The sequence below is a fragment of the Aquarana catesbeiana genome, linkage group LG07 (genome assembly GCF_042186555.1).
Source record: "Aquarana catesbeiana isolate 2022-GZ linkage group LG07, ASM4218655v1, whole genome shotgun sequence".
NCBI lineage: Eukaryota > Metazoa > Chordata > Amphibia > Anura > Ranidae > Aquarana > Aquarana catesbeiana.
The window spans coordinates 68,636,664-69,790,096 of NC_133330.1; the positions used below are offsets into that span (position 1 = coordinate 68,636,664).

At 42.9% G+C, this 1,153,433-nt stretch overlaps 6 protein-coding genes and 1 non-coding gene across 23 annotated transcripts in view; 5 read left to right on the plus strand and 2 right to left on the minus strand.

Moving 5' to 3' along the window:
• The first annotated feature begins 138,333 nt into the window (after positions 1–138,333).
• Positions 138,334–186,945, plus strand: LOC141102428 (parapinopsin-like). The gene is made up of 4 exons (XM_073591381.1): positions 138,334–138,673; positions 162,325–162,653; positions 182,950–183,192; positions 186,811–186,945. Exons 1-4 carry the CDS (start codon positions 138,334–138,336, stop codon positions 186,943–186,945), a joined length of 1,047 nt encoding a protein of 348 aa, XP_073447482.1.
• A 76,827-nt stretch (positions 186,946–263,772) lies between these two features.
• Positions 263,773–282,052, minus strand: SELENOK (selenoprotein K). Its single transcript, XM_073592288.1, has 5 exons — positions 281,904–282,052; positions 273,504–273,594; positions 270,612–270,695; positions 267,240–267,329; positions 263,773–264,112 (listed from the first exon to the last, which is right to left on the minus strand). The coding sequence occupies exons 1-5, from the start codon at positions 281,920–281,922 to the stop codon at positions 264,109–264,111; spliced, it is 288 nt and encodes a 95-aa protein (XP_073448389.1). The 5' UTR covers positions 281,923–282,052; the 3' UTR covers positions 263,773–264,108.
• A 174-nt stretch (positions 282,053–282,226) lies between these two features.
• Positions 282,227–315,265, plus strand: ACTR8 (actin related protein 8). Its single transcript, XM_073592287.1, has 13 exons — positions 282,227–282,469; positions 284,772–284,942; positions 285,104–285,214; positions 287,133–287,237; positions 288,334–288,507; positions 292,287–292,380; positions 294,161–294,293; positions 302,872–303,025; positions 303,740–303,835; positions 307,178–307,318; positions 309,621–309,882; positions 313,529–313,692; positions 314,886–315,265. Exons 1-13 carry the CDS (start codon positions 282,332–282,334, stop codon positions 315,027–315,029), a joined length of 1,887 nt encoding a protein of 628 aa, XP_073448388.1. The 5' UTR covers positions 282,227–282,331; the 3' UTR covers positions 315,030–315,265.
• A 24,423-nt stretch (positions 315,266–339,688) lies between these two features.
• Positions 339,689–339,760, plus strand: TRNAE-UUC (transfer RNA glutamic acid (anticodon UUC)). The gene has a single exon. It is a non-coding gene; the product is annotated as a tRNA-Glu (tRNA).
• A 12,219-nt stretch (positions 339,761–351,979) lies between these two features.
• On the plus strand, positions 351,980–406,919 carry CHDH (choline dehydrogenase). Its single transcript, XM_073592289.1, has 8 exons — positions 351,980–352,117; positions 369,470–370,207; positions 370,304–370,455; positions 370,856–370,985; positions 375,286–375,420; positions 377,538–377,680; positions 398,580–398,682; positions 405,951–406,919. The coding sequence occupies exons 2-8, from the start codon at positions 369,487–369,489 to the stop codon at positions 406,367–406,369; spliced, it is 1,803 nt and encodes a 600-aa protein (XP_073448390.1). The 5' UTR covers positions 351,980–352,117; positions 369,470–369,486; the 3' UTR covers positions 406,370–406,919.
• A 15,517-nt stretch (positions 406,920–422,436) lies between these two features.
• CACNA1D (calcium voltage-gated channel subunit alpha1 D) lies at positions 422,437–946,838 on the minus strand. 17 transcript variants are annotated; one of them, XM_073592294.1, is made up of 49 exons: positions 946,531–946,832; positions 865,727–866,048; positions 863,724–863,829; positions 686,292–686,431; positions 682,778–682,929; positions 677,794–677,946; positions 676,065–676,261; positions 667,139–667,242; positions 648,234–648,403; positions 614,231–614,318; positions 610,751–610,777; positions 610,447–610,607; positions 607,313–607,538; positions 604,761–604,968; positions 599,341–599,461; positions 593,109–593,223; positions 583,634–583,703; positions 578,465–578,513; positions 576,486–576,618; positions 574,313–574,442; positions 561,726–561,785; positions 554,313–554,419; positions 553,069–553,156; positions 546,682–546,789; positions 543,255–543,307; positions 541,869–542,015; positions 538,105–538,306; positions 535,014–535,172; positions 532,738–532,848; positions 523,454–523,537; positions 506,773–506,805; positions 504,579–504,614; positions 503,899–504,027; positions 503,261–503,326; positions 498,901–498,992; positions 496,753–496,909; positions 494,861–494,988; positions 490,123–490,219; positions 487,595–487,697; positions 485,140–485,241; positions 476,217–476,347; positions 463,420–463,539; positions 459,817–460,184; positions 458,690–458,716; positions 442,420–442,563; positions 440,636–440,799; positions 436,504–436,625; positions 430,733–431,053; positions 422,437–428,189 (listed from the first exon to the last, which is right to left on the minus strand). In XM_073592294.1, the coding sequence occupies exons 1-49, from the start codon at positions 946,571–946,573 to the stop codon at positions 427,887–427,889; spliced, it is 6,477 nt and encodes a 2,158-aa protein (XP_073448395.1). In that variant the 5' UTR covers positions 946,574–946,832; the 3' UTR covers positions 422,437–427,886. The 17 variants fall into 17 exon arrangements, 16 of the variants coding, with proteins under 16 accessions (XP_073448395.1, XP_073448396.1, XP_073448391.1 ...); XM_073592295.1 differs by lacking the exon at positions 561,726–561,785 and adding an exon at positions 561,856–561,915; XM_073592290.1 differs by having other exon boundaries at positions 576,486–576,621.
• Positions 946,839–1,102,407: 155,569 nt separating this feature from the next.
• DCP1A (decapping mRNA 1A) overlaps positions 1,102,408–1,153,433 on the plus strand; it is a 147,768-nt gene continuing 96,742 nt past the window's right edge. Inside the window, exons 1-4 of the mRNA XM_073592308.1 lie at positions 1,102,408–1,103,527; positions 1,111,734–1,111,774; positions 1,113,860–1,113,987; positions 1,151,773–1,151,839. Of these exons, the coding sequence (XP_073448409.1) occupies positions 1,103,210–1,103,527; positions 1,111,734–1,111,774; positions 1,113,860–1,113,987; positions 1,151,773–1,151,839 (554 nt within the window). The 5' untranslated portion in view covers positions 1,102,408–1,103,209. The remainder of the gene's footprint in view (positions 1,103,528–1,111,733; positions 1,111,775–1,113,859; positions 1,113,988–1,151,772; positions 1,151,840–1,153,433) is intronic.

Consider the following 1,153,433-nt stretch of genomic DNA (forward strand, 5'->3'; position numbering starts at 1 on the left):
TATTTGTAAGTTTTCATTTGTCCATGGTCATAGACCTAAACGGCATTCTCCACTAAGTTCGGGTTTGCTGAACTTCCAACAGGATTTGCACTGCCCTTGGTGAATCAAACCCGGGCCATTTTTCCTTAAGCCAACTGGTAGTCTGCAATTTTTTCAAAAGACGCATTAGGGGTTATGGAGATTTATCCTCTAGTTTCACAATTCTGTTTTTTACTCCAGAGTGGAAAATGTAATGCCTTTCTAATATACTGTTGATCCAGAAAAAGCCAAAATAGAAGCTCAGTGGGTCAGATGCCAACTTTATTTCCTTCAACATCAATGGGAGTCAGATTAATTCCTGGAATGAACATTCCGCTAATTGGTTCCCCTAATTATTGCTTGTCAGATTTCAGCTTATTGAGGAAAGATTTCAGGTGTCTCTACTTTGCTTTATTAAATAAGCCAATGATGACTATAGTTTTCTTCTAAAATGTTAATGGATTCGATGACAAATACATCTTGAAATGTAACTGAAGGCAAAACTTTTATTTTTTTATTTTTTTATTTTTTTAAGTTTTTTGGATAGAGTGGAGAGGGATTAGGAATAGGGGAAAAAATTCCAATGGGAACATTAGTTGGATGACCCTGGCGATAAACAGGGATTCCCTCACTTTGAAAGGATTTACTCTCTCTTGTTTTGGCTATGGGACAGGAAGTGAAAGGAAACCTCCCCAATGGGACACAGATGGCAAAAAAATGACTAGGGTTAAGTCAGGCCTGGAGCAAGTTAGGATGAGGAGGAGTTGTAGGAGGGTCTGAAGGGGGGGGAAGTTTCAGCTTCATATGGAGGTAGCAACTTTGGAGCAGTGTTCCCACCCTCCTGTCTTTTTGGATTTCTTTTTGGGATACAATTTGTTGTAGCATCTGGAGTTAACATTCAGGGACTGGAGAGCCGTCTTAGGTATGGCATCGCTGTGGCAATGAGTCATGTGAAGATCCATTTGGTATCTGCAGTTGTGATAGTGTATGGCTGGAGCTTAGTATGCAGTTTTTTCAAAGACCTTGATACGAATTCCAGTTAATTTATGTTTATTGCTTATAATTGTGCTTTACAAGGATATTATTTGGCTTTGTAAATAATTAATGACTGTTGTGTCCATCAAATCCAGCCTTGGTGTGGTGTCAGTTCATTTAGCAGAGGTAGAGCTGGAGGTGGATTTTAGTTGGCCCAGGGGACCCTAGTAAATATACAATACCCTTGACAAGTCATCAAACACTTAAAGCACACCTAACAGATATATTTTAGTAAGTGCATGGATGCTGGGTAATGTGTAGAGGTAACACTTATGCCCTGTACACACGGTCGACGGAAAATGTGTTATAGGACCTTGTTGTCGGAAATTCCGACCGTGTGTGGGCTCCATCACACATTTTCCATCGGAATTTCCGACACACAAAGTTTGAGAGCTTGCTATAAAATTTTCCGACAACAAAATCCGTTGTCGGAAATTCCGATCGTGTGTACACAAATCCGACGAACAAAGTGCCACGCATGCTCAGAATAAATTAAGATATGAAAGCTATTGGCTACTGCCCCGTTTATAGTCCCGACGTACGTGTTTTACGTCACCGTGTCCAGAGCGATCGGATTTTCCAACAACTTTGTGTGACCGTGTGTATGCAAGACAAGTTTGAGCCAACATCCGTCGGAAAAAAATCCATGGATTTTGTTGTCGGAATGTCCGATCTATGTCCGACCGTGTGTACAAGGCATTATAGGTATTTTTTACCTCTCCAAGATCATCGAGTTGTCCCTAACAATCTGCTTTTCTTTACAGAAAACAGTGCCAGTGTGTTCAGGCACTGTTGCTGTATATTATGATTTTCAAGAATTCATTTATGCAGATGTAAAGACATTGAAGATATATACATATATATAGAGTATCTCACAAAAGTGAGTACACCCCTAACATTTTTGTAAATATTTTATTATATCTTTTCATGTGACAACACTGAGGAAATGATACTTTTCTACAATGTAATGTAGTGAGTGTACAGCTTGTATAACAGTGTAATTTTGCTGTCCCTTCAAAATAACTCAACACACAGCCATTAATGTATAAACCCCTGGCAACAAAAGTGAGTACACCCCTAAGTGAAAATGTCCACATTGGACCCAATTAGCCATTTTCCCTTCTCGGTGTCATGTGACTCATTAGTGTTACAAGGTCTCAGGTGTGAATGGGGAGCAGGTGTGTTAAATTTGGTGTTATCGCTCTCACTCTCTCATACTGGTCACTGGAAGTTCAACATGGCACCTCATGGCAAAGAACTCTCTGAGGATCTGAAAAAAATAATTGTTGCTCTACATAAAGATGGCCTAGGCTATAAGAAGTTTTGCAAGACCCTGAAACTGAGCTGCAGCACGGTGGCCAAGACCATACAGAGGTTTAACAGGACAGGTTACACTCAGCATAGGCCTTGCCATGGTCGACGGAAGTTTAGTGCACATGCTCAGCATCATATCCGGGGGTTGTCTTTGGGAAATAGATGTATGAGTGCTGCCAGCATTGCTGCAGAGGTTGAAGGTGTGGGGACATCCTGTCAGTGCTCAGACCATACGCCGCACAATGCATCAAATTGGTCTGCATGGCTGTTGTCCCAAAAGGAAGCCTCTTCTAAAGATGATGCGCAAGAAAGCCCACAAACAGTTTGCTAAAGACAAGCAGACTAAGGACATGGATTACTGGAACCATGTCCTGTGGTCTAATAAGACCAAGATAAACTTATTTGGTACAGATGGTGTCAAGCATGTTAGGCGGCAAATAGGTGAGGACTCGGAGTACAAAGACAGGTGTGTCTTGCCTACAGTCAAGCATGGTGGTGGGAGTGTTATGGTCTGGGGCTGCATCAGTGCTGCAGACACTGGGGAGTTACAGTTCATTGAGGGAACCATTAAAGCCAACATGTACTGTGACATACCGGAGCAGAGCATGATACCCTCCCTTTGGAGACTGGGCCGCAGGGTAGTATTCCAACATGATAACGACCCCAAACACACCTCCAAGACGACCACTGGACTGGCCAAGCATGTCACCAAATCTAAACCCTATTGAGCATCTGTGGAGCATCCTCAAACAGATGGTTGAGGAGCACAAGGTCTCTAACATCCACCAGCTCCATGATGCCATCATGGAGGAGTAGAAGAGGACTCCAGTGGCAACCTGTGAAGCTCTGGTGAACCCCATGCCCAAGAGGTTTAAGGCAGTGCTGGGAAATGATGGTGGCCACACAAAATATTGACACTTTTGGGCCCAATTTTGACATTTTCATCTAGGGGTGTACTCACTTTCGTTGCCAGGGGTATAGACATTAATGGCTGTGTGTTGAGTTATTTTGAAGGGACAGCAAATTTACACTGTTATACAAGCTGTACACTCACTACATTACATTGCAACAAAGTATAATTTCCTCGGTGTTGTCACAAAAATGTTAGGGGTGTACTCATTTTTGTGAGATACTGTGTATATATATATATATATATATATATATATATATATATATATATATATATATATATATACACACACAGAGTTGTGCTCATAAGTTTACTTACCCTGGCAAAATTTATGATTTCTTGGCCATTTTTCAGAGAATATGATAGCACTAAAACTTTTCTTTCACTCATGGTTAGTGTTTGACTGAAGCCATTTATTATCAATCAACTGTGTTTACTCTTTTTAAATCATAATCACAACAGAAACTACCCAAATGACCCTGATCAAAAGTTTACATACCCTGGTGATTTTGGCCTGATAACATGCACACAAGTTGACACAAAGGGGTTTGAATGGCTATTAAAGGTAACCATTCTCACCTGTGATCTGTTTGCTTGTAATTAGTGTGTGTGTGTGTGTGTGTGTGTGTGTGTGCATAAAAGGTCAATGAGTTTCTGGACTCCTGACAGACTCTTGCATCTTCCATCCAGTGCTGCACTGACGTTTCTGGATTCAGAGTCATGGGGAAAGCAAAAGAACTGTCAAAGGATCTGAGGGAAAAGGTAGTTGAACTGTATAAAACAGGAAAGGGATATAAAAAGATATCCAAGGAATTGAAAATGCCAATCATCAGTGTTCAAACTCTGATCAAGAAGTGGAAAATGAGGGGTTCTGTTGAAACCAAGCCACGGTCAGGTAGACCAACTAAAATTTCAGCCACAACTGCCAGGAAAATTGTTCAGGATGCAAAGAAAAACCCACAAATAACTTCAGATGAAATACAGGGCTCTCTGAAAACATGTGGTGTGGCTGTTTCAAGATGCATAATAAGGAGGCACTTGAAGAAAGATGGGCTGCATGGTCGAGTTGCCAGAAGAAAGCCATTACTATGCAAATGCCCTAAAGTATCCCACTTACAATACGCTAAACAGCACAGAGACAAGCCTCAAACCTTCTGCCACAAAGTCATTTGGAGTGATGGGACCAAAATGTAGCTTTTTGGCCGCAAGCATAAACACACCCTGTTTGGAGAGGAGTAAACAAGGCCTATGATGAAAGGTACACCATTCCTACTGTGAAACACAGAGGTGGATCGCTGATGTTTTGGGGATGTGTGATCTGCAAAGGCACAGGTAATTTGGTCAAAATTGATGGCAAGATGAATGCAGTATATTATCAAAAAATACTGGAGGAACATCTGTATTCATCAGCCAGGAAGCTGCGCATGGGACGTACTTGGACGTTCCAACATGACAATGATCCAAAACACAAAGCCAAGTCCACGTGTCATTGGTTACAGCAGAATAAAGTGAAGGTTCTGGAGTGACCATCTCAGTCTCCTGACCTCAATATCATTGAGCCACTCTGGGGAGATCTCAAACGTGCAGTTCATGCAAGATAGCCCAAGAATTTACAGGAACTGGAGGCCTCATCTACAAATACCACAAAAGACTTCAAGCTGTCATTGATGTTAAAAGGGCAATACACAGTATTAAGAACTGGAGTATGTAAACTTTTGATCAGGGTCATTTGGCTAGTTTCTGTTGTCATTATGATTTAAAAAGAGTAAACACAATTGATTGAAATAAATGGCTTCAGCCAAACACTAACCATGAGTGAAAGAAAAGTTTTTGTGTTATCATTCATATTCTCTGAAAAATGGTCAAGAAATCATAAATTCTGCCAGGGTATGTAAACGTATGAGCGCAACTGTGTATATATATATATATATATATATATACTGAGCAAAATTATAAACCCAAAACTTTTGTGTTTGCTCCTATTTATTATGACTTTTTCTATGTACACAAAAGGCTTATTTCTCTCAAATATTGTTCACAAATCTGTCTAAATCTGTGTTAGTGAGCACTTCTCCTTTGCCGAGATAATCCATCAACCTCACAGGTGTGGCATATCAAGATGCTGAGTAGGACATTCTGGTGGACATTCCTGCAGTCAGCATGCCAATTGCACGCTCCCTCAAAACTTGCGACATATGTGGCATTGTGCTGCGTAATAAAACTGCACATTTTAGAGTGGCCTTTATTGTGGCCAGCCCAAGGCACACCTATGCAATAATCATGCTGTCTAATCAGCATCTTGATATGCCCACCTGTGAGGTTGAGGGATTATCTCAGCAAAGGATAAGTGCTCACTAACAAAGATTTAGACATATTTGTGAACAATATTTGAGAGAAATAGGCATTTGGTGTACATAGAAAAAGTCACAGATCCTTCAGTTCAGCTCATAATAAATAGGGGCAAACACAAAAGTGTTGCGTTTATAATTTTGCTCAATATATATATATATATATATATATATATATATATGTACATATAGTATCTCACAAAAGTGAGTACACCCCTCACATTTTTGTAAATATTTTATTATATCTTTTCATGTGACAACACTGAAGAAATTACACTTTGCTACAATGTAGAGTAGTGAGTGTACAGCTTGTATAACAGTGTAAATTTGCTGTCCCCTCAAACTAACTCAACACACAGCCATTAATATCTAAACTGCTGGAAACAAAAGTGAGTACACCCCTAAGTGAAAATGTCAAAATTGGGCCCAAAGTGTCAATATTTTGTGTGGCCACCATTATTTTCCAGCACTGCCTTAACCCTCTTGGGCATGGAGTTCACCAGAGCTTCACAGGTTGCCACTGGAGTCCTCGTCCACTCCTCCGCACGGACATGGTGGAAGTTAGAGACCTTGCGCTCCTCCACCTTCCGTTTGAGGATGCTCCACAGATGCTCAATAGGGTTTAGGTCTGGAGACATGCTTGGCCAGTCGATCACCTTTACCCTCAGCTTCTTTTAGCAAGGCAGTGGTTGTCTTGGAGGTGTGTTTGGGGTCGTTATGTTGGAATACTGTCTCCAATGAACTGTAGCTCCCCAGTGCCGGCAGCACTCATGCAGACTCAGACCATGACACTCCCACCACCATCCTTGACTGTAGGCCAGACACATTTGTCTTTGTACTCCTCCCCTGGTTTCCACCACACACGCTTGACAACATCTGAACCAAATAAGTTTATCTTGGTCTCATCAGGCCAAAGGACATGGCTCCGGTAATCCATGTCCTTAGTCTGCTTGTCTTCAGCAAACTGTTTGCAGGCTTTCTTGTGCATCATCTTTAAAAGAGGCTTCCTTCTGGGATGACAGCCATGCAGACCAAATTGATGCAGTGTGCGGCATATGGTCTGAGCACTGACAGGCTGACCCCCCCACCCCTTCAACCTCTGCGGCAATGCTGGCAGCACCCATACGTCTATTTCCGAAAGACAACCTCTGGATATGAGGCTGAGCACATGCACTCAACTTCTTCGGTCGACCACGGTGAGGCCTGTTCTGAGTGTAACCTGTCCTGTTAAACCGCTGTATGGTCTTGGCCACAGTGCTGCAGCTCAGTTTTAGGGTCTTGGCAATCTTCTTATAGCCTAGGCCATTTTTCTGTAGACAATTCTGCAACAATTCTTTTTTTTCAACAATTTTTTAGACAATCCTGCAACAATTCTTTTTTCTTCAAATCCTCAGAGAGTTCTTTGCCATGAGATGTCATGCTGAACTTCCAGTGACCAGTATAAGAGAGTGAATGCGATAACACCAAATTTAACACACCTGCTCCCCATTCACACCTGAGACCTTGTAACGTTAACGAGTCACATGACACCGGGGAGGGAAAATTGCTAATTGGGCCCAATTTGGACATTTTCACTTAGGGGTGTACTCATTTTTGTTGCCAGCGGTTTAGACATTAATGGCTGTGCGTTGAGTTATTTTGAGGGGACAGCAAATTTACACTGTTATACCAGCTGTACACTCACTACTTTACATTGTAGCAAAGTGCCATTTCTTCAGAGTTGTCGCATTAAAAGATATAATAAAATATTTACAAAAATGTGAGGAGTGTACTAACTTTTGTGAGATACTGTATATATATATATATATATATATATATATATAGTTGCTTGAAAGACAACACAAGTCCATCCAGTTCAACCAACAGGGGAGAAAAAAAGAGAAAGAAAAAGAAAAGAAAGAAAACAACACACTCAAATAGAAAATCTTCATATACACTATCCAATACCCAAAGTCGATCCAGAAGAAGGCAAAAGAAAAAGAAAAAAAACAAAGCCTGACACAAAATGCTCCGGCAGGGGAAAAAAAATCCTTCTTGATCCCCCAAGAGGCAATCGGATATTCCTTGGATTAACGTTATCTATAAATATTAGTATCCAGTTATATTATGTACATTTAGAAAATAATTCAGGCCTTTATTAAAACAATCTACTGAGCTGGAACAGTCTGTTCCACATTTTTAAGGCTCTTACTATGAAGAATCCTTTCCGTATTTTGAAATTAAATCTCTTTTCCTTCAGGCGTAAAGAGTGCCCCCATGTCCTCTGTGATGACCTTAAAGTGAATAACTCAACACCAAGTTCACTATATGGACCACTTATTTATTTACACACATTGATCATATTCCCCCTTAATCTTCTCTTCTCAAGAGAGAATACATTCAGTTCCTCTAAGCTTTCCTCATAGCTGAGCTCCTCCATGCCTCTTATCAGTTTGGTTGCTCTTCTCTGCACTTTCTCCACTTCTCCCAATATCCTTTTTGTGAACTCGTGCCCAAAACTGAACTGCATATTCCAGGTGAGGAATTGTACAGGGGCAAAATGATCTCTCTCTCTCCTGTCCAAACCTCTTTTAATACAAGAAAGGATTTTGCTTGCTTTGGAAACAGCTGCTTGGCATTGCATACTATTATTAAACTTATGATCGACCAGAACACCCAGATCCTTCTCCACCACTGATCCCCCCCAGTTGTACTCCCTCTAGTTTGTATGATGTATGCATATTCTAATGCCCCGTACACACGGTCGGACTTTATTCGGACATTCCGACAACAAAATCCATGGATTTTTTCCGATGGATGTTGGCTCAAACTTGTCTTGCATACACACGGTCACACAAAGTTGTCGGAAAATCCGATCGTTCTGAACGCGGTGACGTAAAACACGTACGTCGGGACTATAAACGGGGCAATAGCCAATAGCTTTCATCTCTTTATTTATTCTGAGCATGCGTGGCACTTTGTCCGTTGGATTTGTGTACACACGATCGGAATTTCCGACAACGGATTTTGTTGTCGGAAAATTTTATCTCCTGCTCTCCAACTTTGTGTGTCGGAAAATCCCATAGAAAATGTCCGATGGAGCCCACACACGGTCGGAATTTCCGACAACACGCTCCGATCGGACATTTTCCATCGGAAAGTCCGACCGTGTGTACGGGGCATTAGCCCCCAAGTGAATACCTTTACATTTTTCAACATTAAACTTAATCTGGCACACATTTGCCCAAATAAACTGTGCACTGAGGTCGGCTTGGAAGTTGGAGACATCCTGTAAGGACATTATTCCACTGCATAGCTTGGAGTCATCTGCAAAGACTGAAATGTTACTTTTAATCACAGACCCTATATCATTTATAAATGTATTAAAAAGTAAGGGTCCCAACACTGAACCTTAGGGTACACCACTGATAACCTTAGACCATTCAGATAATGAATCATTAAGCACTATGCTCTAAATACTATCTTTTAGCCAGTTTCTATGTACCTAACCTTACAGTTTATTTGCACTTTAACGAAGTTACACTTTCATGTATTTTAGTGTGTAGGTAATGATAAGGATAAACACAATGAATCCAAAGCCATTTCCAGACAAAGACGCACAACATGCCTTGGGTTGGAATTTTGCAGATATTTTGATGTTTTGTGCTCCTGACTGGGAAACCAAGATTAACAACCTCCATTTGTTAGAATTCAAGTGGGTTATTTGTCATTACAAGTCTCTACTTCTAGACTTGTACAATGACAAAGCACCATATTTATCAAAAAGCAAATCATTTATAAACGCTAGTAAACCGAGGCCACACTGCAGAAAGCTGCTGTAGAAGTGGGCTGCGAGGTCAACTGATGCTTTATATTCTAAAAACAATTCAAAATGTACATTTTGTTTGTTTTATCTAGTAACAGAAACATAATTATTAGATAAATCTAGTACTGCTATAATGAAAAGTTAAAGGGAATGCCCCCCCCCCAACAGCCATACATAGCACAAATTTCTGCCTTTTCCTGCTGAATCCGCTGAAATTCAAGCTGTGGGTTGAGCTGTCTGAAAAGTCAATGTCACCATCTTTTCAGGAGAGAGAAAAGGATGACATTATCACAGAGGGATGGTAAAGAAATGGTGGTCTATGGGTGGCATCTCAGCACTAGATCAGCGATCCCCTGCACTGGAACTAGCAGCAGTGGAACTTAGCTGAGAATATCTGCCTTCACCTGGTAAGGAGGGGGAATATGAGGATGGGTTAGAGGGGATAGGAGAAGGGCAGGGGTATAATGATTTTTGCCCACTAAGTGCAGCTTTAAGATTTTTAATCGATAACTAGTGACTGGCTGCAACAAGATCCTTATTTCAAACAAGGAAGGGCATTGATTTTACAGCTGGAAATATCAGTAAATCCTCCTTCAGTGAAGGATTAGGTACAGAGATTAAAGCAATATATCTTTCAACATACACTATATTGTCAAAAGTATTGGAACGCCTGCCTTTACACGCACATGAACTTTAATGGCATTCCAGTCTTAGTCCGTAGGGTTCAATATTGAGTTGGCCCACCCTTTGCAGCTATAACAGCTTCAACTCTTCTGGGAAAGGTGTCCACAAGGTTTAGGAGTGTGTCTATGGGAATGTTTGACCATTCTTCCAGAAGAATGTTGGTTTTCAACATTTTTTACAAATAAATATGTGAAAAGTGTGGTGTGCATTTGTATTCAACCCCCCGGAGTCAATACTTTGTAGAACCACCTTTCGCTGCAATTACAGCTGCAAGTCTTTTTGGGGATGTCTCTACCAACTTTGCATATCTAGAGTGACAATTTTGCCCGTTCTTCTTTGCAAAATAGCTCAAGGTCTGTCAGATTGGATGAAGAGAGTTTATAAACAGCATTTGTCAAGTCTTGCCACAGATTCTCAATTGGATTAAGGTCTGGACTTTGACTGGGCCATTCTAACACATGAATATGCCTTGATCTAAACATTTCCATTGTAGCTCTGGCTGTATGTTTAGGGCCGTTGTCCTGCTGGAAGTTGAACTCCGCCCCAGTCTCAAGTCTTTTGCAGACTCTTAACAGGTTTTCTTCTAAGATTGCCCTGTATTTGGCTCCATCCATCTTCCTACCAACTGTGACCAGCTTCCCTGTCCCTGTTGAAGAAAAGCATCCCCACAACAGGAGGCTGCCACCACCATGTTTCACAGTGGGGTTGGTGTGTTCAGGGTGATGTGCAGTGTTAGTTTTCTGCCACAAATAGCGTTTTGCTTTTAGGCCAAAAAGTTCAATTTTGGTCTAATCTGACCAGAGCACCTTCTTCCACATGTTTGTTGTGTCCCCCACATGGCTTCTCGCAAACTGCAAATGGGACTTCTTATGGTTTTCTTTCAACAATTGCTTTTGTTCTTGCCACTCTTCCATAAAGGCCAGATTTGTGAAGTGTATGCCTAATAGTGAATGCTCTCCTTGCTCGGCCTGTCAGTTTAGGTGGACAGCCATGTCTTGGTAGGTTTGCAGTTGTGCCATACGCTTTCCATTTTCAGATGATGGATTGAACAGTGCTCTTTGAGATGTTCAAAGCTTGGAATATTTTTTCTTATAACCTAACCCTGCTTTAAACTTCTCCACAACTTTATCCCTGACCTGTCTGGGGTGTTCCTTGGCCTTCATGATGCTGTTTGTTCACTAAAGTTCTCTAACAAACCTCTGTGGTCTTGACAGAACATCTGTATTTATACTGAGAATAAATTACACACAGGTGGACACTATTTACTAATTAGGTGACTTCTTCTCACTTCTGGACCTATTGGTTCCACTAGATTTTACTTAGGGGTATCAGAGTAAAGGGGACTGAAAACAAATCCACGCCACACTTTTCACATATTTATTTGTAAAAAATGTTAAAAACCATTTATCATTTTCCTTCCACTTCACATTTATGTGCCACTTTGTGTTGGTCTATCACATAAAATCCCAGTAAAATACATTTATGTTTTTGGTTGTAACATGACAAAATGTGGAAAATTTCAAGGGGTATGAATATTTTTTCAAGGCACTGTAGATATTTGTCAAAGAATACCCCCACATTACAAGCAGCTGGAGAGATCATGGATGGCCCCTGAAGACATTTTTGTTTGTGACAAAACGTGGAGGAAGGCGCTTTGATTGCTGACATCATTGTGCCAGGTATTTGCAATTCAGTGGCCTTTTTTTGTATAACTTTAATGTTATTTTGTTTGGATGTTTTAAATAAATGGCATTTGGATTATCTGCACTCTTTCTGAGGCAATAAATTATTGAAGTGGTAACTTCTGGTGGTTTCCAGTTCCTTTTTGTCTTTTATGGGGATTATACAATACATAAGTGCATAGTGATCCTTAGCACTTAGAACTTAGGCTCTAGGACCAGCCTTCTGATAAGCCTCTTTGTCCATATTTAGTGTTGGTAGTGGAGAGTGGCACATCATTGAGGTGTCTCACTTATATTGCTGCATTACACATCCATTGTATTACCTATTGAAGTTGTTTTGACATTTCTTTGTCACACAGCTAGGGAAAAGTTGTATCATCAATTTCACAAAAAGTGCTGCAATTATTATATCATTTTGTTTTAAACCTCTTTTACTTCATGTTAAGAATCTGTAAATATTTCAGAATAGAAATATACAGAAGAAATGTAAAGCTGAACTAACACCATACACCCTCCCCAGCCCCCCCCCCCCCCCCGTCCCCACTGTACTTACATCTAGAAATGCTGAGCTGTTAGTGCCCACGTAGTCAGTCTAACGCTCCAGGGATTTTAAATGCCAACTCTTCTCCCTCTTCTCTGTGCAGTGCTTCTGATTTTCATTGGTCAGTGCCTGGACAGAGAACTTCTCTGCTGTGTCCTGGAAGTGCTGCACAGACAAGAGGGGGAAGAGCGGAAATTTCAAATCCCTGGACTGCTGGACTGGCTGCATAGGCACTGACAACTTGGCATCGCTTGAGGTAAGTACAGCAGTGACCAAGGGCAGGGGGGTGGGGAGGATGTATGGTGTTCATATTCATGTTACATTTTTCTGTAAAGGTGAACTAAAACTGTAATGTCCATATCCAGGGTCAGGGCTTTTTTTCAGGGGAAACTTGGTGGAACTCAGTTCCACCACCTCTGGCTCAGACCCTTTGGTGCCTGCTCACCACAATCACTTGTAAACACAGAAGTCTGGTTTCTGTGTTTACAAGTGACAGCTCTGCACTCTGTGTGTAACCCCCCCATGAACTCTGCACTCTGTATGTAATGCAATCCTGATATGTAATGCCCCTTTAAGACCCTTCTACTGTTTGTGAAATATGACCACACCCACTATTTGATGTGATTTAGAGTGTGTGTGGGGGGGGGGGATTTTGGGGGGTCATGGTTGAGTTCCAGCACCTACTGTTTGAGAAAAAAAGCCCTGTCCAGGGCACAGGTATAAGTGAAAGTAAAAACTTTTTGTTTTAAAATTTTAAAAAGAATATGAAAACATTAGAACTTCTGTCTACATATCCGAGAGATCCACCCTCAGCATTGGTCTTGGTGACCGAGATTTCCATCACAAGAATTATTGGAAATCAAGAAGCGTTGCGCTGTCACAGAAACATGAGGGGAAATCTTTCAATGGAGTAAACTGTTCTGGTTACAATTGCTTAACACTTTCCGGACCCCCCCCCCCACGCAGATATACTGCGGCAGGGCGGCCCTCCTGCACGAAATCACGTACCTGTACGTGATTTCGTGCACTGGGTCTAGGGCTCGCGCACGCACTGCCAGCAATTCGCTCCCGCTGTGATTGGACACAGCGGGAGCCAATCAGCGGGTCCAGCAGACTCAATGTTTGCCGTCACCCACCAATTGTTCTCAGAAGATGTAAACAAGGCAGACCGCCATTCTGTGAGAGGGGAGGATGAAGATCTTGTGTTCCCGCTAAGCAGGAACACAGATCTCTGTCTTCTCCCAGTCAAAGCACCCACCCCACACAGTTAGTAAGCACTCCCTAGGAGCACATTTTACCCTTTGATTGATTGCCCCTGTTAACCCCTTCCCTGCTAGTGTCATTAGTACTGTGACTGCATTTTTTTAGTACTGATCACTGTATTGGTGTCACTGGTCCCCAAAAAAGTGTCACTTAGTGTCTGATTTGTCCGCCGCAATGTTGCACTCCCACTAAAAATCACTGATCGCTGCCATTACTAGTGAAAAAATAAATAAATAAATAAAAATTCCATAAATCTATCCCATAGTTTGTAGACAATATAACTTTTGTGTAAACCAATCAATATACACTTATTGGCATTTTTTTTACCAAAAATATGTAGCAGAATAGATATTGGCTTGAATTGATGAATACATTGATGGATACATTTGATTTTAAATTTAAATTTTTATTGGATGTGTTTTATAGCAGAAAGTAAATTTTTTTTTTCTTTTTCTTCAAAATTATGTCATTTTTTGTTTATAGCGTAAAAAATAAAAACCTCAGAGGTCATCAAATACCACCAAAAGAAAGCTCTATTTGTGGGGAAAAAAATATTATTTGGGTACAGTGTCGCACGACCAAGCAATTGTCAGTTAAAGTATTGCAGTACCATATTGCAAAAAATTGCCTGGTCTTGAATGGGGTTAAACCTTCCGGGGCTGAAGAGGTTAAAATAGAAATCTTCGCACCAAAAATGCAGTTTTCACCAATGTTACAACATTACTTCCTGCTGTAGTCCCCATGATGGCAGGATGTGAAGAGAAATAATATATTCATGAAAAGTTCCCATCAGGCCTTCTCTATGGAGAAAAATGCCCTGGCATGAAAAATCTGTGGCAGTCATGGACCCATGCCTATCAAACTACACAGTGGTAGCGCAAGTACCTAGACCCTTTTGTATAGAGACGGAGCAATTCTTTAGTGCTGGCATCTTGGTTCTCGTTATTTCAAAGGCTCATTGTGACAGACCAAATCGGGACAGGGGCTTTTGGAGGGGGCTAGCCTCTTGCTAGCCTGCAGAGGGACACTTGGGGTGGTTTTGCTTCAGTATCAGTTCCATGTCTCCCCGAAGCACACAGACTCTGGGAACCGAGGACCTGGATACAGATTTGGGGCCTCTGTGTCCAAATCAGCAATGACTGCTTCACCCCCCCTCCTAGACTCAGAATAGATGTTAATATATTCAACTCAAAATAATATTCAGCTCAAAATAAGCTGATGCTGGGGGTCTCCTGCTATAATCTGTTTATTAAGGTGTCTTTATCTCAGGGTATTATTCCCCATTGTGTGCCTCCTAGGTGTGAAATCCCATTGTTAATTGAGTCACCCATTGTTTCTCTCTGTCTGCTGTTATTGTGTCCACTTCACCTCGTTACCAAACTATTATGGGATGTTATATGTTTATGTTAATTAAATTGCTGTTTGATTAGATCACTGTTTATGTTAGCTGTTCATTAGCTGTACTGCTATTACTGTTTACAGTTTGCATTGTTTAGGATAATGTGTACAAGCTCTTACCTGATTTTGTGTGGTATATATTCTGTGTGAGTTTACAATAAAGTCAGTTCCAGTTTATACCTAAGCTAGTGTCTTTTAGTTCTTAGCTCAGCTATAAAACCTGGTTCCTGGTTAAAGAGTGGAGGAAGCTGTATCTTGGCAGAAGCACTCAGCCGTGGTACCAGGCGATCCGTCACACTCATTATGAAATATCTTCCAGTCCATAAAAAGGGTGCGTGTAATATCTCTAGTACAGAAATAGATAGCAATCTGAGATCACGTTTCTTAAAAATACTTGTACCACATTTGTAACATATTTTTTAAAACAAAGTAATGGGCGTACACACGGTCGGACTTTTTGGCTACAAAAGTCCGACAGCCTGTCCAACAGACTTTCGACAGACTTTCGACTGACTTTTGGCGGACTTTAAGTGGACTTTCTAACGACCGGACTTGCCTACACACGATCACACCAAAGTCCGACGGATTCATACGTGATGACGTACACCGGACTAAAATAAGGAAGTTGATAGCCAGTAGCCAATAGCTGTCCTAGCGTCGGTTTTTGTCCATCGGACTAGCATACAGACGAGCGGATTTCTGAGTCCGGTGGAGTTACGATGTAAAGATTTGAAGCAAGTTCCAAATCTAAAGTCCGTCAGATTTGCGACTGGAAAAGTCAGCTGAAGGTCCAGGGAAGCCCACACACGATCGGATTGTCTGCCGGATTTGGTCCGTCGGCGTCCGTCAGACTTTTGTAGCCGAAAAGTCCAACCGTGTGTACGCCCCATTAGAGTTTATTGTTGAACTGGACTCCAGGCAGATCTAAAAATGCAGTTAAGTTTTCATTAATAAATGTATTTTTAAAATGTAGCTTTTGTAAAGACGTGAATTAGACTCGCTATTGCCCTCTTGAAATCACCTGTATTACAGCACTCTGAATGGGAGAGGGGCGGGGGTGCAATAATCAGACTCTTTGCTTCATTTGTCTAGGACAAAGAAATCAATACCTGATTGGTCACTATAGACCAACCATTTTTAACTACAGTTCCTTCAAAAGTTGCTAGAGGTTCCTTGAGCTGTGGCTAATTGACCTCGCATCCAATGGTGAATGTATACCCCATTTGGTAAAACCTGCAAGATCACATCAATTATCTTTTTATTTCTCTGAAGAATGGCATTTTTACCACCAATGTAAGACAGGTCCCTTACATTGGTGGTCAAAATGCCATTCAGAAGGACTGAATTTCTTCCCTGCAACCACTGGCTGCAGACAACCACAGACAGTGTTGACAGGGAAATCCCTCCCGCCAAGCTATTGTGTTCTCCCGGCAGGGGGGGGGGGGTAGAAGACAGTGATTATTGCAAGTAGATTGATTAATCAACTTGGGTACGTTCAGCTTGCCCATACATGGTTCGAATCTCGGCTGGTTCCTGCTGAACCGGCCAAGATTTAAAAAGTTTGTGGCTGGCTGGGACATTTTTCTCACTGATCCCCAATTATTGGTTTTACCAGGGGTTTCCCATGACCTGATATTTATTTATCCTCTTAGGCAAAAAGGTTGACAAAGCCTACTATAGTCAATAGATCCAGCATTACCCCAATTTTCTTTTATTTCCAGGGGAAGATTTTGGGTATCATGCAGAAAGTTATGTTCATCTACAAACAGATCTTGGCTGCATTTGTGTGGATTTGATAGGTGCTTAAAGGTAACCTTTTTGCTTTTACCTTCTGGGAGCTATCTGGTGAGGAATGGGCTCCTTAGGCTGGCACCTTAGACACTGACAGATGGGAGGGAAAAGTGGATAGTCAAATGACATCCTTGACTTTGTGCAGGGATATCTGAATGATGCCTGCAGCTACAGGCATCGTTCAGATATCATTGTTTCCAGCTGGCCATGGGGGGCCCAGAGAAAGAATCGGCCGGATGACGACAATAGAGATTTCCGGTGATCAGATGGTCACCAGTCATCTCTATGACTGCCGGAGGCCCGGGCGCGACTTTATGACCTCACTTCCCGGAAGTAAACAAAGCCGCGATCGCGGCTGTCAGCATGAGATCAGTTAATTTTTTTTTTCGATCTCATGCTTTCCAGCCTGGAGGAGAGATGTGGGGTCTTATTGACTCTGTATCTCTCCATAAAGAGGACCTGTCACAATAGATTCCTATTACAAGGGATGTTTACATTCCTCGTAATAGGAATAAAAGTGATCAAAAAAATGTAAAAAAAAAGTGTAAAAATATAAAAAATTAAGTAAAATAAAAATAATAATAAAAAAATTTAAAACGCCTTTGTCCCCGGTAGCTTGCGCTCAGAAGCGAACGCACACGCAAGTCCCGCCCACATATGTAAACTCCGTTCAAACCACACATGTGAGGTATCTCTGTGTGTGTTAGAGCATGTGAAACAATACTAGCACTAGACCTCCCATGTAACTCTAAACTGGTAACCTGTAAAAATTTTCAAAGTATCGCCTATGAAGATTTTTAAGTACCGAAGTTTGGGGCCATTCCATGAGTGTGCGCAATTTTAAAGCGTGACATGTTAGATATCTATTTACTCGGCGTAACATCATCTTTCACATTATATGAAAAAATTGGGCTAACTTTACTGTTTTGTTATTTTTTAATTTATGAAACCATTTTATTTTTTAAAAAAAGGAGTTTGAAAAATTATTGCGCAAATACCGTGCGAGATAAAAAGTTGCAATGACCGCCATTTTATTCCCTAGGGTGTCTGCTAAAAAACATACATAATGTTTGGGGGTTCTGAGTAATTTTCTAGCAAAAAAATGAATGATGATTTTTACATGTAGAGAGACGTGCCAGAATAGGCCCGGTATGCAAGTGGTTAAGTAGTGCAATTGCCTTGGATTCTACAAACTGATGTTATTACTAAAATAACACAGAAGGGTGAGGAATGTGTTTAGGCAGCTCACTAAGTTCAAGCGTGTGCCATGAGGAAGGTCAGAGATCACAGAGATATATATCTACAAGTCCATGATATGTGGGTCAGACTACGGCAAAAATACATACAGGACATTCTAATGGAACCTCAGACTACCCACACAAAAAAAAAAAAAAAACATATATATACTATGTAAGCAGTGCCAACCAGACAGACATATTGTGACATTACTGGGCACCGCAGGAAGGCCTCTCACCCAGCTCACGTTGTCTGTTTGAATCCCCGCTCCCGAAAAGGAGTTCGACAGCATACAATCTTAAAGGACCTACACCATCACATACCATCTTTGCCCCATATTCACATGGCAGAACCAGGTTCTTATTAGAATAGGCCATGAATTGAAGTGGACCTTCACTGCATCTGAGCACCACAAACCAACAACACTATTAAATTCATTTTTAATATTCAAAGCAAACTCCCCTATCCATCCATGTCTCTATGCTTTATTTTGTTGAGAAATCACTTTGAAAGCCCCCCCCCTTAGCATTTCTGGCCATGGCCATTTTTCGTAAGGGCAGATGATCAATGTAGCATTTACTTCCTGGAATCCATCTGCCCTTAGCTCAAGCTTGCATGCAGGGGAATGTGCTTAGCTGAGAAAACCCCTAGTTCTCTCCTCCCCTCCAGAAGACTCCTGGGATGTATGACATCATTTGCCTAGGCAAGAAACCAGGAAGTAACTGAAGAAATGTAAAAAAAAAAAGTTCAAATGAAGTAAACATGATATACTTTAATATACTTTAATATCTATTTACTAATACTAGCAGCATAAGGAATAATCAATGTTGATTGGGAGCGTGAAGTTCCACTTTAAGGAGATGCCAGTTCGATGCTCTTTCAATACTTTACTTAATAAAATGTGTTGAATACCACAACAGACAAAAGATATAATCAAACATATCAGGACAGAAATTAGATGGTTACATTATATAGCAAGCAAACATAGAGCAAAAAAAGTAAGATAAATAATAATAAAAGGGAGACATAAACAGTGGCGTTACACAGGTTTCAAGCATAACATTCCAGGTAACAAAAAGGAAGAAGGGAAGTTCAAAAATAGCTTTCCGAGATATCATAGGGGTCATATGATGCCTACAAACATAAGTGTCCATTTATAGAACCTTTCTTTTCTAAACAAAAGCATTTGTGGTAAAGAGTCTCCCTATTGGGGAGGATACAACATGAAAAAAGAGAGAAGAATAAAAAAAAATTATAGAAAACATAATATAATACTGGTGACCCTATAATAGGGATAAAACTTTTTTGCGGAAGGGAGTTTAACAAGACACATGGCCACTCATTAAAATTAGAAGAAAAGAGGTTTAACCTTAAACTATGTAGAGTGTTCTTTACTGTAAGAGCGGCAAGGATGTGGAATTCCCTTCCACAGGTGGTGGTCTCAGTGGGGAGCATCGATAGTTTCAAAAAACTATTAGATAAGCACCTCAACAACCACAACATACAGGGATATACAATGTAATACTGACATATAATCACACACATAGGTTGAACTTGGTGGACTTGTGTCTTTTTTCAACCTCACCTACTATGTAACTAAATAATATTATTAATATAACCATCTTGACCTGGGTAATACCTGGTAGCCTGATAAACATATACATTTGATGCATAAAGCATATGGAACAAAGGAGAAAAAGGAAAAAAAAAAGGAGAAGAGAAAGCCTGATGGGGGAAAAAATACCAAGGAGAAAGAAAAAGAAGAGAAAGAAGAGTCCACAGGGAGGGCGCCTCAGGAGCATTAAATCGAGAGAAGCGTACTATCAAATCGGGAGGGCTGAGAATAAGTAATCCATGGTTGCCAAACTCTAAGAAATTTGTCATGTGAATCCGAGAGAATGGCCATCAGCTTCTCATTCACCATGATATCGTTCATACGATCTTTGACAGCATCAAAACTAAGCGCCGGTGGCTTCCAAGCCCTCACAATGGTTAATCTAGTTGCAGTAAAGTGATGTAGAGCCAGTTGCCATTCCGGACATAACAATTCAACAATTGGTTTGCCAAGAAGGGCTTCATAGGGGTCCCGGTTGAGGTTAACATGAAATACAGTATCTCACAAAAGTGAGTACACTCCTCACATTTTATTCTATCTTTTCATGTGACAACACTGAAGAAATGACACTTTGCTACAATGTAAAGTAGTAAGTGTACAGCTTGTATAACCGTGTAAATTTACTGTCCCCTCAATATGCTGGCCACCATAATGCAACACACAGCCATTAATGTCTAAACCGCTGGCAACAAAAGTGAGTACACGAAAGACAAAAACAGAACATTCCATAGCTCAACTCACCAACCAATCTGCCAAAAGTGAGTACACCCCAAGTGAAAATGTCCAAATTGGGCCCAAAGTTTCAATGTTTTGTATGGCCACCATTATTTTCCAACACTGCCCTAACCCTCTTGGGCATGGAGTTCACCGGAGCTTCACAGGTTGCCACTGGAGTCCTCTTTCACTCATCAGACCACAGGACATGGTTCCAGTAATCCATGTCCTTAATCTGCTTGTCTTCAGCAAACTGTTTTGCGGGCTTTCTTGTGCATCATCTTTAGAAGAGGCTTCCTTCTGGCACGACAGCCATGCAGACCAATTTGATGCAGTGTGCTGACCCCCCCCCCCCTCAACCCATTCAACCTCTGCAGCAATGCTGGCAGCACTCATACGTCTATTTCCCAAAGACAACCTCTGGATATGATGCGGAGCACGTGCACTCAACTTCTTTGGTAGACCATGGCGAGGCCTGTTCTGAGTGGAACCTGTCCTGTTAAAACGCTGTATGGTCTTGGCCACCGTGCTGCAGCTAAGTTTCAGTGTCTTGGCAATCTTCTTGTAGCCTAGGACATCTTCATGTAGAGCAACAATTCTTTTTTTCAGATCCTCAGAGTTCTTTGCCATGAGGTGCCATGTTGAACTTCCAGTGACCAGTATGAGAGAATGAGAGCGATAACACCAAATTTAACACACCTGCTCCCAATTCACATCTGAGACTTTGTAACACTAACGAGTCACAATGGTCTGGGGAGGGAAAATGGCAAATTGGGCCCAATCTGGACATTTTCACTTAGGGTGTACTCACTTTTGTTGCCAGCGCTTTAGACATTAATGGCTGTGTGTTGAGTTATTTTCAGGGGACAGAAAATTTACACTGTTATACAACCTGTACACTCACTACTTTACATTGTAGCAAAGTGTCATTTCTTCAGCGTTGTCACATGAAAAGATGTAATAAAATATTTACAAAAATGTGAGGGGTGTACTCAGTTTTGTAAGATACTGTAAGTTACGGAGGAGTGTATAGACTCTGACCCCCCATACAGGTATCCCACAGCTGGGGAATACAATTAACCAGCACAGCTACATGTTTAAAGAATAGGCCCCAATCCATCCCATAGGGGCCTGCACAACCAGACGTTGTTCTCTTCTCTGACTATTTTGCCACTCTCTAAACCCTGATACTGCCCTTCATACCCAGCTAGGGGCACCATCTAATGGCTAAACAGGGAAGTACTCTACCACCCTTTTACAAAATATATTGCAGTCTGTTAAACTGCTTGAAACACATTTCTTGTTGACTGAAGTCAATAAAAAAAAAGTTTGTATGACCTTTATCATTTGCATTTGTCATTTGATGTCTTCTCCTTAACTTTCATTAAAGAGACCATTTCTGTCCAAAGATGACAGTAAGACTAAAGCAGGTGTTGCTCTCGGTGCCGAAAACAAAAAGCCCTCCATCGTCTTTCCTGTATCTCTTTTGTTTAATGATTAATGAAGGTGGATTATTTTTCATATCTACACAATAACCTTGACCAGGAAGAAAACATTGTGCTTGTTGCTACACTTTCCATCTGCACTGTAATGATATAAGCAATATTTCTGTCTAAAAGCATTTCAGCTGAAAAGTACAAAGTAAGCAGCAGGCTGTTCTCATCTGATCCCTGTCTCCATTCTCCACAATCATCTCCATCTGCCAGAGCAGCATAAACTCCATCTCTCGCCTCTATTGCACAGATCACTGTACACTGCAATGCCGGGGGCTGATCTATCTCACGTCAGGACAACACAAAGGGGCTGAGAATTATCACTCGCTACAATGCCCAAGCCTCCGTTTCTATTGCTGCGATTTCAATGCTATCTAATAACTGATGTAATATTTTTCTGCAGTTTCAGCAATGAAAAGCATGGGGAAATCGATGAAGAGAAATTAGTTGCAAGACAACCTGGCAATAAGGCACTTATTCAATATGATTCATGGGCCTGGCTTGGGGGAATGCTGATGTTTATCACTGCTTTCTTATCTTCTATTCTTGGGCATGCAAAGTTTTAAGCAGTAATACGTTTTTGTATAAGCACATAATTACAGATAGTGTGCTACATTCATTAACATAGTTCTTTGCTAATGAAGTATCATTCAGTTTTATTGGACAAATTTAGCTGAACTTTAGACAAAAATCTAAATACGTTGTTGAAGATGAGCTATGTTGTGTAGTCAGGTTGAACAAAAAAAAAAAAAAAAATACAAAAATTCCATATAGCTTAACCAATAGAAAAAAAAACAATAAATAGAAAACCTCCCATATATAATCCTATACCCAAAATTGATACACAGGAAGGCAAAAAAATCCTTTAAAGCATGGTCCAACTGATTTCCTAGGAGGGAATCAGAACTTTCCTGGATCAATAATCCCTTGTATTCTTATGAATGTTAGTATCCAGTGATATTTTGTGCATTTAGGAATGCATCCAGATCTTTTTTAAAACAATCAAGAGTTAGAACAGGATGGAACTTTAGAGGTGGCTGAAACAACTGCTTCACACACTAGATAAAATTCAGTAAAACATACATTTTATTACATACCAAGTTTAAAATATGATTTAAAAAAACATCACAAAGGATTATGTGGTTATAAAGAGCAGTGCAGTAGCTTCCGCTCTACATGTTTCACCGTATAGGCTTCCTCAGGAGTCTTATGAATGCTGCATATTGCTGATACAGAATGCTCAAGGAGAAGAAATGTGCTGAATCAATGGTGCGTCGGTGGTTCCCATGGATCAAGACCATGAGGTATTAGTGACCATAGGAGGGACATAAATTCAAGTGTGTGGCACTTGTAGTTCCCTGAGGGAATGTGTCCAATTCCAAGATGGGTGCCCAGATGAAAAAATCGGAAGAAGGGGAACAATCACAGTGAGGCGGGAGGGGGGCCCCAGCTAATCCAGGTGGGGGTCAATGTGTATCCTGTCCAGATAGGGCTGGAACTCCACAAGACACCCTCCAGCAATAGGACCAATAGCTGCTCCCTGACTCAATCTTTGATGACCCACAAGGTTAGGGACAGAGTCCCATCACACGTGCAGCCACACATCAAATTTTATTGTAAAGTCTGGTTCAGAGTGTAAAAATATAATTAATAGAAATGGTACATAGCCAGACTAAAGGGTGCATATTATATTGCATTGTTATTTGCTTTATTCCCAAAGCAGGGCCGCTGATAAGGGGGGGTACCTCCAAACCTCCTGTAGGGGGATTGGGCTCTTCACTTTGACAGGGGGGCCCAGACAGCCAGCAGCTTCAAGTTTCCCAATACAGTAATATACACAGGTGTTTTTCAGCCAGAACCTCTGGCGCTGGCCCCTTGCATTGCCACTCACTACTGTCACTTATAAACATGGAAGCTTGGCTTCTGTGTTTTATAAGTGACAGCTATCCTCCCCAGCAACACACTCAGAACCCTCCTTGCATTATACAACAGAGGAGGGGGCAGGGTGGGGCCAGATATGCACACGGCTCTAGCCTCGCACCTGCAGCACCTGCAGCACCTGCAGCAAGAAAATCCTTTAAAGCATGGAATTCGGAACTTTGTACGTAGTGCACTCCACAACCTTGTACATAGGACACACTGCTCAAACCCTGCACTCTGTGTGTAACGCACTTCTCATCTCTGCACTCTTTACACAGTGCAATCCTCAACCCTGCACTCTGTGTGTAACGCATTTCTGAACCCTGCACTCTGAATGTAACACACTCCTGAACCCTGCACTTTGTACATAGCGTACTCCTGAACCCTACACACTATATGTAGTGCATGCCTGAACCCTGCATCCTGTTTGTAGCAAATTCTTGAACCTTGCACACTGTACATAGCACACTCCTGAACCCTGCACTCTGTATGTAGGGCACTCCTGAACCCTGCACTCTGTAGGTAGGGCACTCCTGAACCCTGCACTCTGTACGTAGGGCACTCCTGAACCCTGCGCTCTGTACGTAGGGCACTCCTGAACCCTGCGCTCTGTACGTAGGGCACTCCTGAACCCTGCGCTCTGTACGTAGGGCACTCCTGAACCCTGCGCTCTGTATGTAGTGCACTCTTGAATCCTGCACACTGTACCTAGCGTACTCCTGAGCCCTGCACTCTGTACATAGCGCACTCCTGAACCCTGTGCTCTGTATGTAACGCACCCCAGAATTCTGCACTTTGTACGCAGTGCACTCCACAACCTTGTACGTAGCACGCACTGTTCAAACCCTGCACTCCGTGTGTAACGCACTTCTCAACTCTGCACTCTGTACACAGCGCATCCCTGAATTCTGCACTTTGTGCATAATACACTGCTGAACTCATTACTCTATATGTAGCGCACTCCTGAACTCTGCATTCTGTATGTAGCACACCGGGGGGGGGGGTGTTGTTGATGATGTTGATAGTGTGAGTGGTGTGATGGGGTGTGATAGAATTCCTGCACCTATTCTCTGATAAAAGTCCTGTAGACATATGCCTCATTTACATTTGTATTTGTAACTGCTCCCCTTTCTACTTCATGCACCTGAAATGAAAGCTGCATTTTGTTTCAAGGCAAGACCAGTAGAAGTACCAGGGGTGAGGCCAGGGTTGTGCTCTAGGTTGGGGCAAGGGGTGGGGTCGAAGGGGGCCCCTTCAGGTAGGCTGTACAGGGCCCCATGATTTTTAACAGCAGTCCTGCCCCCAAGTTACAATCTAGTCACACATAATCCAGACATAACTAGTGTGATAACAGCCTACCTTATGAAATGATCTAAATGTCATCCTGACTTTTCGCATTTGGGTACCTTGCTAGCTAAACCCCTAAAGTCACCAGCATTCTTATCTAAGGTCAGTGGGGTTAATTTACTAAAGGCAAAAAAGCTGTTCACTTTGCAAGGGAATGTGGTGAAATTTCACTTTGCAAAGAATACTCAATCGCTTGCAAGGAAAAGAAGAAAAGCAGCATTTCTTTACTTGCATGTGATTAGCTGATGAAGTCACATCATTTACTAAGCTCTGGGGAAACTTTGTATAAATTTGGGTGCCAATCAGGCTCCACGATGATCCCAATAAATCGCCAACTGCTAGGAGTGCTGGCTGGGACGGAGCTCGTCTCGGCTCCACACATCAGCATGTAGTGAAGGAAAGGTGCCTCAAGCCACACATCACTGCAAATCCACTAATGGAGAAGTATGTGGCAGTCTCAGCCTGGGCTCCGGGCAGGCCACATCCCCAAAATGTTTTCCTCCACCCCCCAGAGCATGGAGATCTGGGGAAACTTTCCTTGCACAGTAAACCGCTTAATTGTCGTTATTAAATTAACCTTAATGTTTTCTAAGATTCTAGGGCCACCACCTCTCCGAGATCACTGAATTCCAACCCACACACATGAGAATGAGAGGGAGGTTGCACAGAATAATGTCATTTGACAAAATGCTGCACTCCTGTCTTCGAAGCTTGCTTCAGCTGTCCATATCAGATTTTTAAACTAAAAAAAAATTTAATTGAGAGGGTTTAAAAACCATTAGATAATAATAGCACTATATAATAACGTAATTCTTTTTGCAGTAAGGCTGCTTTCACACTGGGGCGGCGGCGGCGGTGGCGCTTTACAAATCGGACACTTTTGACACATTTTTGGGACCAGTGACATTTATACAGCAATCAATGCTATAAAAATACACTAATTACTGTATAAATGACACTGGCAGGGAAGGGGTTAACACTGGGGGCTATCAAGGGGTTAACTGTGTTCCCTAGTGTGTGTTCTAAGGTTACTTTCACACTGGGGCATTGGGGGCACTTTACCATTGTTTTTACAGAGGTTTTTGGCCCCTAGCGGGGCGCTTTTAACCTGCAAATGACCCGCAAAGCGCCACTGCAGCGGCGCTTTGATGGCAGTTCGGTGGCGTTGCCCATTCATTTTAATGGGCAGGGGCGCTTTAGGTGTATACACCGCTCCTTCACCGATCCAAAGATGCTGCATGCAGGAGTTTTTTAACATCCTTCCAGTGCATCGCCTCAGTGTGAAAGCACTCCGGCTCTCACACTGAGACTGCAGGGGAGCCGTTTTTCAGGCGCTTTAGAGGCGCTATTTTTAGCCCAAAAGCGCCTGAAAAATGCCTCAGTGTGAAACAATTCACTGACTGACTTAACATATACCTTCTTTAACCATTTTCCTTGTTTAAACAGAACTAAATGACATTCCCAATGCACCTTTATTAAACATCATGCCCTTAAAACTCATTTTTCAAAAGGTCAAGATCTGGCTATTTCCCTGTTATTTCGTGCAGCTTGTATTAAACAAAAAAAGTTTAATATATTTCTACTTGACAGGCCTTAGATGTGGTAACTGCAATCTTTTTTTTTTTTTTTTACTTTGTTTTTACATGGTGGTCCTGCATACAAGACACACTTTTAATACTGTATCTATGGGGGAGCAGCTTTATCACCCTAGGTCAGGAAATGTGCTAGGAATAAAGAAAAAAATATATATATAATCAGCGCAATAAACGTAAACGTATAAATGTAATTGTGAAAAGAAAAAAAAAAATCAATCAATATAATAGCCTACTAATAGGCTTGACATGATTGCTGCCCCCACCACTTAGAGTGTATCCACTTGTGACTCTCAATAGGTAATAAACAAATTATGATAAATATATTGTAGCACAACCAAAAACTCATAAATCAAGTCCAAATATTGACAAAATTCCACCATAGTACAACTTTCAGTGACAGTTCATTGATATCCAGTGACTTCAGTGACCACCACCTCTAGCTGGAATGCCTGCTCACCTCCCAATGTTGACCCCACTACAGAGTCACACACGCCTGTAGTAATATCTCTCAGAATCCCTTGGGGAAACCCTTCCTTCTCCTGGTGTTCCTGGACAAGACAGACCTCCTCCCGGGGTCTCACGATGTGAACCCCACTACAGAGTCACACACACCTGGTGAAATATCTCTCAGGATACCTTGGGAACAAGAATCCTCATCACAGTGCACCTAGACAGCTCAGACCTCCTCCAGGGATCTCATTCAGTCATGTGTAGCCATATAAATCAAAGGCAAGCTATAGTGCTCTCTGCTAACAACATTTAATACAACTTAACTCAGGGATAAAGTACTCACATACAAATGTGAAAAACATGCATATAATCAATATTGATGAAAATGGAGAAAACACCCTGAATGGCGGCACCTCGCACCCGTACGTGTTACGCTCTCTAATGACCTTCTTCAGCAGGTGAGGAGCCGTCAGAAATTTTTTTCCCACAAACAGAGCTTTCTTTTGATGATATTTGATCATCTCTCCGGTTTTTATTTTTTGCGCTATAAACAAACAAATAGTGTCAATTTTGAAAAAAAAATTTTTTTTTAACTTTTTGCTATAATACATATCAGTTTAGGCAGATATATATTCTTCTACATATTTTTGGTAAAAAAAAAATCGCAATAGGTGTATATAGATTGGTTTGTGCAAAAGTTATCGTGTCTACAAAATAGGGGATAGATTTAGGGACTTTTATTTTTTTTTTAAATGTTTTTACTACTAATGGCGGTGATCTGCAATTTTTAGCGGGTCTGCGACATTGCGGCGGACAGATCTGACCCCAAATTACAATTTTTGGGGCCCAGTGACATTATTACATTGATCAGTGCTATAAAAATGCACTGATCAATGTAAAAATCACACTGGCAGGAAAGGGTTTAACACTGGGGGCGATCAAGGGGTTAACTGTGTTCTCTGGGTGTGTTCTAACTGTAGGGGGGTGGGCTACCAGTGGCATGACAGAGATCACTGTTCCCCATCACTGGGAACAATAGATCTCTGACATGTCACTAGGCAGAACAGGGAAATGCCTTGTTTATGCTGGCAGTTCCCCGTTCTGCCTGTGTACAAGGCAATCGCGGGTCGCTGGTCGAAATCAAGTCCGCCCGACCCACGGGCACGCTCCCACAGCGTGCAGCAGGAGCGAGCACATGCCACCGGCGGTGCATGCCTGCCCGCAACAGCGCCTATGAAAGCCGCCGTACAGCTACGGCGATTTGCGCAAGAGTGTTATACTGTGGCAGGCTGTCGGGAATAGGTTAATATCCATCTCCTACATATATATCTCTAAAGACCACTCCATATTAAAGTAATAGTAATTATTTTGTACTGATAAAACAATTCCGATCAAATTCTGTATTGATACCAAAAGAAGCTAAGACCTTAGTCCCGTAGATCCAGAATGATTCTCGTTGGTTCATCTGTCTAATATAGTTACCGCCTCACCAGAGTTTGGTGACCTTCTCGATCCCCCAAAATCTGACTCTCAATGGATCTTTCTGATGTGCTATCCTAAAGTGTTTCGGAACACTATGTTTTTTTTTTTGCCTCTGTTAATATTGGCCATATGTTTCCTCACTCTCACTTGCAACTTCCTGGAGGTATGTTCCACATATTACCACACGCATAAAAGCGTACCATCGATGGAAAAAGATTCATACCCTTATTGGGCTTAGGGGCATCTACTACTCCTGGAGCTAAAATGTTCTTCAGTGCAGGAGCTTTTTTATATACAAAAGGTGGTTGGGGTGGTAAGACTTGACTTAATATTCTATCTGTTTGTAAGATACCTCAATACCTTTTGATAATATTCTCCACTTTCTTAGTTTGAGCATTGTAATCTAAAATGATCCTAAATTGGTCCTCTGGCTTACTCACCACCCCTGTTTTATCTTTGTCTTTAATCAAGGTACTTCTGTCCATACTGTTGACTTTTTCAATTTTGTGCCTGATATCGGATTGATCATAACCTTTCTCCAGGAATCTTTTCTCTAAGATACTATATTGTCTCAAAAAATCCTCTGGATCTGTACAGTTCCTCCGAAGGTGAATGAACTGCCCTTACATTTGTACCACCCGGTTCAATGTCTACTACAGGCCTTAGAGCCTTTGCGGGTTTGTCATGCTATACAGTTTTCCATAAACCACTAGTTCGCATGTAATAACCAGGGGTCTGGGTGGGACTCTCCTAGACCCTCCGACACAGTTAGAACCCATTTGGGCTGTCAGGTGATGGAGGTTGTCTCCCCCGCTAAACTCCTGGTCTTATTTCTGATTATTTCTATCATGCATTCGATACATGATGTCTGGTAAGACTCTTCACTCTCCTATTGTACTTATATACGTACCTCCGCTACGTGATAACTGTTACGCTGTAAGTCATAATGCAACATTGTTGTTCTCTTCTTTTTTTTGTATATTCCATTAAAAAACTATTGAAACTAAAAAAAAAATATTGGCCACACTAGGGCCAAACAGAGCCCCCATAGCAACCCCCATAATCTGGTAATACTGTTTGGCATACCAAAAATAGTTATGCCCTAACCTGTATGCCAGACTATCCACTATGAATTTTTTATGTCTCCATGTAAGGTCAGAGGATCTCAGGGCCCACTTGTAATGGTATATAGCGAACCTATGTCCACTGTAACCAGGAAACACTGTCCAGTAATGAATACTTCATCTATATTCTGCAAATTTGTGCTTTGTATCCTTGAGATATGCTTTAGTAGAAACAGCAAGGGGTTGTAAATGTATGTCTATATATTGGCCTAACCGGGCTGACAATTAATCTACATCATTAACAGGCGGGTTTCCCCGAGGCATCCTGAGAGATATTACTACAAGCATGTGTGACTCTGTAGTAGGGTCAACACTGGGAGGTGAGCAGGCATTCCAGCTATAGGTTGTGGTCACCGAAGTCACCGAAGTCACTGGATATCAATGAACTGTCACTGAAAGTTGACTACGGTGGAATTTTGACAATTTTTGGACTTGATTTATGAGTTTTTGATTGCGCTACACTATATTTATCATAATTTGTTTACTACCTATTGAGAGTCACAAGTGGATACACTCTAATGCTGTGTACACACAAGCGGAATGTCCGACAGAAAAATTCCGACAGGAGCTTTTCATTGCATATTCCGATCGTGTATATGCCCCATCTGACTTTTTACGTCGAAAATTCTGACGGACCTAGAAAGAGAACATGTTCTAATTTTTTCAGACGGAACCAATTCCTATCGGGAAAACCGATCGTCTGTATGCTGTTCTGACATACCAAAAACGACACATGCTCTGAAGCAAGTACGAGATGGAAGCTATTGGCAACTGGCTATTGAACTTCCGTTTTCTAGTCCCTTCATACGTGTTGTACGTCACCGTGTTCTGGACGGTCGGAATTTGGTGTGACCGTGTGTAGGCAAGACAGCTTGAGTGGAATTCCGTCAGAACTCTGTCGGAAAAACCTTCAGAGTTTATTCCGACAGGAAAACCAGTCATGTGCACAGGGCATTAGTCGTGGGGGCAACAATCATGTCAAGCCTAGTGGGCTATTATATTGTTTATTTTATTTTTATTTTCACAATCACATTGTTTATTGTGCTGCTTATATATATATATGTAGCGCCCCTACCAAATTTGGTAGAGGATTAGTGGTGATTTGCTAGAATAGCAGGGGGTGTGGCCGCCTACACTTGGGCTCAGGAATACCTCCTCTGCTTGGGAGTGGATTCTGCTGACAAGAGAGGATGGGCTGAGACCTGAGTGGCAGGAAACCCCATGTGAGAGAAGTGACCAATGGATAATTTCTGTGGTCTTGAAGGCGGTCTCTCATAAAAAGGGGGGGATCACATGTCCTGGGGAGTAGAGGAGAGAGAAATCAGGAAAGCATGGAGTATGTCAGGGTACCATTGGCGCCGGACCTGGGCGTCGGCGTACGCCTATGCGCCGGCGCGCTCTGTTACGCCCTTTTCAGCAAGTCTCTGTTATTCCCGGGCGTCAGCGCGGGGCTAAGGCGCGCGCGGGTACGCGGCGCTTGTGCGCGCGCGCGTGTGCACGTGCGTGCGTACGGGCGTGCGCACGTTCGCAATAGCGCCGGTTTGGCGCCAAAGTGCACATAAAAGTTCCCCTGTGCCTCTGGCACATTGCTGCTTTGTCTCAGCTTCGTGATCCTTGTTATCTGAACTTGATTATTTGCTACTCATCTGACCCGGCTTGTCTGACCATCCGCCTTGCTCCAATCCGACCCGGCCTGTCTGACTACTCTCCTGTTGCCTGCCTGATACCGTTGCCGATCTGTGCCTGCCTACCGACTCTGCCTCTGTCTGCTGTTTTGCCTGTCTCACATCCCTGCTGACCCGGACCGTCTGACCCTGCTTGTGCCTGTTGTTGTCCTTGCTGTTGCACCTTCAGCTTTAGCTCCAGTGATCTCTGCATCTCCAAGTGTTCCAGCTTGCTGCCTCCAGTCTCACCTGATCTGCAGTCCAGCCATCCCTGTGGCATCTCTCATCACTTCAGCATCAGAGACTCTGTTCTTCAGGCACTCCTACCCACTGTGCTCAGGAGACCACTGTTCCCACTCCAGTGGCTCCTGAACCAGCGTTGTATGAGAGGTCTTCTCCTACAAGTCAGGCTCTACTACCAGGTACCTAACAGTACGAAGCAGCCATGTCTGAGCCTGCAGGAGATACCTCTCCAATGAAGGAGATATGCACACATCTGGCAGCTCTCACCCAAGCAGTGCAAGCCCTTCAGGATAATTATAACAGACTGGAGGGACAAGTTCAGAATCTTGCAGGGCCTAACCCTTCAGCCTCCTCTTCAGCTACTGCCCCAACACAGACTGTTCCAGGGCCTTCAGTTGTAATGCTTCCGCCTGAACCACGGGTCCCTATACCTGAAAGGTTCTCCGGAGACCGGGCTAAGTTTCGGGCCTTCCGCAATGCTTGTCAGCTCTTCTTTGCCCTACAGCCCAGAACCTTTTCACTGGAAGCCACTAAAGTTGGATTTGTAATTTCCCTCCTACAAGGGGAACCACAGACCTGGGCACATCGTTTACTTGAAGGGGACTCTGCTCTAACTCAATCCTTATCCGCTTTCTTCGAAGCCATGGCACAATTATATGAGGATCCTCAACAGACTGCCACAGCCGAATCTGCCCTGTTCGCGCTCCAACAAGGCCGCAGACCTGTGGAGGACTATGTTACTGAATTCAGACGTTGGAGCACGGACACACAGTGGAATGACGCGGCTCTGCGTCATCAGTTCCGTATTGGATTGTCTGACAGTTTAAAAGATGAACTTGCTCGAGTAGGTATTCCAAATACTTTGGAGGCCTTGATCACCCTAACCATTCAGATCGATCGTCGCCTCAGAGAACGCCGATCTGAACGATCAGTTCAACCAAACCGCCCGACCTGGATGACACCACGAGCTCCGACTCCTGCAGCACGCTACTTACCTGTGCCCAGTCCAAATTCAGTCAATACTACACCAGATACCTCCGAACCCATGCAGCTAGGTCTGATGCGACCTGCCCTGTCCTCTGAAGAACGTGCCCGACGTCGACAATTAAATCTGTGTCTTTATTGTGGAGGAACCGGGCATTATGTCCATAATTGCCCAGTCAGAATAAGTAAGTGTCCATCTCCTATACTTACCAGTCTCTCTGCTTTATCTACAAATTCTACCCATCTTGCCGTTCCTCTCTCGTTACAGCTTCAAGAAAGGACACTCCAAGTCAACGCAATTATTGATTCCAGGGCATGCAGCTGCTTTATAGACTTAAACTTTGCCAATCAGCACAACATCCCTTTACGAATTAAAGCCCATGGACTGTCTGTCTTTCTTGCCGATGGCTCCCGTATCAGATCCGGACAAGTGACACAAGAGACCTTGCCATTATCCACTACAATTTCTTTTCAACACAAGGAATGGCTGATCCTTGACGCCATCTCCTCCCCTATGTTTCCCATTATCCTGGGCATTCCCTGGCTACAGGCCCACAACCCACACATCCATTGGGCTTCTGGAGAAGTAAAATTTCTGTCATCTTACTGCCAGGAACACTGTTTGACGAAAGATTTGGATTCCCAAGCTACCCTGCTTTGCCTGGACTCCGACCAGAAAAATTGTCAGGTCATTCCCAAACAGTATCATGACTACATTGATGTCTTTAGCAAAAAGGGGGCAGATTCTCTTCCACCTCATAGTCCCTACGATTCTCCCATCGAATTGCTACCTGGATCCGAAATTCCCTTTGGACGCATCTTTCCCCTATCCGAGAAAGAACAAGAAGTGTTGAAGACATACATAGATGAAAACTTGGCCAAAGGATTCATTCGCCATTCTACTTCTCCAGCAGGTGCGGGAATATTCTTTGTTGCTAAGAAGGACAAATCTCTCCACCCGTGTATTGACTACCGAGAACTGAATAAAATCACGGTCAAAAATCGTTATCCCCTACCCTTGATACCCGAACTGTTCCAGAAATTAAGGACTGCCGTCATTTTTACTAAGCTCGATCTAAGAGGTGCCTATAATCTGATCCGCATTCGGGCTGGGCATGAGTGGAAGACAGCTTTTCGGACCCGATTCGGGCATTATGAATATTTAGTCATGCCTTTTGGACTCTGCAATGCCCCTGCGACTTTCCAACACCTAATTAATGATGTGCTTAGAGACTTCCTAGACCTGTTTGTGATCGCATATCTAGACGATATTTTGATCTTTTCAGAATCCCTGGATCTTCATCGAAAACATGTTTGCCAAGTGTTGGATCGTCTCCGCTTACACAGACTTTATGCAAAAGCGGAGAAATGCGAGTTTGAACAACAGAGCATTCAATTTTTGGGCTTGATTATCTCCTCAACTGGTATCAGGATGGATCCACAGAAAGTTTCTGCTGTTCTAGAATGGCCGGTACCCCTGGACAAGAAAGGGGTTCAACGATTCATCGGGTTCGCAAACTTCTACAGGAAGTTTATCAAGGGTTTTTCTGCAATAATCGCACCAATCACACAACTAACCAAACAGAACACCCGTTTTTCCTGGAATCATTTAGCCCAAGAGGCTTTTGAGAACCTCAAGAGACTTTTCACCTCAGCACCTATTCTCAGTCACCCTGAACCATCCTTGCCATTCATTTTAGAAGTGGACGCTTCAGAGATAGCGGTGGGTGCGATACTCTCGCAACGAAAGGGCAGTAGAAATGCTATGCATCCCGTGGGATTCTTCTCCCGAAAACTCTCCTCTGCGGAGAGAAACTATGATGTCGGTGATCGGGAGCTTCTTGCCATCAAGACTGCATTGGAGGAGTGGAGGTACCTGTTGGAGGGGGCTGTGCATCCAGTACTAATTTATACTGATAACAAAAATTTAGAGTATTTACGATCTGCTAAAAGACTAAAACCCCGTCAAGCCCGTTGGGCACTGTTTTTCTCACGCTTTTCCTTCCACATTACTTATCGGCCAGGTTCAAAAAATGTCAAACCAGACGCATTATCACGAATGCATGACAACCCAAGGGACTTATCTGCTCCTGACACCATTTTACCTGCAAACAATTTTTTGCTTATACAAACTGATCTTCTCTCTCAGATTAAGGAAGCATCCTCTGAATCAGCCAGACCCACAGGGTTTACCTTAAGTAACAAGGACGGACTATTCTGGAGAGGGAGTCAAATTTTTGTTCCTGAAGAAGTTCGGGTCAAGGTCTTGGCACTCCTTCACGATCACCCACTGGCAGGTCACTTTGGGGTTCGTAAAACCCTGGAATTGGTACAGCGTACCTTCTGGTGGCCCAATTTAAAGGACTTTTGCGAGAAGTATGTCAGATCTTGCCCTACCTGTACCCAGAATAAGACTTCCAGGAGTCGAGCTTGGGGCCTGTTAAAACCTTTACCTGTACCCGATAGGCCCTGGAAGATGATATCCATGGACTTCATTGTAGAGCTTCCATGTTCTGAGGGGTGTTCTGCTATCTTCGTGGTAGTAGACCGCTTTACCAAGATGGCCCACTTTCTTCCATTAAAAGGAACTCCGTCAGCTATTGAAACAGCTCACATCTTCATTAAGGAAATCATTAGACTTCACGGAATCCCTGTAAACATAACCTCTGACAGAGGGGTACAATTTACCTCACGTTTCTGGAGAGCCCTGTGTGAGACTTTAAAAATCAAACTGGCGCTGTCTTCGGCCTATCACCCTCAGACCAATGGTCAGACGGAAAGGACCAATCAGACTCTTGAGCAGTATATTAGATGTTTCACTTCTTTCTCACAAGATGACTGGGTATCCTTGCTGCCTTTGGCAGAATTTGCCTACAACAATGCAAAACATTCGGCCACCGGTCAATCCCCTTTTTTCGCTAATTATGGTTTTCATCTAACCTTTTTACCTGATTTCATTCCAGAGTCCTCAGTCCCGGCAGTACAGAGTACGGTAGACTTCATCAATCATAACAACCAGATGTTGCAGGAAACAGTATCCAAGGCTCAGGCGGACAGCAAGAGGATCTTTGACTGGAAGAGAAGAGGGGAATTGAAGCTTCAGCTTGGCGATCAGGTATGGCTTTCTACAAGTAATATCAAACTAGCATGTCCTTCTAAGAAGTTGGCACCTAGATTTATGGGACCGTTTCCAGTTAAAAGAAAGATCAATGAAGTTTCGTATGAACTGACTTTGCCTGACTCTCTTAAAATACACCCTGTGTTTCATGTGTCATTGCTCAAACCTGCTGTACCTGATCCCTTCCCCGGTAGAGGAACTAGACCTCCTGAACCTATTATGATTGATGGCAACGAGGAATTTGAAGTTGAGGCTATCCTGGATTGCAGGAAAAGACAAGGGCAGATCCAGTTCCTAATCAAGTGGAGGGGCTACGGGCCAGAAAGTTATTCGTGGGAACCAGATAGCAATGTACATGCCAGGCGTTTAGTGCCAGGCGTTTAGTGCAAGCCTATTTTTCTAACCATCCTGAAAAGAAAAAGCTTTTGGGCACCCGTACGCCTATGCACCGGCGCGCTCCGTTACGCCCTTTTCAGCAAGTCTCTGTTATTCCCGGGCGTCAGCGCGGCGCTAGGGCGCGCGCGGGCACGTGGCGCTTGTGCGCGCGCGCGTGTGCACATGCGCGCGTACGGGCGTCCGCGCGTTAGCAATAGCGCCGGTTTGGCGCCAAAGTGCACATAAAAGTTCCCCTGTGCCTCTGGCACATTGCTGCTTTGTCTCAGCTTCGTGATCCTTGTTATCTGAACTTGATTATTTGCTACTCATCTGACCAGGCTTGTCTGACCATCCGCCTTGCTCCAATCCGACCCGGCCTGTCTGACTACTCTCCTGTTGCCTGCCTGATACCGTTGCCGATCTGTGCCTGCCTACCGACTCTGCCTCTGTCTGCTGTTTTGCCTGTCTCACATCCCTGCTGACCCGGACCGTCTGACCCTGCTTGTGCCTGCTGTTGTCCTTGCTGTTGCACCTTCAGCTTCAGCTCCAGTGATCTCTGCATCTCCAAGTGTTCCAGCTTGCTGCCTCCAGTCTCACCTGATCTGCAGTCCAGCCATCCCTGTGGGATCTCTCATCACTTCAGCATCAGAGACTCTGTTCTTCAGGCACTCCTACCCACTGTGCTCAGGAGACCACTGTTCCCACTCCAGTGGCTCCTGAACCAGCGTTGTATGAGAGGTCTTCTCCTACAAGTCAGGCTCTACTACCAGGTACCTAACAGAGTAGCTGGTGTGCTAGGGCGTTCCCCTGCCGGGGAGGGGAACGTGCCATGCAGAGAGGAGGGATGGAGGAGCCATCAGGAGGAGGAAGTTCGGGAGGATTGAAGTGGCTGGAAAGTCCAGGAGTTCAGAGATCCAGGAGCTGGATAGCCGAAGGTGACTCTGGGGAAGCCAAGGTCGGGTTCCCTGGAGCAAAAGTCAACAAGTAACGCAGGAGGAAGTAGCAACTAAGCAGAAGAAGGAGACTGGGAAACATGGACTGTTGTTGGAAGAGTGCAAAGGGAGTGCAGACCCAGTGGAGCTATTCCAAAAAATCATTTGCTGTGTATCCAAGGACCACAGTGGGATACACTTCTTGGGGTTAGTGATGGAAGATGGACACTGCAAGTCACGGAAATAGGTGGTGAGGTCTATGACTTTGAGTTTCAACTTTCATGGCATTATTCAGAGTGATGCTTAGCTGCCCATATAGGAAGTGTACTTCCTATAACAGAAGGAGTTTAATCTACAAAGCTACGGCTATGGATTAATATCTCACACACATTAAGAATGGGATTTATCATTACATCTCATATTCTTCATTGACCTGTCCTACCAATCAGTTTACAAATAAAGCAACATAAAAATTCAGCATCTTGTCTGTTGTGAAATGGGAATTGCATGGGGAAGGTCGGAGGGAAGCGGGATGGCAAAAGGCAAATGAACAAATCAGCAGCTCCCAAGGGAGTAGTGCGCTACATATATATATATATATATATATATATATATATATATATTGGTATACAGTTCACAAATAATTTAGCAGCAATATGGATGTATTTTCTTTATTGAGCACAGAGATGTCAATTTAGAGGAAGTCTCTAGTGATAGTCATTTTAATCCAACCAGTGATCTCAACCACACCTACTTCATCAATATTGATGATATGCATGTTTTTCACATTTATTTGTGAGTATTTTATCCCTGAGGTAAGTTTTATTAAATGTTATTAGCAGAGAGCACTGTGGTTTTCCTTTGTTTTATAGGGCTACACATTACTGAATGAGATCCCTGGGGGGGGTCTGAGCTGTCTAGGTGTAGTGTGATGAGGATTCACGTTCCCAAGGTATCCTGAGAGATATTTCACCAGGCATGTGTGACTCTGTAGTGGGGTCCATATCATGAGAACCCGGGAGGAGGTCTGTCTTATCCAGGAACACCAGGAGGAGGTAGGGTTTCCCCGAGGCATCCTGAGAGATATTACTACAGGCATGTGTGACTCTGTAGTGGGGTCAATATTGGGAGGTGAGCAGGCATTCCAGCTAAAGGTGGTGGTCACTGAAGTCACTGGATATCAATGAACTGTCACTGAAAGTTGCACTACGGTGGAATTTTTTTCAATATTTGCAAAATAAAATAAAAGGTCTGCAGTCACCAGTGATGCACCTCCATCCCTATATACATATACAAAAAAAGAGAGAGTCGCCCTGGGACAAATGCATGCATCAGAAAACCCGACGCACTTTTCGCGAGATCATTGCTCGCTCATCAGGGGTGGATGCGGATGAGATGTATCTAAATAAACAAAAAGATGTGTCACAGTGGTAAATGTAAGAACAATGGCAGAATGGGCCAGAGCAAAACGGCCCAATACTTACCAATGAACAAAACCAGAGTTTCCATCACTGAACCCCCAAATAGACGGCAGCAGCCAGAGTATGGCACAGGAGCTGAGGGGGAGAAGACGGACACAGATACCCCAGGGTGGACGCCAGGAGGCACGTGCGTCGGGTTTTCTGATGCGTGCATTTGTATATACTGCATTTTATAACGTTTGTATCAACTTTATTCTCTTCATTATGTGCAAATCCATTGGCTGAGCTAATATGCTATATTATCCATGTATGTACATTAATTTTAATAAACATTTATACTGCTATTACTCTTGTTACTCAGTGGCTAACTGTGACCACCTCATTTAAAGTCCCAGGGTGACTCTCTCTTTTTTTGTTTTTGTCAATATTTGGACTTGATTTACAATTTTTTGATCTCGCTACACTATATTTATCATAATTAGGAATTGAGAACATTTCCCCTTCCCCAGAATGGTATATTGGTATACAGTTCACAAATAATTTAGCAGCAATATGGATGTATTTTCTTTATTGAGCACAGAGATGTCAATTTAGAGGAAGTCTCTAGTGATAGTCATTTTAATCCAACCAGTGATCTCAACCACACCTACTTCATCAATATTGATGATATGCATGTTTTTCACATTTATTTGTGAGTATTTTATCCCTGAGGTAAGTTTTATTAAATGTTATTAGCAGAGAGCACTGTGGTTTTCCTTTGTTTTATAGGGCTACACATTACTGAATGAGATCCCTGGGGGGGGTCTGAGCTGTCTAGGTGTAGTGTGATGAGGATTCACGTTCCCAAGGTATCCTGAGAGATATTTCACCAGGCATGTGTGACTCTGTAGTGGGGTCCATATCATGAGAACCCGGGAGGAGGTCTGTCTTATCCAGGAACACCAGGAGGAGGTAGGGTTTCCCCGAGGCATCCTGAGAGATATTACTACAGGCATGTGTGACTCTGTAGTGGGGTCAATATTGGGAGGTGAGCAGGCATTCCAGCTAAAGGTGGTGGTCACTGAAGTCACTGGATATCAATGAACTGTCACTGAAAGTTGCACTACGGTGGAATTTTTTTCAATATTTGCAAAATAAAATAAAAGGTCTGCAGTCACCAGTGATGCACCTCCATCCCTATATACATATACAAAAAAAGAGAGAGTCGCCCTGGGACAAATGCATGCATCAGAAAACCCGACGCACTTTTCGCGAGATCATTGCTCGCTCATCAGGGGTGGATGCGGATGAGATGTATCTAAATAAACAAAAAGATGTGTCACAGTGGTAAATGTAAGAACAATGGCAGAATGGGCCAGAGCAAAACGGCCCAATACTTACCAATGAACAAAACCAGAGTTTCCATCACTGAACCCCCAAATAGACGGCAGCAGCCAGAGTATGGCACAGGAGCTGAGGGGGAGAAGACGGACACAGATACCCCAGGGTGGACGCCAGGAGGCACGTGCGTCGGGTTTTCTGATGCGTGCATTTGTATATACTGCATTTTATAACGTTTGTATCAACTTTATTCTCTTCATTATGTGCAAATCCATTGGCTGAGCTAATATGCTATATTATCCATGTATGTACATTAATTTTAATAAACATTTATACTGCTATTACTCTTGTTACTCAGTGGCTAACTGTGACCACCTCATTTAAAGTCCCAGGGTGACTCTCTCTTTTTTTGTTTTTGTCAATATTTGGACTTGATTTACAATTTTTTGATCTCGCTACACTATATTTATCATAATTAGGAATTGAGAACATTTCCCCTTCCCCAGAATGTTAGAATCCAAAATAAGGTTTCATTACAAACATTATTAAGGTACAAGAACCAATGTGTTTTAGGGTCCACACATCGCCCCCTTCATTAGGGCTTATGCAAGTGATTTTTACTCTGAATGTGGTATGTTGTCTAAAAAGTTATTTGGTATCATCAGTCTGCACAAATATCACAGTTCCATAAGCCCTGGTGAAGAGGGTGATGCGTGGCCCCCTGAAATGCACTCATGTTTTCCTAATAATGTTTGGAATAAAACCTTACTTTAGACTCTAACATTCCAGTGTGGGGCTTTGATTTCAGATTTAATTATTGTTTTTATTGATTTAGGCAGCTCATTTAGACAGGACAAGAGATAATTGTGTCAGGTTTCAAATCTGCAGATAACAACAGATTTTGAACATCTCATTAAAACATAACTGAGGCCATCAAGAGATGACCAGGTCAGATTGCGGAGCTGAAGACAGCCTTAAATGGATGAATATGTTCTTGTTCTTTATTATAGCATCCTTTTTTACTTTACAACATGCTGGTTTCAATTAGACAATTCTGGCATGTTTTGCGTTGCTTTTAAACAAAGTTGTATAAGCTAAAATTTCCCTTTAAAAGAATAAGCTACCAGACAAAAAAAAACCTCACCAGAAGTAAATCCCTACAACAGACATATTGCATGTGCAAACATTAGAAAATTCACTTTCATAGCTGAGCAGTTTCTGTGTTAGCAAAATTTTCTTCAAAGGGCAATTTAAGAAGAACACTTTACTTGACAGCACTGAGAACTTAATGTCAGGCAAACAATTTCATGGTGAAAAATTAAACTGATTATCTTACATATATATAAAAAGCAGCGTAAGGAACATCTGCAAAAATTTACAACATTTGAATTGCGGTGATTGGAATAATTTGTTATCCCTGTCATGCTGATAAATATTAATTTGCATTATGAATATTTTGTTGTGTATAGATAATGAAGGCAGCACTCTTAAGATGCTTGTGATGACAGCCTATCCTAATTATGATCAGTGCATTCAAAGGCCCAGACAGCTCATACCAGGCTGCACCAGCCTTTTATTCAGCAGTTTAGGCTTAGTCTGGCTCTTAATTAATGAGAAATAATACTTATGTAGCAGTTACAGACAAACATGCTCTAAGCACATAAGAATTCCTTTTTCCCCAAGCATGGCTGTGTGACAAGTGAATCTCTAAATTAGTCTAAGCTATGCATTTAAAGGCAATACTTAGTCTTTTCATATTTTTCGATATGCATGTAAAAGAGCTTAGAATGATGTAATGTATCATATTGTGTATACAAATCATAATGTGTATAGATCTTTTAAAAACCTTATTTTTTGTATAATTCTAAAATAAATATGTAAATGGGCAGCTATATTTGCTGATTACCCACTGGTTCTGCTTCCTGCATTCATTCTGGGTGAATGGAGAAAAAAAAAAAGAATGTTATTTGGCTACTTCCTGTGCTAGTCTAATGTTCTTCATTGATTTAAAATGGAAAATAATTTATTTGGTCACTAGATGGTGGTAAGTATCATAGGACTTTACTTTGATACTCAGTTCCATCTAGTGGCTAAATGCAATATTTTCTACTTAAAATCAACAAAAAATTTTGCATTCATACAGAATGGACTTACATGCACTTTCCCTCAACCGACTGATATGTCAGCTGACTTACTAAAATCAGTGTAAAGTCTAAGTGGTTGATACCTACCTTGCAACGGTTAAGAAGATAATAAGTTATTGTAGTAATAAATCTACCCTACCTCTAGTGAAGTGACTAATGTACAAATCTTTACATGTATTCTAATAAAAAAATAAAGAACAGCAGCCACATCAAACACAAAAATCATATCAAAAATTACTTGTAGTGTATCTGTGAGCTTCTCACAGTGTACATTAGAAGCTTCAGCAAGTCAAATAGAGCCTACCTCATTTCTTGGCTGGGGGGTGGAGGGCATTATCTAGCCCTTTCCTCCCCACCCTGACTGTTGGTGAGGACTGATCAGACTGCAGTCCGGCGAGTCCGCCAAGGAACACAAACTACTCCAGAACAATCAACTATCAAGGCATTTTAATCACTTGAAAACCAGGTCTATTCTGGCACTTCTTTTCTACATGCAAAAATCTGTATTTTTTGCTAGAAACCCCCAAACATTATATATTTTTAAAACAGAGGCTCTAGAGGATAAAATGGTGGGTGTTGCAATTTTTTATGTCACATTATTCATGAATTATTCATGGCAGTATCCTAATCAGTGAGCACAATAGTAGCAATTTAATTTATATTATAATATCACAAAAAAACAGTGTGCGCAAGTATTAACACGCATACCAATACAGAAGAAGTAAAACAAAAACAGGGTTGGATATAAAAACACGCATTACCCTGGGGTCAAAATATTTTTATGACCAAGGAGCATTGCTTTTCCCAACCCTATAAACTCTGTTGTCAGGTGCTTATGGACAGAGCTGCAAAGGTGTTTTTTGATTAAAGGTAGTCATAGGCACCATTATGTCTTCAATCAAATGCTCAGTGCATAGAGCAACAGAGCTTATAGCCACAGAAAACCAAAAATGTGTCAGACAGCTTTTGCATCCCTATATTGCCGCGTATTCACAAGCGGAATTTCTGACAGAAAGAGTCCGATGAGAGCTTTTCATCGTATATTCCGACCGTGTGTATGCCCCATGTTCTATATTTTTCTGACGGAACAAATTACTATTGGAAAAAAAGCTCGTCTGTATGCTGTTCCGACACACCAAAAATGACGCATGCTCTGAAGCAAGTACAAGATGGAAGCAGTGGCGGAACTACCACCATAGCGACACATGCGGGTGCTATGGGGCCCACAGCCGAGTGGGGCCCGGTGAATGATGTTGCAAGGCGATGCGGGCCGCACTGGGTGACACCCGCGGCCTGCCAGAGGGGTGACAGTCACCCTTGGGTAGCGGCAGCCGCGCCGCTTGCTGCCCTGATTAGCTGTGCCTGGCGCTGCTGTGTCCCTCAGCGGAGCGGACCGAAGCCGCCTCCCCTCCTCTCTGTTTACATCCACAGAGGAGGAGGAGCCTGCACTCAAGGGACACACACTGCTGTGTGTATCTGGAGAGTGGAGACTGTCAGCGCAGTTGAGGTATGTAAGGGGGGGGTCTGCACTGAGGGGAAGTCTGTAATGCTGGGGGGTCTGCACTAGGGGGTGTCTGTACTAAGGGGGGTGTCTGCACTGCTGGGGGATGTCTGTACTGAGGGGGGTCTGCAATGCTGGGGGGGTCTGCACTGGGGGGGTGCCTGTACAAAGGGGGGTGTCTGCACTGCTGGGGGGTGTCTGTACTGAGGGGTGTTTGCACTGAGGGGGAGTCTGTAATGCTGGGGGGGTGTCTGTACTGAGGGGGGTGGTCTGCACTTGGGGGGTGTCTATACTGCTGGGGGGGTCCTGCACTGAAGGGAGTGTCTGCACTGAGGGGGTCTGTAATGCTGGGGGGTCTGCACTAGGGGGGTGTCTGTACTAAGGGGGGTGTCTGCACTGCTGGGGGGTGTCTGTACTGAGGGGGGTCTGCAGTGAGGGGGGTGTCTGCACTGAGGGGGGTCTGTAATGCTGGGGGGGTCTGCACTAGGGGGTGTCTGTACTAAGGGGGGTGTCTGCACTGCTGGGGTGTGTCTGTACTGAGGGGGGTCTGTACTACTGAGGGGGGTCTGCACTGAGGGGGGTGGTCTGCACTTGGGGGGTGTCTATACTGCTGGGGGGGTCCTGCACTGAAGGGGGTGTCTGCACTGAGGGGGGTCTCTAATGCTGGGGGTCTGCTCTAGGGGGGTGTCTGTACTAAGGGGGGTGTCTGCACTGCTGGGGTGTGTCTGTACTGAGGGGGGTCTGCAGTGAGGGGGGTGTCTGCACTGAGGGGGGTCTGTAATGCTGGGGGGGTCTGCACTGGGGGGTGTCTGTACTGAGGGGGTGTCTGCACTGGGGAGGTGTCTGTACTGCTGAGGGGAGTGTCTGAACTGAGGGGGGTCTGTAATGCTGGGGGGTCTGCACTAGGGGGGTGTCTGTACTAAGGGGGGTGTCTGCACTGCTGGGGTGTGTCTGTACTGAGGGGGTCTGTGCTACTGAGGGGGGTCTGCACTGAGGGGGGGTATGCAGTGAGGGGGTGTCTGCACTGAGGGGGGTGTCTGCACTGAGGGGGGTCTGTAATGCTGTGGTGTCTGCACTAGGGGGGATATCTGTACTAAGGGGGGTGTCTGTACTGAGGGGGTCTGCAGTGAGGGGGGTGTCTGCATTGAGGGGGGTCTGTAATGCTGGGGGGTCTGCACTGGGGGGGTGTCTGTACTGAGGGGGGTGGTCTGCACTGGGGGGGTGTCTGTACTGAGGAGGGTGTCTGCACTGAGGGGGGTCTGTAATGCTGGGGGGTCTGCACTTATTGCGACGGCAAATCCAGTCGTGTGTACAGGGCATAAGAGTCTACAGGAATGCCAAACCCATTTTAGGTAGGTCAAATGCAGGTAGAAATGTATCAACTGCAGGTCAAATGCACCTGTCAGTGAATTCTGAATAATCCCTGAAGCATCCCACTCCCAAACCATAAGACCTTACCATCAACATCTTTCCATAATATGCTCCACCATTTGCGCCAACCTTATCCCAGGATTCTAAGGTCAATAAGCAGGGAGGTATTTGCAGAGGTCTCAGAGTGGCCAAATAGTGGGCATGCAGTAATTTCTTCATCTAATGTTTATTGCCCAGATTGAGCAATATTCCTCACATGGAGGAGTTATTCAAAAAGACCTTCAGTCTTACAAGAATCCATTATTCTTAAAGCAGCTTCATAATTAATACAAAAAAAAATGATCACGCTAAAAAAGTTATACAACATGGAGGACATTCAGTGCCAGGGCAAGGTCACACAGCACAACGATCAAACTGTGCACTCCTTCCGCATGGTTTGTTACATGAATCAGTGTTCTTTCAAGACCCTTTTTCTTTCAGAAAATATATTTTACCCCCTTCTTAGAAATATAGAAAAAGATCTTAACCACTTGCTAACCATGCTATAGCCAAATGATGGCTACAGTGTGGCTGGCTAGTTCTGGGATGCTAGTTCATATGCACGCTCTGTGATAGTGTCCTCCAGACACTGCTGATCACAGATTGAGGTAAAGAGCCAATCAGCGGCTCTTTAACACGTGATCAGCTGTGTCCAATCACAGAAGCTGGTTATCGGCATTCCTTTCCTCATGTTTACAGCATGAGGAGAGGAGAAGAGAGTCAATAATCAGCTTCTGTAAAAGGGACATTTACACTGATATTTAGGACACTTATTATTAGTATCCTGATTATCAGTGCAGTCCCAACAGTGCTTACCATTGCTGCCAATCAGTGCCTATCAGTGCAGGGCCGTTCCTAGGGTCACAGGCGCTTGGGTGCAGAAATATTTCTGACACCCCCACATTGGCGTGGTCATCTTACTAACTCCTCCCCGCTTCAGGGGGGGCTGCCCATGGATTTCAATGGCAGGGGCACTCTAGGAGCGGTGTATACACCGCTCCTCAGTGGTGGTGCGTCCATTAAGGGCGCACGGCGCCGCCCCCTCTCTCCAGCCACCCCCTCTGTGTATAATGAATAGATTCATGCACTGCATGAATCTATCCATGGCCGCTGTAGCCAACCCCTATTCAGGCGTCCGGCCCCTTTTCGGACGCCGGACGCCTGAATTCCAGCGACAGGGGTGTTTTTGAAGCACCTAATTAGAGCCATAAAGGTGAACGGTTGAAAGGGGATGCTTTGTGCTTGCAGTTCACTCAGGTGTGTTAGAGAAGCAAATGAATATTTGCTTTCCTAACACTGAACCGCCTCTCAACCAATCGGCTGCGTGGGTCTGTTACAGTACCCATCACCTGATTGGCTGAAACAACAGGCGCTACGATTGGACGCCTATTGGGAGGAGGGGAGGAGATGCATGGAGGACACAGGAGCCGCTGTCTGACCTGCTGCAAGGTCCCACCGCTCGCTGCCCTCACCTGCCACCACTGAGACAGGGTAAGTGCCGGGCAGACAGCGAGCGGGCGGTGGGGGGTGGTCACAGTGGCACTATTTGATGAGCGCAGTGACAGCATTTGATGTGGCACTATTTGATGGGCACAGTGACAGCATTTAATGTGGCACTATTTGATTAGCACAGTGGCAGCATTTGATGGGCACAGTGGCAGCGTTTGATGGGGCACAGTGGCTGCGTTTGATGGGCACAGTGGCTGCGCATTGATGGCACAGTGGATGCGTTTGATGGGTACAGTGGCTGCGTTTGATGGGCACAGTGGCTGCGTTTGATGGCACAGTGGCTGCGTTTGATGGGCACAATGGCTGCGTTTGATGGGCACAGTGGCTGCGTTTGATGGGCACAGTGGCTGCATTTGATGGCACAACTTACTTACAAGGTGAGGCTGAGGGTGGACAGCTACTCAGCTCAGTCACTCACAGGCAGGCTCAGGTTCTTCAGATGTGCTCCGCTCCCCTCCCTCTGGCTCTGAGCCACGATGTCTGAAGAACATGGAAGAGGTGGAGCTAGTTTACTAGGTGCGGAGGCGGTGCGCTCTAAATGCTGGGGCGGCCGCGGCCTCTGACGTCACTGGTTGTTAGACGCCGGGCAACAGAGGTGGCCAGATAGGGCAGGCATTGGAGTGTCAGTGTGGACAGGACGACTGGGTCTCGGGGCGGCGCCACCGCCGCCGCTGCTAAGTCAAGTGAGTGCCACAGCTTTGGCGCCCCTCCTCTGCAGCACGCCGGGGAGTGGTGCACCCTGTGCACCCACCCAGGATCGGCCCTGTATCAGTGCCCATCAGTGCTGCCTTCTAGTGCCCATCAGTGCTGCCTATCAGAGCTCATCTGTGCCCATCAGTTCAGCCTAATCAGTATCAGTGCACATCAGTGAAGGAGAAAAATTACCTGTTTGCTAAATTTTATAACAAACTATGAAAAAAGTTTTTTGCCTTTTTCAAAATTGTTGGTCTTTCTTCGTTTATTTAGCAAAAAATAAAAAGCCCAGCGGTGATTAAATACCACCAAAAGAAATCTCTATTTGCATGAAAAAAAATGATAAAAATTTTGTTTGGGTACAGTGTTGCATGACCGCGCAATTGTCATTGGCCTTGGCAGGAAAGAGGTAAAAGTGCCCAGTAGGCAAATGGTTAAAAATTGAAATGCTAAAAATTTCTGCTGGTTTGGCAGAGCAGCCATTATAAAAATGGCAAATCTGCCTTCCAGACTACAACAAATACAAAGACAATTTGTTTAGGCCCATAAGAAACCACGCATCCACTTTTACTTGATCACGAGATCTAAAGATGCGTGTAGCATGGGCCTGTCCGATTTTAAACTATATTATTACGTCACACACCTAGCTAGAGTAGTGGACTGGCATTGCCACATGAGAAACAAAGATTGGATAACCTTAGAAGATTCATCAATTTCTCTCCTAATCAAATTCTTGCCTTGGATTGGCCAATCCTACTACCCCAAACAAGTTAAGCAACATCCAATAATCGGTACCACCTTAGAAGTATTTTATAGATTAGCAATCACATGGGGTTTGGCGACTGTACCTGGCCCACTGACACCGATAGCTGACAACCCACCTGGCCTACATACTAATTTAATACCACATACTGAAAAGGGACTTTATTTATTACTCACACACTGCATTACAATAAATGGGATGAAACCTCGAGAATTACTGAGGGACACCTGTGGTAGCACCATACTGCCTCAGTGGACCTACCTCCAGTTACATGATTACCTTTCTAACCATAAACAAAAGTTTTTTCTAATGCTCTAAGGCTCCATTCACATTAATTTGTTTTTTGATGCTTTTTGCATTTTGTAGACATGCAGGGAATTTTTTTAACATGGGTTCCTATGGAACACGTTCACATCAATGTATTTTTGTGCCTCTACGTTTTTGGAAAGGGTCAGGGACATTTTTTCCCGCAAAATGCAGCGTTTTGCATGTAATAAACTTCAATGGACCCACATCCAAAACGAAAGTACTGCGTTTTTACCACGATCTTACCGCGATTTTGCAGCGATTTGCGTTTTTTTTTACATTCACGGTATATAATTGGTTGCTAAGGAGCGGGTTGGGAAGCCGGATGCCGTGTCTTTAACAATGGATGAGTCTTCAGCTGTCAGCGGGCTTCCCAGATGACAGGTGAATGTAAAAAAAATAATAAAATTGCCGGCTAAAAAAATTCATGAAAATAAACAGTGTGGGGTCCTTCCCAGTCCATACCAGGCCCTTCGGTCTGGTGTAGATTTGGAGGGGACACCCCCACGCCAATATTTTTTTTAAAAATGGCGTGGGGTCCCCCCCCAAAAATCCATACCAGACCCTTATCCGAGCATGCAGCCTTGCAGGTCCGGAAAGGAAGGGGACGAGCAAGCTGCCCCCCTCGCTCCTTGTCCCCTTGTTGATGGGGACAAGAGCCTCTTCCTGACATATTGAAAAAAAAAAAACGGCATAGCCCCCCCCCCCCAAATCCATACCAGAGGTTTTAAGCGAAACTCCAAGCCAAGATTTTTAAAAATGTTGGATCCCCTCCAAAATCCATACCAGACTGGTATGCAGCTGATCTGACCATGCAGCCTGGCAGGCCAGGAAAGGGGCGGGGGGGGAAGCAAACACCCCCACCCTCCTGAACCATACCAAGCCAAATGCCCTCATGGTGGGTGGGGTGCTTTGAGGGGGAGCTCTGCTCCAAATAAAAGACTTGTCAAAACTGTCTCATGTTTTTATTACACTACACAGTTTTTTGGGGTAAATGGGTAGGAGTACTATGTACCCCATACTCATTCACATGGGGGGGCCGGGATCTGGGGGCCCCCTTGTTAAAGGGGGTTTCCAGATATCAATAAGCCCCCCACCCACAGACCCCCATAACCACAGCCCAGGGTTGTGGGGAAGAGGCCCTTGTCCCCATCAACATGGGGACAAGGTGTTTTGGGGTGGGGGGGCCCAAAGCACCCACCACCCTCATGTTGAGGGCATGTGGCCTGGCATGGTTCAGGGGGGGGCACTTGCTCGTTCCTACCCCTTTCCTGACCTGCCAGGCTGCAAGCACGGATAATGATCTGGTATAGATATTGGGGGGGAACCCACTTTTTTTTGGCATGTGGTCCCCCCCACAAAGGGCCTGGTATGGATTTAGGGTGGGAGGACTCCACGCAAGTGTTTATTTTTATTTTTTTTATTAATTTACCGTAAGGGTTTCATCTATTCCAGACCCAAAGGAATTGTTTTGATTGGTCAAAGGATAAGTCTCACTCATCTCAAAGTCGGATCCTGTTCATTAAAGTCACATGGAAGTCAGATCCGAAGTCGCAAGACAAAGTCAGATCCAAAGTGGTGCAACTTTCGTGTCAGGTCAGTGTGAACATGGACTTACTCAGCTAGAGACAATTTGCCTCAAAGGCTCTGAGACTAGGAAAACTACCGCCGTGGCTACAAATGATAATTTCTGAAACTTAAGGGAAAAATCCCTTGACATGAATTTTTCAGAAGAACAATGGCAAAATGCATACATATTGGCACATAAGTGTTCTCTTAGTACTAGGCTACGGGAGACGTCAATCAAATTACTCATGCATTGGTATTCTTCACCTGACAAATTACATAGATGGTTTCCCAAAACTTCAGATTTGTGCTGGATATGCCACCGTAACAAGGGCACTCTATTACATATTTGGTGCCAATGTCCTTTAATTTCTACCTATTGGGATCAGGTTTGTGCTCTGTGGAGAGGCGACCCCGTGTCACAATGTATATGAGCAGTGTACACCGGATTTTGGCAGGCATGCTAATTACACATCTGTGGGTTGGCTTCATAATCCTTCCAGGAATAGAGCTCAGGTCTCAGATTTGGAGACAGCTCCGCCCGGCAGATCAGAGGTCTGGCCTAGGAGGTCGGTAGGGTCCCAGTTGGTGACGGCTCCAGGAGAAAGAGACAGGAGGTCTCGGAGTCTAAGGCTGCAGGTGGCAGCCTGTGTGTGTATGTCTGTAGTAGGCAGATGTGGCCTGCGACCGAACAGCATGAAGTTGACAGTGAGTAAGCCAGGAGGCTGAAGTGTGTGTTTGTACAGTGATGGTGGAACCCCATGCAAGGGAAGATTACTGTTTTCTTTAACTTTTTTGTTTCCTTTAAATAAAAGTGAGCTTCCGTGCCCTTAAAAAAAAAACAGTCTGGAGTGGCACGTTTCTGAAAACCGCATGCACCACTTGATTCTAATCACCCCGAACGTTTGAATCCAAAATGACACTAGACGTTCATTGCACATCTCTCCATGCTCATTCAGCCTGGGTTCACACTAATGCGGTGAGGGACAAGGAGCATCTCAGCACATTCCTGTGTGAATTACATGCGATGTCTCTGGGGTGCTATTTGAGCCATGGATTTGTGTGGTTCAAATCGCACCGCATTCGCAGCAAACTTGTGCAGGACCCTTTTTTTGTCCGCACCAGAATCAGATCGCATGGGTGTTCACACCCATGGGATGCGATTCTGCAAATCACACTGCGTTTTGCAAACCGATTTCTGGGTGTCGTTAACTTAACATACACTCCGCAATTGATCCGCATGAATGTGAATGGGTTGAACTGTGAATGAATGACTGAATCTAGTGTGAACTGAGGCACAAAGGATATAAGAACTCCTTGATAAAACATCTGGTTAGCGCAGCCAAGTACCTTTATTCCTAAACTATGAAAAACAACTCAAATCCCCTCAATAAGGGATCGGTTGTGAGAAGTAGACAATATTCATCTAATGGAGGAAACTGTGGGCATGACACATGATCGCTTGACCAAATATCAAAAAAGTTGGAATGCCTGGTTTATTTTCATTTATTCTGATGAATTTAAATCGCTAATGGGTACTTGAATGATTTACGTAATGATAATAAAACTACCTATATTTCATTAATACTTTTCTGTTGAACCTTAAGGCCCCTTTCACACTGGGGCGGAAGGTGCGTCGGCGGTAAAGCGGCGCTATTATTAGCGGCGCTTTACTGTCGTTTTAGCGACGGTATTAGGCTGCTAGCGGGCCGGTTTTACCCCCGCTAGCGGCCGAGAAAGGGTTAAAATCTGCAGAGGCGCTTTGCCGGCGGTATTGCCACGCTGTCCCATTGATTTCAATGGGCAGGAGTGGTGAAGGAGCAGTGTATACACCACTCCTTCACCGCTCCGAAGATGCTGCTAGCAGGACTTTTTTTCCCGTCCTGCTAGCGCACCGCTCCAGTGTGAAAGCCCAGACACAGCAGCCGTTGTTTCGGGACGGTTTGCATGCGCTATTTTTAGCGCATTAGCGCCTGCAAACCGCCCCAGTATGAAAGGGGTCTAAAGCTTTTTTGGGCCCGTGGTGCCAACTTTTTGCTTTATATGAATATATCCTGAGACTTAATTTCATATTCATTTTTGTAATGTATGATGCTTTTTATACTTTTTCACTACTCTATGCTAATATAGCTCATAAAATACAATGGTTGATTTCTACTGTTCTCTCAAATGTATATCTTTTACATTAGTCTGATGCAAGACCTTGTTATGAACATTGTATTATCCTAACTAAGTGTATCACACTTTTTATATACAGAAATATTTTTATATGTATTGCTCCTACTCTTTTGGGTTTCTACTTTTGTTTCTTATTTCTGTTTCTTTTTGTATACTAGTAAAAGCTATAAAAATTTCGGAATAAAAAAAAAAATATAAATAATTTTTAAATAAGATAGGTTAATTAGGTCAAAACAAAATTCGTTCATAATTACCCATCCTTGTCCTCGGGCCTATTTAGTGATCAGTAGGAGGAAGAGTACTCTTGCATGAGTAGTCAATAAGAGGAAAATATTACCTGATGCTGGTGTTTCAAGTGGGCTAAGGGCTCTAGATGGGGCTGAGTACCACTATGGTTGGATCAGGGTTCTAGGGAGGGGGGTTTGGGGACTCTGAAGCAGACTTGGTAGCCCTGTAGGGGATGAGGGTTCTGGAGAGAGCTGGGAGCAACTGTTGGGGACAGGGCCTCTGGAGGGTGCTGGGGGCTTTGTGGAGGAACTGTGGGAGACTGGAGGGCATTGCAGGGGCACTGTATGAGGCTGGGGGCACTATGAGGCTCTACAGCAGGCCAAAGGGCACTGTTGGAGGATGAGGGCATACAGATAATGCTTGTCGCTTCTGACTTCATTCATCACAGAGGAGATTGGGGAACGGATGTTCCCTGAGCTATTCCCGATCTCCATCCTAAAGCAAATTACCATGGTTTTCGGCCATCCTAAAAGAACAGGAGAGCCCAGGAACCACTGCAGGTGGCACCCCATTCTGGGTAGCTAAAAACTGCCCAGATTGCTTTCACTGGAAATCTGAATGCTGGCTTTAAAAAATACTCCCATGCTTGCAACTGCAACTGGAAGCCCAGGCCATTCATATATGCCGTACGAACCGCAAGTAGATAAAGCATGTCTAAACCAGTGGCGGCTGGTGGGGATTTTTTTTTGGGGGGGTGGAAAACACCCCCTGTGGCACTAACACAGCCTACCACCCACTGTCCTTACCCTGGATGTGGACGGTGAGAGCGTGGCGGGCTCGGGGAGAGCTGCTCCGGTGTTCTCTCCTGGCACAGCTTCCACAGTGTCTCCTCTCTCCTCCTCCCGGTGCTAGGCATCTAAAAGGATTGCCTGATGTTTTGGCCAATCAGGAAACAGGTTTCATACCTGCTTCCTGATTGGCCGGGAGGATGATCAGTGTTGCAACAGGGAATTTTCATTTGCTGTTGCAACACACCTGGGTGGGCTCCAGACACAATGCTCTTCGTCCCGAGTCCACCCTTTTTTGAAGCCTATTAAAGCCTATGGCTCTAATCGGGTTCTTCAAAAAAAAAAAACTGGCTGCTCTAATTTTTATGCCCAATGACCCAAAAGGGGCCCGACACATGAATAGGAGGTGACCGTGGTGGCCGTGCTATGCATAAATCTATCCACTGCATATAGGGGGTGACGAGAATAGGGGGGGGCGCATGGGCGCCCCTAATGGATGGGCCACCTCTGGTCTAAACCCAAGAGCAAAAATGTAGTATATTGCAACTTTATTAGTCTTTTGTTTGGGCGGCATTCGTTTTAATTTTTTCTTACTTTTTTTATTCATTTTCATCTGTGGTCCTGCCAGTAACAAAATTCCTGCCTTAAGCCTGGTACACGCCACTATTTTTTTTCGTTCATGTCAGCCGGTTTCTATTGAATCAGCCGACATTCGACCCGTGTGTACTAGGCTTTAGAATTACAAGGTCTCTCACCATAAGGTATCTGCAGAAAAGGTATATTTATGGTCACCCTAGGACAGGGCAACAAAAACCTTCCCCTCTCCTTTATAATATGTTGTCATCAGCGATAGTGGGGAACAATGTAACTGATTAGACTACAGCACAGGGATTTATCAGCTGACAAGAATCAACAGGTATTTTTTGCAATTATTGAGCAGATATATCAAAATGATTTTAATGACATACAGTATTTGGCAGACTAAAAGCGAGAGAATAAAAAGAGGTTTATTGTCAGGGAGGGTTACATACCCTTTAAATGCTGCGATATAAAAAAGGGTCCTTGTTTAAAAAGGTAAACAGAAATATGCAAATTGCAGCAACTGAACTATAATTAAATTGCTAAAAGTTGATTGGTTTCTATTGCGCACTGCACATAGCTGTTTTATGCAAATTAGGGCCAAGGTGATTGGCAATAAAAGAGTTAATGATTGACAGTTTAAGTGCAAATTTCCATAATTATGTATTCATTATGTATTCATATATATATTTCCCATTAAAGTGTTTATTTTTCTAATTGAATACCTGTGTGCAATCATTTATTTTCTACTCCCGAGCAGATGAAAAAGTACATTATTAAAAGACCTGTATGCTACCGACGAGACGGTGAAAAAGTAAAAGCTTTTTGATAAACGTGAAACAAAGTTTTGTCCTCGAGGGGTTATGTCTGTAGCAGGGGGAAAGTTTCCCTGTGCTTTATATCTGCAGAACAGCAAGCACCAAGGTGATTTGTTATATTTAATCTGCATAACTAGTCACCATCTGTCTCATACAAAATTCCATTTATTTTAGATATGAATCAAAAGGCCTAACATATTACTTGCAGCTGACAGACCTGAAGGAGAAGAAATACAACTTTGTTATCTTATTTCCTAGAATGTGAAATAAGATATCCAGCCTATGTATATTAGCTAGTGATAAGTGAAGTAAGTGTGAACTGATCTGCAGATCGCTGTACCCTTTTTATTCCCTCTCCTATCCTACACAAATGAGCTCAAATAAGAGGTAAACTGTCTGTAGGTTGGGTCAGGAGTGGAGCTAATCTCCTCTGGGCCCTTATGCAAAGTAGGATCTGAGGCCCCATGATACCTCATTAACACCTATAATATCTGCAAATATTTCACAGAACATTAACGCGTGCAAGGAAAAGCCATTTTTTTTAGTAAAAAAAAAAATTTTAAAAAGTACTTCTAGACTGGACATGTTGGGGTCCTGAGTTCAGTCCTCATTAGGGATGCTGCTTGCTTACGTTTGCAAATTCTTTCTGTGTTTATGTAGATTGCATAAAGGCCCCCTTGGCTTTCTTTACCATTCCAATGCATAATGACAGGTGTGGGACCTAACCCTCACAGTGATTGGGAGTATTGTTCTCTCTAAGGTGGTTGCATCTGTAGCCTTTCTTCAAAACATTCCTCCATATATACTGTACACTACAGTATATGTATGCATTCAACCCACATCACTACTGCTGACATCTTGTGGTGAAAAAGGCATTACTGCAGGAAAGAGCTCTGGCCTGAGGGAGAGTTTTACAGCAAAGCTTTAGCTTGGCTGTTCTTTTTTTTTTTTTTTTTTTTTGGTATTTGTTTTGTTTTTTTCGTTTCCTAGAGTTTCAGTTTAAAGCCCAACTAAAGTCACAGAAATAGGTACCGGTATATAAGTATTCAATCAGACATTGTCATAGCTCCCACTTGTCCTTCATTTTGGATTGACTGTCCCTTTTTTTAAAAGCAAATCCTTCTGTCCTTTATATATACAACCCCTGGCAAAAATTATGGAATCACCAGTCCCTGAGGATGTTCCTTCAGTTGTTTATTGTTGTAGAAAAAAAGCAGATCACAGACATGGCCAAAAACTAAAGGCATTTCAAATGGCAACTTTCTGGCTTTAAGAAACACTAAAAGAAATCAAGAAAAATAATTGTGGTGGCCAGTAACAGTTAGATTTATAGAACAAGCACAGGGAATAAATTATGGAATCACTCAATTCTGAGGAAAAAATTATGGAATCATGAAAAACAAACAAAATAACACTCCAACACATCACTAGTACTTTGTTGCACCACCTCTGGCTTTTATAACTGCTTGCAGTCTCTGAGGCATTGACTTAATGAGTGATAAACAGTACTCTTCATCCATCTGGCTCCAGTCTTCTCTGATTGCTGTTGCCAAATCATCTTTGCAGGTTGGAGCCTTGTCATGGACCATTTTCTTTAACTTCCACCACAGATTTTCAATTGGATTAAGATCCGGACTGTTTGCAGGCCATGACATTGACCTAATGTGTCTTTCTTCAAGGAGTTTTTTCACAGTTTTTGCTCTATGGCAAGATGCATTATCATCTTGATAAATGGTTTCATCATCCCCAAACATCCTTTCAATAGATGGGATAAGAAAAGTGTCTAAAATCCCAATGTAAACCTGTGCATTTATTGAAGATTTAATGACAGCCATCTCCCCAGTGTCTTTACCTGACATGCAGCCCCATATCATAATTGACTGTGGAAATTTGCATGTTTTCTTCAGACAGTCGTCTGCATAAATCTCATTGGAACGGCACCAAACAAAAGTTCCAACATCATCACCTTGCCCAATGCAGATTCGAGATTCATCACTGAATATGACTTTCATCCAATCATCCACAGTCCACGATTGCCTTTCCTTAGCCCATTGTAACCTTGTTTTTTTTGTGTTTAGGTGTTAGAGATGGCTTTCTCTTAGCTTTTCTGTATGTAAATCCCATTTCCTTTAGGCGGTTTCTTACAGTTCGGTCACAGATGTTGACTCCAGTTTCCTCCCATTTGTTCCTCATTTGTTTTGTTGTACATTTTCTGTTTTCAAGGCATATTGCTTTAAGTTTTCTGTCTTGACGCTTTGATGTCTTCCTTGGTCTACCAGTATGCTTGCCTTTAACCACCTTCCCATGTTGTTTGTATTTGGTCCATGTTTTAGACACAGCCGACTGTGAACAACCAACATCTTGTGCAACACTGCGTGATGATTTACCCTCTTTACCTACAAACTAACAAGCAGATTTAATCTGATGCAGGTGTTAGTGTTTTTAATGAACATTTACAGGGTGATTCCATAATTTTTTCCTCAGAATTGAGTGATTCCATAATTTATTCCCTGTGCTTGTTCTATAAATCTAACTGTTACTGGCCACCACAATTATTTTTCTTGATTTCTTTTAGTGTTTCTTAAAGCCAGAAAGTTGCCATTTGAAATGCCTTTAGTTTTTGGCCATGTCTGTGATCTGCTTTTTTTCTACAACAATAAACAACTGAAGGAACATCCTCAGGGACTGGTGATTACATCATTTTTGCCAGGGGTTGTGTATATATATATATATATATATATATATATATATATATATAATCACACTTTCACTTTATATATATATATATATATATATATATATATATATATATATAAAGTGTGATTGCGCTGCTGCAAACTACAAATAATTAGGGCTGTGGAAATTAAGATTAATTCCTCGATTAATCGTTAATTTTTTTGATCGATCAAAATTCTTTTGATCGGTACTTACCTCTCTACCAACTTCCTGGTCTTCAGGGAGTTCCGTCGGAGATCTGGTGACGTCACGGACATCGACATCACCGGACTCCTCCCCCCTTCCCCAAGTGCCTCCGTCTGCTAACAAAGGGAAAGGGGGAGGAGTCCAGTGACGTCGATGTCCGTGACGTCCCCAGACAGCCTGGACAGTGATGGTAAATATGGATGTGGTTAACTGGGATCATTCAGTGAGCTAAGTGTAGGCAAATTTGATAACCAAATTTGACAGTCAATATACTAGATCAGAGATAGAGATCAGCTAAAAGTAGTTTGATCTGTATGTGCGTTATAATTAATCGAAATTAGTCGATTTAAAAAAAAATCGATTCATCGAAAATTTTAATCAGTAACAGCCCTACAAATAATAAATCGTTGAATAGAATATCAGTTTGCAATAAATACGCATGTGCTATATAAGTAGCTGAATCCAATAACAATGCAATATAAACGCATGTGCTATAAGGTTGCTGAATCCAATGACAATGTGCAATATAAATGCATGTGCTGAATAACATCCAATATAAAATAATAATATAAAAATGATGGAAATAATAATAATAAGTAATCTTCTTATATAAAGTGTGCTTACATTTTTCAATGTGAAGAAAACGGAAAATTGAATACTTACCTTTCCGTAATTTTCCTTTCCTGGTGCCTGCCCATGGCAGCATACCCATGGTTGGTTTCTCCGCCCTCTACCAACCCACAGGACCATTTTAACTCTATAAAAAAAGAGTTCCTCCCCTTAGTCAGTATTCTAGTAACTAGATCTCATAACGCTAAGGATCATTGAAGGGAGAGTGTATGCTGCCATGGGCAGGCACCAGGAAAGGAAAATTACGGAAAGGTAAGTATTCAATTTTCCGTTTTCCTGGTGCCTCCCATGTCAGCATACCCATGGTAAATAACTCGCTTACAGGGAGGGTACTGCAATAAAGCAATTTAATTAAACAAAAAAGCTACAGTACAGATGACTGCAAAGTCCTTTCCCCAAACTCTCGTGAAGTAAGGACTGCTGGGTCCACACTACAGTGGGACATGAACGTGCTGAAGGACGACCAGCTGGCCGCTCGACAAATTGTCTCAGGGGAGATCCGCGCCAAAGCTGCCCAGGAGGAGGCTATTCCACGCGTTGAGTGCGCATTGACCGCATCTGGAACTGGGAGACCATTAGCCCGATATGCTCTTTGGATTAACCTTGCAATCCAGCTTGCCAAGGTCGTCTTAGATGCTGCCATTCCCTTTCTGGCACCCTTGGGGATGACAAATAGCCATTGATCTTTCCTGAACTGCTGCGTCAAATTTAGGTAGTGACTTAGGGATCTGGCTATATCCAACTCATGCAGTTTTGAGGAGGCTGGATCCTCCCCGAATGCTGGAAGAACCCACTCTTGGTTCAGATGGAAGACTGAAGGTGCTTTAGGGATGAACTGATGAATAGGTTGCAACACCACCCTGTCTGGGAAGAAGGTAATGTAGGGTTCTTGTGACCCTAATGCTTGGATCTCTGATACCCTGCGACCCGAAGTGATGGCGACTAGAAAGACTGCCTTCAGAGAAATATCCTCCAAGGTGCTTTCTTCTGTGGGAGCAAACGGAGGTTTTGAAAGGATATTAAGCACGATAGTCAAATCCCATTTGGGGTATAGCGTCTTTCTAGGCGGTCTCAATCTTAGAACTGCTTTCACGAAACGTTCCACCAGAGGATCTAGCGCCCACCGGGTGTCTGTTAGAGCTGAAAGGGCTGAAACCTGGACCTTAAGCGTATTCAGGCCCAAACCTAAGTCCAATCCACTCTGTAAAAAGAGGAGTATGTTCTGGATTCCGGGGTTTAGAGGATCGAAATGGTTCGTTTCTGCCAATTCCGTGAACTTTCTCCAAACTCTATAGTATGTGGAATTCGTAGATGCTTTTCTGGCCTGTAGTAGTGTTTGAATGATATTATGCGAACATCCTAACTCGCCCAACCTTTTCCACTCAACTTCCAAACCCTCAAGTCTAGGATCTCCGGGTGCGGGTGACAGAACTTGCCTTGAGACAGAAGGTTGTCTATGCGTGGAAGGTGAAGCAGTTTGCACAAGGTCATCTTGATTAGCAACGTGAACCACGGTCTCTTGGGCCAGTATGGAATCACTGCTAAAACTGTGATCGCTTCTGTGGTTAGACGTTGGAGAAACCTCAGTATCAGTGGAGTTGGTGGGTATGCGTATGCCATCTGAAAGTTCCATGGCTGGGTTAGGGCATCCACCCCTGCTGATTTCGGAGATGGGAACCTTGAAAAGAAAAGCGGTGTCTTCGCATTGAGCGGGGAGGCAAATAGGTCTATTTGGGGAGTGCCCCATTGTTGGCATATCCAGGAGAAGACCCTCGGATTCAGAGACCACTCGTTGTTGTGGCTGAAAGATCTTGAAAGCTGATCGGCTAACTGGTTCTCTGGCCCTGGGATATATGAGGCTCGTAGGTTGACTAAATTCCTCTCGGCCCATGTCAGAATGGGTGTCACTTCGTTCAGAAGGGACCTGCTGTGCGTTCCTCCTTGATTCTGAACATAAGCTACTGCCGCTTTGTTGTCCATCTGGAGAAGGATGGATTTTTCCCTGAGGAAGGTGGCCAGAGACAGGATTGCTAACCAAGCCGCCCTTAGCTCCAAGGTGTTTGATACTACCTCTGTTGCATTGAATTGCCATCTGCCCTGTACCAACTGGTCTTGGTAATGTGCCCCCCATCCTAACTGACTTGCGTCTGTCGTCAGAACAGTCCATGGGATGGGGCCAAGGGGACAGTGAAGCAGAAGGTTGGATGGTCTTGTCCACCACCAAAGGCTGGATTTCATTGTAGGTGTAATCAATATCCTCTGCTCTAGGCGATCTTTCTTCCACTGTGATAAGAAGCCCACCTGGAAAGTCCGTAGATGCCATCTGGCCCATTTCACCATAGGTATGCATGAAGAGAGGGAACCTAGCAGGCTTAGACAGTCTGATGCTGCCATAGAATGGCTCGCTAGTGCCCTTTTCACTTTCCCTAACAATGAAGGGATTTTTTCTGCCGGGAGTGAAACTGCTCTTCCTGGAGTGTTGAAGAATGCCCCTAGGTAAATTATCTCCTGTGTGGGCGTAAGTTGACTTTTGGCGTAGTTGATTAGCCAACCAAACTTTATCAGTGTGTCTAGGACCAACTGTACATGTATCACCAAGGTCTGCCTGTGCTGAGAAAGAACTAGAATATCGTCCAAATAGTGTAGTACTCGAATCCCCTTCTCTCGAAGAGGAGCCAAGATCGCTACTAGCACTTTAGTGAAAGTTCTGGGCGCTGTTGAAATCCCGAAGGGAAGGCACTGGAATTGAAAATGTAAGTTGCCTATTCTGAACCGAAGAAAAGGTTGAAACTGAGGGCGGATAGGTATGTGCAGATAGGCATCCTGAAGGTCTATGGACGCCATCCAATCTCCTGGCTGAACAGATAGAATGACCGTGTTTAAGGACTCCATCTTGAAATGTTCCACTCGGATATACCTGTTCAGCCTCTTCAGGTCTAGCACCAGCCTCCAACCCCCAGATTTTTTGGGGACCAAGAAGACTGGGGGATAAAAGCCTAAGTTCTTCTCCAAGTCTGGAACTGGTAGTAATGCCTGCTGGAGAACAAGCATTTTGACATATTGAAGAAGGGCCTCCTTCTTCTCTCTGGAGGTTGGAATCTTGGTGGCCTGAAAGGAATAGAGGGGAGGCTGCCTTTTGAATCCCCAGAAATTACCTTGACAGACTGTGGACACTGCCCACTTATCTACGCAACCTTCCACCCAAACCCGGGCAAACGCCTTTAGACGGGCTCCTACCGGACTGGTTTGGGTGGAGAGGGCGTCAAAAGGACTTCTGGCCATCAACTGTGGATGTAGAGGCTTTTGGTTTAGCCGACCTAAGAAAGGTAGCTTGTGAACCTTTCCAGCCCCTTCTATACTCCCTTCCCGGACGGTAGGATCTGGAGTCCTTCCCTCTTAACTGGCCCACTAGGCGGTTTGCACACTTTTCCCCCCTGTGACTCTGGTAATTGCCGTATCCATTTTTTCGCCAAACAGGGCTTTCCCATCGTATGGAATACGACACCATGATTGCTTAGACGTTGGGTCGGCCGACCATGGTTTTAGCCACAACGCTCTTCTGGCCATTATGGAATACAGCATGGCCCTGGAAGAGCATTTTAGGACGTCAATAGCCGCTTCTGCTATGAAATCTGAGGCCAGCTTTAATTCATCCAGTGCCTTAATGATTTCTTCTGAACCTACCCCTTGTCTGAGGGCCGTTTCCACGTTGTCTGACCATACTCTGGTGGCCCTTGAGATCGAAGTCAGAGCTACCGCCGGCTTGCATGCTCCCCCAGCCGCCTAATATGTTTTTTTCAGGTCTAAGTCAATCCTTCAGTCAAGGACATCTTTAAAGGAGACTGCGTCTTCTAGTGGCAAGGTCGAGTTTCTAGCCAACCTCATAACTGAGGCATCCACAGTTGGTACTGCATCAAAAAGTTGCGCATCTGCTTCTGCCAGTGGATATAACTTAAGAAAATGATTATACGCCATAGGTCTTCTGTCTACCTTCTGCCATTCATCTGTTACCACCTCCTTGATTTCTTCCATCAAGGGAAAAGTTGATACCTTCTTTTTCAGATGTGGGAAATATTTCTTAGTTTTAGAAGGTGGCTCCGGATTTTCCTCCCACTGGATTGCATCCTTGACCGAGGTTATGAAAGGCTCAACTAGAGCGAAGTCAAAAGCTGAAATATTGCTATCCACCCCTTCCGCCTCGTCTTCAGAATCCACCTCTGCGTCCGAATGAGGAGTGGACGCGCTTACTGCTACTTCAGGTGAGGGTGGGTTAATTTGGTCTTGGGAGAGGGCCAACTCCCTGATTGAATCCTTGATCAAGCTCTTAATTGATTCCAGAGACTGCTGCTTATCTTTCTCTTTATCCCCTGTAGCCTCTAGTAGACACTTCTTGCATACCAATTTTTCCGACAGGTCTTCTCTTTTAGATACACCAGTCTGTGGGATTCGTGTCTGCTAGGGGTATGTCGGGGTGACCTCTGGCCACTGCGGGAGGCATGAGCTGAGGATGAGTGAGAGTGTCCTGAGCTCCAATGATCTTTGGATCTCCTATCTCAGGAGCTACGGTGAGATGATCTGCGGGATGATCCCCGGTGCGGGCTGTAGAAACAAAAAATATGTTCTAATTTGCCCGTAGTGCTCTTTTTTATTTTCCTTTAAAACTTACCTGATTGTTGCAGCCCTTACCTAGCGGTATGATGAGGATCTTTTTGTTGCGGTATCACATTACTAGGGGCAGCTGGGCAAGAGAAAAACAAAAAAGGATAGATTTCTTTCTGCTTTCCTTTTTAACCATATACATACATATATATATATATATATATATATATATATATATATATATATATATATATATATATATATATATATATATATATATATATATATATACACATACACACATATACATAGATACATAGATACACAATACATATACATAACATTAAACAAAAGTACCCATTTGCAAGCCCCTAAATACCTTGGCCAGGCTCCATTGCAAAAAATAGGGAAGACACTTAAGGGAGATGTCTTCACCTTGATAGCTGGCCCTGTAATGAATCCCAGGCTCTCCATTTATGCTGAGAGCACTTTGGGGGTACCAAGATGGCCACCGACAGCTTCAGTTTGCTACTGGGCATGCACTGTACTGTCACATGTGCAAGTAACAGCCTGCTCACATACGGATAGGAGACATACCATCAGGGAAGAGCATAGAGGAGAGGCTAAGCTCCTGTTAATCTTTCAATATGGCCCAAAAAAAGATCCACAGAAAAAAACGGCCTCCCATACTTATCTGGCGCCTTTAGCAGCCCAAGCGATGGGACTCCATACTGCAGGAGAGCATGAACCTGCAACGGTTACACCATAAAGTGGTGAGGTAAGGCTGATAATGATCCTGCAGGCATGAGGACAAAGTAAAGAATACTGACTAAGGGGAGGAACTGTTTTTTTATAGAGTTAAAATGGTCCTGTGGGTTGGTAGAGGGCGGAGCAACCAACCATGGGTATGCTGACATGGGAGGCACCAGGAAAAAGGGCTTCTCAACCGAGACAGTGCTCCCTTCACCAAGTGCAATGGCAGCTTACCTCCTTCCTAGACCCTGAATAGGGTCAAAAACGCTCAGAACTTATATTGATTCTCATCAGGAAATGGCTCCACATTTCTCAAATGGTCTCACATAGTCTCAAATGGTCCCCATAAAGCTCATGCAGGGATCAAACACGCTTTGCACCTCGTGTACTTCTTCTTTAATGGTTGCCGCCGAGGTAATCACCAACAACTCCAAACTGACATGTAAAGATAAAGTGCCTCCAATAGTGCAGTACCAGGTGTTAAGTGGAATGAAACCTGAACCTCACCATCCCAGCTTCATAAATTACTCTCAGATTTATTTAGATATAAAACAGCATATATCATGATAAAAATCCAACAGGTTTCACGTATATCACCGACCGTCTCTACCTCTAAGCTTTACCCTACCATCCTCGTGGCTTCATCTGGAGTGCAAACATCTTGGGCAAAATATCCCCTATTTTGTAGACGCTATAACTATATATACACTTATTGCGATTTTTTTTTTTTTTTACCAAAAATATCTAGAATGCATATTGGCCTAAACCGATGAAGAAATTTTGTTTTTACAATTTTTTTTTTTTTTTTTGGATACTTATTATAGTACTTATACTAATTATATTAAAAAGTAAAAAATGTTGTGGTTTTTTTTTCAAAACTTTAATGCCCTGTACACACGGTCGGATTTTCCGACGGAAAATGTGTGATAGGACCTTGTTGTCGGAAATTCCGACAGTGTGTAGGCTCCATCACATATATTCCATCGGATTTTCCGACACACAAAGTTTGAGAGCAGGCTATAAAATTTTCCGACAACAAAATCCGTTGTCGGAATTTCCAATCGTGTGTACACAAATCCGACGCACAAAGTGCCACGCATGCTCAGAATAAATAAAGAGATGAAAGCTATTGGCTACTGCCCCGTTTATAGTCCCGACGTACGTGTTTTACGGTGAAGACGTAAGTGTTTTACGTCACCGCGTTCAGAATGATCGGATTTTCCAAAAACTTTGTGTGATCGTGTGTATGCAAGACAAGTTTGAGCCAACATCCGTCGGAAAAAATCATAGGATTTTGTTGTCGGAATGTCCGATCAATGTCCAACCGTGTGTACGGGGCATTACTCTTTTTTTGTTTATAGCGCAAAAAATGAAAACCACAGAGGTGATCAAATACCACCAAAATAAATTTTGTTTGGGTACATCGTCGCACGCCTGCGCAATTGTCAGTTAAAGCAACGCAATCCTGTGTCCCCATTATTGGAGTAGGCCTATTTGAATTATAAATATGGTTATATATATATATATATATATATATATAATATATAAATATATAAATATATAAATAAATATATATATATATATATATATATATATATATATATATATATATATATGAAGACCAGTATGATGGCCTGAATTTATGGGAGGAGTCTGGAGGGTATTTAAGCAGCCCACTCATCTGTGGTCTTTGTCGGTTCAGATTCGTTACGTTATTAGGCCGACTCTTCCAACTTGTTCTTGAGTTGCGTGCCCGAACTTCCAGAGGCTTTTGGTTCTTCGTTCGTGGTTTCTTCGTAGATCAAGTCTTGCTAAACTGTCAAGGGTAGGATCCGTATATCATTTCTTTATTTCACGTACCGTTGATTCCCAGATACCCCGTATATCCGAAACCCCGCTACGGAACTTACGAGTCATTTGTTAAGTCTCCGTATGCAGCCTTATTTTAGCTTTGTGCAAAACTACAAATTCGTGGCTCAGTTTGTGAGCACAAACACCGAGCCGTTTCATCGGTTTTATTAGTACATTCTCGTACCTTGTTGTCATACGTTACATAGTCAGCCCATTTCACTTAAAAAACACTGTCGATCATTTCAGTTATTTTAGTTCGCATTACCCTACGCTCCGAATCCATTCGCCTCAGCAACTCACCGGTTCGTCCCAACTAGTTTTGTCATGTCATCTCATGCCATGCTCCATTTGCTGTCAGTCACAATCGCGGCACACCCATTCCAGTCTCTATCATGGCATCCATTGTTACTTTGCATACCTTCCACTCCGATTCTAATCCAGATGCATCTGTGACGCACTGATTCCTGACGGCTCGTTCTAGTTATTCCATCTCATTTCATTCCATGCTTCACAGTTCGGTTCGTTGTCAGTCGCAATTGCGACGCACTGATTCGTGCTTCTGTCATGGCAACCGTTCCATTCGTCTCATATACCCGTCACGCCGATCCGAATCCAGTCGCATCTGCGTCACAACAATTTCTGTCATTCTGTCTCATGCATTCCACACTCCCCAGTCCAGTTCGTAATCAGTCGCAAATTGCGGCACCGATTCGTGGCTCTGTCATGGCAAATCATTTCATTTATTACATTTCGCATACCCTTCACTCCGATTCAAATCCAGTCGCATCTGCAACGCACTGATTCGTGTCAGCTCGTTCTAGTCATTCCATCTCATTCCAGTCCGGTTTGTTGTCAGTCGCAATTGCAGCACACCAATTCGTGCCACTATCATGGCAAACATTTAATTCATTACATTTCGCATACCCTTCACTCCGATTTGATTCCAGTCGCATCTGCGACTCACTAATTCACATCGATTCGTGTTAGCCATTATTATTTCCTGTTCCATAGACAGGTTTGTTATCAGACGCTATCGCGACACACCGATTCGTGCCTCTATCATGGCAATCATTTCAGTCATTTCATTTCATATACCCCACACGCCGATCCAAGTCCAGTTGCTTTAGCAGCACTCCGATTGGTGTCGGCTTCATTTCGCTCATTTCATTTCACCCTCATTTCATCCCATATTCCACAGCTTGGTTCACTGTCAGTCACAGTTACGGCACCCCGATTTGTGTCACCATCACTTCAATCATTCAGTGGTATTATTTTGCATATTGTTTCTCATGTTCTCCTTAGGTTCAGCAGTCGCTTTGTGACGGGTCATTCCTGCATTTTACGCTTCTTTTATCCTGTCATACGCTGTACTGTTGTTCGATGTCGGTCACCTCAGCGACGGAACAGTTCACATTTAAATTCAGATCACTGTTTGATTTGTCACATCATTGACAGACGCCTCTCAGTACAGCTCACCCTACGGTCCAGTTCGAATCCAGTCACAATAAGGCACATCGGCCCACATAACTTCAGACCAACTGTTCTCAAAAGCGTTTTCCTTCAAATTCCATTCATGGTTTCAATTGTTGTTTAACCATCGTTCGCCTCCCAATAAGGTTCCCCTTGCAGTCGCTAGAAACGCATCTCAAAGTCACACGACCCAGCCACTCATTTACCTTCTAATGGCATGAAATTAAGCCATTCATCATGGTCCGTCTGTCATTTTTCCATCCCCTAGGTCAGTCGATTTCAGGTAGTTCCAACCTGCAACAGGTTGGACATTATTCCCCCGGGTAAGAAAAAAAAAAGTGTATACATAGACAAAAAAAAAAACCTGGACTTTCATGTCACCCCCATTGCAGGTTCTGGTCAATTGAGTTTTCAATCTCAAAGACCAGGACTTCGCAACTAGGGCACAAGTCAGCCAGAGCCATGTCACGGGCCGGCAGTGAAGACCTCACATCTGCCCCTCTGTCATCCTCTCCGGTTTCAGAGAGTGGCAGCGTGCAGTCCCTCAGGGGATGGACCATCCCCAAGTTAACAGTGGAGCTAAGGCGCAGGGGCGTACCCTTCCACGCTACAGCCAGGAAAGCCGAGCTCTTCAGGCTCCTCTTCCCACCGCCAGCGACAGATGGGCCCAGCAGGCGTCTCTTCAGTCCATATCTTTGGTCATCTCTCAGCTTCACACCCTGGTGTCATCATTGTCCATCAAAGTCACTGACGTGCAAGCCAGAGTGACAGTCTTGGAGGGACGCGCAGCCGCAGCCATCCCTGACTAGGCTGCAGTTCCGGTCCCAACACCCCCTCCTGCAGGTATGACAGGGAAGAGTTCTACTATCTTCCCAGCCCACCTGATCTCAGTCAGCATCAGGAAGGACATTTTGGACAGCAAGGATGTCAACCTTGCTTCCCTCCTCATTTCAGTTCACAACCTGGCAGATAATAAATCTTATACCTGGGGGGACGTATCAGTGGTCCTCAAGGCCAAAGACCCCAGGGTTAACTGCAAATTAACTATTGCAGAGTTTGCATTGACCTTTGGGATGACGAGGGATGTCCTGTGCTCGGCCAGCCCCAGCAGAAGGGAAGAGCTGGACTTATATCTCCACACCATGGTGGACCTGGGCTATAAATACGGGGGGTTTCCATTATATGATTACCACCGTTCATTCTCGGCCAAAGTGGCAGTCAGGCTCACACAGTTCTAAGCAGGCATGGATTGGAGCCTCATGGACACAGAATTGTTCTGCCGCCCCTTAGCCGGTTTCCGCTTACCCCTCTGCACTATCTGCCAGTCCTCCACCCACACCGCTACCTGGTGCGCCAACATAGCAGTTAAATGCCCCCTCTATCTTCCCTCCACCTCCAGTACAGCTCGGGGCTTGTCGGCCCCAGCTCAGACGCCCCAGGTGGAGTTCGGACGTCCCATTTTGTTAGTAGAGGGAGCATGGATCATGAATTTTGGATCATTCAAATACAGCCAATGGCGGCTGCTCCATATCTGTACCATATGTCAGAGCACATCCTAAAGCCCTATGCCAGATCAAGCAGCAGAAAACATCCTGACTAGCCCGAGTAGACGTCCTATGGCTGAGGTTTTACCTCACACCCTACTCCCTCACTAGCCACCTTTATTATCCAAGGATTTACAGCAGGATTCCATACTGGCCTCATCACACTGCCCTACACGACTCACAAGTACAGGAACCTCTACTCAGCGGCCACCGATGAAAAGGCCATAGACCAGTTGTTACAGGCCGAACTTGACTGAGGCTTCATCATTGGCCCCTTCGCTCAGCCCCCTTTCAACATCTGGAGAGTTAACCCTATCGGGCTTGTCAAGTGCAAGTTTTTGAATAAAATTTGTTTGGTGTACGACCTGTCTGCGCCTCATTCTTCCCACATCCCGAAATTGAACTCCTTAATTATTTCAGAGGAATTTTCCTTGAAATATGCTTTAGTCGACATGGAGATTCAGGCCATTATCAAAGTAGGCACAGGCGCCTGGCTCTCCAAAGCCAACATATAAGACATGTTTAAGCTTCTACTCATCCAACCGTCCCTCTGGTGTGGCATGGAATTAAATGTAAAGAGTCATATTACTTTGCTACCAAACTGACCTTCGGCTCTAAAATTAGCCTGTGGCTCTTTGACACCTTTGCACAGTCCCTCACCTGGATCCTGTTGCACCAAGCCCAGTGCCAGATGGTCATTCATTATCTGGATGACTTCCTGCTAATCGAACATCCCGGCGTGCCCCTGGTAGACCTAGATAGGTTAAGAGTGGTGTTTGGGAATCTCAATGTGCCCATAGTAGAACACAAAGTGGAAGGCCCAGCACACTCTATCACCTTCCTCGGGGTCAACCTGGACACTCGCTCCATGCAGGCCAGCCTGCCCCCAGACCTCATCAGGTCAGTTCTTCATGACTTTACCCATGCACAGGGGTGTACTAAGAAACAGCTTCAATCCCTTTTAGGGATGTTCAACTTTGCAATGAGAATCATTCCGCAGGGACGATCTTTTATTTTGAGCCTCTTGGTCTCCCTCTCTCAGACACAGGACCCCGATCAGATCCTTAGATTACACACATCAGCAGTAGCGGATTTGTCTATGTGGGATGCCGTCAGTATCGCCTCTATCACCGCAGGTAGCAACGGATGCCACAGCCTCCACAGACTTTGCTGCAATTTTTGGCCATCACTGGCAGGACCATGGCCTCCAGAGATACTCCTAAACCCCAGGTTCATCCAGTCTTCCTCATTGTTCGAACTGTATCAGATCGCGGCAGCCTCTCAGGTCTGGGGCCATACCTGGATCGGACAAACCGTGGACTTCACCACAACAACCAGGCCACAGCCGATATCATTAATAAGGGCAATTCCAAGTCGCTCCCTATTATGTCCTTCCTACACAGGCTGGTACAATTATCCTTGCAACATCAGTTCAATGTGCACTGCACATTCATTCCGGGCAAGTGCAACGTCGCAGCAGACGCACTGTCCCGCTTTAACTTCATTTCATTTTTCCAGCAGGAACTCGGAGCCGACCCAACATCATCTCTTATCTCACCCTGGTCTCAGCTGACATTGGATTAAAGCATCACCTTCACAGCATGACCCAGCTCATCAATTAATCCTTATCCCATAACACCCTCAAGGCCTACCACACAGCTTGGAATGCCTTCTGCAAGTTACTGGCATCCTGCTCCGTGGCAACGTCAACAGACACTAAGCACATACTAGCTTTCATTTCATATTGCCACACTCATTTGGCTCTGTTACACAACACCATCAGACTATACTTAGCCGGCATCCAACACTTCCTGCCCTTACAGGATCCCGCAAAGCCGTCCTTGTTCACAACCCATGCGATCCAAGCCATCCTGCACAGCATTCAGAAGCAACAACCCATAACCAACCTCGAACGCTTGCCCATCATGAGTACCATCTTCAGAGACATGTCGACCACCCTCTCTCATTCCCCGTTTGGCCTTCTTCCCAGCTTGGTCATTCAAGCTGCCATCTACCTGGCCTACTATGGTTTATTGTGGTCTAGCGAGTTTACCTGTAATAGCCCTGCTGGCCAGGTACTGTGTAGATGTCACCTGGCTCGCTTCAAAGATTCCATTCTCCACCTTACAATATCCAAAACCGAGCAATCTTTTCAGGACAAACAACGTCTGGTGCCCAGTAGCGATACTCGACCGCCTAATGTTGCTCCTGCCCAGCCAATCAAACTCTAGTCCCCTACTATCTTTCCCGACCAACCCCTTGAGTGGCTGCCAGTCTATCAAGCACGTCAGGATCCTCCTGCGCAACCTAGGCATCGACCCCAGTCGGTACGCTGGACAATCCTACCAAATTGGAGCAGCCTCTGCAGCATCCCAGCATGGGGTTCCAGACCATATCATCAAGAGATTAGGCAGGTGGAAATCTGCTTTGGTACATCCTGAATCCTCACATAGAAATGTTGCAAGCATTTACCAAACTTGCTCAATAAATAACAGTAAAAACCAATAAAGAGCGTTTACCCCTACCTGAATGTTTTTGCCCCCTTTTTTGGCATACCGGCCAGCAGACCAGGGCATTTCATGTTGTAAGTCTTATGACGTGTTTATGTGGTTCACATCCATCCTGGTTGAAGGGCTTCGACCATAAATAAGAAGGCCAGTATGGTGGCTTGAATTTATGGGAGGAGGAGTCCGGAGGGTATTTATGCAGCCCACTCATCTGTGGTCTTTGTCGGTTCCTGTGCACGATACCCTCCCTCCCATCCCCTTTTTCAGGGCTTTTCTCAAATCTCTCCACAAACATCTATTACTTATATTGGGTATACCGACCAGCAGACCAGGACACACTTCAGGTCCATTTCATATTGTAAGTCTTATGGCATGTTTATGTGGTTGAAGGGCTTCGGCCATAAATATATATATGTGTGTGTGTGTGTATATAAATATAAATATATATATATTTAACTCTATAACTCAACACACGGCCCTTAATGTCTACACCACTGGCAACAAAAGTGAGTACACCCCTAAGTGAAAATGTCCAAATCGGGTCCAATTAGCCATTTTCCCTCCCCGGTGTCATGTGACTCGTTAGTGTTACAAGGTCTCAGGTGTGAATGGGGAGCAGGTGGATAAATTTGGTGTTATCGCTCTCACTCTCTCATACAGGTCACTAGAAATTCAACATGGCACCTGATGGCAAATAACTCTCTGAGGATCTGAAAAAAAGAATTGCTGCTCTACATAAAGATGGCCTAGGCTAAAAGAAGATAGTCAAGACCCTGAAATTGAGCTGCAGCACGGTGGCCAAGACCATACAGCGGTTTAACAGGACAGGTTCCACTCAGAACAGGCCTCGCCATGGTCGACCAAAGAAGTTGAGTGCACGTGCTCAGCATCATATCCAGAGGCTGTCTTTGGGAAATAGACATATGGGTGCTGCCAGCATTGCTGCAGAGGTTGAAGGGGTGGGGGGCCAGCCTGTCAGTGCTCAGACCATCAAATTGATCTGCAAGGCTGCCATCCCAGATTAAGCCTCTTCTAAAGATGATGCACAAGAAGGCCGTGAACAGTTTGCTGAAGACAAGCAGATTAAGTACATGGATTACTGGAACCATGTCCTGTAGTCTGATGAGACCAAGATAAACTTATTTGGTTCAGATGGTGTGAAGCGTGTGTGGCAGCAACCTGGTGAGGAGTACAAATACAAGTGTTTCTTGCCTACAGTCAAGGATGGTGGTGGGAGTGTCATGGTCTGGGGCTGCATGAGTGCTGCCAGCAATGGGTTGGTACAGTTCATTGAGGGAAACATGAATGTCAACATGTACTGTGACATACTGTAGCAGAGCACGATCCTCTCCCTTCGGAGACTGGGCCGCATTGCAGTATTCCAATATGATAACGACCCCAAACACATCTCAAAGACGACCACGGCCTTGCTAAAGAGGCTGAGGGTAAAGGTGATGAACTGGCCAAGCATGTCTCCTAAACCCTAATGAGCATCTGTGGGTCATCCTCAACGGAAGGTGCAAGGCCTCTAACATCCATCTGCACCGTGATGTCATCATGGAGGAGTGGAAGAGAACTCCAGTGGCAACCTGATGAAGCTGATCAAGCTCTGATGAACTCCATGCCCAAGAGGGTTAAGGCAGTGCTGGAAAATAATGGTGGCCACAAAAAATATTGACACTTTGGGCCCAATTTGGACATTTTCACTTAGGGGTGTATTCACTTTTGTTGCCAGCGGTTTAGACATTAATGGCTATGTGTTGAGTTATTGTGCATTTGCAGATGTGCCCCACAAAGAACTTCTGCCCATGTGTGGGGTCCGTTCCCCATCTACACATGTGTGGGGTTTCCCATGTACATGCAAAGACTGCAACCAGGGGAACCTAAAAATGTCCCTGTCTTTGCGTGTGCACCATAAATCAACTGCGCTTGCACAAATATGCCAACGGGCTCTGCCAGGATACAAGGGCTGGGCAGAGTCTGCGGATACATCTGCTCATATGACAGCAAATTTACACTGTTATACAAGCTGTACACTCACTACTTTACATTGTAGCAAAGTGTAATTTCTTCAGTGTTGTCACATGAAAAGATATAATAAAATATTTACAAAAATGTGAGGGGTGTACTCACTTTTGTGAGATACTGTATCTTCATTTATTTTTGCATTGGTACATGTCTCCATGGCAGTTCCCAGCTTCGTATGTTTTTTTGACCGTAGATTGCTCATTGGTCCTAAAATGGTCAGAATTCACTTCAAGAGTCAGCCACCATGGATTCAACTGTATTCACCTCTAAGTTCAGGTTCACAAAATTTTGAACAAGATTCACTGAACCCGTTTGTGAATCAAATCCAGGTAGATCTTCTCATCACTAACTGTCTCCAATTCACCTTTCTGCAGGTGGTGGTTAGACCAACTGTCGTTTTGATGACCATTTCTTCATTCCAGTGAAGGCTACATGGTAGGGAGTTGGAACAAAATCAGTAGAAGGATTTGTGTGTTCTTTATCACAAACAGGTTATACCTTCTGTGTGTGATGCAGGATTTTTTTTTCTCAGATGGCAGAAACATGAGTGTCCCAAATACTTCCACTAAATTCCATCTTTTTTATGATGGCTTTCCTGTTGTCCAGTCAATGTTGCCATCACAGTCCATATGCTTTATCTTCAGTTTCTTGGGAAGAATGAAATAATTTTGATTTTAGGGTGTGCTTTCAGACACACATAGTTTATTTGATTTTATGTTTTGGAGCATATTTCATACTAGCCCTGAGACTAGGAATTTATGGTATTAGCAGAAAAATAAAAGAAGGTCTACACATGACAGACAGTGAGTTAAAGGAAAGTTCCCATAATTCTTATTCCTGGGAGCACGAGAAACAGCTGGATTTTGTTTCAGACATGTTTGTGGATATTAGAACAGGACCAAAAACTTCAAGAAATCCACAGACAGAATTCCACAGGTTCCAGTGGGGTAATCAGAGATTCCAAGCATCTGCCAGACAATACGTTTCTTTTTTATGAATCAATTTATTGTCTGTTTCTTTCAGAAAGATTCCTTCCCTAGATGTAAATCACCTGCTTTCATACTGACTATTCAATGAACTGTGCTCTCCTCTCCCACAGCAACCATATCCATCGCACAGCACATATGTTTCTCTATAAACCAGGGGTGTCCAACCTGCAGCCCAAGATGGCTATGAAGACGGCCAACACAAAATTGTAAACTTACTTAAAAATGTTGATTTTTATTGGGGGATTATTTTCTGTAAAAATGTGTTTACACTTAGCGAACACATGCAGCCGAAGAAAAATTTGACAGTGTCTCTTTATTGGACTTTTATAAATTTTTATCTTCCCAATGAAAAATCTCCCACTCGTCACAATCACACCTTATTAATGTCCTTTTCGACAGCATCTATATTTGTGAGCAACTATTTCCAAGGATAATACACAGGAAGGGTACAATTAGATACAAAATATCTTATGAGCACCTTGAGAATTCATTGAGAATTGCTACTACATCCATCCAAACAGATATTGATGCGTTAGTTTATTAAAAACCGTGTCAAATATGGCACTAGTTTTATGTTGCCCTCTTTTACTTTTATAATAAAAAAATATGTTTTATTACTCAGGTAGGTACATTATCTATATCGGTGATTGTTCGCTTGTGATCTACCAGACTTTTTATGCTAATCAGCTATCCTTATTGTTAGTATATTTTATGTGTGACCCAAGACAGTTCCTCGTCTTTTAATATGGCCCAGGAAGGTCAAAAGGTTGGACATCCTGCTATACACCAAAGAAGTGTTTTTTGCTAGACAGAACAGAATCTTTCATATTACATCTATGCAGCAGTGTACCTTCATATTGGACAGGGAACCAGTCTGGGCACTAGCTCTGGTGACAACCAGAGATTCTCTCACTTTGGAAGGATTTCCTCTCACTTCCTGTTTTGTGTATGTGACAGGAAGTGAAGGGAAATCTTCCCAATGGGACACAGATTGGCAAAAACTGACAGGAGTCACAACCCTCCATTTCTCTACCTAAAAAAAAGTTTTGCATTTAGTTCTAATGAAAAGTGTGCAATCAGATTCTTGGCCAGCTTTGCATTTATCTCTCCTCTTCTTCACCAATTAGCACTCATAGTAATTTATACAGGTAATCATGGCACTCATTTCTATGTCTCTGAACTCTGCCTCCAGTCAGTGCATCTGAATTTCATAGCATATAACTATGTGTTACATTGACAGTGTGTCACATCAGTACGTGTTCCTCTATCATCTTCCATTTACATTTTGGCAGGTGCAAATATTCATGAGTAATATATGGAAAATAGATTTAAATATCATGAATATTCATAGATTGGCACAGAACATACTCACTTCCCTACAAATCTTGTTTAGGGAAGATTTTCCAGCAAACACTATGAATGACTCTGGTCACAAACGTTAGTGTTGTAGCAAGTAAGGCTGCCATTCTAAGGTATTTGTCACAACCATGATCTCAGACCTCAAATGGCTAATCACAATACGCTTTTGGAAATCGCAGACTAAAAAAAATTATATCCATTTACTTGAATTGTTCTGGGAATCATTTCTTGAGCATCCTGTGGCACACTAATGGTCTGGGCTCTCATAGAGCAGTTCACTGACATTTGGGTTTTGCAAATCAGAACGTTGACTATATGTTGCAAGTTGTTTTATACTCAGACTGTAGTATTATGCAGATAACAATATATTTCTTTCTATATATAAAATATATGTGGAATAGTAATGCCGCGTACACACGGTCGGACTTTTCGGCTACAAAAGTCCGACAGCCCGTCCGACAGACTTTCGACGGACTTTTGGCGGACTTTTGTCGGACTTGTGGCGGACTTTCTAACGAACGGACTTGCCTACATACGATCACACAAAAGTAGGACGGATTCGTGACGTACACCGGACTAAAATAAGGAAGTTGATAGCCAGTAGCCAATAGCTGCACTAGCGTGGGTTTTAGTCCGTTGGACTAGCATACAGACGAGCAGATTTCTGGGTACGGCGGAGTTACGATGTAAAGATTTTAAACATTTTCCAAATGTAAAGTCCGTCAGATTTGTGGCTGGAAAAGTCCGCCGAAAGTCCGGGGAAGCCCACACACGATCGGATTGTCCGCCGGATTTGGTCCGTCGGCATCCGTCTGACTTTTGTAGACGAAAAGTCCGACCGTGTGTACGCGGCATAAGAATACAAAAGTAAACGCACCAAGCCCCCCCTAGTGCTTGTTGGGAAAAAAACATCCAATATTATAATATACTCTGGCAGCTACTATAATCACATTAAACATTAAACAAATATGCTAAAATAGAATCCAGCATTAGCAGCGCTCAAAATACATTTAATAAGAATCCATGATAGAAGCCGTCCAAATATTCAAAAGACATAATCATATGTGAAAAATAAATAAATCAATGAAAGTTCATCCATGTGCTTTCATGCGATCTGTATCTTATATTTTGACCGTCGCAACACCTCGTGAATTAACACCCCTATGGTCATGAACTCACCAGAATGGTGATAGTAAGCCCATATGATGATCCCTTCATGGAGCAGCAAACACCGGTCCTTCCATCTATGTGTCACTCATGACAAGAAAAGCACACATACATAGCGTAATTCCGTAAAACTCAAAATGTATTCAATCAATTACCCCCCTTACAAGTTCCACTTACAAGAAAAGTATTTCAAACAAGCGTTACAATGTAAGCAGTCCTGTCACATTTGTTTTTTTTTTGCTCTCACCGTCTAATAGATTCCTCTCACAGGGGTGTACCTGGGTTGACCTTGACCGTTGACAGACTGACTGGATAGCTGTGTAGTCATGCCCTAACGAACGTTTCATTATTCCTTCGTCAGGGGGCATCTGATGAAGGAATAACAAGCAAAGTATTTTTCCTAGCAAATTCATTTGAGACCATGTTGCAAAAATGAATACACCTCTATGAAAGTCTAATGCCGCGTACACACGGTCGGACTTTTCGTCTACAAAAGTCCGACAGAAGCCGATGGACTAAAGCTGGCTGACAATCTGATCGTGTGTGGGCTTCTCCGGACTTTCAGCGGACTTTCAGCGGACTTTTCCAGCCTCAAATCTGACGGACTTTAGATTTGAAACATGCTTCAAATCTTTACGTCGTAACTACGCCGGACCCAGAAATCCGCTCGTCTGTGTGCTAGTCCGACGGGCAAAAACCCACGCTAGGGCAGCTATTGGCTACTGGCTATCAACTTCCTTATTTTAGTCCGGTGTACGTCATCACGTACGAATCCGTTGGACTTTTGTGTGATCGTATGTAGGCAAGTCCGCTCGTAAGAAAGTCTGCCGCAAGTTCGCCAAAAGTCCGCCAAAAGTCTGTCGAAAGTCTGTCGGACAGGCTGTCGGACTTTTGTAGATGAAAAGTCCGACCGTGTGTACGCGGCATTAGACCCCATACACACTATACAACTTTTTTTGTCTGATTTCCTTTAGATTTGCCTAAACCATGTAGTGCAAGGGCCTGCCTGATTGCATACAAATTGAAGCTCTTAAGGTTTGACCTCATATTAAATGGTTTTGGTAAATCTCAAGGAAAAAAATCTACAGAAAATTGTATAGTATGTATCCAGCATTAGGAGCAAAGCTAAATTTTAGACAACAAAATCCTAAATAAACAAGAATTCACTTATTACTTATCAGTCGGAATACTGCAGCAAAACTGATACAAAAATTTAACAAAGACAGAACTGCAACGATCTTACAGAGACGACCAAGCCATCCACAGACATTAACACCTCGGGAGCATCTTCTGATGAGAAGGGTGGAAGAAAATCGCCATGCAAGTTCACTGCAGTTAGCTAAACAAGTAGAAAATCAAACTGGGGTGATTGTTTCCCGTGACAGAATACAGCGTACACTGCAGAGGAATGGCATGCATGAATGGCATGTATGAATGTGAATCACGAAGGAAGCCTCTCCTAAAGCCCATGCACAAAAAAGCCTGCCTAGAATTTGCCAGGGCAAATGCTGAAAAAGAAGAAAACTACTGGGACTCTGGAGTGTTGAGACCAAGATAAATGTTTTTGGAACTGATGGCGTGGCAAAGGTGAGGAGTACAAAGGAAAATGCATTGTGCTTACAGTGAAACATAGTGGTGGCAGTGTCCTTCTATGGGGCTGTATGAGTGCTGCTGTTGTCGGGGAGCTGCATTTCATTGATGGTATTATGAATTCACAGATGTACTGCTCTATATTGAAAGAGAAGATGCTGCCATTACTCCGTGACCTTGGTCATCGTGCACTTTTCCAACATGACAATGATCCAAAACAAACCTCTAAGGCCACTGTTGCATTTCTGAAGAAGAACAGGGTGAAAGTGATTCAGTGGCCAAGTACTGTATGTCTCCTGACCTAAACCCAATAAAACATCTATGGGGAATTCTTAAGAGAAAAGTTGAGTATCCAGCATCCAGGCTCTAATAGAGGTTGTTATTGAAGAATGGAAAAAGATAGATGTTGCAATATGTCGCCAACGTGTTCATTCCATGCCTAGAAGACCTGTGCAATTCACTCCAGAGCCGCTCCGGAGATGTGTGAACCGCCTTTAATGACATGGCTGTAGGATACCTTCAAGTTGTACATGGTGTTACAGAACAGTATAATTTTAAAGCCGAGTTCACTGCAGTACGGAGGGGTCCGGGGCATCCCTGTTCACCATTTCCGGTCCAATTTCGGTCCAAATTTTTGGCTGAATTCAGACCTGAAACGGACCAGAAGACGCAGGGCACTCCTGTGCAATTCGCTCCAGAGCCACTCCAGAGATGTGTCAACCGGCTTCATTGAGAGATAGTCACAATCTCCTGACATGTGAATTGGATGGGGAGAAACCCACATCCAATTCACAAAAGAGTAAATTCAGCCTTAAGGTCAGACTCAGCAAGAATGTATACTAGCATTATACATGTAAATTAACATACATACAACAGCAGCATCCCAATCTGATTGATTTCAGTTTGAAAAAAAATGTCAAACTATTCAGATATTCAGATATTGCTGTTATTATTACTATTGTTATCAATAAATTTATATTTCTATACCTATGTGCTTCATTTAAAGTCCTTTTCCCCATTCATTTAGACAGGGATGGAGGCACTGGACATTACCAGGTCACCACCTCATATAAAGTCCCAAACTGTTCTTGTTCCTTTTATATAATGATTAGGGATGGAAGCACATAGCTTTTATCTAGTTGGTCTGATGATTTCTTACCAATATTAGGTAATTTCTACTCCAATTTTTTGCCTCGACAATCCCCCACTCTCTATAGGGTTTTTACCCATGGGATGGGTTTATTATTCCCAATTCCTTACTATTTAGCTATCTTTAATATTTGATCAGTGTGACACACAATTTGTTATGGGAGCTTTTGCTCCCATCGCTTCTGGGAGCTTCGACACGGACCGAGGGATCTCCTCCTCCCCCTTCCTCGACCTCATGCCATCTGCGCCGGACATGCGATGACACGGTTCGTGTCACCGCTGCGCTAGCGATGTCCACCTGGCGGCTGATTGGAGGGATTTATTTGGCGCGAAGCTTGTCTGTCTAATTGTTGGTGCCTCCCTCCCCCAGCACACGCCTGTGTGACATTTGTGGGCGTGGGACGGCTGGGTCCATATAGGCTCCTTCATGGGAGGTTGATTCACCCTGGTGGTTTCACTCTACAGAGAGCAGGACATATTGCACTATATATATATATATATTTCATTGTATTACTCTCAAAGTAGTTCTTGTCTGGTTTCAGCATCTTGGTCACCCATGACCCATTTTTCACTTCTTGGAAATCTACCTCCCTGGATGTTGTCCTTACTAGGCAATGGGCCGTTCCACACCACCTCAGCTCCCTGTGGCGATGCCCCTAGTGGGTCCCCCACCTGTAGTGCCACACTTTCATCTTATAGCCACGACTGTAAGTATTTTAGACTGTCGGGGCCCTTATGGGTTTAATTTTTTATTCCTACCATTCATTACAATCCCTTTTCCTTGGCAGGTCAGACCATATAGATATTTCCTCTACTATCACATACTACATACTCCGAGTCACGTGCATGCTCCTGAAGATTGGATCAATCCATGAAACGCATAGAGCTGTCCAAAGCCATCTTTCTACTTGTCATACTCTTCATATATGCATCATGCGATATCACATCCCCCCACAATAAGGAGGACCTGTCACCACCCATCAAAGTACCTGTCACAGTCCATCTGAGTACCGAGTACCTGTCACAGTCCATCTGAGTACCCAAGTACCTGTCACAGTCCATCTGAGTACCCGAGTACCTGAGTACCTGTCACAGTTCATCTGAGTACCCGAGTACATGTCCAGTCCATATGAATACCAGAGTACCTGAATACCTGTCACAGTCCATATGAGTACCAGAGTACCTGAGTACCTGTCACAGTCCATCTGAGTACCTTTCACAGTTCATCTGAGTACCGAGTACCTGTCACAGTCCATCTGAGTACCAGTCATAGTCCATCTGAGTACCCGAGTACCTGTCACAGTTCATCTGAGTACCCGAGTACCTGTTACAGTCCATCTGAGTACCTGTCACAGTTCATATGAGTACCGAGTACCTGAGTACCTGTCACCACCCTTTAGAGTACCCAAATACCAGTCACCAGGCCATCAGAGTACCCAAGTACTTGTCACCAGGCCATCAGAGTACCCGAGTACCTGTCACCAGGCCATCAGAGTACCCGAGTACTTGTCACCAGGCCATCAGAGTACCTGAGTACCTATCTGCAACCCTCATAGAATATACGTTGGGGTGTTTGCTTTCCAAAATGGGGTAATTTTGTGGGTAAATCCACTGTCCTGGTGCTCAAAGACCTTCAAACGTGTGATAGGTAGGAATTAAATGAGATGTGTAATTTATGCTCCTAGAACGCCTGATGGTACTACTTCAATGTTGGGCCTCTGTATGTGGCCAGGCTGTGTAAAAGTCTCACACGTGTGGTATCGCCATATTCGGAAAGAGTAGCAGAATGTATTTTGGGGTGTAATTTTTGCTATATACATGCTATGTGTTTGAAAAATCTTATAAATTGACAACTTTGTGTAAAAAAATTGCGTTTTCATTTTTTTTCCACATTTTCCAAAACTTCTGGAAAAAAATGAACTGTTCAAAAGACTCACTATGCCTCATAGATTATACGTTGGGGTGTTTGCTTTCCAAAATGGGATCATTTTGTGGGCAATTCCACAAAACTACTTCAATGTTGGGCCTTTGTATGTGGCCAGGACGTGTAAAAGTATCACACATGTGGTATCATTATACTTGGGAAGAGTAGCAGAATGTATTTTGGGGTGTAATTTGCTGTATGCATATGCTGTGTTTGAGAAATAACCTGATAATATGACAAAAAAAAAAAAATCTTCATTTTGCAAAGAATTGTGGGAAAAAATACAACTTAAAAAAAACTCATCATGCTACTTAATTAATATCTTGGAATGTCTACTTTCTAAAAAGGGGTCATTTTGGGGGTATTTGTACTTTCCTGACTTGTTAGGCCCCTTCCACAAGAGGCAGATCCGCTCTGCGTGGTCCGCCAGCTCAGCGGGAGATCTCAGACAGATCTGTCTGCTCACAGAATGGGGAGGGGCCTGTCGAGCGCCGCTGAATCCTATGGAGAGATTGGACAAACAGACAGCATGTTCGTTTTCATCCGATCTCATCCGATCCGACCTGCCAAGACAGATGGCGAACGTATCGCCATACGTCTGATTTTAGCGGATCGGATGCCAGCAGACCTGGTCACTGCTGACATCTGTCGCTCCATAGACCTGCATGGAGCATCCGTTCAGGTCCACCTAAAAAACTGACAGGCGGACCTGAACGGTTCGCCCATGTGAAAGGGGCATTAGTGTCTTAAGAAATGAGATACACCTGATGTACAGGCCTGATCAGATGTGATCAATTTTCAGTGATTGGCACCATAGTTTGTAGACTCTATAACTTTCACAAAGACCAAACAATATACACTAATGTGGGTTATTTTTACCAAAGCTATGCAGCAGTATAATTTTTGGCCAAAATGTATGAAGAAAAATTACTAATTTGCAAAATTTTATGACAGAAACAAAGAAAAGGGCATGTTTTTCACATTTTACGGTCTTTTTTTATTTATAGCACAAAAAATAAAAAAAACCACTAGTGATTATATACCACCAAAAGAAAGCTCTATATGTGAAAAAAAACTTCATATGGGTACATATGTAATGTGAGCTCAGACATCAAGCTCTTTACTCTTTACTGCCACCTCTGGCTACTATGTATATGTGCCCCCCTCATGTGATTTGTACTGAGCTTCTCAGCAACATGTCAGCTTTGTGAAAACAGGTTGGGACTAGGTAGGAAGTCCTTCTTTACAAGTAGGGGCTGTGAGGGAAAGGGAGAGGGACTGTTTGTGTACAGGTTGGGGCCAGAGCTTTGTGTGTTTAAAGGTTTGTGTATGTGAGGGGATGGCATATATACAGGTGCATGTGGGGGGGGGGGGCTGGGATATATACAGGTGTGTGGGGGGGCGCTGACATATATACAGGTGTGTGGGGTGGGCTAACATATATACAAGTGTGTGGCGGGGTCTAACATATATACAGGTGTGTGGGGGGGCTGACATATATACAGGTGTGTGGGGGACTTGCCTACACACGATCACACCAAAGCCCGACGGATTTGTACGTGATGGCGTACACCGGACTAAAATAAGGAAGTTGATAGCCAGTAGCCAATAGCTGCCCTAGCGTCGGTTTTTGTCTGTCGGACTAGCATACAGACGAGAGGATTTCTGGTTTACGACGTAAAGATTTGAAGCCTGTTCCAAATCTAAAGTCCGTCAGATTTGCGACTGGAAAAGTCCGCTGATGGTCCAGTGAAGCCCACACACGATTGGATTGTCCGCCGGATTTGGTCTGTCGGCGTCCGTCAGACCAGTCCAGTCGAAAAGTCTGACCGTGTGTACGTCCCATTAGGGTTCCCTTCACTGGAACTAAGGGGCTAAGCCCAACCCCTGAAGAACAACCCCACACCATAATCCCCCCTCCACCAAATGATTTGGACCAGTGCACAAAGCTAGGTCCATAAAGACATAGATGAGTGAGTCTGAGGTGGAGAAAATTGACTGGCCTGCACAGAGTCCTGACCTCAACCCAACAGAACACCTTTTTGTTCAATTAGAGCAGAGACTGCAAGCCAGGCCTTCTTGTCAAACATCAGTGCCTGACTTCACAAATGCGCTTCTGGAAGAATGGTCAAACAATCCCATAGACACACTCCTAAACCTTGTGAACAGCCTTCCTAGAAGAGTTGAAGCTATTATAGCTGTAAAGGGTGGGCCAATTCAATATTGAAACTTACGGACTAAGACTGGAATGCCATTAAAGTTCATGTGCATGTAAAGGCAGGCGCCCCAATACTTTTAACAATATAGTGTATGTTAGGCTCCTCTGCTAGGCTTAGAAATATAACTGTAAAATGCTATTTGACGAAAACCAGCATATCTCAAAACCTAAAACAAGTCCTGTAACTGAAGTGGTTAAAGAAGAACCATAGCCAAAAATAAGAATAAATTGAAGAGCCTAATTTAAAAAAAAATAAAAAATAATAACACAACCCGCTTTGTTGTAATACTCCGCTTCAATCCAGAGGTTTTCCCTGAATTACTTTAATTGTTCCACTAGCTGTCCTGAATCTGTTGGCCAGCACCATTCATCCATCTTCTTCTGAGCCCCAGCATGTGACTGGACTGTGTAAGGAGAAGCAGCGCACTGATGGGATCATCTCTCTGTTGCTCTGTTTTATCTTCTTATCACCTCTTTGTCAGCACATGAACTGATTGACTTTCACACTCCAGCTCCGTTGTACAGGGACTACAAGAGGTTGATACCAGTTCGGATTCAGCTACTTACACTGCTTTTATTAAAAAAAATAAGCTGGATGCAAGGGCTTTACTGCACAAGCTGGGAAGTGAGAACGAGGCTTGGTCAGTCGTAATGGTTATATATTAGCAATGACGGGATGTGACACTCATGCCCTGGAAGAAGTCTTCTAGTGACGAAACTGGTTGGGCAGAGCTACAGATGCACGTCAACATGTTTACCCGGAAGAGCTAGCAATCGTCATTTTGCATAATGGATTTGATTCATGCTGAATTTAATCTTGGAATATGTAGAGTTATTTTGAGGGGACAACAAATTTACACTGTTATACAAGCTGTACACTCACTACTTTACATTGTAGCAAAGTGTCATTTCTTCAGTGTTGTCACATGAAAAGATATAATAAAATATTTACAAAAATGTGAGGGGTGTACTCACTTTTGTGAGATAATGAATATATACAGTATGAACACGTCACCATTTTTCTGGGTAAATATACCATGCATTCCATACATACACAGAAACCAAAACACATAAGTTAAGAAATTAAGATGTGTAATAAAATGGAATGACACAGGTAAAATGTATTGAACCCGCTAACTGAAATTTATGTAATGCTTGGTACAAAATTCTTTGTTGGTAATGACAGCTTCAAGACGCCTCCTGTATGGAGAAACTGGTCGCATGCATTGCTCAGGTGTGATTTTGGCTCATTCATCCACACAAACAGTCTTGAAATATTGAGGGTTCCGTGGGCCTCTTCTATGAACTCTGATCTTTAGTTCTTCCATAGATTTTTTTATTGGATTCAAGTCAGGTGATTGACTGGGCCATACGAGCAGCTTTATTTTCTTTCTTTGAAACCAATTGAGAGTTTCCTTGGCGTTGTGTTTGGGATCATTGTTTTGTCCTCCCTCGTTTCATCTTCATCATCCTGGTAGATGGCAGCGGATTTTTATCAAGAATGTCTTGGTACATTTTTCCATTCATCCTTCCTTCAATGATATGAATTTGCCAGTACCACATGCTGAAAAACAGCCCCACATCATGATGTTCCCACCTCCAAACTTCACTGTTGGTATGGGGGTGTTTTGGGGGTGATGTTCAGTGCCATTTGACCTCCAACATGGTGTGTATTTTGGCACCCAAATAGTTAAATTTTGTTCTCCTTTGACCAGACTATATTCTCCCAGGATTTCACAGGCTTGTCTAAATGTTGTGCAGTAAACTTTAAATGAGCGTCAACATGCTTTTTCTTCAGCAATGGAGTCTTGCGTGGTGAGCTTGCATACAGGCCATGGCGGTTGCGTGCATTACCTATTGTTTTCTTTGAAACAATTGTACCTGCTAATTCCAGGTCTTTCTGAAGCTCTCCACAAGTGATCCTTGGCTCGTGACAACTCTTTTGTTAATTATTTTCACTCTTCTGTCAGAAATTTTGTGAGGAGCACCTGGTCGAGGCCAGTTTACGGTGAAATTACGTTCTTTCCACTTTCGGATTATGGCCACAACAGTGCTCACTGGAACATTCAGACGTTTAGAAATCCTTCTGTAACCAATGCCATCAGTATGTTTTGCAACAATAAGGTTGCGAAGGTCCCGAGAGAGCTCTTTTCTTTTACCCATCATGAGATGTTTCTTGTGTGGCACCTTGGTAATGAGACACCTTTTTATAGGCCATCAGTTGAGACTGAACCAGCTGATATTATTTTGCACTGACAAGGGGCAGGATTGCTTTCTAATTACCTATAGATTTCAGCTGGTGTCGTGGCTTTGCCACTTTGCACCTCCCTTTCTTCATGCGTCCAATACTTTTTCCCTGTGCCATTCCATGTTATTATACATAACTTAATTTCTGAACCTTATTTGTTTTGGTTTCTTTGTATGTATGGATTGCATGGGTTGTTACCGACCAAAAATGTATATAGTGTGTGTGTGTGTATATATATGTATATATATATATATATATATATATATATATATATATATATATATATATTTATGGCTGGAGCCCTATGTCCGGTATGTACATGAATACCACTTACAGTAAAGATAGGACTTACCATCGGAAATGGACCTGAAAGTGTGGACTTAGCATATGAAATGGACCTGAAAGTGTGCCTTGGTCTAATGGCCGGTATGCCAAAATAAGGGGGCATACCCTGGTTTAAGAAATGATTTATTCTGTAAGAGAAATGAATGAAATGAAGTTTGAGAAATGCTGTGAAATGGGGATGGGAGGGTGGGTATCGCGCACAGGAAACCGACAAGCACCACAGGTGAGCGGGCTGCTTAAGTACCCCCCGGGCTCCTCCCATAAATTCAGGCCACCATACTGGCCTTCCTACTTATGGCTGGAGCCCTATGTCCGGTATGTACATGAATACCACTTACAGTAAAGATAGGACTTACCATCGGAAATGGACCTGAAAGTGTGGACTTAGCATATGAAATGGACCTGAAAGTGTGCCTTGGTCTAATGGCCGGTATGCCAAAATAAGGGGGCAAAAACATTCAGGTAGGGTTATGATTTTATTGATTTTCAATTATTTATTGAGCCAATTTGGAGAATGCCTGTGCCATCTCTGTTTGTGGGTTGGGGATATACCGGGCGAAGCAGGCTGACTTCCACCTGCCCAGTCTTTTGATGATGTGGTCCGGAACCCCGTGGCGGGATGCCGCGGAGGCTGCTCCGATGCGAAACGAGTGTCCGGAATACTGACTAGGGTTAAGATGAAGATTGCGGAGAAGTATTCTTATGTGTTCCACAAACTGAGAGGCGTTTAAGGGTTTAACTGGGAACGGTAGAAGGGGACTGCTGTCTGGCTGTTCAGGCAGGAGTGACAGGAGCCGGTTGAGTACGGCGACTGGACACCAGCTGTTGTCGGTTTTGTAGAGGTGAATGTTCGCTCCTGAGCCCGTTTGCTGGGTTTTAGAGACCTCGAGGTGCAGGATGAAGTGGTCTTGGTATCTAAGTAAGTGTCGTCTGCGTAGTACTCGGTCTGTGGGTTTGTTAGAGGTGAATTCGCCAGGGCGCATGAACCCATAATACGCTAGATATATCGCTGCTTGTAAGACCGTGCTGCGGAGCAGACCGAATGGCGAGGTAGCCAGAATAGTTGACATGTCCCTAAAGATGGGTCCCGTAATGGGCAAGCGCTTAGTGCTGATGACTGGTTGTTGTTTCTGGATTCCCCTTAAAACGGCTCGTATAGCGTGAGATGAGAATAGTGAAGATTTCGTGGGGTCTTCAAGCGCCATAAAATGTTGAATGCCGGCTAGGTATAGCCGGATGGTATTGTAGGATAAGGCCAACTGCGTGTGGCAGTGTGCAGTGAAGGCCAGTACCTGCTTGATATCTGTTGGTCCTTTACTGCAGGACGTGAGGAATTTGTTGAAGGCCTTCCAAGCTGTCTGGTAGGCTTTAAGTGTGTTGTAGGAGAGGGAATGATTTATGAGTTGTGTAGCTCCGTGTAAATGTTGATCTAGTCCAGGGTCAGTTGTGACCAGACAGGGATAGGGGCCGACATTGGATCGGCATCGGGAACCTGTTTGAAAAAGGAGGAATAATTGAAACGTGACAGTGCGTCAGCTGCTGAGTTGTATCTGCCGGGAATGAATGCACAGTGTATATTGAACTGATGTTGTAAAGACAGTTGTACCAACCTGCGCAGGAAGGACATGACTGCTAGGGACTTGGACCTGCCTTTGTTGATGATGTCTGCCGTGGCCTGGTTGTCGGTGCTAAAGACTACAGTTTGTCCTGTCCAGTGGTGGCCCCAGAGTTGTGCGGCTGCCACTATGGGGTAAAGCTCAAAGAGGGCAGATGTTTGGGAAAAGCCGGGTATCAATAGTATCTGTTGAGGCCAGGGTCCTGAAAACCAATAATGGCCAAAAATTGCCGCGAAACCTGTGGAGGCTGCGGCGTCCGTTACCACCTGGGGTGAATGGACCGAAACTATAGGTATGAATAGAGATATGCCATTCCAGGCGGACAAGAATTCCTCCCACATGGATAGGTCCGCTATGGCTGCGGAGTCTAAATTCAGAATCTGATCAGGGTCTTGAGTTTCCGACAGAAATCTGAGTAGGCGTGATACAAATGTGCGGCCTTGTGGAATAATTCGCATGGCGAAGTTGAGCATACCCAGGAGGGACTGCAACTGTTTTTTGGTACAGTCCTTGGTGTGTGTAAACTCGTGAAGGACTGCCCTAATGCGTGATAGTTTGTCGAGGGGGAGACTGGCTTGCATTGCGCAGGTATCCAAGCTGACCCCGAGAAAAGTGATGCTATTTGCTGGGCCATCGACTTTGTGCTCGGCAATAGGAACATTGAGGTTTCCAAAAATTACCCTAAGTTTGTCGAGATCTCCTGGGGGCTTGCTGGGTGGTTCTATCAGTAGGAAGTCATCTAGATAATGGATGACTTCATGGCATTGACCTTTGTGTAATAGTATCCAACCGAGGGACTGGGCGAACGTGTCGAAGAGCCACGGGCTACTCTTCGAACCGAAGGTGAGCTTTGTAGCAAAATAATATGCTTCCTTCCACTTGATGCCATGCCAGCACCAAAGGGATGGGTGGATGGGCAGGAGCTTGAAGGCATCCGAGATGTCGGCTTTGGAGAGCCAGGCGCCTGTGCCTGCTTTGATGATCGCTTGTATTGCCATGTCCACGGAAGAATATTTTAGGGAAAACTCCTCGGAGGGGATCAGGGAATTGAGACTGGGTATGTGGGAAGAATGAGGCGCAGACAAGTCGTACACCAAACGCAATTTATTTGAAAACTTGCCCTTGACAAGCCCAATAGGGCTGACTCTCCATGTGTTGAAAGGGGGGCAACTGAAAGGGCCTATCACGTAACCTCGATCCACCTCTGCCTGTAAGAGCTGATCTATGGCTTGTTCGTCAATGGCTGCCGAACGAAGATTGGCACATTCGTGGGTAGTGTGGGGTAGTGAAATGAGGCCGGTGTGAAAGCCTGCTGTGAAGCCTTGAATAAGGAAGGTGGCCAGGGAAGGGGTGGGATGTGAAGTGAGATACCATCCTAACCATAAGAGGTTGATCCGGCTTAGTCACGCCTTCCTGTGTTGCTTGACTTCACACAAAATCCTAGGGTGTGCTCTATGACATAAGGTGCAGAGGTGAAGTAGACGGCACTGGCTGAAGTTGCAGGACCCCTGATTAAAGTTATTACAGATGGCTGCCCCTCCCACGGTTCGGACTGGGCGTCCGAGTTTGTCCACCTGAGGCGTTGGTTCAGGGATCGGCTGACCCTGTACTGAACCTGAGGTAGAGGGAAACTCGAAAGGCCGTCTGGTTGCCGTATTGGCGCACCAGGTGGCAGTGTGGGTGGAAGACTGGCAAATCGCACACAGAGGTGAGCGTAAGCCGGCAAAGTGGCGGCAGAAGAGCTCTGTATCCATGAGACTCCAATCTGTCGTGATCTGGAACTGTATGAGTCTGGCCGCGGCCTTGGCTGAAAAGGAACGATGGTAGTCGTAAAAGGCAAAACCTCCGTACTTGTGGCCCAAGTCTACCACAGTATGGAGATACAAGTCCAGCTCTTCCCGCCTGCTAGGGGTGGCTGAGCACAGGACATCTCTGAGCATGCCAAAGGCCAGGGTAAACTCTGAGACTGTTAGCTTGCGGTTCAATCTGGGGTCTTTGGCTTTAAGGACCACTGATATGTCACCCCAGGAGTAGGCTTTGTTTTCTGCCAAATCATGCACGGAAATGAGGAGAGAGGCCAGGTTGACGTCCTTGCCGTCCAAGATGTCCTTCCTGATACTGGTTGGGACCAGGTGGGAGGGGTAGACAATGTGGCTCGAGCCTGAGGTACCTGCAGGAAGAGGTGTCAAGCTTTGAGTTGCAGTTGGGTCGGGGACAGCCGTGGCCGGTCGGGCCTCCAGAAGTGCAACCCTGGTTTGGACGTCTGCCACTGAGGTGGATAGAGATGACACCATCGTGTGTAATTGTGAAATGGCCGATGATATCGACTGAAGGGACGCCTGTTGGATACTGGGTCCTGCTGCTGGTGGGGGAAAGAGGAGTTTGAAAAGCTCGCCTTTCCTTGCTGTGGCGGGGAAGGGGACACCTCTGCGTCTGAGCTCTGCCGTCAGTTTGGGGATAGTCCATCCCCTAAGGGATTGCACGCTGCCGCTTTCTGAGACCGGAGAAGGTGACAGAGGGGCCGTGAGGTCTTCGCTGCCGGTCTGAGACATGGTTGCTCTGGTGAGGATTCTCTTGAGCTTTTATTTCCTGGTTGACTGTAACCTATTAGGGGTGAGATGAATTTCAAGTTTTTTCTTTGATCCGCTGAAACATACTTACCCGACTTATTCTCCCATTCCCCTTTTTTTTTTTTTTTTTTACCTGGGGGGATATCGTCCAACCTGGTGCAGGGTGGACCTACTGAACTTTGACTGACCTGAGAAAACGAAAAGGTGACAATTCGTGAAGGGATTGCTAACTGATTTTTTGAAGCAACGATTTGTACGACAATGAAACGATTCGAAATGTTTGCCTTGATTATGAATGGACTCCATGACAGAGGTCCGGCCTGGTCGTCATCATTGATTCGACCGAGAACCGGGCTCTGGAGCATGTATTGAAATGAGGCAAGTGAAAACATTGGTGCACCCGGGATGATCTGGTGCCTGTTTGATGCATCTGGATTCGAATCGGAGCACCGTATGAAATGAAATGAGAGAAATGATTATTAGACCGAGGCTTGAATTGGTTGTGCCGTGTTTGCGACTGGCAACCAACCGAGCTCTGGTATAGGTATGAAATGCTGTTTGGAACCAGCAAGGCATTCCGTAAAGAATCGGTGCATGTCAGATGCGACTGGTTCCGGAACGGTGATGCGTTGTGGGAGTGAAATGGTAGTAAGCTGCATGGCAGAGACATGGATCCATCTCCCGATGTCTGCGATTAGCTATGATCCGGACTTTGAAGCATGTATCAGAAATGAGGCCGAGCCCTGGGGTACGCCATAATGAATCGGTGCATTTCCATGCGACTGGATTCATGTGTGAACGTGATACGTGGAGATGAAATGATAACCATGACAGAAGGTACGAATTACTGATAAACGTAACTCTGGAGCATGTATAGAAATGAGGCCAGTCCTGGGGCACGCCGAGACGAATCGGTGCATTGCCATGCGACTGGATTCATGTCGGAACGTGATAGGTGGAAATGAAATGATAACCATGACAGAGGTATGAATGACTGAAAACGTAACTCTGGAGCATGTATAGAAATGAGGCCAATCCTGGGGCACGCCGAGACGAATCGGTGCATTGTCATGCGACTGGATTCATGTCGGAACGTGATAGGTGGAAATGAAATGATAACCATGACAGAAGGTACGAATTACTGATAAACGTAACTCTGGAGCATGTATAGAAATGAGGCCAGTCCTGGGGCACGCCGAGACGAATCGGTGCATTGCCATGCGACTGGATTCATGTCGGAACGTGATAGGTGGAATGAAATGATAACCATGACAGAGGTATGAATGACTGAAAACGTAACTCTGGAGCATGTATAGAAATGAGGCCAGTCCTGGGGCACGCCGAGACGAATCGGTGCATTGCCATGCGACTGGATTCATGTCGGAACGTGATAGGTGGAAATGAAATGATAACCATGACAGAGGTATGAATGACTGAAAACGTAACTCTGGAGCATGTATAGAAATGAGGCCAATCCTGGGGCACGCCGAGACGAATCGGTGCATTGCCATGCGACTGGATTCATGTCGGAACGTGATAGGTGGAAATGAAATGATAACCATGACAGAGGTATGAATGACTGAAAACGTAACTCTGGAGCATGTATAGAAATGAGGCCAATCCTGGGGCACGCCGAGACGAATCGGTGCATCTTTTCGATGCGACTGGATTCGAATCGGAGCGCGGTAGGTGACTGAAATGAGAAATGTTTTGAAATGATTTGAAATGTTAGAAATGAGTTCTAGAATGTTTCAGAAATGAGAAATGATTGGTATCGAACTGACTTGATCCGATAACTTGCAAGTTGCGACTTGCTATGGCTGTTTACTGATGCATATATTTAAACACCGACATGCTAGAAATGAAGCGACGTCTGCGTCGCGGTGCTGTCGAAATGGTAACATATCGAAAGTACGAGCGATATACATTACAATAGTGAAGTGCGAGTAACGAAATTGAAAGTACGGTTTAGTGACATGACATGAAACGAAAAATGCGATATGCATTGCAGTTTATGAAAAGCGAGTGAAACGAAAAATTTGAAATTACCGTTTAGTGACCTGATATGAAAACGAAAAGTCCGACGGGACCTTACCTGCGACAGCCAAGCCAGCCGCGTGGTACAAACTACGAACGAAAAACGCGGACTTCGAAAGTTTTGAGAACGGTATCGAATACGAAATTTTGCGAGGCAAGAACTTGCGGACGCTGGTATATCGAATAGTCGGCCTAGTGACGTATATCGCGCACAGGAAACCGACAAGCACCACAGGTGAGCGGGCTGCTTAAGTACCCCCCGGGCTCCTCCCATAAATTCAGGCCACCATACTGGCCTTCCTACATATATTTATATAATTTTTTTTTTCTTATAAGCCAGGTTAAATGCATTTGAAATGCAAGCAGTTTAAATACTTGAATTGGACTTGGTATCAGCCTCTTGGACTCTTGGAACCCATTGTACAGCACAGCTCAGACTGGGAGAAGGAGAATCAGCCCAAGGAGGCAATCGGCTGTGCTTCAGTACTCATGAACACTATGAACAAGGGGCATATGGATAGGAGAGGGCAGCAGAGTGACAGAAAGATCAGGTCTTCAGTCTGCTACTTCTCTTTTCACTGTTCAGTTATAGACTGGGGTAGGGAAAAAACATGTCAATGTAAAAATTAACCTGCAGCAGACAACATAGGGCTTGTAGTGCTGCTCCAAGCAGGAGGCTTCAGATTCTCCCCACCGGCACTCACAACACTGGAGCAGGAGCCACTCAAAACCAACCCAATATAATCACAGTGTGTGTATATGTGTGGCCTCAGCCAGTGCCACTTCAACCATGCCCCTCCGCTGGCTGAGACCACACATGTACCCACACCGTGATTATATCAGTTCACTTCTCTTCCTCGCTATGCAGCAGACAACAATCATGCCTTCTGTGTATGTGTATTGAAATATTTTTTGCCCATTTAGGAAGACATGGAGTAAAGGTAATCATAGCTACACAACCAAAAGAAATACTACTAATGAAAACTAAATTTAATGCACAAATTGCAATAAAAAAAAAGAAAACTTACAAATGAGCTGATACTGAGTAACCTCTGTCAACTAAATATAATATTAAGATGTACATATTTAGATGACACTGACATGCCGATCTTCTCAAGCATCACTTTTGAAGTCCAAACTTCCTCTGCAGCTATGATAAATAGGAGTCTGGATTATATCCTCTGCGGCAGAGACCACATGAGTGGGGTGTATAAGTGTAACAGGTAGTCTGGTGACATCTAGTGGTAGAAACATCTATTTGAACATTTTAGTAGCAATATCGTTTTTGACATTGTGGATTAAGAATATCATATCTTCTGAAATAACTATTGTAGTTACCGCAATGATAACTCATCATGAGATATGACGGCCATGAAATACTCCCTTTCACTTGTTTTGTGAAATTACATTATGTGACTTACCTCATGAACACCATAAAGTGAATATAATGCAGCGTACACACGATCGGAAATTCGGCCAGCAAAAGACCGATGAGAGCTTTTGGTCAGAAAATGTGACCGTGTGTATGCTCCATCGGACTTTTGCTGGCAGAATTCCCGCCAGCAAAAGATTGAGAGCAGGTTCTCAATTTTTCGGTTAGAAAAAGTTCCAATCTGAAAATTCGATCGTCTGTAGAAATTCCGCTGCGCAAAATTCCTACGGATGCTCAGAAACAATTCGACGCATGCTCGGAAGCATTGAGCTTCATTTTCTCGGCTCGTCGTAGTGTTGTACGTCACCGCGTTCTTGACAGTTGAAAGTTCAGAGAACTTTTGTGTGACCGTGTGTATGCAAGGCAAGCTTGAGCGGAATTCCGTCGGAAAAACCATCCAAGTTTTTTCCAATGGAAAATCCGCTCGTGTGTACGTGGCATAAGACCGGGTTTTTTCTGGCACTTTTTGTTTACAAGTTTAAATCAGTACTTTTTGCTAGAAAATTACTTATAACCCCCAAACATTATACAGTTTTTTTGCAGAGACCCTAGGGAATAAAATAGCGATCGTTGCGCAGCCATTTTGCAAACACAAATTTGGAAAAAAATACACTTTAATGAATTTTTAAAAAAAAGAAAACACAAAATATAGCTCTTTTTGTAAAAATGTGAAATATGATGTTATGCTGAATAAATAGATAGATTTATTATTTAGATAGACACTTTAAGATTGCGTCAAACTACGGTATTTAAAAATCTCCATAGGAGACGCTTTAAACGTCTTTACAGGTTACCTGTTTAGAGTTACAGAATTATTGCTCTCGCTCTAACGTTCGCAGTGATACCTCACATGTGTGGTGCGAATACCGTTTACATATGCATACTTACATATGCGTTCGCTTCTGCGTGAGAGCACAGAGAGATGGGGGTGCTTTAAAAAAAAAATCTTATTTATTTTACTTTTAATTTTTACATTGTCCCTATAATATTTGTTTTTTGATTACTTTTATTCCTATTATTTAAACATCCCTTGTAATAGAAATAAGGATGACAGATCCTCAAAAAGACCCCGAATCTCTTCTTTACATTTAAAAGCAAAAGATAAAAAAAAATAATAATGATAATATTTTTTTTTTTTGATCTTTTGCTTTAAAAAAATAGAAATTGTTTACTTCCAGCCTAGACTGGAAGTGACATCATGACGTCGCTCTGGTCCTCCACGGTCATAGAGGTGATCGAAGAGGATCTAGTCTTTGATCGCCTCTGGAACTAGCCGGCTGCACTGACGGATCATTTCTCGGGCGAACCGGCGGAAACGGTAAGCCCGAGAAACACCGGCGAGCAGCGGGCAGCGTCCCCTCCTGACAGCGTTCCAGCGGCTCATGAGCCATTCGGAACACTTTCATGAGAAAGCCACCTGAGAGTTGTAAAAAAACGATATGGCTGATTATCTTCACTTCACATAAACCACTTCAAAGCCACAGCATATACGTATTGCGGTCTTAAAGTGGTTAAAAGATAAGTTCACCTTTGTAAAAAAATAAAATAAATGCACATCTTTTTGCAGGTAAAAAATGTGCATTTATTAATTTTTTTTTATTAGAAGCCTGTAAAGCATTGCACCCACGATCAGCAGATCACGGTTGCAATCTCAGGCTCCTGCAGATTGTCAGTATAGCTTGTACCACCGACGGGCAGGCAATTACTGAATGACAGGAAGAAACAATGAACTACCTAAAGCACTCATCAGCACCCTGGTAGTTCATAGAGAAGTAAAAGCCATCAGCCATAATAGTTGACGGTAATTGTAGTTCACCATTGACAGAAATCAGTGAATGAATGATGCGGCTGGGTGGGCGGAGCACAACACAGCCACATTTTTTGTGACAGAGGGTGCGGGGAGAAGAACCCCGGGCTGCTGTCACAAGGGGAGCTGTGGGGGTGGTGGTGCTGTGGGGTTTCTGCACCAGTAACATGTTACACCCTGAATACGGGTATAACATGTAACATGTTAGCAAAGGTGAACTTATCCTTAAAAGTGTAAAATATAAACTTTCAAATCTTGAATAAGGATAGAGAGACCAGTATACAATGATCACACACTGACAATGGTCTGACCATTGTTCGGCCACATTTATAAATCATTACAGCAGGCTATCAGTTGACCAACAATGGTTTTCAATATGCAGAAGACAATGAGCTTAATCCAGCTTGGCTGCACCCCGTCCTGTTATTTGGCCCAACCCCTTTATATTGTGGCCACTCCCCCCACCCAGCAAGTGCAAGAATGAATAGAACTCCATGTGTGCTTACTTGAAAAGTGAAACATGGCGCAGTGTGCAGAAGCAGAATCACCAGACCTGCTTTGTAATGGTGTACGTAGCACATCTGACACACAAAGCTGGTCATTTGTTTATTACCACCACTACCCCCCCCCAAAAAAAAAAAACTGGACTGAAGAAGTAAAGCAGCTTGCATAGCACACTGTAGCAAACTGTAGGTGTGGTCAGATTGTGTTTAACCACTTACCCACTGGACACCTAACCCTCCTTCCTGCCCAGGCCAATTTTCAAATTTCAGTGCTGTCACATTTTGAATGACAATTATTCAGTGTCAGAAACCATGAAATCAGACCGAGACAGAAGTACAGTTAAATCACACTTGTTTAACAATAAAAGTAAATAGAACAAAACATAGTCAAAACGTAGCCAAAGTTCAGGAACCGTAACGGATAGTCAGACAAGCCAAACGTCAGGGAGCAGGAGATAAGCGTAATAAAGCAGGATCTGGAGCCAGAAGGGATGTCAGCCAAGCAAGTCTTTTAACAGGAATGCAGGAGAGCGTCTCTGTGATGTTGACTAGGGTGAAGGCAGAGATCCTCTGGACTGGATGGCTTAAGTAGGCAGGACTGACGAGCAGGATATCATCAACAGCTGAGTAACTGTGGAGAGATAGGAGCTGGCAATTAGCCGACAGCTGAGCGGCCAGCTCAGAGAAGGAAGGGCTGAGCCCAGCCCTGACATTCAGTCGTGCAACACTGTACCCATATGAAATTTTTGTCCTTTTTTTTACACAAATAGAGCTTTCTTTTGGTGGTATTTAATGACCTCTGGGTTTTTTGCGCTATAAATAAAAAAAGACCAAAAATTTTGTAAAAAATGCATTTTCTTAGTTTCTGTTATAAAATTTAGCAAGTTAGTAATTTTTCTTCATAAGTTTTGGCCAAAATTTATACTGCTACATATCTTTGGTAAAAGTAATTAAAATGAGTGTATATTGTTTGGTCTGTGTGAAGGTTATAGAGTCTACAAGCTATGGTGTCCAACACAGAAAATCTAATTTCTTGAGACACTAACAAGCCAGGAAAGTACAAATACCCCCCAAATTACCCCTTTTTGGAAAGTAGACATTCCAAGGTATTTAGTAAGAGGCATGGTGAGTTTTTTCACGTTGTAATTTTTTTCCCACAAATCTTTGCAAAATGAAGATTTTTATTTTTTTTTCACAAAATTGTCATATTAACAGGTTATTTCTCTCACATGGCATATGTGAGAGAAATACCACAAATTACACCCCAAAATACATTCTGCTACTCCTCTTGAGTATGGTGATACCACATGCGTGAGACTTTTACACAGGGTGGCCACATACAGAGGCCCACCATGGAGGGAGCACCATCAGGCGTTCTAGCGACATAAATTACACATATCTTTTCCTGACAACCTATCACACTTTTGAAGGCCCTGGAGCACCAGGATAATGGGAACTCCCACAAAATCACACAATTTTGGAAGGAAATCACCCCAACTTATATGCTAGGGAGGCATAATGAGTCTTTTGAACACGTCATTTTTTTTGGCACTGCTGGGCTCTGATGGGGCACTCCTTGGCACTGCTGGGCTCTGATGGGCAAAGCTGGGGCACTCCTGAGCACTGATGTGGCACTCATGGGCACTGCTCCGCACTCAAGCAGCCTCACGCTGCAGCTTCTCGATCGGTGTGAGAGAACTGGACATGACGCCGGTTTGTTGACAGTGATTGCTCTGTCCAATTGGATGGGGCGATCACATGGTAAAGGGTCATAGGTATTTCCGGGTGCACGATTCTGGGAGGACGTCATTGTACGCCCTCCCAGAGTTATCCGACCGCACTGTAGCCGTCATTGGACTATGGCCCAGTCGGCAAGTGGTTAAAAGAGGGGCTTAAAGGGGTATAGTTAAATTACACTTAAGCATACTATTCCTATACTCAGCACTCATATGCCCCTGTCTTTTTGCCCAAAAAATATGCTTAAATTACTGGGCCACAAGCAAGGGTGAAACCTACAGTACATATGCACCTCAACACACTGATTTTGATAAAAAAAAGAAACAGTTCCGTTACACAGCCGAATGACGGCTACATCGTGGACCTGCTTTGACGTCTATTTGACGTCTATTGACGTCCTCCCGTGCCCGAACAGTCTGCACACCTCTGCTGGGCGCACGCGGCATGCTTTGTGATCAGTGAGTCTATGAGACTCGCTGGATCACAGATCAGAGTAAGAGGTCGATCCCGACCCCTTACCACATGATCAGCTGTCAGCCAATGACACTGATCATGTGATGTCAACAGAGCCGGTAATCGGCCATTTTTTTCTCCTCGCGCTGACAGCGTGAGGAGAAAAAAAACAGTCGATCACCATTGGCTGTGAGAGGGACATCAGTCCTGATCACGGCGAGCTGCAGCCAGATCCTCAGTGCCCACCTGTGCCCCCTGCCAGTGCCACCTAGCAATAGGCAACAGTGCCGCCTACCAGTGCCCACCAGCGCCACCCATCAGTGCCCACAGTGCCACCCATCAGTGCCCACAGTGCCACCTATCAGTGGCCATCAGTGCCGCCTTATCTGTGCCCATCAGTACTGCCTTATCTGACCCCATCAGTGCCGCCTTATCTGTGCTTATCAGTGCCACCTTAACTGTGCCTATCAGTGCCCATCAGTGCAGCCTATCAGTGCCCACCAGTGCCGCCTCATCAGCGCATATCAATGAAGTAGAAAAATTACCTGTTTGCAAAATATCATAACAAACTATTAAACAAGATTTTTTTTGTATCATGTCTGAAGTCTCTGACCATCTCTTGTATTATGTCTGCAGTCTCTCACCATCTCCTGTATTATGTCTGCAGTCTCTGACCATCTCCTGTACTATGATTGCAGTCTCTGACCAACTCTTGTAATATGTCTGCAGTCTCTGACCATCTCCTGTACTATGATTGCAGTCTCTGACCATCTGTTGTATCATGTCTGCAGTCTCTGACCGTCTCCTGTACTATGTCTGCAGTCTCTGATCATCTCCTGTACCATGTCTGCAGTCTCTGACCGTCTCTTGTATCATAACTACAGTCTCTGACCATCTCTTGTATCATGTCTACAGTCTCTGACCATCTCCTGTACTATGTCTGCAGTCTCTGACCATCTCCTGTACTATGCCTGCAGTCTCTGACCATCTCCTGTACTATGCCTGCAGTCTCTGACCATCTCCTGTACTATGTCTGCAGTCTCTGACCATCTCCTGTACTATGTCTGCAGTCTCTGACCATCTCCTGTATTATATCTGCAGTCTCTGACCATCTCCTGTACCATGATTGCAGTCTCTGACCGTCTCTTGTATCATGTCTACAGTTTCTGACCATCTCCTGTACTATGTCTGCAGTCTCTGACCATCCCCTGTACTATGTCTGCAGTCTCTGACCATCTCCTGTAGTATGTCTGCAGTCTCACTGTCTCCTGTAGTATGTCTGCAGTCTCTGACTGTCTCCTATAGTATGTCTGCAGTCTCTGACTGTCTCCTGTACTATGTCTGCAGTCTCTGACCGTCTCTTGTATCATAACTGCAGTCTCTGACCATCTCTTGTATCATGTCTACAGTCTCTGACCATCTCCTGTACTATGTCTGCAGTCTCTGACCATCTCCTGTACTATGTCTGCAGTCTCTGACCATCTCCTGCACTATGTCTGCAGTCTCTGACCATCTCCTGTACTATGTCTGCAGTCTCTGACTGTCTCCTGTACCATGATTACAGTCTCTGACCGTCTCTTGTATCATAACTACAGTCTCTGACCATCTCTTGTATCATATCTACAGTCTCTGACCATCTCTTGTATCATGTCTGCAGTCTCTGACCATCTCTTGTATCATGTCTACAGTCTCTGACCATCTCTTGTACTATGTCTGGGGGCTCTTTCTAACAGACTCTCTAACAGAAGCCCTCTCTGTGTGTGGTAGTAAACCACGGCATTAAAATAAAAAAAAAATCCCCTGCTAGGCAATGGCATAGTGTGCTAGTATGCATCGCATACTAGAACATTATGAAATACTTACCTTAGAACGAGGCCCTCCAGCGGTCCCCTGTCATCTGGTCTTCCTTGCGGGTTCGGGGGCTCCAGCACCTTGAATGGCCAAACCACCATAACGTCACTCCCGCGCATACGCCCGGGAGTCATGGCCACGGCACAGCACTCTGAAGGAACGGCACCGCCTGATCCTTCAGAGCACATTGAATCGGTGACATCACCGGCTGCTAAAAGAGCAAATATCTCTTAAGAGGTGTATGTTTAGGAGATATTCATTTTATCTACAGGTAAGCTTTGTTATAAGGTTACCTGTAGGTAAAAAATATCACAAAGCGAACTTTACTACCGCTTTAGTAAAGGCTAGTTTGATTTTTCTGTACCCTATGATACCTTTCAATAGTTTGTTAGGAAAATGAAGAGCACCTTAGCATTTCAGTATATAGGCCTAAGATATAGAAGTTAGATGAACAATATTCTACATTATGGCGTGTAATTTTGTATAAAAGATACCTGTGTATACTGGAAGAGGGATCAGATCCTGGCCACCAGCATCCCAGACGGAGAAACATATGTTTGTATTTCTACTGTTCTACTGGTCTTTATCAAAACCAAGGCAGCTGTGTATTGCAAGCGATTCAGCAATGCCAAAGCTGACTGCACTCCTGCATATGCTTGGGATTAATGTCACCCTTACCTGGCCAATGAAAGTGGCTGGAGATCGAGACCCAGAAGCTGCCGCCTGAAGTAGTGAGGGGTTGGCGGGGAGCTCCGGGAAGCTGGATCCAAGGAGATTATAGTTCCGCTTTATGAACTAAGTGAAAAAAACATTAGGCCTCAAACCATCAAATGGCTGGAGTCATAACTGATCACATGTGCAGTCACATGGCAGTTGCAGATCAAATAGAGGCTAAGATGGCAGCTGCCATGGCTTAAAAAGGACAGGAGGGTTCAGTTTCACTTTAAGGCTGCATTCAAACCTGAGCGATTAAAAGTTGCGCAGTTTTACCGTGATTTTACCGTGATTTTGCTGCATTTTTACCATGTTTTTGCAGCAATTTTGCCATGATTTTTACAGGTCACCAATGTAAAACGCAGAAAAACTCCTGTAATCTGCCCCAAAGAAGCTCATGTTCTTTTTTGAGCTTAAAGTGGATGTAAACCCGAATGTTTTTTTTTTTTATGTCATAATGTAGATTATAATATTTCCTATCATTTGAGCCCAGTCTTGCCACACAGAGTTAATCCAGCTCTGAGCAATCCTCTTTTATTGTTCAGTGAGATAAAACTTGATAAAACAGAGAAAAACTTTGTCAAATCCTCCCCCTTGCTGTGAGTGACAGGTGATTTACATCTCGTGCACTAGCCTAAGACATGCATTATTTTTTAATTCCCACCCCCACTCCTTTCTTCAGCAGCTCTGCAAGGATTGGCTGTTCCACACCTCAGCATGATTGGGCATGCTGAAGTCATGTGGTTACTTTCCTGTCTTTTCACTGGATCTTAGAGATCATAGCAGAAGTTCAGTGTTAGAAATACACAGGAGAAAATGCATATTGACAAGGGGAGTGTAGAGGTGGGCGGGGAGTCTACTGACATCACGACTCCACCCACCGAGCTCCAGACAACAGACCCACCCACAGAATCTGCAGTTTTTCGGGTCTCATAACAGACAGAGGGGAGACATTTGACAGGTAAAGATACATGCAGGAGGCACGTATATCCTTATAGATAACCCCTATGGCAGTAGTTTAGAAAGGATGACATTGGGTTTACATCCACTTTAAGACATTTTTCAGGCGTTTTGACAAAACGCTCAGATGTGCACAGGTGCCATTGAAATGAATGGGATTTTGCTTGTTGGGCGTTTTTTAGGCATTTTTTCGGGCGTTTTACGAGCGTTTTATGAGCTGAAAACACTCAGGTGTGATTGCAGCCTTATGCCTCGTACACACAGATTATCGGATGATAAAAATCGCTTTCTGATAGATCCTTCGATAATCTGATCGTTAGTACACAGGGACAATGGAGGCATTTACACACCGAGGAAACAGAGTTGTCTCCTCATTAATGGAAGTGAAGAAGAGAGTTTTCAGCTGCGGGGGAAAAGGATATCAGGCTGGAGGCAATACACACTTCATTCCACCAAGTTACTCCTACCCTGGCTGATCTTGGGCCATGAAATCGAGGCTACTATCCATTTAATGGATTAAGGCATTTACTTATGCCCATGAGGTAAGAGTTCTGAGAGCTCATTGAGTGGGTGTTGTCATCATCTGAACTACAATCAACATGTTATGTGATCTTCTATTCTACTGTGAAGTTTTTTTGCACATTGGAAATTTTATTTAACTGATCTCTTGAACGATATATTTTTTTGCATTTTTAGCACATCGGAGTTACTTATAGAGTAGCTCATGAACTTTACACTGTATATATTCTGATTTTTCACTGTTTTTTTACCAGCTTGGTGATCCTAGCAGCACGTGGATTAGTTTGTTTACATTATCACTAGTGATATCATCATTGTATTTTGATCATTTAGATGGTTATCACTATTGTTTGATCACTATTATTATATTTTCATAGTCACCGAGGTCATGCGCAAGATCACATATAATTTTTATATCTACTTTATTGTCATATGGTGATTTGTGGTCACTATTGGATTTTGCAGCATTTCCACACTTATTTGTAGTTTTAGTTCACTTTAATAGCGCAGAGGTCCTTTCACAAATACATACGTTATTTATGGCATTTTTATTAATATATATTTTTTTTTTACTAGTAATGGCGGCGATCAGCAATTTTTATTGTAAATGCAACATTAAGGCAGACAGATCAGCGCTGTAGGGGTTAAGTGTCCTAGGGAGTGATTCTAACTGTGGGGGGGAGGGGCTATGTGTGACACGACACTGATCACCGCTTCCGATTACAGGGAGCGGTGATCAGTGTCAGTAGGCAGAACGGGGAAATGCTTGCTTACATCAGCATTTCCCTGTTCTTCCTCTCCATGAGACGATCGCGGGTATCCCCGCGGACATCGAGTCCACGGGACCCGCAATCACACTCACGGAGCTCGCGGCAGGATCGCGCGCGCCGGCAAGCCCCTACTTAAAGCGCAACGTACAGGTACGTTAATATGCCTGTGCGCGCCCTTCTGCCGACGTATGTCGGCGTGAGCCGGTCGGCAGGCGGTTAATATAAAACTACAGTTGCGTATAATTAAAGTCTTGTGACCAAGGAGGAATTTGACGTTAATGCTGCATGTATTGCCATTGGGCACTAGGATGCTGTGAGCCATAAACTGCATGTTGTGATTGTTGTGTTAATGACTGAGATGGAGATGAATCAGACTCCGTAAGAATCGTTTTTCTAGTTAATTCACCTCTAACCCCAATTTTTAGGATTTCACACAGGGCTCTCCAAAAACGTGAGGTGAACTGTACCCCTCTATCAGATACTGTATTTGCAGGGACTCCATGTAATCTGATGGTTTCCTTGATGAATATGCGGGCGGTTTCAATGGCAGATGAAGTTCCCTTAAGGGTAGGAAATGGGCCATTTTAGATAGGCGGTCCACAACCACAAAAATGGCTGAACACCCCTCAGAAAAAAGAAGCTCTACTATAAAATCCATGGAAATGGATTTTAACAGTCCCCAAGCTCGATTTCTTGACGTCTTGTTCTGGATACCAACGGCAGGAACTGAGGTATTTTTCACAAAAGTCTTTCAGGTTGGGCCCCCAGAATGTGCGTTGCACAAGTTCCAGGGTCTTGCGGACCCCAAAGTGACCTGCCAGCGGATGATCATCAAGTAATGTCAAAACTTTAACTCGAACATCCTCAGGAACGAAAATTTGGCTCCCCTTCCAAAACAAGCCATCCCTGATCGTCAGAGTGATCCCTGGAGGTTTTGATGAATCTGAGGATGCTTCCTTGATCTGAGAGAGAAGATCTGTCTGCAGAAGTAGGAAGTTGTTTGCGGGCAAGATGGTATTAGGAATGGATAAGTCCTTCGGGTTGTCGTGCATACGTGACAATGCATCCGGTTTAATATTTTTTGACCCTGGCCGGTAGGTTATATGAAAGCAAAAACGTGAAAAGAACAGGGCCAAGCGGGCTTGCCGAAGCTTCAGCCATTTAGCAGATCTTAAATACTCTAGGTTCTTGTGGTCAGTGTATATTAATACTTTATGAACAGCGCCCTCCAACAGGTACCTCCATTCCTCCAAAGCAGCTTTGATAGCGAGTAGCTCCCGGTCGCCGACATCAAAGTTCTTTTCTGCGGGACAAGAACCCCACAGGATGCATTAGATCTTTACTGCCTTGACGTTGTGAGAGGATTGCTCCCACAGCTACCTCAGAAGCGTCAACTTCCAAAATGAACGGTAACGATGGTTCAGGATGGCTGAGCATCGGAGCAGAGGTAAACAGTCTCTTGAGATTCTTGAAAGCATCTTGGGCTGACTGACTCCAGGAGAAACGTGCATTCTGCTTAGTCAATTGCGTGATGGGTGCAATTATGGCCGAGAATCCCTTGATGAACTTCCTATAAAAGTTCGCAAAGCCAATAAAACGCTGAATACCCTTCTTGTCTAGGGGTACTGGCCAGTCCAGAACAGCAGACACTTTTTGGGGATCCATTTTGATGCCAGTAGGAGAGATTATCAACCCCAGGAATTGGATGCTTTGTTGCTCGAACTCGCATTTCTCTGCCTTTGCATATAGTCTGTGCAAGCGAAGACGACCCAAGACCCTGCAGACATGTTCTCGATGTTGATCAAGTGATCCAGAGAAAATTAAGATGTCGTCCAGGTATGCAATCACAAACACATCTAAAAAGTCTCTGAATACATTGTTATTGAGATGTTGGAAGGTTGCAGGGGCGTTGTAGAGCCCGAAAGGCATGACCAGGTATTCATAATGCCCAAATCGGGTCCGAAAAGCTGTCTTCCATTCGTGCCCAGCTCGAATGCGGATCAGGTTGTAAGCCCCTCTTAAATCGAGTTTAGTAAAAATGACAGCAGATCTTAACTTTTGGAATAGTTCGGGTATCAAGGGTAAGGGATACCGATTCTTCACCGTAATTTTATTCAGTTCCCGGTAATCTATACATGGGCGGAGAGTCTTGTCTTTTTTTTATTGACAAAAAATATTCCGGCACCTGCTGGGGAAGTGGAGGGGTGGATAAACCCCTTGGCCAAGTTTTCATCAACATTAGTGCCTCTTGCTCTTTCTCCGATAAGGGGAATATATGCCCAAATGGAATTTTGGACCCAGGAAGCAATTCAATCGGGCAGTCATAGGGACGATGAGGCGGAAGGGAGTCTGCCCCCTTCTTGCTGAAAACATCGATGAACTCGTGGTATTGTTTGGGTATGGACTGGAGTAATTTCTGATCGGTGTCAAGACATAGCAGAGTAGCTGAGGAATTGGGGTTTTCCACCAAACAGTGTTCTTGGCAGTAGGAAGACAAAAACTTTACTTCTCCAGTGACCCAGTTGATGTGCGGGTTGTGGGCTTGGAGCCAGGGAATACCCAGGATAATTGGAAACAGTGGGGAAGTGATGGCATCAAGGGTCAGCAACTTTTTATGCTGGGAGGAAACAGTAGCAAGCAAAGGAAGAGTCTCTTGGGTTACTTGTCTGGATTTAATGCGGGAGCCACCAGCCAGAGAGTCCATGAGTTTTAGTCCGTAAAGGAATATCATGTTGGCTGGCAAAGGTCGAGTCGACAAAACAGCTGCATGCTCTGGAGTCAATGATAGCATTGACTGGAATTATCTTTCCCCGGAGCTGTAATGAGAGAGGAATGGCAAGGTGGGTAGAGTTGGCAGACAAAGCAGAGAGACTGATAGACACAGAAGATGAGCACTTACTTATCTTGATTGGACAATTATGGACATAGTGTCCTGTTCCACCACAATAGAGACACAGGTTCAGTTGACGACGACGTGCCTGTTCTTCAGGAGATAAGGCAGGACGCATCAGTCCTAGCTGCATGGGTTCGGAAGTGTCAGGCATCGAGTTGACTGGATTCACATTGGGTGGAGGTAGGTAGCGAGCCGCAGGAACCGGAGCCCTTGCAGTCATCCATACCGGGCGGGTTTGCTGAGCAGAACGTTCAGATCGACGTTCACGGAGGCGACGGTCGATCTGGATTGCCAAGGAGATTAAGGCCTCAAGAGAATCTGGTATGCCAACTCGAGCAAGTTCATCTTTCAGCCCTTCAGACAGGCCCATGCGGAACTGGTGACGTAGGGCCGCATCGTTCCACTGAGTGTCCGCGCTCCAGCGCCTAAAGTCAGTGACATAGTCCTCGGCCGGTCTGTGGCCTTGCTGGAGCGCGAACAGGGCTGACTCGGCTGTGGCAGTCCGCTGAGGGCCCTCATAGAGCTGAGCCATGGCTTCAAAAAAGGAGGGTAGGGATTGGGTTAGGACCGAGTCCCCCTTGAGTACTCGGTGGGCCCAAGTCTGAGGTTCTCCTTGTAGGAGGGAAATCACAAATCCCACTTTGGTAGCTTCCAGAGAGAAGGTTCGGGGTTGCAAGGCAAAATACAGCTGGCAGGCATTACGAAAGGCCCGAAACTTGGTTCGTCTCCGGAGAATTTTTCTGGGGTGGGGACCCTTGGTTCAGGTGGACGGAAGGAGAAGAAACAGGCTGTGCTGGAGCTGCGGCCGAAGAGGAAGCCATAGAACTAGGGCCAGCAAGATTCTGAACTTGTCCTTCAAATCTGGTATAATTATCCTGTAGGGATTGCACAGCTTAGGTGAGGGCCTCAAGATGCGTGCAGATCTCCTTCATCAGGGAGGTCTCTCCTGCAGGCTCAGTCATGGCTGTTTCGTACTGTTAGGTACCTGGTAGTAGAGCCTGACTTGTAGGAGAAGATCTCTCATACAACGCTGGTTCATGAGCCACTGGAGTGGGGACAGTGGTCTCGTGAGCACAGTGGGGTAGGAGTGCCTGGTGAGGAAGAAGTCTCTGGTGCTGGAACAGGGTAGAGATCCCTCCAGGGATGACTGGACTGCAGGTGAAGGTGGTCAGCGGAGAACAGCAGGCTGAAGGACTGGAAGATGCAGGTGCAGGGATCGCTGGAGCTGAAGGTGCAGCAGCGCACGGAGCTAATGGCAGGCACAAGCAGGGTCAGACAGTCCAGGTCGGCAGGCAATCAAGGCAGGTGATAACGGCAGGCAAAAGGCAGAGTCGGTAAGCAGGCAGAGGTCGGCAACAGGTACTGGCAGAGACAGCAGCAGGGTTAGGCAAGCCGGGTGGGATTGGAGAGAGAGGGATGGTCAGACAAGCCGGGTCAGTATGGTAGACAGATCAATCAGGTGCGGGTAACAAGTTCACAGAAGCTGAAGACGAAACAGCAGCGCGCCAGTGCAGCAGGAAGACCTTTATGCGCTCATTGGCGCCAAACAATGTTAACGCGCACGCACCTGCCGCGTGCCGCGCGCGCGCACACACCAGTCGTACACCCGCACGCACCCGAGGGACGTGCTGACGCACAGCAATAGCTGCGCTCCTTAAGTCCCTGGCTCCAAGAGTATGCATTTTTCCAGGCAGTCCAGTAAAAACTGTCTTTCCCCTCAGTGCCCTTTGGGAACTGTAGTGTAAAGAGTTCACCAGCCCATTGCATGGCTGCTGTCTCGAACTACAACTCCTATAATTCACCACTGTCTGCATAGATGTCTATAGGCTGGTTTGGCTTTGCTCTTTCCCTGCTGGTTGGAGGGAATAACTCTGCATAATATCAGCACTACAGTAAAGCGACAGAGGGCATTGTCTCTTTCTCCATGTGCGCCCAAGTATCAAATGACTTTTTGCTGGTCTCTTCTCTCTCATTTTTACCACAGAGGTGGACCATCAGAAAAACTGTATTTATTACAGCATTTTTTTGTATTTTCTTTTCAATAAATAAATATTTACATTGTTGAAACAGATCCTGCAGCATGAAGCGTCAAAGTTGGGTGGGCAGATCACCAGCCTCTCTGTGCTGCCTGTATGTGAGCGCATACGTTGTGGTGGCTACACTGGGGTTCTGTAGGGACTCAATCAATACAAAATCAGAAGTATGGGTAGTCAATAAAACAAATTGATCTGGTGATAAACATATGATAGTGGCAAAAAAACAAACAAAATGAGCATACAGGAATGCAAGGAAGTGTGGCCACATGAGAATACATTTGGGCATGTGGGTATTATAAGAAAACTGAGCCGTCTTTCTCATTATAGGAGCTGGACATGCTGGTGCTTGAGCCAGAAGGTGCCTTATGGGTCTGGGTGAAGATTTTTAGGTTTCAATTTGTGAAGATTCTGAAAGTCAGCACAACCTGTCAGTATAAAGAACAGTGCTGTTACCCATACCTCCCAACTTTTTGAGATGAGAACGAGGGACACCTATTAGCAAAAGTATGTAGGCATAGGACACACCCCCTTAAAGAAGAATTATGCACAAAAAATGATTATTTAAACCCACAAGTGCTTTTTTTTTACCACTACTATTCCTTTATACTGGCTTTCAAAACTTACAAATGCAGCAATTTAGAAATTGGATGAATAGTTTAGCACTGAGAAACACTTTTTGAAAGAGAAAAAGTGCATTTTAGATACATCTATATAGATCAGCCCATAATGAGGGACAAATGAGGAGGAAAGAGGGACAGAGGGACATTGTTCCAAATCAGGGACAGTCTCTCGAAATCTGGAACAGTTGGGAGCTATGCTGTTACCCCCCTTTTGTTTTGTTTTTTTGTTTTTTAGATACTTCTAATTTAATAAGCATTATATGCCTTATCTGCTGATGTATGCTTGATGATATGTATTTACTGATTTGTGCAATAAACCTACTTTTTCTGATTTAAAACAGTCCAAAAAAAGATGTACCAGCACCGCTTGTAGGTTTTACTCCACCTTTTGGACAGAGCACTGTGATGAATAAAACGCTGATGTAATCTTATAGTACTTGTTTTGCTCTGTATTTGTATGTATTGGCTTACTTGCAGTGATGTCTATGGAATCATTTACTGTATTGTGCATGAAAACCCTTAATAAAATCTTTGTGAAAAAAGATAAAAAGCACTTGTGGGTTTACATAATCATTTTTTGTATAGTTCTCCTTTAAGGGGCTGTGGCAGGGTGTGTGTCCTATGCCTACATACTTTTGCTAGTAGGTGTCCCTCGTTCCCATCTCAAAAGGTTGGGAGATATGTACTCGTGCATGCTCGCTCCCAAGCCTCGCTCTCTGTCCATAAGACACACAGAACGATCTCAGCCCTACCTCCTACTCCCTTCTCACTGGCTGTGATTGACAGCAGCAGGAGCCAATAGAGGCAGAGACCCGGGAGAGCAGCTGCTCTTATACACATCGCTGGATAGAGATCATGCTCGGGTAAGTATTAGAGGGGACTGCAGGGGGAGTTGCATACTAAAGGTTTTTTTATGCATGAAGGTAAAAATCTTCACCCTTTAGAACCACTTTAATGCATTCTCTGCATTAAGGTAAAAACATTTTAGGTATCAGTATCACCCCCTCACGCCTCTTAGGTCTCATGCACATTGCAGCTGTCAAACACCCATTTTACAAACGTTTGAGGGATTTTTTTCTGCCCCTAAACGTCCCTTTATATTAGCCTATGTGTCCATGCACACAAAGGCATTTAGAGGCAGGGGCTTTTAGGAGGAAGAAATCTGAACACACCAAAATCACGTTCAGGAGAACGTTTTTGATAAACTAATCCATCAATATCTGGATGGATGGATAAAATTGAGTACTGTCCGTGATACTTTTTTTATTTGCACTAACATACAATTTTTCAGGACAAGCTTTCGGGGTATGTCCCCTTCTTCAAGGTCCAAGCAGTACTGATTCACAAATTTTTAAGCAGCATGTTAAAAAAAAAAAAAAGGGGAAAACCAAACACATACAACACAGCTCTCTCCTCTGTCTTATCTCACTAACTCTGCTGCTATCTTTATTAACATTGATTTGTATGTGTTTGGTTTTCCCTTTTTTTTTTTTTTTTTTTTTTTTTTTCTTTAACATACTGCTTAAACATTTGTGAATCAGTACTGCTTGGACCTTGAAGAAGTGGACATACCCTGAAAGCTTGTCCTGAAAAATGGTATGTTAGTGCAAATAAAAAAAGTATCACGGACAGTACTCAATTTTCTCTGTCACAATTGCACTAATACGGCTACAATCAAATCAAGTATGGTTGGATGGATGTAATAGCATATCTCAATGAAGGTGCTCATCAGATATTTTGGCTCTAAATTTGCAGTTTTTGTGTGCTTCATCCTTGGAAATAGTGGCTCGCAAATACAGGTGCTGCTGAAAACTGATGACATGAATAAGGCGTAATTGTGAAGAGTTGGATGTTTTTCTTTGGAAGATAAAAGTCCAGTAGAGAGACACTGTCAAATTGTTCAAGTGTAAATGCATTTTTTAAAACATTTAAAAAAAAATTCAATGTTTTTACGTAAATTTACAATTTTGTGTTGGGCCACATACATAGCCTTCTTGGGCCACATGCACCCCATGGGCCACAGGTTGGACTCCCCTGTTCTATAGTCTACCAGTCTCTCCTTCTACGTCCTACTCCATAGCTCTACCCAGCCAGGTATGTTCCCTACAGTTACTTTCCCAATCCCAGGGTCATTAGTACTCACTCGGAGGGCTCAGACTTGCCCATTAGGCTTTGGGCATCCAGCTCACGACTCTCCTTTAGTGATCTCAGGGACAGGATTTCAGCAACCGCTCCTACTGCACTCTGTACACCTCTCCTGGGACTTCTGCCCTAAGCAGGGCCTTGGCTGTGCTGACTACATCTGCATAGGTGGGGAGTACTTGGCTCCCACGCCTCATCTGCCTAAGGCTCCTCCCCACCTGGCTTCTATATGGGCCCTGACTCACCCATGACATCACTATAGGAAGGACTTCTTTAAAAGGGAAGCTATCACATGCTTATAACTTTTCCTTGTACAGGCATAACCCACATTTATAAACACAATCGTGCCATACTATTTTAGGACAGAGACACCTAGTGGCAGACTAGCTAACTGCACCTGCTTGCAAGTGCATCACAAAGAGCCACGAATGGCTGCACCGTCGGAGTGGCTTTTTTTCCAACAGGTCCATTCAATAGAAGTCGATCGATCATCTGTTGAATGGCAGTGGCCACACATGGATCGAAACTCGTCCAGTCCCTGCTGAACCAACCACATTTAAAACCACTTATGGCCACATTAGGCCTAATGTAGTGTTGAGTGTAGGATTCAGGCAACAGGTCCATTGCAAAGATTTTTAGCCCCCATATTAGCAAGTTTTCAATAACATTCAGTAACCTAGAAAGCTGCTGCAGTGAGACACTCCCCACCTATCATTTCATACAGCAGTTCATAAAGCAGGTGCTTTGCAGGAAGCCATGAAGTACAATGACTGGGAAAGCTTTGATGAGGCATAAGTAGCAAAACATCAAACACCTTTCCCCCTCAGCTAACACATGAAAGTACAAAGCGTGCTGACACTGGGAAATTGCACCGTCGATATTAATGAACGGCTCTAGGATCCCTCACTGTTCTTCTGTTTGTAGCTGTAGGTCAGGAAATTATGAAGGTCACAAGATAAAGCATTCATCTTCATTTACAATGGAGCAGAAAAACAACAGCTTCGAACTCAAAGAATGGATTTCACACAGCATGGAGTCACAGGACCTTACTACAGTCACACATAGTCAGACTTATTTAACAGGCAAAGATCAATGTGACATTAATTTTGTAATAACCCATAGCAACCAATCAGCCTTTAGTTCAATATTTTTTTAATCTGAATTATATGTGATGGATCAGAACACAATAGTCTAAGTTGGTGAAGTAAAATTAGAAAAATATATACATAAGACTATTTTTCAGAAATAAAAAAACTGATAATTGGCATGTGCGTATGTATTCACCCCCATTGTTATGAAGCCCATAAAAGCTCTGGTGCAACCAATTACCTTCAGAAGTCACATAATTAGTGAAATGATGTCCACCTGTGTGCAATCTAAGTGTCACATGATCTGTCATTACATATACACACCTTTTTGAAAGGCTCCAGAGGCTGAAACACCTAAGCAAGAGGCACCACTAACCAAACACTGCCATGAAGACCAAGGAAAGGGACAATGTTGTTGAGAAGTACAAGCAGTGCTGTGTTTTGGCCCAGGTCGACAAGGCCTAGGCCTAGGGTGGCAAAAAAAGCCTTTCATTTAAAATTTTTTTTCAATTGTGATACCACGTATGTCATCTATGTCATTACTTGCAAATCATGCAATATCCAATATGTGGGATGCACCACTCGTAGACTATGCGTTCGCTTCCGTGAACACCTAAGCGACATTAGAACAGAAAAATCCGCTAATGTAGAGAGGCATTTTAACAACCACCACGGTGGTAATACTGGTCTGGTGCAAGTACAAATAGTAGAAAGGGTTAAACTCTCAGCCAGAGGGGGTGATTTATTTATACTTTTATGTAGGAGGGAAGTTTACTGGATTTTTTATTTGAGTATCCGTATTCCCTCTGGTTTAAACTATGAATGGAATGTTTCCCACTATTTTGAGTAATTCTAATGTGCAACATATATATATTTTTGTCCTTCTTATTAAACTCCTGCTCTCTGTCTTTTTTGATGTAAAAAAATAAATTTGAACAATTGCCTGGTTTTCTTGATTTTTCTTGGCTAGTATCTATCTTTATGGGCTCAGTTATATGCACACATATTTGTTTTACATGAAACATATATACTTTCTTTGTTTGAGGACTATTTCGTTCTCGTTTTTTATAAATGTGTGGGTGTTTTTGATTTTAATGGTTTCAGTATAGTAGTGGTTTCATGCAACCTTTTATTGACTTTTGTGCCTCCAATTACAAATGTAAATATAATTATATACATATGCTTACATGCATTTTCTTTTTGTATTTTTATATATACTGTATTAGGCTACTGGTAAATTCTGGTCCATGGGGGGGATTTTTCATGTATACATATGTTATATATCCTTACACATGAGTTCTATGTAAACAAGGCAGACCACCGTTCTGTGAGGGAGAAGGATGGGGATCTTGTGTTTCTGCTAAGCAGAAACATGAATCTCTGTTTTCCTCCAGTCACAATTTTTGTTTAAGGTTCCCATTTAATCTAACCCTTTAGCTGACTCTAACACTTAACTGATACTTCAAAATTAACACTTAATCTCTGCCTAACACCTTTTTTTTCTTAGCACTTAGCACTTCCTAGAACTGCTGATCTCCTTTCATCACTTGCTCCAGCTTCATCTGCATATCTTGCTCAGTACCAGCTTCCTGATAATAACAATGATGGACTATGCCTGCGCAATGTATTTTGAAATGGCCCCTTGTATTCTCCATCAAAGGCAAAGTGGCAATGCAAGAGCAGAGCTGGAAGACAGTTGTCACCTCAAAGCAGAAAGTGTCTGAAAGGACTTTCATGGCAGGATTGCCAGGTATTATTTTTATTAAAAGCTGTAGATTTAAAAAGACTGAAAACAGCTATTAATATACAATAAATCATTAAAGCTTATATGAAATATAGTAATTGAGGGCTACTTAACATTTTAGATTTCCCTAATACCTAACCTGACGATGACAGGTAACTCCATATAACCCAAATATAATTTTATCTATTAACCCCAATTGCTAACATTAATCTTTAATTGTTACTAAACACACACCTTTTTATTTTGTAATAATCATTCTCTTTCGGTATATGGATGATGGCACTGTAATTATTTTAATAATAATAAAAGAAAATCTAAGTACCTTTTTTCCTAATTGATATACAGCTGTCACATGACCCAGCTATTTCCCAGCCTGTCTGCAGGGAAACATAAACAGGAGGAGCTTCTAGTCCTCTTCTGCTGGTCACATAATTTAAAAAAAAAATACCTTTGAAATACAGAGTAAACATAAATAATTACTATTAACAAACTGGTTAAAAGTGGTCATGCAAATATATATTTGAAGTCAAATCTTTATTATTTTTGGCAATAACATGGTGTGGGCGGATTGCTGCCATTCATAGGCTGTGTCAAGCCCCAGCAGTCTGTGTCATAGAATAAAAGGGAGGTAATGCCTCCATCAATCTACATGTAATATCCCGCTCCCCTAGCTGGTTAGTGGGCATGGAGGAGGAGGGGGGGAGTGGGCTGTCATTTACCACTGTGTATACGCCCACATGTGTGACCCTATAGGAAGATGGCCTGCTCAGATGTGATAGGGAGGAAATGTTCAGCATAGAAACTCACTGACAACTGAGCATGTGCAGAGCTCCCAACACTGCTCTGCAAAATCCCTAGCTGCATTGGGGACATGGACAGTAGAAGGAGACAGAGAACAGCAGGATCAACCAGGTTTTTTGCAGAATACAGAAAATGAATCTCATAGTGCCTGAGTGAGTATGAACAGCATGTAATACAGCATTTATTGATAGTTTTTTATGATGTGAGCTTAGTGACACTTTAACCTAATTTAACTTTTCCAGATTCCCTGAATCAACAAATCTTACCAATCCTGCAAGAAAACCCAGTAACAAATCAAATTAGCTTGTAAACAATGTGCTTTAATGAAGAGCAAGGCGCCATTGCTCACCACTGAACCACTGTTTTGTCATAACAGCCAAAGTAACCTTGAGGTGTAGCTTGGCATCTGGTTCTTTACGTGGAGATACAAACTTCAGTCACTTGATATACATTAATTATGTAAAGTACAAATATATTATCCTACATACATCTTCTTAAAAAGGATTTTCATCACATTTCCAGTCTCTATGTACTCTGTAATATTGGTGCCACCTGTTCTTTGCAATATAATTCTAACACCTATATGTAATTGCATTTATTTAAAGATGATGCCTTTTAACCTAAATTAGCTCCATCATTATATAATGGTTTTACAGGTCACTGAGTTTTTGTGGCTCTGTAAAGTTTACTTATAAAACATATGTAGTTATTATTAACTAATCTGTTGATATCTTTGGGGGTAAATGATTAGTAAAGTCAGAATGAGCCAGGTTCTACTTGTGGGACTTGGCATTGTGCAGGAATGCTGTACACTTAAAGTGAAATATACTTACAACTTACAACAGCGAAACTATAGAGGAACAGCAATCCTGGTAACCTTTAACCACTTGCTTACTGGGCACTTAAACCCCCCTCCTGCCCGGACCAATTTTTAGCTTTCAGCGCTGTCGCACTTTGAATGACAATTGCGCGGTCATACAACACTGTACCCAAATGAAATTTTTATCATTTTTTTCCCACAAATAGAGCTTTTTTTTGGGGGTATTTAATCACAGCTGGGATTTTTATTTTTTGCTAAACAAACAAAAAAAGATGGAAAATTTAGAAAAAAAAATCATGTTTCATAGTTTAAAGAAAAAACAATGCAGCGCTATACATAAAAATCAACACAAATGTGACTATCAGCTGTGCAGCATGATAGTATATAACTAAATATAAAAAATGCAGGAAGCCAAATACAATATTGTATTATTATAGTGAGTCCATGATCATATTAACGACCAATAACGTGAACATTATGGTCATATAAATGTTCAACAAAGGTGAGCAGTATAAATGTAAGATGAGTGAGAGGTATCTCAAGGGTGCTACGTGGTTTCACAGAGGTGGTGTTCCAATGCTCAGTATCCACAGCAAAGAATGAATGGAGCAAATACGCTTACTGGAACAGGTGGACACGTTTGCCGTACGGCTAGGTGTCATACAGGCTTAAGGATCGATCGATCCAAATAGATGTTTGTTGTAGAGGCGTATACGGCAGGTTCCACTGGTTCCTTTCTAGCAATGGTAAAAGACCTAAAGACATCAGATGTTCCAGGTCTGGTTGTACGCACTTCTCCAACAGGTGTATATAGGAGGAATGCACTTTTCACAAAGCCATCATGGGGACATGGAAAAGGGAAAAAAAGGCTCCACATAGTGCTTAAATCCAAAGAAGCAGGTTTATTTTAAACCAAATAGGGTAAAAATCCAGATAACAGCAGCCAAGATAAAAGTGATCACAATAAAAAGTAGCGTGGTACCAGGAACAAAAAATCAATAGCAACCCCACATGTTTCGGACTAGAAGTCCTTCTACTGGGGCATATTGTCCTTTTTCTGGTATTACGCTTGTATATATAGACACATAATTGATTGAAAATCTGTTTCAGCTGTCAGACTATAATCAGCTGTGAGAGAACCTTGTGAAACCGACCTCACAGCCAATAAACAACCTAGCGGGGACTGAGGGTAATGAGAGAAGAGTAAAGCACTCGGGGTTAGCGAACCCCTCTCTCTTCAACCCCCCTAATAATATGGCTCCTGCCATAAAAGTCTTCTTTGATTTAGTATTGAAGGACCTAGACCAATTACCCATCAAGAGAGCATACGATCATCCTAAAATGAAGTCGGGTTTAAAATCTCTGTGCGAATACAAGGACATAGTAATTTGTCCCGCCGACAAGGGCGGGGGCCTTGTAATCTTAGCTAAGGAGGACTACCATCTTGAGATGTGTCGCATCCTTAGCGACGATAAGACCTACATAGCACTCAATAATGATCCCACTAAGACGTTCAAAAAGAAATTAATAGAAATTGTTGACCGGGGATACAGACAAGGCATTCTAAAGAAAAAAGAAAAAGAATACCTCGTTCCAGTGGGTCCTAGGATTCCGGTTATGTATTTTCTCCCGAAAATACACAAGAGTACCACTAGACCTCCTGGGAGACCGATCATAAGCGGAATAGATTCGATTTCTTCTAGAATCGGCCGCTACATCGATTTCTATTTGCAACCGCTGGTATGCCGAGCCTCCTCCTATTTGAAAGATACGGGTGATACCATTCGCCGTTTGGCGTCCATCGAGTACCAGGATAACCTGATCCTGGTCACGGCGGACGTCACGTCATTTTATACCTGCATTCCGCACAAACTGGGACTTGAAGCTGTAGAATATTATCTTGCCAAGTTCAATGGCATTCCATCGGTCCAACAAGGCTTTGTGATGGAGCTATTACAATTTGCTACACTCAGCAATTATTTCTGGTATAACAACCAGTTTTACTTGCAGAAGAAGGGCGTGACTATGGGGGCAAAATTTGCCCCCAGCCTCGCCAATCTTTTTATGGCGCTATGGGAGGAGGATGTGGTCTACCCGTCACAGCGGCCCGAGCTGTGTTTGTGGGCAAGATATATAGACGACATCCTCCTCCTATGGAAAGGGGATGAGGAAACTCTTCATGAGTTTATGGCCACTCTCAACAACAACGAGAGAGGCATAGTCCTCACCTATGAGACCAGTTCCACCTCCATACAGTTCCTTGACTTGGAGATATCCATAGCTGACCGTCGGATTGTGACTACCACCTACTTCAAGCCGACGGACAGAAATGGGTATATCTCTACAGATAGTTGCCATTACAGCCCTTGGTTGGAATCTGTCCCTCGGAGCCAACTGCTACGGATTCGCAGAAATTGTTCTACTTCTGAGGACTTTATAAAACAAGCTCATTTTCTGAAAGAGCGTTTTGTTGCAAAAGGGTACCAGCCTTCGCTTTTAGATCAGGAGATCTGTAGAATCTCCTGTATTGATCGAGACACCCTCATCACTGAACGTCCCAAACCCACCCCTGATGATAAATTCAAATGGTCAATGTTCACTCAGTTCTCCATTCAACATAGGCAAATTAAACACATTTTAAGCCAACATTGGAGAGTTCTGAAAAGTGACCCGGTTCTAGGTCCAGCGCTCCCTAATCATGCAGGGATTACCTTTAGAGGAACCCCTTCTCTTCGAGATCACATCTCACATAATGTCATAGAGGCACCCATTAGAACATCCCTTTTTCCATAAACCAAGGGATACCACCCCTGCAGACGTTGTAATGTTTGTATGCATAACGCATGTGGACGTAGGAAGTCTGAGACATTTCAGTCTTCAGCTACTTCTATTACATACCACATGAAACATTTCACCATGTGTGCTACACGCTTTATAGTGTACCTCATCACTTGCCCATGCAATAGACAATACGTGGGCCGCACGATAAGGGCGTTTAGCACTCGGGTGAACGAGCATATTATTGCTATTAAACTAGGCCGTACCAATCATAGTGTGAATCGGCATTTTCTGGAACATCATGACAGAGATCCGAGGGGCACTAAGTTTCAAATCATTGATAAATATATTCCGCATTGGAGGGGGGGCCCGCGCATTAGAGGGGTTTCTCAACTAGAAACTTTTTGGATATTCCAGCTAAAGAGTTATTTCCCCCATGGGTTGAACGTTGAATGGGACCTGAATGCTTTCATCAATAAATCATGATCTACTGTGGACTTGGCTCCATTTTTTACGGTACATCTGGGTTTGGTTGCATTCATCTTTGTTGTTCCACCTTTTACCCATCACTGTTTACCCCCCTTTTTATTCACCCATTTTTATTCAGCACAATTTAAATAAGTAAGGCATGATTCATATACTGATACCTCTTTTGGGATCACATATAGTTACCAGATACACTATTTTTATAAATTTTTTATATATTTATCATTTATTCAAGATGGATGTTGAGATAGATTGATTTTTGTTTTATAAGTCATATTTGTTCTATAGATACCGCTATGATGTGCATCAAATATGAGATAAAAGTTCCTCTTGTATATGTTTTTGAGTGTTACTAAGGAGTATATGAGTTCAGGAATTGATGTCCCCATGTTTTTAATATGTTTGCTATGCTTTTTCATTTTGATCTTTACAACAGTTTCGCCATGCTAGTACATCTGTGCTTAATTTAGGACATCCGGTGTCACATATAGCTGTCCAGTCACCTGCGCTCTATCCCTCTGTGCAAAGATGATAGAGCGCAATGGGTGGGCGGAGCTACGCCCCTCCACATTATACATCCACACTAGCCTCTTCCTTGTATGATATTGAGGCTTGAAACACAGAGAGCCAGAGCGTGGGGAAGACTTCCTGCAATGTGATGTCACGTGGTGGTTTTGGCAGCCCGTGATTGGGCTGCTATACCACCACAAGCCACTCCTATCCACCTAGATTGTGATTGGTTGTGAGGTCCGCCCTACAGCGATCTGTCACAGCTGATAGGACATGCTCAGCTTCTTGTGATTGGATAGCTGAATAAGTGTATGTTGTTCTTACTTACCTGGTTGTTTATTGGCTGTGAGGTCGGTTTCACAAGGTTCTCTCACAGCTGATTATAGTCTGACAGCTGAAACAGATTTTAAATCAATTATGTGTCTATATATACAAGCGTGATACCAGACAAAGGACAATATGCCCCAGTAGAAGGACCTCTAGTCTGAAACATGTCGGGTTGCGATTGATTTTTTGTTCCTGGTACCACGCTACTTTTTATTGTGATCACTTTTATCTTGGCTGCTGTTATCTGGATTTTTACCCTATTTGGTTTAAAATAAACCTGCTTCTTTGGATTTAAGCACTATGTGGAGCCTTTTTTTCCTTTTCCATGTCCCCATGATGGCTTTGTGAAAGGTGCATTCCTCCTATATACACCTGTCGGAAAAGTGCTTACAACCAGACCTGGAACATCTGATGTCTTTAGGTCTTTTACCATTGCTACAAAGGAACCAGTGGAACCTGCCGTATACGCCTCTACAACAAACATCTATTTGGATCGATCGATCCTTAAGCCTGTATGACACCTAGCCGTACGGCAAACGTGTCCACCTGTTCCGGTAAGCGTATTTGCTCCATTCATTCTTTGCTGTGGATACTGAGTATTGGAACACCACCTCTGTGAAACCACGTAGCACCCTTGAGATACCTCTCACTCATCTTACATTTATACTGCTCACCTTTGTTGAACATTTATATGACCATAATGTTCACGTTATTGGTCGTTAATATGATCATGGACTCACTATAATAATACAATATTGTATTTGGCTTCCTGCATTTTTTATATTTAGTTATATACTATCATGCTGCACAGCTGATAGTCACATTTGTGTTGATTTTTATGTATAGCGCTGCATTGTTTTTTCTTTTCACTGTTCATATTGTCACTACTTTGTTGATGCTGGCTGCTATACATCCTCTCTCTCTTTTTTTCAGTAGCGCAACCATATCGTTATTTTATAATGTTTCATAGTTTGTTATAAAATTTTGCAAACAGGTAATTTTTCTCCTTTATTGATAGGTGCTGATGAGGCGGCACTGGTGGGCACTGGTAGGCTGCACTGATGGGTACGGATAGGCACATTTAAGGCAGCACTGATAGGCACAGTTAAGGCGGCACTGTTAGGCACAGTTAAGGTGGCACTGATAGGCACAGATAAGGTGGCACTGATGGGGACAGATAAGGCGGCACTGATGGGGACAGTTAAGGTGGCACTGAAGGGCACAGATAAGGCAGCACTGATGGCCACTGATGGGTGGCACAGATGGGTGGCAAGGATGGGTGGCACTGATGGGCACTGATGGGCGGCACTGATGGGCGGCACTGATGGACACTGATGGGTGGCACTGATGGGCACTGGTAGTTGACACTAATGGGCACTGATAGGTGGCACTGATGTGCAGCACTGTTGTTGAGGCACTGATTGTGGGCACTAATGGGGGGCACTGTGGGCACTGATGGGTGGCGCTGGTGGGCACTGGTAGGCGGCACTGCTGCTGCCTATTGCTAGGTGGCACTGGCAGAGGGCATAGGTGGGCACTGAGGATCTGGTGGCGCTCGACTTGATCGGGTCTCACGGCCGCCGGTGATCGTCTTTTTTTCCTCCTCACGCTGTCAGCGCGAAGAGAAAAAATAGCTGATTACCGGCTCTGTTGATATCACATGATCAGCTGTCATTGACTCGCTGATCACAGAGCGCGCCGCGCACGCTCTGCAGGGGGCGCGCAGGCCGCTCATGCACGGGACGACGTCATTTGGCTATAGCGCGGATCTCTAGTGGTTAAAGCAAAATGATTATAAGAGAAAATAGAATATAGTGTACGGAATACAGAGGTACTAGAAAATTGGAAGAGGGCTTGGGAATGGGTGGGGGGGTTGGGTGTGGGGAGAGAGACAGGGGGAGGGATGAACGGGCACGGGAACCCCTAAACTCCTTTTGTTTGGGGGAGTAGCGGTTTCAGCGGCGACCACCCTGAGCTCAACCTCTAGGGGGTTAACTGTGGGACCCGGAGGGGACGAGGGGGCCACGGTTTGCAGGGCCACAGGGAGGCCTATCACCCCTATTTGGGAGGGGGAGGGGAGGGGGGAATGGGGGGAGGGGGATGGGGATGATGGTGGTAGGGGGGCAAGGGACGAAGATAAGAGAGGATACCTACCAGGGAAAAAAACGATAAGCAAATTATACAGACCCCTACTCATATGGAGGGCCTAGTACAGAGTAGTCAGGGAATTGAGAAATAATGTCTAGTTTAAATATAATCTCATATAAGGTACGAAGCCTACATTCTTACACAAAATGTGCCAACATAATGGGTGAACTAAAACATCTTAAAGCAAAGGTAGTACTGTTGCAGGAGACACATTTCTTTCAGGGTAAAAACCAAAAGATTTACTCAAAAGATTTTCCAATATGGTTCTATGGAGATTCTCCTGTAAGCCGCGCTAAAGGAGTTGCCATAGGGTTTGCCAGGGGAGTAAGGTTCGATTTAGAAGAGAGAAAGACTGACCCGGATGGGCGTTATATATTTTTGAGAGGGAAACTGAATGGAACTGAATGCTCACTGGCAAACATATATGGCCCAAACAAAAATCCAAATAGATACCTCCTGGGGATCTTGGCGAATTTTATGGAATTTAAGAAAGTGGGGGCCATAATGGCCGGTGACTTTAATTTTTGCTTGGAACCAGGAAAGGACAGTACGTCGCATGCACGGGAGACGGGAAAGGTATGGAGGAACAAAGTAAAACACAAACTGCAGCAATGTCAACTGGTAGACGTATGGAGGTCACAGCGCATTAACTCAAGGGACTACACGTTCCACTCCCCCGTGCATGGGACGTATTCCAGATTAGACTTCTTCCTGATTGAACACAGGTGGTTAGAGGCAGTGACTAGCACAAATATTGGAATTATGACCTCAGACCATGTGCCTGTGAGTTTATAACTGAATATTGGTGAGCCTCTAGCAAAGAGTAATATATGGAAGTTAAATGAAGACTTATTGCATGATAAAAAAATAGAAAACCAATTAAGGGAAAAACTTGAACTGTATTTCATGATGAATGAATCTGAGGAAATATCAGAGGCCATTGTCTGGGAGGCCCATAAAGTCTATATCAGGGGCATCTTTATTAAAGCTGGGTTGGAAAAAAAGAAAAAATGTAAGCAAGATAAAATAGCTTTAACAGAAGAAATACACGATCTCGAACAACAGCATAAGTTAACAGGGGAGGCGGAGGTGCTATTAAACCTTTATCGTAAAAGAGAGGCCATGAGGGACCTATTAGAACAAGAGGTACGAGCAGTATACAACTTAATTAAGAAAGAAAGGTACGTGGGCGGGAACAAACCTGGGAAATATCTGGCAAAGTTATTAACCTCCCTGGCGGTATGATTATTTCAGATTTTTGATGCTGAAAGCGGTACAATTATTTTGCACGGAAATTTGGCGTTTTATATTGTAGGCCTGTAATTCTTAGGAATAACTCACTTAAATCTGTCTAGTAGACATCCCGGGTATGATAAAGTTTGAAAAACGAAATAAAAAATTATAATATTATAAATAACTATAAATAATTATAACAAATAATAATATAATAATAATAAAAATTATTCAATAATGTAATCAAATCAAAAACACTGAAATTTTCTCAGTTGCAGAATTGTCGCTGTCATTACTTTCAGTGTTTGATGACGGATTTCCCCACAAATCACTATCGCTTAATTCTGCAAGTGATTCTAATTTATTATCGCTGTTTTCTAGCTGGTCTAAAACCACTTTTGACGTAAACGGACATTTTTTGGTTGCTATGGACAATCTCCAGTTTCCTGGCAGAAAGAACAGTATTTATAATATAAAACTGCATGCAGGACACTGGACAAACCACTAGGGACAAAGGGGATGTGTAATTATTTGATACAGTACTGTAATCTGTAAGATTACAGTAGACTGTATCTATACTGTGTTTTTTACTTTTTGAATTTGGCGCCGAACTCCGTCCCCGTGCGTCGCAACGCTTGCAGGGAACGGAGCTCGGCACTGTGAATCGAGTGAGACACGGCGGCACGCAGATCACAGCGGGGAGACATCGCAGGATCCAGGGTACAAGGTAAGTAATCTCTACATGGATCCTGCGATGCGATCCCGAGTCTAGCTCGGGGTTACCGCTTTTGGTATTGAAAATCCACCCCGAGCCACACTCGGGAATACCGCCAGGGAGGTTAAAAGAAAAGAAAACAACTAACTACATCGAGAAAATAAAGACAAAGATAGGTGAAATGAGATATAAAACAAGATAAATAGCCAAGATCTTTCAAGACTACTATGGGGAGTTATATTCAATCAACAAGAAGAATACAATAGAAGAGGATGAAAAAAAAAGGGGGAAAACAAAAGCCTACTTAAAAGACATAGGATTAACTAAAATAGCAGAAAACAAAAGTAGGGATCTAGAGGCCCCCATAACAGAAGAATAGGTAAAAAAAGCGTTAAAAGAAACAGTGGCCGGCAAAAGGCCTGGGCCCAATGGCTTGACTTTATTATACTATAAAAAATTCCAGGACTTATTAATCCCTAAATTGTGTTCCTACATGAACGGGATTGGGGTTAAATGGGAAATGAGGAGGGAGGCGTTGGAGGCCAATATCACCATTATCCCTAAAGAAGGTAAAGATAGCACACTCTGCTCGAGTTATAGACCTATATTGCTCCTAAATACAGATACGAAGTAAAAAGTACTAGCTGGGAGAATGAAAAACATAATGAACGACATGGTACACCCAGATCAAGTTGGGTTTATCCCAGGAAGAGAAGGGAGGGACAATGGTATCAGAATACTCCTGGCAGTGCAGAGGATTAAAGACAGTGGAGCCCCAGGACTACTCCTGTCAACAGATGCTGAAAAAGCATTTGACAGGGTGGACTGGGGCTTCTTGCAGAGCACGTTAGAAGAGATAGGTCTTGGGCCAAATATGTCCAGATGGATAAAGGCATTATATGTAAGACCTACTGCGAGGGTTAAGGTAAATGGAGCACTTTCGGAGCCATTTGAAATGTTCAACGGCACAAGACAAGGGTGTCCACTATCCCCTTTACTGTTTGTGTTAGCGCTAGAACCCCTTTTAACGAAGATAAGACAGAACCCGGATATCAGGGGAGTAGAAGTCGGGGAAGAGGTTCATAAATTGGCAGCCTTTGCTGACAACATTTTATTTTATATAACTTGCCCTAGGATCACCCTTCCAAATCTGATCTCCACATTAAAAGACTATGGAGAATTATCTAACCAAGATAAACCCGGCTAAATCAGAAACTCTAGAGATTAATAAAGGTAAAACAGGGGAATTCTCTTATCAAAAGAACTTCCCATTTGTGTGGGGGAAAAAAGAACTTAAGTACCTAGGAGTTAAGATAACCATATCAAGAGAGACACTATACCAGGCTAATTTTGTCCTCCTCCTCAATGAGATCAAAGAGGAGTTGAATAGAATTACAAGAGGACAGTTATCATGGGGAGGTAGAATTAATATACTCAAGATGGCAATCCTACCCAAAATTATGTATAAGATGCAAATGCTTCCAATCTCACTCCCACTGGCCTATCTTAAAACACTGCATACACTATTTTTAAAGTTTATTTGGAGAGGGAAAAAACACGTATAAGTTTTGCAAAATTGAAAAAAGATAAGGAGAGGGGGGTGGGGGCTCCGGACATTATAAGTTATTATGAGGCAATTGTATTATCATGAACAATAGAATGGGCAAAAAATAATAAAGAAAAACTTTGGGTTAAAATGGATAGCACGATTTCAAAAGTTATATTGGGAAAGATAATATGGATTACACCACAATATAGAAAACTTAGCACGGATACACACAAGATCACTAGATATGCACTAAAAGTTTGGGATAATCTGCACAAAAGGGAGAAATGGGAGTTCAACTCACCCTTAATCCCATTGAAGGATACAGAATACTTCACACCGGGGATTGGAGAATTGTTTGGGAAATGGATTCTACAAGACGAAGCCCAACTAAAAGATGTAATGGAACAGGGTAAAATTTGCACATACCAGGATTTTGAAAAAAAAGATGAACTTATGGCTATAGACCAATGGCGATATAGCCAATTAAACCACTAAATTGAAACCCTCCCACAACCCGTCAGATCAGACAAAAACTTACGTCCCCTGGAGAAACTGTGTGTCGATAAAGTAGGGAGGAGGGGGATTTCCAAGATTTACAGAGGGTTAATAGAATTTAAGGAATCCGAGATACCGCCATATATTAAGGGAGATGGAATTGGGTATACAGCTACCACTTACCGACCGGCCACTGTATATATACGTCATTATTTGAAGATGCCACAACCGAGGTATTCATCTTTAGGGCCGGCGGTTCTGTACACGATAATGGTGGTCTCTGCGGTGGGTTCGCCGCGAGATCACCATTATCGGCGGCGGGAGAGGTGCCCACCCCCTCCCGCCGCTCTTCCGTGCCCTCCGCCGCTTACCGGAGCCGTCGGTAGCGGCGGAGGCGATCGGGTCCTTTCACTTCCTAGATATGGAGACGAGTGAGGCTAAGATGGCCCCCACCCGTCTCCATACCATAGGACGACGGAAGTGACGTCATGACGTCAGCTCTGCCCATTTGTCTTAAAGGCACTTTTTTTTTTGTCATTTTTTTAAACAACTTTTTTTTTTTTTTGCGTTAAAGTCCAAATATGTGATCTGAGGACTTTTTGACCCCAGATCTTATATTTAAGAGGACCTGTCATGCTTTTTTCTATTACAAGGGATGTTTACATCCCTTGTAATAGGAATAAAAGTGATCCAAATTTTTTTTTTCAAAAAACAGTGAAAAAAGAAATAAAATAAGGTAAAATAAATAAATAAAATTTTTTAAAGCGCCCTGTCCCGACGAGCTCGCGCGCAGAAACGAACGCATACGTGAGTAGCGCCCACATATGAAAATGGTGGTCAAACCACACATGTGAGGTGTCGCCGCGATCGGTAGAGTGAGAGCAATAATTCTAGCCCTAGACCTCCTCTGGAACGTAAAACATGCAACCTGTAGAATTTTTTAAACGTCGCCTATGGAGATTTTTAAGGGTAAAAGTTTGACGCCATTCCACGAGCGGGCGCAATTTTGAAGCATGACATGTTGGGTATCAATTTACTTGGCATAACATTATATTTCACAATATCAAAAAAAATTGGGCTAACTTTACTGTTGTCTAATTTTTTTATTCAAAAAAGTGATTTTTTTCCAAAAAAAGTGCGCTTATAAGACTGCTGCGCAAATACGGTGCAAAAAAAAGTATTGCAATGACCGCCATTTTATTCTGTAGGGTGTTAGAAAAAAAAATATAATGTTTGGGGGTTCTAAGTAATTTTCTGACAAAAAAAACCTGTTTTAAACATGTAAACACCTAAAATCCAAAACGAGGCTGGTCCTTAAGTGGTTAAAGAACCTGAGATAGGGAAGGTACTGAGGCGGGCATAAGCCACATCAGTTAATTGTAAGACGCGAGAGTTAAACTACAAGTGCCTGGCGAGATGGTATATAACCCCTGATAGAGCACATAAGTTCCAGAGTGAAACATCGCAACATTGTTGGCGGGGTGTAAAGAGATTGGAACAATGGCGCATATTTGGTGGCACTGCCCGGAAATTAAAACATTTGGGGGGGAGATCAGGCAAATTATCAAAGAGATAACCAATATTGGAGTGTCGGATGACCCATGGGGATGTTTATTCCATGGGATTAAAATTCCAACTAGGAAGTGCTTGAGAACACTACTACCACAACTTTTGGACGCGGCTAAAAGCCTTATACCTAAATATTGGCAGGAAAAAAAGAGACCTAAGCTGCAGGATTGGTTTGATTAAAATCAACGAAACCCGAAATCTTAAATATCTAAGGTTTAGTGAGGGGATGAGAATGGAAGAATATGAAGAGAAATGGAGGGGATGGGTAGAGTATAAGTGCTCGATTAGGTGCGCCGAGGTGATGGGTCAATAAAGAAAAAATGAAGTGTGGCCCCACAGAAGATGGGTAATTTGTCGCAGTATAGGAGGTAGGGATAAGAAAATATTAGAACCCGTAGGAGTAAAGAGGAGTAGAGGGCAGGAAAGGGAGAGGGGAGTGTCTTGGGGGGGGGGGGGAGCGAGGGGTTGGGTATATTGGGGGTAACTATGTTTTTGTATGTGTATTAAGGGCTGGTGCCAGCCGAAGTGAGGTCCTATTTAACGTATTAAGATGTAAGAGATTTATTAAAATTCAACATGGATAGAAAGAAGGGAAGAAGGGGAAAGAAAAAAAAAAGAGAATTATAAAAATGCCACAATGATGTGAAAACGAGTAAGGACGAAGTTGAACTGTAAAGTTGAAAAAAGTCTCTCGGAAAAGGTTCACTGAAGGGGATAAAAAAAAAAAAAAGTAAAGTACAAATATATTATCCTACATACATCTTCTTAAAAAGGATTTTCATCACATTTCCAGTCTCTATGTACATTGTAATCTTGGTGCCACCTGTTCTTTACAATATAATTCTAACACCTATATGTAATTGCATTTATTTAAAGATGATGCCTTTAACCTAAATTAGCTCCATCATTATATAATGGTTTTACAGGTTTTTGCGTTATTGGGGCTCTGTAAAGTTTACTTATAAAACATATGTAGTTATTACTAACTAATCTGTTGATATCTTTGGGGGTAAATGATTAGTAAAGTCAGATTGAGCCAGGTTCTACTTGTGGGACTTGGCATTGTGCAGGAATGCTGTACACTTAAAGTGAAATATACTGGATCTGCTATGGGGGTCTGTGGGATAGTTCCAAGCTCCAAGACATTAGACTGGCCAGTAGCTTCCACCAGTTTTTCCACAGTACCATATCAGATCCTTCTGTGCATTATTTTTGGGCTTAGGATTCTTTTGGGAAAAGATAATACTTTAAATGCAATTGTGCAGAGCAGGCGATGTTATTTTCCCCACCATGGGCCTACATCTTGCAAAGTACTCTACAGACCCTGGATTTAAGCAGATCTAAACTGCATCTGAGCAACACAAATCGAAAACGCTATTTAATTCATATTTAATATTCAAACCAAACTCACCCATTCATCCATGTCTCCATGCTTTATTTTGTTGAAAAACCACTTTGAAAAACACAACTCTAGCATTTGAGGGCAGATGATCCATGTAGCATTTACTTAATGGAATCAATATGCCCTTAGCTTAGGCATGCAGGCAGAAGAGCATGCTTAGCTGAGAAAGCCCCCCCTCAAGATAAAAGAGAAAAAAATGCCCATGAAGACTCCTGGGGTGTATGACATCATTTTGGCCTAGGCCAGAAACCCACTGAAAAAATGTAAAAAAAAATTAAAAAATAAAAGTTTAAGACAAGTAAATATAATACCTTCCTATCTATCTACTAATGCTAACAGTATAAGGATTGAAAATAGTCAATGTTGATTGAAAGAGTTTAGTTCCTCTTACGCAGAGACTCTCAATTTCTCTCACTAAATGGCTTTAGGCACAATTTTGCCTTTAAGCTGTCATGCTGATATGATGAATATTTTTTAAACCTGAGCTACAGGCACAGAGTAGACTGCTTAAAAACCAATAGGGGTGGTTGTCAGAGATCAGTAACATTGGCAGAGTATATTACATCATCCAAGGTGCGTATGTCTCAGGTGCGTATGTCAGAAACATTGGCATTAGGGATAAGTGGAGTAGTATCTGTGAAACTGATTTTTGTATCGGTAAACTTTCGCAGAATCAGATACTCTCCGTTGCTAATTTAACTACTGCAGAAAAAAAGATTACTAGTTTAGTAAGAATGTGTGTGTTTGAGGGAAATTATTTCGGGTAGTTGAGTTTATATCATGGTGGGGGGGGGGGTTTGTATTTTTGAGGGTTTTTGTGTCATTTTTTGTGTGCTATTATTTAAATTTTAGTTTTAATTTTTTTTTTTGTGGCCTGTGTTTTAAATAAATAATTAAACAATAAATCGAAATAATTATAAGATAATGAAGCTAATAAAAGAACATTTATGGCACAAAAACAGGTCAAATGAGTTTCCATTAGTCTCAAACGTCACTTTAACCCTATTACACCCTTAAAAACAACTTAAATGCATTTCAATTAAAAAGTTAAATTTCCCCTAAATATGCCAATTTTTTGGTGGGAAAACTCAATTTCTTACATCCCTGTCACACACCCCTTTCCTGGACAACGAGGATGTTGAGAATTTGTAAGGTAAACTGTTGACCCCATAGTTACAGTCTCCATTTTTCTTATACTTTTGATTTCCATTGTTTTTTGCATTGAATAAAGAGAAAGGCGAAGAGGTGGGGTAGTGTTAATTCATTACAGTGTTTCTGACGTTTTTAAAATGTGTACCCTTTTATCAAAGTCAACACCATGCCATGTGAACATTCATTATTCCTGGTTGTATAGGTGCACACTTAGTTTAGGATGTGGCCACAATTTACTGTAGCACCCTCTAGTGTTCTAGAAGATTAGTGGTCAGCTTTTTGTTAGAGAAGGTACAGTTCCAGGCTTGGCTGGCAGCCAAGCCTGACTGTGTGTTTTGATCTGGGTTGGGAGTGACCCAGGGCAGAGCTGGGTGACTCACAGGCAGCAACACCAACACCTCCCACTTCTTTCCAGAATGTTCTGGTGTCTTCTGGAAAGGAAGGAGGAGAGGAAAGGTGGAGCTGCCTGGGGGTATTCTGAGGAGCCTGGATCAATCCCCAGGGTCATCCCAGCTGGGGAGGAGTTGGTTGATAGATATAGATATAGATAGATAGATAGATATATATATATATATATATATATATATATATATATATATATCTAATGTTTGGGGGTTCTCATTAATTTTCTAGCAAAAATACTGATTTTAACTTTGTAAGAAACAAGTGTCAGAAAAAGGTTTAGTCTTAAAAGTAGGGCTCTGATAATTATTTATATACTTGTATGATATTGCTTGGGTCCAATGAGCCTTTAGCCCTATGTTATTGTTGAATGTTACAAATTTGCAGAGAGGAACTTCTTCTACACTTGTTCATACTTTTGCACAGATTTTTGGATATGAAACAGTTTACTTTTTCTTGTCATTTCTATAAATATATAATAAAATACATGTGAAAGAAAAAAAGGCAGACTAAAGTGGAACTAAACCCTCCTATCGAGGGGGGGCGTGACCGGATGCGGGAGTGAGAGGAGGGGCGAGCGAACTTCCCCCAGCCCGATGCCTCCGTGCTCATCGGAAATTATTCCAGCGTCCTGACCCGGCTGTTTGAGCTCTCTCCCCCCACAGAATTTGGCGTCTGCCCAGCTGCTCGGCTCCCCTGTCCCTGCCTGTCCCGGAGCGCGACGCTGGAACACCAACCCAGCCGCTCGGGAGAAGCCGTATATCAGAGCCCTCGGAGTGGAGAGGAGGAGCTCGGGCTATCTGCTTGGAGCGGTTGCCTGGGCGACGGCTTCGGCACTAGCGGAGGGAGGCGGCGGGGACGGCGTGTGTTATCAGTGAAAGGAGCCACTATTAGGAGCGTCCCTGTGCTGCCCAGGTACCCGGCAGCGTTAAGGTACCAACTTTTGTGGCTATATCAGTGGCTGTTTCAGAAGCGGACTGTCTCTCCCCTCTCCCCAAGGATCAGTCTATTGTCACGGACGAAGGGGGGGCGGAGGCACAGGTGGGCCCAGGCAGCCCGATACATTGCTATCCTACGACCTGTCTTGAGCTCAGGCTGGCTTAAGCAGCCTGCTACACTATCACACAGCGATCTGTGGCTACTTGGGAAAAGATACTTCTTGATGGTTGGTGGAGGGCTGTATTAATTAGATAGATGCTAACCTTTCGCTACACTATATAATTCTAACAGTGTCGAAACACCTGCTATATCAGCCTGTACAAGTATCCTAGTGGCAGTTGCAAATTAGAAGGACACTACTGGGTCTGAGACAGCACTAAGTGAAGAGAAGAGGAGTAAGGGAAGAGAGAAGAGAGGGGGGGGGGAAGTACTAACCCCACGAGCGGCTAAACTCTTTTATACACCCCCCCGGCTTATATAATAAGCCATGACTAGGAAAAAGGGAGAGGAACTGCAACAACAGGATAACACTGGCTCCCAAATGACCCGTACTTCAAAAGAAAAGGTGAACCAGGCAGCAGTCGCAGCAGCGGCCAAACTGGAAAAATTCGCTCACCCCTCCACCTCATCACCATCTAAAAACACTCAGCAGCAGCAGGACAGATCGCAAGCGGGGGGGCTCAGGGGACAGGAAGAGCCTAGGAAAAGGGCCAGCGGCAACGCACACAATAAAGACGGCGACTAGTAAAGGCTCTGCAGGCGACCCCGCGGGATTAGCAACCAGCAACGCTGCTGCGCAAAACGCACCAGCAGAAGCTGAACCCACGCTGAAAGACGTTCTATGCGCTGTCAATTCCTGTAAGGCCTCCTTAAGCGACCTGAGTGACCAGCTGACGGGACTAAAGGAAGAGATAATTAGGGTAAGCCAAGAACTGCAAAGGACTATTACTAGAACAACTGAACTGGAGGAGAGAGTAAGCCAGGTTGAGGACGATTTAACCCCACTGAAGCAAGATCTCAAGTCATTAAAAACGCAGATGGGTCTATATAAAGCTAAAATGGAGGAAAACGAAAATAGGTCCCGTAGGAACAACGTGAGGGTGGTAGGCCTACCGGAGCGGTGTGAGGGTCCCCATCCCGAGGAGTTCTTGGAGAAGTGGCTTAGGGGTATATTCGGGACGGAAACCTTCTCTCACCTTTTTGCTATTGAGAGAGCCCACAGAGTGCCAACTAGGGCCCCACCATCAGGGGGGCATCCCAGGCCAATAATAATGAAGCTTTTCAACTACAGAGATAAGGTAACATTGATGCGTAGGGCCAGAGAGCTGGGGGATATTCTGCACAACGGAGCCAAGATCTTATTTTTTCCCGATTATTCCCCAGACCTCCAGAAACGAAGGGCTAAATTTAGGGACATTAAGCGTAACTTACGGACTCATAATATAGAATACGCCCTGTTGTATCCTGCACGGCTACGCATCATTGCCCTAGGGTCTACCCACTTCTTCGACACAATAGCAGGGGCAACAAAATGGCTGGAAGATAACAAAACGGGCCTACAGAGTTAAGGGTTAAATAAGGTTACCTAAACCTGGACAGGAAAGGAGGAAAATGCAACTTTTTCTTTTTTGATCTTTTTTATTTCTCTTTTTTTTTCCTTTTTCTCTTGATTTCCTCACAGTAATCAACAGATGACACGGGGGAGGGGGGTGGGGGGGGCACGAGAGATGGAAGCACGGATGAAGGATGTGATTCCACTAGTTATGCATGTTGTTTTGAGGGTTTGGAGGAGGGTCGTGGGTGGGGGGGAGGGGGGGATGAGTGCGGTAGCGAGTCACAATGTATCTCTTCAGTATATGTGTGGGGAGTCACTTTTTGTACGGCTGGGAGGGGGGAAAAAGGTCACAAGTGCAGCCCCCAGGGCTAGCCTAATTAGGCAGGGGGAGGGTTTACGAACAAGGGTGGGAAGAAGGGGGATGTATAAAGCTGAAGGCGGGGGGGGGGGAGGGGGGTTTATAGTGAATCATAGGGATAGGCAATGGGGCAAATGTAAGGCACACACAGTTACGAAGGATGGGTCCATAAAAATAAATGTAAAGCATATTAGCACAAGTGGTTTGTATTTGCAGTTAGGAATCGTAGGGGGGGGTCCCCTGGATGTGGGGGCCCCTTGCCCCCCCCACCTTATTTTTTCTTATTTTTTCTTTTACTCTTTCTTGGTTAACACAACCACAGAGTACACGATAAGCTTGGTATCCACAAATGCACAAATTAACTTTTGTTATTTTTTTTTTTTGTCGTTTTTTCTCGTTTCTCTATCTTAGATGCCTCTTAAAACGCTAAGGATAGGCTCCTGGAACATCAGGGGCATGGGTGATCCTGCCAAAAGGGCAGCAGTATTTTTGGCAATGGAAGCTCATGGTGTTGAACTGGCTTGTCTGCAGGAAACTCACCTCACTAATGATACTAAATTACATGTTCGGAATCACAAATTCCAAGAACAGTATCACTCAGTCTATACCTCATTCTCAAGAGGGGTGAGCATATTGGTGGGGAGAGGCATCTCGTTTTCCTGCAGGGAAGCCAGAATAGACGCGCTGGGACGTTATGTCTTCTTGAGCTGCGTTGTGGAAAATCAGCCTTTGGTGATAGCAAATATTTACATCCCTCCTCCGTTTAAAACAGAGACCATTTTGGACCTGCTGGAGTTTGTGGAAAGCAAGGTAGACGTACCGATTATATTAGTGGGGGATTTTAATACAGTTCTGGATAGTAAATTGGATCGGTTCCCGCCCATGAACCGGGCGGAAAGGCTATCAGAGGGCCGCTTAGGCCAACTTCTGGAGGAGGTTGGGTGGTGCGACCTATGGAGATCCCACAACCCAAACATCCGACAGTATTCCTGTTATTCAGGGACATACTCTACTCTCTCGCGCATAGACATGGCAGTAGGCAATAGTGATGCTATGCAATTGATAGGGAACATAGAGTATAAGCCGAGGGGTATCTCAGATCATTCTTCCTTGACCTTGACTCTGAACCTAAATGCTAGATCTAGCCGGAAAAGGTGGACAATAAAACCATTATGGTTGGACTTAATAAGCAGCTCAGTAGAAGTAACCTCTAAATTAAAAGAGTTTGTAACATTTAACTCAGGTACAGCCCCTGCGGGGGTGGTGTGGGATACTTTAAAAGCGTTCCTTAGGGGACTATTACACCAGCAGGTTGTCATAGCTAAGAAAACGTCAAGGGAATGGGAGGAGAGGGCTAGTAGGGAAGCTATGGAATCAGAAGCACAATACGTGGCGGACCCAACCCCGGGAAAAACAGGTGGTCTGGCTCAGCAGACAACAAGAGTATAGAGAAGTAATTAATAGAAGAGTAGAAAACAAAAGACTCTTCCAGAAACAAAATTATTTTGGCGAAGGGGAGAAAGTGGGCCGGATGCTGGCACTTATAACTAAGTCTAACCTATCCCCATCGGCCATTTTTTCAATTAAGACACCGGCTGGAGAAATTACTTCCGATCCCGCCGAGGTCCTAGAGACTTTCTCTGCGTTCTACAGGGATCTGTACAGGTCGCGCAGGGGGTCGGACCGGCGCGACATGAATGGGTTTCTAGAAGGGGTAGAGCTGCCTGTGCTCTCGGAAAGGGACAGGGGTGAGATGGAGTCTCCCCTGACCCTGGAGGAGTTGCAAAAGGCTGTCGCGGAGCTGTCGGGCCAGAAATCTCCAGGCCCGGATGGCTTGCCATTGGAGATCTACAGAAAGTACGGGGAGGTGCTACTTCCGGAGCTTTTAAAAGTACTGGAGCAGTCGATTAAGGACGGAAGGTTACCCCCGTCAATGTTGGAGGCCGACATAGTGGTGATACCAAAGGAGGGGAAAGACCAACTGGAAGTCACCTCATATAGACCGATATCATTACTGTGTTCGGACGCCAAGATTGTTGCAAGGGTGCTGGCATCCAGATTAAATAAATGTATTACAAAACTCGTGCATCCAGACCAATTGGGGTTTATCCCCGGTCGGTCTACCAGTACCAATATTAGAAGGGCCTACTTGAACCTTCAGGCACCAGCGGAGAATGCGGGGTCTAGAGCCATATTGTCTTTGGACACCGCCAAGGCTTTTGATAGCCTGGAGTGGGAATATCTTTGGTGGGTCCTAGAGAGGTTTGGATTTGGCCCCGTATTCATCAGCTGGTTAAAAATCCTATATAACCACCCAAAGGCAAGACTCAAGATAAACAATGATTATTCGGAAAGCTTCCCCCTCGAAAGAGGGACGAGGCAGGGCTGCCCCTTGTCCCCTTTGCTGTTTGTTTTGGCCATGGAGCCATTGGCGGGAGCGGTGAGATCATCGTCCGAACTGCAGGGTTTTCATAGAAAAGGTGAGGAAGAGAGAATAGCGCTTTTTGCGGACGATGTTCTATTTTTCCTTGGGGACACGACCTCCTCATTGGAGAAAGTAATCCATTTAGTGGAGGACTTTGGAAAATTCTCAGGTCTGACCATTAATTGGGAGAAATCATCGCTCCTGCCGGTCGATCCATCGGCCAACCCTACTTCAATGAGCTTACCCCAACTAAGAGTCACGGGGAAAATGAAGTACCTCGGTGTTGTGTTGTCCAAAGACCCTGATGCGTTTATTGAGGACAATCTGGTCCCTCTTTTATTGAAATTTTAAAAAAAATGCGACATCTGGAGTAGACTCCCTCTATCTACGGCGGGCCGGGCCAACCTGATCAAAATGGTATGGCTGCCTCAGTTGTTATACTTGCTCCACAACTCCCCAGTGTGGATTGGGAAGAAGTGGTTCCAAAGAATCCAATCCCTTTTTAGGGAATTAATTTGGAAAAAAGGGCAGGCCAGGATAGGCCTACAAAAACTGCAGTGCCCCGTTACGGAGGGGGGACTGGGGGTCCCCCACCCGTTTACCTATTTCCTGGCAGCCCAGCTACAACAACTTGGCGGATGCCCCACTGATGGAGGGGGAGGTAAGAGCGTCCAAATTATTCTACAGGGAAGCCCTCATAGTTCATTAGTTGAAGCACTGGAGGCAGATTCATTACAAGGAGAGATTCCGACACTTAAAATGATCACTAAGGTCTGGCAGACAGCCAAGCGAATAATGGGGTATAAGGGAATCTCAGAACACTCACCAATCTGGAACAACAGGTACCTGCAGGAATTACTATCTGTTGATAGGAATAAGTTGTGGGAAAGGAGTGGAATACGCCGGCTGACACAGTTATATGAGGGGGACACCCTGAAACCCTTTGAGGAACTGAGGCACGAGTACGGGTTGCCAAACCGCGTATTTTATAGCTACTTACAGATTAGACACGCCTTGAGCAAGCAGTTTGGAAGGCAACCCCCCACATGGTGTAAGATCCCATTATTACAAACAATAATAAAATCAGAGACCTCTAAGGGGTTAATCACAGTGATATATACCCAACTAATAAAGAAAATAAACACGCAGGTAGGCTTTCCCGGGGGCAGGGACAGGTGGGCGGCTGATGTGGGGGAAATTACGGACACACAGTGGAAAAGGATTCTGGAACTTGGACCAGAGGTGTCGGTCTCTCCCTCGCAAAAAGCCTCTCACCTGATGCTGCTGCACAGATCCTACTACACACCGAAAAAGCTTTTTATGTTCGGTCGTAGAACCAATGATGAGTGCCCCAGATGTAGAAGCACAGGCGATTTAATTCATATGTTCTGGAGGTGCCCAAAATTAGTCAGGTACTGGCCTGAGATTATAAAGAAAATAAACACCACGTTCAGAACTAACTTAGAGTTAGATCCCAAGACCTGTGTGCTGGGACATGTTACTAATGGACTGAGAGACAGAAGCACGGCGGTAGCGGCAGCAAGATGCTTGTTCCAAGCCAGGAAACTAATTGCACAGTCTTGGCAATCACGAACTCCCCCCACCCCGGAAGATTGGATTAGAACTGTCAACTCCACAGTGTGGAGTGAAAGAACATTCTACACTAGGTCAGGCAACTATAATAAGTTTGCGAGAATGTGGAACCCGTGGGTCCAAGCAATGCCTTGCCCGTCATCAGTGCTACTCTATTGTTGAGAATACTTGCCCCCCTACTAATGGGGCGAGGCTGAGTGAGTAGTAGCTTAGAGGTTTGAGCCGAGAGAGAATAATGTACTGAACCAATGCTGGCCACTGTACGTGCTTTGGAAATACGGGGGCTTAACAAGGGGGGGTCACAGGGGGGCGGGGGGATGGGTTTACTAGAGAGAAAAGTATCAATGCACAAATATGCACAATAGTAATATGAGGATATGTGGCCAACCGGCTTTGAGAGGCAGGATGTAGGTTATGCACTTTGTATCGCGGCACCACTGTAACTACCTATACACTGAAACGCATATGGTAATACAATACTTTACAAGAAAAAAGGAGAAAAAAAAAAATAAAAAACTTTGAAAGGCCACAATGATGTGACTGGATTAGAGACATATATGAATATCATTCTGAAGGCAGTCTCTGGATAAAGTTAACTGACGTGGCATAAAAAAAAAAAAAAAAACCCTCCTATCTTTTTCAGCCAAGGAAGCTGCAATCTTAGCCTCTTTTTGATCTGCAACAGCCATGATGCTGCACAAGTACTCAGTTATGACACCAACCATTTGATGGTTTGACAGTTTGGTTGAGGACACAAGCAAATGTGACAGGAATGTAACTGTTTTTTGAAACCGATATATCAATTTGTTTAGTTCTGCTTAAGGTTTTCACGATTTATAGTAACAGTATCACTAGATTTTTATTTTGTTTGCAGTTCTCCTTCAAAAGAACATCTGAACAGTGTCTGCGGTACTTTCACTACAGGGGTGAGCCCCTGCTGGGTGTCTCTATCCTACCCTCTCCTCAGCGTTAATAAACTTTGTCTTTCTGGTGTGGCTGATCTTGATGGGGTTTTTTTTGGCTGGCTCTCCCCCATTTCTGGGGACTCTCCTTGGGAAGAACGTCCAACTCTCACATCTTTCCTCCCATTTCTTCCCCCACCTCCCTTTTGTTCCCTCCCCCAATTGTTTTGGGCCCAACATATACTTTGATCATGCATCTATTGCTGTTTCTGCTTGTTTATAAAAAAATATATTTTAAAAACGGATCTTGAAGAAGACCTCAACTTGGGGGAAACGTGTCAATCTATATACTTCCTGGGATTCCCCAAATTAAATCAATGTACTGTATGTGAACATGTATCACATGATATGCTTTTCAGAGCTTTTGTACCTCTGTTGTTTTTAAAGTTTTGTATAAATAAAATGCATTGATTTTAGATGAATTTTTTGTTTGAATAATTATCATTATCTGGGCACTTTAAAAAAACCCATCTCACATGAACCCCCTTGATTTTAGGAAATTAATGGAAAACATTTCCCCTTCCAATAAACATCTGAACAGTTGCATTGAATTACTTTTAACTGTCATTTCAATATTACAACAAAATGGTGTGCAGCAGAATGCAGAGGCAGAGATAATCACAATAAATTACTGAATGCAGAAAATTATTATTTTTGTAAAAATCCATCAAGGTCTGACTAACAATTACCAAGATATGTTAACTCATAATCCACCTCACCTTTATTAGATACTCTTGTTTATGTTCATGTACACAGCTAATCCTGTAAGGACACCAGAAAGTCATTCATTCATACAACCAGGTACAAATCTTGAAAAGTGCAATGTATAATTAAAATTGTAATGAGAAAGCGGATTTATGTAAAATAAATCCGGATCTTGAGATTTAAATGCCCGGCATTATGGGCAGTGTGATTTGCTGATAATATCAGTTGGCTCTGCTCTTCTAACGGAAGCAGTGTGTCTTAAGGACAGCTGGGAGCACATAGAACTCTTTGAATCTATCTAGCCTATAGCTCAGGAAAAATGGTTCATGAAGACATCCTACTGCCAATGATGAACTTTAGCACTGGGACAATCCAGCCACCAAAGGTCCTAATGCCAAGAATTGGCTATACAATACTGGCAATTATAATGGCGATATTCTGTATGGCATCCCTCTTCCTGAATATTACAGTGATTTTGGTGACATTCAAGTTTCGTCAGCTAAGACATCCCATAAATTATTCTTTAGTCAACCTTGCAGTTGCTGACCTGGGAGTCACCATATTAGGAAGTCTCTTAACCGTTGAAACCAATGCCGTTGGCTACTTTAATCTCGGAAGAGTAGGATGCGTCATAGAAGGGTTTGCAGTGGCTTTTTTTGGTAAGTTTTTTTATTTAATTTTAACAGTATGTAATGTGTAAGGGCTAAATGCTTGGTAAAGGATACATCTTTGTGGGTTGAATTATTCACAGTTTTTAACCCCTTTCCTGGGGTGTCCAGCAGCAAAATTGCCCTACTGATGTTTTTGTCACTTCTTTGTTTCCTAGGCCATCAGAAAGCCAAGTATTGTAAGTTAAAATTTCTATAAATGTATATAGTCTATGTAAATAGTAGAATCTAGCACCTATAGTGAAACACTATCATGATGTACAGATGAAAAGAACTTTAGAACAGAGAGCTTTATACCAGTATTACAGAAATAAAATGTGAATATCTTAGATCTACTCTACTTGTCACATAAGAAAACTACAAAATAAATAGCAAATAGAAGAAGCCATGTGTAATCTCCAAGTCAAAACTTGTAGTTGATACAAAGCTCAAGGCACCCCTTAACGTATATGTAAACACTAACTTTGTAAAAGATCCCATTCAGTAAACAGTAAAATATACATGAAAGGCAAAACATTTATGTATAGATATAAAAAACATTAAAAAGTAATTTTCCTTTTTTTTTTATAAGTGATCACATACCCTCTGTCCTCAGTTGCATAAGGAGCTCAGAGCGCTTGGGGAGGGGAAACAGCAGCACACTGGACTTCCCAGTGAATGGCTATTCCGGAGAAGGGGGTATGGGGGGTGTCAGGACAAGTCTAATCATTGGAGGAGAACAGACTGAATTCCCAGCACAGCTAGAAAACTAACCTCTGTGGTCTAGTGTGGTCAGTTTTTGATGGGAAAGTTACTGACAGGAACACCATGGATTTCACACAAAGGAAGCATTACAAAGAGAACAGGATACTTATTCATACAAGTACATGCTATAGCAGGCACATATCAGGAATATGAAATGTTGAGTTTATATATTCTTTAATGCAATGCACAATGCAGAGCTCAATGTCAATGCATACAACAAGGGGGCAGGGGCATGTCTGCCCAACATTCATAAAACTTAATGCAAAATTTCCCAGGCACTTTGTTCTTTAGGTCTGCACAAAATACCTGATTAAACTATTTGCTATTAAGTAAAAACAGAGGTTTTCGTTGCAAGCATTTTTAAAGAAATGTGAAGCCACAATTCCGGATCAAGTCATCGCTGCAATGTGTGGTCCCTAACTCTAATTTGAGTTTCCAACTTGGGATCTATATATAGCGGGTAAAATAAGTATTGAACACATCACTATTTTTCAAAGTGAATATATTTCTAAAGGTGGTATTGACATCAAATTTTCACCACACGTCAGTAATAACCCATGCAATCCATTCATACATACTAAGAAACCTAAACAAAGAAGTTCAGAAATTAGGTTATGTGTAATAAAATGGAATTACACAGGGAAAAAATATTGAACACACGAAGAAAGGGAGGTGCAAAAAGGCATGGAAAGCCAAGGCACCAGCTGAAATCTATCATTAATTAGGAAGCAACCCTGCCCCTTATCAATGCAAATGAATATCAGTTGGTTTAGTGTCAACTTAAGGCCTATAAAAAGGTCTCTCATTACCAAGGTGTCACACAAGAAACATCCCATGATGGGTAAAAGCAAAGAACTCTTGCAAGATCTTCGCGACCTTCTTGTTGCAAAACATACTGATGGCATTGGTTTCAGAAGGCTTTCTAAACTTCTGAATGTTCCAGTGAGCACTGTTGGGGCCATAATCTGGAAGTGGAAAAAACATAATTTCACCATAAACCCTCCTTTTCTGACAGAGGAGTGAAAAGGATTATCAGAAGAGTTGTCCAAGAGCCAAGGACCACTTGGGGAGAGCTTCAGAAACACCTGGAATTAGCAGGTACAATTGTTTCAAAGCAAACAATAAGCAATGCACTCAACCCCCACGTCCTGTATGCACGCTCACCATGCAAGACTCCAGTGCTGAAGAAAAAGCATGTTGAAGCTTGTTTAAAATTTACTGCACAACATTCAGACAAGCCTGTGAAATCCTGGGAGAATATAGTCTGGTCAGAGGAGACCAAAATTGAACTCTTTGGATGCCATAATACACACCATGTTTGAAAGTCAAATGGCACTGCACATCATCCCAAAAAACACCCCCGTACCAACAGTGAAGTTTGAAGGTGGGAACATCATGATGTGGGGCTGTATTTTCAGCATTGGGTACTGGCAAACTTCATATCATTGATAGAAGGATGAATGGAAAAATGTACCAAGACATGCTTGATAAAAATCTACTGTCATCTACCAGGATGATGAAGATGAAATGAGGGTGGACATCTCAGCAAGACAATGATCCCAAACACAAAGCCAAGGAAACTCCCAATTGGTTTCAAATAAAGAAAATAAAGCTGCTAGAATGGCCCGGCCAATCACCTGACTTGAATCCAATAGAAAATCTATGGAAAGAACTAAAGATCAGAGTTCATAGAAGAGGCCCACGGAACCTTCAAGATTTGAAGACTTTGTATGGAAGAATGGGCCAAAATCACACCTGAGCAATGCATGCAACTAGTTTCTCTGTACAGGAGGCGTCTTGAAGCTGTCATTACCAACTTGCATGGGTTGTTACCAACATGTGGTGAAAATTTGTCAATAGCACCTTTTAGAAATATATTTACCTAAAAAAATGGAAAAGTGTTCAATACGACAATACAATGAATACAGGGCCGTCTTTAATATTGATTGGACCCTGGGCAAAAATGTTCTTGCCCCTCCCCCACATGCAATTTAACTCTCCACCTGCTCTGAGACATACAATAAATAGCAGCTAGATATAAAATCATTTTACTGTATCAGATCAGGCAGCAATTGCGATTGGTTGCCAGCGGTTACAGCATATCATTACCACCTACTGACTGGTTGCTAGAGGTTACAGCACAAATTACGGCTCACTGATTAGTTGCTAGAGATTACAGCAAATGATTTCTGCGTGTTAATTGGTTGCTAGAGATTATTGTACAGTATTACTGCTCACTGATTGGTTGCTAGAGGTTAAAGCACATCATCTCCTCACTGCAGGGGGGCATTTATTTACATATCAATGCCGCCAGCCGCAGCTATTTACTTATGAATGCCGCTGTTATTTACATATGAATGCCGGTTATTTACATGTAAACACAGGGTCTGCAGGTGAGTCATCCGTACACAACAATAAGCCAGAACTCAGCAGCATTAGTACCACTTCACACCGAGATATTGGGACACAGCACAGGACTAAAACTTCAAAGGACAATGGAATTTAAACTGGGATAGTTGGCAAGTATGAGGCAGCTGCTTTGGGCCCCACAACAATTACAGGGCCCAGGGCAGCTGCTCCTTTTGCCCTGACTTAAAGACGGCCCTGAATGAATGCATTGGGAACAGGTTAACCTGGAGGCAAGCAATCCAACCAATTTACCAGTCATCTGAGTTTTACGCATCCCCTTGCAGACAGATAAATCAAGATTTTCTCAGTTACTCGGTTGGACTGCGTTCTTATGACAAGATTATTTTTCTGGATAACCCTCCTATCTTGTTTTTTTTTGCATACCTATATGCAATCTGCACTGGACTTAGGGAAAGAGAACCTTGCTGGTGGGAAAGTGGGAAAGAGAACCTTGCTGGTGTCAACAAACAGCTCATTTATAGACATAGATTCAAGTACTGTGCAAATTAATAGCAACTATGTGAATAAAAGGATAGCCAGCTGTTCAAGATAAATGCCAGGATGAAAATTGCCAGTCAGAAGGTAGCCTGTGCTACAAGTCATTAAGTGGGGTTTACTACCACGCTAAGCCCTGGTTCATACTATGAATTGCCTATGAATTGCACATAAATGCGGAGCACATTTCCATGCATTACCATTCAGTGCAGAGCGATTTTAGACCATTTATTAATTTTGAATGGACTCAAATCACACTGCATTGCACCAAAAGTAGTGCATGCACTACTTTTGGAAATACACTGCAACCGGATCGCATAGTAGTTTTGTGCCATGTGATCCAGTGCAGGACAAACACTGTGTTTGCGATCTGCTTTTGGGGTGTCGCTATCATAAGCTGACACCCACTGCAGATTGCAAGGGCAGTGTGTTTCGAATGCGCATGAATCGCGGGTTTCCCACACCACGTTCTAGTGTGAACCAGGGCCTACACTGTAAAGATATTCTGGATACTTTTAGGGCCGGTTCACACTGGTGCGATGCCAGACATCCCATATGATTCACACCGCATTGCTGTGCAGATCACATGCGATGTCTGTGTAATACAAATTCAGCCATACATTTGGTGCAATTCAGCTATACAAACTGTATGGCTGAATTTGCATCGCATTTGGACCAAACTTGTGCAGGGCCCTTTTTTTTGTCAGCACCAGAATCGGATCGCATGGGTGTTCACACCTTCACCCATGTGATCCAATTCCTGTCCCAATTCACAGTTCACACTGCGATCTGCGAATCGATCTGGGGGTGTCATTAACTTTGTATTGACACCCGCAGCGGTTCGCAGAGGGCAGTGTGACCTGCCAGCGATTCAGTTGCGTTGCGCAAACCCGCACTGGATTTGCAGGGTTTCTTGCATCGCACCAGTGTGAACCCATCCTAAAACCATGTGTCCCCAACCCAGGGGGCAGTTCTGTGTGTTAAAGATGATCTCCAGCTTTTCCCTCACCAAACAACAGATGCATTGTAAATGTGAATGAATCCCAGCCACACTGTCAGTTTGTGTGTAACTTACCTCCTTTAGCCGTAAATAGCAGGTTTCAATGTCTGTGATGTCACTGCTCTTCCTGGCTGAATTTCAAAGTCATCTGACTTCTTGCTTCCTTCCTTTCTTTCATAATATCGAGTATGGGAGTCACTTTTACCAGCTTTGGGAATTGGTGTGGATGAGTCTTAAGCCTCGTACACACAATCGGATTTTCCACAAACAAAACCTCGGACTTTTGTCCGAAGGGCGTTGGCCCCAAACTTGTCTTGCATACAAACGCCACATAATTGTCAGCCAACAAATGCGAATGTAGTGATGTACTACGTGGTTTTTCAGCTCTTTAGCGCCACCCTTTCGGCTGCTTCTGCTAATTTCATGTTAGAAGAAGTTTGGTGAGTGTTGATTCACGCTTTTCATCTTGCGCTTTTCAGTTTGTTTCTGAACAGCCGTTCGTCATCCAGCCATGTTGCGGAATCGGATGAGATAACGTGTTATTTATTATTGGCCTTGGAATTAATGCTTTGACCCAAGTCCAGTCCAGGAACAGGAGGAGGAGGATTTCTTGGACCAAAAATTGGTTGCTTTATTAATCGTAAAAAAATTATGCCATATGCCTTAGCTGCAGGAGCTCCAGGAGAATAATCCAGATGTTTTTCGGAATTATCTTTGGGTGACAGACCCCTGCTTTCACCAACTCTTGGCATTGTTGACCCCCTATATTAAAAAGCAGGACACATGCATGTGGCTTTTATTAAATGTTTTGGTTGAATAATGATTTAATTTGGTATATTTTCTATATTTTTGGATGCATAGAATGCACTTTTTGGTTAAGTTCTATTGGCAGATAGCATGTCTAATTTTATTTGAGTCACGGTCACAGCACAGTGCTCTCAATGCACAGCATACTCCAGTGTGCCGTCAATTCAGAGTGCAGTGCGAATGCGCCAGTGACGTCAATGGCTGCTACAAACGTGAACATCTCCAAAACCGTGCATGTTTAGGGAATATACACTGTACCTACAGGTAGGCCTTATTATAGGATTACCTGTAGGTACAAGTCATAAAGCAGACTTTACTACTGCTTTAAAGCAGAACTAAAGCCTACTATCCTTTTCAGCTAAAGAAACTGTCATCTTAGCCTCTGTTTGATCTGTAACTGCTATGGTGATGCACATGTGATCAGTTATGACACCAATCATTTGATGGTTTGACAGTTTGATTGAGACCAAAGAATGTTTAAAAACAGGCAGGATCCCAATAACTAAAAATCTCACTGGTCCAAACAGGTAACAGAAGTACCGACTCACCTGATTTTGGGTGGAGTTCCCCTTTAGAACAAAACAAATAGCCAAAAATAGTGGGGTGGGAGAAAGGAAAGCCCAAAAGTTGTCCTCGACTCCAGAATAGGAAAGGGAACTAACTGTGGTATTCTCCTAATTAAATCTTTATTAAAAAATATGTAAATATAGAGAAAAGGCATAAACAATGGGTGATTGCCAAATACAAAATAAAAAATGACAACATTGTCAAATTAAAAACGCATGCCCGTGGACTCGCCACTCCACTTGCCATTCCAACTGCAGGTACCAATCAAATTAGGTCAGCCAGAAATATATAGGTGAACAATAAGATGTAGTGCTGGGACTGAGAGGGTGTCAGGGCTGGGCTCAGCCCTTCCTTCTCTGAGCTGGCCGCTCAACTGTCGGCTAATTGCCAGCTCCTATCTCTCCACAGTGACTCACCTGTTGATGATATCCTGCTCATCAGTTCTGCTTACCTAAGCCGTCCAGCCTAGATAATCTCTGCCTTCGCCTTGCTCAACATCACAGAGACTTTCTCATGCACTCCTGTTAAAGACTTGCTTAGCTAACATTCCTTCTGGCTCCAGATCCTGCTTGCTGTTCCACTACGCTGATTCATGGCTTCCTGACTTTCTGGCTTGTCTGACTATCCGTTCCAGTTACCGAACTTTGGGTATGTTTTGACTGCATTTGTTGTATTTACTTTTATTATTAAACAAGTGTGATTTAGCTGTACTTCTGTTTCAGTCTGATTCATGGTTTCTGACAGTAGGCGAAGGCCATGAATTCAGAAGATGCAGTCAATCCACTTGTTGGTAATATTTTTTTCAGATTGGATAAGCAGGATCACCACATGGATCAGTTTGCCATGGCGTTACAAACGCTCCTGAGTCACACGGCTCACTTGGAATCTCCCACTGTGGCTGCGCAACCTGTATTGTAGGCCGTCCCTGCTGCTGATCAAGTCTCTGTGCAGGCACCCGCCTCGAGTATTACCTGTGTAAGAGGTATGTCTAGTTCCGCTCCACTTCCCCACTGATTTGGGGGCAATCCAGTCCAATGCAGAGGGTTTCTCAACCAGGTTGAGATATGCTTTGAGATGCTGCGCAAGGCGTTTCCTACGGACAGAAGCAAAGTAGGTTTTGTGATATCTTTGCTTTCCAAGAGAGCTTTGGCCTTTGGCAAACCCTCTACACTGCAAAAACCTATTGTCCTGAGTTACCCAGAGTTTGTGGCTTCCTTTAAAAGGGTATTTGACGTTCCCGCACGCTCCGCTTCTGCTGCCAAGTGCCTAATGTCCATCAAACAGACTACGAGAACTGTTGCCGATTACACCATTGAATTCCGTACTCTGGCAGCAGAGGTTGTTTGGAAAAATGAGGCCCTCATGGCTGCTTTTTCTCATGGTCTCTCGGATACCATCAAGGATGAGATAGCAGCCCGAGATATACCCACTGAGCTGGAGAAGTTGATCACATTTGCCATCCTCATTGGCTCCAGACTCAGAGAAAGACTCTCTTTTAAGTAGCGCTTGCGGAAGCCTCCTGTACATTTGTCTCCGTGCTTTGCAATCCCACCCTTGCCTTCCTCACCTCCCATGCCTTCTGGTACCGAGTCGGTCAGTGAAGGTGAACCCATGCACTTGGGCTTCGCACATCTCTCTGCGGATGAGAGAGCCCTTAAGAGGAGGGAGAGATTGTGCCTTTATTGTGGTCAGGCAGGTCACCTTTTCAAGTCTTGCCCTACCCGTCCAGGGAACGCCTGAACCTTGAGGTCCTGTCACGGACAGACCTTAGGTGGCATTGTTTCATCCCCAGTTATCCAGAAGGATAAGCCCCTCTTTCCGGTTACCCTTTCTTGGGCTGAGTCGTCCGTCGAGATACAGGCTCTAATCGACTCTGGGGCTGCAGGCCTGTTCATTAAAGCTGCCTTTGTATCGAAGCACTCGATTACGCTGCAGCTGCGTGCCACTCTACTTGCCATTGAGGGTCTTGACGGGAGACCTCTACAGCCTGCCCATGTGACTCATGAGACTGTTCCGTTGTCCATGGCCGTAGGGGCTCTTCACCATGAGATAATTCCAAGTTATTTCCTCACCTAAGTTTCCGCTGGTTATTGGTTATCCTTAGTTACAGAGGCACAACCCCTCTTTTGATTGGCTCCATGCTGAGGTTCTTTCCTAGTCACCACAATGCAGTAAGACATGCTTCCAGAAGGTAGCCAATGTCCTGTGCACCCCTTCCCTCTCCTCCCTGCCGGAGGAGTACCGCAATTTTAGCGATGTCTTTGACAAAGTTTAAGCCGGTAGTTTGCCTCCACACTGGTCGTATGATTGTGCAATTGACCTTCAACCTAGTACCATACCCCTCGTGGCCCGGGTTTACCCTTTGTCAGTCTTGGAGGATAAGGCTATGGAGGAGTATGTTGCAGACGCACTTTCTCAAGGTTTCATCTGCAAATTCTTGTCTCCTGCTGGTGCTGGTTTCTTCTTTGTGAAGAAGAGGAGTGGTGAACTGAGACCTTGTATTGATTATAGGGGTCTCAATCGTTTTAGGATTAGGAATGCTTATCCGATTTAATTGATTACGGAGTTATTTGACCACCTCAAGGGAGCAACGGTTTTCACGAAGCTTGATTTGAGAGGGGCATACAATCTTGTGAGGATTAAGGAGGGCGACAAGTGGAAAACTGAATTTAATACCAGAACAGGCTATTATGAGTACCTCATAATGCCATTTGGCCTTTGTAACGCTCCGGCAGTTTTCCAGGAATTTATTAACGATGTTCTCAGAGATTTGCTGCGGTTATATGTGGTGGTTTATCTCGACGATATCCTCATATTTTCCAAGTCCCTGGAGAGCCACCACACAGATGTCTGTCGTGTGCTTCAGAAACTAAGAGAGAACAATTTCTATTGTAAATTGGAGAAGTGCGAATTCCATCGTGAACAGGTTAAATTCCTGGGTTATTTAATTTCCACTGCTGGTTTTTCAATGGACCCAGAGAAACTCTCAGCAGTCCTACAGTGGCCCTGACCCATGGGTTTATGTCCTCTGCAGCGTTTTCTTGGCTTTGCCAACTATTATCGGAAGTTTATTCGTAACGTCTCGTCTTTTGGTCAAGCCCCTGACTGATATGACCAGAAAGGACGGTAACCCACAGAGTTGGTCTCCAGAGTCCATTAAGGCCTTTGAGAGTCTCAAGGCTGTCTTTGTTTCTGCTCCTGTGTTGGCACATCCTGATCCTATGTTACCTTTTATCCTTGAGGTTGATGCTTCTGAGAGTGGAGTTGGCGCCCTTCTGTCTCAACGTCTTACCTCTGAGGGCACTATGCACCCTTGTGGCTACTTTTCCAAGAAATTGTTACCTGCGGAGGGCAATTACGATTGGGGACAGAGAGCTGTTAGTGATCATTTTAGCCCTGAAAGAATGGAGACATCTCCTCGAAGGTACCACTGTGCCTGTTCTCATTCTTACTGACCATAAGAATCTCACATTCTTGTCTGGGGCTAAATGCCTCTCTCCCAGAAGGGCGCGATGGGCTCTTTTCTTGTCAAGTTTCAATTACATTGTCTCATTCTTACCCAATACTAAGAATGTAAGTGCCGGTTCACACTACAACAACTTGGGATCCGACTTGTCAGACCTCAAGTTGCCCCAAGTCGCGGGACATAAGAAATTCCATTGAAGTGAATAAGAGCCGTCTTAATGTGCACTACTTAAGTTGCTCAGACTTCAGAAAAGGTTCCTGTACTACTTCAAGGTGACTTCTAGGCAACTTATACCCATAGATTTCAATTGAAGTTGCCTCCAAGTCGGATCTCCATCTATATTGAAGCAACTTTACAGGAAAAGAAATGAGTTTACCCAGGCAAACCCCCTCCCTCCCAGAGAGATGATTATTCTGTGATCGGCCACAGCCAAAGTCGCCTGTCCTGGAGGCAACTTTAAGTCGCGTTGTAAGTTGCTTAAAGTCACGCTGAATTCGCCTCCAAATCGCCTTGCAAAGTCGCGCTGTAAGTCGGGTTGCCCCTATGTGAACCGAGCCAAAGGGCTGACGCTTAGTCGCAACAATTTTCCTCCACTTCCAAGATGAAGTCGCTTCCGGTTCCTGTGATTCCCCTTGATCGTATTCTGGCTACGGTTCACACCAGCCTCACTTCTTCTTTAGGTGACAAAATTCTTGCCACTCCGGTCCATGCTCCTCCTGAGAAACCTTGTGCCCGCTGCTTTGTCCCAGAGAGTCTCCGTACTGACATGCTCCAGACTTACCATTCTCCCAAGGCTGCTGGCCACCCTGGGAAGAATCAACTCTTTTGGGCCAGAATCCCAACAATTCTGGTGGCCTAGTCTACTTGCTGACGTAACTGCCTTCGTAGCTGCCTGTTCCGTGTGTGCTCAGAGTAAGACTCCACGACACCTTCCAGTGGGCCTCCTCCACCCCATACCCAATGGAGAGAGGCCCTGGACCCACCTGTCTATGGATTTCATTGTGGAGCTACCCAACTCCCAGGGCAACACAGTTATCCTTATGGAGGTTGACCGGTTCTCGAAAATGTCTCATTGTATTCCACTTAAGTTGCCCACTTCTAAGGAACTGGCTTACATTTTTGCTCGGGAGATCTTTCGCTTACATGGGCAACCCAAGGTGATCATCTCGGCAGGGGTAGTCAGTTTGTGTCCCGGTTCTGGCGAGCCTTTTGTGCACAGTTGGGAATTCAGCTTGCTTTCTCCTCTGCGTATCACCCGCAGTCTAATGGGGCTGCAGAATGAGCCAATCAGTCCTTGGAGCAATTCCTACATTACTATATTTCTGACCATCATAACAACTAGTCAGACCTCTTACGGTGGGTGGAGTTTTCTCACAATAGTGTCTTGAATTCTGCTTCCCAATTGTCCCCATTTATGGCGAACTATGGTTTCTAATCATCCATGTTGCCTGACTCGTTTGTTCCGCAGAGTATTACTGCGTTAGAGGAGCATCTCCGTGGTCTTCGTTCCAATTGGACACAAGTCCAGGAGGCTTTGCGACATGCTAATGATAGGTACAGACACCATGCTGACTGCAGACGCCTACCTGCACCTTCCTACCAGGCTGGGGACAGGGTATGGCTGTCATCTCGTAACCTCCGACTTTTGTGTTCCCTCTCTGAAATTTGCACCTCAGTTTATTGGGCCTTTCTGTATTATCCACAGGATTAACCCAGTGACTTACGCATTATACCTTCCTTATAATATGCGTATCTCAAATGAATTTCATGTTTCCTTATTAAAACCTTTGGTCTGCAACCGCTTTACCACCTCGGTGCCACGTCCTCACCCCGTACAGGTTGAGAACCTTGAGTCCATTGTTAACTCCCGTAGGTTGCGTGGCGCATACAGTACCTGGTGCATTGGAAAGGGTACGATCCAGAGGAACACTCTTGGGTCTCATCCTCGGACGTACATACCCCTGTCCTCCCCCGTGATTTCCATAGACGTTTTCCCCTCAAGCCTGGTGGTCCTCCGAGGGGAAGGGGTCCTTGAGGAGGGGGTACTGTCAGGGCTGGGCTCAGTTTTACTTCTCTGAGCTAGCCGCTCAGCTGTCAGCTAATTGCCAGCTGATGTTTTGACTACGTTTGTTCTATTTACTTTTATTATTAAACAAGTGTGATTTAACTGTACTTCTGTCTCGGTCTGATTCATGGTTTCTGACAGAGGGTCCTGGGAAACCTCTATAGCATGCACTGGATATTGGTATTGTGCTTAACTGAGGACCTCCAGGCTCTCTATGTGTCCTTAACCACTTCCTGACCGTCTCACGTACATATACATCAGCAGGTTGGGTCTCCTGCACAAAACAACGTACCTGTACGTTGGCTCCTTTAAGAGCCTTAGCAGCACGTGCACCCGCTGCATGGCTGGGGACCCAATGCGTGTGGCCGGCGGTCGCGATGACCACCAACCACACGCAATCGCGGGCACAAGAGACAAAATGGGAATCTGTGTGTGTAAACACACAAATCTCAGTTTTGTCAGGAGAGGAAATACAGATCATGTGTTCCTATTAGTTAGGAACAGTAACTGGTCTCCTCCTCTAGTCAGTCCCATCCCCCACAGTTAGAACACACACTAAGGGAACACATTTAACCCCTTGATCACCCACTAGTGTAAACCCCTTCCCTGCCAGTGACATTTATACAGTAATCAGTGGCTATTTTTAGCTCTGATCGCTGCATAAATGTCAATTGTCCCAAAAAAGTGTCAAAAGTGTCCGATCTGTCCGCCGCAATGTCGCAGTTCCGATAAAAATCGTTTATCACCGCCATTACTAGTAAAAAAATAAATAATAATAAAAATGTCATAACTCTATCCCCGAATTTTGTAGACGTCATAACTTTTGCACAGACCAATCAATATACGCTTATTGCGATTTTTTTTTACCAAAAATATGTAGAAGAATATATATCGGCCTGAACTGATGACAAAATTTGTTTTTATACATTTTTTGGGGGAATATTTATTATAGCAAAAGTTAAAAAATATTGTTTTTTTTCAAAATTGTCGCTCTTTTTTTGTTTATAGCACAAAAAATAAAAACCGCAGAGGTGATCAAATACCACCAAAAGAAAGCTCTATTTGTGGGAAAAAAAGGACGTAAATTGTCAGTTAAAGCTTTGCAGTGCCGTATCGCAAAAAAATGCTCTGGTCATTAAGGTGGTAAAGCCTTCCGGGGCTGAAGTGGTTAAACAGAGTACATATTACTTACTCAGTGACAAGTGCATTTAGAGATAGTCTTGTGGTAATCAGACAGAATAATCTGCTTGGAAGTAAATAATTTCCAGTTGGATATTGGATAACACCAGCTATGAGAAAAGCACAGGCACTGCATTGGAAGTCACATGAATGATACACTGTACATGCCTATTGATCAAAGAATACAGTCAGGGTAGGCTACAGTACAGCAAAGTGGTATTATCCAAATTAAATACAAATTCAATGAACCATCTGTACTGTTTGCACGTTCAGTACGGATATAAAAGTATCAGTTCAACAGCAGTGAATAAGAATTCACTTTTTTACACAGTGTAGTGTGTAGTGTAGTGGTCAGTATAGTGTAGTGGACAGTATAGTGGTTAGTGTAGTGGTCAGTATAGTGTAGTGGACAGTATAGTGGTCAGTGTAGTATAGTGGTCAGTGTAGTGTAGTGGACAGTATAGTGGTCAGTGTGGTGTGGACAGTATAGTGGTCAGTGTAGTGGGCAGTATAGTGTAGTGGTCAGTGTAGTGGTCAGTGTAGTGGACAGTGTAGTGGTCAGTGTAGTGGACAGTGTAGTGTAGTGGACAGTATAGTGGACAGTGTAGTGGTCAGTGTAGTGTAGTGGACAGTATAGTGGACAGTGTAGTGTAGTGGTCAGTGTAGTGTAGTGGACAGTGTAGTGGTCAGTGTAGTGGACAGTAGAGTGGACAGTGTAGTGTAGTGGTCAGTGTAGTGTAGTGGACAGTATAGTGGCCAGTGTAGTGGACAGTATAGTGGACAGTGTAGTGTAGTGGACAGTGTAGTGGTCAGTGTAGTGTAGTGGACAGTATAGTGGACAGTGTAGTGTAGCGTAGTGGTCAGTGTAGTGTAGTGGACAGTGTAGTGGTCAGTGTAGTGGTCATTGTAGCGTAGTGGTCAGTGTAGTGTAGTGGACAGTGTAGTGGTCAGTGTAGTGGTCAGTGTAGCGTAGTGGTCAGTGTAGTGTAGTGGACAGTATAGTGGTCAGTGTAGTGGACAGTATAATGGTCAGTGTAGTGGACAGTATAGTGGTCAGTGTAGTAGACAGTATAGTGGACAGTGTAGTGGTCAGTGTAGTGTAGTTGTCAGTGTAGTGTAGTGGACAGTATAGTGGTCAGTGTAGTGGTCAGTGTAGTGTAGTTGTCAGTGTAGTGTAGTGGACAGTATAGTGGTCAGTGTAGTGGACAGTATAGTGGTCAGTGTAGTTCTCAGTGTAGTGGACAGTATAGTATAGTGGTCAGTGTAGTGTGTAATGGTCAGTAAAGGAATCAGGTTGGTCGGTGTTGAAATCAAGTAGGTTAGTGTAGTGGTCAGTATAGGAATCAGGTAGATCAATACTATTTGAAGGGACTCGGGGAGTGCTAAAAGTCCGCAGGTTTGGGGGCGCAAATTACTTGCCTTGCCCCGGGGGCTGACAACCCACGCTACGCCACTGGCCACGCATAACATACAGGATAGCTGATGAGCAGAAAAAGTCAGGCAGATCACAACTTAACAATCACTGATATAGATAACGTACCTGAGTAATAAAACTTTTTTTTTTTTTGTAATATTTTTAATTATAAAAGTAAAAGAGGGAAACTTAGTGTGATATTTGACACTGTTTTTGATAAACTAACGCATTAATATCTGGTTGGATGGGAGTAGTAGCAATTTTCACTGAATTCTCAAGGTGCTCATCGGATATTTTGGTTCTAATTTTGCCCTTTGTGTGGTGATGACATGAATACGGTGTGAATGTAACTTGTAAAGGTTCACTAATGCCCTGTACACACGATCGGACATTGATTGGACATTCAAAACAACAAAATCCATCGTTTTTTTCCAACGGATGTTGGCTCAAACTTGTCTTGCATACACACGGTCGCACAAAGTTGTCGTAAAATCCAAACGTTCAGAACGCGGTGACGTAAAACACGCACGTCGGGACTATAAACGGGGCAGTAGCCAATAGCTTTCGTCTCTTAATTTATTCTGAGCATGCTTGGCACTTTGTCAGTCGGATTTGTGTACACACGATCGGATTTTAGCCACTTCAATACCGGGCACTTATACGCCTTCCTGCCCAGACCAATTTTGAGCTTTCAGCGCTGTTGAATGAAAATTGCGCGGCCATCCAACACTGTATCCAAACTAAATTTTTATCATTTTGTTCCCACAAATAGAGCTTTCTTTTGGTGGTATTTGATCACCTCTGTGGTTTTTATTTTAACTAAACAAATAAAAAAAGACCGAAAATTTTGAAAAAAAGAAAAGTTTTGCTTTTGTTTCTGTTAAAAAATTTTGTAAATAAGTAAGTTTTCTCTTTCACTGATGGGCACTGATAAGGTGGCACCAATGAGCGGGCACTGACGGCACTGACGATGGGCACTGATATGCGGCACTGACGGGCACTGACGATGGGCACTGATATGGTGCACTGATGGGCACTGGTAGGTGGCACTGATGCGTGGCACTGATATGCAGCACTGATGGGCACTGATAAACGACACTGATGGGCACTGAAAGGCTGCAAAGATGGGTTCTTATGGGTGGCACTGATGGGCACTGATAGGCGTCACTGATGGGCACTGATAGGCGGCACTGCTAGGCACTGATGGGCACTGATACGTGGCACTGATGGGCACTGATACGCAGCACTGATAGGCATCCCTGGTGGCACTGGCAGTGGTAGGCATTGTGAGTGGGCACCGATTGGCAGCTGCCTGGGCATTGATTGGCAGCTGCCTGGGCACAGATTAGTATTTCCCTAGGGGTCATACCTGGTGGTCCAGTGTGGATGGCTTCCCTGGTGGTCCTGGGTGGGATCCGAGGGGGGGCTGTGCTGATAAACAATCAGCACAGACCCCCCCTGTCAGGAGAGCAGCCGTCTGTCAGACGCGAGTGAGGAAAAGCCGATCACCGGCTCTTCCTATTTACATCGTGATCAGCCGTGATTGGACACGGCTGATCACGTGGTAAAGAGTCTCCGTCAGAGACTCTTTACCTAGGTCGGTGTTGCGGGGTGTCAGACTGACACACCTCAACAACGATTGCCGCAATGCGCACCCCAGGGGGCGCGTAGCCGCTCAATATCCTGCGGACGTCATATGACGCCCAGTCAGGGTATTGAAACCACTTTGCCACCGTCATTCTGCTATATGGCGGGCGGCAAGTGGTTAAATGATCGGATTTTTTTGTCGGAAAATTTTATATCCTGCTCTCAAACTTTGAGTGTCCGAAATTCCGTCGAAAAAAATCCGATGGAGCCCACACATGATCGGATTTTCCGACAACACAATCCGATTGCACTTTTTCCATCGGAAAATCCGACTGTGTGTACAGGGCATCAAACTTTGTGTGTCGGAAATTCCGATGGAAAAAGTCCGATGGAGCCCACACATGATCGGATTTTCCGACAACACAATCCGATTGCACTTTTTCCATCGGAAAATCCGACCGTGTGTACAGGGCATCAAACTTTGTGTGTCGGAAATTCCGATGGAAAAAGTCCGATGGAGCCCACACACGGTCGGAATTTCCGACAACAAGCTCCGATCGCACATATTCCGTCGAAAAGTCCGACCGTGTGTACAGGGCATAAAAGTGAAATTTTAATTTGGCCGCATTGGTGTTCGCTAAGTGTAAATGCATTTTTACAAAAAAATTCCCCAAAAAATCAACATTTTTAGGAAAGTTTGCGATTTTGTGTTGGGTCATATTCATAGCCCTCTTGGGCCGCTGGTTGAATATCCCTGGTCTATAAGACAGGGCAGTAAATAAATGATATACTGATGTGACTAATTCAGCTATAAGAGAGGTGCACTGGAGCATTTGTTGCAGAGACGCTGTATATTTACCATAATGTATTCAGTACCTAGGGCAGCAGAAAATAAACTAATTCATTTTTACTAGGGATGAGCTTCGTTTTCGAGTCGAACCCATGTTCGACTCGAACATTGGCTGTTCGGTCGTGCGCCAAATTCGTGTGGCGCGTCATGGCCCATAATTCACTGCGGCATCGCAGTGCATTGCTGGCTGATGATTGGCCAAGCATGCACTATGACCCGCATGCTTGGCCAATCACAGCGCCGTCGGTAGAGAGAGCTGTAATTGGCCAAAGCCAGGGTGGCTTTGGCCAATTACGGCTCAGGGGGTTTAGAACACGCCCCACACTATATATAAGGCCACCTGCACGGCGGCCCTGTGTAGTGTGTGTTCCGGTGTTGAAAGAGAGATAGATAGACAGAGAGACAGTGTCATTTCATTTGAGTTAGATAGATTAGGCAGGACAATCAGTGAGTTAGCTGCACTTACAGTGTATTGTGTGTATATATATGCATCCCAGGTGTTGTGTGTATATATATATATATATATATATATATATATATATACACACACAGTGTTCAGCTAAACCTACAAGTTATTTTTTTGCGAGCTCTGCACAGTGTTCATCTAAAGCTATAAGTTAGTGTAGTGCGTCCTGCTCACAGTGTTCAGCTAAAACTACAAGTTAGTGTAGTGAGACCTCTGCACAGTGTTCATCTAAAGCTACAAGTTAGTGCAGTGCGTCCTGCTCACAGTGTTCAGCTAAAACTACAAGTTAGTGTGGTGCGTCCTCCTCACAGTGTTCAGCTAAACCTACAAGTTATTTTTTTGCAAGCTCTGCACAGTGTTCATCTAAAGCTACAAGTTAGTGCAGTGCGTCCTGCTCACAGTGTTCAGCTAAAACTACAAGTTAGTGTGGTGCGTCCTCCTCACAGTGTTCAGCTAAAACTACAAGTTAGTGTAGTGTGTCCTCACAGTGTTCAGCTAAAACTACAAGTTAGTGTAGTGAGACCTCTGCACAGTGTTCAGCTAAAACTACAAGTTAGTGTAGTGCATCCTGCTCACAGTGTTCAGCTAAAACTACACGTTAGTGTGGTGCGTCCTCCTCACAGTGTTCAGCTAAACCTACAAGTTATTTTTTTGCGAGCTCTGCACAGTGTTCATCTAAAGTTACAAGTTAGTGCAGTGCGTCCTGCTCACAGTGTTCAGCTAAAACTACAAGTTAGTGTGGTGCGTCCTCCTCACAGTGTTCAGCTAAAACTACAAGTTAGTGTAGTGCGTCCTCACAGTGTTCAGCTAAAACTACAGATTAGTGTAGTGAGACCTCTGCACAGTGTTCAGCTAAAACTACAAGTTAGTGTAGTGCATCCTGCTCACAGTGTTCAGCTAAAACTACAAGTTAGTGTGGTGCGTCCTCCTCACAGTGTTCAGCTAAACCTGCAAGTTATTTTTTTGCGAGCTCTGCACAGTGTTCATCTAAAGCTACAAGTTAGTGCAGTGCGTCCTGCTCACAGTGTTCAGCTAAAACTACAAGTTAGTGTGGTGCGTCCTCCTCACAGTGTTCAGCTAAAACTACAAGTTAGTGTAGTGCGTCCTCACAGTGTTCAGCTAAAACTACAAGTTAGTGTAGTGAGACCTCTGCACAGTGTTCAGCTAAAACTACAAGTTAGTGTAGTGCGTCCTGCTCACAGTGTTCAGCTAAAACTACACGTTAGTGTGGTGCGTCCTCCTCACAGTGTTCAGCTAAACCTACAAGTTATTTTTTTGCGAGCACTGCACAGTGTTCAGCTAAAGCTACCTGTAGAAGGTAGGTGGTGTTCTACATACTACAGGCAGGCAGTTGATTTTGCTAGCTGCAGTATCAGTATATATATATATATATATATATATATATATCCCAGCTTAGTGCAGCTACAGGCCATTAGTATGTCTGGAAGGCCAAGAAGGAGAGGCAGACAGTCACAAGCCAATAAGAGAGGGCAAGCAGGCTTTGTGTCTAGTGCTGGTCGTGGAGACGGTGCATCCTCATCAGCACATGGCCGTGGGACACGCTTGGCCTTTTTTTCGGCAGCTGGCCGTGTTGAGCCGCAACATGCCGAAGACTTGGTCGAGTGGATGACCAAGCCGTCCTCATCCTCCTCATCCTCTCTCACTCATGCTCAGGGTACTTTGTCTGGCAAAGCAGCGGCCTCTTCCCTCGGCTCAATGTCATCAGTGACTCCTTCCCTAGCCCCACCATGTCCTCCTGAGGAGTCCCTCGAACTGTTTGACCACAGTGTTGGGTACATGCTCCAGGAGGATGCCCAGCGTTTGGAAGGCTCTGATGATGATACTGAGCTTGATGAAGGCAGTAACATGAGCACGGACAGAGGGGGTGCCCAAGAAGGACAGCAATTTGGCAGTCATGCTCCCCCCGCTGCAGCATACTGCCAGGTTTGCTTCAGTGATGAGGAGGGAGGGGATGATGAGGTCACTGACTCAACGTGGGTGCCTGATAGGAGAGAGGAGGAGGAGGAGGAGGTGGCACATCACCAACGAGGCAGGATGCCCTCCAGGGGCCAGCCTAAGGGCAGCACATTGACTGCATCACACCCCAAAGCTCCACATGTGCAGGGCGCTGCAGTCTCTGCGCGTTATTCAAAAAGTTCTTTGGTGTGGGCCTTTTTTGAGACGAGTGCATCAGATCGCACCGCTGCTATTTGCAACATATGTGTCAAGCGTATTTCGCGTGGCCAAAACATCTCCCGCTTGGGTACCACATGCTTGACCAGACATATGTTGACCTGCCATGCAGTTCGTTGGCAAGCGTATCTAAAAGACCCACACCAAAGAACAAAGAGGACCTCTCCTTGCTCCTCATCAGCTGAGATCTCCAACCCCACTATACCTTCAGTCCTCTCTGAGACCTGCACTGAGAGGAATGAAGGTGTAGAATTAGGTGTGTCACAGCCAAGTACTTGTGGGCAATCTGCTTTTGGTACACCGACGTCAGATTGTACCAGGCAAATTTCCCTGCCCCAGCTGCTGCACCGTCGAAAGAAGTTTGCTCCCAGCCATCCACATGCCCAGCGGTTGAATGCTAGCTTGGCAAAATTGCTAGCACTTCAACTGCTGCCTTTTCAGTTGGTAGACTCTGCCCCCTTCCGTGAGTTTGTGGAATGTGCGGTTCCTCAGTGGTAGGTACCCAAACGCCACTTTTTCTCACGGAAGGCGATTCCGGCTCTCTACCGGCATGTGGAAGGCAATGTCCATGCCTCGCTGGACAGGGCAATCAGCGGTAAGGTGCATATTACCGCTGACTCATGGTCCAGCAGGCATGGACAGGGACGTTACCTAAGTTTCACGGCGCATTGGGTGACTCTGCTGGCAGCTGGGAAGGATGCAGGACAAGGTGCAGTAGTGTTGGAGGTTGTTCCGCCACCACGCCTCCAAAATGCCACTACTAATGATTGTGACACATCTCTCTCCTCCACCCCCTCCTCTTCTTCTTCCTCCATGGCCTCTTCCTGTGCTTTTGGAACCAGCGGTGCTCCGTAGCAGTTCAAGGGGCTACGCAAGTACACAGGCCAAAAGATGCCATGCGGTGCTTGAGCTGGTGTGCTTGGGGGACAGGAGCCACACTGGGGCAGAGGTTCTGTCAGCTCTGCAGGGGCAGGTTCAGAGGTGGTTGATGCCACGCCAACTTAAGGCAGGAATGGTGGTTTGCGACAATGGCACCAACCTCCTCTCTGCCCTCCGACAGGGACAAATGACCCATGTGCCCTGTTTGGCTCACGTCCTTAACTTGGTGGTGCAGCGGTTCTTGGGCAGGTACCCGGGCTTACAGGATGTCCTGAGGCAGGCCAGGAAAGTCTGTGTGCATTTCCGCCGGTCTTATAATGCCAGTGCTCGGCTGGCGGACCTCCAAAAGGAGTTTAACCTGCCCAAGAACCGCCTAATCTGTGACATGCCCACCAGGTGAAACTCAACATTGGCCATGCTGCAGCGGCTGCACACGCAGCAGAGGGCCATCAATGAGTACCTGTGCGACTATGGCACCAGGACAGGGTCAGGGGAGCTTGTTTTTTTTTCCCCACGCCAGTGGGCCATGATCAGGGATGCATGCACTGTCCTGTCACCATTTGAGGAGGCCACGAGGATGGTGAGCAGTGACAGTGCATGCATCAATGACACTGTCCCCCTTGTCCACCTGTTGGAGCACACGCTGCGTGGAATAATGGACAGGGCACTTGAGGCAGAACAGAGGCAGGAAGAGGAGGACTTCCTTAGCTCTCAAGGCCCACTTTATCCAAACAGTGTTCCTGCGTGCCCGCCGAGCACACAGGAAGAGGACGAGGAGGAGGAGGAGGAGGAAGAGGAAGATTGTGTCAGTATGGAGGTGGAGCCTGGCACTCAGCATCAGCAGCAGTCTTTAAGGGATCAGTCCCAAGAAACACATGGACTTGTACGTGGCTGAGAGGAGGTGGCTGCGGACCATGTCGTCCTTAGTGACCCAGAGGACTCCGGACCGAATGCCTCAGCAAACCTACGCTGCATGGCCTCCCTGATCCTGCAAAGCCTGCGTAAGGATTCTCCTATTCGTGGTATCAAGGAGAAGGACCAATACTGGCTGGCAACCCTCCTTGATCCACGTTACAAGGGTAAGGTTGCGGACCTTATCTTGCCATCGCAGAGGGAGCAGAGGATGAAACATCTTCGGGAGGCCTTGCAGAAAGGTCTGTGCAACGCGTTCCCAGAGACTGGGAGGTTACAAACTCCTGTTTCTGGACAACGTGTTGCTGAGGCTTCGGTCAGTCAAAGAAGGAGCGGTGGAGGAGGTGGCCGTCTGACCGATGCGTTCAGACAATTTTTTGGTCCGCAGCCCCAAGGTATGATCGGTTCCAGCAACCATCGCCAGCGTCTGTTTTACATGGTGCAGGAATACCTAGGGGCAAGATCTGACTTGGACACATTTCCCACCGAAAATCCTCTGGGTTACTGGGTCTTGAGGATGGATCACTGGCCAGAGCTTGCACAGTATGCAATTGAGCTACTGGCCTGTCCTGCATCCAGCGTTCTTTCGGAACGCACATTCAGTGCTGCTGGAGGCTTTGTAACCGATCACAGGGTGTGTCTGTCCACCGACTCGGTCGATCGACTGACCTTCATAAAAATGAATCAGTCTTGGATCCCCACCAGCTACCAAGCACCTGATGCTGATGTAACCGAATAATTGAATAATTTTTTTTGAAATCTCAGATCCCTTCAAAGACTGCCTATGCTGATGCTGAGTGACTATCCCTGAGTAATTATCCTCTTCCTCCTCAATGATCACGCTGATAGCTTGTAAGAACATTTTTGGTTCTGGGCGCCACCACCAGTGCCTAAGGCCCAATTTTTCAGCCCCTGTTTAAAAGGAGCGTGTAATTACAATTTTTGATGCAATACTTTGCAGCAGGGCTCGTTTCTGCGCTACAACTAGAGTATCTGTGAGGGGTTGCAGTGTTGTGGCACCAGCACCAGTGCCTAAGGCCCAATTTTTCAGCCCCTGTTTAAGAGGGGCGTGTAATTACAATTTTTGATGCAATACTTTGCAGCAGGGCTCGTTTCTGCGTTCCAACTAGAGTGTCTGTGAGGACTTACAGTGTTGTAGCACCAGCACCACCACCAAAGGCCCAATTTTTCTGCCCTTGTTCAACAGGGGCATGTAATTACAATTCTTGATCTAATATTTCACAGCAGGGCCCATTTCTGCGCACACCAAGAGCGAGTGAGGACTTACAGTGTTGTGGCACCAGCACCACCACCAGCACCACCACCAGCACCAAAGGCCCAATTTTTCTGCCCCTGGTCAACTGGGGCATGTAATTACAATTCTTGATCTAATATTTCACAGCAGGGCCCTGTGAGGGCTTACAGTGTTGTGGCCACAACAACACCTAAGGCCCAAATTTCTGCTGAGTATATAGGGCAGGCCCCTACTTTCAAACATCTAACTTACAAACGACTCCTACTTGCAAACAGAAGGAGACAACAGGAAGTGAGATGAAATCTAGCCCTGGGAAGGGAAATTCTCTCCTGTAAGAGTTAATATGGGAAAAACATTTCTCCTTTCCACTGATGCTTTCCAATCCTTGTTTCACAAAAAAACCCAAATTTTCAAAAAACATTTGTCATTGGGACAAAAAGTGAGGTGAAATCTTCTGAGGAGGAGGACAGACAGCAAAACAAATGTCACAGGGGTGATAACCCTTCCCTATGTTTTCCAAAAAGCTTAAAAAAGATTTTTTGGCTGGAGCTAAACACGTTAAAAATGTACCCGTTCAAAATTACAAACAGATTCTACTTAACAACAAACCTACAGTCCCTGTCTTGTTTGCACCGCCTGTATACTGTTGTTCAGAGTATATAGGGCCTGGTGGCCCCACACCTTTCCTTATTTTAATTTGGGTGCGGGGTTCCCCTTAATATCCATACAAGACCCAAAGGGCCTGGTAATGGACGGGGGGTACCCATGCCGTTTGTCTCACTGATTTTCATCCATATTGCCAGGACCCGACATTACATTAAACCCACAAGCAGTTTTAAATGAGATTTTTTCCTTTAAAAATGACATTTTGTGCAGGGACTGTTCTAAACACGGGAAACACGCGCCACTTTACAGGCATACTATAGACACCCCCAGGTACGATATTTAAAGGAATATTTCACTTTTTTTTTTACTTTAAGCATCATTAAAATCACTGCTCCCGAAAAAACTGACATTTTTAAACGTTTTTTTTGCATTGATACATGTCCCCTGGGTCAGGACCAGGGTCCCCAAACCCTTTTTAGGACAATACCATGCAAATTAGCCTTTAAAATGAGCACTTTTGATTTTGAACGTTCGAGTCCCATAGATGTCAATGGGGTTCTAACGTTCGTGCGAATTTTCGGTCCGTTCGCAGGTTCTGGTGTGAACCGAACCGGGGGGTGTTTGGCTCATCCCTAGTGTTTACCCTTACTTTGAGTCATTTTTATATATATTGTGTTTTTTCATTGTTCTTTAAAGTGCTGACCAGCAGTTGTCAGATATCATTAATACAACCTCTGTTTTGTTGTAGGAATTGCAGCACTCTGCACAATCGCTGTGATTGCAGTGGACCGCGTGTTTGTGGTGTGTAAGCCTATGGGTACCATGACCTTTACCCGCAAGCAGGCCCTGGCTGGAATTGCTGTTTCCTGGATCTGGTCTCTCATATGGAACACGCCACCTCTGTTTGGCTGGGGTAGTTATCAGCTGGAAGGGGTGGAGACCTCCTGTGCTCCAGACTGGTACAATCCTGACCCTGTCAATATGTCATACATCATATGCTTTTTCTCATTCTGCTTTGCAATCCCATTTCTCACCATCCTGGTCTCGTATGGATACCTCATGTGGACTCTTCGTCAGGTAATTAGTTTTCTTTTTTTTTTTTTTTTTTTTAATTTTAGTAGAGAGAATAAAAGGAAAAAGAGAGTCAATGACACTCATTTTCTATTCATTTATGATCAGCAGCTCCATCTAGTGGCCACAATTAGGTATTTTCCTGAAATACCACCACTAGGAAAATACAACATTATGGCCACTAGATGGAGCCAGCAATCATAGGAAATAAATACATAAATAACATGTACAGGAATTAATCGTGATGGCTGTGTTAATGCATAGACTTCCGCACTGTACATTTTTTTTTAAATAAATAGACCACTTAGTGAAGTAGTGTCACTTATAGAGATATATGCTGCAAGGTGTACATGTACAGACTCACCTGTATAGAATCCAGTCAAATTCAGTTGATGAGGGATTCTATCGAAGGGTACGGGTTCTATTGAAAAAAAAAAAAAGGGTGCTTGGATGTTTAGTACCAGCCCTGACCTCTGGAGGCATATGGGGTACCCCCAGAAACAGGGTGGGATAGCATTTTACCAGGGCTGAATTCATGGCTGAAAGATGGGTGATGTGTACAGTAACAATTGGGTATCAGTCACTTTAAGGACATTTTAAAATGTTCTATTCCTCTACGCAACACATGAGAGAGAAGGGCAGGGAATTCAGAACACTCTTATGCCCCGTACACACGGTCGGACTTTGTTCGGACATTCCGACAACGAAATCCTAGAATTTTTTCAGACGGATGTTGGCTCAAACTTGTCTTGCATACACACGGTCACACAAAGTTGTTGGAAAATCCGATCGTTCTAAACGCGGTGACGTAAAACACGTACGTCGGGACTATAAACGGGGCAGTAGCCAATAGCTTTCATCTCTTTATTTATTCTGAGCATGCGTGGCACTTTGTGCGTCGGATTTGTGTACACACGATCGGAATTTCCGACAATTCCGGATTTTGTTGTCGGAAAATTTTATATCCTGCTCTCAAACTTTGTGTGTCGGAAAATCCGATGGAAAATGTGTGATGGAGCCTACACACGGTCAGAATTTCCGACAACAAGGTCCTATCACACATTTTCCATCGGAAAATCCGACCGTGTGTACGGGGCATTAGTCTGTGTTCATATGAGCAGCCAGGGGCCAGTAAAACCAGGTGGTTTTATCATTGACATCCAGTCGCTCATAGCTTTTAACATGCCGTAGCCACAATGCCGTGCTTGCAGCTGTGACAAAAATGAATCAGCATGTTGCATTCCGCTTTTGTACTGCATTTTATTGTATATTATATATGTCTGAATAAAATTTCTTGGTAGATCGAGGTGTTATATCTTTTGTGGTGTTTTTGCTTGAATAGATAATACTAAATGTGCATACAGGAGGCCTTAATAATACCCCATCTTTACTTCCGTTTAATCCAACATGTATGATAGGATTGATGATAATAATGCCTCAGATTCTCTGATCTACTATCACACATGCTGGACCAAGCTAAGGCATACATGTCAACTGTTATTTAGGAAGCCACAAAAGGTAGAGTACATAGTACAATATTAAAACAATATATCCACTCTGCCTTGAAAGAAGGACCCAGTGTGGTCGCAAAATATACAGTATCTCACACACGTGAGTACATCCCTCACATTTTTGTATAAATTTTATTATATCAATTCATGTGACAACACTGAAGAAATGATACTTTGCTACAATGTAAAGTAGTGAGTGTACAGCTTGTATAACAGTGTAAATTTTCTGTCTCCTCAAAATAACTCAACACACAGCCATTAATATCTAAACCACAGGCAAAAGTGAGTACAATCCTAAGTGAAAATGTCCAAATTGGGACAAATTAGCCATTTTCCCTCCCTGGTGTCATGTGACTCATTAGTATTACAAGGTCTCAGGTGTCAATGGGGAGCAGGTATGTTAAATTTGGTGTTATTGCTCTCACTCTCGCATACTGGTCACTGGAAGTTCAACATGGCACCTCATGGCAAAAAGCTCTCTGAGGATCTGAAAAAAAGAATTGTTGCTCTACATAAAGATGGCCTAGGCGATAAGAAGATTGCCAAGACCCTGAAACTGAGGTGCAGCACGATGGCCAAGACCATACAGCAGTTTAACAGGACAGGTTCCACTCAAAACAGGCCTCGCCATGGTCGACCAAAGAAGTTGAGTACACGTGCTCAGTGTCATATCCAGAGGTTGTCTTTGGGAAATAGACATATGAGTGCTGCCAGCATTGCTGCAGAGGTTAAAGGTGTGGGGGTTCAGTCTGTCAATGCTTAGACCATATTCTGCACACTGCATCAAATTGGTCTGCATGGCTGTCGTCCCAGAAGGAAGCCTCTTCTAAAGATGATGCACAAGAAACAGTTTGCTGAAGACAAGCAGACTAAGGACATAGATTGCTGGAACCATGTCCTGTGGTCTGATGAGACCAAGATAAACTTATTTGGTTGAGATGGTGTCAAGCGTGTGTGGCGGCAACCAGTGAGGAGTACAAAGACATGGTGGTAGGAGTGTCATGGTCTGGGGCTGCATGAGTGCTGCTGGCACTGGGGAGCTACAGTTCATTGAGGGAACCATGAATGCCAACATGTACTGTGACATACTGAAGCAGAGCATGATCCCCTCTCTTCAGAGCTTGGGCTGCAGGGCAGTATTCCAACATGAGAAGGACCCCAAACACACCTATAAGACGACCACTGCCTTGCTAAAGAAGCTGAGGGTAAAGGTGATGGACTGGCCAAGCATGTCTCCAGACCTAAACCCTATTGAGCATTTGTGGGGCATCCTCAAACGGAAGGTGGAGGAGCGCAAAGTCTCTAACATCCACCAGCTCTGTGATGTCGTCATGGAGGAGTGGAAGAGGACTCCAATGGCAACCTGTGAAGCTCTGGTGAACTCCATGCCCAAGAGGGTTAAGGCAGTGCTGGAAAATAATGGTGGCCACACAAAATATTGACACTTTAGGCCCAAATTGGACATTTTCACTTAGGAGTGTACTCACTTTTGTTGCCAGCGGTTTAGACATTAATGGCTGTGTGTTGAGTTATTTTGAGGGGACCGAAAATTTACACTATTATACAAGCTGTACACTCACTACTTTACAGTGTAGCAAAGTGTCACTTTTTCAGAGTTGTCACATGAAAACATATAATAAAATATTTACAAAAATGTGAGGGGTGTACTCACTTGTGTGAGATACTGTATATATATAGATATATATATATCTATATATATAGATATATATAAGTATTCAGACTCCCTTAAAATTTTTCACTCTTTGTTATATTGCAGCCATTTGTTAAAATCATTTAAGTTCATTTTTTTCCTCATTAATATACACACAGCACCCCATATTGACAGAAAAACACAGAATTGTTGACATTTTTGCAGATTTATTAAAAAAGAAAAACTGAAAAATCACATGGTCCTAAGTATTCAGACCCTTTGCTCAGTATTTAGTAGAAGCAACCTTTTGATCTAATACAGCCATGAGTCTTTTTGTGATCTGAATACTTTTCGTCCCCACTGTATATAAATATATATATATATATATATATATATATATATATATATATATATAGTTTTTTTTTTCTTTGTGATGACTGAATAAAAATGTCCTTAATATATGGTAGTAAGCAAGAGATCACCCTATGGTATCAAAAACACCCATCAAGTGTTTGCTGAACATATCAAAAATGTGTTTCCACACTTAACTATGAAAAATGAACTATGATAAAACTATGTGACATTTAGTAAGCTACTAAACACCCATGAGAATTATCAGTAAGAAAGCTCCCCCAACTAACAGCCCTGTGCCTGGCAATTGGCAATTGGCTAGTAAAACTACCAGCACTGCATTATAAGTGGCAGGGAGGGTTAAAGCGGGGTTCCACTCAAATTTTTAACTTAATCTTACCCCCTTCAGTTAATTGCATAGATGTTCAAATGCCACACGAAAATTTTTTTATCGCTGTAATTACCTTTATATTGTACTTTATTGTGGCACTTCCTGTCTCTCCTCCCATGGGAGTAGGCGTGTTTATTGCCTTTCCCCGGCGCCGCACTGTCTCCTGGGAGCTTAGTGTCAGGCTACCCAAGATTCAGTGCGGAAACAATGATCATGCATGTGAACAAGCTGTGAATGAACAGCATTCACCGCATCCAGGAAATCAATGCTTGTGGGCTTCACATGCCCACAAGCAAGATGGAAAGAGCCAGCATCACATTTTTTAAGTTATTCTTCAGTACGAAAACAGACAGAGGCAGAAATATTACACCCAAACTGTGAGTATTATTTTGGGGTCAGCAGAGTGTCTCAATGACCTGAAAAAATTAAAAAAAGATTGGTCGCTAGACTCCCGCTTTAACATGTGCTAGCCAATACCCAGAAGCACTAAGTATTCATGTGTTCAAAGAAAAGAAGGGGGAGGGGGACGGCCGCAGTTAGCTGCTCCTGTCAGCCGATGTCTCCACCCCCCAACAGGGAAGAAAAAAAGGGGGGGACTATTACGGTACTCAATGTAAATATGTAATAGACATCAGAGGTAAAAAAGGGGAATAACAGATTTTCTAAAACTTCAATTTTAATATAAACAGTATTTTAAAAAAGTTGCAATATCGCATACAATTGCGATTTGAAGCAATAACAGTACATACAGCCATAGCAATAGTAGATATAAATATAGCTTAAATTCTCGACCGGTTTCGCGGTTCTCACCGCTTCTTCAGGAGAGCCAAATCTATGGTGAATATAAAATAGTTGTAACAAATACAGACATTATAACGAGTACAAATAAAGTAAATACCGCAGCAAAAATTATTCATAATACATAAAACTATTACATACAAATGATAAACATTAAGGACAAGCTCACCCATTCAGGCATTCTCTGCGGGTATGCAAGGCCCCATGTGATTCCCCCTGCGGCGGACACAGGGGATGAAGAAGTATTCATGTGGACTGTAGTGACTGATCCAACAATGGGGTCCCAGATAGCAAGCAATTGTGCTGCAAGTTTAAAAATTACTTGCCAGACTTCACAAGTTTGTTGCACAATTGCAGCAAGTCCGCATTGCATGATTCCAAATCAACTTTCCTTGCAAACATTCTGCAAGTCTGCTGCAAGTTCTGGTTCAGTTATGTTGTGCAATAGTCATCCCACCACAGGGGTCACTGTGACTGAATTTTCATGCTGTAGACTTGCAGGGCTCTTGCTGTAGACTCACCACTGCAACTTTGGTCTTGCTAGAGACTTTCCACGCAAATTTGCTACAAATTGAAAAAGTGTCAACTAGAACTTTGCTGGCAAGTGTAAAACTTGCCAGCAAAAATGTGCAGCAAGTTAATAGACTTACAATTCAACAGTGCCACAAATTTGTGGCAAGTTATCCTCGCTATCTGGGGTAAGAGCAACAGCTGACACTTTTTTTTCTCTTTATTGCCCCCTACAGGGAGAGTTTAATATGCTAAGGTTTAGAGAAAGTATGCTCATAAAGCAGAACTGCATTGATTTTATGAAACTTAGAGCAAAGAAAATTAGGAAATGACTTTAGAATATCTACTTTAGCAAATTACATTTAAACTTACAGCAGTAGGGACCAAACTGCAATGAAATGAAATGTCACGGCTTAACATTTAGCCATAAAATGAACATTAATCCATGTCTCTTTAAGAAATGTAAATTAATGGACTCTAGCATTATGAAAACACTTAGCCAGTGCCAGGGGCTTGCTACCAGGGTTGCACTTGTTCAAATGGATTCTTTTTAAATGTTCCCTGAGGTGACACAGAACTGTGCAATGCCTAAGAAGTTCTTCAAATCTAATCCAATCAGCCAGCTTTACCAGAGGAAACTCTCTTTGAATTAATGGCTACTAAGAACTGATAATTACTCAGAGACCATTAAAATGTAGCTAGAGCTGAAACTAGGTAAAATGTTCTATGGTGTGAAAAGCAATTAATTTATATTAATATTTATTTTTGCTTTAATTCTCTGGATCATTAAGTATTCCATGATGTAGTTATTTTTAGAGTTTTGAGTGTAACATTTGAAGGTGATTTTTATCATTCTAACTTTTACTATGATGCCTTTAAGAGTTCAGATGACCATACACTGATGCCCCGTACACATGGTCGGATTTTCCGATGGAAAATGTCCGATCAGAGCATTTTGTCGGAAATTCCGACCGTGTGTGGGCTCCATCGGACATTTTCCATCGGATTTTCCGACACACAAAGTTTGAGAGCAGGCTATAAAATTTTCCGACAACAAAATCCGATCGCATCAATTCCGACCGTGTATGGCCTGTTCCGACGCACAAAGTGCCACGCATGCTCAGAAGAAATTCCGACACGGGACAGCTCGGTCTGGTAAAATTAGCGTTCGCAATGGATACAGCACTTTCATCACGCTGCAATGTTAAAAATGGTTTAATACAGCGCACTCTCTTCTTCTTTATAATGTGAGAAGAATGAAGTAGTTTTGCTGCTCATATTCACACACACTTCTCACAAACTTCTTTCTTTATTTTTTATTGGGATTACCTGAATATATTTTTATTTGTCACATCTGACATAAATAATTTTTTTTTTATTTTTTTGTTTTGTTTTAAAGCCATTTTTATTTTAGATTTTATGTTTGTATTTTTTCAAAGGCTGATCTTTGTTTAATGTTATTTTTAGTTTTACTCCAGAATATTTTTGTGTGTGTTTTGTGTGTCAAGTTACCACAACACCATTGATATCTTTTATTATTGAAGCTCAAGGAGATTGTTTGTTGTTGGTGTCCCTTGTTAATTTCACATTGTATATTAGAAATGTACCTGAATCCTCACAAACAAACTGTCCTTTTTGAAGTAAAACACACATAGGCAAGTATAATTCAAACCAAAATTCCTTTATTAAGGGCTCAGAACCAAACAAAGAGGGAGGCAACGCTGGATAAACAGCAGAAATTAGCGAAGCCTTTGACCCCCAGGGCAGACATCAATTCTTGAACATCAAAATTGGTGGCCTGAGGAGTCCATATGTAAGGGAGTGCAGTCTGGTCCAGAAGTCCCAGAGATCCAGAAAGCAGCAGATGACATCTGTGTCCCCAGGCTGTGGTACCACAAGAGGCTGCATCTTTTGCCAGACCAGACTGGATCCAGGGTCATCACTCTCTGGTCTTCCTTCCACGCTTCCTTCCACGCTGTGGCTCTGCTGTTGGAGATGTGGCAGGAGGAGGAGTAGGACCTGGAGGAGGAGGAGGACTAGTAGGACCTGGCGGAGAAGGAGGAGGAGGACCTGGAGGAGGAGGACCATGTGTGAGGTCACAAAGGTGTGTATCAGATGTTATTTGGGCCCTCAACCCCTTATTGAGAGCTTCCAACATTAATTACTCACACATGAGTTGTTGTCCCTCCTCCATCCTCTGCATTTTACAGGCAATGATGGCAGCGAAGTCCTCCTCCGCGGTGTGTGGTGCTCCCAGGGCCTCTGTAGCCTTCCAAAAGAGGCCTATGGCAGCCTCCTCTAGGGCACTCCTCCTCCTGCCACTTTCTCTTTCCAGGTGTAGGGGAGGGACCTGCAGATCAGGCAGCCTGCTCGGCCCGGCCACCTCCTGGCTGAGACTTCCCTGTGTATGAAAAAGGGACGTGGTTTTAGTTTTTGCATCATCAATCACAATCATAAATTAGTACTCAAAACTAACATCTAGTTAACATCATTGATTGGACAAGCAGAAATATTTAGAGGAATGCTATACCTGGTTCAATCTGGGCTCCTCCACATGTTGCTGTCTGGAAGGCCCAGGTTGGGCGTCAGAAGCCTCAGCTGGAGGGGAAGGAAGCAGGGAAGGAAGACTGGAGAGTGATGACCCGGGTTCAGTCTGACCTGCCAGAAAATGCAGCCTGTCATAGTACCACATCCTGGGGACATAGATGTCATCTGCTGCTCCGGATCTCTGCGAATCCTGTACTTTCTGGCGCTCCCTTACATATGTGCTCCTCAGGCCACCAATTAGGATCTTCAAATATGTGATGTCTGCCGTGGGGATCACCTGCTTCACAATTTCCAACAATTGATCCAGCGCTGCCTTCCTCTTTGTTTGGTTCCTATAATGTGGGTGGTTGATCTCCCACAGACAAGGCAGCTCCCTGAACATGTCAATGAATATTGGCATGAAGTCTGTATCATTCAAGATATCCGTTTTCACTGCAAGACACAACACAAGACAAACCCTAATGTCATCCAAAACTCTCCTAATCTTGTTACAATATAGGCCTCAATCTAGAAGCAGTATAGGCCCAAGTTTTCTCTTACCTTCGTTATTACGATCGGCGCCTCCAATGCTCCTTCCTCCGCTCACAGATCGTACGTAATACGCACGCGTGTTATGCTTTATACACACTGCGCATGCGTGTAACTCCGCCCACCCCTGACGTTCTTTCTAGTCTATTCCCTGCCCCTTTTCCTTCGGCGCAGTGGGTGAAGAGCACATGGCGGAGTCAGAGCAGGTGCGTGCTAATTATAGCAACGAGGAGGAGGAAAGCCCGGATCCGGAAACGTCCCGATCCAGAAGGAGAAGATTTAAGGCCACAAATATGTCCTTTGGGGAGATGTTGGAGATGGTCAACATCATGAAGAGGGCTGACTATGATGGAAAGTATGGACCTTACCCCAACCCCAATATCAGAAAGGCCAAGATCATGGCGAAAGTGGTCAAGAGTCTGCACCGGAATTTCGGGGTACGTCGATCAAAAGATCAGCTCAGGAAGCGGTGGTCGGACCTGAAATTAAGAGAGCCCGAGCAGTACCGAAAGATCCGGAGAGTGCTGCAAAAAAGTAAGTAATTGTCCTGTGTTCCTATTCTTTTTGTCTTTCTTACGTTCGTGCTGCTCCATATGCTTTTCTTAATTGTTGTACAATTTAAAATGGCAACTTTAATGTTCATGGGCCCATTATTCGTTCGTATCAAACATTTTTCTTTCGGCCTCTAAAACACCATTGTTTAGGCCATATGCATTTTCCAACATTTTTTAGGGTCTACTTGTCTGAAAAATATTTGGTTGTGTAGATGGGTTTGTTACTAGAATGAAATGCAAACTAGATTCTGTGTAAGGAGAGGACACTCAGCAGCTGGTTTCACATCTGGACGCTGGAGCACTAGTGTGGGACACCAGAACACCCTTTTTATTAGGGGGCCCACACAGGTGCTCCAGTGTATACTATAGGGGGGTCTCCATCTGTGAAGCTTGTACAAGACAGGTAAAGTATTGAAGCTTGACAAAGGACAATAAAAATGCTACATCTTGGAACTCTGCCCTAATAGACAATTGTACCCCACTTCCAAGCAATGTTTCATCTTTATATTTCGGCCATCAAATATCTGTGTGCTAATTATACCATTTTTGTTTTACATAGGGGAGAAAAGACTCGGAGGACACCCCTCATCTGAGGAGACCACAGACCCCCCACCTCTGGAAGAAGGAGAAATACCCCCAACCCAAGCTAAGCAGGAGGAGGAAGAAGATGTGGTGGAAATTGACACCACAACAGGTGAGTGTCTGCGACCACAGGCTCAGGTAAGAGATGGATGGCGGCAGATTTTTGATACCTGTTTTTGTTTGGTTTCTCTCTTTTTAGGTGATCGTGATGTTGTGGATCGAGATCCTTTCACATCAGAAAGTGCCCAGATCCTGATCGGGGAGATCATGGGGTGTAATTTAGAATTGGAAAACCTCAAGAAAAAAATCAATGATGTTATTCAAAAAAATAATAACATCATTGATGTTTTGGGTCCAATTTAAAACCCCACAGAATCACTTTGTTTTTTTGTGTGCTACAATCTTAAAAATTTTTTAGCGATGTTTCGAAAAGCACACACAGTGTGCCAACATGTGCTATCTGCCATCACGGGAGATCAATGGACGCGTTTTGGGGGTGCAACCCCTTCCTCAATAATAAAGTAGCGGTGAGGAAGGGGTTGCTCCCCTAAAACACGTCCCTTGATCCCCCGTGATGGCAGCTAGCACATGTTGACATTCGTAAATTGGTGTGCATCTTCCAAATTTGGCTTTTCAAGGGGTGACTTCACCCCATCTGAACGCAATATCAAACACAGTTCCTAAATACTCATGTCTGATATTGCCTTCAAGTTTTACCATATGTGAACTTTGTAAGTTCAAGATTTTTGTCTTTCTTGTTGGTTTTACACAGGCCTGTTTTATCGTAAATGGACATTTCTATGTTTGATAATGCCACCCCAAAAATTGTTATACAACAAACATATTGGTTTGTTTTAAAAACCTTTTCTAAATTCACATGTGATTGTGCAGGTATTAAAAAGTTTGTTAATCAAGAATGTGTGGATTATTGTCTCAACGCTACAACACTTTTGTGGTGATGTAATTGCTGTTTTCGGTGAAAATGGGGGTTATTTCCTAGGGGCAAATCCTCTTTGCACTACAAGTGCAGTTTCAGTGCAGTTTCAAGTGCACTTGTAGTGCAAAGTGTCTTTGCCTTTAGTAAATAACACCCAACAGTGCTTTGTATAAAAGGTTACAGAATCACGCCATTTTCAGGACTCCCCACATTGCTTTCAGGGTCAGCTAAAACAAACACAAGCAGTAAATGTCACCAAAGATTAGCTTTTTTTTATTTGATAAATGCTTCACAAATTGTCTGGCATATTGATGGCCCCCCTACCCGCAAAGAACTCAAGGTATCTTAACCGGACATCACGGGCACTCAGGGAGGGCAAGCCAGGACGGCCACTTTCAAGCGCCGTCAGGGTTGTATCATGTAGAATTCCGGCCTCAGGCCCAACTGAGCCAGCATAGTTGGCAGAATGTTGGTGTAAAAAGTTATGTAGAACACAGCACGCCAGGATTATATGATTAAGTTTATACTCTGCCATATGGATGGGTGTCAGAAATAGGCGGAACCGGCTGGCCATGATTCTAAATGTGTTCTCCACCACTCTTCTGGCTTTGGCCAGCCGGTAATTAAAAACCCTCTGTTCCGGGGTGAGGGTCCTCATCGGGAATGGCCGCATAAGATGGTCCCCCAGCGCAAATGCTTCATCCGCAACTAAGACAAATGGGAGTCCTTCCACATTGTCCTCTGGAGGTGGCAAGTCCAAGCTGCCATTCTGGAGACGCCTGTAGAACTCCGTCTGGGCCATGACTCCACCATCGGACATCCGGCCATTCTTCCCCACCTCCACATACAAGAAGTCGTAATTAGCCAACACCACCGCCAACATCACAATACTATTGAACCCCTTATAGTTGAAATAGTACGACCCCGAGTTGGGAGGTGGGACGATGTGGACGTGTTTCCCATCAATTGCCCCTCCGCAGTTAGGAAAGTCCCACCGCTGGGCGAAGTAGGAGGCCACAGTCTGCCATTCCTGTGGCGTGGAAGGAAACTGTTGAGGAAAACAAAAAAAAATTTGTATTTTTGCACATAAACATGGCAAGCAGATTAGACATAAACATTCTTGCCAACCTCCAGATAGCATTTTTTTAAGGGGAATTTAACAACACCAAAGTATAAGGTACACCTATCATAATCCCCCTCCCCCCACTCTCATGGGCCATTTCTAACATTATGGGGGGGTGGAATCTTGGACAGGTAGCCCTCTCCACTTCATTGAGAGATTAATGCCTAAATACAGGGTATTACTTGGAACAGCCCCTCCTTAGTTACACTATTGGCAGCCCAATGGACAGGTAAGAAGTGTCATAATACAAAGATATAAATACACACTGTACACATTTGAGGACATTTGGACATTCTGCTATTACCTGTCAAGATAATAATAGGATACAAAAACTTTAAACAGTACCATTTGAAAGTATACCGGCAGGCCCTTGCACTACATGCTTTGGGTAGTTCATCCATACATCTGACCACAAAAGAGGTGGGTATAGTGTGTATGGGTTTGGCAAAGTTAGCAGATAGATGATTGAGGATAGATAGAGAATTGGGATCAGCTGACTTAGCAGTTGGGGGGAGGGAGGGTTACTAAAAATGATTTGGGGACACCACAAAAAAAAAGCCTCTGGCACTCTGCCTGAATTTAAAGCACAAATCACATTTAAAAACATTTTAGGGGGTGTTTGGGGTAAAGCACTACTATGGAGCTGACAAAATACATTGTTAAGTGACTACATGAGGTGAATATAGGGCAGGAGAGCATGCTGGGGAGGTTATTGAAGGCAAATATGTATGAAGGACTAAAAAAATAATTACAGAAAAATCCAGCATGCATGAGGACAAAGGGGACATTCACAACATATTACAATCTTGGTAATTAGGGAATGAGGAAAGAAATACAATATATTATCAAACATTCAATACAATAAAATGTGATATTAAAGGATAAAAATCTTACCTTCATATACTCCTTCTGCAGGACCTGGATGATGGCAGAACAGGTCTCTGGGATAATGATCCCCAGAGCCTGGGGGGAGATGCCTGTCGAGAACTTGAGGTCCTGCAGGCTTCTCCCTGTCGCCAAGTACTGCAGGGTAGCGACAAGCCTCTGCTCCGGAGTGATGGCTTGCCTCATGCAGGTATCCTGCCTGCTGATATAGGGGGTCAGCGAAGCCAACAAACGGTGAAATACGGGGTCCGTCATCCTGAGAAAGTTCCTGAAATCATCAGAATTATTCTCACGGATCTCACGGAGCAAAGGCATATGAGAGAACTGGTCACGCTGAAGCAACCAATTCTTGGTCCATGAACTCCTCCCCACCCTGTTCATGGACTGGACTTGTGTCAAGGTCAGGACCCCAACACCAAGCCCCCGCACAGCACGAACTCTACGAGGAGTACGTATACGCAACATGGCTAGAAAACGGTCGGCTGCTCAGAGCGAAGTAACAGAACGCACTGAAGAACAGCAAGGCCTGTGAAAAGCGACCTGAAAAACAGTAACGAACGAACAAGAACACAATGACTATAAGTCACGCAGAACTTGCTTGCACGCACTGAAGAGCAGATACAAACCCACAAGCAAAAACTGAACCGCAGAAAACGATCTGAAAGCCACGAGTCTGAAAAAGCGTGAATCGTCTCTCACCAAACTTTTACTAACACGAGATTAGCAAAAGGAGCCCAAAGGGTGCCGCGCTTGGTTCTGAACTGGCCTTTTCTAGTCTCGTCGTACGTGGTTGACGTCACCGCGTTGTTGGCGATCGGAAATTCTGACAACTTTGTGCGACCGTGTGTAAGTTTGAGCCAACATCCATCGGAAAAAATCCTAGGATTTTGTTGTCGGAATGTCCGAACAAAGTCCGACCGTGTGTACGGGGCATTAGCCTGCAGGCTGAATGAAAATACACAGTGTAGATGGCCAATTCTACCACTGTGCCTATTGTGTTTTGACAGCCCACCCCTCAAAATACCCGAACAGTGGCACCATCTGATTGGATACAGCCACATTTTGACCAACAATTTTCCCCCTGGATCCTTTGATTTTTAATTTGAGGAATGTTGGGCAGGAGCCAGCCCACAGAGCCACCCACTGAGCAAATTTTCTTCTTCTTATTATTATTATTATACAGGATTTATATTGCACCAACAGTTTGCACAGTGCTTTACAATATAGGAAGACAGTAGAGTTACAATACAATGCAAGAGGGTTAGGAGGTCCTTACAATTGAATAGGGAGGGGCTCAAGTGGTTCGAAAGGTAATAACTGTGCAGGATCAGAATTAAAAGATCATTTGTTTGGTAGAGGTAGGCATTCCTAAAGAGGTGAGTTTTCATGGATCGCCCAAGGGTGGACAGAGTAGGAAATAGCTAAACAGATTGGGGTAGGGAGTTCCAGAAGATATAAGAGGCTCTTGAGAAGTCCTGTAGGTGAGCATTGGAGGAGAAGACAAGGGAGATAGAAAGCAGGAAATCTTGGGAGGAGTGAAGAGGACGATTTGGGTGATATATTGAGACAAGAATGGTGATTTAGCTTGGGGAAGAGTTAGGATTGGCTTTGTAAGTTGTTGCTAGTATTTTGAGTTTTATTCAATGGGCAATTGGAAGCCAGTGGAGGAATTGGCAGAGAGGGTTAGCAGACCCTAAGTGGCTGAGTAAAGATGAGACTGGTAGCAGCATTTATGATGGACTGAATTGGGGGATAGCCTGTGTAGAGGTAGGCCTATGAGAAAGGAGCTGCAACAGTGAAGGCGAGAGATGTTACAGAGATGTTCGTATGTATGGCCAGCTTTAGTCCACTCTTTTATGTTATATGAGGAGCCTGGTCATCATTTGCCTCCTTTTATGTTTTTGATACTCCAGCAGTGAGATTTTCCTGCCATGATTCTCGACTAGGGATGAAATTTGGATTTGACACTACTCAAGGCAAATCCTGCACGTTCAAGGTTTGCAGACCAGGGAATTAATACAGGAATTCTGGATACTGAATTGTTTGCAACTATCATGCACTGCCTTTCCTTTAAACTTATGTCAGCTGGCTTAACAGGGCCAATAATGTCAGTTTTTATAATATAAAAGGATATCAGTGTGTGTTGTAGTAGTTTCTGTAGATCTGCTAATTTGTATGGAGAGTTAGCTGCTCTCAGTGGCAGCCCATCCATTAGGGGCGCCCGAGCGCCACCCCCTCTATCTGCGGCCGTCACTCCCTCCACCTTCTAGCAATGTGGTGATGCCATGCTCTATCCATCGCCGCCGCAACCCCCTATTCATGCATCCAGCCCCCAGCCCCTTTCAGGACGCTGGCCACCTGCATTACAGCGGCGGGGGTGTTTTTTTGAAGCACCTAATTAGAGCCAGAGGCTCTAATAGGCTTCAAAATAGGGTGGGCTTGTGGCACAGAGCATTGCCCACCCGTGTGTTACAACGGCGAATGAATAGTCACTGTTGCAACACTGATCCTCCTCCCAGTCCAATCAGGAAGTGGGTCTGATACCTGTCACCGGATTGGCTGAAATGACAGGCGATCCTATTGGACTCCTAGGGGGAGGGGAGGAGACGCACGGCAGAAGCAAGGAGGTGGGAGGAGGAGAAGACACAGGAACCGCCAGCCGATGGCCATCGCAGGCTGATGTCACCGATGCCCCAATCCCCGCCGCTCCTTAATGTACGCCCAATCCCCGCCTAGGTGGGGTAAGTGGACTGACCAACAGACAGCGAGCGGGGGGGGCTTTGAGGTGCCGCGGGGGGGGTGGTTGTTTGCCGCCCCCCCAAACTAAAAAACACAAGCTGCCACTGGCTGCTATACAAACTTTATGTGGTATATTGTGCATTCTAAGTTTCTGTGGATTGCAGTGTGGTGGGCTTGTGTACCACCCCCCCCAAACACAACAGACCGCACCCCACCCTGTGTAGTTTACACAGATCAGAGACCCAACAGTCGATTTTAGGACTACCTTTTTGGGTGTGTCAGCAAGAACTGTAGTTGCTGTTTAGCTGCTGGGCCCTACTTGCAGTTTTTTTTTTGTAGTTAGTAGTATTGGTCATTTTTTTTCCCTTTATTTCCATCATATCCATTTTTTTTTAATTTTCTGCTGCTGCGTTAAAACGGGTTGAGGTTTAATGTTTCAGAGTTTTCCTTTTTCAGGGGAGGTATATTTTATTTTGCTACAGCCTTTTTATTTTGGGGTCCACAGTGTACATTTTCTGAATTTCAGTGAGAGTGTGGTCAGCTTAAAGTGGAATTTTAGCCAGCTAGATCATTTCATTCTGGCCCCTTCTGCAGGTATAGCTATGTGAAACATTAAAAACAAGCACCTATACTGTTTAAAACCCAATAATACACTGTCTCACCCTGTTATGCACACGCTCAGTTGCTCTCTATTTTTAGACACTGTGCTGAAAATGTAGAGGCCAATCTGTTGACAGCCTAAAAATTTAGACCCATTTCACACTGAGGCATTTCAAAAATGCCCATAAAATGTTGGGCATTTTTGCGGTGCTTTTGCTGCGCTTTTGCGGCATTTTTTTAAGGTCATATGTCTCAAAAAAACCATTTTGTGGCGCTTTTAAAGCACTTTTTATGCACTTTTCAGGTGTTTTTGAAGCGTTTCCCATTCATTTCAATGGAGAGGGGCATTTTTGAGGCGCTTTTTTAAGCGCTCCAAACATGCTCCAAAGATGCTGCTTGCAGGACTTTTTTCACTGCCCCGCAGCGCACCGCCCCAGTGCGAAAGCATCCATTGAAATGAATGCGAAGCAGTTTTCAGGAGCTTTTCAGGCGCTATTTTTCAGCGCGAAGGTGCCTGAAAAGCGTCTCAGTGTGAAAGGGGTCTTACTGCTGTTCAGGGGCTTTGGCCTCCAGCAAAATGGCAGCCGCTGGCAAGAAGAAATGAACAATGCTGGAGGCAATTTACAGCAAACATTCATTTTGGTAGCATAATTATTAATAGGAAATGTATGTTTCTTGCTAAAGAACATTATTTTTATCAAATTGGTATGGGTAAAGTTCCACTTTAAGAGAGCCAGATGCTACCTATCAGCCTGTAACAACTGTAAAATGCCAGTCAACACTAAAGGCCACCATACATGACTCGATAAGTTCTTGTGAAGCTTGTGGGTTGAATGAGAGAAAATCACGTGGTTTCTACTGCCAGCTTTTTTTTGTATTTAGGCAGCTGCCACACCTGGAAAATTGTTAGTCGAACAGTGGTTGTATCCCATTAGATGCAGTCACTGTTTAGCAGATAATTTTCCACCCAGTTCAGCTGATTTTTTATTTTGTTGGTAAAGTGGGTGGTTATTGCAGGGCAACCCGCAGGTGAAATTTTGATTGATTCAGCAGGAATGGATGAAAATTTTAGCTTTTTATCACAGCCTTAAAGTGATTGTAAAGCTTTGTTTTGTTTTTTGTTATTTTTTTTTTTCTTTTTAAATAACAAACATGTTATACTTACCTGTCCTGTGCAGTGGTTTTGCACAGAGCAGCCCCAATCCTCCTCTTCTGGGGTCCCCCGCAGGTGCTCCAAGCTTCTCCCCCCTGCCAAGTGCCTACCATATAAAGCCGCTTCCTATGGGGGCACTTGTGAGGGCTTGCTCCTAAGCCAGGCTGTTTGCGTCTATTCAGACACGCAGTCCGGCACTGTTTTGACTGACAGCAGCAGGAGCCAATGGCCAAGCCTTTGAGAGCGGAGATAGGGGAAAATAGCTGCTGCAGACATGCACAGTTCAGGTTCAGGTGAGTATTTAGGGGTGGCCGGGGAGTGTGCTACCATTAAAAGGTTTTATACTTTAATGCCCGAATGCATTAGGGTAAAATAAACCATTTACCTTTCAAACCACTTTAAAGTGATTGTAAACTATATCCTTGTAAAACAACCCATTTGGTTTAAAATAGAAATGAAAGTCAAAACATTAGTGTATAGATATAAAAAAATATATACAGTAGTTTTAAATTCTTTTTATTCATTAAAAAAAAAAGTTTACAAACGCAATACATCACAATGAAGATCAAGACAACATTCATAAATAAAGTACAAAGCAAAAAAAAAAAAAGGAAAAACATTTAAATAACATATATAACACCACATGCAGAGGTGCATATTCTGTATCCTTATCATACAAACCATAGATATCATATTCGTTTTAATTCCCCAAAGAGGAGGGGAAGGTTATGAGAGGTGGAGGCTCCTCATATCTGAATACAAATAGTCTGGATGATCTTTATCCCAGACAGATCTAAGGATCACCAGGCCTCTCTACCTATTACTTATTTCTCACATCCTTATTCTCCCACCCCCACTTCTTCTCTTCCTTCCATCTCCCCCAACCACCCCATACTAAATGTGTTTACAATGTGACCAAAAAACATATCAAAAACAATCCTTATGTGATATTAGGGGGAAAAATAAAGGGAGAATACTCTCATCTTCCTCCAAAATTCTTCCCTTTCCTTCCCACACCAAGCTCCCTTTCTCTACCCCTTTATCCCTTCCTCCATCATTACCATTCAGGCCCATTGTGGGCATTTCAAACTACCGTGAGTATATGTCTTATGTTAATTAACGGAAATAATGAGGAGAGAGAGGGAAGAGAAAGAAAAAATAATGGAGAAAAAAAAGTGGGGGGAAGTGAGTACCCAGAGAGGCTTTGTTCCATTTCCCAACCTCTGTCTCCTTTACATATTATGGGGATTTCTCCATCGCTCCCTCTTTCCCCTCCACCATTATATTTTCATTAACTACATGTCTTGTATAGACCAAAGACTGTTTGAACTCAAACCAACTCCTCCAAATACGATAGAAGATTAAACAGGAATTATTTTGTAGATGTATCAACTCTTCCATTAATCTGTTTATATCTACCTCTCTAAACCATTCTGACATATGGTCAAGTGTTGAGTATGGCCTCACATATCATTCAATTTAATACAATAAAGGAGTACCATCATCCAGATTAATATATAATCGGGTAGGGTGGGGATGTGAGGGTAGTTGCCAAGGCTAACCCATACACATAGACACCCAAAGAGATTGAATGGACTTTCTCGGTACTGATATAACAACAAAATTAATTTAATAAAATACAAATTTTATCCTGTAACAATGTACAAACAATATATTAAAAGAAGGGGAATGTATACAAAACAAAATATATAATATAATATACACCACGGAAAAACTAACTAATAGCAGGTTTCCCCGGTACAGTTTCTGTTAAGGTGGAGTATAAGTATTCCTCTACCGGTTTCGCAGCATAACCGCTTCTTCGGGAGGATAGAAGGTCTATGGGAGAACAATATATTAAATGAAGAACAATGCATGGAAAAACAGTAATTACAAGGCATAACAATAGGTATGAGTGCAAGAAGATCTGCTCACCCAAATGGACCAGGACACGGCTAACGACAGAATGCCATGAATTCCCCCCACGTAGATGTATCAACTCTTTCATTAATCTGATTATATCTACCTCTCTAAACCATTCTGACATAGTAGGTATTTTTCTTTGATTTCCAATATTTCGGAATGAATACCTTGGCTGCATTCAACAAAAAAAACAATAGATGTTTTATATTTTTTCCTAGACTCACTAGCAGCATGGAATAAACATTGCCAGGAGTCTTGCCCAATTTAAAAATTGCTTATCAATACCTTATAAATACCTTTTTGCTCCTTTTTTATAAGGGTCACATTTCCTCTGCTCTCAGCTGAATAACAGCTGGGGGGAGGAGAAACAGCTGCACACTGATCTTCCCAGTGAAAGGCTGTGCAAGGGAGGTGTGTCAGGACAAGTCTGATCATTGGAGGAGAGCAGGCTGAGTTTCCAGCATAGCTAGAGAACTGACCACGTTGTGTTCTCATCCCTAGTATGGTTAGTTTTTAACAGGAAAGCAGAGGGACTGACAGAAACACCAGGGATTTAACACAAAGGAAACAATATAAAGAGAACAGGATACTTTTTTCATACAAGTACATGGTACAGCAGGTACATATCAGGAATATGAAAATCAAAAAATAGGGAGTGGCGCTGTGTTAAAACTCAGGGTGTGGCTGTAAATTAAACAAGTGCTCAAGTGTATAATATAATGACTTTTTAGAAGTGAAAATTTGTTACAGTACAAAACTCCCAAAAAAACACAATGTATCCCTAATTTAGTGAAAAATCCTTATTTGGTGATAAAAAGAATTTGCTACCTTAAGTCCAAAAAATGTTCATATCAATAGTATAATGTGATGATATGAACATTTTTTGCAACAAATAGTTCATGGGTATTTTCTTTGATACAGAGTTACGGTTTTGACACATTATTAATGATTTATTATTATGGTTCTTGCACATTAATGCACTATGGTTTGATAACCACATATTTGGGCACTTGTCACTTTATAATTATTAATTAGAAGATTTACATATGTTATATAATGGTGATGATTTAAAATTTGTGTTATTGTTTGGACTTAAGGTAGCAAATTCTTTTTATCACCAAATAAGGATTTTCCACTAAATTAGGGATACATTGTGTTTTTTTGGGAGTTTTGTACTGTAACAAATTTTCACTTCTAAAAAGTCATTATATTATACACTTGAGCACTTGTTTAATTTACAGCCACACCCTGAGTTTTAACACAGCGCCACTCCCTATTTTTTGATTTTCAGTTTTCTGGGGGATTACTTAGGTTTCCCCTTCCTATATAGGGGGGCTGCAGGTTTAAATCAGTCTATAAGCGCGGATCTGTCGATATATTTATAATTACATATCAGGAATCTGAAATGTTTGATTTACATACTCTTTAACATATCTTACAATGAAAACCATGTATTATATATTTTCTAAATATGACTTATTTCACAAAAAGAATGATCTTTCTCTTTGTCTCTTCCTAGGTAGCCAAACTTGGAGTGGCAGAAGGAGGAACCACCAGTAAAGCTGAGGTCCAGGTCTCCCGCATGGTCCTAGTAATGATATTGGCATTTCTCATTTGTTGGCTCCCTTATGCAGCTTTTGCAATGATGGTTGTGGCAAATCCTGGCATGTACATCGATCCAATTATAGCAACTGTGCCAATGTACCTGACAAAAACCAGCACTGTTTATAATCCTATTATCTACATATTTATGAACAGGCAGGTAAGACTATAAAGCATGAACAGGTTAAATGTTGGATTATATGGACAAACATTCAAAAGAAATTACTTTTGTCCTCAACAAAAATGTACTGATGCCATTATAGAGGTTATTAACAAAATTGTGAGTTGTAGGAGTCTAATTCAAGTCCTACCACAGCAGGACATCTTGTTAAAGTGGATCAAGACCCAGGCAAACATATTCTTCAATTGCTAAACAAACCAGATGTAAATAGTATAGCACTTACAGTAAGCACTTTTCCTAGCCACTTCTGCATCTAGTGCACCATTAGTGTAATCCAGTAATCAGAAGTACAGCATGACTATCAAGCTTTTGATAGGCTAAAGGAAGAGAGTGTTACTAGTCGCATGTGCGGAAGTGCTCTGTTGTTTCCAATTACCTGTAGTTAGCGTTTGCTAAAAGTACAATTTTTTATCTGGTTAGCTTTTTCACATTAAAATGGGTTAATGAATTCCTGTTAGATGGACAAACTTTTTTAGTGGCATATAATCCCAAATTCTACTTAGCAAGACATTTGGGGCTTGATTTACTAAAGCCAAATAGGTTGTTCACTTTGCAAGGGAAGTTGTACATTGCAAATTAATTTTACCAAGAACTGAAGTGAATGAGGCGAAGCTCTGCTGATTTCCATCATTCAATCACGTGCAAGCAAAAATGTTGCTTTTTTATTTTTCTTTTATGTGATTGGGTATTCCTTACAAAGTGACATTTCACCACATTGACTAAGCTCTGGGGCAAATTCCCTTGCAAATTGCAACTTCTCTTGAAATTTTACCATCCTATTTGACTTTTGTAAATCAACCCCTTGGCATCATGTCTCATTATATACAGATTTCTTCAGCCAATCATTTTTGTGTATCTTTTGTAAAGTTTCTTGCCTAGAAGCAGCGGCGGCCCATCCATTAGGGGCGCCCCCCATCCATGCATCCGGCCCCCTGATCTACATGCATGGCACCAGACCATGGATTCCAAAGGGGGGGGGTTGAAGTACGTGATCAGAGCCAGGGGCTTCAAAAAAGAGTGGGCTCAGGGCGCAGTGTACTGCGCTCCGAACCCACCCAGTTGTGTGACAATAGCAAATGAATATTCGCTATTGCCACACTGATCCTCCTCCCAGCCAATCAGGAAGTGGGTCTTGAGACCCATTACCCGATTGGCTAAAAGGACAGGTGATCCTATTGGAGGCCTAGGAGAAAGAGGGAGGAGACGCACAGCGCAAGCCGCTGTGATGCAGAAGAGGAGGAGAGGACACAGGAGCCACTGCCCACCACCCGTAGGTGCCTGCAACTGACCCACCACCCACTGCTCTTCCGCAACCTAGATGGGGTAAGTGCCAGACTTGATGACCGACCAGGGGGATGGGGGTGCGGGTGACCTGACCTCCGACCAACCTACCTACCTAGAGTGGGTGGGGGGGCTGGTGCCACCGGCCGACTGGGAGCGTGGTTGTTTGCCTGGAAGTTTCACCAATGGCAGCTCTTCCTGTTGCATGCAGAAAATGCTATGCCACTGCCTTGGAATTAAAAGCAGCATTGTCAGCCTGCCATGTCTGCTCCTTCAAATGGGTGTTGGGTTGCCTATCAGGTCTATCAGATCAGTGGGCTCACACAGCAGGCTGGCCGGTACCTGCTGAAAAACAAGATCTTGGTGGGAGAGCAACATGATCGTATTTTGGAGATATTTTTATTTTCAACTTCAGATCTGTATTAGATAAAAAACCTACAATGTCGATTCTGTTAAAACGAGCAGTTAATCACATTGTAACATTGCATAAGATAAAGTGTAGGTACCTTATAGAGTAGTGTTGAGCAAGTATAAATGACAGTTATAAATGGGTCATCTTCGATTTCTTAAAGAAGCAGAATTGTAGCCTCAGGGCATTATGGATTGAATGGTGTTAAAATTAAAATCAATAAGTCACAAATTTGACAGAACTTTTCTAAAGAGCAAAAAAGATCTAAAGATCCAAAATAAGGATTAGCTTCTCATTATTAATTTTAACATTGACCATGGTTGTAGCTTACATTAATTGCAGCTGTTTGACATGCATGTTCCATAAGTTGCTGATATTATGCATAAAATAATTTTCTGTGTCTTGAAAAGCTTAACGAGTATTGATTTTTTGTGGAAGAACTATTCAATCCATGTACATATGGACAGGCAGGCTCAGATGCTGCCAAACAAGCTTGTGGGAAACCAATGCGGTCAATGCATACAGAAATCTTTTAGTGAGAGAAAAACTTCAGATATTGACAGTTAACAAAGTTTTTATCCTGTCCTATAATTTTCTCAGTAAAGTTTGAAGAAAACTATGGGCCATGGAGATAAAATTGCACACCAGTACTGCTGTTGTTTTCCCATGTACAAGGTGTACAATAAACATGGGGAAATTATTTAACATGTGCAATAGAAATACACAGAAAAAATCCATGAAATTATCAAATGGAGGAAAACAGTCACTGCACAAAATAATGAAAGATGATGACCTCACTCTTTTTTTCCGATGAACCAAAGTACTGGTCCATGCTCACCCTCGGGTTTGCTTTAAACACTCCCCCCAACCCCAGCATATATTGACCACTTATTTTCCCTGCTGATGCACTCAGGGCCAAGCGCTAAAGGAAATAACCAGGGATTCCAGTCATGGAGGACCATGTGACTCACCTCATGACACAATGCTGGTCTTATCAGCTCATGGGAAATCCATAACTCCGTGCAAGCTACGACTCCACAGACTTATACTCTCCCATTGGCTGAACCAAGCAGTGGGGGGGGGGGGGGGGTAGTTTGAGAGTTTAAAAGAAAAGAAAATATATGCTGCAGGGGAGGACTAAATTAAAGTGAAAACTGGGCAAAGCAATGTGTCACGAACTTTGGGCTGTAGGAGAACCATTGCCTGGAGAACTCTGTGATTTAATGTGTTTATAAGTTATACAGACAGAGCTGGTCACTAATTGCTTTTGGCTTTTTATGCATAAATTAGTCCTTTGGGGGAGTCGGACTGTCTGGGGTGGTCATGATAATAGGATTAGCACTACTGTCTAAAGTGACCATTGTGTGAGATAATGGGAGTAGCCCTTATCTGACGGTTTTCTATATAAATTCAGTGTGTTTTTCTTAAATAAAGTAGTTCTTATTCTAGTTCACACCAAGATTGGTGTTGTCTGGTTCTTGGGGTTTCTATAGCCAGATCCATTGGTCTTGTGTTCCAGGACTTGGGAAGCAGCTTCTTGGTGGAAATACCCAACAGGGTAACTGGAGTCCGTCATATAATGGTTCACCTAAAAATAGGTTCTCCACTATACTTTAGGTCTATAGTAATGTTTGGAAATAAAAAATTGGTGAGTATTGAAGGCTCAGTAGGCACCGCAATGCAAGGCTTCTATTTATGTGTGTGTCTAGGTTGGGGAAATAAACGAAAGAACTAAATAAATGGTCTGGTCATTACTCCTAAATCAGGACCTGTGGAAAAATATATTTACTTACCTTACCTATCTAGACCCATGCCCAAAAGACAGTGAGGGGGAAGAAAGTGAGATTGGTACCTTCTTTTATGTGGGGTCTAAGATTTGATTTTCACTTCTTGTTATCTATTTGCAGTTCCAGGATTGTGTGATCCCTTTCCTGTGCTGTGGAAGGAACCCGTGGGCTGAAAAATCGGTGTCTTCAGCAGAGACAGTGACCACGAAATCAGTCAGCTCTTCTTCACGTAAAGACCAAGTGGCCCCTGCATGAGTTATTCTAACATGTATGCCCCTGTTCATCATCATCTATCTTCCTTCTAAATTTATTTCATATGGGCATGTATAGTGCAATAATGAATATGAATCCATAGTGTTTATTACTGTCCAAAACATGTGTGTATCTATAGCTTTTGCCAGGACAAGGTCCTCTGGCACCCAAGGTGAAGATGCCAAAATGTCGCCCCCTCCCCCCCACAAGCTTCTTAATTTGGCTCTTAAAAAAACTAACACAGATTTGAAATATTTACATACAAATAATAAAATAATATGGTTTAACTAAAATGTTAGCTACATATTCTAGGGTTAAAACGTGTTAGTAAAATGACAATGGACCCTAAGCTCCTAAATTTAATTCACCCCTTGTGTATGGTGTCAGGTCAGCTGCCCCTTTAAGTATAACCCTTACACCTATAAACGGTGTGAATCAAACGAAAAGTGGTGCTATACACACTAACAATTGCAATAATTTCATGTTTTGTATATTTGAGTATTTTTTGAGATTTTTGCACGTAGGGGTTATTGCAATTTATTAGTGCGTATAGCACCACTTTTCATTTGATTCACAACATTTAAAACCTAATATGATTAACTACAAATATTATTCTTTAAAAAGCCACAAGAATCATGTCATCATTTCTGATAAAAAAAGCATTTTTTTTAATTTGGAGATATAAACATGAACAAACACAAATTAAAATAGTTTACATACAAAAACCAGAACAAAAATACTTAGGCAAGAAGGGCATAAAGAAGCTAAAAAAAATGTAATTAGGTTCGCGAAGGGTTAATTAGGGCATCATTTTTTTTTTTTTATTTACACATACCAGCAATTTATGAATGGAATCTACAATAGTAGGTTTCATTCATAAATAAATGCAGAGCAGGAATCGAGCTGTCAAACTAATAGGTTAGTCCTGCAGATTGCACAGGGAGAACACAGTGCTTACTATATATTCTCTGTGACAGTCAGGTGTTGTAATTTGTTTATCAGGAGCGCACAGAGCTTCTCATACAAAACGGGTGACTGTCGCAATGAGTGTCACTGGTTACACAGGGAGTAGCCACAATCTCCCAGTGTAATCTGCAGGACACGGCTGTCAGTTTGACAGCTCAGCTTAGTGTAGGACGATGCCCTCTTTCATACCATTGTTACATTGTTTAATTTATTTAATAGAGGAAAAAAAAAAAACATTTTTACATTTTCTTTTTTCAGAGCTAGGCCACCCCATGCCTATGAGCTTAGTGGTGTTTGCTATCTCTGCGACATCTATAACTGCAAAGTTGAAGTATACCATATACTGCTGATTATATACTGCAAAGCCTTGCACCTACAGCACACTAAATTAGAGTTTTATGAGGATATATACGCCTGTGACAAATACTCACCCAAAAGTATTCTCATCCCATGACAATGCAATATTACACATTTTCATTCATTGATGGTTATATTTCTATATCTGTTTCAGGTGCCCAGATTGTCATGATTGTATTTACTTACTAGATCAGGGTTATACGTAAATTGTTTTTGTCTTCTAGACTACTGTATATTGATATATATGGGATTCAAAATATCTGTTCATTGCGGTTCACTGTTATACCTGTAACTCTTGCTTAGTTTCTATGTTATGGATGTAAGTATATGCTGTTATAAAATGTACCTAAAGCCAGAGCTTTATTCTTTAGTGTCGGACAGAGTAAATGAAATTGTTAAAATTGTTTATTTTTTGCTGTCTGGAGAGATTATTTAATTTCTTTCTTAATGGGAAGTAATAGCAAATCTTTCCAAAGTGTCTCTATCTTAGTTGTCACCAGAGCAGATGTCCCTTTTGGGAGATTTTTCCTTACTTCCTGTTCCAGTGACAACTGTAAAATGATGGATTTCTCATCACTTTCTGTCTCAGTGACAACAACCCCTGGGACCTGAGGGGTTCTAACTTCCAACCCTTAAAAGCTATATTCAAAACAATATAAAAAGTTTTGGCTTGAGATAATATTAGAATTTTTTTTAGAATTGAATTATAAAATGATGTACCAAAGCAGTTCATCTACTAATACTGAACTCTAGAAAAACTGTAAAATAAAAATAAATATTTTTGAAAGAAAATCATGTATTGGTTTGTGTATGTTTGAGTGTTTTTTGTCCTACAAATAAACATGGCTTTATGAAAACTAAACCTAAATCCTTGTCTCCATACACATGCACCAGGCCCAAGGCCCTGCAATGGGAATCCCGATCCTTTTCCCTAAAAGAGAATGTACAGTCAGATCTTCCTTTTCCAACAGTTGGAACTTAGACCTAGACTTAGTAATGACATAACCCATCCCAGTCTCAGGAAACATCTTCCAGTTGAAACGCATTCTACACAGAGGGACTGGCAGCTAGAATTCTGTTCTCAACTCCTACTTCTTACTTCTATATACCCTGAAGGGTGAATCGGACAGGACCTGCCAAAGTGAAAACTCTAAATGCCCCTCTATGACTACTTTTTCCTCAAGCACCTCCTACCTATTTTATTCTAACTGCCCATGGGAAAGGTTCCAACCCACACCCAAATAGGGAATAGCGTGGGGTCATCCTATAAAGGACATAACCCCTGCTTACATGTATACCCTAACTGCATGACTATAGTTTGTAAAAGCAATGTGACAATTACCATATTTTTTTTATGGTTTTATCTTTTTATCAACCTTTTTTGCTGCGTCTCAATTCTGCTGATCTCCTGCATTTTCTTTGAGCCACTTCCTGTCTACATGCATGCACACAGGTGCATCAACTGCATAGCATTGCTCGGTGTAGACTTTCTGATGGCGACAATGGGACATGCCTGTGTAATACCTGCTCATGGCTACTTATAGTTGTCAACAGAAATGTATGTGACAGGGTGACAATGCCTGAGAGAAATTGGAAAATAGAACAGAGAGTTGTCACCCTGAACAAGAACCTATATGGCAGCTTTTTGAGGCACAAGGTGTTTTTCCTTCCAATGATACATCTGAATCCTTTGTTTATCTGTGTATGCTGACTTTGAATAGCCATTCCTCACACTTTTGCACAGGTGTCAAACTGGCGGCCCTCCAGCTGTTGCGGAACTACAAGTCCCATGAGGCATTGCAAGGATGACAGTTACAAGCATGATTCCCACAGGTAGAGGCATGATGGGACTTGTAGTTCCACAACAGCTGGAGGGCTGTCAGTTTGACACCCCTACTTTAGAGGATGCCTGATCCACCAGAATCCACAGGATTGCTCATTCTCAAAATGAGGCATAATGGATGTATTCAGCACGTTAAAACCTTAAATATTATCACTACTAAGCAACCACTCTCCTAAAATGGTGCCCGTAAAAAAAAAGTGAATTCCTTACCAATGACCCCCTCCTCCACAGTTAAAAAATAATCTTAAAGGGATTGGTCAAATTTCTTAGATACTCTTTTAAGGTATTCAAACCCTAAATGGTGAGCATTTCCTGTCTCTATGCTTTCTAGAGAACACATCTAGACCATTTCCAGATGCACTCTTATCTTCACTGTGGTCGTCTTGGCCCTGAGATCTGAGATGCTGAAAAAAGACTGGTGTGCTATTGAGAACAGAGTGGTTAGCTGGAAAATAATGTTAAGAGTAAATTTCCATGTACTGATTGTTCTGTCTGAAGGAGCAGATAGCTAAACCTTCTTATCCCAATAACTGTAGATACCATATTTCTTTGATCTCAGTTTTATTAGAACAAGCCAGATGAAACTACAAAATAACAGAAATAGACCTCAATAAGTATAATATTGCATACAATACAGCATACGTTGCATAAACAACCTCTGCCGGGTTAGCCCCCCCATATCAAATTTTTTGAAAAAATCTTATGCAGTTTGTTAGATCTTTGTTAGATCAGGTTAGATCAACCGTTGTTTGCGTTAGATCTCACACAGAAGAAGCGATATTAACAGTTATTTGCTGGGGGGGCTAACCCGTCATCAGCCCCCCTTATCAAAAAATTGACCAAACAGTTAGCTATTTTGGAAGCAATTTGTTAGATCCGGTATGATCAAGTGTTTTTAACGTTAGATCTCACATAATTAGAGACTTATTAAGTGATTAATGAGGGGGGGCTGGCCCCCCCTTATCAAATTTTCGGGCCAAAAATCATTCAGGCTAATAGATATTCGTTAGATCCGGTAAGATCAAGTGGTTTTAACGTTAGATCTCACATCATTTCAGAGATATTCCACATCAAAATAGAGATATTAGGTGGTACATATGGACGGGTTAGCCCCCCCTTATCAAATTTTCGGGCCAAAAATCATTCAGGCTAATAGATATTCGTTAGATCCGGTAAGATCAAGTGGTTTTAACGTTAGATCTCACATCATTTCAGAGATATTCCACATCAAAATAGAGATATTAGGTGGTACATATGGACGGGTTAGCCCCTCTTATCAAATTTTCGGGCCAAAAATCATTCAGGCTAATAGATATTCGTTAGATCCGGTAAGATCAAGTGGTTTTAACGTTAGATCTCACATCATTTCAGAGATATTCCACATCAAAATAGAGATATTAGGTGGTACATATGGACGGGTTAGCCCCCCCCTTATCAGATTTTCGGGACAAAAATCATTCAGGCTAATAGATATTTGTTAGATCCGGTAAGATCAAGTGGTTTTAACGTTAGATCTCACATCATTTCAGAGATATTCCACATCAAAATAGAGATATTAGGTGGTACATATGGACGGGCTGGCCCCCCCTTATCAAATTTTCGGGCCAAAAATCATTCAGGCTAATAGATATTCGTTAGATCCGGTAAGATCAAGTGTTTTTAACGTTAGATCTCACATAATTAGAGACTTATTAAGTGATTAATGTGGGGGGGCTGGCCCCCCTTATCAAATTTTCGGGCCAAAAATCATTCAGGCTAATAGATATTCATTAGATCCGGTAAGATCAAGTGGTTTTAACGTTAGATCTCACATCATTTCAGAGATATTCCACATCAAAATAGAGATATTAGGTGGTACATATGGACGGGTTAGCCCCCCCTTATCAAATTTTGGGGCCAAAAATCATTCAGGCTAATAGATATTCGTTAGATCCAGTAAGATCAAGTGTTTTTAACGTTAGATCTCACATCATTTCAGAGATATTCCACATCAAAATAGAGATATTAGGTGGTACATATGGACGGGTTAGCCCCCCCTTATCAAATTTTGGGGCCAAAAATCATTCAGGCTAATAGATATTCGTTAGATCCAGTAAGATCAAGTGTTTTTAACGTTAGATCTCACATCATTTCAGAGATATTCCACATCAAAATAGAGATATTAGGTGGTACATATGGATGGGCTGGCCCCCCTTATCAAATTTTCTGGCCAAAAATCATTCAGGCTAATAGATATTCGTTAGATCCGGTAAGATCAAGTGGTTTTAACATTAGATCTCACATCATTTCAGAGATATTCCACATCAAAATAGAGATATTAGGTGGTACATATGGACAGGCTGGCCCCCCTTTCAAATTATTTGGTCAAAAATCATTCAGGCTAATAGATATTCGTTAGATCCGGTAAGATCAAGTTAGTAGATAATTGTTAGATGAAGTTATTATTGCATTAAACCTAGCATGCACATGGCAGAAATCAGTAATAATCCCAATGTAAGTAGGGATAAAAGCTTGTTGCAGTTTGATCAGTGAGATGTTTTATTTAATCTATGATAAATACATAACAGTTCGTTATTTTATATGAGAAGTTAGGCCCCTGTGGCAGTAGCTTAAAATTAATAAATTTTGGCATCGCTGCTCTAAATTGTGGGCACAACTGGAACAGGCCCAGACTGACATTCTGCTGCCAGGGGCTCTGTGGTGCTATGACCAACTACCGCCTGTGCTGAAGTCACACCCCATAATGGGTACGACACTCCGCATATGCTCCCAGGTCAGCACACAGAACCGGCTTTCTTCCCTGATTCCCCATTGCTCCCTGTCATAGAAAAACCGTGGTTCCTCCCTGGTCTGGAACCCCAAATGTTTCGGACCCTAAGCCAAACAGGTAGGGTCCAGGCATCCCACTTCCTAACGGGAGGCCAATGGCCTTCCACAGTAGTGCTAATGAGCCCTTCAAACGTTCCTTGTGGACAGCGCTACAATTACATCACTTTCTCAATACTTTGCCTAATCCACAGGGATTTAATCGTCCCCTGACGTCCTTTGAAGCATACTGTTCCAAAGAGGGTTCCCTTCCACAGGTTCTATCCAAAACATACGCCCTCTTGAACTGTCCGGCTGAACAACCACACTTACCGTTCTTGAACAAATGGGAAAGTAAGCTGGGGCGTACATTTACATCTGCTCAGATACAACATGTCCTCAGATTTTCGTTGAAATCATCGGTTTGTACGAAAATTAAAGAGACCAACTATAAACTGTTAACAAGGTGGTACCTCACCCTGCAACTACTGACCAATGTTGGAGATGCCAGGGGGATGGAGGAACACTACTTCACATATTTTGGTCGTGCCCTAAATTGATCCACTTCTGGGAGACAGATAAACCACGCAAAAATTTACGGAATACAAGGTTCCTGGTGATCCAGCTTTTTCCTGCTACATGTCTCCTCCATCTGAGCCAAACTCTATAAAAACTCCATTCCAAATGAGATGGAAGATCTAGTACTCACTGCACAACACCAACAGGAAAAATACTCTAAAACTTGGGGACTATGGAACCAGTTTGTCGTTTCCGCAGAGGGTACTGCCCTTCTTGGGACTTAATGTCACAGATAAGTCCCAGAGCCCGTTCACCATAGTTATCCTGAACCAATGCCATTTCACACCCCCCCCCCCCCCCCAGCCTTACCCCCCCTTCTCTCCTCTTACCTTTTCCATCCTTTTTTCCTTACCTTCTTTGATTATTGAAAATGAGAAAATAGTTTTGGGCGACAGCGGGTCTTGCTCCACAGCCCATTTTCCATCTTTAATAAAAACTGATAGGCCAGGAGGTAAGCAGCCTTTTGAGCAGTGTGCCGAAAAATGTTTTCAAAGAAATTGAGCGTGCTGATTTTATAACAAAAAAGTCAACTTCACAATCTCAATCACGAAAAGGATTTTTTATAAAGTAAATGCGGTAAACTACTTTAGTAGTGAGAAATTAACATCCTGCACTCTCACGCCTCAGATCAACCCCAATTTATACACCTTCACACCTCAGATCACTGTATCACCTGCAAATCTGCCCCACCACTGTACCCCCCTGCTCAACTGCCCCACCACTGTAACCCCCTGCACATCTGCCCCACCACCGTACCCCCATGCTCTTCTGTCTCATTGCTGAACCATCTTCTCATCTGTCCTAACACTGAACTTATCTGCTCATCTGTCCCACCTCTCTAACCCCCTTTCTCATCTGCCCCACCACTGTACCTCCCGCACATCTGTCCCACCTCTGTTCCCCCTGCTCATCTTCCCCACCTCTGTAACCCCCTTTCTCATCTGCCCCACCACTGTAACCCCCTTTCTCATCTGCCCCACCTCTGTAACCCCCTTTCTCATCTGCCCCACCACTGTAACCCCCTTTCTCTTCTGCCCCATCACTGTACCTCCTGCACATCTGTCTCACCTCTGTTCCCCCTGCTCTTCTGCCCCACCGCTGTAACCCCCTGCTCATCTGTACCACTAATGTACCTCCTTTCTCCTCTGCCCCGCCACTGTACCCCCCTGTACATCTGCCCCACCTCTGTTCCCCCTGCTCTTCTGCCCAACCACTGTAACCCCCTGCTCATCTGTCCACCAATGCACCTCCTTTCACATCTGCCCCACCGCTGTACCCCCCTGCTCTTCTGTCCCACCGCTAAACCCCCTTCTCATCTGCCCCAACACTGAAACCCTCCTGCTCATTTTCCCACCACTGTAACCCCCTTCTCATCTGGCCCAACACTAAACCCCCCCGCTCATCTGCCCCATCACTGTACCCCCCTGCTTTTCTGTCCCACTGCTGAACCCCCTTCGCATCCCTCCCACCACTGCACCTTCTGCACATCTGCACCACCACTGTACCCCCTTGCTCTTCTGCCCCACCACTGTAACCCCCCTGCTCATCTACCCCATCAATGTACCATTTTTCTCATCTGCCCCACCACTGTACCTCTCTGCACATTTGCTCCACCGCCATATTCCCATGCTCTTCTGTCTACTACTGAATCAACTTCTCATCTGCCCTACCACTGTAACCCGCTTTTTCATCTGCCTTACTAATGTACCTCCTGCACATCTGTTTCACCTCTGTACCTCCTGCTCTTCTGCCCCACCTATGTTCCCCCTGTTCTCCTGCCCCACCACTGTAACCTCCTGCTCATCTGTCCCACCAATACACCTCCTTTCACATTTGCCCCACTGTTCTACCCCCCCTGCTTTTCTGTCCCACCACTGAACCTCCTTCTCATCTGAACCAAAACTGAACCCCCCCTGCACATCTGCCCCACGGCTGTACCCTCCTGTTCTTCTGTCCCACATCTAAACCCCTCCTGCTCATTTTTCCCACCACTGTACCCTCCTCTCATCTATGATATGTGTGATATGCAGAGCGGTAAAAGGAAGCAGAGATGAGACACATCTACTTGTCCTGGAACACTCATTATGCTGATTCACCTCTCGCATCCAGCCCACGTGCTTGTATGTGATGTATGGGATGTATGTGATGTCACATACGAGCATCTGGAATGGATGTGCAATGATGAGCTCAGGTCAGGGGCATTTTCTGAAAGCAGTGGGCCTGTGTGCAGGATCATAAGTTGGGCCCCCGCAGCTGAGGAAAAGTTTTTGCGCCGCAGCAAAAGTTGGGTGTGATTTTCATTGCGCTGAATATAAGGGGGGGCCAGCCTGTCCATATGTACCACCTAATATCTCTATTTTGATGTGGAATATCTCTGAAATGATGTGAGATCTAACGTTAAAAACACTTGATCTTACCAGATCTAATGAATATCTATTAGCCTGAATGATTTTTGGGCCGAAAATTTGATAAGGGGGGGCCAGCCCCCCTCATTAATCACTTGATAAGTCTCTAATTATGTGAGATCTAACGTTAAAACCACTTAATCTTACTGGATCTAACGAATATCTATTAGCCTGAATGATTTTTGACCAGAAAATTTGATAGGGGGGGGCTAACCCGTCCATATGTACCACCTAATATCTCTATTTTGATGTGGAATATCTCTGAAATGATGTGAGATCTAACGTTAAAACCACTTGATCTTACCGGATCTAACGAATATCTATTAGCCTGAATGATTTTTGGGCCGAAAATTTGATAAGGGGGAGCTGCCCCTCATTAATCACTTAATAAGTCTCTAATTATGTGAGATCTAACGTTAAAACCACTTGATCTTACTAGATCTAATGAATATCTATTAGCCTGAATGATTTTTGGCCAGAAAATTTGATAAGGGGGGGCCAGCCCGTCCATATGTACCACCTAATATCTCTATTTTGATGTGGAATATCTCTGAAATGATGTGAGATCTAACGTTAAAACCACTTGATCTTACCGGATCTAACGAATATCTATTAGCCTGAATGATTTTTGGGCCGAAAATTTGATAAGGGGGGGCTAACCCGTCCATATGTACCACCTAATATCTCTATTTTGATGTGGAATATCTCTGAAATGATGTGAGATCTAACGTTAAAACCACTTGATCTTACCGGATCTAACGAATATCTATTAGCCTGAATGATTTTTGGCCAGAAAATTTGATAAGGGGGCCAGCCCGTCCATATGTACCACCTAATATCTCTATTTTGATGTGGAATATCTCTGAAATGATGTGAGATCTAACGTTAAAACCACTTGATCTTACTGGATCTAATGAATATCTATTAGCCTGAATGATTTTTGGGCCGAAAATTTGATAAGGGGGGGCCAGCCCCCCTCATTAATCACTTAATAAGTCTCTAATTATGTGAGATCTAACGTTAAAAACACTTGATCATACCGGATCTAACAAATTGCTTCCAAAATAGCTAACTGTTTGGTCAATTTTTTGATAAGGGGGGCTGATGACGGGTTAGCCCCCCCAGCAACTAACTGTTAATATCGCTTCTTCTGTGTGAGATCTAACGCAAACAACGGTTGATCTAACCTGATCTAACAAAGATCTAACAAACTGCATAAGATTTTTTCAAAAATTTTGATATGGGGGGGCTAACCCGGCAGAGGTCAAACCCCCCCCAAATGACCCCATTTTGGAAAGTAGACACCCCAAGCTATTTGCTGAGAGGCATGGTGAGTATTTTGCAGCTCTCATTTGTTTTTCAAAATGAAGAAAGACAAGAAAAAAAATCTTTTTTCAATTTTCAAAACTTTGTGACAAAAAGTGAGGTCTGCAAAATACTCACTATACCTCTCAGCAAATAGCTTGGGGTGTCTACTTTCCGAAATAGGGTCATTTGGGGGGGGGGGGTTTGTGCCACCTGGGCATTCCATGGCCTCCGAAACTGTGATAGGCAGTGAAGAGTGAAATCAAAAATTTACTCCCTTAGAAAGCCTAAAGGCGGTGATTGGTTTTCGGGGCCCCGTACACGGCTAGGCTCCCAAAAAGTCTCACACATGTGGTATCCCCATACTCAGGAGAAGCAACAGAATTTTTTTGGGGGTGTAATGTTTGAGCAATATATCATTTAGTGACAACTTTGTGCAAAAAAAAAAAAAAAAAAAAATTGTCTTTTTCCTGCAACTTGTGTCACAATATAAAATATTCCATGGACTCAACATGCCTCTCAGCAAATAGCTTGGGGTGTCTACTTTCCAAAATGGGGTCATTCGGGGGGGTTTTGAACTGTTCTGGCATTTTATGCACAACATTTAGAAGCTTATGTCACACATCACCCACTCTTCTAACCACTTGAAGACAAAGCCCTTTCTGACACTTTTTGTTTACATGAAAAAATTATTTTTTTTTTGCAAGAAAATTACTTTGAACCCCCAAACATTATATATTTTTTTTAAAGCAAATGCCCTACAGATTAAAATGGTGGGTGTTTCATTTTTTTTTCACACAGTATTTGCGCAGCGTTTTTTCAATTGCATTTTTTTGGAAAAAAACACACTTTTTAAAATTTTAATGCACTAAAACACACTATTATGCCCAAATGTTTGATGAAATAAAAAAGATCTTAGGCCGAGTATATGGATACCAAACATGATATGCTTTAAAATTGCACACAAACGTGCAGTGGCGACAAACTAAATACATTTTTAAAAGCCTTTAAAAGCCTTTACAGGGTACAACTTTAGATTTACAGAGGAGGCTACTGCTAAAATTACTGCCCTCGATCTGACCTTCGCGGTGATACCTCACATGCATGGTGCAAATGCTGTTTACATTTGACGCCAGACCGACGCTTGCTTTTGCCTTAGCGAGAGAGCAGGGGGGACAGGGGTGCTTTTTTTTTTCTTTATTATTTTTTTGCTTTTTTATCTTATTTTTAAACTGTTCCTTTCATTTTTTTTTTTTAATCATTTTTATTGTTATCTCAGGGAATGTAAATATCCCCTATGATATCAATAGGTAGTGACAGGTACTCTTTTTTTCAAAAAATTTGGGTCTATTAGACCCTAGATTTCTCCTCTGCCCTCAAAGCATCTGACCAAACCAAGATCGGTGTGATAAAATGCTTTCCTAATTTCCCAATGGCGCTGTTTACATCCGGCGAAATCTAAGTCATGAAATGCTCGTAGCTTCCGGTTTCTTAGGCCATAGAGATGTTTGGAGCCACTCTGGTCTCTGATCAGCTCTATGGTCAGCTGGCTGAATCACCGGCTGCATTCTCAGGTTTCCTGTTGAGACAGGAGAGCCAGAGAAAAACACGGAAGACGGTGGGGGGGGAGCATTCCCTCCCACTGCTTGTAAAAGCAGTCTAGAGGCTAATTAGCCGCTAGGATTGCTTCTACATGAAAGCCGACCGTTGGCTGAAAGGAATGATACCAAGATGATACCTAAACCTGCAGGCATTCTGGTATAACCACTCAAAGTCGTGAATGGCGTACCTGAAGACAAAAAAATGGTTAACAATAAAACACAGTAAATGGTAAAGTATAAAAAATTGCATACCTGAAAAGCAAACATGATAAAACATAATAACAATAAAACATTGCACAATAGAATACAGTAAAAAAGAGCAGAACAACAATAGAGAGAGAATAAATAGAGAGAGAGAGAACAATAAAACGACAACTATTTTTTTTTATTTTATATATTTTTTAGTGTTTTTTTTTTCTTTTTTTACACTTTTTTTTGTAACTGTAACTTTTATAACTGTAACCGGTTCCAGGTTCGGGTCTCTCAAAATGCGATGGCATCTTGGGAGACCCTGTGAAAGTGTGCCTAGTCTGTGCAATGCTGTACCCTACGCTAATACTCAACTAGTGTATGGTAGCGTTCAAAACATTCACCAATGCAAAGACCAGGATTATCAGGACAGGAGGGACAATAATAGCGGGTGTCACGCCTATATCCGCGTTTGCTGCAGACACGTCATCTTTTTTGGGGGGTTCATTGGGTAGGGGTACTCAGGAGGACATAAAGAAAATGCCTCTCATGCAGCCGACTGCATTTGGTTGGGGATGTGAATGGGGGAAGTACGGGCGCTGCAGAAGTGGTGGGTTCCCAATTATTAGGATTGGCAAATGCAGGAAGGGCACTATGGGCACGATGGGCCTATGTTTGTCTTCTTCTTGGTGGCAGCGGGACACTACTTGTGCTTGCCACCTCACCAGCTTGAACTGCACTTATGGGACTCGCCACGTCACCAAGTGTTACTGCAGTGCTGGTTTGACTACGACCGGGGTGTACTAGGCCACTGGTGCTTGCCAGTTCACCAATACGCCACCAAAAAAACTGTTAGCGTTCGCAGGGATCAGGCCTGACTCTGCGAACGCTGCAGTTACGTGTTTAGTGTTTTGTAAGTTACAGTGATCGATCAATGCTGCACTTGGGTGGGCTGGGCTGGGCTGGGCCGGGCGGGGGCGGAGGGGCAAAACGCAGGTGCTAGCAGCTATCTGGGCTGATCCCACTAACACTGAATTTTTGGGAATCCTAAACTGCTGGGGACGCTAGTATAGATCTGATCGGATCAGATATTGATCCGTTCAGATACTATACCACTAAGGGAGGTGTACAGTGCGTGCGTGGGTGTTAGCGGTACTGGCGCTAACCTGACGCTGCCTGGGGCTGGTGCTTGCCAGTTCACCAAAATGCTACCAAAAAAACTGTTAGCAATCACAGGGATCAGGCCCGACTCTGCAAACGCTGCAGTTATGTGTTTAGTGTTTTGTAAGTGACAGTGATCGATCGATACTGCACTTTCGTGGGCTGGGCTGGGCCGGGCGGAGGGGCAAAACGCAGGTGCTAGCAGGTATCTGGGCTGATCCCGCTAACACTGCGTTTTTGGGAACCCTAAACTGCTGGGGACGCTAGTATAGATCTGATCGGATCAGATATTGATCCGTTCAGATACTATACCACTAAGGGAGGTGTACGGTGCGTGCGTGGTTGTTAGCAGTAATGGCGCTAATCTGACGCTGCCTGGGGCTGGTGCTTGCCAGTTCACCAAAACGCTACCAAAAAAACTGTTAGCGATCGCAGGGATCAGGCCTGACTCTGCGAACGCTGCAGTTATGTGTGTTTAGTGTTTTGTAAGTGACAGTGATCAATTGATACTGCACTTGGGTGGGCTGGGCCGGGCGGAGGGGCAAAACGCAGGTGCTAGCAGGTATCTGGGCTGATCCCGCTAACACTGTGTTTTTGGGAACCCTAAACTGCTGGGGACGCTAGTATAGATCTGATCGTATCAGATATTGATCCATTCAGATACCATACCACTAAGGGAGGCGTATGCTGCGTGCGTGGGTGTTAGCGGTACTGGCGCTAAACTGATGCTGCCTGGGGCGACGCAGACCCTATCTGACCCTAAAACCTAAGTTATATCACCGCCGGGCGATCAGGGGGCTAAACCTTTATTCGGTAATAAACGGCGGGTGCCCTGACACTAGAGTTGCACGATTCTGGCTAAAATGAGAATCACAATATTTTTGCTTAGAGGATAGATCACGATTCTCTCACGATTCTCACGGCATAACATCATCTTTCACATTAAAGCAAAAAAAATTGCGCTAACTTTACTGTTTATTTTTTTGTTATTTATTGAAGTGTATTTTTTCACAAAAAATTGCATTTGAAAGACCGCTGGGCAAATACAGTGTGACATAAAATATTGCAGCAATTGCCATTTTATTCCCTAGGGTCTCTGCTAAAAAAAAAAAAAATATTATATTATATATTATTTTTATATATATATATGTATATATATATATATATATATATATATATGTATATATATATATATATATATATATATAAAAATCCAAACAAGGGATTGCTGCACAAACCGTATTTTATTTTGAAATCTTCAAAAGGACATCACCACGACATCCATAAAATCAGGCATCCATATTAAACGTTTTCGGGCTGTTGTAGATAACGCCCTTCATCAGAAGATCATGCCTATCTAGTAAATATACATATGGCAATATATATACTCAATGAACATTATTTTTTTCTTTTTCTGTTTTAATTTCAGGATTTCTGTGTCCATAGTCTATGAAGTGTGAAATCTTCTTTCTACCTGTGACCTTGATTCCGAAATGGTAAAAAATTGTATTCACATTTGATGATAATTGTATGTGTATGTGGTAACAGATTTGGTTAAACATAAATGATTATTTGATTGATTCCAGATGATTAGCTTGTTAATTGATTGTTCATTGAGTATATATATTGCCATATGTATATTCACTAGATAGGCATGATCTTCTGATGAAGGGCGTTATCTACAATAGCCCGAAAACGTTTAATATGGATGCCTGATTTTATGGATGTCGTGGTGATGTCCTTTTGAAGATTTCAAAATAAAATACGGTTTGTGCAGCAATCCCTTGTTTGGATTTTTTCTATGTCGAAGCCTGTGGGAGGGGCTTGATTGCTAAGCACGGCCATCTGAGACTGTAGTGCACCTCACCCTTCTGATTATATATATATATATATATATATATATATATATATATATATATATATATATATATATATATATATTCTCTAATGTTTGGGGGTTCCAAGTAATTTTTTTTAGCAAAAAATATTGATTTTAACTTAAGAAAGAAGTGTCAGAGAAAGATTTAGACTTTAAGTGGTTAAACTTCCTGCATTTACACGTTGTTTAAAGCTTGGCAGATTGCCCAGGTTATTTGTTTACACAGAGAAGTTTATCCCTTTGATCTAAGAAGTAAGTTAGATACAATGTTTCAAGTTCTAAACTTGGCAGACTGCCTGGATGTGTTCTTTGGACAGCTGAGTGAGCAGATAATCTCTCCACTTGTTTATATGAAAGAATCGTCAAACTCAGCAGGAGAGATCGTCAGGGGAGGTGAATCGAGATCACAATTTTTTTAACGATTAATTGTGCAGCTCTACCTGACACTATTAAAAATAAACTAACTAACCAATGTCACACATAACAGTTATACGGTGATCACTGGTGAAAGGGTTAACTAGGGGCAATCAAGGGGTTAAAACCTTTATTAGGTAGTATATAGGGGTCCCTGACGCTATAAAACGCTGACGGCGAACCTATATATTTACCTCCCTAACTAGCGTCACCAGTGACACTAATACAACGATCAGAAAAATTATCGCTTAGTGACACTGGCGACGGGGGGTGATCAAGGGGTTAAAACTTTATTAGGGGGGTTAGGGGGGTATCCTAGACCTAAAGGGGCTAACACTAACTGCCCTACCACACTGTCACAAACTGACACCAATGCAGTAATCAGAAAAAAAAAAACTGCTTGGTGTCAGTGTGACAGGGGGGGTGATTGGGGGTGATCAGGGGGTGATCGGGGGGGATCGGGGGGGGATCGGGGGTGTAATGTATGCCTGGCGTGTTCTACTGTGTGTGTAGTGTTTGTGCACTCACTCGGATGTCTTCTCTCCTTGGCGCCGGAACAGAAAATACCGATCCGAGGAGAGATTACATCATTTCCTCTGCTGCTGTTTACTATACAGCAGGAGAGGAAGAATCTGATTGGCTGGGAGCGATCCAGAGAGGGGGCCATGAATGGATGGTCTCCCCCTCACCTCTCATCACTCCCAGACAGAAGCCGACCTCCCCGGGCACCGGGGGGACACCCCACCCGCGGGAGGCAGATCACGTACCAGGTACGTGATTTTGCCTGCCCGTACCATTCTGCTGCAGTATATCTGCGTTAGGCGGTCGGCAAGTGGTTAAGGGTAATGCACTCGCCTGGTGCACCCTCTCTTTTACTTTATGGTGTCATTTATTTTTGCATCTGAGTCTGAAAAGCATTGTAACCACGATCAGTGGATGGCGGGTGCAATGCTCAGGCTCCTGCAGACTATTCCTCCAGCTGCAGATCTATACAGATTTATGTACATTAAATTACAGGGCTGGAGGAAGTGATCAATGGACTACGAGTGCAGTGATGTCCCACACTTGTGTTCCATTCAGGGGGGTGGGGCTTGGGTGTCCTATACCATCTTCAAAATTTGTTTAACCACTTCAGCCCTGGAAGGATTTACCCCCTTAATGACCAGGCCATTTTTTGTGATACGGCACTGCGTCGGTTTAACTGACAATTGCGTGGTCGTTTGACGTTGTACCCAAACAAAATCGGTGTCCTTTTTTTCCCACAAATAGAGCTTTCTTTTGGTGGTATTTGATCACCTCTGCGGTTTTTATTTTTTGCGCTTTAACCCCTTCCCGCCGACCGTACGCAGATGTGCGTAATCGGCTTTCGGGGGTTATACCGGGATGATGCCCGCAGCTGCAGGCATCATCCCAGTACCGTTGTTTCGAGCGGGCGATCGGCTATAGGTATATAACAACCGATGCGGCTGAAAGCCGCTCGGCTGTTATACCGGAGGAGCGGGAGGAGATGCCCCCCCCTCCCGCCGCTCTTACCGGGCCTCCCGATCGCACGGGAGGCCCGGTGTCCAATCGGCTGCCTCCGGTGGCTGTGGGCGGGCTGGAACGAAGCCATGAATGGCTTCGTTCCAGCCTTCTAATTGTAATTGCGGAAGCGACGTCATGACGTCACTTCCCGTTTACTCGGCTGCCAATGGCGCCAAATTTTAAAAAATACACAGTATTCAGAATCGCCGTTTTCGGCGATCTGAATACTTTGAAGTGCAGAGGAAGGATTGGGGGTCTTTCAGACCCCCGATCCCTCCATAAAGAGTACCTGTCACCACCTATTACTGTCACAAGGGATGTGTGCATTCCTTGTGACAGCAATAAAAGTTAAAAAAAACATTTTTTTTTAAACACAATTTATAAGTATAAAAATAAATAAAATAAATTTAAAAAAAAAAATTTAAAGCGCCCCCGTCCCCGCGAGCTTGCGCAGCGAAGAAAACGCATACGGAAGTCGCGCCCACATATGTAAACGGTGTTCAAATCACACATGTGAGGTATCGCCAAGATCGTCAGAGCGAGAGCAATAATTCTAGCCCTAGACCTCCTCTATAACCCTAACCTGGTAACCGTAAAAAAAATTTAAAGCGTCGCCTATGGAAATTCATAGCTACCATAGTTTGTCGCCATTCCACGAGTGCGTGCAATTATAAAGCGTGACATGTTTGGTATCTTTTTACTCGGCGTAACATCATTTTTTCACATTATACAAAAAAATTGGGGTAACTTTACTGTTTGGATTTTTTTAAATTCATGGAAGTGTCCCTTTTCCAAAAATTTGCGTTTAAAACACCGCTGCACAAATACCGTGTGATATAAAATATTGCAACAATCTCCATTTTATTCTCTAGATTCTCTGCTAAAAATATATATATATATATATATATATATATATATATATATATATATATATATAATGTTTGGGGGTTCTAAGTAATTTTCTAGCAAAAAATATGGATTTTAACTTGTAAACACCAAATTTCAAACATAGGCTTAGTCATGAAAGGGATAAACAAAAAAAGAGTAACAACTTTTGAAAAAATGCTATAATTAAAAAAAAAAATAAAAAAAAAAAATTTCCTTATCAGTTTAGGCCAATATGTAATTTTTGGTAAAAAAAATCACAATAAGCGTATATTGATTGGTTTGCGCAAAAGTTATAGCGTCTACAAAATATGAAGATAGATTTATGGAATTTTTATTATTATTATTTTTTTTACTAGTAATGGTGGTGATCAGCGATTTTTAGCGGGACTGCGACATTGTGGTGAACAGACCAGACACTTTTGACATTTTATGGGACCAGTGACATTTATACAGCGATCAGCAATCACTAGGAACAGACAATCACACTGTACTCCCCTGACAGAACAGGGATCTACCTTGTTTACGTTGACAGATCCCTGTTCTGCCTCCCTGTGGAGCGATCATGGGTGGCCGGCGGACATCACGGCCGCCGACCACGCGCATCGGCCCCGGCGCCACACGTGCTCGCTATATCTATTACTCGACACACCATACCGGTACGCCAATTTGCGCAATAGAGCCGACCTGCCACAGTATAACTGCAGCGGCTGGTCGGCAAGTGGTTAAAGTGATTGTAAAGTCTAGTTTTTTTTCTCGTAAAAATAATAAACATGTTATACTTTCGTGCTCTGTTGCAGTGGATTTGCACAGAGCAGAGGGCTGGAAAGGAATGGGAGAGAAGCGCCAAGCCGATCTTAGTGCAGCATCATTTTAATGAATGGTTAAAAAAAGATAACAGTCTGAAGTGGGGTATAAATTGCACTCACATAGTGCTCTGTAGGTGAAGGCTTGCTAGGTGCAGCGGTGGAAGAAGCCTCCGGTGGATCCTGTGTTGTTTAGCCACGAGCGTCGGGTGTCAGCTGTGTCTGCAGCCTCGAGAGGACTCGGGAAGACGCCGGCTTCAACTCGGCATGGAGGTTTTCCAGAGCTGTCAACCTTGGCGCCGCCCACTGCAGTCTTTGGCCAAACAACACATTTCAGAGGAAAGCCTTGCCTCCGAAACGAGTTCTGATTGGGGAAAGACTACAGTGGGCGGCGCCATGGTTGACAGCTTTGGAAACCCTCCATGCCGAGAGTTGAAGCCGGCGTCTTCCTGAGTCCACTCGAGGCTGCAGACACAGCTGACACCCGACGCTCGTGGCTAAACACAGGATCCACCGGTGGCTTCTTCCACCGCTGCACCTGGCAAGCCTTCACCTACAGAGCACTATGTGAGTGCAATTTATACCCCACTTCACACTGTTATCTTTTTTTTAACCATTCATTAAAATGATGCTAAACTAAGATTGGCTTGGTGCTTCTCTCCTATTCCTTTCCACCCCTCTTCTTTTCACAGTTACCGGGTCCCCAGCCCACACCTGAAGCAGCCTCGCCATTGCCAGCAGCCAACATTACACAAACTTTCTGAGCGTTACTCACTCTTTATAACTCATTTACCATTAGGCTACTCTCACACTGAGGCGCTTTGCAGGCGCTAAAGTGCTAAAAAAAAAGCACCCTGAAAGAGCCGCTCAATTCACTCCAATGTGAAAGCCCCGAGGGCTTTCACACTGGAGCGGTGCGCTTGCAGGACAAATAAAAAGCCCATTCATGGGCTTTATTATTCACCACTTTGCAGTTGTTGGGTTCTAGCACTGAGTTTCACGCTAGTCTTGTGTGTGTTTTTTACTTTGCACAGAGCAGCCCGGATCCCCCCTCTTCTCGGGTCCCTCCTTGTTGCTGCTCCTGGCACCTCCCTTCTGTGGAGCTGCTTGTTGTGGGGGCACCCGAGTTGAGTCACAGCTCCCCGTGTCCCTTCAGACAGAGCCCTGACCCGGCCCCATCCCCTCTCTTCCCTGATTGGCTAGCTGAGTTTGACTGACAGCAGCAGCAGCCAATGGCGCCACTGCTGTGTCTCAGACAATCAGGAGAGTGAGTCTCGGACACTGAACAGAGAAGGACCTCAGGTAAGTATTAGTGGGGCGGCTGCACACAGAAGGCTTTTATCTTAATGCATTAAGATAAAAAACCTTCTGCCTTCACAACCACTTTAAGCACCCCCATCCATTGGGCATCTGCCTGGTTTTCTTGCCCATGTTCAAGCGCAGAGGAGGTGCTACTGCAGCTGCTCCGCCTCCTTCTGCTTCCCGAGCTGTCACATTGGATAAAAAGTTAGCCTAGGAGAAAAGCCAAGAGACCCAGTTACCCACCACAGCTCTATATCCATATCATGTAGGAAGAGGAGAGCCTGACACCAGCAAAGGAATGTATCTATGACTAGTGCACAGGGATTTTGTCTTTGACCAGTTGGATGACCAGTTGGATCAGCGGGCCCCACCTCAGAAGTCATGGCATTAGAGGTTAGGTGTGGGCTCATCTTTCCATTCCTACCCCAGTCATAGTTTGTCTTCTTCTGGGGGCCTCCTCTCCCCTCCCCCCAATCTCTTCAGTTCTCTTCCCCCTCTGTTTATCACTTTCCACTCTTGTCCCCCCTCTGCTCTCTCTCCAATGATGGGACTTGTTTTATTCCCAGTGATACAACAATGGGACTTATCCCACTGACACCAATGGTGGGATTCATTTTTTTCAACTGACCCTAATGGTGGTATTTATAATTCTGCAATGATGGAATGTACTTTATCCCACTGACATCAATTATTGAATATATTTTAATATCACTGACACTAATGTCACCTATTTTATTCTCATTGACACCAATGATAGGACTTATTTTCTTATACTAACACCAGTGACAGGAGTTAGTTTATCCCACGGACACGAATAATGGGGTTTATTTTATTCTCACTGACACCAATGATGTACCCTCTTGACAGCACACTTCGCACACCTCATTTTTTTTCTCAAGCCCTTTGAGGTGTCCCTCTTAACCACTTCCTGCCCGCCATATAGCAATATGACGGCTGCAAAGTTGTTTCATTATCCTGACTGGACGTCATGAGACGTCCAGCAGGATAAGCCACTAGCGTGCGCCCACGAGGGTGGAAAAGTACCCGGGGGTCCTAGTAGATGATAGGCTCAGCAATGCCAAGCTGCTGCTAACAAAGCAAATAGAATATTGGCATGCATTAAGAAGGGGATAAACTCCAGGGATAAAGCGATAATTCTCCCACTCTACAAGAGTATGCTGTCCAGTTCTGGGCACCAGTCCTCGGGAAGGATGTACTGGGACTGGAGAATGTTCAGAGAAGGGCAACAAAATGAATAAAGGGACTGGAGGATATTAGTTATGAGGAAAAGAGACAGTAAAGTGATTTCGCGCACAATGAAGATAGAAATCCAAGTGATATTAAATTGTCAAAAAAATCATTAAATATATGAAGTGAGCAATGATAAACATCAAAAATATTAATAAATATCCAAAAAAGGTTGTAGTGAATCGCCAGGTACTAAATAAGGTCAATCAGTAACTTAGTCCAATAGCATAGGGCTGGATATTCATGAATCTTCTCAAAGAATACAGTAGGTGATGAAGACAGCAATAGGTGACGTCTGTGTGGTAATGTGCTCACAGTGCCCTTACCTCTATAGGCATAGGTAAATGCCTTATTGCTCCAACTGGTGGACGGTGATGGAGACCGATGAGTCCTCAGGTGAGTAGATGTCAATCATAAGGCTGGGTCAGGCTCATCTCCGGATCCAGATGAATATATGCAAAGAAAAGAAAAAGGCAGCCTCCAATGGTGTAGTAAAATAAATCCAGTTTTTAATAGTAAAACCGCTGTACAGGGCATGGGATGCAGACAGTACAGCACAAAGCGGCGTTCCGCCGCTACCTATTACAAAACTTCCAGTCCGCAACAACCGGGTCGGAGTAAGAACTTCCGGGTGCGTAAGCTAGCGTGGGTCCTATGCGTTACGTCACGACCGCTCGTGACTTCCTCAGGGAATCTCCCTGAGGAATACCCTGAGGAAGTCATGAGGGGTCGTGACGTAACGCGTAGGACCCACGCTAACTTACGCACCCGGAAGTTCTTACTCCGACCCGGTTGTTGTTGTTGCGAACCGGAAGTTTTGTAATAGATAGCGGCGGAGCGCTGCTTTGTGCTGTACTGTCTGCATCCCATGCCCTGTACAGCGGTTTTACTATTAAAAACAGGATTTATTTTACTACACCATTGGAGGCTGTCCAGAGGTAGATAGAGGTAAGGGCACTGTGAGCACATTACCACACAGATGTCACCTATTGCTGTATTCATCACCTACTGTATTCTTTGAGAAGATTCATGAATATCCAGCCCTAATGCTATTGGACTAAGTTACTGATTGACCTTATTTAGTACCTGGCGATTCACTACAACCTTTTTTGGATATTTATTAATATTTTTGATGTTTATCATTGCTCACTTCATATATTTAATGATCTTTTTGACAATTTAATATCACTTGGATTTCTATCTTCATTGTGCGCGAAATCACTTTACTGTCTCTTTTTCATTGGTTGATTTGTGTATACCACTAGATTTTGCAGCACTACACACAGCACACATTTTTTTAGTAGCGCAGAGGTTCACATATTTTGTTTTAGTTATGAGGAAAGATTATGAACACTGAACTTATTCTCTCTGGAGAAGAGACGTTTGAGAAGGGGATATGATTTTAATGTACAAATACCGCACTGGTGACCCCACAATAGGAATAAAACTTTTCAGCGCAACGGAACTTAAAATGACGTGCGGCCATTCACTAACATTAGAAGAAAAGAGGTTTAACCTTAAACTGCGTAGAGGGTTCTTTACTGTAAGAGTGGCCAGGATGTTGAATTCCCTTCCACAGGCGGTGGTTTCAGTGCGGGGCATCGATATTTAGAAAACTATTAGATAAGCACCTGAATGACCACAACATACAAGGATATACAATGTAATACTGACATATAATCATACACATAGGTTGGACTTGATGGACTTGTGTCTTTTTTCAACCTCACCTACTATGTAACTATGTAATAAAAAAGAAACAAAGAAAACATTTTTTTTTTCCGGTCTTTTTTTTATTTGTTTAGCAAAAAATAAACACCCCAGTGGTGATCAAATACCACCAAAAGAAAGCTCATTTATGGGGAAAAGATGATACCAATTTTCTTTTTTTTGGGTACAGTGTTGCATGACCACGCAATTGTCATTTAAAATGTAACAGGGCTGAAAGCTGAAAATTGGCCTGGGCAGGAAGGGGGGGGGTGAGTGCCCTGTATTGAAGTTGTTAATTATCTTCAATTGCTTGAGACTGTACTAAGCCCCTGTTCACACTGGGCTAATTTGACATATCAAATCGCATGCCAAATTGGAGCCTATTGCGACGCTGACTTTGCAGCGCCACACCGATTCCTAACAGTAGTTCCTGCACTACTTTTGTCAACTTCGGGGGCTGTTTCAATAGACATCCATGCATGAACCCCCAAAGATGTCTTTCAAATCGCCCCCGAACTCGAACTGAAATGCGGGTTTGAAATCGTGCAAGTTCAGCTGAACTCGCACAATATCTAACCCGCCCTCAGTGTGAACAGGGGCTAAAGGATATATCTTTAATGAGAGGCTCACATTAAATCTGAATAACATGGCATTGCTCCTAGTAAATAATGTGACCAATATAAATAAAGATCACCTTCTTCCCTCTTCTGCTTGATCCATCTTGTTCCAGAATTTTTTCCAAATCTGCACAACAGAATGTGCAGTGCACCAAAACAAGCAACTTTGCGTTGTGGTGCGCTGTGTTGGGAGAAAATCTATAAATCAGTGCTCTGCACATTGCTATACACCCTTTCCATTTCAAATAAATGTTGCATAAAAAGGGATTTTTGGTTCACATATATCGCAATACATGTTTAAGCTGGCCAACTGCGTCAAAGTAATCCCTCTCTGGCCAGTTTTTTTTTGTTTCCTATACACACAGAGCAAAGCTTAGCGGCAGAGGCGGTTCTCTAATTAGGCGAAATAGGCGGTAGCCTCAGGCCTCGCAGTCACAGGGGCCTCGCACAGCTGGCTAGTTTACCTAATTAGACAGCCGCCTCTTCCAAAAAAAACTCTTGTGCAGCATGGTGTAATTTGTTCCAATGGGGCAAACAAAATCCTTCCTGACCCCCAAATCGGTTTATTCTGTGGTGAGCTGTCAGTGGGCACATGGCCTGTGTAGCAGCTTTGAAATCCCCACTCTTCTACTCTCTACGGCACTTGCAGGATAGATCAATGACATTCTGACCGGTCATCGCCAGCACAGAACATCGAGTGCTGCAGATAGAAGACTGAGAAGAGCAAGGATTTCAAATCCCCGGACCACTACACAGGCTTCGTAGGCACTAACAGTTCATCACCCTGGGAGGTGAGTACAGCTGATGGTACAGTATGGAACTCACCTGTTGATGCAGAGGAAGGCGAAAAAAACCTTATGAAGCATGGTATAATTTGCTCCAACAGGGAAAAAAATTCCTTCCTGATCCCCAAAGGCGATCGGATTACTCCCTGGATCAACCATCTGTGGTGAGCTGTCAATGGGCACATGGCCTGTGTAGTAGCTTTGAAATCCCCACTCTTCTACTCTCTACGGCACTTGCAGGATAGATCAATGACATTCTGACTGGTCATCGCCAGCACAGAACATCGAGTGCTGCAGATAGACGGAGAAGAGCAATGATTTCAAATCCCCGGACCACTACACAGGCTTCGTGGGCACTAACAGTTCATCACCCTGGGAGGTGAGTACAGCTGATGGTACAGTATGGAACTCACCCGTTGATCCAGAGGAAGGCGAAAAAAACCTTATGAAGCATGGTATAATTTGCTCCAACAAGGAAAATAATTCCTTCCTGGCTCCCGAAGGCGATCGGATTGCTCCCTGGATCAAACATCTTTAGTGTAAACAATGGTGGTAAAAGGTCTGTGTGTCAGGTCACCTGAGACCAGGTGACAGATGCACTTCATAGGAGTCGGAAGTGCACCGCTAAGATAGTGGACCCTAGGACTGAGTGCTGCGGATAGTACCCAGGGAGGTTCAGGGAGCAGGTCTACTGGATCACTAACACAGATCCCAGTTGGAGCTAGAGCATAGATTCCCCAGGGCGCGGAGTCTAAGAGCCAGCAGGTGTTCACCAGAGCCTCTAGTGGTGAGGATGGACTGCACTGCAGTCTGGCTCCAGGTCGCGGCCCCTAGGGTCTCACAGCTCATGCTCACGGTAGACTACAGGAGAAGGAAGCAGCAGGCTAGAACTTGTCAAAAATGCGTAGAATTGTTTTTTCTGAATCTTCGCAGGATGATGTCATTGTCTAATGCAGATTTGCATGCGTGCCCACATGCTGTTGATGTATGTGAACTCGGGTAAGTATATCTCTTCTTCTGGATTCTTTGATGGTTTTGGCATTATAGCCGATGGAGAAAGTCGGTCGTCCGTTTTCATGTTCATGGGCTGTAAAAAGAAAACACAATGCGTCATATTCAATGTTTAATGATCTCTGGACTTATTGTTTAATAATTATCAGCTCTCCCAATACAGACTAGAGCAGATATCTTCTTCCTCAGTTCCATGTAGTGAGAGAACAGATAGGACATAAATCTAGAAGCAGACTATGGGGTTGATTTACTAAAATTAAGAGTGCAAAATCTGGTGCAGTTGTGCATGGTAGCCAATCAGCTACTAACTTTAGCTTGTTCAATTAAGCTTTGACAATAAAACCTGGAAGATGATTCGTTTTTATGCAGAGCTGCACCAGATTTTGCACTCCTCCAGTTTTAGTAAATTAACCCCTATGTGTCCATGGCCATCACTTCCTCCACATGGTGATGGGCGACGTCACATCTCATAGACCTCATAGAGATTGTATCATGTACCATTGTACCATCTCACTTCAACTCACTCCCAACTGTGCACCATTCTGTCTGGTGCATAGAAAGTTATGTTCTTATCTTCTCCTCTCATGGAAAAGGGAACAATTGACTGGTTAGTCTGTAAGGCTTTCCTGCAGGCTGGATTACGTTTGTGTTCCCTACATTATCTGTAAGGACACAGCATTGCTCCAATCTATCAGATATATAGTAATATCGTCCCATTAGGATTTGGGTACTTACCCATTCCACATTGAAAGGGGGTGATGCTTTCCCTTCCTCTAGTTCTTCCCAATCGATGGATTCCATGAAAATGTGGGATCGGATGTCTTCACTGATCCCCAGTCTCTCCTCTGGATATTTGCAGAGCAGCTATAAAATAATGAACAGTTATCAATGAGGACTTGTATACATGAGTAATAAAAGTTACATCACTTGGCTCTGTATAGATTAGAACTCTGACTACTGTGCGTCTCCTGCTGGGTGGTTATTTTCAACCCAATAGAGCATCTTAACGTGTGAAGACACACACATATAGGCTAGTGCAGGTGCTGGATGCAAAAATAAATGTGTTTCTGATTGGATAGAATTATGAAATGTGCATATCAGTGATTTACCTCATGTGGCATCTTCTGCCCCCTCAGTCCCATGATAAAGGGTTTACATGATTGTATAACTGAACCTTTACTGGGGGACAAAGAAGCCAAACTACCCAACAGTCAATGACCAGACTTGTCAGCAAACCTATATTATACTCCTAGAGCAGTAGCAGTAGTAGCCGGAATCCGTTTCTGTTGCTATTTAGAGTTAAAAAAGGTCTTCTCCTACTTACTCCTTCTATGAAGTCCGCCAGGTCCGGGTCCATGTCAGGGGGGTAATAGGGATGGCTGAAGTTCACCTCCCTCCTGTATTCATCAAAGGTCGTTCTCCTAAATGGCATATGGTTTGTGGCCAAGATGTAGGTAATAACTCCTAGTGAAAACCAGTCAGGTTCAAACTGGTAAAAGTCATTGTTGACAACCTGCCAATCCAAAGAAAGAACATCAATAAGTACATTGGACAGTACAGAAAACCAGAATATATCAAAGAAGCCCACAAAGCTGAGTTAATTTTTAAAGGGGCCGAATAGGCTGACCCCATTATCTTATAGGAAGCACAAGCCCCCTTCCCCAACTTAGTCTTTTATATATAATATCTTTTATAATGTATATTCATCAAACACCTATTCTAAGAGAGACGTATTTATAAAGTTGTTGTGTGTCCTTTAAATGGCCATACTGCTGCTTTACAAACATAAATCTTTATAAAGCAGCGTGGAGTGTGTTACAAAGGTATATGGCACTCCGCTGGCTTCTCAGGACTTTGAACAATAATAAAAGGAATGGTTGTAAAGAAATATCAGAGTGGTATTTGATGAATTCTGATATACTGAATAGATAAGTTATGAGTATGGAGAAATATACAAACCTCTGGAGCCATGAATCCTCTGGTTCCAGCCACACCGGTGGTTCTTTTATCGTCCCACAGACCGCCCACTGCCAGTCCGTAATCGGCAACGCGGACATGTCCTTCTTCATTCATTAGAATATTATCAGGCTTGAGGTCCCTGCAAAGAGAAAGACTGTAAGTGTCATTTTCTGGCACGGGTCATCTAAAACAGATTTGGAGGATCCCTTTACCGCCAACTGATATTTCAATTATAGGTGGCTGCTAGTGGCAGAAGTTTTCCATTAGCTTCTTATATCAGTTGGTTGGAAAAGTGGGAAGACATTAGGTACCCATGTATATATGTGCCTCTCCTCAATCTCACCTCTGCACACATTTAACACAGGTATATGGTTTACAATTGAATAGAATTAGTTACCTATGGAGGATGCCATTACTGTGAAGGAACTCCAGTCCACAAGCTATTTCCGCCACAATGAATCTGTAAAAGAGAAAAACAAAGTTAGATTGAAATAAAATTACATTTAAAAGAAATTCAATTCAGATAGAAGCAGAACCCATGGGCAGAGGGAGGCAGGGGCAGGAAGGGGCTGGTCCAGTGTGATTAACAGTGCCACCTGAGACAGGTGCAATTCCTGGTGCAGTTTTTACCAAGATCCCAAAAAAGCCTACTGGGCGATCCCACCTATAGGATCCAATCTGCCCCATTTTAAAGAATAGGCACCTCCAACACTGCCCCTATGCTTGTGTCTCAATGAACATGTACAATGCGACTTATTACTAGGCAACTATGTTCTGTCTCCATCTCTTTTCACATGTGCAATCATTGCCCGCTATAGGAAAAGCTGTGTGTGAGAGCAGTGGTCAGGCTTTCCAGGGTGCTGCCAGCATGAGGTATTTAAACCATTGCTGCAGCACTGAGAATGTAAAAATAAAATAGAAAGAAGAGCATATATATATATTACTCTATATACAACCTGACTGCATTACAGTAATAAATACAAAGGATTTAATTGGACTTAAATATCTTATAAGGCTTGCTTTCTTTTCTATTTTAAACTTAGTAATGAAACGTACTGGATGATGTCACTGTCGCCTGGGGAAAAGTTCCTGATGAAGTCACCTAAACTCCCTCCGCAGACATATTCCATCACAAAACAGGCGGTGAAGGGTGTTTGGAAGGCGGCATACAGCTGAATTAGAAAGGGGCACCCTTCTGACTTCTCCATGGCGAAGCGTCTCTACAACTGGAGTGTGGCTTGAGTAACTGTTGTGTGGTTGGAGTGGCTGGAGTAACTGTGAAAAGTGTTAAAAAGCTTAATATTTTAAAAAGTATAAATAGTAGTAAAACAGTTGAAGTCCCATCATTAGCTGAAAGAGCTGAACATTTTTTCCAAAAATGATTTTTTTTTTTCAAAAATTTTTTTTTTTTTTCAAAAATGATTTTTTTTTTTTTAGTAATTTTTTTTTCAAAAATATTTTTTTTTTTCAAGAATGATTTTTTTTTCAAAAGATTTTTTTTTTCAAAAATGATTTTTTTTTTCAAAAATTTTTTTTTTTCAAAAGTTATTTATTTATTTTTTTCAAAAATGATTTTTTTTTCCAAAAAAGATTTTTTTTTCAAAATTTTTTTTTTTTTCAAGTGTTAAAAAGCTTAATATTTTAAAAAGTAATAAATAGTAGTAAAACAGTTGAAGTCCCATCATTAGCTGAAAGAGCTGAACATTTTTTTCAAAAATGATTTTTTTTTTTCAAAAAATTTTTTTTTTTTTTCAAAAATGATTTTTTTTTTTTTTTAGTAATTTTTTTTTCAAAAATATTTTTTTTTTCAAGAATGATTTTTTTTTCAAAAGATTTTTTTTTCAAAAATGATTTTTTTTTTCAAAAATGATTTTTTTTTCAAAAATTATTTTTTTTTTTCAAAAATTATTTTTTTTTTTCAAAAATTATTTATTTTTTTTCAAAAATTATTTATTTATTTTCTTCAAAAATGATTTTTTTTTCCAAAAAAGATTTTTTTTTCAAATTTTTTTTTTTTCAAGTGTTAAAAAGCTTAATATTTTAAAAAGTAATAAATAGTAGTAAAACAGTTGAAGTCCCATCATTAGCTGAAAGAGCTGAACATTTTTTTCAAAAATGATTTTTTTTTTTCAAAAATTTTTTTTTATTTATTTCAAAAATGATTTTTTTTTTTTTTTTCAAAAATGATTTTTTTTTTTTTTTTCAAAAATGATTTTTTTTTCCAAAAATGATTTTTTTTCAAAAATGTTTTTTTTTCAAAAATAATTGTATTTTTTTTCAAAAATGATTTTATTTTTTCAAAAATTATTTATTTATTTATTTATTTTCAAAAATGATTTAAAAAATATATATATATATATATATATTTTTTTTTTTTCATGGGGTGGTCATAATGTTTTGGCTGATCATGGGGTGGTCATAATATTTTGGCAGCTTTTGTCACCTCCCACTCTAGTTTTGAACATTTTGCCATTCATTCCTATGGGACCAATTTCGCCACAAAAACGACGATATTTCGTGAACCATTCAGCGAAACTTTCCACAAAGTAATAGCACACCAATCGGGAACAATCCACAAGTTTCGGTATATTACTGTCTATATAGTGTAAAAGCTGTGGGAGGAGTTAGGGTGGTAAATATGGCTATAATAATAATAACTAGAAAAGGTACAATTTCTGGGGAAATTGTGAAAGTGTTCTTGCCTCTACAACTGGAGTGGGCGGAGTAACTGGGTGGGGTGGAGTGGCTTGAGTAACTGTGAAAAGTGTTAAAAAGCTTAATATTTTAAAAAGTATAAATAGTAGTAAAAAAGTTCCATCATTCGCTGAAAGAGCTGAACATTTTTTTCAAAAGTAATTTTTTTTTTCAAAAATGAATTTTTTTTAATCAAAAATGATTTTTTTTTCTTCAAAAATGATTTTTTTTTTCAAAAGTAATTTTTTTTTTCAAAGGTAATTTTTTTTTTTCAAAAATGAATTTTTTTATTTCAAAAATAATTTTTTTTTTCAAATATATTTTTTTTTCAAAAATAATTTTTTTTTAAAAGAAATTTTTTTTTCAAAAATATTTTTTTTTTTCAAAAATAATTTTTTTTTTTCAAAAATAATTTTTTTTTTTTCAAAAATAATTTTTTTTTTCTCAAAAATATTTTTTTTTTCAAAAATATTTTTTTTTTTTTTTCAAAAATGATTTTTTTTTTTTCAAAAATTATTTTTTTACTTTTTTCAAAAATTTTTTTTTTTTTTCAAAAATATTTTTTTTTTTTACATGGGGCGGTCATAATGTTTTGGCTGATCATGGGGTGGTCATAATGTTTTGGCTGATCATGGGGTTGTCAGCTTTTGTCACTTCCCACTCTAGTTTTGAACATTTCGCCATTCATTCCTATGGGACCAATTTCGCCGCAAAAACGTCATTTCGTGGACCATTCGGCAAAACATTCCACAAAGTAATAACACACCAATCGGGAACAATCCGCTCGTTTCGGTATATTACTTGTCTCTGTAGTGTGAAAACTGTGGGAGGAGTCTACAAGCATTATCAAGTCTAGCAGATGAAGTCACATGCATTTGGGGTGTCTCAGCATCTTGTGTTTACAACCACTGTTTCCTAGCAACGCTCATGCCCTGTTTATGCTTCCCAAATACTGCTTCATCAAAACTGCCCCATCAGAATTACCCCATCAAAACTGCCCCATCATATTCCTCTATTATAAATCAGTACATGGTGTGTCTGTCCCCTCCCCCGGGCTCTGTAATCAGCTGAGATGCTCCAGCCACCTCCCCCCCTGTGTATAACAGAAGCTTTGGTAACCATGGCAACAAAACAAACACTAACAGTACACTCTGATTAATGGCTAAAATTTCCTGAAATGACCTCTAAACAAATGGCCATATTTTAAAAACTATACATCCTACAGCGAAGATCTTTATATTGTGAGAATCACAAGACCCAGACCTAGATTTTGATACATAGTATGTCTCTGAAATATTAAAATTGAAGGCACGGTCGCAGTTTAGATATTGCCCTTCAAATTTGGAGGGGGCTAGAGTGTAGTTTCAATGAATGTCAATGGACGGCGTGAGTTGCAAACAAATGGTCATATTGTGAAAACTATCAGGACTATGGCTTAGCCGTGGACATGTTTAGTGGCAGCAGGGATAGCTGAACGTTTTGATATAAGATTTGTGTAGGTGGGCTTGAAAATGAGGGAGTGGCGGCAGTTTAGAAATCATGTTCTGATTTTCCAGCTTTTGTCATCTCCCACTCTAGTTTCCCCATTCATTCCTATGGGACCAATTTCGCCGCAAAAACGACGATATTTCGTGAACCATTCGGCGAAACGTTCCACAAAGTAATAGCACACCATTCGGGAACAATCCGCACGTTTCGGTATATTACTTGTCTATGTAGTGTAAAAACTGTGGGAGGAGTTAGGGTGGTAAATTTGGCTATAATAATAAGAATAATATATATGTGAGATAACAGTAAGTGGTCTTGCTATGCAAGAACACTTAATAATATACCGTATATACTCGTGTATAAGTCGAATTTTTCAGCCCCTTTTTTGGGGCTGAAAGTGCCCCCCTCAACTTATACACGAGTCACCGCCGTCTGCCTACATGATCAGCGTGTCATGCAGGCAGATGGCCCCCAGCGTGTGCTACATAGCATTTGGCAGCGGCTCTCACTGTTCAAAAGCCGCGCCTCCTCGTCTGTGATAGGCAGTCAGTGTACAGCCTATCACGGACATTCTCTCATCCTTGTCCGTGGTATGAGGATGAGAGAATGTCCATGATAGGCTGACCGTTGACTGCTGGGAAATGGAGTTTTCTGCCTATCATGGACGAGGAGGAGGCGCGGCTTTTGAACAGTGAATGGCCGCCGAATATTACACGCTGATCGGTGCAGAGCGCCGCACGGAGGCATGCACAGGATACAGGTAGGATGCACACACACACACACACACACATGCATTCAGACACACGCACACAGGTACATATACACATGACACATATACACAGGACACATGACACATACACAGGACACAGGGAGGTATACAGCTGCAGATGGGCATTGTTGACTCTCTTTTTCCACTTACAGTAGCTGCTGCATTTCTCACCCCCTTCTTATACTCGGGTCAATAAGTTTTTCCCATTTTTTTGTGGTAAATTAGGGCCTCCACTTATATTCGGAACGACTTATACTCGAGTATATACGGTATATATGAGATAACAGTAAGTAGTCTTGCTATGCAAGAACACTTAAAAAAAAAACCAAAAAAAAAAACCTTAAGACCTTATGATTTGAGCCTTGAAACCTTGCAATAACATTACAAAAATGTCAGTTTTTTTAGCCCCTCCATGACGGGGAGATTTTTCTTTTATATTGAGCACTGTGCTACTTTAAAAAATGTTTAAAGTCATATGACTAAAATAACATTTTTTTGTTTGTTTTGTTTTTTAGAGTTGACTTTTTTTAATTTGAAAAAAATAAATAAAATAAGAACCTTTTGTGATTTGAGCCTTGTAACATTATGTAATCTTTCTGTAATCACGGCACAGGCTGGAAGAGTTGGCTCTGTTGACTTGCACAGAACTTTCCTCTTAACACCGAATATTCTTACAGGAGGGGAAAACACAGGACTGACCAATCAGCAGGCTGGACGTGTGCCCTCCCCTGGCTGTGTCCTGTAACTGCCATGGACAATCGGGGAGCTGCTCGTGCCATCTATGGTGGTGTCTGGATCAGAAAACTGGCTGAACCGAATTCCCCATCCTTTGGCAGGCAAGATATTTCTGACACATATATTTCAATGGGCTCTTTATTTCTTTGGAGTTCTGCTTTATATATTTGGTGCTGGTGGGGGAGGGGCAGTATGGTGTCTGGGGAACTGCTTGTCTTGCTGGTTACATGGAATTACTTCAACCTCATCCCTCAATAAAGCTCTGTTCTGCTCTATAATTAATCTGATGTCAGTTCAGTACTTAATGGGCTTGTCACCTAATTTGTGTTAATGGCACAATTTTGTGTTTCCCATAGCAACCACTGAGCCTCCAGTTGTCTATTTTATAGCCAGGATTGAAAAGACATAAGGAAGCTGATTGGTTTCCATAGTCATCAGGGCTGTTGTATCATTATCAGACATTTCATATTATTAGACCCTATGGAGTAGATTTACTAAAGGCAAATCCACTTTGCACTACAAGTGTACTTGGAAGTGCAGTCACTGTAGATCTGAGGGGAAGATCTGAAATGAGGGGAAGCTCTGCTGATTTTATCATCCAATCATGTGCAAGCAAAAATGCTGTTTTTTATTTTCCTTGCTTGTCCCCCTCAGATCTAAGTGACTGCAGTTTCACTTGCAGTGCACTTGTAGTGCAAAGTGGATTTGCTTTTAGTAAATAAACCCCTATGTTTCCTTCCAAGTTTACCAACATGTCGCCAATAGCAACCAATCAGAGGGTAATTTTGCTAAAATAAAACGTGAAAATAATGGTGGTGTTTGGAGAGCTTTGAATTATTCGACTTTATAGGCTTGTTACATGAAGCGTGTTATTGGTAAAGGAAAAAGATTGGTAAAAATTGCTTGTTGCTCGTAGTGACCATAGCCCTATATATGAAATATCTGCTAAAGAGGTAAACAACCTGTTTGCCATAGCGACCAGTTTGTTTACAATCCTGAGCTGTAATATAGACAGCGGGGGGCTCTTTTTGTACAGCTCAGGTTTGTAAACAAGGAAACAAAATGGTTGCTATGGCAACAAGGTTGTTTACCTTTTTGGCAGATATCTCATGTATAGTTCCCTATGTTCTCTAGAACAAGTATACATACATGTTGCCAATAGCAACCAATCAGAGGTTCAGTTTTTTTCATGTGGAATGTGAAGAAATGACAGTGTTTGTTTTCTATGAGGGTAGTGGGGGCATCTTGTAACGTCCTGTGTAATTCATATGTGTTCGGGTTTACTCACATCCCGCCCGGCCCATAGCAGATGACGGCCAGCAGGATAACATGCCACCGCGCGCCCGCAGGGGCGCGCATCGCGGCGATCGGTGGATCGGTGTGTCAGTCTGACACACCGCTACACCGATCTTGGTAAAGAGCCTCTGGCGGAGGCTCTTTACCACGTGATCAGCCGTTTCCAATCACGGCTGATCACGATGTCAATAGGAAGAGCCGTTTATCGGCTTTTCCTCACTCGCGTCTGACAGACGCGAGTAGAGGAGAGCTGATCGGCGGCCCTCCTGACAGGGGGGGGGTCTGCGCTGATTGTTTATCAGCGCAGGCACCCCTCAGATCACCACACTGGACCACCAGGGATCGCCACTAGGACCACCAGGGAAGGGGGCAACATGTGGATGGCCAGGTACAGTATGTACCCCATGGCCATCCACATGTGCCCAATGTGCCCAGTCAGTGCCCAATCTGTGCCAATCAGTGCCCACAAATGGGCACTGATTGGCACCATTATATAGTACTGATGCCCAGCAATGCCAACCTTAGGAGCATCAGTGCCACCTGTCAGTGCCCATCCGTGCCCATCAGTGCCCACCTATCAGTGGCCATCAGTGCCCATCCGTGCCACCCATCAGTGCCACCAATAAGTACCCATCAGTGCCACCCATAAGTACCCATCAATGCCACCTACAAATGCCCATCAGTGCCGCCTATGAGTGCCCATCGGTGCCGCATACCAGTGCCACCTATCAGTGCTCATCAGTGCCGCCTATCAGTGCTCATCATCAGTGCCCGTCAGTGACAGCTCATCAGTGCCACCTCATCAGTGCCACCTCATTGGTGCCACCTCATCGGTGCCCATCAGTGCCGCCGTATCAGTGCCCGTCAGTGCAGCCATATCAGTGCCCCTCATTGAAGAAGAAAACATACTTATTTTCAAAAATTTTTAACAGAAACAAAGAAACTTTTTTTTTCAAAATTTTCGGTCTTTTTTTATTTGTTACGCAAAAAATAAAAAACGCAGAGGTGATCAAATACCACCAAAAGAAAGCTCTATTTGTGGGAACAAAATGATTAAAAAATTGTTTGGGTACAGTGTTGTATGACCGCGCAATTGTCATTCAAATTGCGACAGCGCTGAAAGCTGAAAATTGGCCTGGGCGGGAAGGTGTCTAAGTGCCTGGTATTGAAGTGGTTAAAGGGATGAGGTGGCAACCCTAACCGGATCACATGTATATATTGTCAGGATCTGAGGGGTTAACAGGCAGCTGGGAGACAGTTCAGTAAAAAACAGCTTTATTCAGCAAAAACAGACAAAATAATGACAGACTTTGTCTTCATGGGCAGCTCAACACAACACAAGGTGCTCTGCTCATCAGTATAACAATCTTTTAGAGCCCTTGCACACTGGGGCGGTTTGCAGGCGCTATTGCGCTAATAATAGCGCCTGCAAACTGCCCCGAAAGTGCCGCTGCTTTCATTCCAGTGTGCAAGCCCCGAGGGCTTGCACACTGGAGCGATGCGCTGGCAGGACGGTAAAAAAAGTCCTGCCAGCAGCATCTTCGGAGCGGTGAAGGAGCGGTGTGTATACCGCTCCTTTACCGCTCCTGCCCATTGAAATCAATGGGACGGCGCGGCTATACCGCCGGCAAAGCGCCTCTGCAGAGGCGCTTTGCGGTGGTATTTAACCCTTTCTCGGCCGCTAGCGGGGGGTAAAACCGCCCCGCTAGCGGCCGCATACCGACGGTAAAACGCCGCTAATAATAGCGGCGTTTTACCGCCGACGCCGCCCCCCGCCCCAGTGTGCAAGGGCTCTAATATCATGTTGGCATCCCAGCCAAACAAACATTGCAAAGTACAGTTACAGGCCAGCTCTCCCAGCAGGTTCAAGACTTCCATCTAGCATTTAAAGCGGTTGTATACCCGCTGAAATTTTTTTTTTTGCATGCGCGCGGGAGATTTCTTACCCGGCAAGGTCCAGCAGTTGCCGGGCCTTCAGCCGAGAATCCCCTGTGCGCATGCGCCGCTGCAGTCAGCGGCGCATAGCAAGGGGAATATCTCCTAAACCGTAAAGGTTTAGGGGATATTTTTTTTACCTACAGGTAAGCCTTATTATAGGCTTACCTGTAGGTAAAAGTAAAAAAAAACACTATACAACCACTTTAAGTCTTCTCAGAACTGATAGCAAAACAGCCATCTCCCCCCCCAGCCTCTCTGACCAGCTGCCTAATAAGCAGGCCTGAAAGGGAAATACTTGCCCTCTTCCATTAACCCTCTCTTTACCTAACCCAGGCAGACTCTTTACAATATATGTGATTCGGCTCTTCCGATTAGTGGGCCTGAATGCGCGTTGCTACTTGCTAGCGGCTTGCTCCCGCTGTAACTTGATGTTCGTCGGCACCCGCCGATCATTCGGTACAGAGACAGACTGGTGATCTGTCTATGTAAACAAGGAAGATCACCGTTTTGTCAGTAGGGAAGGCATGGATCATGTGTTCCTGCAAAGCAGTGACATGGATCCCATGCCTTAACCTAGTAAAAGCACCTCCCCCAAAGTGGGTATTAGGGGGATCTTGGGACTTTAACTGCTTCACATCCGCGATATAGCGAATGACGGCTACAGCGTGGATCTGCTTTGCCGGGAATATGTCTATTGACGTCCTCCCCTTTGCAGGCTCGCCACGCCCCCCTGAAGGGCGCGTGGCGCGCTCTGTGATCGGCCGAATCAATGAGACTTGGGTGATCACAGATCCGAGTAAGGGGCTGCTCCCGGCCCCTTACCACATGATCAGCTGTCAGCCAATGACAGCTGATCACGTGATGTAAACAGAGGATTGGTAATAGTTTTTTTTTCTCTTCTCATGCTGAGAGCGCGAGGAGAAAAAAAGCCGATCACCGGCTTCTGTTTGAAGGGACATCGGTCCCAAAGAGGAACAGCCTCTGTGCCCACCAGTACCGCCTGCCAGTGCCAGCAGTCAGTGCCCACAGTAAGTGCCAGCAATCAGTGCCACCTATCAGTGCCCACAAATGCCACCTATCAATGCCCACCAATGGTGCCAATCAGTGCCACCTAGCAGTGCTGCCTATCAGTGTCACCTGCCAGTGCCCATCACTGCCAGCTATCAGTGCCACCCATCAGTGCCACCTATTAGTGCCCACCAGTGCCGCCTATTAGTGCCCATCAGTGCAGCCTATCGGTGTCCATCAGTGCAGCCTCATCAGCGTACATCAATGAAGGAGAAAAAATACCTGTTTGCAAAATTTCTAACTAAATATAAAATGGTTTTGTATTGTATCTGTCTTTTTTAATTTTTTTTAACAAACAATAAAAAATGCAGAGGTGACCAAATACCACCAAAAGAAAGCTCTATTTGTGGGAAAAAAATTAGAAACATTTCATATGGGTACAGTGTTGTATGACCGCTCAATTGTCATTCAAAGAGTGACAGCGCTAAAAGCTGAAAATTGGTCTGGGCAGGAGGGGGGTTTTGGGACTTTAAATGAAGCACGTGACACATAGCTAGTAAAGTGGTCAAATGCAAGATAGCACATTTATTCTTTCTTATACATACAGATATCATGATGGTTTCTTATCATTATAATTCATATATATACACAGATGTCATGTATAACACATTGCAGTATAAAGTATAATTGTTGAGGGCTGGCTTGTAATCCATATCATAAAATAATATTAAAATCATTAATGATTGCAAAAAGTTCCTACTAATCTAAGCTGTAAATGTATGATTATAATGCATCTAAAAATGCTTGACACGTGCATTTTGTGGAATTCACTCCACTACTTCAGGAGCGGATGCAAGGTGTATATAAGTCCTCTTCAGATTCAGCATGCAGTGTTGCAAATTGAGGGCTGCCAGGGATGTGTCTGTCCCGGGAGCTGTGGCAGTGGCCCATGGAAAACCAAGGTACATACGTGCAAACCCCCCAATGGCGAATTCTGGTGATCCCACATGTTAGCAACATAATCCAGGTGTGGTGTGCAATGTCCTAAGAGAAAAGAGACCATACACAGAAACACAAGCTAGGCACACAGTTAACACCTATGATGTTAACCCATTTCCAGACATTAGTACAGTGACAGTGCATATTTTTAGCACTGATCACTGTATTAGTGCCACTGGTCCCCAAAAAGCGTCAGTGTCAGAATGTCCACCGCAATATTGCAGTCCCGCTATAAGTCACTGATCGACGCCATTACTAGTAAAAAAATTAATAAAAATTTTCTACAGTTTGTAGACGCTATAACTTTTGCGCAAACCAATCAATATACGCTTATTGGGATTTTATTTACCAAAAATATATTGCAGAATACATATTGGCCTAAATTGTATAACGAAATTAGATTTTTTTTTTTTAAATGTATTGCATTTGTTTTAGAGGAAAGTAAAAAATGTTTGTTTCTTTTTGAAAGTTGTCAGTCTTTTTTGTTTATGGCACAAAAAATAAAAGCCGCAGAGGTAATGAAATACCACCAAAAGAAAGCTCTATTTGTGGGGAAAAGGGACATAAATTTTATTTGGGTACATCCTTGCATGACCACGCAATTGTCAGTTAAAATAACGCAGTGCCGTATCGCAAAAAGCCTAAACTTTGCCCCATCCGTCAGATTCCTTTCACTTCCTGTCCTGTAGACACAATAGTGAGAGGAAATCTCTCCAGGGTGAGCAGAATCCCCTCCTTGGCAGTTGTCGACAGAGAAGGTGTCCCCATTGGAAGGTTTCTCCTTGGTTCCTGTTCTGGTGTCAATTAATAATTTTAGATTTCCATTTCAGTCGAGGTGACATTGGTCACTAGGACAAATAGTGAGGGTGAATCTACCCAGCAGGTTCACAGACAGCAATAAAAACCTGGAACAAAACCTTAATATTGAGAGAACACAAAATATCCAACGTGTTTTGGTGGCCTCAAAGATCTCCACCTTCTTTAGGGCAAGAAAACCGACACAAAAACAGCAGTTCGAGTCCTTTCACAATCTATTTAACCACTTGCCGACCGCCGCACGACTATATACGTCGGCAGAATGGCACGGGCAGGCAAAAGGACTTACATGTACGTCCTTGCCTGCCCGCGGGTGGGGGGTCCGATCGGACCCCCCCCCGGTGCCAGCGGCGGTCGGCAAATCTCCCCCGGCGATCGGAGGTGAGGGGGAGGCCATCCATTCGTGGCCCCCCCCTCGCGATCGCTCTCAGCCAATGGGATCATTTCCCTGCCTCTGTATTGTACACAGAGGCAGAGGAAATGATGTCATCTCTCCTCGGCTCGGTATTTTCCGTTCCGGGCCGAGGAGAGAAGACTGCAATGTGAGTGCACAACACACACACACACAGTAGAACATGCCAGGCACACAAAACACCCCGATCCCCCCCCCGATCGCCCCCCGATCCCCCCCCAATCACCCCCCCCCCTGTCACAAACTGACACCAGCAGGTTTTTTTTTTTTTTTTTTTTTTTTTTTCTGATTACTGTATTGGTGTCAGTTTGTGACATTTACAGTGTTAGGACAGTTAGTATTTCCCCCCTTTAGGTCTAGGGTACCCCCCTAACCCCCCCTAATAAAGTTTTAACCCCTTGATCACCCCCTGTCACCAGTGTCGCTAAGCGATCATTTTTCTGATCGCTGTATTAGTGTCGCTGGTGACGCTAGTTAGTGAGGTAAATATTTAGGTTCGCCGTCAGCGTTTTATAGAGACAGGGACCCCCATATACTACCTAATAAATGTTTTAACCCCTTGATTGCCCCCTAGTTAACCCTTTCACCACTGATCACTGTATAACCGTTACGGGTGACGCTGGTTAGTTTGTTTATTTTTTATAGTGTCAGGGCACCCGCCGAATAAAGATTTAGCCCCCTGATCGCCCGGCGGTGATATGCGTCGCCCCAGGCAGCGTCAGATTAGCGCCAGTAACGCTAACACCCACGCACGCAGCATACGCCTCCCTTAGTGGTATAGTATCTGATCGCATCAATATCTGATCTGATCAGATCTATACTAGCGTCCCCAGCAGTTTAGGGTTCCCAAAAACACAGTGTTAGCGGGATCAACCCAGATACCTGCTAGCACCTGCGTTTTGCCCCTCCGCCCGGCTCGGCCCAGCCCACCCAAGTGCAGTATCGATCGATCACGGTCACTTACAAAACACTAAACGCATAACTGCAGCGTTCGCAGAGTCAGGCCTGATCCCTGTGATCGCTAACAGTTTTTTTGGTAGCGTTTTGGTGAAATGGCAAGCACCAGCCCCAGGCAGCGTCAGGTTAGTGCCAGTAGCGCTAACACCCACGCACGCACCGTACACCTCCCTTAGTGGTATAGTATCTGAACGCATCAATATCTGATCCGATCAGATCTATACTAGCGTCCCCAACAGTTTAGGATTCCCAAAAACGCAGTGTTAGCGGGATCAGCCCAGATACCTGCTAGCACCTGCGTTTTGCCCCTCCGCCCGGCCCAGCCCAGCCCACCCAAGTGCAGTATCGATCGATCACTGTCACTTACAAAACACTAAACGCATAACTGCAGCGTTCGCAGAGTCAGGCCTGATCCCTGCGATCGCTAACAGTTTTTTTGGTAGCGTTTTGGTGAACTGGCAAGCACCAGCCCCAGGCAGCGTCAGGTTAGTGCCAGTAGCGCTAACACCCACGCACGCACCGTACACCTCCCTTAGTGGTATAGTATCTGATCGGATCAATATCTGATCCGATCAGATCTATACTGGCATCCCCAGCAGTTTAGGGTTCCCAAAAACGCAGTGTTAGCGGAATCAGCCCAGATACCTGCTAGCACCTGCGTTTTGCCCCTCCGCCCGGCCCAGCCCAGCCCACCCAAGTGCAGTATCGATCGATCACTGTCACTTACAAAACACTAAACGCATAACTGCAGCGTTCGCAGAGTCAGGCCTGATCCCTGCGATCGTTAACAGTTTTTTTGGTAGCGTTTTGGTGAACTGGCAAGCGCCAGCGGCCTAGTACACCCCGGTCATAGTCAAACCAGCACTGCAGTAACACTTGGTGACGTGGCGAGTCCCATAAGTGCAGTTCAAGCTGGTGAGGTGGCAAGCACAAGTAGTGTCCCGCTGCCACAAAGAAGACAAACACAGGCCCGTCGTGCCCATAATGCCCTTCCTGCTGCATTCGCCAATCCTAATTGGGAACCCACCGCTTCTGCAGCGCCCGTACTTCCCCCATTCACATCCCCAACCAAATGCAGTCGGCTGCATGAGAGGCATTTTCTTTATGTCCTCCCGAGTACCCCTACCCAACGAACCCCCCAAAAAAGATGTCGTGTCTGCAGTAAGCGCGGATATAGGCGTGACACCCGCTATTATTGTCCCTCCTGTCCTGACAATCCTGGTCTTTGCATTGGTGAATGTTTTGAATGCTACCATTCACTAGTTGAGTATTAGCGTAGGGTACAGCATTGCACAGACTAGGACACACTTTCACAGGGTCTCCCAAGATGCCATCGCATTTTGAGAGACCCGAACCTGGAACCGGTTACAGTTATAAAAGTTACAGTTACAAAAAAAGTGTAAAAAAAAAAAAAAAAAACACAAACAAAAATATAAAATAAAAAGTAATAGTTGTAGTTTTATTGTTCTCTCTCTATTCTCTCTCTCTCTATTCTCTCTATTGTTCTGCTCTTTTTTACTGTATTCTATTCTGCAATGTTTTATTGTTATTATGTTTTATCATGTTTGCTTTTCAGGTATGCAATTTTTTATACTTTACCATTTACTGTGCTTTATTGTTAGCCATATTTTTGTCTTCAGGTACAGCATTCACGACTTTGAGTGGTTATACCAAAATGATGCTTGCAGGTTTAGGTATCATCTTGGTATCATTCTTTTCAGCCAGCGGTCGGCTTTCATGTAAAAGCAATCCTAGCGGCTAATTAGCCTCTAGACTGCTTTTACAAGCAGTGGGAGAGAATGCCCCCCCCCCCCCCATCGTCTTCCGTGTTTTTCTCTGGCTCTCCTGTCTCAACAGGGAACCTGAGAATGCAGCCGGTGATTCAGCCAGCTGACCATAGAGCTGATCAGAGACCAGAGTGGCTCCAAACATCTCTATGGCCTAAGAAACCGGAAGCTACGAGCATTTTATGACTTAGATTTCGCCGGATGTAAATAGCGCCATTGGGAAATTGGGGAAGCATTTTATCACACCGATCTTGGTGTGGTCAGATGCTTTGAGGGCAGAGGAGAAATCTAGGGTCTAATAGACCCCAATTTTTTCAAAAAAGAGTACCTGTCACTACCTATTGCTATCATAGGGGATATTTACATTCCCTGAGATAACAGTAAAAATGATTAAAAAAAAAAAAAATGAAAGGAACAGTTTTAAAATAAGATAAAAAAGCAAAAAAATAATAAAGAAAAAAAAAAAAAAAAAAAAAAAAGCACCCCTGTCCCCCCTGCTCTCGCGCTAAGGCGAACGCAAGCGTCGGTCTGGCGTCAAATGTAAACAGCAATTGCACCATGCATGTGAGGTATCACCGCGACGGTTAGATCGAGGGCAGTAATTTTAGCAGTAGACCTCCTCTGTAAATCTAAAGTGGTAACCTGTAAAGGCTTTTAAAGGCTTTTAAAAATGTATTTATTTTGTTGCCACTGCACGTTTGTGCGCAATTGTAAAGCATGTCATGTTTGGTATCCATGTACTCGGCCTAAGATCATCTTTTTTATTTCATCAAACATTTGGGCAATATAGTGTGTTTTAGTGCATTAAAATGTAAAAAAGTGTGTTTTTTCCCCAAAAAATGCGTTTGAAAAATCGCTGCGCAAATACTGTGTGAAAAAAAAAAATGAAACACCCACCATTTTAATCTGTAGGGCATTTGCTTTAAAAAAATATATAATGTGTGGGGGTTCAAAGTAATTTTCTTGCAAAAAAAAATAATTTTTTCATGTAATCAAAAAGTGTCAGAAAGGGCATTGTCTTCAAGTGGTTAGAAGAGTGGGTGATGTGTGACATAAGCTTCTAAATGTTGTGCATAAAATGCCAGGACAGTTCAAACCCCCCCCCAAATGACCCCATTTTGGAAAGTAGACACCCCAAGCTATTTGCTGAGAGGCATGTCGAGTCCATGGAATATTTTATATTGTGACACAAGTTGCGGGAAAGAGACAAATTTTTTTTTTTTTTTTTTTTTTTTGCACAAAGTTGTCACTAAATTATATATTGCTCAAACATGCCATGGGAATATGTGAAATTACACCCCAAAATACATTCTGCTGCTTCTCCTGAGTACGGGGATACCACATGTGTGAGACTTTTTGGGAGCCTAGCCGCGTATGGGACCCCGAAAACCAAGCACCGCCTTCAGGCTTTCTAAGGGCGTAAATTTTTGATTTCACTCTTCACTGCCTATCACAGTCTCGGAGGCCATGGAATGCCCAGGTGGCACAAACCCCCCCCAAATGACCCCATTTTGGAAAGTAGACACCCAAAGCTATTTGCTGAGCGGTATAGTGAGTATTTTGCAGACCTCACTTTTTGTCACAAAGTTTTGAAAATTAAAAAAAGAAAAAAAAAATTTTTTTTTTTGTCTTTCTTCATTTTCAAAAACAAATGAGAGCTGCAAAATACTCACCATGCCTCTCAGCAAATAGCTTGGGGTGTCTACTTTCCAAAATGGGGTCATTTGGGGGGGGTTTGTGCCACCTGGGCATTCCATGACCTCCGAAACTGTGATAGGCAGTGAAGAGTGAAATCAAAAATGTACACCCTTAGAAATCCTGAAGGCGGTGATTGGTTTTCGGGGTCCCGTACGCGGCTAGACTCCTAAAAAGTCCCACACATGTGGTATCCCCATACTCAGGAGAAGCAGCAGAATGTATTTTGGGGTGCAATTCCACATATGCCCATGACCTGTGTGAGCAATATATCATTTAGTGACAACTTTGTGCAAAAAAAAAAAAAAAAAATAAATAAATTGTCACTTTCCCGCAACTTGTGTCAAAATATAAAATATTCCATGGACTCAACATGCCTCTCAGCAAATAGCTTGGGGTGTCTACTTTCCAAAATGGGGTCATTTGGGGGGGGTTTGTGCCATCTGGGCATTTTATGGCCTTCAAAACTGTGATAGGTAGTGAGGAGTAAAATCAAAAATGTACGCCCTTAGAAATCCTGAAGGCGGTGATTGGTTTTCGGGGCCCCGTATGCGGCTAGGCTCCCAAAAAGTCCCACACATGTGGTATCCCCATACTCAGGAGAAGCAGCTAAATGTATTTTGGGGTGCAATTCCACATATGCCCATGGCCTGTGTGAGCAATATATCATTTAGTGACAACTTTTTGTAATTTTTTTTTTTTTTTTTTTTTTTTGTCATTATTCAATCACTTGGGACAAAAAAAATGAATATTCAATGGGCTCAACATGCCTATCAGCAATTTCCTTGGGGTGTCTACTTTCCAAAATGGGGTCATTTGTGGGGGTTTTGTACTGCCCTGCCATTTTAGCACCTCAAGAAACGACATAGGCAGTCATAAATTAAAGGCTGTGTAAATTCCAGAAAATGTACCCTAGATTGTAGGCGCTATAACTTTTGCGCAAACCAATAAATATACACTTATTGACATTTTTTTTACCAAAGACATGTGGCCAAATACATTTTGGCCTAAATGTATGACTAAAATTGAGTTTATTGGATTTTTTTTAGAACAAAAAGTAGAAAATATCATTTTTTTTCAAAATTTTCGGTCTTTTTCCGTGTATAGCGCAAAAAATAAAAACGGCAGAGGTGATCAAATACCATCAAAAGAAAGCTCTATTTGTGGGAAGAAAAGGACGCAAATTTCGTTTGGTTACAGCATTGCATGACCGCGCAATTAGCAGTTAAAGCGACGCAGTGCCAATTTGTAAAAAGTGCTCTGGTCAGGAAGGGGGTAAATCCTTCCGGGGCTGAAGTGGTTAAAACTAAAAAGAAAGTTTTGGCCTTGGGTACACTTTAAAGGTAAATCTTGATGGGGTGCGTCAACCCCTGGATTCCTTGGCTACTCCCAAGAGAGAGAACATCTTGCAATAATTCAACAAGGGTTGTTCTTGCTACTATTTCCTCTGGTGGACCCCAGGTACCCCAGTCTGCACTGCTCCCTGACAACATTTCCTGCTGTGTTGCTGTTCAGCTGGGAGTTTTGTTTTTCTCATCCGTTCTTGTGTGCCTCATCTCCTCTGGAATTTTTTTTCACCAAGAACATGTAGCAGAATACATTTTGGCCTAAATTTACGAACAAATTAGATTTTTTACATTTTTATTGGATATGTTTTATGGCAGAAAGCTGAAAATATTGTTTTTTGTTTTTTTTTGTTCCAAAAATTCAGTCTTTTTTTGTTTAGAAAAAACCCAGTGGTGATCAAATACCACCAAAAGAAAGCTATATTTATGTGAAAAAAAATATATAAATTTCCTTTGGGTACAGTGTTGCATGACCACGCAGTTACATAGTTACATAGTAGGTGAGGTTGAAAAAAGACACAAGTCCATCAAGTCCAACCCATGTGTGTGATTATATGTCAGTATTACATTGTATATCCCTCTATGTTGCGGTAATTCAGGTGCTTATCTAATAGTTTTTTGAAATTATCGATGCTCCCCGCTGATACCACATCCTTACCGCTCTTACAGTAAAAAATCCTCTACGTAGTTTAACCACTTCAGCCCCGGACCATTTGGCTGGCCAAAGACCAGAGCATTTTTTGCGATTCGGCACTGCGGCACTTTAACTGACAATTGTGCTACAAACAAAAAAAGAGCGACAATTTTGAAAAAAACGCAATATATTTTACTTTTTGCTATAATAAATATCCCTCAGTTTAGGCCGATACGTATTCTTCTACATATTTTTGGTAAAAAAATCGCAATAAGCGTTTATTGATTGGTTTGCACAAAAGTTATAGCGTCTACAAAATAGGGGATAGTTTTATGGCATTTTTATTAATATTTTTTTTTACTAGTAATGGCGGTGATCTGCGATTTTTATCATGACTGCGACATTATGGTGGACAGATCGGACACTTTTGGCGCTATTTTGGGACCATTCACATTTATACAGCGATCAGTGCAATTAAAAATGCACTGATTACTGTGTAAATATGACTGGCAGTGAAGGGGTTAAACACTAGGGGGCGCTGCTGGGGTTACAGTGGTGGGGCAGATGAGCAGATAAGTTCAGTGTTAGGACAGATGAGAAGATGGTTCAGCAGTGAGACAGAAGAGCATGGGGGTACGATGGTGGGGCAGATGTGCAGGGGGTTACAGTGGTGGGGCAGATGTGCAGGGGGTTACGGTGGTGGGGCAGTTGAGCAGGGGGGTACAGTGGTGGGGCAGATTTGCAGGTGATACAGTGATCTGAGGTGTGAAGGTGTATAAATTGGGGTTGATCTGAGGCGTGAGAGTGCAGGATGTTAATTTCTCACTACTAAAGTAGTTTACAGCATTTACTTTATAAAAAAATCCTTTTCGTGATTGAGATTGTGAAGTTGACTTTTTTGTTATAAAATCGGCACGCTCAATTTCTTTGAAAACATTTTTCGGCACACTGCTCAAAAGGCTGCTTACCTCCTGGCCTATCAGTTTTTATTAAAGATGGAAAATGGGCTGTGGAGCAAGACCCGCTGTCGCCCAAAACTATTTTCTCATTTTCAATAATCAAAGAAGGTAAGGAAAAAAGGATGGAAAAGGTAAGAGGAGAGAAGGGGGGGGGGGGGGTAAGGCTGGGGGGGGGGGGTGAAATGGCGTTGGTTCAGGATAACTATGGTGAACGGGCTCCGGAACTTATCTGTGACATTAAGTCCCAAGAAGGGCAGTACCCTCTGCGGAAACGACAAACTGGTTCCATAGTCCCCAAGTTTTAGAGTATTTTTCCTGTTGGTGTTGTGCAGTGAGTACTAGATCTTCCATCTCATTTGGAATGGAGTTTTTATAGAGTTTGGCTCAGATGGAGGAGACATGTAGCAGGAAAAAGCTGGATCACCAGGAACCTTGTATTCCGTAAATTTTTGCGTGGTTTATCTGTCTCCCAGAAGTGGATCAATTTAGGGCACAACCAAAATATGTGAAGTAGTGTTCCTCCATCCCCCTGGCATCTCCAACATTGGTCAGTAGTTGCAGGGTGAGGTACCACCTTGTTAACAGTTTATAGTTGGTCTCTTTAATTTTCGTACAAACCGATGATTTCAACGAAAATCTGAGGACATGTTGTATCTGAGCAGATGTAAATGTACGCCCCAGCTTACTTTCCCATTTGTTCAAGAACGGTAAGTGTGGTTGTTCAGCCGGACAGTTCAAGAGGGCGTATGTTTTGGATAGAGCCTGTGGAAGGGAACCCTCTTTGGAACAGTATGCTTTAAAGGACGTCAGGAGACGATTAAATCCCTGTGGATTAGGCAAAGTATTAAGAAAGTGATGTAATTGTAGCGCTGTCCACAAGGAAAGTTTGAAGGGCTCATTAGCACTACTGTGGAAGGCCATTGGCCTCCCGTTAGGAAGTGGGATGCCTGGACCCTACCTGTTTGGCTTAGGGTCCGAAACATTTGGGGTTCCAGACCAGGGAGGAACCATGGTTTTTCTATGATAGGGAGCAATGAGGAATCAGGGAAGAAAGCCGGTTCTGTGTGCTGACCTGGGAGCATATGCGGAGTGTCGTACCCATTATGGGGTGTGACTTCAGCACAGGCGGTAGTTGGTCATAGCACCACAGAGCCCCTGGCAGCAGAATGTCAGTCTGGGCCTGTTCCAGTTGTGCCCACAATTTAGAGCAGCGATGCCAAAATTTATTAATTTTAAGCTACTGCCACAGGGGCCTAACTTCTCAGCATGCATTGTGCAACAGCGTCATCACAACATCTCTGCTCCCAGCATTCACCGCATCCAGGAAATACATGCTTGTGGGCTTCAAATGCCCACAATGAAGATGGAAACCGCCTTCAGTGAATTTTATAAGTTATTCTTTACAACGAAATCGGACACAGGCAGACTTATTACACAGAACATGTGAGTAGATAATCATGAGAAGAAAAGTTTGTGAATGAACTCCAAAAAAAAAAAATGATAGATAGGTGGACCCCCGCTTTAATACCTCTAGCAGAGTCAAGATAAGAAAGGCCAGGTAAGTCTCCTTCTGCTTTAGCAACTTGTAACTCCATACACAGGTCACTGAATTCTCTGAGTCTTTGGTAACCTCTGCTAGGTATTTTTGGGAAGTCTTCTATCCTTTTAAACAGTGTACTCTCTATAGCAGTGGTTCTCAACTCCTGTCCTCAGGACCCACCAACAGGCCAGATTTTAAGTATTACCTTGGAGAGATGCAGACTAGAATACTGCAATCACTGGGAAGCAAATGATATCACCTGTGATGTATTTCAGTTATCTTGCAAACCTGGCCTGTTAGTGGATCCTGAGGACAGGAGTTGAGAACCAATGCTCTATAGCCTCTGGTGAGCCATAACATCTATCCAGTCTGTTCCAGATGTTTGCAAGGCTTATCTCAGGGTGGTTTATGTTAATGTCTCTGATCCTTTTGGCATGTTCAGCAGAATCATTGCCAAGCCACTTTACGAGGAGTTCTATCTGTTCCCTGCAGGATAGATCTAGACCTTGAATGACACTCTGGAAAGCGGATCGACATGCCCTGTAGTGTTGAGGGCGATCACTAAATTTGACAAGTCTTTGGGTAACTAACTCTCTTTTGGCCAGGAACTTGGCAAAGTCTACAGTAGCCTGATTGGCATTGGGGTAGGCTGCTGGTGTATTGTGGTGCGGTGTAAAGGCATACCTGGTAAAAGTCTCTTCTTTAGGCGTGCTGGGTTCAAACTTGCTTAAGGTTGGCAGTTCATACCGGCTCATTGCATACACCTTTGGAGTGAAGACTGGTGTTTGATGCTTGTATGAAGGTTGGGTACCTTATGGAGTAGAAGGTTTGGTTGGAACTGGAAAGTCTGGAACTCTGTCAGATTTTTCTTGCTTGTAGCACTGGGGTCGCAGGTCGTCTTGTTGCTGCTTCATTTGCTGTGACTCACTGACGTCATGTTTAATTTCTTGTTGTGGGATGCTGCTTGGGTCACAGTGCTGGTAGACATAATTTGACGTGCGTTGCAAAGAATCTTGTTGGCCCTCCTCTAGACCCGGTATGATGCTGCCTACTCTTGGCTCATGGTAGATGGCTGCTTCTAAAGCTTCTGCTTCCGCAATGGTGGCGGCAGTGTCTCGGTCCACTGCCAGCTTCTCCATGTTAGCTTCTAAGATAGCTTGCTGCACTTTCAGAGATGCTTCCTGTCTCACCCTTTCTGCTTCAAGGTGGGCCTTTTCTTTTTTCATCTGCAGCTCTTGGTCTGCGAATGTAGCCCTGGCTCTTGCTGCTTCAGCTTTCGAACGCGCGATAGCTGTTGCATTTGACAGATGACCTAGATGAGCTTGCTCGTGATCGTGTTTTGTAAGAAGATGTCCCACTGTGAGACATGGCTGTGGGGAAGAAGCTGTCTTGCTGTATAGAGACTGTTCTAGTGTCATTGCTGCTTGACAGAGCACGTCTCTGTGTAGCGTGGCCGCTCGCTTTGCCTGCCGCAGGCCTGCATCTTTAAGGCTTCCGACTGTATGGATACTGCGTAGCCCCGAGCTGTACAGACTTCCGAAGTCGGCTTATCTTCCCTTCAGAGGTCAGCTTAAAAATTTCACTGTTCTGTCTCAAGGAGCAGATAGCTAAACCTTCTTATCCCAATAACTGTAGATACCATATTTCTTTGATCTCAGTTTTATTAGAACAAGCCAGGTGAAACTACAAAATAACAGAAATAGACCTCAATAAGTATAATATTGCATACAATACAGCATACATTGCATAAACAACGATATACAGTACAAGATGGGATAGTAAAAACTTACTTTTTAAGTTCTCTAAGGGCTGATGGCGATAGATTGAGAAATACATGTGTTGCTTCCTGCAATGTGTGGAAAAGAATGGTAGATGGTTCACTTCCTGCCAAGATTCTACCCATAATTCCCTGCTTGCTGACAACTTCCTTATTTACACATACAATAAACAATTAAGCAGAACTGCAGCAATACCAAAAAGGAACACTAGATGGAGCCTGCACACCACATATGATTGTCTTAAGTAAATTACACATTTGCATGTAAATTTAACAACACAGGTACAAATAACCAGTATAAAACATCTGGTGGACAGAACACTGATGCCCCCTCTTCCCTGACAACTTCTATCCACAGCACTGATCCCTAGTATTGTATTGGCCATGCTGACAGCTCTCTTGCTACCTGTCCTAGATTTAGACATATGTAATAAGATCAGTGACAGTAGGGAGGTCTCCGGGGGGGTCCCTTCAAAATTTTGCTATTAGGCCCCCTGATCTCTAACTATGCTCCTTCATAAATACTTTAATGTGAATGGTCTGGAAATATGTTCACTTTTAAAGCAACCAATCACATGCAATCCAGAATGTTCTAACTGTAGACAATTCAATAGGATTTACCATTAGCATACATGCCAACAGTCCAGATTTTCCCAGGACAATCCCGATAATTGGACCCTCGTCCCGATCAAAATCCCGGGATTTTGTATTTGTCCCGGGAATCAGAACTGTTTTTGGCATGAAAGCAGCTTCTGGCTATGAAAATATGGTTGCCGCCACAAGATCTCTTTGCGGCTAGCTGGTCTATTTCCCCGTGTGTTCAGTGGAGAGGGGAGGGGCCTCCAATCCGTGCAGCCATTCGGATTCTCTCTTCAGTGTACAAGTAGACAATTCTCTTGTACACTGAAGCTGGTTAGATGCATGGATCGGATGCTCCTCCCCTCTCTACTGAACACAGGGGAAAGTGACCTGCAAATGGAGCTGCCGCCAACCCTCTGCCAAGTGGCCTGCTACCTACGAGAGGCAGAGCCAAGGGACTCTACTGGGGGCAACTGATGTAAGGTGGGACTCCGCTGGGGGAAACTGATGTAATGAGGGACGCTACTGGGGACACCTGATGTAAGGAGGGACTCCGCTGGGGACACCTGATGTAAGGAGGGACTCCGCTGGGGGCAACTGATGTAAGGAGGGACTGCACTGGGGACACCTGATGTAAGGAGGGACTCCGCTGGGGACACCTGATGTAAGGAGGACTCTACTGGGGACACCTGATGTAAGAAGGGACTCCGCTGGGGGCACCTGATGTGAGGAGGGACTCTACTGCGGACACCTGATGTAAGGAGGGACTCCGCTGGGGGCACCTGATGTAAGGAGGGACTCCGCTGGGGGCACCTGATGTAAGGAGGGACTCCGCTGGGGGCACCTGATGTAAGGAGGGACTCTGCTGGGAATGCCTGATGTAAGGAGGGACTCTGCTGGGAATGCCTGGTATAAGGAGGGACTCCATTGGGGACACCTGATGTAAGGAGGGACTCCACTGGAGACACCTGATGTAAGGAGGGACTCCGTTGGGGACACCTGATGTAAGGTGGGACTCCGCTGGGGGCACCTGATGTAAGGAGAGCCTCTGCTGGGGACACCTGATGGCATCTGGTGGCAGGCGACGTGGCAAGTGACACACTCAGGGCTCCCACTGATTCTGCATTATGGTGAGTTTAACGATTTCATTATATATTACAATGTAATAATACAAATAATGCGCTTTATTCATCCTGGCACCATACCAACCATGGTGCCGGGATGATTGAAGCTACAACACTAGGTGTTTGGATTATCTTTATCTGCCAATTGTTAAATTTTGTGGAACACACATATTTCTGATGTGGTGTAGGATCTGACCCTGCTGTCCCTCCATCCCTCTTTCTTTCCTTCCTTCTCTCTCCTTCTCTCCCTTTTTCTTTATTTCTTTCTCCTCCATCCCTTGTTCATCTCAGACTCGATCCACACCCTTTGAGCTACACCCCCTTTAAGCCACGCCCACTATTACATTTAAGCCATGCCCATTTTTGCAGCGGCGCTAACAGGATGGAGTGCGGTGGTGGTACCAACAGTTTCCGTTGTACGTGAGAGTCCCCAAGCCCGCTCCACTCCCTCTGCTCTCTGGGTACTCACTGTGCCTCTTATAATACACAGAACCAGTGGGCTGGACCCAGGAATGCCAGAGAAGAAAAGAACTGGTTAACACCTTCCCAGGATGGAGTGCGGTGGTGGTACCAACAGTTTCTGTTGTGCGTGAGAGTCCCCAAGCCCCCTCCACTCCCTCTGCTCTCTGGGTACTCACTGTGCCTCTTATAATACACAGAACCAGTGGGTTGGACCCAGGAATGCCAGAGAAGTAAAGAACTGGTTAGCACCTTCCTAACTGGGGCAGCGTTAAACTGTACCTGCCTACAAGCTTATTTGAAGCAACAGATCAGCCAATTTGTAGTGCTGATATATAGCAATCTAGAAAATTTACAGTCTCAGTCTTCTCCCCTGACCCTGTCCCTGACCACTCGCCAGAAGTGCACCAAAATTATATGGGTTCCCTTATTTAAATGGTTATTTAATCCAAAATGGCCACCAAGTTCTGTGTCCAATCCGACTACTTTCCATTTTGAGAAACTGGATGGAATCACTAAGGGATCAATTCCCTTACTCCCCTTCCCATGCACCAATGGCACTAGGCTACCTACAGGTGGAAAGACGAATTGCACCCACCTACATATTGACAGCCAATTGTATTTATTTATTTTTAATCAGAAGATGTAAAGTCATCTCCCTTTTTAGGCAGTTATAATATGCTAAGCTGGGACCAGTAAAACAAAGAAATTCACAGTGCTAAAGAAAAAATCTTAGGGTAGCAAAGGTTGTGTCTCAAGACTCCAGTGATGGATATTCAGCCCTGGGGAATTCTAGCAAAACCTATATCTTCTCTAGATATATTTTCCCACAGCAAAATGCCTACATTTGCAAACTTCAGTGAACTCATAGAACATTACCTACAGCTTGAATGTATTTAACAAAAAATGACATTCAGTATATTCTTTTGATCTTTCACAAAAGCAATTAAAACAATCCTAACTATGTGGACTGGGAAAACACTATCCATATCTTGGTAATATTCTCATGTTAGAAAATAATAATCTCCTTATACAGCAAAAGAAAAAGTGCCTTTATCTTTCCTAGGAATACTTACAGCCAGAATTAATTGCATTACTTTCATGATTAAAATCATAGGAAGGATTACAGTAATCGTGTCAATTTAACACCAGATGACCTACATTCTAAAATATGGTACAAAGGTATGACTTAAAACCACAGCTAAAAATATACTCCTATGTATGTTGTATATGTGTTTTTAATAAGATTCCTTTTTTTTAACATGAGTTTCTATAAGGGGTCTACTTATAAAGGATGCTCTGTGTGATTCACATAGCAAATGCTTAATTGACATTTTGGTGTTGATTTACTAAAACTGGAGAGTGCAAAATCTGGTGGAGCTCTGCATAGAAACCAATCAGCTTCCAGGTTTTATTGTCAAAGCTTCATTGAACAAGCTGAAGTTAGAAGCTGATTTTGCACTCTCCAGTTTTAGTAAATTAACCCCTTTGTTTGCATTCACCATTTCTTTATAAGAGTTCCTCCAATGTGCTTATCATTTTCAGAAGATCTGCTTATCAGTAAACAACATTCCAATTACAGCAAGATTAACCCTGCGCATTTAAATTCAATCATGCCTCACCCATTAGCATCAGGATACAACATAATGGAGAGACTTCAATAACAAAAAGATTTGTCCATCACATTTAAAATTAAAATTCAACCATCACATTTGAAATCTAACAAGATTAGCCCATCTCCTGCTGCATTAGACATAACGTAACTCCTCTTTGATAATGATAAACAATGCTGTAAAATACCGACAGAGGAATGCCCAGCATAGATTCACTGTGTAAATCTTTCACAAATAAACTCCTAAGGGTCCTTTCAGATGGGAGCTCTTGGCTCCATTTAGCAGGGAATCCATGAACAGATCCGCTGCTGAATGAGCGCTGAGCAGGACAGATGTGAGTTTTGTGACATCCGTGCCCATTCAGTTTTGGTCTGAAAATCCATGTTGGCTCTATGGGGGGCCAGATGTAAATGCACTTGTGTCAAGTTATATTGGACTACCTCTGATCCATCACATTTAGGTGTGGAAATGTGATGGCCTTCAAAGACCCTGCCACCCACATGTTGGACTATGACTAAAAGGCAATAAAAAACTAACATGAACAGAAACAACACCAGACAACTTGTGAGCGGGAGTGCTTTGCTCCTCCCAGACACCTACTCCTAAGGATAAGCCTATGAATCCTGTAAGTACCTCCTGGTGAAACGCCACTCCAAAAATGTACCATCAACCATCTCAATGCCTATGCCTGTCACCCCTTTAACACATGCATGTCATGTAGGCTCTTTTCTTATGTCTCCCACTCCAGTTCCATGCCTATCTAAAAAAAACTACTTCAACCAGCTTGTCCATTATTACATTCAGCAAATGCTTATTTTACACTGCTTGCAAATGAAGACATAGGACCTATATGCAATCTCAAAGGTAATTTATGATATGATGGCTCATTACTTTGTAGTTTCTAGAACTGACAAAATGTAACTATAAAGCATAAATTGCCAACATATCAAGTGTTTATGTGCACAGGCATTGCTTTCCTGCTTTTGACATGTACATGAAATGCATGTCAAACACATGTTAGCAATTTCCTTATGACTTCATTATGACTCCCCCCCACTAAGACCAGAACCTGGTAAATCCATCCCAAGCATTCCATTCTCCAACAGTAACACAAATGCTGTAAGGCTCTTGATGGGGCTGGGTGTCACTAGGGGATGCAGGTTCTGGAGGGGGTGTAGCAGACTTGGTGGCCCTGTTGGGGGTGAGGTTTCTGGAGGGAGCTCCAGGTCTCTCCAAGAGGCTGGGGTCTTTGCAGTGCACTGTGGGAGGCTAATGGGACACTGTTGGAGATTGGGGGCACTCTGCAGAGTTGAAGGCTGTCATGGGGCCTGGGAGCAATATGGGGGGGGGGTTGAGGGGCACTGTGGACAATTATGACAGGTTGGAGGCACTATGGAAGCTGGTAGGCACTGTGTTAAGTTAGGAGATCTGCAGCTAGAAAGAGGTCCGTGAGGATTGAAGCCATGGCCTGGCAGTGGGCCACAGCTTGGTGGTTGAGAACCACTTCACATTTCAGAAGCTGATTTTGACCTGCTTTGAGTTTCTTCCAAGGCAGCATCCATTGAGGTGTGCTTGAACTGCAGAAAAAGCAGGTCAAACTCAACTTTTTCTTGTCGTACACTGTATTTACAAAGCAAATGTCTGTATTTGACAAGATCACTTGTCTATATGAGACCTTAAAGTGTATGTGTCAGCAAAGTTTTAATTGCTTTGCTTAGAGAAGAAATAAAACATTAAAATCTTTTACTGTTTTTTTTTTCCTATAAGATTTGTTCTCTATTTGCCAAAAACAAAGAGTGAAAATTCTATAATGCGGACACCAGTTCTGGTAACCATAATCCTAGTAGGGATGTCACGTACCTGGTGGGGGAGCCTAAAGAATTGAGGACAGCCTCTCTGACTTAGGGCCACTGGAGCAATGAGTGGCATGAGTGCCTCATAGTTCAGATGTTGGTACAGGAAGATACGCACATCTGGACCAGTCAGCGATGTGTAGCAGGGAAAAATCATGTAGGTACACCTCAGGACAGGTGGTAGACAGATGTATCAGCTGTGACCTCAAGAAGGTGTGCAAGCAGGAGCTTTGTCTAAGAGACTGCAGGCTGGTGGTAATCAGGACTCGTGCGAAGCCAGGCAAGCAGGGTCAGTAACTGGTGATCAGGTATAGCTGAATAGATGGCTAGGTGCTAAACTGCAGCACAATCATATAATTGTATATCCGCAACCAGGTGCAGGTGCAGAGCCAGGTGCATGGGTAATTACAGGCAGCCTCGGAAGTGACTACTGGCGTGGTAAGACAGGTGATTGCAAACACAATAAAGGTGCTCCAGAACACTCCCATGAGAATGTATGAATAACAATAAATGCTAGGCTTGACAGGCACCCATAAATGCAAATGACAGTCGTATGCCCCGTACACACGGTCGGACTTTGTTCGGACATTCCGACAACAAAATCCTAGGATTTTTTCCGACAGATGTTGGCTCAAACTTGTCTTGCATACACACACGGTCACACAAAGTTGTCGGAAAATCCGATCGTTCTAAACGCGGTGACGTAAAACATGTATGTTGGGACTATAAACGGGGCAGTGGCCAATAGCTTTCATCTCTTTATTTATTCTGAGCATGCGTGGCACTTTGTCCGTCGGATTTGTGTACACACGATCGGAATTTCCGACAACAGATTTTGTTGTCGGAAAATTTTATATCCTGCTCTCAAACTTTGTGTGTCGGAAAATCCGATGAAAAATGTGTGATGGAGCCTACACACGGTCGGAATTTCCGACAACAAGGTCCTATCACACATTTTCCGTCGGAAAATCCGACCGTGTGTACGGGGCATTAGACTCACAAATTCACACTGAATCACAATGTCCAAAGAAAAAGCCACAATTTTTTAATGACACAATAGAATAGTCTTACATGGTGCAGTGCTGGAATACTAGTGCAGGTGAATGGAAGCTGAGGGGGAGGCAAGTGCAATGTGCCGATTCCAGGTAAACACAGAGCCCATAGTGACAGATAGCCGCCTGCCGCGGCCGAGGAGCGGGGAGATATCATCACTAGAAGCCAAAAATCATCAGCTGCACAGCATGGGTTTGTTGAGACACAACAGAAGCTCTGTAAACAGAGCTGGGCCTGGTAACCATGTTTTGGGGCATGCCCCTTTCTCAAATTCTAGAGTGGAAACCAGCAATGAAGCTTTATAAACCATACCACAGGGAGTCGGCACACCACCTGACACAGCAGTGGAGCAGAAAATAATCATGTGCTAAGGGCTACAATAGGTCTAAACATTATGCTAAAATTACAAGTAAACATTAAAATGAAGTACAATATAAAAGTAAAAATAAACAACTGCTACAGTCACTCCGATTTGCATATAAAGCATAAATGTATGAGCAAAGCAAAAATGGTAATAAATATTAATATCACTAAAAATAAATAACATGGACACAAAAAAAGCATCAACATGAAACTGTATAAAAATGGAATCACTCATAATCATATAAAAAGTTTCAAGATTCATATATATATATATATATATATATATATATATATATATACACACATATACATATATATGATGATATGCTAACTACCTACCATTCCCTGCCTAGAAGAAGAGAAAAACCTGTAAAAGGAGGGAGGAGAGAGAGAAAAGCAGTGTTCATTAAACTACGAATGTAGGATCTCTATATTAAGCCTATTGGGGACACAGTATAGAGTTTGTGAATCCAAAAAGTCTTTATAGAGTATATTTTATATAATATATATATATATATTGTATTTCAATCTTGAGACTTTTTATATGATTATGAGGGAATCCATTGTAATACAATTTTCATGTTGATGCTTATTTATTGTGTCCATGCTTGATGAATTAATTAATTATTACTTTTAGTGATATTTATTATCATTTTTGCTTTGCTCATATAGTTATTCTTTATGTGCAAATAGGGAGTGACTGTAGCAGCTGTATATTTTTACTGTTATATTGTAATTTATGTAATGTTTAATTGTATTTTAGTATAATGTTTAGACCTATTGTAACCCTTAGCACATGACTATTTGCTTCTCCACTGCTGTGTCAAGTGGTGTGCCGACTCCCTGTGATAGGGTTTATAAAGCTCCATCACTGGTTTCTGCTCTAGGATTTGAGAAAGGGGTTGTTGTGTCTCAACAAACCTATGCTGTGCGGTTGATGATTTTTGACTTCTCGTGATGTTATTTTCAGTCACAGTTCTCCCCGAGCCTGTCTGCCATCCGGTGACTGGCAGCTATCTGTCACTCTGGGCTTTGTGTTCACATGGAATCGGCACATTACATCTGCCTCAACCAGCTTCCGTTCACCTGCTATGTGCAGTCGATCAATGTGAATAGACCATTAGGCGCTGAAATTAGCAATATGCGTGCATGCGCACTTGCACAGCTATTGTCAACCTGTGATGTGAGGCTAAAACAAGTAGAAAGGCGCAAAGCACAGTTACCTTAATAAGAAACCGATTAGTCCAAGAGCTAAAAATTAGTTAATAGAATGCATGTATAAGTTCATGCATGCATACTGGGAACATGTAGCAGAGGTCAGTCAGGGCATCCACCAAAGGAGCCAAAAGCAGGGTCCAGCGAGTTATAACAACAACAAGGAGAGGGGCGCCTCTGAGTATGTATCATAAAAACATTTTATTGAAACAGCAATATCCACTCACATTAAAGTTAGATGAGTTGCATTCCGGTCTGTTGGCTGGGCTGAAGAGATGCAGTGGAACTACAGGTCACAGCGGTTCCTGCAGGGCTGATTCCATGTCAAATCCAGAGGAGAAAGGTTGAGATGGTGCAGCAGGGTGCAGTCTCTTACAGCTGACAGTCAAATACAAATCCTGCTATACTGGGAGCCTGATGGTATCCAGAGTGCAGAGATAAGGGTTCCAAACGGGGGGAGATGGGACGCCAGAGCCGGCGGTCAGCCGCGCTGCTACTCTGCACTAGATGGTGAAGCCTCGGAGATAAAACACGGCCGGACGTGTAAAGGACCAAAACGAGGCTTGGGGAGCAAGAACAGCGTGGCGCCAGGTGATGACGTCACACGTATGCGATGTGTTTCAGAACAAGCTGGCCATTGGTGGACGAATGGCCGCATTCCTTTTTCAAGCATTGGGAGTGTTAAACACAGTAGGCTTTAAATAGTCTAATGGGGGGCGGGCATTTTGTTGACATCACCCTAGGTACCTTTACATCTACCCCAACAGATGCAACTCCCAGAGTGACTTGGCTCACTCGTAGACACCTGAATGCTTACTGCAAACAGATCCACGAATCTAAACAAATTCACAGGCCCCTGACTGGGTTTGAACAACTCTGCATTCTTTCGGAGACTTTCGGTCAGCGGAGGTTGGGATTGAAATAACCGAGGCAGATTGGAGTAAAGCCTTTCTTTTCACGAATAAGACCTCAATTTCAAGCTATATGCAGGAGAAAAATTATAAAATCCTATCAAGGTGGTATCGGGTCCCCACAACCCTCAGGGTCATGTTCCCTTCCAGTTCAGATATGTGCTGGAGATGCAACTCAATGAAAGGTACTTATATCTATATCTGGTGGGAATGTGATGTGCTTTTACCATTTTGGACACAGATCTTCCAGATCTATACAGATATCTATGACAAGCCTCTAATGCCTTCTCCTACCATTGCCCTCCTCTCCATTCTACCCGGGACCATAAAGTCGCAAAAAAATAGTTTATTGAAGTTTTTCATCAGCGCTGGGAGGCAACTCATACCCAGACACTGGAAAACCGCTGCGCCCCCGTCTCTAATAGAATGGGTCAGTGAAGTAAACAACATTATGCTAATGGAAGAAATGCAGGCCAATGTTCTGGACAAACAAGCTAAATTTTCATATGTCTGGAGTGTTTGGAGGCATTACTCCACTTCGGACAAACTCAAACAGAGACTTATTGGGACGAATTCCTGCTAAGCGTTACAAATGGCCTTTCCGTAAAACCACGGTCAGGCGCCATGGTTACACTTATAGACCGAGGTTCGCTGTCTCCCCTTCCCCTCCCCTTCCCTGTCCTACTACGATCTATTCTATTCTTTCTCACTGATTTCTTCTTTCCTAACATCTCTTTCTATGTCTCCTACGATCTCCCATCAATGCAATCTACCCTACAAGTTCGCCCTCCCTCCATGGGGGATTATCTTTGTCCTTTACCCTCTACACGTTAAAACTTATTGCACCTTATTTTAGATAATATATTTGACAGTTACTCGTCTCAGTTTTTCTATAGATTCTCCCTGTGTCCGAGGGTGCAAAAGGTTCCCAATGGGGCTCCTTGGACCGGGTTATATAACTCCTACGAGTCAACTGTCACACATGTACGGGTTTCATACAAAGTTTTATTTTAAGTGATCACAGGATGTCCCTGATGCAAACAAGGGATCAGTAATAAAGAGTAAGGGGGACAATAAAACGGACCTTAAAACGACATAATAGGGTAAAATACTTTTTCAGCAAAGCACAATCTGAGGCAAAATAAAATGTAAAACAGGGTAAATAGAATTTGTTAAAACAGAAATTATGAAGGAGCAGAAATAGTAAAAATACGGCCACAGTAGATTATTTATACATTAGGAATGGGAGGTGACTTAAAAGGATAAGGAAACCACGCCACTCGTCAGCAATAACATAAGGGTAGTGATAGAAAAATATATAATATATAATAAAATAAACAATACTAAATTTCATCCCTAAGGAAAGGCTATAATTAACAGAGAATATGGGAATGAATTATATGTGATGTAAGAAAGGAAATAATGAAAAAATGGGTGGATAAATGAAATAAATCATTGATAAAATACATCAGCAGTGGGATCATATATTGTCAAAAAATGTATATATATACATTTGGTTTGGAGGTAAAAATCGCCATTAGAGTGACCGACAATATATGTCAGAAGCTGAATGTTTCAAAAAACTATGCGCAAGAGAGACTTTCTGGATATATTGCATGGATGTACTCTCGCCTGGTGGCCTCAATGAAGGGATAGAGATATCCACTGTCTTATAATAACCCCCTTGAGACTATACCTTTACCATGTGAATTTACGTGTCCTACTTATGAGTCTATGCACATGTGTATGCGGCTGCCTATATGTATATGTATATGTGCACGCGTGTCCATATATGTATATGGTTATACTTATTTATTTATATAATCTATTTTTATATTTCTTCTGATACGGTTTTACTTCACTATACACATATATATAACTTCTGTCATTATTGTTTACTGCAGGTTCTTCATTTCTATGTCTCTTTTTTAAACATGGGCGTGGTGGGCTTGTTTGCTCATATAGTAAGTATTGGTAACCCTATAGAAAACATCTTAGCAGTCCCCCCCCCCCTTTTTTTTTCTCCTCCCCTCCCCCCTCCCCCCACCTCTTTTTCTCCCTCTGTCCATCTTCATCTTTTCCTTTTTTCTTTACCCTCTTTTCTCCCCCCCCCTTCTTTTTTTCTTTTTCTTTCCTTTTTTCTTTTTCTTTTTCTCCCCCCCCCCCCTCTTCCCATATTACCTTTCCCACACCCCCTTCTTAGATATGGCAGGATATTTTTTGTATATATACATAATTAAAATCAAATAACAATTTCTCTAATGTTTCTTATTTATGTTCTTATATATATGTATGTATGCATATACATATGCGCATATATATATATATATACATTTTTTGACAATATATGATCCCACTGCTGATGTATTTTATCAATGATTTATTTCATTTATCCACCCATTTTTACATTATTCCCTTTCTTACATCACATATACGGTAATTAATTCCCATATTCTCTGTTAATTATAGCCTTTCCTTAGGGATGAAATTTAGTATTGTTTATTTTATTATATATTATATATTTTTCTATCACTACCCTTATGTTATTGCTGACGAGTGGTGTGGTTTCCTTATCCTTTTACGTCACCTCCCATTCCTAATGTATAAATAATCTACTGTGGCCGTCTTTTTACTATTTCTGCTCCTTCATAATTTCTGTTTTAACAAATTCTGTTTACCCTGTTTTACATTTTATTTTGCCTCAGATTGTGCTTTGCTGAAAAAGTATTTTACCCTACTATGTCATTTTAAGGTCCGTTTTATTGTCCCCCTTGCTGTTTATTACTGATCCCTTGTTTGCATCACGGACATCCCGCCCCCCATCAGACTATTTAAAGCCTACTGTGTTTAACACTCCCAATGCTTGAAAAAGGAATGCAGCCATTCGTCCACCAATGGCCAACTTGTTCTGAAACGCATCGCATACGTGTGACGTCATCACCGGGCGCCACGCTGTGCTTGCTCCCCAAGCCTCGTTTTGGTCCTTTACACGGCCGGCCGTGTTTTATCTCCGAGGCTTCACCATCTAGTGCAGAGCAGCAGCGTGGCTGACCGGCGGCTCTGGCGTCCCATCTCCCCCGTTTGGAACCCTTATCTATGCATTCTGGATACCATCAGGCTCCCAGTATAGCAGGATTTGTATTTGACTGTCAGCTGTAAGAGACTGCACCCTGCTGCACCATCTCAACCTTTCTCCTCTGGATTTGACATGGAATCAGCCCTGCAGGAACCGCTGTGACCTGTAGTTCCACTGCATCTCTTCAGCCCAGCCAACAGACCGGAATGCAACTCATCTAACTTTAATGTGAGTGGATATTGCTGTTTCAATAAAATGTTTTTATGATACATACTCAGAGGCGCCCCTCTCCTTGTTGTTGTGATGTGAGGCTGAGAGCCAGCCTCCGATTGCACATGGATATTTGCACAGATGCACTATTCTGCATACTGACATTACCTTCTTAACAATAGATTTCCACTCACTTCGGAGAGAATTATTCTCATTTCCTGATTTACTCCTTTGATGGGAAGTAAAGGGTACATTTCCTTCATGGAAGCATAGACAATTAAAAAAAGTAGAGGTTTTAACTGCTCCTTATTCCATCCAGGACAAGAAGGTTTTGGCTAAAGACAGACTTTGAAAAAAAAAAAAGGATCTACACCTACAACAGAAATTTCTCATTACACACCTAAGTTCAAATTTCTGGGTTATCAGACAACAAATACAGAAAACAGAATGTGCCTGAGAAGATGAATTCACTTTTGCATCCAGGCTATTTCTGCTTCGTATAGGCACAACAAGAAAGGGAAGTATTAAAAAAAACCTGAGGCTGCATTTGCTGTTCTTTTGTAGCTTATTGGCTTGTAAACAGGATCACAATTCTTGTAACCAGCAGCTAACACAAACCGCTGCCTCTGCATTTTAGACATCTAAGGTAGCTCTCAGTCCAGAGGATTCATCCTCCTTATCTAGTTATGGGTTTAGTGGAATTCTTCTTGAATTAAATCGTTTGAGGATGCTGGGAAAGCCTTTACGATTAAAGTGAGGGAAAGCCTTTACGATTAAAGTGAGCATAGCACTTCATTTCACACTCTTGCCGAATGGGGCTGCATTGGAACACTGAGTGTGCCGGGAAGATAGGAAAATCCTCTATGTAGTTGGCAGAAAATAAACCCAGCCAATAGGCCTTGAAACATGAAACTGCATGAAGAACTAACAATGCTTAGAAATGTATTTTACGGTTTGCATTTGTCAAAGTTATGTGGAAACAGAGTAAAGAGAATAGGGCTTCAAAGAGAGCTGTAGTCTGAGACAAGTAAAAGTCATATGGGCCTGTTGACTGGAATTTTTTTTTGACAAATTCTCTGTAAGAAATCTAGGTTCATTTTTCTACAGCAAGTTAAACTTCAGGAACTAGTAGAACTGTACACTTATATGGTCGTTCAAACCAGACATGCACCTTGTGCAATCTCTATGGGTGTCTAAGGTGCTGGCTCAAAAAAGACCATCTCCACTTGCTGTTGAAAGATAAGATATAGAAGAATAGGAGCCACACACACAAAAATCTCTTCCTTCTGTTCTTTAGTGAACCATCCATAATATAGCTGCTTTCATGATGTCCCTGCCCAAGGATCAACTTGCCTTAACGTCTCAGGCAAGGTGATCTTGGGCAGGGACATTATGGCAGCAGCTTTAGTATGGATGGTTCTATAAAGAACATTAATGCCCTGTACACACGATATGATTTTCCAACAACAAAACCGTGGTTTTTTTTTCGAAGGATGTTGGCTCAACTTGTCTTCCATACACATGGTCACACAAATGTTGTCGGAAATTCCGAACGTCAAGAATGCGGTGACGTACAACATGTACGACGAGCCAAGAAAATGAAGTTCAAAAGCCAGTGCGGCTCTTCTGCTTGATTCCGAGCATGCGTGGAATTTTGTGCGTCGGAATTGTGTACACACGCTCAGAATTTCCGACAAGTTTTGTTGTCGGAAATTTGAGAACCTGCTCTCAAACATTTGTTGGCGGAAATTCCGACAACAAATGTTCTATGGAGCATACACACGGTCGGACTTTCCGAAAACAAGCTCACATCCAACATTTGTTGTCGGAAAATCCGACCGTGTGTACAAGGCATTAGAAGGAAGTAATCTTTGGTGTGCGGTTTCTATTCATCTATATCTTGCACACTTATATTGATCTAACTTGGCACAACCTGATGGGCCACTGGAAATCACTATAGCAGTCAATGTTACTTCCGAGTCCGCTTCCAGATCCTAGTCGAGTTCTGTTCCCACTAGACACTGACCACACAGTGCCACTTGATTGGCACCCCCATTTACAGAACGAGTTGTATTTTGTTCATTGAATACAAGGAATTCTCTGATTGTATGAGGTGGAGATCATGACTTCATCCACCCAGTCCAATCAGAAAAAAGCCTTGTATTCATTTAAAAAGATAGCAGAACCCAAGCAGGACCAGAAAGATTGCAGTTATCCCTGTAGTAGCGCTAATGACTCCAATGATTTCCATTTGCATACTTACATTGTGCCAAGCTTGACCAATGTAAATATGCAATACAACCAATTTCTGGAGTTTAGCTTAAAACTTGCTATGCATACTAGCTCATTATGCCCTTGTCTTGCAGGTGTTATTTTTTTTTTTGTTTGTTTGTTTTTTAAGTGGGTTTACACCCACTTTAAACACATTGCTTAGAAGCTATATCTTGACCACAATAGTATACAATTTGAAGCATAGATAAATAAAGTATGCTATATTACTTGCCAGTCGTACAACCTAGGCTATGTTTACTACACTCTCCTGTGGCGAATCATTGCAAATGAATTCGCAACTACACTATATTACCAAATGTATTGTACACCTGCCTTTACATGCACATAAACTTTAAAGGGGTTGTAAAGGTAATTATTTTTTTTAAAAAATAACAAACATGTTATACTTCCTTCACTGTGCAGCTCGTTCTGCGCAGAGTGGCCCCGAACCTGGTCTTCTGGGGTCCCTCGGCGGCTGTTTCAGCTCCTCCCCGCAAGCATTAACCACCTTAATGCGAGCTCCCGGTGGTGGTGAGTGCTTGCGGGCGCGCTCCCGTGATACAGCCGGCGGCTATAGCCGCTCGCTGTATCACTCGGCCCCGCCCCCCGGCGCGCCGCGTCATCGGATGTGATTGACAGCAGCGCGAGCCAATGGCTGCGCTGCTTTTAATCCATCCACTGCAGCCAATCAGCGACCAGGCTGAGCTGCAATGAAGATGACGAGAACGAGCAGCGAAGATTCGAGGCGTCAGGTAAGTAAAACGGGGGGCCTGGGGGCGGCGGTATTGTCAAAAGTTTTTTTCACCTTAATGCATAGAATGCATTAAGGTGAAAAAATGTTTACCTTTACAACCCTTTAATGGCACCCTAGTCCTAGTCCGTAGATTCAATATTGAGTTGACCCACCTTTTGCAGGTATAACACTCACTCATCCATGTCTTTATGGACCTTGCTTTGTGCACTGGTCCAAATCATTTGGAGGAAGGAGGATTGTGCTGTGGGGTTGTTCTTCAGGGGTTGGGGTTGGGCTTGGCCCCTTAGGTCCAGTGAAGGGAACTCTTAAGGCATCAGCATACCAAGACATTTGGACAATTTCATGCTCCCAACTTTTTGGGAACAGTTTCCAACATGACTGCACACCAGTGCCCAAAGCAAGGTCCATAAAGACATGCATGAGCGAGTTTGGGGTAGAGAAACTTGACTGGCCTTCCCATAGACACATTCCTAAACCTTGTGGACAGCCTTCCCAGAAGAGTTGAAGCTGTTATAGCTGCAAAGTGTGGGCCAACTCAATATTGAACCCTATGGACTGAGACTGGGATGACATTAAAGTTCATGTGCATGTAAAGGCGGGTGTCCCAATACGTTTGGTAATACAGTGTATAACTTCAAACCCATAGTTTATGAAATAGTGATTTATGGTGTATAGCACTGCCTGCAGTCCAGAGCAAGCCACTAGCCACCAGGGAGAACTCCAGGACATGAGCTGAAGGGGAATGGCAAACCTGCCAGGGACAGAGGATGGTGCTTTGGTACTGAACCAGTCCAGAGGACCCACAAGATACAAGTGCAGGTTGAGAGGGGAGGCATGTGACATGTGAGCAATGAGGAGGCATTTAGGAAGAAGCAGTCTGAGCAGCCTTTGTCTTCACCAATCTGTGGGGACAGTGTTCAGGAGACTGATTGCTGTCAGGACATCTATGCTGCATTAGAGTGGTGGCCTTCCTTATATGTATTGAATTTATTAGTTGTTACTGGAAATTTCTGCCTCCAGTAGTTCCCAAAAAAGGGAACTGCAGCATCCTTTTCACCCTTTGATGACAGTCTGGAACAATGTGGGGAGCTTCCTTGTTTGGAGGCTGAGTGCTCCAATGTGAATTTAAGGGCTCCACTGCTGGCAGACATGTTTTTTTATTCTAGTGGCTAGGCATGGCCCAAGCAAAGTAGATTGTTACCTGCACTATTTTATGTTACAAGAATTGTGTTAAAGTCATTGCCCTTCTGCTCACTTAGCATGTCCTGGCATGGCTGTTTCACAGGCAGCAAGATAAATGAATGGCATGTACTTTGTTGTTCTTATAATTGTTTAAGTATTTGACATTGGGTTGACCCTGTCATTGCTGAAACTGTTTAAACAGAACATCCCTTACAGGGTTTATTTCTACTCCACAAAATACGACTTTATCATTGGGGCGTTGTCAGTGAGTTGTCCGGTCCAGTTAGAATGGTCAACACTGGGGGGCCATAGAAGGACCCAACATTCCAACAGCTCCTTAGGGGGTTAGTGCGACCTTTATTTAGCCATCTTAGCCTCGGTTTGATCTGCAACTGTCCTGGTGCTGCACATGTAATCAGTTATGATTTGTTTGACAGTTTGGTTCAAAGCACAAGCAAATGTGACAGTTACCATGCCAAGAACGTAACAGTCTTTTTTTTTTTTATTAAACATTAAATTGATGGATTTAGTTCCATTTTAAATTGTAATTACGACTACAGTGTGTATGAGGCAATGAGTTATATGCTGTTGATATGTTTAATGACACTCCAGTGATATGTTGACTATTGTGAAGTCATTTGTTTAACTGACCAATTCTGTCCTAAAGTGATACTAAAGTCTTTTATTTTTTTGTTTAAAGTGGTTGTAAACCCTAAAAAAACAAACAAAAAAACTCAGCGGTCCTCGTTCACTGCTCTGACGGCTGACATCGCTCCCGGGTGTTAATTCTGGGTATCGCGGCTCCGGCGCTGTGATTGGCCGGAGCCGTGATGACGTCAGTAACAGCACAGTCTAACTGAAGCACCGGCACATTGCTGTTGCTTCAGTTTGCTTAAGTGCACATATGCCGATGACGTCAGGACATGCAAATACAGGGGATATCTCCTAAACCGTGCAGGTTTAGGAGATATCCAGTGTAGCTACAGGTAAGCCTAATTATAGGCTTGCCTGTAGTAAAAAGTGGTTGCAAAGGGTTTACAACCACTTTAAGGGCTCGTTCACACCATACATGCATTAAAACTGATGGGAACTGACGGGAAAACCTACATCAGTTTCCACCAGTTTTCATGCACGCTGACATCAGTTTTTATGCGCATCAGTTATACGCCCTACTCACAATAAATGCTGATGTCATGTCAGTTTTTTACTGTGCAGAAAAAATCAGCATATGATACCAGTGTTGTGGTGTGAACAGGGTACATAAGGAACAAAGGTACCTTTGCAGAACGCGTGCACAAAAACTGGCATCTCTGCACCATGGTGTGAGCGAGGCCTCAAAATAACAAACATATACTTATCTGCTCTGTGCAGTGGTTTTGCACAGAGCAGCCCAGATCCTCCTCTTATCGGGTCTCCTGGCCCCTCCTTTGAGTGCCCCCACAGCAGGCAGCTTGCTATGGGGACACCCGAGCCGAGCCGCTGCTCTGCGTGTCCATTCAGATACGGAGCCGTGGTTCATCCCCGTCCCCTCGCTGGCTCACTGACTTTGATTGACAGCAGCGGGAACAATGGCACCCGCTGTGTGTCTCAGCCAATCAGGAGGGAGAGTCGAAGCTCTCGTGCAATATCACTGGATCAAGACGGGGGTCAGGTAAGTATGAGGGGGGCTGCTGCACACAGAAGGTTTTTTTAATCTTAATGCATAGAATGCATTAAGATAAAAAAAAAAAACCTTCTGCATTTAGAACCACTTTAAGTGATATACCTGTGTAGCAGTTGTTTTTTGGCACCTAAAAAAATCCCTAATCCTTTTCAAAGATATAATTTATAGCATTTGGCTCAATCCCATATAGAACATGCAGGACAACACATTTAGAGATACCAATTTATAAAACATAGAAGTAAAATGTGTCATCTTAAAGTGGACCTTTTAGTAACGTTACAAGTCTGCATGAATAGATACCTTACATGTCAAAATTGTAGCAATGATATAACATTAAAAAAGGCTCTACCTTTAACCAAGAAAAAGTAGTTCTCAGGATCCTGTCAAGTGACTTTGCCTAGGCTGAGATGATGTAATCATGATGTAAAATGTCCAACTGGAAGATGCTTAAGGCCCCATTCACACCTGAGCATAGCGGGAATGCGCATTTTTTTTTTTTGCACGTGGCAAAATGTGCGTCTGCTAACTGCGCTTGAGGCATCATTAACGATTAATGGCACTGCAAGTGTGATGCACATGTGCAGCACATTTGCGTTGCGTTTCCAAAATGTGAGGTGAATTGTGCAATTCTGTGTATTTTGGCATGCATTTAGGAAATTTGAAGGTCTGAATGCAGCCATAGATAAAACCATAATTAGCCACAGAAGTTGCCAAAAATGTTGCAATCACTGGCCAGCAAATACGGTTTATCATGCAGATAAAAAAAAATCACTTCACGGGGTACCGTAGCCAGAAAAGAAAACTATAGGAAAATTGCAATGAATTTAAGGTGCCACATTAGTTGGTCTCGCCAAGGTTAATAGTAGAATTCAATAATATGTAAAGAGGTAGGGCAGCCATTCAAGAGTAGAAGTCCAGGACAGTTTACCAGTCATATCCACTGTTTACCAGGATCTGAAGATTACGTGCCCAAAATGATTAGTAACGGTAAATAACACAAATCTACATAAGGGCTCATACTACTACGGTGATAAAATGTCTATTAGCTTTTTGACAGGAAATAATAAACTCAGTGGAGCCATTTAAATTTGAGCCATTGAACTTGACTAGCAGAGTACCGCATAAGCCAAATCCCACCTGGTTGAAAAGTGTCATCCATACCAAGCCATCAATAATGCCAAACGTTATGGAAAGGTGAACATAGGTGGTGGTGTGGGGCAATTCATTGGACCTTTTCAATTTTTGTAATGTTTGGGTGCTCATTTGGGGCCGTTCACAACACATGCATTGGGCTGCACATCAATGTATACTGCATAGTAGGGATCAATCGATTATCGGGGCGGTCGATTATTGCGGGTTGATATCAGCATTTTCGGAAAAATCGGTATCGGTCACAAACTAGACCAATATTACCGATACTGGTCTCCGTGGGCCTGTGGACGTCTTTTTGGGGCCCAGAAGACAGCAGACCCAGTGTGCAGGGGCGCGTGGCACACAACATCATTATGCCTCCACGCACTGGGCCTAATGTTCTGAGTCTAACATGCCTCCTTTGCCTCAACACTCAGACGGACTCACCAGCCGGCCAGCCAGCAGCCAGCCACCCAACCACAGTAAGGTGCCAGGCCACTAAGGCCAGCCAGCAGCCACCCACCCACAGCAAGGTGCCAGGCCAGCCAGCAGCCACCCACCCACAGCAAGGTGCCAGGCCAGCCAGCAGCCACCCACCCACAGCAAGGTGCCAGGCCAGCCAGCAGCCACCCACCCACAGCAAGGTGCCAGACCATTGAGGCCAGCAGCCACCCACCGCAAGGTGCCAGGCCAGCCAGCAGCCACCCACCCCAAGGTGCCAGCCAGCAGCCATCCACCCACCCCAAGGTGCCAGCCAGCAGCCATCCACCCACCGCAAGGTGCCAGCCAGCAGCCATACACCCACCGCAAGGTGCCAGCCAGCAGACACCCACCCACAGTTTGTTCAGTTTATACCAGATTTGTGCATAACGTTTTTATTTTTGAAAAGTTTCAATGCACAAAATATCGGCACATAATATTGGCTATCGGCAGGAGAGGTGGCCGAATTTTCGGTATTGTATCAATACCGAAAAACGATATTGGTCGATCCCTACTGCATAGTATGGTTGTATACCATAAAAGGTGTTCTATATTACATTAAAGAAAGAAAAAAACAAAAAAAACAAAAAAGGTTGGACTTGTGGAGCATTGGCAGCCCACTCATAATGAATGGAATGCCGCAACACATATTAACACATGCTGTAACACTTAACAGCCTGCAACAGGATGCTTTGGTGTCAATCAGCCCTTAGGTCCCATTCATGCCAGAACATTAAAAAGTCTCTACCATTAATCAAGAAAAAGTAGTTCTCGGGCTCCTGTCAAGTGATTTTGCCTAGGCTGAGATGATGTAATCATGATGTAAAATGTCCAAATGGAAGATGCTTAAGGCCCCATTCACACCCGAGGATAACAGGAACGCACGGTTTTGTTTTTTTTTGCACATCTGTAGCGCGTTTTGTCACACGGCAAAATGTGGGTCTGCTAACTGCATTTGAGGTGGCATTAAAATAATTATGGCAGTGCAAGTCTGATGCACATGTGCAGAACATTTGCATCTCGTTTCCGAAATGTGCGGCAAATTGTGCATTTCTGTGTGTTTTGGCGCACATTTAGGAAACGCACAGGTCTCAATGCAGCCATAGATAAAATCATAACTAGCCACAGAAGTTTCCAATCACTAGTCAGCAAATATAGATTATCATGCAGATATAAAAATAACTTCATGGGGTACCATGACGATTTAGTGTCAATCAGCCCCATTCATACCATTGCAGTCTATTGGCATACACATTATTGTGTGTTGCATTCAGGTAGCCCATTCATTTGAATGGGCTGCTTAAAGCACTAAAACGCACAAAAAAGTTGCATTTTGGAAATGCACCACAGCACACGTTAGCGCTTTGCCACACATTGCGCTGCACTGCAAGTTCATCGACAAGGTGTGCCATCCAGAATTAGTGGAAAACACATCGTACAAACATATTATAGTGAGAATTCTTGGTGCAGGGTGGTTTTAAATGTATGCAACCAAACTTGTCTAACCCAAATGTTAGAAACATTTTATCATTCCGTATTTTGAACTGGCTACCTGGATCAAGTGCTTGGGATAGTCTATTACAGGAATACCAGGCCAACCACTAAGGCTGGTGTAGGCTTTAGCTCACCAAGCCAGCTGTTTAATAAACACTGCCATCTTGTGGCTATTTAAATAACTGCAACTAAGTGTTATTTTATAAAAGGACAGTTAGTAATAGTAGCATTCAGTTGGACTGTAATGTTGAAGACGCTTCATTGTTTTATAAGAACCTACTTCAATAAGTGAGGAAACGTCTTCAACATTTCAACCAGTCCAGTCAATTATAACTACTAATAGCTACAACATGATCTTTTTAAATGAGAACTTTCACAGACATATTTCTAAAGGACATAAACTTATGCTGTTCAGTCTTAGGTCAGGGGCTATTTGTACTTTAAAAATCTGCCTTATTTTACATAGTAAAATTGTTTATTTAAATCCCCTTTTAGTTCTGTAAAGCCCGTCCAAGGCTGGAAACAATCAAATGTGTATTTCTGTTATGCTTTAACATAGCAGTTAATCCCATCTAATCTCAAACCTGCACCTTCCCTCAGTCCTATAGTAATTAAAGAGGAACTGCAGTCTGCTCACATAATTTGTAAGAAAAACATTTTTGCCATTCTGAAGCTTCCCTCCAAATGCTTTGAATATTTTATATATACTGTGATTCTGTCCTTGCCAAATATGCTGCAGAAATCTCCCTCCACTGAGTCTGGCTGCAGCCATTATAACTGTGGGCAGCTGAAGCTGCTGCCTGTTCACTTCCTGGATTTACACAGAGGCACACCTCCAGCTCTGCAGCTCTCATTGGCCCTCTTATGAATCATCCCCCTTCCTTCCTGGCAGACTCTCATGAGAGTGAGAGAGAGAGCTGTGCATGATGTCATAAGCCCAGGCTTTTTACCAGACAAGAAACAGGAAGTGGGCTGTATAAGGTATTTACTGGCAGAACATGTTTTACTATCCAAAGTTAAAACAACAAGGGCAGAGGATTAATAGATGGAAAGATGAAAAAATTACTGAAGTTACCGCTTTAACCTGTAGAGCAAAGATGTGTATACATACCTATTCTCACGGCACTTGGGTTCAGTCACATGATTGGGTCCCAGAGCCGTCTTCAGTGAAGAGGGACTGCCAACAACAAATGGCCCATAGTAAGTCTATGGGTGACGTCACCGCCTATACATTGCAGCCATTGTTGCTGCTCTCCTCTCTACCCTGAAGCTGGTCACTGTGGAGATCATGTGACCAGATGCAGAGCCCTTAGAATAGGTAGTGACAGTATGGTAGTGGCAGGTACCTTAATAACTGTTCCATCCCAAAAGCTCCAGGTTTCCACCAGCCGAGGTAAGTATACATTGAAGCATTTGAACTACCCATTGCTGCTCCATATAAGTAGAGGCAGTTGAACTCACTAAACTTGAAACTGCTGTGCCTCATTGTGTGAATTTGCAATGTTATGTCACTAAAGCCCCTTGCTGTACCTAACATACTAGCGAGGCAGTCACTGACAACTTACCTCCTACAGTTTAGCATCATACATGAAAGGCACAAAAGTGTGACTTCAGATGTCCATTTTAAGCATTATAACCTAACAACTGTGTCCGCACTGCAAGGGGGTTAATCGCTTGTTTTGTCCAGGGATGAGGAGAAACAGTTTCACTTACCTAATCCTCTGCTTCCCAGGCAGATGGCATGCCACCATAATCTGTATGCATCCTCACATCCAGAGCCGGGCTATGGACCCTGCTCTGGTCTTGATAAGAGGACTCTAGACTGCGGGGTGCAGAAGCTGAAGGGACCAGTGGAGGATCGGGTAGGCATATCTTCTTTTTATTGCTCCCCTAGACCTAAATAAGCAATTAACCCTTGCAGCGTGGGCACAGCCCCAAAGCAAGAGGTAATCCCACCCCCCACCCGAGTTGGGCTTTAAAATCAGCTTATTACAAATAACACGATGGCCTGATTGACGCGGTGAAGCTCTGTCAAGGGGTTTATTTGGATTGTTTGTTTAGCTTTAACCACTCAATAAAGCATATTAAAAAAATTGTGGAAGCACATTACCATCATATGTTTGCTTGTCACAAATATTACTTTATTTACACGTTTAAAAACACATGAAATCAGAATCCAATCGCATATCAAGTTGAGTCCCCTATGGCAATTGTGTGGAGTTATCTCACCAACAAAATATGGATATTGTGCAGAAAGTATGACCCAAAACAACAAACCAGATTTTAATTTACTGAAGTCAGAACAGTAACAAATGATCTATGTGCTACTGTACTTTGATGTTTTCTGCCTTAGTGTACAAGTCTGTCTCTGGGTCCAAATGAAAATCTCTTTTGATGGGGAAAAAATATATATGTGCAAATACTAGAATATAGTTCCCTTGTAAAAGGCAGAAAGCAAAGGGGAAATTAAGGACTTCGTTTTTTTATCTATAGTACTTTTCTCCCTGGAGACTCAAAGTGCATTATCTGCTATTGAGGTAGCCATCCTGGGAGCCAATGGGGCCAATTTTAGACAGGAGCTAATTAACTTACTAGCATGTCTTTTGAGTGTGTGAAGAAACCCATAAAAGCACAGGGAGAACATGCAAACTCCATGCAAATGGTGTCCTCACCGGGACTTGACCGGAGGAGCCCATTGCTAAAAAGGCAGAAATGCTAACCATTAGGCCACTGTGCTGAAACAATCCTAAAATGAATACATACATAAATATGCTTTTACACTGAAATACATAGCAGTTACCTACCAAAACATGAAAAATCACTAACAATAAGGCAAGAACCACACAGGAATTTTTTGGAGGTTTATCATACTACTAAAATCACCAGCTAATCTCAAAAGCTTTGTTCACACTGGCTTTAGTTTGCATATAACCAGTGTATACATTGAGTTTTTACAGAGCATTTACCAAATCAGATTCAAGGATTTTAAAGAAACCTTTAGCTCCAGTTTGAAGATGTTAAAGATTTGCACAGAATGAAGGCTGCCAATCTTTTTGCTGCCAGGGTCATTGTTTAAACGCACATTTCAGGCTGAAAATGTGTTAAAGCGGAGCCCCTGTAGATTAAAATGGCAGTTGCAATATTTAATGTCATATGATTTTAGCAGAAAACTTATAGTTTTGGTAAAAAACCTCTCTTGGATTAGTTTTAGTGCACACAAGCACAATATTTTACCCCACTGTAGGTAATATATGAGGAGGTTGTGTCGCATAAATAGAAAACAAACATGTTTAGACTCAAAACGGTGAATCTGTGCATGGCCACGAAACGACAGAACCCCAAACTGTCCATAGGCTTTACAAGTCATCAGTGTAGCGTGAACCATGAATTGTAGTCTTAAAAATCACTCTGGTGTGCATGGGGAATGCTCAAGCATTGTTTTTGTATGTAGCTGCACCCAACAGGTACATATGGGCGTGTATAAGGAGGCAGGGTACTTTATACATTTTCTGCTGGCAGTTTTTTGTTTTCTTACCATCATTTTTTTTTTTTACTAAACCCAGGACCCTGCACTCACTATATCAGGTCTCCCACAGTACACAGAACATGGAAATGCAGAAGTTTGAGTAAATATAAACTGCTAAATACATATTTTCAATCAGCAAATAGAACAGTCTTGTGACTTCTATCAGTGTCTGGTTAAAGCTTGTGGGGGGGGGGGTTTACATTCTGCTCTGACTGTCCTATAAAGCTAAAGGACCCCTGACCCTCTGTTTGGAAAGTGCCGATTGGCCCTGTGCTGATCACATGTACCCTCCCAAGAAAAAAAAAAAAAAAACAACTTTCTAGCAATACACACCAAATTGAGCAGGTGCAGCTTGTACCCTAGCCTCCATACTATCAGGGGATGGTTTGGGGACAGTGAAAGAAGGGGAAGAACAGAAATGACAGGATCAAACAACCTTTTTACACAATGCAGAGGATTAACCCCTTAGGTTCCACAGTGAGTATAACAAGCATGTTTTGACTGACTGACTTTCCTGTTGTGGGTTTAGTAACACTTTAACTTTATTGCTATCACATAGGGTTCTTACAGCCCCACTATTTGATAGCATAATGGAAATGACAGGTTCTATCTACAGAATGTCACTTTTGGACACCACTGAAGCTGATCTAGCACAGATCGTGGTTGATCAGCTTCTTCTCCAGCCAGCCCTGCCAAGATATGACAGTGCTGAAACTGAAAGAGATTAATTGCTTGTAGGCTTCTCGTTGCATTTACCAGAGGTATGATCAGCGAAGAGACGTTTGCTGATCTCCCTTCCGCTCTACCCACTGTCCAAGGGACAGCAGAGCAATAGATACATGGTGGGGGTAGTGGGGTGAAAACAGGGGGTGCGGTATCTCCCAGGAATTGTGGAAGTGATTGGGTGGCCTCCCTGCAGTGAGCTTGGCAGTCAATTGCAGTGAAAGGGTTATACAGGCTGCTAGCAGGCTTCAGAACTACTTGAAATTTGGTTGAAGTCTGCTAGCAACTTGTTTAAAGTGTGGTCACACTTTAAACAAGTTGCTAGCAGACTTCAACCAAAGTTCAAGCAGTTCTGAAGCCTGCTAGCAGCTTGTATAGGCCTTTCACTGCAATTGACCTAAGGCTTATGTTGGCGGCAGTGCGGACACTTACCAAGCTCACTGCAGAGAGGCGACCCCATCACTTCCACAAATCCTGGGAGATACTGCACCCCCTGTTTTCGCCCCACTGCTCCCACCATGTATCCAATTTAGATCCTCCTGGAGATGAAGGTTGATTTAAAAGCTTTAACAAAGTTTGCTGTACATACTGCTCTTATAGAAGCTGAAGCTTGTGTGAACAAATTCAAGAGTCACGATAGACCATTAAAAACTTGAACAAATGGCTGCCTATATATAAAATGACATATGTAGCATGCAGTAGCAATTTGTCTCTCATGTTTACACAATGCTCTAATTGTCCATGATCAACTACTACTTTTTGAGACTAAATGCTACCTGTGTAGTTTACTCCATAGGAGCCATGTGTTCCATTTCTCAAATTTGAAGGCAGTTATAAATCAGTTTTGGTATATTCCGGCACTTATACTGCCTACAGTTATATTTTACTGTTTTTTTCCCCCATTACAAGTTTTCTGTAAAAATAATAAACACTTTGGGATCTCATAACATTCATAACTTCCAGCATCTTCTTTAATATTACAAAAAAAGAAAACACAGCTTAGATTTCAAGCCTGACATTTCCTTGCAAGATATTCTTCTCTAATAATCCAGTACAAAAGTAGGACTACAAGAAAAAGAAAAAAAACACATTTACAGTTTTACATATGCTTATTCAGTTGTACTGGATCCTGATGGAGGAATTCCCAGCACCACATCATAAATCTGCATTTCTGCAGAGTATTGCACACAAAGAGAAAAACATGACCAGTAAAAAGGGGCCCTTTTCTTGTCTCCATTGCCTGGTGCACGCTCTTCTCTAGATGCCTGCTTTTAGGAGCAGGCGTTTACCTGAAAGACAAACAGGCTGCATTAAATATATATACAGTACACACACACACACACACACACATTTTACAAATAAATATTACATTTACGACAAATTCCTAAAGCACTATGGGTTAGCTAAAAAGACAAATCAACATTGGATGCCTGTCGTATGGCTTCCTTTGTCTAACTGAACTCCACACAAACAAGAAATACACAAAAGAAATACATATACAACACAATTTACAGTATATTCTGTCTTTTCATTTCTGATATTTACAGAGTCCCACCTGCCAGCCTGGAGACCTGACCTTTATTGCAGTTATGTAATACAACTAGGTCTTGTCCCTTCCCCAGTCTAAGACAGTGGAGGAGAATCATCAGATTGATGAGCTGATCTCTCTGTCCCTTTCATTTCCCCTCCCATCAGCATGCTTCTCGTCATGGTTGATCGGTGTAAAACCTAACTTTATGACTACCCATCTAATATTGAGTAGGCCCCCCTTCTGCTGCTATAACAGCCCTGACCTATGCAATCATGAACTCCACTAGACCTCTGAAGGTATTCTGTGGTATCTGAGGTCAGTAGCAGATCCTTTAAGCTTCTATCAGCTTGCCTTCTTCCCATAGCGCATGCTGGTGCCATTTCTTCCCCAGGTAAGCGATGCACACGCACATGCGGTCCACAGGATGCAAACAGAAAATGTGATTCAACAAGGCAGGCCATCTCCTTCTATTGCTCTGTGGTCCAGATTTGATGCTCACATGCCCATTGTAGATGCTTTTGGCTGTGGAAACGGGTTAGCATGGGCACCCTGACCAGTCTGTGGCTTTACAGCCCCATACGCAAAAAAACTGCTATGCCTTGTGTGTTCTGACACCTTTCTATTGGAACCACATATAACTTTTTCAGCAATTTGAGCTACAGTCTCTCCCCACGGGCTTCAGCGAGGCTTGGGTGCAAATGACCCTGACAGGGGATTTTCTGGTATTTAGACCACTTTTGGTCAATCCTGACCACTGCAGACCAGAAACATCCTACAAGAGCTGCAGTTTTGAAGTTGCTCTCACCCAGTCCTCTAGCAATTTAAAATCTGGCCCTTATCAAAGTCGCCTTAAATCGTGAAGCTTGCCCATTTTTTTCTGCTTTCAACACATCAACTTCAGGGGCAAAAATGTTCACTTGCTGCCTAATATATCCCACCTCCTTTCAGATGCCATTGTAACAAAATAATCCATATTATTATTTACCAGTCAGTGGTCATAATATTATGGCCAATTGCTGTAATCACTACAGCATAGCAGATTGGCTCCTTTTGCTGCTACTCCCTCTCACAGTCTGAGCTTTGATGTATTGGCAACCAATACCAAAAGGCTGATACCAAGTCAAAACTAGGCACTTAAACTAGTTGCTCTTAAAATTCCATGACAGTTGTATAACCACTTGCCGACCGCTGCACGCCAATATACATAGGCACAATGGCAGCGGTGGGCAAATGGGCATACCTGTACGTCCCCTTTAAGAGCCAGGGATAACAGGCATGCGCGCTGCCGTGTGCAGCGTGACTGTGCCCATGGGACCGGTGGACTCAATGTCGGCCGGTCTCCTGGCGATCGTGTCACGGAGCCTCAGAACAGGGAAGTGCCTATGTAAAGAAGGTATTTCCCCGTTCTGCCTTGTGTCATGACAGAGATCACTGCTCCCCTGTCATCGGGAGCGGTGATCACTGTCATGTGACTTGAAGCCACCCCCCCCCCCACAGTTAGAATCACTCCCTAGGACACACTTAACCCCTTCATCGCCCCCTAGTGTTAACCCCTTCCCTGCCAGTGTCATTTACACAGTAATCAGTGCATTTTTATAGCACTGATCGCTGTATAAATGACAATGGTCCCAAAATAGTGTCAAAAGTGTCCGATGTGTCCGCCGCCATAATGTCGCAGTCCCGATAAAAATAGCAGATCGCCGCCATTACTAATTAAAAAAAATAATAAATAAATAAATAAATAAAAATGCCATAAAACTATCCCCTATTTTGTAAATGCTATAACTTTTGTGCAAACCAATCAAAATACTCTTATTGCGATTTTTTTACCAGAAATATGTAGAAGAATACATATCGACCTAAACTTAAGAAAAAATTTGTTTATATATTTTTTGGGGATATTTATTATTGCAAAAAGTAAAAAATAATGCGTTTTTTTTCAAAATTGGCGCTCTTTTTTTGTTTATAGCCCAAGAAATAAAAACCGCAGAGGTGATCAAATACCACCAAAAGAAAGCTCTATTTGTGGGGAAAAAAAAAGGACATCAATTTTGTTTGGGTGCAACGTCACACACAAGCGAAATTGTCAGTTAAAGCGACACAGAGCTGAATCACAAAAAGTGCTCTGGTCAGGAAGGGGGTAAAATCTCCCGGGGCTCAAGCGGTTAATAAAAACATTACTGTAAGACTGGTGTTTTTTTTTATGCCTAGATTTTGGCTTAAATCTTAAAGACCTCCAAAGAAGCAGAGCTCTAAATGTACACATCAGAGGAAGCAGCTTGTTGTGAAGCAAATTATCTCTTTGTTTAAAAAAAAAGTTACCTGATGCTATACATCAAGGTGTCGGGCCTACGTCTTTGAACAGATAGAAGGTAGAGAAGTCATTCACACAGGCATACCTAAGCATACACGTGTTTTGTCTGCATGGAATGCACAGGTGTTCCATGCATCCACATGCAGGCAGTCCCATTCATGTCAACTGGGAAGCAGGGGCTCCAATCATGTCAAAAACGAGAACAGTGGCTGTGTCCGTGCAGCCGCTGCATCCCAATTGACATGAATGGAACTTCCTGCATAGAGATACACCTGTGCATCCAAAACGTGGCCCTCACATCGCCCTCACATGGGTGCATGCAAAAGTAAGCCCATCTGGACGAGGCCACACATCGTACAGTGCCCACAGCAGATAATGACAGTATATAAATCAATAATGATAAAAGGCTTCTAATTGTAAGTGAATCAGACTTTACTGGGGCTACAAAAGCTGCAGAAATGGAAACAGCTGACAATATGCCTGATAATAATTGTTTTTATCATTGTCTCCAGTTTCATTTTAAGAACAAGTACATTCTTCATACGCCTCCCTCATTCAAGAAACATCATACCTTCCTCATCCACCTCCAGCCATTGGTGGGGGACTGGGTCCTGAACCGTGATTGATCCTTCCCATTCTCCGGCGTGGATTTCCTGGAGGACTGCAATGTAAAAAAAAAAAAAAAACACAACAACATCAGAAAAGGCAGAATCATTACCCAATAAGAAAAAAATGCTATGCTATTCCAAATAAACAGAATTGTTATAAGACATTGGGTAACTGAACCAGCGCCCATATATCTTTCACAATAATTTATCTGACCAAAAGGATTCAATTCACTGGGAACACTGGAAATTACTGCAGAAAGTAGGAGGTGTTCACCAATGTCCTGGGATGTAACAGACAAAGCTGCAATGAGTATCACTGTAACCTATGAAATCATTCAGAAAATATTTAAAGTGTCACTAAACCCACATCATAAAAAACTATCAATAAACTGTGTATTACATGCTGTTCACACTCACTAAGTCACTATGGGATTCATTTTCCGTTTTCTCCAAAAAACCTGGTTGATCCTTCTGCTCTTTATCTCCACCTCCTGTCCACAATGCAGCTAGGGATTTTGAAACTGTGGTGGCAACTCTGCACATGCTCAGTTTTCATTGAGTTTCTATGCTGAGCATTTCCTCCCTATGACATCTGAGCAGCCCATGTAACTATACAGTCACACATGTGGGTGTATACACAGTGGTAAATGATGGCGCACTCCCTCCTTCCCCCTCCATGTCCACTAACCAGCTAAACACAATAGGGGTGGGATATTACATGTATATTAAATGGAAGCTTCACCTCCCTGTTATTCTAAGACACAGGCTGGAGGGGCGTGACACAGCCTGTGACTGGCAGAAACCCGCCCACATGTTATTGGCAAAAAATTATAAAAGATTTCATTTCAAATATATATATATTTATGACAATTTATAAAAGTTTATTGATATTATTTAATTATTTTTACTTTGTATTCTAAAAGGCTGTTTTTTAAAATATGCGACAAGCAGCAGAGGACTAGAAGCTCCTCCTGCTTATGTTTCCCTGCAGACAGGCTGGGAAAGATCTGGATCATGCAACAGCTGTATATCGATTATAAGAAAAAAGGTACTTAGATGTATTTTTTTTTTTATTAAAATTACAGTGCCATCATTCACATGCAATAGAAGGAGCAATGTGAATTAAACAGTGTGTGTTTAGTATCACTTTAAGGGAACAAAAATATAAGAGCTGTCACTGCGGTCTTTAAGTACAGCTGTTACACCATCATAGGAAAAACATTACCTGCAGATGCATAGCAGGTGCCCTCTGGATGCTTTCTTACCTTTAGTGTTCCAGCTGTCCCCTAGTGCCCTACCATAGCCCCACGGATTATATGTAAATACAGATTTCCTAAAATGTGGGCATTTGCATTTTGCTAGGTGCATCCTACACATGACAGAGCTGGGTCCTAGGCAAAGGTTGCTCAGGCACCGGGAACTTATGGGATTGGGGAGTAAAAGTTTGCATTTGTCTTATTAACTGAACTAACAGATCAATTATGTCAGGAGGCTGCAGTGGCAACTGGAGTGCCAACACTACACCTACACAACCTTCTATAATGATTTCATTGTTACGATTGTTGTTCTTGTTTTTTTGTTTTTTTTTTTTTACTTATTGCGTAGGCTCTGAAGTCACCCTGACCTCGACTTTAAAGGAGATGTATCATACTTTTATAGTTCTGCCCCTATGGGACAAAGTACGTGTAGTACTTTTTCCCATGTTTCTAGGTGCTTTCTAGTCCTATTTATTAGGTCCCACCTGCAGCAGCTGATCTGACAACAGGTATGAAGGAGACAGATGATTCATAGCTGCAGCTTGTCTCAACTATGAGAACTTTTTCTAGACAAGAAACAGCAAGAGGAATGTGGGGGGGGGGGGGGGGGAACATGTCAGCTGCAGCATTTCTGTTGCCATTGCTTGTCTTGGGAAAGTGCTATTAGCCGAGACCAGCTGCACTTATCAGCTGTCCCCTTTATGGCTGTTGTCAGATCGGCTGCAGCGAAGAAGGAGGGTGGTGCAGAAGGAGGAGGACTCAATGTGCCTAGTAGAAATTTTGGGAATGCACGTGACAGGGGCACAATATAAAAAGGGATATTAAAGCCCAAGTTTAGCTTTTTCAGTAGAGAACTTCTCTGTCCTAGACTTCGGACACACTTTAAAGTGATATTAAAGGCTTTTTTTTTTTTTATAATAACAACAAGCATATTATACTTACCTGGTCTGTGTAAGCGCTTTGAACAGAGCAGCCCCGAGCAGCCACTTCTCGGGTCCCTTGCTGACGCTCTTGGCCTCTCCCTCCTGCCCCCAGAGCAAGCACATCGCTGGATCGAGATTGGAATCAGGTACAGTGGGGAAAATTATTTGATACCTTGCAGATTTTGTAAGTTTGCCCAATTTACAAAAAATGAAGGGTCTGTATTTTTTATCATATAGAAAATTTATGGAGAGAACTGAAACTTCCAGTTGCCAAGCGACAGCCAAGAAACCTTAAGGATTTAGAGAAGATCTGTAAAGAAGAGTGGACCAAAATCCCTCCTGAGATGTGTGCAAACTTGGTCACCAACAAGAAACATTTTACCTCTGTGCTTGCCAACAAGGGTTTCTCCACCAAGTAATTTTTTGATTGGGAATCAAATACTTATTTTACTCACTGAACTGCAACTTAATTTATAACATTTGTACCATGTGTTTTTTTTTCTGGATTTTTAGTTGATATTCTGTCTCTATCATTGAAAATACACCTATGATAAAAATTATAGACCCTTCATTTCTTTGTAAGTGGGCAAACTTACAAAATCTGTAGGGGAGCAAATAATTAATTTTCCCCACTGTAAGTATTAGGAGGGGCTGCTGCACAGAGGAGGTTTTTTACCTTCATGCATACAATGCATGAAGGTAAAAAAAAAGCCTTCAGCCTTTAGAACCACTTAAAGTGAATACAAATGTCTAATGTTTTGTTCTTTTTGTTGTAAAAAAAAGACTGGATATCTCTTCTGTAAAAAAACAAAAAAAACTTTTTCTATCTTTTATTTTTGTTTGCACGCTCCCTGCTGCACAAGCGCAATGCAGTGTACACTGATGCCAAGAGTGGAGCCAGATTGTGGGACGATGTACAGTAGCTCCGTGTTGGAGTTACATCAGAAGTGACTACCCAATGCCTGAAGAACAGTAGAAAATGGCTGCATGATAGCAGAGCGATGGCAAAGTGCTCTGACCTGTCAGGTCTAGGGAAGGACAAACGAAGCTGTAAGTATGCATAGCTTTTTTTTTTTTTGACAAGTACCCCCTAGTTTAGTTCTCCTTTACACCATCACGACCTGTAAATGTTAACAGAAAAGATGAAGAGTCATACCCTCTCCCATCATCAAACCGTGAGCTGGACACAGAGTTCGAATTGCCTCTTCTGGATATATCAGGTCTGACCATGCTTTGAAAACTGAAAAAACAAAACAAAAACATCTTATTAGTGTAATTAGCATTAAAGTATAATTGAAGGCAAAAGTTTTTTTGTTCGTTTTGGATAGAGTGGAGAGGGATTAGACCCCTCCTGTCAGTTTTTTATTGCTGTCTGTGCTCCCTTTAGAGAGAGATTTATCCTTTTTATTTGTCCTGTTTATCGTTATGGTGGAGAATTATATCAGGTAGAGTTTAATGTTGGAGGATCCCTGTACATAGCTGACTTAGCTCACCGGGCTTCAGCTACAATAAAATTGAGCTGTGGTGATAAAGATCATGATTTATAGTGAGGAACATTGCACTCTACATAAGGCAGTATTTTCAATCCTTTAGAGACCACCAACAGTGCATGTTTTCCACACTACTAGGGAGAGGCACAGAAATTTTAACAAAAGCTTTGAGCAGCTTAAAGCACCCTTCAGCTGCAGTATGGGAGTGCCAACTACCACAGTGTAGGTTGTAGCTTTAAAAAGACATTATCACTTTGCCCATGTAGGCAAATTAAAAAAAAATGTGCAGAATATATGGGGTGCCTGGATGGCATCACCCACAACTACACTACTGATGGACTCCGGTGTTCCACAGTAATGGTAACCGAATTTCTTTTCCCCTCATTCTTGTCACCCTTTGAATACAATATACATGGTCTACTGCAACCTCTCAAGCTTTACAAAATAGAAAAACACTTGAAATAACTGCCAAGTCTCTGGGAACCCCCTGCTAATAATTTTTATATCTACACCTCACAGGACATTGGTATGAGGGTCAGTGAGAAGATTGCACCTTACACTGGTGGTCAGTGGGAAGAATGTCCCTTACATTGGGGGCCAGTGAGAAGAATGTCCCTTACATTGGGGGCCAGTGGGAAGAATGTCCCTTACATTGGGGGCCAGTGGGAAGAATGTCCCTTACATTGGGGGCCAGTGGGAAGAATGTCCCTTACATTGGGGGCCAGTGGGAAGAATGTCCCTTACATTGGGGGCCAGTGGGAAGAATGTCCCTTACATTGGGGGCCAGTGGGAAGAATGTCCCTTACTTGGCAAAATTCTTTTTTTATATATATATATTTTTTTTATTTATTTATTATATCATTATTACACAAGTAGCAAAAAAATGTAGCCTCATAAAACATATGTGAAACTTTACAGTACAGAATGCAATTGTTTTACCTACCCACTCCCTCCCTCCCTCCCAACCCTCACCCACCCCCCTTCACCCACACCACCTAATCATAAGTTATACATGCATTCTGTTAATTGCAGGACCACAAATGGAGATATAGAAGCAACGCTCCAAAGGGATAGATACAGGAGCGGAGAACATCTAAGATCACCCGGGAAGGGGGGCTGGGAGCAGCAAAGGGTAAACAAGAGAAAAGACTTTATCCGCTCGCAACCCTCCCCCTATAGGGGACACCCCATCTTGTCCAGCCAGGGTCTCCACATTCTCATAAACTTTCTGTAGTTGCCTAGCCTAATATAAGACACTCTTCCAATACAAATTATTGAATTGATAGTCTCAACCCAATTCTCCATAGTCGGGGGGGAATGCGCCTGCCATTTCTGTGCAATTAGTTTTCTCGCCTGGAATAGGCATCTTAGGACTACTTTGGTGGTATCATTTGAGACTCTACCCTCCTCCATATCCCCTAGTAGGCATGTCTTGGCAGTTGGCTCTATTACAGTTTTGAAGGTTTTATTTATCCTGTCCACTATCTCCACCCAATATCTAAATAGCTTCGGGCATTTCCATACCATGTGGATAAAATCCCGTTGCCCTGCACCTGGGGCACTCGTCATTTTGTCTCCACCAGAGTTTAAACATTTTTTGAGGGGTATGGTAGACTCTATGTATTAGGAACAAGTGAGATACTTTCTGTGAAGGAGAAAAACCGAGACCAGTTCTCTTTGTTTCAAAATCCTATCCCATTCTTCCACAGTCATTAGCCCCACATCTTTCTCCCATCGTGCTCTACTCTCAGAAGGTCCTACTCTGTTTAATGTTTTAGCCTCCAATTTGGCTCCAAGGGCACCACGGCCCGCTAGATGTTGGAGCTGGGATGCCAGAAAGTATGACCTTGGGTGTGGAACTGCCATTCCCCCTTCTTTAATCGGAAGCTGCATAGTTTGCAAACTAATTCTAGATTGGCCCTTTTTCCAAATCAAGTCCCTGAAAAGGCATTCTATTCTTTTGAACCACTTTTGGCCTATCCAAATTGGGGAGTTATGAAAGAGATATAGTATCTGTGGTAGCCATATCATCTATTAGATTGCAGCGTCCTGCTACAGATAATGGGAGTCGGCTCCAGATATCTCCTTTTTGCTTTAATTTAAGTAATAATGGTGCTAAGTTGTCATTGAGATATTGTTTTATATTGCTTGTAATCCAAACACCCAGGTATTTCAATTTTACAGTAACTTTAAGGTGGGGAGTTCCAGACGGTATTTGGTTGCCAAGTGGGTCGACTGGTAATAAAGCCGATTTATCCCAGTTGACAACCAGACCAGAGAATCGTCCGAACTCTCCAACCATTTGTATCACTATTTTTAATGAAGTTTCAACATCCCCAAGAAAAAAAACAGGACGTGATCAGCAAACAGTGCTATCCTGTCCTCCCCCATCCACCTCCGAAATCCCTGTATATCCAGCATTGATCTAGTCATAATTGCTAATGGTTCCATCGCAAGAGCGAATAGTAGAGGGGACAAAGGACAGCCCTGTCTCGTCCCAAAATTCAATAAAAAAATAAATAAATAAATCACATTAAAATGGTCAGAAGAGTACTTACAATAGAACAACAAAGTCTGTAATTCCCCAGAACAGATCTGTAATAAAGGAGAGTCTCCATGGTGATCTGCTCTGACCATCTAACACTTGTCCTGAAAAATATAGTAAAACGAGAAGAATATAAAATAAAAATGATACAATACAAACTATGAGCATTGACAGGGTCACTTTAAATCTCTAAATATAACTGAATAAAAGGTTTTTATGTTAAAGTAAAAATGTGGGCTGCAATGTGGGCCCATGCGGTTGGTGTAGTGGTCTGTACACTGCAATACACAGCCCCGGAGAGAGTCAGTAACATGCAAAATCTGGAATGTTGCTGCACTCCTTGGTATATTTACTAAAGCATTAACATCATATCACATCACATCACATGTATGACAGGAACGTAAAGGGTAACAAGTCAGCGCTTACACAAACCTAATATACACATAACATATATTATATATACACACACAGTATCTCACAAAAGTGAGTACACCCCTCACATGTTTGTAAATATTTTATGATATCTTTTCATGTATATTTTAGCAGAGACCCTAGGGAATAAAATGTCAATTGCTGCAATATTTTATGTTGCACTGTATTTGCCCAGCAGTCTTTTAAACGCAATTTTTGGGGAAAAAATACACTTCAATGAATAAAAAAAAAAAAAACGAAACAGTAAAGTTAGCCCAATTTTCTTTTTTTTGTTTTAATGTGAAAGATGATGTTACGCCGCGAGAATTGAGAGAGAATCGTGATCTATCCTCTAAGCCAAAAAAATTGTGATTCTCATTTTAGCCAGAATCGTGTAGCTCTAGTACTGTGACATACTAAAGCAGAGCATTATCCCCTCCCTTCGGAGACTGGGCCGCAGGGCAGTATTCCAACATAACAACCCCAAACACACCTCCAAGATGACCACTGCCTTGCTAAAGAAGCTGAAGGTAAAGGTGATGGACTGGCCAAGCATGTCTCCAGACCTAAACCCTATTGAGGATCTGTGGGGCATCCTCAAATGGAAGATGGAGGAGCGCAAGGTCTGTAACATCCACCAGCTCTGTGATGTCATCATGGAGGAGTGGAAGAGGACTCCAGTGGCAACCTGTGAAGCTCTGATGAACTCCATGCCCAAGAGGGTTAAGGCAGTGCTGGAAAATAATGGTGGCCACACAATATATTGACACTTTGGGCCCAATTTGGACATTTTCACTTAGGGGTGTACTCACTTTTGTTGCCAGTGGTTATTTTGAGGGAAAAGCAAATTTACACTGTTATACAAGCTGTACACTCACTACTTTACATTGTAGCAAAGTGTCATTTCTTCAGTGTTGTCACATGAAAAGATAGAATAAAATATTTTTAAAAAATGTGAGGGGTGTACTATATAATTTATATATATATATATCAAGTGAGAATAGTTTGGCAATAAAGCAATTCAATTAACCAATAAATTAATTAGAAATACACTCCCACTTCACTGAGAGCCTATGCTCCTTGATTTCCTATACTAACATGTCATATAACTGCACATAAATCAAAAAACATAAATCTCCTCCAACCCGTCACCCACCAACATAGATCCAGCAGCCTGCTGTGGTCAGCCAACCAATGGGCAAGGAGAGCATTCATCAGAGAAGCAGCCAAGAGGCCCATGGTAACTCTGAAGATGCTGCAAAGATCCACAGCTCAGGTGAGGGAATCTGTCCACAGGACAACTATTAGTTGTGCACTCCACAAATCTGGTCTTTATGGAAGAGTGACAAGAAGAAAGCCATTGTTGAAAGAAAGCCATAAGAAGTCCTGTTTACAGTTAGCGAGAAGCCATGTGGAAGACACAGCAAACATGTGGAAGAAGGTGCTCTGGTCAGATGGGAGCAAAATTAAATGTTTTAGCCTAAAAGCAAAATGCTATGTGTGGTGGAAAACTAACACTGCACATCACCCTGAACACACCATCCCCACCGTGAAACATGGTGGTGGCAGCATCATGTTGTGGGGATGCTTTTCTTCAGCAGGGACAGGGAAGTTGGTCAGAGTTGATGTGAAGATGAATGGAGCCAAATACAGGGCAATCTTGGAGGAAAACCTGTTATGCCGCGTACACACGGTCGGACTTTGTTCGGACATTCCGACAACAAAATCCTAGGATTTTTTCCGATGGATGTTGGCTCAAACTTGACTTGCATACACACGGTCACACAAAGTTGTCGGAAAATCCGATCGTTCTGAACGCGGTGACGTAAAACACGTACGTCGGGACTATAAACGGGGCAGTGGCCAATAGCTTTCATCTCTTTATTTATTCTGAGCATGCATGGCACTTTGTCCGTCGGATTTGTGTACACACGATTGGAATTTCCGACAACGGATTTTGTTGTCGGAAAATTTTATATCCTGCTCTCAAACTTTGTGTGTAGGAAAATCCGATGGAAAATGTGTGATGGAGCCTACACACGGTCAGAATTTCCGACAACAAGGTCCTATCACACATTTTCCGTCGGAAAATCCGACCGTGTGTACAGGGCATTAGAGTCTGCAAAAGACTTGAGACTGGGGCGGAGGTTCAACTTCCAGCAGGATAATGACCCTAAACATACAGCCAGAGCTACAATGGAATGGTTTAGATCAAAGCAAATTCATGTGTTAGAATGGCCCAGTCAAAGTCCAGACCTAAATCCAATTGAGAATCTGTGGCAAGATTTAAAAATTGCTGTTCACAGATGCTCTCCATCCAATCTGACAGAGCTTGAGCTATTTTGCAAAGAAGAATGGGCAAAAGTTTCACTCTCTAGATGTGCAAAGCTGGTAGAGACATCCCCAAAAAGACTTGCAGCTGTAATTGCAGGGAAAGGTGGTTCTACAAAGTATTGACTCCGGGGGGCTGAATACAAATGCACGCCACACTTTTCACATATTTGTAAAAAATTTGGAAAACCATTTATTATTTTCCTTCCACTTCACAATTATGTGCCGCTTTGTGTTGGTCTATCACATAAAATCCCAATAAAATACATTTAAGGTTTTGGTTGTAACATGACAAAATGTTGAAAATTTCAAGGGGTATGAATACTTTTTCCAAGGCACTGTATGTATTTGTTAAACAAGAAAAAAAACATCTCGGGATCTCAAGGGAAGTATTTTTTTTACCAGTAAATGAGCGTAATTTCTCAGGGTACACGTGTGAGAAGAGGCGCGCCACTTCATGGGCTTCATCTACTGCATGTGGACTATGACAATACTGCAGAACTGACAATTCAGGTCTGAGAGTTCCTTGAGGGAAATGATGATGCAGCCTTCCCAGGTGATATCTGTGTGGGCGGGGCCATGTCACCACTGTCTTTAGGGAAACCAGGAAGTGGAAGCCAAAAAATGAGTGTAAAACAAAATATAGAAATTAAAAATTGCAAACAAGTGAGGTCCTTAGTGACAATGTCTCCTCCACAATATAATGTAGCGCTGATTAAGATAAGGATTCTTTAAATTACAAAAAATCAATATATCAAACAATTGTTCCTAACACCATATATTGCAAATGACATTGAAAAGGAATTCCAATAGGCATCTATTGCATATAAAATCTGAAGACAAATAAAAAAGTCCCACACAGATGGTGGTGTTATACACCACGTGGATAACAGACTGAAAAAAGTGATATGAAATAAATGGGTCCTCCGTATGGAAGCAATGCAGGCTTACCGGAACCGTTGGACTCAGAGAGACGTATGTCACCTGAGTCAATAATGCTTGCATTGCCACCAGGCAATGAAGCGGGGTTTCCCAGTGGAACGTTATGGAATCCAGATGTTGTTCTAGGACTCTCGGCAAACCTCTTCCATATGTAACCCGATCTCGTAGTGGCCCATTCTCCGTGTTAAAAAAGCGCTTGTAATAAAATTGTGGCAGGCAGTGGAGTCTGCCGACGCGTTTCGTCTACTCAGACTTCATCTGGGGTACCCTACCACTGCTGCCATACTCCCTTTTATAGGTACCAAGACCCCCCTTGATGAGAATCCGGCTTGTGCCCATTGTTTACATGCACTTCCGGGTATCGCCAAGATGGCGGCCCCGCGTGCGTTCCAGGCCTTTTTCTAATACCAAATGTGCGTTCCAGCATTTCTTTATAGGTGCTATAAAAAATAAATGAATAAATCAATTTGCCACAGAATTCCAAGATATTGTGAATAATAAGTATCAAAATCAATATATGTAGTTGAAAACCATGAACAAAGAATATAAGCTAAAGAGAGATCAGAGATCATCCGGATATCTCCCAGGGAGTGTATGGAGCCGGATGATCGCTCCTCGTGACGCAAATGGCGTCATCTTCCGCCTCGGTGGAGCGCAAGCTAGGCGGTCGTCTGCCACATGCGTGTCACGCCTCGATATAGTGGTAAACATGGCGCGATGTCGTCATAGGCGCTCCGGCCTGGCGACACGCCTACCGTTGTGAAGGTGACGCGCTCTTGTCTAACAACTGCTGTGTATTATGTGAATAGAGCAACTATGTGTATAAGAATACCTGAATATTATCTATGTATATTTTCAAACGAAATGGAGTCCTTAGTTGTGAAACTAATTGTAATGTGATTAGAAAATTAAAAAATAACAAATATATTATGTGCATAATAACAAATAATATTCTATGTGTTAATTATGAATGTATATGTTTCGCTAGACCAATGATTCTGGTGTATATATTTCCACCAGGATACATTTAATATAGCTGTCCATTCTATGTGCAATATAGTTGTGAACTAAAAAAGGAAAAGAAAAAGAAAAAAGACCGTGGCTATAAAACCGTGACTAAAGAATTCCATATAAATAATATATTCTATGCAAAAAATCTCCTATGATTCATGATTCTGGAGGATAAATAATGAATCCTCAATGATTTTTGGTCTTAGAGAATATAGGTCCAAGACGAATTCTCAATGGGTGATCAGTGTTATACAGAAGTACATATACCGTATAAAAAATGACAGAAATAAAAATCAGAATACACGTAAATCCCCATGGTCACCCCTCCTATCATTAGAGTTATGTGTATCTCTAAGAGGTGAATAGCGGTTGTGAGTGGGGAATGGAGAAGAAGGGTAACGATAATATGAGTTTTCTTCATAATAAGGATCTTGCCATGTCCCCTGTCCCCCCGAGGGGCGACGATAAGACTGATTTTCATAGTCTCGGTAAGGCAGATTCTCATAATCACGGTGGGGGCGGGTATCGGAGTAATCACATTACAATTAGTTTCACAACTAAGAACTCCATTTCGTTTGAAAATATACATAGATAATATTCAGGTATTCTTATACACATAGTTGCTCTATTCACATAATACACAGCAGTTGTTAGACAAGAGCGCGTCACCTTCACAACGGTAGGCGTGTCGCCAGGCCGGAGCGCCTATGACGACATCGCGCCATGTTTACCACTATATCGAGGCGTGACACGCATGCGGCAGACGACCGCCTAGCTTGCGCTCCACCGAGGCGGAAGATGATGCCATTTGCGTCACGAGGAGCGATCATCCGGCTCCATACACTCCCTGGGAGATATCCGGATGATCTCTGATCTCTCTTTAGCTTATATTCTTTGTTCATGGTTTTCAACTACATATATTAATTTTGATACTTATTATTCACAATATCTTGGAATTCTGTGGCAAATTGATTTATTCATTATAACACCTATAAAGAAATGCTGGAATGCACATTTGGTATTAGAAAGAGGTCTGGAACGCACGTGGGGCCGCCATCTTGGCGATATCCGGAAGTGCATGTAAACAATGGGCACAAGCCGGATTCTCATCAAGGGGGGTCTTGGTACCTATAAAAGGGAGTATGGCAGCAGTGGTAGGGTACCCCAGATGAAGTCTGAGTAGACGAAACGCGTCGGCAGACTCCACTGCCTGCCACAATTTTATTACAAGCGCTTTTTTAACACGGAGAATGGGCCACTACGAGATCGGGTTACATATGGAAGAGGTTTGCCGAGAGTCCTAGAACAACATCTGGATTCCATAACGTTCCACTGGGAAACCCCGCTTCATTGCCTGGTGGCAATGCAAGCATTATTGACTCAGGTGACATACGTCTCTCTGAGTCCAACGGTTCCGGTAAGCCTGCATTGCTTCCATACGGAGGACCCATTTATTTCATATCACTTTTTTCAGTCTGTTATCCACGTGGTGTATAACACCACCATCTGTGTGGGACTTTTTTATTTGTCTTCAGATTTTATATGCAATAGATGCCTATTGGAATTCCTTTTCAATGTCATTTGCAATATATGGTGTTAGGAACAATTGTTTGATATATTGATTTTTTGTAATTTAAAGAATCCTTATCTTAATCAGCGCTACACTATATACACCTGCATTATTTACAAATTTCCTTGTTTGTTGTGTGAGCTGCTACTGTACCGAGTAAGCGCAGTGTTTTTGGAGATTTTTTCCTCCACAATATAATACATGTACCTGGCCAATCACAGTCCTCTGTGGAACGTGCACTAAGCTGCACATACACTGATAAGTCTACTTTCCGGCACCCTGCCAGTATGTGTCCGGATGATTGCAGTCCTACACAAGTACACTATACTACCAAAAGTATTGGGACACCTGCCTTTACACTCACATGAACTTTAATACCATCCCAGTCTTAGTCCGTATGTTCAATATTGAGTTTCCCACCCTTTGCAGCTATAACAGCTTCAACTCTTCTGGGAATTCTGTCCACAAGGTTTAGGAGTGTGTCTATGGGAACGTTTCACCATTCTTCTAGAAGCGCATTTGTGAGGTCAGGCACTGATGTTGGACGAGAAGGCCTGGCTCACAATCTCCTCTCTAATTCATCCCAAAAGCATTTTATCAGGTTGAGGTCAGAACTCTTTGTAGGAAAGATACAGTTCCTCCACCCCAGACTCGCTCATCCATGTCTTTATGGACCTTGCTTTGTGCACTGGTGCCCAGTCATGTTGGAACAGGAAGGGGTCATCCCCAAACTGTTCCCACAAAGTTGGGAGCATGAAATTGTCCAAAATGTCTTGGTATGCTGATGCCTTAAGAGTTCCCTTCACTGGAACTAAGGGGCCAAGCCCAACCCCTGAAGAACAACCCCACACCATAATCCCCCCTCCACCAAATGATTTGGACCTATCCCCGCCCGTTTTCCCCTGGTGATCTGGTCAGTAACAAACTTCCTGTATTAGTGAGACAAAACCCTGGATGAAGGAGCACAGGAGGCACAGCACACAGCAGCACTGTCAGTCTGGGGGGGGGGGGGTGTTAGATGGACTAGCAGATTTAAATACACCAACACATTGAAGCCAAACTGCAGCCAATACTTTATAATCAGTTACAGCAAATCGTTTTTTCCTTTCGGGATAAAGGTTTTCCATAAATATCCAAAAGCTGATCATTGTCAGCACCCCTGTCAGTGGTAAATGTTTTGTCTCATCCCTGTAACTGGATACATCTGGAAAAGAGCTTTTGAAAAAAAACAACAGACTTACTGGCCAGATCACCAGGTGAAAAAAAAAAAAAGAAGGAAAGCCTAAAAAAGGAAATGAAGGCCACCGTCACATCTAAGAATTGGTCATCTGCAATATAATAAATTGCCCCCAAATGTCTGCACTGTGGATCGCTCTTCAGAGACCAACACCAGGGGAGGCCGGCCCTGACCCCGGAGACGGATGTCCTCTGCTGGGATTTGTGGTGATCATCGATCCCTGGAAATCTCCTGGAAGGATGGAGGAGATCTCACACCCAGCTGTGAGGTCATTATATCATTTATAAGATCCGACACCTTCCCCCTCCCCCCACACACATACATAGAGATCTGTACAGGCCATGTATGGGGGGGAGGTGATCTAAAAAACAGACACTGTTATTACAGCAATGACATACATAAAGCTGACCACACACAATACAATCTGATTGTACAACTTAATAAAAACTAAGGGTCACCATACAATCTGATTGTACAATCGACTTTAGATTTACCAACACTATATAGTATGAGGACATACCTAAACTATCCAATCAGTGTGCAGTGTGGCCCATCATGCAGGGACTCGCACTATATCATTGATGGTAGATCTATAGAAGATTGTACAGAGTGTAACATGTGCTGGCCATACACTATACAATCAGATTGTACAATCTTCTTTGGTTCTATCGACACAATACCATTTAATTTGTATCCAATCAGACATGTCCTTACACTACATCGCCGCTGACAGTTCTAAAGTAGATTGTACAATCAGATTGTATGGTGAATGGGCAGTAGACTGCATGGTATCTGTGCGATCTCCGCTCCATCTGCTAACAGCTGTGCAGTAGAAGGTCCGGCCTGATTGGACACAGATGGATCGCACAGACGGGTCCCCTCAGTAGATCGTCCGATGAGATTGTGCTCACCATTGGAGATGTACACCATGGTTCCTCCTCGGATGGTGACTCAGTCTCCGCTACAGCTGCGGAAATCCGGGAACAACAAACAGGAGGTGGAGAGCGCTGATTGGCCGCTGTGGGCGTGTCCCAGAAAACTTGGCAACGCGGTCTTAGTTACAGAGGCGGGGACAAAGATAACGCCTCCAATCCCAGAGAGCGATATCCACACAGAATACACAGGACGGGATTCTACTGGCTGACTGTTCCCGGGTTAGTAATGGTTGTCCATACTGGAGGGGATAGGTTATTTTTGTCCCTGATACTCGGTAGCACAGCTCTCCTTCACCAATGGGCTGTGGAGTTCTCAGGGATAGCGTATGGTTGTCCCCTCTATCATGTACTCGCAGCGGTGCATGTCCCAGGGTAAGCTCCTGGTCGGCCCTTGTTAGCAGCGCATGCGCGGTCAGAGCCCGGTGGCTGCGATGACCCAGGCGGAGAAGGGAGAGCCGGAGAACGGGAAGGAGAAAGAGAAGGAACAACGCGGGGTGAAGAGACCCATTGTCCCCGCCGCCATTCCCGAACCCCTGCAGGAGGTGACCGGGCAGAGGGTGTTATTGGATTCTGAAGATAAGGCTGGCCGTACATAACTAACCCTGGGCGACTGACCCCCAGTACAAGGGGGCCCCCCTTCTCCCCACTGACCCCCAGTACAAGGGGGCCCCCCTTCTCCCCACTGACCCCCAGTACAAGGGGGGCCCTTCTCCCCACTGACCCCCAGTACAAGGGGCCCCCCTTCTCCCCACTGACCCCCAGTACAAGGGGCCCCCCTTCTCCCCACTGACCCCCAGTACAAGGGGGGGCCCCTTCTCCCCACTGACCCCCAGTACAAGGGGGGGCCCCTTCTCCCCACTGACCCCCAGTACAAGGGGGGGCCCCTTCTCCCCACTGACCCCCAGTACAAGGGGCCCCCCTTCTCCCCACTGACCCCCAGTACAAGGGGGGGGCCCTTCTCCCCACTGACCCCCAGTACAAGGGGGGGCCCCTTCTCCCCACTGACCCCCAGTACAAGGGGGGGCCCCTTCTCCCCACTGACCCCCAGTACAAGGGGGGCCCTTCTCCCCACTGACCCCCAGTACAAGGGGGGCCCTTCTCCCCACTGACCCCCAGTACAAGGGGGGCCCTTCTCCCCACTGACCCCCAGTACAAGGGGGCCCCCCTTCTCCCCACTGACCCCCAGTACAAGGGGGGCCCTTCTCCCCACTGACCCCCAGTACAAGGGGGCCCCCCTTCTCCCCACTGACCCCCAGTACAAGGGGGGCCCTTCTCCCCACTGACCCCCAGTACAAGGGGGCCCCCCTTCTCCCCACTGACCCCCAGTACAAGGGGGCCCCCCTTCTCCCCACTGACCCCCAGTACAAGGGGGCCCCCCTTCTCCCCACTGACCCCCAGTACAAGGGGGCCCCCCTTCTCCCCACTGACCCCCAGTACAAGGGGGCCCCCCTTCTCCCCACTGACCCCCAGTACAAGGGGGCCCCCCTTCTCCCCACTGACCCCCAGTACAAGGGGGGCCCTTCTCCCCACTGACCCCCAGTACAAGGGGACCCCCCTTCTCCCCACTGACCCCCAGTACAAGGGGGCCCCCCTTCTCCCCACTGACCCCCAGTACAAGGGGGCCCCCCTTCTCCCCACTGACCCCCAGTACAAGGGGGGCCCCCCTTCTCCCCACTGACCCCCAGTACAAGGGGGCCCCCCTTCTCCCCACTGACCCCCAGTACAAGGGGGCCCCCCTTCTCCCCACTGACCCCCAGTACAAGGGGGCCCCCCTTCTCCCCACTGACCCCCCAGTACAAGGGGGCCCCCCTTCTCCCCACTGACCCCCCGTACAAGGGGGCCCCCCTTCTCCCCACTGACCCCCAGTACAAGGGGGCCCCCCTTCTCCCCACTGACCCCCAGTACAAGGGGGGCCCCCCTTCTCCCCACTGACCCCCAGTACAAGGGGCCCCCCTTCTCCCCACTGACCCCCAGTACAAGGGGCCCCCCTTCTCCCCACTGACCCCCAGTACGAGGGGGGGCCCCTTCTCCCCACTGACCCCCAGTACGAGGGGGGGCCCCTTCTCCCCACTGACCCCCAGTACGAGGGGGGGCCCCTTCTCCCCACTGACCCCCAGTACGAGGGGGGGCCCCTTCTCCCCACTGACCCCCAGTACGAGGGGGGGCCCCTTCTCCCCACTGACCCCCAGTACGAGGGGGGCCCCTTCTCCCCACTGACCCCCAGTACGAGGGGGGGCCCCTTCTCCCCACTGACCCCCAGTACGAGGGGGGGCCCCTTCTCCCCACTGACCCCCAGTACGAGGGGGGGCCCCTTCTCCCCACTGACCCCCAGTACGAGGGGGGGCCCCTTCTCCCCACTGACCCCCAGTACGAGGGGGGGCCCCTTCTCCCCACTGACCCCCAGTACGAGGGGGGGCCCCTTCTCCCCACTGACCCCCAGTACGAGGGGGGGCCCCTTCTCCCCACTGACCCCCAGTACGAGGGGGGGCCCCTTCTCCCCACTGACCCCCAGTACGAGGGGGGGCCCCTTCTCCCCACTGACCCCCAGTACGAGGGGGGGCCCCTTCTCCCCACTGACCCCCAGTACGAGGGGGGCCCCTTCTCCCCACTGACCCCCAGTACGGGGGTGCCCCTTCTCCCCACTGACCCCCAGTACGGGGGTGCCCCTTCTCCCCACTGACCCCCAGTACAGGGGGGGGGGGCTTTTCTAGTGACCTCCTGTACAAGGGGGCCCTTGTAGTACTGACATTGATATTAGTAGTATCATACAGATGACAGTGGGGGATAGTGTATCTCAGAGACCTCCTTCCTCTGTATAATTCTCCTTGTCTTTGTTTCATGCAGCACATTCAGAGTGACTATGTGGTGGTGATACACGCCGGCTCTAATATACTGCGCATTGGCAGAGCCACAGACACCCACCCTGCAGGTATACCTCATGTCATCGCCCGCAGGCACAAACAGCCAGGACAACCTACCCACTGTGACAAGTGGCTGCTCAGAGATGGCCTGAATGTAAGTCTTCTCATCTGTCATAGCGTACACCCCTACGACTCTGTATGGGATTTATTAGTACAGCACACTAACCTGTATGAGGAATGACATACTAAGATCATAGTTTGGTCCCCTTTGTTTAAATTAACTGATTTTCATGTCTTGTGTCTTTCTATCATTAGAAACCTGAAAGCAACGAGCAGAGACAAAATGGCCTCAAAATGGTGGATCAAGCCATCTGGTCCAAAAAGATGTCTAATGGGACGAGACGCATCCCCGTGGTGCCAGAGCAGGTGTGTACCAAACACAGAAGCCATGGTGGTCTGGCAATCACTGGTGTTTTGTAGGCGGCCCTTTATTATATATTAATAATCATACTTTATAAAACAAAAATGCTCTGTTTAGTTTGCTTAAAGGATAAGTTCACCTTTCTGAACGCGTTTCATGTTACATCCGTATTTAGAGAGTACCATATAACACGTACAGCATGCATCCCCTCCCCACGGGGAGGGGGATCCTGTCCCTGCATCCCTTGTCACAATTTGAAAAACGTCCACAGGGGCGAGTCATGCATTTGCAGCTTCCTGTGAATGAATATACTACAAGTACTGTCAGCCATTGCAGCTCACGGCTTGTAGTTCTCAACGAATGCAAAGGCAAGCTCTCTCGCAGTTCATTGATCTTCCTGCCTGTGTATATCAGAGCTCTGGGCAAACCGCTATCTTGAGAGTCTGCAGGAGCCTGACATTGCACCTGCCATCTGCTGATCATGGATGCAATGCTCTGCAGGCAATTTTATTTTTTTACCTGCAAAAAAAGTGCATTTATTATCAAAGGTGAACTTGGCCTTTTAAAGCTGCATTCACACTATAGCATTTCATGAACACTCACAAAATTATGCTTGTGCATCCATGTTTATATAACATATGGGGGAAAAAAATGCTTGTTGTGCTTACAGCACCATTCAGTGTTAATAGTACTCCAGATGCAGTAAGCTGACATGCAATAAACGTGCTATAATGCACAGTTAACACAAGCTCATAAAGGGGTATGAGTTGCTTTGTCACACATGAGGGCAGCCTATTGAAATGAATGGATTGCCCTGTGCACCTAGCATGACTACGCGCAACACCAGGTATCATGCGTCATAGTGTAAATGAGGCCTAGAGCTGAACTCCAGGGAAAACAAAGGTTTATGTCTCGGGTACCAGTAAAAAGGAGATTTACTTCCCTTGCCTATCTCTCGCTTCCCCCACAGCCAGCACTCAACCCTTCTCTCTTTTTTTTTTTACATTTTTTTTATTTAGCATATCCAAGATTAAACATACAAGACATCGGGTAGGTATTACATCATGTATAGGCAACAATGAATTCAGACAATAGTGTAACCATCGGCAGTTTATGACCACAATGTCCTAAATCTCCAACCCTACCACGTAACTCAGTATAGTTGCTTTTTATTTTCTTCTTTCCTCGGTTTTGTTTTTATGTTTTAACAGTAGAGAACACACAGTTCAATACCCCCCCCCCCAAAAAAAAAACTTGCCCTTTAGGAAAAGGAGGTATCCGATTTTGTCCATAAGATAAAAACTTGCATATTTTTGCATCTCAGTACTGCTGATCTCCTGCAGCCTTTTTCAGCCTGACTACATGCTGTCACTCCAGCATGAGTTGTAAGTAATTGCTGTGAACCAGCTTTCTGTGCGAAAAACTATTTACCAGGCATGCGTAATGTGGACAAGAGAATACCCAAGCTCAGCTGCTGAACATGAGAGGTGCTTGCTGAGGTCTGGTACACAAGCTGGGACATCCAACTAAATTTTTTGCTATGTAGCCAATAAAGAGTATTAACAGGAGTATACTGGGAAGCTGGCATGCCTGTGCAATGTGTGTCAGCTATGCTACTTGTTGCCACCACCAGGGGGTGCATGTGACAAAGTAGCAGCTCAATTGAGAGACTGTTACCCCAAACCAGGCATTGCCTCAACAAGTATGACAGGGTCACATCTATTTTTATGAAACCTGCAGATTTATAGATTTAAATAGATAAAAAAACCTTTTAAGATGGCATTGGCATGTTAAATGTGACATTTAAGTGATTGGTGGTACTCACCATGCAAAACCTCCTAGTTTCCAGTTAGAGCAAAAAAAAAAAAGACTGTGACGTACTGAATTCTCAGAATATTTATTAATGTGGTTTACGGTTTTCAGGCACGTGCTTACAATAAACAGATAAGACCGGCGATATTGGACCACAACTCTGATGTTGCGTGGACAAGCACATCACATAGACCTGAACATCTTGTGGGTGAAGAGGTATGTAGTTCTGGCTAAATACATCCTAGGAGACATGAAGCTAGTGTGCTCAAAACATCAACCTCTTGTGTTTTTTTTTCTAATGGAACTACATTTCTAAGTACTGCTATAGTCTACCATTTGTATCAAAGTTCAGATGACAGATCAAGAAGCCAAATCCAAGTAGCTGCTCTGACATTTTATAGTTATACCAACAAATTAGGGACTATCGAGCTAATATGTTAAGGGCCCATTCATACCTGTGCATTACAAATCATTTTATTTATTTAATACAGGTTTTTATATAGCACCAACAATTTACACAGCATGTCATGTACTATATATTCCCATTAGCCCCTGCCCTCATGGAGCTCACAATCTAAGGTTCCTATTTTGCATGCATGCACTCTTACTAGGGCCAAATTGGACAGGAGCCAGTTATTCTACCAGCATGTTTTTGGAGTGTGGGAGGCAACTAGAATACCCAAAAGAAACCCACACAAAAATTGGAAATATGCAAACCCCATGCAGGTATTGCCTTAATGGGGATTCAAACCTGGGACCCTAGTGCTGCAAGGTAGAGGTGTTAAGTAACACAGGGTACACAGTCTATTGCAGCTCCATTTAAAAAAAAAACCATGGCAACACACATACATTGTAGCACAGCATGACACAGCATTTTGTATATTGCAATATGAAAAAAATATTCTGTAGGTGAGTGGGCACCTCATTCAGAATGTGCATGCAGTAATGCACCATGGTGCACCTAAAACGTCTTTACATTTCTAAGATTGCAGGATTGTTTGGTGATAATCACTCCTAAATGTGCCACATCCCTAAATCTATAAAAAGAGAATGAACCCCTGGTCCCACCCCAGGGGTTCATTCTCTTTACTTTTACATTTCTAAGAAATCATTTCTTTGGGTGCAGAGTTCACCTCTGTACCAATATTCTCTGAGGCAGCAAACCGAATGTGCTCCTTGCAATTTTATATTGTTGGTATGTTATTCTATATTCAGGAAACTACATTATCTATTTTGTGACACTGACTACATTTATAAATTCTTAGTTTTGTTTTGTTTATTATATGTGACCCGCACTTTTCTGTCTTGTTAGGCATTATTTGTGAATCCAGCAGAAGGCTACAATATTCACTTTCCCATTCGAAGGGGCCAACTTAATGTTCACAGTGGACCAGGGGGCTCACTAACGGCTGTCCTGACAGATCTGGAAACCATCTGGTCGCACGTCCTGCAGAAACTCTTAGAGATTCAGTTAAAGGACCTAAAGGTATGAGGTGTTTTCTTTTTAGGGGTCAATATGCATACTGTATATTTTGGTTTATTAATCACTTAAAGACAATTTCACGCCTTTCCAGTCCAGGCACTTTTTTCACTTTTCAACTGTTATGAATGACAACCTTGTTTACTACTCAAACTGTGATTTTTGTTTATGGTCACAGCAATCACATGATACCAGGGCTTTTCACAGCAGCCTGGCACAACAATTTGTGGACGCAGTCACCCGCATCGGCGTTGCTCCTGTCCAGTTATATATGTTCGCAATTGTCATTCAGTGTGTGAGAGCGCTGAAAAGCTGAAAATTAGACTGGGCAGGAAGGGGGTGAAAGTGCCCTGTATTTAAGTGGTTAAGGAAGGAATGGCACAGTGGGTTTCCAGTGAGTGTATATATTTTAGCTATGAATACAGTGTTGAGATTAAAGTAACTTTTGGTATTACTTTTACATTTTCACAAACTTGCTCTCTTATATTTTTGTATAAAATAAAGACATTTCTAAATTGGTCATTTGGGGGAACCCTTGGCAGTTCAGTCCAATCACTGGCACCCAGTTCATTATTGCTAAGCTGGCCCAAATGAATCATTTTCATACCAGAACAGTCTTGGCGATGGGGCTGCTGTAATAGCATTAGCTACATACAGTAAGCAGTGCTTTGTTCCAACAGCAGTATGAGACACTTCCTATGCTGCCAGGTAAAGAGCGAGTCACTCTTAATGTGTCTCTGTCATTTAGGAGAAGCCTTTTATTGGTTGCTAAAATTACAAGGCTTCTCATGGATGACAGAGATATGCGAAGACTGACTTGATCTATACCCGGCAGCTCAGCGGAAGTGTCTCGTACTGCTGCTGGAATACAGTGCTGCTTACTGTATATAGCTAATGCTACTATGGTCTATTACAGCAGTCACAGAGGTAAGACTGTTCTGGTAGAAAATGATTTGTTTGGGCCAAGCTGACTAGATGTAAAATGATAGTAAATGTGAAGTTCTACTTTAAGAGAAGTAGCAGTAAAACAAGAAGCAGATACTTTTATTTATTGAGCAAATTCCATATGAAAAAATATCACCAATTACACAAAGAAATAGGGCTTTTAACCACTTCAATACCGGGCACTTATACACTTTCCTGCCCAGACCAATTTTCACCTTTCAGCGCTTTGAATGACAATTGCGCGGTCATCCAACACTGTACCCAAACTACATCTTTATATTTTTTTTTTCCCCCACAAATAGAGCTTTCTTTTGGTGGTATTTGATCACCTCTAGGATTTTTATTTTTTGTTAAACAAATTTAAAAAAAGACCGAAAAATTTTGAAAAAAAAAGGTGTGTGGGTTTTTTTGTTTTTTTTTGTGTGTTTCTGTTACAAAACTTTGTAAAAAAAAGTAAGTTTTCTCCTTCACTCATGGTGCGGCACTGATAAGGCGGCACTAATGGGCACTAATATGCGGCACTGATGAGCACTGATATGCAGCACTGATGGTACACATAGGTGGCACTGATAGGCGGCACGAATGGGCACTGATAGGTGGCACAGATGGGCATGGATGGGCACTGATAGAGACACTGATGTACACTTATTGATGGTACGGATGGATGCCAATCAGTGCCAAACAATAATGCCTGCCAGTCAGTGATGCCCATTGTGGGCACTGATTGGCATCCCTGGTGGTCTAGGGTGGCATACCTGGTGGTGGGCATCCCTGGTGGTCTGGTGGCATCCCTTGTGGTCCAGTGTGGGCATCCTCGGGGGGTAGGGGCTGATAATCGATCAGCACAGACCCCCCCCCCCCCGTCAGAGGAATAGCCGATCGGCTCTACTCTACTCACGTCTGACAGACGCGAGTGAGGAAAAGTCGATGATCACCGGCTCTTCCTGTTTACACTGTGATCAGCCGTAATTGGACACGGCTGATCACGCGGTAAAGAGTCTCCGTCAGAGACTCTTTACCTGGATCGGAGTTGCGGTGTGTCAGACTGATACACCGCAACAATGATCGCCCCGATGCGCGCCCCCAGGGGCGCGGAGTGGCTTGCTATCCTGCTGGACGTTATATGACCTCCCGGTCAGTATATTGAAACCACTTTTGCCGACGTCATATTGCTATATGGCGGGCGGCAAGTGATTAAAAATATAAAATCTTATTAATAGGAATGGAAAAGGAAGCATATATTTTATACTTGTTATAGGGATGAAACTTGTGCACTACTATGTGTGGTTTAAAGTGAAAATAGAACATCAAACTCCAATGAATATAGTGAAAAAGAAAATCGGAGTAAAACTCTTAGAACACTTAGTAGTGTACTCAAAATCACTGCATAAACAAATGAAAAAAGAAGGGGGGTGTGGTGCGCTTATTCAGTATAGTGTACTGTTGACATTAAACCCAAAAATAAAATAAACTAAAGTGCAAAAAAAGTCCAAATAAAAACAAATGGTAGTAAATCGGTTTATATAGAGATGGATGTCTCATAGAACAGTAACTTGATAGAAGAAAAACAAAGCATCAGTCCAACATTGATTGCAAAATTTATAGATTGGCCGCACACCTCCAACAATCGCCAAAATTTCAAACAAGGCTCATCAAATGGCGAATGTGGAAACCTGCTGTTGGATCTGCGGAGAAGATTCAGGTCCCAAGCAAAGACGAAATGCTGCATGGATGCATGGACTCCTAACACCAACACATCCTGCACTCATCACTGGGTAGTTCCATATATAGAGAAAAGCTTGCTCCAAAAAAAAAAAAAATACTTGTTGTGTAGGTGGCACTCAAAGAAAACAAAACAACCATAGTGCAATATTGCCAGATAAAGTAAAACTTGTTTAATAAAAAACTGCTTACATCAGGTAAGAACAAAATCTGCAATATAAAATGTAAGTAGTGACGCACTCGCCTCCTCACCACGCTCCAGTAAATGATGTCACAAGGCTCCACCCAATGCGTTGCGTCACTGGTCACGTGACTTCCTCAGGGATAAGAGCCATGTGCCGAGTATTTATACCCCATCTACACCAATGGGTTTGCCTTGGTATCAAGTGATTCATCAGTTCATCTGTCTCCAGTGTAGTTAATTGGCCAATAAGAAAAAACTACCAGTCATGCCAGAAAACTACCTATCAAGTTACTGTTCTATGAGACATCCATCTCTATATAAACTGATTCCTACCATTTTGTTTTTACTTGGACATTTTATTTTATTTTTGGGTTTAATGTTAACAGTATAACAGTACACTATATTGAATAAGCGCACCACTCCCCCCTTTTTTTTTATTTATTTATTTTCATTTTTCTGTACTAATTTTAAAATTCCTAATAGCCTTATAAACCCCTATTTCTTGACTCGTCCTTGTCGAAAGGGTGAGATTGCTCATAATTTTTTTTTTTTTTTTTTTTATGCAATTGATTTACGAGGGTACTCATTTCTTTCTGTACCTACCTGCCTCTTGAACCTCAATTAAATCTTTAGACAAGGTTGAGGTGAAGCCAGATGGATATGCCCCCACCCATTCACAGTTTGTTCCCATCAGGGGTGTTCAGGTGGACCAGAGGCACATTCTGCATTCCTTTATAGACTGTCAGTTTCTCTGTTCCAGCCTTTTTGTGGTCCAGTTATATTATAAAATAACCTTTTGCCTATGCTCCTGTTATAAGCGATGGAAAATATCCCATCTGAATGTTTTTGTACACTTTCTTTCTCATGAAAACCTCAATAAAAACATTGAACAGAGAAAAAAATCCTAATAGCGTGTTTGTTTTTGTTTTTACAGTATTACAGATGTATATTGCTTATTCCAGACATATATAACAGACAGCATGTGAAAGAGATGGTTAATCTGGTCCTCATAAAGATGGGGTTTTCAGGTAAGGGTGTGTCTTCTGTTGTGTACTGTTGTACCTTGGGCGATGGTAAAGCTTTAGGCTGGGTTCACACCGCAGCACAGAGTGGTTCACAGCAGGAATCCGGTGCGTTTCAGGTCTTTTTTTTTTTTTCAGCCTGAATTTTTGGCGGAATTCAGACCTGAAACGGACCAGAAGACGCACATGACTCCTGTGCAATTCGCACCGAGGCCGCTCTGGAGATGTGTAAACCGGCTCCATAGAGAGCCGGTCACAGTTTCCTGACATGCGAATCGAATGCGAAGAAACTCGCATCTAATTAGCAATAGTATAAATCAAGCCTTAATTTTACAAGTTTTTTTTCTTCTACGATTTTCCTTTTAGATTTACCAAAAACATTTAATATGAGGTCAAACCTGAACACCTTCAGTTTGTATGCAATCAGGCAGAACCTTGCACTACATAGTTAATTCTAAAGTAAATTAAATAGGCTGTCAACATTTTCAACCTTTTGGCGGTCAGTTGAACAGGACTGATGTGTTAATCAGATGGAAGCCTAACAGCCACAGTTGGGATCCCTACTACAATACGGTTGTACATGCCAGATTTTTTAATCTGTGCTGCCAGACTTGTGATACAGCTGCCTCTGCCAGACAACAAAGCCAGGTCTGGGACAGCCACTGCAACTACAGAAGGATCTGGACACACTCCTGGCCAATAATAATGCAGTAGCACAGTGATTAGATCATCCCTCCACCACTTATTTTGCTCAGTCCCCCTGTTAGCGTGTTCACTAGTGCTGGCTGTACATTTTCTTGGCTTTAGTACTGCTTTACATTTTTCGTTTTTACACTAGTTGCATTCAAGTATACATATATTTTTTTAATGTCTGTACATAAATTTGGATTTTTTTTTTTTTTTTATCTACTCGGAATTTAGATTATTTTTTGTTATTATTCAGACACTGACAGACATTTGTCTTTAGTATCCCAGAGACCAGGCGATTTTAGTAAACTGTCATACCCATGCTTTTAATTTGGACGTTGTGGCATCGCAAAAAGTGTGTGTATATATGTGTGTATATATATATATATATATATATATATATATATATATATATATATATAGTTAGTTAGTTTTTGCAATACATATACATTTCCCTTGCTTTATCCATGCAAATACTTTGCAAGTACAGAAAGATACCTGTTGATCTGCCCAAAATGTACTCAGATGTATTTGGTTCCATTTACATACGTTTGGCTCCTTTTTAAAATGGAATTAGACCCTAGGTGCACAGAATTATATATTTTTTTTTGTAAGTGCAGCTCCTGTACAATGAACTGATATATGGTTCAGGGTTACAACACTCTTTTTTTCATAGATACAGTGTAGTGAGTAAGCGTTCCCAGTAACAAAATAATGGCCACCGCCCACACCCATAACTGGCCTTCACAGTAAGGAGAACATGGAGGGCATATACATGTAAGAAAAAGACAATTCCATAGCTCAACTCAGCAACCAGTAAGCGTTCCCACCCTCAGACAGTGTTAACTGCAAGGTTGCTATTTATTATCTAGAATTAGACCTACTGGTAACTCTTTTTTTCCAGTAGTCTTCCAGGACAGCAGGGTGGGAGGAGCCTCCATCTCTCAAAAGCTGTCCCGGAAGATGGCAAAGGGGAAAAAAAAAAAAAAAAGAGGAAACAAGCATGTAAAAATGGAAACTTTTGCAGCCACCATGTTCAAGCTGGTTGTGTGTTTTGGATTTAGATACGCTTTAAATGTTAAAGTATTTTATGTTGCAGGTGTTATAGTTCTTCAGGAGTCTGTGTGTGCAGTGTATGGGAGTGGCCTGAGCAGCGCCTGTGTTGTTGATATTGGGGATCAGAAGACCAGTGTTTGCTGTGTGGAAGATGGAATATCGCATAGAAACACCAGGTAACTACTGGATGAATTTTTATAATCGCCATCCTTCTCTTAGTTAAAATATATCTGGATAAACATGGGTTCCTGACTTAGAGAAGCTCCAGTCTGGAAAAAAAAAAAACATTAAAATTCAGCAGCTACAAATACTGTAGCTACCGACTTTTAATATAAGGACACTTTCCTATCCAGGGATTGCGCAATATTGGCACACCAAGCCGATTCGTCAATCGGCTTCAGGTGCAGGCATTGACATTGTAAGTAAGAGAAACCAGCAGTGAAGCCTTAGGCTTCACAGCCAGTTTCCTACTGCGCGAGTCGCGCTACGCTTTCTGAATGTTCCCGCCTTCTTCTAGGACCTGTCTCTGTCCCAGAAGGCAGCAGATGGAAGGAGGGGCTGGAAATGCACGTAGATCGGCGATCTTACCTGGAAGTTGGGAGCGAGTACCTGTCAAAACCAGGTACCTGGTGGTCCCTGTCCCCCCAAAAAAAAGTGCCAAATGTGGCAGTGGAGGGGAGTAGGGTGGGAACAAGCGGAGCTTCCCCTTTTGGGTGGTGCTCCTCTTTTAAATATTGCAAAGGCAATATAATCCTAAAGTGTTGATAAAGAAAAATAAAGGGCCCAGTTGTGCAGCCTTTCACCTCCGGGGTAGGGGCAGTTAAATCCTGAAGAAAGGATAATTCTATGCAAACTCACTGGAAGTCTTGCGGTGTGAGCTGGAGCTTCTGTTCAGTTTTGGCAGACTAGGCGGGGACTGAGCACTGTCAGGTGCACCAGGAGGGGCAGTTGGGTGCCGTTCTGCAACTGCAGGCACTGTGAATAAATTCTCTTGGTGGAAATAGGTGCTGGGAGAGGGAGCGGTCGCCCTCTAGTAGTTGGAAGGTGGCAGTACAGATTGTGCTTGCTCAACTGCCGCCCGGCCCCCATCATGCTGGGGACCTCTGCTTTAGAGAACAATGTACTGAGAAAAATACCTAGGTTGACATAATGGACTTGCTCCTCAAGAAAAATTGCTGGTTGTCAGGCTGTATGGCATAAACATTTTCAGACACTGGAACAAAATACGCATGCAGATCAGAAAAGTCAAAAGTGAGGTGGATATTTGCTGCAAAGGGAAGCTGCAGGAATACAGGTTAGAAGTGTTGCAGTGGGTCAGTTAAACCGAAGCAGTGCCGAGGACGGGGAGAGGATGTGACGTGCCGAGGTCTGGGGGCGGGGTCTGATGGTGGGCGGTAGACGAGGCATCCTAGAACGGCTGGCGGGACGGCGCTCCAGGAAGCACGGGGTGAGAGCCCGTGACTGAAAAATCTACCTCCGTAGGGGCGACAGGCAGCGGGCTCCAGAGAGCAACAGAGACGGCTGTACGGAAGCCGGGATCGTCGCCAGCGCAGCTTACGGAGGTCCTGTAGAGCAGAGGTACGCAGGCTGCGGCTTCCCCCGGCTCCCCCCCCTCCGGTCACCCCCACCCCCCCCCCCCTCCCTTCCTCGCCTGTGGATCCCTGTCAGTGTCCGGTCCAGCCCCCCTCCAGTTTGGCAGTAATGTGGAGACAGAGCATGGAAAGTGAATGTGCTTTCCCATCCTGAAACAGGACATTCAGTGGCAGTGACCGGGGGAGTGAGCGGTGCGGAGGTCCCCCCCCCCCCTCCCCTCTCCCACATCGCAGTACTAACAGAGATAAGGACTAAGCAGTCCTCACGGAGCCCAGAGAATCCCCCCCCCTTGGAGGTCCATAGGATCCAGGTAGGATCAGCCTGGCTGAACTCTCTATATAAGAACTGTGTTATATGCCTGTTTTAAAGAAGTTACATGCCTGAGTGAACTGCTGTGTTAGCAGAAAGAAAACGGATCCAGTATGGGAGGTTTGTTAAAGGGACGTTTTTGGTGCTACAGAGTGTGAAATAAAAAACATACAGAGTGGAGATGTAGCTATTGTCGGAACCATTATTACACAATCATATCAGTCGGTTTCAACTCCTAAAAGTGACGAGCTGAGAAGATTTGAACAACAAGTATTAAAAATTTTGTTTTTTCTGTGTTTCTCCCCGATCTATGAGATAGATTTGGACTGAGATCAGGATGGTCATCATAGTGTGTGTAGCCAACACAGAAAGGGGGTATATAAAGGAGGGATGAATATGAGAGGACGTCCCCAAAAAGCAGCAGACCCTAATAAACCCAGAGACAGTCTGAACTCTAGTACAATTCAAAAATACTTAAAAAGTCCCAGCATGGAAAACAAACAACAAGATACAAAGGAAAAAAAAAAGGCTTTAGCTAAAAACAAAGGGGCCCAGGGGGGGTCGGCCAATGCAGGGATCCATTCTGAAGGAGAACCAGATCAAAGTATGGAGACGGACCTTGCGGGATCTGCAGGTGAAGCTTTGCCCACGAAAATGGAGATACTAGATATGTTCTCGAAGCTGGAAAAAAGTAATTAAAGCAGAAATTCTCAATGTTAGGACAGACATGGGACATCTTCTTAAAAGAGTGGAAGAAGTGGAGAAGGTGTTGGAACAGCAGGGCAAAGAAATCTCAACGCTTTAAAAACAAGTAAAAACACTACAGAGGGGCCACCGCGAACTGCAGCATAAATTAGAAGATCAGGAAAATCAAAATAGGCGACAAAATTTAAGAATCAGATCCCTACCGGAGCAGAGAGAAGAAGATTTGGCCATGACTGTAAAAGAAATTTTCAATCCGCTACTGGGAAGGAATCCAGTACATAGAATTAGAAAGTCACCAAAAGCGAAAGATGAAGCACCTAGAGACGTCATCGTGAAGTTCCTCCAATTCGAGGACAGAGCAAAAATTTGGATGAAGTTAAGAGGGGCCCAACCAGTGAAATTTAACAATCAAGAAATTAAAATTTACTCGGATCTGTCAGCTGGAACCCTGGCGAGAAGACGTCAACTGAAACCGTTACTGGACTTACTAAGGGGGGCAAATCTAAGATACAGCTGGGGTTTCCCGCTGTCTCTGAGTGTGATAAAAGAGGGTAGAACCTTTAAACTAAGACACAACGAAGATTTGCTGGACTTCTGTAGAAACTTAAATATTGTTGCCCCGAATATCCCTGAGGGGGTATTCCTGTAGCAGAAGGTCATGAAAGCAAAAATAGGCGGTGTGGATGGGGGGTGGGGCGGGGGGGGGGGGGAGGTAGGTAGACGGAGGTGAAGTTTGTTGAAGAGAGGAGGTCTATTGTCGCAGCTGTCCATCACCAGGACTCCACTCCATGGCACAAGGGTGTGCAGTGCATGAGTATGGTAAAATTGGCACTGCGACCCCGCGGCCTAGTAGTGGGGGTGGGGGGGAGGGTTGGAAGTGGGGGGGGGAGAGTTGGACGTGGGGGGGGTGGTCGGTAGGGGGAAAGGGGGAGGGTGGAGGAAGGGGGGTTTTAATTTCGAGCAGACTCGCTCTTCAAAGAGCACTTTTGGAAAACACCAGGTCCCAAATAAGGTTCATGGTACAGGCTAAATGAATTTGAAATGTTTGACTTACAATGTAAAAGGGTTAAACTCGCCCAAAAAGAGGCATAAAGTGCTAAGAGAGCTGCAACACTATGAAGCAGACGTGGTCTTTCTACAGGAGACCCACCTAATGTGGGAATCCGGTATAAAGCTTTATTCTAGGTATCTACCAAATTGGATATACAGCGATACTCCCAGGAAACGGGCAAAAGGGTGGCAATTGGCTTCGCGAAAAGTTTGAATTATATCTTATTGGATAGGAAGACAAATCCAGAAGGGCGTTTCCTTTTCTTGAAGATTAGAATTGGAGAGAGGACTCTCACCTTGGCTAATGTATATTGTCCAAACCGAGATCCTACCAAGTTTTTTTCTAAAGTTCTCAACAGTCTGCTGGAATTTAGAGAGGGGGAAATGATAGTAGCGGGAGATTTTAACTTCAGCCTGAATCCATCCTTGGATAGTTCATCAAATGCGCGGGGGATGAGTAAGAGTACCCTGAGAAGAATAGGGAAAAAATTACATGACTGTCAGTTGACAGATGTGTGGAGGATCCAACACGCTGGGGTCAGAGATTTTACTTTCTTTTCCCCCGTGCATGGGACTTATTCCAGATTGGACTATCTGATGGTGGATCATAGGTTGCTGGAAGAAGTTGAAGAAACTAGGATTGAGATTAGAACATTGTCGGATCACGCCCCCGCCACGATGAAACTGAGATTTAAAGAAGTCCAAAAACCCCCCTTCGCATGGCGACTAAACGAGAGTTTAATTAGAGATGTTAAGATTGTTGAAAAGATCCAACAGGAAATAGATTTGTTTTTTCAAATTAATGATATGGGAGAGATACCGGGAGCCACAGTTTGGGAAGCCTTTAAGGCATATATTAGAGGGGTCCTGATTTCGGTGGGAGCTGGATTGAAAAAAGAAAGGAAATGCTAATAGCAGAAATCTTTAAATTAGAACAGATGCATAAAATTCAATTAGGACCCGGTAGGGCCATATTGCAATTGCTGACCAGCAGGCAAGATGATTTAAGAGACTTAATGGAAGAGGAGACGAATCAAATAATGAATAGACATCTGAGAGACAAACTATGGTGGGGTAATAAAGTAGGTAAACATCTGGCAAAAATTCTGCAGCGTAAACGTGAAAAAAACTTCATTGATAAGATTCAAAGTAAAAAAGGGGACCTGAAGTTCTCATCAAGAGAAATTGGTGAGGAATTCAGACAGTATTTTGCATCTCTATATTCTGTCGATACAAAAGGAAGCAGGAAGGGAAAAAAGGAAAGGGCAGAAGCCTTCTTAAAAGAGGCAGGGATAAATAAGCTGACTGAAGAGGACATAAAAGATCTAGATAACCCCATAACCGAAGAAGAAATTCGATTGGCCCTAAGATCATCTCCCTCTGGGAAGAGCCCCGGCCCTGATGGTTTCACGGCCAGTTTTTTAAAACATTTGGGGACTCTTTGGTCCCGAGGCTTTGCAAATTATGGAATGAGCTTGGGACGCAGGGAGAGCTGAATGAGGGTGCTCTGCTGGCGGCTGTGACCTTGATACCGAAGGAGGGTAAGGACCGCACTCTGTGCTCCAGTTATAGGCCTATAGCGCTTATAAATGCAGACATCAAAGTGTATGCAAAGGTGTTGGCAACACGGTTCAAGGAGAAGATGGCACACCTGATCCATCCAGACCAGGTGGGTTTTGTTCCAGGGAGAGAGAGCAGAGACAATGGGGTACGGTCCTTGCTCATTACAGAAGCCATCAAGAGCAGTGGAACCCCAGGACTATTTCTGTCAATAGACGCCGAAAAGGCCTTTGACAGAGTAGACTGGGGTTTCATGATCAATACGTTGGAAGCAGTAGGTGTTGGAGAAAAAATTATAAAGTGCATAAAACTTTTATATAATCATCCCCCAGCCTATGTAAAAGTCAACAACATTGCCTCAGCCCAGTTCGAAATGCGGAACGGCACTAGGCAGGGCTGCCCTCTTTCTCCTCTCCTGTTTGTTCTGACACTGGAACCCCTGTTGGCTGCTCTACGAAAAAACCCGGACATAGGGGGTTGTACTGTTAGAGGGGAGGAGCATAAGGTGGCAGCTTACGCCGATGACATTCTTTTATACGTCACAAACCATAGGATCTCGATTCCCAATATATTAGCTACAGTGAAGAGGTTCGGTGAGATCTCAAATTATAAAATTAATTTGGGGAAATCCGAAGCGCTGAACATCAACATAGACAAGAAGGAAGTGACCTGGATCAGAGAAACATTCCCCTTTCCAGTAAGAGAGGACATAAAGTACTTAGGAGTCAAGTTATCAAACTCTGTAAAGAAGACCTACCTATTGAACTTTATCCCGCTACTGGATGAAATCCGAATCCGAGTGAAAAGATTGGTACACCGCCCGATCTCATGGATAGGGCGAATCAACTCTGTAAAAATGGTGCTGGCCCCAAAAGTGTTCTATAAAATGCAGATGCTGCCAATCCCGTTGCCCCAGATCTATTTTAAAAAGTTAACACAAATATTAAACAGGTTTGTGTGGAACAATAAGAAACCCAGAGTAGCACATAAAGTGATTTGCAGAGAAAAAGCACGAGGGGGGCTGGCTATGCCTGACTTCAAAAAGTATTTTAATGCAATAGTAATTGCACAGGCGGTGGATTGGGTTAAGGGAGGGCACAATAAAAGGTGGGTTAGTTTAGAAATGGGGTTAAGTGGTTCATGTTTGAAATATTTGTTATGGAATCGCCCACGGTTTAGAAAATTAGGTCCTAATACACATATTATTACACAACTCACTTTTAAAACCTGGGACTTGATGCACACAAAAAATAGTTGGGAATATAACTCACCGCTGATATACTTAAAAAATAATCAACTGTTTCCCCCAGGGAGGGAGGAAATAGGTGGAAACTGGATAATAAGTAACGAAACACAATTAAGAGATATCGCGAAGAATGGGAAAATTTGCACGTTTCAGCACTTGGTTACACAAAAAGATTTAATGAAAGTAAATGGTTGGCGGTATATGCAGCTCTTTCACTTTGTTGAAAGTCTCCCTGGGCCCATAAGAGGGGAAAAAGATTTTAGACCAATAGAAAAAATAATTAACAGTAGCAGGTCCAGAGGATATGTTTCTGTGATTTACAAAATGTTGTTAAATGGTGAAGAGATGGATATGCCGCCATTCATCAAAAAATGGGAAAGGGATTTGGGGGCAACATTAGAGGAAAATGTAGTGAGCAACATTCTAAAGGCAACACATAGTTCGACAATGGACACTAAAATGACAGAGACAAACTATAAGTTCTTAACTAGATGGTACGCTACGCCGGATAAAATCAACAAATACCAACCAGATAGGTCCCCAAACTGTTGGAGAGGGTGTAGGGAAGTGGGGACAATGGCCCATCTTTGGTGGACCTGCCCAGGGGTCAAAAAGTTTTGGCAGGAGGTGCTCCAAATTATAGAGGAGATCACGGGTAAATTGATCCCTTATGACCCGTGGGTATGCCTGTTTCACAGTTTGGAGGGAGGAAAGCGGGAGTACAATAGGTCCATTGTTCCCGCCTTACTGAATGCAGCAAAAAGAGAAATACCTAGGAGATGGCAGAATACCGAAGGCCCCAAGATTAGCGACTGGCTACTAGGAGTGCAGGAAACGTACAAGCTAGAGGAAAAGGAAAGAGACCCGTCAATTAGAGAGCACGAGACAGTGGGAGGTAAATGGGCAAGTTGGGTGGCCTTTAAGAATTCAGCAAGGTACGCGGAGAAGAGGTTGTTCAAATGGGGCAATTAGAAAACAGAAGAGTGGAGTCTGTGGGGGAGGGATGGGGGGAGGGGGGTTTGGGGTCTAAATCCGAGTGCAAGGGGGGGCTTTTGGGAGATATGAGGGGAATTTAACAATGTATTTGAGGTATGATTATTGTAAACTTTTTTTGTATGGATATATATAAATTAAATAAAGAATTAAAAAAAAAAAAAAAAAAAAAAGTGTTGCAGTGCATTTCAGGGAGAGTGAACTATGACTGTAGATTATGTAAATTTTAATGATACTACAGTGGCAGTACTATTGGTAAGATCTACTAAAACTGGTGCACACGCAATCTGATTCAGATTTGCGTGGTAGCCAATCGGCTTCTAATTTCAGCTTGTTAAAATAAACTATAATTAGAGACAAAACTTATTTTAGTTTTAGATTGGAGAAAGAGTGGAGAGGGATTAGAACACCTGTCAGGTTTTTATTGCTATCTGTGTTTCCATTAGGGAGATTCACCCTCTCTTTTTGTCCTATTTACCATTATCATTGAAAGTGATAGCAAAAGAAAATCTGAATATTTTGGGTTGTCCCCAAAAAAGTAATAGAGGTGAAATATTCCAATGAGGACATTAGTTCTGGTGACCTAGGGGTCCCAAAGGGATTCACTTGGTTTCCAGGGATTTCCTCTCCTTTTCTGTGTGGCTATGGGATAGGCAGTGAAGGGAAATCTCCGCAATGGGACACAGATGGCGAAAAAAAAAAATCTGTTGGGGGTTAAAACCCTCCCTTACTCTATCCCGAAAAAAGTTTTACTTATATTTCTACTTTAAAATACCAATATGCACCAGATTCTGTGTGCACCAGTTTTAATAAGTCTGCGACAATGTGTCTCTGAACCAGCATTTAATGTGTACTCTGGTCTTAAGTAGCCCCATGCATTGAAAACTGCACTTGTTTTACTCTGCCATGTTTTGGCTCGGAGAAATCCCCATGTAGACTTATTTGCAAGAATATGAGTAATTATTAAGTACAGGCAATCAGATGATTTAATTTGAAAGCTGATTTTTTTTTTTTTTTTGCATCCTTTAACATACCTGGGTCAGTTCTAGGAACTGGTATTTCTACTGACAAAATGTAGTTCAAGGAACACACTTCAAACTTTCAAAATTGTGAGTATGTATGATTGGTGGCAGTCAGGGCATTTTGATATTTGAAGTACCCTATATTTAAAGCAATCATTGCTAAATAATGTGGTCAGTGATAGCCAGTGTTAAATAACGTTAGACTTTTGAATGATGAAAGTTCAGTAGATTATTATGATATAAAATGCACTAATACCTGACTGTTCTATTCTTCAGATTGTGTCTAGCATATGGTGGATCAGATGTTACTCGTTGCTTCTTTTGGCTTATGCAAAGAGCAGGATTCCCATACCGGGAGTGCCAGCTAACTAACTTACTTGACTGCCTTCTCCTGCAGCAACTTAAAGAGACTTTCACACATCTGGACCAGGTAGAATTACAGTATTACATTTACAAGAATAACAATGATCTGAAAAGTCTGCATTGCATTGTTCATGCTGAACCTACAAGTCTAGATGCTTACAACCTTGGGCCATTCCTAGCAAATGTGCTTTAATGCCACTCCTTCAGTTGATCTTTGGCCAACTAAAGGAACGCACACAACAGGCTGACAACATTGCTGGTAAATGCAAGGTTTCAGCTTGGGTGTTGTCAGCTTGCAACAGGTAGTGCTGCTATTGACAGGATCTCGGGTCAAAAAACTTTGCAGCAGATTCATAAAAAATATATTTGCTTAAAGTGGTTGTAAGGGGTGTAGGGTTCTAACCTTAATGCATTCTATGCAGTAAGGTAATAAAAAACTTCTGCATGTAGCTCCCAATATACTTGAGACCAAGCTCGATCCAACGTCGTGCACAATAGCAGAGTTCCCTTTTTCCTTCTTTTTCCTTTTTCCTTTCACTCTTCCTCTCCTTCCCTATACCCCCCCCCCCCCTCAGATAGCAGCAGAAGACACTGGACAGGAGCAAGAGTGGGGAAGGAGGATGAGGGCTGCTCTGTGCAAAACCATTGCACAGAGCAGGTAAGTATGACATATTTAAATATTTGATCCTTTTACAATCACTTTAAGAAATTGGTGTACAATAAGAAAAAAAGATTTAGGGTTTACCTATACTTAGAGTAAAGCCATTTTTATTTACTACAGGATATCTGTGGACTGCAGGATCATGAGTTTCAGGTCAGACGCCCTGATGCTCCAGCCTTCCTGTACCAAATGAGACTTGGAGATGAAAAACTTCAGGTAAGAAAGGAAGGTTATTTTATTTAGAACCACTCTGTAGTTTGTGCAGATATTTCTTTGCACTCATTGGTAGAGTGGTATTTTGCAATCTGTATTCACTTTTGCGTGCATTCTTTGTCCAGTCTATGGGTTTTGAAAGATTTTGAGGAGAGTCTGAGGAGTAGCCAGAGTGTGTGCTGTCTCCGGTATCAGTCACATCTGTTTTGTTTTTCTCATTCGATATGTTTATTGCAAGTTTTCAGAGAAAAAACAAGTACAACCTCCCCCCAGGAAAATCAGCTCTATCCAAACATAACACATAATGGAGACTCTCGGCTGCTCAAAGCACTAGTCATTAGGACATAACAGTACTTGCCATTATTGATATGTTATGCTAATACATCATTACATCATAAATTGCAACAGGGTGAATAAATAATTCTTACAAATCATCAGACCAGCAAACTGTACATAGGTCATGGGAGCAAAACGCTCCTCGTCACACATAGTGCTGGCCAAAAGAGAATACCTGAGAATTTACAGTGGGACAAAGGAAAGAAGAGAAACAAATCTACAGCAGGTAAAAGAAAGAAGGAGATAGAAAGAGAGGGATCCAGGAGTTTTCAGCTCAAGACACTACTTTCATCAGTCCTCTAATGAGATTTGCATAAATGAAGCCCAAAGGGACCATGTTTTTTCAAATTGTTTGACCTTTGTCATTCACCACACTCGCCAATTTCCCATGTATCGTAATCCACGAGACCTTGTGTTTAGTGCAGGTAATAGACACAGATAATCTCTTCCAAGCACCTGCAATTGTACATTTAGCTGCTAGAAAAATAAGAGGCTAACCTTTGTTCACTGTGAGGAAGATCAGTAATGGTCTCATTCAGCAAAGCATAATGGGGCTGTTGCAAGATATTATTACCAAAAAGACGAAGCAATGATAAAATCCTGTTCCAATATCCCCTAATGCGGGGACACTCCCACCATATATGATACATTGTTCCCTTCATGGGACAGCCATGTAAATACTACAGAAAAGAGCCACTATATGTCTTAGCCAGGCAGGCCCGGGACAAGGTACCATAGCGTAAGAACTTTAAGATTTGCGTCAACAAGAGATACATGCGCAATGCCTCGAAAAGCTGCACGGAAGTGAGTGTGCCATGTTTCCAGAGACACACCAGAAGACAGGTCCCTGTCCCAGTCCACCATATAAGATGGCTTGTCTGGGGAGGCCAACAGCAGATCGTAAATTAGGGAGATTCCTCCTCTCTGTCTCTTGTCGAAATTACACCTCATAGGGAGGGAGTGAGGGGGCCTCCTGTCCCACAGGGCACAGTGATTAAAAAAAAAAAAGGAAATTTTGACGAAAGCGGAAAACTCACATCTTGACAGTTCTAACTTAGAAACACAGTGAGGTAAGGTGAAGGATCAGAAGGAGGTGAAATAGTGTCTAATCCTTTTATCTAGCCACCATTTGAAAGCCCTAGTGTCCATGCCTGGAGGGAACTGGGGGTTATTAAAGATATGAGCCAAGGGATTCAACTGGGAGATCAGACAATCCTGTGTTCATAATCCATCCCAGATCGCCAGCGAATGTGACAGAGTAGGTGCCATGATTGCAGTTCGAACCCTAGGGGCCTGCCACATTACAAAGTCGATAGTAACCAGTCAAATAGCTTGTTGTTCTAGTCATACCCAATCCGTTTTTTCGCGAGTAGAATAGACCACAGATAATTGAGCTAATTGTGTAGCCTGATAGTACAGCCGCAGATTTGGAGCACCCAGCCCACCCTGGGACCTGGGAGCTTCTAAGACCTTTTTGGCATACCTGTGACCCCCGTGGGCTCCAGATATATTAAATCAAATGCGATGGGGAGAGAGCGAAAACCGTATAATACCTTTTCGGTTAAATCGTAATTTTCACCACATGTAGGTGCCCTAACCATGAGAGATCATATAAGGACCATTTGGCAAGCTCTGCCTCCAGTCGTAAATTAATAAATAATAAAGGTGGATAAATTAGGTGATATATAACTGAGAGCTAGAGGAGGACAGAGTCATCCCTAAGTAGGGAAGGGAATAATTCTGCCATTGGAAGGGATAATTAATTATCTTTTAACCTATTAACGAGGTCGGACGGAAGAACATTTAAAGCCAAAGCTTTAGATTAATTTACCCGAAGGCCAGAAATCTCCCCAAAACAACACAGAATGCGCGTAACAGGTAGGGTTGTCAAGGTGGAAGTGACAAATAACAGCAAATTGTCCGCAAATAATGCACATTTAAGCATTCTCGATCCACAAGGCACCCATCAGGATTTAACATCAGGATTGTCACAAAGAGCTATAGAGAGCGTTTCAATCGCAACGGCGAATATATAAGCGGGGGCAACCCTAACTGGTCCCTATAGCAATAGAAATAATTCGGGCTGTGGGGCTGGAGTACAGGGAACCTAAGATACACAAAAATACAGGGCCTACCCCCCAAACATCTGTTTATTTTTATACATTTTATGTGCTGTGCGGTGAATTCATTTTCCATGCCCTCTTGACATGCATACATGCACTAAACAGACATGCCTGACTCTTGGCACAATGCATGTAATGAGAAAGATATGACATTGCCTTGCGGTGTGCTGGAGAAAAAAAATAAGGTAGGTATTTTTTTTTTGTATGTGAACACATGTAAATAATCCCCTTTAATAAGACTGTTCCATTTAAATTGAAAAAAGAAAAACTGGAGACTCCTGTAACAGCGTACCAAAACCTTCTGTTTTCAACTGAACGTCGATCTCCTCTGATGTGCAAAGCTCTAGGAGTTGCAGGTAGTATCAGAGCTTGCTGCTAACCCAACACACATACGCACATTCCTATTGACCCTTAACTATAGTGGGAAACCTCAGTAGCTGGAATGTCAGATTTTTTTACCGTATGTGTTTCATTGGGGAGATTTCCCTTCACTTCCATAGCCAAAACAGGAAGCGAGAGGAAATCCCTGCAAATAGTGTCCCCATTGGAAGATTCCCCCTCTACAGTATTACTTTTCTGGGGACAACCCAAAGTTTAGGATTTTCTTTTACTTTCATTTTCATTGATAATTAAGACAAATGGAGAGTGTGGATCTTCTTAAGGGGGGGCATAGACAGCAATAAAAACTGGCAAGTGTTCTATTACTTCTCCACACTATCCAAAAAAAAAAAAAATTAAAAAATGTTTTTCCCGCTTAGTTGTACTTTAAAAGTATTCAGGTTGAAAGCCATGTTACATTTCTAGATCTTTAGCCTTTTTGACCAAGAGTTATATTTTTCTTTATCTGCATGTTTTTGTTTTTTTTTTTGTTTTTTTTATGATGTAGGCCCCAATGGCTCTGTTTTATCCAGCCACATTTGGAATCTTTGGCCAGAAAATGACCTGTCTGCAACATCGATCACCAGGAGACCCAGAAGATCCTCATGATGAACATTACCTGGTGGCCACACAAAGCAAACAGGACCAGGTTTGTTTAGGCTAACCTTCTTTGTCCGGATTAGAACATGGAGACATTATCTGATCTTCTTGATGTTATTGAAAAGCTTGGGTACAGGGCCTTATTCCTGTGGCTGATTTATGGTTTTCCATGGGCTGTAGTTTTGGAGCCAGATCTTTTTATCCAGGCATTGTTGTGGTCACCAGTCCATACTACTGTTTTGTTGATCTGAGAACCTTTGCTTGTGATATGTTTTCGAGAACACCCTCATATCTGCTACAGGCTTATCTGCTGTTTCTGACATACGGAAAGCCGGATGTAAAAAATAGAAAATGCTGGTATTAAGACTTTTCCCACAGCAACCAAGTCTGATATAGACCTCTGCTGGAAGTTTGGGAAAGTTTTATATACTGCAGGCCTCGGAAAGTGTTCACTCAGTCATCATATGAGGTACTCTCTGGTTACTTGCTGTTGTGTATTACCAAAATTACAAATTAAGACTAGGGGTGCACCGAATAGAAATTGTGGTGCCGAAACCAAAAATGCAGGATGCACTTTGGCGAAAACCAAAAATGACAGCTTTTAAAATTATTATTTTTTTTTTTATATATATATATATATATATATATATATATATATATATATATATATATATATATATATATATATATATATATATATATATATATTCGACTTTTTAATTAATATCAATTTAAATTAATATGAGTTTATTGTTGACCATTATTGGCACCTTTTTTAGTGCAAGAAAGCTCAAGGAAAATGCAGTCTGCAGTCCCTAACCATCTGTTGTATCACGTCTGCAGTCCCTAACCATCTGTTGTATCGCGTCCTCCGTCCCTAACCATCTCTTGTAACACGTCCTCCGTCCCTAACCATCTCTTGTAACACGTTCTCCGTCTCTGACCATCCCTTTTATCACATCTTCTGTCTCTGACCATCACTTGTATCACGTCCTCCGTCTCTGACCATCTCTTGTATCACGTCTGCAATCTCTTACTTAACCACTTGCCAACCAACCGCCGTCATTATACTGCGGCAGTTCGGCTTGTTCCCGCAAATCAGTCACGGGCACGAGAGCCAGAAACGTGTGTGTGTGTGTATACACACAAATCCCTGTTCTAACAAGAGAGGAGAGACAGATCGTCTGTTCCTACTAATCAGGAACAGCGATATGTCTCCTCCTCCAGGCAGTCCTATCCCCATACAGTTAGAAACGCATTTAACCCCTTGATTGCCCCATAGTGTTAACCCCTTTTCTAACAGTGACATTTACACAGTAATCAGTGTATTTTTATAGCACTGATCGCTGTTTAAAGGTCAGTGGTCCCAAAAATTTGTCAAAAGTGTCCGATCTATGTCGCAGTCCCGCTAAAAATCGCAGATCACTGCCATTACTAGTAATAAAAATGCCCATAAATCTGTTCCCCATTTTGTAGACGGTATAACTTTTGTGCAAACCAATCAATATATGCTTATTTTTCTCCAAAAATATGTAGAATACATATTTGCCTAAACTTATGAAGAAATGTTTATTTTTTTATTTTACTTTTTTTTTTTGTTTTGTTTGTTTATAGCGCAAAAAATAAAAACCGCAGAGGTGATCAAATGCCACCAAAAGAAAGCTCTATTTTGTGGGAAAATAAGGATGTCAATTTTGTTTGGGTACAACATCGCAGGACCGTGCAGTTGTCAGTTAAAACAACGCAGTGCCATATTGCAAAAAATGGCCTGGTCATTAAGGGGGAAAATCTTCCTGTCCTTAAGTGGTTGAACTTAAACACACTGCTAATGGTATTAGCAAAATTTCCATTCGGTGCACCTCTAGTAGACATGATACGGGAGATCAATGCTGCCTCACCAGTGTCCAGCAAATGCAGCCTTGCCTGTGCCCGTCAGATGCAGCTTTGCCTGTGCCCGAATCAGAGGGGCAATCTCCTGCTGTGTCACAGAGCTGGATTTGGATGACACCCGCGCAATGAGCGGCACCCGGAGCAGACCCCGCCCCCCTTTCAGCTCCATTATCAGCATTTTTCTTTTTTCAGCCGCATTCCAAACACTGTTTTTGGCTGATAATTTTTAGCCGCCGAAATTTCGGTGCACCACTAATTAGGATTGATTTATGGAACTTTCTGACTAAATCAGTTGCATTCTTTCTTGGTGAGTGTTATCCGCTCACAGATCTGTTTTCAGCCTGAAATTTCTCTTTAAAATTTAATATTTTGGTATCCATTACTTTATAACGTTATTCTCACAATATACCTATGTACACTATATACCTAATATATACCTATATTTTTATCTTAACTTTTAGTCTTCAAAGGCAGCTGCAGAACGCAAAGCTATATCCAAGCCTGGGATGTATGAAGATGCTCGAAGCCAAGCCATGGATATGTCTGAAAGAGGGCACTTGCTGGAGTCAGACCTGGGACCATCTCAGAGCGATTGTATGGGGGCTGGAAATGATGGAGAAGAGTCCACAGCCACATTGTTCTCCAGAAAAAGCATGGTGTCACAGTTTGAAGGGAAAGCTCTAGGACTGGATAAAGCAATTCTTCATAGTATTGACTGTTGTGGTAGGTCTTGTTTCTTGTTGATCCTACTCCCCCCAAATAGAGTTTGCTTGTCACAAACAACTAAAGAACATGTTAGATTATTGATTTGCTAGTACTGTGCTATTATTTATTGCTCCCCTGTTTATTGTATTAGAATACATTTTAAAAGCGGGGAATTTTTTTTTAAGCTCTTACAATTTATGAAAAGCAGGCAGCTCCAGACGACATCTGGTCACCTGCACAGCACTCTTGCGCTGCTGACACCCTAGATGAAAGTACCGATCGGCTTCCAGGTTGCTGGCTTTGACCCTGCCCTCTCCTGTTCCACGCATCTTAGTTTTGATTAGTGCCCTGGCTTTCACAGTGATGAGATGAGGAAAGTGGAAAGAACAGTGTTGGACCTGTAGGGTTATTTCATTGGTATTGCTGTCTTAAAGGAAAAGTCCAACCTGAGCTTGTTTGGCTGGGCTTCTCCTGTGACCCATTTTTCAGTAGAGAACGGTCTGAAGCCTGCTCTCTGCTGACGTCCAGGCACCACGTCATCCCGACTTAGGAAGTCTGGATCCGCCAGCTGCCTGGACTGATGGCAGTCTCAGCCTCTCAGTGAGCCGCTGAGACAGCCGCTCCCCGCCCCTCCACAGCTCAGCGCTCCAGTGAGCGTGGGGGAGGAGAGCTGCTGATTGACAGGCAGCAGCTCTCCACTTGGGGAGGTAAGAGAACCCAGCCATCGGCGATGTGCGGTGGCTCGGTTCTCAGTGAAGAAGCGGAGGGGGACAGATGCAACATCGTTCTGATGCTGCATCTACCTAGGTAAGTATGAATCTACAAAAATAAAACATACTTACTTTATATCTTGATATATTGACTTTATATATTGATGTTGATATAAATGATTTGGCTTCTGGACAGGCAGCTTCTACTAGGGGTGCGCATCTTCACTGACCTCGCGATTCGATTACGATTATCCTGTCCACGATTTGATTCCGCAATGCATCACGATTGCTGCGCTTGGTTTTCATCCAAAAAATTCAAGCAGTCAGAAGAACTCCAATTTTTTTATTTTATCTGTTCTTAAAAAAAAAAAAAAAAAAAAAAAAAAAAGACACAGCAGACCACTTAAAGAGGAGCTCCAAACTGCCCCAAAAATACTACAAGAGAGGGTCAGAGACTGCGGACATGATACAGGAGATGGTCAGAGACTGCGGACATGAGACAGGAGAGGGTCAGAGACTGCCGACATGATACAGGAGATGGTCAGAGACTGCGGACATGAGACAGGAGAGGGTCAGAGACTGCCGACATGATGCAGGAGAGGGTCAGAGACTGCGGACAATGTCCCCATAACGTCCCCCCAAGCGATACTGTATGCCATTTCATTAATTATGGTTTATGTATGTATTATTGTCTTAGTGATTGATTCACATCACAACTTCATTGCAATGCTGCATGTGTGGGGTCAGTGATGAGCGAAACCATAAATCATACCAAAAAAAAGTTATTAATGAAGTTGTGATGTGAATCAATCACTAAGACATACATAAACCATAATTAATGAAATGGCATTGTCACTTGTTAGGTCCACCATCAAGTTTATTTATTTTAAAGTAACTTACTTGTGCAGACAATAACTAACAATTGCTACAGGAGCCAGAGAGGAGACTACCTGCCTCCAATGGGGGAAACACAATACCAGTGGAGTGGCAGAACCTGGGGGTGCTCAGGAAAGTAGCACTGGATCTAAGTGTCAGGGGAGGGGGGGGGGGACTGTGGTGTCCACCAGCTCCCAGCCGCACAGAACGCCAGGGGATGGAACAAGGGGGCCAGCCATGTAGCCTCGATGCTATCTGGGGAGAGCGGCAGCACCGGCACCACTGCAGTTGGCCAGGTAGAGCGGAGGAAACCTCTCGCGGCTCAACTTCCGGGTTCCAGGAGCTACCGTCCCCTGACCAGCCACGTCACACCTCACACGGGCTCCAGCGAACACTGTGTTTCCCGACGTGGCTGGGGATGACCTCAGCGGAAGGGGGGCGTGGCTAACACCCACGGCTCAGTGTGGAGAGGCAGGGCACAGCGCTTTCAGCTACGTTCGGATGTGCGGGGCATAGCAAGGCGCGCAGATCGATGAGGTCATCCCAAAATCGATTTTTAGTGGTCGCAGAATCGCAGGCGGCCAAATTGTGATGCATCAATGCTACGATTAAATTCAACACCCCTAGCTTCTACAAGGATATGCAATTAGCGATCCTCCAGCTGTTGCAAAACTACAAGTCCCATCATGCATCTGCCTCTGGGTGTCATGCTTGTGGCTGTCAAAGTCTTGCTATGCCTCATGGGAGGTCCACTAAATCCCTGCCCTAGAGGATCTACACGGTCTCCTTTGCTTGTAAAGTAAGAACAAAAGGGTGAGATATCATGGGTTAGTGGCTGCTCCGTCCTTACTATAATTGAAAACCACATGTATCTCCCATGGGACTTTGCTGCAGCAAATAGAACTCAAGGTAGATTTCTTTATGTATAAAAATAGAAAATGTTTATTGTACAACAAGATAAAGGGGGTTATTTATCAAAGGTAAATCCACTTTGCACTAAAAGTGCACTTGGAAGTGCAGTCGCTCTAAATCTAAGGGGTGGATCTGAAATGAGGAGAAGCTCTGCTGATTTTATCATCCAATCATGTGCAAGCTAAAATGCTGTGTTTTTTTTTTTTTTTTTTTTTTTTAATTTTCCTTGCACGTCCCCCTTGGATCTACAGCGACTTTACCTCCAAGTGCACTTTCAGTGCAAAGTGGATTTGCCTTTAGTAAATAAACCCCAAAGTGTCTCTAATCTATACAGTCAATTCCTGGTCTGGTATTTGAATGTTCTGTCATACTCTCCTAACAGGGAGTGGAGATATCGTATACATAGTCTGATAGGTGAATAACCACCAAAATGTCCCTACATGTTTTGACTGGCTTGTAAAGTAATGTAACAAAAATTGAAATTAAACCGCAACACCACCAGGTCCAGATACAACTTTATTCCAATAAGTCAGTGGGTCAATCCAAAAAGTAACACTTTCAGGGGTCCAAGAGCACCCCCCTTCATCAGGGCTTGTTTGACAACATTGTCAATAGACTAGAAGTGAACCGAAGCCTTTTAATGTCAGCAAGCACAGGCCTTGTCAGCAGCTGGATTGCAGTCAGTCTAGTATATGCTAGTTCTTTAGCTTTGAGCGGACTTTCAGAAGTTATACATTTGTGGGTTTCCCACAAAAGATCTCTACTCCATGGCTTACCTAAATGATTTCAAGCAAAGTTAACACTTCATGGCTGCTGTGCTCCTTTTTCTCTTTGGGTTCTTCATCCTCTCTAAGGAAGACGTCTGTGGTGACTGGTGTGTAGAGATGTATGAGGCAGCTGTGCCAAGACTGCCAGACTGCTTCAGATCCATACACCTGTCCTCACATCCTCAAACAGCCCACCTCAAAGAGAATGCGGCCTTTACAGAACTCTTCTTTCTTCTTCCTTTTTTTTTTTTTTTTTTAATTTATTTTTTTTTTTTAATCCCCTTTTGTATGTTTTTAGTTTATAAAAAAATAATTAAATTTGCTAAATAGCCTTGAGAAATTTAAATATTGAAGCTATCTTCAACTTTAAATAATACCCTTCTCTGCTTTTGCTTTTAGCTTCAGATGACACCAAAAAGAAGATGTACAGCTCCATCTTGGTAGTGGGAGGAGGGTTAATGTTTCATAAGGCTCAACAGTTTTTGCAACACCGAATACTCAACAAGATGCCTCCATCCTTTAGAAGAGTTGTGGAAAATGTAGAGGTTATTACCAGACCAAAGGTAACACATTTTAGAAGTTATTTTTTTTCTTTGATTGTGTGTGATTTATAAGTCATTTTATTTTCTATTCTGATATTGAATGACCAGGAGAAGTAGTTTTTTTAAGTCATAGGGACACAAAAGAGAGGGCACAGATAGAAACCCACCTGACCAAAAAAAAAAAAAAAAACGAAAAAAACCCAAAAACTGAATTGGGCTAATTTCTGCAGCTGATGTCTGTAGTTCCCTGTACAGATTTGATGGGGGTAGAGGTATACCAGGGTGTGGAGCCATAGGAAAAGCCTAGGTATTACAGGCAAAGTACTTTATCATTTATTTCCTGGATTTATTTATGTTTTTGTTGATTTTTTTTTTTTTTTTTTTTTTTACATTTATTTGAGACGTTAACCGCTTTCCGCCGACCATACGCATATATGTGTATCTCTCTGTGCGGAGCGCACCCAGTACAGAGATCGGGCTCTCGCCAGCGATCAGGACCCGGGACTCCCAGTTGCGAGTCACCCCATTGCTGTGATGGCCTCACTGTGAGCCTGCCCGTGTTTTTCTTCCTTTTCTGAATGGAGAGGAAGATGCGTTGTATCTTTCTCTTCTTGCAAACAAGCAAAAAAAACATGTAAAAATTAATGAAGAATAAAGAATTCAAAAATAAAAATAGCTAGATCAAGGCTTGCTAGGGTTAAAGGTCAAAGGTCACAGTCAGTATATTTGGGGTAGAACATTTTTTTAAATTGGTATCCGTTATTGTCAGTGTTTTAGGCAGGATAAAAATAATGCAAAATGCGCACCATTGTTTTTGGTCCCTACAATAGTCAGGAGCAGGAGAATTTATTTTGGGTTGTTCTTTGGTGGTAAATTTATAGTAATAGCAAGAAATTTACAGCGAAAATGTATTATTATTATTTTGGGACAGTTTTCCTTTGATAATGCAAAAAAAAAGCAGGCAATTATCTGTTACCATTTACCTCCAAAAGAAAGTCCAATTTGTACTGAAAAAAAAAACAAAGTATAATCCATCTGGATACACAAAGTAGTTGTGATTTTATATGTACGGTTTTACTAACACATGTCAAATTTGCGAAATTGTGCTTGGACATTATAACATTCGTTTTACCCCAGTCACGAAGGGGTTAATGGTACCTGTAGCTTTCTCATTTTTGGAGCATAACTATTTCTTCTGTGTTTGAATACCATAGGACATGGACCCACGGCTGATTGCTTGGAAAGGGGGTGCAGTCCTTGCCTGTCTGGACACTACCCAAGATCTGTGGATATACCAGAGGGAATGGCAGAGGTTTGGAGTGCGCATGCTGCGGGAGAGAGCTGCCTTTGTCTGGTGATTTAAATGGACCCAGTTTAATATAAATGCAGCTGTGGATAATCCAGTTATAGACTGAATGGGTAACTGGGACAAACTTTCTGTAATATATTCTAGTCTGCCTAGCAGCAGATAAGAGAAAATGTGAGTGGGATGTTCTGACCTTGTAACATGTTCTATGTTTATTTTTTTACATAAAACTGACTGAACATTTCAGTCACACAAAAAAATTAAAAAATTAAATAATGGTTTTTTTTATATGTGTGTGCGTGTATTTAGTTGAACTGACCTACAGGTGGCAGCGTGGGATTGTTTTATTCTCTTTTTGACTTATTTTTGTATGTTTCTACAAAGATGGAACGCAAAAAAAATGAGAACAGGAGGCAAGAATTGTATGTTATTCAAACCTATGGAAGCATTTACTCAGTTCAAAAATAGGATCATTCCATGATTTGTATTGTTGGATCATTTTAATTGAAGGAAGCCTGTTTAAGGGAAATATGGGGGATGACATTGCTGACATCCTTCTAAAAAAAAAAAGAACAGCCTATCTGGCTTTTCTGGCTTCGGTAGTCTGAGTCACTCACCCAAAGCAGCATGCAGCCAGTGAAGCCGTGACTCTTGATATGTATGCTTGTTCCAAGCCACCAGGACTCTTATGCCGTGTACACACAACCGGACTTTTCGACAGCAAAGGTCAGATGAAACGAATCCGCCGGACAATTTGATCGTGTGTGGGCTTCATCGGACCTTTGCTGTCTCAAAATCAGATGGACTTTAGAAATAGAACATGTTTCAAATCTTTCTGACGGACTCGAGTCCGGTCGAAAAATCCTTTCGTCTGTATGCTAGTCCGATGGACGAACAATGACGAAAGGGTAGCTATTGGCTACTGGTTATGAACTTCCTTATTCTAGTCCGGTCGGACTTTGGTGTGATCGTGTGTAGGCAAGTCCATTGCGTCGGAACTCTGTCGAAAGTCCGTCAAAAAGTCCTTCGGAGTTCAGTCCTTCGAAAGTCCGCTCATGTGTACACGGCACTAGAGTTGGAACTGCTAATAAATACATGGTTTCTATATCCAGAGCATTGTGAGAGCACCAAAATCTAGGTAGCTTCACCATGCAAACGGATGGTTTTGCTGTGGTAGTCGAGCTTTAAAGCGAACCAGCACATTGCCGTCTTTATCGAATAAATGAGATAACACCAGTGTTAATTTTGGAAGCAAATTTTGATTTAGTTTTAGTCTTAGGACTAAAATGGCATTTTAGTTTTATTCCCATTTTAGTTTTCTGCAATTTTTTTTTTTTTTTTTAGTTGTGTTTAGTCGACTAAATCTCAAGTACATTTTAATAGACTAAAACTAATTTTAGTCGTCTAAAATCTAATGGGTGTAGTTAAATTGTAATGCATTTCTCTACAATTTCCAAACTCATTCTATACTACTGCTGGAGTGAAAAATCTAATATGTTATGGACAGTGGTCTGAAGAGGCCTGTAATGCTGCACAGTGCTAGATGTGGTCTCGGGTCTGAGGGATGGCCTGTAATGCACAGTGCCCTGGATTACCAGGATTCTGGTGGTCAGAGGAGGCATGTTGTAATGCTGCAATGTGCTGGATGGTGGTCTGAGGGATGGCCTGTAATCCACATTGCCCTGGATGCCACTGCCAGTGGTCAGAGGAGGCCTGTAATGCACAGTGTGCTCTGGGCAGACGGTGGTCTGAGTGGAGGTGAGGCCTCAGGCCTGCTGTATCTGTAATGTACCACAACTGTTATTACTGTACATTGTCTGCTCTGGGCGCCTAGTGGCACGGTCGTCTCGTCAGGATTTGGGACTCGAGGAGGCCGCAGCCTGGCTGGCCTCTAATGCACAGTGCTCTCACTCTCAGGTCTCTGTCAGTTGTCTTGTCACAATGCCCTTGCTTGCTGGGAGCGGATTGTGGAATCAGGCGGAGATCTTTGAAAAACCGGAAATTAGTTCACAAAGGTAAATGTCCCTGCCTAACATTTTCGTCCTAATTATCGTTCGTTAACTAAAACGGATCTGATTTTCGGCAGTTTTCATCAGTGAACGAAAATGTGCTGTTACTGTACTTTGTTTAGTTTTCATCAGTATAAAAATGCCGCTGGCTAAATCTTTGCGAAAACCTTTTTTGTTGACTAAATTAAACATTACTACAATCCCAGTTCCAAAAAAAGTTGGGACTCTAATATCTACATAAAAACAATGCAATATAACAATGCAACTCTCATAAAACAGATTCACTAGTCTGCGAAAAGCTGTGTCTTTTGTCCTGGTGCTGTGTGCAGCCACTAATAGACACATATGGGTGACTGCAATTGTATGCAGCAGGTATTGTGCGTTCGGATCATCACGTCTGTACCACTTTACGCAAGAAATTATGAATACAGTAATACTTTGGATTACGAGCATAATCCGTTCCAGGAGAATGCTTGTAATCCAAAGCACTCGCATATCAAAGCGAGTTTCCGCATAGAAGTCAATGGAAACGAAGATACCGTATTTATCGGCACACTTTTTTACCCTGAAAACAGAGGGTAAACTGTGCCTGCGTGTTATACGCCGATATCTATTTTTCTCAAGTCATCTTCCAGGACGGCACACCTGAGAGATGAGGGGCTCCTCCCCACAGGAAACACAATCAATCAACAGCTGTTTTTAAGTCCACACCCTTCCCCCTGATCCTCAGTTTTTGATTGTGTTTCTCCCTACACGGCGAAACTGTTTGTTTTTTTCCAAATGACCAAAGCCTGGGGCTGGTGGTCTCCCCCTGGGAGCCGGACCAAATGCCTGGGAAGCCTCTGGGTCTGGCGGGATATATTTATCCTTCCCGGGGGGTTCCCCTATCCTTTCCTCAGGGGGGGGGGCAGCAGAAACTGGGTAAGCCCCCTGAGAGCTGAAGGCCCCTGGGTACAGTGGTGTCCCCAGAACTTCAGGGGCCTTTATCCTGTCTCTCCCCCCCCCCCCCCCCCCCTTACCTGTCCAGACGTCCGTTCAGACGGGGGTGCTGGCCGTCGGTTCTTTCCAGGGGGATCGTATCCCCTGACTCCTGGGTCCCTGGTAGCTCGCGTGGGCTGCTGGGGAGGGCACCGCCTGAACAACCCGCGTTCTTACCCAGAAGGGAAGGCTGAGAGTCAGCAGGAGCAGGCGCCCACATCCTCCTTTCGAGGAGGCACCAGTTTACTATGGTGAATGTCTGCCTAAACCACCTCAGATGGGAATGAGGAACGTACGGCATTGCCCCCCCCATGTGTATATACTGACTGGACAGTGCAGGACACAGCCTAACCTTGCAGCTCCCTAAAGGGACAGCAGTTGTGGGGGGGGGGGGGGGGGGCACTTTGGCGGCTATCCTCTTTGCATGTGGACCATAAGGATGGAAAAGCAAGCCCGGTGGCTGTGGCAAAAGGGGAAGACGACAACGGTGAGTCAAAAATCCCCAATCCCAGCCAGATTGTTTCTGGGCATTTGAGATAATCTCCCCTGGGGTCTGGATTCAAATAGCCCAGAAGCTGTTGCTAAAGACACCAGCCACAGCTCCCTCCTACATCAGAGATGCTGTATGGTGGACAAGTGGTGCAGAGGAGCGAGTGTGCCTAAACCACCTCAGATGGGAAAGAGGTAGGTAAGGCATTTTTTCCCCTTCCACCTGTATTTACTGAGTGGTGCAGTGCAGGACCTGGGGTCTCCATAACAAAATAGCCCAGAAGCTACTGCTAAAAACCACCAACCACAGCTTCCTCTTATAGCAGAGACACTGTGGTTATCACAACAGTAGGTTGCCAGCCTCTCCCTACATACCCGGTTGTGGTACATTAGTAGGGGTGAATACAGCAAAGAGGGTGACCTGGTAGAACAAAGAGTTCCTTACTGGCCAGGTATACCACTGAACAAGTTATTAATGGTGCAATGGTTGAAGGATTCAGGAGTAAGCTCCCTTGCTCAGCAGGTGCACTAGGTATCTGGCCCTATTAGCCCAGCTGCTAGGAATCTGCTTAAAGTTGCTCCAAGATGCTTAAAAGCTGACCTAACTTTCAACAATGTGGCAGGGACCAAGCTTCTGTGTAGCACAGTAGGGGTTCCCTTGTGACAGATCCTCCTTTTGGGGGTTGCTTGCTATGGGTAACTTTTCATAAGCTCCAACCTCCCACTCCACTCTTACATTGTGGTTATATTTTAATGCAGGGGGTAAGAAAAACCTTTTTGTTGGTTTGGGCTACAGTCCACTCAGTGACAGATCTAAAAGCGATTTACCATAAATCGTTTTTCCTATATCCTTTGATTAATGATTTTCTGTGCAAACATATGCAAGAGCTAGATGGCTATATGATTGCTTCTTTAAGGGCTGCAGGTGGCTATTTACCTCCAGGCTAAATTGGTAACCACCCTTTTTAGAGGTCTTATATTGGTCTCTAGGGCTGGGCTCATTGAGACTTTAGTTACTGATCAGCCCCACCCGTGTATGAGCTGGCTAGCGTTTGCTTAATCTACGGAGGTAAGGTAGGACAACAGCTACTATAGTAAGGTGTCCAACCATTTTAGGATTGGTTCCTTCACTGGTGGTGAAGGATTAGTATCTACAGCCCAGGCTATGCCTATGAAATAATTTGCCCCTGTTTGGTTATTTCATAAAGGGATACACCATGACTCCTTCTTGGCTGCTCACCAGTAGACCTCAGTAGTGAAGGTTTGTCCTTGCTGGGGTGTTTGGCACAACTAAAGTACACATTGAGATTTGTGACATCTCTGCTGAAGCTTGTTGGGTGTCCTTTATATCCTAAAGGTACTGCTTTGTTTGGCTACAGATCAGAAAATACAACAGGGAAGGTGGTCTGTACTTTCTGGTTTTGTGCTGCACGCCAGAAACGCACATCATTGAGTCTGGTTATGACATTTCTGCTCATAATTGTTATATTGCTGCACATCAGACCTACACAAGATTGGGGTCTGTCTGTGGGGTTTTTGTGTCCTGTATTACTGCCTTATTGGTTGCTTATCAGAAAGGCAGCAGGAAAGATTGATGGCAGGGGTAGTACATATACTGCCTTTGGTAATCGGTACAGCACCACAAGGTGGCGTCGTGCTGATTCAGACAGGGCTATTAACGGCAATAGCTGCCGATTTTAGGCATGCAATTTGACATGTGAGTCGCATGCCAAATTGCTTCAATATGGATGTGCTATCTCTATTCAGAATTGTTAGATTGTTGCACATTAGAGATGTACACGATTGAGGTTTGTCTGTGGGTCCTGTATTACTGCCTTATTGGTTGCTTATCAGAAAGGTAGCAGTGAAGATGGGTGGTCCTGATTTTGTTGGAAAATACAAATTGAACCTGTGCCATGGGTAGTACACATACTGCCATTGGACGTCGTGCTGATTCAGACAGGGCTATTAACGGCAATGGCTGCCGATTTTAGGCATGCGATTTTGACATGTTGAGTCGCATGCCAAATCACTTCAATATGGATATGCTATCTCTATTCAGAACTGTGATATTATTGCACATCAGAGATATACAAGATTGAGGTCTGTCTGTGGGTCCTGTATTACTGCCTTATTGGTTGCTTATCAGAAAGGTAGCAGTGAAGATGGGTGGTCCTGATTTTGTTGGAAAATACAAATTGAACCTGTGCCATGGGTAGTACACATACTGCCATTGGACGTCGTGCTGATTCAGACAGGGCTATTAACGGCAATGGCTGCCGATTTTAGGCATGCGATTTTGACATGTTGAGTCGCATGCCAAATCACTTCAATATGGATGTGCTATCTCTATTCAGAACTGTGATATTATTGCACATCAGAGATATACAAGATTGAGGTCTGTCTGTGGGTCCTGTATTACTGCCTTATTGGTTGCTTATCAGAAAGGCAGCAGTGATGATGGATGGTCCTGATTTTGTTGGAAAATACAAAATTGAACCTGTGGCAGGGGTAGTACATATACTGCCATTGGTAATCAGTGCAGCACCACAAAGTAGCCAGTGCGGATTCAGACAGTGCTATTAATGGCAATGGCTGCCAATTTTAGGCATGCGATTTGACATGTTGAGTCACATGCCAAATCACTTGAATATGGATGTGCTATCTCTATTCAAGATTGTTGTTGCACATCAGACACATACAAGATTGAAGGTTGTCTGTCCTTTATGTCTTTCATTTACTGCCTTATTGGCTGCATATCAGAAAGGACACAACAGTGAAGGTTGTTTGTCTTTTTCTGATTTGTTTTTGCTGCTCAGCAGGGAGACACATTGAGGGTGATGACATCTCTGCTCAGTATTGGTATATGCTACACATCAGACATACACAAAGATTGAACATTGTTTGTGTCCTGTATGTCCTATATTTACTGCCTTATCGTCCGTATATCAGAAAGGCACAGCAGTAAGTGATGTTTCTCATTGATCTTCCTTGCTGTTTCTTAGGTATACACAGTAGGGGGTTGTTGGCTGCACTCCTCCAGGGAGCCACAGCATGGGGACCCCTTGTTTGTTTGACCCGAAAACTGCTTTTCCTGCGACCTGTGTAATCTTGAGGTCTGTGGTTCCGTAAGCAGGGACTGCTGGAGACGCTGCGACCTGGAGTCGCACAGTCACGAATGGTACCCTTTGGAAGCCATAGTATATGACTTCTCATGCGTCTTGCAGTCCCAAGTGACAGGTTGGGTCACACGGGTGTGGGAACCCTAAGCTTATCTGTCCCTTCTGGTTCAGGTTTTGCAACGCTGCAGGAATACTCATTGTGGAGTTAATGCCTTATTTTGCAGTAGACCAGAAAGATCGCAGCTGTAAAGGCTGTCTGTTGTTTCTTTGTTTTTATGTTGCTGCACAGCAGAAGTACTCAATATTGAAGCTTGTTGGTACTTTCTGTTTCATATTGCCTTACCTTATGGCACTTCAGAAAAACACAATGCTGTAGGTTGCTTGTGTTCTTTCTCTGTTGGTTCTATGTAACTGCACTACAGAACTGCATAACAGGAAGGATTGTCTTATAACTGTACTTGGTGGTTCGTCATAAATACGCAACACAGAAGTTTGGGTCTTTCTGTCTTCTCTTTATAGCCTTGTTTTGCTGTATATCAGTAAAACACCACTGTAAAAGGGGGTTCCCGTCCTTTCTGTATTTACCAGTTATGACCTAGCTAGCTGCACTTCAGAAATGCGCAGCATTTAAGGTGTGTTTGTGTCTTAATGCTTACATATTGGCCGCACATCAGAAAACCAGACTGTGAGGTTCAGATTTGGGTCTCTTCCCATATTTGATATTTTGGTTTAGCTAGTCACACTCAGATACACAACATTGTTGTCTATGCTTGTGTCCTTTCTGTCTAAATCTATTGTGCTATGTCCACAATCTGATTTTTTATTTTTTTTTTATTTGTGATATTAATAATACATGTATCACCTTTTTGTATTTCAGCCTTCTCTTCCGTGGAAGGGCCAGGAGTTCTGGCTGCAGATGTCACATGTCAGAAAGCCTCGACCCCTTACATTCAGGGATGCCAGAGCCATTTCCTAGGGTTAAAGCCCAGTAGAGTTATGGGTCACTGGAGGAAGGCGATAATGCATCGCCCTGTTTAATAAGAACTTGGGAAGTTCGGTTCAGAGGAGTTTATGGCCTGAAGATGAAGTATAAACATGTATACCCGACCAAATAGCTTACAGCTCGGTGCATGGCCTTCATTTTGCCCTTCTAGCAAAACTAGATGTAGCAATATGAGTGTTCTTCTCCTGCTATAGATGTGAATCTCCTGAGTAGGCTCTCAGGCATAAGTAAAACTATAGATTGGGGATGCCTTAAACCCAGGGATTAAGTTTTTGTTAATCTATTTCCCTTAAGTAGGTTTCCCTTCAGTCTTTGCTGACGTAAAGATAAAAATGAACAAAAAGGGGTTGTCTGTCAGGGGCCCCCCCTTTTTTGGCAGTTTTATTTCCCTGGACAGGGTTGTGTTAAGACAGGCCCCCTTATGAATCAATGTAGTGTCCTTGTCTTACAACACAGGTCTCCGATTAATCTTTTTAGTGGTTCTAAACAACACCTATGGGCAGACTAGGCCATTGTTGGTAGATGTGTGACAGGCAACATTGATAACCCACAAGTTTAACATGTTTTCTGATTCCATCTTTAAGAGCCCACTCCACCTAGATCCTGCATCCGAAACAGAGAAGGCAGGGACACCGGTGGAGTAGACCGGCAGATCAGCCGCATGATCCAGCTAAGATACCTTCATCAAGCATATGGAGTAAAGGTAAAGCTTACTGCAGAACCGAGGTTCGCCAAGAGGGTCTTGCAGTGGTCCCACCCTAAGGTAGGCCTGAGGTACTTGATTATCCTCTCAGGTGTGCCGTTCTGGAAGATGACTTGAGAAAAGTACTAGTTACTTACCGGTAACTGTCTTTCTGGGAAATCTTCCAGGACGGCAGGCCTACTTCCCACCCGTTGGAGGAGAGAAAATTTTAGAACACTAGAAGGTGAGTACCTATGAGGAATGATTTCCCTTGTGAACCAGGTTCAGGAGTTACTTCTCTACAAACTGAGGATCAGGGGGAAGGGTGTGGACTTAAAACAGCTGTTGATTGATTGTGTTTCCTGTGGGGAGGAGCCTCTCATCTCTCAGGTGTGCCGTCCTGGAAGATTTCCCAGAAAGACAGTTACCGGTAAGTAACTAGTACTTTTTTAATCGGGGGGGGGGGGGGGGATCGAGCGGTCCGCCCACCTCTCCTAGCCCTGGGACAGCGCTGCCAGGACAACTGCAGAAAACGCACTCTGCCTGCCCACTCCCACACGCCGCTCCCCCATGCCATTATATGTGAATTCAAACCCCTCCACCAACGCCACTCTCCTCCTCCTCCCCCTCCTTGAGTGTAGCTTTTGATTGGAGGAGGAGAGCGGTCATGTGACTGTCAAAGAAAGAGAGGAGAGCAGTCACATGACCAGGACCATGGCGCCAATGGAGGTCTTCAATAGATCCACAATTGACACTGGAGGAGCGGCACACGAGAAGGGTCCGGCAGTAATGGCCTCTATGCTCCAGAGCATGCTGGCAAAGGTATGTATATTTCTTCTTGACTTTTACTTTAATGTCTGCTGAGGGATGTTTCTTGTGCACATGTGTGCACACCTTTGGATATTACTCTGCCTGCAGTTCCTTTTTTCAACTTTTTCCATATTCTGTTTAAAACTGCCCATCACCCTATCCTACCCTATCATACATTCAATAGCTCCGATCCAGAGCATGCTGGCAATACCATCACAGGAGACTGGGGGGTCTCCTGGGAGGGCAGAGGAGGAGTGGGGCTTTATAATGAAAGGGCTCTGGGGGGCTGTGGAAAGTTTTTTTTTTTTTTTTTTTTTTTCCTGAAACTTCCCTCTTAAAGTTAAGGTGCGTGTTATACGCCGATAAATAAGATAATTTGTTCCGCATTGACTTCTTTTGCATGCAATACCGCATGTGGCCAAAGGTGGGGGGGCGCCGGAGAGCCTCGGAAATACTCGGGGACCGCTCGGCTGAACTCGGGAAATGAGTTTTTCTGAGTGTTCCAGAGTACTTCCAAACGGCTCTGGCGCCCCCGCACCTCTGGCCAAATGCAGTACTACACACCACATTGGCAACATTAGCTTGAATTCTGCACGTTTTGCGAGACAACACTCGCGAACCGAGTCAGAATTTTTTTTAAAAGTTGCTCGTCTTTCAAAACACGCGTTACTCGTTTAACCAAGGTTCCACTGAACCTGCATACAGCCACCTTCACCCATTAATGTCTATAGGCAGCTATAACCTGCATCAGGACATCCCGGCCACCAAAAATATGCAGCGTGTTTATGCTGCATGGGCAAATGCGCCCATGTGCATGAAGCCTATTAGTCACTTCCCTGCAAAGTGTACTTATATGTTCTCATAGGTCAAGGTTTGCTCAGGCCTGGTCAAAATGCCTGTTTTTATTGATTTTCACACTCAAGAGTTAACACAGCCTCTGCAAGAGAACAAACCTAAAAATGATGTCTTCTGCACCTATAAGGCACTATTAATGCTTGCTGATTTTTTACAGACCGGAGTAAAAAAGGTTTGCTCTACTTATTTACTTTTTATAGTCTGAATATATTTTATTAATATAGAACTGAATTAGTAACTGGAATCAACCCATTGTGAGTGCAATGCTCTGCAGGCTCCTGTGAAAAAAAATATTTTTTTTTCCTGCACAAATATGTGCAAATTTATTTTATTTTTTTCACGAAGGCGAAGCCTTTAAAAGAAAACTGTCATGAGAGGAATACAAAAGCTGCCAATATGTTGGTCTTCTGAAAATGCTGGTACTGTGAATTTCAAATTCCATACTTTGAATTCTGACTTTTGGCATGTCTTTTTATGGACCTTGTTTTGTGCACTGGTCCAAATCATTTGGTGGAGGGGGGTATTATGGTGTGAGGTTGTTTATTCAGGGGTTGGGCTTGGCCCCTTAGTTTCAGTGAAGGGAACGCTTAAGGTGTCAGCATACCAAGACATTTTGGACAATTTCATCCTCCCAACTTTTATGGGAACAGTTTGGGGATTGCCCCTTCCTGTTCCAACATGACTGCACACCAGTGCACAAAGCAAAGTCCATAAAGATATGGATCAGCGAGTTTGGGGTGGAGGAACTTGACTGGCCTGCAGAGCCCTAAACCTCAACCTGATAGAACACCTTTGGGATGAATTTGAGCGCAGACTGCAAGCCAGGGCTCCTCGTCCATCAGTGCCTGACCTCACAAATGTGCTTCTGGAATGGTCAAACATTCCCATATACACACTCCTAAACCTTGCGGACAGACTTCCTGGACGAGTTGAAGTTGTTATGGCTGCAAAGGGTGGGCCAACTCAATATTGAACCCTATGGACTAAGACTGGGAGGCCATTAAAGTTCATGTGCGTGTAAAGGTTGGCGTCCCAATACTAGAGTTATATGTAACGTGGGAGGTATCTTGTAGTCCTGAAAATTGGCCTGGGCAGGAAGGGGGTGAAAGTGTCCAGTATTGAGGTGGTTAAAATGTGTATATTACAGTGGAAATGTCTCATTGTCCATCTATTTATGGGTGAACTTTATGGAAGAAACAAATTACATTCAGCAGTTTGACTTTAATAGCATGTTCATGCATGTTGCCTTCAGCTTGTTGGTGCTATGTCATCAGGCCTGGACTGGCCATAGGGCAGACCGGGCATTTGCCCGGTTGGCCTGTGGCTTCCGGCCCGCATGTCTGGCTCTGCCGTCGCGGATTCCGACATGCAGGGCCGGCCGCTGATGTTCTGCGCTACATGCAGGGGCCGGCAGCTGATGGTGGTGGGAGGAGCGGAGGCATTCTCCGCCTACCATCCATGGCAACCCAGGCCACCGCCGAACAGAAAGTCTCTGTTCGCGCATGCGCCCTGCAGCCGACGGGCACCTGGCAACCAGGACGCCAGGAGAGAAGGAGGGACAGAGAAGCCGAGGAAGAGGTCGCTTTGGGGAGGCGGTGCAGTGCCCGGGGGGTGAACACAGGCGGCCGTGCTGTGACAAGGGAGAGGTGAGCTTTGGGATGTCAGCGTATCTACCCCGCTTGCCCCCCTTCTCCTGTCAGCAGAGCACGACTCTCATCTTATTTGGCTGCTCAGCTTGTTGCCGATTTGCTTCTGTCCCCATTGGCTACAGTGGAGGGCCAATCAGAAGAGGCTAGCAGTGCATCATGGGACATGTAGTACTGGAGGATTGTAAGCCCCATTGTTGTCCACTGGCAGCAGACTTCAGCCCCCAGCATGCACTCTGCTGGGGGAAAGGGTGAGAGCCTGGAACCTGGGAAGAAGCTGAATGACTATTAAAGGAAAAAGAGAGGGCTGTGCTGGGGGAAGCCAAAGAGAGAGCCACACTGTACCCACACCACCAGAGAGACAGTGCCACCACCACGCTGTACCCACACCACCAGAGAGAGAGCCACGCTGTACCCGCACCACCAGAGAGAGAGCCACGCTGTACCCGCACCACCAGAGAGAGAGCCACGCTGTACCTGCACCACCAGAGAGAGAGCCACGCTGTACCCGCACCACCAGAGAGAGAGCCACGCTGTACCCGCACCACCAGAGAGAGCCACGCTGTACCCGCACCACCAAAGAGAGGGCCACGCTGTACCCGCACCACCAGAGAGAGAGCCACACTGTACCCGCACCACCAGAGAGAGAGCCACGCTGTACCCGCACCACCAAAGAGAGAGCCACGCTGTACCCGCACCACCAAAGAGAGAGCCACGCTGTACCCGCACCACCAAAGAGAGAGCCACGCTGTACCCGCACCACCAAAGAGAGAGCCACGCTGTACCCGCACCACCAGAGAGAGCCACGCTGTACCCGCACCACCAGAGAGAGAGCCACGCTGTTACCCGCACCACCAGAGAGAGAGCCACGCTGTACCCACACCACCAGAGAGAGAGCCACGCTGTACCCACACCACCAGAGAGAGAGCCACGCTGTACCCGCACCACCAGAAAGAGAGCCACGCTGTCCAGCACCACCAGAGAGAGAGAGAGCCACGCTGTCCAGCACCACCAGAGAGAGAGAGCCACGCTGTCCAGCACCACCAGAGAGAGAGAGCCACGCTGTCCAGCACCACCAGAGAGAGAGAGCCACGCTGTCCAGCACCACCAGAGAGAGAGAGCCACGCTGTCCAGCACCACCAGAGAGAGAGCCACGCTGTCCAGCACCACCAGAGAGAGAGAGCCACGCTGTCCAGCACCACCAGAGAGAGAGAGCCACGCTGTCCAGCACCACCAGAGAGAGAGAGCCACGCTGTCCAGCACCACCAGAGAGAGAGAGCCACGCTGTCCAGCACCACCAGAGAGAGAGAGCCACGCTGTCCAGCACCACCAGAGAGAGAGAGCCACGCTGTCCAGCACCACCAAAGAGAGAGCCACGCTGTACCCGCACCACCAAAGAGAGAGCCACGCTGTACCCGCACCACCGGAGAGAGAGCAGGTCAGTGTCACTGGGCAGAGTGCGCACAATAGGAGACAGACAGTACTAGCATTGTATGGCCACAATAGGATTGGGACATTGTAATATAAAGGGGACTGCACTGTAATCATTGCAGTGCCCCTTTACGGTGCAGTCCCCTTTATATCACAGGGGGTGCTAGAGGCTATACAATATATATCAAGTGCATTGAATAAACATATCTTTGTAATACCAGAAAAATTGGGAAATAAACACTATTAATAGCAGTTCACATTAGATTACACATTGAAGTGATAACAATAGTGATGATAGCAATAGTGATTGATTGTCCCCATAAAATGAGTGATTGAAGTGATTGAAGTGATATCTGGCAATATTATCACAGTCTTGCTGTTGTTAGAAAAAGGTTTTGCATCACCAGAAGAAAATAGAAAAGAATACACCTCGAAGTAGTAGATATCTGCTTACCAGATACCAATGACTCCTTTAGTTAAAAAGAGAGTCACTAGCACTTGCGCAGGATTGTGCCTGCTCACATGGATGGCTGGATTGTGGATGGTGTTATAGGCATGGATCGTTCCCGTCACACTCATTCAAGATATGGATATATAGGAAGCAAAAACAATCTCCATAGCGTAAAACCATTTATTAAAAATATAAACAATAAAATAGCCAAGTGGCCGCTTACATTGGTGAGTGCCTACCGGGCACTGGGGCTGCTTGCATGTCAGGGTAACTTTGCAGTCAGAAAAAACCCTCCAATCGCTTCCCTGAAGACGTTCATAACGAAACGTACGTGGAGCGGTACGTGGTCACATGTCCTATTGTCTTACAACATCCGGATCCTTTGGCTGTCCCCCTGTGCGGGCTGGAACGCACGCCAGCTAGGAGGAGATATGGAGGGTTTTTTCTGACTGCAAAGTTACCCTGACATGCAAGCAGCCCCAGTGCCGGGCTCTGTAAGCGGCCACTTGGCTATTTTATTGTTAATATTTTTAATAAATGGTTTTACGCTATGGAGATTGTTTTTGCTTCCTATATATCCATATCTTGAATGAGTGTGACGGGAACGATCCATGCCTATAACACCATCCACAATCCAGCCATCCATGTGAGCAGGCACAATCCTGCGCAAGTGCTAGTGACTCTCTTTTTAACTAAAGGAGTCATTGGTATCTGGTAAGCAGATATCTACTACTTCGAGGTGTATTCTTTTCTATTTTCTTCTGGTGATGCAAAACCTTTTTCTAACAACAGCAAGACTGTGATAATATTGCCAGATATCACTTCAATCACTTCAATCACTCATTTTATGGGGACAATCAATCACTATTGCTATCATCACTATTGTTATCACTTCAATGTGTAATCTAATGTGAACTGCTATTAATAGTGTTTATTTCCCAATTTTTCTGGTATTACAAAGATATGTTTATTCAATGCACTTGATATATATTGTATAGCCTCTAGCGCCCCCTATCTTTCCAATATTCCAATTTTTTTTGATTATTCATAAAATTAGGGGAGCAGCTTATATTGGTTGTATAACACTTAATAATTTAATTTTACTTTTATTTGTATTTTTCACTGCTGGGAATGTTTTTTTTACTAGTGTATGTGATTCACTTATGGTATTTGGTTATTGACACCACTGGCGCGGAGGTCATTATTATTTTTTACTCTTTATATCACAGTGTCCCTGCACATTACAGGTGGAGGACCAACACCAGCCACCCTCGCGAATGTCTACAGATGCCCCCCAGTCCCTCTGGAAAAGTTGGCTGCTCAGTCTAAAATGCCTGGGCCTATTTTTTGTCCCAGTCCGGACCTGTATGTCATTAATGTGAACAGTAAATCAATGCTGTGCATCTCAAGCACAATAATATGCAGATGACAATTGGACACAGAGTGGTGAATTAGCTGTAAGTTTAGGTTGGTGTGCCAACTATTTTTAGGAAAATAACCAGGTTGCATACTGGACAGATTTAATTGTGACCGTGCCTTTGGAGCAATGAAGGCAGTTCTTAGTCCTGACAGCTGTAGATATCCTTTTGTGTACTGCATGTTCAAAAGACACAAAGAAAAGTACAAAGCAGTCTTTAATGCTGGTTTAGTACTATGGTGGAGTAGGTACTCGCACTTCAAAAGGTTGAGCACCCCTGTACTAGAGGGTGGCTACATTCAATCTCCATGGTCCCACTGTATGTAGGAACATAGCCACCCTCTCTTGCTCGCTCCTGAGATGGACTAGGGTCTAAATACTATGGACAGTGGGACATGAGAGCTGTTTTACCTAACAACAAAATATTGTCCATCCATTTCTGAGATTTACACAGCTCTGTCTGAATTTTCTCTGCTGCAGGTAAAGCTGAATAAGTATGGCAATTTTTTTTTTTTTATAGTTCCATTCGTCCAATTTGAACCAATGTAAGCAAGTCATCTCATGCTTGTGGGATCGTTGTGGAAACTGGAAATCACTGTAGCAGGCACTACTGTGAATTTCAGCTTTTAGATCCTGTGCCGAGTGACTACCCTGTGACTTACTGAACACAGAAGGTCGCTCTCTTGCTATGGGTACCATTTAGAGAACACTTTACATTTTTTCAATTCATGCAAAAAATTATCTGAATGGATGAGGTGGTGGTTGTGATGTCACTGCACCTTTACCAGTCAGAGAATGCTTTGCATTCACTAAGAAAATGCTCCCTAAATGGCGCCTGGGCCAAGTGAGAAACCTCCTGTGTTCACAATGCAGCAGGGTAGCTGCTTAGCACAGGACCCAGAAGCAAGTGGAAATTGATGTAGTAGTGGTACCCATAGGTATGGTATGTACATACTGTTATTGGTCCAAACTTCAGGTTTAAAAGGGTAAGTTCACCTTTTGTAACAGATTACACATGCACCTGCCCCCACACCCCAACCCCTGAGTCCCTGTTTTGACAGGGAGTGGGGGATCTTCTCCCCCTGCTCGCTGCCACAATCTAAAGAAAATGCAGCCGTGTCATCCATTCACATCTTTTTGTGTTCAGTGAATGGGAAAACTACAAGTCCCGATGGGCTTTGCCTCTTCTTAATGAACTACCACAGCGCGGTTGAGCGCTCTAGTAGTTCGTTGTCTCTTCCTGTCAGTGTATACCTACCTGTCCATACGAGGTACAAGCAGATAGATACATCGACAATCTGCAGGAGTCCTGCATATCACCCACGATCTGCTGATCGTGGGTGCAATTCTTTACAGGCTCCCAAATAAAAAAAAAAAAAAGAAAAGGAAAAAAAGCATATTTTATTTTTATTTTTTTATCCTACAAAAAGATGTACATATTTGTTTTCTTTTAAAAAGCTGAACTTATCCTTTTAAGTAACACAAATCTCGTCTCTTCCTCAGTCTGTGACTGGACAGTGAAAGGAGAAGCAGCACATTCTTTGTTGCTCTGCTCTCATCCCATCAGCATGCTCAGTGTTAGCACCTGAGTACTACAGCACACCATATGGGCTCCTTCTGCTTCTTCTACTTCTCCCAGCCTAAGTTCTTCTTATAGGGAATGGCTGATATTTAGTCATATTCAGTTACTGCTTGCGCTACAAAATACATTTGATGTAATAATGAATTCAGAATTGTATTCCACATCTGCCTGGAGTTCAGTTTTGTAATTAACGCTGATAAACACGTCCAGCGTTCACACCTGTCAGTCGTTTTTATATCTTGCACTCTTCTCCATAGAAGGATCGGGAAATCTCTATTTGCTTCCCCAATTTGTGACCAGTGTTCAAAACCCAGTGGCCCTCTTGCTAATATTGGGCCAGTATATAGCTTTATTAAAGCAGAGCTCCACCCAAAAGGGGACGTTCTGCTTTAAGGCCTCCTCCCCCACTTCTCTTGCAGTAATGGCACTTATGGGGAGGGGGAGAGCAGGTACCTGATTTTGACAGGTACCCACTCCCGCTTCAACCTCATAGGCGATGGGAAGCAGAAGTTCTCGCTCCCCCCCTTGTGGTCATGAGAACAGGTGACAGGTCTAAGAAGACTGTGGGACCATTTTACATTGCACAGCACGGCTCGTGCATGTGCAGTGGGCACGCGGCTGTGATGCCGGAACCGAAGACAGAAGAAGAAAGGTGAAACCGGCTAGGGTAAGCACATCGCTGGATTCTGGGACAGGTGATTGCCTGTTTATTAAAAGTCACAGCTACAGTTTTAAACTTTTTAAGCTGATGATATTTCCTGACATACTGATAACCAATAGTGGGGGCATTTAAATACCTCTATATTAAAGCAGAACAAATTGTATCTGAGCATCACAAATTGAAAACACGTTTTAATTCACTTTTAATATTTACAGCAAACTCACCCATCCATCCATGTCTCCATGCTTTATTTTGTTGAAAAATATCCCCCTAGAATTTATAGTCATCTCGAGTAAGGGCAGATGATTCACGTAGCATTTACTTCCTGGAATCCTGAGACAGCCTCTCCTCTTATTCTGAAGACAGCTGGAACGTATGACATCATTTTGGCCTAGACCAGAAACCAGGAAGTAACTGAAGAAATGTAAAAAAAAAAAAAAAAAAAAAAAAAAGTTTACAACAAGCAGATACAGTTAAAGTATTCATACCCCTTGAAGTTTTCCACATTTTGTCATGTTACAATCAAAAACGTAAATGTATTTTATGGGATAGACCAAAACAAAGTGGCACATAATTGTGAACTGGAGGGAAAATGATAAATGGTTTTCAATTTTTTTACAAATAAATATGTGAAAAGTGTGGCATGTATTTGTATTCAGCCCCCCCCAAGTCAATAGTTTGTAGAACCACCTTTCGCTGCAATTACAGCTGCAAGTCTTTTTGGGGATGTCTCTACCAGCTTTGCACATCTAGGGAGTGATATTTTTGCAAAATAGCTCAATCTCTGTCAGATTGGATGGACAGCATCTGTGAACAGCAATTTTCAAGCCTTGCCACAGATTCTCAATTGGATTTATGTCTGGGCTTTGACAGGGCTATTCTAACACATGAATATGCTTTGATCTAAACCATTCCATTGTAGCTCTGGCTTTATGTTTAGGGTCGTTGTCCTGCTGGAAGGTGAACCCCCAGCCCCAGTCTCAAGGCTTTTGCAGACTCTAACAGGTTTTCTTCTAAGATTGCACTTCTCTCTTCTTTTGCTGGGTACCTGGTGACATTATATAAGATAAGGGCGATGCATGGACAGATATGGTTATATGGGGTGTCTCAGCCAATAGGCAGGGGTTTTCTTGGGCCCCTTATATATTTGGGTGGTGTCAGGTGAACACTGTTCTGTGCCACCTGGACGGCTGTCTGGATGGGCGTGTGTTGAGCTGCCTGGACTGCTAGGCCGGAGTTTGAGCCTATCCCGGGGACATCTGGCTCCTAGGAGGTGCCGCACTCTTTCCATTTTCGGATGATGGATTGAACAGTGCTCCATGAGATGTTCAAAGCTTGGGATATTTTTTTTTTATAACCTAACCCTGCTTTAAACTCTCCTCCAGTTGTATTTATACTGCGACTAAATTACACACAGGTGGACTCTGTTTACAAATTAGGTGACTTCTGAAGGCAATTGGTTCCACTAGATTTTAGTTAGGGGTATCAGAGTAAAGGGGGCTGAATACAAATGCACGTCACACTTTTCAGATAATTATTTGTAAAAAATTCTTAAAACCATTTATATTTCTCCTTCCACTTCACAATTATGTGTCTTTGTGTTGGTCTATCTCATAAAATACATTTACGTTTTTGGTTGTAACCTGACAAAATGTGGAAAATTTCAAGGAGGTATGAATACTTTTTTCAAGGAACTGTATAATCTACCTTTCTGTCCATTTACTAAGGTTAGCAGCATAAGGATTAAAAATAGTTTATGCTGATTGAGAGAGTTCAGCTTTTAAATACAATAGTCAAACTATGGAACAGCAGACAAAAATCCTTTAAATCAAAAATGACTTTCAAATAGAGGTTACAATAATATTGTAACGATTTCAGAAAACAAAGTACACTTTCCCTTGCAGGAAGGAAAGAGCAGACTAATTACCTTTGAACTGCTTTCCAATGAATTATTACTTTTTTGACTATAAAATGTCAGATTAAAAGACTTTGGTTTGATATTGAGATACCGAACAGGTCGTCACCATACTCTTCAAGCTTGATTTCACAATCCCGATATTAACTCTTCAGTTTAAAGGTTAACTATTAACTTTAGCCAGTGGAATATAAAGTGTCGACATCTCCGGCATCACTCCCATGAGGTTATGTCAACTAAGTTTAGATCAGTGAGTGACGTTTTTATGCTCATTTTAATGGGCTAAATGTTCCTGTAATTACATAAATATATGTATTCACTATTTATGGTTTCATAGACATGTTAATTGGACTGGTTATTAAAATTGTATACTTTTTATAAATCAGTGGAGCAAATGTCAGCATTTAGTGAAAAAAGCCTTTTGAAAAAGACTACTCTTGAAATCCTTTGAACGTAACCTTTAGGATCACATGGGCCCTGGCTACAAAGAACAATGTGGGTGTTTCATGTCATTAGAGACTGCAGATGGTCTATCGCAGCCTATGCTTTCTTAAACTATGAGTTTACCTTTGGCTTACCAAAAAATAAAAATAAAATCATGCATGGAATGACCGCCAGACCAAAAGATAAAGAGTCCAATTTCATTTATTGGTATTGTGCTAAAAGTAGCCAAACGCTTTTTTAGCGGTCAAAGGAATTCCCCTTTCATCTGGACTTCAGTTAAAAATTGGAACATTAAATGGACTCACAAATAAGGCTGTGAATCTGTGTAGGTAAGCTAATTGCTGGCTTAAAAGAATTGCTCACCAGCAGTATCTGCATGAGCAATCAAGATCTTTGAGTCCATTCAAGGTTCTTATTTTTAACTGAAGCCCTGATGAAGGGAGAGTTCCTTTGACCTCTGAAATACGTTGGCTGTCTTTTAGCACAATACTAATAAATTAAATTGGACTCTTTATCTTTTGGTCTGGTGCTCCTTCCATGCATGAATTTTTTTTTCTGGTAACCCAAAGGTGAACTCATACTTTAAGAAAGCATAGGCTGCAATAGACAATAGAGTTCACCTTCGGGTTACCAGAAAAAAAGAAATTCATGCATGGAAGGAGCACCGGACCAAAAGATAAGAGTCCAATTTAATTTATTAGTATTGTGCTAAAAGACAGCCAACGCATTTCAGAGGTCAAAGGAACTCTCCCTTCATCAGGGCTTCAGTTAAAAATAAGAACTTTGAATGTACTCAAAGATCTTGATTGCTCATGCAGATACTGCTGGTGAGCAATTCTTTTAAGCAGCAATTCTTTTACCTACACAGATTTACACAGGAAAGCCTTATTTGTGAGTCCATTCAAGGTTCCAATTTTTAACTGAAGCACAGATGAAGGGGGAGTCCCTTTGCCCGATAAAGCGTTTGGCTACTTTTAGCACAATACCAATATATTAAATTGGACGCTTTATCTTTTGGTCTGGCGCTCCTTCCGTGTATGCACGTTTCTTTTCTGGTAACTTGCTGGGGTAGCCAATGGAAGAGGGTAGCCTTGTCTGTCATGAGTGGCCTATCCTAAGTCAGTGTTTTTTTTTTTGTTTTTTTTTAATGTTTTTGCCCTCTCACTACTTTGTATAACCTTAAGTCCAAGGGCCCCTTGGATGCCTTTTTTTCCATTTAAAGTGGCTGTAAACCTTAGTTTGTTTTTTAATTAAAATAACAAACATGTCATACTTACCTTCACTGCACGATGGTTTTGCACAGAGCAGCCCCGATCCTCCTCTTTTGCGGTCCCTGGCCTGCACTCCAGGCCCCTCCTCTTCGGCAGGTGCCCCAAGGAAAGCTGTTTTCCATGGGGGCACCCATGCATGCTCGCTCACGAGTCCCACTGCTGTGTCTATTGACACAGACAGCAGGACTCAGCCCTGCGCCCCCCCCCCCCCCCCGTATCACAGCATTTGATTGACAGCAGCAGCCCAATGAGGAGTGAGACAGTGGCGGGATCCGCTGCTGTTGTGCACATCACTGGATTGGAATGGGCTCAGGTAAGAAAAAGGGGAGGCTGGGAGAGCACTGCAGCACAGAAGGTTTTTCACCCTAATGCAATAAGGTGAAAAACCTTAAGGGTTTACAGCCACTTTAAGTTCACCTTTGGGAGCATGTTACACTTTACACCCATATTTAGGGTGTAAAGATTAACATGCTCCAGCTGCCCCCTGCGCTGTCAGATCCTCCCTCTGTAACAGCAGATGGGGGGGTCTTCTCCCCTCACCCGCTGTCAATTTTCAAAAACCGTGTGGCTGTGTGGGACTCCGCCCACACAGCTGCATCATTCTTTCACAGAGATTTGTAAATGAATGAACTACAAGTACCATCCTCCACTGCAGTTGGTGGCTTGTAGTACTCAATGAGCTGCGAGGGTGCTGGTGACCGCTCTGGTAGTTCATTGATCTTTATGGACTTCAGTATCTGTCTGGCCATACTGGAGGCATGGGCAGACAGCTGTACAGAGAGTGTGCAGGAGCCTGTTATTGCACCTGTGATCTACATTTTTTTTTTTCCTGCAGAAATATGTGCATTTATTATTTTTTTCCAAAACGTGAACATTCCACCTCATTGCCAGAATGAAGGGTGTTTTTTGGACTTGGTGGTGTCACTGTTCCTGGGTCTACACGACTGCTGTGGCCGTTATGAGGCGTTGTGAGGCCATGCTTCAAAATTACGCACGCCTATCCTTGGATTAAGTATCTCCAACTTCCATCTGACTGAAGGGTGTGGGCAATGGAGGCGGGTGTTCAGACGGTCTTTCTTCTTTTCCCCTCTTTCTTGCTCCTTTTCCGTTCTTTGTCCCTTCTTTCCCTTTATTTCTCCCTTCTTTTTTCTTTTTTTTTCCTTTCTTTCCTCTTCTTCTATTTGCACTTTGTTTTCATTTAGTTATTTTGCTCACTTTTTTTGTAAAGTATTTTGGCGAAGTATAGGTTCTAATATTTCCCCTTGCGGGGTTTTCCGAGTAGGATTGTTGTATGCTTTATAAGAACTTTTATCTTTATGTTGAGCTTATACTTTATATGGCAACCCTTTGTGTTGAAAATGACTGGTGCTATACTATTTGGATTAAAACAAGAAAACCCGCAGCTCCAGGTGAGACCAGGAAGCCTAATGATCCAGTAGGTGCTCGCCTCCGCACACAATGAGAATAGAAGAAATTGCTGCACACCACTGTAGATCAAAATCCTTTTTATTTGAACATCCCAAAACTACAAGACCCAGAATGCTGGGTAGACGCGTTTCACACACTTCACGTGCGCTTAGTCATTACACAGGTGTGTCAGCAAAACAATTCTTATATAGCCCCACCTATAACCGGTGTCACCAGGTACTAATTGCAGACTTCCTGTTACATAGACTTTACATGTGAAAAAAAAAAAATGGATATATAATTTACTAAAGGTTATTTACAAAGTGCACTTCTAAGTGCACTGAAAATGCACTTAGAAGTGCAGTCACTGTACATCTGAGGGGTAAATCTGAAATGAGGGGAAGCTCTGCTGATTTTATTATCCAATCATGTGTAAGCTAAAATGCTGTTTTTTATTTTTCTTGCATGTCACCCTCGGATCTATAGCGACTGCACTTCCAAGTGCACTTTGCACTTTTAGTCTGCACTTATAGTGCAAAGTGGATTTGCCTTTAGTAAATAACCCCCATTGCCATAAACACCATATAGCATTGTGTCAACCCGTATCCTTATACTCTAAAACAAATAACCAATAAACAACAATTTCTCCTCCCACCCGAATATAGTCAACAATCGATACATATAAGCACATACATATCAATAGATAGGGGAATCTCCTAAAATAGGAACGGTAAAAAGACAAACAGCACAAGACACAAAGAGACAATTGACACACAAGTTTAATGTATTTTGCAAAACCCATTCATATGCGATGAGTCTCACACCTGTAAAGAACTGGCAGGGCACCATCGGATATCGCACGCCATGAAATTGGTAGAATAAATAACCAAAAACGGACAATAGAGATGAGTGGCACAATTTGGGTAAAATACACAATGAACGACTTTACCGCCCATCCATCTGCCCCCTTATCTACAACCTAATAGCTAGTGAACATCTGAATGTGCAAAGATAAGTGGAAGAGGAATATATATCCAGATGCATACCTGAACATTATCTCCGTGCACAGAGATGTCGGATGGTTACACTACACATCACAAAATAACACAATCCTAGTGAATAAAAAATAATAAGTAAAAGATAGATATGTGAGTGTAATGTATCATCAACCATCCTCTGTACAGGTATAGAACCCATTATGTTAATATGTATCAATTGCTGCCGGAGGGAGGAAATCTACTGTGCTACTCAGAAAAATGACTCCCATCCCACTCGAAGTTTAACCCCTGCGGGATGCGAGTCTGCGGGATGCGGGTCTGAAGCTGAAAAATCCATAATACCTCCCTCCAGCAGAGCAATCCAAACACCTCCTCTATTGGGGGACTTCACTTTTTCAATGACCTGTACATGCATGGCTGAAATATTCCCATTGTGGCACAAGTTAAAATGTTTAGCCACATTTGTTGATTGGTTTTTAGCCACACTGTATATATGCTCATTGAAGCGATCCCGGAGTGTGTTGGAGGCCGGTATGTTTTTGAGGAATGTGTTGGACTGGCTATGAGAGAAGGTTGGAGGCCGGTATGTTTTTGAGGCGCGTGCTGGACCGGCTATGAGGGGAGGTTGGAGGCCGATATGTTTTTGAGACTTGTGTTGGACCGGCTATGAGAGGAGGTTGAAGGCCGGTATGTTTTTGAGGCGTGTGTTGGACCGGCTATGAGGGGAGGAACTCTTTTTGTCTTCAGAGGTGGAAGGAGTCTTTCCAGCTTTCTTTAGGCTTTCTCTGCTGGAGAAATGAGAACTCTTCCCGCCAGTAAGGCCTCACTCACACGGGGTGTTTGAATCTGTACCCTGTGTGGGGGCTGTGTTTACCCCAAAAAGGACATCCATGCGGGTGCAGCTGCGTGGACGCACCCTGGGTGCGTTCGGGGGCCGTGCACCAACACCCACACAGATGTCACATTGGGTACAGCCACTGCACCCCAGTTGACAGCAATGGGACTGCCTACACGGGATGCTGGGAACACCTGTGCATCCCCATTCTGGTAAACATGGCCCTCCCATGGGGTATGGATTCATACCCTCTATGTGAATAAGACCTAGGTGTGAATGGTATAATTAGCTCCATTGTGTTGCTAATTTGGGGACCACTGTACCCCTCTATTGTTATTTGGGTGCGTTCTATTATAGGAGTGTTATATATTGTAGATTAGGTGTGTGTTATTCTTTGGGTGCATTTTGGAGTGAGAATATATATATATATATATTGATTGTAGTTTAGGTTAAGTTTGGATTTCTTCTGGAGGCGCTTGCAGTGGACATAACTGATGTACTCCGCTCAGTGGGGGCAGGCCTTAGAGAACAGAGGCGCATATGGGCAGCACAGACGCTTAGGGGTTAGCCTTGCAGCACTGGGGTCCATGGTTCAAATCCTGACCAGGACACTATCTGCATGAAGTTTGCATGTTCTCCCTGTGCATGCATGGGTTTCCTCCGGGTACTCTGGTTTCCTCCCACACTACAAAGACATGCTACCTTGCGTTGGTGGTGCAGTGGTGTGCATAGCTGCCTTTCAAGCAGCTGACCCGGGTTCGATTCCCAGCCAACGCCATCTCCAATACTTGGAGTCCTCAGAGAGAAAAGCGCTATAGAAGGTCAATGCGAAGTATATATTAGCGATGGAATAAAGAATGAAGCAAATGTGTGGAATGTTTGAGGAAGAAAATGTTCCCCCAGAATCTATAGAAGGTGAATCCATATTACACCCGTACTCCCCCCAGCAGGAAAATTACACCCATACTCCCCCCCAGCAGGAAAATTACACCCATACTCCCCCCAGCAGAAATATTACACCCATACTTCCCCCAGCAGGAATGTTACACCCCTACTCCCCCCCCCCCCCCAGCAGGAAAATTACACCGATACTCCCCCCAGCAGGAATATTACATCCATACACACCTCTATATCTGGGTATATACGGTGGATATAGTATATAAAGATATATAGGACAGTGGATATATAGTATATACAGAGAGTACACACGTCACACCTCTATATCTGGGTATATACTGGGGGGATATAGTATATAGGAGATGTATGACAGTGGATATATAGTATATACAGAGAGTACACATATCACACCTCTATATCTGGGTATATATGGTGGATATAGTATATAGAGATATATAGGACAGTGGATATATAGTATATACAGAGAGTACACACGTCACACCTCTAGTCGCATGCGTTGCTCAGGTGTGATTTTGGACCATTCTTCCACAGAGTCTTCAAATCTTGAAGGTTTCGTGGGCCTCTTCTATGAACTCTGATCTTTTCATAGATTTTCTATTGGATACAAGTCAGGTGATTGGTGGGCCATTCTAGCATTTATTTTCTTTCTCCTTGGTTTTGTGTTTGGGATCAGTGTCTTGCTTGGATGTCCACCCTCGTTTCATCTTCATCATCCTGGTAGATGGCAGCAGATTTTTATCACCATTCATCCTTCCTTCAATGATATGAAGTTTGCCAGTACCATATGCGGAAAAACGGCCCCTCCCACACCATGATGTTCCCACCTTCAAACCTCACTGTTGGTATGGGCGTGTTTTTGGGATGATGTGTCCTCCAAACATGGGGTGTATCATGGCATCCAAAGAGCTCCATTTTGGTCTCCTCTGAGCAGACTATATTCTCCCCGTATTTCACAGGCTTGTATAAATGTTGTGCAGCAAACTTTAACCAAGCTTCATCATGCTTTTTCTTCAGCAATGGAGTGTTGGGTGGTAAGCGTGCATACAGGCCATGGCGGGTGAGTGCATTACTTATTGTGTACCTGCTAATTCCAGGTCTTTCTGAAGCTCTCCACAAGTGGTCCTTGGCTCTTGGACAACTCTTATGATAATTCTTTTCACTCCTCTGTCAGAAATCTTGCGAGGAGCACCTGGTTGTTGCCGGTTTATGGTGAAATGATTTTCTTTCCACTTCCAGATTATGGCCCCAACAGTGCTCACTGGAAAATTCAGAAGTTTAGAAATCCTTCTGTAACTAATGCCATCAGTATGTTTTGCAACAATAAGGTTGCGAAGGTTTTGGGAGAGCTCTTTGCTTTTACCCATAATGAAATGTTTGTTGTGTGACACCTTGGTAATGAGACACCTTTTTATAGGCCATCAGGTGAGACTGAACCAGCTGATATTAAAGGAGAAGTCCAGCCAAAGCTCATTTGGCTGGACTTCTCCTATGGATCACAGGAGCGCAATTCGTTTTGCACTCCTGTGACCCGTTTTCAGCAGAGAGTGGGCTAAACTCTGCTCTCTGCTGACGTGAGGGATATCAGTCCCGGCACCGCATCATCCCAACATTGGAAGTCTAGATCTGCCATTTGCCTGGACTGACACCTATCTCAGCCTTTAAATGAGCCGTTGAGAGCCTGCGATGGCCTGCTCCTCCCCCTCCACAGCTTAGCACTCCAATGAGCGCGGAGGGAGATGAGCAGAGAGCTGTGACTGTCAGTCTGCAGCTCTCGGCTCATGGATCAGCAATGTTCGATCGGTTGGTATTCAGTGTAGAGGCGCTAGGGGGCAGATACAGCATCCACCTAGGTAAGTATGATTCTGAAAAAAAAACTTTACTTCTCTTTTAATTTGCACAGTATATAGTGTGTAAACTTTCCTACTTTCAGCCCACTCCGGACTAAAAAAAAGCCCAAATGATTGTTCACTTTCTGTGTCTCTTACCTGCTGCTCTGCACTCTGTGCGTCCGGATTAATAGACTCCAGTGTTAGGACAATGTACTTGGAGGATTGTTGCTCCACCATGGGCTGAAGGACTTGGGCCAGATCTTGCACCTCGTACACCTCGTACACCTCGGTATGCAGCGCCTCTGCTTCCACCTTCTCTCTGCTCTGCACCACTATGGCCTACACAATGCTGCCATCTGCATTGGAATGCTGTGCAGCTTCGTCACATTGCTTAGCTCTTCCCCCTCCTGAGTTTAGAAATAGCGGTGTCTCACCTGTGGTCCTATGATGTTCCAGGACATTCTGTCTTCAGTGGTGGGAATCTCCGTCTTCAGTGGTGGGAATCTCCGTCTTCAGTGGTGGGAATCTCCTTCAGTGGTGGGGATCTCGGTCTTCAGTGGTGGTGATCTCCGCTTCCTCCTCCTCCAACTCAGAAGTCTGAAATGAAGGAAAATACATTCAAGTGATTCTAAATATATATATATATGTATAGATATCTATATCTATATATATATATATATATCAAATATGTTATACTTCTCCGTTCTGTGTAATGGGTTTGCACAGAGCAGCCCCAATCCTCCACTTCTCCTTCCCCCCGCTGACGCTCTTGGGGGTTCCCTCCCCCTTGCCCTCCATAGCAAGTCGCTAGCTGAGGAGCTGTATACTGAAGGTTTTGTACCTTCATGCAGGGAATACATTAGGGTAACACACCTTCAGGATTTAGAACCACTTTAACATCTTGCGGACTGCCCATCCATAATGTACTGCAGACAGGCCGCCCATGCAGGCAAAGTGACTTCCCGGTACATAGCTGAGTGCCTTCGGGTTTAGGGCGCGTGCCCCCTCGCCGACACCTGCTGCGATTGTACACAGTGTAAGCCTGTTAGCAAGTCCCGGCCAATGATTCATGGCTGGGACCCGCTGATAAGCTGTGTCCAATCACAGCCCTGAGCTGACAAGCAACACAGGGCCCTGTACAGCAGAGGGGGGATGATCTCTCTGTTTCTCATCCCTGTAAAGCAAAAAACAGAGAGATCTGTTAATAAAAGCAGCACATAATCCACACATTACATATTGTTAGGCACACATTTAACCCCTTGATCACCCCTAGATGTTATCCCAGCCAGTGTCATTAGTACAGTGACAGTGTATAGCAGTGATAGTGAACCTTGGCTCCCCAGATGTTTTTGAACTACATTTCCCATGATGCTCAACTACAGTGCAGAGTGCATGAGCGTGATGGGAAATGTAGTTCCAAAACATGTGGGGTGCCACTGGTGTATAGTATTAGCACTGATCACTGTATTCGTGTTACTGGTGATGTCAGTTCTCACACAGTGTCAGTTAGTGTTAGATTTCCCGCCGCTCTATCGCAGTCCCCATTATAAGTCATTGATCACCGCTATTACTAGTATAAAAAAATAAAGACTCCAATATATATCCCATAATATGGAGACGCTATAACTTTCACACACCAATCAATATACACTTATTGGGATTTGTTTTAACAAACACATGGAGCAGAATATATTTTGGCCAAAATTTTTGAGGAAACGTATTAATTGTTTATTGGATATGTTTTATATCAGCCAGAGGTAATCAAATACCACCCAAAAAAATCTCTATTTGTGTGAAAGAAAATGACATTTGGGTACAGTGTTGTATGACCGCGCAATTACCAGTTAAAGTATCACAGCGCTGAATAGCTAGCTGAAAATGGTCTGATCATAAAGAGGGGTAAAACCTTCCAGAGGTGAAGTAGTTACGCTCATTTAATTCAAAGTGTATGTCCAGCCAAAACATTTTTATTGATTAGTGTGGGAAAGGTTGTTCCTGCTAACTGGGGATCTGTTACTGAGATTTTCCCTCACTTCCTGTCCTGCTGACAACATTCTACCAGACAGGAAGTGAGGGGAACCCTCCAACAGCAAGAAAATTACTTTTATTAAAGCGGGGGTCCACCTATCTATCGTTTTTTTTTTTTTTTTTTTTAGTTCATTCACAAACTTTTCTTCTCAGCATTACATACTCGCATATTGTGTGTAATATGTCCGCCTGTGTCAGATTTCGTCGGAAAGAATAACTTATATTATTCACTGCAGGCGGTTTCCATCTTCATTGTGGGCATTTGAAGCCCACAAGCATTTATTTCCTGGATGTGGTGAATGCTGTGCTCCCAGCATTCACCGCTCATTCCCACACATGCTCAGTGGCATCCTGGGAAGCCTGAGACTAGCTCCCAGGAGTCTGGGAGAGGCTAGAAACACGCCTACTCCCACGGGAGGAGAACCAGGAAGTGCAAAGAAGAATAGAAAAAGAAAAGGTAATTACGGCGATTTAATTTTTTTTAAATGGCATGTCAGCATCTAGGCAAGGAAAAAAATACATACAGATATTGTTCAAAATTTGGGTGGAACCCCGCTTTAAGTAGAGAAGGGGAAGTCTGGAACCCAAGCCAGATTTGTATTTCTGTCTGTGTCCTTGTAGTATATATGTTGTCACCAGGAAAGGAAGTGAGGAGGAATAGTACCAACAGAGACCCCACATAGCCGTCCAAACCAGAGGAATGTTTTACATTTCATGGCTCTGCAAGGCAGCAATACCTGTCACTATAATACCATTGTCTGGGGGTGGGGGGGGGGGGACAAGGCGCGCACACATTCTAAAGACACGGGGAGAAGGGTGGGGATTTACAGTGCCTGGAAAAAGTATTCACACCCCTTGAAATTTTCCACATTTTTGCAGTGTTGGCAGCTCTGTACATGCTCAGTTCTCAGTGAGTTTTTATGCTGAGCATTTCCTTCCTATCACATCTGAGCAGCCCATTAGAGTCACACATATGGGCGTATACACAATGACAGCCCACTCCCTCCCTCCTCCTCCTTCACTCCCACTAACCAGCTAAACACAATGCGTGGGGGTATTACATGTAGATTAATGGAGGCTTCACCTCCCTCTTATTCTAAGACAGGCTAGAGGGGGTGTGACGCAACCTGTGACTGGCAGAAATCCGCCCACACCATGTTGCCAAAAAACGAATAAAGATTTCATTTTAAATATATAGAAAATTTGTATGATGATATAAAACAGTTTATTGATATTATTTTTTTTGCTTTTTTTTTTTATGTTGAACATGTGACCAGCAGCAGAGGACTAGAAGCTACTCCTACCTCTTTTTCCCTGCAGACAGTCATGTGACAGCTGGATATGGGAGAGACCCGGGTCATGCGACTGCTGGATATGGCCGGGTCATGCGACAGCTGAATATGGGAGAGAGCTGGGTCATGCGACAGCTAGATATGGGAGAGAGCCGGGTCATGCAACAGCTGGATATGGCTGGGTCATGCGACAGCTGGATATGGGAGAGAGCCGGGTCATGCGACAGCTGGATATGGGAGAGAGCCGGGTCATGTGACAGCTGTATATGGTAGAGAGCCGGGTCATGTGACAGCTGTATATGGGAGAGAGCCGGGTCATGCGACAACTAGATATGGCTGGGTAATGTGACAGCTGGATATGGGAGAGAGCCAGGTCACGCGACAGCTGGATATGGGAGAGACCCGGGTCACGCGACAGCTGGATATGGGAGAGACCCGGGTCATGCGACAGCTGGATATGGGAGAGACCCGGGTCATGCGACAGCTGGATATGGGAGAGACCCGGGTCATGCGACAGCTGGATATGGGAGAGACCCGGGTCATGCGACAGCTGGATATGGGAGAGACCCGGGTCATGCGACAGCTGGATATGGGAGAGACCCGGGTCATGCGACAGCTGGATATGGGAGAGACCCGGGTCATGCGACAGCTGGATATGGGAGAGAGCCGGGTCATGCGACAGCTGGATATGGGAGAGAGCCGGGTCATGCGACAGCTGGATATGGGAGAGACCCGGGTCATGCGACAGCTGGATATGGGAGAGACCCGGGTCATGCGACAGCTGGATATGGGAGAGACCCGGGTCATGCGACAGCTGGATATGGGAGAGAGCCGGGTCATGCGACAGCTGGATATGGGAGAGAGCCGGGTCATGCGACAGCTGGATATGGGAGAGAGCCGGGTCATGCGACAGCTGTATATGGGAGAGAGCCGGGTCATGCGACAGCTGTATATGGGAGAGAGCCGAGTCATGCGACAGCTGGATATGGCAGAGACCCGGGTCATGTGACAGCTTTATATGGGAGAGAGCCAGGTCATGTGACAGCTGGAGATAAACGAGGAGCTTTTGTGCTAGAATTATTTTTCTCACATTGATGCGGCGATATGCCACATGCGTGTGGTGCGACCGTGGTTTACATGCATGAGAACCCTGGGCTTGTGTTTGCAGAAGAGTGCGGGGGGGTTACAGCAATTTAATTTATTTTTTAAATGATTGCTATCACAAGGGGTTAATAAACAGGTGACAGGGAACTCTTTATGGAGACATTAGACCTCAATGTCTTCCCTGCCCTTCACCCCATCTAACCAATCACAGATCGGCTTGGTTAGATGTGTCTCCTGGCTGTACTGGCCAGGAAATGGTGGATCTGAACTGGGTAGTGACATCACTTCCGGGTTCATTGTTTGCATGTGAGGTGGAGGCGTGGATTTGCCTCAGTCTCACAGTGCTCTCCCTCCCCTAACCGGCGGTTGTGTTCCCGGGCTCCGGTAAGAGCGAGAGAAACCGGGAACCACAGGGGGAGGGGGCACCGGGCTGCCGGCTCTGTGGAATGATCGGCAGATATGGAGCCAACCCATCACTTTCACTTTGAAGTCTGTCACCGACTAAACAAAACCTGCTACTGCAGCCATCAGCTTGGGATTAAATGGGGACTCTTTGGACTGGTTATACAGAAGTGACAATATACATCTCTCCTGCAAAGAAGGATCCTTCCTCTGCAAACTTCTTAAAGGAGAACTTCACCTTTTCATAGTGTTCCATCCATATTCAGGGTGTAAGATGTATGAGCAGACAGCTTACACTGACAGTCTGCAGGAGCCCGGCATTGCACCCACAATCTGCTCATCGCGGGTGCAATGCTTTGCAGGCTTCTAGTAAAAATGAGGGAGGGTCATAACCCGTCAGTTTATCTTTAGCCATCTGTGTCCCATTGCGGAGATCCCCCTTCACTTCCTATCCCATAACCAAACAGGAAGTGAGAGAAAATCCCTGTAAATCAAGGGAAGCCCCTGGGGGCCCCCAGGTCACTACAACTAGTGTCCCCATTGAAAGATTTGCCCTCTATTACTTTTCTGGTGACAACCCTACATTTGGGATTTTCTTTTACTTTCACTTGCTATGATAATGATAAACAGGGCAAATAGAGAGGGTGACTCTTCCTACTGGGGACACAGACTACAATAAAAACTGACAATGGTTCTAATGCTTCCCCTGTCTACCCAAAAAAAAAAAGTATGCGATTCTGCACTTCCAGCACGCACGATGTCCGCCGGGACCCGCTGATCGTTTCTATCAGAGGTGGAACAGCAAACTATGTAAACAAGACAGATCTCTGCTCTGCTAGTAGAGAAGACAAAGATCCTGTGTTTCTACTAAGCAGGAACACAGATCTCTGTCTTCCCACAGCACCTCCCCCACAGTTAGCAAGCACCCCTAGACACACATTTAACCGATTGATCACCCCTGATATTAACCTCTTCTTAGCCAGTGTCATTAGTACAGTGACAGTGCATATTTTTAGCACTGATCGCTGTATTGGTGTCACTGGTCCCCAAAAAAGTATCAAAAGTGTCACTTAGTGTTCGATTTGTCCGCCGCAATGTGTATCCCATAGTTTGTAGACGGGATAACTTTTGCCCAAACCAATCAATATACACTAATTGGAAATGTTTTTAACAAAAATATGTAGTAAAATACATATTGCAGTAAATTGATGAAGAAATTCTATTTTTTAACTTTTATAGCAGAGAGTAAGAAATATTGTTTTTTTTTTTTTTTGTTTTTTTTTAAATTATTGTCTACTTTTGTTTAAAGCACAAAACGTAAAAACCGCAGAGGTAATTAAATCCCACCAAAAGAAAGTTTTATTTGTGGGAAAAAAATGACATAAATTTTATTTATGTACAGCGTCGCACGACCACGCAATTGTCAGTTAAAGTAACGCAGTGCCATATCGCATAAAATGGCCTGGTCATGAAGGGGGGTAAAACCTTCCAGAGCTGAAGAGGTTAAACCCTAATGGTGGCGATAATCACTTTGATAAATAATCAATTTATTTTCTGGTAGATGTGCAATTATAGGAATAGATCGATCTATAGATGACAAACCATTCAATCAATATGCCACATTTGGGGAAGTGGATTTCAATGGATAGGATACAATCATAATGGATAATAGATGTATTTATTTTTGTTTCCATGGTGTAATCCCAGAATCTGATTGGTCACAATAGTAGAGTGGAAGTGGTTTATATCTTTATCTTTAAAAGGAGCATCTACTGTACACAGCCATCTTGGATTGCAGAGTCTCTTTCCAGGGATGAATGTTTTCGGGAACCACTAGAATTCCCCCAAATGGTTACAAGGGAACTCATACTGAGAGAACTATGTAGGCTGCCATTGCTGATCGCCTTCTAAAAATGCTATACTCCTGGCTGGCTCTGGATTCCATGCTTTCTGCATCACTGCATGTTCATATAGAACTTCTTCCCAATTAGTGATGGAGAACGAACAGAAAGCAAAAGGATCAGACTGACAGCCAGGCAACGTGTAGATTCAGTCTCTGTATTCTCCCATAATAAATAATCCAGGGGCTTTACAAGACGCCCCCCCCTACCCTCATAGCAAACCCTCCCATGGTGGAACATTTGATATGTTCCACCTGCCTTCTGGACTTTATCCTTGATGTCATTTTTTGCCAACAATTTGTGACATTTTTGGAAAAAAACTTTCAATAAATATTCAAACAGAAAATTGTGCATAATAAAATAAAGAAGCTGCGCTAAAAAAAGATAGAAGTATGCCCAAAAATTATGAATATCCAATGGAAGCACTTAAAATCTTGCAATCACCATAGTGTGCACACACAAACAAGGTAAAAGTGCCCGACCACCGTAGCTGTAAATTAGGCTTACCAGACGGCAAGCTTTAAAGGCGGGTGGCTTTCAACCGAACCCGGGCCTCTAAGCTTGCAGATGATCACAATAAGGATGACGATTTGGATGATAGAAATCCCTCACTTATTCGGCTACGGTATCCATTCTCTCAGTATATACCCCAAAAGAGAGAAGAACTAGGCATAGTGTAATGAATACAATGTAACTTTAATAAAATGTAGTATTGCACTTACAGTTAAGAGGTAGTAGTATCGCATATGTAAAAAAGCCGGCCGGCATAAAACAAAACGGAGCCCGTCTTCCTCTGCAAATCTCGTGGTAGCGTCACTACGTGCCTTCCTCCAGACACGTTTCGTCATCAACAGACGTCAATGGTTGTCCAAATCATCATCCCTATTGTGATCATCTGCAAGCTTAGAGGCCCGGGTTGGGTTGAAAGCCATCCGCCTTTAAAGCTTGCCGGTTGGTAAGCCTAATCTACAGCTACGGTGGTCGGGCACTTTTACCTTGTTTGTGTGTGCACATTATGGTGACTGCAAGATTTTAAGTGCTTCCATTGGATATTCATAATTTTTGGGCATACTTCTATCTTTTTTAGGGCAGCTTCTTTATTTTATTTTGGACTTTTTGTGTTATCGCACTGCATGCTGTTGCTTTTCCATCGGTACATTCAAGGATATTTTTTCAGCGCGGTTTTTTCTTTTATAGAAAATTGCGCATGCCTGTACAACCATGACCTTAAAAGCATTTGATCACCCCAAGATCAGTGTGATCAAATGCTTTTAATTTTTAAAAATGTAGCCAGTTACTATCAGGAAAATCAAAAGTGATGTAAGGTCATCGCTTCAAGTTCCCTATATCATAGAGGCGAACAGAGTGGTTCTGGTCTTTGTTCATCTCTATGATCAGCCGGCAGATGCATCGGCTGGTCGATAGGGTGTTCCAGTGAGACGTGACAACCCAATGAAGCTCTAAAAAAACAGTACCACAATGTTGCCTGTAGGTGCAGGCATCATCGTGGTATAACCACTTGAAATCCACTGACGTAACAGTACGTCGCTGGTCATCAAGTGGTTAATTGGATCTGTCTCAGGTTAGGCCTCATTCACAGATTTACTGATGTTATTATTCCTGTTTTCTAGGAGAAAAAGTTCCTGAAAAATGGTCAATAAATTACTAACATATAGATGCGTTTAAACGCGTAAAGACGCATATGTGTACATACTGTAGCAAACATGTTTAGACAGGGTTGCTCCTAAATGTACCTGCCAGGTATATTTGCTTTGGCCAACTGTTAGGAATCAATTGACTTCACCCCAATTCTGGAATTGCTGCACTTCTCTCTTTTGTCGTTGGGTACCTGGTGACATTAGATAAGATAAGGGCGATGCATGGACAGATTAGGAGTATATGGGGTGTCTCAGCCAATGAGCAGGGGTTTTCTTGGGCCCCTTAGCCTGCTGGGAGAACCTATATATTTGGGTGGAGTCAGGTGATCACTGTTCTGTGCCACCTGGACGGCTGTCTGGGTGGACGTGTGTTGAGCTGCCCGGGCTGCTAGGCCGGAGTTAGAACTATACCAGGGACATCTGGCTGCTAGGGTGTTCAAGATCCTATCCAGAAGCAAGAGAACAGCGAAGGCAGTCCAGCCAGAAGTGAACCAGAAGTTCTGCCGGCCGGAGAACATGTCACGGTCGGAGTAAGCGGGGAAGCTGACGCCACTAAGGGACCAACCACCCTATTACCAGGGACCACAGTGAGTCGCTGAAGCAAGTACCAGAGCAGTATTTTGACCAACCGGGGACGGTGAAGAATTGGGAAACTTCAGCAGGTGCCAAGCCAGGGACCAAGCAGGCCAGTGGAGTGACGCTTGAGGAGTATCTGAAGTGCCAAGCCAGGGACCCAGCAGGGAAGCGGGGGTGATGCTTGAGGAAGATACTAAGTAACACGATTGGAAGAGCTCACGGGGTTCAGTAGCATTGAACCAGCAAGTCTAGTGAGAGAGACTAGGAACTCAGTGGGCTGAGAATCTACAAGAAGCGATTGTAGAGGAAGTAAAGGAGTTTATTACAACTTGTGTTAGGAACTGTTATAAGACTGTTGTCATAAGAGACAGCACTTCTACAAATGCAGATGTGGCGTCTTGCTGCATGCCTTTCCCTGCATGGCTGTCTACCTTTAGAAGTCTTGAGTCTGCCAATTAACACTGCAACTACCTAAGGGTGTCCTGGCCCTAACCTTCTCTCTCACAGTTCTGTTAAATAGAAATAAATCTCTTTGCATTCAAGAAGTGTCTGGCGCCCATGAATCTATCTTTGCATTACACCCACCATGCCTTGCAACCCACTCTATACAGAAGGATGTCAGCTGTCCCTGGCTCTGAAGGTTCTCATTAGACTAAAGGAGGCCTGGGGCCTTGCTACAATAATGATTGTTTATTTTTCCCCCTTTGTTTTGGTTTTCTTTACGCACTTACAAACGCATATACATGCATTTATAGGTGTAAGTACATGTTCTTAGATGCAGATTTATGGATAATGTATTACGGATCTGAACGCAGTGAATGTTTACACTCCTGTGTGAATGGCTCCATTAAAAACAAAACAGCTGTGTTCAGATCTGTAATAAACTCCTTCCCGCTACCGCCTCCCAGCCTTTTAAGAGGTCCTAAATGGCAGGAGGTGGAGGTGGGCATTCCAATCACATGACTGCTGTGATTGTCTGTCACAGCGATCACATGATCAGAAAGCTCCCGATCGCAAATGTATGCATCGGGAGCTTTCCGGGTGCAGGGCATGCGCTCTCAACACAGGAAGATGTTTACATAGGGCCGCATATATGCATATGGCCGGCAGGAACAGGTTAAAAAACACATGTATATTTTTTTACAGCCATGTGAATAAAGCCATATATAGTCATTAAAAGTATAAACCTGCCCGCTTTGGTAAAGTCATTTTCATAACTTTACATTTATTATGTTTGTTCTATTAATTGTTTCCACTATAGTAACTTTGTACAGCTTTAAGACAACACCCTTCCCCCAGCAAACTTGGAGTCTGTGCTGGCACACAAGTGGAGGGTGTTGTAGTTTTTTTCCCAAATAGTTGCAGCTTACATGGACAAACAACTCCGGACTGCACCGCTGTCTACATCACAGATTGTACTGTCAAGGTATGTCTAGCTTTTCCTCTTATCAATACATAGCGGGAGGGATTTTTAATAGACAGATTATTATTCTTATTGTCCTCATACGAACCTGTCTAGTATTTCACATTACGTAAATGGTGACATGTATGTTTTCAACTACTATCTCTTTCCAGCCCATAAGTTTTTTTTTTTATAATACACCAGCCAGGACAAAAGGCTTTTGTAAATGTTTGTGATTTGACTGTTACATTACTAAGGATTTTTGTATTTATAGAATATTTTGGATTAGTTAGTAGCACGTTTGCAAGACAATACAAGGTATAATTTCTTATTGATCCTTTAATTCTTGCTTATTTACTATTAGATGTGTTAGATGTGTTATTATTTTTACTTTTAATGTTAGCCATTTATATAGCTCTAGCAAACATGCCGCTCTGTACAAATAACCAAAAAGTAGTTGCGCTAAAGTGTCACCAATACATATATAAAAAAGGTCAAAATTTTTAGAGGCAGCTGCACTCACTAAATATCCACACATATGATATAAACAGAAATTAACCTAACTGTGCAAGCAAAAGTGCAAGTGCATAAAAAAAATTCAATAAATAATGAAAGCACAAAATTCATGAGAAATTCATATAGGGGTTCAAGAAAACAACGTAATTAAAAGTCCCAAGTAATTAAAAAATGCAAGTGCATAACAAAGAAGATAAAAGATGAAAATGCAAAATTCATGAAAGATCCACAAAAATTCAGATAAGTATTGAAGAAAGCAACTTCATTAAAAGTCCCAGATAATTAAAAAGTGCTATGTGCCGAAAGTCAATAGACTGAAGAAATGATATGAGTAAATACAGCGACCCAAATGTCCCCACAAGTTATAGATTCTATGCACCCACAGTTGCAAACTGCTTACCAGATCCTCTGACCTCAAAAGAAGAAGGTCTGGCTATGCTTTAGGGGTGATAGGTGTAACGGCATTTCATTAACAATATTACTCGGTCAGCACCTCGGTGGGCATGATGACGTCGCCGCTGTAGCTCCGCCAGACGCATTTCATCCTATGAGATGTCGTCACTGGGGTAACGGAATATGCCCCAGTGATGACGTCTCATAGGATGAAACGCATCGGGTGGAGCTACAGCAGGAGCATAATCATGTCCACTGAGGCGCTGATAGAGTAATAATGTTATTGAAATGGCGGTACACCTTTTATACTTGGGAGTACGAGAGATATAAAGTGCAGCACTATAAATTAGACCATCAAAATTATACAAGTGTGTGTACCAAATAAGTGCAAATGTGCAAAAATTAGCTGTGACTGCTTTGCAGTATTCCACATGATTTCACTATTTTGCACTTTATATGTCACTGGAAATTACAGTTTAATGTGTTTATTTTTGCATTATGTTGGTTTTATATGGAATACTGCATAGCAGTCACAGCTAATTTTTGCACATTATATTATTTGGTACACACACTTGTATCATTTTGATGGTCTAATTTATAGCGCTGCACTTTATATCTCTCATTTTTTGTCTTTGTGCCCAATATCTAGGTTATAGTGCTTAGCTGCTGTTTGTTTGTTTTTCCTACTAAGCGCGGATATTATTTTATATTTATTCTTGGGCGTATTCTTCTTATTTTAATAAAAGCTGTTTTTAAATACCACACTATGAGAGATCTTCTCCCGCTTGCTTACTATGAGCTGGCGTGATAAATGGGGGATTGCCGCTGTTGGCGAGATGAACTCCATCACCCATCCAGCCATACATTTGGGTTTTCTCCCCTAAAGCGTAGCCAGATCTCCTTCTTTTGAGGTCTGAGGATCTGGTAAGCAGTTTGTGACTGTGGGTGCACACAAGTGGTGAACATTTGGGTCGTTATATTTACACATATCATTTCTTTGTAATATGGACTTTTTTCATCATAGCGCTTTTTAATTATTTGGGACTTTTAATTGAGTTTGTTTACTTGAACACCTATATGAATTATGTGGATTTCTCATGAATTTTGTGTTTTCAATATTTAATCACATTTTTTTCACTTTTCATTTGCTGGCAGAGCAACACAATTAGACTAATAAGCTCTGTACAAATGCCTTGACATCATTCACTGTCCTGTATAATAATCAGTCCCTAGACCAGACGTTTGGACTTGGGCCAGATTAGTGTAGAAAAGATTGGATTGTATTTGTATGGTGGAAATGTGTGTGTAGGCAAAGCACAAGTTTAATTTAAAGTGGTTGTAAACACATATACCCAGTAAAGTGATTGGCCTCAGGTGATACACAGAGATTAACCACTTCAATACAGGGCACTTATACACCTTCCTGCCCAGACCAATTTTCAGCTTTCAGCGCTGTCACAGTTTGAATGACAATTGCGCGGTCATCCAACACTGTACTGAAACTAAATTTTTATCAATTTGTTCCAAATAGAGCTTTCTTTTGGTGGTATTTGATCACCTCTGCGGTTTTTATTTTTTGCTAAACAAATAAAAAAAGACTGAAAATTTTGAAAAAAATAAAAGTTTTGCTTTTGTTTCTGTTAAAAATTTTTTGTAAATAAGTAAGTTTTCTCTTTCACTGATGGGCACTGATAAGGCGGCACTGACAGGCACTGATAAGGCAGCACCGATGAGGTGGCACCAATGAGCCATCACTGACGGGCACTGACGATGGGCACTAGTATGCGGCACTAATGGGCACTGGTAGGCGGCACTGATGGGTGGCACTGATATGCAGCACTGATGGCCATTGATAGGCGGCACTCATGGGTGGCACTGGTGGGCACTGAAAGGCTGCAAAGATGGGTTCTTATGGGTGGCACTGATACGTGGCACTAATGGGCACTGATACGCGGCACTGATATGAGGAACTGATAGGCATCCCTGGTGGCACTGGCAGTGGTAGGCATTGTGAGTGGGCACTGATTGGCAGCTGCCTGGGCATTGATTGGCAGATGCCTGGGCGCAGATTTATATTTCCCTGGGGGTCTAAGGGGCATACTCAGTGGTCCAGTGTGGATGGCCATCTTGGTGGTCCTGGGCGGCTTCCCTGGTGGTCCTGGGCGGCTTCCCTGGTGGTCCTGGGTGGGATTCGAGGGGGGCTATGCTGATAAACAATCAGCACAGCCCCCCCTGTCAGGAGAGCAGCCGATCGGTTCTCCTCTACTCTGTCTGTCAGACGCGAGTGAGGAAAAGCCGATCACCGGCTCTTCCTAGTTACACCATGATCAGCCGTGATTGGACACGGCTGATCACATGGTAAAGAGTCTCTGTCAGAGACTCTTTACCTAGATCGGAGTTGCGGTGTGTCAGACTGACACACCGCAACAACGATCGCCATGATCATATGACGCCCAGTCAGGATATTGAAACCACTTTGCAGCCGTCATTTTGCTATATGGCGGGCGGGAAGTGGTTAAACAAATCCTCCTTCATAGGTTGTACCTGTTTAGTCTTCTCTTCTCTACATCCGTTCAAATCCAGAATTTATAAAGCTTATCTGAGATGTCATAAAAAAAGGGGCGGAGAGTTAAAGTTACACTCTGCAGAGCTCAGTGAGGAGATCTCTGAGAGCTGATTGGAGGGAAGGGACACCCCCCTCCACACAGCACACAGGAACAGAGCCGACGCTGTCAATCAGATGATCAGATGAAGGTCCCTCCCCTGTCACTTTCTTTTCTCTCGTTGTCAGGAGAACTTGTCAGAAGTGACTCATGCTGATAGCAGAGAAATGAAGCAGCAGACAGAAATGACACTTAGTGCTCATAATTGAGATATGTACACACTATAGAGGGATATGCTTTGTTCATATTTCATGTCTGAGGTTTACAAACACTTTAACGTGTATGAAGACCCTAAAGGTAAAAAATGTTTTGCTCCTTTTAGTTTTTTACTCTGCTATTAAATTGTTAATATATTATTGAAAGTGTTTTGTTATAGCTGTTTGATAAATGAAAAGTAAAATTCCTGTTAATCCTGCCAGAAATCTTTTTAGCTGATAACTCCCCATGCTATCTGCCTCTGCTGCACTGTTAACTCTTAGCATTGTTCCCCAAAGCTTGCTGTAGACTACAGAACACCTTCCCCTATGTTAAGGAGAAGTAGAGAGGAGGATGTGTTCTGTAGTTCTAATACACTTCCTGCCCTTGGGTGATAACACTGTTCCTCCATAACTAGTGTACGGTCTCTTTCAGACGGACAGTCAGGGGTTGGTAAAAACACCCCAGCCGCCCACTCGAACCGTAAAATACCAGCCAGACGAGGGGTGTATACATGCTGCAACCATGACGCTCTCCTTTACAGCATTTTTAGCTTGGAGTGCAGAGTTTGACAAGTATCACCATCTTACATACTCACCCATTTAGTTCAACACATGTGATTGCAGAGCAGTAGTGTGAAATTACAGGGTTAAATCAGACAGTGAGGAGGTGATAGAATGTCTCCTCGCTGCCTGCCAAATGTCCTCTGAAAAGCGTTTTGAATGCACACGATTTTTCATTGGGCACAGCACTCCACTGTAAATGTGAAAGAGCCTTATATTACAGCTCAGATCCCCACATTGCAAGGGTTAAATGCTGGTTAGGTCTAGGGCAGTGATGGCGAACCTTGGCACCCCATGTGTTTTGGAACTACATTTCTCATGATGCTAATGCACTCTGCAGTGTAGTTGAGCATCATGGGAAATGTAGTTCCAAAACATCTGGGGTGCCAAGGTTCACCATCACTGGTCTAGGGGGTTGCAGATGAGGCTGTATGATTTACCTGACTCCCTGCTCCAGCAAGCTTCCTTGATCCATGCGACTGATCTGCTGCTGCCTCCTTTTCTAAACTGCTTGTATATCCGTATACATGTTCAATACAGTTTAAAAATTGTATCTGCGCTTAGAAACTGTAACGAGCCTCTTGCTCGCTCGGTTCCACTCTCCCGACACTCCTTTGCGGCTATAGAATCAGATTGCAGATCGCAACATCTGATGGTTCGGTCATCCGATGCTCCGGGACTAGAACTACAGCTATGTGCCGTTCTAATCCAGTTGTGTAGCTCAGAACAAACACCAGGCAGGCTGTATGTAAGTTCAACCAGGAATTTCTTTTATTGAGGAATACAGGCTCTTTTATACCTCCTGCTCATATTACTCTGAACATACACCTGTGACCTAATTAACATGAGCTAATTAACTAATCTCTTTAGACAGCCTAGATGACTCAGACATGACCTTTAGGCCAGACTAGCTGTCTTGTAGCTCAGAAAACCCAATCAACATTATCACAATAGCAGAGTTAATTAACACAAACAACAATGGGGATCTAATGACTCTTAGATCCCATACTAGAGACTTATTTACAATACACATTCTAGCAGGCAACAGACAGGCAGCTGGAATTGACATCAGCATCTCCTAACAGTATTTGTCCCAGCATTATGAATCAGCCACTATTTCTAATATGGCAAATCCAGGGTCCCCAGAGTATGTGTGTCCTGGGGGACCAGGACCCAAATCCACAGTAATACCACCTCAAGGGTCCCCAGGCAAACAGCTCACAAAGAGCACCATTCCCCCAAATGCCAGGGCCCACAATCGATCGGCAAGAGGCTAGCATTCAGTCCCCTCCAAAAGTCTCTCTCCCGGTTAGGTCTGTCACAGAAACTAAAACAAAACAGCAGCTGTGCACTATAACCTAGATACCAGGCACAAACAAAATTGTAAATAAGAAGCACAGCGCCAAAAATTATACTTTCAATATATAACACAATGCATATAACAGGTGCAAAGATTACTGAAGTGTATTCAGTGCAATCAATAGTGTATGAATATAGAAAATCTATAGCAAAATATTGCATAAAAAAGAAATATGCAAAAAAAATAAAATAAAATAAAATATACTAATTAAAGTGCAATAAGTGCATCAATTGTGCAGAACCTAAAATTCAGCTGGATATGAATTTCAAGCATAATATCAGTGCAATCTATACAAAAGGTGCAGATCTCTGCAAAAACCATATGGGACTAAAGTCCATGTGTAAAGTTCATTGCTAAACTGTGTTGAAATGATGATCAAACACCCAGTTATGTGACACCCATCACCAAAGTGAAAATGGAGGCTTACCAGAAAGCCTGCAACCCCCCCCCCCCAATGGCCCGTACACGGGATCCGAATACCGTATGAAAACTGTCATCCGAGGAAGAATCTTACGATTTTCGGATCGTGTGCAAACTACTTTCGGGAGCCGATCACGACAGTTCATCCGATATCGGACAAGCACGAAAATATTCCTCGTACGATACCAGCATAGGCGTGCGCACACACCCTAATCGCCTTGTGTGGTGCAAATTCCCCCCTGTTTAGACCACTGATATTTCATCCAAAAAAAAAATGTTACAAAATAAAATAATTTAAAAAGAATAAAAATAAAACTACTGACACCATCAATACATATACACATGCATATGTATTTGAGCTTTGGGGTGCACACCCTAATGCAATAGACTGCGCACACCTATGGATACCAGATCGTCCGATTTTCGTTTAGTCAGTATAGTTGTCGTCCGAAAATACAATACAAATACATTACAACACATGACATCGCTTCTGAGTTTTTTTTTCTGTCGTATGAGAATTTTGTGACTTTAGTTATCTGTTCAATTTCTACTTGTGACTATTAAGCGAAAAAAGTCGTACGATCTGTCGTACGATATTCGAATCGTGTGTACGGGCCATTACTCAGGGAGGTCATATAGTGCTTGAGTGGATCTCTGATCCACTGAAGAAAAGCCTAGGTGCTCCCTCAGGTGTCCTTAATTGGTATCCTTAACCCCTTCCTGACCAGCCCCGCAATTTTACTGCTGCAGGTTGGCTCCCCTGGGCGAAACGACGTTACCTTACGTCGCTATGCCTTTTGACCACTACCGGTTGTATCTGCCACCCAATCAAAGGCCCCCAGCCCGGCTCAGGGACAATTAACCACTTACGTACTACCAGATACAACCTAATTAATACCCCGATGTTACCACCGTATTGTTAGGAAGAGACACCCATGTGTGTATCGACCCATGAGCCTCAGGGGACAATTAACCTCAGATGGGCCCAACCCACAATTATTTAACCAGCACCGCCTTCAAAGACCCAATAGACCCCCTGCCTGCTGCTATGACAAGAAAATAATGACTAAGGTCTTAGAGAACCTACATACTCACGATTAACCGGTTGTATCTGTCACCCAATGAAAGGCCCCCAGCAGCAACTACACCGGCTCAAGAGCAATTAACCACTTATGTACTACCAGATACAACCTAATTAATACCCTGATGCTACCACCGTATTGTTAGAAAGGGACACCCATACCTCAGATGGGCACAACCCACAATTTCCCACAATTATTTAACCAGCACCGCCTTCAGAGACCTAATAGACCCCCTGCCACAGCACGCGAGCGTGACACCTTACACACGTGTTGCCCCCCAAACCGGAAGGCCCGCTGAATATCCTCCTGCAAAAAACTTGCTACCCCCTAGTTCACCTTTATCCTGGCTTTGTTGATCTTTTCAACAGAGCGAGCCATATGCCATGCAGACCTGGCAACTATATAGGACCACACAACATAGCCCGACCCAACAGATGAAGTAATGAAAAGAACAGTTGTCTGCACTCCAGCGGACAACAGGCATTTCCTGAACACCGCCCTAAACTGTAATCGAGACATTGCTGTCCCTTCCGCATGCATAAAGAGAACTCCTGCAAGATTTGCCAAAACCGTGAAAAAAAACCCACAACCCGGACAGGGCAAACTGGAGAAGAGGGAACCCCACAACCTAATCCAAGAACCCCTCCCCAACTGATTAGTGTTAGATTTTCTTAACAGAATACCCAAGTAGTGTTCCGTAACCACACATCCTGTACTCCCAAACCACCCTCACTACGTTTGTTATGGCTTACCAATTCCCCCCACCTGAAAAGCCCCCCCTCCCCCCCCAAAAAAAAATGGCCAGCACAAAGATGGCCCAGGACAAGGTAACCTCATAGGAGGAAAAACCACGTGTACATCATAGTACTTATGAGAACATCCCCCATCCTCATTCACTCCATTCCTGACACACTCTGCAGTATGAGGCCCAAGTTGACGCACATACTGAATGACGAATTGAGAACTTGGAAGCAGCAATGCAATGCTCCACAGCTACTTGGGGCATGGAATTCTGCGCTGCTCTGCTTCCAGTGCCAACTGATAGAATCTGTCCCACTGTAAATTAGACTGTCACGGTCCCTACCGTGCCATGCAAACGGCCAGGCGTAGCAACCCTCCAGGTTGCTCAAGGAGGTATTGAACCCATGACTTTCTGTGTACTGGTCCTGTTGTATTGCCTCTGAGCCACACCTCAGCTCATTATTCAGCCTGGCTTCCAGTTATGCCTTGTCCTGCATGCAGCACTGAGGGCTATACCCTGGATCTTGCTTTGCATTTAGCACCTGTCACTCATGGCCCAGCTGAGGCAGTTTATCAAATCAGCTGGGTATAAAACACTGCCTCACCCTTAGGGCTGGGTCAGTTCATTGTCTCTTGTTTTGCCAAAGGTTCCTGTTTTCCTGTGTTCTTGTTTTCAAGTTTCAGTGTTCCAAGACTGACCCCGGCTTCTGACCCTGGCTCTGTTCCTCGTTAACTCTGACTTATGGAATCCCCTGACTACGGCTTCACCTCGACAATCCCTTGGTAAATTCCCTGTCAAGCCCCCGTGCACAGGTTCACAGCCCAGGTAGCCTTTTACCTAGTTACCGTGGGCTGTGTGTATTAGCAAGGGTGAGCATACATCTCTGCACTATGGACTCCAAACAAGGTAAGCCCTTACAGAGACAAAGCATCAGCCAGGAGTTATCAACTCCTGGAACGTGCACAATTCCATGGAGAGTACAATGGGAAAACAGTTCCCGAACAGCCAAATTCTGCACTAAACCAACCTCCCTCCATTCCACTGGCCAACCAACTCTCAGCACTTCAACGACCCTGACAGCAGGTTCCATAACCAGCAGTGGCCACCTCGTCAGTGAACAAGTCCAGTCTAAAATTGGAAATCACCTGCTACAGCCAAAGAGAGAGACCATTGTAAGAAACCAGAAATGAATCCCACACTCGCAAGTCCTCAGGCTGATCTCGCCCCAGCCCAATATAAGGATGTGGCGCTTTAATGCCAGCTGTAGCAGTTGCCAGTCATCTACAAAAAACTGTGGCCCATGAGCATACTGCAACAAGCAAAATTAAACTTGCCCAAGAGAGATTGCACAGCACGAAGTTGAATTTTTCATTTTTAATTTTTTTGCCTTGCCCAGTGGCAGAAACCATCCCCTGCAGACCTTCAAGTTTGTCCAAAGGTAAACGACCTTCCATTGCCACGGTGTCGATGGCAATACCCAGAAACCACAACTCAATGGCTGGGCCTTCTGTCTTGTTAGGGGCCAAAGGCACACCAAAAAAACTGGAAAACATGATGGACGGTGGCCAAAAATGAGGCATAGATAGTACTTCCAGCAGGCCCTATGCACAAGAAATGACTGAATTAGGCCGGAAGCATCCCAAACCGCCCATTCCTAAAAGGAACTAAACACTTCAAACAAGAAATGGCACAGACCATTGGTAAACATCTATCAACAAAATTCTGCCCTTTGCACCCCAGCAGATAGCAACAACTAAGATGTACTGGCAACCAAGGAAAGGCTGCCACAATGTCAGTTTTAGCCAACAACGTACCTTTCCATACCTAGCAACCCACAACACTGCCATATCAAAAGAAGTATAGGACACCATGCAAAGCTCTGGATCAAAGGCATCATTCACTGAACTTAGCGTAACTTACTTGGTTCTTTTTAGGGGATAATAACCAAAGGGGAAATGCTGGTGGTGAATCAAAAGGGGGCCAGCCATGCGACCCAAAGCAACTACTTTGCAAAGTTTTCCTGAAAACGACCACTGGAAGTAAACGAGATGACTGCAAGCTATCAGCCATAGGAGGAACAACCAGCAACTGGCAGGGTATCAGAATAACTCTATGAAAAACCCAGCTGCAACACATGAGCTGCCTTCCTGTTAGAATAACACTTTAGGAAAGGCGCCATCTTTTCTACCTTCACTTCCCTCTTTCCAGCGTCACCTCCATTTCCTTTTCCATGCTTGAAGCATCTGGACAGCGCATGAGACCCTCCACACCCTGAATAGTCATCACAGAAACAGCACGCGGTGCCAAACTTGCAAGATCCGGCACTGAATTACCAACATAACCCCCTGCGATTTGTGGCCGGTTTTGAAGAGGCTGCCGCACCCTCGACCCCACCCTGAAAGGGAGGAACCAAACTCTGTGGAGACATCAGTTTCATTCAGAGAATGACGTAAAGAGGGCCAGACTGCCTTGCACTGACAAAATTGCTCGTCGTAAACCAACCAAAAAAAACCCACCAAAGACTCGCTGGGCTTCGCTGATAGAGTCCAGATAACAAAATAAAAAGGGGGGAGCAATTCTCAGGGCCTTTTCCCCAATGACACTAGCTAAAATTGCACACGCCTGCAACCGGTTTGAGAACGTATGGGTAATCAACCGATACCACTGTTTTCTTCCTCCTTCTTACATCCATCTGGTCTAACTGTAAAGTTAAATTTCTCCAATGGCAACAAAGAAAATTTCCACATACTCACCCTTCCATATACGCTCCTTCACTTCCGGTTTTAGATGCGCACCAAAAGGCCCTTGAAAACACACATACACATCACATTTTTGCAGCATTTGCCAGATGTACCCCGGCAACTCCTTTGTCAGACACTTTGTCGTCCGAAGCCTTACTGTCTTACCACAGACGCTGCCAGCCGTTGACCGGAGGAATCCGATGCTCCCACACCCGATCCCTGCTGAGCTGTCAACTAAGCCCCCCCGGAGCACCCTTGAATAGAGATTGAATAAGAACAAGAAAGAAGAAAATTAAACAAAAGGCTCACCTGGCTGCTTCTGTCCCTCAAGACATCCAGCCGCAGATCCGGATCCCCGTGCAGCGAGCGGGAAGTTCAACATCTTCAGAGTCGCTGAGCACCCCTTCAGACCGTCTCTGTTCACCAAGCCGCGCTGTTGCTCTCTCCCCTCAGCAGGCTCCAGGGTGCAGTTGCCGGCCTCAGAGTCCAGCGGGCTCCCGCTGATGATGTCAGCAGCCGCTGCCGCCACACCGGAACTCCCTCTCCTACTCCCACTCTGGACTCTGTGAGGGGTGGAGAAAGCCTCACCAGCCAACGCCCGGCTCCTTCCATCCGCGCTGCATGCTCTGCGATGCCTGGACACAGGGAAAAGCTGCCACCCGCGTCTTCTGTCACTGGGGGCCCTGACCGCTCCCGGGACCTGGCCGGCACCCGCCGCTCTGCCACTCTCATGCCAGGCCGCACTAGACACAGACAGGGAGCCTGTATAGCCAGCCACACCATCCATACTGCGAAGGTGTGAGGGCAGGGGAGTGGGTGCCAGATGAAAACACTCCCGCCCTGGGTTCACCGTAGATGGGGATTCCTCCCGACTTGCACACCAGGGGAAGCAGGCATGCGTTTGGCTGGTGGGGTCAGAGGGTCCCTTGAAGGGCTCCCAGACTCAGGTATGAAGCGCTCAGAAGGCCTAGACCTCCTAGCATGTGGGTGGCTAAAAGAGGGCCCAGGAAAGACCTGCCTGGGCTCCTGCAATAAGTCTGATAGTTTGTCTTATAGGCACTCAGGTCCTCTGGCCACAGCCGCAGCTCTAAGCTGGGACAACATGTTGTCCAAGTCACCAACCTTTTTTTCTTCCTACAGGTGAAGTCCAGGAACAAAGGAGAAAACTATGTGATGCTGTGATGAGCTCTGACTGAGCTGTGACACGATCCCCCTGTTAGCAGAGTATTGAAATCATGCTGGAAGTTTGTTGTATGCAGTAATACGGCTTATCAATGCATGTCTTTACAGAATGGAGAAACATGAACACAGGAACAAGGAGCATCCAAGTACCTTTTGACCACTGTATATGGTTTTGAAACTCTAGATAAGCCCTGCTTAGCCCTGCTAAGTAAATCCCAGTAGCTGCTAGTATTCTCTTATACTCAATGGGTGAAATTAATCTTGCGTAAATAAAAGCTTCTTTTACTGCTTCATGAATAACTCTCATTATTCTCAACACTCTCTCAGAGTCCACCTCAGCCATACTGACATCCACTGAAGAATATGGGTTAGATGCAATGTGAAAAGTTACAAAGGATGATATAGAACATGGATTAATGGGAAAGTCCACTAAGTTGTTTGATTGTGACTTTAGTCTGACTTAAACCGCTTGCTGACCAGCCGCCCGTCATTATACTGCGGCAAGGTGGCACAATCCCGCAAATCGCCGTAGGTGTACGTCGGCTCGGGAACTCACTTTTATGGGCGTGCGCGCGCTCCCATTGGCCAGCGGGGGCGCCAATCAGCGGGTCCGGCAGCCACCCGCGATCGTTCCCCGCAGCGACAGAACGGGTATCTGTATGTGTAAACAAGGCAGATCTCCGTTCTGACAGGGGAGATCACACAGATCCTGTCTTTCTGCTAAGCAGGAAGATGGATCTGTGTGTTTCCCCAGTCACACAGTGGCTACCCATTGTGAAAGTGCCTGCTCTGCAGTATGATATCACCTTATTACGGCCTTTGTGATCACCGGGTTTCTTTAACAAAGATGCACTGCTCCATGAATAAATCATCACTATCATTATTATTTTTGCTGCCGGCCCAGAGTTTGGCTTCAAATAATAATTTTAGAAAATCATGAAATGAAACTAGTGTACATATCTTAACCTGCCTTGATATTAGCCTCCTGTAATACTCTGTGCAGCAGCACTAGGCCTGAAAATATTAAGACCAACATTAGAGGCCACTCTAGACTCGCCTGTGCTGACTGGTAATGTGATAGAAGGTGAGAGCGGTGACCAGAGTGATGACCTCACCCAATTGCTGCTGCCACTTCAATATCCAATCAACAGGCTGGGGGGGAGGTGGTGTTCTTGATATTGACCAATGCTGCAGTGGAAGACCTGGATCTAGTTATGCAGTCTGGAAGGGTTGTTGTATAATACAGTCCGTTATAAGTCATCTCCTATATATTTCAACTGTGCAATTAGCAGCTTGCCTAAAGTTCTGGTTATAATTTAAATGCACCTGTGTTTTCTGTTCCCATGAATTACATACTTGGAAGGTGCGCCTTCTAAATATGCCTTTAGTGGCATAGAGGACAGAGGTCGTTGTTCTGCAGGCTTCTGTAAGGGTTAAAAAAACTAATAATAAGTCATCTATTTCCATAAAATTTACCTGTGTGTAAAAGAAGAAGTAGGAAAGCTTAAATGGAACGAGTCTGCAGGGGGAAGCTTTGAGTTTTTGCTGTTTCAGAAATTAAGACAGAATACCAGCCAACAACAGCTCATTAAAAAATAAAAACAACAAAATCAGCTTTTGCTGCAGTAGTTACTCTCAATCCCTAGATCTCCCCCACAACATGTTTATGCCACTAGAGAGGTTCTTGGTCTTATGGCCAGATTTATTCCACCTGCTTCCTCTGAGCCCAGGTTGTCCTAAGTTCACCCCAGCCAGAGACTGGACAGTGAAAGAAGCAGCATAGTGATGAGCTCCTCTCTCTGCCACTCTGCTGTCTCCTCCTATCAGCATGTTTTTGTAATAACATGAACTGATTGGCTCCTTGTACTGATTTTTCCTTTCACGCTCCAGCCATGCTGTACTGCAAGAGGCTGGTAAAAGATCAACGTCTGGTACCTACACTGCTTGCATTAAAAAAAAAAAAAAAATTATATATACATTTAATGATTAATACATTCATGATCAGAGCTGCTGCATTCATTTGTGTCTTTTATACCTGCCTAGAGTTTGTTGCACTGTTAACTTGCCATGTTAAACGTGTGTAACTGTAACTAAAGAGCTGTTCAGACTATGCAGGTGTGATGGAGCACAGGAGCCTTTTCCATGCGTTTTATTGCATCACATTCATTTCAATGAGCTGCCCTACAACCAGAAAACGCACAAAAGAACTCCCTGACCCTTTTGCAAAACCATGTGCATTAGCAGATTTGTGGGGGAGCCAATAATAATTAATGGCACTGATACGCGTCTGCAAAAGGGCAGTACATTTCTGTGCACGTTGGAAAAGCGCACAGAGTGTGAACATAGCCTTAAAGCGCAGTTCCACCCATTTAAAAGCCAGCAGCTACAAAAAGTGTAGCTGCTGACTTTTAATAATCAGACACTCACCTGTCCCAACGGTCCAGCGATGCGGGCACACGAAGCCTCGCTCTTCTACCCCTTCCCATCGCGACGCCGGCATTCTAACTGTGGGCGCGCTATGAATGGCCGGGCAATCTTCTGGGAACGGTGATGTGTCCCAGAAGATTGCAGAGGGGGGGGGATCTTCCTTCCGGCGCCCCGGAGCCAGGGGAGGAAGTGGGAGCTGGGTGCGTCTAAAAACAGGGTACATTTTTGGGTGGAACTTTGCTTTAAGTGTCTATGCCCACAGCCACTGTCATTGAGCAGCTGTAGATCATGTACTCCTGTGCATGCGTGCTGGAGTTATATCATCCCGGCACTCGACTCCATTCTCAGTGCAGCCAGTGTACACAAAATAGGAAAATATTTTTCAGCAGAAGGGACTTTGCATGTCACTTCTGCCAACAGAAAACTCTACCTAGCAGTTCATTGTTCAGAGACTTTAGTTCTGCTTTAAAGCTACAGGCTCCAGTACTGTCATTCTGATCCTGGCTTTATTACCTAGTGGGGGTTATTTACGAAAGACAAATCCAGTTTTCACTACAAGTGCACTTGAAAGTACATTTGGAAGTGCAGTCGCTGTAGATTCTCCAAAAAAAATTCTCAAAAACATCTGCTCAGTTTCCACAGTAATAAACATTATTCCAAAAAAGTGAGACCCAGTTCACACTTTCACATAACAGGAACAAGCATTCTGGTTTGCGAATTGTATTTATTAATTTTTCTTTTTAGCAATTTACATACAATATTTGGTGTCACTTGAATGGGCTGTCCTACGTGGGTTTGTCACCCAAAAAGAAGCTCCTGCTCTTTTTCAGGTGACAAGTTGCATGCAATTTTGAAAAGTGTGATAATGGCATAGCTCCCAACTGTCCCTGATTTGGAGGGACTGTCCCTGAACTGGAGCAATGTCCCTCTGTCCCTCATCCTTCTCATTTGTCCCTCATTTTGGTCTGATCTATATAGCTGTATATAAAATGCACTTTTTATCTTTCAAAAAGTGTTTCCCAGTGCTAAACCTTTCATCCAATTTCTAAATTGCTGCATTTGTACATTTTAAAAGCCAATATAAAGGAATAGTAGTGGTAAAAAAAAAAGCCCCTGTGGATTTAATTAACTTTTTTTTGGTTAATTCACCTCTGAAGGGGTGTGGCAGGGGGCGTGTCCTATGCCTACATACGTTTGGTAATAGGTGTCCCTCATTCCCATCTCAAATGTTGGGAGGTATGTAATGGTACCCAAGAGCTCGTTGTGCAGCAGTTTGGGATTGCAGGCAGAATAGCTGCAATTTTGCCCGCGATTCCAAATTGCGCAGTGTGAATGAAGCCTAAAGGCCAGTTCACACCTTGACTTTCGCAGTGCTGTGCAATCCTGTGCAATTCACATGCGATCCGGGTGCAGTGTGATTTAAGCACATTCATTTAAATAGGCTGAAATCACGCCGGACCGCAACAAAGTAGTGCATGCACTACTTTAAAAAACGCACAGTAACCGGATTGCATGGTACTACTGTACCATGCAACCTGGTGCAGGCAAACAAACTGCATTTGCATCCTGTGTTTGGGATGTCATTAGGTTAACACTGATACCCGATGCAGAATGCAACTGCAGCGCGTTTTGAACGCAGTGCAGGAAACACACATGGATTGTGGGTTTCCCACACCACATTCTGGAGGGAACTGTCCCTAACACTAAAAACTTTAGACCACAAAAAATTACCAAATAAAACCGCTCTTCAAATGAAACAAAAGTATATAGTTCTGCTAGTTGTAGCTGGTCCACTTTTTTTTTTTTTTTTTGGAAGCAAAAGGAGATCTCTGAATCGCTATAATCCACATCTTATCTGTCTCAAACACCACCCATGGAAGCACATTTGAGGTGAGTGATAACATCATTTATTTCTGTATGGATTGCCTACTGTGCCAAGTGGCTTGGATACGTCTTTAGGTAAAGCCAAACTTTATTTTTTTTTTTTTTAGTTTTATTATATTGTACGGTATATTTTTATTGTTCAAGTATAACTAAAGCAAAAACATGTTTTAGATAGGGAGGTATTGGAAACCCCTGTCAGGTTTTTATTGATGTCTGTGTCCACTTTAGGGAGATTCAGTCTCTCTATTTGTCCTGTTTACCATTATCGCTGGGAGTAAAAGAAAATCCCAAATTTTTGCATTGTCACCAGAACAGGAAAGGGGAGGGGAAATCGCTAGTTCTGGTGACCCTGGTGACATCCAGGAGTTCCCAATTTAGAGGGATTTCCTGTTCTGGCCATGGGACAGGAAGCTGGGGAAAATCTTCCCTTTGGGACAAAGATGGTAAAAAAAAATAAAAATAAACCTGATGGGTCAATAACTTCCCCTGAAAAAAAAAAAGTTTTGACTTTAGTTCTGATTTAACTAGGAGGTGATGTAATAATTGTATGTGTATATAATGACCTTGTAATGAATTTCATTTGAAGCATTCTGTAGACACAGTTTTGTCTGCCTTTGCCTTTATGCAATATAATCAAATATATCAACTTCCTTATTTTAGTCCGGTGTACGTCATCACGCACGAATCCGTCAGACTTTTGTGTGATCGTATGTAGGCAAGTCCGTTCGTTAGAAAGTCTGCCGCAAGTCCGCCAAAAGTCCGCCAAAAGTCCGTTGAAAGTCTGCCGGACGGGCTGTCGGACTTTTGTAGCCGAAAAGTCCGACCGTGTGTACGCGGCATCAGAGAGCCCTTTTCTTTGCTCTATGATGCCCCATTACATTTTTTTTTAGTAGTGTAGGGAAAAGCTAAAATCTCACTTAGCTTTATAGTGATGTCAGTATCACCAATAAAGATTCCTGCTCATTTCCTGTCCTGGTGACAAAGTTGTTACAGTGTCAGAAAGCGTGGAAATGTGTAAAAAAAATGACCCTAATGGGGCTACAAAAAAAAAAAAAAAAAAACAGGGGTTTTTAAACTTTCTCACTCTATCCACAGAGTGAATATTTGCTTATTTCACATAGGCAGTTCTGTTTGTATAGTTGATCATGTTGTTACCTTGCTTCAAACATGAGTTTCTGCTCCACTAATATCTATATTTATTTTTTTAGCATATACACCATATAAGATGACTTTGGTGCTTAAAAACATTTCCATATATGCAGCCAACAAAATAACTAATTCCAATGGCTTACTTACTGGACTGAAATCGCATACATTAAATCTCAGCCCATTCTCTACCCAACCCTCCAATAACAAGGATTCATTTAGCTACATCATCATTGGAGCTGGTTCAGCAGGTTGTGTATTGGCCAGCAGACTGTCTGAAAATCTTGACAATACTGTCCTGGTTTTAGAAGCAGGACCCAAAGATCTGATCTTTGGCTGTAAAAGGTTGTCATGGAAGATACACATGCCAGCTGCTTTGATGTATAATCTATGTGATGATAAATTCAACTGGGCTTATCACACTGAACCCCAGAAACACATGGACAACAGGGTGATGTATTGGCCTAGAGGCAGAGTTTGGGGTGGCTCTTCCTCATTGAATGCCATGGTTTATATTCGAGGACATGCAGAGGACTATAATCGGTGGAGTGCCCAAGGTGCAACTGGTTGGGATTATGCTCATTGTTTGCCATACTTCAAGAAGGCCCAGACCCATGAACTTGGACCTGATGACTACAGAGGAGGCAATGGACCACTGCATGTCTCAAGAGGAAAGACCAACCATAGTCTTCACAACACATTTATTGAAGCAGCCAAGCAAGCAGGCTACCCCTTTACTGAGGATATGAATGGCTATCAACAAGAAGGAGTTGGTTGGATGGATATGACTATATACAAAGGTAAGAGATTAAACACCAAGTTATATTAAGATTGAACATGTGTACACCTCTATTGTCCATATAACTCTTCGGTCTAATATGAATCTTATTGTTGAGGTCAGAGATGGAGTACGGCCAGCGCCTATCTGCGCCCTGCAATGTCCCGTCCTAATGTTTCTGTAAAGGAGAAGACTCTAGTCACTAAAGTACTTTTCCAAGGACTACGAGCCACTGGAGTGGAGTATGTCCAAAATGGACACAAAAAAAAGGTAATAATCCAAAAAAAAAATTTTACATTTTTTTTTATTTTAGAAAATTTAAGGGGGGAAACTGTTAGCAGTACCCAATTCATCCACATTTGTTATACATTACGCATTTGGCCCTGATTCAGAGTTCTGCATTGATAACAATATGCTGAGATTGCAGCTTTTATTTTTAGAACACTGAGACGGATAAGGTAGTTATAGTAAAGTCAGAGCCTTTCTAGTTTTGGAAAAAGCTCAAAAAAATCTCCATAACAGGTAAAGATTTACAATAACATCGATCAAAATTTTCACCCAGAGGAGATTACATTTTTACAAATCTACAATTTCACTTCAGTAAAATTGTTGTTCTGCCTTAGAAGTGTTTTTTTTTTATATTCTAAGATGAAAAATATTATTTTACCAGGCATTTGCTAGCAAAGAAGTAATACTGAGTGGTGGAGCCATAAACTCTCCCCAACTTCTCATGCTATCTGGAATTGGAAATGCCTCGGAGCTCACCAAATTGGGAATCCCAGTTATCGCTCACCTTCCAGGTATTACATGGTACAATTGTGTGTGTGTGTGTGTGTGAGATTCTCTTATTGTGGTACTTTGGTTCAGTGCACATAATTTCTGGTGCATTTCTGGCAAAATTATTCCTTACTTTAAAGCAGGGGTTTCAAACTAAATTTAATTGTGGGCCGCATCAGCATTATGGTTGCCCTCAAAGCTCTGGTTGTATCTGTAAGACTATATAAAAGTATCTACTCTTTATCATATTAAATTTCCTCTGCATTCGATTTCTGGTTTTAATAATAACTTAAAAGCTAAGTTCACCTTTTTTTTTCTAAAACCCAGCTCCCCTATGTACCAATTTACCATTTACTGTACATCGGTTGCAGAAAAATACAAGTTTTCTTTGATTTAGAGAATAAGGCCTTACCTTAGCTCTTGCTATATTTCTTAGCTTCAGAGACTCCCTGGTATATAGACAGAGAAACCAGTAAGACACAGGAAGGAGTTTACCAGCTGATCTCATTAGCACACCTTCACCCAGGTTTTCACATCTCTCCATGTGTACATTTGCCTGGCTTCCCCAGCGTTCCTTCAGATGGGCTCAGGCTGCATGCTAAACTCCCTGAGGCGGCATGCAGCCCACGGGACACCCCTGATGTAGCGCAAGAGTTTGCCTGATTGGATACAGAGTGATTGGATAGATGGTGTCTCCTCCTACTTCATAGTTTTGGTAAATCTAAAGGAGATTTACAGAGATTTTACAATCAGTTTGTATAGTGTATGGCCACATTTATACACCTAAAATTACCTAGTTGTGCTTTCAGTGTCATTATTTAACGGCACACCAAACGAAGAAGCAAACAAATTTGGTGACAAATGCCATAACAAATGCAGTGACAAATGCAGTAATTAAAAAAAAAAAAAGTGAAACTTGCACCACGCCAAAATGTCCCATGAGTTACTTTGCAACATGTAGCGCAACATTGAAATCAACATGTAGCGCACTGGAAAAACTAGCCAGAAAACATGCGTTCCCACTACTCTAGGTGTGAATGGGGACTAGAAATGAAATTGGTGTGTTTACACAAGAACAATCAAGCTCCATTCACATCTGTACATTACCAAACACATGGCAAACTGAACAGAAAATGCACTCTTTGCCATGCATTTCAGAAATGCTGCAAATGTGCATCGTGTTTGTGTTGTGTTGTTTGTGCAACAAACGCACCAAAAACTGCGGAAACCATGCTCCAAAAGTTCTAGAGCTTCTCTGGGGTCATTGTTGCGCGTAGGGCAGCTCATTCAAGTGAATGGGCTGCCCTTTGCGAGACAAGTAAAAACACCTACAAAAAGCATGTGCAGGAATGTGAGTTTTCACTACGTGGAGATGTGAACGGGGCCTGACAACCGTCCACCCACTCCTATGTACTTGTAGAAAGGTGGCCATACACTATGCAATCTGATGGACAATCTCTGTACAATTACTTTTTAGATTTACCAGAACTATGGAATAGGACACATTTTAATTTGTATTGTATTAATAATTGATTTTTTTAATTTTTTAATTTGTTTTATAATTTTTTTTCACAATGTTTTTTTTTGGGGGGGGGGGGTTGGGGTAGTGGACAGTGTTTGTAGGGAAGGGGAGAGTGGTGTCAGTAGTTTTTTATTTTATTTTTTTACACTTTTTAATTTTTTTGAATTTTTTTACAATTTTTTTTCATATTTTTGGGGGGCTTTGGTGAGATGTCAGCATATACACTTGTTCATTTTTTTACTTCAAAGCAGATTATATATATATATATATATCTGCTCTGAAAAAAAGTAAAAAACATAACAAATAAACAAACTGTGTGTGTGTGTGTGTGTGTATGTATATATATATATATATATATATATATATATATATATATATATATATATATATATACTCAAAACAAGAAGAACGTTTGTTCTCTAGCGTTTGAGAATTCTCCCATTAAAATCAATGCAATTTGGTCCATCACAAAATGGCCGCCAGCCGGAGCCCTAATTACAAGGACAGATTGTTTAGTGTTGATGGGGAAGCTGTTTGTAGAGACGTCTGCGGGGACAAAATCGGTCTTCACAGATGTTCCCCGCACCGATCATTCCCGGGAGATCGGGAGGTGCTTGCGGGTGTGCGGGAGCCGCTGCAGAAATGCGGGAGTTTCCCACACCTCGCGGGAGACTTGAGATGTCTGCTATCACATCCTCTACTTTGATGCAACAAGGAAGTGAAGGCTTCTGGGAGATTACCTACAGGAAGTGAATGCTGAGTGATGATCTACAGGAAGTGATGGAATCTGAAAATAATTGTAAAAATTCAAATAAAAGCAAGATTTTAAACCACCTGTTGATAAGATAAGTGAGAGAAAAGCATCATTGGGATGGCTGGGCCAGAAATGGCATTGGAAATTTTTTCTATTACTTATGAAAACTGAAATTCTGCCCAAAAAGGTGAACTTTTCCTTTAAGACTTAAGCTGTGAAGGGCAGGTGAACTCCGGCACAGAGCCCACTCGCACTCCTGTAGCAGATGGTGCAAGTCTGAAAAGGAGGGTCCCACACCACCACTGGTATCGTCCACAAGAAACTTTATTGGAAACTGCGCAGACAGAACATGGTTCTGCAATGGTGTTCTGTTTGAGCAGTCCCCAATAAAGTTTCTTGTGGATGATACCAACGGTGTGGGGCCCTCCTTTTCAATTGACATATAATTGTATTATTCTTATAATAATTATAAACAGATGTCCAGGGCACCCCACCCCCCTTAGATCAGATGTCAAGAGCCCGCCCACTATTAGAAGTCAAGAATCCCCCACCCTCTCTCACATCACAGTGCACCCCCCTTACCTTGTGCTGCTGCCGTGAAGAAGCTGGGGCAGAGCTGAGATGCAGAAAATGCAGGGTCAGGATCAGAGGAGGGCTGGAGTTAGCTGCTGGAGTCTGCTGAATGCTGAGACCAGGGGAGGTAGAGGCAAGGGGTTCCTGCAGCTGTATAGCGAGGCACAGGATCTGTAGGAGGAGTTCTGTAATCCTCTCTGTGCCGACTGCTGAGACCAGGTAGGGGCAGAGGCGAGGGGGGTGCCACAGCCACAGGAGAGGTGTGAGGATCACATGAAATGGCCTTGTGGGCTGGATTCAGCCCGTGGCCTTCTGTTTGCCACATGTGGCATAGAGTATGTGTCCATATGGAAGAGGTCATATAGAAGTTGAATATTAACAGTATAATAAAAAAAATGTAATGTCTATACCAAGTAAAATGTTTCAGTATCAAATGGTACTCTCTCAGTAAGAAAAACAGAGTATGAGATTACTGAAGTATTGTAGGTTTATATCAGTTTACAATAGTGAGTGAGATAGTTGACATATGGAAAAGTATTAACGTAATGGTACGTCCCAAGGGATCCACTTTTTTTTAAAAAATTGTAAGGTATCAAATAGTGTATGATGGATACGCTCTGAAAGTTTAATCTGTTCCATTCTGTTTATTATTTGTGGCCAGGAAACGCAAGTTAAATGCTATTGTCCATTGGATGGAGCTGAAAAGGGTATGAATCAATCTACTGCAAGGGGTGGGTAAATCTGGTATAGGCGCAAATAATTAAGCACATCTGAGGTGTTAAAGAAATTGTTTTGCCCATTAATTGTTCGATTTTGGTGACTGACTGTTGCTATATAGGTTTTAGATATTTGCAGTTTCAGAAAATATGTGTAAAAGTACCTTGGTCTGGGGCAAGTAGCTCTTTTGAAAAATACACTGATATGTACATTTTCATAACAGTTTAAGTTTTCTTAAATGTCCCTCGGTGTATTTCTATCCTCCACCTCATGTCCTCTCCAGCTTGTAAATGACCCGTCTTCATACATTGCATGGTCACTGCAGCAGGGTGGTTTATATCAGTGATCTCCAAACTGTGGCCCGGTGGCCAGATGCCGCCCTTTGCTTGCTTTTACCCAGCCTTACCCTTGGGGCCATAATTCCTCTCAATGAGACCAACAATGGGGACCAATGACACCAACGATGGGGCACAATTTCTCCCAATGACACAAGCAATTGGGCCCAATGATGGGGCACAATTTTTCCCAGTGACACCAACAATAGAGCACAATTCCCCCCACTAATGCCAATGATGAGGCACAGTTACTTCCACTGAAACAAACAATAAGGCATTTAACCCCCCCCCCCCTCCACTGATGGGACTTTTTCTGCTCCCAATGGCCACAGTCTGGCCCCCCTAAAGTCTGAAGGACAGTAAACTGGCCCTTTGCTTAGAAAGTTTGGAGACCCCTGGTTTATATTATTGTTTTACTGTAGGTGTGGGACAGAATCTTCAGGACCACCTGGAAGTTTACATTCAGCAGATGTGCACCAAACCCATCACTTTATACGGAGCACAAAAACCTCTCAAGATGCTGAAGATTGGCCTAGAATGGATGTGGAAGTTCACAGGTAAGCGTGAACTTTGGCTTACCCCCCAATGGTCCCGAATAGGATGAGATTTTCTTGAATTTTGACCTTTGTATCATGTACAGGGGCTTTGTCCCACATCACTTTATCCATTCACTATATACTAGCTTTCATGAATCTGTCATATCTCTGCCCATATTTCCCCACTATGTTCATATATCTCGCCTGAATTTCCTTATTCCGCCTCCACCAGTCTGCCCATCTAACTTCGTCCTCATCTCTCACTACATGATTTATATTTCCATCTGTCCATCATTCACATACCCATTCCACCCCGGTATCTGTCTGATTCTTGTTCACACATTCCCACCACTTTCACATCTCCTCCATCCTACGCCAGCCTTGTCCTGCCTCTACCAATTGCCCCCACAAACCCTCTGGCTTATGTATGACTGCACTTCCACTTTCGGTGTGCCAGTCATAGTGTGCTCGTATTTACATTAGTTTTGTCTGTCATCTTTAATCATGATCCCTCTACCGTCCTCACCTGGTTCAAGTAAGACCCTTCCCATTCCTTCCAGTTACACTCTAGTACTCCATACACTATTACTCTTCTCTTGATTTACCATGCATTTTATTATCTCATTTAAGGGATCTGTTTCATGTGGCAGTCCTGAGATTTATTCAGCTTTGCCACACAGAACAGCTCTGTCTAGCAGGGTAAAAGATCTGACATTTACAGAATGATGCCATGTGTCTGTATCCATCTCTGCAGCAGCTGAAAGACGGTTTCTCTCACTCTTCCTCCCGCCCGTTTTCAGCTGCTGCAGGGAGAGACACAGACACAAGGCATAGTTCTGTATTTGCCCCCTGCCCTGCCACACTGATCTCCCTTCCTGTCTTGCCCACTTCTAATTCCAATGTGTGTGTCCCCTGCATGCCCAGGCCTCCCTCCCACAGCTTTGCCGGCTTCCCTCTCCCGCCGGCTGCTGAGAGTGAAGCCGGGAACACAATGAGATGTGTCAGAATAGAGAGCAGTCGAAGGGGCTGGTAAATATGTCCTTTTCTGAATGGATACAGTGAGTGATCGGTACCGATCACTCCTTTGTCCATGCATAACTGAAGCATTGTAAACTGTGTTTACTATACTTCGGTTTATGGATGAACAGAAGCTTCTGTCTCCTGTTCATTCAACTGGAGTGCTGCAGAGAAATAAAATGAAAAATCTGTGTCCTTAATTCCATGTAAAAAGTAATAACAAATTGTGAAAAAATATTTTTAAAAATTCTAAAACAATAATGATAAAAAAAACAACAAAAAAAACTAAGGGCTCATTCACACAAGTTCTCTGGCCCATACAGTGTGAATTAGTGGTTTGCTGGAGGCTGGAGCCACCTGTTACCCTATGAGGATGAAGCAGCTGTACGAACACAGCCACAGGTGAACACAGCCACAGGTCCTAATTTGCTAATTGTGCAGGTGTGGGTGAGTGACCCCAAATAGACACTGTCAGTGTTTGGAAGCCATACACCTGCATCCACACGCCTGCCAAATTAGGACCTGCAGCTGCTGCGTCCCCATAGTGTAACATAGGCTGCCTGCCTGCACACAGCTCCAGCCACATTAGAAAAAGAAAAACATTGATTTACACTGTACAGGCCACAGCACCTATGTGAATGAGCCCCAAGACCTCATTTACACACATAACTTTATTTATTAACTCAATACAGTTTTATCTTTTAGATTTAGGTGGAATTTTTAAAGTTATGTTATGTTTGTGTACCCATGGTTTCCTATAGACTTTCTATTAGATTGTGCTTTTTCGGAAAGAGCACCAAAGATACAAAATACAGGACTTTTGGTGACTTTTATGGGAAACCGCAGGAACACCTGCTCTGAGGCCAAACTGCAGCACAGCAGTGTGACACAAGCCTAAGTTTAGACCTAAGTCTTAGTTTTATTATAACCAGGTCTAAATATACATTTCATTAGGTAAATACAAATGTTGCAAAAAGCATAAATTTGTCTTAAATGAAAAAAAAGTGCCAGATGGATTTCTAGATACATAGTTTCACAAAATAAATTAATAATTGCTTTTCATGATTACGCATTACAAAAAAATGGAAAAATGCAATTTTCTTTTGTTCATTGGCATATAGGAGATGGAGCAACATCGCACTTGGAGACTGGTGGATTCATTCGTAGTGCTTCTGGTGTGGAACATCCTGACATCCAGTTCCACTTCCTCCCATCTCAGGTCATAGACCACGGACGTGTGAGCCCCAAAATAGAGGCTTATCAGGTGAGTAGATTACAAAGTCTTTCAGACTGTACTCTAATAAATCATGTTTTGGCTGCTTTTACCTCCAATATCTATATAAATTGAGGAAATAAGCCCTAAATCTAATCACAAATCTTTTGGACATCTGTCACAAAAGATAATGGGGCTCAATTGGGTCATGTATAGAAATATTGCATGCGATATTGAAAAGCTCAATTCACAAAAGGTTTATATGGTATTTACGTTTGGTAAATTCTGCAAAAACCTAGTTGAACGTCAATTCACTGAACTGAACCAGATGGAACACTTAATCCACTCATGTAAAAATAAACAAGACATTTACTTTGACAAAGGTAAAGCTCTTTTGGGATCTGACCTGTGATAATGCTCTTCTTCTCACCTCATGTATCAGCAGCCAGCGTTCATCGTGATTGATGCTGGATTTACTTTGGGGGACATTCATTTTGTGTTTTCCTTTTTCTAATAAAGGACTTGTCAAAAACTGGCTCTGGATTTTCATACCTTGGCCATTTTTTTTGGGTGAATGAGTAGGAGTACTATGTACCTCCTACTTATTCACACGGGGAAGCTGGGATCTGTGGGCTTGTTAAAGGGGGCTTCCAGATTCCGATAAATCACCCCCCACTACCACCAGGCCAGGTTTGTGGGGAAGAGGCCCTTGTTCTCATCACCATGAGGACAAGGTGCTTTTGGGGGGCAATCCAAACCCCTCCAAGCACCTCCTATGTTTGAGGGCATGTGGCTTTGTATGGTTCAATACGGAGGGTGCTTGCTCGTTCCCACCCCCCCACACTTTCCTGGGCTGCATGCTCGGATAGGGGTCTGGTATGGATTTTTGGGGGGGACCTCATGCCAATTTTTTTAAAAAAATTGGGGTGAGGTTACCTCTAACATCCATACCAGACTCGAAGGGCCTGACCTGGATTGGGGGGACTCCATGCTGTTGTGGTGTTCTGTGTTTTTTTTTTTTTGTTTTTTTTATGCCATCTTTTCTTTTGTTTACATTCTTCTGTGAACAGGGAATCCCACTGACAGCAGATGAGTCATGGTTGTTAGGGATGCGGCAGGTGCTGGCTCTTTAACAACCAGTTATGCATTGGCTGTTGAGGACGGCTTTAAAATACCAAACGTTTTCATTACTAATATACAACATCACTTCAAGAAATAGTGCATGCGGTATTTAAGTAGTGTTTTTTTAGTGAATTGAAAAAATAAATTTTTAAACACTGAGCCATTTCACAAATGATCCTAAAGCGGTAGATAACATTTCATGAATGGATACCTGTATTTCCTGAATACATATGTAGCACCCTCTACCATAGGTAGGTGCTAAAAGTGTAGTGTTGTAGGTTTTGTCAGTACAGGTAAATTTAAACAGGCCCCAAGCTAGGCCTGCTTGTTTTTGGGTGTAACCATCTGTACAAATGTAAAACATTTTTTGCAGGATATTGCTCTGGGATTTCATTACTGAAAAGAAATTGAAAATCGAAGAGGAACTTCACTGTACCTAAAAGTTTTATTTTTAGTCTCTGGTAATCGTTCCTGTATGTAAATAAAAAAACACACACTTAGTTGATGGAGTTCAGCGTTGTCCTCCTCTGCCCAGAATTCTTCTTTGTCGCTCCGGCACTGCAGGAAATGAAAAGTAAAAAATGAAAAAACTGTTTTTATTGTTTCATTTTTTTTTTCCATTGGGTAAGAGGGAGAGGAGAGGAGGTAGATGATAGGAGGTAGAGGAGAGGAAGTCATATTCATGGGTGCAGGTCCACTTTGAGATGGGTATTGAGCTGACAACTCCTCTGCACAGAAATATCAAGCAGCATTGTCAACCCTGACTGGGTTCTTCCCTGCTGGACCACAGAATACAGTACCTGCTCTTTCCCTTACCTCTGTAAAGCAGGTCTGTGATTTCTGTGCAGCTGTGGCGTTGTGAGCTCACTACAGTAAGTTAGGAGCTCATTGGATTTCTGGCAAGATACAGCTTTCTAGAGACAAACAGGATGTTTTTCGTTATTTTTCGCTAACCTTAAAATACAGCCTATTAATCCTCTAAAACTGAAAGTGGTTGTAAACCCTTCCATATACCCAGCAAAGTGACTGGCCTGAGGTGATATACAGAGAGATGAAACACATCCTCCTCCATAATTTGTACCTGTCTATCTGCAGCCTTCTCTTCTCTATATCCTTTCAGTGTGCTTAATTATAAAGCGTGTCTGAGAGTTCAGAAAAAGGGGGCAAGAGAGCTGAATTTACACTCTGCAGAGCTCAGTGAGGAGAGCTCTGACAGCTGATTGGAGGGAAGAGACACAGCAACTTTCCCACAGTACACAGGAACAGAGCTGAAGCTGTTAATCTGCTGGTTGTCTCTCCCTGTCATCATTTTTCTCTTGGTGTCAGGAAAACCTATCAGAAGTGATTCGTGCAGATAGCCAAAGAACAAGCAGCAGACAAAAGTGACACTTAGTGCTCCTAATTGAGATAAGTACACACTATAGAACAGGGATGGATTGACGCAAAGGGGCAAGGGGGCAACTGCCTCTTGGGCTATTCTGATGCCTGTAAAAAAGTTGTACCATGGGGGGCTGTGGCCAGGCTGTGAGAGTAGACAGTTGCACCAGCATGGCACTAGCGCTCCGCTCCTATACTGAGCCTTGAGCCTTTTCCCCTGTTTCCTCGCTACAGAGCTGCTGTGTGTCCCCCAAAGCCCCTGCTCCCAGCTGCAGCTTACCCGAATATCTACCGGCAAGCAAAGAGCTGTCAGACCGCCAGTGCTCACAGCCCAGAGCCAGCACTGACAGTTCCCCCCTCCTCCTCCCGCATAGATGGAAATTTGAAGCCCAGCAGCCAAAAGAGGAAAGGTACAGCCTGCCAATCCATCCATCCATTGTGAGTGAAGTTTCCCCTTCCCTCCCTTCTCTTTCTTGCCTCCCAGTGAGTACTCTAATGTAAGAGGGACTCTGATGTAAGGGGGGCTTTGCTTTAGTGAGCAGAGACCCCCTTACATCAGAGTTCACCTTTACGCCAGTGCCCACAGCATTCCCCCTTACAACAGAGCTCCCCTTAAATCAGGGTTCCCCTTTACATTCTGGAGTCCACAAAAATCCCCCTTACAGTGTAAGTGAAAATTCTCTATTTCAGGGGGCACTTTGTGGACTCTGATGTAAGCGGGGCTCTGCTTTTTCTTTGTTTCTTTCTTTTTTTCTCTCTCACCCTCTCTTTCTTTCATGTTTGTGTACATGTCTTTATAAGGCTGGCCACAGACAGACTAGAATTTGGCCAGGTCAGCAGGAAATTTCAGTTCGTCTATGGGCAGGCTCATGGGCATAGCATAAGGGTTTGCATGGGTCACAATCGCAACCCCGTTCCTAGCTCCAGGGGGCCCCACAGCCTCCCTGTCATATTATCATATCCTCCACAAAATCCAGCTCCAATCTGCCCTAGGGCCCCACGCTCAACTACTGGGCTTCTACTTTGTCTTACACAGTCCACACCCCTCTGTTCCCATTGGCTGGGGAGAAGCTGTGAGCCATTTCCTGAATGCAGAGGAGTATGAGGTGAGAACATCCCAGGATGGGGAAGTGTCTGTGCTGTGTGCTGGCAACATGGAATGGTAATCGAGCTCAGCGAGTTAAGAGGAAGAGAGTGCCGTCCTGTAGCCACGATGGGACGAATGTCACTGGTGAGGTATGACACTGCTCAGTGTCGCCTAGTCACCAGCTGGGATTCTCTGTACCCCCCCACCCGGGGATGTCTACTTACCCCACTTCCCTGACAACTGGGGTAAAGACACACACCTCCAGGAGGTAACCTTCCCCCAACACCTGCCAACACTGACAGAGAAACCTTCAGAAATTGCTAAAACAAATCCCTTAACACCTCCTCAGGGGGCCCCCGAAGGGCTGCAGGCTCCAGATTTTGTGTCACATGGCTTTGCTCTCCCAGATCTAAGTTGCTCCCCCCAAAGCCCCCTAACCACCCCCTCCACCCTGCATGCTATGTCCAGCTGCTGAGCTCCTTTCTCATTACAACACTCTATACTGTTCCTCCTCCGCAGGGCTGAAATCACATTCCTTTACTACACTGCCATTCCGACCAGAGAATTTCACAGGTCAGAAGGGCAACATAAAAGCCAGATACACCCTGTGAAGACTGACAGACTGTGTGTAAAGGAATGTGATTTCAGCCCTGTGTAGTGGGGGGGGGGCTGTATACAGTGCTGGGATGGGAAAAGAGCTCTGCCAAGTGACCTACCAGGGGTCCCTGTCCTCTGATTCTCCAGTGGTAATCTCTGTCCTCTGATTCTCTAGCGGTAATCATTGTCCTCTGATGTAAAGAGGAACTCTGTGAACTCAAAACTCTTAAGCCACTTTGAATATCTTGGCGTGCGGTGGATGTATCTGCATGCACGTTGGAAGTAGTGGGGGGCCAGGTCAACTTTTGCATCGGAGCCCACAAGCTTCAAGCTACGCCTCTGGGCAGGCTGATTGTACAGAAGTCAAGCTGCCAGCAGTGATTATCGTATTCTGATATATATATATTTATTGTGATATTTGGGCATGTCTAGCTCAGTGGTAGATGCGTTTTCAGTGAGTTCACAGCCAACAGGAACTTCAGTTTAAGGGGGCATGGTAGCCCACTTTTATTGAAAGTAACAAAAATGAAAAGTTCATACATGCATGGGTTGCCCACACAGGGGTTCTTCTCCCAAAAATTACAACAAAAATGCCAAGCCACCTGCTTCTCAAGGCCCACTCAGCCTTGGTCGCAGTACAAAGCTGCGCAGGCCCACTCCTGGCCTCTAGGAAGGGGTTCTCCTGACACTCCAAGGTTTCACGCTCCTCTAAGACTCATGGTCCCCTCTGGTCCCCAGGACTCTCTCTTCCAGTTGTCTAAGCTATGGTCTCCCCGACTCTCTCAGCTGGCCCAACTCTCTGACCACTGACCTGGAACCTCTCCCACATGCAGTGCCATTTCAAGGATATTGCCTGGGTTCCTAAACGGTAGCACACCTCCCTCCTGGCTGCAGCAACTGCTCCAACACCAACTCCCCTGAGCTGTGTTCAGAACTGCCTTATAATGAGTGTGTGCACCTGGACACACACACACAACCTGCAGAACTTCTGGAAAGCCTGGACACAAGACTGAAGACTCCATCCCTCCTGCTCTTTGAAATCTTCAAGTTTCCAGCCCCAATCCAGACTTACAAAATCCAGAGAAGACTTGAAGCATAGTTTTCTCTGCTCATCAATCTTCTGCTGGAATTTCTCAAACTGCCTCTTTGAGAGTCCTGTGTCCATTTTACACTCATTTTCACCGAGACAGGGGCTCTCACAAAATATATATATATATATATATATATATATATATATATATATATATACACACACACATACGCACAAGCGTGTGTGTTTGAGCTTTGGGGCGCACACACTAATGCAATAGGTTGAGTACACCAATGCCTAAAGCCTTCCTGGTGAAGGGGAGTAAAAAGTCCCTGCCAGTGTCCTACTGAGTGTGGGATGAGGACAGAGCACAGGCTGCCCCCCAACATGGATGGTGTACACTGTGTCCGTGCTGTGTCCTGTGCCCCACCAAAGGTTCTCTTCCCCGGGCCAGGCCCAAGCGAGGTGCCCCCAGCTGCCCAGTTGGGGAACCCAGAGTGGTGCAGCAGACGCTGTCCAGTCCGACCTGCACGGTAAGCAGAGCTAGAGAGTACCTGGAGCAGAGCTTCAGCCCAGGATGGGGTCAGAAGGAGACAGGGAAGAGGGAGAGCGGGAGTTGTGTTGAGTCGCTGCACCATGGGCCTCTGCGTTGTACTAGCCCCCTGGGCCAAAAGTTGACAAGTCAGCCCCTGGTATAGAGGGATACGCTTTGTTCATATTTCATGTCTGAGGTTTACAATCACTTTAACGCAAACCTTGACCACCAGGTCATGACTCTATCTCTAATCCATAAACCTAACCCTTTGCCTTGTAAAAAGTATCAAGCATTTTTTTTAATAGAGTAGCACTGAAATCATTTCTTTACGGCTTGATGTGAATACAAATGTGAAAAACCATAAAGACGTGAAAAAAAGCAGCAGGCAGGGAACATGAGGTCAATGCTATGACACAAGTTATTATTTAATCCTCTTAATCTGAATCTTCATGGTGTTTTGATTCTTGTTATGCTCTTTTGGCATTTTTCAATCACAGCGTCACTCATAGCTGCTCGTTTGTCTCTAAGATTAAAAAGGATCATAGTGCAGAAATTTGTTACCAATGGCTAGAAGAGTTCAGCAGAAATTGGTGGTGGTGCTCACGATGGTGGTGGTAGTGGTTACTCAAAGAGAAGAAAAAGGACAAGGACGCTTTCTGTAACTGCTAATGTGTTACTGGAGGGAAATAAGAGCTGTTTTTGCAGCTAACCATAGATAGGCTAATTGATATACCGATCCAAAAAAAAGATTTGACTGTTCATTAGGATAAGTGAAAATTAACAGCAGACTTAATCATTTTAGGGCAATTGGTCGTTTTAATCTTTTGTGTTGGGAATAGGGGCGGGTATCTGGGCTTGGGTACACCAGTTTTTGCTTGTGTCGGCATTGCTTTTTCTCCCCATAATAGTCAATGGGAATTTCAAAACAACCTCTGGCATCTCAGAAGGCAGTCAGAGGCAGCGCAGAAAGCAGAAGCATTGAGATGTATGTAGTAAAGTAAATTGGGACACAGCAGCCACATGGACATAGTCAATTTCAAAATTTGACATGCAGACAGGATGGGATGCATGTATCCAAATGCAGTGTCTGCATTCGGATCTGTGCACACACTTCTATAGGTGAAGCTTTCTGTTGAATGCAGATGCAGCAAAAAGTGGCTCAGCATACTGGGCCTGTCTCAGCGCCTGTCTAAATGAGCCCTTAAGGGAATTTATCAAAACTGGAGCAGCTGTGGATGGCATCGATTTGCCGTTTTTTACCTTGTTTTATGTAAGTTTTCTACCTTTTTAAATAAAATGTCCTACCAGATTTACACTATGGCCATTTTTCCTTTATCCACATGCCTTTGAGCTCGAGAGTTTGGGTTCCCTGCTGTACCTCCATAGCCACGCTGTATACAGACAAGTTATAACATCAGCTGGACATCCCTTGCTTGGACAGCATACAGGCTTTTATTGCTTGCTTTGTGGTAAGCGCAAAATCTATGTGGTGGCGGATCACTGTGAGCGGGGTGTCTTTTTCATCTTCACTACCAAGTCTTTGTTGCGCTATTTTGAGGGGCTTTCCTTTGGGACTATTTTCAGTCAAGATTATATGCATATATTGATTCATATTTAATTTATATGGACATCACTGTTTGATTCACATTTAATATATAAGGACATCACTGTTTTTTTTAATATATTTTTCTGATTACTATATTAGTTTGAAATCTCTTTGGTGTTGTGATTTCCCAAGAGGAATTTTCAGATTATAATTTCATGATTATAATAGCTGTGGATGGCAACCAGTCAGCTCATAGCTTTCATTTTCAAAGCTGAGCAATCTGAAGATAGAAGCTGGTTGCCATGCGCAGCTGTTCCAGATTCTGACTGCACCAGTTTTGATAAATTCCCCTCACTTTGTTTTACATTTCTTATTCCTGACTACTGCATTCTAAGTACAGCACATGCTTTGTTAAAGTGGTTGTAAAGGCACAAGGTGCATTCTATGCATGAAGGTAAAAAACCTTCTGCGTGCAGCAGTCCCCCCCAGCCCTGCCTAATACTTACCTGAGCCCCCTCTCGATCCAATGATGTCCACGAGAGCATTGTCTCTCTGGGAACTCGCACTCCTGATTGGCTTTTGACAGCAGCGGGAGCCAAAAGTCAATCACAGCCAGTGAGCCAATCAGGAGATGGAGTGGGCGGGAATACGCCTTCTTGGATGCCCCTATAGCAAGCTGCTTGCTGTGGGGTCACCCGGGAGAGGGAGGGGCCAGGGGCGCTGGCGAGAGACCAGAGAAGAGGAGGATCGGGGCTGCTCTGTGCAAAACCACTGCACAGAACAGGAAAGTACAACATGTTTGTTATTTTAAAAAAAAATAAAAAATACAAACAAGACTTTAATGTCACTTGAAGGTTAGCCGTGTGTAGTAAAGGAAATGCAATTGAACAGTTTTATTTAATTAAAATGAGTATACTGAGGTTAGTACTGTCTGTTACATACTTGCTTGTGGCACAGTCATTAGAGCATATGGCCATTTAAGCCCTTCCCATTGTTGATGCAATCTGACCACACCCACAGTTTTGGCTATATTGCCACATTTTTCTTAGGGGGGGTGCAAAAAAAATGGCCAGCCCCGGGTGCCAGATGTGATAGCTACGCCACTGGTTATGAGAGAAGCATGCGCACTGCCATTGTTGGTATCCTTTTAAAAAAAAAAAAGTCTGTTGCCTGCCAATGTCTGCCCTATTCCAAGTCAGTATAAGTAGTACAGCCAAGGAACTAGCATCCTAAACGGAGAGATCCACAATGACGGTCTCCATAATCTTTCATGACAGAGTCCCTTAAGAGCCCATTCACACAGGGACGACTTGTCAGGCGACCTAGTCGCCTGACAAGTCGCCTCCCGTTCTGTGCTATGGAACCGTTCTAAGGGGAGCGACGCAAGTGAGGTGAGGCGACCTGCGAGTCGTGTTGCCCCTGTGTGAATGGGGTCTTGAGCAACCCGAACGCTTGTAAATGTTTGAGCCTTTTCATATATTTTAGAAATCCTGTATATTTAGAGGCAGCCTTGGCACTTGTGTTTACAATGTGTTTGCTGAAGTCTGGAAATGTGTTTGTGAGATCCAGAATTCTAATTAATGACATATGAATGCAGAGCTGTGCATTCTGGGATTGAATGTGCTATTAAGAGCAAATGAACGCCATTACACTGATGTCTGTGACAACTTGATGGCTCACAGGTAATTTGTGACAAGTCAAAAAATTAGACGTCTATTTAAATGAAGCGTCAAGCTATAAAAATCTTCCTAAACACCAGATGTCTCATTTAACTCAAATGTTGGGAGTCACTGAGTCTGGACATAATGGATTTAATGGATTTAAGCTTTGAAGACAGAAGAATACATTTTCAGGTAGAGGAGAATGTATGTGTTGAGCAGGCTCTACAGTATGTAACACTCTAATTAAACATTTTCCTTACAATCACATTCGATTTATTAAAGTGGAACTTAACTGTATCTGAGCACCACAAACTAAAAACACTATTTAAAGTGGTTTTAAAGTTCGAACATGAAAAGCATATCCCTCTATAGTGGCGGTCGGCAACCCGTCGATCGCAGTCCACCTGTCGACCGCCGGGAGGCAGAACACCGGGAGAAGAGGCCGAACATCGGGAGAAGTCGGAAGGAGACCCCCCGAAGTCGGAAGAAGACCCCGGAGCTGAAGAAGACCCCTGTGCTGATTTGACTTCGGAACCAGCGATGCTCCGTAGGCGTTCAAGGGGCTATGCAAGCACGCAGGCCAAAAGATGCCATGCGGTGCTTGAGCTGGTGTGCTTGGGGGACAGGAGTCACACTGGGGCAGAGATTCTGTCAGCTCTGCAGGGGCAGGTTCAGAGGTGGTTGATGCCACGCCAGCTTAAGGCAGGTATGGTGGTTTGCGACAATGGCACCAATCTCCTCTCTGCCCTCCGACAGAGACAACTGACCCATGCGCCCTGTTTGGCTCACGTCCTTAACTTGATGGTGCAGCGGTTCTTGGGCAGGTACCTGGGCTTACAGGATGTCCTGAGGCAGGCCAGGAAAGTCTGTGTGCATTTCTGCAGGTCATATATTGCCAGTGCTCGGCTGGCTGACCTCCAAAAGGAATTTAACCTGCCCAAGAACCGCCTAATCTGTGACATGCCCACCAGGTGGAACTCAACGTTGGCCATGCTGCATCGGCTGCACACGCAGCAGAGGGCCATCAATGAGTACCTGTGCGACTATGGCACCAGGAGAGGGTCATGGGAGCTTGTTTTTTTTCCCCACACCAGTGGGCCATGATCATGGATGCATGCACTGTCCTGTCACCATTTGAGGAGGCCACGAGGATGGTGTGCAGTGACAGTGCATGCATCAGTGACACTGTCCCTCTTGTCCACCTGTTGGAGCACACGCTGCGTGGAATAATGGACAGGGCACTTGAGGCAGAACAGAGGCAGGAAGAGGAGGACTTCCTTAGCTCTCAAGGCCCCCTTTATCCAGACAGTGTTCCTGCGTGCCCGCCGATCACACAGGAAGAGGACGAGGAGGAGGAGGATTGGGTCAGCATGGAGGTGGAGCCTGGCACTCAGCATCAGCAGCAGTCTTTAAGGGATCATTTACAGTCCCAAGAAACCCATGGACTTGTACGTGGCTGGGAGGAGGTGGCTGCGGATCATGTCGTCCTTAGTGACCCAGAGGACTCCGGACCGAATGCCTCAGCAAACCTACGCTGCATGGCCTCCCTGATCCTGCAAAACCTGCGGAAGGATCCTCGTATTCGTGGTATCAAGGAGAGGGATCAATACTGGCTGGCAACCCTCCTTGATCCACGTTACAAGGGTAAGGTTGCAGACCTTATCTTGCCGACGCACAGGGAGCAGAGGATGAAACATCTTTGGGAGGCCTTGCCGAAAGGCCTGTGCAACGTGTTCCCAGAGACTGGGAGGTTACAAACTCCTGTTCCTGGACAACGTGTTGCTGAGGCTTCAGTCAAAGAAGGAGCGGTGGAGAAGGTGGCCGTCTGACCGATGAGTTCAGACAATTTTTTAGTCCGCAGCCCCAAGGTATGATCGGTTCCAGCAACCATCGCCAGCGTCTGTTTTACATGGTGCAGGAATACCTAGGGGCAAGATCAGACTTGGACACCTTTCCCACCGAAAATCCTCTGGGTTACTGGGTCTTGAGGATGGATCACTGGCCAGAGCTTGCACAGTATGCAATTGAGCTACTGGCCTGTCCTGCATCCAGTGTTTTTTCGGAACGCACATTCAGTGCTGCTGGAGGTTTTGTAACCGATCACAGGGTGCGCCTGTCCACCGACTCGGTCGATCGACTGACCTTCATAAAAATGAATCAGTCTTGGATCACCACCAGCTACCAAGTACCTGATGCTGATGTAACCGAATAATTTTTAAAAAAATATCAGATCTGTTCAAGACTGCCTATGCTGATGTTGAGTGACTATCCTGTTATGCTGAGTGACTATCCTCTTCCTCCTCAATGATCATGCTGATAGCTTGTAAAAATATTTTTGGTTCTGGGCGCCGCCACCAGTGGCTAAGGCCCAATTTTTCAGCCCCTGTTTAACAGGGGCGTGTAATTACAATTTTTGATGCAATATTTTGCAAGGAGGGTTCGTTGCTGCACTCAACTAGAGTATTTGTGAGGGGTTGCAGTCTTGTGGCACCAGCACCAGTGCCTAAGGCCCAATTTTTCAGCCCCTCTTTAACAGGGGCATGTAATTACAATTTTTGATGCAATATTTTACAGGAGGGCCCGTTTCTGCGCCCACCAAGAGTAACTGTGAGGACTTACAGTGTTGTGGCACCAGCACCACCACCACAAAAGGCCCAATTTTTCTGCCCCTGTTCAACAGGTGCATGTAATTACAATTCTTGATCTAATATTTCACAGCAGGGCCCGTTCCAGCGCCCACCAAGAGTAACTGTGAGGACTTACAGTGTTGTGGCACCAGCACCACCACCATCACCAAAGGCCCAATTTTTCTGCCCCTGTTCAACAGGGGCATGTAATTACAATTCTTGATCTAATATTTCACAGCAGGGCCCTGTGAGGGCTTACAGTGTTGTGGCAACACCAACACCTAAGGCCACAATTTCTGCAGAGTATATAGGGCAGGCCCCTAATTTAAAACATCCAACTTACAAATGACTCCTACTTGCAAACGGAAGGAGACAACAGGAAGTGAGATGAAATCTACCCATAGGAAGGGAAATTCTCTCCTGTAGGAGTTAATATGGGAAAACCGTGTCTCCTTTCCACTGATGCTTTATCACCAATCTTTGTTTAACTAAAAACCCCAAATTGTCGAAAAACATTTGTCATTGGGAAAGTGAGGTAAAATCTTCTGAAAAGGAGCACAGACGGCAAAACAAATGTCACAGGGGTGATAACCCTTCCCTATGTTTTCCAAAAAGCTTAAAAATATATTTTTTGGCTGGAGCTACACTTTAAAAATGTACCAGTTCAAAATTACAAACAGATTCTACTTAACAACAAACCTACAGTCCCTGTCTTGTTTGCACTGCCTGTATACTGCTGTTCAGTGGGCCTGGGGCCCCACGCCTTTCCTTTTTTTAATTTGGTTGCGGGGTCCCCCTTAATATCCATACAAGACCCAAAGGGCCTGGTAATGGACTTGGGGGGGTTGGGGGGGGGTACCCATGCCGTTTGTCTCACTTTTCTCTCTCATTTTCATCCATATTACCGGGACCGGACATTACATTAAAGCCGTAAGCAGTTTTAAATTACTTTTATTCCTTTAAAAATTTCATTTTGTGCAGGGACTGTTCTAAGCACGGGAAACACGCGCCACTTTACAGGCATACTATAGACCCCTCAGGTATGATATTTAAAGGAATATTTCACTTTTTTTTTTTCACTTTAAGCATCATTAAAATCACTGCTCCTGAAAAAACGGCCGTTTTTAAAAGTTTTTTTTGCATTGATACATGTCCCCTGGGGCAGGACCCGGGTCCCCAAACCCTTTTTAGGACAATACCATGCAAATTAGCCTTTAAAATTAGCACTTTTGATTTGGAACGTTTGAGTCCCATAGACTTCAATGGGGTTCTAACGTTCGTGCAAATTTTCGGTTCGTTTGAAGGTTCTGGTGCGAACCGAACCAGGGGGTGTTTGGCTCATCCCTACTCCTGAACCCTGCATTCTGAACGCACCGCACTCCTGAACCCTGCATTCTGAACGCACCGCACTCCAATTCCCTGCATTTTGACCACAACGCACTCCTGAACCCTGCTTTGTGAGCGCTATGCACTCCTGAACCCTGCATTCTGAGCGCAACACACTCCTGATCTCTGCGTTCTGAGCGCAACTCACTCCTGATCTCTTCATTCTGAGCGTAACACATTGGTAAACCCTGCATTCTCTTCATAAAGCACTCCTAAACTCTGCACTCTCCTTTAATGTTTATTTTTGTTCTGAGTAAAAAAAAGGTTGGCACTACTGTGTTTTTTTTTTTGGGGGGGGGGGGCACTGTGCCCGGTGATCTTTGACTTCATCAGTGTTATTCAAGTAGATCCCATCTCTCAAAGGTTGCCTACCCCTGCTCTATAGCGTATACTTTTCTCAATTAAAAGCACCAAGTGTCATTTTTGTCTGCGGCCTCGTTCCTCTGCTATCTACATCATACATGAGCCACTTATGATGTTTTCCTGACACTAAGAGCACAAAGGTGACAGGGGAGGGACCTCCAGCAGATTGACAGCCTCAGCTCTGTTCCTGTGTGCTGTATGAAGGGGGGCAGGGGTGTCCCTTCCCTCCAATGAGCTCTCCTCACTGAGTTCTGCAGAGTGTAGTTTAAGCTCTCCACACCCTTTTTTCTGTACTCTCAGACAACCTTTAAAATTCTGGACTTTGAATGGCTGTGGAGAAGAGAAGACTGCAGATAAACAGGTACATCCTATGTAGGTGGATTTGTTCAATCTCTGTGTATCACCTGAGGCCAGTCACTTCATGGGGTCTATGTGAGGGTTTACAACTACTTTAATTCATTTTTAATATTCAGAGAAAACTCACCTATCTATCCATGTCTTTATGCTTTATTTTGTTAAATATCACTTTGAAAGACACCCCCCTAGCCCTTCTCTCAGCAACCATCATGACTAAGGGCAGATGATTCATGTAGCATTTACTTCCTGGAATCCATCTGCCCTTAGCTGACATCCCCCCTGCCCTCCTTCAGATGACAGAAACATAAATGCCCATGAAGATGTATTACATAATTTTGGCCTAGGCCAGAAACAAGGAAGCAACTAAGGAAATGTGAAACAAGCTTAATACCGTCCTATCTATTTACTAATGCTAGCAGCATAAGGAATAAAAAATAGGTAATGTTGATTAACAGAGTTTTGTTCCACTTTAACAATGTAGCACAACGGTCAACCTAAACAGTCCATTCAATTTATTTACAGTTACATACATAGTTACATAGTAGGTGAGGTTGAAAAAAGACCCAAGTCCAACCTATGAAGTACAGTACGGCACGCACTCCCACTATATAATTGCTGGTAAATGTAAAGACAATTGTACATTCAGATTTCTGTGTGTGTGGAAAGATTAACCATTATTAACCAATCAAGTTCCATTTCTTACTCTCTAAGCTGCATGAAGGATGATTGCCTGGGATCTAAATGGTCAATATAGGAAAAAAGGTCCTCTCTTCCTTCTAATTTTTATAATTCTATGTTCTTTCTGCTGTGTGTGTTTGTAAACTGTAAAAAAAAAAAAAAAAAAAGTTAAAGTAAATCTAGCAATGAATATAATCAATGTTAATACAGGAAGAAAAAATGATATCACAATACCCACTTCTTCCTATCTCAGCGCTACGGAGCCACAAGTAGCATCAACACAGGTACTAATTTAACTTTAACCACTTGACGTCCGCGCTATAGCCGAATGACAGCTACAGCGCTGACCTGAATTTCCGGGAGGCTGTCATAAGACGGCCTCCCCTTTGCACGCTCCCCACGCAGGCGCTGTGATCACAGAGTCACCGAGACTCGGGTGATCACTGATCCGAGTAAGGGGCCGATCCCGGTCCCTTACCATGTGATCAGCTGTCAGCCAATGACAGCTGATCACGTGTGTAAACAAAAGCTTGGTATCGCTTACAGCGTGAGGAGAAAAAAAAGCCGATCACCAGCTTATGTTCAAGGGACATCAGTCCCGAAGAGGAAGGAGGCACATCTGCCTCCTCCTCTGCCTCCTCTGTGCCAATCAGTACCCCCTGCCATTGCCACCTGCCAGTGCCCACCAGTGCCACCTATCAATGCCCACAAGTGCCACCTATCAATGCCCACCAGTGGTGCCAATCAGTGCCACCTAGCAGTGCTGCCTTTCAGTGTAACCTACCAGTGCCGATCAGTGCCCATCACTGCCGCCTATCAGTGCCCATCTCTACCAGCTATCAGTGCCACCTATTAGTGCCACTTCTCAGTGCCCACCAATGCCACCTATCAATGCCCTTCAGTGCCACCTCTCAGTGTCACCTCTCAGTGCACACCAGTGCCGCCTATCAGTGCCCACCAGTGCTGCCTATCAGTGCCCAAATGTGCCGCCCTATTGGTGCCCATCAGTGCAGCCTATCGGTGCCCATCAGTGCAGCCTCATCAGTGTACATCAATGAAGGAGAAAAATTATCTGTTTGCAAAATTTTATAACAAAATATAAAAAAATATATATTTTTTTTAAATTTTGTATTTCATTTTTTTTTTTTACAAAAAATAAAAACCGCAGAGGTGATCAAATACCACCAAAAGAAAGCTCTATTTGTGGGAAAAAAATGATAAAAATTTCATTTGAGTACAGTGTTTTATGACCGCGCAATTGTCATTCAAAGTGCGACAGCGCTGAAAGCTGAAAATTGGTCTGGACAGGAGGGGGGGTTTAAGTGCCCAGTAAGCAAGTGGTTAAAACATAAATAAAATGTATAGAAATATATAAAAAGCAGCAGCCACTTAAAACATTGATCGTAAATTCTCACATAAGACAAATAATTCAAACTGCAGTAGCAACAGTAGCAAGTACTCATCAAAGCGGCGCTCCTGTCAATTAGTAAAAAATGACTGGCTAGTATATGTACATCACCATATACACATAATGCACATTGAATAATAGAAACAGGCAGATGATGGTGAAGAAAAGTCTATAGTGGACACAGTTGGTGGTCTTAAACTTGTTAGTGATGAGTGCACCTTTCACCAAACTCCTCCACACCGTGCTCCACACACCCCACTGGGGTTCAAACTCACCAAAACCATAAGAATAACAGGCCTCAATCTTCATCAGTATACTGCCATATACTCAATCCCAGCCACGTTGGTAAGCCTCAGAAATCCAGCAACATGGGAAGAAAGACTCCACATAATACAGTTCCGTTTGACCATTTATTAAGATTTTCAGATTAAAATTCAATGTTCCATGACACTCTAATGGTTCCACTTTGGTCGTATAGCTCAGTGTCAGTGTTAGAGTTCAATGAGTCACTCTGAGAGCCGGAGGTGCTTCGGTAGAGATCGTAATGAACTCTGCGTACTGCACTTCCTCCTTCCGGTTTACTCACTGAGTCCGTGGAACGCACAGTGTCAATAATGTCACTTCCAGTCGCCGTAAGATCACACACTGACGCGTTTTGTCATTGCGACTTTGTCAAAGGGCGTGATGACGAAACACGCCAGTGTGTGATTTTCACCATCATCTGCCTGTTTCTTTTATTCAGTGTGTATTATGCATATATGGTGATATACATATACTAGCCAGTCATTTATTACTAGGGATGAGCTTCGAGTTCGAGTCGAACTCATGTTCGACTCGAACATTGGCTGTTCGCAAGTTCGCCGAACAGCGAACAATTTGGGGTGTTCGCGGCAAATTCGAATGCCGCGGAACACCCTTTAAAAATCTATGGGAGAAATCAAAAGTGCTAATTTTAAAGGCTAATATGCAAGTTATTGTCATAAAAAGTGTTTGGGGACCTGGGTCCTGCCCCAGGGGACATGGATCAATGCAAAAAAAAGTTTTAAAAACGGCCGTTTTTTCAGGAGCAGTGATTTTAATAATGCTTAAAGTCAATCAATAAAAGTGTAATATCCCTTTAAATTTCGTACCTGGGGGTGTCTATAGTATGCCTGTAAAGGGGCGCATGTTTCCTGTGTTTAGAACAATCTGACAGCAAAATGACATTTTGAAGGAAAAAACTCATTTAAAACTACCCGCGGCTATTGCATTGCCGACAATACACATAGAAGTTCATTGATAAAAACGGCATGGGAATTCCCCAAAGGGGAACCCCGAACCAAAATTTAAAAAAAAAAATGACGTGGGAGTCCCCCTAAATTCCATACCAGGCCCTTCAGGTCTGATATGGATATTAAGGGGAACTCCGGCCAAAATTAAAAAAAAAATGACGTGGGGTTCCCCCTAAATTCCATACCAGACCCTTCAGGTCTGGTATGGATTTTAAGGGGAACCCCGCGCCAAAAAAAAACGGCGTGGGGTCCCCCCAAAAATCCATACCAGACCCTTATCCGAGCACGCAACCTGGCAGGCCGCAGGAAAAGAGGGGGGGACGAGAGTGCGGCCCCCTCTCCCTCCTGAACCGTACCAGGCCACATGCCCTCAACATTGGGAGGGTGCTTTGGGGTAGCCCCCCAAAACACCTTGTCCCCATGTTGATGAGGACAAGGGCCTCATCCCCACAACCCTGGCCGATGGTTGTGGGGGTCTGCGGGCGGGGGGCTTATCGGAATCTGGAAGCCCCCTTTAACAAGGTGACCCCCAGATCCCGCCCCCCCCCCTGTGTGAAATGGTAAGGGGGTACTTATACCCCTACCATTTCATGAAAAAAGTGTCAAAAATGTTAAAAATGACAAGAGACAGTTTTTGACAATTCCTTTATTTAAATGCTTCTTCTTTCTTCTATCTTCCTTCATCTTCTGGTTCTTCTGGCTCTTCTGGTTCTTCCTCCGGCGTTCTCGTCCAGCATCTCCTCCGCGGCGTCTTCTATCTTCTTCTCCTCGGGCCGCTCCGCACCCATGGCATGGGGGGGAGGCTCCCGCTCTTCTCTTCTTCTTTTCTTCTCTTCTTCTCTTCTTCATTTTCTTCTGCGGGCCGCTCCGCAATCCATGCTGGCATGGAGGGAGGCTCCCGCTGTGTGACGGCGCTCCTCGTCTGACAGTTCTTAAATAACGGGGGGCGGGGCCACCCGGTGACCCCGCCCCCCTCTGACGCACGGGACATGATGGGACTTCCCTGTGGCATTCCCCGTGACGTCACAGGGAAGTCCCGTCAAGTCACCGTGCGTCAGAGTGGGGCGGGGTCACCGGGTGGCCCCGCCCCCCCCCCCGTTATTTAAGAACTGTCAGACGAGGAGCGTCGTCACACAGCGGGAGCCTCCCTCCATGCCAGCATGGATTGCGGAGCGGCCCGCAGAAGAAAATGAAGAAGAGAAGAAGAGAAGAAAAGAAGAAGAGAAGAGCGGGAGCCTCCCCCCCATGCCATGGGTGCGGAGCGGCCCGAGGAGAAGAAGATAGAAGACGCCGCGGAGGAGATGCTGGACGAGAACGCCGGAGGAAGAGCCAGAAGAACCAGAAGATGAAGGAAGATAGAAGAAAGAAGAAGCATTTAAATAAAGGAATTGTCAAAAACTGTCTCTTGTCATTTTTAACATTTTTGACACTTTTTTCGTGAAATGGTAGGGGTATAAGTACCCCCTTACCATTTCACACAGGGGGGGCCGGGATTTGGGGGTCACCTTGTTAAAGGGGGCTTCCAGATTCCGATAAGCCCCCCGCCCGCAGACCCCCACAACAACCGGCCAGGGTTGTGGGGATGAGGCCATTGTCCTCATCAACATGGGGACAAGGTGTTTTGGGGGGCTACCCCAAAGCACCCTCCCAATGTTGAGGGCATGTGGCCTGGTACGGTTCAGGAGGGAGGGGGGGACGCACTCTCGCCCCCCCCTCTTTTCCTGCGGCCTGCCAGGTTGTGTGCTCGGATAAGGGTCTGGTATGGATCTTTGGGGGGACCCCACGCCGTTTTTTTTTTTTTTTTTTTTTGGCGCGGGGTTCCCCTTAAAATCCATACCAGACCTGAAGGGTCTGGTATGGAATTTAGGGGGAACCCCACGTCATTTTTTAAATTTTGGCCGGGGTTCCCCTTAATATCCATACCAGACCTGAAGGGCCTGGTATGGAATTTAGGAGGACTCCCACGTCATTTTTTTTTTTTAATTTTGGTTCGGGGTTCCCCTTTGGGGAATTCCCATGCCGTTTTTATCAATGAACTTCTATGTGTATTGTCGGCAATGCAATAGCCGCGGGTAGTTTTAAATGAGTTTTTTCCTTCAAAATGTCATTTTGCTGTCAGACTGTTCTAAACACAGGAAACATGCGCCCCTTTACAGGCATACTATAGACACCCCCCAGGTACGAAATTTAAAGGGATATTACACTTTTATTGTTTGACTTTAAGCATTATTAAAATCACTGCTCCTGAAAAAACGGCCGTTTTTAAAACTTTTTTTTGCATTGATCCATGTCCCCTGGGGCAGGACCCAGGTCCCCAAACACTTTTTATGACACTAACTTGCATATAAGCCTTTAAAATTAGCACTTTTGTTTATTCATGTTCGTGTCCCATAGACTTTAACGGTGTTCACGTGTTTGAACGAACTTTTTTCCTGTTCGCATGTTCTGGTGCGAACCGAACAGGGGGGTGTTCGGCTCATCCCTATTTATTACTAATTGACAGGAGCGCCACTTTGATGAATTATTTGTCTTATGTGAGAATGACTATAATCAGACTTGTTATGAGGGGTCCTTCAAGCCCGACATTAATTACTCAGGACTGCTGCAGGCACAGACACATAAATGTCTTGCATATCTTTGCTGTGAGCATAACTGTATACCTTCACTACAGCAGCCAGGAATATGCAGTATATGAAATATTGCTCCTGCCCACCGGAGAGAAGAACCACTGTTAACACATGAGCCACAATGTTGTGTAGAACAATGGTTCTCAACCACCAGGCCATGGCCCATTCCTGGGCCTCTAGCCAGCTGCAGATCCCCTAATCTCTAGCAGTCCCTCCCAGCCCCCATAGTGCTTCCAGGCTCCCTGAGAGATTTAAGCCCCCACAGTTCCTCCCAGGCTCCAACAGCGTCCAGCCTTTCATTGTGTCCCTCAGCCCAGTGCAGTGCCAGCCTGCTGTAGAGCCTCCAGCTCCAATGGTGCCCTTAACCTTCAAAAGTATTCCTCAGTGCTCCATAACCTCCTCTCAGCCCCCTCTAGAAACCTCATAGCCTACAGGGACATCAAATCTGCTACAGAGTCCTCCAACCCCCTCCAAAACCCCACAGCGACACTCAGCCCCATCCAAAGCCTTCCAGCATATCAGTACATATTTTGCATCCCCATTACGTATTGTGTGAGCATAAACTTTTTTTTTTACTGTTGGGGTATAGAAGGTTTTGTAAAATTGATTGGGCCTTGATCTCAATAAGTTTAAGAACCACTGTTGTAGAAGAAATTTGGGGCACCATAGTGTTGCTGCGAAGTTAAATTATGGGAGACCCTATCAATAGTGATACTGTAGTACAGAGTGGCTGATATGACACTTGTCATTAGATGAAGACATTGGATTGTGTGTTCAAATTTATCGCTGAATATTGATTTGCCAACTTTGATAAGCAGAAGTCGTAACACACATGTACACACATACACATACATGTAGGCCTCATTCACACTGGCGGACACTTTTTTTTGGGGGGGGGGGGATCCAACTGCACCATGCTGCAACCCCGCCGCATTTGCATGCATTAGATACGGTTGTGATGCAATATCATTCCCTTGAATGGGGTGCATTTGTTGGCAGTACCATCTGTCAGAAGTAACATGCTGTATAAAATTTGCTGCAACCACTGCAATGTATACAGACATGTCTCCCAACAGTGTTAACTTGATGATAGAAAGCTGGGGGTGGGGGTGGGGGGACAAAAACACAGACCTTGGCCCCTGCCTGCATGTGTGATTAAAGCCTTAATGCCGCAATTTGTATGGCATTAAGCAAGTTCTGGCATACCATTGTACAGTATGTTTTGTTTTTTCCATAAAGAGGAAGCAATAGTAATTCCAAATCGTTTGTCTATGCCAGGTACACGTTGGAACTATGAGGGCAACCAGCGTAGGGTGTCTGAAACTTAGCAGTACTGACCCAAGAGATCATCCCATTATCAATCCAAACTACCTTTCTACTGGTGAGTATAAAAAACATCAATCATCATTGATATACTCATAATAAAATGTGAAATCGAGATTCCAACATTAGAATTTTCAGTTAATTTTTTTTTTTAATCAAATAGAACTTTATTAAAAGAACAATAAATGAACAGCACCACAGTATACAAGATCATGTATATATTAGGCGTAAGCCTTCAACCTTTGTTATGTAACTCTAAATCGCATAAACTCAGTACAACCGCATACTACTTAGATCAGACAAAAAATAGTCAAACAGTAGAATTTCGTGAAGAATGGAGACCCCAGGTGAAATACGCATTCCAGTGACTATCATATCCCTCCTACAGTAGTAGACGGTCCATAACTAGATCAGGCGGAGCTAGACCAGGAACGTCCAGCCAAGGCGCCCAGATTTTGTTGAATTTTTTCACACTACCCCTGTGCTGATAAATTTATTTTTCCAGCCTGATAGTATCCCCCATTTGATTTAGCCACTCCTTCACTGTGAGGGGTTCCGTTAATTTCCAGTGCCTTAAAATGTATTTCCTGGGTTGGAAAAGGGCCCTAGCGATCGCTAGACTAGTGATAGTGTCTGGAGAATTGGTTACTGTACCATCAGGTACCCGCAAGGCACCAATGGATGGTGATATCTGCTGTGAGTGGGAAATTTTTTCTAAAAGGCGACCAGTATGTTCACCCTTCTCATAAAATGCAAGTTTGCTGAAGAAGCGTTTCCGCTCTGCCGCCGAGGAGGTGAGCCGGCTAAACGCATTCTGAGCAGACAACCATGCATCCCTCCATGGGGTTAGCGACAAACTCGACCTCCAGATCATGCACCAATCGCTCCACCCCCTCCCTTTGTGCGTTCAAATCCCTTTTGAATGCATTGATTTCTCTAATAAACAGTCCCCGAAGAAAGGCTTTAAACGTCTCCCACACTACCCTCTCATCTGGGTGTCCCTCCTGATCAGACCACAAATCGGTTATTTTTTATGCTATCTGGTTCTGGGATGGGAGGAGATTAAGCCAGAAGGCATTTAGCTTCCAAGGGGCCCTAAGTAGTGTTGAGGGGGGACAAACCTCCAGGCTAAGAACCAGTGGAGAGTGATCTGATATCCCCCTCATATTTTATCTCCGCCACCGATCGGACAGCTGTATCCGGACAGAGCCAAAGATCAATGCGTGACAACGACACATGCGATTTTGAAAAGCATTAGAATTGCCTCTCCCCAGGGTTCCTACTCCTCCACAGATCAGTCCAGCCCACCTCCTCAATCAGTTTTCTCAGGGCTGTGCGGCATATGCCTCTACCTGGTGTCACCGGGAGTATTTGTCTAATTGGGGGTCCATGTAACAAAGTCACCCAGGATATGTAACGGGACATTCGAATGACCCAACTGAAATTCCAGCACCTTCCGCAACACCTGATGACTATATGGAGGTGGGATATAAACAAAGGCAAGTATACACTTCAAAGAGAACAGGCGACAATATAAAATGAAATATCTTCCCTCAGTGTCCACCACACTATTAAGTTCCTGGTAGTCTAGTGAGCCATGTATGAATACACTGGAAAAAGGAGATGTGAGTGGAATGATAGGACCAGCCCACCCAACGGAACTTTAGGCAAGACAGGGAGTCAGGGGTGAGGTGAGTCTCCTGTAAAGCACAGATAGCAGGGAGGTATTTACACATAGGTGTAGAAACCATAGTACGCTTGAGGGGGTCACCCAGCCCCCTAACGTTCCAAGATACCACAGTCAGAACATTCATCCCCCCCGGCCATGGTAAATATATATCAGTGCACTTGAAAAATGTTACATTCCACAGTATCTCAAATCCTGTGACCTATGGCAGTGAGCCAACTTGTGCCCGGGTATGCGGTAACAAACCCATAATGTCTGAGTACTTATGCAGTGTATTCTCTGTACTGCACTGTATAAATTGTTCCAATCAAGCTGAACCATTGAGTGCAACGGCACTCTAAACTCGATGTGTACAATCCGGGTAATTGCAGTAGTAGGTAGGGCCAAAAGCAGATGTTGCAATGCCCTGGTCTCCACCGAGATCCCTAAAGCAAGCAGAAGAAGACTTGCAATAAAGGATTGAACAGCAAAAAAGGTCAATGGGACAACAGGTCCTGACTCCTGCTGGCCTCACAACCACCAGCAGGGGAGCCACAGCAGTTAAGTCGTGACACATTAAACACGGGGTAGACTTTTTCTTCCCACATGCTCTCCGTAGGGAGAAAAAGGACAATAAATCAACTCTTGTTCCCAGCACTGCATATAACAGCTGCAAAACAGTGTAGAAAAATAAGGCATCATTCAAACAGGGTAAGTCCTGGGCTTATGGATGCAAAGAACACTACAAGGCCCTGAGCAGGTCAATCCTCTTCAGCCGCTGGTCTCCTGGACTGACAAAAAGCATTCTCATTTGGATCCAACCACGCAGAGGCATCAGCTGCCTTTTCAAAGAAGTGGGTCTGGCCTCTTGCAGTGATGCGGAGTCTCGCTGGGTATAGCATAGTGTAGTATAAGGGGCCTGTAATTTCTGCAGCCTTTTCTTGACCTCTGTGAAACAGGCCCTTCTATTCTGTACATCAGAGGAAAAATCAGGATAGAATGAGATACGAGCCCCGTTAAACTGGACATTTTGCCTCTCCCGGGCCAAGCGTGGGATGATCTCTCTATCCCTGTAATGTAGCATTTGTGCCAGTATGGGATGAGGGGGATGTCCCAGAGGTAAGGCTCAGGGGGACTCTGTGAGCTCTTCCTACAGCATATAGTGGTGTAAATGCCTCCTTTCCAAACACCTCCAGTAGTCATCTCTCCATGAAATCAGCGGGGTCTCCTACCCTCCAGTTTCTCAGGGAGACCCACAATACGTACATTATTTTGTCTTATTCTGTTTTCAAGGCCATCAGCACATTGATCAACAGCTGCAACCATCCTAGTATTATATTGTGAGTCTCTGATCAGAGGGGAAAGTTTATCTTCCGTGTCACTGATCCTACTTTAAGCAGCAGTGGTTCTTTCTCTGATCTTTTGCAGATCCTGTCTTATCAGGACATTTCCTCCTTTAGACCACCAAAGTGTTCTTGCAGTGTAAACTGAGGCAGTACATTTATTTACTGCTCTCAGGATCTCAGCTAGTGTAGGCTGTGCATTGTCCTCATCCCCACTGTCATCTTCCAGCTCCTCTGACTGTGCTTCCATTAGCTTTGCATCTGTGCACCCTGTTTCACCTTCCTCCATATGCACGTGTTCCATAGCTTCCCTCTCAGGCTCACCACCCTCCTCAGCTGAGTCAGTAATATTCAGGGATTCCACCAGCTTCTGGGCATAATAACGAATGTCTTTGGGGGGGGGGGGTTGCCACTGGTTTTCTTAGGGGTCTTGGGTAGTTTACTCACTGTTTCTTTAGTTTTATCAGCGCCACGCGGTCCACACTGCTGGAAACCTGTGGCGGCGCCATTTTGGCGCTCCAGACGCTGTACATCCTCCTTGCTCTTTCCCCTCAGAACCATCATGGATTTGTTCGAACCGGGTGACACAGCAGAGTCTCTGATGCAGGAGTCGTCCGATAGCAGGGAAACTGCAGTTTGGCTGGGAACAGGGTCGATTCAGGGTAACCCATGGGAGCTCTGTGAGGAAGCTGCTACTCACATGCCGGTCCAGGCCACACCCCCCCAGTTCAATTTTAGAATGTTTCCTGAATACCACTTTTCACCCAAGACACAATTCAGAATGTTTTATTTAATATATAATTAGCAGCTTCCAAAGGAAGACTTTTTTTTTTAATTTGAGTGTTTTAATACTCCTCCCTCATAGGTACGGTATGATTCAGAGTGGCAAGGAACAAGAAAAATAACAAACAAAAATGATATAGAGACAAACCCTAAAGAGTTAAACTACAAATTTTATTTGCTGAAAAAGAGCAAAAATTGTACAAAAGACACCAACCTTAAAATCCTTCAATCCCTGATAAAAAAAGACCAAAAAGAAAGTCCCAAAAATAGGGAATAAATCTCCAATGGTCAAGCAATACCCCAAAAGCTATATGACAGGTATGATGAAATGAAAGTGTTTCATTCCTTGAGTGGCGGAACTTCGTCAGAGCTACTGTAAGAGCTGTAAGCTTTTAGCTCTTTATGCTAGGATAGATACCCCCGTTTTTGCACCCTTAGCTTAGCCTATACCTCATGATGGGCTTGAGAAACTGAAATGGAACCTGACGGACCTGATGATATATAAAATCTTGAAACTATCAGCATGAGTGACCCCAAGATTGATTCAAATGGATAATTAACCACGGAGAACAGACACTGAAATGATGGATGGCATTACTCTATAGATCACTAACAGACTGACAGATACCGACATCCCATATTGGATGTGAAAATCACTATCAGAAATCACAGATGAGAGATCTTCAGCCGGAGATCTGTGGCAATTGAATACAGACGTACAGATTGAATCTCATCCTTCATTGGAGAGATCTCTGTGTGATCAACTATCAGTAAGTAACCGCTATTTATTTTTCGCTTGGATGATATACCTGCATGTAGAGGGAACACCAGCATAAGGTTACAGTAAAGTTATCTGTGAGATCGCTTTTCATTTGTGTTATATACCTGACCAGTTCGGGATTGGAATGCTCAGTGATCCATCCAGTTCTATCCAGTGTCTGCCATTGTCTAAAACACATACATGCCATTTATCAGGATAACAGCAGGACTTTTTGTATATCTGAGGACATACTTCATCATTGCGAGGGAAGTTTTTTCTTTTTTCTCCCCTTTTTTCACTTTTTGGATTACTTATTATCCCAGTGTGACCTCCCTTCATATATATGTCCCTGACTGACTGTTTGACCGACTGTGGAAATGACATGTGTAATCTTATGAATAGTCACAGTGACTGCATTATTTCAGAAGTGAAATAGTGTGAACTATTTCTGTGGTTTCAGAATCACACTGTTCCCTTCAGGAATTATCCAGTTTACCTACTGCATGATCTATCTCCCCTTCATTGAGAGGAGTACTTTGAACTACCTGTCATATAGCTTTTGGGTTATTGCATGACCATTGGAGATTTATTCCCTATTTTTGGGACTCTCTTTTTGGTCTTTTTTATCAGGGATTGAGGGAATTTATGATTGGTGTCTTTTGTACAATTTTTGCTTTTTCAGCGAATAAAATGTGTAGTTTAACTCTTTAGGGTCTGTCTCTATATCATTTTTGTTTGTTATTTTTCTTGTTACTTGCTAGTTATTTTTAATTACCCCCCCCCCCCCCACAATATATGTGGTGAGTGCTACCATTTTCATTATAGGCAGGATTCCCATTTGTCTATATTGGTTGTATGATTCAGAGTGGAAAACAGTCCTGGACTGATGGTCTGGATCATTTGGCATTTGCCAGAGGGGCTGAACTTTGCAATTCTGCTTTAATGCTGATCTAGACCTTTCAAGGGGTTGTAAACCTACATGTTTATTCACCTTAATGCATCCTATGCATTAAGGTGGAAAAACACCTGTCAGTGAACGTTCCCCCAGCCCCCAGTTTTACTTACCTGTACCCTCGAACTTCACCCATGCGCTGTCTCTCTGCCCAGGGTTTTTTGGCTCTTGATTTGATAGATTGATAGCAGTGCAGCCATTGGCTCCCGCTGCTGTTAATCAAATCCAATGACGCGGCACCGGGGCCGAGTCCTGCATTCAGCAGCTATGGACGCCAAATGCTGGACTCGGGAGGGCGCCCGCAAGGTAATCCCCTGGGAGTGCGCTTCTCCTAGGGGGGTTATCTGATGAGGGGAGGAGCAAGTTCGGGGCTACTCTGCGCAAAACGAGCTGCACAGTGGAGGTAAGTATGACATGTTTGTTATTTAAAAAAAAAAAGGCCTTTACAAGCACTTTAATGTCCCTTTAAATGGTTCGTTTGGACCTGGCTGGCCCAAGCAAACTATTTACTGCACTGACAGGTGCACTTGCTAGACACTGTTTTAATTGCGCAGTACAGAAGGCCACTCCAGCTGATTTCCCGATCAGCTGGTGTGACGTCACCATAGTGTATGCGCACATCGTAGAAGGCATTTTTCGACAGGAGATACCATTTGAAGGGCAGAATTGAAAGCTATGCAAACAGTGGTGGGAGACCGTAGTTGTCAGATTGTGCCTTGCTGTTGCAGGGCGGGTTTTGTGTTGCAACCTGCCCTTACACACAGGTAAAACCTGCCATTCAATACAGCAAACCCGCCCTGCAACACCGACAAAACCCAACCTTGAGCACACTATAATCCTGCCCCGCAACAGCAAGGCACATTCAGCTTCCCGTGAATGGCTGATCGGTGTCAGTCCAACTGTATTTTGTTCTGGGAGTGAGACAGAAAGTCACAGCTCTGTATACTGTATGTAACTGTGGCTTCATATAGTTCCTACAGCAGGTTCAGCAAGTGCAGCAAATATTTAGTTTGGACCATATTGACCCAGACAAACTATTTAAAGGGGCATTGAACGTGGGGTTCAGCTTTAAAGGGTTCAAAACTCCATATGGTTTTCAATGCTGTTTGTAACAACACTGGGGACGTTCATTCCTGTCCAAGACATATAACAGGAAGTGAGGGGTAATCTCCCCATAGTGAGGGGAATCCCATCATGGTCACTTGGACAGCTGTCCATACCGGATGGCTTCTCCTCTAATCCTGTGATAACTGTAAAACTTTGGTTTTCATAGTTGGTACCCAGACTAAAAAAAAACCCCCCAAAAAACATGGCATATATGCTAGCTCTTCCATGCTCTCTCTACATTTAGGGAAAAGGTTTTAGCTGGAGTTCCACTGACCAACAGTGGAGGGAGGGAGGGTCTCGTTTGGGAGGATTTTGTATATTCTTTTTTGGTAAGTTTCATGTGCATGCTTTTATGCCAATGCCTGGCCCTGTTCCATTGAACAGCAGAATGCTAGAAGTCAATGAGTAAGTATACTGTTGATGATATACTCCCTCTTTGAGATGACGTGAAGCATGGAAAATGGACTAAAACAGAACATGAAGTGTTGACATCTAAGCCATGTTGACTTCACATTGTGATGACAGAAAAATGTACTAGATGTTGCGTATTGTTTAAATGACAGAATGAGTTATTGCAGCAAGCTATGTTTTTTTTTTTTTTTCCATGTGTAGGTGTAATTTGTGCGCTCTTTTCCATGGTCTGTTATCTTCGTAATTATCCTTCAAATTGTCCAAAATGTAGTAAAACTATCTTCCTGTGCATATCATTTCACAGAAAAGGACATTGTAGATTTCCGGGAGTGCGTGAAGTTGTCCAGAGAGATCTTTGCTCAGAAAGCGTTTGATGAATTCCGGGGGCCCGAAATCCTGCCTGGCTCTAGTGTCCAGACAAATGAAGAGATTGATGCTTTCATTAGACAGAAGGCAGACACAGCCTATCACCCATCCTGCACCTGTAAAATAGGGCAGCCAACTGACACAAGTGCGGTTGTTGACCCAGAAACAAAGGTAATAGGTGTGGAAAATTTACGAGTCGTGGATGCTTCTATCATGCCCAGTATTGTAAGTGGGAATTTAAACGCACCAACTATTATGTTGGCAGAAAAGGCAGCTGATATCATTCAGAGTATTCCTCCTCTTGTGGAGAGAGATGTACGTGTGTACAGACCTCAAACTCTGGAGACTCAACGATAGGTAATTGTTGTCTTCATAATTGAATGACATTTAGCTTGTTATAGCATTGTGTATTAAACAATTGTAATTTTTTTTAATTGTAGAAAATGCTTTTTTTTAATACTTTATTGCCGATCTCCTGCAGCCTCTGTGCTGCCACCTCCTGTGGAAATGCACCCCAGTAATGACTGCGTGACAGCTTTCCTGATTGTGACAATAGTGGACAATGTCTAAAGCCTAGGACCCACGGGCCGGATGTTTGGGGTCTTTTAGACCCCCGCTCCCTCCATAAAGAGTATGTGTCACCTCCTATTACTAAATAGACAATAAAAAAGAAAAAATTTGCTGCGCTCAAAGCTAAATAAAATAAAAAAAGCAGCTAACACAATATTGTTGGATACAATAGCAAAAACTGACAGGTATAGGTGTAGCGCTAAATCAAAATGTCAATAAAGCAGATGTATAGAAAATACAGTCCATAAATGAAATATTGCAATCCATCCAGAGACTTCCAATTAGAAAGAAAGGAAGAGAACCGTCACCTACACCCAATAAGACTGCCTCTTACCGCCAGTGTGTAAGATGTGGACATTGAGCAAACATCTGAAGAGCCAGTTCCACAATTCTTCATCATCCACTGGGTCCACTCATTGGACTAGGAATCCTGATTCACAGACCCCCAGAGACTAAGATGGCTGTATTTTTCCAACCCCGACTGGGAGATGAACTCCACAGACACAACTTGGACTGTTTATTTTCCAAAAAGGGGTAATTTTGGGGGATATTTGGACTGTCACGTTGCGCGGTCAAAGCTGCTTCTTCAGGGCTTCAGTCTCTCAGCATCTGACTTAGAACACACTTCACTCTCGGGAGGGGTTGGAAAAATACAGCCATCTTAGTCTCTGGGGGTCTGTGAATCAGGATTCCTAGTCCAATGAGTGGACCCAGTGGATGATGAAGAATTGTGGAACTGGCTCTTCAGATGTTTGCTCAATGTCCATATCTTACACACTGGCGGTAAGAGGCAGTCTTATTGGGTGTCGGTGACGGTTCTCTTTTTTTCTTTTTAATTGGAAGTCTCTGCATGGATTGCAATATTTCATTTATGGACTGTATTTTCTATACATCTACTTTATTGTCATTTTGATTTAGCGCTACACCTATACCTGTCACCACCTATTACTGTCACAGGGGATGTTTACATTCCTTGTGACAGCAATAAAAGTGATCAAAAAATTTTTTTTTTAAGTGACAATGTAAAAAAATAAAAAATAAAAATAAAAATTTTTTTTTTAAAGAGCCCCCGTCCTTGTGAGCTCGCGCAGCACAGAAATGCATGCTTAAGTCACGCCAGCATATGTAAATGGTGTTGAAATCACACATGTGAGTTATCGCCGCGATCGTTAGAGCGAGTGCAATAATTCTAGCAAAAGACCTTCTCTGTAACTCCAACCTGGTAACCGTTACATTTTTTAAACCATCGCCTATGGAGAATTTTAGGTACCATAATTTGTCGCCATTCCATGTGTGTGCGCAAATTCAAAGCATGACATGTTAGTGTAACATCATCTTCCACATTATACTAAAAAATTTGGCTAACTTTACTGTTTAGTTTTATTTTTAATTCATGAAAGTGTCTTTTTTTCCCAAAAAAGTGCATTTGAAAGACCGCTGCGCAAATACCGTGTGACCTAAAATATTGCAACGATCGCCATTTTATTCTCTAGGGTCTCTGTTAAAAAATATATATAATGTTTGGGGGTTCTAAGTAATTTTCTAGCAAAAAATACATATTTTAACTTGTAAGCAACAAATGTCAGAAATAGGCTTATGCCGCGTACACACGAGCGGACTTTCTATCCTACTTGGTCCGGCACACTTTCCGACGGACTTTGTCCGCCAGGTGCGCCGGACTTTAAAACGGACGGACTTGCCCACACACGCCGGGACTTTCCGGCGGGCTAAGTCCGCCCGTCTTTCCGACGGACTTTCGCCGGAGTTCCGGCGGACTTTCAGAATGAACGGACTTGCCCACACACGGACAAGTCCGTTCATTTTGAACGTGACTCAGGTGCGACGGGACTAGAAAAGGATGTCAATCTTGCCGCTTTTATCGGCGAGATTGACACCTTGCTAGCCCCGTCGCGGGGCATACCAGGCCCTTAGGTCTGGTATGGATTATAAAGGGGAACCCCGCTACGCCGAAAAAACGGCGTGGGGTCCCCCTAAAATCCATACCAGACCCCGATCCGAGCACGCAGCCTGGCCGGTCAGGAAAGGGGGTGGGGACGAGCGAGCGCCCCCCCCCCTCCTGAACCGTACCAGGCCGCATGCCCTCAACATGGGGGGTGGGTGCTTTGGGGGAGGGGGGCGCCCTGCGCCCCCCCCCCCCAAAGCACCTTGTCCCCATGTTGATGAGGACAAGGGCCTCTTCCCGACAACCCTGGCCGTTGGTTGTCGGGGTCTGCGGGCGGGGGCTTATCGGAATCTGGGAGCCCCCTTTAATAAGGGGGCCCCCAGATCCCGGCCCCCCACCCTATGTAAATGAGTATGGGGTACATGGTACCCCTACCCATTTACCTAGGAAAAAAGTGTAAGTAATAAAACACACTACACAGGTTTTTAAAATATTTTATTAAACAGCTCCAGGGGGGGATCTTCCTCCGGCTTCGGGGGTCTTCTTCCGGCTTCGGGGGTCCCTCCGCTTCATCTTCTCCCGGCGTCCGGTTGGTTCTTCTCCGCTCTCCGGCCTCTTCTCCCGGTGTCGCAGGTCTTCGGCCGGCCCCTCCGCTCTCTTCATGTAGCTCTATTGCGAGCGGAGGTCCGGACTTCTGGGCTTCTTGGCTTCTTGGCTTCTTGGCTTCTCTTCTCTTCTCTTCCCCCAGATGTTGACACGACGCTCTCTCCGGCTGGACTGGTCTCTGAGGGCTGCGTTGTGACTTATATAGGCGGAGACCCCGCCCCCATATGATGTCACAGTCCCTGGGCATGCTGGGACTGTGACGTTTTAGGGGGCGTGGTCGACCACGCCCCCTAAAACGTCACAGTCCCAGCATGCCCAGGGACTGTGACATCATATGGGGGCGGGGTCTCCGCCTATATAAGTCACAACGCAGCCCTCAGAGACCAGTCCAGCCGGAGAGAGCGTCGTGTCAACATCTGGGGGAAGAGAAGAGAAGAGAAGCCAAGAAGCCAAGAAGCCCAGAAGTCCGGACCTCCGCTCGCAATAGAGCTACATGAAGAGAGCGGAGGGGCCGGCCGAAGACCTGCGACACCGGGAGAAGAGGCCGGAGAGCGGAGAAGAACCAACCGGACGCCGGGAGAAGATGAAGCGGAGGGACCCCCGAAGCCGGAAGAAGACCCCCGAAGCCGGAGGAAGATCCCCCCCCGGAGCTGTTTAATAAAATATTTTAAAAACCTGTGTAGTGTGTTTTATTACTTACACTTTTTTCCTAGGTAAATGGGTAGGGGTACCATGTACCCCATACTCATTTACATAGGGTGGGGGGCCGGGATCTGGGGGCCCCCTTATTAAAGGGGGCTCCCAGATTCCGATAAGCCCCCGCCCGCAGACCCCGACAACCAACGGCCAGGGTTGTCGGGAAGAGGCCCTTGTCCTCATCAACATGGGGACAAGGTGCTTTGGGGGGGGGGGCGCAGGGCGCCCCCCTCCCCCAAAGCACCCACCCCCCATGTTGAGGGCATGCGGCCTGGTACGGTTCAGGAGGGGGGGGGGCGCTCGCTCGTCCCCACCCCCTTTCCTGACCGGCCAGGCTGCGTGCTCGGATCGGGGTCTGGTATGGATTTTAGGGGGACCCCACGCCGTTTTTTCGGCGTAGCGGGGTTCCCCTTTATAATCCATACCAGACCTAAGGGCCTGGTATGCCCCGCGCTCGCCGCAATAGGAAGATTTGTTTTTCCTATTGCAGCGAGCGCGAGATGCAATACCATCCCCTCGTGTCGTATTTGGTCTGTCGGACCAGCCTACACACGAGCGGGCTTTCCGTCGGACCAGCACACACACGAGCGGACCTTCCGCCCGAAACTGAGTCCGACGGAAAGATTTAAAACATGTTTAAAATCTAGGTCCGGCGGGCTTTTGGGAAGAAGTCCGCCGGAAAAGTCCGCCGCCGCCCACACACGGGCGGATTGTCCGGCACACTCTGGTCCGCCGGACCAAGTATGCCGGAAAGTCCGACCGTGTGTACGCGGCATTAGGCGTGAAAGGGATAAGAAACTTGTATGCGACTATTGGAACTTCTGTCAACTTTTTATTGCTGCTTATGTTCCCATTTGGAAGATGTATGTATCTTTACTAAGGATAATCTTGGGTTTGATTCAAACCCATAAGTGGCCAAACCCAGAAGAATACTGGCAATGCTGGAGCAATCAGCTGCGGGAAAGAGAGGGATTCCCATCCCAACAGCTGCACATACACAAAGGGTCAGGGATGCTCATGTCATCATTGACCTAACTAGGCCACAGTAATGGATACCTAAAAAAAAAATCTAATCGGGAACAGATACAGTAATAAAACCTGACAGATGACAGATTCAAGAGAGTTTAATAAGACTCGTGGCCACTCATTACAATTAGAAGAAAAGAGGTTTAACCTTAAACTACGTAGAGGGTTCTTTACTGTAAGAGCGGCAAGGATGTGGAATTCCCTTCCACAGGCGGTGGTCTCAGCGGGGAGCATTGATAGCTTCAAGAAACTATTAGATAATCACCTGAATGACCGCAACGTACAGGGATATGTAATGTAATACTGACACATAATCACACACATAGGTTGGACTTGATGGACTTGTGTCTTTTTTCAACCTCACCTACTATGTAACTATGTTTTAACTCATCTCAGCTTTATCCTTTGGGGCTTGTTCACAGCAGGTGCAGTGGGATTGTGCTGTGCAACCTCCTCCAAGACAGTGCCACTGCAGATATAGTAAAATGTCTTGTCTTCAATCACTGCACTGAAAAAAAATACAGAATTTAGTACTTTTTTTTTTTCAGCGCAGTGCAGTGCAACACAATCCACTGAATTACACACCCTGCGGCCAATGGAACTTTTTGAAATGTCAAAAGGAAACGGCACAATGCCTGGGGATCAGTGCATCAATACTGCTCTCGTCCTACCGCGTACCAGCAGCTATGTTCTAGCACAACTGCTGGTGTAAATGGGCTTTTAAAAAATTTTGGCTGGAGTTTTGCTTTAATGAAAATGTAAATGGAATGGAAAGAACCCTCTACGCAGTTTAAGGTTAAACTGCTTCTCCACTAAAATTAGAAGTGAAGCGGTTTAACCTTAAACTGCATAGAGGGCTCTTTATAGTAAGAGCGGTAAGGATGTGGAATTCTCTTCCACAAGCAGTGGTTTCAGTGGGGAGCATCGATAATTTCAAAAAACTATTAGATGGGCACCTAAATGACCACAACATACAGGCATATACAATGTACTATTAACATAAAAACGCACACACAACCTCACCAACTATGTAACTATGAAATAAAGTTTTAAAAGTATCATGTCATAAAGTAGAATGAGGTATTTTTAAAGTGTTATTTTATTTCAAGATGTTTAGAATTTTATCTCGCACTGGGCTCCATGCGGTATTTAGGTGTCCGGAAACGGTCAATTCACTACTGTATGCTGTTTTGCAGCAAAACACTCTTGGTAAATACTACATGAAAATGCGTTAAACTCAATTCACAGAAAAAAAAATAAAAATAAATGCATGCAGTAATTAAGTAGTGGTCCAGACATGCAGTATTTAAGGAATGTAAAAATGTGATAGCCAATTTTGAGTAGTCTCTGCCTTTTTGGATCAGTTCCCTCAACAGTAATGCATAAAGGGGGTGAATCTCTCTAACAGGGACACAGACAGCAATAAAAATTGGCAGGCATTCTAATCCGCCTCCACTCTATCCAAAACAAAAAAAAAAGTTTTTTCTTTAGTTATACTTTAAGTAAATCAACCTCAAAGATTTTCATTTACTTAAAGTATAACTAAAGAAAAAACTTTTTTTTTTGTTTTGGATAGAGTGGAAGCGGATTAGAATGCCTGCCAATTTTTATTGCTGTCTGTGTCCCTGTTAGAGAGATTCACCCCCTCTATTTGTCCTATTTACCATTATCATTGAACGTGAAAGTAAAATAAAATCCCAAATTTTGGGTTGTCCCCAGAAAACTAATAAAGGGGAAATCTTTCAATGGGGACAGAGATGGGGGGGGGGGGAACCTGACAAGTTATACTCTATCCAAAATAAACAAAAAAAGTTTTTCCCATAGTTTTACTAACTTACTAAGGCAAATAGACTGTGCAATTTGCAAGTTGCTCCAGAGCTTAGTACAGGAGGTAAAGCTTCACTTTACAAAGAATAGTCAATCACATGCATGGAACAAAAAAATGCATTTTTGCTTGCACATGATTGGATGATGGAAGTCAGCAGAGCTTCCCTCATTTACTAAGCGCTGGAGCAACTTCACTTGAAAAGTGCTCAGTCTATGTACCTTTAGTAAATCCACCACATTACATGTAGTAAAATATACTTATTTCTCTGGTCATTTCGCTAGAATTTTTAGAGACTTTTCTTGTGAATATATAAGCATATACATCATTTGCTGCAAAAAAAAAAAAAAAACCTCCAATCACTCTAAACATAGTACAATGTACATACATATCACAATGGTCAAATCACTAGTTAAAACATATGTAGTGCCAATGAGACATTACTTTTTCACCATTATTTTTTGAGATCTCTTCCCAGTGACAACAATGATCTTTTTAACTATCTGGAAGGGGGTAATTCTTCCTAATGAGCACAAGTGTAAGGAGCATTCTTCCTCTGACCATCACACTAATCTATCATGAGTTGTAGATATAGTCACTTTTAGCAGAGGTTTCTTGAGACTGGAAAAATGTTTCAACGGTTCCTCTGTGTTGAAAAGGTTAAGAAAGGCTGCTTGAAAGTGTAACTAACTAAAGGCAAAGCTTTTCTTTTTCATTTTTGGTAGAGTAATGAAGGGTTAGAACCCATCAATTTTTTTTTTAAATCTGTGTCCCATTAGGTAGATTTACCTTCACTTCCTGTCTCATTGCCAAAACAGGAAGTGAGAGGAAATCCCTGCAAATGAAGGGAATTCCTTGGTGTCCCACGGGTCACCAGAACTAGTGTCCCCATTGGCAGATTTCCCCTCTATTACTTTTCTGGGGACAACACAAAATTTGGGATTTTCTTTCAATTATAATGGTAAACAGAACAAATAGAGAGGGTGAATTTCCCTAATGGGGACAAAACTCAAAACCTTATAGGTGTTCTAATATTTCTCAACCCTATCCAAAACTGATTTTTTTTCCTTTAGTTATACTTTAAATATAAAATATCTTTATAAATGTCAAATATTGAATAAAAATAGTATAAAAAATCACACATATGAATACCCTTCTTGCACCAATAAGAAAGACAATGTTGTATTTTTTATTGGTGGAAGAAGGGTATTTATATAGTGTGTGTGTGATTTTTTTTTTTTTTTTTATACTATTTTCATTCCATATTTGACATTTATAAAGATATCTTGAATTTACTTAATTGAACTTAGTTGCTTTTGATACACCATGTGTGTCCTGTGAAAGCAGCTTCCCCTTGACTGCTATTCTAGTCACCTTTTTTCTTTTGTATTAATCCATATGCTGCAGGGACCACACTGACTTGTGCGTTGGCATATTTCTACGGTTTAAACCATTTTACCACTTTATTACCATTAAAAACTGAGAGGGGTTCTAATTCTATTCCACTGTATCCATCCCACTGGATATCTCATGAGATAAAATAAAGCATGGTTTCATTAGATAAATACCGCATATTTTGGATAAATACTGCATGCAGTAATTTAGTAGCGCTTTTTAGCGAATGCCAACAGTTTTGGGGAAAAATGCTATGCGGTATTTTACCGCATTTCTTAAAGCAGTAGATACTGCTTTGTGAATGGAGCTCTATGTTTGTTATTTTAAATTACAGTATGATGATTTCCGCTTTAAAAATGTTTTAATTGTGTTCAAAACGTTTAACTTCACATTGGCTAAAAAAAAGTGATACATTTATAACTGCTACACAAGAAATGTTGTAATTTAATGTTATTAAAATTACTTTTCTATTTCAATCTGCTTCTTTTATTTTTTTTTAACTGTCAAAACTACTTACTCCTCATAGAGAGCCTGGAGGTGTCATATACTATTGTCAAAAGTATTGGGACACCTGCCTTTACACGCACATGAACTTAAAGGAGAAGTCCAGCCTGAGCTTTTTAGGCCGGGCTTCTCCTTTGGGTCACAGGAGTGCAATTCGTCTTGCACTCCTGTAACCCATTTTCAGCAGAGAGCGGTCTGAAGTCCGCTCTCTTCTGATGTCACTGCCATCTTTCGAGGCACCGCATCATCCTGACTTCAGAAGTCTGGATCCGCCAGCTGCCTTAACTGATGGAAGTCTCAGCGAGACGCTAAGATGGTCACTTCCCGCCCCTCCACAGCTCAGCGCTCCAGTGAGCATGGAGCAGCAGAGAGGAGAGACGCTGACTGGCAGTCAGCTCGCCTCTCGGGGATCTGTGAGAACCCAGCCATCGGTGATGTTTGGTGGCTCGGTTCTCAGTGCAGAGACAACGGGGGACAGATGCAGCATCGGTCTGATGCTGCATCCACCTAGGTATGTATGAATCTAAAAAAAAAAACAAAAACCCATACTTCTCTTTTAAATGGCATCCCAGTCTTAGTCCGTAGGGTTCAATATTTGCAGCTATAACAGCTTCAACTCTTTTGGGAAGGCTGTCCACAAGGTTTAGGAGTCTATGGGAATGTTTGACCATTCTTCCAGAAGCACATTTGTGAGGTCAGGCACTGAAGTTGGACAAGAAGGCCTGGCTCACAGTCTCCACTCTAATGCCCCGTACACACGGTCGGATTTTCCGACGGAAAATGTGTGATAGGACCTTGTTGTCGGAAATTCCGACCGTGTGTAGGCTCCATCACACATTTTCCATCGGAATTTCCGACACACAAGATTTGAGAGCAGGCTATAAAATTTTCCGACAACAAAATCCATTGTCGGAAATTCCGATCGTGTGTATACAAATCCGACGCACAAAGTGCCACGCATGCTCAGAATAAATTAAGAGGTGAAAACTATTGGCTACTGCCCCGTTTGTAGTCCCAACATACGCGTTTTACGTCACTGCGTTCAGAACGATCGGATTTTCCGACAACTTTGTGTGACCATGTGTATGCAAGATAAGTTTGAGCCAACATCCGTCGGAAAAAATCCATGGATTTTGTTGTCGGAATGTCCGATCAATGTCCAACCGCGTGTACAGGGCATAATTCTTCCCAAAGGTATTCTATCGGGTTGAGATCAGGACTCTGTGCAGGCCAGTCAAGTTCCTCCACCCCAAACTCGCTCTTCTATGTCTTTATGGACCTTGCGTTGTGCACTGGTCCAAATCATTTGGTGGAGGGGGGATTATGGTGTGGGGTTGTTTTTCAGGGGTTGGGCTTGGCCCCTTATTTCCAGTGAAGAGAACTCTTAAGGTGTCAGCATACCAAGACATTTTGGACAAATTCATACTCCCAACTTTATGGGAACAGTTTGGGGCTGGCCCCTTCCTGTTCCAACACGACTGCTCACCAGTGCACAAAGCAAGGTCCAAAGACATGGATGAGCAAGTTTAGGGTGGAGGAACTTGACTGGCCTACACAGAGTCCTGACCTCAACCCAATAGAACACCTTTGGGATAAATTAGAGCGAAGACTGCGAGCCAGGCCTTCTCATCTACATCAGTGCCTGACCTCACAAATGTACTTCTGGAATGGTCAAACATTTCCATAGACACACTCCTAAACCTTGTGGACAGCCTTCCCAGAAGAGGTATAGCTGCAAAGGGTGGGCCAACTCAATATTGATCCCTATAGACTAAGACTGGGGTGCCATTAAAGTTCATGTGCGTGTAAAGGCAGGTGTCCCAATACTTTTGACAATATAGTGTAGATTTCATATAAGTATACACTTGTTTCTTCACCTGACCTTAATGTCTAAAGTACCTTTAGCCTCCTTTACTTTACTTAGTTACTGTTACTTTGTCAATTGTGGGCAGCCTGGCACTACATTTTTAATGGCCAGACTGTAGTGCAGGAGGCCATAAAAGGTAAGTACAGACCCATGGAGGGGCAGACATGCCTGATTGAATTGTAGCGGTTAGATAGGTCAGCTGGGAAAATTTTGCATTAACCTGAATTTAGACTTTGAATTAGAACTTTGAATATTTATTAGAGCTGAAATAACTTCCCAAGTGACTCCGCCAAAGAAGCCAGGCCTGTGCATGCAGCTTCCATTGTATTCTAGTCTTGTAAGCTCTTGACTCATGATTACCAAGCCACAAGCTGCCTATTCATTGAGCTTGCAAGTCAATTGAGGCCATGTCCATGTACTAAAAGACCATTGTGAGGTTGAGAAGTATCGAATTAATTTGCTAGTTTATAAACCTCTTTAGGGCAGCTTGCCTTCAAATGCAGTGCCTGTTCCTCAGAGACACATTTTTATACACACATTTCAATGTGATCACATTTGTTGTATCTAAAGCCTAGTAAACACGCTGAGATTATTGGATGAATGATCGTCCGTTTTTTTTTTTTCTTTCATTCATTTTTTTTCTTTTTCATTTCATTTTAGTCTTCATATCAAAAATGATGAGGTTACTAAAGTACGAAAATTCTCAGAATAAAAATTCTTAAGTGGTGTAGTGTATTTTTATTGTATTTTCGGAGGAAAACTGTACTGATTTAATGAAAATCATACAATCTGGTATCATATGAGAACATTTTTTCGTTTTATCCCTTCGGATAATTTTGGACAAAAGCTGTGTACTAACAATCAGATTATTGTACGATCGCTTTGAAATCTGTATTTTTTGTACGATATTCTGATCGTGTGTACTAGTCTTAATTGTTTTAAAAGCCCTAACTAATAAAATGAAGGACATGTATCAGGCAAATTAGTGACAAAATTAGATCTACATCAAAGAAAGAAGAAGTCTCCATTGAATTTCTATTGATATATTCTGTTCCCTAGTGGACAAACTACAATTAGTACCTTTGTCCTATCTTGCCATGTGCTATCTAATGGTCCCCATAAACTAGATGAAAAATAGTTAAAAAAGCTGTCATTTTGACCATTCATTCATTTTTCATCCAGTTAATAGGCACAAATAGAAAATAGGTTTTGACTTTTCAAAGCCAAAAAAATTGAAGGAACAGGTTGGAAAACTCCTGCTGAACGAACGACAAATTGAAAGCTTAATGTGTTTCTTGCCCGTTAAAAAATGTAATTGTTCCCTCTGCCCATATGTGACAAAACTGACAAAAAACAAATTAATTTATGTCCATTGAACATTTATCATTCAATTAACATCTATTGTTTGAAATTCGGCCATTATACAGTGCCTTGAAAAAGTATTCAAACCCCTTTGAAATTTTCCACATTTTATCATGTTACAACCAAAAACAAAAATGTATTTTATTGGGATTTTATGTGATAGAAAAACACAAAGTGGCACATAATTGTGAAGTGGAAGGAAAATAAATACTTTCAAATTTTTTTACAAATAAACATCTGAAAAGTGTGGCGTGCATTTGTATTCAGCCCCCTTTACTCTGATACCCCTAACTAAAATCTGGTGGAGCCAAATGCCTTCAGAAGTCACCTAATTAGTAAATAGAGTCCACCTGTGTTTTTTTAAATCTCAGTATAAATACAGCTGTTCTGTGAAGCCCTCAGAGGTTTGTTCGAGAACCTTAGTGAACAAACAGCATCATGAAAGCCAAGGAACACACCAGACAGGTCAGAGATAAAGTTGTGTAGAAGTTTAAAGCAGGGTTAGGTTATAAAAAAATATCCCAAGCTTTGAACATCTCACTGTTTAACCACTTCAGCCCCAGAAGATTTGGCTGCTCAATGACCAGGCAATTTTTTGCGATACAGCACTACGTCGCTTTAACTGACAATTGCGCGGTCGTGCGACTATGTACCCAAACAAAATTGATGTCCTTTTGTTCCCACAATTAGAGCTTCCTTTTGGTGGTTTTTATTTTTTGATCTATAAACAAAAAAAGACAAACAATTTAAAAAAAAAAACACAATATTTTGTACTTTTTGCTATAATAAATATCCCCAATTTTTTTTTTTTAAAAAAAGCAAATTTTTTCCTCAGTTTAGGCCGATATGTGTTGTTCTACATATTTTTGGTAATAAAAATCACAATAAACGTATATTAATTGGTTTGCGCAAAAGTTATAGTGTCTACAAAATAGGGGATAGATTTATGGGATTTTTATTTTTTTTTACTGGTAATGGCGGTGATCAGCGATTTTTACTGGGACTGCAACATTAGGGCGGAGAGATCGGACACTTTTGACACATTTTTGGGACCATTGGCTTTTATACAGCGATTGGTGCTATAAAAATGCACTGATTACTGTGTAAATGTCACTGGCAGGGAAGGGGTTAACAGTAGGGGGGCGATCAAGGGGTTAAATGTGTGTCCTAGGGAGTGATTCTAACTGTGGGGGGATGGGACTGCCTGGGTGAGGAGACCGATCATTGTTCATACTTAGTATGAACGACAGATCGTTCTCCTCACCCCTGACAGCACAGAGATCTGTCTGTTTACATTGACAGATCTCTGTTCTTTCTCTGTGTGGAGCGATCGCGGCTGCCCGGCAGTCATCGCGACCGCCGAAGGCGCGCATCGGCTACGGTGTTGCCTAGTGGTCAAAAGGCGAACCGACATACAGCTACGCCAGTTCGCCCAGGGGAGCCAACCTGCCGCAGTATAACTGTGGCGGCTGGTCGGGAAGGGGTTAATCCATCATTAGAAAATGAAAAGAGTATGGAACAACTACAAACCTACAAAGCCATGACCATCCACCTAAACTGACAGGCCGGGCAAACAGAGCATTAATCAGAGAAGCAGCCAAGAGGCCCATGGTAACTCTGGAGAATGGGTAAATTGTAGCGCTAATAGAAAACACAACATAAACACCATGTGAAGTGATGTGTAAATGTCTATCAAAACATGTGACAGTACACCACAAAAAAGGGCGTACTCAAAAAACTCTAAGGAAAAGTCTGTGAAAATGGTGATAAGGTGAGGGATGAAGCTCCATCAACAATCTGAATATCCAATATGGGGTCATCAAAACACTGGATAGGTGTGGGTACGCTTACCGGAACCGATGGACTCTAGTGCCAGCAGCATAGATTCTATCGAGCAGTGTGCCACCACGGGCAGATGTAAAGATGGCCCAGGGAAGATGTATGGCTTCCGGATCGCCCAAACCACGAGCCAGACGGCTGGATCTCGGAGGAGAAAGCAGGGATGGACTCAAGATACGGACATCTTCTCATATATCCGGGAAGTATGTGGGAAAAAGTAAAATGCCTCCAAATAGTGCAGATCAAGGTTGTTTATTGCTAAAAAACCACTGTACATAAAAGTGATCACAAAGATAAAAACAGAGTGGCAATGTAGAGAGTGGTAGCCGCCCTACGCGTTTCGATCAATAGACCTTCAACAGGGGCATGCTATCCCATATTGGATATTCAGATTGTTGATGGAGCTTCATCCCTCACCTTATCACCATTTTCACAGACTTTTCCTTAGACTTTTTTGTGTGCGCCTTTTTTTGTGGTATACTGTCACACGTTTTGATAGACATTTACACATCACTTCACATGGTGTTTATGATGTGTTTTCTATTAGCGCTACAATTTACCCATTTTACATAATTATGTTTGTCACATTGTAGCAGCTCTTTTTTGAGTTTTAAGGTTTTAGCGCATTAACCATCATCTATTACCATATTAACTCTGGAGAAACTGCAGAGATCCACAGCTCAGGTGGGAGAATCTGGCCACAGGACAACTATTAGTTGTGTACTCCACTAATCTGGCCTTTATGGAAGAGTGGCAAGAAGAAAGCCATTGTTGAAAGAAAGCCCTAAGAAGTCAGTTTGCAGTTAGCGAGCAGCCATGTGGGTGACACAGCAAACATGTGGAAGAAAGTGTTCTGGTCAGAGGAGACCAAAATTAAACTTTTTGGCCTAAAAGCTAAATGCTATGTGTGGCAGAAAACTAACACTGCACATCACCCTGAACACACCATCCCCACCTTGAAACATGGAACATGGTGGTGGCAGCATCATGTTGTGGGGATGCTTTTCTTCAGCGGGGACAGGGAAGCTGGTCATAGTTGATGGGAAGATGGATGGAGCCACATACAGGGCAATCTTAGAAGAAAACCTGTTAGAGTCTGCAAAAGACTTGAGACTAGGGCGGAGGTTCACCTTCCAGCAGGGCAATGACCCTAAACATACAGCCAGAGCTACAATGGAATGGTTTAGATCAAAGCATATTCATGTGTTAGAATGGCCCAGTCAAAGTCCAGACCTAAATCCAATAGAGAAGCTGTGGCAAGACATGAAAATTGCTGTTCACAGACGCTCTTCATCCAATCTGACAGAACTTGAGTTATGTTGCAAAGAAGGATGGGCAAAAATGTGCAAAGCTTGTAGAGACGTACCCAAAAAGACTTGCAGCTGTAATTGCAGCAAAAGGTGGTTCTACAAAGTATTGACTCAGGGGGGCTGAATGCAAATGCATGCCACAGATATTTATTTGTAAAAAAATTTGAAAACCATTTATCATTTTCCTTCCCCATTACAATTATGTTCCACTTTGTGTTGGTCTATCACCTAAAATCCCAATAAAATACATTTACACTTTTGCTTGTAACATGGCAAATTGTGGAAAATTTCAAGGGGTATGAATACTTTTTCGAGGCACTGTATGTTGGCACTATCCTTTGCTCTGATGATGAAAATTAGATTTAACGATTTTTCGCATAGTTTATGGCTAGCGTAGGGCTACCTGTGAGATCAGACCGGGCGCCCTTCCGCCCACCACAGCTGTCCGAAAATGCAGCTAACAAGGAGATGGCAGTTTTCTTTGCTTCCAAACACTTACCTGAGACAAGTGTATCACGAGTAATGCGGGGGGGGGGGGGGGGGGGCTTGTCTGCTAAAATGTTTCAGGCAAGCATGACAGTGCTCAAAGATGGAGAAAATGCTATGTGTCAAAGGCACTATCTCCTAGTTTGCTGTGTTGTCGGATGGCCATGGTGGCAGGAAGGGTGTCCCACTGCTAGCCTTAGACAGGACATATAACTTCACTTATATAACAGTACTCATAACATCAAAATGATGCTCTGGTACAAAGCATGGAAAGTTCATTTCAAATCTAAATTGTTATTGGTATCTAAAGCATTTTTTTATTTTGGGTATTATAGGAAATTGTTAAAAATTCTGTTTTTTTTATGTCTGTGTCTGATTGAGATTTCCTTTCCCAAAGAAACAAAAGAACAGGATGTATATAGATGCATTGCTCCAGGTAAATACCCAACAGCCAATATGTAGACCCAAGACCAGGTGCAGGCCCGGCTCGCAACTGAGTAACACTGTAGAACAAATGGGATGTCTGCACATCAGGATCGGAAATCCAAGTAGAAGTCTCTATTGCAGTAAAATCCACCAAACACAGTCACAGTAGCAAGGAACAAAAGTTAACGTGTTTCACCCTGACATCATAATCATAACATGACTTCTACTTGGATTCCCATCCTGGTGTGCGGCCATCCTATTCCCATCCCAGAACAGGAAGTACCTTCTAGGACAGTTGCTATTTAAGCAATTTGAAACCTATTGGAAGGTTTCCTTTCACTGTCTGTTTTGGTGACAACTTTCAAATTTTGGACTTCCCATCACTTTCTATCGTGAGGACAGTGGTCAGAAAGACAGAAAAGTGATACAGAATTCCCCCAGAAGCAATAAAAGTGAAAGGCATTGCAGTTAAATGTTTTAACCAAATACACCAATAAAATATGCGAAATAAGAATAGAAGGAAAGGCTGGCATATAGCAGATCACATGAGCCCCTTTCTGAATGCACTCAATAATTCTTTCTCAAATACACAAAATAACACACCACACAAAAAGAAAAGAGGTTTATTGATTTTAGGCATAATGTGTCCTCTCTCTGAAATGATGCCTCCTGTATGTGCACACAAAACCATTATAAGATATACATTTTACCTAATTAATAGTTACCCAATTCCATAGCTTCTCTGCAATATTACTGCTTGTACAAGCCCTCAGATCTGCATGTTTTTTCACTTAGTGAACATATATTAGACAGTGTCATATATTAAAGTGTGCTCCATCATCAATTGCATGAATTTCCACCACTGCCAACTTAACAAAACAAGCCAAATGATCTCTGCACCATTGCATATCCTTTGCCTGGAGCCAGTGACTAGCAGCTGTCAGGGCTGGATTCAGCTCTGGGCAACATAGACATGTGTACAAGAAAAAGCCTGGCTCAAATAAGTGTGGGTTGATGATAGAAAGAGTTTCCTAAAAGTGTCCTGAGAATAAACAAGACCACCTAAAACTATCCTGAGAATAAACAAGACCACCTAAAAGTGTCCTGAGAATAAACAAGACCACCTAAAAGTGTCCTGAGAATAAACAAGACCACCTAAAAGTGTCCTGAGAATAAACAAGACCACCTAAAAGTGTCCTGAGAATAAACAAGACCACTCCACAGTGACCTTAGCTTTAAGCCAGCCTTTCCTAAGAAAGGTAGAATTTATGGGTAAAATAATTGGTTTGGTCAGTTTAAGTTACATTTCTTCTTGAATTTTTATAAATGTATCTTCTATACCTTTTAATTTCTTGCATTGTTCCACTATGTGTTTGAGAAGCATACTGGGCTTTCTAATAAGAAAATCTAGCACTAGCTGCTCACTCTGGGGACAGAGAACATCAGCTGCTAGCTAGAAAAGGTAAATACAGTGGAACCTCGGATTACGAGCATAATCAGTTCCAGGAGTATGCTCTTAATCCAAAGTACTCGCATATCAAAACGAGTTTTCCCATTGAAGTCAATGGAAACGAAAATAATTTGTTCCGCATTGACTTCAATGGGATGCAATACCGCATGCGGCCAGAGGTGGGGGGCGCCGGAGAGCCTCGGAAATGGCCGAAAAAGCCCGAGGACACTTTGGCGGACCTCGGCAAACCTCGGAAAGACTTCCTACCCAAGATTTGCCGAGGTCAGACGTGCTGTACTCGGGCCATTCCGTGCGTTTCCGAACGTGACGTTCAGGTCTGCTCGGCTCCGGCGCCCCCCACCCCACCTCAGGCCAAAAGCGGTACTGCACACCGCTTTGGCCTGAATCGTGCTCGTTTTGTGAGACAACACTTGCAAACCGAGTTACGATTTTTAAAAATACAGTGCTTGTATTGCGAAACGCTCGTTAACCGTGTTACTCGCAATCTGAGGTTCCACTCTATAAAATATTTGTGTACATTTAATAATTTTACAATACACTCTCTTTTTAAGCTTGGCTTTGTTTCAGCATGCTTTGTTTGATTCATTGGTTAAAAAGAGTAAAATTAACTAAAGTCCAGGGCAAAACATTGATTGGCGCTGATAAAATTCCCTTTATTCATACAAATCTGTCACAGGGACGAATCCTTTGGGAAACAATTCTAGATTTCTTACCTATTTTTGGTGCTTAGCAAATTCATACCCACCCTTAAGAGCGATTATTGTATTCCCTATGGCAGCTAGAAAGGACATCCCAGATTTCTGGAAATCAGTTGGGATGCCTGAAGGTTTTCTTTCAACTGAAAGGTTGTTCCATTATGGAGGAAGTTTAAAACAACCTAAAGTATGCAATCTTTATGGCTTTCCAGATTCTAATGTCAAATATAATTAGAACAAGGAGGAGACGTGGGGTATGGTAGATGGAATATACTGAGAATAGGAAGACTAAAAGATGTGTCTGTATACTGTGTCTTGTATGAATGTTTTTTTCCACCATTTTCTTCAATTTGTTTACTTAAATTTTTATTGTTTAAAAAATACAAAAATGTAGGCCAAGTATTAAAACATTCCAAAAAGGGTGTGACTAGAGAATTGGCTTGATGTGTCCCATTGGGGAGATTTTCTGTCCTGGGGAGACAACTGGAAATCCATTTTAAGTTTTTAAGTGAAGGAATTCTCCTCTAACTTAGTTGTCACTGAAACAAGTGACTCCCCCCCACCCCACCCAGTTTAAGGGACAACTCTAAAATTTTGGATTTCCTCTTGCAGACAGTGCCCATCCAGACAAATAGGGAAGGTGATTCTCCCCAATTGGGTAGTCAGCATTAAAACCTTGACAGCGGGTCTAACCCTTCCACACTAAAACTAAAAAAGTTTTGCCTTTACACACACTTTAAAGAAATCTTTGCTGAAAAACCCTTGGAGGCTGCCATTGCCAAATTCCCATTTTTCAAATGCTTCAATTGCTTGGCTTCGATAGTCACTGGGATTGATTTTCTAAAGACAAATAGGTTGTTCACTTTGCAAGTGACTTTTCCTGTCATTCAAACATATGCAAGTAAAACATATAAAAGTAAAAAAAAGTGTAGTAAAATACCTTGCAAAGTGAACAACCTTTTTGCCTTTAGTAAATGAACTTCACTCAGAACAAGGATGTAGATGAGGACTACTGACTAACCCAATCTGCATACTTGTTCAAAGTCAGTGGCTAAAATCATTAAGGCCGGGTTCACATATGTGCAGTGGCGGTTCCCAGCATGGGTTCCGGAGCATCCCTGTTCACCAGTTCAGGTACGATTCAGGTCCGAATGTTTGCCTGAATTTAGACCTGAACTGGACCCAAAGATGCACAGAACCCTTTTGGAATGTGGTCTCCCCGGACCTGTGTGAACTGGCTCCATTGCGAGCCAGGCACACTCGCATGGCATGCGAATTGGATGGGGGGGGGGGGGGGGATCCGCATTCCGATTCGCACATATGTGAACCGGACCTTAAACTAGTGAGTCAGCATAGTAGCCGAACAACTAGCATTTTTAGCAGGCAGTTAGCAACAGCAGCCCACATTTTTCTCCCAGTAAAGTTTACTTTAAAGCCTATTTAACACCCCTCCCCCCTACTCATAACCAAGAAAATAATATATTGGAGGTCACCAGTTATTTGGGGTATCGGCTGCAATCGTTTTCTGCTTGTTTCACAAATAACACACTTTCTGTCCCTTTATGTCTACACTCATTTCTCTACTGTATTTATGGGTCAGCCATATTTCATCTTTAATGCATGCTGAGTTGAAGGGAGTAGTGGTTTTACATAATAAAGATAAGGCCTCATGTACACTGGAGGTTTTTTTTCCTTCCTTGGATTTCTAAAAAAACAGTTTAAGAAACTTGCCTAAAATTGCATTTTGCACAGCATTTATGTCCGTTCACATGTTTGTTGTTAATACTTCCTATTGGCCAAAATATGAATTATACTCTGGCCATTAGAATTCATTAATGTGCAACTGCGTCTTAAAGTGTCTAGAGTTTATGCATGTTTGCACGTTTTTTTTATGCCCAAATGCTCCTCTCCTAAATGTGCTTTTGATGTTTTTTTTCACCCTGTAAGCGCCCCTCTTCTAATACGTCTGTAAATGCCTATGTGTGCATGAACACATAGGCTAACAGAGGTGCTTTTGCAGGTGGAAAAAAAAATCAAACGCTTTTAAAGTGGTGTTTTTTTTTAACCCAGTGGGCATGAGGTTTTAGGGTCTTTCTATAATTTTGGCTTATGCCTGGGGTGGAGCTACTGCCAGCGTATACAGAAAAAATATAATATTATTTCCCAACAACAGCACAGATCTAAATTGGACCAAGTAATCCGTGCTCCAAGACCACTGGGGTTTTCAAAAATCATTTTAATCTCTAGTGATATATTTTTTTAAATTGTATCATGGCATTGGAGCAGAGTGGATAGTCAGGTGGCAAGAAATCCAACCCTGGCAGCTGTTATTTTCATCCAACCAACATTATCACAATTGCTAATGGTAATGACCAGGTGACCCCCAGGGTTCTGGCTATCAGGCTTTTGTATTGTGTCTGCATTAACAAATCTAATAGGCAGGATACACCCTTATGTTATCACAGTATATCCAGGCAGTACAGACACCATGTGAAGAGTCTGTCTTAATAGGAAGCTTGTATTACAAAGAATCCTATTGTATATGAATATCCCTCAAATATTAATACTGCCACCATTGGGAATACTCATTCTGACATCGGAATGTTATACACCATTAGACTATTACTTTTCTTGGGAAAATACATTAAAAAACGTAATATGAAACAAATCCAACACAAGGTGCTCTTTGAAACACCTTATTTAATTCAGCACTCTCTTTTAGGATTCCCAACAACATTACAAAATGTTTGCTTCGAAAAAAAAAATGTATGTAACATTTTTATAAGATTAAAAAGATTGGTAGCTCACTGTTACATGAAAAACACCCGAAATGAATGGAACAGCTTTTTTCTGTAATAATTGCATATCCTTTTTTTTTAAGATAGGTTCAATTTGACATAAAATATTTATTTTAAAAATTCAGATTTTCTTCATAGATTTTTATTTAAAAACATTTAACCTTTGTTGGTTTAATAGATTGTTCTAGATATCTATGGATTTGCAGAAAAAAAAATATTTTTATAATCTTTGCGGAGATAAGTGAACTCAGAAACCCTTAGATATTGCTGCAGTTCAATTTGCCATAAATGATTACAAAATATAGAACATCTCTTTACAAATACAAATTAGCATATATTACAGATCATTTACATAAAATCTAAATTGTCATTTTTTTTTTAAAACAGCTATAAGCTTTTTATCTGGGTGTCAGTGCATTGATTGCAGCGATTCCAGTGTCATTTGCCCTTAATGTGATAGTCAAAAAAAAGTTGACTATTAAAATGATATTTTCACCATGTAAACTACATTTACATCATCAGCAGGATTCCTGGGCCTATTGTAATGCAATGTGCGGACCAGCACTTTAGAAGAGGGTGCAATTGAAGAAGCTTGATGGTGGCCAACTCTGGGGGCCATCCTGTTGGCCAAGATTTAAGATGCAGTAAAAAATGACCAGATCTAATAAACGAGTAAGAAGCTGATATGGTGGGTATGGCTGTGGGGTAATGACCAGGGCATTTTGATTGTCATCACCAAAAAAAAAAGTCACATAATTGCATCACTGATTCAGGTGCAACATGCGGCCTACTGTTCACATAGAACACAATATGGTTTGACCATCCTTCCTTGACCACCTAGAACTCCGAAGACTGAAGACTTTGCATAAGAACACGTACCATCCACCAGAGCCAGGAAAAATGGGAGTTGTTGTCCTGCAACAGCAGATGTCCCGTTAAGTTGCACCTGCAACATGTATCCATGGCATGTACTTACGTGTGACCACACAAAGCTGGTTAAATCTTTTTCCCTTTCTAGTGCCATGCTTCATTAACTGAGAGGCACTTCTTTTTTTTATAGAATCCTAAGTGTCTTTTTTACAGCTTCATTAAATACTATAAAGTTGTTATACAAATCATTTCATCAGCTAGATCTTCTTCATATTTATTTGGCTCCGGCTCTGGCTCCTCATCGCTGTACCCAGGGCCAAAGTCTTGAAGATCATAGTCTCTCCTGCTTAGGACAGAGAACGTATCGCCCCCTGCTGTCCCATTCCGAATGCTGCCATTGAGAAGATTGCTTGCTGCACTTTCCATCTCATCTATAGTCATGTCACAGGCATCAGCAATCTCGTGTTTTGTGGCAGAAACAAATTTGGGGTCCCTAGCATATCTCCCCAATCCCTCAGAGATTAGGACCTGAAATACACAGAAGAAGGTTTAAATTAGGATGGATAGAGTACCACATGGACTGGACACAGATGACACCTATACCAAGAATAAAAACATCACATTAGGGTTACTTACACAATAAACTGGTAGAAGATATTCTGATGGTTGCAGTGAGTTAAGGTACCTTATGCTCAACTCTGCATTAAACAAATGTATTTATCTGCCCACCTCAGGTACATGTAAACCCCAACTGAACGACATTTAGATTTCCTAAAGCACTGTTTATCAAATTGACATGTTTTTGTTTTTAATAAAAATACATCCTTTGTTGCAGCCACTTCCTGTCTACATGCATGCACTCCCTTAATTGCTGCTGGTGAGTTTCCTGGTGGTGACTACAATGGAGCATGATTGCAAGCACAGATTGCTTGTAGTCTCCATTGGGAGAGCGAATGATGGTGACAATGCAGAAGCACAATTTAAGGATATCTAAAGCTCCGTTTAAAAAAACAAAACACAAACATGTCATACTTACCTCCTCTGTGCAGTTGGTTTTGGCCCCGATCCGCCTCTTCTCGGGTCCCTCGGCAGCACTCCTGGCTCCTCCTCTACTCAAGTGCCCCATTGGAGAGCCGCTCTACCTCGAGGCACTCGCGCGGGCACAGTCCCAAGTCCTGCTGCTGCGTCCATTGACACAGACAGCAGCGGGAGCCAAAGGCTGCACTGCTATCAATCTATCCATCTATCCAATCAGGACCTGAGACACCGGCTGAAGCTGGTGTGCTCGTCCCTGTCGCTGGAAAGACCAGGTTCAGGTAAGTAAAAGGGGGGGCTCTGGGGGGGGGGCTGCTGCATCACAGGAGGTTTTTCACCTTAATGCATAGAATGCATTAAGGTGAAAAACCTTGAGGGTTTACAACCCCTTTAAGAAACAGGGGACAGACCATTATCACCCTATAATAGGAAGTGCCTGCACAAGGACTTCCATGGCAGGGTCACCAGATTTTTTACTGAAACCTGCAGATTTAAGATGATTAAAAATGATCTGACGTTTACAATAACACATTCAATTTTAGAGGCTGAATGTACCAATACTTTAAAGCGATTCTAAATGTAATTATTTTCCTTTAAAATATTAAACATGTTATACTTACCTTCTTTGTGCAATCATTTTGCACAGAGCAGCCCCGATCCTCCTCTTCTCGAGTCCTCTGCTGGCACACCTGGCTCCTCCCTCCTGCTGAATGCCCCCATAGCAAGCCACTTGCTATGGGGACACTCGCGTGGGCTCACTTCCAAGTCTCGATGTCTGTGTCTTTTGACACAAACAGCAGGACTTGGCCCTTCCTCCTGCTCCCTTGTCACTGGCTGTGACTGACAGCAGCGGGAGCCAATGGCAGATGCTCAAACTGATTTCCACTGCTTGACTCTAGCTGTTCTTCCTATGGCTCCCTAGTTGAGATAGTACCAGTACTGTGTATATGCAATAAAGTGGACTAGGAGGGCATGAGACTCAGGAAGTGTTGCCTCTCTCTGTATGGCAGAGAGAGGGAGAGACACAATGGAGGAACCATACAGTTTTCTGCCCACCCTTGTGTACCGCCAACCTAAAGGGCAGTGGACCTGATGGGGAACTAGTTCTTCAGTTCCCCCATCAAGCGTCGCCCAACCCTAGTATAAAACTTCTGGGCCAAGCACTTGTCTCTGACAGGTGCATTGGCTGGCAAGGGAGAGTGTGAATTAGTGCACTGGGGAAGGAGTGTCCAGTGTGGACATTCCTTCCCCATTGGAGACACAGACAAACTCAAATACCTGTCTGTGATATGTACATTATTGGGTGCAAGAACCAACACTCTCAATGCTGCACCCCAAAGGAATTAGAAAGGGTGATGACACACTTTATGAATTCCCCCGAATATCTTCTGAACATTCTTTCTCCAGTGGGCTGGTCTATGACACCTATCAGCTCCAAAGCAGGATCAATGATGTGTACCCCACACTATACACATACTGCACTGGGACATCCGAGACCATAGCTAAACCAGTGCCATCAGTATAAACTAATATGCATTTTTCTAATTCACAGTGCTGAGAAGGATAGGACCAACCGGAGAGTTCTTCTTTCTTCTTCTAGTGATTAAGACCTAAACGGACTTAGGACTGTCAAGGCTTATAAATTCGGGACACGTTTCAGCTTACCAGCAGCCCCTCCACGTATGATGAAAAACTAGGTAGCCTAAAATGTGTCGCTGTTGTAGTTAGTAGTAGCTAGTCACATTCATCTGGCCTTTTTCTGTAGTGTTGAAGAGGTTCTGCTGCGCATCTAAGCAGCTTCTTCAGTTTTAATGAGTGTCAGGAACATATCTAATTGTGTGTCATTGTTGTAGGCTTTTCACTGTGGTCCATGAACAGCTATTTAAAGAATCGTGGCTTCAGCGCCGATGACCACTGGGCTTTGCCTGTTGTTACATAAGCCCATACAAGCCACACTAAAGTCCCACAACTGGTATAATACAGTCACATATTTCTGAAGGGCTGTGAAGTTGGCAATATCAGCCAAGGCTACTTACGGCTTCCACTAGGCTGTCTGCACTCCTCTGCTTGTCACTGTGTTTGTTCCTGAAGTCATTGGGTACAGTCAGGTTGGATTGGTTAAATGTCCTGTATGAAATGTCTGTGTCATCTGTGTACCATGAGCTTCTTTGTAAGGACGGAAGACTTCCATTCATCTTCTCCTTAGACTCAGCATGGTCCACCCGGATGAGGGGCGTGTAGAACGGGGTGCGGTCCCTGTTGTTAGGAGTAGCTGGGGGAGTGGCCCAGGATCTTGTGGAGCGACAGGGAGAATGTTTCTGAGCTTTGCTAGAGTCCAAGCCTGCCACAGCCATTATCTGAAAATGAATGAGAATTAGTAATACACTGTTAGTCAGACGGCAAGTTGCCAGACTTGGTGACACTATTTTAGAAGCCTTATAATTTTTAAAAGCATGTCTTTTAACATGGAACTCCAGGCAAATTGCTAAATGCGCAGATGAAATACATATAAAGGAACTACCATTCAAAGTATTTTTATCTGTCCATCCAGTTCTAAGATGTACACAGCCCTGTCCCACTACAGTAAAGCTGGGTACATGCTATGAGAAAATCGGAAGAAAAATTTCGTACAAGGCATGATCGTTCGACTTTCGTATATACCGTGTACACAACTTTTTGACATCCGATTCAGACTTTCAAAAATTTGTTTGTAATGGACAAACTCCAAAACATTTCTTTGTTTAATGTGTACGGTTTTAATTAGATTTTCGTGCAAAAATATCAGATACGGAAGACTGCGCATGATCAGAAAAAATAAACAGAAAAAAAAGCCTTTGTCGTATGGTAATTTTCATACATTATTTCCTTCCTCTGCTCCAACTTGCTGTGAAACATTGAGGAAAACCAGTCAATCGTTCGCCCGATTTTCTCATAGTGTGTACCCAGCTTAAAGTGTTACAAAACCATGGACCCTGTATTCACTATATCTGGTCTCCCACAGTGCACAGAACATGCATTTAAAAAAATACAAAATGCTAATATTTTAGTAGATATAAACTGCTAAATACCTTTTCTCATCAGCAGTATATAGCAGTCTTGTGACTTCTATCAGTGTCTGGTTAAAGCTTGTAGGAGGAGTTTTCATTCTCCTCTGACTGTCCTATAAGTCTGCAGGACACCTGACCCTCTGTCTGGGCAGTGCTGATTGGCCCTGTGCTGATCACATGCACACTCCCTCCCCCCCAAAAAAAAAAACTAGCAATACACATCAAACTGAGCATGTGACTCCAAGGCTCTGTCTTATGAGGAGATGGGTTGAAGGGATGGGATGGCTTTTTACACATTGAGCAGGATTAACATCTTAGGTTCCACAGTGTGTATAACAAGCGTGCTTTACTGCATATACAGACTAATTTTACTGTTGTGGGTTTAGTAACACTTTAAGACTGGAGACCAGGGGTCTCAAACTGGTGGCCCATCATGCCTGGGACTTGTAGTTTCGCAACAGCTGGAGGGCCGCCAGTTTGAGACCCCCGGTGTAGACTGTTCCCATGCCTGCCCCTCTCTCTCCCAGTCTGATGCTGCTTCTTAGGGGATTGGAAGAGGCTGATACCATTTATTGACATATTGATCGGCTTTATTATTGCATCTTCTATATTTGCCTGAAGTGTACCTTTAAATGTATAATCCAAATAACTCAAAGCTCAGTGAGCCTCATTTATCAGTGTCTGAGGTCAGAATTATCTCAATCGGTGCCACTCAAACAACAACCATGCTACCAATCTCCTTTGGCATTACAGAAGAAGACAAATGTAATTGTTTGCTACAGTCTTTCCTTAGACATTTTAATAAATGAGTTTAATCAAGGTGTAATTATAGGTGAGCAAATCAATTCACCTGCATATTCTCAAAAATGCCCTGATCTACCAGGCAGACCCACCCGAAACCCCCTCCCAATCCCGGCCCCCCTACCGGAAGAGAAACAGCTTAAAAATGGTCAATTATACAGCAGTATTGAGTCTGATAATGCATAAGCCCCGGATATGGATATGAATCTCATTAGGCTATCACACTGTGGGGTGACTGGGATCTATCACAGGAAAAAAAAAGTAATTGTTCATGATCGTCGGAGCAAAGATCAGACAATTACAGGACATTATTAAGAGATACAGAGACTAATCACTGTCATAGGGACAATTACTTTTGCCAGAAAGCACTACTCAGGACTTCTAATGCTCTGCACAGTGTCATTTTTACTGCCTAGCAGACATCACATTAAACAAGGATGTTACATGAGGCTATGGAAGGAACTGTAAAGTCAAAAGTAGTTTTATGCTCTAAGGAAATACTGTTGCCTTATTTATGAGAATGGCTGCACTGGGAGAATAAAGGTGGTCCAACTGCTCAGTTATGGGCACTTGATAAAACGAAGGGTGATCAGTGCTTTGTGTTAATGAAAAAGTACCTGTCTTGCGCATAGCAGCCAATAAGATTTTCACAGGTATTTTCCAATGAAAATGATTGCTATGGGAGAACACATATAATTGGCCTAGTAATAAAACTAGAAGAAATAAAATGGGGATAACCAGGGAGTGAGAGAAAGAAGACCAGAACTGGCTCTTGCTGGACCAGTATGGGCCTTTTACACAGCTCCACTGAAAAACGCGTTATAAATGCATATGTGTTTTTGCTGGGGTTTTGCTTTTTCTATAGAATGGGAGGTGCATTTTGTATGTATTTTTCAGCAGGGCAACAAAGATGTAGCATGCAGGACTTTTCAAAACGCAGCGCACCCACTGGTGTAAAGAGCTCCATAGGATTTAAAGGGAAATATTTTTATATTACATTATAGAAAAGTTCCCCTAAGGGGGTTTTCAGCGACAGAAAGGGATTGAATTGATCAAAAAAAAAAAAAGGGATGTAACCATTTGTAAAATTCTTTGTATTGCCATATGAGATTCCAATAGCATGTATTAATTAAAATAGGAGCTGTGGTTATACAATACAAAACACATTTCATCATAAATAGCGATGTTGATATAGTGAAGCAAAACATTACATAACAGAGTGCCAGCCACATAGATACCCCATATTTTTATATTAGGGTTGTTGGTTCTAATCCCAACCACGGCACTACCTGCCTGGAGTTTGCACTGTCACCCTGTGCCTGCGTGGGTTTCCTCCAGGTAATCAGGTTTCCTTCAACACTCCAAGAACATGCTGGTAGGTTAATTGGTTCCTGTCTAAATTGGCCCTGGTAAGTGTATGGGTAGGAATGTGAGTTACAGAACTTAGATTGTAAGCTCCTTGAGGGCAGGGACTGATGTAAATGTACAATATATATATATAAAGTGCTGCTTAAATTGACGGTGCTATACAAGTACCTGTAATAAATAAATAAATACTGCATTTTTCTTGTGATTTTTTGCAGGGCAAAGTATGAAAAGGCCGTAAATATTGCGCTCTTTTAGATCCCCCCTAGAAAAAACAAGCAATTTATGCTGGAGGGAAATGTTTTTAGCCAACCAGAGTTCAGCTTTAACAGTCACATCAGAAACTATTTACATCTATTCATTTTCTATGTTCCAGTAAGAAATAACAGCATAATATGGAGATTTTGGCTGGTCATACACGGAGTAGATTATGGCCAGGTGTAAATGGATAAATCTCCCGCTGTAGCTTTTGTATCCTGACAGCCAGCACCCTCACTGTAGTTCTACAAAAGGCAATCCGTAGTCCACAAAAGTTTTATCAACCCACAACAGGAAAATAAATAGAGCGGAGTGCATTTCTGGCAGATCAATGGGTATTTTGTCTGTACTTGAAGTCTATAAAGCATATAATACAGAAGAGTATGCATGTATTGCAGGGATGTACTGCATATGTTTTATATTTAATTTTGCCTTGGTATACATTTTAAATTGCATACCCATTTTTTTTTTATATTTGGACAAAGTGCAGAAGAGTTAGAACCCCTGTTATTGAACTATGGGGCTTTTTTTGAAGAGATCTGCCACCCTTTTTATTGCCTGTGACAATGGTTTTTACCAAACAGAAATGAGTGATAACCTGAGAGTGGTTCTAGCCTTCACCTACTCTACTGAAAAAAGGCATTTGAATTTCTGTCTGTGTTACTGTTAGAGATTTACCCTCACTTTCCGTCTGCTGTACGAAGTGAGGCGAGTTCTCTTTTTGTTGTAGTATGTGCCCCAACTGGAAAGATTAAGCATTTTTTCCCATCACAACAAGAAAATAATGGGATCACAGGCAGTAGTAATAGATGACAGGGGTTCTATCTCTACCCCACTCTGTCCAGAACTAAAAGAAAATATTTTGGCTGGAGTTGGGTCACTCTTAGAACCAGTGCCAGAACACCAAAGTCCTCTTATACAGGCTCAACCTGTTCCAGCAGCTTCACCCCAACCCCAACTCTTGAGCTGTTCTACACACAGTTCACAATACAAAAAAAGGTCACTGCCCCCACCTATAACTGGTCTTCACAGCAAGGAGCACTGGAAGGGCACACGCATGTCAAATAAAACCAAAGAATTTCCAAGCTCAACTTACCAACCAGCCTGTCTAACAGTATGCGTTAATACATGCGTAAGCTGCAGGCCAAATAAAACCAAAGAATTTCCAAGCTCAACTTACCAACCAGCCTGCTTACGCATGTATTTGCAAATGTGTGCAACTAAATCCCTGTTTTTAACGCATACTGTTAGACAGGTTAATTCGGTTGGTCACAGGCTGGTTGGTAAGTTGAGCTTGCAAATTCTTTGGTTTTATTTGACATGTGTTTGCCCTTCCAGTGCACCTTGCTGTGAAGACCAGTTATAGGTGGGGGCAGTGACCTTTTTTTGTATTGTTGACATATTGGTCAGGCAACGCACTGACACCTTTGCTGCCATTGTGCAATATGCGCTGGGTGTTCAGAAAGCGGGAGTCCGGCGACCAATCTTTTTTTTTTTTTTTTAGGTCATTGAGATACTTTGCTAACCCCAAAATAATACTCACAGTTTGGGTGTAATATTTCCGTCTCTGTCTGTTTTCGTACTAAAGAATAACTTAAAAAATGTTATGCTGGCTGTTTCCATCTTGCTTGTGGGCATGTGAAGCCCACAAGCATTGATTTCCTGGATGCGGTGAATGCTGTTCATTCACAGCTTGTTCACACGCATGATCATTGTTCCCGCACTGAATCTTGGGAAGCCTGACACTAAGCTCCCAGGAGACAGTGCGGCGCCGGGGAAAGGCAATAAACACGCCTACTCCCATGGGAGGAGAGACAGGAAGTGCCACAATAAAGTACAATATAAAGGTAATTACAGCGATAAAATTTTTTTTCGTGCGGCATTTCAACATCTATGCAATTAACTGAAGGGGGTAAGATTAAGTTAAAAATTTGAGTGGAACCCCGCTTTAAGGAGGGTGGGGCTCCCTCCAGTCATCTCCCCTTTATCTATCCATTAGAATACATGTGCTTCCACTGTGGAGACTCTTCAAAGTTAGAGTTAGGGTCTGCAGGATACAGGGTGCCTTGCCGTAGCCTACAGCTTACGCATGTGTTTGCAAATGTGTGCAACTAAACCCCTGTTTTTAACGCATACTGTTAGACGGGTTAATTCAGTCGGTCGCAGGCTGGTTGGTAAGTTGAGCATGGAAATTCTTTGGTTTATTTTGCTACACAGAGTTCACACCTTACCACAACCATAGCTTAGGGATATTTAATTTTCCCCCTAAGGGACTATACATCTACATAGTTCTCTATAAAAACTATCCCAGGCAGTAAGGTGAAACTTGCACCTACTTGCTGCTGCATTAAATGCAGGGGTAATGCTGTACGGTGATGAAATGTTGGCGTTAGAGGTATGTCGTCCTGGCTGCTCTGTCTGCGAAGGCATTCAAAATTGAATGAAGATCTTCTGTTAGCTGCAATAGCAGAGAAATATAGCAGTGAACAAGCATTCTTGTCATGTCATATCTGACATTTAGCCGCAAATTATGCAACCGGAACCCCAGTTTTTATTCAATGTTACAGTTAGGGCTACTGAGCTGTGTAGCTGCAGGTACTGTAAAGCAATTTATTCTTAAAGTTCACAGATTTACATTAAAGGTAGCTTGTTGGGCAGTTGAGTGATCCCCAAAAGCTGGATCTGGAAGCTTGTACTAAGCTGAATGGCTGAGTGTACATGCCACAGCTGACAGTCATGCTTGCCAACCCATAGAAATATGTTGCTTCTGGAGAAGTACAAAACACAGACATACATAAAACATGTTCAGTCTTATCGCATCCTTTTGCCGCTAGGCACTGATTAACTGAAGTTACCAATTGATGTGTCCAGCACCCTTCCCTGGGATTCAGGGGAATAAAGAATTCCATTGTCTGACCTCCATGCAAAACTCTAAAACAGAGTTGTTCTTTCTGGAAACTCTGGCATTTGCCAGAAGGACTGATATACCTGAATGTATTTGTGAGCTGGTTTGAGCCTCTGAAAGCTGCTCAGTCTTGAGGCCTGTCATAGTAAAGTGGTATAATTATTTACATTGTGTAATCTGTAATAATACATATCCAACTAGAATAATCATGTCATGTTGTTGGTGATCTGTAAACATTATTGCTTCATTAGGTCTAGCAAGGCTGCAGCCATAAACTTGTGCATTATACACCATTGCTGTAATCTTGTCCCATTCCAGGAACATTTGATGTCATGTATAAAACTATCTAAGAAATTAATTTGTTTCAGAAATTCTGTGCTGACCATAACAGTAAATCCGATTCTCCTTTTAATCATCCCAGTGCATCATGGGTAAATGAAAGCAGAATCTGGTCATATGCAACAAGGATTGTGAGACATTTTACCTCTTTGATTAAATCTTATTGATTTAATCAATAATTAACAGGGACATTCCTTAGCTGGTGTATACACAGACCTGTTTAATGGCTTTTTGGCAGGAATATGACGTTATGTGACGTCCTTTTGTGATGTGATCTCCCTGCAAAAAAAGCTATGGACTGCATTTGAAGATCCATGGTGTGCTGGCATGTCCATTGATCTGTAATATATTCACCTGTTACAGATGAGCCTTGTGATCCAAGAATGTGTACGATGGGAATATAGACAAGTCTCTTTAGGGCTCTTTCACGTGGGCGGACTCCACTAACGGATCCACCTGTTCAGCAGGGGATCTGCCTGCTGATCCCTGCTGAGTAGGCGGATGATGACACCAGCAAGTGTTCCTTTTTTGTCAAGCCCACATTGCTCCTAGCCTGTTTTAAGGCTAGAATATTCAACGGTTTTTAAAGCTGAATTCCAGGTATGGCTATTTTTGTATAGTTACAAAATTGGTCCAGCTTGAACCAATGTAACTATGCATACACCATACCAAGCTGATCCCTATGGAAGCTGTTACTACAGTGATTGCAGATTACTTCTGAGTCCTGTGCCAAGTGGCAACCCTGCTGCTTAGTGAACATAGGAGTTTGTTTGCTCCAGACCAAGACATACAGTTGTGCTCATAAGTTTACATGCCCTGGCAGAATTTATGATTTCTTGGCCATTTTTCAGAGAATATGAATGATAACACAAATACTTTTCTTTCACTCATGATTAGTGTTTGGCTGAAGCCATGTATTATCAATCAACTGTGTTTACTCTTTTTAAATCATAAGGACAACAGAAACTACCCAAATGACCCTGATCAAAAGTTTACATACCCAAGTTCTTAAAGGTCTGCCCAAAAAAAAAAAAAAATTTAGAAACCAACAGCTACATATACTGCAGCTGCTGGCTTTTATTAATAGGACACTTACCTGTCCTGGAGTCCAGCGATGTTGGCACCGCAGCTGATGTTTCCATCAGCTGTCAGGTGCTGCCGCCACCATTGCAGGTAAGGGTACCCGGCAGTGTAGCCTTTTAGCTTCATGCCGGGAACCCTACTGTGCATGCGCGAGGCTTGCTCCTCTCTTCTATTGGCCCAGTGACAGGGGAAGGAGGAGTGAGCCCCAGCCGTGACGTCAATAGCTGCGGCTGAGGCTCCCGGAAGTGGGAAAGGATACCTGTCAAAGACAGGTATCCTGTCCCCCCCCCCCCGAAAGGGGGGGGGGGAATCAGATGAGCGGAAGTTCAACTTTTGGGTTGAACTCTGCTTTAATACCGTGTATTACCCCCTGTGGGAGATTAGCTCATGGGGATCGCCTTTTCTGGAAATTAAGGTCAGCGTACAGGCAGTTTCTTTAAAATCTGGTGGGTTGCCAGCTTTATTTAGAAGAGGTTGGCAAAGTCATAAAAACAAACAAAAACAGTAAAGTAAATCCTTGCCATCCGGTGCTAAACTAAACAGTAGACTACTCTCTATACGGTATCAGGCTGGTCCCCGTCACCCAGAAAACATGTGGTAAAGCAAACCTTCTTTTTAAATCCAAACAGAGCTCCTCTCTCTTAGATTCCCCTCTGAGTCTCAGGCCAGAGCTCTGCTGTGCTCTCTTCCTGCTCATTTAAAGTCCACCAGAGTGTGGACTCAAGTGGACCACAACATCCGGACCAGAACCAAGCCTGCCACATAGGCTGGAAAAACCCGAGCCGGATTCCGGTTCAGTCTCTTACAATAGGTGAAATATACCGATTATCCATTACCTCACCTCGTATACCGTCACACCCCTTTAACATCAATGACAGCTTAAAGTCTTTTGTGGTATTTGTGGATGAGGCTCTTTATCTTCTCAGATGGTAAAGCTGCCCATTTCTCTTGGCAAAAAGCCTCCAGTTCCAGTAAATTCTTGGGCTGTCTTGCATGAACTGCACGTTTGAGATATCCCCAGAGTGGCTCAATGATATTGAGGTCAGGAGACTGAGATGGCCACTCCAGAACCTTCACTTTATTCTGCTGTAGCCAATGACAGGTCAACGTGGCCTTGTGTTTTGGATCATTGTCATGTTGCGCAGCTTCCTGGCTGATGGATGCAAATGTTCCTTCAGTATCTTTTGATAACATACTGCATTCATTTTGCCATCAATTTTGACCAAATTTCCTGTGCCTTTGTAGCTCACACATCCCCAAAACATCAGCGATCCACCTCCGTGTTTCACAGTAGGAATGGTGTACCTTTCATTATAGGCCTTGTTGACTCTCCAAATGAAGCATTTTGACTCCTTTCACACTGATGCGCTTTACAGGTGCTACAGCACTAAAAATAGCGCCTGCATAGCGCCCGTAAAGAGCCTCTCCTGTCTCTCCAGTGTGAAAGCCCGAGGGCTTTCACACTGGAGAAGTGCGCTGGCAGGACACTAAAAAAAGTCCTGCAAGCAGCATCTTTGGAGCGGTTAAGGAGCGGTGTATACACTGCTCCTTCACCGCTCCTGCCCATTGAACTGATTGGGAACCGCTGATGAACCACCGGCAAAGCGTTGCTGCCATTCAAACCCCTTTGTGTCAACTTGTGTGCATGTTATCAGGCCAAAATCACCAGGGTATGTAAACTTTTGATCAGGGTCATTTGGGTAGTTTCTGTTGTCATTATGATTTAAAAAGAGTATACACAGTTGACTGATAATAAATGGCTTCAACTAAACACTAACCATGAGTGAAAGAAAAGTTTTTGTGTTATTCATATTCTCTGAAATATGGCCAAAAAATCATAAATTCTGCCAGGGTATGTAAACTTATGAGCACAACTGTAACTGAGAATTATCTTGTCAAACATCTCCACACTGTCTTTTTTTCTGAAAATGAACCATTCTAATCAAGCTTATAAAACATCTTATTGCATTCCAGTCTGATCTTTGCGAGATTATTCATAGCCAGTGGATTTTAATTGTGAATATTGTCTATATTATATAATCATTCATACTAAACAAGATTTCATGGCCATAAAAAAAATTATTGGAGCTGATCAAAAAATCTATCATGTTTGTAAAAAAGGTTCTACTGAGGCTACTCACATGGAGGTGTCGGTGGCAGCAGTCTCCGCCTTGGCGATTTCCTTGATTCGTAACATATCTGTGGGTCCTCCTCTTCAAAGAAGCTGTGCGGATGATGGTAGCCTCTGGGTCGCTCATAGTCCAGGTCATTGGCTGGGTACAATGTGGGCTCATCATACATTGGCCTGGTTTAAGGGATATTTTGGTTAGATGGACTGGTAGGAAAAATGTGGTTATATTATATATATATATATATATATATATATATATATATATATATATATATATATATATATATATATATATATATATATATATATATATATATATATATATATATATACGGTTAGCTGCAGTTTCCAAAGCTAGCAAAATACTTTTTTGTATTAAAAGAGGTATAGACTACAGAGAGAGATATCATTTTGCCCCTGCACAAATTATTAGTAAGACCTCACCTGGAATATGCAGTTCAGTTTTGAGCACCAGTTCACAAAAAGGATATTGGGAATTGGAAAGAGTGCAGAAAAGGCCAACCAAACTGATAAGAGACATGGAAGCCCAGCTATGAGGAAAGATTAGAGGAACTGAATTTATTCTCTCTTGAGAAGAGGCAATTAGGGGAGATATATCAACATGTATATATACATAAGTGGTCCATATAGTGACTTCGGTGTAGTTACTCACTTCCAGGTCATTACAGAGGACAAGGAGGCACTTTTTACGTCTGGAGGGAAAGAGATTTACCCTTCACATATGGAAAGGCTTCTTCACAGTAAGAGCTGTGAAAATGTAGAATAGACTCCCTCAAGAGCTGGTTCTGGCCAGCTCGGTAGATTACTGTATTTATCCGCGTATAACTCGCACTTTCTTCCCCTTAAAATCAGGGGGAAATCGTGGGTGCGTGTTATACGCCGATTCCCGCTGTCAGGTGGAGCGAGCGCCGCCGATATACACCTAGCCGAGTGTACTGTGTACTCGGCTAGGCTCAGCTCCGCTCGGCTCTGCTCGCAGTCAAGCCCAGTCCCACCATTGGACCTGTATTATGTCCATCATAGGAGCCAGGCCAAGGGGCGGGACTAGGTGGGACTGCGAGAGGAGCCGAATACACAGGACATCCGGCTCTGTGTATCTTGGCGGCGGTCATTTTAAACAATAAGGCCGCAATGACACTGGGCAAGAAGGCTGCAATGACACTGGGCAAAGCTGCAGATTGGCACTGATCATTCTGCAATGATGGACAAGGCTGCAGATGGACACTGATAAGGCTGCATTGATGGGCATTTCAATGTAAGTTTTTTTTCCTTAAAATTCCCTCCTAAACTTGGGGTGCGTGTTATACACCGATGCGTGTTATACGCCGATAAATACGATATTTAAAAAAAAGAGCTGGATGCATTCCTCAAAGCACAAATTATATCTGGATACTAACTTTCAGAGGTAATAATGTGAGGCATAGTTGATCTAGGGAATTTCCAATTGCCTCTTAGGGAATAAGGAAGGAATTTTCTCTCCCATTGGAGCAAATTGGACCATGCTTTACTGGATCTTTTTTTGCCTTCCTCTGGATCAACTATGGGTATAGGATAGTGTTTTTCTTGTTTTTTTTATGGTTGAACTAGATAGACTAGTGTCTTTTTCAACTGACTAACTAGGTAATTATAACCCTAGAGGAAATAAAAGTTTGGATGTTCCCTATAGACACCAAATCAATTATAGCCGTCATTTTGCTGAGCTGCTATGGGAACACTTCCATTATTCCTCCAGTTTTATTGAAGAGCCTGGTTATGGTACTTGTAATCATTTACCTGTTCCCAGAGAGCATACTGTCCTCTTCATAATACTCCTCCCCACTGTAGTACTCTGGCTCCCCCAGGTATGGATCCTCATAGTCCATAAAGTCAGGATCTTCACGGAAGATGACAGGCATGTTCCTCTCTCCAGACTCTGATCTGTGATAGTGACACAAACATGTCAAAAGGACTAGCAATGTGTTTATTAAGCCTACTGCAGCCCACCAATGCAGAAAGGTCATTACAAGGCATAGAAAAAAATGACTCTACTCCACTGTACTATCTTTAATAGCAATTTAAAAGGGCCAATAAGTGCAACTCAATGTTCCAATACCAAAAAAAAAAAAAAAAAAAAAGTGCAACTCAATGTTCCAATACCAAAAAAAAAAAAAAAAAAAAAAAAAAAGCCATTAAAAATCGCAAATACATCTATAGGGGCATTTAAAGCCCTGGTAAAGTTTCAGTTTAAATGGGCTAAATACATTCCATGTGCATCAAAATAAAGACATGCATAGTTAGAGTGCTTCAATCAGCAAAGACCATGAGCTTTTTTTTTTGACTGCAGAGCTATAAATCTGATCTCTGCAGAGAGACCACTGCTTTCCTACAGAAAGCAAGGGCCTCCCTCTGCAGCTGCTGTAAGGGAACATCACTTTCTCCTGCTGTAACTGGTTTAGAAGGAAAGCAAACTATAAGATATGAAACACCTTTAGTTTTAATGCTCCTAGAACTGTTTTAAACTGAAAGATCAACTGAGCTTTAAAGTGAACTTGTCAGGTCTAAAAGTTCTTACAGAATTCTAGCAAGTGAAGGCATTTTGTATTGAAAACAGACACTTAAACCTGAAATCATTGCAAGTGTGCATGCAGGAAGCGCCTTAATACTGCGCAAACGCTAAAAAATGGCAGGAAAAGATATGTGGACCCCCCTAGCTTAACTGGTTGCCATAAAATATGATCTGATCCTTATATAAGGCAAGACATAGACGGTTCAAATCTTGGACGGTTCAGCAGGAAGCGGACGAGATTCAAACCATGTATGGGCAGGCTGAATGTAGCCAAGTTGATGGATCAATCAACTTGGGTACAACCAGCCTGTCGGATTTTTACATCCAATTATCACTAGTGGCTGGTATAGCTGCTACCAATAATCACTGTCTTCTCCCAGCAGGGACGCCTTCCCCTGCCAGGAGGATACAATGGCTCGGCAGGAGGAATTCCCCTCAACACTGTCTGTGTTGATGGTGGAATTGAGCGAATTTGCTCCATGTATGGCCTGCATAAGTCACAACAATAGACAAACACAATGTGCTTAAGCTGATAACACACAAGCAATTCTAATTTCTCATGTCTTTATTGAACACAACCATTAAACATTCACAGTGCTAGAGGAAAAAGTACGTGAATTCATAGACTAATTACTTTAATGAAAGCTAATTGGAGTCAGTAGTTTGTACATCTGGAGTCCAAATAACTAAATAAGTTTGGAGGTGTGGTTTAGAGCTACACTTTGATTGATAAAGGACAGTCAAACATTTTAAGATTGCGGTTTATAGGAAGCATCAGCTGATGTGAACATGTCTTGCAAAAAGGATCTTTCTGAAGACATACAATCAAAAGTAGTTGATCTGCATTAGGATGGAAAGGGATACAAAGCAATCTTAAAGTATTTAGGAATCCATCAGTCAACAGACAACTTGTCTATAAATGCGGACAATTTAGTACGGTGGCTGCTATTTCTAGAAGTGGGTGCCCAGCCAAGATGACTCCCAAGGCACAACACAGAAGCCTCAATGAGGTAAAGAAGAACCCAAGAATTAATAGCTAAAGGTTTGAAGACTTCACTGAAACTGGCAAACATCCCTGTTTATGAGTCTACAATATGTAAGTCTTTGAATAGGTAGGGTGTCCATGGCAGAACACCAGACAGGAAGCTGCTGCTCTCCAAAAAAACATTGCTGCACTTCTGAAGTTTGCCAAAGAGCGCCTTGGCAAACCGCATCACTACTGGGAAAATATTTTGTGGACTAATAAAACAAAAGCTGAATTTTTTTTTTTGTTCCATTAAAAGAAAGTTTATTGAGCATACGAGTAAATACAGGATATTTCACACAACAGTACGGTGCAACAAGCACCAACATAAGTTGATAGGATATATAAGATTGTCTGACAGGTCATATCATCATCTAGGATATTACTAGATACAGTTGCCTGAACCAAGGGGATGAATAAATGCGATCCCCTATGTCATAAAACCATAGAGATGCTTACTAACTGGCCTTGCGGCCTAGATTTGAGAAGCAGTCGGCATTAACCTACACAGGTGGAGGAATCGTCCACCCATCTGTCCCAAATTTTATTAAATTTGTCAGGGCATCCTCGATGAGAGTAGAGGACTTTTTTTATAAGGAAGGGTAAGATCCAACGCCCTCTTCCACTGCTGAACAGTGGGAGAGATAGTTCTGAGCCATAGTTGGGTTATTTGCATTCTGGCAATAAAGAGGGTTTCTTGCAGAAATATTGTAAGGTATTTCTCTTCCTCAGGTAGGGGAAGAAGACCAAGTTTGCACTGACGTGGGCATCGCATTAAGGGGGACCCCATATGATCGTGAAGGAACTTGATAACCTGCGACCAATAATGGTGGATAGGTGGACAAGACCATATGAGATGGTAAAAGGTGCTGTTAGTATCACCACATCTAGGGCATGTTGAGTTGGCATCTAGTTTATATTTGGACAGACGGGAGGGAGTAATGTAGGACTTATGGAGGATGTAGCGGTGGGTAAGTCAGTCTGATAATTTAGGTGATACCTTTTTGGAAGTCTCCAAAATATTTCCCCACTCCTCATCCTCTATCTCCCCCAGGTCAGTCTCCCAGTTAGATTTCAGTTGGTATGCATGAGTTGTGGCCTTGGGTGTAAGAAGTTGAGTATACAGTAGTGAAATTAATTTCTTAGGGTCCTCACCAAAGGTCATATCCGCTAGGGTCACCGATTCCAATCCAGATTGAAGGGCATGGCGAACCTGCAGGTAGTGGAAGAACATGTGGTTGGGGAGACTGAATTCGTCCTTAAAGGTTTGGAACGGTTTAACAGCGTTGTCTTTGAGAAGTTGAGACAGGTATATGACTTTTTTGGGCTATCCATATTTTATGGTCTGGAATGGTCATTAGTTCCAAGAGGAGAGGATTGTCCCACAGTGGCGGGTGTGAGCGTGCAGAGGGGGGCCCCAGTAATGTTTAACGCTAGATGCCAGATTTTACTGTGGTGTGCTAGCATATGTCGCCTGTCACCTAAGCGAGAAAGGCCATGGTGTTTGCAAAAGAGTATCTGGAAGGGATGGGAAACTAAATCAGTAGCCGCCATGCACACTAACATGGAGTAGCGAATCTTATCATGCCTGTTGAAGTAGTAAAAATGAGACAATTGGGAGGCTAAGTAGTATAATGCCAGATCGGGAAGGGCAGTGCCCCCCAGGTGGACAGGTCGCTTCAAAGTCTGCCATGCTAGTTTGTGCCCAGAGGAGCCCCAGACAAATGTATTAAGGATGGATTCCATGTTTCTAAACATATGGGCTGGAATGTATAGTGGGGCATGCCAGAATAAGTAAAGTAGTTTGGGGAGGAGAACCATTTTTACTAGGTTGATGCGGCCCATGACCCCAAGAGGAAGTCTGGACCAGACCTAGGTTTTGCATTTAAGAAGTTCATATAATGGTTCTATGTTTAATTATATGTAGTCTACAAGGGAGCGAGAGCACTGTACACCCAAATATTTGATCTGGTTGGTACGCACCAGGGGAAGAGCCTCCTGTGTATCAGTAGGGACAGTAGCGTCTATAGGGAGAATTTGGGACTTAGACCAATTAATTTGCAATCCCGAGAAAGCGCCAAAGTGCTGGATTAGATGTAAGGCCGCAGTCAAAGAGGGGCCTGCATCTTCCAAATAGAGGAGCATGTTGTCCGCATAGAGACTGATCACCTCAGTCATCCGTCCCATGCGGAGGCCCCGGATGTTAGGGTGCGCCCTTATGGCAATGGCTAATGGTTCCACGGTGTATAACATAGGGGAGATGGGGCAACCCTGGTGAGTTCCTCGGGACAGAGGAAAAGAACTGGACATCTGTCCATTCACTAGAGGGCAAGCAAAGGGTAGCTCAGTATGGCGAGTGATCCGATAGGATCCTGGCAGCAAAACCCACCTCATGGAGATACGGGGTCAGGGCAGGAGATAGCATTATCATGTCTATGCGAGACATGGCAGCCTGAGATGGGGTAAAGCAGGAGTATGCACTTGTGTTTGGGTGTTTAAGTCTCCATGTGTCAGTCATGTCAAATTCCAGGAGAAACCTGCCAAATCTGGTCAGTGTAGGCTGAGTTGGCGATGCAGTGGGTGGGTGAAGTCTGTCAAGATAGGAGTCCACTACCATGTTGAAGTCGCCTATCCATATGGCAGGTACTGTAGGGTGCTGGGTCATGAAGGCTACTCCTTCTCTGAGAGCTGCAAACTGAAAGGGTGGGGGAATGTAGAAGGCCAAAAGGAGGACCTCAAGGCCTCCCACTGTGGCATGTAGGAAAAGAAACCTGCCATGCTGATTCGACCGCAACTCGTGTAGTTGGAACTGGACCGTTTTAGCAATGAGGATGGCGACACCTCTGGAATTATTCGTGTGGGGGGCCTGGTACAGTCAACCCACCCAGGGTTTTTTGAGTAACATTTGCATTTGGCCCGTAATATGGGTCTTCACCAGTACAGATATATCTGCATGTATTTGTTTGAGATAGGAGAGAACGGCTAGGCGTTTAGGTTTGGCTCTCAATCCCCTCACATTCCAGGTGACAAATTTAAGGGTTGTCATCTTAGCAGCTGTGGTGAATTGCTATTCAGTCGGATCGGCAGGGGGCAGCACAAAGCCATATTCACATGTAATGTAGGCAACATATGCACATTAACATATTGGAGCAAAGGCCCCACTACCCATCTCAAAGCGGAGCCACGCAGGAGGGTCAGAAAGAGCTGCTAAACAACAGCAGCAGACCTGCAGAAGGCCACGCAAAGAGACAAGTAGATACACATCATCCTTAGAATAAGGCAGCTCAAATAGTATAATAAAATGTATGTCAGACAGTATGAAAAAAAATATAAAACAAGAAAAAAAGGAACTGTGAAAACATTGCCAACTCTGGACCAGCGCGGCTTATCAAACTTGAGACAGCCCTCCACAGCCGTGGAGGCTGTAGCTGGCCAGGGAAACAGAGCTTGTGGGAACAGCGAGGTGGACTCTTGTCCATTAACAGGGACAATAAAGCCATGAGACTGTAGTTGGGGTGGAAGTACAGGTGCACTCTCAGCCATCACAAAGGGCGAACAAAGTTTAACAAAAGTGCACAGCGGTGCTAGCCGAGCTAGAATCCGGATGTAAACGGGTGTGCAGAAGGTTAGTTCGAGAGTGGCTGCAATATGTCTCTGTTATGGAGAGGGACAGTGTACATCAAATCGACCGCCATAAACAGCAATTATTCAGTAGTGTTACGGCCTGGGGGAAAGGAGAAGGAGCAACGTGCATAAGTGCAGACTGGGTGATAGGAGAAAAAAACCCCGGGTAGGAGCCTACTCACTGTTCATAGGGATGGCATCGTCGGTGTGAATCTCTGGATCCCAGGTCAGTGAGGGACATCAGTGGACGGATGTGTATGGCAGCTATGATGGTGCAGGGGCAGCTGCCTCCTGCCTCTCCAGCCAAGGGTCCTCGAAAAAGTGAGTTTTGCCATCTCGGATAACACGAAGGCGTGCTGGGAAGAGCATGGCATAGGCAAGATGGTGGTTGCGGAGCTGACGTTTGTCATCGGAGAATTGCGCTCTTTTTTGCCTGACCTCGGCAGAGAAATCCAGAAACACTGCGATATGTGAATTTCCAAATGGGATGTTACCCTTTTCCCGGGTAAGGCGCAGGACAGTGTCTCAGTCGCGATAGTTTAACATCTTTGCAATAATGGTGCGTGGAGGAGCGCCAGGTGGTGGAAATCTTGAAGCCAGGCGGTGTGTGCGCTCCACCACGAATGTGGAGGAGAAGGCCTCTCTGCCAAAGTTGGTGGTGAGCAGATTTTTAAGGAATGTGGGGGGGTCCGAGCCCTCCAATTTCTCTGGCAGTCACACAAACCTAAGGTTGCATCGGCGAAGTCTGTTTTCCATGTCATCCTGTTTACTTAGGACGACACTCAGCTGATGTTGAAGCCGTTCGGTGGTGACCTGAAGGGGGGGGATGTCGTCCTCGACCTGCCCGATCCTGCGCTCTGTCTCATTAACCCTCTCCCGTAGCTTGTGAAGGTCTTGACGGATGAGGGAGATGTCGACCTTGACCTCCTCAATTCTAGATGTGAGAGTCGTCTGGCAGAGGGAGACAGTATCGAGTATATGAGCGGTGTCTCCGGAGGGTGGGGCCTCCTCCCCCGAGCCAGACGCAGCGCCATCTTCCCCCGTCGGGTCCGGGTACTTGCCAAGCTTTGCAATCGCCCCCTGTGCTCTTTACGGCGGTGACATTGGCACAGTATATTCTACGAGTGATACTGATGATTTGTGCTGAAGAAAGGGATATTTAAGTCCCGCAGGATCAAGTTGTAGGATATCAGGCAGCCGGAGCTCTCACTCTGCACTCCTCACGTCATGCAGCTTCAGGCCATGCCGTCACAAAAGCTGAATTATTAAGGGAAAAATGCTCAGCATTTTGTATGGCACAAAAAGGGCACAGCTTACCAGCATCAAAACATCATCCCAATGGTTAAGTATTGTGGAGGGATCATCATGATTTGGGTTGCTTCTCTGCCTCAGGGCCTGGACCACTTGCCATCATCCAGGGGAAAATGAATTCCGAAGTTTACCAAAATAGCATACAAGATAATGTCAGGGTGGCTGCCAGCCAGCTGAAGCTTAGTAGAAGTTGGGTGATGTAGCAGGACAATGACCTTAAGCATCAAAGTAAATCCACCATGGACTGGCTTCAGAAAAAGATAATGTGCCTTTTGGAGTGGCTTATACAGAGCCCAGACCTTAAAGTGTTTGTAACCCTTCTAAATAACTCATTGCCAGCCCCTCTTTTATGTAGCCATATGTAACACACTGTGTAAATATTTGTGGAAAACAAAGCCCCTAAATACCATTTTTCAGAGATCTTCAGGTCGGTCACCTTCTGGTCATCTCACGGACACGGGGTTCTGGGCGGACATTCCAATGTGAATCGACATCACGCCCCCAGTGCCAGACATGTGGTGTCAATAATTGACACCATCACGCCAATGCTGTATTTACATCTGGCGCCGTCCATGAGGGGGCTTTTGGCAGAGCCCCCCCTCCATTAGCCGCCTGCATGACGTTGGCGGTCACCCATTGGGTACATTGGAGTATTTATACTCCATTTGGCTGGACCAGACACTTCCTGTCAGGTGTTATATCAGTGGATAATGTGCACTATTTGGATCGTATGGGATGACAAAGGATGTCAAGGTAGTATTGTGGCAGATTGCTTTTCTTTTTTGTACACCTTCTTATTTGGTGGTTGTTTTTTTCTTAGTCCCTTCACTACTGGTTCCCTCTGATTGGGATACACTGCCTCACACTCTTTAGGAACCATTCTAGTTCCATTATAGGACCATTATCAAGATACCATTTTATCTATGTTGGCAATAGCACATTATAGTATGTATTGAACATCATGTGACTTTTTCATTTATAATTACACTTACATTTCTTCTTATTATAGATACATGGTTATGTGGTCATATCACTTTTCAATATACACAGGATTTTTTCCCAGGGATGTCTGTTTCCTGTCGGTTTTCCATCCCATTGCCTTGGGTTTACCACCTCAGCTCGGGGTGAGGATGTTCCTCTCTCCCCCTACTGGCCCCAGCCCCTGGTGCCTTTCACCCAGACTCCTAGGTTCTGTAAGTATGAATGGGTGACCTATGGTTATTACCCTTTCAAGTTTTCCCTAGTTTTACAATATTTTTATAGACATCGTTTTCCGCATCTGCTCCAGAAGATTGGAAATTATCCATGAAACGCGTCAAGCTCTATAGATGCTATTATTATGATCATACAATTTAAGCGTGTTACCCACGTCTTTATTGATTATGTTTTACTGGCCTGTACCAAGGTATTATGGTTCTGTTACAACAACATGAACATGGATTCTAGAGTCTGGTGTTTTTACAATGTTAATTTCATCAATTCGCGAGCTGTTTTGCTACTATGTTACTGATGTTGTGATATCTTTGCCATAAATTATATTTTCTATTTTTAATATATTTGTCTATGTTATGATACAATGCTATGACTTGACAGAATGTAATGATGATACCCTGTAATATACATCTGCCAGACACTCTCTGTTCATGTTGCCAATTCGGCTGCATGCTTCACACAAAGTCCCAAACCATTTCCCCATGTTGGTAGCAAATAGGGATGGAGGCACTCGACGTTCTATGTCCTGGCCTCATAAAGTCCAAAACTATTTTTTTCCTTATCAAGTGCTGTATAACATGCTTTAAAGCAGTGGTTTTCAACTCCTGTCCTTAGGACCAATTAACAGGCCAGGTTTGCAAGATAACTGAAATACATCACACGTGATATCATTTTTCTGCTCAGTGATTACAGTATTCCAGTCTGAATCTCCCCAAGGTAATACTTAAAATCTGGCCTATTAGTGGGTCCTAAAGACAGAAGTTAGGGTTACAAGCACTTTAACCCCATAGAGCTGCTGTGGAATGATCTCATGAGAGCCGTTCACACCAGTCCTACAAATGTGTCTGAGCTAAAGCAGTTTTGTAAACAGGAATGGTCAAAAATTCCTCCAAAACGTTGTGCAGGTCTGATCCAGAGCAACCGAATGCATTTGCTTAAAGTCATTGCTGCCAAAGGAGGTTCGACCAGCTATTAACTCCAGAGTTTCATTTACTTTTTCCTTCACTAAAGACACAAGAAATTTGAATTGTTTGTGTGTTATCAGCTTAAGCATAGTGTTTTTGTTTCTTATTGTGAGGATCACATATTTTATGGCAAATTACAGCAGAAAACCAGTCAAGGGGTTCACTTACTTTTTCTTGACACTTGTCACTGTACATATTCCTCGATTTCTTTAATGACTTGGAGATGGGGCCCACCCAAGCCATTCAATAGTCCATAAGGCCCCTTTCACACTGGGGTGGTTTGCAGGCATTATTGCGCTAAAAATAGCACCTGCAAACCGACTTAAAACTGCCGCTACTGTTTGTTCAGTGTGAAAGCCTGAGGGCTTTCACACTGAAACGGTGCGCTGGCAGGAGAAAAAAAAAACTCCTGCAAACCGCATCTTTGGAGCGGTGAAGGAGAGGTGTATTCACTGCTCCTTCACCGCTCCTGCCCATTGAAATCAATGGGGCAGCGTGGCTATACCGCGGCAATACCGCGGCTATAGCCGCGCTATGCGAGCGGTTTTAACCCTTTTTTGGCCACCAGCAGGGGTTAAAACCGCACCGCTAGCGGCCGAATACCGCTGCAAAAACTACGGTAAAGCAGTGCTAAAAATAGCGCTGTTTTACCGCCGACGCCCCCACCGCCCCAGTGTAAAAGGGGCCTTACTGTGAGCTTCAGATGCCAGCAAAGGCTCTCAGTTTTGGAATGTTGAATGGAACAAAAGTACTTAGTGTTAGAACAGGGTGTTAATATTTTGGGAATATAGTCAGTTGGGAAACTTAATGTCATGACAGGTGATCTTTAAAGAATAAATCAAAATTGTACAGATGCAGCGCTATATAATATTCAAACTGAAAATTAGAAAAATGGAAAACAACAAGAAATATTTTAAAAATGATATACTGAGTCCAAATGATATGTGAGTCCAAATATTGCTAGTGAAAAACAGTCCAAGATAAAAAAAATAGGTATCCACCATGCGTTCAAGCTTCCATCCAGTGTTTAAAGTCTGCTCAATTATGCTCTCACCAAAGACATGCAAATAAACAGTAAATGACAGCCCACCCAAAGTTGGGTGACTGCAGCTTAACATATCCCCAGATGATCCCCTCATTTGATTAACAAGAGGAGCTGAGAGGAATACGCTTTAAAAGGAGTGTACTGAGGCTTACATTTACTTTACCTCTGGTGAGTGAGTGCATATGTTGGTGAAGGCTCACGTGCGGTGACCCTGTATGTTACACCTGGTGAAGTGTATCGGCTGTCATTTGCTGTTTATTTGCATGTCTTTGGTGAGTGCATATTTCAGCAGAATTTAAACACTCAATGGAAGTTTGAACACATGGTGGATACATATTTTTTTTTATCAAGGACTGTTTACACTAGCAATATTGGGACTCACAAACAGTGGATATAAAAAGTATACACACCCCTGTTAAAATGTCAGGTTTCTGTGATGTAAAAAAATTAGACAAGGATCAATCATTTCAGAACAGAGCAATCACATTCAAACTCATGGTAAATAGGAGTCAGTACACGCCTGTCATCATTTAAAGGGGTTGTAAAGTTAATAAAAAAAAAAAAAAACAACAAACATGTTATACTTACCTCCACTGTGCAGCTTGTTTTGCACAGAGTGGCCCCGAACTTGGTCTTCTGGGGTCCCTCGGCGGCTGTCTCAGCTCCTCCCTGCAAGAACTAAACACCTTTATGCGAGCTCTCTCGCACGGTGTTTAGTTCTTGCGGGCGCGCTCCCGTGATACAGCCGGCGGCTATATCCGCTGACTGTATCACTCGCCCCCGCCCCCCGATGCGCCGCGTCATTGGATGTGATTGACAGCAGCGTGAGCCAACGGCTGTGCTGCTTTCAATCCATCCACTCTAGCCAATCAATGGCCAGGCTGAGCGGCAAAGAGGAAATCGGGGGCGAGCGCAGCAGGTGAACGGGCTCAGGTAAGTAAAATGGGGGTGCTGGGGGGGCCAGTATTGTCGGATGTTTTTTCACCATGATGCATATGTTGCATTAAGGTGAAAAAAGGTGAACCTTTACAACCCCTTTAAAGTGCCTCTGATTAACCCCAAATAAAGTTCAGCTGTTCTAGTAGGTCTTTCCTGACATTTTCTTGGTCTCATCCTACAGTAAAAGCCATGGTCCGCAGAGAGCTTCCAAAGCATCAGAGGGATTTCATTGTTAAAAGGTAACAGTCAGGAAAAGGGTACAAAAGAATTTCCAAGGCATTAGACATACCATGGAACACAGTGAAGACAGTCATCAAGTGGAGAAAATATGGCACAACAGTGACATTACCAAGAACTGGACATTCCTCCAAAATTGATGAAGGGACAAGAAGAAAACTGGTCAGGGAAGCTGCCAAGAGGCCTACAGCAACGTTAAAGTAGATGCAGAAATATCTGGCAAGTACGGGCTGTGTGGTACGTGTGACAACAATCTCCAGTATTCTTCAAATGTCTGGGCTATGAGGTAGAGTGGCATGACGGAAGCCTTTTCTTATGAAGAAAAACATCCAAGCCTGGCTAAATTTAGCAAAAACACATCTGAAGTCTTCCAAAAGCATGTGGGAAAATGTGTTATGGTCTGATGAAACCAAGGTTGAATTTTTTGGCCATAATTCAAAAAGATTTGTTTGGTGCAAAAACAACACTGCACATCACCAAAAGAACACCATACCCACAGTGAAGCATGGTGGTGGCAGCATCATGCTTTGGGGCTGTTTTTCTTCAGCTGGAACGGGGACCTTAGTCAAGGTAGCGGAAATTATGAACAGTTCCAAATACCAGTCAATATTGGCACAAAACCTTCAGGCTTCTGCTAGAAAGCTGAACATGAAGAGGAACTTCATCTTTCAGCATGACAACGACCCAAAGCATACATCGAAAGGGTGTGCACACTTATGCAACCATATTTTTTATTTTTACTTCTCTCCACCTAAAAGATTTCAGTTTGTTGTTCAACTGATAAAATATAAAAATAGCCGGCAACACCAATCCGTAAGAAATATTTATTGGCACATATAGGAAAACTGAGTTGTACAGTTTACAGCGAGGGAAAAAAGTATTTGATCCCCTGCTGATTTTGTACATTTGCCCACTGCCAAAGAAATGATCAGTCTATAATTTTAATGGTAGGTTTATTTTACCAGTGAGAGACAGAATAACAACAAAAATATCCAAAAAAACGCATTTCAAAAAAGTTATAAATTGATTTGCATTAAAATGAGTGAATTAAGTATTTGACTCCTTCGCAAAACATGACTTAGTACTTGGTAGAGAAACCCTTGTTGGCAATCACAGAAGTCAGACGTTTCTTGTAGTTGGCCACCAGGTTTGCACACATCTCAGGAGGGATTCTGTCCCACTCCTCTTTGCAGATCCTCTCCAAGTCATTAAGGTTTTGAGGTTAATGTTTGGTAACTCGAACCTTCAGCTCCCTCTACATGTTTTCTATGGGATTAAGGTCTGGAGACTGGCTAGGCCACTCCAGGACCTTAATGTGCTTCTTCTTGGCCACTCCTTTGTTGCCTTGGCCTTGTGTTTTGGGTCATTGTTTTGCTGGAATACCCATTTTCAATGCCCTGGTTGAGGGAAGGAGCTTAGCAAAAAAAACACCCCCAAAGCATAATGTTTCCACCTCCATGTTTGACGGTGGAGATGGTGTTCTTGGGGTCATAGGCAGCATTCCTCCTCCTCCTCCAAACACGAGTTGAGTTAATGCCAAAGAGCTGGATTTTGGTCTCACCTGACCACAATGCTTTCACCCAGTGCTCCTCTGAATCATTCAGATGTTCATTAGCAAACGTCAGACAGGCCTGTACATGTGGTTTCTTGAGCAGGGGGACCTTGCGGGCGCTGCAGGATTTCAGTCCTTCACGGCGTAGTATGTTACCAATTGTTTTCTTGGTGACTATGGTCCCAGTTGTCTTGAGATCAGTGACAAGATTCTCCTGTGTAGTTCTGGGCCAATTCCTCACTGTTCTCATGATCATAGAAACTCCACGAGGTGAGATCTTGCGTGGAGCCCCAGAACGAGGGAGATTGACAGTTATTCTGTGTTTCTTCCATTTGCGAATAATCGCACCAACTGTTGTCATCCTCTCACAAAGCTGCTTGGCGATGGTCTTGTAGCCCATTCCAGCCTTGTGTAGGTCTACAATCTTGTCCCTGACATCCTTGGACAGCTCTTTGGTCTTGGCCATTGTGGAGAGATTGGAATCTGATTGATTGATTGCTTCTGTGGACAGATGTATACAGGTAACAAGCTGAGATTAGGAGCACTCCCTTTGAGGGCCAGTTCACACCACATGCAGTCCAGTGCGTTTTTTTGTTCTGCAACAAAAATGCAGAGAAAGTAGGTTGTATGGGTTTCAATGGCATAGTTCATACCAGTGATTGCAGTTCCAGTGCTTCCAGTAAAAAAAGTAGAATATGCTGCATTTTTCCTGCACTGGACTGTACTGAAACTATGTAAAACGCATCAAAAATGCACTGGAATGCACCTAAATGCACCAAAAATGCACTTGAATGCACCAGAATGCACTGGAGCACACATGTCCTTATTTAAGGTTAAGAAAAAAGAGGGGAGCAACAAAAAACGCACTGGAACGCACCAAAAATGCGCATGAAGAAAAGCTTCTGGAATGCATCTGGACTGCGTTTCTATGGTGTGAACTGGCCCTAATGCTGGCCATACAGTATATGAAAAATCATCCGAAATTCGGTCATTTAGACAGTTTTTAGGCCAGTTAATGGGCACAAATCGGTAATCGGTTGGTACGTTTTTGAGCTGAAAAAAACGAAGGACTAGTTTGGAAATTTTCTGCCGAACAAACTATAAATTGAAAGGTTAATGCGTTTCCCTTCCAAGCTGTTTGTACTAGGTATATGTGAAAAAATGAACAAAAAATGGATTCATTTATGTCCATGGAACGATTTATAGGTCATTACATGACGGCACTATCTATGGCTCTCACAGCCGAATATTCATTTTTTGAAAATGGGTTTAAACAAATTTTCATATAGCATATGGCCAGCATAAGAGTGCTCCTACACTCAGCTCGTTACCTGTATAGAAGACACCTGGGAGCAGAAATCTTGCTGATTGATAGGAGATCAAATACTTATTTCAGTCATTAAAATGCAAATCAATTTATAATTATATTATTATATTGTTATTCTGTCTCCCACTGTTAAAATAAACCTACCATTAAAATTATAGACTGGCCACTGACGAAGAAATGATCAAACGTACAAAATCAACAGGGGATCAAATACTTTTCCCCCCCACAGTATAGGTCACATTAAAGGTAGAAAAAGTTCTGAAATGATTTATCTTTGTCTCATTTTTTTACATCACAGAAACTTGACTTTTTTACAGGGGTGTGTAGACTTTATACCCACTGTACATATTTTGGATTTTTTTATATTTATATTCTTGTTTTCTTTTTTTCTAATTTTCAGTTTGTATATTATATAGAGCTGTACCTGTACAGTTTTGCTTTATATATAAGGGTTGTAACCTTTTGTGCAGGCAGTTTTTCACTTATTTTGAGTGCTCACTACATATTTTTCACTTTTATTTAAAGAATTATTATTCATGAATGATATCTAATTCCTAGGGGGAGGGGTAGTCTATAAAAGTAGGGACAAACTAAGTAACTAGCCTTAGCTGTTTATTCCAGTCTGTATGCCAGCTGAAGGTTTCCCTTCTTTTCCTGACTAGTTACAATATTGTCAGTGAAATAGGACGAGAAGGGAAATCTCCTTACATGTCCAAAGACCACAAACAAAGAAAAAATGTATAGAGGTGCTAACCCTTTCCGACCGTAATAAAGAGTTTTGGCTGGAATTGCACTTTAATAACAGACTATAAAACAGGGGGGAGGGAGGTTACATAAAGTACAAGAACACTAGTTCCTGCATTTTATTAAAGGAAATACAAGTTCCTACTCTTACCCCACTGCAACTCTCATGCAAAAGAGATGTGGCTCAGCAAAGAGGGAGTGGGTCTATGTTACCACACAATTTGTATGAAATATTACCTGGGCCAGCCAACATTTCCGACACAGTTGTGTAAGTCTTCTATGAAAATTTTTAGCTACCATAGATGTATAAATAGAGCTATGTTGAAATGTATGTACATTTTTATATTTAGGTTAGGGTAGGGAAGGGGTAAGACTATATGTCAAGTTTTGTTACTGTTTGTGCCCCTGCTAAGCAGATTAACTGGCTCTGGAAGCCATGGATACCATTCTCAGCAGAAGAGAATATGATGGGAAAGCCAAAATGTTATGCTTGCCACCAGATCAAGAGGTAATGGGAAAACTTACAATGGGATAACTGTCTAATGCCCCATAGACACGATCAGGCTTTCTGACAACAAAAACGTGGATTTTTGTTCGAAGGGTGTTGGCTCCAACTTGTCTTGCATACACACGGTCACACAAATGTTGGCCAACAATTACGAACGTAGTGACGTACAAGACACGTGATATCTCCATTACGAACCCTAGTTTTACAAGACCGAGCGCTTCCGGCTTGTACTTGATTCCGAGCATGCGTGAACTTTTGTGTGACGGACTTGTGTACACATGATCGGAAAGTCCGACAACAAAGTTTTGTTGGCGGAAAATTTGAGAACCTGCTAGCCAACATTTGTTGGCGGAAAGTCCCACAAAAAATGTCCGATGGAGCATACACACGGTCGGAATTTCAGACAACAAGCTCACATCCAACAATTTCCGTCGGAAAATCCGATCGTGTGTACACAGCATTAGCGTTGTATTCCCATTGCTTTTTACAGATTTTCTCTCAATTCCTGTTGCATTTTCGGGATGGGAAGTGAAGAGAAATCTTCCCAACAGGACACAGAAAAATATTCACTGAGAAACTCTTCTCTACTCTATTTAAAACTAAAAAGAAAATGTTTTAGGTATACATACACTTTCCAGCACAGTTATTAGTACTGCAAGTTCTAGTGATGGCAAAATTCGCAATTTTATACAAGCTGTAGGCCATCACCATTTCCTTAGACAGAGAATTCTACATTTTGACCACCTTCTCACTAAGGTTGAAGTCACAAATCCACAGTTTATATTCATTAGGACACACCTGACTGCCATACTGATACTTGGATGAACCGTGTTAGTTGTCAGCCAAAATATAGCATTGTAGACCATCTCTGACATAGAGAGTGAACATCAGACACTACAAATACATAGATCATGCAGAGACATGGACACTAAAGCAGAGCATGTAATAACCATGGGCTTCGCATATATTGTATGGCGCAGGCAGTTATCGACAGACACAGAGGAACATACCTAATATAAGTCTCATAATAGCGGGTCCTATCCGGAAAAGCCATACAAATATGGGAAGATATTTATTAGACATAAAATAAATATCAGTTATTACATATGTAGACAGCACAATGAAAGGCAGACAGAGTGAAACAGTATTGCCACCAACCTGCAGAGGGTCTAAGAAGAAGAAAAAGATTAATGTTTCATGCAAAAAGTACAGCACGCTGGGTTAAAAGATTAAGATATATGGATTTTTGTGTAAGCTGAATCATATTTATTGTGTCACTGAGACATTTTACTTCTCAGCTACAAAACTTGTACAGTTTCTTTATTTTTTCTTAAAAATGGATTTTACAGTGTTTATGGATAACAAAATTTTGGTAAATGTACTGGTGAATGAATTGCTGCAAAGAAATTTATCCAATGTGTGGCCTTTGTTGTCTCAATTCAAAGGCTTTAAAGAGGATTTTCGCCCCTGTTTTCCCATCATAATAAATTAAAACTGGACTATATTAAATAGTAAATACACTAATAAGGCAATTTCTGTTTGGATTCATGCTTTTAGAAAGGATATAAAGCAAAAAGTGTTCAGACAGAGCAGTGTGAGCAGCTAGCAGTTGAGAAGAACATCAAAGTGTGTTAGAGACAGGTGGCTTCCAAGCCACTAGCTGGGGCTTCACTGCTATTCAAAAATAAAAACAACAGCAATAATATTTTTTTTTTTTAAAACAGCTAGGTAAGGCAGCTTAGATATAAATGGTTAACGCTCATATCTAACCTGTCAAAAAAATCAATATGTAATACAAGCAGGTAATCAGAAACAGACAGAATTTGCGCAACATTTTAAGGAGCTCCAAGCTAATCAGAAAGTATAAAACAAGGCGACATACCAAAAAGCAGTTAGAATTTACATATTTGTCCTCGCCTTGCTGATGGGAGTAATACTATCCAAATTCGAAGCTCTGACAGTTCCTATCCTTAGCCCAAAAAATCTACAGAAAATTGTATAGTGTGTATCCAGCTTTACTCAGAACAGAAAAGCTTTTTGCGCTCACCAATAAAGTTTTTTTTTTTTTGTTCTCTAATAGAAAGCCACTATGGCCAAATTGGTTTTGTTTTATAAAACATTTTGCTGTCATATTTACCTTTTAATACTGGATTTTCTTGGTTTCTCATAGTCATTCCTTGAGTAGGTATAGTAGCCGTTCTCAGACATGTGATTATGAGCGGTGAAGCTAGAATGTTTCCCATTAGCGGGTTTGAACACGTTGGCGTTGTTTAGGTTGGCGTTGGTTGAGTTTGGTACATGTTTCCCAGAGTATTCATGGTTATGATGGTTGTGATGCACAGAGTTGCCCGAGTGGGAATACACAGATTTGTCAGTATCGCTCGCAGAGCGGATTGATGGACGTTGCACATGCAGAGGGCGCCGTGTGGTGTTCGTCTGCTGATAGGAATTATGCCTGTCATTCCCCACATGGTTGACATGGTTTCCAAATAGATTACCATTCCTCTGCAAGGGAAGTGATATTCATTAATAGTTCTGTAACTAGTTATTTTGAATGTTATTCTTTGATTTTTACAGTGCAACCAATGTTATCCAAATATATGATGTATATGAAAATTTCTTAATACAGTCTTTTAAAAGTTTTACCAAATGCTTTCTTTCCATTGCAATCATATTCTCATTTTCAAACATATTTTTACAAGTGACAGAGTATAAGTGCCTAGTATGTGCATCAATTCTCCGAAATTACACACCCAAACAGGATCATTATGTGCCTGGTTAGACCTAACTCGTTAAAAGTGAAACGTCAACTAATGATCTTTATTTTTTAAAAGGGCATTACTGGTAGAAACACCAAATACAAGCTTTATAATTTCCTCAGTCCTTTCCAGCTGGCTCACATACTGCATCATCATATAATGGCATTTACTTTTCGAGTCTGAAGCCCCTACCACCAACAAGTTATCGTGCATGTTCATTGTGCTAGTAAAAAAAAAGTGCCAGAAGCACAGCTATCACATAAAGTTCTTCTGATGCCAACAGTGTGACCACCTGAATCTTGACACCCTCAGAACTCCTCATCCTGGTTTCTCACTGGTGCTGGTTATAAGGACAACGACGTGCATGCACAATACACTGGCTGCATTACAGAAGGCAAGACACAGCTCCCTTTTATGATTAAAACAAAGCAAATCTGTAGGTGGAAATATAAAAGAGAGCTTTGAACAGCAAGGTAGTTACTTGGTAAAGTTCTGCTTTAGCTGACCAGTGTATGCAGAACAAACTTCCCCAAGTGACTGTCCTCCGGATGTTGATTCAACACCATGGATAGGCCAGTCATGCAATTACCACTTTAGCCTGTGTATGTAGTTGTTGTTTAACTTTACTTTGTCCCCAACAAGATCCAATATTCAAGGTAGGTGCCAAGAATTGGCCATGCACATGCAAGGTCAAATATTTATAATATTCAGCTCTGTAGTGTGAATTTGAGTGGGATTCAATAATATATGGCTTAGAGTTTGTCTGAAACTTTAGCCATGGACAAACATGGGTGAGCTGAATTTCTCACTGGCTTCTTTCATCTCCTGTAATCTTCAGAGGCGAGACCTTCCTGATTAATGTTCTCAGATCTGCCTTTATGCCACCAATTATCCTTTTGTATTCTCTATGATACAAGGCAAGCAAAACAGCCTTGAAATAGCTGTGGAAGGAGCTGGAAATGAATGTAACATGCAGATCTAACTAATGGAACCACTATCAGATATATGAAGTTCATGGGACATTTAACCCAGTAATAGACAAAATTGCAGTGGTCCTCCATGCAAGCAGTTTGGGTCCCACTTTAAATCTATCTATTTATGCGCATTCCCTCTTGTCCTGGCCACATGGCCAGTATCCGCTAGGAATACATAGTCTGCCTTAGCATGTTATGCCTTCAAACAGCTGATTAGTAGCCTCTGTTATTTGCTGTATCTGACCACTTACTAGTTTGTGTTGTCACTAAACCAACACCACTGATATTCTGTGAAGCACAGTGAAACTAATTCCATGCCAAAGCAATTAAGCGGTTAACCCAAAACCGTCAGCCATTTTAAACTAAAAAACAGCCTCCTGCTTCTTTTATGAGGCAGTATAATATATTCATATCTATTCAAATCTGTTCTTCCCTAAATTTTAACGTATTTAGTTAAGCATGTTCAGTGAATTAATCGGGGTCAGTCTGAACACATGTTCACTTCTGTGGTTTACCCTGCACCCTCTCGCGGTGCCTTTTAGGTCCCTGTGAAGCAGCACCTCCCCATTAATATGCAAAATAGACACTCCTCACCTAATGACCGCGTTCCATTCTTATGACTAGGTCATTAAATGATACAAAAAAACGAACAAAAACAAAGATGAATATGGGCTTTAATGTAGGTAGAAAAGGGATTCAGATAGCTGCACTCCAAAGAAATTCCTTTATTGAAAACTTAGTCCATACAAATTCAAAAAGCAAACAGTTGACGCATTTCACACCACTCTCACTGGTGCTTAATCTCACAGCACCCTCATTTGGTGAGGGAGGTGATATTTTGGAAAAGACACCTTGAGCCAGTTTTCTTGTTTATCTAATATGGACTTTAAATTGGTAGCCACCAGTAGACCCAAAATGGAAAAGAGAGCACTCGGTTGAATAAAAATCCAAATTTATAACATTATAATAAAACTATTTTGGAAAATCAAAATAGAAATGAGGTATTTCCAAATAGATAGGTTACACCTATTTGGGACAATATAATCTATGTGAACACAAGAGAACCTGTAGGTATGCCCACAGATATGGCGGACTCTGTAGCTGGTCTATAGAGAAGGTCTATTGTAAATTCTATCTCTCAGTAACAATAGGATCTCCTGAGGAAGCTGTAAAGTGAAACACGTAGCAATCCCTCGGTACCCCGATTTCCTGTGGGGCCCTGATATGAAAGACCTTCTCTATAGACCAGCTACAGAGTCCACCATATCTATGGGCATACCTACAGGTTCTCTTGTGTTCAAATAGGTTACACCTATTTGGGACAATATCATGTATATATATGAAAATACCTGTTTTCTATTTTGATTTTACAAAATGGTTTTAATATGATGTTATAATAAATTTGGATTTTTATTCAACTAAGTGCTCTCTTTTCCATTTGGGTCTACTGGTAGCTACCAATTTAAAGTCCATATTCATCTTAGTTTTTGTCTTTTTGTACCTACATTTGGATGTGGTGCCACATTCTGAGTCATGTGTGAACAATTTTTCACTAGGTCATTAAATGAATTGTTCACTAAGTGAGGAACGGCCCCTTACCAACATTTCGGGCATAATGGACTGGTAGAAAGTTTGTGTCAAACATCTTTAGATATTGTTTTATTGTCATCTTTGCATTATTTTGGTATGTTTATAAATGTTTTTACAGTAGTGTACTGTGTACTTCTGTTTCCATGATCAAAGTTCTCATACAGCATACAATACTGATTGTACAGAGAGCTGGTCACCTTACTTATATCCATTAAGCAGTCTGGCACAGATGCAATCCACACATAATTTAAAGCCAGAGCTTTTCTACATTTTTTTTTTTAACAATAATGGTTACTCTCTGACAGCTACTGCAAAAGCTGACTGATGCCAGGAAATTTTCTAAATTACAAAACCATCCACTGAACTAAATTCAATAAAGCATCCATCTAATACTCTTATCTACTGTGAGTTGTTTACCCTGTATACATCATCTTCTTCCTCTTCATGGTTATTTTCCTCTGGCTCATCATCCTGTAGGTCACATGATATGGCTCGTCGAATTTCAGGACCAATGTCATGAAGAGTTCTCAGCCCCGCCTGGATATTGAAAATCATAGAATTAGGAATGTTTCACAGAGAAATATTATAGGTGAATTTATTTAAGATAATGGAAATTTGGTCAGTTGGATGAATACATAGATATTTTTAACAGTAGGGTAATGCAACATTAGCATTTGTGGAAAATGCTACTTTGGTGGTTGAATCACACACTGGGCTCCATTCACAGAACCAGATCGCATGCAGTATTTGGGTGTTTTCCCAAATACCGAATGCAATCCTGAACATGTCAATTCACTATTGCTTTATGCGGTATTTACAACATATAGCAAAACCCCTCTGTAAATACAGCAAAAAAGCAGGAGTGAAAGTCAATTTGGAAAAAAAAATAAAATACATGCGGTAAATAAGCAGTGATCCCGGTGTTCTGACTAGAACTGTCCTCCTATCGCATAGTGTCCGCCCCGTACTGCGCAGGCGCAGCGCTTGCGCAGTACGGAGCAGAAGGAGATGCCGAAAGTGTCCGAAGTTGATCAGCTGACCATCAGCTGTACACGGCGCTTGGGCGATGGCTTTGTAAGAGGGCCTCTCGTGGGCTCGCTTCGCTTGCCACGCTTCGGGCACGGCCTCGCTGCGCTCGGCAATTATTTATTCTAACTCTATGTCCACTTGGATAGTAGGGAATGAACCTGGACATAGGGTGAGAATAAAAGCGCAGGCGCCGTGTACAGCTGATGATCAGCTGTTAAAATTTGGAGACTTTCGGCGTCTCATTTGTCCTCCGTACTGCGCCTGCGCAGTACAAGGCGGACACTATATGATAGGGGACTGTATTCGACAAGACACCGGCATGCGATATTTAAGGGAGAGAGAGAGTAAACAACACGGTTGTTAAGGAGTGGGCGGCCGCCGTGTCCTTAACAGCCGATGAGTCATCAGCCGCCAGCAGGGTTCCCCGCTGACAGCTGAATGTAAAAAAAAAAAAAAAATATGGTGGCAATAGAAAAGTAAGAAAAAAAACAGCGTGGGTATGTGATTCTTACAATTTACTTGTTTGTCATGCCATAGATTAGATATGCCCACGTGGCTTAGTGAAAATCTGCTAGCTGAGCTTTGTCAGTAGGTTTGCACGAACAACAATAACCTCTGCGCGTGGCTTATCTTGTAATTGGTTTTACTGAAACAGTCCCAACCAAGCTTCCTTCAAACAATGTGGACTCTTACTCAAGCTGTAATAGCCATCCTAGATCCAAAAAGATTTTAAATTGTGTATACCGAAAAAATAAATGTCTTTAGGTTTAGAATACACTTACATGCAATATATATATAATACATACATAGTATATACAGGTGCATCTCATAAAATTTGAATATCATCAAAAAGTTAATTTATTTCAGTAATTCAATTCAAAAAGTGAAACTCATATATTTTATATAGATGCGTTACGCACAGAGTGATATATTTCAAGCATTTCTTTCTTTTAATTTTCATGATTATGGCTTACAGCTAGTGAAAACCCAAAATTCAGTATCTCAGAAAATCTGAATATTACATAAGACCAATAAAACATTGATTTTTGATACAGAAATGTTGGCTTACTCAAAAGTATGTCCATATACAGTACAGTATGCACTTAATAGTTGGTCGGGGCTCCTTTTGCATGAATTACTGCATCAATGCGGCGTGGCATGGAGGAGATCAGTCTGTGGCACTGCTGAGGTGTTATGGAAGCCCAGGTTGCTTTGATATCGACCTTCAGCTCATAACACCTGAGCAGTGCCATAGGCTGATTGCCTCCATGCCACGCCACACTGATGCAATAATTCATGCAAAAGGAGCCCCGACCAAGAATTGAGTGCATACTATACTGTACATGGACATACTTTTCAGTAAGCCAACATTTCTGTACTAGAAATCCTTTTTTCTTATTGCTCTTATGTAATATTCTATTTTTTTTGAGATACTGAATTTCAGGTTTTCACTAGCTGTAAGCCATAATCAGCAAAATTAAAAGAAAGAAATGCTTGAAATATATCACTCTGTGTGTAATGCATCTATATAAAATATACGAGTTTCACTTTTTGAATCGAATTACTGAAATAAATGACCTTTTTGATGATATTCTAATTTTATATAGCTACAATGGCAAGAAAAAGTATGTGAATCCCATTGTAATTAACCTTTTCTGCAGTAATTTGCCATAAAATATGATCTGATCCTCATCTAAGTCACAACAATAAACACAGTGTGCGTAAGATGATAACACACAAACAATTCTAATTTCTCATGTCTTTATCGAACACACCCATTAAACATTCACAGTACGGGAGGAAAAAGTAAGTGAACCCAGCCTAATTATATCAACAAAAACTAATTGAAGTAGTTTGCACACTTTGAGTCTTTTTAATGAAATGGAGGTGTGGTTTACACTTTGCTAAAAGACACTCAAGTATTTTAACCGCTTCCCCATTGGCTCTTGGATATACTGCGGCAGAAGGGCTCTCCACCAGAGGGCGCGCGAGTGGGTGCGCGAGTGTGCACAAGGTTTTGTGTGTTTAAACACACAAATCCCTGTGCTGTCAGAGAGAAGACAGATTGTGTGTTCCTACAAAGTGGGGACAGCGATCTGTCATCTCTCCTAGTCAGTCCTAGCCCCAACACAGTTAGAACACAGTGAGGGAACACACAGTTAACCCATTGATCGCCCCCTAGTGTTAACCCCTTCCCTGCCAGTGACATTTAAACAGTAATCAGTGCATATTTATAGCACTGATCGCTCTAAAAATGTCAATGGTCCCAAAAATGTGTCAAAAGTCTCCAATCTGTCCGTCGCAATACTGCTAAAAATTGCAGATTACCGTCATTACTAGTAAAAAGAAATTAAATAAATAAAAACACCATAAAAATGTCATAAATCTTTCAACTAGTTTGTAGACGCTATAACTTTTGCGCAGACCAATCAATATATGCTTATTGCAATTTTTTTGAAGAATACATATTGGCCTAAACTGATGAAGAAATTTGTTTATTTTTAAAAAATTGGGGGGGGGGGGGGTTATTATAGCAAAAAGTAAAAAAAATGTTTTTTTTTTCAAAATTGCCACTCTTTTTTTGTTTATAGCACAAAAAATAACAACCGCAGAGGTGATCAAATACCACCAAAAGAAAGCTCTATTTGTGGGGAAAAAAATTACGCAAATTTTGTTTGGGAATAGCATTGCATGACAGCGCAATTGTCAGTTAAAGCAACGCAGAGCCAAATTGTAAAAAGTGCTCTGGTCAGGAAGGGGGTAAAATCTTGCGGGGTTGAAGTGGTTAAGATTGCGGTTTATAAGAAGCCTCAGCTGATGTGAACCATATCTTGCAAAAAGTAACTCTCTGAAGACATACAATCAAGAGTAGTTGATCTGCATAAGGCTGGAAAGGGATACAAAGCAATCTCAAACTAGGCATCCATCAGTCACACAGACAAATTGTCTATAATTGGAGACAGTTTAGTACTGAGTTCCTAGAAGTGGTTGCCCAAGCAAAATGTCTCCCAAGGCACAAGACAGAAGCCTCAATGAGGTAAAGAAGAATCCATGAGTAACAGCTAAAGGCTTGAAGACATCACTGAAACTGGTAAGCATCCCTGTTCATGAGTCTACCTTATGTAAGTCTTTGGACAGGTGGTTTGTCCATGGCAGAGCACTATGGAGGAAGCTACTACTCTCCAAAAAAAAAAACATTGTTGCATGCCTGAAGTCTGCCAGAGAGCACCTTGGCAAACCTCATTACTACTGGGAAAATGTTTTGTAGACTGATGAAACAAAAGTTGAATTGTTCAGGAAAAATGCTCAGCACTATGTATGGTGCTAACAGCTTACCAACATCAAAACATCATCCCAATGGTGAAGTATGGAAGGATGAAGGGTCCATTGCCTCAGGGCCTGAAGCACTTGCCATCATCAAAGGAAAAATGAATTTTCCCAAAATATCCTACAGGATAGCATAAGGGTAGCTGTCCACCAGCTGAAGCTTAGTAGAAGTTGGATGATGCAGCAGGACAATGACCCTAAGCATTGAAGTAAATCCACCTTGGACTGGCTCCAGAAAAAGAAAATGTGCCTTTAGGAGTGGCCCAGTCAGAGCCTAGACCTTAACCCCACAGAGATGCTGTGTAATGACCTCATGAAAGCCATTCACACCATACTAAAAATATGTCTGAGCTGAATTAGTTTTTTAAAGAGGAATGGTCACAAATTCCTTCTGAATGTTGTGCAGGTCTGATCCAGAGCTACTGAAAGAGCTTGCTCAAAGTCATTGCTGCCAAATGCGGTTCGACCAGCTATTAACTCAAAGAGTTCACATACTTTTCCATATGATATATATACATATATTATATATATATATATAGATATATATATATATATCTATATATATATATATAAATATATATTTTTAATACATGGTAGTGCATTCAGTAGAAGTTGGCTTTATTTTGTTACAATGCTTTCAGGACTACACTTGCTTCCTATTCCCATCTGTATACTTGTCTAGCGTAATCTAAAGCCTATAGCTGGAAAAAGAACACTAATTACCAGTGATCAGCATAAAGTTCCTGCTCGGAGGTGGAATATTGAAATATATAATTATGCAAGCTCTATACTACATACTCTGCCCAGTTTCCTTTATAATTACACCTTCAAGATACTGCAAGGCCACTGAATGATTATATTGCATTGAAAACAGAGATACAGAAATATGTGGTTGACAGTTTTCAAACTGTGCAGCCAGTGAACCTTATAAGGGAGGAGAGACTGGCTTCATTTTGTATTCTTTGCTGGTTGCTGCCAATCTAAGAAAAAACATCAGTAGCTAAAATTGGATTACATTTTTAGAAAATTCAGCACTTTCCAAACCTTTATTTATTTCAAACACACTAACATGCTTCAGAATTGCGTCTGAGATAATGCCTATTGTCTCTCATTCTTGGCCCCCATTTGGGTTTTGTTCTATGGGTTTGCTAAGGCAGCTTGCTGGCCAGAGGAGACAATGTAAAATGTACTTGTTGAAGGTTGATGTGTGCTTGGGTGTAAGCCTGCAGTTATGTCACACACAATTACTTTGCCAACTGGCTGAAAGGTCATGTAGCAGCTCCATGACCATCAAGTAAAAACTTCAGATATGCCACTGATCTGTAAAAATTGCTCTACTATTTGCCCATACATGGGCATAAGCATACGCTCCTTTAGTAAAGTGTTGAATATTATTATTGTTCTGACTAACTAATTGAGAGAGTCTATCCATCATGGTGTTATTGTGAGTTTTTTTTTTAAATCAGATAAGAGTTTATTGAAAAACCAAACAGGAATACATTCAGACACAGTATCACAGAATATTGTGAGTTTAGTAAAAAGGGGAAGCCTCAGAAGCTATGTGAAAAAGCAGTGTTAGACGAACAGCAAATTTTAGTCCTTAGAACAATGGTGCAAATTGGCTTTTTTGGCCACATGCAGCCCTCAACTACTTTCATAGAAGTCATTTGGACCTTGGAGAAAATAATTTGAAAATCTGCTGGAAATTTTGGAGGAAGAAGCAGATTATGTGGTAGTAAAGTACATCGATGGTGTACAGTGCATATACCTACTGACATTCTTACTACTGTTGGTACCAGTTTGGGATTGATTTTTTACATAGGTCCCCAAGCATCCTCATTTGAAGGGACTGTCTCTCCTTGGGAACCAAATTCGTCTTTCCAACTTCCCTTCTCAGATCTACCTCTTTATAATTGAATGGACCTCTATAAATCTACTATTTAACTGAAAGCGAATGTGTTTTAGGGCACTAAACCTTTCATTCAATCTCTAAATTATTGTATTTGTACAAAGTAAAAGTAGTAGTGGGTTTAACAAATATTTTTTTTTTATATATAAAATTCATGGTCTGTGTAACTGGAGAAGTTTGTGCAAAAGGTGTTCCTCTTTCTCATCTTAAAAAGTTAAAAGGTATGATTTCCATCAATTAAAACCCAAACATAGAAGGTTCCACCTTGGCTGCAAACCACTTAAAGCGGTTGTATACCCGCACAAATCTTTTTTTTTTTTTTTTTATAAACCTGTGAGGCAAAACGCATAATGAGCTAGTATGCATTAAAACCTTACAGGTTTAGGAGATATTCATTTTACCTCCAGGTAAGCCTTATTATAGGCTTACCTGGAGGTAAAAATATAAAAAAAAGGGTATACAACCACTTTAACAAATCAGAAGTAACAGACTTTCACATCGTTTGATAACCAAACTTAAAAAAAAAAAAGAAGAAGATATCATGTGTGGGTTTTTAGAGGACTCTGAATCAGTGGTCACCACTAGCCTAGTAAAATGCTTGGAAACTAAGATTGTCTTGCTTATAGCAACCAATATGATTCCAAAAATCAATTTTTCAGCGCATGAATACAGATTCAGACTAGGTTCTGGTAATGAGAGAGCATGTCCTTCACCTAGAGTATGGCACCAAAGGCTTTGTCTGGATTACGTTAGGCATGACCCTGGTTCTCCATGGCCAAAGCACTTTATCTGGGAATGTTGCCCAATTCAAGGTTTACAATGGGATGATACAAACAATAAATACGTATAGTAATTATGATTATTTTGATTTCTTTCTGTGAATAAAGATACTGATGGCTCCTGAAGAAGTGGACAATGTCCAAGAAACGTATGGGGCCATAGAAAATCAGTAGCTTTGAAAAGAATGCACTACTAAGTTAAATCCAAACTGCAATATTGTGTTTTATTGTTTTTATGAAATTTTGTAAGAATGTGGAATTGTTGTATATGTTTGAATAGTAATAAAAAATTGTATTTTATGTAAAATGTTGTGCCTCAAAAATCCCATCTTACAACGAGTTTCTAGGTCTACCATGGCTTTATCTGATCGATTCATGCCCACATATAGTAGTCTTACATTCAGACTTAACAGGATAAGTTGATGAAAGCACTATAAACGCTATGGTTTTGCGAAGGGCAATCATACATGTTAAGAAATACCAAAATAACTCATGGCTATAAAAAAAAAAAAACTAAAAAAATACTATTTATATACAAAAAGCAAGAAAAGATAAAGACATTAGCACTCAATGATCATAAGACGAAAAAAGAACATAGTTGAAGAGGGGATTATATATAACGTTTTTTCCAGCAATAGGTGGATGCTTGTAGACTCCACAACCCCATAAATTCCTATAGTGCTGTAAAAGACAACACAAGGTCTTACTTTGCATGCTGAATAAAGGAAATCCAACAAGTAGGGGGAGACTCACAAAAGAGAAATCCCTGAGAGACATACAATGCTAATGGGTGATGTCAGTATCCTTACAAAACTTAAATATACATTTTGGTGGACTAGCCCTTTAACACCAATAATTATCCACTATAAAGATAGCAGTATTTGATATTCTCAAAACATAATCCACTAATACACAAGCTACACTATAGCACACACAAAACGTCTTCAAATGGCTTTAAACCTGTCATACAAAATGCACAAGTCAACATGCTTATAAAATATTTATCTGCCTACCCAATGATTGAAAATGCAATACTGAACTGGCAAGGAGCACAGAGTGACAGACAGACAACATGAAGAGGAGACGTACACTGTAGCAGTGGACATAGGATACAAAGTAGTCAAGCCTTGGAGTCTCCCCATGCTTCTGATCCATTGATGTAGCTCCACTCTCTGCTTCCTGGTAAATGTCAGCCCTGCAATGTTACAACAAGCAGACCTCTCCTCTAAGGCTTGTCGTGTATACATAAAAGGCTCATTATGCAGCAGCTGAGTGACAAATTAACCTCAGGCAGCTTTCACCAGCTGACTTCATAAGCTTACAAAAACTGTATAGCTGTCCCTTGTAGCTTTTTAAAGTGTAAGTACCGTACTTTATGAGTTGTGTGTTCTATTACACAAGAGAGGACATACATTTCCTGAACATTGGAGCGTCTTGTGCTAACTGGGAAAACCATTAAAGGGAATATAGCATAAGACAAAACAGAAGTGGGCTTACTAACAGGCAATACATTAGGCACATGGGATCACTTCTCAATGTTTCATGATTCATCCAGTGTCTTTTTTTCAAGTGAATGTGAAAATTAGAACTATGACACACAGATCTACTGTTCATGTCAGGGAATACAGGCTTAAAGAATGTCTATAATAAAAAGAAAAATAACTATAGGTGCTGGGGGGTTGCAGGCACATCCCTTAGTACAGTAATCAGTGTCCCAACAATCAATCACCAGCCTCCAGCATTGCCATTATTACTTCTTCTCTTCTACTCCTTCAGCTTTTTTGTTATTCACAGCAATATTTATTTTATAGATCGCCCATTCAGAGCAAAGTGACAGGTTTGTTAGTTGCCTTTTCTCCCGTCTATTCACTCCGCATTTAAAGTGGTTGTAAACCCCATTAAGTTTGACCTAGGCACATATACATATACAGTATCTGTAGTGTTTACTTATCTCTCTCCAAAGCTCTATAGTGCATCCGGAAAGTATTGACAGCGCTTCACCTTTTTCACAATGGATTAAATTCATTATTTTCCTCAAAATTCTATAAACAATACCCCATAATGACAAAGTGAAAGAAGTTTGTTTGAAATCTTTTCAAATTTATTAAAAATAGACATCGAAAAAAATCCCATGTACATAAGTATTCACCGCCTTAGCTCAATACTTTGTTGAAGCACCTTTGGCACCAATTACAGCCTAAAGTCTTTTTGAGTATGATGCTACAAGCTTGGCACGCCTATTTTTGGCCAGTTTCTCCCATTCTTCTTTGCAGGACTTCTCAAGCTCCATCAGGTTGGATGGGGAGCATCGGTGCACAGCCATTTTCAGATCTCTCCAGAGATGTTCAATCAGTCCAAGTCTGAGCTCTGGCAGGGCCAGTCAAGGACATTCACAGAGTTGTCCCTTAGCCACTCATTTGTTATCTTGGCTGTGTGCTTAGGGTCATTGTCCTGTTGGAAGGTGAACCTTCATCCAAGTCTGAGGTCCAGAGCGCTCTGGAGCAGGTTTTTTTATAAAGGATGTCTCTGTACATTGCTGTATTCATCTTTCCCTCGATCCTGACTAGTCTCCCAGTTCCTACCACTGAAAAACATCCCCACAGCATGATGCTGCCACCACCATGCTTCACTGTAGGGATGGTATTGGCCAGGTGATGAGCGGTGCCTGGTTCCCTCCAGACATGATGCTTGCCATTCAGGCCAAAGAGTTCAATCTCTGTTTTATCAGACCAGATAATTTTGTTTTGAATGGTCTGAGAGTCCTCCAGGTGTCTTTTGGCAAAGTCCAGGTGGGCTGCCATGTGTCTTTTCCTGAGGAGTGGCTGCCATCTGGCCACTCTACCATACAGACCTGATTGGTGGAGTGCTGCAGAGATGGTTGTTCTTCTGGAAGATTCTCCTCTCGCCACAGAGAAATGCTGGAGCTCTGTCAGAGTGACCATCAGGTTCTTGGTCAACTCCCTGACTAAGGCCCTTCTACCCCAATTGCTCAGTTTGGCTGGGCGGCCCACTCTGGGAAGAGTCCTGGTGGTTCCAAACTTCTTCCATTTATGTTGGAGGCCACTGTGCTCATTGGGACAGAAATCTGACTGTACCCTTCTCCAAATCTGTGCCTCGATACAATCCTGTTTTGGAGGTCTACAGACAATTCCTTGGACTTCATGGCTTGGTTTGTGCTCTGGCACTGTTAACTGTGGGACCTTATATAGACAGGTGTGTGCCTTTCAAAATCATGTTCAGTCAACTGAATTTACCACAGGTGGACCCCAATCAAGTTGTAGAAACATCTCAAGGTTTGATCAGTGGAAACAGAATGCACCTGAGCTCAGTTTTCAGTGTCATGGCAAAGGCTGTGAATATGTACATGTGATTTTTTCGTTTTTTATTTTTTTTTAAATTTGCAAAGATTTCAAAGAAACTTCTTTCAGGTTGTCATTATGGGGTATTGTTTGCAGAAATTTGAGGAAAATAATAAATTTAATCCATTTTGGAATAAGGCTGTAACATAACAAAACGTGGAATAAGTGAAGTGCTTTGAATACCCGGGCCATTCCCTCGTGGCGTCGATTCACCCTCCTAGCCAAGTGGATGTGCAACAGAAAGAGACTGGGCTCCACTGCTGCCCAAATTGTGAGTACCAGCTCACTGCCCCTTCTGCCCAGCTCCTTCCGGTTCTTATTAGTACAGAGAGCTCTGATCCGCGTTCCCTGTGAGCATACCAGGCTATCTGGGGTCCCCTCTGACACTGTCCCCTGCTCTCTACTCTCCCCTGACCTTATGCAGGAGCCCTCTCCTCTTCCTTAACCTCCCATCTGCCCTGTACCCCTCACCCCATACTGATCTACTCTACAGAACCCTGCACCCCTCCCTATACACCCTGCCCCCCCCATAAAACACTGCATCCCATCTATACACCCCGTCCCCTCCTCATAGAACACTGCACCCCTCACTGTTCATCCTGCACCCCCATACAACACTACACCCCTTACTATACACCCCCCCTCATAAAATCCTGCAACCCTCACTATACACCCTGCCCCACTTCATATAACACTGCACTCCTCACTATACACCCCCCCCCCCTTAGAACCCTGCACCCCTCACTATACACCCCGCCCCACCTCAAAGAACACTGCACCCCTCACTATACACCTTGCGTCCCCCCCCATAGGACACTGCACCCCTCACTATACACCCTGCACACACCTCATAGAACACTGCACCCCTCACTGTTCACCCTCCCATATAACACTGCACCCCTTACTATACACCCCACCTCATAGAAAACTGCACCTCTCGCTATTCACCCAGCCCCCCTCATAGAACACTGCACCCCTCACTATATACCTCGCCTCCCATAGAACCCTGCACCCTTCACTATACACCCACCCCCACCTCATAGAACACTGCACCCCTCACTATACTCACTGCTCCCCCACCATAGAACACTTCACCCCTCACTATACACCTCGCCCCCACCTCACTGGCCTGGGGGGGAGCCCGATATTAGTCTTGTCTAGGGCAGCACAAAACCAAAATACACCACTGACTGTATCCGTACAACAGAAAGTGGACAGGACTAATGGAACCTCTCCCTGTCCTCTGGGTCCTACGGTTATCCAAAGAAAATAACCACTGACAAGATTTCTTGTAAGATCAATGGGTATTTTTTGCGCTTATCAAAGAGATATAACAAAATACTTACAATGGTATATTTACCAGATCAAAAGTGAGCAAATAAGGGAAGTTTATTGTTAAGGTTTACATTGGCTTTAAGAGAATCCTGATTAGGCAAAAGGACTAAATAGCAGGAGCCGTCTCTTATGCACTCTGTCCATGGTGCTGACAACACAGAACAGGTTACTTTTAAAAAACCTAAAACGTACAGTACTGTGCAAACGTTTTAGGCAGCTGTGAAAAATGCTGTAGATTAGGAATGCTTTCAGAAATAGAATGTTAATAGTTTATGGAAAGTAAAGGAACAGAAGAGAAATCCAAATCAAATCAATGTCCGGTGTGACCATTATTTGCCTTCAAAACAGCATCAATTCTTCTAGGTACACTTACACAGGTTCTCTGCTGTGATAGTTATGAAACTGGTGCAAGAAATAAGAAACTTGAGACTTGCTGAGATTCTAGGATTATTTCTCACTATCAGAAGAGAGTTTTTGTAGTCATCTGGTGTTTGCATGGGTTTCCACTTTGCATTTCAGTTTTTGCCACTAGAAGGCTATCGTCTACCAAAACTATTTCTAGTGTATGGTTTTGTATGACCTTTGCAGGGAAATTAATATATCAATTAATCCAAACAGGAAAGCAGCTGATATGAATGGCTCTAGTTACTCAGATAAGTTCTGCTGGATTGGCTGACACTATGTAACATACAAAGATAATCATTTCATAACAATAAAAAAGATCAATTTAAAAACAGAATTATATTTCATATTGTTTCGGGTATTAAAGTTCTTTATTGGTTTTAGATAGGAAGACAGGGGCTCATGGAGATTGGGCTTCCACATTTTTTTTTAGCAGTGTGGGGAAGGATTAGAACTTCTGTCAAGTTGTATGTATGCCTTGTGTGACTCTGATTCCTCTACATATTGTTCTATGGTTATGGACTCCTATCCAGTGTTAATAAAGGATAAGTTCACCTTGGGGAACAGGTTACATGTTCCACCCATTTTTAGGGTGGAACAAGTAACATGTACCCGATCCTGCAGCCACCCCCCAATTCCTGCGTGGGATCTTCTGCCCTTAGATCAGGCATGCAGGCAGGTGGGTATTCCTAGCTGGGAAAGCCCCTCCTCCCGTCCTCCAGATGAAAGAAAAAATGCTAGGATGTATTACATCATTTTGGCCTAGGCCAGAAACCAGGAAGCAACTGAAGAAATCTAAAAAAAACAAATAAATAAAATATACCTTCCGATCTATTCACTAATATTAGCAGCATAGGGATTAACATTGTTTATTGAGAGAGTTTAGTTCCGTTTTAAAGTACTGCCTAAAAAAAGAGGCCTTTCCCTAATCCTCTGTCCTTGTCTGTAGATAGTCACTGTTGCTGTATGCACTGCTTGTCAGCATCACATGAATCAGGCAAAAGAAATTTAGACAAAATCTTTGTTAACATATATGAAAAAGATCAATCCATAGTATAATATAAAAACAATCACCTGTAGAGCCACTGTGGAGTTCTTCGCAGGGTATTTCCCCACCAGTCCTTGTTCTTTTCGCTTCTTGAATTTCCTAAAGTAGTCCTGTATCAGGAAGGTGGCATAGAACTTCCCCACGGTTACCTCATCATCTAAATGAACAGACAAATCTTTCCCAAGTCAGCAACATTCACGATCACTCTGAACTCTAGCATCTGAAAAGAAATGTGATGGATGCAGCGGATACTAACGAAACTAGCACAGGACACCAGCAAGCAAGCAAGATGAAGATGGAGGGTCCGAAAGGAAAGACGATAAGGGAGATCTAGCTAAAAGTGCATTTACTACATGCAAAGTAATTAGTGTGCAAAAAAGTACAACGTATAATCTTGGGGGCCTTGAATATATTATTTACCTGAATTACACTATCTTTTTAAAGTGTATAAGTTGAAAAGTAAATTAGTTAAACATTGAGGTTGATTTACTAAAGGTAAATATACCGTGCACTTCAAGTACACTGCAGGTGCAGTTGCGCTAGATCTGAGGGAAGCTCTGAAATTATGGAAAGCTCTGCCGATTTCGTTCATCCAATTGTGTGCAAGCAAAAATGTATTTATTTTTTATTTTTCCTTGCATGTTCCCCTCAGATCTAGAGCAACTGCACTTGCGGGTGGACTTGCACTGCTCAGACTATTAGCCTTTAGTAAATCAACCCCATGTATGTGTATGTAAATTTTTCTGCATGTTAGGGACCAAATTTTGGCAGCCCATTAGTTTACAGCTGCTATAGCCTAAATAAGCAGATAGTGCTGCCGGTCTGAAACAGCTGTTTTTAAATTCCACTTTTGCAAGTGAAGGCAGTTATACTACCAATTACTCTAGGAACACTGCCAATTAAATGCTGGAAGTAGATGCTCAGTCTTCTAGTTGAAAAAAAAAGATATTGTGGGTCTAGTAAGCTACAGGTTATTCCCTTTTTCCTAATAGGAGAAGTGGCAGTGCTGCTCTTATCACCAGCCCTGGCACGCCTATGGCAGGGGGTTGGTGCTCATTGTGAAATGGTTGCATCCTAATGAGAACAGAACTCACATTGGATGACATGTTCAATGTGTTAGGGAATCTTTTTCTCCTACAGCAGACAAAGGATGTTGGATGGATGTGAAGAGTGGCGCTTGCATGCTTAAAGTGTCATGTAACAAGAGGAGCTGCTTGTAGATAAAATCCAAGTTGAAAACCCTGTCACTTTCATACATGAGGTTTATTCAAGCTGGAAGGCCAAATGATTGTGAACATTTTTCTGCACTAAAATTCTTTGCCTGGCATATCTCCTAACTTTCTCTACTTTGAAATTAGACCTGATTCCCCTGTTGACACTTCATATAAATAGATATGATGTAAAATAAATATAGTTTGTGGGCAGACACAGACCCAGCCTTTGTTTAATTTTTTTTCATTATTATTATTATAGGCATATTTATAAAGTAGTAAATGTGATATTCACCAAACATTCAATAGTGGTGAATCATTCAATATATAATAAAGCATTAGGAAGCAATAGGAAGATTCACCTTCAGTGAATGTTTGCTGAATTTATAAATGCCCAGTTATTATGCATTAAGAAATTTGGCCCAGAAATATTGTCATCACAAGCACAATTTGTCAAAGCTGAACTACCCACAATTACATCATACATCCAAAAGTCAACAGAAAGTCAACACACATTGTACCTGTTCAAAAGGGGTTCTCAGTAGCCTATGCAATGACCACTGGAAGCCATATGCAGCACAGTAATACTGTGGAAAATCTCCCAAATCCCCATTCTATGCCAGTGATAGGAAAACTATTCTGGCCTTTTCCAGTTTTCCTCAGCCCTAGTTCTGGTTGATTCCCTTGTGAACCTTGTAATTCCACCAATAACCATGCAGTAGTGTGTATACATTTGGTATTACCTAGTTTTGGTGCTTTTGGCCTTTAAGCTATGCATATTTGAGGACATTTCAAATTTCCGACATAGCTTTTTCTTTTTTTTAGGTTTTGTATAGAGTAACAAAGAGTTACAACCTTTGTCAGGTTTTCATTGCTGTCTGTGTCGCCACTGAAGGTTTATTTCCTGTGTAGGTAACTACTGACACTATACAGAAAATGAGGAGAATCTCCCCTGTGAGAAGACTGAAAGCAATAAAAGCTCAACAGAGGTTTGGATCATTGACTGCTTTACTAAGCACAGTGTTTTATAGCTGTCTGTGTCCCTTTTGCAGAAACCTCCCCTCGTTTTTTTTGCCTTGGTGACTACTATTGTGCCAATAAATGAGGGAGTTCCTCCCCAGAGGAACAAAGACAGCAACAAAAGACAACTGTCAGGAAATCTAATCTTTCCCCACTCTATCCAAAACATAAAAAAGTCTGTCTGGAATTATAGTAGTAAGCATCACCAACAGTACACATATTTCTGCATGAGTTCCCATCTCTGAGGTTTCCATCCAGGGGTTGTTGTGTGGGTGTACCAAGGATAACATACTTACCGCCAGCAACCTTTTCCCCAAAGCTATCATTACAACTGACTCTTGGGACATTGAGGGAAATGTATGAAGGTTGAATCGTATGACACTACAGGACCCATACATGCAGGCAACATCTACCAAAGATTCTGTATTCTGAAGCATGCATCTGTATCGATATTAACAAATGTAGGGGAATACAGCTGGCAAGAGGCAACACTAGTTCCATGCCACCACCCTAAAACAGAATTGCTTCAGAATATTCTGAGAGGATAGTTGAAAGGAAAAGAGAAGGCTGCAGAGAAAGCTCAAGCACAGTAGTTACAACAAGTACAAAGCAGTTCCGTAAGGCCATGCAAGCAGTAGAGGTATACGACTAAAAAGACTGCAGTTAGACAAAAACAATGGTTTTAAATGTGCAGTATCAAGGTTTATTTTCCCCTGGTTTAATTGTTCTCAGATCTTCTTGAGTTGGGATATCAACGCTCTGTTGTTGTCACCGGCCGCCACAGTCCTGGAAGAAAGTGGCTGCGCTAGCCTAACGCCATAGCTAATGCTGCTCCTTGTATCATGCTGAAGAGCAGAGTGGCCAGCATGCTCTGCCTAAGAGACTGAGAATGTCACCTTCACAACGCTCAGCCTCCATCACCACTGGCACTGGGGGTCCTCAAGTTGCTTCCAGACCTGACCACTCCTTAAAGTTGCTTCAAGACTACAAAAGTAGAATAAGCTACAAATGACTAAAGCAAAGGCATGTACCTATTCTTATGGATGGTGAGAGAAATGGATTCTGCACCTTTAAAACACCAGACAAGTATAAGATAGCAGTAAATAAGTCACGTGGCTGATTGGCTGGTGACAGGGGAGAAGGCAGTAAATATTACCAGATATTATAAAGGCCATTATGGTGTACAAGTGTCCACTGGAACGAGAGAGAACCTAAAAACCCACGTGGCTCGGTGTACTTGGGTGAACTACACCATAGCCCGGAGCTGCTGAGTCAGATGAGGAGAAACCTATAAATTATGGCTCTGGTAACATGACACTGATTCTAGGTTGGCAACATGGTACAAAATATGTCTGTAGTCACATGATTATAATACTGGTATTAGCAACAATGTGCCAAATCTGGCTGTGGTCACATGATTATAATTCTGGTCTTAGGAACAATGTGCCAAATCTGGCTGTGGCAACATGGCTGATTCTGGTCCTCCAACAATGTACCAAATCTGGCCCTGGTGACATGGCTATGATTTTGGTCTTGGTAACAATGTACCAAATCTGCCCCTGGTACCATAGTTATGATTCTGGTCCTGGTAACAATGTAGCAAAACTGGTCCTGGCAACATGGTTTAGATTCTGGTCCTGACAACAATGTAGAAAAGCTGGCCATGGCAACATTGTAATGAACCAGATCTGGCCCTGGTAACATGGTTTATGTAACTATATACTGACATATAATCACACACATAGGTTGAACTTGATGGACTTGTGTTTTTTTTCGACCTCACCTACTATTTAACTATGTAACTATGTTATGATCCTGAGTCTGCTGGCAAGATACTGGTTCAGGATCTAATAGTATGGTACTGGCTCTGGAAGAATTGTAATAATAATATTGGTTCTGGTCATAGAGTACTGGTTTTGGCTCTGGTAAAATGGTAAAAAAATGTGGCTATGATAACATAAAACAAGTCCTGAATATAATATCTGTTTAGATGCCATTTATTCTGGTTTTGATACATTTTGGTTGGTTCTATCTTTAGTACCTGGCTTTGGTAATATGGTACAAATTCTGACACTGGTAACAAAGTTTTGATTCTGTTTTGGTAACATGGTACCAAATTTGGTTCTGCTGGGATGGTGTAGATTCTGGTAAGGCTGGGTTCACACTGATGCGAATTGGATGCGGGTTTCTCCACATCCAATTCGCATGACAGGAGAGTGTAACTGGCTCTCAATGGAGCCGGGTTCATACATTGCCAGGGCGGCCACGGAGCGCATTGCACAAGGGTCCTGTGTGTCTTTGGTTCAGTTTCAGGTCTGAGTTCAGGCAAAAATTTGGGCCCGATTCGTCCCTGAAATGTAGAACAGGAACGCACTAGACCCCAGCTGTGAGCCACGTCCACACACAGTCTGAACCCAGCCTAACACTGTACTGATCCTATTTCTTGCAATTTGGGATCAATTCTGGCACTGGTAACATGGCTTCAGTTCTATTTCTGATAACAGGGTAGTGATTGTAGCCCTAGGAACATACTACTTATACTGACTTGAGTAACATTTTACAAATTCTGTCTCTGTTTATATGGTTTGCGTTGAGGCTTTTCTACTGGTTATAATTTTGGTAACATAGTGGTGATCTAGCTAGTAACATAGAGCTGTGTCTGCTTCTAGACACATAGGTTAGATTTGGCTGTAGTAACCTGATATAGATTTGGGGTTCAGTGACATGGTGCTTACTATGAGTCTCATAATAGTAACATAATTCAGACTAGGGCTCTAATAATACAGTACATCACAGATACTTCTTGTCCCTGGGCTCTGATTGTACTGTGAAGGTGTGATGAAACAGAAAAACTGATAGGAGCATTCTCAGAGGAAGGGAATAGATACAATCTATATATACTCAACTGTGATTACAAATTTGGCAACATAAATGATTACAATAAACTAGGAATGCCTTTTCTATGAAAAAAATGACAGCAATGTTGGACAGGTACCCTCTCGCTCTGGCCATTATCACAATGTCCCCTGTCACACAGCTCAGTCTTCTCTCAGTATACATTTAAAGAAACACATACACAAAGCACATGTAGAACACATTAAGTCATCACAAGAATGATCAGTACTACAAAGAATAATATAATTAGGAAATAGAGAAAAAGATTTGCAAGAACAAGGTTAGCACATCTGCAGTTAATCACGATATAAATAAACTGAAATTTTTACTACACATATCCAGATTTAAGGCACATATTTGCATCAGTAGATGTAGAAGGAAACATTCTGTATAGCAGCAGTTACACCATGACATTCGAATTCAGTATATTGTATCTGTAAGTTAGCCATCATTCTCTTCTTAAACCCATCTACTACACCAAAAAGGTAATGTAACACATAGGAGGCTTTGAAGGCTCTACTGCCCCAACCATCATCTCTGGGCAAAAACTGAACTGTTAAAGCACCCGTGAGCTAGTAGGATACTATAGGTACAGACAGGGAGTCAGGCTAATCTCTAAAGCAGGGGTAGGCAACCTCGGCCCTCCAGCTGTGGTGAAACTAAATTGCAAGACCCTGACAATCACAGGCATGACTCCTAGAGGCAGAGGCATGATGTGATTTGTAGTTTCACCACAGCTGGAGTGCAAAGGTTGCCTACCCCTGCTCTAAAGAGTCTATGGTCAGCCCATTGGAGTAACCCAAGAATGAGAGACCAGTTTTTTGGTGGATTATGCTGTTATAGCTCTTCTCCAACCAAAACTTTTAGATTAACATTTTTACTGCTGTTTGGGTCCCCAATGAGGAAATTTCCTCTAACGTCTTAACCTAAAGACACCTGCAATCAGGCCACAAACATGAAAGGGATCATCCCCACTAAAGGCACAGACAGCAACAAAAACTGGGCAAAGGCTGTTACTCTTTCCCACTCTTTTACTGTTGTCTGTGTAAATGTTGGGGAGACTTTCCTTTACAGTTCACTATGACAGGAAATTAGGGAAATCTTTCCAGTGGAAACGTGCATCAAAAACAATCTCATTCTAAACAAAAGTTTAGGTTGGAGTTGGGCTTTACGATTTTTTCAACTGGAAACATATCTTCCAAGAGGTATGGAATAAAGAACAATTCCACCCAAAATATATATGTCACCATTTGTGAAATGCCGGAAACCCACCAACGTTTTCTTAAATTTCTTAGAAGCAATTATATTTTTGTGCTCGATTTTTCATGATGGAACACCTGCTGCAGCCATTACGGGGGGGCTTCCATGCTCCCCACTGGCTTTTTTTTTGTATATTACATTGTGGAAAGTAAAAATGCAGAAGTGGGAAAACAGTGACAACAGGAAAATTAAAGGTGGTTGGGAACACAGCAATGAATTACATAGGTAAAACCTTGCTGCTGGAGACCCTTAGATATACAAGAAGCTAATCCATGACTCAGTTCACCTAATTCCACCTATAATAGAAATATCTTGTTTTTGTACACTTTGACCCTTTGCATGCAAAGAGCTTTCTAGCCTTATCCTACTGTGAAGTGTATATGAACATCATTTATAAATATTTCATTAGTACTTTATGAAGGCTGCAGGTCAGCCAGGACTCATTCTACCTGTGCATCAGTATACTGTACTGCACGGATTATACTGTCAGCAGGACCTGAGGATGCTTATCCAGGGCAAAGCCTAAGGTTGATCTCTGGGGAAGGAAATTGTAATCTTGCCATGGGTCCCTTTGTACTGCTCATTTTGGATAGGAGATGATAAATAAGGTAATATACCTATGTTATTCCTGTCTCTTATCCAGAGGCTGGCACTCTGCATCATTGTCCAACACCCTGGAATGTGGGTGAGTCCTTGGTGACCCCACGTACAATGCAGTGCTGCTTGTCCTGCATTGTATGAGATGAAGTCAGAGAGCTGCAACCTGTCAGGCAGCGATGAGAAGGATCTCCAGGGGATCAGGCTTACAGCATGGAGGAAGCCTGCAGTAGTGAAGAATAAGGTGATTTATCACCCTATTCATCTTCTCCGGGGCAAAACGAGCAGCTAACCATTGTATGGCAGATGATCTCACTGCAAGGGAAAAGTTTAGTTTTCTCCAAAGTCCAGTTTTTAATACAAATCTGTCATATGAGAACATGGAGGCTTTCTGATCTATTCTTCTAGAAGTGTTATGCCACGTACACACGATCGGACTTTCCGACAACAAAACCGTGGAATTTTGTTCGAAGGGTGTTGGCTCCAACTTGTCTTGCACACACACGGTCACACAAATGTTGGCCAACAATTACGAACGTAGTGACATACTAGACGTACGTGATATCTCCATTACGAACGCTAGTTTTACAAGACTGAGCGGTTCCGGCTCGTCCTTGATTCCGAGCATGCGTGTTTGTACTTTGGACTTTTGTCCAACGGACTTGTGTACACACGATCGGAAAGTCAGATAACACACATTTGTTGGTGGAAAATTTGAGAGCATGCTAGCCAACATTTGTTGGTGGAAAGTCCGACAACAAATGTCTGATGGAGCATACACATCATCGGACTTACTGCCAACAAGCTCACATCCAACATTTCCCGCCGGAAAATCCGATCATGTGTACGCGGCATTAGTCATTTGGCTTTTAAGCTGACCCTTTATATTTAATGATTTGAGTCACTTACCTAGAACAAGTATGCAACTTAGGGCTTCTGATTAGGATTTCAAATCTGCCCACTAGTCCTATGTCAGTGACTCAGAAATACAAGAAATACAGTGGGGCAAGGTAACAGCCATTCAAAAAGCATTTTGTTCAGGTGCAAGTTGGAAGTGGCAGCCCCCAGATTTCTCCCATGACAGGTTTACTTTAACATCTAGGGACAATGCAGAAATCATTTTTATAACATTATCAGTGAAGTGGTAAACATTATTGCTTCTGTACTTCCTTCTATAAAAAAAAATACAAATAAATGCACAGATTTTTAATGCAGTTTATGTCCCAACAAAGAATGCACCTCCAATGAGTCTGTTTTGTGGAGTTCTCTGTTCATTTGAAGGGTAGCATTCAGTGGAGGAGATGTGGCTTGAACACACATAGATGGATTTCCAAAAGGGCAAATAGAATGTGCATTTTGCAAGTGCAATTGCACTCATTTCACGCAGGGCTTAGTAAATGTGGTAAAGCTTCACTTTGTAAAGAGTAACCAATCAGATGCAAGCCAATGCAGAGCTTTACCGCATTTACTAAGCTCTGGGGAAAAGGAGTGCAACTACATTTTAGAGTGCAAATCCACTTGCAAAGTGCACAGTCTATTTGCCTTTAATAAATCCACCCCACTGAGTAAAATCCTCTGTTCTGTCAATCTGCCAGTATGAAAACCTACACTAAGCATTTCAGATTCCAGTATCAATCATCTGCTTTTGCTTACAGTAGGTGTCATAGAATAGTTCTTTTAACAGAACTTAATTGAAGAGCATTTATGCAGCGCGCCAAGCACATTCCCATCCATTGGTTATGTACTGATGGGGTTTCCTTTTCACTCTTCTGTAAATAATGTGAAATAGATTTGAAGCTCACATAATATCTACTGGTGGCATGTAAGAAAGGGGTTAAGAAACTGTGTACACACATTTCAATATGTTTCATTACTGATTATCTTTTCCTGTCCTGGTACTAGTGAATTACAGGTACAGATGACCTGTTATGGTGCGACACATGTAAATAAAGACTTTTACACTGACCGCCTGCAGGAGGAACAACTTGGTCCAGCAACTTCATACTGGTCTTTTTCCAAATTTTCTTGATGACAGCCCTTAGCTCCTCATTGGCCTGTTCTAGATTACCTGTACAAAAAAAAGGGAAAAAATTATATGCAGAGACACAAGTGGGAATTATGCCCACATACTATATGGTATAAATGTGATTTTGATCTTAAATTGGGTCACTTTCCCTGGAAGCCTTCAGCCTCTGTAATAGTGTGCATTAGTCGGCCATACAGAATCATGGCAGTGTCTACTTCTTGATCTCACTAAAAGAAGAAACCTTTTTATTTGCCAATTGTCAAAGTCCTTGATTCAGGGCAAGTTAGAGAGTTAGTTCATGTAAGCAAGGAGGATTACATTCTGCAATTAGTTTATAGTCATCAGGCTAATGGGCTTGGGTTCCATCCAAGTCCAGAAGACAGCTGTCAGAGCTTGAGTTCCCCAATCTGCAGCTGCACATACAACAAGGAGTAAGGATGCTTGTGACATCCCTGACCTTTATATGACTGATATATATATATATATATATATATATATATATATACACACACTATATTACCAAAAGTATTGGGATGCCTGCCTTTATATGCGCTTTAATGGCATCCCAGTCTTAGTCCATAGGGTTCAATATTGAGTTGGCCCTCCCTTTGGAGCACTGGTCCAAATCATTTAGTGGAGGGGGGATTATAGTGTGGGATTGTTTTTCAGGGGTTGGGCTTGGCTCCTTAGTTCCAGTGATGGGAAATCTTAAGTCGTCAGCAAACCAAGACAATTTGGACAATTTCATGCTCCCAACTTTGTGGGAACAGTTTGGGGATGGTCCCTTCCTGTTCCAACATGACTGCGCACCATTGCATAAGGTAAGGTCATGGATGAGCAAGTTTGGGGTGGAGGAACTTGACTGGCCTGCACTGAGTTCTGACCTCAACCCAATAAAACACCTTTTTATGATGAATTAGAACGGAGACTGCAAGCCAGGCCTTCTCATCCAACATCAGTGCCTGACCTCACAAATGCGCTTCTGGAAGAATGGTCAAACATTCCCATAGACACACTCCTAAACCTTGTGGACAGCCTTCCCAGAAGAGTTGAAGCTGTTATAGCTGCAAAGGGTGGGCCAACTCAATATTGATCCCTACGGACTAAGACTGGGATGGCATTAAATTTCACATGCGTGTGTAAAGGCAGGTGTCCCAATACTTTTGGCAATATAGTGTTTTATATATATATATATATATATATATATATATATCAGATTGAGATGTGAGAAACTAGCCAGTCTAAATAAGGGGTTGAATATTAATGAATAAAAGCTGCCCATACACATTACAATATGACTATACAATCTCTGTAAACTTCTGCTACATCAACCTAACCTTTATAGAATGAGTGCCTACCTAAACATTTGTATGCAGTTTATGCATGTATTTGCATTACGTAATAATTTGTGCAGCTAAAAGAGTTTGTAAAATTATATTGTAATGTGTATGGTCAGCATGTGATTTCAAAAAAGCACAGACAAAGACAATGACATCTTATCATCTCAACATTTAGCCCGGGTTCACACCTATGCGAATTAGAGGTGCGTTTCCGCACCTCTAATTCGCATAGCAGGAGAATGTGACTGGCTCCCTATGGAGCCGGTTCACATATCTCCGGGGCGGCTGCGGTGCGCACTGCACAAAAACGCTGTGCGTCTTTGGCTGCGTTTCAGGGCCGAATTCAGGCATAGAATCGTCCCTGATTCGTCCCTGAAACGGTGAACAGGGACGCACAGCGCTCCTGTGCGGTGCGCAGCGTATTATGGTGTGAACCCGGGCTTAATGAAAATCTAAAATTCTAACATTTCATTACGTCAGACCTTATATTTGTCATTAAGGTGACTGTGAAGGCAGCCTAAGTTGTTGAGGACCTCATCTTCTGATAACTGTCTTGGTTATTAAATCTGCTGCCAATAAATATCCACTCAGTCACTAATTTAGTATTGCACACAAGTCAAGTAATATGTTGCTAGAAAACAAAATTACCCAAAAAGTTAGTCTATTGTTAGGTATGTGCACAGAAACATTTATTTTTCTGCTGCAAAAAAAAAAACAAACACAGGCAAAAATGTCACTACTATAAAGTAAAAAAAAGGAACTACAAGGATCAATACTGCAGCATGTCACAATTGTTATGCTGGAAAAGGACAAAATTAGAGACATATTTTGAATGTCCATGTGGACCAAGACACAGCAAGATGTTTGACCCTCACTTTCTAGGGAAAAAAGGTCTAAAATATATTGAAAGCTGAAAGTCTATTGTGTGCACACAAATCCTTCCCGAGATCCTCCACTCTCTGCCCTCCATTGCCAACATGACACAGTTCATTGTTTCTGTATTTGTAAAATGTTATTAACTCATTGGAATAAAGTATTGGTTTGCAATTACATACCCTCTGTTTTGATTTTCAGGGCTGTTCTAACCAAAGCGAACAATGTAGCATTAAACATTACTGTCCCATCGCTGTTCAGGGGCATATTCATGGCTACCAGTCTCTGGTGAAGGAAAACAAGTGTTAAGATTTGAATATTCCCAATTAAACAAAGAGATTCAAACGTTCAATCTTTGTCATGTTTCCATGCATGAATCTAATTGGCTGTTATGAGACAGAGTCTGCCTCAATCTCATACAGTTTTTACATTAGAAATTTTAATACATGTGCCTTTACTGCTTTTTGTATTCATTTGTGACTAAACTACATTGATACACCATCAGAAAAGTACATTGTAAATAAACTGTTATAATCACAGCTCATACCCCATGCAGAAACTGTTGAATGGCAAAGATAGTACAAAGTAACGCTCAATGTAATGGTAATGGTTGTTCAGAGGCTTAAAAGAAAATTAAAGGAGAAGTCCAGCCTAAGCTCGTTTGGCTGGGCTTCTCCTATGGGTCACAGGAGTGCAATTCATTTTCCACTCCTGTGACCTGTTTTCAGCAGAGAGCGGACTGATGACATCACAGGAATCAGTCCAGGCTCCGCGTCATCACGACAATAAAGTCTGGATCCGCCAGGTGCCTGGACTGACAGCTGTGTCAGCCTCTCAGCGAACCATTGAGAGCCTGAGACGGCCGTTCCCCGGCCCTCCACAGCTCAGCGCTCCAATGAGCGAGGAGGGAGAAGAGCAGAGAGCTGTGACTGACAGTCTACAGCTCTCTGCTCACGGAGCTCTGAAAACCGAGCGATCGGCTGTGTTCGATGACTCGGTTTCCAGTGTAGAGGCCCTGAGAACCGAGCCATCGGCGACGTTCAATCGCTCGGTTCTCAGTGTAGTGGCGTCAGGGGACAGATGCAGCATCGGACCGATGCTGCATCCACCTAGGTAAGTATGATGGGGAAAAAACCCCAAACCCATACTTCTCTTTTAAAGGATTTTTTTAAGGATATATATTTACCTAGGTGGATGCAGCATGGGTCCGATGCTGCATCTGTCCCGCAGCGCCTCTACACTGGAAAGCGAGTGATCGAACACAGCCGATCGCTCGGTTTTCAGAGCTCTGTGAGCAGAGAGCTGCCGACTGACATGGTGCCTGGACTGACATTGGTGATATCAGCAGAGAGCAAACTTCAGCCCCCAAAACAAACTGCACTCCTTTGATCCATAGGAGAAATACAGCCAAACGAGCTTTGGCTATATTTCTCTTTTAAAGTCCCTACATGGATCGAAATATGGTCAGTTCAGCAGGGATCAGCCAAATTTCAATTCATGTACAGGCACCATGGTTGTACAGAAGTCAATATATCAATCAACTTCTGTAGAACCTCCTGAACAATCAGTGCCACCGGCTATAGCCGGCAACACTGATCATCGTGTTCTAACTGCGGGGAAGGCTCCCGCTGTGAGAATACAAAAGCTCAGTGGGAGTGATTCCCTTATGCACCGCAAATGTGTGGATTGGGAATCAGCACTTTTTTTTTCCTTCAACCTATTGGTTGGAAAAAAAAAGATATATAAAGTGTGGCCTTAGACTTTCCATACAGAGGCAGACTCCCCACTGTAAGACAGCCAGTAGGACTTCTGCCTGTTCTCTCTAAAGACCCTTGGAATCGATATAATCTTTCTTCTAACTCTGCTGACATGTAGATGTGGTGTTTGAACAGAGAAACCTTTTCTTTCAAAGATCCTGGAAGATCTAATTAAGATAACAAGCACTACCTTTACTTGTTATCCATAGTTAGGCTACATTCAGTTGGGTGATCTGCAATTTCCAGTGGCAGGAATCTGTGAATTCCTGTGCCAGGAATGTTTGTTGTGTGCAAATAGCTGCAGTGGCTATTTGTGACTGTTTGCACAGCCAGCAATTACCTGCAAGAATTGTGGCTGGATTAGTTTTGTCGCAATCACCACAGTCAATCGCTGGCTGTGCAAGCAGTCACTATGACAGGCTGACAATGGCCACAGCTATTTTTGACTGTTCGGAAAGGCAGCGATTATCCGCAGTGATCGTGGTTGTATATATTTCATCTGAATCGAGTCAAAATAACTGCAGGTATTTGCACATACCTGTCATTCCAGATGCAGGAATGCTAATTCCTGCTGCTACAAATCGCATTGTGTGTTAATTGCCCATCTAAAACTATCTACTTCATTACCTGATTCTCAAACTACTGAACCACTATAACTATATGACTAGCTTGCAATTTACCATATTTTCAATAATATGGTAGGGATAGTATATGGTCACCTAGAGCTCTCTGATTATGTTTGCAATATAAAGCTGGTTGAAAGTGATGTAAAACTGTTGGAAAATTGCGTTAATGTATTGCAAGGATAATATCGACTCACAAGAGAGTCAGTGATTTTCTAGTCCTGACTCTCAACCAAGGGAACACAGAGATTTATTTATTTTTATTCAAAAAATTAGGTGCAACATGAGTGTATATTACATGTATGTCTGTATCATGTATATTTATCTTACCTTACATGCAACTCTGTGTGGGCATAATTTTCCAAAACCCAAAGGAGGCTGAATACGACGGAGCAATGTGACCACATCCAGGTGTTTTATCCTTCCTCTAGATTACACAAAAAAGTTAATATATGCATGACATATATGAAGTGGAAAGTGAGTCATACTCTAATAGGACAGTATTTATTTAGTACATGTAAAGCCAATTCACATCTGTTATCAACCAAGCTGACACTTAATAAAGGGAACCCGTTTTAGAGTACCTGGCGTAAGGTTACATTATAAAAAACACTACTTGCTGGTAATATCTTACATCTTAGATTCCAGAGTTCATTATTCTCAGGAACTTACTTCCTGGTTCCCTGTTGCCCTCACTGCCTCTGAAGTTGATGACATAACAAATCACAGGATCAGCTGACCAGAAGTCTGGGATGTCTTACTGGCTCATCATTCAATACGGGCATTGTAAATAATACAATGAGGTGGGTAGAGCCAAGAACATGCAATGTAACATGGGTAAAGGTATTTCTTATTTCAGTTATTTTAAAAAGCAGAGGAAGCAACATAAATTAAACTCTTAAAATATATTTTTCATGCAATGCAATGTCCATATTAAAGTAAATCTGTATCAAACAATAACAAAATGCAAACATATTAGAACTGTCCAGTAGGCACCAATGCCTGCTCCTATTCTAAAAATGCCACCTGCCACTCAGAATGCCTTAAACATCCATTTTAAATAACATCTTTCTGCATGTTTCTATTTGAATAGGGTTTGGCACACCAAACCATCCATCTTAACCCACAAGTGGTAGTGCTTAGGACTGGTGGCTAGCCATCTAGGCACCCTTATAGAAGGCTGGGAAGTGTATCCCATTCTGCATACCCCAAAGAATTTTGGATGGGTAACAGTACATGCTCAGCAGATAATGTATGGAGATTGGAGCAGGCAATTTATGATGCATGCTTTAGAGCATAGTATGTCTTATTCTGCATTTTATAATCCTAATACAGGTTTATATTATATTAATGAGAATTAAAATGTAATTTATTGATACCAACACGCAGACTTCCCATAGCTGACCATTGTATTTCCTATGATGCTATAGAAAAATGTAATCCTAAAAGTGCACTGCAGACATACATAGGATAGCAGCTCAATGTATAGACCTCTTACAGTGGGGGAAATAATTATTTGATCCCCTGCAGATTTTATAAATTTGCCCACTTACAAAGAAATAAAGGGTCTATAATTGTTATCATAGGTATATTTTAAATGATAGAGACAAAATATTAACCGAAAATCCAGAAAAAACACATGCTACAAATGTGTTGAGTTGCAGTTCAGTGAGTAAAATAAGTATTTGGTCCCCAACCAATCAACAAAAATTCTGGCTCCCACAGATTGGCTATAGTATGTGCTCATGTTGTACATGGATTAGTCCTGTCAATTTAAGAAGGTGCTCCTAATGACAGCTCGTTATCTGTATAAAAGACACCTGTCCACAGAAACTCTTTCTTGCATTCAAACCCCATCATCATTGGCAAGACCAAAGAGCTGTCAGCGACAAGATTGTTGACCTGCACAAGAAGCTTAGTGAGAAGGAGACAACTGTTGGAGAGATTATTCGCAAATGGAAGAAATACAAATTAACCATCAATCACCTTCGGTCTGGAGCTCCATGCAAGATTTCACCTCATGGGGTAAGGATGATCATGAGAAAAGTGAGGGATCAGCCCAGAACTTCACAGGAGGAGCTGATGAGTGATGTCAAGGCAGTTGGGACCACAGTCACCAAACAAACCATTGGTAATACAATACGGCACCATGGTGTATGGATTGAAATCCTGCAGTGCCCGTAAGGTTCCCCTCCTCCAGAAAGCACGTGTACAGGCCCATCTGAAGTTTGCCAATGAACATCTAAATGATGCAGAGAAGGATTGGGGGAAAGTGCTGTGGTCAGATGAGACCGAAATTGAGCTCTTTGGAATGAACTCGACTCGCCGTGTTTGGAGGAAGAAAAATGCTGACTATGACCCTAAGAACACCATCCCTATAGTCAAGCACTGAGGTGAAATCATTATGCTTTGGGGCTGTTTCTCTGCTAAAGGTACAGGCTGACTTTGCCGCATTGAGGGGCCAATGGATGGGGCCATGTATTGTAAAAGAAATAAAGATGTATCCCTGCGCTGTGGTGGGGCGGAAGCTGACACAGATAAGTAATATACTAAACTTATAAATAATCTTCAGAAAAAGTGTAGCACCAAAAGTAAATGAACTGCGATGATATATATATATATATATATATATATATATATATACATACATACACACACACACACACACACACACAGTCAGGTCCATAAATATTGGGACATCGACACAATTCTAATCTTTTTGGCACTATACAACACCACAATGGATTTGAAATGAAACGAACAAGATGTGCTTTAACTGCAGACTTTCAGCTTTAATTTGAGGGTATTTACATCCAAATCAGGTGAACGGTGTAGAAATTACAACAGTTTGTATATGTGCCTCCCACTTTTTAAGGGATCAAAAGTAATTAGACAGATTAACAATCATCCATCAAACTTTCACCTTTTTAATACTTGGTTGCAAATCCTTTGCAGTCAATTACAGCCTGAAGTCTGGAATGCATAGACATCACTAGACGCTGGGTTTCATCCCTGGTGATGCTCTGCCAGGCCTCTACTGCAACTGTCATCAGTTCCTGCTTGTTCTTGGGGCATTTTCCCTTCAGTTTTGTCTTCAGCTTCATGCATGCTCAATTGGATTCAGGTCAGGTGATTGACTTGGCCATTGCATAACATTCCACTTCTTTCCCTTAAAAAACTCTTCGGTTGCTTTCGCAGTATGCTTCGGTCATTGTCCATCTGCACTGTGAAGCGTCGTGCAATGCGTTCTGAAGCATTTTGCTGAATATGAGCAGATAATATTGCCCGAAACACTTCAGAATTCATCCTGCTGCTTTTGTCAGCAGTCACATCATCAATAAATACAAGAGAACCAGTTCCATTGGCAGCCATACATGTCCATGCCATGACACTACCACCACCATGCTTCACTGATGAGGTGGTATGCTTTGGATCATGAGCAGTTCCTTTCCTTCTCCATACTCTTCTCTTCCCATCACTCTGGTACAAGTTGATCTTGGTCTCATCTGTCCATAGGATGTTGTTCCTGAACTGTGAAGGCATTTTTAGATGTTGTTTGGCAAACTCTAATCTGGCCTTCCTGTTTTTGAGGCTCACCAATGGTTTACATCTTGTGGTGAACCCTCTGTATTCACTCTGGTGAAGTCTTCTCTTGATTGTTGACTTTGACACACATACACCTACCTCCTTGAGAGTGTTCTTGATCTGGCCAACTATTGTGAAGGGTGTTTTCTTCACCAGGGAAAGAATTCTTCAGTCATCCACCACAGTTGTTTTCCATGGTCTTCCGGGTCTTTTGCTGTTGCTGAGCTCACCGATGCATTCTTTCTTTTTAAGGATGTTCTAAACAGTTGATTTGGCCACACCTAATGTTTTTGCTATCTCTCTGATGGGCTTGTTTTGTTTTTTCAGCCTAATGATGGCTTGCTTCACTGATAGTGACAGCTCTTTGGATCTCGTATTGAGAGTTGACAGCAACAGATTCCAAATAGCACACTTGAAATGAACTCTGGACCTTTTATCTGCTCCTTGTAAATGGGATAATGAGGGAATAACACACACCTGGCCATGGAACAGCTGAGCAACCAATTGTCCCATTACTTTTGGTCCCTTAAAAAGTGGGAGGCACATATACAAACTGTAAATACCCTCAAATTAAAGCTGAAAGTCTGCAGTTAAAGCAAATCTTGTTTGTTTCATTTCAAATCCATTGTGGTGGTGTATAGAGCCAAAAAGAATAGAATTGTGTCAATGTCCCAATATTTATGGACCTGACTGTAACTCCAATCTTGCATGGAAAGCAACAATAAAAAAAACAATATAGTGAAAAATATAGATTTAAATGCACAGTCCCACGATAGGATCAGCAATATAAACCTATTGGTGAAAACACAATAGTTCAGTGCAAAGATGTGTACAAAAAATTGGTGGTGACTTGAAAAGTGAAGAGGTGATCCAGTATAATGCTCCAGAATCATCCACCGCACCCCTGTGAATCGGACACTCACCGAAAAATCTCTCTGCCGTTACAGCAGCAAACACGCACTTAGTGTAGATCCGCCATCTGATGTGGGGAAGGTTGTTCAGCAACTCGCACCATCCAGATGTAGCTGTAGTAAATAAAGCTCACCGGGAGCCAGATGAAGTCTCCATAGTGTAGTATTTATTGTATTTTAAAAGCCAAAATAAAATTAATCATAAAAACACATGACAATGGGTGCCACTGCCGACCCGGTATTGGACTGTGGCCTGACGTCAGCACAAGTGTCTCCTCCCTGACACGTTTCATCTAATAGGATGTTATCAAGGGGTTCTCTAGTGTCAGACGTCAAACTTTTTCCCTCAGCCAGAACACTGAAGATGGGTCGTGGATGGGTCTTCCAAGTACTGAGTCATGTTTTGTTTGGGGATTAAATACTTATTTTACTCACGGAACTTCAACTTAATTGCTAACATTTGTATCATGTGTTTTTTTCTGGATTTTTGGTTCTGTCTCTATCATTTAAAATAAACCTCTGAGATAAAAATGATAGACCCTACATGACAGATGATGAAGAATAAAACTGACTTGGCCTCTGGATCATATTCAGACCAGATTCTTTTAAATTCATCCAGATGATGAGGACCCAAAATCGACCAATCACGTGTCAAGTAGTCAAAGTTGTCCATGATGACAGCCACAAACAAATTAATAATCTACAAATAAAGAAAAACAATTAGTAAACGGATACCCAGGTTTTCACTGTGCAATGCAAACAGTGAACCAGTTGATGTTGTTAAAGTTGATCTTTCACTAAATGTGTAAAGTATTCTCTTTTATTTCTTCTTCCTACTTATATATTTCCTTACTTTTTTAAATTGAATTTTCTAAATAGATGTTTTTACTTCATTCCTGGTTTCTTGCCTAGGTGATAGTGACATAGCACTTCCTCTATCCGCAGCATCCTGGGATATGCATCTTACCTCTCAGAATGATGCAGAACTGCAAGTGCTTAAATCCTGCATGATTTAGTGCCTGCATAGGGGACACTATGGCAACCATTAAACAACATCACAGGCAGCTAGGTCTTATTCTGTACATGCTCAAGATCTAGCAGTGCATCACCAAGGGGGCGGCTGTGAAAACCATGAACTGCAGGTTGGATCCCAAATACAATATGGTTCCGCAGAATCAAAATAACGCTGGCATAACCGCAGCAGCAAGGCATCAAGACATCACTGGACTCCATAGACTTGTATGTATTTTTTTATTTTCATATGTTGATTTTTATTGTAACTGATTTGAATTTTTAAATCTAGGTGGGAAGACTTTATTAAATAGGGACTCATCAGATATTTTTTTTTTTTTTTTTTTAGCTTTGGCTTAGTTTCTACTGCTCCCTTGGACACTGTTGATAACTGTCACTATCTATTTCTAAGAGCAGCAATAAAAACTTGACAGAGATTATAACTTTTCATTTTGCATTATCCAAAACAAAAAAACAATGCTTTTAATGGAGTTTCATTTTATCATAAAAGTAATTATGTCATAAAACCGTGCAATTCAAATTGAGCACAAACTGAAAAAAAGTAATTTTCAGTGAAAACTGCATGTTAAAACCATCATTAGATCTAATTGGATCTGGAGATAAAGACAGTAGAGGACAGATGTAAAATTAGATTTTTCCAAGAAAAATTGAACTTTGCTCTCATCCAGCGGTCTCCAAAGTGTGGCCCTGTGGGCCGGATGCTGCCGTTTGCCTGCCTTTATCCGGCCCTTGGGGCACCATTCATCCAGTGCCACCAACAATGGGGCATAATTCCTGTCACTGACACCAACAATAGGGTACTATTTCTCCCACTGAGGCCATCAAAAGTGGACAATTTCTCCCACTGATACCAATGAAGGGGCACAATTCCTTCCATTGACATCAACAATGGGGCAGAGTTCTTTCCATTGACATCAACAATGGGCCACTATTCCGCCAACTGACGCCAACAATGGGGCACTATTCCTTCCACTGACATCAACGAGGAGGCACTAGTCCTCCCACTGACACCAAAGATGGGGCATCCTAGGTATTTTATAGGACAGGTGGTGGTACCAATCAGTAGTAGGTGCAGAACAGGTGGGCCAAGATTTATAAAGTCGGGATTTGCATATAAGTTTGCTTCGACCTCTGGATCCACAATTGTTTTGACACGCTGTGTTCATTTAAGTTAGCTAGCAATCATATTTTTGTAAACCTCTGCTGAGTTTGGATTGTCCAAGTTAGTGGGGCATACAATTATTGAATTGTAAATCATCCAATAACAGTCAGAGCTAATCTTTCCTTAATATATCAGACCAGAGCCTGTGTATGCCAGATCCAAGTAAGGTAGTGTGTACTAAATGAGGGTGGTGGAGGGATGCAACACTCTGGCTTTCTACCACAGTCATTGAAGTGGCTAGTTTTATGGTATGAGTATATTCTCACTTACCAGAAATGCACACAGCATGTAAAATGTGATGAAGTAGACAATGGCAAAATTGCTCCCACAGCTGAACTCTTCTGTGTTGTTATCTGAGTCTGGGTCACAGCGCTTCCCTGGTAAACAAGCCAACATTATGTCCTGCCAGGCTTCACCAGTGGCACACCTTGTAATCATTACAAGAGAGGTGGTAAACATCAGCATACATAAAAAATAGTTTTAAAAAACTTAATAAACGTTACATTTTTTTATTTAACTTTAAAAAATACATAAACATACAATTATAAAAAATAAAATATCAGACTCAAACTGAACCTTAAACTGGGTACACACAGGCCAAAGGTCAGGAGACTTTTGCTGTCAGAACACAACAGCTCAGTGGGGGAGATCGCTTTACATACTCTGCATGGCGAGTACAGCGGCTCTGGCCGGAGCTGACAGTTTTTTTTCTAGTTCAACCCGCAGAATTGAATGGAAAAAACCCTAGAGTGTGCACCCAGCTTTAAAGTGACGTCATCCCGTGCCGGCCAATGAAGATGGCCAACACCCGACACACTGGAGATGATGCTAGCACCAGTGAGGGAGTGTTCAGAAGGGGAGTATCCTCCCTTTGAATTTTCACAAGATGCTCTAGCACTGTGTAGGAGTGCATTATCTGGGGATCTGGAAGCCTGCACTGTTAATAAACATTATCACCAGGACATTAGATGTTCCCTTTATTCCTGCTTGGTTACAACTTAAAATTTTGTCACCAAGACAAATAGTGTGAATCTTCTTAATAAGAAAATAGACAGGAACACAAATCTCCAAGTGTTCAAGGTTTTTGAAGGAAAAAAATGATTCAGAGCTGAAAAAAATCAGCTTATAGCTTTTTCTGCTATAAATCTTTTTTTTTTTTTTTTACTAGATTTTTCTGTGCTCTTACTTGAATTTTTTTTTTCCAATAAATTTTTATTAAAGTTTCAGGAATACAATAATAACAAAGATAAACATTATTCTATGTTTGTAAGATATTCACGTTGTTACATAGAGTATGTTAAGACAATCTGATGTGATTAATAGAGAGTGAGAAATCCATTGAACAAATCTGTGATCAATACATATAGAAAGTACTTCTTGTTTTTATGAACCGATTGGGAGTATGGGGGAGATGGTTCAAGGGTTGTTAGTGAGATGTGCAAGTAAACTATTTCAACTACCCAAACACCCCCACTGGGAGCTAGCTGTGGTTGGGTGGGGTAGAGAACTGGGAGGTTTGAAGATATAGTAATTCAGGTTTACGCAGGTACATGGTTGGATCCATTTTGTGTCCAACGTGATGGAACTGAAGTAAGTTCCACCTATGTGGTAGATAGTCAAAAACAAAGGGGGCTAGGGGAGGGATCATGGTTGATCAAGGGTTGGTCATGAGGTTTTGGAATTCCCTGAAGTGTGTCCAGCAAGCCCAGGTCATTTGATACTTAGTTGGGGTTTCTTTGGCTTGATGAATGAGGGCTTTCATGTTTGCTATTTTGTCTATGTCACAAAGCCACTCAGAAATCTTTGGGGGGAGGTCATCCTCCAGTGCACCGGGATGCATTGTTTGGCTGCATTGACGAGGTATAGGGTGAGAGATTTTTCGTATGCCGAATATGGTATGGAGGTGTGATGAAGGAGATATTGGGCTGGGGTGATGTCTGGGGTGCGGGTTGTAATGTGGATGGTTAATCGGTGTACTTCCTTCCAGAATGTTTGTAGAAGTGGGCACTCCCACCATATGTGGATCATGGTATAAATAATTTTTACCATTAAAAACCTTTGGCTCTTGGTCATTTATTTGGCACTCTCACTAGATTGTATGTATATGGATTCTCAACTTTGGGTTCTTTCCCTATTTCTAAGGGAAGTCCCCATTTTATGGAATACTGCTGACCTGGAACCACTGTGCCCAGTGACAATTTCAGTGAAAATCTGAAACCAGCACCCCGTCTTGGGTTAGGAATACAAATCTGACAAGGATCCTTATCCCTTACCACATTATTTAACATTTAAAATAACAAATGTTTTAATTTTAGATACACTTTAAATACAAGTCAGAGATGTCTGCACCCATATTTATATCCTTAGTGCTTCCTTTAAAAAAAGAAATCACCAGATGGGTGTTAAAATAGTAATTACCTGAATAATAGGAGCACAGCCTGTGGAAAGGTCTGGAAATTGTTGTTCCTGTTTATCTGGGTGTTATCCCTCATTGCAATTTTACCAAAAACCTGCATAACACAAATATAGATTATTCGTTTTTAATGAAACAAAGTACCTGGAAGTTTAAAAGAAATACTTGGTGGCTAATAATAGCAATTACACAAAGCAAAAAAAAAATAAGTAAAAGTAAATGTTCCAATAGCTCTCTAGAGACTTGAAGTTTCACTCTGACTGTTCTATGCAGTGTAAAGTGTTAGTTTAACTTTTCAGAAAAAATGAGACAGTGAACTAACATACCCGCCCCCCCATCCCTGGTGCCCGCTGTACTTACCTCTGTGGTTGCACAGCTGTTAGTGACCACACAGTCAGGACAGTGGTCCAGGGATTTGAAATCTCACCTCTTCCCCTCTTCTCTAAACAGGGCCTTCGGGACGGATCAGAGCAATTCCAATTAGTCAGCAGTTGCAAAGAGCATTGCTCCAAACCACCCCAGAAGTCCCTGAAGAAAAGGGAGAAGAGCAGGGATTTCAACTCCCTGGACTGCTACACCAGCTGCGTTGGCACTGCCAGCTCAGCATCCACAGAGGTAAGTGTAGCGGGAACCAAGGGGGCTGGAAAGGATGTACAGTATTAGTTCACCTTTTAATTTTTTCTGAAGAGAACCTTAAAGCAAACCTGGACTTTTCCCATGCAGGGCAGATTGTGTTTGCTTTATTGCCCCCATTCCCAGCAGCACATATCCACCATTATTTCACTCCCTCATCACTCCACAGCCAGGAAGACTGGACGCCCTGTGCCAATAAGAGTTTAAACAGGCCTGATTAGTCTACTCAACCTCATGTAACAGCCCTGGGCCAATCAATATGCACCAGCGGTGTCAAAAGAGTAAAAGGGGATCCCCCTCTTCTTTTTTTTTTAGAAGTGTCTATATCTATAGCTTTTACCTTCCTTAATGTATATTGTTGCTTTACCTTTGAAGCGGTACATGCTTTTAATTGTGTGGTTTGCCCTTAAATAGAAAATCTTTAATCTAAACCACCATTTGTTGATGCCTTTAGAAGCACCCAGTGTTCTATTCATAGTTACATAGTTGGTAAGGTTGAATAAAGACAAAAGTCCATCCAGTTCAACCTGTGTGTGTGTGTGTTTGTAGAAAAAACATTTCCCATATCCCCTTAATTTGTTTTCATTAAGATGCACGTCCAAGAGTCTTTAAAAACTATCTATACTTCCTACCGACACCACCGATTGTGGAAGAGAGTTCCACATCCTAACCATCCTGACATTGAAAAACCCCCTACGCAGCTTAAGGTTAAACCTCTTCCAGTCTCATCGTGTAAAGTATTCCTTTACTTTTATACGACTAGAAAATGCTAAAGCCCTTAAATCAGTACAACCAGAATTTTCAGAAGTCAATCGATGGAAGCCTATATATTGCTCTCAGTCTGGTTTCCTTCAATATTTTTACTTTATTGTAAGCATCGTACTAGTCATCAACTTAGGCCTGGTTCACACCTATGCATTTTTTAGCGTGTCTCCAGTTTTACAGAAACACACTACAGTCCATTTAACATGGTTTCCTATGGATGTAGTTCACATCTGTGCATTTTATGGAAAGGGCCAGGGACTTTTTTCTGGCTTTTGGTTCCACAGACTTCAATGGATCAAAAACGTGTATTGAAAAATGCTAAATGCACCTGGGTTATGCAAACTGCAACCTGCATAGGTGTGAACCAGGCCTTACAGACCAGCACTCTCTGCAATACAACGAACTGTACACATTACAGGTGGTATCACATGGGAGCTGTTCCTGCCAGTGATTTTATTCTCAAATCCTGTCCAAATAGACCAGGGATTCTTAACTGGGGGTATCCACAAACTTTGGGTATTTGGAAACCAAATGATGGGGTATGCAACAGGATCTCTAAATAGTTTAAGACAAAATTGGAACAGGATTTTCTGCACTATCGAACCTTAAATGTTATCTAATTTCTCAAAAATAAGGACACATGTCTGACAGGTTTACAGCATTCCCCATTGTGATGATGTAGAGATTACCCGCTCAGTGAGGTGTTTTTGCAAGGTAAATCTCATTTATAAAATGACTGGCACATAAGCTGATCAAATATCACTTACTACATTATACAAGCAGTATTTGCAGGGAATGAACCCCTTTATACCTGATTTCACTATAGATTATCTGATAGAAGGAGAGAAGCCTAGGTCTAATGCCTAGTACACACTGTCAAAAAATTGGATGCCAAAAATCACATTTGGAGCAATCATACAATAATCTAAACGTTAGTACACAAGTGTCCATCACAACAGTTCATCCAACAATATCGGAAGGGACAGGACAAGCACAACATTTTTTCAATGAGTCTATTTAAAGGCCTTACTATTACTGAATAAACAAGCAATTTATTCGCCGGTGAGTAAATTAGTTCTCTGTGGAATAAATCTAGCGGTAAGATAAATGCAATAATTACTAATAACAACTTAACATGTAGTTATGTTCATCAAGCAGCAATTTTAATGACTGTAAGTGAACCTTATCAGCACAATTTAGGGATATATATATATATATATATATATATATATATATATATATATATATATATATATAGTATCTCACAAAAGTGAGTACACCCCTCACATTTTTGTAAATATTTTATTATATCTTTTCATGTGACAACACTGAACAAATGACACTTTGCTACAATGTAAAGTAGTGAGTGTACAGCTTGTATAACGGTGTAAATTTGCTGTCCCCTCAAAATAACTCAACACACAGCCATTAATGTCTAAACCACTGGCAACAAAAGTGAGTACACCCCCAAGTGCAAATGTCCAAATTGGGCCCAAAGTGTCAATATTTTGTGTGGCCACCATTATTTTCCAGCACTGCCTTAACCCTCTTGGGCTTGGAGTTCACCAGAGCTTCACAGGTTGCCACTGGAGTCCTCTTCCACTCCTCCATGATGGCATCACAGACCTGGTGGATGTTAGAGACCATGCGCTCCTCCATCTTCCGTTTGAGGATGTCCCACAGATTCTCGATAGGGTTTAGGTCTGGAGACATGCTTGGCCAGTCCATCACCTTTACCCTCAGCTTCTTTAGCAAGGCAGTGGTTGTCTTGGAGGTGTGTTTGGGGTCGTTATCATGTTGGAATACTGCCCTGCGTCCCAGTCTCAGAAGGGAGGGGATCATGCTCTGCTTCAGTATGTCACAGTACATGTTGGCATTCATGGTTCCCTCAATAAACTGTAGCTCCCCAGTGCCAGCAGCACTCATACAGCCCCAGACCATGACACTCCCACCACCATGCTTGACTGTAGGCAAGACTCACTTGCCTTTGTACTCCTCACCTGGTTGCCTCCACACACGCTTGACATCATCTGAACCAAATAAGTTTATCTTGGTCTCATCAGGCCACAGGACATGGTTCCAGTAATCCATGTCCTTAGTCTGCTTTTCTTTAGCAAACTGTTTGCGGGCTTTCTTGTGCATCATCTTGGAAGAGGCTTCCTTCTGGGATGACAGCCATGCAGACCAGTTTGATGCAGTGTGTGGTGTATGGTCTGAGCGCTAACAGGCTGACCCCCACCCCTTCAACCTCTGCAGCAATGCTGGCAGCACTCATACGTCTATTTCCCAAAGACAACCACTGGATAGGACGCTGAGCACTTGCACTCAACTTCTTAGGTCGACCATGGCGAGGTCTGTCCTGAGTGGAACCTGTCCTGTTAAACCGATGTATGGTCTTGGCCACCGTGCTGCAGTTCAGTTTCAGGGTCCTGGCAATCTTCTTATAGCCTAGGCCATCTTTATGTAGAGCAACAATTATTTTTTTCAGATCCTCAGAGAGTTCTTTGCTATGAGGTGCCATGTTGAACTTCCAGTGACCAGTATGAGAGAGTGAGAGCGATAACACCAAATTTAACACACCTGCTCACCATTCACACCTGAGACCTTGTAACACTAACGAGGCACATGACACTGGGGAGGGAAGTGGCTAATTGGGCCCAGTTTGGACATTTTCACTTAGTGGTGTACTCATTTTTGTTGCCAGCCGTTTAGACATTAATGGTTGTGTGTTGAGTTATTTTGAGGACAGCAAATTTACACTGTTATACAAGCTGTACACTCACTACTTTCTATTGAAGCAAAGTGTAATTTCTTCAGTGTTGTCACATGAAAAGATAGAATAAAATATTTACAAAAATGTGAGGGGTGTACTTACTTATGTGAGATACTGTATATTATTATTATAATCACATGAGCCTCTGTATCTAACAAGAACGTAATATTTGACAGCAATACGGAGAGCTTTACCTGCATGCCAATTACAGCATAGATAAAAAACAGCATTGCTATAAGTAGGGCAACATACGGCAAAGCCTATGGAAAGATGAGAATTTAAAAAAAGTTAAAAACACAATATCCTTTTATACAAAATTAGATGAAACACAGAAAAGCCACAAAATAAACAATTGTCTAAACTTGATTCTATATCAGTAAGTTAATGTGACAAATGCCCTTTGAGACTTTCTTGTCAGCAATATTGGGGAAAGATTGTCTACTTCACTGAACAATCAAGGCGGGTACTTCTGCCTTTCAGTTTTTTATACACACATAAAAGAGATTGATATCATGTATAAAATCTAATTGGTTCATGCAAATGTTTTCACAACCTTATCTCTATGAGAATGTGTAAATATATATGTACATGAAAGCAGCCATATTTGCTTATTACAGATGCAAATTGTACTTCCTGATTTGAAGTGTTGCATAATGGTTGCGTTTTACTGCTCCTTCTTACACAGACCATAAAAGGGGGGACTCTAACAGAACATAGATGGTGTTTTTAAACTGCTCATCTATGGCAAGACGAGAATAGGAATAGGTTACACACATATTTTATTTTTTTATTATTTAATGCAGACCAGTGATCACAACTACTCAGGACATACCTGGAAAGACTTTATAAATGTCCACAGCAACGTTCGAATGCCTTCACCCCTGCTTAGAAGTTTCACAAGTCGCATGACTCGGAAGAGTCGGAAGAACGTGATTGAGATACGAGCACTGTCTTCTGAGCTCTGAAAGGCATCATGAAAATCAAGCCGAGGCAAAAGAGTAGGTGGGCAGACAGAACATGGGACAGAGCAAGTGGTGGCACACAGATATAATGTTGAGCAAGAGACAGACCATGTTGGTATGTTGTAAATCTGGGGTAGACAACCTCATCAGCTGTGCTGAACTGCAAACCCATCTTTTTTAGATCAGTTTGAATAGAATATAGTACAGCAGCAGGTAAGATGGTCTAGCCTGTTTTTTTTTTTTTTTTTAAATCTTAGCCTTTTTCATTAGTTAAAGCGCAGCAGTATATTACTTAGTGTGCAAAGAGCCTGCCAAGTCGTGCCAATGGTAGGCACTGAAGCTGCACATGCTCAGACAGACTTGGCTTCCAGCTGCATTCCAGGAACACGTACATGCATTTCTCAGCCTTGATTCTCACTGAGCTAAATGAAATAAGGGCCAGTGTACCCACTTTTCCTAGATTGAATGATAAAACAGGGCAAGCTGGCAGGAAATGATACAGGATAAAGGCAAGTAGAGGTCAATCCACTCCGGGCACTACTTATCTTACCGGGTCCCCAGTGGGGCCTTGTTCTGTTGGCATAGGCTTTAAGAAATCAAGAACATTAGATATTAAAAAAAAATTTCCAGGAGGAACATGAAAAAGAACACTGGATATAGAGGCAGCAACGTCTCATGAGCAGAACTTTCTACTGGGTTTGGACCATATGATTAAATGGTTTCTGTTGCGCCAAATGAGGTTTAAAAAAATATGCCATATAAAAATATAAAGGGTAATAACAAAAAAGGGATTAAAAATTGTGTTTTTTATATTTTTTTTTCATAATGTTAGGAAACCAGTTCTCAGAATGCAAATGCCACTAATCTGATCAGCTTTTGTACTTTTACTGATTCTCTCATTCTTTTATGCTTGTGGAAGTAGTGAAACTATCCACTATGCCCAACGTTCTGAAAAACCCCTGATATGGACTTGCCAGGAGGGAGCTGTAATCACAGCGGTAACTACAGAATGCTAACTCCATACACTCTGAGGGCTCTGAGCAAACCTATAATCAAATGATAACTAAAGCCGGCTACAGACGGTTCGCACCATGTATGGGCAAGAGATCAATTAACTTGGGTATAACCAGCCTTCCATATCTTACATGCAAATATCTCTAGCGGCTGTTATATATCTATAATCTCTGTGTTCTCCCTTCCCAGAGAACGCAATGGTTGATGGGGGTCAGTGTTGATGGGAGAATTGAACAAATTTCTTTCCTCGGTTGCAGGAAAGAAATTTGCTCCTTTTATGGCCAACCTAAAAGTCTTGCTGTGTCATGTGATCTTTGCTGAAGGGCATCAGAGTTAAGCTGGGTGGCTCAACGACTGCCACTTGACCAAATTCCTAGTTTCTTGGCTATAGTGACCTTCCTATGAGGGAACCAGGGCAGCATTTTCTCAATGATAGGTAGGTATTTTAGCCTTTTATTAGTCTTTATTAATAAAGCCAAGCAATACTGTTAAAAAAAAATCTTAATTTTAATGGCCATGGCAACCTAGCAAAGGCTTGCAGAGTAAATACTCACCTGTTTCCACACACTGCTCCCTTGTTGTCCAGATTTTCATAAACTCTCTTCTTCCCCTAGCTTTATATTCTAATCTATGATAGCAAAAGCGAGCAACCTGCTGAAGGGGTATCCATGTATGGCTGGCTATGTATGGCTGGCTTTAGATAATAAAATGTCAGACAAAGTTAAAAAAGTTTGACTACTGGGGTTGATTTTTCTAAAACTGGAGAGTGCAAAAACTGGTGCAGCTCTGCATAGAAACCAATCAGCTTCCATTTTTTTTTTTATGTAAGCTTAATTGAACAAGCTGAAGTTAGAAGCTAACTGGCTACCATGCACAGCTGCACCAGATTTTGCACTCTCCAATTTTAGCAAATCAACCCCACTAGGTATCTAGAGATAATATTCAGAGAAATTGGTAAATTAATAAGATATTTTTAGATATGTATAAATTATCTTATAATTAATCCTCTATTATAAGTGTTGGCACAGGGTCATTTATTGATGTCACAGAACATTTTGATTGCTCATGAGCATTCTAACTCGCTATAAAAAGAATATGAAAGCTCGATCAACACACCAAAGCCTTTGCTTGCCCATAGGACCAACTTGAAGAGCGTTGTGGACAGGCTCTCCAGCACGATTGATCATTCCCTGTGCTAGCTGTGTCTCTTACATTTCTTTGGTGGAGTACTGTAATTATGATTCTGTATATGGGCTTTGAAACACTCAAATGTAATCACTCTTTGAAAATAAACTGGCAGTTAATTCAAGTGTTGTCACTGGAACATTATGTTTGGTTCCACAAGAAAACCATCAAAAATATGAAATGAATGTAAATAATTATATACCTAGGGTCTCTTTACCAATCCCAATGGAAGCACTGATCATGTTGCAATGCCTTGTTGTCGTTCCTAAATAAACAGATACTGTACATGCCACACCTGACCAACTCATGCCACATGCAACAATTTCATGTATGTAATTCTACAAACTTCAGACTGTTTTATTTAACAATATCAATGTATAGTGATGCAAGTTTACATTCAAAGGGAGCTCAGAGAAAAATGGGCAAAATGTAAATGACCGGAAGCAAATATAGACATTACATAACAGGAGGGAAACCTGCAAATTGTACAGATGGAAGAAAACTTTAGATAAAAATATGGCATCCTTGCGGGATCCTAATCTTACCGTGGGTGGCCCAGTTGGGTCAATTTCTGGTGGCTTTGGAAAAATTAAAAGGATTGTAAGTTGAAGGAAAGTCATATAGTTTAAGTTATGATATGGATGCTACTCCTTGCTTCTGGTGCTGAAACCAGCAAGATCTAATGACATGAACATGGAATACATGACTAGGTCATGCAGCTATCTTTAGTGTAGACAGTTTTATACTTTTCTTATCTATTTATCCTTTTTGACCCTCTTGATAGTTAAAGGACAAATATTTAAACTCCTGCATCATGCAAACTCAGGGAGACCGTTCCCATAGTTTTAGTGGTTTTGACTTCTTAAACCAGTAATCAATCAACAGCCTAGACTAGAATGACTTTTTCAACTTAAAGTGAATCTGCCATGAAAGAAGAACATGGGGATATACTTGCTGGCCTCTTACTGAAAATTCCAAATGCTTGACTATGTATGACTTCAACACTTTAATGTATAACTAAAGGAAAAACTTTTTTTTATAGTTTTGGATAGAGTGGAGAGGGATTAGAACACTTGACAGGTTTTATTGCTGTCCGTGCCCCCCGTTAAGGAAAGTCATCCTCTTGATTTGTCCTGTTTACCATTATCATTGAAAGTGAAAGTAAAAGAAAATTCCACATTTTGGGTTGTCCCCAGAAAAGTAATAGAGAGGAAATCTTCCAATGGGGACACTAGCTCTTGGTGATCTGGGGGTCCCCAAGGAATTCTCTTAAAGCTGAGCTCCACCAAAAAGGGGAAGATCCGCTTATCTGCCCCCCCCCCCTCCGGTGCCACATGTGGCACCTTTTTCATGGCAGGGATCGGGCAACAGGTATCTGCTTTTGACAGGTACCCATCCCCACTTCTGAAAGACCTTGCCACGGCGAGATCTCTCAGAAGTTCAGCCCCCTCCTCCTTTTCCCGCCACTGGGCCATTCAGAAAGTTCTGCGTGCTTCACACATGCACAGTAGGAAACCGGCTGTGAAGCCGCAAGGCTTTACTGCCGGTTTCCCTTACAGGCAATGGCGGCGGGAGCACCCGAGAGCCGATGGAAACATTGGCTGGGGTGCCGACATCGCTGGATTCCAGGACAGGAACGTGTCCCAATATTAGGGCTGAGTTCACACATGCGGCTCCTAGCAGGGGTCCGGTGCGTCCCTGTTCACCATTTTAGGTCTGATTTCCGCCCGAATTTTTGGCTGAATTCGGACCTGAAAGGAACCAAAACACGCACAGGGCTCCTGTGCAAATTCGTACCGGAACTGCAGCAGAGATATATGAACCGGATCCATAGAGAGCTGAACAAAATCTCCTGCTACTGCGAACTGGATGCGGGGAACCCGCATCAAATTCGCAATGGTGTGAACCCAGCATAAAATTCAGCAGCTACTGTATTTGTAGCTGCTGACTTAATTTTTTCGTGGGGGGGGGGCTGGACCGCCTCTTTAATTTGCAGGGATTTCCTTTCACTTCCTGCTTAGCTATGAGACAGGAAGTGAGGGAAAATCTCTGCAATTGGACACAGATGGCAAAAAAAAAAATCCTGACAGGAGTTATAAAACTTCCTTGCTTTTGCTATAATGAAAAAAAAAAGTTTTGCCTTTATTTCTACTTGAAGTCACAAGCCCGGAGGCTGCATAATGGAAATAACTGTTAAATGTGTTAGAATTCCCTATGTTTACACTTTATAGTATTGATGCTTTAATAGCATGACAGCCAAGGAAGTAGCACTCTCAAAAGGAGGGCTTAGCAATGACAGCCTCCATTGATCTCTCATGATGGGTGAACTTTAAAAATATATAATGCTGTCCAGCAGAATATCACTTTAGACAAAGTTAACAAGATTGGTCCCAAACCACAAAAAATAACGAATGTATTTGGTTAGTAATATATATATATATCTTGGTGTGCATGAATAGATTTAGCAACATTTACAGTACTTTGTGATAGTTTTGCCATTTTTGCATTATTCAAAAAGACATTACACATTACAGTACATTTTCGAAAGGGGGGGCATATTTTTCCATTTATTTATGTTACTGACTGCTCTATCCAATAAAAGAAAACCATGTTTAAAAAAAAAAGGAAGAAAGAGGACACAGATTGAAATACAGTCAACTCTGAAAAGTAACAATTCTAGAAAGACGTCATATTCACTTAAACAATTATGTAATAGAACTCCATTTATGTAGGGGATCCACTAACAGAAATAGCAGTGCCCTGCACAAAGGAGATTGTTGCTTTACAAAAGCATAAAGTTAATTAAAGGAACAGACAGTAAATGCTTAATGTATGTGGCGCCAGGAAAAGAGGTCATGAACCCAGTAAAAAAGGTTAAGCTCAAATGTAATGTAATATAATGTTCCAGTATGAATTGCAGTTTTATAAGTGACTTACTGTATATGCTTGCTGGTCATTTCTGACATACTTAAAGCTCACCTGTGTCCAGAATATAGATATTATTGTATTTACGCACATATTCTTAAAAGGTTTGTTACCCCAACACTTTATATTCCTGATATGTGCCTGCTGTACCATGTACTTGTATGAGAAGGTATCCTGTTCTATACTTTTAGTAAAATCCCTGGTGTTTCTACCAATCCCTCTGCTTTCCTATTAAAAACTGACCACACTAAGCAGGAGAGCACAGCGTGGTCAGTTCTCTAGCAATGCTGGGAGCTCAGCCCGCTCTCCTCCAATGATAAGACTTATCCTGACATGCCCCCCGTTGCACAGCCATTCAATGGGAAGCTCAGTGTACTGCTGCTTCTCCTCCCACCAGTTCTTATGCAGCTGAGAACAGAGGGAATGTGATCACTTATAAAAATGGGAAAAGGGGTATGTATAATGTTTTTTTTGTGTCTATAGAAAAATGTTTTGCCTTTCATTTCTATTTTAAACTGAATAGGTTGTTTTTCAAGGTGATGATCGTTAACAATCATTTTAAACAATAAAACATCTTTAGGGATGGTTCACACCAGCAGCAGCTAGTATGTGCTGTACACAGGTCCAATGGGCTAATTACAGCACATCAAACTGGTTATTTTTATTTTTTTCAACTTTATTTGAATATAACAATGGTATTCCATTGATGTTTTGTGATACACTGCAATAAAAAAGGTAAAATAAAAAAAGTGTTGTGAACTGGACAAACAGGACTGTTCGCTTTGCCAAGACAATTTGTCTTGTCTATGCATTGGGACAGGCTGGGCAAGGCTCCCTAGCACAGTTCAATGTACCCAGTGTGAATGGGTCAAATAACCCCTCACTTATCTATGTAGCTGAAAGCACAACTGAGAAATTAATTTGAAACCATGGCTCCTCTCCCCCAATGTTCTTAGACAGCAGAGATGTGGCAGCCTAACAGCCTTCTATTGTAGTCAAGCAACAGGTCCTTGTAAAAAGTTAGAACCTGTATACCCAAATTCAGAGTCTCCATTTAGATTTTTGAGAATTAATTTCTCCACAGTGTCAGCAACTACAGAGGTCGGGTAGAACTTTTTTGGTAGGAACATGAAAATATTAAAGAGAAATTCTGTAGTTACTTCGCCCATTCAGAGTAAAGTGACAGTGTCTGTGTAAAAGGCACAAACAAAGCAGATCATAGTTCTGTCAATAGGGAAGGCATGGATCCATGTCTTCCCCTAGTAAAAGCACCTCACACAGTGCACAAAATCACTAGCTAGGCACAGAGTTAACCCTTTGATCGCCCCTGATGTTAACCCCTTTCCAGCCAGTGTCATTAGCACGCTGACAGTGCGTACTTTTTAACACTGATCACTGTAATAATGTCACTATTCCACAAAAAGTGTCAAAAGTGTCAGTGTCCAAATTGTCTGTCGCAATATCGCAGTCCTGCTATAAGACGCTGATCACCACCATTACTAGTAAAAAAAGAAAATAAATAAATAAAAATATCCCATAGTTTGTAGACGCTATAACTTTTGTGCAAACCAATCAATATACTGTACGCTTATTAATTTTTTGTTTTTTTACCAAAAATATGTAGCAGAATACATATTGGCCTAAATTGATGAAGACATTTTATTTTTAAATTCTTTTATTGGGTATGTTTTATAGCATAAAGTAAAAAAATGTTGTCTGTCTTTTTTTGTTTATAGCACAAATAATAAAAACGCAGAGGTGATCAAATACCAACAAAAAAAAGCTCTATTTGTGGGGAAAAAAGGACATACATTTTATTTGGGTACAACGTCGCATGACCGCGCAATTGTCAGTTAAAATAACACAGTGCCATATCGCAAAAAAAATTGCCTGATCCGGAAGTGGGTTAAATCTTCCCGGAGGTCACGTGGTTAAAATCAGTTACTTTCACTGGTTCCTTTTAAAAATATTTGTCATATTTTTTTGTAAATACAGAACTGCATTAACCTGATGTTTATTATTGGCGCCCAGAGTTCACCCCATGCCTAGCCCTGTCAATTTCAAAGCCTGTATGCTTCTGTTTCTTGGTCTATATATAATTGGCTTGCAATAATTGTTTGTGACAGGTACCCTTTCCAAAAAAATAAATACAGATTTACAGAGAATAAAAAGGTTATTAGTAATCTGAATTAGTGGAGAGTGTGGAAGCAGTTAATGAGCCATGAAAGTGAGGCACTCAGTGCCTTGTGGGGTTAGCTTTATTCATCACTCATGTTACATACTTGCCTGTAGAAATTTCTAGGGATAAAATAAACATAAGAGGTGGTTAGAAGGTTCTCAGAATTGTGTCTCTTCTACTAGTAAAGTGCATTGATTTCTTAAACTGGCCACAATCTGATTGTAACATTTCTGTGCAATCACTTTTAAATTTACAAAAACGACATAATGTGATATTCTTTTAAAAAGAGATACTGTCATCTTCTCCATGATGGCAAAAGTGACAGCATCTCTGCAAAGAACTCCCTGACCCCCTTATACACGCCTTATCAGCACTCCCCAACAGCTCCTTCCTTCTCCATAGATATTCACAATACCCAGGATTTCCAGGTATGGAGGAGCATGTGACCTCCCCTATGACAGTCCTTAGGATTTTGGGGATTGGCCCCAAAAATGTCAAATGACTTGGGGAGTGACTTCACTGTTCTCCCAAGTCACCAACACCAGCTGATTCAGTGCCGGCTCCAGAGGAGGAAGGATAGTGAGAGCTTGCTGGTAGATGAGAATAAGGGGGTCAGGAGAGGACCATTGTAAGGACAATGTCACTTTACCCAGTATGGCAAGATGACATTGGCTCTTTAATTAGAGTGGTTGTAAAACTCAGGCATGAAATATAAAGAAAGAATGTCCCTCTATAGTGTGTCCCAATTAAGAGAACTAAGTGTCATTTCTGTTTGCTGAACAAAGGTTCCTCTGCTATCAGCATGAAGAATCACTTCTGACAATTTTTCCTGACACCAAGAGAAAAAAAAGGTGACAGGGGAGGGACCTCCACCAGATTGACAGCCTCAGCTCTGTTCCGTGTGCCTTGTAAAGGGGGAGGGGGAGCGAGGGGGGGGGGTCCCTTCCCTCCAATCAGGTCTCAGAGCTCTGCTGAGTGTAGTTGCAGCTCTCCGCCCCCCTTTTTTTGACAGCTCCACAAGCTTTATAAATGCATCTCTTTCAACTAATGTAGAGAAGACTGCAGATAGACAGGTTAATTTTATGTACGAGGATTTGTTTCATCTCTGTGTATCACCCAAGGCCACTCCCTTCACTGGGTATATGCAAGGGTTTACAACCACTTTAATCAATTTAGTGTGTAATTAATAAGGCTGACCTTGCACTACATAGTTAAGGGTAAGTCTAAAGGTGATTGTTACATCATAACTGTCAGCTTTACATTTAAATGGGGTTCTATGATCATGGCTCATTAAGAACCAAAGCATCAAACAAGGTGATATCTGGTTGTCAAGATAATTGCATTTGTTAGGTCTTATGTGACATGTGATATGTGACATGCATAATATTACAAGGGTCCTGGTGATGAGTGTTCCCAACAATATGCATATAAAACCTTCCTTAACCCTCTTAAATTTCCCATTCACTGGGATCCAGACTGGTGATGTTATACACTCTATTTAATTAGTATTTATCTATTGAATAGATGTCTATCTTTCTCTTTTGATACTGATTATGATAGTGTATTAGTGCTCCACTTAGTAAGAGAAGTTTGGTAGTATGTCCTATTAGAGATTTATCTAGATAAATTTACTATTCAGATCTTTGAGGGTTTCTCATTTTTAAGTTAACCTAGATTAATATAATTAATAGGCTCATTCAATTTTGTATTTTATATAACCACTGCACATTGCCACATTTATATGTATTTTATAGAACCTTTGTTAATGGTTGAAGTTATATCATTTGCACTATATAGAATTAGTAAGGTCTATTCTCACTTTGATCCAGTTTCTACTAAATAGAGGGACAGCCCAAAGTTTATTTTTTATATTATAAAAAAATATACACAGACCTATCTGCGTAGATTGCTTTCAGAATATTATTATATTGGATTTTAAATGATGTTATGGGTTTGGTATAGTAATCTTTTCGATTATTAAGGATTTTTTGATATATATGATGCATGGTATACATCAAATTTTCTGGAATGCGACTCGTTTGAGACCTTTTTTTTTTATTTATGGTCTTTCTTGTGGTGGGTATGATAGTGCTATAAGAAAAAAATCTGAGTTTACGAAGTTATAGCCCAACTCTGGCCAAATATTACCAAAAAAATTTAAAATTTGACTTTCCCAACCGAACCCTTTCTTAGAAACAATACAACCCTGGCATAGCTACCATTTATGTGGTGGACACAAGTACTAGATAAGCCTATCCTGGCTTCTATTAAGGGTAACAAAATACCCCCAATTCCTAGGAATAAGTCTACCCTGTATTAGGAAAATTCCAATGAGAATATCACTTGCTCCTTGGCCTGGACCATGTACTGTCTTGGTCCTGCTACTCTTTACATTAACACATGGAGGAATAACTCCCATCAAAGATATATAATGCATATAATGGATGTAGAGAGACAGTATCAGTATTCTATCCAAAATAAATGCCTTGGTGCTCCACACAAAATAAATAACGCAGGAACAGGTAAAGGTGGCACTGGAACAATGATGTGACTCCCCGAAGGATTGGTGCAATAAAGCGATTATATCCTTGTTGTTCTCTTATGGAAGTCCTTTGTGTGCCTATTGTGTATTAATGTATACATATAGTATATTCATATATGTGTAAATATATATATATATATATATATATATATACACATATACATACATACATATATATATATATATATATATATATATATATACACACACACACACACACACTGCTGTGCAAAAGTTTTAGGCAGGTGTAAAAAAATGCTGTATGATAAGAATGTTTTCAGAAATAGAAGTGTTAATCGTTTATTTTTATCAATAAAAAAAATGGAAAGTAAATGAACAGAAGAGAAATCCAAATCAAATCAATATTTGGTGTGACCACCCTTTGCTGTCAAAACAGCATCAATTCTAGGTACACTTGCACACAGTTTTTGAAGGAAAAGGTAGGTTGTTCCTAACATCTTGGAGAACTAACCACAGATCTTCTGTGGATGTAGGCTGCCTCAGATCCTTCTGTCTCTTCATGTAATCCCAGACAGACTCAACTATGTTGAGATCATGGCTCTGTGGGGGCCAAATCATCACTTTCAGAACTCCTTGTTCTTCTTTACACTGAAAATAGTTCTTAATGACATTGGCTCTATGTTTGGGGTCATTGTCCTGCTGCAGAATACATTTACACTCCTCCCTGATGGTATGGCATGATGTATAAGTATCTCCCTGTATTTCTCAGCATTGAGGACACTGCTGATCCTGACCAATTCTCCAACTCCATTTGTAGAAATGCAGCCCTAAACTTGCAAGGAACCTCCACTATGCTTCATTGTTGCCTGCAGAGACTGAATATTGTACCACTCTTTAGCCCTTTGCAGACAAACAGCCAAATATTTAAAATTTTGACTCATCAGTCCAGAGCACCTACTGCTATTTTTCTGCACCCCAGCATCTATGGTTTCCTGCCGACCCTGGACTGCTTTGTGTGCCACTCAAGCTCACTATTGATCTCAAGCATTCCGCCACTGGGAGTGCCGACACGGGAGGGAGATTGTCCCAGCTCCTACATTCAAAGGCAGTAAAGAAAGGACTCCCTGAAGCTGCACATCCGTGTTTTTCCTATACTGGGTGGATCAATAGCAACCTCAGCCTGGACTCCTACCAGGCCACCCCCAATGCGTGTTGGGGAAACGTGTTGGGGGCGTGGCCTGGTTGGAGTCCAGGCTGAGGTTGCCATTCATACATCCTATGTTTTCCTGCATAGTCGAGTTGCTTCGCCTTGTTTCCATGTCAGAGATATGGAATTTTGCCTGCGATTCTTCAATGAAGACTACTTCTGGCCAGACTTCTCTAGACATGGGACTGCTGGACATCTTCTGATGTTGAAGAGGAGTAAGCATGATGTGTCTTTCATCTGCTGCATGAAGTTTCCTTTGGTTGATCACTGCATTTATGGTCCTCAACAATGCCTGATCAATGGTGTCCTCAATGTTGAGAAATACAGGCAGATACTTATCCATCATCCCAAATCATCAGAGAGGCATGTGATTGGCCCCATATTTATTCTGCAGCAGGACAACAAACCCAAACATACAGCCAATGTCATTAAGAACTATCTTTGGCCATCTAAAGAAGAACAAGGAGTCCTGAAAGTGATGGTTTGACCCCAACAGAGCCCTGATCTCAACATCATCTCAATATCAAGTCTGTCTGGGATTACATGAAGAGATAGAAGGATTTGAGGCAGTCTACATCCACAGAAGATCTGTGGTTAGTTCTACAAGATGTTTGGAACAACCTACCTGCTGAGTTCCTTCAAAAACTGCGTGCAAGTATACTTAAAAGAATTGATGCTGGTTTGAAGCCAAAGAACAGTCACACCAAATATTGATTTTATTTAGATTTTTCTTCTGTTCACTCACTTTGTATTTTGTAAATTGATAAAAATAAACTATTAAAATATATATTTTTGAAAGCATTCTTATGCCGCGTACACACGATCGGACTTTACGACGGGAAATTTTGGATGTGAGCTTGTTGGCTGAAAGTCAGATCGTATGTATGCTCCATCGAAAAAAATTTTTGTCGGACTTTCCGCCAACTAATGTTGGCTAGCAGGCTCTCAAATTTTCCACCAACAAAACTTTGCTGTTGGAAAGTCCGATCATGTGTACACAGGTCTGTTGCACAAAAGTTCACGCATGCTCGGAATCAAGTACGAGCCGGAAGCGCTCGGTCTTGTAAAACTAGCGTTCGTAATGGAGATATCGCATGACTACTGAACTTCCTTTTTCTTGGCTCGCCGTACATCTTGTACATCGCTACGTTTGTAATTGTTGACTAACATTTGTGTGACCGTGTGTATGCAAGACAAGTTGGAGCCAACAACCTTCAAACAAAATTCCACGGTTTTGTTGTCGGAAAGTTCGATCCTGTGTACGGGGCATTACTTTACATTTCTTCAGACCTGTCTAAAACGTTTGCACAGTAATATACAGAATTCTCATCTTCATATTATGTTATATGCCATAGATAAATAGAGGGTCTGCTATTTCTCACCTCTCTTTGTCATTAATGGTCCTTACTATGATGGATAAGTTCAGTAACTCATGAGGTTGGTGGGTGGGGGCGGGGCAAACATTGATATTCATGATCCAATTGCACTTTGTATAATAAAGCATCCCAGGTTACAGTCAGTGGAAAAGTGGCCATACATGGATCAAATTTTGGCCTGTTTAGCAGCAACTGGACAAATTTTGATCCCTGTACGGGCAGGCTGGTTGCACAGAAGTCAGCCTATCAGGTTTTTCCCAAATGATCAGTGCTCCCAACTATAGCCAGCAACACTAATCAATGTGTTCTGACGGCGGGAAAGGCTTCCCGCCGTCAGAACACAATAGCGCAGTGGGGGTGATTACCCCATCCACCTTGAATGTGTGGATGGGGGAATAAGATCTTTTTTTTCGTTCAACCTGCTGGTTGAACGGAGAAAGAAAAAAAATCATTAATGTATGGTCAACTTTATTCCTTTGCAAGGCAAGACTTCTTATATGATAAACAAAGTTCCCCCTATGTAGACAATTAAAGCTGCAATGTAGCTAAAACCTTTTTTTTCTCTACAGCCAGTTACTTTACTTACCTGTAATGAAGTATGTCCCACAATGTGCAGGCTGCTGGATTCTGTAGAGATCTTCACTGTAGGGCTGCCCTGTCCTCTTCCTACTGCTGAACTTTCAAAGCTGTGGGGGTTCACAGCTCAGGTCTTCAGCCTCAGCTACACTAAAGGTAATCTGACAGGGACATACCCTCTCCTCCATTGAGAAAAGTTATTTTACTGATTACACTGCCTGTAACATGGTCTGTGAATGGCAGAGAGAATCCTGTGACTGATAAGACTCTCTCCCATTCACAGATCCTGTTATAGGTAAAGTGATCAGTGAAAGAACTTTTCTTAATGGAGTAAGTTTTTCAGCAGGAAGAGGCAGCCCTGCAGTGAAGATTCAAAAAAGTCCTGCAAAAAAGTCAAAAAAGTCCTGCAAGCCACATCTTTGGAGAGCTGTAGGAGCGGTGTATTTACCGCTCCTAAAGCGCCTCTTCCCATTGAAAACAATGGGGCAGCACTGCAAACCCGCCGGCAATTTGTGGGCAGTTTTAACCCTTTTTCGGCCGCTAGCAGGGGTTAAAACCTCCCCGCTAGCTGGCGAATAGCGCTGCTAAAACGACGGTAAAGTGGAGCTAAATATAGCGCCGCTTTACCGCTGACACCTGCCCGCCTCAGTGTGAAAGTACCCTTATTTGTGAATTTTAATGAACAGAAATGTTTACTTTGAATTAAAACTTATCAGAATGAACAACATTCTTTGCAGAGAAGGATAACATTTTAGTTGCTTACAAAAAATTAGATTTGCCATTATCAAGTGTTATGTTTTCCTTTGAACTTTTTTTTTTTTTTTTTATGGTGCAATAGCACATGGAAGAAAATCAAAGGCCTTTAGATAAAAATACCCTTTAACACCTCCTTGGCTTATGCCCCACTGAATGCTGATCTGTTGAAATCAACAAGAAATCCTCCACTATACGTCAGGTCTATGCACTGCAAGGAGCAAAGGATAGAGCTCCCCAGGTAAATCCAGCACTTGGGATTTGGACTGCAGAAGTACAGTAAATATCACTCTGCGGGAATTATTCTGAAGCCAGTGGGTTACTAACACAAACAGTGACATCTAGTGGCTAAATAATGTAATGATTTGATGAGCAAGAGGGACACTTCAAAGCATACATCTACTGTATGTACTCTCCTACCAAGCTCCCAGTAAGACCCCTTTCACACTGAGGCGCTTTTCAGGCGCTTTCACGCTAAAAAAAGCGCCTGAAAAGCTCACGAAAACTTATTTCCATTAAAATCAATTAATGCTTTCACACTGGGGCAGTGCACTAGCGGGGCGGTGAAAAAAACACCCCTCTCCATTGAAATGAATGGAAAGCTCTTCAAAAGCACCTGAAAAAACGCTTCAAAAGCGCTTGAAAAGCTCTTCAAAAGCGCTCAGTGTTTTACTGGCAGTTTAGAAGTGCCTCAGTGTGAAAGGGGCCTTACCCAGACCCTGAAGAATGAATGTGCAAAACAAAATTATCGGTTAAGAACACTTTAATTTTTTTTTTAACCAGAACTTTTCCTTTTTAACAGGGTAAGATACCAAGCCCAATAACTTAAAGTGCGGATGAAAAGTATGTACTATGTAATTTAACACTTTTGGTAATTTAAAAGTACTATTTATTTATTAGGGGTTTGTACTCAGACTAAAAAGATGTAAAATTAGGGAAAGAGGGACAAAGATTCCCTTCTAAAAGAGGGAATGTCTCTTGAAAAGATGAATATATGGAACCTAAGAAATGTTATCAAAATGTTCACAATATAATGTAATATCAGTATGCAGGAAACATGCAGTAACGTGTATTTAAATCATGTTTTTTTATGTTCAATAAATTTTTATTCGTTTCCAAAGTACAAGGCATTTCCATGAAAGAACAAAAACTGACTACCCTGCAATCCTATTTCAAATGAGGTTAAATATCTTGTCGCTGCCCCGCTCAAAGCCTCTGTAAGCCATAAGTACACAACAGTCAAAGGAGTCGGCACCTCCATAGGTTAACCTGTCAAGCTGCCGGCTCCTTTGACTGCCATTTCCATAAAAGGTAAATCCATATATCATTTTAAATTATGTTTATACAAAACGTGTTGCATTGATTACTTCTACACTTCTGGCTCAGTAACAAAGCATACTGTTTACAGTCCCCAGCTGATATTTAAATGTGATATCCACTTTGAGGCTGGGTTCACACTGCCGTACGGATCGGCTCACAGCAGGGGTCCGGTACGCCCCTGTTCACCGTTTCAGGTCCAAAATATTGGGCTGAATTTGGACCTGTAACAGGACCAGAAGACGCACAGGACTCCTGTGCAATTCCCACTGGAGACGCTCCGGAGTTGCAGATCCAATTTGCAACAGTGTGAACCCAGCCTTAAGCTATCCTGATAATCATGATTACTATATATTTTCATTGCACTGTCTTATGACAATAGATATGCTCAGCCACTTATAGTTTGTGATTCTGCTACACCTCATAAATCAAAATGTCAATATCTTTGGGAGGGATTTATCAACACTGGAGCAGTCAGAATTTGAAACCGCTGTGCATGGCAACCAATCAGCTTCTATCTTCACCTTAACCCAGTAATATAAAAATAGTTCATGCCCCCCGCAGTGCCCACAGCTTATAAATCTTCTTTTTACATTAAAACACTGCCACTTTATACCTTTTTGGCTGATCTGTATACCACGTCACGTGATAAACTGCGGGGTATGTCTGAGTGCTGAGTGTTCAGGTAGGAGGAGATTTCCACTATAGCCTGTGTCCTCTTGCTGTTATGAGAGGCGGATCATCCATGAATCAAGATGTGACATCCCACCCACTGTGTTCTTTTTTATTTACTGGGCATAGAAGAGGAGGAAGGGACTGGGCTGTCGTTTAGGATCTGTATACACGCCCACATGTGTGATGTCATTATCAGACCAGAAAAACTCAGCTCAACAAGGAAATCTCCAGCAATAGAGACCAAACTGAGCATGTGCAGCTTTACTACCCTCACTGTGTCTTATCTGGCCTTGCCAAGAGAGACCCTGCAGGAGGGGGAAAATCTGACCATACAGGATCAAAGAGCCTTTTTACACAATGCAGAGGATTAACCCCTTAAGTTCCACAGTGAGTATAACAAGCATGCTATTCTGCAAATACAGACTGATTTTACTGTTGTGGGTTTAGTAACACTTTAAGCTTGGTTGGTTGTCATGCACAGCTGCTCCAGATTCTGTTTCAGTTTTGATAAATTTCCCTTATTATTTTTCCACAGCCACAAGTCAGATTTGAATTCTGCCCTGAGGTCTGATGCATTTAATTTATGGTGAGAGGCATTTTAGGGATGAAATAAATATATATTGATAATAGGGGTGCAAAGTTTATTTAGTCAACACTGGTACTGAAAAAGTGACTATATTATGTATACCAGGGATATGCAATTAGCGGACCTCCAGCTGTTGCAGAACTACAAGTCCCATGAGGCATAGCAAGACTCTGACAGCCACAAGCATGACACCCAGAGGCAGAGGCATGATGGGACTTGTAGTTTTGCAACAGCTGGAGGTCCGCTAATTGAATATCCCTGATGTAGACCCTCAGACGCAGCACTGACTTTAATCAAGTTCACTGTCACAGCAAAATCTATACAACAGAAGCAGGTGGGAATATGCAGTTCATTAAATTTTTGCAGCTGTCAAACAGATATAGGCCTTGTGCACACCATGTGCAGAGATGGCAGTTTTTTGCAGGCGTTCTGCAAGGGCACAATAAAAAGCAATTGTTCTTTATGTACCCTGTTCACACCACAACACTGGTATCCCGTGCAGATTTTTTTGTGCGCTGGAACCTGCAATATGTATGCAGTTTCCTGCAAGGAAAAAACGAACGTGAGATCAACACTGTGGTGTGAACAGGGCACATAACTGATGCGCATGAAAACTGGTGTGAACGGGGCATAAAAACTCACTGAAACGCGCATGAAAACTGATATATTCTGAACAGTTTTCCCATCAGATTTCACGTTTGTATGGTGCGAATGAGCCCTTTTAGATTTCAACTGTCATTTTCCAGTGGCAGGTTTAAATATGGTTGCCATTTGTAAAATAAATGGTTTGCACTGCTCAGAAACTGATATATGAAGCACCGAGAGGATCATATATCAAAATTAATTGTTTTATTAATTTTAAATGGCACACTAAGGCGTCGTTCACACCATATGTACAGAAAAACTGATGGAAAAACCGTGCAGATTTCACTTCCAGAGACACGAGTTTACATCAGTTTCCATGCGCACATTAGTGAATTTTATACATGTTGCAGATTCCTGCACAGAAAAACCACACATGACATGATATTAGTGTTGTGATGTGAGCAGAGCACATAAAGAACAAGTGTTTTCTTTGTGCCCTTGCAGAATACAGGCAGAAAAAAAATCACGTCTCTGCACACCGGTGAGGCCAAAAAGCAATGCACTACAGTGCGTAATAATTCATTGTACTGAAACAAACCATTGTATATATGTCCAGTCCAGCAGGCCCTCACTCTACATAAGCATTGGTAAACTCTAATGCCCTGTATAAACGATGGACTTTTCCGACAATAGTTCAATGGGAGCTTGTTGTTGGAAATTCCGACCGTGTGTAGGCTCCATCGGACATTTTCCATCGGAATTTCCGACAAACAAAATTTGAGATCTGGATCTCAAATTTTCCGACAACAAAATCCGTTGTCGGAAATTCCGATCGTGTGTACACAATTCCGACGCACAAAATTCCACGTATGCTCGGAATCATGCAGAAGAGCTGCACTGGCTATTGAACTTCATTTTTCTCGGCTCGTCATACGCGTTGAATGTCACCGTGTACTTGACGTTCGGAATTTCCGACAACATTTGTGTGACCGTGTGTATGCAAGACAAGTTTGAGCCAACATCTGTCGGAAAAAAATCCATGGTTTTGTTGTCAGAAAATCCTATCACGTATACAGGGCATTACAGACCAAATCTATGCTAACCACACAGGTGACCAGTTTTTCGTGATTAGATTTTTAATGTCATCTTTTAAATTGATAGCTTCTCAAAAAAAAAAAAGAGTTCTAATATCTTATGCCTTTTAATGGTCTCCACCAGGTTAAAAACATACAACAAATAAAACACAGGTTTTTATTCATTTGGAAGTGACACATAAATATAAAGTTAGGATGGAAAGGCCTATTGGTTGAAAAGGTTCATTTGATCTGCAATTGAAATGCTTAATTCAATGAAGAAAAAATAAAAATTGTTTCAGTTTCAATGTGATCACTTAACCACTTGCCAACTGCTGCACGCCGATATACGTCGGAACAATGGCAGTGGTGGGCGAATGGGCATACCTGTACGTCCCCTTTAAGAGCCGGGGCTAGCAAGCAAGCGCCGCCGCGTACAGCGTGACCGTGCCCGCGGGATTGAGTCCGCCTGTCTCCCGGTGTATTTCCCCGTTCTGCTTTGTGTCATGACAGAGATCACTGCTCCCTGTCATCGGGAGCAGTGATCGCTGTCATGTGAGTAGTAGGCTATCCCCCCCAAAGTTAGAATCACTCCCTAGGACACATTTAACCCCTACAGCACCCCCTAGTGGTTAACCCCTTCCCTGCCAGTATCATTTACACAGTAATCAGTGCATTTTTATAGCACTGATCGCTGTATAAATGACAATGGTCCCAAAATAGTGTCAAAAGTGTCCGATGTGTCCGCCATAATGTCGCAGTCCCAATCAAAATCGCAGATCACCGCCATTACTAATAAAATAAAAATTAATAATAAAAATGCCATAAAACTATCCCCTATTTTGTAGACGCTATAACTTTTGCGCAAACCAATCAATATACGCTTATTGCAATTTTATTTACCAAAAATACATATCGGCCTAAACCGAGGAAAAAAATGTCTTTTTATATATTTTTGGGGGATATTTATTATAGCAAAAAGTTAAAAATATTGTGTTTTTTTCAAAATTGTCACTCTTTTTTTTTTTTGTTTATAGCGCAAAAAATAAAAACTGCAGAGGTGATCAAATACCACCAAAAGAAAGCTCTATTTGTGGGGGAAAAAAAGAACATCAATTTTGTTTGGGTGCCATGTTCCTCGACCGCACAATTGTCAGTTAAAGCGACGCAGTGCCGAATCGCAAAAAGTGCTCTGGTCAGAAAGGGGGTAAAACCTTCTGGGGCTGAAGCAGTTAAAAGAAATCTAAATGACAGCTTAGCATACCAATTTTTAAAAGGTTTGATAATATTTGATAGTCACAACGATAATTGTATCCATCATTATTAATATTTGTGTGATCAGTAAAAACAAAATATATGTGTATCTAGCCATGGGCTCAAAGCTGTTTGAAAATGAACAAGCATAGTTATACCGGGGGGACAACATGGACACACAAGACAGAACTTTTACTTATTAGAACTATTTACTTACATTTACTTCTGTTATGGCAATATCTACGACGCTACCGACAACAATTAAGGCATCAAAAGTGTTCCAAGCGTCAGTGAAATAGTGCTGTTAGTAACAAGTAAGGACAGAACAAGACAAGAGAGGAATAAGAAGACAGCAGAGTAATGCTAGGTGGAGCTACACCTCATTTAGTTTGATAGATAATGGCCTTTAATCAATAATAGGCCAAAGAGAACTCAAGTTCAATAGTCCCTAGAGACAAAATAAAAATCTGAAGCCAAATTAGGGAAGTAGATTTTTTTTGTTATTGGGGTCTGTGTCAATATACTGTTATGTTCAGTCCACCCAAAACCAATATTTCAGTTTTGACAGATAACAGAAATGAAACCACTTGACAGTTCCATCTTTGGGGCGCTCTACTGGTGAGATCCATGAGGTTCCTGGGTCTGCACACCTGCTGTGGTCATGATGTGGGGTCCCACCTCCCCTTTTGTATTTGTTATTTAGGCAGGAACAGAGTAAACAATTATGGCAGGGAAATGTTGATGTTTGAGTATCCAAAATGAAAGCCAAGTGGTGATGCCAGGTATCACCACTGAGCTCTCTGGAGATGTAGTAGGCCCATAAACAAAATGTCAAAAAAGAGGGATGTCCATTTAATGACACTGAGGACATAACTAATTTCCCCCTTTTTCTACATCAATCCCAAAATCGAGAATGCCAACTTACCATAGAGATTGAGACATTATTTTTAATATTATTATTATATATTATTTCCCAAAATTCTAATAGAATCAATTTGAATTTGAATAGAATAGAAAAGAATAGAGTAGAATAGAAAATAACACAATAGTATAGAAAAAAACAGAATAGAATTACTATAACCATCTTCCTATTGTAATCTATTCTTTTCTATTCTATTCAAATTCAAATTGATTCTATTAAAATTTTGGGAAACGGTTATATTCTTTCTATTCTATTGTTTTTTTAATTCTATTATATTGTTTTCTATTATATTCTAGCCTATTCTATTCTTTTCCTATGTATTCAAATTCAAATTGATTCCATTTGAAATTTGAATTTCAGAAGATGGTTATATGTTATTCTATTTGTTTCTATTATATTCTAGCCTATTCTGTTATTTTATTTTTTATTTTATTTTGTTCTGTTTTACTCTATTCTTTTATTTTATTTTCTGTTATATTCTTTTTCATTCCTTTATTATGTATTCTATTTTATTCTCTTTGGAAATTGGAAAACTATTCGAATTCGAAAACTTTTTCGAATTTGAAAACTATTAGAATTTGAAAAGTATTTGAAAACGATTTGAATTAGAATTTTGTCCGATAATTTTTTTTTCGTTATTTCAGATTCATTTGAATTTGGTACTATTGTAATTTGGAAATTCAGATACAGGTCAAATTTTGGGCATCCCCTGCAGCAAATATGCAATTTTTGGTGAGAAACTTCCAAAGGGAAATTATGTCTAAAGGGATGCAGCTCCTGCTACTTTCCTCATTAGAGCCCTGCAGGTACAGCAGCTAATCAATAATTATAAAATCAGTCCCATTCACATTCACTTTGCACATGGACACAAACAAACAGCCATTTCATAGATCACCCAGATGCGAGTATTTTTTTTCTCAACAAAAGTGAAGTTACTTTTTAAGTGGCCATGCTCTAACCCACCATGAAATCTCTATCTTCCTAAACTAAACTTTATCAGATCTAAGAGAAAATAAGTCTTCTTGTACGATAACAGCAGGTGAGCAGAATGAAGAACTCAACAATGTGCATCCTTTTAAAAATACGGTGTTAGGTGATTCAAACCCCCAGCATCTATTAAAAATGGAAATATCAGAGTATAGGGAGGGCCGACATTCTAACAAAAGAAAACAAACATCAAAAGTTGATTAATAACACAGTAAACAGTTCCCAGAAAAGGCCCTCTGATTAAGGTTCTGAGGTTTGGCCTCTGGCCCATAGCTTTGTGAGAGCACCTCATTTCTTTACCATTCTCTATGCCACATAACATTAGTTGTGTCCTACTGAAATCCTCCATAGATGATTCCAATATGGGCCTTGTGTATGAAAAGCTGAAGAAAGGAATTCATGGTTCTCATACGCAAGGCCTATAGAAGATGCAATATCTAGAAAACCTTCACCTGAAGTAGGAATACCTTAACCCAAGGAAGGTAAAGTGTTAGATATATCTGTGACTTGTCCAGGTGATGGGATGCAGCAGGGGACACAGAGAAGGAAGACACTGGGAGAGGGACAGGATCATTACTTACATCAGCTTCACTGAGGACCACGTCTACTATGCTGCCGATAACGATGAGGGAGTCAAAGGTATTCCAGGCATCACTAAAATAGCCCTGCACACAGCAGCCGAGGAGGGGGCAAATGGAGGCGATTAACATTTCACAAGACAGGTACATGCAGCCACGCACCGTGGACAAAGCACACAAACACAAAAGTCAACACATCTATATTGTCTGTGAAGTGGCCTGCTGGTTTGTCCAGTTCAAATTGGGGGAGCATATAGAAGACTAGGACAACATGAAAATAGGACAATGTCTAGTGCTACTCAGGTTTTCTCCAAAAAAAGCTGTGGTCATATTTTTCTAAAACAACTCATATTTCTACACATAAATACATATTTATCATTTGTAATTTTGTATGGTAACAAATTAAAAAAAATACTGCTTTTGGCATACATCAAACATTGCCCTGTTTTCAGAATGCCATAGATTTATAATAGTCCCCAGGGCCTATTGCTGTGAGTCATGCATTTAAAGTGGACTTATCCTCTACACAGGATAGCATCTTAAAACCATGTTCTAAGAGGCCATATACAGTGCTCATAAGTTTACATACCCTGGCAGAATTTATGATTTCTTGGCCATTTTTCAGAGAATATGAATGATAACACAAAAACTTTTCTTTCACTCATGGTTAGTGTTTGGCTGAAGCCATTTATTATCAATCAACTGTGTTTACTCTTTTTAAATCATAATCACAACAGAAACTAGCCAAATGACCCTGATCAAAAGTTTACATACCCTGGTGATTTTGGCCTGATAACATGCACACAAGTTGACAAAAAGGGGTTTGAATAGCTATTAAAGGTAACAATCCTCACCTGTGATCTGTTTGCTTGTAATTAGCATGTGTGTATAAAAGGTCAGTGAGTTTCTGGACTCCTGACAGACCCTTGCATCTTTCATCTAGTGCTGCACTGACATTTCTGGATTCTGAGTCATGGGGAAAGCAGAAGAATTGTCAAAGGATCTGTGGGAAAAGGTAGTTGAGCTGTATAAAACAGGAAAAGATATCCATGGAATTGAGAATGTCAATCAGCAGAGTTCAAACTCTAATCAAGAAGTGGAAAATGAGGTGTTCTGTTGAAACCAAACTACGGTCAGGTAGACCAACTAAAATGTCAGCCACAACTGCCAGGAAAATTGTTCGGGATGCAAAGAGAAACCCAAAAATAACTTCAGGTGAAATACAGGAATCTCTGAAAACATGTGGTGTGGCTGTTTCAAGATGCACAATAAGGAGGCACTTGAAGAAAGATGGGCTGCATGGTCGAGTCGCCAGAAGAAAGCCATTACTACGCAAATTCCACAAAGTATCCTGCTTATAATACACCAAACAGCACAGAGACAAGCCTCAAACCTTCTGGCACAAAGTCATTTGTAGTGATGAGATCAAAATTGAGCTTTTTGGCCATAACCATAAATGCTACATTTGGAGAGGAGTCAACAAGGCCTATGATGAAAGGTACACCATTCCTACTGTGAAACACGGAGATGGATCACTGATGTTTTAGGGATGTGTGAGCTACAAAGGCACAGGAAATTTTGACAAAATTGATGGCGAGATGAATGCAGTATGTTATCAAAATATACTGGAGGAACATTTGCATTCATCAGCCAGGAAGCTGCACATGGGACGTACTTGGACATTCCAACATGACAATGATCCAAAACACAAGGCCAAGTCGACCTGTCATTGGCTCCAGCAGAATAAAGTGAAGGTTCTGGAGTGGCTATCTCAGTCTCCTGACCGCAATATCATTGAGCCACTCTGGGGAGATCTCAAACGTGCAGTTCATGCAAGACAGCCCAAGAATTTACAGGAACTGGAGGCTTTTTGCCAAGAGGAATGGGCAGCTTTACCATCTGAGAAGATAAAGAGCCTCATCCACAAAAGACTTCAAGCTGTCATTGATGTTAAAAGGGGCAATACACAGTATTAAAAACAGGGGTATGTAAACTTTTGATCAGGGTCATTTGGCTAGTGTCTGTTGTCACTATGATTTAAAAAGAGTAAACACAGTGGATTGATAATAAATGGCTTCAGCCAAACACTAACCATGAGTGAAAGAAAAGTTTTTGTGTTATCATTCATATTCTCTAAAAAATGGCCAAGAAATCATAAATTCTGCCAGGGTATGTAAACTTATGAGCACAACTGTACATGAATATGTGTCACATTGCATTACAGCTGGGAAGCTTTAATGCAATACAGACTGGGCACTGTAAACATTTCCCAGCATTCATTGCAGAATCCTGACTCTAAATCTTTATTAGTTGAGGACAATGCCTCAGTGATGGCAATTCATACAAAGGGAAGGAAGAAAATAATTTTGCATTTGACATTTCTAATTAAATTTGTAAAATTTCTAATAAAATGTAAAAGCATTTTAGTATTTTTTTTTTTTGGTGTTGCATCATAGGTCTGCTTTAACAATAAAGCATCTTCATTTTTTAAACATGCATAGAACACATGCTGTAAGCATTCATTGAAAGAAAACTGCTTACAGTTCATATTAGTCTTGTCCTTTAAATTTCTATCAATATCTCTCTAAAAGGGGACCTAGAAATTACTTTATAATAATAATTGTAGATTACTGCCACCTGCTGGTAGCAAGTAATACTGCAATAGCTACAGTGCCTTGTATTTTTGTACTTCTAAGACCCCTTACACACTATTAGATTTTCTGCAGATTTTTGTCTTCAGATTTACCAAAACCATATAATATGAGGTCAAACCTTATTAGTTTCAATTTGTATGCAATCAGGCAGGCCCTTGCACTACATGGTTTTGGTAAATCTAAAGACAAAAATCTGCAGATCTAATAGGCCCTTTTTTTACTTCCTGACCTATAAACATGTCATAACCCAAATAAATGATTGGACATGAGTTGCTGGCAACTGACTGTAGATAACTGTTAAAGCCTGCACTCATTTTCTACAATTATCACACAATTTGGATAGTTGGGGCCTTCCTTATATTTTTGGCACACCCTCAGAAAATGAGTATTCCCTGTATATATAAATACATTATATTTTGTTTAAAGCACAGTATACCATAATTAGTTAATTGGCCACTTCCCAGCAATATTGGTCACATGAAAACAACAATACAAATTCCACACACATCACTAGCCATGACAGTTCTAGCGAGACAAAGGGAAATGTCATATGGACAAGTCACAGCAAGTTCATCCTCATCATGCATTTGTAGAAAAAAGGTTTACACAGCAACCACTTGTCACTTACGAGCCAACGTTTTTTTTTGGCCACGCAAATCTACCAGATAATATGCAAACAAAAGGTAATTTGATACATCCTTAAAGTGATACTAAAGGTACATTTTTTTTTTTAGTAAAATAAAAAAGATGTTTTACTTACCTGCTCTGTGCCACGATATTGCACAGAGCGGTCCCTTACCTCCCCCCTCCGATGCTTTACGCTCCTTCTTCCTTTGGATGCCTCCTTAGCAAGCGAGGTGCTATGGAGGCACTACCAATGCACGAATACTCCTCAGCTGAGCTATGTGCATCCATAGACATCCACATTCCCAGTAAGCCCCTCCCCCCGCATCCTCCTTACAGAAGTTTGACTGAGAGTAGCAGAAGCCTATGGCTCCCAGTGCTCTCAGTGTCTCTTCTGAGTCAGAAAGTCAGGGGAGCGGTGCTGCAGCCGGGAAGCGCTGGAGCGGTGAGAACAGCCAGGTAAGTGTTTAGGGATGGGAGTAGGTAGGATAGGTAGTGAGCAGTTTTTTGGGTTTTTTTCAGAACCACTTTAATGGACAGGGTTACTGAGATTAGCTGCACTAAGTGTACTTTTTTATATAGCTTTTAACCCTGGATTCAACAAGTCAGTTTGAGCCCTTTCACACTGCCATCGTGGGGGCATCGGCGGTAAATCGCTGTTTTAGTGGTGCTTTATCGACGTTTTTGCAGCGCTTTTCGGGCGCTAGCGGGGCACTTTTAACCCCCCGCTAGCGGCCGAATAAAGGGTTAAAAGCTCCCACAAAGCACCGCTGCCAAGGTGCTTTGCAGGCGCTGCCCACTGATATCAATGGGCAGGGGCGCTTTAGGAGCGGTGTATACACCGCTCCTAAAGCACCTCAAAGAAGCTGCTTGCAGGTCTTTTTTTGATGTCCTGCCAGTACAGCGCCCCAGTGTGAAAGCACTCAGGCTTTCACACTGGGATTGCAGATGAGGCTTTTTTCAGGCGCTTTACAGGTGCCACTTTTAGCACTAAAGCGCCTGAAAAACGCATCCAGTGTGAAAGGGCTCTAAAGGAGAACTGACATTATGATGGCCATCTTTAATTTGTAAATAAAACCAATATCTACTTAAAGAAAGGGAACCTGTCACTATAGAAACATGAAAACTGCCATTGCTGAACTGGAATTAGCATAAAGGCAGTGAAGTGTCAGCACCCTAGGATGGTTCTATTTAACATTTTATTTTTTTTAATTGCAATCTCCTTTAATGATGTGGGTGATATTTTGCAACAGTAAAGCAGATGTGACAGCGCATTAACCCATAGCAACAAATCAGTAATATTTACTTAAAGTGATTGTAAGGGTTTGTTTTTGTTTTTTTTTTTAAATAACAAACATGTCATACTTACCTCCACTGTGCAGCTCGCTTTGCACAGAGTGACCCCGAACATCCTCTTCTGGGGCTCTCTCGGCTCCTCCCCGTATCAGATAACCCCCTAGGAGAAGTGCTCTCCTGAGAGGGTTACCTTGTGGGCGCGCTCCCGAGTCCAGCATTCGGCGACCATAGCCTCTGAATGTATGACTCAGTCCCGCCCCCGAGTCATTGGATTTGATTAACAGCAGCGGGAGCCAATGGCTGCGGTGCTATCAATCTATCCAATCAAGAGCTGAGAACCCCAGGCAGAGAGACAGCGCGTCTCCGTTGGGTCAAGTTGCAGGGCTCAGGTAAGTAAAATGGGGGGCACTGCCAGGTGTTTTGCTCACCTTAAAGAGGAAGTAAACTCTCTCTAAAAAAAAAACAAAAAACAAAAAAAAAACACCCTTCAGGACAAAGGCATAATGAGCTAGTATGCATAGCACTCGGGCTTTCACACTGGGTTTGCAGCTGAGGCTTTTTTCAGGCGCTATTTTTAGTGCTGTAGCGCCTGAAAAACGCCTCCAGTGTGAAAGGGGTCTAAAAGAAAATCCTAAATTTTTGGTTGTTCCTAGAAAAGTAATGGAGGGAAGCCTTCCTATGGGGACACCTGGGGGTCCCTAAGGTATTCATTTCCAGGGATTTACCCTCTCTTCCTGTTTGACTATGGGACAGGAAGTGAAGTGAAATCTCCGCAATGGCGGCAAAACAAAATCAGACAGGGGTTATAATCCTCTCTTGCTTTATCCAAAAATGAAAAAAAAAATTGCCTATAGTATACTTTATAGAATACTTTAATTGATTTGCTTGTAGTAATCTAGGAAAAAAGGTATACTTTTAAAAATAATCCAGGAACACAAAAATTAAAGCATCTCTTTACTTCCCACTGGCAGAAACCCCAAATTCCAACGCAGAGGTTGGAATAATTATACTGGCTCCTGCCAATGTAGGGGGTGGGCTCTTACATGGAGGCAAGGAGCTGTCTCTGGAAGTCAATAACATGGAAAAAGCATGCAGATTAGAAACTCAGAGTTAAACTGGGACTCCTTATCTGCATACTTTTCTCTGGTCAATGGCAGAAATGACTGAAGCCACTATAACAGCATGACAGCCAGGCAGCTAGCATTTTCAGAAATAAAGGTCAGTAATTATTTCTCTCTTTTCAAACTTTACATGTTTCTTTTAAGATCCACTCATGCCATAATGCAAGGTGCTGGAAAGTGTGCATTGCGTTAGACAGCCCATTTAGAATGAATAGACTATCGACACACCTCAACAAATAAAGCAGAAGCCTTGCACCATTTTTCTTAGCGCAGCACAACATGCAAAGCACATGTACAGTATCTGTGCATAGCGGTGCACTGTAGATGTGTGTTGTCGTGCAATTAACTTGAAATGCACATCTATAGCGGATTATCTTGGGTTGCACTAAAGTGCCTTAAAACTTGTTGTGACGTGCAAAATGGTGTGAAAGGGCCCCTAAAATTGTACCCTGCAAACTGGTTGCTATGTGTTAGTTCACCTTGCACATTGCTTTTGTCCTGCCTAAAATAACATAGCTAGAACTTTTCACAAATCAAAATAATATATGCAACTTTATGTGGCTACATTATACGGTAGTACCTTGGATTACGAGCATAATTCGTTCCAGAACCATGCTTGTAATCCAAAGCACTTGTATATTCCCCATAGGAATCAATGGAAACTCAGATAATTCGTTCCAGTGTCACTGCTAGTGTATGCAGTACCGCACGTGGCCAGAGGTGGGGGGCAACGGAGACACTCGGAAACACTCAAGAACACTCAGAGACCACTCAGAGATGCTCAGAGACACTCGGAACCGAATGGTCTCCGGCGCCCCCCACCTCTGGCCACATGCAGTACTGCACATCCCAGAGGCTTGAATCCTGCTCGTCTTGCGAGACAACGCTCACAAATTGAGTCAGGATTTAAAAAAAACAGCTTGTGTTGCAAAACGCTCGTAAATCGCGTTACTCGCAATCCGAGGTTTTACTGTATAAGTAATAGTCATTTAAGTAATTTATTCGTAATTAATGTAAAAGGAGACTGCAGTTTTAGACTCCTCTCTAGTACATTATGGGAAAGCCAACACTGGCTCTAACAAAAGAGGTGTTGTGATGGTGTTGTGATGTCTCTAGCATATTACTCTATTAATTTTGGATGGAAGACTCCTTTAATGACTGGGCACAGAATGGGAGATTTTACTACTTCTTCACAATGATATTGATTCTATATAAAGTATAATAATTCAGTGATAATATCAGATATAACATGTAATCTCATTTTTATCACATTTAAGTATAATTGTCATATTTGTCACATCTAATGGTTTAGTACCTACCTTGGGTTTAAAAGCTATAAGTTTCAGAACCATTTCTACAGTAAACACAGCAGTGAAGACCATGTTCATCACATCCATGACATCATTAAATATTTTTGATTGTCCATAATGCTGGGATATAAATCAGACAATTCGGTCAATAAAAAGTAAGCACTGAGAGCCGTTACAAGATCAAATGTTATATCAAAACTGTAGAGATATGGTTTATAGTTTTAGGTTGTGTCCCTTAAAGCTGAACTCCAGCCTTACCCTCAATCTTGTACAGTTGTACAGGCCCCTCTCCTGTACTGAAATAGCTTAGTCTAAGTTTCATTGTACACTTTGAGCCTCTCACAGTGTGCGTTAGAAACTGCAGCAAATTTTATAGCCTCATTTACTGACTTGAGGACATCCAGCATCATCTAAACCAGGGGTCTCCAAACTATGGCGCTCCAGTTGTTCAGGAACTACAATTCCCATCATGCCTTGTCATGTCTGTGAATGTCAGTTCTACAATGCCTCATGGGACGTGTAGTTCCGCAACAGCTGGAGGGCCGTAGTTTGAAGATCCCTGATCTAAACCATTCCTTCCCAGTCTGACTGTCCCTGGCCTGCCCCTTTCATTCATTGGATTTTGCTTGTTTGAGTCATGCAGGCTCAGCAGCGCATGCAGATGTTACCTAGGGTAGTCTGCTTGCAAATGCAGTCTGCCTAGAAACTCCCAATCCTCTGAACTGACACCCACCCATCAAGGCATTTCGATATTCGCATCATCATACCTCCCAACATTTTGAGATGGGAATGAGGGCCACCTACTAGGAAATGTAGGTAGGCATAGGACACACCCCCTGCCACACCCCCTTAAAGGAGAATTAACTAAAAAAAAGGTTAATTAAATCCACAAGGGCCTTTTTTACCACTACTATTCCTTTATATTGGCTTTAAAATTTACAAATGCAGCAGTTTAGAATTTGGATGAAAGATTTAGCACTGGGAAACACTTTTTGAAAGATAAAAAGTGCATTTTATATACAACTATATGGATCAGACCAAAATGAGGGACAAATGATGGGGGGGGGGGACATTGCTCAAAATCAGGGACAGTTGGGAGCTATGGCATCATGGCTGAGGGATCTTTAGAGGAGTACTGAGGCAGGGTGCTGTGATGTTTTCAGGAGGCTGTGTACAGCACCCTGTCAGTCCTTCCCACCAGCCATGAACTACCTGCATTGCAAAAAGAAGTATAGAGCCCAGTAACAATGTCACTTTCTCACATCAAAAAGTTTGTTTTAAACATTATTGGCACATTGATGGGGGAGGAACCAAAGGCAAAATACATTTGGTCGATTTTATTTTTTCTTTTGAACATTTACAGGTTTACAGACTGGAGTTGATATAACTGTCTTTATTATTTGTTTAAACATTTAATATACAGTAGGCTACAGTACATTCATGAACTTAGATACAAGGATGCTGGGTTATCATATAAGACAACCCTGTACTGCCTGCATGCTTGTCTCTAACCCATTTAAGCTATTCATCTGCAGAAGAAAGAGAAGGGGAAAATGTCCCTCCTCTGAGTCATTTAGGAATGAAAGAGCCTTCAGAGAATTTAGAGCTTGCACCTGTTTACCAGCTGCTGACTGCAAGTTATAAAAATCAATTATACATTAAAATATCTCATATTTTATATGAATAATAAAAAAATACAGTGGAACCTTAGTTAACGCGTAACGAGGTTAACAAGCGTTTTGAAAGACGAGCAACTTTTTTTTTTTAAATCCTGACTCCGTTTGTTGTCTCGCAAAACGAGCAGAATTCAAGCTAATGTGGTGTGCAGTACCGCATTTGGCCAGAGGCGCGGGGGCACTGGTGACACTCGGAATGGTTCGGAGCCGTTCGGAAATACCTGGAATCACTCGGAAATACTTGGAAACACTCGGAAATACTCAGTTCCCGAGTGTTTCCGAGTGTTTCCGAGTTCAGCCGAGCTGTCCCCGAGTATTTCCAAGGCTCTCCAGCACCCCCCCACATCTGGCCACATGCGGTATTGCATACAATAGAAGTCAATGCGGTACGAATTATCTTCGTTTCCATTGACTTTTAGGGAGAAACTCGCTTTGATATGCGAGTGCTTTGGATTACAAGCATTTCCTGGAACGGATTATGCTCATAATCCAAGGTTCCACTGTATTGCTTTTTTATTACTGAACATATAACAATATAAAAATCAGATAAAATAACACAATTCGCATTAACAAAAATACCAAGAGAGCACCCCTTTTCTGCTAACTTACCTGCATGGCTAAGCACAGTGTATTCAGCATTATGAGGACAAACATGATGTACTCAAATCCCGTGGAGTTGACAACATACCAGAATTTATACTGATAAGGGTTCTTGGGAATGTATCTTCTCAGTGGACGAGCTTTTAGTGCGTATTCCACGCACTGCCGCTGAAATATGCAATAAGAAAAATTCTATAAAATGCAGTAATTACAACACATTTTTGAGTTTTATTTGTTTTAAATGACCAAAAATTACATTTTATAGGCTGGACGCTAATAGGATAAAACAGATACTTTCTATTTCTATTATGTTGTTAAAGTCGACACTCTCCATCTTTTACCCTCTTGCCTTAAAGTGGACATAAACTCAAATTATTCAATTTATTAAGTTTACTTAATTATTAAGTTATTCAATTTTTGCTGAAATATATTATTGAGAGAATAACAGGACGGCTGAAAAAACATTCTGTTTTTAAAATGAAATGGTAATCTGTCTTTATATTAGCCTCTTGTAATCATCTGTACAGCAGCACTCAGACTAGGAGAGGAAGGGGAAGACTCTACTTCACTGCACGGTGCTGTCAATCTAAGACAAAGAGCTTACTGACAAGTGTTATGGGGTTAGCTCATGAAAGAGGTGATGCTTTTCACTGTCCAATCAAAGGCTGCTGCAAGTCCTTGACCAAGCTCTGTTACATTAGCAGCATTGGTGAGTGAACCTCAAAAATAGCTCCATAGAATTTCAAATTAGACATATGCAATTCGTTTTGTGCCAAATTCGTTTTTTAACGATTTTTTTGATTTCGGAAATATCCAAATTAACGAAAGCCGTTTAACGAACGTTTCCAAATATTCGTAAATTTGAAAATTCGTAAATTTGAAAAAATCATAAATTCGAAAAAAAATTAAAATTTGTAAATTTGAAAATTCATAATTTGGAAATTCAGAAAACCGAAACTTGAAAAACCAAAAATCTGAAATAACGACTAACTAATAATAACTTAATTATTACTAACTATTAAATTATAGGTAATGGAACGTCCTTTCAAATTTGGCTGTTAGTGAACGTAACAAATACGAATTTATCCGAAGTTATGAATTATCCGAAACATCAAATGATGCAGTATCTAAACGAATGGAATGTAACAAATTAATAATAATAAATAACAATAATAATAATAAAAACTTTTTTTTATTATTATTTATTATTAATTCATTCTGTTCCATTTGTTTAGATGCGGCATTCGTTATTTCAGATAATTCCTAACTTCGGATAAATTCGTATTTGTTACGTTCACTAACAGCCAAATTTGAAAGGAAATTCCAATACCTATAATTTAATAGTTAGTAATAGTTATGTTATTATTAGTTATTATTTCAGATTTTAGAATTTTTGGGTTTTTGGACTTTCGAATCTGAAATTTATTAATTTTCAAATTTACAATTTTTTTTTAATTTTACAAATTTTTTCGAATGTACGAATTTACTAGTTTACGTATTTACAAATTTTTACGAAATTACGAATTGCGATCATAACGAATGACCCAAAAAAGGAAAAAAACAAATGAAACGAAAACGAACACATTTTTCAGCAGTGCACATGTCTATTTCAAATCCTTTTGAATGGCGGGGTCCTTTATGCCTGTAGCTCCAAATATGGAAGTATTTCTTGAAGGTGAAACTCCAGAAGGTGCTGCTTAAAGCGGACCTTCAGTCATTTTTTCAACTTTCCATCTATTAAATCCTCTGCCCTTGTTGTTTTAACTTTGGATAGTAAAACATTTTTTTTCTGCCAGTAAATACCTTATACAGCCCACTTCCTGTTTCTTGTCTGGTAAAAAGCCTAAGCTTATGACATCATGCACAGCTCTCTCTCTCACTCTTGAGTTTGCCAGGAAGGGAGGGGGGATGAGTCATAAGAGGGCCATTGAAAGCTACAGAGCTGGAGGTGTGCCTCTGTGTGTCTGTGTAAATCCAGGAAGTGAACAGGCAGCAGATTCAGCTGCCCACAGTTATAATGGTTGCAGCCAGTCTTAGTGGAGGGAGATTTCTGCAGCATATTTACCAAGTACAGAATTTATCTGCTTTTAAAGTTTTTGTGTTACAATGAATCTTAAATAGACCTCTAGACTGGAGCCCCTGAATTTGTCAGTGTGCTACTGGGACTGGAAACAGGGCAAGCAGCCTCTGAACGGGTAGGTGGAGCCCAGTTAAATCCAGTGGGCCCTTTGAGGGGTCATCGCTAAATAGGTGTCCAATTTAAAGATGACAAAACAATCCCTGAAATACGTAATTGTCTTGGAGAAACCGTTGCTCTATGGTTCTGTAGCTCCAGTGGTGCTGCCTAATCTCTGATACTACAAATAAAAATAAAAGTGACCAAATGTTGGCATCTGGGCAGCTGACTACCCCCACCATATAAAATTCAAAATGCTAACCACAACATTCAAGGCCATCCACAACATCGCCCCCATCTACATCACCAACCTCATCTGCAGATATCGCCCTAATCCTGCCCTCCGCTCCTCCCAGGACCTCCTGCTCTCTAGCTCCCTTGTTACCTCCTCTCATGCTCACCTTCAGGACTTCTCCAGAGCCTCTCCCATCCTCTGGGACTCCCTGCCCCGATATATCCGATCAGCCCCTAACCTGTCCACCTTTAGAAGATCCCTGAAAACTCACTTATTTAGGGAAGCCTATCCCACACCCACCTAACAACTGTCCCCGAGCCACCCCATCAAATCATTCCCCGCATCTATTGCCTTTTGTAACCCCACCCCCTCCCTTTAGAATGTAAGCTCTATGAGCAGGGCCCTCCTGTCCCTTCTGTATTCTGTAATTGTGCTGTCCCCCCTCTGCGCTGTGTAAACTGTTGGCGCTATATAAATCATGTATAATAATAATAATAATCTGACTGGCGCCAGTAGAGGGAGGAATATAAGGATTCCTGGTAAAATGTATGACTTTTTGCACATTATTAAGTAGGGCACTTTTACACTACAGGACTTTTTTTAAAGCTTGCTTGCAGCTGCAATTCCTGCATCTACGTCACTAAGAGGACATACTGGCCAGATATTCTGAAAAGGATTTCTCCTGTTACCTGGTTCTTATCCAGCTCACAGTTCTTGTATTCTTTTTCTCCCTGCTCTTGAAATGTGACGATCACGAAACCTACAAATATGTTCATCATGAAGAAAGCAATGATGATGATATAAATGATGAAAAAGATGGAAATCTCCACTCGGTTGTTGTAAATGGGCCCAACATTTTCCCCATTGGAGTCAATAGCCTTGTACAGAAGTCTAAATAGAAAAGACACAAATGCACAATAATAAGCATTTGATAAAACTAGTGTATAAAAACCTCATAGTCCAAAACAGCCAGATAAACTCAACTTTTCTGTACAATTTAGCAGGAGGCATCACAGCTACAGCAGCAACTGGTAGTGCTGCACAATGCACATACAGACTATGCATCACAATAATGTACTGTACTTTAGTATTTAAACCAGGCTGTGCGATAACGACTGCAGTCATTGCCTGGCACTGCCATATGAACAAAACATGGTGCAGGCAGAAGGAGGAATTCTGCAAGAACACCCTGCTTCCTACAATCATCACTTCGGTTCCTATGGTATCAGTTATAGGGGCTGCTATCGGCACAATACAAGTATTACTCCTGCAGGATGCCTAGGTATAAAGTCACATTCATATGGGCATACTACATCGTACACCCGCGCGAGGGTTGAGCTTACCCGCACAGGGATGCACAGGTGTTGCATGCACCCCCGTGCAGGTAGTCACATTCAATAATTTAAGAACTGGGTGACACGAGATCAGGATTTGGCACCACATCCCATATATACAGAGAAAAGGAGGAGAGGGGGGACTTTAAGGCTTCATGTACACGGGGCGTTGTTCAAACTCTACTGAACGTTTTAACTTGACAGCTAGAAACTGGCGTCTAAAAACTGCCGTTTAGCCACGTTTACATGCCGCGTTTGCATCTAGAAGCATTTGAAAAAAAAAATGTTTTTCTTTCAAAATAGCCAAAAATGAAAAATGCCTGTAAACGAAATGCGGCTAAACGTGAGTTACCACATTTAGCTGTGTTTGGAATGCCTCTAAACACAGCTAAACACAGCTTCTGAACGCATTTTTTTGGGTAACAAAAAATCCTCTAAACACAACTGCCTAGAAACAACTATAAATGACCCCGTGTACATGTACTGATAAGATAACATAGAGAAGGGTTCAGGAGCAATTGAAAAAAATGCCCAACTGCTCCTAAACATCCGTTTACCAGCAGCTGTGTACATGAGGCCTTAAGGTACCAAGGACTGAAAATAAACAATAAATTTAGAAAAATATGAATTTTATTTAAACAACTGTTAAAATCACAATAAAAAAAGGGCATGCCAATATCCGGAAAAGGAATGCCTTTCCCTAAATACAAGCATCCGGTAGGCATTCCTTTTCAGTCTATCATGTACATATATAGCATAATTTTGTACAATATTTGATCATCACATTATAATAATGGATATTGGCATGTCCTTTTTTGACATGCCTTGCGATTTTATTCTTTGGCAATTTTTCAAGTATAATCATTTGCAAATGCTGTTTCACTTATAGTACACTTTACTTCATGCGACACTTCAAAAAATCTCCTGAAGAAGCTCGTCTGATCGAAACATGTAGAGTAAGAAGTGGTCGTACATGTAAAAAATTAATACGGAATTCTTGTAAATGTTTATTGTGATTTTAAGAGTTGTTTAAATAAAATTCATATTTTTCTAAATTTATTGTTTATTTTCAATCCTTGGTACCTTAAAAGTCCCACTCGCCCCTTCATCTTCTGTAGTCACATTCATGTCAATTGGGATGCTGTGGCTGCTCGGACAAGGCTGCTGCTCCCAGTATGACATTTATGCGGGTGCACAAGCCCAAACTGACATTGTCTGCATTTGGGGGCGCGCACCCACACAGATGTTAAATTAAGAGCAGCAGCTGTGTCCGTGCAGTGGCTGCATCCCAATTGACATGAATACCTGTTTGGGTAAACCCAGCCCTCGCACTGGTGTGGTACCTCCATGTAAATGAGTCCCACTACTCAAATGTAACATTATGCAGGGAAGACTGCTGTCAATGGCAGAGTAGATGAGCAGAACAGAGGCATTGCTAAGTCAGAAGGAAATCTTCAGCAAGCAAGTAAAATGAATAGAAGGTCTTATGCCGCGTACACACGATCGGATTTTCCGAAAACAAATGTTGGATGCGAGCTTGTTGGCGGAAAGTCCGACCGTGTGTATGCTTCATCGGACATTTGTTGGCAGACTTTCCGCCAACAAATGTTGGCTAGCAGGTTCTCAAATTTTCCACCAACAAATGTTTGTTGTCAGACTTTCCGATCGTGTGTACACAAGTCTGTCGCACAAAACTCCACGCATGCTCGGAATCAAGGACGAGGCGGAAGTCTTGTAAAACTAGCATTCGTAATGGAGATATCACATGGCTATTGAACTTCCTTTTTATCAGCTCGCCGTACGTCTTGTATGTCACTACGTTCGGAATTGTTGGCTAACATTTGTGTGACCATGTGTATGCAAGACAAGTTGGAGCCAACAACCTTCAAACCAAATTCCACAGTTTTGTTGTCGGAAAGTCCAATCGTGTGTACGGGGCATTAGTCTGTCAATTTATTATTTAATCTGATCTTGGGGCCCCTTCATACCATTTGTGTTGGACTGTGCTGATCACAGCACATTTCCAACGCAAAGACAAGGCAATCTGCTATGTTTTGTTTGGGATCAGTTCGCACCATTGCATTGCATTGGAGTACAGAAAAAAAAATGAATTGCATGCACTACAGCGTAGTGTGTTGTGATGTATTACAAAACCACTCTAGTAAAAAGAACTGAAAAAAATGTCACTTGTGACATTTCCTATAAAGTAAAAAAAATGTAAATAATGCAATGAATCACTGTTCTTCCCAGCATGCACCAGCATCTCTGCGTTCAGTGAGTCTTGCTGGTCTGAAGAGGCCCTTAAAGTGGTTGTTAACCCATTTCCATAACTTTATATAAGCCCCTCTGTGTTCTAATAACAAGTGCTCCTGTCTGTGTGTTTTAAAAAAAAAAAAGTCTCCTTTACCTTGTTTCACAGTGGTTCCCCGCAATCACGTTACCGGCCGTGTCTCCTCTCTGCCTGGCTGACAGATGCAGCGGGCCGGGCTAAGAATACCCTGCTGACGTCAGCCAAAACACGAGGAGAGAAAGAGCCGGCTGTCACATGATCGCGATGTGATATACGGTAAAGGAGGCATTTTTGTAATAAAGCGCACAGACAGGAGCACTTGTTATTAGAACACAGAGAGGCTTATATAAGGATTTTTAAAAGTTATGAGAGCAGCGGAGGGGGCTGGAACTGACATAGGGGCAGACAGGCAGGGAGGGGGGAGGAGGACAGAGGAGCACATAGGAGGACAGGAGAGCTGCGGAGGCACGTAAACTTACCACGGTGTCAGGGCTCAGCAGTCATGATACACCGTGGTCAGTTTACAGAAGGGGGGGGATATAGCCAGGCAAGATCAGCCATGTATTACAGGTGTTACAGGGGGACAAATGACACAGCACAAGCACTAGGCTTTATAACATGCTTTAAAGAAACAGGATCCTTTTTTTGGGTTAAAAAACGCTTTAAGGTAGCAGAAACGAATTCTAGAAACTCTTTAATTGATAAAGAAGCTTTATTGTAAAAAAAAGGATGGGGAAATGCTGACCGACTAGTTGTTAAAAAATACTTTCAATCATCCAAAAGAGCATGTAGGTTAAGAGCTGAAAAAAGGATGAAACATTATACATACGCAGGCCATCCCTCAAAAGTGGAGACTGTGAATAGTGCCATCATGGCGGAGAGCACGTTGTCGAAATTGAAGTCACTATTAAACCAGTGTCTCTCACGAATAGCAGGGCTGTTAACATCTCCATCTTTGTAGATAATATATTTTCCCCTGTAAGAAAAAGTGAAAAATACAGATCTTTAAACTATAGTATTTTACAGACTGAATCTTGCCATACTTTCATACTTTTTTTTTTTTTATATATAGTTTATAGTGTATTGTGTTCAGCCAGTCAGACCTGACTAATAGACATGCCTTGAGAAAGAACAAGACATATCTATTATGCATCCTACAAGGCAGAAAGCAGAGCTTACATACAGAATAACTATATATATATAAAATATTGATAAACGTATTTCCAATTAATCTAAAATAACATTTAAAAATCTATAGTTTCTCTTTAAAATACTTCACGTATTAACAAGTGAGACATAAACTCAGAAGCCAATGAACAGATTACAAACTGGTATCGTTCCATACATTGTGTTATACCTTATTAAAATAAGATTATGTAATTCCCTTTGCAGCCAGTAGTGTTTACTGACACCAAATGACAGCTCAGGCAGGAAATAACCCAGGGAGAGAGTAAAGCTGGCTATACACCCAAAGATTTATTATGTTTAGACTAATCTCCCCCTGTGGCTATTGTATTCTGAGTCAGTGTCTACATCTGATTGAATAAAGACACTATTCAGCCAATCATTTTTCCTCCTAGGCTCCTTTGATTTTCAGTCAAAGGATGTTTGGTGGAGTGGAGTTTAAGGCAGAGCTCCACCCAAAAGGGGAAGCTCCGCTTGTTCACATCCTCCCCCTCTTCACTGCCACATTTGGCACTTTTTGGGGGGAGCGGGTACCTGTATTTGACAGGTACCCGCTCCAACTTTCGGGTAAGATCGGTGATCTTCGAGCATTTCCGGGCCCCTCCTCCTCCCCCCCGCTGCCTTCTGGGACACATGCAGGACCCAGAAGACATGGGACCATTCGGAAAGTGCAGCCTGACACGCGCATGCACAGTAGGAAACCGGCTGTCACTGCCGGCTTCTCTTACTTAAAGTGCAGGCACCCAAAGCCGATTGACAAATCAAGTTGTGGTGCCAACATCACAGGCTCCCTGGACAGGTAAGTGTCCTTATGTTAAAAGTCAGCAGCTACGGTATTTGTAGCTGCTGACTTCAATGTTTTTTCCAGACTGGAGTTCCTCTTTAAGATTAAAGTAGAATACTACAGCATTTAAACTCCATAACTCCCAAAGACTGGACAGTTACATTATCTTCACTTGAAGTAACCTACATAAAAAGTCACAAAGCAATAACCTTTTTTTAGTAGAATGCTAACAATGCAGATACTTACTTGCACTCTTCTGGTGTCTGCTTTGCTTCATCAGAACATCGATAAAATTTGCCCTAATTTTGAATGAAAAAATTATAATTGGTCAGCTTTATATTTGTTTATACAGTCGTTATGATAGTTTTGGCAAGCTACAATATAATAACTATGTACACTGAAAGGTTATCAGGTTGCTCAAAAATTTTGCAGGCAAGCTCGTATGTCCAAGAAAAAGGTAGCTTCTAAAAAAAAAAAAAAAAAAAAAAAAAAAAAAAAAAAAAGTAATCCAAGGTGGGACTGCTTTTTACTTTTTATGGATCTTATCAAACACTATTGTGGATTTAAAGTAGAACTATAAGCAAAGAAGTATTATAACCCCTGTCAATGTTGGTTTTTTTTGTTTTTTTTTTGCAATGTGTCCCATTGGGGAGATTTCCCTCAACTTCCTGTCCCATAGCCAAAACAGGAAGTGAGAGGAAATCCCTGCAATCTAAAAAGGAATCTCTTGGGTCCCCTGAGGTCACAAGAACTAGTGTCCCTGTCTGGGACTTTGTTTGCTTTCACTTTCATTGATAATGGTAAACAGGACTAATAGAGGGGTGAATCTCCATAATAAGGCCAGAGGTAGCAATAAAAATGTGTCAGTTGTTGTTTTAATCCATCTCAACTGTCCAAAACTAAAAAAAAAAAAAAAGTGTTGCCTTTAGTTATACTTTAAAGTATAACTAAAGGCATAACTTTTTTTTAGTTTTGGATAGTGTGGAGAGGGATTAGAACACCTGTCAGTTTTGATTGCTCTCGGTGCCCCCATTAGGGAGATTTACTCCCTCTATTTGTCTTGTTTGCCATTATCATCGAAAGTGAAAGTAAAAGAAAATCGCAAATTTTGGGTTGTCCCCAGAAAAGTGGGGACATCTTCCAATGGGGACACTAGTTCTGGTGACCTGGCGGACCCCAAGAAATGCCTTTAATTTGCAGGGATTTCCTCTCACTTCCTGTTTGGGACAGGAAGTAAAGGGAAATCTCCGCAATGGAACACGGACGATGAAAAAAAATTGACAGTCCTTAGAACCAAGGCAGAACTTTGTTGTCTGACAACAAAAAAAAAAGGAAGGCATTGGTATAGAATCAAACTGAATATGGATTGCAGCAGCCAACCAAGATGTCTACCGCAGGTTGTACTCTCTACCCCAACAGAGATGTCTGTCCACTGCTGCTGTGGATTGTCTATGAATAATTAACCACCTTAGAGTGATAATCTGCTTCATAAAATGGTTCAATTTGTTTGAAAAGCTATATTCTCACTATGGGGATATGTTTGCCATATGACTATATCTTTGACAAGGCCAAGGTGAATATCTCACCATTTTCAGCAGTATACCCAAAATGATAAACCTCTAGTTCCATGAACATCTGGCTCAATTAGAAGAGATATAGATATGCATGACCTATTTGTTATTTGAGGGCCATAAATCCAATTTATCCCATGAATAAGTCCTCCGTGACGAAACATGTCGGGGCGTGGCTATACGGCAATCGAAGAAGCTTGACGTAGAACGCTGTGACAGGGAGCACCATACGAGTGAGCGGGGAAGCGGCTACGGGAGACTCCAGGGAACGGGTGAGAGTGTCACCATCCAATAGATTACCTGGGTCCGCCGTGACCACCATACGTCCAGTTACCGTTTGAAGTGTTGTTGGTGATGACCATGATTGCTGTGCCTATTTCGCTTGATTGAAATTTGTGAAATGTGAGTTCAATGGTGGAGGAGAGTGTCATTTTTTATTAAAGTTTGTTGCGTTACTGCACTATTGGATCGCTTTTCCTTTCTTTCATGTGGAGAGAGCGTTTGCATATAAACTCTGGATAACTAAGCGGGGATTGATTGGAGGTTATCATTTTGCCCCCTACTGTGTGGGAAAAGCCTGTGAGCCGAACACGAGAGTGTAAGGCAAAAAGAGCTGGTGAGTTTACTCGCTGAAGGGGAGTGGAAGTCACAATCACAGCGGTGTGGTGGAAGATATTATCACTGAAGATTATATATTTGATATTATCACCATTATTCACTACGTATCACTCAATTTTTGGACTTTATATGTTGAACATTTTTTCTTTAGATTATTACACAGATGGGTCACACTATGTCTGTTTATTAGAAACACTTATTCATTTAGTGCTGTCAACAAACAGCTGTTAATTTAGGCATCAGAATTAGTAATCACGTATATATATAAATATATATACTTTTTTTCTGTTAGATTTTTTTAGTTATTTTTCAGCGCTGCTATTTGATCACACTATTGGTGAGGGCAGGTTTATAGTGTATCATTTATTATTAATTTACATGACTTTGTATCATTAAGTGGCTGCTTAGAGTGAGGGGCTAGTCCCATGAGCGCAGTGTTTGGTACATAGAGGGGGGCGGATTACCTGTGTACCATATCAGTAATACATTTTTATATTTCTCTACGAATTTGCCATTTTTTTTATTTTTTGGATTAAATACTATTGGCCCCTTATATACTATCATCTGTAAGGTATTATACACAACAAAATTAGGTACTAGCTAAGCACTGTTAATAGGGTTGGAATCATGCATCCAGTTTTCCAGTTTTCAGACTGCCTGAACCTCGGACACATTATTCAGACCAGACTATGGCTTCCAGATGCATCTGGATGAGAGGTGCTGACTGCCAAGGGGCGAGTGAGCTCACCATCCATCCCTGTCTGTGACTGAAGTCTCCCTCCTTCTCTCTCTTGCCTCTGAGTGAGTAAACTAAGGTAATTCAGGGTTCTCAGAGCACCCCTTACATCAGAGTTCCCCTTTACACCAGAGGCCACAGTATTCCCCCTTACATCAGAGTCCTGTCCGGACATCAGAGTTCTCAGTGTTCCCCCTTAAATCAGGGTTCCCAGAGCATCCCTTATGTTAGAGTCCCCAGTGTTCTCCCTTACACCAGAGTCTGCAGAGTCCTCCCTTACAATGAAAGGGAACTCTGTGGACTCTGATGTAAAGAGGGACTCTTGCTATTAACTTCATATGATTAGAAATGTTATTTAAAAGCAAAATATATGTAAAGTTTTTACTGTAAAAAAAAAAAACTGTGTGCCGCTAAAGTGTTCGGGTTTGACTTGAAGAAAAGGTGGCAACCCTAACTATTAAGGGTATACAGTAAATGCCCCCCCCCCCCCCAACTCCTTGTTGCATGAATAAGCCTGTATATTCAGTGCTAGCTGTGCTATGTTCCACCAGTGCTGGACTGAGCTCAAGCAGAACAAAGGATCATAAACTCTTGTGTTTCCATACTACAGTGTAAAATAACTTTCTGTCATTTTTGTTAGTCACTATTTAGGCTGGAAAAAAAAAAAAAAAATGTAGCATTAAATGGGTTATATTCTTTTATTCCCCAATACAGACTACTCACCCATCTCTTTCATCAGATCACTTACCTTAAATAGCTGAACCCCAATGCAGGCAAACATGAACTGCAGTAATGTTGTAACGATCATAATGTTACCAATAGTCCGGATGGCGACAAACACACACTGAACAACATGCTGAAATGGCAGAAAAGTGTAATATACATCAAATTTTGATTTAGTTTTAGTTACACTCTTTAGACTAAAATGCCATTTTAGTTTTAGTCCTATTTTAGTCATATGAATTGTTTTAGTCCTATTTTAGTCGACTAAAATTTCCTGTATATTTCAGTCGTCTAAAATTGAATGGGTTTAGTTAAATTGTAAAGCGTTATTTAAGCATTTCTTTAGAATTACCAAACTCATTATATACTCCTGGAGTTAAAATCTAATAACATGTTATTATTTATGGTATTAAGGTTTGAACATGCACTACAGACACAGATTTAGCCATTGTGATATATTACGTCTTTATAAATAAAACCCAGATTCATAAACAAACAAAAATATTGCTTTTTGACAAGTAGAAGTACAACTTGAAAATATAAAAAACTGTAAACTCTATTGGCTGTAATGACATTGCACATATTACCTGAATATATTACCAACATTAAATATTAAGAAAAAAAACCAAGAAAACCTTTTACTTATTTTTTTTTTCTTTTAGCAGCTTAGTAGATGCCCCCTCCATATTCTTATGTGGTAGTGCAGTGTTAATTTTGACGTCAAATTTCAATTTAGTTTTAGTCATAGTCTATTGACTAAAATGCCATTTTAGTCGTATTTTAGTCTTTTGATTGTTTTAGTTTTAGTCGTATTTAGTCAACTAAAATAGTATGAATTTAGTCATCTAAAATATTTTACTCGATGAAAATAACACTGCTTAAAAGTTTCGTTTAATAAAAAAAAGAAAAAAAAAGAAAAAGAAATAAATGAATTTTGGAGATAGTATGCTGCTGAAACTTAATTTTTTCCATGTAAATGGAAGTTAAATCGCAGACCAATACATTGAGCATTCTGTTTCAAAAGTGGAAATAAATACATGGACACACAATAAAACCAGCAACACAAAATCATACCTATAGACCACACTGACTGACATAAGGCAGCACGACATTATTGATAAAGTGAAAAGTACAGTAATCTATAATAACAAGTCTGCTTTCATGAGTTTAGAGCAGGTGTCTCCAAACTTTCTAAAGAAAGGGCCAGTTTACTGTCCTGCAGACTTTAGGGGGGCTGAACTGTGCCCAGTGGGAGTAAACAATGCCCAATCTTTGTTATTAGGGGGAGAAATAGTTGGTATTATTAGGAGGAATAGTGCCCTATTGTTGGTGTTAGTGGAAGGAATTATGCCCCATTGTTGGTTTCAGTGGAAGGAATTATGCCCCATGCACCCCGATGTTTAGGCAGGGTTGTTAGTACATTTACCGTACTTGCCAGGTATAGTTGCCTTAGCCAATTGTTGGGGGATCAATTGATTCCACCCTAACTCTGGAATTGCTGCACTTCTCTCTTCTGTCACTAGGCCGGGTATCTGGTGACATTAGATAGACAAGGGCATTGCAAGGACAGATTAGGAATATATAGGGTATGTCAGCCAATGGGCAGGGATCTTCTTGGGTCCCTTGGCCTGCTGGGAGAGCCTATTTATTTGGGTGAGGTCAGGTGATCAGGGTTCTGTGGCACCTGGACGGCTGTCTGGGTGGACCTGTGTTGTGCTGCCTGGACTGCTAGGCCAGAGCCTGAGGCCTATCCTGGGGACATCTGGCTGCTAGGCTGTCTGAGAGCCTATCCAGAAGCAAGAGAGCAGCGTAGGGTTGGGACTACAGCTTGCAGTCCAACGATAAGTGACCGTTCTGCAGGCCGGAAAACCTGTTGTGGTCGGAGGTGGAAGGGAAGCTGTCGCCACGAAGGGATCAATCACCTTATTACCAGGGACCACATTGAGTAGTGGAAGCAAGTCCTGGAGCAGTATTCTCACCAACTGGGGACTGTAAAGAACTGGGAAACTTCAGCAGGTGTCAAGCCAGGGACCCAACCAGCAGAGGTGACACTTGCAGAGCAGCCTTGTATGTCAGGCCAGGGACAGAGCCGGCCAGTGGGGTGAAGCTTGAGGAGCATCTGTGAGACCCAAGCTAGGGATATAGCAGGGACACGGGGGTGACGCTTGAGGAAGATACTCAGTGAGAAGGTTAGAAGAGCTCAGGAGATCCAGTGGCAGTGGATCAGCAAGTCTAGTGAGAGAAACTGGGAGCTCATTGGAGTGAAGATCTACAAGAAGTGATTGTGTAGAGGAAGTACAGATGTTTGTTACAACTCGTGTTAGAAACCGTTATAAGACTGTGCCATAGGAGACAGTGTGTCTACACATGCAGATGTGGTGTTCTGCTGGGTGCCTTTGCCTGCATGGCTGTCTACCTATAGAAGTCTCAGAGTCTGCTAATTCACATTGCAACTACTAAAGGGTGTCCTGGCCCTAAACCGTCTCTCTCCCACAATTTTGTTCAAAAGAAAATAAATCTCTTTGCATTCAAGAAGTGTCTGGCGCCCATGAATCTATCTTGCATTACACCCACCATGCCTTGTAACCCACTCTACACAGAAGGATGTCAGCTGTCCCTTATTCTGGAGGTTCTCATTAGACCAAAGTGGATTCGGGACCTTGCTACAAACAGGTTGCTATAGCAATGGCGGTGGGGGCATTTCCGCCCTATTGTTATAGCAACCTGCTCCTTAGCTCCTCCTGATCGCGTCATTTCCTGTCTGGAAATACCATGAGAGTAGACTATTAGGCTACCCATAGACTCCTGGGATAGGTGACACCCCAGTACACGGAAATCTTCTACATGACACAATTGCCTAGGCAGCCAGGACCAGATAGGCATTATGATCAGAGGAAGTTGAACTTATGGGTGAAGATCAGCTTTAAGTATATCCAAAACCTACAACCTATGTAATGTATTACATTTAGTCCTTACATGTGGTGGCTGCACTGGTTTTCTCTTTTTCAGATCAATTACATTTTTTTAAGTACACAAAAATACCTGCTGGTCCTCCCAGAAATCTAGTATCCTTCTAACTTCCTGTGCACTGAACTAAGAGCTGAAACAATGTTAATAGGCTTCTTAGTTCTCTTCTGTGGGCTATAGAACACTAGGTTTTGGAGATGGGAAAAGGGCAGTTTTTTGTAGTCCAAACCATGAGAGCAGCCTAGGCTGACAATCCTGCTCATCTACAAATACAGTGCAGTGAGTGGGAATTGTCACCCTAGGACAGGAAGTGTAATACTGCCAGGATCACCAGGTGAAATAAAGAAAAAAAGGCAGAAAAAAACGAATGAAGACACCAATTCTAATGCCTGGTATGCTGCAGTATTACATTTTTTACTTGTGTTGTTGCAAAAGACATAATGCATGCATTTTTGCATATTAAAATGTAGTTCCTATAGGCGTCAAAAGTCACATAGGGTGGAAAAATGCAGCACAAGCATGCTACAAATGCTTTGCTAGTTCTGTGAAACTGTATTTATTTAGGCAGCATATACAACAGACACATTATTGCTTCCTTTAATTGTACTGTTTTAGTATATTTTTTTCATAAGGTTCTTCCAAAATAAAAATGCTCCAACTACCTCCAGAAAATAATCAGTTTTTCGCAGTGTGCTGCAGTACTCATGCTGCGGAGAGGCGCCAGATTACTGATTAATAGAACCAATAAACTCCTACCAATATGATTTGCAGCGTGTAGGAGCCATAATTGTTTAATGAGGCACATATTATTTTATGCTCCTTTCATTGATTCTCCTCTGCCTCTTCTCTAAATAGCTAACAGCAAATTAAATAGATATTTTCAACAAATTCCCCATGGTGGCCCAGGATTAAAGTGGAACTTTACTCTCTCAATCAGTATTAACTATTTGTAATCCTTATGCTGCTATCCTTAGTAATATAAATAGAAGGTATATCATACTTACTTGTTTTGAACTTTTTTTTTTTTACATTTTTTAAAGCGGAGCTCCACCCAAAAGAGGAAGCTCTGCTTATCTGCCTCCTTCCGCCTCCGCTGCCACATTGGGCACCTTTTGGGGAAGGCGGGTACCTGGTTTTGACAGGTACCCGCTCCCACTTCTGGCTGACTTTGCCACGAAAAAATCTGCTGAAAGTTTGGCCCCCTCCTCCTTCCCCCGCAGCCGGCCCAATCAGAGAGCGCAGCTCAATTCGTGCATGGGGATGGCGACAGCAGCAGCACCTGATAGCCGACTGAACAATCAGTTTGGGTGAAGACACCGCTGGATTCCTGGACAGGTAAGTGTCCTACTATTAAAAGTCAGCCACTACAGTATTTGTAGCGGTTGACTTTAAATTTTTTCTACAGAAGCCTGGAGCTCCTCCTTAACCACTTGATGCCCGCGCTATAGCCAAAAGACGGCTACAGATTGCCGGGAGGGCGACAATGGACATCCTCCTGTGCTTGCACTGCCTGTGCACACCCTGCGGTAAGCGGGCGGCACGCTCTGGGATCACAGCGTCCTTGGGACTTGGCTGATCACAGATCGGAGTAAAGGGCCGATCCTAGCTCTTTACCACGTGATTAGCTGTTAGCCAATGACAGCTGATCACATAATGTAAACAGAAGCCGGCATTCAGCTTTTTTTTCCTCATGCTTCAGCGTGAGGAGAAAAATATAAGCCGATTACCGTTTTATTTAAATGGGACATCAGTCCCACACAGTGACAGCCACTGCTGCTAACCAGTGCCTACCAGTGCCCATCAGTACTGCTATCCAATGCCACCTACCAGTGCCACCTATCAGTGCTGCCAACCAGTGGCCATAAGTGCCTCATCATCAGTGCCACCTATCAGTGCTGCCTATCAATGCCACCTACCAGTGCCTATCAGTACCACCCATCAGTGCCCCCTATCAGTGCCACCTCTCAGTGCCCTTCAGTGCCACCTATCAGTGCAGCCTCATCAGTGCCTCCTGATCAGTGCAACTATCAGAGCCCATCAGTGCCACCTAATCAGTGCAGCCTCATCAGCGCACATCCATGAAGGAGAAAAATTACCTGTTTGCAAAATTTTATAACAGACAATGAAAACTGTTTCTTTTTTTCAAAATTTTCGGTCTCTTTTTGTTTCCTTAGCAAAAAATTAAAAACCCCAGTAGTGATTAAACACTACCAAAATAAAGCTCTATTTGTGTAAAAATTTCATATGGGTACAGTGTAGCATGACCACGCCATTGTCATTCAAAGAGTGACAGCTCTGAAAGCTGAAAATTGGCCTGGGCAGGAAGGGGGTAAAAGTGCCCCGTAAACGAGTGGTAAATTGCTTCCTGGCTTCTGGCCTAAGCACATATGATGTCATACATCACAGGAGTCTTCATGGGCACTTTTTTTCTTTCATCCAGAGGAGCAGAGGAGGGGCTTTCTTAATTACGCACACCCTGACCTAAGGGCAGATGGATTCCAGAAGTAAATGCTACATAATAATCTGCCCTTAACAAAAGAAAACATGGAGACATGTATGAATGAGTGAGTGTGCTTTGAATATTATAGTAGAACTATGGGAAAAACATATTTTTTTTTCCATTTTGGATAGAGGAAGGGAAGGTTATAACCCCTTACAGATTTTTTTCCCCATCTGTGTCCCATTGCGGAGATTTCTCTTCACTTCCTGTCCCATAGCCAAACAGGAAGTGTTGGGAAATCCCTACAAATTAAGGGAATTCCTTAGGGACCCCCAGGTCACCAGAACTAGGGCCCCCATTGGAAGATTTCCCCTCTATTACTTCTCTGGGGACATCCCAAAACCTGTGATTTTCTTTTACTTTCACTTTTAATTGAATTAATTTAATGGTAAACAGGACAAATAGAGAAGCTGAATCTCCCTAACGGGGGCACAGACAGCAATAAAAACCTGACAGGTGTTTTAATCCCTCTCTACTCTATCCAAAACTTAAAAAAAAAAAAAGTTTTGCCTTTAGTTGTACTTTAAAATTGAATTAAATTGTGTTTTTAGTTTGTGGAACTCAGATATAGTTAACAAAGGACTATTTTGGATAGATGAAGGGTGAGTTATCGCCTCTATCAGTTTTTTGACACCTGTGTCCCATTGGAGAGATTTCCCTTCACTTCCTGTCCTATAGCCAAAACGGGAAGTGAGTGAAAATCCCCCTGAAGTGAGGGAATCCCAGGGTGCCACCAGGGTGAAATTTGGAATTTTCTTTCACGCTCGGTGGTAATGCTAAACATGACAGAGAGAGAGGGTTAATCTCCCTAAGGGGTGCAGTCCGCACTAAAATCCTGACAGGTGTTCTAATCCATCTCCACTCTATATAAAGCAAAAAAGTGTCGCCTTTAGTTATACATTAAGTTCCACTTTAACAATATAAATCAAAAGTTGAGAACCATACCTTCAGTCCTTTAGCTCTGTTGATTGCTCTGAGAGGCCTGAGTACCCTCAATACTCTCAGGATTTTCACTACAGATATAGCACTTGACCTGTGGAAATAAACAGTCTATGGTTGGGGCCGGACATAAGATCACTGTGCAAATCGAAACAGATTTTAACTACCAATTATTGATACTGCCAAACAGACAACATATAATCTAACATGGGACTTGTATTATCTCTATGACTCACCCTATATATCATGTAAATTATATGGGATACCTGGGAAGAAGGCCCTTCTGGATGAAGATTTTTTGTTATTGTGTTGCTATATTGCTAGGTCCGTGTCCAAAGCAATAGTAGTAGCGTGTTTCCCCAAAAGTAAGACCTAACCTGAAAATAAGACCTACCCTGATTTTCCAGGAGGGCTACAATATAAGCCCTACCCCGAAAATATGCCCTAGTTTAAAGTGTATGTAAGAGGGTATGTTTTTCTGAAATATAATTGAGTAAAATACCTTCTTGATGTCCTACATCCCAGGGCCTTCATGACATTTTGTTTTCTTTCATTGGGAGGAGGGAATTTCTCAGCTACTGTAAGTACACCCTCCTGCCTGCATGCTTTAGCCAAGGGCAGATGGATTACAACTAAATGCTACATAAATCATCCGCCATTACTCAAGATGGCCATTGCTAGAATTTCTAAGGGGGTGTTTTTCAAAGACAGGGATAGATGGGTGAGTTTTATTTGAATATTAAAAATGATTTAAATAGTGCTTTCAGTTTGTGATGCTCAGTTAAGCTCGGCTTTAAGCAAAATATGGTCAGAATTTGTCATGGATGGACAAATACGTATCCCATTTGTCCAATTAAGTTTTTTATAAATAGAACCCTTATTTTTACATCCAACCCACCATGAGACTAATAAATTTGGAACTAGTCATATGACAAATGAGTATAATAATCTTATCAGGCCAGAGTGCCAACTTGAATTGATCCAAAACATCATCACTATTGTATCTATTTGTTCAGTTATAAGCCACGTTCTCTGAATTAGCAATAATGAATTATGTTAGGACATAAAGAACATTAAGCACACCAGAGGCTCAGTGACGTCCCTTTTCTGTTTGGATCTATAATAAATTTAAACTCAGCTTATTATAAATCTTAATGCAGCCCCAAGAATACGGCTGCACTGATACTACTGGATGCAAAATGATTGCTGATAATGAAAAACATTAAAATCTTTATATACAAGATACTTACTGGATACCAAAGGAAACCAGAGAAACTCCAACAACCAGCAGATCCAATAAGTTAAAATAGTTTCTACAGAATGAACCTTTGTGTAGAAATGCTCCAAATGTCATCATCTACAATACCAAGGAAAAAATATTAATACACTGCAAAATACAGAGATCGAATTATCGCAAACCAATTCAGGGACATCATACATGTAGAGACATCAGACTGAACATATAGCGGGCTGACAGGAAGCATGTGTGACTGCTGTAACTAGAAGATCAACACTTTAAATACTTGTAGACATTTCTCACTGTAAAATGTAAGATAAACAGCTTGATAACTTCACTAACAGCATTCACCGGAAAATAATTTTATATTATGGCAATTAAGGAATCCTACTCAAGAAAGCTTTAAACAGCCCCATCAGCATTTTTTTTATTATAGATTCTAGACAAACTGTGCAAAAGCAACCTCTATAGAAATAATTGTCAATACTGTAGTGGGTGCAATAGTCAGTGGATTCTCAGCTAAGGCCGGCCATAGATGGTTAAAATCTTGGCGGGTTCAGCAGGAACCGACTGGGATTCGAACCGTGTATGGGCAGGATGAATGTACCAAGTTAATCAATCAACTTGGGTACAACCAGCCTGCTGGACTCACTTGCGATTATTGCTAGTGGCTACTATAGCCACTAGCAATAACAGTCTTCTCCCGGCAAGGACAGTGTTCCCTCTCCCCACTGCCGGGAGCAGACGATTGCTCGACAGGAGGGATTCCCCTGATGATAGGAGAATTGTGCACATTTTTTTCCTGCAACCACAGTCTCACCATCAATGGCCTTCCTAAGCACCGAGTGCACCTAAAGAGTGTATATCAGTGGTCATCAACCCTGTCCTCGGGGCCCACCAACAGGCCAGGTTTTATGTATTACCTTGGGGAGATGCAGACTAGATTACTGCAGTCACTGAGCAGCAAATGATATCACCTGTGATGTATTTCATTTATATTGCAAACCTGGCCTGTTAGTGGGCCCTGAGGACAAGGTTGATGACCACTGGTGTATATGGTTAGAGATGTGAAAAACTTAGCTGAGGTCACAATAGATGACAAAGTTTTTCCAGTAGATACTTCAACACTATGCTAAGGAACTGTATGGGCAACTGAGAATGAGGAACTCCTGCAATAAGTTGGCTCTTAAAAATCTGCTTCAGGGCCAGTTCACACTACATACAGTCCAGTGTGTTTTTTTTCTGCATCAAAAACGCAAGAAAAGTAGCTTATATGGTTTCCAAAGGTATAGTTCACACCAGTGCGGTCAGTTCAAGGGCGTTCCAGTTCCAGAAAAAAAATAGGATATGCTGCATTTTTCCTGCACTGGACTGTACTGGAACGCGCTAAAATGCATAAAAAATGCACTGGATACCAGTACAGTGGAAAAAAAAACAGAAAAAAAAATCTGGAAGTCATCTGGAAATGCCTCAAAAGCTCTTAAAATAATGCAACAAAAATGCACCGGAACGCATCAAAACGCGTTATAAACACGCATGCAGAAATGCAGCTTCTGTGTGTTTTTGTGGTGTGAACCGGCCCCTGTAGCCTGCTGGGTCCAGATGACCTGTATCTCACACTGGTACTGATTCACTAAAGGAGTAGGGAATCTTCCCTTTGCAAAGAGAATGTTTACTTAGCTTAATTATAAGGCAAAACCATCTCACTTTATACACAAGGGAAGTTAAAAAAAAAAAACAGATAAGTGGATTACTGCAGTGAACACTATTTAACCATGGTTACTAAGCTATATGAGCGTTCACTTTTGCAAAATGAAATTTCTCTCCTTCTTTAGTAAATCAACCTGTATGGCTTGATGGTGTATGCCTCTTAACGCAAAGATAGGAAGCTGCAATCCACCAAAATCAATTTAAAGTGTTACTAAACCCACAACAGTAAAATCAGTCTGCATATGCAATAAAGCATGCTTGTTATACTTACTGTGAAACCTAAGGGGTTAATATTCTGCATTGTGTAAAAAGGCTGTTTGATCCTGTCTTCTCTGAGCCTCCCCTTCTTCCACTGTCCCCAACCCATCTCCTTCCACTGTCCCCAACCCATCTCCTGATAGAACAGGCCCTTGGAGGCAAGCTGCACATGCTCAGTTTGGTGTGCATTGCGAGAGTTCATGTGAACAGCACAGGGCCAATCAGTCCAGTCCAGACAGAAGGTCAGGGGTCCTGCTGCCTCGTAGGACAATCAGGGGAGAATGGAAACTCCTCCTACAAGCTTTACCCAGTGCTCTGCTGAACACTGACAGAAGTCACAAGACTGCTCTAACTGCTGATGAGAAAGGGTATTTAGCAGTTTATATTTACTATAATAATTGCATTTCCATGTTCTATGTACTGTGGGAGACCAGATATATTGAATACAAGGTCCTGGGTTTGGTAACACTTTAACGGACTTCTCTTTAAAGCTCCTGAAACAGGAAGTGTGTGTGTCTATTTACTTAATAATAGGTTGTATTAACTACAGCCCTACAGATCATTACACCTTTGAAAAATCTAGCTTATAGCCATAAACTTTGCAGAAACAGAAAGGCAGAAACAGGAATGTTAAACATGATGCGCACTGCATTGCAACTCCAAAAAAGAGCCCAGGCAGCAACTTGTGCCGTGTCACACAACAGAAAAAGCACATGCGATCCAGCAATATATCAAACGATGAGGAAACCTCTAGCACAATGTGTGCACAGTCCATGTCAGTATAATAACACCAGCTTCCCCATGCAAATTACACATTTCCACCAAATCCACAGGATGCTGGCACCCAGAACTTCTCAGAATTTGGGAAGGCTGTCAAAAAGGGGTAACAGCCAGGAAAGATTTCTTTTCAGCTTCAGTGAGTTTTTATTGAAAATATTTCCATCAATGGAACCTGAAAATGTAAAGAATACCAGAGATACAAAGCTCTTTGCAACATACAAAAAAGATTCAACCCTAAGGCAGTAGTGGTAAAGTATAACCGTACACTGAGGTCTACGACAGATAGAAGTTTCCACCTATTATGGCCCCAGCCAGGACTCAGAGGAGGTGGGTAAACTTTGTTTTTCGGGCAGCCCACCAGATGCTGGTTAGGGCTTAGCAGCAACAGTTCCATAATACACCTAAGGTAAATGACTCATAGGGACTATGGTGCACAAGAAGCTCACTTCTATCTTGAATGACACACATGCCTCATTTCTAAAGGTTTGGGAACCATGGCTTGCATACAATGACAGCCTGAACCTGGACCATTCCCCACTCTCAAGGTAATAATTTCCTGCAGCCTTGTATGAGAACGTTTGGGTACACCCCGCTGGGTTTTTTCCCTTCTCTATCCCTTCCCCCTTCTTTTCTTCCTCTGCTCAGTTTTTTTTTTCCTTCTTTTGGGCATCTTTTAGAGCACCCTTGCATGCTGGCTGACGAAGGGCACTTAGACTGTCTCCTCCCCCCTGGCCTGCGTTTTCTATTTACTGACCCAGAGGTGCAGATCGCGTGCTGAGGGGTAGTTCCGCTGAGGGGTAGTCCCTCTGGTAGGTGCACCCTTGTACATTGACCATACTTGATTTGCCTGATGTTATAGTGATGGTATTCTACCCACCCTTATTAGCTTTTGATGACTTTGACTTATGTGCTGACCTTCCTCCTACTTCTCCATTTGTATGCGCAGTTGTTTGCACAATTACCTGGTGCTGTATAAATTTGTTGAGAACTTTAATAAACATCTTTGTAAAATAAATTTCCATCTACACCAGCCCTTTTCCCTTTAATCTGGCCAGGGAAGATGTCTTTTACTCTCTCTTCTACCCCCATTACCATTTCCAACCCATACTAGTCATCATCATCGAATATTTCTCACTCCACTCGGCCTGTCCTAGGAAGGACATCACCAGATACTTTACAGGATGCACTTACATCCTACCTTGGTAACAAAGCAAAGCAAAATGTCCCAGCAGTAACCATTTGCATTATATAACAATCTGCATAAAATGAAAACTGCCTGATCTTTCGGTGACTATGCAAAAATCTGTTTTTTGGAGTCCTGAATGGCTGAATGAATACATTTTTTAATGGCTGAAACAACGACAAGTCCTTGAAAGCATCACCCCTGAAGATCTATAGCCCTAGGCACCGTTAGAGAACAGTACCTAAGACTGGAGAAAGACAAAATTCAGTCCTGAACATCGTATGTACAATTAAGGATAAGGTTTAATGCATTCATTAAAATCATTCAGGTTGATCTGTAGCCCTTAAATTAATTGGAAGGGTATGGGACTTTGAGTTCCTCAGTAGGAAATTGCTTCAAATTGCCTAGTACCACCATAAAAAAATGAACACCCCTCTTATGTATGGAGAGAACTGGACACACTTCTATCATTTAAAATCAGGGCATATCCAGATTCGGGACATGAGGATGCAAACAATAACCCATGGAAGAGATTCATTGATACTGTTCTGGTAAGCTGTAGTTTTGGTGGAAATGTTCAGCTGTTGAGTTAGATGCAGCCACACAGTGTAGAACTCCAGAAACACATTATTTTCTGTCAAAGACAAACGCCTCTTGGCTTTTATTGTGCAGAATAAACACACTCCATTCAAACAAAACTCACACAGAAAATAGTATTTAAATCAACAGTACAAGAAGCATTGTTTGCAACAATTAATTAATCTACTGAATCTTCTCTATTATCCTTGTGCAGATGTTTACAGTGAGCTATTTCTAGATATAATCTACAGAGCCATTAAAGTAAATTATGGTGAAGTGACGTTACTCCATTTTAGCCCGTCTCATAGAATATGTTTGTTCTGTATTTTTAGCATAATACCGGGCCATCACTCACCAGCTAAGCAAACACTTGACATAAAAATTTGGAGGATGGATTTTCAAGAAAGCAAGCTTTGCTGTCACTAATAAAAAAACAGCATATACGTTGTGCACTAGTCGGAAATTCCAAAAAAATATCTTTAAAGAGAATATTTCACATGGGTGGTTCAATCAAGTCTGCCTGTCAGTTCTTCCAGCGGACCTGATCAGAAGTTCCAAGTAAGTCTATGGGCAGGTGAATGTAAACCAAAGTGTGCATGTTTACATCAGATTATGTCTAATGCCCTGTACACACGGTCGGACTTTGTTCGGACATTCCGACCAACAAAATCCATGGATTTTTTCCGACGGATGTTGGCTCGAACTTGTCTTGCATACACACGGTCACACAAAGTTGTCGGAAAATCCGATCGTTCTGAACGTGGTGACGTAAAACACGTACGTCGGGACTATAAACGGGGCAGTGGCCAATAGCTTTCATCTCTTTATTTATTCTGAGCATGCGTGGCACTTTGTGTGTCAAATTTGTGTACACACGATCGGAATTTCCGACAACGGATTTTGTTGTCGGAAAACTTTATAGCAAGCTCTCAAACTTTGTGTGTCGGAAATTCCTATGGAAAATGTGTGATGGAGCCCACACACGGTCGGAATTTCAGACAACAAGGTCCTATCACACATTTTCCATCAGAAAAATCCTATCGTGTGTACGGGGCATAAGTCTGTCTAAGTCAGGAATAAAATTAGGAAAGGTTTGCATCCATTTCCATTTTTTCCAATCTAAACTTGATGGATCAGAGGTGATCTGATGTAAATGGAGACAATATGGGTCCTGCAAAGATCCTGCAGCAAAAAAAAAAAAAAAATGCACATGGATGTCACAAAAACACAGGGCAGAAACTGTCACACTTCATGTGACTTTTGACCCTTGAGTCTCAAGCTGAAGAGTCGGATTTGCACAATTAGAAAAAAGCTACATAATGGACATATATATGCCCCTTTATTGCGAAAACTGGCACAACTGAAATGATTTTAAACTTTAAAGATTTAATAAAGTAAAACAGAAAAGTTCAGTCCTGCTGTGATTGTAACAGGTGTTTACTATGTTTTACTATGTATGTTACTTTCTAATAAGGTTGCTCTTGTTTAGTATTACTGATCTGTTTTTCTATTCTATTTTCACTGGCTGTCAACTTGATTCTCTGGGTTCATAATGGGTGGAACATGTACACATCAAAGGAAGTCATAGTTAAGTCACAACACTGGTGTCAGGATTCAGATCTGAACCTGGAATCTCCGTGGTGTCTGACTGTGTTTCTTCCCGCTGTGACATCAGAGGTGCTGGGACAGCTCCCTGCCTGATTCCTTGGACAACCTTGCTTTATGTCTTCTTTCTGGTGAACCTTGAACCATTTGCTCCTCCCATGAACTTGTTGATTTAACCCATGTCTCTGCTGTTCCTGTTGCCAGATTATAGTGCTCCTCTCCAGTCAATATCTTGCTCCTTTTCTATAGCTTCACAACCATATGTTACTGACCTTTGGCTTGTTTTGCAACTACGCTTTTGCTTGATCCAAACATGCAACCACTTGTTACCGACCTTTGGCTTGTTTACTGGCTACTCTTCTGCTTGATCCCTACTTGCTCCATCTGCTTATGGTGGGGAGATTCTGAGGATGATGACCTGGCACTAGCATGCAGCAAAACCCATCTCCACCATCAGGAGATCTGGTGAAAACCAGTTAGTGCTTAGACCCTGCATCTCGGGTGAGCCTGCGTCATCCGCCAGGGTGACCTGCTTGTGTACTTATCCTGCTGGTTGGTATGAACCTCTCTACTGCCATAAATACTGGTCTCTCAGCTTGACTCCAACCAAGACAATTGGAGTGCATACTTGTTTAGCACCAGTGTCTCAGAAACAAATGATGCCAGAGGATGATAGGGGGATTCAGGGAACTAGTACTCTTAAGAAGGAGGTCATCGATAGTGGCCTCCGTATTGCTATCTAGATGGGTTTCCTTTAAAGCACCACTCCAACTTTATTTTTCTTCTTAGTTTTGGATAAAGGAGGTAAGAGTTAACATGTGTCAGGCTGTATATTTATGTCTGTTACTTAGGGGTACTCTACCTGTGACATCCATAAAAGATATAGGGGAAATGTCAAATGTCAAACATTTCAACCCTATCCACACTACTAAAAGTGTGTCTTTTCTGTGTCCCCCATTGGTGAGATTACCCATCACTTAATTTCCTGTTAAGACTTTCTGCCTTGACAGGAAGAAAGACACAGACAGCAACCCTTCCCTGCCTGAAAATATAAAATTAAAAGTTTAGGCTAGAGTCAGGCTTTAATGCATGAGAAACATGAGCGGGTACAAACTAGATAGCTTTGCATAAATAAATGGTAACGCCTACTATTAACACTTAATTTCTATAAAAATGAAATGGATTCTAAATATTTTTATAAATTTGCTAAAAAAAAAAAAAACAACAATCCCGCTAACCAGTGTCTGTAAAGGGACAGTAAAAACAATTGTACTGCTGTTTTAAATACAATTTTCACACAAACCAGGTTACCTTTAAAACGATTTCAAATGTAAACATACTAGTGAAGACATAATCTGCATATCCTAGCACCTGAGGGTACAGAAGAGTTATAGGTTATCACAGACATCATTCTGATCATCAAAAAAAAACATGGTTTTACCTTTAAGAAGATTTCAACTGTAAAGATTCCTGTGAAAGCATAGTCAAAGTAACCAAGAATCTGCAAGGTACAAGAGCACAGTGAGTAATCTGCTTGAAGAGAAGCTGAGAATGGATCACTGCCTTTTGCTGGGACTAAGAAAGCAAGCTGGTCATGAAGTTTAATAGGAAATTATTTTTGAAAAAATATTTTGTTGAAGATTTGGTCTTAACTACATAAAGAAAATCTGGTTCTCTTACAAAAAGAACCCCCACCCATTATTCTCACCTCCCCTGCCTTTCCATTGCTTTGCCGGAGGCTTTGGTAAGTACTTGGTCCTTTTGGGTAAGTTGGAGTATGTGATCTCCTCCCAAGATGTAGTGGTCAGCTATAAGTGGCCAATTGCCAGTCCTAAATACTGTCACATGAGGTGGAAGAGGAAGCAGTCAACACTGTGTAAGCTTCAACACCATCTGACATGAAGATTTCACAGGGTTTGAAGTCTCAACTCCAATGGAGGCATGAAGCACAGAGGAAGAAAGGGGAAGCTGAATATTATTAGGTAGGGTATTTTTTTTAAAAGAGAACTTGTCACTTTGCCCTGAATGGGAAAAGTGACCGTTTCTTTGGTAAAACAGCAAGTTATTTCAGCCAATTGGAACTGAAATTACACAGTTACAAAATGCACAGTAGCAGTTTGTCCTACCAAAGGATTTTTGCCTTGTGATCCAACCAACCATATTAACAGTATAAATGAAGAAAAATGTGCTGCGCTTAGGTATATACCAATATGTGCATTCACCTTATCAGTAAAAGGTGCTAAATGCCTGTGATTCAAATCCCAAAACAATCCGTGTATCCAGAAATTGTGCTACTATATGCCCCATCCAAAACACAATGTGCTAAATATTAAATAGATTCTATATACTTAAATACACTGTGTTACTGGATATCACACTTAAAGTATAATGTGCTTAATGATAAGTGATCTATTTATACATAAAAATATATTGTTCACATGCTGATCAATTAAATAAAAAACTAATAAATGTGCCTAAAAATTGCATCAAAGTGCCATGCATATATTCAATCCAAAGTGCCGTGTGCAAATAAAAAACCTTATTGTAATCAGTAATATATAATAATATTAAGTGAAAAAAAATGCGCTATAAATATAGTATCTTATACATACAAACTGCAATAAATCATACAGGTGATAAGTGGTAAAAAAGCATATATGAATGATATGCAATGCTTGAGGCAATAATAGTCCTTTAAACGTGAAAAAAATCTTCAAAAACCGTATCACACAGCAATGTGTAATGGAAAAAATTCCAAAGGTGAACTACAGTGCATAAAGGTGCTTCACATGAAAAACAAATCGCTGAACCACAGTGCCCAGATCATGCCGTGATGTGCCTTGGTGACCCCCAAAGTAGTTGCGCTCACCTCAGAGCGTGTGACACAGGGTTTAGCTGTGTCCAAACACGCTTTGGAGCCACCCCTGGGCTCAGTATTAGGACACCAGATGATCTCCCACCAGGCTCTTTAAGACTCCACAGGCATCAAACCATAAAAGAGAAGGGACTACATAGTGTAATATCGCCAAACATTTTATTAATAACCATGTATAATCCAATCCCCACACTGGGGTACTCACATTGCATAGGTGCTTAATGTGCACCAAACAGTATAGGCAGGGTGTAAGCCGAGTAATGCTATCCGGCGTGCTGTGGGGTGTTAGAGATTCCCAGCCCAGCTCAGTGCTGCTCGCTCCGTCCTGGCCCCTCCCCTACGCGTCTTCGACACAGGGAGTCACGTGTCTTCATCAGGGGGACACGTGACTCCCTGTGTCGAAGACGCGTAGGGGAGGGGCCAGGATGGAGCGAGCAGCACTGAGCTGGGCTGGGAATCTCTAACACCCCACAGCACGCCGGATAGCATTACTCAGCTTACACCCTGCCTATACTGTTTGGTGCACATTAAGCACCTATGCAATGTGAGTACCCCAGTGTGGGGATTGGATTATACATGGTTATTAATAAAATGTTTGGCGATATTACACTATGTAGTCCCTTCTCTTTTATGGTTTGATGCCTGTGGAGTCTTAAAGAGCCTGGTGGGAGATCATCTGGTGTCCTAATACTGAGCCCAGGGGTGGCTCCAAAGCGTGTTTGGACACAGCTAAACCCTGTGTCACACGCTCTGAGGTGAGCGCAACTACTTTGGGGGTCACCAAGGCACATCACGGCATGATCTGGGCACTGTGGTTCAGCGATTTGTTTTTCATGTGAAGCACCTTTATGCACTGTAGTTCACCTTTGGAATTTTTTCCATTACACATTGCTGTGTGATACGGTTTTTGAAGTTTTTTTTCACGTTTAAAGGACTATTATTGCCTCAAGCATTGCATATCATTCATATATGTTTTTTTACCACTTATCACCTGTATGATTTATTGCAGTTTGTATGTATAAGATACTATATTTATAGCGCATGTTTTTTTCACTTAATATTATTATATATTACTGATTACAATAAGGTTTTTTATTTGCACACGGCACTTTGGATTGAATATATGCATGGCACTTTGATGCAATTTTTAGGCACATTTATTAGATTTTTATTTAATTGATCAGCATGTGAACAATATATTTTTATGTATAAATAGATCACTTATCATTAAGCACATTATACTTTAAGTGTGATATCCAGTAACACAGTGTATTTAAGTATATAGAATCTATTTAATATTTAGCATATTGTGTTTTGGATGGGGCATATAGTAGCACAATTTCTGGATACACGGATTGTTTTGGGATTTGAATCACAGGCATTTAGCACCTTTTACTGATAAGGTGAATGCACATATTGGTATATACCTAAGCGCAGCGCATTTTTCTTCATTTACACTTATTGCACGGCTATGAATACGTGACCTGCGTTTGCAGCTGGGTATTTCTATATTTGATATATTTCTTCAGTAGGGCATAGGGTTATTGTGGCTCGCAAGACTTCTTCTTTGTTTTGATATTAACAGTATAGCCAGGTCTTTGGCCTGCACTGTAGCTACTTCATAGCCTGGTCACAAAACTGGATCGAAACACAAGCCTGTCTCATCTACCATTTTCCCTGCTGTCCTGACACTTGCCTAATTTCTGCTCTGTGCCATGTATATTTATCTGTCAAGTGTCTTCCCAAGTTCCTGTTACAGATGTGGGTTGGGCCACCAGAAATGTTGGAATTGGCCATTTTGCCATAGAAATATATTCAAGAAGAACATTTGTACAAATGCCTCTATCCCCAACTACTGTTTTACAAAGCTCTACCTACCCATTTGAACAGAAAAGCTACTACAAGTCAGCTTCATTCAGTGCTACACATCTTAACCTCAGAAACCAAGTACTTTTCATGAATGCATGCAGAGAAAAGATTTAGAATAATGGCAGCTACATAGGCAGCTTATATTTGCTTTCTTTTCGCTCAGACCACTGGGAGCACAGCAGTGGAAGACAGCTGACTCACTGCCATTCATGTCATTTAACAGCACTGGTACTTGGTAAATGCCTGCCAGTGATGTCACATGGGGCTGGGGAAGAGTCCTTAGCCAGGTGTAAACTCCCAAGTTGTAAGTTAGAGCTTACACAGGGCTTCTTTTCTTCCCAACCTATGGGCAGAAAAGAAGAAAGGTGATTAAAGGCTTCTAGTGGAGCCACCATTAAAGTGTATTTTTAAGATCTAAAACCTGAAAAAAAAATTATGGCCTGTATTAAAATAGAGAGCCCTGTGGGTCTGCTTCTTCTGGTATGATGGTATTGAATACTGGGTTTTAAATAGCATTTCTTGCTTCACAACTACCAGCCATATTCTTTCTGATATGTTTATGTTGGTATGGGTCCAACTGGAGAGAGAAAGTTATACTACATTAAATAAGGACAATCAACCTAACACAGTACCAGCTTTATGGCCTGTGTCAACGTGCTTTGTGCTGGTCTAGATGACATCAGTTTGAAAAGCTTCAAAGATCAATCACAATTCATTACCGGGTTCATTTGAACTGCAATTGACTTCCTTCTGCCTGCATTACCTTATTCAATTTGCATTAATATAGAGCAGGAGTGTCAAACTCAGTTTCATCAGGGGTTGCATCAGCATTATGGTTGCTCTCAAAGGGGCGGTTGTATCTGTAAGACTAGATGTCCAGAGCACCCCTTAGATCAGATGTCAAGAGCCCCCTTACCATCAGAAGTCAAGAGTACCCCTCCCTCCCTTATATCACAGTGCACGCCCTTTATCTTGTGCTACTGCCAGGGAAAAGCTGGGGTGGAGCTGGAAAGCAGAAAGTGCAGAGTCTGGTATAAGGGCCAGAGGAGGGCTGGAGTCAGCTTCTGAATGCAGAGGGGAGGTGGAGATGAGGGTTGCTGCAGTTGCACAGGATATGTAGGAGGTGTTCTGTCCTCCTTTCTGCTGTCAAATGCTGAAACCTGGGCAGAGATGGGCCTCTGCATCACTGCACTGAGAAGCACAAGATCTGGAGGTGGAGTTCTGTCCCTCTCTCTGCTGCTGACTGCTGAAACAAGGTGGGCGGGGAGGCGCTGCAGCTGCAGGAGAGCAATGCAATGGCCTGGAGGGCCGGATGTGGCCTGCAGGCCTTGTGTTTGATATATATATATACAGTATCTCACAAAAGTGAGTACACCCCTCGCATATTTGTAAATATTTTATTATATCTTTTCATGTGACAACACTGAAGAAATGACACTTTGCTACAATATAAAGTTGTGAGTGTACAGCTTGCATAACAGTGTAAATTTGCTGTCCCCTCAAAATAACTCAACACACAGCCATTAATGTCTAAACTGCTGGCAACAAAAGTGAGTACACCCCTAAGTGAAAATGTTCAAATTGGGCCCAATTAGCCATTTTCCCTCTCCGGTATCATGTGACTTTTTGGTGTTAAAAAGTCTCAGGTGTGAATGGGGAACAGGTGTGTTAAATTTGGTGTTATTGCTCTCACTCTCTCATACTGGTCACTGGAAGTTTAACATGGCACCTCAAGCCAAAGAACACTCTGAGGATCTGAAAAAAAGAATTGTTGCTCTACATAAAGATGGCCTAGGCTATAAGAAGACTGCCAAGACCCTGAAACTGAGCTGCAGCACGATGGCCAAGACCATACAGCGGTTTAACAGGACAGGTTCCACTCAGAACAGGCCTCGCCACTGTCGACCAAATAAGTTGAGTGCACGTGCTTAGCATCATATCCAGAGGTTGTCTTTGGGAAATAGATGTATGAGTGCTGCCAGCATTGCTGCAGATGTTGAAGGGGTGGGGGGTTGGCCTGTCAGTGCTCAGACCATACGCCGCACACTGCATCAAATTGGTCTGCATGGCTGTCGTCCAAGAAGGAAGCCTCTTCTAAAGATGATGCACAAGAAAGCCCACAAACAGTTTGCTGAAGACAAGCAGACTAAGGACATGGATTACTGGAACCATGTCCTGTGGTCTGATGAGACCAAGATAAACTTATTTGGTTCAGATGGTGTGAAGCGTGTGTGGCGGTAACCAGGCAAGGAGTACAAAGACAAGTGTGTCTTGCCTACAGTCAGTGGTGGGAGTGTCATGGTCTGGAGTTGCATGAGTGCTGCCGGCACTGGGGAGCTACAGTTCATTGAGGGAACCATGAATGCCAACATGTACTGTGACATAATGGAGCAGAACATGATCCCCTCCCTCCGGAGACTGAGCCGCAGGGCAGTATTCCAACATGATAAAGACCCCAAACACACCTCCAAGATGACCACTGCCTTGCTAAAGAAGCTGAGGGTAAAGGTAATGGACTGGCCATGCATGTCTCCAGACCTAAACCCTATTAAGCATCTGTAGGGCATCCTCAAATTGAAGGTGGAGGCACAAGATCTCTAACATCCACCAGCTCCGTGATATCGTCATGGAGGAGTGGAAGAGGACTCCAGTGGCAACCTGTGAAGCTCTGGTGAACTTCATGCCCAAGAGGGTTAAGGCAGTGCTGGAAAATAATGGTGGCCACACAACATTTTGCCACTTGGAGTCCAACAATTTGGATATTTTCATTTAGGGGTGTAATCACTTTTGTTGCCAGTGGTTTAATTCATTAATGGCTGTGTGTTGCGTTATTTTGAGGGGACAGTAAATTTACACTGTTATACAGGCTGTACACTCATTACTTTACATTGTAACAAGTTGTCATTTCTTCAGTGTTGTCACATGAAAAGATATAATAAAATATTTACAAAAATGTGAGGGGAGTACTCACTTTTGTGAGATACTGTATATTATATATATATATATATATATATATATATATATATATATATATATATATATATATATATATATATATATATATATATATATATATATATATGCAAGGGGTTTACAATATTCAAGCTGGGTGTGATTTTTTTTTTTAAAAGAAATAGTTGTGTATTCCCGATTGATCTAGATTACATGCTGATATTTTACCTAGTTACATCACAGTTGTTTACTGGTGAAACAATATAAGAATCATAGCCTATGTGTGTGTATGGTGTCATGTGCTGTGATACAATACTGTAGATTTGCAACAGGGAAGGCAATCCAACAGGGGATTTACTATGGACATTGAATACTTTTATCAACACATAACAGTGAACTTTAACAGTGGAGCAGACAGTAAAGCTGGCCATACACTAGTAGCTAGTATTTAGTATTATTATACAGGATTTATATAGCGCCAACAGTTTACGCAGCACTTTACAACATTAGGGCAGACAGTACAATTACAATAAAATTCAATACAGGAGGAAACAGAGGGCCCTGCTCCTTAGAGCTTACAAACTAGGAGTGAGGGTCAAGTTATACAAAAGTGTAATAGCTGTGGGGGGTGGGGTGGGGGGTGAGCTAATGGAGAAAATAGTGCAGTTGTTAGATGGAGGCAGGATAGGCTTCTCTGAAGAGGAAAGTTTTCAGGGATCGCCTAAAAGTGGATAAATTTGGAGACAGTCTGACAGATTGGGGTAGGGAATTCCAGAGGATGGGCGAGGCTCGGGAGAAGTCCTGGAGGCGGATATGGGAGGAGGTGATGAGGGAACTAGAGAGCAGGAGGAACGAAGAGGGTGATTAGGTTGGTATTTTGAGACTAGGCTAGTGATGTAGCTGGGGGCAGAGTTCACAATAATTCTCAGTACGTGCGATGACTTGACAAATGTCATTCAAAAGTACTTCCAAATTTTGTATGCTATTAGCATTTAATGTTGGAACAAATTGACTTTCCTGAATGATAAACACATTGGGGTTGATTTACTAAAACTGACGCGTGCAAAATCTGGTGCAGTTCTGCATAGAAACCAATCAGCTTCCAGGTTTTATTGTCAAAGCCTAATTGAACAAGCTGAAGTTAGAAGCTGATTGGCTGTCATGTACAGCTGCACCAGATTCTGAGTGCTATGGTTTAAGTAAACCCCCCCATTATCTGCCAAAAATGTGTTAGTTTGAGAACGTTTTATATCCCACTTCTTCAAATTTTCTCATCAGTGAGGTCAAAAATGAACACCGATTTGACCCCACTAATAGAAAATCAAACAACTTTTTTTGAATTAAATTCTACTAGTATTTGGCCAGCTTATATAGACATATATTTAGCTTACTTTACCAAGGGCAGGCATCTACTTTCATTTAAAATGGCTTAATTCAGCAGAAAAGTGCATCATTTTACAAGGCCTGCAGGTGTCAATGTTTGACCACATTGGTGTCACAAGATGTTTGGTAACCACATGTGTATCAGTACAGCTTCGGACAGATACATACACAAAACTATCCAATAAGACGTTTCTCAAACTAAACTGAAACAATTTTGTCCATTTAAAATAAAAACAGAATGGCAAATTTTCTTCCTACACTAAAGGGAAATCCGTACCATTTGGAAATTGGCACTGGGCAAAATGTTTCTGTTATTCATAAATCTACCGAAATAACACCCTTCATTGCTATTGCACCTGGACAGAATTATGGGGGAACTCCAGGTAAATGTTTGCACATAAATATGCTGCTGCTTCTGCATCCTCCAGTCAAAGGCTGGGGTGGGTCCTGGACCAGACTGTGCTGCTTAAGTGCAATGTAGTCTGCAGGGTTGTCTAGAATTTGGATGTGAATGGCAAGGAAGGGAGATTTGATTCAGGCTCATGTTAGATGGAAGCGTCCCATTGGGAGATGTCCAGCGCACCGCTCCAGGAGAGCCAAGACCTCAGTGTCACAGGGAGATAAGCCGGCAAAGTCCGTGTGGTTCCGGATATGGTCTTATGACTAGCAACGTGGAGCGCTGCGCCGTGGATGGAGTGGGTTGTGATCGCAGCGCTTCACGTTGCTAGTCATAAGACCATACCCGGAACCACACGGACTTTGCCGGCTTATCTCCCTGTGACACTGAGGTCTTGGCTCTCCTGGAGCGGCACACTGAACATCTCCCACCGGGACGCTTCCATCCAACAGATGAGCCTTAATCAAGTCTACCTCCTGTGAGTTTTTTTTTGTTTTCCTTGCCATTCACATTAAATTCTACACTTAGAGACGCTTTTCATTCTTCTTATGCATCTTCCACAGAGTCGACTATGCTCCTAAATTTTTTTTTTGTACCCCGAGTATACAAGCATTACAGATCTCCACCTGTGGCCCAGTCCATTTCCATTGGTCTCACATTACCTTAATATTGAACTTCTTATGGACATTGTTGGATATCACATCACCTCTTAAAAGAACATTTGTGATAAGTACTTGGACTTGTTTTTTATACAGCCCTTCATAGGGGTCAACCCTGAGCGCATTCCATATATGTTTAACTTGTCTTTACACCCCAAGACACACTGCATGCAGACACCTTTACCTTGTTCTCTTTTTAAAAATCTAATAAGGAGACACTTTGCATTTGCAACACTGGATGCCATTATACAGGAACTTTCCTGGGCCCTTGTTTAAGCTAGCTGAAGATACAGAACATCTATAACACAAGGACTCCCCCCCCCCCTTAAGGAATGTTGAGTACAATACTTGCCCATATTAATAAGGAAGTCTTTTCAGAGACCAGGGTATTATATTATTATATTTTGGTAATCTGTTGGAATATTCTTATGTATCTGTTTTTAGTTTGGGGTTGTGGCGTCAGAAGGCAAAAGGGAGTAGTCTGACATAAAGGCGGTCATTCTCCTTTTCTTTTCTACCTGTGGCCACAGGCCTTATTCAAGTTACTGGTTGCTGCCCTCCATTTTGTTGAAGCTATACATTCAGAATTCTCCTGTTTATGTGTGCTAAGAGTTTGATGCTAACAATATATAATGTGCCTAGGCCACATTTTGCTTATTAATCTGATTGCATGATTACTGGATTACTGTGTCATAGTCTGGTGCCTGTATAATTGCATTGTCATTCAGAAATATCCGAACCCAGGGTGTCAAAGGTGTAGGGGAACTTGCAAGTTCAGGGCAATCCTTGGGGTCAGTTATCTGTAAGCGGCCCTCACGGGGGTGGCACTACATACATAAAACCCTTACGTTTTCTTTACATACCTTACTTTAGACACAGTGATATAATCACTGGGTCTTTGTGGTTCGCTGTGCAATGGGGATAGATCATTGTTGAGGAAAGGGGTCAGCTATGCTGTGCATACTGTAGCTAACTGAAACCATCACATCACCCTGTCTCAGTACTTCTCTTAACAGCACTCAGCCCTGTATGCAAATATCAAAATAGATCATGGATGTCAGTCTTGAAGATTGGGTGCTCCTGGGCATACTGCATTTGCATGCAGACCAGCCTAACTAACACCAACATGATGTTGAACAACCGTGATTTAAACAACTGAAATCCAATGAATAAAAAGAGTGGGCCAGGTTCAGGAGGGCTAGGGAGGCTAGAGCTAGATGAGGCTGGGTGTCCGCCAGCCAGACAATGCGCAGAGAATCTTATTTACTTCAGCTTCTAATGCACACTGTGAGAAGTTTACAGTTCATAAAGCAGAGTTAGGCTACTTTTACAATGTAGCTACTTTGCATTAGCAGTAAAGCACCGCTAGTTTTAGCGGCGCTTTACCGTCCTTTTAGAGGCACTTTTCAGCCACTAGTGGGGTGCTTTTAACCCCCGCTAGCAGCCAAAGAAAGGGATTAAAATGCCCATGTTGTGTCAGTGCTGAAGCACTTTCCAAGCACTTCGGCATTGCTGCCCATTCCTTTCAATGGGCAAGGCATTTTGGGAGCAGTGTATACACCACTAACAAACCGCCCCAAAGATGCTGCTTGCAGGTTTTTTCAGAATGTCCCGCAGGCACACCGAACCAATGTGAAAAGTCACACTGAAATGAATGGGGAGGCGGTTTTCAGGCATTAGGTAGAGGCTATGTCTAGCACTAAAATGCCTGAAAACCGCCTTAGTGTGAAAGCAGCCTAAGCAATTTCAGTACAGGAGAGGAGCCTGTACAACTGTGCAAGACTGAAGGGAAGGCCGGAGTTCTGCTTTAAGGACCTAGCCCATTTGCCCAAACGATTACTGCTCTGATTTTGTTGCCCCCTGTGGTGTTATAACAAAGGTCAGACAAGCTATTTCTGAGTAAATCAAACCAGAAACCAAAGTACTTAGTGTAGCAGCGGGAGAAAGCTCAGTGCAGCTCCTCAATTAATTGGTAATGAAGTCTAGCGCACTGCCAGGACTGTGAGCTGTGCGGGACACATAGATTTGGAATTGTTAATGTGCACCAAGTGAGTTTTCTGATTCTAGGCTAGCTCAGTCCTGCAAAAGGTCAGCAACAACCTACCGACATGTTTCACTGTTTTCTGCTATGATTAAAAGTTACAAAATGACAGCACTAAAGTGAAAAAGAATCCATCTCTTTTTATATAATTAAAGGAAAAGTTCACCTTTCTGAATATATTACACCCATATTTAAGGTGTAGCATGTTACATGTTCAGCAACCTGCTCTATATGAGCGATTTTTACTCCTAAGAGAACAGACTTTTTTTTTAAACACAGTGTGCATGGAGCCTTAAGGTCTAATGTAAACAAGCTCCTGAGATCAGTAAAGCATTTTAAACACAGAGGCAGAAAAAAGACTCTTTTCCGCCCCTTTCTGATTTAGTTTCACTTTGTTACTGGGGACTGACTCCCCCCCCCCCCGACTTTATAGCTAAGCCCCTCCAAATGCCACCACTGTCCAACGACAACACCCTTTAAGTGCAGGCATTCTGTTGGGGGGGGGGAGTTAGAAACGTGCATCTGAGTTGTGTTTTTAGCTCCTTCTTAAATCGCAATAGCAATGGATAGGGGTGTTTACATGCTGTGGTCGAAATGCTTTTCCCATAGCAAAAACAACTTGAAATATAGCGATCGTTATGGGAATATCAAGTGAATTTGGAAGAGCTGCAAACGCACTGCAACCACATGCAATGCACATGGTTGTGGCATGTTTGTTTGGCAACATTGGGTAAAAACAGGAGGAGGCCTCCCCACTGACTGTTAACTCTGAAAAAAGGTCAGAGTGTGTTTCACTCTTGGCAATAATAAAGAAGCAAAATATCTACAATCATACATTCCCTTTAAGTGATGGATGGCCACATTGACCAATAGGGAGGTTGTAGTTGCAGAAGCTCAACTTTTACAGAAAAGTCATAATTGCATATACCGTAAAATAATTTGCATAGGGTTTAAGCAATCTTAACAGCTAAGGCCCCTTTCACACTGCCGCGATTTAAAAATTGCGCAATTTTGCTGCGATTTAAGGGAATGCCTGTGTAAACTTGAGGTCTATGGACCTCAACTCGCATAAAAGTCAGACCAAAGTAGTGCAGGGACTACTCTGAAGTTGGTGCGACTTGAAGTCGCACAGATATGAATGGTACTCATTGGAAATCCTGGGGCACAACTTGTCATGCGACTTTGAAGTCCCAAGTCGCAGGACAAGTCGCACAAGTGCAGTGTACAACAGTGCATAGGAATGAACTATCATGTTGCATTGGAAAATCTGCTGCATGTCTATTTCTTTATCCATTCTTGTGCTCTAGCAGCAGATTCAAAATGATTGGGTTGCCTTAACACAACACACGTTGACACATGCCTACATGGGCCCTCAGGGACTCTATTGGTGAGATATTAAGTTCCATCTCTATTTCGGTTATATCATCAAAAACAAAACAGGGGGAGATGGAACATATGAAGGTCGTGAACACCCAAAACTCCCAGATGGAAAGGAAAAAGAGGTAAGGAATTATGTTAGAGAGGTCTCACTATTAAAGAATTTGACTGAAATCACACTTTTGGGTAAGGTGACCTTTCAATTATTTTATTAACTCTGATGAGTTCCTAAAACATTTAACAATTTGAGTTTGTAAGGCATTAATTAAATGATAGGAGGTTAAATATTAACAGTTTGTAAACATCATTGCCAGCAATAAACTGGATTAACATAACAATACTTACTATATTACGGAAGGAAGTACTGCAAATAGGATCTTCGGCTGCTAGGGACGCGCTGCTGAGCATGATAAACACCAGGATGAGGTTGGTGAAGATGTGATGGTTTATGAGTTTGTGGCAGCCCACACGAATCCTAAATAACAAATATACATGTGAATTTCTGAAGTGTGAACATCTCTGCTCCCACTTTCCCTGCGTCCTAACATAAATTCACAATCACAGATCAGAAAGTAATGGCTAACTAGAATCTGGGGTCCTAAACTTAGCACCTCAGACCAATGGGATATTAGTAATTTCAATTCTAAAACTACAGCAAGTCAACACAGGGGTAACTTTACAACATAACAGTACTCAGCAATCTGTGACATTTGTTATGTCATATTTAAAGCAGAACCATAGGCAAAACTTTTTTTTTTCATTTTGGATAGAGCAAGGAAGGGTTATAACCCCTGTCAATTTTTTTTTTCACCATCTGTGCCCCAATTTAGGGAAATTCCTGCAAATTCAGGGAATCCCTTGGGAACCCCCAGGTCACCAGAACTAATGCCCCCATTGGAAATTTTCCCTCGATTATTTTTCTGGGGACAAAATGTGGGATTTTCTTTTACTTTTAATGATAATGGTAAACAGGACAAATAGAGAGGATTACCCCGCAGGCTGAATGAGAAAACCCAGTAGATTCCCCCATCTATGCTAAACAGCTTGGATGGAGGAATTTCCCCTGACAGCTATTGTATTCTGACAGATACAGCTCCTGTTTCTGATTGGAAGCAGTCACTGTTCAGCTGATAATATTTTGCTGGGCTCTTTCAGCTCTCTGATCACGGTTTGATGACCTAGGTGGTGGTGACATGGCCACCCACAGTTCAGATTTTAGCTGATCCAGCAGGAATTGGCTGAAGTTTGAGCCATGTATGAATAGCATAAGGGTTGGAATTACTGGATACAAATGCTAGAGGGTGTACAATCAGATTTCAACCTGTACTGCATATCCTAGTCTATCTATATAGACTAGATCAGTGGTCATCAACCCTGTCCTCGGGGCCCAATAACAGGCCAGGTTTGCAAGATAACTGAAATACATCACAGGTGATATCATTTGCTGCTCAGTGATTGCAGTATTCTAAAATAGCAAAAAAGAGAAAACGACTCCTGCGCACAGGTGGATCACCATATAAATAATACGTCAACCAATGCCTTGCTACCCTCAAGGATGGGGATATCCTAGTAAAAACCGAAAGAAGAAAGAAACAAGGGCATAGCTCTGATGAAGAAGGGACGTTCCCTTCGAAACGTGTTAGCTGATTGTGATGCCTGTGCGTTCCTCCACAAACATTGGAAGGTTTCGCTCATCCCAAGTCGCATGCTGTTTCCTAGATGAAACGCGTTGGGTCGAGCCTACTGTTCCCATTGCTTCAGTTCTGTTATTCAAGTGGTTGTTGTTCTACCTAAATGTGAGTGTATCCATATACCTTTTATAATAAATATCCTGTTAAGCGGATTCACACTATGTGGGATTTTTATTTCATTTTTGGTTATACATCTGTGAATCCATGCTACGGATTATACCTCTGAAGCCCCCTTCCTTGAGACCTGTGTCCTCTGGAGAAAAGTGTGATTATTTCCAGTGTTTCAACATCTACACATGCTGATGTTTTCCAACCATTGGTGTATAGTCATCGCAACGCTCTGACGACTCACTGGGCATATGCCTTATTGAGTCCATATATTCTGGTAAGCCTCAGTGTTATCGGTAGTGGCTTCCTTTATCACTCTTCATGCACTACTATGATTATATTTGGATGTTGATTTCCAGTTCATCGAGATCAATATTTCAACAACACTTTTTCGTCACATATTTGATTCTTTAATCTTTTTTTGTCCTGGACTTGATTTAGGGTTTTTACCATTTCCTTGAAAGTGGACTTCTAAACATTTTCCTAGTGTGGTTTTACAACGTGGACATTTTTGCACACACACACACATATATATATATATATATATATATATATATATATATATATATATATATATATGTATTCTCACATATAAGCTCATTTTGCACGTTTTTAATATTTAAACATTAGTTATTTTCACTTCGTTTAAATACCAATTGTATTTAGCACTGCATCTTTTTACTCAATGTCTATTTATATCCAATCTACAATCTACTTACGGATTGGTATTGCTGAATATAAAGAAGGCGCTCCCTTCTGGAATTGGGGTAATCTTCTCCTTCATGTTCAGCTCTGACATCCGCCGGGGACGAGGACCAGCTGGTACTTCTGGTTCTTCTTCTTCTTCTTCTTCTTCTGCAGTAATGAGTAAGGTAAGGAATGTAAGATTAGGGGAGTCAGGGGGAGGCCTTTGCAGAGTCACTGTCACTTTGCCATGCATGGGCAAGGTGAAAGCATATACCAGTACAAATTCCATATATACAAGGTGAAAGCATCTCAAGTAAGAAAGTTCAGTTTACCTTAAAGCGGAAGTTTATTGAGAAGAGACGTGCAATGTTCCTTTTGCAATAAACTACACCTACCTGCCTGACCACAGCGATCCATGGAATGTAAACTGAGCTGCGCATGTGCAGCGTAGCTTACAGCAGCTGCAAAGGGATGATTGCATGCGCAGCACTGACATCATCCCTTGCCGGCCAATGAAGACGCCCGAACACCGGCATACAGGAGAAGATACCAACGCCGGAGGGACCGTTGGAAAGGTATCTCTGCCTCTAGTTCTGCTTTAACTAGCTGTCATCTGGCATCAGTAATTTATTGTTTGCAGACACTAAAATCTTTACAGTGAATTCAATAATCTGTTTCAGCTGTGAACTAGGACAGGGTTCCCCAAACCCGAGCCGCGGACTGGAACCGGTCCATGGCCTGTTGATGACTGGGCCATGCAGTGGGGGGTGAGCGGCGACCGCGGTCCACACAGGGCTATCACAGACCGCGGCTGCCACTCATCTCCCGCTGTGCGGCCATGCCTGTGTCTCCTATCCCGCCACACAGTGAGATCTGCACAGAGAACGGGAGTCTTTTCATATTAACAAGCGGGTAATCACTCATTTGTTAATATGGTAAGTTGAGCAGCTCCCACACTCCATCTAGATCTGCAACTCCTCCTGCCTCCTGCCCTGCTAATAGGATGGCATTGTCAGGAGACCCTGAAGACAACAAACAGGCGGAATCCTGCCTCTGCCCTGTCAAAGGTAGGACTTTGCAGGGGAGGCAAAGAGTTAAAGGGGGCACTGTGATTAGAGAAAAAAGGGGGGGGCATGACTGCAAGGGGCACTGTAATGGGGGGTGGCAGTGATGTAATCATTACAGTGCAGTCCCCTTTATATCACAGTGCCCCTTTACAGTGCAGTCCCCCTCTACATAACAGTGCAGTCCCCTTTACATCACAGTGCCTCTTTACAGTGAAGTACCCCTCACATCACTGCCCCAGTTTACAATGCAGTCCACATTACATTAATGTAAAGGGGACTGCATGGCAAAGGGACATTGTGATGTAAATGGGACTGAACTGTAAACAGGCACTATAATGTAAAGCTGGCTGTGATGTGAAGGGGAACTGAGGACACCGTGGGACTGCTTTAAAAGGGCAACTGTGATGTAAAGGGGGACTGTGGAAACTGATATAAAGGGGACTGTGCTGTAAAGGAGGGTTGTGGTGAGGGCCAACTCACTCAACTGCCCCTGCACAGTCGCCGTCCCCCCCCCCCTCGCCTCAGTCCCTGGTGCAAAATGAGTTGGGGACCGCTGAACTAGGGGCTTGCTGCTGTGTGCGCTCTTAGTTTTGAGAGCACATTGTCACTTACTCCCGCAGGCAATCGGAAACAAATCAGTGAGGTGACAGCCAATAACGGTGATCATTGGAAGTTTGTGGAACATTTATAGGTAATAATACCAGAAATTGTTGATCCAGGGAATATCCAATTTCCTTGGGAGGATTTTTTCCCCTCCATTAGAACAAATTGGCCCATGCTTTATAAGGTTTTTTTGCCTTCCTTTGGATCAACTGTGGACTTAGGGCTCTATATATACAGGTTTTTAAATGATTGTTCTTTTTTTATTGGGTGAACTCAATGGTATTGTGCCTTTTTTCAATCTGTCTAACTATTCAAAAGAGACATTGTATTATGTATATTACCTGGCTCTGCGTGTTGATTTTCTTCTTCATTTTCTTCATCAACATCTACCTAAAAGAAAAAAAAACAGACAAAAAAAAATGACTGACTCACTTCCCTCCTGGTTCATACAGTATGTTGTTACTAGAGTTGGGCGAACAGTTCAAGCCGAGCAAAAGTTCGGCCCGAACATTGCCTGAAAACACCCGAATTTGCAGGGTGCTCGGCGGGATGTTTGCCCTTTGAGAACGCCACAATGCACTGCATGCTGCACAGTGCATTCTAAGCCCTGATTGGGCAAAGCTTTGTGAATAGCTGGTTGTTTTGGAGCGGACAGGGAAGCCGGCCACAGCGTCCCTAAAGAGGAAGTAGACCTCCCTCTAATGTTTGTACCTATAGGTAAGCCTATAATGAGGCTTACCTATAGGTACTATAAATAAACGCTGGTGCCGTTTCTTCAGAGCCCTGTGCCGTGACCCGTGGCCCCCACGCACATGAGCGGGAGTGACGTCACACAGCTCCGGCCAGTCACAGAGCGATGCATACTGGCACATTATGCCTTTACTTTGCAGGTAAAAAAAAAAAAAGAAAACATCAGAGTTTACTTCCTCTTTAACAACAGATGAGTTGTTCGCTGTCAAAGGGGTTCCCCGCAGACAACTGAATGAAAAAAAAAAAAAAACATTGCCGGCAATAGAAAGATTGTTTAAAAAAACGGCATGCACCATCGATACCAGACCCTTAGGTATGGCATTGATTTTGAGGGGAACCCTCACACCAAAATTCCCCCCAAAATCCATACCAGACCCTTATCCAAGCATGAAGCCTGGCAGGTCAGGAAAGAGGGTGGGGAGCGAGCAAGCGCCCCTCCTCCTAATCCATACAAGATCACATGCCCTCAACATGGGGAACCAAACTGGGGGGGTGTTCGGCCCAACTCTAGTTGTTACAGGTTGATAGAAAACCAACCCTCTCAACTCTGCATATATCAGCTGTCTATATCTATGGTCAATTTACATGTGCAGTGCCACTAATCCAGCCTATGGTATATTGGAACCAGGCAAGCATAATAAGGCAACCTAATGTTTCAGAAAGGCCAGGCTAGGCCGCTATTAGGGATGAGCCAAACACCCACCGGTTCGGTTCGCACCAAAACACCGTTAAAGTCTATGAGACACGAACATGAAAAATCAAAAGTGCTAATTTTAAAGGCTTATATGCAAGTTATTGCCATAAAAAGTGTTTGGGGACCCGGGTCCTGCCCCAGGGGACATGTATCAATGCAAAAAAAAGTTTTTAAAACAGCTTTTTCAGGAGCAGTGATTTTAATAATGCTTACAGTGAAACAATAAAAATGAAATATTTCTTCAAATATTGTGCCTGGGGGGTGTCCTTAGTCTGCCTGTAAAGTAGCGCATCTTTCCCGTGTTTAGAACAGTACCACAGCAAAATGACATTTCTAAAGGAAAAATTGTAATTTTAAACTGCTCGCGGCTGTAATGTATTGTCAGATCCCGGCAATATACATACAACATACAAATCATTGAAAAAAACGGCATGGGTTCCCTTCCCCCCGTCCATTACTAGGCATGCCCATTCACATAAGAGGGGGCAGGATCTGGGGGTCCTCTTGTTAAAGGGGCTTCAATATTCCGATAAACCCCCCGCCCGCAGACCCCCAAAACCATCGGGCAAGGGTTGTGGGGAAGAGGCCCTTGTCCCCATCAACATGGGGACAAGGTGTTGTGGGGGGACCCCAAAGCACCCTCCCTATGTTGAGGGCATGTGGCCTGGTATGGTTCAGGAGGAGGGCACTCTCTCATGCCCCCCTTTTACTGTGGCCTGCCAGGTTGTGTGCTCGGATAAGGATCTGGTATGGATTTTGGGGGGGACCCCAACGCCATTTTTTTTTTTTTTTGGTGCGGGGTTCCCCCCTTAAAATCCATACAAGACCTGAAGGGCATGGTAATGGACTGGGGGAGGGGGGGAAACTATGCTGTTTTTTTTAATGATTTTTATCTATATTGCCGGGATCCGGCAATACATTACAGCCGCGAGCAGTTTTAAATTACATTTTTTCCTTTCCTTTACAAATGTAATTTTGCTGCTAATAAAACTGTGTACATCTGCCACGTAAGCAGCCACGCCCCACATGTACTATAAGGTGCTGTATGCTGTGTGTACTTGCACACTATGGTAAGAGCCCATCCCTTTTACAGTGGACTTTTGGTGCAAATTAAAGAGCACCTGTAGTGAAATATTAAAAACTCATCTTTTAGTAATCGTATAAATACCAATACTTCTCTCATATACATGTGCATGGTGTACAATGTAATTTCCTAAATGTGGCATTCCACATTAGACCCCTTTCACACCGAGCCGCCCATGGCATCGGCGGTAAAACACCACTTTTTAGCGGCGTTTTACTGTTGGATTTGTGGGGCATTTCAGCCGCTAGTGGGGCGCTTTTACCCCCGCTAGCGGCGTTTTCCTGGCGGTACCGCATCGCTGCCCCATTGATTTCAATGGGGGGCAGCGGTGGAGGTGCGGTAAACACACCGCTCCAAAGAAGCTGCTGGCAGGACTTTCCTGACATCCTGGTAGCGCACCACTCCAGTGTGAAAGCCCTTGGGCTTTCACACTGGAGACAATGGCACATCTGTTTGAGGGCGGATTGCAGGCGCTATTTTTAACACTATAGCTGCAAAACGCCCTCGGTATGAAAGGGGTCTTAGGTTACAATATATCATATGAATATGCACAAGTAATGCCAATGCAGAGAAGCATCAGTGTTTACATAAGTAGAGAACATACAACAATTCATTTTTACAGCCGGCTTTACGCCCCACCTGTGGCTTCCCAACTACAGCAAAATTTTTTTTTTTTTTTACACTAGGCATATTTTAGGCCTAGTTACATTCACGTGCATAATGGTATAGAGGGGTGCGCAATTAGCGGACCTCCAGCTATTGAAAAACTACAAGTCCCATCATGCCCCTGCCTCTGGGTGTCATGCTTGTGGCCCATCAAACGCAGCCACTGTGCCATCAAATGCTGCCACTCTGCCCATCCAATGCTGCCACTCTGCCCATCCAATGCTGCCACTCTGCCCATCCAATGCTGTCACTCTGCCCATCCAATGCTGCCACTGTGGCCCGCTCGCTGTCTGCCCGGCACTTACCCTCTCTCGGTGGGGCAGCGGGTGACGGCGGTGAGCGGTGTCCTCCATTAGCCTCTTCCCGTCCTCTCCCATCAGGCGTCCAATCACAGCGCCTTTAGTTTCAGCCAATCAGGTGACGGGTAACAGACCCAAGCAACTGATTGTCGGAGAGGCAGTTCAGTGTTAGGACAGCGAATATTTTCTCGCTGTTCTAACACACCTAGGTGAACTGCGAGCCCCAAGCATGGGGCTCGCAGGTCACCTTTTTTGACGCCTGTTAGAGCTTAAGGCTCTAATCAGGTGCTTCAAAAACACCCCCCACCGCTGTAATTCAGGAACCCAGTGCCCGAAAAGGGGCCAGGCGCCCGAATACGGGATGGCAGCGGCGACCGTGGATAGATTTATGCAATGCATGAATCTATCCATTGGTCATAGAAGGGGTGGCAGGAGAAAGGGGGTGGCGCCTGTGCGCCCTTATGGACGCACCGCCACTGCATGTCTCTCCCGCAATAAAGAGCTGCCTGCTCGTAGCTTTTTATTAGTTACCTCACATTTCAATCACCAGAGAGCATCTCTAGGCTTCTTACCACATGTTTACAATGTGGCCAATTTTCAAAGCAGAAGAGACATACTGGGGTTGATTTACTAAAGGAAAATAGACTGTGCACTTTGCACACTGTACTGATGTATGAGCTTCAGACATTACTGGATAAAAAAAAGCTAGGAAGGATTATTTATCTCTTCCGCGTATCTGCAAGTATGCACACACAAGCAGGTAGCATGGCATGAGTACAAAAAACAACTGTATGCCTGAAATCTGAGCAATTTCAGGCAGCAGTGTGCGAGAGGCCTTACTCACAGCTTAGTGTAATATTTTGGCAATGCTAAGATAAATGAACTCCCGTGCATACGTGGGAGTGACATAATCTCGGCCTGAACTATGAAAAAGTGAAAAAGGCCAAAGATCCGCACCAGGAGCTCACCAGGCGAAAACTGCAGCACCGGAGAGAAGGTGAGCATAGTGCCGCTTTAAAGTATATCTAAAGCTAAATCTTTATTTTTTTAATCTTGGGTAATGAATGTGAAGTTGCTTTTCTAGCGTCTCATTAGGAAGATTTCCTGTCACTTCCTGTCCCAAAAGAAAGTGGGAGAAATTCCACCCATAATGAGGGGAAATCCCTTCTTAGATGGCTGTTACAAGAACCTCCTACTCTAGTTACAGTCATAAAATTGTAATATCTCCAAGGTGGGTATTAGGAGGAAAAGTCTCTGTGACTTAAAGAGTAACTCCATTTTTGTTGAGAAAAAAACATTCCCCTCTGGGTGATATATGTACATTGCAAGGATTTTAACACACTTTGCAGATTCCTACCTTTTGTTATTTGTTTGTCCGTGTCCATGTTCAGAGTGAGTGTATGGAAGTGGTTTTAGAATTATCAGTCAGCTGCTGCACTTGCAGGGCACTAATGAGACAAGCTGCAAGGTCTGCATCCCCTTTTCTGTGATTTTCACCAAAAATACATTTTTTTGTTGCAGGGGATGCCGAAAAATCTGATTTGTATCTTAGTGCAGACTTCTGGGAAAATCAGTAAGTCAATCACACAAGCAGGGAATGACATATCTGGAAGGTGTTGTGTACACAACTTGGTGTACAGAACTCCTCCGGGTAGCCATACTGCATTTTACAGAAAATTACAGAGCTGCAGATTGATAAGGAAAGGTAATTTTTAATAAAATTCAATTACAATATGACTTGTGTCGCATATGCTATTATATTATTTTTTTTAAAATGTCCTTATGTTTTTTTTCCACGAAAGTGGAGTTACCCTTATAGTGGTTAAATTATACACCAGGGTCCGGAAGGTTTCAATTACTTGAAGAGGGGATTCCAACTGCCACTGCTAAAAGTGTGAGCACTTGGTGATTATCCTGGCAACTGCCTTTGAAGAGCACTGTGAGGTTTTAGAGGTTACTCTTCAAGGTCTCCTTGATACACTTCAAAATTCCTGCTAATCATACACAGTGTTCTTACCTTTGCATCATTTGCTTTTTTCCGGTCATGTTCTGCTTTTTTTTCATCTCGTTTCTCCAGACTTTCTTTCCTACAAATGTGATTTAACTTTATTGTATTTTTTCTCAAAAAAAGTCAAAAGAACACTGCGGTGTTAATGAATTCAAGTACAGAGATCAGTAAAATTGTACAGACAGATCTATATGGATAACATTCAGTATCTCTACTTCTAGCTACAAGTATATATACATTGAAAGGCTATTAAAGTAACTCTAGTCAAAATAATTTTATTTTATTTAAATACAGTGAAGATGAGTAAGAACCCCTGTTAGGTGTTTATTGCTCTCTGTGTTCCCATTGGGGAGGTTTGCCTTCTTTTTTTGTCCTGGTCACCATTGTCACTAAACCAACAATATTTTATGAATGTTGCGGCAATGGATCTTGGGGGGGCTGCATTGTTCTGGTGTGTTATAAAATTTCTTCTTAAAGTGGAACTACACTCCCCTCACTCTCTTGCCAGTATTGACATCTTTTCCCTGTCTTCTGTCAGGTTCAGGATCTTCACCCATCTTGATTAGCCAAGCAGGAATGATGTAAATGCCATGTATCCGCACAGAAGTTCATTCACTCTGGTGCAAAGCAGGTGCAAAGCAGGGGCATACCTACAGGGGTTGCAATTGGGACCCCGCCCCATGCTCCAGGGGGCTGTGCAGCCCCCCTGTACACCTGGATAGGAGGGGCGGTGGCATATAGAGGAACCGATTCCCTCCATGTTCCTCCTGCAGCCGCTGAAAGCCTGCTTCTCCTCCTCTCCCTCCTGCAGGCAGCTATACCTGTCCATTCATTCAGTGAAATGGAGATTGAGAGCTGTGTCTTCAATCTCCTCTCTCTGTCTCAAAGGTAAAACATCAGAGGTCTGTTTAGACCCCTGAACATTGACCAGAGGCCCCCAAAAAATTGTAAAAAAAATAATTAAAAATAAAATTGTAAAAACAAAATAACATAACATGGTAAAAAATAATAAATAAATTAAATGAAAAAAAAAATACCGACACCAATGGCAGAACTACCAGGGTCCCAAAGGTCAAACTTGCAACTGGTCCCTGGCATTCTGCCACCGTAGGGAGCAGAAAGGATCTGCTGCGGGGTCATAATAAAGAATCCCGCAGTTATGCTGCGTACACACGATCAGAAATTCGGCCAGCAAAAGACCGATGAGAGCTTTTGGTCGGAAAATGCGACCGTGTGTATGCTCCATCGGACTTTTGCTGGTGGAATTCCCGCCAGCAAAAGATTGAGAGCAGGTTCTCAATTCTTCGGTCAGAAAAAGTTCCTATCCGAAAATGTGATCATCTGTATAAATTACGACACACAAAATTCCAACGCATGCTCAGAAACAATCCGACGCATGCTCGGAAACATTGAACTTCATTTTCTCGGCTTGTCGTAGTGTTGTACATCACCGTGTTCTTGACGGTCGAAAGTTCAGAGAACTTTTCTGTGACTGTGTGTATGCAAGGCAAGCTTGAGCGGAATTCCGTCGGAAAAACCATCCAAGTTTTTTCCGACGGAAAATCCGCTCGTGTGTACAGGGCATTAGAGTAAAGGGCCTCAGGATCAGTGGGAAGGACCCCGGTCGGGGGTCAGGGGGGCCCTTCATGCTTTCTTGTGGGGCCCTGAAGGTTCAAGTTACGCCTCTGGTGCAAAGGTATGCCAAGTTTTACACTGAGCTACGCACACACTCTAAAAAAAAAAAATAAAGAACCTGTCTGCTTGCATTTTTTTTCTACTTTTTCAGTTTAGTTTCCCTTTAATTCTGGTTATGTCTCTAACAAAAAGCAAACAAACATGTTCAAGTGTATTAAAACATGGACGGTATCCATAGGGCAGTGGACAGTTTCAGTAGAGCAGTGCATGGCGTACATAAAGCAGTGGGCCTGTCAGTAGGGCAGAGGTTGGTGTCAGTAGCGCAGTGGATGGTGTCAGTCAGTAGAGCAGTGGGCGCATCAGTAGGGTAGAGGTTGGTGTCAGTAGGACAGTGGATGGTATCAGTCAGTAGAGCAGTGGGCGCATCAGTAGGGTAGAGGTTGGTGTCAGTAGGACAGTGGATGGTATCAGTCAGTAGAGCAGTGGGCGCATCAGTAGGGTAGAGGTTGGTGTCAGTAGGACAGTGGATGGTATCAGTCAGTTGAGCAGTATACGGTGTCAATAGGGCAGTGGACTTTGTCAGTGGGATAAAGGATGGTGTCAGTAGAGCAGTGGATGGTGTCAGTAGTTTTTTACTTTTATAATTTTTTACAATGTTATGTTTTGGGATTTTTTTACAATTTTTTTCAGGAGCTGGGGGTTTTGAGTTGGGGAGTTTTGATGAAATGTCAGGGGTCTAAACAGACTCCTGCTGTTTCACTTATGAGACAGAGAATGGCAGTGAGGACAGATATTCCCCAGTCCCTTTCTTTGCAGCCTCAGGTGCACTGGACAGTGAATGAGTGGGAATTACTCTGTCATGTGTGATGTCCTGTTCAATCACAAACTAAAGCATAGTAACAGTTTACCATGCCTCAGTTATGAATGAACACAGTGGGGTTGATTTACTAAAACTGGAGAGTGCAAAATCTGGTGCAGCTTTGCATAGAAACCAATCAGCTTCTAGTTTTTATTGTCAAAGCTTAATTGAACAAGCTGAAGTTAGAAGCGGATTGGCTACCATACAAAGCTGCACCAAATTTTGCACTCTCTAGTTTTAGTAAATCAACCCCAGTGAATCATTGGTACTGACCATTCACTGTGTTCATAGAAAAAAGGAAGGGGCCAGTAAATTACCATCCTGAAACATCCCCCTGTGCACCTGCAGCAGCAGTCGGTATGAAGGGAGAGGAGGGAACCCGGCAGTACTGCAGGGGAGGGGGGGGGCATGGGGTAATTAAGGTGTGCCCAAGCACATTTTGAGTTTAGAACTATGTTAAGTTAATATAGAATGTGCCTAATGGTAAATCAAGCCCTGGTTTTACACTTGGATTGCGGCTTTTCACTACTATTGGGGTGAATGCTCTCTGTTTTTTCATGTTGGCTATAAAGAATACTACTATAACAAGAGACAGCCATGTGAAGTCACTTGAATTACACAGTTTGAGAATTATATGTAACCCTTATCAATAAGCTTCTGTAATTTGCTCCATTTTGGTCTGTAAAATACACCATTGAAAGCATCTTGTTATATCAGTTCAGTAAGTGCAAAAACATACCTTTTGATAATATTAAAAAGTCAGAGCTGTCCTGTGTCTTGTGCACATTTTCGGGGGGGGGGGGGGGATTTATCAAAACTGGTGCAGACAGAATCTGGAGCAGATGTGCATGGCAGCCAATCAGCCTTTAGGTTTCATTTCAAAGTTTAACCTCCCTGGCGGTATTCCCGAGTCTGGCTTGGGGTGAATTTTCAGTACCAAAAGCGGTAACCCCGAGCCACTCTCGGGATTGCATTGCAGGATCCTAGTGCAGTGTACTTACCTTGTCCCCAGGATCCTGCGATGTCCCCCCGCTGTGTGTGCGAGCTCTGTCCTGAATGGCGCCAAATTCAAAAAGTTAAAAACATATTACACATACAGTACACTGTAATCTTACAGATTACATTACTGTATCACATTCTTTCACATCCCTTTTGTCTCCAGTGCTTAGTCCCATGCCCTGCATGCAGTTTTATATTATATATACTGTTCTTTCTGCCTGGAAACTGGAGATTGTCCATAGCAACCAAAAAGTGTCCCTTTACATCAAAAGCGGTTTTAGACCAGCTAGAAAACAGCGATAGTAAATTAGAACATTTGCAGAATTGAGCGATAGTGATTTGTGGGGAAATCCGTCATCAAACACTGAAAGTAATGACAGCGACAATTCTGCAACTGAGCAAATTTCAGTGTTTTGATTTGATTACATTATTTAATAATTTTTAATATTATTATTTGTTATAATTAGTTATTTATTTTATTATAATTTATGATTTTGTGTGTCAAACTTTATCATACCCGGGCTGTCTACTAGACTCTTGTTTGGACAGATTTAAGTGAGTTATTCCTAAGAATTGAAGGCCTACAATATAAAATGCCAAATTTCCATGCAAAACATTGTACCGCTTTGAGCATCAAAAATCTGACATAATCATACCGCCAGGGATGTTAAAGGAGTCCAGCCTGAGCTCATTTGGCTGGGCCTCTCCTATGGGTCACAGGAGTGCAATTCATTATGCACTCCTGTGACCAGTTTTCAGCACAGAACGGGCTGGAGTCCACTCTCTGCTGACATCACAAAAATCAGAAGTCTGGATCCGCCAGGTGCCTGGACTGATGCCTGTCTCAGCCTCGCAGCTCCCCACTGTGAGCCTGAGATGGCCGCTCCCCGCCCCTCCACAGCTCAGCGCTCCAGTGAGCGTGGGGGGGAGAGCGGAGAGATGCTGATTGACAGTCAGCAGCTCTCTGCTCGGGGAGCTGTGAGAACCAAGCCATCGGCGATGTTTGATCGCTATGTTCTTAGTGCAGAGGCGCCAGGGGACAGATGCAGCATCATACTGATGCTGCATCCACCTAGGTAAGTATGAATATGAAAAAAAAAACATACTTCTCTTTTAAGTAAACCAGCAGAAGGTAGAAGCTGACTGGTTGCAATGCATATCTGCTTGAGATTCTGTCTGCTCTAGTTTGATAAATTCCCCCCTCCCCTCTGTGTTATAACAAGGAGCCTAATTGGCGTTCCTAGTAACTGCAGCGATTCAGGTCTACAGTTGGAAATCGAGATACATATTGCACTTTGGATTTCTTTGATGCAGCTCCAGCTTTAGCTGATATAAATAGTGGGTGCTAGAAATGTCACTGCTGAATAGGTTGGCACTTAGTAAATTAATGATAATTACAATAATCATCTATACTAGTCACAGGAGGTGTCATTTTCTCTTCTCAGTGACACTTCAGCTAAATAACCACTACAAGACACAGGTACCATTTACTGTTTTGCGATACAGCAAACCTGAGGCGGAAAGTCGGTTAATACCATTATTCCCACCTGCGGATCAGGGGTAAAGAAAAATCAGAGCAGATCATTTACACGCTGCTTCTAAGCTGTGTAATTCCTATCAAGTTCAGCAGTGTATAGCCCCAGCGAGTCTCTGAAGAGATTACCTGAGCCTCCGGAGATAACGCAGAATAAGGTCACAGCAGAGGGGGACAGCTGCGTGGAAGAGCTTACTTTCTTTGGGATTTGTTTTGTGGTCATTATGCCTTCTAATTACAAGCTGATAAATAATATAAATTATATGCAATGAGAGCTGCAAAGTTTTTTTTTTTTTCATATGCCACTTAGAATTAAGATTAAAACAAATTGCCTCAATGAAATAATAAGGGTGGGTTTAAAGACAAAATGCATTGGGATTGATTTACTAAAACTGGAGAGTGCAAAATCTGGTGCAGCTGTGCATGGTAAACAATCAGCTTCTAATTTCAGCCTATTCAATTAAGCTTTGACAATAAAACCTGGGAGCTGATTGGTTTCTATGCAAAGCTGCACCAGATTTTGCACTCTCCAGTTTTAGTAAATCAACCCCTATGCATTTTCAGGGCTCATTTACACAAGCATTAACCTGGGAAAGTTGATCAGCACCCCGTGCAACAACCACATGAATTTCATGCGGTTGTGGCCCCAATCACTGGAATGCGACAAAAGGAATCGTTTTTGTGTTTACATATCAAAGGCTTACTTTGCTCAACTGCCTATTTTTACTGAGACACTGCTGTGTCAGCCTGCCAGTCAGCCACCTCTCCAGCAGATGCCGTCCCTGTAAAGTAGGTATTAATTGTGTTGTGCCTGAAGGTATACTCCTGCATATCTGCTTTAGGGTCCTGCCATCTCCTGGTACAAGCCGGCTTAGCTGCATTGCCTTGCGCTACACCTGTGCCACTAATATCTGTATCAGAATACTGTTCTGTGCCAGAGAGGAGAGTTCATCATTCTGCTTACTGTGTTTGTTAACTGCATGTGTTACTGTGCCTGATATTGCAAGGACTGTTGCACCTGTTGCCATCCGTGTTAATACTACTGCCATCAACTGTGTTCTGCAAGCATCCTTGTCATCATACTTGCTACTCTGGAAAATGTAATAATGGCCACCTCCTTTTGGGCTCTGTGTTTGCTGTTCTCTTGCATTGGGTACCCTAACTCCCAGCCCACCCATACGTACGTCCTATACACTGAGCTGCACATGCTCAGCTCAGTGTACAATTTTGATGAATGTACTCCCATGAGCAGGTGTGACATCATCTCAGCCTGCCCAATGAAAATGACCAAAGATGTCAGTGGTTGTCGTGGAGCTCCAGGACACAGCAGCACTGGAGAGAAGGCAAGTCTAGTTCCACGTTAACTTCCCTGCATCTACCAAAAACTGAAACATTGCTTTTTAGCAATTTGGCACTTCAAAGTGGTAGTAAACCGTGTTTTTCTGTTTAAAACCTGCAAGGCAAAGTTATAATGTGCTAGTGTGCTTTGTACACTAGCAGATTATGTGAAACGTACCTTAAAACGAAACATTCCAGCGGCACACTGTCACCACTGACAGGGTTTCCCTTGCCCGGTCTTCCTTCCAGGTTGGTGGGCTCCAGTCCTTGATTGGATGAGCCGCGATGATGTCAAGCCCATGCATGCACATGGGAGCCACTGTTCACAGCACAGGGCTCTGAAGTAACGGCGCGGTATGCCATTCCTTCAAAACGCATCCGCCGGTGATGTCGCCGGAGGCTTCACGAGTAAATATCTCCTAAACCGTGCATGTTTAGGAGATATTTACTGTAACTAAAGGTAAGCCTTACTATAGGCTTACCTATAGGTAAAAATCGTCCATGGGAGTTTACTCCCATTTTAAGGTGTCCATTGTCATTAGATAACAATGTTAACATTTGGCCTACTTTGCATGAATTAGGAACAATCCAATGTCTATGAGGCAATACATGAAATTCCCAAAAAAATATTATTTGGAATCAAAATGATTAAGCAGGTTAGGAAACCTTGTCCAATCACTACTGTTCTCCCTGATGCTGGGACTTCCTTTGCAGAAATCCTTCCCCCTCCTCCATTTCCGTAACAAGAGCATCTGTGCAACTGAAGTTCCTATATAAAGTGACGTAGTTACTAACTGCCTGAAATAAAACTAAAAGCAGCCTGTAAAAGCAGAAAGTGAATACTTACCTTTCCGACAATAAATCTTTGTTCTCTTGTACAACTATGGCCACCACCGTTTACCAACACCTCTGGGTCTGGTGGATGCCTGGTCCTCCTCTGGGTGCTAAGGTTCCATCATTACAAGACAGTAGAAAACATATAAAATGTTGAAACTGAGAAAATGTGCCATTTTAAGAAAAAAAAAATAAGGTATGGCAGCAAAACATCACAAAAAAGTTGGGACAGGGCAACAAAAAGTTAGCAAAGTAAGTGGTACTAACAAAGAAGAGTTGGAAGAAAATTTAGCAATTAATTAGGTTAATTGGCAACAGGTTGGTAACATAAAAGGGTTTAAAAAGGGGAGAGGGACCTCTCAGGTTGTTATCAGTGCTCAGATCAAAGGTCTGCATCTCTGATGGTATGGGGGTGCATTAGTGAGTATGGAATGGGCAGCTTGCATATCTGGAAAGGCACCATCAATGCTGAAACATATATCCAGGTTTTAGAGCAATGTATGCTTAGGCAAGAATGGGACAACATTCCTGTCCCAAAATTCCAGCAACTGATCTCCTCAGTTACCAGACAGAGTGTTGGTAAAAAAAAAAAAAAAAAAAAGAGGGGATGTATGGTAAAAAAGGCCCTGTCCTAAAATTTTTTTGGAATTGAGGTTGTACTTTGCCAGCTTTTTGTTGCCCTGTCCAAAATTTATTGAGACGTGCTGCTGCCATCAATGTCAAAATTACCTTATTTTTTTCTTAAAACAGTACATTTTCTAAGTGTAGACGTTTGACATGTTTCTATTTTCTATTGTGAATTAAATAAGGGTTTATGTGAATTTCAAATCTTTGCATTCTGTTTGTATGTAGATTTTATACAGTGTCCCAACTTTTTTGGAATTGGGGGTTGTAGCACTTAAGTTACACCTACACTTGCTGAGAAACAGCAATTTCTGTACCAAACATTACAAGACTTGCGCAAACATCTCCCAAACCAGTACAAATATTACTATCAAAAACACAACAGAGAATCTAACCCTGAATTGCAGATTACAAAAGAAATGAAAATCTTTGACTGGAGGTCCAGTTTAATAATGTATATACTGATATATCATTTTAATCGTAAAGCTAAGTTCACCCAATTTAGCTTTAGGATTTAAATGATAAATAAAACTGCCCCACTGATTCCTTATTTAAAGAACCTCAATGCCTTTTTTATCAGAAAACCTTTGTGATAAAATATTGGCTACAAATGTAAACTGTTACTTTGCTTCTTTGGAATTTTTTTTGCAACCAAAAAAAAAAAATTATTTTTAAAAAGTAAAGATGTGCAAAATGAATTGTGCCAAAGGATAACAAAGAATAAAGCTGCCCATGGATGGCTCAGAATTCAGCCGGTTCAGCATCTATGGCTGTTCCCGCTCTGGCTAATCGAAAAAACAAGATATTAATGGCCTAATGCCGCGTACACACGAGCGGACTTTTCGGCGGACTAGGTCCGACAGTCTTTCCGACGGACTTTGCAGCGTACGTCCGCCGGACTTTCAAACGAACGGACTTGAACACACACGATCACACCAAAGTCCGACGGATTCATACGTGATGACGTATGACCGGACTAAAATAATGAAGTTCATAGCCAGTACCCAATAGCTGCCCTAGCGTGGGTTTTAGTCCGTCGAACTAGCATACAGATGAGCTGATTTTTCTACCGGACTCGTGTCCGTCGTAAAGATTTGAAACATGTTTTATTTCTAGGTCCATCTGACTTTTGGGAAAAAAAGTCAGCTGGAGCCCACACACGATCAAATTGTCTTACGGAGTCCGGTCCGCCGGACCAAGTCTGCCGGAAAGTCCGCTCGTGTGTACGCGGCATAAAGCATCCTTGCTGATCCCCTCCCAGCTAATCATGAGCCAACCTACAGAGCATCAACATCTAGAGGGTTTATAGTGATTCTTTCTTTAATATTGTTCAAGATGTAGTCATGTCTACCGGGGACTCAAGAAAAATTAGAAAACTAGAACTAGTTATGAACCCAGTTGATGTCCCTGAAAACAAAAAAGGGAACATGTACAATGCTATATTTGCTTGATTTATCTATATAAACATATAGAATGGTTTAAAAGCGCTCTTATTCCTTAACTAGATAAAAGGAGTATTCATAATTGGAAAAGCCATATACTACAGATAAAAGAGTAAAATATATTTATTACATATTCAAGACTGCCTACAGAAATTCCAGGAAACTGAAGGACAGACGGTTTTCTTCAGAAGAATTACAATTTCTTGTAACACACAATACCTTGCACTCTTTTTCTTCTCTTTTTCCTCGGCTGCCTCTTTCTGAGCAGTGTTTAGGCTCTCCGCATCTGCCAAGTTATCCACAGCAATGGCCAAGAAGACATTTAGTAGAATATCTGATATGCAAAGGTTTAGGAACGTAACCCTTTCATATATAGTCTACTCGTCCAAGGGCTTCGATAAACAAAACAAACATTTGCAATTAGAAGCCTGAATATGGATATTTTCAAGTACAGTAAAACCTTGGTTTGAGAGTAACTTGGTTTGAGAGTGTTTTGCAAGACAAGCAAATTTTTTTTAATAACCTTTGACTTGATATACAAACAATGTCTTGATATACAAGTATTGTCATGTCACAAAAAAGTATAAAAGAGAAGAGAGGCGCCTCTAAGTGTAGCAATATAGTTACATTAAATGAAGGTACAACATTTAGCAACATATTCTACACTTAGAGGCGCCTCTCTTCTCTTTTATACTCTGTAGCTCCTGCTGGATTTTGTTTCTAATCTCCTTGTGGAAGCTACCATTTGTGGATGGACATTTTATGGTTACACAACCTATCACATTGCCATAATATTTTTATATGGACTATAAACTGAGGGACCTATAAATAAATGGTTGTAGAACAAATCATTTGAGTTTCCATTATTTGTTATGGGGAAATTTGCTTTGATATACAAGTTCTTTGGATTACAAGCATGTTTCTGGAACGAATTATGCTCGCAATCCAAGGTTTTACTGTACTGCCATTCAGTAATGATTTATTACTGACTCTGCAAACATTCATTATGAGAATTAACTTTTAAGATTTCTAAATAATCTATAAACAATTTAGAAATCCATATAATTTTCTCATTTCCTAATGGCTATTGGGGTCATATCGACAATTGTTTTCATCGTTCTGATCAGAAAATTTGAACAAGTAGGATAGAATTTTCTTTTTTTCATTCCCGAAAATACGTTCATATTGTAATGCGCATGTTCTAAGTACACAATACTGTTTAATATATCTGAGATTCTTTTCAGGTAGCAGGAAATTTTAAGGGCTTTCATACAAAATCAGTTGACTCATTGATGGCAAGTTTGAATGCTCTGGCAAAAAAATTTCAGAATTTACATGTGAACACGTGAATGAAATTCTTTTGATGTATGGCCAGCTTAGCTTGCAGCTCTCCCAGCAAGTTTGTGTTGCTGGGAGAGCTGCAAATGTGTTAATTAGCTTATGTCCTACACCTGACATTATGGCCAAAGAACACTTTCACTTTACCAGCTGCTAAGCCAGAATATCAGCCATATGGGTGATGCATTGTTGTCAAGGAGTCAACCGACTCAGAGGTTGATATACTGAGCCCAGGTTCACACTGAGCTGCGGGAATGAAGCCGTGTGAGTTCAGCTGAACTCATACAATTTCACTCCCGCATGTAAGTCCCTATTTCGGCTGTGATTTCAGAGTCATCTGTGCAGGTTTCGCAGCCCGAAATCGCAAAAAGTAGTACAGAAACTAATTTTGAAATTGGTGCGGCGCCGCAAATGCAGCGTCGCACCAATTAGGATGTCGATTTGACATGTCAAATCGTACCAGAGTAAACCAGGGTTAAAACTAGTGAGTGCTTAATCTGGTGCAGCTGAGCACAATAGCCAATCAGCTTCTAACTTCAGCTTGTTCTAGGGGTTGTTAAGGCAGTGCACACAAGCACTGCCAGCCCCACTGCTATTATATTCTGTAGTATATACTGTATGCTGTTTTTTAAAATTCATCTTCTACCTTATTCCTTCTCCCAGATCAGCGGTCATGTGACCGCCCGTCTCTTTCTTCCTCCGATGTATGGACTAGGGAGGGAGGGGTCGAACTCTCCCTCTGACGTTTGCGGTCACATGACCTCCCTCCCTAGTGTTTACATCAGAGGAAGAGATCGATGGGCGCTCACGTGACCGCTGATCGGGGAGAAAGAACAAGGTATTTTGAAGAAATATTTTACAAAACCTCATGCAGTATATACCACAGGTTATACTAGCAGTGGGGCTGGCAGTGCTTGTTTGCACTGCTCGGAACAGTGCTACAAGGGGATGGGAGGGGCAGCCCACACACAGACTAGCTGACAGGAGGGGAGGGGGAGGAGGACAGGGGAGACACAGGAGAGCAGAGATCAGGGCTGTGGATGATGTAAACTGATCACGGTGTCAGGGCTCAGCAGCCGTAATTAACCGTGGTCAGCTTACGAGTGGGGGGGCAGAAACTGGCAGGATCAACCAGGTATTTTAGGTGATACAGGAGGCCAAATTATACAGCATAAGCACTGTGCTTTATAACATGCTTTAAGGGAACAGGATCTATTTTTTTTTAGGGTAACAAATGCTTTAAGTTTTGAAAAAAAAACTGGAAGCTGATTGGTTTCTATGCAGAGCTGCACAGATTTTGCACTCTCCAGTTTTAGTAAATCAACCCCATAGATTTCCACTGTGAGAATGAGCAGTACAGCACAACCACTGTGTAGTGCTGCAAAGCAGGAAGCAGAGACTGTGCTCACAATATGAATATATGGCCACCCTCCTGTACATATATAATTGCAAACAAATACAAACAAATAAAAACATTATCAGACACTGATGAGAATATTTAAATCAAGCTATCAAGCTAATTTTATAAAGCTAATAGCTTTATAAAAAAGCATTGAAACGATCATACATTTTAGCCAATATTTAATCAGTTTCTATGAGCTACCATGTATCTCAGATTTTTGCGCTATGGTACAGATGTGTAAACAGGTAATCTAGTCAGTCATTACAAACACTAGTTTCTATGTTTGCCCTGTGTGTCTGAAACTCTTCAGTATCCGACAGTTTTTGGTGCACTGATGCCTGATCTCCCTCTGTGTAATGTGGTTCCTTCTGCTGATCCCTACGTCACTAAAGGACAAATAGTGACATAGGATCCAGTAAAAGAAACCAAAGCATACAGCCAGGGAGCAAGTATTTGACAGCCTGGAAGTAAGCAGATGCAGAAAACCAGTGTAGTGCTTGAAAACTGTGGAGATCAATAGCATAAGCCTGGAAAGAAGAAGTATTAAACATGTATTCAATGACTTCATTGGTTCCTGGGCACAGTATATGTATCTTGCAGCACCTGATCTACTCAGCATGGGGATATAGAGCAAATCGCACAATTATTCTGCCTACTCAGTGTCTGCCTACAGCCATGCACAGCAGCATTGCAGCTTATTTATCCAGGCACAGTAAGTACTGGGAATTTGTCTACTAGGGATGTTCTGGCTTAGGGAGACACTCTTTTCAGCTGGGTCGCTTCTTTTACTTTGGGGTTCACAGGCCTCTTTAACCCTCAGCAAGCCATGGCCTCACACAGGCAAAAATGTGGGGAAAAGGACGATGGGGTGGGCTCCCAAATCCCTTTGTCAGGTAGGGAGAACCCCCTGCAAAGTTCACCCCACAATGGTTTGTCCAAAGGTCAGATTAGTTTTGAATTCTTGCGCTTTATTGGTATTTCCACTGGTTTAGGGGCACAGTCTTCGACTTCCTTTGTGTCAAGGTAGGAATTTTCTGCAGCCAAATCTGAACTGGGTGATCAGCTCATAGTGGTTCTCACTGGTTTGGAACCCTGGAAAGCGAACATGGGCATTCTCCTTCCCCTCCTCCCCTTTTAAAATTCCTCAGGAAGAGGTAGAAGCTGCTGAGGATCAGGAATCATCTGTGGATGAGTCCTCTGAGGAGAAATCTCAGGGTCCAGGGGTGGTCTAAGATACAGAAGACCACACTGGACTTACTGACAGATGTGATACACACTAACCTAATGAATAAAAAAATCACACACATACAAACACATAACATAACAGGAATGACCAGTGTTTTTTCTCAACCTTATAAACACTGTAACTATGTAACCTTAAGTTTCAGCTGCTGGAATCTTCTTCCCCAAAAGCCACTGGTTGGGACCCTGGCAGCTGCCAAAAATTTCCAAGTCTTTCCCAATGCACCCTCCCTAGTACACAAAGTGATGTATGCTTTTTGAGCTCACCACCTAAGTATTCTGCTCACCAGTACCCTGTGGAGGTGGAATTCTACAAGAAATGGGTCTCTCCAGCTGTCGATCAAGCTATTTTATACTTAAAAAAGACCCTGGGAGTCCCAGACAATACAGATAATAGGTTAGAGGACCTCTTTAAGGGTTCCTTCTCTCTGGTAGGAGTGGCTCTGCAGCCTGCAGTGAGAGCTTGCCAAGCCCTTAATGTCTGGGCAAAGTATGTGCTCCATTCCAGAGACTCAGATCCAGAAGATCTTGCTATTCGGCAGCTCCTGGAAGACTTTATGACAACCTTGATTTTCTCAATGGATGCCTTGGAAGACTTCAAAAAGCAGCATTTACATGTGGGCACCATGTCTGTCCACATAAGAAGGATCCTTTACCTTAAGTGCTGATTGGAGAAATTTCTCTGCAAGACGCAAAACGAGAGGATGCCCTTTGAGGGCGGATGCCTTTTTGGACCATCCTTAGATGTCTCTATCCAGAAGGTGACTGTGGGGAAAAGCACACTCTTGCCCCTTAAGAAGGAGGCATTTCGTTTTGTGATCTACTCCGGGAAAAAGGATTTTACAGGTAAACCAAAAATCCCAATTTGTTTTCCATGGTAGCTATTTTTAAAAAAAACTTTAAATTAACAACTTTAAATTCCCCTCCACCCCCCCCTTCCACACCCCCTTCCCAGTTTCTTCTATTTCCCCTTGTTTCCACCCCTCTTTACTCTTCATCCCCCCCTCTTTTCTTCCCATCTTTCCCCCTAATCTTTTTTCTCCCCCCTCTCTTTTCTGTTTTTTCCGCTCTCCCTCCCTACTTCCCTTTCTTCATGCCTCCCCCCTCATTCATTCTTTTCCCATCCCTCCCCTTTTTCCTCCTCCCCCCCCCCCTTCCCCCTCCCTTTTCTTCCCTCACTTTTTCACATTCTTTTCTTTTTCACCATCCTATTCACATTATTCCTTTATATAGCAGGCACACCCTACGGCCCCTATTTGGGCCCACCCAGGCCAAACCCTTTCCTGTACAGCGCAATGTCCGTTTTCCTATTCCTGGTTGCATCTTTATAACAGGTAACTATTTATCAGTTGGCAGTTACACTACCTAGCTATGGACAGTCACTAACATCTCTTTTTTTTTCTTCTTGATTACATAATTCGAGTTACTATTGTTGATGGTTTCTAACTGTATGTTTATTCTACTTAGAGATATATCCAGCTTGGTCCCTCAACACATCCCCTGAGGAAGCCCCAACGGGCGAAACATTTAGGGATTATAAGTGCTGAGTGACTCCTTATTTTCTATGTTGTTATATTATGCACAGCCAGCATAATTTTTTAAACCTTGTGTATGTTCAATAAAATGTCATTTATATTTTTTATTGCTGTGATGTCTGTTTAAAATTACTTACCTGGTGCCTACAAAAGCCACCAAATATACAAAAAAAAAATATACAAAAATATACAAAATCCACCAAAATACACCAAATTTTCTTTCTGTTTGCACTTGTTATTCAGGGATGGTGGCGCCCTCCTTCTGACATGGTCACCTCTCCATACCAACCAGCTTTAAATTAACAACATGATATTTTTTTAAAAGCATCAAGAAGAAAGACACCTAAGTTGGTAGGCTTTGTTATAAGCAGCCAATCCCAACAAAATAGTAAAAGGAAGGCCTCACTGCCCAAGGACTTGTATACAGTATGTATGTATGCATACCTCGCACCCAGATTCCCCAAGACTATCCAGGGATTGCAACAAAATCCTAGTGTACTGTTGATCTGGGCTGTTTCCCACAATCCTGCTGATTGTCATGTGCTGTCTGCGCCCACTTCCCTGGAAGCCAACAATCAATCATCGCAACGCGCCACGGCCAGTCAGCACAGTTAGTGGCGTTGATGAAGGCCAGTGACGGGAAAGAAAAGCTACTCTTTCATCCCAGGTCTGTTCTCCAGGGGATGCAGCTGGACAGGCCAGCGTGTTGGTGCTGTAACCCTCAGGCGTCCCTCATTCTCAAGGTCTAAAACTGGGAGATATGATGGATGTATTGGCAGATTGCTATTGCTCAAACATGAGTTGCTCCTTACAAATATCTTTCAATACACATGACCATCTATGTAGACCTGTAAGAACCATATACCAATGTTTCAGAATACAGTTGGAAAAATCAGTTCACAAAAAAAGTCCCTGTGAGTGATAGGAAGGATACAGTTACCACAGATAAACAGTATGATAAAGTATACACAGACAATCATTCCTGAAGATGCGGGTCCACCATAGGCAATAATACCGTCATACATAACAGCATTCCAGTCTTCCCCTGTTAGTATCTAAAAAGACATAATCATAGTTAATTATAACATGATCAATGCACATTCATTATAAAAAAATGTATTACAATCAACAATATTTAGCTTAAAGACTATCTCTAAGGATAGAATTATTTCATTACTTAATTCATGTATGCTAATTCTAGTCAACAAATGCCACTGTGCAAGATGCAGATGGATGTGTCACTGTATGGACATTTTTGTTTAAAATAAAGGGACGATGGTACTCCCCCATTAAAGAACCAATATCCCAAAAGGTCACTATCTGTTTCTACTGTCTGGTAGAGCTGTCCCTAGGCAGTTAAAACAGCTTCTTATATGTATTTGAACACTGTATTTTGCTGCTTGCCTGGGGTTTAGCTTTAAAGTGAAAATATAACGTTTTGAGGAAGAATTTATTTTAAGAAGGATTTTTTTTCCCTGTTAAAGCAAATTGGGTCATGCTTCCTCTGGTCAACTTCAGGTTTGTAGTTGGTTGAACTCGAAAGACGTGTGACTATATATTTTTGTTATTTTTTATTCTTTATTTAAGAAACGGTTGCATCACAAAAATCAATGGAAATATATTATACAAGTCATGGTCACTGGAAAGAACAGAAAAAAGATTGCATTAAAATGTTAATAGATAAGTCCTAAAGGCATGACAAATACCAATTTTCAACAATACCATAAGGCAATTTGTACATGTATAGCAAAAGATATTATCGAAGAGGTAGGTAAGGTTGTGGACCAAATGTTGCGATGTCACCCAATTTTTTAAAATCTGGAAATAGGAAAACATGGATCTGGGGAATATTCCCCAGAGTAACAGAGAAAAGGGGATAGGGGATGGGTAGAGGGAAACAGGGTCTCACAGGGAGAGGCTTAGCTCGCCAACTGGGTAATGGGAAAGAGAAAAAAAAGGACGGACGAGTATAGATATAGATATATATGGTCAAAACGTGAAAAAACCCATCTCACTGGACCCCCCCTACTATATGAGAAAAGAGGGGGGGGGGGGGGGGCGGCACTTATAGCCACTGGTTTTAGTTAGAGGAGTATTTAAAGTCAGTCCAATAAAACAATTTTTTTATTCACATCCAAGGTTCTGTCCCTAATTTGTGACTATATTTTAAAAGACAGCTAACTACAGTAATTATGACTACTCACTGCCTGTCTATTTACTGCATGAAAGACAGAAGCAGAAGAGAAACCTGAGGCATAAATATTTCCCTGCTGCCCCTACAAAGTACCACCTGAGGCAATGTTCAACTTGCTTTTTGGCTGGCATGCCCACCATATGGCTCCTATCAGGAGCGATATAGCCCACAAAGTATATTACAAGTGATACTACCTTTATAGTACATTACAGATGAATTATCCCTTACCTGGTCTTATAAACTCTACTAACCAATACGGCTGTTGACAATAGCTATTCTTACTCTGTATGCATGCTTTGTTTGTGTTTATAGCTAATTAATTCTATGATCTTACATCCTTTGTGCAATCCATCTGATTTCAAGCCATTGTGGTCAATGAAAGAATGAGAGTAGGCTAAATAAAATCAAGCTTCGTTTCACGAAACAGACATCTCATATAGCACAAAAATAACATTACAAGTGAGACAATCGAGAGTTACGGATCTTAAAAAAGACCAGGAATAGTAATGTGGCTATAAAAAGAAAGCTATTCCGTGTTTGCTATGTTCAGAGTCACTAAATGGCTCTAAAAATACACAACTGTGCATGTGTATATTTAACATTAGCACTGAATTACTGGTAAAAGAATAGGTTTTATATGCTGTTATCCTGAATAAAACAACAGCATTCTCTAAGAATAGAAGATAATTGGAAAAAAAATCATAAAACTATTCATAGAAAAAAAATAAAGCAGTAATCGTATTCCAACAAAAGAAGGAATGGATATAGAAAAAGGACAAATAACTAAGTCAGAAGGCTACATCCAAAAAAATATATACAGACTGATTTATGAAGTCAATATAATAAGATATCGCCCCTGGCAGCCAATGACATTTGAGCTTTATAGACTATCTTGAACCAAAAACATTTTTTTTTTAGGTGGAGAGGGTGGGGAAGAGAGCAGGAAAGCTTAGAACCACTTGTTGACATGGGGTCGAAGGACAGGAAGTGATGGGTAATTTGGGAGAGACCGCAACAAAAGCACTTATTTTAATAGAGTGGGAAGGGTTAGGTTTTCATTGAAGTTTTTGTCTTGCTATCCTGCTGAAACTTCAGTTGCTACCAAGTAAGAAAGACTCTAATGCCCCGTACACACGGTCGGACATTGATCGGACATTCCGACAACAAAATCCTAGGATTTTTTCAGACGGATGTTGGCTCAAACTTGTCTTGCATACACACGGTCACACATAGTTGTCGGAAAATCCGATCATTCTGAATGCGGTGACATAAAACACGTACGTCGGGACTATAAACGGGGCAGTAGCCAATAGCTTTCATCTCTTTATTTATTCTGAGCATGAGTGGCACTTTGTGCGTCGGATTTGTGTACACACGATCGGAAATTCCGACAACGGATTTTGTTGTCTGAAAATTTCATAGCCTGCTCTCAAACTTTGTGTGTCGGAAAATCCGATGGAAAATGTGTGATGGAGCCTACACACGGTCGAAATTTCCGACAACAAGGTCTATTACACATTTTCATCGGAAAATCCGACCATGTGTACGGGGCATAACAGGGTCAGACAGAAAAAAACGTCTTAAACTTAAACTGGAGCTTAAATCAAAAAGAGATTTTTTTCTATCCTATAAGGAACAAAAATATATAGAAATGTAAATTGTGCCTCAGCAGTACCCTGCCAGTACCCTGGCAAGTGTTCTCTGTGTAATGAATTTCTTCTGAACAATAGCAATGGACTTCCTGGCACATGAGTCTGCCTGGGCACTTCTGCAGGCCAATAGCTGTACATCTGTAGTGTGAGTTCAGCTATGGCACCAATGCCTCTGATTGTTAGCCCTGTAAGACTTAGAGGGAGACTTGATGTCACTTCCTTCCTAAGGGCTTGCTGGAGAGAAAGCTGTAGTTGACAAGGATCTACCTTCTGCATCATTAGTGGACTTATTCTGTGTATTTGTGCTGCTTCTTGAATACAGGCATAGTCCACTTTTAAGTACACAATGGGGTTTATTTATTAAGCTGGAAAGTGCAAAATCAGGCTCCCTTCTGCATAGAAACCAATGAGCTTCTAACACCAGCTTGTTCAATTAAGCTTTGGTAATAAAACTTGGAAGCTCATTGGTTTCTATGCAGAAGTGAGCCTATTTTTGCACTTTCCAGCTTTAGTAAATAAACCCCATTGTGTACTTAAAAGTGGGGTATGCCTGTATACCCCACCTTTAGTCAGTCATCAAATCAAAATTTAGCGGGGGGGGGGGGGGGGGGGTGTCAGTCTTGATATAAGGAAGGAAAGCCCTGCTAGTCTACCATGATAGTCACTTTTACACAGAAAAACTGTGACATAATTAAACAAGACAAAAAAGTCAGCTTTGCGGAAAAGACCAGCTGCGGGGAACCTACAGGCAAAAATGGTGACTATGTGCTTGCTTTCTGCTTGCCTTTTTGGGACAGAGTTTACACAGTACAGGTTATAAAAAAAGTTTTTGCTGGAGTTGGACTCTTATTTTTTAATGTTCTGTTCACTGAGGACTGTGTATTAATTTGCTCATCTCTAAATTACACTACTATTTTAAACAGTGCAAAATACAACCAAATGTATCATTGTATGGAAAATGTGAAAAATATAAAGCATATCTATTAATAATTATTATTCTGGTTTGCAGGGGCACACAGGAAGCTAATACAAAGACAGATTCCAGGCACATACTGTATACTGTGTTTAACCACTTCCCGCCCGCCCTATAGCGGATTGACGTCCGGGAAGTGGTTGTGTTATCCTGACTGGACGTCATATGACGTCCAGCAGGATAACATGCCGCAGCGCGCCCCCGGGGGCGCGCATCGCGGCGATCGGTGGAGCGGTGTGTCAGTGTGACACACCGCTACACTGATCTTGGTAAAAAGCCTCCGGCGGAGGCTCTTTACCACGTGATCAGCCGTGTCCAATCACGGCTGATCACGCTGTCAATAGGAAGAGCCGTTGATCGGCTCTTCCTCACTCGCGTCTGACAGACGCGATTAGAGGAGAGCCGATCGGCGGCTCTCCTGGCAGGGGGGGGTCTGTGCTGATTGTTTATCAGCGCAGCCCCCCTCAGATCACCACACTGGACCACCAGGAATCGCCACTAGGACCACCAGGGAAGGGGCAACATGTGGATGGCCAGGTATGTACCCCATGGCCATCCACATGTGCCCAGTGTGCCCAGTCAGTGCCAATCAGTGCCCACAAATGGGCACTTATTGGCACAATTATGTTGCAGTGATGCCCAACAATGCCACCCTTAGGGGCATCACTGCAAACAACCAGTGCCGTCAGTGCCACCCATCAGTGCCCATTCATGCCACCTGTCAGTGCCCATCCGTGCCCATCAGTGCCCATCTATCAGTGCCCATCCATGCCCATCTGTGCCAACTATCAGTGCCACCTATGAGTGCCCATCAATGCCACCTATGAGTGCCCATCAATGCCACCTATGAGTGCCCATCTGTGCCACCTATGAGTGCCCATCAGTGCCGCTTACCAGTGCCACCTATCAGTGCCAATCAGTGCCGCCTATCAGTGCCCATCAGTGCCGCCTATCAGTGCCCATCATCAGTGCCCGTCAGTGCCACCTCATCAGTGCCACCTCATTGGTGCCACCTCATCGGTGCCCATCAGTGCCGCCGTATCAGTGCCAGTCAGTGCCCGTCAGTGCAGCCATATCAGTGCCCGTCATTGAAGAAGAAAACGTACTTATTTACAAAAAAATTTTAACAGAAACAAAGAAAAACTTGTTTTTTTTCAAAATTTTCGGTCTTTTTTTATTTGTTGCGCAAAAAATAAAAACCGCAGAGGTGATCAAATACCACCAAAAGAAAGCTCTATTTGTGGGAACAAAATGATAAAAAATTTGTTTGGGTACAGTGTAGCATGACCGCGCAATTGTCATTCAAATTGCGACAGCGCTGAAAGCTGAAAATTGGTCTGGGCGGGAAGGTGTCTAAGTGCCTGGTATTGAAGTGGTTAAAAACGAATGCCATGAACTTTTTATAATTTCCTGAAGTTCAGTATTAATGCTTTATTAGTAGAAAGCAATATGTTTAAAGGTTATATATTGCCATTTCAATAATATTAAAATAGCAAAGTTACTCCCCCCCCCCCCCGTAAATTGGTGTCTGTTACCTGAAATACTGTCAAAAGAGACTGAGGAAAGTTATCAAAAGTGCTTCTTTTCGTCTGTGTCTCATCAAAGTTAAACTTGCCACCAAAGAGCTGCATCCCCAGCAAGGAGAAGATGATGATGAAGAGGAACAGCAGGAGTAACAAAGACGCAATGGATTTCATGGAATTTAATAGGGATGCTACAAGATTGCTGAGTGAAGCCCAGTGCCTGAAAAAGAAACAGCAAACACATTACCATAAGGTAAGCTAACTCTTCCTCCTCTTTCCCCCTTAGACTCTATGTGAGCAATATACAAAGTAACCTATTTTTGTATTTGTAGAGAGGACCATGCTGTATTAAAGGGGCTCAAATCATCATCTTTAATATATCTGGAATCATAGTAATAGAGACATACCAATAGTAGAACAGAGCCAGATATATATGGTCCAGCCAGTAAGGGGGTGCACTGCACTGTCTGTATATAAGCACTGTCAGATGGATTGACTGACCACCTGGAGGCACCCAGTTCAGTGGAGGCGCTTCCTGTTCCTCTAAGATAAACAACAATTGGCACCCATGATACCATTTTGGCTGACCTATTAACATATTATTCCAATAAATTGGGAAAGGATGGATAATGACTTAACACAGAATACAGAGCATAAGACTTCTGAAGGTAAAGTGGATTGTTACATTGAGTTTTCCCTGGTGCTATCTAAAGGATTATAGAGAGTAGGGATGAGCTCAAGTGTGTTCAGATCCTAGTCCAAACCCACTTGAAGGATCCTGCCAGGAAGCAAGTCACAATACTTGGCTAAGCACAGGAGGCTGAGGCATTCCCCACCCTGCAGCCACATGCATACAAGCTCCTTGTATACAGGCACTTGTGGGGACAGGAAAGAAAGTAGAAACCCGGCACCGGTGCAACTTGAAGTAAAATCACATAGCCTTAATTTATAATCCATCAGTTCTTTCTCTGGGCCTTGGGGTCCTTAGGAGAGGAAAGCCTCAGCCACTTATGATTTGCACAGCAAAAATGTCAGCTTCTCAGTGGGATCGCTCAGGTGGGTTCAGACTACGATCCTACAAGCCTGAGCTCTTCCCTACTAGAGATCTGTGATATAAGAGAGCCACTTGTGCCCGTCATATGCAGCCACTTGTGCCCATCAAATGCAGCCACTTTGTGCCCATCAAATGCAGCCACTTGTGCCTGTCATATGCAGCCATTTGTGTCCGTCAAATGCAGCCACTTGTGACCTCCGAACACCCGCTGTCTGGCCAGCAATTACCCCATCTTAGTGGCGGGTCAGGCAGCGGGTGACGGCGGCGAGCTGTGGGGCGGCTCCTGTGTCCTCCATGCTTGTCCCTCCTCTCTTTATCAGTCTGCTAGTCGTCCAATCGGGATCCCCAGAAAACCCCCCCACTTACATTAGGGTCCCCAGAGCACCCCCCTTACAACAGAGAGCACCCCCCTTACATTAGAGTCCCCAGAGAGCCCCCCTCTCATCAGAGTCCCCAGAGAGCCTCCGCCTTACATCAGGGTCCCCAGAGAGCCCCCCTTACATCAGGGTCCCCAATGAGCCCCTCTTACATCAGGGTCCCCAATGAGCCCCTCCTTACCTCAGAGTCCCCAGAGAGCCGCTCCTTACATCAGGGTCACCAGAGAGAGGGTGAACAGTGAGAGATAATGTCATCTCTGCTCTCTCACCCGCCCGGCTCTCCCGTGCTGCCTGCCTGCTCTCCAGCTCTCCCGTGCTGCCCGCCACACGGGTGCAGAGAGGCCATTGCCTGATAGTGGGCTGCGGCCCTGTGGGGACCCCTGGGACTTGGGGGTATGGGCCCCAGATTCTGGGCTATAGCCCCAAAAGCCACCCCCTAGGGATGCCTCTGGCTGTCACTGAAACCGGCCCACTGGGAAACTCCTAGTAATCCCAAAGGCCAGTACATGCCTGCTGGAAGTTTAACATGACACCTCATGGTAAAGAACTCTCTGAGGAGCTGAAAAAAAGAATTGTTGCTCTACATAAAGATGGCTTAGGCTATAAGAAGATTGCCAAGACCCTGAAACTGAGCTGCGGCATGGTCTAGCATCCACCAGCTCCGTGATGTCGTCATGGAGTGGAAGAGGACTCCAGTGGCAACCTGTGAAGCTCTGGTAAAATCCATGCCCAAGAGGGTTAAGGCAGTGCAGGAAAAAAATGGTGTCCACACAAAATATTGACATTTTGGGCCCAATTTGGACATTTTCACTCAGGGGCGTGCTCACTTTTATTGCCAGCAAATTTAGATATCAATGGCTGTATGTCGAGTTATTTTGAGGGGACAGCAAATTTACAGTTATACAAGCTGTACACTTACTACTTTACATTGTAGCAAAGTGTCATTTCTTCAGTGTTGTCACATAATCAAATAATCATAATTATCATAATAAAATATTTACAAAAATGTGAGGGGTGTACTCACTTTTGTGAGATACTGTACCTTCTAGCGATTTTTTTTTCACTTTCCGTGAGTTAAAGAAATAGAAAACAAGACCACAGAATGCATTTGCAGGTCGTACTTGTCAGGTTACCTGGTGACTTTAAAAATCCTCAGAAGTCGGACACATCGAAAGACAGATATTCCAAGAGGGGACATAATCTCCAGCTCCACTAAGATGGTTTCAGTTATGCCTCCACACACCACGAAGCAGTCAAACCGGTTAAAGAGGGAGACAAAGTATGCCTGAAGGCCAAGACTGTACATCTTCACCAACATCTCACAGGTGAAACAGGCCAGTAGGACCTTATTTGCTATATCTGAAAAACAGGCATTTGGTGAGAATAACACAGAATTCTATCACTATAATTTTATTGCATGCAATTTTCTTTCCGATTCTGTGATTTTATCAGAATTTGGTAATTGTCATCTATCTGGTTGTGGAAGTGCTGATGATGTGTGTATTATAGCTGTACAAGATTACAAATCCTTTGAAAGGTGAAACGTTGAATATATATGTATTTCAACAGTGTCAGTACTAGCAGTACCTTATTGTCATGATATCAATTTACAGTGTGTCCTATTTTATTCCATCAGTTTTAAAATATATATATTTTTAAAATCTCATATAAGCTTTAAGATGTTTTATCATTTCAAATCTAATTTTCTAAATGTAAAAATTTTCTAAATGTATACATCTGTGGCTTTCATTTAAATAATACCTTGTCTTCCCACCCTGGACACGATTTTAGGATACTCAATTCCCTCACCCTCTCCCCCAATTATCAGCCAATTATTATCAGTTCTTCCTACCCTGGACATGAATTTAGGATTGGACTCTAAGAAATTAATCTCTATGTTCTTCAGTAACCTTCTCACTCCCTCTGCATCTAGCCTGGCCTATCAAATTAAATCTAGATGGACACAGGATGCGGGGGGACGTGGAAGATGGGGACTGGGAAGAAATATTAGATAACTGTAAAGGTGGTAGCCCCTAAGATCTCTGATCATCTTATACAGCTATATATTATTCATAGAGCCTACTTGACCCCTATACAAGTTACAAGATATCACCCCTCCCGTTCTCCCATGTGCTCTAGATGTTCAGATCCCAGGGAGACTTTTTCATATGCTATGGGATTGCCCAGCTGTTAATGTTATTGGTCCAAAGTGGTCCAATTTTTGCATGACAAAATGGGTTCACCCCTGACAGTAAACCTGAAATTGTGTCTCCTAGGCTTATTCCCTAATCCAGATGCAGATAAATATGGGACACTCTTTCTACATGTAGTTCTTTTTGTTTACAGGAAATTAATTGGCCACTCCTGGATGCAGGCATTGCCCACTACATTTCAAAACTGGGTCCATGAAGTTAACTCCACCCTTCCATATAAAAAAACATATTTATGTTAATAGAGGGTGTCCAGCCAAGTATAACAAGATTTGGGACCTTTGGCTGGCTGTCCTGGACACGTGTTCCTAAGCCTGGGCTTGGTGTTGGGTGAGGGTTGTGCATCACATTATAAACCTCTGTATTTGTAGATGTGCCGCATATCATTGCCAATGGTTCTCCATTCCAACTTTATCTGTCATCTTCCATAACGATTATTTCTCTGTGTTGCCATATCCTTATGGATTTGACTACTTAACAGTACTGCTAATGTACCAGTATTTATTTTGTTTCCTCTGCTCTGATTGTATGACTACTATTTTCTCAATAAACCACGTTTCAAATGTAACAAAAAACAATACCTGGCAATCCTGACATTACAGTAGAGATTCAGGCTATATAACATTGACCTTTTAAATGCTGCTGCTCCCCTTGCTCCCTATCATGCTGCATATAATTAAGCCCAAAATGCTATGTAAATACCTTTTTTCCTTGTTTACCTATTCGATCACGTTTCCGAAAAGCCATGACCCCTCTGCCATCACACAGAGGGGCTGGTCATGTGATGGCACAGGAAAGTGTAGAAAAAAAAGGTAATTACATTGCATTTTGTGCTTAATTGTATGCAGCGTAAGAGCAATCGGGGGTGGCAAAAATTTAAAAGGTGGAAGTTGTATAATCAGAACTTCTACTTTAAGGTCTTTGTTCAGGCAGTTCCTGTTATAGGGTGGCAATTCTGTGTCCCAATCTCCCAACCCTGCTCCTGTGTTGTCTCCCAGTCTCATCGGCTTCTGATGAAGACAACACGTCCTTTTTTGTTTTTTTAAACACATGCAAACCATCTCTTTTTTTATATAAGGTGCTTTAGCAAACTAAAATCTACTTGGCTTGTAAGGAAGAAGTCCCTTTGTCTCTCCACATGGGAAGACTATGGGGAATAGGGATTTTAGAGTGCCAAAAAATAACCAAAGTAACACAACACATAAAATAACAAATTTATTTATATAAAGTTGAAAAGTGGAGTGAAAACGCAATAAAAGGTAATATTTCATAAATGTAGACATGTACAAAAAGGGTCTGTGCAGCAGAGAAGTATATGGATTGACGCTTTTCACCCTAATAGCTCTTCTATGCTGCACAGAGGGTTATTGTATATGTCTACATTTATGAGATATTACCTTTTATGGAGTTTTCGCTCCACTTTTCAACTTTATATAAATACATTTGTTATTTTATGTGTAGTGTTACTACACTCTAAAATACCCATTCCCCATAGTCTCCCCATGTGGAGAGACAAGGGGATTTCTTCTTTACAAGTTTTGGCTCCCCGTTGGGGATTGTGCCCAGTTTTTTGTAACAAGCTCTCCCACCCAATATCCACTAAAATCTACTTGAATACGTCTGGCCTAGGAAGGAATTACTGGAAAACATCTAGCAGGTTAGGTATGATTTACATAAATTATGTTTCTTCTGTTCATACATCAATCCATTCTCTTTACATACATCCATTTATCAAGTTTTAAAGCCCAACTCTGGGACTCTGGCACCTGCGCAGCAAGGGTTAATAGCTTGTTTTGTCTAGGGGAGAGGAGAATTGGTTTAATTTCCCTAATCCTCCACTCTTCTGGGAGATTGTGCTCCCCAGTGCTCCGGTCTAGCTGCAGGGAGAAGCAGAAGATCAGGTAAGAAAATATTTTGATGTTCCCCTGGGCCAAAATTAGCAATTTACCCTTGCAGTGCAGGCACAGCTCCACTGGAAGGGATATGTTTTTAGAAGGGATATTGTTTTAGTTGTATTTGCTTTTAGTAGAAAAATATAATAATATATATAGTTGTACCTTGTATTTGTGTTAGCCAATCTGGTTGATTATAGTGCTCAGAGGAGATGGTCAGAGTGTTGAGAAAGACCAAGATTATAACCAACCAGTAAAAGGAAACAGATTTCACTGCAGCCCTGCACCTTCTTCTGTTGAACCGATTCCATCGACGCCAGCGCCGACTACAGAGAGATCATCATAGAATTATTTAAATAGACAAAAAGGAATATATATTAAACTTCAAGCACTGAAATTTAATTATGATATAGGCCCATTTATCAAGGAACAACTATGGACATAAATAGTGTATATAATGTTTACATACCTGCATTTAGACTTGGATAATGACTGACTAAAAAAGAAAAAGAAAAAAAAAAAAACACATAAATATGAAATACAGTAAAGGTTTCCCAGTTAGACAAGTTCACATAAACTGACGTCATCACTACAAGGTCTGATGAGATTTAAAGTAAATTCCAGCCAGTTTTGGCGTTAGAAGCTCTGCCAATAAGATTTTGCTATCTGTGTCCCCAACAGGGTGGCTTTCTTATCACTTCAGTGTGTAGTCACCAAAATAAGCAATAAGAGGGTTCTTTCCAAATGAAACATGACAATATTTTTAGCAGTGTGGAAAAACATAAAAATTTTGTTTATTATTGGTACATCCCATCAGTGACAATTCACCTTCTTTCCTTTTTGGTCACTAAGATAGGAAGTGTGGGGAAATTCCCCTAATATAACGAAGACTGCAACAAAAACCCAGCATTCCAACCTTACCTACTCAACCCCCAATAAAAAAAAACACACTCTGGCTAGAATTCCCATTTAGAAAGCTTTCTTTTAAAGCTCTAGTTGGGGTAATGATTGCTTTCATAGCATCAGGTTTGACACATACTTTTTTCAGTTGCAAGCTGGATGGAGCATGCCTTGTGTGTAATGAGCTGTATGTTGTTTAGAAGCCATAGAAGCAAGACATCGGGATTGATTCACCAAAAATGGAGAGTGCAAAATCGGGTGCAGCTGTGCATGGTAGCCAATCAGCTTCCAACTTGACAAAAAAAATCTGGAAGCTGATTGGTTTCTATGCAGAGCTGCACCAGATTTTGCACTCTCCAGTTAGAAAATTGACCCCATTGCTTGAGAAATGCTTAAAGTGTATATAAATCTATAATAATAAACCTTTTTTATTTGCTCCCTTTGGTCTGTTAAATATACCATTGAAAGCCTTATGTTATACTTGTTTGATAAGTGCAAAAAAAAAAAACCTGTTGATTATGTCAGAAATTCTGAGCTTTCATGTGTCCTTTCCATACTTGTTATCTCAAAGGCTATTAAAGTGGATGTAAACCCAATGTCATTCTTTCTAAACTACTGCCATAGGAGTTATCTATAAGATATACATGCCTCCTGCATGTATCTTTACCTGTCAAATGTCTCCCCTCTGTCTGTTATGAGACCCGAAAAACTGCAGATTCTGTGGGTGGGTCTGTTGTCTGGAGCTCGGTGGGTGGAGTCATGATGTCAGTAGACTCCCCGCCCACCTCTACACTCCCCTTGTCTATATGCATTTTCTCCTGTGTATTTCTTACACTGAACTTCTGCTATGATCTCTAACATCCAGTGAAAAGACAGGAAAGTAACCACATGACTTCAGCATGCCAAATCATGCTGAGGTGTGGAACAGCCAATCCTTGTAGAGCTACTGAAGAAAGGAGTGGGGGTGGGAATTAAAAAATAATCCATGTGTCTTAGGCTAGTGCACAAGATATGTAAATCATCTGTCACTCATAGCAAGGGGGAGGATTTGACAAAGTTTTTCTCTGTTTGTCAAGTTTTATCTCACTGAACAATAAAAGAGGATTGCTCAGAGATGGATTAACTCTTTGTGGCAAGACTGGGCTCAAATGATAGGAAATCTTATACTCTACATTATGACATAAAAAAAAAATTGGGTTTACATCCACTTTAAAGCTGAGCAAAAGACATTGGTAAGGCTGACACCACTCAGTCCACCATGCTGTTTACTGTCAGCCTACAACAGGTCTTAGGAGCTGAACGCATTTCTGGCAGATCAATAGGTACTGTTTTGTACTTGCAGGGTCTTCACTGGGAAATGTGCATGTGTTGAAGAGATGTGTTGCATATGATTTTTGTTTATTTTGCCGTGACAAAAGCATTAAAGCATTTCTTAGACCTCCATTCACAGAAACTGTACCAAAGCTTCCATGAATGAAAAGTGATCTATAAGTGAGCTCATTAATTTGCCTGTCATCCAATCATAGATTTCTTTTCATTGTTGAAACCTATAATTATTATTATAATACAGGATTTATATAGTGGCAACAGTTTGCGCAGCACTTTACAAAATAACGACAGGCATTACAGTTACAAAACAATTTGGTACAAGAGCAATCAGAGGGCCCTGCTCGTTAGAGCTTACAATCTAAGAGGGAGGGTCAAGTGATACAAAAGGTAATAGCTGTGGGGGATGAGCTGACGGATAAAGTAAAAACTGTGTATTAGTTAGAAGAAGGATAGACTTCTTTAAAGAGATGGGTTTTCAGGGCTCCTCTAACGATAGATCGATTAGGAGATAGTTGGACAGATTGGGGTAGGGAGTTCCAAAGAAAGGGAAAAGCTCGGGAGAAGTCCTAGAGAAAAGCATTGACAGAGTTGTGGATTGCTTTGTAAGTTGTTGTTAGTACTTTGAATTTTATTTGTTGGGTGAGCGGAAGTGGAGGGACTGGCAGAGAGAGGTACAGCCTCTATGAATGAAGGAGGTGGGAGGACATAGTCGGCACTCTTGATAGGTCACAGGTTCAGTGCTGGTATTAACCCCCTGCAGCACTGGAAAATTATGGCTGCAGGCTATGAGAGGGGGGCAGAAAACTGCCATCACCAGAATAAAGGATATTCTGCATTAAATTTAGGTAACGTCTTTGTGCTGATTTTTTTTCATTAACCTAAACTTAACTTCATTAAGTATTTGGGGCATACGGTACATCTTTGATGTAAATAAGGCACCCAGATCAATAAAACAATTACTTAATTATTATAAAATCCTAACATGCAGGTAATGACTTGGTCAGATCACAGGAGACAGGTGATGTTCAAATTAGTCTCTTTATCACAGAATACTGCATTGACGAGTATGTTTGTTACCATACTAGCATATTTAGGTATACAGCAGATGCCCCTCTACCTGTCCATCTGGCTTATCCTGGAGGATCACATTGGAAAATCTGTTTAATGGCTTTTGCCTGCAAGATCAATTAGTCATGAGTGTCTGTTACAGTGTAAAGGTCATGACTTTCAGGTACTGATATTTAAAGGAAATGTTGAAGTCATAGGCCCTAATCCGGTAATAAGGTTTGGGTAGATCAGGGATGAGACCAAATGTGTTATCCTAATCATTTTGCGAGATTGGAACGTATTTCCCACAAACATAGCTCATTGTCAAAATACAGTGCACATAGGGCAGGGAAAGAATATTGCACAAGTGACTCTTAGATGTGTGTTTTTTTAAAAAAATGCTGTTTGGCTGTCTTAGCATTTGCACCACTGTCACAAATAATGTGTCTAATATGTGTATTTCATATTATTGCCAGCTTTATCTAGTGGCCTTAATTTGGCATTTACCCGATTGTGGTACTTTAGGAAAATACCGCATTATGGCCACTAGAATGCACTAAAATACACATATTAGACAAATGGGATTATTTGCAATAGCTGTGCAAATGCTAAGATATTCACTCAGTGAATCTTTTACAACCCCTGAAATTCCAATGGAACATTCTGAACTTACCACACACTGCTGCAACACCCACCACCTTCTCCTTCTGTACCAGCAGTTTCAGTATTTACTGATTCTGTCTCACTGGTTGGCATGCTCGCTGTACAAGAAAAAAAAAATACCACTTTAAATTTTTTTAGTAGGATGCATATAATTCATTCATCTTGCAAATTGCATCTGACAATGCACACAGGAGTACCATACAAGGTGGCTGTAGCATTTCATTTTGTTGTGCTGTCATCGTCAACTTAAAACTATGATCTTTGTTCTAGGTATTAGAAGAGTTTGCTTTCCAGTGCTTATACAAGCTGTTTTCTACAAATGCTTTTTGCAATCTCCACAAAGATTTGTTCCAGCCAAGCAACTATATCTTTTCATACAGGTGGAAGGAGTCATCCAGATGTATTTTATGTCTTTCTTGGCACTCTAAGCTCCAACCATCTACTGTGCCATGGTGGAAATCTCATTTTTGTTGACACATATACATATATAGCATCTTTTATGCCGCGTACACACGTTCGGAATTTCGGCCCGCAAAAGACCAATGAGATTTTTTCGTCGGAAAATGCGACCGTGTGTATGCTCCATCGGACTTTTGCTGGCCTAATTCCAGCCAACAAAAAATTGAGAGCATGTTCTTAATTTTTTGGACGGAAAAAGTTCCTATCCGAAAAAGCGATCGTCTGTAGCACGCCTGTGGCAATTCCGACTCGCAAAATCCCTACGCATGTTAGGAAACAATTCGACGCATGCTCGGAAGCATTGAACTTCATTTTCTCGGCTCGTCGTAGTGTTGTACGTCACCGCGTTCTTGACGGTCGTAATTTCAGCGTAATTTCAGCGAACTTTTGCATGACCGTGTGTATGCAAGGCAAACTTGAGCGGAATTCCATCGGAAAAGCCGTCATATCTTTTTCCGATGAGAAATCCGCTCATGTGTACACGGCATTAGAAATACAGAAAACCAGTGGGTGATCCAGCCCATGAGCGTCCAACCACATGAGATATCTGTTTAAATAAATGACAACACACAAAATAAAGCATGTAGCCATATAAATCAATTTATACAAGTGTTGCATTTGGTAAATTATTTTTTATAAAAAAAAAAAAAAGACAGCTGATCTGACACATATATCTGATGAGAACTGTCTACATGAAAAGATGAGGTTCATCAGGTAAATGATCCTGAGAGATTACTTTAACAGTGTCTTGTGACCTCTGACTATCCAGCTGTCATGAGTCTTACCAATGTAGATTTACCTGCTGCAATAGCCACCATCTGCTGTCAGCAGATGCAAGTAAACCTCTGATCACCTCAATAGAAAATGAGACTCCTCTATACATACTCTATACATATGGCACAGGGACACATACAGAAACATAAAAGAGATGGCAGGAAAAGACCAAATGGACCATCAGTTTACTCCCCCTTCCCCCTTTTATTATATTAACATTTATTTATTTGACTTGTTTATTTCCAAAAAAAATTCTCAGTGGCAATGAACTGTACACAGTTGAATTCCCTTGTTCCCTAATGTGCATCCAGCAAATACTAATGTTGTGCATATCAGTGGGCTGTACGGAAAGCAATGTAAAAATGGGCATAACTTTTTTTTTATTAACGTACATACTGTAGATCATTCACATTTCACATGTTGGTAGAATAACTCTTCCTCTTTAGTAACTCTTCTTCTTTTTCATAGCAGGTAAATAATGGATTCCAAGCAGAAGCAACGTGCCATCATTGAGTTATTGATGAAGGAGGGATGCAGGCAGTCCACATCCACAGAAGACTAGAGCAGTGTTTCTCAACTCCAGTCCTCAAGGCGCCCCAACAGGTCATGTTTTCAGGATTTCCATTATTTTGCACAGGTGATTTGATCAGTTTCACTTCCTTAGTAATTACCACAGCCGTTTCATCTGAGGGAAATCCTGAAAACAAGACCTGTTGGGGCGCCTTGAGGACTGGAGTTGAGAAACACTGGACTAGAGAATGTTTACGGAGATGACACCATTGACAATAGTGTCACTTCCGTAAACACTCTGTAGCTTTCGGTGGATGTGGACAGCCTGCATCCTTCCTATATTAAGAACTCAATGACAGCACATTGCTTCTGCTTGGAATCCATTATTTACCTACAATGAAAAAGAAGAAGAGTTACTATAGAGAAAGAGATATGCCCTGTACACGCGATAGGATTTTCCGATGGAAAATGTGTAATAGGACCTTGTTGTCAGAAATTCCGACCATGTGTGGGCTCCATCACACATTTTCCATAGGAATTTCCGACACACAAAGTTTGAGAGCAGGCTATAAAATTTTCCGACAACAAAATCCGTTGTCGGAAATTCCGATCGTATGTACACAAATCCGACACACAAAGTGCCACGCATGCTCAGAATAAATTAAGAAATGAAAGCTATTGGCTACTGCCCCGTTTATAGTCCCGATGTACGTGTTTTACGTCACCACGTTCAGAATAATCGGATTTTCCGACAACTTTGTGTGACCGTGTGTATGCAAGACAAGTTCGAGCCAACATCAGTCGAAAAAAATGTTGTCGGAATGTCCGATCAATGTCCGACCGTGTGTACAGGGCATTACTCTGCCAACATATGAAATTTGAACAACCTGTGTAAGTTAATAAAAAAAAGTGATGCCCAGTATTGCATTGCCTTCAGTACATCCCTTGCATAAGAACCTCTGATTACCACAGAGGTGATTAGAGGTATTCTTGCATCCCCTGACAACCAGGGGATAGTTGTCAAAATAGAATGAAGCTCAAGCTTAAAGAGGTCCTAAAGGCAGAAGGTTTTTTTACCTTCATGCATTCTATGTGTGAAGGTAAAACATTTTTTTGCATGCAGTTTCATTACAGACTCTGCTCTCTGGCTCCTCATTGGCTAAGACACAGCAGCGGGAGCCATTGGCTATGTCAATCACATCAATGACAGCTAGGGAGGCGTGAGCAGGAATGACGCTAAACTCTGTTTTGTGTGTCTTATGGACACACAGAGTGTGTCTCAGTGGCAAGCACACACAAACGCCCCCATAGCAAGCGGCTTGCTATGGGGGCACTCGGCAGGAGAAAGGAGCCTAGAGTGCCAACAGGGGACCAGAGAAGAGATGGATTGGGGCTGCTCTGTGCAAAACCATTGCACAGAGCAGGTAAGTACATGTTTGTTATTTTTTTTTTAAATAAAAATTGTACCTTTAACATCACTTTAATATCTGTGTACATAACGCTTTTTAATGCTAAATACCTTGATCAGTTGGAGTATAGACAATGTTACTAACTATGAGTCTTTACAATGAACATATCTTAAAGGAAATCTCTGTACTGAGAAATATAGAGGTGATGATCAATGCAGAATTCTCCTTCTGAAAATGTTAGTTAATACTTCAATGACTTGAATATTTCTTAAGTTCCTGACCTAAAACAGTTATGCAGATCAGTAGGTCTGGCTTTGCAGTGACTTTACTTGCTGCATGCTTTTTCTTTATTAGGGACTTAGAAAGCCTTTACACCTAAACTACAACTTTAATAAATCAGTATGGCAGGTCAGGCAACTAGCATTTCCAGTAGTAGGTCAGCAAAATCAGAATTTTTCTCTCAGCAGATTTCCTTTTAAATTCTCTAAACAAAGTCAGCATTCTGTTTTCTGTTTAAGACACAGCACACCACACAGCACAGCAAACACACAGCAGTTCAGGTATATATGGATCAGTAATGCACCACCCTTGCAAAAAATAAATGTATACTGTACACCATAAAGAATTTACATGCCCATGTAAATGTACAAAGTGACACAGCTGTAAAAAGAAAACAGGTTATAGATGCGGTCATTTAGAATTAAACTTAAATTAGTGTTTATAATGTAAAACAAAGGTAGCCAGGAAGACTACATAGACTGGTTAGAGAACGACAGTCAACTGATAGATAGATAGATAGATAGATAGATAGATAGATAGATAGATAGATAGATAGATAGATAGATAGATAGATAGATAGATAGTTCAATCAATTAATGAATTGATCAATGGTTAGATTAGAAGGATAAACAAAACAATGATAAATAGGCAGATTAGACCAGCCATGGGTACAGTGGAACCCTAGGGTTCCTCCGGAGGTTCCTAGTGGTTCCTTGAGGTGTGGCTGATTGACCTCCCATTAAATGGTACCTGCCTAGTTTCAGGTTCATCACCACTTGGTAAAGCCAACAGCATAACGCCAATTTATTTTTTAGCTTATTGTAAAGGTGGCATTCTCATCACCATTGTAAGGGGGCATTCTTCCCACTGACCACCAATGCAAGGGGCATTCTTCTCATTGACCACCAATGTAAGGGACATTTTCCCCACTGACCACCCATGTAAGGGACATTTTTCCCACTGACCACCAATGTAAGCTGCATTTTCCCAATAGGCCAACCTTAGCAGGGATTCCCTGAGACCTGAAAGTTTCAAGGGTTCCCCTGGTGTAAAAAGTTTGAGAAAGGCTGGATTGGACAAACAACACACTAACCAATAGGTAGACAGACACATTAGACAGACAAATGACACATTTTCTTACCTCAGTAGCAAAATTTAATGATCTTTAGTTAAAAATGATGTATAATTGTTTCCTTAGTGGTCAAGCTTACCTGTGAATACATTTACTGCGCCACTCTGTACTACTTTATTACTGCTATTTTATAATTAACAAAACTATAAACTACAGTTAGCAATAAACAGAAATCTCTCACATTGTGATGTAGTGTGTTTATTGTCCGTGTTTAGCTACTAGCATGAATAATGACAGCCAAGAATATTAGACCTTAATCTTCCTACGCCTCTAACTACAACAGGACTAAGCAACAACTTCAATACCAAGGACCATAGCAAATAACCCTGGTGTGTACACTTGGATCTGAATGAGTTATCTGATTTGCATGAATCTTTGTCACATGGCCCATTGTTCTCTGGATCAGTGCAGACATAAGCAGATGCTGTAGATCAGTGTGGGCTTTTTAATATAAGCTTGTTTTTGTATGTCAGAACTGTGCAAAGGAGTCTCTTCTGGAGGTTGTAAAACTTCCTAATTATCAAATGAGTTCTAATATAAGTCTTGCATCTGGTTGTATGCCCACTGAATTCCTATAGAGGGTACAGGTACCTACAGCAGTTTTTGGGTCTGGCTGCAGGTCTGTAGGATAAAGATGACCACACCTGTGACAATCTGACTTTACATTCTCCTAAATTAACCAAAAGTATGAAGGTCTACCTAAACAGTCCTTTTAATTTATATTCAATCAGGCAGGCCTTTGCCCCTCTTTAATTGTTAGTAGGTCTAATGAAGAATGTACAATTAGACTGAATGTGCATTGAAACCCTAAAACCAGAAAGACCACCATGTTACAAAATTCCAAAAATAATTATTCCAAATAATATGTAAAACAACTGCCCTGTAAAAATATCTATATATAAAATAGTGGAAGGCTAAAAAAAAAAATCTTAGCTTTTGATGCAATTTACTGCAACTAAACAGGACGGCGTTTTGCACTGGCAGCAATCTTACAACATGCTAGCTTGCAGGATTAGGGATTTCAGAGATTTAAGGGAAAAATAATACTATTTTACTAAGCCTATTTGGCAGCATCCTTGCCTGTTTTGGATATGTCAGAGGCTTCTAAAAACAAGTTTTATTTGAAAACTCCAGAGAACTGTGCCAATGTAATGGCTAACAGAGGTGGATTAGCTGCATGTGATTCCTGTACTGCTACTCAGGGACAGAAAAGGACAAGGGGACCTGTATAGTAAGCACAGTGCTAGCCCTAAAGTAAAAGAATGAAGGACGATCCCCCTTTTCCTTGCTGATCATTTAGGCCCCTCTGCAGGGTGCCAGACTGTATTCAGAACACTTAAATAAGAACTCTCACCAAAAATGTTAAACTTTTACTTAAAACACCAGGGGACCGAGGGTAATACATTTTACATAATACTTTTACCCCAGTTGAAGTCTTGGTAGACGAAACGCGTCGGGTGTGTGACGCTACCACAGCCATCTGATATTACTGCGCTAGATTTGCTTTTCTGTTCATATGAACTTTGTTTTTAACCTGATTTTATTGGAATTTTTTAACCATTACAATAAAATTCCCTGGTTACCCGGATCTAATGCTACGTGGAGCCGTCTTTTCCCCTTTTTTTATTACATAAGAGTGAGATCAAGTGATCGCTGGAAGAGGACCCCATGGTACCGCTCAAGATTTTTGCCCCTTCTTTCGGGTGAACTCGATTTCACCGATAAAGATCGCAGGTCGTGGAGTCATTCAGAACCTTCCATTATGGATCAAGGACAGCTGTAACCTTACCGTATAAACGGTGAAAGCCTATACGACTCACTGCCAACGGCCTGTGAGTCCATCACTTCTGGTAAGGGCATTTCATTTTACTTCCTGCCTTGTTGAACATATGAAAGATCATTTTGGATGCGAATAGATACCACTGCAAGATCCATATGTATTCCCCAAGAATCATCTGTCGGATTGGATGAACTGTTTAATATCCCTGAGACTTATTTCCTATCTCACCTCAAGTTTTATTGTACACGTTTATTTCTTTGAGGTTCTTGGAATGATTTAGTTGTAATTACACAGTCCACATTAAGGTTTATTATGTAGTGTGGTGGTTTAATTGTTTAATTTTTTAATTCTCTAATTTTTTATTTCTGATTACCTTTAGATTTCTACTTATATGGTGTTATTATAAGACCTTAGTGTCTTTTTTCTGCTTGATCATCAGCACTGATCATAGGTATACATACGGGTGGTTGGCACTAATGTTTACACTGATGCTTATAATTATAATACAGCGCTACACTTTTTCTTTTTCTTCATTAATAATTATTGATTTTATAATATATTAAGGGTAATAACAGCAATTGGTTCTGTTCTCATACATGAAAGCACTGTGCAGTAAAACAACCTCTTTTTCTATGTTTGTATTGGCTGTAGCTCCACCCCAGTCTTAATCCCAATTTGTGGGTGTTCTTATGGAGGGCTACAGCCAGCATTGAGTCCTCAACCCTCTCTAAGCTGAATAATCTTTTATTATGATGAATGAACATTCATCTTTACATATGTTTACTAGCAGCTCTATCACACAACCCTGACAGCTCCGTCTGTTTATTCAAAATAGTAAATGATCACTCACAGCTGTAGGGCTGTGTGATCTATCTGGGCAGTATAGCAAGTATTTTAAAGGAAAGTGAGATAGAGTGGAGTGATGGAACATCCTTTAGTGAATGTTATTTAGAAATATTTTGAGAAATTGGCCAAAGATAACCAATAACATCTTAGCTTTCTAGCCAGGTACATTACATGTCACAACCCTCTCAGTATGTATGGGCTCTTTTACATAAAATGAATACCTACAGAAAACGTATGCCCACTCACTTCACTTAAACCACAGAAACCTATTTTTATGGTTAAAAAAAAAATGTCTAGCATAGGCTCTGTTCACACTTTCATGTTTTAACGCACATGCCAAAACATGCTGTCATGCATGTGTCATCAAACGCAATACTACAGACAGAGCCTGCTCACATCTGTGCAATGTCATTTCGAGGCCCATATGAGTCAATGGTAATGCATGAAAATGTCTGTATGCATTCTATATGCATTTTCAGTGCCCAGAAACAAGTCTAGTTTCTTACTGCCCAACCTAAAAACACATGATGCATGAAAATGCATCATCCGTCAGTTCATGTGCAAAAGAAGCATCAATGCATTTTAAAAAACACGGTAATACTGCCAGAAAAACAGAATCGCAAAAGGTGTGAAGCTAGTCTAACTATGGAAGCAAAGGTTAGAGCTGAAAAAAATGGCCTCCTCAACAGTTGTGCAGAAAAAAAACTGTAGTTCTTGATTTCAGAAACATAATTAGAAGAGTTGTGACATAAGGACATGTCACTGGAAATATCTATATACTCCACAAGTAATTACCTTAACTCCCCAAACTGTAATTACATTCCTATAACAACTTTGCTCAGGAAATCCCAGAGGTTCCAGTAGTAGCAATCTTCAATGCATTAGAAAATGTCTATCTTAATTAACAGCCGCTGTCACTAAGGAGTTGTTTGATAATACACAGTTGGATCCAGAGGAAAAACGTTTGCTCAGATAGACTGCAACATGATCATGTTCATTCTTGGGCAATAAAAGGGAACTTCAGCCAAACAGCTATAAAAGGCCAATAAAACTTAAACTAAAAATTGACTAAATATACGGTATTCCAGGTGCATTAAAACAAAAAGTGTACAAAGTATTACAGTTTCCCTTCTTTAAAAGGCAGCCACAGCCTCAATAGCAAAACCTGCCCCCTGCCAGCATGCTGCAAAGTAGAACCCTTGCTATCTATTTGGAAGCAGTGGTCTCTTTGTAGAGGACTGGCAGGCCTCCTTTTAAAGTGATACTATATATTTTTTTTTTAAATGGTGTTATACGGAACACACTCTGCTCTTCATTGATGCTATCAGCTTCTTTGTGCTCTGGGTGACTCCTTAGCAACCCAGGTGCTATAAAGGAAGCACTTGCGTGTGCACACTCCCAAGTTGGGCTGTGTGTGTCCATAGTCACACACATTGCCAGTAAGCCATGCCCCAGCTTCCTCCTCACAGGAGTTTGACTGACAGCAACAGGAGCCAATGGTTCTGCTCTCCTCAGTTTCTCCTGTGAAATCAGAAAGTCAGGGGAGTGGTGACGAAGAACGTGCTGGAGCAGTGACCGAAGCCAGGTAAGTGTTTAGGGATGGGAGAACTAGGACAGTTAGTAAAGTTTTTTCTTTACCTTGCAAGGAATGCATTACGGTAAAAAAAACCTTATGACCGTAGAACTATTTTAACCACTTAAGGACCGGAAGATTTTCCCCCTTAATGACCAGGCCATTTTTTGCTATACGGCACTGCGACAATTTAACTGACAATTGTGCGGTCGTGCGACACTGTACCCAAACTAAATTGACGTCTTTTTTTTCCCCACAAATAGAGCTTTCTTTTGGTGGTATTTAGTCACCTCTGCGGTTTTTATTTTTTGCGCTATAAACAAAAAAAGAGCGAAGATTTAAAAAATATATATATTTGTTACTTTTTGCTATAATAAACATTACAAAAATAAAAAAAATTCTTCCTCAGTTTAGGCCGATATATATTCTTCTATATATTTTTGGTAAAAAAAAATTTGCAATAAGCGTATATTGATTGGTATGTGCAAAAGTTATAGTGTCTACAAAATAGGGAATAGATTTAGTAATGGCGGTGATCTGCGGGACTGCGACATTGCGGCAGACAGATTGGACACCTAACTGACATTTTTGACACTTTTTTGGGAGCCAGTGACATTATTACAGTAATCAGTGCTAAAAATATGCACTATTATTGTACTAATGACAAGGCAGAGAAGGGGTTAACATCAGGGGTGATCAAGGGGTTAAATGTGTTCCCTGCAGGTGTGTTCTAACTGTATGTGGGATGGGCTACCTGGGGAAATACACAGATCCGTCTTCCTGCATAGCAGAAAGACAGGATCTGTGTGATCTCCCCTGTCAGAACGGAGATTTGCCTTGTTTACACAGGCAAATCCCCGTTCTGTCACTGCAGGGAAAGATCGGGAGTCTGCCCCACCCACTGATTGGCTCCCCCGCTGGCTCGCGCGCCCACAAACTATAGCCGACGTTCAATTCCGGTGATTTGCAGGAACAAGCAGACCTGCCACAATACAATGACGGCGGCTGGTTCACAAGTGGTTAAAAGAGAAGTATTTTTTTTATTTTAAATCATACCTACCTAGGTGGATGAACATCTGTCCGATGCTGCATCTGTCCCCCTGCCGGCTCTAGGACAGAGGACTGAGCAATAAAAGGCCACTGATCACTCAGTCCTCACAGCAATGCTCTGCCTCCTCCCTGCTCACTGGAGCGCTGAATTGTGGAGGAGGCGGGAGCAGCAGGCTCCGGAGCTCAGCGGCCATATGGCGATCTTTCCCAGCCTGGACTGACTTTGTGACTTCAGCCCGCTGTCTGCTGAAAACGGGTCACAGGACTGCAGAACGAACTGCACATCTGTGATCCACAGGAGAAGTACAGCCAAACAAGACCACAGCTTCCATGCAGAGAACAAAGGTCCTTCAATGCAGCCTGCTGATAGGGGATAGGTTTTCTACTCAGGTTGTGACTACTTTACACAGAAAACCAATTGTAAGACTTTGTACACCTTTGCACCAGGAATGCATTTAGCGGATTTAAATTGAGTTTTAACTTATCTTTATTATGTTACATGGCTGCATACTTTACATAAAGAAGGTTTATTATGTAGGGGATATGTTAACACGTGACACTTTTTCAAACCTTTTTTTCCTTATGATTTTGTAATATGTTGTGATTTCTAACTAATTTTTTGGAAATGTCTTAAAATAGTGGACTTCTGTCAGTACATTTCTTTGTGTCAATCACCATTTCCCCACATTTCTGGCTCAACGCTGTAAATCCAACAAGGTAGCTAAGTCTCCTAGATTGTAAGCTCTAGCGAGCAGGGCCCTCTGATTCCTCTTGTACCAAATTGTAATGTAACTGTAATGTCTGCCTTCATTTTGTTAAGCACTACACAAACTGTTGGCGCTATGTAAATCCTGTATAAGGATAATAATACGTGTCATGCAGCATGATTAATGTATCCTGAAAGCACATTACCCTACCAGGTCACAGTACCATTATTGATTAAAGCGAAGTTCCACCCCAAAATGGAACTTCCTCTGTCCGGATTGTCTAATCCAGGTATTTGCTTCCACTTCCGGGCATAGATCGCCGCAGGCTCCACGGTGATCTACGCCATGTCTGGCCCCTCCTTGGTCCCCCCCATGTCTTCTGGGTGACACACAGGTCCCAGAAGACAGCAGGGACCAGCGAGGACGCGCATCGCAACATGCACATTAGGGAACCAGGCTGTGAAGCTACAAGGCTTCACTTCCTGATTCCCTTACTGAAGATGGTGGCGCCTCCACCCGAAAGCCGAGGGACAGATCAGCTTCGGGTGAGGACATCGCGGGTGCCCTGGACAGGTAAGTGTCCATATTTTAAAAGTAAGCAGCTGCAGTGTTTGTAGCAGCTGACTTTAAAAAAAAAATATGGCGGATCTCCGCTTTAAAGCTGAATTCTGGGCACACCAGCTTTCATTTAAATGTATTTCTTCATAGACACAAAAGATATAAATCCACTTTATGTGCACCAAAATCCCTTACAAATAGAGATATCACCTTGTAATAGTAACCGTGACATCATAACTGTTCTGTAGCTTGAGCAGCGAGCAGGGTTGTGGGAGGGACCTGTCCAGTCCCACCCACTAAAGACCACCTGCAGAAAACTACAGAAGGGGGCGGGGACAAGACCAGTCACCCTGCACAAGGTGAGAGAGCAGTAGTGGCCGGTCTTTATTACAGGAAGTTTCACACTAGATTACGGCACAGATCTGGAAGAAATACACAAAGCACACCAAGATTCAAGTAAGAAAAAACGACTCCTATTTTTAGACAAAATTTGCTTATCCCAGAGTTCATTTTTAATTAGGTTTCTCCATGATAAGCCAGCACATGGGCACTCTCTTCTCCTTCTTTCATAGCCCATCATGTTCATTTTAGACTGCATGTGTATCGTACAATCTTTAGATACTGTTTCTTGTACTGAATTGTGAATGCACAGCTGTATCCCATTTAAAGTCTAAAGTCTTTTAGAATATTATGTTTACTGCCAAGATACAGGTACACTTTGAAACCGTTAAAAGAGAAAGGGAGCGATCATTACAATGGTTCTCCTTGAACATCAATGTTAAAATAGGGTTGATAAATAAAAATGTCTCTTTTGACTATAGCTACCAATTACTGATGGAATTTTTTCCCCAGCTGATGCTAAAAAGAAGGGCTTGCCATGCCCACTGCAAACACCGATCTTTCCTCCACCTCTTTCAAAAAATCTTTGGTAATAATATGAGCTCGGTTGATGTCATTTGCTTACTTGCTGTCATATTTGTGCATGTAGCAGCATGCAGTATGACTGCTCCCTACGCAATAAGTGACTTCCTTTTCACGCATGAATTTTCATGATATTAATTCTACAAATAACTAGGTCAGATATGTCAGCTACAGCTAAGCTTATCTTGTTGTTAAGTTAAACTGACTTATTCGTATGCAGACAGAGTCTGCAGGCAAAAGCAAGACACAAAGAATTGGTGCCCCTTCCTATGCAAAATAGTTTTATTTGTTAAAAAAAAAGACAATATTCTCTGCTGCACTAAAAGTGCATCTCAAGAATTGGAGAGCATTGTACACGGTATAAGAGGAAGGTTGGAAAAACAAGTAGAGCCCCTTTTTTCCTTTTAGTTATGAATGTTAAAGTGGTTGTATACCCCCCAAGTGCAGAAGTTGTACCTATAGGTAAGCCTATAATAAGGCTTACCTATAGGTACTGTAAATATCTCCTAAACGTGAGCCGTTTAGGAGATATTTAGCTTGTAGTGCGCCCTCGTGCCTTTTCTTCACTAGCAAGTGCCGTGACTGACAGCTCCCAGGCGCATGCGCGGGAGTGACGTCACATGACTCCAGACAGTCACAGAGCTGGAGTCCGTGGCCCTGGAAATAAGAGGGGCAAAGATGGATGCAGGCACCAGGTAAGTGTCACATAATGGGCTAGTATGTATCTTATGCTTTTACTTTGCAGGGGAAAAAAGAGGAAGTAAAACCCATCAAGGTTTACTTCCTCTTTAAATTGTATAATGTATAGGTGATGTTAAATCCCAACCCCCGTGCCATTAGGCTCCACCTCTCAGTATGTGTCACCATGGAAGCTTTATAAAATGTAAGGACTTATATACGATAAGGATGCACTAGCTACAGAAAAAATTCTGCGTAAAAAATGAAAAAGTAACTAACACTGTGCACTCTCTCCACCCCCACCCCTGCTCCCCACTATACTTACCTCCATGGGTGATGAGCTGTCAGTGGCCACTCAGCCAGTGTAGCAGTCCAGGGATTTAAAATCTATGCTCTTCTCCCTCGTCTTTCTGCAGTGTTTCCAGGATGGATCAGAGCGATTCTGATTGTTCAGCATCGGCACAATGCTCTGATTCATCCCAGAAGTGGGGATTATAAAGGGGTTGTAAACCTTCGTGTTTTTTCACCTTAATGCATCCTATGCATTAAGGTGAAAAAACACCTGTCATTGACCGGCCCCCCAGCCTCCCCCCCCCCCCCCCGTTTTAATTACCTAAACCCTCGAACTTGACCCGGCGGGGACGCGCTGTCTCTCTGCCCGGGGTTCTCGGCTCTTGATTGGATAGATTGATAGCAGCGCAGCCATTGGCTCCCGCTGCTGTCAATCAAATCCAATGGCGCGAGCGCCAGGAGGAGGGGTCGAGTCCTGCATTCGGCCTCTATGGATGCCGAATGCTGGACTTGGGAGCGCGCCCGCAAGGTAACCTCCTTGGGGAAGCGCTTCTCCGAGGGGGTTACCTGATGTGGGGGGGAGCCGCGAGAGACGCCGGGGGACCCCAGAAGAGCAGGTTAAGGGCCACTCTGTGCAAAACGAGCTGCACAGTGGAGGTAAGTATGATATGTTTGTTATTTTTTTTTTTTTTATTTATCTTTACAATCACTTTAATGACACTTTAATCAAAATAAGGATGATATGCACTAGCTGCACAAAAAAAAAACCTGTGCACCTTTTCAGAAAAATTAACCTGTGCACCTCTCCAGAAATATGAAAAAGTCAACTAACACTTTGCACTCTCGCCACCTTCCCACTCCCCACTGTACTTCCCACCATGGGTAATGAGCTGCCTGGAAACACAGCCAGAGTAGCAATCCAGGGATTTAAAATCCCCGATCTTCTCCCTCATCTTTCTGCAGTGTTTCCAGGATGGAACAGAGCGATTCTGATTGGTCAGCACCGGCAACGCTCCGATCCATCCCAGAAGCGGGGATTTTAATGTTACTTTAATCAATATACGATGATAAGGATGATTGATATGCACTAGCTGCAGGAAAAAACCTGTTCACCTTTTCAGAAAAATGAAAACGTCAACTAACACGGTGCACTCTCTCCACTCTCCTGCTCCCCACTGTACTTACCTCCATGGGTGATGAGCTGTCAGTGGATACGCAGCCAGTGTAGCAATCCAGAGATTTAAAATTCCCGTTCTTCTCCCTCTTCTTTCAGCAGTGCTTCTAGGAGGGTTAAAACAATTCTGATTGGTCAGCGCCGGCACAGAGCACCACTCTGGTCCATCCTGTGAGCACTGCAGAAGGAGGGAGATCTGAAATGCCGGACCGCTGCACCGGATGCATGGGCACAGCTCATCACCCATGGAGAAAAGTACAGCAGGGAAAGGGAGGTATACCGTGTTAGTTTACCTTTTCATTCTTTCTGAAAAAGTAACCCTTTAGGGTAAAAATATTTTCTTTCAAAAAACCTGTACTGAATTAAATGCAGAGGCTGTCATTGATGACCTTCTTCTAAAATGCTAGTTTTCTGGTTGTCCTTGGCATCAGCAATTACTAGAAAACTAACTCAGAAGAAATATAACAATGTATGTACAGAACTCGTAGTTGTATAATTGTTATTTGTCAGTGATGTCAAAATGTATTTAAGCTATTGGATCAGCATGACAGCCAGATAATTAGTACTTTCAGAAGGGAAGGTCAGCAATGGTAACATCCATACATCCTCTTAAAGTTTTCCTTTAATATTCTCAAAAGAAAATAAAACCAAAATGGAGACCTTATAAATGAAGTTTCCTAAAGCAATCCACAACATGCAGAACAGCAGTAAGAAAACATGCGAACCACAGCAAACGGGCAGCCTGATCACAGCAAATTCAACATTACCGTGTTTATTTTTACGTTTAAAGCATCTAAACCACCCTTTCTTCTTTTCTCCAAGCAAATCCTCCAGTGTAACCCCTTCATGGTAAAGACACAGCCATTTGTCAATTCAGCAGCAGGTGGCAGCAATGTTAACATACAAGCAATGTAGAAATTGACAGATTAATATTAAATACGGCGCTCCATTTACCTAAATGGAAACAAACTCAACTGATGGCGCTGCAAATGTTAATCGCGGGAGGCTCCGTGCAGCTGTTTACAGTACACAATTGAATGGACTATTAATGAACAGAACCACAGCAATTAAAAAAAAGGTGCTAAGTGGCAACAGAAAACTAGCACAGTGCTTGCCAATTACAAGAAAAGAAAACGTTGCATGAATAAACCAACAGCCTTGTGACATCAAATAAAATATACTCGGCGCTAATCTTTGTATAGGAAGCTGTATAAAAGAAAAGTTGTTTGAGACAGGCTAGCATCTCATAGTCATTCTGTACAGGATGGGGGGAAGGAAAGGAGAATCTGATTGGCAGCTAAGGGGCAACACAAACATGTTTAAGGCCAGACACCCATGGGGTAAAAAAAAACCAAAAATGTTAAAAAATCACTTTCACGGAATTTCCATAAAAGAAAATAAAGCTGTTTTGATTGCTATAGTAAACTCCTCTCTAGTGCTGGCCCCCATAGACTCACAGCGACAGACGTCCATTGACACTCGTCTTGCAGGTTAAATGGTGACCAGCATCATCCTATCCACCTCCTGTGGGCCAAGACTGTCCATGGCACACCCCCATGGGAACACATTATCACAAACCCTGGGATCACAGTACTCCTGGATTGAGCGGCACTCACATGTCATTATATAAAGCACTGCTCAGTCCAGCCCACTGCCACCACCAAACATGAACCCTACCAGCCTGAAGACCACAGAAAAAGGTATTGGGATTTTTTTTTTTTCTAAAGACCAGAGGGGTTCAGAGAAGGGAGTAGGTGGATTAGAGAAAACCGGACTTCCACTTTAATAAAAGAGACCTTTATACATTAATAATATGCTTTATATCTACCGCTTTATAAAAATCTAATATAGGAGGACACACGTGGGTCCAATGCACTTCCTGAGATGGAGCCAAGCTCAAACTCTCTGCAGATTGGACAGCTCTAGTTTTGACAGATGGAGGTGTGTCATACCTCTGCAGAGAGGCCACTGCTTCTAGATAGAGGGTAAGGGTCCTTCTCTACACCATGCTGACAGGGGAGGCCTTTCTATACAGACAATGTCTGTTTTCCAAAGGAAACAAAGTATAATGTGTACACCTGGTCGGACTTTCTGAGGAAATGTTGGATGTGAGCTTGTTGTATGCTCCATCGAACATTTGCTGTCAGAATTTCCGGTCACAAATGTTTGAGAGCAGGTTCTCAAATTTTCTGCCAACTTCACTTTGTTGTCAGAAAGTCCGATCGTGTGTACACAAGTCCATCGCACAAGAGCTCACGCATGCTTGGAATCAAGCAGAAGGAGCCGCAGTGGCTATTAAACTTCCTTTTTCGCGGTTCGTCATACGTCTTGTACGTCACCGCGTTCTCACGTTCAGAATTTTGGGCCAACATTTGTGTGACCGTGTGTATGCAAGAAAGGTTTCAGCCCACATCCTTTGTTGTCGTAAAATCCGACCGTGTGTACGCGGCATAAGAGTGAACAACTTTGGTTTGATGCTCCTGGAATGTATTTAGCTAGTTAAAGTGTTACTAAACCCAGGACCCTGCATTCACTATATCTGGTCTCCCACAGTACACAGAACATGGAAATGCAATAGTTTTAGTAAATATAAACTGCTAAATACCCTTTCTCATCAGCAGTTAGAGCAGTCTTGTGACTTCTATCAGTGTTTAGTTGAAACTTGTAGGAGGAGTTTTCATTCTCCCATAATTGCATAGCTCCCAACTGTCCCTGATTTCGAGGAACTGTACCTGATGTGGAACAAAGTTCCTCTGTCCCTCTTTCCTCCTCATTTGTCCCTAATTTTGATCTGATCTACATAGTTGTATTCAAAATGCACTTTTTTTCTTTCTGCATTTTCAAACTTCAAAAGCCAGTATAAAGGAATAGTAGTAGTAAAAAAAAGCACTAGTGGGTTTAACTATTTTTTTAAAATGATTCTTCTTTAAGGGGGTGTGGCAGGAGGTGTGTCCTATGCCTGTATACTTTTGCTAATAGGTGTCCCTCATTCTTATCTCAAAAAGTTGGGAGGTATGTAATTGTCCTATGAGGATGCAGGACCCCTGAGCCTCTGTCTGGACAGTGCTGATTGGTCCTGTGGTGATCACATGCACTCTCCAAAAAAGAAAAAACTCTCTAGCAATACACACGAAACTGAGCATGTGCAGCTTGTCCCCTAACCTCTGTACTATCAGGAGTTCTAATGGGGAAGAAGGGGAGGATCAAACAGCCTTTTTACACAATGCAGAGGATTAACATCTTAGGTTCCAAAGTGTGTATAACAAGCATGCTTTACTGCATATACAGACTGATTTTACTGTTGTGGGTTTAGTAACACTTTAAGGTTGCATACAGATGGACGTTTAGCCACAGTGTGAATCCCAATGGCAGGAATCTACTAATTCCAGCTGCTGGGTTTGACAGCTGTGAGTAGATAGCTGCAGCAACCAAGCCGCAATGACAGGCTGTCAGCGGTCACAGCCAATTGTGCCTGTTCATCACCTGCAGTGATCGCGGCTGGACACATCCTTGCCTGTAAAATGTCTAATCCCTGACTTACATACTCTACCCCGTAAGTACTAAAGCAAGGATGAAGACGACAGCCCAGGAAAATGCAATTTCAGGGACAATTCATCAGCGCCAGCCCCCGTGAGTCCATCTTGGCAGGTTCTCTTTTGTTTTTCATTGGTGCCTTCAATGACACCTGACTCCCGTCTCTCCTGACATCACGGAACTTCACAGGGCAGATGGAACACATTTCAACCTTTCAATAGGCAATGAAATAAACAATGCATGTAAAATGTACATTAAGAGCGCGTCTGAGAAGATGAGGTTAAGCTCCTAGATGTGTGAGACAAGTTGTTCTTTTCCTGTGGGGAAGAATATAAGGTCAAAGCATCCCAGAGGACAGTGTCAATTAAATGAGAAATGTGCAGTGATAAAACCAGAGTGGCATAAGCTCATTAAATAACTTTGTGCGAGCAGCAAATCAGCAATATGTAATACTCCAGTCATTATTTTCAACTAACCCACCATTATTAAACAGATAACAAACGGCTGCACTCACTCTCCGCAAGCCGAATGGAGATCTTATCTCTGTTATGGGCAGCTGTTGAAGGATAAAGTGCAATTTGCTGCAATGTATGGTAAGGGAATATTAATAGCTAAGTGTCCTGTAAAGTCATGAAAAAATCTGACTTCAGATATTAAAGGAGAAGTACAGACAAAGCTCATTTGGCTGTACTTTTTCTGCAGATCACAGTGCAGTTCGTTCTGCAGTTCGTTCTGCAGTTCGTTCTGCACTCCTGTGATCCGTTTTTAGCTGGCAGTGGGTTGAAGCCCGCTGTCAGCTGACATCACAGAGCCGCTCCAGGCTTGGGAAGGATCAGGAAAATATGGTCAGGATCCGCCCACATGCCTGGACTGGTACCCGGATCAGCCTCTCAGCGAGCCGCTGAAAGCCTGAGCTGGCTGCTCCCACCTCTTCCACAGCCCAGCGCTCCAGTGAGCGCAGGGGGAGCAGAGCAGGGAGCCAGTGACTGACAGTGACAATCTCTCTGAGAGATGAGCGATCAGCGGTGTTTGATCGCTCGGTTCTCAGCCTTAGACAGGGGGACAGATGAACTCCAAGCAAACAGAGAAATCAATATATGATCACTGTTTTAGTTACTAATTTATTTGTAATTCTGTCCAGACAATTTTCTAGTTCATATACCTGCCAGAAAGTACACCCAGAAAGGTGACTACTCTATTTCTGTTAGCAATAATGAACATAGTGGTGCCACCTCACTGCCCACAACCCGCTAATTGGGCAAGGTGTGAGCAGCAAAACACTGCTTATTTTGCTGTCCTCCTGTCTGCATGTTCCCTGTAAACACACACACATGCAGAAGAGCCTGTCTGGCTCCTTGGGCTGCTTCCCCCTCTTCCAGTAGAAGAGTGTTCTTGTTGTACAATGGATGACAGAGGGTGACATCAAGACAGATTCATAAAACATATTAATTGTATGTAAAAATGCATTTAAAGCAGAACTAAACTCCTTTCTAAATAAACATTAAAGCGGAACTTTATCATTTTTTCATCTTTCCATCTATTAAATCTTCCGCCCTTGTGGTTTTAACTTTGGATAGTAAAACATTTTTTTTTTTCTGCAAGTAAATACCTTATACAGCCCACTTCCTGTTTCTTGTCTGGTAAAAAGCCTAGGCTTATGACATCATGCACAGCTCTCTCTCTCATTCTTGTGAGAGTGTGCCAGGAAGGGAGGGGGGATGAGTCATAAGAGGGTCAATCAGAGCTGCAGAGCTGGAGGTGTGCCTCTGTGTATCGGTGTAAATCTAGGAAGTGAACAGGCAGCAGCTTCAGCTGCCCACAGTTAAAATGGATGCAGCCAGATTTCTGCGGCATATTTGGCAAGTACAGGATCACAGTAAATATAAAATAATATGCAAAGTATTTGGAGGGAAGCTCCAGAATGGCAAAGAAGTTTTTATTACAAATTATGTGTGAGCAGACTGCAGTTCCTCTTTAACTATTTTTAATTCTTACGCTGCTAGCCTTAGTAAATAGATAGGAAGGTCTATTATATTCACTTGGTAAACTTTTTTTTTTTTACATTTCTTCAGTTTCTTCCTGCTTTCTGGCCTAAGCCAAAATGATGTCATACATCCCAGGAGTCTTCATGGACACTTTTCTTTCTTTCATCTGAAGGAGGGAAGGGGCTTTCTCAGCTAACCACACCCTCCTGCCTGAACGTCTGAGCTACAGGCAAATGGATTCCAGGAAGTAAATGCTATATGATCTGCCCTTACTAAAAATTGAGCATGACCAGAAATGCTGGGGGGGGGGGGGGGACTTCTCAACAAAATAAAGCATGGACACATGGATGGATGGGTGAATTTACTTTTAATATTAAAAATATTTAAAAAAAAATATTAAAAATGAATAAAATAGTGTTTAAAGTTTTTGGTGCCAAATAACGTTTAATTCTACTTTAAGGCAGGACGTCACCCAAAAGGCGAAGTTCTGCTTGTTTGCATCCTCCCCCCTCCTTAAAAATTGGCACTTTTTTTTGGGGGGGGGGGGGGGGGACAGGTACCTGGTTTTGACTGGCTTAAAGTTGATGTAAACCCGAAATGTTTTTTTTTTTTATATATCATACTGTAGAGTATAAGATTTCCTATCATTTGAGCCCAGTCTTGCCACACAGAGTTAATCCATCTCTGAGCAATCCTCTTTTATTGTTCAGTGAGACAATTCTTGACAAACTGAGAAAAACTTTGTCAAATCCTCCCCCTTGCTGTGAGTGACAGGTGATTTACATATCTTGTGCACTAGCCTAAGACATGCATTATTTTTTAATTCCCTCCCCCACTCCTTTCTTCAGTAACTCTGCAAGGATTGGCTGTTCCACACCTCGGCATGATTTGGCATGCTGAAGTCATGTGGTTACTTTCCTGTCTTTTCACTGGATGTTAGAGATCATAGCAGAAGTTTAGTGTTTGAAATATACAGAGAAAATGAATATTGACAAGGAGTGTAGAGGTGGGCGGGGAGTCTACTGACATCACGACTCCACCCACCGAGCTCCAGACAACAGACCCACCCACAGAATCTGCAGTTTTTCGGGTCTAATAACAGACAGAGGGGAGACATTTGACAGGTAAAGATACATGCAGGAGTCATGTATATCCTTATAGATAACCACTACAGCAGTAATTTAGAAAGGATGACATTGGGTTTACATTCACTTTAAGTGGTTGTAAACCTCCATTGCATGCACCCAAAAAGACATGTACCACAGCAATGTTTCCAATGGTCTAAATCAAATATCTGTACTTTTACCTTTTATTTCTGTTCCCCAGCACCTGTGTAAGCTCGCAAACTAGTGCTGATCCTGGGTGTGTCTTCATGCTGGAGGTCAGGAGGGGACAGGAGAAGACTTGCCGTCCATCTCCACACTCCCCCCAGCAAGGGCACTGTTGTGGCGTGCACAGCAGTCACGGACAAGTGCGTGCACGGCAGTCCCCACTGTGCCCGCACACCACATGCAAAGTGCGTGCATGGCACCACCTGACGCTGGGTCAATGAGGATATGGAAAGGAGCAGACAATCAGGGGGGAGCCAGAGAAGGATGGGGGAGGTAACAGTTAGAAAGCTGTACACACACACCCTTTCTCAAAGGCCTTGTTCACACCATGGTGCAGAGACATCAGTTTTCCTGCAAGCGTTCTAAAAAAAAAAAAAACAATGGTTATCTATGTGCCCTGTTCACACAACACCGTGCGGATTTTTACTTCGCAGAAATCTGCAACGTGTATGCAGTTTTCTGCACGGGAAAAAAACTGACATGGCATCAGCATTGGTGTGAATAGGGCACATAACTGACGTGCATAAAAACTGATGTCAGCGTGCATGAAATCTGGTGTGAAACGGATGTCTGTGCAAGAGAAATCTGCACGGTTTTCCCTTCAGTTTCCTTCAGCTTTCATGCACGCATGTAAAAAGTCTACACACCCCTGTTAAAATGTCAGGTTTCTGTGATGTAAAGAAATGAGACAAAGACAAATCATTTCAGAACTTTTTCCACCTTTAATGTGACCTATAAATTGTACAACTCAATTAAAAAACAAACTGAAATCTTTTGAGGGGGGGGGGGGGGGGAGTAAAAATAAAAAGAACTAAAATAAAGTGATTGCATAAGTGTGCACACCATCTTATAACTGGGGATGTGGCTATGTTCAGAATTAAGCAATCACATTCAAACTCATGTTAAATAGGAGTCAGTACACACCTGCCATCATTTAAAGTGCCTCTGATTAACCCAAAAAAAAGTTGAGCTGTTCTAGTAGGTCTTTCCTGACATTTTCTTAGTTGCATCCTACAGCAAAAGCCACGGTCCGCAGAGAGCTTCCAAAGCATCAGAGGGATCTTATTGTTAAAATGTATCAGTCAGGAAAAAGGTACAAAAGAATTTCCAAGGCATTAGATATACCATGGAACACAGTGAAGACAGTCATCAAACTGAGAAAATATGGCACAATAGTGACATTACCAAGATCTGGACGTCCCTCCAAAATGGATGAAAAGACGAGAAGAAAACTGATCAGGGAGGCTGCCAAGAGGCCTACAGCAACAATAAAGGAGCTGCAGGAATGTATGGCAAGTAATAGCTGTGTGGTACGTGTGAAAAAAATCTCCCGTATTCTTCATATAACTGGGCTATGGGGTAGAGTGGCAAGACGGAAGCCTTTTCTTATGAAGAAAAACATCCAAGCCCAGAAATTTTTTTTGCAAAAACACATCTGAAGTTTCCCAAAAGCATGTGAGAAAATGTGTTATGGTCTGATGAAACCAAGGTTGAATTTTTTGGCCATAATTCCAAAAGATATGTTTGGCACAAAAACAACACTGCACATCACCAAAAGAACACCATACCCACTGTGAAGCATGGTGGTCGCAGCATCATGCTTTGGGGCTGTTTTTCTTCAGCTGGAACAGGGGCCTTAGTTAAGGTAGAGGGAATTATGAACAGTTCCAAATACCAGTCAATATTGGCACAAAACCTTCAAGCTTCTGATAGAAAGCTGAACATGAAGAGGAACTTCATCTTTCAACATGACAACCACCCAAAGCATACATCCAAATCAACAAAGGAATGGATTCACCAAAAGGAGATTAAAGTTTTGGAATGGCCCAGCCAGAGCCCAGACCTGAATCCGATAGAAAATCTGTGGGGTGATCTGAAGAGGGCTGTGCACAAGAGATGTCCTCGCAATTTGACAGATTTGGAGAGTTTTTGCAAAGAAGAGTGGGCAAATATTGCCAAGTCAAGATGTGCCATGCTGATAGACTCATAGCCAAAAAGACTGAGTGCTGTAATAAAATCAAAAGGGGCTCCAACAAAGTATTCATTTAAGTGTGTGCACACTTATGCAACCATATTATTTTATTTACTGCCCTCCATCTAAAAGATTTCAGCTTATTGTTCAACTGAGTTGTACAGTTTATAGTTCAAAAATAATGGGTCACTCTCAGGAGCTCAGTGAATTCAAGCGTGGTACCGTGATAGGTCGTCACCTCTGCAATAAGTCCATCCGTGAAGTTTTCTTGCTACTAAATATTCCACAGTCAACTGTTATTGGTGTTATAACAAAGTGAAAGCAACTGGGAGCTTCATGGAATGGGTTTTCATGGCCGAGCAGCTGCATCCAAGCCTTACATCACCAAGTGCAATGTAAAGATGCAGTGGTGTAAAGCACGTCGCCACTGGACTCTAAAGCAGTGGAGTGGTGTTCTCTAGCGTTACGAATCATGCTTCTCTGTCTGGCTATGTGACGTGTCTGGGTTTGGCAGTTGCCAGGAGAACAGTACTTTGCCTGACTGCATTGTGCCAAGTGTAAAGTTTTGTGAAGGGGGATTATGGTGCAGGTTTTTTTTCTCAAGGGTTGGGCTTGGCCCCTTAGTTCATGAAGGGATGGGAACTCTTAAGGCATCAGCATACCAAGACATTTTGGACAATTTCATGCTCCCAACTTTGTGGAAACAGCTTGAGGATGGCCCCTTCCTGTTCCAACATGACTGCACACCAGTGCACAAAGCAAGGTCCCATAAAGACATGGATGAGCGAGTTTGGGATGGAGGAACTTGACTGGCCTGCAGAGTCCTGACCTCAAACCCGATAGAACACATTTGGGATGAATTAGAGTGTAGACTGAGAGCCAGACTTTCTCGTCCAACATCAGTGCCTGACCTCACAAATGTGTTTCTAGAAGAATGGTCAAACATTCCCATAGACACACCACTAAACCTTGTTGACAGCCTTCCCGGAAGAGTTTAAGCTGTTATAGCTGCAAAGGGTGGGCCAACTCAATACTGAACCCTACAGACTAAGACTGGGATGCCATTAAGGTTCATGTGCTTGTAAAGGCATGCATCCAAATACTTTTGCCAATATATTGTATGTTTAAATCAAAAAACAATATAATACACTGCAGCTTACCAGTGCTTAGATATAGTGACTGCATTAGTTTATTTTTTTCAAGGTTTTTTTTCTCTTTGTCCTCAGCTTCTGATCTTGCAAATAAACCAATTTTGGGTCCTTCTGTGTCTACAATCATTTCCCCCTTGTGTCTATGGATGCAGTCATACTCATCCCACAAGCTGGACCTCAAACATCTCCTTTACATGATGGATTTACGGGATTAGTAGTATTACACAAGAAAGATAAGGGTGTTTGAGCTTTCTTTAAATCTCAGAAGAAGTGTCAAGCAGATTGCATTTCTGGGAAGATCAGCAGGCATTTTCTGTACTCATTGAAAATGTTCTTAGCCTAAAATAAAAAACGAATGCAGTTCCACATCTAAGGACTGGTATGCTGCAGTATGTTTATTTTTTGTTTTTAGGTTTGAATACACTTTCATGATCTAAACAGCTTTAGTCAGAAACCATAGAAGAGTTATTCCTTTTTTAGGGGGCATTACATTACTGGACACCGTGTAATCGCTGCCAGCAAGATGATTTGCTCACTGCCTGAACTCCAGAAGTGTGTCACTATTACATCCCAGCCCGGGTTCCCACCTTGTACCATCAATACGTTGGCTGCTGTTACATAAGGAAAGCTGGCGTCTGCAGCGAGGTGTTTGAGCTCACAGCGTGGATTTGGCATAAATCAGGCGCTGTCTCTGTGAATGTCTGTTTCCTGCTGTTTAATACATTAGATCAGCTCCAGTGACGGCTTTGCAATGTATTTCTCGCGTGGCTATCCTACAGGCATATTGTGTGCGCAGCAAATTACCACGCACTTGTCAGAATTCTGCTAGTGTACCAACTCAACCTTTTCACTGCGCTCTTACATCTCAGCGTGTGTAACAAACAGCGCTATAAATATTTACCAACTCCAAAACAGCAGGCTTTGATCTATTCTAGAGCATCAATAGACGCCTTCTGGATTTAGGTCCAGGTTCTAGACTCTGCCCTTCCCACACAGCTCCACTATACATTGCAAGACAGAAGCTCTACACACAGTAAAAACAATACATAATGTTTTATATAGGCAAAGGGAAACTAAAGTTGGTAACAGACAGATCACTGCCATCAGGCTGAACAAAGAAAAAAAATGATGGGATTCCTCCATCTACAAAAGCGACGTATATAAAGCAGTGGTCTCAAAACTGAGGCCCTTTGCTTGCTTTTATCTGGCCCTTGAGGTATTATTCCCTCCACTGTCAGCAACAGTAGGCCACTGTTCCTGCCACTGACACTGACAACAGGGCACTATTCCTTTCATTGATAACAACTATGGGGCACTATTCCTCCCACTGACACCAATTATAGGGCACCATTCCTCCCAGTGACACCAGTGATGAGACACTATTCCTCCCACTGACACGACAGGGCACTGATCCTACCATTGATAACAACTATGGGGTACTAGTCCTCCCACTGACATCAATGATGGGGCATTATTCCACCCACTGACAACAATGACAGGGCACTATTCCTCCCATTGATAAAAACTATGGGGCACTATTCCTCCCACTGACACCAGTGATGAGACACTATTCCTCCCACTGACACCAATGATAGGGCACCATTCCTCCCACTGACACCAATGATGGGGCACCATTCCTCCCTCTGAAACCAATGACAGGGCACTATTCCTCCCATTGATAAAAACTATGGGGCACTATTCCTCCCACTGACACCAATGATGGAGCACTGTTCCTCCCACTAACACCAATGATGGGGCACTATTCCTCCCACTGGTAACAACAATGGGGCATTATTCCCCCCACCAACACCAATTATGGGGCACTATTGCTCCTACTGATCCAGCGATGGGGCACTATTCCTTCCACTGACACCAATGATGGGGCACTATTCCTCCCACTGGTAACAACAATGGGGCATTATTCCCCCCACCGACACCAATTATGGGGCACTATTCCTCCTACTGATCCAGCGATGGGGCACTATTCCTCCCACTGACACCAATGATGGGGCACTATTCCTCCACCTGACAACAATGACAGGGCACTATTCCTCCTATTGATAACAACTATAGGGCACTATTCCTCCCACTGACACGAATGATGGCACACCATTCCTCCCACTGATACCAATGATGGGGCACTATTCCTTCCAATTATACCAACAATGGGGCACTATTCCTCCCACTGACACCAATGAAGGGGCACTATTCCTCCCATTGATACCAATGATGGGGCACTATTCCTTCCAATGATACCAACAATGGGGCACTATTCCTCCCACTGACACCAATGAAGGGGCACTATTCCTCCCATTGATACCAATGATGGGGCACTATTCCTCTCCCTAATATAAATGATGGGGCATTGTTTACTCCGACTGACACAGACACTTTCTACTCCCACTGGGCACAATCTGGCCCCCCTAAAGTTTGAAGGAGAGTAAACTCGCCCTTTGTTGATAAAGTTTGGAGACTTCTGATATAAAGGAATTTTCCCAATTGAGACATTGTCTTCCGACAGCAGGACTTTGCAGCAGCTGACCAAGAAAATGTTTCCAATAAGCCTATTCCACAGATGTCATCTCAGAACTCCAGCTGTGGTGACACTTCAAATTCCATCAAGCCTCTGCCTCGGGGAGTCATGCCTGTGGCTGTCATAGCCTTGCAGTGTCTTTTGGGTTTGTAGTTTTATCACAGCTGGATTGCCAAGGTTGCCCATCTATGGATTTGCTGTTAGATTTTTACAGCTGTTTGGGGGAGCTTTCCTCTGGTAGCCGTTGACTGGTAGTTTTGTACTGCACAATAGTAATATTTTAGGAAGCTTCAATTGGAAAGTCCTTTAGGTCAGTGACTCAAAGTATTGAAGCAGGAGGGTTCATCATGATAACCAGGCAATAAGCATTTCAGAATAAAATCAGTAATGATTCCATGATTCTCTCAGGAAAGGGGCACTTTCAGAGTAATTGCACTTATTCAATTCACCCCCATTAAGCTGACCTAACCGATCCCATCCTTCCTCTCCAGAGATGCATACTTACCTCAATCCCACGACTGCAACCTTCGGGGATTGTTTACATTCTGGGCTACAAGTCCTCAGTCTCCTGGCCACAGCTGCTCAGTAGAGATCCATAGAAGTCTACGAGGCCCAGCTTCCTGCATCTAACCACCAAGGATGGAGATAGAGAGGCCACATAGACTTCTATGGGGCTCTTCTGCTCAGGCACAGAGGATTTGCTCTGCAGGGTGTAAACAATACTTGGAGTCTGCTGCCCTCAGACTTGGGATGGGTTAGGTCACCTTAAAGAGGCAAACAGTATAAGAGCGCTTTCTCTCAAAGAGCACTTATCCTTAAATCACTTCAGAGAAAAATACATCTCTATAATATATGGATGTTAAGCACTTAACTCATTTGAGCACAAAAAAACAGAGCCGTTTTAGGACAATTTACATTTACAAGATAGTAAACTCATATAACCTGAAGATCATTCCAGACGACAGCCAGAAATGTTATTATTATTTGATATACCACTGGCAAACTGTTAAAACTGTCATTGTCATTAGTAGAAGACTCAGCACATGCTGTTCTTTTATGACATGAACTCAAATGCACCTCGCTGCACACTTTAGAAATTGTATGGCAAGTCATTTGAAAAGATGTAACTTCCAAGTTTCAGAAGCTCCCTGCCCATACATACAGTATCTTGAAAGTTACTCCTGCACACACAAGACACCCCATATACTGGATGTTCTCAATGCAAAATTCCATCCATCTACATCCAGAATACAATGTGCATACTGCAAAAACCCATACAAAGAAGTGCCCATTGTATGTGGAAGTAGAGCATACTATACCTCCTGCACGTCTACATATAATTTACACATAGTGCACTTCTCAGACTGGATGATACATGCATTTTGGAGCCACTTTTCCAAGCCAAAAAAAGTATCTTGCACATAGTGAATTGCAAACTTTTCCTTTGGAAATGCACCAGTTTACTTTATTCCTCTACCCCTCCCCAATAAATACATATCTTTCTTTTACTCACCCACTGCTCCATTCAGCACTGACGGCTAAAGGAGGTGCATGTTACTTCTGGGTATTGAAGAACAGGCCACTCACTCCATGTGATAGTGCTGGGCAGAAAATTCATAGCCCAGCCCAACTGCAGCAACTTGTAGCTTACAAAGAGCTTTTATTCCTGGGGACTGAACAAAGAGGCAGGGTAGCAAAAGGAAGATAAGTATACGTTGCTGGGCAGGGCTTAAAGCGGTATTAGACCCAAAACCAAAAAATGTTATATGTTGCAGCTTACCAATCATTAGATCTGGTGGCTGCATTCGTTTTCCTTTTTAGATTTTTCCCTCTGGTTTTCACTCTGTGATTTGGCCAGTAACACACCTTCTGTATAAGAGTGCCCCCACTCTGGATGAAGGAGCACAGGAGCACCTTTGTTGTTGTTGTTTTTTTTTTTTTCAGTATCTTTTATTATTCTTAAATTTTGGTACAAAAGAAAGAAATTCCAATACAGTTTAATAACATATGTTTCATCACCTAAAGACTTTCTTCTCTACAACTAGATACAAATTGCCTCTAAACGTTTTAACCCCCCCCCCGTACTATCCTCTCCCCTCCCCTGCTCTGGAACCGACCATTGATATCGCTTACAACTATCTTGATACCGACTCCTAAACCAATCAGGCTCCTACCATCTCTGCGAACTTCAAAGTGATCTTAAACGACTGCCAGTCCTTCCATTTTCTCTCAAATCCCGCCCAACCCTCTTCTCCACTGAATCTCAGGTACTCCAAATTATAGATATCATCTACTCTATTGCTCCAGTTCCTCAACGTAGGGCTATCTGGATCTTGCCAATGTCTGGGGATTAAACTTTTGGTTGCGTTCAGGAGTGAGAGGACCAGGGTTTTCAAATATTGGTCAACTGGTGTTTTCGTCCGGTGGAATAAACACTCCCACGGATCTTCTTGTACTTCCTCTTTTGTTATCTCTTTTAGTTCCTGAATTATCTCTCTCCAAAATTGTCTAATTTTAGGACACGTCCACCGAATATGAGACATAGTTCCCTGTTCTCCACATCCCCTCCAGCAGCACTGCGAGGTCTTCGTTTGAAACTTGTGGGCTTTATCTGGAGTTATATACCATCGTGCTAAACATTTAAAACTAACTTCTGTCATATTGCTATCCTGTGACGATATAAACACCATACTCATAATTTTTCTCATCTCTGACTCATTCACTTGTGACCGGAGCATCTTTGGACAGCAGAAATGTCATTCTCAGGTAGGGGAGTTGTAGATGGACTAGCAGATTTATGTACACTAACAAATTGGAGCCAAACTCCAGCTAATACTTTACAAGCAGTTACAGAAAACCGTTTTTTTTTTCCTTTTGGGATAAAGGTTTTACATAAATAAATAAAAAAGGTGAGCATTGTAAGCAACCCCGATAGTGTCAAATGGTTTGTCTCAAACCTGTAACTGATATATCTTTAAGAGAATTTGTTCTTTTAAAAAAACAACAGACTTACTGGCCAGATCACCAGGTAAAAAAAGAAAGAAGAAAACCAAAAAAAAAAAAAGAAAATGAATGCAGCTATCACATCTAAGAATTGGTAAGCTGCAATATATTACATGTATGCTTTTAGGTTTAATACCGCTTTAAAGCTGGCCCAATCAAACTATTTACTGCACTTGCTGGGCACGCTGTATTAATTGTATGTTGCATCAGCTATATACAGTAAATAGTGTGTTCTGGCTGTGGGATGCAAACTTCCCATCCCATTCCTGGAACAAAATAGAGTCGGGCTAAGGCGCTGCTCAGCCATTCATGGGAAGATTTGTATTCTATCAATGAATACAAAGTTTCCTCTAATTGGCTGAGGCAGAGATTGTGACGTCATCCGCTCGCCTCTTTGCCTCGGCCAATCAGAGGTAGCTTTGTATTCATTCATAAAACACAAAACTTCCCCTGAATGCCTGAGCACAAAGCCTGACTTTATTTTTTTCTGGCAGTTGGAAGGGAAGTTCTCATCCCACTTCCGGAATACAGCGCTGTATACTGTATGTAGCTGAGGCTAAACACAGTTAATACAGAGCACCCAGCAAATGCACTTGTTAGTGCAGTAACTTGGCCCAAACAAACTAAATGTGGAGTTCAGCTTTAATTATGGTGAAGTTGTTATCTAATGCTAGGTCAGCTTTAAAGATTAAGGGTCCTTTCACAAGGCTCCTTCGGTCTCCCCTATGGAGCGGCGAATGTGTCCGCTGACACCAACCGCCATCCGATCTATTCCACAAAATGCAGATAGATGGTGGTCCTATTTTCCATCCGTCTGGTGGATCAGATGAAAATGGACAGGCGGTCCGTTTCCACCCGATTTCCCCATAGAGGAGAGGGGGACTATGTCCGTGTCCACTCTGAACAGTGGAGCGGACAGGACCTGTCATCAACCTGCTCAGCAAGCGGAATCCGCAAGACGGAGGTGTCCCTATGAAAGGGTCCTCAGTCTTATTGTCAAATCAGTTTTGGCAACAGACCGCTTCTAATATCTCTTGGGTATTTAGATGGCAGCACCTTCCCACTATAGTTTTATTTATCTCTCACATTAGAAGGGTGGCCTCCTAAATGTTTCACTTTTGGGACATTAATTTAGTTAATATGGTGAACCCACTATAAGTTATTAAAACCACAAGCTAAAACCTGCCTAGTACAGAAATATCAACAAAGCTCCCAATTGTCTCTTTTGGAGGGACTGCCTTTTTTGGGACCAACTCTTTTGTCCTTCTTCTTCAAATGCCCCTCTTTTAACTCTGATGTAGAAGACTCTATACCTAAATGTGCTATTTATGGGTCAAAAGTGTTCCTACCGTAGTAAACTTTCCATAATATAATGCTATTGCATTTAAATACCAATGTAGCGCTACCCCCTTAGGAGCCACTGGTATTTTCCCAGGTCTTCCCTCATTTCAGCCAGGGCACACAGTATTTCCCATAGCCAGGTGCACAACTTCCGCTCGTTACTCCAATGATCAGTCTAGGGGTTGTAGCGTTTTTTTGTTGTTTTATTTTAGTTTAGAAACTTGTATAGGAGAAGGAGTATAGTAGGATACTCCAATTTAACTATTCACACTTGAGGACAGTAGTCTCAGCAGAACTGTGTAGCAGACTATACAGTAATAATAGAAGGAATTGAATGGACCCTGCTCTTCAAGACACCAGCCGGTGTCCCCTTTAGCCTATATACATATACTTTAAAGAGACAGTGTACCCAAAACTGATGCTTTAAATATGTGCTAATGGCTAAGGGTAGATCATTCACTTGCCTCTTATATCTTTTAGCCCCCCGTTCACACCTATGCGAATTAGATGCGGCTTACACAACATCCAATTCGCAGGATATTTTAAAATACATTCATATGAATGCATTTGGTTCACATATGTGCGTTGCATTCGCACTGCGCATTGCACAAAAGGTGTGCGTTTTCTGGGCATTGCGTTGCGAATTACAAGCCCATTATCTTCTATGGGAACGTATCTGATTTGCAGATGCATTGCGTTCTGAACATGGATTTTCTCCTTCTCCTCACTACACCTCCCCCTCTCCCCACCCCCCCCTCCCTGCTCACTGATCCACAGCTAGACTGCAGAGCAATCTCTGAACAACTGATTTTTATCTTCCCAATGAAACCTGAGCTTCAATTAGCACCGCACATGTGTGAACCCAGGCTTAGTGATTCAAGATGTAGGTTGTTCCCAAAGCGGTATATGGTTCCTCCCCAGACTACCACCACCATCACCACCAAATCCAACCCACCTCATATTAGTCTCTACAAAATTGGTAGCACTTATTCTACATGCACCAACCAATGATAATATAAATGTACAGACTAATAAATGAATATATATTATACATTTATAATTAAATTAAAAGTCCAATCAATACAACAAATCCTCTTCTCACAGTGATGACCATGTGATACAGCAAAAGTGGAAACTTTGTATATATGCCCACCACTAAATGTACATAACACACCAGATAACTAAGACCCCCAAATTATAAGTAGGCCATAAAAGGCTCACATTTGTGCAAATCCAGATATTATTGGTGCCAGCGGATTAATTCAGATGCTTTTCAGGTATAGTAATAAGGTACATACAGTACAATTTCTCCCAACATAAAATCATCCATCTACAAGGATATTGGTTAAGCTCGCATAGACAGAAAAATCTTTCCATGGCCTAATATTGTTTACAGTCATCATGTTGTGTAGCCACGCTGCTCCATGTACAGCATCCCTACTTGCGAGAGTATCTCAGACCATCACCATTATACTGGGCTGTGTCGGGGCGGACGTTTTTAATGCCTGCCCACCATGCAGCAGCCAGGCAGAAAGCTTGGTATCATGGTAACTGTGGTTTTACAAGGCATAGTGTTATTGAGCTTCACTAAGGACAGAGGAGAGTCTAGTATGGGCACTTTGGCATCCATGCCATCCACCAACGTGCCTCCATGAGTGACACTTGAAGCAAACGCTCAATTGGCCTTATTGAGCAGCACAGCCCTGCCACTACACTAAGCAAGGTTGGATAGTATTTGCACTTAGTGAATGCGAGTCTATTTTTATTATTTTATGTTAAAAATGAACTCCAGAAAATATATATAAATTACATGAATTAATGTAACTCTGTATTTATGCATTCATGAATTATTACATTGTTATTTTTTAATGCAAGCTGTGTAAGAACCTGAGAGGGGGAAGCAGTACCAGTAGCCAATCAGTTTTGCGGCGGGGCTTATGTGATAACAATTGGAGAAGAGAGCAGAGATACAGATACAAGAAGAGCTCATCAGTTCAATGCTTCTCACTTTCCAGTTACAGGCTGGGGAAAGGACAAGACCTGAAAGGTGTCTGATCGGGTCCGCCTGTCCATTTTTCAGGTGGACCCAACTGGACCCTCCTTTGTTCTCTATGGGTAGGCGGATGTAAAAAGACTTGTGTCCATTTACACCCAGCTACCTCCGATCCAATCTGGCAAAAACAAATGGCAGGTGATTTGTTTCCTTCTGTCTGGGTGGATTGGAGAGCAGTCGGGTGTAAATGGACAGCCGGTCTGTTTACATCCGACTGCCCATACAGCAGAGTGGGCTGTGTCCATGTCCACTCTACATAAGCGGAGCAGACGCGGACCTGTTATTCGCTCAGCTCAGCAGGGGATCAGCGGACAGGTCCCCTAATGAGCAAAACCAGATCCGGCCTGTATGAAAGAGGTCTAAGTGTGACTAAACTGCAGCAGAGAAAAATCAGATCTTGTGTTGTGTCAAACAGGGCTGTGCTGTGTAGCAGAGCAGATTCAATCTCAGAACTGGGTGGACAGGAATAGTAAAAACAAATCATATATTTATTTTATCTATGTAGTGAGCTGTTTGCCTGGAGTTCGGCTTTAATAAAATGTCATCATGCCATGGAAAGCTTCTCCTTTTGTATTTGTGCTGAGATGACCTCTAATAAAATAAAAGATATAGTTTAGATAAAGAAAAAATAATCACGTTCTCTTCCAAATATTATTTTGCCAACACTAGTGCTTTTACTTGGCTCCGGAGCAGTCCCAACCTCTTTAAATTTCCAGCTGACTTAAGAGCCTGAGACTGACAACTACCTAGTTAATGCTGATTACAGGAAACATCTTGAAGGGGGAAGGCGAGGAGGCTTAAAGGTATAAAAATAGTGTGTTTTCACTGTGGCTAATCATTACGTGCCAAACACCAGGTGTATATTAGTGTAACGCAGGTGTAAATCTAGATACATAATAGGACTAACATGGAGAGTAGAATTACCCGTTATATTGTTATACTGGATTCAGGTCAGATTTGAATACATACTATTGCGTTTGACTTCTTCATCTCCCTCCTCCTCATTCTCAGGATCAATGTCCTCAGCTTGGGTGATCCAGTCCAAGTAACCCTTCAGGTCCTCTTCCAGCTGTTGTTTCTCACGCAGTTTCTGAAAGTCCCCTCTAGCTTTCGCCTTTTCTCTTTCCTTAGAAAACTCACTACACAGAGCCAAGAAAAAGGAAATATACCGTAAACACATGAATTATGCACAACCAGCAATAAAATAACACACAAGCAAAGCACAGAAATAATTTGTGAAAAGCAAAGTTCTGCATGCAAAGCTCTAAAATTTGCAGATATTTAAAGGCCAACTCCAGCTAAATAGGTGAATTCACATATAGAAGATCTGTTGATCTGTCAGAAAGTAACACAAATACGTCTATAATCAACCCAGAACTGCTATGCTCAATGGCTGCATACGATAAGAGAGTGGCATCATTCTGCAATTCTACAGATTCTGCTCCACTGACCCATCTCCTGCCTGCTCTATTTATTATCAGCACACCCTGAGCTCTCATTTAACACACCTATCAACCTCTATTACCCATTATCTTATATGGCAGACACTCCAACTGCATGTCTGCTTTCAAGCTGTAGCTTGGCAACATAATACAAAGATGAATTTCAAATAATTGCACTAGCCTAATTGAGAACAAATTATTTTATGGTTTTTGATGGAATACATAAATGAACTAAGCATTTTTATATGATTTCCTAGAGTTGGCCTTTAATGTATTACAAGGATGACACCTGATTACAACGCATGAAAAAGACAATATACGTATTAGGACTCGTATACAAAAACTAGAACAAGTAATAGAAAAAGATATTCCCCAAACGGGACAGATCCCCATTACAACAATACCTGGACGTTGATTGCCTGCTAAAGGAAGCACTTTCACTAGTTTTGATCTAGTTTTCATATTAACAGGATACAACATATCACAATGACACACATTTTGTAACATACAGAGCACAATCTAAGAATTCGATCTCAAAGAAGTGTAAAATATCAGTATTTGTCTTGAACCCATTATATAGTAAGGTAACATTCACTGCAGTGCGTTTTGATAATGTAATGCAAATACATACATTTTACTGTGTGTTATTACAATGCATGGAACGCAGTGTGGTGTGTTGCAGTGCTATTCATTAAGAATGGCACCTCAAAGAAGCCAAGTAGTGCACAGCTACCTACATGAATTCTCATCTGTGCATGATGCGATATATTAATAAAATTAGGGCATGTACAGATTTATGTGCATCAGCAGCCAATTTAAAATAAACAGGTTACCTTTTAACATGTGTGTCAACCTCTTGTGTATTACCATGACCACATACATTACCATGACCAGTGTCACCCATACACTGAAAAAAGATAGCTGTTCATCTAAGAACCTGAATGGTTTCAGTAAGAAAATATACATAGTTCTGGTTTCAGATACTAATAAAAAGTAATGTCTGACCAAAAATGCCTTTAAAGGAGTTGTAAAGGCAGAAGGTTTTTTATCTTAATGCATTCTATGCATTAAGATAAAAAATGCTTCTGTGTGTAGCAGCCGCCCTAGCACCCCCCTAATTACCTACCTGAGCCCCTTCACTCTCCAGCGATGTCCACGATCCCCTCAGCCATCAAGGACACTCCTCCTGATTGGCTGAGACAGAGCAGCGGCGCCATTGGCTCCCGCGGCTATCAATCAAAGTCATTCAGCCAATCAGGGGAGAGAGGGGGCGGGCCAGGTCAGGGCTCCATGTCTGAATGGATACACGGAGCTCTGACTCGGCTTGGATGCCCCCTGTAGCAAGCTGCTGGCTGAGGGGCACTTAAAGTAGGGAGGGGCCAGGAGCAGCGAAGAGGGACCCGAGAAGAGGAGGATCCAGGCTGCTCTGTGCAAAACCAACTGCACAGAGGAGGTAAGTATGACATGTTTGTTATAAAAAAAAAAAAACAAGACTTTACAATCACTTTAATACACTAGGTGGTCCATTTACTAATAAAGTTGATACATTCTCACAGCTGTGGCGAAAGGTGTCTAATATTTTTATTTCTATGATCATCAGCTTCATCTAATGGCCGTAAAGCAATATTTTTCTGCAAAACCTCAATCAGAAAAATATTGAATTATGCCCGCTAGATAGGGCAAACAATCATAGTAAATAAACATGTTTGGCGCATTACGGGAATTATTCCCTACAGTTGTGTGAATGCAGAGACATCTTTTAATGAACTCTTAAACATTAGCTGCATTTTCTTCAATAGCAAATGATCACTTATTAACTTAGTTTGGATCTAACCTACCAAAAGTCCTGTTCAACCTAACAGCACAGCATATGCTTTAAAAAAATTGAAATCAAGACCCTTAGGCTTGCCCCTAGGCCAACTCTTATCAATTACATGACTGGTTGGTAGAGAAAAAGGGGGTTGGCCTTTCTGTATGTAGAAGCTCTCCAGTTCACAAGCAGTTTGTTGTTTTCCTTGAGAATAGCTGACTCTTGTGATTCAAATCTTTACCAATTACCTGCGACTTGATTTGTTTAGTTAAAAAAAAATCTTATTTTGACAGCCAAATATCTGCCAATATCTGTGTTAAAAAAATAAGGCGAATGATACTACAACCTAATATCACATTATTGGGTTTGGTGAAAAATATCAAATGTGGCTCATTCTGGAGAAATACAGGTAAATCCAGGATCAGACTCGCTCCCCAGAGCACCAGAGGATCCTTTAGTGGGCCCCGAGTACGTGGCCTAAGAATGCAATAGTAAGTACCTAATGGGGATCTATCATTTTTATCTGTCATGACATGACTGCCTCTCTGCAACAACTGTCCAACCCTTTAGGGCCTCCCTCAGCCTTGTCATTACCTTTAACACAGCACAACTAACCAAGCGTCCTAACTAATGGCTGCCATGTGACTGCATCTTACTCCCCCTCTTCAACCGCTCCATCATCCTGAGTTGCTGTCAGGAAAAATAACCACTACAGACAAATGCCGCCAAGACAGACCACCTAATCTCCTCATCAGCATTCTTCGTAACCCAAATAGAAACCAACCGACACAGGTGCGCCCTGGAAACTGCAAAATAACCTGATGCTGAGCTAGATGGCCATGTTGACTGGTTATCCACAACATGGGTTGGGACTTCCCACGACTACAATCAATAGTTATACCCTTTTTATGGGACCTGGGTTACAGTAACTAAACCACCCACTCCTGACTTGACCAAAGAAGTATGGTGGAATCAGTCTCCCAGATGTTAAACTATGCTACACAGAGACACACCTATCGGTCTCCCAGACGGCAACCTATAGTACAAGGAACCACACCTAACCCAGGTGGTTGACTGTCACTGTAACACCAAACTGTGGGTAAGCACAGAACAGGAAACCTCCCCACAGCTTCTCCCTGGTTTCCCTGGCTCTTTTGTCCAATCCTTTTACTTTTAAAAAACATCTGACTACTGGAGCCATGGTTCATATAGCTAGAAAGATATTCACTTTCACAAGCTTAACCTCACAATCCTCCGCCATACTCGTATTTTTGGGGACCCCAATTTCCCCCTGGGAACCATAACTTTAGATGCCTACAACAGGTCCTTGGTTCTCTTATCAGAAATCTAGGGGAAATCAGAAACCTACATAAAATAGTAAAATAATCTCTTACATTATTTCACCTCAACAGATACTTTTTTTTTGTACTTGCAGTGTGTTTAAAGGGATAAAGCATTGGGGAAATTTGCATGTATTCCAGAGATTTACTATTTTTTTCTTTACATACTTTATTACCAAAAGTATGAGCATGTCTTAACCCTAATCTCTAATTCTGTTGGAAGAGTTGAAACTTAAGGGCAAGAATCTTTAGTTTCACTAGTAAAGGTCAACTGCACAGGAACATGTCTAAATCACTTTAATGATGTAAATGGCAATCAGTGACTGTATTCTTTCATTGTTCATTTAAGCAATGGTTCATAAAACCATAAATACCTCATAAAGCAGTCTGAACATATTCTAGCCACTATAAAATGAAATCACTTTCAAGTTTTAGTATCATTTAAACTTCTGCTTACTGAAAATGTCACTGAGAGTCTGTGGAAATTATGTGACCAGAATACTGATGTGAATATTTATCAGTAGTTTTGTAATCTACTGCAACTATTAAAGGAAACCTCCACTAAGATGTATTTATATTTAAATGTCCACACTGTGTCAGAAACACTACAACTCTTTATCTTGAAAATATGTATTGGTTATGCAGGGCTGTATATTATTATTATTATAATAATACAAGATTTATATGGCGCCAACAGTTTACGCAGTGTTTTACAACATAATACCATATTATAGTATCCCAGTGTCTGATAAACTGAACCTCCTGAACCGTACCAGGCCACATGCCCTCAAAATGGGGAGGGTGCTTTGGGGTAGCCCCCCAAAGCACCTTGTCCCTATGTTGATGGGGACAAGGGCCTCATCCCCACAACCCTTGCCAGGTGGTTGTGGGGGTCTGCGGGATGGGTGAGCTTATCGGAATCTGGAAGCCCCCTTTAATAAGGGGACCCCAGATCCCAGCCTCCCCCCCTGTGTGAAATGGTAACGGGGTATAAGTACCCCTACCATTTCACAAAAAAAGTGTCAAAATGTTAAAAACGATAAAACACAGCTTGGGACAAGTCCTTTATTAAAAATAAAAATGTCCCACCATTCATCTTCTTCTATCACGCCGCCCAGACCGAAAAAAAAATCCCTTGTTAAAAGGGGCTTCCAGATTCCGATAAGCCCCCCGCCAACAGACTCCCACAACCATCGGGCAAGGGTTGTGGGGATGAGGCCCGCCCTACCCCAATGCACCCTCCTCATGTTGAGGACATGTGGCCTGGTATGGTTCGGGGGGGGGCTCTCTCGTCCCCCCCTCTTTTCCTGTGGCCTGACAGGTTGCGTGCTCGGATAAGGGTCTGGTATGGATTTTGGGGGGGGACCCCTACGCTATTTTTTAGAAAAAATTGGCGCAGGATTTCCCTTAATTTCCATATCAGACCCGAAGGGCCTGGTATGGATTTTAGGGGGACCCCCACGCAATTTTTTTTTTTTAATTTTGGTTCGGGGTTCCCCATAATATTCATACCAGACCCAAAGGGCCTGGTAATAGACTGGGGGGGGAATCCCATGCTCTTTTTTTCAATTAGTTTTATCTATATTGCCGAGACCTGACAATTCATTACAGCCGCGATCAGTTTTAAATGACAATTTTTCCTTTAGAAATATCATTTTGCTGTGGTACTGTTCTAAACACGAGAAAATGCGTCACTTTACAGGCATACTATAGACACCCCCCAAGCACAATATTTAAAGGAATATTTCATTTTATTGTTTCACTTTAAGCATTAAAAAAATGACTGCTCCCAAAAAATCAGCGTTTTTTAAAAAAAAAATTTGCATTGATACATGTCCCCTGGGGCAGGACCCAGGTCCCAAAACACTTTTTATGACAATAACTTGCATATAAGCCATTAAAATGAGCACTTTTGATTTTTCATGTTAGTGTCCCATAGACTTTAGAATTTGCCCCGAACACCGCATATTGTTCGGTGTTCGCAGAACATCCAAACAACCAAAGTTCGGCCCGAACTTATGCTCGGGCCGAACCATTCGCCCATCCCTAGTCACAACGTACAGCTGCAATATAGCCAAATGTCATAAATGTACCCATAGCTCCTTCACGGCATATATGAACCACTAGAAAAATTTAGCAAGGGATATACATATTTTAAAGGAAAAGGCAGAGGAAAGTCAAGATAGGAAGAGAAGAAGAAAGATTGGGGGGGGGTGGGGATGCAGGTTTCCAGGGGAAGGAAAGAAGGTGGTGGGAGAAGGGGGGAAGAGTAAGAAACTGTGTGTATTGTCTTCATTCCGGAAACAATAAGGAAGAAGTGATCACAGTTTTAAATATTTAGGCTATGTGTTTACAGTGCTTGGCTCTTGGGTAGTGCTGAACTGTGGCTGACACATGGTAGTTTCAGTTCCAGCGCTAAACCCAGCTAGGATTCACCAGAGGCATTGAGCACAAGTGCTTAAAACAATGCTGAGAAAAAAAGTAGCTTTTGCATAGCGGTTTTACAATTTTACCAGGGACTTCGTGGTTAAACTCATTTCTAGGGAGATAAAAAATTAACCATGCCAACCTCTGTACATATTCTATAGTTTATAGAAGGCCGGACAAGTGAAGAGAGTGGAGAGCAGCTTCAAACCACCAGTTGGTGTCTTGGAGATCATGTGACAGCTGATTCTGGTAAGTATTTATGAACACTGGAACATTAGGAACATTCCCGAAGCACAGTTCATCATGCCTGAGAACATTATTAGCTAGATTCCAGGCACTACTTGGTTACAAAAACACTAAATTAAAGCTTCAATGGGTGTCTATAGAGAAGAGTAGGAAAAGGAAATGTTTGAGTTGGTAGTAGCTTAACATTTTATGAAAAAAAAAGGTTTGTGGGAAAATAAACTAAATGCCCATTTTATTAGAAAACATACTAGTTACACATGTTTGCAAATAGAATACTTCTACGAGAAAATTATCATGAGAAAAAAAAATAACACAAGGAATTAATATAACTTATCTATCTTAATGGACATCTCTTGAGACACTGATTCAAGTATGCAGATAAGGAGTTCTCATTTTATTTTTACTTTTTTATGTATACTTGTTTCCAGGCAGAAAGTATTAATCCTTTTACTGCCATGGTCTTTGTAAAGGTTACGTCGGAACAGGACTTGCAACTTGCCAGCTCCGTGACCCTTAAAGTGTTTGTTAACCCAAAAAAAAAAATGGATCCTGTTCCCTTAAAGCATGTTATACAGCACAGTGCCTGTGCTGTGTAATTTGGCCCCCAGTATCACCTGGAATACCTAGCTGGTCCTGCCTGCTTATGCCCTCCCCCTGTAAACTGACCACTGGTTATCATGGCTGCTGAGCCCTGACACTGTGGTCAGTTTACGTGCCTCGGTCATCTGTAGCTCTCCTCTGTCCTCCTGTGTCTCCCTCTGTCCCCCCCCCCCACTCCCTGCCTGTCAGCTCTCACTAGCGCCGCACTGCTCCCCTCCCCTCCCTGCTGCTACATAATGATGTGATCTTTATACCATCCCAGTTGTTAGATAATTGGGATGGTACGTGCTTTATAAAAAAAAGCCTATTTCTACCTGATTTTACAGCGCCTCCTAGCACTCACATGACTCCCGACTCACTCCTTCTTGGCTGACATCAGCGGGAGTTCTCGGCCCCGTCCGCTGGAGCTGTCAGATGGGAAGAGGAGAGAGCTGGGAGTCACGTGAGCGCCGGGAGGCGCTGTGAAATTAGGTAGAAATCGGCTTTTTTTTCTATAAAGCACAGGCACTAGGATACAGGTTGTTATCTAACAGAGCGGATGGTATAAAGATCACATAGTGGCCTAACAACCACTTTAAAGTAGTAGAAAAGCCTAAGTCTAACTATTCTGAAAAATGTTCCCTCCTCATACCTATCCTGGCTATCCTGTATAAAAAAGTTAAGAGCTCTAAGGTTCTGTGCCAAGAGTCCACTTAATGCTCACTCCCAGAACACTGACCGAGCTGTCTTCAACCTGTGATCGACCAGCGATCATGTGATCAGGAAGCTGCTCCACCTCTTGGCATTAACAGTTACTTAAAGAGCCACCAGGAGGTGGTGGGAAGGGGGTTCATATTTATACAGTTTTATCTTTTTTAGTAAACATTTTGGAACTCATGTTGTATCTGTGTGTGCTAATAAATTTAGGGGGAGATTTACTGAAAATGGAGAGTGCAAAACCCGGTGCAGCACTGGATAGAAAACAATCAGCTTCCAGAATTTATTGCCAAAGCTTAATTAAACAAGCCGAAGTTAGACGCTGATTGGCTACCATGCACAGCTACACCAGATTCTGTGTGATCCAGTTTTAGTAAATCTCCCACTTGGTGTACTTTTTTGAAAATATAGTATTCAGAAACATTTGTGCAACTATTATGCAGTTTTTACTGAAAATGCATACTCAGGTTTTTGTTTTCGATTTCCAAACCAATAAAAAAAAAATGACACATGGAATGCTTTAGGCTACACTGAAAAGTTCCCATTCTCAACATTTTTGGACAGTGGTCTGCAATACATTATAGTCCCTTTAAGGAACAAAGTGAATTAATACAAATTTCTTGTGCAAATTGTTGCTGTGGAAACCTTCAAAATGTTAGAGAGAAAAAAAAGAACTGTAATGTTTCGGATTTAAATTATACATCTTGTCATGTTAAATTTACACTGTTAGCATTTTGCTGCAGGCATTTATTCTTTGTCAAGCGGACTATTTTGTAAGTGTTTAAATATATCACATGATTTGGAATTACCGTAATCTCAAAATTAAGAGTGGTGGGAAGTGTCAATGACCAGTATGTCACATCAAGAAATGCGTATTACATGGCACTCATAGTAAAATTACTATAACTAAAGACACATGTTCCAACTCTCTGATTATTCAATAAGGTGCTTACAGTGCATTGCTAAAGAGACATAAAATATATATTTTTATTTGTTTCAGCAGATTAGAATTTTGACCATTTTAGGTTTGGTTCTAAAGAAATAATAAAACAGCATGCATATTTTAATGTGAATTTTTGCCCAATCTGGCCCAGATATTCTCTGCACAAATGCCCAATGTTGCTTTATGGAAGAAAGGGATTCAAGTCTCATCTTCCCACATACCTGGAGGGGGTGTCTGGTTGGGCCAACAGGAGAGTGAAGGAGCTACACTTCAGCCGTTGAAAGGAGAGGCAATCAAGAAAACCTGTGACTGTGCACTGAATGGGCAAAGTACAGGTTCCTGTCCATTACTTAACAAATGAAAGGCCAGTTCCCTGCAATAGAGGATCTCTCTGGCAGCCTGTGACCCCACTACTCTCACTCTCTTCCAACACTACAACCTGCATCAGACTCTTTTAGGATTAGACACTTCCAGGAGCCATTTTCCTCTGCTAGACAACCTACACAGCTGCTATGGGGCCGGGGTTGAACAGGAGCTTCTACAACTGAGTGCCATCTATAGATTTGTTCCAATCCAGACAACATTCTTAGTAGGTACAGGGCTGGCCGGGCTCATTTGAAAGGGGATAAATGTTTGTGTGAACATGTACCTCCTTTCAGTTCTATGGCGGGAAGAATATGCTCTGTGCAGATTCTTGTTGGCAGAAATCACACAGTGTGTGTGTAAATGGGGCATAATAAAGAGGAAAAACTATACATAGTGATAATGCAAAGTAACAACAAAAACCACCAAACATGGGACTTTAACTATGCCTAATGATACAATACATATATATAATACTGTTAAAATTACAACCAATTTATTCAATTCATATAAATAATATTGTTATTCTCCTTACCCTGCTATACTCTCCTTTATTATTAGAACTCAATAGTCTGTAGATTCAGACTGACTCTGGTGGGAGGGATTTCAACTATTTTATCACAATGCATTTTGGGGGTCCAACTACCTCACTTCATCAGGTTCTGTGAAACTTTATTGTATTATTGCAAATTTTGAGATAAGAAACCCAGGGACCACCAACCACACCAAACCTCCCCCTGGGAGGAGGGCCAAGTAGCTACTAACAGAAGGCCTAGATTGTATCCCATTGAAGGAAAATGTGGAGGGAGGGGGAGAGAGACACAAATCCTGCTGTATTCTAGGCTCACCCTCCTCTGTTAACTCCCGATAAACAGAATATATTCTCTCTATAGAGGGGGATCTCTAGGGCTGTATGACAACATCTTTATATATCCCTCCAATATGGTGATCTCCCATGGTGGGTGACATCACTTTTATTGCCAGCGTAAGTTGTCATCTCTCCCCTAGGCGACAGAGGGGCAGCATCCCCAGATCTCTCCTCTGGCCTTAAAAGCATCTGATAAAACTGATATTGGTTTGATCACGCTATTACAAGCTGGTAACGGCTTGTTAACAAACCAAAAGCAGAACTGACAAATTCCTCATCACTCCCTGTTTCATAGACCATAGAGGCCATCAAGGAATTTGTTCTGGTGGAATTGCTGGCTTCAGTTCCGGGCTGCCTTGTCGAATGGCAATGGGGGGGGGGGGGGGGGGGGGGGGTCATGGCAGCTGCAGCCATGACCCTGATATAACCACTGAAACCCAAGGATGTACTGGTTTGTCTTGAGTATTAAGTGGTTAATCTAAAGGAGAACTAAACTCTCAAAAAGGAATATATATTTTAAGTAAAAATGGGTTGGATTTTTTTCCTTTTACGTTATATGTTTCCCTTCTTGAACTGTGCAGAGTATAGACTCTGTGTAGGAAGTTCTGTGCACTCTATCAGCAACTACAGCAGAATGTGTCAGCTCATTGTACACTGGCAAGGCTGCCCTGTAGACCATTGTATTATTGTACAGGAAAGGGTGACAACTCTGAACTGAATAGGCTTTGTCATCTTGGGAAAGGAATCATCTGTGGATCCACTTGCTGGTATGATTTGGTTAAAAGCATATAAAAAACATATAAGAAACATATGCAATAACAGAATCAAAACTTTTTTTTCAGTTTTGGATAGAGTATGAATGGCTTAGACCCTCTGTCGTTTTTATTGCCGATGTTCTGGTGAGAATCATCTTTCCATTAGTGGTTACAAATGCATGAAAGTAAAAAACCTTCTATGTGCAGCAACCCCCCCCCCCCCAATACCTACCTGAGCCCCATCTCAATCCAGCGATGTGCACAAAAGCAGCGGCTCTCCTTTGTCTCTTCCTCCTCATTGGCTCCAGCGACTGTCAATCACAGTGAGCCAATGAGAAGAGAGCAGGGGCGGGGCCGAGCCACGCTCCTTGTGTGTATGGACACACAGAGCAGAGGCTCGGGTGCCCCCATAGCAAGCTGCTTGCTATGGGGGCAGGAGGGAGGGTCCAGGAGTGCCAGCGGGGGACCTGAGAAGAGGAGGATCGGGCTGCTCTGTGCAAAACCACTGCACAGAGCAGGTAAGTATGACATGTTTTTATTATTAAAAAAATTATAATCTGCCTTCAATATCACTTTAAATGTTTGGGTTTAGCCAGGGCCGGATTTGTCACAAGGCCACCGAGGCTAGGCCTCGTGGCGGCAGTGGTGCAGGGGGGGCGCCGCTCCTGCGGCGACTTCGCGGCCGCCCCCCCCCCTTTCGGGCAGCCCATTAAAGCCTATTAGGGGCACTGACACCGATGCCCATAGAAAAGATGGGCACGAGCCGACCACGCAACTGCGCATGCACCGTTCCAAAGCCGGCCGGGCTCGGGAAAGCTTGTACACGCTCGGCTGGGCGCCACATGCACAGTAGCGTGATTGCGCCGCTCGGCGCCATTTTTAAAAAAATCGTAGGTAGTAATGTGGTGCGACGGCGGGGGGAGAGAGATGACATCTCTCATTGCCCGCACCGCTGTTCCTCCACCTGATGGCAGGCAGCATGGCAAATGACATCCCCAGCTGGTGGCAGGCAGCGTGGCAAGTGACATCCCCAGCTGGTGGCAGGCAGCGTGGCAAGTGACATCCTCATCTGGTGGCAGGCATAGTGGCAAGTGACCTCCCCTATCTGGTGGCAGGCAGCGTGGCAAGTGACATCCCCAGCTGGTGGCAGGCAGCGTGGCAAGTGACATCCCCAGCTAGTGGCAGGCAGCGTGGCAAGTGACTTCCCCATCTGGTGGCAGGCAGCGTGGCAAGTGACATCCCCATCTGGTGGCAGGCAGCGTGGCAAGTGACATCCCCATCTGGTGGCAGGCATAGTGGCAAGTGACCTCCCCTATCTGGTGGCAGGCAGCATGGCAAGTGACATCCCCAGTTGGTGGCAGGCAGTGTGGCAAGTGACATCCCCATCTGGTGGCAGGCAGCGTGGCAAGTGACTTCCCCATCTGGTGGCAGGCAGCGTGGCAAGTGACATCCCCATCTGGTGGCAGGCAGCATGGCAAGTGACATGCCCATCTGGTGGCAGGCAGCGTGGCAAGTGACTTTCCCATCTGGTGGCAGGCAGCATGGCAAGTGACATCCCCATCTGGTGGCAGGCATTGTGGCAAGTGAAATCTCCATCTGGTGGCAGGCATAGTGGCAAGTGACATCCCCATCTGGTGGCAGGCAGCGTGGCAAGTGACATCTCCATCTGGTGGCAGGCAGCGTGTCAAGTGACAAGAGATGGTGGCAAGTGACACGCTCAAGGCTCCCAATGATTCTGCATTATGGTGAGTTGAACTATTTCATTTTATATTACAATGTAATGATAGAAATAATGTTTTTCAATCATCCTGACACCATACCAACCATGGTGCCGGGGATGATTGAAGCACTAACACCAGCGATTGCCCTGAAAAATTGCCCACGAAAAATCCTTACCCCTCGCTCGCTTACCCTGAAGTATTTTCAGTCTGTACAATTAAAGCCAGTTATTTTCAGTGTTCTCATGTGTGGAGATATGTTTTTAATTGATCTATTGTAGCAGTCATCGATAAAGGACGTGAATGGTGGTGTGTGTGTGTGTGTGTGTGTGTGGGGGGGGGGGGGGGGGGGGGGGGCATTGAAGGACTCGGCCTCGGGGCGGCAAAGGGAGTAAATCCGGGCCTGGGTTTAGCCACACTTTAATATTTTCTAGCCAGTATTTTCATAAATCCTTTGTTATATGTTTGTTAAACCGACACACATTTTCCATCAATTGCTTATTAAACTATTTAGAAATCGTTAAAAAATCTGAAGTTATATCAGTTTACAATCTGAAACACAACACGCACAATAGTCATTAGGCAGGCCTTGACATTAACACTGAAATCTGAGTTCAAAGGGCTGAACTCCTTTATCCAAGGTACATATTCCATGTTTCATGCAAACTTCCTTGAACAAGAAAGCAGATAAAGCCAGCTAATTACCTTCCTGTGCAGCCCATCTCTGTCCTTCTGGACTAAAATTAGACAAATTATATCACATGAAGGTCCCAAGGGGACTTCTTATCCGTCTATTAAGTGCACTAACACAATTTAAGATAATTCTGGAGCCACTACAGACAGAAAAATGATAACTTCACAATCTGTGTCTACGAAATAGACACACATTTATTTTAAAGCATACTTCCTAATCATTCAAAATTAAAGTGCATCTAAATACAAAAAAGTTTTTGATGGAGTTAGGTTAAAAGGCCTCTCAGGTTTGAATTGATGCCTGTGTTCTGGTGGCAGTTTATTGGCATTTCATAAATTGTTGTTTGCACAATTTCTGTTATTTATGTATGGATAGGTACTGAAAACCTAGCGCTCATCCATTTTAGTAAACTTAAGCATTATTACCAACCTCTGTTCTTCAAATTCTACACCTTTTTCTTTCAGTATACTTGGACATAATTTGTCTAGTGGTGTGAAGCCTTGAGAATATTTGTGAGGTATGACTACTTGTAGGTCCCCCCCAAAAAATGATGAAACAATGATGAGCACTATCACCCAATATCTTGTTATAATAACTGAAAAACTCAGGGTAGAAATTCCACTGAAGAGCTCGACTTCATCTTGTCTTCTGGAGAACTTACTTTTACATTTGCCTTTGTAGTATTGTGTCATGCTGACTTCAGTGCACCTAGCATTTTCCTAAATATCTTCCCTAACAAACAGTGTTTTCAGTGTTGATGGGGCACCTTGCAAATAATACAGCATCAGCATTATACTCTGCTTCAAGAAGCACTAAACTAAACATAACTTTAGTGTTTTTAACTTAAAAACAGAGGGAGTCATTCCTGTAAAGTGGAAAATGATGTTGCCTGTAAAACCACCAGATCAGGTTTTTATTTAATGTGCTATAGTAGGAAAACAAAATATAGAATACATGTTTTAAGCAACAGATTTTTTTTTTGCTTTAGTTTTTATAAATTCAGAATAAAATACTGTATGTATGGAAAATCAGCTTACCTGTCAGCTACACTTAAAGAGGACCTTCGCCCTAAATTACATCTTGGGCTGCCCTGCCTCCTCCCCCTCTGTCTGTGTCCTCCCCTCTCCCTCTCTTACCAATAGGAAAAAAAAAATATTTTTTATATATTTTACTTGTGCTACAAAGCATCACTTACACTTTTCTCACCTAGGCCAAGCATTCTTTTCACACGTGCGCAGATGTGCCGCAGGGCTCAGCCCCTGATAGAACCCTGTGACACATCTGGGCCAGGTTGCCTCCCACTGGGTTTCCCCTACACGCTCAAAGACTACCAACAGGGAAATTCAAAATCTTCCCCATCTTTGCATGCACATAGAACACCCCCCCCCCCCCCGTGCATGCGCAAATCTGCCCACGGGCTCTGCCAGGACCAGAAGGCCAGGCAGAGCTCCATGGGCGCATCTGTGCATGCACAATAATGATGGTGTTGGAGAAAAGTGGAGCCTGGCCAAAGCTGACCAAACACAGGGCAAATTTCATCCAGTTCATTAGAAGCCAGACCAAATCATGGGTGGCCTTGTTAGTATTCTCAAGCCGAACTTCCTTTCATCTAAAAATCAAAGGAACGAGTCTAAAAATTGTTGGCTGAAGAGCATCTGCATCACATTAGATGCAGCCATTGTTAGAGTATTCTGACTGCCTTCTGTCAAAATACAATATCCAGAGGAGATTCGTCGATCCAAGTTGTACAGCGTGGATAGAGGGAATCAAGTGATTTCTAAAGAAAACAGAAATCTTACAGTGTATGGTCTGTTTTAGTGGAAAAAACACTACATTAATGTGCCCTATTTATATTCACAAAATGTACCTCAAATGTTACGAACAACCAGTGACACCATTTTGTGCTGACACTAGTTTCAAGAGAACTGACAAAATGAGCATGTTTGTAACAGACTAACCTAATGACCATTTATCCCAGTTTAGGTGAGAATCCTTATTTTACCCTAAGGCTGGGTTCACACTGAAGCACGGAGCGGCTCACAGCAGGGGGTCTGGTGTGTCCCCGTTCACCGTTTCAGGTCCGATTTCAGTCTGAAATTTTGGCTGAATTTGAACCTGAAACGGACCAGAAAACGCACAGGACCCCTGTGCAATTTGCACCGGAGCCGCTCCAGAGATGTGTGAATCGGCTCCATAGAGAGCCAAACACAATCTCCTGACATGCGAATTGGATGCGGTTTTTGCAACAGTGTGAACCTAGCCTAAAGGATTGGGATTTAACAGGTTTAGACTGAACTGGGTTTTATTTACGCAGGACTAAACTGTCCCTTTTTTACTTTAGAATGTTAAAAATATAGACTAATGCTACGTACACACGGTCGGACTTTCCGGCGGACTTGGTCCGGCACACTTTCTGACGGACTTTGTCCGCCAGGTGCGCCGGACTTTAAAACGGACGGACTTGCCCACACACGACCGGACTTTTCCGGCGGGCTAAGTCCGCCCGTCTTTCCGACGGACTTTCACCGGAGGTACGGCGGACTTTCAGAATGAACGGACTTGCCCACACACGCACAAGTCCGTTCATTTTGAACGTGACTCATGTGCGACGGGACTAGAAAAGGAAATCAATCTTGCCGCTTTTATCGGCAAGATTGACACCTTGCGAGCCCCGTCGCGGGGCATACCAGGCCCTTAGGTCTGGTATAGATTATAAAGGGGAACCCCCTACGCTGAAAAAAACGGCGTGGGGTTCCCCCAAAGATCCATACCAGACCCCGATCCGAGCATGCAGCCCGGCCGATCAGGAAAGGGGGTGGGGACGAGCGAGCGCCCCCCCCTCCTAAACCGTACCAGGCCGCATGCCCTCAACATGGGGGGGTGCTTTGGGGGAGGAGGGCGCCCTGCGTGGCCCCCCACCCCAAAGCACCTTGTCCCCATGTTGATGAGGACAAGGGCCTCTTCCCGACAACCCTGGCCGTTGGTTGTCGGGGTCTGCGGGCGGGGGGCTTATTGGAATCCGGGAGCCCCCTTTGATAAGAGGGCCCCCAGATCCCGCCCCCCCACCCTATGTGAATGAGTATGGGGTACATGGTACCCCTACCCATTCACCTAGGGGAAAAGTGTCAATAATAAAACACACTACACAGGTTTTTAAAATAATTTATTAAACAGCTCCGGGGGGGTCTTCCTCCGGCTTCGGGGGTTCCTCCGGTTCCTCTTCTCCCGACGTCCGGTTGGTTCTTCTCCGCTCTCTTCTCCCGGTGTTCCAGTTCTTCGGCCGGCTCCTCTGCTGTCTTCAGGTAGCTCTCTTGCCAGCAGAGGTCCGGGCTTCTGGGCTTCTTGGCTTCTTCCCTCTTCTCTTCTCCAGATGTTGACACGACGCTCTCTCCGGCTGGACTGCTCTCTGAGGGCTCCGTTGTGACTTATATAGGCGGAGACCCCGCCCCCTAATGATGTCACAGTCCCTGGGCATGCTGGGACTGTGACGTTTTAGGGGGCGTGGTCACCGGGCGATGTTGACCACGCCCCCTAAAACGTCACAGTCCCAGCATGCCCAGGGACTGTGACATCATTAGGGGGCGGGGTCTCCGCCTATATAAGTCACAACGGAGCCCTCAGAGAGCAGTCCAGCCGGAGAGAGCGTCGTGTCAACATCTGGAGAAGAGAAGAGGGAAGAAGCCAAGAAGCCCAGCTCTGCTGGCAAGAGAGCTACCTGAAGACAGCAGAGGAGCCGGCCGAAGAACTGGAACACCGGGAGAAGAGAGCGGAGAAGAACCAACCGGACGCCGGGAGAAGAGGAACCGGAGGAACCCCCGAAGCCGGAGGAAGACCCCCCGGAGCTGTTTAATAAATTATTTTAAAAACCTGTGTAGTGTGTTTTATTATTGACACTTTTTCCCTAGGTGAATGGGTAGGGGTACCATGTACCCCATACTCATTCACATAGGGTGGGGGGGCGGGATCTGGGGGCCCCCTTATCAAAGGGGGCTCCCGGATTCCGATAAGCCCCCCGCCCGCAGACCCCGACAACCAACGGCCAGGGTTGTCGGGAAGAGGCCCTTGTCCTCATCAACATGGGGACAAGGTGCTTTGGGGTGGGGGGCCCCGCAGGGCGCCCCCCTCCCCCAAAGCACCCCCCCATGTTGAGGGCATGCGGCCTGGTACGGTTTAGGAGGGGGGGCGCTCGCTCGTCCCCACCCCCTTTCCTGACCGGCCGGGCTGCGTGCTCGGATTGGGGTCTGGTATGGATTTTAGGGGGGACCCCACGCCGTTTTTTCGGCGTAGGGGGTTCCCCTTCATAATCCATACCAGACCTAAGGGCCTGGTATGCCCCGCGCTCACCGCAATAGGAAAATCTGTTTTTCCTATTGCAGCGAGCGCGAGATGCAATACCCTGCCCTCGCGTCGTATCTGGTCCGTCGGACCAGCATACACACGAGCGGGCTTTCCGTCGGACCAGCACACAGACGAGCGGACTTTCCGCCCGAAACTGAGTCCGGCGGATAAATTTAAAACAGGTTTCAAATCTTGGTCCGGCGGACTTTGGGGAAAAAGTCCGCCGGAAAAGTCCGCTGGCGCCTACACACGGGCGGATTGTCCGGCACACTCTGGTCCGCCGAACCAAGTCCGCCGGAAAGTCCGACCGTGTGTACGCGGCATAAGAATACCAGAACAAGAAAAATATGCAAATAAACTTCTTCACTTATTTGTGATCCATTTACAGCACCCAAGACACACTGAGAATTTGGACATTGCAAAATAACAACATTTTTAAATTTACCATAGAAAGTTATTGAATAAGGAAAAAGCAAGCAGTCAAACATGCAAAGTGATCAGGGCAAAACCCTGCCAAAATTTTAGGTGGCCGGTTAAACACACAGAAATCACCCCAGGATTGGGAGATCAGTAAAACTTAAGAAAAAGACACACAATTCAAAAATGCATTAAAAACATGCCGTTAGTTTTGATCTATAGTAGGGCATCTCAATTTGCAACCGCATGCAGAATATCAGTCCTCCTGGTACTGTTGAATGTACCAGACCCAAGAACAATGTAGGATCCATTATGTAGTCTGGAGAATAACTCCAGAAATTGAATATGATAACTGACAAAGAACCAGTATCATCAACGTGGCTTGATGCAGATTGTGGGCCAGTAGTAATAGGTTCCAAACTACACTGAAAATTATCTACGTAATTTATAAATACAAGAGTTTAGTGTGTTTTTACTTATATCAGCTCACTGCTCCTCTGCCAGTCTGTGTACTCCATCACTATGTTAGGACCTCAGTATATATCCTGCTTAAATTCTGATTTTTTTTGTGAGCAAATCTTTCACTATGACCCCAACTTCTCCAAATATTACACTGGATATATGAGTAATGATTTGTATATTTTGCAAAAAGTGGAAAAGGGCAAAATGGAACTATAAAACTTAGCCATATAGCAGTGAGAATTAGTAGGGTACCCCCCCCCCCCCAAAAAAAGGAAAAAACAGGTGTTTTTACTTATGGAATTTCAACCAAAGCTGGACTTTCAGGGGACAATTAGAAAGGATGAATTGGCATACTTTAGAACAGTGCTGACTGGCTACCTTGTTTGCCACTGTTCTATCACCCCCCCCCCCCAAAAAAAAAAATCATTAAAAAAAAATTCACAAAAATCTATTGGAATTTATGACATCAAAAAACATATTCCACTGCTCACATCAGGGTCTTCTCTGGCCCACATGTTGTGCAGCTCTGCCAAAGAACAGGCATAGTGCTTGCTGCATACTGTGTAATATCTGTGTCAATCTCACGTTATTTTGACAATCCAACATAATCGACCAAACAAAGACAAAACAGAGTAAACATGATGTTGTCAGCATGCAAGACACATATTGTAAGTATTTTACATTGTGCAGATAAGAAGACAGTCGGCCACCTAGCACACAGCAGTAGAATATGCAAACACAATTCAACTGCTTACCCACTAAGTACACCAAGAACCAGGTTAAGAACGAAAAATGAGCCAAGGATAATAAGACTAACAAAATAGACCCATGGCCACTCACATCCTATGGCATCATTCACCTGTAGGAATTTAAGGAAGGTGGTTATAGTCAACTCATGTACTATACAGCAGAGACCAACCTACAGCCACCAAGCGACATGGTCAACTTCCGTCCACCTCAGTTTTGGCCTAGAGCTGAATGTAATCAAAAACAAATAGCTCCCCCAAGGAGTTTTTTATGAGCTTGTCAACTTGTGATATTTAACTATTTTGCAATATTTAAAGATGTTCTTCAAGACAAGCACTTGTAGTGTTTTTGTGGGGAAGGGGTGTTCTAAGGTCAATAAATTGCTCAAAGATAGGAGGACTGTGTGGGGTTTAAGCTGGACATAGATGGATCGAAATTTGGCTGGTTTAGCTGGGACTGACCAAATTTTGTTCTATCTATGGCTGTTCCTGCTCCAGAAAAGTTGATCTAGCGATCGGCTTCTCTTGGGGCTGTTGAAATTTTTCACTTAATCAGCGCATGCAGTCAATCAGTGTATTCTGACAGCGGAGGAGTCCCCATTGTCAGAATAGAATGGTGCAGTGGGGAGGATTCCCTCATTCACCTTGATTGTATGGATGAGGATATCTATTTTTTTTTTTAACCAGCTGAAAAATATTCATCTATGGCCAGCCTTAGACTCCACTTGATCAGTGGCTGCCCTGATGTAAATAAGGTCACTAGTAAAGTGTCTGCATTATATATAGAATGATACATATGGCACACTTCCTCGAGGTCAGGTGAGATAGCAGAAGAACTGCTCTTTAAGTACCCTTTAAAGTAGACTAGCACAGAGGACTAAACTGCAGTTTAACGTTTAACTTAATTATAAATAGTTAATTTAAAGTATATTCCTTTTTTAACTATTTTAAGATAGACAAGTAGAAGACATCTGCTTGTTGTTGTATTAATCTTACAAATATGTGCTAATCTTGAAAAATCCTTGTTTCTGTTTGCAGAAGGGCAGCCTGATTTGCAGTGCTACACAATGGTTATGCTTTACTGTTGCCACACAATGCAAGTCTATTTGTTGGCTCCCCGTCTGGCTATCTTATCTCATTTTCTCATATCTAAACAGTTATTAAACAGTTAGGCGGGGTAATTGGAGTAACTAATCTGCCCCACCTCCAGTGATTAATCTTCAAATATTTACATATAATAAAATAGAAAAAAGTAAGAGGAAGCTAGTAAAAATGTGAAAGTCAAGTCAAAATTATTTTAACCCCTGCAATAACATCTTAAATATGTCTTCGTTGAAAACGTACTATTCTTTCCCTTCAGACTGGTGTGCCATAAGCTCGTACTGCACTTACGAAGCTATATATCAGTAGCTCCCAATCATCAATATACCTTAGAAATGGTAATTTATAGTTAGTTCAGTACCCTGCACACCTCTTGGATTTCTAGGCAAGTTAAAGCTAAAGTATAAAAAAACATTCTTTCCTTTACCCCCTATTTGGGAAATATTGGGCCTTCATGAAGAACATCTTTAAATATTACTAATCCATGCCAATGTTACAGAATTCTATATTGTTTGTTCCTGGAAGTCAATTTTTGGCCTTTTTCTTATCCAACATTTTGGTGGCAGCTGGACACTGGGCTCTGCCTTCATGATAGAAAAGGCATGTGCTTACCCGCTTAAAACACCAAGAACAAGATTTAGCACGAAAAATGAACCAAAGATGACGAGACTGACAAAATACACCCAAGGTAATTCAAATCCCATAGCATCATTCATCTGGAAGAAATAAGATGGACTTGTAGAAAGAAAAGGCAAGACATGACAGACATTAGAACGAAGAGAATAAATCCCATTGGACATTTAAAGCCCAACTCCAGCCCAAAAAATGTATTTCATTTTAGATAAAGCATTAGCAGGCTGCAGCTTCTGTCAGATATTTGTTGTTGTCTGTGTCACTATTGGGGAGATTTTCTCTTGCTATCGATCAAGGCAAGGAGTGCTTAGAAATCTTTTAACTGGGGACACAGACAAAAAAAAAAAACACATCTTTAGTAGAGCGTGAAAGGGTTTGCTACATCTGACAAGGTTTTTACTGTAGTTATAATGGAAGGTAATAGTAAGGGAAATCTTCCTGGTAGAGTCACAACCAACAGAAAAAAACCTTACCTATTCCAAAAGTTAAAAAAAATAGGCTGGAGATGGACTTTAACAACTAGCATGTGAATGTCATACAAGTGTGAACAACAGACAAGAAAAAGTTATATAAAGACATATAGTAGGCATTAAAAGACTAATAAAACATGAACAGAAGTTGGATTATGCAAGCACTATTAAGAACATTCATTTCAATTTTTTTCTCAGGAGCTGAGCAAGAACTCTTAGGCATTAAGAGGTTTTTGGGAGAGGTGATAATTGTCTGAAGGTCCTCCTTTGACTCTTGCAAGTCTAAACTGTATGATAATATAAATCACTAGGTTACATCCCACTAGAAAATACAAAAAAGATGTCCACATTAAACATTAACTATGAACCAACTTATGCTTCGGTTTTATCAACCCTTAACAGCATTTTGCTGAATGCCTTGCTATGGAAAAATTTAATTGCACAAATTAAATTTAGAGGATCTATCAATCCCAAACTGAGATTTTAAAACACTTAGATGTATATTGAGAAGGACTAAAAAATAAGCTACAAAGCAAATGTAAATATAAAGTAATTTATATCTCAATGTGTGTATGAGACAGGATTTATAGTGATGTATGCGTATAACTGTGATTATAAAACATCACTTTTTTTTTTTTTAACTCTCAAAAGGTGTAACGAGACTAAATTTAGCAAATATTTGGGCCAACAAAAATCTCTTATTCATTTTTTATGATTAACCAGTAAAATACAAAATTCTTAATGCTCAGCTCAACTTGGAGTTGACTGTGAGGGAATCTTAATTTTAATCAACATAATTTAAATTCATAATGAATTACAATAAGCAGCAAATGAAATGCTTACAATTTTACACCCTAAATGAATACCCATTTCCTTAAGAATCAATTTAATTTATTTTCATTTGATTTATTAATCCCCAAAAACTTTTGTTACTTGTTACAGTTACAGTGTTTACATCACTATGTATCTATGAAAAACTACAGAGCAGTCACACATATATAACATCACACAGGGACCACTTTATTTAAGTTAGATATAGCTGGATTTACTTTTTTTTTTTGCATGCAAAGCCATAACATGTAACATAAAACATAAAAGAATATAAATATATGATTAGTATTGAACATTTTGTTACATTATTGAAATATATTATATAATATATATATATATATAATATATAACATTATATATAGTACAGATGAGGTAGTCATTTTGAGACTTAACAAATATTTGTTAACACATACTTAGCAAATGACTCTATATTGTGGTACTCACACTCTGCTCTGCTGCGATTTTGGCTGCAGCAAAGGTGCAGTGCAGTGTACCAGCGGTTTTCAAAGCAGGTTAGTTGCACTTTTCCATAAACTTCTAATATGTCTCACGGTTTTGGTACATCGCACCAAAACTGCCGGATATAATGACAGTCTATGGGAAAGCAGAGCTAACCACACAAAAACTGTGGGTACACAGCGCTGCAGCCATAGCGCAGAAGATCATTGTAAAGCCGCTCTAAATAATCCAAAAGCCGCCCTTTCGCAGCCGCAGAAGATCATTGTGAAGCCGCCCTAAAGTGTAAGTGAATCACATGCCCCCCCTGTACCTGGAACCACCAAGGAGTGGATTTACTGAAGGCAAATAGACTGTGCACTTTGCAGTTGCTCTAGAGCTTAGTAAATGAGGAAAAGCTATGCTGATTTCCATTATCCAATCATATGCAAACAAACCTGCTTTTTTTTTCCCTTTGCATGTGAGTGGGTATTCTTTGCAAAATAAAGCTTAAACCTAAATACTAAGCACTATAGCAACTGCACTTGCAAAGTGCACACTCTATTTGCCTTTAGTAAATCCACCCCATACACAGTGCAAATTTTTCTCCTGCAACCACGGGTTGCAGGAAAGAAGTTTGCACGAATCTCCCCATTAGCGCAGACAGTGCTGAAAGGGGAATCCCTCCTGCTGAGCAATTGTCTGCTCCCGGCGGGTGGGGCGGGAGAAGCCAGTGATTATAGCTAGTGGCTATAGCAACCAATAGCTATAGTCGCTAGAGGATTCAGCAGGCTGGTTGTACCCAATTTGATCAATTGATCAATTTGGTACATTCAGCCTACCTATTACGGTTCAAATTGTGTCTGGCCAGCCTAAGTATTTTTCTTTGCTTTTTCAACTGAACTAAGCAGTGAGGTAATGAGTATATGCACAAACTTAAACACACCTTATAGCAAACTGTTCACAGTTTTGATAACAAGAAAAAAAACTGCCAAATAGAGGTAAGCTAAAATGCTTAATTATTTAAAGTGTAAGTTTACTTTTACAAAAAAACACACTATGTTTGTAGCAGCATAGTGTGCTAAAACTACTTACTAGCCATGGGCTCCCCTTCTGTTTAAACATAGTAGTCTGCAACCACATTTAGGAGAAGCATCTCAAAAACCTTAGCGGCCAGCAATGGCTCCATCCCGAGTTATTGTTAGGATGGAGAAGCCATTGAGACCAGTGTCCTCTAGTGCAATAAGAGAGAACGTCATCCTATTCTTTTGTGTGTGTACTGTACTTTCTCCAGTCATCTATGATGAGCTCAGCAAATGGACAGGAGAAAGTCCACTCTGCACATGTGCAGCCCAAATGAACAGGATGGCAGAAGAAGCTAATCCCAATGGCTAATTTGTCCCTACAATAAATATGTTACTATACCTGCAGTTTCTCAAAAAAGTGAGTACACCACTCACATTTTTGCAAATATTTTATTATATCTTGTCATGTGACAACACTGAGGAAATGACACTTTGCTACAATGTAAAGTATTGAGTGTACAGCTTGTATAACAGTGTAAATTTGCTGTCCCCTCAAAATAACTCAACACACAGCTATTAATGTCTAAACCACTGGCAACAAAAGTGAGTACACCCCTAAGTGAAAATGTCCAAATTGGGCCCAATTAGCCATTTTCCCTCCCCGGTGTCATGTGACTCGTTAGTGTTACAAGGTCTCTGCTATACTGGTCCCTAAAAGTTCAACATGGCACCTCATGGCAAAGAACTCTCTGAGGATCTGAAAAAAAGAATTGTTGCTCTACATAAAGATGGCCTAGGCTATAAGAAGATTGCCAAGACCCTGAAACTGAGCTGCAACACAGTGGCCAAGACCATACAGCGGTTTAACAGGACAGGTTCCACTCAGAACAAGCCTCGCCATGGTTGACCAAAGAGGTTGAGTGCACGTGCTCAGCATCATATCCAGAGGTTGTCTTTGGGAAATACATGTATGAGTGCTGCCAGCATTGCTTCAGAGATTGAAGTGGTGGGGGGTCAGCCTGTCAGTGCTCAGACCATACGCCACACACTGCATCAAATTAGTCTGCATGGCTGTCGTCCCAGAAGGAAGCCTCTTCTAAAGATGATGCTCAAGAAAGCCCGCAAACAGTTTGCTGAACACAAGCAGATTAAGGACAAGAGTTACTGGAACCATGTCCTGTGGTCCGATGAGACTAAGATAAACTTATTTGGGTCAGATGGTGTCAAGCGTGTGTGGCGGCAACCAGGTGAGGAGTACAAAGACAAGTGTGTCTTGCCTACAGTCAAACATGGTGGTGGGAGTGTCATGGTCTAGGGCTAAATGAGTGCTGCCAACACTGGGGAGCTACAGTTCATTAAGGGAACCATAAATGCCAACATGTACTGTGCATACTGAAGCCGAGCATGATCCCCTCCTTTCGGAGACTGGGCCGCAGGGCAGCATTCAGTAAAGGTGATGGACTGGCCAAGTATGTCTCCAGACCTAAACCCTATTGAGCATCTGTGGGGCATCCTCAAATGGAAGGCGGAGGAGCGCAAGTTCTCTAACATCCACCAGCTCCATGATGTCGTCATGAAGGAGTGGAAGAGGAATCCAGTGGCAGCCGGTGAAGCTCTGGGGAACTCCATGCCCAAGAGTGTTAAGGCAGTGCTGGAAAATAATGGTGGTCATACAAAATATTGACAATTTGGGCCCAATTTGGACATTTTCACTTAGGGGTGTACTCGCTTTTGTTGCCAGCGGTTTAGACATTAATGGCTGTGTGTTGCGTTATTTTGAGAGTACAGCAAATTTACACTGTTATACAAGCTGTATACTCACTACATTACATTGTAGCAATGTGTCATTTCTTCAGTGTTGTCACATGAAAAGATAGAATAAAATATTTTAAAAAATGTGAGGGGTGTACTCACTTTTGTGAAATACTGTATATTGGAAAACATAGCGTGTTTTTTTGTAAATCTGAACAGATAAATCCATTTTCAGGGAAATTTAGATGCCCGCGGAGCATATTTTTCATCACTTTAAAAGCGGTTGCAGCCTGGAACCCTAATAAGACCAGCCAACATCACACCTTCATTAGGTACAAACACCCCAGAGGAAAATCTTACCCCACAGTGTTTCCAATAACACCAGACCATCTACTGGCCCAGCACTGTCACACACACACATTGGACTTTAAATAAATTAGCATGCTGGTGTACCTTTATTTACCTGTTTTTTTATCTGGTTATCGAAATGGCTGTGATCAGTGGCAGCATATACTTAGCTTTACCTTGCTCCCTCACTGCTTTGTTTAGTCAAAAAAGAAAAAGGAAATACTCAGCATTCCCAGGTATGGGGTACGTTATTCACTCCCCTTCGTCCCATGTAATGGCATTGATGCTTGGTGATTGGTCTAGCATAGTCACATGCGAGTGGGGACAGTGTTCTCTAGCCTGTGTGAAATGCAAATAATGACAAAGAGATTATACAAGGCTTCTTCTCTTTGCCCTTGGTGGCTGATTAGAGAAGCGGAGCAGTAAAGGGTAGGTACAGCTGGGGGGTGTAAGTGAGCATGTTGCTTTGCCCTTCTGGGAGAAGGACATGTGACTCACTCCCCTTGGTCTATCCTTGGTCAAGGGCATGTGCGCCTGAATTGGGGCGGAGTTAAGTGAACATGTTACTTGGCCATTTGCAAAACACTGGTTTGCGTTTAAGGCACTGTCACCCCACCCATGCAGGGCAACTTGACAATTGAAAAAAGGTACCCGACCCCCATATACTCACCGTACCTGTGCTCCTTTGCAGTTTTGTGCTCCTCCACGGTCTGTAAAAATACACTGCAATTGAAGGGTCATGTGAGCTGCTACCCTGTGATGGTGTTGGGGCCTAGCAGCAAATCACACCACTCGCTTGCAACACAGCGGATCTGAGCACCAGCTGCAGAGGCTTTGTAGGGGACTGTAGATAAAGGAGGTTTAAGGGGGTCACGGGCTGCCCTTTCCAGAGACATGTCCTGCATGAGTAAGGTGACAATGTCTCTTTAAGATGTAAAGCTTAGTAATCATTATTAATGGTATTTTGTGCAATACTACAGGTGATGTTTATGCTGCACAATGCTGTGGGGGGTGGTGTGCACATTGTAATGATGGTAAATTAAAATACAGTTGTTTTAACTAATTAACAATTCACTAAGCTTGGGCAGCACAGTGGTGTAGTGGGTAGCACTCTCGCCTTGCAGTAAAAAGGGTCACTGGTTTGAATCCCAACCACGACACTACCTGCCTGGAGTTTGCATGTTCTCCCTGTGCCTGCGTGGGCTTCCTCTGGGTACTCCGGTTTCCTCCCACACTCCAAAGACATGCTGGTAGATTAATTGGCTTCTGTCTAAATTGGCCCTAGTATGTATGAATGTGAGTTAGGGACCTTAGATTGTAAGCTCCTTGAGGGTAGGGACCAATGTGAATGTACAATGTATATGTAAAGAATTGCATAAATCGACGGCGCTATATAAGTACTTTAAATACTAATAATAATAAGCACAGAAATTACATGGGGTGTGTGGTGAGCAGACTACTGGGCAAATAATACAAGTCTAGCCCCTACAAGTGGCACTAATTTGCCCACAAGAAACTCAGCAGCTGCTCAGACTATCAGACTATAGCAGTACAGTTTGCCTTTAAAATAATAACAGCTGGTGAGATTAACCCTGAAGTTATAAGCGAACATTGAAGCCTACTGGCATTATAATTTATCTCCAGCCTAAAGTACTTTTAGTCACCTTACCAGTTATAATGCCTGGTAGGGAGTGTGGTGCTTCTGTAAAATGGAAAGTGTAAATACTGAGGCTAGTGTTTATGATGTCACATGTTACAGGGATGGTAAAGGTCCAAACCTAACCAGAAGCACATACTCACCTTTCCTTCATCCCTTCGGGTGCTGGGAACGGAAGCTCTGTGTAAGCTCATGGTTGCTCTGGAGCTTACACAGGTTTAGAACTCTGTCTCTGCCAATGTGACAATGCTAAGCTAATCACTAAGCACATTAGAAGAAGAGGAGTGTGTTCCAGGATCTTTAAAACCTGGAAGTACTGGGTAATATCGTTGCCCCAATAGCTGAACCAAGTATTTAGGAACAAAGAAAAAATGAGGGAGAATGTGGTCCTGGGAAGGTGGGGGGGGGGGGGGGGGGGCATTAAAGTGAGCGGGTTGCATAGGAAAAACACAGGTACTTACTGAGCTGTCCATGGCTCCTGCATTAGAAATAGAGCACATGTACTTGGGATGGGGGCGGAGAATTTGGGATGGTAATAGGTAAACAATGTTTTTTTTCACAGGGGTACTGCTTGTCAGGAAGGATCTGGGACAAGATTGGATTTTGTCAGCCGATCAAGTATATGTAGAGTTGTTAGGGTATCCTGAATGACTTCTCATTCTTATCTACAGGATTTAACTTACCCAATATAAAACATCTGTCCAGCCCTCCATTGTAATACACTGAAATACAGTTAACATTGCAAAGGCAAAGTTGTCAAAGTTGGTTATGCCTCCATTAGGTCCAACCCATCCACTTTTACATTCTGATCCGTTGACAGGACAAACACGCCCACTCCCTGAGAACGCACATGGCGCCGGCTCATCTTCGGCTAGCATTTCTGTAAATTAGAATTTAAAAATATTGCAATTACATGATTACACACATTTTATACACAATTATATACCAAGTATGAGAAACTTTGTGAAGTGCAATTAATCACAAAGAAAAAAGTCACTTAAAGGGTAAGTTCACCTTTACAGAAATATCTGTAAGGTGAATTTACACAGGCGGGTGTCATTGTTGCTACCCAGGCTGAGCTTAAAATATAAAGTGGGACGCACATATACAAACTGTTGTAATTCCTACACTGTTCACCTGATTTGGCTGTAAATACCCTCAAATTAAAGCTGAAAGTTAAAGCACATCTTGTTCGTTTCATTTCAAATCCATTGTGGTGATGTATAGAACCAAAAAGATTACAATTGTGTCGATGTCCCAATATTTATGGACCTGACTGTATCTTATGGCCATACATTTTTTTTTTTCATTCAAAGAGCGGAAAAAACTTCCCCGCCCTTAGAATACCACGATCGGTGTTGCCAATTATAGCCAACAGCATCAATAGATCAACTTGTGTACAAACCAGCCTGACCATACATGGATCGAAATTCAGCCAGTCCCTGATGAACCGGTTGAATCTTGATCAATGTATGGCCGCCCTTACTCTCATCTTCATTATGTGGAAGGGTGGGGGGGTTTAGTACTTTACAGACGGAAGATATAATTGTTTGTGCTTTCAGTTCAGAATTCAGGAGGTGACAAGGACACCACATTCCTAGTAAGATTAACAGGTTTTTTTCTCTACTTGCTAAATATATTCTTAGCCTGAAAATGGAAACTAATGCAGCCACTACATCTCAGAAATGCTAGGCTGTTACATGTATTAAATTTCTGTTTTTGGGTTTGAATATCCTTTAAAGTAAACCTGTGCTTTGCCCATGCAGTTACCCCAGCAACCAATCATAACTGCACTTTTCTCTTTATTACCTTGCAATGATAAATGAGCCGTTGAATACAGTTGGCTATTGTGGAAATTTTTACTTTACATTTACATTTTGTTAGAACAGATCCATTATAGTTCAATGGCATCCAATGTCACTATTTAAAAATACCACCATCTTTAAAAATTCAGTATGTGGACAGATGTGCTGAAGGTCTCTGCCTGGCCTTCGAGTCCTGGCAGAGACCCGCAGCAGATCTGCGCATGCAAGGGGGGGGGGGGGGGGGTTCCTGCACATGCGCAGACACTTTGAGATCCAGGACCTCATACATGTGTCATCTTTTTGGCGCACTCCTGGGAAACCCACACACGTGTGCAGATGTTCCACAGGTCTCCAGCAGGACCCGAAGCCCAGTGGCACATCTATGAATGCTCTGAATCTGGCGCTGTCATGAACGCCTGGGAAGTGCAATGTCATTCTCACCTAGGTAAGAAGGAAGGAAGTGTCGAGCTGCAGCACAAAAAGTGTCGGAAATGCAAAAACTTTTTTGTTTATTTAATTGTGGAAGAGGGAAGGGCCAAAAAAGCATCTTTAATGGTTGAAGATCTACTTTTAAAAGTAAAAAAAGCACATATTTTCTGTTACCTACCAGTGCCAATGAAAAAACAGGATTTGTGCATTTTTCCCACAAAAAGCTCTAGACCAATAATAGCATAAATAATTATAACAAATAAGACCAAGAGAGCAATGTGCAGCAGAGGAACCATGGCTTTTATTATGGAGTTCAGGACAACTTGTAAACCTAGAGAAATAAATAGAAGAGAGAAAGGCCATCATTTATGGAAAGATGCTGGATTATACCTTGATTCTAAAAATACATGATGTAATATAATTACTAAGACATATATAATGCAGCATGGATATCATATGGTAACAGTTTTATGGTCACTAGCTGAATAATTATTAGGGCTGCTGGAAAACCGACACTTTGACGGACACTTTGAAAATGTCTTGAAAATTCCTGCAAGGACAAAATTCTGGATTTATAATATGGAGGCAGGACTAATTGGAAAAAAATGTTGATGCTTGGAAAGATCAATGTTAAACATAAAACCAGACAATAGAAGCAAAGGAGGCGAGACAACATTAATCAGGCACTAAAAAAAAGCAAAAAAAAAATCGAACATTTGTGCATTTAATAAACAAAATCAGGAAATATATTTTTATATGTCAACCACTCTAAATGCCTGAAAGTGATTCTGAAGGTACAAGTTTTTTTTTTTACCTTAATGCATTGTATGCATTAAAGGATAAGTCAGCTTTTTTAGAAGGTAAAAAAAATGTGCATTTATTTTAAAAAAAATTTTTTTGGAGCCTGTAAAGTGTAAAGCATTGCACCAGCGATCAGCAGATCACTGGTGTCATGCAGGTCTCCTCCAGATCTGTCAGAATATCTATGTGCCCATACAGGCAAGCAGATACAATCTGACAGGAAGAATCATTGAACTACCACAGCGCTCTACAGCGCCGTGGTAGTTCATTGAGAACTACAACTACAAGCCGACAGCTGCAGAGCTGTGTGAATGAATGATGCGGCCAAGTGGTGACAGCTAGTATGGGGAACTTCTCCCCATACTGCTGGCACGGGGGGGGGGGGGGGTTTGATCGCACAGTGGCTGAAGCATTGGGAACAAGTTACATGTTTGTTCCACCCTAAAAACTTGTGTTCCCAAAGGTGAACTTATCCTTTAAGGTAAAGAACCTTCTGCAAGCAGCTCCCCCTCCCACCCCCTAGTCTCCCTTATACTTACCGGAGCCGGATCTTAATCCAACGATGTGCACGAGAGCAGCGGCTGTCCGGGCTTTCTCTCTGTCCTCATTGGATTGAGAGGTGGTGAAAGCTATTGGCCCCCCGATGCTGTCAATCAAAACTACTGAGGAGGGAGCAAGGGCGGGGCTGAACCATGCTCTGTGTGTCAATGCACACGCAGAGCCAGCTCAGGATCATGCACGCATAAGTGCCACCATAGCAAGCACCTTGGGAGATCCAGGAGCACCGACAGGGAAACCAAGAAAAGGAGGATATGAGCTGCTCTGAGCAAAATCATTGCACAGAGCAGGTAAGTATAACATGTTTCTTGTTTTTTAAAAATAATTTTAGCTTGATTTTGATTTGATGTCAGCCTCTTGTAATGCCCTGTACAGCAGCACTCAGACTGGGTCAGAAAGGGACAGTCAGTTGTCCTGTATGCAGATGTGGTAACAAGCAACATGTGGACAGGAGAAGAGAGCAGAATGATGATCTCATCAATTTGTTACCACTTATACACTGCCCATTCACAATCTGGAGCAGGGAGGTGACCTAGATGTATTGCTTAAAGTGGTTGTAAACCCTTACAGACCACTTTTTGCTACAGGTAAGCCTATAATAAGGCTTACCTGTAGCTACTTAGGATATCTCCTAAACCTGCATGGTTTAGGAGATATCCCCTGTATTTGCATGTGCCGAAGTCATCGGCACATGCGCACTGAAGCAATGGCACGTATGTGCCGTTTGCTCCAGTGAGTGTGCTGTTACCGGCAGCTCCCACGCGCACGGGCGGGAGTGACGTCATTGTGGCTCCGGCCAATCACAGCACCGGATCCGCAATACCCGGAAGTAACCCCCGGGAGTGATGTCACCGGCCAGTGCTGTGTACGGACACGGCATCGAGGGCTTTGATCTCAGGTGAGTATTACATGCTATGCATACTAGCTCACTATGCCTTTGTCTTGCAGGTGTTAGTTGTTTTTTTTCTCAAAATGGGTTTACAACCACTTTAAAGTGAACCTTTAGCTAACAGAAAAATGTTTATTGCAGAAAAGACTGTGTATGTCTCTTCTGCAAAAAAAGTGTCTTATTTGTCAACTAGCAAGCTCCTAAAGAATGTAAACTAAGCAGTGCATGCACAGCTCAGTGTACAATTTCAGCATCCGTTGGTGCCAAAATGAATTACCTCTATGTGTATGCATGAGGATGCCACCCCATGCCGGTGTTCTGTCAAAATAGCCAATTCATCGAGATCTCCAATGACGTCACTTCCGGTTACTGTAAAGCATCAGTAATTGGCGATTTAGACTAGTTGCTGTTTTGACATAACAATGGCAACCGTGTACACTCTGGTACAGGAAGAGTTTGCTGGTTTGACAGAACAGCGTCTAAGGAGGAAAAAGTTGTCGCTGCCTTAGAGGCAGCCATGTTTTTGGTTAGTTTTGGGCGAACTACCAATGTCCGCTCATAATATTGTGTACCAGAGTGTACACGTTTGCCGGTGTTGTGTCAAACTAGCAACTCGTCTAAATCTGCAATTACTGATGCTTTACAGTAACCAGAAGTGACGTGATTGGAGATCTCAATGAATTGGCTATTTTGACAGAACACCTGACAATAAAGACAGTTGAAGGTGCAGAACTTTAAAGGGGTATGAAAGCCAAAATGCATGAATGCAGCCATCAAAATTGGTAAGGCACAATATAATAATTGTATGCTTTTGGGTTTAATACCACTTTAACCTCTCTGGCAGTATTCCAGAGTGTGGCTCGGGGTTAAATTTCATTACCATTAGCGGTAACCTCGAGCCACACTCGGGATTGCATTGCAGAATCCTCATCCAGGTAACTTACCTTGTCCCCAGGATCCTGCAATGTCCCCTCCATTGTGTTCCTGCCGGATCCTCCGCCCGATGCACTGTGTTCCGGGCTCCGTTCCCTGCGAGCGTCGTGTCGCATGGGGCCGGAGCCCGGCGGCAAATTCAAAAAGTACTGTATCAAATAATTTCACATCCCTTTTGTCCCTAGTGCTTTGTCCAATGCCCTGCATGCACTTTTATATTATATATACTGTTCTTTCTGCCTGGAAACTTGAGATTGTCCATAGCATCCAAAAAGTGTCTCTTTACGTCAAAAGCGGTTTTAGACCAGCTAGAAAACAGCGATAATAAATTAGAATCACTTGCAGAATTGAGCGATAGTGATTCGTGGCGAAACTCATTTTATTATTATCATATTATTATTTTTTATAATTATTTAGAGTTATTTATTATATTATATTTATGACTTTGTGTTTCAAACTTTATCATACCTGGGATGTCTACTAGACTCTTGTTTGGACAGATTTAAATGAGTTATTCCTAGGAATTACAGGCCTACAATATAAAATGCCAAATTTCTATGCAAAACAATGTACCGCCTTGAGATTCAAAAATCTGACGTAATCCTACCGCCAGGGAGGTTAAAGAAGACCGGGCAAAGATGTTAGCTTGTTGCAGAACTAGAGTGAATGTGAGTAAACCTCAACTGCAGTAGGAAAAAAGTCAGATTACCAATCTGGCTGTGTTGTGTGGTAGGGCTGTGATCTCAGGACTGGCTGCACAGAAGTCCTTTGGCAGGTAAAGCAGCTCCATGATATGTAATCCAATGGTATATGTAGCCGTTTGCATGTTAAGCTTAGGTTAAGTTTTCAATAGGCATGTGATGGCCATAAATGCATTTTTTTTTTAGATGCAATTCATTTTTTATTATATTTTCTTTGAAAGGTTCCAAATGTTTGTGGTTATAAGTTATTTTTAAATTGTTAATTTGATCACTTTTAATGAAGTAAAATCAATCCAAAAATGATTCCAGTATATCAAAAAGTATTGAACATTTTCCAATCTGTGCAATTGTTTTCTCCTAAACCTAAACAAAATATGACTGATAGTAATAAAAACATTTCCCAAGTTTTTCCTTTTCTTTATAAATACAATTAGAATATTGAGCAATGCGATTGAAAGGTATGTGGGCACCTTTAGTAACTCAACTGCTGATAGGCAGGTCTGGTATTTTAAGGTCTATAGGTTCACAAAGGGGTTGCTGCTTTTTAATTTAGGACTGACTATGGTATGTTATATAATAAAAATATTATGTTTTGGGGTTTTTACCCACGTCTGACAGGCAGGGGGTTGATTTATTAAGGCAAATAGGTTGCCCTCTGCAAGAGCAGTTGCTCCAGAGCTTAGTAAATGAGCAGAAGCTCTGCTGTCTTCCATCATCCAATCATGTACAAGCAAAAATGCTGTTTTTTTATTTTCCTTGCACGTGATTGGGTATTCTTTGTAAAGTGAAGCTTTACCTCATTTACTAAGCTCTGGAGCAACTGCACTTTGCAAAGTGCGCAGTCTATTTGCCTTTAGTAAATCAAACCCCTGCCTGTCAGATGTGGATAAAAACCCCAAAACATAATATTATTATTATATAACATACCATAGTCAGTCCTAAATTAAAAAGCAGCAACACCCACATTTGTATAATTTTAATTTATCATTGAATGCCATTAGATTATTCTACATGGATATTGGTTTCAATAATGTGTATTAATATGGATAAATAATCCAGGCCAGTATCTACCATTTTCATCCTAGCACTTTCATTCTACCTTTTTAAATTTAGTAATACTAATTTTTCAGGTAAATTCATCTCAAAGAAGGTTTATACAGATTTACAGCTAGACAGTCAGCAATTGATAACTTGCAAGCTCTGGAATGTCCTACCAAGCATAGCTAACGTGTCATATTAAGACCTGTTCTTCCTTGCTTATACATGCTGTACAGACTTACTGGGTACTCCAGACACTAATCGGAGGGGACGTAATACACGAAAAGCTCTCAGAGCTTTCACATCAAAACCTCCGGATTTCCCAGTTGCGTGGCCTGCTCCGTCGGTTTCTTTGGTTCCAAAGTTGAGTTGTTCCAAAGCTACACTAAACAATCTAGAGCAGACAAAAGAAATGGTAAGTAGAGGCAGTATTTAAGTAGAAGATGAAAACAACCCAGACAAGTTAAAGAGGACCCTAACCTAAAGAGGATACACCTGACCTTCATTTCCAATTTATATATAGAAAGGAGGCCTGAAATACTTACCTGCCCTGGAGGAATGGATTTAGGATCCTAAGGCAGTTGATCACAAGATCACCATTGCAATATGATCTTTCTCTTCAGCAGAGAACCCAAGTGTTGAGGCATTTAGTCATGTGGTTGGACTTCGTGGTTTGTCAGTGGAGTGCTGACACAGGTAAGAATTTCAGAGGCTACCTAAAGTGGTTGTAAACCTCTGAAATTAAAAATGAACAGAGCATATCCCTCTAGAGCAGTGATGGCTAACCTTGGCACCACATTTCCCATGATGCTCATGCACTCTGCAGTGTCATCATGGGAAATGTAGTTCCAAAACATCTGGGGTGCCAAGGTTCACCATCACTGCTCTAGAGTCTAGTGTGTACTTGCCTCAATCCAAAGCATCTAGTGTGATCTCTTTCTCCTCTATCTACCCTCAAGCTATCTGCATTAGTCACATTTTTTACAGGTTACCTCGACACCAGAGAATCTTGGGAGACCCTCCACCACCACCAACACACAGAATGTGATTGGCAGCCTCAGCTGTGCATGTTTCCCTACGAGAAGTTGCAGAGGTGGGTGTGTCCTTTTCGCCCCCACTCAGGTCTCAGATTACACTCATCTCCCTGCTCTATGCAGTGTGTGATGTCAGATCCCCGCCCCCTGCATGCTGGAGATGAGACAAAGTCTTTGATCTGTGTATTTTAGAAGGCTGTAGAGAAGAGAGGACTGCAGATAAACAGGTACAACTTATGCAAGATGTTTTTTTTTTTAATCTCCGTGTATCACCAGAGGCTTGTGATTTCAGTAGTTATGTACGGGTTTACAACCATTTTAAGGATACTTATTTTTAGGGCAGTTAGATAAGTGGGAGGATGATGCCATTAGATCCTTTTCAATAATAATGTAAGCATAAAAACAATTGGTTAATTAATTAAAACTTTATAAAACCTACTGTTTGTTATTGATAGTGAATTAATCTTACATTAGGATATACTCTTTCTTAAAGTGGTTGTAGAGCCCTGTTGTCCTGTCATGTGATCTCCCTCTGCATACCTTCCCAAATAAGTGAGTACAGTGGGAGGGACTGAGATTTCTATCTGATGAATGCAAGCTAGCAGAGGGAGGTCATGTGTCTGCACAACTGCAGTCATTAGTATTAATTGATTGCCAGTATAGGTATTTTGTTAGTACTTAAGGCATTAGCCTGTAGCAAGGAAATAGAATTACACAGACAGGAGAGTAGAGGGGAAGAGAGGGGAGGGGCAGGGAGGAGATCAGCTCTCACAGAGACTACGGAAGAGATGGAGAGAGGGAGAGGGAGTGGTGGAGATGCAGAGAAGCTAAGGAGATAGCTGGATGATGGAGATATGTAAACTGACCTAGCTATCAGAGATCAGCAGCCATGATAAACGTAGTCAGTTTACAGAGGGGAAGACAGGAACAGGCAAGATGAGCCAGGTATTGTAGTACATAGAAAGAGACAATTGACATGGCAAAAGCACTGTGCTATATCTCGTGCTTTAAAGGGACGGGAGCATAATTAGTTGTTTTTTTTTAGGGTTACAACCACTTTAATTGTAGCTTTTCTACTGGTTATTCTTTGTATTTGAAATATCACTCTTTATGTATCTATACCTTTTCTCAATAGACAAGGTACCTGTTACAGTCGGAGCTTAAGTTGGATAACGGATATATTTTTTTTCTGATATGCTTATCTCTGTAAACTTGTTGGTTACTGACATTGGATTCCTTTATGTCATTTGTATTTTTGTTTTTCTTTACAAAATGTAATAAAAATTTACTGTTTAAAAAAATAATGATGCAAGCATCATATGGTAAGGTAATATATTTTATTATTATATTTATTTTTACATTTTATATAACAGATGTAGGGGTTCTTTTGTTAACAAGAGTAAGCAAGCAGTGTAATTGGTATAATAAAAGGTCTCTAATTCATGATTTCTATTTTGTAATCTTGAATTGTGTTGTGTTACATTGACTGTATATAGCAAACACTTCAATTACGATGACATCTGAACAAACCTTAATGACACCACATTTAAACTGACTGTATAATGCAAACCCTGCATGAACTCTGAGGACTGTATGTGCTGAGTGAATTTTCTCTTAAATCTCATTGGAAGTTAAGCCTTCGGTCGCACCAAACGCAGCTTTGAATTTGTGCAACTTCACTTGAAACCGCGCTATTTCTAAGTCGCATGTCAGCGTGACTTCAGGTGCCACTTGGAAGACATCTGTCTATACAAGTCACACCTGAACTTGCAAAAAGTAGTGCAAGAACTACTTTCAAAATCAATGCGACTCTTATGTAAAACTTACCTGAAAACAAAGCCTTCCAGCAATGCAATATCATCGCTGGAGGCCGCTTCCATCTTCACCCGTCTTGCTTCTGAGTGTGCGCGGGAGCCACCGTTCACGGCACAGGACTCTGAAGGAACGGCACGGGCGGTCTTTCCTTCAGAGCACATGGGCCAGTGATGTCATTGGCTGCATGTACAGTAAATATCTCTTTACCAGTGCACAGTTAGGAGATATTTACACTACCTATAGGTAAGCCTGAATATAGGCTTACCTATAGGTAAAGTTTAGTGATGGAAGTTTACTTCCATTTTAACCACTTGCCGACCGCCGCACGCCAATATAAAAAAAATGAATAATAAAAATGCCATAAATCTATCCCCTATTTTGTAGACGCTATAACTTTTCCGCAAACCAATCAATATACACTTACTGCAATTTTTTTTTACTGAAAATATGTAGAGGAATACATATCGGCCTAAACTGAAGAAAACATTTGTTTTTTATATATTTTTTGGGGATATTTATTATAGCAAAAAGTAAAAAATATTGCTTTTTTTTTTCAAAATTGACGCTCTTTTTTTGTTTATAGCGCAAAAAATAAAAACCACAGAGGTGATCAAATACCACCAAAAGAAAGCTCTATTTGTGGGAAAAAAGGACGTCAATTTTGTTTGGGTGTAACTTCACATGGCCACGCAATTTTCAGTTAAAGCGACACAGTGCCGAATCGCAAAAAGTGCTCTGGTCAGGAAGGGGGTAAAATCTTCTGGGACTGAAGCGGTTAATATAAAGTACATTTTTGTTTGGTTCTGAATTATCCTTTAAATGTTGAATTGAAAACAATCATGGTCACAAAATACGTACAAAACAGTATCCCTAGTAAAGATGATAAAGCGCAATTAAGAATACTTACCCTACAATTACTATAACAAAATCCAGCAAGTTCCACCCATTTCTTACATATGCACTGGGATGCATGACTAGTCCATATGCTATAATTTTCAAAAATGTTTCAATTGTAAAAATGATGAGAAAGGCATACTCTACTTTTTCCTGAAAAAGAGAAAGAAAAGAAAATGTTGTTTAAAAGGAGAACTATACATATTTTCAGCAATGTATCTGTTAGCATAACTTTTTATTTTACCGCAAACATTTTTAGAGTTTTCAAATTTATAATAATGTCTATCTCCAGTCTCACCTATCAGTTTTGATTTACTAAAGGCGAATAGATTGTGCATTCTGCAAGAGCAGTTGCACCAGAGCTCAGTAAATGAGGGAAAGCTCTTCTGACGTCCACCATCCAATCGTGCAAGCAAAAATGCTGTTTTTTTATTTTCTTTGCATGTGATTGAGTATTCTTTGTAAAGTGAAATTTTCCCTCATTTACTGAGCTCTGGAACAACTGCACTTGCAAAATGCAAAGTCTATTTGCCTTTAGTAAATCAACCCTTTAGGCTCCATGCACACTGGACGTTAAAATAATGGTATAAAAACGCCAGTAGCTTTGCAGTGAGTCTTTCAATGTTTTTTAACATTTTTGCAATAGTGTTTATTAGCGTTTTTATTAGCGTTTTTCCGCGTTAGCGTTTTTTAGCGTGTTTATTTTTTTCATTTTTAATTTTTTTTTTCAAAGGTTTAAAAACATTAAAAAACGCTGGTGAGCCACGTTTTTGAGCGTTTATGAGCATTTATGAGCGTTTGGCATTTTTCGTGGTCAGAAAAACGACTCCTGAACGTGATTTTATGGCGTTCAGAAAACAGCCCATAAACTCCACTGCTGATAAGCTTCCAAAAACATCCATGTGTGCATGGACACATAGGATATCATAGAGGGGACTTACTTACATACAGGTACTTATATAGCGCCATCAATTTAGCCCTCACTTTACATATGCATTCTACATTCACATCAGTCCCTGCCCCTCTGGAGCTTACAGTTTAGGGTCCCCAACTAACAGTCATACATACACGTACTAGGGCCAATTTTTTAGACAGGAACCAATTAACCTATCAGCATGTCTTTGGAGCGTGGGAGGAAACTAACGCAGGCCCAGGGAGAACATACAAACTCCAGGCAGGTAGTGTTGTGGTTGGGATTCAAACTGACGACCCTAGTGCTGCTAGGTAAGAGTGCTAACCACTTAGCCACTGTGCTGCCCCTACATTTTATTGTATTCTGTTTATTTATTTATTTTTTTTACAGTTTTCCATTATGATTTAATGCAATATGGATTGAAAAGGTTCCACTCAGTTGCTCAGTGACACTCTTAAGCTGGTCATACACTGTACGGTTTTCGACCGGTTTTTGATAAACCAGCCAAATTTCGCTTACTGGGTGGCCCTGTCAGCCCCCTCTGCTGACATCCTTCATTTCATAAATAAAAGGAGCCGGGTGCAAAATTGTTGGCTGAAGATTAGCTGCATCCAATCAGATGAGGCTGCTATTGGGTACTCTGACAGCCAGCGGGGCCAGCTGTCAAAAAACAACAGCCGTAGCAGGAAGTTCGTCCATCTGTGCTGTATGGTGTGGACGGAGGAATTTGTTCAATTTTCTCTTTCAGCCTGAAACATCTATATACAGCGGGTAAAATAAGTATTGAACACGTCACTACTGTACTGGTGACCCCACAATAGGGATAAAACTTTTTCGCAGAAGAGAGTTTAATAAGACTCGGGGCCACTCATTACAATTAGAAGAAAAGAGGTTTAATCTTAAACTACGTAGAGGGTTCTTTACTGTAAGAGCGGTAAGGATGTGGAATTCCCTTCCTCAGGTGGTGGTATCAGCGGGGAGCATTGATAGCTTCAAGAAACTATTAGATAATCACCTGAATGACCGCAACATACAGGGATATGTAAGGTAATACTGACACATATAGGTTGGACTTGATGGACGTGTGTCTTTTTTCAACCTCACCTACTATGTAACTATGTCACCATTTTTCTAGGTAAATATATTTATAAAGGTGCTATTGACATTAAATTTTCCCATGTCGGTAACAACCCATGCAATCCATACATATCAAGAAACCAAAACAAATAAGTTCAGAAATATAGTTATGTGTGATAAAATGAAATAACAAAGGGAAAAAGTATTGAACACATGAACAAAGGGAGGTGCAAAAAGGCATGGAAAGCCAAGACACCAGCTGAAATCTATCAGTATTTAGAAGGCAATCCTGCCCCTTGTCAGTGCAAATTAATATCAGTTGGCTCAGTCTCAGTTGGCCTATAAAAAAGTGTCTCATTACCAAGGTGTGACACAAGAAACATCTCATGATGGCTAAAAGCAAAAGGCTTTCTCAAGACCTCTGCAAAGTTATTGTTGCAAAACATACTGATGGCATTGGCTAAGGAAGGATTTCTAAACTTCTGAATGTTTCAGTGAGCACTGTTGGGGCCATAATCCAAAAGAGGAAAGAACATAATTTCACCATAAACCGGCCAGGACCAGGTGCTCGTTGCAAGATTTCTGACGGTTAAAATAATTATCAGAAGAGTTGTCTAAGAGCCTAGGTCCACTTGTAGAGGGCTTCAGAAAGACCTGGAATTATCAGGTACAATTGTTTCAAAGAAAATAATAATTAATGCATCCAACCGCCATGGCTTGTATGCACGCTCACCACGCAAGACTTCATTGCTGAAAAAAAAGCATGTTGAAGCTTGTTTAAAGTTTGCTGCACAACATTCCGACAAGCCTGTGAAATGCTGGGAGAATATAGTATGGTCAGAGGAGACCAAAATTGAACTCTTTGGATGCCATAATACACACCATGTTTGGAGGTCAAATGGCACTGCACATTCCAAAAATACCCCCATACCAACAGTGAAGTATGGAGGTGGGAACATCATAGTGTAGGGCTGTTTTTCAGCATACGGTACTGGCAAACTTCATATGGTTGCAGGAAGGATGAATGGAAAAATGTACCAAGACATTCTTGATAAAAATCTGCTGCCATCTACCAGGATGATGAAGATGAAATGAGGGTGGACATTTCAGCAAGACAATGATCCCAAACACAAAGCCAAGGAAACTCTCAATTGGTTTCAAAGAAAGAAAATAAAGCTGCTAGAATGGCCCAGCCAATCACCTAACTTGAATCCAATAGAAAATCTATGGAAAGAACTAAAGATCAGAGTTTATAGAAGAGGCCCACGGAACCTTCAAGATTTGAAGACTGTTTGTGTGGAAGAATGGACCAAAATCACACCTGAGCAATGCATGCGACTAGTTTCTCCATACAGGAGGCGTCTTGAAGCGGTCATTTTCTCAAAGAAAGGTGATCTGGTAGTCCCTAGTCACAACAACATGAACCATCTAAGAATATAAATACTAGTTATGGACCAGACGTGAAAAGGGTCTGTGTATATATATATATATATATATATATATATATATATGTATATATATATATATATATATATATATATATATATATATATATATATAAAAATCTGCTAGCTTTGAGTCATCATTTTTTGCTCTTAATGGTTCACACTAGTGACCCTCAATGACATACCTCTATTAATGCAGGTGTCTCTTCACTTATTTTGAGAATGTTTACCAAATTGTTTTTTTCAGTATGCTATGCATACAAAATATCTGTTATGTGCATGGTATATGTATCCCTGTGCTTTTCTTAAAATGTTTTCAATAAAAATCTTTAATGGAAAAAAAAATCTTATAAGCCAAAGCACTGTATAAATCTACTTTATTGTACACAAATATATAAAAACTAATTTCTGAAAAACCTCCACTGTACTACAAACGGATGCCCTAGTGCATATTGTATATACTTTTGTCACAGAGTATTGTTCTGCTGTTGCAATAGCAAACCTCTATATAATAAATGTGATGCCCAAAAGACAAAAAAGAAACAATAAAAAAAAAAAAAAACCCACACACTGTAAAAATGCCCATGTGGGAATCCTGTATTGATAGATTGGACACCAAGCATGCACTCTCTCCAGCTGCTTTCCTACAGTCATTGAGAAATACTATTACAGCTGTGATTGGCCAAAGCTATAACATGGTACAGGGCTGCTGTGAATGGCCCTGTACTATTTGATTTCTGAGAACGATCACACAGTAGTATACAATGCTGCCAGGAACTGACAAATTGTTTACTACTGTCCATGTGGTTGCTGAGTGGCTACAGCGATCACTTGGTACCAGGGCCACCAACAGCAAACCGATACATTGATCATTGTTCTGCTATGTTTGGTGGACAAGTGGCGAATGGGGGGGGTGGTGGATGGGTATGTCAAACTGCATTAGCGCTGCTCCCATCTGGCAATAATACATAAACGGGAAGTGGTTAAATCTAACAAATTATCAGCTTTAGGCATTGACCTCCTTAAAGGGACTCTGCCTTAAGTGAATTATGGGGTTGCCATTAGGCTTTCTTTTAAAAGTCCTAGTGACTGGCTGTCGTGCTAATGGATTGCCTTCAAGGCATTCTGGGTGACTGACCTGAAACAAGTGAGAAAATATGGAATTCTGAGTCATTTACAGCATGCATGTTCATGGCCAGTGACCCAAAGTATTGAAGCAAGCCAAAACCAGGCAGCTAGGAAATTCAAGAGAAGCCCAGTTATGGCAACACCCATCATTCTCTCTTGATAGAGTCCCATTGAAATTTAATGGTTGTTAAGACAAGAAAGAGGCCAAGAAGTTGTCTTTGAGATTTTTTTTTAAATCTGGGAGTAAACCAGGATGCTGTGGTTTGTTGGAATTATGCACCATACCACTGGCTAACCATAAGGATGATCACATGGTTATATGAATTTTACTGACTGGAGACCTACAAACTTTAAGACATGCAAAGACTATAGAAAACGATGATTAGTAACCCTTGCAGATGAAAAATGAAAAAGCCAAGCGCCAAGATCAGGTAGATAGGTACTTCCAGGAGCAATGAACAACAAGCTCACTTAATTTATGAATGAAAGCCTGGGCACTGTTTCAATTGTTGACTTGGTTATACACAGTATAATTTAAACTTGCAAACTTGCATCTTTTCTGTGTTAATTAAACCCTCCTCATGTTCTATTCTGAAGCATGTGGCATTTATGAGGCATGAATCCCGAGTAATACATATGCTGGAGAATGAGCAGACATGGCTTCAAACCTGACAAAGTAATCTGGATTAGGCTTTTCTCCCAAAACTTGTGAGAGATAGAAAATGAAAGTTAAAAGTAGGTCAGTGCACTGACGCTGAAATAATGTGAGACAAAACTATACTTTCCTCGACTAGTGCAGCCAGCAACAAGCATCTAATTAATTCTTACGCTGGTGGAATAAGACTTGCTGAGAAAGAAAGATATACATCCAAAAATAAATATCGATTTTATCACTTTCACTCAGCCCATTCCATTAAGAGGGTCATGGTGGCAGGAGGACAGACCAGGCTTGGAAGAAGAAAATCATCAATAGGAAGGTGATGTCTATTCAAAGCTAAGAGAAAGGGTTTTTCAAGCTATCCCATTGAAACCAACCATTCCTACTTACCTGAATTATGATTACAGTAATTTGAGTGTTCCCTTTACCAGTTCATGAATTATCACTCTAAAAGATTGCTAGATTTTCCAGGTCAAATGAGATATAGCATGTTCTGGGTCTACTTTAGGGCATTTTCCTGGTTGGAAATGTCTAGAAAGGTTTCAACAGGAGCTTGCTAAAAGTACTTCAAGATAATGTGCCAACTGTTTCCTTTCAAAGGTACATACTTACATTCTTAATATTGATCATCTATCTTGCTTGCCACTACATTACAGCTACAGCATCTCAGTTGACTTTCTGTTCATTGGTACCTTCCATGCGGAATACAGAAGGTTGGCACTGTTTAGTGCCTTGGTTCCTGTATCTCTACCCATTCTGATTGAATTGGAATAAAAAGCTATTGAAACAAAAAAAAAGGATATACCCATTGAGGAAAATCAGTCATCACTATGCAAGAATGTGAATGTCGTGTCCTAAATCATGCCAATTTATTTATGAAGGATTTATATTTGTGCAACATTTAGCTTCACTTACTCTTAGCTTGATTCAGGGGTCAAAAGTCACCTGGAGTTTGACATCTACCTGACACATCTGTCTGACACTATCTCACACACTGGGGTCAAGTCACTCAAGATAAATAGGTTGGTCATGTTGCAAAGGAAGTTGCACTTTGCAAGAGAATTCACGCCAGAGCTTAGTGAATGTGGTGAAAGTGGTTGTAAAGTTAGAAGGTTTTTTTATCCTAATTTATTCTGGGCTGCTCTGTGCAAGACCACTGCACAGAGCAGGTAAGTACAACATGTTTTTAATGTGGCACTAACTCACGGTGGAGCTGCTGGTTTAAAACGGGCTGTTGCCATCACCTTTGTTACCTCCATTTCACCAGAACCGGGTCTAGAGTAGCGTTGAGTTTAGTCCTAGACAGTGTAGACACCAGACACTTCAGTATCTTTTCCAATGCTTTAATAAAGAGTAACTGAAGGAAGTAGCAGGAAAGAGGTAGAAGAAGAGTTGCAGGGAAGTTCAAATACCTTTTCTTGATGTAGTATTATGAATTGGAATCTTGTAGAAGATACTCTCTTTTTAGAGTTGAATCTTTGCCCGCCCGAATAGGTTTCTCTCACTAACCTAGCAACCAGTACGCAGCACGAACAAAAGTCTCTGCCACAGACTTGAATGGAATAGAAACCCGTACGATCCTCTGCCACAGGATGTAATGGTTTACGATGAACAGCAAACACAGCACTAGAACCTTTAAGCCGACCCGGCAGTACTATGCGGTAGGTTAACTTTAGGATACGTCCTCCAACTGAGTCACCAGGCCCCTCTCCAGACCAGCACTCTGCATGATCCTTCCATGATGGGTCCTCCCCTGGGATCTTCTCAGTTGTCCAGCTTCTTCCCGCAGGACAGACAGCACAGGACCATTCCCTCGCGGCTGTGGTAGGCCCCAGACAGGCTTCTGGGCCCACCCACACGCTGCAGCAACGTGGTCCTCCCGGTCGAGGACCACGTGGTATTACTTCTAACACATACCTGTCGGCCAGGAGGGCCAGCAGGTGGAATGAAAAAAACAGCTAAAACATGGCGTCTGTCCCATAAATACTCTCTCCCAGAATGCAACTCGGAGGACCACCTCCACTGAGTTATCTCTGGGACAGAAGAGCACCCATACGCTTCAGCGCGTTGCCTTTCCAACACTGACCCATGGCGACAACGACACCCACAGGCACAGCGTGAAACTACAAGCAACTCAGCCAAGCTGGAACAGAGGCTAATCTGACTATGTATAAAACAGATAACCTACTAAATTTACCTATAAGCGGTAGATAAAAATCTACCAGCGCTACATTTATTTCTAAATGAAAAAAACTGAGACTTTAGTATCCCTTGAAGTATTCACTAAGCTCTGGGGCAAATTCTCTTTCAAATGGCAACTTCCCTTGTAAAGTGAACAGCCTATTTTCCTTTAGTAAATCAACCCCACAGACTTTGGTTTCTGAGCATTTAGTACAGGATTCATTTTTCAACTACAAAACTTTGCAAGCAAAATCCATCCTTCATCTTATTATATAGGTGGTGTAAGAAGGAAACCATCCATGCCTGCTGTAATTAGTACCCATTTCAAATAACATATTTGTCTCATCAGTTACAAATTAAGAGTAATCTTTATAAAATCTCGTCTTGCCCACTCCATCAGTCATTCTGCAGAATTACAAACTTCAATGAAATGAAAAGAAAATCCAGAGCCAAGCAAAAGCCGCAGGCTGGAGCAGAAGAAAAAATGTAAAGAATTAACAGCAGAAAAAAAGAACAGAAAAGCTCCTACTGAGCAAATTGGAAGTGACACAGAAAACGCTTTCATTATTAATAGGAGAAGAAAAGACAATGTTTGCACTGAGAACCTACAACTGACATGCACATTCTAAATTATATATGCTATACCCATTCATCTGGGGAATACTATGTATGTCTGGTAAGTTGTTAAATAATGCATGGCCACAATGGGCTATGCTAAGGATGTTTAACCTTCGTACAGGTCAACATATGAATACAATGAGAAAACAGTTACCAAACTAATAAAAAATATTTTGCACATTTGCACCAATACATACGATAATAAAAGCTAAATACCCTTTCACTTATCTTTTGTATTGTATTTGTGATGTTTTCTAATTACTCATTCTAATTTAAAATGGCATTCCACCATCTCAGCTGCCTTTGTGGCTCAAGAAAATTGTTTTGTATTCTGACAATGTACTATACTACTGTGTATTTCATTAGCGGAAAACAATTGCGCCTTCTGTTTACTTGTCTTCTACTTTGAAAACACTCATTAAAAACCTAACTGAAAAAAAAAGCTAAATGGCACTTTCAAAGTGTGATGGAGCACCCAAAAGATGTTTCATATTATAATTAAATAAATACATAAGGGATTAAACACCTAAGAATTAGGAAACCATTCCAATAAAACACATAGAGGCTGCCATTGATAATTCTAATTCTGCAATTACCAGGCCTTCATGCTGACTGGCTTCAATAATTTATTTAAAGTGGACTTTCAGTCATTTTTTCAACTTTCCATCTATTAAATCTTCTGGCCTTTCTCTCTCACTCTTGTGAGAGTTTGCCAGGAAGGGAGGGGGGGTGAGTCATAAGAGGGCCAATGAAAGCTGTAGAGATGGAGGTGTGTGTCTGTGTAAATCCAGGAAGTGAACAGCCAGCAGCTTCAGCTGCCCGCAGTTAAAATGGTTGCAGCCATACTTAGTAGGGGGAGATTTCTGCAGCATATTTGGCAAGTACAGAATCACAGTACATATAGTGCCTTGAAAAAGTATTCATACCCCTTGAAATTTTTCCATATTTTGTCATGTTACAACCAAAATGTATTTTATTGGGATTTTATGTGATAGACCAACACAAAGTGGCACATAATTGTGAAGTTTAAGGAAAATGATAAATGGTTTTCAACATTTTTTACAAATAAATATGTGAAAAAAAGTGTGGCATGCATTTGTATTCAGCCCCCCTAAGTCAATACTTTGTAGAACCACCAAGTCTTTTTGGGGATGTCTCTACCAGCTTTGCACATCTAGAGACATTTTTGCCCATTCTTCTTTGCAAAATAGCTCAAGCTCTGTAAGATTGGATGGAGAACGTCTGTGAACAGTAATTTTCAAGTCTTGCCACAGATTCTCAATTGGATATAAGTCTGGACTTTGACTGGGCCATTCTAACACATGAATATGCTTTGATCTAAACCATTCCATTGTAGCTCTGGCTGTATGTTTAGAGTTGTCCTGTCGGAAGGTGAACCTCCACCCCAGTCTCAAGTCTTTTGCAGACTCTAACAGGTTTTCTTCTAAGATTGCCCTGTTTTTGGCTCCATCCATCTTCTCATCAACTCTGACCAGCTTCCCTGTCCCTGCTGAAGAAAAGCATCCCCACAACATGTTTCATGGTGGGGATGGTGTGTTCAGGGTGATGTGCACTGTTAGTTTTCTGCCGCACATAGCGTTTTGCTTTCGGGACAAAAAGTTCAATTTTGGTCTCATCTGATCAGAGCATGTTCTTTCACATGTTTGTTGTGTCCCCCACATGGCTTCTTGCAAACTGAAAACAAACTTCTTATGGCTTTCTTTCAACAATGGCTTTCTTCTTGCCACTCTTCCATAAAGGCCAGATTTGTGGAGTGCATGACTAATATTTGTCCTGTGGACAGATTCTCCCACCTGAGCTGTGGATCTCTGCAGCTCCTCCAGAGTTACCATGGGCCTCTTTGGCTGCTTCTCTGATTAATGCTCTCCTTGCCCAGCCTGTCAGTTTAGATGGACGGCCATGTCTTGGTAGGTTTCCAGTTGTGCCATACTCTTTCCATTTTTGGATGATGGATTGAACAGTGCTCTGTGAGATGTTCAAAGCTTGGGATTTTTTTTTTATAACCTAACCCTGCTTTAAACTTCTCCACAACTTTATCCCTGACCTGTCTGGTGTGTTCCTTGGCCTTCATAATGCTGTTTGTTCACTAAGGTTCTCTAACAAACCTCACTAAGGGCTTCACAGAATAGCTGTATTCATACTGAGATTAAATTACACACGTGGACTCCATTTAATAATCAGGTGACTTCTGAAGGCAATTGGTTCCACTAGATTTTAGTTAGGGGTATCAGAGTAAAGGGGGCTGAATACAAATGCACGCCACACTTTTCAGATATTTATTTGTAAAAAAATTGAAAAACATTTATCATTTTCCTTCCACTTCACAATTATGTGCCACCTTGTGTTGGTCTATCACATAAAAACCCAATAAAATAAATTTACGTTTTTGGTTGTAACATGACAAAATGTGGAAAATGTCAAGGGGTGTGAATACTTTTTCAAGGCACTGTAAACTCTTTAAAGTTCTGAGTATTCTATCAGCACTAAAATAATATGGGATTTAAAAATAAAAAAAAGTTAAAAAAGATAATTAAAAAATTATATCAGTATAGATCAGGCCACCTCTGACAGATTTAATGCCCAGTTTAGAATATATACAGTCTATATATACAACTTAACCCACCCCCGATTAATAAGGATAGAATGGTATCCAACAAATGTCTAATGGCATTATTACACTTCTCCAAGTGTTCCCACTGAGGTTATAAAACTAAATGACTGAGAACACCTGCTGCGTAAAAAAGTTGCACCTAATGCAGAGCTAATGAGAATTAAAGTGATTGCAAATGATCACCTTGTAAAACAACCTACCCATTTCAAAATAGAAATGAGAGTCAAAACATTTGTGTATAGATATAATAAAGTATAAATACCTTTTTTGTCCCCTTTTTAATAAGTGATCACATCCTCTCTGTTCTCAGCTGCATAGGGCTCAATTAACATCTATTTATGTTGCTTTTGAGCGTTTCTGCAATGCTTTTTGCTGTGTTTTTCATGTTTTTTTTTGCAGCGATTTGCGTTTTTTATGTTATTTTTTATTTGTTGTTGGGCAGATTTAAAAATGTAAATCATGGCAAAATTGCGCTAAAAACGCACTACATGCTTTTCTGCAGCTTCTCCATTGAAGTTTATTGAACCAAAAAATGCAAAAAAGCACCATTTTGCATTTAAAAAAGTCCCTGACCCTTTCCTAAAACGCAACGGCACAAAATGCATTGATGTGAATGTGTTCCATAGGAACCCATGTTAAAAAAAATGTCCTACGTTTCTGAAAAAAGCATGGAAAAACTCGTTGGTGTGAATGGAGCCTAAAGCCTCGTACTCACGGTAGGAAAATCAGAATCGTTTGGCAGACTGTTGTCCGAAGTTCTTACCATTAGTACGCTCCTTTGAACAATTGTTTTCCAATTTTCGGCCAACAAATGTTGGATGACATGCTAGTAAATTTTTGTCAAACGACAGCTCCACGTCTGATTTTCGGATGGTGAGTACACAAATCCATCAAAAATCGATAGTACAAACACGCATGCTCAGAATCAATGCTCACCAAACACGAAATTAGCAGAAGGGGCCCAAAGGGTGGCATTCAAGAGCTGAAATATCTCGTAGTACGTCACTACATTCGTGATTGTGGCACAACAATTTGTGTAACGTTAGTATGCAAGACAAGATCCTGGCACACGCCCTTTTGACAAAAATCAAACGCTCGGTTGTCCAACAATCGTACCGTGTGTACGAGGCTTAAGAGCTGGGGAGCTAGGGGAGGAGAAGCAACGGTACACTGATCTTCCCAGTGAAAGGGTGGGTGTAATATTTAATATAGGGGGCGCTAAAGAACTAAGAAAAAAATGTTTGAGTGAAAAAAATATTAAAAACAAACACCAAAATAAAATGTTGTGCTTAATTAGGGAAAATAAATATGTAGAGGAGTGACAATCACAATAAGTAAGTGAAGAAACTTTAATATACAATAATGCTGTATTGACAATAATAGTGATTAATTGTCCCAATCCAGTGAATAGTACAAAAAAACACAGAAGTGATATCTTCACATATGTGCCAAATTCTTGCTGATGATATAAAGAATTCCGTCACCAAAGAGGAAAAATACACCTTGAAATAAAAGATATCTGCTTACCAGATACCAATGACCCCTTTATTTAAAAAGAGAATCACTAGCGCTTGTACAGGATTGTGCCTGTTCACATGGAAGGCTGAATAGCTGGATGATGCTTTAGGCATAGATCCCTCCCGTCCCACTCATTCAGGATAGGATATATAGGAAACAAAGCAAAGTCTCCATAGCATAAAACCATTTATTAAAAGTTAAAAAGACATTGAAATAGCCAAATGGCTGCTTACATTGGTAGGTGCCTGGGGCTGCTCGTATGTCAGGGTAAGGTTGGTGTCAAAGACCCGTCGCATCGCATCATGTTCGGCGTGCGTTCCGTGGTACGTGGTCGTGGGTTGACCGTGTGTAGGCAAGACCACTTGAATGGAGTTCCGTCGGAGAAACCTTTGGAGTTTATTCCAACGGCAAAACCGGTTGTGTGTACGCGGCATTACAGGACATTGGACATTGTGATATCTCTTTGTTGCCAAACAGCAAGCAGCCACCTATATTTGCTTGCTACAGTTCGTAGCCAGCACCCATAAGTGCCTAATTTCTCCTACAGTATGTAATAAATATGAAGGGTGGTTGTTGTGGACCTTTCTGCAAAAAATATTATGCCTGGTTATCAGGCTGTTTTGTTCTCAGCAATTTGTGAGACAGGCACCAAGCATTTTCACAAGAAAGTTGATATTGGCTGTCCTGCTATTTATCTTTGTCTGGTGTATTCCTCCATGTATACACTATATTACCATAGGTATTGGGACGCCTGCCTTTACACGCACATGAACTTTAATGGCATCCCAATCTTAGTGCGTAGGGTTCAATATTGAGTTTGCAGCTTTAAAGGCTTTAACTCTTCTCATAGGTTGGACTTGATGGACTTGTGTCTTTTTTCAACCTCACCTACTATGTAATTCATCCCAAAGGTGTTCTATCGGGTTGAGGTCAGGACTCTGTGCAGGCCAGTCAAGTTCCTCCACCCCAAACTTGCTCATTCATGTCTTTATGGACCTTGCTTTGTGCACTGGTCCAAATCATTTGGTGGAGGGGGGATTATGGTGTGGGGTTGTTTTGCAGGGGTTGGGCTTGGCCCCTTGGTTCCAGTGAAGGAAACTCATACGGCGTCAGCATACCAAGACATTTTGGACAATTTCAAGCTCCAAACTTTGTGGGAACAGTTTGGGGATGGCACCTTCCTGTTCCAACATGACTGCGCACCATTGCACAAAGCAAGGTCCATAAAGACATGGATGAGCGAGTTTGGGGTGGAGGAACTTGACTGGCCTGCACAGAGTTCTGACCTTAACCCAAAAGAACACCTTTGGATTGAATTAGAGCGGAGACTGTGAGTCAGGCCTTCTTGTCCACATCAGTGCCTGACCTCACAAATGCGCATCTGGAAGAATGGTCAAACATTCCCATAGACACACCCTTAAACCTTGTGGACAGCCTTTCCAGAGTTGAAGCTGTTATAGCTGCAAAGGGTGGGCCAACTCAATATTGAACCCTACAGACTAAGACCGGGATGCCATTAAAGTTCACGTGCGTGTAAAGGCAGGCGTCCCAATACTTTTGGTGATATAGTGTATGTGAATGCATGAAAAGTGCACAGTAAGTGCATTTTAAATGCTCATGTACATAGGCCATATTATTTACTATCTATTGTAACAAAACATGGGTAGTAGTCCATCCAATAGAGACATTCACCACCAGTAAATATGCCTAACATCTTTCATAGAACAAATCCAAGACTCACCTGTTTATTAATAGTTGATAGTACATTACTGGTTGTTCATAGAACATTTTCACTTAAACCACAAGTGGTGCTTGTATGTAGGAAATCTTCGAGATCAAAGTCAAGTGTCCCATTTGGAAGACTTCCCCTCTATTGCTATTTCAGTGACAACTCAGAATTGTAGATTTTTCCCCTCTTTTGTTTCTGGCAGTGGTCACCAGAACAAACAAAGAGGGAAAATCTCTCTAGAAGGGATAGAGGCAGCAATAACATCCTGACAGATGTTCTAAACCCAAAACAAGGAAAAGGTTTGGACTTTAAAGCGGAGTTCCATAGATTTTTTTTAAAAAAAGTCAGCAGCTACAAATACTGCAGCTGCTGACTTTTAAAATAAGGACACTTACCTGTCCAGGGCGCCCGCGATGTCGGCATCCGAAGCCGATCTGTTGCTCAGTTCCCGAGAGCTGCCGCCGCCATCTTCTGTAAGCCTTGCGGCTTCACTTCCTGGTTCTCTACTGCGCATGCGTGACTCGCGCTGCGCTTTCCCACTGGTCCCTGCTGTCTCCTGGGTCCCGTGTGTCTCCCAGAAGACAGCGGGGGAGGGGCGGTTAGTGACGTAGATACCCGCAGGTGGCGCGGGTATCAATGCCCGGAAGTGGAAGCAAAATACCTGTATTAGACAGGTATCTGCAGTCCCCTTCCCCCTGAAAGGTGCCAAATGTGACACCGGAGGGGGGGATTCCGAAAAGTGGAAGTTCCATTTTTGTGTGGAACTCTGCTTTAAGTACACTTGCCATGAGTGTGGCACCGCCAAGTACTTACACTCACTGGCCACTCCACCACATCTAGATGCATTTAGGCATCTAAACGTGGTGAAAACGACTTGCTGAATTTCAAACCGAGCATCATAATGGGGAAAAAAAGGGGATTTAGGTGACTTTGAACGTGGCATGGTTGTTGGTGCCAGATGGGCTGGTCTGAGTATTTCAAAAACTGCTGATATACTGGGATTTTCACTCACAACCATCTCTAGGGTTTACAGAGCATGGTCCGAAAAAGAGAAAATATCCAGTGAGCGGCAGTTGTGTGGATGAAAATGCCTTTTTGATGTCAGAGGTCAGAGGAGAATGAGCAGACTGGTTCGAGATGATAGAAAGGCAACAGTAACTAAAATAACCACTCGTTACAACCAAGGTATGCAGAATATCATCTCTGAATGCAAAACACATCGAACCTTGAAGCAGATGGGCTACAGCAGCAGAAGACCACACCGGGTACCACTCCTGTCAGCTAAGAACAGGAAACCGAGGCTACAATTCACACAGGCTCACCAAAATTGGACATGTTGCCTGGTCTGATGAGTCTCAATTTAAGCTGTGACATTCAGATGGTAGGGTCAGAATTTGGTGTAAACAACATGAAAACATGGATCCATCCTGCCTTGTATCAAAGGTTAAGGCTAGTAGTGGTGTAATGGTGGGGGGGATATTTCCTTGGCACACTTTGGACCCCTTAGTGCCAATTGAGCATCGTTTAACCACTTTCTGACCAGGCCATTTTTTGCAATACGGCACTGCGTTATTTTACCTGACAATTGCGCAGTCATGCGACGCTGTACCCAAATAACATTTATGTCCTTTTTTTTCCCCAAAAATAGAGCTTTCTTTTGGTGGTATTCGATTACCTCTGGGGTTTTTATTTTTTTGCTATAAACAAAAAAAGACCGACAATTTTGAAAAAAAAAAAAACAATATTTTTTACTTTCTGCTGTAAAACACACCTAATAATTTAAAAAAAAAAATCAAATTTCTTCATAAATTTAGACCAATATGTATTGTGCTACATATTTTTGGTAAAAAAAAACCCCAATAAGTGTATATTGATTGGTATGTGCAAAAGTTTTATGCCCCGTACACACGGTCGGATTTTCCGACGGAAAATGTGTGATAGGACCTTGTTGTCGGAAATTCCGACCGTGTGTAGGCTCCATCACACATTTTCCATCTGATTTTCCGACACACAAAGTTTGAGAGCAGGATATAAAATTTTCCGACAACAAAATCCGTTGTCGGAAATTCCGATCGTGTGTACACAAATCCGACGGACAAAGTGCCACGCATGCTCAGAATAAATAAAGAGATGAAAGCTATTGGCCACTGCCCTGTTTATAGTCCCGACGTACGTGTTTTACGTCACCGCGTTTAGAACGATCGGATTTTTGTGTGACCGTGTGTATGCAAGACAAGTTTGAGCCAACATCCGTCGGAAAAAATCCTAGGATTTTGTTGTCGGAATGTCCAAACAAAGTCCGACCGTGTGTACGGGGCATTAGTGTCTACAAAATAGGAGGAAGACTTATGGCATTTTTATTATGTATTTATTTTTTACTAGTAATGGTGGTGATTAGTGATTTTTAGCGGAACTGCGACATTGCGGCGGTCAGATTGGACACCTAGCTGACATTTTTGACACTTTTTTGGGAACAAGCGACATTATTACAGTGATCAGTGCTAAAAATATGCAATCGCATTGTACTAATGACACTGACAGGGAAGGAGTTAACATCAGGGACGATCAAGGGGTTAAATGTGCTCAGTCAGTGTGTTTCTAACTGTGTGGGGGGATGGGCTGCCTGGGACAACACTAGGGCTGCAACTAACGATTATTGTCATAATCGATTAGTTGGCCGATTATTGTTTCGATTAATCGATTAATCGGTTAATAACCTTAAAAAAAAGTGTGGTGCATAATTTAGTTAATATGTAAAGTTGTAAAAAAAGGCAATTTATTCTTAAATATCTCTATGCAGTGGTGAATATAAGTAACCAACTATATGGTTAGGGAGCAAAATATCTAATCCACTCTGAGAATAACAGACAGAGGAGATATACTGTACATACTATTAGAGGAGAGATATACTGTATATACTATTAGAGGAGAGATATACTGTATATACTATTAGAGGAGAGATATACTGTATATACTATTAAAGGGTGAATCTGGTAAATATCATCAGACTCAGAGATCTATTTTTTATTTAAAAAAACAATGTCTTCCCTGACAAATGACAAAAAATGTCATTTTAAGAACGTTCGTTCGATTTTCTAATTGTTAGTGGGGTCAAACTCGAATTGTCAAAGGATCTGCGGGAAAAGGTAGTTGAACTGTAAAAAAAACAGGAAAGGGATATAAAAAGATATCCAAGGAATTGAGAATGCCAATCAGCAGTGTTCAAGCTCTAATCAAGAAGTGGAAAATGAGGGGTTCTGTTGAAACCAAACCACGGTCAGGTAGACCAACTAAATGTATTTATTTATTTTATTTACAGTAGAGAATATTTGCTCTATTTGTACTATAAAGAGCTAATTTTAGTTCTTTTTTTAACCCCATTATGTTACTGGCCGATTAATCGATTATGAAAATAGTAATCGATTAATTTCATAATCGATTAGTTGTCGATTAATCGATTAGTTGTTTCAGCCCTAGACAACACACAGATCTGTCTACCTGCATAGCAGAAAAGACAGGATATCTGTGTGATCCCCTGTCAGAACTGAGATTTGCCTTGTTTACTAATAAGTTGTGATAGTATCATCGGTCTATGAAACCGGAAATTGCTGCCCACATCCCTGAACATTGAATACAAAAACAAGCAGGTTCCTCTGTGGGACTTGTAAAGGCAGAAATTCCTTGACAAATAAATGTAATGAAAATATATTGATGTTTTATTGGAAAACTTTAAAAATGAATTGGTGACTTATGAGAAGTCACAATAGGATGCATATATCTATTATACAAAAATACAAAGTACAATATCAAGAAACGTGTGTAAATGTATACAGGCAACCACTTGAGACTGACCAGTGGTGAACTGGATCAGATGAATCCCGACGCGTTTCAAGGTTTGTAGTGATTAAACCTCTTCTTCAGGGGCTAGTGGTCTTGTTTACTATGGCAGATCCCCGTTCTGTTACTGTGGGGATCGATCGTGGGTGGCTGGCGGACATCGAGTCTGGCGGAACCCGCTGATTGGCTCCCCTGCAGGCCAATGGGCACGTGCGCACCCACAGATCGCCGTGTACGAGCCTGACGCACAGCTACGGCGATTTGGGCAGCTGAGCCAACCTGCCGTAGTATGGCAGCAGTTAAACACCACGGCCTACCTAAGTATTGTTGTTGACCATGTTAATCTCTTTATGACTACATAATGCACCATGTCACAAAGCTCAAATCATCTCAAACTGTTTTCTTCCCTGTTCATTGTACTCCAATGGCCTCCACAGTCACCAGATCTAAAGGGGGTCCAACCTGGTACTGGCAAGGTGTACCTAATAAAGTGGCCAGTGAGTGTAATTCCACTGGATATAGGTTTATGAAACCACAAAAAAAACATGGACTTGCCGCACAAGAAAAGAAAACTCTGGACACATGGGCAGTGGTCACAGTGGATGATTTTTTTATACAAATAAACAAACAAATAGCGCAGGTTACATGGTTCGTGTTATATACAATTGTTGCTATAAAAATGTCCTTTTGAGCAATGCGCTCTTTGTGAGATGCAAACAGTCTATAGATAGGGCAGCCTTTTGATGGGAGGTGAAGCTGCTCCAAGTATGCAAAGGAAAAACAACAAGAAAGGCGCCTCTTAGTAAACTGTATATTTAATGGTGTATAAGCATTAAAAACACTCACATTAAAAACTTAGATAGTCCGGCATGGGGAGCTGAGTATAGGCATACAGGATTGCGTCCTCCTCTGTCCACAGTCGTATTCCTCTATTGCTGACGGCTGGTCCGTGTGGCAGAAGCTTCCGGTATCAGTGATTGTCCAGAACGAGGCTTGGGCACCGCCGAGTAGTCAATTGGGAGGCTGGGACGCTGGAACGCACATCCAAAGTATGTGCTGTACTGCCGTAAGGCGACGCGTTTCAGAGCATGCGCACTCGAGCGCGCTCCTTTCTCAAGCAAAAAGGGCCCTTTTTTGTATATTACCTGTGCCCCTTTTTTTGTATAATTACCTGTATTCCTTATGCAATTACAACTATATCCATTAGGTGGCGGTGCCATTAGAGCACTTAAATAGGCTGCAGTCTTTTGTATTCTCCCTAGCTTGAGAAAGGAGCGCGCTCGAGTGCGCATGCTCTGAAACGCGTCGCCTTACGGCAGTACAGCACATACTTTGGATGTGCGTTCCAGCGTCCCAGCCTCCCAATTGACTACTCGGCGGTGCCCAAGCCTCATTCTGGACAATCACTGATACCGGGAGCTTCTGCCACACGGACCAGCCGTCAGCAATAGAGGAATAAGACTGTGGACAGAGGAGGACGCAATCCTGTATGCCTATACTGAGCTCCCCATGCCGGACTATCTAACTTTTTAATGTGAGTGTTTTTAATGCTTATACACCATTAAATATACAGTTTACTAAGAGGCGCCTTTCTTGTTGTTTTTTTTCTTGATGATTTTTTTATGTCTGTGGTTTCTAGCTACAAAGCTGACATTTTATAGAAGGTGTATCATGGGGAAAAGGTACATCTATTTCTTTCAGCACAGCAAAAAAATCATGTCACCTTGTCACACTAGCTTAGAAGAGAAAGGCGCTGAAGTTCCGTCCTGAAATGAGTAATGGCCATAGTCATGTGGATGGTCCCTGGACTCCAGCAGCTAGTGCCCCAGGTTTGTCCTAAGAATCCACCTTGGCAGCTCATTCACCCCCTGTCGCTGGCTGATTGGCTGCTTTACACAGGAAATGTTTACTCTTGCTACAGGCATGTCTCTAATCAAGGGCGTCCAAGGAAGCTGAATTAAACCTAACCAATTTTACAAATGGGTTTCTCTTGAGTGATGATATTAATATCTGTTATGTGCTCATGACACCAGCTCTCCAGGATCAGGATTTTAAAGGGATAGTAGCACTAAATATTTCTTGCTTTCATACACAGTAATACCTTAGATTACGAGCATAATTTGTTCCAGAAGAATGCTTGTAATCCAAAGCACTCGTATATCAAAGCGAGTTACCCCATAGAAAATAATGGAAACTCAGATAATCCGTTCCACAGTCACTGCTTGTCTATGTAGTACCGGGGGGCGTGTCAGACAGAAGCTTGACCAGTGGAGGACAGCGGCGGTACTTGGCTGATAGCGGGCGGTTTTACCCCCCGCTAGCGGACGAGAAAGGGTTAAAAACCACCGCAAAGCGCCTCTGCAGAGGCGCTATAGCCGCGCTGCCCCATTGATTTCAATGGGCAGGAGCAGTGTATACACGGCTCCTTCACCGCTCCAAAGATGCTGCTAGCAGGACTTTTTTCCCATCCTGCTAGCACACCACTCCAGTGTGAAAGCTCTCGGGGCTTTCACACTGGAGACACAGCAGCGGCTGTTTCGGGTTGGTTTGCAGGCACTATTTTTAGCGCAATAGCACCTGCAAACCGCCCCAGTGTGAAAGGGGTCTTAGAAGTGGCAGCAATTTACAAATAGTAATAGCTTTGTTTCTCTTTAGTTTCCCTCTGCTGCTCAGCTTGGGACATTTGTAATTAAAGCGGAGTTCCACCCAAAAATGGAACTTCCGCTTTAAGGGGAGGTGACCCCCTGACATGCCACATTTGGCATGTCATTTTTTTGGCGGGGAGCAAAAACCCTTTTTTTTTTTAGAGGGTTCCAGCTCCCACTTCCTCCCAGGGCACCGGAAGTAAGTTCACCTCTCCCCCCTCCCTCTTGGCAATCTTCTGGGACACGTCACAGGTTGCCTGGCCAGTCACAGTGCGCCGAGCGGCTCGCGCATGCGCATCGCGTGCCTGGCTGTGAAGCCACAGCCGGGCGCCCACAGTGACAATGCCGGTGCCGCAGAGAGGAGGGGGAGACGAACGGGGCTTTGTGTGCATCCCTGGACCCTGGGACAGGTAAGTTTCCAATTATTAAAAGTCAGCCGCTGCAGTATTTGTAGCTGCTGACTTTTAATTCTATTTTTTTTTCTTTTTTAAGCGGAACTCCGTTTTAAAATAGTTCAGAAAATACAATCCAGTAGTATTTATAGTTGAAAATAGTCTTGACAAACAGACCTCATGCTGCGTCCATTATGGTGGCCTCTGCCCTGCTGACCCCTATCCTCAGTTCTGCTGACCCCTGGCCTTCACCCTGCTGACCCCTGTCCTCTCCCCTGCTGACCCCTGTCCTCTCCCCTGCTGACCCCTGGCTTCCATACTGCTGACCTCTGTCCTCTCCCCTGCTGACCCCTGGCCTTCACCCTGCTGACCCCTGGCCTTCACCCTGCTGACCCCTGTCCTCTCCCCTGCTGATCCCTGGCTTCCATACTGCTGACCCCTGGCCTCCACCCTGCTGACCCTGTCCTACTGACCCCCAGTACACTGCCTTACTGATTCCTGTACACTTCCTTGCTGACCTTCCATCCTTAACCCTGCTAACTTCTGTCCTCTGTCCTGCTGACAAACTCTCCTCTGGCCTGCTGTCCCCCCTGTACACGGCCCTGCTGACCTCCCATCCTCTGCCCCCCTGACATTTTTTACTGCACCCGTAAATCAGACAGGCTAGATCCAGCCTTGGACTCAGATGAAAAACAAAAAACCCATTGACATCTTTGCTATAGATAAAATGGCTAAATCTTTGAAGGATCCGACTGCGCAATGTTTTGTTTGAGAATGTAATATCTATCTTTAGTATAGTTTATATAAGGAGAATGTGCGTGGAGAGCTACAGGCACCCATACAACAAGAGGCTGCTTTATATGACTACCTTGTAATCCACGTTCGTAAACGATTGAATGAACATACCATGTAACCTCACACTTAATCTCCCTAAAATATGATGTATATATAAGCAATCCTATATATTACTCCTAATGTGGAATATAACTTAGCTGAGTGTCACAATGATGAATCTAGATGGAGCTCAGCACAAGTGAAAAGACTTTGCGCTGTCACATTTCTTACAAGCGTTGGACACATCTCCAAACCAGAGAGGCGGCATCATAATAATCTCAGCTGACAAGTTCTGCCTCCTAGAGGTAAATGCAGCGTGTACTGGCTTTAGTTTACATTCCTGGCTGCCTGAATTTTCTTTGCACAGGGTTTCATCTTTTATGCGGCATGACTTTGTGCTGATAACTCTTCTGCACTGGATTTATCTAATTGTTTATAGATATTGGAAGGATGCATAAGACATTAATGTGCTGTCCAAGTGAACGACACCAGATGCAGATGTGAAGGATGGGAATTTCCAGTCTTGCTCATCTGGTTTCAAACAGAACAAATGTGATCACACTACCACCCAGTGGCGGCGCCCCCCTAATCTCCATGCGCCCGGCTTCTAATCTCCATGCAGGGCGCTGGACGCATGGATTTCAATGGGGTTTTTTTTTTTTTTTTTTGAAGCACGATTAGAGCTGGCTAAAAAGGATGGACTCAAAGGTTGGCTTAAAAAAGGGAACCCGCCCACTTGTGTGACAAAAGCAAATTAATATTTGCTATTGTCTTCCTGCTTCTTCTCCCGGCCGATCAGGAAGAGGGTCTTATGACCTGATTGGCCGAGAGAAGCGACTGTATTGGCCAGTAAAGGACGAGGAGGAGAAACGGAGTAAGCCGCCCGTGAAGCCACCGAGGAGGAGAAGCAGGGGGAAGCCGCCAGCGACCTGGATCGGTTAAGTAGTGCAGGATGATCGACCGAGCGAAGGCGGGGGGATTGCAGCCGAGAGGTTTGTTTGCTGCCCCCCCCAAAATTGGAGCAACAGCCGCCACTGCTACCACCCTACCACAGGGTAGTAAGATTATCAATCCAAATTGCCCTAATTTGGAGCAACTGCTCTTTTTTGGAACCAAATGACTGTTTCTCATTCTTCTCGGCTGTCCCTCTTTTGGTATGATGTACAGACCTCTATTAAAAATTATACTACTTACCTAGGACTAGGAGTGTCATTCCTTGCTACATGTTACTGTGTGCAGCTTTACATGCAGCTAAACCCTCCTATCCCCCAATAAGGCAGTCAATCTATAGAAGTCTTAGGCCCCTTTCACACAGGCTGTCCAATCAGGTCCGCCTGTCAGTTTTTCAGACGGATGGTGGTCCTATGTTTCCTCTCAGTTTTACCGCAAATTTCCAAAGCAGCTGTTCAGTGGTTCAGCTGCGATTTAGATGCGGTTCACATGCAAATTTTTGGAGGCAGTGGCCACTGACGTCTTTAACATTAGCTGGCTGTTAAGGGGCAGGCCGGGAAGCCGACCGCCACGTCCTTAAGTTTGGATGACTTATCGCACCCCCTATCCTGGCCTGCCAGGCTGCATGCTCGGATAAGGGTCTGGAATGGATTTAGGGGGGACCCCACGCCATTTTTAAAAATATTTTGGCGTGGGGGTTCCCCTCAAAATCCAGACCAGACCTAAGGGTCTGGCCTGGATTTAGGGGGTAGACCCCATGTGTTTTTTTTTTTTTAAATGGCGGCGTGGGGTTTTCCTTAAACATCGTGCGAGACCCGAAAGGGCCTGGTATGGGTTGGGGGGACTCCCACGCTGTTTTTTTTTTTTTGGATCAAATTTGTGTTTAAAACTGATCAGGTGTGTGATTTACATTTGTTCTCATTGAAGGCAATGAGCCTGGAATTCACATCTGAACCGCACAACAGTGCTCAGAAAACGCAGCGAATTCGCACTAGCGTTGCGCCGCATATATGTGAACCGGCTCCATAGGAAGCCGGTTTGATTCACATCATGCGAATCGGATGCGGTTAAAATATGAGCATCAAATTCGCATATATGTGACCAGAGCCTAAGTGAATATGAAAACAATGTCAAAAGGGACAACAGCAAACCTGATAAAATCCTTTGCTGGGGAGAAGTCATTTAGACAAAACCTTTCATCCAACCATATCATCTATTATTTTGAAAAGCCTGCAGTGGAACAAATCTCCCTTGCAGCCACAATTTTGTGTCACATCTTTAGATCTCTCCGTTAGATCTCTATAACTTGAGATCTTGGAATCTGGTAAGAGGCGTGTGTTGTATGTGGTGGAGGTTTTCATCTGAGCACCGTCACGCACGTCTTTGTTCCGCACACAGTTAAACACGGGATAGCCATTAGGATCCAGTTTGTTTTGCTTTGATTGCAATCTGGGAAGTGTCAAAGGATGAACTGTTTTCCTATAATGCAAAGGACTTTGTTCACATTATCGTTACCTTTTGGTCACCACATTTTGGTCACATGTTATATATTCATACATTTTTTGAGCAATGTTTAACTTGTCACTGTGATTTTTCACTTGCTTTTTTTTTTTTTTTTTTTTTTTTTACACACACGATGATGATAATGAGAGAAGCGCACTCATTTTGCTTTGTTTTAGTTTATTTTTATTTTGTATTACCGTACTTTTTTTTCATTTATTTAGAGGATTTGCAGCAGTTAAGAAAATAATGAATGACTATATATTTATCCAACAATTGTTCTGAAACACTTGCAATTTACATTACCAAAAAAAATCCACAGAGGGGTACAGCATTAATTATAGCTAAACATGGTGAAAATTTTCCGTTAAAAGTGAACAGTAAGGCCTCCAGGAATTTGAGACAGGCCACAAAGTAGGAATCCATTCCTAGAAAACCTCAGAGCACAGTATATAAATGTGCTTTGCATTAGTATTTATTATTATTATTGTTATTATCCACGATTTATATAGCACCAACAGTTTACGCAGCGCTTTACAATGTAGAGGGGGGACAGCTCAATTACAGTACAGTTCACTACAGAAGGGACAGGAGGACCCTGCTCATAGAGCTTACATTCTAAACGGAGGGGGAGGTGGTACAAAAGGTAATAGATGCGGAGAATGATTTGATGGGGTTATTAGGTGGGTGTGGGATAGGCTTCCCTGAATAAGTGAGTTTTCAGGGATCTCCTAAAAGTTGGATAGGTTAGGGGCTGATCCAATATACCAGGGCAGGGAATTCCAGAGGATGGGAGAGGCTCTGGAGAAGTCCTGAAGATGAACATGAGAGGAGGTAACAAGGGAGCTAGAGAGCAGGAGATCCTGGGAGGAGCGGAGGGGAGGATTTGGGCGATATCTATTTATTTGTATGTGTTTATTTGAGAGTTGTATGTCTCTTAGTTTTTTGTTGTTTTCACGTAATTTGTTTTTTTCACACAATTTATTTATTTGTCCTAAGAGTGGGATAAGCGGAGGATATTTTTCTTTAGTAATACAATATAGGTCATTAGGAATATGCAGTGAGAAATAAACTCAATTATATTTGGGGGGCTTTATTTATTAGGTTTATCATTGCAAGCATTTATATACTGCTGACGATTTATACAGCGATTTATTTACTTTCCAATCACATCAGTGCTTGCCCTCAAGGAGATCCCAGTCAACAGTTCCAATTAATCTACCAGTATGTCTTTGGAATATGGGAGGAAAATGGAGGAACATGCAAACACAATTCAAACCAAGTATCACAATAACTGGTCAGGAACAAGTCAAACATTGGTAACGAGTGTTAGCAAAGATACAGATGGCAGCAGAGTCACAAAAGTGAAATTTTGGCTGGAGAGAGCACAATAATCTGTCAAGCAGGAAGTGCAAAGGCATGGCCTAAAGAGGAAGTTCACGGAAGGAGCAAGGAGTTCAAGGTTCAGCAGAAACAAGGCACAGGAAAGGATTATCCGATGAATCAGACAGGTTGCTGTCCAGCATCTTATGTGGCTTAACAAGAAGAGACATCGCCAGACACAGCAGAGGTCCTAGGTTCAGACCCAGGTCTTGACACCAAGGACACCAGTGTTGCAAAGCAGAAGTACTAAGCCACTGTGCTGCCTTTAGCAAACAGAGATTATATGTTGTCCACCTTATTTTTTATTTCTATTACTATTCTGAACAAATATAGAAAACAAAAGCCCAATTCCAGCCAAAGCATTTATTTAGTGCTGGATAGAGTGGGGAAGGGTTACAATCATGTTTTTTTTTTTTTTTTTATTATTAATATTATTTTTATTTCGTTCTAACAATAAAAAGGTACAAAACAGTGACTGCCTGTCAGAAATTACAAAACGGTGACATGCAGTCGTGGTGCTAAACAAAAGGAAAAACAGCAGTATACAAAACAATACTGCCTGTGACTAATACAGGATGCAAGGCCTCTCTACATACAGAAAACAGAGGTTACATGATGGTACACGCTACACATTATCTCCTACAGTGGATGGTGAAAAGCATAACTGATACAGTTAAAAATTACAGATGATTACATAAAATCTCTTAGCAGAGTTCAAACAACTGGGCAGTTAAAGCAGTAGTAAACCGAGAGGTCACCGGCTGCATGCAGTGTGCATATCTCTTAAACAGTGCAAGTTTAGGAGATATTCGCTTTACCTGCAGGTAAGCCTTATGATAGGCTTACCTGTAGGTACAAGTCAAAAAGACGACTTTACTACCACTTACTACCACTTTAACTACGGAGAGTATAAGAATATAGTTAATCAGAGACAGTGAACCCCCCCCCCCCCCCCCCCCACACACACACACACACACACACACACACACACACACACACACACACACACACGCACACCTTATCAAACTTTCGCGGTACACCTCTATTCAATTAAGTTGCCTTATAAAAGCTGAGGGCCCTGTTGACCAACAACTTCCAAGGTGCTAATGTTGGAGCTGCAGCCTTTTTCCACAACAGGATAATATGTTTCCTTGTATAATACAGTAGATGGGTAAGTAGGGTATGTATAGCTTGACTAGGGGCCAATCCATCCACCAAGCTTAAAAGGCAAGTTCTTATAGGGGCTGAAGGGTATAGTGGTAACTATTTGAACGCATTGAAGGGCCTTAACCCAAAATACCTGGATAGCTGGGCAATCCCATAAAATTTGAACCAGTGAAGGAGCAGCGCCAACAGGAGGAGGAGCAATCTCCATAAATCTTAGCTTGTTTGGCAGGAGTTATGTACGGTATATTCGGTGTAGAAATTTGTAATGTATAAGTTGATCCCTGGCAGAGATTAACCTGGTAAAGGGGGCCTCCCGAACGTCAAGAACGCGCCATCAAATGCAGCCTCACCAGCACCCATCAAATGCAGCCTCACCAGCGCCATCAAATGCCGCCTACCAGTGCCCATCAATGAATGTTTGCATGCTTCCATTCATTCCGGAGTCAGGACACAGACACAGTCCTCCACCGCCACAGCGCCTCTGACATTACGTGCGAATGGAGCGGTGGTTGCCTGCTGATGCTGAGACTTAGTTGCTTGTTGCAGAGAGAAGAGAGTAAGAACACCAGTGGCCGGGCGCCCTAGGCAGCAGTGTGCTCTAGGCGGCTGCCTAGTTTGCCTAGTGGTAGCACCGGCCCTGAGCATATTTGCTGTCCAGCCTGGGTGACAAGCATATCTCTCTCAGTAGAGGTAATGGAGGCGTGAGCATAGTCACGTAGGGTTAGGAAGTGTGGTATACACAGGCAATTTAGGAAAAATAGCCTGAAAAAAAGAAAATTAATGTAGCAACCTTACCCAGATGGCAAGTAATTGTGCTGCAAGTTTCAAAAAAGTAGTAGTGTGGACAAAAATGCCTTGTTGATGTCAGAGGTTAGAGAAGAATGGGCAGACTGGTTAGAGATGATCGAAAGGGAACAGTAACTCAAATAACCACTCGTTACAACCAAGGTATGCAGAATACTATCTCTGAAAGCACAATACATCTAACCTTGAGGCTGGGTTCACACTGGAAAACGCAGCGGATCACAGCAGGAGTCCGGTGCGTCTCCATTTACCATTTAAGGTCCCATTTCAGCCCGATTTTTGGGCTGAATTCGGACCTAAAATGGACCAAAAGAAGCACAGGACTCCTGTGCAATTCACATCGGAGCCGCTGCAGAAATGTGTGAACCGACTCCATAGAGAGTCGGTCAAAATCTCCTGTTATGCGAATTGGATGAGAGGAAACCCACATCCAATTGGCAATAGTGTGAACCCAGCCTGAAGGAGATGGGTTACAGCAACAGAAGATCACACCGGGTGCCACTCCCGTCAGCTAAGAACAGGAAACTGAGACTACAATTCACACAGGCTCACCAAAATTGGACAATTGAAGATTGGAAAAACGTTGCCTGGTCTGATGAGTCTTGATTTCAGCTGTGACATTCAGATGGTAGGGTCAGAATTTGGTATAAACAACATGAAAGTATGGATCCATCCTCCATCCTGCCTTGTATCAATGGTTCAGGCTGGTGGTAGTGTAATGGTGTGGGGGATATTTTCCTGGCACACTTTGGGCCCCTTAATATCAATTGAGCATTGTTTAAACGCCACGGCCTACCTGAGTATTGTTGCTGACCATGTCCAACTCTTTATGACTGCAGTGTACCCATCTTCTGATGGCTCCTTGCAGCAGGATAATGCACCATGTCACAAAGCTCAATTCATCTAAAACTGTTTTGTTTTTGTTTTTTTTTAACATGACAATGTGTTCACTGTACTCCAATGGCCTCAGTCACCAGATCTCAATCCAAAAGAGCACCATGCTATCATGTCAATAAGGATCAAAATCTCTGAGGAATGTTTCCAACACCTTGTTGCATCTATGCCACGAAAAATTAAGGCAGTTCTCAAGGCAAAAAGGGGTCCAACCCGGTACTAGCAAGGTGTACTTAATAAAGTGGCCAGTGAGTGTATACTTGGCTGATATACAAAAAAAAAAAAAACAATTAGTCTAACTATGCATTTACTACAAATCATTAAATGTATTATAAATGTGAGTATATACAGTGGATATAAAAAGTCTACACACCCCTGATAAAATGTCAGATTTCTGTGATCTAAAAAAATGAGACAAAGATAAATCATTTCAAAACTTTTTCCACCTTTAATGTGACCTATAAACTGCACAACTCAATTGAAAAACAAACAGAAATATTTTAGGAGGGGGGGGGGGGGGGTTAAAATAAAAACCTAAAAAAATGTGGTTGCATAAGTGTGCACACCCTCCTATAACTGGGGATGTTCAGAATTAAGCAATCACATTCAAACTCATGTTAAGTAGGAGTCTGTACACACCTGTCATCATTTAAAGTGCCTCTGATTAACCTCAAATAAAGTTCAGCTGTTCTAGTAGGTCTTTCCTGACATTTCCTTAGTCGCATCCTACAGCAAAAGCCATGGTCCGCAGAGAGCATCAGAGGGATCTCATTGCCAAACTGTATTAGTTAGGAGAAGGGTACAGATGAATTTCCAAGGCATTAGATATGTGAAGACAGTCATCATCCAGTGGAGAAAATATGGCACAATGGTGACTTTACCAAGAACTGGACAACCCTCCAAAATGGATGAAAAGACGAGAAGAAAACTGATCGGGGGGCTGCCAAGAGGACTACAGCAACATTAAAGGAGCCACTGAAATATCTGGCAAGTGCTGGCTGTGTGGTACATGTCACAACAATCTCCCGTATTCTCCATATGTCTGGGCTATGGGGTAGAGTGGCAAGGTGGAAGCCTTTTCTTACAAAGAAAAACATCCAAGCCTGGCTACATTTTGCAAAAACACATCTTCTGTCTCCCAAAAGCATGTGGGAAAATGTGTTCTGGTCTAATGAAACCAGGGCTGAACTTTTTGGACATAATTCCAAAAGATACGTTTGGCGCAGAAACAACACTGCAAATCACCAAAAGAACACCATACCCACCGTGAAGCATGGTGGTGGCAGCATCATGCTTTGGGGATGTTTTTCTTCAGCTAGAACGGAGGGCCTTAGTCAAAGTAGAGGGAATTATGAACCGTTCCAAATACCAGTCAATATTGGCACAAAACCTTTTGGCTTCTGCTAGAAAGCTGAACATGAAGAGGAACTTCATCTTTCAGCATGACAACGACCCAAAGCATACATCCACCCTGCCCTCCATCCTCCCTTCCTTTACCACTCCCCCCCCCCTCTTTTCTCCCCCCCTTTTTCCCCCCTCCCTTTCCCATCTTCCCCTCCTTTCTTCCCATTACTTTTCTTTAACCCCCCCCTTATTTTCTTTTCCCTCCCTTCTCCCCTCCCCCTCCTTTCTTCCCATTCCTTTCCTTTCACCCCCCTTTCCTTCTCTCCCTCTCCTCTCTTCTCCCCTCCAAACCCCCCCCCCCTTTTCGCTCACGATTTTGTTCACTTATCACCCTGAAGGTTTCCACTGACGCGCCTGCCCTGGATGTCGCCCCTTATGTCCCTGCAGGGCTGTCCGCCTCAGCTCCCGGTTGGAGACCCCCCTGGACTGCTTGTGGTGCCTTGCCACTACATCATTGATACACTCTATTTTTAACAAGTAAGCCTTGGTATAGGAGGTTCTACATTTTACCTCCCATCTTATCTTTGTTTATTTTTTCTTACCTTTTGCTCATTTTCAATACTATTTATTTACAGACTATACATGCGCCTGCTCCTGACGAGTGGCACTTTAAGCCACAAAACGCGTAGAGCTATCGATTGCTTATGCTTTTACCTGATTATCCAATTTATTATGAACCCCGACAGGTCTAGCGAGTCCGTAGGTCCTGCAGGCAATACGCACAAATCACTCTTAACCAATCCTCTTGTGGTGAACCAGGATATTTCATGTGGCTATTCTATGAGAAACCAATTTTATTGTTATTGTCTTATCTACTGCTACCATTGTTACTGGTGTTACATGTATATTTGTATGCATTGTGCTATATGCCAAGTTGCATTATGTTTGTTACCTTATACTTTTGATACCGAAATCATGTATGGCTATAATGTAGATCTTAATAAACTATTACTGATTAAATATCCCTGTATGTTCACCCAAATACTTTCTTTGCTGCCAACGTGTTTCACACAAAGTCCCACCCCCTCTTGTTAGTTAACTTTTTGTTAACTAACCTTTTTCCTTTAGTTGTTAGGCAATTAGTAGGTGTTCTCAGTTAATTAACCCTTTTGATGCTAATCTCATTCCTATAATTTCTAATATATCTTTGAAATGTGTTTTTTTCTTTTTTTACACAAATCTTTCAATACATTACAAAGAACAGAGAAGTGTTTCTAAACCCAATAAATTAATATTTTCCCATCTTGATCTTTAAAGGTGACCATATACTGCAATCAGTTAGATCTTAAATAAATTAGATTAACCACTTGAGCCCCGGACCATTATGCTGCCTAAGGACCAGAGGTCTTTTTCCAATTTGGCACTGCGTCGCTTTAACTTTTAATTGCGCGATCATGCAATGCTGTACCCAAACAAAATTTGCGTCCTTTTCTTCCCACAAATAGAGCTTTCTTTTGATGGTATTTGATCACCTCTGCAGTTTTTATTTTTTGCGCTACAAACGGAAAAAGACCGAAAATTTTGAAAAAAAATGATATTTTCTACTTTTTGTTATAAAAAAAATCCAATAAACTCAATTTTAGTCATACATTTAGGCCAAAATGTATTCGGCCACATGTCTTTGGTAAAAAAATGTCAATAAGCGTATATTTATTGGTTTGCGCAAAAGTTATAGCGTCTACAAACTAGGGTACATTTTCTGGAATTTACACAGCTTTTAGTTTATGACTGCCTATGTCATTTCTTGAGGTGCTAAAATGGCAGGGCAGTACAAAACCCCCACAAATGACCCCATTTTGGAAAGTAGACACCCCAAGGAAATTGCTGATAGGCATGTTGAACCCATTGAATATTTATTTTTTTTGTCCCAAGTGATTGAATAATGACAAAAAAAAAAAAAATATTTACAAAAAGTTGTCACTAAATGATATATTGCTCACACAGGCCATGGGCCTATGTGGAATTGCACCCCAAAATACATTCAGCTGCTTCTCCTGAGTACGGGGATACCACATGTGTGGGACTTTTTGGGAGCCTAGGCGCGTACGGGACCCCGAAAACCAATCACCGCCTTCAGGATTTCTAAGGGTGTAAATTTTTGATTTCACTCTTCACTGCCTATCACAGTTTCGGAGGCCATAAAATGCCCAGGTGGCACAAACCCCCCCCAAATGACCCCATTTTGGAAAGTAGACACCCCAAGCTATTTGCTGAGAGGCATATTGAGTCCATGGAATATTTTATATTTTGACACAAGTTGCGGGAATGTGACACTTTTTTTTTTTTTTTTTTTTTTTTTTTGCACAAAGTTGTCACTAAATGATATATTGCTCACACAGGCCATGGGCATATGTGGAATTGCACCCCAAAATACATTTAGCTGCTTCTCCTGAGTATGGGGATACCACATGTGTGGGACTTTTTGGGAGCCTAGCCGCGTACGGGGCCCCGAAAACCAATCACCGCCTTCAGGATTTCTAAGGGCGTGAATTTTTGATTTTACTCTTCACTGCCTATCACCGTTTCGGAGGCCATGGAATGCCCAGGTGGCACAAAACCCCCCCAAATGACCCCATTTTGGAAAGTAGACACCCCAAGCTATTTGCTGAGAGGCATGGTGAGTATTTTGCAGCTCTCATTTGTTTTTGAAAATGAAGAAAGACAAGAAAAAACATTTTTTTTTTTTCTTTTTTCAAATTTCAAAACTTTGTGACAAAAAGTGAGGTCTGCAAAATACTCACTATACCTCTCAGCAAATAGCTTTGGGTGTCTACTTTCCAAAATGGGGTCATTTGGGGGGGTTTTGTGCCACCTGGGCTTTCCATGGCCTCCGAAACTGTGATAGGCAGTGAAGAGTGAAATCAAAAATTCACGCCCTTAGAAAGCCTGAAGGCGGTGCTTGGTTTTCGGGGTCCCGTACGCGCCTAGGCTCCCAAAAAGTCTCACACATGTGGTATCCCCGTACTCAGGAGAAGCAGCAGAATGTATTTTGGGGTGTAATTTCACATATTCCCATGGCATGTTTGAGCAATATATCATTTAGTGACAACTTTGTGCAAAAAAAAAAAAAAAAAATTTGTCTCGTTCCCGCAACTTGTGTCGCAATATAAAATATTCCATGGACTCGACATGCCTCTCAGCAAATAGCTTGGGGTGTCTACTTTCCAAAATGGGGTCATTTGGGGGGGTTTTGAACTGTCCTGGCATTTTATGCACAACATTTAGAAGCTTATGTCACACATCACCCACTCTTCTAACCACTTGAAGACAAAGCCCTTTCTGACACTTATTGTTTACATGAAAAAGTTATTTTTTTTTGCAAGAAAATAACTTTGAACCCCCAAACATTATATATTTTTTTAAAGCAAATGCCCTACAGATTAAAATGGTGGGTGTTTCATTTTTTTTTTTCGCACAGTATTTGCGCAGCGATTTTTCAAACGCATTTTTTGGGGAAAAAACACACTTTTTTAAATTTTAATGCACTAAAACACACTATATTGCCCAAATGTTTCATGAAATAAAAAAGATGATCTTAGGCCGAGTACATGGATACCAAACATGACATGCTTTACAATTGCGCACAAACGTGCAGTGGCAACAAAATAAATACATTTTTAAAAGCCTTTAAAAGCCTTTACAGGTTACCACTTTAGATTTACAGAGGAGGTCTACTGCTAAAATTACTGCGCTCGATCTGACCTTCGCGGTGATACCTCACATGCATGGTGCAATTGCTGTTTACGTTTGACGACAGACTGCCGCTTGCGTTCGCCTTAGCGCAAGAGCAGGGGGCGATAGGGGTGCTTTTTTTTTTTTTTTTTTTTTTTTTTTCTTTATTATTTTTTTGCTTTTTTATCTTATTTTTAAACTGTTCCTTTCATTTTTTTTTTTTTTTTTTATCATTTTTATTGTTATCTTGGGGAATGTAAATATCCCCTATGATAGCAATAGGTAGTGACAGGTACTCTTTTTTGAAAAAATTGGGGTCTATTAGACCCTAGATCTCTCCTCTGCCCTCAAAGCATCTGACCACACCAAGATCGGTGTGATAAAATGCTTCCCCAATTTCCCAATGGCGCTATTTACATCCGGCGAAATCTAAGTCATAAAATGCTCGTAGCTTCCGGTTTCTTAGGCCATAGAGATGTTTGGAGCCACTCTGGTCTCTGATCAGCTCTATGGTCAGCTGGCTGAATCACCGGCTGCATTCTCAGGTTCCCTGTTGAGACAGGAGAGCCAGAGAAAAACACGGAAGACGGTGGGGGGGGGGCATTCCCTCCCACGGCTTGTAAAGGCAGTCTAGAGGCTAATTAGCCGCTAGGATTGCTTTTACATGAAAGCCGACCGCTGGCTGAAAAGAATGATACCAAGATGATACCTAAACCTGCAGGCATCATTCTGGTATAACCACTCAAAGTCGTGAATGGCGTACCTGAAGACAAAAAAATGGTTAACAATAAAGCACAGTAAACGGTAAAGTATAAATAATTACATACCTGAAAAACAAACATGATAAAACATAATAACAATAAAACATTGCAGAATAGAATACAGTAAAAAAGAGCAGAACAATAGAGAGAGAGAATAGAGAGAGAGAACAATAAAACGACAACAATTTTTTTTTTATTTTATATATATTTTTTTTTTTACACTTTTTTTGTAACTAACTTTTATAACGGTAACCGGTTCCAGGTTCGGGTCTCTCAAAATGCGATGGCATCTTGGGAGACCCTGTGAAAGTGTGCCTAGTCTGTGGAATGCTGTACCCTACGCTAATACTCAACTAGTGAATGGTAGCGTTCAAAACATTCACCAATGCAAAGACCAGGATTGTCAGGACAGGAGGGACAATAATAGCGGGTGTCACGCCTATATCCGCGCTTGCTGCAGACACAACATCTTTTTTGGGGGGGTTCGTTGGGTAGGGGTACTCGGGAGGACATAAAGAAAATGCCTCTCATGCAGCCGACTGCATTTGGTTGGGGATGTGAATGGGGGAAGTACGGGCGCTGCAGAAGTGGTGGGTTCCCAATTAGGATTGGCGAATGCAGCAGGAAGGGCACTATGGGCACGACGGGCCTGTGTTTGTCTTCTTGGTGGCAGCGGGACACTACTTGTGCTTGCCACCTCACCAGCTTGAACTGCACTTATGGGACTCGCCACGTCACCAAGTGTTACTGCAGTGCTGGTTTGACTACGACCGGGGTGTACTAGGCCGCTGGTGCTTGCCAGTTCACCAAAACGCTACAAAAAAAACTGTTAGCGATCGCAGGGATCAGGCCTGACTCTGCGAACGCTGCAGTTATGCGTTTAGTGTTTTGTAAGTGACAGTGATCGATCGATACTGCACTTGGGTGGGCTGGGCTGGGCTGGGCGGAGGGGCAAAACGCAGGTGCTAGCAGGTATCTGGGCTGATCCCGCTAACACTGCGTTTTTGGGAACCCTAAACTGCTGGAGACGCTAGTATAGATCTGATCAGATCAGATATTGATCCGATCAGATACTATACCACTAAGGGAGGTGTATGGTGCGTGCGTGGGTGTTAGCGGTACTGGCGCTAATCTGACGCTGCCTGGGGCTGGTGCTTGCCAGTTCACCAAAATGCTACCAAAAAAACTGTTAGCGATCGCAGGGATCAGGCCTGACTCTGCGAACGCTGCAGTTATGCGTTTAGTGCCTTGTAAGTGACAGTGATCGATCGATACTGCACTTGGGTGGGCTGGGCGGAGGGGCAAAACGCAGGTGCTAGCAGGTATCTGGGCTGATCCCGCTAACACTGCGTTTTTGGGAACCCTAAACTGCTGGGGACGCTAGTATAGATCTGATCGGATCAGATATTGATCCGTTCAGATACTATACCACTAAGGGAGGCGCATGCTGCGTGCGTGGGTGTTAGCGGTACTGGCGCTAATCTGACGCTGCCTGGGGCGACGCATATCACCGCCGGGCGATCGGGGGGCTAAACCTTTATTCGGTAATAAACGGCGGGTTCCCTGACACTATAAAAAATAAACGAACTAACCAGCGTCACCCGTAACGGTTATACGGTGATCAGTGGTGAAAGGGTTAACTAGGGGGCAATCAAGGGGTTAAAACATTTATTAGATAGTATATGGGGGTCCCGGTGGCTATAAAACGCTGACGGCGAACCTAAATATTTACCTCACTAACTAGCGTCACCAGCGACACTAATACAGCGATCAGAAAAATGATCGCTTAGCAACACTGGTGACAGGGGGTGATCAAGGGGTTAAAACTTTATTAGGGGGGGTTAGGGGGGTATCCTAGACCTAAAGGGGGGTAATACTCACTGTTCCAACACTGTAACTGTCACAAACTGACACCAATGCAGTAATCAGAAAAAAAAAACAAAAAAAAAACAAAAAACTGCTGGTGTCAGTTTGTGACAGGGAGGGGGGGGGGTGATTGGGGGGGGGATCGGGGGGGCGATCGGGGGGGGGGGTCGGGGTGTTTTGTATGCCTGGCATGTTCTACTGTGTTGTGTAGTGTTGGTGCACTCACATTGATGTCTTCTCTCCTCGGCGCTGCAACGGAATACCGAGCCGAGGAGAGATGACATCATTTCCTTTGCTGCTGTTTAGCATACAGCAGCAAAGGAAGTGATCTGATTGGCCGGCGGCGATCGCGAGGGGGGGGCCACGAACGGATGGCCTCCCCCTCATCTCCGATCGCCGGGGGACCAAACGGGACCGCCTCGGGCGGCGGTCCGATCGGACCCCCCACCCGCGGGAGGCAAATCACGTACATGTACGTGATTTTGCCTGCCCGTGCCGCCTTGCCGACGTACATCGGCGTGAGGCGGTCCTTAAGTGGTTAAGGCACCTTTCACACTGGGGCAGTGGGGGCGTCGGCGGTAAAACATCGCTATTTTTAGCGCTGCTTTACCGTCGTTTTTGCGGCGGTATTCGGCCGCTAGCGGTGTGGTTTTAACCCCCGCTGGCGGCCGAAAAAGGGTTAAAACCGCTCGCCCCATTGATTTCAATGGGCAGGAGCGGTTTAGGAGCGATGATGAGCGATGAATACACCGCTCCTTCACCGCTCCAAAGATGCAGTTTGCAGGAGTTTTTTTTTTTCTCCTGCCAGCGCACCGCTTCAGTGTGAAAGCCCTCAGGCTTTCACACTGAAGAAACAGTAGAGGCAGTTTTAGGTCGGTTTGCAGGCGCTATTTTTAGCGCAATAACGCCTGCAAACCGCCCCAGTGTGAAAGGGCTCTTAGTGCGAGAGCCTGTTTGATTTCCTATAATTTAAATTATTTTTTTCAAGTGCGTCTTCCTATTACCTATTTTTTACTTTTGTTTATTTTGGTTTTGGGGGGGGGGGGTATTTTTCACTGAAATATTTTTGATGTTCTCAGTGTTTGTTGTTTGTAGGTTGTTAGTTTCTCTTTGATTTAATTGTCTGTGCTGAATTATTTTGCAAAATCTTTCTCAAGATGTTGTGACTAATAAATGTTTAAATCCTTAAGAAGCCACCCCCCCCCCCCCCCCCCCAAAATTAAACACATCATCCAGCATGCTACAAAATTACAGATGGGACAAACACCCCCCTGGTCCAGGGGGGCAAACAAGGAGCCTAACATGGGCAAAAGTTATAAAACAAATACCATTGCAGTCTATGGGAACTGACTTGTTAATTTTGCTAGTCCCCACTTGGCTGGCTTATATTCTAGTTATTGGGTTTAAAATGGGTATGGGGGCCCAGGTCCCACCCTGAGGGACATATATCAATACCAATTTGGACAACCCCAAAAAGAAGTGCCTTTAAAATGCAAAATTGCTTAAAAGCTAGTAACTTGGGGGGTGGGGGGCTTACTCTGCCTGTAAAGTGGCACATCTGTAGCAGAGCTGCACGATTCTGGCCAAAATGAGAATCACAATTTTTTTGTTTAGAATAAAAAGATCACGATTCTTGTGGCGTAAAATATTTCACATTATACAAAAAAAAATAGGCTAACTTTACTGGTTAGTTTTTTTTAATTCATTGTCATTTTAGTGTAATTTTTTCCCAAAACGTTGCATTTGAATGACTGCTGCGCAAATACAGTGTGACATAAAATATTGCAACAACCACCATTTTATTCTTCTCTAGGGTCTCTACTAAAATATATATATATATATATATATATATATATATATATATATATATATATATATATATATATATATATATATATATATATATATATATATAATTATTATTTTTGGGGGTTCCAAGTAATTTTCTAGCAACAAAATAATAATTTTAACTTGAAACCGACAAATGTCAGAAAAAGTTTAGTGTTTAAGTGGTTAAGCTTCCCTCATTTACACACCAAAGTGTATTTCTTTGATCTAAAGGACAAATTGTTACAATGTTTATACTTAATTTCCACTGCTAAAGAATGTTGTGATTCTTGGCAGACTGCCTGTTTTTTTTTTTCTTCCTTTCTTTTGAGGGCTGTGGGCTTTAGCAGAGCAGAGAGAATTCTCTGCATAGAAAAAAATCGTGAAATACTTTGTCAAGATTGCAACGGGGAAAAAAATTGCAATAACGATTCTTAACGATTAATTGTGCAGCTCTAATCTGTAGCATGTATCCAAAATGCTGCTTCAAAGATGTACAGCTTTAGAGAAATCTACAAATCGACATTGCAGCTGCAAGATTTTAACCCAAAACAAAAAAAAGCCTACCCCCAATACACACAAGGCCATTTGGATCTGTCAAGGCTTAAAATGAGAACCTCCATGTGAAAAATACCACCCCAAACTAAAAAAATATTGTGCCCCTCCCACACACTAATAAACCCCTAGCCAAACACACAGCAAGCCTTGTTCCCATATTCAGGGGGACAAGGGCCTCTTCCACACAACCCTAGGCTGGGGTTGTGGGGGGCTGCAGACAGGAGGCTTTACAGAATGTGGAAAGCCCCTTTAAACTACAAGTGGGTACAAGGTGCTTTGTGGTTGGTATTGGGTTGAGCCCAACATGCCCCAAAGGCAGCCAGCTATGTTGAGTGCATGTGGCCTTGTATGGTTCAGGAGGGGGTGGGGCGATCGCTCTTCTCGCCCCTTTCCTAGCTGGTCCTGTTGTATGCTCTGAAAAAGGATGTGGTTTGGATTGGTGAAGGCAGCTCACAGCCTTTTGAGAATGGAGAGGAGTGTGGAGTTCCCCTTTAAAAGCTTAAAAGCTAGCCCATGGAAATCCAAGGGGTTAGAGGGGGGAGACAAGAGCATTGAAGAATGGAGTGTGGAATTCCCCTTTAAAAGCAAAAAGGTTAAGTGCCCTTTTAGGAGGAGCTAGAGGAGCGAGAGTCTTTTTACATAATTTTAACAAGGTGCATATCACATGTTGGCAATGTAACATGCTAACATGACCTGTGTGCAAATCTCCTTAAAAAAGTACAAAAAGGTAAACCAGCGTAAAAAAAAAATATGTGTCAAGTTTAGAGGTGCGCCCGTTCAACCCGTGTGATTGCATGTACATTGCTTAACATTTACTAAGATTTTGGCCGCGCAGTGAACAAACTCATGTGAACGAGCGCAAGCTTGCGCATGTGCACTGCTTACATTGATTTCACACAGTTCTAAACGTACTTACAGGCACGGCTGGCTTTCTCTGAAAAAATTACTTTCTCATTCTATTTTGGGCATAGTTGTTACTTGGGCAGTTGTTACTAAACTTCCTCACATTGGCACCTCCATCTTTTGTGAATATTGAATTGGAAATGCTGTGCGCAATGTCCATAGTGGCGCACAAATTGCATTCTCCCGTGCACCGAAATCGCTATAGTAAATGGGGGATTTGCGCTCTGTTACCACCGCACCGTTTCGTAAATATGAAAACGTGCGTTGCGCCTCACCGTGCGCTTCTACTGATGGCGCGCAGTTTTCGTAAATCACCCCCCATAGAGTGCAGGGGTCAAGAGTGCACAGAGTGCAAGAGTCAGGGGTAAGTAATGCATAGAGTGCAGGGGTCAGGAGTAATTAATATACAGAGTGCAGGGGTCAGGAGTAATTAATATACAGAATGCATGGGTCAGGAGTAATTAATATACAGAGTACAGGGGTCAGGAGTAATTAATATACAGAATGCATGGGTCAGGAGTAATTAATATACAGAGTACAGGGGTCAGGAGTAATTAATATACAGAATGCATGGGTCAGGAGTAATTAATATACAGAGTACAGGGGTCAGGAGTAATTAAAATACAGAGTGCAGGGGTCAGGAGTAATTAATATACAGAGTGCAGGGGTCAGGAGTAATTAAAATACAGAGTGCAGGGGTCAGGAGTAATTAATATACAGAGTGCAGGGGTCAGGAGTAATTAATATACAGAATGCATGGGTCAGGAGTAATTAATATACAGAGTACAGGGGTCAGGAGTAATTAAAATACAGAGTGCAGGGGTCAGGAGCAATTAATATACAGAGTGCAGGGGTCAGGAGTAATTAAAATACAGAGTGCAGGGGTCAGGAGTAATTAATATACAGAGTGCAGGGGTCAGGAGTAATTAAAATACAGAGTGCAGGGGTCAGGAGTAAGTAGCAGAAGCAGAGGTGACATTACTATGGCAATGAGAGTACAGAATTCTAGGTGTAGTGGTGTCACCCATCACAGGAAGCACAAAGAAGGAGCAAAAAACTGGCATCATCAGCTGTTTTTTAGTACAACTGCTCAAATAATCATACAGGGGTCTATTTAACAATCATCTAAGATTCACTTGTTTTTCCACTGGTATCGTACGTAAAAAAAAATGGGTGAATCTTGTGCAAATCTTTTTTTGAAAATATAAATGCATAGACCCCAAAGAGAATATATCAATAGTATATTAAATAGACAAAAAGTGACCACTTAATAGCAGTTCCTTCTTTGAGTTTAAAGTGTTACTAAACCCAGGACCCTGCATTCACTATATCTGGTTTCCCACAGTACACAGAACATGGAAATGCAATTATTTTAGTAAACATAAACTGCTAATTACCTTTAATTACAGACTGATTTTGCTGTTGTGGGTTTAGTAACACTTTAAATGCACTTAGGAGATATAGTTAAAGCTGAACTCTAGATATAAAATACATACAGCAGCTGTCTAATCATTAATACATCTTTCAGCTTATCTTTTAAATGGGAGCGGTGTAAGTACCTGAATTTCACCTGGTATCAGCCTCATGCTGGCCATCTGACTGAGGACATCTAGTGGCAAATAAAAGAACTGCAGGGAAAATCCTTGAACTGAAGATGAATATCGCAGCAAAGGCTGGTTTTGTTGTTTTATCTTTTATCTTATTTTTTGGCTATGGTTTTCCTTAAAAAAAACTTCAAGAGCACCTAGAATGAATTTAACTTTATTTCTCATTTCGTTTTCTTGAAAAATGACACATTACTTTATGAAAGCCATAGACAATACAAATCTGATTGATACAATAGACTGCCAAATAATCATTTCTCCCCCACGACAGATATATAAGGCATACTCATATCCTTCTGATGAGACATGCTTTAGTTGTCGCTAGTATTACTTAACATTATACAAAATACACACTCATCATTGTTATCTACTAAGCAGGCTCATTCTTCCAATTAGATAAAGACTGCCAATTAAATGCTGTTAATACTATGTTCTTATGACTCACTAGTCTAATTTCTGTGTAAATACTGGTTGCCTGCCCATGTTCTAATTTGCATTTAAATGCCATTATTTTCTACAGAATTCTTAATAAACAACAGTGACCTCTTCATTACCATCCTAGTCCTGTTGGTAATCGTGCAAGAATTGGTAGCGCCAACCAGACCTCATGTTCCATGTTTTAAAGCGAGTGCTTATTGAGCTTTTCGCAGCATTTGGGCATACTTACATAGTTAAGTAGGTTATGGTATAGTCCTGGTCAAAGCCCAACTCCAAGCCATTTTTTTTTCTAAAAATGTTCCCCTGTTTAGTTTAGTTTCAGAAAACAATCTTAAGAAAAATGAACTTAAAGGGATTTGGCTGCCCCCCCACTCCCTCCTCACAGCATTTGATTGACAGCAGCAGTAGCCAATGGCTCTTGCTGCTGCCTTTGAGCCTGTGAGAGGAGAGAGAAAGAACCCCAGATGGGCACAGGGCTGGATTGATAAAGGACTAAGTAGTCTTAAAGGGGTTGTAAACCCCCAAGGTTTTTCACCTTAATGCATTCTATGCATTAAGGTGAAAAACCTCCTTTAGTGAAGCAGCCCCCCAGTGCCCCCGTTTTACTTACCTGAACCCTGTCTTTCCTGCGCCGGGAATGATCACACCAGCTCCAGCTGGTGTCTTGTGTCTTGATTGGATAGATTGATAGCAGCGCAGCCATTGGCTCCCTCTGCTGTCAATCAAATCCAATGACACAGGAGCCGGAAGTGGGGTCGAGTCCTGCTGTCTGTGTCAATAGATGCAGCAGCAGGACATGGGAGCATGCCCGCATGGGTGCCCCGAGGTAGAGCGCTTCACCAACGGGGCACTAGAAAAGAAGAAGGAGGAGGAGCCAGGAATGCTGCTGAGGAACCCCAGAAAAGGAGGATCGGGGCCACTCTGTGCAAAACCAACTACACAGAGGAGGTAAATATGACATGTTTGTTTTTAAAAAAAAGAAAAAAAATTACCTTTAGATATCCTTTAAGGAGATGCACTGGCTGTGATTAATATGCAGCGGGGGCCAATGGTCGCTTTGATCTCAGCCAATGAAGAGGGAGAGTACCCGGAGAGCTGAGGCTCTTGTGTACATCTCTGGATAGCAATGGGGCTCAGGTAAGTTTTGGAGGGTTTTGCTACTGCACAGAAAAGGTTTTTTACAGTCATGCATAGAATGCATGAAGGTAAAAAAAACTTGTGAGTGTGAATGAACATGCAGAGCAGCGGCTTGGAAGTGTGCCTGCCTGGGTGCCCCCAGGGCAAGCTGCCTGCTCTGGGGGCATTTAGCAGGAGGGAGGGGACAGGAGCGCCGGCGGGGGACCCAAGAAGAGGAGAATCGGGGCTGCTCTGTGCAAAACCACTGCACAGAGCAGGTAACCATGACGTTATTTTATTTTATTTACTCTTATTTTTTGTTTTAAATTCCTTTAATATCATTTTAATGCAGGTAATGTATTAAGAGAAAAAAACCTTCTGGCTTTAGAACCTCTTTAAATGAGCTGTTGTCATAAGCATGTAATCTCTTTATTGAAGAATCTCAAAGTATATACAGGCAAAATCAATTGCCTAACAAGAACACAACTGCCTTACAATTGACCTCCCCATCAGTGAATCACTGAAAACCTACACATTTCCGTGATTGTAATTCAAGACTTGAATCTGAAGGACAGTGGAGGAAATGATGACTAAATACCATTTCAAAGACGTTAAAGTTCTACAAATACATAAAAACAATATCCAGGTATGGATTGGATGCCCCAGTAGGTACTGCAGATTTAGAGCCCATTGACACCAGGTGCGTTGGGCTGCCCTGAGCAGTCTTTCCCAGTGCAGTCCCAATACATGGACAAGGCAAAGTTCCTTGTCTTTTATTTGCCCAGTTTACACCACTTCAAAAAGTAGGGCATGCAGTACTTTTTTCACCATGTGTTGCACTGTACTGCACCACAATGTACTGTGGTGAATAAACATTATGACATTCCAAAAGAACATTGGTACCGTGCACACCAGCAGGTATAAACAACACATCAGTCCTTTAAAACTGTGCTCTAGCCAATAAAAAAAAAAAAAACAAATCTAAAAACCCTTTGACTTTTCAAAATCCATGGTCATGCTCCAAGTCTTCTCTCTAACTCACTGCAGAGTGGCAGGGTCCCACATCGCTGCCTGGGTGACACTGCCACTCACTTCCTGGTGATTGTCCAGTGGTAGGTCTTCTCAGGTCCTGAATATTACAGCAGCGAGGGCACTGGTCAGCGGTAGGCATGGTCCACAATGCTGGTTCACTAGTCCCCACTGGAGGTGCCGCTAAAGGACACCTGACAGCTTTGGATTTCTTTTATTTCATTCAATGATGGGAGCGTGGGGCAGAGGGAGGCGACAGCATTTTTAGCACATATTGAATTCTTTTGCCCATGCATGCTCTGGCAGTCAAACATTTAAGAAAGCTGACTTGCAACCTTCAGGAAGAGATTTACACTTAGTTCTTTTCTGCAGCAGCTGCTCCAGGCCACCACTAGAGGGGGTCATTAATCCCAATATAGAGCCTATCGTCATCGCCAAACAGCACCCTCTAGTGGTGAATATAAGCAGTGGCTGCAGGAGGGGATCTAAGTGTTATAGTACACTGCCGAAGGCTGCAGGCTGTTGTCTGAATCTTCTAGCTGTTGGCAAGACTTGTGCCCTTCGTAATTCTGTTTTTGGAGCAGACTGCTCAAACTAGTAAAAATAATGTGGTGAAAGTACACTTATTCTTGCTCATGGACAATTATTAAATGTACCAACTTCTTAGCAACCCAATGTTTCTACTCATGTTTATATCACTTTGTGGTTTTATGATTTAAGCACTTCCAGGTCATTACTTACACAGGCACTAGATATACGTATCACACAGCCTGAAATCAATATTTTACAGCCTTATAAAACCGGGGGAAAATATTTTATGAACACCCTGAATGCTTAACAACGTCTGTTGCCATTTGACATAGCAGTCAGAATCTGTCCACATATAACCATAGAGTGCAGCATGCTGGGGAAATCTCTGAAAAGAAAATTATACGCAGTCTGGTAAGGGAAAGAAGAATTATTCTTGGAAAATAAAGTGCGCCGTCCAAAAATTGAGGAAGCTTTTAGCAGTAAGTACAGAAAAATAGGCTTGTTTCATCAATACAAAAGTCTTCCTTCATTTTGCAATTGTTTCCCAAAATTTCTACCTTTCCAAACAATTCCTCTTCCAACGCTTTCTCAATAGAACTGGTAAGCTAAGAGATCATATTCCTCCTACTTATCTTTCTTGGCATTAGTATTGAATGGATTGTCTATTAAAGCCTAATTGAACGTTCAGCTTAAAGGGTAACTCCACTTTCGTGAATAAAAAATTATAGTATAGCATATACAATTGCGAATCAAGTCATTTTGTAATTGAATGATATTAAAACATACCTTTCCTTTTCAATCTGCAGCTCTGTCATTTTCTGTAAAGTGCAATGCAATATGGCTGAAGGTGTTCTGTACACAGAATATATAAACGCCCCCCAGAAACATAATTTCCTACTTGTGTGAATGGCTCATTGATTTTCCCAGAAGTCTAAACTAAGATACAAGTCAGATATCAGGCATCCCCTGCAACAAAAATGACATTTTTGGTGAGATACTTCCAATAGGAAATCACGTCTAAAGGGATGCAGACCCTGCAATTTTCCTCATTGAGCCCTGCAGGTGCAGCAGCTGGTTGATAATTATAAAACCACTTCCATTAGATTTACTTACCACATGTGCACAGACAAACACACAGGAATTTCTTCAGAATAACAAAAGGTAGGAATCAACAAAGTTTGTTAAAGTCCTTGTAATGTACATATAGTGCCGTGCAAAAGTATTCACCCCCCCCCCCCCTGGCTTTTTACCTATTTTGTTACATTACAGCCTTTAGTTCAATGTTTTTTTAATCTGAATTATATGTGATGGATCAGAACACAATGGTCTAAGTTGGTGAAATAAAATTAGAAAAATATATACATAAAACTATTTTTTAGAAATAAAAAACTGATAATAATTGGCATGTGCGCATGTATTCACCTCCTTTGTTATGGAGCCCATAAAAAGCTCCGGTGCAACCAATTACCTTCAGAAGTCACATAATTAGTGAAATGATGTCCACCTGTGTGCAATCTAAGTGTCACATGATCTGTCATTACATATACACACCTTTTTGAAAGGCCCCAGAGGCTGTAACGCCTAAGAAAGAGGTACCACTAACCAAACACTGCCATGAAGACCAAGGAACTCGCCAAACAAGTAAGGGACAATGTTGTTGAGAAGTACAAGTCAGGGTTAGGTTATAAAAAAATATCCAAATCTTTGATGATCCCTAGGAGCACCATCAAATCTATCATAACCAAATGGAAAGAACATGGCACAACAGCAAACCGGCCGCACACAAAACTCACGAACCGGGCAAGGAGGGCATTAATCAGAGAGGCAGCAAAGAGACCTAAGGTAACCCTGGATGAGCTGCAGAGTTCCACAGCAGAGACTGGAGTATCTGTACATAGGACGACAATAAGCTGTACGCTCCATAGAGTTGGGCTTTATGGCAGAGTGGCCAGAAGAAAGCCATTACTTTCAGCAAAAAACAAAATGGCACATTTTGAGTTTGCGAATTGGCATGTGGAAGACTCCCACAATGTATGGAGGAAGGTGCTCTGGTCTAATGAGACTAAAATTGAACTTTCTGGCCATCAAAGAAAATGCTATGTCTGGCGCGAACCCAACACATTACATCACCCAAAGAACACCATCCCCACAGTGAAACATGGTGGTGGCAGCATCATGCTGTGGGGATGTTTTTCAGCAGTCGGGACTGGGAAACTTGTCAGAGTTGAGAGAAAGATGGATGGTGCTAAATACAGGGATATTCTTGAGCAAAACCTGTACCACTCTGTGTGTGATTTGAGGCTAGGACGGAGGTTCACCTTCCAGCAGGACAATGACCCCAAACACATTGCTAAAGCAACACTTGAGTGGTTTAAGGGGAAACATGTAAATGTGTTGGAATGGCCTAGTCAAAGCCCAGACCTCAATCCAATAGAAAATCTGTGGTCAGACTTAAAGATTGCTGTTCACAAGCGCAAACATCCAACTTGAAAGAGCTACCATGCACAGCTGCACCAGATTTTGCACTCTTCAGTTTAAGTAAATAAACCCCATTATTTGCTGGCAGTCGCATAGTCTTTGTTTGTACTATTTTTTTACTAATAAATTGTGCTTAAAGAGGAACTGCAATCTGCTTACATAATTTGTAATAAAACATCTTTGCCATTCTGAAGCTTCCCTCCAACCACTTTGCATATTATTTTATATATACTGTGATTCTGTACTTGCCAAATATGCTGCAGAAATCTTTCTCTACTGAGTCTGGCTGCAACCATTTATTTGTGGGCAGCTGTAGCTGTTGCCTGTTCACTTCTTGGATTTACACAGACCACAGAGGCACACCTCCAGCTCTCATTGGCCCTCTTATGACTTACGAGAGTGAGAGAGAGAGCTGTGCATGATGTCATAAGCCTAGGCTAATTACCAGATAAGAAACAGGAAGTGGGCCGTATAAGGAATTTACTAGAAGAAAAAAAATGTTTTACTATCCATAGTTAAAACAACAAGGGCAGAAGATTTAATAAACGGAAAGTTGAAAAAATGACTGAAGTTCCGCTTTAAAACCACTTCCGGACCGCTGCACGCCAATATACGTTCTAAGTTTGAAGAGGAATATTGTTGTTATGGCAGCAGCTAGCTGCCATAACCCTGGTATCCTCTTTTTCGGCCGGCGATCTGGTTTCCGATAACAGTGGTATCTGTGGTGAATTCGCCACAAGATCACTTTTAGCGGCGGCGGGAGAGCCCCCCCCTCCCACCGCACTCCGGTACCCTCCACATTTTACCGGAGCCGTCAGCAGTGGAGGAGGCAATCGGATGTTTCTCCTTCCTGGGTATGGAGACAAGTGAGGGGAAGATGGCGCCCACCCGTCTCCATACCATTGCTGGGCGGAAGCGACGTCAAAACGTCACTTCCGCCTATTGCTCTTGAAGGGACTTTTTTTTTTTTTTAATTTTTTTTAATTGCATTTTAGTCTAAATATGAGATCTGAGGTCTTTTTGACCCCAGATCTCATATTTAAGAGGTCCTGTCATGTTTTTCTTCTATTACAAGGAATGTTTACGTTCCTTGTAATAGGAATAAAAGTGACACCATTTTTCTTTTTAAAAGAACAGTGTAAAAATAAAAATAAATAATAATACATTTTAAATACATTTAAATTGCACCCAGTCCCGCCGAGCTCACGTGCAGAAGCAAACGCATACGTGAGTAGCGCCTACATAGGAAAACATGTGAGGTATCGCCACGATCGGTAGAGCGAGAGCAATAATTCTAGCCCTAGACCTCCTCTGTAACTCAAAACATGCAACCTGTAGAATTTTTTAAATGTCACTTATGGAGATTTTTAAGGGTAAAAGTTTGTCGCCATTCCATGAGCAGGCGCAATTTTGAAGCGTTACATGTTGGGCATCAATTTACTCAGCGTAACATTATCTTTCACAATATAAAAAAAATGGGCTAACTTTACTGTCTTATTTTTTAATTCAAAAAAGTGTATTTTTTCCAAAAAAAGTGTGCTTGTAAGACCGCTGCGCAAATACGGTGTGACAGAAAGTATTGCAACGACCGCCATTTTATTCTCTAGGGTGTAAGAAAAAATATATAATGTTTGGGGGTTCTAAGTAATTTTCTAGCAAAAAAAAAAACCTGTTTTTAACTTGTAAACAATAAATCTCAAAAAGAGGTTTGTCCTTAAGTGGTTAAAGTGGATATAAACTCTCATATACCCAGTGAAATGAACAGCCCCAGATGATACACAGGGATGAAACAACTCTCCCTACGTAAGTTTTACATGTATATCTGCTGTCTTCAGCTTGCTATATTCTTTAGAAAGTGCACATTGTGTTAGAGATTCTTTCTTCCTGATCAGCACTGGGTGTGGATTCTTGGCATACACTGTGTGACAGCTGATTGGAGGAAAGGCACACACCCCCACTACACATAGGCAAAGGAAGGAAGGAATGTGCAGAGCTGTGCTGTGAATAGACCAGATTTCTGCTAATTGGTTGTCGGAGAACTTGTCAGAAGTTATCATGCTAACAGAGGAACGAAAAAGCAGAAAGGCACAGGACTCAGGGCTTTGGAGAGAGATAAGAAAACAATACAGATAGATGTGCTTAGGTCAAATTTCATGAATCAGGTTTACATCCACTTTAAGGTAATGCACAACGCCCTTTTTGTCTTATGGGAACAAAACTATCAGCTGTGAATGGGGGATGAAAGCTGATATACCACTTCTACCTTTTCCTATTTGTCAGTAAGACTGTCCATCTCAGTGAGGGGCCAATAGGAGCAGAAGGAGGGTGGGTCAGTGCTGGAACAGTCTCTTTAAGGTATCTAGAGACACCATTGTACATGTATTGTACTGTCCATCTTGTTCTGTAACTTTCGGGTACTGACAGGTTTACTTTATAATTGTAATATTTATTTAACAATGGGAAACTCACAGGAGCTAGAACCAACTAACAGATATAGCAAAATGTAAGAGGCGACAAAGATAAGAGGCGCTGCGGAGAAAAGAATTTATTCATGGTTGATGTGCTTCAGGTGACTCATTTGCTCCACCTTTGGTGGTTAGTTCACAGAAGGCCTCATCTTCTAAGCACCAGCATCATCATCCCATCTCAGTCTAATGTTACAACACACCTACACAAAAAGTAATCCGCAAAATGTCAGCTGCAGCAAACGGACCAAAATATTCTTTTGATATAAAAGCGTTGTTATTCACTCAAAACTAAAGGCGCTGACTGGCTCATAATTCTTGACAATCGCCAGTGATCCATGTAAGGTGAATGAGATTACAATAAATGTCAGGCATGTTTAAAAAACAGGATGATAACAGACACTGGGTTATGGGGAAAAGCAGGATTAAAAAATGGCGAACTGCAACCTGCAAAACCAAAAGACAGATTTTTTTTTTTTTTAATCAGTTCATTTTTTTATTGCTTTTATACACAAACATTACAAGACACATACAGCCCATGTACATATTAAAATTGCATAACACACTAACAAAACCAAAAAAAAGAGAAGCACAGTCCGTCCCCCCCCCCCACACACACACACACACAAAATTAACCCAAGAACCCCCCCCCCTTTCTCTCTCCATACTGTTCATAAATTTAACTACTCCCATCTCATCATCCATCCAAGGTATCAGACCATCTTCTCCATATCGTTTCAGATTTCCCTAGACAACCTCTATGTAGAAAGATATATTTTTCCTTAATTAAGGTTTCCCTTAATTGTGTTTTCCATTCCGCTATTGTGGGAGGATATGGTGATACCTATTTTTCTGCTATAAGCTTACGGGCCTGAAATAGGCTCCTTATTATTAATACCATGATGTCTCCCGGGATCCCGGAGTCATCCAGGATGCTCAGAAGACATCCACCCGGTTCTGGAGACATCCTGGTTCCAAAGAGATTGTTAATCGTAGATATAACCCAATGCCAAAAGCGATTGAGTTTAGGACATCTCCATAACATATGTATTAAATTAGCGGGACTCCCTTTACATCTGGGGCATTGGGACGTATCTCTACACTTCCATTTAAATAATTTCTCTGGTGTGTAATAAGCCCTATGCAAAATAAATAGTTGTGTTAAATTTTGCATTGGAGATAGGGAGACCAGGGGTATTGCTGATAGCGCCATTGCCCACTGTTCGTCTGAGATTGGCCCTATATCACAAGTCCAAGCTGTACTTGCTGGTATATCCACATTTACTTGAAACTTATCAAATAATAAGTCATATAGTTGTGATATTAGACCCCTTTTTCTTTCTGTCTTATCCAACAAAACTATTACCGCTGATTCATTAAGTTTCAGTTCATGAGAACGGCCCTGGGCTAATAAGGCATGTCTAAACTGTAGAGACTGAAAAAAATCTTTGGTTTGGGATACTATATTCCAAACCAATAAAGGTTTTCATCACATCTTCCTGAAATAATTGTACCACATACCTTAATCCCTTAAGCCTCCATATGTCAAATCCTTCCAATTTCATCAATTCCCATTAACTACTGTTGTACCATATTTGAGTATTTATATCGTATAGCCCTTTATTTTGGTAATATTTTTCACTTCCTGCCATACTTTATCAAATAATTTGCCCGTTATGAAGCTTTAATCAGACAATTGATTTCTAGTCTCCAATAAATAAATTAATGAAAATTTGTCATATACTGATAGCAACAGACCCTGTATAGAATCAGAATTTGACACTACTTTCCATCCACCAAAATGTTGTAGCTGTGAGGCTAATGCCGCGTACACACGAGCGGACTTTACGGCAGACTTTGCCCGGCGGACTTTTCAACGGACTTTACGTCGGACTTTCTGAATGAACGGACTTGCCTACACACAATCAACCCTACACACAATCAACCAAAGTCAGTCGAATTCGTACGTGATGACGTACGACCGGACTAAAATAAGGAAGTTCTTAGCCAGTAGCCAATAGCTGCCCTAGCGTGGCTTTTTGTCCGTCGAACTAGCATACAGAGGAGTGGACTTTTCGACCGGACTCGAGTCCGTTGGATAGATTTAAAACATGTTTCAAATCTAAGTCCGTCCAACTTTTGAGCAAACAAAGTCCGCTGGAGCCCACACACGATTGAATTGTCCGACGAAATCCCGTCCGCTGGGCAAAGTCTGCCGTAAAGTCCGCTCGTGTGTACGCGGCATAAGAAATAATTTTTTGAATGGGGAATAGTCAGCCCCCCAGCTACTTTGGTTAACATTAGTGTAGTTAGTTTTATACGAGGTTGTTTTTTCCTCCAAATAAGTTCTCTAAAAAGGGATTCGATTTTTCTAAACCAAAATGTGGTGATCCATACGGGGGAATTATGGAACACGTAGAGTAATTGCGGGGTCCGGATCATTTTGATAAGATTGGCTCTGCCAATCACTGTCAAAGAGAGCTTACACCAGCTCCGACATTTGTCCCTAAATTCCGCTAATAGTGGTTTAAGTTTCAAATTAATATAGTCTTTTACATACCGAGATATCTCTATCCCCAAGTATTTCACTGTATGTTTAAATTGGATTTGGTAAGCTTGGTCTGGTAAAGGGGTTTTTAACTCATCTAATGGTAATAATATAGACTTATCCCAATTAATTCCTAGGTATTTCCACTCGACCATATCAAAGACAGATATTTCTAGATGAGCTATTGATAATTGCTAAAGGTTTAGTACACATCAATTCCCTACACAATTCAAGACATTAAAAAAAAAACACAGCTAATGGACATTCTCTTGATTGGCATTCGAGTAATGCACCACTCAGCGGGTAAGGTATTTAAATTAAATATATAAGTAAAGGCCATCTGCCAAAGAAAATATTCCTAGCAGGACCTGAGGAATAGTCAACTGGGTGGCTAAAGTCATTATATTAAAGATAATACGTATACCCTAACAAACGTTTGTTAATGGTCAAAAGTGGTAAGCAGTAAAGTAAGCCCTCATTGACCTCTGTAGCTGTAGAAACGGTGACCAATTCTCAATATGACCTTATATTAGAGATTAGAAGGCCAGTAGGCTGCTGAGTCACTGCTGAAAGGGGAAGCAGGGCAATCCAAGCCACTGGGATAAGGACTTGGATCACTTCACTGCTTTAGTGTGCAGACCTGGAAAGGGAGAATAACATCAAATGGTCAATAACTGGAAGTATTGAAGTCAGAGGGTCAGTAATACAGCCAAGGAACCAGCAATTACAAAATAAAAAGTTAGCAATGGCAGCCTTCATGTTTCTCTTACAGAATGTTGAGGAGACATCAAGGTAAAACTCATTAATTAAGACTAACTTATTAACACTTTTGTTTCTTAAAAATGAAAAGGTGAACTAACTCCAAATATCCTGGCCACCCTTCCAGACCCCACTGTATGTAGTGGCCCTGGTATTATGATGAATACACATTCTAGAGTTGTGTATTGCGGTATATGGTGTATAGACAGCTACACCCTGCTGGACAGAGAAGGATTTAGCCAAGCAGTCAGGAGGGCTTCACCAAGAAGACAAATGGGAGCCAGTGCAGTAGAGAGCTGCTAGATGCATGCATAGAGTTTTTCTGAGAAGACCGTCTAGAGGAGACAGACAGGACCCTGACTATTGAGGCCAAAGCAGCAGCACTACTCGCTTAATTTCTGGAAAGGAGACTTATGCCCCGTACACACGGTCGGACATTGATCGGACATTCCGACAACAAAATCCTAGGATTTTTTCCGACGGATGTTGGCTCAAACTTGTCTTGCATACACACAGTCACACAAAGTTGACGGAAAATCCGATCGTTCTAAACGCGGTGACGTAAAACACGTACATCGGGACTATAAATGGGGCAGTGGCAATAGCTTTCATCTCTTTATTTATTCTGAGCATGCGTGGCACTTTGTCCGTCGGATTTGTGTACACACGATCTGAATTTCCGACAACGGATTTTGTTATCGGAAAATTTTATAGCCTGCTCTCAAACTTTGTGTGTCGGAAAATCAGATGAAAAATGTGTGATGGAGCCTACACACGGTCAGAATTTCCGACCACAAGGTCCTATCACACATTTTACGTCGGAACATCCGATCGTATGTACGGGGCATTAGTCTGATGGTCACATTCATTGTGTATTCAGAGGAGCTTCAAGTCCATATTGTAAACAATGCTGTATTGACTACTTTATTCGGGTAGTCCAACGATTAAGGTAAGTGTGTGTCCTTTTCATCAGTAGTGGTTTCTATTGCAACACCTACTGTTTGGGATTATCATCCCTGAACTCTTTTGGAACTTTGATCCATGTTATTATGGACTATATATTTATCCTTAAAATTGCATTTAAATAATGCACTATTCACTTGGTGTTTTTGTTCCTTCAAAGCGCTGCAGTTTATTGTTATCGTTACTTGGTTTTCCAGGAAACTTTTGTGCTAGCTGCTTATATCAATAATTATTTTATTTTACCGTTTATATCATATTTTACCATATATATCTATTAGTCCCAAAATGAGCGCAGATATTTTGTGTTTTCTTGTATAGACAGCTACACTGGCAGCAGGAGGCATCACCATTATGAGCAGCGGGGTCTGTAAGGGTGGCCAGAATATTTGGAATTCACCTTTATAATTTTTCTTTAAAAGGTGAACTTGGCCTTTAAAGGAAATGTAAAGGCAAATATTTTTTTCCACGTTGGATAGATTAGGGAATGATCCTGCAGACCACACATGTAGTGAGAGAAAACCTCTTCAAAATTGTGAAATAAATGACTACTATTATAATACAGGAATTATATAGCGCCAACAGTTTACGCAGCGCTTTACAATGTAAAAGGAAGACAAGACCAGTATAATACAATAAAATAAAATACAACCGGGTTAAGTGGGCCCTGCTCAGAAAAGCTTACAATCTTATCACCGGCTAGTGGTACCAAAGGTTATAATTGTTTGGGGATGAGAAGATGGAAGTGATAAAAGATTAGTTGGAGGGGTGATAGGCTTCCCTGAAGAAGTGAGTTTTCAGGGATCGCCTAAAGGCAGCCAGGGTAGGAGATAGCTGGACAGACTGAGGTAGAGAGTTCCAGAGGATGGGAGAGGCTCTGGAGAAGTCCAGGAGACGAGCATTGGAGGAGGAGACAAGGGAGCTTGAGAGCAGGAGATCTTGAGAGGAGCAGAGAGGATGGGAAATCACCCTTTTGGACACCAACAAAGTCTGGTGATAACTCTTCTTTACGCTATCCAAAACCATAGTACCCTCTTCGGGGGATACCCCCTCTATTCTTGTTCTGGTGACTGTGCCACTCTATGGAAAACTAAAAAAAAGTTTTGGCTTTAGATATACTTTATCATCAGCTGTCGCCTGGGTCAGCCTTGATTTAACAGTATCAGATATCACTTGTGTCCACCTTGCTTTAACTTTATCAGATGAAGCAGTGTTTTTTTTTTCTTCTTTGCATAGAAAGGGTTGCCAATTTTCTAAAATAGCATTGGGGAATACATTTTATGATACAAATACATATATACAGAATATAATAAAGATGAAAAAAGAGCTTAGCAGTTTTTCTCTTTTTTTTTAATCCTCTAGGTAAAAAAAAAAAAAAACTTTAATGAAACTCTAGTACTGAAAGGTTTGATGAAAACAACCAAGATCACATTACTAGTGAAGGTCATCAATAGAACAAGTCCTGAGTTTGGACAGGAGATGAAGGCTGGTCTCACCAGCTTTCAATAACCATATTATTACCTGGCCATCAGAAGTTACAAGAAGACAGCCTGACAGCTCAAAACCTTTTCATTCCATTCCATTTATCGAAGAAGAGAAGGACAATTAAGGCCAGACAATGGGGAGCCAGGCTTCCAGAAATATTTCAGACTATTTATATAAAGTAACTATAAAATAATCTGACTGTTGACATTTCTCTGATCTGCAGTAACTTGTGAGTTTCGGAGAAAGTGTAATTAAATTCCCACTTAGGACCTCTGTTTATCCCGCAGAGAACAGCAACAAGGGAAAATTCCTACACAAGGACTCAGATAAGAAAGGTCTACAACCAGGGATGTGATGTTGCACACAAGAAAATGAAGACTGCAAATTACTTTGTCACATTGGGTTTCATTTACTAAAACTGGAGAGTGCAAAATCTGGCGCAGCTCTGCACAGAAAACAGCTTCAGCTTCCAAGTTTCATTGTCAAAGCCTAATTGAACTAGCTGAAGTTAGAAGCTGATTGGCCACCATGGACAGCTACACCAGATTTTGCACTCTCCAGTTTTAGTAAATCAACCCCATCCATAGTGAGGGGACTATTTGCAAGAAAAATTGGGAAAATTAGATTTTCAGATGTGCCATATTAAAGTGGAAATAAACTCCCATGCATGAATTTGACCTATAGGTAAATCTATAATAAGGATTACCTATAGGTTCTGTAAACATCTCCTAAATGTGTGCCGTTTAGGAGATATTTACTGTAGATGCAGCCGATTAAGTCATCGGTCCTATGCCGTAAACGGCATCTCCTGTGCGTACTCACACAGCCGGAGTCCACGAACCCAGAAGGAAGATGGGTGAAGATGGAAGCGCCTTCAGCGCTGACAGCGCGCCGCTGGAGGGCTTCATTCTAAGGTGAGTTTCACATTATGTGCTAGTATGTGATGCATACTAGCCCATTTTGATATTGTCTTGCAGGATGAAAAGAAGAAGAAATTTAAAAAGCCAGCGGTTTACTACCACTTTAAGGGAACAACCAGACAATTTGTACTGTTGAAGATCAGGGAAGTAGAAAGTCAAGAAATCAAAGAGAGCTCAAAATTGACTGAAAATGTATACAAAGCTTAAAGTATAACTAAAGACAAAACTTTTTTTAAGTTTTGGATAGTGTGTGGAAGGGGATTAGAATGCTTGTCAGTTTTTATTGCTGTCTCTGCCCCTGTTAAGGAGATTCATCCTCTCCATTTGTCCTGTTTACCATTATCATTTAAGTGTAAGTAAAAGAAAATCCCACATTTTTGGTTGTTCCTAAAAAAGGGGAAATCCTCCAACAGGGACACTACTAGTTCTGGTGACCTGGGGGTCCCCAAGGGATTCCCTTAATTTGCAGGGATTTCCCCTCGCTTCCTGTTTTGGTTATGGGACAAGAAGTGAAGGGAAATCTCTGCAATGGGACACGGATGTTGAAAAAAAATCTGCATGGGATTGTAACCCTGCCTTGCTCTATCCAAAATAAAAAAGAACGTTTTCCCTATAGTTCTACTTTAAGTTTAGTGGGACAGTCCTTACATTCACTGAGGAGCGCCTACTGTACTGGTTGCTTCTTTCTCTTAGTTGAAATCTTTGGTCCTCTGCCCCCCAGCTGTAAACTTCCAGTATTGCGGAGGGGTAAAAATGAACCCCTGGACCTGTCACAGGCACATGTCAAAAGTGTAAACTATGCCCACCCTTTCTGCCACCCTCCTCTATTCATAGTGCTGTAGCTCCCAGCACTGAAAAGCACTCTATGAATGGAGGATGGGCGGATGAATAAAAGTTTCACCTGCTTCATTCATAGAGTGCTTCAGTGCTGGAAGCTATAGTACAGCTTCTATATTAGGGAGACATTAATTATTAAGACTATTCTTCACATGACATGAATACACATCTCCTAGATAACAGCGCTGTATTCAGTCTTTCTCTTCCTTCTTACTGCTTATTTTATCCCCCTTGTACTGTCCTACACATGCTCTCTATGCCGTGGGTGCTCAACCTGTGGCCCTCCAGCTTTTGTGGAACTACAAATCCCATGGGGCTGACAGTTACAAGCCTGACTCCCAAGGGCAGAGGCATGATGGGTTCCGCAATAGCTGGAGGGCTATTGGGCACCCATGCTCTAAGCTCTCCTCCTGCTTGGTTGCAGTCATGTGCGCTATCCTTTGCACATACAAATCCCATACTTCATGGGACATATCCTACTGACTGTAAGTTATGTCCCTTGTGCTGATTTTTCTTTTTTTTTTTCTTTTGGCTTTAATTGTATTTATATATTATGCAATTTTGTGTTGTCATTTATATGGATTGTTGGTTTGTCGATTTGATTCTATAAAATATTTACATTTTTTTTTAAATTGTATTAGCACTTTATTTGTGGTTGCTGCTCATTATATTATTTAGAACCAGGTCTACCTTTGTTTGGAGTGACAGAGAACAATAATCCTATTTTCTCCTTTTTGAAAAAAATAGTTGATACTAAAGCTGGGCTTAAAACAAAGTAGTGTATAGTGCCCACAACAGAGATGAATTCTCTTTAAACTGATCACAGCAAACGCACCCAACCGTAATTGAATGCAAACGCCGTCCAATCGCCAGTGTGCTTGTACCCTAAGGTAGTTCTCTCTGACCCAGTGGAGCAATCAGGAAAATATACGAAGCTTAAAATAAAAAGCAGTCCTGCCATAGTATAGTAAAAACGCAGATCTGGTCACTTGTTAAACTCCAATGAATATACTCTAATTTGAAACCATTTCATTTTTTTTTTTGTTTATTCATCCAAGCTGCAATTACGAGGAAACAAATCATGCAGCCGCTTTCGCTAGATTATGACTGAAAGAGGCCAAACTCCTGAAATAAATGTGCTTTCTACTTCTTAGCCAGAAGGTAAAAGCAAGGTCACATTTCTGGGTGAATCTCCTCTTAGAGAAAGTATTATTGAGGCCTAAGAAATTCACTTAACATACACTTTGCTTTAAGTAACAGTCAGGGAAGGAGAAACATTGAGTACATAAAATAGTGGCAATCCTGGCACAATGATCAGATGATTACAGAGCACCAGGATGGGAAGCCATCTACGGACACATTTACATATAGCAGCATGATGGATCTACAGATGAAGTCTTCTGACAGGTCTACAGCTTGGGTATTAAAATCTTCACCTTTGGTTCCCATATTGACCATTTTATTTAAATTGAACTGAGAATTGTGTACACTAAAATCTCCCAAACAATGGCCTGGTCATACCTTACATTAGGATTAAAATATATATCAAACCAATGCACATTTTATTAAATTTAAAAGTCTAATGCCTTTGAATCCTTGAAGCGGGCCTCCACCCCCAAAAAATAACATTTCCTCCCTGCAACCAACATCGCCCCCCAACCTCCTCTTCAACATGATTTGTTTTTCTACTCCAGCACCCCCTGCCACCATTCTCACCTGGGCTAAAATGACATCCCTGCTCCCGCAGACTCCTGAGATACCCCTATTACATATCCCTAGAGGCTGCAGGAGAAGGGGCATACAGGTAGGCAGAAGAGGTGACGCATTATGAGAGGCCAGCTGGAAGAACCCGTTAAAGACAGATGGCTCCCAATGGTGTCAGAGAAGAAGATGCAGGACCCAGCTTGTGGCAGTGGAACAAAGGATCACTAGGATGACACCGGATTCGCTGGGCAGGTGAGCATGTTAATTTTAGGACAATCCTGTATAACAGGTAGGAAGGGATTTAAAAAAAAAAAAAGCAGGGGAGGTGCAGTTCCTCTTTAAAGTGGTTGTAAAGGCAAAATATTTTTTATTGTAAATGCATTTTATGCATTAAGATAAAAAGCCTTCTGTGTGCAGCAGCCCTCCTCAGCTCCCCTAATACTTACCTGAGCCCATCTACATCCATCGATGTTGCAGGAGTGTCTCGCCTGCCCAGGACTCGCCCTCTTCATTGGCTGAGACGGCAGCATGGTGCCATTGGTTCCCACTGCTGTCATTCATATTCAGTGAGCCAATGAGGAGAGGGAGGGGGCGGGGCAGGGAAGTGGCTCCATGCCTGAATGGACACAGGGAGCTGTGGCTTAGCTCGGATGCCCCCATAGCAAGCAGCTTGCTGTGGGGGCACTCAACAGGAGGGAGGGGCCAGTAGTGCCGAAGATGGACCCGAGAAGAGAAGGATCAGGGCTGCTCTGTGCAAAACCACTACACAGAGCAGGTAAGTATAACATTTTTGTTATTTTTAACAACAAAAGAAAAAATGAGACTTTAGTATCACTTTAAGTGATGGGCTGAAATGCCTACATCTTTTACTGATAGCTGCTTTATCAGATAGTCAAATTAGCACCTAGCCCTAGGCATCTAAGGAAGTAGCAAGCAACCTGTTTTAAGAGTCTTGAATTCATACATCACTTCCTCCTCAGTAGTAATGTTAAGCAACAATTAAAAAGTGCCCTCTAATAAAGTACTAATTTGCTCCTGGTACACTGGCACCCACAACCAAGTAGTCCTCATTGATGCTGAAAACAAGAACAAAAAGTGTCCCCCTATACCTTAGATCCCTATCCATAGGGGATATAACCCACACAATTAAAGGTAACCTCGTCTTTTCTCATGCAGAGCAAACCAACATGTTGACTTTATTGTCAAGCCCCACATCATCACTAACTCCCCTTCCTTCCACATGACAAGGTTAGTGCTTGGTAACATTGACTGCTCAGGCAAACAACACTATTACATGGAGGGTGGGGGCGCTGTGCCCGTCTGCAGGAGTTCTCTCCCAGGAGAGCGGGTAAGTATAACATGTTTGTTATTTTAGAAAAAAAAGCCTTTATAACCACTTTAAAGTGAATCTGCGATCTGTACTCTTCTATGAAAGGCAAAGCAACTTTTACTTATTTTTCCTTGGAAAAGCAGATTTGCTTTAAAATTACACGATTCTTCATTCCATCAATGTCCAGGCAAGCAGCTAAATGGGACCTAGGGTGTCATTGGTTGCTAGGAAGCTGGGAGCTGGTGCCTTCCTAGCAACCACAAGACTCCAGTGTAGGAAGCTGTCACATTTATCACAACCTTTCCACACATGCATTCCCCCCTCTGAGGGCTGGCGGCTCTCTGTACGCCAACTCAGATTTGTTTTCTAATCTGCAAACTGGCGCTAATTCTTTAACTTGTTGTAACTATACCTGAATTAGGCACAAACAGTTTTTAAGGGGCCATAACGATAGAACAGTGTTGTAAATGGTTTATCGAATTCCCCCCATTTCTTCTGCATTGTTTTGCTGAATACTGTAATGGTTAGTCGTGTTGGACCCCAATTTTGATCTCTAAATTCTTCTAGCTATAAGCATGTAGCTCCAGGACCTACAACTCAGTAGGTCTATCACATACTGCCTAACATACATGGACAAGATTTTAGGTGAAAAACTGCAGGATGCGTCACCATCCTTTAGAAAATATGTATACACAGGCCAATATGGAATCAATTCCAGTGTTTATTTCCTCCAACCATTTCATTACAGTACATGAAAGCTGCTGTCAATTTGTTATTAGCACTAGTTTAATTTATCTCGGGAGTCTAAAATCGGAAATAAGGAGTTGAACCTTGTGTTGCATAAAAGGCACGTGGTGAACTATACTGAGAAAAGTTCAAGGAGTTCTCTGGGAAACATTTTTGAGGACAATACCTCGGGGACATGACAGATGATGAACAGACTTAGTTTTTCCAAAGCAAAAGTGATGATGTTAATGCTGAGAACAAATACTTCCCAGGAAAGAAAAAAAAGCTTCCTTCTTTAAACAGCAAAGCTAAGACCGAAGCAAAATCAATACTTCTAATCCTATCCAGGAAACATGGCAGCTTTACTGAAGGCAGCAAGCCCAAACTATTTACCTTAGTACTGATTTCCTTCATGAGCATAAGGCAGCTGGCAGGACTTCTGGGCAACATTGTAGACTGGCAACTGATTGTCTAAAGCTGGCTACAGATGGAAAGAATTTCAAACAAAAATTTTTATGAAAAGTCTTGAGGAAAATTTAGACAAACTCTCTCAGAACGTATTCTTATATTCGTTTGAGAAAAATTTTCCAACCTGCACCTTCAAATTTTTTCATTACTGTGGTCAAAAAAGAACGTCACTTGGACACCCTAATGATTAAAAAACAAAAGAACTTTCTTAGGCCGGCCATAGAGAGTTCAAATCTCGGCTGGTTCAGCCTATAAGGGCAGGCGGAATGTACCCAAGTTGATAGATCGATCAACTTGGGTACAATCAGCCTACTAGATTTTACATGAAAATAATCACTGTCTTCTCCCAACAGGGACGCCGCCGGAAGAACACAACATAACTCGTGACTGTAGGAAAGAAATTTGTACCGTCTATGGCTAGCTTTAGAATCTTCTTTTCCCAAGAATTTTCATTCGAAATTCTACCCATTTTTGGCCAGCTTGAGAGATAAAGAAGTACCCATAAATTGTGGGAGGAGATAGAAGGAGATAGAAGACTGGGGGAGTGTTTGGGAGAGGGATGAAATGAGGGCAATAGGGGGGTTATTGAGCACAGCTAACATATCCAGAAGAAGAGGAATGTTAACAAGGACTGTGGAAGCTGTGCCCAAAAAGGCAAACACAGGACAAAGGACTGTTTATCAGTATTGCCCGTAGGCTTCCTTCAGCTGATCTTTTCCCCATTAGTGATTTATAATGCCTTGTTAGGCATTGCATTTCTATGTGGAGGCAGACATTTTGGTAGAGACAGGGCTTTGCCTCCTCATGTAAGGACCATCAATGACTGTTGATCTGATGACTGGTGAGGGAATATTCAAAAAGCAACAGGAGAGGTGTAGAAAGCACAGATCCCCAGATTGGATGTAGCAGAAGCAGGTAGATCCATGCACTGCAGGTCCTCAGGTAAAAATGGTGGAGGGAGCCTGATGACGTCATTACGGTCCACCGGATGTGGGGTATAGTCAAATGTTTTGATGCTTTTAACAGCACCGTCTTAGGCTTCATGTACACGGGACGTTTTCACAACCTTTCCTGAACAATTTAACTTGACAGATTGTAACCCACATTTAAAACGTCTGTTTTGCCGCGTTTACATGCCGCGTTTGCATGCTGCGTTTAGCTGCGTTTTGAAGCATTTTAAGGAAAAAAAATGCCTGCAAACGAAAAGTGGCTAAACGCGAGGTACCACATTTTGCCGCGTTTAGAAGAGTTTAGCACTTGAAATGCCTCTAAACTCAGCTTCTGAACCCATTTTTTTGCGTACCAAAAAAAGCTACTAAACTCAACTGCCTAGAAACGACTGTAAACGACCCTGTGTACATGTACTGATAAGATAACAAACGTCTGTTTAGCAGCAGCAGTGTACATGAGGCCTTATTTTAAACTATTGTGAGTTCAATTTTATCCATCAAGCATGTTATGACTCTTTATAATATTAGAGCCATGTTTATCTGGTAAACAGTTATCAGTCTCTCTTTACTGGTGGTGGATCACAATCAAAGGGGTCTCTTGAGGATTAGTTCTTCTCTTTCCGCAACACTTTCACATGGACTTTTATGTTGGGTTTTTCATGTTGGCCATTTTATTTTTTTTTACTCACACATTTTTTGGTGTGGTGTATTTAGCACAGCACATTTTGTTTATTTATTTATTGCTGTTTAAAATATCTCATAGCTTGTATGCAGCTTTATGTTATTAAGTTTTTTGGTTTCTTTGTTCCACAAGCGCAGTAACCACTTGTTGTTTTTAGGTCCCCAGGTAAAGCTTCCTCTCAGGAACAACTTCCTTTGTGGGAAAGAGTAAGCAATGCAGCAGAGATACCACCAAATATCACTCCAAATCTCCAGAGCCTGAAATGCCTTAGATCAGTGATGGCAAACCTTTGGGTGCCAAGGTTCACCATCGCTGCCTTAGATAATCTTACTCTGTAGATATACATCTCTGAATTTCATTTCGCACTGGAGTGATTTGAAGCACATTTCCTGCAGTGTTTCAACACTCAAACCAAGATTTGCATTATATATATATATATATATATATATATATATATATATATATGTATGTTGCCTGCTTACACCAGAGCATCGTTCCACTGAAAGCTTTTCTCTCGAAGCTTGAACAACTACATGAGCTTCTTTAGAGCAGAGTCACCTTTTTGGTCCCTACAGACTTCAATGAAAGCACTTGAAAATGTGTGTAATGTGCTTAAGCCTGAGAATGCTGAAAAAAGCATGTACAAACTGTAATGAAAAAATGCTTCAAAAATGCTTGAAGAAGGTCAAGATGAAGTGTGAACCTAGCCTTAGGCTGTAGGTACAGGAGTGCCTAGGCACACTCACATGCCAGGAAATGCACTGCCAAGAGAAGAAGAAGGATGGTGGGAATGCGGTCAGCATAATGATATGCCCTGATGCTCTGGCACAGAATATACAGCAAAGCGGGCAGAATCAGGAAGATTGTGACCATCCTGCTGCCCTTCCAAAGCCAGCACAAGATGGTATTCCCAGAACACGAGACGGCAGAGCAATTTCTAGGAGCAGAGTTTTCTGGGTGAAACCATAGTGAGCAAGTGTCCGCTTCATGCATTTCACGGCTTATATTTCAGTTTTTACAAAAAATTTGTATTACTCTTTCAATAAAGAGATACCGATATGTAGCGCTGGTAGATTTATGATCTACCAACTGATAGGTAAATTTAGTAAATTGCTCGTTAGGGGAGTTTGATTTGCCTCTGTTCCAGCTTGGCTGATGTTGCGTGTGGTTCCACACTGAGCCGGTGGGTGTCGCTGTTACCATTGGCTAGTGTTGGAAAGGCAATGTGTCGAAGCGTATGGGTGCTCCTCTGTCCCGGAGACAACTCGGTGGAGATGGTCCTCCGAGTTGCATTCTGGGAGAGGGTATTTATGGGACAGACGCCATGTTTTGGGGTTCGTTTTACAGCCACCTGCTGGCCCTCCTGGCCGACAGGTATGCATTAGAGTGCTACCTCGTGGTCCTCCGTTCCGGAGGCCCGCGCCGCTGCGGCGCTTGGGTGGGCCCAGAAGCATGTCTGGGGCCTACCACAGCAGCCGAGGAATGGTCCTGAGCTGTCTATCCAGAGTGAAGAAGCTGGACAACCGAGAAGATCCCAGGGATCCGTCATGGAAGGATCACGCAGAGTGCTGGTCTGGAGAGGGGCCTGGTGACTCGGCTGGAGGACGTATCCTAAAGTAGTTCTACAGCATAGTACTGCCGGGTTGGCTTAGAGGTCCAAGTACTGTGTCTGACATTCACTGCAAAGTTTAATACATCCTGTGGCAGAGGATTGTACGGATTTATTTCAAGCAAGTCTGTGGCAGAGACTTTTTCCCTTATTTCCACAGCGGTTATCATCCCTGCCCAATTCTCTCTGTGAACTACAGAATACCGCCCCTTTTTGTTATGAAGATGGGGACAGGAGGAGCTTTTATGCAGTCCTAGAACACTGCCTCTCCTAGGGACACAACCCTTCAAATACTACTCCTCTATAGATACAGTACAGTAGGTGAGTGTTGTCACCCTAGAACAGGAAGTGTGTTATTGGTAGGATAACTAAGTGAAAACAAATGAAAAAAAGCCTGGAAAAAAACACCTAGACACCGCATCTAAAGACTGGTAAGCTGCAATACTGTATATTACATTTTTTTCTTAGGTTTGGATACACTTTAACCCGACATTTCATGCTTCGTGTTTTGGAAAACTGTCCTCATTTCCAGTCCTGGTGAAAACATTGTCACTGAGACAGGAAGCAAGGAGAATATCACCCCAACAAGGCCCCAATAAGCAGTAAAAACCTAGAAGAGGTTCAAACCCCTCCCCGTCCGATCTAAGGCTTTGTGCACATGGGAGCATAAAGCCATACACCTTAAAAGGAGAAGTCCAGCCTGAGCTTTTTAGGCTGGGCTTCTTCTCTGGGTCACAGGAGTGCAATTCGTTTTACACCCCTGTGACCATTTTCAGCATAGAGTAGTCTGAAGTCCGCTCTCCGCTGACGTCACTGCTATCAGTCGAGGCTCCGCATCATCCCGACTTCAGAAGTCTGGATCCACCAGCTGCCTTGACTGATGGCAGTCTCAGCGAGCCACTGAGACGGCCGCTCCCCGGCCCCTCCACAGCTCAGAGCTCCAATGAGCGTGGAGGATCAGAGCAGGAGAGATGCTGACTGACAGACAGCATCTCTCCGCTAGGGGAGGAGTGAGAACCGAGCCATCGGCGATGTTCAGTGGCTTGGTTCTTAGTGCAGAGAACAGCTGCAGCATCAGTCTGATGCTGCATTCACCTAGGTAAGTATGAATCAACAAAAAAAACAAAACCCATACTTCTCTTTTAAAGATGCGCTCCAGGCTCCTTCAGAAAAAAATTAAAAGTCAGCAGCTACTAATACTGTAGCTGCTGTCTTTTAATATTAGGGCACTTACCTGTCCAGGAATCCAGCTGTGTCCTCACCCAAGCCGATTTTCAATCAGCTATCGGATGTAGGCGCCGACATCTTGACTAAGGGAAACTGGCAGTGTAGTCTTGCGGCTTCACATCTGGTCTCCTTCTGCGCATGCGTGAAGAACGTTGCGCTTTGTGAATGGGTTGGTTTCCTGTGGAAGGAGGAGGGGGCCGAACTTCCGAGTCAAAAGTGGGGGTGGGTACCTGTCAAAATCAGGTACCCACTCCCCCCCAAAAGGTTCCAAATGTGGCAGTGAAGGGGGGAAGGAGGTAGACAAGCTTTCCCATTTGGGTGGAACTCCACTTTAAATTTAGGGTGTATTTTTGTGCTTGGTAGCCAGAGTACTCTATAGTAATGAATGGCTGTACCCACATGTGCAATGCACAAATCCCTGGACGCACACAAGCGTGTTCAGGGATTTATGCCGGTGTGCATGTTCACGCAATCATGGCTTATATCTGTATACACTTAGTATAAAGCCGTTCATTACTTTAGTCGGCTGTACGCTGCAGCTGTGTCTCCCAGGAGCAGAAGTACACCTATAATTTACAATGTACGGCCCTGTGCACCCATTTGCATAAGGCCTTAAAGCGGAGTTCCCCCTCCGGTGTCACATTTGGCACCTTTCAGGGGGGAGGGGAGAGCAGATACTTGTCTAATCCAGGTATTTGCTCCCACTTCCGGGCATAGATAGCCGAGCCACCCGCGGGTATCTACGCCACTTCCGGTGCCTTCTCCGTCCCCCCTGCTGTCTTCTGGGAGACACGCAGGTCCCAGAAGACAGCAGGGACCATTGGGATCGCGCAGTGCGACTCGCACATGTGCAGTAGGGAACCAGGAAGTGAAGCCGCAAGGCCTGACCGAAGATGGAGGCGCCTCCACCCGACAGCTGAGGGACGGGTCGGCTTCGGGTGCCGACATCGTGTCCTTATTTAAAAGTCAGCAGCTGCAGTATTTGTAGCTGCTGAGTTAAAAAAAAAAAATTAGGTCGGAACTCCGCTTTAAATTAATTTCTTACAATGACAGGTGAAGAAAAGAAGGAATAATCTGATAAGTAAATACAGAGCACTACAGACAGTGCTTATTTCACTTTTAGAAGTGGAACTATTTTCTGACACTGGGTTAAATGACAAGATGTGAAATGCAATGAAAAGATTAGTAAAGATTTAGTAGCTTCTCACTTATAAAATATCTGTAACTGATGATACAACTCGAGATTTTCACCAGCTGTTTACTCCAAATTACTGTAAATAAGCATAAGTAATTATCTACACACATATACACACTACACTCTCTGTGTCATCAATCCATATGTCATAAACAAAAAAGCCATATCTGACCCATTTACCGCAGGCAACACAAGCAAATGTAGGCATGGCTCAGGAGCGCCTTATGGTAAAATTATGGATACTACATCCAACACATGCAGCACAAAAAAAAAATGCAGCGGCTAAAAAGTATAATTAGAGAAATCGAGCTGAATAGAAACTTAAAGGAAAACTCCCTTTAAAAAATGTAGCATGGAAATGCACAGTCTGCCTATTCTAGAAGCCTAAAGCTAGCCATACACTAATGGATATTCAGCCAGTTCAGCAGGGACCGGCCAAATTTCGATCGGTGGGGTTGATTTACTAAAACTGGAGAGTGCAAAATCTGGTGCCGCTCTGCACAGAAACCAATCAGCTTCCATGTTTTTTCATCAAAGCTTAATCAAACAAGCTGAAGTTAGAAGCTGATTGGCTACCATGCAGAGCTGGACCAGAGTTTGCTCTCTCTAGTTTTTGTAAATCAACCCCGGTGTTTGGTTGTTCCTGCTCAGTAGAAGTTGTAGATGTTTGAAGGGACATGTTGGAAACTGTCCTCTATCAGTGGTTGCAGCCAATCAATGTGTTCTGACAATGGCTACAATGTACTGGGGGGGGGAGTTGGGGGCCATATACTGCCACCCATTTTGTAACAGTGTATGGCCAGTTTAGAGTATATGTGAACCCTCACCTTGTAAAACAACCCAATCAGTTTAAGCCCCAGTTCACATATACAGTGGGTATGGGGGTGATCCTTTTTCCAACTCAGAGATAATAATTGTTTGGTTGCACTGCACCTTTTTTGGGGTTTTAATATTTTTGATGTGGAAAAACATGGCAGTGGTAAGCAGCAACCCCACTAAGACAATACAGTAATAGAATTTCAATACAATTTTTGGTTAGACGCAGGTGTTTTTTTGGTTTTTGTACAACTCTGGGATTTTGTTTTTGAATTTTTTTTTTTTAATGTTGGTGTCATATCTTTTACTGCCCACGAGTTATAACTTAGATCATTACTATGATATTCTAGAGGGGGGGCAAAGAGAAAAAGGCCAATCCTGGAGCTGTTACCCAGGGTCCCCATAACTTGGCTAGTATATCTATTCTGCCCCTGTTCTTATACACTTGTTGCTCCATTAATATTGTCGCATTTACCTCAGAACGCCATTCCTCTAATACTGGTCTATTAGAAGACATCCATTTTCTAGCAATTATCTTACAAGCTATGAATAGTAATCTGCCAATTGGTATTAACTTGTCCCATGGATATAGCTCTTCATTAACATAGCCCAGTAGTCAAGTCTTTGGTTCCATTTCTATATTGGTATTGTAAGCCTCATTAATTGAGGACACCACCTCTCGCCAATATCTGACCAGCTTGGGGCAGTTCCACAACATATGGATCAAATCAGCCGGGGCCTACTTACACCTCGGACAATCCGGGGTTTCCCTCCTCCTCCACTTATATAATTTTTCCGGTGTCCTATATGTGTCCTATATATAATAAACAATTGAGATAAGCATTGTGCATGTGATATGTATACCAATGGGGCCCTCTTCAGAATATTTTGCCATTCGTTCTCTGTTATACCCCCCAGGTCTGTCTCCCAACCCTTTCTACCTGGAGTATTCTTAAAATCTTGATACTTCATCATAAGTTGGTTATAAGGTAATGTAATTAGATCTTTCTTTTTCTCCTTAGCCCCTGCCAATAAGGACATCAATGGCATAGATCTTGTATTCATCCCGACACCCTTAAACTGCGAGTTAGCTGCATGACGCAGTAAATTTTTATAGAAGTTATTATGATGTAGTTGGTATGACTCCTTTAGCTCCTGAAATAAACGCATATCATTTTGAACATAAAGCTGCAAAATATATTGTATTCCTTTAGAACGCCAGTACTCAAACCCTTCCAGTTTACATAACTCTTCATAATACCTGTTCTCCCAAATTGGTGAAAATTCTGACACCCCTACATATTCCATTATACATCTCATTTCTTGCCATATTTTATTCATAAGGACCAATGTTGGTCTAGACTGAATACTAGCATACTGGGCTATGAGATTATAATACGAACAATGACTCAAAAGCACAGCTTGTATGGGGTCTCTCCAATCTATCGTCCCCCATCCAGCAAAGTGCTGCAATTGAGAGGCGATAAAATACATTCTCGGCTGTGGTACCGCTAGGCCCCCCCCCTCCTCCTTAGTACGCTGAAGAATAGAAAGTTTGATCCTAGGGCTTTTTCCTTTCCACAATAACTTTCGGAACCAGAAGTCTATTTTCTTAAACCATTTTAACCCCTTCATGGCTAAGCCTATTTTTTGAAATTTGGTGTTTACAAGTTAAAATCGGTATTTTTTGCTAGAAAATTACTTAGAGCCCCCAAACATTATATATATTTTTTAGCAGAGAATCTAGAGAATAAAATGGCGATTGTTTCAATATTTTATATCACACGGTATTTGTGCAGCGGTGTTTTAAACGCAAATTTTTGGGAAAAGGGACACTTTCATGAATTAAAAAAAAAAAAAAACTAACAGTAAAGTTACCCCAATTTTTTTCTATAATGTGAAAGATGATGTTACGCCGAGTAAATAGATACCAAACATGTCACGCTTTATAATTGCACGCACTCGTGGAATGGCGACAAACTACGGTACCTAAAAATCTCCATAGGCGACGCTTTAAATTTTTTTTACGGTTACCAGGTTAGAGTTACAGAGGAGGTCCAGTGCTAAAATGATTGCTCTCGCTCTGACTATCGCGGCGATACCTCACATGTGTGATTTGAACACCGTTTACATATGCGGGCGCGACTTCCGTATGCTTTTTTTTTTTTTGCTGGGCAAGCTCGCTGGGACGGGGGCGCTTTAAAACATTTATTTTTTTTTCTTATTTATTTTTATATTTATAAATTGTGTTTAAAAAAAAAAAAAAAAATGTTGATGACTTTTATTGCTTTTACAAGGAATGTAAACATCCCTTGTGACAGTAATAGGTGGTGACAGGTACTTTTTATGGAGGGATCCCTCCTTTGCACTTCACGGTATTCAGATCGCCGTTTTTGGCGATTCTGAATACTGTGTATTTTTTAAAGACCGGCGCCATTGGCAGCCGAGTAAACGTGAAGTGACATCATGACGTCGCTTCCATGTTTACGATTAGGAGGCTGGAACGAAACCGCTCACGGCTTCGTTCCAGCCCGTCCCCAGCCGCCAGAGGTCATTGGGCTTCCCGAAGGAACGGGAGGCCCGGTAAGAGCGGCGGGAGGCGGGGGAGACATCCCCTCCTGCTCCTCCGGTATAACAGCCGAGCGGCTTTTAGCCGCATCGGTTGTTATAACTGGATAGCCGATCGCCGGCGGCAAGGGGTTAAAGGAATCCATATGGGTGAGTTGTGTAACACATACAACAGTTGGGGAGCCCAAATCATCTTTATAAGGTTTATAAGGCTTGACCCACCACTGATAAAGGCAACTTAGACCAGGCCAAACTCTTTTGTTTAAATTTGTTCAAAATAGGGTTCAAATTTTGTTGTAGGTAGTCCTTCACCCTTAGGGATATCCATATTCCTAGATATTTAAAGGATATCACAACTTTTATTTGCTGAACCTCACTTGTTATACTTAAATTGGGATCGTCTATAGGAAATAAAACTGATTTGTCCCAGTTAATGATAAATCCTGAAAATGAGCCAAAATTTTTATACAGGTCATTACAGAGATCAAGGAATTATCCGTATCTCCCAAAAACAACAAAGCATCATCCACATAAAGTGATATTTTTTCAGTTAGTGCCCCTATAATAAATCCACAGATATCCTCAGACTGCCGAATCGCTTCTGCTAACGGTTCTACAGCTAATGCAAATAACAAAGGGGACAGGGGGCATCCCTGCCTCGTGCCCCTTGATAGTGTAAAGAATTCTGTCACATGCCCTTGGAGCTGAGTACAATAGTTTAACCCAGCATATAAATCTATTTCCCAGGCCATATCTACCCAGCACCTCCCACAAATATGTCCACTCGATGCTGTCAAGTGCCTTTGCAGCGTCAAGTGACGAAATAGCTCTCTTCCCCATGCTATCTGTTGGTAGTTGCATATTCAGATATAATCTCCTTAAATTTGTCACTGTAGACCTGGTGTGTGTGAAACCAGATTGGTCTGGGTGGATCAGTCTCTGAATAACCTTACCCAGTCTCTTCGCCAAGATCCTTGCCAGAATCTTAACATCCGAATTCAACAAAGATATCGGACGGTAAGATTCCGGGATCAAAAGATCCTTATCCGGCTTTGTCAATACAATAATGCAAGCGTCATTCATAGAGCCTAGAAGTTTAAAAGATTCCCACGCCTGCTTTAATACCTTCAATAATTCCGGGAATAAAACATATTGTTTATATATTTCTGACAATAACCCATCTAAACCTGGTGCTTTATAATTCGGAGATTCTGCCACTGCCTACTCTAATTCCTCCATAGTCACAGGTGCATTAAGTTCCCCTCTTGCCATGGTGGACAGAGATGGTAGCTTCAGAGGGTCTAGAAATTCTCTAAGACGTAGCATGGGAAAATCTGCTTTACTCTGATACAGATTGCTATGAAAGGAGAAAAAAATGTTCATTATTTCACTTTGATCATGTGTAACCTCGCCCTCTATTATACGTATGGCAGATATATAGTTAAAACTTTCATGAGAGTTTGCTACTACCTCTAGCATATGACCTGGTCTCTCACCCTCCTCAAAACCGCGACACCTGGAGAGAAAGTAAGCCTGATCAGCCTTATCTAAGGCTGTTTGTTTATATAACATTTGTATATCTCTCCAGGCGCATCGGTTAGAGGGGGTTGGATTCTGTATGAACTGGGCTTCCCCTTGCTGCTCATGCCGATTCCCATTCTAAATCAGATTTTTTTATGAACGCTTATTGCCTTCAAAAGGACCCCTCTTAAAAAAGCTTTCATGGTGTCCCATACCACCTGATGTGACGCCGATTTCTCATTATTGTAGAAGAATTCACTTATAGCCTTACTCGTTGAGTCTCCCTGAGACAGTTCTTTTAGCCAAAAACTAGGAACACGCCAGTTAGGTTTGTTCCTAGGTTTTATTTTTTCTAATGTAACTAAGATGGGAGAATGGTCTGATAAACCCCTGGTCAAATATTGTATATCTGATACCGATTGAAGAATTGACTCCGTACCTAACGTCAAATCTATCCTAGATAGGGTCTGGTAAGTACTAGAACAACATGAGTAGGCATAAGAGTACGGGTTTTTAAGAAGCCATATGCCCTGTAAACCTATTTCTCTACAATACAATGGGTGTCTGTCTCTACCAGGGTTACAAACACTATTAAAGTCCCCCACAATCAACAACGGTAGCCCTGGGTTATCTATCAAAAATAAACCTATCTGACGAATTACTTCACAATTATAGGGAGGGGGGATATATACGGACCCCAATATAATTTGTGTAGAAAATATTTTACAGACTAATAAAATAAATCTACCCTGTGGATCCACCATCGTGTGCCTGCAGGAAAATTGTAATTTAGATGAAATTAATATACTTGAACCTCTAGCATACGTAGAGTATACAGCATGATACTGAGTAGGGTACATTTTATTCTGTAACAAGGTAACCGTGTCCTGAGTTAAATGTGTTTCCTGCAGGCATACTATCGATGGTGAATGTTGACTCAAGAGTACTAAACATAGCCTGTTTCTTAATACGATCCTTAATTCCTCTAATATTCCATGATAATACTAATATTTCAGTCGCCATCTTTCAGTTTATACAAATATAAACTATTATTAGTACTATGCCTATATACCCATATATACCAATATACCAGTATCCATTCCCACCTAAATGATACATAGTACACATAGTACACAGAAGCAGAAGGGGATCTCAAACATTTATCCAAACATATATCCAGGGGAGGAGATAAGACCATAAATACAAAAAAAAATGTTTGAAGGTAGAGCGGGCAGGGGAAGGAGGAAAACAAACAAACAACCCAATCAGAACAACCCAAAAAGAAAAAAAAAGGGGAAAAATACAAAAAAGAACAAAAAAGAAAACAATCAGCACATGCCTCCATAATTGATGAATGCAGAACCAATTTCCCGCAGGAGGATGTAAATGGGGAGAAAAAGAAAAAGTTCATCCAGGCTTGCAAAGGGGGCCTGTTGCCCTATAGTAAAGAGATATGTTTGTCCGGCCGTACTCCATCCCAGCTCCTACTATTGCTGAACACCCCCCACACCCAAAAATAAATAAATAAATTTAAAAAATTTCTCCGCGAGACTATTTAACTGCATAGTAGATACTCTTAACCACTTGCCGACTGACACATGCTGATGTACGTCCTAAGTTTTGCGGCGGATATTGTTGTTATGGCAGCAGCTAGCTGCCATAACCCCCGGGAACCCCGTCTTCGTGCGGCGGTCAGCTTTCAGATAAAAGTGGTCTCTGTGGCGGATTCGCCGCGAGATCACTTTTATCGGTGGCGGGAGAGGGGGCCCCCCCTCCCGCCATGATCCGGTGCTCTCTGCCGCTTACTGGAGCCATCGGTAGCGGCGGAGGCGATCGGGTCTGTCCCCTTGTTGTGCCTGGAGACGAGTGAGGGGAAGATGGCAACCACTCGTCTCCATGACACTGCATGGCAGAAGCAACATCAAAACGTCACTTCTGCCCATACGTCTTAAAGGCACATTTTTTTCAATGTCATTTTTTTTTTTTTTTTTTTTATTGCATTTTAGTGTAAATATGAGATCTGAGGTCTTTTTGACCCCAGATCTCATATTTAAGAGGTCATGCTTTTTTTCTATTAAAAGGGATGTTTAAAACAGTGTAAAAATAAAATCATGTAAAATAAATAAGAAAAATGTAAAAAATGTTTTTTTAAAACCCCCTGTCCCGACGAGCTTGCGCGCAGAAGCGAACGCATACGTGAGTAGCGCCCTCATATGAAAACGGTGGTCAAACCACACATGTGAGGTATCGCCGCAATCATTAGAGCGAGAGCAATAATTCTAGCCCTAGACCTCCTCTGTAATGCAAAACATGCAACCTGTAGAATTTTTTAAACGTCGCCTATGGAGATTTTTGAGGGTAAAATTTTGACGCCATTCCACGAGCGGGCGCAATTTTGAAGCTTGACATGTTGGGTAACAATTTACTCGGCGTAACATTATCTTTCACAATATAAAAAAAAATTGGGCTAACTTTACTGTTGTCTTATTTTTTTATTCAAAAAAGTGAATTTTTTTAAAAAAAAAGCGCACTTGTAAGACCGCTGCGCAAATACGGTGTTAAAAAAAGTATTGCAATGACCACCATTTTATTCTCTAGGGTGTTAGAAAAAAATATATATAATGTTTGGGGGTTCTAAGTAATTTTCTAGCAAAAAAACCTGTTTTAAACATGTAAACACCTAAATTCCAAAACAAGGCTGGTCCTTAATTGGTTAATAAGCAATATATTAAGCCATATAACATAAGTCATATACAAAGCCATAAGTAGACCATATAACACATAATAAACATAACATATATCAAATACCCAGCTATACCCTAATTACAACATGCCACACCAGGTTACAGCACACGTTATGGCAAGCTATAGCAGGTCACAGCAAGTTGTATATGCATTGCACCTTTCACATATACAAAAATCCAAAATCCAATTTATCCAAAAAAAAAAAAAAACCTAGACCCCCCACAAAAAAAAACCCCTAGACCCACTCCCCATAGTAGATACTCTAAATAAGCAATATATTAAGCCACATAACATAAGTCATATACAAAGCCAAAGGTAGGCCATATAACACATAACATATATCAAATACCCAGATGTACCCTAATTACAGCATGCCACACCAGGTTACAGCACGTAAGATATGGCAAGCTATAGTAGGTCACAGCAAGTTATATATGCATTACACTTTCACATATAGAAAAGTCCAAAAATCCCAAATCCAATTTATCCCAAAAAAACACTCACCAAAAAAAAAAAAAAACTCCTACACCCCCCACATAAAAAAATAAACCCCTATGCCACCCCCCCCCCCCAACAAAAAAACCCTACACCCCCCCCCCCCAAAAAAAATAAAAAAAATAAAAAACCCCAACCCCCCCCACAGAAAAAAAAAAAAAAATATATATATATATATATATAAGCTTTTATTTCTACTAATAGTGGCAGGGATGTGTGTGTGTGTGTGGGGGGGGGGCGTAGACACAGACACAGAGCTGACAGGTAGGGAGGAGGGGGTGAGGGGGAGAGAGGAGAGCTAAAAGCAGACTGTGGATGACGGAGGGACATACACTGACTACGGTGGTCGGGGGAGGAGTCAGCAGCCCTGATTTTCGTGGTCAGCCCAGAGAGGGGGATACAGGAAGTGGCAGGTTCAGACAGGTTGTTTTACAGTTTAGAGGCAGACAGATTACACAGCACAAGCATTGTACTGTTTAATCTGCTTTAAGGGTCTCTATTTTAATTTATTTTTTTGGGCTAACAAACACTTTAACGCATTCTATGCATTAAGATAAAAAGGCTTCTGTGTGCAGCAGCTGCCCCAGCACCCCCTAATACCTGAGCCCCATCTCTGTCTATGATTCCCTCGGCCGTCCGGGACTTTCCTCCTGATTGCCTGAGACACAGCAGTGGCACTATTGGCTCTCGCGGCTGTCAATCAAAGTCAGTTAGCCAATCAGGGGAGAGAGGGGGCAGGACACACGGAGCTGCAGCTGGGCTCTGGTACCCCCATAGCAAGCTGCTTGCTGGGGGGGCACTTGACAGGAGGGAGGGGCCAGGAGCAGCGAAAAGGGACTCGAGAAGTGAAGGATCCGGGCTGCTCTATGCAAATCCACTGCAACAGAGCAGGTAAGTAGAACATGTTTGTTATTTAAAAAAAAAAAACAGAGACTTTACAATCACTTTAATAATGTACACTTTATGGACATTTTGTAGCAACATATTGGTTGTTTTGTCACAATTAATTTTTTTCACAATAATTTTGGTACATTGATTCATTGTGGATTAGTTAGTCTGGTTTATAGTGTTTGAGTTCACTATCCAATGGCTGCAGCTGTTAATTTTAGGGTTGATCCATAAGGGTCGTATCCGTTCACACTCCCACCAGACATGGAGGTAAGTACCTAAAGATGTACCACAGCGCCAGCAGGAGGTCAGGGTAGATGGGAAGATTTTGTGTAATGTAGAAGGGTCCCTGTACCATCTAGAAAGGATCTTAAAATTATTTTCCTGGAAATAGAGGACTTGTGGGTGAAGTGGAACACGGTCTGCCAGTCCGCCCTTGAGAGGCTCTTTCCCAAATCTGCCGACCACATCAGTGTAGGGGGGCGGGTCATCCTGTGTGAGGGCCTGGATTAAGCCGTAGAGGGAGGAAAGTAGATGTCTGGGCATATTATGGAGAGAGCTTAAAGAGGGAGTCCCACGAAAAAAAAAAAAATTTTAAAAGTCAGCAGCTACAAATACTGCAGCTGCTGACTTTTAAAATAAGGACACTTACCTGTCCCCGAATCCAGCGGTGTCGGCACCCGAGGCCGAACCGTCCCTCGGTCCTTCGGCAGCTGCCTCCACCATTCTCTGTGATGGTCCCCGCTATCTCCTGGGACCCATGTGTGGCCCAGCAGACAGCGCTGGGGGACAGGAAGAGGCATAGACTCCCGTGGGAGTCTATGCCGGAAGTGGGTGCAAATACCTGTCTTAGAAAGGTATCTGCACCCCCCCCCCCCGAAAGGTGCCAAATGTGACACCGGAGGGGGGGGAGGGTTCCGAAAAGCGGAGGTTCAATTTTTGTGTGAACCTCCGCTTTAAATGTTCAAATTCAGAGAAAGGACAGTGTATTTGAGAATAAATAAATAATTGTTTTGCAAAGGAAGATAAGTGTAGGGAGGGGAGCCAATCACGTGTATCCTCAGGAACGATTGGGGTCCCAAGTCCGGGTCGGATGAAAGTATGGGCCTGGGGCCAAGAAGAGCGATGGAATGAACCCAACGTGGGAACCCCAATCCATGGGGGAAAGCCGGGTTGTCAAATAGGGAGGATAGGGGAGAGGGGTCTGAGGAGAGGACCGCACACAGCCCCCTTTGGTACCATAGTGTGAGAACAGCAATGGTTAGTGGCAAGGCGGAGGACGAGCTAGAGAGGTTTCCCTTGTATCCCCATAGGAGGGCACATAAATCAGCTGGGGCCACATCCTGCTCGACCTTGACAGAGGCATTTTGAAAAGGACGTGTTAACCACTCAAGGGCGCGTGCCATAAGAGTAGCTTTGTAGTATATTTCAAAGTCGGGTAGTCCCGTGCCACCCTGGAGCTTTGGATGGGTGAGTAGTTTATATTTAACTCTAGATAGGCCCTGATTCCAGATAAAGCGAATGGAAAGTGAGCGTTGGGCAGCAAAGAAGGATTTGGGAATTAGAACGGATATGGTTTGGAAGAGATACAGTAGTTTTGGTAGGGTATCCATTTTAATGGTGTTCGTTCGGCCGAACTAGGGTAAAACAGAGCTCCCCCAGGATGCCAGGTCTTTCCAGAGACAGGAGAGGGGAGGGATGTAATTTAGCGAGAACAGGTTAGAGAGGTTGACAGGTATCACCATGCCTAAGTAGGAAATGCCCTTGGCTTGCCATTGGAAGGAGTAGTTGGAGTAGGTCAGGAGTACCTAGGAGTAGTCATTTTAAACCACATAGGGTCAATTCCAATTAATTTACTTATTTTCACATAGCAGCGCATAAGTACCGCAACACAGTTCAGTGTTAAATTAATGACAATCCAAAACAGATCACAAACCGCAGTGCAATTGCAAGAATAGAATCCCAAAAAAAAAAAAAAAAAAGATGCCTGCCCTTTTTTTGAGCGATGTGAACTGAGCCCATACAAAATGAATGGGCCCAAATCACAAAGAATTGCATGCGATTATGTGATTTGAATAGTAATGCAATTCCTATCTGAATCACCAGTGAAGTCCTGCACCGTACAAGTGAGAACCCAGAGAAAAGAAAGGCAAAACATATAAAACACATAATAAATAATTTTTTTTTTTTTTTTTTTATTAGTGCATGTTCAGGTCATTATATTGGCATGCACTTTATGCATGTAGCAGCACATAGCTGCGTACAGCCACCTTCACCCATTTATGTCTATAGGTAGCTAGAACCAGGACATCCCAGGCACTAAAATGCGCAGCGTGTTTACGACGTACGGGTGAATGCCCCCACGTGCATGAGCCCTAACTCCAAATATGTTATTTTTTGTTTTGTTTTAGATAAAACGGTTATATATACTTTCTGTGAATTTGGACAGACAATTTACCATAATTTCCTGTTCTTGATATAGCATTATCACCAGACAGGAAGTGAAAGAAAATCTGCATCATAAACATCAATAAATAAGCTGATAGGGGTTCTAGCCTTCCACTACTGTACAACAAAATCATTTTTTTACTGTTGTCTGTGCCCCTGTACCAAAATGGGCATGTGGGACAATGCAACCTAACTGCAGGCATATTTTTACGCCATAGAGACACAGCTGTATTGTGTTGCTGCACATAGTAATGAATGGTTGTACACGGGTATACACTGTACATGAATTCTTACATGGTGTAAATCCCTGGACACCCACAATCCTTGTTCAGGGATTCACATCTGAACCCACCTGAGCGAGCCCACCACGAAGGTATCACTTGTACTGGGCCAATCATCTGCAGCCGGGCATTCCCCAGCTTCCTGGTGGTCTCGCTTAGATGGGTTCAGACTAGGATCTGGACATGCCTGAGCTCATCCCTACTCCACATCCAGCATTCCAAGGCCTTGCTCCTCCATTTCTTTACCTTAATTGGGCTTCCTGGGTGGAAGAAGAGAGGAGGGCAGTTGTTCAGGTGTAAAAATGCATGCAAAAATGTGCAAAAAAACTTTTGTATACAGACACTTCCATCAAGGTATATGGGGCCTGAGACTGCACAACACAAAAAAAAAAGCTCATGTACTTTCCTTGGCTTTAATCAAATGAGTGCTGCTGTGAAAAGCCTCAAAACATTGGGATTTTAGATGTTGAGAGTTGTTGCATTTAGGGAAATGAAGAAATATGCACAACAAAATGCTCTGGTGCATAATAAAATGTGGAAATGTTTTTCAGGCCCCATTTACTCTTGGCGATTTGGAATCGGCGGCAGATTCAGTGCTATTCTGCCTGCGATTCCAAATCACGTGGCAATTGCTGCAAAGCACACAGCAGGAGTTGGGGTGCCATTCGTTCTAAATTTTGCTGTGATTGTAGTGCGAAAGAATCGCTTAGCAATCATGGCAAAACGCACCTTTAAAAGGAGCGTGTGTCACCCAAAGCGGAGCAGGAGCTTTTTCTGGGTGACAAATGCGCAGTTAATGAGCTGCCCTATGTGTGACAAACAGAATCGCGTAAAAAAAAAAAAAAAAAAACACGAGCAGGAACATGAGTTGCCCCTATGTCAAATGTGAATGGGGCCTAAAAAGTGTTGCTCTTGTACAGTGTGATAAGTCAGGATCATGGAGACTTGCAAAGCTACTGAAGGATCCACCTACAAAAAAAAGAAAAATTAGCAATATAATCATATTGCAGCTATCGTTTGTAGTAGCCTGTCTTTAACTACTTTTTTTGGAAAAAATACACTTTTTTGAATTAAAAAATAAGACAACAGTAAAGTTAGCCCAATTTGTTTTCATATTGTGAAAGATAATGTTACGCTGAGTAAATTGATACCCAACATGTCACGCTTCAAAATTGTGCTCGCTTGTGGAATGGCGGCAAACTTTTACCCTTAAAAATCTCCCTAGGCGACGTTTAAAAAATTCTACAGGTTGCATGTTTTGAGTTACAGAGGAGGTCTAGTGCTAGAATTATTGCTCTCGCTCTACCTATCGCGGCGATACCTCACATGTGTGGTTTGAACACCGTTTTCATATGCGGGCGATACTCACGTATGCGTTCGCTTCTGCACGCAAGCTCATCAGGACGGTGCGCGTTTAAAAAACATTTATTTTTCTTATTTATTATACCTTTTATTTTTTATTTTTACACTGTTCTTTAAAAAAAAAAATTGTGTCACTTTTTTTCCTATTACAAGGAATGTAAACACCCCTTGTAATAGAAAAAAAGCATGACAGGACCTCTTAAATATAAGATCTGGGGTCAAAAAGACCTCAGATCTCATGTTTACGCTAAAATGCAAAAAATAAAAAAAAAATTTGTCATTTAAAAAAAACGGCCCTTTAGGAGCTATGGGCGGAAGTGACTTTTTGACATCGCTTCTGCCCTGCAATGATATGGAGACGGGTGGGGGCCAGCTTCTCCTCACTCGTCTCCATGTCACGCAAAGGACAACATCCGATCGCCTCCGCCGCTGTCGAAGGCTCCGGTAAGCGGCGGAGGGCACCGGAGCGTGGCGAGAGGGGGAGGGGCCCCCTCTCCCACCGCCAATAAAAGTGATCTTGCGGCAAATCCGCCGCAGAGACCACTTTTATCTTGAAGCGGTCCACCCGCTAAAGAAGAGGGTTCCGGGGGTATGGCAGCTAGCTGCTGCCATAACAATGATACTCCTCTTCAAAGTACCGACGTATAACGACGGTGGACGGTCCAGGATTGGTTAAAAGAGCCTGAATGGTTACTATAAAAGCTTTTTATTATTTTTATTATTATTATTATTATTATTTAGCACAGTGATAAAAAAAGCTAGCTTTTTCTATCCAGTGACCTGATGCTGTATGTAGTCAGCGGTTATGTCACACAAAAAAAAACAGCCCCCGGTACAAGCAGCAATCAGAAGGAATCAGCCTGTCGCAGTAAGCAGCATGGACGCCAGTAATGTAAACAAAGCAGGGACATATCTCTATCTCGGAAGCAGGTTTGATGGAGCAGAAAGTCTTTTTTTTTTCTGCCTGCATGCAGCGCATCATCTCCTGTTTGTTTTCTGCTCAGGGCAGCCGCCCCATTAGTGACCACATTCAAATCTGCATTTAAGTCAACAAAGAGCAGGTGCTTTTGCTCTTTCGCAAGCACGCTTTATTACCAGAAATAACACCCTTTTAGTGATATTGATAGTCCCTTTACAAGACAATGTGCTCCTGCAGAAAGCACGGCAAGCTCTCTTCGCTCTCAAGTTACGCTAAACATGAGCTGTGCGTCTGGCTGTATGGGGTCGCTTAGTCAGACAATACTGAATACATGTATATGCTGTAGAAGTAAAGCAAATGCTTGACATAACTAATTAACCACTTGGCCTCCGGAAGATTTACCCCCCTGCAGGACCAGCATTCGATTTTTTGCAATACGGCATTGCTTTATTTTAACTGACAACTGTGCAGTCCTACGACGCTGTACCCAAATAAAATTGTCCTTTTTTTCCCCACCAATAGAGCTTTCCTTTGATGGTATTTGATCACCTCTGCAGTTTTTATTGTTTGCGCTATAAACAAAAAAAGAGCGACAATTTTGAAAAAACAAAAACAATATTTTTTACTTTATGCTATAAAACATATCCAATAAAAAAAAAAAAAGTAACAAATCTAATTTCTTGATGAATTTAGGCCAATGTGTATTCTGCTACATATTTTTGGTAAAAAAAAAAAAAAATCCCAATAAGCGTGTATTGATTGGTTTCCGCAAAAGTTATAATGTCTACAAACTATGGGATTTTTTTTTTTTGTACTAGTAATGGCAGCGATCAGCAACTTAAAGCGGGACTGGGATATTGCCGTGGACAAATCGGACACACTTTTGACACTTTTTGGAGACCAGTGATACTAATACAGTGATCAGTGCTAAAAAACATGCACTGTCACTGTACTAATGACACGGACTGGGAAGGGGTTAACATCAGGGGCGATCAAAGGGTTAACTGCATGCCTAGCTGGTGTTTTCTTACTGTGGGGGAGGTGCTTGTACTAGGGCACATGTGTCAAACACAAGGCCCGTGGGCTGAATCTGGCCCTCCAGGCAATTTCATGTGGCCCTCACACCTCTCCTACAGCTGCGGTACTCTCCTTATCTCCGCCCCCACCTTGTCTCAGCAGCAGAGAGGAGGACAAAACTCCTCTGCCAGATCCTGCGCTTCTCTGTGCAGCCGCAGAGAGGCTTGTCTCTGGCCCCCCTTCTCAGCAGTTGGCAGCAGAGAGGAGGACAGGACTCCTATAGATTCTGCACCTCTTTCTGCAGCCACATCACCCCCTTGTCTCTGCCTTCCTTGGTCTCATCATTAAGCAGACTGTGGCAGCTGACTCCAGCCCTCCTCTGGTCCACCTCCAGACCCAGCACTTTCTGCTTCCCATCTTCTTCTCAGCAGCAGCACATGGTAAGGGGTCGGGGTGGCACTTTCTGCTTCTCCAGCTTCTTCCCGGCAGCAGCACAAGGTAAGGTTGGGTGGCACTGTGATGTAAGAGAGGATGGGGGACTCTTGACTTCTGATGGTGGGGTGTTCTGGACATCTAGCCTTACAGATACAACCGGCCCTTGAGGGCAACCATAATGCTGATGTGAATGAAATTGAATTTGACACCCCTGTACTAGGGGAAGGCAAGGATCGATGTCCCTGCTTTGCAGGAACACAGGATCGATGCCTACGTTACTGACAGAACGGCGATCTGCCTTGTTTACATAGGCAGACTGGCGTTCTCCCTCTGTACTGAAGGATCAGTACTGAAGGACATCCAGTCCACGGTACCTGCCCATCAGCTCCCGCTGTATATTATCACAGCAGAAGCGGGCCGCGGCAGCGTGCAAGCGCGCCCCAGACCCGAAAGTGTCAGATCGCGCACTAGGTACGTGATCTGGCACAGCCGTGCCACTTCGCCACAGTATATCTAAGTTATAAGGTCCGCAAGTGGTAACAGTAGTTTTAAACCCAAAACCAAAATGTAATATATTGCATCCTTTAATGTGCCATTAGTTTCCTTTTTTAGGCTTTTTCCATCTGCTTTCACATGATGATCTGGCAACAACACACCTCCTGTGTTAGACTGTCTACACTCTGGATGAAGGAGCACAGGAGGCACCTTTGGACAGCAGCATTGTCAGTCTGGAGAAGGGGAAAAAAAACAGCCGCTTTTATAGGGATTTTTCTTTTTTTTTCATGCTATGAACACAGCTCTTTTTGTCAAAGCACATTGAGCCATTTAGGTTTGTATTTTAGAGCAGCGTTTGGGAACATTTATTTATTTCAGGTACTTCTATAGCGCTGTCAATTTACACAGTGCTTCACATACATATTGTACATTCACAGAAATCCCTGACTTCAAGGAGCTTACAATCTAAGGTCCCTAACTCACATTCATACACACACATTAGTAGGGCCAGTTTAGGCAGGAGCCAATTAACCTACTTTGGAGTGTGGGAGCAAACTGGAGTACCCGGAGGAAACCCACGCAGGTACAGGGAGAACATCCAAACTCCAGGCAGGTAGTGCTGTGGTTGGGATTCGAACCGACGACCTTAGTGCTGCCAGGCGGAACCACTTAGCCACTGTGCTGCCCACATAAAAAAAAAAAATTGCCCAAAACCTGCATTTAAACACATTTAAAACCACTTTTTCAGAGTTTTTAAATGTGTATTATTAGCCCTCATGCACACAGGCTGTTAAAAAAACGTTATGAAAACGCCAGTATCTTTGCAGTGATTTTTTTAAACTTTTTTCAGCTTTTTTCAGCGTTTTTGCAATAGCGTTTTTTAGCGTTTTTGAGCGTTTTTCCGCGTTAGCGTTTTTTTTTTTTTCAGTTTTTCAGCGTTAGAGCGTTTTTACAGCTGAAAAACGTCTCTCAGAACCCACTGGTCCTGGGTTTTTTTTACAGCTTAAAAACGCCTATGCCACTTGCAGCTCAAAAACGCCTAGGTGGGCATGAAGCCATAGACTAACACAGACAGGCCTTTTTAAGCTGCAAAAAAAGCTCAAAAAAGCAGCTGTAAAAACGTCCGTGTGCATGAGGACTTAAAAGGTGGAATTCAATTTTATATATTTGTATTCTTGCGCTTATAAAGTCCATGGATTTTGTTAAAGTCTATTGCTCATATGTAGGATGTGACACATTTTATAAATTCTTTCTGGGTCTTTGCATTACCACCCAGCAAGTACCCATAGGTTCTCTTTATGACATGCATTACAGAGGAGCTCACTGGCATAATGTACGCACGTAAATGGATATCAACACATGTAAACACAAGCATATGCATGTAATATCATTCTAGAGGTAAGAAGAAATGAATATTCTACCCAACAGAATGAGTTTACATGTATTTCTAAAGGCCGTACAACTCTAATGCCGCGTACACACGATCGGAATTTCCGACAGGCTCCATCAGACATTCGTTGTCGGAATTTCCAACAACAAAAATTTGAGAGCTGGTTCTCAAATTTTCCGACAACAAAATCTGTTGTCGTGAATTCCGAGCGTGTGTAGACAATTCCGACGCACAAAATTCCACGCACGCAAATCAAGCAGAAGAGCCGCACTGGCTACTGAACTTCATTTTTCTCGGCTTGTCATACGTGTTGTACGTCACCGCATTCTTGGCGATCAGAATTTCCAACAACATTTGTGTGACCGTGTGTATGCAAGACAAGTTTGAGCCAACATCCGTCGGAAATAAATCCAGGATTTTGTCGTCGGAATGTCTGATCGTGTGTACGCGGCATTACTGTCTATAATAGCGGATAATCCAAAACTATAAATTTTTACACCGGCTTCTTCTACCAACTACTGAAGTATTTTCATTTTCCCGTGTGCATGAAGCCTTTAGGTAAGTATGCCAGCAGTGCTTAGACAAGCTACCTACACTAGCAACACTGAAAAATACATTTAGGGCCCATTTACACGGTTGTGCTTTATTATTTATTATATATACTTATATAACACTGTCAATTTCTGCAGCGCTTTAACTCACATGTTACAATGTGCTAAAACCTGTTTCCAACTTCTGCATAATAAAAATAGCATCTGCTCCTTTCTCAGTGCTGCAGTGCAGTGCGTTTTGAAAAATATGTTTTATTCCTGCATTTTAGTGTATTGGGAGGCCAACAGAAGCCAAAGACAGAGCATCAAAATGCATAAAACATGCATTTTGATGTGTTGGCAACAGGTATTACAGTGGTTGGTGGGGGTTATAATTGCTGCCAGTGACCCCAATACATAAAGTATCAGGCTGTCCCTGGGTGGCTATGGTCACCCAATCCATGGTCACCCAATCCATTGTATCTCTGAAGAGTGCCATGGTTGTCACAAGGAATGAGCTTTGGTTTTGGCACTGGGTTCAGCCAGACCCAGAAGGCAAAAACTTTTACCTACAGGTAAGCCTATATTAAGGCTTACCTATAGGTGCTGGAAATATCTTCTAAACCTCCACGGTTTAGGAGATATTTACAAAAAAGCCACGCGCCGATGTCTACAGGGCATTCACACTTTAGAAAGGGCGGATAGTGCCATTTCTAATGGGGTCATGCCGTGACTGGCAGCTCCCGCGAGCATGCGTGGGAGTGACGTCACGCAACTCCAGCCAGTCACAGAGCCGGAGTTCGCGGCCCTGGAAGGAAGAGGGGTGAAGATGGACGCTCGCTGCTAGCAGGGACAGCGGTGACAGCGCAAGCTTCAGATGCAGGTAAGTGACACATAATGGGCTACTATGCATAGTAGCCCATTATGCTTTACCTTTGCAGGGAAATAAAGAGGAAGATAAAACCCATCAGGGTTTACTTCCTCTTTAACAAGCCTTGGTTAATGGCTGTTAACCCTATCCACCTCAAGTTCTAAATTCAAAAACATACATCAACGCACACATGCCAAAGCACAAAGGAAAGGCATGTTGATGCATGTGCCTAATGCTACAAAAAAAGCACCTCTACGATCCCCCTTAGATCGAAATGGGCCCTTATGAGTCTGTTTCAACTTCATTGGTCTTGATCCAAGTAAATCACAGTAATAACTCTCCTACCAGGGCTGCTGTTAGAAATCATAACCCCCACCTCCGAAAATATCAAAAGATATTTTCCTAAAATGCAGTCACGGCAGAAACGATACCCTCATCAATAAATACCCATTCAATTGAATAGCGCTGCTCTGCAAGTGCTTCGCAACCATGTACAAAGCATGCAGTTGTGGAGTGCTAGTGTGATGTTAAAACAGGCGGTGGGGAGGCAACATAAAACATCTGAACAAGTCCTTAATTTTTATTTGTTTTGTTCGTTTTTAGAATTTAACAATTTTTTATATATTTTTTTAATTTTGTTTTTACATTTTTTTTAAATGCCCTGTTGGGGGGGGGGGCTTTGGTAAAATATTAGAGCTTTAAACAGACCCCTGATGCCTCACATTTGAGACCAGAAAGGGACTGAGAACAGAGATTCATCAATCCCTTTCTCCGCAGCCTCAGCTAACAAGTGTCAGCAATAAGGCAGTACAGCGGGTTATCCTGCTCAGCAGGTGCCTGGGCCCCCCTTTTGAACTGATGGGGCCCAGTACAGCAGTGCTGGCTATATGGCCTTATCAGCAGCTCTGCTCCTACACTGCTCCTTCCTTCGTATCAGGGAAACTGGTTTCAGAAAAGCCCTGTTCTTCTACCAAGATAGCTGCCACCACACCAAGACACAGTGGGGCTGATTTACTAAAACTGGAGAGTGAAAAATCTGGTGCAGCTCCGCATAGAAACCAATCAGCTTCCTTTTTTTTTTTTTTTTTGTCAAAGCTTTATTAAACAAGCTGAACTTAGAAGCTGATTGGCTACCATGCACAGCTGCACCAGATTTTGCACTCTCAAGTTTTAGTAAATCAACCCCAGTGAATGATAACTTGAACCTTGAAAGGCACAATAAGTAGCTCCTGGGAAAAAGAATAGCTGCAGAAATATCAGTGCCCCCTAATTGATTTTTCTGTGCACGACTTCCATTTTTTTTTTTCACTACAATCATATAGGACAAATAGGCATTACACTGGCATAGCCATAGTGCACTGGGCCTACCTCCACCATTTATGATCATAGTCATAACTTAAAGCTACCAGTCAGGTTCTAACCAGCCTTGGAAGGTTGAGTCATTTAGTGATTTTTCTCTTGGCCTTAAAGAAAGACATCTAGCTTATTCTTCAGGAACCTCATCTAAACACACTACATATGAGAAGCTCTTTGGGTTTCGGGGCCAGTCAATTACACCGAATCCTGACTTGGTAAACTGTCTGAATTGTGATGTCATCACCTCTGCAGTGTGGCGTGGTGGTGTTAGGAGCTTGTTGGTTTGATGTGTAACCTGGAACGTCTTTTTAAAGTCTAACAAAAGAGTTTTGGATAGAGTAGAGATGAATTAGAACACCTGTCAGTTTTTATTGCTGTCTGTGCCTCTGTTAGGGAGACTTACCTTTCTGATTTGTCCTGTTTACCGTTATCATTGAAAGTGAAAGTAAAAGAAAATCCCAAAGTTAGGGTTGTCCCCAGAAATGTAATAGAGGGGAAATCTTCCAATGGGGACACTAGTTCTGGTGACCTGGCAGTCCCCAAGAGATTGCCCTAATTTGCAGGGATTTCCTCTCACTTCCTGTTTCGCTATGAGACAGGAAGTGAAGGTAAATCCCCCAATAGGACAAAGATGGCAATAATAAACCTTACTCTATCCTAAAATGGAAAAAGGTTTTGCCTGTAGTTCTACATTAAGACAGACATTTCACTCCAGAAAAACAGTGGAGATCCAAGTCCAGAACAAGGAAAAATGAGACTGTTTATAATAATGGGCCCTGATCTGCTGGGAAAACAAGTTTACATATCATCAGAACAATCTTAGGTTTGTAAATGAGATTATTAAAATGATTCACTGGCGACACATCCTATAAATAAGATTACCATAACAAACACAGAAAAATTGCCTCAATTGCTATAAAATGCACTTGACGTCTTGTTGAGAGGTTGTGTTCCTGAGAGATAAACAGATTCCTCCCTATTTTCACATCTCTTCCAGTGTAAGAAAGAGTGGCCTACAACATCCATCCAATTAGAATGTCAAATTCCTGTAATAGACACTTATATCTGACACCTTCATGTACAGTATAACTTAGATCCTAGGTATACAAACCCATATAAGCTCACAAGCAATAAGAACACAGCCCTGGCCAAAACTTTTGAGAATGACACAAATATTAATTTTCACAAAGTCTGCTGCTTCAGTGTTTTTAGATCTTTTTGTCAGATACTACTATGGTATACTGAAGTATAATTACAAACATTTCATAAGTGTCAAAGGCTTTTAATGACAATTACATTAAAAGGTAAGTTCACCTTTACAGAAAAATCTGTAAGGTGAACTTAAACAGGCCCCCCTCCTCATAACCCCCCCCCCCAGTCCCGTTGACCTGCTGCATGGCAATCTCCCATTCTGAGCCCTGCTATAGCCGCCTTACGGCTCCGGGGCTTAGAAACCCCCTCGGCATTCACACGTCTTCTTCCCCACTGAGAGGACGAGCTACGCAGGTTCTGCTTGGTCGGCGCCGACCAATGACAATGCTCCTAAATGTACCCCTAATTGGTCAACTAAACACACCCTCTCCTGGTTGCATGCCTGAGCTAAGGGCAGGTGGATTCCAGGAAGTGAATACCACATGAATTATCTGCCCTTACTCAAGATTACCACGGCCAGAAATGCTAGGGGTTTGTTTTTCAAAATGATTTCTCAACAAAATAAAGCATGAAGACATGGATGGATGGGGGAGTTTGCTTTGAATAATAAAAATGAAGTACATTTTTGGTTTTTGGTGATCAGATGAAGTGTAGTTCCACTACCAGTTTTCAACTTACCAGATATCAGGGGAATTGCAGTGCAGAATTCCAGTGAAGCCCTGAATATCAAACACTTCACCTGATATTCAGTATACAATGCATCCGAAAAGTATTCACAGCACTTTACTTTTTCCACATTTTGTTATGTTACAGCCTTATTCCAAAATGGATTAAATTAATTATTTTCTTCACAGTTCTACAAACAATATCTAATAATGACAACGTGAAAGAAGTTTGTTTGAAATCTTTGCAAATTTATTAAAAATACAAAAAAAGAAATAAATCACATGTACATAAGTATTCACAGCCTTTGCGCAATACTTTGCTGAAGCACCTTTGGCACCAATTACAGCCTTGAGTCATTTGGAGTGTGATGCTTTAAGCTTGGCACACCTATTTTTGGGTAGTTTCTTCCATTCTTCTTTGCAGGACCTCTCAAGCTCTATCAGGTTGGATGGGGAGTGTCGGTGCACAGATTTGGCCCATAGCCACTCCTTTGTTATCTTGGCCGTGTGTTAGGGTCGTTGTCCTGTTGGAAGATGAACCTTTGCCCCAGTCTGAGGTCCAGAGCGCTCTGGAGCAGGTTTTTATCAAGGATATCTCTGTACATTGCTGCATCTTTCCCTTGATCCTGACTAGTCTCCCAGTTCCTGCCCCTGAAAAACATCCCCACAGCATGATGCTGTCACCACCATGCTTCACTGTAGGGATGGTATTGACCAGGTGATGAGCGGTGCCTTGTTTCCTCCAGACATGATGCTTGCCATTCAGGCCAAAGAGTTTAATCTTTGTTTCAGACCAGAGAATTTCCTTTCTCATGGTCTGAGAGTCTTTCAGGTGCCTTTTGGCAAACTCCAGGTGGGCTGTCATCTGCCTTTTACTGAAGAGTGGCTCTTGTCTGGCCACTCTACCATACAGGCCTGATCTCTCTGTCAAAATCAATGGCACTATCAGCCCATCCCCACATGCCAAGGTCCTAGGTGTAGTCCTGGACTCTGAACTCTGTTTAAGCCCCACGTCCAATCACTGTCCAAATCTTGCCGCCTCAACCTCCACAACATCTCCAAAATACGCCCCTTTTTAACCAATGACACAACAAAGCTCTTAATTCACTCCCTGGTCATCTCTCACCTTGATTACTGCAACTCCCTCCTCACTGGATTACCTCTACATAGTCTATCCCCCCTTCAATCCATCATGAATGCTGCTGCCAGACTCATCAACCTTACCAATCGCTCTGTCTCTGCTACTCCTCTCTGTCAATCCCTCCACTGGCTTCTGCTCACCCAATGAATTAAATTCAAAATATTAACAACTACCTACAAAGCCATCCACAACTCTGCTCCCAGCTACATCACCGACCTAGTCTCAAAATACCAACCAAATCGTTCTCTTCATTCTTCTCAAGACCTTCTGCTCTCTAGCTCCCTCATCACCTCCTCCCATGCTCGTCTCCAGAACAACACCTAACAACTGTATTTTCATTTTGTCCATTTGATCATCCCCCACAGCTATTTCCCCTTGTTCCACTTGACCCTCCATTCTAGATTGTAAGCTCTATTGTGGCCCTCTGATCCCTCCTGTATTGAATTGTATTGTAATTCTACTGTCTTCCCCGATGTTGTAAAGCGCTGCGTAAACTGTTGGCGCTATATAAATCCTGTATAATAATAATTGGTGGAGTGCTGTAGAGATGGTTGTTCTTCTGGAAGGATTTCCTCTCTCCACAGAGAAACGCTGGAGGAAAATTACTCATTTGAAAAATTTTATAACAGAAACTAAGTGTAACAAAACGTCCCACACTCCGCTTGAGTGCTTTCGTCATATACCGCTTCCTCCCAATCTGAATATAGATATCAGATATTCCAACCGCTCCCAACAACAAACAAGGCAATACTCGTTTGGTTCATCACAGTGGTGTAGTGGGCGGCACAGTGGTGTAGTGGGCGGCACAGTGGTGTAGTGGTAGCACTCTCGCCTAGCAGTAAGAAGGGTCGCTGGTTCGAATCCCAACCACGACACTACCTGCCTGGAGTTTGCATGTTCTCCCTGTGCCTGCGTGGGTTTCCTCCGGGTACTCCGGTTTCCTCCCACACTCCAAAGACATGCTGGTAGGTTAATTGGATCCTGTCTAAATTGCCCCTAGTATGTATGAATGTGAGTTAGGGACCTTAGATTGTAAGCTCCTTGAGGGTAGGGACTGATGTGAATGTACAATGTATATGTAAAGCGCTGCGTAAATTGACGGCGCTATATAAGTACCTGAAATAAATAAAATAAAATAAAAATCAACATGAACTGATTTATTTAAGATGACACACAAATATATACAGCAGGCTGATAATACAAACTGTAACCAGAAACCTAATTAACATGAGCTAGTTATCTAATCATTTACCCAGACTAAGTGACTCAGAGATATGACCTTTCAGGGTAGACTTGCCGTCTATTCACTCCCAACTTACAAAACACATAAGTAGAAACACATCCCCCAATATTTTGCTAGGAGACAAAGGTGTATTAATTTTTATTTATTTATTTCAGGTACTTATATAGCGCCGTCAATTTACGCATCGCTTTACATATACATTGTACATTCACATCAGTCCCTACCCTCAAGGAGCTTACAATCTAAGGTCCCTAACTCACATTCATACATACTAGGGACAATTTAGACAGGATCCAATTAACCTACCAGCATGTCTTTGGAGTGTGGGAGGAAACCGGAGTGCCCGGAGGAAACCCACGCAGGCACAGGGAGAACATGCAAACTCCAAGCAGGTAGTGTCGTGGTTGGGATTCGAACCAGTGACCCTTCTTACTGCTAGGTGAGAGTGCTACCACTACACCACTGTGCCGCCCATTAATGAGCGCAATAAACTATTTAGTGAAATAGCATCTGTCCACTAAGTCCCAAGCTGGTAGACACCATCATGGCCTCCTTAATAATGTCCTTTTACATTACATAATATCTTCCTAAATGCTTGTAGCTCCCTCAAATACCAGTTCCCATAGTTGGTAGGCAAGAGGCTAGCATTCAATCCCCTCCAAAAGCCTCTGTCCCGGGTGAGTCTGTCACACTAAGAAAAAGGCATTTTTTCTCAAAATTTTTAGTCTTTTTCATTTGTAACGCAAAAAAATAAAAAACCTAGTGGTGATTAAATACCACCAAAAGAAAGCTATATTTGTGTGAAAAAAATTATGAAAATTTCATATGGGTACAGTGTTGCATGACTGAGTAATTATCATTAAAAGTGCGACAGCACTGAAAGCTGAAAATTGGCTTGGGCAGGAAGGTGGTGAAAGCGCCCAGTATTGGGGCGGTTAAGGGACATGTTGGCAGATGTAGTTGGCTCTCAAAAAACTGTTTCTTTTGTCCCCTGACGCCTGCCTTTACAAGCACATGAATGTTAATGGCATCCCAGTTATAGTCCGTAGGGTTCAGAATTGAGTTGGCCCACCCTTTGCAGCTATAACAACTTCAACTCTTCTGGGAAGGCTGTCCACATGGTTTAGTAGTGTGTCTATGGGAATGTTTGACCATTCTTGCAGAAGAGCATTTATGAGGTCAGGCACTGATGATGGACGAGAAGGCCTGGCTCACAGTCTCCACTCTAAGGCTGCATTCACACCTGAGCGTTTTCAGCTCGTAAAACGCTCATCTCAAAAGCGCCCAACAAGCAAAATCCGATTCAATTAAATGGCCCCTTTTCACTACTGAGCGTTCTGTTGCCTGAAGCAAAACGCCTGGAAAAAAAAGGACATGAGCTTCTTTGTGGGCAGATTACAGGCGTTTTTACAGTGCTTACATTGGTGACCATTTGACCTGTACAAAATTGTGGCAAGAAACGCAGTAAAATCGCTGCAAAATTGCGGTAAAAACACGCCTGAAAATGATATGCTCAGGTGTGAATGCAGCCTCATTCATCCCAAAGGTGTTCTATCGGGTTGAGGTCAGGACTGTGTAGGCCAGTCAAGTTTCTCCACCCCAAACGCGATCATCATAGTGAACCCTACGAACTAAGATTGGGATGTCATTAAAGTTTATGTGCGCGTAAAGGCAGGTGTCCCAATACTTTTGGTAATATAGTGTATATATGAATGGTCAAATTATTTCAGGACTGATCTGCATTTGTATGGGCATCTAAAGATCAAAGAGATTGTGATATTTAACTGAAATAAACACAGGATTGTAAGATATTGAACAGGAGGAAAGCACATTCTCTAAAGCTCTGTTCAGGTCACAAAATAAGAAAGTCATCTTTCAACACTGTCAATAAATAACACATATATTACTTCTGCTGGTTTTATATATGACATTTCAGGGTTCCAAATAATACAAGGCGACTTGATTATATTACGTTGTATCAAATATACAGTTTACAATCTGTGAATGTTTCTTCCACTTTCATTACAACTGTTCAGTGTCAATCAGATATTTGTTTAGACTAAATAGAGTTTATGGCCTCCACCTTCAAGCCAAACGTCTGATAGCTTTGAAAAGGTGAAGATTCTGGTCTATTTCTGATTACTAACCAATGAGTTTTCCCATTTCAAAATAAGGATTTTCAAACAAGACTATGCCCAGGTTCACACTGACTGCGGGAATGAAGCCGTGCGGGTTCAGCTAAACTCGAACGATTTCACTCCCGCATATCAGTCCCGATTTCGGTCGCAATTTCAGAGACATCTGTGCAGTTTTCTGCACAGATGTCAATGAAAATCGCAGCCCGAAATCGCAAAAAGTAGTATAGAAACTACTTTTTGAAATCGGTGCGGCGCTTGATTGACATGATATATTTGATAGTGTTGGTGAGACACTAATGCATTCCAATTTCAGAATTCCCCATGCTGCACCTGCACTAAGGGGGAGGCACCGTGCCCCCACACATTGTAAAAGATGGGAAACATTGTTTGGTTCTCTAACTTTGCTGTAGCTGCGATCGTCAGCTTTTGTGATGGGGAAGAGATTGGGTTCAGTGCTGCTCTGCTCATCTGTTCAGAGGTGGGACAGATGACCAGGAGGGTAATACAGCGGTGGGGCAGATGTGCAGGGAGGTACAGTGGTGGAAGAGATGAGAAGTTGGTTCAGCAGTGGGACAGAAGAGCAGGGGGGTACAGTGTGGGGCCAGATGAGCAGGGGGGTACAGTGTGGGGCCAGATGAGCAGGGGGGTTCAGTGTGGGGCCAGATGAGCAGAGGGGTACAGTGTTGGGCCAGATGAGCAGGGGGGTTCAGTGTTGGGCCAGATGAGCAAAGGGGTACAGTGTTGGGCCAGATGAGCAGGGGGGTTCAGTGTTGGGCCAGATGAGCAGGGGGGGTTTAGTGGTGGGACAAAAAATCAGGGGGGTAGAGCAGTGGGGCAGATGTGAAAGGAGGTGTATTGGTGGGACAGATAAGCAGGGGGTTACAGTGGTAGGGCAGGAGAGCAGGAGGAACAGAGGTGGGGCAGAAGAGCATGGAGGTACAGAGGTGAGACAGATGTGCAGATGAGAAAGGGGATATACATTGGTTGGGCAGATGAGAAAGGGGGTACATTGATGGGGCAGATGAGCAGGGGGGTACAGTGGTGGGGCAGATGTGCAGGGTAGTACAGTGGTGGGGCAGATGAGCAGGGGGGTACAGTGGTGGGGCAGATGTGCAGGGGGTTATGGTGGTGGGGCAGATGAGCATGGGGGGGACAGTGATCTGAGGTGTGGAGTTGCAGGAATTGGGGCTGATCTAAGGCGTGAGAGTCGTAAAAGTGCAGGATGTTAATTTCTCACTATTAAAGTAGTTTACAGCATTTACTTTATAAAAAATCCTTTTCGTGATTGAGAGTGTGAAGTTGACATTTCTTTGTTATAAAATCGTCACGCTCAATTTCTTTGAAAACATTTTTCGGCACACTGTGTTCAAAAGGTTGCCTACCCCTGGCTCTACAGCCTTGTTGAGGTTAACAAAATAAGAACCTTGTCTTTCCTAACTGTTAATACCAAATCCATTACTTATGCTGATTTTACAAGTGACATTTTAAAATTTTACAGGGAAACACGAGAACATTACATCTCCTCCTCTGTATAAAAGTTCACTGTCTCCCAGATTTACAGTCTCTGGGTGTTTTTACCAGTTACATTACAACTGTTTAGTGTCAATCATGAAATTGTTACAACTAAACAGATTTTATGGCTTCCCCTTTGAAGCCTAGTACACCAAAGTATTTAAAATGATAAATATCCTGGTCTAAATCTAGAAAAGACCTGGATTTAAAAGTAAAAAAAAACATTTATATTGTTTTAACAATACATTTTATATTAATTTTATATTTAAAAATATATATTGGTTTTCTGTGGGTTCTGGCATATTGAAGTATGTATTCTAAAAGTTAACCACTTAATGACTGAGCCTTTTTTTGCTAGAAAATTACTTAGAACCCCCAAAAATTATATATATATTTTTCTAACACCCTAGAGAATAAAATGGTGGTCGTTGCAATGCTTTCTGTCACACTGTATTTGCGCAGCGGTCTAACAAGCGCACTTTTTTTTTTTTTTTTAATTTAAAAAAAAAAAAATAACACAATAAAGTTAGCCCAACTTTTTTTTTATATTGTAAAAGATGATGTTACGCCGAGTAAATTGATACCCAACATGTCACACTTCAAAATTGCACCGGCTTGCGGAACGGCGACAAACTTTTACCCTTAAAAATTCCAATAAGCGACATTTAAAAAATTCTACAGGTTACAAATTTTGAGTTACAGAGGAGGTCTAGGGCTAGAATTATTTCTCTCGCTCTAACAATTGCAGCGATACCTCACATGTGTGGTTTGAACACCGTTTTCATATGCGGGCGCTACTCACATATGCTTTCGCTTCTGCGCGCAAACTCAGCAGCCTGGGGCGCTTTCATTCTTCTTTTTTTTTCTTATTTATTTAACTTTTTATTTTTTATTTTGACACTGTCCTTTAAAAAAAAAAAAATGGGTCACTTTTTTCCTATTACAAGGAATGTAAACATCCCTTCTAATAGAAAAAAAGCATGACAGAACCTCTTAAATATGAGATCTGGGGTCAAAAAGACCTCAGATCTCATATTTACACTAAAAATCAATTAAAAAAAAAATGTAATTAGAAAAAAATAAAACTAAAAAAAATTCTTCTTTAAGAGCATTGAGCGGAAGCGAAGTTTGACGTCACTTCCGCCAATCAATTCTTTGGAGCCGAGTGGGGGCCATCTTCCCCTCACTCAGCAGCCAGCCAAGCAGGAGAAAAGACCCGATAGTTTCCACCACTACCGAGGGCTCCGGTAAGCGGTGGAGACCACTGGAGCACGGCAGGAAGGGGGACCTCTCCCGTCCCGATAAAAGTGATCTTGTGGTGAATCCGCTGCAGAGACCACTTTTATCTGAAAGCGGACTTCCGGCTGAAGAAGAGGATACCAGGGTTATGGCAGCTAGCTGCTGCAATAACAACAATATTCCTCTTCAAAATGCCAACGTATATCGTCGTGAGCCAGTCTGGAAGTGGTTGAACTGTTTCTCTAGGCCAGCTTGTTTCAACCTTTTCACCCTAGAGGGTCCCTTAAAGTAATTTTCAAGTCTTCGGGAACCCTTGCAAAAAACAAATTCATTGACCGTCCATGGAAAGAATGTCACCCTTGCTGTGGTGATTGGAATGCCACCCTTACAGACAGCTTTGGGTTCATGAAGCTGGCTCTGCCACGCAGGGCTGCTGAAAAGGCAGTACAACTGGTCTTGTTGTACTGGGCCCAGGCTTCATCAGTTAAACAGGGGGGCCAGGGGGCAGCTTTATTGTTCAATCCTGCCTAATTTAATACATTGATTTTACTAGACCAGACCCCTGCTCCTACTTGCTTACCAGGGCTTAAATTACATTTCCCTGGACCCCATCACGCCAACAGAGGGACCCAGGAGGTGGAATCAGAGGAGGAACTTTTTTTACATTTTCGGGGCGTAGGCAGATAAAGTCAGTGCGGCAGTTCCACTGCACCTTGGGGGGGGGGGGGGGGGAGTGTAGGTGGGGTCGGGGGGCCCCATCAGGAAGGCTATTCGGGGCCTCATGATTTCTAAAAGCAGCCCTGCTGCCACGTGGTGTTGACTCCAGAGCTATCCAGCCACTATAAAATGAGAGATTAACCAGCAACAGATCAAAGAACCTATCGCAACCTCTGGAGGAACCCTAGGGTTCTACAGCACCCTGATTGAGGGCTGCTCTAGGGATACCCTTTTCTTTTTTTTTTTTTTTAGAGAAAGTGGGAAAGGGTTAGACCCACTGTCAAATGTTTTTTGCTGTCTATGCTTTCATTGGTGAGGTTTGTCCCTCTATTTGTCCTGGTGGCCACTGTCAACAAGAAAAGAAGTCCGTTGACATCTGCCACGTCATAGAGGGCAATGGATGGTCCGATCGGGTCCACCTAAAAAAACAACCTGATCGGTCTGAAGTGTGAAAGGGGCCTTAGGGCTGATTCTTCAGATTCTTGGTTAAACTCACCCATGACTAGTTCTCTTTCATCTTGGATTTACATCTACTGATTGCCAATTACATGGGATACCAAAATATGACTTTTACTTACTTTATCATTGAACATTGAATGATGCCAATTGAATAAATAATACATTTCATTAGCAAACACTGATTACTCAAATGAATTATTATTATGAACTATTACTAGTCTTCTGAAGTCATATATAAAATCTCTTAATTGCAGTAACTGTTCAGCCAAGAGTAAATGCATTCAGTAATGTCATAGACAAAACAATCTGAGTAAACATGATTAGTGCGGAATGGAAGATAATGGGTCATGTTTAAAAAGTCGATTCGTCACGATGACAAGTCGTTAATGCCAAAGAGATGCCTCTTATTACATCAGCTGAGTCGATGACATCCTGATTACAGTGGCTGAATGGACGTCGTTTCCAGTCCGGACACCGAGAGGTTGGCACACTTCACATTACTTGGCGTAATCCTGATCTCTGGATTGGCTTGGGATATCATTTTCTTCAACTGCTGTCCCCCCTGCGTTTGACTCCTGCTCTAATTCTGCTAACCTTGTTAAGCCCACGGAGCAGCTAAGTGGCCGGCCTATGACAAGCGCTTCTTCCAGGCCAGGGTGGTGAAGCAAGGCTAAGCATTACGGCAAGGCTCTTGACAGGCATTAACAGATGTAAATACTGCAGAGAAAATAGCCTTATTTTCACTTTCCTTATCCATTTATGAAAGGGAAATTGTAGTGTATTTTCAGACAGTACAAATGTGTCATTTTCAGAATAGTTTTTCTCAAATTTCTATGCAATTAAAATGTTTTTGCTTGTTTGCTTTTCCATGGTCTGGAAATTGTTTCTCACATAGATTGCAAACACAATAGTCCAACTGATAACAAAAAGTACGCCATGCAGTATTTTTAGCTCTTTTCTTGCCAGAGCTGATTTTTCACCTAGCTTCCTCTCTCCGGCGCCGATATCTTGGATTTGGGAGCCAGTTGTGATCTCCTGACGTCTCACAGCCGGCTCCCCGATGCAGTAAGCTGGGATATGTGCATTAGCATCATTGTCTTCAAACAGGGCTGCTGTTTGAAATCATGGGGCCCATACAGCCCCCTGACATTCCTTTTCTTTGCAGCCTCAGCAGCACAGATGAATGAATAGGAAATGCTTTGAGGCTTCATGCTCATTCACATACTGAAGCACTAAAAAAAAAAATTATACAGTGCTTCAGTGAAGAATGGACACAGGAGTGATTGGTACCGATTGCTCACTGTGTTCATTCAGGAAAGGAAGGGGCCAGTAAATTCAATATTTACCAGTCCCTTTCCCCACTCTCTATCCTGAAACTTCCCCCCGTGTGCCTGCAGAAGCTGCTGGCAGGAGAGGAGGGAAGCCGGGAAGCGCTGCAGGGGAAAAGGGGCACACATAGGGGCCTGGACAGCAGATGGAAGCAACACATTTGCTAGGAACAATCCCCCTGCAATGCAGCTAGACAAAAAGGAGGACAAACTGGCAGCGCTGCAGGGGAAGGCAGAAGAGGATCAGTGTCTGCAATAAGACAGTACAGTTGGTCCTCCTGCTCAGCAGGTGCCCGGGCCCCCCTTTTGAACGAATGGTGCCCAGTACAGGAGGGCTCGTTGTACTGCCTTATCAGTGGCCCTGCCTTCACACCACAAACCTGATGCTGTATTCTACTTCGGCTGCTGGTGTGAATGGGCCCTTAGGCTAAACTCACATATTCACAGTTCTGAATGCTGCATTTGCGCAGACACAGCCACCCATTCGTTTGAATTGACGACTGTACCTGCAATCCCTACAGGATAAACCATTTTTTAAAATGCAGACACACGGAAACAGCATGGTGCTTTGGCACCATGATTGCGGAAAACTGCACCTCATTTTTCAGTGCATTGGGGTGCCTTAAAGAGATAATGCTTTTCTTTTAAAAACAGCATGATTTTTGTGCAGCTTCCTGCGGGTGCAGGAACTCATGTGATTACAAAGCCTTCCTGCACCGATGTGAACCTAGCGTTAGTGGTTTCCTGTACATCAGGGAACATGACATGTATACGAGGAAATTAACAAAGAGTGGCACAAACACATAATGTTTGTGCCACTCTTCTAAACCTAGGAAATGGAGCAAACAGTGAAAGCCCCTTTGTTAGTTAGGAGAGATCAGCTCTCTGTTCTATGCTGTGTCTATGACAGATTATAAACCACAGTGCAGTGCTACAAATGTGATGAATCAATAACAGTGAGTAGTATAAATATAACTAATATTCCTAAAAAATTAACATATGTATATGAATTCACTGTGATTAAGAGTGGAGAAAAAATAAAAAATAAATAACCAAAAAATGGTGAAGTGAGGTAGTCAAAACCAAAGTGTAAAAAAGTCACAGAAGAAAGTCCAAACAGTCCATTCAAAAATGGAAAATGCTGGTGTATGCAGAACTGCATAAGGCTGGGTTCACACTTATGCAAAAAGGATGTGGGTTTCCCCGCATTCAATTTGCATAGCAGGAGACAGTGACCGGCTCTCTACAGAGCCGGTTCACACATCTCCGCAGCGGATCTGGTGGGAATTACCCAGGAGCCCTGTGTGTCTTTTGGTCAGTTTCAGGTCCGATTTCAGCCCAAAATTCGGGCTGAAATCGGACCTGAAACGGTGAATGGAGACACACCGGACTCTTGCTGTGAGCCGCTGCGTGTTCTAGTGTGAACCCAGCCTTAGGCGTATTTCCCAGCATCCAATTCGCATGTCAGGAGCCGGTTCACACAGCTCCAGGATGGCTGCGGAGCGACTTGCACAGGTGTAGTGTCCGTTTTCTGGTACGTTTCAGGTCCGAATTCATCCAAAAAACTGGACCGAAATCGGACCTAAACCGGGGAACGGGGACGCACCGGACCCCTGCTGTGAGCCACTCCGCACGAAGATGTGAACCCAGCCTAATTGGTATCAATTTAGTCACTCTGTGATCCACCACCATATGCAAACCATGCACGCTTACCAGAGCATGTGGATACAAGGTATAGAGTCAAAACAGGCTTAAGTGGTTCCAAACCACTATCCAATGTATTGCATCTTGCAGCAAAGTCCCTTATACCAGCGTCATGGGGACAGCCATTGATCCCTTCTATGCTACAATGGCTAGGCAAAATAGATGACATCTGCCTCTTAGAGGAACTTACCTGTATTTCTAAAGGCAACATTGGCCAACGTACCAAAATATGGGCCCACTGGTTTGAATTGAAATCCTCTTCATGCTTCAAAAAAATGATGCTAGCTTCTCCTGACATGTAACTATGTGATGGTATTCAGTAGCTTTAATATTATGTTCCTTACTGCTTTAAACTACCTGCTTTCGCCTCCCCCCCTCATCACCCCCCTTCCCTAATCTTATTTTCTCTCCCTCTCTTTCTTCTTTGCATACTTTTACCCTCCTTTCTATTCCCCCCCCCTTTTTTATTCTTCCCCTCTACATCAACTCACCTAAACTTTTTCTTTCCTCTTATAATATATTACTCATGTTTATCGCACATCCTTAACCCAAACCCAAGCATTGTTTACAGCTCCTTAACTTGATTTTGAGATTTGCGACCCTGCTGGTTCTTGGGTTTTTTAACCATGTATCAGAATTGTGCAGATGGATACTTATAAACTATTTATTTGCTTTACATCTCCTATTGTTCTTCTAATAAACAGATATCAAACAATGTATTGCACCTCCACTCATATAGTTGTGATAGACACTGCACAGGAAGCAGTAAAGCTGCATGCTCGGGATTCCTCTGCCCGTTTCTTGCCCTCCACTCAGCTGAGATCAGGAAGGAGGAGAAGAACTGTGAAGAACAGGCATGGGTGGTACAGATAGATCTGAAACATGCCACAAATGCCAGTTTCTCACATCATTATAATTTGCAGCTCTAACTGCCTTTTCTCTTTTGGGAAGCCTTGGTATTAGATTTTGGAGAGTGTCTGCGAAAATTTGTCAGCCAAAAGAGCATTAGTGAGGGCATGTACTGATGTGGGATGAGAAGACTTAGCTCGCAATTGGTGTTGTAATTTACAAGAAAAAAACAGTCACTTTGCAGCGCTAAGAGGTCTTCCGAGTTAAAAAGCAACAAGGACATCAGTATTCCGAGACTAGGCGGATGCTGCCCTCTTCAGATGGGGTAATCCGATAAACACTACGAAATCAAAACAAAATGGAAGGCGCACACACCTAGTGCATCACCAAAAACATTTATTGAATAAAATCAATAAATGGTGGGTACTCACAAAACAGCAACTCTCAATAAGGCATACAACCACACAATGTTGAATAGTGAGGACACACGTGCTGTATCACATCAAAGGGTAAAATCTGACGCATTTTGGGGTGCACCCCCTTCCACTCAAGTTCCTTCATGCCAAACTCAGCAAACCTATATGGAGCTGGCTTTATCCACAGGGGAACAGTCATGCTGGAACAAAAATGGGCTTTCTACAAACGGTTATCACAAGGTTGTTAATGCATGTACAAAATATCTTTGTATGATGTAGGTTGACCAGTAGCCTTCACTGGAAACAATCATTTGAAGGGGTGTTCACACACTTTTGGTCATATAGACAGATTTGAAGGTCATGCATCCGCCAACTTGGCCATATTGTCTATTAGGTTCAGAACTAACTAGTAGTAGTCACATTCAGCTAGACTTCTGTAATGCTGAATACCAGGGATGAGCTTTGGATCCTAATCCAAACCTACCCAAGATAGGGGGAAGGTCCTCTTTAGGATTTATCTTGTTCAGCCCCGCAGGCTGAAATCGGGATATTCCCCATTCCAGTATGAATAATGGAAGCTCCTCTATTGTATTCAGACAGCTACTGGTCCCAGGGCTAGCATAATACCTGCACAGTGGCTGCCCTTGATTGGCTTTAGTCACTGTTTGACCAAGAAATTTCTGCCTGACTTCTTGGATTTTCAGATTTAAGTTTACCAAGTTGGGTAGTGCCAACAGTGCCAGCAGGAATCAGCTAAAATTTTAGCTATTCATGGCTAGCATAATAGAGGATTTCCCCTGCGTTTGGTCTTACCATACTTAATTAACGCCACCAGGATTTGTATATATACCTGACTGTTGTAAACAAAGACAGGCATCCTGCATTGCTTTGTGGCCAGCAAAAGTAAACAACATCTAAAGAATAGAAGATCTCATCTCTACAGACAAATGCTCTCCCAAAAAATTTAGGAAAAAATTGTACTATTAGCATGAATTCTCCTATACCCCGAAAACAAAAATGTATTGGAAACAAAGTAAATTTTCTGTTCTTTGATGGGAGTGGCTCTGGCCCTTTGGCCTGGCATGGAGAGGAGGGGGTAGAACACTCTTCCTGTTACCCACACCCCCTCACTTTCTGTTTGGTGCACAACTTCCTTGTTCCAACCCTACACTTACCTTTTTAATGCTTAATTTACGTTTGCCCATTAGCATTAGGCCTAAGCCATCCATACATGTATGGAAATTCAGCCGGTTCAGCAGAGACTGGACAAATTTCGATCCACATCTAAGCACTGTGGGTATATAGAAGTCGATCTAACAACCAACTTCTGTACAATCCCCCTTCCAGATTTTCCCAACTCAATCTGCAGGCTACAGCCTGCAACTCTGATCACAGTATTCTGACAGTTGGGAAGTCGCCCCACACAATACAATAGCTCGGTGGGAAGGATTCCCCCGTCCACATTGAGTGTAGGAAATCAAGTCCCTGCTGGTTGAACGAAAAAGACTGACAGGTCTATGGGCTGCCTTGCTTTGGTCTACTGTTAACCCATGTTTCAACTTATAGATATAAAATGAAAATAACCTACACAATGATAATGAAGACCTAGGTTCCGGTACTCTTATGTGTTCCTATATATTCTGCTAATTGTATGGAATTATAACTGGATATGGAGAATACATAAAGGTGATACAATTTCCTGTTGACTAAATCAATGTGTCCATGATTCTATTCAACTTGTGCCATTTGTATGTGCTTTCTATCTTCATAAATAAAGAAATTGTAAAAAAAAAAAAGGGAGGATTTGCCCTTGCTTTGCAGAGATCCTCCTCTAACTTCCTGTTGTGTTTCTGGGTTGCCAACTCATCCCTTTAAAACCAAACACATATTAATTACACGGGTTCTGTGGCTGATTAAGGTGGTAGTTAAACTCACTTGGTGCCTTATCTGCATTAAATGATCCTCAGAAGCTGTGTAAAGCCACGTACACACGATCAGATTTTCCAACGGGAAATGTGTGATGACAGGCTGTTGGCGGAAAATCCGACCGTTTATAAGATCCATCGGACAATTGTAGGATTATTCGCGGACAAATGTTGGATAGCAGTTTTTAAAATTGTCCGCGGACAAATATCTGTTGTCGGATTTTCAGAGCGTGTGTACACAAGTCAGTCGGACAAAAGTCCAAAGTACAAACACGCATGCTTGGAAGCAAGGACGAGCCGGAAGCAGTCGGTCTTGTAAACGTTCGTAATAGAGAATTAACATTCGTGACGTGGCAAATTATGAATGGAGTTACTGCAAACGGATTTTCAAAGGGTTTTTTTTCTAGTGATATCAAGAATAATATATATATTTTTTTTTCTTTGGGCAAGTTACCACACCACCATTATCCCGTAGTTTTTAAGATCAAAGATACAACTATGTTGGTGTCCCTTGTTCATTTTACATTGTATTTTTTTAAATGTAACTGCCTACTCCCAAAATGTCATTTGAAGTAAAACACATGTATTATACGTCACAATTTTTTTATTGTGCATTAAAAAAAGAAAACAAATAAAATTAGACATGCTATCTGTCAATATAACTTAACCAAAAAGTGCATTCTATGCATCCAAAAATATAGAAAATATAACAAATCAAATCATTATTCAACCAAAAAAATAATGTCAAAGCAATAACTCCAAGGCCAATAATAAATAACATGTTATCTCCTCCGATCCAACATGTCTGGTTGAAGAACGGCCGTTCAGAAACGAACTGAAAAAGCACGAAATGAAAAGCGCAAAATGAAAAGCGCGAATCAACACTCACCAAACTTCTACTAACACAAAATTAGTAGAAGGAGCCCAAAGGGTGGCACTAAAGATCTGAAAAACAATGGAGTACGTCACTACGTTCGTAATTGTTGGCCAACAATTGTGCGCTGTGTGTATTGCAAGACAAGTTTGGACCAACGCCCTTCGGACAAAAGTCCACAGTTTTGTAGGCCAACAATCCAATCGTGTGTACGAGGCTTAATTCATATATGTTCAGGTTTAAAGGGATGAGGTGGCAACCCTCTTCTGGGACAGGAAGTGAAGGGAAGTCTTCTCAACAGCAAATAAGATCTTCCAGACAGCGACAGCAAATCCCCACTGTATCGAAAACCAAATTAAACTTTTGGCTTTATATAGTCCGCACCTATGTACTATATATAGCCATACATATAACGTAAATATGTGATCAGATTATTCAGCGTAGCCTCATTGCTGTTTTCATTCATGTAAAAAGGACAACCACATAAAATATGGCCCAACAACACTATCACTAAATCAACAAAACCTTGTTAGCTCTACGTAACCCACACCTGTCATAGTTCGCATCACGGTAAAAGTGATTCATGTTCATAATAAACAAACACAGCAGCCGTGTACACACATTACAAGAGAGGTCACAGACCTATTGACTTTTTAGACATCTGTTATTGTACGAGCCAGTCACGTCCCCGATTACGACATCAAACAGTCCTCACCCACAGCCCATCAATAATAATCAGGCCTCATGGGAACAGCACTGATTCAATCCAGGTAAATCATTCATAAGAAACTACAGCCAAACCGCTAACTGGGCAGCCGATATGTAGGTGTGAAATGTGAAACCTACCGAAAGATTTGAAGTTATACTCAACCCTCTTGTATTTTCCAAACAACTGCTACTCCGTATAGCCAGAAGTGACACCAATGTCAAGGCCTTTCAACTTTTCAGCAGTCTTCCGCCCCACTAGCCAGGGCCTGAAACATGTTACAGAAACAGAATTCCAATATTGCACAGGGTTGGTGCTCCCACACGCTTATTTCCTGCATCAGGGGAAGGGATGTTAAAAATAAGGATTTTTTTCTAACCATATCCCGTTCTAAGGACGTACCTGAACGTTCTTGGATGGCAGCAGTGATTTCTGGGTCATGGCTGCAGTGGCAGCCATGATCCAGATACCATTTTGTAGAGCCAGCGATCTCCTACAATGTAAAAGTGATCCAAGTGGCTACACAGTCGCTTGATCTCTTTTACAGACGGCGAAAGGGGGTTGATTGGCTGCTTTGGAATGCAGAGGAGAGATCTAATAGTCCCCAGATCTCTCCATAAAAAGGACCTGCCATGGCCCATGCTATTGCAAGGGATGTTTTTCATCCCTTTGTGATAGCAGTAAAGTTCAATTAAAAAAAAAATAATAATAATAATTTCAGTGTCCAAAAAATGTAAAAAAAAAAAAAATTAAAGCACCCTCTTCCGCCCATGCTCACACAAAATGTGAACACGCACGTAGGTCTTGCACACATATGTAAACAGTGATCGCACCACAATTGTGAGGTATCACCGCAAATGTCAGAGTGAGGGCAGTAGGGCTGCAACTAACAATTATTTTCATAATCGATTAGTTGGTCGATTATTGTTTTGATGAATCGTTTAATCGGTTATTAAGCTTACAAAAAAGTGTGGTATATAATTTAGTTAATATGTAAAGTTTTTAAAAAAAGGCAATTAATTCTTAAATATCTCTATGCAGTGGTAAATATAAATAACCAACTATATGGATAGGTAGCAAAATATCGAATCCACTCTGAGAATAACAGACAGAAGAGATATACTGTATATACTATTAGAAGATATATACTGTATATACTATTAGAGGAGATATACTGTATATACTATTAGAGGAGATATACTGTATATACTATTAGTATATACAGTATATCTCTCCTCTAATAATATATACAGTATATCTCTTCTAATAGTATATACAGTATATCTCCTCTAATAGTATATACAGTATAGCTCTCCTATAATAGTATATACAGTATATCTACTCTAATAGTATATACAGTATATCTCTCCTCTATTAGAGGAGATATACTGTATATACTATTAGAAGAGATATAATGTATAAACTATTAGAGGAGAGATATACTGTATATACTATTAGAAGAGATATAATGTATAAACTATTAGAAGAGATATAATCTATAAACTATTAGAGGAGAGATATACTGTATATGCTATTACCGGAGATATACTGTATATACTATTAAAGGGTGAATCTGGTAAATATCATCCGAATCAGAGATCAAATTTTTTTATTTAAAAAAACAATGTCTTTCTTTAAAAAAAAAATGTAATTTTAAGAAAGGTCATTCAATTTTCTAATCGTTAGTGGGGTCAAATCAACGTTCATTTTCAACCACAGTGACGGGAAAATTTGCAAATAGAAAACTTCTTGGTCAAAGGAATTTACAGACAGTGTATTTGGTTTTCGTTCAGAAATTACATTCATTTTAAAAACAGAATGTTAAAAACAAGTGAAAATTTCAAACAACATTCTTTCTTTCAGCGAATGTACAAAGATTTTTCGTCTTTATATTCTCGTCTGAAAATTGATCCGTGTGGCCAGCATAAGGCTCGGTACACACCTATGCAGTTTGCTTTTGATCTGTTTCTGCAGTGCTTTTTGCTGTGTATTTTGATTTTTGTGCATGTGATTTTGCTGCGATTTGCGTTTTTGCTTTTTTTAGCCAATTTGTTGTTGGGCAGATTAAACAACGCAAATTGCTGCAAAAACACATTACATGCTTTTCTGCAGCTTCTCCATTGAAGTATATTGAACCAAAAAAGCACCGGTTTGCGTTAGAAAAAAGTCCCTGACCCTTTCCAAATATGCAGCAGCTGAAAAAAGCATAGATGTGAAGGTGTCTCATAGGAAATCATTTAAATGAACTGTAGTGTGTTTCTGCAAAAAGCACCAAAAGACACATAGATGTGAACCAGATGTAAGACATTTAGTAACATAATGGGGTTAAAAAAACTAAAATTAGCCCTTTATAGTACAAAAAAAGCAAATAATCGCTACTGTATAAGGGGTTCATATTTTTACTGTAGAACTGTGAAAGTAATATTTACAGTAGTGATTATTTGCTCTTTTTAACTTGGCGTAACATCATTTTCTATATTATTATTATATATATTATATTTTGTTAAGGTGTATCTTTTCCTGAAAATTTGAATTATATAACCCACTAAACAAATATTGTGCAACATAAAAAATTGCATAAACAACCATTTTATTATCCAGGGCCTCTGCTTGAAAAAATGTGTATATAAACAGTATCTCACAAAAGTGAGTACCCCCCCCCCCCCCCCTCACATTTTTGTAAATATTTTATTCTATCTTTTCATATGACAACACTGAAGAAATTACACTTTGCTACAGTGTAAAGTAGTGAGTGTACAGCTTGTATAAAGGTGTAAATTTGCTGTTCCCTCAAAATAACTCAACACATAGCCATTACAGTGATTGTAAAGGCTCGTTTTTTTTGTGATAACAATCATATTATACTTACCTTCTCTATGCAGTTGAATTTGCACAAAGCAGCCCGGATCCTCCTCTTCTCGGGTCCCTCTTCTGCTCTCCTGGCCCCTCCCTCTGGTGAGTGCCCCCTCAGCCAGCAGCTTGCTACAGGGGGCACCCAAGCCGAGTCAGAGCTCCATTTAGGCACGGAGCCCCAACCTGGCCCCGCCCCCTCTCTGACCTGATTGGCTGACTGACTTTGATTGACAGCTGCAGGAGCCAATGGTGCCGCTGCTGTGTCTCAGGATCAGGAGGAGTGTCTGGGGCAGCTAAGACAGTCGTGGACCTCTCTACAGAGAGAAGGGGCTCAGGTTAGTAAATGGGGGTGTTGGGGAGGCTGCTACACACACAGAAGGTTTTTTATCTTAATGCATAGAATGCATTAAGATAAAAAACCTTTTTGCCTTTACAACTCCTTTAATGTCTAAACCGCTGGCAACAAAAGTGAGTACACCCCTAAGTGAAAATGTCCAAATTGGGCCCAAAGTGTCAATATTTTGTGTGGCCACCATTATTTTCCAACACTGCCTTAATCCTCTTGGGCATGGAGTTCACCAGAGCTACCCAGGTCGCCCCTGGGGTCCTCTTCCACTCCTCCATGACAACATCATGGAGCTGGTGAATGTTAGAGACCTTGCGCTCCTCCACCTTCCGTTTTAAGGTTACCCCACAGATGCTCAATAGGGTTTAGGTCTGGAGACATGCTTGGCCAGTCCATCACCTTTACCCTCAGCTTCTTTAGCAAGGCAGTGGTCATCTTGCAAGTGTGTTTGGGGTCATTATCATGTTGGAATACCACCCTGTGGCCCAGTCTCTGAATGGAAGGGATCATGTAGAGCATACGTCTATTTCCCAAAGACAACCTCTGGATAGGACGCTGAGCTCATACACTCAACTTCTTCGGTCGAACATGGCGAGGCCTGTTCTGAGTGGAACCTGTCCTGTTAAACTGCTGTATGGTCTTGGCCATCGTGTGCAGCTCAGTTTCAGGGTCTTCGCAATCTTCTTATAGCCTAGGCCAATGATGGCGAACCTTGGCACCCCAGATGTTTTGGAACTACATTTCCCATGATGCTCAAAAACACTGCAAAGTTCATGAGCATCATGGGAAATGTAGTTCCAAAACATCTGGGGTGCCAAGGTTCGCCATCACTAGCCTAGGCCATCTTTATGTAGAGCAACAGTTCTTTTTTTCAGATCCTCAGAGAGTTCTTTGCCATGAGGTGCCATGTTGAACCTCCAGTGACAAGTATGAGTGAATGAGAGCGATCACACCAAATTTAACATACCTGCTCCCCATTCACACCTGAGACCTTGTGGGGGGGAGGGGAGATGGCTAATTGGGCCCAATTTGGACATTTTCACTTAGGGGTGTGCTCACTTTTGTTGCCAGTTTTGTTGTGTGTTAAGTTATTATGAGGGGCAGCAAATTTACACTCACTATTTTACATTGTAGTAAAGTGTCATTTCTTCAGTGTTGTCACATGAAAAGATATAATAAAATATTTACAAAAATGTGAGGGACGTACTCACTTTTGTGAGATACTATATATATATATATATATATATATATATATATATATATATATATATATATATATATATATATATGACCTCCTGTGTTGAACAAGCAGCAGTGCAGCTACTCGGCACAGGACAAGCAGGCTAGTGGATATCACTGTAGTAGCGGTCCATGTCTGTCCATCCAATATGTTCACTAGTCTTAAAGCTAAACTCTAGGTATGAGCTATAATGCATACTAAGAATGATCCAGCCTGGCACAATGTAAGTATTCATATCTCATATTTGAGGGGATGCTAGGGAAGCAGACAATCGCTGTAGTACTTGGTGCTACTACAGTGATAACCTCAATCTTTGTGTCCTGAGTGACTTGCCTTCTGCACACCAACCACAGGGGTCACTCGTTTAGCACTGCTGCCATTCTCAGAATGCCTTGTATTTTTGTATTCATTGAATACAGGGCATTCTCTGATTGGTTGATATAAAGAGGAGGAACAGTGACATCACAATCTGCCTCATCCAATCAGAGACTGCCTTGTATTCATTGAAAAAAAATACAAGGCATTCTGTGAATGGTGGTAGTGCTAAGTGTAGTCAGTGTGCAGTGGGGCATCTGCTTGGCACAGGACCCAGAGGATCGTAGCTATGACTGTAGTAGCACCAACTACTACAGTTATTGTCAGCTTCCCTAGGAGCCCCTCTAGTATAAGATGTGCCAAGCTGGACCACTATTACAATGCAATAAAGACCATCCCTGGAGTTCAGCTTTAAGGATATAGGTCCTATCAAAGGAAACAGCTCTAAATAGTTGGAACATCCTCCTGTACTAATCTGAGTACATGGCACAGCAGCCAATGGCTGAGAAAAGAAAAGGAATTTTAGATTGAGAGTATCGCTTGCTTTTTGCAAGCTTCCTATGGCTTGCTTGAGAGGTCTAGTCAATATTCAGCGTACGAATTCCAGCGAGTCCCCTCTTACATTCCCCCTGCATAAGGACAGATGTAATCAGGTTCCTAAATTTAGCCTGGATGCTTTATTTTTGTGCTGGGCGGCTTTTAGCTGCACAGAGAATGTAGATACCTCTCACTTAGCTGCCACTCTGTTAAGAATTAAAATAACAATCCTGTGGTTTCTGGATAATATTTGTGTTAAGTATAAGCAATTACTGGGTTAAGTATCCTTTCAGATGAAACCAAGGATATTGAAAAATAACATAAATCTTGAGGCTGCATTCCAAAGCCGTTAGAAAGCAATATGCCGAAATGCCGGAGATTTTACTATGGGGCTCTGCTTCCTGCAACGCGCTCGGGAGATTTCCCATTGTGTATTCATAATTGTGTGTGATGGCAACGTGGGCATTGCCATCCTTGTCACCTGTGCCGTCATAGAGCCATCTGCTCTTACTTCTACTCTGCTCCCCCCCAGAAGCCAGTAAAGGCAGAAGCCAACACGGGGCACTAAAAGGAAAGGAAAGCACTATGGGGTGGATTTACTAAAGGCAAATATACTCCACACTTTTGCAAGGGCAGATGCACTCAGCAAGGGGATTTTCTCAGTAAACTTCCATCATCCAATCATGTGCAAGCAAAAATGCTGTTTTTTTTTTTCCTTGCATTTGATTGGACATTCTTTGAAAAGTTAAGTTTCATCTCATTTACTAAAGGGGTTGTAAACCCTCGAGTATTTTCACCTTTCATTCTATGCATTATGGTGAAAAACCTCCTGTGATGCAGCAGCCCCCCAGAGCCCCCCTTTCACTTACTTGAACCCTGACTTTTCAATGACGAGAGCGAGCCATTGGCTCCCGCTGCCGTCAATCAAATCCAATGATCCGGGAGCCGGGAGCAGGGCCGAGTCCTGCTGTCTGTGTCAATGGACTCAGCAGCAGGACACATGAGCGTGCCCGCACGAATGCCCTGAGGGAGAGCGGCTCTCAAACGGGGCACTCGAGAAGAGGAGGAGCCAGGAGCGCCGCTGAGGGACCCCAGGAGAGGAGGATCAGGACCACTCTGTGCAAAACCAGCTGCACAGGGGTGGTAAGTAGACCATGTTTGTTTTTTGTTTTTTAAAACGACCCTTTATCCTTAAAGTGGGGTTCCACCCAAAAAAACAAAAATATCTGAAAAATTCTAAAAAAAAACCCAAAAAAACATTTGGATATTTCTTTTTTACTTACCTCTAAATGCCTGTTGCTAGGTGGTCCCTCGTAGTCTGCCTCTTCCTTTGCCTGGGCTGGTGACATCACTTCCCCCTCGGCACAGGATGGGCTCGGCTCTGCTCCCTCCCTCCTGTCAATCATCTGAGACCCATTACAGGTCCCAGGTGATTGAGCGGCCAATCACGGCGCGCGGCGCCGCTCGTGCATGCGCAATGGGTGCCAGGCTGTGAAGCCACAGCCCGGCGCCCACAGTTGAAATGCCGGCGCCGATGAGCAGAGGGGGGGGACGAGCGGGGCTTCGATCCCCAGCATCGCTGGACCCAGGGACAGGTAAGTGTCCAATTAAGTGTGAGCAGCTGCAGTATTTGTAGCTGCTGACTTTTAATTTTTTTTTTTTTTTTAATGGACCCCCTGGGTGGAACTCCTCTTTAAGCTCTGGAGCAAATGCCCTAGCAAAGTGCAGTCTATATGCCTTAAGGCCCCTTTCACACTGGGGCGGTCGTTGGCGGTATTCAGCCGCAGAGGAGCTTTGCCGGCGGTATAGCCGCGCTGTCCCATTGATTTCAATGGGCAGGAGCGGTGAAGGAGCGGTGTATACACCGCTCCCTGACCGCACCCTGACCGCTCCAAAGATGCTGCTAGCAGGACTTTTTTTCCCGTCCTGCTAGCGCACCGCTCCAGTGTGAAAGCCCCCGGGGCTTTCACACTGGAGATACAGCAGCGGCTGTTTCGGGTCGGTTTGCCAGCGCGATTATTAGCGCAATAGCGCCTGCAAACCGCCCCAGTGTGAATGGGGCCCTTAGCAAATAAACCCCTATGGGTCAGCTAAATACACAGCCCATCTGGGGTTTTAACCATTGCTATCTGGGCCGCTGATAAGGCAGTACAGCCGACCCACCTGTATGGTACCCAGGCCCCATCATTTCAACAGGGGGGCCTGGGCACTTGATGAGCAGGAGGGCCAATTCATCAATGAAACTGATCCTGCTATGGCTCCCCCTGCAGCGCTTCTCCTCCTCTCCTTCCATCCTGCTTTCAGCTGCTGTAGGGGGATCGGTTCCAGTATATGTGCCCCCCGGCTCCTGAGTTCATTCATAACTGTACCATAGTAAACTGCATTTACTATGCTTCAGTTTGAGAATGAACAGGGGGTCTCTGTAAAGAGTGCTTCCTGTTCATTCATATGCAGTGCAGCTGAGGCTGCAGAAAAGGGTTTGGGAATCCCTGTCCTCAGTCCCTTTCTCTGTCTCAAACAACAGGGATCTGTTTAGACCTCTAATATTTGACCAAAGCCCCATCCCCAACAATTCTGTTAACTGTAAGGGGAAGCCAGAGGACCCACTGGGGCCGAAAAGCAGGAAAGGACCCTGCACAGTGGTGCGTGGAAATGACTTGGCTGCGTTGCTATTTGTGTGGTAAGAAAAACGCAACAAGAGGAGAGGCTGTCTGCGAATGCCACAGCTGTGGGAATAATGTGACCGTTCGCTCCAGCACCCAGCCCAGTCCACTGTGCAGGGTCCTTTCCTGCTTTTCGGCCCCAGTGGGTCCTCTGGCTTCCCCTCCTCCGGGTTGGTGTTGTGTGAGTGCGGGGGAGCTGGACCAGCACATACGGGCCAGGCATTTTCCTGTTCTTGAGGTATGCCTGAATATTGAACTCTGTGGCTCAAGCAATTTGGAAACAACTACTCTTGGCACCTCTATGTTTTTAAACAATTGTGACTTCCAGTCTATAATACTGAGTTTCTTGTTTAAACTATACCCCTGAAGAAGGAGGATTACATTTTCACTCCGAAACGCGTTGGGTACAGGAAACACTAGTCCGTTACATGTATTCTGATTTGTATGACAACACTGGAATGTTTATTCTCAATGTTGTGTATTTTTCATATTTCAATAAATACTTTTCATATTAGAATATACCTTTTTACCATTTTGTACCTTAAAAGTCCGCCACCTGGGGATCTTGTTTCATTTCTTTAGTGATGTTAACCATTGTGACCGAAAATATAAATGAATGAACCCTCATCCAGAAGCGGCGAATCTTGGGGCATGTCCACCATATGTGTAATGTTGTGTCTGTCTGATCACAACCCCTGAAGCAGTTAATTTCTCTTTCAATGATAAAAGTAAATGGGACAAAAAAAAAAAAAGAGAGTGTGAATCTCCCTAATGGAAGCACAGACAGCAATACCTGGCAAGTTTTCTAATCCCTCTTGCATTTAGTTATACTTTAAAATGTCCTATCTAAGAACGGATAACACTTGATAGACATTAGACAAAAACTAGCCTGATTATCCAGACATTGGGACAAATTCTGACCATTGATAACTCAAATGTATAAAATATCCATTTCAATTACAGATCTTAATGCAGGGAATTACACGCACATGTGCCTGAGCCTCAAAATAACCCTTTGCCCTTAGGGCTCGTTTGCAGAAGTGTCACTCTATACTGTCACTAAGAAAAAAGATCTGCGGTGGTTTGTTTTTCAGAGAGCAGCATTCAGGAGGCGATACTGCCAACTACTAAATACCCATTTTTTTCAGTCGGGGGGGGGGTTGGGGTTTCTATTGAAATACCATGCTGCAGCAAGGTTCAGTGCACTTGGATTTGGTAACAGTATGGCCAATAAATTTTGCTGCACTACAACCGCTGCATTGTGTACTACAATTATGACCCTGCAACCACTGCCTTGTGTACTAAAATTATGACCCTGCAACCGCTGCAGTGTGTACAGCCAATTATGACCCGTTCTCCTTATAACAACTTGCTGATGACTAGTGAACAGAAATAAGGTAGTCAACATTCCTGATATGGGGGATCCTCAAGCACGGCCCCCAACTTCAAAGGGCTGCACATAAAGTTCAATGAATATTTTTAACAGAGACAGCAGATATACAACAGCACATAATCAAACACTGCAGCCATGATACAAGAGATGGTCAGAGACTACAGATATGATACAAGAGATAGTCAGAGACTGCAAACCTAATACAAGAGATGGTCAGAGACTGCAGCCATGATACAAGAGATGGTCAGAGACTGCAGATATGATATAAGAGAGGGTCAGAAAATGTGAACATGATACAAGAGATGGTCATAGACTGCAGGTATGATATAAGAGATGGTCAAGGACTGCAAACATGATACAATAGATGGTTGGAGACTGCAGATATGATACAAGAGATGGTCAGAGACTGCAGACATGATACAAGAGATGGTCGGAGACTGCAGACATGATACAAGAGAGGGTCAGAGACTGCAGATATGATACAAGAGAGGTCAAAGACTGCGAACATGATACAAGAGAGGGTCAGAGACTGCAGATATGATACAAGAGATGGTCAGAGACTACAGGCATGATACAAGAGATGGTCGGACACACATGGGTATGTTGGATTCATTTCAAATATTCCTTGAAATATCGGGAGCTTCTCCTCAACCCATAACCACACCTCACAATAAATGTATATTACCATTTTCCATATATCCAATCCTTTATGCTACAGGTACAATATCCGCCATGCCTACCTACGCATCTGAATATCATCATTCCATCCTGAATTCCCCCCTTCCCACACCCTGTTGAAGTACAACCCAAGTACCCACTAGCTGCAAACTCATACCTGATATCCGACAAATGCTTGGCCATTACCTATAGACCCAAAATTCTAGATTCTCCACAACCATGTTCTACCGTGTTCTACCCTCAACTCTGCATAAAACTACAGCACCTCAACAGAATGAGGATTTACAATACAATATCTTAGACATAGAGGGCAGATATCCATCGTTGAGTGCATCAACACTGTGAACACAACGGGAGACTAACATACTGCCTCATCTCTCGCACAGTATGGTCCCATTAGGGGTGCCTGGGATGAGGACAGACTCATCTTGATCCACTTGATTGGAATGAATAGGCCCTCCAGAAAATAAACCATGGTTTCTAAAATCCGTTTAGATGTTCGTTTACGAAATTCTTTCACCATTTGGTCTGTCATATCCATTCATTGATTAACGTGTGTTCTAATTTAAATGTGACATCTGTTTTGTAATGATATGATTTTGAACTGCTTTAATTGTAAACTATCTGATTCCATGTACTGATGGCACTGGTTTTTTTACCTGTTATGATGTTATGATTTAAATAAATAAAATTATTTGGAAGAAAAAAGAGATGGTCGGAGACTGCAGACATGATACAAGAGATGGTCAGAGACTGCGTGGAGATGATACAAGAAATGGTCAGAGACTGCGGATACGATGCAAGAGATGGTCAGAGACTGAAAACATGATACAAGAAATGTTCAGAGACTGCAGGCATGATACAAGAGATTGTCAGAGACTGCAGGCATGATACAAGAAATGGTCAGAGACTGCAGGCATGATACAAGAGATGGTCAGCGACAGCAGACATGATACAAGAGATGGTAAGAGACTATGCAGATATGATACAAGAGATGTTCAGGACTGCAGGCATGATACAAGAGATGTTCAGGACTGCAGGCATGATACAAGAGATGGTCAGATACTGCAGATACGATGCAAGAGATGGTCAGAGACTGTGGACATGATCCAAGAGATGGTCAGAGACTGTGGACATGATCCAAGAGATGGTCAGAGACTGCAGATATGATACAAAAGATGGTCAGAGACTACAGACATGATACAAGAGATGGTCAGAGACTGCATACATGATACAAGAGATGGTCAGAGACTGCAGACATGATACAAGAGATGGTCAGAGACTGCAGACATTTCGGACGTGCTTGTAGAGAGAATGTCAGAGACTGTGAACATGCTGTAGAAGTTGTTAGAGACTGGGGACATGCTTCAGCACAGTCACAGACTAAATACATATTACATGAAGATGCTAGAAATCAGTGCTATAACAGGGCAATAGGGAAACACTAATTAGTGTCTGCAGGGGCCCCAAGGGCCGCACAAAAGTGCCAAAGGGCCACCGGTTGGGCACCAGGGATCTAGCATCTTGCACAGCATAGACAGGGCAAAGCAGTCAGTTATATACACCTTTGCCTTTCCTGTGACAGTTTCTAGTCACTCATTTATGCAGCACGGTAGGTGGCCAGGAGGGGTGGTTAGAGGCTGAGATGAGGACCTTGATTAATGTTAAACTTTGCATATTAATAACATTGCTGTTTAGCCTACTTGGGGGACATCTTGTGAGGGAACAAGGCATGCTCTAGCGCAGCAAATTATGAAGGTGCTGCTATGTTTCCATGTTCGGGGGAAAGAAAAGATTCTTTAAAGCCAGGTTTCAGCAGACCTATTGTACTTAAAATACGTAAATTAAATATAACGGAACGCATAAATAATAAGAATATAATTTTGTGATATTATGACAATAAAAAGCTATTTCAGCCTTCTGTGGGATTTGTGTTTTCAAAAGGCCTAATGAGTATTTTGTCAGGGCATGTTTATACTGCCGTGCAATAATTATATGGTACATTTCAAAGAGCGGTTCTTGATCACTGAGCACAGGCCTCTTGTTACAGCAGTGGGATGTTTTTATTTCACCTCCATGCTTTTATCTCAACGGCTTTATGCTTTATTAATGAAAGATCTTAAGTATGTTCGTTGTGAGGCTCTGAAACCTTTTATAGATTGCAAAAAAAAAACCATACAGTTCGCTGCCAGTGCTCCAAAATACAAATCTATCAGCACAATGTGGAGATATTAAAGTGTATCTCCAACCTCTGGGCAAAAAATACACTTAAAGCATCACTGAACTCTGGTTTTAATAAAATTCTATAAATGTATGTATTCTTAACTCAAAAATTCCCTTCTAATGCTCTCAGCCTCCTCCTAAATCTCCTAATTGCTTATTTTTTCTCACTTCCTGTTAGAGGGTGGCTACACTCCTACATGCAGTGGGACCATGGGGAATGAACGTAGCCATTCCCCATGGTCTCTATGAACGTAACTCAAAAATTCCCTTATAATGCTCTCAGTCTCCTCCAAATCTCCTAATTGCTTTTTTTTTACTGCTGTAATCTGACTTCCCGTTAGAGGGTGGCTACGTTCATTCCCCATGGTCCCACTGTATGTAGGAGTGTAGCCACCCTCTAACAGGAAGTCAGATCACAGTGGGGGGAAAAAAAGGAATTAGAAGATTTGGAGGAGACTGAGAGCATTATAAGGGAATTTTTGAGTTACGTTCATGGGGACCATGGGGAATGGCTACATTTATTCCACATGGTCCCACTGTATGTAGGAGTATAGCCACCCTCTAACAGGAAGTCAGATCACAGTGGGGGAAAAAAAAAGGAATTAAGAGATTTGGAGGAGAATGAGAGCATTAGAAGGGAATTTTTGAGTTACGTTCATTGGGATCTTGGGGAATGGCTACGTTCATTCCCCATGGTCCCACTGTATGTAGGAGCGTAGCCACCCTCTTGCTCATTCCCGAGATGAACTATGGACTATGGGATGTGTAGTGTGCAAGCTGGACCAATGTAACTATGGAAAGATAGCCATACCTGGAATTCTTGAAATAGAAAATAATCAATAATAAAGTTTCCTAAGAAATCCTTTCCGTGTATGTGGGGTCGGGGTCAGGATGTGCTTTATCAAACGAGCCAAGCTTTCAAATTAAATGGACACTTCGGTAAAACTTAAAAGTGTAATATATAAATCAGCACAGGAAATTGTACTTTTTTGTGGTTGTAAACCCTCACATATACCCAGTGAAATGAACAGCCTCAAATGATACACGGAGATTAAACAAATCCTCCTACATAGTTTTACTTGTTTATCTCCGGCCCTCTTCCCTACACCCTTCAAAAGGGCAGAATCGTTGTTAAAATCTTTCTGGAGGGGGCGGAGAGCTGCAGTTATAGTGTGTGAGCTGATTTGAGGTAAGGAACACACCCCCCTCTGCACAGCAGAAGAACTGTGTTGTGAAAAGACAATCTGCGTGCTGAGCTCTCCTCCCCGACACAAATTTTATCTCATGGGTTGGGAAAACTCCTCAGAAGTGACTCAAGCTGTGAAGGAGGAGAAAGAGTTAACATGACTAAAACTTGAATATAGCTGACAGAGGAATAGCTCTTATTTTAGGGTCTTGTTTTTCACGATGACCACAGTATAGATAAGGTCTGGTAAAAACTGGTTTTGAAATGTCTTCAGACAAAGTCAGAACATCAGCATTACTTAGTTAAATTATGTTTTTAGATAATATCAACCGTCAGCTAAAATACTAGTTTAAGACTATGTCTGAGAGGCTATATGTTTGTATAAGGATTATGTGTCATGTGATGAACTATGTCCTCCCTCCCTCCTTTTCTTTAAGTTTTGCAATATTCTTTGTTTATAATTTGTATAAAGATGCAAGTCTTACCATTAAAGCCAAGCATTCATTCAATGACTATCTTGTCTTGTGCACTGAATGCTTCCGGAGCTCTGAAAGAATTCTACTGATTGTCCAGGTCTAAGCAGAATTAACCCTTATAAGCTGATAACAGAGGAACGAAACATCAGCGAGAAACAACACTTAGAGCTTTGGAGAGAGATAAGTAAACACTGTACTGTGTATGTGATCTGCTCAGATTTCATGACTGAGGTTTACAACCACTTTAAGTTTCATGAGTAATCCTTAGCAAAATGTCAGGGGGTATTCAGCATAAAGAGTAGCTCTCTGTTATTTGAGCAATAAGCAAACCAAAAAGGAGTGGGAGCAGTCAGATATGTAAAATGTACAACGAGAGCCATTAGAGGTGTCCTAATGTAGAAACTGCCCTGAACAGGGAAGATGTAGAACCTCTCTTGGGTATTGATTGCTGGCTGTGTAGCTATTTGGGGAGATATCCTGCTATTTCCTGTTCCAGTGCATGGAGCCAGAAACACAGGAAACAGTGAGAAATCTCTCCGAAGGGGACAGGGACAGCAAACACATTTGCAGTAGGGTGGGATAAGGTTAATACCTCTTTCAGGTTTGAATTGCTGTGTGCTCTTTCCCATTTTGGGGACATGCAAAACAGGGTGACAACGAGGCAAACAGGGAAGGAAAATCTCACCAATGGAGTCACTGGAGGTTTTAGCCCACCCCCATTCCACTCAACACAAAAATGTGACTGGTGATGGGCTTTAAAGCAGAACCCCAGCCACAAATAACAAGATAAAAATTAATAGTCCATTAAAACATAACTTTAGTCTATTAAAAGAGAAGTTCAAGATTAAAAAAAAATAAAATTTGTGCGCATCCGGATGTGAAGCTGCAAGCTATCTGCATGGAGAGGCAGGGGAGAGGAGCGAGGCTGCGGGCGGCCGCATCGTTGGACCATGGGACAGGCGAGTGTGTGTTTAATTAAAAGTCAGCAGATACACTTTTTGTAGCTGCTGACTTTTAATAGACTTATAAACAAGTGGAACTCCGCTTTAATGATGTATTATTGATTACAGAGCTGCATTATGTGGGTAATTTGCATCTGCCTGGAGCTCAGCTTTAAATCTTCTTACAAAAACTGTTGTTGCAATTGTTTAAGCACCCTTGACAGTGGTATGGTTGGTCCCATCCTCTGTCACTTTTGTTAAGTAGATTTTTCTGTATGTAAATGAGGAGTAAAATATGAATAAAAGCGTATGAAATAAACAAAAAAAAATTATGAATATGCTAAATACTTTAATTAGGTGCATTAACTGAATATAGTTATCTCATATCAGGGTTTCTGTAACACATTTTCTTTTTGCACTTGCTTTTAGACTCTTTACTAAAGATGAGTGCTGTATAGAAATCACAGCTCTATAAATCAGCCAGGCATCGGGTTTATTTTAGTATTTATTGCAAAGGTGCACTTATCTTTTCACTGTTTATAGGTTGCAGTATTATGTCATACAGTATGCAGTGTTTGAAGAGGATAACTTCACTCTCAGGTGCACTAAAACAAATGATACATCTTCATCAGACAATCCAAAGACTCGACAAGATCTAATTACATTCAATTACATGGAAGAGTGCCTGGATACTGACAGTCCCCTGTGTGCCTGATTTATAAATAATACTGATCTACAGCCAAAAAGTGCAACTAGTACAAGAAGGTTTCTGTTACAATGAAACACTTTTACCGGAGCTGGACAAAAGCTAAAACCATGGGTGCCGAACCTGTTGCCAGGCTGTGTTCGGGGTAGCGGCTGTAGGCCAGTAGTTGGATAGGCTGCTTGCAATTATCATCTCTCCATAGGCATGTCAATGTAATTCCCATACTAGTTGGCATTTGCATCATCTGCCAGCCTTGATAGAAGGTCCATCTGGTGGACAACCCATTTCTGACCCAGGGTCAATCCAGAAATGCACATTTCGTTCTTGTATTTGAAATTGGTACCTGTTTGGAGACCGCTTTACACCCACTTTACAGAAAAGAAAAAAAAACTAACACCTGCAAGACAAAGGCATAATGAGCTAGTATGCATGAGATCGAAGCCCTCTCTGCGGTGCCCGTACACTGCTCCAGTGGCCGACATCACTCCCGGTGGTTAATTCCGGGTATCGCGGCTCTGGCGTTGTAAATGGCCGAAACCACGATGACGTCACTCCCGCGCATGTGCGCGGAAACGGCACACTCACTGAAGCAACAGCACATACATGCCGTTGCTTCAGTTTGTGTCAGTGCGCATGTGCCGATGACGTCGGCACATGCAAATACAGGGGATATCTCCTAAACCGTGCAGGTTTAGTAGATATCCTGGGTAGCTAGAGGTAAGCCTTATTATAGGCTTACTTGTAGCACAAAGAGGTCTGTAAGGGTTTACAAACACTTTGAAGTGGTATTAAATCCAAAAGAAAACATTATTAATTTTGCAGCTTACCATTTCTTAAATGCGGTGGCTGCATTTGTTTTCTTTTTAGGACTGGTTCACACCTGAATGGCATAGGAACGCGGCCTGTGTTTTTGTACAAATGACTCAGTACAATACTATTTAAAGTGTTACTAAACCCAAAACCCTGCATTTACTATATCTGGTCTCCCACAGAACATGAAAATGCAATAGTTTTAGTAAATATAAACTGATAAATACCTTTTTTTATCAGCAGTTTATAGCAGTCTTGTGACTTCTATCAGTGTCTGGTTAAAGCGTGTAGGAGAAGTTTTCATTCTCCTGATTGTCCTCTGAGGCTGCAGGACGCCTGACCCTCTCTCTGGACAGTGCTGATTGTCCCTGTGTTGATCACATGCACCCTCCAAAGAAAACACAAACTCTCTAGCAATACACACCAAACTGAGCATGTGCAGTGTGACTCCAAAGGCTCTGTCTCATAAGGAGATGAGTTGGGGACTGTGGAAGAAGGGGAGGATCAGAAAAGAAAGGGTCAAACAGTCTTTTTACACAATGTCGAGCATTAACCCCGTAAGTTCTGCAGTGAGTATAACAAGCATGCTTTACTACATATACAGACTGATTTTACTTTTGTGAGTTTAGTAACACTTTAAATGAATGGACTGACACTGCACTGGATCAAATAAATGTAGTGCATGCACTACTTTTCCAAAACGCACTGCATAAAATCGCATTATACTGCGGTACCATGTGATCCGCTGCAGGCAAACACACTTGGAAGTGCAGTCGCTGTAGGTCTGAGGGGGGACATGCAAGGAAAATAAAAAACTGCATTTTTGCTTTCACATGATTGGATGATAAAATCAGCAGAGCTTCCCCTCATTTAAGATCTTCTCCTCAGATCTACAGTAACTGCACTTCCAAGTGCACAGTGGATTTGCCTTTAGTAAATCAACCCCACTGTGTCTGCAATCTGCGCTTGGAGTGTCTCAGAATATATTACCACCTGCAGCAGATCGCACACCCAGTGCGTTTTGAACGCGGTGCGGGAAACAAGCAGGCCGCAGGTTTACCACACCGCCTTTTGGTGTGAACAAGCCCTTAGGCTTTTTTCTTGTATTTTCATCAGGTGATCCAACCAATAAGTCTGTTGCTTTTCAAAAGAACAAGCTCTCCGGCAGAATGTATCAGTTACAGAGATGAGACAAACCATTTAACACTAGCAGGGGTCCTTACAATGATCAGCTTTTATTTATTTATGTTATCTAATGATTGATAAGTTATAATATATAACATTTTTGGTTTTGGGTTTAAATACAGCTTTGAGGCTTTTTAGGGTGTATTTTGGAAATGATAAATTTGATTACATATTATTTATAAGTTTGAAGACTACAATATGCTATATAGCTACAATTATCTATTACACCCCCGCTGTTCTCTAAGGGGCGGTTGGATGGAAATGGACAGCTTGTCTGTTTCCATCCAACTGTGATCCAATCCACCAGACAGATGGAGAATAGATCCTCCATCCGTCTGTTTTTGCCGGACAGGATGGGATCGGATGCCAGAGGGTGTAAGTGGACACATTTCCACTGACATCTGCCTCTTCATAGAGAACAATGGCTGGCCTGATCAGGTCATCTTGAAAAACTGAAAAACGGGCCTGATTGGACCGCCTGTGTGAAACCAGGCTAATTGCTCATTCGGGGTAGACGTGAACATTTACTTGGTAGTTAAAAGTGTATCTATTGCCAAAACGTATTTTCCTAATTTTAGATAGTGGTTAAAACCTTGCCAGGTTATTTTTTGTTGAGTGTGTACCACTGGGGGGAATGTTCCTTCACTTTTGCCTCGTTTCCACTGAGCGGATTGGTTCGGGTCGGTACAGTTTGAATGGCCTAGAATGGTCCGGTCTAGTCTGGTGAGCGCTTCCACTGCAAGTGGGACCACAAGGGGCCATACAGGGTTTAGAAAAAATGCCTCAGCATAGCACAGCAGAGGGTTTTCTGTCAGCCAATCAGTGGAATGTATCGTAGCTCCGCCCTAACCGAACCGTTCCATTTTCTATGGCCCCACATCTGAAGCAGGACCCTGAATGGAACGGTACGGTTCGGTTGTATGGGCCGCTTTCATAATGGAAACACCCAAAATAGTGTACCGTACCAAACATAACCGAATCGATCCGCTCAGTGGAAACGAGGCATATGTATTTCAGAGATGCAGCAAGAGGAGGGAGTTGGAAGAAATCTCGCAAAGTGATGGGAATCGCCCTGTTAGACAGCTGTCCCCAGAACAGGTGTCCCCATTGGAAGATTTTCCTTACCTTTACATCTGGGGACAGCTCAAAAATGTTTGATTTCTCCTCACTTTCTTTCATATTGACAATGGTCCCCAGTACAAATAGAGTGACGAATCTGCCCAATGTGGACAAAAATAGCAATGAAAAATTGATAGGGGATTTAAAGAAGAATTGCGGGTACAGGGGGTCCCCTAGTTACAAACATCCGACTTACAAACGACTCCTACTTACAAACGGAAGGAGACAACAGGAAGTGAGAGGAAATCTACCCCTAGGAAGGGAAATTCACTCCTGTAAGAGCTATTATGGGGAAAAGGTACCTCTGCTGATGCTTTATCACCAAGGCTTGTTTCTACAACAGCCCAAAATTTTCAAAATCCAATTGTCATTGGGACAGAAAGTGAGGTGAAATCTTCTGAACAGGGGCACACACAGCAAAACAAATGTTACAGGGGTGTTAACCCTTCCCTATGTTATCCAAAAAGCTTAAAAATAGATTTTTTGGCTGGAGCTACACTTAAAAAATGTACCTGTTCTGACTTACAAACAGATTCAACTTAAGAACAAACCTTCAGACCCTATCTTGTTTGTAACCCGGGGACCCCCTGTATACAATTTTTACATTGGCCCAGCATGGACCAATTATGCATATACCATACCCATTAGATGCGAGTTTAGGGCCCTGTGCAATCAGGTCTTCTTCATTCCAGACCTTCATCCCTGAACACGTAGGACCATAAATGCAGGTACCACTCAGTACAGTGGTCAGCCCCGTCCAGCCGCAGCCAGCCATAGACTTTGACAAGTTGGGTGCTGTACCTGTACCTCCTGGGCGCACTAAAATGCCAGGAGGGGTGCACTGCACTTATACAGCCTTGTGTGCAAGGGCCCTTACCTATTTTAAATGTTTTTACTCTTAGTGCGTCTGTATTAAAAGGGTGTTGTATTGGTATAAGAAGCAACGTGTCTACGTACGATACTGCATTAAGGTGAAACCATTCTGTAGCATTAAACAGCCATCGTGTTCATTTTTCAGACGAATGTCCTTGTGCTTTGAGCTCTGCCAATATTACATGGTGTCCTAGTGGCACTTGGCATATCTCGTACCAGATCACTAACAAAGCACAAGTCTCAGGTCTCCTCCGAGGAAAATAACGTGGTAATTATAAAGAAAGTACAGAAATAGAGCCAGTCATTCCGGTGACATTGCCTTGAACTGAAATTGCTCCCTCTAGATTTCACAATCAGTCTTTTTATTTCTTGTCCAGAGGAAAAGTCACATTTTTATCTAAATTATTATGAAAACCTAATATCCTGGGAAAGACATGACTTACAAAAATGCCTTGTGTTTCTTTCATATGAAATATAGGGCTTCTTTTGCTGACCTCCTTCTAAAAATGCTAGCTGCCTGGCTAGCTCTGGTTTTAAGTCTAGGTTCACATCTATGCGGCTGCGTTTCATGCGTTTTTCAGGCACATTTTTCAGTGCATTCTGTGGGGTTTTTTTATGCGTTTTTGCATGCAGTTTTCATGCATTTTGCAGTTTAAGGTTTTTTTTTCCCTCTTTACACGCACTGTAAAACACACTGTATAAAGCTGGTTGCTAAGGAGGGGGCGGGAAGCCAGCCACCGCGTCCCTAACATCCATGAGTCATCATCTGTCAGCGGGGTTCCCGCTGATAGCTGAATTAAAAAAAAAAAATTGCGAAAAAAAACGGCACGGGGTTCCCCCCCCCAGGTCCATACCAGACCCTTCAGGTCTAGTATGGAGACCCCTCCCCCCATGCCAAAATTAAAAAAAACAGCGTGGGTCCGCCCCAAATTTCATACCAGACCCTTATCCGAGCATGCCGCCCGGCAGGTCAGGAAAGGGAAGGGACAAACAAGCCCCCCCCTTCCTGAACCATACTAGACCACATGCCCTCAACATGGGGGGGATGGGTGCTTTGGGGCAGGGGGGCTCTGCGCCCCCCACCCCAAAGCACCTTGCCCACATGTTGATAAGGACAAAGGCCTCTTCCTGACAACCATAGCCAGTGGTTGTTGGAGTCTGCTGGCAGGGGGCTTATCGGAATCTTTTAACAAGGGGACCCCCATATCCCGGCCCCCCACCCTATGTGAATGGGTATTGACAGAGGCGTATCTAGTGAAAATGGCGCCTATGGCAAGCACTGAAACTGTACCCCTGTCAAAACATTTGAAACCCATCTTTCAGATAACCTTAACAAAAAAAACAGCTAACAAAACTACAAGTCAAACTCTTTAATCTTCCAAATAACAAATTATGGATTAGCACTACATAAAAATTACATCTGCACCTTCTTTGCTTTCACTGAAGCAAACTGTCAGTTCACCCATAAATGCAGTAAAATCAGCACCCATAAATACGGCCTTACCAGCACCCAAAAATGCAGTAACATCAGCACTCATAAATGCAGCCTTACCAGCACCAATAAATGCTCCGCCAGCGCCTCTGTACAGAGGTAGAGAGGGAGTAGCATCACCAGCAGCTGGGCGCCCTAGGCGGCAGTTTGCCTAGTGGTAGCGCCTGCCCTGTCTGCTTGGCACACACGCACAATCGCACACAATGACTTTAAAGCGGAGTTCCACCCAAAAATGGAACTTCCACTTTAAGTGAAGGTGACCCCCTGATATGCCACATTTGGCATGTAATTTTTTGGGGGGGGGGAGCGGATACCCTCTTTTTAGAGGGATCCAGCTCCCACTTCCTCCCGGGGCACCGCGGCACCAGAAGGAAGTTCACCTCTCCCACCTTTATCTTGGCAACCATCTGGGACACGTCACAGGTCCCAGATGATTGCCCGGCCAGTCACAGTGCGCAGCGCGGCTCGCGCACGCAATGCCTGCCCAGCTGTGAAGCCACAGCCGAGCGCCCACAGTGACAATGCTGGCGCCGTAGAGAGGAGGGGGGAGAGGAGCGGGGCTTCGTTCGCCTGCATCGCTGGACCGTGGGACAGGTGAGTGTCCGATTAATAAAAGTCAGCAGCTACACTTTTTGTAGCTGCTGACTTTTATATGGGTGGAACTCCACTTTAAGTCATCATCGTGTGCGATCGTGCGTGTGTGCCAGGCTCAAGCAGCAGCAAGCAGCCATTTAAATATAGTGCTCAATATGGATTAAATAAAAATACTTAGTCATAGATATCATAAATAAAGTGTAACAAAGTGATTTGTACAACAGCAGGTACTACTTGCACAAATCACTTTATTACACTTTATTTATGATATCTATGGCTAAGCATATTTATTTGATCCATATTGTTTGAGCACTATATTTGATTGGCTGCTTGCTTCACTTCTGCTTGGCAGTTGGCACTGGTACACATGCACATGATGGTGATGATCAAGATCATGATGACTTAAGTACTAGTACCTGCTCGGCTTCAGTGCTAATCCTTGCAGTTGCTGCTACCTGGGGGTTCCCCGTCATCCAATTTTTTATCTCTGGTCACTCTGGTCTCTTCTCCAGCCTCCAGGTTCCCCTCCAGACTCCTCACCGGTCCTCATGTCACGGTCACGTCACAGACGCGTGAGACCCCGCTCTGGGGAGAATATGATGCAGCTGCGCAGAGGAGGGTAGGTGGAGCATTAGGCTCTGCCTCTGCCAGTTACCCTACAACTTTTTTTTCATGTGGGGGCGGCTCCCCCCCCCCCCCCCCCCCGCATGGCGCCCATGGCACTTGACATGGCTGCCATACCTTGGATACGCCACTGGGTATGGAGTACATCGTACCCCTACCCAGTCACCAAAAAAGCAGTGAAAAGCTAAAAAAACAAGAGCCAGTTTTTGACAATTCCATTATTAGTAAAATAGCTTGGAGCCCCCGTCTTTCCCGGTGTCGTCTCTCCCGCCACCATTTTCTTCCTGTGCTGTCATCGTGTCGTCGACCCTGACAGAATTTATAATTTCTTGCCCATTTTTCAGAGGATATGAATGACACAAAAACTTTTCTTTCACTTATGGTTAGTGTTTGGCTAAAGCCATTTATTATCAATCAACTGTGTTGACACAAAGAGGTTTTAATGGCTATTAAAGGTAACCATCCTCACCTGTGATCTGTTTGCTTATAATTAGTGTGTGTGTGTGTGTGTGAGTTTCTGTACTCCTGACAGACCCTTGCATCTTTCACCCAGTGCTGCACTGACGTTTCTGGATTCTGAGTCATGGGGAAAGCAAAAGAATTGTCAAAGGATCTGCGGGAAAAGATAGTTGAACTGTATAAAACAGAAAAGGAATATAAAAAGATATCCAAAGAATTGAGAATGCCAATCAGCAGTGTTAAAACTCTAATCAAGAAGTGGAAAATGAGGGGTTCTGTTGAAACCAAGCCACGGTCAAGTAGACCAACTAAAATTTCAGCCACAATTGCCTGGATAAATGTTCGGGATGCAAAGAAAAATGCCACAAATAACTTCAGGTGAAATACAGGACTCTCTGAAAACATGTGGCATGGTTGTTTCAAGATGCACAATAAGTAGGCACTTGAAGAAAGATGGGCTGCATGATCGAGTCGCCAGAAGAAAGTCATTACTACGCAAATGCCAGAAAGTATCCCGCTTACAATACGCCAAACAGCACAGAGACAAGCCTCAAACCTTCTGGCTCAAAGTCATTTGGAGTGATAAGACCAATATTGAGCTTTTTGGCCACAGCCATAAACGCTACATTTGGAGAGGAGTCAACAAGGCCTATGATGAAAGGTACACCATTCCTACTGTGAATCACGGAGGTGGATCGCTGATGTTTTGGGATGTGTGAGCTACAAAGGCACAGGAAATTTGGTCAAAATTTATGGCAAGATGAATGCAGTATGTTATCAAAAAAGACTGGAGGAACATTTGCATTTATCAGCCAGGAAGCTGCGCATGGGATGTACTTTGACATTCCAACATGACAATGATCCAAAATGATCCAAAACACAAGGCCAAGTTGACCTGTCATTGGCTACAGCAGAATAAAGTGAAGGTTCTGGAGTGGCTATCTCAGTCTCCTGACCTCAATATCATTGAGCCACTCTGGGGAGATCTCAAATGTGCAGTTCATGCAAGACAGCCCAAGAATTTACAGGAACTGGAGGCTTTTTGCCAAGAGGAATGGGCAGCTTTACCATCTGAGAATATAAAGAGCCTCATCCACAAATATCACAAAAGACTTCAAGCTGTCATTGATGTTAAAGGGGGCAATACACGGTATTAACCACTTACGGACCGCCCGCCATCGTTATACGGCGGCTGTTTGAAGGAGGATATCTAGCTGCCAAAACCCCGGTATCCCTGTCTGCAGGCAGTCCGCTACAAGATAAAAGTGGTCTCTGCGGCGGATCCGGTGCCCTCCGCTGCTTACTGGAGCCGTCGGCATCGGCGGAGGCGATCGCGTCTGCCCCCTGGGCTGACATGGAGACGGGTGAAGGGAAGATGGCCCCCATCCCTCTCCATGACACTGCAGGGCAGAAGCGACGTCAAAACATCACTTTCGCCCATAGCTCTTAAAGGGCCAATTTGTTTTTTTTTATTTTTTTAAATGACAAATTTTTTTTTTTTTTATTGCATTTTAGTCTAAATATGAGATCTGAGGTATTTTTGACCCCTGATCTCATATTTAAGAGGTCCTGTCATGCTTTTTTCTATTTCAAGGGGGATGTTTACATTTAAAAAAAAAAAAAAACTAGTGTAAAAATAAAAAATAAAAGATAAAATAAATTAAAAATTTTTTTTTTTTTTTTAAACGCGCCCCGTCCCGACGAGCTCGCATGCAGAAGCGAATGCATATGTGAGTAGCGCCCGCATATGAAAACGGTGTTCAAACCACACATGTGAGATATCGCCACGATCGGTAGAGTGAGAGCAATAATTCTAGCCCTAGACCTCCTCTGTAACTTAAAACATGCAACCTGTAGAATCTTTTAAATGTCGCCTATGGAGATTTTTAAGGGTAAAAGTTTGTCGCCATTCCACGAGCGGGCGCAATTTTGAAGTGTGACATGTTGGGTATCAATTTACTCGGCGTAACATTATCTTTCACAATATAAAAAAAAAGAGCTAACTTTACTGTTGTCTTATTTTTTAATTCAAAAAAGTGTATTTTTTACAAAAAAAGTGCACTTGTAAGACCGCTGCGCAAATACGGTGTAACAGAAAGTATTGCAACGGCCGCCATTTTATTCTCTAGGGTGTTAGAAAAAAAATGTATAATGTTTGGGGTTTCTAAGTAATTTTCTAGCAAAAAAAAAAAAACGTTTTAACTTGTAAACAACAAATCTCAGAAAGAGGCTCGGTCCTTAAGTGGTTAAGAACTGGGGTATGTAAACTTTTGATCAGGGTAATTTGGGTAGTTTTTGATGTCATTATTATTTAAAACGAGTAAACACAGTTGATCGATAATAAATGGCTTCAGCCAAACTAACCATGAGTGAAAGAAACGTTTTTGTGTTATCATTCATATTCTCTGAAAAATGGCCAAGAAATCATAAATTCTGCCAGGGTGTGTAAACTTATGAGCACAACTGTAATATATATATATATATATATATATATATATATATATACACACATATACATATATTTTTTTTTTTTTTTACACACATACATACAGTGAGGGAAAAAAAAGTATTTGATCCCCTGCTGATTTTGTATGTTTGCCCACTGACAAAGAAAGGATAAGTCTATAATTTTAATGGTAAGTTTATTTTAACAGTGAAAGACACAATAACAACAAAAACATCATGAAAAACACATTTCAAAAAAGTTATATATTGATTTGCCTTTTAATGAGTGAAATAAGTATTTGACCCCTTCACAAAACATGACTTAGTACTTGGTGGGAAAAAACCCTTGTTGGTAATCACAGAGGTCATATGTTTATTGCAGTTGGCCACCAGGTTTGCACACATCTCAGGAGGGATTTTGTCCCACTCCTCTTTGCAAATCCTCTCCAAGTCATTAGGGTTTTGAGGTTGACGTTTGGTAACTTGAGCCTTCAGGTCCCTCCACATATTTTCTATGGGATTAAGGTCTGGAGACTGGCTAGGCCACTCCAGGATCTTAATGTGCATCTTCTTGAGCCACTCCTTTGTTGCCCTGGCCATGTGTTTTGGGTCATTGTCATGCTGGAATACCCATTCACAACCCATTTTCAATGCTCTGGCTGAGGGAAGGAGGTTCTCAACCATGATTTAATGGTACATGGGCCCGTCCATCATCCCTTTAATGTGGTGAAGTTGTCTTGTTCCCTTAGCAGAAAAGCACCCCCAAAGCATAATGTTTCCACCTCCATGTTTGACGGTGGGAATGGTGTTCTTGGAGTCATAGGCAGCATTCCTCCTCCTCCAAACATGGCAAGGTGAGTTGATGCCAAAGAGCTTGATTTTGGTCTCATCTGACCACAACACTTTCACCCAGTTCTCCTCTGAATCATTCAGATGTTCATTAGCAAACTTCAGACGGACCTATAAAGTACATGTGCTTTCTTGAGCAGTGGGACCTTTCAAGCACTGCAGGATTTCAGTCCTTCATGGCGTAGTGTGTTACCAATTGTTTTCTTGGTGACTATGGTCTCAGCTGCCTTAAGATATTGAGAATATTCTCCCGTGTAGTTCTGGGCTGATTCCTCACTGTTCTCATGACCATTGAAACTCCACAAGGTGAGATCTTGCATGGAGCCCCAGACCAAGGGAGATTGACAGTTATTTTGTGATTCTTCCATTTGCGAATAATTACACCAACTGTTGTCACCCTCTCACCAAGCTGCTTGGCGATGGTCTTGTAGCCCATTCCAGCCTTGTGTAGGTCTACAATCTTGTCCCTGACATCCTTGGACAGATCTCTGGTCATAGCCATGGTGGAGAGATTGGAATCCTATTGATTGATTGCTTCTGTGGAAAGGTGTCTTTTATACAGGTAACAAGCTGAGATTAGAAGCACTCACCTGGGAGCCAGAAATCTTGCTGATTGATAGGGGATCAAATACTTATTTCACTCATTAAAATGCAAATCAATTTATAACTTTTTTGAAATGCGTTTTTCTGGATATTTTTGTTGTTATTCTGTCTCTCACTGTTAAAATAAACCTACCATTAAAATTATAGACTGATCATTTCTTTGTCAGTGGGCAAACATACAAAATCAGCAGGGGATCAAATAGTTTTTTCCCTCACTGTACATATACATACACTATATTACCAAAAGTATTGGGATGCCTGCTTTTACACGCATGCACATGAACGTTAAAGGCATCCCAGTCTTAGTCCACAGGGGTAAATATTGAGTTTACAACCTTTACACCCTTTACAGCTATAACAGCTTCAACTCTTCTAGGAAGGCTGTCCACAAGGTTTAGTAGTGTGTCTATGGAATGTTCCGCCATTCTTCTGCATTTTTTAGGTCAGGCACGGATGTTGGACAAGAAGGCCTGGCTCGCAGTCTCCACTCCATTTCATCTCAAAGGTGTTCTATTGGGTTGAGGTCAGGATTCCCTCATTCATGTCTTTATGGACCTTGTTTGTTCACTGGTGTGCAGTCATATCGGATCAGGAAGGGGCCATCCCCAAACTGTTCCCACAAAGTTGGGAGCGTGAAATTGTCTTGGTATTCTGATGCCTTAAGAGTTCCCTTCACTGGAACTAAGGGGCCAAGCCCAACCCCTGAAAAACAACCCTACACCATAATCCCCCCTCCACCAAATGATTTGGACCAGTGCGCAAAAAAAATGAAAAGGCAAGATTTATAAATGGGAAAATCACATCAAACTTAATTTCTGGGAAACGCTGCAATAATAACTCAAAATATGTGCATGTTGAAAATATTCAATACTTTCCCTTTAAAAAGCGTATCAGCGTCACATGTGTTTGCCACACATAAGGCCGGGCTGGTCATTGTCACGCATTTACCACAGTCTTTCATCTGTCCTCTGATAAAGACATGTGGCCCTCAGCAATACGAGACTCTCTATTGCTCAGCTGATAGAATCTGTTCCGTGGCCTATGACTAAAGCATCCTCCCTGCTGAATAGAAGCTGTGCACAATGCTTCATTTCCAGGATCTGCAGTCTTTTGTATCATCCACGGACAGATGGAGAAGGGAATAGTTAAGCGGTGAACAGACACAATCTGTAATTTCACAGAGACCGGAAAAAATTATTTCTTGCGGATCTGTCTCCAGTTTATGTTACATGACTGTGCTGTGTGTATTAAATAATTGGCTTGAAAGGACAAATTTCATATAGTGGTTAGCAGTGCAAGAGAGTGGAACGGTCTAGTGAAAGGAATGGATGCAGGAGACTAGAAAGAGCAGCCCAAGGGAGACTATTATTATCTTTTTTATTTAAATTCTTCTTTATGTATTTTTTTTTTTGTAATTAATGCTTTCTTGCATCTTTAGATGCAAGAAAGCATGTCGGCGGAAGTAAAGTGGCCTTTTTTTTTTTTTTGGTACCAAAAAAAGGTATTTATAAAGTTTTTTTTATATCGATATAAATATGTTTTGCCTTTCATTTCTATTTTAAACTGAATGGGTTAATTTTACAAGGTGGTTGTTTGCAATCACCTTAAGGTTCAAGCAGAATGGAGTTCTTTCATATAGGCCTCAATCCATATTACACAACGCACGTTCTTCTAGGGTCTAGACTTATCAAGAGTTAAAATAGATGGGTCTCTTGGAGAAACTAAATATTTTCTGATTTATCACTCTCATACATACTACAGACACTAATAAAACATGAATGGTATATGTTATACAACCTCTACTGTTTATGGGAGCAGTCAGCACTTAAGGGTGGATATTTCCGCAGCTCAATAAGTACAGGATTGCACTCAGCCATCTATGTTTTATCTTTCCTCGTCTTTTTACCACTTATCCCTTGTTGAAAACTTCAGGCAACCAGTGGGTATTCTTTATGTAGCAGAGACTGTGTACAATCTCAGCATATTTCCCATGACCTTAAGCATTAAGCAATTCTATGGCCATATAAAGAATTAGCGTCACTTTGTGTGTTATACAAATACAGAGACAGCAGGCCGGCCAACATCAGCTCCTGTATAGTCCCAAGTTCTAGCCATTTTAGGCCCAATGCCAAACTGGGCCTCCCAATATAACACAGCTATACTGAAGAGGTTCCTTCTTTATATAGAACTTAGGGGACATTAATCAATTCTGTCACATACAGCAAGACAATGCTTAACAGGAGAAGTGAGACAGATTTACTATAGGATTTTAGCTTAAGTCATAATACCCTCCCTCTGCTGCCCTAAAGTAACACAATGACAAAGTAAAACCAGACCCTGACCACTTCTTACCTATGCATCAGTTTAGAGCAGGGGTGCTCATACATGTGGCCCTCGGAGCCCTCTGATATGGAACTTGATCTCAAATCAGAGAAGCGCATGCACCAGGGGGGGTCGGCAACACATTGATTGTGATCTAGGTATGCCAACCCACCATCCCAGGGCATCAGAATGCATGGAGCCGACACAAGCAGTGGAGGAAACAGGCAGACATGGAGAGAGCATAAGCTGCATAAGCCGATGTTTTCTCTGTAGTGCCGACTCCTGTCACAGGCAGAGTGATACCAAGTGCCCTTCGCTTAGGATCTTTCTAGCAGCCTGGAGAGCGATGTCAGCAGAAGCTGGAAGAGGAAAAGGTCAGTGTATTAAACATCATATACAAGGTGCTTTTGCAATAGGTAGATTAGCACCTATTGAAGCAGTGGTCTCTAAACTGCGGCCTGTGGCCGGATGTGGCCCTTTGCTTGCCTTTATCTGGCCCTTGGGGCCCTGTTCCTCCCAATGATACAAAGCAATTTTTCTCCCACTGACACCAACAATAGGCCTTAATTCCTGTGACTGATACCAAGAATAGGGCACTATTCCTCCCACTGACACCAATTATGGGGCACTATTTCTCCCACTGGTACCAATGATGGAGCACTATTCCTCACACTGACACCAATAATGGGGCACTATTCCTTCCACTGACACCAACAATAGGCCTTCATTCCTGTCACTGATACCAAGAATAGGGTACTATTCCTCCCACTGACACCAATGATGGGGCTCTATTCCTCCCACTGACACCAATGATGGGGCTCTATTCCTCCCACTGACACCAATGATGGGGCTCTATTCCTCCCACTGACACCAATGATGGGGCACTATTCCTCCAACTGACACCAATGTTTAGACTTATTCTTACCACTGATACCAATGATGGGGCACTAGTTCTTTCCATAATACCAACAATGGGGAAATATCCCCCCCCCTCACACACACACTAATACCAATAATAGGGCATTGTTTACTCCCATAGAGGCCAGGGCATTTTCTACTCACACTGGTCACAGTCCCACCCCCCCTTAAAGCCTGATGGACAGTTGTCAAAATCCGTTGTCGGTAATTCCGATCGTGTGAACACAAATCCGACCGACAAAGTGCCACGCATGCTCAGAATAAATAAAGAGATGAAAGCTATTGGCCACTGCCCCGTTTATAGCCCCGACGTACGTGTTTTACGTCACCGCGTTCAGAAGGATCGGATTTTCCGACAACTTTGTGTGACCGTGTGTATGCAAGACAAGTTTGAGCCAACATCCGTCGGAAAAAATCCTAGGATTTTGTTGTCAGAATGTCCGAACAAAGTCCGACCGTGTGTACGGGGCATAAATCTGTCATAGAGACTGATATGCAACTTATTGGAGTTGATTTACTACAACTGGAGAGTGCAAAACCTGGTGAGCTCTGCATAGAAACCAATCAGCTTCCAGTTATTGTTTTGTCAAAGCTTAATTGAAGCTGAAGTTAGAAGATGATTCACTACCATGCACAGCTGCACCAGATTTTGCACTTTCCAATATTACTAACTTAACTGCATCACATCACTAATTTTTTTTGATAAATGTTCCCAATTGTATCTTCACTTTTGTTAGCCAAAATAGGATAACATCTACTTTTTATTTGTTACATGTTCCTATTCACACAGCATGACTTGACCACTTCACTACCCGTCCATTGTCATATGACATCCGCAGATGGGATCTCCCACCCTGGACGGGCGTCATATGATGTCCTCGGCTTGACGGTGGTATAGAGGGCGCCAAGGAGCCGATGCGAGTGCCCGGGGCCACGATGTCTGCCGGGCACTCGCGATTGATCGTGACAGAGCAGGAACGTGGATCTGTGTGTGTAAACACACAGATCCACATCCTGTCAGGGGAGAGGATACAGATCGTGTGTTCCTAGTATAAAGGAACACCGATCAGTCTCCTCCCCTAGTCAGTCCCATCCCCCCCCAGTTAGAATCACTCCCTAGGTAACACATTTAACCCCTTGATCGCTCCCTAGTATTAACTTCTTCCCTGCCAGTGAAATTTATACAGTAATCAGTGCCTATTTAATAGCACTAATCGCTGTATAAAGGTCAATGGTTCCAAAATAGTGTCAAAAGTGTCCGATATGTCCGCCGCAAGTCACGATAAAAAACGCAGATCCCCGCCATTACTAGTAAAAAGGATGCATTAAGGTGAAAAAACACAAACCTCTGCCCAACTCTGGGCAAAGAAAACGTTTTTCTACGCTGTAGGGCTGTGCCCATACTGCACGGGTCAACTGCTCCTTTTTGTCTAGGGGAGAAGAGAAAGGAGATTTACTTATCTAATCCTCCAACTGCCAGCACAAGACCGGTCCGGCACCCCCACACTTCAGTGACCTTGAGTTGTGGACTGTTCCTGACATTATCAAGCCCAGAGCAAGCTACATAGACCAGGAAAAGTCCACTGCTGGAGCACAGGGGAGCACTGTTTTCCAGTGGAACGAAGGATCAGGTGAGTATAAGCTTTCTTCTCACCCCTAGACAAAACACAGCACAGCCCCACTACATGGGGAAAAATGTTTTCCCAGAGTTGGGCTTTAGCCACTTAAGCCCCAGACCATTTTGCTGGCCAAAGACCAGAGCACTTTTTTGTGATTCGGCACTGCGTCGCTTTAACTGACAATTGTGTGGTCGTGCGACGTGGCTCCAAAACAAAATTGACGTCCTTTTTTTTCCCACAAATAGAGCTTTCTTTTGGTGGTATTTGACCACCTCTACGGTTTTATTTTTTGCACTATAAACAAAAAAGGAGCGACAATTTTGAAAAAAACGCATTGTTTTTTACTTTTTGCTATATTAAATATCCCCCAAAAATATATAAAAAATACATATTCTACTACATATTTTTGGTTAAAAAAAAAAATCGCAATAAGTGTTTATTAATTGGTTTGCGCAAAAGTTATAGCGTCTACAAAATAGGGGATAGTTTTATGGCATTTTTATTAATAGTTTTTTTTTTTTACTAGTAATGGCGGCGAACAGCAATTTTTATCGTAACGTTGCAGGATTTGGTGGCAGAGGAGGAGCATCTCCTACTGTTGATGAGAAGCCAACATTGAGGGCAATCCATAGGACATCGGTTGCGGTTTCAACAAGATACCAACGTTGATCTACTGAGCCTGTTTTGACCCCCCTGAGTAAGGGCGGTCGCAGGCTTTCTGGTAAGCCTTTACTCCTCTCCGGTGGTGGGTGTCACTATCGATTAACATCGATGGATTGATTCTGCACTAACTACACATTTGGAACTTTTTTTTCACCACATATTTATTATTATTCTGGACTTTTTTTCACTTCTCTTTTTTTCACCATTTAATTGTTATTATTATAATGGATTCTTTGAGCACGGTCATGTACGGACAAATATTTACACATTGATGGTTTATTCACAATATGGATTGTTTATAATTATTTTATTTTCTGTCATCAATTTTTAGTAATATTAATTTTATTGCTATTCACTTCGTTTTCTGTCCAGCGCTGCACTGATTATTATCTATAGCCGCGGTATTGCCGCGGTATAGCCGCGCTGTCCCATTGATTTCAATGGGCAGGAGCGATGAAGGAGCGGTGAATACACCGCTCCTTCACCGCTCCAAAGATGCGGCTTGCAGGAGATTTTTTTCTTCTCCTGCCAGCGCACCGCTTCAGTGTGAAAGCCCTCTGGCTTTCACACTGAACAAACAGCGGAGGCTGTTTTGGGGCGGTTTGCAGGCGGTATTTTTAGCGCAATAACGCCTGCAAACCGCCCCAGTGTGAAAGGGGTCTAAGAGTTAATAATGTTAATAAAATCCAAAATGTAAAAAACTACAGAGCTGTATATGCGACCTGAATGTAATTATAGGAGTTGGAAAAGTATAACCAACCCCAGGTCTGTGTGGTCAGAAGGTAAATTAGAACAGCTACTTATTTTTTATATCAGTGCTTAGCTTACAGTAGTACTTGCGGAAAAGGCTTGTTTTACCATTATTGCTGACATTCTTCATGTGTATTGACGTCCTGCAACATAGGCGTGCACAGGGGGTGTGCCAGGTGTGCCTGGGCACACCCTAATCACTACATGCAGTGCAGATTCCCCCTACTGCCTGGGCTTCCCCTGTGTTGCCCTCCATGTTTCAGGATGGAGAGTGGGGGGGGGGGGCTAGTAAATATTTAATTTACTGGACCCTTCCTTTTCAAAATGAACACAGTAAACACACTCACTCACTGTGTTCATTCATAACTGAAGCATAGTAAGCTGTGTTAGTTATGCTTCAGTTTGTGAATGAACAGGAAGCTGATCAGCACAGAGCACTTTCAATTCATTCACTGTCCAGAGCAGATGAGGCTGCAGAGAAAGGCATGTGTGCTTGAGCTTTGGGGTGCACAACCTAATGCAATAGGCTGCGCACACCTATGTCCTGCAATATTCTATACCTAGCCCCTTGGACATCTTGCAGGTGGGACTCAAAAAGCATTCATTAACTAGATGGATTTGTACTGCCTGATCATTCATATAAGGTAGCTCACACTGTCTGCCTGCTAATACCACTGTCTGAGACCCTCTGCAGACAAATTAAGATATTCTCACCTCTGGGACACCCTTTAGCACAACAGATAAAAGAAAAGCCTAAAAAATTCACAGACTTTCCAAACAACATGCCACCTGCAGGCAGGAAGGTATAAACAATACTTTTTATATATACGGTAATATTTCGTTATAAAATTAAAGAATATATACAGATATAAAATATTTTATTTTGAATAGTAAACACTTAAATAACAAATATAAAAAATATATTTTCCTTAAAGTAGTATCAATAAAATCCTTTTTGAATCTCCTGCTGTTACTGTTGAGATCCATGCAGTGGTTTGTTAAAAAGTGACATTTCTTTTCTGTCTGTGCTGGCTGTAGCTACACCCCTGACGGAAGCCCAATTTACGGGCATTCCTATGAAAGAATTAGGCCAGCCATACACGGAGCGAATTTCTTTCCTGCAACCACAGGTTGCAGGAAAAAAATTGTTCAATTCCCCCATCAACACAGACAGCAATGATGCAGGAATCCCTCCTGCCTGGCCATTGTCTTCTCCCGGGGGAGGGTGGTGGAAGGCATCCCCGCTGGGAGAAGACAATGGCCCGATCGATCAACTTTGTACATTCAGCCTGTCCATTAACGTTTTGAATCTTGGCTGGTCAAGATTCGAACTGTGTATTGCAGGCCTTTAAGCCTTGTACACACGATCGGATTTTCCGCAGACAAAACCATGGACCTTTGTCTGAAGGGCATTGGCCAGGAACTTGTCTTGCATATTGTCGGCCAACAAACACAAGAGTAGTGACGTACTACGTGTTTTTTCAGCTCTTTAGTGCCACCCTTTGGGCTCCTTCTGCTAATTTTGTGTCAGTAGAAGTTTGGCGAGTGTTGATTCGCGCTTTTCATTTCAGTTTGTTTCTGAACGGCCGTTCGTCAACCAGCCATGTTGCGGAATCGAAGGAGATAACGTGTTATTTATTATTGGCCTTGGAGTTATTGTTTTGACCCAAGTCCAGTCCAGGAACAGGAGGAGGAGGATTTCTTGGACCAAAAATTGTTTGCTTTATTAATCGTGACCAATTATGTAATATGCCTTTGCTGCGGGAGCTCCAGGAGAAAAATCCAGATGATTTTTGGAATTTTCTCTGAATGACGGACCCCTGCTTTCACCAACTCTTGGCATTGTTGACCCCCTACATTAAGAAGCAGGACACAATGCATGAGGCTTTTATTTTATTTTTTGGTTGAATAATGATTTGATCTATATTTTTGGATGCATAGAATGCACTTTTTGGTTAAGTTCTATTGACAGATAGCATGTCTAATTTTATTTGTTTTCTTTTTTTAATGCACAATAAAAAAATTGTGAAGAATAATACTTGGCTATGTATTTTACTTCAAAGGACAGTTTGGGAGTAGGCAAAAAAATACAATGTAAAATTAACAAGGGACACCAACATAGTTGTATCTTTGATCTTAAAAACCATGGGATAATGGTGTTGTGGTAACTTGCACCAAAAAAATAAAAATAAAATAACAAGCATAATAATATTATTATTGATATCAATAGAAAAAAAAAGCCTTTGAAAATGTGTTTGCAATAACTCCATCAGTATCACCAGCAAAGCAGTTTCATTATTATCCTATTAAAGAAGAAGAGAATTGTGCGCTGCATTTCGAGATTTCATAATTTGCCACGTCACGAATGTTAATTCTCCATTATGAACGCTGGTTTACAAGACCGACCGCTTCTGGCCCATTCTTGCTTCCGAGCATGCGTATTTGTACTTTGGACTTTTGTCCGACGGACTTGTGAACAGACGCTCGGAAAATCCGACAACAGACATTTGTCCGCGGGAAAATTTTAAAGCCTGCCATCCAACATTTGTCCGACAACAATTATCCAATGGAGTATACACACGGTTGGATTTTCCGCCAACAGCCTGTCATCACACAATTCCCATCGGAAAATCCGATCCTGTGTACGAGGCTTAAGTCCTCATTCTCACAAGGTGTACTAAAGCGTATGCCTGTGGAGGGCCGTGTTTACCCAACGGGGATGGACAGATTTAAATGTGACCGAGTGATATGTGCACTGGGTCCTCTGAGGGATTCAACAAAGACTTTCAACATCTGGTGATACAACCCAATATTCTTTTCAATTTTTTTTTAGTTTTTTTTTTTATTAGATAGGTAACATGCATACAAATCTCGTTTTTAACTGCAGACATCATGAATCCATAGCATTACAAAGTCACAGTTATCCATCTTTTACAAAAGGATATGTATACAGTGTTTACTACTCCAATTGGGATTTATTTTGATGTCAGCAAAAAATGAGGTTCCTTCACTTTCTCAAAGTCCTCTGTAGATACAACCCAATATTCTACCCCTCTCGCCCTTCTAAGGCCTCATGTACACTGCTGCTGGTAAACGGACGTTCAGAGGCAGTTGGCTGCTTTTTTCAGCTGCCCCTGAACTCATCCAATGTTATCTTATGTGTACATGTACACAAGTTCGTTTAATGTCGTTTTTAGGCAGTTGAGTTTAGAGGCTTTTCAAGCGCCAAATGCTTCTAAACGCATCTAGATGTGGTAATTCATCGCCTTTCATTTAAAGGCGTTTTTCATTTTTGGCTATTGTATATAATAATTTTTTTTCAAACGCGGCATGTAAACGCGACAAAACAGACGGTTTAAACGTGGGTTACCATCTGTCAAGTTAGATCATTCAGGAGAGGTTGTAAAAGCGTCCCGTGTACAGTAAGACCCCTTTCACACCGAGGGCATTTTGCAGGCGCTATAGCGTTAAAAATAGCGTCTGCAATCCGCCCTCAAACAGATGCTCCATTGTCTCCAGTGTGAAAGCCTGAGGGCTTTCACACTGGAGCGGTGCGCTGGCAGGATGTCAGGAAAAGTCCTCCCAGCAGCTTCTTTGGAGCGGTGTGTTTAACGTTCCTCCACCGCTGCTCCCCATTGAAAGCAATGGGGCAGCGCAGCTATACTGCCGGCAAAAAGCCGCTATTGTGGCACATTGTGGGCGGTTTTATCCCTTTCTTGGCTGCTAACAGGGGTTAAAAGCGCCCCGCTAGCGGCCAAAATGCGCCGCAAATCCGACGGTAAAACGCCGCTAAAAAATAGCGGCGTTTTGCCGCCGACGCTATGGGCGGCTCGGTGTGAAAGTTATCTAAGCCTAATCAATTCTGTAAAGGCAGCTACAAGCCTCAGATGCAGAAAATTGGACCTTCTCACTGCAGCAGTCTTCCAAGGGGGAGTCGGTATTAAACCCTTTCAATGATTCTAGCGCAGGGGTCTCAAGCTGCTGCAAGACTACAAGTCCCATGAGGCATTGCAAGGCTGACAGTTACAAGCATGACTCCCAAAGGCAGAGGCATGATGGGACTTGTAGTTCCGCAACAGCTGGAGGGGCCACCAGTTTGAGACCCCTGTATCTAGCGGGACTCATGGCCCAGGACTAGTCGTAGAATATAAAATGGTAATGGGTGCATGTATTTGGGCCTGGGTCTCACAACTAGGAGCCCCACAATATGTTATAAATGTACAGCTCTCAGCAGGAGGGCGAAAGGAAATATGATGCATTCTATTGTTTAAAATTAACGGTACCCTATGAATTGTAGTTGAAAGCATAGATAGAGTACACACTCATCTGCATATTTGCTAAAACACATAACACAATCAGATATATTATATAATGTATACTCCATACATGATGACATGGTGCTGTTATGTAACAATGTGCTGCAGAGCTCTTAGACTGCCAAATGAAATATTCAACAGAGAAATGGTATAATGACACAGCGCACAATCTAACAATGCTTGACACACAGCTAACCTTGTGTCCTAATTCATTTACAGCTAATCCTCACCAAGTCCTAATCTTAGCAGCTTGTCTACCTGCGAATAATTAAATAAAGAAATCATATTACCATAATGCACTTGAAAACAAAATCGCATCTAACCATCTCATTGTTAAACAAGCCACTTGCAGTTCTATATATAGTCTGCCAGTGATATTAATTGTTAATGTTCCACCTTGAGTTAGTATTTTCGTTTTTCAGAACTAGTCACATATTCCATCTTAAAATGTAATAAAAAAAATATATTATTAGTATTACACATTTACAGGGCACCTAACCTCCCTGACGGCAAGACTAAAACTGGCCATTGATGGATCGAAATGTGGCCGGTTCAGCAAGGACCAGACAAGTTTCGATCCACTTGTGGCCGCTTCCAAATGGGGGTTGATCTAATGATAGAGCTGCACGATTCTGGCCAAAATGAGAATCATGATTTCTTTTGCTTCGCATAAAAAGATCACGATTCTCGCGGCGTAAAATCTTTCACATCATACAAAAAAAATGGGGCTAACTTTACTTGTTAGTTTTTTTTTTAAATTCATTAAAGTGTAATTTTTTTCCCAAAAAATTGCATTTGAACGACTGCTGCGCAAATACAGTGTGACATAAAATATTGCAACAACCACCATTTTATTCTCTAGGGCAGTGATGGCGAACCTTGGCACCCCAGATGGTTTGGAACTACATTTCCCATGATGCTCAACTACACTGCAGAGTGCATGAGCATCATGGGAGGGTCGCTGGTTCGAATCCCAGCCACGAGACTACCTGCCTGGAGTTTGCATGTTCTCCCTGTGCCTGCGTGGGTTTCCTCCGGGCACTCCGGTTTCCTCCCACACTCCAAAGACATGCTGGTAGGTTAATTGGATCCTGTCTAAATTGTTCCTAATATGTATGAATGTGAGTTAGGGACCTTAGATTGTAAGCTCCTTGAGGGTAGGGACTGATGTGAATGTACAATGTATATGTAAAGCGCTGCGTAAATTGACGGCGCTATACAAGTACCTGAAATAAATAAATAAATAAATAAATAAAAATAAAATAATAAATAAATAAATGTAGTTCCAAGGTTCGCCATCACTGCTCTAGGGTCTCTACTAAAAAATCTATATATATATATATAATGTTTGGGGGTTCTAAGTAATTTTCTAGCAAAAAAAAATGATTTTAACTTGAAACCAACAAATGTCAGAAAAAGGTTTAGTGTTTAAAGTGGGGTTCCACCCAAAAAAACAAAAATACATGAAAAATCCTAAAAAAAAAAAACAAAAAAACGTTTGGATATTTTTTTTTTTTAACTTGCCTCTAAATGCCTGTTGCTAGGGGGTCCCTCGTAGTCTGCCCCTTCCAGTGCCTGGGCTGGTGACATCACTTCCCCCTCGGCACAGGAAGGGCTCCGCTCTGCTCCCTCCCTCCTGTCAATCATCTGGGACCCATTACAGGTCCCAGGTGACTGAGCGGCCAATCACGGCGTGCGGCGCCACTCGCGCATGCGCAGTGGGTGCCAGGCTGTGAAGCCACAGCCCGGCGCCCACAGTTGAACGGAGGGGGAGACGAGCGGGGCTTCGATCCTCCGCATCGCTGGACCCAGGGACAGGTAAGTGTCCAATTAAAAGTCAGCAGCTGCAGTATTTGTAGCTGCTGACTTTTAATTTTTTTTTTTTTTCATGGGCCCCCTGGGTGGAACTCCTCTTTAAGTGGTAAAACTTCCCTTATTTTCACACCAAAGTTTATTCCTTTGATCTAAAGGACAAATTGTTACAATGTTTATACTTAAGGTCCACTGCTAAAGAATGTTGTGATTCTTGGCAGACTGCCCGTTTTTTTTTTTTCTTTTGACTGCTGTCAGAGAATTCTCTGCATAGAAAGAATCGGGAAATACTTTGTCAAGAAAGCAACGGGGAAAAAAATCGCGATAACGATTCCTAACGATTAATCGTGCAGCTCTATCTAATGATCTATCTAATGATCAACTTTTCTCGAACGGGCTTGTTGGAAAATTTGTATTGGCCAATGATCAGTGTATTCTGACTGTGGAGCGTTCCCAATATCAAAATACTAGATAGGGCAGGGATTGGCAGTGTGTGTATAAACTGGTCCGTCTGATCCAATAAAGACAATCAAAAAAAGGAAAACCTAGTGCTGCAAGGCGTAATCCCCCTCTGGATTTTAGGCCCGGTTCACACTGCTGCTATGCGGGAACCCTGCGAATCTACTGCAGGTTCCCACATTGCACCGACTCGCACGGCAGTTCACACTGCCATATGTGAACTGCTGGGGAGTATCAATACATTGTTCATGACACCCCCATTTCAGCTTGCATATCACACTGCGAACTGTCAGTTCAGACATGAATCGGATCGCACATGCAATCCGATTCTAGTGCGGACCGAAAAAAGGGTCCTGTGCGAGTTTAGTCTGAATGCGATGTGATTTCAGCCATGCTATCTGTATGGCTGAAATCGCAATCGCACGGACATCACATGTGGTTTGCAGTGCGGTGCGAATCACATGCGATCTCGCACCGCGCAGCAGTGTGAACCAGCCCTTATAGACAGACCAGGTAATGTAGTAAAAAAGTATTTTATTGTAAACATACAGTAAAATTGCAAAAGCAAGAAAATGGAATTACATAATAAAGAGATGTGTGTAACGAATAACAAATATACTCAGATTAACATTAGTATGGAACTCAGCTGTCCTGTAGACAATGTTGGGCTAGCGAGAACGCATACTGCAAATGACGCCTAACATGTTTCGGACCTTGTAGTCCTTCTTCAGAGGCTTGTGTCATTTTTGTAAAAGTCATGAGTATTGTAAAATGTAAATATAATAATGCATTAGTAAAGTAATAAGTTGGTATAACATTCAGAGGGGTATTACCGTGCCTTGCAGTACTAGGTTTTCCTTTTTTTGAATATCAAAATACTATGTCCCAATGTTGACTGTGTGGATGGGGAAATCTGTTGTTTTTTTTTTTTTTTTCTTGCGCTCAGCACACTGGCTAAATGAAAAAAAAATGATCCGTCTTTGGCCAGCTTAACTCCCATAAAGTGCCAATCACCTATTCAATAAGAGCACCTTGATTGGAAAATACAGCACCTTCCAGGCAGGAGAAACACTGCATAAATGACTGTTAGGGCTAGTTTACACTTGCTTCAAAACAAGGCTTCGGACACGCTTTGTTAAAGCTCTCTGAACGTCAATCAAAGCACCTGTCACTAAATAAAATGGTTAGCTTACGGTCCTGTTTACACCTTGCTTTTGCTTTGCTTCGGCTTCGCTTCAAAAATTATACCCCATGCCGCTTTAGTGGTGCTTCAAAGTGTCTTCAAAGCCTCCATAGAAGTCTATGGCAAAGCTCGCTTGAAGCTCGCTTGAAGCACCTGCATCTTTCGAGAGACATTCATTCAGCTTTAGATTCGCTTTGTTTTGGAGAAATTGCAGGGATGAGTTATCCACACACACACACACACACACACACACACACACACACACACACATAGGGCTTCTGCCAAGCTTCAACAAAGCTTCAAAAGAGCATCACCGAAGCATCACTAAAGCTTCACCAAAGCTTCATCGAAGCACCACCGAAGCCGCAAAAACGCATCATAAAAGCATGTTGAAGCGCTAGGCGCTTTAATGTGTGTTGAAGCCGAAGTAAGTGCAAACGAGCCCTTATGTACCACCATCAGAAGTGCAACTGATGATCATATTATTGACTGTCTCCTAATCTATTATAACACTACCCCTTGTTGTTTACCTTTAACAACTTGACCTCCGGAAAATGTACCCCTCTTCAAGACCAGGCCATTTTTTGTGATACGGCACTGAGTTACTTTAATTGACAATTGCACGGTTGTGGGACACTGTACCCCAAAAAACCCAAATTATGTTGTACATTTTTCACAAACAGCGCTTTCTTTTGGTGGTATTTGATAACCACTGCGTTTTTTATTTTTTTGCTCTATAAACAAAAAAAGAATGACAATTTTGAAAAACAAAAATCACTATTTTTTTACTTTCTGCTATAACTACATATCCAATTAAAAAACTGAAAAAAATCGAATTTCTTCAGAAATTTAGGCCAATATGCATTCTGCTACATGTCTTTGGTAAAAAAAAAAATCCCAAAAACCGTATATTGATTTACGCGAACGTTATAGCGTCTACAAACTATGGGATATATTTATGGAATTTGTATTTAGTTATTTATTTTTTACTAGTAATGATGGCGCTCAGCGACTTATAGTGGGACTGCAATATTGCGGCGGACAATCGGACACTAACTGACACTTTTGCGGGAATCAGTGACACTAATACAGTGATTAGTGCTAAAAATATGCCCTGTCACTGTACTAATGACACTGGCTGGGAAGGGTTAAACATCTAGGGCAATCAAAGGGTTAACAGTGTGCCTAGCCAGTGTTTTTGTGTACTGTATGTGCTGCTTTTACTAGGGAAAGACAGAATCCATTCCTTCCTCCCTGTCAGAACAGGGATCTGCCAGTTTACACTGGCAGATCCCCATTCTGTGTGGTTTACCGACGATCGACGGGTGCCGGAAGACATTAAGTGCCTGGCATCCGCAGATCGACTTCTGCTGTGAATATGCCCACCAGCGGTGCGCACGTCCCCTACAGGTGGAAGTGAAGAATCACATATATATACCAACCTAATGGTTCTGTTCGTTCCTCCTAAGACCTGCTCTCGAGCTCCCTTGTCACCTCCTCCTATTCTCGCCTCCAAGACTTTTCCCAGGCCTCTCCCATCCTATGGAACCCCCTACCCCAATCTATCTGATTATCTCCTACTCTGTTTGCTTTTAGATGATCCATGAAAAACCATCTCTTCAAAGAAGCCTATCCTGCATTCACCTAACAACTGTACTTACATTTTCTCCATCATCTTCTCCCTCACAGCTATTACCTTTTGTATCACTTGAACCTCCCTCCTAGATTGCAAGCTCTAACAAACAGGGCCCTCTGATTCTTCCTGTATTGAATTGTATTGTAACTGTACTGTCTGCGCTCATGTTGTAAAGAGCTGCAAAAACTGTTGGTACTATATAAATCCTATATAATAATAATAATAATATATATGTGACTCTGCACAGGACAGCTGCCCTGTAGCAGTAACACTGCTATGGGGCCGACCAGGGCCGTCTTTAATATGAATTGGGCCCTGAGCAAAAATGTTCTTGGGGTCCCCACCAGCCCCCCCACCCCTCCACCCACATGCAATTTTACTCTCCACCTGCTCTGAGACATACAATAAATAGCAGCTAGACTCAAAATCAGTTTACTGTATCAGATCAGGCAGTGATTGCGATTGGTTGCCAGAGGTTACAGAATATCATTACCACTTACTGACTGGTTGCTAGAGGTTGCAGCACACATTACGGCTCACTGATTAGTTGCTAGAGGTTGCAGCACATGATTTCTGCTTGTTGATTGGTTGCTAGCGATTACTGTACAGTAATACTGCTCACTGATTGGTTGCTAGGGGTTACAGCACATCATCTCCTCACTGCCTGCACACCATGAACTGGGGAGGTAAGCGGACCCATCAATAGACAGAAAACTCCTAGGGATCCTAGAACTCTTGGGATCAGTGGCAGTGCTGGGGGGAGGGGAGGAAGTGATCAATGGCAATGCTGATTTTTTTTTACCGACTACCAATCTAAAGAGGAGTTTCAACACTGGCCACCAATGTAATAGGGGTTTACACTGACCACTAATGTAATAGAAGCATTCACAGTAACCACCAACGTAAGAAGGGACTTATAGGGCGTACACACGGTCGGACTTTGTTCGGACATTCCGACAACAAAATCCTAGGATTTTTTCCGACGGATGTTGGCTCAAACTTGTTTTGTCTACACACGGTCGCACAAAGTTGTCGGAAAATCCGATCGTTCTAAACGCGGTGACGTAAAACACGTACTTCGGGACTATAAACAGGGCAGTGGCCAATAGCTTTCATCTCTTTATTTATTCTGAGCATGCGTGGCACTTTGTCCGTCGGATTTGTGTACACACGATCGGAATTTCCGACAACGGATTTTGTTGTCGGAAAATTTTATCTCCTGCTCTCCAACTTTGTGTGTCGGAAAATCCGATGGAAAATGTCCGATGGAGCCCACACACGGTCAGAATTTCCGACAACACGCTCCGATCGGACATTTTCCATCGGAAAATCCGACCGTGTGTACGGGGCATTACACTGACCACCAATGTAAGGGGAACATTCACACTGGCCACTAATGTGAATGAATGGATTGTACACCAAGCCCCAATGTAATGAGAAGATTTACACTGACCACCAATGTAACTGAGACATTTAGCCTGCGTTCACATTTGTGTGTGTCAGGAATGCATGCAAAATCACTTTTCTGACACCACAGAAACCTGCTGCCCTTTAGCAGATACACAGCAATGTCATGAATTGTTAATGACACCCTCACACATCTGCTGACATGTGCCTTGGCACCGTGTGATTTTGAAAAAGGGTTATGTACACACGAGCGGAATTTCCGTCGGAAAAATCTTGGATGGTTTTTCCGACAGAATTCCGCTCAAGCTTGGCTTGCATACACACGGTCACACAAAAGTTCGCTGAACTTTCGACGTACAACACTACAACAAGCCGAGAAAATGAAGTTCAATGCTTCCGAGCATGCGTCAAATTGTTTCTGACCATGCGTAGGAATTTTGCACGTCGGAATTGGTACAGACGATCGGAACTTTTTCCGCCCGAAAAATTGAGAACATGCTCTCAATCTTTTGCTGGCCGGAATTCCGCCAGCAAAAGTCTGATGGAGCATACACACGGTCGCATTTTCGGACCAAAAGCTCTCATCGGACTTTTGCTGGCGGAATTTCCGCTAGTGTATACGGGGCATTAGGGACTTTCTTCCGCATTTCTAGCCATAGAGCAGCCCATTGAAATGAATGGGCTGCCCTACACGCGACCTACATCTTTATCCACCCTGTCAGTGCACCTTTGCATCCTAAAACCCATTCTAACCTCTGCACCCCAAACCTCCCCCATCCTCTCCACTCCAATCCCCTTCCCCTAGAACTCTACCTGCCTCCTCTGCTCATCTTTGGACCCACCTTCCTTACCTCCATACATCCCCTCCTTGCTCACCTGTGCACCCCAAACTGTAATTCCTTCTCTGCCTACCTCTGCACACCCCACACTACCCTACCCCCACCAATTTGCTTGCCTTTGCAGAACAGGCAGATGTTAAGCTTAAAGACCACAGATGTAGGAAGGACTTTCAAGCATGCCCCTTTACCTCCCCAGTGGACAGCATTCAGCAGAAGTGATGGTGGATTTGACCTGGGGGGGGGTTACATTAATTACATATTAATGCCGGTTATTTATAAGTAAACACAGGGTCTGCATTTGAGTCATCCGTACACAATAGGGAAGAGCTGGACAACATTAGCAGCAGCACATCACACTGAGATATTGGGACACAGCACAGGACTAAAACTTCAAGGAACAAGGGAATTTAAACCAGGATAGTTGCCAAGTATGAGGCAGCTGCTTTGGGCCCCACAACAATGACAGGGCCCAGGGCAGCTGCCCCTTTTGCCTTGCCTTAAAAACGGCCCTGGGGCTGACAGCAAGTGGTTAATTAAGACACTACTGGCCATTAGTATTAGCTCCTACAGTGGCTGTCATTGGTTGTTAAAGTCGAACTTCACCTGAAAAGTGAAGTTCTGCTTTTTCTCCTCTTCCCTCCCAACCCTTCCCACTTTTAGATCTTTTCTTTTGTTCTGAAAGCGAGTATCTTTTTGTGACAGGTAACTCGCTCCCACTTCCGCTCTGTTCACCTAGGTAAGTTTGTCCCCCCACAACCTGCAACTTCCTGGGTCACGTCACACGTCGCAGGAATTTGCAGGACCATTGAGAAAGCACAGTGTGACTCGCTCATGCACAGCGGGGAGCTGGCTGTGAAGCTGCAGAAAGTCACTGCCGGCTTCCCACATCCAAAATGGCGTAGCCACAAACTAGTCAGGGTGCCCATGCTTACCCATGTCCACAGCCAAAAGCGCCTACAATGGGCATATGAGCATCAGAACTGGACCACAGAGTAATTGAAGAAGGCAGCCTGGTCCAATGAATCACTTTTATTTTTATATCATGTGTATGGCCGGGTGTGTGTGTGTGTGTGTCTTTTACCTGGGGAAGAGATGGCACCAAGATGCACTATGGAAAGAAGGCTAGCCAGAGAAGGCAGTGTGAAGCTTTGGACAATGTTCTGCTGGGAAACTTTGGGTCCTGTTATTAATGTGGATGTCACTTGACATGTACCACCTACAATAAACATTGTTGCTGACCAAGTGCTGACTAAGTTCTTTCAAACTGGCCTCTTTCAGCAGGATAATATTCCTTGTCAGACTGAAAAAATCATTCAAGAATGGTTTGAGGAACACAAAGAATTTGAGGTATTGACTTGGCCATCAAATTCTCCAGATCTCAATCCAATGGAGCATCTGTGGACTGTGCTGGAAAAACAAGTCTAATCCATGGAGGCCCCACCTCACAAGTTACAGAATTTAGAGGACCTGTACTGATGGCTTGGTGTATGATATCACAGCATGCCTTCAATGGTCTAGTGGAGTCCATGCCTCAATGGGTCAGAGCTGTTTTGGTGGCAAAAGGGGCTGTTTTAGCAGCAAAAGGGAGTCATCATAAAGTTATGGCACAGGGCACTTTATAAATAAATTAAATAAATTATGATCATAAAGTTATGTCTAATCGGTGTGTGTGTGTGTGTGTGTGTATATATATATATATATATATATATATATATATATATATATATATACACACACACACAAACAGTAGCTCACGAAAGTGAGTACACCCCTCACATTTTTGTAAGTATTTTATTATATCTTTTCATGTGACAACACTGAAGAAATAACACTTTGCTACAATATAAAGTAGTGAGTGTACAGCTTGTATAACAGAGTACATTTGCTGTCCCCTCAAAATAATCCAACACACAGCCATTAATGTCTAAACCGCTGGCAACAAAAGTGAGTACACCCCTAAGTGAAAATGTCTAAATTGGGCACAATTAGTAATTTTCCCTCCCCCCGATGGCATGTAACTTATTAGTGTTACAAGGTCTCAGGTGTGAATGGGGAGCAGGTGTGTTCAATTTGGTGTTATCGCTCTCACTCTCTTATAATGGTCACTGGAAGTTTAACATGGCAGCTCATGGCAAAGAACTCTCTGAGGAACTGAAAAAAATAATTATTGCTCTACATAAAGATGGCCAAGGCTATAAGAAGATTGCCAAGACCCTGAAACTGAGCTGCAGCACGGTGGCCAAGACCATACAGTGGTTTAATAGGACAGGTTCCACTCAGAACAAGCCTCGCCATGGTCGACCAAAGAAGTTGAGTGCACGTGCTCAGCGTCATATCCAGAGGTTGTATTTTGGAAATAGATGTGCGAGTGCTGCCAGCATTGCTGCAGAGTTTGAAGGGGAAGGGAGTCAGCCTATCAGTGCTCAGACCATACGCCACACACTGCATCAAATTGGTCACATGGCTGTCACACCAGAAGGATGATGAACAACAAAGCCTGCAAACAGTTTGCTGAAGACAAGCAGACTAAGGACATGGATTACTGGAACCATGTCCTGTGGTCTGATGAGACCAAGATAAACGTATTTGGTTGGTATTTGGATGGTGCCAAGCGTGTGTGGTAGCAACCAGGTGTGGAGTACAAAGACAAGTGTGTCTTGCCTACAGTCAAGTATGGTGATGGGAGTGTCATTGTCTGGGGCTGCATGAGTGTTGCCGGCACTGGGGTGCTACAGTTCATTGAGGGAACCATGAATGCCAACATGTACTGTGACATACTGAAGCAGAGCATGATCCCTTCCCTTTGGAGGCTGGGCTGCAGGGCAGTATTCCAACAGGATAAAGACCCCAAACACACCTCCAAGACGACCACTGCCTTGCTAAAGAAGAGGGTAAAGGTGATGGACTGGCCAAGCATGTCTCCAGACCTAAACCCTATAGAGCATCTGTGGGGCATCCTCAAACGGAAGGTGGAGAAGCGCAAGGTCTCTAACATCCACCAGCTCCATGACGTCATCATGGAGGAGTTGAAGAGGACTCCAGTGGCAACCTGTGAAGCTCTGGTGAACTCCATGCCCAATAGGGTTAAGGCAGTGCTGGAAATTAATGGTGGCCACACAAAATATTGACACTTTGGGCCCAATTTGGACATTTTCACGTAGGGGTATACTCACTTTTGTTGCCAGCGGTTTTGACATTAATGGCTGTGTGTTGAGTTATCTTGACAGCAAATTTACACAGTTATACAAGCTATACACTCACTACTTTACATTGTAGCAAAGTGTAATTTCTTCAGTGTTGTCACATGAGAAGATATACAGTAATAAAATATTTAGAAAAATGTGAGGGGTGTACTCACTTTTGGGAGATACCATATATATATATCAGCTGGCCTTTCATGGCCACCTTCATTCGATAGACATGATCTCTTGACACACGCTGCCTGCAGGGAACACTGGCGAACTCAATTAACATGCCCCAAGTGGTAGATATGCATGGTAGATAGATAAGAGATCTCAAGAGAATATTATTTTTTTTAAATCAATGTAGTGGCAGAATGCTGGCCATTTTGAATATCATAGCTTGCAGCGAAGCCCTGCCATCTAACATTCCTATTGACTCATCACTATGATGGGCATCCTTACTGTGAAATAGAATTGTGAAGGATATAGGAAGGGGTGGCATAGAAGACACAGAATGATACAGGCAATCACAGTCTGAATGCTGCAGATAGCATCTGCCTATCACGTCCCAGAGAAGAACCATATTTCATGCACTCAAAAACTGCCCTCAAAGTTCAAGGAAAGCCACATGCTAGCTTGGCCCTGCTTGAATCCCTTCCCCTAAGCCCTTTCTGCAAAGATCAGATGACCAACGCTTCAGCATTCAAAGTATAAGAGTACAAGTGGATTGTTATTCTAGTATAGGTCCACTTTAAGCATGTCTACAATGTTTGTCCATCATCATATTATGGCAAAGAGCCTCATGACTTCAAACAGGCAATATTAATTGCTCAGTCCAGAATACCAACCAGAAGAGGTACTGTCCCAAAAGACATAGAAGTAGGTTAATAGCCTCTAAAAACTATTGGATAAATGTGTTCAAAGGAGGACGCAAGAATGGAAGCCATGTAATATTTATACAAATCCCTCCACAAGATCTGAAAAGTCTTGTTTTAAACTTGATATTGCAGCTTGTTTAATTTTAAGTGTTTCTGCCTTTACAGTATATAGCAGGGTTTCCCAAAGTAGGTAACATGAAGGTTACACAAGTTTATCCAAATTTATGTTCTTCAAAGCCTGTTGCGAGAACATTCTCACTATGGTGTCAGTAGCTTGTGCCAGGAAATAGAAGGGATGATGATTTATTTAACTGGTAAGACATTGTACATACTGCATACAGACCCTCTTCATTGGGTAGAAACAAAGGGGTGCCATAGTGAAGGAGTGTGAATTCATTGACAAGTAATTAGTCAAGACACTGCACTGAGATTCATTGCAGCAAAAACAATAGTTTTAAGCGGACCATACTCATAAAGTGAAGATTTGCTATGTTATAGGGAACACTAAGAAATGCTAACTGTGCCTAAGGCCAGAGATGCAAGGTTCGAATCTCAGCAGGAACCGGTCAAGATTCGAACCGTTAATGGGCAGGCTAAATGTATCGAGTTGATCGATCAATCAACTTGAGTACAACCAGCCTGACGGATTCTTTTGCGATAATCATGGTCTCCTCCCAGCGGGGTCGGCTTCCACCGCCCTCCCCCGGGAGAGCACAATTTCTGATTTCCCTGTCAGCACTGTCTTTGTTGATCGGGGAATCGTGTATGCCCGGCCTAAGCAGTACTGTCAAAGATTCATCTTTTTGTATTGCATTCCTCCTGAAACATAACAGTGCACTTCCTGGTATGCAAGGGTGCCTAGGCATTTCTGTGCCTGTAGCCTCTTAGCGGTACATCTACAGTTTGAGATCATCTAAGGCAGGGGTCTCCAAACTTTCTAAATATTGAGCCAGTTTACTGTCCTTCAGACTATAGGGGGGCCAGACTGTGCCCAGTGGGAGTAAACAATGCCTGATCTGGTGTCATTGGGAGTAATAACGCCCCATTTTTGTTGTCTGTGGCAGGCCCTCAAGGGCCACATAAAGGGAGACAAAGAGCAGCATCTGGCCCCAGGGCCACAGTTAGGAGACCACTGATCTAAGGCAGTGATGCATTTGAGATTTGGACTGAGATTTGGTCATGTCATTAGGTAGCTGCTTATTGGAGAGGGCTTTGCACTGCATGCATCTTCCTACTTCTGTTTCATTCATTCTGTAGCTCTATCAGACCATCAGTGGTCAGGGGTGCATGCTATGACAAGAGGATGCAAAGCATTACTCCTCTACCACGATGGTTGCCAACACAAAGATACACTATGCAGAACAAGGCATCGTAAGCCTGCAATGCACAAAAGATTAGCTGCAGGGAGCCTATAGGAAATACTTGTGACAATTCCTTTGCCCTTTGCTTGTCTTTTCTGGGCACAACTTTCACAGATCAGGTCCTCTTTAAATCATCACAAAAAGTCCCTATGAACTAGACCTGCTTTACATAAACCTCCTCTTTCTCTACTACCCTAATCTGCAATAGACTGCTAAACATTTATTGGAAAACAAAATAAGTGTAGCGCTAATATGAGAAGTGAAATAACCACACGATATGTAGCATAAAGACCATTAAATCCTTAAACTAGCGAACCTCAAAAAATAAAATAAAAAGAGGGGGCATCAAAAAAGTGAATGAATTGAAGTCCTCAATGAGTATATGACTCATACAAAGTGATGGAATGATAGTCCTCAATAAATGTGTGACTTCATACATAGAACGTATCAATGTGCACATGACATCTGCAATAAAAGGCACACCACCACCGACAATAGGGAGGCTTACCGGAACATTTGAACCCAAAGAAATATACGTTCAATTGGGTCAAACAAGCTTGGGTGGTAAACAGCTGATAGGGTTCCGTGGAAGTTGAAAGGAGGTCCTGGGATGATCCGTGAACCAGTATGTCCCTCAGGGGTGATGCCCAGAATAGATGGTAATTACATTGGATGAAAAGGAAAAAAGGAAGGCCACATAGTGCAAATCCATAAAAAATGTGTACCAAATTTATTTAAAAAGAAAGAAATACACTCACATGGGACTGGATAAAAACAGCGCTGTATGAGTAAAATGGCGGCAGTGGGGTCCTTGGATTGTGGGCTCCTTGAGGGTAGGGACCAATGTGATTGTGCGATGTATGTGTGGAGCACTGCATAAATTGACAGCCCTATATGGGTACCTTAAATAAATAGGGATAATTGTAGACACGCACCCACACTCACTCAAGTTGAACTGGATGGACTGTTGTCTTTAAAAAATGGGTAGGACCCCACTGCCGCCATTTTATTCATACAGCGCTGTTTTTATCCAGTCCCATGTGAGTGTATTTCTTTCCTTTTAAACAAATTTGGTACACATTTTTTATGGATTTGCACTATGTGGCCTTCCTTTTTTCCTTTTCATCCAATGTAATTACCATCTATTCTGGGCATCACCCCTGAGGTACATACCGGTTCACGGATCATCCCAGGACCTCCTTTCAACTTCCATGGAACCCTATCAGCTGTTTACCACCCAAGCTTGTTTGACCCAATTGAACATATGTTTCTTTGGGTTCAAATGTTCCGGTAAGCCTCCCTATTGTCGGTGGTGGTGTGCCTTTTATTCCAGATGTCACGTGCACATTGATACGTTCTATGTATGAAGTCACACATTTATTGAGGACCATCAGTCCATCACTTTGTATGAGTCATATACTCATTGAGGACTTCAATTCATTCACTTTTTTGATGCCCCCTCTTTTTATTTTATTTTTTGTGGTTCGCTAGTTTAAGGATTTAATGGTCTTTATGCTACACATCGTGTGGTTATTTCACTCTCATATTAGCGCTACACTTATTTTGTTTTCTGATTTATGCACATATCCTACTGGCCGTGTTAGCTGCTTATCCTTTTGGGCAGCGCAGAATTACTTGTTATATTTTTTCTGCTAAACATTTATTCACCTACTACTTCTCTAAGTTTGGTGTGCCTACGATTGCTAGACAGAGCTGCTTCCGTAGGGTCACATGGCTACTGTCAATAAGCAAGAAATATGCTTAGGCAAAGCCACTGATTGGATGACAGCAGTCACATGACCTCTGCTATCCATGACACCCCTGTAGCCTTCACACTACACATAGTAGTAATAGGTGATTTGAACATTTTTAGAAGATTTTTACACGTCAATGCAGCAAAGGGGTGGGGGAGGTTACATAAATTAAGTCTAGTTCAGAGAGACCTAAAGTGTTTGTTAACCCCAAAAAAATAAATAGATATCCTGGTCCCTTAAAGCAGATTAAACAGCACAGTGCTTGTAATCGGCCCCCCTCTAAACTGTAAAAAAAACCTGCCTCTTCCTGTATCCCCTCCCTGTACTGACCACGATAATCAGGGCTGCTGAGCCCTGACCACCGTGGTCAGAGTACATCCCTCCGTCATCCGCAGCCTGCTCTCAGCTCCCCTCTCTCCTCCTCACCCCTCCTCTCTGCCTGTAACCAACTTGTCGTGCATCTCCGTCTCCACCCCCCCGGCCACTATAAGTAGAAATCCAAAACTTTTAAATGGTCACTGCCAGCCCCTCTATGACTGGCCTGAAGATGGCTCTAAATAGGTATTTATAAGCCTCATTTTTAGAAAAGACATATAGTGTGGTATGCCTGAGTACAATAGAGGAGCTGCCAGTAATTTATACTTGTGACTTAACAAACACTTTAAAGTGTTACTAAACCCAGGACCCTGCATTCACTATACCTGGTCTCCCACAGTACACAGAACATGGAAATGCAATTCATTTAGTAAATATAAGCTGCTAAATACATTTTCTCATCAGCAGTATACAGCAGTCTTGTGACTTCTATCAGTGTCTGGCTGAGCACTGGTTAAAGCTTGTAGGAGGAGTTTTCATTCTCCTCTGACTGTCTTATGAGGCTGCATGACCCCTGACCCTCTCTGTCTGGACAGTGCTCATTACTCTCTCATTATTCTCTAGCAATACACACTAAACTGAGCATGTGCAGAGTGCCTCCTAGGGCTCTGTACTATCAGCAGATGGATTGGGGATAGTGGAAGAAGGGGAGGATCAGAAAATCAGGATCAAACAGCCTTTTTACACAATGCAGAGGATTAACCCCTTAGGTTCCACAGTGAGTATAACAAGCATGCTTTACTGCATATACAGACTGATTTTACTGTTGTGGGTTTTGTAACACTTTAACTAGAGATTTACGTGGGCTGCTACCCTCTCCTTCTAAAGATGCTAATTGTCAACCAGAAATCCAGATGGAAACCCATTTAAAGGATTATGTACCCGGAATCAGATGTTTTGAAATGTAATCCTAAAACGGTTACATTAATGTTTGTGAGCAGTGCGAACAGTTGTTTCATACAAAGCAAATTGCTTGCCAAGTTTACTTGCTCTTTAAGGATAGATTTTGATATGCAAATGCATTCCCATTTCCCCAGAAAGGATCAAAATAACTTTCAGTGCAGCTTAATCTCCCAGTCATAATAGATTTATAGGAGGACAAAAAAGAAAGATAAAAAGAAGAAAACCAAATTGTAAATCGAAAAAGTTCAAGCTTTCTGTTCCATAAAAACATCACAGCCAAACGTCTTAGAATTAAAGGCCTATGTAGGATATTCCGAGAGTCCATAAGGATGTGGGGTCTTCAAAAGAAGAACTCATAATCTACATATAATGAATATGAATTGCTTAATTATATAACCAGTAGATAAACATATACAATAAAATAAAGCTCTCATACTCCCAACAGATAAAATTCATATTTGAATAAACCCATATTTTTATGAGTTACTCTAGGGCCAATTTGGCAGGGTAAGTACTCAGGCACTATATTAACTATTTATTAGATTAGCTTTTATTTTTTGCTTCATCTTTTCACAACAGGAAGTTAGAGGAATTCTATCAAAGTGAGGGCCAATCTGTTTTTCGACAATTGGCCTTTGAAAAGGTATCCTCATTAGAGGACTTCTCCTTACCACTTCTTTTGTGGACAAATCTAAAATTTGGGATTTTTCTTCACGTTCTGTCTTGGTGGCCATGGTCACCACTATAAATAGAGGGGTGAATCTTCCCAGTGGAGACACAGGCAGCAAAAAAAAAAAAAAAAAAAGCTTGACAGGGGGTCTATACCTTCCCCACTCTATCAAAAAAAACAGTTATAGCCTAGAGGTAGTAAAAATGTAAGCTCTGTGTACAGGAGGAGTTAAGGATCAAAGAGGCTTGGCCAATGAGGAGGGAGAGTCCTAGACAGCTGAGACTCTCATGCTACTTTGCTGGATCAAGATGGGGCTCATGTAAGTATTGCAGGGGCTGATGCACACAGAAGGTTTCTTATCTTATTGCATTTTTAAGATAAAAAAAAACTCCTGCCCTTTAGAACCACTTTAAAATTCAAATTAAGTCAATTGACAAAAACTATGACGAAAATCAATTCCAATTTTCATCAACAAACGAAAACAGAACAAAAATGTGAGGAAGGGACGTTAACCCACCTGAACTTCCGCTTTCCTCGGAGCTCCGCCTGTCTGTTAAAGCCACAGCCCCTGTCAAGCTGTATTGGCTAAGAGATGCAGGCTCCCTCTGCCTGGCTGCTGCCTGGGAGTTTTGGAGCAATGCCCTGCAAACCACGTGATGAGTGTTTCCCCTTCCAGCAAGTAATTGAAGCTGCCCTTCAGCTACTTGCAATGCAAGTGACTGCATTATTTTATTGCAGCATTTACAGGCACTGATGAGGGGACATATCACCTCCTTACCGGTCGCCTGTCAAACACTTCTGAAAAGCCATCCACTGATGGGGGAAACCCAACTGTCCCTGATTTCGAGGGACTGTCCCTGATTTGGAGCAATGTCCCTCTGTCCCTCATTCCTCTTCATTTTGGCCTGATCAATATAGATGTATATAAAATGCACTTTTTATCAAAAAGTGTTTTCCAGCGCTAAACCTTTCATCTGAATTTCTGCATTTGTAAATTCCAAAAACCAATATAAAGGAATAGCAGTGTTAAAAAAAAGCACTTGTGTGTTTAACCAATCTTGTTTTTTTGTCCAATTCTCCTTTAAGGGAGCATGGCAATCGGGTGTGTCCTATGCCTGCATACTTTTGCTGATAGGTGTACCTCAATCCCATCTCAAAAAGTTGGGAGGTATGGAAACATAGTGATGATGAGACTAAGTGAGGAGGGGGGTTTCTCTATCAAGAGAATGTGTCACTTTGCTAAATTAAAAGGAAAATTACAGGTTTTCTTTCATCTAAGTTCTTTGTACATGCAGAATAAGTAAAACCCCCTTGGTAGTAATGTGCTTCCTGAAGCCCATGCTGCAGTGCAAGGAGCATGCTGATAGCAGGGGAGGGCAGAGTTACAGAAAGTCTCCTGTTTCTCCTTTTTCTGCTTAGTCTCTTGTTTCTCCTTTTATTGCTCAGTCACAGAGTGGTGGGTGGCCAGGAGAACTGTAAGGTCTCCAGACAGAACTGTGCTCCGTGGACAACTTCTAATGCCGCGTACACACAATCGGAATTTCGGCCTGCAAAAGACCGATGAGAGTTTTTCATTGGAAAATGCGACCGTGTGTATGCTCCATCGGACTTTTGCTGGCCGAATTCCAGCCAGCAAAAGATTGAGAGCATGCTCTCAATTTTTCGGTCGGCAAAAGTTCCTATCCGAAAATGCGATCGTCTGTGGCAATTCCGACACGCAAAATTCCTACGCATGCTCGGAAACAATTCAACGCATGCTCGGAAGCATTGAACTTCATTTTCTCGGCTCGTCATAGTGTTGTACGTCACCGCGTTCTTGACGGTCGTAAGTTCAGCGAACTTTTGCGTGACCGTGTGTATGCAAGGCAAACTTGAGTGGAATCCCGTCGGAAAAGCCGTCATATCTTTTTCCGACGAGAAGTCCGATCGTGTGTACGCGGCATAAAGCAGGCCTCAACCTAATTTGAGGCTGTGAGAAGCTTCTTAGCATTGACAATCTCAGGTTTTCCACGTGAAAGTCAATAGGGAGGGTGCTCCAGCGTCTCCAACAGGTGATGTCCAGGGGTTGGGTGGTCTGGCACATGACAGTATTGTCTGGATGAAAAACTAAGCTACCCAACAGGTTGACTCTTCTATGCATCGCAAAGGTTAGACCAGCCATTCTCATCCAGGGTTCTGTGGGAAGTCGCTAGGAGTTCCTTGAGCTATGGCTGATTGACCTCCCGTTTGATGGGGCCTGCATAGTATCAGGACCAATACCACTTGGCAGAGCTAGAAGAATGACACCAATGATCTTTATAACTGACTGTAATGGTAGTATTCTAACTGCCACTACAGAGGTTGCATTCTTCCTACTGACTGTCAATGTAAAAGATATTTTTGCCATTGACCCCTAATTCATTTGTTTTAGTAAGTGTTCCCATAGAACTTAAAATTATTTTAGGGGTTACTTTGGGGTAAAAAGGTTGAGAAAGGCTGGGTTAGATGATTGTTCCAAGTGACCGTGTGTACAAAAAGGTTGAGAAAGGTTGGGTTAGATGCTAAAGTGACCGTGTGTACAAAAGGGTTGAGAAAGGCTGGGTTAGATGCTTGTTCCAAGTGACCGTGTGTACTCCTATTATGATTTTTTTAGCGGAGCTCCATCCAAAAGGGGAAGCTCTGCTTGTCCGATTCCTGGTTTTGACAGGTAACCGCTCCCAATTCCAGCTCACTTTGCTGCGGCAAAGTGAGCTGGAAGTTCACCCCCACTCGCTTCTTCTTCCCCCGCAGCCATTACATTGACAAAGCGCAGTGCAATTCGCATATTCGCACTAGAAAACTCTCTCTGAAACCATCTGGCTTCACTGCCGGTTTCCCTTAACCAAGATGGCAGCGCCAGCACCTGAAAGACGAATCAAGAATCGGCTCGGATGAAGACACTGCTGAATGCCTGAACAGGTAGCTAATTAGGTAGCCCAAATAGTAAAAATCAGCAGCTACAGTATTTGTAGCGGCCGACTTTTAATTTTGGAGGGGGAGAGTGGGGCGCAACTCAAACTGGAGATAAAGGGTGCTTTTATGTGTTTTATTTTGATCCAAAATGTGTTTTTTAGTAGTTTTGGAGAGTAGTAAGGGCCGGTTCATACCATAGAAACACAGTCCGGATGTTTCCTGTATCTACGTTCCGGTGCATTTTGGTACCCTCCAGTGCGTTTTTGATGCATTTTACCCATTCCAGTACAAAAAAAAATGCAGCATGTTCTAGTTTTTTTTCTCGAACTGAACACACTGGAACTAAATGCACTTGCGTGAACTATGCCACTGGAAACCATATAGCCTACTACAGCCCTCAAATTTTCCACCCGCCTGCTCGCATTTTGCAAGTGGAAAATGATTGGGGTCGAACGTGGGCTGCCTCAGAAGGGGGGTGGGGGAGCACCGTCGGCAGATGGTGTTGAATGGGAGCTGTTCTCCCAGCGATCACCAAGGGGAATAGAGAGGGGAGGAAGAGGAGAACCGGCCGGATAATAACATAGTGGGGATTGCCTGCTGTAACAGCTTTCATTTGAATTGCCGGGCGCTCGCCACCACACACAGTCCCGTCTCCTGGCCCAGCTTCTTTGGCTGAACACCGGTTCAATGCTGGGACGTGTGACGTCTATCATAGGAGCCAGGCCAGGAGGCGGGACTGTGTCTGACGGCAAGCGCCCGGCAATTCAAATGAAAGCTGTTACACCGTGGCCCTTGAAAAAGTCACGTGTCTAGTGATGAAACAGGTCGGGAGGAGCCAGTGACGAGCAGTGCTGTGTGTACACTGTTGGCGTGTGAGGAGATCACAGCTGTTAGCTGTATGCAACTGACCTTACCATATGTGATTCATTCTGCTGGAAAGTGTGAGTGAAGTTTACCCTTAGCTTATAGGGAATATTTAATATACTATCTGTGCAATGGTCCCTTTCTTTGTTGTTTCATACTGCGGAAGTTCTTTGAAAGCCAGAAGTCAGCCCATGCTAATGAGCAGCTGAATATATGAGCAAGCCAGCTATCACTGGGGTTACTCATTGAAACCTGTATATTTGTGCACTGTGGTTCATCACCATAATATATCTCATTTTTCTTTCTTTTTTATTGTGTTTAATAATTTATTATCACACTGATATTTAGTTATAGGATTTTGTTATGGTGAAGGATGTTATGTTATTTATAATAGGTTTCATTTGCTTATTTTTTGCACATGATTCACTGAATAGCCATTAGGAGGTCACACCGTGTTATATTGGGAGGTTAATATTAGCGTATTACACATTCTGAATATAAACAACATTTTTTTGTGTGATATCAGTTCACATACACAATAATTGCAGCTATATTATTTGGCCATCTTCTAGTATTTGTCACTTATTTATTTATTTACTAGTTCATATCAGCGCTTTAGTACACTTTTTACTTTAATAGGACAGGTTCCACTCAGAACAGGCCTCGCCATGGTCGACCAAAAAAGTTGAGTGCATGTGCTCAGCATCATATCCAGAGGTTGTCTTTGGGAAATAGACGTATGAGTGCTGCCAGCATTGCTGCAGAGGTTGAAGGGGTGGAGGTTCAGCCTGTCAGTGCTCAGACCATACGCCGCACACTGCATCAAACTGGTCTGCATGGCTGTCATCCCAGAAGGAAGCCTCTTCTAAAGATTATGCACAAGAAAGCACGCAAACAGTTTGGTGAAGACAAGCGGACTAAGGGCATGGATTACTGGAACCATGTCCTGTGGTCTGATGAGACCAAGATAAACTTATTTAGTTCAGATGGTGTCAACCGTGTGTGGTGGCAACCAGGTGAGGAGTACAAAGACAAGCGTGTCTTGCCTACAGTCAAGCATGGTGGTGGGAGTGTCATGGTCTGGGGTTGCATGAGTGCTGCCGACACTGGGGAGCTACAGTTCATTGAGGGAACCATGAATGCCAACATGCACTGTGACATACTGAAGCAGAGCATGATCCCCTACCTTCGGAGACTGGGCTGCAGGGCAGTATTCCAACATGATAACGACCCCATACACCTCCAAGACTACCCCTGTCTTGCTAAAGAACCTGAGAGTAAAGGTGATGGACTGGCCGAGTACGTGTCCAGACCTAAACCCTATTGAGCATCTGTGGGGCATTCTTAAACAGAAGGTGGAGGAGCGCAAGGTCTCCAACATCCACCAGCTCCGTGATGTCGTCATGGAGGAGTGGAAGTGGACTCCAGTGGCAACCTGTGAAGTTCTGGTGAACTCCATGCCCAAGAGGTTTAAGGCAGTGCTGGAAAATAATGGTGGCCACACAAAACATTGACACTTTGGGCCCAACTTGGACATTTTTTTATTTAGGGGTGTACTCACTTTTGTTGCCAGCGGTTTAGGCATTAATGGCTGTATGTTGAGTTATTTTGAGGGGACAGCAAATTTACACTGTTATACAAGCTGTACTCTCACTACTTTACATTGTAGCAAAATGTCATTTCTTCAGTGTTGTCACATGAAAAGATAGAATAAAATATTTACAAAAATGTGAGGGTGTACTCACTTTTGTGAGATACTGTATATATACCCCTCTATGGCTCTGTTTGCAGCTTAGGGGAGGCAGTCGGGGAGTGGTAAAAACATGGCTCAACCATGTGTTTTTACAAACACCCCCCCCCCCTTCCCCCACCACCGCAAGCGTAAACTAAAGCCTAGTACACACTACAAGGCTTCTTGTTCAACCCAGCTGTTTTATCCTTTTTTTTTTCAATCAGAAACAACCCAACAGGTTAAATGAAAAACATTCACAGCTCAGGTTGGAGCCGCTGTACTAACAATCTACAGCGATCTCCCCTGCTGTGTTATTGTATTCTGGCAGGGGGATGGCTGAGAGCGATGACCGGAGTTTTCTGGATCAGGAGTCGGTCGGCAGGCCGTCTTTGGCCATGACCCTTCAACAAAAGCCGGCCGAACATCTGGCTTTTGTTGGACCGGCTGCCATACACATGGGGCCCGTGTGTACTAGGCTTAAGGCTAATGCCCCATACACACAGTCGGACATTGATCGGACATTCCGACAACAAAATCCATGGATTTTTTCCGACGGGTGTTGGCTCAAACTTGTCTTGCATACACACAGTCACACAAAGTTGTCAGTAAATCCGATCGTTCTGAACGCGGTGACATAAAACACGTACGTCGGGACTATAAACGGGGCAGTAGCCAATAGCTTTCGTCTCTTAATTTATTCTGAGCATGCGTGGCACTTTGTGCGTCGGATTTGTGTACACACGATCGGAATTTCCAACAACGGATTTTATTGTCGGAAAATTTTATAGCAAGCTCTCAAACTTTGTGTGTCGGAAATTCCTATGGAAAATGTGTGATGGAGCCCACACACGATCGGAATTTACAACAACAAGGTCCTATCACACATTTTCCATCGGAAAATCCGACCGTGTGTACAGGGCATTAGAGTAGGGCATCATTCTTTGCTCTGGGAGCTCTGTGCCAGAATCTTTCAACTACCTTACGGTGAATTTCCAATCAATAGACAGACAGGAGCTCTACAATCTCATAATTAAACATTTCCCATGTATTGCTGCCCTAATAATGTGTGCCTCAGACCTGCATAGTAATGGATGATTACTTCTGCGAAAGTCCCAATTCTCTATCTGGAAGGCGAAAAATATGCATGATTTCAATAAAAAGGCCTATTGTCCTTTTTGGCTAATGTATTGTCGGTAGGTATGCTGCTGAAGAATGAAAAGTGTTTGAAATCCAGACTAGCTGAATAAGAAATGTAATCATCAAACATGAATTTCAAAGAGAACGACTGTGTACAACAGGCTCATGGATCGACTTGCATCAACCCCCGTAAAAGAACGGTTGCTCGTTCACTGCAGTCTCTATAGATTAGAATGTAAAAGAAGACTGCATGAATAATGCATGAAAGATACATTAAAACAATTGAAGCATCGATGTAAACTTTGGATCGTACATGAATTAGGCTCATGGGTTAATAAAAACAAACATGAAAAGTTGTTCTGCTGTGTAAATAAGGCCAGCCGTTAACGGGAAGATCTCATGGGAAACTACGAGGTTTGGCAGGCCTCAACACACTTACCAAGCCACCGTGATCGGCACCTTCAACTTGTGCAGTATTTTACTGCAGGGCACCCCCAGTCCATTCACCTTCCCCCCCAACCAATACATTTTTATAAATTCCCAAGATACTAAAGCAGAACTTAAAGTGATTGTAAACAATCACCTTGTTAAACAACCCATTCAGTTTTAAATAGAAATAAAAGGCAAACTATTTTTCTACAGATATAAAAAAATAATATAAATACCTTTTTTCCCTTTTTTTTCGTGAATGGCTGTGCAGCGGGAGGAGGGGGGCGTGTCAGGACAAGTCTGATCATTGGTGGAGAGCAAACTGATTTCCTAGCATAGCTAGAGAGAGAACTGACCACGGTGTGTTCTCTTGCTGAGTGTGGTCAGTTTTTAATAGGAAAGCAAGGCGACAAGCAGGAACACCAGGGATTTCACATAAAGGAAGCAATACAAAGAGAATAGAATATTCACTCATACAAGTACATGGTACAGCAAGCACATATCAGGAATATGAAGTGATGGGGTAACAAATGCTTTAACTAAACAACTATTTCTTATATAAGAGAGAAGAGCCGGCAACTCCAAAGTCCTTGTTACAAAAATGTATTGGCTACATTTGAGCATTAAAAAGCAAACAGATGCGTTTCGGTGTGAGCCTAATGCCCCGTACACACGGTCGGATTTTCCGACGGAAAATGTGCGATCGGAGCGTGTTGTCGGAAATTCCGACCGTGTGTGGGCTCCATCGGACTTTTTCCATCGGATTTTCCGACACACAAAGTTTGAGAGCAGGCTATAAAATTTTCCGACAACAAAATCCGTTGTCGGAATTTCCGATCGTGTGTACACAAATCCGACGTACAAAGTGCCACACATGCTCAGAATAAATAAAGAGATGAAAGCTAATGGCTACTGCCTCGTTTATAGTTCCGACGTACGTGTTTTATGTCACCGCGTTCAGAATGATCGGATTTTTCCGACAACTTTGTGTGACCGTGTGTATGCAGGACAAGTTTGAACCAACATCCGTCGGAAAAAATCCATGGATTTTGTTGTTGGGATGTCCGATCAATGTCCGACCGTGTGTACGGGGCATTAGTCATACCATAACAACAATTTTTTACTTTGTCCCTTACGCCTTCCTTCTAACACAAATTCAAATATTTGTTTTTAGTTTTTACCGTTTTGTTTCTTTTTGTGCTGGGGGCCTTTTAGGTTCCCAGCCTAGGCCCCACTGTCTCCTGGGATTGCTACTAAGCTGCAAGTTTGCGGCACGTGTGTGCCCATGTGGTGGATTTCCGAGCATGTACACAAATGCCACAGGGAACTCTAGTGTTCTTCCACCAGAAGCTTGTGGCATTTGTGCGCATGTGCCGCTGTTCTCTGCCGACTCCTAAATGCCTTAAAGAGACCTGGGGTGCATCTGCGCACATGCTTTTTTTTTTTTTTTTTTTTTTATAGCTGCGCAGAACAGGAGCAGGGGTAGGTTATTTAGGTGCGGTTATGTTCTACTTAAACTCCCAAAAAGGAATTAATTCAGTTTAAACACCGCCCCCAAGCTAGTGATGCACCAAAATTTTGGTTGCTGAAAATGATTGGTCGAAAACAGGGTTATCGGCATTTTGACGATAGAAAAAACGTGCTCATAATGGCGCAGAAAACTCATTTTTTACCGCGAGTTTGCCGTGCTTATGGTGTGTTTTTCATAGGCCATGTGAATCAAAATCCACATCAAAAACGCAACACGGGTGCGTTTTTAATGCAATCTTGCTGCATTTTCAATACATTTCAATGGGGAGGTGTGCTTTTGGTGCAGTTTTTTTTAACTGACCAAAAATGCAGCAAGCAGGATTTTGAACACCGCAATGGAAGCACAATGAACCATTGTGAAGACATACATGGAATTTAAAGGGATGCGTTTTTCTAGAAGTGCTATTAATGGCCGACAATAAATTTGTATTCATTTAAATTCATGATATTAATTAAAAAGTCAAATATAAAACAAATATTTATATATATATTTAAACCAGTCAAGGGATTGCTGTACTTAAAATCATTTATTCAAAAATAATCACATACAAGTGAATTGCATTTCATACTAGTTCCAATTCTCAACAGTTTTGGGCTGTAAAGCTTGCGCCCTGAAAAAGTTAAAAATTATAATGACCAATAATTTTACATCTCTTTTATATCATAACATTTAAAAAAAAACTGTTTTGAGCTTTTTTGCATGACCAACCTATAATTGACCATACAATTTAAATCCGGCTGAAAAACTAGCATTAGCCTCTTTGTCGGCCAGGTGGGATATAACCATCAAGCCAGCTGACAAGGAAGGATCCATTGTTGTAATGGATACTGTTAAATATTAAAGGGAAATAATAAGACAATTATCTATTGATCAAACTTATGCCCAACTTGGAACTGATATAATATGCAATTCACTTGTATGTGATTATTTTTGAATAAATTATTTTGAAGGTTTTGTTAACCCATATATATAAAACTATGTCAGCCCCTCTATTAGAGGCTGGCATAGCACACTGTCAGTAGTTTTACAAAACAAGTGTTGTAAATACCTAATTACAGCTGTCTTCAGGCCGGTCACATGACTCACGGACGCTTTCCAGCTCTGATGGATGGCTTCTGAGGGAGGGGCCGCGATCTCCCTCTGACGTCAGCCGGGGAGATCACGTGGCCGCTCGTCTCCTCCGCAGAAGCCAACCATCAGAGCTGGAAAGCGGCCGCGAGTCACGTGACTGGCCTGAAGACAGCTCAAATTAGGTATTTACAACACTTGTTTTGTAAAACGAATGACACAGTGTGCTATGCCAGCCTCTAATAGAGAGGCTGGCAGTGAAAATGTTATGATTTTAATTTATAATCAACAGCAGCGGGGGGCAGGGCCAGGCCAGAGACAGACACAGAGGGAGATGAGAGGAAGAAAGAGGGGGGAGAGAGGAGAGCAGAGGGAACAGCGTATGATGGAGGGCCGCAATTAGACCACGGTGATCAGGGCGGAGCAGCCCTGGTTATCGTGGTCTATTTAGAAAGGGCATACAGGAAGTGCAATGTTCAGGGGGGGGGGGGTTTACAGTTTAGAGGGGGGGCAGATTACACGGCACAAGTGCTGTGCTGTGTAATCTGCTTTAAGGGACCAGAATCTACATATTTTTTGGGGGGATTAACAAACACTTAAAGTGCAGCAACCCCCTGACTTGTTTCTTTATATGGCCGAATGGGAGGGCTTGACTGCATGCACTAGAAGATTGCTGTGTGCTGTTCGCTCCACCTTGAAACTATATACAGTATCTCACAAAAGTGAGTACACCCCTCACATTTTTGTAAATATTTTATTATATATTTTCATGTGACACTTTGCTACAATGTAAAGTAGTGAGTGTACAGCTTTTATAACAGTGTAAATTTGCTGTCCCTTCAAAATAACTCAACACACAGCCATTAATGTCTAAACCGCTGGCAACAAAGGTGAGTACACCCCTAAGTGAAAATGTCCAAATTAGGCCCAATTAGGAGTTTTCCCTCCCTGATGTCTTGTGACTCGTTAGTGTTACAAGGTCTCAGGTGTGAATGGGGAGCAGATGTGTTCAATTTGGTGTTATTGCTCTCACTGTTTCATACTGGTCATACTTTGCCATGGCACCTAATGGCAAATAACTCTCTGAGGATCTGAAAAAAAGAGTTATTACTCTACATAAAGATGGCCTAGGCTATAAGATGATTGCCAAGACCCTGCAGCACAGTAGCCAAGACCATACAGCGGTTTACCAGGACAGGTTCAACTCAGAACAGGCCTCACCATGGTTGACCAAAGAAGTTGAGTGCACGTGCTCAGCGTCATATCCAGAGGTTGTTTTTGGGAAATAGACGTATGAGTGCTGCCAGCATTGCTGCAGAGGTTGAAGGGGTGGGAAGTCAGCTTATCAGTGCTCAGACCATACGTCGCACACTGCATCAAATAGGTTTGCATGGCTGTCATCCTAAAAGGAAGCCTCTTCTAAAGATGATGCACAAGAAAGCCTGCAGTTTGCTGAAGACAAGCAAACTAAGGACATGGATTACTGGAACCATGTCCTGTAGTCTGATGAAACCAAGATAAACTTATATGGTTCAGATGGTGTCAAGAGTGTGTGGTGGAAACCAGGTGAGGAATACAAAGACAAGTGTGTTTTGCCTACAGTCAAGCATGGGGGTGGGAGTGTCATGGTGTGGGGCTGCATGAGTGCTGTTGGCTCTGGGGAGCTACAGTTCATTGAGGGAACCATAAATGCCATCATGTACTGAGAGTTACTGAAGCAGAGCATAAACCCTTCCCTTTGGAGACTGGGTCGCAGGGCAGTATTCCAACATGATAATGACCCCAAACACACACCTACAAGACGACCACTGCCTTGCTAAAGAAGCTGAGAGTAAAGGTGATGGACTGGCCAAGCATGTCTCTAGACCTAAACCCTATTGAGCATCTGTGGGGCATCCTCAAACGGAGGGTGGAGGAGCACAAGGTCTCTAACATCCACCAGCTCAGTGATGTCGTCATGGAGGAGTGGAAGTGGACTCCAGTGGCAACCTGTGAAGTTCTGGTGAACTCCATTCCCAAGAAGGTTAAGGCAGTGCTGGAAAATAATGGTGGCCACACAAAATATTGGCACTTTGGGCCCAATTTGGACATTTTCACTTATGGGTGTACTCACTTTTGTTGCCAGCGGTTTATACATTAATGGCTGCATGTTGAGTTATTTTGAGGGGACAGACAATTCACACTGTTATACAAGCTATACAGTCACTACCTTACATTGTAGCAAAGTGTCATTTCTTCAGTGTTGTTACATGAAAAGATATACTGTATGTGTATATATATATATATATATATATATATATATATATATATTTATATATATATATACACACACACACACATACATATATATATATATTTTATTTTTTTTTTTTTTTTTTAAACCATCGATTTTGGTTCCGGCCAAGAGCAACCTGAATTTTTGGTTCTGGTTTCGGCACCAGAAATTTCATTTGGTGCATTACTACCCCGAGCTGAACTGCATTTTTCTTTACAACTTAAAAAAAAAAAAAAAAAAAAAAAATTCTACTTTATTGGTAGCTAGCTGGCTGCTAGCTCCTGGAAGACACAGCAAGCTGAAGAGGACCAAGATGGTGGCACAGGACCAGGTGGATATGTTACCTGAACAGAGCAGGTGAGTATGAGAATGCAGCACTACAGATAGCAGGTAAAAAAAAAAAAAAAAAACACAGGGGGAGTTAAGTGCTGCTTTAAATCCTGGTGTCTTCACCGTGATCATGTGACAAACCAGGGTTCACCTTTCTCTTTATTAGTGTCAGTGGGTGTTCTTGTAAGTCAAGGCTGTGTAAATATGCTCCCCCACGACAGGTGTGACACTAATGGTGTGGGCTCAGAGAAAAGGGATTGGTTGAGGTTAGGCAACGTGGGTTGACTGACTCAGTGTGTTATTCAATAATACCAAAGAGATTCTGCAATGGACACCATTTTTTTGTCCACAGGAGGGGTGGGGTGTCTAAAGGAAACAAAGACATGCTGGACAAATGATTAGAGGAGTAAGAATAAGGTGAACCTGTGTTTTGCTCATGAATTGGAAGATCATCCCCCTCCTTAAACTTTCCTTCCTTTCCCTTTCTGGAAGTGAAAAGTATACACTCCAAGCCAATCCGGTTAGAGCTTACATAAGGCTAAGTACTTTTTGGTTGCACCCATGTGACAGCACTTGCACCTGGCGATTGGCTACGAGGGCACCTAGTTCTGCATTGTGATGGGAAGGAGAGAGAGTCACATTCTCCCTCATATCTGGAAATACAAAGAGTTTCATATCAATCTGATGGGTGATTGGAGTCACTGAGAAACAAAAAGGTAAGCATGCAGTAAGTAGTAGGGGGTGGGCAATTGCGTAAAACTCTTTTTTTGACTTGAATAGACAAAGCACTTGTTCACTTTCAGTGCTTATTTATGGGGGGATTTTAGGGTCAAGTTTTTTTTGTACGTTTGTTTAAATGTATACATTTTAAACTACAGTATATCTTTTTTTTATAAGTATTAGTTTCTTTACAATTTTTCCCAGTTTTTATCTTTTACAAACAGTTTATATATGACAAAGGATTCCTAGAACACTATGGGTTACAGAGACAGAACAGCAGATTGCTTTTACTAAAACCTTTGCCATCTGATAAGTCACTGACTCATTCACCTTTGTGTAAATTTCAGCTTGAGCCATTGAGTTCTGTAAACAAATCTTTGTTCAACCAAGAGAAAGCAATCAAAATGAAGACTATTGGCTAAAGTTCCACAAGATGGCTCAAAAGCTAGGATAAAAATATAAATATGCAATATCTCACATGTACCTCATGTAAAAAAAAATAACAGCTTATATATGGTATATATATATATATATATATATATATATATATATATATATATATATATAATTTTTTTTTTTTTTTTTTTTTTTTTTTTTCTTAATGATCTTTATTACAGTTTTCCAACATAGAGTTACAAAACAAACCTATAGGGCATACACAGGCTCACTTACATAACAATAACATTACCTAAATACCTAAATCTAGTAGTTACAAGTGGTATGCTCCATCTGCCAGTGAAGGCTGAGATGTATGGACATTCCAATTAGTCTAAACAATCCTCCTCTCAGACATCCTACAAAGCATGAGTCGAAAAGGATGATAAAAAGCATAAAGAGCGCAAAGAACACCCCCTCCCTGATCCCAGAGAACAGGAGCAGCTTGCCAGAACAAAACATTACTGTAGGGTAGGCCACTAATGTCAACACCATATATTTAGCCAAACCTAACATAGTCATGAATTAATCATCTGGGGAATCAACGTTAGTACTAAGGGAATCCACCCAAAGGTTCCACACTTCATGAAATTTCTTGGCACAGCCTCTGGACAAGTATGTAGTTTTATATAGTAAGAGGGCTGTATTAATCAAACGTTTCCACAAGTTAATTGATGTAATTGATGTGGCAGAAGGTGATTTCCATCGTAGGACAATGGCTTTTCGTTTTTTTACTATTTAATATTTTTTAATCTTGACGATAATACAGAAATAAAATATATACAAAACCTCTATACACTCCCTATAAATAGTATATTTACTTTTACAGTTCTGTACATCAGACCTTGAAGGGGCAAGAGAGACAGGAGATTTGGTTCCAAAGGATGGCCTGTCCCTAAAAAGAGCTATGGCGTATAAATTTGAGTAGCCATCTTGTTACTGCTTAGCAGTGCAGCACAGTGCTGCTGCTGCTCTCCTTTCTGCAGTACTTATCTAGGACAACACTCAGTACAAGACACATATTACAGAGGCTTTACGTGGTTATTGCCTATACAATGCAAAGTCCACTTTTATGGGAGCCATCACCCCAAATAAAATAAAAATCTAAGAAAAGCTTTAAAAAAAATCATTAACATAAATGGAAAAAAAATACCTTTGACTTACATTTCAGCTGCTTCCTGAATGCACCGGTGACATCACTTCTCACTGCAGCCCCCTGGGAAACCTGGGTACCTGAAATCCTGCGAGAAAGTGCTTCTGCACTGTGTCTGTGATCTCACTGGTGTCTTCAGGAAGGGACTGAAACCCAGGGTCTGCTAAGGTTTTATTTTTTTTAGCTTTATTTAGTATTGTTTAATTGGGGTGAGGGACTTCTAGATAATTGGTCATTGCATTTCAATGTATATCTGCATTAAAAGACATTACATATGTATAAAACATAATCATAAAAACAAACCAAAGCAAGTGCATAAAATGTGAAACCAAATTTTTTTTTACAGAGCTTTTGAAAGAATAATGGTTGAAATTACATGGCAGTTTTCACACTTTAAATTCCACTAAAAACTCTCCACCTACATCTCTCAGCTCAATATTACCAAGCTGTCAGATGACACATTGAATACTACAAGCACATAGAACGATGAAACCTGAGATCTGCCTCAGAGAGTGAATCCAATTATTTTCCAATTATTTTAAGTGGCTATTGGATATAAAATGCAAGTTAATATTATTTATTATACAAGATTTATATAGCGCCAACAGTTTGAGCAGCGCTTTACAATGTTAAGGCAAACAGTACAATTACAATACAATTCGATACAGGAGGATCAGAGGGCCCTGCTTGTTAGAGCTTACAATCTTGGAAGGAGGGTCAAGTGATACAAAATGGTAAAAACTGTGGGATGAGCCTAAAAGTGGATAGATTTGAAGATAGTCTGACAGATTGATGTAGGGAATTGCAGAGGATGGGAGAGGCTCGGGAGAAGTCCTGGAGGTGAGTATAGGAGGAGGTGATGAGCGAGCTAGAGAGCAGGAGGTCTTGGGAGGAACGAAGGGAACAAGTAGGTTGGTATTTTGAGACTAGGCTAGTGATGAAGCTGGGGGCAGAGTTGTGGATGGCTTTGTAAGTTATTGTTAGTATTTTGAATTTAATTAGTTGGGTGAGTGGCAGCCAATGGAGGGATTGGCAGAGAGGGGTAGCAGACACGATGTGTAAGGTGGACGAGTCTGGCAGCAGCATTCATGATGGACTGAAGGGGGATAGCCTATTTAAAGGTAAGCCAATGAGGAGGGAGTTGCAGTAGTCGAGGTGAGCGATAACCAGGGAGTGAATTAGGAGCTTTGTAGTTTCATTGGTTAGGAAGGGACTTAGCTTGGAAAAGTTGTGGAGGTTGAGTTTGGAAAGGGATTGGATGTGGGGCCAAAAGGAGAGTTCAGAGTCCAGTATAACACCTAGCACCCTGGCATGTGAGGATGGGTGGATGGTTGTGCCATTGCTCTTGATAGGGAAGTCAGGGGAAGAGACACATGGGGAAGGAAATATTATGAGCTTGGTTATAGACAAGCTGAGTTTGATGAAGTGGTGTGACATCTATACAGATATGTCTGTTGGTAAGTTAGTGAGGAGACTGATGGAGTGAGCTAAGGGGTGGAGAGATAGATTTGGGTGTCATCAGCGTAGAAATTATATTGGAAGCCATGGGAGGCTAACAAAAGTACCACTTATATGGGAGCCATCACCCCAAATAAAAAAAAAAAACATCTAAGAAAAGCTTTAAAAAATCAACCACTTAAAGGAAAAAAATTACCTTTGACTTAGGTCCTAAATGTACCAGTGGCATCACTTCTCACCGCAGCCTCCTGGAAAACTTGGGTACCTGAAATCCTGTGAGAAAGTGCTTCTGCACTGTCTGTGATGTCACCGGTGCCTTCAGGAAGGGACTGAAACCCAGGGTCTTAGGTATTTTTTCTGCTAAGGTTTTATTTATTTTTTTTCAGCTTTATTTTGTATTGTTTAATTGGGGTAAGGGCCTTCTACATAATTGGTCCTTGCATTTCAATGCATATCTGCATTAAAAGGACATGACATATGTATAAAACCTGATCATGAAAACAAAACAAAGCAAGCACATAAAATGTGAAAATCAAATGCAAATTTTTTTTCACTGAGCTTTTGAAAGAATAATGGGTGAAATTACATGGCAGTTTTCACACTTTAAATTCCTCTAAAAACTCTCCACCTACATCTCCCAACTCGATATTACCAAGCAGTCAGATGACACACTGAATACTACAAGCACATAAAACGATGAAACCTGAGATCTGCTTCAGAGAGGGAATCCAATTATTTTCCGCACAGCAATCTTAATATATTTAATTTACCTATTGCGTCTCATTATATAAGTAGCCACTTCAGACATCACAGGGCAGGACCTTGTTTTCCCATTTTCAATACATCCCTGCAAATCGAATTCACAAGTACCCCTCCGCCTGGCTCTGTTATGTAACATGCTGTTCATAGACTGACTGAGGTCTGTAGGATTTTACCAGGAACTCTGAACCATCTTCAATCACAGAATAATATCCATCTTTCATATTAATTGCATTATTCGATAAGCACAACACACAATGGTATCACAGTAGCACATTTTCTGCTGCACGATGGGGGCTGATGTACAAAAAGTGTGGGATCAGGTATAGTTGTTGCCTATAGCCAATCCGAACCTTTGTCCCATTCTTAAACATACATTGCAGATATGACAAATGGTAGCTGATTGGTTGCTATGGGCAATTTACTTACTGGTGCACTGCTCATCCATGTGGTTAAATAAATACACAATTCACATAGGATGAATGAGTTTTGTCTACACATTTGGACTATGAGCAGAGTATAAAGGGGGCATTCGATAAAGCCTTTATAACACGTTTCTGGAAGTAGTTTCTTTTTGACCTATCTACGCCTAATTCAAGCAAGATCTTGTGTCAGTTTTAACATTGCCAACAAAGGTGACAACTCCAGGTAGTTTTAACTACTGCCTTTTTAAGAACCTGTGACAGCGACCGATTCATAAAGAAATACAGCTAGTTTCTTAATCTGCGAACTGGATGCAAGTCAGTACTTAGAATGTGGTATATCAGTGCTTGGAAGCTGTCATGTACTGTATGTGACAGTACCATATCTCTGACCCCATTCAACAGGCCGATTCCTTTTATGGACAATGCCCAAATTTGGGAAATTGCGGGACTTGTCACTGGGTGGGAAAAGCCCGATAAAGAACGGAGAGACTAGTTCCCCATCAGGTTCGTATGGCTGTTGATTGACAATAAATGACAGTGGGCAGATTCAAAAGCCATGATTGGATTGATTATAGGCCTATTGATTATAGGCTAAGGATCAGCCCACTGCCATATGCAATTAACAGCCAGGTGAGTCTGACAGTAAACTAGTGACTCAGTTCCCCATCAGGTTTCGTCCACCCCTACTCCAAAAATACTCAGCCAAGAGCTTTTTAGAGTAATATGCACAGTGCCTGGGGAGGGAGCAAGCGTACTGAGGGAGTGTCCCTAATAATCAGTGACAGGCTATTAGCCTGGAGTCACACTATTGCGAACACAGACATCGCATGTGATTCACACTCGCACTGCTGTGCCGATCACATGCGATGTCTGTGCAATGCGAGTTCAGCCATAAGGTTCTGATAAAAAAGTCAAATTCAATTAGTTGACAGGGATTTCTGGCTACTGCATACCAACATGTTTTTGTTTTTTTTAGGTATCTTATGAAACAAGTTGTTTAAGTGTACTAGTCAGCCATTTTTAATTTAAAAGTAAAAAAGCCCTGCCGAAGAACAGGTAACACAAAGCATCTCCAGATAGGTGTGTTAGCCAGAAAATGTGATCACTTTGACACTCTGATCATGGTTTCACTTTATTACTAAGACTTGACTAACTCAACTTAGGTATGGAGCTAAAATGCTTTAAAATGCAGTAAATGTCTCCAAAATGCATATCTATGCACTAAACTTCATAGGGGCCTGATTGAACTGTATGACAATTATGTTTACTGCGGTAGCGTTATAACGCTGGATACAGATTAAAGTGAATGCAGCTTAAATATAATCTGACAGATTAACTAACCACATTCACCTATAGAAACCAAACTTCACATAGACAGACCAATGAGACATGATTGGTGACTTGGCACTTCAAGCTGCTCTGTACTTAGTAAAAGCATAGCTGTGGTTTAGGAGGAAAATAAGCTGCTAAGTGGGGTTCGGTGGGAAACTTTTTTATGATTAAGATTTTAGAAAATGAAATAAAATGTAATGAAAAAGATATGATAACCACTCTTCATTCTTATTATCAGCATTCATATTATTTATACACAGATTGTTCTGCCTGCAATGTGGGTTCTCGCAAAACTGACCGCACTCTGCCTTCCCAGTGCGCTTCCTTGACGGATGAGAACACTGTGTCACAATATCTCTTATTTACTGGAGGAAGAAAAAAATCTATGATGCCCTCTGGAACCAATTAAAATCCAGCACTACTTTTTCCAGGACCAATTAGAAAATACATCAAAATACCACCATGTTTTCTTTCTTTTAGATTCCTAGAATCAGACCGATTCTACAATTTTTCAAACATCAACCCTTCCAGGTCCTGCTAACAAGTCAAAGAGATTCTTCACGTAGCTTCACCAGCATAACGCACAATAAAAATATCACTAATCACAGTTTCATGAAATATTTAAACGCCAAACCATAGGACTTACCAGGTTGTGATTGGTGGAGTTGGAATCATCTTCAGGGAATGGAATGTAAACAGCTAAGGCCACACAATTGGCAAAAATTGCCACTAATATAAATATGTCAAATGGTCTGTAGAGAAGGTTAAGGTCACAAAACGATTATTTATGAATACATATAAAACATTTATTTGGTGAACATGCTGGACTGACCGGGAACATACCCAGAACCCTCTGATGGAGCCTGACTTTGGTTCCCTAGAATATGTCTGACACAAGTAATACCCAGAGACGGGTAACAAAAATGGTGAAAGGTCTGGGGGATAAAACATAACAAGAGCAACTTCAGGAACTTAAAGAGGTTGTAAACCTCCGAAAAAATGTCCAAAAAAAAAAAAACCTGCAAGACAAAGGCATAATGAGCTAGTATGCATCGCATACTAGCTCATTATGAAATACTTCCCTAAAAACGATACCCTCCAGTGCCGCCCGCACTCCACTCACACAGCCGACATCTTTAAGCAAAAGATCACCCACCCTAATAGAACTCACAGGTGCTGGCTCTGCACAAGCTTGAGGAAAAAAAGAGGACCCTGGATGGCCGCACACCATAGAAGGCATCTTTATTGATATGGAAAAGTAAAATTTAAATGCAGTCACTTCATGTACAGGGAAAAGCAGGAAAAATAGCTAACGCATTTCACGCCCTATTGTGGCGCTTATTCATAGCTAAATCAATGAATAAGCACCACAATAGGGCGTGAAATGCGCTAGATATTTTTCCTGCTTTTCCCTGTACATGAAGTGACTGCATTTGAATTTTACTTTTTCATATCAATAAAGATGCCTTCTATGGTGTGCGGCCATCCAGGATCCTCTTTTTTCCTCACGGCCGACATCTTTCCCGGAGTTACTTCCGGGTCACGGGCTCCGGCACTGTGATTGGCCAGAGCCGCAATGATGTCACTCCGGCGCATGCATGCAGGTGCCGCCGGTCACAGCATGAGTCCTGAGGAAACGGCACGAGCGGGCTGTTCTTTCAGTGTGCATGCGCCGATGACGTCAGGGACAGCGTATATAGTAAATATGTCCTAAATGGTGCAAGTTTAGGAGATATTTACAGTACCTACAGGTAAGCCTTACTAAGGGCTTACCTGTAGGTACAATTAAAGAGGAAGACTTTACTTCCTCTTTAATATGTACAGTCTGGAGGAAAGAAGGGAAAGGGGAGACATGATTGAATCCTTTAAATACATCAAGGGGGTAAATAAGGTTCAGGAGGGCAGTTTTTTCAATATAAAACCAAAATCAACTAATCTACAAAAGTATTATTTTATTGAAAGGGTAGGTGATGCTTGAAATAAACTTCCAACAGAGATAGTTAGACAGTCAACAGTAAATGGTACAAACATAGATCTATACTCTATATTAGACAATAAAGTTAATGGAAAAAAAAAAAAACAACAAAAAATAAAAAATAAACAAAAAAATGGGCAGACTCCATGGACTACTCTGTCTTTTTCGGTCCTCACTTTTCTATATTTCTGCAATGGTTTATACCAGTGAATAGGGTTTCACTTATCTTCTATGTCATTAGTGAAAAATAAGAGGTAGACAACATCCAACTGTTATAAACCCTATACAAGTAATTAAGTGATATGAAATCTTTTGAATGAAAGGCCATAAGCCAGGGCTCACAAATGTTGTGGTCCTTAATATTTACAGAAACCCCTTTTATTGCAATTGGCTCTTGAATTTTAAGTAGGCAGTAGTCAATGTAACTTGCAAAATGCATGTAAGTAGCTTTTTATTGCTTATCTATAACAAACTTGTGGATCTCCTGACTGAAGGCCCTAAAATGCAGTAAGAATTAGCATTCGAACATCCCACCCCATCCTAAAAAAAAAAAAGATCTAACCTTCAAATATATTCCAGAACCCTGTAAAGCCAAGATAGCAAACAGAGTAACTCTTCTGCTCAATGTCCATTTCAAACTGACCACAGTTGGCCAATAGAAAAGAAAAGGATACTTCCATTCTACTATACTGATACAGGCTCTCCGGATTGGGTTATTCAAAGATAAACAGAAAAGAGCACGGGCTGGTCTATTGTTTGTTGAGCCTCCCCCTTGTTTTTTGCTCTTAGCATACTGTTGCCGTTTTTTCTGTGACAGGGATCCAACCGGCAGGGGCTCGGTGGCACTCATATTTTGGGCAGCCTTGGCCTGTCTAGCAGCATCAATTGCAGCTTGCCAAGATAGGACAGTCTGTTTGGATGGTGCTGAAGTCCTGGACTGGAGACTTGGCCCATCAACAGCAAGTGGAGGTCGTTTGCTACTTGCATAGTTCGCCCCTGCGGAAAAAAAAACAAAAAGCACATTAAAAGATATGTTTAAGTGGAAAATACTTTTTAAAATAGACTGAAGTATAGCATTTTATATGTGTGTAATATAGGATATAAAAAAAATTCAATGCTTGCTTAGCCTCCTCTATTCTTTTGACTTTATGTTATCCTGTCACCAAATCTCTGGCTCGCAGTCTCTGTCCTAATTCATCCCAAAGGTGTTCTATCGGGTTGAGGTCAGGACTGTGTGCAGGCCAGTCAAGTTCCTCCACCCCAAACTCACTCATCCATGTCTTTATGGACCTAGCTTTGTGCACAGGTGCGCAGTCATGTTGGAACAGGAAGGGGCCATCCCCAAACTGTTCCCACAAAGTTGGGAGCATGAAATTGCCCAAAATGTCTTCACTGGAACTAAAGAGCCAAGCCCAACCCCTGAAAAACAACCCCACACCATAAATTCTCCTTCACCAAATGATTTAGACCAGTGCACAAAGCAAGGTTCAGAAAGACATGGACGAGTAAGTTTGGGGTGGAGGAACTTGACTGGCCTGCACAGCGTCCTGACTTCAACCCGTTAAAACACCTTTAGGATGAATTAGAGTGGAGACTGCGAGCCAGGCCTTCTAGTCCAACATTAGTGCCTAACCTCACAAATGCGCTTCTGGAAGAATGGTCAAACATTCTCATAGACACACTCTTAAACCTTGTGGACAGCCTTCCTAGAAGAGTTGAAGCTGTTATAGCTGCAAAGGGTGGGCCAAGTCAGTATGGAATCCTACGGACGAAGACTGGGATGCCATTAAAGTTCATGTGTGTATAAAGGCAGGCATCTCAATACTTTTGGTAATATAGTGTATCAGTTTGGCATTGGCCAATGCTGAGTTGTTTTGAAAAAGAAAAAAAAAACATGTATTGTGCAAGTATACGTGAAATGGAAGAGAGTCCATCAATAAGCTCTCTTGCAGATTTGTGTACATTATTGTAGATACACCAATAAAAATAAATGTAAAAGCATAGAAATGGATAAAATCTATAGAGACCAAAATAGCTCCAATTGTCCCCTCAACAAATCCATGTGTTTATGTATTTGGCTAAATACAGGGTAGGAACTACAACCTGGTAGCTCCCTCCTGACTGGAAAATCCCTAAAGAGACAGTAAAATAATTAGAAATTGCATCGGGATCCTGTAAAGCACATATGTGAACCCAGCCCCTCAGGCTTTGTCATGTGGCCCTCCCACTCAGTTTTGCAGGCGAATTGTGGTGGAACTGCATTCTGCCACCACCGGCTCCCACCCTCTGCTCATGCTCCCCACTGTCACTTGTAAACACAGAAGTCTTCTGTGTTTACAAGAGACAACTTCACCCCTAAACCCTGTACTCTGTACACGGCGCACCCCTGAACTCTGTACTCTGTATGAAGAGCACCCCTAAGCTCTGTACTTTGTACATAATGCACTCCTGAACTCTGCACTCTGTATTTAGCGCACCCCTAAACTCTGTGCATACTGCACCCCTAAACCCTGCACACAGCACTCCCCTGAACTTTTCACTCTGTACATAGTGTACTCTTGAACGCTGTACTCTACGTAGCATACTCCTGAACTCTGCACTCTGTACGTAACGCACTCCTGAATAATAAAGAAAACTAGATACATAGTGGTACAGATACAACCAGCCCTCTGAGTCTGAGGGTAACCATACTGCTGATGCGGCCCATGAGTTTGACACCCCTGCTGCAAAGTGTAAAAACTATAATGCATTTCTGACAAAACCCATAATATGCACAGTTCCTACATTAACAAGGCATCATTTAGGGGGCTGTGAAAGTTTGGTAGTTCAAGATTTGTGCTGACTGGTACTGACTATGCTCTCTCTGCATGTGTCACAGATATGTCTGAGAAGTTAGAAGATGATGCTATACACAAACTCACTCAATAATGAAAAACAGCAGTGATTTTTACACATTTTTGTGGTGCTTTACAGTAATTACACCAGTCTTTCTTAAACTTTTTAATATGGAGGAACCCTTAGGCCCCTTTCACACTGATGGACCAAACAGGTCTGCCTGTCAGTTTTTCAGGCAGACCCGATCGTCCATAACTCTCTATGGAGAGGCAGATCCAATTTGATCCTGCCTGCTAAAAACGTTGGCCTGGCGGATCTGATCAGATGACAATCGGATGGAAACAGACAGGCAGTGAGCCCATCCCACAGAGAACAGCGGGATGTGGTGTGTCCACTCTGCATATCGGACACAGACCTGTCATCAGCCTGCTCAGCTGGGATCAGTGGAGAGATCCCCCGGTGAGCATCTGATTGACGGAGTCTGCCCCATCTGAAGGGGGCCTTAAAAATAAGTTTTTGGTTTCATGGAAACCCTGATAATAATTACTGTATCTACAGCTCATTGTACATTTGCAGAATGGTCACTTGGAAGAATGCTCCTTTCATTTGTGGTCATTGAGAAGAATCTTACAAAAATTGCTCATTGCTCAAGGAACCCCTAGTAATCTCTGGGAAAACCCTAGTTGAGAAAGGCCAATATAGAGTATACTGCATATTTATTTTAAAAGAAAAAAGGTTCTCAGATGATAATTTAACCATGTATGAGTCTGCCAATCAAGGCCAACAGTTAACTGCCTAAATGTCAAATGAGTTGATGTAAATGTGTTTTTACCAAAACTTTACCTGCACATACTGTATATGCAGTGCTTACACAACCACTTTCATTGTCTTCAGTACAATATGGGTTTTCGAAACCTGACCCATGTCTCTATCTGTTAGATCTGGCCATCAGATTGGCTAGAATATTACTTATAATCCTCTCAGCGAAACAACAGACAACACTTAGAGATTGCAGAGAGACTGAGACGTGACACAGAGAAGCAATGCCAGAAATAACTCCTTAGAATTAAATTCTGACTGGCATTTTTCAGCCTGAAGTTCTACTTCTCAAAGGGACCACGCAACAAGACTCACGCCCAAGGACATAGAAGCTACGTAGGTTGTACTGTCGTCATCCTATGGAGGGGGAGAGGAGGACTAGTCTCAGAGACATACATAACAGTAAAGCAGTTTATGAAAGGGAAAAATGACAGCTACGTGGTCAAGACCTTAAACCCATTACACCTCAATGCATTTTTCTGCAGTTCATAGTAAAACAATCATAATGATCAATGGTAGCAGTTCTCACCAATTTGGGGTTGAAGCCTGTTACAAAAAATAGGGTCCAATGAAATTTTTGGTTTGTTAAGCTATATTTTGTCAATGTGTAGTAATCATGCAAGTCTGATGACAGAAAACAATACAATAAGCAATAACAATAATAAATCAACCAAGCAATTGGACAAATGGAGCCCAAATCAAGAATCACAGCCAAGAATTTTCTGTAAAATGCCTGATCACTACGGTTCCCCTCAAAATACGCAATACCACAAGCATGGGCTCACTCCCTGCTTCACAGATATAAAGCTGGCCATACACCTGGCAATTTTCAGTTAAATCCATCCACCGGGAATCGTAAATACGATCGCAAGTAATTGCTCAAAGCGAAGCAACCTACCACTAATGAGCTTGATCGAACACCAGAAGTTTAATGATTGTTAAAACTGCTCAATACATTAACAGTTTCAATAAGGTTTATTTAAAGTAGAACATAAAGCAGAACTTCACCCAAAAGAGGAAGTTCCGCTTGCTTGCATCCTCCCTCCCCACTGCTACATTTGGCAATTTGGCACCCCCAGCCTTCTGGGACACATATTACAGGTCCCAGAAGACTACGGGACCATTCACAAAGCACAGCATTACTGGCACATGCGCAACAGAAAATTGTCTGTAAAGCCGCAAGGCTTCACTGCCAGTTTCCTTTACTTACGATGCCAGCACCTTCACCCAAAGCCGATTGAAGAACCAGCTCAGGTGAGGACATCGCTGGATCCCTGGACAGTTAAGTGTCCCCTTTCACACTGGGGCGGTGTGGGCGTCGGCGGTAAAGTGCCGCTATTATTAGTGGCGCTTTACTGTCGTTTTAGCGGCGGTATTCGGCCGCTAGCGGGGCGGTTTTACCCCCCGCTAGCAGCCGAAAAAGGGTTAAAAACCACCGCAAAGCGTCTCTGCAGAGGCACTTTGCCAGCGGTATAGCCGCACTGCCCCATTGATTTCAATGGGCAGGAGCGGTGAAGGAGCAGTGTATACACCGCTCCTTCACCGCTCCGAAGATACTGCTAGCAGGACTTTTTTTCTCGTCCTGCTAGCGCACCGCTCCAGTGTGAAAGCCCCCGGGCTTTCACACTGGAGACACAGCAGCGGCTGTTTCGGGTCGGTTTGCAGGCGCTATTTTTAGCTCAATAGCACCTGCAAACCGCTCCAGTGTGAAAGGGGTCTAAAAGTCAGCAGCTACAGTATTTGTAGTTGCTGCCTTTACATTTTTTGGAGGGAGCCTGGAGCTCCTCTTTAAGCTAAATGAATTCCCCCTGCCCCTGTTCTTCACCATGTTTTAAAAAAGGCAAGTGCGCTGGTCTCCTCCAGGCATGCGAGAGCTGGCAGATACCGGCTGTATTTATATAACAAAGGGCGACACCCAACAGGATCTTGAATACTTATGCAGCTTTATTGGGATACACGGTTAGAATCCATGAAGAAAAGAGACTGGCAGGACATTTGCAGTGCATACGTACATTTCGATGCAAATGCTGTCAGATTCTGGTGGATGGGCCCTGTAACATTTGTGTGCATGTGCGGGCATCCACCGCATCCACCGCATGTGAACACATGCAGGAGGCAGCAGGGTCCAGTCTATGTCAGAAACCAAAATGTGAGCAAAAAAAAAGCAAAATAGTAAAAAATGGAATAAAAATGTTTACGGTTTGTGGAAGAGGGAGGGACAAAGTAAGACACCGTGTTTCTGTGCATTAAGTTCCGCTTTAAAGATGAACTCCATTTTAATGGAAAATAATATAGGAATTAAAAAAATAGGGAATATAAAATTGCTACACAAGCTAGTTTTAAGGATAAGTTCACCTTTGGTAACATGTTACACGTTACACCCATATTCAGGGCCACCACACCCCCTTGCTCTGATCTGACAGTTGATCTGACAGTTAGAGCCGGTTCACACAGGGGCGACTTGTCAGGAGACCTAGCCGCCTGACAAGTCGCCTCCCGTTCTGTACAATGGAACCGTTCTAATAGGAGCGACGCAAGTCGCTCCGACTTAGAAAAAGGTTCCTGTACTACTTTGGGGGCGACTTGGGGCGACTTGCATAGACTTCTATACAGAAGTCCTTTTGCAAGTCGCCGCAGAAGTCGTTTGCAGGTCGCCTCGCTGAGGCGACCTGCAAGTCGTGCCGCCAATGTGTGAACCGGGGCTTAGGGGGGATCTTCTCCCTCCCCGCTAGCTCCGCCCGGCTGCGTCACTCATTCACAGTGTCCTGTGAATGGAAAACTACAAGGTCCGGCAGCCTTTGCGGATGTCAGCTTGTAGCTTTCAATGAACTACCACGGCACTGTGAGTGCCGTGGTAGTTCATTGAGTCTTTCTGTCAGAATGTATCGGCTTCCTTCTACAAGGCACGAGCAAGCCGATACACTGACAGATCTGCAGGAGACCTGCATGGCACCAGTGATCTGCTGATCGCTGGTGCAATGCTTTCCAGGCCCCTGCAACACAAAATGATAAATGCAAATTTTTTACCTGCAAGTGAACTTCTCCTTTAATGTTATTAAAAATGTTTTTGTTTTCTGGTTCAATAATTTTTTTTACAATTATATAAGTAGAACATACAATAGTGTCAAAGGCACCTAGACTGCCCACGCCCGGGGCTAGGACTGGCACATGAAAAGTGCAACATATGTATTTTGGGGGTAAACCCCATAGAGCAGTGGTTCTCCTGTCCTCGGGACCCACTAATAGGCCATGTTTGCAAGATAACTGAAATACATCACAGGTGATATAATTTGCTGCACAGTGATTGCAGTATTCTAGTCTGCATCTCCCCAAGGTAATGCTTAAAATCTGGCCTGTTAGTGGGTCCTGAGGACAGGAGTTGAGAACCACTGCCATAGAGTGCAAAGGTAACCAGAACAAATTTGTAGTAACTCAGCACTAAAATGGTCCTGGGCAACCATCAATGGCTAAAGAGGGCTAAGGACATGGAAAGAGCGAGAGAGTAGAAAAAAAAAAAGGAGGGGGGTGCAACTCAGTGAGAAAAGTCAAAAGAGGAAAGCAGAGATAGGGAGGAGGGAAGGAAGGAGGAGAAGGGGAAGAGGGGACCCAGGATCACCTAGGATACCAGTTAAAGCCGACCATCATGGCCGTCAAGCGATCTTTCACTTCCTGAAAAGGGATTATGGGTTTCCTCCATGCCCAAGGGATAGTCCTTTTGGCTGCTATAAACAGATAGGTTGCTAAATTTTGCTGACCAGCGAATAAACCCGGGATAGGGCAATGCAACAGTGTGAATTTAGCTTCTTTTCAGACATTCAAATGTAACAAAGAATACAACAAACCAAACACTTGGGACCAGAATCTCACCAATCACGGGAGAGGGCCGATTAGCTTGTTTCTTGAACAAAATGGGGTTATGTGATATATGGCGCACACGGCATCCGCTGGAAAGACAATATTCTTGTTTTTCAAGCTCTTAACTTACTTTGTCTAGAACTGACATGGCTTTAGCTAACAGTGAAGCAAAGGTTCTGATAGTAATATAGAATACGGCCCAAGAGGGGTCTCTGATCATTCCCCTCTCGCGCTAACAATTAACGACGGGAGCAGGATTCATCTGAGAGAATGGAAAATTGACCCCTCTTGTTTGGAAGTGATCGCCAACTCTGGTGAAGTAGTGACCAGATTAAATGAATTTATACGTAATAATGCAGGAACGGTGTCTGTTGGAATGGTCTGGGACTGCTTGAAGGCCTACCTTAGAGGTCTTCTTATCCAACAGGTTGCAAGAGTCAAGAGCATGTCTAGGGAGTGGGAAAGGGAAGTTAAAAACGAGGCGATTCTGGCAGAGAGGCAATTTGTTGCTGACCCAACCCCAGATAGACAGAGGGAATAGCTAGAAAAACAACAAGCTTACAAAATGACTATCACGAGAAAGACAGACAACAGGCTATTCCAGAGACAGTGCCAATTCGGAGAAGGGGAGAAAGTTGGTCGCATGCTATCCTTATTGATTAGATCTAATACTCCTCCCTCAACGGTTTCGGCGGTTAGGACTCCATGTGGAGAAATTTCTTCCAATCCAACTGTTATAATGCATACATTCAGAGAATACTATAGCTCCCTCTACAGGTCCTACAAGGGTATGGGGAGGGAAAAAATTGACGTTTTTGTTCAGAAGATAATAATTCCGACTCTCTCAGAAAGGGATAAAACGGTTATGGATGCACCAGTGACCCTGGATGAAGTGCGGCGAGCAGTAGCTGGGATGCCAAACCAAAAGTCGCCAGGACCTGACGGGCTGCCAATAGAAATATATAAACGGTATGGTGAGGCTTTGCTTCCAGAGCTGCTGAAGATGCTGGGATGGGCATTAACCAATGGGAGACTGCCCACCTCAATGTCAGAAGCCACTATCGTTGTTATACCCAAGGAGGGGAATGATCAACTGGAAGCCTCCTCTTATCGCTCAATATCATTATTATGTACGGATGTAAAAATATTGGCCAAAATACTAGCAACCCGCTTAAATGGATGTATCCAGAATCTTATTCATCCCGATCAGTCGGGATTCATTCCGAATAGGTCAACCAGCATTCAAGTGGATGTAAACCCAAAAATTTTTTTTTTTTTTTTTTTTTTTTTTATATCATACTGTAAAGTATAAGATTTCCTATCATTTGATCCCAGTCTTGCCACAAAGAGTTAATCCATCTCTGAGCAATCCCCTTTTTTTGTTCAGTGAGAGAAATCTTGACAAACTGACAAAAACTTTGTCAAATCCTCCCCCTTGCTGTGAGTGACAGCTTAAGACACAGGCATGATTTTTTAATTCCCTCCCCCACTCCTTTCTTCAGCAGCTCTGCAAGGATTGGCTGTTCCACACCTCAGCATGATTTGGCATGCTGAAGTCATGTGGTTACTTTCCTGTCTTTTCACTGGATGTTAGAGATCAAAGCAGAAGTTCAGTTAGAAATACACAGGAGAAACTCATATTGACAAGAGGAGTGTAGAGGTGGGCGGGGAGTCTACTGACATCATGACTCCACCCACCGAGCTCCAGACAACAGACCCACCCACAGAATTTGCAGTTTTTCGGGTCTCATAACAGACAGAGGGGAGATATTTGACAGGTAAAGATACATGCAGGAGGCATGTATATCCTTATAGATAACCCCTATGGCAGTAGTTTAGAAAGGATGACATTGTGTTTACATCCACTTTAACATTTGAAGAGTCTTTTTGAATATGCAGATTCTAACTGACAATGGTGGATCCAGGGCCATTTTGGCCCTAGACGCAGCCAAGGCCTTCGATAGCCTAGAGTGGGACTACCTACTCAGAGTGCTTGAGAGATTCGGGTTTGGCCCAGCCTTCATTAACTGGGTGAAAATGCTCTATACTGAACCAAGAGCAAAAATAAAAATCAATAATGAGTACTCTGATTTGTTCCAGTTGGAGAAGGATACAAGACAGGGCTGTCCCCTGTCCCCCCTAACTATTTGCTCTGGCAATGGAGCTGTTAGCAATCATGTCTAGATCTAAGCTGGACATGCAGGGATTTTGGAGGCGGACAGAAGAGGATAGGATAGCATTGTGTGCAGACAATGTCCTTTTTTTTCTCGGAGATGTCCAAACATCATTAAAAACAGTGATACAAATGGTTGGAGAGTTTGGACGATTTTCTGGCCTGTTAGCAACTGGGACAAATCGGCCTTGCTTCTAGTAGACCCACTTGGTAGCCAGATACCGTCGGGAACTCCCAACCTAAAAGTTGTTGATAAATTGAAATATCTGGGGGTTTGGATCGCTAGCGATATAAATTTATACCTTAATGATAACTTAGTCCCTCTACTACTTCAATTGAAACATAAGGGAGATATCTGGAGCCGACTGCCTCTGTCTATAGCAGGACGTTGCAATTTAATCAAGATGATATGGTTCCCCCAGATACTATACCTTTTCCATAATTCCCCAATTTGGATAGGCCAAAAGTGGTTTAAAAGAATAGAATCCCTGTTTAGGGATTTAATTTGGAAAAAGGGCCAATCCAGAATTAGTTTACAAACGATGCAGTTGCCGCTCAAAGAAGGGGGTATGGAGGTTCCACACCCGAGGTCATATTTTTTGGCATCTCAGCTACAGCATCTAGGGGGTTGTGGAGTCCCTGGAGGGGGAAATTCCAGCGCTAGGATGATGTTGATGGGGGCCCCACATAATACACTGATAGAGGTCTTAGAGGCAGACTCATTTACCCATAGATGCCCAACGAGAAAACTAATTAGCAAAGTATAGCAGTCAACGAAGGTTCTACTGGGATATAGAGGAATATCAGAATATGTTCCTCTTTGGAACAATAGAAATCTGGTTGAATTAGGAAACAGAGAGGTCTATGGAATGGGTAAGCCAGGGTATCAATCGTCTAAGCCAATTATATGTGGGCAATACTATGAAAACGTTCCTAGATTTGAAACAGGAATTTAATCAAATAATTCAATCTATAAATACCTCCAAATCAGGCATGCTATCCAGATGCAGTTTAGGTCACAGACATTAGAATGGACCCAGATTCCCATCTTGGCACAAATAATGACTTTAGATTCATCTATAGGTTTAATCTCTGGGTTTTACGCCAGACTAGAAGCTAGAACAATAGATCCAGCGGGTCCTTCTAGGAGTAGAGAGAGATGGGAGAGAGATGTCAGGCCAATGACTACAGTGGAATGGGATGGGATCCTTAGACAAGGAACACTCGTTCCGATCTCTCCCTCACAGAAGGTATCCCACCTGTTCCTAATTCATAGAGTATATTATACCCCCCAAAAAATGTTTAAACTCGGGTGGCGACAAAACGATCAGTGCCCCAGGTGCAGGGCATCTGGGGACTTTATTCACATGTTATGGAAATGTCCGAAGTTATTCAGATTCTGGGTAGAGATTATAGATAGGATAAACAAAACCTTTAAGACTGCAATTGAGCCAACGGTTAAGACCTGCTTACTGGGGAATATGGAGGGGAGTAATGTTCAGAAGGACACCATTGAAGCGGTGCCAAGATGTCTATTTCAGGCGAGGAAACTAATTGCACAGCACTGGCAAGCACATAACCCCCCATCTGTAGAGAACTGGGTCGCGACTATCAATTTAATAGTAGGGAACGAGAGAGTGATTTTTATTAGACAAGGTAATTATAGAAAGTTTAAGAGAATATGGAGACCCTGGCTGGATAAGTTGGAATTGCCCTCATAGGGTGAGAGGGGTATATAGTATTTCCCCCCGCCCTCCTTTTGTTCTTTCCTTTTCTTTCTCTTTCCCCTTTTTTTTCTCTCCCCCCCCCCCCCTCTCTCTTTTTATTGAGGATCTTACACGAATCCCTTACTTTAATATACTTTTTCTTTTTTTTTTGTTGATGCTCTGCAGTCGATTTACATATCTCTTCTTTCTTTTCGATAGGTTTATAGCCAAGATAGCTAACATATGGTTGAAGACTGAGTGGTGCGGGGGTGTGGGGGGGGGGGTGGTTAGGGGTGGAGAGAGAGGGAGTGGGTAAAGTAATAATAGTGTGTTACATTGCAATATATGACACTATATTTTATGATGTTGTATTTTTTAACTTTGTTTTGCCATTTGTGTAACAATATCTTAATGAATAAAGAAAAAGTATTAAATCCAAAAAAAAAAAAATCTCACCAATCACGGACAGGACCACCAAGTATGTAGAACATCCCCATGATGGCCACATCCTCGTAAGCAGCGACCACTAGAGGCTGGGTTAGCATTGGCAATACGAGCTGGAACCCAGTACCACCGCAACAGCACTTTGTACGCTGCTTCTAAGTATTAAAGGAACATTTAGCTACTGAAGACCAGGCCTTACTCCCACCCGCCGGGTCGATCTCAGTACCCAGATTTCGTTCCCACTGAGACACATAGGAAAGTGAGGTGAAAGATGATTGGCTATTCAAGATGCATAGAGAATAGAAATAAGACCCGGAGGGCCCAGGGATTGTAGACAGGAACAGCATGTTCGAAAGTGGTGGTCTGAAACGGATAAGAAGTACGCCACAGCAAAGCTATCCAGTGTTGAAGCTGGAGAATATGAAAGAATTCTGACTGGGGAGTGTCATAGGACTCATAAAAGGCAGACCACGTTGGTGGAGTACGCGTGGTCAATAAATGGCGAACCTGGATAAGACCTTGGGAAGTCCACTACACGAACACCTGAGGCTGGTCAAGGCTGGAAGGGAACAATGGGTTATTAGTAATGGGTAGCAGGGGCAGAAAGGGAGACACCTCATCGAATCTCACACCTGTAAGCTCTGTAAGCTATGTTGCATAAGAGGGCTTAGTGACATCGGGCGTAGTTTCTGAGGAAGCCATAGAAGCGCCTATATAAAAAGAGGGGCACAATTAGAGAGCTCCAAGAGTACCCACAGGGGGACATCAGAGGAAGTGTGGAGTAGTGTCAATTGGGAGATCTGGGCCGCTAGATAGTAGTTGGTGCTGTGGGGGATCTCCAGGCCTCCTTGTAATCTATGTATGAAAAGGGTTGCCTTGGAGATTCCAGGGTGTTTATTAGCCCAGATAAAGCGTAGGATCCCGCTTTAGAGCAGGCGGAGAAAATGTGGAGGAACTTGCACAGGTAGGGTGTGGAAATAGTACAAGAGTTTTTGTAAGATCATAATTTTCACCGAGTTTATACGGCCTATTCAGGATAGGTGTGGGAATTGCCAGGATTGCATAAGGGAGGTCAACAATTGAAGCAGAGCATAGTAATTGCCAGCGAAAAGTGAGGAATAAGTAGGGGTTAGTAGGGGTTAGTCGAGGTAGGGATCTAGGGAGACATAGAAGAAATAGGAGACGTCACCCAGAGAGCCTGCCCCTTGTCACGTCACAAGGGGTAGGCTCTCAGGGTGACATCATTGGATGGCCACACCCCATGGCTATATAAGAGATGTCAGACAATGGGGTACATCACAACAGAGGAAGACAGCCTCAGGACAAGAGTAGCCTTTTTTGCTTTTAGTGGGTAACCGGCGGTGAGGAAGAAGACAGCGGCGCGGTAAAAAGACAGCATCGGGGGAAGACGGCACTGGGAGAAGATGGTACCGGGAGAAGACGGCATCAGGAGAAAATGGCAGTGGGAGAAGTCGGCTTGGAGCTATTTTTTTAATAAATGACTTAAAAACCGGCTCTTGTTTTTTTTACATTTCACTGCATTTTGGGGTGATGTACCAGATACCCATTCATATAGGGGGAGCCGGAATCTGGGGGCCCCCTTATTAAAGGAGGCTTCCAAATTCCGATAAGCCCCCCGTATGGATTTTGGGGGGGGGGACCCCATGCCATTTTTTTTTTTTACATTTTGGCGTGGGGGGTGTCCCCTCCAAATCCATACCAAACCAAAGGGTCTGGTATGGTCTTGGGGGGGGGACCCCACGCCGTTTATTTTGTGAATTTTTTTCACTCATTCAGCTGTCAGCAGGGAAGCCCGCTGACAGCTGATGACTCATCGGTTGCTAAAGATGCGGTGGCCGGCTTCCCGACCTGCTTCTTAGCAACCAGCTATTTAACAATGGATGTAAGAAAAAAAACACACAAATCGCGGCAAAATCTTGATAAAATCGCAGTTACAAAAACGCAGAAAGCACAGCAAAAAAGCACAGAAACACTCAAAAGCAACATGTATAGTTGTAAATCAAGCCTAAGACTTGATTTACGCCTATAGAGGTTCCAGCTTGCATATCTTAGATGCATATTTCAATACACGTTTTTGAAGTTGAAGTCTATGGAACCAAAAACCAGAAAAAAAAATCCCTGGCCCTTTCCATAAAATGCATAGATGTGAACTTGACTCATAGGAAACCATGTTAAATGGACTGTAGTGTGTTTCTGCAAAACTGAAAACACACTAAAAAATGCATCGGTGTGAATCAGGCCTAATGCAGATCAATGCTGCTCAATGCACGTGGTGTAAGGCATGGTTCACACCTATGCAGGTTGCAGTTGATGCATATTCCATGTTTTTCAATACACCTTTTTGATCCATTGAAGTCTACGAAACCAAAAACATAACCTGCTGGTCGCTGGCCCTTTCAATGAAATGCACAGATGAGCGTGACCGATAGGAAACCATGTTAAATGGACTGTAGTGCATTTCTGCAAAACTGAAAATGCACTAAAAAATGCATAGATGTGAACCAAGCCTAAACGAGCCCTGGTTCAAGAGAAGACAATAACAAATAACCAGACCAATAGAGATTCACCCACAAACAGCCGAAACGTGCTACTGGTAGAAAGGTTGACAAAATGTCAGTACACCTGCTATTTTATTTTTGGTTGGTCCTTAACAGTTAAAGCTGAACTCAAAATACAAAAAGCATGTGTACTCTTTTTCACTCTTGGTGTGATTTGTGTATTTCTTCCAGACCTGGGCAGTAATCCATTGTGAAACCTCTGTGCAGGAGCTTCCTGTAATACAGACCAGTCACTTCTACTCTCTCTCCTTGTGCAGGGTGACTGGTCTCGTCTCCTTCTCCTCCACTGATGTTTATACAATTATGTAATAATTGGTTCTGCAAAGGTGTTTGGTGCACATAAAGTGATGTTAAATCCTTTGAGGCTATTGAGAAATATAATTAAAGGGTAAAACTCCACTTTCAAGGGAAAAAAAAAATAATATAGCATATACTATTGTGACTCAAGTCATATTGTAGCTGAATGTTTTTCAAAATGACCTTTTCTTTTCAATCTGCAGCGCTGTCATTTTCTGTAAAATGCAATGCAATATGGCTACCTAGAGGTGTTCTATGCACATACTGTGTACAAAACACCCCCCCTGAAAATATGTAATTTCCTGCTTCTGTGATTGGCTCACAGATTTTCCCAGAAGTCTGCACTAAGATACAAGTCAGATTTTTGGTACCCCCTGCAACAAAAATTTCATTTTTGGTGAGATACTCCCAAATGGAAATCATGTCTAAAGAGATGCAGACCCTGCCACTTTACTCATTAGAGCCCTGCAGCTGATTGATATTTATGAAACCACTCCCAAACGGATTCACCCAGCACATGGGCACAAACAGCTATATCTTCAGAATAGTAAAATGTAGAAATCTGCAACAAAGTTTGTTAAAATCCCTGCAGTGTACATAGATCACCCAGAGGGGAATGTTTTTTTTCTCAACAAAAGTGGAGCTACTCGTTAAAGTTTTTGCACCATGGAGAATCAGCCCCGGCGCCCGCGTCATTGGATTTGATTGACAGCAGTGGGAGCCAATGGCTGAGCTGCTATCAATCTAACTAAGCAAGAGCCAGGACCCCGTGAAGAGAGGGACAGCGCATCCCCAACAAAGAGATGCAGGGGCTCAGGTAAGTAAAACGGGGGGCTGGGGGGCCGGTGACTGCATTAAGCTGAAAAAACACAAGGATTTACAACCCCCTTAAAGTAGATCCATTAATGAGAAATATCATTGCTTCATGTTCTGAGGAGAGCCAATAACAATTAAGTAGCCCACACAATGGCCTACGTGGTTAGCACTTATGCCCTGTGGCACTGGGTTCCTTGGTTCTGATCGGTTCTAATCCTGGCCAGGACACTATCTAGTTTGCACTCTATAAATACCTATAATAAATAAATCTGTCCAAAGTGAGAAGAAAATTCCTCTTAAAGTGGTATTCCAGCCGAAATTATACTTTTTAAATAAAAATACCCCTATAATACACAAGCTTAATGTATTCTAGTAAAGTTAGTCTGTAAACTAAGGTCTGTTTTGTTAGTTTAATAACCACTTGCCGACCGGGCCATAGCCGAAAGACGGCAACAGCGCGGTCGGCTAGTTCTGGGTGGACGTCCATGGACGTCCTCCCAGAATACTGCTCTCGCGCGCCCCCTGGGGCGCGCACCCGAGAACTTCCGTGACCGCCGGGTCCGGAGGACCCGGCGCATCACGGATCACGGTAAACGGCCGCTGATCGCGGCCGTTTACCATGTGATCGCTCCGTCAAATGACGGAGCGATCACATGTCAACAGACCGGCGTCATGTCATGACGCCGGTTCCTCCCTCCCCTCTGTGTACCGATCGGTACAGTGCGAGGGGAGAGGGGGAGGGATCGGATGGCAGCACCGCTGTGTGCTGCATGTGTAGTGCCCACAGCGGTGCTCAGTGACAATTGCAGTCACATCCATCCATCCCTCCATGCTCAGCCATCCCTGCATAATACCCTACAATACTCTGCATAATACCCTGCAATACTCTGCATAATACCCTGCAATACTCTGCATAATACCCTGCAATACTCTGCATAATACCCTGCAATACTCTGCATAATACCCTGCAATACTCTGCATAATACCCCGCAATACTCTGCAATATACCCGGCACTACTCTGCAATATACCCAGCACTACTCTGCAATATACCCAGCAATATACCCTGCACTACTCTGCAATATACACAGCAATACTCTGCAATATACCCGGCACTACTCTGCAATATACCCAGCAATACTCTGCAATATACCCCGCAATATACCCTGCACTACTCCGCAATACTCTGCAATACCCCGCAATACTCCGCAATTTTTAACCACTTCCCGCCTTCCATCATATGACGTCCTTGACTTTGAGCGGGGATATCTGAATGATGCCTGCAGCTACAGGCATCATTCAGATATCAGCTTTTTTAGCCGGCGATTTCCTACACCATAAGAATGATCATAGCGGCTGTTCCACTGCTTGATCGTTCTTATGGGAGGCGAGAGGGGACGCCCCCCCCTTCCCGCCACCCTCCGGTGCTTCTACCGACTCACCGCTACGATCGAAGCCAAGATCGTTTTTTTTTTTTTTTTATTTCAGGCACAGCCTAGAGGTGAGATGTGAGGTCTTATTGACCCCATATCTCACTGTAAAGAGGACCTGTCATGCCATATTCCTATTATATGGGATGTTTACATTCCTTGTAATAGAAATAAAAGTGATCAAAAATTTTTTTGGGGGGGAAAAAGTGTCAAACTAAAATAAATAAAGTAAAATAAACAATAAAAAAAAAAAAAAAAAAAAATTTTAAAGCGCCCATTTCCGTGTGCTCGCATGCAGAAGCATGCAGAAGAACACATACGTAAGTCCCGCCCACATATGAAAACGGTGTTCAAACCACACATGTGAGGTATCACTGCGAACGTTGGAGCGAGAGCAATAATTTTGGCCCTAGACCTCCTCTGTAACTCAAAACATGTAACCAGTAAAAAAATTTTAAAGCGTCACCTATGGAGACTTTTAAGTAGGGACGTTTGGCACCATTCCACGAGAGTGTGCAATTTTGAAGGGTGACATGATAGGTATCTATTTACTCGGCGTAACTTCATCTTTCACATTATGCAAAAACATTGGGCTAACTTTACTGTTTTGTTTTTTTTTAAAGCACAAGCGTTCTAAAAATTGCTGCGCAAATACCGTGCGAGATAAAAAGTTGCAACAACCGCCATTGTATTCTCTAGGGTCTTTGCTTAAAAAAATATATATATAATGTTTTGGGGTTCTATGTAATTTTCTAGCAAATAAATTATTATTTTTACATGTAGGAGAGAAATATAAGAATTGGCCTGGGTGCTCCAGAACGCCTGGAGGTGCTCCGTGCATGTTGGGCCTCTGTATGTGACTATGCTGTGTAAAAGTCTCACACATGTGGTATCGCCATACTCGGGAGTAATAGCAGAATGTGTTTTGGGGTGTAATTTGTGGTATGCATATGCGGTGTGTGAGAAATAACCTTCTAATATGACAATTTTGTGAAAAAAAAAAAAGAAAAAAAAAAAATCTTGATTTTGCAAAGAATTGTGGGAAAAGATGACGATTTCAAAAAAACTCATCATGCATCTTTCTAAATACCTTGGAATGTCTTCTTTCCAAGTAGGGGTCATTTGGGAGGTATTTGTACTTTTCTGGCATGTTAGGGTCTGAAGAAATTAGATAGGCCATCAGTACTTCAGGTGTGATCAATTTTCAGATATTGGCACCATAGCTTTTGGACTCTCTAACATTCACAAAGACCAAATATTATACACCAAGTTGTACTTATTTTTACCAAAGATATGTAGCAGTATAAATTTTGGCCAAAATTTACGAAGAAAAATTACTAATTTGCTAAATTTTATAACAGAAACAAAGAAAAATTCATTTTTTTACCAAATTTTCAGTCTTTTTTCTTTTATAGCGCAAAAAATAAAAAACCCAACGGCGATTAAATACCACCAAAAGAAAGCTCTATTTGTGTAAAAAAAAGGACAAAAATTTCATAGGGCTAAAGTGTTGTATGACTGAGTAATTGTCATTCAAAGTGTGAGAGCACCGAAAGCTGAAAATTGGTCTGGTTAGGAAGGGGGTTTAAGTGCCCAGTGGTCAAGTGGTTAAAGCAGTAGTTTGTTGTTTTATAAACTTACAGCAGGCCGTGGCCATCTTAAAGCGGAGTTCCACACAAAAATGGAACTTCCGCTTTTCGGAACCCTCCCCCCCTCCGGTGTCACATTTGGCACCTTTCAGGGGGGAGGGGGGTGCAGATACCTGTCTAAGACAGGTATTTGCACCCACTTCCGGCATAGACTCCCATGGGAGTCTACGCCACTTCCCGTCCCTCCGCGCTGTCTCCTGGGAACCACACAGCTCCCAGGAGAGAGCGGGGACCACTAGGGATGCGCAGCGTGACTCGCGCATGCGCAGTAGGGAACCAGGAAGTGAAGCCGCAACGCTTCACTTCCTGATTCGCTCACCTAGGATGGCGGCGGCAGCTGCCGAGAACCGAGCGGGTTCTCGGCGTCCCCTGCCGACATCGCTGGACCTTGGGACAGGTAAGTGGCCATGTATTAAAAGTCAGCAGCTGCAGTATTTGTAGCTGCTGGCTTTTAATATTTTTTTTTTTTTTGGCGGTGTGGGTGGACCCCCGCTTTAAGTGTGGGCATCTGAAGCCAGACTGTATTGCTTCCTGGATCTCATCCTTGCAGATCTCGCACATGCTCAGTACAGCACAAGTAATAGGTTTCAGGTCAGGTTTCCATAGCAATGGCAGTGTCAGAGGAAGTTGCCGCCCCTTCCCAGAAGGCATTGCAAACAGGAAATGATGCAATGGGCCGCGACCAGGGAGGAGGAAGCGAAAAATGAATACAGCAGATATACAGTAAGTGCTGAGAAAAAAAATAAAAAAATATCCAATTCGTTTACAGTGCACAGCTTAGTGAGGGATGCTGAAGAGTTGTAAAAGTGGGAGGAAATCCACTTTAAGCTTTTGTCACCGGAATAGGTTTCCTTGCTGGAAGATTTTTTTTCTATTCCTGTTCAACTGTAACATCTCTTGTCCCACTGGGAGTCCTGATCGACGTACTTCTGCCAGCTGATCGCAAAGAGCCGAACAAAGACCGGATCAGCTTTGTTGGGCTCCAGACTATGATAACCCGGAAGCGATGACCTGACATCACTTCCGGTTTACCTGGATGTAAACAGTGACATTTTTTAAAATCAAAAGCATTCGAACACATCGATGTTGGTGTGATCAAATGCTTTTAAGGTCAGAGGAGGAATCTGGGGTTTTAAAGAGCCCAGATCTCTCCATAAAGAGTACCTGTCACATCCAAATTGCTGCCACAAAGGATGTTTACATTCCTTGCGACAGCAATAAAAGTGAAAAAAAATTAAGCACTTTCCGCCCGCGCTGTAACCGCCTTTCGGTTTCCAGTGCCAGAAGGGTGTCCGTAGATGTCCTCCCGGGATCGCGCGCCCTCCTGCGGACTCAACTGATCACAGATTGGGGTAAAGGGCCAATCACAGAGCTTCTTTACTATGTGATCAGGGAGACAGTGTAAAAATAAAAATAAATAAATAATTGTAAAAAATGTTTTGAATGCCCCCGGTCCCGCATGCACGCAAACAGCGATTGTCCCACACACGTGAGGTATCACCGCAAACGTCAGATCATGGGCAGTAATTCTAGCACCAAACTGCCTGTGTAAATCTAAAGTGGCAACCCGTAAAGACTTTTAAAGCATTTTTAAAGAGTGACATGTCTGGTATCTATTTACTCGGCGTACCATCATTTTTAAAAATTTGAAATGTGTATTTAAAAAAAAAAAAAAAAATCGCATTTAAAAACTGTTGCACAAATGCCGTGTGACATAAAAAATTACAAAACCCACCAATTTATTCCCTAGGGTCTCTGCTTTAAAAAAAAAAAAAAATATATATATATATATATATATATATATATATATATATATATATATAATATTTGGGGGGGGGGGGGTCCTAAGAAATTTTCTAGCAAAAAATACTGATTGTTATATGTAAACAAAACATGCCAGAAAAGACCTGGTCCTGACATGTAAAAAATGTATTTGTGCAGACATGTAATGTTTTTGAAAGATCCATTTTAAATAATAGGGTCTCTTATTGCCTACCTGCAACACATCCAATATTTGCTATTAATTATCGCAAATGTCAATTGCTCTAGCCCACAAAGTAATTCCTGAAATACTTGCAGGAGGGATAGCATTTCTGAAATATGTCACTGGAGGCTTTCGAACAGATAATAGGGTATTAAATTGCTCTAGCATTTCAGAGCCTATATTTCTGTAATGAGACCTGCATCCAGCTAACTTTGCTGATTAAGAAACAGCACTGTGAACTGAAGATTATTTAAACTGGTGGAAAGAGGCGAGGAAACACTGACAGGCGTGAGGCACGACAAATCAGACTCATTTCCCAACTAATGGAAACCTGGAATGAATTTGTGTGAAGACAGCTCTGTAATAAAACCCTCACAAAGGATGTCATTTAGCAAACCAAGGTGAAAGCCGACTGGAAATCTTCACCTTTACTTTCACCAAAATAAACAGATACACAAGGGCTTATACCAGGCCTGGCAGATCTGCAGAGTTGGGCAGCTAATGCTCCTAAAAATGACCTCTGGGGTCCAACTCTTTTCAACCTTTTATTTTGTCAGCGATGCACTCTGACCTTACAAAAAAGTGAAGTACTGTTTTATGGGGACTCAGTATTAAAAATAAAATGTATGTGTTGTACGTTAGGGGGGAGGGGGGCTGACTTGCAATCATTCCAGGATTATTAAAAGAGAAGTATGTGAAAGCTGCATCTGAATGCTGCATCAGTCCCCCGCCTGCTTTAACACTGAGAACCGAGCGATCAAACACCGCAGATCGCTTGGTTCTCAGAGCTCCATCAGCAGAGAGCTTGTGACTGTCAGTCACCACCTCTCTGCTCTGCCCCCTCCCCCCTTGCCTCCATTGGACAGTGGAGGGAGCGGGAGCCTGAGCTGGGTGTCGGTCCAGGCATGTGGGTGGATCCCAACCATGTGGTCGCAATCTTTCCCGAAGCCTGGACCGGCACAGCCCGCTGTCTGCTGAAAATAGGTCACAGGAGTACAGAACAAACTGCACTCCTGTGATCCACAGGAAAAGTACAGCCAAACAAGCTTTGGCTGTACTTCTCCTTTAAGTCCTCATATGGGTCCTGGAAATCAGAAGCTCTGGAAGATTTTGGGAAGGAGTCTCCAACCATGACTACAGGTACTTTGATCCTGAATGGGTTAACCCACCTGTGTAAGAGAGCGCAAAAGGCAGGAATCATCCAGTAGGTGTCCATAAGATGTGGTGTGAAACAGGGCACAGTTGTTGTGTCCTGAGGGCTGTGGGTTGAGATGCTGCTGGGCTCCTGTGACCCTTTTTTCTGGACCCTTAAAGCAGGTGGGAACTTTAAACTCCATAGTGAGACAGGTTTATGCTGGTGGTGAGCCGAACCCTTGTGTAGATCCATTGATGAACTTGGGCACAACCAGCCTGTTGTTTTTTTACATTCAATTACTGCCGGCAGCCTCAGCCGCTATCAGTAATCATTGTCTTCTGCTGGTCGGGAAGGCTTCCCGCGCCCCCACCGGCAAAATACAATAGCGCTATGGGAGGCATTCCCCCATCAACACTGATAGTGTTAATGGAGTAATCAAGCAATTTTCTTTCCTACCACCTGTGGCGGAAGGAAAGAAAATCAAGCCATCTATGAGTAGCTTAGGTCACAACAATAGACGACACAACCAAAGTAGCTCTAAACCACACCTTCAAACTCATTTCATTATTTGACCTCCAGATTTGCAAACTACAGATTGCAATTAGCTTTCGTTTAAATAATTAGTCTAAGGGTTCACTCCAGCACTGTGAATGTTTAATGGGTCATCAATAAAGACACAAGAATGGGTTATCAGCTTAAGCCCATTGTGTTTGTCTACTGTTAGTACACATTTAGGCTGAATGTCGGGTGACAGTGCCCAGTTCAATAAAAAATGGCCGGCATTCAACCATGTGTGTGGCAGCTGGCTTCTGTTAGACGAGCATGCTGGAAAACCAGCAGCCAACCGTCTCCAGATCAGCGCTCTCCGCCAATGGCTAAGAGCACTGACCGGAGTGTTCTGGGGGAGGAGCAGCCCCCCTATCAGAACACAATAGCCCGGGGGGGAGGGGGTGGGAATGCTGTACTAACATCAGATTGTTAGTACAAAGTCTCCGACCGGAGCTGTCAGTTTTTTTTTGTTCAACCAGTTTGTTTGAACGAAATAAAAAATAGTAGTATGTACGAGGCTTTAGATGAGGATCAGATCAAATTTTATGGCAAATTACTGCAGAAAATGTAGTTAATTCCAAGGGGCTCACATACAGTGTTGGCAACCTATCAGATTGAAATTTACTGACACGACACCCAAAATTTCCTGGCACAGCCAAGTTTTTACTGGCAGTTACCAAATTACAGTTTTAAGTGCAAATTTTAGTATTTACGCTACAAACAAGTACAATATGATTTAAGGTAGATATTGGGACAAAAAACATATTTCTTATTTTATTTTTGATATAGTAAGTAAGTAGCTCAGGGACAGGACTCAGGAGGGCAAGAAATTAGAATAGGAAGGTACACACACACATGAAGTTGACTCTTGGTCCCTTCAGTCCACTCCAGTCTAAACAGCACTGACAGTCCGATCCCGACCTGCCCCGCTCCTGTCCTGCAGACCCACACACGAGGCTCTGGCAGCTCTGCTTGGCTCCCTTGCACCATGACATCACACAACACGCTCGGGCACTGCCTCCACCAGAGCTGCCCGAACACACTGCAGCAGGGACTCAGATGGTCTCTGGACGGCTCTGGACGGAGCTGAACATCACAGCCATATTTTTTACTGGCAACTTTTTCCTTTTACTGGCAGGAGAAAATTGCCTGTTTTTTACTGGCTGCCAGTAAAAATACTGATGGTTGGCAACACTGCTCACATACTATTTCTTGTCAAGGTTTATCAGGAGAGCAGCCTAGGGTGACAACCATAGCTCCATCCATAGGTACCATAGAGGAGTGAAGTAGCCACCCTGGAACAGGAACTGTTGTTTGCAGGATTACCAGGTGAAAAATAAAGCAAAAGAAGTTTAAGAAAGAGAAATGCAGACAGAACACCAAGGACTATTAGGCTGCAATATATTACATATTTTGTTGGGGTTGCACTGATACCTTTTCTTTTACTGTCTAGTATGAGTACCGATACTTTCAGTCAAGTACTCGCCAATACAGATTACCAATACCTTTGTGGTGCGATTTGAGCCAACAGAAAATAAATGGGCTCAAATCGCACTGTAAAGAATTGCATGGGATTTGAACAGAAATGTGGTGTGATTCCTGTCCGAATTGCATGAGATTTCCCACGCCACTCCTGTGTGAACTCAGGCTGAAATCACTATGACAAGTTTAGATACACTTTTAGGCCCCTTTTACACCAGCGGAACGATCGGGTCTGCCTGTCCATTTTCAAGGCGGACCCGATCCGATCCATTGTTCTCTATGGAGCAGCGGATGTCAGCAGACATGTTTCCACTGACACCCGCCGGCATCCGATCCAATCCGCTAAAAACAGACAGATGAGGATACGTTCCCCATCCATCTGGCAGATCGGATTGGATGACAGTTGGATGGAAACGGACAGGCAGCCAAAACAAAATTGAACCAAACCCTTTATAATTTTCATTTGTTTCACAAAAGCCTAAAATATGCTGTGATGTTCCTTACTGTCTGTGATTTTTCACATTTTCTCAATCACATTGTTTTTCAAATTGCTTTAATACACAGGTGTGCTGATACTATCTATATTTTCTATGAAAGATTTTTGATTTTAAAATTATTGCTAGCTTCTGTCCGACATGACCAATGTTTACACTTTGTGCGTCTCAGGCCCTACATGCAGAAACGCATCTCACCTGCATGGTGTGAACAGAGCTCTAGGGCTCGTTCACATGTGTGGCAGAGACGTTCCTCTGAAAAGAGATCCACATTTAGATTGCTTTTCAGAAGTGTATGACAGATGTGAGAATATATGACTTAACGCCATAATTGCCATACTACTGTACTGCAATAGCGTGCAATTGCAGAACTGCAGCAGTTGTGTTTGGCAGTGGCACCCCCGTCACTGCATACGGTGGGGAAAATAATTATTTGATCCCCTGCAAATTTTGTAAGTTTGCCCACTTACAAACAAATGAAGGGTCTATAATTTTTATCATAGGTGTATTTTATATGATGGGATAGAATATCAACCAAAATGATACAAATGTTATAAATCCACAGGAAAAGTTGAGTAAAATAAGTACCATATTTATTGGCGTATAACAGGCGCCGGCGTATAACGTGCACCCCAATTTAAGAGGGGAGTTTCAGGAAAAAAAACTTTTTTTTAAAATAAACCACTTTGAAGCAAAATAACGGTCAGAGCATAAATGCAGCCTGATTAGTGCCCATCTGCAGCTTGAGTGCAGCCTGATCTATGCCAATCTGCAGCCTGATCTGTGTCCATCTGCAGCCTGATCTGTGTCCATCTGCAGCCTGATCTGTGCCGATCTGCAGACTGATCTGTGCCCATCTGCAGCCTAAGAAGTGTCCGTCTGCAGTCTAATCAGTGCCCACCTACAGCATCGCTCCTCACTGCAGCTTGATCAGTGTCCATCTGCAGCCTTGCTGAGGGGAAGGAGGGGACGAGCGCTGCGAAATAGAGCTGGATCTCCTGTGTGCTCAACTCGGCGTCACGCCCAGTCCCGCCCCTTGGACCGGATCCTATGATAGATGTGACGCCGGTCCAATGCCAGGACGTCAATGCTAGGAGATGTCCAGGGGGCAGGACTGAGCGTGACTTCGAGCCGAGCTGAGCACACAGGAGATCTGGCTCTATTTCGGCAGTGCTCATCCCCTCTGTGGCAGCCTATATCGGCGTATAACACGCACACAGGTTTTTCCCCTAATTTTAAGGGGGAAAAAGTGTGTGTTAAATGCCAAAAAATACGGTATTTGATCCCCTAGCAAAACATGACTTAGTACTTGGTGGAGAAATTCTTGTTGGCAATCACAGAGGTAAGAGTGTCTTGTAGTTGGTTACCAGGTTTGCACACATCTCAGGAGGGATTTTGGTCCACTCTTCTTTACAGATCTTCTCTAAATCCTTAAGGTTTCTTGGCTGTCGCTTGGAAACTCGAAGTTTCAGCTACCTCCGTACATTCTCTATAGGATTAAGGTCTGGACACTGGCTAGGTCACTCCTTGACTTTAATGTGCTTCTTCTCAAGCCACTCCTTTTTTGCTTTGGAGGTATGTTTTGGCTCATTATCATTCCACGACCCATCTTCACTGTTCTGGGGGAGAAGGTTCTCATGCACGATTTTACAATACATGGCCCCGTCATTTGGCCCCTCAATGTGGCAAAGCCGGCCTGTACCTTTAGCAGAGAAACAGCTCCAAAGCATAATGTTTCCACCTCTGTGCTTGACTGTAGGGATGGTGTTCTTAGGGTCATAGTCAGCATTTTTCTTCCTCCAAACACGGTGAGTCGAGTTCATGCCAAAGAGCTCAATTTTGGTCTCATCTGATCACAGCACTTTCTTCCAATACTTATGTGAACCATTTAGATGTTCATTGTTAAACTTCAGATGGGCCTGTATATGTGCCTTCTTGGGAAGGACGACCTTGCAGGCGCTGCAGGATTTCAATCTATGGCAGCGTATTCATAGTTGCCAACAGTCCCGATTTTCCCGGGACAATCCCGATTTTGGGACCCTCGTACCGATCGGAGGCTGTCCCGAATCAGGATTTTCATCAGGAAAATCGGGAATGTTTGTTTTTTAATTTTTGGAGCAGCTGGCTCCAGCAAAATGGCTGCCGGCGCCGCCGCTAGATCTTCCCCCTTGTGTTCAGTGGAGAGAGGAAGGGGGCTCGATCCGTGCAGCCAATGATTCGGCTTCTCCTCTCACAATACTGAAGCCGGGGTTAGCTGCACGGATCGGCCCCTCCCATCTCCACTGAACACAGGGCGCCGGCCGCTCCTGGAGTTCCTTCTCAGTTCTGCTCTTGACAAATGGACGTGTGCTGGGGGGCGTTATGGGAGGGGAGGGTCTGCACTGGCACTGATGGAGGGGGTGGTCTGCACTGAGGGGGGCCTGCACTAACAGGGGCGGGCTGCACTAATAGAGGGAGTCTGCACTGATAGAGGAGGGTCTGCACTGATAGAGGGGGGTCTGCACTGATAGAGGGGGGGTCTGCACTGAGGGGGGTCTATACTGATAGATGGGGGGACCGCACTGAGGGGGGTCTGTATTGAGGGAGAGGGATCTGTACTGAGGGGGTCTATACTGATGAGGGGGGTCTACACTGAGGGGGTCTAAACTGATGGAGGGGGTCTGTACTTAGTGGGGGGGTCTGTACTGAGGGAGGAGGATCTATACTGCTGGAGGGGCGGTCTGTACTTAGTGGGGGGGTCTTTACTGAAGGGGGACCATAGTTGGTGGCGGGGGGGTGACAAACAATTTTTTTCCGCACCGGGTGACACCAGCTGTAGTGGCGCCACTGGCTCTTGTCTCTGCAGCAATTTAACTTCAATGCACAGGAGAGGGGTTAACTATATACAGGAGGGGGGTAGCTATATACAGGAGGGGGGTTAACTATATACAGGAGGGAGGGGTTAGCTATATACAGGAGGAGGGGGGGTAGCTATATACAGGAGGAGAGGGGTTAGCTATATACAGGAGGAGGGGGGGATAACTATATACAGGAGGAGGGGGGGGTTAGCTATATACAGGAGGAGGGGGGTTAGCTATATACAGGAGGAGGGGGGTTAACTATATACAGGAGGGGGTTAACTATATACAGGAGGGGGGAGGTTAACTATGTACAGGAGAGGGGAGGGTTCACTATACACAGGAGTGGGGGTTAACTATTTACAGGAGGGGGTTAACTATGTACAGGAGGGGTTTTTATGTACAGTTGTGGGAACTATGTACAGGGGGGATACTATGTATAGGGGGGTAACTATGCACAGGGGAGTAACTATATACAGGGTGTAACTAGGGGGAGAGGGGAAACTATGTACAGGGGGAGGGGGTAACTATGTACAGGGGGGTAACTATGGCTCTGCCTGGGAACACTGGTGTAAAGACTGACTCTGCTGGGGGCACCTGATGCAAGGAGGGACTCTGCTGGGGGCACCTGATGCAAGGAGGGACTCTGCTGGGGGCACCTGATGCAAGGAGGGACTCTGCTGGGGGCACCTGATGCAAGGAGGGACTCTGCTGGGGGCACCTGATGCAAGGAGGGACTCTGCTGGGGGCACCTGATGCAAGGAGGGACTCTGCTGGGGGCACCTGATGCAAGGAGGGACTCTGCTGGGGGCACCTGATGCAAGGAGGGACTCTGCTGGGGGCACCTGATGTAAGGAGGGACTCTGCTGGGGGCACCTGATGCAAGGAGGGACTCTGCTGGGGGCACCTGATGCAAGGAGGGACTCTGCTGGGGGCACCTGATGCAAGGAGGGACTCTGCTGGGGGCACCTGATGCAAGGAGGGACTCTGCTGGGGGCACCTGATGCAAGGAGGGACTCTGCTGGGGGCACCTGATGCAAGGAGGGACTCTGCTGGGGGCACCTGATGCAAGGAGGGACTCTGCTGGGGGCACCTGATGCAAGGAGGGACTCTGCTGGGGGCACCTGATGCAAGGAGGGACTCTGCTGGGGGCACCTGATGCAAGGAGGGACTCTGCTGGGGGCACCTGATGCAAGGAGGGACTCTGCTGGGGGCACCTGATGCAAGGAGGGACTCTGCTGGGGGCACCTGATGCAAGGAGGGACTCTGCTGGGGGCACCTGATGCAAGGAGGGACTCTGCTGGGGGCACCTGATGCAAGGAAGGACTCTGCTGGTGGCAGGCGACGTGGCTAGTGACACGCTCAGGGATCCCACTGATTCGGCATTATGGTGAGTTGAATGATTTCCTTTTATTTTACAATGTAATCATGGTGCCGGGATGATTGAAGCACTAACACCAGGTGTTTGGAGTATCTTTATCTGCTGATTGTTAAACTTTCTAGAATACACATATTTCTATTGTTGTGTAGGATCTCGGCCTGCTGTCCCTCCATTCCTCTCTCCCCCTTTCCCTCTCCATCCCTCATTCATCTCAGACTCTAACCACACCCCCTTTGAGACACGCCCATTTAAGCCACGTCACTATTTCACGTAAACCACGCCCATTTTCGCCGCAGCACACAGGTTTTTTAATTGCTATGCCACGCCTACAAACGCATGCCCCGCACCCTAATTATACGGCTCCGCCTACAGCCAAAAAAGTGTCCCACAATTTTATTTTGCAATGTTGACAACTATGCGTATTGTGTTACCGGTGATTTGTTTTGGCTACTGTGGTCCCAACTACCCTGAGATCATTTACAAGCTCCTCCCATGTAGTTCTGGGCTGATTCCTCACTTTTCTCATGATCATTCTTACCCCATGAGGCAAAATCTTACATGGAGCTTCAGAGTGAGGGCGATTGATGGTTATGTTGTATTTTTTCAATGTAATAATCGATCCAGTTGTCTCCTTCTCACCAAGATTCTTTCCGAGGGTCTTGCAGCCCATTCCAGCCTTGTGCAGGTCTACAATCTTGTCCCTGACGTCCTTTGACAGTTCTTTGGCCTTGCTCATGATGGTGGGTTTGAATGGAAGAAAAAGATTCTGTAGACAGGTGTCTTTTATACACATAACAAGTTGTCGATAGGAGCACCTTCTTAAATTGACAGGACTAATCTGTGTACTACATGAGCACACACTGTAACCAGAATTATTGTTGGTTGGTAGGGGATCAAATACTTATTTTACTCACTGAACTGCAATTCAATTTATAACACTTGTGTTTTTTCTAGACTTTGGGTTGATATTCTGTCTCTATCATTTAAAATACACCTATGATAAAAATTATAGACCCTTCATTTCTTTGTAAGTGGGCAAACTTACAAAATCTGCAGGGGCTCAAATAATTATTTTCCCCACTGTATGTACAGCCGTGGGTGCATGTATGTTAGTGTTTAGGCTTGTGGTCAGGGGGCAGTAAAACTGAGTCTCAACGACCTGGTTGTACTATCTGTGAACAAAACCTTAGGGCTCAAATCACACCAAAAGTTGCATCCAAGTGTGCAAGTTTACTTGCACGTTGCGGCGTGTCGAGTTTTCGGCAACCTATTAATTTCAATGGGCTGCCCAATGCGCTGGAACACGCAAGAAAATTGCACTACCCCAAACCACATGGCCTTTGGTGGCCATGAATGTACACGTTTGCTAGATAATTGGGGATGCCACTGGGAATTAATGGCACTCGTGCGTGTCAGCGGTAAGCAGCATCTATGTGTGATGACCTAGTGTCAGCAAACCCTTAGACTGCACTCACACCTGAGCGTCACGTTTTTATGTGCATTTTTGAACGTTTTTGGACAGGGTTTTTTTTTTTTTTTTTTTTTTACTTTTTTTTGGAGGAAAAACAGACTTTGTAGGCACCAATGGTAATCAACACGGCTGAACAAACTGGATAGTGATAATGAAAAAGCTCTACATGTTTTGTGTAGGCTGCTTCTTCAGGAGATTAAATCCATTTTTCTTTACCAGAGGTCAGAACAAGAAATACTGATGGCAATCTCACAGCATGGATACTAGTACTATATAGAAGGGGGGGGGGTTATATGTAGACTGTTAGTGGGACCATAAGCAAATACTGACATCTGAGAATAGCAAGGTTAATGGATGCTGTTCCATATAATCACGGACATTAAAGACTTCCACAGAAAGGTAGTATGCACCGATAGTACGCCATCAAAAAAGTTCACATCTAGACAGTCTAGGGGGTGTATTTGAAAAAAACACCAGACCCAACCGCAAGAGCGTGGAGGAGCTTTGCCATTTTTTATCTAGCCAATAGAGAAAAATATCACCAAGTTTCATCATTTGTTGCAATGTTTTCAGCTTTTTCATCTGCTTTTATTTATTAATGTCTGTACTTTTTTGTAAGGGGTTAAAGGTTAGGATTAGGGGTTAAATTATTTATTTATTATTATTTATTAATTTACTTATTATTTATTTTGTTAGGTTAGGGGTTTAGGATTGGGGTTAAGGATTAGGGTTAAGGGTTGGGGTCGGGAGTTTTTATGTATTATTTATGTATTTTATTATTATTATTTATTTTCATTTAATTATTGCATTTGAGCAGAAAAATGCTCAAAAATAAGCACTAAAACGCTGAAAAATGCTTGACTCAAGCATTTTTCATGCAATTTTTTGGAAAAAAAAAGCTTTATAAAAAAAAAAAAAAATGCACGAATCTGCCCAATTCGAGCTACAAAAAAAGTTCCAGAACTTTTTTGAGCTTCAGGCGACTTGTAATGGAGATGTGAATGAACTCTATACAGAATAATTTAATTTTTTCTCCTCCAGCGTTTTGGAGCTTTGAGCTTCAAGCTACAAAACGCTGAGGTGTGAATGGGGCCTTATGCCCCGTACACACGGTCGGATTTTCCGACGGAAAATGTGTGATAGGACCTTGTTGTCGGAAATTCCGACCGTGTGTGGGCTCCATCACACATTTTCCATCGGATTTTCCGACACACAAAGTTTGAGAGCAGGATATAAAATTTTCCGACAACAAAATCCGTTGTCGGAAATTCCGATCGTGTGTACACAAATCCGACGGACAAAGTGCCACGCATGCTCAGAATAAATAAAGAGATGAAAGCTATTGGCCACTGCCCCGTTTATAGTCCCGACGTACGTGTTTTACGTCGCCGCGCTTAGAACGATCGGATTTTCCGTCAACTTTGTGTGACCGTGTGTATGCAAGACAAGTTTGAGCCAACATCCGTCGGAAAAAATCCTAGGATTTTGTTGTCGGAATGTCCGAACAAAGTCCGGCCGTGTGTACGGGGCATTACGGTGAGATTCTAAAGGTGTCTATACATTCTGCACTAATATTATAATTATTTCTCTAAATTGAAGATTTTGATATGGAAATTATCCTGAGATAAAATAACAAACATATGTAAAACAACTTGTGTGGCTTTTTGAATGTTGATGCTTTGAAGTGCAACTAAAGACAAAACGTATTTTTTTTCATTTTCGGATAGAGCGAGAAAGGGTTAGTACATTGTTCGGGTTTTTAATTGCTGTATCCCGGTTTGGAAGATTTATTCTCACTTTATGTCCTGCTGAACCAGAAAAGAAAGCGAGGGGAAAGATTACACTTTGAGCCCTGGTTCACATTGATGCGATTTGACATGTCAAATCCCATGCCAAATCGGCGGCAATTGCCGGCAATGGCAGCATCCGAATTGGTGCGACGCCGCATTTGCAGCACCGCACTGATTCCCAAATGCGGTTTCTGTACTACTTTTGCTGATTTCAGGGTGCGATTTCCATTGACATCTGTGCAGAAACCCACACAGATGTCTCTAAAATCGCCCCCGAAATGGGGACTGACATGCGGGAGTGAAACCGTGCGAGTTCAGCTGAACTCGCAAGTTTTCATTCCCGCAGTCAGTGTGAACCTAGGCTTAAGATGTCAATGTACCAGGAGTACAGAGGCAATCTCAGAATATTGACACTTAAACTAGTCATTCATTGTTCAGTTTTTTTCGGTCAACCAGAGGGCTGAAGAAGAATAACTGAACCGATTCCCCCATCTACACATTCAAGATGAATGGAGGAATCCTCCCCACTGCATTATTGTATTCTGATAGTGGGGAAACTTCCCTGCTGCCAGAATACACAGATCAGTGCTGCAGCCGCTGATCGAGTGGCTTTTATCTGATAGGGCAGTCGCATAAAAGTCGATTGGTAGATTAATTTCTATTCAACTGCAATGGCCACACATGGATTGGAATTTGGCCGGTCCCTGCTGAACCAGCCAAATTTCAATCCATCTAAGGCCACCTTTAGGGCGTATCCCACACTAGGCACAGTTCGCGATTGTTCCTCTTCCCCTTTTTTAGACTGATCTGTGCTCACATTGTCAAAAAACAACAAACAAAAATTCCCAGCTCACATACCAGCCAGTCTGCAACAAACCAAATTAACCCTGTCAACACAAGGGATTTAGTTTGCACACATTTGCAAATATATGCATAAGCTATAGAGGCCATGTCATGGCACCCTAGTGTACTGCAGTCCTACCTCCATAAATTTTGAATTTGAGAGACGACGACCCTAAACATACAGCCAGAGCTGCAATGGAATGGTTTAGGTCAAAGCATATTTATGTGTTAGAATGGCCCAGTCAAAGTCCAGACCTAAATCCAATTGAGAATCTGTGGCAAGACTTGAAAATTACTGTTCACAGATGCTCCCTATCCAATCTGACAGCTTGAGCTATTTTGCAAAGAAGAATGGGCAAAAATTTCACTCTGTAAATGTGCAAAACTGGTAGAGACATCCCCAAAGGACTTGCAGCTGTAATTGTTGCAGCGAAAGGTGGTTCTACAAAGTGTTGACTCCGGGGGGCTAAACAGGAGCGGCCGAGCCATAAGGGGAGCAGGGGCGCAGCCCCCCTAGTTTGCATGCGTGGATGCATGCGGGGCGCCATACTCATAGGTTTCTATGAGTTTTTTTTTTTTTTTTTCAAGCCACAGGATTAGAGCCTGAGGCTCTTATTGGCTTGAAAAAGGTTGCGCTCGGGGTACAGTGTTTTGTGCCCCGAGCCAAACCTTTTTCTGTGGGTATAGGATTGGGTATATGGGATTGTATGATTTTATTTTTTTTTTCTCTTTTATTGGTTGAACTAGATGGACTTGTGTCTTTTTTCAACCTGACTAACTATGTAACTATGCAATAAAAAAAGTTTTAAAAATCCAATTTCTTCATACATTCAGGCCAAAATGTATTCTGCTATATGTCTTTGGTAAAAAAAAATCCTAATAAGTGTATATTTATTGGTTGGCATGAAAGTTATAGTGTCTAAAAACTATGAGATACTGTATATACTGGCCTTTTTATTTATTTTTTTTCTATACTAGTAATGGCAGCAACTTATAGCGTGACGGTGGCCAATCTGACACTGACATTATGTGGGAACTGGCCAATTGTCACTGACATCTCCAGTGACACTAATGCAGTGAACAGTGCTAATAATATACACTGACACTGGCTGGGAAGGGGTTAACATCTGGGGCAATCAAATTGTTAAATGTGTGCCCAACAATGTTTACTATGTGTAATGTGTGCTGATTTTACTTTGCGATGTAACAGTTTTATTCCCTGCTTTGCAGGGAAACAAAAACCGGCACATCGCTGTTGTCAGAAAAGAGCTTTGTGTTGTTTACATACACAAAGCTCTCTTCTGTAACTCACTCCAACGATTGGCGGGTTCTGGCCATAAATCAGGGCTGGATAGGGGCGGGAACTGCTGGAGTTAACGTTTTACATTACACAGCAGGTGATCGGTTTCCGGCCGATCCCAGCAACCAATCATCAACCTGTTAATGTAAAAAGTTAACCAGTAGTTCCCGCCCCCATCCAGCCCTGTGATATCGATCTCTGCTCTGCTCGCTGTACACCTGTGTATGGTAGGAGAGTTCTACCTACACAGTATGTGTGTGTGGGGTGGAGGGGGGCAGAGGACACTATGGTAGGGACAGAGGACACTATGGGGTGTACAGAGGACACTACGGGGGTACAGAGAACACTATGGGGGGTACAAAGCATACTGTGTGGGGTGAAGTGGGGCAGAGGACACTATGGGGGGTACAGAGGACACTATGGGGGGTACAGAGAACACTTATGGGGGGTACCGAGGGCAATATGGGGGGTACAGAGGACAGTATGGGGGGTACAGAGGACACTACGGAGGGGTGCAGGGGACAGAGGACACTGCTTTGGGGGACCCTTTCTCCCCTTCACCCCTAGGGACCTGGGCCCCATCACCCCTGGGGACAGGGACCCCATCACCCCTAGGGACAGGGGCCCCTTCTTACCTGGAAACCAATCACCACCGGGGACAGGGACTCCTTCTCAGCTGGAAAAAGGGACCTCATCACCCCTGGGGACAGGGACCCCTTCTCCCCTGGGGACAGGGACCCCATCGCCCCTGGGGACAGGGACTCCTTACCTGGGGACAGCGACCTCATCACCCCTGGGGACAGGGACCCCGTCTCAGCTGGAGACAGGGACCCCTTCTCACCTGGAAACAGGGACCCCTTCTCCCATAGGGAGAGGGACCCCATCACCCCCGAGGACAGGAACTCCATCTCCAGATCATGCTGGATGTCAGGGCTGGCATCAGCCACCCTTGGGTGCCAGGGTGGGGGAGGGGGCAGTATAATCCAAATCCCCAGCCACATGCTCCCTCAGGGTGAACTGGCTTTGTATTAGTGAAGCACCTTAAAGTGAGGTAAACCTGTACTGTTATTATTACTGTGTTAGGATTATTATTATCTTCCTTTATTAGCAGGTGAATGCGCCCTCCATGTATTCATATACATTGAATCCGACCCTTAAGTGGAAAAAGTTTGCTGACCCGTTTTTTTTCCACTTTAAAGTGGGAGTAAACTCCCATGCATGAATTTTACCTATAGGTAAGCCTATAATAAGGCTCACCTATAGGTACTGTATATATCTCCTAAATGTGCACTGTTTTGGAGATATGTACTGTAGATGCAGACGGTGACGTCACCGACACATGCGCTCTGAAGGAATGGCCACCCGTGCTGTTCCTTCAGAGTCCTGTGCTGTAAATGGCAGCTCCCATGGGAGGGAAATCATCGTGGCTCTGGCTGGATGTCCACAAACCCAGAAAGAAGATGGAAGCGCCTTTAGTGGTGACAACGCGCCATTGGAGGGTCTCGTTCTAAAGTAAGTTTCACATAATATGCTAGTATGCGATGCACACTAGCACATTAGGACATTGCCTTACAGGTTTAAAAAAAAAAGCCAGCGGTTTACTACCACTTTAACATTCACACTATACAAAAAGAAAAAACTGACTTTCTGTGTTTTCCAGTTGCTAGAATGTTCAGCTACATCACAGATCACTAGTATGTCTCCAGATATTGAAAGGGCTGCCTTGTTCTCACCTCATAATGAGCAAGCTCTATACACATGAGCAGGAAGCTTTGTATTTTTGTATATAAAACAAGCTTGGCGGTTAATAATACGCACTGTGCCATTACAAGGCAGGTTGATGTGGGACACGTGTATAATAGGGAGCCTCCTGGGCGCAGCTAGGCCTCATATTGATCGATACTCTCAGATATTTAGAAAAATTCACTCATCTTCTGGGCTCCCTGCAGACCACCCACAAGATACATGACTGAACATTACTATCAAAGCTTACTAATGACCACTATTAAAAGTAAGAGCTCTCTAGGGAAGCCCTGTAACTACACGTTTACTGAGAACAAGGTACACGCCGCTGGTACAGCCATTAATCACATGGACAGCACACACTCTCCGCAAAGGGAAGGAAGCATGCATGACATAGTTATACTAATACAACTCCATAACCGTATATCTTTTTCTGTGGATAGTGGCAAACTAAGGTTACCCTAGAAATGATAAATATGAAAAAATGTTACTTGCAGATTTTATTACAGTAAATAAATCTTCAGGTTTACAAAATGTGTGAGACATGCTGACAGGCTAGAACCCAAGTATGAACTGGTAATCCTGTCATGACAGACATGTCAACCCGGACCAAATACATTTAGGGTGATAAGTTAAGGGCACACATACACATAAGGCCTCTTGCACACGGCTGTGTACATGCGGGTGTATTTCTCTGCTGTAAGTGACAGGTGGAGCGCACAGCCGCATACAGTGGTCAGTACAAATCAATGATGTGCTGAATGAAGTCACTGCAGTATGGGTATTAATGGAAATCCCTGAATGAGGCAATGTGTGAATCCTGGCATGCATGTAAACAATGGGGTTTGAGTATATACCCATACAGCCGCAACTTCGGCTAGCCTTTCATTGATTTGTATGGATTACTGTACGAAGCTGTGTTCTCTCCCTGCTGATAAATACGCCCAAATGCATGGCCCTCTTGCAGCTGTGTGCAATTGGCCTGTAGCCTCATACACAGGATCTGATTTCCAGAGGGGAAATGTGTAATGACAGGCTGTTGGCGAAAAATCTGACCGTGTGTATGCTCCATTGGACAATTGTTGGCCAACTTTCCGCGGACAAATGTTGGACGGCAGGTTTATAAATTTTCCGCGAACAAATGTCTGTTGTCGGATTTTCAGAGCGTGTGTACACAAGTCCGTCGGACAAAAGTCCAAAGTACAAATACAAATGCTCGGAAGCAAGGATGAGCCAGAAGCAGACGGTCTTGTAAACTATCATTCGTAATGGAGAATTAACATTCGTGATGTGGCAAAGTATGAAATCTCGAAATGCAGCGCATATGCTCTTCTTCTTTAATGGGATAATAATGAAGCTGCTTTGCTGGTGATACTGATGGAGTTATTGCAAACATATTTTCAAAGGCTTTTTTTTTCCTAGTAATATCAAGAATAATATTATTACGTTTTTTTTTTTTTTTATTTGGGCAAGTTACCACAACACCATTATCCTGTAGTTTTTATGATCAAAGATACAACTATGTTGGTGTCCCTTGTCAATTTTACATTGCATTTTTTAAAATGTAACTGCCTACTCCCAAAATGTAATTTAAAGTAAAATACATAGCCAAGTATTATTCTCCACAATATTTTTTACTGTGCATTAAAAAAGAAAACAAATAAAATTAGACATGCCATCTGCCAATAGAACGTAACCAAAAAGTGCATTCTATGTATCCAAAAATATAGAAAATATACAAAATCAAATCATTATTCAACCAAAAAAATAATGTCAAAGCAATAACTCCAAGGCCAATAATAAATAACACGTTATCTCCTCCGATTCCACAACATGGCTGGCTGACGAACGGCCATTCAGAAACTAAATGAAAAACGTGAAATGAAAAGTGCAAAATGAAAAGTGTGAATCAACACTCACCAAACTTCTACTAACACAAAATTAGAAGAAGGAGCCCAAAGGGTGGCGCTAAAGAGCTGAAAAACAACGTAGTACGTCACTACGTTCGTAATTGTTGGCCAACAATTGTGTGGCTGTGTGTATGCAAGACAAGTTTGGGCCAACGCCCTTCGGACAAAATTTCACGGTTTTGTTGGCCAACAATCCGATCGTGTGTATGAGACTTAAAGCAGACTTTCAGCTCCTTTACTACATTGCTTAATCCCACTGTTTACCCCACATTGACCAAAATGCAAATAAATGTATATCATTTTTTACAAATACCTCTTTTTTCTTGGTTGCCCTTTGCTTCCTCCTTTCTTACCTAGGCAAGCATGACATTGGGAAGTACCAATCCCACATATACACCCCTGCTTACCTTGCCAATATTATGACTACGTGTAAATAAAACTTTTTTGCCGATAGAGCATGGGGTGCCTCTGCATTGTGCTACAGCATTGGTGGGGAATTATTTAGTTTACACTTTGCCATAATAATGGCAATATAAGTGTCGCCAAACCACGCCTGTGCATCCAGGGCTCCAGAGGGAATGATTTCACTTACATCAGGCCACTATGGCTACCGTGTAAACCAAAGGATTTCCTGCTAGAGTGCTGGGTGAGCACGTGTGGGACTGGTGGTAAACCCAGCTCTCTAACAGCAACGTAAGCACTGCAGGAGTGACGGTGCCCTCACTACGGCAACATGTAAACTAAATTATTCCCTGCTAGAGTGCTGGGTATGCATGTGCAGGTTTGGCACAGCTAGCTCAGGATATACCCCTACCCAAGATGGTGGCAGAAAGGAGACAAGAGACTTGAAAAGTTTACTAGAATGCAAGATAAGGTGGGCCTGCATGGAAAGGTAAATATGTGTTTTACAATTGCCATTTCAATAAAATCTTTAACTGTGCCTTTAAAGAGACATTTTCCCCACCAGAGCTCCCTCACTTCACTATGGACAAATAAAGAGAACCATTTAACCACCGATTCAGAAACTGGCATGTATGATGTAACCAGGACCTTGGAGCTCTCCAGGACTGACCCCAAAACTGCTATCTTCTGCAACCAGGTATGTGCAGCTCAGTTGACATCCCGGCACAGTGCCAGGAAGCCAGAACCCTTGCGCATCTTGCAGTAGCCAAAAACCAGCACCTGAAAAAATCTGAGAAGAAGATGTTGGCACCAGTGAGGGATGTTGTGGGTATAGGACTGTTGCAGCAGCGGTAAGTATAGTGGACTGCAATTTAAGGGGGAGAAGTCAGGGGGGCAGTAAAACAGCAACTCAACTACCTATATTCACCCCCCCCCCTTCCCTGGACTGCAATTCTAAACAAGCCCTTATAGAGTTAGGCTGTGTTTGTAGTGCTAGCTCTAGCAAAGAGCAGTGCAATGTGTGTTTTAGTGCATCACACTGCTTGCGTTTTTTTCCCAAATAAAACCCCTGTCTAGGAACAGTATCTCCTGTCAATTTAGTGCCCCTGGAAGGGACAGACGCAGCATCCAGCCCCACATCAAGCAGCCTGTCAAGGTCTATGGCAGGTTCCAGTTGGACAGGCTGAATGCTGTACTGATATTGGTACCTGCGTTTAGGGCCATGCTGCAAAGCTGGTGAACTTCTGGCTCAGATCGCTGCTGCTAATCTGACTGCAAGTGGGAGCAGTTACTTGTCAAAACCAGGTATCCGTTCCCCCATAAAAAGTGCCAAAATGCGGCAGTGGAGGGGGGAGAGTGCAAACAAATGGGGAAAGGGGAAGTTCCGCTTTGAGAAACCCCTAGCAACCTATGGAGCTGGGATTCTCAACCAAGGTTCTGTGGATCCCTAGGGTTCTTCCAAAGGTTGCTAGGGGTTCCTCAAACAATGCCTCTCAGATAAGTTCCAATTGACACCTATGATCTTTTTAGCTTTTTGTAAGGGGGAATTATTCCCAATGACCACGAGTGTAAGGCGCATTCTTCCCCCTGACCATCATATTAATATATCATGTATAGATATAGTATTTTTTACCAGGGGTTCCGAGACCGGAAAGTTATTTCAAAGGGTTCCTGTGTTGAAATGGTGGAGAAAATCTCCTCTGGAGGAAGAATGGCTGGACTAGTGTATGACTAGCATTAGGTATGAAGTCACTCCACATGTGCATCAAACCTGCTGAAGAGTAAAGAACTGTTCTTACTCACAAGCAACAATAACTTTCAGCTCGGGGAAATAAGGTTTTCTTACACACATACCGGTAATTATTCTGTCAACGTCTCACCCAAAAGCTTTCAAAGTAATTCCCACTCTGTACAATATGAACACAGAACTGCAAAGTGCTTAAAATACACGACACTAGCAGAATTCATTATGATTCTAATCTCAAAATAAAGATCTCTGGCCACCAGCCTTGATGTCAGAATGACACAACTGAACAAAACCAACAATTTAAATGGACCAAAATCGATACAACACAGAAATCCGCAAACACGAGAATGCTTTCCTGTAGCCCATAAGTTAAAATCAGCTCAATCACTTTAAGATCAATCTGTGTTTTGTGTTTATTTTTCGTTCAATAGTTGTTTTTCAGGTTCACAGACGATAGTGGACATGGCTGGAGGATGTTTCAGAGATTGTAATATAAAGAAACCATTTATGTCCCATCGCAGTACAGTATCAAAATGGGTTGCATTGACAAGTCATCATGGGGGATATTACACCTTCCATCTGTAGAGTAATGAAGGGGAATAAAGAAGACTAGATAGTGGGGAGGGATATAGGGTTGCTTGAAGTGTATGTGGTGGTGGTGGTGGTGGAGAGATTGTAAGGCTGGTTGGAGCGTCCTGGAGCTTTCCCAAGTCAGCTTTCCAGAGATGGTTCTAACGATTATATGGTAGTTAAAATCCCCCGCTGGGAAGCTAATAATTCACTGGTCTCCTATTGCCCTAAATTAGGCAATATTATTTTCCTTTTTTTTTAAATAAAAGTCAAGGAGAATGTATAGTATACACTTAGCAGACATGTCACCACTTCACAAATACCACTGTACATTAGGCCTATGGCTATCTTTAGTTGTACTACAGTAAGGTGTTTTCTAGGCAGCTTTGGATGGAATGTGGACTACCCCATTAGATAAATGGAAGCACTGGCAGCTGCAGAATTTCTCCTGGAGTCTGAGGGGCAAGATTTATCCTGGGGATTCCTTTACTCCTTTTGAGAAGGGAACCCCGCTGACAGCTGATGCCTCATCGGTTGTTAAGGATGCGGGACCCGGCCCCCTGGTTAGCAACCAGCTATATACAGTGTGTTTAAATAGAAAAAAAAGTCAAATGCAAAACGCATAAAAAAAGTGCCTAAAAAACACATCAAGCGCAGCCGCATAGATGTGAACCTAGACTTAGTTGTAAATCAACTCTAACCTGTCTGCAGTGTCTGACTTTCGCTTGTATCATGTCCGCAGTCTCCCACATCTCTTGCACCATTTCTGAAGTCTCTAACCATCTTGTGTATCATGTCTGCAGTCTCTGACCGTCTCTTGTATCATGTCTGCAGTCTCTGATCGTCTCTTGTATCATGTCTGCAGTCTATGACATCTCTTGTATCATGTCTGCAGTCAATGACAGTCTCTTGTATCATGTCTGCAGTCTATGACAGTCTCTTGTATCATGTCTGCAGTCTATGACAGTCTCTTGTATCATGTCTGCAGTCTATGACGGTCTCTTGTATCATGTCTGCAGTCTCTGGCCGTCTCTTGTATCATGTCTGCAGTCTATGACATCTCTTGTACCATGTGTGCAGTCTCTGACCGTCTCTTGTATCATGTCTACAGTCTCTGACCGTCTCTTGAGGGCTACCTCACTTCCACATTAGACCTTGCATTTAGGTCTACTAACAAGGTGAGCGGTAAATCAGCACTTGGGTGAAGCACAGCACTGCATGGTGCGGTATTATAAGGATTCCTACACAGAAGTGTTGTTGACTGTTGCACGATATGTATCATAATTTTTATTTGGACAAATTCATATTTAGGTTGGACTTGCAGCAGTGGGAATTTGGTATTAATTTCCGCACTTATTGGGATGTTTGTATAATAAGTGCATGGACTTCGTCATTAATTATATAGCACAATATTATGTGTCCTGATTTGAACTTTTATGCAATCTTAATTTGCAGTACTGGTATTTAGGTCTCATATTTGTTTGAACTCATATTGGTCACTTTTGGGTCAATGTTTTTCTTTTTGAGAGTTTGATTTCAACTCTCTTACAGTGTACTCATAACACCAAGACTTTGGTCACATATTTATTTAATGACAATGTATGATTGTAATGTAGGAGTTTCTTGATTTTGCACATTTATTGGGTTTACACATTAAGGATTAAGCACCGCACTAACTTTTAATTCACATACATTTATGCAAAGAGTTCTGTCAGCGAGGAAAAATGCAAGGCATTCTCTGAATGATGCCCACGCAGAGCAGGCGACCCCCTGTAGTTACTATGCAAGCAGGGCAGCCTCCTCGGCATAAGATCTGGAAGATAGAGAGTATCACTGAAGTCACAGAGCCTACTACCAGTGATTCTCCACTTGCACAGGGAACGGCCAGGTATGACATATGCATACATTGGTTCAAGCTGAACCAATGTAACTATGCAAAAAAAAAAAAAAAAAAAAAATCAGCTTTTAAAAAAAAAAAAAGTGTCATATATTTTTAACATCTCTCATTGATATGAATGTATCTTTGTTATTGCAGGACAAGATTCTCTGATCACTTCTAGAACCAGGTTTAAATTGTCTCTGCTGGCCGTGCACCTGAGCAGCTGCCAGCAAGATCCAGAAGATGGAGATGTCAGGTCCCTGATGCCAGCCAGAGGGATAGAAGCCATTGCCCAGCACCTCCTTCCATCTACACCATCTGCTTGGAGGATTTGGAAGACAGAGAAGGATCTTACAGGCTGCCCTATACCTACAGCTTTTACTCCTCCTGCATCACAAGATGGCTGACTATGGCCCTGAAGGACAGGCTTTGGCCCCAGTGCCCCAACTGCTTGGCTCAGGTCCCTATTCCTCAATGGGTAAGTGTAACATTCCTCAATGTTTGGATATGTATTTTTCTTTAGGAAACCTTTTAATTAATGTCATTTATTTTCCCAACAGCTTTATTTTCGCATCATCTATGTCGGAGGAGTGGCAACTTTTCAATCTCTTGTGCATGAACCAAGCTAGGAGGAGTCTCCATGAATTCCTACATCACTGGATTGATCAGTAAGTGCTAATTTTCTGGTTTTAACAATATGTGTACCATCTGGTAATTTCTGTTTTTCCACTGATATCACCACCATACAATTCAACCCCCCATTCTAAGCCTTTTCTAACTACCCTGTAAAGGAGAGAGTGTAGACTTACCTATGCTATGGGTGCTCCTGTCTGGTCACATGATCTCTGCAGTGGTTGGCTTCAGTAAAGAGGAGAGATCGCCGACAAGGGCTGCAGAGCCTGGGCAATGGCGTCACCCATAGGCTTACAATGCGGCATCTGTCGGCTGTCTCTCCTCTACACTGAAGTCGGCACTAGGACCTGAACACGTGACCGTACCAGAGCAGCCTCAGAATTTCCTTACAGGGTAGTTAGAATAAGCGTGGGAGTAGGTTTAGGCTTAGTGAGTATTTGACTGGAATTCCACATTAAGGCTCGGTTCACACTGGATGCCGATGCGGCTTCCAGCAGGGGTCCTGTGCGTCCTGGTTCACCATTACAGGTCCGATTTCAGCCCAAATTTTGGGTTGTATTCAGACCTGAAACGGACCAAAAGACGCACAGGGCTCCTGTGCAAATTCACACCAGAGCCGCATCAGAGATATGTGAACCAGCTCCATAGAGAGCCAGTCACATTCTCCTGCTATTGCGAATTGGATGCTGTGATCTCGCATCCAATTCGCAATAGTGTGAACCCGGCCTAAAGGAGTTGTATACCCGCAAAAAAAAAAAAAAACCTGCAAGTCAAAGGCATAATGAGCTAGTATGCACCACATACTAGCTCATTATGAAATACTTACCTTAGAACGAAGCGCCGGCACCGGGTCGCTGTCACCGCTGAGGCAGCCTGACATGATCCCTCTGCGTTTCTTCCACTTACAGCACCGGAGCCGCGATGATGTCACTCTTTCCGGCAAGGAGCTCTGATTTTCCGGCACCATCAGGCGGACCTTCAGAGTGAATGCGCCGCTGACATCAGCGGCTGCATGCAAGGTGAATATCTCCTAAACCGTAGAGTTTTTCCTGTAGGTAAAAATGTGAAAGCGCGGTATACAACCGCTTTAAGCATTTCTGCCATGTTTTTTGTGAATTTGTAAATTAACACAACATTTTTTGTTTAACTTTTGCTATTAAAAATATATTACATAAAAATAATCCTGCGCTATTAACCTTTTCACTGCCAGAGTCGTTTTTGCCTTTTTTTTGCACACATATTTAAAAAATCATTTTAGGCTTGAAGATTACACAAAACCCCCAAACATTATATATTTTCTGAAAGCAGACACTCTAGAGAATAAAATAGCAGTAGTTGCTGCAAAGGTCTAGGAAATGCAAAATGATTGTAAAAAACACACTAGTGACTTTTAGGGCAAAAAACGCACTAAATGGCGACAAACTTCAGTACCCTATATTTTCTATTGGCGACGCTTCAAAAGCCCCCTATAGGACATCAGTTTAGTGTTACAGAGTAGGTCTTGTGCTAGAATTATTGCTCTCACTCCGGCATGCGCGACGATATGAAACGTGTATTGCAATCTACGTGAAACGTGTATTGCAATCTACGTTTTCATACATAGGCACCCCCAACGTGTGCGTTTATATTCATACATGCGTATATGTGGGGGTGTGGGGCCTCCAAAAATTTTTGGAGGGGGGTATTTTATGTGCTTGGGTGTAACTTAATTTTTTTGCAATTAAAAAAAAATGTACTTATTTTTTTGCTTAACTTTTTTTTTTTAATCACATAGGGGACGAGTCCCCTTTCTGGTGGTTTTTGGTGGCAGGTTCTCTTTATTGAGACATGCAGGGCCTAAAAGACCCCGCATGTCGCCTCTGGGCTCCACTGAATGTATTGCAAAGCAGATCGCATTGCAATACATTCCTTCCCGGCTATGCTAGCCGGGGAAAGTGACAGGGTGACCCGGAAGTTTTGTCATACATGTGTGTCTGCTCTCCTCCCTTCCCTCCACTTGCCGGCATGTAGGTCCTGGGCCCACAGATAGGCAAGCAGAGCCCACAATACATGGCGGGGGGGGGGCCCATTACCGGGGGTGTGTGGAAGTAATCGGGCAGCAGGCAGCCTCTTGACAGGCAGGAGTCTGCTTGTCAGTTTTACACACAATCCCGTTGGCTGCAGCCATCGGATTGTGTGTGAAACCCTCTGCTGTCAGGTCTGTACGACATACGGACCTGGCAGAAAAAAAGAGTTAATATGCTAAACAAACTAAAACAATTTTTTTTTTTAACTAAATAACATTGTTACAAACAAAAAATCTCTGGATATGGAGCTGCTACCACCAAACAGTGCAATCACCGCACTTGTACATGAAATAATAAGTATATAATACAGTGAAGTGCTCCAATATAACAACAATCATACAAAATATATATTTAAATCACTAAAAGGGATCATATAAAGTGCATAAATGCAACTTCTAATGTAAAAGATGCAGAAAATTCCATACACAGTTTAAAAAATGCTTGATAAATAAATATCCATCCATCGTGCCATATCATCAGGGAGGTGTGTGATTGGCCTCGAATTTATTCTGCAGCAGGACAAGGACCCCAAACCTACATCCAATGTCATTAAGAACTATCTTCATTGTAAAGAGGAACAAGGAGTCCTGGAAGTGACGATTTGACCCCCACAGAGTCCCGATCTCAACATTATTGAGTCTGTCCGGGATTACATGAAGAGAAAGAAGGATCTGAGGCAGCCTACATCCACAGAAGATCTGTGGTTAGTTCTCTACGATGTTTGGAACAACCTACCTGCTGAGTTCCTTTAACCACTTCCAGCCCCGGAAGGATTTGCCCCCCTTAATTACCTGGTCATTTTTTGCGATACAGCCCTGCGTCGTTTTAACTGACAATTTCACGATCATGCGACACTGTACCCAAAATAAATGATGTCCTTTTTTTACCCACAAATAGAGCTTTCTTTTGGTGGTATTTGATCACCTCTGTGGTTTGAATTTTTTGCGCTATAAACAAAAAAGAAGCAACATTTTTTTTTATTTTCTGCTATAATACATGTCCAAAAAAATATATAGAAAAACTGATTTATTTAAATTTAAAATTAATAAATAAAAAAAAAAAAATCGCAATAGGCATATATTGATTGGTTTGCGCAAAAGTTATCATGTCTACAAACTACGGCATAGATTTAGGGACTTTTATTTATTTTTATTGTTTTTACTGGTAATGGCGGCGATCTGCGATTTTTAGGGGGACTGCGACATTGTGGTGGACAAATCTGATCCCAAATGACACTTTTTGGGGACCAGTGACATTATTACATAGATCAGTGCTATAAAAATGCACTGATCAATGTAAAAATGACACTGGCAGGGAAGGGGTTAAAACTAGGGGGCGATCATGGGGTTGAATGTGTTCCCTGGGCGGAGTTCTAACTGTAGGGGAGGTGGGCTTACTGGAACATGACAGATCACTGGGAACAGAAGATCTCTGACATGTCATCTGGCAGAACGGGGAATCGCCTTGTTTACATAGGCAGTTCCCTGTTCTGCCACTCCTCACCGCAATCGCCAGTCACCGGCGCCCACTATCCTCCTTGCATGGACTGACGTACAGGTACGTCGGTTCGCACAGGAGAGCTGACCTGTGTGAGCTGGTCGACAAGTGGTTAAAAACCGTGTGCAAGTTTTGCAGGACACCACAACGCATGTTAGTTCGCTGTTGTGCTGCAATGCACCACTGTCACAAGGCGTGTTGGGGTGCCATTCAGAACGAACAAATGGCATCAGCGCACTTAATATGCATGGCACTAAATGCATGGCACCTGTCAATGAATATTGACTAATCACAGCAGAAGTGGCACGCTGGGGGGCGCACGCCCCCTAGGCAAAAGTGCAGAATCATGTATATATACACATTATTCTGCGCAGAACGGCCACCCTGTAGTAGTAAATCTGCTATAGGGTGGTTGTTAAGTGGTTAATGTATAAAAAGCATTAGGGTAAAAAAAAAAACCTTCAATCTTTACAACCACTTTAACCTTATTGCTATCAAAAAGGGGCTAAAAAGACCCTTTTGTGACAGCTTTGGACAGGTGACAGGTGCTCTTTATTCTCTGCTCTCCAAAGCAACTAACCAAGCACAGATTTCTTTCCAAGTTCGGCTGAACATGAGTTTGGACCGAAACCAGCTCATACCTAGTAATTACTAGAGAATCGCACAGGTTATGTAACATAAACCCAATATAAAACCTTTTTATTTTATTAAGTATAAACAGACTTCTAATCATTTTTGTGGAGATACAATTTAAGCTTGGTAAATAGGGTAAAGATGGGTGGTAATGCATGTGTAAGGTCCCATTCACATTTGCAAATGAGGCCATCGCCAACTAGATGCAAGCACCCCAGCGGGATCATGGGTTAGATGTGGGGGCATCCTCATTGAAATCAATGGGAGGCTGACAACTCCTGCAGTAATCACGCCGCCCATATGCAATCTGTCATGGATTAATCACCTGCAATCGATCAACCACAGAAAATTACTCCAATAGCGATTACTTGTAAGCGGCTGTGATTAGCTGAGGGAGTTGTTGGCCTCCCATTGATTTCAATTGGGCGGTCCACATCTAACCCGAGACCCAGCTGGGATTCTTGCATCTGATTGCGGACGGCCCCATTTGCAAGTGTGAATGAGGCCTTACACAGGCATTATTATCAAAATATTTTAAGGTTCCCTTACTTAGTTGATACGATGATCATTCTGAAAGCTTTACCCCATGGCTGGCTAAAACCCAGAGCCAAGAAAACATATCTAAGGGCTGTGCCAGCCTGTATATGTCGACTAAAACATTTTTGTCTACTAAATTAATACTATTTCAGTCGACTAAAATATGACTAAAACCCAATGAAATTTTACGTCAAAATGAAAGTGACTGTAAAGGTTTGTTTATTTTTTTTTTTTAAACCACTAAGCTAACGCTCACCGTCATATGACGGCGGGACGAGGCAGCTCTTGTTCTGGGCGGACGTCATATGACGTGATCGCTCTCCTGAGCCACTAGGGGGCGCGCGCGCATTCCCGCTGCGTCGCTCGGGACCCAGTGCGCGTGCCCGGCGGCCGCGATGTCCACCGGGCACCCGCGATTGCCGGGTAACAGAGCAGGACCGTGGATCTGTGCATGTAAACACAGATCCACGTCCTGTCAGAGAGGAGAGGAGACCAATGGTGTGTCCCTTGTACATAGGAACACCGATCGGTCACCTCCCCCAGTCGGTCCCCTCCCCCCACAGTTAGAATCACCTCCCTAGGACACACATTAACCCCTCGATCGCCCCCTAGTGTTAACCCCTTCCCTGCCAGTCACATTTACACAGTAATCAATGCATTTTTATAGCACGGATCGCTGTATAAATGTGAATGGTCCCAAAAATGTGTCAAAAGTGTCCGATATGTCCGCTGCAATATCGCAGTCACAATAAAAATCGCAGATCGCCGCCATTACTAGTAAAAAAAATAAATAAATAAATAAATAAAAATGCTATAAATCTATCCCCTATTTTGTAGGTGCTATAACTTTTGCGCAAACCAATCAATATACACTTATCGTGATTTTTTTTTACCAAAAATATGTAGAAGAATACGTATCGGCCTAAACTGAGGAAAAAATTTGTTTAAAAAAAAAAATTGGATATTTATTATAGCAAAAAGTAAAAAATATTGTGTTTTTTCAAAATTGTCCCTCTTCTTTTGTTTATAGCGCAATAAATAAAAACCACAGATGTGATCAAATACCACCAAAAGAAAGCACTATTTGTGGGGAAAAAAATTATAAAAATTTCATTAGGGTGCAGTGTAACATGACCACGCAATTGTCATTCAAAGTGCGACAGCGCTGAAAATTGAAAAATGGCTTGGGCAGGAAGGGGGTGAAAGTGCCCGGTATTGAGGTGGTTAAATAACAAACATATCATACTTACTTCCACTGTGCAGCTCGTTTTGCACAAAGTGGCCCCGATCGTCCATTTCTGGGGTCCCCCGGTGGCTCTTGCGACTCCTCCCCGCATCAGATAACCCCCCAGGGGAAGTGCTCTCCCGGGGGGTTACCTTGCAGGCGCGCTCCCAAGCCCCGCCCCCCAGCGCCCGCGTCATTGGATTTGATTGACAGTAGTGGGAGCCAATGGCTGCGCTGCTATCAATCTATCCAATCAACAGCCGGGACCACGTGGCGAGAGGAACAGCGCATCCTTGTCGAGGCTCAGGTAAGTAAATATACGGGGGGCTGGGGGGCCGGTCACTGCCAGGTGTTTTTTTTTACCTCAATGCATAGGATGCATTAAGGTGAAAAAACATGAGAGTTTACAACCCCTTTAACACTGGTCTGTAGTGTATGTTCAAACCTAAATACAAAAGCTGCACGATTCTGGCCAAAATGAGAATCACGATTTTTTTGCTCAGAATAAAAAGATCACGATTCTCTCACGATTCTTGTGATGTACAATCTTTCACATTGCACAAAAAAAAAAAAAAAAGGGCTAACTTTACTGGTTAGTTTTTTTTTTTTAATTCATTAAAGTAATTTTTTCCAAAAAAATTGCATTTGAAAGACCGCTGCGAAACTACAGTGTGACATAAAATATTGCAACAACCACCATTTTATTCTCTAGGGTGTCTACTAAATATTATTATTATTATATATATATATATATATATATATATATATATATATATATATATATATATATATATATGACGGGACCAATGCTTTGATGCATTTTTTCTTTACTTAAAGTTTCCAAAATACAGAAAGTGCAAATGTGCAAGCAGCAGCGACTGTACAGTATCGAGCATAAATAGCTCTTCCTCAGGCTTCTCTGGCTATGTGTGCCATAGCCAGAGAAGCCTGAGGAAGGGCTATTTATGCTCGATACTGTACAGTCACTGCTGCTTGCATGTTTGCACTTTCTGTATTTTGGAAACTTTAAGTAAAGAAAAATTACATCGAAGCATTGGTCCCGTCTTTTTTCTAATCGTTTTGGTGGAGGATTGGGAGTCCACCGTGACTGTGCTTGGACATCACAGAACAATAAGAAAAGAAGATAACCTACCTATTGATTGAGATATATATATATTCTAGCAAAAAAAAAAAAAATGATTTGATTTTAACTTGAAACCAACAAATGTCATTAAAAGGTTTAGTGTTTAAGTGGTTAAACTTTTTTCACTTACACATAGTCTATTCCATTGACAAATTGTTACAATGTTTATAATTAAGTTCAACTGATAAAGAATGTTTTGATTCTTGGCAGACTGCTAAGTTTTTCCCTTCCTTTCTTTTTATGGCTATGGCTTCAGAAAAGCAGAGAGAATTCTTTGCATAGAAAGAATTGTAAAACACTTTAGTCAAGATTGCGATAACGATTCTTGAGGCTTAATTGTGCAGGTCTACTAAATACCATAAATAATAACATATTCCATTTTTCACTCCAGCAGTATATAATGAGTTTGGAAATTGTAGAGAAATGCTTAAATAATGCATTACAATTTAACTACACCCATTAGATTTCAGACGACTAAAATGTAGGGCATTTTAGTCAACTAAAATGTACTGGAGATTTAGTCGACTAAATACGACTAAAACTAAAACAATTGCAGAAGACTAAAATGGGACTAAAATTAAAATGCCATTTTAGTAAAAAGACTAATGGTTAATGGTTACCAGAATACAGTACATCAGTAGTACATTAACCACTTCATCCCCGGAAGATTTTACCCCCTTCCTGACCAGAGCATTTTTTGCGATACGGCACTGCATCGCTTTAGCTGACAATTGCGCGGTCATGCGACGTTGCACCCAAACAAAATTGATGTCCTTTTTTTCCCACAAATAGAGATTTCTTTTGGTGGCATTTGATCACCTCTGCGGTTTTTATTTTTTGTGCTGTAAACAAAAAAAGAACAATTTTGAAAAAAAAAGCAATATTTTGTACTTTTTGCTATTATAAATATCCTCAAAAAGTCCCCTTTCACACTGGGGCGCTTTGCAGGTGCTACAGCGCTAAAAATAGCGCCTGCAAAGCGCCCTGAAAGAGCCGCTCCTGTGTCTCCAATGTGAAAGCCCCGAGGGCTTTCACACTGGAGCGGTGCGCTGGCAAGGCACTAAATAAAAGTCCTGCTAGCAGAATCTTTGGAGCGGTGAAGGAGCGGTGCATACACCGCTCCTTCACCGCTCCTGCCCATTGCAATCAATGGGGCAGCGCGGCTATACCGCCGGCATAGCGCTGCTGCAGCAGGGCTTTGCGGTGGTTTTAACCCTTTCTCGGCCGCTATCGTGGGGGGGGTAAAAGCGCCCTGCTAGTGGCGGAATAGCACCGCGAAATTGACGGTAAAGCACAGCTAAACATATCGGCGCTTTACCGCCAACGCACCCACCGCCCCAGCATGAAAGAGGCCTAATGTGACCAAAATGTGTATAATAAATTTCAGCTGCTGCAAACCACCTAGGAAGTCACCACCAATAAAGATATATGTATAAAGCCAGGTACACACGATCAGATTATCTGACAAATTTTCGTACGATTTTTGTTGCATGCTAGTCTCATATCGAAAGTGAAGAGGTTACTAACCATACGAAAATTCTTGGACGACTTCAGAACAGACATAATGTGTTGAATAGTTTTGTATGTATTCTTTCGTTTCTGAGCATGTGTAGTCTTGCTCTTACAATTTTTTTCAGGCAAAAACTGTACTAATTAAACGAAAATCACACGTTGAGTTCATGTACAATAAAAATTATATAGCCTGCACATCCAATTGTTATCGTCTGAAAATCCGGAATCGGCTGTTTAAAGCACCATACTAATGATCAGAAAATCGGCAGATCGTTCGTCGGACGAAAGTTTACTTCAGATTTTTGTATCATGTGTATAGGCCTTAAAAATGTGTTACGCTGCTAATTAATCAGTGCAGCCTCATCAGGCTCAATGGCAGCAGGTGCTCTAGACTGATGAGTCAAAATGTGAAATATTTGGCTGTAGCAGGAGTCAGTTTGCTCATGAAGGACTGGAGAGCGGTACAATCATGAGTGTCTGCAGGAACAGTGAAGCATGGTGGAGGTTCCTTGCAAGTTTGGGGCTGCATTTCTGCAAATGGAGTTGGAGATTTGGTCAGGATCAGCGGTGTCATCAATGCCGAAAAATACAGGCAGATATTTTTCCATCATGCCATACCATCAGGGAGGCGTGTGATTGACCCCCAATTTATTTTGCAGCAGGACAACGACCCCACATATACAGCCAATGTCATTAAAAGGAGTTGTAAAGGCAGAGGGTTTTTTTATCTTAATGCATTCTATGCATTAAGATAAAAAAAACCTTATGTGTGTAGCAGTCTTCCCAGCACCCCCTAATTACCTACCTGAGCTCCTTCTCGCTCCAGAAATGTCCACGATCCCCTCAGCCATCCAGTACACTCCTCCTGAGACAGAGCAGCGGCGCTATTGGCTACCACGGCTGTCAATCAAAGTCAGTCAGCCAATCACGAGAGAGAGGGGGAGGGCCAAGGTCGGGGCTCCGTGTCTGAATGGATACACGGACCTCTAACTCGGCTTGGGTGACAACCTGTAGCATGTTGCTGGCTGTGGGGTACTCAAAGGAGGGAGGGGCCAGGAGCAGCAAAGAGGGACCCGAGAAGAGGAGGATTCGGGCTGCTCTGTGCAAAACCAAATGCACAGAGGAGGTAAGTATAACATGTTTGTTATTTAAAAAAAGAAAGCGAGCCTTTACAATCACTTTAAGAACTATCTTCAGTGTAAAGAAGAACAAGGAGTCCTGAAAGTGATGGTTTGGCCCCCACAGAACCCTGATCTGAACATCACCGAGTCTTTCTGGGATTACATGAGGATACAGAAGGATTTGAGGCAGCCTATATCCACAGAAGATCTGTGGTTAGTTCTCCAAGATGTTAGGAACAATCTACCTGCTGAGTTCCTTCAGAAACTGTGTGTAAGTGTGCCTAGAAGAATTGATCCTGTTTTGATGGCAAACGGTGGTCACACCAAATATTGATTTGGTTTGGATTTCTCATCTGCTCATTTACTTTCCATTTTGGTAATTGATTAAAATAAACTATTAACACTTCTATTTCTGAAAGCATTCTTCATTTACAGATTTTTTTCAAACCTGCCTAAAACTTTTGCACAGTACTGTATGTCCCATGATCCCACACACCACTGGGATATAAGATTTGTCATACATATGACATTTCCCAAAAACGATGACAATCAAGTAACCATTATTATCTTCATAAACACCCGTAGGAGGAGAGCGAGGGCCAGGCTAAATTGTTTTTAATACGTTGGCCAATATCAGTTATGTGTTTGTGTTCCTCTATGTTTTTCATTATTTTGCATAAAATGTATTTTTGTAATCTTTACATGGCAGTGCTGGACTGTTCCCATTAATAGTATTTTTGATATCTCTGATATTTTGCAGTTTTTTTGTTTTTTTTTATAATTTATTGTGAAGTAGAGTCTAAGCCAGGTTTTTATTGGTTGGATTGGTATATATCTGAATTAAATTAGTATTTCCTAATATATTTAAATAAAAATAATAATATCCTTGGGGATTTTTTGCTGCAGGTGCAGGACCTCCCACCCCTCTGCTCCTTCAGTGGGTGCCCTTCAGTGTGACTCCTTGTATGACATATTAGGCTATGCGGTGTCCCTCCTAGAATTGTGAGTGGCCAAAGAACACTTGGGATCATCTAATCGAGTAATTTAGAGGAACTCTGGTTAAGAGACTTTCCATTCATACCCTTCATTGGTAATTATATCCTATGTAGATTTTCTCATATATACATAAAAAATCTTCTTTGTTTAATATGTTGATATTTGAAATGCTAAAAATACTATTTTTTAAACAGCAAACCCACCCCTGAGGAAGACCTTGACTATGCAGGTTGAAACGCGTCGGAATCCTACACAACAGACATTGGATATATAATGCTGTGTATAATTTTATGTTTGCATTTTCTGTGTACTTTTAAATGGCAATATCTCCCCCGACCAGAGCTCATATTTTAATGGCAATGTGTCCATGGTATGATGACAACTTTCCAATAAAGAATCTTTTTTAATTTATCTTTTTAATTTTCATAACCCTGCTGCAGAAAAACTCGACTGGGGGAACCTTCCTATATTCTATTTAATACATACTGGTGACTCCTCCTAGCTTTCATCCCTTGCATTTTGCAGGGCATGGGTCTTTAAGGACTTTGTGGATTTAGTATTATGAAATATGTCTTACATAAAATTTTTTCTTTTTTCCGTGCTCTGGGGGTCGCAGGTGTCACATAAAGCTGGCCATATAAGTGAATGGCTGTACATTGGTTGTACTCCTTCGGACACTGATGCTTTAGTACAGGGGTGTTCAAACTTTTGCAGAGCAAGGGCCTCTTAGGCCTCTTGCACACTGCTGCTGTTAAACTGCTGTGCTGAGAAAAACTGCAGCAACAGTATGTTGTATCTTCTTTTTTTTTTTCATGTAGGACTGTCTGATTGTGAGAAATTTGGTTTAAAACTGCACTGCCCAATTTCTCACAGTCAGGACAGTGCTAAATGAAAAACAAAAAAAGGAGATGACGTCTTTGCTTTGTCTCTATCTAAGCTTTTATATAAATTACTTTTATCTAGTAAAAAAGTTTTACGTTTTTAAGTTTTAAAACCAATTTTTCACAGTCACTGCTTGCTGACATCATCACCGATTCCCCTTTCACACGGTGGGTCCAATCAGATTCGCCTGTCAATTTTTCAGGTGCACCTGATTGGTTAGGTCTATCAATCGCTAAGGACAGGCAGATGTAGACGGACTTGTGTCCATTTACACCCACCTACCATCTGGTCTGCTAAATAGAACAGAAGGGGATCGATCTTCCTCCTTGTAGGCAGATCGGATCAGAGGGCAGTCGGATATAAAAGGATAGTGGAGTCTGTTTACTCCCAGCTGCCCATTGAGCAAAGCGGCTCTGTCCATGTCCGCTCTACAGATACTAAGTGGACATAGATGTGTTATCTACCTGCTCTGCTCCGATCAGCACGGGATCTGTGAGCTAATCCCCTGCTGATTGGAACAGATTCTGCACAGAATCCACCCTGTGTGAAAGGGGCCTTATATCTGCTAATCATGTTCCTCAAAAACTTGTCTCTGCTTCTTACATGTGCTCTGACAGATTGCAGTGTCTGCATCGTACGTGTTCTCTATCTACTGCATTGCCAACCCTCAGCCAAAAGTGCTCCTCCCCCACCTATAGAGTGGCGCAAGGATCCGATATGCCTGAGTGTACTGCACCGATCCCCACCAGCCCTCCAGTCCTGTCCTTTCCAAGCACTTGTGTGTGTGACATCATGTGGGATGGACTAGAAGAGTGGAAGACCAGCAGGGATCAGCACACCAGAACAGGCAGATATGGGACAGCAGCTTCCCTGCGCCATGCATGTGGAGGAATCCACTTCTGTACCATAGACTGCGCTCCCTGTACCGTTTCCTCCTGACCCCCTGTACTGTGCACTACTCGCTCCTTAACACCTATACTGTGGCCTCCTGACCCCTGTAAGTCACCCTCCTGATCCTCCTGTCCTCTGCCACACTGGCACCAAACTACTACCCTGCTGATCCCAATCCCCTGCCCTACTGACCCCTGTCCTCTGCCCTGGGGATATGCAGTTCTCTGCCCTGCTGAAGCTCAGTCCTCTACCATGCTGATGCCTGTACACTACCCTACATACTACTGACCTCTGTACACTGCCCCACATACTACTGACCACTGTACACTACCCTACATACTACGGACCTCTGTACACTACCCTACATACCATGGACCTCTGTACACTACCCTACATACCATAGACCTTTGTACATTACCCTACATACTACGGACCTCTGTACACTACCCTACATACCATAGACCTTTGTACACTACCCTACATACTACAGACCTCTGTACACTACCCTACTTACCATAGACCTTTGTACACTACCCTACATACTACGGACCTCTGTACACTACCCTACATACTACGGACCTCTGTACACTACACTACATACTACAGACCTCTGTACACTACACTACATACTACAGACCTCTGTACACTGCCCTACATACTACTGACCTCTGTACACTACACTACATGCTACAGACCTCTGTACACTGCCCTACATACTACGGACCTCTGTACACTACACTACATACTACAGACCTCTGTACACTGCCCTACATACTACGGACCTCTGTACACTACCCTACATGCTACAGATCTCTGTACACTACACTACATAATACAGACCTCTGTACACTGCCCTACATACTACTGACCTATGTACACTACCTTACATACTACGGACCCCTGTACACTACCCTACATACTACGGACCCCTGTACAATACCCTACATACTACGGACCCCTGTACACTACCCTACATAGTACGGACCTCTGTACACTACCCTACATACTGTGGACAGCTGTACACTGCGCTACATACTATGGACCTCTGTACACAGCCCTACATACTACCGACCTCTGTATACTGCCCTACATACTACTGACCTCTGTATACTGCCCTACATACTATGGACCTCTGAACGCTTCCCTACATACTACAGACCTCTGTACACCGCCCTACATACTACTGACCTCTGTACACTGCCCTACATACTACTGACCTCTGTACACCGCCCTACATACTATGGACCTCTGTACGATATTCTACATACTACTGACCTCTGTGCACCGCCCTACATACTACTGACCTCTGTATACTGCCCTACATACTACTGACCTCTGTATACTGCCCTACATACTACGGACCTCTGTACACTGCCCTACATACTATGGACCTCTGTACGCTACCCTACATACTACTGACCTCTGTACACCGCCCTACATCATACTGATCTCTGTACACTACCCTACGTACTACGGACCTCTGTACACCGCTCTACATACTACCCTACATACTATGGAACTCTGTACACTAGCATACATACTGCTGACCTCTGTACACCACCCTACATAATACGGACCTCTGTACACTACCCCACATACTACAGAGTTCCATTTTAAAGAATTGTATATTCTGTATATAGCTAAACAAATACATACAGTATCTAATTTTACTCATGAATCTTACTAGATGTGTTTCTGTCTGCATACATTGTAGGCGCTATATACCGTATATGCCTGCAAGGGATATTAGGTTAGGTTATGCTTCTTGTAGAATCACACCCGTTTAAATGAATGCCCCACCGCTAATTAAAAGTACATTCTCCGCCTACAATGGCTTGCTAGAAACATAGCCAAAAAAAGGTGTCCCTAAAATCTTTTTTAAAATGTTGGCAACTATGTGTGTTATGCGAGGCACAGAAGGACAAAGGATTACATTTTGGTGTATTGTGATTAATCCTTTAAAAGACGCTTGCTGGAAAGATGATTATTGTCAAACTGAATACAGGAAGCTGTGCTTGAATATTGATAGTTTAAAGCTGTAGTTGAAAGCGTGGGGTGCGCAAACCTTGGGGAGTACTTTGACACACATCAAGGGAAGCAGGCTGCTTCCAATATGGCAGATCATCAGTCCTTTCCCAAGGCTGCGACATCAGTAAACTGATACAAGTCTCATAACGTGATTGGCAGACACTGTTCTCCATATTACCCTAAATGATGTACGCAATATATTTAGAATGGAAAATCTGCTCTGGCCATGAAATGATTAAATGTATTCCCAGCCAAGCCACAGTAGGAAGGCTTGTTAATGATATCTGGGGCTCAAGATATTCTCTCACTCACCATTACAGCAATGCAAAAAATGCATTTTATTCCTAGTTCACCATTGCTTTGGTCTCTGAAGAGCAATCTGTGTTTGGATTGCTCTTCAGAGAGCATTTGACAGGCGGTGAGAAGACATTGTATAAGCTGCTTTAACCCTTTGAACCCCACACTAATGTGCCACAACCGCAGTTTTAGGGGGCCTGCAGAGCCGCCCCATTCACTTGAATAGGTCTACAGGGTGACAACACTACTATGCAATGTCACTGCAGAACAAACAACTTTGCCAACCTATTATAAGAAGTGGAAAAATAACAAATCCACTACCAGGGTTTATGTCACAGCGGTGTCCTAAAAATAAAAATTTCTGTGTTAAAGCCAATAAAAGACTGCATCGGTATTTCTATTTTGGACATAGTTTCACTGTGAATCTGTGCTGTACACATGCAGGACAAAGCAACAGGTTTACTTTAATGCAGACCATCATAGACACACAGTATACAGTATCTTGCAAAAATATTCACCCCCTTGGCTTTTTACCTATTTTGTTACATTACAGCCTTTAGTTCAATGTTTTTTTAATCTGAATTATATGTGATGGATCAGAACACAATAGTCTAAGATAATTGGCATGTGCGTATGTATTCACCCCCTTTGTTATGAAGCCCTTAAAAAGCTCTGGTGCAACCAATTACCTTCAGACGTCACATAATTAGTGAAATGATGTCCACCTGTGTGCAATCTAAGTGTCACATGCTCTGTCATTACATATACACACCTTTTTGAAAGGCCCCAGAGGCTGCAACACCTAAGCAAGAGGCACCACTAACCAAACACTGCCATGAAGACCAAGGAACTCTCCAAACAAGGGACAATGTTGTTGAGAAGTAGGTCAGGGTTAGGTTATAAAAAAATATCCAAATCTTTGATGATCCTTAAAAGCACCATCAAATCTATAACCAAATGGAAAGAACGTGGCACAACAGCAAACCTGCCAAGAGACAGCCGCACACCAAAACTCACGGACCGGGCAAGGAGGGCATTAACCAGAGAGGCAGAACAGAGACCTAGGATAACCCTGGAGGAGCTGCAGAGTTCCACAGCAGAGACTGGAGTATCTGTACATAAGACAACAATAAGCCGTCTGCTCCATAAAGTTGGGCTTTATGGCAAAGTGGCCAGAAGAAAGCCATTACTTTCAGCAAAAAACAAAATGGCACGTTTTGAGTTTGCGAAAAGGCATGTGGGAGACGCCCAAATTGTATGGAGGAAGGTGCTCTGGTCTGATGAGACTAAAATTGAACTTTTTGGCCATCAAAGAAAACGCTGTCTGGCGCAAACCCAACACATCACATCACCCAAAGAACACCATCCCCACAGTGAAACATGGTGGTGGGAGCATCATGCTGTGGGGATGTTTTTCAGCAGTCGGGACTGGGATACTGGTCAGAGTTGAGAGAAAGATGGATGGTGCTAAATACAGGGATATTCTTGAGCAAAACATGTATCACTCTGTGTGTGATTTGAGGCTAGGACGGAGGTTCACCTTCCAGCAGGACAATGACCCCAAACACCCTGCTAAAGCAATACTTGAGTGGTTTAAGGGGAAACATGTAAATGTGTTGGAATGACCTAGTCAAAGCCCAGACCTCAATCCAATAGAAAATCTGTGGTCAGACTTAAAGATTGCTGTTCACAAGCACAAACCATCCAACTTGAAGGAGCTGAAGCCGTTTTGCAAGGGGGAATGGGCAATAATCCCAGTGGTAAGATGTGGCAAGCTCATAGAGACTTATCCAAAGCGACTTGGAGCTGTGATATCCTCAAAAGGTGGCTCTACAAAGTATTGACTTTAGGGGGTGAATAGTTAGGCACGTTGACTTTTTCTGATATTTTGTCCTATTTGTTGTTTGCTTCACAATAAAAAAAAAAAAATCTTCAAAGTTGTGGGCAAGTTCTGTAAATTAAATGATGCAAATCCTCAAACAATCCATGTTAATTCTAGGTTGTGAGGCAACAAAACACGAAAAAAGCCAAGGGGGTGAATACTTTTGCAATACATACACACATATACATATATACACACACACACACACACACACACACACACACACACACACACACCCTGCTTTAGGTACACACACTTTACGTACACTTGCGAGTCTGGACATACCCGCGAGTGTATGTAAAGTACCTCGCAAGTACAGACATCCTGCGCCGCGCAGCCACACTATGGCCTGGAGTTGTCGCCAGTAAAGAGGCCTCAAGTGAAGAGGCAAAGTTCCCGCCAGCCAGCCCAGAGTTGCCCGCCTGCCAGGCCAGAGTTGCCCACCAACCATGCCTGCCAGCCCAGAGTTGCCCATCAGCAATGCCTGTCAGCCAGCCCAGAGTTACACACCAGCCAGCTCAGAGTTACTGCCTAAACATAAGTGGATTACTATACAGTACTGTACAGTACCATAAACTTCACTCCCTGACTCCCCCCCACTACAGCCCATGGCCCTCCACTATAGGCCCTGATCCCCCCACTACAGCACCTGACCCACCTCTACAGCCCCTGACAGAAGTGGAAAAAGGTATTGTATTGTATTAAGTACATTTTCGTTTTACATACATGCTCTGGTCCCATTGTGTACTTAAAAGTGGTAGGGTAGCCTGTGTATATATATATATATATATATGTATATATATATATATATATATATATATATATAATCTTTCTCTATCTATATATACACACACACACACACACATACATATACACCCACACACATACATACATACATATACATACACACACAGCGGGTAAAATAAGTATTAAACACGTCACCAATTTTCTAGGTAAATATATTTCTAAAGGTGCTATTGACATGAAATTTTCCCCACGTCGGTAACAACCCATACAGAGGAACCAAAACAAATAAGTTTAGAAATTAAATTATGTGTAATAAAATGGAATGACACAGGGAGAACGTATTGAACACATGTAGAAAGGGAGGTGAAAAAGGGCATGGAAAGCCAAGACACCAGCTGAAATCTATCAGTAGTTAGAAAGCAATCCTGCCCCTTGTCAGAGCAAATTAATATCAGCTGGTTCAGTCTCAACTGATGGTCTATAAAAAAGGTGTCTCATTACCAAGGTGTCACACAAGAAACATCTTAGGATGGGTAAAATAAAAGAGCTCTCTCAAGACCTTTGCAACCTTATTGTTGCAAAGCATACCGATGGCATTGGTTACGTCTGAATGTTCCAGTGAGCACTGTTGTGGCTATAAACCAGAGGTGGAAAGAACATAATTTTGCCATAAACCGGCCACGAACAGATGCTCCTCGTAAGTTTTCTGACAGATGAGTAAAAGTAATTATCAGAAGAGTTGTCCAAGAGCCAAAGACCACTTGTGGAGAGCTTCAGAAAGACCTGGAATTAGCAGGTACAATTGTTATAGGTAATGCACCCAACCGCCATGGCCTGTATGCACACTCACCATGCAAGATTTCATTGCTGAAGAAAAAGCTTGTTTAAAGTTTGCTGCACAACATTTAGACAAGCCTGTGAAATCCTGGGAGAATACAGTCTGGTCAGATGAGAACAAAATTGAACTCTTTGGATGCCATAATACACAACATGTTTGGAGGTCCAATGGCACTGCACATCACCCCAAAAATACCCCCATACCAACAGTGAAGTTTGGAGGTGGGAACATCATGGTGTGGGGCTGTTTTTAAGCATACGGTACTGGCAAACTTCATATGGTTGAAGGAAGGATGAATGGAAAAATATACCAAGACATATTGGATAAAAATCTGCTGCCATCAACCAGGATGATGAAGATGAAACGAGGGTGGACATTTCAGCAAGACAATGATCCCAAACACAAAGCCAAGGAAACTCTCAATTGATTGAAAGAAAATAAAGCTGCTAGAATGGCCCAGTCACCTGACTTCTATGGAAAGAACTAAAGATCAGAGTTCACAGAAAAGGCCCACGGAACCATCAAGATTTGAAGACTTTGTATGGAAGAATGGGCCAAAATCACACCTGAGCAATGCATGCAACTAGTTTCTCCATGCAGGAGGTGTCTTGAAGCTGTCATTACCAACAAAAGGATTTTGCACGAAGTATTAAATAAATTTCAGTTAGCATGTTCAATATTTTTTCCCAGTGTCATTCCATTTTATTACGCATAACTTAATTTCATAACTTATTTGTTTTGGTTTCTTTGTATGTATAGATTGCATGGATTGTTACCGACATGTGGTAAATATGTTATGTCAATAGCACCTTTAGAAATATATTTACCTAGAAAAATGGTGACGTGTTTACCCGCTGTGTGTGTGTGTGTGTGTGTATATATATGTATATATATATATATATATATATATATATATATATATACACATACACATACATACACACATATATACACACACACACACACACACACACACACACTTTTTTTTTAGTTTTTTTAGTTTTGAATGAGCAAATCACAGGTTTGCTTTAGGACTTGTTTACACCAGCCTGTACCCTTAAATAATCTGTTTTAGAGCACGGGTTGGTGTCCGATGTCTATGGGCAGTTTAAGGCCCAAAGATGTCAGTGGCCAGGAGGTAAGCTCCAAAACATTGCATTGCTTGATCCAAGGCGAGTATAGTTCCGCTTTAAAAAAGTTCTGTGATCAGCCCCCTAAATACTTACTCAAGCCCAATCTCGATCCAGAACTGCACCGTAGAGTAGTGAAGCCTCTTTCCTCTCTCTCTCCTTCCTTACTAGACATGGAGGCAGCAGCGGGAGCCATTGGCATCTGCTGCTGTTAATCACAGCCAGTGAGGAGAGAGTAGAGGCGGGGTTGAGCCACATTGTGTGTATCAATGGACACACACAGCCTAGCTCAGGATCAAGCCGGTTTCCCCCATAGCAAGAGGCTTGCTATGGAGGCATTCAGAAGGGAGAAGGAGCCAGGAGCGCCAGCAGGGCACCCCAGAAGAGGAGACTCAGGGCTTCTCTGTGCAAAACCATTGGTAAGTATAACATGTTTGTTATTTAGAAACAAAATACCTTTATAATCACTTTAAATATGATATATTTGATAAAATCGGAGTACAAATCCATTTTCATTTTCAAGCTTCTATCTAGCCAAAAAGGTTTTCTCAGTTTTAGATGGAATTGGAATTTTCCTGAGACTCCATGGCAGCATACGTATGGGTTAACCCTGCCTCCACTCCTCCCCTATAGGACCCCACTCCCATAAATCTTTGTTCTGAGCCAGAGGCTGCGTTCCTTTTTTGTCCTCCTCCTAAGGACTGGTTTGGTCATTCAATTACCTGAAGTTTTTTTCCTCTACCCGATCAGGACAGGCCAACGACGACTACTGGGAAGACAGGTCGTGATACTCCGATAAGCCTTAGCTAATAGCGAGGTATGGAGTGGGCAAATGGAAGAGGCGCTGGAAGAGCTGAAGCCTCACCATTGGCAAGCAAGCGGCGCATTGGGCAGATAGCCTAGCTACTAGCAGGTGGCCCTATCTACCTATGCCCCAAGTACAGCGTGATCAGCCTACCTGGTCCGGTTTGATTGTGAAAGCAGGATTGAATTGCAGATATGTGTTCATGCCGTGTGCAGTGATATATACTTATACAAAACAGGGGCCACAGTTGGCAAGTTGGGATCCTGCCTCAGGACCGGTGCCTGATAGGCCGGAAGGTGACAGTCTAGAGAACAAAGTTTGGAGCATGCAAGGGTTGCGCGTTTTTAGGAAGACCTGCTGTGGAGACCAGATTTCCCCTCAGAAGTTTGCTAAAAGCTTGAACTCGGGTATCCAAGAACATCTGGGGCAGCCGGACGTCTGGGACATTTGGACGCCTACATAGTTACATGGATGTCCTTCTCCTACTGTCCCAAAACAAAGGGAAGCTGCTGGAGCCCAGAGCTGAGGTCTTTTCAATGCTACTCAAATTCGTATGGCAGCTGAATCTGGAAAGGATTCACCTGGAGCCCACTCAGTCTCCTGTGTGCTTTGGGGCTCAGTTCAATAAAATCAAAAGGGCCATTGCCACGACTTTGGATCCCAATGTTCTGGAGCAGAATATTCCTGGCCCTGTCTTCTTCCCACCCGCGCGCCTTTCAGTGTCTAAAATGATTGGCACTATGGTGTCTATGGATACGAGGGTCAAGTGGAAGCTGGAGCCAGGAAGCAGAATACAGGCCTTTCATCATATGAAGAATGGAGAGTCGGTGCTCTTAGGTTAGTCAACACTATGGCTACGGCGGCCTCCTACGTTAAAAGACAAGGGTGACTCACAGCCTGTTCCCTATTACAAGAAACGGAGCTGATTATGTCTTCGGCTCAGAAGAATCAAGCTTACATCTCAGCGGCTTTTGTCCCCAGAGTTCAAATTATTCTAATAGACTTTCTTTCCAGAGTCCAATTAGACAACGAGGAATGGTCTCTTCATGCAGAGGTTTTTCAGGCACTGATGCCCTGATGGATCATTGGAATGCAGTAGGACCTGTGCATTTCTTCCAGTCCTTGTCAACCTCTGGTTTCTATAAAGACTCAGAACAGAGCTTGTGGAGGTAGTGGCAGTGATGCCTTATTGGCCAATTAGGCCATGGTTCCCCTTGCTAGCACAGTTTAGCTTCCGGAACCCAGTGCACCTTCTCAGGCCAGATCTACTGTCACTGGGTGCAATTCTACATCCATGTCCAGCACGGTTGCATCTGACGGTCTTGTTCTTGAGATTGGAGGTCCTCGGCTGCTCCTCCAGAGTCATTTCCGCTCTCTTGAATACTAGAAGTATGAACGCAAACAAAGTTTGCGGGAGAATCTGGTCAAAGAATGCTCAATACATGTCTGCTGCTGACAGACCATGTAGCAATCTAGAAATTCTAAATATTCTAGGCTTCCTCCAGTCGAATTTAGATCTGGCTCCATCAGTCAGTTCCCTCGGAGTTCAAGTGTCAGCTTTATCGGCCTTCACAGGTGTATCCCGGTCTAGGCATCTTTTCCTGTCCAACAATTCTTCAAGAGAGCAGCTAGGCTCAGACCTCGGAGTAAACTGAGGTTTTCCAAATGGAGTCTCCTTTGTGTTCTCAACTCCCCCTGGAGAAATTGGAGCTGAGTGTTCTAGGGTTGTCCCCGTTAAAGGCCTCTCGGTCAAGTTCGCCTTTTTTTCTGGCTATCACTTTAGATTGATTTACTGGCCATGGAGAATTTTCTTAACATTCTTTTCAGTTTGAGCGGTGCTGTTACCTATGTTTGAGTCAATTCCCAAGGGTGCATTAGTCTTTCATGGGAGCCAAGAAATTGTTCGGCCAACCTTTGGAGTTCCAATTGGCGTCCTTTAGACGTGGGGGAGGGCCCGCTGTGTCTTAGTTGGTTAAGCGCATGTCTAGTAAAAAGGGAAATCTTAACTCCCAGCAGTGCCTTCCTTCAGTTCTAGGAATCCCTCAGATATTGTGATGTTATATCTACAAGGCTACAACTTACTTCAGGCTTCAGAACGCCTGTTCATTCTTTTGCCAGAAAGTACAGAGGAACGTGCCTCATCTAGGATGATTGTGGCACGGATTGCCTGGGCCATCCAACAGGCTCACAGAGCCAAGGGCTTGACTCCTTTGGAGGTAGTGTCTGCTCACTCGACCAGGAGTGGGTCTACATCTTGGGCAGCTTCGCAGCATGTTGTTCCCAAAGTAGTCTGTAGGGCAGCCTTGTATTCCTCAATCAATACATTTATGGCTCATTATTGTGTAGACTCTGCTTCCTTATCCTCTGTTTATTTTGGCTTGCAGGTCCTGTCTGCTGACGGTACAAATTAAAGTCTGTGGGATAGCATTGCCGCCCATTGGGAATATGGCAAGTTAGTTCCCATACGTATGCTGCCATGGAGTCTGTCTGGAAAACAGAAAATTCCCTATCAAATACTTACCGTAAATTTTCTTTCCTGATAGACTCCATGGCAGCAGGAGTGCCCCCCCCCCCCCCCCTCCCGAGTGTCTTGAGTAGGCTAGTTACAGAACACGGCCTCTGGCTCAGAGAAAAGATTTATGGGAGTGGGGTCCTATAGGGGAGGAGTGGAGGCGAGGTTAACTCATACGTATGCTGCCATGGAGTCCATCAGGAAAGGAAAATTACAGGGAGTATTTGATAGCTGTAAAAAAAGAAAATTCCCTATCTAGGACTCCATTTGTGGGATTTCCCCTCACTTCCTGTCCCACTGACAATGTTTTACCAGACAAGAAGCTGAGGGAACTCCTCTACAGCAACAGGGATTCTTTTTAGTAGAGTAGGGGAAGGCTAGAACCCCTATCAGAATTTTAAATTTCTGTCTGTGTCCCTAATAAAGATTTTCCTTCACTTCCTATCTGGTAAAACCATTGTCAGCAGGACAGGGAGTGAGAGGAAATCTCAAATGAAGTGCTGGACAGAAGTAAAAACCCGACAGGGTGTCTAAATCTTTCCCACTCTATCCAAAACAAAAACAAAATAAAAAAAAATAAAATAAACAAATAAAATGTTTTTGCCTGGCAAAGCTTTAGAAGCATCAGTAAATTTTAGGTACACTGGCTATCTGGCTCCTGCAATTTCTCCAACCATGTTAAAAATTAACTGCTACCTATACAGGGACAGAATGTTTTTATTGATTATATGACGATTCAAATACCACTTCAGGTAACAGTCAGCTGTTTGGTAGTATAATCCCCTTCCCATCGACCGTATGCACATATGTGGCCTCCGATTTAAGGGGTTATAGCAGGAGGATGCCTGCAGCTGCAGGCATCCCCCTGGTACAGTTTTTAGAGCGGGCGGTCGGCTCTTCAGGGATAACAACCGATGTGGCTAAAAGCCGCTTGGCTGTTATCCCGAAGGTGCGAGAGGGAACGTCCCCCCCTCCCACTGCCTTCCGCCGCTCATCCCGGCCTCTCACCCCACCGGAAGACCCGATGCACGATCCGGCACTTCCGCTGGCTAGATTGAGACTGGAAGGAAGCCAAAAACGGATCCAGTCTCCTTTGTGTAAACACGTCACTTCCGGTTTACTTGGCTGCCAATGGCGCAGTTTTTAAAAAAATTACAGTATTCAGATTCGCCTTTTTTGGTGATCTGAATACTTTGAAGTGCAAAAGGAGGGATTTGGGGTGTAGACCCCCGATTCCTCCATAAAGAATACCTGTCACCACCTATTACTGTCACAAAGGATGTTTTCCTTTTTTTTAAATGACAATGTAAAAAAATTTTTAAAAAATAAGAGAAAAAAAATACATTTTTAAAGCGCCTGGTCCCCGCGAGCTCGCACAGCAAAAAAAAACGCACACGTAAGTCGTGCCCACATATGTAAACGGTGTTCAAATCACACATGTGAGGTATCGCCACGATCGATTTTTAGATACCGTATCTTGTCGCCATTCCACGAGTGTGCGCAATGTCAAAGCAATGACATGTTCGGTATCTATTTACTCGGCGTAACATCATCTTTCACATTATACAAAAAAATTGGGCTAACTTTCCTGTTTCATTTTTTTTTAATTCATGAAAGTGTCTTTTTTCTCAAAAAATTGAGTTTGAAAGACCGCTGCGCAAATACAGTGTGACATAAAATATTGCAACGATCGCCATTTTATTCTCTGATTCTCTGCTAAAAAAAAAAAAATATATATATATAATGTTTAGGGGTTCTAAGTAATTTTCTAGCAAAAAATACGGATTTTAACTTGTAAGCAACAAATGTCAGAAATAGGCTTAGGCATGGAAGGGATAAACAAGCATTTCAGACAACACAAAGCTATAGCAATAGTCAAATAAATTCATGAAAGCAGAAAGGAAACTGTTATTCGATTCCAGAATAAAATGGTTACAAAGCTTGATACGGCATAGGCAGAGTACGATTCTTTCACTTCACAGACCTAAAATAGACCTCAAATGAATTACCATATCTGCCGGTCTATTTTAATAAATTTCTCTACTTCTGTTCCCATGTTTCTAAAACATGACATCCTTCAATGCATTATTAGTTCCCACCCTGTGCTACTCTTTTGTTCCTCTAAAGTCTAACCTCAAGGACAGTAAAACCTTGTTTGAGAGCGTTTTGCAAGACAAGCAAAATGTTTCAATAAATTCTGACTTAATATACAAGCGATGTCTTGATATACAAGTAGCGTCATGTCAACACTGAGTATAAAAGAGAAGAGAGGCGCCTCTAAGTGTAGCAATATGGTTACATTTAATGAAGGTACAACATTTAGCAACATATTGCTACACTTAGAGGCTCCTCTCTTCTCTTTTAGGCCCCTTTCACACGAGGCGGGCTCCGTTTCTACGGAGCCCGCCTCGGTCCGCCGGCTCAGCGGGAGATCTGTCCGTTGATCTCCGCTGAGCCGGCGGATGACAGGTCCCTCTCTGCTCACTGAGCGGGGAGGGGCTTGTCAGGCGCCGCTGCCGCCTATGGAGGGATCGGACGAAAACGGACAGCGTGTCCGTTTTCGTCAGATCTCACCCGATCCGATCCGCCAGCGACGGATCTGGACGTAGAGCCATACGTCTGCTTTTAGCGGATCGGACGGGGTCGGATGTCAGCGGACATGTCTCCGCTGACATCCGACGCTCCATAGGCTAACATGGAGCGCCCGTTCAGGTCCGCCGTCAAAACTGACAGGCGGACCTGAACGGTCCGATCGTGTGAAAGGGGCCTTATACTCTGTAGCTCCTGCTGGATTTTGCTTCTAATCCCCTTGTGGAGGCTTCAGTTTGTGGATGGACCTTTTATGGTTACACAACCTGATCACATTGCTATAATCTTTTTATATGTACTATAAACTGAAGGATTTATGAATAAATGGTTGTGGAACGAATCATCTGAGATTCCATTATTTCTTATGGGGAAATTCGCTTTGATATACAAGTGCTTTGGATTACGAGCGAGTTTCTGGAACGAATTATGCTTGCAATCCAAGGTTTTACTGTATATAGCTATCAGTTTGCTTAGGGGGAATAGATCTGACTGAGATCTAATGAAGTAAAATAACATAAAAAATAAAATAAACCAGCTTTTGCTGAAATATTTACTTTCAAGCTAGAGATTTCCACTGCAGTACTTTTTTCTGCCACTATATGTCCTCAGTCTGGTGTGACAGCATTATTCAACCCACTTCCTATGAGCCCAGATCATCCTGGATCAGCCCCAACCTGTGACTGGAAAGTAAAAGGAGAAGCAGCACAGTGATGGGTCTAATTTATTTGTCATTCTGTCTTCTTCACTTATCAGCATGCCCCATGTGAGTAGATGGACTGATTGGCTCCTTGTGCTGCTTCTTCTTCTCACACTCCATCACTGCTCTACAGAGATTGCAAAAGGCTAAAAGCTGGTCATATTCAGATCCTTGCACTGCTTGTGAGGAGCTGATGTGTTATCCTCGGCATGTTTTCCGGTGTGAGTGCGCTGTGAGTGACTGGAGCTGTGATGATGTCACTCCCGCGCATGCGCACGGGAGTCTTCTGTTCGCCAAGGTCCAGCAGCGTCTGCAGGACCTTCACAGCGCATGCGCCGCTGACGTCAGCGGCTGCATGCAAAGTGAATATCTCCTACACCGTACAGGTTTAAAACATATTAATTTTACCTACAGGTAAGCCTTATTATAGGCTTGCCTGTAGGTAAAAATGTAAAAAAAGGGTATACAACCACTTTAAACAGAGTTGCATTAATTTGTATCTTTTATATCAGAGTTCAGCTAACTATGAAGTAACTAAAGTTTAGATTGATACAATTAGTATCAATTCCCCAACCCACTACACAGAACTGAACTAGCTATGGTTGGCTGTACTAGAAATGCAGGTGTATTTCAGCAGATTATAAGAGCCCTTTCACACTGGGGCGGGTGGGTGTCGACGGTAAAGCGGCACTATTTTTAGCGTAGTTTTTCCTGTCGTTTTAGCGGCGCGATCCGGCCACTAGCAGTCCGGTTTTAACCCCCGCTAGAGGCCGAAAAAGGGTTAAAACCGCCCGCAAAGCACCACTGTTTTCAATGGGCAGGGGTGCTTTAGAGGGTGCAAAGATGCGGCTTGCAGGACTTTTTTTAACATCCTGCAAGCGCACCGCTCCAGTGTGAAAGCCCTCGGGCTTTCACACTGGAGAGACAGGAGAGGCTCCTTACAGGCGCTATTTTTGGCACTGTAGCGCCTGTAAAGCGCCTCAGTGTGAAAGGGATCTAATTATCGCACATCTATATCTCTGAAAGGAACTGATTTAATATATGAACCGAAAAACTGTAGTTTTTTTTTTTTTTTTACAAAAATATATTTAAAAGGTCAGTGCAATCAAAACTAGACTTTCAGGTTTTGGTAGATGCAACTTAAAGTGGAAGTAAACCCATCCACAAAACGGTTTTATTTTTGGTACGTGCCGGAAATGTAACACTCCCATTAGTTGTGCTCTCAACCACTGTCAAACCATCCAATGGCTGGTGTCATAACTGATCACATGTGCAGCATCATGGCAGTTGTAGATTAAACAGAGGCCAATATGGCAGCTTCCTTGGCTGAAAACGATAGGAGGGTTCACTTACACTTTAAAGTGGACCTTCAGTCATTTTTTCATCTTTCCATCTATTAAATCTTCTGCCCTTGTTGTTTTAACTTTGGGTAGTAAAACATTTTTTTTCTTCCAGTAAATACCTTATACAGCCCACTTCCTGTTTCTTGTCTGGTCATTAGCCTAGGCTTATGATATCACGCATAGCTCTCTCTCTAACTCTTGTGAGAATTTTTCAGGAAGGGAGGGGTTATGAGTGATAAGAGGGCAAATGAGAGCTGCAGAGCTGGAGGTGTGCCTCTGTGTGTCTGGGTAAATCCAGAAAGTTAACAGACAGCAGCTTCAGCTGTCCACAGTTAAAATGGTTGCAGCCAGACTCAGTGGAGGGAGATTTCTGCAGCATATTTGGCAAGTACAGAATCACAGTTTATATAAAATAATATGCAAAGTGGTTGGACGGAAGTTTCAGAATGCCAAAGACGTTTTTATTAAAAATTATGTGAGCAGACTACGGTTGTTGTAAACCCTAAAACCCCCCCCCACCCTAAAAAAAAAACAAAAAACTGCAAGACAAAGGCATAATGAGCTAGGATGCATAGCATCCTAGCTCATTATGAATTACTTACCTGAGATCGAAGCCTCGTTCACTGCTCCAGCGGCCAACATCGCTCCCGGGGGTTACTTCCGGGTATCGCGGCTCCAGCGCTGTGATTAGCCAAAGGTGCGATGACGTCACTCCCGCGCATGCGCGCTGGAGCTGCCGGTAATGGCACAGTCTAACTGAAGCAACAGCACGGACGTGCCATTGCTTCAGTTTGCTTAAGTGCGCATGTGCCAATGACGTTGGCACATGCCAATACAGGGATGGCTCCTAAACCTTGCAGCTCCAGTGTAGCTACAGGTAAGCCTAATTATAGTGGTTGTAGAGGGGTTTACAACCACTTTAAGTGACTATAAGTGATTGAAACCTCAGACATGAAATATGAACACGCAAATCCCTCTATAGTGTGTACTTGTCTCAATTAAGAGCACACAAGTGTCATTTCCGTCTTCTGCTTCGTTCCTCTGCTATCAGCAATGGTCACTTCTGACAAGTTTTCCTGCCACTAAAAGAAAAATAGTGACAGGGGAGGGACCTCCAGCTGATTGACAGGCTCAGCTCTGTTCCTGTGTGCTGTGTGAAGGGGGTGTGTCCCTTCCCTCCAATCAGCTCTCAGAGCTCTCCTCACTGAGCTCTGCAGAGTGTGGTTTCAGCTCTCTGCCCCCCTTTTTTCTGACATCTCAGATAAGCTTTATAAATTCTGGACTTTGAATTGCAGTAGAGGAGAGAAGACTTTAGATAAACAGGTACAACTTATGTAGAAGGATTAGCTTCATCTCTGTGTATTACCGGAAGCCAGTCACTTCACTGGGTATATGTAAGGGTCTACAACCACTTTAACACTTTTCTATATCCCTCCATGACTCTATTGTTGAGATCTACGAGGAGGTCCCACTGATATTATGGAAAATACAAGAGGAGACACGGGAACTAAAGATAGATTGGAACAGAGAAAGAAGTCTGAATTCTTGCTGTTGTGTATACACGACACATAAGGCTCCATCTAGACTTTAAGGATTCACTTTAAAGCGAACATTCATCTGTAAATTACACTCAGAATGATTGTCCTCCTCCCCCGGTCTCATTTTACCTTGTCATGGGGTGGGACTCCACTGGAATAGCCGCCCAACGCAGTCCCACCGCATGTAGTGTGAATACAACCTTACACAATCGTTTTTTTTAACACTCCTATTTTTTTGTGCTCCTATTGCCCCTATTGACTCATTCTTTGCCTAGGCATAGGTGACGTACCCTCAGTCCACCAGCAGCCTTCCAGCATACCGTCACACATCCCAGGAGGCTACAAGACCTTGCAGTCTGGATCACGGCCTGTAGGGGGCTGACTTTGAGCCATCAGAAGTGTCAGTTGGCTCCCCAATGGGGAAATGATGGTGCTGAAGATCAGAAGCCCTGCAAAGAATTGGGTGCCTAAGAGACAGTGCTGAACTTTATGGCCTGCTAAGTATGTATTTCTTAAGCAGCTATAGTAAATGTAGCTGGTGACTTTTAATTATCCCATAGGCGAGTGAAGTTCCACTTTAATTCTCTTTTGCTTTTTTAAAAGGAAAATATCACTTACAGATGTAATTCTGTTTGCCTTCTCCCCAAAAAAGTGAATGACAACTGTGCCATTGTCATAATGGTGGTGTTCTCAGGAATACTTTGAAGAGCGAGAGCAAATATTTGATCTGTTGTTATTATTAGGCAAATCATCTGCCCACGTGTTGATAGACAAAACAGTCTAATAAAAGGTGCAAGTTTACATCTCTGCCGAATAAGCACTGTATGGCTTTCTACGGGAATACTCAAATCAACACGCCAATGTCACATTAAAAATTGGTTGGATCTTTTTTTTTTTCAATCTATTTATTACCGTACATGCATTTTTTTAAACATTTATGAGACCATCAATTAAATGTCACCCATGCATGCAAATGTGTAAGGGATAGGCTTAGTCACATGATGAAGGCATTAATTCAAATATTCACACATACAGTGCTGTGAAAAGTATTTGCCCCTTCCTGATTTTTTTTTTTTTTTTTTGCATATCTCTCACACTTAAATGATTCAGATCAAACAAATTTTAATATTACACAAAGATAACACGAGTAAATCCAAGATGTAGTTTTTAGGTTATTATTTCATTTACTGTATTAATGGAAAAAAGTTGTTCAAACCTGCCTGGCCCTATGTGAAAAAGTAATTGCCCCTCCCATGCTGAATCATGAATTAAATGTGATTAACCACAATTGTTTGGAAAGCGGAGTTAAATTTCACTTGCCACACCCAGGCCTGATTAATGCCAGACCTGTTGAATCAAGAAATCAATATTCTATAAATATTCTATAAATAGAAGCTGTCTGACAAAGTGAAGCATGCTAACAGATCACAAAAAGCCACAATCTAAAAAAATTCAAGAACAGATTAGAAACAAAGTAATGTACATGTATCAGTCTAGGAAGGGTTTCAAAACCATTTCTAAGGCTTTGGAACTCCAGTGAACCACGGGGAGAGCCATTATCTACAAATGGAGATAACTTGGAACAGTGGTGAACCTTCCCAGGAGTCTACAAAAATGACTCCAAGAGCATGACGACGATTCATCCAGGAGGTCATAAAAGAACCCAGAACAACATCTAAAGAACTGCAGGCCTGACTTGCCTCAGGTAAGATCAGTGTTCATGATTCAACAATAAGAAAGAGACTGGGCAAAAATGGCATCCATGAGAGAGTTCCAAGGCCAAAGCCACTGCTGACCAAAAAGAACACAAAGGCTCATCTCACATTTACCAAAAACATCTTGATTATCCCCAAGACTTTTAGGCAAATATTCTGTGGACTGATGAGGCAAAAATTGAACTTTTTGGAAGGGGTGCGTCCCGTTACATCTGGCATAAAACGAATACAGCATTTCATAACAAGAACATCATACCAACAGTCAGACATGGTGGTGGTAGCGTAATGGTCTGGGGCTGCTTTCCAGCTTCAGGACCTGGACGACTTACCGTAATTGATGGAACCATGAATTCTGAGCTCTACCAGAAAATCCTAAAGGAGAATGTCCAGCCATCAGTTTGTGACCTCAAGCTCAAGTGCGCTTGGGTTATGCAGCAGGACAATGATCCGAAACACAACAGCAAGTCCACCTCCAAATGGTTCTAAACAAAGCAAAATGTAGGTTTTGGAGTGGCCTAGCCAAAGCCCGGACTTAAATCCAATTGAGATGCTGTATCATGACCCACAGGCCGTTCATGCTGGAAACCCCTCCAATGTGGCTGAATTAAAACAATTCTGCAAAGAAGAGTGGGCCAAAATTGCTCCACAGCAATGTGAAAGAATCTCTGCCAGTTATCGCAAATGCTTGATTGCAGTTGTTGCCGCCAAGGGTGGCACAACCAGTTATTAGGTTTAGGGGGCAATTACTTTTTCACATAAAGCCAGGCAGGTTTGGACAGCTTTTTTGCCTTAATAAATGAAACCATCATTTAAAAACTGCATTTTGTATTTACTCGGGTTATCTTTGTGTAATAGTAAAATTTGTTTGATTATCTGAGTCATTTAAGTGTGACAAATATGCAAAAAAAATTAAAATCAGAAAGGGGTCAAATACCTTTTCACAGCATTGTATGCATAGAAACTATTTTTCTGGGATTTTTGCCAAAGGATGTCGCAATCATGTGATTATAACTACTGGTATGACCATTATTGAGCAATCATTTGTATAAATTACAGATTTTTTTTACCAATAAAAAAAAAAAACTGCCATCTCCTGTTGTGTCTATGAGCAAAAGTATCAACACTTCTACATTATATCTTGCACAGTAGAATATACTTATATCATCAAGAATCAAGAATGTACAAAAATGGCAACAAAACCATGAATACTGAGGACCTTATGTTCTAAAGTTTTGAAAGTTGGGGTTATCTGAGCTTGTTTTATGGGATTTGCATTTCTGGATGATGGGTATGTCAGGTCTTGATATTAGAGTTGTAAGGGAAAGATAATGGTGATGTCAGGTTCTGGTGTTGGGAATGTCAGATTTGGATGCTGGGATGATGCTGGGATCTGGATTCATCTGCATTTTGGGAAGGTCAGATGTAGATGTGCAGGATCTGGGTCCCCTGGATTTTGGGGATACAAGGTCTTGTAGTTGGAGATGTCAAATCCGATGCTGGGGATTCAGGTCCCTGTAAGATAGGAATGTCAGATCCTGACGCTGGGGGATCTGGGTGCCCTGTATGTTGGGAGTATTAGATCCCAATGCTCAGGATATGGGTTTCCTGCATGTTGGACATGCAACATCCTGATCAATCACAATTCTGGTCAAATGGGACTCCTGGATATTAAGCAAGTTAGATCCTATGTTAATTCTGATCCCGGTAATCTGGGTCCCCTGTATGCTGGGGATGTTAGATTCTAATGCTGGGATTTGGGTCCTCTGTATGTTGGGGATGTTAGAATCTAATGCTGGGGATCTGGGTTTCCCATATGTTGGGGATGTTAGATTCTGTTGCTGGGGATCTGGGTCCCCTGTGTGTTTGGGATGTCAGGTACTGATGTTGAGGACATGGGTATGCTGGATGTTGGATATATTATGTCCTGATATTGGGAGTATGGGTCCTCTGCATGTTGGGGATGTTGGATTCTGATATTGGGGATCTGGATCCCCTATATTTTGGGGATGTTAGATTCTGATGCTGGTGAACTGGGTCCCCTGCATGTTGGGGATGTTAGATTCTGATGCTGGGGATCTGGGTCCCCTGTGTGTTTGGGCTGTCAGGTCCTGATGTTGTGGATATCGGTCTCCTGAATGTTGGATATGTCCTGAAATTGGGAATATGGGTCCCCTGCATGTTGGGGATGTTAGATTCTGATGCTGAGGATCTGGGTCCCGTGCATGTTGGGGATGTCAGGTCCTGATGTTGTGGATATCGTTCTCCTGGATGTTGGATATATTATGTCCTGATATTGGGAATATGGGTCCCCTGCATGTTGGGGATGTTAGATTCTGATATTAAGGATTTGGGTCCCCTGCATAAATTCACTGAAAAACATCAATTCTCTCCACAAAAGTAACCAACAATTGTGTCATTATCAAAATGGTGTAGTTCTCATTAATACTTTGAAGAAGGTGCGCAAATATTTGATCTGTTATTAAGTAATCATCTGTCCATGTGGTGATGGACAAAACACTAATAAAAAAAAAAAAAAAAAAAAAAAAGGTACCATTTTACATCATCCACTGAATAATCACAGCATGGCTTTCTACAGGAACTCTCAATGTCACATTAAAAATGGTTAGATTTTTTTATACACTTATTACTGCAAATACAATTTTTGTATATGTCTATAAGGCCATGAATCCAATGTTCTCAATCAAATGCATACAACTTTATAAAGGACAGGCCTTTTATTAATGACGCTAGGTTACACGAAGGCATGAGAAGGTCGTAAATTCAACTTTTCACACACGTCTGTAATGGACAGTTTTTCCAAGCCTTTTGCCCATGTATGTCACCAACTATTGATTGTACCTGCCGGTATGACCACTCATTTTTATTGAGCGATCGTTTGTATAAATAATAGATCCTTTGCCTATAAAACTCCCATCTTATGTAGCTCCTATGAGCACTTTGGAAAGTATCAGCACTTCTATTTTACATCCCACATGGTAGCCCATGCTTCAATCTTCAAGGATTTTCTAAGAATGTCCAAAAATGGCAAACAAAACCAAGTGGGTTCAGTGACCTCTAGAGTGTCTGTATAATTATATTACATGCACTTCCCCCACTGTTTGAGAGTGATACAGACAGGTTGCATATCCTTTAATCCCATGGTACAAACAAAAGCTGCCCCCCCTCCCCCTCACGGTAACCTGTACACGATATCAAACCAGCGAACGTTACACGTTAAATCCATCACGCCTCTATTTAACATACCAAGGAACATTGACATATCACAGTAGAGATGTAATATCCGCGACAGCAAAAAAAATGACAGAACAAAGCTAAACATTCTTTGCAAATTATAACTCTCCCTTCGAAAGAATAACGTTTCACAAAGCATGAACCAAGCCGCGGAAACGCAGAGTCCTTCTAGCAATAACACATCTGTATATATCTTTCTTATGATGGAGAACACATAATCCACTATACATAAGCCATTAACCCTTGCATCCAATCAGTGGCCTTCTCCATGAACATAAAACAACGCAGATGCGTGGAGAAAGGAAACGGGGCTTTAGCATGCGAGATGGAACGCAATTAACATGATGAACTGGCAAGATAATCTACGGAACAATACAAAGCACAACGGCTTGGCTGGGGGTTAATTCCTTTCTAGAAATCAGAGAATGATCATGTGTGGATCTGTATCGGAGTGTTAATGTAGTTCTAGAAATAAATCAAATACAATTACGGATTGGGTGAATGGATTATAATAGGATGAGCAGATCAGATTCAGGGTCCAGCAAGAAAATAAGCACAGCACAGATATGTAGACTGTATATATAAACTCTACATATGGTGGAGGAAGGGATTATTTTATATAGATGGACGTCAACAATGGGGTCCAGCGGAGCAATACCGATCTTGTAGTTGAGAATGAAATCAGCGGGTAGTTAAGACTGAGGGTCAGGCTGGGAGTCAATCGCTATCATCCAAATTGATTAGAGTAGGTTTTTGCTTCTATAGAAAGTGGAATCTTCTGACAATCCACAGTATGGATGGATAAGTGTCTGGCAGTGCAGTATACAGTATAAGGATGCTACAAGGGTGGCTACTGGATGAAACAGGAAAGTTATGGACCAAGGTCGAGTAATAGAAGTAGATGGACGATGAAGTGTGATACTGGAATGGGTTAGGATCCAGTACAGAAAAAGATCATTTTGATCGAAACTTTATTTCAGAAGAAATTTGGAACCCATTTTCAGGATCACACTCCATCATTGGTTTAATCTTTCATTAGGAAAATCTAGTAAGGCGTGAGTTAAACATAATGGCCATTGCTCCAGAGACATCTGAATGTTAGGAGTTCCTAGATAGATAGATAGATAGATAGATAGATAGATAGATAGATAGATAGATAGATAGATAGATAGATAGATAGATAGATAGATAGATAGATAGATAGATAGATAGATAGATAGATCGATAGATCGATCCAGAGTGTGACCACCATGCCCTGCAATGATGTGCGTGTCTTTCTCTAATTAATCTTTGTAATGCCAGCAAGTCAATATATAAAAAAACAGGGTACATCTGCATGGATTGTAGTGCAGTCTGGACACGTTGCTGATGTTTTTATATCAGGCATGCAGTCATGCTGTGATAACTTGTGCAGTCACAAATGAAGGTAGCAGCACATGTTGACCACTCTTGCCATAAACATCTACGTGTATCTTTGGGTTCCAGAAAGATAATATGTACACTGTGTTACTGGAAAGGTTATCTGAGTGTGTGCAAAAATCAGATCACGGATGATCTATTTATTTTCAGATCATGGGGTTTAGAGATGTCTACCTACAATATCTAGCTGAAATGTGGATGTGCAGAGAGGTTGAGGCAATTCGGTAGAGCTTAACATCTAGCTGTTTATGTATATAGCTGACAGTAGAAAAGATCAGCTGATGTGAACAGAAGTCAGACCCTGTTTTCTATCATTTCACCAAGTATGAGTATATCAAGTGCAGTGAAGAAGATATAATATAATGCTTGAGGATGTGATTTAGAATATAGATTTGGAGGGATGAGGGTCCATCTGTGGCATAGATGATGAGACATCTGTATACAGTGATCCTAGATACCGAGTAAACTGGGGTCTTCAGATTCTGATACTGGGGATACATGGATCCTGGAGGATTTCAGGTCCTGATGTTGGGGATTAAAGGACCCAGATATTGGGGTTCTCAGGTACTGAATGCTGGGGAACTTGGGGAACGATTATTAGGATCACAGACCATAAATACTGAAGATCTTAGGTTCTAAAATTGGGATTCTAAGGTTCTGAAAGTTGGATCCTGATTTTTCGGGATTTGGATTCCTGGATGCTGAGAATGTCAGGTCATGATATTAGGATTGTAAGGACCTGATAATGGTGTTGTGGTTGTCAGATTCTGATGCTGGGACCTTGGTCCCCTGGATGTTGGGAATGCTAGGTCCTGATATTGGGGATCTGGGTCCCCTGGATGTTAGGTTCCTGATTTTGGGGATATGAGTTTCCTGGATGTTGGGGATACTAGGTTCCTGATATTGGGGATCTAGGTCCACTGGATGTTGGAGATGCTAGGTTCCTGATATTGAGGATCTGGGTTTACAGAATGTTGGGGATGCTAGTTTCCTGATATTGGGGACCGGGGTCCCCTGGATTTTGGGGATGCAAGGTACCTGATATTGGGGATCTGGGTCTCCTGAATGTTGGAGATGCTAGGTTCCTGATACTGGGGATCTGAGTTCCCAGAATGTTGAGGATGCTAGGTCCTGATATTGGGAATCTGGGTCCCCTGGATGTTGGGGATGCTAGGTTCCTAAAATTTGGGTTCTGGGTCCCATGGATGTTGTAGATGTCAGATTCTGATGTTGGGGATGCTAGGTCCTGTGCGTTGGGAATTTTGGTCCCCTGTATGTTGGGGATGATAGATCTGATGCTGGGAATCTGGGTTTCCTGAATGCTGGGGATGCCATGTCATAATGTTGGGGATGTCGGATTCTAATGTTGGGGATGACAGGTCCCAATGTTGGAGATCTGTATGTGGGAATGTCAGATTCTGATGCTGGACCTTATCAGTCCTCTATGTTGGGGATGCCATGTCCTGTATGTTAGATATGATAAGTCCTGTATGTTGGGGCTCTGTGTCTCCTGGATGTTGGGGATGCTATGTCCTGGATGTTGGGGATGCTATGTCCTAGATATTGGGGGTGCTATGCCCTAGATATTGGGGGTGCTGGATCCTGGATATTGGGGATTTAAGCTCCTGATGCTGGGGCTTTGGGTCTCCTGGATTTTGGGGATGCTATGTCCTGTATGTTGGGGATGCTGGGTCCTAATGTTGGGACTTTGGGTCTCCTGGATGTTGGGGATGCCATGTCCTCTATGTTGGGGATGCTGTATTCTGATGCTGAGGCTCTATGTCTTCCTAATGTTGGTGATGTCAGGTCCTGGATGCTGGGGATGCTCTGTCCTCTAGGTTAGGGTGCTGGGTCCTAGATGTTGGGGATGTCAGGTCCTGTATGTTGGGGATGCTGGGTCCTGGATGCTGGGGGCTCTGAATCTCCTTGATGTTGGGATGTCAGGTTCTGGATGCTGGGTCCTGATGCTGGTGCTCTGGGTCTCCTGCATGTTGGGGATATCACTTTGTGTATGTTGGGGATGCTGGATGTCATGTCCTGATGTTGGGGCTCTGGGTCTCCTCTATGATGGGGCTCTGGCTCTTCTCTATGATGGGGCTCTGGCTCTACTCTATGATGGGGCTCTGGCTCTACTCTATGATGGGGCTCTGGCTCTACTCTATGATGGGGCTCTGGCTCTACTCTATGATGGGGCTCTGGCTCTACGCTATGATGGGGCTCTGGCTCTACTCTATGATGGGGCTCTGGCTCTACTCTATGATGGGGCTCTGGCTCTACTCTATGATGGGGCTCTGGCTCTACTCTATGATGGGGCTCTGGCTCTACTCTATGATGGGGCTCTGGCTCTACTCTATGATGGGGCTCTGGCTCTACTCTATGATGGGGCTCTGGCTCTTCTCTATGATTGGGCTCTGGGTTTTCTCTATGATTGGGCTCTGGGTTTTCTCTATGATTGGGCTCTGGGTCTTCTCTATGTTGGGGCTCTGGGTCTACTCTATGTTGGGGCTCTGGGGCTCCTCTATGTTGTGGCTCTGGGTCTTCTGTATGTTGTGGCTCTGGGTCTCCTCTAAGTTGGGGGTCTTGGTCTTCTCTATGCTGGGTCTCCTCTATGATAGGGCTCTGGGTCTCCTCTATGATGGGGCTCTGGGTCTCCTCTATGATGGGGCTCTGGGTCTCCTCTATGATGGGGCTCTGGGTCTCCTCTATGATGGGGCTCTGGGTCTCCTCTATGATGGGGCTCTGGGTCTCCTCTATGATGGGGCTCTGGGTCTCCTCTATGATGGGGCTCTGGGTCTCCTCTATGATGGGGCTCTGGGTCTTCTCTATGATGGATCTCCTCTATGATGGGGCTCTGGATCTCCTCTATGATGGGGCTCTGGGTCTTCTCTATGATGGATCTCCTCTATGATGGGGCTCTGGGTCTTCTCTATGATGGGCTCTGGGTCTTCTCTATGCTGGGTCTCCTCTATGATGGGCTCTGGGTCTTCTCTATGATGGATCTCCTCTATGATGGGCTCTGGGTCTTCTCTATGATGGATCTCCTCTATGATGGGCTCTGGGTCTTCTCTATGCTGGGTCTCCTCTATGATGGGCTCTGGGTCTCCTCTATGATGGGCTCTGTGTCTTCTCTATGCTGGGTCTCCTCTATGATGGGCTCTGGGTCTTCTCTATGATGGATCTCCTCTATGATGGGGCTCTGGGTCTTCTCTATGATGGATCTCCTCTATGATGGGCTCTGGGTCTCCTCTATGATGGGCTCTGGGTCTTCTCTATGATGGATCTCCTCTATGATGGGCTCTGGGTCTCCTCTATGATGGGGCTCTGCTGTCATGTTGCGATGCTGGGGTTGTGAGCCCGGATGATGCCGATGTCACCATGGATGTCAGGGTGTCACACAGAGGACGATTGGTCACACATCAGCGTGTCTTACCTCCGGCCAGCTCCCCCGGCTCGTCCATCCTTGCCCCCTCCATAGAAAGCCGAGATCCCCGCACCGATCTGAGCGCTCTCTCCCGTCCGGCCCCCCTACCCGCCCCCCATGTCACTGAGGCACCGGGCGATCCCTGGCAGCTCCGGCCGGCATCTCCTTCACATCCGGGCGACCGCGGTTCTCATGGCAACCGCTCCAGTCTCCTGTCACTGCGCACTGGCGGAGAAATGGTTAACCTGCCCAGGGGGGGGCGGGGCTGGGATTAACTCCCGCCGGAGTGGAGAGGGTTTAGGGATGGAAGTGACGCCACTGGCTAGGGAGAAGGTGGGCGGGGATTTAGGGAGAGCTGTGCGGCGTATGGGAGAGCGGAACACGCTGCTGGGAGGAGCCGAGAACTCTTCATTGACGGCCCCGGGCGCCGTGTCCGCTGTCATCGGGGGGCAGTGATGTGCGATGTGACAGTGCGGGGCCATCGTGTGTTGTAGGATGTGGTGCGATGTGTTGTGCAGTGTACGGTGTATAACAGAGAGCGGTGTACACGGGGCTGGGGAGAGATCTCCATCGATATCGTGCTAAAGATGCATTTCAGCTGGAGAACGTGTGTCCGTCCATTGGACAGGATGACATTCCCGGTGGTGACTGTACAGCAATGCATAACATTAACGAAGTCTGGAGCAGCTGTGCACAGTAACCAATCGGCTTCTAGCTTTCACCTGTTCAGTTAAGCTTTGAAAATAAATGCTAGAATCTGATTGGTTGCCACGAACAGCTGTTCCATATTCTGGGTGCACCAGTCTAAGGCTGGCCATACATTATACAAGTTTCTTATTCAATTTCCCTTAGATTTACCTTCAACTATGTAGTGCAAGAACCTGCCTCATTGCATACAATTCGAAAGGTTTGACCTCCTATTATATGATTTTGGTAAATCTAAAGGAAAATTGTACAAGGAAATTGTATAATGTATGGCCCGTACACACGATCCGAATATCGTACGAAAACAGTTGTCCGAGGAAGGATCGTACGATATTCGGATCGTGTGTACACTACTTTAGACAGCCGATCACAGCAGTTCATCCGATATTATTCGATCAGACATACCCGAGAATTTTACTCGAACAATTCCAGATCGTACAATTTTCGTTTAGTCAGTATAGTTGTCATCCGAAAATACAATACAAATACATTAGAACACATGACATCACTTACGATTTTTTTTTGTCTGTCGTACGAGAATTTTCGTGACTTTATTTAGCTATTCCATTTCTACTTGCGACTATTAAGCGAGATCGGTCGTACGATATTCGGAGCGTGTGTACGGGTCATTAGGGTGGCAACCAGTGATCAGCTTGGACTAGGACCAGTACCCACCAGGAAGCTGTCACTTGTACCGACCAATCATCTGGGTGGGGAATGCCTGGCCATAGATGATTGGCTCATACAAGTGAAAGCTTCCTGGTGGTTTCGGGTCTCAGTCCCAACATGCCTGAGCTCTTTCCCAGAGGCCATACATGCTTCGATTTTTTTATTATCTGATTGATGTCAGACGCAATCAAAGTAATTTTATATGCAAACGATTAAATAGCCATAACTTTCCTTCTGATCGAATTACATCAAATTCAATTGGCCAGCGTGGAATATTATCAATGGCTTTGCATTGACCATTCACAATTTGTTCATGAATATTTCCAGCGATCAGATTCTGAGATTACATGATGGAAACAGAGATGTGATCATTTATTTGTGATTGTCAATCACAGTTATAACTTAGCATGTCACTAAAGGCAGATCTTTTGTTTTTGTAGTTTGGATGGAGTGGAGAGGGATTAGAACACCTGTCAGGTTTTTATTGCTGTCTGTGTCCACATTAGGGAGATTCACCCTCTCTATTTGACCTGTTTACAGTTTTCTTGAAGAAAAACCCAAATTTTGAGTTGTCAGAATATCAATAGAGGGGAAATCTACCAATGGGAACACTAGTTCCGGTGACACCCCGGGATTCCCTCACTAGAGATTTCCCATCACTTCCTATTTTGGTTATGCATCAGAGAATGAAGAGAAATCTCCCAGCTGGCGTTTAAGCTGGCATAAAACTGGCTAACCCTCCCTTACTCTATCCAAAATATAAAAGAAAAAGTTATGTCTATAGTTTCACTTTAACTATTGATTGAAAACCACTTCCCTATGTGTGTCATATCTATCAAATGAGTCGGTGACTGATGATCAATTGATCAGAAAATAAATGAATCGTGTACTGAAGCGTGTACGGCCACCGTAAGTACATTCCCCTCTAGTGTTCTTCTCTGTAGAGTATATAAGGTACAGCACATCTAGGTACATGGTGTACGTATAACAATAATACAGATTGAAGCGGTTCAGAGGAAGGGATGTAAAGCAAAGCCTTAGAGGCCGTTCAGATCTACATTATATTACCAAAAGTATTGGGACGCCTGCCTTTACATGAACTTTAATGGTATCCCAGTCTTAGTCCTTAGGGTTCAATATTGAGTTGGCCCACATGGATGAGCGAGTGTAGGGTGGAGGAACTTGACTGGCCTGCACAGACCTCAGCCCGATAGAACGCCTTTGGGATGAATTAGAACAGAGACTGCAAGCCAGGCCTTCTCGTCCACATCAGTGCCTGACCTCACAAATGCACTTCTGGAAGAATAGTCAAACATTCCCATAGACACACTCCTAAACCTTGTGGACAGCCTTCCCAGAAGAGTTGAAGCTGTTATAGCTGCAAAGGGTGGGCCAACTCAATATTGAACCCTACGGACTAAGGGCTCTTTCATACGGACGATCCGTATGTCAGTTTTTCATCCTTCCGTTTTCAGATGAAAAACGGACATACATGTATCCCTATGGAGCGTCGGATGTCAGCGATGACATGTCCGCTGACATCCGACCCGCTCCGATCCGAAAAAGTGTAATGGAGGAAAACCCTACTTTTCCATCCGTTATCGGATCGGGTAACGACGGACTCTACGGTCCGTCATCATCCGATCCCCCATAGGGGAGAGCGGCGCTCTGACAGGTCCGTCGCTGCACAGTGTCATCTTCCTGCTCAGCAGGGATCGGCGGAGCGATCCCCGCTGAGCAAGCGGGTGTTCACGGGGCGGATCATCACTGATCCGTCCCGAGTGAAAGAGCCCTAAAACTGGCATGCCATTAAAGTTCATGTGTGTGTAAAGGCAGGCGTCCCAATACTTTTGGTAATATAGTGTATATATTATGCAACATACATACAGCATTAGTCCAATCAGTGCAGCGCTTACTCAAAATCACTTACATATTTGATATTACGTACACTAATTCTTAACCAATAAATAAGAGAAAGAACTAATGATGAAATAAATGAAAAAAAAAACATATCATATGTACAGCATTGATTGTCATCTGATCTCATGTCTGGGTTCCACTGAATTGTGGTGCTTGAGCAGTCTATTTAACTAAATGGGTGCCACATACTGGAACCAAAGTTAACCCATGCCCCCCCTCACATTGGTTGGTTTAAATCTCACCTCACATTACAACAATCCAACAACTATGTAACGCCTCATTTACACAGGGCATTCGAAAAAACGAGCTGCAAAGCCACTTCCAATGCCAGGGAAAGACCGGTCTGGAATGAATTTTGAGGGGGAACCCCATGGCAAAAAAAAAATGACGTGGCCTCCCCCCCCACTAAAATCCATACCAGAACCTATACAACAAAGGCCTCTTCCCGACAACCCTGGGCTGTGGTTGTCCCGGTCTGCTGGTGGGGGGCATATCAGAATCTGAAAGCCCCCTTTTAACAAGGGGACCTGCAGATCCCATCCCCCCATGTGAATGAGTATGGGGTACATTGTACCCCTACCCCATCACCCCCAAATAAAAAGGCAGTGTAGAGTAAATAAAAACAAGAGACGGTCTTCTCTATCCGGTGTACTTCCTCCGGTCTTCTCCGCCGATGACCTGGTCCTCCTCCGATGCTGTCTCCTGTCTTTGTGCCAGCTCTGCTCTCTGCCGATTCTAATATAGCAATGGGGCATGACAATCAGGTGAAATCACCACGAGACCCCGCCCCTCGTGACATCATTTCCAAAAGTGCTATTGACATGAAATTTTCACCACATGTCGGTAAAAACCCATGCAATCCATACATACAAGGAAACCAAAACAAATAAGTTCAAAAATTAAATTATGTGTAATAGAATGAAATGACACAGGGAAAGGGTATTGAACACATGAAGAAAGGGAGGGTGTGCAAAAAGGCATGGGAAGCCAAGACACCAGCTGAAATCTATCAGTAATTAGAAAGCAATCCTGCCCCTTGTCAGTGAAAATTAATATCAGCTGGTTCAGTCTCAACTGATGGCCTATAAAAAGCTGTCTTATTACCAAGGTGTCACACAAGAAACATTTAGACCCCTTTCACACTGGGGCGCTTTGCAGGCGCTACAGCGCTAAAAATAGCGCCTGCAAAGCGCCCTGAAAGTGCCGCTGCTTTGTCTCCAATGGGAGTGCTTTCACACTGGAGCGGTGCGCTACCAGGACGGGAAAAAAAGTCCTGCAAGCAGCATCTTTGGAGCGGTGAAGGAGCGGTGTGTATACCGCTCCTTTACCAATCCTGCCCATTGAAATCAACGGGGCACCGCGGCTATACCTGCAGAGGCGCTTTGCGGTGGTTTTTAACCCTTTCTCGGCTGCTAGCAGGGGGTAAAACCGCCCTGCTAGCGGCCACATACCGACGGTAAAGCGCCTCTAAAAATAGCTGCGCTTTACCGCTGAGGCACCTCCCACCCCAGTGTGAAAGGGGCCTTAATGATGGGTAAAAACAAAGAGCTTTAATGTAAGCAATAGACCTTATTGTTGCAAAACATACTGAGGGCATTGGTTACAGAAGGATTTCTAATCTTCTGAATGTTCCAGTGAGCACTGTTGGGGCCATAATCCGGAAGTGGAAAAAACATAATTTCACCATAAACCGGCCACGACCAGGTGCTCCTCACAAGATTTTTGACAGAGTAAGGGCTCTTTCACATGAGGCGGATCAGTGATGATCCACCCCGTGAACATCCGATTGCTCAGCGGGGATCGCTCCGCCGATCCCCGCTGAGCAGGAAAATGACAGGTCCGTCGCTGCACACTGTGCAGCGACGGACCTGTCAGAGCGCCGCTCTCCCCTATGGGGGATCTGGTGATGACGGACCGAAGAGTCTGTCGTCACCCGATCCGATCCGAAAACGGACGGAAATGTAGGTTTTTCCTCCGTTACACTTTTTCAGGTCAGATGTCAGCAGACATGGTCACCGCTGACATCCGACGCTCCATAGACCTCCATGGAGTGTCCGTTCAAGTCAGGCCTAAAAAACTGACAGGCGGACCTGAACGGACAGTCCGTGTGAAAGAGGCCGAATGAAAAGAATTATCTAAAGAGTTGTCCAAGAGCCAAGGACCATTTGTGGAGAGCTTCAGGAAGACCTGGAATTAGCAGGTACAATTGTTTCAAAGAAAACAATGAGTAATGCACTCAACCGCCATGGCCTGTATGCACGCTCACCACGCAAGACTCCACTGCTGAAGAAAAAGCATGTTGAAGCTTGTTTAAAGTTTGCTGCACAACATCCAAAATTGAACTCTTTGGGTGCCATAATACACACTATGTTTGGAGGTCAAATGGCACTGCACATCACCCCAAAAACACCCCCATACCAAGAGTGAAGTTTGGAGGTGGGAACATCATTGTGCAGAACATCATAGGGCTGTTTTTCAGCATACGGTACTGTCAAACTTTATATCATTTATAAAACAATAACATAGGCACATCGTGGATCGGGTGGACAGATTATTGGGTGGGGCTGGGAAGGACCCAGCTGTCATGGTGCGTTGGTACCAATGATAAAGTTAGAGAGAGATGGAGACTCCTAAAAAACTATTTCAGGAACTTAGGAGCTAAATTGAAGAGAAGGACCTCCGATGTAGTATTCTCAGAAATACTACCAGTACCTTGAGCCACGCTAGAGAGGCAGCAGGAGATTATGGAAATTAATAAGTGGCTGAAGAGCTGGTGTAGAAAGGAGGGGTTTGGGTTCCTGGAGAACTGGGCTGACTTTGGCAGAGATGGACTGCACCTAAATGGGTGACAAGGCAGGGGGAAATCCAACGCACATAAAGCAATCAGTTCCTGAAGTGATAAGGCTACAGACTCATGGGGCAGTCTAAGAGGAGTGTATACAGTCCAGTATACTCATGTAGAGGCAGCCGCTGTGTGAGAGCTAGAAGAAACTCAGGAGAGAAGGAAGAGAGAAAACAGCGCCATCTAAGAGTAGCAGATCAGTACTTTAATGGACAGAAGTTATACTAACTCACATGTTGGTAATAAGATTGCCCTCATCAAGTAGATAGACCCGCTGTGGCTGGAAAGATGGTGAACAGTCCCGCTGCGTGTGAGGTTGGATGGGTCCTGGGCAGTGCCCGTAGAGCTTCAGCGCTTCCAAGATGGCAGCCTGGGAGTCCTCGGCGGGCGGAGATCGGGACGGTGTTCCAGCGTTACTGGCGGGGCAAACTTGCTGAGTGCAATCTTATTACATACATGTGAGTTGTTATACCTTCTGTCCATTAAAGTACTGATCTGCTACTCTTAGATGGAGCTGTTTTCTCTCTACCTGAATGGGGAGGGTGTAGCTCTGCTGGAAAAGAGGATGGCCGAAAAGTTAGACTAGGTTAAACTAGGTGTTGGGGGGAGGGTCCAGATGTAGAGCTAGCCAGCATTGAGCAAGGTTCAGTGGGTAACATTGGGGGCATTAGTGGTAGGGTGACTAGAATACCAAATCCAAGGTAAATCCAAATTGCAGCCGTATAACAACTAACAAGGAATAGTATGCAGGACAGGACAAAATTACGATGTTTGTACACCAATGCTAGAAGTCTAGCTAATAAAATTGGGGAACTGGAGTTGCTAATGTACGAGGAGGATTTTGATTTTGTGGGAATTTCAGAAACTTGGTTTGACAGCTCACATGATTGTCTGACAACCATTTAGAGGTATTCCCTATCTCATAGAGATAGAGAGGGTAGGGAAGGGGGGGAGGGGTATGCCTGTATATCAATAATGATGTGCAAGTGAACATGAGGGACATCACTCCTGGAGATAGGGATGAGGTGGAATGTTGCTCCAAAGGGAGGAAAATAATTGGGAAAGGAATAGTGGGTGTATGTTACAGGCCCCCTAACTTGAGGGAGGAGGGGGAGGCGGATCTCCTATCACAACTTGGAATGGCGGCAAGGATGGGAAATGTCATTATAATGGGGGATTTTAATTATTCAGATATCGACTAGGCAGAAGGAACTGCACATTCGTCTAAGGCTCGCCATTTCCTAAATGTCTTGCAGGATAATTTCATGGGTTAGATGGTGAATGCACCAACAAGAGATAACACATTACTAGACCTACTGGTTACAAACAATACGGGGCAACTTAGGAAACAGCAACCACAGGTCAGTTAGATTCAGTATAAATCACAGAAATAAGAAGCACAAGGGTAGTACAAGTACACTGAATTTCAAAAGAGCCAACTTCCCTAAACTGGAAGACCTTTTTGTCCCTTTGCTGAGTTAAAGAGGTACCTCGTAGGAGATGCTGCACCATACCCCAGGCAATCCCCTAGAGTGCACTCTAAACCAGTTTAGTATCAGCGTCACTCATACTGCTTTTAACCACTTGCTTACAGGGCACTTAAACCCCCCTCCTGTCCAGACCAATTTTCAGCTTTCAGCGCTGATGCACTTTGAATTACAATTGTGCGGTCATACAACACTGTACTCAAATAAAATGTTTAATCTTTTTTTTTTCACACAAATAGAGCTTTCTTTTGGTCGTTTTTAATCACAGCTGGGGTTTTTATTTTTTGCTAAACAAACAAAAAAAGATGGAAAATTTTGAAAAAAAAAATCATGTTTCATAGTTTGTTATAAAATTTTGCAAACAGGTCATTTTTCTTCTTCATTGATATGCGCTGATGAGGCGGCACTGTTGGGCACTGATAGGCTGCACTGATGGGCACTGATAGGCACACATAAGGCGGCACTGATGGGGACAGATAAGGCGGTACTGATGTGCACAAATGAGGCGGCACTGATGGCCACTAATAAGATGGCACTGAAGGGCACTGATAGGTGTTACTGATAGGTACCACTGATAGATGGCACTGATGGGGACTGATAGGTGGCACTGATAGTTGGTAGTGATAGGCACTGGTAGGTGACACTGATGTGCACTGGTAGGTGATACTGATGGGCAGCACCGGTGATTGGTGACACTGATAGGTGACACTGATAGTTGGCACTGTGGGCACTGATGAGTGGCACTGTGGGCACTGGTAGGTGGCGCTGGTGGGCACTGGTAGACGGCACTGTTGTGCACTGGTAGGTGGCACAGGTGGGCACAGATGAGCTGGCGGCAGCTCTCCTTGATCGGGAGCAATGTCCCTCTGACAGCCGCCGGTGATTGGCTTTTTTTTTTCTCTCATGCTATCAGCGCAAGGAGAAAAAATAGCCGATTACCGGCTCTGTTTACATCACATGATCAGCTGTCAGCCCCCCTCGTGCTGGGGGCTGGGAAAGACCTCTTACTCCGATCTGTGATCAGCCGAGTCTCATAGACCCGCTGATCACAGAGCGCGCTGTGCGCGCCCTGCAGGGGGCTACCAAGCCGCTCGGGCACGGGAGGACATCTATTGATATACTCCCGGCAAAGTAGGACCGTCATTCGGCTATAGCACGGATCTGAAGAAGTTAACTTTCACTTACATTGTTTATTACTGATTTGCTAATTCAGGTATTAATTCATACTAAACTCACATCAATAGATTAAAGTGATTGTAAAGTCAGAACATTTTTTATCTTAATGCATTCTATGCATTAAGCCTTCTGTATGCAGCAGCCCTCCCCTCCAGCCCCTCCCCCAATACATACCCATCTCTATACAGCGATGTCCACAAGCAAATCAGCCATCAGGGACTCTCCCACCTGATTAACTGAGACACAACAGCCATGCCACTGGCTCCCACTGCTGTCAATCAAGCTCAGCCAATTAGGAGAGAGAGGGGGCAGGGCCAAAACACAGGTCCATGTCTGAATAGATATACGAAACTGCAGCTCGGCTCGTGTGCCCCCATAGCAAGCTGCCTGCTGTGGGGGCACTTGACAGGAGGGAGAGGCCAGTAGTTGATTTGTCAGCTGTTATATAGACAAGGGCAGTGCCACCCGGTGACGTAACCGAGTGACCCTGCCTCCTTCTGAGGTCATGTGACGTCAGAGGAGGTGGGGTCATCCAGTTACACCAGTGGGTGGCCTTGCCCTTGCATATATAAGAGCTGCCAAAGTGAAAAGACAGCAGTCGTCGGAAGGCCTCCCATGGAGGTGGAGCTTTTTCTGTTTTTTTTCTACTTTTTGGGTTCGTCGAGCGGTGTGATTGAAGATGGATGGACATCATGGGACACTTTTTTATTTTTTAATAAAGCAATTGTCAAAAATTGTCTGTTGTGGTTTTCACTTTTTGACACTTTTTTTGGTGAATGGGTAGGGGTACAATGTACCCGATACCTATTCACATAGGGGGGGAGGATCTGTGGGGCCCCCTTGTTAAAGGGGGCTTCCAGATTCCGATAAGCCCCCCCACCCGCAAACTCCGGCAACCAACCGGTACCCCAAAGCACCCTCCCTATGTTGAGGGCATGTGGCCAGGTATGTTTCAGGAAAGAGGGTGTGCTCGCTCGCCCCCCCATCCTGACTTCCAGGCTACATGCTCGGATAAGGGTCTGGTATGGATTTTGTGGGGGACCCCACGCCAATTTTATTTTCATTTTTGGCGTGGATTTCCCCTTAAAATCCATATAAAAAACCTGAAGGGCCTGGTATGAACTGGGGGGGGGGGGACCCTACGCAGTTTTTTTCCTTAATTACATACATTACAGCTGCAAGCAAGTTTAGATTAATATTTTTTAGAAATGTCATTTTGCTGCGGCACTGTTCTATACATTGCACAGATGCACCACTTTACAGGCAGACTAAGGGGACCCCCAGGCACGATATTTAAAGGAATATTTCATTTTCATTGTTTCACTTTAAGGATTATTAAATCACTGCTCCTGAAAAAACGGTTGTTTTAAAAACTTTTTTTTGTATTGATACATGTCTCCTAGGGCAGTACCCGGGTCCCCATACACTTTTTATGGCAATAACTTACATATAAGCCTTTAAAATGAGCATTTTTTATTTTTCATGTTCGTGTCCCATAGACTTTTATAGGGTTCGCATGTTCGTTAGAACTTTTTGCCTGTTTGCCTGTTCTGGTGTTAACGGGGGGGTGTTCGGCCTATCCCTAATGTCCAGGTATGGAAGACCATGTGACAGGACCAGTGCTTGCCGAGTGGTCCAGAACTGTCACAAGGAGGGCAGGAAGAGGCCTCTACTTAATGTAAATGCCAACTAGAACATCTTGTGAGTTACATAAGGCTGTCTTTCTTTGCTCCTAGAGGCAAAATGAAGCGCCAGGGAAGAAAGGGATCAGTAAATATGTGCAGCTGGGGAGGGGGATTGCAGTGAATCCACATCATTTTATTTGCACACTCTAAAAACAGTGTCATTCACACCACCTTCCCACTCACCTTCATTATTTATACATACAGAATAGTTCTGCTACTGCAATGGCGAATCTAAGTGCGTGTCGCACATGTATTTGACACTGCTAAATGCTCAATTTAATAAATAGAATAATAAATAAAAGCAGATCAAAATTCCATTTAGTAAGAAAAACAAGAAAATGTAGGGGCTTGTTCACTCTCCTGGTTTCACAACCCCCTTCCCTGTCACATTGTTGTAAAAATGTGCTCAGAGGAGTGGTGGACATGGAAAAGGAGCAGATATCAGTCTGGTATAAGCAGACATTAGGGGAAATTATGTTTCTTGTGCTATAATTGGAAGGGTAAGGGATAGGGTTGTCACCTTTTCTTCTGTTTCAATATGTTTATTGAGTTTTTGGATAAACAAGAGATTCATAAACAAGCTCGTTGAACGAGCTAGAAATGTGTAAAAATTAGTCACCTTTTCTTCAAGCCAAACCCGAACACTAGCGGCGAGCAGCAATTTATTTATATATTTTTACACTTTGACACTTTTTTTGGTGAATGGGTAGGTGTACAATGTCCTCGATACCTATTCACATGGGGAGGGGGATCTGGGGGCCCCCTTGTTAAAGGGGGCTTCCAGATTCCGATAAGCCCCCCTCCCGCCAATTCCGGCTACCAATGGCCAGGGTTGTCAAGAAGAGGCTCTTGTCATCAACATGGGGACAAGGTGCTTGGGGGGGACAACAAAGCACCCTCCCCATGTTGAGGGCATGTGGTCTCATCCTGACCTTCAGGCTACATGCTTGGATAAGGGTCTGGTATGGATTTTGGGGGGGACCCCACGCCAATTTAATTTTAAATTTTGGCGTGGATTTCCTCTTACAATCCATATAAAAAACCCAAAGGGCCTGGTATGGACTGGGGGTGGGGGGGACCTACGCAGTTTTTTTCCTAGATTACATACATTACTGCCGCAAGCAGGTTTAAATTACATTTTTTCCTTTAGAAATGTAATTTTGCTGCGGCCCTGTTCTTTACATTGCACAGGTGCGCCACTTTACAGGAAGACTAAGGGGACCCCCAGGCACGATATTTAAAGAAATATTTCATTTTTATTGTTTCACTTTAAGGATTATTAAAATCACTGCTCCTGAAAAAACGATTGTTTTAAAACAACACCAGAACTAATGTCCCCATTGGAAGATTTCTCCGCTATTACTTTTCTGGGGACAACCCAAAATGTAGGATTTCTTTTACTTTCACTTTCAATGATAATGGTAAACAGGACAAATAGAGAGGGTGAATCTTCTTAACTGGGGGAACAGACATCAATAAAAACCTGATAGACGTTCTAATCCCTTGCCACTCTATCAAAACTAAAAAAAAAACTTTTGCCTTTTTGTGCATTGCAGGAATGCACACAATTTTGCAAACCTTTCTACAACACAAAAATGTCCACCTAGGTCAGGGGTAATTAATTAAAATTTAAGGAGGTCCGTTTGCTAAAAATTTCTTCCAGCCGAGGTCCAAATTGCTCTCTAATATAAAATAAAAATAGGCCAATCACATCCATATTTCAAGTGAAAGAAAACAAAACCACCTTACATCTGGTGTACCAATCAGGGTCCCTCCTATACATCTGGTGTCCCCATTAGAGTGGACAACAATGCCTAATCCTCTCTCCAGTTATCTTAGGGAGCCATGGTCCAGTCTAAATAATGTGTCCAGTTTTCAACACCCAGATTGTCCAGGTGAATCCCGGACAGGTGACAATCCTAGAGAGGGAGAGCAGTTAGGTGAAGATTTCTAAGGCCTCATGCTTGAGGTGATTGTATCCATATTAGTGCACATGGGACAGAAACGACTGAGTACTGTCCATGATACTTTTTTATTTGCACTAACATACAATTCAGGACACCTTCTTCAAGGTCCAAGCAGTATTAATTTACAATTCACAGTTTTAACAGAATGTTAGCAAAAGACAATCTCTCTTGTCTTATTTTAACATTCTGCTAAAACTTTGTGAATTTATTTCAGCACTCTTTAGTGCAGAGCAGGGCCGTTTTTAATATTGATTGGACCCTGGGCAAACATTTTCTTGGGCCCACCCCTCCATGCAATTTCACTCTCCACCTGCTCTGAGATATACAATAAATAGCATCTAGACTCAAAATCAGTTTAATGAATCAGATCAAGCAGCAATTGCGATTGGTTGCCAGAGGTTACAGGGTACCATTACTGCTCACTGACTGACTGCTAGAGGTTACAGCAAACATTATGGCTCACTGATTATTTGATAGAGGTTACAGCACATGACTTCTGCTTGTTGATTAATTGCTAGAGATTACTGTTCATCAATACTGCTCATTGATTGGTTGCTAGAGGTTACTGGACATCCTTACCACTCACTAATTGGTTGCTAGAGGTTACTGGACATCCTTACCACTCACTAATTGGTTGCTAGAGGTTACTGCACATTATTACTGCTCACTGGTTGGTTGCTAGAGGTTAGTGCACATCATCTCCTCACTACCTGCACACCAAATTGGGGAGGTAAGGGACCCCTCAATAGACAGAAAACTCCTAGGAATCCTAGGACTCCTGGGATCAGTGGCAATGCTAGGGGAGGGAGGGGGTTGTGATCAGTGGCAATGCTGGGAGGTGGATGGGATCAATGGAAGTGGTGGGATGATGGGATTAGTTAGGGGGCAGTACACTGTGGGAAATTCTGAATCATGTAGAGCAAAGCTGGAAATCTTTGGCAAGTATACAGTGCCTTGAAAAAGTATTCATACCCCTTGACATTTTCCACATTTTGTCATGTTACAACCAAAAACGTTCAAAGCTTGGGATATTTTTTTATAACCTAAATCTGCTTTAAACTTCTCCACAACTTTATCCCCGACCTGGTGTGTTCTTTGGCCTTCATGATGCTGTTTGTTCACTAAGGTTCTCCAACAAACCTGTGAGGGATTCACAGAACAGCTGTGTTTATACTGAGATTAAATTACACACAGGTGGACTCTATTTACTAATTAGGTGACTTCTGAAGGCAATTGGTTCCACAAAACTTTAGTTAGGGGTATCAACATAAAGGGGGCTGAATACAAATGCACGCCACACTTTTCACATATTTATCATTTTCCTTCCACTTCACAATTATGTGCCACTTTGTGTTGGTCTATCACATAAAATCACAACAAAATACATTTACATTTTTGGTTGTAACATGACAAAATGTGGAAAATTTAAGAGAAATTAATACTTTTTCAATGCACTGTATAGTGGGGATTCTACATTGACCACCAATGTATTGGGGAATTTACAATTACCACCAATGTAAGGGGGAATTTGCACTGACCACCATGTAATGGAGGATTTTACACCAACCACCAAACTAAAAAGGGATTTCTACACTGACGCCAATGTAATAGGAGCATTTACACCAACCACCAGTGTAAGGAGGAATATACAATGACCTTCCTGTAAGGGTGAATTTACACTGACAACCATTGTTGAGGAGATTTGTACTGACCACCAATGTAAGGTGACATTTCTACATTGACCACCTATGTTAGGGGGGATTTACACTGACCACCAGTGTAAGGGAAATTCTGCACTAACCACCAATGTAAAGGGAAATGTACAATGATCACCAATGTAATGGTGGATTTTACATCAGCAACCAATACATTTCTACACTGGCCACCAATGTAAGGGGGGATTTACACTCACCATCAATTTAAAGGGGGCCTCTACATGAACAACCAATGTAAGGCAGGATTCAAACACAAATGCAAGTTTGGATTTTTTTTTTGCAGATTACCAATATAAAGAGGAGTTTCTACACTGGCCACCAATGTAATGGGGATTTACACTGATCACTAATGTAATTGGAGCATTCACAATAACCACCAATGTAAGGAGAGATTTACACTGATCACCAATGTAAGGGGGGCCTTCACACTGGCCACTAGTGTAAATAAAAGGATTGTACACCAAGCCCCAATGTAATGAGAAGATTTACACTGACCACCAATGTAACTGAGACATTTAGCCTACGTTCACATTTGTGTGTGTCGGGAACGCGTGCAAAATTACTTTCCCGACAGAAACATGCTGCCCTTGAGCAGATGCACAGCAGTGCCATTAATTGTTAATGACACCCTCACGCATCTGCTGAGATGTGTGTATTCACATGCACCAAAATTCATGGTTCTGTGGCACCATGTTATTTTGAAAAAGGGTTCCACCTCCAATTTTCTTACCTTTGCAGAACAGGCTGATGGTAGGCTTAATGACCACAGTTGTAGGCAATACGTTTAACCATGCCCCTTTACCTCCCCAGTGGGTAGCATTCAGCAGAAGTGATGGGGGGCATGATATACATATGAATGCCACCTCTATTTACATATCATTGCAACTGGTCTGTGGCTATTTACATATTAATGCAGTCGCTATTTACATATCAATGCATGTTATTTACATGTAAATACAGGGTCTGAAGGTGAGTCATCCGTACACGGTAATAGGGCAGAGCTGGGCAGCATTAGTAACAGAACTTCACATTGAGATATCGGGACACAGGACTAAAACTTCAAGGGACAAGGGAATTTAAACTGGGATAGTTGGCAAGTATGAGGCAGCTGCTTTGGGCCCCACAACAATGATGAGGGCCCAGGGCAGCTGCCCCTTTTGCCCTGCCTTAAAGACGGCCCTGGTGCAGGGGTCAGCAACCTTTTTCCACTTAAAGGCCAGATTCAATGTATGTGAATGCATGGAGGGCCGCATTCACCTCCTAATAAATTAAGATAATAATCAGGGCTACTTTACATTACACAGCCCCCACACTTCTGGACCCCTTTACATTACACAGCCCCCTGCACTTCTGGACCTTTTTATATTACACAGCCCCCCGCACTTCTGGACCCCTTTACATTACACAGCCCCGCACCACTGGACCCCTTTACAATACACAGCCCCGTACCTCTGGACCCCTTTACATTACACAGCCCCCCTGCATATTACACCGCTCCCCCCCATGTTATGCTTTAAAATTGCACACACTCGTGGAAAAGCAACAAACTACAGTACTTACCACTTCCTTACCGCCAAACGTCATATGATGTCCTCGGTTTTAAGTATTAATATCTGAATGATGCCTGCAGCTGCAGGCATCATCCAGTTATAGTTTTTTTCAGTCGGCTATTCCCTACACCATAAGAATGATCATAGCGGCAGTTTAGGAAGTCATAGAGAAAACTAAGGCACAGATGGTCTCCGGCAATCTCTATGACACTTGGAGGCCCGGGCGGGACGTTTTGACATCAGGTCTGTGCCGCCGGAAGTAAACAAAGCCTGGGACTCCGCCAGAAAGCATCAGATTGTTCATTTTTTTTGATCTGATGCCTTTAAGCCTGGAGGAGAGATGTGGGGTCATATATATATATATATATATATATATATATATATATATATATATATATATATATATATATATATATATAGGGTTCTGACATATATTTTGTTTATAGCCTTTACGAAGAGCTAAAACTAAACCATGAAATGCATTGAGTAAGAACAGAAATCAAGTAAAGCATATTTCATCCCTCTTTTTATTTATTTTCCTTTAAAGATTGGACATTTTTGCTTTTGGCCATCACGTCTTGTGTATGGGAACAGCCTATATCTTGTGATCTTTGATCTTGTTTGGTTTGGACCTGAATTCTTTTATCTTCCCAGTCTTTAACCGCTTAAGGTACGCCTTATAGCAGTTTCACTGCAACAGGATGGCACCTGTGCGGCGGATCACACGTATATACACTGCTCCAAAAAATTAAAGGAACACTTTTTAATCAGAGTATAGCATCAAGTCATTTAAACTCCTGGGATATCGATCTGGTCAGTTAAGCAGCAAGGGGGGTTGTTAATCAGTTTCAGCTGCTTTGGTGTTAATGGAATTAACAATAGGTGCACTAGATGGGCAACAATGAGATGGCCTCCAAAACAGGAATGGTTTTACAACTGGAGGCTACTGTTTTTTTTTTCCCTACTCATCTTTTCTGACTGTTTTTCACTAGTTTTGCATTTGGCTAGGGTCAGTGTCACTACTGGTAGCATGAGGCTTTACCTGGACCCTATAGAGGTTGCACAGGCAGTCCAACTCCTCCATCAATACGTGCCATTGCCAGAAAGTTTGCTCTGTCTCCCAGCACAGTCTCAAGAGCATGTAGAAGATTCCAGGAGACAGGCAGTTACTCTAGGAGAGCTGGACAGGGTCATAGAAGGTCCTTAACCCATCAGCAGGACTGGTATCTGCTCCTTTATGCAAGGAGGAACAGGATGAGCACTGCCAGAGCCCTACAAAATGACTTTCAGCAGGCCAGTGGTGTGAATGTCTCTGATCAAACAATCAGAAACAGACTTCATGAGGGTGGCCTGAGGGCCTGGAGTCCTCTAGTGGGCCCTGTGCTCATTGCCCGGCACCATGCTCAATTGGCATTTGCCATTAAACACCAGAATTAGCAGGTCCACCACTGGCGCCCTGTGTTTTTCACAGATGAGAGCAGGTTCACCATGAGCACATGTGACAGACATGAAAGGGTCTGGAAAAGCAGTGGAGAACGTTATGCTGCCTGTGACATTGTTCAGCATGACCAGTTTGGTGGTGGGTCAGTGATAGCCTGAGAAGGCATATCCATGGAAGTACGCACAGACCTCTAAAGGCTAGACAATGGCACCCTGACTGCCATTAGGTAGCGTTATGAAATCCTTGGACCCATTGTCAGACCCTACGCTGGTGTAGTGGGTCCTGGGTTCCTCCTGGTGCATGACAATGCCCCGCCTCATGTGGCGAGAGTATGCAGCCAGTTCCTGGAGGATGAAGGAATTGATACTACTGAAGGGTCCCCACACTCCCCTGACCTAAATCCAATAGAACACCTCTGGTACATTATGTGTCAGTTCATTCCACACCGCTAGGTTGCACTTCAGTCTGTTCAGGAGCTCAGTGATGCCCTGGTCCAGATCTGGGAGGAAATACCCCAGGACACTGTCTGTCATCTCATTAGGAGCATGTCCGACATTGTCAGGCATGTATGCAGGCATGGGGGCCATACAAACTACTGATAACCTTTCTGAGTTGCTGCAATGAAATTTCAGAAAAATGGACTAGCCTGCTGCATCATTTTTTACATTGATTTTTGGGGTGTCTTTGAATTCAGCCCTCTGTAGGTTGATAATTTTAATTTCTATCGATGTGGCATCCTTTTGTTCCTAACACGTTACCCAGTCCATATTAGTATAGATATCCAGCATGATAGTTTTCCCTATTGTGATCTGTTGTGTTTTCAAAGTGTTCCTTTAATTTTTTTGAGCAGTGTATATGTTACATAGTTAGTAAGGTTGAATAAAGACACCAGTCCATCCAGTTCAACCTGAGTGAGTGTCTACAATTATCCCTATTTATTTAGGGAACCCATATAGCGCTGTCAAATTACGCAGCGCTCCACATATACATCGGACACTCACATCGGTCCCTACCCTCAAGGAGCCCACAATCCAAGGTCCCCAACTCACATTCATATACTAGGGCCAATTTTGGGCAGAAGCCAATGAACCTACCAGCATGTCTTTGGAGTGTGGGAGGAAACCGGAGTACCCGGAGGAAACCCACGCAGGCACAGGGAGAACATGCAAACTCCAGGCAGGTAGTGTCGTGGTTGGGATTCGACCCAGCAATCCTTTTTACTGCTAGGTGAGAGTGCTACCCACTACACCACTGTGCCGCCGATGTGATCCAAGACTTCCGGGTAGGGGGCGCACATGCGTGCCACCGGCAGCTTGCTTTTGCTGTGATAACATACAGAGAAAGCTAATCGGCCGGTGTATGGTACCCAATGTCCACCAGCACCCGCCAATCGTTAGGCAGAGAGCCAGAACTGCGATCTGCCTATGTAAACAAGGCAGATCTCCATTCTGACAGGAGGGAAGGGATGGAATTTGTGTCCATCCAAGTTACCATCTCTTCTCCTAGTAAAAGCACCTCACACAGTGTAGTAAAACACTAGATAGGCACACAGTTAACCCTTTGATCGCCCCTGTTAACCCCTACAGTGACAATGCATATATTTTAGCACTGATCACTTATTAGTGTCACTGGTCCCCAAAAAGTGTCAGTTAGTGTCAGAATATCCGCTGCAATATCACAGTCCCGCTACGAATCGTTGATCGTGCCATTACTAGTAAAAATATCCCTGAGTTTGTAGACGCTATAACCTTTATGCAAACCAATCAATATACGCTTATTGGGATTTTTTACCAAAAATAGCAGAATACATATTGGCCTAAATTTATGAAGAAATTTTATTTTTTTTAAATTTATTGGATATGTTTTATAACAGAAAGTAACATTTTTTTTTTCAAAATTGTCGGTCTTTTTTTGTTTATAGCGCAAAAAATAAAAACCGCAGAGGTGATCAAATACCACCAAAACAAAGCTCTATTTGTGGTAAAAAAAAATTGTTTGGGTACAGCGTTGCATGACCGCGCAATTGTCAGTTAAAGTAACTCAGTGCCGTATCGCAAAAAAATGACCTGGTCATGAAGGGGAGTAAATTTCTCCGGAGGTCAAGTGGTTAAATACTTCAAGTCACTGACCTAAAACAATTCTCTATCTGTAGATTTTTTCTAAGTAAGTCAATCAAATTATCGAAGCTGGTGCATCAAGGTAACAATAAAAATAGTGAAAGGGAACAAGAGAGGAAAAAGGAATGTACTGGCGGACTTTAAAGGTAACAAGAACTAGATTCATTCATTTAAAACTGCAACTATGTTATTAAAAGTATTTTCAAAACAAATTAAAAACATATAATAGTTACAACCATAAAGTATAAAGTCCCTAAAATCGTATCCCGGACCAGTGCTTCCTATGATATACAATATAGACCTGGCTCTATGGTTATTATTTCTCTACTCGTTTCTCGGATATTTTCCACTTCCTCAGGAGGATACAGAGAGCCAATGGCTATAAACTCTGAAGGTACACAATCATAAATGGACCTCCTAGGGTTAGTGCAGGGGCATCATGGACTGCACCATGGCATACCAACATTTAGATGTATATAGCTAGAGAATATTAAAGGCCAGACAGAGAGTTCTGTCCAGTTGTGATGAGAAGAAGAAAAAATATATTCTCCTGATTGGAGGCTGCCGATTCCCCTAAGATTTGAGGATATCCAGTATCTCAATAGGCCAGTTGTGGGTCATCTAGAGGGGTACCTACTGTATATACTGTTACCAATATAGGTACACAAGATCTGTATATTTGCATTACTGTGTCTCCTTCTCAACCCAAAAGTAGTTAGGCTGCTATCCAACCCAAGATAGCATACAGCTAGCATTTTCAGAAAGAGAGTAGCTCTGTGTACTGTATTTTAAACTAGTTAGCTGCCTTTCTTGAATCAAGTGTTTTTTTAGGATCTCCCCCTCACTCCCACCTGTGTCAAACTGTCCAGGATTTCCCCATTACATACTTTTCCTGTTGTCTTTCTTCCATAATTACCCTTGATAATATGCAGAGGTGTCATGTGCAGGATGATGTTTTGTAGAGAGCGATCCTAATTAAACGACACTGCCAGTTCTCCAACATTTCTTGGTAGAGAATCAGAAAACTTTATTACTCTGTTCATGAAATCTGTCAACATAAGTGCTGGGTAACCAGCAGCTGCTGTGGAGCTACTAGCCCCTTCATGCCTTGTTAGGAAGTAGCTAACAAGGACTGTAGGCTGTATGTGGAGGTTGAGGCTCCTAAGCAGCGGAGACCAATGACAGAAGAATACTGGGGCATTCGGAGACTGGGACAGGTACAGGAGCTAGATCAGGAACTAGCGATCAAAGGAGACAAGATAATATAGAATAATACAGGAGGCAGATCTATTAGTCTACCAAAAAATGATTTTATGATTGACATCTTCCAATAGAAATAATCAATCTATACTCGATAACCTATTTAAATTACAGTATCTTACAAAAGAGAGTACACCCCTCACATTTTTGTAAATATTTTATTATATCTTTTCATGTGACAACTAAGGATGGTCCCGATGTTCGTTCGACTCGAACATGGGGTGTTCGTTTGTTCTGAACAAATGAACATATGGGGAGCTCGTAGCAAGTTCGCCTGCCACAGAGCGCCCCATAATGCACTGCAAGATGCATTATGCATCCAGTGCATTAATGGCTGCTGATTGGCCAAAGCATGCACCTGCTGACCTGCATGCTTTGGCCAATCACAGCGCGATGTGCTGTGAGAGCCATGATTGGCTAAAGTCAGAGTGCCTTTGGCCAATCATGGCTCGGGGCTAAGTCCACACCCCACACTATATAAGGCTGCTGTTTACATGGCGGCTGTATATAGTGAATGAATGGAGATTAGGCAGGTAGTTAGTGTAGTGTGCAGTCAGTCGGTGTAATATATATATATATATATATATATATATATATATATATATATATATATATTTATATAATCCATTTCAAAGTATATAGTGCAGTTAGTGTAGTAACTATTATTCAGTTCAGAGTATATAGTGCAGTTAGTGTAGTATATATATATATATATATATATATATATATATATATATATATATATATATATATATATATAATACAGTTCAGAGTATATAGTGCAGTTAGGGTAGTATATATAATACAGTTCAGAGTATATAGTGCAGTCTGTATAGTATATGTAATATGGTTCAGAGTATATAGTACAGTCCGTATAGTATATATAATACAGTTCAGAGTATATAGTGCCATCCGTATAATATATACTGTATAATATAGTTAAGAGTATATAGTGCAGTCTGTATAGTACAGATAATACAGTTCGGAGTATATAGTGCAGGCAGTATAGTGTATACTGTATAATACAGTTAAGAGTATATAGTGTAGTCTGTATAGTATAGATAATACAGTACAGAGTATATAGTGCAGTCAGTGTAGTATATATAATACAGTTCAGAGTATATAGTGCAGTCTGTATAGTATATATAATACAGTTCAGAGTATATAGTGCAGTCTGTATAGTATATATAATACAGTTCAGAGTGTATAGTGCAGTCTGTATAGTATATATAATACAGTTCAGAGTGTATAGTGCAGTCCGTATAGTATATATAATACAGTTCAGAGTGTATAGTGCAGTCCGTATAGTATATATAATACAGTTCATTATTACACTAAAAAGGGGCCTGCGGTCCCTGCCTGAAAAAGGCAGTTGCTAAGGCCTGGCTGAGCCAGTGTCAGGCCTAACCATGCGGTGCTAGCTGTGCCTGGGAGCTCAAGCAAGTAGAGTGCTGGAGTAGCTGAGAAGTAATGGTCTGCAGTAAGAGTTGTGCTGGAGGAAGAGAGATCTGTATATACTGGAGTGTATATAAGTTGTTCCAATTCTTTGTTCTAAAAGTCTTTTTTTCTAAAATTCACTGGGCATCCCATACTTCCTATACCCCATCCAAGTTCAATCCCCTCAATAAAACAAAAAAAAAACAAAGCTAATGGACTGTTTATTGCCTTGGAGTAACTGAGGACATGAATTTTGTGCTGAGCAGGGTGACAGGTGGGCCATAACACTTAGCAGCCCTTACGGGGGTACCGCTACATATAGAATACAGTTCAGAGTATATAGTGCAGTCTGTGTAGTATATATAATACAGTTCTGGGTATTTAGTGCAGTCAGTGTACTATATATAATACAGTGGAGCCTTTGGGTCTGGCATATATTTTAAGGGGAACTCTTTAGGTGTTTTAAACTAGCCTTTTTTGTCTTTTTTGCATGTGTGCGCTGTATTAGTTTCTTCTACTGTATGGTCTTATGGCTGCACCATCTTAATGCATCTTTTAGGGTGTGCCCCCCAAATATCTTGTTTGTCTATTGTATGGATTCTGACCAAATCCTTTTGGGTGAGGAGCACCCCACTCCCTCATTAAGTACCTCTCATTAGTGTCCACTTGTGTCATGGGTGGAGACCTCAAGATTCTCCCGTTTAGAAAAGTGCATTGCTCTCATGGTTCAGAGATGCAGGATCTCCCAATCTATGGATAGTGTAGGGCTCACTAATCATGGGGTACTTTGTCACAGTAAGTGGGCTTAGCACCATATAGCAATATGGTGTGACCAAATTCCCATATTTTTGATAATGTTTTTTTGAAAATGTTTAGGTGTTTTAAACTAGCCTTGCTGGAGGTAAATGTCTTTTTTGCATGTGTGCGCTGTAATATTTTCTTCTACTGTATGGTCTTATGGCTGTACCATCTTAATGCATCTTTTAGGGTGTGCCCCCCAAATATCTTGTTTTTCAAAATTCATACCAGACCCTTATCTGAGCATGCAGCCTGGAGGTCAGGATAGGGGGGGCCCCCTCCTGAACCATATCAGGCCACATGCCCTCAACTTAGGGGGGTGGGTGCTTTGTTCCCATGTTGATGGGGACAAGAGCCTCTTCCCGTTAACCTTGGGCTATGGTTATCGGGATCTGCGGGCGGGGGGCTTATCGGAATCTGGAAGCCCCCTTTAACAAGGGGACCCCCAGATCCCGCCCCCCCACCCATTTATAAAAAAAAAATTGTAAAAAAGTAAAAACCACAACAGACAGATGGGAGGCCTCCTGGTGACTGCTGTCTCTTGGCTTTGACAGCTGTTATATAGGCAAGGGCAGTGCCACCCGGTGGCGTAACTGAGTGACCCTGCCCCCTTTTGACATCATGTGACATCAGAGGGGGTGGAGTCACCGGTTACGTCAGCGGGTAGCCCTGCCTGTGCCTATATAAGAGCTGTCAAAGCGAAAAGACAGCAGTCGCCGGGAGGCCTCCCATCGAGGCAGAGCTTATTTATTTTTTTCTATTTTTCGGGTGCGTCGGGCGGCGTGATTGAAGATGGATGGACATTGCGGGACACTTTTGTTTTTATTTTTTGATAAAGGAATTGTCAAAAACTTTCTGTTGTGGTTTTTAGTTTTTGACACTTTTTTGGTGAATGGGTAGGGGTACACCGATATCCATTCACATGGGGGGGCGGTTAAAGGGGGCTCCCAGATTCCGATAAGCCCCCCGCCCACAGACCCCGACAACCAGGGATGTCGGGAAGAGGCTCTTGTTCCCATCAACATGGGGACAAGGTTCTGTGGAGTGGGGCCCCAAAGCACCCACCCCCATGTTGAGGACACGTGGCCTGGTATGGTTCAGGAGGGGGGTGTGGGGAGGGCGTGGAGTTCTTAATATTCATACCAGACCCGATGGGCCTGGTAAGGACTGGGGGGGGACCCTACGCCATTTTTACCCTTGATTTTTCATCTATATTGGTGGGAGCCGGCAATACATTACAGCCGTGAGCAAGTTTGGATAAAAATGTTTCCTTTAGAAATGTCATTATTGCTGCGGCATGTTCTACACATTGCACAGAAGCACCACTTTACAGGCAGTCTAAGGCCCCCCCCACCCCGGCACGATATTTAAAGGAATATTTCATTTTTATTGTTTGACTTTAAGCTTTTTTTGCATTTATAAATGTTCCCTAGGAATATTTCATTTTTATTGTTTGACTTTAAGCTTTTTTTGCATTTATAAATGTTCCCTAGGGCAGTACCCAGGTCCCCATACACTTTTTATGGCAATAACTTGCATATAAGCCTTTAAAATTAGCACTTTTGAGTCTTCATGTTCGTGTCCCATAGACTTTAATAGGTTTCGCATTTTCGCTAGAATTCTTTGCCTGTTGGTGATGTTCTGGTGCCAACCGAACCGCTGGGGGGGGTCGGCCCATCCCTACTTAGGGGTGTACTCACTTCGTTGCCAGCGTTTTAGACATTAATGGCTGTGTGTTGAGTTGTTTTGAGGGGACAGCAAATTTACACTGTTATACAAGCTGTACACTCACTACTTTACATTGTAGCAAAGTGTCATTTCTTCAGTGTTGTCACATGAAAAGATATAACAAAATATTTACAAAAATGTGAGGGGTGTACTCACTTTTGTGAGATACTGTATTATATGCCAAACAGGGAAGTGGATTTCAATCGATAGTTAAGCTACAATCGTAACGCATGATCATAAACTATTGATCCCATCTCATGTAATCTCATAATCTGATCATTAGAAATATGATCATATTCATGAGCTCAGTGCTGCGGATTAATATAGAGATGGTGTGTTTTTTTTCTCTGAGACACAGCAGGAAGCTTTGTACCATTTAGTAGAGAGCAAAAAAAAAAAATACTGTACCGAACATGTGACAACACCAGCACTTGGTAAATGGCCCAGCACTGTCACACGGTGTCAGGGAGAGTCCACAACCCTACATAAGTGCCAGCTGGAACAACAGACCTGACAGCCTGCAAAATAATTAGGAAAGATTCTGCAACCTCTGCAAACTCATCCATGTTTAGTAGCACCTTTCTGTTGACTCGTTTCATTAAACACCTTTCAGGCCGGGTTCACACTGGTGCGACAACTGTCACATGACGTATGCAAATCAATGATTCCCTATGAGAGACGTCTTAACTGGTCCGACACAAGTTGGTCCGACTTTGAAAATGCTCCCTGCACTACTTTGGTCCAACTTTGGTCCTACTTCAGCCCATTGAATATCATTGAAGTCGGATCAAAGTAAGATCCTTGTCCTAACCATCTGACTTGTGACACAGTAAAAAGAATTTATATTACTCTGGGATTGTTTTGATTGGTCAAAGGACAAGTCGCACTATCTCAAAGTCGGAGCAAAATCTTATCTTATTCATTCAAGTCGGATGGAAGTAGGACCGATGTAGGATAGATGTAGCAGGGCAAAGTAGGATGACAGTTGTACAACAGTCATGTCATATCAGTGTGAACCCAGCCTTAATAAGGTAGCCAATGTCTTGTTTAAAAAAAAGCTCAGAATGCAGTACTGACCTCCTCTCCAGCAATCTATACCACAGACTCTCCGTTTTGCATTTCAGTGACAGACCTTTTCCAGGTTGATGGGTGCCCAGAGTCATCCAACCTACTTTCTATAAGACCAGGGCATCAGGGACTTACCTGTTAGGGGTCCATAATCAAGCCACCCTGGGCCCACAAGAGAATGCTGAGTAGAGTAGGACCATCTTATTTCGCGTTTCTCTGCAGCACAGTGGTGACTGGTGCTCAAAATTTTGGGGGGGCGCACACAAACTGAAAAATACGGAACCCCCCCCCCCCATCACTTGCAGCCTCACTGTGCCCATCAAATGCAGCCATTGTGCCCATCAAATGCAGCCACTGTGCCCATCAAATGCAGCCACTTGTGTCCATCATATGCAGCCACTTGTGCCCATCATATGCAGTCACTTGTGCCCATCATATGCAGCCACTTGTGCCCATCATATGCAGCCACTTGTGCCCATCAAATGCAGTCACTTGTGCTCATCATATGCAGCCACTTGTGCCCATCAAATGCAGCCACTGTGCCCATCAATTGCAGCCACTTGTGCCCATCAAATGCAGCCACTTGTGCCCATCATATGCAGTCACTTGTGCCCATCATATGCAGCCACTTGTGCCCATCATATGCAGCCACTGTGCCCATCAAATGCAGCCACTTGTGCCCAGTATATGCAGCCACTGTGCCCACAGCCCCCCCACTTGCGGGGCTTGCGGCTCTGGCAGCTCCCCCCCGCGCGCGGCTCTGACAGAGCCGAGGGGACTTACCGCAGCACTGCAGCACCTCCACTCCAGCACGTGTCTCCTCCACTCCTCTTCCTAAGCGCCAGGCATCCAATAGGGTGGCCTGGCGCTTTGGCCAATCAGGAAACAGTTCTGAAGCCCTGCCTCCTGATTAGTGGGGAGGAAGGTTAGTGTAAAAATAGCAAACATTTATTCGCTATCATCACACAATTGGGTGGGATCAGGGCGCACTCTCTTCACCCTGAGCCCACCCTATTTTGAAGCCTATTAGAGCCTCTGGCTCTAATCAGGTGCTTCAAAAAGTACCACCCCCTTCCACCCCCGCCATAGGAATCCATGTGTCTGGCACCCTGAAAGGGCCTGTGCGCCCACAGTGCACAGGCCGCCACTGCGGCATACAGGACCCACTCACTGTCATAGGAGGAAGAGGACCTGTGATGTCACATGAACGGACTGAAGGTACTTGGAAAAAAGGTGTATATACAAATTAATGGGGGACAAAAAAGTTCAGTGGGGCTTCAAGGTAAGTGGGGGCAAGAGACAGGGAAGGGATGGGGAGCTAGAACTCCAGCCGTTTGATTATAGGTACATGAAGAAATGTAAAAAAATACTTTTAGGTTTTATTTGTTGTACAAAAATCCATTCCGCACCTGTACTCTTAACGCCTTTGTAGTGCACCCCACATAGGAACCGCTGGTGGACCGGAATCCCCCACCCTGCACAGCCAGGCACACGGAATCTCTACAGGAACACATGAGTCAGGAAACAGTCCAGTGCTTTGTTTTTGTATTTTAATGAGGGGATAAAACTTGCATAGGGAATAGGGGTATTATGGTATGTCCATTTGACTTTAGAGAACTCTTCAGGGACAACTTTCCTGTATACAGTCTATATACACTCATCAGCTTCCTCCAGCACACTTGCTTGCAGACTTGCCAAAAATTGATCTTGACTCAGCACTCAAGTTAGATCTGGTAGCAATAGCCTGTGGAACCTGAGGCCCCTTCAAATGTGTAGCAAACTCAGTGTGCAGTTTACATTCCTGTGGCTACTGATCCCAGCACCATCTTTTCGGGCACTGCCAGCCCACCTGGCCGCAGCTGTCCCTTTCACTAACCCTACTGACTACTCTCTTTTGTCCTCCCAGACTGCACACTCACCATCCCACCTGGCTGTCTTCTCCTGGAGAACTCCTAGATGTACCTACTCTCTCCCACTGTCCTCACACCTGCTCCTGTGCATCGAGGACAGGTTTCCTTCATGGGTTGTAAAGGATCCCTCTAGCACCCGAGCCCCAGGCCCGAGGTTACCCACCAGACTAGGGGGCACAATCAAGGGCAACCAACAGCCTCCTCAGCACTCCTTCTTCATCTTCCACCCGGCTGCTTCTGCTGGCAACTTAATAGTATTAAAGAGGTGCCCGCCCCCTGCCAGCCCACTTGCTGGGGATTGGCTGAGGCCCTCTTCAATACTCCAAGAAGCTCCTCCTAGACTCCACCCTCTATTTCTGGAAGCTTCTCTAAGTTTCCAGAGAGCAGGTGGAGTTACTAGAGGTGCTGCTTGATGAGTCATCCAGACTCCCTGAGTCACTCATCCCTGACCCATGTTCAACCCAGACCTAGCTCTCAGCCAGGCCAAATTACCTACACTACAGAAAAACTGATCTATATCTAGCACACTAAGCTAGAGGGTGCTACACCTTCAAGGGGTGCACAGCCAATGCTAAAACCACAAAACAATGGCAAAAACAGCCAGCAGATGAGGAGTTTGGATCCTCAAAATTTTACTTGAGTATGCAGTGCAAAAAAAAATTACACTGTACAAACAAAAAAAGGAAAACACCGCGGTTTAGGTATGGCAATTTTTACATACTTACATTGATCCAACTTGGACCGATGTAAGTATGTATGTGCCATACTTGTGGGATGCCTGTTGAAGCTGAAAAACACTCTAGTAAGCACCACCACTACTGTGATTGCAGCAAACTTTCGATGCTGAGCAGCTTCCCTGCTGCTTACTGAACACTTGTTTGCTTGGCATGGGTGCCATTCAGAGAACACTTTGCATTTTCTCCATGAAAGCAAAGTGTTCTTGGATTGGATGAGGTGGCAATTGTGACATCATTGCCCTGCCTATCCACCTCGTCCAATCAGAAAACACTTTGCATTCATTGAGAAAATTGGAAAGTGTTCCCGAAATGGCACCTCTGCTGAGAGAGTGACCTCCTGTGTTCACAATGCAGCAGGACAGCCATTTGGCACAAGAAGCAGAAGCTAGTGGAGATCAATGTAGTAGTGGTGATTTACAGTGATTTCCAACTTTCATGAAGATCCCACAGGTATGGCACAGACATACTTACATTAGAGCAATGTTACTATGTAAAAATTGCCAGACTTTCTTCAGATTTTATACATAATCCCATTGTTTGTAATTGTGCTTTTTCATGTTTCAACTCTCATGCAGCGCACACACGGGCGGACTTTTCGACCCGACATGGTCCGACGGCCTATCCGACAGACTTTCGGCGGACTTCCGACGGACTTTCCCAATAAACGGACTTGCCTACACACGATCACACCAAAGTCCGACGGATTCGTACGTGATGACGTACGACCGGACTAAAATAAGGAAGTTCATAGCCAGTAGCCAATAGCTGCCCTAGCGTCGGTTTTTGTCCGTTGGACTAGCATACAGACGAGCGTACTTTTCAACCGGACTCGAGTCCGTTGGAAAGATTTGAAACATGTTTCAAATCTAAAGTCCGCTGTAGATCCGATGGAGCCCACACGCGGTCGGATTTTCCGCCGGATTAGGTCCGTCGGACCAGTCCAATCAAAAAGTAGGCCCGTGTGTATGCGGCATCAGTCGCATGCTCTACACCCTATGCCTAAAGAAGTACAAGAGCTATTTTCTGAGTATTGTCAGGCATTTTAGGTCCAATAGAGTTTATTAGGAGCGCTTGATTTTTTGTTTGATACACATTCAAAAACACCTACACAAGGCTTGTAAAATGCTTTAAAAACACCCCCCAAAAAAGCTTCAGAATCACCAGGAATACACTCTGCTCATGTGTGAATGAAGGTTAAGGGCTGTTATTTAGTTTGTTGTAGGCACTAAATAATGGCACTTTTTTCAAATGCCAATTTTACAAAACAGCTCAGTTTCTGCCAGTACTTCCTGGAGATTCCCTACTGCCTGGAGACATGTGGACTTGATAGTATACTTCCTATTTTCATTATGACACTTCTTCCCCTGAAAGACTGAAATGGCTTAGAAATGACATATGCTCTAAATTTGCCATACTTTGCAGTTCACAACTGCGATCCTTGGCTTGCCTTTATCTGGCCCTTCGGGCACTATGCCTCCCACTGATACAAGACACTATTCTGCCAACTGATACCAACATTGCGCCACCATTTCTCTCACTGACACCAACAATGGGGCACTATTCTTCCCAGTGATACCAACAATGGGGCACTATCCCTCCCCCTAATACCAAATGTGGCAATGTTTACGCCCATTGATGCTGAGAAAATGTCCACTATTGCTGGCCACAGTCTGGCTCCCCTAAAGTCTGAAGAAAAAAAAATGGCCCTTTCTTTAGTTTGGAGATGCCTAATATACACTATGGGACTAAGAAGTAATAGCATGCACCAGATTCTAGAGACAAAGTTATTCTGAACTCTATTGGTAATTATATTCCTTTTTTATATACCTAATTGACTGTGTAACACACAGTCAATCAAGTACTGCCAAATCCTGATTGTGAACAAGGATGATCATTTTTAATAGTTTTTAATCCACAGTATGTCATAGGTTTGTATTACAGTAATATTCCTATGCATAATAACTCTTTTGTGAAGGAATGATAGAGTGACATCTATGCTGTAGTTCAAATCCACTCTGGATTTCAAGCCAGGAAAAGAGAAGGCGAGGAGGGCCCTATATGATCCCCAGACCACAAGCCAAGCACCAGTGGGTGTATGGATCAGGTGCTTCCATCTAGAGTTAGCAACATTAACTCTTTGCAACATGGTATAAATAGTACCATAAATAGCCACCTCCACTGGCTTTTCATGTGAGCATGGGCCATTGGAGGCCTTTGTATGCTAAACAGGTACCTGAAGAAACCTCCCTCCGCTTCCCAATTCTCTATTAAAGGTGCAAGTGATGCTGCAGCCAAGGCGAATAAAATTCCTGGAGAAGTAAAACACCCTGCCACTTTTGCTCCTGTAATATAACATTTACCACATAATAATTCATAATAATAATGGTACTTTTTTGGCAGGTTTGTTACATGCTAAAAAATGCCTATAATCATCCTTTACGAAATGGACTGTGACTAATTAGCACTTCAGTCACCTTTGGCTGTTCTGCTTTACCCATCTATTCCAGAGTGTCTCCAGTGTAGTGAAAATGTGGGCCAGGATTTAACTTCAAAGAAAGCAAGAATTGGAGCGTTTGAGCCTTAAATGAAAATCCCCCCAAGCTGTGGTGCTGCAGAGTATTCAGCACAGTCCCAGTGACGAGCGCTGCTCCCACACACACAAGATTAATCTATTTTGGTGCATAGAGAAATGTTAGTTCTGTGATACAAGATTGCACTGCTTCTGAATTTTTATCTTTCAGCAGAACGATTGCAGCATTGCGTTCCTTTACCCTGTAGCTGTGATTTCATGTTTAGGAATACACTTCCTATGCTTCTTCTCGCTGCGTTTGGTTATGTAAGGCTCTTGCTGCTGTGTGATCTGCCCTGATTTGAAGTAACGTAAGGAAGTAGACATGGTGCAGACATTGGTTTGTAGAACTATAAAAATATACTAGGAGTCTTTTTATTTACTGGGTCAGTGCAAAGAGCAAGGGTAAACCCCAACCGAGGTCACAGAAATAGACATTCATTCACAGTAGTTAGCGATTGTACCAGCAGCCTCTTTTTTCCTAGTCTTACCCAGGGCAGTTTTTTCCACTGGGCACGCTGGGCAGTTGCCCAGGGGCCCCACTTGCCTGGAGGGCCCCATCCAGGGCCGATCCTCAGCGCTGCAATCTGCTGCTTAAGTTGACTGCACTGGTTGCTCACTTGCTAGAATCCCCAGCCGCCCAGCGTCTAGCTAGCAACCGGTGACGTCAGTCAGAGGCCGCGGCCACCCCAGCATTCATAGCACGCCGTGGCCGCCCCTAGTGGCTAGTGAACAAGCTCCGCCCACCCCTGCCATGTTTTTCAGACAGCGTAGAGAGGGAGCAGAGTGGAAAGATGGCCCTGATTGATAGCTGGTGCTGCCTTGCTGCTGTGAGTGACGCACTGTACTGCACCAGGCCGGCAGCCTGAAGTAAGTCTAACACTGTCTACTTAAGTAAGTTCAAGTTGTGCATCAAACACAGCCACTGTCTGTGCCCCTCAAAAGCTGCCTCTGTGCCCATCAAACACAGCCACTGTGCCCATCAAAGCTGCCACTGTGCCCATCAGCCACTGTGCCCATCAAAGCTGCCACTGTGCCCATCAGCCACTGTGCCCATCAAAGCTGCCACTGTGCCCATCAGCCACTGTGCCCATCAAAGCTGCCACTGTGCCCATCAAAGCTGCCACTGTGCCCATCAAACGCAGCCACTGTGCCCAAATGCTGCCACTGTGCCCATCAAGCGTTGCCACTGTGCCCATCAAAAGTTATATTGTCCAAACGTTGTGTTAATGTTTAAACACTGATTTTGTTGGAAGTACCAATAAATATAGCCTTATTGATAATTTGCATTTTTATTCTCGTGCGTGATTGTGTAGACAGGGCCCCAGTGCACTGTATTGCCTGGGGGCCTATAATGCTCTTAAGATGGCCCTGGTCTTACCTCCACTTTCATGTTACAGCAGTATTTCTAAATATGACTGGACACCAGAGTTTGACCACCCTGTCCAATGCCTTCTGTAATCTAACAGACCTAGTCAGACACACATCCTCTAGTGCAGGGGTCTCCAGACTTTCTAAATGAAGGGCCAGTTTACTGTCCTTCAGAATATAGAGGGGCCAGACTGACTAATGGCAGAGTGTATATATATATATATATATATATATATATATATATATATATAATTACAAGAAAAACAGAAATGGAAGGCGCGCACAACTAGTGCATTACCGGAGATAATTTAATAATATAAAATTTTTGAATAAAAGTTGGTACTCGAAAATGCAACTGACAAAAAGCCATAAACACAGTGCATGGAAATGAACAGAACATGGGGTCCAGCTAACGCGTTTCGGGGCGAACCCCTTTCCTCAGAGCTAGCTATATATGTAGCAAGGTCTCCGGCCTCCTTCAGTCTAATGAGGACCTCCAGGGCCAGAGATAGCTGACATCCTTCTGTATGTGGTGGGTTGTGAGGCATAGTGGGTGCAAGGTAGAAGTTATTGGGCGCCAGACACTTCTTAAATGCAAAAGAGATGTTTATTTCTCTTACAAACTTAGGGCCAGGACACCCTTGAGTAGTTGCAAGTTCAATTAGCAGACTCCGAGACTTCAATAGTAGGACATCCGTGCAGAGAAAGGCTTCCAGCAAGAAGCCACATCTACACGTGCAGGAATGCTGGCAACAGTCTTTAACAGTTCCTAACACAAAACATAACTGTTCTTTCACCTTCACTACAACTTCTCCTTGTAGTTCTTGAGCACACTGAGCTCCTGGTCTTAAATTAGACCCTCTGATTTACTGCCATTGAATCGCTTCAGCTCCTCCAATCTTCACAGTGGTATCTTCCTCGAGCATCACCCCTGCCTCTCTGCTGGGTGCCTAGCTTGGCAAGCTTCACCCCTGCTGGCCTGCTCGGTCCCTGGCTTGACACACAAGGCTGCTCATCATCGTCTGAAGTTTCCCGATTCTCCACTGTGCCCGTTCTGTGAAAATACTATTCTGGTACTTGCTTCAGTTACTCACTGTGGTCCCTGGTAATAAGGTGGGTGGTCCCTTTATGGCGACAGCTTCCCTTCTACCTCCAAACACTGACAGGTTCTCCGGCTGGCAGAACCGTCACTTCTGGTTGGTCTGCAAGCCGCAGTCCCAACCCTGTGCTGCTCTCTTGCTTCTGGATAGGCCCTTAGACAGCCTAGCAGCTAGATGCCCCCGGGAGATAGGCCCAATCTCTGGTCTAGCAGTCTGGGGCAACAGCACTTCACTTTTTCCACATTTTGGTATGTTAAGCCTTATTCCAAAATGGATTCAATTCATTATTTTCCTCAAAATTCTACAAACAATACCCCATAATAACAAAGTGAAAGACATTTGTTTGAAATCCTTACAAATGTATTAAAAACAAAAAAAAAATCACATGTACATGTAGCTGCTGCTTTGTATCAGCACTACGTTGCCAAGCTGACTGGGACTCTCATTGAATAGAGACACAGCTTGTCAACTCTGCAGGAGTGATTTCCCTCCTCCCTTTTTTTCTTCTCACAGACATGTTCATGGGCAAGACTCTGCCCTTTCCCCTAGTTCTTCATTGGCAGAGTGAAGTCAGTCAATCAAGGGAGGATTGGAGGAGCAGCAAAGAACTCTGGGAGATGGAGTTCCCAGCTCAGGTTGCTTGACTGAAATCAAAACACAGTGAATTACATATCCCAAGAAGCACTGCTGCACAGGAAAAGATCTAACCAGAGAGGCTTCCTGGGAGATGGGAGAGCTACCACGAGGCACGGGAGAGTCTGGACATGGGGTAAGAGTGCTGCAGCCTTAGATCTGGTGGGTCGCGCCCGCTACAGCCAGGAAGTCTGCACTGGGGCATTCGGAGCTAAAGGAGAACTCTGAGTGCATCCTCAGGCATCCCGATCAGCGTGCGATGTCCCTGTTAGGAGGTGTCAATCGGGCACTTGCAAGGACCGGTTCCACATTATTTTCCCCTGCGGCCTTTGGACACAGGAGTTGGTGAGCGGGCTCTCGCCCAATCCTTCCTAAGCCAGAACTCTGAATTATCTTTGTTGCCCTGCCTTCCTTAGTTACATGGAACTGTGATGCTGTTACACTCCACCTAGCATTGAAAACACTTGTCTACTATCCCATAGGATTACAATACTGGTTGCCTGTCAAGCCTTTTGGATGTACTGTGTTCACCTCATTACAGAAGATCAACAAGTGCACTGCCTAAAGTAACTCGAGATCTTAAAGTGCCCCATCTGTGCTGTTGGATGCTGGAGTTGCTCTTTAAATAGGCCTGAATGTAGTGTGTGAAATATCTCTTTTGCCAGTAATCCAATTCGTTTCTATTTCCATCTCATGAACATTTAGAGCCCTTTCGCACTGCCAGCGCGAGGGCATCAGCGGTAAAGCGCCGTTTTTGCATCGCTTTTGGGGAGCTAGCGGGGAGCTTTTAACCCCCCACTAGCGGCCGAATAAAGGGTTAGAAGCGCCTGCAAAGCGCTGCTGCTGAGGCACTTTGCAGGCGCTTCGGCAGCGCTGCCCATTGATTTCAATGGGCAGGGGCGCTTTAGATGCGGTGTATACACCGCTCCTAAAGCACCTCAAAGAAGCTGCTTGCAGGACTTTTTTTGACGTCCTACCAGCACAGCGCCCCAGTGTGAAAGCACTCGGGCTTTCACACAAGGGTTGCAGATGAGGCTTTTTCCAGGCACTTTACAGGCGCTATTTTTAGCGTTAAAGCACTTGAAAAACGCCTCCAGTGTAAAAGGGGTCATAGTGTTCTGTTGAAGTGAAACTGCAAAACAGTCTGAAGAATCTTCTGCACCCCAGCAATATGGTTGGATTGTAAGAATTCCTAATGTATTCAAGTAGTTATACAGCCGCCTATAGTGTGCAGCTACTGAATAGTCATGAGCCATACTGAGGAGCACTAGTTCCTCAATTTTCTTTGCATCTAAGAGATTTATATCCCCAGTATATATAAAAAAAAGGAAAAGAAGAAAGATTTTCATGCACTGAGCCAATTTTATGGCACAGTTTAAAAAAAAGATAAGAATGTTCTTCGCTTTAGGCAAACCATGTATGAAAATCACTGGTGGATTATAAATCCAGGCAGCAGCCATTGTCCAGGACCTGAAGGGGACCTAGACATTTTTCACTTGAATTACTGCTTCAAATATCTCCTGACCCCATTTTTTTTCTCCTGAAAACTGTTATTGAGAGACCTACACAAGAGCTCAAAGGTCTGCCCAGCTGTTGCCACCAATACCAGGGGTCACTCTCTCTCTTATTTATTTTTCTATTTTGCACTATACAAAATATCAGAACCGAAAACCTGCTGTTGCAATATAATAGCAAAGACTCCTGTAGAGAAGACATCTAAAGCAGGGAAAGATAAAGCAGTAGGATCTTACTGCTAGAGTCTCCAAGAATATATGACACCAGTAGGTGATCTGATCTTACAGTATCCACCCATAAGTAAAACATCAGGCATGGGTGGACTAATTCTTTGACCTCCTGTTAGCAAGTGGTTATTACAAGATCATGGCTGCAGCTGCAGACATGTTCGTAGTACTGTTTTTTCAGCAGGCAATCGCCAGTTTTTTAAAAGGGATCCAGGCGGCGTGCTGTGAAGGTCCACCCCCCTTCAGCCACCCTCTTAGGGTTAGGTGGCTCTCCAGGGGAACTTCCCACAGAGGAGATGGAGGAACATCTGTTCCCCCATTTCCTCTGTGACAAATTAACCCAGAAGCGGCAATGACTTTGTCAATTCCAGTTTCAGGGCTGTCATTCCCCGGCTGTTACAGCTAGGTGAGTACTTGGTTAGCTGCTGTGGATGGCAGGGGAGGCATCCGAGGTCTAATAGACTCCATAAAGTTATCACCGTCCAAAGCTATTACAAGGGTGCTTGTTAGCAGCAGCGTTTTGACCGAAAAATGCTTCATGTGTGTAAACGTGTCTAAACACATGTTAACACTAGGCACATTCAGCGCTCAAGCGTTAATTCATTTCATTAGCCAGAATAAATGATTATCCGTCCAATAAAATGAATTAACGCCCAAGCGCTGGACACTCCTAAAAGGGCCTAAACGTGTTACATGCGTTTACAATGGTCAAGCATTTTCTTTCTGCCAAAACGCTGCTGCCAGCTGGAGAGGCATCTAGGAGAGATGGTCAAATGTCCAGTATGCATGGGGCCTAAGGCTAAAATTTATAGATAACTGGAGTGTACCTTGCAGTATTACATGGAGGCAATGTGTGGTCATATGTAGATTTTATATGTAGATTTTACTATAGCCATCTTGTAAAGACAATCCACATTGATGGTGCACAGACGATCCTTTCTTGCATTCCTTTGGCCTCTAGGACCTACATACATAATTTAACAAGTGTGGAGAATGTTTTTTACTACTTACATTAAAACCGCCCATTATTTTCTAACATTTTTAATTTTATCCTTGGAAAGTCTGCTTCTTGAAGCTGCAGTACACTGTATATTCTGTCTTTTTCTTTTTCACACAAATCCCTGCAGCTGGCAGAAAGTAAAGGCTCCGGGCTAAAATCATCATGCATATTGGATGACTAACACAATTATGTCCTATGGTTTCCCTAATAAGATCTCAGGGAAGACAGGTGCTTTGATATAATCCCTACTGTAGAAAACAGAACAATTGCCATGTAAATCCTAGTTTTAATTTACACTAGTAATTGAGAAAAGATGGTGAATTAACCCTTCTAAATTTTCTAAAGTAACAAACAGAGCCCTTTGTAGACCCCTACAAGCCCAGAATAGAGTTATTTGTAAATTTAAAAGGGAATTTTAGCATATGCCACATTGTTTTCAAGCAAAAACCAAGGTCAGAATCACACAAATGGGTTGTGAAAATGCACATTAGGCATTTTCGTGCATTGGGGTCCTTTCATAAGGGCCATGTCGGGTCCAGTTAGCAGATCTGTGAATAGATTCCCAGCTGAATCAGAGCAGAATGGGATGGATGTCACTTTTTTTATATCTGTGCTCATTAATTTTTTACTTCTGTATTTTGGTATTGGTTATTTAAGGATCCATGTTTCATCCGTGGGTGGTTGGCTGAACAACACGTACGATGAGCCGAGAAAAAGGAAGTTCAATAGCCAGTGCGGCTCCTTCTGCTTGATTCCGAGCATGCGTGGACTTTTGTGCGACGGACTTGTGTACACACGATCGGACTTTCCCACAACAAGTTTTGTTGTCGGAAAATTTGAGAACCTGCTCTCAAACATTTGTGTGCGGAAATACCGACAGCAAATGTTCGATGGAGCATACACACGGTCGGACTTTCCGACAACAAGCTCACATCGAACATTTCCTGTCGGAAAGTCTGACCGTATGTAGGCGGCATTATTGTTTACAGAGTTCAGTAAAGCAAGTTGAAATTTACACATATAGAAATGAATCATTCACCTCACTTCCTTTCCATTGATCAATTTTTTTTTTTTTTTAATCGATTAATCGACTAATTTCGATTAATTAAAACTCACATACAGATCCAACTACTTTTAGCTGATTTAGCACCGCTGTTATGGCAACGGCCGAAGCCGGACATAGCGAGGCATGGCTAGGACGTCACACATCATAAACTCAGCCTCACCGTGCCCATAATCTCAGCCTCACCGTGCCCATAATCGCAGCCTTACCGTGCCCATAATCGCAGCCTCACCGTGCACATAATGCAGTCTCACCGTGCCCATAATGCAGTCTCACCGTGCCCATAATCGCAGCCTCACCGTGCCATTAATCACAGCCTCACCATGCCCATAATGCTGTCTCACCGTGCCAGAGGCATCACCAGCCTGGGGCCACGGGGGGCCCTGACCCCCCCAACATCCTACTGGGCCCCCCCATGTGCCCCCCCAATTAATCCAGCAGCTGAAAGCCAACAGGAGGGAGAGACACACATGGCATCTTTCTGTGACTGTCACAGCACACCGATCTGCCTCCCTGTCCGGTCTGGGTATCCCCACAGCACTGCCCGTTTTCCTCTGCCACAAAAAAGATGGATCTGTCAGGACACAGAGTGGGGGAAGGAGCCCCTTCTTAGGGCTGTCTTAACGCACAGGCTCTTCTGCGAACTGCCCAGGGGTCCTTGGGGCATGGAGGGCACTAGATGTTTCCTCCCAGCAGTATTCTAGCAGTGGCACACAGATCTCTCTCTGCCTGTCATACTGCCTCTCAGATCGTTGTTAACCCTTGCTCCCTTCTCCCAGTCGGTTTGCCGACATCTCGCAGCCCTGATGATTTACAGCCTCTTCCCCAGCCGGCCCGGCCGAATTCTTTTCCTGACACTTTCAGTCACTCCCCTAAGCCTTCTTTCCCCTGTCTTTTCCTCTGCAGGGAGGAGGGGGAAGGGGAGCGAAAGAAAGGTAAGGGTGGGGGGGGGGGGCAAGAGGGAACAGGCCCAGGGAGAATAGTCAATAAGACATAGGAGGTCCTCCAATGAGTTTCACATCATAATAATTATGGAGTAGGGGGTTCCGGGACCCCAGAGGCGTCTACCCAAGAGGACCAGATCTTATAGAATTTACCTGGACAATGCCTACTTTCATATGTCAATCTATACAGGGGAAGTACCATGTTCACCGACCTTTTCCATGACACCAAAGTAGGAGGTTCTGCCTTTTTCCATACCAAGATTTCATGCCTAGCATAATATAATGCAAAGGTAAGACACAGTTTACTATATCTGTCTCCCTCAAGATCCTCCAAATGGCTAAGCAATAGTATCTGAGGATCGACCGGTACATTTAAACCTGTGACATTGCTTAGTGTGGAGGCTACTGCTGACCAAAAGGGTTTAAGTTTGGGACAGGACCAGACCATGTGCCAAAAGGTGCCCACCTCCTGCCTGCATCTCTGACAATTGGGGTCCCTTTGATCGTAAATGCGCGCCAGTCTCTGTGGGGTGAAGTACGCTCTGTGTAGGAACTTAAATTGTATGAACCTGTCTTTCGCCGCGATCATGGAAGGAATGTAGGAGAGCAAGCACTCCTTCCATTCCTCTTCATCTAGGGAAGGGATATCAACCCTCCATTTTTCCCATGTCTTAGTTAGTTTGGTGTCATACTCTACTGTGAGGTATAGATATAATGTTGAAAGTGGCTTCCCCATCACACTAGAAATCAGGAGTCGTTCAATGGAATCTGGTTCCAAGATAAGGGGGGCAGGGAACTGAGCTTCAAAAGCGGGCTTTAGCTGCCAGTATTTAAATTGGAAGGAGGATGGGATAGCAAATGATTGTCTCAGGACCTGGAAAGTCTTAAGCCTATCGTCCTGAACTATATGTTTTAGTGTGAGAATACCCTTTTTTGCCCAGATAGAGGGGTCTGGTATACTGTGAAGGTGAGGGAGCATGGGGTTGCCCCATAGGGGCATATGAGGTGAGATATGATTAGGTTTCACGTATATCCTCCTAGCCTCCTGCCAGACCCTTACGGTGGTTCGCATCGGAGTTGTCATGGAAGGACTAGCCCGAAGTCCACGGAACGGAAAGGTTGCTCAGGGCTGCAAAAGAACCCAAAATGGCTGCTTCGAGAGTGACAGCAGGATTCTGTGCGGGCTGAGAGAACCACCACCGAATCGTAACAAGAACAGCCGCCCAGTAGTAAATTTGGAAGTTCGGTAGTGCCAGTCCCCCCCCCGATAGTGGGAGATATAGGATCTGCTTGGCCACCCTGGGTGGCATCCCAGCCCACACAAAGTGTATCAGCAGACTCTCCAACCTTCGGAAAAAGGCCCTAGGAATATGTATGGGTGTGTTGCGGAAAAAATATAAATATTTGGGAAGGTAAATCATTTTTAGCAGATTTACTCTGCCAACCGGGGTCAATGGGAGGGTACGCCAAGAAGCGCACTTGGCCGTTAGTTGTGTCATAAGTGGTCGCAAATTGTTGTCCATATAATCCTGGACTTTACCACTAATTTTAATTCCTAGGTACTTGAAGTCCTCTACCCATTTAAGCTGGGCGTGTGGGACCCTAGGGGTCGACGGATGGAGCGGGAACAATATCGGCTTATCCCAGTTGACACGGATCCCCGAATACCCGCCGAATCGGTTGATCTGACCTAGTGCAGTCTGCAAGGAGGACACGTCCACCAAATAGAGCAGAGCGTCGTCCGCGTACAGCGAAATCTTCTCCTCTATTGGGCCCACCTGAAGCCCCCTCACCTCGGGGCCAGCCCGCAGCAGTATAGCCAGGGGCTCCATCGCCAGGGCAAATAAGGCCGGGGAGAGGGGACACCCTTGTCTCGTACCCAGAAACAATTTAAACTTCTCTGATAGACAACCGTTGGTGCGTATTCTGGCTGAAGGACTATGATATAGCATGCGGAGCCATTTCGTGAAGCCCGGGCCAAACCCAAATTGCGAGAGCACCTCCCATAAGTAGCCCCACTCGACGGAATCAAAAGCCTTCTCCGCGTCGAGTGAGGCCACCAATCCCACCCGGACGTCGCATCTGCCCTGTCTATATGAGTATAAAGACGTCTAATATTAATGTCAGTACCTCTCCCGGGCATAAAGCCTGTTTGATCCCTGTGGATCAGGGCAGTGATGACTAGGTTAAGCCTATTGGCCAATACTTTTGCCAGGACTTTTGCATCCACATTCAGGAGGGATATGGGGCGATACGATGAGCATAAAGTAGGATCTTTCCTGGCTTGGGGATCACCACTATGATCGCCTCACTCATGGTATCTCGAGGCGTGTCGACGCAGAGAAGAGGCCCTGAAGCTTATCTACTAGTTCTGCAGCGTATTGTTTGTAAAATTCTACAGGGATACCATCGGGTCCCGGTGTTTTCCCCGTCTGCATTGATTTGAGTGCCTGGAGTATTTCTAAGGATGTAATTGGGGCGTCAAGCTTATCACGATACGTCTCCGTAAGGGTTGGGATATCAATATTATCTAAGCATGCTACCAGATCCTCCTCCCTATAATCTGCCCTGGACGTGTAGAGGGATTTGTAGAATTCCGCAAAGCAGCCATTGATCTCTTCCGGTGTGTGAACTATCTGTCCTGAGGGATCCCTGATGTGGGAAATGCTCATCCCTCCCGCCTGTTCCCTGGAGAGCCATGCCAACAAACGGCCCGCCCGCTCCCCCTGCTCAAAAATCCGCTGGGATTGAGCCAACATTTTTTTCTGGGTAAGAGAGGTACGAAGACGAACCCCCTCCGACGTCATAAGTTGTAATTGTGAGAGGTGGAGCATCTTACTATTGCTGTTGCTTGTGTGGGTGGGATGTGTATTGCGTCAATCCTTGCTTACTCTCCTCCTCTATTCATCCCATATGATTGGTGCAGTACACATCCCACCCACACGAGCAGCAACAGTAATACGATGCTACACCTCAGAGTTAGTAGTCACCTAACCTGGCACTATTGTATATTACCTAACCTGGCACTATTGTATATTACCTAACCTGGCACTATTACCTAACCTGGCACTATTGTATATTACCTAACCTGGCACTATTACCTAACCTCGCACTATTGTATATTACCTAACCTGGCACTATTACCTAACCCGGCACTATTGTATATTACCTAACCTGGCACTATTACCTAACCTGGCACTATTGCCTAACCTGGCACTATTGCCTAACCTGGCACTACAACCTAACCTGGCACTACAACCTAACCTGGCACTATTAATTAACCTGGCACTACCACCCTAACCTAGCACTATTGTATATTACCTAACCTGGCACTATTACCTAACCTGCCACTATTACCTAACCTGGCACTATTGCCTAACCTGGCACTATTGCCTAACCTGGCACTACCACCCTAACCTGCCACTATTACCTAACCTGGCACTATTGCCTAACCTGGCACTACCACCCTAACCTGGCACTATTGCCTAACCTAGCACTATTGCCTAACCTGGCACTACACCCTAACCTGGCACTATTACCTAACCTGGCACTACCACCTAACCTGGTACTACCACCTTAACCTGGCACTATTACCTAACCTGGCACTACCACCCTAACCTGACACTACCACCCTAACCTGGCACTATTACCTAACCTGGCACTACCGCCCTACCTGGCACTACCACCTAACTTGGCACTGCCACCTAGCCTGCCACTACCACCTAACCTGGCACTAGTGTAAATCACGAAATCTGGCACTACCACCTAACCTGGCACTATTATATATCACCTAACTTGACACTATCACCTAACCTGGCACTATTGTATATCACCCTAACCTGGCACTATATCACCCCAATCTGCCAGTATACTACCCTAACATCACTTGACGTCGACATACGGTGCCCTGCCTGTCCGCCTGGGGGGAGGGATGCCAGATATAGGATTCTTTCCACTTCACAATTATGTGCCACTTTGTGTTGGTCTATCACATAAAATCCCAATAAAATACATTTACATTCTTGGTTGTAACATGACAAAATGTGGAGAATTTCAAGGGGTATGAATACTTTTTCAAGGCACTGTATGATGTGTGTGTGTGTATATATATATATATATATATATATATATATATATATATATATATATATACACACACACACACACACACACACACACACACACACACACACACATTTTTATAGTTGGCCCCCCTACTTTTGTCCCTGTCCCCCCATGTGCCCCCCCTAAATATGAAAGCTGGAGACGCCACTGCACCGTGCCCATAATTGCAGCCTCGCTGTGCCTAAAATTGCAGGCTCACTGTGTCTATAATGCTGTCTCATCGTGCCCATAATGCCGTCTCACCGTGTCCATAATCGCAGCCTCGCTGTGCCTATAATGGCAGCCTCACCGTGCCCATAATGCAGTCTCACCATGCCCATAATGCAGTCTCACCGTGCCCATAATCGCAGCCTCACTGTAGTCAGTGCTTCTGCCTGGATTACACAGTCTGCGGGCATCTCCCGCTGTGTGTCTCGGAGCTGAGTGTGAAAACTTTGGCCGCGCTGTGAGAAAAGTCCTCCTCCTAGATCAGCTTGTGTGATAGACAGAACACTGCGTCTATCACAGAGCTGATCTAGGAGGAGGGCAGGACTTTTCTCACAGTGCGGCCAAAGTTTTCACACTCAGCTCGGAGACACACAGTGGGAGATGCCCGCAGATTGTGTATGACAGATAGTGGAGGAGGAGGAGGAGGGAGCGGAGCGCTGCACTGCAGCCACAGCTTGGCCCAAAGCAGCCCCAGGGCAGGCAGCCTACCGATCATTTTTTAGCGATCAAATTTTGATCGCTAAAAAAAATTAACGATTAATCGAGGAATTAATCTTTAATTTCCACAGCCCTAATATATCTATATATATCTATATATATATATAGATATATATAAATATCTATATGTATATATACACACACACACGTTGTATATATACAGTGCATCCGGAAAGTATTCACTGTATTGTTATGTTGCAGCCTTATTCCAAAATTGATTAAATTCATTATTTTCCTCAAAATTCTACAAACAATACCCCATAATGACAACGTGAAAGAAGTTTGTTTGAAATCTTTGCAAATTTATTAAAAATAAAAAACATAAAAATCACATGTACATAAGTATTCACAGCCTTTGCTCAATACTTTGTTGAAGGACCTTTGGCACCAATTACAGCCTCAAGTCTTTTTTAGTATGATGCTACAAGCTTAGCACATTTATTTTTGGCCAGTTTCTCACATTCTTCTTTGCAGGACCTCTCAAGCTCCATTAGGTTGGATGGGGAGCATCGGTGCACATCCATTTTCAGATCTCTTCAGAGATGTTCAATCGGGTTCAAGTCTAGGCTCTGGCTGGGCCACTCACGGACATTGACAGAGTTGTCCCGTAGCCACTCCTTTGTTATCTTGGCTGTGTGCTTAGGGTCTTTGTCCTGTTGGAAGATAAACCTTCGCCTCATTCTGAGGTCTAGAGCAGTTCGAAACAGTTTTCATCAAGGATGTCTCTGTACATTGCTGCATTCATCTTTCCCTCGATCCTGACTAATCTCCCAGTTCCTGCAGCTTAATCTTTGTTTCATCAGACCAGAGAATTTTGTTTCTCATGGTCTGAGAGTCTTTTTACTGAGGAGTGGTTTCCGTCTGGCCGCTCTACCATAGAAGAAGATTGGTGGAGTGCTGCAGAGATGGTTGTTCTTCTGGAAGGTTCTCCTCTCTCCACAGAAAAATGCTGGAGCTCTGTCACAGTGACCATCGAGTTCTTGGTCACCTCCCTGACTAAGGCCCTTTTCCTCGGATTGCTCAGTTTGGCCAGGCGGCCCGCTCTAGGAAGAGTCCTGGTGGTTCCAAACTTCTTCCATTTACAGATGATGGAGGCCACTGTGCTCATTGGGACCTTCAATGCTGCAGAAGTGTTTCTGTACCCTTCCCCAGTGCCTCAATACAATTCTGTCTTGGAGGTCTACAAACAATTCCTTGGACTTCATGGCTTGGTTTGTGCTCTGACATACACTGTTAACTGTGGGACCTTATATAGACAGGTGTGTGCCTTTCCAAATCATGTCCAATCAACTGAATTTACCACAGATGGACTCCAATCAAGTTGTAGAAACATCTCAAGGATGATCAGTGGAAACAGCATGCACCTGAGCTCAATTTTGAGTGCCATGGCAAAGGCTGTGAATACTTATGTACATGGGATTTTTTTTATTTCTAATAAATTTGCAAAAATTTCAAACAAACTTCTTTTACGTTGTCATTATGGGGTATTGTTTGTAGAATATTGAGAAAAATAATGAATTTAATTCATTTTGGTATAGGGCTGTAACATGACAACATGTGGAAAAAATGAAGAGCTGTTCCTAAAAGTTAAGATGGTGGACAGCACCAGCAAATAACATCCATGCAAGTAACCAGGTAGTTCCCAAACAAAACTACCAAGCTAATCAATATATAATACAAAGGGGTTACAGTACAATATACAGTAACTCACAAAAGTGAGTACAACCCTCACATTTTTATAAATATTTTATTACTGTATTTATCGGCGTATAACATGCACTTTTTCCCCATGAAAACAGAGGGTAAACCCTGTCTGCGTGTTATACGCCGATACTTTTTAAACTTTTATTTACGGGGGGGGGGGGCCCTCCTCTCCTGGCCCTGGGACAGCGCTGCCATACTTTAAAGTTAAGAAAGCATTACTGACAGCCCTTTCTCAGACAACGTTCCTCCTGTGTCACTCTCAATGTAAATGACAGCCTTTAATACCTCAAGTAATGCCGCTCGTTCTGGGCGCTCTGCTCCGGCTCCACCTCCTCCTCGAGTGTAGCTTTTGATTGGAGGAGAGCGGTCATGTGACCATCATTGAAACAGCAGAGGAGAGTCACATGACCGGGTCCATGAGAGAGCGGCGTTAATTGGGGTATTACAGGCTTCCATTTACATTGAGAGTGACACAGGAGGAACGTTGTATGCAGTGGCGGCCCGTCCATAGGGGTGCACGGGCGCTGCCCCCCCCCCGGCAGTCACAAAAAAATAGAAAAAAAAGGTCCTTTAAGTGCACTGTGTTTGGTAGCTGGCCACAGTGCACTATGGGAAGCATGACGTCTATGCAATCACGAGATTGCAGACGAGACGGTTCATTTGCAGGGTTTTGACCTGCCTTGTTGCGTAATCCATTGCGCCAAAATACTTCCGTAGAATCAAAATGGGTGCTTTGTTCTAGATTGGCACCACTCTAGGACATGGGCGGTGCTTTCCCTCCGAGTTACGATGTCACTTCCGGTCTTCCTGTGCCAGTGATAAACTGGAAGTGACGTCAGCAGCTCCGTGGAACGCAGCGGAGCTATTTCAGAATAGCACTCTGCACTGTCTGGAGAGGAGGTGTCCCGGCTTGCACTGTGTCCCCGCTTTGCCTGCTGACTGGCAGACCGGCCGACCCACTAGCTGCCGCTGAGAGGTGTTCCCACTATGCCTGCTGACCATCCGACCCACCAGCCGCCACTGACAGAGAGGAGGTGTCCCTGCACTGTGCCCCCGCATTGCCTGCAGATCACCAACAAGAGGGAAGCCTGGAACTGTTTCCTTCCACCAGGCTGCATCTGCTATTCAGGACAGTAGAGGGGGGCTGAATGACCTAGTTCACCAGTGTATGACTTGAAGGCAGCAAGAGGGGTATCCAGCCTTCCCTGCCTGCATAGCTGCTATTGCTGGCTCAAGTGGCATGGACAGGGTTAACCCTGCCTGGGTAGTCCAGTAGTGCCCTTTGCTGATGGATGATGTGAGCTCTCTCTGTTTCCCCAGCATGGCTCTGATCAGGACCAGTACAGTCACCTACTGCTGGTGAAATACAAGTGCAAGCATGTCCTGCCAGCCAGGGTTACTACAGATCTCCTGTAAAGTTGGTGCTGTTGAGTTTTGGGGCTGGCTGGGTTTGATGGACCCTAAGTGAAAAAGTCTAAATTGGGCCCAATTATCCATTTTCTCTCCCTGGTGTCATGTTACTCGTTAGTGTTACAAAGTCTCAGGTGTGAATGGGGAGCAGGTGTATTAAATTTGGTGTTATCGCTCTCACTCTCTTATACTGGTCACTGGAAGTTCAACATGGCATCTCATGGTTAAAGAACTCTCTGAGGATCTGAAAAAAAAAATTGTTGCTCTACATAAAGATGGCCTAGGCTATAAGAAGATTGCCAAGACCCTGAAACTGAGCTGCAGCACGGTGGCCAAGACCATACAGTTGTTTAACAGGACAGGTTCCACTCAGAACAGGCCTCGCCATGGTCGACCAAAGAGAGTTGAGTGCACATGCTCAGCATCATATCCAGAGATTGTCTTTGGGAAATAGATGTATGAGTGCTGCCAGCATTGCTGCAGAGGTTGAAGGGGTGGGGGGTCAGCCTGTCAGTGCTCAGCCCAAAGATGATACACAAGAAAGCCCACAAACAGTTTGCTGAAGACAAGCAGACTAATGACATGGATTACTGGAACCATGTCCGGTTGTCTGATGAGACCAAGATAAACTTATTTGGTTCAGATGGTGTCAAACGTGTGTGGCGGCAACATGTGGCGGCAACATGTGAAGTTCTTGGTAACTCTATGCCCAAGAGGGTTAGGGCAGTGATGGAAAATAATGGTGGCCACACAAAATATTGACACTTTGGGCCCAATTTGGCCATTTTCACTTAGGGGTGTACTCACTTTTGTTGCCAGTGGTTTAGACATTAATAGTTGTGTGTTGAGTTATTTTGAGGGGACAGCAAATTTACACTGTTATACAAGCTGTACACTCACTACTTAACATTGTAGCAAAGTGTCATTTCTTCAGTGTTGTCACATGAAAAGATATAATAAAATATTTACAAAAATGTGAGGAATGTACTCACATTAGCTTATAAAATGGGGATTCTTTGTTACCATATATTGCAATACATGTTCAAGTTGGCCAACTGCGTCAAAATAATCCCTCTCCGGCCAGTCCTACTTTATCTTACCAACCCTTATTTGCTAAAATAGCTACTCTTGAAGATATAATCGTGTAATGCCAATATGGGGCAGACAGAGCTGGAGATGAAAACAGCCCTAGACCAAAATCAAGTTGTACACATCCACAATTGGGAAAAAACCCACAAAATTTAAGAGAGTGGACAGCACCAGCATATAATATCCGAGCAAGTAACCAGGTGGATCCCCGACAAAACCACCAAGCTAATCAATATATAGTATAAATGGGTTACAGCTCATAGTAGGTATAAATGTAAGTGTATGCATACTGTGTTGTAACCCTTTTTTATTACTGTATATATTAATCCCCAACAAAACCACCTAGCTAATTATTATAGACAGCACCAGTTGTACCAGTTATGAAAACCAATCACCAAATAGTCTTTACAAGAGCTAAATTAAGTTTATGAACTTTTAGAAATACCTTATTTTTTTAGCTCATAAATACAGTATAAATGCTATTTTTTCATTTATTTAATACACATAAATAAAGTCATAGTTAACAAACGCACACAGCATTTCACATTATTCAAGTTAACTTAACTGAATAAATTAGTGCTGTGATTTTAATGTAGTCTAAGTTATATAAAAAGGGTAACTCTTCTGTGAACCATGCCCTGATTAAAAAATCCAGCAAAAGGCTACAAAAGCATTTCTTTGGGCCCCAGGTTCTCATTAATTAACAGTCAGCTAAACTATCTACAAGTGAGGGTAATACAGTTCACTTGATTCTCGTCTAAAGAAGGGACATCCTGAAAAGATTACAGTAAGTGCAAAATTAGGAATGAAGAATGTGAAAAAGAATGCCATTGTAATAGCCAACGATCTCTAAGTCAATGTTCTGTGGATGGAAAAGACAAAGGTTGACCTTTTAGGTAGTAAAAGAATCACTGAACGTCAGCACTCAATTCTCGTTCCAACCATGAAGCATGATGAAGGGTCATGATTTGGTGCTGCTTTGCTGCCTTGTGACTTTCAAAACATGTTATATTTAAGAAAATAATACACTAAAAATTGTTTAGGTAGGAGAATATATGGGCGGTGTTCCATCAACTAAAATGTAATAAAAGTTGAATGATGCCACAAAATAACTGCCCAACACTGAGACATAAATCAATGGCTAAAGGGAAATTGTTTTTTTGGAATGGCCAAGTCAAAGTCCAGACCTCAAACCAGTTAATATTCTGTGGCACGGTGTGAAGAGAGGTTTGCATTTAAAGTGCTGCATGTGAATGAGTTTGTACAGAGAATGGTCAAAAATGCATTCTAACCAGTGTTTAAGTTTGATCAAAAAATGTTTGTCAGACTATTTCTTCTAAAGCCGTGTACACACGGGCGGACTTTTCAGCATCAAACATCTGACGGTCTTTTCGACGGACTTTCGACGGAGTTATGACGGATTTCGGACGACCGTACTTGTCCACACACGAACGGACTAAAGTCCGTTCGAAAGTCCGTTGGAATGAACGTGATGACCTATGAAGGGACTGGAATAAGGAAGTTCATAGCCAGTAGCCAATAGCTGCTCTTGCGTCCTTTTTTGTCCGTCGGACTAGCATACAGACGAACTGATTTTTCGACCGGACTCGAGTCCGTCGGAAAGATTTGAAACGTGTTCCAAATCTAAAGTCCGTCTGATTTTCGACAGAAAAAGTCAGCTGAAGGTCCGATGAAGCCCACACATGGTCGGATTGTCCGACGGATTCATTCCGTCGAACCAGTCCGGCCGAAAAGTCCACCCGTGTGAACACGGCATAACAAGTTTAAAATAGTTACATGAAAATGATTCTGCTGTATTGTAGTTACTGACTGTTTTGCAGTTGGTAAGATTTACTTATTTTTCCATGGAGAGACAATAAATATAAACAATCAAATTTATTAAGGTTAACAATATACAAAAAGACAAGATACGAATACAAAATGTAGCATGAATGCATCTATATGTTATTTGTACAGTGAGCCCTTGTATGTCTACGCGTTTCGCCGCTAGGCTTCTTCGGGGCCCGGCCAAGGTTCACCGATGGAAAAGATAAGAGAATATGTTTCTCTATCTTAGTTTGAAATCTGTTGTCATGTATAGCCACGATAAGATGCATTAAGAAATAGATAATATAGCAGAGTAACTAGGCAGATGAAAATGTAATATTTCTGATTTACAAAAGGCAGAAAAAAGGGGGAAACCGGAGGGCATCCAATAATGAGTCCTTAATTCAGTTTCAGCAGTGCTGATGGCTATATGGAGCCTGACAGCATAACTCTGTGTATTCAGAATTTTTGTAAAGAGATGTGCCCCTAGGAAACAGCAATCCACTGCACACCCTGTACATGACATACACATGACAATAGATTTCAAACTAAGATAGAGAAACATATTCTCTTATCTTTTCCATCTGTGAACCTTGGCCGGGCCCCGAAGAAGCCTAGCGGCGAAACGCGTAGACATACAAGGGCTCACTGCACAAATAACATATAGATGCATTCATGCTACATTTTTTATTCGTATCTTGTCTTTTTGTATATTGTTAACCTTAATAAATTTGTTTATATTTATTGTCTCTCAATTGTTTCTTAGCCTTTAAAGTCCGCCTGTTTGGTAATACTCATACTTGTTTCCCTTTAATCATTTTACGGACGTGGCTGCCTGTTGTGCACTTTCCCTATCTAGTTGCTTCCTTCTTTTTCCATCCTGTAATCGCTGTGATCAGAAAGGGAAGATAGGGTAAATCCTGCAAATAGAGATGTAGAATGATAAAAGCCTATCGGTGGTTGTAACTTTTCCCCCATTTCATTATTGTCTTTGTCCCTGCTGCAAAAATTTCTGTCCCAGAGACACACTTGACTGCGCAATAAAGACTCAAAATGCAAATATAACCTCTTTTTTTAATATGTATTAATTTTGCCTTTAAGTGCTTGACAGCTTTTGAGGGACACCTAAAGCTCTTTATACATTGTTGCCATTTAGAGTCAAGGTGATTTCCCTAATTTTGTGGAACTTTTTCCCTTGTTAGGGATTTTTTTCTCTAAATTGGGAATTAATTCTCCTAGATAGATACTTACCCCCCAAGTCTGTCTGGGGTTGGGCATTGACTTGGTCTTTTGCCCAAGCAGGACAAAGAAAAAGGGTTACTCCTTCCTTACCCCTGTATCATTCCGTTCAGCCACTGGGACCAGAGAAAAAATGTGTAAACTCCAAACAGATTTTTTTAGACCTTACGCAGGGCTACGGACTGCCCTATGCCCCTATATGTCATCACAAGGCACCAGCTCTGTCATATGGGAGAAGGGGAGTGAAGCACATGGTCAGACATACCCTGAAGTGCCTTGAATTTCAATTCACTACTACAGCTGAATGAAGAGTCATTCAAAGTGTTTCTAAAGACTCAAGTTTGTTTTTTTACCTTAATGCAATGCATTAAGATAAAAAAACCTTCTGAGTGCAGTTTCCCTGCAGCCCCCCCACCTTATGTTTACCTGAGCCCCATCTTGACCCAGTGATGTGCATGGGAGCAGCGGCTCTCCCGAGTCTCTCTCTCCTTATTGGCTCACACAGCAGTGGTGTCAATCACAGCCAAAGATCCAATTTGGAAAGAGCGGGGTCGATCTGCTGTCTATGTGTGAATAGGCACACAGACCGCAGCTAGGGAGCGAACCTGCTTGAGTACCCCCATAGCAAGTGTCTTGCTTTTGAGGGTGACTCGGTAGGGGGGAGGAGCCAGGACCGCTAGTGGGTGACCCAAAAAGAAGAGTATCAGAGCTGCTCTGTGCAAAACCATTGCACAGAGCAGGTAAGTATAGCATTGTTTTCCAATCCTTTCTTTTAAATTCACTTTAAGTTCACAAACTTTTCTAAACAGTACAGTACTGCGCTCTTGCTGATTTTTAATGCATTCCTAGCCCCATCACTAATAAATCAGTAGACTAAAGGAGTAATTAAAATTATTTTTGAAGAAAATCACTTTTTGTCATTACTGTAAGGTCTGCATAGATATCACCAAAGGGCAAGAGTTAAATACTACAGTGTTATATGTATGACCTCCTCTTATTTGACAGCTCTGTACTGTGATAGTCTGTCTAGAAACGAAATGGATGAAGGTTATGGAGTCTAATAATGACGGAATTTGACAAAAAGCAAAAATTAATTGGACACTTCTGCAAAAAAAAAAAAAAAATAGACTTTTATATTACTGATTGTAATGATTCATCTCTATATTTCTGTCAATATTATGCAGTCTGAATGATAAAGCTGAGACTGTTCATTAACATTTAAACAAGGCTCATTAATTGCAGTATAGTCCCTATTCTGTACTGAAGATGATTAATTTCTCAGATGCAATTAAAAGGACTTACGTAGCAAAGGGAAATTGACTATCATGCTGATGATAAGAAATGTTTTCTCTTTATATTAAAGAAGACTGGCATAATGAGGGGTGATGGTAATATGGGATATGTGAAAATGTACTGTAGTTCTGTAGCCAGGTGTAGTTACTTAGGTGGTGCGGCGGATAGAAATATAACGTAAGGAATTTCCTTTTAATCGGGAATCCATGGGGAAGTTGGAATGCCCATAAAAAAATGTCAGGGGTGTGAAAAAATAAAAGAACAGGTATCTGCGTTATTGGCCAGATTGACAGCATGTGCAACATGTCTTGCAAAAAAATTGGTAGACCAGGAGTGGAATTATATCTCCTACGCCCTAAGTCCAACTGTCTGGTGACACCCCCTTCTTCCAATAGTGAACCGGTTAGCCTTAGTATCACATTAAGGAGGAGAGGTCATAGCCAGGGCTGTGCTGAGGCAGGTGCTTCCTCATTTTAGCCTACAGCAGGCACTCATATTGGCCTGCAGCAGGCACAGCATTGTGCCTCCAGGAGTGGCAACTGGGCCTCATTAACGGCCCTGATCATAGCAACATAACGCAGACAAAGCCTAGGCCAAAATAATCTGCCCATTTTGCATCAGTACACAAAGACCACCTGTCACCCAACTCTGATAGCAGTGTTGTTCTTGATATAAGAGCAGGAGAATATCACCAGCACACCAAGGATCTCTAGAACAAGTCCAAAGCTTTATTCAGTGATCACATCGTTACAGCAGAAAGCAATGTTTCAGAGCCACGCAGGACCCCTTCATCAGGCATGTGACAATGCCTGATGAAGGGGTCCTGTGTGGCTCTGAAATGTTGCTATCTGCTGTAACAATGTGATCGCTGAATATAGCTTTGGATTCATTTTGGAGATCCTTGGTGTGCTGGTGATATTCTCTTGCTCTGACTGGACATGGTTCCAGCCGATGGTTGCCTCAGCACCCACTTATATGCGCAGCCATTTCTACAGGAATGTGTGCATTGAGAATAGTGCGTTGGGTTCTTGGTATAAAGAACCCATAGTATGTGAACTGTAAGTAACAAATACACTATAGCATCAACAAAATCATTTTATTTTTAATGGCCTTCCAATGCACATGTCAGGTCACAGATGCACATGTTGGGAATATGGAGCTTGAAACAAACCGAATTCAGTTTAGAAGTTATGGTGTACGGACCAATGAATCTTGGGGCAAATTTGAGAGAAGGAACCCGGAGTTTGATGTTCCTGGTGGAGAGCCAGACTTTGTCTCCTGGCTGAAGAGAAGGTGGCTTACGCCTGCGACGGTCAGCAAAACTCTTGAATTTGTTGGCAGCTTTCTGGAGGGAATCATGAACGTCAGCCCACATGGAATTGAATGCTTCCTGAACAGTAGCCAAGGCTGGAATGTCGGAAGAACAGGTCATAGGAAGAGGGAGTTGAGGATGTCTTCCATAAACAGTGACAAAGGGTGTTTTCTGAGAACTGATGTTGATATGATTATTGTGGGAGAACTCTGTCTGCCCACGGGAGTAGTGATGCCCAATCATCATGATGAGCCCAGACCAAGGTACAGAGAAAGACCTCCAACTCCTGATTAACCCTCTCAGTCTGGCCATTGGATTGGGGATGGTAAGCAGAGGTAAAATCCAAGGTAATGTTGAGGGATTTGCAAAAGGCTCTCCAAAAACGGGATGCAAACTGAACACCCCTGTCCAAAATGACGTGGGAAGCAGTGTTGCCAACCTACCAGATGAAATTTACTGACACAACAACCAAAATTTACTGGCACAGCCACGTTTTTACTGGCATTTCCAAAAGATACAAAATTACAGTTTTAAGTGCAAATTACAGTATTTAGGCTACAAACAAATACAATATGCAATTAGCAATTTGATTTAAGGTAGATAATAAGGCAAAAAACATATTTCTTATTTTATTTTCAATATAGTAAGTAAGTAGCTCAGGGACAGGACTCAGGAAGGCAAAAAATTTGAATGGGCGACACACACACATAAAATTGATTCTCACAGTAACATCGACAGCAGTGTACAGCAGCACAGATGATGATGAGACCTCACTGACCACACTTTACTTCCTGAGTCACAGTGACAGTCTCTCTCCAAGCCAAGTGGTTCCTCTAGTCCACTCCAGTCTAAACAGTAATGACAGTCCTGGTCCCAGCCCACCTTGCTTCCATACCGAAGACCTGCACACGAGGCTCAGGCTGCTTTGCTTGGCTCCATTGGACCATAACATCACATGAGCCGCAGAGCCACCCAATCACACTGTAGCAGGCACTCGGATGGTCTCAGCTGGCTCCGGACCAAGCCGAGCATCACAGCCATATTTTTTACTGGCAACCTTTTACTTTTACTGGCATTTACTGGCAGGAGAAATTTCCCTGTTTTTTACTGGCTGCCAGTAAAAATACTGACAGTTGGCAACACTGGTGGGAAGGAACACCATGAAGGCGGAAAATCTCTCATACAAAAATGGAAACCAAGGCAGGGGCAGAAGGGAGACCAGGAAGAGGAACAAAATGAGCCATCTTGGAGAACCGATCGATTACCACCCAAATGTCTGTATTATTCTCCGACAGTGGAAGATCGGTGATAAAATCCATGGCGATGTGAGACCAGGGCTCCTTAGGAATGGGCAAGGGCATGAGAAGACCAGCAGGGGCTTGTGTGGAAGATTTAGACTGAGCACAGACATGACAAGCCTTAACGTAATCTTTAACATCCGAGCGGAGATTAGGCCCCCAGTAGAGACGACTGATGAGCAGGAAGGATCGGAGGAACCCAGCATGACCTGCCACCTTGTAATCATGTCCCCAATGAAGGATCTTAGCTTTTAGCTCCGTGGGAACAAAAGTTTTGTCAGGAGGAATTTTTGATTCCAGGGTGGTAGAATGGGCAACAATGCATGAGGTCGGAATGATCGGCTCAGGATCAGGGGTGGACTCCTCGTCCAAAGTGTCGAATGACCTAGAGAGCGCATCAGCCCGACCGTTGCAGGAACCAGGTTTGTACGTAATCGTAATTTTCTCGTTTAAAACGAGAAAAGAAGAGACTCCACCTGGCCTGTCTGGGGTTCAGACGTTTAGGATTCTGTAGGTACTGTAGATTCTTGTGATCAGTAAAGATTGTAATGGAGTGAGGGGAACCCTCCAAGAGATGACGCCACTCTTCCAACACCAATTTAATTGCGAGAAGTTCCCGATCACCAATGGCATAATTTCTCTCTGCCTGAGAAAATTTTCTGGAGAAGAATGCACATGGTTGACGTCTCTCCTCAAAGAACTGAAGAAGCACAGCTCCCACCCCCATCGAAGAAGCGTCTACTTCAATAAAGAAATGGGTCCCCAGGATTTGGTCTCCTCAAGAGAGGTCCAGAAACAAAGGCCTGTTTCAGATCGTGAAACGCAGAGACAGCCTCGGGAGGCCAGTCTTTGGCATTCGCACCCATGGTTTCTGTGAGCAAGCAGATTTTTGGAAAAGATGAGAATGTCATCCAGATAAATGACAACAAACTGGTACAGTAGATCCCTGAAGATTTCATTGACAAAGTTCTGGAACACAGCTGGAGCATTACACAAACCAAAAGGCATAACCAGGTATTCGTAATGCCCGTTCCTAGCATTAAACGCAGTCTTCCATTCGTCACTGTATTCTAATGAGATTGTATGCACCTCTGAGATCCAACTTGGTGAAAATGGAAGCCCCCTTCAACCTGTCGAATAGCTCAGATATTAGAGGTAAGGGGGTATCAGCTTTTGATAGTCACTGCGTTTAACCCTCGATAGTCGATGCAGGGTCTGAGGGTACCATCCTTTTTAGCAACGAAAAAGAACCCTGCTCCTGCAGGCGACAAGCATTTCCAGATGAAACTTCTCTCCAGATTCTCGGCGGCATACTCAGACATGGCCTGGGTCTCTGGAATGTGCGACCCCTGGGCAGAGTTGCTCCAGGGACAAGGTCAATGGCACAGTCATCTTACAGAACACATCCCAGTAATCGCTGTATGCCGTGGGAAGATCAGAAGATACGGATGTGGTAGCAATGGGAAGTCTCTCCTTGGGGGCCACCTTGAGAAGACAGGACGAGAAACACGAAGGACCCCAAGCCAGGATCTGCCCACAGACCCAGTCCACATGTGGAGAGTGGAGCTGTAGCCAAGGAAGGCCCAATACAATGGGGGTAGATGCCTTGGGTAGAATGAGGAAGGAAATCCACTCCTGGTGGAGTATCCCTCCCGACATCCTAATAGGTAGCGCCTGGAAACGGATAGGGCCCCCTGGGAGCACAGTGCCATCAATTGCCGAGACTACCAGTGGTGTAGCGAGGGGAGAAAGGGGAAGCTTCATAGAAAAAGCAGTTCTCCAGTCTATAAAATTGCCTATAAAATTGCCGGCAGCCCCGGAGTCCAGATATGCTAGGACCGATTGGGGAGAAGGGCCTACATGGAGGAACGCTGGAAGAAGAAGACGAGAAGGTGATGTTTCTGGGTCCAATAGTCCACCTTCTAAATGTATTAGACCCGAGCTTTTCCCGGACGAAGCGAGCAGGAGTCACGAAAATGACCCTAGCACGTTCTTCGGGGTTAGTCTGGTCCGGCCCAGCTGCATAGGTTCCTCAGCCGGCAGAGGATGCTCCACAGGGCGACGGGGGAAGAGTTCTGGCTGACTAGGACCTAGGGGGTGCTGGCGTCTTTTTTCTAGGGACCTCTCCTGGAAACGAATGTCAATCTGATTGCACAAGGAAATTACATCGTCCAGACCGGCGGGGATGGCTCTTCCTGCTAATATGTCCTTCGATCGGTCAGAGAGGCCATGTAAAAAGGTTGCAACCAGGGCCTTATTGTTCCAGCTCAATTCAGCTGTGAGGATACTGAACTGAAGCACATATTTTCCCACTGAACGAGATTCCTGGCGAAGGCGTAAAAGGGCACTAGCCACTGAAGAAACCTGAGCTGGCTCCTCGAAGATATTACAAGAAAGCTTCAAGAAGTCAGACAGGCTGGAAACCACCGGGTCATTCTTCCCCCACAGGGGGGGCAGCCCAAGCTAAAGCTTCACCAGAGAGGAGGGAAATGATATAGGCTACCTTAGCCCGATCAGACAAAGTTTTGAGTTTTGAGGCTGGAGCTCAAAATGAATGGTGCATTGGCTGAGGAAGCCCCTTTAGGCCTTGGAGTTCCCAGAGAAACGGGACAGAGCTGGCAGTAAATATGAATGTGTGGCTGCAACTGGTGCGATAGGTGCAGCTGCTGATTGTACTTGAGGCTGCAAGTTCGGGTTTCCCAAGGAGGCCTGGAGCTGCTCGAAGCGGGAAGCCAGATCCTGAAGGAATCGCATTACCTGAGTCTGATTAGATTCCTGGGTCTCAAGTCTGCAAACTATGCCCTGCAATGGATCGGCTGCAGGAAACGGCACGTCAGCCGGGTCCATGGCTGATCAAACTGTCAGGTCACCTTGAGGCTAGGTGACAGATGCACACCGTTGAGATCAGGAGTGCACCACAAGGTAGTGGACCCTACGGCTGACTGCTGCGGATGGGAGTCAGGGTGGTAATGAAGGCAGGGCCACTGGAACACAAACACGGATCCCACTGGGGTTAGAGCGTAAGATTCCCTGGAGCGTGGAGTCTAAGAGCCAGCAGGTGTTCACCAGAGCCTCTAGTGGTGAGGATGGACTGGGCTGCAACTGGCTCCAGGTCGGGACCCCCAGGGTCCCCCAGCTCACACCCACAGTAGGCAACAGGAAGATAGGGATAGTAAGGGAATAAGCCAAGGTCAGGGCCACAAGCAGACAAGGACAACAGAGTTCACACCAAGGTTCAGGGTTACAGGCAAACAGGGATAGTCAGGGACACACCAAAGGTCAGGGTCACGAGCAGACAGGAATAGTTGAGAACACGCCAAGGTCGGTAACAGAAACAAATGTAGAGCACACGGCAGGCAGGAACAGGAAGCCAAAACACACAAAGGTTGATCAGCAGGGCTGGCCTGGAGTGCAGAGGTTAATATAGAGTTCTCTGATAGGAGCTGGGGTGGAGCCATGCTAGAGGAGAGTTTATAAAAGCAGTCAGGTGAGAGTCAGCTGGTCTTTAGAGGTGAACACATGGAGACAGGTAAGCTGACAGACAAAACTCTATTGCATAACCATGACAGCACACAGACCAAGCACTATAACATGCATGTGTTTTGGCCTACTTTGCACAGTGTTGTAAAACAGGTGGACCCCAGAGAGCCCCTTCAGGATGATAGAACTGTCCTAATGTAATGTACATTATTGAGCATAAAAACCTGCACTATTGCCTTAATGCAATGTACGTGAGCGTAATAACATACATAAACGTGTGCCTTGATGCACTGCAACAGTGTGAATCTGGCCTTCCTCAGTCCGTTAAAAAAAAAAAAAGTCAACAGCTACAAATACTGTAGGTGATCCAAGTGGAAGTGGGCCAAAAATGTTAGTGGGGGAATGCTTAAAAAACCCCTGAACTTCCCCTCGTAGGGTAAATTTCTGCTTTAAGAGTTGATACAGGTAAATTCTGTTTTTCCTTTGCAGTTTTATCATTGAGATGCCAAAGGATTTTACAGTGAGCTGAAATGTAAGCTAAGGACCACGCAGCCTGCCTATTTATTATTATATGTTATAGAATGTGAGATTGAAAAGTGTGATCAACACCTGAAGGTAGAATGGTGATATTATCCATGCTGCTAAGGCACTGTATATCAGACTCTAAAAATACAAATGTGTAACAAAGAAAAACTGCTGTCTTAAGATGTGCAATGCCTTGAAATGCACAATGTACACAATCATTGATTTTACTGCTTAACGTTGGACTATCTATTGCCTGCTGGGGCATCTGCTATGCAATCATTGCCCCCTTTGGGGGTTAGGTTAGCTCTTTATAAAGATTACTTTGAATTGTAACAAACAAACATCTAAATACACAGTAGAAATGTGTTTACTGTTTAACCCTCCAAGATAATTTTTATTCTGATCAGCCAGTCGTGTGATTTACTGGGCTTTGCCACACATTGCACAGTAAAATGATAACTGGAGCGTCGTGGTTTAGCATTTATTGCTTCCTGGGTCACCTCCCTGTTGACTGAAAAAAGGCAAAGCTGCAGTGGAGGGCCACCCTGGAAAAAAAAAATTCCACCAAAAATCCTAAAAAAAATAAAAAAAAAACATTTGGAAAAAAAAATTTTTTATACCTACCTAAACCCTTGTTGCTAGGCAGTCTTCCTAATCTGCCTCTTCCTATTGTGTGTGTTCCCAGAACACTACGGGGCCATTCACAGATGCTCGCGCGTGCACAGTAGGAAACTGGCAGTGAAGCCGCAAGGCTCCACTGCCTGTTTCCCTTACCTAGGATGGTGGTGCCGGGACCTGAGAGCCAAGGGACAGGTCGGCCTCGGGCGGCCGACATCACGGGCACCCAGGACAGGTAAGTCTACTTATTTAAAGTCAGCAGCTACACTGTTTGTAGCTGCTGACTTTAAAAAATTTTTTTAGCTGGCCGGAATCCCGCTTAAGGTGAGTGAGGATGTCATTTTCTCGATCATGCGATAGTGCTCTGGCCTAATAATTGGCTGCTAGACCTGGGCACTGTGAGGAGGTCACATAGACAGAAGCACTGGGTACTGTCGCTTGATGCAACAGAGGCAGAAGCAAAGAGAAAGCTCTGGCAAGGTAAGTACTATAAACTGTAACTGTCCTAGGGGACACTTAAATAGACACAGTGCTGAATGGGCAAGGTGTCTCTTGAAGCATTGAAAAAGGTAACCAAGGTAATGTTAGGGTTGAATATATTTATTATTTTCTGATAGAAAATTATATGAATAAATATACAGAACGTACATTAGTAGGTAATTTGATTTTGCAAAAATACCCAGGAACATCAAAAAGACATGCAGCAGTAATAGTTGACAGTATTTATGAACCTACTTTTTATACACTGCTCAAAATAATTAAAGGGACACTTTGAAAACACATCAGATCTGAATGGCGACAAATATCATGGATATCTATAATGATATGGACTGGGTAATGTGTTAGGAACGGAAGGATGCCACATCGTTTGATGGAAATGAAAATTCTCAACCTACAGAGAGGGCTGAATTCAAAGACACACCGAAAATCAAAGTGAAAAAAACGATGCAGCAAGCTAGTCCAGTTTGCTGGAAATTTCATTGCAGCAACTAAAAATAGAACTCAGTAGTTTGTATGGCCCTCATGTGCTTGTATGCATGCCTAACAACGTCGGGGGATGCTCCTAATGAAACGAGTGATGGTGTCCTGAGGTATTTCCTCCCAGATCTGGACCAGGGCATCACTGAGCTCCTTACACAGACTGAGGTGCAACCTAGTAGTGTCAGATGGACCGAAACATAATGTTCCAGAGGTGTTCTATTGGATTTAGGTCAGGGGAGTGTGAGGGCCATTCAATGGTATCAATTCCTTCACCCTCCAGGAACTGGCTGCATACTCTCGCCACATGAGGCGGGGCATTGTCATGCACCAGGAGGAATCCAGGACCCACTGCACCAGCATAGGGTCTGACAATGGGTCCAAGGATTTCATCCCGATACCTAATGGCAGTCAGGGTGCCATTGTCTAGCCTTTAGAGGTCTGTGTGTCTCTCCATGGATATGCCTTCCCAGACCATTACTGACCCACCACCATCCCGGTCATGCTGAACAATGTTATAGGCAGCATAATGTTCTCCACAGCTTCCCCAGACCCTTTCACATCTGTCACATGTGCTTAGGGTGAACCTGCTCTCATCTATGAAAAGCACAGGGCGCCGGTGGCAGACCTGCCAATTCTGTTGTTCAATGGCAAATGCCAATTGAGCTCCACGGTGCCGGGCAGTGAGCACGGGGCCCACTAGAAGACATCGGGCCCTCAGGCCACCCTCATGAAGTCTATTTCTGATTTGTCAGAGACATTCACACCAGTGGCCTACTGGAGGTCATTTTGTAGGGCTCTGGCAGTGCTCATCCTGTTCCTCCTTGCACAAAGGAGCAGATACCGCTCCCACTGATGGGTTAAGGACCTTCTACAGCCCTGTCCAGCTCTCCTAAAGTAACTGCCTGTCTCCTGGGATCTCCTCCATGCTCTTGAGACTGTGCTGGGAGACGAAGCAAACCTTCTGGCAATGGCATGTATTGATGTGCCATCCTGATGGAGTTGGACTGCCTGTGCAACCTTTATAGAGCCCAGGTATCGCCTCATGCTACCAGTAGTGACACTGACCCTAGCCAAATGCAAAACTAGTGAAAAACACTCAGAAAAGATGAGTAGGGAAAAAAATGTTAGTGGCCTCCACCCGTAAAACCATTCCTGTTTTGGAAGTTGTCTTATTGTTGCCCATCTAGTGCAACCGTGCACACCAAAGCAGCTGAAACTGATTAACAACCCCCTCTGCTACTTAACTGACCAGACCAATATCCCAGGAGTTTAATTGACTTGATGCTATACTCTGATTAAAAAGTGTCCCTTTAATTTTTTTGAGCAGTGTAGTAAGTGTACTATCCACATCCAATCAGAAAACAGTAACAAAAAAGGAGGATAAGGTACAGTAGCAATATTACAATAAGCGTTTGTAGAACAATATAAAGGTTGATGTTCTAGAGTGGTGATAAGCCTGGAAATGTGTACAGGCTGAGGCTTGTTTTGCAAAAAAAAGGAGGTAACTTAAAAAAGAATGAAAAAAAAGAGGGGGGTAGAAGAAAATGAAAAGAAGACAAGGCCGGGATAGGAGTCAACACTATAAAAGGATAAAAGGTAGTTTCATGCAGCACTGGATAAACGGTTTGGAGCAACTCCAGAGGGCTCAAATGTAATGTATGGGGGGGTTGGCATGAGTATAAGGTGTGTATGATAATCGTCAGCTCTGAGACATATGCATTCTGCGCTTTAGGGCCTTCAATGGCGCGCATAAGATCCTAATGGTCCATTGGATGACCATTATTCCAAAATATGTACTGTAAGATCATACGGGGAGTGCTGTGAGCAACAACTCCATTCTAAGATGTGATGATCTGAGTAGATTTGCACAGGAGCCAGAATATTGTTATTGTTATTATCTTGGGTTATATAGTCATTAAATTACTGAATGCATAGTACCATTTACAGCAGTTCAGGGCCTTGCAATTTAATATCTGTAAAGAGCTAACAATCTAATTTCTTGATTGCATTCACCCACATTTCAACAAAAGCTGTTTCACCTACTAGCACTAGCATGTATTTTAGCGAAAAACTAGAGCATATATAGGGAACTAAACTATATCTATTTCATGCAGTGTCCCAGGTTGCAGGGCTGGACTGAGGTAATGACAGAATAGGCAATGGCCTTGGGTGTTTGAGCAGGAGGGGTTGCAAAAGTGGCAGGACTTGCAACCTTAGCTGCTTAAGTAGTTCACAGATTATGGGTGCTCACTTTAGCCTTTTTGCCTTGGGCTGGACCAAGGGGTAGGCAGAGGGATGTGACTACCTTGGGTGCTTCAGCAGGAGGAAAGAGAGCAAATGGCAAGACCTGCAACCTTTTCTACCTGAATAATTCTCAATAGTTCAGAGCTAATGGGAGGCGCACGTTTGCCTTTTTGACTTGGGTGCTAAAGATTCAAGTTTAGGAACTACATCGTCGGCATTGAACCCAAGATCCTGAGCGGCAAGTGCCTACTACTACATTTTGCTACCCGCAAATACCACTTTGCCCTTATGATTCAAATATAATTAAACATCTATCAATTAGGGATGAGCTTCGCGTTCGAGTCGAACCCATGTTCGACTCGAACATCAGCTGTTCAATCGTTCGCCGAATTGCGAACGTTATGGGCCGTTCGCGTCAAATTCGTGTGGTGCGTCACGGCCCATAATTCACTGCAGCATCGCAGTGCATTGCTGGCTGATGATTGGCCAAGCATGCACTATGACCCGCATGCTTGGCCAATCATAGCGCCGTCAGTAGAGAGAGCTGTAATTGGCCAAAGCCAGGGTGGCTTTGGCCAATTATGGCTCAGGGGGTTTAGAACATGCCCCACACTATATAAGGTCGCCTGCACGGCGGCCCTGTGTAGTGTGTTCCAGCATGCTTAGATAGACAGAGAGACAGTGTCATTTCATTTGAGTTAGCTAGATTAGGCAGGACAGTCAGTGAGTTAGCTGCACTTACAGTGTATTGTGTATATATATGCATCCCAGGTGTTGTGTATATATATATATATATACACTGTATTCAGTTTAGCTAGATCCGTTCCTGTTATCTTCCTACTGACAGGCAGGCTTGTCTTGTTACAGTATTTACAGCTACCTGAAGAAAATTGCTGGTGTTCTTTTGATCCTTTTAGTACCACAGTCAGGCAGCTAGACTATTTACAGTTAGTGTAGTGCGTCCTCCTCACAGTGTTCAGTTAAAGCTACCAGTTAGTTTAGTGTGACCTCTGCACAGTGTTCAGCTAATGCTACAAGTTAGGGTAGTGCGTTCTCCTCACAGTGTTCAGCTAAAGCTACAAGTTGGTGTAGTGCGTCCTCCTCACAGTGTTCAACTAAAACTACAAGTTAGTGTAGTGCGACCTCTGCACAGTGTTCAGCTAAAGCTACAAGTTAGTGTAGTGCGTCCTCCTCACAGTGTTCAGCTTAAACTACAAGTTAGTGTAGTGCGTCCTCCTCACAGTGTTCAGCTTAAACTACAAGTTAGTGTAGTGCGTCCTCCTCACAGTGTTCAGCTAAAACTACAAGTTATGTGTAGTGCGACCTCTGCACAGTGTTCAGCTAAAGCTACAAGTTAGTGTAGTGCGACCTCTGCACAGTGTTCAGCTAAAGCTACAAGTTAGTGTAGTGCGTCCTCCTCACAGTGTTCAGCTTAAACTACAAGTTAGTGTAGTGCGTCCTCCTCACAGTGTTCAGCTAAAACTACAAGTTAATGTAGTGCGTCCTCCTCACAGTGTTCAGCTAAAACTACAAGTTAGTGTAGTGCGTCCTCCTCACAGTGTTCAGCTAAAACTACAAGTTAGTGTAGTGCGTCCTCTGAACAGTGTTCAGCTAAAACTACAAGTTAGTGTAGTGCGACCTCTGCACAGTGTTCAGCTAAAGCTACAAGTTAGTGTAGTGCGTCCTCCTCAGTGTTCAGCTAAAACTACAAGTTAGTGTAGTGCGAGCTCTGCACAGTGTTCAGCTAAAGCTACCTGTAGAAGGTTGGTGGTTTTTTCCTGATCCTATCACTACCGCAGGCAGCTAAATAAGCTACAAGTTAGTTTTTTTGCGAGCTCTGCACAGTGTTCACCTAAAACTACCTGTAGAAGGTTGGTGGTGTTTTCCTGATCCTATCACTACCGCAGGCAGCTAAATAAGCTACAAGATCATTTTTTGCGAGCTCTGCACAGTGTTCAGCTAAAGATACCATACCTGTAGAAGGTTGGTGGTGTTCTCATACTACAGGCAGGCAGTTGATTTTGCTAGCTACAGTATCAGGCCAACAAGGAGAGGCAGACAGGCACAAGCCAATAAAAGAGGGCAAGCAGGCTCTGTGTCTAGAGGCAACAGTGCTGGTCGTGGAGACGGTGCATCCTCATCAGCACGTGGCCGTGGGACACGCTTGGCCTTTTTTTCGGCAGCTGGCCGTGTTGAGCCGCAACATGCGGAAGACTTGGTCGAGTGGATGACCAAGCCGTCCTCATCCTCTCTCACCCATGCTCTGGGTATTTTGTCTGGCAAAGCAGCTGCCAACGCGGCCTCTTACTTCGGCTCAATGGCATCAGTGACTCCTTCCCTAGCCCCACCATGTCCTCCTGAGGAGTCCCTCGAACTGTTTGACCACAGTGTTGGGTACATGCTCCAGGAGGATGCCCAGCGTTTAGAAGGCTCTGATATTGATACTGAGCTAGATGAAGGCAGTAACGTGAGCACGGACAGAGGGGGTGCCCAAGAAGGACAGCAATCTTGCAGTCATGCTCCCCCTGCTGCAGCATACTGCCAGGTTTGCTCCAGTGATGAGGAGGGAGGGGATGATGAGGTCACTGACTCAATGTGGGTGCCTGATAGGAGAGAGGAGGAGGAGGAGGAGGCACATCACCAATGAGGCAGGATGCCCTCCAGGGGCCAGCCTAAGGGTAGCACACTGACTGCATCACACCCCAAAGCTCCGCATGTACAGGGCGCTGCTGTCTCTGCACGTTATTCCAAAAGTTCTTTGGTGTGGGCCTTTTTTGAGACGAGTGCATCAGATTGCACCGCTGCTATTTGCAACATATGTCTCAAGCGTATCTCACGTGGCCAAAACATCTCCCGCTTGGGCACCACATGCTTGACCAGACATATGTTGACCTGCCATGCAGTTCCTTGGCAAGCGTATCTAAAAGACCCACACCAAAGAACAAAGAGGACCTCTCCTTGCTCCTCATCAGCTGAGATCTCCAACCCCACTATACCTTCAGTCCTCTCTGAGACCTGCTCTGAGAGGAATGAAGGTGTAGAATTAGGTGTGTCACAGCCAAGTACTTGTGGGCAATCTGCTTTCGGTACACCGACGTCAGATTGTACCAGGCAAATTTCCCTGCCCCAGCTGCTGCACCGCTGAAAGAAGTTCGCTCCCAGCCATCCACATGCCCAGCGATTGAATGCTAGCTTGGCAAAATTGCTAGCACTTCAACTGCTGCCTTTTCAGTTGGTAGACTCTGCCCCCTTCCGTGAGTTTGTGGAATGTGCGGTTCCTCAGTGGCAGGTACCCAAACGCCACTTTTTCTCACGGAAGGCGATTCCGGCTCTCTACCGGCATGTGGAAGGCAATGTCTTGGCCTCGCTGGACAGGGCGGTCAGAGGTAAGGTGCATATTACCGCTGACTCATGGTCCAGCAGGCATGGACAGGGACGTTACCTAAGTTTCACTGCGCATTGGGTGACTCTGCTGGCAGCTGGGAAGGATGCAGGACAAGGTGCAGTAGTGTTGGAGGTTGTTCCGCCACCACGCCTCCAAAATGCCACTACTAATGATTGTGACACACCTCTCTCCTCCACCCCCTCCTCTTCTTCTTCCTCCATGGCCTCTTCCTGTGCTTTGTCCTCGGAACCAGCGGTGCTCCGTAGCCGTTCAAGGGGCTATGCAAGTATGTAGGCCAAAAGATGCCATGCAGTGCTTGAGCTGGTGTGCTTGGGGGACAGGAGCCACACTGGGGCAGAGGTTCTGTCAGCTCTGCAGGGGCAGGTTCAGAGGTGGTTGACGCCACGCCAACTTAAGGCAGGAATGGTGGTTTGCGGCAATGGCACCAACCTCCTCTCTGCTCTCCGACAGGGACAAATGACCCATGTGCCCTGTTTGGCTCACGTCCTTAAGTTGGTGGTGCAGCTTACCGGGGCTTACAGGATGTCCTGAGGCAGGCCAGGAAAGTCTGTGTGCATTTCCGCCGGTCATATGATGCCAGTGCTCGGCTGGCAGACCTCCAAAAGGAGTTTAACCTGCCCAAGAACCGCCTAATCTGTGACATGCCCACCAGGTGGAACTCAATGTTGGCCATGCTGCAGCGGCTGCACATGCAGCAGAGGGCCATCAATGAGTACCTGTGCAACTATGGCACCAGGACAGGGTCAGGGGAGCTTGTTTTTTTTTCCCCACGCCAGTGGGACATGATCAGGGATGCATGCACTGTCCTGTCACCATTTGAGGAGGCCGCGAGAATGGTGAGCAGTGACAGTGCATGCATCAGTGCATGCATCAGTGACACTGTCCCCCTTGTCCACCTGTTGGAGCACACGCGTGGAATAATGGACAGGGCACTTGAGGCAGAACAGAGGCAGGAAGAGGAGGACTTCCTTAGCTCTCAAGGCCCCCTTTAACCAGACAGTGTTCCTGCATGCCCGCCGATCACACAGGAAGAGGAGGAGGATGAGGATTGTGTCAGTATGGAGGTGGAGCCTGGCACTCAGCATCAGCAGCAGTCTTTAAGGGATCAGTCCCAAGAAACACATGGACTTGTACGTGGCTGGGAGGAGGTGGCTGCGGACCATGTCGTCCTTAGTGACCCAGAGGACTCCGGACCGAATGCCTCAGCAAACCTACGCTGCATGGCCTCCCTGATCCTGCAAAGCCTGCGTAAGGATCCTCGTATTCGTGGTATCAAGGAGAAGGACCAATACTGGCTGGCAACCCTCCTTGATCCACGTTACAAGGGTAAGGTTGTGGACCTTATCTTGCCATCGCAGAGGTAGCAGAGGATGAAACATCTTCGGGAGGCCTTGCAGAAAGGTCTGTGCAGGTTACAAACTCCTGTTTCTGGACAACGTGTTGCTGAGGCTTCGGTCAGTCAAAGAAGGAGCGGTGGAGAAGGTGGCTGTCTGACCGATGCGTTCAGACAATTTTTTGGTCTGCAGCCCCAAGGTATGATCGGTTCCAGCAACCATCGCCAGTGTCTGTTTTACATGGTGCAGGAATACCTAGGGGCAAGATTTGACTTGGACACCTTTCCCACCGAAAATCCTCTGGGTTACTGGGTCTTGAGGATGGATGACTGGCCAGAGCTTGCACAGTATGCAATTGAGCTACTGGCCTGTCCTGCGTCCAGCGTTCTTTCGGAACGCACATTCAGTGCTGCTGGAGGCTTTGTAAACGATCACAGGGTGCGTCTGTCCACTGACTCGGTCGATCGACTGACCTTCATAAAAATGAATCAGTCTTGGATCACCACCAGCTACCAAGCACCTGATGCTGATGTAACCGAATAATTTTTTTTGAAATCTCAGATCCCTTCAAGGACTGCCTATGCTGATGCTGAGTGACTATCCTGAGTAATTATCCTCTTCCTCCTCAATGATCACACTGATAGCTTGTAAGAACATTTTTGGTTCTGGAGCGCCACCACCAGTGCCTAAGGCCCAATTTTTCAGCCCCTGTTTAACAGGGGCGTGTAATTACAATTTTTGATGCAATACTTTGCAGCAGGGCTCGTTTCTGCGTTCCAACTAGAGTATCTGTGAGGGGTTGCAGTGTTGTGGCACCAGCACCAGTGCCTAAGGCCCAATTTTTCAGCCCCTTTTCAACAGGGGCATGTAATTACAATTCTTGATCCAATATTTTATAGCAGGGCCCGTTTCTGCACCCACCAAGAGCGAGTGAGGACTTACAGTGTTGTGGAACTAGCACCACCACCACCAAAGGCCCAATTTTTCTGCCCCTGTTCAACAGGGGCATGTAATTACAATTCTTGATCTAATATTTCACAGCAGGGCCCTGCGAGGGCTTACAGTGTTGTGGCCACAACAACACCTAAGGCCCAAATTTCTGCTGAGTATATAGGGCAGGCCTCTACTTTCAAACATCCAACTTACAAACGACTCCTACTTGCAAACGGAAGGAGACAACAGGAAGTGAGATGAAATCTACCATTAGGAAGGGAAATTCTCTCCTGTAAGAGTTAATATGGGAAAAACGTTTCTCCTTTCCACTGATGCTTTATCACCAATCCTTTTTTCACAAAAAAACCCAAATTTTCAAAAAACATTTGTCATTGGGACAAAAGTGAGGTGAAATCTTCTGAAGAGGAGCACAGACAGCAAAATAAATGTCACAGGGGTGATAACCCTTCCCTATGTTTTCCAAAAAGCTTAAAATAGATTTTTTGGCTGTAGCTAAACACGTTAAAAATGTACCAGTTCAAAATTACAAACAGATTCTACTTAACAACAAACCTACAGTCCCTGTTATGTTTGCACCGCCTGTATACTGCTGTTCAGAGTATATAGGGCCTGGTGGCCCCACCCCCTTCCTTTTTTTAATTTAGGTGCGGGGTTCCCCTTAACCACTTGACCACTGGGCACTTAAACCCCCTTCCTAACCAGACCAATTTTCAGCTTTCGGTGCTCTCACATTTTGAATGACAATTACCGTACTCAGTCATAGAACACTGTACCCATACGAAATTTTTGTCCTTTTTTTCACACAAATAGAGCTTTTTTTTGGTGGTATTTAATCACCGTTGGGTTTTTTATTTTTTGCGCTATAAAAGAAAAAAAGACTGAAAATTTGGTAAAAAAATGAATTTTTCTTTGCTTCTGTTATAAAATTTAGCAAATTAGTAATTTTTCTTCGTAAATTTTGGCCAAAATTTATACTGCTACATATCTTTGGTAAAAATAACCCAAATCGGTGGATATTATTTGGTCTTTGTGAAAGTTATAGAGTCCAAAAGCTATTGTGCCAATATCTGAAAATTGATCACACCTGAATTACTGACGGCCTATCTAAATTCTTGAGACCCTAACATGCCGGAAAAGTACAAATACCCCCCAAATGACCCCTTTTTGGAAAGAAGACATTCCAAGGTATTTGAAAAGATGCATGGTTGGTTTTTTTGAAATTGTCATTTTTTCCCACAATTCTTTGCAAAATCAAGTTTTTTTTTTCTTTTTTTTGTCACAAAATTTTCATATTAGAAGGTTATTTCTCACACACAGCATATGAATACCACAAATTACACCCCAAAACACATTCTTCTATTACTCCCGAGTATGGCGATACCACATGTGTGAGACTTTTACACAGCATGGACACATACAGAGGCCCAACATGCACGGAGCACCTCCAGGCGTTCTGGAGCACCCAGGCCAATTCTGACATTTCTCTCCTACATGTAAAAATAATCATTTATTTGCTAGAAAATTACATAGAACCCCAAAACATTATATATATATTTTTTTTAGCAAAGACCCTAGAAAATACAATGGCGGTTGGTGGAATTTTTTTATCTCGCACAGTATTTGCGCAGCAATTTTTCGAACGCGTTTTTTTTGGAAAAAAAAACAGTTTTGTGCTTTAAAAATAAACAAAACAGTAAAGTTAACCCAATGTTTTTGCATAATGTGAAAGATGAAGTTACGCCGAGTAAATAGATACCTAACATGTCACCCTTCAAAATTGCACACGCTCGCTACCTAAAAATCTCCATAGGTGACACTTTAAAATTTTTTACTGGTTACAAGTTTTGAGTTACAGAGGAGGTCTAGGGCCAAAATTATTGCTCTCGCTCTACCGATCGCAGTGATACCTCACATGTGTGGTTTGAACGCCGTTTTCATATGTGGGCGGGTCTTACGTATGCGTTCGCTTCTGCCTGCGAGCACACGGCCAGGGGCGCTTTAAATTTTTTTTTTTTAATTGTTCATTTTACTTTATTTATTTTAGTTTGACACTTTTTTCCCCCCCAAAAAAATTTTTGATCAGTTTTATTCCTATTACAAGGAATGTAAACATCCCTTGTAATAGGAATATGGCATGACAGGTCCTCTTTACAGTGAGATATGGGGTCAATAAGACCCCACGTCTCACCTCTAGGCTGGGAAGCCTGAAATTTAACCACTTGAGCCCCGGACCATTATGCTGCCTAAGGACCAGAGGTCTTTTTCCAATTTGGCACTGCGTCACTTTAACTGCTAATTGCGCGGTCATGCAATGCTGTACCCAAACGAAATTTGCGTCCTTTTCTTCCCACAAATAGAGCTTTCTTTTGATGGTATTTGATCACCTCTGCAGTTTTTATTTTTTGCGCTATAAACGGAAAAAGACCGAAAATTTTGAAAAAAAATGATATTTTCTACTTTTTGTTATAAAAAAAATCCAATAAACTAAATTTTAGTCATACATTTAGGCCAAAATGTATTCGGCCACATGTCTTTGGTAAAAAAAATGTCAATAAGTGTATATTTATTGGTTTGCGCAAAAGTTATAGCGTCTACAAACTAGGGTACATTTTCTGTAATTTACACAGCTTTTAGTTTATGACTGCCTATGTCATTTCTTGAGGTGCTAAAATAGCAGGGCAGTACAAACCCCCCCCAAATGACCCCATTTTGGAAAGTAGACACCCCAAGGAAATTGCTGAGAGGCATGTTGAACCCATTGAATATTTATTTTTTTGTCCCAAGTGATTGAATAATGACAAAAAAAAAAAAATATTTACAAAAAGTTGTCACTAAATGATATATTGCTCACACAGGCCATGGGCCTATGTGGAATTGCACCCCAAAATACATTCAGCTGCTTCTCCTGAGTATGGGGATACCACATGTGTGGGACTTTTTGGGAGCTTAGCCGCGTACGGGGCCCCGAAAACCAAGCACCGCCTTCAGGATTTCTAAGGGTGTAAATTTTTGATTTCACTCTTCACTGCCTATCACAGTTTCGGAGGCCATGGAATGCCCAAGTGGCACAAAACCCCCCCAAATGACCCCATTTTGGAAAGTAGACACCCCAAGCTATTTGCTGAGAGGCATATTGAGTCCATGGAATATTTTATATTTTGACACAAGTTGCGGGAAAGTGACACTTTTTTTTTTTTTTTTGCACAAAGTTGTCACTAAATGATATATTGCTCACACAGGCCATGGGCATATGTGGAATTGCACCCCAAAATACATTTAGCTGCTTCTCCTGAGTATGGGGATACCACATGTGTGGGACTTTTTGGGAGCCTAGCCGCGTACGGGGCCCCGAAATCCAATCACCGCCTTCAGGATTTCTAAGGGTGAATATTTTTGATTTCACTCTTCACTGCCTATCACAGTTTCGGAGGCCATGGAATGCCCAGGTGGCACAAAACCCCCCCAAATGACCCCATTTTGGAAAGTAGACACCCCAAGCTATTTGCTGAGAGGCATGGTGAGTATTTTGCAGCTCTCATTTGTTTTTGAAAATGAAGAAAGACAAGAAAAAACTTTTTTTTTTTTCTTTTTTCAATTTTCAAAACTTTGTGACAAAAAGTGAGGTCTGCAAAATACTCACTATACCTCTCAGCAAATAGCTTTGGGTGTCTACTTTCCAAAATGGGGTCATTTGGGGGGGTTTTGTGCCACCTGGGCTTTCCATGGCCTCCGAAACTGTGATAGGCAGTGAAGAGTGAAATCAAAAATTCACGCCCTTAGAAAGCCTGAAGGCGGTGCTTGGTTTTCGGGGTCCCGTACGCGGCTAGGCTCCCAAAAAGTCTCACACATGTGGTATCCCCGTACTCAGGAGAAGCAGCAGAATGTATTTTGGGGTGTAATTTCACATATTCCCATGGCATGTTTGAGCAATATATCATTTAGTGACAACTTTGTGCAAAAAAAAAAAAAAAAATGTGTCTCTTTCCCGCAACTTGTGTCGCAATATAAAATATTCCATGGACTCGACATGCCTCTCAGCAAATAGCTTGGGGTGTCTACTTTCCAAAATGGGGTCATTTGGGGGGGTTTTGAACTGTCCTGGCATTTTATGCACAACATTTAGAAGCTTATGTCACACATCACTCACTCTTCTAACCACTTGAAGACAAAGCCCTTTCTGACACTCATTGTTTACATGAAAAAGTTATTTTTTTTTGCAAAAAAATTACTTTGAACCCCCAAACATTATATATTTTTTTAAAGCAAATGCCCTACAGATTAAAATGGTGGGTGTTTCATTTTTTTTTTTCACACAGTATTTGCGCAGCGATTTTTCAAAGGCATTTTTTGGGGAAAAAACACACTTTTTTAAATTTTAATGCACTAAAACACACTATATTGCCCAAATGTTTGATGAAATAAAAAAGATGATCTTAGGCCGAGTACATGGATACCAAACATGACATGCTTTAAAATTGCGCACAAATGTGCAGTGGCAACAAAATAAATACATTTTTAAAAGCCTTTAAAAGCCTTTACAGGTTACCACTTTAGATTTACAGAGGAGGTCTACTACAAAAATTACTGCCCTCGATCTGACCTTCGCGGCGATATCTCACATGCATGGTGCAATTGCTGTTTACGTTTGACGACAGACCGCCGCTTGCGTTCGCCTTAGCGCGAGAGCAGGGGGCGACAGGGGTGCTTTTTTTTTTTTTTTTTTTTTCTTTATTATTTTTTTGCTTTTTTATCTTATTTTTAAACTGTTCCTTTCATTTTTTTTTTTTTTAATCATTTTTATTGTTATCTCGGGGAATGTAAATATCCCCTATGATAGCAATAGGTAGTGACAGGTACTCTTTTTTGAAAAAATTGGGGTCTATTAGACCCTAGATCTCTCCTCTGCCCTCAAAGCATCTGACGTCACCAAGATCGGTGTGATAAAATGCTTCCCCAATTTCCCAATGGCGCTATTTACATCCGGCGAAATCTAAGTCATAAAATGCTCGTAGCTTCCGGTTTCTTAGGCCATAGAGATGTTTGGAGCCACTCTGGTCTCTGATCAGCTCTATGGTCAGCTGGCTGAATCACCGGCTGCATTCTCAGGTTCCCTGTTGAGACAGGAGAGCCAGAGAAAAACACGGAAGACAGTGGGGGGGGGCATTCCCTCCCACGGCTTGTAAAAGCAGTCTAGAGGCTAATTAGCCGCTAGGATTGCTTTTACATGAAAGCCGACCGCTGGCTGAAAAGAATGATACCAAGATGATACCTAAACATGGAGGCATCATTCTGGTATAACCATTCAAAGTCGTGAATGGCGTACCTAAAGACAAAAAAATGGTTAACAATAAAGCACAGTAAACGGTAAAGTATAAAAAATTGCATACCTGAAAAGCAAACATGATAAAACATAATAACAATAAAACATTGCAGAATAGAATACAGTAAAAAAGAGCAGAACAATAGAGAGAGAGAATAGAGAGAGAGAGAACAATGAAACGACAACTATTTTTTTTTATTTTATATATTTTTTTTTTTTTTTACACTTTTTTGTAACTAACTTTTATAACGGTAACCGGTTCCAGGTTCAGGTCTCTCAAAATGCGATGGCATCTTGGGAGACCCTGTGAAAGTGTGCCTAGTCTGTGCAATGCTGTACCCTACGCTAATACTCAACTAGTGAATGGTAGAGTTCAAAACATTCACCAATGCAAAGACCAGGATTGTCAGGACAGGAGGGACAATAATAGCGGGTGTCACGCCTATATCCGCGCTTGCTGCAGACACATCTTTTTTGGGGGGGTTCGCTGGGTAGGGGTTCTCGGGAGGACATAAAGAAAATGCCTCTCATGCAGCCGACTGCATTTGGTTGGGGATGTGAATGGGGGAAGTACGGGCGCTGCAGAAGCGGTGGGTTCCCAATTAGGATTGGCGAATGCAGCAGGAAGGGCATTATGGGCACGACGGGCCTGTGTTTGTCTTCTTGGTGGCAGCGCGACACTACTTGTGCTTGCCACCTCACCAGCTTGAACTGCACTTATGGGACTCACCACGTCACCAAGTGTTACTGCAGTGCTGGTTTGACTACGACCGGGGTGTACTAGGCCGCTGGCGCTTGCCAGTTCAATAAAAAGCTACCAAAAAAACTGTTAGCGATCGCAGGGATCAGGCCTGACTCGGCGAACGCTGCAGTTATGCGTTAAGTGTTTTGTAAGTGACAGTGATCGATCAATACTGCACTTGGGTGGGCTGGTCTGGGCCGGGCGGAGGGGCAAAATGCAGGTGCTAGCAGGTATCTGGGCTGATCCCGCTAACACTGCGTTTTTGGGAACCCTAAACTGCTGGGGACGCCAGTATAGATCTGATCGGATCAGATATTGATCCGTTTAGATACTATACCACTAAGGGAGGCGTATGCTGCGTGCGTGGGTGTTAGCGGTACTGGCGCTAATCTGACGCTGCTTGGGGCTGGTGCTTGCCAGTTCACCAAAATACTACCAAAAAAACTGTTAGCGATCGCAGGGATCAGGCCTGACTCTGCGAACGCTGCAGTTATGCATTTAGTGTTTTGTAAGTGACAGTGATCGATCGATACTGCACTTGGGTGGGCTGGGCTGGGCCGGGCGGAGGGGCAAAACGCAGGTGCTAGCAGGTATCTGGGCTGATCCCGCTAACACTGCGTTTTTGGGAACCCTAAACTGCTGGGGATGCTAGTATAGATCTGATCGGACCAGATATTGATCCGTTCAGATACTATACCACTAAGGGAGGTGTACGGTGCGTGCGTGGGTGTTAGCGCTACTGGCGCTAACCTGACGCTGCCTGGGGCTGGTGCTTGCCAGTTCACCAAAATGCTACCAAAAAAACTGTTAGCGATCGCAGGGATCAGGCCTGACTCTGCGAACACTGCAGTTATGCGTTTAGTGTTTTGTAAGTGACAGTGATCGATCAATACTGCACTTAGGTGGGCTGGGCGGAGGGGCAAAACGCAGGTGCTAGCAGGTATCTGGGCTGATCCCGCTAACACTGCGTTTTTGGGAACCCTAAACTGCTGGGGACGCTAGTATAGATCTGATCGGATCAGATATTGATCCGATCAGATACTATACCACTAAGGGAGGCGTATGCTGCGTGCGTGGGTGTTAGCGGTACTGGCGCTAATCTGACGCTGCCTGGGGCGACGCATATCACCGCCGGGCGATCAGGGGGCTAAACCTTTATTCGGTAATAAACGGCGGGTGCCCTGACACTATAAAAAATAAACAAACTAACCAGCGTCACCCGTAACAGTTATACGGTGATCAGTGGTGAAAGGGTTAACTAGGGGGTCATCAAGGGGTTAAAACATTTATTAGGTAGTATATGGGGGTCCCTGTCGCTATAAAATGCTGACGGCGAACCTAAATATTTAGGTCCCTAAATAGCGTCACCAGCGACACTAATACAGCGATCAGAAAAATGATTGACAGGGGGTGACAGGGGGTGATCAAGGGGTTAAAACTTTATTAGGGGGGGTTAGGGGGGTATCCTAGACCTACAGGGGGGTAATACTAACTGTCCCAACACTGTAACTTTTACAAACTGACACCAATGCAGTAATCAGAAAAAAAAAAAAAAAAAAACTGCTGGTGTCAGTTTGTGACAGGGGGGGGTGATTGGGGGGGGATCGGGGGGTGATCGGGGGGGGGATCGGGGTGTTTTGTGTGCCTGGCATGTTCTACTGTGTGTGTGTAGTGTTGTGCACTCACATACCTGTCTTCTCTCCTCGGGCCGGAACGGAAATTACCGAGCCGAGGAGAGATGACATCATTTCCTTTGCTGCTGCTTAGCATATAGCAGCAAAGGAATGATTCGATTGGCCGGCGGCGATCGCGAGGGGGGGGCCACGAACGGATGGCCTCCCCCTCACCTCCGATCGCCGTGGGACAAAAGACGACCGCCTCGGGCACCGGGGGGGGGTCCGATCGGACCCCCCACCCGCGGAAGGCAAATCACGTACATGTACGTGATTTTGCCTGCCCGTGCCACCTTGCCGACGTACATCGGCGTGAGGCGGTCGTCAAGTGGTTAAAAAAAAAAAAAAAAAAAAACGATCCTGGCTTCGATCGTAGCGGTGAGTCGGTAGAAGCACCGGAGGGTGGTGGGAAGGGGGGGCATCCCCGCTTGCCTCCCATAAGAACGATCAAGCAGTGGAACAGCCGCTATGATCATTCTTATGGTGTAGGGAATCGCCTGCTGAAAAAGCTGATATCTGAATGATGCCTGTAGCTGCACCCATCATTCAGATATCCCCGCACAAAGTCAAGGATGTCATATGACGGCGGGCGGGAACTGGTTAAAAATTGCAGAGTAGTGCAGGTTATTGCAGAGTATTGCGGGGATATTGCAGAGTATATTGCAGAGTATTGCAGGGTATATTGCAGGGTATTTCAGAGTATTGCAGAGTAGTGCAGGGTATATTGCAGAGTATTGCAGGGTATATTGCAGAGTATTGCGGGGTATATTGCAGAGTATTGCGGGGTATATTGCAGAGTATATTGCAGAGTATTGCGGGGTTTATTGCAGAGTATTGCGGGGTATATTGCAGAGTATTGCGAGGTATATTGCAGAGTATTGCGAGGTATATTGCAGGGTATTGCGGGGTATATTGCAGAGTATTGCAGGGTATATTGCAGAGTATTGTGGGGTATATTGCAGAGTATTGCAGGGTATATTGCAGAGTATTCCGGGGTATATTGCAGAGTATTGGTGGGCATGGAGGGATGGATGGATGTGACTGCAATTGTCACTGAGCAGCGCTGTGGGCACTACACATACAGCCCACAGCGGTGCTGCTATCCGATCCCTCCCCCTCTCCCCTCGCACTGTACCGATCATTTGACGGAGCGATCACATGGTAAACGGCCGCGATCAGCGGCCGTTCACCGTGATGCGCCGGGTCCTCTGGACCCGGCGGTCACGGAAGTTCTCGGGTGCGCGCCCCAGGGGGCGCGCAAGAGCAGTATTCTGGGATGACGTCCCACGGACGTCCACCCAGAACTAGCCGACCGTGCTGCAGCCTTCTTTCGGCTATGGCCTGGTCGGCAAGTGGTTAATATCCATACAAGACCCAAAGGGCCTGGTAATGGACTGGGGGGTACCCATGCCGTTTGTCTCACTGATTTTCATCCATATTGCCAGGACCCGACATTACATTAAAGCCGCAAGCAGTTTTAAATGACTTTTTTTCCTTTAAAAATGACATTTTGTGCAGGGACTGTGCTAGGCACGGGAAACACGCGCCACTTTACAGGCATACTATAGGCACCCTCCAGGTACGATATTTAAAGGAATATTTCACTTTTTTTTTTACTTTAAGCATCATTAAAATCACTGCTTCTGAAAAAACGGCCGTTTTTAAAAGTTTTTTTTGCATTGATATATGTCCCCTGGGGTAGGACCCGGGTCCCCAAACCCTTTTTAGGACAATACCATGCAAATTAGCCTTTAAAATGAGCACTTTTGATTTTGAACGTTCAAGCCCCATAGACGTCAATGGGGTTCTAACGTTCGTGCGAATTTTCGGTCCGTTCGCAGGTTCTGCTGGGGTGTTCGGGGGGTGTTCGGCTCATCCCTACTATCAATATTACTCACTTTTGTTTCTGTTATCTCTTAATATACTATACATTGCTGTTTATACTTTTTCGTTTCATAATGTAATCATAGAATATTTTCAGGATGTTTTGCTACTCTGTTCAAATATCGTTATCATTGATCTGTTGTTCTTGACTTGAAAAATAAATCAGGCTTATTTAATAAGGTAAGAAGAAATGGGCAAAGTTCAGTCACCCACAGCAACCAGCTGGAAATTTTATTTAATTGTTACGACTTTTCAGAAATGAATTAAAAGTGAAATCTGATTTGTTGTTATGTTATTTTGCTTGTTCTCATTGCTCATTAAAATCTTTATTCAGTACTTAGAAAACAGAAAAATCTTTTGTAATGTATATCGCCTGTCTGTCAATTATTTCTTGTTATAGCAAATTGAAAAATGTGGTGGTAGCACAATGTGAAAATCTGCCAACATCCTAAACTCTAGACCAAAGACTCTATTATGTTCCCATGGGACATTAACACATTAAGAGAAGGGGAAAAAGGGGGGAGATAACCCGTGTCTTGTGCAGGTCTCTAAGGCAAAAGTAGGTATCATAGATTAACTAGTCTACGGTTAAAATTTGCTGGCCTAATTGTGATCCAGGGGTCCCAAACCCAGTGGAATTTGGAAATTTTCTCTGTCAGTCTCGCTGTTAGCTTTTTCAGTGATAAAATTTGCGTGAAGCCTATTTTTAACTGATGTTAATGTGAGGGAGTCATTCAGCCAAGCATTTACTATGGATTGTTTGGTAGCCATGAGGACTTAGGTCATCAGTTTGAGTTGGCATTTTAGAGGTCCATCCAGTTTTAAGTTGAGTAGGGCCTCAGCGGGCAGAATTGGGATTGAAGTGCCCAACAAAAGAGCTAACATGTCGTATACCTGAGTTGAAAGGTAATTTTTACCTTTTTATTAAAGTGTGTTTTGTTTTGTTTTTTTGCTTTTTTTCCAGGGGGCTAACAAATACAGTAAAATTAGAAGAATTGGCCACACACCACTGTAGATCAAAATCCTCTTTATTTGGACATTCCAAAAATTACAGGGATGACTGTAATTTTTGGGATGTTCAAATAAAGAGGATTTTGATCTACAGCGGTGTGCGGCCATTTCTTCTAATTTCATTGTGTGCAGAGGCGAGCACCTGCTAGATCATTGGGCTTCCTTATCTCACCTGGAGCAGCGGGTTTTCTTTTTTCCATAACAAATACAGTAAGTGGACCTTGCATGTTCATTCAATTTCTCCTTTTTTTTTATGATGAAAAAGCAAGGTTTTATTGTACATATATAACAAGGATAGGTACAGTCAGTGCAACGTGCACTACAAGCAAAAAGAACGAGTACATTGACAAGGTCAAGGTACGTCACATATAAAAAGCAATATGAAAGGAGGGTTACACCATCTGCCGGTGGATATATACAGGACAAAAACCATATGCATGAACGTATGAGCCTGAATTAGAAACGCCTGTAGGGAGAGCAATATATGTCTATACCAGGATATAAAAACATGTCACAGGTAGTTATTCTGCATCTGAACAGGTAGAGGCCTCTCCCCCAGATTTTGTAATATTTGTTGGGACATCCCCTATGTGTATACAGCACCCTTTTGTAGGGAAGAGTGCTGTTAACAGCCCCAATCCATTGTTGAAGGTTTGGGGGAAGTACCCCATCATTTTCTCCTTTAATAAAATATAATTATATGTTATACAATTTCACAAATAAAAACCACCACAATAGTTTTGCATTTTTTTAAATTTTATTTTAAATGGTATTAAAAAAATATAGATGTTTTGCTACGCAGGCATCCCCTTACCCTTATGTTATACTTTTATCTCTTTATCACCTTTTCTTGCTCTACTAATTCCTCAATTTATCTATCACTTTTATGCCAGCTCTTTATTGGTGGAACTTGCTTTCCCTGAGGAGCAGATGTTCCTTTTCCGAGAGAAGATCAGTCTTCTGTCCTCTCCCTTACACAATGCCCAAAACACACTCTAACAGGTCACACGGCTTACTGATAAAAAGTGCTTATACTGTAATATAGAATCTCAGAGTGCTGCCTTTGTTGCTATAGAAATTGGATCGGCTGCTGTGATATAGCTCATTTGGAATGGAGCTGGATATCTTACTTCTATGTGATGTCCTATTCTACTCTGTATTGTCATGTCTTTTGTATTTGAGTTGTTGTATTGTAAAATGTCATAATGATTCAATAAAAAAAAAAAAAAATTTTTTAAGTGATTATTAGTAATAAGACTTTTTGGTTTATCTGTATAAAGTTTATTATGCATCTTTATACAAATGTAGGTTATCTAAGGGAGGAACTGTATCCATGTTATCACCTACAATAAATAATATAATACTTTAGGTGTAGCTTTACTTTTACTGAAAAAAACAATACTCAGCAGGTGCTCATTGGGAGGGTCTATCTGCTATAATCACATCATCAATCCTTGTGCTGTAATAAGAGAAACATATTCATGTGTAAATCAAGACAAATGTTTAGCCAACATCACACAGGTTATTTGGCTGTAATTTTAATTTAATTTAAGGTCCTTGATTAACCACTTCCTAATATAGGGTGACAACTGGCTCCAAACTTTATTCTTGCAGTGTCACCCTGTCACATGCGCCCCCTGTTGGTTGCTAAAAGCAGTTGTAGAGACACACATTGCACAGGTCATAGTCCACTGACGTCATTATCTCTAGTCCAGAATAATTGCAGCTGACAATGAAAAGGGTGTATGTAGACAAAAAGTGGTTGCAAGAAGCTGGCAGAGATCAGCAACACAGATATGGAATTAAAAAAAAAAAAAGTAAGCACAAAGCTCTTTTGGCCCTATTTCTCCGGTGGATCACAGAACTGTGCTTAATTCTGCACTCCTATGACCCATATTCAGCTGACAGCAGGTTAAAGCCCGCTGTTGGCTGACGTCACTCAGCCAGTCCAGGCTCTGAAGGGATCTTACATTTATAGTTGAGATCCACCCAGATGCATGATCGGCAGCTGGCTCAGTCTCAGAGTGCTGCTGGGAGCCTAAGCCAGCCGTTCCTACCCCCTCCACAGCCCAACGCTCCAGTGAGCTCTGGAGGGGCAGAGCAGAGAGCCGGTAACTGACAGTCACCAGCTCTCTGCTCACGGAAGAACAAAGTCTGAGCGATCAGCGGTCTTTGATCGCTCAGTTCTCGGTCTTAGAAGCGGCAGAGGAGAGATGCAACGTCGAAACGATGCTGCATCTACCTTGGTGAGTATATAATCTTTTTTTTTTAAATCCTAAACTTCTCTTTTATAATTAAAAAAAAAGGCAATTACAAAATATTAACATTGAATGATATACTTAATAATTGTGATTACATAATTAAATACAAAGTATGTAGAGATAAAACAAATAAAGTCCAACGTGTATAGAAACATCAGTAAAAGTCCAAGGCTCCAATCTGGTGAACACCCTAAAGGTGTATACAGTATGTGCTCAAAAGAAGCAATCTGTGAGCAATAACTTCACTCAGTGATTCACCACCATGTGCAAACCATGTGCACTTACCAGAGCGAGTGGACTCATACACAAAGTACAGAGTCAAACAAGCTTGTGTGATTTCAAAGTACCAGTTGGCAGCATATCCATTCCTAGGATATACTCCTTTAGCAAACTAAATGTCTTCCAGTCACAGTTTACATCTACTTCAGGCTCTTTATACACTGGCGGATAAGAACTTCTATCAGGTTTTTACTGATGTCCACATCCCCATTGGATGGGCCTTCCTTTTCTTCCTGTCCTGGTGACCAAATAGAAAGTGAGGAGATCCTCCTAAATGGTGAACTTTGGTGAGACAATGAACTGTGATGTGAAGTTAAAGAGTGAGAAACATCGGTGGAGTGCTTAACTTTATTGTATACTTGTTCCAGGAGGCCCAACCATTGGCCTTGAGCCCAATTTTTTTGGTTTGATGTTTCCTGGTGTAAGTGTGGAATGGACATACAAACTGTCCACTAAAAAGTGAGGACAGGGACACCCATAAAAACTGATGCTTCCCCATTTTATTTAGAAGTCCTTCTATTGCTGTCTATATTGCCGTTGGAGAGACTCACTTCACTTTCTGTCTAGGTGACTACAAGTAAGTAATGAGATATCTCTCTAATGGACAAACAGACAGCAATATAAATCTGCTCCCTACTCTATCCAAAACTGAGGTCAGATTTCCATTTTAGGCTGGGTTCACACTGCTGTGTGGAGCGGCTCACAGCAGGGGGTCCGGAGAATCCCTGTTCACCGTTTCAGGTCCGATTTCGGTCCGAATTTTTGTCTGAATTCAGACCTGAAACAGACCAGAAGACGCACAGGACTCCTGTGCAATTCGCTCCGCAGTCCTCCTGAAGCTGTGTGAACCAACTCCATAGAGAGCCGGTCACAGTCTCCTGACATGCGAATTGGATACGGGCAATTCGCAATAGTGTGAACCCAGCCTCAAAGCTTCGTATGAAATTTTTTTAATGAAAGCAAAAATGTTTTTGTGATATTTTCGTATGACAAGGTCCTTACAGTACCGTGATCGTAGAAAATGGTGAAAGGGTTAAGGCCTAACTCCAGTAACATTTTTTTTTGTTTGTTTTGGTTGAAGAAGAGTTGAAGGGAAGAGTTCAAAATTATTATCATTTTTTTTTCCTTTCTGTGACCCCACTAAGCTTTTTTCTGTTACTTTGACACCAGGACACAAACTGGGGGAGCAGTTGTCAACCAGGACAAGAAAGCATAGACGGCAATAAAAACATTGCCAGATGTGCTACCCCTTCTCCACTTTACTAAAAATGCATTTTTGTTTTTATGTTTGCCTCTATACATGTGTTGTCTTCTGAAGAGATCTGTAATGATTGCTTTATTTTTTTTTTTTGCATGCAGTTTTTAAGCTTTTTGCATTTCTTATTTTTCTCTTTAACCACTTCAGCTCCAGAAAGTTTTACCCACTTCCTGACCAGGCCATTTTTTGCGTTGCTTTAACTGACAATTGCGTGGTAGTGCGACGCTGTACCCAAATAAAATTGATGTCCTTTTTTTCCAACAAATAGAGCTTTCTTTTGGTGGTATTTGATCACCTCTGCGGTTTTTATTTTTTGCACTGTAGACAAAAAAAGACCAACAATTTTGAATAAAAAAACAATATTTTTTACTTTCTGCTGTAAAATATTCCCAATAATTTTTTTTAAAAAAATCTACGCTAATTTCTTCATCAGTTTAGGCCAATATGTATTCTGCTACATATTTTTGGTAAAAAAAATCCCAATAAGCATATATTGATTGGTTTGTGCAAATCTGACGCTAAGTGACACCAATACTGTGATCAGTGCTAACAAATGCACTGTCACAGTATAAAGGACACTGGCGGGGAAGGGGTAAATACCAGAGGCGATCAAGGGGTTAAGTGTGTGCCTTGGAGGTGCTTTCTAACTGTGTGGGGGACGGATACACTGGAGGAAAAGAGAGATCATGTTTCAGCTTAGCTTAAAAACAAGATCTCGCTTTTGCTCCCTGACAAATCAGTGGTTTGCCTTGTTTACATAGGCAGGTCGCTACTCTGTCTCTCCGCAGAACGATCAGCAGTTCGCGGCGGCCATCGCGACCCCTGGACTCGCTGATTGGCTCCCACTGTGTCCAATCACAGCAGGAGTGGCACTCAGGCGGCACACGTGCGCCCCCTACACCACATGCACAAAATCACGTACAGGTACATGATCTTGCACAGCCAGGCCCCCCTGCCCCAGTATATATGCGGTGGGTGGTCCGGAAGCGGTTAAACACACTGTGTATGGCTGGTTGCTAAGGAGTGGCCCAGGAAGCTGGCCACCGTGTCCTTAACAACCGATGAGTCATCAGCTGTCAACGAGGTTCCACGCTGGTAGTTGAATGTAAAAAAAAAAAAATGCCGGCAACCAAAAATATGGAAAAAAAAAAACAGTGTGGGGTACTCCCCTAATTCCATACCAGGCCCTTTGGGTCCAGTATTGATTTTTAGGGGAACCACACGCCACAATGTAAAAAAAAAAACATACCAAGCCGCATGCTGTCAACAGGGGGGTGTGCTTTGGGGTCCCAGCCCCAAAGCACCTTGTCCCCATGTTGATGGGGGCAAGGGCCTCTTCCCCACAACACTGGTTAGTGGTTGTGGGGGTCTACGGGCAGGGGTTTATCGGAATCTGGAAGCCCCCTTTAACAAGGGGGCCCCAGATCCTGCCCCCTTATGTAAATGAGTATAAGGGAAAATTCTACCCCTATTCACTCCCTCAAAAAAGCGTCAAAAAGAAATATAAACACACACAGTTTTTGACAATTCCTTTATTAAAAAAAAAAAACAATGTCCTCAGATGTAGATTCATCGTCAATCACGCCGCCTGCCGCACCGCTGGACCCGAAAAAAGAGAAAAAAAAACTCTTCCAGTGACGAAGGCTAACCGCCAACTGCCTGCTCCTCCGTCTGACAGTTCTTAAATAGGTAAGCGGCCACCCAGTGACATCACCTGGTGGCACCACTCCCTGTGACATCATCGACCGGTGCATGCTGGGCCCTTGAAGTCTACTACACGCAAAACACAATCTCCTGCAGGAAAAAGAGTCCCTGACCCTTTTCTAAAAAAACAGCACCGCAAAACACACAGATGTGAACTACATCCATAGGAAACCATGTTAAATGGACTGTAGTGTGTTTCTGCAAAACGCACCAAAAAACACATAGGTGTGAACATAAGGTAAAGCCTAACTTCAGCCAAAAACAATTCTGTTTTGTTTTGGATAGAGTAGGGAAGGGCTGGAGCCTCTGTCAGTGTTCTACTCTCACTTGTGTCAATATTAGATAGATTTCCCTTTGTTTCCTGACCTGACATAACTCTACACTTGCCTTTGTGGGGTGGTAAAAACACATGGTTGAGCCGTGTATTTTACCACCCATAACTGCTCTCCATTAAGCTGGAAAGGCAGCAGAAATAGTATCAAAATGATCCCCCCATCAAGGCCTCAACTGAACAGGGCCTCAAAAGTGGAATTTTCCTTCGGATATGCACAAGTAGTGAGGCAAGATGTGGATAATTGTACATTTCGTCTGTTGAAATTCGGTCTTCATGGCTCAAAGCATGGGCCGCTACCGCTTTCCAGGCAGGCAAGGTGTGATCTATATATAACTGCACTTTATTCACATTCCGGCCCTGTATCTCCAAGACAATGAAACAGGTTGGGACTTTGGAAAGTTTTTATTTATAGAGCAGTAATTACAGAAGGGTGAGGGGAATAATTCCAGAACACTCCACAGATCCTTTCAGCCTTCACAGCTGCTTGGAGACCCTGGTGCTCATATGTGATCGCAAACATTCTCGGCCTTCAGTAATTGAGTTTTAAGTGTCTCACAAAGCCACAAAAGTGTACAAGGATCCATTGTCTCCTGACCATCAGCAATGCTAAGCATAGCATTAGAGGTTTAGGAGGGATGCAATGGTTCCTTATACATGCAGCATGGTGACCTACTTTGCTCTCAGCCTTGTGCTTTTGTCTCCGAGTTCTTAGTGATATGAAAATGTTACACACAACAGACAAGAGATGGTGTCACTTTGCGGTAAATTCAGCTGTCAAAAGACGTTCCATCGGAGGCTGCTGTCTTGGGCACAAGCCTATGGGGTACAGGTGCTGAATGGAGCATATTTTGCTTGTTTTTGTACATCTGAGAAGAATAACTTCACTCATTTTCTGGATTTTATTTGCACTACATGAAGCCAGCAAGATAAAATATGTAATTCAGATCAATAAAATCTTATCAAACCTTTAACATGTCAATGTAACTTTAAAGTGGATCTTCCCCCTTTCAATTGACTTGGATCCTCTGCATCCCGCCTACCCTCCATTGCACATACAGTATATATATATATATATATATATATATATATATATATATATATATATATATATAATTTTTTTTTTTTAATTACGTTTCTGCCCACCCCCTCATTCTCTGTCATTCGTCTAGGCCAGTGGTCTTCAAACTGCAGACCAGGGACCAGATGTAGCCCTTTGCTTGCTTTTATCTGGCCCTTATGGTGCTATTTTATTCCCTGACACCAATGAAGGGAACAATTCCTTCCAGTGACACCAATGATGGGGCACAGTTCCTACCAATAACATCAACAATGGGGCCCCAAAGACACCAATGATAGGGCATAATTCCTCCCAATGACACCAATGATGGGGCACAATTCCTCCCACTGACACCAATGACAGGGTATTGTTTACTCCCATTGATGCTGGAACATTTTGTACTCCCGATGGCCACAGTCCAGCCCCCTTAAAGTCTGAAGGACAGTAAACCGGCCCTTTGTTTAGAAAGCTTGGAGACCCCTGGCCTAGGCGAATGAGGTCAGTGTCCCTGGCACCACCTGGGATATGTGACGTGAATATCCCACGAGGCACCAGAAACCCTGCATGTCACCCCATTCACTAACGGAGGAGCAGGGCGGGCCTAGCAGCATTGCATTGGTAGGCTGGGTCAGAACCCAGAAGAGCCGGCACAGCCTTCTGATGATGTCACAGATGAATATGGTGGTGCAGGACTCGACGGCAGCTGCAGAGAAGAGGATCTCCGCAGGACAATGCTGGATCCCATGTGTGGGTATCTGAACTGTGGCCAGGTCAGCATCAGGTAAGCGGGGGAGCAAAAAAAAAAAATTAACAGGGGGAGGGTGAAATTCCTCTTTAACATGGCCACGGCCATGTTAGTACGCGATGTCATGGTCGCTGCAAACAAATTACACCACAGGTCTCATGCAGCCAGTATTGCCACCAAACACAACCTATTCAAGTGCTAATTCGCAACCATGTTCAGAGCCTTGCAGCCACTCCTGCATGGCTGTCAAATTTTGACATGCGTCTGTGTCCATGCAGCTGCTGCATCTGCATCCACATCTAATGGTTGCCTGCATGCAGCTTGGGGTGGACGCAGACACCAAAACAAACACACCCTGCATGCAGTGCAGGTGCCAGCCCAGTACCCATCTGAATGAGGTCTAAAACAGGTGTCCATGAGGTGACATATCATCTTCAAGCCACCTGCAATTGCATCTGGAAAGCCATCCACCGCAGATTGTTCGTGAGGAAGCTGGAGATGGAGTGCTAGGCTGTCGTGGCCTTTGAGGGAGCTCCCCAGTCTGGGGGGGGGGTGACCTTTGGGCCTGGGCTTGGGTGCAGACAAAACCTTCTAAGAATACGTGGGTGGAGGTGTCCTAGACAGATGGCACAGAAGGAGCAAGAGAGGACAGCAGGAGAGAGCACTGCCGGGCAAGTCTCCAGGGAGGAACAACAGGTCGCAGCCAAGAGGGCTGGTGATTGACACACAGCCAGGAGAGGACTGGGAAGGCACGCCTGAGAGGACTGGGAGGTTGCAGTCTGGGATGGGTGCAGAGCCAGTGGAGTGGACTATGGTGGCACAGGCAGTGGAGAAAGGCAGCTGCACAGCCAGTAGGGCTGGCAGGGCCTGACAATGTGGTACTGGGCTCAGTAGCCACGTGGACAGCTAGCACCAGGACTACCTACTTACTGTTTGCTACACCAAAGGAGCCCGCAGTCCCTGCCCGCTTAGGGCATTTGCTAAGGCCTGGCTGAGCCAGTGTCAGGTCTAAATCTCAGTGCTAGCTGGTCTTGGAAGACCTAGCAAGTGATATGCTGGAGGTGTTAAGGAGAGATAGTCTGCAAGCAAGTGTTGTGCTAGAACTGAAGTGTGGATGTATATATACTGAAGTTATATATAGTTGGTCCCATATATTTTTCTGCGATCAGTTGGACATCTCATGAATATCCCATCCCCATCCAAGTTACATTCCCTCAATAAAAACACAAAGTTCAAGGATTGGTTTTCTGCCTGAGGGTGAATAAGAACTGTGTGCCTGGCTGGGCAGGGTGATGGACAGACCACAACAGTCAGCAGTACTTACAAGGTCACAGTTACAGACACATGGCAAACAATTGTTTTCTGTGCATCCCAGAAGTGACCTGCATTCTTCCAGTTCCGGAACCGCACTATATGTGAATAGCACCTAATAGTTTGCTGTACCCAGAAGCAGTTCAATGTCACCTTTGGATGCATCTGCAGCCAGAAATGCAGTTAAAGTGTTTGTAAAAGAAATATTAAAAAACAAAAAACAAAAAAAACAATATATTATACTTACCTGCCCTGTACAATGGTTGTTCATGGAGCAGCCCCGATCCTCCTCTTCTCAGGTCCCTCCCCCCAAAACTCTGGGCCCCTCCCCCTTGTTGAGTGCCCCCATTGCAAGCCGCTTGCTTTGGGGGCACTGACTCTCTTTATCCATAAGACACAGAGAGCACAGCTCAGCCCCCGCTCCTGCCTCATTGGCTGGATGAGGAGTGAGAGACCTGGGAGAGCATTGGCTCTCGTTGCACAGCGTTGGATGGAGATCAGGCCTAGGTAAGTATTAGGGGGACTGAGGGGGGAGCTGCACCCTGAAGGTTTTTTACCTTTATGCAAATGCCGTCAGCCTTTTCAACCATTTCAAAATGCAACCCCTGGATGCAAGCTGTCTGTGTCCAGGGTCAGTCAGAGGCTCTGTTCACATGTAATGGGTCAGATGAGTGGCTACTTGGGAACAGTGGCAGCGTCGGCCATTGATTGATGCTGGCCAGGCCTTTCTCACACTCTGTGTGCATGCAGCGTTTAGCTCCACCACCAAGTATCTACTAGTTTAGAATTTAGCCTTAAAGTGTTACTAAACCCCAGGACCCTGCATTCACTATATCTGGTCTCCCACAGTACACAGAACATGAAAACACAATTATTATAGTAAATATAAACTGCTAAATACCTTTTCTCATCAGCAGCATATAGCAGTCTTGTGATTTCTATCAGTGTCTAGTTAAAGCTTGTAGGAGGGGTTTTCATTCTCCCCTGATTGTCCTATGAGACTGCAGGACCCCTGATCCTCTGTCTGGACAGTGCTGATTAGCCCTGTGCTGATCACATGCACCCCTCCAAGAAAAGAAAAAAACTCTCTAGCAATACACACCAAACTGAGCATGTGCAGAGTGCCCCCAAGGCGCTGTTCTATCAGGAGATGGATTGGGTACTGTGGAAGAAGGGGTGGATTAGAAAAGCCAGAATCAAACAGCCTTTTTACACAATGCGGAGGATTAACACCTTAGGTTCCACAGTGATTATAACAAGCATGCTTTACAGCGTATACAGACTGATTTTAACGTTGTTGGTTTAGTAACACTTTAAGCTTCAATTGCAGTTTACAATCAGGGGAGAAGCTCAGACAGGTTAATGAGAAAACATTCTGTCAATTACCTTTATTGCAGAGGTTATCTGAGTACAGCATTTGTAGTTTTTTTGAAGAGTAAAGATTTAATAAACTTTATTTTTGACATGACAGTGTCTCCTTATTCAAGAATCTGAATATTTAGCCTATGACGGATGAACAGAGTGGCAGGGTAAAGAAAGAAAATTAATTTTAAGAACAGAGGTGCACGATATTTCCCTTAACCGGTTCCGGACCAGCCGCCATAGTTATACTGCGGCAGGTTGGCCCGGCTGCGCGAAGCGTCATAGCTATACGTCACGCACGTGGCCACTGAGGGGGCGCACGCGACAATCGGATTCAATCCAGAACCAATTAATCCCCTGGCCCTGGCCAATGGTGTCTGGCCTGGACCTGGTGATCGCTCTTGGCGAAGGAGATCCTTCCCCTGTATGTGTAAGTGTAAACACAGCAGGGGAAGTGATGTCATCGCTCCTCATGGAAGTCTTTTCGTTCCAGAGAGAGGAAGAACATCTCACAGTAAGTGCACCAACACCACACTGACACCAGTCCATGTAGGTACACTTGTCACCACTCGATCACCCCCGATCACCCCCCCCCCAGTTAACCCCTTCACCCCCTGTCACTGTGTCATCCAGTAAAGTGTTCATATTTTTTTTTATCACTGTACTGGAGTCAAAAATAAATGTTAGGGTACTTAGTGTAGGCCCAGATAGGTCTAGGGACCCCCCCAACCCCCCCATAAAGGTTTAACCCCTTGATCACCCCCGATCATTGTATAAGTGTCACGGGGGACGCTGGTCAGCTAATTTATTTTTTATAGCATCAGGGCACCCGCCGTATTTTACCTAACTAAAGGTTTAACCCCCTGGTCACCCAGTGGGTGATATCAGTAAAGTTTTAGTGTCAGATAGGGTCTGCGTCGCCCCAGGCAGTGTCAGATTAGTGCCAGTAGCGCTAACACCACGCACGCACCATAATATCTGATCTGATCAGATCTATATTAGCGTCCCCAGCAGTTTAGGGTTCCCAAAAATGCAGTGTTAGCGGGATCAGCCCAGATACCTGCTAGCACCTGCGTTTAGCCCCTCCGCCCAGCCCAGCCGAGCCCACCCAAGTGCAGTATTAATTGATCACTGTCACTTACAAAACACAACACACATAACTGCAGAGTTCGCAGAGTCAGGCCTGATGCCTGCAAACGCTAACAGTTTTTTTTGCAGCGTTTGAAGCAGTCACTGACAGTCAGGAGCTTTTTTTCCTGTGAGTCTCACTACTGTACCAGTAAATTTAGAGACCAAAATGTCAAATCGAAGGTACAGTAGTAAAGAGGTCTACACGTGTCTGAGCATGACAGATAGTGAAGAGGAAGTCACTCATCTGTCAGATTCAAGCTCAGAATACGAACCAGTAGACAGAAGCGGCACCCTGACAGATAGCTCTGACGATGAAGTTGTGGTCCCTGCCAAGGTCAGGCGTACCCGACCCCGTTCTTCTGCTGTCGTTGAGGTGCTAGAACCGCAGGGCTCTTGTATGGAGCAGAGAACCAGTACTAGTGCCGCTCATCCTTCTGGTGAACTGGCAAGCACCAGCAGCCTAGTACATCCTGGTCGTACATCCAGCACTGCAGTAAAACTATGTGATGTGGCGAGTTCCATAAGTGCAGTTCAAGCTGGAGAGGTGGCTAGCACGAGTAGAGTCCCGCAGCAACCAAGAAGAAGGCAAACACAGGCCCGTCGAGCCCATAGTGCCCTTCCTGCTGCATTCGCCAATCCTAATTGGGAGCCCACCACTTCTGCAACACACGTACTTCCCCCATTCACTGGCCAACCCGGAATTCAGGTGGAAACAGTTGATTTTATGTCACGTGATTTTTATTCGCTGTTTTTCACAGAAGATATCTATAGATCTATTGTGGACCAAAGCAATTTGTATGCTGGTCAATTCATCATCACTAATCCCCAGTTGACCTTTGCCAGAGATTGGAGACCTATTACGGTCTCCGAATTTAAGACCTTCCTGGGCCTATCCCTCCTCATGGGCATAACTAAAAAGAGTGAGTTGCGGTCATATTGGTGCACTGACCCAATTCACCATATGCCCGTGTTCTCTGCCTCCATGACCATTACACAATATGAGCAGATCTTGAGGTTCATGCACTTCAATGATAATGAACTCTGTCGTCCTCGGGGTGACCCTGGATTTGATCGGCTCTACAAAATTCGGCCCCTCGTAAATCACTTCAACCAACAGTTTGCATCCTTGTTTACTCCCGATCAAGTTGTCTGTATTGATGAGTCCCTGATTAAGTTTATTGGTCGCTTGTCTATCAAACAGTATCTTCCCAGCAAGTTTGCCAGATATGGGGTCAAGATGTATAAGCTCTGTAAAAGGGCAACAGGCTATACATATACTTTTATGGTTTACGAGGGAAAAGATAGTCACGTAGAGCCAGAGAACTGCCCAGACTACATAGGGAGCGCTGGTAAGATTGTGTGGGACTTGGTGTCACCCTTATTCAGAAAGGGATACCACTTGTACGGGGACAATTATTACATGAGAGTGCCACTTTTTAGTCACCTTTTTGATTATGGAATTGGAATTGGTGCATGTGGCACCATGCGATCTAATTGCCGGGGCTTCCCCCAACGGCTTGTAGAATCCCGACTTAGACGGGGGGGAGAGCCTGCTTGAAGTGTAATAATTTGTTAGCAGTGAAGTGGAAGGCTTCACGGAATGTTTTCGTTCTGTCCTCCCTTCACGCATACACGATAGTCCAAATTTCTACGGCGACTGGTGTTGTGGAGAAACCCCTCTGCTTCCATTAACACAACCTTAATATGGGAGGGGTGGACCTCAACGACCAGTTGTTGGCGCTGTACCTAATTGCCGTTAGGCCAGACGCTGGTACAAAAAAGTGTCTGTATATTTATTTCAATTGGCTCTGCTGAACACTTTTGTGCTATACAAAGCTTCAGGATGGACTGGATCCTTCCTTAAATTCCAGGAAGAGATCGTCACAGCCCTTCTGTTTCCAGACGGTGCTATGGCCCACCTTCCCAACGCAAATGCAGTGAGCTGCATGAGAGGCATTTGTCTGTATGTCCTCCCTGGTACCCCTACCCAAAGAACACTCCAAAGAAGATGTCTTGTCTGCAGAAAACGCGGATTTAGGAGTGACACCCGCTTTTATTGTCCCTCCTGTCCTGACCAACCTGGTCTCTGCATCTGTGACTGTCCAAACGCTACCACACACTAGTTGAGTATTAGCATAGGGTACAGCACTACACAGTCCTAGGCACACATACACAGGGTCTCGAAAGATGTGATGGCCATCACATTTTGAGAGACCCTAATCTGCAATGTTCAGGTTACAGTTTTTTTTACAGTTTTTAAAAAAGTGAAAAAAAAAAAAAAAAAAACACACACAAAAAATATCAAATAAAAAAGTCAAAAATAGTTGTGGTTTTATTTTTCTTCTCTCTCTCTATTGTTCTCTCTCTTATGTTTGCTCTCTACTGTCCGCTCTACTGTTCGCTCACTATTGTTTTATATCTATTGTTCTCTCTCTGTTTTGTTTTTACTGTTTTATTGTATTTGCTTTGCAGGTACGGTATGTTATACTGTAATGTTTGTTTTATTGTTAACTATCATTTGCTTAGCAGGTACGCCATTCAGCTGCAGCACGGGTTTATTTATTCTGACAGCAACAGCGTTTGCTCCCATGATACATAACGCCATGACTCTAGTGCTGTTGGAGGTGATTTCACCACCATAGTTAAAAAAAAGAGCATATATGCCGAAGCATGGGGGTAGGGGTGGAGGAGCGATTTGCTCCTAACATTAGGGGCGGATTGCCCCCATGATTCGGCATATATTTTTTAGGCACAGATTGCAATGTTTTATTTTTACTATGTTTTATTGTATTTGCTTTGCAGGTATGGTAAGTCTTACTGTTATACTGTAATGTTATATATAGTGTTTTTTTTTTGCAAAATAGATGTGGCTATATAAACAAAAAACACAGTGGCGCTGAAAAATGTGAATAAACTAAAAACCAATATAACCAAACTTATTCCTTATAAGAAATGACTCCTTACAAAAGATAATAATATTATGTGACCAAATATGTATAAAAAAAGTGTCCACCAAGTGACAAGTGTGAAAACAAATTAAAACATAAAATATATAAGTAAATCGATGAAGTGAAAAACAGTCTTTCAATACTGGCTTTTTTCTTCAACTTCCACCACACCCGAGTGTTCGGTGATCCCGCTCCCTATGAAAATACACTCACCGACTCCTAATGCCCACACTCTCGTGTTAGGGCTTAAAAGCTTATTGACCGTATCACAAGGGTCACACCGGCAGTTCAAAATACCAGAATCGTGTGCAGGGATCGTTCCACATGTGAAATACAAAAAATACTCCAATAGTGCAAAAAGTATAACAATTTATTAAAAGCACTCCAAATCTTTAGTATTACACTCACATGTTTCAAATATGAAAAAGCAGAGAAACAACACAGCGAACAGCACAGCGAAAAACGCATAAGAATCAGCCACTAATGAGTTGCGGTCACGGCGGACCCGAGGTGTGCAGGCGTCAGACTGCTTCTCTCACCTACTCCCCGGCGCCTCCCCGCTCTGTCGATGTGTCACTTCCTCATACGATGCGGCAGCGTCACTCGTCATTGGTGGGGTACGTCATACAGCCACGCCCGACATGTTTCGTCATACACCGACTTAATCATGGGATTGGCTGTATGGTGTGACGCTAGTTGCTTTTATCTCCTCCTCCTATCACCTGATCGGAGAAGCACCGACGCGCCTGCGCACATCTCGTGTCCCCGCAATCACAAATCTCTGTTCTTGCAAAGCGGCGTGTATTATACAGAGCTTCCGCACCTCCGGAGCAGATTATATTAAGGGCATAACAGATAACATCATTTGCCAATGTTGCAGTGTTGATGCGATTCCGCAATCATCACTGCAAATTCTCTGTATTCTATAATAAAAAGGTACATAAACAATATACAGAACCAAAGCATAATTACTACAATACTAATATGGGTTATTACTTCCCATAATACAAATTGCATAGAGTGACCAAGAACGCTATAATAATTACCATATTAAAAATACAAAAATTTAAATGATAAAAAATATATATATACACATTCTGTCGAATATTATCAGTAACAAGTAAGGCGATTATTTTTCAATGTATATGGATAACTGAATGGATGAGCTATCCTAATATCTCTCTCATTGCATTTTCAAAAAAATATTAATCAAAAGGAATATTGTTAAAAAATTGGTTAGTTTAAAAATTACAGTAAGAGGGAGGCGCAAGTATAACACACTGATTTTACGGGATCAGCCCAGTGATCTGAAGACACCCCTCCGACCCGTGTTCATAGTGCCCCTGATCAAAACATTGCACTCCTCTTTACACCTACTTCCCTATTTATTTTAAACATACAGTGCCTGTTTTTTACATATGATCTTATGTGTTAGAGATAAAATTAATAAGAATTTAATCAATAAGAAATTGTGACCCCCATTTAACCCCTAATGTGAAATTTACTGTATCCATTGTGTACAAATCTCCCACTAACAGTAGCTGACCGCACATAGTGACAGTACAGTCTGCTCATGGTGTAGGTTATTATAACCTCCCATAAATCTATTAAATGTGTACAAAAGTGTGTCAAAAAAATAAAAATATATCTGTGAAAATATATATGTGCGCAAACCAATGCGAAAACGGTGTATCCCAGTTGTACAAGCTATATCCCATGGTTTCTTATCTACCCCTCCCCTTCCTACATTTACAGAGGTGAAAAATAGGGGAGGTCATAGGTCTCCCATATTTCAAATGACCATACATACTCCTCCCCTCTAAATAATTAACGTGCCAAATACACTTATAGGTGCACGGTGACACCCCATAATATTTATAAATATCAAGTTCAATAAACATATACCCTTTCCCTCAAAAATCCTTAAAAATCGTTTAAAAAACAGTTCAAGTCCAGTTCAATGTTTAACCCTCTAGGCGCTAGACACTTAAAAAGGAATATCCATTGGGTTTCCCTTTGGGATAAATCCCTCGCCATGCTTGACCCTCTCCAAGAGGCCTCCTTGTACACCATCATACAGCATGAGGACGCGTCTTTAGCCCTTAATTGGGCATTAAGTAGGCGGGAGGATGTACCTGACATGCAGAAGAGATTTTTGGGACATGCACTTGAGTTCTGTATGACCCATAATTATTTTTGGTACAGCGGTCAGTTTTACTCTCAGAAGGTTGGCGTGGCGATGGGGGCAAAGTATGCCCCCAGCCTCGCCAACTTATTTATGGCAGAGTGGGAAGACAGACAGATTTTCAGTAAAAATATACCCCAACTAAAATTCTACCGCAGATTTATAGACGACCCCCTGTTTATTTGGGAGGGGTCGAGGGAATCTGCGGTGGAATTTTTGGGGTATCTAAATAAGAATAACAACAATATTAGATTGGAATATCAAATAAGTGAGACAACGATTCACTTCCTTGATGTCACCATAGATAAAGAACGCAGTGGTCTGAAAACCAAGGTTTATTTCAAACCTACGGACCGCAACAGTTACCTGTCCATCAGGAGTGGTCATCACCCTGCGTGGATAAGGAATATTCCCGAAAGGACAATTTTTGCGAGTCTGACGGAACTGCACAAAGATTGAAGACTACCTTGAGCAGGTCAACCACCTTAAAGACAAGTTTGTGCAGAAAGGTTACAATGACAAGAAACTGGATGAAATAATCCAGGAGGTGGCGGAGATTCCTAGGAATCAGTGTCTCAAGAAGAAAGAGCATCAAGGCTCTAACAATCAACATCAATTGATCTTTATCTCGGGCTTCCACTGTCAATATAGGGAAATTGAGAGTATATACAAAAACATTGGCACATTCTGTGCAAGGATAGACATTTGGGAGAGATATTACCACAACAGCCGAAATTCATCTACAGGAGGGCCCCAAGTTTTGGAGACCAGATAGTTAAAAAGATCTTGGACCCTCCAAAAGCTTTGAAAATAGACTGTAGAGGATTTTATTGCTGTAGGAAATGCATTTGTTGCAGAACGGTAAGAACTAGCCACAGAGGGGTGATGAATGTTACTAATAGAGATGGAGAAACGTTCGAAATAAGGGAATTTAGTACCTGCAACTCCTCTCATGTGGTGTATCTCATGTGGTGTCCTTGCGGCTTATTTTATGTGGGTAGGACCAAAAGATTACTGAAAATTAGGATAGCAGAACACCTGACCAACATAAGAAATGGGTATAAATATCACAGTGTCTCGTTACATTTTAGAGAGAAACACCAGCAGGATCCGTCATTGCTACAGTTTTGTGGCATTGACGTAGTACACCCCTCTTGGAGAGGGTCAAACAGGGTGAGGGATTTATCCCAAAGGGAAACCCAATGGATATTCCTTTTTAAGTGTCTAGCGCCTAGAGGGTTAAACATTGAACTGGACTTGAACTGTTTTTTAAACGATTTTTAAGGATTTTTGAGGGAAAGGGTATATGTTTATTGAACTTGATATTTATAAATATTATGGGGTGTCACCGTGCACCTATAAGTGTATTTGGCATGTTAATTATTTAGAGGGGAGGAGTATGTATGGTCATTTGAAATATGGGAGACCTATGACTTCCCCTATTTTTCACCTCTGTAAATGTAGGAAGGGGAGGGGTAGGTGAGAAACCATGGGATATAGTTTGTACAACTGGGATACACCGTTTTCGCACATATATATTTTCACAGATATATTTTTATTTTTTTGACACACTTTTGTACACATTTAGTAGATTTATGGGAGGTTATAATAACCTACACCATGAGCAGACCGTACTGTCACTATGTGCAGTCAGCTATTGTTAGTGGGAGATTTGTACACAATGGATACAGTAAATTTCACATTATGGGTTAAATGAGGGTCACAATTTCTTAGAGATAAAATTCATAAGAATTTAATCAATAACACATAAGATCATATGTAAAAAACAGGCACTGTATGTTTAAAATAAATAGGGAAGTAGGTGTAAAGAGGAGTGCAATGTTTGGATCAGGGGCACTATGAACACGGGTCGGAGGGGTGTCTTCAGGTCACTGGGCTGATCCCGTAAAATCAGTGTGTTATACTCGTGCCTCCCTCTTACTGTAATTTTTAAACTAACCAATTTTTTAACAATATTCTTTTTGATTAATATTTTTTTGAAAATGCAATGAGCGAGATATTAGGATAGCTCATCCATTCAGTTATCCATATACATTGAAAAATAATCGCCTTACTTGTTACTGATAATATTCGACAGAATGTGTATATATATATATATTTTATAATTTAATTTTTTGTATTTTTAATATGGTAATTATTATAGCGTTCTTGGTCACTCTATGCACTTTGTATTATGGGAAGTAATAACCTATATCAGTATTGTAGTAATTATGCTTTGGTTCTGTATATTGTTTATGTACCTTTTTATTATAGAATACAGAGAATTTGCAGTGACGATTGCAGAATCGCATCAACACTGCAACATTGGCAAATGATGTTATCTGTTATGCCCTTAATATAATCTGCTCCGGAGGTGCGGAAGCTCTGTATAATACATGCCGCTTTGCAAGAACGGAGATTTGTGATTGCGGGGACACGAGATGTGCGCAGGCGCGTCGGTGCTTCTCCGATCAGGTGATAGGAGGAGGAGATAAAAGCAACTAGCGTCACACCATACAGCCAATCCCATGATTAAGTCGGTGTATGACGAAACATGTCAGGGCGTGGCTGTATGACGTACCCCACCAATGACGAGTGACGCTGCCGCATCGTATGAGGAAGTGACACATCGATAGAGCGGGGAGGCGCCGGGGAGTAGGTGAGAGAAGCAGTCTGACGCCTGCACACCTCGGGTCCGCCGTGACCGCAACTCATTAGTGGCTGATTCTTATGCGTTTTTCGCTGTGCTGTGAAGATCGATTTGCTGCGGAATTGTTTCTCTGCTTTTTCATATTTGAAACATGTGAGTGTAATACTAAAGATTTGGAGTGCTTTTAATAAATTGTTATACGTTTTTGCACTATTGGAGTATTTTTTGTATTTCACATGTGGAATGTGGTATTTTGAACTGCCGGTGTGACCCTTGTGATACGGTCAATAAGCTTTTAAGCCCTAACACGAGAGTGTGGGCATTAGGAGTCGGTGAGTGTATTTTCATAGGGAGCGGGATCACCGAACACTCGGGTGTGGTGGAAGTTGAAGAAAAAAGCCAGTATTGAAAGACTGTTTTTCACTTCAGCGATTTACTTTTTATGTTTTAATTTGTTTTCACACTTGTCACTTGGTGGACACTTTTTTTATACATATTTGGTCACATAATATTATTATTTTTTGTAAGGAGTCATTTCTTATAAGGAATAAGTTTGGTTATATTGGTTTTTAGTTTATTCACATTTTTCAGCGCCACTGTGTTTTTTGTTTATATAGCCACTATTTTGCAAAAAAAACACTATATATAGTATTCTGATTTTCAAAGTGGCAGCTTTTGAGTAGGTCATATTTATCTCAACCTGTGGCGCAGTGGTGGTAAGCGAGTCAGAAGGGAGTCATAGTACTCACATTTACCAATAGTTGAGTTCATATACTGTAATGTTACTTTGTTTTATTGTTAACCATCATTTGCTTAGCAGGTACGCCATTCAGCTGCAGCACGGGTTTATTTATCTTGACAGCAGCAGCGTTTGCTCCCATGATGCGTAAAGCCGTGACTCCAGCGCTGTCGGAGGTGATTTCACCACCACAGTTAAAAAAAAGACCATATATGCCAAAGCATGGGGGCAAGGGTGGAGGAGCGATTTGCTCCTAACATTAGAGGCAGATTGCCCCCATTCTTCGGCATATATTTTTTAGGCACAGATTGCAATGTTTTATTTTTACTACGTTTTATTGTATTTGCTTTGCAGGTATGGTAAGTCCTATGGGCCGTACACACGATGGGATTTTCCGACGGGAAATGTTCGATGTGAGCGTGTTATCGGAAATTCCGACTGTGCGTATGCTCCATCGGACATTTGCTGTCGGAATTTCCAACAACAACTGTTTGAGAGCAGGTTCTCAAATTTTCCGACAAAAAAATTTGTTGTCGGAAATTTCGAGCGTGTGTACACAAGTCAGAGGCACAAAATTCAACGCATGCTCAGAATCAAGTACAAAACGGAAGCGCTCGGTCTGGTAAAACTAGCGTTTGTAATGGAGATAGCACATTCGTCACGCTGCAAATTTTTAACTATTTCAATGAAGCGCATTCTCTTCTTCTTTATAATGCTAGAATAATGAAGTTGTTTTGCTGCTGATATTCACACAGAGTTTTAACAAACTGATTTCTTTATTATTTCTCGTGATCTCCTGAATAATCTTTTTTTTTTTTTTTTTTTTTCGCCAGATCTCCAGAATAATGTTTTAAAATTTTTTTTAGCTTGATCCACCTTTTTTTTTTTTTTAATCCAGATCTCCTGAATTTTTTTTTTTCTAATGTAATCTCTATAAGATTTTTTGTCGTTTTGTGTGTCAAGTTATTACCACAACACCATTATTATCTTGTATTTTTTAACCTCAAAGAGGTTGGTTGGTGTTGGTCTCCCTTGTTAATTTGACATTGTATTTTTGAAATTACCTGCCTACTCACAAACAAATTGTCCTTTTTGAACTAAAACACATAGCCAAGGATTTGTAAAAAAAAAAAAGAAATTTATTAGGGGTCATAACAAAATAAACAGGAAAGCAACGCTGGATAAACTGTAGACTTGTGCACAATGGAAAATTTTGATTCGTTTCGGTTCGTTATCTTCCGTAAAATATATAATTTCGTTCTGTTATATTCGTTACGTTACGTTAATACGTTTTCGGATAATTCGTTATTATTCGTAGAGTGTCGATATTCGTTATACTGAATCTCGAATCACGTCGAAATCATTCATTATATGCGCTATAATTTCTTTCATATTCGTTGAAATTCAATGTTTATGTATGTATATTGATTTGTGATAATGATTAATAGTTTGGAAAGTCGTTTGTTTATTGAATCTATTAACACACACAATGACAATATCTCTTCTCCTCTGCTCAAATACAATACAACACCCTTCTCACTCAGTTCTCAGGAATGCACTTTGCCAGTAATCCAACTCCAGCACAAAATTATTCAGCTGATTGGACTGTAAGATTTACTTTGAGTTGACCTTTTGTTTCATTAGATCTTTAACGAATTACCGAATCATGTCGAATTCATTTGTTATATCCGCTATAATTTCTTTCGTATTCGTTGAAATTCGTTATTTTTTTATTTGAATGCATCCGAATGTCCGAAAGATGCAAAATTCGGCTGAATTTCGATTTGTTACGAAACAAATTGCACAAGCCTAATAAACTGTTAAAATTGGCGAAGCCTTTGTACCTCAGGGCAGACATCAATTATTTGACAGGCCAAATTGGTAACCTGAGGAGTCCATTTAATAGGGAGCACAATCCGGTCCAGGTCCAGGAGAGATCAGGAGCAGCAGCAGGTGACATATATGTCCCCAGGCTGTGGTCCTACAACAGCCTTTGTCTGTTGCCAGACCAGACCGAAGCCAGGCCATCACTCTGAAGACTTCCTTCCATGCTTCCTTCCAGGTTGTGGCTGTGGTGTTGGAGTTGTGGCAGGAGGTGGAGAAGGAGTATGGTCCAACTCACATATGTGACTTTTCTTGGTGAGTTCGCCCCTCACCCCCTTATTTAGGACCTGGAATATGAGCTACTCACTGATGAGGCGTTGGCCGACCTCCATTTCCTGCATCTTACTGGCCGTCACACAAGCAAAGGCCTCCTGGACATTAGGGGTGTTTTTGTGAGGACCGCAGTAGCCTGCCGAATCAAACCAAGCGCTGACTCCTCCACGTTCCTCCCCTTCCTGGGCCTTTTTGTTGGATGGTGGGGGGAGGAACCTGCGCTCTCCCCCCCACACTGCGCATGCATGAAACTCTGCCCCTGACCTTCTTTCTAGCATATTCCCCGCCCCATCTCTTTTGGCGCAGTGGGAGAGCACATGGTGGAGAGACAACAGGTGCATGCAGAGGAGAGCAGCAACGACGAAAACCCGGAGCCAGACAGAAACGTCCCGATCCAGGAGGAGATTTAAGGCCTCAAATATGGCCTTTGTTGAGATGGTGGACATCTTGAAGAGGGCCGACTATGATGGGAAATATGGACTGTACAGCAACCCAAATGTGAGAAAGGCCAAAATCATGATTAAAGTTGTGAAAGGTCTGCAGAAGAATTTTAGGGTACGACGATCCAAGGAGCAATTGAGGAAACGCTGGTCAGACCTCAAATTGAGGGAGCAGGATCAGTACAGAAGGATCAAGAGAGTTCTGCAAAAAAGTATTTGTTGTGTGTTTCAGGTTCATGGGCACAGTAATCATTCATAGTAAACATCATTCATTCGCTCACTAATACAATGTTTTTTGACATATGAAGGTTAACTACATTTGTTCAGGCCTATTTGTATTAAAATAAGTTTATTACATTGTTGTCTAGATGGGTTTGTAACTAGAATGAAATGCAAACTTGATTCAGTGTAAGGAGAGGACACTCAGCAGCTGTTTACACATTTGGATGCAGGAGCACTAGTGTGGGACACCGGAACACCCTTTTTAGGGTGTCCCACACAGGTGCTCCAGTGGATACTAGGAGTCTCTCTATGTGTGATACTTTAACAAAAAAGGTAAGTATTCCAGCTTTAAGAAAGGGAAAAAATCATGTCTTCAGCTTGGAACTCTGCCAAAACTGACAATTGTACAACACTTCCATGCAATGTTTCATATTCCTATTTCTTGCCTCAAATATCTGTGTGCTAAGTATACCTTTTTTTTATATTCACATAGGGGAGAAAAGATTTGGGACATCTCAGGACACCAAGAACACCACACCTCCTAAAGTAAGGGAAATCCCCACACCAGAACCTGAGGATGTGGATTACGAGGTACATGAATTGGGCGAAATAGTGACCACAACAAGTGAGTGTCTGAGACCACAGCTTTAGGTAATAGATGTATGCCTGCATATTTATAATACATGGTGTGTTTTTTTATTTTAGGTGATGTTGATGTTGTGGAAGAAGAAACTCATTTCACCAGTGCAAGTGCACATGTCCTCATCGGGGAGATCATGGTGTGCAATCGTGATTTAGAGAAGATAAATACCAGTTTTCGGAGTAAGTTCGTGTTTATAGTGACAATGGGGTTTATTTACTAAAGGCAAATCTACTTTGCACTACAAGTGAACTTTAAGGGCAGTTTCAGTGCACTTTCAAGTGCACTTGCAGTGCACTTGTAGTGGAAAGTGGATTTGCCTTTAGTAAATAACCCACACAGTGCTCTAAAATTTGCCCCAATCAGGCCATTTTAGGGACTCAAAACAATTAATTCATGGTGCTGAAAAGGATGATTATTTTTATCATTAATGCATTACATACATTAACAACAAAAAACAATGTGTGTGTGTAGCAGACCCACAACATAATAGTTAGCTGAAGAAGAGATTGTCACCTCATGTATCAAATAAATTACGTTTGCACTATTGAAGTAAATGGCCAAAAAGAAAAGCCCATTGGAGAACCTAGGAGACAGCTAAAAGAAACACAAGCAGTAAATCAAATGAAATATTAGTTCAGTTTAAAATAAAAATTTATTTTAAAAATGTTTCACACATTTGCTGGCATATCAATGGCCCCCCTACCCACAAAGTACTCCAGATTTGTAGCATTTTTGCAGAGATAATTGTGTAGAATGCAGCAGGCAATCACAATGTTGTTCAGTTTATATTCTGTCATGTGGATTGGTGTTAGAAATAGGTGGAATCGTCTGGTCATTATTCCGAAAGCATTCTACACCATTCTTCTGGCTCTGGCCAGCCGGTAGTTAAAAACCCTCTGGTCCGGGGTGAGGGCCACCATTCTGGAGCCGTCTGGGCAATGACTCCACCATCCAACATCTGGCCATTCTTCCCCACGTCCACATACAAAAACTTGTATGTCGCCGACAATACCGCCAATAACACAATACTATTAAACCCCTTATAATTATAATAGTATGACCCCAAGTTGGGGGGTGGGACGATGTGGACATGTTTCCCATCGATTGGGAAGTCCCACTGCTGGGCAAACTGGGATGCCACAGTCTGCCATTCCTGTGGGTTTGAAGGAAACTGTGGAGTCAAACAAGCAAAAAAAAAAAAAAGTAGTTTTGCACATAAACATTGCAAGCAGATTAGACACAAACATTTTTGGCCAACATAAGTAGAATATTTATTGAAATAGTATTTTAAGACAAAAGTATAAGGTCCACTTATCAGATTCCTCACCCCCTCTGATGGCCCATTGTAAAAATTTTAGGGGGGGGAGATGTTTTGGACAGGTAACCCTCTCCACTTCATTGAGAACCGAATGCATAACTAATGTGTTTTACTTTGGCCATCCCCTCCTTATTACACTATTGGCAGCCCACTGGACAGGTAAGAAGTGTCATAATCCAACAATATGAATACATACTGTACAAATTGAAGCACATTTTTACATTCTGCAATTATCTACCAAGATAATAGGAGAACAAAACTTTCAACAGTACCATTTGAAAGTATTCAGGCAGGCCCTTGCACTACATGCTTTGGTAAATTAATCCATAAATATGGCCACAAAAGAGGTAGGTATAGTGTGTATGGGTTTGGCAAAGTCAGCAGATAGAGGATTGGTATCAGCTGACTTAGCGGTTGGGGGGGAGGGAGGGTTCCAAATGAGTTTTGCCCCCCCCCCCCCCCAAAAAAAAGCCTCTTGCACTCTGCCTGAATTTAAGGACAAAAATAAAATTTGGACACATTTTAGGGGGTGTTTAGGGTAAGCACTACAATGGAGCTGACAAAATACATTGTTAAGTGACTAGGCGAGGTGTGTATGGGCCCAGGATAGCATGCTGGGGAGGATAGTGAAGGCAAATATGCATGAAGGAAAAAAAAGGAGCAATAAAGCTTCCAGCATGCATGAGGACAAAGAGGACATTCACAGCATATTACAATCATGATATTTATGGAATAATGAAATAAATACAATACATTAGCAAACATTAAATACATAGAATGTGATGTTAAAGGATAAAACTTACCTTAATATAGTCCTTCTGCAGGACTTGTATGATGGCAGAACAGGTCTCTGGAATAATGATTCCCAGAGCCTGGGGGGAGATGCCTGTCGAGAACTTGATGTTCTGCAGACTTCTCCCCATCGCCAAGTACTGCAAGGTGGTGACTAGCCTCTGCTCAGGAGCGATGGCTTGCCACAAGCAGGTGCTCTGCTTGGTAATATAAGGGGACAGCAAAGCCAACAGAAGGTGAAAAACGGGGTCTGCCATCCGGAGATAATTCCTGAAATAATTAGGATTATTCTCACGGATCTCCCGCAACAAAGGCATATGAGAGAATTGGTCACGCTGGAGCAACCAATTCTTCGTCCATGAACTCCTCCTCGCCCTGTTCATGGAGTGGGTTTGGGTCAAAGTAAGAACCCCAACACCACCGTCTTCCATGGTTTTCTCTGGCTCTCCTGTCCCAACAGGGAACCCGAGAATGCAGTCAGTTGTTCCGCCAGCTGACCATAGAGCTGATCAGAGACCAGAATGGCTCCAATCATCTCTATGACTTAGGTTTCACCGGATATAAACAGCGCCATTGGGAAATTGGCAAAGCATTTTATCACACCGATCTTGGTGTGGTCAGATGCTTTGAGGGCAGAGGAGAGATCTAGGGTCTAATAGACCCCATTTTTTTTCAAAAAAGAGTATCTGTCACTAACTATTGCTATCATAGGGGATATTTACATTCCCTGAGATAACAATAAAAATTATTTTAAAAAAATGAAAGGAACATTATAAATGTAAAACAAAAAAAAACAAAATAAATAATTAAAAAAAAAAAAAAAGAAGCACTCCTATTCCCCAGTGCTTACGCGCAAATTTGAACGCAAGCATCGGACTGGTGTCATATGTAACCAGCAATTGCACCATGCATGTGAGGTATCACTGCGTAAGTCAGATTGAGGGCAGTAATTTTAGCAGTAGACCTCTTCTGTAAATCTAAAGTGGTAACCTGTAAAGGCTTTTAAAAATGTATGTAGTTTGTCGTTGCTGCACGTTTGTGCGCAATTTTAAAGCATGTCATTTTTGGTACCCATGTACTCGGCATAAGATCATCTTTTTTATTTCATCAAACATTTGGGCAATATAGTGTGTTTTAGTGCATTAAAATTAAAAAGTGTGTTTTTTCCCAAAAAATTGTGTTTGAAAAATCGCTGCGCAAATACTGTGTGAAAACAAAATGGCAAACCCACCATTTTAATCTGTAGGGCCTTTGCTTTAAAAAAATATATAATGTTTGGGGGTTCAAAGTAATTTTCTTGCAGAAAAAAAAAAAATTTATCATGTAAACAAAAAGTGTCAAAACCCCCCCCAAATGACCCCTTTTTGGAAAGTAGACACCCCAAGCTATTTTCTGATGTTGAGTCCATGAATATTTTATATTTTGCTACAAGTTGCAGGAAAATTACAGGTTTTTTTTTTTTTTTTTGCACAAAGTCGTCACTAAATGTTGCTCAAACATACCATGGTCATATGTGAAATTACACCCCAAAATTCATTCTGCTGCTTCTCCTGAGTATGGGATACCACGTGTGAGACTTTTTGGGAGCCTAGCCGCATACAGGACCCCTAAAACCAAGCACCACCTTCAGGGTTTCTAAGGGTGTAAAATGGTGATTTCACTTCCTTGCTACCTATCACAGTTTCGGAGACCATGAAATGTCAAGATGGCACAAACCCCCGCCAAATGACCCCATTTTGGAAAAAAGACACTTCAAGGTATTTGCTGAGAGGCATGTTAAGTCCATGCGATATTTTATATTTTGCCACAAGTTTTGGGAAAATTAATATATAATAATAATAATATAATATAATAATAATAATATATTGTTGCTTCTCCTGAGTACGAGGATACCTTGTGTGAGACTTTTTGGGAGCCTTACCGTGTACAGGCCCCCGAAAACCAATCACCACCTTCAGGCTTTCTATGGGCGTAAATTTTTGATTTCACTCCTCACTGCCTATCACATTTATGGAGGCCATGAAATGCCCAGATAGCACAAACCCCCCGCCAAATGACCCAATTTTGGAAAGTAGACACCCCAAGCTATTTGCTGAGAGGCATTTTGAGTATTTTGCAGATGTCGCTTCTTGTCACAAAGTTTTGAAAATTGAGAAAAGAAAAAAAAAATGTTTCTTTTCTTTCTTGATTTTCAAAAACAAATGAGAGCTGCAAAATACTCACCATGCCTCTTAGCAAATACTTCTGGGTGTCTACTTTCCAAAATAGGGTCATTTGGGGGGGGTTTTATGCTATCTGGACTTTTCCAGACCTCCGTAACTGTGATAGGTAGTGAGGAGTAAAATCACCATTTTACGCCCTTAGAAAGCCTGAAGGCGGTGACTGGTTTTCGGGGTCCTGTACAGGGCTAGGCTCCCAAAAAGTCTCACATATGTGGTATCCCCATACTCAGAAGAAGCAACAGAATGTATTTTGGGGTGTAATTTCACATATAACCATGGCATGTTTGAGCAATATATCATTTAGTGACAAGTCTGTGCAAAAAAAAAAAAAAAATGTCATCTTCCCGCAACTTGTGGCAAAATATAAAATATTCCATGGACTTAACATGCCTCTCAACAAATAGCTTGGAGTGTCTACTTTCCAAAATGGTGTCATTTGGAGGGGGTGTTTCTGCTATCTGGGCATTTCATGGCCTCCGAAACTGTGATAGGCAGTGAGGAGTGAAATAAAAAATGTATGCCCTTAGAAAGCCCGAAGGCGGTGAATGGATTTCGGGGTCCTGTACGCGGCTAGGCTCCCAAAAAGTCTCACATATGTGGTATCCCCATACTCAGGAGAAGCAGCAGAATGTATTTTGGGGTGTAATTCCACATATGCCCATGGCATGTTTGAGTAACATATCATTTAGTGACAACATTGTGCAAAAAAAAAAAAAGTTTGTAATTTTCCCGCAACTTGTAGCAAAATATAAAATATTCCATGGACTCAACATGACTCTCAGCAAATAGTTTCGGGTGTCTCCTTTCCAAAATGGGGTCATTTGGGGGGAGGGTTGTGCTATCTGGGCATTTTATGGCCTTCAAAACTGATAGGTAGTGAGGAGTGAAATTAAAAATTTACGCCCTTAAAAATCCTGAAGGTGGTGCTTGGTTTTCGGGGTCCTGTACGTGGCTAGGCTCCCAAAAAGTCTCACACATGTGTTATCCCCATACTCAGGAGAAGCAGCAGAATGTATTTGGGGTGTAATTCCACATATAGCCATGGCATATGTGAGCAATATATCATTTAGTGACAACATTTTTTTTTTTGTAATTTTTCAATCACTCGTGACAAAAAAATAAAATATTCAATGGGCTCAACATGCCTCTTAGCAATTTCCTTGGGGTGTCTACTTTCCAAAATGGGATCATTTGGGGGGGGTTTGTACTGCCCTGCCATTTTAGCATTCAAGAAATGAGATAGGCAGTCATAAACTAAAAGCTGCGTCAATTCCAGAAAATGTACCATAGTTTGTAGACGCTACAACTTTTGTGCAAACCAATAAATATACGCTTATTGACATTTTTTTACCAAAGACATGTGGCTGAATACATTTTGGCCTAAATGTATGATTAAAATTGAGTTTATTGGATTTTTCTTCTCACAAAAAGTAGAAAATATCATTTTTTTTTCAAAATTTTTGAGCTTTTTCTGTTTATATCGCAAAAAATAAAAATCGCAGAGGCAATCAAATACCATTAAAAGAAAGCTCTATTTGTGGGAAAAAAAGGCTGCAAATTTTGTTTGGGTACAACATTGCATGACCGCACAATTACCAGTTAAAGCAGCTCAGCGCCAAATTGTAAAAAGTACTCTGGTCATTGAGCAGCCTAATCTTCCGGGGCTAAAGTGGTTTGGCAGGCTAAAGAAAGAAAATTAAATGTGAGCAACAGAGGTGCATGATATTTGCCTTAATGGGCAAAGAAAAGGGCCTGCTCTGGTTGTCTGGTAGGGGTGTGTAGATCACCTGAACAGAATTACAGATCCTTTGGCAGGTAAGATAGATCACATTATTTTAACTGTGTATTTCCTGTTTGCTTGGAGTTCAGCTTAAAAGAATAAACCTTCCTAATTATCTTGGAGAATTTACAGTGAAAACCAATAGTTTCTGGTTCAGAAGGATGCCTGGGGGAATCGCTTAAAGAGTAATATAAGTAAAATTTCAGATGTACATCATTTAAACCATTTTTAATGAGCTCTCGGGGGTTTTGACACTCTTTTTTTAACCATTTGTGTATCATTATTTAAGCTGTGCCAGTTCTGCTACTTGATCACATAATCAGTTATCTTTGAAAGAACTGATGAAAGAATTATTAAATGGTGAACATCTCCTATCTCCTTCTGGCTGGCAGGCTATCTCATGTCTGCTTGCTAATTGGCAACACACATAGGATTATGTATCACAGAACAACATATGGCGGTGCACAGCGTATAGCTGTCTATAGACATGATCAACACAGTTATAAAAAAAAACTTCACTAAACACTGCTTGTAACTAAACAAACACAATGTCATTTCAGCAAAAACAACCACCATTTATGTGTAAGAAACTCTTTATGGAATCTCCATGGTTCTAACAATGTGAGAAACCTTTGCTAGGGTCCCAATGGCTCGAAGAGTCAAATACATTACATGGCAGAACGTTTGTGGACATTTGACCATGACACCTATATGAGCTTATTGGATATCTTGTTTAGAAACCATGGGCATTAAAATGGAGTTTGTCTCCCTTTCCTAGGGCTATAACACCTTCTACTCTTCTGGAAAGTCTTTTAACAAGATTGTGGACTGTGTATTTTTAAGTTTGTGCCTATTCAGTCCAAAGAGTAATTGTGAGGTTAGGTACTGAGGCAAGAAGACCTGTCTTATAATGTGCTCAAGGGCACAGTCAAGATGGAACAGAGAAGGACCTTTCCCAAACTGTTGCAGATTGATCGAATATCTGTTCCTGGAGTGATCCTTCTACAGGCTTCGGCCATCTTCTTGCTTTTTATATTTAATTAATTTTTACTCAGTGGTTTAGCGCAGCAATTTCCATATTTTTACATTTATACCCTGACATATTTGTTGCTTGAGGCTACCTTCTTTCCATTTGATCATGGATGTTTTTGAATATAGGACCTCTAGGTCCTTTAACACAGAAGGAGTCTTTGTCACTACTAGTACAGACACTGAAATAAGTGGTCTTTTTTCTCAGGCTTAAAAACCTGATGGTGACAGAGTTACACTTTCACTGGGATATCGCGTTTTTAGAACAATATACTAAAGAACATATGGTCCCAAGGAGTTTGTGCTGGGATGTACATCCCCAGCAGGGTGACACCGAATTGGAACCATGGTTACGGTATTTTAATGAGGCAAGAATTACATTTCTTGGCTTCCTGGTGGATAGAAAACGAGTAAGGCTGATGGTCATTGATAAGGATATCAGAGATCTTAAAGTTAAACTGACTCCTTTTAATGCCTTGTCGGAGTACACGTCTCTCTCCACCAGTCTGCTAAATCATCTAGAAAAAGAGGAACGCGACCAGAGAAATAAAAAAACTGAAAAAATATAATCAATATATAAATGATTATAAAAATAATTCTGTTTTTAATTGGCAAAATAAAATGTGTCTACCCCCGCAGACATGGGAGGTACAGTTCTCTCCATGGACGTTTCTGAGCCATTAACACAGATTGCAGATAGGAGATTGGTTTATAAACCAAACGGATCTGAAAATCCTAGACCTTCTGGAGGGGGAGATGGTGTCTATACCACAAGGCGAGGGCCCTATGTGGCACCCTATCGGGGGGACCTGAACCAGGGGAGACATCCCTCCAACTCCAGAGGTAGAGGTTCCAAAACTAGGAATAGACGACCACAGCATGGAGGGACCAGAGATCAATATCATAGAGATGGATATGAAAGTTTAGCAAGGAATTGGTATAACAACAGATCTGGATATAGTGGAGATAATGATTGTCCTCCAAGTACCCCGATTCATACCTATAACCATTTTACATCTTTTCGTGATGAGGGGTCACGAGACATGCATCGAGGTCCATATCCATATATGACTAGGGAAGATGAGGAATTATCTAGATCTCCGTACAATTATAATCAAAACTACTCTGGTCCATCACAGTATGTGGATTTTCACAGACCCACCGGGAACCATTCCAGAAGTCCAAAACCAAACGAGGTTCCAGAGGGGGGTGGCGCTTACAAAGGAAAAAGAAAAAGGACACATTAGGTGCTGGAATTTTTAATTTAAGTAAACTGGAACTCACCAGTGCAGAAAAATTAGTACTTGATAAAGGACTCAAATATGTCCCTCCGAGAAAATTTAATAAATTCTCTACTTTTCTAGATGTACAGAAGTACATTCACAGGGTTAGTGTACAAAGATTTTTTCTTTAACAACCCCCTACTATTCTGAGAGTAATAGCTCAAGATAACAATGTCTATTCGGGCTTGTCTAACCCCTCCCTGTTTAATCCCCAGGCAATATGGCCCCAATCAGTGAATGTGTTTCGGAGTTTGGTCCTCAAGGATCTTGATTCATTACCTAATAAGAAAGTTTGATTATCCACCCTGCCGACAATAGCAGGGGGATTGTGGTATTGGACAAAAGAGATATCAAGGAGATGAGCAGGATCCTAGATGATCAATCCACATATGGTCTTCTACCAGAAGATCCAACTTTAGATTATAAGAGAGCCCTGGAAGAATTAATTGACAAAGGTTCAGCATTGGGTATCCTGGATAAAAAAAGCGAGGAAATTCCTGGTACCTCTTGCTCCCAGAATCCCAGTGATTTACTATTTGCCCAAGAATGCAGTCAATCCCCCTGGACGTCCCATTGTGAGTGGGATTGACTCAGTTACGTCCAGGATAGGACGTTAAATAGATTTTCATTTACAACCCTTGGTCAAAAAGATCCCTTCCTATATCAAGGATACTAGGGATACGATTAGACTTTTATGCCGCGTACACACGGTCGGACTTTTCGTCTACAAAAGTCCGACAGCCTGTCCGACAGACTTCCGGCGGACTTTCGGCGGACTTGCAGCAGACTTTCTAACGAACGGACTTGCCTACACACGACCACACAAAAGTCCAACGGATTCGTACGTGATGACGTACACCGGACTAAAATAAGGAAGTTCATAGCCAGTAGCCAATAGCTGCCCTAGCATGGGTTTTTGTCCGTCGGACTAGCACACAGACGAGCGGATTTCGGGGTCCGTCGTAGTTACGACGTAAAGATTTGAAGCATGTTTCAAATCTAAAGTCCGTCGGATTTGAGGCTGAAAAAGTCTGCTGAAAGTCCGGAGAAGCCCACACACGATCGGATTACCAGCCAGCTTTAGTCCGTCGGCGTCCGTTGGACTTTTGTAGACGAAAAGTCCGACCGTGTGTACGCGGCATTAGAGTCCACAGAGTATCACACCAATATGATTCTGGTAATGGCTGATGTCGCGGCCCTGTACACTTGTATACTTCAGGAGTTGGGGTTAGCTGCAGTAGAATACTTTCTATCCAGAGATTCCACTCTTCCTATTTTACAGCAAAATTACATTATGAAACTGCTTAGGTTTGCTACCAAGCACAATTGGGTACAGAGATTAAACTGTTTACCCCATCCTCCAGGTCGTTTATGAACAAATTCAACAGGATTGGTCCCAGAACAGAACCCTGGGGGACCCCACTACCCACCTCTGACTGTTCTGAGTACTCCCCATTTATCACCACCCTCTGAACTTGCCCTTGTAGCCAGTTTTCAATCCATGTACTCACCCTATGGTCCATGCCAATGGATCTTATTTTGTACAGTAAACGTTTATGGGGAACTGTGTCAAATGCTTTTGCAAAATCCAGATACACCACGTCTACGGGCCTTCCTTTATATAGATGGCAACTCACTTCCTCATAGAAGGTTAATAGATTGGTTTGGCAAGAACGATTCTTCATGAATCCATGCTGATTACTGCTAATGATACCGTTCTCATTACTAAAATCTTGTATATAGTCCCTTATCATCCCCTCCAAGAGTTTACATACTATTGGAGTTAGGCTAACTGGTCTGTAATTCCCAGGGATGTATTTTGGGCCCTTTTTAAATATTGGTGCTACACTGGTACCATTCCAGTCAGTAGACTGTCAGTAAAAATTAGGAACAATGGTCTGGCAATTACTTGACTGAGTTCCCTAAGTACTCTCTGGTGCAAGCCATCTGGTCCCAGATAGATAGATAGATAGATAGATAGATAGATAGATAGATAGATAGATAGATAGATAGATAGATAGATAGATAGATATATGATATATTTATGTTAAGTTTTCCAAGTCTAATTTTAAGTCTGTCCTCTGTTAACCAAGGAGGTGCTTCCTGTGATGTGTAATGAGGATAAACACTGCAGGTTTGGTTACTGAAGCCCCCCCAATTCCCTCGTAAAGACTGAGGAGAAGAATAAATTCAATACCTCGCCATCTCCCGATCCTTTGTAACTAGATGTCATTCCTCCTTCTTTATGGGGCCAATATGGTCTGTCCTCCCTTTTTTACTGTTTACATACTTAAAGAATTTCTTGGGATTTTTTTTGCTCTCCTCCGATATGTGTCTTTCATGTTCTTTCTTATCCATTCTTATTGCACCCTTACATTTCTTGTTGCATTGTTTGAAAAAGTCTGAATGCTGATGATGATCCCTCAACCTTGTATTTTTTGAAGGCCATCTGCTTTGCTTTTATATGCATTTTTACATTGAAGTTAAGCCATCCAGGACTCTTGTCTGCTCTTTTAAATTTATTACCCAATGGGATGCATTGGTTAATGCCCCTATTTAATAAGCTCTTAAAGCAAACCCAACTCTCCTCCGTGTTCTTTGTTCCTAAGATTTTATCCCAATGTATGCCTTCTAGCAAGGTTCGTAGTTTAGGGAAGTTGGCTCTTTTGAAATTCAGTGGCTTTGTATTCCCCTTATGTTTCCTATTTGTGTGATTTATACTGAAGCCAATTGACCTGTGATTGCTGTTACGTAAATTGCCCCGTATTTCCACATCCATTGAGAGTCTTGTGTTCATGTGGCCTTCCAATGCTACTTCCATAGTCACGCTGGCTAATTTTCCACAGTGAGGCTTGATTTGCCTCTATGTGGAGTACATGAGCATGTCAGCTGACTCCAGCACGTCATGACACTATGACGACGGTGGCGCCGACGTGACCTGTTTCTGGGTCACGTGCTCCGCTCAGTGCTGGCGCTGTGTGTGCTGTGCCGGTCCGGGACCTGGGGCGGGGTTGTGCATGCCATGCCATGCCACCCATTCTGGGAAACTGACGTTGAGTGACGTTGCAGTGCTGGGATGGTGCTGCACAGACCGTGCCGCCCATGTCGAGCACCTGACGTTGCGTGATGTCACCACGCGGTGACCAGTACGCAGCCCTCGTGATTAGTGGTTAGTCATGTGGTTGTGTCACATGACTTGTGGAATAATAATAGTGGCATCCAAGGATAATTCTCACTGGTCAGTGCTGCCAGGAACTATGTCTGGTAGCCAATTACGTGAATTATCACATTAGGGGTTTGTCTTTCCACAGCCTGATAATGAGGTGCGGAGCTCATTTTGAAATTTCTGCGGTTGGGATCCCATTTGACAGGATTTGACGGGAAAACCTCCTGGCCCCTCCATTTGATAGATATCACATATGAGTTTCCACAATGAGGCGTGGAACTCACGCCGGAGCCTCGTTTTCTGGTTTACAGTCCGAGGGAGGAGTCTATCTCCCCCTCCATGGCTAATTAGAGAAGCTATATATATGGGCAATGTGGGGGAGCAATGTTATGTCCCAGATGAAGGCCTCTTGGTCGAAACGCGTAGGGATTGCTATACATCCTTCCCACATTGCATTTGATTCTATTTTTGTGATCACTTTTTATGCAATCATCTGTCATTTGATGAGTTGTATTTTATAAGATTAAAAATCTTTAAATTTTTATGACCTGCGCCATATGGAGCCTTTCTCTTCCTTTTTCTTTTTTTGGCCACATGGTTTAATGTGACAAAATTCCATTTTGTCACGGGTCCCTCATTTGGACCCTCAATTGAGGTTGAATCCTTATCTGCTTTGAAGACTCAAACTGAGCTTTGGAGATTGTGTGTCCATATCTGGATCCATACTTGCAGATTGATCTAATATCTCTTCCTGGAGTGATCCCTCTACAGGCTCCAACCATCTCCAAGTTGGTATCACCAATGAGCTTCTGGCTTTCGGCCAGTCCAAGCCCGATTGACCCACTGTCGTACGGCAGGTGGGTCCACCTTGTCTGGTAAGAAGTATCTAACCACAACCACTTATCAGCTGAATGGAAATCCTGCTTTGTATATGCCACACAGTCACATTTTTGTCTACATTGTTTCATCATTCATCACAGAGGATTATATCACAGCTATTTGGACACTTTTCATGAGGTTTATTTAAATTTTTTGTACTTGGTGTTTGGATTTTATTATGTTTTAGGTATCACACACCTTAATGTGGTTCTTACCCTTAAGAGGTTTTGAACACTATTAACTTGTGTTACAGTATTTTTACATACTTTTCACCCTGGTTCACCATACCCGTGGTGTTCCTCATTTTTCTTGGCACATTTTGCGCTACACTTTTTTGTATTTTATGTATTTGGACTTTGTTTTGGTGTTAGCAGCTTTTTATATTTAATTAATTTTTACTCAGTGGTTTAGCGCAGCAATTTCCATATTTTTACATTTCTTCTCCAAACTGTTGCTGGACTTCATGAATGCATAGGAGTTTTCTTTCCTTGCTTTGTAGGAGAGGCATAACTAGAACCCTCAGGGCCATGGTGCAAGTTACCCCTGACCCCTTGGCTGAAGCCCTTCCCACGGATCCCGGGGCCCTTTACTGCTGTCGTGGAGCCCTTTATTACAGTCCGGCAGTGGGTCCCTTTCACATGTTCTGCGGTGGGCCTGGCTCCTGCCATCTTGGGCCCCCCCACAGTGTAAAAACGTCAGGGCCCTGTTGCAAATGCGACCCTTGTGTCCCTCATAGTTCTGCCATGGATATCAGCTTTTTATTTTTGTAATTTTATTTTTTATTATTTCTTAACATTTTATTTATTTGTTTGTTTACAATTCTATTTTTTATTTTATTTTTTTGCATGTTTTTTTTTTTTTAGCAGCCCCGTTGGGGAGCTTTGGTAAGATATCAGGGGTCTAAAGAGACCTCTGATGTTTCACCCTTGAAACAGAGAAAAGAAATTGAGGACACAGCCCCCAATCTCCATTTCTGCAGCCTCAACTGCATTGAATGCATGGACAGGAATAGCTCTGCACAGAGCTTCCTGTTCACTCACAAACTGAACACAATTAACCATGCTTCAATTATGAATGGAAACAGGAGTGATCAGTACCGATCACTCACTGTATCTATTCAGAAAAGGAAGGGGCCAGTAAATTACATATTTACTAGCCACTCTCCTGCTCTCCACCCTGACACAGGGGGAGGGTGGCCGCGCTCCAAGGGGAGGGGGGAATAAGGATGCACATAGGGGCCCGGGGGCAGTAGGAAACAAGTAATCTGGATAAGAGGGGCGGCATATAGAGGAACCGATGCCCTCCATTTTCCTCTTACAGCCACTGAATGCCTGCAGGAGGGAGAGGAGGGAAGCTGGCTTTCAGCCGCTGTGGCCCCTCCTATCCAGGTATACATCCGAATGTGACAAGGGAGTTGCAGGAGCCCAATGGAGCATGGGGCCAGGTGGCAATTGCAAACCCTATAGTTGCACCCCTGCTTTTTAACTCAGTGAGGATGATGGTGTTGGTGAGATCTTTGTACTTGAGTTAGAGGGTCTGTATACCTGCTTTAGCCATTGTAGGGGGTCTTATTCTTCCTGTTGAATTGTTATCAATTTTAAATAATCAAGAACATCCAAAACTCCCAGGTGTACAGGAGTAGAGTTAGGAATTATGGTGGGAGTATATCCAAAAGCATAAAAACCCAAGGGCTGACTCAGCCAACAGGACTCAACCTAAAACTAAAAAAGCAATTTTGGGTGATCTGGTCTTTTAATCTGGATATCTGCTCGACATAGCACAAACTCACATAGTTTTAGAAGATAAGATAGATGTAAAATACTATGTAAACAGATTATGGCAAGAGCGAAACGTTTTTTAAATTGTTCAGGTGGCCATATTTTTTCATATACACTATATTGTCAAAAGTATTGTTGCACCTGCCTTTACATGCACATGAACTTTAATGGCACCCAGTCTTAGTCCGTAGGGTTAAATATTGAGTTGGCCCACCCTTTGCAGCTATAACAGCTTCAACTCTTCTGGGAAGGCTGTCCACAAGGTATAGGAGTGTGTCTATGGGAACGTTTGACCATTCTTCCAGTAGCGCATTTGTGAGGTCAGGCACTGGATGTGGACGAGAAGGTCTGGCTCGCAGTTTCCACTCACATTCATCCCAAAGGTGTTCTATCAGGTTGAGGTCAGGACTCTGTGTAGGCCAGTCAAGTTCCTCCACCCCAAACTTGCTCATCCATGTCTCTATGGACCTTGCTTTGTGCACTGATGAGCAGTCATGTTGGAACAGGAAGGGGCCATACCCAAACTGTTCCCACAAAGGTGGGAGCATGGATAGAACAGCTTTGGGATGAATTAGAGCAGAGACTGCAAGCCAGGCCTTCTCGTCCAACATCAGTGCCTGACCTCACAAATGTGCTTCTGGAAGAATGGTCAAACATTCCCATAGACACACTCCTAAACCTTGTGGACAGACTTCCCAGAAGAGTTGAAGCCGTTATAGCTGCAAAAGGTGGGCCAACTCAATATTGAACCCATGTATTGCTTATCTGTAGGTAGGCTTCAAAGTCTATGCTAGAGGTATCAAGCAACATTATGGCTAATGAGGACCAGGATAGATAGAAACTGCATCTGTAAAGTGGGGTACAAATCAGATGAACAATCGTCCGATTTTCCACGAAGATGCGTATCATGATGTAACCAACAACGGTATTAACATGTATGAAAACAAAGGCAAATGTTCTTTCTTGTGTACAATTTCTATGTTCCTTGCCATCTTCTTCCAGGTCATTCTTTGCTTCTGACCACGCCCCTTTTTTTCTATTCGATTATTTCCATACTTCCATCCATTACTGTACACATTGAGCAAAAATCGGACGTTGCGTTCACGTATGATAAAAATTTTCTAGCTTGTACCTTCGGTTTTTCTTGTCCGAACAGTCGGAATCGACTGTCGAAAGCATTATACTTATGTATAGATACTCGACCAAAAAAAACGGAAATGCAAGATCATGTATGCTTGCAAACGAAAGAATACTATACAATACAACACATTACATCACTGCCAAAGTTGTATTCTATCGTACGAGAATTTTCATAAGTTTAATAACCTCTTCATTTTCGATATGAGACTAGCATGCAAAAAAAAACCCAACAAACGACGATCATTCATTCGATATTCTCGTGTGTATGAGGCTTTAGGAGGCCATTTATTTGGACCATGTCTTTTGATCCACCTGTTTGGAGAAGTTTTTTTTTTTAATTTTCTTGTTGAAACCACAATTTATTTCATTCTAACAAAAGAACATGATCTGAGAGACAAGAGAAGAGTGTAACTAAGCTAAGTTTCCCATTACATTACTATAAAAAAATCCCAATTAATCTGTCTCCAGTTATCCCACCAACACCATAATATGAGGATCAGTTTGAAAATGGCCTTCAGCCATCCAATTTAGTCGTTTCCAGACCAGTAGTGTGCATTGTGCCGGTGACACTGTCACTAAGATGAAATGAGGCTTTATTACTGTAAAACAACATTTATTCCCACTGATGGAAAAACCACTCACCATATTCAACATGCCTGTCTGTTTCATCACCATGCAGTTCCTGGACTAGCTGCACTTTAAAGGAATAAAAATTATGATTTCTTATCAATTGATGCCCATGGAGCCAAACCATTGGGACACCCTGTATATGCTAAAAAGTGATACCAGTTCACTCCTCCCTAAATAACAGCAGGAATGCAGAATACAGTGGAACCTCGGTTTAAGAGTAACCTGGTTTGAGAGCGTTTTGATTTGCGAGCAACTTTTTTTAAAAATTCTGACTCGGTTTGCGAGTGTTGTCTTGCAAGACGAGCAGAATTCAACCTAATAGGGCCTTCAGTACCGCATTTGGCCTGACGTGCGGGGGCGCTGGAGCCGAACAGTGACGATCGCAGCCGATCGCTCGGAAAGACACAGAAATACACGGAAATACTCAGTTTCCAAGCCTTTCCAACGTTTGTCGAGGTCAGCCGTCGTGTCCTCGGGCCTTTCCGGCCGTTTCCGAGGCTCTCCAGCCCCCCCCCCCACCTCTGGCCGCATGTGGTATCGCATCCAATTGAAGTCAATGCGGAACAAATTATTTTCATTTCCATTGATTTCAATGGGAAAACTCGCTTTGATATGCGAGTACTTTGGATTAAGAGCATACAACTGGAACGGATTATGCTCGTAATCCGAGGTTCAACTCAGTAAAACCTTGGTTTGAGAGTAACTTGGTTTGAGAGCGTTTTGCAAGACAAGTGTAGCAATACGGTTACATTTAATGAAGGTACAATATTTAGCAACATATTGCTACACTTAGAGGCGCCTCTCTTCTCTTTAATATTCTGTAGCTCCTGCTGGATTTTGTTCTAATCCCCTTGTGGATGGACATTTTATGGTTACCAACCTGGTCACATTGCTATAATATTTTTATATGGACTATAAACTGAAGGACCTATGAATAAATGGCTGTGGAACGAACCATTTGAGTTTCTATTATTTCTTATGGGGAAATTTGCTTTGATATACAAGTGTTTTGGATTACAAGCATGTTTCTGGAATGAATTATGCTCGCTATCCAAGGTTTTACTGTATATATACATTTACAGTAAGCTAAACAGCACTCAAGTATATGCCAAACAATATGGTCATGTATCTATTAAATGATAATACATTATACAAGACATTACACTTACAGTAATTTAGCTATAAAAAAAACTACAAACAATTGTTCCATTTTATAAATCAGTTTAGGCTGCACAAGGCATACTGTAATTATGAACTGGGTACAGAAAGCAATGTAGTAAAGCAATCGAATAGTACTAGAACACACACGCAATATATAATGAAGGATTTTTAAAGCGGAGTTCCACCCAAAAATGGAACTTTCGCTTTTTGGATTCTTCTCCCCCTCCGGTGTCACATTTGGCACCTTTCAGGGGGGAGGGGGGAGCAGATACTTGTCTAATCCAGGTATTTGCTCCCACTTCCGGGTATAGATCACCGCAGGCTCCATGGCGATCTACGCCATGTCAGCCCCTCCTTCCGCGCCCCCCCCCCCCCCGCTGTCTTCTGGGAGACACACAGGTCCCAGAAGACAGCAGGGACCAGTAAGGATGCGCAGCGCGACTCGAGCATGTGCATTAGGGAACTAGGCTGTGAAGCCGCAAGGCTTTACTTCCTGATTAACTCATCGAAGATGGTGGCGCCTCCACCTGAGAGCCAAGGGACAGATCGGCTTCGGGTGAGGACATTGCGGGTGCCCTGGACAGGTAAGTGTCCATGTTTTAAAAGTCATTAGCTGCAGTATTTGTAGCTGCTGACTTTTAAAAAAAAAAAATTTTGGCGGAACTCCGCTTTAACCACTTCAATACTGGGCACTTATACACCTTCCTGCCCAGACCAATTTTCAGCTTTCAGCGCTGTCGCACTTTGAATGAAAATTGCGTGGTCATGCTACACTGTACCCAAACTAAATTTTTATCAATTTGTTCCCACAAATAGAGCTTTCTTTTATTGGTATTTGATCACCTCTGGGATTTCTATTTTCTGCTAAACAAATAAAAAAAAGACCAAAAATTTGGAAAAAAAATGTTTTTTTTTTGCTTCGGTTACAAAACTTTGTAAATAAGTAAGTTTTCTCCTCCACTGATGGGCACTGATGGGGCTGCACTGATGGGCACTGTTAAGGTGGCACTGATGGGCACTGATGAGGTGGCACCAATGAGGTGGCACTGATGGGCACTGATGATGGGCACTAATATGCGGCACTGGGAAGAGACCCCCCACACACACACACACACACACACACACACACACACACACACCACACAGGAACAGAGTTGAGGCTGTCAATCAGCTGGAGATCTCTCTCCTGTCGTAGACAGAAATGATACTTAGCCCTCTTAATTGATATAAGTGCATACTATAAAGGGATATGCTTTGTTCATATTTCATGTCTGAGGCTTACAACCACTTTAATGGGCAACTGCATACAAAGTCAGTCAAACATCAGGCAATCAGCAATGTGCTATGAGGAGATCAAGGGAAATGTGGTATCAATTACGGTGACTTGTGTTTCACTTATCCACCAATCTGCCTCTTGACATTTTTTGAGCACAGCACCTTTTCCTGGCATGCTCCATCCTTGAGAAGATAAAAAAACAAACAAACTGATGGAACCTGGAATCAGCAGATGAACATGAACACAGAAATGTGAACCACATGCAACACTCGTTGCACTAGTTGACTAGTCCCTGAGTAATGGATCATGTGGAGCTTCTTTTTAAAGTGTTACTAAACCCAAGACCATGCATTTGCTATATTTGGTCTCCCACAGTACATGGAAATGCAATTATTTTAGTAAATATAAACTGCTAAATACCTTTTTCTCATCAGCAGTATATAGCAATCTTGTGACTTCTATCAGTGTCGGGTTAAAGCTTGTAGGAGGAGTTTTCATTTTCCTCTGACTGTCCTATGAGCCCGCATGACTCATGATCTTCTGTCTGGACGGTGCTGATTGGCCCTGTGTTGATCACATGCACCCTCCCAAAAAAAAAAAAACTGAGCATGTACAGTGTGCCTCCTAGGGCTCTGTACTTTCAGCAGATGGATTGGGGACTGTAAAAGAAGGGGTGGATTGGAGAAGACAGGATCAAACATCCTTTTTATACAATGCAGAGGATTAACCGCTTAGGTTCCGTAGTGAGTATAACAAGCATGCTTTACTGCATATACAGACTAATTTTACTGTTGTGGGTTTAGTAACACTTTAACTTCCATGGACTACTGATATGTACATGCTACAAATAAGTAAATACTCTGAAAGCCCATAGGAGAGAAACAAAGACACTACATGTATTTTTACTAATCCAAATAAGGAAAAATGTACAATGGAATAAACAAAATATCCAGAGGAACAGCTCAAATCCAATGCAAAAAAACAAGCTAACCGTAAGATGAAGGCTTCTATTTAAATAAAAGGAGACGGCATCACGAGCTTATTACAGATTCTCCTTGATGTTGTCTTGAGTTTTCACTTTGAAAATACGCTGCCATTTTCACAGGTTGACAGCCACGTTCATCTCTATCTAAATAGAAATTCTTTTGAAATGTAAAAAGAAAAAAAACAGGGAAGATCCACTCGAAGTGACACAACTGGCATTCTACTTCCAAAATAAGGAGTAATTAAGACTTAACGCAAATCAGATGACACAATGTGAAACAGTATATTGTGACATCCAAGACTATACAAGTAAATAAAATACAGTTTAACCCAAAACTAGTATTTGACATTTGGGTGAGCACTGCTATGTTAAATTACCTCCTGGCTTATATCTCTCAGGGACTTTGGTGACAAGATTACTGCCAAGTGCTGAGACTCCACATAGTCCCAAAGGGTCATAACAATATGTGCCTGATTTACTTACAGTATATTAACGTACCATCACGCAGTGATGACGCACAAGGGAACAAAATCTATGCTTTTAGAATTTATCATTTGTCCACGATAGTACACAATCATTCAAACATAGGCTATTACAATATGTGTGAAATGTATTAACAAAGGGTGGTTATCTATAGATTTTATGCTCCAACGTCCAGACATATCCCCAAAACCATATACGAAGGGGTGCTGATAAGTATTCAGCGTTACCCAGAAAAAATTGATCTAGAAAGCTGTAAATTGCAGGGTGTACTGGCCAATTTATCTATATTCAATGGTGCAAAAATCAACTACCTATGATTTTAACTTATCTTTCTTTTTCAGGTCCAAAGTGAACATGGCAGCACCTCCTGAAAAATTAAATGTGGAAGAGCATAGGACCATAATCAAGTTCCTGTTTCTCCAAGGGAAAGGTACGAAGCAGATCCATGATGAAATGTCACAAACTTTGGGTGACAATGGCCCTTCATATGCAACAGTTAAACGTTGGGTTGTCAATTTTAAAACTGCCCATTTTGGTATTGAAATTGAGAAACCCAGTGGAAGGCCTGTTTCTGTCTCTGTGCCTGCAAATGTGAAAGCCATTTATGACCTGATCATGAAGGACCACCGAATATCAGACAAAATTATTGCAAAATATCTGTGAATATCACGTGAGAGAGTTGGTGCCATTATCCACAACGACTTGGAAAGGAGAAAGCTTGCAGCAAAGTGGATCGCAAAACTTTTGACTTTTGCAGGCACAGAAACAGGCCTTCCACTAGGTTTCTCATTTTCAACACAGAAGTAGCCAGTTTTAAAATTGACAACCCAACGTTTAACTGTTGCATATGAAGAGTCACTGTCACCCAAAGTTTGTGACATTCCATCGTGGATGTGCTTCACACCTTTCCCTTTCCCATATGGTCCTATGCTGTTCCACATTGAATTTTTCTGGAGGTGCTGCCATTTTCACTTTGGACCTGAAAAAGAAAGTTAAGCTAAAATAATAGGTAGTTGATTTTCGCACCATTGAACATAGACAAATTGTCTATACACCCTGCAATTTACAGCTTCCTAGATAATTTTTTTTCTGGGTGAGGCTCAATACTTATCAGCACTCCCTCATAGTAAAAGACCTTCATCAAGTGCCCCCCCCCCAGCCCCTTTAAATACTTACCTGAGCCCGATCTTAATCCAGCACTGTGCCCAAGAGCAGTGGCACTTCTTTCTCTCTCCCTCTTCACTGGCTCCTGATGCCATCAAAAAATCCAATGATGAGGGAGCGGGGTGTTGCCGAGCACACTGTGTGTGTCAGTAGATGCACACAGTGCGGCTTGGGAGTGATCCCACACAAGCACTCTCCACACAGGAGGAGCTAGAAGCGACCCCAGAAGAGGAGGATCAGGGCTGCTCTGTGCAAAACCATTGCAAGGAGCAGGTAAGTATAACATGTTTGTTATTTAAAAAAAAAAAGACTTTAAAGTGGAGCTCCACCCAAAAAGGGAAGCTCTACTTGTTTGCACCCCCTCCTCTTCTACTGTCACATTTGGCACTTTTCGGGGGGGGAGTGGGTACCAGGTTTTGACAGGTACCCGCTCCCACTTCGGCTTGGATCGTTGCAGCGAACTGAGCCGGAAGTTTGGCCTTCCCTTCCTTCCCTGCAGCCTTCCTGGACACATCACAAGTCCCAGAAGGCTTCGGACCATTCACAAGGCGGAGTGCGACTTGTGCAGTAGGGAACAGGCTTCACTTCCTATTTCCCTCACTAGAGATGCCGGTGCCTGCACCCAAAGCGGATTGAAGAATCGGCTCGGGTAAGGGCATTGAGGGATCCCTGGAGAGATAAGTGTCCTTATACTAAAAGTCAGCAGCTACAGTATTTGAAGCTGCTGACTTTTATTTTTTTTTCTGAAGGAGCCTGGAGCTCCTCTTTAATATCACTACATGCAGCCAACCAATTATGTCATTTGGTCATGCCACCATGAACTCTACTGTGTTATGTAAAATGTGAATTTTAACACCCAGTTTCATAAACATGGTGCAGACAGAAAGGGATGAGCGCATATTTTTGTTAATACAGTTTAGCCGCTTTTCTATAGCAAGCAGTTAAAAGTGTTAATTAGATATATTTAGCAGTTTCAACAGTTCTTCACAATATCCTTTTTTTTTTTTAATTAGGCTAGTGTTCTTCTTTAAGCCAATTATTGGTTATCCATCTGCTAACGATAATGGCATATTTTCTCCGGTAAATAGAAGCATCAATGTGCTGGAACACCAGCTGGTCAGGTAAGATAAAGGGTACAAGATGACCACAGACAGGAAGAAATCTCCCTGGGAATGACGCATGTAGAGACATCTGTGATTCCTCGAAAGCCATGAGACCCACCTCAGTGTACTGTATGACTTAAACTGGCCAAACACAATCCATATTTAGCTCCTTCAGCCCCATGGGCCCTATTCATGTTAAAAAGCATGGATAGAGTAACGTCAGCTGCCGGCTATTGTTTTATGCAGGTTGCTGAATACTTGATTGAATGCAAGCAATGTTGGATGAAAATTATTAGACTGGCTCCTTTGATAAAAGTTGATTGAAAAATCTACTTTTTGTAGAGGAAGACGGTGTGGGCAGGGGGTTGGCCGACAGGCCCACACCACAGTGAATTTCAGCTTGAATTCCATCCCTCTACTCCATTAGAAGAAGATACAATTATTCATATAGTATAGCCTCTGGAGTGATTTTGGCAAAATTGAATTTGCTGCAAAATTAATATTTGTTCACTTCGAGAAATTTTGCAAAACTATAAACTCTTCATTTTTATTTCATATCTTTTGTGTACTGTTTTAAAAAAAAACATGGGTAAATGTAGCGCTCCTCCCAAGACATTCTCCCTAAGCTCCCTCGTTCCCTCCTCCCATGCTCACCTCCAGGACTTCTCCAGAACCTCTCCCTGAAGTTCCTCTGGAACTCCCCACCTCAATATGTCCACTCATCTCCTACCCTGTCCACCTTTAAAACTAATTTATTTAAAGAAGCCTACTGTGCCTCCACCTAAAAGTTGTACGTTGACCACCTCCGTCAGCTCATCCCCCACAGCTTTTAGCTTTTGTACCACCTTACCTCCCTTTTTGATTGTAAGCTCTATGAGCAGGGCCCTGCTAGTCCTTCTGTACTGAACTGTATTATCCCTTTATATTGTAAAGCACTGCACAAACTGTTGGTGCTATATAAATCCTGATTAATAATACCCTAGATTAATAATACCGTATATACTCGAGTATAAGCCGAGTTTTTCAGCACATTTTTTTGTGCTGAAAATGCCCCTCTTGGCTTATACTCGAGTCAAGCACTTTTCTGCAGCAGAGAATGACATTTTCCGAACCAACTTTGGGGCTTCGTATCTTGAGGCCACTTGGGAACCCCAAATTTGGTGTGCAAACCCAGTGGAACTAGCACTACAACATATCCAGAGCTGGGGTTCCTAGCACTAAGTGGCCCTGAGATACGGGGCATCAAAGTCGGTTTGGAAAATATAATTGTCACGAACGTATGTCCCGTTCCAGAAGGCGTGCGCCTATGCGCATGCGCGAGTCACGGACCGCTCGTACGAACGTGCGCATGCGCGTTCGTTAAGACGCGCTTTGGCGCCCAATAGCCTTTAAAAGATGCTCAGTGGCGCTGCCTCTTGCGATTTGATCTGCTTCCGTTCCCTGTGTTCCTGATTGTACCAGTACTCTGTTCCTGTATTCTGACCCGGCTTCCTGACCCTGCTTATGTCTCCAATCCTGACCTTGGCTAGTTTGACCCAGCTCTGTTACCTGCCTGTTGCCAAGACCCAGCCTGGACTCTGACTATTCTCTGCTTGCCGTTTCTGCTGTATTCCCTGATGTGTATGACCCGGCTCGTCTGACTCTGCTTCTGTCTGCAAACCTGCATCTGCTGATCTGCAAACCTGCATCTGCTAACCTGCATCCGCTGCTCTGCAAACCTGCATCTGCTGACCTGCATCCGCTGCTCTGCAAACTCGCATCTGCTGACCTGCATCCGCTGCTCTGCAAACCTGCACCTGCTGACCTGCATCCGCTGCTCTGCAAACCTGCATCTGCTGACCTGCATCCGCTGCTCTGCAAACCTGCACCTGCTAACCTGCATCCGCTGCTCTGCAAACCTGCATCTGCTGACCTGCATCCGCTGCTCTGCAAACCTGCACCTGCTGACCTGCATCCGCTGCTCTGCAAACCTGCACCTGCTGACCTGCATCCGCTGCTCTGCAAACCTGCACCTGCTAACCTGCATCCGCTGCTCTGCAAACCTGCATCTGCTGACCTGCATCCGCTGCTCTGCAAACCTGCACCTGCTGACCTGCATCCGCTGCTCTGCAAACCTGCACCTGCTGACCTGCATCCGCTGCTCTGCAAACCTGCACCTGCTGACCTGCATCCGCTGCTCTGCAAACCTGCACCTGCTGACCTGCATCCGCTGCTCTGCAAACCTGCATCTGCTGACCTGCATCCGCGACCACTTCAAGCAGTAAGGACTCAGGCACCTTTACATCACTGTGCTCTTACCGCCACTGTTCCCACTCCAGTGGTCTCCGAGCCAGGGTGGTACGGGAGGTCTCCCTCCACACGTCAGGCTCACATCCCAGGTACGTTACAATCATTCTCTGCTGCAGAAAAGTGCTTGACATTTACCAAACTGACTTTGGGGCTCTGTATCTCGGGGCCACTTGGTGCTAGGAACCCCATCTTTGGATATGTTGTAGTGCTAGTTCCACTGGGTTTGCACACCAAATTTGGGGTTCCTAGTGGCCCCGAGATATGGGGCCCAAAGTCGATCAACTGTGTCCATCTGCAGCATGTCATTTCGAGACCCCTTTTGGGTCCAGAGACCCCAAATTTTGGCTGCAGCTAGGGGGCATCTAGGAACCCTTAACTACTGAGTTTGAAGTTTGGGGGACCTATGGCTGCAAATGGGCACAGTGAGGCATGCAAATTGGCACAGTGAGGCATGCAAATGGGCATTGTTGACCCTCTTTTCTACTTACAGTAGCTGCGTATTTCTCACCCTAGACTTATACTTGAGTCAATAAGTTTTCCTAGTTTTTTGTGGTAAAATTAGGTGCCTCGGCTTATATTCAGGTTGGCTTATACTCGAGTATATACGGTAATAATATATGCATCTACGCAAAGTTTATATAACAAGTGTTGGAGGTAGGAAAGTATAGCCTAGGAACTAGAAAAACAGTTGGGGGGGGGGGGGTTGAACTTTGGCCTTTTCGTCTTGGGTGCTAAAAGACCTTGTCCTGGCACTGCGTGTGCAGTAAGTTTAATTTCAAAACTGTTGCCGTTAAGGTCACATATATTCACAACTTGTGGAAACAATCGCTGGTGAACACTAGATATGCTATTACAAAATGTAAACAGATTTTGCATAAGACTCTTGTGACTCATAATCAAAGTCGAAGCGTATACATTATAGCGCGCTACATCCATTAATTTGAAGCCATTCTCTCTAACAATTCTGCCCAACAAAGGACACATCTAAAGGTTGAATACTGAAATAGATAGGAAGGAAAGAATGAAAGTGCAGTCTATTCTTTGAAAATGTAATTGCTCTAATGAATTTCGATCTTATTATAGTGTTTGCTTGAAGTCAGACTTAATAGGATGTGGAAAGCAAGACTAGAATTGTAATAGAATTAAAGGATTGTCCATTTAAAGGGTTAGCCCGTCCAAAATGGATATTTCCTTTGGAGGTAATTATTGATGGACTGAACCATTCACCAGCTTTTTTATATTCATCAGCAGTAAGATCTGTGCAGCAACTCCAGAGTTCCCAGCTCTTATATAGCTCCATTAATTTACATATTGTTTTATATACTGTACATTCCTATCAGTCCGTGTCCTCAAGAAGCTTACAGTCTGTGGTCAGTATCTCACATACCTGTGTACATACATACTGGGTCCAGCATAGCCAGTTATTTAATTGTCTTTGGGACTGGAAAAAAACTGTAGTACCCAGATAAGACACACCTATATACATTTTTTCCTGGCTGCCTCAAGTTCCAATACTTTGAGACACATGGAACAAGCATGCAGCAGGTCAAGTCAAATCAAAGCTAAAGCGGAACTGCACTCTCTCTACCAACATTGATTCATTTTTAATCTTTATGCTGCTAGCTTTAGTAAATAGATGAGAAACTACATCATGTTTACTTTTAATTTATTTTTAATTACATTTCTTCAGTTACTTCCTGGTTTCCAGGCCTAAGCAAATTATGTCATACATCTCAGGGGTTTTCAGGAGGAGTTTTCTCACCTAAGCACATGCGCTTGCCTGCACGCTTGAGGTAAGGGCAGATGGATTCCAGGAAGGAAATGCTACTTAAATCATCTGCCCTTACAAAACAAGGCCACTATTAGAAATGCTAGGGGGGTGTTTTTTCAAAGTGATTTCTCTGCAAAATAAAGCATGGAGACATGGATGGATGCATGAGTTTGCTTTAAATATTAGAAATGAATTAAATATTGTTTTTGGTTTGTGGTGCTCAGATGCAGTGTAGTTCTGCTTTAATGCTCCTGATCTGTATACTTTTTTCAGGTCACTGATGCATAGCTCCCGACTGTCCCTGATTTGGAGCAAAGCCCTTCTGTCCCTCATTCCTCCTCATTTGTCCCTCATTTTGATCTGATCTATATTAGTTGTATATAAAAATGCACTACTTATCTATCAAAAAGTGTTTACCAGCACTAAACCTTTCATCTGATTTCCAAATTGCTGCATTTGTAAATTCCAAAAGCCAATATAAAGGAATAGTAGTGGTAAAAAAAAAGCACTTGTGGGTTTAACATATCTTGTTTTTTTTGTACAATTCTCCTTTAAGGGGGCGTGACAAGGGGTGTGTCCTATGCCTGCATACTTTTGCTGATAGGTGTCCCTCATTCCCATCTTAAAAAGTTGGGAGGTATGACTGAAGTTATGATTATGTCATGATCATACTACAGAATGTCATAGGACCATCAGCTTCACCAACAGGTATTGGTAACCTTATTCAGGTTCCTTGGTTTACAAGACACAGTTAATACCTTCAATCAGTCACAATGTAATCTGTGTTTGTCAGTATTTAACGGGATAATTTAACAAATTTAAAGCGATACTGTCATTATATTAAAAGATAAAAAAACCTAAAAAGAATCAGTGCTGAATACAGGGGGTCCCCGAGTTACGAACCTCTGACTTGCGAACGACTCCTGCTTACGAACGGGAGGCGGCAGCGGGCACATCGGAACACATCGGAAAACATCCGAAAACGAGGTTGGAAAACAGCGGAAAACAACGTCTCTGCCGTTCTGCGCATGCGCTTCCGACTTACGTACAAATCCAACTTAGGAACAAACAGGCAGTTCCTAACCCGTTCGTAACTCGGGGACTGCCTGTACAGTTTGGGTGTTTCAGATCTGTCCCCCCAAGGATTATTTTCTTTTCAAGGAACACTTTGTTTTAGTTTTTCAATAGAGTTATTTCAGTGCTTAGTTTGCAAAATTTTCAGATACAAAAAAAACTGAATGTCTTGGCAATTTTCTCACCTACCCCCGTTTCATTGTATCATGGTACGCTCCTTAGCTGCTTGTAAGGCTGAGCGGCTGTCAGGTTCGAGCTGATGTAGCTGTCAGGTACCATCACGGTGTACCAGGCTTGTCTCCCTCTTCCTGTTGACAGGCTTTGAAGTCAGAATTAGGAGTACTTTTGGATTACGGCTCTCCAGCACATAGTCATCATTAAATTTAATTACAACTTTCAGGTGCAGCTATGATTCCTGCAAATCCCCCACAAGTCACCTGGGTCTCTTTAACCCCTTCGGGGCCACAAAGGGGACAAAATAATTTCCTGTTCAAGCTGTGTCAACTTCCCTGTATTCATGGACAATGTAGACACACAAAATATGGTCAACAAACAAAAAAAGTATTATGTACCTAACTAAACAGAAAAGCGGCCTTTGTGATCTGCAGTTTCTTCTATGGCTGGGGATTTATGTTGACAAAGAAAAGCCAAACAAATTACAGAGGTTCGCTATTTAGGGCCGTTCACACTGGTGCAATATCAAAGATCAGATATGATTCGCACCACACTGCAGTGAAAATCACATGCGATCTCTGTGCGATGCAATTTCAGCCATAAAGATCATATGGCTGAATTCGCATCAGACTCGCACAGGACCCTTTTTTTTTTTGTTCGCAGCAGAAACGGATCACATGGGTGTTCACACCCATGCGATCCAATTCCTGTCTGAGTTTGCAGATCGCGCTGCGATATGCGAACTGATTTGGGGGTGTCATTAAACTCTTCAATACAAGGCACTTTCGTACCTTCCTGCCCAGGCCAATTTTCAGCTTTCAGCGCTGTCACTTTTTAAATGACAATTGCGCGTCATGCTACACTGTACCCAAACTAAATTTTTATCATTTTGTTCCCACAAATAGAGCTTTCTTTTGGTGGTATTTGATCACCTCTGCGGTTTTTATTTTTTGCTAAACGAATAAAAAAAGACTGAAAATTTTCTTTGTTTTTGTTATAAAATTTTGTAAATAAGTAAGTTTTCTCCTTCACTGATGGACACTGATAAGCTGCACTGATGGGCACTGATAAGGCGGCACTGATGAGGTGGCATTGATGGGCACTGATAGGTGGCACTGATAGGCGGCACTGATGGGCACTCATAGGTGGCACTGATAGGTGACACTGATGGGCATTATAAGGCTGCACTGATGGGTACTTATGGGTGGCACTGATAGGCGGCACTGCTGGGCACTGATAGGCGGCACTGATGGGCACTGAAAGGCAGCACTGATGGGCATTGGTGGGCACTGATGGCTGGCATTGATAGATTTAACTGATAGGCATCACTGCTAGCACTGGCAGGAATTTTTCTTTGGCACTGACTGGCAGCTGGCTGGGCACTGATTGGCATTTCCCTGGTGGTCTAGGGTGGCATACCTGGTGGTCCCGTGTGGTGGTCATCTCTGGTTGTCCTGGTGGCATCCTCGTGGTCCTGGGCAGGCATCCGATGGGGGGCTGCGTTGATAAACAATCTACTACTCGCGAGTGAGGAAAAGCCAATCAACGGCTCTTCCTGTTTACATCGTGATCAGCCATGATTGGACATGGCTGATCATGTGGTAAAGAGTCTCTGTCAGAGACTCATTACCTAGATCGAAGTTGTGGTGTGTCTCATGGTGCTCAGTGGCTTGATATCCTGGCGATGTCATATGATGTCCAGTCAGGATATCGCAACCACTTTGCCGACGTCATTTTGTTATATGGCAAGTGGTTACCTTTTACCTGACACTCCTAGCAGTTCGCATAGGGCAGTGTGAACTGCCGCTGGGAAACATGCGATGCGGGAACCCGCAGTGGAGTCGCAGGGTTCCTGCATCGCAGCAGTGTGAACCGGCCCTTAAGCACCGTAAAGAGACAAGGGGGGCAGTGTCACTGGCAGCCCCTCCAAGGCAGCGACCCACTCCACTGTGTCAAAAGAGGGGGTCTACTTCTTCAATGTCATAGTCCTAAACGTCAGGCAGGATGTCAAGAACTCACATTTTAAGATAATTATGTAACAAACTCAAGAAAGTTGAGCAAAGCCTTCTGAAATTGCTTAGGCTTTGTTCACACTTGCGGCTGGGAGGGTGTAAAATCAGGCGATCCCAAACTGCCCGCCTGAACCAGGACATGCGGCCACCCAGGGCTGTATACATGCCATGGCCTTGAAGCACAGATGCTATGCTTCTTGGAGCAAAAATTAAACAGCATTGTTACATTTGGATAGCGTTACTACCGCTGAGCGTGACCAACGCAAATCTATAGGGCCACAGTGGTGTGATGCTACATTTACAGGGTTAAATCAGGAGGCAACATGTCGCTTTCTCAGAGCCTGTCAAAGCCACTGTGGATTGCAGCAAGTTAGATTAAGTCCAGGATCTAATGGGTACCTTAAAGCGGAGTTCCACCCAAAAGTGGAACTTCCGCTCATTTGCTTCCTTCCCCCCTCTGGTGCCACATTTGGCACCTTTCAGGGGAGAGGGGGGGGGAACGGGTACCTGTTTTTGACAGGTCCCTGTCCCCACTTCCAGAAGACAGTGCCACGACGCTGTCTCTCTGAAGTTCGTCCCCCCTCTTCCGCACCAATTAGAAAGCGATGTGCGCTTCGTTTATGCGCAGTATCGAACTGTCTGTGAAGCCGAAAGGTTTCCCTTAGTGGAGATGGCGGCAGCAGCACCCGATCTGAAGATCGGCTGGGGTGTCGACATCACGGGCTCCCTGGACAGGTAAGTGTCCATATATTAAAAGTTAGCTGCTTCAGTATTTGTAGCTGCTGACTTCTCTTTTTTTCCCCCAGGCTGGAACACCGCTTTAAAGATAAAATTTAGCTTTGAAGTGGACATAAACTGTGCCACCTTTTATTAAAATGGACCCATAGCAGCGTAATTCTATAATGTGCTGGGATGCACCGCATACTAGCACTTTATAACAAACTTCCCTTTAAAACTAAGTCCTCCAGCGCTGAGCTGTCATCACTGACAGCGCTGCCATCTTCCTCTGCTCTTCCTGCTAGATTCACACTCTCCGTCTGTTTGAATGACCAGAGTGACGTCACTCCCACGCATGCGCACAGGAGTCATCATCGCAGCAGGGCAATCTCTGCATTCAGAGCACACTGCAGAACGTTCAGAGCATAATGCGCAGTGATGTCATCAACTATAGCCGATGTGAATATCTCCTAAACGACACAAGTTTAGGAGATATTCACCACACCTGCAGGTGAAACTTACCCTGGTACAAGTTTTAAAATAGAGTTTACTACCACAATAACTTCTTTAGAGAGCTATTGTTTTGACATGCGTTGTTGTTGCGGCACTCACAGTTAGTGAATAATTTAGTTTAACCACTTGACCTACAGAAGTGTAGCAGTGCCCCCCGTAGGAGCCGCTGAGTGTTGTGGTCCACCTGTCACCCTGCCCAGCCCGCCATTCATTTCCCAGACACTCCAAGACAATGAACAGTCCATGTGCTTGTTTTTGTTTGTTTTATTGAGGGAATTTACCTTAGATGGGGTAAGGGAAATATGGGATGCCTGGTGAATTGTATATTAATCAATTGGTAAATTGTATATCAATCAATTGGCGTTACTATTTCAGTCTCCTCCAGCACTTTCCTTGCTTGCAGACTATTCCTCTTCCTTCCTTATAAAGTTATAGTGTCTACAAACTATGGGATATTTTTATTTATTTATTTTTTTACTAGTAATGACATCAATCAGCGATATTGCAGAGGACATTCTGACACCTAACTGACACTTTTTGGGAACCAGTGGCACTAATACAGTAAACAGTGCAAAAAATATGCACTGTCACTGTACCAATGACACTGGCTGGGAAGGGGTTAAACATCAGGGGCAATCAAAGGGTTAACAGTGTGGCTAACCAGTGTTTATGTGTACTGTGTGAGGTGATTTTACTAGGGGAAGAGTTGGAATTTATTTCCTACTTTGCAGAGACACAAATTCCATCCCTTAACCCTGTCAGAATGGCGATCTGCCTTGTTTACATAGGCAGAATGTAGTTCTGTCTCTCTCCCTGATGATCGATGGGTGCTGGCGGGCATAGAGTACCTGATACCCACCGATCAGCTTCCGTGTATGATGACAGCAGAAGCGAGCCGTTGGCGGCGTGCATGCGTGCCCCCTACCCGGAAGTGTCGGGACTTGGAAACACATATACTGTATATATGTGATCTGGTGCACACTTGCCACCCTGTAGCAGCAAAACTGCTATAGGGTGGTCCAGAAGCGGTTAAAGAGGACCTTTATTTGCGTGTATGAAAAAGAAAAGTTTGCAGCTACAAATACCGTAGCTACTGATTTTTAGGAAACTGATATGTATCAGTCCGTGGAGTCCACCACCGTCTTCCTCTTAGCAATTCTTCTCAGGATTGCAGATCTCTGTTGCCACCATCTTAGATTTGACTCACAGCCAACTCTCATGCATGAGACTGAGAGGCACAGGGAGACTGGTCATGTAGCGTCCTGGGATGTGTGAAGTTATCCCTGGGGGTGGGGTAAGGGCTGAGGTGACATTATCCTCCTAGGTGAGGATTAGGGAAGTAGAAGATGGTAGCATAAAAAAAAGGTACTTGCTCCCTGCAATTTATATAGAGGCTGGGGGGAAGAAAACAATCAGTGCAGATTTTGTTTTCAGGTGAAGGTCCGCTTTAACACCTTCTGTTCTAATACCGCCATGATCTACCATTTTTCCACTGTTATCTATAAACATTATTAAACCTCACTCATATAAACAAAATGTATTTATGTATGTAGCGCCATCCCCGAAGGAGCCGCTTGAATATCAATCAGTGGATGTCTTAGTAGTCAAGAATGGCAAAACTTTGACTTGTAACAGTATAGCACAAAGCTATGGGTGCATTTCAGATAACATCATCAAACAATCAAAATAACTTAAATGATTCTAATGCAGCCTGTGTGCTTAGGCATTAAGGGGAACAGATCTGGCTTGATAACGGTCAGTCTGTTTCTTGTTTAACCACTTCCCACCCGCCATATAGCAATATGACGTGCGCAAAGTGGTTAAGTTATCCTGACTGGATGTCACATGACGTCCAGCAGGATATGCCGCTAGCGCGCACCCGCGGGGACACACAGCGCGGCGATTGGTGGTGTGGTGTGTCAGTCTGGCACACCACATCTCCTATCCCGGTAAAGAGCATCTGACGTAGGCTCTTTACCCCGTGATCAGCTGTGACCAATCACAGCTATTTACAGTGTAAACAGGAAGAGTCGTATATCTGTTTTTCCTCCACTCACACTGAGAGGCGCGAGTAGAGGAAAGCCAATTGGCTGGTCTCCTGGCAGGGGTTCTGCGCTGATAATCAGCACATAGATTATCAGTGAAGACCCATTGAGGATGCCCACCCCGGACCACCAGGGATGCCCACCCATGACCACCAGGTATGCCAATTAGTGCCCAATAGTGATGGCACTCTGTGCCCATCAGTGATACCTGCCAGTGCCCCCTGATCAGTGCTATCTATCAGTGCCGCCCATCAGTATTTTTTTATTTGTAGAGCAAAAAATAAAAACCCCAGTGGTGATCAAATACCACCAAAAGAAAGCTCTATTTGTGGGAGAAAAATCATGGAAATTTTGTTTGGGTACAGTGTTGCATGACCGCGCAATTGTCATTCAAAATGTTATAGAGCTGAAAGCTGAAAATTGGTCTGGGCAGGAAGGTGTATAATTGCTCTGTATTGAAGTGGTTAATGATAATAACTGGGACACTAAATCACTGCTACTGAAGGGGAAATGGGAAGGTCACAATGGAGATATCCACTTGGTGTCCTGTTGGGCAAGATGAATAAAGTGTATTTGGAAGTATCCTGGCAAGGCAAAGTGATGTGCAGGATGCTAGCAGTATCCTGGTAAGCAAGATGGATACTGTGACTGTTCAGCAGGGTGTAAGTGTTCCTACAAATGTGAGCACAGGTAAGGCAATGTTGCCTGCATACAGTATTTAAAGTGGGCAAGTGCTCGCTCACCAATCCTGCGACTAAGGGATCAAGCGAGATATCCTGGCAGACAGGTTCTCCGAAAGGCCCGACTGGCCACCTGTAACCGAAACGACTCACGCCCTGGAAATGCACCCAGGGTCCCTCTTGGATAGGATGTCTGTCACTGTCTGACTCCTGGAGCTGTGGCAGGATCAGCACACGACCTCTGAAGTTTTCGCAGGATCAGCACACCGTGATGATTACAGCAGACCCTCTCATCCTGTCCGTCTTCCCCTGCCTTGTGGTGTGTCTCCCCAGCTCCCTGTCAGACAAGATGGAGACCTTACTTCTTTCCTTTCCCAGAGTATGCTGGAATACGTAGTTCTGCCCCAGGGATTTAGAATGGGGCAGTTTGTGTTGGGGACTACATGTCCCATGATGCTTTGTTCCTCCTGTGCTGGAGTCCCATTGGTTTCCTCCCTCTGCCAATTAGGAAGCAGGGGAGGGAGCAGAGTGAGCAGCTCTGTTGTGTGTGTGTGTGTCTCACTCACTGCACATTAAAGTGGATGTAAACCCGAAAAAAATGTTTTTAATTTAGTCTCGCACCTTGTACAGTATGTCATCTGTGCCCATTCTTGCCACAAAGAGTTAATCTAGCTCTGAGCAGTCCTCTTATCTTTTATCTTGTGAGATAAAAGTGACACACAGAGAAATAGGAGTCAGTTCTTCCCCCTTGCTGTGAGTGACAGGTGATTTACATATCTAATGCACAAGCCTGAGAGAGACATTCTGTGTACTTCAGGTTTTCTGGGTTTTGACTGGATGTTAGAGATCATAGCAGAAGTTCAGTGCAAGAAATACACAGGAGAAAATGCATATTGACAAGAGGAGTGTAGAGGTGGGCGGGGAGTCTACTGACATCACGACTCCACCCACCGAGCTCCAGACAACAGACCCGCCCACAGAATCTGCAGTTTTTCGGGTCTCATAACAGACAGAGGGGAGACATTTGGCAGGTAAAGATACATGCAGGAGGCATGTATATCCTTATAGATAACCCCTATGGCAGTAGCAGGAATTCCCCTGCAGGAGCTGACAGGCTGTGTCTCTCCCTGAGAGCCTGTGTGTGTGTGAATTCCGGCACCTGCTACATGTAAATTTAAAATAAATTGTGTCAAGTGGCCCTGTTAAGAAAAATTATATTCTCCTTTCACATCTTGTGAGTGATTACTGCAGCATTCACCTTAAACTGGATGGCAAGGCAAGCAGCTAAATTCGCAACTGAAATATGTAAGTGTGAACTATTGTAACTGCCAAAAAATGTGTGTTCAATTCGTTTTCTACACCCAGATATACCTGTCTGGCAGTGCTGCCAGGATATGATCTTGCTTTTTTTCTACTGCAGTTAAAGTGTTACTAAACTCACAACAGTAAAATCAGTCTGTATATACAGTAAAGCATGCTTGTTATACTCACAATGGAACCTAAGGGGTTAATCATCTACATTGTATAAAAAGGCTGTTTGATCTTCTCGGATCCTCTCCTTTTACTGTCTCCATTTCATCTGCTGATAGAACAAAGCCCTGGGGGCACTCTGCACATGCTCAGTTTGGTGTGCATTACTAGTGAGTTTTTTTTTTTTTGGGGGGGGGGTAAGTACATGTGATCAGCACAGGGCCAATCAGCACTGTCCAGACAGAAAGTCATGTAACCTCATAGGGCAGTCAGAGGATAAAAAAAACCTCCCTCTACAAGCTTTAACTAGTGCTCTGCTGAACACTGCAGCTGCAGGGGGAAGGAGGGAGCTCTAACAACAGCCATTGGAGCCTATGGGTGGTGCCATGTCTCCTGAAATTCCTAGCGTTTGTTGAGTGCTCCATGACACAGGGAAGCTGGAGTTGCAGGATCATGTTACCAGACCGGACTGGACTAAAAAAAGTAAATATACACAACATAGGCAAGATAGGTAGAAGGAAGGAGGAAACATTTTAGGAGTACAGTAGTTAGTGTTGGAATTGAACTCTACTTTGAAACAATACAGCTTGGTCAAGAACAGCCTCAACCTGTGACTGGATAGTGCAGAAGCAGCAACACACTGATGAGGTCAGCCCTCTGCTCTCACCTTCTATCAGCCAGCGGCCTGTGCACTGCACAATTTTGCAAAATCTCTTTGGCTAACAGAGCTGCCCCTCCTTCTCCCAGTCTGAATCCTGTTGTACAAGGTGTTACATAGTTAGTCTGGTTGAAAAAAGACACAAGTCCATCTAGTTCAAGCAATAAAAGGAGAAAAAAAAATACAATCCTATATACACAATCCTTTACCCACAGTTGATTCAGAGGAAGGCAAAAACCCCAGCAAAGCATGATTTCCTCCAGCAGGAGGAAACAGAGTTCCTTTGTGATCCCCAAAATTAATCCCCCGGGTTAATAAAGATAGACTGAGGTACTGTTCAAAAATGCATTTTGGCTAGATTCAACAGTTGCATTGTGGAAAAAAAAATTGTGGTGTAATGATGCTACCACATCGCATGGTAACACAGAAACCGATATGGGGAGAGATGTATTCTGAATTGCACTTCAATGGACCTGTATTTTAGCTCAGTGCAACACATATGTATGAACCATCTTTGTGTTGTAATGCAGTGAAAGAAAAGTTGCAGGCCTGTTAAAAGGTTTGACCCAGTGCTGCCATATGGACATAAGCCTGCCTGCATGCCTGAGCTAACAGCAGATGGATTCCAGGAAATAAATGTGACATCAATGTTCTGCCCTTAATCAAGATGGCCACAACTAGGAATGCTGCTCAAAGTGAAATATTTTTTAAAGTTATTTCTCAACAAAATAAAGCATGGAGTGATGGATGGATGGGTGAGCTTGCTTTGAATAAAAAAAAAAAAAAAGAATTAAATACAATTTTCGTCTTGTGATGTTGAGATATGGGTTAGTTCCACATCGAGTTTGAATTTGTGACACAAACAGAGAGAGGACAAATATGACTACCAATAAAAAACTATGGTATATGACTAGTCTGTGACTAGGGACAGGCAAGATGCATTTCATGCTTGGGATTCTGTCTTACAAAAAGATCCCCAAAATAAAATAAAAAATCTATATGCAGGCTACTTGTTTGAGGGGGCAGAGACTTTCACACTTCTACAGTAAGATGCTACAGCAATCATCAGCCAAGACAATTATGGATATTTTTACAAAACTGAATTGGCCTAGCTTGGATCAATGTAATTATGTATATACCCATAGGTGTTTTTTTATTTATTTTTTAATTATTTTATTACAATTTTTTTAAAAATTATTTTTACAATTTAATTAAGAACCCCATTGAGGGGCTTTGGTGAAATATCAGCAAGGGGAATCTGCGCCCCATGGGATGATTAGGGTGTGCCCAGGCACACCCCCTGCGCACACCTTTGTATATACCATACTAGTGGGATCCCCTGATCCACCCCTTTATTGAGAAAATGCAAAGCATTGTCTGAAAGGCACCTGAGCTGAGTGGGTGACCTCCTGTGTTCACAATGCAGCAGGACACAGCAGGGGTCCCAGAAGCTAGAGGAGATCACTGTATTAGCGGTGCCTACTACAGGGATTTCCCAATTCCACCAGGATCCCTCAGGTATGGTACATACAGTCAGGTCCATAAATATTGGGACAGCGACACAATTCTAATCTTTTTAGCTCTATACACCACCACAATGGATTTGAAATGAAAGGAACAAGATGTGCTTTAACTGCAGACTTTCAGCCTTAATTTGAGGGTATTTACATCCAAATCAGGTGAACGGTATAGGAATTACAGCAGTTTGTATATGTGCCTCCCACTTTTTAAGGGACCAAAAGTAATGGGACAGATTAACAATCATCCATTAAACTTTCACTTTTTAATACTTGGTTGCAAATCCTTTGCAGTCAATTACAGCCTGAAGTCTGGAATGCATAGACATCACCAGACGCTGGGTTTCATCCCTGGTGATGCTCTGCCAGGCCTCTACTGCAATTGTCTTCAGTTCCTGCTTGTTCTTGGGGCATTTTCCCTTCAGTTTTGTCTTCAGCAAGTGAAATGCATGCTCAATCAGATTCAGGTCAGGTGATTGATTTGGCCACTGCATAACATTCCACATCTTTCCCTTAAAAAACTCTTTGGTTGCTTTCGCAGTATGCTTCGGGTCATTGTCCATCTGCACTGTGAAGCGTCGTCCAATGAGTTCTGAAGCATTTTGCTGAAAATGAGCAGATAATATTGCCCAAAACACCTCAGAATTCATCCTGCTGCTTTTGTCAGCAGTCACATCATCAATAAATACAAGAGAACCAGTTCCATTGGCAGCCATACATGCCCATGCCATGACATTACCACCACCATGCTTCACTGATGAGGTGGTATGCTTTGGATCATGAGCAGTTCCTTTCCTTCTCCATACTCTTCTCTTCTCATCACTCTGGTACAAGTTGATCTTGGTCTCATCTGTCCATAGGATGCTGTTCCAAAACTGTGAAGGCTTTTTTAGATGTTGTTTGGCAAACTCTAATCTGGCCTTCCTGTTTTTGAGGCTCACCAATGGTTTACATCTTGGTGGAGTCTTCTCTTGATTGTTGACTTTGACACACATACACCTACCTCCTGGAGAGTGTTCTTGATCTGGCCAACTGTTGTGAAGGGTGTTTTCTTCACCGGGGAAAGAATTCTTCGGTCATCCACCACAGTTGTTTTCTGTGGTCTTCCGGGTCTTTTGGTGTTGCTGAGCTCACCGGTGCGTTCTTTCTTTTTAAGGAGGTTCCAAACAGTTGATTTGGCCACACCTAATGTTTTTGCTATCTCTCTGATGAGTTTGTTTTGTTTTTTCAGCCTAATGATGGCTTGCTTCACTGATAGTGACAGCTCTTTGGATCTCATGTTGATAATTGACAGCAACCGATTACAAATGCAAATAGCACACATGAAATTAACTCTGGACCTTTTATCTGCTCCTTTTAAATGGGATAATAAGGGAATAACACACACCTGGCCATGGAACAGCTGAGCAGCCAATTGTCCCATTACTTTTGATCCCTTAAAAAATGGGAGGCACATATACAAACTGTTGTAATTCACTTGATTTGGATGTAAATACCCTCAAATAAAGCTGAAAGTCTGCAGTTAAAGTACATCTTGTTCGTTTCATTTCAAATCCATTGTGGTGGTGTATAGAGCCAAAAAGATTAGAATTGTGTCGATGTCCCAATATTTATGGACCTGACTGTACATACATACAGTATTTACATTTGTCCATTGGAATTCATCTTTAGGGTAAAAAGATCACATACATGTAAAGCTCTTGGGTGACCCTAGCTTTATGGCACAAGTCCTAAGTATACGAGTAGGGCTGCACCGATACCGATACAGAAAGAAACAGAAGGCGCCTCTAAGTGCAGAAACACAAAAGACTTTAATGCCAAATGATTAAAAACACTTACAAGTGCAAATGATAGCAAGGCTCATCATTGGATAGATCCAAGAGTCCAGCAGTAGTGGTCCCAGGGGTAGTTTGGTCTGTAGCTTGATAACAATGGTCCCAACTGACCAGCAGAGGGAGGCCACAGTGTAAAGGACTAGGAAGGACAGCCGCACTATCTGTATAGTTTTTTTCCACTGTGGATGCCCTACACTGTAAAAGTCGCCCCCTTCCACTGCTCTCCCCCCTGCTTTTCTGGGCTCTTCCATCTCACCGTAGAGCCCAGCATCCAATCTGACAGTTGCTGCCAATGACAATAGAGGTGATCCAGGACTGGAATGTCCCTGATCATCTCTATGGTCTAGGAGACTGAAAGCGACGAGCATTTTCGTCACTTCCGGTTAGGGAAAATGTAAATAAAGCCATTTTTTTCTGGAAAGCATGAGATTAATGTATTTTGTTTTTAAATCTGATGCTTTTAAGGGTAGAGGAGAGATCTGGGGTCTTATCGGCTGCATATGTCTCCATAAATGCTTGATTGCTATCACAGGGGATGTTTACATTTCGTGTGACAGCAATAAAAAAAAAAAAAAATCACATTAAAAGGGACAATGTAAAAATATAAAAAAATAATAAAATGTTTTTTAAAGCGCACCCATTCCCCCATGCTCATGCGCAGAGGCGAATGCATACATCGGTCCTGCACACATATGTAAACAGTGTTTGGACCAGCGAGAGCAATAATTCCAGCTCTAGACCTCCTTTGTAACTCTAAACTGGTAACCTGTAAGAAAAATATTGAAGCGTCGCCTATAGAGATTGTTAAGTTTCATAGTTTGTCACCATTCCACGAGTGTGCGCAATTTTATCAATATTAGTTTTCATTAAAGATTTTTCAAAACAAAAAACAGGGAACACACACATAGCTCAGAAAAAGAAGACAATATGCATGTAATTGAGAGTCAACAATTATCCATAGACAGACCAAGCTATGGGAGGGCACAGTTGCCAATAAGACACTCCTGCATATGATCTATGCAAATAATCAGCTAAAGTAGTTGAAAGTTCAATATGGATCGCTTACAATTGACACAAGTTCGTGGAGAGTATCATCTGATTAATTAGCATGAGTAATGAATCTGTGTGCAATTTTAAAGCATGACACGTTAGGAATCTATTTACTTGGCATAACATCATATTTTATATGTTACCAAAATTGGGTTATATATTTTTTTTTGTTTTTGTTTTTTTGCATTAAAATTCATTAACGTGTATTTTGTCAAAAAAAAAAAAAAAATTGTTTGAAAAATCGCTGTGAGAATGCTGTGTGACATATAAAATTGCAACGACAACCATTTTATTCTCTAGGGTCTCTGCTAAAAATATAAATAGCAAAAAAAAAAAAAGTACAGATTTTTTACATGTAAGAGATAAGTGTGAGAATAAGCTTGATCTTCAAGTGGTTAAAATGCTTTGTTGCCTGTTCTTAGTAGGGATTTTTCACTATTTCCTCTTATATCACTTCCAAACGCATTGTAACGCATTTAATTAAGCTGTGCTACAAATACAGCATATCAAAGACACAATTATTGGCCACTTTACTTCAATACCAAAATGATACTAGCTGATGCACAAAATCCCCAAAGTGCAATTCGAGGTAACACGTGACACCAATGAGTGAGCTACTAATGCATTCCAGAAAATTCTACAGCTGCGATGAAATCAGAAAGTTTACTAAATTTGTTTTAATCTGAGTTTGCTGCTAGACAGAATCCAGAGAGGAAATCACAGGGTCGCTGGGGAGGGTATTGTGCTATATCACTTACTCTTTTTCTGATCTCTTTATAACAAATCAGATTCAGGCTTCCAAGCCAGGTTTAAATCCGATTGGTGGATGTTAGAAACTTCTTACTTAGTGCGGATATTTTTAAACATTGGGTATTTTGTATGTGAGAGAAGTTGGGAACTTCTCTTCGTCTCCTCCAGTGTGGACATCGTCTCATGCCGCCCTAAAGGTCTCAAGACAAAAATTTCTACCATTCCTCATGGTAGGAGCAGCTATCATCACTTAGATAGTTTAGCCCTAAGGGAAGAATTTGGAAATGGCAGAGGAACTACAAGCACCAGCATGCCTGGTCTGCCACTGACATCCCAGCTTTTTTATATAAACATATTTCATCCTTTATTTGAAAAAATAGAAATAAACAGTACAAAAGGCAACTCTTCCATCATACACTAAAAAAAAACAAAACAAAAGAAAAAGTACTCCCCATAAAACATCAAATTGTTAATTCATAGTACCTTTTTAACATCCAACTATTTACTAAAGAACATATTTCTGCAAGAACTTTCATCAGCATTTAGGGGTCAGCTCACACCACTTGCGGTGTGGGAAACGCGCATTTCTCCCAGAAGCACAGAAACGCGCTGCCCTCTACAGACGCATGGGTTCCATTAATTCTTAATGGCACCCCAACGCATTTAGCAAACACAGGTGCATTTTTCAGCCACCAAAATACATGGTACAGCAGTACCATGAAGTTTGGTGTGGTACAATTTCAAAAATCGTACCTGCCGTACTTTTTGCGCGTTCCTGTGCTTCTGGTGGCCCATTGAAAATAATGGGCTGCTGGAAACATACAAAAAAGCATGTGCCTATATGGTGTGAACCGCTCAATGAACTTTCTATTACTGGACTAGGACACACACATCTATTCATAAAACTCCAATATAATATAACAAGACAAATTCTTCTGCACATCCACGGCCGTAGAGGGCGCCTTTTTCAACGACCTACTCACTTTCAATTTCAAGGCCGCCAGGATTGAAAATATTATTAAATCAGGACAGGCTGAGATGTATACAGTAGCTCCTCAGTAATGGTTAGAGGTGGAGAACAGTCTACTTATGACTAGGTCAGTGCTTATAACTACAGTTATCATGTTCGTTATGAAAATTGAACACTGCACACAGTGCCGGGACAAGGTCATCCAGCGCCCAGGGCAAAGATGCCAAATTGCACCCCCAACTTCCCTTAGGCTTAGGGTCGGGGCGCCCCATCCCTGCAATAAACCATTGCGCCCAGGGCAGCTGACCCTCCTGCCCACCCCTTGTCCCGGCACTGACTGCACATCTTTGTTACCAGTGCATCAAACACATAATCAATATAATTACTCTACATTCTTGGATGAATACATTAGACAAAACAAATACTATAATATTGCCAATGCACTGTAATCCAGTTGGTTTAACACTCTATATCAGCGTAAACCTCTAATAACTAATCTGCAAGATTAGAATTTATCTTATAAAACATAATTACACAGAGCCCAGACTATTTCCATTTATAATAATCGCATTTTTTATATCTTGACTTTAAAACTTATTGCATCGAATGAATACTTTTCATTTCCTCCTTGACAGTACAGGCATGCAGGGTCACTTTTTTGGCTATGAACATTTAATAGCTTTTCTTCTAAGGGGTAAATTCATTAGCAAAGAAAACTGGACATCGTAAAATATAATTTTAGCTTGCAACTTACCTTAATTCACCAGACATGTTCCAAAATATAAGCACAGCATCGCGAGCCCCACTTAGATGCACTATTCCAGCAAAGTCTGTTGGAAATTATTTCAGCTCTTCATCATAATCACCAAAGGAAACCGCACACCGACTCTGAAGGATATAGGATATTGGATCACCTGTCTGCACCAGATCATTGCTTCTAAAAGACAACCAATCAATAATTCATTCTTCTACTGTTCTTCGTCAACAGAAGAGTAACTTAGGACCTGTTCTAAGCCTTCCTTTATCTACCCTTGGATTCTGAATTAAGTCTGGGAATATTTTAAACTGCAAGAGGCACAGCTAGGAACTGTATGCTTAATGCATGTAAAGATATATCCATCCTTCTCTTTAGGGCTTATGAAAAAGTGCGGAAATGTTAAAAAGCAACTGTAGACAAAGGTACAGGTATACAGGTACGTCTGTTCAATTGCTTGGTAACACAAATTGCTAATCAGCCAATCACATGGCAACAGCTCAATGCATTTAGGCATCTAGATGTGGTGAAGACAAGTAGCTGAAGTTCAAACCAAGCATCAGAATGGGGAAGAACGGGGATTGAGGTGACTTTGAATGTGGCATGGTCAGGGGCAGACTGACAACTCATGGGGCCCCCGGGCAATAGGAGATTATGGGGCCCCCGGGCAATAGGAGAAGATTATGGGGCCCCCAGGCAATAGGAGATTATGGGGCCCCCGGGCAATAGGAGATTATGGGGCCCCCGGGCAATAGGAGATTATGGGGCCCCCGGGCAATAGGAGATTATGGGGCCCCCGGGCAATAGGAGAAGATTATGGGGCCCCCGGGCTATAGGAGATTATGGGGCCCCCCAGGCAATAGGAGATTATGGGGCCCCACTGTATACACACACACACACACACACAGTATACACACACAGACACAATATACACACACACACAGTATACACACACAGAATACACACACACACTCAAAAGGTACTGGAGTGTGCCTCTCCAGTACCTTTTCAGTGTGTGTGTGTATTCTGGGTGTGCCTACTGTGTGTGTGTATATTGTGTGTCTGTGTGTGTATACTGTGTGTGTGTGTATACAGTGGGGCAGCTATAATCTTGGGATTTTTAAAAAAAACACAGATTTTTACATACTGTCCCTGGTTTTATTGAGGCTGACAACCCTGATGGGGCCCCTTAGTGGCATGGGGCCCTTGGGCAGTGCCCGAGTGCCGAATGGTCAGTCCGCCCCTGGCATGGTTGTTGGTGCCAGACAGGCTGGTGTGAGTATTTCAAAAAGTGCTGTTCTACTGGGATTTTCACGCACAATCACCTCTAAGGTTTGCAAATAATGGTCAGAAAAAGAGAAAATATCCACTGAGCAGCAGTTGTGTGGAGGAAAATGCCGTGTTGATGTCAGAGGTCAGAGAAGAATGGGCAGACTGGTTTGAGATGATAGAAAGGCAACAGTAACTCAAATAACCACTCGTTACAACCAAGGTATGCAGAATACCATCTCTGAATGCACAACACATCGAAACTTGAAGCAGATGGGCTACAGCAGCGGAAGACCACACCGGGTGCCACTCCTGTCAGCTAAGAAGAGGAAAATTAGGCTACAATTCGCACAGGCTCACCAAAATTGCACAATTGAAGATTGGAAAAATATTGCCTGGTCTTATGAGTCTCGATTTCAGCTGCAACATTCAGATGGTAGGGTCAGGATTTGGCATAAACAACATAAAAGCATGGATCCATCCTGCCTTGTACCAACGTTTCAGGCTGGTGGTGGTGTAATGGTGTGGGGAATATTTTCTTGGCACTCTTTGGGCCCCTTAGTACCAATTGAGCATCATTTAAACACCACGGTCTCCCTGAGTATTGTTGCTGACTATGTTCATCTCTTTATGACTACAGTGTACACATCTTCTGATGGTTAATGGCATATGGCAGGTAATACACCATGTCACAAAGCTCACCACTGGTTTTTTGAACATGACAATGAGGTCACTGTACTGCAACAGCCTCCACAGTCACCAGATCTCAATCCAATAGAGCACCTTTGGGATGTGGTGGAACGGGAGATTGGCATCATGGATGTGCAGCCAACAAATTTGCAGCAACTGTGTGATGCTATCGTGTCAATATGGACCAAAATCTCTGAGGAATGTTTCCAACACCTTGTTGAATCTATGTCATGAAGAATTAAGGCAGTCCCGAAGCCGAAACCCGGTACTAGCAAGGTGTACCTAATAAATTGGTCTGTGAGTGTATATGGAGCTGATTGGCTAATGGAGTAGAGATGAGCTCAGGCATGTTCAGATCCTAGTCTGAACTCACCGGAGTGATCCCACCAGGAAGCTGTCACTGTACTTGGCCAATCATAAGCAGCCAAAGAATTCCCAGCCCCACACGTACATCCTACTTATATATGTGGGGCTGTGAATGGCTCAGCCTGGTATAATTAATGTAGCACCCATCTGACGCCCCAAAGGCAGGATAGCACCTTCAGAGGCAGGGACAGGCCAGCATTTCACCCCAGGGCTGAGTCCATAGCTAATATGGGGGAACCAAGGAAGCATATTGGGTGCCAATCACTTTTTTATTTTTAAAGTTTTATTGCAGAATGGTTAAGAAGATGAGGGTTAGGGGCCCCAGATACCATAGCAGATCACTTACAGACTCTCCAGATCCAGATCAATGTCCAGCTTCACAATGTCAGAACTTTTAAAGCAGAACTCCGGGAAACAAATTTGTGGGGCTGTGCCCACACTGCATAGGTTAACTGCTTATTTTGTCTAGGGGTGAACACAGAGCTTATACTCACCCAATCCTTTGGAAAACGGCATTCCACATCCAAAGGTAGACTATTCCTGCCATCCTCACATACAGAGCTAGTCTATGGGCATGATGACATCAGGAACAGTCCACCACACAGACCACGGGGGAGCAGGAGCAGCAGGGACCGGTCTTGCACTTGGAGCATCGATGGATTAGGTGAGTATATCTCTGTTTTCTAATCCTCTAGACAAAAATGAGCAGTGCAGGCACAGCCCCAGTGCATGGGGCATTTTTGTTTCTCGGAGTACTGCTTTAAGTCGACACTCAACACTGTAAGCATGTTCCCAAATTTCAGTGCATTCTCCATGTGATCACCAGGCCCTTTTGAGAGACCAGCCTTCTTCCTGGATCTCACCAACAAGGGGCTTCCCCTGGGTCTCTTAAGGACCAGCTTTAGCTTTCTAAAGACCAGGCAACTCTCTGGCAGTGTCAGGGATGGGCTCAGCCCTTCCTTCTCAAAGCTGGACGCTCAGCTGTTAGCTAATTGCCAGCTCCTTTCTCTCCACAGTGACTCACCTGTTGATGATATCCTGCTCGTCAGTCCTGCCTACTTAAGGTGCCCAGTCTAGATGATCTCTGCCTTTGCCAGATCTCTAGAGACGCTCCTGTTAAAGATTTGCTTGGCTGACATTCCTTCTGGCTCCAGATCCTGTGTGCTGTTCTACTACGCTCATCTTTGGCTCCTTGGCGTTTTGGCTTGTCTGACTATCGGTTCCGGTTTCTGAACTCTGGCTATGTTTTGACTACATTTACTCTGTTTACCTTTTATTATTATTATTAAACAAGTGAGATTTAAATTTACTTCTGTCTCAGTCTGATTCATGGTTTCTGACAGGCAGACAGCAGAGCTCCATGCACCTCTCTGGGCCTCAGGAAAAGAAAGAGAGCACATGACTTGTCCCAGATATTTATATCCTCCCACAGCATGCACCAGTGGCCTTCTAGTGGATTGCCTGAAGACAAAACTTAGTTTTGTTTGTGAAATCTCATACAGTGACATCTACTGGTGACAGTGAGAAATCACAAGCCAACTTAAGTTTAGGGAAAAACCAAGTGAAAAACTATACAATCAGTCTGAGCTAACTACAGCCCAGCCAAAAACTAAATTGACATAGTAGCCCCTGTTTAGGACAAGGGTGATACAGTTGATACAATACAGATGAATGCTTTGTGGCAGGAGTGCTCAGGTGGGTTCAAACTAGGATCCAAACACACCTGAGTGTATGCCCAGTAGAGATAGTTCACATTGTAAAGTAATCAATAATTTTCCAAAGTAAATGAATAAGGTCCCATTTTAACTGGGGTGTTTTAGTTGCAGTGTGGTAAAATACTTGCAGGGATAAGAAAGAAAGAAATCTTTAGTAAAAAATCAGCACATAATACACACATTACATATAGTTAGGCACACATTTATCCCCTTGATCTTCCCAGCCAGTGTCATTAGTACAGTGACAGTGTATAGTATTATCAATGATCACTGTATTAGTGTCACTGGTGATGTCAGTGTCAGTTAGTCAGTTCCCACTCAGTTTCAGTTAGTGTCAGATTGCATAAAGTGTTAGGTAAATAAATAAAAATTGCAGTATATATACCCTAGTTTGTAGACGCTATAACTTTCACGCAAACCAATCAATATACACTTGTTGGAATTTTTTTAACCAAAGATATGTAGCAGAATACATTTTGGCCTAAATGTATAAATAAGCTTGACTTTTTTTTTTTTTTTTAATGGATACGTTTTATAGAAGAAAGTTAAAAAAATGTTTGTTTTAAAAATGTTTGGTCTTTTTTCACTTATATAATAAAAAACCCAGTGGTGATCAAATACCACCAAATGAAAGCTCTGTTTGTGTGAAAAAACAATGCTATACATTTCATTTGGGTACAGCATTGCATGACGACGCAATTGCCAGTTAAAGTGGCGCAGTGCTGAATAGCAAAAAAGGGCCCGGTCATGAAGGGGGTAATACCTTCCAAAGCTGAGGCTGTTAACCACTTGCTGCCTGCCCACCGTAAAATGACGGAGGGATGGTGCGGTTCTTGTTCTGGGTGGACATCATATGGCGGCGCACCAAAACGGGCGCTCTCGTGTGCCTGCGCTGTGTTTCTAGGACATGGCACAACCTCGACCTCTGTAAAGAGCCGCTAGCGCGGCTCTCTAACCATGTGATCAGCTGTCTCCAATCATAGCCGGTTACATGTAATCGCGGAAGTGCCGTAAATCGGCCCTCCTCGCCTCATGCTGACCGAATGTGTGGCGAGAAGAGCCGATCAGCAGCATCTCCTCGCAGGGGAGAACAAGGAAGATAATCAGGACAATGATCATCATTGCCCTGATTACAGGAAAGCTGCAGCAGTGCCACCAATCAGTGTCATTGAGTGCCGACCAATCATTGCCCATGAGTGCCACCAATCAGTGCCCATGAGTGCCCATCAGTGACACAAATCGGTGCCCATTACTGGTGCAAGTCAGTGCTGCCTTTTAATGCCAATCAGTGCTGCCCATTAGTGCCTATCAGTGCCCATCAGTGCTGCCCATTAGTGCCGCCCATAGGTTCTGCTTATCAATGCCCACCAGTGCCGCCTATCAGTGCCCACCAGTGCCACCTATCAGTGCCCCATAACAGTGCTCATCAGTGCGGCATAATAGTGCCACTTATCAGTGCCCATCAGTGCGACATAATAGTGCCTCCTCATCAGTTCCCATAAGTGCCACCTCATCAGTGCAGCCTATCAGTGCCCATCAGTGCTGCCTTATCAGTGCACATCAATGAAGGAGAATAATTACTTTTTTACAAAATTTACTGACAGAAACTAATGGGGCGTACACACGGTCGGACTTTTCGGCTACAAAAGTCCGACAGACGCCGACGGACCAAATCCGGCAGACAATCCGATTGTGTGTGGGCTTCCCCGGACTTTCAGCTGACTTTTCCAGTCGCAAATCTGACGGACTTTAGATTTGGAACTTGCTTCAAATCTTTACGTTGTAACTCCGCTGGACCCAGAAATCCGCTCGTCTGTATGCTAGTCCGACGGACAAAAACCGACGCTAGGGCAGCTATTGGCTACTGGCTATCAACTTCCTTATTTTAGTCCGGTCGTACGTCATCACGTACGAATCCGTCAGACTTTTGTGTGATTGTATGTAGCGAAGTCCGTTCGTTAGAAAGTCCGCCGCAAGTCCGCAAAAAAGTCTGTCGAAAGTTTGTTGGACGGCTGTCGGACTTTTGTAACACAAAAAGTCCGACTGTGTGTACGCCCCATAAGAAAAACTTTTTTTCCATTTTCTGTCTTTTTTCTTTTTTTTGTAAAAAATAAAAAATCCAGCAGTAATTAAATACCACCAAAAGAAATCTCTATTTGTATGAAGAAAATGATAAAAATGTCATTTGGGTACAGTGTTGCATGACTGCGCAATTGTCATTCAAAGTGCGAAAGCTGAAAAATGGCCTGGGCAGGAAGGGGGTGAAAGTGCCCTGTATTGAGGTGGTTAAAGTCTAGCCAAATCCATTCTAAACCTAGACCTGCTCCAACCCCCATTCTAAGCCCTATACTAACTACCCTGTAGAGAAGGGGTCTCCAAACTTGCGAAACAAAGGGCCAGTTTACTGTCCTTCAGATTTTAGGGGGGGCAGATTGTGGCCATTGGGGTTAGAAAGGGTCCCAACATCAGTGAGAAAAAAAATAATGCCCCATGGTTTGTCTCAGTGGGAGTAATTGTGCCTCATCATTTGTGTCACTGGGAGGAATTGTGCCCCGTCATTGGGCTCCATTATTGGTGTCATTGGGAGAAATTGTGCCCCATCATTAGTGTCAGTAGGAGGAATTGTGCCCCATCATTGGTGTCACTGGACCCCATTGTTGCTGTCTTTGGAAGAAATTGTACCCCATCGTTGGTGTCATAGGGAGAAATTGTGCCTCATCATTGGTGTCATTGGGGGGAATAGTGCCCCATCTTTGGTGTAATTGGGAGGAATTGTGTCCCTTCATTGGTGTGAGTGGGGGGGAATTATGTCCCATTGTTTGTATCAGTGAATGAAACAAGCAAAGGGCCACATCTGGCCCCCGGGCCGCATTTTGGAGACCCCTGCTGTAGAGGAAAGATGTGTATACATACCTATTCCCTGGGTGCTCTAGTCTGGTCACGTGATCTCCCCAGCGGACGGCTTCAGTGAAGAGGAGAGATTGGCGACAACGGCTTCAATGCCTTTGCGCTGACGTCACCCATAGGCTCAGGTACATCCGCTGTTGGCTGTCCCTCCTCTACCCTGAAACTGGCACTGGGAGCTGATTATGTGACTGGACCGGAGAGCCCTTAGATTAGGTAAGTAAAGACATCTTTCCACTACAGGGTAGTTAGTACAGGACTTACAATAGGGGTGGGAGCAGGTTTAAGTCTAGATAGGATTTGACTGGACTTCCACTTTAACGTGCATTACATAAAGTTCATTTAAAATGCATGTAAAACACGATGATATACCATGAACTGCACCTAAATCACAAAAGTGTGAACTGGCCCTAAGGTGAAGCCATATCATTGAAATTCAAACCCTTTCATTGTTCACAGACCAGTTTGCATCCTCCTTGATTCCCTACAATTATCCGGTTGCCAAGGACCTGGAGTCTAATCTTTCTCCATAGAGATCTGCCACCCAAATAATGGGCCACACACCAAAGACACTCAACTCCAGCCAAGGTTTACTGCAATACCAGCACACCACCCACTCTGACCCCAAACCACGGACATCCCCAACATGTTTCACCCACAGCAGGGCTTAATATATACAATATCTCACAAAAGTAAGTACACCCCTCACATTTTTGTAAATATTTTATTTCACGTGACAACACTGAAGAAATGACACTTTGTTACAATGTAACGTAGTGAGTGTACAGCTTGTATAACACTGTAAATTTGCTGTGCCCTCAAAATAATTCAACACACACCCATTAACCAATTGACGGCGGCAAAGTGGTTGTGATATCCTGACCGGACGTCATATGACTTGATCAGGATAACACAGCCGGCGCGCGCCCGCAGGGGCGTGCAGCGATCGAAGGTCCTGTGTGTCAGTCTGCCACACCGCAACTCTGATCATGGTATGGAGCCTCTGACAGAGGCTTCTTACCACATGATCAGCTGTGACCAATCACAGCTGATCATCGCATGAACCAGGAAGTGCTGGTAAACAGCTTTCCTCGGGTTCACGCTGACGGGGAGAGACGATCAGCGGCCCTTCCTGTCGGGGGGGGGGGGTGTCTGTGTTGATAATCAGCACATTGATTATCAGCACAGCCCCCATCAAAAGGTGCCCGTCAGCTGCCAATTAGTGCCCAACACCTGCCAGTGCCCACAACAGTGCCGATAAGTGCCCACAACAGTGCCAATCAGTGCCCCATCAGTAAAGCCTGTCAGTGCCCCATCAAAGTGGCACTCAGTAATGCCTGTCAGTAGCTCCTCATGAGTGCTGCCTATCCAGTGCCACCTATCAGTGCCCCATATCAGTGCCGTTAGTGTCGCCTATTATTGCCGCCTATCAGTGCCCCATATCAGTGCTGTTTGTGTCGCCTATTATTGCCGCCTATCAGTGCCCATCAGTTTTTTTTTTTATTGTAGGTCTTTTTCCATTTATAGCGCAAAAATTAAAAACTGCAGAGGTGATCAATTATCACCAAAAGAAAGCTCTATTTGTGGCCGCGCAATTGTCATTCAAAGTGCGACAGCACTGAAAGCTAAAAATTGTCCTGGGCAGGAAGGGGGGAAAGTGACTGGTGTGGAAGTGGTTTAATGTCTAAACCACTGGCAACAAAAGTGAGTACACCCATAAGTGAAAATGTCCAAATTGGGCCCAAAGTGTCAATATTTTGTGTGGCCACCATTATTTTTCAGCACTGCCTTAATCCTCCTGGGCATGGAGTTCACCAGAGCTTCACAGGTTGCCACAGGAGTCCTTTTCCACTCCTCCATGATGACATCACGGAGCTGGTGGATGTTAGAGACCTCCACCTTCTGTTTGAGGATGCCCCACAGATGCTTGATAGGGTTTAGGTCTGGAAACATGCTTGGCCAGTCCATCACCTTTACCTTCAGCTTCTTTAGCAAGGCAGTGGTCATCTTGGAGGTGTGTTTGGGGTCGTTATCATGTTGGAATACTGCCCTGCGGCCCAGTCTACGAAGGGAGGGGATCATGCTCTGCTTCAGCATGTCACAGTACATGATGGCATTCATGGTTCCGTCAATGAACTGTAGCTCCCCAGTGGCGGCAGCACTCATGCAGCCCCAGACCATGACACTCTCACCACCATGCTTGACTGCAGGGGCGCTTCTAGGTGGCAAAAAGACCAGGGGCTTCAGCCTGAAGTCCAAGGCCGGCATGGGGGGGGGGGGCTGCGGCGTGGGGTTTTTTGGCTGGGCGATGGGGTTGTGTGGCAGGGGGTAAGCTCACTTGCTGGTTGCTGCCTGGCTTACCGGTGCCCATCAATGCTGACGACTAAACTCACCTGCCTGCCACACTGACCTACCTACCTGACAAACACTGACCTACCTACCTGCCATACACCGACCTACCTACCTGACACGCACTGACCTACCTACTTGACATACACTGACCTACCTACCTAACACGCACTGACCTACCTGACATACATACACGGACCTACCTAACATACACTGACCTACATACACTGACCTACCTGACATACATACACTGACCTACCTGACATACAGTGACCTACCTACCTAACACGCACTGACCTACCTGACATACATACACGGACCTACCTAACATACACTGACCTACCTGACATACAAACACTGACCTACCTACCTGACATACACTGACCTACCTACCTGACATACACTGACCTACCTAACATACACTGACCTACCTGACGTACATACACTGACCTACCTACCTGACATACATACACTGACCTACCTAACATACACTTACATACCTACCTGACATACACTGACCTACATATACTGACGGTAGTGACACACACTGACCTACCTGACCAGGAGACTTCATGTGTTCTGCAGCAGCAGCTCAGCCATGGTGTGCGGTGCGCACCCATCTTCACAGCAGGCAGCCGGAGGAGAGGAGGAGAACCGAGCGCCGAGCGGGGATCTCACGCGGCGGCTGCAGAAGGTGGGACCTGCTATGTGACTCGGCCCCACTCGGCGGAGCTCGGGATAAGATCAGTCCCCGCTTGGCAGCGCTGTCGGCTATAAATAGAACAGTGCCCACTTGAGACTCGGGGCTTTTCGGGACCCACTCTGGGCTTCAGCCATGGTGAGCACCCCTCTGCCGACGCCACTACTTGACTGTAGGCAAGACACACTTGTCTTTGTACTCCTCACCTGGTTGCCACCACACACACTTGACACCATATCAACCAAATAAATTTATCTTGGTCTCATCAGACTACAGGACATGTTTCCAGTAATCCATGTCCTTAGTCTGCTTGTCTTCAGCAAACTGTTTGTGGGCTTTCTTGTGCATCATCTTTAGAAGAGGCTTCCTTCTGGGACGACAGCCATGCAGACCAATTTGATGCACGTGCGGCGTATGGTTTGAGCACTGACAGGCTGATCCCCTTCAACCTCTGCAGCAATGCTGGCAGCACTCATACATCTATTTCCCAAAGACAACCTCTGGATATGACGCTGAGCACGTTCACTCAACTTCTATGGTCGACGATGACGAGGCCTGTTCTGAGTGGAACCTGTCCTATTAAACCTCTGTATGGTCTTGGCCACTGTGCTGCAGCTCAGTTTAAGGGTCTTAGCAAACTTCTTATAGCCTAGGCCATCTTTATGTAGAGCAACAATTCTTTTTTTTTCAGATCCTCAGAGAGTTTTTTGCCATGAGGTGTCATGTTGAACCTCCAGTGACCAGTATGAGAGAGTGAGAGCGATAACACCAAATTTAACACACCTGCTCCCCACCTGAGACCTTGTAACACCAACAAGTCACATGACACCGGGGAGGGAAAATGGCTAATTGGGCCCAATTTTTTATACATTTTCATTTAGGGGTGTATTCACTTCTTCAGTGTTGTCACATAAAAAGATATAATAAAATATTTACAAACATGTGAGGGGCGTACTGACTTTTGTGAGATACTGTATATATGTGATTTGGTGCACAGCTGCTGCCCTGTACCAGTTAAACTGCTATAAGGGCGGACGGCAAGCAGTTAAAGTATAACTAAAGGTAACATTTTCATTTTAGTTTTGGATAGAGTAGAGTAAGAAAAGAACACTTTTTTTTTTAGGAGGAATATCTTTTGTTTCTAACACTTATTTATAGCACTTACATTTCTGTGCTGAATCGGCGCTCGATTGCCGATTTCATAGAGGAATATATCTTATATTCCTCTTTCCTGGCAGTTTCCCTAGCGCTTGTGGGCATGTGAAGCCCACAAGCACTATCCTCCGGGCTCTGGTGCAGCTGAGCAAACAGCGTGCAACGCTCGCTCTTGCGCATGCGCCGTACACTTCTGACGTTACCATCACAACGGGCAGCGGTATCGGAAGTGCCCACCCCCATTGTGATGGCAACCAAGCCCTCGGTTCGGCGCTGCCCGCTGACTCCAGGGAAATGATGACAGACATCTCCCAGGAGCACTAGCGAACACGGGCACCGAGGGAAATTACATCAGGCGCCATGGAGAGGAAGAGGCAGATTACGAGGGACCCCCTGGCAACAGACATGAAAAGGTGAGCGAAAAAAAAAAATGTTTCCAAATGTTGTTAATTGTATTTAATGCAGCTGAATAATGCAAAATGAATTTCATGAGTGGAGCTCCGCTTTAAGGAGATTCACTCTCTCTACTTGTCCTGTTTAACATTATCTTTGAAAGTGAAAGTAAAGAAGAACCCACATTTTGGATTGTCCCCAGAATAATAATAGTGGGGAAATCTTCTAATGGGGACACTAGTTCCTCATGTTGGAGGGATTTTCTTTCACTTCCTGTTTTGGCTATGGGACAGGAAGTGAAGGGAAATCTCCCCAGTGGGACACAGGTGGCAAAAAAAAAAAAAAAACTGACAGGGGTTATATCCTTTACTTTATCCAAATGAAAAAAAAAAGTTTTGCCTTTAGTTCTACTTTAGCAACAGTGTGTTCTCTATAGTAGGAAAGAATGATCTGTATTGAAGGGACCGCACAGCTCCTCAATTCCAGTGTGGTCTCTAGAGTGGAAGAAGTCTGTGACAGCCGCATTCAGCAGATCTTCCACAGCGGGCGGAACCCTCCTCCCCGCGGAACTATATGTGGCAGCGGAGGAAGGTTTAGCATGGTGCACCGGCCGGAGTGTCGATGCAAGATGGAGTCGCGGTGTAAAGTGGAGCATGAGATGAGTTTGGCGGCTCTGCGCCGCTCGGATCCGTACATCAGCGGCATTGTGGATGTCACCGGACAGGTGGCCCTGTACATCTTCAGTGCTAAGGCCAATGAGTGGGTGAGTGAGCCCGGAGGAGTCAGGGGTCTCCTGTGCTATATATGTATACATAGGGGACACCCCGGATGGTCGGGACAATATCAGGCACACAGTGTGCATTGGTGATAGCAGAGGTGTGTGTAGCTGTCCTCTTGTCATGGCCTTCTAGTTACAAAGAGAACCTGTCACCACTCTATACAAGTCATAACCCAGAAACATCACTTCCAGGGCTTCCTTCCCACACTCAGAACTTTCTAGAAAATGGGACTTGTCCAGCACAGCCCTTTCCCTTCTCCCTTCTTGTCCGTCACAGCCCTCTCCCTTCTTGTCCGTCACAGCCCTCTCCCTTCTTGTCCGTCACAGCCCTCTCCCTTCTTGTCCGTCACAGCCCTCTCCCTTCTTGTCCGTCACAGCCCTCTCCCTTCTTGTCCGTCACAGCCCTCTCCCTTCTTGTCCGTCACAGCCCTCTCCCTTCTTGTCCGTCACAGCCCTCTCCCCTCTCCCTTCTTGTCTGTCACAGCCCTCTCCCTTCTCCCTTCTTGTCTGTCACAGCCCTCTCCCCCTCGGAGTGCCTATCACCCGGGATCACATCGCTGTCTGTACACGGCGCAGGTAGAGCAGCCCAATTCATTTCAAAGTTAACAAATCCCCAACTTTTTTTTGGGGGGGGGGGAATTGCAGCGCACTGAATCACATGGTGCTGCGGCACTGTGCATGAAATAACACCGCAAGTGAACATGCTGGGGGGGTGGTGGTCATTAAATGGCACCTTCATGCGTCTGCTACAGTGCAGCGCGTTTTTCAACGTGTCAAGAACACGTGATTTTTTTTTTTTATTTATTTTATTTTTTTTTTGCATGTGTTTTCCTGCCCCCATAGATGTGACCCTAGGTGCGCGGTCTGTGCTGGCCCAGCTCCTCTGCCTCTCACTTTTACATAACCTGAGGAGGAGCTGGGGCCAGAGCATAGAGGAAAATTATAGGGCAGGGGTCTCCAAACTTTCTAAATGAAGGGCCAGTTTATTGTGCTTCAAACTTTAGGGGGCAGACCCAAGTAGAAAATTGTTTTGGCATCTATGGGCATAAACAATGCCCCATCTTTGGTATTGGGGAACTATTATTGCCCCATTGTTGGTGTCAGAGGGAGAATGTTTGCACCATCCTTGTTGTCAGTGGAAAGAATAATGTCCCATCGTTGGTGTCAGTGGGGGGAGGGGGATAAGTACCCCATCGTTGGTGTCAGCAGGGGGGGGGGGGGTAAAGGCCTCATCGTTGGTGTCAGCGGGGGGGGATAAAGGCCTCATCGTTGGTGTCAGAGGGAGGAATAATACCCCAAGGGCCTGAAAAAGGCAAGTAAAGTGCTGCAGTTTGGAGACCACTGTTCTAAAGTGTCACATGAGTCTGCTGACATCACATTATGATCTACGTATGAGGAGGCTGGTTGTTCAGAAGTCGGTCTATCAATTGACTTGTGTACAGCCAGCCTGTCAGTTTTTTACTGAACAACCAATGCCACCGGCTATAGCCGGCAACACTGATCACTGTATTCTGACAGTAGAGAAGTCTCCCCGCTGTCAGAATACAATACCACAGCGGGAGGGATTCCCCCATCCACCTCGAATGTGTAGATGGGGGAATCGGCCGGGAGTAAACAGACTCTGCTGTCCGCCTGCACCCGACGGCCCCCCGATCCACCTAGACAAAGAAGGATCGATCACCTTCCGTTTTCTTTTTTTCAGTAGATCAGATCGGGAGGTAGGATTGCACTCTCCTCAATAGGAATGCATGGACCTTCCAATCAGATCCTCCTTAAGGTCTAACCGGTAGACCTGATCGAATCACCTGTGTGAAATGGGCCTTATAGGTAAATAACATTTAGAGCCGGTTCACACGGGGGCGACTTGTCAGGCGACCTAGCCGCCTGACAAGTCGCCTCCCGTTCTGTACAATGGAACCGTTCTAATCGGAACGACGCAAGTCGCTCTGACTTAGAAGAAAGGTTCCTGTACTACTTTGGGGGCGACTTGCATAGACTTCTATACAGAAGTCGTCTTGCAAGTTGCCGTGCCGCTTCTAGTGTGAACCGGCTCTTACTGGTGGGACCCCCCCCCCCCATGGGGGAGGGAACTTGCTGCGCACCCATAGTCAGGATTTGGTTCAGAAATCACTCCTTAATACAACCACACCATACATAAAACAAAACATTTTTCCACTTTAAAGTGGTAGTGAAGGCTTTTTAATGATTTAAACCTACAGGTAAGACTATAATAAGACTTACCGGTAGGTACAGTAAATGTACACTGTTTAGGGGATATTTACTTTTGCAGCTCGGTGACGTCACCAGCGCACTGCGCTCTCAATGAACGGTGTGCCGTCCGTAGCAAGAGCCGTGCTGCAGCCGTTCCACCCGTGGACGTGTGCGGGAGTGACATCATCGCAGCTCGGCCGCAGCCTGCCTGTGAAGATAGGAGTCCCAGGGGAGTCGTGACAGCACTCTGCTGAAGGGCTTTGTTTTCGAGAGAGGCTATCATAATGTGCTAGTATGCAATGCATACTAGCACATTATGCTCTTAACTTGCAAGGAGAATATTTTTTTTTTTTGCGGTTTATTACCGCTCTAAATGGGGCATAACATTTTCGTAAAAAACAATCATATTGCATATTTGCTGAAGATTTTATACCTAAATAGAAGCGTTAGTAAAAGAACAAGCTGATTCATTACCAAATATACAGTATATCGGTGTTCAATCATCATATTCATATAGTAATTCATGTTCCACACTGCCAGATTTCTAAAACATAACAATAGGTACATCAAATAATAATAATATACCTTGACGTGTTTTGTGCATGTTGCTTCGCTTCTTCTGGAGTAGATGCCCAATGTAAAATCTGTAAACAAATTCACAAAATGTATTCAAGCACTCCCTAAATAAAAAGGGGGATGCAATATCTATTTATATGGATATCCTTAATAAAACAAAACGTACAAATCGGCTTGATAATTGAACTAAAATAACCCCTCCAAATGGCAACAGCCACAAGGTGTCTGACCCGGAGCACTGCTGTGGGGGTGTAATAGGAAGAGAGGACACAGTTGTAGGGGGGGCAGTGGACTCCGCTGTCGGGGGGGTAATGTGAAGGGGAGGACAGAGGACAGCCCTGTGAGCGGGGGCGGGGGGCGGTGTGATTTGAAGGGGCAGAGGACATCGATGTGAGGAAAGGGAGGGTGTGACATGAATGTGAGCTGTGAATGGAGGGGGGTGTGATGTGATGGTGGGCTGTCTACACTGCTGTGAAGGGGGAATTGTGACATTTCGGGGGGGGAACAGATCTGATGAAAGAACGGGATTGTGCTTTAAGAGTCCACGCACAAACGTGCAATTCTGACCTCGGTTGGAAGAAAATTTTACAGATCAGACCTGCGTGAATTTTGATTCAATACCCCTGGGCTATGCAGTTCTGAATAGTGGGTAGGAGCGACCGCATTTACCTTTTCTTCTTAACAAGCTGATGATTGGTTGTTAGGACTGCCCTGTGTCCTAGCAACCAGTCACCTGCTGGTTAACTACTGCAACTGCAGCCCTCGCCCGCCATTCAGAACTGTCTAACCTGCCACTCTTCGCTCTGCTGAGAATGACAGCGGCCAAAGCTTGGGGGGATGGGGAAGGTGGGTCCTAAATGGCGGTCTGGATAGGACAGCAACATGATCCGGACCAAAAATCCGCCATTTAGTGATGCCCAATGTAAAAGATCTTCATCGATTATGCAATAAAATAATTTTTTACCAAAATGTTATGCCTCATTATGGAAAAATGTTTTGTTTTATTTATGGAATATAAGGTGATGGCGGCGTGGCATCACTAGGCACCAGATCACAATTCTATTGTCTTACATTTATTCTGGCCATTGGGATGCATTAACCACTTGCCGACCGTGTAACATACATATACGGCGGCTGCGCTGGATCACGTACCTAGTATGTGATCTGACACTTCTGGGTAGAGGATGTGCTTTCACAGCACTGACGCCCCACTTCCTCTGTGCTTATACACAGCTGGAGCTGATCTGCTGGTATCGTGGATTCGATGTTAGGCAGAGAGCCAGAACGACAGTCTGCCTATGTAAACAAGGCAGTTCTGACGGGGAGGGTATGAAGAAAACAATTTTGGAAAAAATAAAATATATATATATATATATATATATATATATATATATATATATATATATATAAATAAATTTTATTTTTTCCAAAATTGTTTTATTTTTGTTTGTGTATAGTGTTGCGTGACTGCACAATTGTCAGTTAAAAAAGTAACACAGTGCCGTAATGCAAAAAATGGCCTGGTCGTTAAGGGGGGTAAATCTTCTGAAGGTCAAATGGTTATATGTCAAACGCTAGAATTGTCCAGTGTTTAGGCGCGTTCCACGTTTTTTTTTTTGGTTTTTTTTTAGCTTCTTTTAAGAACACACCTTTGACAGGGATTTATTTTCACCCTATAAATGCTCCTCTTCTAATACCCCTGTAAATGCCTATGTGTCCATGGACACTAGACTTGCATAGAGGGGCTTTTACAGGCTGAATCCAAACGCCTATAATGCTGGCATTTTTTTTAAACCCAAGAGTCCAGAGGTTAACTCGGCCCACATGCTCCACCTACAACTCAAGTATCCCCTTTAAGTGGACCGGTCCTTTCAGCAGACAAATGTTACTTGGGAGATTCACAATTCAATGTGTGCCTGAACGGGTGTTGTATTTTAGAAAACTAGAAAAGCTATTAACTGTTAATTTAATTTAAACATGCAGAACAGTGGAGGACTATTGAAGAAACCCAAATATTCAAACTTTTGATCTCTAACATAATCTGCTAACTAGGCCTAGGCCATGATCACATAATCTATGTGTAGTTTACGTTTGCAGCAGCCCTTACCGCTCCTCTGAAAAGCAATCCGCAGTGGTTCATTTCAGAGAGAAGAATTCTAGATATAGCTCTTTTTACATAGTTACATTGATTACAGCTTGAACCAATGGAATTCTGTATATACAGTGGATATAAAATGTTGGGTTACTGTGATGTAAAAATAGAGACAGAGATCAATAATTTCAGAATTTTTTCCACCTTTTAATGTGACCTATAAACTGTATAACTCGGTTGAACAAACAACTGAAATCTTTTAGGTGGAGGGAAGTAAAAAAAAAAAAAAAAAATAATAATATGGTTGCATAAGTGTGCACACCCCTAAACTAATACTTTGTTGAAGCACCTATTTGATTTTTCCTATTTGATTCTATCAGCATGGCACATCTTGCCAATATTTGCCCACTCTTCTTTGCAAAAACACTCCAAATATGTCAGATTGCGAGGGCATCTCCTGTGCACAGCCCTCTTCAGATCACCCCACAGATTTTCAATGGGATTCAGGTCTGGGCTCTGGCTGGGCCATTCCAAAACTATAATCTTTTGGTGAATTTGGATCTGTGTCATACTAAAACATGAAGTTCCCTCTACCTTGACTAAGGCCCGTGTTCCAGCTGAAGAAAAACAGCCCCAAAGCATGATGCTGCCACCACCATGCTTCACTGTGTGGGTATGGTGTTCTTTTGGTGATGTGCAGTGTTGTTTTTGTGCCAAACATATCTCTTGGAATTATGGACATAAAGTTCAACCTTGGTTTCATCAGACCATAACACATTTTCCCACATGCTTTTGGGAGACATCAGATGTGTTTTTGCAAAATTTAGCCGGGCTTAGATGTTTTTCTTAAGAAAAGGCTTCCATCTTGCCACTCTACTCCATAGCCCAGACATATGAAGAATACGGGAGATTGTTGTCACATGTACCACACAGCCAGCACTTGCCAGATATTCCTGCAGCTTCTTTAATGTTGCTATAGGCCTCTTGGCAGCCCCCCAACCAGTTTTCTTCTCATCAATTTTGGAGGGACATCCAGTTCTTGGTAATGCAAATATGGCACAACAATGACTTGATGATGACTGTCTTCACTGTGTTCCATGGTATATCTAATGCCTTGGAAATTCTTTTTTTTTTTTTTTTTCCTGACTAATGCCTTTTAACAATGAGATCCCTCTGATGCTTTGGAAGCTCTCTGCGGACCATGGGTTAATCAGAAGCACTTTAAATAATGACAGGTGTGTACTGACTCCTATTTAACATGAGTTTGAATGTGATTGCTTAATTCTGTACACAGCCACATCCCCAGTTATAAGATGGTGTGCACACTTAGGCAACCACATTATTACATTTCAGTTGGTGTTTTAATTGAGTTGTACAGTTTATGGGTCACATTAAAGGTGGAAAAAGTTCTGAAATGATTTATCTTTGTCTCGTGTTTTTACATCACAGAAACCTGACATTTTAAAATGGGTGTGTAGACTTTTTATATCCATTGTACCATACCTGTGGGATCCCCGTGGAAGCTGAAAATCACTGTACTGAACACCCCAATCCAGTTTTTTACTAGTGTCCAGGTCCCATGCTGAGCAGCTGTCTTGCTTCTTAGTGAACACAGGAGGTTGGCCGCTCGGCACAGCGCCATTCAGAGATTGCTTTGTATTTCCTTTAATAAATGCAAATCATTCTCTGACTGGAGGACATGGTATTGTGATGCCAGGCTCTTCACCTTGTCCAACCAAAGAATGCTTTGCATCATTGCGAAATTGTGCAAAAAGTGAAAAAGTATTTGGGGTATATTTGTTGCCACAAATCATTGCAGCTATGCTGTTTATACAGATGCGCCCTTGCATTTGCAGCCTAATGGATGGGGCAAAACTGCGTCTCGATTACCTAATTTTACCACCCCTGACCACAAGTGCAAACAAGCCCTTAGGCCTGGTTCACATCTATGCATTTTTTAGTGCGTTTGCAGAAACACCCTACAGTCCATTTAACATGGTTTCCTATTTTTTTTTATTTTTCTTATGATTTTGGGTTCCATAGACTTCAATGGATCAAAAGCATGTATTGAAAAAAACGCCAAGTGCACCTGCAATATGCAAACTGTATAGGTGTGAATCAGGCCTCGGGTGCAAGGAGACCCCAAAAAATGAACTTTAGGGAAGTGGCTGTTGGATTTGCGAACACATTGGGGGTTGTTTACTGAAGGCAAATCCACTTTGCACTGCAAGTGCACTTAGAAGTGCAGTCGCTGTAGATCCAAGGGGTCATACAAGGAAAATCGGCATTTTTGCTTGTACATGATTGGATGATACAATCAGCAGAGCTTCCACTCATTTCAGATCTTCCCCTCAGATTTACAGCGGCTGCACTTCCAAGTGCACTTGTAGTGCAAAGGAGATTTGACTTTAGTAAATCGACCCCATTGTGTTATTAGCATGCAGATACAAAGGCTACTTCACGTTTTTTAAATGGAATTTTCTATGTATGCATCAGAGGAAAGCAGATGTCCTGCTATTTACAAAGTCTGCCTAGGATGGCGCTTGTGGATAGTATGTAAATGGAACTGTGGTGTGTGTTTTTTGAGGCTCAGCAGCTTGTACATTTGGGGTACTGAAGCTGGGACTACTCCAGCCAAGAAGTGTTTTTTTGTTCTGTGAAGAAGCAGAAACAGGAATGCACAGACAGCCAAAAGAAAGCAAAAACGCTTGTAGTTTTAACCCTTCCCTGCCCTTGTAAAAAAAAAAAAAAAAAAATGTTTTGTATCCCCCTTGCAGAATTTCTATTCCTTCCTGTCCCAACAGGGAGTGAGGGGAGTCTTTCCAACTGGGAATCAGACATTCATCAGTAAAAACCCGACACAGGTTATAACCCTTCTTGGCTCTATCCAAAATAAAACGTTTTGGTTGGAGTTGGGCTTTAAGGCCCTATGCACATTAGGTGATTCGCTCCGGTGCCTGGGGCTCCAGCGTTTTAGCTGCAAATGGAGGGCGCAGGTTCACCATTCAGCCACACTGCTGGCAGCTTGTCGAACTCTGAGAGGCTGAAAGGCGCACCTAGCAGTATGAATGTTTAGGGCACTTTGTGCCCATGGATGAATGCTTGGTACGTATGCAGTCTTCGATTTTTTTTTTTTTTTGTTCTCTACAACAGAGTAGCATTGAGTGGCAAAGGTGGCAGAGGATGCAAGTATTCTTTCTTGTACAAAAAAAATAATGTGCTTTTGATTAAACTGTTTTGTTTATATGTCTGGGTCTTTTTAGGTCCACGGGCTAAGATTAACATAGTAAAAATATATTTTCTTTTAAACAGGAGAAGACTGACATAGAAGGGACCTTATTTGTTTATACAAGGTACGTATGATTACATGGAGAGTTGGTGCTAAAAATGTGAAATGGCAAGCTGGCAACACACTATTAGTTTTTGTTTTTTCTGAACAATTTGCATTTTGACAAACCACTGGAGCCTGCACTACTAGTGGCTTTCAGAATACCTATGTTTGACCAACATTCTTCAATTGAAGAATGTTGGATGGGAGAGGGCTCACAGGGGAACTCACTAAGCGTATGTCAGCCGGCTCATCGGGAACTGGCCTTTGGCACGTTCCTGATGCACTTTGCTCCACGTCTAGCCAGCTTTATCCTACTACAGAAGACTGTTGAAAGCTTGGGCTAGGCCTACACTGGTGATCGAATGTTTGTTATTGAGAGATTTAAAACCCATTTGAAGTACAACGTGATAGATGGAGATCCTCAGATACACGTTGTATTAAGGCATAAATGTATGTCTCCTTTTTGCACTCCCAAATTATAGTAACTGATCCTCCCCCTTCCCATTTGTTTTCTTAACGCCATTCCACAGTTTGTTTGGTGCAGTGTTGGGAACCTACAGCTATTATCTTCTATTACCTGCACATTCGTACCCCATAGGCTTCCATGTGGACATCTGAGCCAGGGACTCCTATAGAATTCTGTAGAGATCAATTGTGCAGGTGTAGCGTTCAGCTGAAATATTCTTTGAGCTGGCTGAGATAGTAGGATGCTGGGGAAGGATGGTTTACTGTAGGGTGTGTGATCATAAAGGATAAGTGAATTTAGGCCTGGTGGATATGGGCGTATAGCGTAAACTCCAGCTCATTTCCCTGCCCAGTTGCATACAACTGCCTATACAAGTTAATGGCAGTGCGCAACTATATGCATGTGTATATGCAAGTACCTGCATAAACATGAGCACAAGCATACAACCCTGGACACAGAAAGGTATAAGTGTCATACTGTGTGAGTATTTTGTGCTTGCTTGCAAAGTATGCCCAGAGCCCACCAAACACACAAAAATACACAGGGATTGATTTATTAAAACTGGAGAGTGCAAAATCTGGTGCAGCTCTGCATAGAAACCAATCGGCTTCTATTGCTTCTAAAGGTTTTATTGTCAAATCTTAATTGAACAAGCTGAGGTTAGAAGCTGATTGGTTACCATGAACAGCTGCACCAGATTTTGTACTCCAGTTTTAATAAATCAACCCCAAAGTGGTTTCATTCCACTTTAACAACTTGTTGATTATCATCTTCTTAGCCCCACATTGATCTTGCTATGTAGCAAATGAGACTGCAAAAGCTAGGTAATTATCCCAATACCAAGGAGATTTAATAAAACTCTCATAAGGTTGCTCTTCCACTTAAAGGACCGCCACCAAACGCTCACATGCCGGGGGGGGGGGGAAATAAGAACACCAAAAAAAATAGAACACCATGACAAAATCCACAGAAAGAACTGAGCTGTGTTGCTCCGTCAACCAGCGGGAGAACTGACAACTGCAAAGATAAAATGCGGTCATTTCTTATTTACCAGCTTTTACCTGCCAGTGGGTCCTTGCCTGAAGACTTCTTTTGTCCACCTTTACTAAGGTGTATGTGGAGCAGTTCACAGATAAAATAAATACCGGTAATTTTTTGTAAACTTAACTGTTTCACATACAAAATTTTGGAGGTGTAAATAATATCCAAAAAATAAAGTTGGCATTAAATACACTTTAAGCTACTAATATATATACACAGTGTACACCCAGACCATGTGCAATGGGCTTGATTTACTAAAATTGGAGAGTGCATAATCTGGTGCAGCTGTGCATGGTAGCCAATCGGATTTTAAATGCAAGCTTGTTCAATTAAGCTTTGACAAAAACAAATCTGGAAGCTGATTGGTTTCTACGCAGAGTTGCACCAGATTGTGCACTCTACAGTTTTAGTAAATCAACCCCAATGTACAGCTGCAGTTTTTTCGGTCCCCTCTCAAATGTCTGTAGGCTCTAAGACTTTATGTTGCCCAATGCTAGCAGCTTAGGTCTAAAAGCTCCCATGTTGAAATCATAATTTGTTCTTTTGCAAGCAGCTATAGAAAACACCCAAGTCCATTTATTCTTATTTCTACTTTTTTAGGTCAGCATCTCCGCACCATGGCTTTACGATAATGAACCGCCTTAACATGCACAATTTGGTGGAGCCTGTCAACAAAGATCTAGAATTTCAGCTTCATGAACCTTTCTTGCTGTACCGGAACTCAAGTTGTGAGTGTTGCTAATTATGTAATGTAAATTTCTGCACTTGCTTTTTTATTCTGTACATGGTGAGAAAGTTATGTATTCCCATGCATTAGGAGAAATCTGTGGCCCATGCTTTTAGCTAGGGAGAGGGCTGGGACCTTTGGAAACCCAGCAAAAGTCAGCAAGCCTCCTGATAACTTAGTCGAAAGTAATAGAGTCCATGGCTTTTTTTTTTTTTTTTTCAGCATTGGCATGGCTGCACCCCTTCTTCATTAATTGTTGGTCCACCATTTTTGCTTTCTTATGGGATGTTTAAAGAGAAGTATGGCCAATATTATAAAACCTAATAAGTATTTAGCAAAAAGAGAAGTATGGCCAAAGCTTGTTTGGTCATACTTCTCATTTGCGTCACAGGCATGCAGTAGTAAGTGCACTAAAGTCCGCTGTCGGCTTATGTCACAGAGCCACTCCAGTCTCTGGATGTATCCCAACAATGATGTCAGAATCCACCCAGATGCCCAACTGGCAGCTGGTTCAGCCTCTCAGCACACCGCTGAGAGCCTGAGCCAGCTGCTCCCACCCCCTCCACAGCCTAGCACTCCAGTGAGCACTGGAGAGGCAGAAAACAGCAGTGACTGTCACTTTTCTCAGTGCGGACCCGAGAACTGAGCGATCAGTGGTCACGAGATTGCTCTGTTTTCGGGCTTAGCTCTTGCAGGGGACAGCTGCAGCATCGGAGCAATGCTACAGCCATATAGGTGAGCATGTTAGTTTTTTTTTTTTTTTTTTTTTTAACTTCCTGCACTTCTCCTTTTGACTCTTTTGAACTTTTCCATGTGTATGTTATAAGAAAAGTGGGCATTGTCTTTATGCTAATCTAATAATAAAAAATATAAAACATGCAAAAAATGGGCAACTGAAATGTAGGTATACAAGACATATGTTTGGCTTTAACATGGAGTTACATAAAGCATTTAGGCTCGATTCACACCTATGCATGTTGCTTTTGAGCGTTTTTGGAGGTTTTTTTTTCATGCTTGCAGCGTTTTTGCCGCGATTTTGCCGCGATTTGCGTTTTTTTTTTTTTTTTTACAGTCTTAAAAAAAAATAAAAAAAATAAAAAAGCAGCAAAAACGGTGCACTTGCGTTTTTGATGCTTGTCCATTGAATTCTATTACATGCAAAACGCTGCATTTTGCATGAAAAAAAGTCCCTGACCCTTTCCAAAAATGCAGAGAAACAAAAAGGCATTGATGTGAACATGTTCCATAGGAACCCATGTTAAAAAATTCCCGTGCATTTCTGCAAAATGCATCAAAAAACGCGCTAGTGTGAATGGAGCCTTAGTCCTGGTTCACATCAGTGCGGCTTTGAAGTCTCGCTACAGTAAGCCGACTATCAGTGCAATTTTATGTGTGGCTTACTGACATCTGTGCAACTTTATTTAACAGATGTCCATGCAAGTCGCACAGAAATAGATAAGGGTGCAGGAACAAGCTGCGACTTAAATGGTTCCATTTCTGCAAATGGGGTGCGACTTGTCATGTGATATTGAACTGTCAAGTCGTAAGACAAGTCACACTGGTGTGAACCAGGGCAAAGGAGACGACCTGAGTGAATAAATATCCCAGGGCACCCAAACCTTAGTATATTGTTCTAATGCAGCCATTCTCAAGCAGGGTTCTGTTGAGTTTAATAGGGGTTCCCTGAGCTTTTGCCAACTGACCTCCTATCTGATGGTGCCAAAAGCATTACCCCGTGATATTTTTAACCGTTTGTAAGGAGGGCATTCTGATTGCCAGTAATGTTCCAATGGGGTCACTAGTTCTAGTGACTTTGGGATTCCCTTAATTTGCAGGGATTTCCTCTCATTCCTGTTTGGCCATGGGACAGGAAGTGAAGGGAAATCTCTGGAATGGGACACAGATGGCAAAAAAAGAAAAAAACAATCTGACTGGGATTACTACCCTCCCTTGCTCTATCCAAAATGGGGGAAAAAATGTTTGCCTATAGTTCTACTCTAAACCTTCAATCAAGGGCTCCTCTGGTGTAAAAAGGTTGAGAGGCTGTTCTAGTTTGTCCTAAAATGTAACACTCAGATATTCCAAAGATCATGCAAATACTCAAGGAAACCTAAAGAAATGTAGGCCTCAATTGCTGACCCCCTCCTAAAGATACTGCATGACTTTCTGAGGCTTTGTCTTTAAACAAGTAAGCAGGTCAGCAAGCAAAGTTACAACTCTCAATCTGCAAACTGTTTGCAAGTCGGTGACTCAGAGAACACTGACACCATTAAAGAATAGTTCACTTAATAAAAAAATAAAAAAATGCATGGTTTGGTTTTTTTTTTTTTTTTGCAAGTAAAAAAATGTGCTTTTTTTTTTTTTTTTTCTAGTAGCCTGGAGAGTGTTTCACCAGCGATCAGCAAATCGCTGATGCCATGCAGTTCTCCTGCAGAGCGTTCATGTGAGTTGTCTACCTGTACATCGTACGGCAGGCAGTTTCACACTGAGAGGAAGACTCCATACACTACCATAGCGCTCAACAGCGCCCTGGTAGTTCATTGAGAACTACAAGCCAACAGCTGCAAATGAGTTTGGGACTTGTAGTTCATTCATTCACAGAACTCTATGAATGAATGTCACAGCCCTGTGGGGGGAACTTCTCCCTGTACTGCTGTCATATATATTTATATATATATATATATATAATTTTTTTTTTTTTTTTTTTTAATGGGAAGGCCCAGTCATCTGCTGTGTGGTCCAAGCACAAGCCTGTGTTTCATTATCTTATTTATTTTTGATAAATAAACAAATTTGCTGAAAGGAGGTTCATAGACAATAATACCCTCTAATATTTGGCCCTCATAATAGGTTGGTCCACTCAAAAGTGATTTCACTTTTTTTGGTAGATACTAACCCCCTTTTTTCATATATACACTATATTGCCAAAAGTATTGGGCCTGCCTTTACACATATTCATTGATGCAAACTAGGCAGAGAGGGTTCCACCACTCAGGTAGGCTCAAATCAGTGGGAAAGAAAAACGAGCAACATCCTTCAAAGGGAGATTCCCATGTACTGGCTGATGCAAAGTAAGGCAGGAAAGAACGGAGAGATCTGGAATCCGCACACCGGTCTGATAAGTGCCTTTATTGATAAAAAAGCTGGATCATGGAGATATACAAAACACTACTGCAGAAGTGTACAGGGATCAACTGACGCGTTTCGCACTCACAAGTGCTTACTCATAGCTCATGTTAGCACTCAAGCTATGAGGAAGCACTCGTGAGTGCGAAACGCGTCAGATGATCCCTGTACACTTCTGCCGTAATGTTTTGTATATCTCCATGATCCAGCTTTTTTATCAATAAAGGCACTTATCAGACCGGTGTGCGGCTTCCAGATCTCTGCGTTCTTCCCTACCTGCCTTTACACACACATTAATTTTAATGGCACAGTCCAGTTCCTTCACCCCATACTCGCTCGTCCGTGTCTTTATGGACTTTGCTTTGCACGGGTCGTAGTCATGTTGGAGCAAGAAGGGGCCATCCTCAAACTGGTCCCACAAAGTTGGGAGCATGAAATTGTCCAAAATGTCTTATGCTGACACCTTAAGAGTTCCCTTCACTGGAACTAAGGGGCCAAGACCAACACCTGAATAACAACCCCACACCATAATCCCCCTCCACCAAATGATTTGGAGGGGTGGCCCAATACTTTTGGCAATATAGTGTTGAGCGAATTTGGAGTAGAGGAACTTGACTGTCCTGACCTCAACCCAATAGAACACCTTTAGGATGAATTAGAGCGGAGACTGCAAACCGAGCCTTCTCGTCCAACTTCAGTGCCTGACCTCACAAATGTGTTTGTGGAAGAATGGTCAAACATTCCCATAGACACACTGCTAAACCTTGTGAACAGCCTTCCCAGAAGAGTTGAAGCTGTTATAGCTGCAAAGGGTGGGCCAACTCAATATTGAACCCTACAGACTAAGACTGGGATGCCATTAAAGTTCATGTTCGTGTAAAGAGGGGCATCCCAAAACTTTTGGTAATATAGTGTATCTTCTCACATGCCATTAATATATAAAATTATAGGTGTCCCAATACTTTTGGCAATATAATGTATATCTGGGGACTCTTTAGGTGAGATCTGCATGCAGGTTTCCCGGTCTGCCACCTGTTGTGTCAACTGTGAGGGGGGGGGTGTGACAGTGCAACATTGGATGAGTCAGGAATTGTCACAATAAGAGGTCATTGTTGGGGTATCCATGACACATAAGAGGCCAGAAATTTACTTTGCCCAACATGCTGCACCAATAACTTAAATATCTCTTTTGGAGGAAAGGTAGTCAGAGCAGGAAACTGAGCCCACCAAATACAAAGCAGTTTAGTTCGACTTTAACCACTTTTTGAGATCAATAAGCTTAGCACCATATTGATCTTACAGCGGCAAATGAAAGGACTCTTAGGAACTCTGTAAATATTTTGACAGCAAGGAGAGTTATTAAAACTCAAAGCTGCAATCCGTGTTTAATGACTTCCACTAAACCCCTGCATGTAGGGGTACTGACGTATCCCTTATGGCCAAGCACATAGGCCACTCTGTTCTGTTAACCTCCTAGCTTTTGTTTTCCCTAAAGTATAAAATTAAAAATCCAACAAGGAAATGACACCACCCTATCCCGGTGGCCACAACAGGTGGCAGATGAAGGAACTCAAGTGCCGAAAAACTGAGCTGCATTATATATATATATATATATTTTGCCTCACCTGTAGATATGAGAGCTTTGAATGCATGTTATACTTTGTTATATGCCTCAAATAAAAAAAAAAATAAAACAAGCTGCAGCATGAGAACATAAAATTGAATCCGTGAAGTATAAGCTTTTTGAGGTAGAATTTCAAGGTTGGGTAGTGCTTAACAGACTGTTGCTATAGAAGTCAACTTTATTTGTTAAAAACATCAAACAATAAGCCTTTTACGCATTTTGAACAATGGAGCTCTTACTCTTTTGGCTTTGATTTAAAACATACTGTTTTTGAAGTGCATAAGTGCGTGGTGCTCTATCCTTGCTACAAATAAAGAAATGTATTTTTTTTTTTTAATCAGAGCTGTATGAGATGCACTGATCGCTGCTGCTGAGTACAAGGTGCTTGTTCTGCGGACACAGATTTTGTTGACATTCAGGGTTGACCGATGGATTTTTCACGCCTGCTGAGCTGTTTTAATTACTGTATGCTAATTAATCATGCTTACCTACAATCATCAGTGAGGAAGAAGAATGTAGATGAAAGCTAGTTCAGCATCTTAATCAGATGGCATGATAACTGCTTGTCATAAAATTGCAGCTGCTTGTATTGTTCATCCTCAAGCCTGGTACGATACGATAAGATTATCAGACAAACGATCATCTGCTTTTTGTTTTTGCATACTAGTCTCCTATCGAAAATGAATAGGTTACTAAAGTTACAAAAGTTCTCGTACGACAGAATAAAGATTCAAAGTGAACTTTTGTTTTTTTTTTTTTTTTTTAGACAAAAACTGTACTGATTAAACAAAAATCATACAATCTGGTATCGTACAAGAAAAACAATTTTTTTTACTTTTTTGCTATAATATCCCCAAAAATGTATTTAAAAAAACAAATTTCTTCCTCAGTTTAGACCAATATATATTCTACATATTTTTGGTAAAAAAATCGCAATAAGCGTATATTGATTGGATTGCACAAAAGTTAAAGCGTCTGCAAACTATGGGAAAGATTTATGGCATTTTTATTTATTTTACTAGTAATGGCAGTGATCAGCCATTTTTAGCGGTACTGCGACATTGCGGCGGACAGATCAGACACATTTTTGGAACCATTGACCTTTTATACAGCGATTGGTGGTATAAAAATGCACTGATTACTGTGTAAATGTCACTGATAGGGAAGGGGTTAACACTAGGGGGCGATTAAGGGGTTAAATGTGTGTTCTAAATAATATGGGGGTAGGACTTACTGGAGGAGGAGAAGACCTATCGTTGTTCCCACTTAGTAGGAACAAACGATAGGTCTACTCTCCCCTGACAGAACAGGGATTTGTGTGTTAACACACACAAATCCCTGTGCTGGCTCTCGTGCACACGAACGTGGACGGCCATGCGTATGGAGTACCCCGCCGTGCAGAGGGCGCGCGCTCTGGCAGCTCTTAAAGGGGATGATGTACCTGTACAAGGTTTTGCGCAGCCGTGCCATTCTGCCGCAGTATATCTGCTTGAGGCGGTTGGCAATCATTTAAAACACACTAGTTCTGGGGTTTTTTTCCAGCCAGAAAATGCTGATAACAGCCTGTGTGTGCATGGACACGTAGGATAACATGCTGGGGAGTTTACCGGTTGCAGAAAAAAATTCCTGAAGCCAAAAACAGCAGCTTTAAAAACGTTGTGTCTGTATGAGGCCTTGGATGTCCTCTTACTTTTACTTTTGTAGCGCTTTCTTCTTACTTTTTGTTGCGTTTCTGGGACAGAAAGTAAAATCGGGACTCAAAACTGCAAAAGAAAAAAACAAAAACCTGACAAAGATCCTTACCATTCCTCTCGTTATCCAAAATGAATAAAAAGATTGACTTTTAAATGGGGGAAAAAAAACAAAATATATATAAAATGCATTTTATGTTTATATTCTAGCAAAATGATGCAAGAAAATATGTGCAGAAATACTTTGCATCCTCTTGCTTCATGCCCATGGGCATTTTTAAAAAAAGAGCTGTAAAGCTAGTACCGACGAGAGCAAAAAAATCTGTGTTAAAAACCTAAATTTTATGCGCATATTGCATTGGCGTCAATGCACGTTTAGCCACGCTAGCTTTCAGACGTGTTTCTCTGTCTCTATTCAAAATCAATGGTTCCCTATGGGAGCCCATTGATTTGAATAGAAGTCGCACCAGAAGTCTGATCAAGATGATCCATCTTGCGGTGCGTCTTGTGTGCTGAGAATCTTGAAGGGGAACCCTGGCAAAATTTTGCGTGTGGTTCCCCCCCCCCCCCCCCCCACCCGGACCATACCAGGCCACATGCCCTCAACTAGGGGACTTATTGGAATCTGGAAGCCCCCTTTTAACAAGGATGGCCCCCCTCCCCTCTGCCGGTCCGCGCCTCCCCTCTGTGCAATCTTCTTGCTCTTTTGCAGGGTCTTCTCCCTCTGTTTTTCTTCCGATGTTGACTTGACCCGATCTCCCGGTGTTATGCTGTGTCCGCCGTGTGCAGTGACTTATATTGGCATGGGGCAGGGCCACCCGATGACGCAAGTTGGAGGCCATGCTCCTTGTGACGTCATTGCCTAGGGCATGATGGGGCGTGGCCTCCAACTTGCGTCATGGGGTGGCTTGGCCCCATGCCAATATAAGTGTGTGAATCGCGTTTAACACTTTTTACAGCTCTAGTGCTGGTGCCTAAGAACGCGCTGGTCTTGGGTTTTTTTATCTTTGTAGCTTAAAAACACCTATGCCACTTACAGCTCCCAAACGCCTTGGTGGGCATGAGGCCATAGGCTAACATGGAGAGGCATTTTTAAGCTGTGAAAAACGCTCCCAAAAGCAGCTGTAAAAACGTCCGTGGGCTTGAGGCAAAACTCCCATAACAGACTAGATTTTTTTTGCCACGAAACAAATCATGTCGCTACAATCTTCTTTGTTTTTAGTTAGTTGTGTACTTTTTGTGCTTTAGGAACATTGAATTGCATCGTCGCCTTTTCACTAATGAGCTCCATAATGGAAGTTGACATACCACTATTCCTTTTTACATGTGTATTGTTTATACCTTAATTACATCAGCTGCATGGTGATAGGTTTGAAAACAAAATGAGCAACATTTAGGCCTCATGCACACTGGACGTTAAAATAACGTTATAAAAATGGCAGTAGCTTTACAGTGAGTCTGTCAACATTTTTGCAATAGCACTTGTTAGCGGTTTTTTTGCGTTTTGTCGCATTGGCGTCCTTTTTCTTTTTTTTTTTTTTTTTTTTTTTCCCCAATGGTGCAAAAAATGCTGGTGAGCCACATTTTTGAGCGTTTATCGGCATTTATCAACGTTTTTTTGAGGTTAGAGCGTTTTTACAGCTGAAAAACTCCTCTCGGAACCCACTAGTTTTTGGGGTTTTTTTTTAAAGCCAAAAAACGCCCCAGCCAAAAAGTGCTGATAACAGCCTATGTTCGCATGGACAAATAGGATAACATGATGGGGAGTTTATTGACTGTAGAAAAAAACGTCTGAAGCCAAAAACAGCTGCTGTAAAAACGTCCAGTGTGCATGAGGCCTTAAATGCTTGATCTCTTGCAGTACTACATGAACATGCTTTGCATATGATGTACAATTTCTTAAAGAGGAAGTAAACCCTGATGGGTTTTACTTCCTCTTTATTTCCCTGCAAAGGTAAAGCATCGCATAGTAGCCCATTATGATTCACTTGCCTGAAACCAAAGCCTGTGATGTCACCGTTGTCCCCACCAGCAGCGAGCGTCCATCTTCACCCCTCTTCCTTCCGAGGTCGCAAACTCCGGCTCTGTGACTGGCCGAAGTCGCGTGACGTCACTCCTGTGCATGCGCGCGGGAGCCACCAGTCACGGCATAACCCCTTTTAGAAACGGCACAATCTGCCTTTTCTAAAGTGAACATGTGCCGTAGACATTGGCGCATGGCTTTATTGTAAATATCTCCTAAACCGTGGAGGTTTGGGAGATATTTCCATCACCTACAGGTAAGCCTTAATATACGCTTACCTGTAGGTAAAAGTGGATGTACAGGGTGTACAACCACTTTAAACCTGGACACCAAGCACAGTAACTAAAGGCATATACAGGCTCACAGGTCTGCCTTATGGTTTGTCTTTCTGTAAATTGTAACAGAAGTAAAGTAGTAAATAATCCAATTGTAATCGTGTTAGGCCCCTTTTACACTACCGCGACTTTGCTGTGATTTCAAACTTGAGGTCTATGGACCTCAACTCGCATCAAAGTAGGACCACAGTAGTACACGGACTACTGTGAAGTCAGTGCGACTTGAAGTTGCACAGATTTGATTGATACTCATTGAAAATCATGGAGTTTGACTTGTCATGCGACTTTGCAGTCCAAAGTCATAGGACAAGTCGCACAAGTGTGAAAAGGGCCTTAGTAGATAACAACTGTGATAAAAAATAAGTAGCAAGATCTTTCATGTGTAGTCTGGGATTTAGTTTTTTCCCATGGGTAGAGCAAAGGGGAGGGAGGGGGCGGGTGCCCTGTATTGAGAGGGATGGGATCTATTGGGGAGGGAAGGCTGGACAGGTAAATATGTCCACACTGTCTGTAGGTATGTAGCGATACAAAGGGTTGTCGCCAGAACTGAAGTCCCCCATTGGAAAAATTTCCTTCTATTCCTGTTCTGGAGACAACCCAAAATTTTAGCTTTTCTTTCACTTTCCCTCTCGTTGATGAAAGTAAGCAGGAAGGTGAATTTCCCTATTGGGGGCACAAAACGCAATACAAACCTGACAGGTGTTCTAATCCCTCTCCACTCCATCCAAAATGAGAAAAATAAAGTAGATATAACAATGATGTTTTGTTTAACGCACTGGTATCATAAACAATGGGAATCTATTTTTAAAAAGCGGAACTTCACTCTTTCAGTCAACATTGACTATTTTTAATCCTTATGCTGATAGATTTAGTATTTTAGATGGGAAAGTTTATCATATTTACTTGTTTGTTTTCTTTTCTTCTCTCCCTTTTTTTTTTTTTTTTTTTTTTTTTTTGGTTCAGTTAATTCCTGGTTTCCAGGCCTAGGCAAAAAATGTCATACATCCCAGGAGTCTTCAGGAGGGGAGGAGGGGGTTTCTCAGCTAAGCACACTCTCTTGCCTACATGTCTAAGCTAAAGACAGATGGATTCCAGGAAGTAAATGCTACATGATTACTTAATAAAAGGCCACCGACACAGTGCCACACCTCAAAATGTATATCTCATAAAGTACCTACATAAGGTTTATACGGACTTCACTGGTACAAAATGAGATGATGCTCCTGAGCTGCGCTCTGTGTGTACATTGATGCACAAAACGTGGCTCGCATCCTCACTGGCTGTGATTAACCGCAGTGGGAGCCACTGTCTCTGAGCCTATGAGGAGGGAGAGAACAGAGAGAGCCACTGCTCTTGTGCACAGCATTAGATCGAGATGGGGAGGGAGACTGCACTCAGAATGTTTATTTACCTTAATGCAGAGAATACATTTAAGTTAAAAAAAGTCGGCCTTTAGAACTACTTTAAAGTGTTTGAAAGGGGAAACAATGAAAGAAAAAACAAACATGTCATACTTACCTGCTCTGTGCAATGGTTTTGCACAGAGTAGCCCCGATCCTCCTCTTCTCGGGTCACCCGCCGACAGTCTGGGCCCCTCCTCCTTGCCAAGTGCCTCCTAGCAACCTGCTTGCTAGGTGGGCACTCGTGTTTGCTCAGTCCTGATCCAGCTCTCATTGTCCATAAGACACAGAGGGCTTGGCTCAGCCCCGCCCCCTCCTCCCAGGTTGTGATTGACAGCAGTGGAAGCCAATGGCTCCTGCTGCTGCATCTCAGCCAATGAGGAGGGGGAGATCCGGAAGAGCTGCTGCTCTCGTGCACATCGGTGGACTGCGATTTAGGCTTGGGTGAGTATTAGGGGGGGCTGAGGGGGGAGCTGCACACTGATGGTTTTTTACCTTTTATGCATAGAATGCATGAAGGTAAAAAAAACCTTCAGCCTTTAGAACCACTTTAAGATAGTGATCTGGGTCATGTTCGGACTTCACTAGGTTCATTCTCGTTTCTGGTCATCCCAGAATAGCATTTCAGAATTCGCTATACAGTGGCAACCTGCTGTATGTGATCCCCATAGAAAACCCGTCTCCAGGCTTTTTTTTTTTTTTTTTTTTGGGCTGACTGTGATCCTCCATTATTCCATATTGCACATTCCTGGAAGATGGGCGCTGCAGCAACCTCCAGCTGGGAACTGGAACCTACACAGTCAAGTGTAGATATTTGCTAGCACACTACGATCTTCAAATAAAATCCAAACCTATATTTATTTTATTTTTTTTGAAGAATGATCACATCAACAGGAAAGTGCAGCATTTTAGATAAAGGGCTTTTTTTAATAATATAATTTTATTATATGTATTTTTTTTTTTTTTTGTACGAAAATCCCAGACGGCACCAACTCCGAAATATTGCTCCTACGGGAACAGAACGAATGATTTTCGTTAATGTGTACCGTTTTCATGCAAGAAAAATCTGGCTGTGCATGATCAGAAATAATAAACGACAAAAAAAAGCCTTTGTCGTAATATTCGATATTCGAGAATATTCGTAAGCGTTTTTGTACGAATTTTATCGGTTTCGATTTGACTGTCAAATGTTCGCAAGATTTTCTTAGTGTGTACCCCACTTTAATCTATAGATCCATGGTGTGCTGGCAAATATCTATACTTCATTGCTGACTGGGAAGATTTCCCTTTAATTTGTCAGGACAGGAAGTGATGGGAAATCTCCGCAAGAGAGGCAAAATCAAAAATACGGGTTAGAATGTCTGACAATATTTATATAGCTAACAACAATTGTCTCAGACTACTCCATTTGCAGGCTGCACCTCATATAATTACAGAAAACCAATAAAAGAGCTGTCCTAAAGAGTAGCCACACTACCACTGAACAAAACGTATATAAACATTATCTATAAAGGTTATCGTACATGAAAAATATGGTTCCTTTAAGAGTACTGGAACTCACAGCTGCCAACATCCCTCAATGTACTAAACATTCCATTTTCTAGCTAGCGGGACTTTATAGGCAAGTGTAAAGGCAAAATGTATTTTATTTTAAGTTAAAAACATAACCTCCTATAAAATCATAGCGCTGCTGAGATTGTACATTATTAAGATTCCATTCCTTATACAACTTGCAGTATACCCATGTTATCCCGAAGAGGATCATACATATAATCTGTTCTATTTAGTGCATCTGCACAGATCCCAATATCACAATATATAATACAATTCAACCCTGATCCATAAAAACAAAAGTATACTCCAACAAAAATCATTCTCAATGCAACGTAATAGGGTGATTAAAAAAAATTAAAGTTCACATTAAATAAAAGAAAAAATCTACTGTATAAGCACACAATTGCAAGCTCTGGGTAGGGACCAATGTGAGTGTGCAATGTACGTGTGGAGTGCTGCATAAATTGATGGCGCTATATGGGTACCTTAAATAAAAATAGGGATCATTTGTAGACACGCACCCACACTCTCTCAGGTTGAACTGGATGGACTGGTGTCTTTATTCAACCTTAATAACTATGTAACTATGGTCTGTAATACTCTGTGCCATAATAAATGTTTGAAATGCTATATAATATAAATAATTCCCATAAATAACTAATTTATGGGCAGTATAAACAGGGACTGCACTACATCTGATGAATGATTTTTGGCATTAAAATAAGGGGGTGGGAGCCCATTCAGGTCTTTTGTATACAAATATACGGTCATACTTTTCATATAGCTTATTCGCGTTAACTGCATAATGAGCCTAAAAACACAATGAACAGACCCAATTTTTCTGATCTGGAACTCCACCTATGAGAGCACCGATTCTGGCTGTTGAAGAGCACTCATTGGTTTGCAGAAGGTTGAGAGATGTACGGTGGAACTTTAAGTTGATACTTCTATTCAGTGTGCAGCTGGAATTGAGAGGGCACTGTAAGATTTGTTGTTAGTTTATAAATTAGCAAAATCCATTTAGGTTTAAACACCTTTTTTTTTAAAACATTTTGAATATTAGAAGTAGCCAGCTTTTCCCTACAAGCAGCCACACACTTGGATCCGATGGGAACACTGAAGATTACAGCTGATGTTTTATCTGCTAATATTTTGCCTGCCTCAGTTCCTTCTATGCCTGCTTACCAACATGCTAATGTTAATAAAAAAAAAAAAACAAAAAAAAACTTCATTACCTTATTTTAGACCCAGTGATGGTGTCACTGGGTCTCTGTGCTTCTCTGCAATGCAGGCATTTCATGGGTGGGGGGAAGGGCTGGAAGGGTGCTGTGTATAGCTTCCTGAAAACTGATCACTGCACCATCCCTGTCTTACGAGTTCTGATGCAAGCAGTGGACTGGGCTGGTTCCTGGGAACAGTTATGGTAATATGTCTTGATGGGTGGATGTCAGTCTGGAGGAGTGAATGCAGACTGCCCTAGATCAGTGGTCACCAAACTACGGCCCGGGGGCCTTTATCTGGCCCTTGAGGCACTATTCCATCCACTGACATCAATAATGGGGCACTATTCCTCCCGCTGATGCCGACAATGGGGCACTATTCCTCCCGCTGATGCCGACAATGGGGCACTATTCCTCCCGCTGATGCCGACAATGGGGCACTATTCCTCCCGCTGATGCCGACAATGGGGCACTATTCCCGCTGATGCCGACAATGGGGATAATAATTAAAAGGAGATGCGCTAAACGATAAAAAAGAAATTTGATGATAAATTAGTCCATATAACACAGATGAGTGTGCATAAAGCTTGAAACGGCTATCAACACCACCATAGACTCGTGAACCGCCACCACATGAAGTGCGTGCTTACCGGAAGGCAAGCTATCATAAGCTTGCGACTATCAACCCAGCCAGGGCCTTTATCCAGGAGGTATTCGAATACCAGTTCACAGACCGATACTTGATATGATAGGGCAGGAACACTCACCAATCGACCAGGAAGATTCAGTTATTCAATACTCATGGACGTAGACCAGGCATTACCCAAAAATGAAAGGAGCTCACCATAGTGTAAATCATATCACACAGTTTTATTAAGATAAAATGTTGCACTTACAGGAAGTGAATAGTAAAACATCAAGGTTAAAGGCCGGCTCGCGAACACCCGTCCACTCGGGATCACAACGCGATGACGTCACCACGCCACTCCTCCCGATGCGTGTTTCGTCACAATCTGACATTGTCCTGGGTGCCCCAGGATAACGTCGGGTTGTGCCAAAACGCGCGTTGGGAGGAGTGGCGTGCTGTTGTCATCGTGTTGTCATCCTGAGTCGATTGGCGAGTGTTCCTGCCCTATCATATCAAGTATCTGTCTGTGAGCTGGTATTCCAATACCTCCTGGATAAAGGCCCTGGCTGGGTTGATAACTGCAAGCTTATGATAGTTTGCTTTTTGGTAAGCACGCACTTCATGTAGTGGTGGTTCACGAGTCTATGGTGTTGAAAGATGTTTCAAGATTTATGCACACTCATCTGTGTTATATAGATTATTTATCATTTCTGTTTTTTATTGTTTAGCGTGGCTCCTTTTAATTATTTTATGTTCTTTCTTGTGTGTATCTCACTTTGAGCCGCTACTTGTTTATACTCTTTACGTATTACTTAGCACGGTATTCTCTTAATTTTTAAATCAACAACGGGGCACTATTCTTCCCACTAAAACTAATGACGGGGCATTGTTTACTCCTACTGGGGAGTTTTCTATTCCCACTGACCACAGTCCGGCCCCCTAATGTCTGAAGGACAGTAAACTGGCCCTTTTGTTTAGAAAGTTTGGAGACCCCTTCCCTAGATAATGCCACTGTGTAATGCTGATCACCAATGGATTGAAGGAACTGGAATCCAGTGAATGAAAGGGACAGGCCAGGGACAGCAAGGCTGGGCAGAGGAAAGCTAGATGATGCTGGTTGTCCTTCAGCCAGGAAATGAGAGCTATCTGATTGCTGCAGCTTTTAATGCACACTGGGAGAAACTCAGAGTATGCAGTGGAATTAGAGTAAGCAATTTTAGTACAGGAGAAGAGTCTACAACTGCGCAAGACAGAAGGTAATGCTGGCGTTCAGCTTTAAGGTGAATCTCCCATTCCACGAGGGGTCTGCATTGCTCCTCTGTTGTGTGCTGAAGATGCCACAGGCGGTGTCAGGAACATATCACAAAGTCTCTTGATGTCTCAGCGTGACATGAGGAAAAGGGATTTTAAACAGTTACTATGGCAGCTGAGCTTCAGGCAAACGAAACTGGGAGACGAATATCTAACAAGTGAACGGCGGTCTATTTTCATTTATGTGGAAACCTAGAGTCCCGCTTACAAATTTGTGGCGCATCACAAGCAATGTTTAATTCTATGCCAGAATTCAGTAGCAGTGTACATGGAATTACTCCATTATATATGTAGATATGCTAAGAGAAGAAACGCAGCCATGCATTGTGGAATTCTCTTACTCTGCACTGTTTATGCGGCTTTCTTTGTTTCCTGGCACATGTACATTGACTGTTGTATAATACATTTTTTGTGTAGTTTTAGTGTTCTGCCTATGGTTGTAATCTGTGTAGAAATTGTATTGTAGTTTTATAGCATGGAATTAAATCCCTGAATTAAATCATCTTTGCAATGTGGTTTGTTAAAGCCAACCTTCACTCCCCCCCCCCCAAAAAAGAGACTATGCCTCATTGCATTCCATCCCCTCCACAATGTATAAAATGTGACAACCCTTTTTTTTTCGCCAACTGCATTGCCTCCTCTTCCTTCATTCTCACAAAAATGATGTGAACCTCTCTTCTGAAGCCTCCTGAGATACACAGGGCATGTATCCCAGGATGCCTTAGCCTCTCTAAACCAGTGCTAGCGGTGAACCTGGCATGCACCATTTTGGAGGCCTTGCTGCCTAAACTAGGAATAGACCATGGGCTCCCAGTGATGTCAGTAGGGAAGATGGCAGCCCTGGGACAAAGTGTGATAGCGGAGTAGTGGATTATAATAAGACAATGCTGGCTTTGTTCGGCGGGTGAGTATGCTAAATAAGGATAAAAGGTAATAAAAGACTGAAAAAATACACAGGGAGACACAGATAAGTGAAGTTCTCTTTTTAACAAATGTGCGTTGATGTGCACTGCCCTTTGATGTGAATGGGCTGTCAGTGCACTACAACGCAGACAAAAACGAACGTGCATTGTTTTTTCCAACTGTATGCCATGTGGTATGGTGCGCTGCAGTTTGGATCTGTTGTGTTAGTGCTTTGAGGGTGCCTGTCAAAATGCATTGCACCACAGTATGGATATTGCTATGCATTGCAGTGACACATATTGCCAGGGGTAAATTAATTGACCCTAAAGCCAGTCATTTGGGCCTGTTTTCTTTCAATAACCAAGCAGCTAACATTCTGTCGAGCTTCTGAAATATGTTGTATTTATAAGCACAGTTTCGTATATTAGGTTAGGGTAGCTTTTGTTACATAGTTCAGTGGAAACGTAGAGGGTTTTTATTTTTTGGAATAAGAATTAGGATCATACAATGTGTTTTGTCAGAGATTACGGCTTCCAGGTGCCCTGAAAGACATCTCACGATACGTGTCGAATGGAGCTATTTGCTAACATCACTTTGTTCTTGAAACCGGAAGTGAGGCTAAGCCGATTCAGATTGCTTTTGTTTACTGCGTAGTGATATTTCTTCTATATGTGAGTGCTTTTTATGTGTCTACAATGAAAAAGTCCTTGAAATTTTCCACGTTTAGTCATGTTGCACCCAATAACGCAAGTGTGTTTTATTGGGATTTTATGTGATAGATCAACACAAAGTGGCACATAATTGTGAAGTGGAAGGAAAATTGTTTTCAAATTTTTTTTTTTTTTCAGGTGTGAAAAGCGTTGCATGAATTTGTATTCAGCTTCCCTGAGTCAATACTTAGTAGAACCACCTTTCGCTGCAATTACAGCTGCAATTACAGCTGCAAGTCTTTTTGGGTATGTCTCTACCAGCTTTGCACATCTAGAGTGAAATTTTTGCCCATTCTTCTTTACAAGCTTTGTTAGATTGGATGGAGAGCGTCTGTGAACAGCAATTTTTGAAGTCTTGCCACAGATTCTCAATTGGATTTAGACTGGACTTTGACTGGGCCATTCTAACGCATGAATATGCTTTGATCTAAACTAGCTCTGGCTGTATATTTAGGGTCGTTGTCTTGCTGGAAGGTGAACCTCCACCCCAGCCGTAAGTCTTTTTGCAGACTTTTGCAAACTGCATGTTTTTCCTCCTAAGTTTGCCCTGTGGCTTCAGCCAAATTCCCATCAACTCTGACCAGCTTCCCTGCCCCTGCTGAAGAAAAGCATCCCCACAACATGATGCTGCCACCATGTTTCACGGTGGGGATGGTGTGTTCAGGGTGTTTGTGCAGTGTTAGTTTTCCGCCACACATAGCGTTTTGCTTTTAGGCCAAAAAGTAAGGTTTTGGTCTCATCCGACCAGAGCACCTTCTTCTACATGTTTGTTTGCTGTGTCCCCTACATGGCTTCTCGCAGTCTGCAAACTGGACTTCTTATGGCTTTCTTCTTGCTACTCCTCCATAAAGGCAAGATTTGTGGAGTGCACGACTGATTGTCCTGTGGACAGATTCTCCCACCTGAGCTGTGGATCTCTGCAACTCCTTCAGAGTTACCATGGGCCTCTTGGCTGATTCTTTGATTTAATGCTCTCCTTGTCCAGCCTATCAGTTTAGGTGGAAGGCCATGTCTTGGTATGTTTGTAGTTATGCCATGCTCTTTCCATTTTCCGATGATGGAGTAAACAGTGCTCTGTGAGATTTTTAAAGCTTGGGATATTTTTTTAGACCCTAACCCTGCTTTTGGATAAAACAAAAAAATGCTGTGTCAATGCAAGTGACAGAGTGCATCATCATATATGTCATTTTTCTATTTTGCCCATAGTTCTACCATAATCTCCACACAGAATTTCTGTTATAATTTAAAATGGGTTTCCAGGGCTCTCCTGCAAATGGTTTTCTCCTATAATTCCTTCCTCTATGTCTTCATTAAATGCTTGTCAGCACGCAGCCAGGGAGATGGATTTCTGGCAGCTGCACAGGAGAAAACAGAACATGGAGAGCTGTGTTGTTTGGTTCTGGGAAAACTGGTGGAGGTAAAACTCAGCACATTTTTTATTAGCTTTTTGTTTGTTTCTTTTTTAAAGTATATTGAAAGTACAAAGTTTTTTTTTTTTTTTTTTTTTTTTTTTTTTTTTTTTTCACTTTTTCATTATTTTATATTTTTATTCTTTAGATAGATTTTTCTATTTGACACCCCTGTTTGTATATTTTTCTGTTTCCCGGCAAGAAGACACCATTTTCACCTCCAATAATGTTTAAGCCCTGGTTCACATTGGTGCGAGTTGACATGTCAAATCACATGCCAAGTCGGCGGCAATTGCCAGCAATGGCGCCGTTCTAATCAGTGAGACGCCTCACCGATTTTCCAAAAGTAGTTTCTGTACTACTTTTGGTGATTTCGGGGTGCGATTTCTATTGACATCTGTGCAGAAACCCGCACAGATGTTTCTGAAATCGTCCCCGAAATCGGGACTGACATGCAGGAATAAAATTGCGCAAGTTCATTCCCGCACTCTAAACATAGGCTAAATTCCTTTTGACAAGGTTGCAAAAATCCAAAGATATTAATACAGAAATGGAAAAAGTGAATGTAGCATAGCCATATGCAGCAAGAAGATCCATATCAGTAAAGAAATTTGTTATTCCTCTTTCTGCCTAATAGCTATGCCACGTTTGCTACTTTTTTGGATTATTGTTTGTGGTTTACCTGATGTTAATTGGCATGTGTTTTTATATATGCGATTCATTTTGTGTTTGCTTGTTCTGTCCGTCACCTTGATAAAGGGGATCCCCTGAAATGTTGGTATTCCTGTGACATAGGATTTCAGTATCTTATGTCACAGGATACAGATTTTCCTCCTATCCTGACCCCATTATTTGGACGAGATATGGGATCAAGACAGTGGGCTCAGTAGTCGGTAAATGGATGCTGTTGACATTGGAAGAGCTTAAACGTTGGTACCAGCTCCTTAACTCGCACTTATTTTGCTACCTCCAGTTTAGGCGCACTTTTTCTGCTCAATTTGGGTTCTTTAACGTAGATGTCCAGTTTGGTGATCTGGAATCCTTACTTAGAGACCAAGACCTCCCTAAATCCCTGTCTGTTGTTTATAAACAACTATTTATAGATACTACTAAGGTTCTGGCATCCTGTTGCGCTGCCTGGTTGTGAGACTTCCCACAGCTTGATGGTGATGACTGGGACGATGTGTTTCCAGGGCAGCCCTTAAGAGAGGGAGTTCCTCCCTCTCATGTTGCCACTTTAAATCTTTAAAAGGCGGTCTTTAAAAAACATGTTGCCACTTTAAATCTTTAAAAGGCGGTCATTCAGGTCCCTGGTCAGTCTTAGTGTTTCCTCCATCTGGAGGAGACAGGTTGCCTGAGGACTGCCGGAAGCTCCATCTCTCAAAGGATGGGCTGGGGCAGGGGTCTCAGACTGCAGCAGGGAGAAAGCAGTGGTAGCCTCTGCCCTGCGGGGTTGGTGTACCCTTACCTTTTCTCTAGGTGGAGGAGCTCGGGTTAATGGCCGCAGGCGGGTGGTCTCCTGGATCCTTCCTCCCTCTGAACCCAGGTGTGGAGAGAGGCGGCGATGCGGTGTCCCCTTGGCAAGCTCCGGCGGCATATACCAGTGACTGGAAGCTAGCTTGACCCGGAAGACGTGGTGCGACGCACGCCAGGGAACTGGTCCGACACCCCCCCCCAAAGGCGCAGAGAGAGGTCGGATTGTCGGCTGCTGCCATTACACGTGGCGAGGCTGCAGGAGATAGCGCGGACGCCACAGGACACTGCCAGGATGCAAGAGGAGGATGACATTCCATCTGTCCAGGCTCTAGAAGGCACCAGCAGAACACAGGTAGGCACCCGGGGGTGTCCTTTGTGTCCAGTATAGTGGGGACAGCAGCTAGGCGGTGGTGGTCTAGCTGGGTCTTAGCAGGGGGTTACTAGTGTCACCGGGTGTGCACTGTATTCATGGTATGGTGGAGTGTGCTTCTGTCTCACCGTCATGGGGCCCCCTGTGTTTTGTCTTCTGGCAGGTCAAACCGCTGAAAGACCCAAAGCCCACTCCCAGGAAGCGGTGTGCAAAATATGCTACCAAGATGCCCTTGGAATACACAGAACCGCTGTCAAGTGTGTATAGACGGACTGGTTAAACAGTCAGATGCAATCTACACAAACATTTTTTGGATCTGTAAGGAATGACATGGCTAATACCTTTTTAAGTATCCTAAAAGCTTTTTTCAAAGGTAAAACCTCCAACAGCTCCCTCTGGAAGTTCCTCTCCCATAGCCTCGCCAAATTCAGTAGCTACAGACAGCTCAGACTTGAAGCAGTAAGAAGAGGGAAAAGGAAAAAAAGGCCCCAAGTACAAATTGTCCCTAGAAAATGTAGAGGACTTACTGGGAGCTATATATTTGAGACTTTGGAAATTGAGGAAGAAAAAGAGCTTCCATCAAAACATGACTTAATGTACCAGGGTCTAAGGAAGTCCAAAATTTTCCCGGTCCACCAGGTGATGTTGGACGCCGTGAGGAATCGCTGGGCAGATCCGGAAAAGAAGCCCTTCTTTGCAGCTAGCCATAAGAAGCGGTTCCCTTTTAAGAGACAATCCACAGGAGGTGTGAAACAAGAATCCTAAATTGGATACGCCACTATCAAAAGTCTCCAAAAATTCCTCATTGGCCTTTTTGAAGACATGGGGCATCTAAAAGATTGTATGGACAAGAGGGGCGACATTATCCTAAAGAGAGCCTGGGAAACAAGTGTCGCCAGCCTGAAGCCTGCGCTCGCCACCACTTGCGTGTCAAACAATCTTGATTTTTTTTTTTTTTTTTTTTTTTGTCTCTCCCTACTTCAAGACCATATTAAGAATGGTACCCCTAGAGAAGAAATTTTAAAAACCCTACCGGTTCTCTCTTACATAGTGGATGCGTCTGCAGAATCTATCAAACTGGCAGCAAGATCAGGGGGTCTAGCCGTGGCAGCCAGGCGGGCTGTCTGGGTGAAAACTTGGTCAGGGGAGCCTGCATACAAGATGAAACTATGTAACCTCCCATTTTCCAGAGATCTTCACAAAAGAGGTTTTTTTCGTGGGCGAAGAGAGCATCCGCAAGAAGAAGAGTCTACCCCAAGGAGCACTAGCTGGGTCACAAGGGAAAACCAAAGAGTAACGTTCTCTTTGGCTCTTCTAGTCAAGCCCCAAAACAGTGACTACAGAACGCCAGTAGGGGGAAGGCTGACTACCGTTCTACCTCAATGGCAGAAGACAACAGCCAACCAATTTTATCTAAGACATCGTCGCAAGGGGTTACTCCCTGGAATTCAATTGTCAACCTCCTAGAGAGATTTCTATTAATAAAACTTCCCAGGGATCTCGAAAAAGCAATGTCTCTCCCGTTGTTGCGGGGGGAGATTGTAGACCAGAAGGTCCTGACTCCGGTCCCATAGGAAGAAAAACTAAAGAGTTTTTTACTTGTTTTTGTGATCAAAAAACTTTCCGATTGATATTAAATCTAAAACCCCTGAACCAAGCGATGCAATACAAAAAATTCTGCATGGAATCTATATTCTCAGTCAAGAGAACTTTCATGGTGACCATGGATCTCAGTGATGCCTATCTCCACATTCCCATACGAGAAGAGTCCCAGAGATACCTGAGATTGGCGGAGGAGATAGAGGGGGAAAAAGAGTATAATTTCCAAAGCAGGGCTCTTCCTTTTGGGCATCCTCGTCACCGAGGACATTTACCAAAGTCCTAGCAGAAGCCCTGGCCCCTCTGAGGTTGAAGAAGATGACCGTAGTACCGTACCTAGATGACCTACAATTTGCAGCACTGTCAGAAGTACAGCTGCTAAAAGACCTGGCAGAAGCTCAACTATGGCTGAAGTCATTAGGATGGATTTTAAACATCGAAAAATCCAACCTGTGTCCCACTCAGAACATCCGGTTTCTGGGATATCTGCTCAACTCCATAGAGCAGAAAACGTCCCTACCGGAGAAGAAAATTCAAGGCCTCACAATACAGAACAACCTCCCGGTATCCATCAGGGAGCTGCTGTCAATTCTGGGTCTGATGACTTCAATGATACCGGCAGTGCAATGGACTAAGTATCATCTAAGGCTCTTACAAATCTTTCTCCTAAAAAAACAGCAAGAGGATCTAGACAGAACACTCTTACTCCCCACCTCTGTGAAGAGGTCGCTCTGGGTGGTGGACCCTAAACCAGGGTCTGGCATGGTCTTTCCCAACTTCAAGGAAGTTGACCGATGATGTGAGCAGTTGGGGATGGGGAGCCCACCTAGCAGTTCAGCCTGCTCAGGAGAAATGGTCCCCGGAAGAAGCCCAGGCATCTTTGAATTGAAGGGATCTTACGGCAATAGCCAAAGCCATAGAATACTTCCAAGACCAGAAATCGTCACACCCTGATCCTATCAGACAACGCCACGGCAGTAGCTTTTGTGAACAAACAAGGGGGCACGAGGAGCCCCTCCTTAAGCCACATCTCCAACCAGATCTGTCAATGGGCAGAAGGGAATCTACTGTCGCTCCGGAGTGGTCCACCTAAAGGGGGGAAAAGAACCAAGTGGCAGAATTCCATAGCTGCCAAGAGATCGCCCAAGAAGAATGGACATTACACCCAGTGGTGTTCAGGGAACTTACAGCCAGCTGGGGAATACCAAATATAGATCTATTTGCATTCTGGAAAAACACCAAGGTGAAGCGTTTCTACTTGCTAAACCCGCAAGACCAGCCTCTGGGGATAGATGCACTTCAAAACCTGTGGGATTTCAAGATGTGCTACGCTTTCCCCCTGGTATATCTGATTGCTTGAGTAATTAAGAAATTCCTAAAGGAACAGACAAAGTTGATTTTGATAGCACCATATTGACCCAATATTGGTTCTCTCCGCTCCTCAGTCTCTCAGCAGAAGAGCCATGGCTACTTCCTCGCAGGGATGACCTGATGTGTCGGGGACCCCTAACAGGCCTAAGAAAATAAAGCTTCAAATGTGCGGCCTGGTTACTAAGGAAGAAATCTTGAGATCGCAAGGACTCTCGGATAAAGTGGTGGCGCCGCTTCTGAGCGCTAGGAAGCCGAACACCAGGGCCATTTACAGACCTGGAGAAAATTTAACAGCTGGTGTGCTGAAAATAACAGACAAAAGATGGATACCCCGACTATTCTTGAGTTCCTTCAGCAGGTTGCGGACAAAGGTCTAGCGCTCAGCAGGCTGAAGGTCCAGATTGCAGTGCTGTTGGTGTATCTAGAACGGACACTAGAAGAAGACCCATTGGTCTCTCACTTTTGCAGAGCACTGGCTAAGTATAGACCACCCAAGACACAAAAATGTCCCCCATGGGATCTGTCGGTGGTACTGAGGGGGATCATCAAAAGCCCCTTTGAGCCTCTACAAGAAACATCTTTACGACTGCTGACACTCAAAACCATTTTCCTTGTGGCTGTCACTACAGCACATAGGATAGGGAAGCTCCAGGCTTTTCTCAAAATTCACAATGACAGAATCGTCCTTCAAACCGATCCAGGATTTACACCAAAAGTGAGAGTGCTACGAAGTTATGGAAGAAACACCGCCAAAAGATCTAAGGGCTCATTCAACAAGGGCTTCAGCAGCCTCATGGGCAGAGAAAGTGGGAGCCACTCCAGGGCAAATTTGCAGGGCAGCAACTTGGTCAAGATTCTCTACCTTTTTGTTCAGCATTACAGAATGGATCTAATATCCAGCCAGGACCAGGCTTTTGGTAGGAAAGTCCTCCAAGCCGTTGTCCCACCCTAATCTGGTGAGTACTTGGTTATCCTCTCAAGGGCTGACCTAGAAGATGACTGGGGGAAAAGCAGAGTTTGTTCTTACCCGTAACTCTGTTTCCAGTAGTCTTCAAGGGCAGCACGATCCCACCCTAATGCTTAACCTTGTGGGGTTGTGTTGTGTTTTATGTCTTTCAGATTTCAGCCTTCGGTTCTATTGGATGACTGACCAGGGACCTGAGGGACCGCCATTTAATGTGGCAACGTGTTTCCTGATTGGAGAGAGGAAATCTCTCAAGGGCTGCTATGGAGGAATACTGGAAACCTTGTTACCAGTAAGAACTAACTTTGCTTTTCTAGACTTGTGTCAGCATGGGATCACCTGATACAATTGAAATTTCTCCATAGAATATATTACACTCCAGCTAAACTTACAAGAATCTTTCCAGCGCATCCCTCGAACTGTTGGAAGTGTGCTGCCTCTGGGGTCGATTTTCTGCACATTTTCTGGCTTTGCACACCGATCCAGCAGTTTTGGGCCGAGGTAATGGACTGTGTCAAGCCAGTTACGATGATTACATCAGCCCTTCCATAGCAGTCTGTTTGTTAGGACTGGTGGACCCATTGGTACCCAAAAAGGTAATCTGTACACTACTTACCCTGCTCCTGTATTATGCATGTAAAATAATAATTCTTTCATGGAAGAAACCAGTGGCCCCTACCACTGTGGCCTGGGAGGCGTTAATAAATAATACCTTACCGCTGTAAAAAGCTACATGTCTTTGTAGAGGGGTACCAAATAAATTTTAAAAGGTGTGGGGCAGTTGGATGAATGATAGTTCTACCGCTTTGGATTAACCTGCTTAATGGTTAAGGCTGGGTTCACACTAGTGCGACACAACAGCCGTCCTACTTTGGATCCGACTTTGCCCTGCGTCATGAAGCCCGCATGCGTCCGACTTTCAATGAACGGGGATCCGACTTAGATCCCCGCCAATGCCCGGCACTGTGTTTGGTATGAATCTTGAGGGGGAACTCCGTGCCAAATTTTAAATCGGCATGGGTTCCCCCTCCAGGAGCATACCAGGCACTTGGGTCTGGTATGGACCTTAAGGGGAACCCCCTACGCCGAAAAAACGGTGTGGGGGTCCCCCCCAAATCCCTACCAGACCCTTATCCGAGCACATAGCCCGGCTAGTCAGGAATGGGGGTGGGGACGAGCGAGCCCCCCCCTCCTGAACTGTACCAGGCCGCGTGCCCTCAACATGGGGGGGTGCTTTGGGGCAGGGGGCGGCCTGCGGGCCCCCCCACTGCAAAGCACCTTGTCCCCATGTTGATGAGGACAAGGGCCTCTTCCCGACAACCCTGGCCGTTGGTTGTCGGGGTCTGCCAGCGGGGGGGCTTATCGGAATCTGGGAGCCCCCTTTAATAAGGGGGACCCCAGATCCCAGCCCCCCACCCTTTGTGAATGAAAAAAGGGAAAAAAGTTTCAATGAAAAAACACAGTACACAGGTTTTTAAAGTCACTTATTAGGCAGCTCCGGGGTCTTCGTCCGACCTCGGGGGTCTCTCCGGCGTCTCCTCCCGGTGTCCTGATCTTCTGCCGGCTCCTCCGCTATCTTCTGTGGCTCTTTTGCTAGCGGTGGCTCGGACTTCTGCCTTCTTGTCTTCTTCCCTCTTCTCTTCTTCCGATGTTGACATGACTCTCTCCAGCTGGAATGGAGATCACACGATGACCACACCCCCTTATGATGGCACAGTCCCAGCATGCCCCGGGACTGTGACCTCATAAGGGGGCGGGGTCACCACCTATATAAGTCCATTGCGGAGCGCTCAGAGCATTCCAGCTGGAGAGAGCGTTGTGTCAACATCAGAAGAGGGAAGAAGACAAGAAGGCATAAGTCCGGGCCACCGCTAGCAAAAGAGCTGCAGAAGATAGCGGAGGAGCCGGCAGAAGATCGGGACACCAGGAGGAGACGCCGGAGAGACCCCCGAAGTCGGAAGAAGACCCCCTAGCTGCCTAATAAATTACTTTAAAAACCTGTGTACTGTGTTTTTTCATTGACACTTTTTTCCCTAGGTGAATGGGTAGGGGTACAATGGTGCCCCCTGCCCCAAAGCACCCACCCCCCCATGTTGAGAGCATGCGGCCTGGTACGGTTAAGGGGGGGATCGCTTGCTCGTCCCCACCCCCATTCCTGACCGGGTGGGCTGCGTTCTCAGATAAGGGTCTGGTATGGATTTGGGGGGGGACCCAAGGGCCCAAGGGCCTGGTATGCTCTTGGAAGGGGAAACCCATGCCGTTTTTTTATTTAAAATTTGGCGTGGAGTTCCCCCTCAAGATCATCTGAGCACAAGTCGCATGCCGAAGTTGGATCCGAATTTGATCCAACTTCAATGATAGTCAATGGGCTGAAGTAAGATCAAAGTCGGACCAAAGTAGTACAGGGAGCATTTCTAAAGTTGGAACGACTTGTGTTAGGACGGCTCCCATAAGGAAACATTGAATTTCAAACGTCATTCAACATGAGCTCCCATTGTCAGAGCGTTTGTCGGACCAGTGTGAACCCAGCCTGAGGCTGGGTTCACACTATACTACACGACAGTAGTACGACTTTCATCCTACTTTGCTCTGCGACATCAGTCCTACATTGGTCCTACATTGATCCTCCATTGGTTCTACATCCATCCGACTTTCATGAACAGGATACTACTTTGATCCGACTTTTCAGATAGTACACTTGTCCTTTGACCAATCAAAACTAACACACAATGGGAGGGGCTACAGCAGGGAGCAGGAAATAACACAATGTCAGATGCTAAAGTCTGATGGTTAGGACAAGGATCCGACTTTGATCCTACTTCAATGATAGTCAGTGGGCTGAAGTAGGATCAAAGTCGGACCAAAGTAGTACAGGGAGCATTTCTAAAGTCGGAACGACTTGTGTCGGACCAGTTAGGACAGCTCCCATAGAGAAACATTGAATTTCACACGTCATGTGACATTGGCTCCCAATGTCGGAGCGTTTGTCGGACCAGTGTGAACCCAGCCTCAAAGTGTATACTGTGGGCAAAATGCTAACTATATGCAGGCCTTGATGAGCACCTGTCCCAATACATGTTGATATCCCAGGGGTGAGGTGATTTGACTCTGTAAATGTGTGCTTTATTTTCCTTATTTACCTCTATACAAGAAACTGGTCACCTGGTATGGTCTAGAGCTGCATTGTTCTCTGGTACTGGTGTATTGTAATGCTGACAGTCTGGAGAATTGTTTTAGCAAATGCGCATTCTGACTCTGTTTGGCTAAACTCAATTCCTATTCCATAATTATTATTTTGGAGGAGTTCCCGTTATAAAAAGTGGTTCCACTGACGTATGGGAAAATGCCAATCGGACACCAAACACATCTACATTACAATGTCCTGAAAGCAGAATGGATACATTCATCCTCCAAAGAGAGCTATTTAACATATCCATATCATATTTGGTGTCTAGCAAGTTGTAATTTCATTCTGTACGATATGTTGGATTGTGAAACTTTGTCAGATGGAAATACTGATGTCTTTTATTCATTGACAGTAAGGGCGTATTTGCTGAAGCATAATTACTCTTCAGCACACCTCTCAGACCCTTTGGACGTAATAATTCTGTATATGCTTTTGTTCAACATCGAAACTGTGGAGGAATGCTAGTAGTCATATATGTGAGCCAGTGACTGATATATCAGATTAAATTTACTCTGTAAGTAAACTGAAATCTGCATGGAACAAAAGATCCTGCGAATGTTAAGTATTTTTCACTTTTAATGTTTATTTTACTATTGCTTACTGCTTTGTAATATATTTGCTTGTGCTCCATTTTTCTCTTCTTTTCATTAAAACGATATTTAAACATTGGCAATCTCAAGCTCTGTATGCTGTAATCAGAAAAAAAATAAACATAAATTTCTCTTTGAAGAAACTATTGTGTTGTAAACTCCCTATCTGGGCATGGCAGCAGGTGAAACATACATTTCTTTTAAAAGACCAGAACTGCTATGCGGATGCTGTGAGTAGGTTTCTATTAAAACTCATGGTGGAGGCTAGTGAGTGTGTAAAGGGTTAAAGGCCGAGTTATCCTGCTTTGGTGGTGATCACTCTTAGGCCTCATGCACACTGGACGTTTTTATAGCTGCTGTTTTTGGCTTTAGGTGTGGTTGTGGTGTGTTTTTTTTTTTTTCTGCAGCCAGTAAACTCCTTAGCATGTTATCCTATGTGGCCATGCGCATACAGGCTGTTTTTTTGGCAGGAATGTTTTCTGGCTGAAAGAAACTCCCAGAACCTAGTGGGTTTTGAGAGAAGTTTTTCAGCTATAAAAATGTTCTAACGCTGATAAAAGCTTAAAATACTGTTAAGCAAAGCAATTTGGCGTTTATCAGCGTTTATGAGCCATAAGCTTTTGTGGGAATAGTTTTTTTTTTTTTTTTTTAAGCAAAACTATAACGCTGGAAAACTTATATTAACAGCTTTCTACAGTTAATGCTAAGGGCTTTTTTTATAACGCCCAGTGTGCATGAGGCCTTAATCTGCTGGTGTTAAGATTCTTGTCCTAGAGCAGGAAAGTCTCTGTACAGGGTGGGATCTGAGCATGTAATTGTCCCAATGGCATTCTGTTAACTACTGTATTTTGGAATTTACATGGCACCATGGTCTTGGCTACAAACCAGTCTGTTATGTTTTAACTACTTGCCAACCAGCCGCTTGACGTTGGCAGGTTGGCTCCCCTATGCAGATCGCCGTAGCTGTATGGCAGGCACTTTAAGGGGTATAGGGGGCGTGCTCCACGATGTCCACTGGCACCTGCGATCGCTTCTGAGAGAGACAGGACAGAGATCTGTCAATGGAAACAGAGAGATTTCCATTGTCAGGAGAGAGGAGACAGATCTGTTCATACTGATGAGGAACAACGATCGGTCTCCTCCAGGCAGTCCTATCCACCCACAGTTAGAAAGTTAGTTAGAAACACTCCCTAGGACACACATGTAACCCCTTGATTGCCCCCTAGTGTTAACCCCTTCCCTGCAGTGACATTTATACAGTAATCATTGGCTATTTTTAGCTCTGATCGCTGTATAAATGTCAATGGTCCCAAAAAAGTGTAAAGTGTCCGATCTGTCCGCTGCAATGTCGCAGTCCCGCTAAAAATCCCAGATCGCCGCCATTGCTAGTAAAAAATAAAAATAAAAATGCCATAAATCTTTTTCCCTATTTTGTAGACGCTATAACTTTTGTACAAACCAATCAATATATGCCTATTGCCATTTATTTATCTATTTTTTCCCAAAAAATATGTAGAATACATATCGGCCTAAACTGATGAAGAAATGTGGTTTGGTTTGTTTGTTTGTTTGTTTATAGCGCAAAAAATAAAAACCGCAGAGGTGATCAAATACCACCAAAAGAAAGCTCTATTTGTGGGAAAAAAAAAAGAACATAAATTTTATTTGGGTACAGTGTTGCACGACCGTGCAATTGTCAGTTAAAGCGACACAGTGCAGTATGGCAAACAATCGCCTGGCCAGGAAGTGGGTAAATCCTTTTGGGGCTGAAGTGGTTAAAACAGTTAAAGTACAGGATAATTTGATTCTTTGTGAGTTTCTATTGCTCTCTGAGGCCTTGCTGGGGAGACTCCTTTTGACTTCATGTTCTTGCAACTGTCTACCATGACAGGGAAAGAGGGAACATTTTTCCAGCTGGACCACAGAGAAAAGTAAGGATGGACAAGGGTTCTAACCCTTCTCGTGTTATCTACAACTAAAAGGAAGGAAAGTATGTAAGGAAATGAGTGAAATCCTGCAACAGGAACGCAAATATAAAAATATATAAAGAAAAATGCAGCGCTTAAAAATGACTATATCGCCTGCGATTTATTAAAGTAATTGTAAAGTCCTGTTTAAAAAAATAAATAAAAAATGGCAAAGGTGTTATACTTGCCTCCTCTGTGCAGTTGGTTTTGCACAGAGCAGCCTCAATTCTCCTCCTTATCAGGTCCCTCTTAGCTGCTCCTGGCTCCTTCCTCCTGTCAAGTGCCCCCCACAGCAAGCAGCTTGATATGGGGGCACCCCAGTCGAGTGACAGCTCTGTGTATCCATTCAGACACTAAACTCCGACCCGGCCCCGCCCCCTGATTGGCTAACTAACTTTAGACTTTGACAGCCGCGAGAGCCAATGACGCCGCTGCTGTGTCTCAGCCAACTGGGAATAGAGTCCCGGACGGCTATGACACTTGTGGACATCGCTGGGGAGAGAGAAGGGGCTCGGGTAAGTAATTAGGGGGGTGCTGGAGAGGCTGCTGCACACATAAGGTTTTTTTTATCTTAATGCATAAAATGCATTAAGATAAAAACCTTCTGCCTTTACAACTCCTTCAAATAACGGCAGGGCGGTGCGGCTCTGACAACATCCCAGAACGGCCGCTCTCGCGTGCCCGATCTCTGTAAAGAGCCATGCTCGCGGCTCTTTAACCATGTGATCGGCTGTGTCCAATCACAGCCGATCACATGTAAACACAGAGATGCTGATAATCGGCGCTCCTCGCCTCACACTGACAGTGTGAGGACAGGAGAGCCGATCAGCGGCATCTCCTTACAGGGGACAGCTAGGTATGTAATCGGGGCGCTAGGTATGTAATCGGTGCCCATTAGCGATGCCAGGCAGTGCTGCCCATCAGTGCCCATCACTGCTGTTGATCAATGCCCACCAGTACTGCCTATCAGTGCTCATCAGTGCCACATATCAGTGCCCCATAAGTGCGGCTTATTAGTGCCACCTCATCAGTGCTTATAAGTGCCACCTCATCAATGCCCACCAGTTCAGCCTATCAGTGCACATCAGTGCACATCAGTGAAGCAGGAAAATTACTTAGTTACAAAATGTACTGACAGAAACAAAGTAAAAAAAAAAAAAATTTTTTTTTTTTTTTTTTTTCCAAAATTTTTAAACTTTTTTTTTAAAATTTTTTTGTAAAAAAAAAACAAAAAACAAAACAGCAGTAATTAAATATAACCAAAATAAAGCTCTATTTGTGTGAAGAAAATGATAAAAAAAATTGGGTACAGTGTAGCATGACCGCGTAATAGTCTTTCAAAGTGCGACAGCGCTGAAAGCTGAAAAATGGCCTGGGCAGGAAGGGGGTGTAAGTGCCCTGTAGGCAAGTGGTTAAATTTCATTAAAAAGTGTATAAAGTGTCCATGAAACCGTGTTCATATATAAACAGTAGTGATCAGCAATTGGAAATCCTCTACCATAGTGTGGCATAAATGAGTTTTGCTGTGCTAGGTTAGACAGCATCTGGTTTGCACTCTTTGTTTGGTGGAGGCAAAACACTACGGTGGAGGATTTCCAATTGCTGATCGCTAATGTTTTTTAATGAACTTTTATCTGTATATGGTTTAATACACACTTTATACACTAAGGGATTTAATCATCACAGATGGCATAGTAATTTTAAGTGCTGCATTTTTCTTTATATGTACGATAGAATGTTGTGCATATCTGCACTGATTGGACGCTGCTTTATATTGACCAAATTTGGCGCTGATGCACTTCTTTTCTCTCTCTTTTTTTTTTTTTTTTTTTTTTTAATTCCGGTCTATTACTGTTGGAGACTTTTGGCCACTTTCACAAGGGGCGTTTCATTTTTCACCCATCCGTTGACAGATGAAATCGGACATCGTAGCATCTCTATGGTTAAATGGATGTAAACAGATGATCATCCTTTTACATCCGCATCCATCAACATCCGTTTTTTTTTAAATGGATCAAGACCCTATTTTTGTTCCTTCAAAAAAACAGAACTGATGAAATACTGATGTACACTGAATCAGTTTTTTTTTCTTGTGAAAAAGTGAATGAACTGATGAAACAAATGGAACACCCATATGAAAGGACCTTATCCCTCTCTTCCTGTCACTGTGGCAGTAAGAAAGGGCAAATCCTTCTAACAGAGTGCTTGATAGTAATAAAAACCTAACAGGGGTTCTAATCCAACATACTATCCAAAATAAAAACAAAACATTTTTTTGGCTGCTCATACACTTTAACAATTATTTGCTTTGCCTGATTAACTATCAAGAGGAAAAGCAGTGCACGTTTTTCAGTGGCTTGTCTTGTGTCAGATACCTCTGTGCGTATTATTACTGTCAAGTCTGTGACATTGCATCCTTCTGCTGGAATTTCCACATGACTTCGTGCCAGCTGCACAGAAGGAGCCCTCTGATGTTGGCAGACAAATGCTGATTTGGGATCTAGTTCTGGGCTTAGCTAGTCGGCTTTTGGCATCTCTTATCTCACCGTGCGCTGTGCTATCACTTTGAGTCATCTTCAGTTCTTCCGCAACCAGATTTGTGAAATTGTATTTACGGGGACGTGCTACTTGTCGTGCGCTTTGAGGCCCCTTACAGGAGCTTTTACTGTACACCTATTCAATTTTTCATTTGTAAAAAGTGCTGTCTTAGCCTGTTTTTGTTTTTACAGTGATCCACCTGCATCATGCTCATAAAGCTTAGATTAATGGCATTGGGGACGGTGCTTACGATGAATGAACAGTGTCCCAGGCAGCAGCTGTGTTTGTTTAAAATCTAAAGACCTCTGTCCCCAGATATCCCTCAGTGGTTATCTGCCGGTGCTGGAGGGGTTAATATGAACGACTGCACCTGTCACATGCGCTTGTCAAGGGCCAACTATGCAGACCCTTTCTGCCCTTGTACTCTGTTCATAGAAGTCGAACTATTGGTTCTCACAATGAAAAACATTTCCTGAATAAGAGGTGGACTTTTTATTCATCTGCTGGTCCTCCATTCATAGAGCACTTGATCAGCCATACCATTATGACCTCCCATCATTAGCCATCAGCATGGACTCTACTAGTTCCTGAAAGTATACTATGGTTTCTGACACCAAGCCATCAGTAGCTGGTCTTTTAAGTCCTGTAAGTTGCAAGGTGGGTTCTCCATGGATCAGACTTGATTTTCCAGCACATTCCATGAATGCTTGATTGGATTGTTGAGATATGGAGAATCTAGAGTCAACACTTCAAACTCGTGTTCCTCAAACCATTCTTGAATTCATCAGACCAGGCATCCCTCTTCTATTGCTTCGTGATCCAGTTCTGATGCTCATGTGCCCAATGTATAGTGGATATAAAAAGTCTACACACCCCTGTTTTAAAATGTCAGATTTTTGTGATGTAAAGAAATGAGACAAAGATAAATCATTTCAGAACTTTGTCCACCTTTTTAATTTGACCTATAAACTGTACAACTTAGTTGAACAACAAACTGATATCATTTAGGTGGAGGGAAGTAAAAAATAAAAAACCTGAAATAATATGGTTGCATAAGTGTGCACACCCTTAAACTAAAACTTTGTTGAAGCACCTTTTTGCTTTTATTACAGCAATTAGTCTTTTTGTCTATCAACATGGCACATCTTGGCAATATTTGCCCACTCTTCTTTGCAAAAACACTCCAAATCTGTAAGATCCCACAGATTTTTAATCAGATTCAGGTCTGGGCTCTGGCTGGGCCATTCCAATCTTCTTCTGGTGAAGCCATTCCTTTGTTTATTTGGATGTATGCTTTGGGTCGTTGTCATGCTGAAAGCCTTGAATAAGGCCCCTGTTCCAGCGACAGAAAAACAGCCCTAAAGCATGATGCTGCCACCACCATGCTTCACTGTGGGTATGGTGTACTTTTGGTGCAGTGTTTTGTGCCAAACATATCTTTTGGAATTATGGCCAAAAAGTTCAACCTTTTTGTTATCTCACCAGAACACATTTTCCCACATGCTTTTGGGAGACTTCAGATGTGTTTTAGCAAAATTTAGCGCTTGGATGTTTTTCTTCGTAAAAAAAAGGCTTTCATCTTGCCACTCTACCCCATAGCCCAGACGTATGAAGAATACGGGAGATTGTTGTCACATGTAACAAGCAGCCAGTACTTACCAGATATTTCTGAAGCTCCTTTAATGTTGCTGTAGGCCTCTTGGCAGCCTCCCTGACCAGTTTTCTTCTCGTCTTTTCATCAACTTTGGAGGGAAGTCCAGTTCTTGGTAATGTCACTGTTCCATATTTTCTTCACTTCATGATGACTGTCTTCACTGCGTTCCATGGTATATCTAATGCCTTGGAAGTTCTTTTGTTCCCTTCTCCTGACTGATGTCCTTTTAACAATGAGATCCCTCTGATGCTTTGGAAGCTCTCTGCGGACCATGGCTTTTGCTGTAGGATGTGACTAAGAAAATGTCAGGAAAGACCTACTAGAACAGCTGAAGTTTATATGGGGTTAATCAGAGGCACTTTAAATGATGGCAGGTGTGTGCTGACTCCTTTTTAACATAACTTTGAATGTGTTTGCTTAATTCTGAACACAGCTACATCCCCAGTCATAATAGGGTGTGCACACGTATGCAACCACATTATTTTAGTTTATATTTACCCCCCCCCCCCAAAGATTTATTTACTTTACCTGTCAGCAGTCATGATGTTATGGCTAATCAGTGTAGACTAACAAACACAGATATAAATCAACAGTTTAGAAACCTATCAGCGTAAACTTTTACTTTTTTTTTTTTTTTTTTTTTTTTTTTTTAAATTTGTTTTAAACTTTGGAAAGCTTCCCAGGCCTTTCAGATTAATTGTACTGAGGTATCGTTGGGTAAAAGTGTTGACTTAATTGTTGGGACTGGATGTTTTCAGTACTGACAGCTCAGGGACATCCTGACACATTACACGATTTATTAAAAGTTGTACTTTTTTTTTTTTTTCTTTTTTTTAGTTTCTGTATCAAGGATCCTCCCTTGGAGAAGTAACAATTTGGAGGACTGCTCATCTTCATTTTTAGTACTCTGATTGTGTTTCTGAGTAATGGTTCAGATATTGGCAGCTTAAGTGTTGGAATACTGCTGATAGCCACTTAAAGGTACACTGCAGTGAAACTGAAAAATAAACCAGGAGCATAGATTACCAGCTCAGCACTGCAGGTTTTCTTTCAGGTTTGCTGTAATGTACCAATCCACCCCAGACATGTATGCTGACAGTCTAATGATCTAATGCAAGCCATAGAGGTTAAGGTTTCTCTCATTAGTGCCACAGGCTGAATGAAAGCCCTGGTTTCCCCCATCCATGCTAAACAGAATTGATAGCGGATTCTCCCTGGTGACTGTTGTATTCAGGCAGTCAGAGCATCTGCAGCTGTCTGGATACTTGAACAGTGACTGCCTCTTATAGGATGAAGTCGCTGTTCAGCTGCTTGTTTACCACCCGGCTCCTTTGATTTATCAGTTGAAGTTTGTTGAGTTGGGTAGTGCCAACAGGGCCACTCACAGCTTGAGTTTTTGCCGATTCAACATGAATACTTTTGTTAAAGCGGGGGTCCACCTATCTATCATTTTTTTTTTTTTTTTTTTTTTGAGTTCATTCACAAACTTTTCTTCTCAGCATTACATACTCACATATTGTGTGTAATATGTCCGCCTGTGTCAGATTTCGTCGGAAAGAATAACTTATATTATTCACTGCAGGCGGTTTCCATCTTCATTGTGGGCATTTGAAGCCCACAAGCATTTATTTCCTGGATGCTGTGCTCTCAGCATTCACCGCTTGTTCCCGCACATGCTCAGTGGCATCCTGGGAAGCCTGAGACTAGCTCCCAGGAGTCTGGGAGAGGCTAGAAACACGCCTACTCCCACGGGAGGAGAACCAGGAAGTGCAAAGAAGAATAGAAAAATAAAAGGTAATTACAGCGATTTAAATTTTTTTAAACGGCATGTCAGCATCTAGGCAAGGAAGAGAATACATACAGATATTGTTCAAAATTTGGGTGGAACCCCGCTTTAAACTGCAGAAGCGAGATTAGTTTATGCTGGGAACTTTGTTTTGGCAAAAAATTATATAAATTCTATTTAATAACAATTGGGCTGCATGATTTTAGGTCCACTTGACTCGCACCTGTTGCATCATAGACTGGACTGACTTGTTAGATCTTTGTTATTTTTTCCACCCATGTACAGGAAAGAAAAAAAAAAAAAATATATATATATATATATATATATATATATATATATATATATATATATATATATATATATATATATATATATATATATATATATATATATATATATATATATATATATATATATATATATATACAAAAAAAAAAAAAAAAGTAAAAAATTATATATAATATATATTATATATAATTTTTTACTTTTTTTTTTTTTGTACCGTTTTACTTTACACAGGCAGTTCCATGCTTTTTGTTTTGTTTCTTAATCACAAGTTTGGCATTCCGGATTGCATAGCTTACGGGTGGTTTGTGGTTATCTTGTATGACTAGAAAAAACACATTAGGGATGATAGTGGTGCTTATCTTTGTGGTGTGTGTGGGTTTTTTTTTTTTTTTTTGTCTCTAGCTCTTTTAGTGTCCATTTACAGTATCTGGTTTTATGACCACCATGGCTACAGAATTCAAAGAATATAATAACTGTTAGTGCTCATATTAAATATAGTTATGAACAGAAATTATAGATATAGATATAGATATAGAGAGAGAGCGAGCGCGAGGTATAGAGAGAGAGTATATTTTTTTTTTTGTTAGATTGTAAGCTCTTCTGAGCAGGGCCGGGCCCTCTTAATCCTCCTGTATTTGAGAGAGAGAGAATATATATTAAGACTGGATCAAATAGGAAAATTTACTTTAAGACATAAATAGATGTGAAAGACCACCACTGATTGCAGGAAGGCTTACCGGAACAAATGGACTCAAATGGACATATGCCCAATGAGTCGCCAAGGCTTGTGGTGTAAACACCAAAGGATGGATCAGCCACACGCATGGTTTATGCCAAGATGGGAGATGCCTCCATATACTGAAAAGGGTTCCAACTGTGCTCCGCTTAGAAAACCGGTGTCCACAAGTCTCGGTGGGACGTGTCTTTAACCATGTAACATGCAGTATAACTGAGAAGGGAACAAAAAACGCCATATAGTGTAAACCCGTAGGTATACTAAGTTTGATATAAAAATTGGGAACACTCACATTTGGAAAGAGTAAAACAAGCGCTTGTAATCATGAATAAAAGCAACACAATGACATCAGCAGATCTCATCCCGACGCGTTTTGTCTAAAGAGACATCATCTGGGGTATGAGCTTGCTCTAGTCATTGCGTTTTATAAAGAAAATATGACCCCCAAATTGTGAATGCCAACCTGTGATTCGATCTTGGCTTCCAAATTGTATGACTGTGGTCACTTCCCGTTTTACCAAAATGGCGCCTGTGCGTGCATGTCAAGCCTCACTATGAAACATGGGCTGGATCATGCCTGGTCATCATAACGCTCAGAGTAATGTGGTGACGTGAGAGGGCCAAGCCTCATTTTCGACAGCGTGTCGAATGTCCGCATCAACGATACCATCAATCTCCCTATTGAAAGTCATGCGCAGACCGAACTTCACTGTAACCATGCCTCGCTTTTAGTATAACGTGAACGTCCTAACTGTCCATGACAACATTTACAGGAAATGTTGCAACTCAGAGAATGGTGACACCACTCTCCAATGCAAAATCAAATGTTCTTCATAAGGCCAAATATTGACCATAAAGAATATTTAGCATAAAAATGAGTTGAATGCATAAATTTAAAACCTAAAAATGGGTAAATATTAGACTAAAAGCCGAGATTAGTCACAAAGTTGTATAACCACATACAATAATGGTTAAAAATTATTAACGAAGATATTCATGTAAACATAATATGACAATGTAGAAAATTTTATATAAATGTTTTTTTTTTTTTTCTTTTTTACTTTTTATTTATTTATTTTTGTATCACTTTTCTTTAAACAGGTAGTTCCATGCTTTTGAAGTGTAATCATAATGTGTTTTTTTTTTTTGTTGGGGGGGGGGGGGGTTGTTTTTTTTTCTTAATCACAAGTTTGGCATTTCGGATTGCATAGCTTGTGGGTGGTTTGTGGTTATCTTGTGTGACTAGAGAAGACACATATTAGGGATGATAGTGGTGCTTATCTTATGTGGTGTTTTTTTTTTTTTTTGTGTCTCTATCTCTTTTAGTGTCCATTTACAGTATCTGGTTTTATGACAAGCATGACTGCCAGAGGATTGCAAAACTGATGGCCCAGTGAGTATGATTGATTGCTACTACTTGTTTCACCTCCTAAGAAGCCTGTGTTTGCTGAGTTTCCGTGTAATGTCTTAACTGGTGTTTTAATGATGCAAAAGCAACCTGCGTGGTCCTTTTTGACTTGTTGTTGTAAAAGCACTGTGCAATTTTTTAATTTAATTAACTAGAATTTAGCCTAGCACACACGGGTCGAATGCCAGGCGACATCGACCAGTTCAGTAAAAAACGTCTGACATTCGGCTTCTGTGGGACGAGCATGCTGGAAAACCAGCAGCCGACTGGCTCCCGTTCAGCGCTCTCAGCCAATGGCTGAGAGCTCTGACCGGAGTGATCTGGCGGGAAGAGGGGGGGGTGTCCCCCTGTCAGAGCACAATAGCTCATCAGGGAGATCGCTGTACTAACATCAGATTGTTAGTACAGCAGCTCCGACCTGAGCTGTCTGTTTTTTTTTGTTTTTTTTCCATTGAATAAAAAACTGATGGTGTTTACTAGGCTTACAAGTAAAGCAAACCTTTTGTTAGTAGTATCGCCTTCTCCCCTAATCTGCACTTCACCTTTCTTTCCCCTACCCACCTCCACCCCAAAAATCAGAACAGAAAGGCGGAGGTGGGGTGGCGTCCACTTCTTTCCAGCCCCTAGGTGAGAAGATACACTATATTACCAAAAGTTTTGGGATGCCCCTCTTTACGCGAACATGGACTTTAATGGCATCCCAGTCTTAGTCCGTAGGGTTGGCCCACCCTTTGCAGCTATAACAGCTTCAACTTTTCTGGGAAGGCTGTCCACAAGGTTTAGGAGTGTGTCTATGGGAATGTTTGCCCATTTTTCCAGAAGCACATTTGTGTGGTCAGGCACTGATGTAGACAAGAAGGCCTGGCTGCAGTCTCCGCTCTAATTCATCCCAAAGGTGTTCTTTCGGGTTGAGGTCAAGACTCTGTGCAGGCCAGTCAAGTTCCTCCACCCCAAACTCGCTCATGCATGTCTTTTATGGACCTTGCTTTGTGCACTGGTCCAAATCATTTGGTGGAGGGGGTATTATTGTGTGGGGCTGTTTTTCAGGGGTTGGGCTTGGCCCCTTATTTCCAGTGAAGGGAACTCTTAAGGTGTCAGCATACCAAGACATTTTGGACAATTTCATGCTCCCAACTTTGTGGGAACAGTTTGGGGATGGCCCCTTCCTGTTCCATCATGACTGCACACCAGTGCATAAAGCAAGGTCCATAAAGACATGGATGAGCAAGTTTGGGGTGGAGGAACTTGACTGGCCTGCACAGAGTCCTGGCCTCAAACCTATAGAACACCTTTGGGATAAATTAGAGTGGAGACTGCGAGCCAGGCCTTCTCATTCAACATCAGTGCCTGACCACACAAATGCGCTTCTGGAAGAATGATCAAACATTCCCATAGACACACTCCTAAACCTTGTCAACCGTCTTCCCACAAGAGTTGAAGCTGTTATAGCTGCAAAGGGTGGGCCAACTCAATATTGAACCCTACGGACTAAGACTGGGATGCCATTAAAGTTCGTGTGTGTGTATGTGTGTGTATGTATGTGTGTATATATATATATATATATATATATATATATATA

What these genes read in the sequence shown, in the direction of transcription:
- ACTR8 (XM_073592287.1), top strand. Translation starts at nt 282,332, where the DNA reads ATGCGCGGTCAGAGCCCGGTGGCTGCGATGACCCAGGCGGAGAAGGGA. An exon ending in TCCCCGTGGTGCCAGAGCAG is followed by an intron (nt 285,215 to 287,132) that starts GTGTGTACCAAA and finishes TACGGTTTTCAG; the next exon opens with GCACGTGCTTACAATAAACA. An exon ending in AGGTTATTACCAGACCAAAG is followed by an intron (nt 313,693 to 314,885) that starts GTAACACATTTT and finishes TGAATACCATAG; the next exon opens with GACATGGACCCACGGCTGAT.
- CHDH (XM_073592289.1), top strand. Translation starts at nt 369,487, where the DNA reads ATGACTTTGGTGCTTAAAAACATTTCCATATATGCAGCCAACAAAATA. An exon ending in AGTTATCGCTCACCTTCCAG is followed by an intron (nt 370,986 to 375,285) that starts GTATTACATGGT and finishes GTTTTACTGTAG; the next exon opens with GTGTGGGACAGAATCTTCAG. An exon ending in ATGGATGTGGAAGTTCACAG is followed by an intron (nt 375,421 to 377,537) that starts GTAAGCGTGAAC and finishes ATTGGCATATAG; the next exon opens with GAGATGGAGCAACATCGCAC.
- LOC141102428 (XM_073591381.1), top strand. Translation starts at nt 138,334, where the DNA reads ATGGTTCATGAAGACATCCTACTGCCAATGATGAACTTTAGCACTGGG. An exon ending in GTTTGCAGTGGCTTTTTTTG is followed by an intron (nt 138,674 to 162,324) that starts GTAAGTTTTTTT and finishes GTTTTGTTGTAG; the next exon opens with GAATTGCAGCACTCTGCACA. An exon ending in TCATGTGGACTCTTCGTCAG is followed by an intron (nt 162,654 to 182,949) that starts GTAATTAGTTTT and finishes GTCTCTTCCTAG; the next exon opens with GTAGCCAAACTTGGAGTGGC.
- CACNA1D (XM_073592290.1), bottom strand. Translation starts at nt 946,573, where the DNA reads ATGGAGGGGGCAAGGATGGACGAGCCGGGGGAGCTGGCCGGAG. An exon ending in TTATAGCTTTTAAACCCAAG is followed by an intron (nt 523,538 to 532,737) that starts GTAGGTACTAAA and finishes TGTTACTAACAG; the next exon opens with CACTATTTCACTGACGCTTG. An exon ending in ACCCAACTGGGCCACCCACG is followed by an intron (nt 504,615 to 506,772) that starts GTAAGATTAGGA and finishes GATTTCTTAAAG; the next exon opens with CCTATGCCAACAGAACAAGG.